Source organism: Sus scrofa, chromosome 7 (assembly GCF_054392235.1).
Source record: "Sus scrofa isolate SSC_HxYL_T2T_F1_AM1 chromosome 7, Sscrofa_HxYL_maternal_Yorkshire_Landrace_v2.0, whole genome shotgun sequence".
In the NCBI taxonomy this organism is placed as follows: Eukaryota; Metazoa; Chordata; class Mammalia; order Artiodactyla; family Suidae; genus Sus; species Sus scrofa.
The window spans coordinates 106434128-107554234 of record NC_139389.1 but is presented as its reverse complement, the minus strand read 5'-3'; the positions used below and the strand labels follow the sequence as shown (position 1 = coordinate 107554234).

At 44.5% G+C, this 1120107-nt stretch overlaps 5 protein-coding genes, 7 long non-coding RNA genes, 1 other non-coding gene and 2 pseudogenes across 72 annotated transcripts; 5 read left to right on the top strand and 10 right to left on the bottom strand.

Moving 5' to 3' along the window:
* Window positions 1-6614: 6614 nt before the first annotated feature.
* On the bottom strand, window positions 6615-68137 carry RBM25 (RNA binding motif protein 25). 4 transcript variants are annotated; one of them, XM_084966541.1, is made up of 19 exons: window positions 65979-68133; window positions 56801-57334; window positions 50956-51005; window positions 48739-48906; window positions 45066-45123; window positions 40137-40297; window positions 33258-33443; window positions 29032-29085; window positions 28711-28794; window positions 24927-25213; window positions 22510-22732; window positions 22314-22403; window positions 19561-19634; window positions 17857-18007; window positions 16048-16372; window positions 15395-15669; window positions 14969-15067; window positions 13428-13475; window positions 6615-8247 (listed from the first exon to the last, which is right to left on the bottom strand). In XM_084966541.1, exons 2-19 carry the CDS (start codon window positions 56904-56906, stop codon window positions 8155-8157), a joined length of 2532 nt encoding a protein of 843 aa, XP_084822667.1. In that variant the 5' UTR covers window positions 56907-57334; window positions 65979-68133; the 3' UTR covers window positions 6615-8154.
* An 18581-nt stretch (window positions 68138-86718) lies between these two features.
* On the bottom strand, window positions 86719-87036 carry LOC106504509 (cytochrome c pseudogene; annotated as a pseudogene).
* A 7502-nt stretch (window positions 87037-94538) lies between these two features.
* On the top strand, window positions 94539-151560 carry ZFYVE1 (zinc finger FYVE-type containing 1). Of its 6 annotated transcripts, XR_002346008.2 has the most exons (13): window positions 94539-94770; window positions 96235-97166; window positions 121615-122119; window positions 127473-127687; window positions 140544-140650; window positions 143723-143831; window positions 144353-144450; window positions 144535-144652; window positions 146174-146344; window positions 147324-147504; window positions 148018-148131; window positions 149894-151115; window positions 151201-151560. XR_002346008.2 is itself a non-coding variant. In XM_001926161.7 (12 exons), exons 2-12 carry the CDS (start codon window positions 96654-96656, stop codon window positions 150124-150126), a joined length of 2364 nt encoding a protein of 787 aa, XP_001926196.3. In that variant the 5' UTR covers window positions 94539-94770; window positions 96235-96653; the 3' UTR covers window positions 150127-151560. The 6 variants fall into 6 exon arrangements, 1 of the variants encoding a protein (XP_001926196.3); XR_014811109.1 differs by lacking the exon at window positions 147324-147504; XM_001926161.7 differs by having other exon boundaries at window positions 149894-151560.
* Window positions 130617-130753, top strand: LOC146401843 (small nucleolar RNA SNORA21). Its single transcript, XR_014811730.1, has one exon. It is a non-coding gene; the product is annotated as a small nucleolar RNA SNORA21 (small nucleolar RNA).
* Window positions 151561-155539: 3979 nt separating the features above from the next.
* On the bottom strand, window positions 155540-186013 carry DCAF4 (DDB1 and CUL4 associated factor 4). Of its 9 annotated transcripts, none has more exons than XM_084969756.1 (14): window positions 185916-186013; window positions 174671-174767; window positions 172143-172243; window positions 171539-171696; window positions 170721-170803; window positions 169482-169584; window positions 166629-166772; window positions 163849-165729; window positions 161258-161402; window positions 159836-159934; window positions 159617-159714; window positions 158602-158775; window positions 158166-158280; window positions 155540-156605 (listed from the first exon to the last, which is right to left on the bottom strand). In XM_084969756.1, the coding sequence occupies exons 9-14, from the start codon at window positions 161394-161396 to the stop codon at window positions 156412-156414; spliced, it is 819 nt and encodes a 272-aa protein (XP_084825882.1). In that variant the 5' UTR covers window positions 161397-161402; window positions 163849-165729; window positions 166629-166772; window positions 169482-169584; window positions 170721-170803; window positions 171539-171696; window positions 172143-172243; window positions 174671-174767; window positions 185916-186013; the 3' UTR covers window positions 155540-156411. The 9 variants fall into 9 exon arrangements, 8 of the variants coding, with proteins under 8 accessions (XP_084825882.1, XP_084825883.1, XP_001928903.1 ...); XM_084969757.1 differs by having other exon boundaries at window positions 163866-165729; XM_001928868.5 differs by having other exon boundaries at window positions 161258-161337; window positions 165680-165729.
* A 253-nt stretch (window positions 186014-186266) lies between these two features.
* On the top strand, window positions 186267-500368 carry DPF3 (double PHD fingers 3). Of its 21 annotated transcripts, XR_014811139.1 has the most exons (14): window positions 186267-186360; window positions 208932-209117; window positions 294028-294215; window positions 318354-318486; window positions 318758-318827; window positions 334088-334248; window positions 354178-354285; window positions 374039-374166; window positions 380526-380621; window positions 391507-391585; window positions 412922-413059; window positions 432497-432625; window positions 435454-436873; window positions 444826-446536. XR_014811139.1 is itself a non-coding variant. In XM_084969787.1 (12 exons), exons 2-12 carry the CDS (start codon window positions 209035-209037, stop codon window positions 490255-490257), a joined length of 1188 nt encoding a protein of 395 aa, XP_084825913.1. In that variant the 5' UTR covers window positions 186267-186360; window positions 208932-209034; the 3' UTR covers window positions 490258-496838. The 21 variants fall into 21 exon arrangements, 9 of the variants coding, with proteins under 9 accessions (XP_084825913.1, XP_084825912.1, XP_084825919.1 ...); XR_014811140.1 differs by lacking the exons at window positions 208932-209117; window positions 294028-294215; XM_084969787.1 differs by lacking the exons at window positions 294028-294215; window positions 318354-318486; window positions 318758-318827; window positions 435454-436873; window positions 444826-446536 and adding exons at window positions 479314-479426; window positions 489607-489688; window positions 490187-496838.
* On the bottom strand, window positions 230587-233782 carry LOC146401842 (uncharacterized). The gene is made up of 2 exons (XR_014811160.1): window positions 233687-233782; window positions 230587-233105 (listed from the first exon to the last, which is right to left on the bottom strand). It is a non-coding gene; the product is annotated as an uncharacterized LOC146401842 (long non-coding RNA).
* LOC146401841 (uncharacterized) lies at window positions 248982-253402 on the top strand. The gene is made up of 2 exons (XR_014811156.1): window positions 248982-250710; window positions 251074-253402. It is a non-coding gene; the product is annotated as an uncharacterized LOC146401841 (long non-coding RNA).
* On the bottom strand, window positions 269162-277764 carry LOC146401840 (uncharacterized). Its single transcript, XR_014811158.1, has 2 exons — window positions 274671-277764; window positions 269162-272808 (listed from the first exon to the last, which is right to left on the bottom strand). It is a non-coding gene; the product is annotated as an uncharacterized LOC146401840 (long non-coding RNA).
* Window positions 469066-470860, bottom strand: LOC146401839 (ferritin heavy chain pseudogene; annotated as a pseudogene).
* A 5945-nt stretch (window positions 500369-506313) lies between the features above and the next one.
* Window positions 506314-542592, top strand: LOC110261629 (uncharacterized). 2 transcript variants are annotated; one of them, XR_014811090.1, is made up of 4 exons: window positions 506314-506426; window positions 530062-530171; window positions 530692-531226; window positions 542449-542592. It is a non-coding gene; the product is annotated as an uncharacterized LOC110261629 (long non-coding RNA). The 2 variants fall into 2 exon arrangements; XR_014811091.1 differs by lacking the exons at window positions 506314-506426; window positions 542449-542592 and adding exons at window positions 507777-507819; window positions 532898-534250.
* Window positions 542593-544766: 2174 nt separating this feature from the next.
* On the bottom strand, window positions 544767-1109563 carry RGS6 (regulator of G protein signaling 6). 23 transcript variants are annotated; one of them, XM_021099946.2, is made up of 19 exons: window positions 1109369-1109563; window positions 1080755-1080858; window positions 728362-728461; window positions 648185-648235; window positions 644654-644760; window positions 643334-643385; window positions 636699-636763; window positions 633307-633383; window positions 630401-630482; window positions 628137-628211; window positions 626582-626680; window positions 625429-625490; window positions 606568-606678; window positions 597918-598043; window positions 589121-589307; window positions 574063-574152; window positions 570197-570250; window positions 557476-557542; window positions 544767-548711 (listed from the first exon to the last, which is right to left on the bottom strand). In XM_021099946.2, the coding sequence occupies exons 2-19, from the start codon at window positions 1080836-1080838 to the stop codon at window positions 548545-548547; spliced, it is 1656 nt and encodes a 551-aa protein (XP_020955605.1). In that variant the 5' UTR covers window positions 1080839-1080858; window positions 1109369-1109563; the 3' UTR covers window positions 544767-548544. The 23 variants fall into 23 exon arrangements, with proteins under 23 accessions (XP_020955605.1, XP_020955604.1, XP_084825781.1 ...); XM_021099945.2 differs by lacking the exon at window positions 1109369-1109563 and adding an exon at window positions 1108678-1109176; XM_084969655.1 differs by lacking the exon at window positions 1109369-1109563 and adding an exon at window positions 1108678-1109176 and having other exon boundaries at window positions 628146-628211.
* On the bottom strand, window positions 718493-724322 carry LOC146401838 (uncharacterized). Its single transcript, XR_014811092.1, has 2 exons — window positions 724221-724322; window positions 718493-720528 (listed from the first exon to the last, which is right to left on the bottom strand). It is a non-coding gene; the product is annotated as an uncharacterized LOC146401838 (long non-coding RNA).
* LOC146401837 (uncharacterized) lies at window positions 998196-1004425 on the bottom strand. The gene is made up of 2 exons (XR_014811088.1): window positions 1001448-1004425; window positions 998196-999175 (listed from the first exon to the last, which is right to left on the bottom strand). It is a non-coding gene; the product is annotated as an uncharacterized LOC146401837 (long non-coding RNA).
* On the bottom strand, window positions 1038426-1041017 carry LOC146401836 (uncharacterized). The gene is made up of 3 exons (XR_014811089.1): window positions 1040897-1041017; window positions 1039869-1039930; window positions 1038426-1038678 (listed from the first exon to the last, which is right to left on the bottom strand). It is a non-coding gene; the product is annotated as an uncharacterized LOC146401836 (long non-coding RNA).
* Window positions 1109564-1120107: the final 10544 nt, after the last annotated feature.

The following is a 1120107-nucleotide window of genomic DNA, read 5'->3' as shown; positions in this document are numbered from 1 at the left end:
TTCCACATAAAAGTAGTTTGCTTTATTTACACATCGTCATTGCCCTGTTCACTATGGGAATAAAGAAGAAGGATATATGAGATATCAGGGCTGGGTGGTTGGCCACATTCTATCTTACTAGCTCTCAAATTATTTTAATTTTTTGCAAGAATCTGTCTCAGACTGGGACAGCTCAAGATGAAGGGCTGGCTTTCTTATTACTCATCTTGTATTTTTAGTCTTCAGTTCTGTATGTCTGTCAATATTTAATTTTGTTACTTTTCGTTTCATGGTTTTATTAACACAGATACAATGTGCTCATGACCTGTCTATTCATTTCAACGTGTGATCCCAGCCACATCTGCGACTTATACCACAACTTGTGGCAATGCCGGATCCTTAACTCTCTGGAGCTGGGGATCAAACCAGCATCTTCGTGGATACTAGTGGGCTCTTGACTGCTGAGCCACAACTGGAACTCCTGTCCATTTTCTTTGCTGTGAAGGCTGGCACAGGGATTGGTGAAGTTGATAGCCAACTGGGCTGCTCTCTCCACATGGCTTTGTGGTTCTTGGAAGAGAATTTATGAGCAATCTCAGCATAGTAAGATTTGTTGCACATCAGCAGCACGTCAAGCTCCTTTACATTGTATACCAGAAACTTCTGGAAGCCACTGGGCAGCATATGCTTTGTTTTCTTGTTGCTCCCATTACAAATATTAGGCATCAAAATCTGGCCCTTGGGAGTTCCTGTCATGACTCAGCAGAAACGAATCTGAGTGGTACTCATGAGGATGCAGGTTCGATCCCTGGCCTCACTCAGTGGGTTAAGGATCTGGCGTTGCCGTGAGCTGTGGTGTAGGTCGCAGACGTGGCTCGGATCTGGCATTGCTGTGGCTGTAGCATAGGCTGGCAGCTACAGCTCCGATTTGACCCCTAGCCTGGGAAACTCCACATGTCTTGGGTATAGCCCTAAAAAGGCAAAAAAAAAAAAAAAAGAAAAATCTGGCCCTTGAACCTTCTACAAGCCCTGTTGTCAATGCCTCTGGGTTTCCACCAGTTTCACCTAACTTCACATCAGTCTGGTGCTGGATGGACTTCCTGATCCTCTTTTTGATGCTCTTGGGCTTCATGAGGTGTGTCTGGGAGTGACCAGGATGCCAAGTGAGAGATGGCTGCCACCTCTGCAGGCAGTACCGAGGAAGAGCTGTATTTTATTAAATCTATTTTCCTTCTTTACAAAGAAACTAGACCCTCTTTTTAAAAAACTCGCCTCAAGAATATATTTCAGGAATTCCCGTCATGGCTCAGCAGAAATGAATCTAACTAGCATCATGAGGACACTGGTTTGATCCTTGGCCTCGCTCAGTGGGTTAAGGATACGGTGTGGCATTGAGCTGTGGCATAGGTCTCAGACTTGGCTTGGATCTGGCGTTGCTGCGGCTGTGGCTACAGCTCTGATTCCCACCCCTGCCTGGGAACCTCCATATGTCATGGGTGCAGCCCTAAAAAGACAACAACAACAACAAAAAATAGTATGTATTTCAAGGAGTTCCTATTGTGGATCAGCAGGCTTCAAACCGGGTCAGTGCTCAGTGGGTTAAGGATCTGGTGTTGCCCAGCGCCGTGGTGTAGATGGCAGACACAGTTTGTATCTGGCATTGCTGTGGTTGTGGTGTAGGCTGGCAGGTACAAATCCAATTTGACCCCTAGCTGGGGAACTTCCATGTGCACAGGTACAGGCCTAAAAAGTAAAAAACAAAAAAACTTCATTTTTATTTATTGTTTTTGTCTTTTTAGGGCCGCAAGCTCAGCATATGGAAGTTCCCAGGCCAGGGGGTCGAATTGGAGCTATAGCTGCCAGCCTACACCACAGCCAGAGCAATTTGGAATCTGAGCCACGTCTGAGAGCTACACCACAGTTCATGATCCTTAGCCCACCAACAGGAACGCCAATTGGCCAATGTTTTTAAATTGGCAGGAAAAAAATGAACTTTCATAGTTCTAGATTCTACAATGTTAAGTGTTCAATGGTTTTTGCTTTTGTTATTAGGGGAAAAAAAAAAACCCAAAAACAAAAACCGGAAAAATAATTTAGATTGGTGCAGGGGGAGGGGGCTGCTGCCTATGGCATGCTAAAGTTCCCAGGCCAGGGATCAAACCTGCACCACAGCTGTTACTAGAGCCACAGAAATGGTAACCCCAGACCGTTAACCTGCTGCACCACCAGCGAACTCCTATTTAGATTTTTTTTTAAGCTTTTAAAATTTTTTATTTATTTATTTTTTGGCCTCCCAGCAGGACATGGAAGTTCCCAGGCCGGGGGTCAAACCTACACAACAACTGTGGCAATGCCAGATACTTTAACCCACTGTGCAGGGCTGGGGATCCAACCTGCACCCTGGAGCTGCGGAAATGTTACCGATCTCAAGATCCTGTTGCGCCACAGTGGAAACTCCTAGAGCTATTTTTTAATTCGCAATACATTTTGCTTCAACAAAGTTTTTCTAAAAATGCTTCCCATGGGGGAACTTTACTAACAAGAACTTTCCTCTGCTCTAAGGTGGGTATTAGCATTTAGACCATACCTAGCCAATAGAATTTTCTACAATTAGCATGTTCTTTAATCTGCAATGTTCATTTAGTATTGGTAGCCATTAGCTACATGGCTGTTGAGCACTTGAAATACAAACATTGCAACAAAACTGGATTTTTAAATTCAAGTTAGTCACGTGACTTCTGAACTTTTGAAACATGGTTAGTGTGAAAAACTAAGTTGTATATTTTAATAAATTTAAAACCTTGATTGTGCAGACCTAGGTCATGAATCAGAATCCAATAAGCAGACCTCTAACTACCCCATGTAGAGAACACTGCAGCAGTGTTGCATTGGCGCAGCAGAAACGAATTTAACTAGGAACCATGAGGTTGGAGGTTCGATCCCTGGCCTCGCTCAGTGGGTTAAGGATCCAGTGAGCTGTGGTGTAGGTCACAGATGTGGCTCTGATCCCGAGTTGCTGTGTTGTAGGACAGCAACAGCTGTAGATCTAGTTAGATCCTTAGCCTGGGAACCTCCATGTCTCAGATGCAGCCCTAAAAAGCAAGAGAGACTGTGTGATCTCTAAGGTCCCCTTCACATGTTACTCCCTCTGCTAAGATGCTTCCTGAAGTTAGCTCATCAAGTTTGATAGTTCATATGGTATTCGATTTATTAATGACCCTCTCATTGTTTCTTCTCTACTTCAAGACTGTCAGCTACTAGAAGGATCTTGTCTACCACTCCACTTAGCTTATAACTTGAATGGCACTTATTAAGTGTGCTTCAATGGCTGTTATACACAGAAAGAAGAAAGGGTTACCTGCTTATTATCACTCGGTGCAAGAGAAACTAAGTCATCCATCTAGTTAATACACGATGTGGAAGAGTAGGCAGACTTGAAAAGTCATTTAATTCAAACAATATGGCTTGAGAAGAATTTTTATTCATTTTTGTTTATAGAAGTTATCTTTTCTTCCTGGGCATTTTAGACAGCCATTCCTAATTTAGCCTTCAATGAGTCAAATAAAATGAGAATGACAAAGAATCTGTCAATTAAATAAACATGAAAATGTAAACATTCAAATGCAAATAAAAACATTTCAACAATCTAACAATAATTACATTTCAAAAAAATCTACCAGTTTATCAAAAATAAGCTCACATTGGTCTATGGTATGAATATAATCGTAATAGTTTTTGGGTTTAAACTATGTATGTGTGAATCCCCCTAGTTTTCTCCCTGACACTGAGACTGCCTATTTTGGAATCCTTCTAATACCCTTTACAGTCAGTGGCATTCACAAATCAATTTCACTATCCTTTTTTTTTGCCTTTTAGGGCTGCACCCGAGGCATATGGAGGTTCCCAGGCTAGGGGTCAAATCAGAGCTACAGCTGCTGGCCTACAGCAGCCACAGCAACGAAAGATCCGAGCCACGTCTGCCACCTACACCACAGCTCACGGCAGTACCAGATCCTTAACCCACTGAGCAAGGCCAGAGATTGAATTCGCAACCTCATGGATCCTAGTTGGACTCTTTCTGCTGTGCCACAAAGGAAACTCAATTTCACTATCTTTTGCTAAGCAAAGCAATTTCTCAGTTTCATATTAACAGAAAGCTGAAATATGACCTGGAAAAATGTGTAAACATATTGATATAAAACCTTTCAGCAGATTTGGGGTAGAAAATGGAAACATTCTTAGAACTTATCTAAGAGCTGGGTAAATAAATAGCCTCGTGTACACATTGCATACCTGCTTACGTTTATTTACATTTAAAATTTTTATAATAAAGGAGAAAAAAATGACTACAGTGTTAGTCCAATTGGACTCTCACTGCTTTCTCAATCAGCCCACCACATCTAGTATGCTTGCCTGATTAGTACCTGAAATAGCACTCTCTACAAAATAATCATCAAAAAAAAAAAAATAATAATAATCATCAGCCTCTACTGCCACATAAAGTTTATCAGGAAGCGCTATGATAAGATTCAGAGTAACAACAAAGTTCTCAAAGGAAAAGAAGTGCAGGGGCTGTCAGGGAATAAAACTTAGAATATTGGGGTTGTTCTCAGGGACCATTTTTGGAAGATTACTTTATAAACATAAATAACTCATTTGCCTCAAATGTTTTCCTTGAGTTGCCATTGTGGCTCGGCAGTAACAAACCCAACTAGTATTAATGATGACATGGCTCCGATCCCTGGCCTCACTCAGTGGGTTAAAGGATCCGGAGTTGCTATGAGCTGTGGTGTAGGTCGCAGACACAGCTCAGATCCCACATTGCTATCGCTGTGGTGTAAACAAAAATTTCTCTTTAAAATCTACTTTTAAAAAAAGCTCCATTTGTACAGTCTGTCAGGATAAAATGCCAGTAAGTACTGAGTACCAGAGTTCCCATCATGGCGCAGTGGTTAACGAATCCGACTAGGAACCATGAGGTTGTGGGTTCGATCCCTGCCCTTCCTCAGTGGGTTAACGACCCAGCGTTGCAGTGAGCTGTGGTGTAGGTTGCAGACGCAGCTCAGATCCCGCGTTGCTGTGGCTCTGGCATAGGCTGGCAGCTACAGCTCTGATTAGACCCCTAGCCTGGAAACCTCCATATGTTGCAGGAGCGGCCCAAGAAATGGCAAAAAGACAAAAAAAAAAAAAAAAGTACTGAGTACCTCAAGGTAGTCCTTGGGTGGATTAGCACTGGCATCATGTGGACGCTGGTCAGAAAAGCAAAATCTCAGACCCACTCTAGCCCTACTAAGTATGCATTTTAACAGGATCCCCCACGTGATTCAGGTGCATGTTAAAGTTTGAGAAAAACTACTTTCTTCTTGTAGACAGATGTACACATATAAAATTATTTTATTTATAGGGTCAACTGAGGCAAAACATGTTGGTTTCCTTAACTGCCACATCAAGACTTTCATGTCATTTTATATCAAATTGAATAGGCAACATGGATTAACTAAGGTTTCCAAATTGTAATTAATCTATGGGCAAATGGTAAAGACAACCCAGAAAGTTTAAGCAATTTAGTAAAAAATTTCTTAGGTATATTCATCCTCACACTAGAATATGCCAGCGTATACAAGTCCAGTTCTTCATATACAAACCTGAAAACCTCAAAGTTTAAGCTTGATGGCAAAACATGACTTGACTTGATATTAAGCTATTAATGTAGCTTATTAACCCAGTGACTGTGATCATTCCTGTTCTGCAGAAACGTTAATGTATAAATCTGGGGCCTGACACAAACCTCACTCGAGGTATTATGAAGTATACAGTATGAAAACCTAAGGGTTTCACGTAAGGGCCCTTTCAAGGTAAATAGAGTGAAAGAGCAAAAGAGACCAAAGCAAGGAAAATTAAAGCTGCTTGAGTAAACTTTCATGCTAATGCTGGCTAAATAAAAACCACCTAATATGATGCCTTAAGAAGCAATACCAGAGTTCTCTTGTAGTGCAGCAGGTTAAGGATCTGGTGTTGTCACTGCAGTGGCTTGGGTAGCAGCTGTGGCTTGGGTTCAATCCATGGCCCAGGAATTTCCACGTGCAACAGGCGTTCCAGTAAAGGGAAAAAAAAGCAGTAGCAGCAATAATATGACAATATGGAGTAGCGCAATAAACTGCTCAAATGAAGTTACACTGGGGGTCAATCAGAAAAGACAATGAATTTGTAAATGGCAAAGAGCATATTTCTGAAATTTTCCCTTGAGAAACAATTTAAAATATTATAACACTGAAAGGGGTATCTCCATAGATGTTTAGATAATCCAAAATAAGGGAAGTGGCCTTTTTTTTTTTTTTTTTTGTTCCTTTTAGGACCATACTCCGAGGCATACAGAGATTCCCAGGCTAAAGATCAAATTAGAGCCGTAGCTGCTGGGCTACACCACAGCTCATGGCAACGTTGGATCCTCAACCCACTGTGCTAGGCCAGGGATCGAACCTGTGTCCCCATGGTTACTAATCAGATTCATTTCAGCTGAGCCACGACAGGAACTCCAAAACAGCCTCTTACTTTCAGCTTCTAATACTCAAAAATCAAGTCCATCAAAAATTCTCCTGTATTTTCAACTTAAGTTTCTAGTATGCAGTACACAATTACAACATGATGCCATTTATTTAACAAGACTCTGGAAGAATGAGTCTCCGAGATCAAATATATACATTTTTAATATCTGAAATATTTACATAATGGAACCATGTCATGGTCCAATGTTAAGAACAGTGTTTTCAATTGTCCTCTTAAGATGTAAAAAAAAAATCTAGTAACTCAAACTCAGTTATGCTTTTTTTTTTAACACCGCTCCCCCAATCTTTATCTTTTTTTAAAAAATAAATATTCAGGACACAGGAATAGCTGCACCTAATTTCTGTTAAGAACTGTTTAAAACTTGTTACATTTTCAGGTAATTTTGCTCCCTTGTGAAGTTCTGATCTACAATAAAGAAATCCCCATCAATATCTTTAAAGTTTTGATGAGCAGAGGTAAACGAGGTGTGTGTCTGCATATACACACACAAGATATAAACCCTTTACAGAACAAATAGTGGTAACTGCCTTAAACAATTTATTCTTAGAATTAAGAATGTAAAGTCTATAAATTGCCATGCTGAATTTCTATTGTACTTTTTGTCAAATGTTCCTAGCTTGTAAAAATGCCTACTTTTATCTTTTGCTGATTTTTTTAAAGGATTTTTTTCACTTATAGTTTTGATTTTTTTTTAAACAAAAGGGTACATAAAAATTAAATCAAGGACCAATTAGTGCAAAAATGCATTAAATAAAGCTCTCCAGAATCTAAGGATCTGCCTCATTCTGAACAATGAAATGGGGGGGAAATATCACTATGATTCACACTCACTTAAAAGAGAGGCCGACACAGCCATTGACAGAAAAAAAAGCAAACCATTCTGTTCAACAGACTGCTGGCTTGCCACAAGAGAATACCATGCTCTGGGAGACTAATAACCTAATTATCCCAGACATTTGGGTTGGCACGATACCACGTTTCCTTTACAATTCTATTCTTCAATTAGGAAATGTTTAAGGGAACCCTCCAAAGCCGATTAGGGAAAAGTAAGACTTTTATACATACACTCACACAAACACACCCATACAGAGATACAGGAATGGATTGTCTACTAATTTTCGCACTCTAATTTTAAATTCCATGCCATCATGAGGGCCTGCTGTTGTTGATCAAGGCGGTAAGGGTAATAGGTGTGACTGATATTCTTTCAATTAAAAATGTTCATGTTGGTGCCTATACAGTACAGTTCAATATTAAGTGCAATTCTGCAAAAGAATTGGGGAGTCATTTTAATATTTACAAAGAACAAATCAGCAGAACAAGATTATATCAGATAGGCTGTGTACAGTAGCTGCGGCTTATAAAACATACCAGTAATTTGTACCTGGTGAGTATAAAGAAAACCAAAATAAGATTCAGATGTCTTTACAACCAAAAGAGTACACAGGGCATCAACAAATTATAGAGGACAAAAAAATTCACATTTTCTACATTAAAAAAAAATTACAGATCTCACAAATGTCTCTGAAGACAAAAAAAAAATCTCAAAGTCCTTTGAAGGGTGGGAAAGAAGAAATCTGAAATGGAACTCTAAATGTAAAAAGAGTTTTACTTCACAAGACCAATTTTCTTGGCTTCTGTTTCATATATCAACAATCTCCACATCTTGACTATAAAAACTTCTGCTTCTTCATCAAGTACCTAGAAAAGGAAAAAGGAAAAACACAAAAAACAATTACACAGGTAAAATAAGCAATCATCAGCATCTCCCAACAACGATGACTGGTATAAATAAAAAAGGCTTTTATCTACCAAGAAGAATTTACTTTAAATAAATAAAATGACCTGAAGAAAATCTGTCTATCGAGAGAAATGTATTCAGTAGTACAATAACCACCCCCCAAAAAAGAGGCAGTGAGCAAAATCCCATGGCTTACTAACACTAACACAGCAGTGCTTTTTAAAAAGAATTTTTAAAAATTTATAGTTGATTTACAATGTTGTGTCAATTTCTGTTGTATAGCAGTGACCCGCTCTCCCTCTCTCACTCACACTCGCGCGTGCGCGAGCGCACGCACACACACACACACACACACACACACACACACACATTCTTTTTATCATATCACCCCCCATTATGACCATAGTACTTTTTGGCTTCAACTTTTATCTTTACAAACACTACATTTATACATGTCTTTGAAAACACACTGCAAGTTACACAGAACTACTTACAGAACTAAAGAGCATCTCATTTACCTCTCCCAACAACTTCATAATCTTAACATTTATCGAGTCCTTATTATGCATGTGACACTGAAATACTAAATGAGAATATATGTATAGCTTTTTTTTTTTTTTTTTTTTTTGCTTTATAGGGCTGCACCTTCAGCATATGGAAGTTCCCAGGCTAGGGGTCAAATCAGAGCTACAGCTGCGAACAAGCTACATCACAGCTCAGGGCAACACTGAATCCCTTAACCTGCTGAGCGAGGTCAAGGATCCAACCTGCATCCTCAGACACTAGTCAGGTTTGTTATCACTGAGCCACAATGGGAACTTCCTGTATAGCATTTTAATATAGTGTATAGGACCCAATAAACAAAGGGAATACTATCATCTCAAAGGATACAAGACTACTGAATAAATAAAAGGTCTTTCCCCTTTGACAGATCAAATTATCTATGAGTTAGGTTGTTGTTGATTTTTTTGTCCATTTAGGGCCACACCCAAGACATATGGAGGTTCCCAGGCTAGGGGTCCAATCAGAGCTACAGCTGCCGGCCTACACCACAGCCACAGCAATGTGGGATCCCAGCCGCGTCTGCAACCTACACCACAGCTCACGGCAACACTGGATCCTTAACCCACGGAGCAAGGCCAGGGATCGAACCCGCATCCTCATGGAATACTAGTTGGGTTCATTAACCACAGAATCATGTCCTCATCCCCACACATGTGGCACTTCACACCAGGGCTGCTGTGCAGTAAAATGGAATAGCAAGGGTCCTTCTACATGAGTACTACCGTCACGACGGCATGTGGACTAAGGCTCAGGACTCTGGAGACAGGTCAGGTTAGGAATTAAACCAGATCTCTAGTCAGAACTTGGATTCAAATCCCACTTCTACTTCCTATTAATTACTTGTCCTTGGTTGGGTTAATTAATCACAATAAGCCTCAGTTCTCTTATCTGTAAATAGAGGATATAGGAGCTATGTCATACTGGTTCTACTATAAGAATTAAAAGAGTAGATATCTACAAAGTGCTTGGGAGAGTACTTAGTACCTGAGTGATCAATCAATAAGTACCAAAGAGAAGCCAGAAAATTAATTTTCTTTCCTGCATCTGAAGCATACAGAACTTCCTGGGGCTAGGAATTAAACCCAGGCCATGGTAGCAATCTGAGCTGCTACAGTGACAACGTGGGATCCTTAACCCACAAAAATTGATTTTTGAGGAGTTCCTGTCTTGGCGCAGCAATTAACGAACACGACTAGCATCCATGAGGACACAGGTTTGATCCCTGGCTCTCAATCACTGGGTTAAGGATTCCGAGCTGCTGTGAGCTGTGGTACAGGTCACAGACATGGCTTGGATCCCATGTTGCTGTGGCTGTGGCAGAGGCCAACAGCTACAGCTCCGACTGGTAACAGCCTAGGAACCTCCATATTCCGAGGGAACAGCCCTAAAAATACCAAAAAGTAAAAATAAAAAAATTGATTTTTGAGAAATTTCCCTATATTTCTCATGATGACAAAGAACTTTAAATAAGACATCTATAAGCCAGACTTAACCAATAGTTTAAAAGAACTGGGCTGCAACATTAATTTGGAAACTGTACCCCAGAAATAATATAGACACTGGCACATATATGTAACCAAAGTTTATTATCGGATGTAAAATGAAGAAGGTACAATTTGAAAAAGACTTCTAACAAGAGTAAAATACTACTTGAGCTAAACATTCAATCTCATTTATTCAAGAAATTTATTCAAGTGGGTTAATGAGCTATTACCAGAACTGGTTGACAATACTAGCTCAATTGGTTTCCACCTCCTACTTTGATCAACAAGCCAGAAAATAATCAAAAATAACATAAGGAATTCCCGTCATGGCTCAATGGTTAACGAATCTGACTAGGAACCATGAGGTTGCGGGTTCAATCCCTGGCCTTGCTCAGTGGGTTAAGGATCCAGCGTTGCTGTGAGCTGTTGTGTAGGTTGCAGACGCGGCTCAGATCCCGCGCTGCCGTGGCTCTGGCATAGGCCAGTGGCTACAGCTCCGATTTGACTGACCACTAGCTGGGGAACCTCCATATGCTGCCCAAGAAATGGCAAAAAAACAAAAAAAAATATACATATACATGATCAGGAGGTAAAGAGTCTAATTATATTCCAAACATCAAAGTATCTCAACAGATCAAAATGGATTAACACTGACCCATGACATCCTCACCAACAATGATTATATCTCTGCCAAGGCCAAAAACCCACAAAACTGATTTTACAAATTCCTTAACTCAGGCCCAACTATGAAATTCTCTTCTCTTTACCCCAAGGATAACTTTTATTTGTTTTTTATCTTTTCAGGGCCACACCTATGGCATATGGAGGTTTCCAGACTAGGGGTCAAATCAGAGCTATGGCTGCCAGCCTACGCCACAGCCACAGCCACGCCGGATCCTTAACCTACTGAGTGAGGCCAGGGATTGAAACTGCGTCCTCATGGATGCTAGTCAGATTTGTTTCCGCTGAGCAATGACGGGAACTCCCCTAGGATAAGTTTTAAATAGGCTGGAAAGTCAAGGAAGTTCAGATTCTATTCCCAAAGACTGGGATCTATTTTTTTTTTTTTTTTGGTCTTTTTGCCATTTCTTGGGCCACTCTCACAGCATATGGAGGTTCCCAGGCTAGGGGTCCAATCGGAGCTGTAGCCACCAGCCTATGCCACAGCCACAGCAATTATGGATCTGAGCAGTGTCTGCAACCTACACCACAGCTCACGGCAACACCAGATCCTAAACCCACTGAGCAAGGCCAGGGATCGAACCCGCAACCTCATGGTTCCTACTTGGATTCGCTAACCACTGTGCCACGACGGGAACTCCGTATTTACGTTTCTCCTTTCATCTAAGGCTCAGCCTTATGGCATCAACAAATTTTTCACAAATGGTTTATCAGGAATTTTAAACAACAGCTGCACTGGGCTGGCTGAGCAGTGGAAAACTTAGACATCATATCGTGCCTGCACGCAAAACATCTTGACCTAGAGCCCCTTGTGGTCAGGCACTCCACCACGCCACTCCCCAACACTGACCACAGTCCCTGCAAGTCTCCCCAGTCACCTATCATCTCACATCATGCTTAATATTTCTCCTGCCTTCCTGACTCCCCTTCCCACTTTGCCCTTTGGACCCTATTCCACTTCATGTTAACCATCCTCAACTTCTTTACTTACGCTTTGCTTACGTGAAAATCTCATATGTCCCCTAAAGACCCTGACGGTCCTGTACTTTTGGAAGCTCCTCACTTTCAAAGCCTTAGTCTCCAAAGGCAGGGGAAGCCACTGGATCTTCACTATTTCTCTCCTCGTCAACAGCTTCTCCTTTGAGGTTCATGAGACCTCACTACACCATCTTTTCACTCCAGTAGTGGCTGTCCAGCAAATATCTCATTTGACATGCACATTAAATGAGTTCTCTGGCAGCTTGTTCTTGTATTTCTCACTAATCCCAGTCCCAACACCCAGGAATTTCAATTTCTATGTGTTACGACCCAGCTTAGAGCTTACTGATATTCCAAACAATGACATCAACTCTGCCCCAGAAACTCCCTCCCAGAGCCATACTTTGCACCTTGCCATCATTTGGACTGACTCACCACTTGTACTGTTAAATATTCTACTCTCTAAACCTCTTTCTAAATGTTTCATTCAAATACATCTCTCACAACTTCACAGAAATCATCAGTCCTTAATTCATTCAAGCCACCAGCTCCATTCCAATATTATTTCCTTCTCCTCCTAGACTGGAGTTTATAGTCTATTCAATCACTCTCTCTCACCTTTACCATCAATTCTCTTCCTCCTTTTTTCCTCCCTCATATATCAGTGCAGCCAATAACCCTAGTATTCAAATGAAATATAGCTGGAAATTTGATATTTAACTACAGCCAATCCAATGGACACCTGTCCAAGTGACAAAATAGTTATATAGTCTTCAAGTCTCAATTTAGATGCTAATTGCTATGAAGATTTCCCTAATTGCCCTCAACACCATCAGATGCTCTATCTCCTCTGCCCCCGTTATCCTTTTACATATCCCCATTATGTTAAGTATATTACAACATCAATATTGGCACACCTGTTTCTCTGCTAGTTCTTTAAGGGCAAATATTCCACCTTTGTTATGCTTCTAGCACACTGCTCTACCCAGTAAGTACTTATTCTTCTCTGAATGTACGAAGTGATCCAGAATTTATATATATATACATATTTTTTGGTCTTTCTGCTATTTCTTGGGCCGCTCCCACGGCATATGGAGGTTCCCAGGCTAGGGGTCCAATTGGAGCTGTAGCCACCGGCCTACGCCAGAGCCACAGCAACGCGGGATCCGAGCCGCGTCTGCAACCTACACCACAGCTCACGGCAACGCCGGATCGTTAACCCACTGAGCAAGGGCAGGGACCGAACCCGCAACTTCATGGTTCCTAGTCAGATTCGTTAACCACTGCGCCATGACGGGAACTCCCAGAATTTATATTTATACACAAACACCAATGGCAGGGGAGGGAAAAGACTGATAAATCAATAAAATTCAGAAAAGTCAGTTTGTTCACATTGATATTAAAATGTTAATAACAGTAAATTTCTAACTTACCATGGCAACATCATCTAAAATGCTCTGAGGTGAACTATGAGCCATAACCTAAAAGAAAAAAAAAATTGTCATTTTGAAAATAAACTGTTAGTAATATAGTAGAAAAAAAAGATCTTATGGTGCCCTCAAACTAGCATGAGAATTTCTCATGACTGAAGAATCTCTCTCTCTCTTTCTCTATATATGTATATATATTTTTCCCCCCTTTTTTTTCTTTTTGGCTGCACCTGTGGCATGCAGAAGTTCTCAGGCCAGGGATCAAAACCCCACACCACAGCAGTGGCCGAAGTCACTGCAGTGACAATGCTGGATCCTTAACCCCATGTGCCATGAGCAAACTCTCTACAGATTTCTTAATTACCAAAATATCCTTCTTTTCAGTGGAAGTTTGACACCAAAACTTAATCACATTATCTGTCTTCTAATTCAAACTCAGACTTAGAAGTGTTAATAATACAATAATTACAAGTGGAAAGGGCCACTTAAATTTCCTATTCCTAATGTTAAAAGAGAAGTGCTGGTAAAAAAAAATAGCATTTCCTTAAAATGCAATTAGTTATTCTTTTATAGAAATATGGTGCTTCTACTACGATAACTATCTCAAGACAAGACTGCCTTCAAGAGACAATGAAAGGATGTGGTAAACCGTGGTGGTTAAGAGCACCGAGTTTCACAGTTTTGGCTGTACTACTTATCAGGTAATCATGGTCAAGACACAATGTCTCAACTTCTTCATGTACTGAATGGGGATCCTACTAGTAACTTACATTTCCTTAGGTTGCTAGAAGGTTTAAAGAAGATGAAGTTCTGTAAAATGCTTAACATGGTACCTGCCAGGATCAACACCTGGCACAGAGTAACCAGTCAGTTAACACTATTATTATGCGATGAAGGGCACTATTTTACTTCTCTTCCAAAGGATTGATGACTGACAAAAAATTGAGGAAAGGTGTCCCCACAAAACTCTCAACTGTACTTGAGCAACATTCTATCTCTTAAGACAAGAGGGTGGCAAGGCATTCTCAGGAATAGGAAGAAAGCAAAATTGGTAGCAGGCAGCAATTCTGTCCTCCTTGACCCTCTGAGATGAAAGCATGTGGCGTGGGGTCTGAAGCAGTATGGAGGGGTTCACCTAATTAACCATGAATCTCCTAATTAAAACAAAATTATCATGGATTAGGCCCTGCAATATTTTCCAATTTAGAAAGTATTTTAATGTTGTTTTTGTGTGTGTGTGTGCGTGTGGGTTTGTTTTTTTTTTTTTAGGGCCTCACCTGTGGCATAGGGAGGTTCCCAGACTAGATGTCAATCGGAGCTATAGCTCCCAGCCTATGCCAGAGCCATGGCAATGCCAGATCTGAGCCGCGTCTGCGACCCATACCACAGCTCATGGTAACAATGAATCGTTCACCTACTGAGCGAACCCGCAAGGTCGTGGTTCCTAGTCAGATTTGTTTCCACTGTGCCACGACGGGAACTCCGTGTCTTAACATTTTAAAGTATTCAACAAATGTTGGGGGTGGAGAGAATAAAAGACTAACCTTAGAACAAACAAAATCAACTAATGTAGCTTCTTCTTCACCTATATATTCTATGATCTTTTTATTAATCCATGGTCTAATTCGTCGTTCCATCAGTATCTGCAAAATAACGCATGGTTACTAAATTGAAGAACTTTTCATTACATTTACTAAAAAAACCTATATAAACTCATAATTTAGAATGATCATTCATTCACAAGTTGAACTAAGACAGGTATGTATCAAGATACAATTATTTGCTTCCAATTTATGAAGACGTCAAGAACCACTAAAAATTTCTACTATTATAATCTACTATTATTGACCATGTCAAGATTCTAGTCATATTACACCCCTTACTTATCATTTATAGAATCAACTGAGTTTGTGTGCTATATTTAAAACGAAAACTTGCAGTAAAATGAGGAAATACAATTTGCTACTCACAGAATCCACAATAGACCAATCCAAGGGATAAGCAAAGAGTTCAGGTTTGGCTGTAGGGATTTTTTCAATGAGACTCTTAATATGTTTGCGCTTTTCTTCAGTGTTTACAGTGCCTTTGGCAGCGTTTTTATCATCTTCACCATAATCTAAAGGAACCAGTTTCCTTTTTCGGGGTACATCATCACTGTCTTCATCCTCAAATTTGTTAAAGACACTATCTACGGGGAGTTTCTTTCTCTTCACAGAATTAGGTTGACCAGGACTATTGGAAGCACCTATAGTAAAAACACTCTATTAGCATGATGAATTAATTTTCAAATGTTACATTTTATAATCCACCATCCCTCAAAATCAGTGTAAAATGTACTTTTATAAAACTCAGAGCAAGAGCCCAACTATAAAAAATAACTCACTACTCACAAGTGCTAGAAAATTTAACTTTTCACTTCTTCTCAGAACTTGAGGCAGCTGCAGATATAGGAGCACTAGTAGAACTATGAAAACAATTGTGAGCTAGAAAGGCATTTTGAATAATTTTCTATCTACCTACCAAGCAGCACACATTTATTCTTCCTTAAGGCAAAATTCAGGTATTTATAGGGGAATGGGGAGTAAATGAATGAAAAAAAGGAAGAAAGGAAATGCTAACATACCTAGTTTAAGACTTAGTCCTATTTTTGGCCTATGCTCCTCAGGTTGTTGTTGATCTGGTGAATTTTCATGAGGAATAATAATACCACAGGGAGATTCATCCCCAGGAGTATTGGGAGTTGCATTGCCACTGGCAGAGGAAACAGATGGGGCAGAACTGATAGGCCTCAGTGTTGGTTTGAGACAGGGCTTTTGCTCTGGTTCTTCTTCTTCTTCCATGGGTTCCTCTCGTTTTTCTTCCTTTTCTTGCTTTTCTTCTTCCTCTTCCTCTGATTCTGGTTCTTGCTTTATTTGCGGCTGTCTGCGTCTCTCAGCCTCTTGTTCCATCTAAACCAAAAAGAATCTGATTAACTGAAACAAACAACTATAGTCAATTCATTACATTATCTTTACAAAATTTACATTATCTTTCACAAAACCTCTATTTTTCTTTTTCCTTTTTTTCAGAGGAAAAACAGAACATTGCCTCCTATAATCAGAAAACCAAGTAAATCTATAGAGTATATCAGGAACTACACAAAATTTTTTTTAGTATTTCACATGTATTACCATTCTTCAGTGGCTTGTATACACTCTTCAGAGGCAATGAAGGTAATTACTAATAGTTTGCTAATTCAGAGAGAAAAAGTATGTTTCTATATTGCTAAAAACATTATAATCAAAAATTTTATTTTAGAACACTACAGATAATACATAAGAGGTATAACTCAAATCCTCAGCTTGGTCATATATCATCATTTTTTCTTTCTAGGTAATGGCTGAAGTTGGTAGTCACTTCCGTGTTCAAAAACAAATAGGAAAAGGAAGAAATGGCAGGGAGGGAGAATTTTGAAGTCAGAGGCCTATATACCAAAATGAACACTTCCCCTGAAATTACAAAAAATAATCATCATAAGATCATTATAAAAACTTGGATAAATATTATCAGTAAGTTTTCGGAGCATACCCCCCCCCAAAAAAATAACGAAAGTAGATCCTGTCATGGCTCAGCAGTTAGCAAATCCAACTAGCATCCACAATGACTTGGGTTTGATCCTTGGCCTCACTCAGTGGCTTACAGATCCTGTGTTGCCGTGAGCAGTGGTGTGGGCCACAGACATGGCTCAGATCTGGCGATGCAGTGGCTGTGGAGAAGGCCGGCAGCTGTAGCTCCAATTTGCCCCCTATCCTGTGAACCGCCATATGTCGCAGGTGCAGCCCTAACATACATACATATATACATACATACTTACATAATGCTATTAAGTGTGGGATCACACAGAACATGTTTCTAGTAAAGTTACATTAAAAGATATTCATCTAATAATACTTTGTAGAAATAAAGGAACATGAAAGATGTTTAAAATAAAGTTGTAAATCAAGTAATTCTGACGATTTACATAGTAAGATAAAATATCACTATCCTCCCCCCAAAAAAGCAAGATGCACAAAGTATAAATACTTTTCTTATAAGTTAAACTACATCATAGTTAGTTTTCTTAAGATGACATGATAATCTTGAAAGAATATTGTTATTGGAGTTCCCGTCTTGGCGCAGTGGTTAACGAATCCGACTAGGAACCATGAGGTTGCAGGTTCGGTCCCTGGCCTTGCTCAGTGGGTTAAGGATCTGGCGTTGCTGTAAGCTGTGGTGTAAGTCACAAATGCGGCTTGGATCCCGCACTGCTGCGGCTCTGGCGTAGGCCTGTGGCTACAGCTCCAATTAGACTCCTAGCCTGGGAACCGCCATATGCCGTGGGAGCGGCCCTAGAAAAGGCAAAAAGACAAAAAAAAAAAAAAAGAATATTGTTATGGATGTTATGTTTTCTTACCCTCTGGAGCTCTGCATCTGGATCTGGGTGCCCTTCTGCTAGAAGGCGCTGCCTGATTTCCTCCAGCTCTTCCTTCTCTCTTTTCCTATCCCGTTCATCTGCTTCCATTTCCTTTTCCCTATCACGCAACCTTTTCTGAAGAGCGCTTCCTCTGCAAAAGCAAATATTAACTGGCCTTATTTTAATACTTAGGTTATCAACTATTACACATAATGTCTCCAAAAGCAATTTCTTTCCATATTAAAAGTTGCATGATAAGAGACTAAAGACTGAGAGAATGTTCTGTATCTGCAGAACACCCAAGACAGTGTGCTCTCTATGTTAATGTTTAGTAAGTATTGTCTTGTCATATCACTATGCCTCATTCTTAAGCCACTGTAAATAAGTATCTAAAACAAGAAAATAGAAAAGCAGCATTCAGAGGAAAGAACAATGGTCGCATTTTATACCTGTTCCACAGGGAAAACTACCATGTAATTTGTATTTTCTTAGATGTATATTAATACATAGTAATGATACCCCTAATAATAGTTCTTTATCTTCAATTTAACTCATATCTTTTCCTTTTGAAAAAACTCAAAAGGACGTAGGATATAATCAACAGAAAGCAAAAATTATACCTAGCACTTTATCTCAGAATGTTGAAATAATGGAGGGCCATTTTATGATCCAATATTTTTACTGATCTTACTGCATTTTCCACAAAGTCATATCCTTGGCATTCTTCCAATTTATGTTGTCAATCCAATGTTTTAATTATTAATTTGGCTACAATACATTAAATGCGTTCACTACATACCTGGATCATTTCAGGCACATTAGAGAGGAAAAAAAAAAAAAAAAAATTGAAATATTGTCCATATCTCAGGGGACAGTTTGGAATGGATGGAGCAGAACAAAGCAAACAATTTCACCATAGTACCGAAGTGCTAAAAGAACAAAGGTAGTTTAGAAATGCTATGGGAGGGAAGGTGTTCCTGTTGTGGCTCAAGGCATTAAAAACCCGACTAATGGGAGTTCCAACTGTGGTTCAGCGGTAACAAACAGGAATAGTATCCTTGCGGATACCAGTTTAATCCCTGACCTCGCTCAGTGGGTTAAGGATCCGGTGTTGCCATCAGCTGAGCATAGGTAGCAGATGTGGCTCAAATCCTGTGTTGTTGCAGTATACACCTGAAGCTACAGCTCTGATTCCACCTCTAGCCTAGGAACTTCCATATGCTGTGGATGTGGCCCTAAAAAGCAAAAAAGAAGGAAGAAAGAAAGAAAGGAATGCTACAAGAGCAGAGATGAGGAAAGGCAGGCTTCACTACTCTCACTTCTTAACAGTTTATGAATTGAGAGGGTGTTCATATCACTATAGCATTCTAGAAATCCTTAAAGACAAAAATTTCCATACCACCTTAGACAATCATAAAGGTAAGTTATAATTGGCTATAAAAACTGAACTTTGTTAATTTGTTGTAATACTATTTGGGACCGTCTCCCAAAGAAGCTGCATAGAATTGTTGATCCTTTCCCAATAGCACTCCCACCCTCATCCCCTGGAAAACACCATTATCAGCTATTGTGTGTGTGGGGGGGAATAGTTAAAAAATAATTGCAAAGATTTCTTTCTTCCTTATTCCATTGAGTGACCTTGTACTCTCTGATAGACAAGAGTAAACGCAGATAATAAAAAGCTTCAAAGTATGGCTTCTTTACCTGTAATATTTGGGATCATCTCTATCATCATCATAATCTTCTAAGAATTCTTTTAGTCGTTTAGCTTCTTTTGCCTTTGAGGAAATGAAGGACAAAACGTGCAAAATTAATATAAAAGCAATTTACACTACACCCCCCTCTCTTTCATGGGAATAGATTCTTCTTATCCATACCACTTGAACTTTATAATACTCATAAACTTTATACATTTACATGTAAATAAACATTAGATGTTTAAAAATCTTTAACCTTCAAAAGCAAGTCAGGAAGTTCCCGTTGTGGCTCAGTGGTAACAAACCCAACTAGCATCCAGGAGGATTTGGGTTCTATCCCTGGCCTCGCTCAGTGGGTTGAAGGATCTGGCATTGCCATGAGTTGTAGTGTAAGTCGAAGACTCAGCTTGGATCTGGTGTTGCTGTGGCTGTGGTGTAGGCTGACAGCTGCAGCTCCGACTGACCCCTAGTCTAGAAACTTCCCTATGTCTTGGGTGTGGCCCTCAAAAGACAAAATAAGAAAACAAAACAAAAAACCAGAAGCAAGTCAGATTTAGGACTTATCTGTGAAATGAAAGCCACATACAGTATGCTACAATAAATTTCCTCTCTGAATATGATTTTCAAAGTGCAATAATTATTTTCTAAGGAAACCTGAGCACACCAAGAATCACAACTCAATCTGTTAACTGGACCAAAATATTTTACAGTTCACTTACAGGTAGATGATGGTACAAGAAGTAGTTTTCATGAAATATAAGATTAAAATTATTTTTTTTTTCTTTTTAAGGCCACACCTGTGGCACATGGCAGTCCCTGGGCTGGGGTCGAATCCAAGCTGCAGCTGCCAGACTACACCACAGCCACAGCAACACAGGACCAGAGATTGAACCTGCATCCTAATGGATACTAGTTGAGTTCGTTAAGGCTGAGCCACAATGGGAACTTCAGGATTTAAAATTTAAATCACATTTATGCATCTAAAGGTAATGCCTACCTAGCTTTGAGTACACAAACCATGCAAGTACATGAATCTCTTACTCCTATTTTTGGAATTTTAAATACAATAATATATATATATATATACACAAAAAACAATTAGTAAAAATTTATAATCTACATCTCTGTTAACAACTATTACACCTACATACAAATACGTAGGTTTCTGACTTCATCTGACAGTGAAATATTAACACATTTCATCCAGATTAAATGTTACTTCTCTGTAAAGACTTTCCAATCTAACCACCTACTTTTGACCAAGTCCTTCCCCCAGACAAAATTAATCACTTTCCCTGTATTCCACTCCCAAAATACTGTGAACACACCTTCGTCATACTTTAAACACTCACACACACAATACAGTAACTACTTTATCTCTCTGATGATATTACCCACTTGTTTAAGTTTGAAGCATTATTTCTTCTTGTATACCCAGTACCTAGCACAAGGCTAGGATATAAGGTACATTCAAAATTTTTCAAACGCAAATAGACTGTCAGATAGCAATGACAATACCTAGAAATATCTAAATAAAACACAGGGAGGCCTACAAGGAACACACTAAAATAGTGACATAAGCTACCACTCATGAGAAATAGAGACTTTTACTTTTTACACCATATACTTCAGTTACCTGAATATTTTTTAATGAGCAAGTAACTGCTTTTTTAAATGGATTTTTTTTTAAAGCTCCTGAACAAAAAGTAACTATCAGGAATGTTTTTTTCTGGAAAGGTAGGTTTCAGGTTTGCTTGTAGGATGCAGAATAACTTCAAATCTATTAACACATGTTTTTGATGGGAAATATTTCTTCAAATAATTATGTCTCTTACTAGATAATTCTCTATTTCCTAGGTTTTAATAAGAAATTCTAGAATGGGAGCAACAATCTAGGGAAATCAAAATTACTTTAAAAAACTCTAGGAGCTCTGAAGATCTACTATCCAGAAAACCCATACTATCTATCTAGTTGCTGCATGCACCCTTTTGGTTACTTACAAAAATTCCCTCTATGTCTCATGTTCAAAAGCTATTTGAAGAAGATTCCTAACTTCAGTGAAGTTTTTGGAAGAATAATCTCCAAACTGGAGATAAAGAAACTTTCATGAAATTCTGGCAAAGATAGAACACATGGAACATACTACTGAAGCAAATACTGTGATAAAATATATCATCTTTTCGTCATTTTATTTAGTTAACAACCTATGCCAACTGCTTCACTGTACAGTTTGTCAAATAGTGTAAATGCAAAAAAAATACATTTTTATTATCATATAGTTAAAAGGAAGGATAACATAGTAATGTAAGGAAAAATAATAATTCATAAATGTTACACACTGAAGACAATTTTGACTTCTAAAAACTAAGGTCTTCTCATGACACTTTCCTTCACCCAAATGTACTGCACCAATACAGAATGATATCAAAGCCTCTTCAAAGTCAAAAATATTGTAGATTCTTAATCAAAGAATGTTCTGTAAGTTCTCATTTTAAATACTACTCTATGACTGATTTACTTTAACAGTATGCCAAAAGATAATTTAGCTTATAGGCAGCAAAAATGTGAAGAAAAAAAAAGGAGAGAAAAACATTTCGCTGTACTGAAATTCCCTCAAGTTTACTTGAAATTTATAAAAATTAAATTATCTATACTGAGAGATCATACCTTTAAATTATAAAGTTACTTCTAGTTAACCATAAAGATTGATCTGATTTTTATATCTGAAAAATCATTTACTTTTTAACCTAGAATATTACCATTTCTCTTCTTCTTTCTTCCTCTCTTTCAGCCTCTTTCTCATACTCCCGGGTTTTCTTTCGTTCTCTGATTTCCCAATTCTTAAGGCGCTAAAAAAGGAAATTGTCAAAGCTTTAAAGATGTCTACAAAAAAATTCTTTTTGACTAACCTATTAAGTACCAAGCTTTGAGAATATAAACAGTCCCTCTGTTTACCTCCTGATAAGCAGCTTCTTTTTCCCGGAGCTTTCTTTCAAGTTTCCTTCGTTCATATGCATCTTCTTCATCCTCTTCTCGGTCACGCTTCTTGTCTTTTTCTCTCTCACGCTCTCGTTCCCTTTCTCGCTCTCTCTCTCGTTCTCGTTCTCTTTCTCGTTCCCGTTCTCTCTCTCTCTCTCTTTCCCTCTCCCGTTCCCTTTCACGATCTCTGCTCTTTTCTCTACATAAACAAAAGATTTTAAAAAATCTATTAGTCTCCTTTGCGCTTTCTTTAAAAACCAAGAGAAAGGAGAACACATATTATGAAATAATATACAAACTCACAAGCCAGAATTTAGCATTTGTTTTCTGTAGAAGTATAGTAGAAGTCAGAAAGACAGAGAATTTAATTCTATCTCCACATTCTGAACTGCATTCTAAACTCAAAGTTTTTTCCCTCAATGCTTATCAGTGTCTGAGAAAAACACAAAAAACCTGGATAACATGTTGCAAGATAGTCTGCTTCATTAATAGTGATCAAGGAATAAAGATATTGCATAGGTTTAAAGCAAAAAGCCTTTCGGCTTGTTGCATGGATAAACTAGAACTACAGCTAACCCTTGAACAACAGAGGTTTGAACTGTGCAGGTCTACTTATACATAGATTTTTTTCAACTAGAAATACTGCAGTACATGATCTGAAATTGGCTGAATCACGATTGGTTGAATCCACGACACAGAACTAAAGCTATGAAAGAATCATGTATACAGGAGTTCCCGTCGTGGCGCAGTGGTTAACGAATCCGACTAGGAACCATGAGGTTGCGGGTTCGGTCCCTGCCCCTTGCTCAGTGGGTTAACGATCCGGCGTTGCCGTGAGCTGTGGTGTAGGTTGCAGACGCAGCTCGGATCCTGCGCTGCTGTGGCTCTGGCGTAGGCTGGTGGCTACAGCTCCGATTCAACCCCTAGCCTGGGAACCTCCATATGCTGTGGGAGCGGCCCAAGAAATGGCAACAACAACAAAAAGACAAAAGACAAAAAAAAAAAAAAAAAAGAATCATGTATACAGAGGGCCAACTATAAGTTATACTAGGATTTGTGACTGCACAGAGGGTTGGCACCCCTAACTCAGGCAATGTTCAAGGTTCAACTGTGTATCTATCAGCAATAAAAAGTTTTCAAGTATTTACTTGTTGGTTTTTTTTTTTTTTTGGTTGTGCCCACAGCATGCGTAAGTTTCTGGGCCAGGTATCAAACCTGAGCCATAGCAGTGACAACACCAAATCCTTAACCACTGGGCCACCAGAGAACTCCAGTTTCTAAGTATTTAATTCAGAGTGATAAAACCAAATCGCAGGTTTGTGACACCATGAATCTAAGTACAAGTATATATATGTAAAACAATACATATGTTTATGGATTTATAGTTGTAGTAAAAGTTTAAAACCACTGATTTTATACATGTTAAATTCTTAATATTGGTTATTCAAGAAAATAATGATTATTCTAGGGAAGGATAGAAACATGGGAAGGGTTTTAATACCCACTAAAGATTAAGAACACTGAACTTCAGTTTCAGCCTCGCTTTAGCTACAATCAAGTAGAATATCTGCAACACAGTAACGAATATATTTGACAACTAACTTGAAAAGCAAAAGGTGAGGAGCTCCCACTGTGGTGCAACGGGATTGGGGGCAACCTGGGAGCGCTGGGACTCAGGTTTGGACTGAGGTTCTGTCCCCAACCAGCACAACGGGTTAAGGATCTGGCGTTGCCACAGCTGTGGTTTACACTGCGACTGATCTGATCTCTGGCCCATGGGGGGGAGCCACAAAAGTGAAAAAACAAAAACAAAACAAGAAAGGTGAGCTTTCCTTTCTTCTCTCCTCCTTGCTCCCTTCTCCACTTCCTTTGTTTTTGCTCTGCCTCATTCCTAAAGAATCTGAGATGCTACATCAAATGAATTCAATATAATTATGAAAGAAATTTAAATAAAACAAAAGTGAAATTACTGGAGGCCATAAAGAAAGTAAACTCAGAGCCTAAGGTGAGCTGTGGCCACCAGTGCGTTACAGGACCAAAGAGACACCGGGGACTAAAAGCAGTGGTTCTAGAGCTGATTTCCCAGTTAGGTGATCTCAATCAAACAGTGACTAGGAAAAAACGCCTCCCGACCAAGAGAGACAACAAGGAATCAGGCCCATTCAGAACACCAGGTAGGCAGCTGGCAAGTTCTAACTGGCTTCAGACAGAAATTAACCTTAATGTTGAAATTGTTAATTTAACCAATGTTTTACATCTGCATGAGATACCAAGCCACACATGCTCTGTAGCTCAGGAAGTTCTCTCATCACATCAATGTAAATGGCCCAAGTGAATACTAACCCACGGTTCTATCAAAGTTTTATCAGGCAGTAATTTCTACAGAGCCTTACCTTGATCGACTCCGATCCTTATTCCGATCTGAGCTCCTTTCACGATCTCGGTCCCGATCTCTCTCTCGATCCCGATCTCGATCTCTCTCTTTTGTCCGGTCACGATCCCTATCCCGTTCTCGTTCCCGCTCCCGTTCCTTCTCCTTTTCTCGTTCACGTTCTCTTTCCCTTTCTCGTTCCCGTTCTCGCCTTTCTCGTTCCCTTTCACGCTCCCTCTCTCTTTCTCTCCGTTCTTTCTCAATTTCCTGTCTTTCTTTTTCCTTTTTGCCTTTCTCTTCTTCCAGTTTCTAGAAACCAATAAAAGTACTTTTAGAGTTAACTCTGTAGCTCCAGTAGTCAAGATTTCCCCGGCGCAGTGCCCAATATTAGAAACAAACAAACCAAAAAAACCCACAAACAAACCACTGGTACTTTAATATTAAATACTTGTGGTTTTACTTGACATATTAAACTGAAACAATCATAAGCCTAGATAGATTTCGTGCAAAACCATATACTCTACACAGACCAGGAATCTCCAATCTTGGATGCTGGGAGATTGTGTCAAGTGTGGCTGACCACTCAATGATCATGTAGTAACTAAAATGACTATGAGGAATGCGATGGTTAATAATAATTTCTAGAAATACAATCACTTGGCTAAACCATAATTCTTCCCATTATGAATTTATTTAAATCAGTGTGACTACTAGTACTATCTATAACCCCAGGTAACTAAAGGTTATTACTTGAGGGTTTTAAAGGGGAGGTGGGGGAAGAGAGGTCACTGGAAGGCAACTAAATAATCTTCTGCCCTCTGGTTTGCCCACCCTCCAAAAGATAAGCTGAGTTTAGCCAATATCTGCCCTATTATCTATGGAAACATTTACTCCCACCATTACAAGATGGACAGCCCACCAAATACAAAAATTTTCAATCACTCACTTCAAGCAAAAATGTACATAATCATATTTTCATTTAATTAAATTAATTTTGGCTTAATTTTAAAAGCAACATATTTATGCCCATTATGTCTAGAAGACAATGAAAATATATCAACAGTGATAAATCCATCCTTGGAAGGAACGATTGCGTATTAACTTACAGATGCTGTGCTAGGACATGGATCGCCAACACTGGATTAACCTTGCCTACAAGCTATGCTTCTGGGAGGAAGAGCAAGTACATGGTTCACAAATAAACCAAATAACAAAGTCAGACCAAGTTTGTACCCTGACAAGATTACCAGTGTACCACACGGTTTCCATACAAACTCAAAAAAAAAGAAAAAAAAAAAAAAAAAAAAAAAAAAAAAAGAAAAAGAAAAAGAAAAAAAAAAGAAAAGAAATACCCCAAACAGGAAAAACAAAACACATTTTTTCCTTTGGTTCCATGTTTAGTGTCACCGAAATTTAAATTGCAACAATAAAATGTGCATTTTTTTTTCTTTTCTCAGTCATGTAAAGCATTTAAAACAACTTTAAAAAGCAATCTTACCTGTTATACTCTTTTTCTCTTGCTCATGGATCAGAGAACTGATAGAGGATTACGAAAGAAAAGCTAGTGCATGAGAAATCAATATATTCAGCTGCTGTGCCAGTCTATATCAAAGTGGAATGTAGGCACAGCTAATACTGAATACATTGGAATTACAAAGGGAAGAGAAAAGAAATGGCAGAAAAAGGACAGAAACTGAAAACTATTTAAAGTGGCAAACTCTAATTTTTGAAACAATTCTAATGGAATATAAAAATGTATGTAGCCAGACTACATAAAACTTACCTCAGTGTCATATACATATAAAGAAATTTGTTTATTTCTGAGATAACAGATACTTACAGATTATTTTAGCTGTTCCAATAATAATTTGTTTTGTAGATTTCCCTCAATTGTTTTTACTCTTGCTTATTCACTATACTGTTTACTTAAGTGTGTAGTTCCACTTAAATAATAATTTGTTTCAGGAAGCATTTCAAAAGTTTTGTTCTAAGTAAATGAAAAAGTGAGTGAATCTGATCCATACTAAATGCATTTCTAAAAGAGTATATAAGATTTATATGCAGTAACAGATACACACATACATATATTTTTTAAGACAATAACTAGAGAAAGAGGAAATGAAGCAAGTCTAAAAGAAATAAGAAAGTAGGGAAATAATGAAGAGGAAAGGACAGAAAAAAAAATCATAAATCTTACCTTATTCTCTCTTCAGACTCGTCCGTGCTGTAAATGGACGCCCCCTGCCACGCTGATACCCTGACAGTCCGTGGTTATTTAATAAACTCATACCAAAACATGCAAAGGTTCACTGAGCTCAAATTTTGTTACTGAAGTTTCAAGTATTCCCTTTAACCATACCACCCAATAAAAAGAACTATTTTTCTTTTTCATTTTGATTTTGATTTTTAAAACACATTTTGGAAATTCAAAACATTCTCCCCACAGCGAAATACGTGTAAGGCAGTCAAAGGCCTGACAGCTTCTCAAACTGTGAAGCAAATATCTTTTGAAATAATTTTTTAAAAACCTCATACTTTACCAATGATATGACAGGATTTAACAAATAACAACAAAAAGGGGGTAAACCACACACACAACTATATACCATTTTCAAGCTTACTCAGACTCTGAATTTCAGTATAGAACCTAACCAAAAGTATTACTCTGAAATGAATTTCCATGGACTACCTTTTTAACGCTGAAAATTAATTTGGGAGAACTACATTTGTGCATTAAGACATTTAATTCCTGAAAAGGTCCTGTGTATGTGAGCTATGATTGTAGATAAGAATAATAAGTGTTCTGTAGCATTGATTCAATGGCATTAATTGTCAACATGGGATTTTGAAAGCTATAAGAAAAAGAAAGATTGAATAAAAGAAAAAAAATGAACACAACATTTCACTAAGTTAAAGGTCAATCTCAGGAGTAGGAACCAGTAACACCTTATTATCTCTCACATCAATATACATTTCATGCAGTGTTTGCGTTTCACCATCTATAAGCATCACCTTCAACATCAGCGAACATTCACAGATGCACTGTCATTGAGAGAAGCTTTCAATAGGCAAAACTCGTGAGTGGGATTTACTATGCATAAATACCCATTTCCAAGCCAGTTACCCCTTTGCATATTTTTCTGAGGGGGCATCCATAAATATAATAAAAAACAGAAGCTCATACTTACATCCTATTCCTTGTTACTTTCCAAGCTGAGAGTTTCATCTTGCATTAGTCACCATATGATCTCTATCATAATGGTGGGGGTCAATGAATAGATTAGCTTTATGGGAATTTACAGTTCTTCCATGCATCTAAAATTTGGTAAGTCTGGTAACCACTGACCTACTTTTTAAAATCTCCCCCTCTCAACTTAAGTCTATACAAATAATAATCTTAAATTTTAATCTCAGCTCTAAAGAAAAGGTTTTCCTAAGATTAAGTAACTGCCCCCAGATATACACTACAGTGTATGTTATCCTGCTGCCCCCTTGAATCTAGTTTAAATCTGACCTTGATGTTTATGTTGAAATCTAAAGATAAAACTAGGTTTTATTCATATTAAAGTGAGATGACTGCAGAGTAGTCAGTAACTGAAAAAAACTATGTACAATACGCCAAGGACCACTCTAACATGGTACTAGTCTTCTGTTCCTTTGTTCCTAGCTAAATATCAATTAAACCTATAAAAAGCATTAAAAATTATATTCTACTGAAAGGTTGATTTTTTTTCTTTTTTTGTCTCTTTGCTTTGGATTCTGTAAAAAGTCTAGATTGGTAGCAAGTGAAAAAACAAGAATACTACCTTGTGTGTGTCTCTGAATTTGCTGATCTCTCGGGATATCAGGTCTCTTTTGTCTTCTTCCATTTCTATGGCATTTATATCCTCCTAAAAGACAAGGGCAAAAGGTGGGAATGCATAAAGATCAATCCACATTGATACAAACAGATAAAAATTAAAGGTTAGATACTGTGCATAGGTTTTACAAAATACAGGAGTAAACAGAGCTTACATAGTAACAAATCTAACAATGTAAGTTAAATAGTAAAAAATTTAGATGGACAAGAATCACAAATCTGGTGATTAGCAATCCAGTTATTGTCAAAGACTGTAATGTATACGAACCTTAGTGATGAGTGGATAAGGGATCAGAGGGGCCACTGGGAATCTGCGGAAAATCTGCGGAAAAATCCACAAAGATTAAAACAAACCAAAAAACCAAACAAGAGTTTATATTACTCTGAAAAATAATTTCCTATATATTTATACTGTAAACCATGCAAGAATTCTGTAAATCTTCTCTATTTAAAATTATTTGATAATAAAAAAGATTTCACCCACTCTCTATAACTCTTCCCATGACCCACCAACCCTTCTGCCTCTAACATTCCCAACCAATGGAATAAAAAGGGTCTCAAACTAGCATTACTTTTTCCTTGATCTCTTCCAAGACAAAGGAAACAATCATAACAACAGAATTTACCCACAATTCCATAGAGCAGAATACACCTTGATTCTCTCCTTCCAACCCGTATCAAACAAATATGTCTAGTTATTTTCTCCATTACTGAGGGAAGAGGAAGAACAAACTCTATAGGGTCTCAATTACTCTATAGCTGACTGTAATCAATTACTATTACCAATGACTGGCACTTGGCTACACAGGTTTTTATGGCCACATGAAGAAGAAAAAGCCAGCCAATTATGTGGCCATAAAGAAAACTAAAGATTACAAAAAAAAAAAAAAAAAAAAAAAAAGAGTTCCTGCTGAGGCTCAGCAGTAATGAGGCTGACTAGTATCCATGAGGCTTGAGGCTTGGGGCTCTGGCCTTGCTCAGTGCATTAAGGGATCCGGCGTTGCCATGAGCTGTGGTGTAGGTCACAGATGAACTTGGATCCAGTGTTGCTGTGGCTGTAGTGTAGGCTGGCAGCTGTAGTTCTGATTCGACCCCTAGCCTGGGAATCTCCACATGCCTCAGGTGTGGCCCTAAAAAGCAAGCAGACAGGAGTTCCCCACGTGGTGCAGTGGTTAATGAATCTGACTAGGAACCATGAGGTTGTGGGTTCAATCCCCGGCCTTGACCAGTGGGTTAACGATCCGGTGTTGCCGTGAGCTGTGGTGTAGGTCGCAGACAAGGCTCAGATCCCAAGTTGCTATGGCTCTGGCGTAGGCCAATGGTTACAGTTCTGATTTGACCCCTCGCCTGGGAACCTCCATATGCTGCGGAAATGGCCCTAGAAAAGACAAAAAAAAAAAAAAAAAAAAAAGGCAAGCAAACAAAAAAACTGAAGGCAATGAAATCCAAAACATTATGAACTGTAACTACCCCTTTTGATATTAAGCCATAATATGTCTCATAGTACTACTTTTCCACAGTATATACAACCCATGCATATAATATACTTCCAATAATTTTCAAAAATACTTTCCATAATTTAAGCATATCCCCAAAGAAATGAACATAAGAAATACAAAAACATTTTCTTCCTTCCTTCCTTTCTTTTTGCTTTATGGGGCCGCACTCGCAGCATATGGAGGTTCCCAGGCTAGGGGTTGAATATGAGCAGTAACTGCTGGCCTACAGCACGGCCAAAGCAACGCTTGATCCAAGCCATGCTTGTGACCTTACACCACAGCTCACGGCAACGCCAGATCCTTAACCCACTGATCGATGCCAGGGATCAAACGTGCATCTTCAGGGATCCTAGTTGGGTTCGTTACTGCTGGGCCATGACGGGAACTCCTAAACAAGTTTCTTTCAACTTGGACTCCCTACTGTTCAATTAGTTGAGGCTGACAAAAAGTGGGTGATGATATATAATTCACTGGAGAGGAGTGCTTCATCTTATGCTCTTCCACAGTACTTCAGTTTTAAGGCCAATGGCATTATTTTTCATGTAAAAGAATGAAGCATGTAAGGAAAGGTAGCTCAAGTTTTTAAATGGGTCAAAATCCTCATTATTAAAAAAAAAAAAAAAAAAAAAAAAAAAAAAGGAGTTCCTGTCGTGATGCAGTGGTTAACGAATCCGACTAGGAACCATGAGGTTGTGGGTTCGATCCTGCCCTTGCTCAGTGGGTTAAGGATCCGGCGCTGCCATGAGCTGTGGTGTAGGTTGCAGACGAGGCTCGGATCCCGAGTTGCTGTGGTTCTGGCGTAGGCCGGCAGCTACAGCTCTGATTAAACCCCTAGCCTGGGAACCTCCATATGCCCAGGGAGCAGCCCAAGAAATGGCAAAAAAAAGACAAAAAAACAAACAAACAAAAAATCCTCATTATTTTCATGCTTGGAGCAGAGACAGAGCAACAATAATTAGGGAGTAAGGCAAAACAAGGCTAGTCCCTTTGTGGCCAAAAAATATTATCCTACTTTATCCCTTAACATCATCAACTCCTATTCATCACTTAAATTTTTGTTTGTTTGTTTTGCTTTTTGCTTTTTAGGGCCGCACCCGCAGCATATGGAAGTTACAGGCTAGGGGTCATACCTGAGTGGTAACAGTTGCCACAGCTCATGGCAATGTCAAATCCTTAACCCACTGATCAAGTCCAGCAATTGAACCTGCGTCCTCATGGATGCTAGTGAGATTCGCTAACTGCTGAGCCAGGACGGGAACTCCTTAAGTTTTTTTCCCCCCTTTCTTAATGAAACACAAGCTTCCATGCCATTGTATTTCAAACATGCAAAACAAGTACATTTTGGTTAAAAAAAAATTAGGATGTTAGCTGGTAAAACATGGTCAAATTAGCTTTAACAGTATGTTGCGTTAAATACTAATCAATTCTAGTTGGAACAAAGGAGTTCCCATCGTGGCTCAGAGATAACAAACCCAACTAGAATCTATGGCCCCGCTCAGTGGGTTACAGATCCGGCACTGCTGTGACCTGTGATATAGGTCATAGACTCCGCTTGGATCCCATTTTATTGTGGCTGTGGTGTAGGCTGGCAGCTGCAGCTCTGATATGACCCCTAGCCTAGGAACTTCCATGTGCCACAGGTATGGCTCCCAAAAGAAAAAAAAAAAAAAAAAGTTGGAACATAATAAAAGCACAAAAGTGACACTACTAAAAGTAAACTGTAGAAATGATTTTGTTGTCACAAATCAGGAGTTCCTGATGTGGCACAGTGGGATTGGTGGCATCTCTGTAGCTCCAGTATGTAGGTTTGATCCCCAGCCGAGCACAGTGGATTAAAGCACCTGGCATTGCCACAGCTGCAGCGTAGGTTGCAACTACAGCTCCAATAGGATTCTTGGCCTGAGAAGTCCATATGCCACAGGGTGGCCAAAAAGTGGGTATAGAAGGAGCATATCTCAACACAGTAAAAGCCATTTATAACAAATCTACAGCCAATATAATACTCAATGAAGAAAAACTGAAAGCCTTTCCGTTACAATCTGGAACAAGATAAGGATGCCCACTCTCACCACTTTTATTTAACATAGTATTGGAAGTTCTAGCCACAGCAATCAGACAAACAGAAGAAATATAAGGTATCCAAAATGGAACAGAAGAGGTAAAAACTATCACTCTATGTAAATGACATGATATTGTATGTAGTAAACTCTTAAGGACTCCACACAAAGCCTACTCAAACTGATACATGAATTCAGCAAAATAGCAGGATACATTATTCAGAAATCGACTGCATTTCTGTATACTAACAACGAAACATTAGAAAAGGAGTATGGCACAAATGAACCTATCTACAAAACAGGAACACTCGCAGACAGAGAGAAGAGACTTGTGGTTGCCAAGGGGGATGGAGGGAGTGGGATGGACTGGGAGTTTGGGGTTAATAGATAATGCTCACTATTACATTTACAATAGATGGGCAGGAGTTCCCATCATGGCGCAGTAGTTAACAAATCCGACTAGGAACCATGAGGTTGCAGGTTCGATCCCTGGCCTTGCCCAGTGGGTTGGGGATCTTGGCATTGCCATGAGCTGTGGTGTAGGTCGCAGATATGACTGGGATCTGGCACTGCTGTGGCTGTGGCGTAGGCCAGTGGCTACAGCTCCAATTAGACCCCTAGCCTGGGAACCTCCATATGCCACAAGAGCAGCGCTAGAAAAGGCAAAAAAGCAAAAAGGCAAAAAAAAAAAAAAAAAAAAAAAAAAAAAAAAAAAAATTGAATACATGGGCAATAAGGTCTTACTGTACAGCACAGGGAACTGTGTCCAATCTTTTGGGATAGAACACAATGAGGGATGAAATGAGAAAGAGAATGTGTATATATGTATGACTGGGTCAGTCACTATGCTGTACAGCAGAAATTGGCACAACACTGTAAATCAACTACACTTTAGTAAAATAATTTTTTAAAAAAAGAAAGAAATCAGTAACACGTACGTCCTCCTTCTTTTCCTTCTTCTTCTTCCTGGGGTGAGAGTCAGATTCCTGTGAGGGGGCATTGAGCTCGCTGGAGTATTCACGTATTAAAACTTCAATGGCCCCTTTGATCATCTGATCTCTTCTCTTTGTTTCTTCATCTAAGGCTTCTTCATCATCATTAGTGACAGTTTCTGGCCTGGCATTCTTAAAAAAAAAAAAAAAAGGCAAATTCAGGAGAGGGAAGAAGGAAAATCAAGGAAGAAAATCAAAATCATTCGGAAACAAGTTAGTACACAAAACAAGTTTTTTTGCAAAATATCTATTAAATGCAAATTTGGTTTTATTCCTAGCTTCAAAAAAACTAAACATAATTTTACTGTTTTTCCTTAGATAAACTGTATTTTATCATTTTCTTTTCCTTTCTTCCCTTGACAGCTAGTAGTCTGATCCTTAACCAGCTACAGAAAGATTAAACCACAGAACTAGCATATTACACAACACATTTGCAAAGTGTTCATAACTTTTCAGACTGCCTTGCTCAATACCTGCACAAACTAATGATGTTTACTAAATAAATATCATGTGAAAAAAAGCAAAATACAATTTTATGTACCACGATCGCCACTATTTAAAATAAAAAGCATACGTAGGTTAAACAAAAAACACTTGACAGCTATATACAAAAATGCAAGCAGCAGGTAGGTCAGGGCTGAAATGATGGCTGCTTCTTATTCCCCTCTGCTTTCTACAATATGGGAATACCACTTAGAAAACTCATATACTTATCACTAAAAATTTAGCAATCAACTCTAAATACTGCATATCTTTCTCCACATGATTTGTACATGTAATATTATAAAAAATAAAAACAGAGTTCCTTCTGTGGCACAGTGGGTTAAGGATCTGACTGCAGAAGCTCTGGTGGAGGTGAAATTGGTTAAAAAATCAGGTGCTGCTGCAGCTGTACCGTAGGTCTCAGCTGGGGCTCAGATTCGATTCCTGGCCAGGGATCTTACACATGCCAAGGGTGTGGCCATTTAAAAAAAACTTAGTTTCTTCTTCCACTTCAGAAGAAAGCACATTCAGTAATAAAGAAGAGTAAAAGATTTAGCAGTATAAGAGGTTCAAAGGAATCAACTGGATATCTGAGATGTTTATGCAGCCCACCTATTTCTCTCTTCAGAGGAATTAAAGCTTCCCTAGTAAAGCTACTGGTTGGAGAGTTAGAAAATAGCTCTTTATGTTCTCTCTTTGGTACTGACTTCTAAAGTCCAAAATAAGAATTTCTTTGGGAACAAAGCAAATGCTCCTTCTTTTGAGAAAATGTAGATTCAAGCAGGCAAATTTCCAGGCAAAGATGCAAAGATGTTCCTACCTGCAGTAACTGATCTGTCCTCAATTAAGATGTAAAGCAGGAGTTCCCGTCGTGGCGCTGTGGTTAACGAATCCAACTAGGAACCATGAGGTTGCGGGTTCGGTCCCTGCCCTTGCTCAGTGGGTTAACGATCCGGCGTTGCCCTGAGCTGTGGTGTAGGTTGCAGATGCGGCTCAGATCCCGCGTTGCTGTGGCTCTGGCGAAGGCCGGAGACTACAGCTCTGATTTGACCCCTCGCCTGGGAACCTCCATATGCCGCGGGAGCAGCCCGAGAGAAATAGCAAAAAGACCAAAAAAAAAAAAAAAAAAAGAAATGGTAAAAAGACCAAAAAAAAAAAAAGATGTAAAGCAAACAGCTCTTTTCAAAGATCATTTGTACCTCCAACACTTGGCAGAATTCATTCTTGATGTGTGGTTAGTAAGTACTACTTGTGACAATCAAGCAGCTATCTCTATTCCTGTAACACTACTGCTGCAGAAGTTCATGAAAGGATATGGACTAGATCAGCATGGCTACCTCAAGTGAAGTATTTTTACTGAAGGTCAAAAAAGTTGCTTCTACAAAATCTGCAAACTCTAAATAAAAGTTTTTTTTTGTTTGTTTGTTTGTTTTTTGTCTTTTTGCCTTTTCTAGGGCCGCTCCCAAGGCATATGGAGGTTCCCAGGCTAGGGGTCGAATCGGAGCTGTAACCACTGGCCTACGCCAGAGCCACAGCAACGTGGGATCCGAGCCGCATCTGCAACCCACCACAGCTCACGGCAACGCCAGATCCTTAACCCACTGAGCGAGGCCAGGGATTGAACCCACAACCTCATGGTTCCTAGTCAGATTTGTTAACCACTGAGCCACAAGAGGAACTCCTAAATAAAAGTTTTTAATTGAGCTACTACACTAGGCCCATAATTTCTCTTAATACTCCAGGTCAGAAAAAATCTCTCACTCTTTCTAGACAAACTCAAGTTTCCTTTTTAGTAGGAGAACTATACAACTAAATCACATTCTCTCATTTCCCGGAAATCAGGAAAATTCCTGAAATAAGGTAACATAAAAAGTTCTTCAATATCTAATTCTTATATCAGCTACTTTAAGTCACTGTCTTCTACATTTCTCCAACAAGCCAACAATTAAAGAAAAAGAGCAAGTACATATTTCACTTTTTATTCCTGAAAAATTATGACATATTTGCAATCTACTCCACTATATTTATATTTGCTTAAGCTGTTTGAAAATTATTTTATCTGATAGAATTGCTTAACACTTTCATTTTATGATTATTGTATAAAATCAACACTCCAGGAAAACATGCCTTGTTTGTCTTATGACTTCAAGTACCCCTGGGCACCATGCCAAGTGCACCCAGAAGTTATGTCTGTTAATTTTTTTAAACTTTTTCACTTTATCATTAATAACTATTCAGTTTTTATTAGAGGTGGTGTCAATTCCATTCTTGAAAAAAAAAAACATTTAAATTGATTCCTCTTACAAATGGTGATTACAACATAAATCAAAGTCACACAATTGCACACTTCCCTATTTACATATATACACATGATGTGATTCACTTCATGTTCAGAGCATACCATTTGCAAATGCCACAATTTAAACAATTGCATAAGCAGAAAAACAACGAGTCCCAGGGAATTATATAAAAACTCTAAAGATACTGAATCCATGCTTTATTTATGTATTTTTAAATTTTTTTTATTTTTATTTTTATTTTTTTGGCTTTTTAGGCCTGCACCTGAGGCATATGGAGGTTCCCAGGCTAAGGGTCAAATTTGAGCTGCAGCTGCCAGCCTACACTACAGCCACAGCAACTCAGCATCTGAGCCATGTCTGTGACCTATACCACAGCTTGCAGCTGTGTGGGGCCAAGGAATAAACCCACATCCTCATGACACTAGCTGGCTGTAGAAAAAGACAAATAAATATATAAATAAATAAATTTAAAAAATAAAGCAACTGCTGAACCACAGGGACCTCCCATGCTTTATTTTTTTAATTAATTTTATTTATATACTTATTTGTCTTTTTCTAGAGCCGTACCCACGGCATATGAAGGTTCCCAGGCTGGGAGTCTAATCAGAGCTGCAGCTGCTGACCTACGCCACAGCCACAGCAACACCAGATCTGAGCTGCATCTGCGACCTACATCACAGTTCACAGCAATTCTGGATCCTCAACCCACTGAGTGAGGCCAGGGATTGAACCGGCAACCTCATGGTTCCTAGCTGGATTCGTTAACCACTGAGCCACAACAGGAACTCCCCATGCTTTATTTTAAATAAGAATTCAGGAGTTCCCGTCATGGCGCAGTGGTTAACGAATCCGACTAGGAACCATGAGGTTGCGGGTTCGGTCCCTGCCCTTGCTCAGTGGGTTAAGGATCCGGCGTTGCCGTGAACTGTGGTGTAGGTTGCAGAGGCGGCTCAGATCCCACATTGCTGTGGCTCTGGTGTAGGCTGGCGGCTACAGCTCCGATTCGACCCCTAGCCTGGGAACCTCCATATGCCGCAGGAGCGGCCCAAAGAAATAGCAAAAAAAAAAAGACAAAAATAAATAAATAAATAAATAAATAAATAAATAAATAAGAATTCAGGCACTGCAGCAAGAACATCTGAAAAATGTTGTTGCAGTTTTTTTCGTTTTAAGGTTTTAGTGATATGATAGGCAATAGAGCTCATATGAGATAAAATACAATCTCTCTGGAGTGTAAACTGTATTACTTCCTTATAAAGCTAAGTAAAGATAGTAAGATTATCAGGTGAGCAACAGAACTGCAACTGTTAACTCCATTCTTGTTATAGGCCGAGACTTTGTCCTAGGTTCTGTAGAGGTAAACAATGAAAAAAACACAGCCTGTGAATGTACTGCCCTATCTTGTAATCAGAGAATGTGGGATATATGAATGAAACAGGGTACAAGGAGCTGTGAGAGAATAATACAAATAATATATACTACAAAGCAGATTGACATAAAAACCTGCTTTATATGAGAAGAGAGGAAAGGAATTAAAGGTAGGATTGATGAGGGCTACAAGAATCAAGCAACATTTTAATTATAAAGACGGAAGTTCAACAGAGAGCTTGAACGGGTAACAAGGACATCAAAGCACAAAGGAAGTTTGTAAGGATGTATAACTGAAACTTGGAGGGGGACTGATAGAGAAAGCTAGAAAGGTAGTCTAGAGAAAGTGCTGCCTGTCTTGCAAGAAGAATATGGGGAATTCCACCTGTGGTGCAGTGGCTTAAGCCCCTGTGGAGGAATGGGTTCAACCCCCAGCCTTGTGCAGGTTAAAGATCCAGCATTGCTATAGCTGCAGTTCAGATTCGATCCCTGGCCTGGGAACTTCCATATGCCTCAGGTGCAGCCATGGGAAAAAAAAAAAAGAAGAATATGAGTTTTATTTTTATTTTTTGACTGCACCCAAAGCATGTGGAAGTCACTTGGCCAGGAACTGAACTGGCGCCAGTCACAGCAACCTGAGCCAGTGCAGTGACAACACCAGATCCTTCATCCACTGCACCACAAGGGAACTGCCAGAATATGGGCATGATACTCTGAGAAATTCAAAATCATTTAGGATACGTGTGCAGGAAGCTGACATAATCAGACATATGCTTGAGAAATACAGGGCAGCACTGTTAACGGGTAGATGAGAAGAAACTAAATGTAGATAAATCAGGAGTGAGGAAAAAAGCTGTTCCCAAAATAATACTTAAGAATTCAAGGAGTTCCCTTTGTGGCACAGTGGTTAACGAATGTGACTAGGAACCATGAGGTTACAGGTTCGATCCCTGGCCTTGCTCAGTGGGTTATGGATCTGGCGTTGCCGTGAGCTGTGGTGTAGGTTGCGGATGTGGCTCGGATCCCAAGTTGCTATGGCTCTGGCATAGGCACCGTGAGCTGTGGTGTAGGTTGCAGATGTGGCTTGGATCCCAAGTTGCTGTGGCTCTGGCATAGGCAGGTGGCTGCAGCTCTGATTCGACCCCTAGCCTGGGAACCTCCATGTGCCACAGGGGCGGTCCTAGAAAAGGCAAAAAGAAAAAAAAGGAATTCAATTCTGAGACTTCTCCTGGAACAAACAACAGCAGATTAAGGATCTAGCTTTGTCACTGTAGCGGCTCAGGTCACTACTGAGGCAAGAGTTCAATTCCTGGCCCAGAAACTTCCACATGCCAAGGGGGAAAAAAAAATACCCTCAACCTTGTATTTGTAAGAGAAAAACAAATTCATGTCTTTCAATTAAAACTACATTCATCCAGAAGTTCTCTTATGGCATGAGTTAAGGATCTGGCATTGACAGTGCAGCAGCTTGCTTCGCTGGTCAGGGAACTTCCGCATGGCGCAGGAAGGGCCAGGAAAGAAAAAAAGGGGGGGGGGGCCACAAAAATCCCTACATTTATCCATGGACAGAAAAATGCCTAGAAGAATATGCAACACAAAAGTCTACAGTGGTTACTAACGATAACAAAATTATGGGTGGTACCGAATGTCTTCTTTATGGGTTACTCATTTTTTTTTTTTTTTTTTTTTTGTCTTTTTGCCATTTCTTGGGCAGCTCCCTCAGCATATGGAAGTTCCCAGGCTAGGGGTCCAATAGGAGCTGTAGCCGCCGGCCTACGCCAGAGCCACAGCAACGCGGGATCTGAGCCATGTCTGAGAACTACATCATAGCTCACGGCAACGCCAGATCCATAACCCACTGAGCAAGGCCAGGGATCAAACCCACAACCTCATGGTTCCTAGTCGGGTTCGTTAATCACTGAGCCACGACGAGAACTCCTGGGTTACTCATTTTTAAGATTTTTAAATGATGTTTTTGTAAAGGAGGAATGGGCAGAACCAAGAAAGCTATTTATATTTGAAAAATGATGAAAAACCTGAAGAGAGCAAAAAACGCTGTTTTGGTTTTTTTTTAGAGACAGAAATGTAATAATGAATCTATTTGGGATCCACTCAGCTTGAGGTGCCAAAAAGAACTAAGAAGGGAAAATAAGGCAATAAGGCAATATACACTCAAGGTTTTAGCTATTTTTGGCTTTGCTGAGAAAGAGTAATGTATACAACACAACATACAAAAATTTCCTTTACTTTAGCTTCACTTAACATAGCCACCATCTGTTGAAACCAGTAAGATTGACTTTCATTGATTTTAGAACTTGTATACTTTAAAAAAGAGGGGAACTCATAAAAATTTTGTAGGTTGAAATGTATTTTGTACTTACTTACAAAGCTGCCTTAATGAATTAGCTCTGTTTGGAATAGTCTGTACCAGTGTTTTCTCTGGCAAGATAACCTGGACCAGCCTCCCTTACTACCTTCATTCCCAACCTGGAACAAGCAAACCAACAGTCACCCACCCACTTTGGGTAGATAAAAGACTTAAAACAACTATAAACTATAAAAACGCCCTCTTGATGACCTTTCAAAGCCCCGTATTTGATTCGTTTATAATGAGAAGTATTTACACTGAAAGAGCACGGTTGGCCTAGAGAAGATAACACTATAGAAAACATACCCCATTAGAAGCTTTTTTCTTTGCTTTCCATTCATCCAGTTGTGCCTTTGTCTTTGCATCAACTTTAACAAGTAGCTTCTTCTCTCCAATCTGCAGGTCATGCAATAACCTGAGTGCACGGAGGGTAGATTCAGGCTCCTTATACTCACAGAATCCAAAGGCTAGCAAAGGATGTAAAGAATTAGTGAAATATCAATACAATTATGAAAGATAAAAAATATTTATGGAAAACTGAAATCATTAGAAATCAAACATTATTTATGTCACTACTCCTCCCTTCCTCCAACTACCTCTGATGCGGATTTCACTTCTAGCATCCTCCAACAACCAAAAGAAAAGAGAAAACAAAAACAGGAGAAAGGAAGAAAAAGTCTCACCAGGCAAACTATTACTTATTAGAAGTACTGATGAAATACTTAGCAGAATTAGCAAATTTCATGATTGATTCTGTTAATAATTTCATTAATTCATCCCATCCCAGACTTTCTAACTGCTACAGATAAGTGAAAACAGGGTGAATGAAACTAAATACAGCACTTTTCAATTCTGCGATATTAAGATACAAAATTACTGATCTTTTAGTCTAGTTATAAGCAGAATTTTTCATATCTGTTTCATTCTAATAACTAGTCTCCCTATTTTTACTATGGCTTTAAGTTAAACAGATATTAAAACAAAATTAAGGAGTAATCTAAACTTTGAAAATAAAATTAAACAAATGAGTCCAAATACATATAGTTAGTGACATAACTAAATATTCTGAGTGATACTGACTGATGATTGTCTTTTTAGGGCCGCAGCACCCGTGATATATGGAAGTTCCCAGACCTGGGGTTGAATCGGAGCTGCAGCTGACAGTCTACATCACAGCCACAGCAACTCGGATCCAAGCCTCATTTTCCACCTACACCACAGCTCATGGCAACGCTGGATCCTTAACCCACTGATCAAGGCCAGGAAACAAACCCGCATCCTCATGGATATTAGGTGGGTTCGTTACCACTAAGCCACAACAGCAACTCCCTTCAGTGATTTTGAAACTTTGACCAAATATTTTTGGTGTGCTACATCCTAAATACAAAAAGACCTGTCAATAAAAAAGTAAAGTTCAATAATCATATCATTGCTGATAATACTGGTGCTATTGGTCTGAAATCGTGTTTGTGAAGTATGAGATAAGCAAGCCAATAATTATTCACGACCCTTCATCCCCAGTGTCAAAGCTGAGAATTCTGCATGCGGAAGAAAAGAAATAAGGATAGATGACAAAAATGGAGTTTCCGTGTTGTGGCTCAGTGGTTATGAACCCGACTAGTATCCATGAGGATGCTGGTTCGATCCCTAGATCCAGCATTGCTATGAGCTACGGTGTAGGTGACCTGTGGTGTAGGTTGCAACTTGGCTTGAATCTGGCATTGCTGTGGCTGCGGCACAGGCTGGCAGCTACGGCTCTGATTCCACCACAGCCTGGGAACTTCCACATGACGAGTGTGGATGTGGCCCTAAAAGAAAAAAAAAAAAAAAAAAAAAAAGACATATGACAAAAAAGATTAAAAACCTTTTAGTCCTGATTTTGAATCAATTAATGTGCACTGATATGAGGACACCTAATACCCAGATTGTGATTTTTGAAAACAACTTCCCAAAGAGTCAGAGCTAGGAGTTCCCGTTGTGGCGCAGTAGAAACGAATCCAACTAGGAACCGGGTTCAGTCCCTGGGTCGCTCAATGCATTAAGGATGCGGCGTTGCCATGAGCTGTTGGTGTAGGTCACAGATGTGGCTCAGATCTGGGGTTGCTGTGGCTCTGGTGTAGGCCAGCAGCTACAGCTCTGATTAAACCCCTTAGCCTGGGAACCTCCATTTGCCGTGGGTGCGGCCCTAAAAAGACACACAAAAAAAGAGCCAGAGCTATTCGAGAAATGGCTGATTCCAAGTCTGGGGCAGAAAAACTACCAGCTGAGCTGTGAATACCCTGTCATTGCGGAAGCTATCAAAGACATTTAGGAGTGGGTCAAAATCACTGAAGATTCAATTTCCAGACGCAACTGAAGACAACTTAAGCTTCACTAGTTATAAAGATAATCCATATTAAATATAACAACAACAACCAACTGAAAATGCTCTTAACTCACAAGTTCAAAATGGCTCTTAAAAAAGTCACTGCAAGAGAATGCTGAAAATACAAGCTCATTCTTCTGAAAAAAGAACCAAAGTATTATTCCTATTTTTCTTACATAAATTATACCTCTAAGTAACCAAATAGTATATGAAGGAGGAAGTGTATCCATATAGATATATTCTACTAACAAGATTTTTCTTCAATGAAGGAATGATAGAACTCTTCCAAATAGACTCTTATATTTTGCAACCTCCCAATGAATGCATCAACATAGGCACTGCCAATCAACAGCTACTAACCATTAAAACAAAAAGTACCAACCCAATTATGATTTCTAATGGAAGAACACTACCTTTAGAAAATGCTAATTTTTTTAACATATAAACAGCATCAACAAAAATAACACAAACTCAAAAGATACAACTACCACCCAGTTTACATTTCAAAACAGAGGAAAAGAATGCATGACATATAATCTACTAGAACGGCAATCGGCAAACCCAGACTGAGGAAGCACTATGGACAGATGACCCAGTTCCTGAAGCAAATAATTGTAAGGGAAAAAAGAAAGAAGAGCTTGGAGTTCCTGTCGTGGTGCAGCAGAAATAAATCTGACAAGGAACCAAGAGGTTGTGGGTTCGATCCCTGTCCTCGCTCAGTGGGTTAAGGATCTAGCATTGCTGTGAGCTGTAATGTAGGTCACAGATGTGGCTCAGATCTGGCATTGCTGTGGCTGTGCTGCAGGCCGGCAGCTGCAGCTCTGATTTGACCCGTAGCCTGGGATCCTCCATATGCCACAGGTGTGGCCCTTAAAAAAAAAAAAAAAGAAAAACTTAAAACATTAAGTGAATCTTAATATAGCAACCACTATTGATGCACAGACTTTATATGAATTCTAAATCAAAAAAATATTTAAAAATTGAAATTTGAGATATTTGACTGGATGCCAACTGAACGCTGGATATCCAAACACTGACTTGATAATTAAGAGAAGTTATATTTTTCTAGATCTTTTTTTTTTTTGGCTATCTGACGGCCACACCCGCAGCATATGGAGGTTCCCAGGCTAGGGGTCCAATCAGAGCTATAGCCTCTGGCCTACACCACAGCCACAACAATGCGGGATCTGAGCTGCATCTGCGAACTACACCACAGCTCACGCCAAGGCTGGATCCTTAACCCACTGATGGAGGTGAAGGATCAAACCCTTGTCTCGTGGGTACTAGTCAGGTTTGTTAACCGCCAAGCCATGAAGGGAACTTCTTTCTAAGTCTTAAAATAGTACTTTAGATATGTTTTCTTAGTCATTCTTTTTTTTTTGTCTTTTTTTTAGGGCCACACCCATAGCATATGGAGGTTCCTAGGCTAGGGGTGAATAGGAGCTGTAGCTGCTGACCTACACTGCAGCAACAGCAGCGCTGGATCCTTAATCCACTGATCAAGGCCAGAGATCGAACCCGTAACCTCATGGTTTCTGGTTGGATTCGTCTCCCCTGCGCCATGATGGGAACTCCTAGATATGTTTTCTTAAAGAGACCTTATCTTTTAAAGACATACTAAATATCTATAGACAAAATAATCTGGTGTCAGGATTACTCAAAAATAATAGAAGAATAAAATGGTTCAGGTACAGGTTAAGCAAAACTGGCCATGAGTTAATAAATGTTAAAAAGCTAGGTGGTGAGTACGAGAGTTAATCATACTAGTCTGCTAATTTTCTATATGAATTTTTCCATAACAAAAGTGTTTAAAGATTGTATATCACAATTTCCCACTGCGGTGCAATAGGTTAAGGATCTGGCATTGCTGTAGCTGCACTTAAGATTCAGTCCTTGGCCTGGGAACTTCCACATGCCAAAAATGTAGCTGAAAAAGGGGTGGGGGGGGCGCATCTATATCAAACAGGTATTTCCACCAAGTATGAAAAGAATAGTTTATTTTTAAGACTAACAGGGATCTCATCATCTCTTCTACTTTCTTCTTAAGTCCTAATTGTTCCGTCTTGATCGTATACTGCTCTGAGACAAAAAGGACTTTTTAAAAAGTAATCTTACAAGAAACCAATTAATCTGAAAATCGTTTTCCTTTCCTATCTCCTTCCAGTTACACTTTCCCCCCCTTTTTGGTCATTTTTAGGGCTGCACTTGTGGCATACCGAGGTTCCCAGGTTAGGAGCTGAATTGGAGCTGTAGTCCCAGGCCTATGCCACAGCCACGCCAGAACCGAGCCACGTCTGCAGCCTACACCACAGCTCATGGTAACGCAGGATCCTTAACCCACTGAGCGAGGCCAGGGATTGAACATGCGTCCTCATGGATGCTAGTCAGATCTGTTTCTGCTGAGCCACGATGGAAACTCCTATCTTTTTTCACTTTTTAATTTGAACTTTCAGCCAACATCTTCCCATTGGCTTTTTTTTTTTCTTTTTCTAGGGTTGCATTCACGGCACATAGAGGTTCCCAGGCTAGGGGTCAAATAGGAGCTGAAGCTCCCAGCCCACACCAGAGCCACAGCAATGCCAGATCCGAGTGCCGTCTGCGACCTACACCACAGCTCACATCAACACTGGATCCTTAACCCACTGAGCGAGGCCAGGGATCGACGCCGCAACATCATGGTTCCTAGTTGGATTTGTTAACCACCAAGCCACGACGGGAACTCCCCAATGGCTTTTAATACTAGTCTAATAAGCGTGAAGTCAGAGTGCTAGTAGAACTCTTCTATGGCTAAGGACAACGGGTATAAATGTGAACGCAATTTATGCAAACAGCTTAAGATGATCTCAATTAACAAGGAAAAAATTACCTACCTTGAAGTTTTCCAGATGCACCTTGTACTCTCTTCCAGCTCAAAACCAATCCACATTTCTTTAAAAGAAAACAAAAAGATCCTTACTACTTAGGCTAACTTATAATGCAAATAAGAGCACAATTACAGTCCCACAGGAAAGTAGAAGAAAAAAAGATCTTGTGGACAACTAAATGTCTTAAAATTCTTGCAATTCCCACAAACCTATTATAGGTATATAGCAAATTATTTGATTTTGTAAACAAATATTTATTCATCATTTATTTCACATTTGAACACTGGTTAAATAACTAGTTCCTTATCAAATAACTGTAACAAATCATTTTAAAGAAAAACAAATTCTTACTGATTCTGATTTACAGAAAAAAAAGCAATTGTTTTGTTTGCTTTGAAAACAAAAACAAAACAAGCAAACAAAAAGAACAAGGAACTGTTCTTTAATAAAGAAGCTGTTTAGGAGATCCTGTTGTGGGGCTCAACAGGTTAAAAATCCAACACAGAGTCCGTAAGAATGCTGGTTCAATCCCTGGTCTCACTGAGTGGGTTAAGGGTCTGGCACTGCTATGGCTTTGACACAGGGTGGCAGCTCCAGCTCCGATTCGACCCCTGGCCCTGGCCCGGGAACTTCGATATGCCGCAGGTGTGACTTTAAAAAGAGAAAAAAGAAGAAGTTGTCTTGGAGTTCCCCTCATGGCTCAGTGGTAACAAACCCAACTAGCATCCATGAGGACACAAGTTAGATCTCTGGCCCCGCTCAGCGTGTTAAGGTTTCAGCCTTGCCATAAGCTGTGGTATAGGCCAGCAGCTGTAGCTCTGATTCAGCCTCTACCTCGGGAATTTCCAAATGCCACAGGCTCGGCCTTAAATGGACAAAAGATAAGAGAAAAAAAAAAATGGAGTTCCCATTGTGGCTCAGCAGATTAAGAATCCGACTAGTATCCATGAGGACGTGGGTTCAATCTCTGGCCTCGCTCAGTGGGTTAAAGGATCCAGAGTTGCCGCGAGCTGAACTGTAGGTCACAGACGCAGCTCAGACCTGGTATGGCTGTAGTGCAGGCTGGCAGCTGCAGCTCCAATTTGACTCCAAGCCTGGGAACCTCCATGTGCCATGGGTGTGGCCCTAAATAGACCAAAAAAGACAAAAAAAAAAAAAAAATTTGAGTGTCGTGTATATGTGGAGAGATAGAAAAAGTAAATGTAGCAAAATTTGTTATAAGGGTGTTCACTACTCTAGTCATGTAATTTTTTTACAAGATTGAAATTTAAAAAAGAAAAAAGATTACCCATCACATTTTTCACAGAACTGGAACAATACAAAAATTTGCATGGAATCATAAAAGACCCAGAATTCCCAAAGCAATCCTGAGGGGAAAAAAAACAAGCAGGAGGCACAACTCTCCCAGACTTCAGACAATATTACACAGCTACAGTAATAGAGACAGTGTGGTACTGATACAAAAACAGTCACAGAGACCAATGGAACAAAATAGAGAACCCAGAAATAAACCCAGACACCTAAGGTCAATTAATCTTTGACAAAGGAGGCAAGAATGTAAAATGAGAAAAAAACAGGGAGTTCCCGTCGTGGCGCAGTGGTTAACGAATCCGACTAGGAACCATGAGGTTGCAGGTTTGGTCCTTGCCCTTGCTCAGTGGGTTAAGGATCCAGCGTTGCCGTGAGCTGTGGTGTAGGTTGCAGACGCGGCTCGGATCCCACGTTGCTGTGGCTCTGGCGTAGGCCGGTGGCTACAGCTCCAATTAGACCCCTAGCCTGGGAACCTCCCATATGCCGCGAGAGCGGCCCAAGAAATGGCAAAAAAAAAAAAGACAAAAAAAAAAGAAAAAAACAGTCTCTTCAGCAAGTGGTGCTGGGAAAACTGGACAGCTCCATGTAAATCAGTAAGACTAGAACACACACTGACACCATGCACAAAAATAAACTCAAAATGGCTTAAAGACTTTTAAATATAAGACAAGCACCATAAATCTAGAAGAGAACATGGGCAAAACATTCTCTGACATCAATCAAACCATGTTTTCTTAGGTCAGTCTCCCAAAGCAATTGAAATTAAAACAAAAATAAACCATTGGGACCAAACTTAAAAGGTTTTGCACAGCAAAGGAAACCATAACCAAAAAAAGACAACCTACAGAATGGGAGAAAATAGTTTCAAATGATGCAACCAACAACAGCGTAATCTCCAAAATACACAAACAACTCTTACAGCTCAACAGCAAAAAAACAATTGAAAAATGGGCGGAAGAAGTTCCCATCGTGGCTAAGCAATTAACGAACGTGACTAGCATCCATGAGGACAAGGGTTCGATCCCTGGCCTTGCTCAGTGGGTTAAGAATCCAGCGTTGCCGGGAGCTGTGGAGTAGGTCACAGACATGGCTCGGATCCCAGCTTTGAATGGACCCCTACGCTGGGAACCTCCATATGCCGTGGGTGAGACCCTAAAAAGACCAAAAAAAAAGAAAAATAGGCAGAAGACCTGAACAGACATTTCTCCAAAGATATATGGAGGGCCACAGGCACATGAAAAAATGCTCAACATCACTAATTATTAGAGAAACTCTAATCAAAACTACCATGAGGTACCACTTCACACCATTCAGAATGGCCGTCATTAAATTAGTAAGTCTACAAATAACAAATGCTCGAGAAGGTGTGCAGAAAAAGGAACCCTCCTACACTACTGGTGGGGATGTAAACTGGTACAACCACCATGGAAAGCAGTATGAAGATATTTCAGAAAACTAACCACAGAAGTAACATACGATCCAGCAATCCCACTCCCAGGCATGTTTACACAAAGAACTTTCACCAAAAAAGAAACATGCATTCCTATGTTCATTGCAGCACTATTCGCAATAGCCAAGACATGGAAACAACCTAAACGAATGGATTAAAGAAAATGTGGTACATATACGCAATGGAATACTACTCAACCATAAAAAAAAAAAAAAGGACAAAACAGGAGTTAATGTGGCTCAGTGCAAAACGAATCGAATCTGACTAGTATCCACAAGGACACAGGTTAGACCCCTGGCCTCGCTCAGTGGGTTAAAGATCTGGCACTGCCATGAGCTGTGGTGTAGGTCAGCAGCTACAATTCAAACGCTAGCCTGGGAATCTCCATACGCCATGGGTATGGCCCTAAAAAGACAAAAAAAAGAACAATGCATTTGCAGCAACATGATGGAACTAGAGTCTCTCACACTAAGTCAAAAAGAGAAAGACAAATACTACATGATATCACCTATATCTAGAATCTAATAATACGGCACAAATGAGCCTATCTACAGAAAAGAAACGAACTCATGCACATATGGAGACCAGACTTGTGGCTGCCGAGGGGGAGGGAGTGAGATGGACTGGGACTTTGGGATTAATAGATGCAAACTATCGAATTTTGAGTGGATAAGCAATGACATCCTGCTGTATAGCACAGAGATCTATATCTAATCACTTGTGATGGAACGTGATGGAGGAAAATGTGAAAAAAAGAATGTGTGTATATATAGATATATGTATGTATGACCGGGTCACTTTGCTGTACAGCAGAAATTGGCAGAGCATGGTAAACCAACTATAAAAATTTAAAAATTAAAATAAAAAGGAGAAAATTATTAGAAAAATTTTGAATGAAAAATAAACAGCTTAACTTACAGCAAGGAGTTGTCTTATAAGCATATCTGAGGCTTTCTCTGAAATATTGCCAACAAAAACTGTAGTGGTAGGACCACAGTTTTCATCATTTTCTTTAGTCTTTAAGCCTGGATGATCCTTTCGTGCTCCCAAATGCTTTCCAACCATGGACACAGTAGGTACTAAGACCTAAAGTTAATAAAGGCAATAAGATATGAATTTATAAATAAATTTGCTATCATATTTAATGTAACAGGGTAAAAACATCAATTTTAAATTATTAAACATATAGCATATTATTATAGGTTCTACATACTTAATATAAAGCTGTGAAACACATTTTTTCATTAATGCAAATATGCATGACAAATAAAATTCCACTATTAGATTACCTTTCTTTTAAACAACTTGGAGAAGTGAATAAAAATAACTTGGACAGAAATTTTTTTCATGTTTAAGACAAAATTTTTAAATGTTTAAGGTATCAAAATTCACTTCAATTATTAAATATATCCAGAAGTTTCTTCACAACTTTACTCTTTACTAGTTGAAAAAGGAAATCTCAATTATTCCTGCCAATCTCCCTCAGAATATTCAAATAACTCCCATAGCATCCCCACACTCAAAGTTTACTTTTCTCAGTTACTTGTTTCTATCTTAGTGTTGTCCCTTTATAAGGTTCAACTTTCCACAAGAATATCATCTTTGTATCTGGAACTGAATTTAGCAAAATACCCATATGAGGCACTGAAGTAGTCAACTGAAGGAGCCACTCCAAACCCCAAGCCCTGCCTTTTCCTAGGCTGAAAAGGCAAGAGGGAAGAGTACCTGTCATGTGGAGGTTTCCCAATGAACATCCAATCTAAGAAAAGCTGGACTTCTTGGTATGCCTCACAGAAAGTTCCTATTTACTCATGTAGTTCCCATCTCAAAACTCACAATTTTAAAGTATTAAATATAGAGAAAAATACAAAAATAGTTTCAAGTAATGAGACCTATTCTCTCTCAGAGTGGAAATTATAAATGAAGCTTGATATTCTACTAATTAACTCAAAGAAAATTCTGGCTAAATAAACCTTTTAAGAGGGTTAATGTTTATTCATGTGTTATGGTATACTAGTATTCCTAATTATGATGCCTACTAAAGTATACAGAAGCTTTTATGAATATGGAGAATTAAAATTCAAGACATAAGACTGACTATGAGGTTCCCGTCATGGCTAAGTGGTAATGAGCCTGACTAGTATCCAAGCGGTTCTTTCCCTGGCCTTCTCAGCAACTTAAAGATCCAGCATTGCTGTGAGCTGTGGCGTTGGTCGCAGACGCAGCTTTTGCATCCCATGTTGCGTGGCTGTGGCACAGGCCAGCAGCTACAGCTCCAACAGCTCCAACTTGACCCCTAACCTGCGAACTTCCATATGCCATGGGGACGGCCTTTAAAAAAAAAAAAAAAAAAGGACATAGGACAGAATAATAAAACACTTCAATAGAGTGAAGGCTTCAATAAAACTTTGTAAAGTTTGAAGGTATCATGCTAAGGACAGAAAAAAAAAAGTCTGGTAGAAGCTAAAAATTAGGGTGGGGGGAGCAAAGAGTAGAAATATACTCAATTTTCATTTCAAAATTTAAATTCTGCTAAATCATTTCTACTTTTTTTTCTTTTTAAGAGATCACATTGGGAGTTCCCTTGTCATGGCTCAGCAGTAACGAACCCAACTAGGATCCATGAGGATCCAGGGTTCAATCCCCGGCCTCAATCAGTGGGTTAAGGATCTGGTGTTGGCAAGAGCTGTGGTATAGGTCGGCAGCTGCAACTCCAATTTGACCCCTAGCCTGGGAAATTCCATATGCTGCAGGTGCAGCCCTAAAAAGGAAATAAAAAAAAAAAAAGAGCAAGAGAGCGATAGAGAAATATCACATCACTTTTCCTATCCCCCAGGATCAAGACAAGATGAGAGGATGGTGAAATAGCCAATGCCTAAATGTGCAAATAACAAGTATATGAACAGTTTAGAGAGTAAGTGGGAAATCACAAATCTATTTATTTAAGGAGCGTATTTAGGGGCACCAGCATGTATGCACTTGAGTGAAAATGCTCATTCAAATAAGCAGTATGATATACATGGATGCTCTTACTCTTTTCCTTTCATTCTTTTAAACATTTAAAATAATTCCTATGCATTAAGCTGTTTATATTTAAAAGCAGCATCAATCTTAATTCCTTAAAGTTATACTTACAGTTGGAGCAGGTGCCATAATGCTCATTGGTACAGGAATCATTGGGGTCCCTATGAAAAAAAGCATAATGAATCTTAAGATTATAATATATACAATTATATATGATATATACAATAACTTTATATCAACTATATACCATACAAATAAGTATCCTTATAGTTCTTTTAAGGGGAAATGCAGGACTAATGGAAAATGAGATACAGATGGATGCTTCATTTTCACAAGCAACACAGCATCAGGTTGGTCTACATAAACTTACAAACAGGGGTTCCCATCATGGCACAGTCTAAACAAATCTGACTAGGAACCATGAGGTTGCAGGTTCAATCCCTGGCCTCGCTCTGTGGGTTAAGGATTCGGTGCTGCCATAAGCTGTGGTGTAGGTCGCAGGCACAGCTAGGATATGGCGTTGCTGTGGCTGTTGTAGGCCGGCAGCTATAGCTCCCATTAGACCCCTAGCCTGGGAACCTCCATATGCTGTGGTTCGGCCCTATAAAGCAAAAGACTTACAAACAAAAACCTATTCTAAAAGCAAAGACTACCTATAACCTGCTTTTGCCTTAAGGAGTATAAAATTCTGGATGGTCATCAATTCATGTTCATCCAGTTCAGTACATCCTCAAAACCAGAAACTTCCACAAGTACAAATTTACTTATGGTGAACGATGGTATTAATAAGTCCTTTAAAAGTAAAAATAAATTCTTGGAGTTCCCACTGTGGCACAGTGGTTAACGCATCTGACTAGGAACCATGAGGCCTCACTTAGTGGGTTTAGCTGTGATGTAGGTTGCAGACGTGGCTCAGATCCCTCATTGCTGTGGCTCTGGTGTAGGCCAGTGGCTATAGCTCTGACTAGACCCCTAGCCTGGGAACCTCCATATGCCGTGGAAGTGGCCCTAGAAAAGGCAAAAAGACAAAAAAAAAAAAAAAAAAAAAATTCTTTAGAGTTAAAAAACAAAAGGATGAGACAAGGAATTACTCTGGAAACCTAGGAAGAATCTCATTATTCCTGGTTATTTAATAAAAGCAAAATTCACGAAAAAAGATCTGTAATCTCAGTCACTGTCAAAGAGAAAAACTCCAAAGCAAGCATCTACTTGTCCTGAGGGTTTAACAGCTACCGACAGGCTATCATTATTGATATCTTAGTAGAATCTGCATTTTGTTTTCAACTACACTGTTTACTAATCAATAGCTGCTATACTGAGTGAGAGTCCTTGGGTACGTAACTAATGAAGAAATCTTACCACTTGAGTTTTTAAAAAAAGGTTGCAATGAAGGCGAAAATCCCTGAAAGATGTTTACTTTTTAAAAACAAATTTTTAAATGTTCTAAATATATCTCAAGAAGTTCTTTTTTTTTTTTTTTTTTTTTTTTTTGTCTTTTCTAGGGCCGCTCCCACGGCATATGAAGGTTCCCAGGCTAGGGGTCTAATTGGAGCTGTAGCTGCCGGCCTACACCACAGCTCATGGCAACGCTGGATCCTGCAACCTCATGGTTCCTAGTCGGATTTGTTAACCACTGAGCCACGATGACAACTCCCTCAGGAAGTTCTAAAGTCCCTCTTCAAGGAGAGGGAGTGGGGTGGATTGGGAGCTTGGGGTTAATAGATGCAAGCTACTGCCTTTGCAATGGATTAGCAATGAGATCCTGCTGTGTAGCACTGGGAACTATGTCTAGTCACTGATGATGGAGCATGATAATGTGAGGAAAAAGAATGTACACATGTATGTGTAACTGGGTCACCATGCTGTACAGTAGAAAAAAATTGTACTGGGGAAATAACAATAAAAAAAAATAAAAATAAATCAACTGGAAAAAAATCACTCTTCAGTTCAAATTTAGCATTAATTTAATTTTCCATCAAGACTGGTAATAAAGGAGTTCCCATCGTGGTGCAGTGGTTAACGAATCCGACTAGGAACCATAAGGTTGCAGGTTCGATCCATGCCCTTGCTCAGTGGGTTAATGATCCGGCATTGCTGTGAGCTGTGGTGTAGGTCGCAGATGCGGCTGGGATCCTGCGTTGCTGTGGCTCTGGCGTAGGCCGGCAGCTACAGCTCTGATTCAACCCCTAACCTGGGAACCTCCATATGCCGTGGGAGCGGCCCAAGAAATGGCAAAAAGACAAAAAAAAAAAAAAAAAAAAAAAAAAAAAAGACTGGTAATAAAATCTTAAACACTTAACTAATGTCCACTTATTTTTCCAATATAATATATTCAAAATAACTTCTATTTTTTGGGGTTTTTTTATTTTGTTTTGTTTGCTTTTCAGGGCTGCACTCACAGCACATGGAGGTTCCCCAGCTAGGTGTCAAATCGGAGCTGCAGCTGCTGGCCACAGCCACGCAAGATCCGAGTTGTGTCTGCAATCTACACCAAAGCTCACAGCAATGCCAGATCCTTAACTCACTAAGTGAGGCAAGGGTTTGAACCCTGTCTTCACATATACTAGTCGGGTTCGTTAACCACTGAGGCACAAAGGGAACTCCCAATTTTTAACATAAGATATTTTTGTGTTCATGCCCATGGTATGCAGAAGCTCCTGGGACAGGAATCAAACCCATTCCAGAGCAGTGACCTGAGCCACAACAGTGACAACACTGGGTCATTATTAACCTGCTGAGCCACACAGGGAACTCTGGAATCTTGATTTTTATCTTTTAAAAATCCGCGGTGGTTGGAGTTCCTGTAGTGGCTCAGTGGTTAACGAATCCGACTAGGAACCATGAGGTTGCGGGTTCGATCCCTGGCCTTGCTCAGTGGGTTAAGGATCTGGCGTTGCCGTGAGCTGTGGTGTAGATCGAAGACGAGGCTCAGATCCCGTGTTGCTGTGGCCCTGGTGTAGGCCGGCAGCTACAGCTCCAATTAGACCCCTAGCCTGGGAACCTCCATATGCCATGGGAGTGGCCCCAGAAAAGGCAAAAAGATTAAAAAAAAAAAAAAATCTATGGTGGCTCAGCAGGTTAAGGATCCAACGTTGTCACTGCTGTGGTGTGGTTTCCATCCCTGGCTCAGAAGTTTCCACATACCCCAGGTGTGGACAAAAAAGAAAAGAAAAATCAAGATTCCTATCAATAAGCTTACAGAAGATTGTATGAAATCGATCAAAACAGACTGCAGAATTAACCTGGGTTCAATTCTTACTTGGTTCTATCACTTTCAGCTGTGCAACCCTGGGCAAGCTCTTTAACCTCAGCTTGTTTCCTCAGTTCTAATGAGGTAATTACTTCCTCAGAGTTCCTATGAGATTAACTGAGATCATTTATATTGGAGCACTTAAATACAGTGGATACTCAAAACTATCATCAACTCACATCTAAACGTTTCACTTTTCACTGTGCAAAAAAGAAAGCAAATACCCATTTACCAACTTTGTGGCACTTCCTCCACAAGTAAACTTCCTATTTAAGAAAATACTCAGAAAAAAACATTTCAAAAAAATGTTTCCTTTTTAACAGTTACTACATGTCTAGTAGTATGTTTCCTACCTCAACCTAGTAATTTCACGCAATGTAGAATTCACACTGAAAAATGTACTGCAGCTCATTACAAAGATCTAAACATGCTATATTGGGAAAAAAAAGCAAATTGAGCAAAGTGTAAAGAGTGTATGCACTAGTCTCAAAACACAAGCAGGGGACGCATAAACATAAGCAAACACTCTGGGATAAGCAAGGCATCTCTGGACTTACATACCAAAAACTGTTAAGAAAGGTTATACTAGGGGAAGGGAACTCTCAGGAATTAAAGGGGAGGGGGAACCCTACATTCTTTCTATATACATGATTAAAGAAAAATTACATTTTTTCAAATTTACTTTCTCATTTAATATATAATATGAAAATCACAGACATTATCTCAGAGTTCATGTAATTGTACTAATAGGCAACACAAAAAATTATACATGAATATGGGTATTGTGGTCTTAAATTATACCAATTTAGCATGTATTTCACTTTTTTACCTTTTCAAGTACTAATGCTGCAACAGAATGCAAATAGTGAATGAGCTGCAACTAAACTCTGATTTATCATTCAATCATGCTTCCCTGGAATTCCCATTGTGGCTCAGCAGAAATGAATCAGACTAGCATCCATGAGGACACAGGTTCGATCCCTGGCCTTGTTCAGTGGGTTAAGGATCCGGCACTGCCATGAGCTATGGTGTAGGTGGCAGATGTGGTTTGGATCTGGTACTGCTGTGGCTGTGGTGTAGGCCAGCAGCTGCAGCTCTGATCTGACTCCTAGCCTGGGACCATCCATATGCCAAACCTGTGGCCCTAAAAAGCAAAAAAAAAAAAAAAAACAAACAAACAAAAATCTTGGAGTTCCCACTGTGGTGTGGTGGGTTAAGAATCTGACTACATGGAGTTCCCGTCACGGCGCAGTGGAAAAGAATCGAATAGGAACCATGAGGTTGCGGGTTGGATCCCTGGTCTCACTCAGTGGATTAAGGTACTGGCGTCACGGTGAGTTGTGGTGTAGGTTGCAGACATGGCTCAGATCTGGTGTTGCTGTGGCACAGGCCAGCAGCAACAGCTCCAATTAGACCCCTAGCCTGGGAACCTCCATGTGCCACAGGTGCAGCCCTAAAGAAACAAAAGACAAAAAAAAAAAAAAAAAAAGAATCTGATTATAGTGGCTCAGGTGACTGTGGAGATGCAAGTTCAATTCCTGGCCTGGTACAGTGGGTTAAAGCATCCATCACTGCCACGCTGTGACTCAAATTCAATCCCTGGCCTAGGAACTTCCATATACCATGGGTACAGCCATGAAATTTTAAAAATATATATTATTATGAGACTACATATCTACAAACAAAATATATGGAAGCCCTTCAAAACTCAATGCCCAAATGAAAGTGGCTTAGACACTATCCTTCTCAAGTAATTAATGTTTGATGGTTGACAGCTAACTTTATTATACAGTTTTCTGTTAACATGTTCTCAATCCCTCTTTTCAGCAAAACACCTTTATAGTCCATTACAGAGCAGTTAAGTTACTAAAACTCAGTAATTGTTACATGAGATACTAAACTGATAGTATTTAAACTTCAGTTTTATGCCTTAATATTATTCACCCATGAGAAAGAATGAGATAATGCCATTTGCAGTAACATGGTTGTAACCAGAGATTCTCATACTAAGTGAAGAAGGTCAGAGAAAGACAAATATCATCTATTACTTACATATGTAGCCTAAAAGATGATACAAATTATCTTGTTACAAAACAGACTCACAGACATAGAAAACAAACTTACAGTTACCAAAGAGTGGAAGGGGAATAGTTTGGGATTAGCAAATACAAACTACCATATATAAAATAGATAAGCAAGGATTTACTGTACAGCACAGGTAACTATATTCGAAATCTTATAATAGGAGTTCCCGTCGTGGCGCAGTGGTTACGAATCCGACTAGGAACCATGAGGTTGCGGGTTCGGTCCCTGCCCTTGCTCAGTGGGTTAACGATCCGGCGTTGCTGTGAGCTGTGGTGTAGGTTGCAGATGCCGCTCGGATCCCGCGTTGCTGTGGCTCTGGCGTAGGCCAGTGGCTACAGTTCCGATTCGACCCCTAGCCTGGGAACCTCCATATGCCGTGGGAGCGGCCCAAAAAATAGCAACAACAACAACAACAAAGACAAAAAGACAAAAAAAAAAAAAAAGAAAAAAAAGAAATCTTATAATAAACCATAAGGGAAAAAAAATCTAAAAAATACATGTAAGTATATTTATAAAAAACTGAATCACTTCACTGTACACCAGAAACTAACTGTAAAACAACTTTACTTCAAAAAAACAAAAAAGAAAACAAAACAACAATAACAATATCTACAAACTTACCTGGAGGTACAGGTGGTGGAAAGCCAGGAAACTGTGGGGGTGGGATCCCTGGTGGGAGTGCTGGGATTCCCATGGGAGGGCGATTCAAATGAGGGGGGAAAGACATTCTTACTGCAGCAGTCTAAAGAAAGAAATCGTGACAAATTACGTTACTTGACAACTTAACAATTCGATATGCCTGGTGCGCTGGCCTTCATTAAGAGTATCTGCAAAATTCTAAAGTTTTCTTACCCAAAGGAGTTGGCAAAGACCCTCTTTTCTCTGTCTGTCCATTGAGAATTTTTTAAACTTAGATCTTTTCTAAAATAACTTCCCAAAATGTACACGATCTAAGTTCAGGATAGACTCCTACAATCATATGGGAATACATATAAAGGAAGAAAAAAATTTTGAAGTTCAGTTAATATCCAAAAATTAAATACCAAATATCAATGAATCTTTTTACTTTTTTATTTTTTGCTTTTTTTTTTTTTTTTTTTTTTAGGGCCATACCCAGGGGATACGAAAGTTCCCAGGCCAGGGGTCGAATTGAAGCTACAGCTGCTGGCCTACACTACAGCCACAGCCACTAGGGATCGGAGCCATGTCTGCGACCTACACCACAGCTCACAGCAAGGCCGGGTCCCACTAAGTAAGGCCAGGGATCAAACCCACATACATTCTCATAGATACCAGTCAGATTCATTTCCTCTACTCTACGAGGGGAACTCCCTCAACGAATATTTTTAAACCAAACTCAGAATCCAGGAAGATATCTAACAGGTTTTTTAAATGTTCTGATGCATTCATTTTTATACACATAAGCACCCTGAAAACTAAATTTACAAAGTAACACAGTATTTGTATTCCTTGATTCAGTGCTGGCCAATTCTTCAAGGACAAATGAATGTCTCAGTGACATTCTACAAACCTGACACCATGAGAATTGCAGAGAACCTCCTGCTATCAGATCACATAGTACCCATTCAAATATAAAGAGAACATACATAATGTGTGACAATAAGAAAAAAGTGATAATTTTTCTTAAATTTAAAAGCAAACTTTTGACCATTCTTGAATGATATTCAATGAATGAGAGAATAAAATTCAAGAATGAGATGCTGGCATATGATTTTTAAAAATATAAGAACACACTGAACAGTTTCATTTGGTTTGTGATATTACTACTTAAAATAAATTTTGTCTTTTAGCTAAATGAATAGAAGTATTTAAGAAGTTTCCAAAATTATTGGGAGAAGTAGAAAAACAATGTTAGAAGGTCCTAGTAGGATTCCACGCCCCAACTTTAAAAAGCAGCCCAAATAAGGGGTTGATTTCATATCAGTGATGATGCTAAAAGTAGTGATTTGATTAATAGGAGATACTTCTTTTGGAAAAACTCTCCACCTACACTCTGTAACTGAGGAAGTCTAGAATTGTTAGAAGCTTTTAAAATATGTTTTTCTCTATTTTCTTTTCTGTGTTTTATGTATCGTTTTACTCACCCTTCAGAAGAGAGAGGATAAAAAGTGCATGTCTTCCACTTTCTTGTCCCTAATCCCAAGAGTTTGGTATAAATCGTTGTATTCTTCTAAGTATCTTTCTATACACAAGCTAATATATAATCATTTGTGTTTTTCTGCAAACAATATAATCATACTATATTGTTACGTGCATTTCTCCCTAATTAACATCTCGTCAGTTCAAAATGTTCTATTTTTCATAATGCAGTAAACTACCACTTTATAGATATAAAATAATTAACCAACACTGATGGTTAACTTCACATTTTTACCTCTTACAAATAATGTTAAACATTCTTGGACATATTGGACATACAATACTGTATGTATCTACATTTTACCTTCATACCATCCTCTTAAATCTAGTGTACAAATTAATATTCCCACCACCAGCACATGGGTATTCCCTTTCCTCATCACTGGAGTGAATCAGTGTTTAAATTTTAACAATCTGATACGTAAAAGATATTCTCTTGTTTCAACCTGCACTTCCCTAATTAACAATGAGCTTATGTTTATGAGACATTTCTTTAAAAATCATGTCCTTCACCCTCACAGCTATTCTTTCTTAAGAGTATTCTTTTCATTGAGTTAGAATATATAATATTCTATAAAATTTAAATTGAAAAAAACACATTATACTTAAAATACTTAGAAAGCTTTACAAGTAAATTCCTAGGATGATGTCATACATTAGCAAATAAGGTACTGGAAATGCCTTAAAATATTAAGTAGGTATCAACATAAATTAAAAAGAAAAATGCAACTAATTTAAGATTGTAAAAGTATTGAATATTTTAATAATTTTATTTTAACATTCTTTTGCCCCCCCCAAAAAAACAAATATTCTATATGGAAGGGGACAGGAGTATATATCCTTTTAAAACAAAGAGGGCTACTGTCCTACTTACAGAAGCTCTTGTATTATCATTATAATACTCTATCTCAGCACTTTCTTAGAAGGGCAGTTGGTATTAATACCTGTTGAATAAATAATCAATGAATGAATCAGTAAACAAACTCTGAGAACCTTTTAAAATAAATGTATTTAGAAGCTACCATGTGCCAGACACTATTCTAGCAATGACCCAGTGCTTAGCCTCACAATGGTTACAAAGATTGGGCCATGAATTCATCTTTAGAATCACTTTTTCCTGAGTATTAAATATAAATACTACTTTTTTTAAAAAACCCTCTCTCCATGTTCTTGGAAGGGTTTAAACTATTCTTCACGGTTTTCAAATATATCATTCATTCTGTTAAGAATTAACCAGATTATGTTTTAGTTTCTGCTAATACACTCATTTCATTCACTTCTAATTTTTCTATGTAATATTTCACTTATATCTGGAACTTTCAAAACTTGCTTATTCAAAGGTGATCAGCCCCTCCTAAGGAAATTCAGAAAACAAACATTCCTGGTGACCTCTGATAAAATCCCCCTCACACCCTTTTAGGGCTGTACCCAAGGCCAAGTACCCAGGCTAAGGATCAAACAGGAGCTGCAGCTTCTGGCCACAGCTACAACCACACCAGATCTGAGAGCCACGTCTGCGACCTACACCACAGCTCACAGCAATGCTGGATCCTTAACCCACTGGGCAGGGCCAGGAATCAAACCCACGTCCTCATGGATTCCAGTAAGGTTCCTTACCACTGAGCAACTCCTCTGATAAACATTAATGTTCATTTTAAACATCCTAAAATGAGTACCATTTATTTCAACATAAAGTTTTGTATGTTTTGACATATGTGAAAATGACTAAGAATAAACTTATAACCATAAGCAAAACTTATGATTTTTATAGGTGATCAGTAAATTATAATATACTCATAATAAATTATACAGATATTCAAAGTTAGTAGGCACTCTATAGAATGAAGTAGGAAGAGAGCTACAGAAAGCTTTATTTTAAACACAGTCAAGTCTCACCAAGAAGGTAACATCTGAACAACGACTTGAAAGAGAACAAGGCAGGAAACCCTATTCATTATCTGGGAGTGATAGCCTTCCAAAAAAATATGAAGAGCCTGAAGTGGGTATGCAGTGTCTGCAGAAGGAATAACGAGGCCAACAGCTGGAGCATAGTTCTGGTGGCAAGTTGGAGATGGGGAGGGGGTTCAAAGAGTGTTAAGTCTTTGTAGGCTGCTGTAAAGGTACTGGTTTTTACTCTGAATGAGATGGAAAACTCTTGAAAGGTTTTTGACTTGACATATTTTAAGTGTCACTAGCCACTATGTTAAGATAAGACTGGAAGAGAACAAAGGTAGAGAAGCAAAAGACTACTGCAATAAACCAGACAAGAGAAGGGTGGGCTAGAACAAGTGGTAGCAATGAAGTGGTAACAAGTTATTGGCTTCTGGATTACTTTGGATGTAGCCAGTTGCTGAGGGATTGTGTGTGGGATGCAGAGGTTAATGCAGAGGTTAAGAGAGATGCAGAGGTTATTTTATTAGCACTAAAATTAAGAATATCTGAACATAATGCTTCACCTTTAGAAGGTTCAAAGCATTTTTTTACCTATGAACTATGAAACCTTATGGCCCAAAGTAACAAAAACTAGCACCTATGTTGGAAGTGTTCCCTATCTGTAGGGTAGCATTGGTCCTATAGGTTTATGCATTCATCAAAATCCATGAAATTAGAGTGGGTGTGTTTTACTGCACGAAAATTTTTTTCTCACTAAATTTGGTGGCCCCCCCCCCACCAAAAAAGAAAACTGTTTTGGCTGTACCAGCAGCATATGGAAGTTCCCCACACAGCAGCAACCTCAGCCACTGTGGCGACAATGAGGGATCATGAACCTGCTGAGACACCAAGAAACTCCCCAAAAAACCTCTAATGAAGATTTACCTCTACCACTCAACATATGCATGCATGATGCTTTTCTTTTTCACTTTTTTTTTTTTTTTGTCTTTTTGCCTTTTTCTTGAGCCGCTCCCACGGCATATGGGATCCGAGCCGCGTCTGCAACCTATACCACAGCTCACGGCAACACCGGATCGTTAACCCACTGAGCAAGGTCAGGGATCGAACCCTCAACCTCATGGTTCCTAGTCGGATTCGTTATCCACTACACCACGACGGGAACTCCTCTTTTTCACTTCTTTAACTCTACTTTTTTAAACTACTCTTTTTCTTCAGTCATGAGAATAACATTACTGCTTATAAGCATTCTTCCATTACAGGGTGATTTATCCTGATAGAAATAAAGCATTTCACCAGGAATAAATTTACAAGCTAACCCCCTCAGGACACTGTGCCAAATTTCTGAAATGGTAAGAGGCAAATGAACCAACAGATTCTCCTCAGCAAACACTCATACACAATTTACTCATTCAGTAGCTACAATTATGCGCCAGGTTCTTTCCTAAGCATTATTTTTTATTAGTTCTGAAAGAGCAAATTTTAACTTATTATGTGTAATTATACATCCAGTCCAGTGGCTCCACATTAAATATAAATTATCATTACTATAGCATGCACTGTTTACTGCTCCGCTTATAGCCTACAGTAACTGCCCCAGCCTGAGCAAAGCAAGCCCTTCATCACATTTCTCTACAGGAGTTCACTTGGTTCCAGTGGGTTAAGGATCTGGTGTTGTCACTGCAGTGGGTTGGGTTGCTGCTGTGATGCAGGTTTCATTCCCAGCCCAGAACTTCTGTAAGCTGTGGGCACAGCCAAAAAACAAAACAAAACAAAAAAACAAACTCTACAGATAACAAACACTGGAGAGGGTGTGAAGAAAAGGGAACCTGTACGGAGGTTCCTCAGAAAGCTAGAAATAGAACTACCATATGATCCAGCAATCCCACTCCTGGGTATATATCCAGACAAAATTATAATTCAAAAAGGTACATCAGTATTCCCATCATGGCTCAGCGGAAACAAATCTAACTAATATCCAGGAAGACACAGGTTTGATCCCTGGCCTTGTTCAGTGGGTTAAGGATCCAGTGTTGCCATGAGCTGAGGTGTAGGTTGCAGTTACAGCTCTGATTCAACCCCTAGCCTGGGAACCTCCATATGCCATGAGTGTGGACCTACAAAGACAAAGACAAAAAAAAAAGATACATGCAAGTTCCCACTGTGGTGGAGTGGGTTAAGAATCTGACCGAAATGACCTGCGTCACTGAGGAGGCATGACTTTGATCCCCAGTCTGCCACAGTGGGTTAAAGGATCTGGCATTGCCATAGCTGCAGTGTAGGCCACAGCTGTAGCTCAAATTCACCCCTGGCCTGGGAACTCCCATACACCATGAGTGTGGCCATAAAAAACATTTTAAAAAATAGATATATTTACACCTATATTCACAGCACTAGTCACAACAGCAAGACATGGAAGCAACCTAGATGTCCATCAACAGATGAATGGATAAAGATGTGGTACATATATACAACAGAATACTACTCAGCCATAAAAAAGAAGAAAATGATACTGTGTGCAGCTACATGGATGCAATTAGAAATTATCATACTAAATCAGAAAGACAAATATATGATACCATTTATATGTGGAAACTAAAATATGACACAAATGGGAGTTCCTGTCATGGCTCAGCAGTAATGAATCCATGAGGACACAGGTTTGATCCCTGGCCTTGCTCAGTGGGTTTAGGATCTGGCGTTGCTGTGAGCTGTGGTAAAGTCGCAGATGAGGCCTGGATCTGCGTTGCTGTGGCGGTAGCACCAGCCGGCAATTACAGCTCCGATTCAGCCCCTAGCCTGGGAACCTCCATGTGCCACAGGTGCAGCCCTAAAAAGACCAAAAAAAAAAAAAAAAAAGACTAACTATAGGGAAAGATTAGTGGTAGTCTAGAGCTAGGGTGGGAAAAGGGAGTAAACCTATCTAGAAACAGAAACAGATTCAAAAGACAGAAAAGGGGTTGGAGGAGAGATGGAATGAATGTTTGAGGTTAGCAAATGTAAGGCATTATATATAGAATGAATAAACAACAAGGTCCTACTGTGTATCACAGGGAACTATATTCAAAATTCAAAGATAAACCATAATGTAAAAGAGTATTTACAAAAAGAACATATATATATGTATAGTTGAATCACTTTCCTGTGCAACAGATATTAACACAACACTATAAACCAACTATACTTCAATTAAAAGAAAAAAATTTCTCAACTGAATTTCCACAGAACTGGAATCTTTAGGAACTATTCCTAGGAAAAGTTCCATGACCAAAGAAGAATGGGATTACTTAACAAAACATTTCTTTTACAGGAAAACTTCAAAGATATGAAGATACTCAAGTGTTTTGAGTCTCCAAAAAGGAAGTTGATCTTTTTCTCAAACTTCTATTTTGCTATTTTACTAGTTTAATGATTAAGAAAGCAATACTCAGAGTTCCCATGGTAGCTCAGTGGTTAACGAATCCAACTAGGAACCATGAGGTTTCGGGTTTGATCCCTGGCCTTGCTCAGTGGGTTAAGGATCCAGCATTGCCGTGAGCTGTGGTGTAGGTCGCAGACGAGGCTTGGATCCCACACTGCTGTGGTGTAGGCTGGGGGCTACAGCTCCAATTAGACCCTTAGCCTAGGAACCTTCATATGCCACGGGAGCAGACCTAGGAAAAGGCAAAAAAAAGGGACCGGAAAAAAAAAAAAAAAAAGAAAAGAAAGCAATACTCGAGTTCCCATTGTGGCTTAGCAGTTAATGAACCTGACTAGGAACCACAAGGATTCGGGTTCAATCCCTGGCCAGACTTAGTGGATTAAGATCTGACGTTGCCAGGGGCTGTGGTATAGGTCGCAGATGTGGCTCAGATTCAGTGTTGCTGTGACGGTCGTGTAGGCCAGCAGCTGTAGCTCTGATTTGACCCCTAGCCTGGCAGCCTCACCGCAGGTGTAGCCCTAAAAAGACCAAAAAAAAAAAAAAAAAAGCAATACTAACTATAGGGAAAGATTAGTGGTAGTCTAGAGTTGGGGTTGGGAACAGGGAGTGACTTGCAAACAGAAAAGAGGGATCCCCTCAGGGTAATGGTTGAACAACTCTGAACATTTACTAAAAATAAGTGAACTGTACATTTATAATAAATCAATTTTACACGCAACTATATCTTAACAAAACCACTTTTTACAAAAGTGCAACACCAATTCAGAATTTCAGGTAAAATCCAATTAAGACCTATAGATTTTATCAATATTAACTTCCTGATTTTAATCACTGTACTGTTGCTAAGAGAATAAACTTGGTTTCAGGAAATACCACCTAAGTATTAAGAGGTTAAGAGAAATACCACAGCTGCAACTTACTAGCAAATGATTTCAAAAGGAAGCTATGGCGATAAAGAGGAGAGGAAAATAAAGCAAATTGATAAAATATTATCATTTGGAGAATCTGAGTGAAATATATTTGAGAATTCTTTGTACTGTTCTTACAGTTTGAAATTATGTCTGAAATTATGTCAAAAGAAAAAGCTAAAAGGCAATATCAACAATTCTGGCAAGAATCACTGACATGAATGAACATTAATTTGCCAATAAAGAAAAAAAATCTCTGCAAGAAATAATAGTGATTCTGGTTAGTGGAAGTATTATGTTCCTGGGTTTTAAAATCAAAAAAAAAAAAAAAAAAAAAAAAAAAAGGGAAGGGGAAAGCTACTCAAAAAGTTTGAGTAGGAGTTCCCGTTGTAGCTCAGTGGAAATGAATCTGACCAGTACTCATGAGGACTCAGGTTTGATCCCTGGCTTTGCTCAGTGGGTTAAGGATCCGGCACTGCTATGAGCCGTGGTGTAGCTCGCAGATGTGGCTCAAATCTGGCATTTCTGCGGCTGTGGCATAGGCCAGTGACTACAGCTCAGATTTGACCTCTAGCCTGGGAACTTCCATGTGCTGCAGGTATGGCTCTAAAAGGACAAAAAAAAAAAAAAATAGTTTGAGGAATCTGTCAAAATCCTCACATGAATGGTAATGGTAGTTTCAGAAAACACAATCGAGATTAAAAAAACAAACAGAATGTTTTTGTAAGATCTTAAAAGATTCAATGATTACTTTTGCTTCCAGTCAATGCAATTTTTCTCTAAATCATGTGTGAATGAAAAAGGTAGATAGCTAATTTGCTTGTAGCTTAAAAAAAAGGAAATTTGGTAACCAAGAAGATTAATTATTCAATAAAAATAGCTAAAAAAGATTAAAATAGTATGGAAGTTCCTCAGAAAACTAAGTATAGAACTACCATATGATCCAGCAATCCCACTCCTAGGCATGTATCAGGACAGAACTTTCATTCAAAAAGATACATGCACCCCTATCTATGTTCATTGTAGCCCTATTCACAATATCTAAGACATGAAAACAACCTAAATGTCATCAATAGATGAATGAATTAAGAAGATGTGGTACCTATATACAATGGAATACTACTCAGCCATAAAAAAAGAATGAAATAATGCCATTTGCAGCAACATGGATACAATAAGAGATTCTCATGCTAAGTGAAGTCAGAAAGAGAAAGACAAATACCATATATCACTTACACGTGGATCTAAACTACGGCACAGGAGTTCCGACTGTGGCTCAATGGTAATGAACCGACTAGTATCCACAAGGATGCCAGTTTGATCCCCTGGCCCCACTGAGAGGGTTAAGGATCTGGCGTTGCTGCAGTGTGGGCCAGCAGCTGCAGCTCCAATTCGCCCCCTAGCCTAGGAACTTCCATACGCTACAGGTGTGGGCCTAAAAAAGCAAAAATTTTTTTAAAATAAAAAAATATGACAAAGATGAACCTTTCTACAGAACAGAAACAGACCCACAGACATGGAGAACAGAATTGCAACTGCGGGGAGATGGGGGAGTGGGATGGCCTGGAAGTTTGGGGTTAGTGGATGCAAACTATTACGTTTAGAATGGATAGGCAATGACGTCCTGCTGTATAACATAAGCAACTATATCCAATCACTTGTGATAGAACATGATAGAAGACAATATGAGAAAAACAATCTATATACATGTGCAACTAGGTCATTTGCTGTCCATCAGAAGTTGACAGAACACCGTAAATCAACTATAATAAAAATTTTTTTTACTTTTAGAAAATGTAAGTCAACAATTTTTTAAAAAATCAGCTAACATCTTAATTTACTTACTTTTGTTTACAAAACCTTTCATTATACATTATCTCATTAATCTCCCAAATTACCTAGTGTGGCTATAGTATTCTTCATTTACAGAAAAAGCAGCTAACTTGTCCAAAGAAACACAATAAGGGACTCCAAGGTCTCTACTATCCTGAAATTACCAATCCAAAGGCTCTTTCGCTTATCACAATGCCTCTTTCTAGTAGTAACATACCAACAATTAACTTTGACTTTATTTATAAAAGTCTATCCAGAGTACACTGGAAAATGTTAGAGTCAGGGTCAGCCTCCTATGTCACTTTTGAAAATCCTCAAATAACAAGTAACAGTCAATAGGGATTAAACACTTACTAGGTTAGTTGGGCACTGCACTAAGGACTTTACATACGGTTTTCTCAATTAATTCCCAATCCCAATAATCTATGAGGTGGATAATAGTTAATAATCTTCATTTTACAGGTGAAGAAAACCAAGGCTTTAAGTTAAATTAAGTAGAATGGCACAGTATCTAACTTAATCGTGAGGAACTGATGACCAACTGAATGTCTTTGTAGGCCTTTGAATATTTTTAGAAATTAAAGCTCTCAAAACAATATAAAAATTGTTTATAAACTACTGCCAACTACCCAAATTCACAGTACTTCAAACTAGAGCAGTCTGGTGCAAGAGAAGTCCAATCTCCTCCCCCCTTTGGATCTGCTCCACTCTGTCCAATATTAAAATGGCTCTTCCATGGCTATATAAATCCATACTACATAACTTCGAAATAATCTTCACACTCCTATAACTATTTCGAAAAAACGCATTTAAAAAGTAGTACTGAAGAGCAAAGAAGGACGAGAACTAAGTAACGTATTTTAATGTGGAGCTTGGTCATCCCTGAGAATCAATGGGGATACAGTTTACGGGAACCTCCAGTGGAGGAAGGGGGCAGGACCACAACACTCATCACAATCTTAGACAGGCAAACCAACCAAGGGAGTGCTAGAAAAGGTGAGCAGTAGCTAAATTCTGGGCGGGGAGAGGGGGAGCAGTTCACTCGGTGGCGGGCTTTAGATGACCAAAGGGGAAGGGAAAGAAATCAGTTGGTGACCAGCTCCTCGCTGAAAAGGGTGGGTGCTGGCCGGCTTCTAGGCAGAGCCCGGTGCAAACCTATCCCAGGCCCAGAATATCTACCGTAGGGCTTCCGCAGGCTCGGGTTAGAAAGGGACCAAAGAGACGAGCTCCCCAGGGGCCGACCGATCGTTTTGTGGTAAACGTGGAGCCCAGAATGGGCCGAGGCCACTCTGTGGCGGGCCGTGAAAAGGAAAGTGAGGAGCAATGCAAGGAGGAAGGCTCTGGCAATAGGTCCGGCGTCCCCAGGCTACAGCTGGGCCCACTGGTTTTCGAGGCCTTAGAGAAGTGGAGAAACCTAAGCCTCGTGCCCGTCCCCTCCCCCACCCAACCCCCCCCCCCAATCCCCATCCCACCCGGCCTTTTCGCAGCCTCCCCGGCGGCTTTCCCTTCTCCGCCAGCCAAACTACCCCGTCTCCCGGTTTCCACACGCGTTGAGAGGCGTGAACTCACCCGCCGCTGAGAAAACGGTACTGTCTTCGCGGCCTTGTGGGCCCCAGGTTACGAGTGGGCTCCACCGGTTCGAGGTTTCTGCGCACCGCTCGCCGGGAGATTGGTTCCGAGACTCCTACTCGCACAGGCCGCAAACACAGCCGCGCAGCGCGGGGAGCTTCTGGAGGTCTTCCTATTGCCCGGCGTGCACTGCGGCTGAGGGAGTGGAGAGGAAGATCATAGAGAGGAGCGTTCTAGATAGTCTTCACTGTAGGCTCTGAATCAGCGGCGAACAACCAAAGAGAAGGCGCGCCTAGTGAGGGCTAGAAAGGCTTAAACTGTAAATTAAGACCCACCCTGCCATTTTTGATTGGAGCTGATTGAATCTTATGATTAGGCGACGCCATCTTGAGGTCAAGGTTCCGGCTGGACCCTGCCCGAGGACTGTTAGAGGATTTCTCGATTTTTGTAGTTTGTGTTTCGAGGTTAGAACCTTGTTTTGTGGCTCACTGAAGTTCGATGGACTGATAACCCAGCACCTCCGTAGAAACCCCAAGTGTTAATGTTTCCTTAGAAAACAGCTACTCTTGATACCAAGAGATAGGGCAAGGGGTGATTTTTTTTCAAAAAATGGAAACACACACACCTCCAATACACAGCTTTCGCGCCCTAAACGAGCCAAAAAACATTGCTTGAAATTCCTGAAACGGCCTTTAAATTTAATACAGCTTTCATTCTGTAATGTAAACGTGCTAAAAAGATTATTAAACTAATGGAAATGAACTAATCACAAAAGATTAGGTTCTTCAGTTGATGGACTGTATGGTTAGTATCTATTTACAGGCCTTTGTTTCCTAACTGCTTACTTCTCAGAAGGATTATAATTTATTCAGTATGCAGTCATTGTCTCCCTTAAGTGCCTGGTGCTGGAAATATGGAGGTAAATAGGAGTGATGTTGTTGTTGTTTGGAAGAGCTGCAAACAAAGCAGAAGAGGTGACAGACTCTGACTACTGCCTATAAAATTGATCCTACCTACACACTCCCCACCTGCGTTTCCTGTTTAATTTTACTCTATAACACTTACAACCATCTACTCTATCATTTTCTTATGGTTTGTCTGCCCATATGCCACTAAAATGTAAACTTAAGGAGTGCCAGTATTGTCTGTTTTGTTCACTCCTGAGTTTCCCCGGTTCCAAGAACAACGCCTGATACATAGCAATAAATATATAGCTGATTGAAAGAAACGAATATACACCGGTATCAACAGAACATAAAATGCAATGGGAGGGAGTACCCGTCATGGTGCAGCAGAAACGAATCCAACTAGGAACCATGAGGTTGTGGGTTGAATCCCTGGCTTCACGCAGTGGGTTAAAGATCCAGCATTGCTGTGAGCTGTGGTGTGGGTCGCAGATGCGGCTCAGATCTGGCGTGGCTGTGGCGTAGGCCGGCGGCTATAGCTCTGATTAGACCCCTAGCCTGGGAACCTCCATATACTGCGGGTGTGGCCCTAAAAAGACAAAAGACAAAAAAAAAAAAAAAAAAGCAATGGGAGACTAATAGGAAAGGCTGTAACAGTACCACCGTTTGTAAAATAACGTCCTGCATTTCTGCTTGCTGGGTTTATTACCATTAAGACAGACCAATAATTACTCCTCTGAGCTATTGCAAGGATCAAATTAACTAAGGCCCGTGAAAATACCTTTTTCAGGGTATTCTCTGGTGGTCAAGTGTTTAGGATTCAGCACTTTCACTGCAGCAGCCCCAGTTCAATCTCTGGTCTGGGAACCAAGATCCTACATCAAGCCACTGCACACTGTGGCCAAAAAAAGAGAGAGAGAAGATATTTTTTTAGTAGTGCTAGTCAAATGCCAGCTACATTTTACAAATAAGAAGTTTGCCCTGGAGTTCACATCATGGCGCAGTGGTTAGCAAATCCGACTAGTATCCATGAGGATGCGGGTTTGATCCCCGGCCTCGATCAGTGGGTTAAGGATCTGGCGTTGCCACGAGCTGTGGTGTAGGTGGCAGACATGGCTTGGATCCTGTTTTGCTGTGGCTGTGGTATAGGCCGGCAGCTACAGCTCCAATTAGACCCCTAGCCTGGGAATGTCCATATGCTGTGAGAGCAGCCCAAGAAATGGCAAAAAAAAGAGAAGTTTGCCCCTTTTTTTTCTTTTTCTTTTTTCTTTTTCTTTTTTTTTTTTGGCCATGCCCGAAGCATGTGAAAATTCCAAGGCCAGGGATTAAACACTTCTTACAGCAGTGACCCAAGCTGTTGCATTGCCAATGCGGGATCCTTAACCTTCTATGCTGCAAGAGAACTCTTCCCCCCACCCCACCTTTTTTTGTAATAATCTCAAGCACAGAGAAATGCTCTAGGTTACTCTGTATCCCTATATATTGTTAGAACCATTGTATACATGTATTACTGGAGAGAAGTTGTCTCAAGCAACAGTTTGCTTACTTTCCTATAGTAGACATTTGTTTGTTTATGTTGATCCAGCATCCATTCCCTGGTGTTTGGTAAAGGCACACACTCCAAATTTCTTAGAAGAAAACATCCTTGGGAGTTCCTGTTGTGGATCAGCAGTAATGAACCCATCTAGTATCCATGAGGATTCAGGTTCATTCCCTGGCCCCAGCTCCGTGGAGTAAGGATCCAACGGCATTGCTGTGAGCTGCAGTGTAGCTCACAGAGGCATCTCAGATTCAGAGCTTCAGCTCCAATTTGACCCCTAGCCTGGGGACTTCCATATGCCACAGATACACCCCTAAAAAGCAAACAAACAAAAAACTAAAAAAGAAGAAAAAGAAAAAAGAAAAAAATTAACAATGCTTCCACTACTGCAGATCTTTGTAGTTCGAATACAAAGTTCCAACCCTAGCCAGAACCCTCAGATACCGGGACAGACTTAGGATCAATCAGAGCCAATAATTTAGCTCTTACATTGTATCGGGCACTGTTATAAGCATCTGGCAACTATCAGCAACTTTAAATCTCACAGGAACTCAGGGAAGCAAAAACTATTGTAATCCAGATGAAAAAAGGAAGGTTTGAGGAAGTTAAATAATTTGCCCAAGGTTATAGGAAAAGGAATTGATAGAGCCAATCTAGTTCCTGAGTCCATGCTCTCAGCCATTTACACTGTGTGCCTCATCTTGTCAGAAATAATGCTTAAGAGAGACGTGGGTGGGGAATGGGGGGAGGGCACCTTTTTTTCACTTAATTTAAATCTGGGAGAATTTAAGCATAGAAGTACTGGGGAGGAGTTTCCTGGTGGCTCAGCAGGTTAAGGATCTGGCATTATAACTGCTGTGGCTCAGGTTTGACCCCTGGCCCAGGAACTTCTGCATGCTGTGAGCATAGAAAAGAAAAGAAGGAAAAGAAAAAAATACTGGGGATAAGAATGAAATCAACACAGAAGAAAGTAGAGCTAAGAGGAGATGAGAGATTTGAGACTATGGATTCAGCCACTTTTTTTTTTTTTTTCTTTTGGTCTTTTTTGGGCCGCACTCACAGCATGTGGAGGTTCCCAGGCTAGGGGTCAGATCTGAGCAGTAGCCTCTGGCCTACACCACAGCCACGCCAGATGCAAGCCACGTCTACGATCTACACCACAGCTCACAGCAATCTGGATCTTTAACCCACTGAGCAAGACCAGGGATAGAACAAAATCCTCATGGATACTAGTCAGGTTCATAACCTGCTGAGCCACAACGGGAACTTTCAAGCCCAAGTCCTTTCTTTTTTTTTTTTTTTTTTTTTTTTGTCTTTTTGCTATTTCTTGGGCTACTCCTGCGGCATGTGGAGGTTCCCGGGCTAGGGGTCGAATCGGAGCTGCAGCTGCCAGCATACGCCAGAGCCATAGCAACGCAGGATCCGAGCCGCATCTGGACCTACACCACAGCTCACGGCAACGCCAGGACCTTGACCCACTGGGCAAGGTCAGGGATCGAACCCTCAACCTCATGGTTCCTAGTCGGATTCATTAACCACTGCGCCACGATGGGAACTCCCCAAGTCCTTTTTATTTTTATTTATTTATTTATTTTTGGTCTTTTTTGCTATTTCTTTGGGCCGCTCCTGCAGCATATGGAAGTTCCCAGGCTAGGGGTCGAATCGGAGCTGCAGCCCCCGGCCTACGCCAGAGCCACAGCAACGAGGGATCCAAGCCGCGTCTGCAACCTACACCCCAGCTCACGGCAACGCCGGATCGTTAACCCACTGAGCAAGGGCAGGGATCGAACACGCGACCTCATGGTTCCTAGTCGGATTCGTTAACCACTGCGCCACGACGGGAACTCCCCCAAGTCCTTTTTAATTCAGGAGAGTGTATAAGAGAATTTCAGAAGTTCTTTCAGAATAAGATCAAAGAAGAACTTTCCAGCAGACCCAGGAACCAATTGAATCACCTCCTAAACTGAGTTTCTTCCTCGTGCCTGAAATAATAATTGGCAAGATAGATGCAAAATTTCCTAGAAAACCAGGCCTATTCCTTGCGTGAAGAAATGGGTTGGCTTTCTCTGAAATCTAAGGTCTGTGCTTGGAAAATTGTACAAAATTTGAATTCTGTTAGAAAAGAGGAAGAGGGAAATGGACACTGAGAAGGCAACCATAAATTCACCATACAGTTTAAAATAATCATTTTCATATTTATGAACATTTGTTTCCAAATTGTATGCATTTAAACAATCCTGCCATTACCATCTTTATACATGTTTCCTTCAAAATACGTGTCCACATTTCTCTAGGACTGATACCTAGGAGTGGAAAGGAAAGGAGGAAGGGTATGCTAATTTCTAAATTTAAATGGATACTACCAAATAGCTCTTCCAAAGGGCTATACCAGTAAAATTTCTACAGATAGTTTAAACTTAAATACATATTTATTCATATACATACATATGTGTCACTCTAATGGGAGACAATGACATTTAATTTAGTTTAACTTACATTTCCCTGACTTCCCCTAGTGAAGATGAATTATTTTATGCCACAACTGTTATCTGAACCTGGTCTCCACCGATCCAATGAAACTATGTCTACTTTTTTGCTCAGTCCAATGGACAGTCCTCAGTCTTTAACTTATTTCACCCCTCTAGCATTTAACTCCGCTGACTACTACCTTTGACAAATCTTTCCTAGGTTTCCACATGCTTCATCCTACCACACTGCTTTCTCCTTCTCAATTTCCTTAGGAGGGTTCTCTTCCTATGCGCATATCTTGAAATGTTGGTATTCCTCAGTGTCCTGTTGCAGGCTTTCCTCTCTTCTTATGCTAAGTGACTCCACAGCTGACTCATCTACTCTTTGGGCTTCAATAATCATCTATTCCCAGACCTATGTCTGTAGCCTCAATCACTTGAATTCCCTTCTCTCACTGGCCAGCTCTCTACTATCTCCATCAGGATATTCCCTGGGCACCTCAAACCCAACTCAGGCAAAACCACATTCATCATTGTCTCCACTGTGTGGGGTTTTTTTTTTTTTGTTTTGTTTTTTGCTTTGTTTTGTTTTAAAAGTAGAATTCACATAAAATTCACAACGTTAAACATTAGTACATTTACAGTGCTGTGCAACAATCACCACCAATTCCAGAACATTTTCTGTTCTGTTCTTTTTTTCTTCTTTCTTTCTTTTTTCTTTTTACAGATGCACCTGCAGCACATAGAAGTTCCCAGGCCAGGGGTAGTACTGGAGCTGCAGCTGCTGGCCTATGCCATAGCCACGGCAACACCAGATCCAAGCCACATCTGTGACCTATGCCACAGCTTGTGGCAATGCTGGATCTTTAACCCACTGAGCAAGGCCAGGGATCAAACCTGCATCCTCACAGAGACAACATCAGGTTCTTAATCCACAGAGCCACAGTTGGGAATTCCTAATTACAGAACATTTTCCTCACCCCTAATAAAACTCTGTACATTGAATAGTCACTCCCTATTACCCACTCCCCACAGCCCTCGGCAACCATGAATTGGTTTTGTCTCTATAGATTTGCCTATTCTGGGCATTTCCTATAAAGAGAATCATAGAATATGTGGCCTTTTGTGCTTGGCTTCTTTCACTCAACATGTTGTCAAGGTTCATCCATGTTGAAACGTGGCTGTGCTTCATTTCTTTTCTTGGCTAACAACATGCTGTTGCATGCATATGCTACATTTTATTTATTCATTTATCAGTTGATGGACATTTGAATTGCTTGCATCATGAACAAGGGCACTATGTACATTCGTGTACAAATTTGTTTGAACATACGTTCTCAGCTCTCTTGGGTATATTGCTGGCAGTGGAATTGTGGAATCATACAGTAGTCCTCATTTTTAAGGAATTATCAAACCGTTTTCAGAGTTCCTGTCATGTGTGCAGTGGTAACGAATCCGCCTAGGAACCATGAGGTTGTGGGTTCAATCTATGGCCTCACCCCGTGGGTTAAAGACCTGGCGTTGCCGTGAGCTGTGGTGTAGGTCAAAGATGCGGCTCAGATCTGAAGTTTTTGTGGCTGTGGCATAGCCCTACAGCTGTAGCTCCAATTGGACCCCTAGCCTGGGAACCTCCATGTGCCTTGGGTGTGGCCCTAAAAAGCAAAAAAAAAAAAAACCAAAACAAACAAAAAACTGTTCTCCATAGCAGCTGCACTATTTTACATTACCACCAATAAAGTTTGAGGATTCCAATTTGCCCACATCATTGCCAATACTTATTATTCTTTGATTTTTTTTTTCCCTAATTATACCTGTCAGTAGATGTGAAGTGGTATGTCATTGGGATTTTAATTTGCATTTCTCTAATGATGAGGTTGAGCATATTTTGTGTGCTTGTTGGTCATGTGTTTATCTTCTTTGGAGAAATGTCTATTTGCATTTTTTGGTCCCCACCCCCCTTTATCTTTTTCTTTTCTTTCTTTCTTTTTTCTTTTTCTTTTGCTTTTTAGGGCCGCACCTCTGGCATATGGAAGTTCCCAGGCTACGGGATGAATCAGAGCTACAGCCAACGGCCTACACTGCAGCTCATGGCAACGCCAGATCCCCAACCCACCGAGCTAGGCCAGGGATCGAACCAGCAACCTCATAGATACAAGTTGGAATCATTTCTGCTTCTCCACCATGGGACCCCCCCCCCTTTGCTTTTTCTTTCCTTTTTTTTTTGACCTGAGCCGCTACAATGATAACATGAGATAACCTACTGAACCACATGGGGACTCCCCTTTGCCCTTTTAAAATTGGATTATTTGGGAATTTCCTGGTGGCACAGTAGATTAATAAGAGTCTAGCATTGTCACCATAGCAGCTCAGGTCACAAGCTGTGTGCTTGGCCAAAAAAACAAAGGAAATTGTTGCCAAACATAAAGTGTCTTAGTATATTCAGGCTGCTATAGCAAAATACTACTTACTGCTCACAGTTCTGGAGGCTGGAAGTCCAAGATCAGAGTGCCAGCATGGCCAGGTGAAGGCACTCTTACTAGTTGCCAATTTATATCCTCAAATGGCAAAGAACTTGACTTAGAAAAGAATGGACTTAGAGGAGTTCCTGTCGTGGCTCAGTGGTTAACAAATCTGACTAGGACCCATGAGGTTGCAGGTTTGATTCCTGGCCTTGCTCAGTGGGTTAAGGATCCAGCATTGCCATGATCTCTGGTGTAGATTGCAGACACGGCTTGGATCCAGCATTGCTGTGGCTCTGGTGTAGGCCGGTGGCTGCAGCTCCGATTCGACCCCTAGCCTGGGAACCTCCACACGCCCCAGAAATGGCCCTAGAAAAGGCAAAACAAACAAACAAACAAAAAAGAATGGACTTAGAGGGCACTATGCTAAGTGAAATAAGTCAGAAATACAGACACTCCATGCTATCACTTTATGTGGAGTATAAGAAATGAGAACAAAACCTAGCTCAAAGATACAGAAAACAAGAGTTCCTGATGTGTACAGTAGAAACAAATCTGACTAGTATCCATGAGGAAGGATGCAGGCTTAATCCCTGGCCTCGATCAGTGGGTTAAGGATCCAGAGTTGCTGTGAGCTTTGGTGTAGGTCAAAGATGCAGTTCAGATTTGGCATTGCTGTGGCTGTGGTATAGGCTGGCAACTGTAGCACTCTGATTTGACCCCTAGCCTAGGAACTTCCATATGTCATGGGTGCGGCCCTAAAAAGAAAAAAAAAACATTAAAACTACAAGGTACCACCTCACACCTGTAAAGAATGGCCATCATTAACAAGTTAACAAATAAGCAAATGCTGGAGAGGGTGTGGTGAAAAGGGAACCCTCCTACACTGTTGGTGGGAATGAAAATTGGTACAACCACTATAGAAACAGTGTGGAGGTACCTCAGAAAACTAAATATAGAACTACCATATGACCCAGCAATCCCACTCTTGGGCATATATCCAGACAAAACTTTCACTGAAAAAGATACGCGCACCCCTCTGTTCATGGCAGCACCATTCATAATAACCAAGACATAAAAAACAACCTAAATGTCCAACAAAGGTGGATGGGTTAAGAAGATGCAGTATATGTACACAATGGAATACTACTCAGCCATTAAAAAAGAACAAAATAATGCCATTTGCAGCAACATTTATGGAACTACAAACACTCATACCAAGTGAAATAAGTCAGAAAGAGAAAGACAAATACCACATGGTGTCACTTATATCTGGAATCTAATATATGGCAAAAATGAACTTACCACAGGAAAAAAAGCTCATGGACATGGAGAACAGACTTGTGGTTGCCAAGAGGGAGGGGAAGGGAGTGGGATGGACTTTTGGGAATCTGGGGTTAATAGATGAAAACTATTGCATTTGGAGAGAATAAGCAATGAGATCCTGCTGTAGAACACAGGGAAATAGATCTAGTCCCTTGTGATGGAACATGATGGAGGATAATGTGAGAAAAGGAACGTATATATATGTATGTGTGTGACTGGGTCGAGTTGCTGTACAGTAGAAATTGACAGAACACTGCTAATCAACTATAATGGAAAAAATAAAAATCATTAAAAAAATGCAGAAAACAGATCGATGGTTGCCAGAGGTGGAGATTGAGGGGTGGACAGAATGGGTGAAGGGGGCCAAAGGTACAAACTTCCAGTTATAAAAATCAATAAGTCAGAGTTAGATCCCTGGCCTGAACTTTCATGTGCTGTAGATGTGGCCAATATCAATCAATCAACCGATCAACCAATCATGGGACTGTAATGTACAACATTGTGATTGTGGCTATAGTAATATTACATTGCATATTTGAAAGTTTAAAGTAAATCTTTTTTTTTTTTTTTTTTTTTTTGCCACATCTGCAGCATGTGGAAGTTCAGTCCTGGCCCGTGGTTGAACCCAAGACACAAAACAACCCAAGCCACTGCAGTGACAATACTGGTTCCTTAACCTGCTGTGCTGCAAGGGAATTCCTAGAGTAAATCTATTTTTTTTTTTTTTTAACAGCTGCACCTGAGGCATATGGAGGTTCTGGGGCCAGAGGTCAAATCAGAGCTGAAGATATGTCCTAAGCCACAGCCACAGCAACACTTGATCTTTAATCCACTGAGGGAGGCCAGGGCTCCAACCTGCATCCTTATAGAGAAAATGTCAAATCCTTAACCCACTGAGCCACAATGGAAACTCCAACCTAAAGTAAATTTTAAACATTCTCATAGAAAGAAAAAAATTTGTAACTATATATGGTGATAGATATTAACAAGACATTGCAGTGATTATTTTCAAAGTGCACACATGTAGAATCATGTTGTACACCTGAAATTAATATATTGTTGGAGTTCCCGTCATGGCTCAGTGGTTAACAAATCCGACTAGGAACCATGAGGTTGCGGGTTCAATCCCTGGCCTTGCTCAGTGGGTTAAGGATCTGGCACTGCTGTGAGCTGTGGTGTAGCTTGCAGAAGGGGCTTGGATCCCAATTTGCTGTCGCTCTGGCGTAGGCTGGTGGCTACAGCTCTGACTTGACCCCTAGTCTGCAAACCTCCATATGCTGCGGGAGCAGCCCAAGAAATGGCAAAAACACAAAAAGTCAAAAAAAAAAAAAAGGTATATATATTGTTATATGCCAATTATACCTCAATTAAAAAAAATGAGTTGGGAAGTGTTCACTCTTCCTCTATTTTCTGGTAGAATTTATGTAGAATTGGTACTTGTTTTCTTTCTTAAGTGTTTGGTGGAATTCAGCAGCAAAGCCAAATGGCCTTGGAACTGTCTTTGTAGGAAGGTTTTATTTTATTTTATTTTTATTATTATTTTTTCTCTTTAGGGCCGAACCTGTGGCATATGGAAGTTCCCAGGCTAGGGGTCGAATCAGAGCTGCAGCTGCTGGCCTAACACCACAGTTGCAGCAACGCTGGATGATTTGAGACACATCTTAGACCTGCACCCCACCTCAAGGCCATACTGGATCCTTAACCCACAGAGTGAGGCTAGGGATAAAATCCATGTCCTTGTGGATACTAGTTGGGTTCTTAACCCACTGAACCACGATGGGAACTCCTGTAGGAAAGTTTTATTATTTATTTATTTATTTTTTGTCTTTTTGCTATTTCTTCGGCAGTTCCCGCATCATATGGAAGTTCCCAGGCTAGGGGTCGAATCAGAGCTGTAACCGCTGGCCTACGCCAGAGCCACAGCTACGCAGGATCCGAGCGGAGTCTGCAACTTAGACCACAGCTCACGGCAACGCCGGATCCTCAACACACTGAGCAAGGCCAGGGATCGAAACCGCAACCTCATGGTTTCTAGTTGGATTTGTTAACAGCTGAGCCATGACGGGAACTCCAGGAAGGTTTTAAACTAAAATTCATCTTTTTTTTTTTGCCTTTTCTAGGGCCGCTCCCCGTGGCATGTGGAGTTTCCCAGACTAGGTGTCTAATCAGAGCTATAGCTGCCGGTCTACACCACAGCTACAGCAACGTGGGATCCAAGCTGTGCCTGCAACGTACACCACAGCTCATGGCAACACTGGATCGTTAACCCCCTGAGCAAGGCCAGGGACTGAACACGCAACCTCATGGTTCCTAGTCGGATTCATTAACCACTGTGCCACGACGGGAACTCCTAAAATTCATCTTAATAAATAAAGTGTTGTTCAGGTTATATTTCTCCTTGAACCATATTTGCAGTTTGTGTCCTTTAAGGAATTTGGCCATTTCTTCTAAGTAGTTGAATTTATTGACATAAAGATATTAATAATATGTGTTTTTTCCTCCCAGTTTTTGGCCAAACCTGCGACATGTGGAGGTTCTGGGGCCAGGGATGGAATCCCATCCAGAGCTGCCACCTACACCACCACAGCTGTGGCAATGCCAGATCCATAACACACTGAGCCACAGCAGGAGCTCCAATTTTTTTTTATTATTCTTTTAATGTATTAGGATTTGTAATGGTTTTCGTTGCCATTTCTGTAATAGTATTTGTGTCTTTTCTCTCTTTTGGGGGTAAGTCTAGATATGAATTTATCAACTTTTAAAAATCTTCTCAAGGAACCATGTTTTGGATTATTTTCTCTGTTGTTTTCTATGTCATCAATTTCTGTTCTGGTCTTATTTTCTTCTCTTTATTCTGAATTTAACTTGCTCGTGTTTTCTGTGCCATAAGATGAGAGCCTAGTAACTGCTTTGAGCCCTTTATTCTTTTTTGAGACAAGCAATATATATCTTAGAATTTTTTTCTCTAAGCATTGTCTTTATTTGTTGTGTTTTCATTTTCATTGAGCCCTGAACATTTTATAATCTCCCTTGTGGCTTCTTTGACCAAAGCATTGTTTAGAAGTGTATTGTTTGGGAAGTTCCCAGCGTGGTGTAGTGGGTTAAGCATCCCTACATTGCTTCCAGCTGTGGCGCAGTGTGCAGCTGCAGCCTGGGTTCCACCACTGGCCCAGGAATTTCCACACGCCATGAGTGTGGCAAAAAGAGAGAGAGAGAAAGAGAGGGAAGTGTATTGCTTAATTTCCAGATATTTGGGGATTTTCCAGATACTTTTCAGTTATAGATTTCCAATTAATTCCATTGCAGTCATAGAAAATACTGTATATGAATTCAGTATTTCTAAATTTGCTGCGATTTGTTTTATTGCCTAAAGGTCTATCTTGAAAAATGTCCTGAATGCACTTGAAAAGAACATATATTCTGCTGTTGTTGGGTAATGTCATTAGATCAAGTTGGTTGGTAATGTTGTTCAAATCTTCCATATCCTTACTAATTTCCTTCCTACTTTTTCTATCAATTATTGACAGATCTATGTGGATCTATTTCTCCTTTCAATGCTTTCATTTTTTTTGCTTTATATGTTTTAGTTTTTTAAATGATTTTTATTTTTTCCATAATAGTTGGTTTACAAGGTTCTGTCAATTTTCTACTGTACAGCAAATTGACCCAGTCGCACGTATACATATATACATTCTTTTTCTCACATTATCCTCCATCATGCTCCATCGCAGTTCCCAGTGCTCTACAGTAGGATCTCATTGCTTATCCTCTCTAAATGTAATAGTTCACATCTATTAAATTCCCAGTCCATCCTATTCCCACCCTCTCTCCCTTGGCAACCATAAGTCTGTTCTCCAAGTCCATGAGTTTCCTTTCTGTGGAAAGGCTGATTTTTGCCATATATTAGATTCCAGATATAAGTGATACCATGTGGCATTTGTCTTCCTCTTTCTGACTGACTTAGTGTGAAAGTCTCTAGTTCTATCCGTGTTGCTGCAAATGACATTATTTTGTTCTTTTTTAACGGCTGAGTAGTATTCCATTGTGTACATATACCACATCTTCTTAATCCATCCACCCCTTGTTGGACATTTAGGTTGTTTCTATTTCTTGGTTATTGTGAATAGTGCTGTCATGAACATAGGGGTGCATGTATCTTTTTCAGTGAAAGTTTTGTCCAGATATATGCCCAAGAGTGGGATTGCTGGGTCATATGGTAGTTCTATATTTTGTTTACTGAGGCTTTTTACATTTTGAAGCTCCATTACTAGGTGAATGTGTATGTCCCTTGACAAAATTTGTCTCTTTTTAAAGCTGGTAATATTTCTTATTTTAAAATATTTTTGTCTGATAGTAATGTGGTATTCCAAGTTTTATTTTGTTTGGCATGTGGAAGTTCCCAGACCAGGAATCAAATCCAGAACAACAGCAACTGGAGCAGCAGCAGTGACAAGTCTAGGTCCTTAACCCGCTGAGCCAACGAGAAACTCCAGGTTTATTTTTGTTTGTTTGTTTTTGTTTTTTGCTTTTTAGGGCTGTACCCGCAGCATATGGAGTTTCCCAGGCTAGGGGTCAAATCAGAGCTACAGCTGCTGCCCTACACCATAGCCACGGCAATGCCAGATCCGAGCCTTGTCTGCAACCCACACCACAGCTCATGGCAACGCGCTGGATCCTTAACCAACTAAGTAAGGCCAGGGATTGAACCTGAAACCTCATCATTCCTAGTCAGATTCATTTCCGCTGTGCCACAAAGGGAACTCCCTCTCCAGGTTTGTTTTGACTAATGTTTTTATAGTTTTCAACTTTTTCAATCATGTCTTCACATTTAAAGTGTTTCTCGTAGACAGCATATAGTTGGACCTTGCTTTTTTTTTTTTTTAATTTCATTTCTCTCTTCATCACGTGCATGCTTTTCTCTACTTTCTTGAATGTATTGAGTATATTTATAATACCTATTTTAACATCCTTATCTGCTAATTCTCTCTCCTGTGTCATGTTTGGTTATGGTTTTTTGTTTCTGTTTTTGACTGTGCCCATGGCATACAGAAGTTCCTGGGCCAGGGAACTCCTTGTTCTTTTTTATTGCTTGCTTTTTCTCCTAGGTATTGCTCATATTTTCTTGCCTCTTCACCAATCTGGTAATTTTTTAATTGGATGTCGGCTATTGTGAACATCATCTGCTATTTGCTGTTGGATTTTTTTTTTCTTTTTTGGCTACCCCTCAGCATATGGAGTTCCCAGGCCAGAATTTGAGCCATAACTGCAACTTATAGTGCAGCTGTGGCCATGCCAGATCCTTTAACCCGTTGTGCTGGCCGGGGATAGAAGCTACAGTCCTGGCGCTGCGGAGACACCACTGATCCTGTTGCACCAGAGCGGGAACTCCTGTTGCTGGATTTCGTTTTACTTTTATTATACTATTGGACTTTGTTATGGGATACAATTAAGTTACTCAGAATTTGATCCTGTTTGGTTGCTTTTTTGGTATGTTTCGTTGGTTTGTTTTTTTGGCTGCACTCAAGATATGTGTAAGTTCTTGTGCCAGGGATTGACACCACACCACAGCAGTAATCAGAGCCACAGCAGTGACAATGCTGGCTCTTTAACCCACTGAGCCATCAGGAAACTCCCATGCTTGCTTTTTTTAAACTTTATGAGTATAGGTCTAGGGCTTTAGTCAAGGATAATTTGACCTCATTACTCAGGCAATACCTTTCTGAAGACATTTGGATGTTTCATCTATTAAAGGTCTTTCCACTTTGCTGGTGGGGACATAAAATATTCAAGCACAGTGTGAGTTGAGGAAGTTGTTCTATTCTCCTCTCTCTCTCTTTTCTTTTCCCCACATTCTCACACAAAGACTTGGGTAGGATCCTTCTATCAATCTCCCAAGTTCTGAGTTCCCTCTTCTCTTGTATTCCCCACCCCACCTCCTCCCCGGTAAATCGATGTCCCCATAAGCTCCACATACTCTGAACTCTGTCTCTTTGATTAAGTGAAATTGCTGGAATCAATGTGGGTTCTCCTTCCTTTGCACGACACCTGGGAACTCTCTCCAGGTAGTAACACAGGACAATTGTAGTGTTCGCCTCATTTGTTTCTCTTTTTTCAGAGATCATTATCTTTTGTTGATTGTAGTCTAATGTCTCAAAACCATTGTTCACGTGCTTTGTCTAGCTTTCTACTTGTTTAGGGTGGGAGGGTAAATCTGGTCCCTATTACTGTATTGTATCCAAAAGCAGGCCTTTGAATGTTAAAGATAAATTATAGTATTTTTTTCCCCTAAAAGTTTTGCCTGGTCATTTTTCATGTCTTAGAATTTCTTGCCAGTTTGACCAAACCACTTGAAAATTTCTCTCTGTATAATTAACATGTTTGGTAATTATAATAGCTAATAGCTAATACTAATAGAGAGTATTAGAGGTAAAAGAGTCTTACTTCCAGCTAATTCTTATTCATGGGGACTTCTCTTTTTTTTTTTCCTCTCCCTTCCTTCCTTCCCTCCCTCCCTCCCTCCCTCGCTTCTTTCTTTCTTTCTTTCTTTCTTTCTTTCTTTCTTTCTTTCTTTCTTTCTTTCTTTCCTTTCTCTTTTTGCTTCTTAGGGCTGCACCCGCAGCACATGGAAGTTCCCAGGCTAGGGGTCAAATCGGAGCTGCAGCTGCCACAGCCATGGCAACTTGGGTTCCAAGCCACATCTGCAACCCACACCACAGCTCACGCAATGCCGGATCCTTAACCCACTGAGCAAGGCCATGGATCAAACCAGCATCTTCATGGGTCCTAGTCAGGTTTGTTAACTGCTGAGCCACGAAGGGAACTCCCGTGGGGACTTACTTTTTAGCTAATATTTAGATTGTTTGTCTATGTTAATACTTAGAAGCTCGGGCAGAGGATGCTTCCCTCTAGAGAGGGTCTTCATTTATACTTGTATGCCAAATTGCACTACCGGCCTGGCATCTACCTTCAGTTAAAACCTCAGACCCTCATCATGAGGAGTTCCTGCTGTGGCACAATGGGTTAACGATCTGGTGTTGTCTCTGTGGTGGTGCAGGTTCGATCCCCAGCCTGCCCCCAACTTGGCACAGTGGGTTAAAGGATCTAGCATTGCCGCAGCTATGGGGTAGGTCTGAGCTGTGGGTCAGATTCGGTTCCTAGCCCAGGAACGTCCATATGCCACAGGTGTGGCCAAAAAAGAAAAAAAAAGAAACCACCACCACTAAACCTCAGAATTTGATGATGATAAAACTATGTTTATAAATTCTCCAAAGAGATTCATGTGATTGTCATTATTATAGAATAACCCAGCTAGTCACACACAGACAGTTTTCTTTTTTTGCTCCCCCTACTGGCAGGTAAATTTTTTTCTAATCCACTTTTTTTTTTTTTTTTTTGGCCCTGCCCTAGGCATGTGGAAGTTCCCAATCTGGGGACTGAACCCTTGCCATAGCAACAACCCAAGCTGCAGCAGTGATGATGGTGGATCCTTAACCCACTAGGCCACCAAGACCAAGCTTTCTTTCTCGAGGGCCCTTTTTTATTGCCCAAAGTCTATTCTCCTGTTCTCCACAGTTATTAGGTTATCAAGACTCTAGGACAGTCCCCAGGGCTTCCCCACTAATTTATCACTCTGGGGCTTTATAATTTCCTTTTTTTACTTTCTCTTTCTAAAATAAGATTCCTGGAGTTCCCATCATGGCTCAGTGGAAACGAATCTGACCAGCATCCATGAGGACGAAGGTTCGCTCCCTGGCTTTACTAAGCTAGTTAAGGATCCAGCATTGCCGCGAGCTGTGGTGTAGGTTGCAGACACAGCTTAGATCTGGCGTTGCTCTGGCTGTGGTGTAGGCTGACCCCTAGCCTGGGAAACTCCATGTGCTGCAAGTGTGGCCCTAAAAGCAAAAAAAAAAAAAAAAAAAAAAAAAAGATTCCTCTTATTTTCTTGTCACTTCAGTCATGTATTTAAACTATTTGTTGTAGTTTATCCAACAAATGGGCATTCTGCTACATAAGTCTTTTTAGAATATCATGTTAGGCATACTCTTAGAAATGGAAGTCTCGTTCTGAATTCCAAACTGTTCTTTCTTATTTATTTATTTCTGTTGTTACTCTGGACTCATGGTACATAGTCAGCCCATTGCGTGAACAAATGCCTCATCAACACTTACACAACACACATATCTCCACACTTACCCAACAGAGATATCTCCACATTTACAACAACAGACACATCTCCAAACACAGAAAAGAGATTACATGTTGAGTACATTCTCAGTAGCAAATTCTACCTATTCAGTATTTTTGGATGTCAATTTTATTTTATTTATTTATTTATTTATTTATTTGTCTTTTTTTTTTTTTGCTATTTCTTGGGTCGCTCCTGCAGCATATGGAGGTTCCCAGGCTAGGGGTCGAATCAGAGCTGTAGCCACCGGCCTACACCAGAGCCACAGCAACTCGGGATCTGAGCCGCGTCTGCAACCTACACCACAGCTCACGGCAACGCCAGATCGTTAATCCACTGAGCAAGGGCAGGGACCGAACCCGCAACCTCATGGTTCCTAGTCGGATTCGTTAACCACTGCGCCACGACGGGAACTCCTGGATGTCAATTTTAAATTCCCTGGGCAGAGACTCTGACTGGAGAGCTAGATATAACACAAATGTCACTAGTCAGGGACTATCTCTGTGCATGGATGTGGCAGTTTCCAAAGGTAAAGTAATTATTCACAGAGAGGATATGTTGAGAGTTTTTTTTTGTTTGTTTGTTTGTTTTTTCCTTTTTCTTTTCTTTTTGGCCAGTGGTTTGAATGTGGGATCTGCAGTTCCCAGACCAGGGATTGATCCCAAGTCATGGAAGCGAAAGCACCAAATTGTAACCTCTAGACGGCTAGGGAACACCCAAGAGGTATTTATCTACTACAGAGCTTCAAAAGAGTTTATCATTCAGCAGGTCCAATTGATATAATTGTTTTAGCCCTAGTAGTAAAAATAAAGGGACAATGTTTGTTCTTTACTTATTTTTCAGTTTTATTTATTTATTTAGTCTTTTTATGGCAAATGGAGGTTCCCAGGCTGGGGGTCAAATCAGAGCTGCAGCCGTGGGCCTACACCACAGCCACAGCAACTCAGAATCTGAGCCACATCTGCAACCTACACCATAGCTCACAGGAAATGCCAGATTCTTAACCCACTGAGAAAGGCCAGGGGTTGAACCCCCATCCTCATGGACACTTGTCAGGTTTATTAACTGCTGAGCCACGATGGGAACTCCAAGGGACAATGTTTGAATACTGCCTGGATTCCTATGTTAATTTGGCCATATTTTTGGTTTATTCTCTCAACATATGCTATGGTCCACATGGGCTTTTTCTAGTGTCTTTTTAACAGAGAAAAAGGTTTCAGTTTGTTAAGGTCTAACTGTACCAATTTTCTGGTTTACGAATTGTGTTTTTGGTGTCATCCCTAAGAACTCTTCACCTAGCCTAGGTCTTGAACATTTTCTTTTCTTCTTCTTCTTCTTTTTTTTTTAGATACCAGTAATTTTAATGAAATTGGCATAATTACGGCCAAAAAGATAGAGTGGACACTGTCAGTTTATCTTCAGCTCACGCCTTAACAGGCTTGTGACCAGAACTTGAAACACAGGTAAATCTTGCTCTGTTCTATGAGATAGTGAAGGGATCTTCTCAGCATTTAAAGATATTAATATAACCAGTTAAAGAAATCTAAATATAAAACCAATCTCCTATAGGTTCTGAGAAGGTAGCCACCACCTTCCTGAAAAGTTTAACCCTCCACATTCAAATTTAATCATCTCTGTAGAAGGGGAAAACAGTGGTAGTACTTACTGAACTGGAATTACTACTAAAATTCAAAAAAGCTGGCCATATTCATTTAGCCAGCAACCCATCTTATATAAATCAGGACGGTCTAACAGAAACCTTCCATCAGCCACACATGTTCTGAATTCTAGTGTATGAGATCAATTTAAATACGGTATGCACATGAAAGTCATGAAGCATCTCGGTCTTGTTATAAATAGGGTGGTGGCCAACTTTTATTCATTAGTAGCTTTTTTGAGCTAAGCTACCAAGTCTTCCCTTCCTCCCTTCTTCTTAATGCCCTCGAAGATCATCTTCTTTCTAGGGATGCACTTCTTGGGATTCTCCGGGTACGCCATCCGTGTCTCCTCTCCTCGGGGGATGCCTTTCTTCTTGCGGGCATCTGTGTAAGCGAATCCAGGAGCCTGACCTGTCGTCCACCCAAACAGACCCTGGAGGTTTGGACCAGTCTTGTGCTTGCGTCCCTTTTCTACAGTATGGCACTGGGAACACTACTGAACAAAAATTTTCTTGCCCTTCTCAGTATCACCCATTTTAAAATCATTCTTTCACCCAGCGTAACAGACAAGTGGCCACTCACAAGCCTGACGTCCTGCTGTCTTGGTCTTGAAAATTTTCTCATTATGTTTTCTTCTTAGAGTTTTATAGTTTTTTTTTTTTTTTTGTCTTTTTGCTATTTCTTGGGCCGCTCCCGCGGCATATGGAGGTTCCCAGGCTAGGGGTCCAATCGGAGCTGTAGCCACCGGCCTACACCAGAGCCACAGCACCTTGGGATCTGAGCCGCATCTGCGACCTACACCACAGCTCACAGCAACGCCGGATCCTTAACCCACTGAGCAAGGGCAGGGACCGAACCCGCAACCTCATGGTTCCTAGTCAGATTCGTTAACCACTGCGCCACAACGGGAACTCCTAGTTTTCTATTTTCTATTTAAATTGACAATCAATTTTGAATTAATCTTTGTGTAAGGGATGAGGTTCCGGTTGAGGTTAAATTTTTATTTTTGCTGCACCTATGGCACATGGAAGTTCCTGGGCCAGGGACTGAATCTGAACCGAAGCTGCTGCCTACAACACAGTTGTGGCAATGCCAGATCCTCAACCCACTGTGCCACAGTGGGAACTCCTGAGATAATTTTTTCCTTTCCTTTTCTTTCTTTCTTTCTTTCTTTCTTTCTTTCTTTCTTTCTTTCTTTCTTTCTTTCTTTCTTTTCTTTCCTTCCTTCCTTCCTTCTTCCTTCTTTCTTTCTTTCTTCTCTTAGGGCTGCACCTACAGCATATGGAAGTTCCCAGGCTATGGGTCAAATTGGAGCTGTAGCTGCTGGCCTATGCCACAGCCACAGCAACACAAGATCTGAGCCACATATGCAACCTACAGCACAGCTCACAGCAAAGTCTTTCCTCACTGAGTGGCACCAGGGATTGAACTTACACCCTCATTGATACTAGTCAGGTTCCTTAACTGCTGAGCCACAATGGGAGCTCCTGCTGTTAATTTTTGCGGGTCTATTTTTTTTTTCTTTTTCTTTTTTTTTTTTTTTTTGTCTTTTGTTGTTGTTGTTGTTGCTATTTCTTGGGCCGCTCCCACGGCATATGGAGGTTCCCAGGCTAGGGGTCGAATCGGAACTGTAGCCACCGGCCTACGCCAGAGCCACAGCAACACGGGATCCGAGCCACGTCTGCAACCTACACCACAGCTCATGGCCATGCCGGATCGTTAACCCACTGAGTAAGGGCAGGGACCGAACCCGCAACCTCATGGTTCCTAGTCGGATTCGTTAACCACTGCGCCACGATGGGAACTCCTCCTTTTGCTTTTTATGGCCACACCTGTGGTATATGGAACTTCCCAGGCTAGGGCTCCAATCAGAGCTACAGTTGCCGGCCTATACCACAGCCACAGCAATGTGGGATCTGAGCCACCTCTGCGACCTATACCACTGCTCAGGGCAACACTGGTCCTTCACTCACTGAGAGAGGGCAGGGATTGAACCCACGTCCTCATAGATGCTAGTCAGGTTCGTTTCCACTGCACCACAAGGGGAACTCCTAGGGCCCATTTTTTGTCCAGTTACTCCAGCACCATCCTTCCTCTAGGATAGAGGAAAGACCATCCTTTTTGTAACTGAATCGATTTTGCACCTCTGTCAAAAACTGGTTGAGCACATTTCTTAAAGCTGAGAAATGGAGAAGGAAACAAGGTCCTGAGTATGTTATTTGATTTGGAGATTGAGGTTTGGCAGAAACCGTAATTGCTCAGTTATGTGAGCCAATGCATTTCTTTTATTGATTAAGGCAGCTTGATTTGCAATCTCTAATTTATCTAACTCATAGGGCAGTAGACTCAAACATAATCTGCTGAAATATATTACCATATTTAAAGAAAAACTACCAACAAGAATGGAGTAAGTCATTTAAATATAGAAAAAGCAAAGTCCTCTTGGTAAAATATAGGAGTGCCTCTTTTGGACACTTGTCATTTTGTGGTCCAGTATTCAACCTCTTTTCCTAGTTGAAGGGAATCTCCCACTATGTCATGCCTCCTCCTCTATAACTCGGGAGAAGAGACTCTCCCTCTCTCCACTTTGCTTACATCCAGGCCACAAATATATGATCCATGTGAGACAGATTCTCCTGCCCAGGATTTTGACTCTTGAGAGACATACACAGATGTAGAGACAGTTAAGAAATTATTCATAGCAGCACTGCTGTATTAGTTTTCTGTTGCTGCTCTAACAAATTACCACAAACTTAGTGGCTAAAACAATATAGATTACACAGATAAATTATCTTACAGTTTTATAGGTCAGATATCAGGTACAGGTCTCACTGGGCTGGAATTGAGGTGTGGGCAAGGCTGTGTTCCTTTCTGAAGCTGTAGGGGATCATCTCTTTCTGCGTCTTTTCTAACTTTGAGAGGGCCCCCCCAACATTCCTTGGCTCAGGGCACCCTTTTTCCATCTTCAAAGTTGGCAGCTCTGACTCTTTTTCAGCCCATCTTTGACCACAGCTGAGAAAGGTTCTCTGCTCTGTGATTGGATTGGGCCCACCTGGTTCATGCCGGCTGCTCTTCCTTCCTCAAGGTCTTTGGCCTTAGTCACGTGTGCAAAGTCCCTTTAGCCACATAATCTAACATTTGTACAGGTTGTGGGAATCAGGACGTGGACATTTGGGAGACCATTACTCTGCCTACCACAGTTGCCATCACTGAGAGTGCAGTGGTGACAGTAGCATAATGTAGTCGAAAAGGTCTTCAGGGAATTTCCGTTGTGGCGCAGTGGTTAACGAATCCGACTAGGAACCATGAGGTTGCGGGTTCGCTCCCTGGCCTCGCTCAGTGGGTTAAGGATCCGGCGTTGCGGTGAGCTGTGGTGTAGGTCGAAGACTCGGCTTGGATCCCGAGTTGCTGTGGCTCTGGCGTAGGCTGGTGGCTACAGCTCCAATTAGACCCCTAGCCTGGGAATTTCCATATGCCGAAGGAGTGGCCGTAGAAAAGGCAAAAAGACCAAAAAAAAAAAAAAAAAAAAAAAAGAAAAAAGAAAAAGTCTTCAGCGGAGAAGGTCCTATTACTCAAATGAATTTATCACATCTGTGGTTGTATAATGATCATAACAATCTGATTTCACAGGATTTCCATCCCCACAGCCCAAGCACATCCCCCCACCCCCCAAACTGTCTCCTCTGGAGACCATAAGTTTTTCAATGTCTGTGAGTCAGCATCTGTTCTGCAAAGAAGTTCAGTCTGTCCTTTTTTCAGATTCCACATGTCAAAGCATTTGATGTTGGTGTCTCATTGCATGGCTGACTTCACAAATATGCTTTGATAAAAAAATAAAAGGAATTTTCATCGTGGCTTAGCGGAAACTAATCTGACTAGCATCCATGAGGACACAGGTTTGATCCCTGGCCTCACTCAGTGAATTAAGGATCCTTTGTGGCCATGAGCTGTGGTGTAGGTCACAGACATGGCTCGAATCTGGTGTTGCTATGGATGTGGTGTATGCCAGCACCTGTAGTTCTGATTGGACCCCTAGCCTGGGAAACTTCATATGCCACAGGTTCAGCCCTAAAGAAAAAAAAAAAGGCAAAAAAGTATGCTGTGTTGAATCACTTAAGGAAGTTATTAAATCTTAGTTTGCTTTGCTTACCTTGAAGATTCTACTTTGTTAGTTTTTACTTTATTCATTTTTTTCCTAATTAAAATATTTTATTTTTATGGTGAGATATACAAATGGGAAAGTATAAACAACATAAATTATTTAAAGGAAAAGTGTCAAATGAACATTGGTGCAACTATCACCAAGGTCAAGAGTAGAACACTGCCAACAGGCACCCAGATACCTGCCATGTGCCCTTATATCAGCTCCCTTCATGAGCTAAACACTAGTTTGACTATTCCTTTTTTGTAATTTATTTATTTTTATTTATTTTTAATTTTTTAAAATTTATTTTGCTTTTTAAAGCTGTACCTGTGGCATATGGAGTTTCCCAGGCCAGGGGTTGAATCGCAGATGCAGCCGTTGGTCTACACAAGAAGCCACTGCAGTGCAGGATCTGAGCCACATCTGTGACCTACACCACAACTCACAGCAATGTTGAATCCTTAACCCACTGAGCGAGGCCAGGGATTAAACCCGCAACCTCACGGTTCCTAGTTGGATTTGTGTCCACTGTGCTACTACGGGACCTCCTCCTTTTTTGTATAATGGCTCATAATATGGCAAATCAGCCATCCTACTGGAAACGATGAAAAATGCTGGTCAAATAGTGAAGAGTCAACAAGAAGACAGGGAATAATCAGACCAAAATCTAGGTGAAGGCAGGATGCAGAGAATAAATAGAGCAATGTCAATTTTACCCTAGGGCATGTGTCTTACTTGAGAACTTAAACTTCTATTTTTCTAGGCCTAGGACAAGTGGGATAGAAGGCTAAGCCCAGGGCCTGGTAGAAGAGAGAGAAGTCTAAAGCTGGGACCTCAAAGAGCTATAGTTTCAGTGTAAGGGTGAATTGCAAGTAAACACATCCCCATCTAACAGATTGTAAAGAAAATTGTCTTGGAAGGGAAGACTGTGGGGAGCTGTGGAGAGGGTACTAGACCCCTAAGCCAGCCCTCTCAGGGATATGAAGCCCAAATATACATCTCCTGGAGGTTTTAAAAAAAAAAGAAATCCCATGGAGTTCCTGCTGTGGCACAGTGGGTTAAGGACTTGGTGTTATGGAATCGGAGGTGTAGGTCACACCTGAGGCTCTGATTCAATCCCTGGCCTGAGAACTTCCACACACCGGGGAGTGGCTGAAAAAAATCCCCAACAGCGCTAGTTTTTATTTATTTATTTATTTATTTATTTATTTATTTATTTATTTTAGGGCCACACTAGTGGCAGATGGAGATTCCCAGGCTAGAGGTCCAATCAGAGCTACAGCTGCTGGCCTACACCACAGCCACAGCCACGCCAGATTCTATCCGAATGTGTGACCTACACCACAGCTCAATACTGGATCCTTGACCCACTGAGTGAGGCCAGGGATCAAATCCACATTCTCATGGATATTAGTCAGATTCATTTCCGCTGCACCACAATGGGAACTCCCTAACAGTGATAGTTTAAAGTGATCTCTTGGATGAAGCAAAACTAAATCTTCTCAGGAGTAACGAAACTATATCCTAACCTTCAAACTTCCCACAAATGATTGTTATTTTTCTTGCTTTTCAGGGCCGCACCTGTGGCACATGGAAGTTCCCAGGCTAGGGGCCGGCCTAAGCCACAGCCACAGCAGCTCGGAATCCAAGCCTCGTCTGTAACCTAAACCACAGCTGGTGGCAATGTGGGATCCTCGACACACTGAGTGAGGCCAGAGATCAAATCCAAATCCTCATGGATACTAGTCGGATCCATTTCTGTTGCATCACAGCGGGAACTCCCCTACAAATGATTTTCCAGGGAAAATGCAGCTCATAGCAAAATATAACTAAGCACACAAAGAATGAGAATGGTAAAAACCACAAGACAACAGAAATGGGTCTGATAATTGCAACGATCTATTACAATAAATAAAAGTAAACTAGTCTTTTTCACTATTATTGACATATTATATTGAACTTAAATAGTAATTTCAAGAGTATAAGTGTGTTTAAATGAAGTTTTTCTTGGAGTTTCTCTTGCGGCTCAGTGGTAATGAACCTGACTAGGATCTATGATGTTGCAGATTCAACCCCTGGCCTTACTCAATGGGTTAAGGATTCCGAGGCACTGTGAACTGTGGTGTAGGTCACACACACAGCTCAGATTTTTTTTTTTTTTTTAAAAAGTCTTTCTTTTCTCTCACTTTTTTATTTTTAATAAATGTAAGAAGGCTTTATTTATTAATTAATTTATTTTTTGCCTTTTTTTTTTTTTTTTTTTTTTCATCTTTTAGAGCTGCACCTGAGGCATATGGAGGTTCCCAGGCTAGGGGTCTAATCAGAGCTATAGCCAGAGCCACAGCAACGCCATATCCGAGCCACATGTGCAATCTACACCACAACTCATGTCAGCGCCAGATCCTTAACCCACTGAGGGAGGCCAGGGATCGAACCTGCAACCTCATGGTTCCTAGTAGGATTAATTTCTGTTGCACCCCGATGGGAACTCCTCTTTTTTCTCACCTTAGTTGCTCTCTTTGGAAGGAACTGCTTTCCACACACTTTTAGGAGGTTTTTTTTTTTTTTTTTTTAGGGTCCCACCAGAGGCATATGGAAGTTCCCAGGCTAGGGGTCGAATTGAAGCTATACCTGCCAGCCTATACCACAACCGCAGCAACAGAGGATCCAGGCCTCATTTGTGACCTACACCACAGCTCAGGGCAACACCATATCAATTCGTTACCACTGAGCCATAATGGGAACTCCATGGCTTTTTCATTACTATGTATATTTGGGTTTTTTGACTGCCCCTCCCCCCACCCAATGTGGTAGTTCCTGGGCCAGGGGTCCAACTTGCCCCACAGCAGGTGGCAATGATCCCTCCTTAACTGGATAGGCCACCAGGGAACCCCTAGATTTGGTTTCATTACTTTCTAACTATGTCCATTGAATCATAAGGTAAAAAACTATCTCACTTTAAGTCAGGAGATTGGTTCTTGACTCAGCTAGAGAAGTCACTCAACCTTCCTTTTCTCTCCCTGTTTAACAACTATCATGATACAAACATAGAACATTAGAATTTGCAGGGACCTGAGAAATTACACAATACAATCCTTTTGTTTCATGGAGAGTTGTGTGATTTATACCAAGAGCTTTCTAGAACAAGCACCCAGTCAGTTTCTCAGACCAGTGCTCTTGATATCAGGCTTTCTTTCAGTGTTGTTGTAAGAAACAAAATTAAAAAACAAAGAGTGAAAGCACTGAACAAACATAAGGCCATTTACAAGAAGAGAGATAACAGTGTTAACCATTAGCCTGTATTGTAACCTGAAAGCTTACCTGAATAAATGTACCTCTCTAACTAAAAGACCATTTAAAACTCGGGAGTTTTTAAAATATGTAAGGAAAGGTCAGAAAAATAAAGTAATGGTTGGTTTTCATGAAGAGAAAACAAAACTCCTCCAAAAGTACTTATATTCTCTTAAAATTCTTTCTGGCCTCTTAGTTTGTGCAAGGTGAAATTGGGTAACTGGAGACGGCCTGTCTTTCCATATTTCTTAAAGAATGGTGTGCAATAAGGGTTACCTGAAATCGAATTATTTGCCTCGCCTATGCTACATATTATATCAGTTCTCTAATTTAACGCCACTCCTTCCCAAAACAACTTGCGGAAACCTGCGGAAACCACACTCGTTGCAAAAACTCCAAGTCCCGACATGCTCCGAGGCGTGTCCCTATCGCCTCCTCACAAGAATGTCTTCTTCTGTACTGGGAATTGTAGTTATTCTTGGGCTTCTCTTCCGGGATGTTGGGGAAAGACGCACTTCAGAAGAACTACATTTCCCAGAAAGCTGTGCGCGCCCTTCTCCGCCCTCTCCGTTGTCAAGCTCCAGCCCTCCCGCTCCTCCCTCAGTGGGTTGCACTGCTCACGCCTTCCTGTTAGTCCGAGCTGGGAGAAGTTCACTTCGATCAGCTGATCCTAACTGACAACGGGAGAGGAGGAAGCCCGGGAGGCAGCGAAGGAGGAGGGGGGCGGAGATGGAGATGAGGATGGATCCACCGGTGCCCTGAGGAACAGCCCCCGCCTCCACCGGCACCCCGCGGTCCTCCGACGCAGTCTTGCCGCAGCAGAGCTGCTCCGTGGTGGGGTCCCCGGGCCGCCGCGGGCGGGGAGGGAAGGGCACGGCCCTGCGCCTGGAGAGCGATATCCCTGGAGCTCCTGCTGCCCCGGGGTGGAAGGGGGGGCGGGTGCGGCTGGGGTGGGGGTGGGGTGGTATAAACAATGGATTCAGTTCTGGTCTCTGCCAGCGTTGGGGGGGGATTTTGGGGGACCTTCTTTGTTCTTAGACCCTGCTTCTGCCCCTCGGGTAGCGGTGGTGGTGCCCGGGAGGAAGCAAGGGTGAGGAATCCCTGGCTGGAGAGAGGCGTCGAGGTGGGAGCCCGAGTGGGCAGATTGTTTGCTTAGGTCTGGTGGGCGGTGAGGTATCCTTTTGAAGGTTGGTTTTATATTTTTTTCAATTCTGGCAGATTTTGATTTTTGGTTCCTCTGTGAGAGCTGGTTAGGCACGTCTGTGGAGTGTAAATAAGGTCTCCTAGTCACTCCCTTCGCCTTCCTTATTTATCTAAAAATAAGATTGATAGATTGATTACTGTTTGGAGGAATGAATACCTGCAAGGAGGGCTTTGCCAGCATTAGAATGGGTGTCAAGGCGAAGAGGAGTTAGGAATATAAAATTTGTAGAAGTGACAAAAGCCCCTTTCTTGCCCCAGTTTTCTTTCTTTCTTTCTTTTTTTTTTTTTAAGTTATTTTTAAGTTGGGTTTTGAGTGACAAAGAGAAAAATTATTTGTTTTGACTCATTCAGGCCTGGTTTTGTGGTGGTGCATAGTGGAGGAATTCTGTTTCCTGTTGCTCACCTTTTTTGCAGTTAGAGAAAAGGACAAAAGGAAGTACAGTTGTTTTTAATTGTTTTTAAACATGGAATGGTGACTTGTGTTTCTAGTGTAGAGTCCTTAATAGGCATCTGTTGAGAGCTGAAACAGTCCAGTTGCAAGGGTAATTGGATCTGCCCAGGACTTTGATGGAGCTGAAGTTTATTCTTGTTTAACTTTTTACAGCCATCTTTCTCCACCTCTCCCAGTTGTGGGGTGCAGAGGGCTGTCCCTCCAAGGACTATTTTGTTTAGTGCTTTTGATGAATAGAGAATTTCAGTCTGGGAAATTAAGCAGCAAAATCTCTTAGATGCCTTGAGCCTAGAGGTAGTTGTTGTTTTCAAAAGGAGGAGCCTTAACCATGATTTTGAGAAGACATTTCTAGGATAAGAATGAGCCAGTGGAAGTTTTACAAGCAAGAATGAGGTTCTGGAGTTCCCGTGTGGCACAGTGGGTTGAGGGCCTAGTGTTGTCACTGCAGTGGCTTGGGTTGCTCCTGTGGCTTGGGTTCCGTCCCTGGCGAGGGAATTTCCACATGTGCAGCCACACAAAAAAAAGGAAGGTTTCTCTTGGTAGTTTTGGCCTCATATTTAATTACAGTCTTTTTTTTTTTTTTTTTTTTAAAGGTGCACTTCTGTTTTTGGATGAGTGAAATCCTTTTCATGTCTCTGTTCTAGGTGTCCCCTGAAATATTGACTTGAGGTTGGATTATATTGAAAAGCTCCTGACTACATTTTCATTACCAAAATCTTGTGGCTGAGGTTCCACTCATGAGCCCACCTCAGTGAACCCACCAGATCTCTCTCAGATAGCCATAAAAGACCCTTCCAAGTTAATTTAGACTACATATTTGCCTGCACTTTATGGAAGATGAAACTATCAAACCAAATCAACGTTGCTGCTGATACAGGAAGCTTGGAGGCAGAATATTAAACATTTGAACATTTGCATGTGAAGAATTCTAGTAGGACATTAACTGTTTTTTTAAAAAAGGAATTTTTTTTTTTAAGGTGTTCAGAACCCTGTGAAAGGTCTGTGCGGTCTTCAGACTCAAAGCCTTTGTCTTCACTTCTGGGGAAAGCCCAGGTACCATTATATGGTGGGTGATTTCCTTACTAAACTGAGTATGAGTGCCCAGACTTCCCCAGCAGAGAAGGGCCTGAATCCGGGGCTATTGTGCCAGGAAAGTTACACGTGCAGTGGGACCGATGAAGCTGTCTTCGAGTGTGATGAGTGCTGTAGTCTGCAGTGTCTCCGCTGCGAGGAGGAGCTCCATCGGCAGGAGCGCCTGAGAAACCATGAGCGAATCAGACTCAAAGCCGGCCATGTCCCTTACTGTGACCCCTGCAAGGGCCCCAATGGGCATTCCCCAGGTATGAAGCAGAGGGCAGTGGTGAGGTGCCAGACCTGTAAAATCAACTTGTGCCTGGAGTGCCAGAAGAGGACTCATTCTGGGGGTAGCAAAAGGAGGCATCCCGTTACTGTGTACCATGTTGCTAAGGTCCAGGAGTTGCTGGAGGACGAAGGGATGGATGAGGAGACCAAGAGGAAGAAGATGACTGAGAAGGTTGTGAGTTTCCTCCTAGTAGATGAAAATGAAGAGATCCAGGTAAGTGCTCAGGGATAGCGGGATTCACGCGGTGGCAGATGGAGCAGATCTTTTGTTGGCAGGTGGCTCTAAGGGAAAATCTAGTGACTCAAAGGCAGGACCCTCCTGAAAGGTTAAGTTGTGTGGAGTCAGATTTAATTACTTTCCAGCTGCATGACCTTGGGCTGAAGTTACCTCTCTTAGTCTTCTCCTCTATAAGCTGGGGGCAGTGCCTACTTATTGGGTTGTAGGAGGGAGGAAGTGACAGTGTTTGTAAAGCCTGTTACGTAATAAATGCTCAGTGTATGGTAGCTGTCATTGTTATTATTAGGATAATTATTAGGAAGAACTGATTTAGAACTATTTTCTGAATGAGAGCACTTTGGCAAGTTGTGAATACATGTGAAGGGGGAGGGGCTGTGTGTGTTCCCTGGGGAAGGAAACACTGATTTGTGTTGGGTTCCATGGGTGTGCAAGGCTGTAAGTCATAACCCTGCCAGCTCCCTTTAGAGGTAGGTCTTTAAAAAGTGGCTTTTCCAGAGTTCCCATTGTAGTTCAGCAGAAATGAACCCGACTAGTATCCATGAGGATATAGGTTTGATCCCTGGCCCCGCTCAGGGGGCTAAAGATCCTGCGTTGCTGGATCACAGATGCGGGCTTGGTTCTGGCGTGGCTGTGGCTGTGATGTAGGCCAGCAGCTGTAGCTCTGATTTGATTCCTAGCCTGGGAACCTCCATATGCAACACCTGTGGCCCTAAAAAAAAAAAACCTGGCTTTTCCTAAGGGTAGTATCCTCTCTTGATGACCCCTTATTTTCATGTACTGGCTTCTGATAAGTAGAAGCCACTAAGGGCATCTGGAATTACAGAAGGACTAGAGAATATTTGATTTCATTTCGAGCAGCGGAGAGGGTAGCCTGACAGCAGCAAACTGGGGAGATGGAAGTGTATGACCATTAGGGGTGATTGGGATGGGGTAGTAGAATGTTTATACTTTCCAGTGAAGGTAGTGACATTGTCATGTCTGTACTTGCCTGTGAAGACTGCTTGAATTCACATGCTGGCTTCATTCACTGGCTGTATAACCAAGGGCAAGTTATTTGAACTCCATGCTTCAATTTCACTTCTCCGTCTGGTAGAATGAGAGTAGTCTTTGAGGGGGCTCAAAAGATTAGGAATGGAAATGGAAAGGCCCTTATCACAGGGCCTGGCACATGGAGTCCAGCACCAGTTGGTTGTACATGTTAGTATCAGGGAGTATTTGTGGTACATTGATCCAGCACTTTAGCTGTGATGACTCCTCAGATCTCCCGATTGGAGGAGTACCTTTGTAAGTTACCATTTGAAAATTCTAATTACCCACGAAATATTTTTCATCTGCCTTTGTCCTCCTTAGATAAAAGTATGGAAATGAATGACATCATAATTCCTATGTACTTCCATTTTCAGCTACATACTTTGCTAACATAGACTTTTTTCCTTTCTTGGCTGAGACGACCGAATCAAGTTATGGAAGAGTGACCCAGATCCCATTCTGCCTCCCTTGTTAGCAATAATGTCTCCACTGTGGATAATGCTCTAATTGGGTGACAGTGTGGACTAAATATTTTATAAATGGAATACTTGGATTTGGATGATTCTTGTTGGTTTTGCCACCAGTTCCTTTTAATGTCAGCCTTTGGAAAGTCATACTTTGGACGGTTGTCACTTTTGCAAAGTAAGAGGAAGATTTGGGATGAACCAATGACCCTTATGGCTATTGGGTCAATAGCAACTAGAGTATTTTTTTGAGGGGAGGAGGATGTATATGTATTTTTCTTTTTATAGCATTGATACTTGTTTCTTAGTAGAGAAGTAAGAAAATAAAAGGAAGTGTACTAAAGAAGACACATCCTATTTGTTCATTTTTTTTTCTTTTTTTTTTTTTGGTCTTTTTGCCATTTCTTGGGCTGTTCCTGCGGCATATGGAGGTTCCCAGGCTAGGGGTCCAATCGGAGCTGTAGCCACCGGCCTATGCCAGAGCCACAGCAATGCAGGATCCGAGCCGTGTCTGCAAGCTACACCACAGCTCATGGCAATGCCGGATCCTTAACCCACTGAGCAAGGGCAGGGACCGAACCCGCAACCTCATGGTTCCTAGTTGAATTGGTTAACTACTGCGCCACGACGGGAACTCCCATCTTTTTTTCTTGTAGTGTGTAATATGTGTTGTTTTGTTTGTTTATTTGTTTGCCATGTCTGCAGCATGTAGAAGTTCTGGGGCCAGGGGTTGAATCTGTGCCACAGCAGCAACCCGAGTGACAATGCTGGATCCTTAACCCACTGTGCTGCAGTGGGAACTCCTTAGTGTGTAATATGTATACAATTGGGTCGTTTTTTAAAGATTTCTCCCTTCGTAAACATTGATCACTTCCCAGGAAATAACAGTTTAACTGGAAGCAGCGTGGGTTGGGAATAATGGACTGGATGAGGATTTTAGGTGGGACTTTGTTTTTTATAGAGTCATAGTGGAAAAGTACTTAGAGAAGATGTCTAGTTCACTTTCTAAAATGAATGTCTAAAGCAGAGAGATGACTGATACAAATCTAGATGATAAATTCAGCTGGGTTGTAAACTGCTGGTAAGCAGGATCACATCTTTTGCCCTGAATCATATACAATGGTAGGCATGTTGTCAGCATATAAATACTTGATTAATGATGTCACATCTTAAGTTTTTAAGAAATGAGTATCATGCACATACTTAGTAAAAAAATATAGCTCATATAAAAGGGCATGCAAAGACGAGTTTCCCTCCTGTTCCACACCTTAAAGTCTCCTTTGTTAAAACAGTCAGCATTGGAGTTCCTGTCCTGGCTTAGCAGTATCAAACCTGACTAGCATCCATGAGGAGGATGTGGGTTTGATCCCTGGCCTTGCTCAGTGGGTTAAGGATCTGGCGTTGCCGTGAGCTGTGGTGTAGGCTGCATACACAGTTTGGATCTCACATTGCTGTGGCTGTGGCATAGGTCGGCAACTGTGGCTCTGGTTGACCCCCTAGCCTAGAAACTTCCATATGCCATGGCTGTGGCCCTAAAAAAAAAAAAGAAAAAAAAAAAAGAAAAAAAAAAAGAGCAAATAAATAAATAAAAAGCAAATCATAAATAAATGCAAACAAAACAAATACCAATCACCATTAACAGTTAACCACATGCCCTTCTAGAATTTTCTTTCACATATACTTATGAATATGTGTATGTGTCCTTTTAATTTTTCAACAAAAAGGCAATCTGATGTCCTTGCTGTTCTGTCCTTGGCAGCTTTTTCACTAAAGGATACATTTTTTTTTTCTAGAGGCTTAAAACAATACAAATTTATTACCTTACTGTACTATAGGTCAGAAGTCAGACATGGGTCTCACTGGGCTAAAGGCAGGTGTTGGCAGGGCTGTGTTCCTCTCTAGAGGTTCCAGGAGGAGATCCACTTACTTGCTTTTCTCATCTTCTAGTGGCTGCCTGCATTCCTTGGCTCATGACCACCTTCTTCCACTAAAGGATACAACTTGTACAACTTTCCTTATCAGCACATTGAGGTCTACCTCATGATTTAAAGGCTGCCTAGTATCTACTAAATGGTTTTTCTATAATTTTTGCCTATTAATGGATATTTGCATTATTACAACCAAGGATGTATTGACTACCCTGTAAATCTATTTAGAAATGGAATCTTTGTGTCAAATGATATGTGCATTTTTAACTTAGATCGGTATTACCAATTTCTGAACTTTATTTTTTAGCTTCTGCAGTACTTCTCTGAGTCTCCCCTGGGTTCTGGTCATGGCTTATCGTAGTTAAAAATTTAAAGAGCTCTTACTGGGGTGCTTGGCACTGTTAGCGTTTGAGCTCGTTTAATCCTGATGATAACTCTGCATATTAGTTTCTTATTGTTGCTTTGACAAATTACCACAAATTTAGTGGCTTAAAGCAACACGAGTTTATAGGTTGGAGGTCAGAAGTCCTAAAATGTGTCGATAAGGCTATGTTCCTTCTGGGGGCTCTAGGGAAGAATTTGTTTCCTTGTCTTTCTAACTCCAAGAGGCCTCCTGCATTCTTTGGCTTGTGGCTTTGTCATCCAGCTTCAAAGCCAGTAGTGTAACGTCTTCCAGTGCCCTTTTCCTGTCTTTTTTTTTCTGTTGTCACATTGCCTCTGTGTCTGTGGCCCTTTTGCTCCTCTCTCACAATGATCCCTGTGGTTACATTGGATCCACTTGGGTAATCCAGCATCATCTCCCCACCTCATGGTCCTTAATTCAGTCGTATCTGCAAAGCTGTTTTGCCCCATGAAGTGACATAGTCCTAGGTTCTGGACATTAGGATGTGGACATCTGCCTGGGTGGGGCAAAGGGGCAATTTCAGCCTCCTGCAGCCTGTGGAATAAGTTGTACGTCCTAGTCAGTTGGGCTGCTGTAACAGAACACAGATGGAGTGGCTTATAAACAGCAGAAGTTTATTTCTTACGGTTCTAGAGGCTGGGAAGTTCAAAATGATGGCTCTGACAGATTCGATATCTGAAGAGGGCTTGGTTCGTGACAGCTGTCTTCTCACCATGTCTTCTTATCACAGAAAGAAACTTTCTGGAGTCTCTTTTATAAGGGCACTAATCCTATTCATGAGAGCTCTACCTTCATGACCTAATCACCTCTCAAAGGTCTTACCTTCTCATTCCATCACATTGGGGATTAGATTTCAACATACGCATTTTGGGAGGATACAAGTGTTTCATCTATAGCATTGTATTTTCTTTTTTTCTTTTTGTCAGTTCCATCCTTGGCATGCAGGAGTTCCTGGGTTAGGGATTGAATCTGAGCCAGAGCAGTGACAATGCTGAGTCCTTAACCGCTAGGCCACCAGGGAGCTCCCAGTCACATTATATATTCCTAATGAGGGCACTGAAACACAGAGAAGTAACTTGCCAAGATCAAATTATAATAAGTAGCAGAGGATTTGAGATTTTGCTCTGTTTATACTTCTGCCATTGCTTACCAAGTCATTTAAACGTTCTGATTAAACTTCATTCTCATCAATAGCGTCAGCTCACCAATTCCTCATGGCTGCTCTGAGGATCACATGAAAACATAGCTCTATATAAATGCAAGACTGTTATCACTGAAGAACTTCCTCCTCATTGCAGTGAAGAGTCCATGATTTAGGCCCCAACTTTCTTTTTCTCTTCATGTTTCTAGGCATTTGTGGGTTTCGATCATTTTCAGTGTAGTACACAGTGATTATTTTAGCATCTTGTAGGCTGTTACTGTGATGTGTGGCTCCCTCAAATTCTATGGCCTACAGTCTCCTGATATTTGATATTATTTAGTGTCTTTTGGAAAGCCTAAAAGGACAGAAAGGTCTCTTTTAAAAGTGAAAATTTTATCATTACCCTGTCACCATGTGAGTGTATACTAGAAGGGCAAATTTGAAGAGTCTCACTTTTGGTCCCAGAAGCAGAGAGTCGTGGGTGGCACTTATTTATTTATTTATTTTGGCCACACCTGCAGCATGTGGAAGTTTCCAAGTCAGGGATTAAACCCATGCCACAGCAATGACCCAAGCCACAGCAGTGACAATGCCAGATCCTTAACCTGCTGAGCCACCAGGGAACTCATTGTGGCTCTAGACACATTTGGCCAAGTAGCCAAAAACATGCATTCATTCATCACATTCACTGAGTATATGTTATGGTGCCAGGTACTTTCTGTGTTCTAGGGAGGCATGATTAGTAAGACTTGGTTCATGTCATTGTAGAGCTTACCATTCAGGTGAGGAAAGCAGAGTTCACACATGTAAAACACATACAAAGGTAGTTCAGATGTATAATCAAGGACGATTGACTGGGAAGCTGCTTTTGTGGATGGTCAGGGAAAGTTTTATTATTGTAGAGGTAAATTCTAAGCAGAGATCTTATGGTTAATACTATCTGGGGAAATAGACCTTCAGACAGAGAGGAAATGAGAACAAAAAGCAGGTGGGATGGCATATTTGAGTAGAGAAAGAATGCCAGTGTGGCTGGAGCGAGCTGGCAGAGGGGTGAGGATAGAGGTGCAGAGGTAAGCAGCTGCCGGGTCACATGGGGCCTTGTAGGCCGCGGAAATAAGGGTGGATTTTAAATGTAACAGAAAACACCAAACTGCTTTAGGCTTGGAGGTCTCATGAGCTGATAGACGTTTTTAAGAGATGGCTCTGGACTTTGGCATGAAGACTAGGTGGTAGTGCTTGTGGGAGAGCAAGAGGGGAAGGCAGGGAAACCACTTAAGAGGCTGCTGCAGATGATGAGGAGAGAGTTGGCTTCAGTTTGGTGCAATCATCGACACGGTGAGCTGGAAAGACACTGCTGAATTTGGAACAGAGTTTGGATGTAAAACAGGAAGGCCAATATGTTGTTGGGTGGAGGAGCGAGGGAATGAGAGAACTCAGTGGTGACTCCCAGGCATTTGATTTGTGCAAATAACATGTGCTTAATACCCCAAGATTTGACTCAAATTGATAAAACTTAGTCTTTAAGAAACTCAATTCACACAATAAAGAGAGAGTTAAAATAATCTCATTTGGCAATAGCTAACGCAGTGGTGATTTTGCTCCCCCAGGGGGCACGTGACAATGTTTGGAAACATCTCTGGTTGTCACAGCTGGAGGTTGGGGGATTATGTGTTGTGGGGCTTGTAGGTAGAGGCCAGGGTGCTGCTAAATACCTTAAAATGCATAGGGCAGTTCCCACAGAAAGAATTCTCTGGTACAAAGTGTCCATAGTGCTGAGATTGAGAAAACTGATCTAACAGGTGAAGGTTTGATCTGGGAGGAGATCTGGATTCCAGTGAAGTAGAAAACATTTAACCAGTGCACCAGTTTTTCCTCCTTCTTTTGGTTCCGTTTGCTCCTTAGAAGTAATTTAGCTGAAACCAGGATTCTCTTTTGACATATTTTGTAACCTCTCTGTGGTGAAATGGTTAGACTTTCTGCGTTGTATTCATTGATTTTTCTAGACCTCAGTGGAACTGTACTTGGACAGCCAAAGGACTTCTGAGTCCATTATTTAGCATCTGCAATAAGTAAATGATCCACACTCACATGTCATCTGTAATCTCTTGAAGTTAGAGACAACACCCTTAGCAAATAATTCAAAGGTTAGAAGAATAAAGTCCTGACAATTATAGAGTTCTTAATGGAGGTAGGGGACGGCATTTTCCTCTCTGTTGGGTCTTGTGAGGAATTCAGACATCTTACTGGAATATTTCTAGTTGGAGAAAAACGGTGAAAAAAATCACGTTTACATGTGTACAATAAAATTATATATATACATTAAAGTGTATATATATATATAAAACTTGGGGTGTAGTTGATTTGCAGTGTTGCATTAGCTTTAGATTTATAGCAAAGTTAAGTTTTACATGTGCATACATATCCATTCCTTTTTCTCATATTGGTTATTACAGAACATTGAGTAGACCTTCCTGTGCTATACAGTAAGTCCTTGTTAGTTATCTATTTTATATATAATAGTGTGTAGGTGATAATCCTATCCTCCCAGTTTATCCCGCCCACCACAGTTTCCCCTTTGGTAACCCAAAATTTAATTTCAAAGCCTGTGAGTTTGTTTCTGGTGGTTTGTTTTGTTTGTTTTTTTGCTTTTTAGGGCCTCACTTATGGCATATGGGGGTTCCCAGGCTAGGGGTCAAATCAGAGCTGTAGCTTCCAGCCTACACCATAGCCATAGCAACATGGGATCCGAGCCACGTCTGTGACCTACAAGCAGAATTCATGGCAACGCCAGAACCTAAACCCACTGAGCTAGGCCAGGGATTGAACCTGAAACCTCATGGTTACTAGTCTGATTTGTTTCTGCTGCACCACAATGGAAACTCCTCTGTTTTATAAATAAGTTCTTTCGTATCTTTTATTAGACTCCACATGTCTAATAAAATACCATGTATTTGTCTTTCTCTTTTTGACTTCATTTAATATGATAATCTCTAGGTTCATCCATGTTGCCTAAAAAGGTCATTATGTCTTTCTTTTTTATGGCTGAGTAATAATTCCATTCTATATATATGTATACATAATGTCATATTTATCCATTTCTCTTTTGATGGACATTTAGGTTGTTTCCATGTTTTGGCTATTGTAAAATCCTATTGGCTGTAGTACTGCCATGAGCATTGGGGTGCATGTATCTTTTTGAATTATGGTTTTCTCCAGGTCTGTGCCCAGGAGTGGGATTGCTGGGACTATGGTAGTTCTATATATACACACATACATACACACACACACATATATATATTTTTTTTAACCCACACCAGTGGCATGTGAAAGTTCCTGGGCCAGGGATTGAACCCGTGCCAGCATCAGCCTGAGCCACAGCAGTGACAATGCAAGATCCTTAACTGATTGCACTGCAAGGGAATTCCTTAGTTTTTTAAGGAACCTTTGTACTGTTCTCCATAGAAGTTGTACCAGTTTACATCTCCAACAACAGTGTAGGAGGGTTCCCTTTTCTCCACACCCTCTCTAGAAGTTACTGTTTGTGGACTTTTTAATGATGGCCATTCTGACCAGTGTAAGGTGATAGCTCATTGTACTTTTGATTTGCATTTCTCTAATAATTACCGATGTTGAGCATTTTTTCATAGGCTTTTAGGCCATCTGTATGTCTCCTTTGGAGAAATGTTGATTTAGATCTTTCTTGTGCCCATTTTTTGGTTTTTTTTTTTGTTTGTTTTGATATTGAGCTGTATGAGCTGTTTGTATTTTTTGGAGATTAATCCCTTGTTGGTTGCTTTGTTTGCAAAGATTTTCTCCCATTCTGTGGATTGTCATTCTGGTTTTTTTTTTTTTTTTTTTTTTTTTTTTTAAATGATTTCCTTTTCTGTGCAGAAGCTTTTAAATTTAATCAGGTCCCATTTGTTTATTTTTGTTTTTATTTCCATTACTCCAGGAGGTGGCTTATAAATTAAAAATAAATAAATAAATAAATATATGCATATTTAAATGTCATACAGGTTTCTCTTTTTTTCACAGCCATTCCATTCTCCACATTGTCTCTTTTCTACAAACTTCCTCTAACTGCCCTCTTCCTAGGAGACTAGAGCAGCACACTGACAAGCGGTTATATGTGTTTCATCTTCATGCTGACGACCCCTGAGGATAGGAGAGCCAGGGAGCTTTTCATGCTAAAAGGCTCCTGAAGTTAAATCCCCTCATGATGAACTTGCAGGGGGATAGGGAAGCCCAGTGACCCAGGAGTGGTCAAAGAGAAGCTAAGAAAGTGTCCCCTGGGGCTGGCCCTCTTGGACTCAGAAATAGATAGCCTTGGGGCCTGACTGCAAGGGAAGGTCAAGGTGAGTCTTCCTGTCCTCCCTCAGAGGAGTCAGTGGTGGACCTCATCTTCCTGAGACCGTTCCTTTAAGAAGATCCATCACGTTGTTTGGCTGCTTTACTTGTTTACAGTCCCAGAATAGTGTGGCTCGAAATACTGGGACTTGGCTTTTTTTTTTTTTTTTTTTAATTGGCTAAAAGAGACAGTATTCTAGTGGGATTCAGGAATGGAAAACAGCAGAGGATGTTTTTACACTGTATGGGAATCCTTGACCACAAACTGGCTGTGCTGGGCTGCCCCATTTCTGTGCTCTGTGAGACTCATCTGCTGGAGACCCTTTGGCCTTGTCCCCAGCTTCCTGGCCTAGGGTATGTTCTTGGGGCTTGCTCTTTCCAGGACCTCTGTTTCGATAGGCTGTCAGAACCCCCCCAGGACTTAACTCTGGTCAGTAGGCCAGAAGCCTGGGGATCATAGCCTTCTAAATTGTGAAACTTCCCCATTTTTCTCTTGAATGATCCAACTGTTATAGTGTAAGGACTAGCTTTGGTGCTGTGGCTGGTTAGCATTTTGGCAAATTCTGGTCAGAATACAAATATGTATATGTATTTACTACTGGTTAATAGGTGCCATATTACAAAATGTAACAAACAATTCCCCATAGATCTGCTTAGGAGCTGTCTGTCAAAATAATAAGCAGTAATTGGGAGAGCAGTAGAGGCTCCCTCCCCCTCCACCACCTTTTACTCACCAAAAAACCCAAGTAAAAGGCCCTTTTGTTTAGAAATAGTAGTGGGGGGAGGGCATTGTATGGTATTCCTGGGAAACCAGGGTTGAGGGTGACTCAGACAAACAGGAAGATGAAAGAGCCCCTATTATATGCCTCTAGTTTCTGCTCAGCATCTTCTGAGCCTTCTCAGCCTTGGGCTCATTCAGTTATAACAGGCTCCTGGCATTTAACCTGGGAGGCTGTTTTGTTTAGTACAGGGCTGTTTAAAATTTGACCCATACAAGCCATCAAAACCACCGTGAGTCAGCTTTTCAGGGAACCTGTCTTTAACTATTTCAAGTTACCTTCAGTTTGTGTGATTCTGATTTTTTTCCTGGCCTGTCAGTTCCAAGAAGTGATTGGTTTTTTTCTGAAATTCGGCAGACATTTTGCTTCTTGAACCAGGGTTACTATAATAGGCAGATTTCTTAAGTTGATGTTATATGTTTTCCCTGTGGATGCATCTCCTGGCTGAGCCACTCTTGAGTTTATTCTGCAGCTTGTGTCACACGGAAGCCTCCCGATGGCTGGCTGGACTTTTCTAGGGAGACCTGCCTGAATTGGGAGGAACTCCTATAAGATCATTTCTCTCTGAGGTTAGAACTGCTAAATGTATTAGCACATTTGATTGGTGAGGGGCAACCAGAGGAAAGGTAATGGCTGAGACCCCAAAGAAGGGAAAGAACACAGGGATATAGGAAGTTTCAGTCAAGAAGCATTGGAAAGACCTGTGGGAAGGGGCACAGAGGGATTTTTGGAGGCAGGAAAGGGTGGATGTTTCCTTGGAGGATGTTTTGTTCATTTTGCCCCTCTTAATGGCTTTTGACCAGTAATTAAGAGGCTCTTTTTGCCTGGTTTATAAGGTTAGCTTGGTGATGGCTAGAGTTCTTGGGAAGAGAAGTATGTACACCTGCCATTTGTAAGCACCTGACCTTTGGCTTAACGTCACTGGAACATGTTTCTGTTTTCTGGTAGCTTCTGGAATTTTTTTTCCTCAGTTCCTTCTGCTTGTGACTGAATTATGGGCTATCTTTCCCAGAGAATTTGACTCCAGATGTTAGAATACTTGAAAAGAACAGACAGAGCCTAGTTCTGGCATGTAGTCACAGACACCCCAGCTTCTTTCTTTCAAGTTAAGAAAGAACATAATCCTGAGCAATTCCTCAGTTCTAGAGTATTGTAGAAATTCCTCTACTTCTCAGCCCAGTCTCTTCTGCCTGGTGAATATGTCATCTTCATGGTTAAATGTTTTCCATAATCTCTCATAACATTTTCTTTCAAAGAGCTTAATTCAGTTTAGCATGTATCATTCAGTGGTGGTCATAAACATTTATGGAGTGTCAATTATGTGTGTTTTTAGTTTGAGTACTCTCTAGGAAAAGTATTTTATTTTATTTTTTTGTCTTTTGTCTTTTTAGGGCCACACCCCCAGCATATGGAGGTTCCTAGGCTAGGGGTCGAATCAGAGCTGCAGCCGCTGGCCTACACCACAGCCACAGCAACTCGGGATCTGAGCTGTGTGTGCGACCTACACCACAGCTCATGGCAACACCGGATCCTTAACCCATGTAGCGAGGCCAGGGATCGAACCCACAACCTCATGGTTGCTAGTTGGGTTTGTTAATACTGAGCCACGGTGGGAACTCCCCTGTGAGAAATATTTTAAAATGAAAGTTCAAGACTTGGGGAACAGACTGGGGGTTGCCGAGGGGGAGGGAGTGGCATGGACCGGCAGTTTGGGGTTAATAGATGCAAACGATGGCATTTGGTGTGGATAAGCAGTGAGATTCTGCTGTAGAGCACAGGGAACTCTATCTAGTCACTTGTGATGGAACATGATGGAGGATAATGTGAGAAAAAGATCATATATATATGGAGTTCCCGTCGTGGTGCAGTGGTTAACGAATCCGACTAGGAACCATGAGGTTGCGGGTTCGGTCCCTCCCCTTGCTCAGTGGGTTAACGATCCGGCGTTGCTGTGAGCTGTGGTGTAGGTTGCAGACGCGGCTCAGATCCGGCGTTGCTGTGGCTCTGGCGTAGGCCGGTGGCTACAGCTCCGATTCAACCCCTAGCCTGGGAACTTCCATATGCCGTGGGAGCAGCCCAAGAAATAGCAACAACAACAAAAAGACAAAAAAAAAAAAAAGAAAAAAAAATCATATATATGTGTGACTAGGTCACTTTGCTGTACAGTAGAAATGGACGGAACGCTGTAAATCAACTATCATGGAAAAAATTAAAATCATAAAAATAATTTAAAAGAAAAGGAAAGTTCAGAGGGTAAGCGAGACTGGGGAGGGATGGCAGAGGCCTTCACCCCTGGCAAAGCCCCACTCTCTTTAGTGTTTGTCTCTGAGGAGAGGCTGGGGATCTGTGATTCTTTCTGTACACACTTTCTGGTCCTGGGGACCATAGGTTTAGTTTGTGGCCAGTAGGCCACAGGGTGTGTCATTGTTTTTCCCCTGTCTCAGTCAGCTGTTACTTGGATATGGATCTTCTGACACACAGACAGGCCGAAGAAGGCCTGCTTCTCTTTCCTTCTCTCCCTCCCTCTCCCTTCTTTCCTTGCCTTCCTTCCTTCCCTAATTCTGTCTCTTCCTCTCTCTCTCTCCCCCTTCTTTCTTCCTTTCTTCTTGTTCCCCTCTCCCTCCTTCATGAATTAAGAAGTTAAATCTACCACTGCCAGAGGAAAAAAGTTTCTTTCTAGAACTATATACAAATGATTGTAGGTTTAGGTATTGTTTTGATTGTTCATGCATTTCTCTTCCTTTCACTACCATAGGAATTGAGTTTGCTGCATTTTTTTTTTTTTTTTTTAAAGAATTGACCTAAAGAGGAGTTCCCGTCATGGCACAGTGGTTAACGAATCCGACTAGGAACCATGAGGTTTCGGGTTCAGTCCCTGGCCTTGCTTAGTGGGTTAAGGATCCGGTGTTGCCATGAACTGTGGTGTAGGCCGCAGATGCGGCTTGGATCCCGAATTGCGGTGGCTTGGCGTAGGCCAGTGACTACAGCTCGAATTGGACCCCTAGCCTGGGAACCTCCATATGCCGCAGAAGCGGCCCAAGAAAAGGCAAAAAAAAAAAAAAAAAAAAAAAAAAAAAAAGAATTGACTTAAAGAGGTGTTGGCTTTACAGTGCCACCTTCCTTGACCAGCATGTTTAAAAGAGCAACTCCTGCCTGTACCTTGTAGTCCTAGTCCCCTCTCCTGGTTTTTCTTCACTCCACTCATCAATGTTTGACATAACATATACTTATGTCAACTCTCGTGGTATAATTTACACATGATTCAGTTCTGTGAGTGTCAACAAATGTGTGTATACACGTGGAACCACCTCTCCAGCAATTCAGATGCAGAGCATTTCCAGCCTCCAAAAATATTCCCTTGTGCCTCCAGCAGTCACGCCTCTGTTCTCTACAGCTACAGATTTGACTTTCCTAGAGCTTCGTGTTGACAGTGTCACGCAGTACTGTTTTGTGTCTCGCTTCTTTCACTCAATTTATGGTTTTGAGGGCCATCTGTTTTGTTGCATGTTTTTTTTGTTGTTGTTGTTTTTTTGTTGTTGTTTTTGCCTTTTCTTGGGCCACTCCTGCGGCACATGGAGGGTCCCAGGCTGTAGTGGCCAGCCTAGGCCAGAGCCACAGCAACGTGGGATCCGAGCCGCGTCTGCAACCTACACCACAGCTCACAGCAACGCCGGATCCTTAACCCTCTGAGCAAGGCCAGGAATCGAACCCGAAACATCATGGTTCCTAGTTGGATTTGTTAATCACTGAGCCACGACGGGATCTCCTTTGTTGCATGTTTAAGTTCATTTCTTGGTATTGCTGAATAGTGTTCCATTTTATGGATATACTGCAGTTTCTTCATTTCTTCTTAGAATGTAAACTTCATGAGGGCAGTGATTTTTTAAAATTGGGGTATAATTCATATAATATAAAAATTAACTTTTTTTTTTTTTTTTAAATGGATGCACCTGGGACATATGGAAGTTCCCAGTCCAGGGATTGAATTCAAGCCACAGCTTTGACCTATGCTCTGATCCCCCTTTTTAAAAATTTTTTCAGGGCCACACCTGCAGCATATAAAAGTTCCCAGGCTAGGGGTTGAATCAGAGCTGCAGCACCACAGCCATAGCAATGCCAGATCCGAGCCATGTCTGTGGCCTACACCAAAGGTCATGGCAAAGCTGGATCCTTAACCCACTGAGCAAGGCCAGGGATCGAACCCACATCCTCATGGATACTAGTCAGGTTGGTTACTGCTGAGCCAGAATGGGAACTCTGCCCCTGATCCTTTAACCCACTATGTTGGGCTAGGATCTAACACACATCTCCACAGTTACCTGAGTTGCTGTAGTCAGATTCTTAATGCATTATGCCACAGTGGAACTCAAGAATTAACTATTTTAAAGTGAACAGTTAATTGGTATTTGGTACATTCGCAATGTTGTGCAACCACCTCTATCTATTTCTGAATCATTTTCATCATCCCCAAAGAAAAACTTGTGCCTGTCCTGTTAAGCAGTCCATTATAGAAGGCAGTCTTTTTTTTTTTTTTTTGGCTACACCTGTGGCATTTGGAAATTCTGGTGCCAGGGATTGAACCCAAGCTACAATGACAATTTGGGATCCTTGCAGGAAACTCTTCTTTTTTTTTTTTTTTTTGTCTTTTTCATACAATGCTTGTTATTTTCGAAATACAAAAATAAAAATAGCAAAAAACAAAAACAAAAACAAAAAAACAAAAATAAAAATAACATAGACTTGAAAGTTCCCATTGTGGTTCAGTGATTAGTGAACCTGACTAGGAACCATGAGATTGTGGGTTCGATTTCTAGCCTCGCTCAGTGGGTTAAGGATCCCGAGTTGCCATGAGCTGTGGTGTAGGTTGCAGATGCGGCTTGGAGCCTGCATTGCTGTGGCTGTGGCTGTGGTGTAGGCTGGTAGCTACAGCTCTGATTTGACCCCTAGCCTGGGAACCTCCATATGCTGCGGGTGCAGCTCTAGAAAAGACAAAAAAGCAAAATAAAACAAAACAAAAAATAGCCTCATCATGTTAAAATACTAAAAATACAGAACTATAGAAAGATATGCAATTTCATTTTATTTTATAATAAAGTATCTCAAGCCTTTTTAATATGGCCATTTGCTTTTTTCAAAAACAGTTTTATTGAGATATAATTCACATAGCATACAGTATACCATTTAAAGTATACAATTTAATGGCTTTTAGTATATTCACATGTATGTGCAGCTATCATCAGAGGCAATTTTAGAACATTCTCATTGGGCAGGGATTTTTTTCCTGTTCTGTTCAACTGCATCTAGAGCAGTGTTTGGCACAAAGTAGGTACTCAAATTATATTTGTTGACTGAATGAAATGCACTAATGAGAATAAATTAGTTTAATCATTAATTCTGCAAACGTTTAACGAATGCCTACTTTGTTCTGACAACTGGAGAAGACAGAAAGTGGTACTAAAAGGGAGTTCCCTGGTGGTCTAGTGGTTAGGATTTGGCACAGTAACCACTGTGGCCCTCGTTCAATCCCTTCTCTGGGAACTGAGATCCAACATAGAGCTGCTGCATGGTGTGGCCAAAAAAACAAACAAAAAAAGATAAAGAAAAAAAAGTGGCTCTAAGACTCGGAGCTTGCCCTTGGGGAGAGGACAGTTGACTGGTAATAGAAGACAAATACATAGATAAGAGGTAGTGATGTCAGAGCAATCTAGAGAGGTTATTATGGGAGTTCAGAGGATGGTGATACTGATGGAGTGGTTACTACTGTTATTGGCTTTAAATAGTTATTTGCTATATTGTTGCTTCCCCAGGGCTTCACTGTCTCATTCCACATAGAATAGAAACCAGGCCCCTTTCAGTCTCCACCTCAGGCAACAAAGGTTTCCTGAAAAAGTTATATCATCTATTAAGATCTTTGACATAGGAGTTCCCATCATGGCTCAACAGAAGCGTATCCAGCTAGCATCCACGAGGACACAGGTTCAATCCCTGGCCTTGCTCAGTGGGTTAAGGATCTGGCGTTGCCGTGAGCTGTGGTGTAGGTGGCAAATGCCGCTCGGATCCCACGTTGCTGTGGCTGTGGTATAGGCCAGCAGCTACAGCTCCTATTCAGCCCCTAGCCTGGGAACCTCCACATGCTGCGGGTGCGGCCCTAAAAAGACAAAAAAAAAAAAAAACTTTGACATAAACTGTGAGAAATGTACTGTATTGAGTTTCTAGTATAATAATAATTCTTGGCATCATGTCACATCATTGTTTTGAAGACAATGCTTTCTTATGCATAATGTATAACATAATGCAATCTTATAACAGCTTTTTTCATTTAATTGAAAGTATACATCCTTTTGAGGGAGAGAGTGGTAGGCATCCGGTATCTTCCTTGTCTCATTTTCCCTAATTCTTTAATGAGGTGTTTAAAGGAAACCATCCCTCAGGAGGGTTTTTCCTGGGGATGTTGGAATGAAAGTCTGTGGGGTGGTGATGAGTGTGGCCTAGAGGCACACCAGGACCACTGCAGCAGTAATGGCAGTCAGCACTCTTCTGGCATTTTCTGCATGCCTTCAAGTGCTGAAGGCTTGATGCGCATTATCTCATGTAATCCTCAGGATGACCCTGTGAGGCAGATTGTGTTGTTATCCTCATTTTGCAGGTGAGTAAACAGAGGCCCAGAGAATAACTTCTTTAAGGTTATTCTAAAGTTAGTGAGTGGTAGAGGTAGGTTGGTTGAACCCTTAATGGCAATACCGTGCTGTTCCCTTCCCCAGAGAGGATATAGCATCTAGACATTCTGTGTTGTGTGCATTCACTTATTTAACAAATAAGTGTAGATTTCCTGTGATGCATCAGGCCCTGGGCTAGGGCTACAGTGGTGAACGGCACAGCCCAGATCCTTCCAGCTTGGTGTACCTTCTAGTAGGAAGCTCAGAACTAGGAACAATGGGAAGATGGTAACAGAGGTGGTGGTGGGGAATGGAGGCTGTGAGCCGGAGAAGGGTTAAGTTGTCCCTGGTGTGATCCAGAGGTGGATATGAACTTCTCTTATCTTCTCTTTAGCCAGGTGGTGTTCCTGCTAAGTCTCAGAGCCTTTACCAGAGCTTATGTCTGTGTTTATAGCTGTCCAGATGAGGGTTTGCCATGCCACTTAAAAGCGTCCTGATTCTTCCATCTGGAAGCTCCTTGGAAGAGTCCCTTGAGGACGATATGGGTCTTGAAGATGACTTTGTATTTCCAGTGTGTCCTCAGAATTCAGCATTGCTTTGGAAAGCTTTTTATTCAGATGTAAATGGAGAGCCAGACTAGGTGAGTTGGGTGACGTCAGAGAAACTGACCATGGAGCTGAAAAAGGACCCTTTCAAAAGAATTCGTTTTGTGGATCATCTCCGCACAGAAACATTCTCTTTTCTCCTAGAGGAGGAGGGGAGCTGCCGGCAGTGCTGTAAGGTCATGTGTCAGAAGCACCATTGGTGGTTATAAGACATGGGAGGAGAATTCCTGACCTCTCAAGTAATGGAACACTTTGGGCATGCTGGAGTGGAAGAAAGTGATCTTTGCCCTTTCCAAATGTGCTTAATGTGTTTGTGAGGCCAATCTTGTGACTTCAGTGGTCTTAAGAGAACAATTGATTGAGAAACAGTTGTTTTTACATGAAATTCTATTGACACATACATGAATAAACACAAAGATATCTGAGGACAGAATGAAGGGAAATTTTCTGAACTAACTGGGTTGGGGAAACACATTTACTAGAACTCTCTGGCAATAGGGGGTTTGCTGTTGGTATGGAACTTCCTTTGGTTTTGGACTTTAAAATAGACTGGAGGAGTTCCTATCATGGCTCAGTTGTAACAAACCCTACTAGGATCCATGAGGATGCAGGTTTGATCCCTGGTCTTGCTCAGTGGGTTAAGGATCCCCCATTGCCATGAGCTGTGGTGTAGATCTTGACTCAGCTTGGTTCCCTCATTGCTCTGGTTGTGGCCTAGGTGGGCAGCCACAGCTGTAATTCAACCCTTAACCTGGGAACTTCATATATGATGGGTAAGGCCCTGAAAAGACCAAAAAAAAAAAAAAAAAAAAAAACCCAAAAAACAACAAAAAAAAGAAGACTAGTTACTTATCTGCTTGGCATTGTTTATGTAAAATCCCATCTGAAAATTTGGCCATGGATTTAAATCATGGAGTTCTTTTCAACATGGTGGAAGTGGCTCTAGATTTTTCAAGGAAGAAATCGCTCCTTTTCCACTTCTTTCCTTTTCACAGAAGAAGGAAAATGTTTCCTGAATTCTATACTTGTGCTGGTCTAATATCATCAGTTCAGTGCCAGACACTAGATGAAGCTAGATACACATCTGTGAATTTTGTTGATTGAAAGAAAAAAAAAAAAAGCACAACCTGAAAGTTGAGAATTATGTTTTATTCAGTAGCCTTACTGAGGACTGCAGCCTGGGAGACTGCCTCTCAGCCCCGAGGAACTGTTTCCAAGGGATGAGGGTGGAGCCAGGATACGAGGAAGTTTTTGCAGGGAAAAAAAAAGCATCTTGCAGTCGGATGTCAACCATTAGTGCTCATCACAAGGAACAGACATCTAAGTTAATGATTTTAGTGCTTTTCTATGTACGGGAAGATGGGTCACTGAAATGGGTCTGGGCTCACTGAAATTATTCCTCTGATATCCATCTGCACCATCTAGGGCCAGGATCCTGCTTTTCTCTATCTTGAATCCCCCCAGTTGAACCGTGTGGGGAGGGGTAGGGTGCTGCTGTGGCTGATGGCTTGATGGGGGCAACATTCATTATTTACTCAGTATGGCAGGCGACATTCTTTGTTTACTGAAATGGCTGCCTCCCCCCCTTTTTTTTGGTCTCAAAATGAAGTAATCAAGTTCAAGTTTCCTCCTGGGATTGTGGTCCCAGTTCTGATAAGACTAAGAATCTGGTTTGGTTTCTTTGAGTTCTGCCTTTTCTTCTGAACTCAGGCAAAAGGGGAATGAAAGCAGAATATACCAGAGACCATCACATCAAAGTCATGGGTAGGAACGTAACTTTGGGAATAATTTACCAATTTATTAGTTTCAGGATCTCAGTGGAGAGGTACAAAATCATCTTTGTTGGCTCAGGGGTGGGATTTATTTTGTGAGTGTTAGGTTGTGATGGGGGCACAGCCACGCTTCCCTTAGTGCTTCCCATTACTTTGGGGAAGGAGCTTATTTTTGCCTTCAGCTACAGGGAACATCGTAATAAAAATTTAGAGGACTGTAAGATTGGAGTTGGTACAAATCCGATCCTTTTCACACAGAGAGACCAGAACCGAAAGGAGCCCAGTGCTGAACGGCTTTCCTTTGCAGTGTTTTCTGGTGTCTTGGGAGTCTCTGCGCGCTGTTTAACTTTCCTCCTTCCAGGGCCTTTTTACTTCCGTGTCCTTCCCATCTCCTGCTTTTCCCTTCCCAGGCCTCCTCAGAACAAAGCCCATGTGGTTCTTCTTCCTGGAGTGATTCTCCGAGGGCCAAGAAGGAATTGCTCGAGGGAGACTGTCGTCATTCCTCTTGGCTGCTTGGGTCAGAGGCTGACTTCCCACTGCTGTAAACTGCTCTGAATAGGAACAGGGGAGATCATTGGGTCCTGTTCCATTTCATTTTAGAAACTGCTCGTTTCTCCTTTAGAAACTAGCTTTTCACCTTGTGGGTGAGACAGAGATGGGGAGAGAGGTATACTCTTTGCTTTCTTCAAGATTGGTATGATAGGGAGTTCCCGTCGTGGCGTGGTGGTTAACGAACCCGACTAGGAACCATGAGGTTTCGGGTTTGATCCCTGGCCTCGCTCAGTGGGTTCAGGATCCGGTGTTGCCGTGAGCTGTGGTATAGGTCCCAGACTCGGCTCGGATCCCATGTGCTGTGGCTGTGGCTTAGGCCAGTGGCTACAGCTCTGATTAGACCCCTAGCCTGGAAACCTCCATATGCCATGGATGCGGCCCTAGAAAAGACAAAAAGACAAAAAAAAAAAAAAAAAAAAAGATTGGTATGATATTAGTTAGTCCCTTGACTAAGCATCAGCCATAATGTCAGTATTAATACTTCTATGTTTTGGTTAGAGGGCATGGAAAGGTTGTCAGAAGCAAGCAGTGAGAGCTTTCATTTTCAGGTGGACTCAGTTTAGATCTCACTGCATTGCTGATTTAGACCCTGAATGAGCTTCTTCTGAGCCCTAAGCGGGCACAAGCCCAGCTGCTCCTGCTGTGCCCTGCCTGTTTTCCCAGCGGGCTCTTTAGAAAATAGCGGGTGATATTGATCAGCTGCTTACCGTGTGCCAGGCAATGTGCTATATATACCCTTTACTGTGAGCTTTATCTCAGTAGCCCTCTGGGTTGTAGAATCTGTTATTATCTTGTTTCTTTGAGGCTTCAGAAATTGAATAGCTTTTCTAAGGCCACACAGTGGCAAAGCCAGGAGTGGAATTGGGGTGTTTCTGACTTGCCTGAGGTCCAAGCAAGCTGGAGGAGAAAGGAAGGCAGAGGCCCGGGAGGAGTGCTTTGGGGTGTTGCTCCTGCTTTTGCTGTTGTGTAAGGGCCGAGGACCATTTCCAACATGTCGAGTTGGGTGGGGTGGCAAGTTGGCAGGGCTCAGAGTCAGGTAGTTAATTTTACTCCAGGAATGGAGCAGAGTGGGATCATTGGTTGCAAACAGGCAGAACAAGTAGAACCGGAGTTTTATTCCCTCTGGCCCCTTCGTCATAAAAGGGAATCTTATCATCTTTTCTTGACCCTCTTCTCCTCTGACTGAAAACCAGTGCTACCTCCATGGCTGTTCTCTCCTCTGTGGCTCAGGGGAAAATGCCCTCAGGTGAAGGATGAATTGAGCAGTAAAACAGGGGGCAAAATGATGTGAAAGAAGAAGGAAAAATGAAGCATGGTTTCAGTTTGCCAGGCATTTTCTCATTCATCTTTGATTTGGTTAGCAACCACTGCCCAGTCAGGGGAGACAAAGATAGCTATAGCCTAATTTTACATGTGCAAAAATGCAGTCAGTGCATATTTAATGGTTATCCAGGGCTCCTTGGTAGAAAAGCCAGCCTGAGGCTTTGAGCTTCTCCTCCCAGAATTCTCTGCACTGGACTCCTCTGCACTTGCCCAGCACATAAACTTGTATGTTTAACATACCCCAAGGCACCTGGTGCCAAAATAATACACCCAAATGCTGGCCTGAATGAGTTATACATGTTAGGTACATCATTTGGTGGGTACTTAACCAATATGAATCTTGAGACATTTAATTCTGTACCTAACGGCTCCTACAGGCCCCTTTTCAGGTGCCTACCCTTGAGTGTCCTGGGTAGCAGTTGTTTTGTGGGCTAACAGATTTATGAGGGAGTAGATTCCCAGGGGAGAAAATCCCTAGGCCATCTTCTTCCCCAGGACTGTTTGAGAAGGTGGAGAGCTCCTGCAGTCAGCCACTCTGACCTTATCTAACTCCTTGCTGGTAGAGCCAGGTTTATGGAACTTTTGTTTTGTTTCTGTTAGGGCCAGCTTAACAGCCTGGAACCAGGCTGGCTGAGTGACAGCTCCAAAGTGGGCTGCTCTGTGTAGTTTCTTGTTCCTCTCAGTTGCTTAGGAGATACGTGAGCCCCTCACCAAGTTTATCGATGCTGCTGAGTGTTAAGCCCTATGGAAGATGTAGGGTGGAGGAATGTGGTTAAAGTACCTAGCAAGGTGCCTGGCATTCATTCATTCAGTAACCAGATGCTGAGCTCCTCTTATGGGCCAGGCTGTGTCCCAAGTACTAGGGATGTAAAGAGAGACTTGGTACTGCCCTCATGGATCTAGTGAAGGGCACTGTCACTGCAGTGGGCATTTAGTAAATAAAATCATTAATGTTATCATTAACATCAAGGCTATTAATATAACAGTAATGATGTTATTAATAGAATAATGAGGAGTTCCCTTGTGGTGCAGTAGGTTGAGGATCTGGTGTTGTCACTGCTGTGGCTTAGGTCGATGCTGTGGTATAGGTTCTATCTTTGGCCTGGGAACTTCCACATAACATGGCACAGCCAAAAAAAAAAAAAGTGGAGTTCTCATTGTGGCTCAGCTGTAATGTGAATACAACCAGTATCCATGATGTTGCCAGTTTGATCCTGGCCGTGAGCTGTGGTGCAGGTTGCAGACATGGCTCGGATCCTGTGTTGCTATGGTTGTGGTGTAGGCCGGCAGCTGCAGCTTCGATTTGACTCCTAGACTGGGAACTTCTGTATGCTGCTAGTTTGGCCCTAAAAAGATAAAAGAAAAAAAAAAAAAAAGAATAATGAGCACTTTACCATCTTGTTGAGATTATGGGAAATGAAGATGTCTTATTATCACATCTAGTGGTCTGTCTACATTTCTCTAACTTCTCTTTATTAAACCAGCACACTCTTGAGAATCAGGTACAAGTTTTTTCTGTAATGGCTAGAGAATGCTAGGTGTAAAGGTTCATCACTTTAGCTGAAGTAGAACTGCTTGCTGGTTTTTTTTTTTTGTTTGTTTTTGTTTTTTTTTGCTTTTTAGGGCTACAGTGGCAGCATATGGAGGTTCCCAGGCTAGGGGTCTAACAGGGCTACAGCTGCTGGCCTATGCCACAGCCACAGCAATGCCAGATCCGAGCCGCGTCTGTGACCTACACCAGAGCTCACGGCAACGCTGGATCCTTAACCCACTGAGTGAGGCCAGGGATCGAACCTGTAACCTCATGGTTCCTAGTCAGATTTCGTTTCTGCTGAGCCACGATGGGAACTCCCTACAGCTTTATTTAGAGGTAATTCATATACCATGTATTATTATCCTTTTAAAATATACAATTCATTGTTTTTAGTATATTCATAAAGTTGTGCAACCCTTAGCACCGTCTAATTCCAGGACATTTTCATCACCCCAAATAGAAATCCTGTACCTTTTAGGAGTCACTACCTATTTCCTTCTTCCTCCAGCCTCTGGCAATCACTAGTGTATTTTCTGTCCTGTGAATTGGCCTGTTACGGAAATTTCGTATAAATGAAATCATAGACTATGCAATGTTTTGTGGCTGACTTCTTTCATTTAGCATAGTTTTTTCAAGGTTCATCCATACTGTTAGCATATATCAGTACTTCCTTTTTATGGCTGAATAATAATCCATTGTGTGGATATACCACATTTTGTTTACTCATTCATCATCACCTTTGTCTGTTATGGATAATGCTGCTATGAGCATTCATGTGCAAGTTTTGTATGGATATGTGTTTTCAGGTCTCTTGGGTATATACCTAGGAGTAGAACTACTGAGACATATGATAACTCTGTGTTTCACTTTTTTTTTTTTTTAATTTTATTTTATTTGTCTTTTTTTTTGCTATTTCTTTGGGCCGCAGCATATGGAGGTTCCCAGGCTAGGGGTCTAATCGGAGCTGTAGCCACTGGCCTACGCCAGAGCCACAGCAACGCAGGATCCGAGCCGCGTCTGCAACCTACACCACAGCTCACGGCAACGCCGGATCGTTAACCCACTGAGCAAGGGCAGGGACCGAACCCGCAACCTCATGGTTCCTAGTCGGATTCGTTAACCACTGCGCCACGACGGGAACTCCTGTGTTTCACTTTTTGAGAAAAGTGTGTGAGCATTGAAAATCTTCCATATCCACATCAAAACTTGCTGTTATTTTTTTGAGCATAACCATCCTAATGGGTGGGAAGGGATATTTCACAGTGGTTTTGATTTGCTTCTCAACTGTGGTGTTGAGTATCTTTTCATGTGCCTATAGACCATTTATAAATCTTTGGAGAAATGTTGATCCAAATTTTTTGCTTAATATTTTGATTATTTTTCTTAATGAGTTATGAAAGTTGTTTATGTTTTGGACCACTAGTCCCTTTTCAGATATATGATTTGCAATTTTTTTTCCCCATTCTTTGGGTTGTCTTTTCACTTGATGGTATCCTTTGCTAAATAAAGTTTTTTTTTTTAACTTTGATGAAGTCCATTTTATTGATTTTTTTCGCCTCTTGTTGTATTGTTTTTGGTGTCATATCTAAGAAACCATTGCTTAATCCATGGTCACAAAGATTTGTTTCTGTGTTGTCTTATAAGAGTTTATAGTTTTGACTCTTTCATGACTTCTAAGTTGTTACTCTGACCAAGGATTTAAAAGTTCCTATTAGTTGTTTGTAGGGATAAGTGCTAGTGGGGAGGCTGTTATCCTGGGGCTTCTTTTCCTTGTCACCTTTACAAGTCAATCAAGGGGCCCTGGGAAGTGCCTGTTCTTCTTGCAGGTATTTGTAGCTTATTTGTAGTTTCTATATTTCATTGTCTTTTTTTCCTTTTTTTTTTTGGGAAGGTAACAAATGAAGAGGATTTTATTAGGAAATTGGACTGCAAACCTGATCAGCATCTGAAGGTGGTTTCTATTTTTGGAAATACTGGGGATGGGAAGTCTCATACCCTCAACCACACTTTCTTTTATGGCCGGGAAGTCTTCAAAACCTCCCCCGCCCAGGAGTCCTGCACTGTGGGAGTGTGGGCAGCATATGACCCGGTCCACAAAGTAGCAGTGATAGACACGGAAGGGCTCTTGGGAGCTACAGTGAATCTAAGCCAGAGAACACGGCTGCTGCTTAAGGTCCTGGCCATCTCAGACCTCGTCATCTATCGAACTCACGCAGACCGACTGCACAACGACCTCTTCAAGTTCCTTGGGGATGCCTCAGAGGCTTATCTGAAGCACTTCACCAAGGAGCTCAAGGCTACCACTGCCCGCTGTGGCCTGGATGTCCCCTTGTCCACCCTGGGCCCTGCGGTTATCATTTTCCATGAGACTGTGCACACTCAGCTGCTGGGCTCTGGTGAGTAGATGCTGTCACACGTGGACCTTTCTGGGGATGTTGGGATACAACAGCAACTTGGTGGTGGCACATTGCCCAGAAAAATTCCTGTCTGGGCAAGACCTAAGGGAGTGCTTCAGGAAGGATGGAGCAGTCAACCGTGTCAGAATGTGCTTATGGTGAGGGTTGAGAATTGCCAGTTGGCTTTGGCGATGGGTCTCCTTGGTGATCTGGTAAGACCATTTCCCAGGGATGGTGGGCTTGAAAGCCTGATCAGAGTGGGAATCGAGAGAATAGAAAGAGAAGACTTAAGGTGATATATTCACCTCTCTCAAAGGGTTCTATAAAGGGAATTGGGCAAATGGAGTGATAGCTGAGGCTGGTGTTCAAGAAATTTTCCCTTTTAAAAAATTTAAGGCGTAGGAGTTCCCGTTGTGGTGCAGTGGAAACGAATCTGACTAGGAACCATGAGGTTGTGGATTTGATCCCTGGTCTCCCTCAGTGGGTTAAGGATCCGGTGTTGCCATGAGCTGTGGTGTAGGTCGCAGATGTGGCTCTGATCCTGCATTGCTGTGGCTATGATGTAAGCTGGCGGCTACAGCTCCGATTAGACCCCCGGTCTGGGAACCTCCATATGCTGCGGGTGCAGCCCTAAAAAGACAAAAAAAAAAAAAAAAAAAAAAAAAAAAAAGTTAAGGTGTAAAGTATTGTAGATACTTGTGTCCTGATGAGAATGATTCAGTAGAAAGGAAACAGTGCAGATGTAAGCGAGAGAGCTGGAACAGCTGGAGTGATACACCAGTGGAGGGCTGGCCTAGGAGGCGTGGCGAATTTATCCGTAACAACAGGAGAGAAGGGAGGTTTTATGGACATGGTGGCAGGCGAGTAGGTAGATGTGGTGGATGTGTGTGTGAAAGTTGTCTTATAGTTTCTATTTTCTTAGAGAAATAGAAGACAAGAGCATCACCTGAGTGGGAGGATGAGGGAGCAGGTACAGTGACAGTGACTGGATACAGATGAGGACAGTGGTGTTGGCCCCTAAAACAGTTGCATTATTTATATTCATTCAGTCAACAAAGTTTATTAAGTGCACAATGTCATGTGCTGAGTACTGGGGCCCCAAGTTGAAAGACATAGTTCCCACCCTCAAATAGCTCATAGTCCAGTTGGGGAGACCACACACATTCTATTCTGTAGTGAATGTAGGTCCTGGAGCTTTGGGAGTGCAGACAGGGCCACTTTACACCCCCAAATGGGATCTAGGAAAGAGGAGGTGACATGTGGACTCTGCATCTGGAGTGATGTTTTTTTAAAAGCTTAATTTCTTCAATCATGTCATATTCCTGTTTTCAACCTGTCAGTGGCTTTCCGCCATGTTAGAATGAAATCCAGACTCCTAATTACAGTGTCCTCCCTCTACCTCATGCCTATGCGCCTCTGAACTCCTTCTCCAGTTACCCCCTCTCATCCCCTCCCCCGGCCCACCAGATGCCCTCCCTCTCTGTGTGCCCACATGAGCGCCTGCAAAGTGTGGGTACCCTCTCTCCACCAGCTCTACTGGCCTTTTCTCTTTTCCCATCTTCGCATGTGCTGTTCTGTCTGGAACATCCTCCCCCAGCTGTCCACACTCTTTCAGAGTCAGCTCACTCTCCCCGCCTTGCAGGCTTTTCCAGGAGTCTTTTCTCAAGGTCTCCTTCGAAGTGGTCCTCCCTGCCCCCCCGCTGGTCACAGTCTTATTGCATCACTCTGTTGGCATCGGGGCACCTGTCACTCTCTGAAATCATCCTTTGTGTTTGCTTGCTAGTTTTGCTCTTTTCTCCTTGGAATGGAAACTCCACAAAGGCAAGAACCTTGTCTGTCTTGTTCACCGCGGCCCCTGAAGAGCCTGGCCAAATGCTTGATGCACAATAAGCTCTCATCAGGTGTTAGCTGAGAAGAGGCTCATTGTGTTTGAAGCAGAGATTGTATGGGAGGGAATGCCGGAGGTACTCAGGGATTGGATCATGCCTGGATGGTCTTAATTCAAGTCTCAAGTATGACAAGAACCCCTGAAGGATTTTAAGCTGAGAGTTATGTGATTAGATTTGTATTTTCAAAAGGTCCTGGCAGCCTGTTGCAGGATGAACTAGAGAGGTGTGCCTGGAGGCCGGGAGATAGCCAGGAGGTTGTGCCGCACCCGGTGAGGAGCGATGGGGCCTGAGCCAGGGCAGGAGCAGTAGGAGGGAAGTGGACAGACTGGGACCATATTAAGGAGTTAGAACCTGAAGGACCTGCTTCTAATGGAAGACGGACATCTAAATGTCCCAGAACAGAAGAAGAGCCTTATTAGCACGTGACTCTAAGGTAAGGAGAGGAGCTTGGAAATGCTAATGTTTGGTGCCTCCTGTGAGCACCATGTTTATACCACTTTGGATCTTTACAGCTTTGGTGAGGGGAAGGTCTAATTTCCAGTTCAGGTTTTTGAAATAACTAGCCTTTCAAAAGTAACTTTTTTTTTTCTTTCCATTTTCCTTTTGCCTCACACTGTGCTAGGTGTTTATTTTTATACATGCAGAATAACAAGGACATTATTTTTTATAAATGCTAACTTAATGTATCTTTGTTATTCAGCCTGGTCAACAGCAGCCCTATTTTACAGATAAAGAAACTGAACTCAGATTGCTTGAGTTATGTAACCAAGGAGGTTCCAGCTAGCAGTTTGCACAATTGGAATTCAAAACAAGGTCTTCTGACTCTGAAATCCAGAATTGATTCTGGAATACTGTTGCTGTTCCCTGAACCAAGATAGCCAAAGTTTATGCAGCATAGGAGGAGAGGTGCCAGAATTGTGGGCAAATTGATAATTAGATTCCTCTGTCTTGTAGACTTTTTGTGTGTGTGTGTGTCTTTTTAGGGCCACACTCACGGCATATGGAGGTTTCCAGGCTAGGGGTCCAGTTGGGACTGTGGTTGCCAACCTACGCCACAGCCACAGCAACTTGGGATCTAGGCCGCGTCTTCGACCTACACCACAGCTCACGGCAATGCCTGATCCTTAACCACTGAGTGAGGCTAGGGATCGAACCTGTGTCCTCATGGATGCTAGTCGGGTTTGCTAACCTCTGGGCCATTATAGGAGCTCTCCTGTCTTGTAGGCTTTCTGATTTTGCTAGATTGTTTTCCTTTTTTGGACAGAGGATTCCTAGCTGGGGTTGGTAGGCAAAGGAATTATCTCTGTTTTATAAATGAGCAGACCAAACTCCCATAATCATTTAGGAGCGATTAGCTTGTCCAGGGTCCAGCTGGGAGACGATGTTGGAAGGAAGTGAAGGTGGACAGGCTGTGCTCCTGGGTGGCTTTGGGAGGAAGGCACTTGCTCATCAGATGCTGCAAGTGGGGTGCTACCCTGGGATGCTGTCTGCTCCCATCTTCAAAAGCGCCTGCTCCAGGAGTGCCCTGGTGGCTCAGCGGGTTAAGGATCCGGCATTGTCACTGCAGCTGTCGCAGCCAGCCGTCACTGGTTGCTGCTGTGGTTTGGGTTTGATCCCTGGCCTGGAAACTTCCACATGCCGTGGGTACAGCCAAAAAAAAAAAAAAAAAAAAAGTGCTCCAGGAGATGGGGTTAGGGATTAACTGCAGAATTTTGGCTACATTTCCTTGATGATTTTATGAGCTAAATAGCCACATCTCCAGTGTTTTTGTTGTTGTTGTTTTCTGTTTTTCGGCCATGTCTGCAGCATATGAAAGTCCCTGGTCCAGGAATTGAACCTGAGTCACAGCAGCGACCCAAGCTGCTGCAGTGACAACACCCGATCCATAGACTACTGTGCCACAAGGGAACTCCTTCCTAGTGTTAATTGGAGTGATTTTGTTGCTGCTGCTGCTAAGATATTAAATTAAAACAAGAATTCCTTCCAAATTTTACCTTAAAGATATTTATTGAAACCGTGTATACTGCCATTCCCCAAATTTCTGGGTGAATGTTGGTGAAAGTATGGGGAGGCTGACACCCTCCACATTGGTGGTTTGTCTACAGCTTCACCAGCATAAGATCAGCACTTTCAAAGTAGTTATTTATTTTAAATGTCTGTTAGTGCGTGACTGATGAAGTAACTCCATAGGATGGAAGATGATGTAGCTATTAAAAATAGTAAAGAACTGGAGTTCCTGTTGTGGCACAGTGGAAGTGAATTTGGCTAGGAACCGTGAAGTTGTGGGTTCGATCCCTGGCCTTGCTCAGTGGGTTAAGGATCCACTGTTGCCGTGAACTGTGGTGTGGGTCGCAGACACAGCTCAGGTCTGATGTTGCTGTGGTTGTGGTGTAGGCCGGCAGTTGTAGCTCCGATTGGACTCCTAGCCTGGGAACCTCCATATGCTGCAAGTGTGACCCTAAAAAGCAAAAAAATAAAAATAAAAAAATAAAAATAAAATAATAAGGAACTTCTTAGAGTGTGGTATGACATGGACATATATACATGTATGTTATTAAGTGACGAAAACAAGTTACGTATGTGTTGGTAATTGTGTAGGAAAAAAAGTCTAAAAGGGTGAAATATCGGGTTGTAATTACCTTTGAGGAGCAGAGGACATACATTTCTTTCCTTTTGTGCTTTGACGTGTTTGGATTTTTTATGGTGAACAAATTTTTTTAAAACTGAAGGAAAGTTGATTTTCAGTGTTGTGTTTCAATTTCTGCTGTACAGCAGAGTGACTCAGTCAGACATATATTTACATCTTTTTTCTCATACTATCTTCCATCATGTTCTATCCCAAGAAATTGGATCTAGTTCCCTGTGCTGTACAGTAGGACCTCATTGCTTATCCATTCTAAATGGAATAGTTTGCATCCACTAACCCCAAACTCCCAGTGCATTCCCACTCCCTCCTCCTTCCCCCTTGGTAACCAACCACAGGTCTGTTCTCTAGGTCTGTGAGTCTGTTTCTGTTTTGCAGATAAGTTCATTTGTGCCATATTTTAGATTCCACCTGTAAGTGATACCATATAAACCAATGGGACCTCAGTAAACTCAGAAGCTTTTTGCACAGCAAAGGAAGCTATAAAGAGCAGATTTTTATTAAAAAAGACACTTCCTTGATGTGTAACATAAATACTAAAAAGTACGCATCATATCAAAAGTGTATACCTGATACATTTCCACAGCCTGAGCACACGTGAGTGCAGGACCATATCATGACACACCAGCACCCACTTCACAGAAGCCCCGCTTGTGCACCCTTCTAGGCAGAGGTGGCCTGAATTCCAACAGCATAGACCAGTTCTGCCTGTTTATCTACTTTATACATACATATTCCTTTTATAATGAAAAGCAGGAGACTTTTTTTTTTTTTTTTTAAAGAATGGTCACTGATCACCTCCCTGTTTCTGCTTGTCCAGATCACCCCTCCGAGGTGCCCGAGAAGCTCATCCAGGACCGGTTCCGGAAGCTGGGCCGCTTCCCTGAAGCCTTCAGTTCTATTCACTACAAGGGAACGAGGACATACAACCCTCCCACGGACTTTTCTGGTCTTCGGCGTGCCTTGGAGCAGCAACTGGAGAACAACACCACCCGTTCTCCCCGGCACCCGGGGGTCATCTTCAAAGCCCTGAAGGTCAGTTGGCTTCTGCCCCGTGCGCTTCTCATTAGGATACCAGTGGGTGGTGAGAACACTGAGTTCTCCAGCTTTTGTTGGTGTTGGTGATTAGAAACCTGGGCTGGAAAGAGAAGCTATTGGAAAGGCATGACGGAGTTTGCACCTGTTGCACAACCTCATCTTGCCAGGAGCATGAATACCAAGGAGTCTTGGGTGATAGTTAAAAGGTGACAGGTCCTCATCTCGGAGAGAAACTTTATAGTGAATTCATCAAATCAGTCCCTGCCGATCCTGCTTCCTTTTTGTGGTTTGCTCTGTGTACACTTGTGTTACCACGCCTGCGGGCTGAGGACAGAAGGAGGGAGAGGGCAGGGTCTTTGGGGCAGTGCTGGGAGTGTGGAATTTCGAGAAAGGTTGGGGAAGTGTTGACAAGAAGATTGGAGCTGGGTACATGTGGATGCCCCAGGGGTTAGGGCGTAGGGCCCGAGACGGAAGGGATAGGAGAAGCGGGTTTGGCATAAAACTAGGCCAGCCCTGGTATACCCAGGAACAGACTCGGAGCTTGCTTAATTAAGCTGATTTGCTTAATTCATTGAGTTATAAATGTTTGCAGTGGAACACAGTGTAAACGATTTGTCAGTCTGGGTAAATTGTGGACAGGAGTTCTTTGAACTGTTCTTGCAACTTTTCTACAAGTTTGAAATTATTATCAAAATGAAAAGTTACCCCTCAAAAAAGATTTATGTTTTTTGCATAGTGGTTGGTACAGGGGGGATGTTTGTATTCTCCCCAAATCCCTATGTTGAAATCCTAACACCCAGTGTGATGATATGAAGAGGGCCTTTGGGAGAGGATTGGGTCCTAAGAATGGAGGCTTCAGGAATGAAGTGAGATTGATGCTCTTATAAAAGAAACCGCACTGAGCCTCCTGGCCCCTTCCACCAAGTGAGGACACAGTGAGAGAGCATCATCTGTGAACCAGAAAGCAGGCCCTTGATAGAAGGCAACCATGCCACTCCAGCCTGCAGAACTGTGAGAGATAAAATTCTGTTGTCTATATACGCTATCCAGTCAGGTGTTTTATTATAGCAGCCTGAATGGACTATAAAAGCTTGGGCTCTGGAGTCACTTGGACTCCCAGTTCTGCCATTTACCTGCTGCTTGGTCTTAGGAAATTAGTTTATTTCTTCTTTCGTTCCTTCATTCATTCCGCATTCATTCAGCAAATAAAGGAGTGCATCTCTGTGCCAGGTAGAGTTTGAGGTGCTGGAAATACAGTGGAGAATAAGACAGAAAATAGTCTTTGCCCTTCTATTCTCCAAACCTTTTTCCTTGTCTACAAAATAGGGGCAATAGTAGAATGTTCCTGATGAAGTTGAGGAGGGGATTAAATAAGAATATATAATTTCAGAAAGAAAGTACTTGGTACGTAGTAAATGTTCAATAAATGTTAAGTATTGTGAATAATATTAAGGAAAAAACTATGTAAAATGATTAGATTTGAATAATTCATGAAATACATATTTCTAATTAGAATTTAGGGTTAAAATATACTTAGATTAGGGTTGAAGTATACTTAGGCTAGGGTCCTTGTAATGGCTCAAAGGTAGTCAAGTGGAAGATTACACCTGAGTATTGCCAACATTTCTTTTCTTCTCTTTTCTTTCCTGCTTCATTTCCTTTTTTTTTTTTTTTTTTTTTTTGGCTGTGCCTGTGGGAAGTTCCTGGGATAGGGATCAAACCTGTGTCATAGTAATGACAATACCAGGTCTTAACCCACTGAGCCACCAGGGAACTCTGCAGACATTCTTTTTTTTTTTTTTTTCTGTTTGTTTTTTTTGGTTGCCCCACCTGTGCTGCAGCTGTGGCAGTGTCAGATCATGTAGCTCACTGTGTGGGGCCATGGATTGAACCTGTGTCCTGGCACTGCAGAGACACTGCCAATCCTGTTGCGCCACAGTGGGAGCTCCATCTGTGGGCGTTCTTTTTTTTTTTTTGTCTTTTTGTCTTTTTGCCGTTTCTTGGGCCACTCCCCCGGCATATGGGAGGTTCCCAGGCTAGGGGTCTAATCGGAGCTGTAGCTGCCAGCCTACGCCAGAGCCACAGCAACGCAGGATCTGAGCCACATCTGCGACCTACACCACAGCTCACGGCAATGCCGGATCCTTAACCCACTGAGCAAGACCAGGGATAGAACCTACAACCTCATGGTTCCTAGTCGGATTCGTTAACCACTGCGCCACGACGGGAACTCCCTGGGCATTCTTAAAAGAGGCTGGATCCATACTGTGTTCCACAAATGGCTATAAGTCTGATCAGTGTGAATACTGACAACCAGGCCAGTGGCTGGGTTATAGAATTCCTTAGGTTTTCTCAAAGCTAACCCAGCTTTATGTTTAAATAAGGCCTTCAGGGACACCAAGAGCTGGAAGCAGTAATTAGTGCTCAGGGATTTTACCTTCCCTCGTCTTGGATGTCCCACTCCAGGCAGTTTGATAGGCACCTTTGAGAAAAATATAGTTATACTGTATTCTCAGGAGGTGATATGATTCATGAAGCTTTCTGGGATTAAAATGAACCTGGTCAGCTGAAGTTTTGAGGCTTCTTGGTAACTGCTGTCCTCAGAGGTTTACCTGGACCCTATATTTTCTGTTTTCTGAGGTAGGGGCTGTGCTGCACTGAGATGTGGGGCCCTCTGCTCCGTCCACGGGAAGCAGTAACCTGTTGAAGCGTGTTTTGGGCTCTCCCCAGGGAATTGTGGGATCTTGCAGTTTACTCAAATCCTTGAAAAAACTGCTTTTGTCTTTTTCTGGTTGTTATTTTATTTTTAATGCTTGTCTTTAAATTAGAGGTTGCCTGATAATCACTCTAATAGAAGCAATCTTTACGGTCTGCATTAGGCATATTGACCCAGGAAAGTTTTATTGCTCTTAAAATATACTCTATTCCCCTTTCTAAAAGCACTCAGAGGGCCTTTTGCTTGTGACCCTTTGAGCCGCCAAGAAAGGGCACAGTAAAAACACCACTTTTTGGTGAAGTGGCAGCAAGTTGTGCTGTTTTGCTTCAATCGGTGGTGTGACAAGTTTAAAGAAGAACAATATACACACACACCCACACACATATATATGTACTCTAGGAGTTCCCGTTGTGGTGCAGTGAAAAAGAATCCAACTAGTATCCATGAGGATGCAGATTTGATCCCTGGCCTTGCTCAGTGGGTTAAGGATCTGTCGTTGCCATGAGCTGTGGTGTAGGTTGCAAAGGTGGTTTGGATCTCATTCTGCTGTGGCGTAGGCCAGCAAGTGTAGCTCTGATTTGACCCCTAGCCTGGGAACTTCCATATGCCATGGGTGCAGCCCTAAAAAGCGAAAAAAAAAAAAAAAAAAAAAATCACTCTAACTGAAGTCTTCATAGTTCATTGCAGGGTATATAATACAATGGCCGTTTGTTCTGCTTATTTTTTATTTTATGTTGTTCTTATTTTTTTTCCACAAGTAGCCTTAAATCCTTTTTGCATTTTATTAAAATTTTTTTTGTTATAGTTGATTTACAGTGTTCAATTTCTGCTGTACAGCAAACTGACCCAGTTATGCATTTATGTACACTCTTTTTTTTCACATCATCCTCCATCACATTCCATTACAAGTGATGAGATACAGTTCCCTGTGCTATACAGTAGGATCTCATTCTAAATGCCATAGTTTGCATCTACTAATTCCAAACTCCCACTTCCTTCCCATCCCTCTTGGCAACCACAAGTCTGTTCTCCACGTCCGTGAGTTTGTTTCTTTTCTCTAGATAGGTTCATTTGTGCCATGTATTAGATTCCAGATATAAGCGATATCATATGGTATTTGGCTTTCTCTTTCTGACTTATTTCACTTAGTATGAGAGTCTCTAGTTCCATCCATGTTGCTGCAGATGGCATTATTTTGTTCTGTTTTATGGCTGAGTAGTATTGCATTGTGTATATGTAAGTATACATATAGGTATTACACACCTTCTTAATCCAGTCATCTGTCGATGGACATTTGGGTTGTTTCCATGTCTTGACTATTGTGAATAGTGCTGCAGTGAACATGCGGGTGTGTGTGTCTTTTTCAAGGAAAGTTTTGTCTGGATATATGTCCAAGAGTGGGGTTGCTGGGTCATATGGTAGTTTTATGTGTAGTTTTCTAAGGTACTTCCATACTGTTTTCCATAGTGGTTGTGCCAATTTACATTCCCATCAACAGTGCAGGAGGGTTCTCTTTTCTCCACACCCCCTCCAGCATTTGTTATTTGTTGACTGGTTAATGATGGCCATTCTGACCCATGTGAGGTGGTACCTCATCATACTTTTAACCTTGAAGCCTTTTTCATTGGGTTAAAAGAGTGGGGGAGTTCCCGTTGTGGCTCAGTGGAAATGAATCTGACTAGTATCCATGAGGATGCAGGTTAGATCCCTGGCCTCTCTCAGTGGATTAAGGATCCGGTGGTGCCATGAACTGTGATGTAGGTCACAAACGTAGCTTAGATCCTGCATTGCTGTGGCTGTGGTGTAGGCCAGCAGCTACAGCTCTGATTCGACCCCTAGCCTGGGGACCTCCATGTGCCACCGGTGTGGCCCTAAAAAGACCAAAAAAAAAAAGGGGGGGGAGGATGGTCATAAGTAGATAAATTATCAGTGCCAAAATAGCTTGTTTGGCTTTCTGTTTTTTCCATTTTTTTCTTTCTCTACTGGTATTTATTCTTTAACTTATCCAAATCCTCATAAACTTACTGAGTAAATACTTCAGGATACCTAGGGAAATATTCTAATATCATATCTATGATTTTGTTTCTTATATCATTTTTCTCTTCATCTTGTATAAAATATGTAGGAATGTTGTTAGCAGAAAAATGTATAAACTTCTTGGGAAAATGGAAACAAGTCACATCAAAGAGTTCCCTGTGGGATAGGGAATCCATTGTTGTCACTGCTCTGGCTCTGGCTTGGGTCACTGCCATGGCGCAGGTTTGATCCCTGGCCCGGGAACCTCCACATGCTGCGGGTGTGGCCAGACAAAAAACCCCTAAAACTGTGACGCACAAATAAAGGAATCTCAACTCTTTAGTGATCAAAGAAATGGAAATTATGCAAGGGCAGACACTGACAAGTCTGGCAATAAAATGTCAAAAGGAATATGAAGCAATGTAAACTCTTATAAACTAGCAGGTGAAGTTAAAATGAGTACAACCACTTTGAAATGCAATTTAGAAACACCTAGTGTAAAGGTATGCATAATACATATTGTAACCAAACTGTTTCTAGGAACTTACCTTAAAGAAACTCTTCCACAGGAACACAGAGAATCCCACGTGAGGATGTTAGTAGCAGCAGTCTTTGTAATAGCAAAGAAAAAAGCAAACTAAGTGTGCAAAAAATACGTAAATAAAATTGAGGTATTATATAATTATTTGCTTTTTTTTTTTTTTTTTAAAGGGCTGCACCCATGGCATATGGATGTTCCCAGTCTAGGGGTTGAATTGGAGCTACAGCTGCTGGGCCTGTACCACAGCCACAGCAACACCAGATCCGAGCCGCATCTGCAATCTACACTACAGCTCATGGCAACGCTGGATCCCTAACCCACTGAGTGGGGTCAGGGATCAGACCTGAGTCCTCATGGATATGAGTCAGGTTCATTATTGCTGAGTTACAACGGGAACTCTTGTTACTTATTTTAAAAAGAGAATTGCTGTTATGTTGTATGTATGTGCAGTTTTATACCTTGCTTTTTTTTTTTTTTTTGCTTTTTAGGGTCACACCTGCGGCATGTGGAAGTTCCCAGGCCAGGGGTTGAATAGGAGCTGCAGCTGCTGACCTACACCACAGCAACAGCAATGCAGAAGCAAAGCCGTGTCTGAGATCTACACCACAGCTCATGGCAATACTGGATCCTTAACCCACTGAGCAAGGCCAGGGATTGAACCCTCATCTTCATAGATACTAGTCGGGCTCGTTATCACTGAGCCACAATGGGAACTCCCTACCTTGCTCTTTTTTAATGGAACATTGAAGCCTGGCATTTCCTCATGCTATTAAATATTCCATGAAAACATTTTTTAAAATAGTTGCATGCTTTTTCATTATCGGTATGGGTCATTTTTTACATTTAGTAGTTCTGCCCTTATTTTATTATTGTTATTTTTAATTTTCTTTTTCTTTTAAGGGCTGTGCTTGCACCATATAGAAGTTCCCAGGCTAGTGGTTGAATCAGAGCTGTAGCTGCTGGCCAATGCCATAGCCACAGCACTGCCAGATCTGAGCTGCATCTGCAACCTACACCACAGCTTGCTACCACACTGGATTCTTAACCCACTGAGTGAGATCAGGGATCAGACTGCATCCTCATGGATGCTAGTTGGATTCTTAATCTACTGAGCCACAATAGGAACTACTCCGCCTTTTTTTAAATAGCAGTTTCCATTTTTTTCCTTATTATATTTTGTATTATTATTATATTTTCTATGTATTTAAATATATTGTCCACATTCTGCCTATTTCTCTAGGATAAATTATTCCCAATTCTACTGCTAGCCAACCTTTCTGGACCATTTGCTGTATGACATGTACTGTGTTCTGCCCTGCATGTCTATTCATTTAATCCTCACAGCAACTCTGAGGTAGATAACAGATGCACAGAGAGGTTCATTAATTTGCCTGAGATGACTCCTCTAGTAAGTGGCGGAGAATTTGAACCAGGCAGTCCGGCTCCCAAGTCTGTGCTTAAAGGCCTGTGCTATATAGTTACTCCACATTTAAGAGGGTCAGAAGGTGTGGTCATCTTTAAAGGGTCCTGATGCATCTTGCCAGTTGCTTTTAGAAAGGACATTCCTATATGGTTGGTCACTTTAAAAAGTTATATTTTTTTTCTCCCCTTTTTGCTTTTTAGGGCCGCCCCTGAGGCATACGGAGGTTTCCAGGCTAGGGGTTGAATCAGAGCTACAGCTGCCAGCCTACACCACAGCCACAGCAACTCAGGATCCGAGTCACGTCTTCAACCTACACCACAGCTCACGGCAACACCAGATCCTTAACCTGCTGAGTGAGACCAGGGATTGAACTGTAACCTCATGGTTCCTTGTCAGATTCGTTTCCGCTGTGCCACGATGGGAACTCCCTAAAAAGTTATTTTTTTAAATTGTAAAAGTGGGGTGGCTAACGAATCCGACTAGGAACCATGAGGTTGCGGGTTTGATCCCTGGCCTTGCTCAGTGGGCTAAGGATCCGGCGTTGCGGTGAGCTGTGGTGTGGGTTGCAGACGCAGCTTGGATCCCTCGTTGCAGTGGCTCTGGTGTAGACCGGCGGCTACAGCTCCTATTAGACCCCTAGCCTGGGACCTCCATATGCAGCGGTTGCAGCCCTAGAAAAGGCAAAAAGACAAAAAGAAAAAAAGAAATTAAATTGTAAAAGCAATGTGTGTTCACAATAAACAATTCAGACAGTCCAGAAATATGTAACATATGACTTAAATTCCTTTCTCTTCTCTTCCCCCTCGCTGTATGATAATTGTTTTACTACTTTATTGTATATGCTTCTAGAAATTGTCAATGCTACATAAGTGCATGCGAGACTCTATGTATAGGGAGTTCCCGCCATGGCACAGTGGATTAAGAATCTTACTGCAGCAGCTTGAGTCACTGCAGAGGCACAGGTTTGACTCCTGGCTGGTGCAGTGGGTTAAAGGATCCGGCATTGCCACAGCTGCAGTCGTAGGTCCCAGGTGCAGCTCAGATTCAGTCCCTGGTCCGGAAACTCTCATTTGCTTTAGGTGTGGCCATTAAAAAAAAAAAAAAAAAAGTCTATGTATAGAATGTAAACGTTTTTTTCTCCTTAAATAAATCGGACCATAGAGAAGTTAAATCCCTTTTTCCTTACCCATATTCTTTCCATTCTACAGATAACCATTGTTAGTAGTTTCTTGGATGTGCTTCTAGAAATATATATATCTTTTCCCCCTTCCCATCATACTATCCACACTATTCTCTATTCCTACAACTTGTTTTTTTTCACTTAATCTTGGTTATCTTTCTGTATTAGCTCATAATACATACCTCATTCTTTTTCACGCCATAGTGCATTTTAAAAAAGTTATTAGTGGAGTTTCTGTTGTGGCACAGCGGAAATGAATTAGTAACTATGAGGTTGTGGGTTCAATCCCTGGCCTTGCTCAGTGGTTTAAGGATCTGGTGTTGCCGTGAAGTGTGGTGTAAGTTGCTGACGTGGCTTGGATCCCAAGTTGCTGTGGCTGTGGTGTAGGCTGGCAGCTGTAGCTCTGATTCGACCCCTAGCCTGGGAACCTCTGTATGCTGCAGGTGCGGCTCTAAAAAGTACAAAAAAAAAAAAAATTATTAGCTATGTCTTATTTTTGAGGTTATACTTGGTTGGATTCAAAGAGAACCCAGTTACTGTTTTCATGTTCATTATTGAACAGGAAACATGGTTAATAAGAAAGATTGAGGAGTTTGGAGAGAGAGAGAGAGAGAGTGTGTGTGTGTATAAGTGTGTAATCTGCAGTCACTGTCTGCTCCAGTGACTTGCTCTTGCTCATGTTTCCTGATTCACCTTGCTGACCTGATCACTCCTCCTGCTGTTCAGCCACATTGTGGTCCAGGCCCCAGTCCCTTTTTCCCAGTTGCGTTATTTCCCACCTCCTCCTCTTCTTTTTTTTTTTTTTCATTTCCCACTTCTTGAGCACTCACTCCTTTGCTCAGTTTCTACGGTGGCAACAGCCCAAATACCTACCAGCAGAGCATATTCTCACTGATCAAGTAGGTCTACTTAAAGCAAAGGGATGCTGAGGTCCTATTTAATAAGGGCTTTGAACATTGAATTGATAACCATTGCCTGTATTTACAGTTCTAATAATAATACACATTATTCAACCATTTTAAAGTTGAATTTGTATAGGTTTTGTGTAATACCTCCTTTAGCCTCTGATTTCTTTCTTTTCTTTTTGTCTTTTTGCCATTTCTTGGGCCACTCCCTCGGCATATGGAGGCTCCCAGGCTAGGGGTCGAATCGGAGCTGTAGCCACCGGCCTACACCAGAGCCACCGCAACTTGGGGATCTGAGCCGTGTCTGTGACCTATACCACACAGTTCACGGCAACGCCGGATCCTTAACCCACTGAGCAAGACCAGGGATCGAACCCACAACTTCATGGTTCCTAGTTGGATTTGTTAACCACTGAGCCACGACGGGAACTCCTAGCCTCTGATTTTTAAATGTAGAAACTCTGACTTTCCAATTCTGTCACATCAGCAAGCACCTATGAAATATGTATAAAGTTATTATATTTTCTTGGGGGCATGGCATCATGGATTATATAAGAGTCTCCATTTTGGATGAGAAAATTCACTGCCACCCTCGATGACTGGGGCTAAACTTACAGGTTCAATAGTAAGAGCTGTACTGTTGCCAAGACAACTGAAGTTCAAGATCATCTGATCTCCCGGCAACCTTTTCCATACTGGCCCCAACTACTTTCCCAGGCTTTCTCAGAAAGGTCCTTCTCTGCCTCTCACAGCTTTGGGACCTGTAAGAGGCAGAGAAGGAGGAGGAGAGCCCAAGAAACTCTGGAATGATGTGAAGTTTGGAATTTTTGAAAGACGAAGTCAATGGATAGTGTGCACACTGGAAAGGAACAGTCAGGTTATAGAGGAAGGAAGACAGTGTCTCCTTACCCTTGTATCCAAAACACACAAATATCAGATTTTTTTTTTAAACAGTTACTGTTACGTTCCCATATTCTTGATTCATCTGAGTCCTCCTGAGTCTTGTCAAGGTCTGATTCATCACCTACTGCCAGTTCTTCAGTGACTTGGGAGCGAAGTGAGATACTTACTGTGTTACCCAGTGTTTGAGAGGATAGGTGACCAGGTCTGAAGAGATGAGGCTGCCTGGTCCAGGAGTGCTTCTCTTTCTGATGTTGTAAGAAGTCACTGTCTCCTTGGTCAGTGTACGCCAACGTTGGTTTGTCTAGGGCAGGTGACGATGGAAGTTCTTTGGGGATTTGTCCTATGGGAATCAGGCTGCAGACTGTTTTATGCTAAGCCTTGAGATACTTAGAAATGCCTCCCATTTTTCTGAAGAACTTTCAGAGGAATGCACCTGGCCATTTGGGTTTGAAACAGAAAATAACTTGGGCTGTCACTGTTTTGGGGCTGCAATTTTATATTTATCAGGGAGTGGCATGTCTCCTGAATTCAACCCAGCTGTTGAATTCATGCTAAATTTGGTATTTTTTTTTTTTTTTCCCCAAGGAAAACTAGTACCTAGGTTATCCTTTAAGTTACTTTTTTTTTTAAGGGCCGCACATGTGGCATATGGAGGTTCCCAGGCAAAGGGTCGAATCAGAGCTATAGCTTCTGGCCTACACCACAGCCACAGCAATGCCAGATCCAAGCCACATCTGTGACCTACATCACAGCTCACGCAACGCTGGATCTGTAAAGCACTGAGTGAGGCCAGGGATCGAACCTGGGTCCTCATGGATGCTAGTCAGATTCATTTCCTCTGAGCCACGATGGAACTCCTCACTTACCTGTTTAAAAGAAAAAACCCTGGGAGTTCCTGGTGGTTCAGTGGGTTATGGTGTTGTTACTGCTGTGTCTGGGTTACTGCTGTGGTGCTGATTCATTCTCTGGCCTGGGAACTTTGTGTGCATGGGCATAGCCAAAAAAAGAGCAAGGGGAGTTCCCGTCGTGGCGCAGTGGTTAACGAATCCGACTAGGAACCATGAGGTTGCGGGTTCGGTCCCTGCCCTTGCTCAGTGGGTTAACGATCCGGCGTTGCCGTGAGCTGTGGTGTAGGTTGCAGATGCGGCTCGGATCCCGCGTTGCTGTGGCTCTGGCGTAGGCTGGCAGCTACAGCTCCAATTCGACCCCTAGCCTGGGAACCTCCATATGCCGCAGGAGCGGCCCAAAGAAATAGCAAAAAGACAAAAAAAAAAAAAAGAACTGGGGCTAAAAATGCTCTTTTTTGGTTTCCCTTATACCTCTTTAGTAGCTTCTGCATGTCTTCGTCATTTCTGTTTTCCTTATTTTTACACCTCATTAGATACATAGGCATCTTTTTTTTTTTTTTAACCTTAAGGAAAGTGTCTTTATTGAAGGTAAATTTACATAGACATCTTTTTGCAGCTCAATATTCACTCACAAATGCAAATAGCCATGAAGACCAATGAGCCATCAGTAAAAGGAGAGAAGTTCTTATATCTGTGTTATCTGGGTTAGTTAATGAGGGCATCTAGGGAGAAAAGAAGAGAATTCTCAGAATAAAAAAAACAATAAAAGTGACATTAATAATGGCAGCTGGTGTTTTCTGAGCTCTCAGTCTTTGTCAAGTGCTCTACAGGAATAACTTCATTTAATCTTAACAGTGTAATCCACGAAGATCCCTCCCGAGAAAGGTGGTGCTTTTATCACTTAAGGATATATAAGGTACCTTTACAATGCTTGTAATATACCTCAACTTATTTTATTTTTTTGCTATTTAGGGCCGCATTCACAGCATATGGATAGGTTCCCAGGCTAGGGGTCTAATCAGAGCTACAGTTGCCAGCCTGCACCACAGCCACAGCAATGCCAGATCCTTAACCCACTGATTGAGGCACAGAGAGTACAGAGCTGCCAACTACAAGCTGAAATAACTTTGGGGGGGGGTCTCATGTTTTAGTTATGCAAGTTTTCTATCACTGCCATCACTCTTGTCTTAGGCCCGATCTGACTCAACGTTGAGAGCACGTGCTTTTGTAAACACTTGGGTTTACAACTCAGGGTATGAGACTTCATTGAGAAAAGGAAAAGGAACTTTAGTAAATAAGTTCCCCTTAAGTGATACTCCCTTTAGAGCTTGAATTTTAGTTTACAACCTAATCTGCACCTTTTCCAAATCTCATCTTAAAATTTCTTTTGCCTTTTCACTAAAGGAAGTCACATCTTGTGCTTTTGTTTTAGGCTGCTGTTCTGTCTCTTCCCCTGAATAGTGCCTGGCTGCCTCAGCATGAGAGATGAAGGGCTAGAAGCTTGGCACAGAAAGCATTAACTTTTCAAGCCTAGAAAACCCATTTCTGTTTAATTTATATAACTTTGCCCATTGCATATGACTGAGGGCCTGGAGGGGAAAAATGTCAGCCTGAAGAATACTTAGAGTATAAAGTAGTGAAAACAGGATTAGAAGTGGAAGCTGCTTTTAAACATAACAATTTGTTTCTGCAAATACTTTTTCTTCTTGGCATTTATTTTGGCCATTTGCTGTATTTTAGGTTACTGTAGTTGATAAGAGGCTGCCAAAAGCTATGATAAGTCCTCCTTGTTTTTTGGCTGATAACCCTTTTTTCTACATTGAGTCTTGTGACCCAGTAAGTGCCGAGCAAGCGAGCAAGCGTTTGTGGTTAGGACTGGCAGGCCCGCCCAGGACCCTCCCAGCTCACTCCTCAGTTCTGCCTCACACTGACTTAAACATGAGCCACCTCCTTAAGCGCTGGTTTCTTGGTCCCAGCTTCACACGGATGAAGTGGGCATTAGTCGGCATCTGGTGGTTTTGAATGAAAGATGGAGTGTGTTTATAACTTCCAAGGTGGTTAGGAGAGAACACTAACTTACTTCGGGCCTCTTGGGAAATGGGCTGGTTCCTTCTGAGGTTTCCTGTGGTGTGAGGATTGGTGCAAGGTAGGCCAGGAAGGTCAAGAGCAAGGAGCAGAAGTCACTGGGTTCCCTCTTCGAGCTGCGGAGCCCATAGGCAGTAGGCCAGCGGGGAGGGTGTATTAGGCAAGTGGTGGAAGGGCCGAAGTTCAGGGCTCTCTGCTGGCTGAGTCCTTTCACCTGTCGCCTTCCCTCCTCACAGGCGCTGAGCGACCGCTTCAGCGGGGAGATCCCTGATGACCAGATGGCGCACAGCTCCTTTTTCCCCGATGAGTACTTCACCTGCTCCTCCCTGTGCCTCAGCTGCGGGTGAGTGAGTCCAGCCGCCTCCCCACTTTGGGAAAAGCCTTAGAACGGTGCTTCGCAGATGTCAGTGTGCACGCGGATCACCTGCGGTCTGGTTAATTAAAGGATGGGCTGGGCCGAGACGAGGGCATTCCAGCAAGTTCTCAGGTGATCTGGATGGTTCCGGGACCACACTTTGAGGTTGCGGGGGACTCCAGGACGCATGGTATGAAGGATCCCCTGAAGATTCCAACCAGGTTTATGCAGTTCCTGTCGTGGCTCAGCAGAAACCTATCTGACTAGTATTGGTGAGGACGTAGGTTCAATCCCTGGCCTCAGTCAGTGGGTTAAGGACCCAGGTTGCCATGAGCTGTGGTGTAGGTCGCAGATGCAGCTTGGATCCAGTGTTGCTGTGGCTGTGGTATAGGCCGGCAGCTACAACTCTGATTGGACCCCTAGCCTGGAACCTCTATATGCTGCTGGTTCTAAAAAAAAAAAAAAGAAAATTCCAACCAGGTTTAGTTGTCAAATTGACTGGCTTCTGGTTTTGGTAATTTTTACCACAGAAAACTTGAGGTTTCCTGTTTTCTCTGTTTCTCCCACCAGATTTTTCAATTATAGTCATTCCATCTATTCAACTAATACTTGATAACCCAGTGTGTACAAAGCACTGGAGTAGGTATCCGTCCTAGTTGATTCCCTTCACTATGAGGGCACATTAGAATATTCTGGGGCACTTTCAAAATTATCGAGGCCCGGGCCTCACCTCTAAGGATTCACCTTGAAACCCATCTGGGGTGGGGCCTCGGCATTGGTGTATTTAAAGGGTTCCTCTGATGATTCTGATATGTAGCCTGAGTTGAGAATATTGATCTAGGGCAGTGTTCTCAGACTTTATGTGTCCATCACTTTGGGATTTTGTTAAATGTAGATTCTGAATCAGCAGATCTGGGAGAGATTTTGCATTTCTAACAAGCTCCTGGGTGATGTCTATCCTGTTGGTCCATGGATCACACTCTGTTACCAGGGAAACAGAGCAGTGGTTCTCAATTTTTAGCACGCTTCAGAAAAACCTGAAGGATGTGTTAAAACAGATAGTTGGCCCTTCCGCTCCCAGTTTCTGATTCAGTAGGTCTGATGTAGGGCCTGATGATTTGCATTTCTGTTACGTTCCCAGAAACAGAACTGATGTTGCTGGATGGGGACCACATTTTGAGGCCCAGTGGATTAATTTGAGCTGTTGATGGCTATCAGTCACAGTCCAGCGACTTGTCTGATGGAGCTCAGGGGATTTAAATGCAGTATGCCGGGAGTTCCCATTATGGCTCAGTGGGTTACGAACCTGACTAGTATCCATGAGGATGTGGGTTTGATCCCTGGCCTTGCTCAGTGGGTTAAGGATCTGGCATTGCCACAAGCTGTGGTGTAGGTGGCAGACATGGCTTAGATCCTGTTTTGCTGTGGCTGTGGCATAGGCCAACAGCTGTAGCTCCGATTCAACCCCTAGCCTGGGAACCTCCATATGCCTCAGGTGCAGCCCTAAAAAGCAAAAGCAAATAAATAAATAATGCAGAATGTTGGGGTCAGATCTTGTAGACAACCCCCCCCCCCCCCACTGAATTGTCTTTGCCCACATCAGGTGGCTGCTCCTGTCCTTCACATTTGCCCGAGTAGAGGAGACCTGAGCCTTTTCCGTTACGAATGGCCTTTTTGCATTGAACCCTGTAGGCCACCTGCTGGGCCACCAGCTTGGCTCTAAATTTCTGAAAAGGACCTAGCTCTTGGATTATAGAGTCTGGGCTAGGGAGAACTAAGGGTTATCTTGGAGAGGAAAGAGGAACGTTAGTTGCCAGAGTGACTTAACCTTCCTTTAGCTTGTCCCATGAGCCCAGGAGGAGGAGCTTAGGCTCTGTTGACTCATCACTTTTCCATTCTGAGCCTCACCAGCATTTCCAGAACTTTCCCTTCTATCACAGTGAAATTCTAAAGTCCTAATCTCTGTTTTTGTATTGTCAGGATAGCAAAGCTCACTGTTCATTTGGTAGGTTTTCTTGTTCAGCTGAAACCTCTTTTTTTTTTTTTAAATAATTTTTATTTTTTCTATTATAGTTGGTTTACAGTGTTCTGTCAGTTTTCTACTGTACAGCAAACTAACCCAGTCGCACATATATATACATACATTCTTTTTCTTACATTATCCTCCATCCTGTTCTTCACGAGTGACTAGATATAGTTCCCAGGATCTCAGCGCTTATCCACTTCAAAGGCAATAGTTTGCATCTATTAACCTGAGATTCCCAGTCCATCTCCCTCCCTCCCCCTTGCCCTTGGCAAATACAAGTCTGTTCTCCAAGTCCATGAGTTTTTTTCCCCTGTGGAAAGGTTCATTTGTGCTGTTTATTAATAGATACCAGATATAAGTGATATCATATGGTATTTGTCTCTTTCTAACTTACTTCACTTAAGATGAGGGTCTCTAGTTCCATCCATGTTGCTGCAAATGGCATTATTTTGTTCTTTTTTATGGCTGAGTACTATTCCATTGTGTATATATACCACATCTTCTTAATCCATTCATCTGTCAATGGACATTTAGGATGTTTCCACGTCTTGGCTATTGTGATGAAACCTCGTCTTAACGCATTGCCAAATTTTGAGGGTTGGTTTTTGTTTTGCTTCTTGGCAATCTGTTCTAGTTAAACGTCCCATTTCATGCTGTTTGGATTTTTGATTTCCCTGAAGGCCACTGAGGTCTCCTCTCTTGTCAAGGTAGTGTCTTCTGGCTCCTCCATTCCTCCTGAGGGGCCAGGTGGTTTTCCAAAAAGAGATTGTTCCTTTCGTGCTTTCTCATCGTACAGGGCTAACAGTTGCTCTGCCTGTGTAGTGCCGTTGACACACTGTAACGTACAGCAGTAGTACCCAGTAGTACAGAGAGGCCCGTGGGTTTCCAAAACAGACTGCCCTCTCTGTTTTTGGGCCCAGTTGACAACAGAGGTCTGGTTTTGGCCCTGCATTTGTCTCAGAGTCAGACTCTTCGACCTAAGTGGCATTGGCTCCTTTTAGCCACCTCATTGTCAGCGTTTGGGCTTCACTCAGGGCTGGATGTAAGAACAGCATGAATCACGGGAAAGAAGGAGTACCTCATGAAGCCAAGAGCCGCTGCAGATACTCCCACCAGTATGACAACCGCGTTTTCACCTGCAAGGTGAGTCCGCCCAGCTTCTCCTCCAGCAGCCGGCTTGCTGGTCACACTCTCCTTTGGGGAAGACTGGCTTGGGCTCCTCGTTGCTGCATCCCAAAGTATTTGATACTCAAATTCAGTATTTCTGGAACTTGTAACTATGAGAACTCACATGTCTGTGCCGGGATCTCCTTGGTTTATTTTCTTAAGCCCCCTTTATTCTATTGAGCTTGTTTGCAAGGGTCATATACACTGACTCTTCATCCTTGAGGAAAGAATTGCCCTGTAGGAACCCAGTTTTGATGGATTTCTCTTGTCTGTGACAAGTGTATAATTTATAGCTCAGTTTTGGGGCCCGGGATGGGTATACATTCAATTCTTAGTCAGGGTCCTGACTTCTTTAGAGGACTTTCTTCTGATATGCTAAACTCGGGGTCTGTAAACCCTCAGCTGGTATGGCTTGTGGGAGTGGGGCTGGACAGGGATGCTGAGAGGCCAAGGGTTCTGGAGGACAGAGCAGAAGCTGGCAGGGATCCATGTTTCAGGCCTGCTACGAGAGAGGCAATGAAGTCAGCGTGGTGCCCAAGACGGCTGCTTCCACCGACTCTCCCTGGATGGGTCTTGCAAAATATGCCTGGTCCGGGTGAGTTTTAATGCCCAGTTGTTCGGTGTGTTTGTCTCTCTAGGCACCTGGCGGGGTCACAGTGTCTATTTGCCTTTCTTGTAGGTATGTGATCGAATGTCCCAACTGTGGTGTGGTGTATCGTAGCCGGCAGTACTGGTTTGGGAACCAAGATCCTGTGGATACGGTGGTGCGGACAGAGATTGTGCATGTGTGGCCTGGAGTAAGCGCTGTTTTATTTTTCTATTTTCTCTTGTATTGTCCAATTATTCCTGGGTGTGGAAACATGAAACTTGTTTATAGTTAAGGTTGACCATGAATTTCAGTATGTTGGTGGTTTAGGAAGGCATGATCTGGAGAGCTTCTGTTATTCTAAACCCTTAACTTTTTCCATTTCTTCTTCTTCTTCTTCTTCTCTCTCTCTCTCTCTTTTTTTCTTTTTTGGCCACCACATGGCATATGAAGTTCCCCGGTCAGGGATCAGATCTGAGCCTCGCTTGTGACCTATACCACAGCTTGCAGCAACACTGGATCCTTAACCTGCTGTGCCAGGCTGGGGATTAAACCTATGTCTTAGTGCTCCCAAGATACCCACAGAGGGAACTCCTTATCCGTTTCTTCTTGCACAGATATTAGAACCATGACTCTTTTTATTTTTTAATTTAAAAAAAATTTTTGGCTGCCCCATGGCCTGTGGCGTTCCCAGACCAGGGATCAGATCCGAGCTGCAGCTACGGCAACTAATGGATCCTTCAACCCACTGTGCTGGGGCTGGAGAGCAAACCTGTGTCCTGGAGCTGCAGAGATGCTGCTGATCCTGTTGCATCACAATGGGAACTCCTAGAAGCACAATTTTAAATAAACTAAAAATTGATGGTAGTTACACACACTGCCTCAGCAAATAAAACTTTACTTTTTTGTATTTGCCTCACTCATTTTCCATATGCATGTGTTTGTATCGATGCAGTTATAATTTATGTGCCATTTAACTTTTTTTCTCACACCACAATTTTGTTTTATTCACTTCTGTTTGTTCACTCATCATCAGTATACATTGTGAGTGCTGTGTACCCAGAATTGAAAAAATACAAAAATGAAAAAGGAGCTTTGGGAGTTCTCCCTGTGGTGTAACAGGATCGGCAGCATCTCTGCAGTGTCAGGACACAGCCTTGATCCCCAGACTCAAGCACAGTCGGTCACAACTGCAGCTCGGATCTGATCCCTGGCCCGGGACCTGCATATGCTACGGGGTGGCCAGAAAATTTTAAAAAAGAGAAAGGAATTTTATTTTCAGTTCAGTTCTAGAGGGAGTCAGATGCATAAACAGACATTGTGCTTACGTGTGGAAATAGGATTCCTAGAGAGGTGCAGATGCGAGGAGCTGAGATAAAGAGTTCCTGACCCAGCCTGGGATGGGCGGTCTCTTGGAGGAGGTGTCTGTCCTCTTTACATGAGTATTTCCCGGGGGTGTAAATCCCAGTCAGAGGTCTGAATTGAACAGTTGTGCACTAGCCTATGGTCACCCTGAAGAGATGACCACGTCAGCAATATCAGCAGTGACTCACAGGGTGTGATATCGCCTAGAAGCCAGAGGGACTCCTGACCTGTCCCCATCCTTCTTTGCCAGGGAACTCGTGGTTCTGGGCTGGCCGAGATGAGTGTCCCGCTTGCCTGAGAGCCCGCTCCCTCCTTCCTTTAACTCCCTTCGCTCAGAGCATGATGGGAGCCTGCCTTTTCATTGCAGACAGATGGATTTCTGAAGGACAACAACAACGCTGCCCAGCGCCTCTTGGATGGAATGAACTTCATGGCCCAATCGGTGTCTGAGCTTAGCCTTGGGCCCACCAAGGCTGTGACGTCCTGGCTGACAGACCAGATCGCCCCTGCCTACTGGAGGCCCAACTCCCAGATCCTGGTATGGTGGGGCCCGGTGTGGCATTCTGCTCCTGCCGCTTCACCCTGTCCTGATAAGCTTGTTCTCTGAGGGAGGCTTGGAATCTCTCTCCCAGTCAGGCTAGCTCCCAAAGTATTAGAAAGGGTAGGATACATGTCCCCTTTGCTCACTGATTTCCCTTTGTTATTATGCAAGTATGGTTTTTTGTTTTTGTTTTTTTTTTGTCTTTTTAGGGCTGTAGCAGCGGCATATGGAAATTAGCAGGCTAGGGGTCGAATCGGAGGTACAGCTGCTGGCCTTCAGCAGAGCCACAGCAACTCATGATCCAAGCCACATCTGGGACCTACACCACACCTCATGGCAACACCACATCCTTAACCCACTGAGCAGGGCCAGGGATGGAATCTGCGTCCTCATGGATACTAGTTGGGTTCATTACCACTGAGCCCACAAGGGGAACTCCTGCAAGTATGCTCTTTGTGGTGGATTTTAGTTTCCTTCCTTGCCAGGGCTAGTTATTATTGGTCAGCTGTCTGAGGTCATGGAGCCTTTAGAGGTCATTTAGGGTCATCTTCAGCTTGATAAATCATCTCACCTCACACGCAGCAAGGGAGCAACCCAGCTTTGGCCTGAACACTTGCGATAGGAGACCCATTCTTTGTCACCTTCCCAGAGGCTCTTTTGAGAAGCCGTGGAGGAGATGAATTCTCACTACTCTCCTGGCTAGAATTAGCATAGTCCCTTCTGAGACCCCTGTGACTCAGCCAAATGGACCTGAGTTACCTTTTCAGGCCCTTCTTGGAAGAAAATGCGAATCACAGCTGTGTTTCAGTAGGGGTGTTCCATCTGGCTGCAGGCCTCAGGCTCCCCTGTGTTGGGACCATCCAGGTCCTGCCTTTCCGAGATGGCCCTATGGGCCACCCCTGGGTCTCGTTGACTTTTCTCAGCTGAGCAGACTTGAATGATACCTGCCTCTCTGTTTGTTTTGGGCTTGGAACAGAGCTGCAACAAGTGCGCTACATCCTTTAAAGATAACGACACCAAGCATCACTGCCGGGCCTGTGGGGAGGGCTTCTGTGACAGCTGTTCGTCCAAGACCCGGCCAGTGCCTGAGCGGGGCTGGGGCCCTGCACCCGTGCGGGTGTGTGACAACTGCTACGAGGCCAGGAATGTCCAGTTAGGTAATATGAGGCCTGGAGGCTGGAGGGGACGCTCTCTCCTTGGCAGTGGGTGTTGGGGAGGGGACTCCCACGTGCCCAGCCCCCTTCCTCACCGCACCACCCTCCTGAGAGCGGTTGCTCCCTTGGTCCTCACCAGTCATCCTCTAAGCTCTTTGTTAATGGAGTCCTAGGGGTGCCACTCTTTGGCAGGGGGGTGGGCGGTGTTTAAACCTGTTCTGAGTTTACCACAGGCTTAGATTGAGTCTTTTCCCTGGAGGAGGTTCTGGGTCAAGCTTCTAGAACCTTTCTGGCTCACTTTAAAGGAAGGTTATAAAATAGCCACAGAGGGTTGAGGTGAAGGACTAACAGACGTCCCTGGTTACAGTGTCTGAGCTGACTCACCCACAGTCCATCCTTGCAGGACAGCACAGGGGTACCTGGGAGAAGCATCTGGAATGCTCAGGGGCAGAAGCAAAATTTTCCATTTGAGAAATGACCGAGGGATGATGGCTTTTCCTTTATCACTGTCTGCAGCTGTTACCGAGGCACAGGCGGACGATGAAGGCGGGACGCTGATTGCTCGGAAGGTGGGCGAGGCCGTGCAGAACACTTTGGGAGCCGTGGTGACAGCCATTGACATACCACTAGGTGGGCCTGGCATTGCCTCTCTTGGGTGCAGTGGATGCGGGATGAGGGCTTTGGGAGTGCCTTGGTCTGTCATTTTGTCAAAGGCTTGCTGACCTAGCTTGAGTTGGGCAGCAAGGTGGCGACTGAAAATTTACATTTGCTTGTTGCTGCTGAATACGGGAGTGGTTTCATGTTTATTCCTGGGGGCCATCGTCTTATGCCAGCTATTGCTGTGTAACAACCTCCTGAAAATGTAAAGGCTTAAAACAACCCCCATTTTATCATGTCTTACAGGAAGGGCATTGCCTGGAGCTATTGCTCTGAGTGGCACTGCCTGGAGCTGTTGCCAAATTTTCCAGTATGGCAGCTAGACTGGTCTGGAGGGGCCAAGCCAACCTCACTTACATGCTTTGTAGCCTGGCGGGGATGCCTGGAAGGCTGGGCTCAGTAGAGCACCCCCACCGCCCTAGCTCCGTATTCTCCAGGCCTCTCCACCTGTTTCTCCAGTGGTGGTGGGCTTCTTCCAGGGTGGCTCAGGGCTCTCAAGAGCAGGCCTGGGCCTAGAAACTCGCTTTTTCTATCATAGTGTCCTGTAGTCACAGGGCCTGCCTCGATTCGAGGGAGGGTCAAGGTATCAAAGATTTTGTGGCTCTCTTTAATCTGCCACACCAGCCAAGCTGTTACTCATTTAAGATTTAAGAGAGCAGAGTTCCCCTTCATGGCTCAGTGGTAACGAACCTGACTAGGGTCCATGAGGATACAGGTTTGATCCCTGGCCTCACTCAGTGGGTTAAGGATCTGGTGGTGTCGTGACCTGTGGTGTAGGTTGCAGACACGGCTTGGATCCTGTGTGGCTGTGGCTGTGGCTCCGGCCGGCGGCTGCAGCTCTGATTTGACTCCTAGCCTGGAAATGTCCATATGTTGCGGGTACAGCTCTAAAAAGCAAAAAACCAAAACAACAACAATAAAAAAAAATTTAAGAGAGCTACTTACCTCTGGGGTGCTTATAACCAGGATGGGGAGAGGAGGAGGAAGGCAACCACGGCAGTGTGTGGAGGGCTTAGGCAGGGCTGGCCCGGCCTCGGGGTATTTAGCCCACTGAGAAGGGGAGACCAAGGGGTCCTGGGTGGGTGTGATGAAAATTGCCTGGATCAGATTTACTCACTGGCTCACAGAATGAGCTGATGGTAAACGTTTGCTCCAGGGATGTGGGAATCGATGGATTTGTCCAGGCTTGATGCTCTCAGTAGTCACGGGGAGAGGCAGGGCTGCCCTTGGCACAGAGAGCCTGCCACCTGTGCCCACAGGGACCCAGCTGCAGAGCACTCACTGGCTCTTGGGTCCCAATGCGTCATACACATCATTTCTTGTACTCCTGCACTGGCTTTTGAAGGTGGGTAAACCAAGGCACTGAGAATTCAAGGAGCTTCTCTTAATCTCACAGCTACTAACAGAGTCGGGCTCAGCTGAACTAGGATGATATGTCCTGACTCCAAAGCCCAGGCTTCTTTATCGTTGTTCCAGTGGTTCTGAATTCAGCCACACTTTCGGCTCACCTGGAGAGCTTAACAGATACACCAATGTCAGGGCCTGGGCCCCAGTCCCGGAGGTCCTGACCTGGTGGTAGCAGGGAGAAGGCCAGGCGTCCGCATCTGTCGAAGCTCCGGGGGTGGTTCTGTGTCGTTGGACTGTGAGCCAGCGGTGTCCAGGGATGGCCTCTTGCCTCGTGGGACTTGGGTGCTGGGTTCTGCACGCATCCGTCATGGCTCCTTTCCTGCTACAGGTCTGGTGAAGGATGCGGCCAGGCCGGCGTACTGGGTCCCTGACCATGAGATCCTGCACTGCCACAACTGCCGGAAGGAGTTCAGTGTCAAGCTTTCCAAGCACCACTGCCGGGCCTGCGGACAGGGCTTCTGTGACGAGTGTTCCCATGACCGCCGGGCTGTCCCCTCTCGAGGCTGGGACCATCCTGTCCGAGTCTGCTTTAACTGCAATAAAAAGCCCGGTGACCTTTAACCCCAGCTCCCTCTCCGAGTCCTTCACAATTCCTTAGATTCTCAGGGTTAGAAATGAAGTCTCGTTGAGGTAGGCCCTCCTCCCGGTCACCTGTTGGGGTGTGTTCCTCTCTGCTCATCCTGGGGCCACTTTCTTGCGGCGGAGGGTGGGCTAGGTGGCGAGCCGGGGTGTGAGCCTGGCGGCAGGACCGAAGGCGTGAACCCCTCAGGGCAGGGGACCGAGCAGTTTATAGCAAAGGGGAACGAACCCGAATCCCTTGCATTTTATTTCAGATAAAAATAATAAATAAATATATATATCTACCCATATATACCTACAAAAGGAACGTGGAGTATATTCAGGCTGCTGCCGGCTGCAAAGACCTGCACAGTCTGTCCCCAGCACAGGGATCAGGTGGCAGTGGCAGCAGGTCTTCCCCACAAAACCAAGCCAGGTCCAAGGCCACTGCGTTGCTTGTCACTCTTTGCTGCTTCTCTCCGAGCCTTTGAAGCCTTCCTGGCCCTCAGCTGCTGGGGGAGGTGAGCTCCCCAGGAACCTCGTGCGTGGAAGAGCCTGGGGAGGATCGCCCTGAGTCGGATCCCAACTCTTGGCCTAAGTCTGTTTCAGTCAGAGACCACCCAGCTTAGTGTGCAGGTCACGGATGGGTGGGGGGTGAGGGGTAGGGTCCTCAGCCCTGAGAAGTCCCAAGTGCAGGTGACGGGACGGCCCTCGTCCCCGGGGAGAACACGGCCGGAGCGGGCCTTCCCCAGCGCTGTTTCCTGCCTGTCGACGCTTCCGTCCGTGTGCCCGCCTGGCTCTCCTGCCCCGAAACAGAGCGCCTGCTTCCTGCCCCCTCCCCGCCTCGGGCCCCCCGTTTGCTGAGTGTTGCACTGGGATTTTTGCTTATTTTGAAGTGTCTTAATTCTTTGTTTCCCAGATACAAGACTCCTCTAGCTATTGGAGGGGTGATCATGAGAAATCTTCCAGGAAAACAGAGCACAGAATGGACTGTTAGTTTTTTTTTTTTTTTTTTAAAGTACATATATATATATAAATATTTCAACAGACCATTAAGGAAAAATTCTATCTCTCCAGTCCTGGCAAGAGAAGTCAAATGAACTTGAGTTTCTCCTCGAGAGCTGGGATCCCCATGTCTGTCATGACTGGAAAGAGACTGTTGTGCGTCGCCTGTCATCACGGTGGATTTGATCTTCAGTGGCCAAAAGCGGAGAATGAAAAGTGACATAGTTCTTGACTGAACTGTGGGTGGGCCGAGCCTCAGGGAGGTACGTGGCGGTCCTTCTTGGCCTGAGAGTCCCTGTGACGTGAGCCCTGGAACGTGTTGGTCCTTGTCAGGCCTGCCCCCTTCCTGCCTCCTGTGGCCCCGTGACTGCGGCCCTGCTCCAGTACTGTGTATTATGAAATGCGCCCTCATAAAGGAATCTTCCTGCGGAACATTGACTGTGCTGCCTCATTCCTTTAACTCCATCGGTACGTCTGGCTGCCTCTTTTTCTAGTCAGTGGGGAAGAAGCTGGTGGCTTTCAGAGTAGATGCCAAGTGAGGGGCATATTTTACCTGTAAATACCTTACTTTATTTCCTGGGGAATCCTCTGGCGCAGTAGAGGAGTCTAGGGTGTTACCAGTGACCCGAGGAAGCACTGGGAAAAGACTGTTTTCTGTCTTTGTCGGTCCCTCCCTCTTTGTCTCTCTGCCCTGCCTGGCTTTGTTGGGCTCTTCTTGATCCGTGCTGCTCACCACTCTCCTCCGTCCTGTCGTGTGGGGGCGCTCCTGAGCCTGCGAGTCTGCCTGACCACACAGGAAGGAGCAGGTCTTCTGATCGCTCTTCCTTGCCCTTGCACCAGTAGAGGAAAGAAAGGTAGCCCAGTGTCAGAGTAACCGGAAGTTCTTTTCTTGCCCTAGACAGCCAGTGTCCTTGCTCTTGAGGCAGCTGCTTTGATTCAGGTGAAGCCAAGAGTGCAGGTGTGTGGGTGGTAGGAACCAGCAAGGAGATGTGTCCAGAGGCCCCTGCAGAAGATGGAGGGGGCTGATTTTGAGGGAAGAGGAAAAAATGGGAAATTATTTCAAGGAGATCTTGAACTTCCAGAGGAAAAGTAAAAATTCCATTCGCTCATGAGAATGCAAGGGCCCTAATAAATTCTTGGACCTGAGCAGGAGACCCCGCTGGCGCTGCCACCTATTAGCAGGAGACTCGGGTGAATTGCTTTCAGATTTTTTCTCCAGTGTATTGGAGTGACCGTCACCTACCTCAGAGGGTCCTAAGAATTAAAAGGGAGTAATGCAGGCAGAAATCGTTCCTTCAGGATACTGGTCTAGGTGTGGCAAGTGCTGTGCAAACTAAGCCTCCTGGAGGTTTCTGTGAAGCTGAGACTTAACAGCAGTTGGGCTTTTACAGATGAACAGGCCCAGGTGAGGGAGGGACTTACAACCTGTATCTTGAGAGCGCGGGTGGGAGTGGAGCAGGGCAACAGGGTGAGGCTCGTGATCAAGTCTCTAAAGCCACTCCTTTATTTGGAGGCACCAGAAACTGCTGAACGCAGGCATCTTTTGGGGAAGTCATTCCTGTACCAGTGGCTATGCAGTGGGTGGCCTGGAGAGGCAGACTTAGAGGCGTGGGCCCGGCCCAGAGGCTTTTACCAACATACGTGAATGGGGAGAGAGAGAGAAGAACAAACTGAGTTTAGCCTGCAGTTGTTTTCAGAGGGTTATGTGGAAGATTTTGGCCAGGAGAGTGAGGGCTGACAGATAAGTGGAGCTAACTTGGTCTCAAAGGACATTTCTGGGCACCCTTGTTGGGACACCGAGGCGGCTGTCAGTGTCCCCATGTTCTGACATGTCGGCCAGCTGGACTCTCGGGCGGCTGCAGAGCACAATGGAGCTGGAGGCAGGTGTTTATCTGTGGGCATTTCTGGTAACCGGTTTGTGCCAGTGTTCTCATCTGTTTAGAAGGCTACGGGCAAGCACGTGGCAAAGGGTTTATTGGAGCTCAGTGCTGCTGCCACCACCTCTTGCTTATTCTCTCCCTTCCAGTCCCCCGGGAACAGGGTACAGTGCTCTCAGAGACCTGCAAGTGAAAAAGGCTTCCAGACCGTGTGCGTGACATACTCATCTTCGGGACACTAACAAGCAAACATCCAAAATGCTTAAATCAACATCTCTGCCAAATGTAGCCATTTTTCATAGAATCTCCATCAAATGTTAGGAGCAATGATGGCTAATCACAGAGAACACATTGCTAAGTTTAAATTGGAAGGTTTTTAGGTTTTTTTTTTGCTTTTTATGGCTGCGCCTGTGGCATATTAAAGTTCCCTGGCTAGGAGGCCAAACTGGAGCTGCAGCTGCCGGCCTACACCACAGCCACAGCCACACCAGATCCGAACCATGTCTGCGACCTATATTGCACCTTGCAGGAGTGCTGGATCCTTAGCCCACTGTGCTAGGCCAGGGATTGAACCTGCATTCTCATGGATACGAGTCAGTTTCTTAATCCACTGAGCCATAATGGGAACTCCTAGGTTGATTTTTGATTTTTTGGCTGATAGTACCTGTGGCATGTGGAAGTTCCCAGGGCAGGGATCCAACCCTTGTCACAGCAGTGACAGTGCCAGATCCTTAACTCTTAGGTTACCAGGGAACTCCTAAATTAGAGGTTCCGAAGATGTCCCCTACATTTTTTTTAAAAAGCCTGATGGAAACAAAACTAATTCTTGGACAACTCTATTTGCTTAGCAAGAACTTGGGCTATGGCACAGTTGCTAAGCAGGGAAGCTATGAGGGGTAGAGCCCTCCACGTCAGAACTCATCTCGTGTTGAGGACTCGGCTGTCTGTGAAATCAACACCGGACTGAAAAGCTGCCATGGGTGCTCAGCTCCACTGAAGCAGCCAGTCCGCACTGTGGGAAAAGCTCTGCACTACACGTGCGATACCAGCAACTGGAAAGAGCACACGTGTAGCAGACAGACGCATACTGTGAGGACTTACAGCTTGGGGGGACGAAAGTTATTAGTGGAAGTTGGGGTCTTGGCTCAGCATTTATTAGTTGAAACTTTTTTTTTTTTTCCAGGGCTGCACCTGCAGCATGTGGAGGTTGGTGGGCTAGGGGTCAAATCAGAGCTACAGCTGCCGGCCTATGCCACGGCCACAGCAATGCCAGATCTGAGCCACATCTGTGACCTACGTTGCAACTTGAGACAATGCCAGAACCTCAACCCACTGAGCAAGGCCAAGGATTGAACCTGGATCCTCAGGGACACTGCATTGGGTTCTTAACCCACTGAGCACAACAGGAACTCCTTGGCTTAGCATTCACTCTTGTTGGTTCTCTTGGGGAAAAGGCATGCCATCAAAATTAATACAAAAGATGCTGCTGTGACTGTCACCTAGACCCTTCAGTCATACAGCTGTTTCCTGGGCCCTATGTGCAGGTCAGTCTGCCAGGGCTGCAGAGATAAAGCGGGGAAAGTCTAAACGATTGAACACTTAAGAATCTTGGTATCCGCAAGCTTCTTACTTTTTGGCAAGTGTCAGAAAAATTCATTTACTTGGCGATTGAATGTGTCGACATCGGCACCCAGCCACTTGCTGATTTCTCCTCAGCACTAGCTGTGCGTGATGCACAGGGACCGTCAGCGAGCGGAGGAGCGTGAGGGTGGAGGACACCATCTCTTCTGCGTCCGAGTCCCAGCTCTCCACTTCATCAGGTCTGTGGTCTGAGGCCAGTCACTCAATTTCTCTGTGCCCCGGCAATGATGCTAGTAATGTTTATATCCTTACACTGTCCCACTTCCCTTAGGAACTGTTTTAAGGATCAAGTCAGGTAGGTGGGGGAAGAGCAAAAAACCCAACACATCGACATTCAGATGACCAATCTGCTGTCATCGTGGTGTTTGGATTGCTTTCTCTGTACGCGAAGCGGTAGCAGGGTTCTGGCGGGACACTGCTGCCTGACCCTCAAGGGAGTAAGGGAAGGGAGTTTAATTGGTGAAGCCTCCTGGGCTAGCAACAGTGAGGTGCAGTTACCCGTGACAGGTCTGAAGGGACAGGTGAGACCTGGCATCCAGAAAGCTGTGTTCCAGGAGAGGCTGAAGCCCTGGGTAGGGGAACGGAGCCACGGCCCGCCACACCCCAGCAGGAGAGAGCCAGGGAACTTAACACTTCTCTTCCCACCGCCTGCGTTCCCGCTGCTGTGTCCCACTGGCTGGACCCATCTGGGCTGGGGGAGCCTGCTGACGAGTCCACAGAGGTCAGCTGCTCGGGGCACAGGGCAGCTCTCTAGCCAAGCCGTTTACGCTGGTCCTAGCCTCTACCCTTTTTTCCTCACCCAAGATTTGAGTAGCTGTTATTGTAGCTGGTTTGTGGCTGCAGCAGCCAAGCATCATGATCTTCTACATCATTAACAGAGCAACACGCCATGCTGTGGTTCTTTCTAGTTTATTGTTTGGTCGAAAGACAGGCTCTCTGTATTAATACTTTGTATAAACATCTTACAAAGTGCTTCTCCTAGATTACAAAAGGTCAAAGCCAACTTTCTTTGAGATGGGGCCCTTGAATCTGACATTTATGTCCCCATGACAGAAACTGGAGCTGCTGTACTTAACATCCTGGAAGGTGCCTTGACAAAGGCATGCTAAGGTCTGTCTAAAACCTTTAGCATCTAAAAGGATCCATCCTTCCTTCCCATGCCTATGAACCGTCAAAAGGAGAACCCCCGAGACGGGATACTGTATCTGCTACTGCATCGGGGGAGTTTGAGAAGGCTAGTTTAATGACCCCCAACTCCAGCCTTAAATCCTTCTCCAGAGACTCAGAGAAATGACTTCCCCTTCCCTCCAGCTGGCTTTTCAAGTACAGAGGCAAGTACTGAGATCCGGGCACTGTCTACCAAGTCTCACCCTGTCTCATCATGAGGCTTCTTGAAAGGGCTTTTGGTGAAAGCAGCAGCTTTAGTTATTGTCAGTCATCCGCCCTTAGAAAAGTATTTTTTGTTTAAAAAAAAAAGAGGAGGGTGGGAAGAAGGGACTATTCTGAGGAATTCAACAAGGAAATAGGTACCTTTTATGAAAAGGACTTTTAAGCTTTTGAACACACAACTTAGCTGAAATAACTTACTGAAGTGTCTCCACATAAAACACAGCACCTTTTCCTCAGCAGCTGGATGGATGAGACATGCATACATGGAGCATCCATTTAAAATACTGTCACTGGAAACAGCAACTGTGGCAAAAACACGGCTCCTCCTTTGCTCCCTTGAGTCACACCCACATCCCTCAGGCTGCACTCTGCAGATTTAGTTGTAAGAGAAGCAGTAAAGGTCCTGTCGGACGGCCATGAGCAGCCCTGGCGCTCCCTGGAAGCCCCCAAGCCGAGAAGAGAAAGCCACACTGGGAATGTCGGCCTTGGAGGTGGGGTGTGGGGAAGGTATGGTTCTGAGCAGGCGGGCATCATGGAGGCTCCAGATTCGCGTGTAGCAGTCCTGGCCCACTAAGAGAGGGGAGACACAGGGCAGGTTAGGAGAGAACGCACAGGAGAACTCGTGTGCCTGTGGCCCTGGCTTCCTACAATTCCTAAGGGCTAAAGGTGACTCCATTTGAGCCAAAACAAATTCACAAACAGCAGTGATTTCTACTGATAAGATGTCCCTTTTAAAAATTAAAGATACAGGTCACCTGGGTGCTCTAGAACCACTAACTGCAGTTATTCCAAGTAACAAGAGGCTGGCTGTGACACGCTGGGTAGGGCGTCCTCCTAGGTGGCCTCTGCATCTCCTGGTGTTAAGGGCTGTTCAAGAGGGAGCCACGCCCACCTGGTTCCGATGATATGCAGCTGATTTCCTTTTTGTGAGACACTAACCAGGAAAATCTCCTAACTTCATTACATCTAGGGACAAATCAGGTGACAACTCTCCTCAGGGTGTCTTCTGGTTTAACGGGTCTGTCTAGTCTTCAGGGTTCAGAGCTGAGAGGAACTGACACCTGACAGCCCGGGTTCGGGCAGCCCAGACAGGCAGTATGTGCCACTGCAGATCTTTGGGGGAGCAGGAGGACGAGGACAGACCTTAGGTATCAAGGATTTCAGTGCATGCTTCCAACCACCTGAGTTGACTCCATGACCTTAGGGGCGGGTCACTGCAGGTTGTGCAGGTCAAGGGTTACTGCAGCCAGCCCACGACCTGTATCTCCTCTCCGTAAGGCTCGTATCTTTTCTATTACCCAGAACAAACTCTTCTGAGATGAAAACTTGTGGAAAATAGACTTAAGGAAGCTAATTGCTGGTGGTGGTGAGAGGAGTAAATAAATCCAAGAAAGTTCTAGCAAAGTGCTGTTTCTTAGCCACAAAAAAGTTTCCCAGCAAATACGTCCTTTCTGTAGAGTACTGGAAAATTTGAGGATCTGTGAAGACTTGAGAACATGCTCTTTAATGCCAAGGGCTGACTAGTTCATTTGTCAAATGGCCAAACTTTCAAGCTGTCCCTATACACCACGGCTCAGAAACAGTATCATCTGTGCTCAACTCCTAACTCCTTTCAAAGGGGTCTGGTGCTAGAAAGCTCTACTTCCGTTCTACAAATCATGGGTTCACAATGGGAGTTAAAAGGAACCAGGCACTGGTTCCTTTACAATGGCCTCAGTCTCTTTTCCTCAGCATCCTCTAGGGGACGTGCAAGCACAGAGGACAGGGCACCCATGCTTTCTGACACGATGGCCGCGTGATGGGACGAGGGTCACACTGAAGGCTGATCTGGTGAAGAGACTTAAACCCCACACCCAGGTCTCCTGAGCCACGATGCCTGACTGCACTTCACTCGCCTTTACTGAAGTGCTGCCCACCGAAGTGGGGACAAAGAGCTGACCAACTGGTGACTGCTGGAACTGTTGCTTGCTAAGGCCCCACTCTACATCCCACCTTGACTCCCTGCCCCCAACAGTCCCAAATCCCTCTTAGTTGGTTTTATCTTGGAGTAATTTCTCCCTCGTCTCTTAAAACTGCTGGAGGTCCTAAGGGATAGTATCTGATGGGACAGATCTCCTTGGCCCCAGGTACCTGCCACCACGATTCCTTCTTCCTCGTGCACGTGCAGGGGCAGGTGGGCATACTCGTTCACGTGCCCTTCGTACTGCCTTACACACTTATTGTTCCTCAGGTCCCACAGCTTGATCTGTGGGAAGAAGCACAGGGGGCCATGAGGGAGGGTCTGGCAGGTGCATGGTGAAGCCCAGGCACGGAGGCCAGAGAGGGCGGGCGAGGTGGTCTCCAAAGTCTTCTTCAAATTAGAAAAATCTAAGTCTCAAATTCCTGAGCCCGAGTCCATCAAAAGCACCAGCTTCACAGTGGGCAGCAGAGTAGCTGCCCTGCACAGCTGCCTGGGCTCCAGATGCCCTTCCCTGCCACTGTCTGGCAGGAGGGTCTCTTCTGTAGAGCCCCTCCACCTGGCCCAGAGCCAGCGGCAGTGGCTGCACAAAGTCAGTGGTACCCATACCGTTCCAGCCATGTCGGATGCCATCAGGCACTGCTCTTCTTGGAGGATCCGTACGGAGGTAACTGCTGAATCATGGAACAGGTGGGTGGCTTTCCAACCCTTGCCTTGATTTCGACAACGGAGATCAATGGCAAAGATTTCCCCGGAACGACAGCCATTAAACAGCAAAGGAGCCTGCAGAAAGAGGGACTGCTCGGTACCTGCCCCAAGGCTGGGAGAGGTGTGCCCTCCAGAATACAGCCCCTGCCTCCTCTCCAGCCCCTGGGTCACAGGTACAGGTGCAGACAAGCTGGTAGGGTTTGAGCCTCAGTGGTTGGAAGGGCTCCTTATGAAAGTTGTCAGAAAACTGGATGCTACCTGTTCTATTCCTCCAGTGTCCTCCCTGCTGGCTGCAACTGGTCCCTAAGGCCTCCCCTTGAACCCCTCCCTGTGAGGTGATGGTGCTCTGTCTCCTCCCAGGTCATCAGTGAGAAGCTGGGGGGTGAGTGTGGAGTAAGAGATGAGAGATCCAGGTAAGACCTGGGCGCCCCGAGAGAGTGGCAAGATGGCTCAAAACCCTGAATAATGAACTCTGTGCTTACTGCCCAAAGCAGGTCAGCACATCTTCTGCACTTTTAAAGAAAGATGGCATTTTCTACAGGTCAGGCTTTTGAAATGTAGTAATGACTAGAATTTTGACTTTTAAATTTCTAAAATGTGTACCTGACAGCTGCATATAAGAGTTATGAATTGAGACCTAAATTACTTGTCCTGTTGGCTAATCCAAGTTCTCAAGAATTGCTAACAATTCATTTAACTGAAAGCTGTTTCAAGTCAGCTGAGCCAGGCCTTTCTGGATCAGCCAAATTTCATTTCGTGCCGACCTGTTCTCCAAGTAACCCGTTGCTCCTTCTGATGCCCTCTCCTTCCCTGTGAAAGAGGGAGGAGGACCAGCGGCCCCTCGGCGCAATCCCACTGCAATCCAGCAAATGTCCACCTCTGGGGAACTGTATTATGCCCTCCCCCTCCAGCTAACCGTGAGGGCAAACTGCTGGGCCAAGACGTCACTGTTGGTCCCAAATGACTGCCGGTGTCCGGTCACCACGCTGGTCACCAGGACTCGCCGAGACAAGCCTGACGGAGGTGGAAAAGACAGACAGTGTCACCGGTGTTCTGGGGAGAGGGACTCTGGGCAGGGGCTTAGGGGCCCCGAGATCCTTCACCCTGGGCACCTGCGGGGGCAGCGGTGGCTCACCTGTACTAAAGCAGTTATTGGCCTGGATGTTCAGGGACCACGCACAGGACCAGGCCCCGGGGATCCGGAAGCTGCAGAGCATGCCAGGCCGGTCTCCGCCTGCGGAGGGAACAGGGAGTGTAAAACGTGGCTGACCTCCACGGCTGGACATCTGCCCTCCACACTGCCAGGCAGTGACCAGCAGGTGTGTGAAACCTCCAGGAACAGCTGCTCGGAGGGTCCATACCGTGGCCCCATTCTGGGTTTTGTGGCAGCAAAAAAGAGGCACTCAGGCCAGGTGCCTGGCTCAAAAATGGTTATTCTGAGAGTAATACATGAATCTTCCCTGACTTCCCAGCAGCAGTGTTAGAAATACTAACAGCTATCACGGAGGCTGTATGATGTCACAGATAAGAGGGTTTCAATTCTGGATCACACTATTAACTGTGTGAGCTCATGCAAACTCTTTTTTTGAATACGTTTTAATTGATAAAACGTACATCAAGGACACAAATCATGGTATACAGTTTAATGAATAATCTCAAAGTTAAGTACAGCCAGCCATGTGGCCACTACTCAGGTTAGAAAATGGAACATGCTAGTACCCTTCATGTCCTCTCCCAATTACTAGCCTTCCCACTACTCCTCATAGGAAGCCACCACCCTGACTTCCAATACCATCTCTTAGTTTTGTAAGGCAAATTCTGAACCTCTTTTGGCTTAGTTTCCTCATCTGTAAAATGGTAATAATATATACTCCTGCCTTACAAGCCTGCTTTATGATGAACTGCTAGGCACCAGGCTAAGTGTGCATTAAATCATTTAATCCCCCATATAACCTGAGGGTAGATGTTACTTTACAGAGGTTAGGCAATCTGTTCAAGCTGGTAAGGGGCAGAACTGGGATTCCTGCCAGGTCTGTCGGAAGCCTGCAGTCGTAGAGGCCTGATCCTTGTCTAATTGATCCTAATTCACGGAAAGACTGAAAACTTAATGTCCAGCATGCTGCCAGGCACCTGGACTGCCTTCGGCCAGACAGAACGTTAAGCATCCCCGACAGCACCTGCCATACTGTAGGAGCGTAACAGATGTTCTCGGGACGATCTGTGCAGGCAGCTCAAATAAATATTCTTATCTCATGTACTGGTAACATACACTTTTAACTGTTCTGGTTGCTAAAACGATCCCAAAGGAGGAAATAAGTGAAGATGCACATGCTTCTAGCACAAATCCTGGGTCAGGTTTAAGGAACCTCCCAGGTGCCCCTGCAGACTATCCCCAACCTCCCAGTGTGGCTTTGGGCTCACGTGGCCCACGGCTCCCACCCCTCCTGTCCATGTCAGCACCGCAGAGCTTAGGCTGGTAGCTGCAGGTCCTGAGAGGCAGAAGACAAAGATGACCCTCAGAACACCTCCTTATCCAAAGGAAAAGGACCCCCTGTACCTGGATGACTACTGACAAACAGTGACGCTGGGAGCAAGGTGGCACAGCCTGGAGTCTCTGCAATTCCCATGAGACACAGCCTGGAAAAGCTGTTAAGGATAGTCAAGTACAAGGCCGCCTCTGGGAGGAGAGTGGGCATCAGTACCTTCCAAAAAAACGTAAGAGTAATACCCATCACCCACATTTAACACGTTTACCTCTTCCATATTTAGTTTTGGATTTTTTTTTTTTTTTTTTTTTTTTTTGGTTTTTTAAGGACCGCACCTGTGGCACATAGAGGTTCCCAGGCTAGGGGTCCAATTGGAGCTGTAGCTGCCAGCCTACGCCAGGGCCACAGCCACACGGGATCCTTAACCCACTGAGTGAGGCCAAGGATCAAACCCACGTCCTTATGGACTAGTCATATTTGTTTCTGCTGAACCATGATGGGAACTCCTGTTTTTTTTTTTTTTTTTTTTTTTAAGGCAGCAAACAACGTGAAAGATACAGTGAAAAGCCCCCCCCCCATTTTTTTGTCTTTTTGCCATTTCTTGGGCCACTCCCGCGGCATATGGAGGTTCCCAGGCTAGCGGTCTAATCAGAGCTGTAGCCACCGGCCTACACCACAGCCACCTCAATGTGGGATCTGAGCTGCCTCTGCAACCTACACCACAGCTCACAGCAATGCCGGATTGTTAACCCACTGAGCAAGGCCAGGGGTTAACCTCATGGTTCCTAGTCGGATTCATTAACCACTGTACCACGACGGGAACCCCAGAAAGGCCCCTTTTAACTTTATCCCACCCAGAGAGAATCGCTACTCTGAAACTGGTCTGACTTCTGGGCCATAATATTTCCACTACATGCTATCTGTCCACAGCAATATAAAGAACTAAAATTTTGTAACATACCAAAATGCCATCACACAGAATCTTCTACAACTATTCAAAGTACACTGACTCCTAGATGCAACTGTATTCATGTTTGTAGCTCCAGCTGATCTGTTTTCACCACCGGGCATTCCTTTATGTGAACAGACCACAATTCATCTATTGGGTCTCCTGGTGATGGGCACTGAAGTGGTTCTCGCCTTTTTCCCCTTTGCTGCTGGAATGAGCCTCTCTTGGTAGCCTCATGTCTCCCACTCCTATGTGTGGGAGGCTCCTCTAAGGCCGTTTCTTATACCCGGGGTTAGAATTTCATTTTACACTACAGTGAGCCATACACACACACTTGAAACAAGTTTCATAAAGTTATTACCCTTACTAAATATGAAACTGATATTTTCTAGTCTATTCCATTAAAAAAAAAAAAAAGCTGCTCAATAAACTGATTTCACGGTCCACTGACAGGCCATGACTCATAGTCTGAAAACAAACTATACCCAGGGTGGGACCGGGGGGTTGTGAAGCACACGCGTGTCCAACTTGAAGTGGGCGTATCATTAACTTCCACCAGCCAGTTCCCCCATTCTCCACATTTGCCAAAACTTGGCACCGTCACAATAAAACTGTGCGTATCTGAATGGGCATAAAACATCTCCTCTTAACTTGCATTTTTGGACTATATCTGATTAGTCATCTGGGGTTCCCTTTCTTTGAACTGCTTTTTTATGCTCTTTGCCTACTTTTTTGTTTTATTGGACTGTCTTCCGATGTATTTGGTTCCTTTGCCTTTCCTTTCAGACCTTCAAGGAGTATGTAATTTATCCCCACTTCCTCACCTTTCTTTCACTCTTCAACCGTCTGAAATCCAGGTCTGACCATCACCTTCCAGCGATGTTCTCCCCGAGGTCTTCAACGAGCTCTTAATTTCTAATGAACACTCTCCAGTCCTGCCCGATGCCCCGCAGCACAACTTCTAACCACAAACCCCTCCTTGGACTTTCTCCCACCACCAAGATCCCCTGGCTGAGGTCCTAAGCCTCTTGGACTCGTGTCCCTTGTCCACTTCTGCTCATCAGTGCACACCCTCTCCTGCGCGCCTTAGTCCTGCAGCAGCCTTCCACCGGAGGTCCCACCTTCACCAGCCCATCATCCGCATTGCTCTATGGGAAGCGAAGCCATGACCACAAACCTCCAGGGCACCCACCGCCCCGAGGATCTGGTCTTTGCAAAGCCCTACCTAGCCAGAGACATCACTGATACCAAATGTGCCAAGCTCTTTTCTCATTCTTCTGATGGGAGCCCTGTCCCCTCCTTTTTCCTAAGTGGGAATCACTTCCAGAAAGACCACCCCAACCCCTGCACGCTATCATCCAACTGTCCCACAGACACCTCTTCAAAGACTGACTACCTGTGGAGCTGCCCAGCTTCGGCACCTGGCAAGGGACTGTATGTGCCCAAAACAGGTTGGTGGGATGAAAAACATACATCTCTGCCGAGCATCTGAATGTGTAGGTACCATGCTGCCTTAGGCGGTACGCCCCATGTTAAATACCTCCAGTACAGAGGCTGCTGAAACTATAAATGAGAACACTCTATCTGGGCAGCTCAATTCTTTCTGAAATAAATTCCTTTTCCTCCTAGGTTTGAAGGGCAAGGATATGGGGAGAAAGTCCTTATCCACATGCACTTTTACATATTATGGCTGAAACCCAGGATACAACCAACCTTTGTATGGTACTCACAGGACCGGTAGCATATATTTAACCCTTTGACAGGCCACAGGTCAATGAAGAACCTGGTAAATATAGAAAATGTTCAGTCTAATCTTCTACCACTCTTTGGGGAAAAGCAGACAGTGAAGGTCCTACAGGTGTCATTTCTGTAAAGGGAGAAAGCTCATGACCACAACAGAAACAGCAGGTACACAACAGCCTGAAAAGGACCTGAAGCGACCACCAGAGGGCAAGCTGCCCATCAAACTACAACAGACCACCCTCTTTAAACCCAGTTTCCAGCATACTCTGCTTTACTGTGCTTCACTTTTTTTTTTTTGTCTTTTTAGCTATTTCTTGGGCCGTTCCCGCGGCATATGGAGGTTCCCAGGCTAGGGGTCGAACTGAAGCTGCAGCTGCCGGCCTACACCACAGCCACAGCCACGCCAGATCCAAGCTGCGTCTGTGGCCCACAGCGCAGCTCACTGAGTGGGGTCAGGGATTGAACCTGAGTCCTCATGGATACTAGTTGGGTTTGTTACCGCTGAGCTACAATGGGAACTCCTAAAGTACTTTTAAGTATGGATGCTGTTGCACAAAATAATGCTATTTCACACTTAACAGACTATAGTTCAGTGTAAACACAACTTTTATATTCACTGGGAAACCAAAAAAAATTTGTGACTTGCTTTACTGTGATATTCACTTTATTGCTGTGGTTTGGAACAAACCCACAATATCTCTGAGGTATTTCTAGATACAGATTTTTATCCTCTTAGATAGAAACATGGAAAAATGCCATATTGTTTAAAGATCGTAAGTGAGAGCGAGGTTCTTGTTTTCTCTCTCTCTTAAGGCTTGATCTCTTCCGCCCTCTGGTAAAATCGAAAGAGTAACAGGTGCTTCCATCACTCCACAGAACCCCAAGCAACTGAGAGCCACATACAGACTTTCAATTTACAGAACACACAAGTTTTGTATTTGTCTTACATAAAATTTATGAGATCTCTAACATGCTTTTAGGCTTTAAAAACCCTCAGTTAACAGTGTTGTGGAACAAACAGAAAACAAACAAAACACCCCAACAGGTTCTGATTCAGGCATCATTTGTTGAGGACCCATGACAGGCCCAAGCACTATGCTAAATGTATCCACGCATGTTAACTAGTTAACTTACGAAGCTGGTGTTAGGTATAATGAGTGGTCAGTTTCAAGAACTCATTTATGATGGAAATGAACCATGACAAGACTCATTAACACATGGCTTTGGCTCAAGCAAACAGCACTCCATGAAGGCCACGATAGACAGTTGTCCTGTGCATCAAGGGCTCCCAGGGGTCTCAGAGGAAGGGCCTGGGCACCCTGACACTGCATGATTGTGCCCCTACAAAGCCCAGATGGCTTTCAGGGAAGGGAAGGCAGAAACTGGAATAAAGAGTGATCCAAAGAAGGCCATCTTCCAGCAGGCAACCCAGGCCCAGAGCCCCAGTCTTCTGTCAAAGGAACCCGTTCTCTATTGCCTGCCATCAGCCTCCTTGCCCCAGGCAACTGCAGCTCTGGTCTCCTCCTCCTCTGCCTCAGGAGGATTCGGGGCTCCTCTGCTGAAGCACCAACTCCAGAACAGAGTCTGGCACACAGCAACAGCCACATCAGCCCGAGACCTCAACCACCTCTCTGTGCTCCATGGGAATCCTTGTTTTCTACCAGATGCATGGTCTTTCCTCTGGGTGAGTCGTGGCCCAGACCTCTGGACACCAAGACACCACCTCACAAACTCCACAGATGCCCAGGTCTACATCAGGGTGTGGTCTCCCCACCAAACCTCTCCAGCGGCCAAAAGATACAGAATGTGGGAATCGAGGTGATTCAGTGAGGCCCAGCACACAGCGTTCACCTGGTGAGGAAGCACACAGCAGGACGGGAGCGTTGGTTTGACTGCCAACTCGTGGAGAGAAAGAGACAACTGCGTTCTTGTGGAATACAGACAGGTGACTGAGGCTTCAGGTCTCACTCCCTGAACAGGGGCTGGGACAAGCATTCTGAGAACAAGGAAGCTCCCTGCCCCACCACTTTGAGCCTTGAAAGGAAAAGGGAGGAAGTAACCCTAGGCCCCAGGCCTTCATTGTCAGCACGGGCCTCACAGTGAGACAGCTGGTGTACCCTCTGCGGGGGGACGAATGCTCTGCAACGGCAGGGGCAAACCCAGCTCTGAAGGCCTCCCGCATCTCGCGACACCCAGAAGCCATTTTCAACCTGTGTCCATCTTGTGGCTCGTGTCTCAACAGAACAAAGAGTCACAGCTTCCTACAGATGCAGCTGTCACCCCACTGCCCTCTAGAAAGCAACCTCCTTGCGTTTCAGTAAATTTCAGTGCTGGCTGCAGACCGGCTGGGAGGTGGACACACTGTCCTGATGCACCGGGAGGACCCTCCACTCTGCGCACTGAGGCCCACCTCCCAGGAATTCTGTGCCGTAGCATGAGTTCAGGCTCCTGTGGATCAACTCAACCCTCCTGGAGGGGAGTCCTTGCCACACTTACAGCAGCACTGCTTCAAGCCCTCCCCCACGTAAATTCATTTCTCTTCCAAGACAAGAAACTAATAAGGCCCTTTTCTTCCCCTTTGAGATCTTCGGACCTAAAACTCCATTTTCTTCCCTTTGGAAAATGAGGTAACTGAGCACTGCCTTATTCACAAAGCTCTCTCCTCTACTCTGAATTTGGCTATGACTGCGGTGCCCTGGATCCAAACAAAGGCAGAGTGGGCTGCAGGGCTAAAGGGCGGAGCAGTGTACCTTCCGGTTGGTGAAGTAGAGGTTCTCATGCATATGCACCCTGAGCGTGGGTGTCTTCAGGCCGTGCAGGTTGATGATGCCGTACTTGGAGCCTCCGACTTTGACATCGTTGACTGTGAAGAGCCGGTCGCTGTTGGTGTCTGCCTGGAGAGGGGAAGTGGACTGTGGGTGACCATCTGCCCAGCCCCCATGTTCAGCGCCTTTTCACCAGGTGAGGGCTCCCATCCACCAGGGAGGGTGCCATGACCTAACGTGCCCCTACCTGGCGCAGCCATCACTGGGCAAAGCTAACAGTTCATGAGGGAAGGTGGCCAGGAAGTCTGAGGTCTGCACACTGACCCCACTCAGAAGTGGGTTTGGGAGAGTCCTAAGGTCCACTCAGAGGAACTGCTCTGATGAACCACATGGTGACAGAGCATGTGGCCACGATGAAAGCCACACAGCAATGTGGAAAATGCTAGTTGTAACTGCTAAGGGATAAAAGGAGAATACAAAATTGCATTCCTATTACAAAGGCACTGTGATTACCACCAAGTCAAAAAAAAAAAAAAAAAAAAGGCATTGGAATGTGGGCCATTTGTAAGATTTTTTCATTAAAAAATGTTAAAAATTATTTCAAAGCAAAACCTTAATATATATGTTTTCACATACTTATTTATAAATATATCCACATACACAGGGATTTGGGTGCTCATGAAAACACACTCTTTGCGAGCTTACTCAGGAAGAATAGTTATTCCTGAAGAATCATTACCAGTGACAAGAGTCAGAGCTGGAAAATTCACTCCCTAACACCATACACAAAAATAAACTCAAATGGATTAAAGACCTAGATATAAGACCAGATACTATAAAACTCTTAGAGGAAAACATAGGCCAAACACTCTCTGACATAAATGACAGTAATATCTCAGATCCACCTTTTAGAGTAATGACAGTGAAAACAAAAATAAACAAATGGGACTTAATTAAACTTAAAAGTTTCTGCACAGCAAAGGAAACCCTAAACAAAACGAAAAGACAACACACAGAATGAGAGAAAATATTTGCAAGTTAATCAACTGACAAGGGATTAATCTTCAAAATTTATAAACACCTCCTACAGCTCAATACCAAAAAAACAAACAACCCCATCAAAAAATGGGCAGAAGATCTAAACGAATAATTCTCCAAAGAAGACATAAGGATGGCCAAAAAACACATGAAAAGATGTTCAACATCACTCATCATTAGAGAAATGCAAATCAAAACCACAATGAGGTACCACCTTACACCAGCCAGAATGGCCATCATCCAAAAGTCTACAAACAAGAAGTGCTGGAAAGGGTGTGGAGCAAAAGGAACCCTGTTACCTTGTTGGTGGGATTGTCATTTGGTGCAACCACTGTGGAAAACAGTATGGAGATTCCTCAGAAAACTAAAATAGAACTACCATTTGATCCAGCACTCCCACTCCTGGGCATCTATCCAGAGAAAACCATGACTCGCAAAGACACATGTACTCCAGTGTTCACTGCAGCACTATCTGCAGTAGCCAAGACATGGAAACAACCTAAATGTCCATCGACAGAGGAGTGGATCAAGAAGATGTGGTACATATACACAATGGAATATTACTCAGCCATTAACAGGAATGAAATACCAGCATTTTTAGCAACATGGATGGACCTAGAAATTAGCATGCTAATTAAGTGAGGTCAGTCAGACAATGAGACACCAACATCAAATGCTATCACTGACATGTGGAATCTGCAAAAAGGACAGAGCTGAAAATTGATCCCTAGGTGACAAACTGCCCTTCCCACCTCTCTGGTCACACCAGCCATCCAGTCATTGTAACTCTTGGTCTTCCAAGGGCCAGGACACAAGTTGTGTGCAACAAAGCATGAGGACCGGGAGCTCAGGCCATGCTCAGCAGCAGGTGCACAGTGACCTCCACTGTCCCACCAGGTTTACTGAACACCCTCCAGGGAAGGGGCTCCTAAGGGGAATCCACCAAAAGAAAGCATTCTACCTGATCCAGGTCAAGCTGTACCCCAAACACAGGAGAGAATAAGAGTCCTGGCCTCCGATGCCTCTTACGGGGAAGGGCTCTGCTGTGGAGGTCTCCTGGGGCAATTCTGCAGCCTCAGTTCCAGTCCTGGCAGCAGACCACCAGGCCGAGGCTCTCTATCTTGTGTCCTTCTCTCACTCTCCCTGGCTGCCCCTCAGCCTCCAGAAGGGCCTTGAGTTCCTAATCTAGCCGAGAGGTCTGCCGTCTTCTGTCCGCAGTGGACCTCTGGTCCTCTGCCAACATTTCTGTGAGTGTTGGGCCTAAAGAGTTAGCCCTGGCTTCCAGCCTGGGTCTAACCAGCAGCAGAGAAGAAGACTTTCAGCTCCCCGTGAACAATGAGGTGGAGGCGTGTTGGATGTGCAGGCTGAGGGATACGGCCTGTAGGCCCTGCTAACGAGGCCAGGCACAGAAAGCAAGAGACTAACACGCTGTTGCTACTGAAGGACAGTGAAGCTTCAGGGGTGGCCACCAAATCCTGCCCAGTATAGAAAGGATGAGAAGCCCCCGGTTCACTGTGGACCTTATCAATTGTGTACACAACATACCCAAGGGAAAGTCACTCTGTGATGGTTCTCAGTCAACGTGTGGTGGGCCCCAGCTCTAAAGTCAAATGATGAGCTGACGATGGTCACAGAACAGCCTGGCGTCTGCCAATGGGTAGCCGGTAGGTGTTTGTTAAAACCATAAAACCTATTTTATGGCTCTATGCAGCCAAGCTAGATGAAAACCAATGCTAAGCCACGAATCATCCATGAGACAGCAACCATACCCCTGGCAGCCAGAGAGCTCCCCCCACTCACCAGTATCAGGTTAAATCGGTCACTCGCCAAAGCGGAGGGATCTGAGCTCTGAATCTGGACCTTCTTCCTCTGCATGCAGCTTACTCGCAACTCATGGGCTAAACTGCAGATGAGAAAGAGGAGGGCGGGGGGTAGGGATGCCGTGCCCAGACATCTGTGGAGAAGATGCAGGGGTTCTGCTCTGCCCCACACCCGAAGACCGTCTTCTCTGGTCGGCCCTCTCCTCTCCACATGAAATGTCAGCAATGGAGCTGGGCAAGGCCCCAAAGAATCGCAATTTTAGAACTCTTAGGGAAACTAAGGCAAAGAAATGGGTGGCTCAATTGATCTTTCACTCAAAGAAAGTCAGAACTAGAACTAGAGGGATTTGTTTTGGATCAACAAGTGCAACTGTTGAGACAAAGAGAACAAGCCTGAGAAATGAGACAGCCACCCATCCCACTGCCCCTTTTCCTCCACCGAGGACCCAGTATGTTTCAGGGTGGAGAACAGATCTAACTAGACTTCTGACTCTGCCCTCTCAGAGGGAGGGAAATAGAGGAGAGTCGCATCCCTCCTGCCCCGGCTGATACGGCCTGCAGGTCTGATCTTCTCCCTGAAGGGGGCGCCTTGGTAAGCCACCCTAATTCGAGCTGTTTCTTCACGGGCCCAGGCACACAGGAGGCAGCAGGACGCAGGGGTGAGGCGCTCAGGCCTGGGAGGGAGACAGAGCCCACCCTTTCTAGCTCTGCCTTGAGCAAATCATTCCACTCTGAGTCTGCCTCTTCTGGGACCTGGGGAAGTACCCAGCCATCTCCCAGGGTTTTAGTTCAACTGTACCAGACATCACAAGTCTTTAAAGTTTAGTACACAACCATTTCATGTTCCATTTTTGGTGACAACTCATTAGAAAGGGAAAAGGAGGCAGAAGCCTGATGGGATGAAGTTAAAGGACATTTTACTAAACTAAAGATGATTTATAAGTAACTAAGAGGAAACATCTTGAGAAATTTCTACCGAATTTCTCTGCCTGGATTCCCTCTTCCTGGCCTCCTGCAAGAGCCTCCCCGCCTGGTCCAGAGGAAGGATTCGCCCAGGGCTGACTTTGGCAGCAGAAGGCAGGCTGTGAGTGGAAGCTCCTCCACTGTGAAGACTCCTCACAGAGTAGCTATGTGCTCTAGCCTGACTGGGTTCTTGGACCACAGAAATAGGAAAAAAAAACATTCATGAAGAAAACATAACAATGAGGCATTGTCTTACCGGCAATAACTGGTGACGTTGAGAAAACCCAGCCTGCTTTTTTGTAGCAAGGAAGATGCATTAAATCCCAACCTGGCTATTTTCTAAATTAAAAAGAGTAAAATTCAGTCAAGTTTTATGTTATCAGATAATGGGGTATGTTTATAATTCCACAGGATACAATGAAGAAACATGTACTAAGACTGTAGGAACTATATGCATAAAAATCTGATGGTCTCCTCTGTGAGTCTCCTCTCCTTGGAAAGAGGACAAGCCCATCACAAGAGAGTAGGTGTGAGCTGGGAAGTCTGCTCGGCACCGCTGTCTAGGCCTCCCATCGATTTCTTCCCGAGGAGATGAGGCCGCCGAGTTGCTGAGGGCAGGAATGGCACTGGACACTCAGGTCTGCATCGCGCTTCGCATTCAATCGATGGTGACTGTGGATTTTCCATTCCACTGCCCTCATATCTGCAAAATGTCCTGGCATCTAATCTGCAGAAAGGATCCTCATATTCAAACCACACACCCTGCTTTCCTATTTAAAATATATGGTTACAGAAGCTTTATCAGGCTGCTACTGAGTCGCCTGAGGAAGGACAAGACGTCAGAACTACTGATGAAATCCGGCAAAAAAGAAAAGGGTGGTGGTGGTGGGAGGAGATTTCTTGCCTTTTCTTATTCTCTTACCAGGTTCCTTTGGGGAACTTCAAGACACCACCCTCCCCAAAATGCGCTAAGCTGAGTGTTACAGGGGTGTTTAATTGGCACCTCCTGGTGGCCATGGGTGGACGCTGGCAGGAGTGGAGGGGACGGGCAGCCCCGGGGGGTGTGGCGCCCACCTTTCCCTGCCTGTCCTCTTCCTCTAGCAGCTGCAGCCTTTTGCTCTCCATTTCCTTCTGCCGGATGCTCTCCTTAGTGAGGGGGTTGCAGTTATTATGTCCCGGGAGCAAGCGGAAGTAGCGGTTCTTCTCAGGATCAAAGTAATAACCTGGCAGATCTTTAGTCAAAAAAAAAAAAAATCCAACTTACAAACCATGTGCTGAGCCACCCAGTGAGGAGCCCAGGGGCCTGTCCACCACCCCTCCTAGCCGCCACCGCCGCTCCTTCCTCAGAGGCAGGAGGTGGGCTGGCACTGCCAGTCACCATCCTGGGCCTAGTTCAGTCCCGGGGGGAGCAGCTTTTGCCTCGATCACCATTCCTGACACACCCGGCTCCTCCCTTTAGTGTTTCAATTTGCTTCCAGAAATTTCCTTCAAGCCAGGAATGGACTGATGACACACATGGAGTGTATCCACACAAGTGAAGACACACAGGGCCGAGGAGGAGGGCAGCTGGAAGGGACAGACCAGGGGACGAGGCAGGACGACGAGGAGGTTTCATCTTTCTCCATGGGCAGTCTCCATGGGCAGGGCTGGGGGAGCCCAGTCCAGCGGGCTGCCTTACCTGGCACAGAAGAACTGCCAGCTGAGCTGGATGAGGTGGAGGGGGCCTCGTCATCACTGCGGCTGGACCCCTGTGGGCTCTGCTGTGCCCCTGCGTTGTTCCTGTTGACACACAGCCAGGGTAACTTTTGCCAAGGGCCTGAGTCTCAGTCTTTCTTTGCCTCTGGGTCTTGCAGTTCCATAGCCTTCACCCCTGAACCTCTCACACTGGATTATTTGGGGAGCACTGACCCCTCTTTTCCTTGGTAGCAGTTTACCTACTGCAGACAGACCCAAGTTAGGGCAAGGTTTTGGTTTCTCAACCTTAAGAGGATGCATGTCACAGTAGTTCCCCTTTCATATCTCCTCATTTGAGCATTTGGGGAGGTCTTTTGGAATTTTCCAGATGAAAATGAGAACAGAAATCTTGGCCAATAAGAATTTTACCAGCTGGGCTCATTTGTCAGCTCAAGAGCAGTTATAAGGCCAGGCGAATTTCATTCTTTATTGGATTCAGAAGTAGAGCTTAAATTTTACTTGCCTACCCAACCCTACAGATGGAGAAACTGGGGTTCAGAGCACAGAGGTGACTTGCTCAGTAATAGTGGGATAGAGCCATGGTTTAAACACTCATTTTGCAAAGCTACAAGCAGCTTCTGTGGCAATTACACGCTGAAAGATACGATAGGACAAAAAGGCCCGATTTTAGAATCTTGGATAAAATCCACTTTCAAACCAAGAACTTCCCCTGTCCTCTTCAACACCAAAAAGAATACAAACTGCAAAACTAGGCTAAAGGAAGTAAAGAACTTTCTCTTTTGTATATAAACACTAACCATGCAACTCAGAGAAAATTATTCTCCCTTTTTATAGCCCAGAGCTTCCTGAGGCAGCTCAGCTGTGATCAGCAGAATGAGGAGGAAGGTTTAAGTGTCTTGACAAATGCCTACGTTTCTAGGCCAAGGGCCGCTGCCCCATTCTTTCCACGTGGAACCCAGAAGATGGCTGTCCAGCGTGTTTCCACATGACCCTGCCAAGCTGAGCCAAGACTCTCTTTCTGCACAGATCACGTTTTGCTACACGTTGCGCACTTGTGTGAAGGCCTGGGGCCCAAAAAGTATCCATGGTTCTCCATATAAAACATACAAACACCGGGTCCTGTCTGGATCTTTTCACAATACAGGTCAAGTTTGGGACTCTGGCTCAGAGCAATATTTTATTCTGCACCTAATGAGGCCCACCATGTACAGAAGGCCTGCTCAGAGCCAGGCAGCCTGATGAGGCTTTACATACCTTTTTTCGAACCTCATAAGATGAGTGACTAGGGGTGACTGAGTACCTTGCCCAATTTCACACAGGAAAGAAAACAGAGTATCAAACCCAGACCTCCTGATTCCCTTGTTCCTTCCACAACATTTTGATGCTTTTTTTAAAAAAAACTGTTTGGGTTAATCTGTTTTAGATAAGCATCCTGACATTTGACATCTTCTGACCTTAAAACTAGAAATCTGTCCATTTTAAAAGGAGGTCTGGAGTGGGGAAGAGTTTTGAAACTGGCACCCAAGTCTCCTTTGGTGAGGAAGGGGCTGTGCAAAGACCTTCTATGGCCAGAAGTCACACCCACGGCCCTGAACTGTGAAGAGGTGTCCTTTTCAGGGGTGGGGTGTATCATGTTCTGAGAATAGGCTGATGGTATTTCATTCATGGAGAAAAATAAGCAGAGTGTGGAAATTATTTAATTATGGGGACCTCACCTAAGTATACAGTAAGTTGTATTTTTTAAGCTGGTGGTAGATATAGGATGTTCACTGTATTATTCTTTACATCTTTTTGTGTTTATTGAATACTATATCATACTACATATTATATATCTTTACTTAGGATTTTGGCTGAATTAATGAAATTAGATTTCCAGAAAGGTATTTTCATAGACTGAAAAAAAAAAAACAACAAGTAAAAGACATCTAAAAAATGGAGAAACACGGAGTTCCCGTCGTGGTGCAGTGGTCAACGAATCCGACTAGGAACCATGAGGTTGCGGGTTCGATCCCTGGCCTTGCTCAGTGGGTTGAAGATTCGGCGTTGCTGTGAACTGTGGTGTAGGCTGCAGACTCGGCTTGGATCCCGAGTAGCTGTGACTCTGGTGTAGGCCGGTGGCTACAGCTCCGATTAGACCCCTAGCCTGGGAACCACCATATGCCGCGGGAGCGGCCCAAGAGATGGCAAAAAAAAAAAAGACAAAAAAAAAAAAAAAAAAAGGAGAAACAGCTTTCTGGTTGCATCAGATGTTTACTTCTAATTCTAAGCCTGTGGCTAAGGCTCTGGCCAGAAGTCATGGTCCCCCTGAAAAGGAAGACAGTGTGGCCATCTCCTTGGTACGTGAAGTGTGGCCGGCAGGCTGGCCTGCAGCAGGGACACCCCCTCGGGAGCCTGTGAGGAATGCGGACTCTAGCCAGCCCCACCTCACACCTGCATTCTGCCAAGACCCTGAGGGAGCTGCGTACACACACGTGTGCTTTCAATGCCAGGAGGGCACTGGGCAGCACTTGCCTCTCGTGAGAACCAGGTTGTCTGAACCAAGTGTTCTGTTGCTGGCTTCTTCTCCCACGTCTTCTGCTATGCCAGCTGCTTTTATGCATTTCAGTTCCTAAAAGAGGAAAAAAAAGAAAATACATGCTTGTGTGCACACTTTTTGCCTGCTGATAAGAGTTCCTTCCTGCTCAGAACTAAAAAAAAGGATGGCCCGACCTGGGTTATCATCAAAGCCACCACCAAGCCTCACCTGTGAAGAGACTGCCACTGATAGAACCCAGCACATCTGGAGCCACTTCTCTGGCAGCTGTCCTTTTACCTCACAGCTGACACTGGCCCAACGACCTGCCAACCTCCATGCCCTGGGTCACTGTGTGTTGGCAGAGTCTCACAACTACTTTACGACAAAAGTTTGAGCCTGGCATGAGAACCCTCCTAGGCTAGTCTTCTTTTCCTTACCACATTAACACAGGGCATAATTTTTCTTTCAATCCAAACACATCCCTGTTCAAAGAGAATCGTTAACAGTGAACACGTCCTCCTACTTCGTTTCAGTATCAAATCGAAAACTGTGAACAAATTAAACAGGGCCATTATGTGTGACTTCTCAATGTGCTTTAGAGATTGCTTTAGCTTCCTGAAGCACATCACCTGTTAAAGGGAAGGACGTGCACATGCATTTTTTGAAATAAGGAATGAGGTTTTAATAATACTGATGTTGCCATGATTATTTCGAGTGTTTTTTTTCAGGTCTTGTCTTGCATAGCCTGAATCTATCACTTAATCATCAAATCATCAGAAGTTTTAACATTGGGAATCCCATTAAGAAATTTAAGACCGAATTACAGTACATGGACCAGTTGCTTTGCGTTTCACACTTTCCCACCCACTGGAGACACTGTGACATCTTATTGAACACACTAAAAATATATTCAAATGCCTTAACAAAGTTAGAAAAAAATCTCTAGAGCAGAATGCAATCCCAGAATAGATTAAAAAAAAAATCATTTGCCTTTATTTCCCAACTTCTCCTGTTAGTATAAAAAAGAACACTAGAAGTCTGGATCTACATTTCTAGAATTCAGTATTTATCCAATAAATTCTATGTCAACCTGTGATTATGAGTTGGGGGCTAATTTGATACAAAGGAAGAGAGCGAGTATAGCACTTGACCCAACTTTTCATGAATTCCATAACAAAATCCTTGATTTGTGTGCTTCAGAGTCAGTCTGCCTCCCACCCTGGGTCACTCCACAATCTGGATTAGTTTAACCAGCCACTCTCTAGTCCTGTGCCAGAATGTAAGCACTACTAAAGCCAGTGACATAACCATGTTGACTTGGAGTCATCATAAATGTCTCACTTTCATCCTCCGCTGGGACATTATACATTGACCTAATTTTATTTATTCCTAGTTTAAGTCACTCCTGACAATCCAGGGTCTTATCATTCTCCTAAAATCCATTTACACTTCCTTCCGGTCACTGTTAGTAGACAGCAGAGCTCCCTACCTCACCAAGAAGAGAGATGTTACCAGCACCAATACCCCAACTTCTTTCCCATCCACTCCACAAATCCTTTACTAATCCTTCTCATCCTTTCCGTCTTGGAGAAACTCGTGTCCCTGTACTTTTTTCAGGCAAGCCCAACCCTCCTGGCTATTGATCTCATTTTCTTCTCGAAACTCTGCAGACATCTGTACCCATATATGTTTAATCAATCTTCTACCTCCTCATCTCAGCTTATAAACACATTCAGGCTTTTAATTTGCATGTGTTCCACCTCTAGTCTAAAAGGTATAGTCAGTCATATTCTGAATCACCCCTTTGATTTTCCAATCACTCTTCAAACCCACTGCAGTCAGGCCTCCTCCATCTTCATTGTTCTGCTAAAATGCTCTTGCTGAGGTATTAACTAATGATCGACCTACTTGCCAAAGTCAATGGCTTCTTTTTAGCCCTTGTTCCTACAACACATGAAGCTTCACTGTTCCCTAGATTTCTGGGATATCTTTCTCTTGTTCTCCTCTTACTTGTCCTCATTTTTTTTTTTTTTGGCTGCACCCACAGCACATGGAAGTTCCTGGACCAGGGATTGAACCCACATGACAGCTGTAGCAATACTGGATCCTTAGCCTACTGGACCACACGGGAATTTCCATTCCTCTTGTCAAGTTCATCCTTTTCTGGTTTCTTCTGGGTTACCCAGCCTGTGTGTGTTTCCCACTGTTCTGCCCTAGATTCTCTTCACTTCATACATTTCATCTGCCAACACAGCTTCATCTCTAAACTAGCAATCCTCCAGAGCATCAAGTTCTTATTAGAAGGCCACCTCCTGTCTACTTCCACAGACCTAGCAGATGCAACATATTCCAAAGGGAGTTCACAATCTCTCCTTAGGTCCTAGTCTGCATCTGCTCTTTCACCAATCCATATTTCCATTCTCTGAAATTCTACCACTGCCTCACCTCTGTCCAAAAATACAATTTTATTCATTTTCCCCAGCAACCACATTAACGGCTCCTGAACACTACATGCACAGGATTCTGTTTGGCTCAATTATTTTATGCCTCAAAGAATAGCTCTATTTATTAACTAGTTAAGTTATAAGCCAACGGCACTGTGCATAGGAAGGGAAACAGGTATGGCCAGTGTTAAGAAAGCTGGTAGGAGAAATAAGCCGTATTGACATAAGATGATTATTGTTATCAACTCCATAAAAAGATAAAAATTTACATGATTTTAGTTTGCCTTAGTTATGAGATGATGCATGAACAGTAAAAAACACAAGTAATGTTGAGTGAAAGGCTTCAGATCACCCATCAGGAGGCAGGGCCACTGGCCCGACTGCACCACTGTCTTCAGCGGGGGATTGCACAATCAGAAGGACACAGTAAATAACAAAATAAATGGCGAGGGAGCATTGATTCTGGCCACAAGACAATATTTCTAAGTGATCAACTCACACAAGCACAGGTTCAGGCACTGCAACAGAATAAGGGAAGCTAATAACATCAATTGATTTAATAACCAAGATCAAGCCAAAGTCATTTTTTTTTAAAGTCACCATAAATAGAAGCTGACCAAACAGAAAAAATTAAGAGTAGGATGAAATGGTATCTTTCTGAAAAATTTTTTTCTTTTTTTAGGGCCACACCTGAAGCATATGGAAGGAAGTTCCCAGGCTAAGGGTCAAACCGAAGCTGCAGCTGCCAGCCTACACCACAGCTCATGACAACACTGGACCCTTGACCCACTGAGCAAGCCCAGGGATGGAACCTGCATCCATCCTCATGGGTACTAGTCAGATTGGTTTCTGCCGTGCCACAATGGGAACTTTTTGTACTTCGAAGAAGCCAATTTCAGGGAGTGTGTCCTCTCCAAATGCAAACGTAGTTCATTCTCAAAATCTACCGTATGGATTTCATGTGCACCCATCACTCTGTACTGAACTTTGTACTCCTAACCTGTATTAGATGTGATATGAATTCTTTAAGGCAAAGATCCTGCCTTGTTCTTTTTTCTATTCCTAGCACTCATGACCTAGGTGGCTCTCACCAAGCTAAAACCAACCAATCAACCAATACTGCAGCTACATTAAATCCCAGGTTAAATACCCAGAGCTTCCTTCTGCTCTGGGTATGTTCATTTGATGTTCAACATACATTTACAAATTGCTCACACAACGTCAGGCTAGGCACTGGGGAGCAGGCAGAGATAAATAAACTGTGGTTTCCATGCTCAAGGCACTTGCTGTTAAGTAGGGGAGATGCATGCCTGAACCAATTCATGCAGTACATCTTGAGGGTGAAGACTCAGGTCTCCCCAGGTGCAGTGGGAGAGAAGGGAGTGACTACTCTGAGTGGAAGGACCAGGAGGGAGAGTTTAAATAGACTCAGCCTGCCAGGCAAGGTGGGGGGATGAGGGGCCTTAAGGAGTTTGGTGTGGCCAGTGCCAAAGCACAAGGGGTTGGGAGACTAGGCTGGAAAGGCAGGTAGGGTCGCAGCCCGAAGTCTCCTGGTGCTCGGTGAGTAACACGACTAGACTTGCATTTTAGAGAGAGTACCTTAAAGGCAGTGGTGAAGGGAGTTAGTTGGAAGTTAAGGACTGCTGCAGCAACTCAGGTGAGATGAATGCATCAACATGGAAGTGATACCTGGGAGAGAGAACCCTGAATTTAGGAAGATTAGGAGGTGAATTTCATGGGAGAGGTGGAGGGAGAGCAGCTGAGAACTGGTAAGTAAATAACTGTGTCCTGACCTGGGAGACCAAGAATAAAGGAGGAAGAGCAGTTTGGGGAATGAAGAGGGTAAGTCTGATTTTGAACAAACCAATCTCAAGATGTTTGCAAATTAGGATCTGGGAGTTCAGAGGGGTAAATGAGGCTAAAGATATAAATTTGAAAGTCATCAGCACATGGAGAAAGACTGAGACAAATGTGGCTCCAAAGCCAAATATATAGTGAGGATTAAAATTGAAAATTAAGAGAAATTTTATTGGACAGTAACACAAAATCAGCACAATCAGTTTGTAGATTGGTGTTTCTCAACCAAACAAGGGCAATTCTACCCACCAGGGGACATTTTTGTTTGTCACAACTTGGGGGTGATCAGAGGGGTGGGGTGCTAAAGCATTCAGTGGGTTGAAACCAGGGATGCTGGAAACCATCCTACAATACAGGACAGCATCTTACAACAAATTATCCAGCCCCAAATAGTGCTGAGGTTAAGAAACCCTGTTCTAGATAGAAAGCACTCAATAATAATTTGCTGGGTGAAATGCGACATCCTAGCTCCTTTGGAGCCATCCTACCAAGCACAGACATTGAGTAAGATGTGTTGTGGGAGGGTGAGTTTGGCTTTGCTATTCAGAGAACCTTTCAAGTATTTGAAGGAATAAAGAAGAATAATTTCTAAGAGACCATTAATTTAGAGTTCCTACTGTGGTGCAGCGGGTTAAGGATCTGGTGCTGTCACTACAATGACTTGGGTCACTGCGGTGTTGCAGGTTCAATCCCCTGGCTTGGGAACGTCCACATGCCATGATGCAGCCAAAAAAAAAAAAAAAAAAAAAGAGACCACTTCTAAAAAAAGACAATGTTAATCTCAAACAAACAAACATGATTTAACTTTTTGTAAAATGATTGAGCAATACTTCTCAAGTAACTTATTAAAAATGTACATGACTTCTTCTGGGAATTGATCCTAAAAAAATAATCCAACAGACTGTAAAAATTATATGTAAGACATTTGCTACAACTTTCCAACTCACTTTATGAAACTAGAATTTCTGTTGCCAAAACCAGACAAAGGTATCACAAGACAAGAAAACTGCATATAAATCAACCTACTTATGAACACAGACACACAAATCCTTAACCATAAGGCTGGTTCAACATACAAAAAAACAGTACAATACACCATATTAACAGAATAAATGAAGTAAAAAACTTCTACATGATTACCTCAATAGATGCAGAAAAAACAGTGGACAAAATCCAAAACCCTTTCACAATAAAAACTAGGCACTGAAGAGCATCTACAAAAACCCACAGCTAATATCATACTTAATGGTGAAAGACTGAAAGCTTTTCTCCTAAGATCAGGAATAAGAAAAGGATATCTATTCTTACCGTTTCATTCAACATTGTACTGGAAGTTGTAGCCAGAGGCAGTTAGGCAAGAAAAGAAAGAAAAGACATCCAAATAGGAAAGGAAGAAGCAAAATGATTTCTATTTGCAGATGACATGATGTTATATATACAGAAAATCCTAAAGACACACAGAAATACTGGAGCTAAGAAATGAGTGAAGCAAGGTTGCAGAATACAAGATTCATATATAAAAACTCAACTGTATTTATATACACTAGCAATGAACAATCTAAAGATGAAATTAATACAAATCCATTTACAACAGCATCAAAAAGAATAAAGTAGTTAGGAATAAACAAGTGCATAACTTGTACACTGAAACTGTAAGACACTGTTGAAAAAATTAAAGAAGACCTAAAAAATGGAAAGACATCCATGCCATGGATTGGAAGACTTAAGATGGTCTCCCAATTGATTTAATGCAACCACTATCAAAATTCCAACCACCGTCTTTGGAGAAGTGGACGAGCTGATCCTGAAACCAATATGGAAGTGGAAAGGACAGAGAATAGTAAAAAGAAAGTTTTGTCCAGATACAGCCCAGGAGTGGGATTGCTGGATCATATGGTAGTTCTATATTTAGTTTTCTGAGGAACCTCCATATTGTTTTCCATAGTGGTTGTACCAATTTACATTCCCACCAATAGTGTTGGAGAGTTCCCTTTTCTCCACACTCTCTCCAGCATTTGTTATTTGTAGACTTATTAATGATGGCCATTCTTATGGGTGTGAGGTGATATCTCACTGTAGTTCTGATTTGCATTTCTCTAATAATGAGTGCTGTTGGGCATTTTTTTTTTTATGTGCCTGTTGACCATCTGTATGTCTTCTTTGGAGAAATCTTTATTCAGGTCTTCTGTCCATTTTTCAGTTGCGTTTTTTTTTTTGCTGTTGAATTGCTGCTTTGTATATTTTGGAGATTAAGCCCTTGTTGGCTACACTGTTTGCAACTATTTTCTCCCATTCCATAGGTTGTCTTTTTTTTTTTATTATTGTTTCTTTTAAGAATAGTCTTTTCTACTGCTGGGACACCTGAATATTCACATGCAAAAGAATAAATTTGGAGACCTACTTCGCATCATATATAAAAATTAACTCTAAAGGATCCAAGCTCTAAAATTATAAAACTTTTTAGAAGAAAACAAAGGTGTAAATCATCATAAACTTGGAATAATGGCTTCTTAAATATGACACCCAAAGTACAGGAAAAAATAGATAAATTAGACTTCATCAAAAGTAAAAACTTTTGTGCAAAAACACTACTAAGAAAGTGAAAAGGCCAAAGAATGGGAGAAAATATTTTTAAATTGTATATTTAATAAGAATCTAGAATCCGGATGATACAAACAATTCAACAAGAAAATAAAAATAACACAAAAAATAAGGAAGAAATTTGTAGACATTTCTTCAAAGTTATACAGATGGCCACTTAGAACATGAAAAGATGCTCAACATCATTGGTCATTAGGTAGATGCAAATCAAAGCCACAAGGACGTAACACTTTATACCTATCAGGAAACAAAAACAAAAAACAAAAAACAAACAAACAAACATTGGTGAGGATGCAGAGAAACTGGAACCCTCCTCATACACTGCTGGCGAGAATGTAAAATGCTGCCGTCACTTTGGAAAACAGTCTGGCAGTTCCTCAAAAGGCTCAACGTACAGTTACCACATGACCTAGCAAAATCCAACAGAAATGAAAACATATGGCCATATAAAAATTTGGGCAGTAATGCTCACAGTAGCATTATTCATAACTGCTCCAAAGTGTAAACAACCCAAAATTCCATCAACTGATGAATCAGTGAACAAAACACAGTACATCCATATAAGAGAATGTTATTCAGCCATAAACAGAATGTAAACTGAGGCATATGTACATTATGGATGAACCCTGAAAATACTATGGTAATTAGATGAAGTAGCCACATATTGTATTATTTATTTGATGTATATATTGCATGTCCAGAACAGGCAAATCCAGAGATGAAGACAGAAGTGGTTTCCAGGGGCTGAAGGAAGAAGGCATAGAGCATGGGGAGCATACAGGTCCAGAGCCTTTTTATAAAAAGCTTCTTGGGAGTTTGTGTGACTCAGAGGGTTAAGGATCTGGCATTGGCACTGCTGTGGCTCAGGTCACTACTATGGAACAGGTTCCCTCCCTGAACCCAGAACCTCTGCATGCTGCAGGTGCAGCCATTTTTCTATTATGAATAATTGCTTTTTCTAGTTATTTCAAATGAGTTGAAGAAGACTCTGATTCAATTGTTTTGTATTCAAGAATAAGAGTAATTGTTATATCCTTTTATTATCTCTGTGGTAGCAGAGAAAAAAATTTTATATAATTTTAAATGATTTATGGTATTTCATGTGTTCTTGTTAATGTTTTTTCAGGCAACATTCCACCAAATTACTAGCTTTCCAAAAGCTGTAGCATCATATAATACTTTAGCATGACAGCAGTTTTATTTGTTTTAAAGCCAGAATCAAGTTGAACGTGACTTTAAAATTAATGGTTTGTACACCTGTAAAGCATGGATATAGTGTCAAGTTCCTTTGTTCTATTTGATTATACACTTGTTGAAAGGTAAATTTACAGATAAAATTATGAGATTTCATGTTTCAATAAACGTTTTTTTAAAAAAGAAAACTTGTCTTTTTAGTTAAAGCTTCATGAAATAGAATTTATATTTAATCAGAATGACTAGATAGGATACTTTTGTATAGTCTAAAATAACTAAGTGGAATTGGTAGATCTGGATTTTGATCTCTGCTTACTATATATAGGACTCCCAAACAGGCACAGTACATTAATATGAAATACTTTGAATCCCAAAATCTTAAAAAAAAAAAAAAAAAAAAAAAAAAAAGGTGTGGGAGTTATAGAAAAAGATATCCCTAGGTAGGAGGTGTGTATTTTTTAAAACCTTCATTTGGGGTCAGTATAAACATCCTTTAATTTTTTCCCCCATTTTCAGTAGCATTCCATTCTGATGTTTAGCATAGCAAGCCAGTATAAAGTTTTACAATTCAGCAATCCTGAATTATGAGTCATATTAAGATGAAAATGGAAATAAGACGTGTACTGATGGTAATCTCTGAACGGGAACTCTGAATTTGCTCTTACAATACCTAAATGAGATGAATCATCTGGTGGATACATAGAGCTTCCGAAAACTTTGAATCCTCTCAATATTTTATACATTTTGGTAGGCAGCAGTGTATACCGCTAAAGCTTTTGCTGTAAAACAGCATTTCAGTAGTGATAAATTCTGAAAATAGTCTTTATATTCTTTGCTTTATGCTTTCCAAAATCGCCAATAGTTTCTTCTAGATGAGAGTTGTTTGCATAGCATCCACTGTTAGTTTTCTGTAAATGGGTCCAGCGATCAGTGTGCTGACTCTACCTCAGGCAGAAGCTGCTTAGAGTCTCTATCCTTGCCTCCGCTTTTGAGTCATCCTGCTTCATTTTTCACCGGTTACTTTGGCGCCAAGTCTCTCAACGGTGGCGTGTGGATAATCCTGAAGTTCTGCAAACTCGTGAGCGGCTTTTCAGGCCCTGCTTCAAATCTGGGTTCTCTGTGAGGGCCTCCTGGGGAGCTCATTCACTGGAAGGTTGGCTTTGCTTTGCACCAAAGACTAGGCACAGCTTTCCAAAAGGCTCCGCCTTTGAGCTGCCTACAGTTTCCAGGAGATGCTTCCTACTCCTCCCCCAAGACACCGTTGTGGGCCCAGTGCCTCAAGGCTCGTGAGGTGGGGGTTGCTCTGCGCCAGGCAAGGTGGCAGACAGCTTCCCTCCTGCCTCTGCTCACTGGGGGCCGCTGGGGCCCGAGCCTGCAGAGCGTAGGCGACTCTGGGTCCGCCGGGTGTGCCCAGGACCTGGTGGGGTTGTCCAGGCTCCCACCAGGGCTGGTCTGAAACTCAGAGAGAGGGCGAGGTTCCACTGCCCCACCGGAGCAGCTGGGCCTCACCATCTCTCTAGAACGGAGAACGTGATCGGGGGCCCTAGGTGGGAGCTCAACATCACCTCTTATAGACACGGGTCCCTGCTGGGGCCACAGGGTTTTTTTTTGGGTTGATGAAAATGCTCTGGAATAAGACAGTGGTGCTGGCCGCATGACCTTGGGAATACACATGCCCCCTGCCCCCCCAACACACACAGTAAAGGGGTGATTTTTTTGGGGGGGGCTTTTTGGGGCTGCGCCCACAGCATATGGAGGTCGCAGGCTAGGGGTCGAACTGGAGCTGTCGCCGCCAGCCTACACCACAGCCGCAGCAATGCAGGATCCAATCCGCCTCTAAGACTTACATTACAGCTCACGGCAATGCTGGATCCTCAACCCACTGATGGAGGCCAGGGATCAAACCCGCATCCTCATGGATACCAGTCGGGTTCGCTAACGATGGGCCACGATGGGAACTCCTGGCACATGTGAATTATATCTCAAAAACAAAACCGATTTTTACTACAGCAGTTCTGTAATATTTCTAAGTGAGAAACATCCTAAATATCTAGCAGCAGATGAATTAAGACACTACTGGACTGTAGCGTGGAAAATGCCAACGCCACTGATTTGGAAAACCCAACATAAAACGGCCCCTTACAGGGGGCTTGCTAGGCCCACCCTGAGTTGATACTTCTAAACTCTACCTTACAAGTGAGGATTGGAGGACTAGGCACCGGACCCAGAAAGACATAGTATTTGATGGGAAAGGAATTCCACCCCTGCTGGTCTGGCCTCGGGGCTTCATCACCCACACATACCACCTCAACTACAATTTCCAGCTACTTAAAACTAGAGTTTGGGGCTTTGGAATTTTGATTCCTCCTATTAGTTGTCATCTCCATTTTTTTTCCTTCTTGCTGTCTGATGCACAGGACAAAGGGCTAGGGACGGTCCCATGCCTGTCCAGGGGAAGGGGGTGTCATGTTTTCTGAGGTCAACTGGAGGCTTCCCAGACACCGCGAACGCCAAAATGGAAGGGGAGACTTGATCACCAGCGCGGCTCGGTGCGGAGGTGAAATCGGGAAGCTTGGGTTCATCCGGCGGCTCCACCGCTCATTAGTTCGTGAGTTACCTCGGATAAGTGACAACCTCTCTAGGGCTCTTTAGTCTAAGGTACTTCCACCCACCTCACAGAGCTGGTGTATAGAAAGCTTAGTGCTTGTAAAGCGGTCAGCAGAGCCCAGCACTCAGGCGCCCATGTTCGCTGCTATACTGACCTGCCTGAAAAAGTTCTCAACCTGAACTTTCAGGTAAACCGCCAACAAGCGCCCGCAGCCCAGCCACTGACAGGTTGTTGGGTGGCACGTTGACTTCAGGATTTAGAAAAACGCTCCTTCACGTCAGACTCCAGCGGCGACACTCAGAGTTCCCCTCCCACAAGGCAAGCGAGCTCCACGCGCGCACCAATCCCACCCGGCGGGAGCTCGCCGGCCCAGCCCCCCACCCACGCCACGGTCAGGCCGGCGTTCCACGTGCTCTGCTCCTCCCCGCCCCTTTCTCGGGCCTTCCCCCCACGCCCTATCCCTCCCGAATTCTGTCGCGGGAGCAGCAGCTGGCCCCGGACCAACGCCAACGATCACTCCAGTCAGCTCAGACTTACTTGATCAGAGGGTCCCTTCCGGCTCTCCCTCGGGCCCAGGATCAGCAGAAGTGGGGACTAAGCGTGCAAGGACCCGGAAAGACCGAGGCGTAGCGTCCGCCAGTTAGTTGCGTCGGTTTTCATGTTGTCGCAGCGGATAGGGCCTTGGCGGCCGCCCCTTCCTTCTCATTGGACACGTCTTCTGACTGTCTATGGCAATAGGATGGATCTCAGGGAGGGGGCGGGGATTGAGGCCTCGGCTCCGCCCCAGACCTGGCTGGGAAGCTGAGAATCGGCGGCAGGCGTGACTGGGCTCGGCGCTTTTGGGGCGGGGCCATGCACGTTTGGGGCGGGACCTCGCGCGTTTGGGGCGGGGCCGGGCGTGCTTTGGGGCCGGGTCCGACCCGCGGGCGCGGGAGCCTTGAGTTCAAACCTAGGGCGCTCTGAGGCTGCCTCTTCCGAAGCGGTGGGTACCTCGCCCAGCACCGGGTATTTTCTCTGTCCAAGCCGGTTGATCCAGCTCAGGAAAGTCCTCTTGCCGCTCTGGACCACTGTCTATAAACCTGAGACTTAGGGAGGAGGAAGGATTTTGGAGAGGGCGAAGGAGGCTCTGAGGTGAGTGAGAGAAAAAGGAACAGGTGTTGACGTGTGTGTTCATGACCTCTGGTCGCTGAGGCTGCTGACCCTTGATCTGCGTGGCTTCAAGGTGCAGAGGAGCGTGCCCTGAATTTCAGTCAGGAGATCTTGGTTCTGGGTCTAGTTCTGTTTCCTTCTTGCTGTGACCTAGGGCGAGTCTTTTCCCTTTCTGGGCCTTGATTTCTTCTGTTGAAACAAGGAAAGTCGATCAAACGTTGTGATATTCTCTCTAGCGCAGTTTGTTCATACGACGAATATTTCCAGAAGGGTCTCTGCGTGTGCTCGTTCTCGGAATCGCTGACAGCGGTCAGATCCGAAAGGAAAATGGAAGCCTGTGGTGGGCATTTGACGGGAAGTGACAGTTTTGTGAGGAAAGCTGCGTTCAAATGGGCCAGGCTTGGTTGTCGCCAGGAGCCGGCCTGGCACACCTTGTGCCCTGTTAACCCAGGCCCCTGTGAGTGGCGGGATCCATCAGAAAATAGGTTGTGGGGTTTATCAGTTGTACCCATGTGTGAAAGCATTTCATTCAATAACAAGGAAGGTAGAATGTCGCCTCTCAAGAATTTTATATAAAAAAGGGTGTGGAATGGGAAGAGATGATGAGAAGCCAGGACAGCCAGAATAAAGGACAGTTTCATGAAGCTTGAGCTGCCTGGAAGAGAAAGCAGAGAAATTCTAAGCTAAACAAGCTGACTGGACGCTTGTTGAAGGAATAGTGAGGCGTTCGTTTTGACTGCACCGGAGGGGAGTCTTGGAAGCAAAACAGGCAGAAAAGTTGGGTCAAATGTCAAGGGTAAGGAGCTCGCAGAGGGGAGCCTCTGAAGGTTTGAGAGTTGGGGAGTGATAAGACTAGAGCTTTGCTTTGTGGCAATCACCTGGGCAGCTCTGGAGAAGACTCTGGAAAGATTGGGGAAGTCAGCTGAGCCTTCTTAGAAGCATATTGCAGCCTCAGTCCCTGTGAAAGATAGGGCTGAACCAGAGTGGTGGCAGCTGGAATGGAAAAGAGGGGCCAGACTTTTTTCAGAGCTGGGGACCATCTGGGAGACCTGAGGAACTCTGTGGGAGGAGTCAGTTGGGATTCCTTGCTGAAGAGCTAGAGGAAGTCAGAAGGAGTTGGCTTGGTGGTGCTGAATGAATGAGTGGCAAACCGCCTACCTGCACACTTTCTTGAATATTCACTGGGGGAACTGGGGTGTAGGCACAGGATATGCCTTGGGGCCCGTAGGAGGCACACCAAGAAAAAAGATTTAAGAATATTTGCAAATCAATGCACAAAGGAAGCTGGGCCTAGGGCAAGTATTTTTGGCCTCTTTGCACCTCAGTTTCCTCTTAGGTAAAATGAGGATAATAATACCCATTGAAGGGTTGTTGTGAGGAGTTAATGCAGTGACAGTAAAGGACCTCACTGCTCGGTCTGCATTCCACCCTTTTTTATGTGGATGGTTTGGTGTGTAAATAGTGAATATTATTATCAAAAGTAAAAATAATTCCTTTTTAAAATTTCATCTCCAGAATTTGAAACCAAGACAAATTTTCGTTTGAAATGGCATCTAAAATGAGCCAGCATTAAATTTGACTACATTAAAAAAACACCCAATACTTTTATAATCCTTGACATGTCCCGCATATTTTCTAAGCCCTTTCCATATATTCATTCTTTTAATTACAACACTCTTGTGAGTCAGGTACAATTAATATTACCAGTTTGCTGATGAATTGAGTTAGAGAGTTTAACTTGCTCAAGCTTCTGAGTGGCAGCTCATAGTGAAAGTCAAAAGATGTACTCGAATTTGGCAGAAAATATCTACAACTTGTACCACAGAAAAGGCTCATTTTCCCAAAATGTAAAGTGCTCCTTCAAGTAAACCCAATAGAAAAAGGAGCAGTGGCTATACCAATAATACAGAAAAGGAAGTCAAATGAAATGATGCTCAGCTTCACTCAGTGTAAGGAAAATGTAATTTAAAACTCCTCTGACATAATCCTTTTTCATAATCAGATAGGCAAAATCCAGAACTTTGCCACTACCCAGTGAGGCTCTCATACAAGCTCTAAGGGAGACAATTTGGTGATATATCAATATTTATCAAAATTAAAAATGCACATACCTTTGATCCAGCAGTTATACTTTTTTTAATATAGTGATTTTTTTTCCCATTAGCAGTTATACTACTAAGAACTCATCCTAAAAATATACTTGGTTGTGTGCAAAGTGACTTAGGTACATGGAACATTGTATAATAGTCAGAGTTTGGAAGTGTATCTGTTAGTTGGAGACTAATTAAAAAAGTGATGGTACATTCATTCAGTGGAAGACTGTGCACTAAAAAAAAATGAGGGGGCTCTTTGGATACTGATATAAAATTTCCTCCAAGATAGATTCTTGGTGAAAAAGGCAGGGTGAAAGACATTGTATAAAGTATTGTATAGGGTGACAATGTGTGTATGTCTATTTCCCAGGAATGATAATATCGGTTACCTCTATGGAGGGAACTTGAGTGGTTAGGTGGCAGGGATGGGAGAGAGCCTTTTACCCCATTGTACCTTTAAAACTTTGACTAAGTGCATATATTACCTATTAAAATATAAAATTTAAATGTTAATTTAACCAAATCTACATATTACTTACTGCAACCCACTATAGAAGGTATTCATTTTAAGAGGAGACATGCAAATATGTTGCTAAAGGAACTAGGATGCCTGTCATGGAGACACTAATCCAAAATATAATCAATACAGGAAAAACATAATCAACATGTTCATTATGTGATAACAGTCCACCCAGAGCCCAGAGAAAGGATTCTTTTCATCAGAATTTGTCAATATTTATTCAGTAGTATCCAAGGGATGTGAATGTCTTTGTCACTGGAAATCGGGATCCATAATTCTCTGGTCCTTTCCCTAATGTGAATCAAATATCCCACAAAATCCTCCAAACCTTTTTGTATGATTACATGTTCACCGAACTGCTGATGACTGATTCTACTATTCAGGACATGATGCTGGGAAGGAGGGAGGAATGGGCAAGAATATTCTAGACACCAGGAAATAACATCCTAGTAGTAACTAAGCTGTAGTACTGGTACTCTATGTATGTGGGTAGACCGAAGTGTTTCCAAGGGTCTGGTGCAAATAACTAATAATGTCAAATGTTGGACCCCACAAAACTAAGAAGCCTTGTGGTTCTTCTGAAATGTTATTAGCTAGTTATCAGCCCCATCAATTTAACAATTAATAAAACATACTTGATATTTTAGAAAATTAAGAAACAGTTAAGCACAATAAAGAATTTAGCCAAGTTATGTATGATAAATCCATAGTTCCAAAAAACCAGTGTTAATATTTGGATGTCTTTACTTCTAAGCATATATTTGTTGTAGTTGTTTATATGGTGCATTAATTTTTTCAACAAATATTTATCGAGCCCTTGGAATGCTATGCCTATTCTAGGTGTTGATGATGTATTTTTTTTTTAATAATTCTTTTTGAAACAATCACAAATTAATAGAAAACTTCACTTGTGGTACAGAGAGCTTTCACACCGAAATTCTTCTAGTTGTATTTTCTACAGACAAGGGCATTCTATGGATCCACAATATAACCATCCAAATCAGGAAGTTAACTTTTTTTTTTGTCTTTTGTCTTTTTAGGGCTGCACCCGTGGCATATGGAGGTTCCCAGGCTAGGGGTTGAATCCGAGCTGTAGCTGCTGGCCTATGCCAGAGCCTCAGCCACAGCAATGCCAGATCCGAGCTGCGTCTGTGACCTACACCACAGCTCACAGCAACGCTGGATCCTTAATCCACTGAGTGCGGCCAGGGATCAAACCTGCAACCTCATGGTTCCTAGTAGGATTCCTTTCCACTGCGACACAGCAGGAACTCCGGGAAGTTAACATTTTTTAGGAAATAACATTTTTATACCACTACTACCTAATCCTTAGCCCCACTCACATATCACCCATTGTCCCAATACTTTGCTTTATGGCAAAAGATCAGTTTAGAATCTAGACTTATGTTTCCTTCAGTCTAGAATAGTTCCTCAGTCTTTAACAAAATTAAAAAAAATTTTTTATTAATGTATAGTTGATTCACAATGTTTTGTCCTCAGTCTTTCTTTAATTTACATGACCTTGACACTTTTGAATATTACAGGCCAGTTAATTTGTAGAATATCCCTCAGTTTGGGTTTGTCTGATGTTTTCCATCATTAGATTCAGACTGTACCTTCAACAAGAAAATCAGAAAAGTGACATGACATTCTCATTGCATCCTGTCAGGTGGCATATGATTTTGATTTGTCCTATTATGGATGATATAATTTTAATTTTCACTTCTTGATTAAAGTAATGCCAGCCAGCCTTCTCCAATGTATTGTTACGCTTTTTTTTATTAAAAAATAAAAAATTTTGAATTTAAAATAATATACATTCACAGAAAGATGCAGAAATAGAGCAGAGAGGTCCATGTACCTTTCATAGAAGTTTCCCAGTGATGACATCTTATATAAGAATAGTACAGTACTTTGAGTTCCCTTTGTGGCTCAGCAGTTGACGATCCCCAACTAGGATCCATGAGGATTGGGGTTCAATCCCTGATTTTGCTCAGTGGCTTAAGGATCTGGCATTGCTGTGGCTGTGGTGTAAGCCGGCAGCTGTAGCTCCAATTTGACCCCTAGCCTGGGAATTTTCATGTGCCGTATGTATGATCCTAAAAAAGCAAAAAAAAAAAAAGAATAGTACAATACTTTTTGTAATTTGGTTAGTATTTGTGAGTCTGTGTAAATATTCCACTCTTTATCAGACATTCATTTTATTTATGGACTTAATAGTTTTCTGTGTTATTCAGTGGTTAAATCCATCCTTATTTATTTTGATGCTCAATTAGTCCCAGTTTTGCTAGTAGAAGTTCTTCATACCACCTTCTGTGTCCTTTTGACATGGCGTCATCATTCTTTTCTGGCAAAAGATGTTGCAAGCTCTTCTTGTGCTTTTTCTGCCCAGGCCTGGAATGAATTATTTCTCTAGGAGTCTCAGTCCCATTTAGCGGAAGTTGGCATTTAGAAGCCAAGATCTGAGTGCTAAGTGTACTCATTGCTATTAGGATATCCCTGTTCCAAGGCCCACTCAGGGTGACAGTTGGGAATACATACCCACAAGCTCCCCCACACAACACAAACACACGTACACATTTACATCTATATTTACTTATTGATTGACTGATCCATCGGTTGATCCTGAAAACCATGATTTCACCCCAATACCTCCAATTCCAGTCTGTCACCACAGGGCTCATTTAAGTTTTTTCCTTTTCTGTATTTGTATCTCCTTTCCCCAACAGTGAGATTCCCATTATTTTTATTTTATTGACTCATTTGAACAATCTCTCTGTATGTGGCCACATTTATAAGAGTCCCTGCCACCACCCCCTCCCCAGTGCAGATGCCCTCCTAATCCCCACAGGTTCTGAGAACCTGTGCTGGGCCATACACTTCATCCCCCACAAAGAGGATACTTTCCTCACTCCTCCAGGGCTGCAACATTCCATATGAGAAGAGAGTTTTGGAGAGAGAAAATCATTACGTTCAAGGAGCTTACTTTCAAATGGTGAGAGAAGGGGAACAAAGAAAGAAAAATAGGAGTTCCCGTCATGGCGCAGCAGAAATGAATCCGACTAGGAACCATGAGGCTGCGGGTTCAATCCCTGGCCTCGCTCAGTGGGTTAAGGATCTGGCGTTGCCATGAGCTGTGGTGTAGGTTGCTGATGTGGCTCGGATCTCACGTTGCTGTGACTGTGGTGTAGGCTGGCAGCTGCAGCTCTGATTAGACCCCTAGCCTGGGAATCTCCATACGCTGAGGGTGCAGTCCTAAAAGGCCAAAAAAAAAAAAAAAAAGGAAAGAAAAATAAAGCATGAGGTAATGATAAATGCAATAAAGGAATAAAACTGGATAATGTGATAATAAGGGACTGGGCTGCCGCTGTGGGTTGGTGATGTGGATTCTGTGTATGCACCCATCCCCATCCTTCTTTGCCCTGCTTTGCGCATATCTACAGAATGCATGTTGGCTTCTCTGCAGCCTGCTTTCTGATTGAGTTCAGCCAGTAGGAGGTGGGTGAGTGGGAGGAGAGAGAGCCCCTTGCCTTTTCTGATAGGGGCCCCTCCTCTGGCTCCAGCTCTCTTCAGCCTCCAAAAATTCCCTTTCCTCCTCTTGTCCCTTCAAGGCCCCTAGTGGTAATGGCATCCTGCTGTTGCTAGCTTATGGGGGCCCCAATGGTGTTGTCTCCTTTTATCCTGTTTATACCTTTATTAATAGTACCTCATTAAAGTCGCTTGAACCTTGAGTTGGAGTCTATTTTAGGAAAGGGCTCTTTGAGGAAAGACTTTTTGTTTAAACAATTACTGTGAATGATTTTTTTTTTCAGGTAAATACATATTCTTATATAATATAATCTTCAAAAACTCCATTCGATCAGTTAAAAAAGGAAAATATTAACCAGGTTGGTGTTTCTGGAATTGTGTGCAGAACGGATTCCCTTCTTGCCTTGCCCCTGACTTGAAAGCTAAGAAGCTTAAGTTGTGCTTTCAAGGGTGTGGTTTGCACGCTGTTATGACTACTCCCCAGGCATCCAGATTAGCCAAGAAATGCCATTTTTGGCCTCTTTATGATATAGACTGCATCAGGATTTGCCTTCAGTTGTGCATTTTTTCCACTCCCTGCCCCTCCAGGGAGGGTTCTCAGCCATTAGGAGTCAATGGAGCCCTTTCTTAGATGCACAGGCCATTGCAGGAGCTTACTTTTTAAAAAAAATTGTTTTTATTTTACTGCCTTGTCTACTTAATGCCAAGCATTGTGATTCCATTTGGAGGATTCTTCAAATAATTTAAAAAACTTCCCCTACTCTGCTAAAGAGTTACAAGCCTGAGGATCTTCGTCTAGATTGGAGAGTGAGATGGGGCTGGCAGGAAGAGTACCTTCTTGTAGCTTCCATGAGCTTCATTCATTTCCTCAGCAAGATTGGACTGTGCATTGGAGTTCCCTTCGTGGCACAGTGGTGAACGAATCTGACTGGAAACGATGGGGTTGCGGGTTTGATTCCTGGCCTTGCTCAGTGGGTTGGGGATTCTGCGTTGCCGTGAGCTGCATGAGTTGCTGTGGCTCTGGCGTAGGCCAGCGGCTGTGACTCCGATTCGACCCCTGGCCTGGGAACTCCAGGTGCCTCGGGAGCAGCCCAAGAAATGGCAAAAAGACAAAACAAAAAAAAAAAGGATGTGCATTGTTTCCCATGCCTGGCTTTATCAGTGTCAACAGCTTTATGGAAGTAAGAAGCTATAGATTAAGAGAAGGAAAAAAAAAAAATCCTGCAGAATAAGAGCAGGGAAAAAAAAATTGAGGCATGTAATTGTTGCAGATCTTACTGCCTCCCTGGTTTCTTCTTGCATTTGAATTTCTGTTTAACACTGATAGCAGGCTTGCCCTTAGGGGACATGAGGAAGGCTTCAGTTTAGACTTAGGAAACTAAAGAAGGACTTGAAGCAGAGCCGAATTCATCAAGGAATCCATGTGTACTTAAGGCTGCAGAGGCTTTTAAAAAATCTTGTGGGAATGCTGTTCCTGATCCCAGGAGAGGGATCTGTTGTGTTTTCTGGAATCATATATGTAGACCATAAGTAAACAAAGAAGGTTATAAGGAATCTCTTCAACCACAAATTGTGTCTGCTCACCATCTCCCAGGTGAATATCAACACACACTCTCACTAAATTAAGTTCTTCCTTGTTTTGTCCTAGATTTGTCTACTTAGTCCTCTGTCATGCATTAAAGGGATAATATGAGATACTGTGACCCCACTTTTCCAGATTAGAGAAATATTAAACTGTGGATAAATGAGACAGCATATTTGAAGGTGTTTGTTATGTAGTAAGGAAGACACTTTAAATAGTGTTTACTATTGTTAACCATCATCTGAAATATGGTCTAGAGTTTAAGGCTGTGTGCTGTGGTGCCATTTGGCCTGTGTTCATATTCCTGTTCCTTCACAGTTTAGCTGTGTAACCCTGGTCATGTTATTTGACCTCTCTGAGCCTCTTTCCCCAGATGAAAAATGAGGATACTAAGGATATCCGTCTCCATGTGAGGATTAAAAACACATGGATTTATGCAAAGCTCTTAGATCAATGCCTGACCCACAGCGCACACTTGAGAACTCAGTGAAACAGAACTCCCAAAGTTGCATTATAACCTTCTTCCGTACAGTGACATCCTATCAGCTTAGTGGTACCCTCTTGAGAAAGCAGGGAAGGGACAGGAGAATTGAAGAGGGTGGTTCCCTAGGCATGTCTTCCCATTCTGAGGCATGGGTATGGTTTCTCTCCGTCTCCTTGGAAGAGGCAGCTCCTTTAAACGAGGCTAAGTGGCAGCCATGGTGGGTTTAAAAATGAAGCTTTAACCACCTCATTTTACAGTGGAGGCTTCAGCAAAATCAGCTTCTCTTTCTATAAATGGCTCTTCTCACTGCACCTTTGTGGACAGTGTCTAATGGTGGGGTTGGCTCATTTTCTGGAACCAAATAAATGTTTGTTCCCACTAGCCCCATGGTGATAGTGCCACTAGTAATGAGCTGCAGCGTTGCCTATTGCTGCTGGAGCCATTAGGGAAGCCCTGATAGAGTTCTGATTATTGCCAGGGGAGGTGTCAAAGGCAGAGAAAGCACAGCTGGGGCTTTCCGCCCCCAGCAGATCGTGCAGTGCAAGCAGCCAGAGCAATCATTCTTAGACTGTGAAGTCAGGACATAAATTCGAAGAGGAATAAAAATGGGTGAGATAAAGGAGTTAAGGTCTATGATTTAGAGTCATTTTTTAAGTTTCTGTAATGTTGAATAAGCTAGGGTAATATGGTAGTGCAATTGAAAGGACACATCCTAAGAGGGTAACAGTTTGAGCAGTTCCCTATTAAGGAATGATCTCTGGGTTGGTTTCTTTGTCGGAGCTGGCACTCTCTGGTGGAAGCTCACACTCTCTGGTGCTCAGTAAATATGCATTGTAGGTGCTGAACCATGGAGGAGATCTTCAGAATGAACAGGGTCCATCACAGTGCAATATACATGTAATAAATGTGACAAAATCCACCGGTCCCTGAACCATAAGACCAAACCACCAGCCTCTGCAGATACCCTGAGATTCTGTGTGGCCAGTTGGTTGGCAGAGAATGCTGAATTTGTACGAACACAAGACTGCTACAGGAATAGATGCCTCTCAGAATTTGCCTAAGGCAGCCTAGGCAATCCATCACAAAGCATTTGTCGCCGCTGATTTTATTTTTTTTATTTTTATTTATTTTTGTCCTTTTGCCATTTCCATGGCCGCTGCTGCGGCATATGGAGGTTCCCAGGCTAGGGGTGGAATCTGAGCTATAGCCGCTGGCCTATGCCAGAGCCACAGCAACGCGGAACCGAGCTGCATCTTCGACCTACACCACAGCTCACGGCAACATCAGATCCTTAACCCACTGAGCAAGGCCAGGGATCAAACCCACAACCTCATGATTCCTAGTCGGATTTGTTAACCACTGCGCCATGACGAGAACTCCCTCGCCGCTGATTTTAAATGAGGATGTTTTGGGTTAGATGGACTGAGGCTTACAGGTGGATGAATGCCCTAATCATTCATCTTTGTGCAAAGCACCAGAAAACCAGTCAGGCTAGTGCCAGTCAAAGCAGAATTTAGTGGAAGAATTCTGGGATACGTCCTGGTATCTAGGAGGAGGTGACACTGGAATTAGGACCTGGAGTATCAGGATCCCAGGTGACTTTCTGCCTTTTGAGAGCTACGTAAACTCTCATCTCTCCTCCCTGCATATCTGAGTGTTCCTGACACAGATCTCTGCAGCCTCGTGCCCACTCTGATGAGCAGTATAGTTAAATATAAAAGGTCTAATAATGTTTTAGAAATAAGGAGATGTAACTAAATAAGGAAAAGAGACCCCCCCCCGCCAAAAAAAAAAAAAAAAAAGATCAGGGAAAATGAAAGATTCATATTTCCTTGGCTTCAATTGGCATCACCAGGAGGGAAGAAGCATCTAGGTCCCCCAATTATAATGAGTGTGGAGGGGAGCTAGATTGTCAGACTACGCGAGTGAGGTACCAGTCAGGAACCTAGGTGGACTCAAAAGGGAGCAGAAGGAAGAAAGTCTTTTATATTGTATGAATACTGAAATCAGGTCTGGTTGTTGGAGAATTTTGTGATTTCTATAGGACCGTCCTGGCGACGCAGGTCTAGGCAATATGGGTAATAAATTGGACATATCCTTGCAGCCTCACCTGTTTTTCTAGTTGGCCTTCCTTCTGGAGAAAGCTGGCCTGGAAGAGGTGAAATATACCTTGTAAGAATGAAGGTGAGTTTGGTCTAGAAGTCACTAAGTAAGGCTAAGCGAAATAAATAGCCATGTGACGGGGGTGTCAGATCCTGAGTGGGGCAAGGAGGGCTTATATAAGAAGACAAGGGATGTTAATGATATTAGTAGCAGCAAGGCTGCTGGAGAGTGGGCCCAGGAGTAGGCTGGGGAGAATGGGGGGCAGTGCTGGGAGACAGGTTACCAACTGCAGCTGGCATGGAAGGGTGGGGAGGGAGGGCAGGAATTGATCAGTATGAGTTTGCTTGGGCTGCCATAACAAAATACAACAGACTGGGTATCTTTAAACAACAGAAATGTATTTATTTTCTCACAGGTTTCGAAGGCTTGATGTCCAAAGATCACAGTGTTGACAGGATTGGTTTCTCCCAGGCCTCTCTCCTTGCCGTGCAGATGATCTACCCTCTCTCTCACTGCCCTCACATGGTCTTTTCTCTGTACATATATTCTCCGAGTCTCTGTGTCTCTCTCACATTTCTTCTTCTGATAAGGACCCCAGTCAGATTGGATTAGGGTCTAAAATTAAAGTTAGGGCCTCACTTAAACTTAATCACCTCTTTAATGGCCCTGTCTCCAAATACAGTGGCATTCTGAGGTACGGGAGTGGGGGAGGGGGGGTGGTTAAGGCTTCAACATGTGAATTGGGAGGGGGACACAACTCAGCCCATAACACGCATATTGAGGATAATGGGAGACAGGGTTTGTACTGTTGGAGAAGGGAGCTATAAATGTAGAATGATAGAAAATTAGATTGGAATTGAGGTACTAAAGCGAAATCATGGTTTCCAATATGTATACATAGAATAACAAATACAGATGTAAATGTGTGTGTGTGTGTGTATGTGTATACACACATGTATTCCATCTCTCTGGCTGCTGGGAGGGCCTGGGAGCAGCAAGCAACACCCTAATAGCAATAAGCATATTTAGTGTTCAGATCTCGGTTCCTAAACACTACTTTCTAGTAAATGGAACCTGTTTTTGCTGTTGTTGTTGTTTGTTGGTTTGCTTTTTAGAAATTCCTGATTCCAGGGTTAGGGCAGAGAAAGTCTAAGGTGAATCTGAAATATCCAGTGTGAAGGGGCTTGTAGGGGCCAAATCTGGGGCTATTTGAGCATCAGCATGAATGATGGTAGTAATGGATTCTCAACCATTGACTAAGTAGGAATCTTTGAGTCCATACTGATTTAACTAACTCAATGAATAAACAAAGAGAGGAGAAAAATTTTTCCAAGAGTAGAATGCCTACAAATAAATGGAGAAGGGATAATGGAGTTAGAAAATCACTATTTGTCAACCATATAGAAATAGTTCAGCCAAGAAATGTCCATGGATACTAAAACTAGAGGGTAAAAATTTGATGAGGTAAGGATATACATGTATATATATAAATATATATATAATGTTGACATATAAAATGTTGAGATATCTCCTTAAAATAATTAATTACAAAGTGGGAAAGTGTAAAAGGGTAATTTATACAGTGGAGAAATTTGGCAGATACCACCTTAACCATGTAATCATTTAATGTCACCTGTAATGATACAAATCTCGATTGCGTACCATCTGATCATATGCAGTGAGAAGGACACAGCATCACGTTTTGTGATGTTTCAAAACACCTAACTTGAAACTAATCATGAGGAAGCACCAGAAAAACTCATATTGAAGGGAATTCTACAAAATAGCTGTCCTATAATCTTCAAAAGTTCCAAAATCATGAAAGATAAGGGAAGTCTGCGGAACTATTTCAGGTTGAAGGAGACTAAAGGGCTATGACAGTTTAATGCAACATGTCACCTGAATTGGATCTTCAAGTTTTCTGGAATATATTATTGAAACAATTAACAAAACTTGAATGGGTCTCTAGATTAAATAGTGATAATGTGTAATGTTAATTTTCTGCTTTTGCATTTGGTTAATTATGGGGAATGTCCTTGTTTGTAAGAATTATACCCCGAAGTGTTTAATCTACCTTTGAATATATAAAAATATATAAAACAAAAATTGACAGAACAAGGAGAAACTGGCCAATGTGTAATAATGGGCTATTTTAATGCCTGTCTCTCAATAATTGATAGGACATCAGGAAGGGCGTGAAAGATTTGAACAACATTGTGAGCAAACTTAATTTAATGGATGTATCAGTATATACAGCACTGCATCCAATAATTGCAGGAATACGTATTTTTTCAGGACCAAGTAGTATTTACCAAACTTGGAGTATAATAGGCTATAAAGCAATCCTTGACAAACTTCAAATGATTGAAATAATACTATGTGTTTTGTGACCAAAAGCAGTTATATCAGAAATCAATAACAAAAAGATAACTAGGAAAAAAAAATCCCCTTGTGTATGCAAATCATATAGGCATCTTTAGTTAGCTTATCCTGGAAAGAGACAATCTCACACTCTTGACTTATAACATCTATTTTTCATTCATGTTAATGTCGTTGGTGTTGTAGCTCCACTCAATCTGAGATATGGGTTAGCTTCAGGTCTGCTCTGTGTGTCTTTTTATTCTGGGATCCGGGCTGAAGGAGCAGTTTCTAAGTGGGACATGTCTTGTGGCAGAAGCACTGGAGTGCAAAAAGCTAAGCACACAATTAATGTGAAAGCTCTGTTCCAGTATAGCATACATATAACGTGGGCCCAAGAAAGCCACTTAGTTGGGGAGTTCCTGAGTGGAAACAAATCCAACTAGTATCCATGAGGATGCGGGTTCGATCCCTGGCCTTGCTTCGTGGGTTAAGGGTCCCGAGTTGCCATGAACTGTGGTGTAGGTCACAGGCGAGGCTTGGCTCCTGTGTTGCTATGGCAAAGGCCAGCAACTGTAGCTCTGATTTGACCCCTAGTCTGGGAACTTCCATATGCTGCAGGTGTGGCCTTAAAAAGCAAAAAAAAAAAAAAAGCCACATAGTCAACTGCAAAGTGAATGGGCATGTAATAGCCTATTTCTGCTTAGGAGGGAGTGAATAATTGAGAAAAATAATATATCTACAACTTAAGACATCCATTTCTGTGTAACCCATGATTCAAAGAAGAAAGCACAATGAACGTTAGGTGAAAACATTAATAATTTAGAAACTCAGTGTATTAAAACCCTCAGATTCAGTTAAAGTAGTTCTTAGAGGAAGTTAAATACTTAAATGCATATATTAAAATGAAGAAAGACTGATAATGAGATAAGCAGTAACCTTCAAGAAATGTGAAACAGGGAATTCCCGTCATGGTGCAGCAGAAACAAATTCGACTGGGAACCATGAGGTTGCTGGTTCAATCCCTGGCCTCACTCAGTGGGTTAAGGATCTGGCATTGCCGTGAGCTGTGGTGTAGGTTGCAGATGTGGCTTGGATCTCACTTTGCTGTGGCTGTGGCATAGACTGGCAGCCAAAGCCTCAGTTGGACCCCTGTCCTGGGAACCTCCATATCCTGTGGGTGCGGCCCTAAAATGCAAAAAAAAAAAAAAAGAGAGAGAGAGAAAGAAATAAGAAACAGAATACACCATAATGGTTGTGTCTTAGGAGGGTGCTGGGTGGCTGGGGAACAGGAGTATAAAGAATTATTTTTCACTATATATTCTTTTTATCTTTTAAATTTCATACCATATACACATAATTTATAGGAAAACACAGTATTGAATGTGGCTTATAATGCATCTGTTTCTCATATACATTTGATTTGAGGGGATTGAAAGGAAAAAGAGAAAGAGCAAAAATTAACTTAGGAATGAGGAGGGAGGTATAGCATAGTACAAAAGAATTTTGAGAGACTATAATATACAACTATGGCAGCAGAATTGAAATCCTAGAGAAAACGGATTATTTCCTAAAAAAAGGCAAATGGGGAGTTCTCTTGTGGTGCAGCAGGTTAAGGATTTAGTGTTGTCACTGCTGTGGTGTGGGTTTGATACCTGGCCTAGGAATTTCCACATGCTGGCAAAAAGAAAACACAACAAAACAAAAATAAACAATCAGATTTGACCCAAGAAGAAATGAAAAACCAGATTAAATTACTTATCATAGGAGAAATCATAAAGATGATTCAAAATCTACCATTACGTATTTTTTATTTTTTGTCTTTTTAGGGCTATACCTGCAGCATATGGAGGTTCCCAGGCTAGGAGTCGAATTGGAGCTGTAGCCTCTGGCCTACTCCACAGCCACAGCCACACCAGATCCAAGTCGTGTCTGTGACCTACACCACAGCTCACAGCAATGCCAACTCTTTAACCCACTGAGCCAGGCCAGGGATCAACCTGTGACCTCATGGATACCAGTCAGATTTGTTTCCACTGAGCCACAATAGGAACTCCTCAAAATCTACATTTAATAAAATCTACTTTTAATAAAAGGGGGCCAGCTAAGTTCAAAGCTGCATATTATCTTTAAAGAATAAATGCTTCTGATGTTATTTAAAATATTCCAGTTTACAGAAAAAATTAAAATCCTCCAATTCATTTTACAAAGCCAGTATAATTTTACAACCAAATTTGATAAAAGTAGTGCAAGGAGTTCCTGTTGTGGCTCAGTGGAAGTGAACCCAGCTAGTATCCATGAGGATGCTGCTTCAGTCCCTGGCCCTGCTCAATGGGTTAATAAGGAACTGATGTTGCGTTAAGCTGTGGTTTAGGTTGCAGACAAGATGCGGCTTGGATCCTGTGTTGCTGTGGCTGGCAGCTGCAGCTCGGATTTGACCCCTAGCCTGGGAACTTCCACATGCTGCAGGTGCGGCCCTAAGAAGCCAAAAAAAAAAAAAAAAAAAAAAAAAAAAAAAAAGTGCAAAAGTAGAATTATAGACTGGTCTCACGAATGAATATGTGTTTCAGAAAATTTTTTGTCCATGCCCACAGCATGTGCAAGTTCCCGGACCAGTGATTGAGCCCTCTCTACAGCAGTGACAACACAGGATCCTTAACCTGCTGTGCCACAAGAGAATTCCTTTATTGGCCGAAGTATTAAATAAAATATCAGCAAATAGAATCTAGCAAAAAGAACCTAGAAATTTTCCTCCCCTTTACACACACACCCCTCAACATTCCGAGTTCCCATTGTGGGTTGGAGGTAACGAACCTGACTAGTATCCATGAGGTTAAGGGTTCGATCCCTGTCTTATTCAGTGGGTTAAGGATCCAGTGTTGCAGTGAGCTGTGGTATAGGTCACAGACACGGCATGGATCTGGCACGGCTGTGCTGTAGGCTGACAGCTACAGCTCCAAATCAACCCGTAACCTGGGAACTTCCAAATGCTGTGGGTGTGGTCCTAAAAAGACACACGCACACAAGAATAACAACAACATTTACTATCAGGACATTTCTCAATAAAATCCATTATTTAAATAATGGAGAAAAACCATATAATCATATCAATAGCTGCTGAAAATGCATTTGACAAAATTTATCTCATTCCTAATAAAACTCTAATGGTAATAGAATGAAACAAATGTGTCACAAGCTATTTACCAAAAACTAACAGTAAATATTGTCCTTCATGGTGAAATATGAAAATAATTTCCATTAAAAGCACCATTATAATTTGGAAAGTTGGAAAACAGAAATATTATTGTTTTGTTTCTGATGAAAGGATTACAAAGAAAAACTGAGAGACTAGTTAAAGAAAGATAAGATAATTCGGTAGAGGGAATAGATTTTAAAATAAGTGTAAAGCTCAAGATCTTTATTAGATGTAGAAATGGGAAAAAGCATTGCATTTACAATACCAACAAAAATAATAAAATACTTAGATATAAATCTAATAAGACATAGGACCTTGATAAAGAAAAATGTAATATATTCTTATTAGTAGTATAAAAATACAGAGATCTGAATAAATGCAAAGGCATGTCATGTTCTTGGATATAAAGATAGTAATTTAGAATGTTTTCTCCACAAAACAGTATATATATTTAATACTGTTCCATTTGGGGTGCCCATAGGGTTTTTATTAATTAGATCAAATAATCTAAAACTTTACACAAAGGATAACTGAGATACCGTGGAAAAAAAGATACCAGAACTTATTAGTATAAGAATTGTTGGTACTGAATTATTAGAGCAGTGGACTGCAACTGAGAATCTAGAATTGCTACACACAAGGGGTTAATACATAACAAAGGAAGCACCTGAATTCAGTAGATGAAGGATGAACTACTTTTTAAATGTCATTGATTCAGCTGGTTATTCTGCCAGAAGAAAGTAAATTTGGACCCTTAGCTTACTTTATATCCACAAATAAATTCCAGATGGAAAAAAGATAAATGTAAAAAATAAATATTTTATAAGGTAATTTAGGAGGCTACATGTATTTTCTGAGGATTGAGGAGATATTTTTAACCAGGACTGGAAACCTAGAAAAAATAAATATATTGGACTAAAATTTTTTAAACATTTTATATTATAAATGGTGTCATAAACTAAGCGGGCAAATCATAATATCTGTAATACTGATGGTAGTCAAAGACTTAATTTCTTTTTTTTTTTCAGGGCCTTGCAGCATGTGGAGATTCTCAGGCTAGGGGTCGAATTGGAGCTGTAGCCACCAGCCTATGCCACAGCCACAGCAATGCTAGATCTGAGCCACATCTGTAACCTACACCATAGCTCACGGCTATGCCAGATCCTTAACCCGCTGGGCGAAGCTAGGGATTGAACCTGTGTCCTTGTGGATACTAGTCAGATTCGTTTCCACTGAACCATGATGGGAACTCCAAAAGACTTAATTTCTATAAAGTTAATCTTAACAAATTTTAGCTCTTATAAATTGACAATAAAAATACTAAGTAATGCAATAGAAAAATGAGCACAGATCAAATCCAGATAGCCTCTTCCATATAAAAAGATGCTCAGATTTCTTGGTGGTCAGGACAAGGCCATTGGCAGAAACTTCCATAAACTAGAAAAGATCAGGGCCTGTCTTTTCTGCACTGAACACAGCAGAGATGCTGGGTTTTACAAGCTATTTATGAGCTGGATTTTAGCCCCATCTCACTGTGTGCAAGCACACAAGGCATGCTGTGGTCTGGACTAAAAGAAATGCAAATTAATAATAAAATATTGCTTTATAGCAGTGAACTGGCAAAAACTTAAGCTATGATACCTGTTGCCAGCAGGGATGTGGGGGAAGTGTGCTCTCATATACTGAGGTTGTAAAGTGCTCCAGCCCTTTTGGAAGGCAATCTGGCAATATCTATTAAAATTAAAAATACATATTCCCCTTGACCCCAGACTCCTACTCCTAGGCATCTATTCCATAAAAATAAAAGCACTAATTTGTAAGGACATGTGTGTGAGAATGTTTATTGCAGTGTTGTTTGTAGCTGCCAAGAACTGGAAACACGGTGAATGGCGATTAATCAGGGAATGGCTGAAAAATTAAAATTTATTACTCCATAGAATATTTCATGGTCATTAAATGGAATGAATTATAGCCTTGCCAGATGTCTGAGAGACAGTTCCATGAGATACTGGTGAGTGAGAAAAGCAAGATGCAAAATGAGTGTAATATGATTCCATTATGGCAAGTAACAACCAAAAAAACCTCCTAAATATGTGCTGTATGTGAATATGTCTTTGTGAGTGTGTATGATAACAAAAGGAACTGTATGTGGACACACTCTAGCTTGTTAATGTTGAGGAAAGAGAGGAAAAGAGGGAAAAGTTTGCCCAGGATAAAAACAGCAAGTATGATATAATTCCAGTTTCCTGGAAAATTGTGGGACTCTTTGTGCGTAGGTGTGTATGCACATATGTATGTGTGTATGTAAATGCCCCAAAAGAAGTTCACCTCAGTGTCACTCGTTAGGATGATGAGATTTCAGTGGAATTTTATTTTTCTAATTTTTAAAATTTTTTATATTTTTAGGGCTGCACCCATGGCATATGGAGGTTCCCAGGCTAGGGGTCGAATTGGAGCTACAGCTGCTGTCCTACACCACAGCCACAGCAATGCCAGATCCAAGCCACATCTTCAGCCTACACCACGGCTCATAGCAACGCCAGATCCTTAATCCACTGAGCGAGGCCAGGGATTGAATCCTCAACCTCATGTTTCCTAGTCGGATTCGTTTCTGCTGTGCCACGATGGGAACTCCTGGACTTTTATTTTCACGATTGTTTCTTTATATATTGTTTTAATTCTTTATAATGAACATGTATTGTTTTTATATCCAGGAAGGAAATGAAGTTATTTTCGTTTTGAAAATAAAAATAACAAAAACCAAATAAACATCAAACTAGAAATCCTAAAATGGCCCATGACACACACATTCTTATTTATAGTTGGTTGGAGGGGACTCGGCCCAAAAAGGGGATGGAAAAGAATGAACAATGCAAAGGATCTGTTGCTCTGAAGTACTGACTCCATCGCAAATTATGGGGCAGGTGGGAAAATGTTTAAAGTTGCACGTATATTTGTTATAGTACCTTTTTTTGGTTGGTTTCACTGTGTCAGCAGAATTTGCTGTTTTTTGTAAACATTTAGAAACTTTCAGTAGAGGTTGGGTATTGGGATATTTGTTTTTTCTTTTTGGGAGAACACAGCGGAGGTTGGAAGGTCATGAGAGGGGAAAGGACAGTATACGGAAGAGTTTGGGAGACCTCTCCAGCAGCTGGGTTCACTGGTTCAGTGTTGCCTGCTGCTTTGAAAGTATAGAGTCTTATCCATTTGAGAAAGAGGTTTCCTGCTTGCTTTGCAGATGGCTAATGAAAATAGCATTATGTGATGTTACAAACTCAGCATTGCAAATTTTAGATTTGAGAATAAAATTCATTGCTTTTTGTTTTGGACTTGAGAGAAGAGTTACTTGGATTGGGGTTTAGAGATTGGGAAACTTGTTGACCTAGTTTCAAGTTGATGCAGGTAGTTAGCCTGGATTTGCTTTTATTCCATTACCCTTTTGAAAACCGAAGGAAGAAAAACCCCAAACTTTTCTGCCTGTAAAATGAGCAGCCTGAGAATTTGTCTGAGGGTCGTTAGAGATTTAAATGGGCTCATGTGGATGAAGTGCTTTAGAGCAGAGCTTTTACTTGGGAAGCACGACGTGTAATTTATATTATTATATCAATATTTTCTCATAGGTTGGGCTTGACTGTACAGTACACACTTTCTTTTGAAATGGCTAATATATGGTATTGATAAATAGTTTAAGATTATGAGATACTGTGTGAATAACTTTGTATGTAATACTTAATTCAACACTGTGAACTTGAGGGCACGAGTTCTATTTGGTGGCAAAATTAAGTCAATGGTTACTTATAGTTGCCTCATGATGAGACTTAGGGATTTGATAGAATATTAAAAATACTTATGGGAGCTCCATCGTGGCTCAGTGGTTAGTGAATCTGACTAGGAACCATGAGGTTGCGGGTTCGATCCCTGGCCTTGCTCAGTGGGTTAAGGATCCAGTGTTGCCGTGAGCTTTGGTGTAGGTCAAAGACGCAGCTCGGATCCCACATTGCTGTGGCTGTGGTGTAGGCCAGTGGCTACAGCTGTGATTTGACCCTTGGCCTGGAAACCTCCATATGCCGCAGGAGCGACCCTAGAAATGGCAAAAAGACAAAAAAACAAAAACAAAACCAACCCCCCCCCCGTGTGATTTCCTTAAATAAATGTGGTTTTCAATAAAATCATGTGTTACTCTTTTGGGTATGGACACATAGAAAGTATAGTTCTATGGTATATCTCGCAGATTTGTCCAGGGTGTCTTTTTCTTTTTGTCATTTTAGGGCCACACCTGTGGTATATGGAAGTTCTCAGGCTAGGGGTGGAATTGGAGCTGCAGCAGCTGGCTTACGCCAGCAACGTGGGGCCTGAGCTGTGTCTGCAGCTTGCTGCAGCGCCAGATCCTTAACCCACTGAGATCCTTAACCCACTGAGATTGAACCAGAGGTTGAACCCGCATCCTCATGGATACTAGTTGGATTTGTTACCCCTGAGCCTCAGTGGGAACTCCAAGGGTGTCTATTTCTAATAATTAAAAAAACCATTTCAATACTATGATGAGGATGAATTAGGGGATTTTGCTCTTGGGTTTGGTGTTTTGTTTCATCCAGTTATAAAGTCCCATCACCTGTATGACCTCTGTAGTTCAGAGAGCAGAGTCTTAGAATGCCATTACTTTGTACCTCCTTCATCCTCCTAGAGTTCTGGATAAGCTATTTTGACCCATCCACCGGGGGAACACTCCTAGTGTTGGAAGGTCTGGAGCCCCGAATGGCAGGAGATGAGAAGGCCTAATTCCTCCTGTGCTAGCTGTCAACTAGCAAAAGAAACCCCCTGCAGGGCTTCCAGATTTTAAAAGTACCATGTTGCTTAATGACAATTGTGGGAGTGCAGAGCAAATGCAGAAGGACTCTGCCCCTCTCCTACCTCATTCCCCATTTCTTTTATTTATTTATTTTTTTTGTCTTTTCTAGGGCCGCACTCCCGGCATATGGAGGTTCCCAGGCTAGGGGTCAAATCGGAGCTGTAGCCACCAGCCTACACCAGAGCCACAGCAACGCGGGATCCGAGCTGCGTCTGCGACCTGCACCACAGCTCATGGCAACGCTGGATCCTTAACCCACTGAGCGAGGCTAGGGATCGAACCCGCAACCTCATGGCTCCTAGTTGGATTCGCTAACGACTGAGACACGACAGGAACTCCTCCCCATTTCTTTTAAAACAGAAACCAGTCAGTTGTGCTGACCTGTGATAGCCTGAATTTTTTACTGCCAGCGCTCACCTGTCTGCCTCACTTTGGAAAGGGCTTTGTCTGAGGGACAGATTTGTATCCATTTCCTAGCAGCACCATGTTCCCTGGATGCATTTAAGGCATCTGGTCTCCCTTTATTCTCTTGGTCCTGGAAAGAAGATTGGGATCATTTGAGTTCTCAATCTGTGCTGTGGGCACCTCTCTCCAGAATGTCTGAGGCATAAATCTGTCTGACTTCTCGGCCAAAGGGATAGTCATGGGAAGCATCAACCATCAAGAGGTGTGGCCTGTGGAGCTTTTCCAAAAGGCAGGGCCGGGCATCTTAGGCCATTCTGCTGGATCTTCAATTTCAAGTAATTGACCATTCAGGGGCCATAAATATGGGCTGAAGAAAAAAACTTAGATTCTCATGGAAAGAAGTTAAGGGTGTCATAGATTTCATAAATGAAGAGATTAACATGGTGCCTGTCATACATTCACACTGAAGTTGTATAGGTTTTGTCTCTGCAAGTTCTGAAAGCAGAGAAAATGAAGGTTCCAGTGCCTTGCTGACTATCCCAGCAATCCAGGTATTCTGATCAAAGTAGATCCTTGCATGCCAGGGCTGGGGATTTTTTCCCCCTAAAAAATCTGGAATTCCCGTGTGCCTCAGTGTGTTAAGTATCTGGTGTAGTCACTGCAGTGGCTCAGGTCCCGCTGAGGTGTGCATTCAATCCCTGGCCCTGGAACTTCTGCATGGCATGGGTGTGGCCGAAACAAACAAACAAACAAACGAACAAAAACCAACCTGCAATCCTCCTGGGCAAAATTGGAATAGCCAGGGAGTCTTTGCTCCATATATTGCCAAATCCACTAATAATAAATTTCTGGCAACAAAAGAAACTGGACTGGCAAGTGATTTGAGGTAAGTCTCTGTGGTTGATTTTTCTTCCCCTCATAGAGAATAATAGATTTAATGCCAAAATAGCTTTGGCTGTGGAACTGGGCATTTTTTCTCCACCTGACTCAGCATGGATGACAAATAAATCAACTATGCTTTACTGCTTTAACAGTATGTGGGATTATGGGTAATCTTTTCTTAGAGGCAAACTATGATCCCACTTCCCTCAACTTTGTAGAAGGATTCACTGAAACTCAGGAAAAGGCGACTTGCTTTTATGGTACCATGCACATTTGATTGACCCGGTGAAGCAGTTCCTTAATTTCAGCCTGGTGACCGTGCCGTGGTTCTTACTCAACTGCATCACTCAGAAAGTATCCTGAAATTTGACAATCAAGTTTTCCATTTCTGTATTGTTTGACAGGTGGCGTACTCATTACACGTCAATGCCCTGTAATGACACGGTACTGTCTGCCATGAACTTAATGCCATTAAATCATTCAACAAACATTTTGTGAATACCTACGATGTTCCAGAGCTTCATGTCAGAAGGACTCACCTGTATCATCCTGATGCTTTTTCAACTCTTTTCTGCCTGGGATGTATCCAGGTAAACATTGCTGTTGTTGGCAGTTTCTTCCAGGGTTGGAACCCTGCAGGATTTCCTAACTTTTGCCACTTTCAAAATTTGTCTTCCCCACCAACTGACACTAGAGGGCGCTCAATTGCCAGTAACAAATTTGGGCCCTTGGATTTTGTGCATTATTTCAAGACACTGGCTTTTTTTTTTTTTTTTTTTTTAGTAAAGAAGGGTTGTACAACTCCATCCTCCTTCTAATGGGGTGTCAAAAGAGAATATGTTCTAACATGTACTAGATGTTGGTTACTATTACAGCTTTCTCCTTGAAAATCAACATTTCAGGAATCCCTGAAATATTCCTGCTAACAGCGAGTGATTTGCCAGTGCTCACATCCTAGATATGACATTTAATCACATCCTATTGTCATCCACCACATCCACATCTAATTCCATGATATCCCCATAGGAAATTCTTGGAAGGACTAACTCCTTTATAAATTCACAGAATTTACTGACAGGCCAATTTGGTTCTCATTTTGCTTTCTGTTACTTCTAATGCCCTTTTCCCTTGAGCACAGGGACATCTTGCCACCCTTTTAGGCCCAGGATCATTTCCCTCTGACTCCCCTGAACTTCACAATCCCTTATCTTCTGTTCTTTTCCTTTGTACCTCTGTACCTTTTGTACCTTTGTACCTTTGTGCTGGTACTTGTACCAGTACCTACTTTTTCATCCTTTTTCTAAGGAGAAGGGAGAAGTATTTCTCAAGTGTTGACTATGGTCGGTTGTTGGTTGCTCCTCTTTATGTTACTTACACTATCAACGTGTGTTCTTTCCAGCAACCCTTAGACACTGGTATCAATGTCCTCATTTTACAGATGAATAAACTGAGGTTCAGGATTAAATCACAGGCCAGAGGTTGTGTACCTTGTAAGAACCAGGATTTAATTTCAAGGATTATGCTTCTGGACCTCCCTCTTTTCTCAGACTTTCATACTCTTAGAGTGTTTTCATCTGTGTTTCTAGTCATATCATTCCTTGTCATGTTCCTTGGTTTTACCATATGAAAGTTTAACCAAAAGCCACAATTTATGATAAATGCTAGCTAAAAACATTATAAAAATGAAAATGGACCCTAGTACTGATGAAACCAGCCCTCCTGCACCCAGTATAACTAAGGATTAAAAAGAAATCAAACTTGGGATAAGAGTAGCTTTGGTCATTACGTGATATAGACTATTTGTTCAGTCCTTGCTTTATGAGATTTCACCTTAGGATGCATCCTAAGGTAGCTAATATATAAGATTACAATACTTACATTTGTCTTTATAGAAAGACTTACCAGAAATCCAGAGGCCTTCATAATTTCTGTTCATGAGCTCATTTCTTTGGTCATAGTTATAACTTAAAGAGTTCAAGCTTTTCATGGCAAGGAATTTCTGTGTTACTTGGTTTGAAGTAAGAGGCTAATATGAATATAGAATTGTCACGTTTAAAGTTGAATTCCCTCCAGTAGACTATTTTTCTACTGTCTAATGCAGTTCTAAGAAATGGCCATAGAAATTTCTGGGTTAGTGGGCTTCTAGCATTTATTATGAATAGAGACTAAGAAAAAACTTTATTGAGATATAAATTCACATATTGTACAATTTCACCTAGTTAAAGTATATGATTGAATGGGTTTTGTTGTATTCACAGATATGTGTAACCATCACCATAGTCACTTTTAGAACATTTTCATTACCTCAGGAAGAAGTCCTGTATACTTTAGCTACTATCCTCCTATTCCTCTGCACCTGTCCTCTCCAGCCTTGAGTAACCACTAATATATTTCCAGTATCTATGGGTTGCGCTGTGCTGGACTTTCATATGAATGGAATCATATAGAGCGTAGTCTTTTGCCACTGACTTCATTCACTTAGCATAGCGTTTTCAAGATTTATCCATGTAGGAGTTCCCTGATGGCCTAGCAGCATTGTCACAATTGTGACATGGGTTTGATCCCTGGCCTGGGAATTTCTGCATGATGCAGGCACAGCCAAAAAAAAAAAAAAAAAATTTATCTATGTCATTGCATGTATCAGTAAGTACTTTATTCTTTTTTTATGGCTGAATAATATCCTATTGTGTGGATACACCACCTTCTGTTTATCCATTCATCTGGATAATGTTCATGCCCATCAACAGATGAATGGATAAACAAAAGGTGGTGTATGTATATATATTTTGTCTTTTTACAGCTGCACCCGTGGCATGTGGAAGTTCCCAGGCTAGAGGTCACATCAGAGCCTCAGCTGCTGGCCTACAGCACAGGCCACAGCATTGTGGGATGAGCCGCTTCTGCAACCTACGCTGCAGCTTGTGGCAATTGCTGATCCTTAACGCAGTGAGCAAGGCCAGGGATCAAACCTACATCCTCATGGATACTAGTTGGTTTCTTAACCCGCTGAGCCACAGCAGGGACTCGTAAGTATATTTTAATATAGCTATGGATAAAAATCTGTGAAAGCTAAAAGTAGCAAGTGACTACTTAGAGATCTATTTAATCTACCTAGGTTTATATCCAAGCTATGAAATGGATACAATTAAAGTATTTAATATCAGATTTATAAAAAGCCTTTTTAGAAACGTGGTTTTCAGAGTCATTCTGAGTGAGCCCACTTGTGTTTAGAAAATAGTCCTGGTTTTCAGAATTATCGGTGAGTTCCAACTATTTCAATATGGAATTTATACAAAGTTTTGTCTGTTGTGCCGGGATAAAATCAGTTGGTTGCTGAGAACAGAAAACATATGGTGACTCTGGGAATCCAGGTACCAAAATAAATCTTATTTCTTGTCTAGACTGTAATAATCTCATTTCATTGGATTTTTGCTTTTCTTCTTTACCAGAACCAGTTGCTTCCATTTTTGTCTCCTTTCTAGCAGTCCCACCTCACTCATCCTCTATTATTATTTTCTTTGCTGTTCCAGACCCTCTTGGGGGAGCGGTCCCAGGCTGGCTGCCCCTGTTGGCTTAGATGCATTTAAAACGTACTGGGTCCTCTGTGGACTCCAGGAACATTTTCTCACCTCCTTTCTTTTTCCTCCTGAGTAGAGTAAATATGGAGTTGCGGTCCTTTTGCAGCTAGCTGTGCAGGCTAGAGTTCATCGCCTAGAGCGTCAGAAGAGAAAACATCTGCAATTCAGCAGGCCTCTGTCCCCCTCTTTGCCAGGGTGTGGGACATTTTAGGTCTTGTGGCTTCTGTCCATATCTCCTGCTTGTGGACACCTATTTTTATATGGTGGTGTAAATATCTGCAGAACAACCGGACTGAGAATGCTCTCCTGTGCTTGGCTCTTCCACTTCTCCTGGATGAGTCCTGCCTAATGACAGAGTAGAAGCCTGAGGTCATGTCAGTGGTGTGAGTGAGGGAAACAGGTGCCTTGGAGTGTCACCATGCTTAAAGCAATACCCTGCAGAAAGCCCTCTTTGGGGGCTCTCAGGGCAGTCACTTTTGCAGCTGAAAAGTTTTTTTAACCTAGGAAATGGCTGAGAGGGTGGGTACAGTCTGAAGGGAAATTGGTTCATTGATGTCTCAGTCCCAACGTGGTTCTAGTTGCTCCCCATGGAGGTAATGGTGGAAGGAAGTTCCCCCTGTCCTCGGCCTGTTCCTTTCTCAGAATTCTTCTCTGCAGGAGGACCTTGCCAGTTGATTTGATTTAGGTTGTAAAAGCTGCCGGGATTTCAGATACGGTGTCCATGTGGATGGACTGAGGGAGGACTTGGAAAATTTGGATTTGGCAGGTAGATGGGGGGGTTGCTATCTTAAAAAAAAAAGACATGGTTAGAGTGCCATAACCAGTGCCTCTCTTAGAAAGAGCAGAGGCCCACTTGTGATTGTCTGGCATTAGGGAGGGAGAAAAGGGGCTGGGGCCAATTCACAGAGTAGACTGTGATTACTCTGGGTGATTTGAGTGGAGAAAGTTCCTGTATAAAAATATCCCATCTGATGCCTTTCCTGGTGCCTGAGGTTCTAATCAAGCCACTGCTTCTGCGTGCGTGTGTGCGTGCGTGTGTGTGCGTGTGTGTGTGTGTGTGTGTGTGTGTGTGTGTGTGTGTGCCTGCCCCATAAAGTCTTGATCTCTTCTTTGTGAAGGTTTTGGGGTGTCCTGGAATCCCCTCCTAAGATGCAACTACCCAGGAGGGAGACCTCTTTAAGCTGATACAGAGCAATCCCTTAGGGAAAGGGTGGGGATTAGCAGAACAGGACTTGGAAGAGGCCCTCCCTCAGTCCATCCACATGGACACCATATCTGAAATCCCGGCAGCTTTTACAACCTAAATCAAATCAACTGGCAAGGTCCTCCTGCAGAGAAGAATTCTGAGAAAGGAGCGGGCCGAGGGCATGGAAGGTAGAGTCCATTGAGAAAGGAAAAGGCAAAGGAAAGGGGCTTAAGAGAATCCCAGCTTGTGTCACCATTCGCTCAGGGGAAGAGACTTAAATTAACATTAGGGGGGAGATTGGGGGATAAGGGATTAAGATTTCTAGTAAAGCAAGCCCCTCTCCTACAACAGAAAGTCCAAGGACTTTGTTGGTCTCCAGCCTTCTGCCTTGGCCTTGACTTTATGTTTGTCTAGTCAAGGGCAGGTGGCTGTTGGCATTTCCAGGAGCCAGAAACCTGGCATCATTCTGGGTCCTTCCTGTCTCCCTCAAGCCCACAGCAAGCTGGTCACAAAGTCCTGCAGGTTCTACTTAGAAATCACTGATCTTGCCCCTTATCTTCACCCCAGTGCCACAGCTTCCTGGCAGGTTCCCAGCCCTCCAGCTCAGCCTCTTTCTAATCCATGGTCATATTGCTGCTGAAATAAGCTTTCTAAAAAGGCAACTGCTTCATTTTCACTCCTAGCTTAAAATCTTTCAGTGTCTCTGATTGCCTTTGAGATAAAGCTTCACATCTCTTAGCATCCTTTGGCACACCATCACCCAACTTGCCTAACTTTTTCTGTTTCACTCATCCCCCTGCAACTGCCTTCTTACTAAGGGATCCCCTGAAATCATGATGCCCTCTCTCATCTCCCCTAGGCTTTTATATGTGCTGCCACCCCTGCAGGGACATCTTTTCTTCCACAGGTCATTAGACACTCAGCTTGGGGATCACCTCTTCTAAGAGGACAACCCTGGGCTTCCTGTCTGGTTGGTGCCCCCTATTCTTCTGCCTCATGGCATCATCACTGCCTGCTCCCCCCTCCTCTCCCTTTCAAATACGAGTCCTTTAAAGATGGGGACTGTCGCAGGTCTCAGTGTACCCCAAGGCCCAGCAGAAAGGAGCATGGTGGCACAGAATAGGGAATCTACAAATATTTGCTGAATTAGCTGCTCTTAGGTAATGTTTTGGGTCTGGAATGCCTTTTATTCCTTGGCTCATTTCTAAAATCTACCCAGCCAAGGTTAAATGAAATGTGACCTTCTCCATGAAGCCTTTCCCTCCCCCAGTGTGAGAGGAACTCCACTGAAGCTCTTTGGCATATATCACTTCTCCCTTGTTTTTATTTATTTATTTATTTATTTGGTCTTTTTGTCTTTTTAGGGCCACACCGCTGGCATATGGAAGTTCCCAGGCTAGGGGTCTAATTGGAGCTGTAGCCACCGGCCTACACCACAGCCACCACAATGCCAGATCCGAGCCATGTCTGCGACCTACACCACAGCTCACGGTAACACCAGATCCTTAACCCATTGAGCGAGGCCAGGAATGGAACCCATGTCCTCATGGATACTAGTTGGGTTCGTTAACTGCTGAGCCACAACGAGAACTCCACTTATCCCTTGTTTTATACCAATTTATGAAAATCTCATTATCATGAAGACTTGAAAACCCAAAGGAGTGAATGTACTCCGTAAACACCCAAGGATGCAGCCATTGAGATTATGGGCACCATGCCAGGAAAACGCGAGACCGCCTGGGCAGGCCACTTTTCCCTTTTAAGTCACATCAAGTAATTACTCTGCTTGCTTGTAGGGTTGGACCTACTATTTTTATTCTCTCTCCAGATGGATAGGAATTGCTTTTTGAGGGTTGTTTCCATGTCTGGTTTATTTTTATTTCACCACCTGTGCCTAGCACAATGGTTCCCTCATAGAAAGCCTCTGATAGGTGAATGAATGAATGCACTGGGACAGTGGAAGCAATATGCATTGGTTTCAGTTCGACTGTTCCCTGAAATAGGTTTCAGAGATCTGGTCCTAGAAATATCTCCCATATCCAGACTTTGATGTATATATATGTGTGTGTATATATATATATATATATTTTTTTTTTTTCCCCCTGTGCTTTGAGGTTTTGTAAATAGATTAAGAACCCATCCACCTACATCCCCAAGAAAAGAGAAAAACAGATTGCAAGTGTTGATGCCCCCTCTTCAGCTCAGTGCCTAGAACATACCAGAGCCAGTTTCTGGATCTGAGGGAACAGGATGGCCAACCAGCTGCCAAGGCCACGATTGACTGTTCTGTGGGTGAATGGAGGGATTGAGGGTGAGCTTGTTCTTGTTTTTTTTTAAACCCCCGGGACTTCAAACTCCTTCAGCTCCAGAGCCCACTGGGAACTGCCTTTATTTTGGATGCTTTTGTGGTATACTTCCTCTTTCAAATGAACTCTTTGTGGAGCCCTGCATTTCCTCTCACTTTTCTCTCTTATTTCCATGTGCCTTAAAGAAATTGGCTGGAAAGGCCCCCGATACTTAATATAGAAATGCCAGTTTTCCGGAGTTCCTGTCTTGGCACAGTGGTTAACGAATCCGACTAGGAACCATGAGGTTGCGGGTTCGATCCCTGGCCTTGCTGAGTGGGTTAAGGATCCGGCGTTGCCGTGAGCTGTGGTGTAGGTCGCAGACTCGGCTCGGATCCCGCATTGCTGTGGCTCTGGCGTAGGCTGGCAGCTACAGCTCTGATTAGACCCCTAGCCTGGGAACCTCCATATGCTGCAGGAGCGGTCCTAGAAAAGGTAAAAAAAGACCAAAAAAAAAAAAAAAAAAGAAAAAACAAATGCCAATTTTCCATTCTTCTGGATGAGCATCTCCTCACAGTGTGGATTCCTTGTCTGCTGAAACAGTCTTTAAACTTTTTAGGAGAAATGGATTCCAGTGCCCCTATTGGTTCAGGTATTAGGGTCCTTGGTTGCACCCCAGATGTTCCTTTGGACAGGTGGCCTGGAAGACATACTTAAGCTGGACCAGGGAGTTTTGCTAACTGATATCAAAGCTGAATTTGAAGAGGCTACACAGGATGGTTTAACACGATTGAGAGAGGCCTCACCCTTTTTTCCCTAGTCACCTACACTATCTAGAGCAATGCTGTGCAATAGAAACACAATATGAGTATTTTAAAATTTCTTACCAACCTCTTGGGATAGAACATGATGGAAGATATTATGAGAAGAAGAATGTATATATATGCATGACTGGGTCACTATGCTGTACAGCAGACATTGGCATAACACTCTAAATCAATTATACCTTAATAAAAAAATAAATAGAAGAAAATGAGGGCATGTTATAATGGAAAAAAAATAAAATTTCTTAGTAGCCATATTAAAAAAATTAAAAGAAAGAGGTTAAATTGGTTTTAATAACATTTTAAAATTTAATCTAGTAAAGCCAATGTATTGTCATTTCAACAAGTGACCAATATGAAAATTATTGAGATATTTTACATTCTTTTTTTGGTCTTAAGTCTATGATATCTGGTGTGTATTTACACTTAGGGCATATCTGGATTCCAACTAGCCACATTTCCAATGCTTAGGAGCCACTTGTGATTCATAGCTCCCACATTGGACAGCACAGCTCTAGGCTCTCCAGGTGGGGTGGGGAAGAAGTTATCCTGGGCCTGCTCTGTCCTCCAGATTAAGCTACCTAACCAACTAAATCAAGGTGAAAGACATGGGGAGGGATGATAGAATATATTCCAATATGTGACTGTCTCTAGAGCTTTGGTGATGGGATTTGAAAGGTATCTCCCTATTACAGTCAGTAAGAGGATTTTTTTTGGTTTAAGTAGTTACATGACTCCCAATAATAGTCCCATTTATTATTTTGTTTTCATCAAAGTTATTCTCTGCTCATTTTTATTAATGAGTTTAAAACGTAAACTTGGAGTTCCCATTGTGGCACAGTAGTTACCGAATCCGACTAGGAACCATGAGGTTGTAGGTTCAAGCCCTGGCCTTTGCTCAGTGGGTTAAGGATCCGGCGTTGCCATGAGCTGTGGTGCAGGTTGCAGACCTTCGGTCCCTGCCTTTGCTCAGTGGGTTAACAATCGGGCATTGCTGTGAGCTGTGGTGTAGGTTGCAGAGGCGGCTCAGATCCCATATTGCTGTGGCTCTGGTGTAGGCTGGTGGCTACAGCTCCGATTAGACTCCTAGCCTGGGAACCTCCATATACCAGGGGATGGGGCCCTAGAAAAAGCAAAAAGACAAAAAAACAAAAACAAAAAAACATAAGCTTGATGGATAATTTCACTTTCCGATGTCTTTTTATTCAGATCCCCTTCATTGTTTAAGCCAACAGTAAAGGATTCAAAAGCTATATAAGAAATAATAATTGGGAATTCCCATTGTCACTCAGTGGTAAGGAACCTGACTAGTATGCACGAGGACACAGTTTTGATCCCTGGCCTCACTCAGTGGGTTAAAGATAAGGCATTGCTTTGAGCTGTGGTGTATGTAGGTTCGCAGGTACAACTCCAATTTGACCCCTAGCCTGGGAACTTCCATATGCCATGGGTGCGGCCCTAACAAGACCAATAGTAAGCAGCAGCAGCAGCGTGTATTGAGAGCTTGCTATGTGCCAGACACTTGACCTATGTTACCTCATTCAGTCCTGGAAGTAGGTTCTATTATTACTGCTATTTATCAGATGAGGAAACTGAGACATTCAAGTTGCTAAGTAAACTTGCCCAAGATAACCCAGCTGGCAAATAGTGACCTCAGGCAGGTGGATTCCTGAGCCCATACTTCTAAATTATGTACAGCATCTTCTTGCAAAATTAATGTAAAATTTAACATTCTCCCACAAATTTTAGGGCTCTTATTTAAACAAATATCTGCTCTAAACTCCCTTGCTTTTGAGCATTCTGGCAAAAAATGCTCAAAAATGTGCCTTTTTGTGAGGTGAGACCAGTACCTTTGAACAATTTGGCCTTGTCATAGACGGGTCAGACCATCTGCAAATTGACAGAACTTACCTTAATGTAGAAAAAAATCTTGATCTATGACATAAAAACCAAAGTTAATGATAACTTTTATGTCTTATAATTGATAAAAGGTGAATTCAGAAGTCTTGTTTATTTAAGAGAATTAAAATGATGTTCCATTAGGTTACAAAAGGAAAGGCTGTACTACTTGAAACTGTGTCTTTATAAGTTTTTCAATTCAGTCATATAAAATGTAACTTAAATGTTTAAATTCTGGATTAAAATTTAAGAAAGATCTGGTATATCATTTTCAAGTATGCTGGCTATTTAGGAATTATGCTTGTTTCTATATCAGCTTTAGCTCAATAAATGACAATACATGTTTAGAGTGTTTTTTCTTTAATGTATTATATAAATTTGTTTTTCCTCTTTTATTGTCAGCCTTTTTTAGGGCAGGCACTATATTTGTTGCTTATTTGTCAAGCTGCATATAATAAAACATGCTGTTGTCTTCCAGTCTGAATTGCTATGCTTTTAATATCTCAAGAGGCTGTTGGGAGTTCTGACTGATACTTCAAGCTTACACCTCTTGGGTCAGAAAACAGTGTTCGGTTTTTAATGTTGACAAGGCCCATCCCAGGCAAAGTACTAGCTTTTCAACCAATCCCTTGACATTAATAAGGGATTTTTTTCAAACTTTAATTTTAGAAAAGAGGATAACTTTTTCAAACTTCAGGATGTGGTGCAAAGAAGTTACAGAACAATCTATAGAACTTGACTCTGCTATTAACTAGGCAAAAATGGGGGTTAAAAATTTCAAGTCTTACCAACACATGATTCAGTCCTGTTTATCTGTGACTCTGATAGTATATGCAGTTGCACTCTGAAAGTTCTGGAACTTAAAAACTTGTTATTTTATTCATTGCTTGGATGGAGTGCTGAGCAAGGAAGTGAGAGGGCACAGCTTTGAAGAACTGGCAATTTGGCATCTCCTCTCCCCCCTTTTCACCCCTCCCCCACTATCTTAGCTATTTGACCTCATTAAACAACTTTGGATAGTAGCCAGATTTCTGTATGCTAACGAGGCCCCTATTCATGATTTAGTGCGATTTCATCCACCCTGAGCTGCCTGGCTCCTCAGTGGAAGCCTGGCTTCACAGAAGTCTCTCAGTTTTGTCAGGGCTTCGCCAGTGAGGAGTTCGCACGGACTTGAAGCAGACACATTCTCTGAACGCCTCAGGTCACATCTGATTATTCATTAGCAAATTCTTTTCACCTTTTTATCTAATCAGTGAAAGGTGACGCCGGAATCGCGTATGCTACTCCCCGAAAGGGACTCTGGCAACACCCATCTAGGTTCCACAACTTTGTCTCGTTACTCTTTCCGAAGAGCAGAAAGCGTTTGCAAAAGTTCTCTTAAACCACCCCTCCCCTAAGCCTAAAGGTCAGAGCGCCAGGCCCCAGTTGGCTCTCCAGCTCTCTGACCATTTAATTTCCGAAGTTTCTGGTTTGTGCGAGGACAGAGGAGGTGGCAGTGGGCAATTGCCTGAGTGACCACCGCGTATTAAGTAAGGAAAGCCTGGCTGCTGGAGGGAACGAGCCTGACATTGAGACATTCCAGGGGGAGGGGAGTTGCTGTCCTGGAGTCGCCAGGAACGGCGGCACCAGTTCCAAGAAATCAGAGGAAGGTGGCCGAGATAAAGACAACACTTCAGGAATGAGAATATTAAAAAGCCGCAGGACCCAGAGCATTAGTAAGCGGCAGGACACGTGTAGTAATTAGACGAAACGGCACCCTTCCAATTTTTGCACTGGAACGAGGGGAATTGTCCTTTGGGGGATTAAAAACGTAACAGTAAAGCCAAAAGCTAATGAATAGGGTTCAACGGTTTGCTTGCAATACTTAAATATTTTCTGTCCAGGACTTAAATATTTCTGTCCAGGAGCGCAACTCTCTGCAGTTGTTTAGAAAGTAAGGATTCAAACCAAACTAGAATACTCTCGTGCGTCTCCACTTTCCCTCATCCGAAAAGGAGCTCTACGCGCGGTACTGCCCCTTTAAGACCTGCTTGCTCTCGGGCTCTACAAAAGGGAGTGACCTCTGGGCTTTGACAGCTCCCCTAATAACTACCACCGTGCAGGCCCCGCCCACCTGGCGACCAGCCGCGCCGATTGGCCAGCGGGCCGGTATCCCGTGCTCTGATTGGCTCGCCGCTTCCCCTGAGCGAACCTTTAGAACTCTGAGACAGACAATATTCTGTTACATTGTAGCAAAATGGCGACTGTCATTCACAACCCCCTGAAAGCGTAAGTAAGACTAAAAAATGTACATTTTCCTCGTGGTTTCAATATGAAAAAAAAGGCGCCTTCTGCGTGCCGAGCGCTGCCAATGCACTGCGCTTGCAGGCGCCTACAGCCGCGGTGGGGCTTCTCTCTTTTCTTTCAGCTCTTACTTCTTCATTTTTTTTTTTTTTTTTAACCCGGGCGCGCAGAAATGTCAGGAGAGGCAATTAAGAAGAGGAAAATTGGTACATTTGTGTTCTTCTAAATTGGCGGACTGAGGGAGAGGGGTTACTGGCAGGGGAGCCAGGCGCTCGAGTGCTCTACAGCGAGGGGATCCTGGGCAGCTCAGGGACAGCACGGTCCCCAGAGTGCCCAGCTTCTCCGGGCGGTGAGCGCGGCGCGGGGGGCGGCTCAGCTGGGGGCGAGAGCCAGGCTGGGGCCGCCTGGGTGCACTTGGCTGAGCCCGGTGCTTCTGGAGCCCGCAGCCCCCGCCCCGATGCTAGGTCGGCGGGGGTGAGCGGACCGCTGCAGCTCCGGAGTTTTCAGGGCGCTCTCCGCCTTCTGATCGCTTGCGGGGAGTTTGTGCAAACCTTCCGGAGTTGGGAGGACCGCAGGGGGAGCACCGGGTCCCGGGAGCCCTGGGGCCCAGGTGGTTGCCCGGGGCTTTCCTGACGGGGCAGCCCCCAGAGCTTGACTGCGCTTCGGGCGGTCGCCGGTGTGTCTCCGGGTGTTGTTTGTGGGGAACTGCCTGTAATAAATTAACGACTCGGGTTAACTTGGGGTTGATTTGGAGACTGGGAAGCTGCAGGTCTTATGAATGGTGTTCTTGCCTCCTCTGGGTGAATAGTCGAGGCTGGCGAGAGGCAGCCTGGGGCTCCCCGCCCGAGCGGGTAGCGTCTGCTCTCGGCCAGAGCTAGGGGCAGGTGCCTCTGGCCACAGCCGGGAGACTTTGAACGGACGCCCAGATCCGGGACGGAGGGGGGGCGGGCTGGGCGAGGACACGCGGGGGCCAGTCCCCAGGTCCGACAGCCAATTCCTGCCCGCCTTCCTTCCCCCTCCTTTTTATCCTGGCTTCCTTCCTTCCTTCCAATCCGTGGAACTGTTAAGCCGCCAAGTCCGCTAGCGATCGCGGAGCCGGGGGTGGCTTCGGAAAACTAGCGTCGCTCTAAAAGGGGTGCTCTTGGCAGTAATGTTGGCAGAGGGGCACTCCCTCCGGATCGCAGCGCGACGTGGGTGGGGGCTTGCACCCCTGGGATTATGACTTCGCAGCTAGGCTGGAAGCCGCGGGCAAGGGGAGGGGGAGGTGCGGGGGAGGGCATTTCATGGCGAATTCTCTCGCCAGTGCCTGGAGGATGCCCACCTAGGTTCTTTCAACTCAGCGCATCCACGTTCGCACCCGAGGCTCCTCTTGGAGTTGAAAGCCACGTTCGCACTGGGGGAGGGGGGCGGCAGGGGAGTTCTTAACACGAAGGAACTCGCGGGGAGAATGGGACGTGTTTGCACCAGCTTATCTCCTATCGGTAGTAGGAGAAAAGGTTAGGAATGTCCCAGATCTTGGAGTTTTAAATGTATAAATATGTATTAACCCTAAGAGGACATTGGGAGCTGAGGCTGATTAGAGAGCAGCTCTCGGCTTCAGTTCTCGCTTGGAAGCTCTGATACACTACACTTGAACGCTACAGCGTTTCACCCAAGATAGAAAATGTTTTATGGCAGAATAAATGGGCGTAACTTCACCGCATCCTCTCTCCCGGTCCCTCGCGCTGCTACACCGCTGATGCTGTGAGTTTTTACCGAACCCACAGCTGATTTGCAGTTTTCACATTTCCAGCCCAAATCGCGTAGCCGAGCTGATGCCACCTGGTAAACTCAAGTTAGAGGATCTATTTCACATGTGTGCCAGGTTTGTTTCCTTTTGGGAAAGCAGTACCCTAGTTACCCCTGGGCCCGTTTATACGCTGGCGGGGGCAATATCTCTACGCTCTTTAGCTCTTTACTACCGGCTCCGGTTTTTTGTTTTTTGTTTTTGGACAGCAGAAGACTACATGTTTGGGGAGGGTATCTGTATAGGGTGGGGTTAGAAGTGGGGGAAGGGAGAGAGAAGCAGGCTGGTTATTGGAATTAGTTCTGAATTATTACACTTGTACTTTGTATAATTAGAAACAGTTGCAATGCCATGTATTTGTAATTTTGTGTCGTCACACACACCTACATCTTAGCATACCCTTGACATCCAGCCTGCTTTTTCTAGGTGGGAGTTGAGTGGTCATTTATAATTAGCTGCTCCTTTTTGCATCTTGACCCCTTTCCCTGGGGATAAGGAGGTATAAACAATACCCCTACCAGCCCAGCCTTCTGTGCCTTGGACGGCTTTTAAAGTTCTAGCGCAGGGGCACGCACGTTGTTACCGGGAGATCTACATCATCGGCCTTTATTTTTAAAAACACTTTGTTTAATAGATCATCTTGTATATTTCATTTGTTTTTAAAAGTTGCTTATCAGGAAACAATACACACATGAATAAATTATGCATGGGATAAATTAGAACAAAGCGCAGAGACACATCAGGCCGAAGGGATAGATGGCGGTGCTGGGAGGAGGGGAGCAGGGAGAAAGGTTTGGAGAGCTATGTTTTTATCCTCACGTGTCCCTCCTGACAATGAAACGGGGCTGAACGACATTAGCATTTTCTCTGCGTGCCTTCTGAGTCTCTCTCTCCTTTCCCTTAAAAAAAAAAAAAAAAAAAAAAGCCAACAACAAGGACGCCCCCTATAGAAACTGGTCATACAAAGGTTTCCTCTAGGACTGGGGGATAAAGTGGTGGTAGGTTATGCTCTGGGAAGAAACAAGCCCAGGTTTCATGCAACACTGCTGTAGGGCTCTGCCTCATCTGAGTATGGACTATTTTTCATTATACTAGCTTTTTCCATGCGGGACATTCAATAATTCAATAGCCGGAGTAACTGGATGACACAATTTGAATTTCGTTGCTTTGGGGTCTTCTCTAGGGCCCCAAGCTCCTAGAGCTACATCTCCTCTCTCAGCAGTTTAGCTTTCTTCCTGCCTGCCTTTGATCTCCCCACAACTCCCTTTCTTATTCCTCCTCCTTGTACCCTTCACCCCCTTCCTCTCTGAAGCTGACAGCCTGGCTTCTCTGTCTGTTGTCGCCTTTAACATCTTATTACTGCCCAACAGGGTGTTAGAGGCAGAAACAGGAGCTGCCTGGACTGATCAGATCACAAAGGGTACACAGCAGGTGGCCCCACAAGCCAGCAGTCACATCTGGACAAATAGAATTTAAAGCATTGATGGACATGTATGATGTGTAAATAGGTGTTACACATTATTTAATTTAGCAGCTACATTGTCTGAGCCTAGATGTGTGAGTTACCCTTACTTCTTACAGGTACAAGCAAGAAAAGGGCCTTGTAGTGAAGTAAACACTTGTAGGTAATGTAAATACGGATTTGATAAAGGTCTGTGTGTAAGTCTTTTGTGTTGCTTACTGTATTCTTGTTGACTTCTGCATACCTAGGAAACACTGTGTTTAATATAAATTCTAATCTTACTCGATATTCTACTTCAGGTAAGCCACCCTTCCCCAAATCTGCTATCAGTACTTTAAACAACTTACTCTTTTATTGAGTTATCAAAACCCTGGTTTGTATGCGCTTATCTAGGAATGTCTGCCACCTTCTGCCAGACGGGATTATGCACATATGTATCTATTATACTAACTGCCTGCTTAGAAAAGAATGACTATTTTTATTATTTAATTATTCTGTATAAATCAGTAAGGATTTACCCCCAAGTAACTATTTGTTTCTTTAGAGAATGAGACCAGTAAGCATTTGATCATGCTTATAACATGTGAACGTACTTTTTTTTTTTGGTAAACTTTTTTTTTTTTTTTGGTAAAAAGTTTCCCTTGATTGGAGGTATGTGTTTATCTCTCTGTTTTGTTATTAAGGACACAACTCTGGGAGAAGCAAATGTATTTACCCAGCCAAGATTGGACAACTGGTCATGTGTATAGATGCACCTCAAATATTCATCTTTTCATACATTCTATGACCTGGAAACAGTGTATTCTAATCTAAAGTGGTTCTGTGCCTGTGAAAGTTGTGTAATTGTCGCCACTTAGAAGCCAGCCAGACCTCACTCTTGCTGAGGCACTCAGTTTAGATATCAGAGGGGACAGTGTAGGGGGGACACATTCCTGGTTCTAATCTCCTCCTGGCTTTTGCTGTCAGGGTAGGCACTAAGTGGGGAACGTTGGGGTTAGGACTTTGTGAACTTGCAGCCTTTTATGGGTATTTTTTTTAGCCCCTTATGAAAAAGGACCCTCAGACATTTTAAGCAACAGATGCCTAAGAACCACCTTCTCCATCTGCTTCTGGTTGCCACTGGGGGAGGAAAAAAAAGACTTAAATTCTCCAAACTTCATTAGCACACATTATTTTTCAGCAGGAAGAATGTCTGGTTTTGATGAGATACCCATAAAGGATATTAATTTCTGCCAGAACCCAAATGAAGGCATTGTCACAGGGTAAACCTCTGAAAATTGCCGCGCCTGCAGGCCACCTGGGAGACATCCAAGGTCGCCACTTGAAGGGGAGCTGCTCAGTTCTGTAAAGGGGGCTGGAATTCAGAGGCAACTTAATTGGAGACTTCTCATCTTCCTTTGTCTTTCTGAAATCATGCAGGTAGCTGGAATTTAGGTACATCTGAGAAAGACCATAATGTCTAAAGCTGTTTCAGAGCCATCTGCTCAGATCAATGCAAAAAATAAAATGCCACAGTCAACATGTTTTGTTTTGAACGTGCACCAGAAAAAGAAAGGAAACTGAGGCTAATGTTTTAATGGTAGCAGTGTTGGGGACTGGGTCATAAAACAGCATCAGAATCTAGGGCTGTTTATTATCCCATCCTCTGTGAAGTAACTTTGGTGGTTTCTGAGTGTTCTGAAAGTCACCTGAAGACAGAAATGTAGTCCAACATGGCAAGCCCCTGGCCAAAGAAATGCCACAACCACTGAAATAGTTTTTGCTCAGCCAGGGTTTTCCAGCCGGGGGCCCATGTAAGCATGACCCTCACTTTAAATAGTCTTTAAACGTGTAGGTATTTAACAAGGAAAGATAAAAGAATGGCCTGGAGGGGTGGGGAGGGGATAGGTGGGTGGATAAAACCACTGTGTGGTCTGGAACTCTGCAAAGATGATGGTTGAGCAGCAAGAGACTGATATTATGATCTATTGCAAGTTCCAAAGTTTTCTTTCGTTGTGTGAGCAACTGGGGTGAGATGAGGTGTTGTGGTGTTTTTGTAATTTGTTTTTCTTATTGGTCAAGTTACTAGTGTTTCACAGTCTGTCAAACCAGATGGATGAATGGAGCTAGCATCGTAAAACTGTCACTGAATGAAGGTTTTTGAAGCCTGTGATTTGCATCAGAGTTTTAAAAGCAGTGGTTAGGAGGTGTTGGGGGGGGGGTAGGGAGCAGCCTGTGCTGAGAATTTCTAGGTTCTTTGTGGGGGTGGCAAGGAAAGAGAGAAGGCTTGAGGCTAAGACTTAGGGGGCTGTATTTGGAAGCAGGGAGGACAAGGGGATTAAGCTCTCAGCTCCTAATAATGGGGTTCAAATAGCCCACATTGAGTCCTCCATCACCCAGGCCTCAATTCTGAGCCCTGGGAACAATGATGGCACATGTCTAATCCCCCTTTTGCACCCTCTCCTCCCTCCCTGAATCCAGAGACTGTGGTCATCTCGGGTTGCTGTGAAATGGACGAGTTTTTTTTCATGGTTATTCGCTTTGAAAATCTGCTGTGTGTGTTAACTGCGATTGGAAGTGCCACTGGAAAGTGTTTTTCAGTCCTCAGACTTTCACCTGCCATCAGTGCGGCCCTATCTCTAACTCCCTCCCTCTTCCACGTTTATTTCTTACCAGTGGCTAATCTTTTGTAGCTTTGGTGACTTCAGGGTAATGGAGGAGGAAAAGCTCTGGGAAAGGAATTCAGAGCCTTGGGCTCTGTTCTCAGCCCTGCCACCCATTAGCTGTGTGATCTTGGATACAGACCTTCTTGGAACTACATGTTCCTTGTCTTTAAGATGAGGGCGATGCACCTTGATTGTCAAAATTCCTTTCAAGTTAAAAACTTCGGGGCTCTTATTATGGTCTCTTAGGACATGAAGGACAGTCACGGGTCAGAGTTCGAACTCCTCTTGCTTTTTTTTTTTTCTTTTTCCTTTTCTTTTTTGGCTGCCCTGTGGTGTATGGAAGTTCCCGGGCCAGGGATAAGATCTGAGCTGCAGTTGCAGCAATGGTGGATTCTTAACCCACTATGCTGGCCTGGGATCGAACCTGTGCTCTAGTGCAGCTGAGACCACTCCCATTGCCTTTTTTTTTTTTAAAGGGTGGCTCTAAAGGGGAGTTAAGCCTGGTAGACTCTTCCATAGTTTCCTCCTCTCTAGTTCAGTCTTGTCACATTGTACTACCTACCTACCACTTGGGGTTCTAACCAGGATGAGGCTTCCTCTTCCTTCTCAGGGCCTAAGGCTGAGGATCAGGTGGTGGCCCGTTTAGAATGTGGACTTTTCTTCTGATTCTCTGTTTTGACTACTTTTATTTTCATCAGCACTCTGACCAGAGGATGGAGACGAGAGAGATGTGGGAAGACTGATTGGCCTATTTTGTTGTTTACAAGCACTCAGATAAAGTTTCTGGTTGTGCAAAAGACTGGAATTACCAAGAACATCTTTTTCTTCCTGTTTTTCTTTTTTCTCCTTTGTTTTTTTTTTTTAAATAAAATGTATAGAGGGAGAAAGGAAACCAGGCAAAAGATTTTTCTTCTTTGCATTTCATTTATCCACAACCTCCTTGGAACTGTTCTCTCCTCCATCACGGCCCCCATCCAATTAACGTGGAAATAAAGTGCTTATTTCACTTCCCTTTGGAAGGCTGCAGACACCTGGCTGTTCGGTGAGCTGAAGTGGATGGGCCTGTGTTGATGTCTTATGGAGGTTCCCCTCTTGTGTCCCATGCTACTGCTGAGGAAATGGAGGTGTCCAGCAGACACAGAGTCTAGCCAGACCCTGGTGGGTATTAGCAGTGTCTAAATTGGAATTCACTGCCTCTCCTTCAGTGCCATGTCTCCAGAACATCCCAGATTCCTCTGGGGGCGTTATTATCAGGCTTTCCTTTGGTTTAAAGCTCCCTTGGCAGTTTTCTGCAAGCCTAAAAGAGGAAGAGGGGGTTGCAAAACCCATCAGAGAATTCATAGAAGCCTAAATTGTGAGAGTTAGGCAGAATGAAAGAAGAAACAGAATAAATGGTCACCCTGACCCCTGGCATACAGAGGCAGCCCCTTAAATTTCTAACTATGGTAAAATACATGTAACATGTATATATTTAGCATGTACCATTTTAACCATTTTAAAGTGTTCAGTTCTCTGGCATTAAGTACATTGATAATGCTATGGAACCATCCATACTATCCATTTCCAGAATTTTTTTAATCACCCCAAACTCTGTACCCATTAAACAATAATTCCTCATCTAGTCCCCGTCCCTGGTAACCACCATTCTACTATCTGTCTCTATGAATTTGCCCTTTTATTTTGGCTGCACCTGTGCATGCAGAAGTTACCTGGCCAGGGCTCAGACCTGCACCACAGCTGTAACCAGAGCCACAGCAGTGACAACACCGGATCTTTAACCTGCTGAGTCACAAGGGAACTCCTAAATTTGTCTATTCTAAGCAATTCATATAAATTGAATCATACAATATTTGTCCTGGAGTTCTCACTGTGATGCGCTGGGTCAAGGATCTAGTGTTGCCTTAGCTGTGCTGTAGGTTGCAGCAACAGCTCAGATTTGATCCCCGGCCTGGAAACTTCCAAAAAAAAAAGAAACTCTTTGTCCTTTTGTGACTGGTTTATTTCCCTTAGCATAATGTCTTTAAGTTTCATCTGTGTTATAACATATGTCAGGATTTCTTTCATTTTTATGGCTGAATAATATTCCAGTGTATGTATAGGCCCCATATTGTTTATCCGTTCCTCCACTGGTGGGCACTTGGGTTGTTTCCACCTTTTGGCTATTGTGAATAATACTGCTCTGAACTTGGGTGTTTAAGCTCAAACAACTTGAAAGCTGTTCGAGTCCCTCGCTTTCAATTCTTTTTGAAATTCTATGCCTAGTTCCTCCTTCATTTTTAGACTCATTAAAATTCAGGGACTACATTTTTAGATAGTGCAGGCAACTCCCTCTTTGTAAATTAAAGAATAAATACTGATGGTATCATAGAATTCAACCTCCTCCCCCCGCTCCCCTATAGGAATACCACTATTTGGGGGCAGAGGGCGGCGATGCCCTGGGAACCCAGAAATTCGCTTCTCTCATCCTCAGCCACAAGAACTGCCTTCCTCCATGCCCACCCCACCCCCACCCCTTGAAGGCAGGGACTCCCTCTGGGCCTCAGGATTTGGGTTTGGGGAGACTCCAGGAGCTGCAGCAGTAGTAGTTACCTGGCGAGGTGTGGAGTGGAGGTTTCCTAGGCAGAGCAGCGGGTTCATCTGGCAATGGGGGGTTTGGGTCGGGGAAACACCTGGGACGAAGGATAGCTTGAAAGTCAAGTCTTAGTAAATCTGGAGTATCTTTTCATAAGGTGAGAAGGGCTTGTATTTCTTTTTGCCTCGCTTCTCCTGCACCCAGCACTGCTTACTCCCGCCCCTCAAGGGGCCCAAATGAAATAATGGACATAAAAGCATTTCAGAATGTGTAAAGTACAAATGTGAGGTGTTAACTAGAACTGCAAAGTTTCCTGTAGTTAACTGAGGCCTTCTCAGAGAGTCAGCACTATCTCATGTATTAAACATTACTGTGTTAAAACTAAAAGAAACGAAAAGATCCTGGCATTACACATCATGTCGCATCGTTGTTTCTCAGGAAATGTAAAGCCTTACTCATCCAGCTGTGTGTAAATAGCCCTGGGATCTCAGTGGGGTTTTCCCATCATCTGGGTTTGAAATAGGTGAGAATAGGAGCTCAAGAGAAGCCCTCATTTCATTTCCCATTGTCAGCCCTGTACAGAGTTCACCGAGATCAGAGGAAGCCGAAGCTGGCGGGCAGAGGGAGTGTTCTCCTGGAACTCGAGCTCTGGTCATCAGCCAGTCTCTGGCTCCTCCTCTCAAGAAGATTTCAAGGAGAGAGAAGGGGTGAAGGTGGGGCCGGGGCTCAAATATGCTAGTGGGCAAGGAGGGCTTGCTCTTGACATAGGGGGTCAATGGCAAGAATTCTTTATGCAAGACTATGGACAGCATCATGGCGAGAGGCAATAATCTCAGAAGGATAGAGTTATTTGCAAGCCTTGGAAATGCTTCTGATTCAAGCTTGCTACAAAACCACAGTGTCCTGGAGTTCCCATCATGGCTCAGGGGTAACAAACCCGACTGGTATCCATGAGGACTCAGGTTCGATCCCTGTCCTCGCTCAGTGAGTTAAGGATCTGGTGTTGCCGTGAGCTATGGTGTAGGTCGCAGACGCAGCTTGGATCCCGAGTTGCTGTGGCTGTGGTGTAGGCCGGCAGCTACAGCTCTGATTTGACCCCTAGCCCGGGCACTTCCATATGCCACACGTGTGGCCCTAAGAAGACAAAAACAAACCAAAAAACTCAAAAAAACCCAGCATCCCTTTTCTTTATAAAAGCAAATTAAGTGAAGAAGTCATCCCTGCTCCCATAATTCTCATCTAAAGACTCTACCTATCTTTGATTGCTGCCAGTTGAGCTCAGTTGAGAACTGTTTAACCCTCTGCAGCTTTCTTCATCCTGTCTGGCCAGTGCTGATTGCCAGCCTGCCCCCTTGAAACTAAGCAGCCTAGAAGTCTCCCCTGCTGCATCTAGGAGCTTCCACACCAGGGAGGGCCTCCAGTCTGTCTGTTTCTCCTTCCCGACACTTGTTCTTTGGCAGGACAAAGTAAGTGCTTATAAACCAGGCGATGGACTGCTCCCCTAGACTTCTAGGGAAACCACTGTGGGTGGGGGGCGGGGCGGTGCTGGAGATGGGGGAGGGCAGGGTGGATGGGGTAGTCGAAGTGGAGAGAATATATTCTCTCCTGCTAATTATTTTCCCCGAGGACTTAGCCAATGCAGAACCATCTATTATCGTGGGAGCGCTCTATGGTGGTTCTGCCTGTGATGAATGCTAAGTGGAAACAAGCAAGAAAAATTAACAGGCGGCTGCTTCTGTCCACCTAATTAAAATGCATATCCAAATGCATAATTCCTTATGTTTCTCCATGCACACACTCCCCTTCCAATCCCAATTCTATGGAGGAGGAAAAAAAAAAAAAACAACAAACACTTTCTCCCAATCATTTCTCTTGATTATATTTCCATCAGGGAAGAACTGGCGGGTTCCCTTAGAATAGAGAAGGGCCATTCTTGTAACACTCCTAAAATTGCTGTTTTTTTTTTTTTTCAACTTAAATTGGTCCCCCAAATTCTGAGCTCTTTTGTATTTAAGATGAAGAACAAAAAACTTTATCTGACTGTAGAGAAAAAGAGGGAAGGAAGGAAGTAGAGAAGGAAAGGGGGGGGAAGAGCAAGCAAGAAAAAAAAAGTTCCCACCATTTCCGCTGAGCTTTTCATTTTGTGCTAAAAGTCTGGCTTGGATCAGCGCTGAGGCTTTTGAAGGTCTTTCTATCCCTTCTTCCTCTTCACTTCCTTCCCTGACTTGGCCTTCCTTTCCCCAGCCTCCCAAACAAACAGAGCCCAGAGTTTAGCAGAGAGCTTTTACAAGATGCACCTACCTGTGCAGATCAGGTAGAGGGAAGAAACAGAAGCCTTTGCCTTTGGGGGCAAGATCAGAGGTGCTGACCTCCCAGGCCCAAGTATGTTTTGAACAAAACAAACAGTAAAGTACCTTTTTACCCGTTTCCTTCTCACTTTTTGTTTCGCCAGAATGATCACTGTCTCCCTCTCGGAAGAACAGCTTTGTTCAGTGGTCATCAAATATTCAATAAGACACAAAACTTAAGTCACTATGTTCAATTCGACGTCACTGCCCTCTCTGCAGCAGCCCCCTCCCCCGGCCAGCACCCCCCACTCTTGAAGCCCCTTGACTGCCCTCCACAGCAGCCCCAGCTGTTGATTTATCAGGGCCGGCTGGCTCAGCAGTGCATGGAGATTGCTTTTAATTAACTCTCTTCATTTTTCCCAATCTTCAGGGAGCAGCAGCCCTTTAATGATTTTAATATTTTATCTGGATTTATATCCGCCTTATTTGTTGTTGTTTGACTTCCGCATTTGTTCATCTAGAATCGCTTCCAGGCTGATATATTTGTTTGCCCCTTTCCCTGGGCCCCAAGACCTTCCAGGAGAAGGGGCAATAGGTTCTGAAGAAGGCCCAAGCTTTCTACCATCTGTCCAGGGAGAGGTGCCTAGTGTTGGCCTGTGTCACGGTTTGGATTAGAATCTTTGTCTTAGGAATCTCAGTCTCACCTGACTCAGCCGAAGGAGTTTCTGAGCTTTTCATTAAAGAAAAAGAAAAATCTGAATTTTAGAAAATGAGGTCTCTTTGCCTCTTTTGTACTTGCTGCCTCGATCAGGGAGTGAGCTGTCCTGGAGAGTTGCATAAAAACTTCTTCCTGGGCTGGAGGTCTGTCACCTTGCCCACCCGAACCTGGCGTAGTTCCATGGAACTGCTACAGGATGATGATTTCAGGGCAGGGCTAGATGTAGGTGCAGTCGTGTCTTTGTGCCATTTTCTGCATCTTTAGATGTGGCTGGGATTTGCCCAGCAACTGCTCAGAAGAGTAATTGTAAGTACTTCTGAAAGAGGACCTGCAGAGGCACCAACTGCTTTTTCTCTTTGAGGCTCCCTTCTCCCCCAACCCTGGTTCCCTCTTGCTGTGCCTGCTTCTTACACACCACCATCCAAACACCTTCCTGCCTCTCCTTGCAGCTTCCTTTTGGCTGCAAAGTCTACCCTTTCCCCCAGCAGTCCCAGAGAGGCCTGGCAGAGAGACAGACTTGTGTGGGGGCTAGTTTTCAGAACCAGCTTGTCCACAGAGTGCCCTTTTGGCATCTCAGTTTGGTGATGTGTCTTCAGGGTTCTTCGTTGCTAGGCAACTGCCAACTAAAGTTTGAGCCCGATCTGGGGATTGCAGTGAATTGCCCTGGGTGACTTGTATCCACATTTAGGGACTTGGCTTGGCAATCCTGGCTCTGGAAACAGGAAGTTGAGAAGATATTTTTCCATGTGCCTTTATGGAAAGAGGTGCTGGTTGGTTAAATCTAGCCCACTGACTGGCACACAAATGTCCCTACATACTGTGTTTTGGTGATGAAATGGCCATTTCTTTCCATGTCCTTGTATTCGTCCCTTGAGCTCTGCTAGTTCTAAAAACCTATGGTATGTCAAATACTAAAGGACACAGAGACAGAAAACCAGGGCTTCTACATCCCAGTCTGCTGTTCAGGCTACAACCTGTCCTATCGATTGTCTCTTCACTTTTCCTTAGTGATCACATACTCTTTTTTTTTTTTTGCTTTTTTTAGGGCTGCACTCGTGGTGTATGAAGGTTCCCAGGCAAGGGGTCGAATCGGAGCTGTAGCTGCCGGCCTGTGCCACAGACACAGCAACACGGGATCCAAGCTGCGTCTTTGACCTACACCACAGCTCACGGTAACGCCAGATCCTTATCCCACTGAGCAAGGCCAGGGATCAAACCTACATCCTTATGGATGCTAGTCAGATTCGTTTCCTCAGAGCCACAATGGGAACTCCATCACACGCTCTTTTGAGAATCCTATGGAAGTTTCATGTCATCTCCCCAGGGGAAAAAAAAAAAAAAGCATATAGGTGTGAACATCTGTGTATGGTTTTACAGGGTTCATAGACTTTGCAGAGCCCATCAGGGGTGCCCTAGAGGTCCATGGGCTCCAGGTTAAGAATCTCAGAATGAGATGGAGTTCCTGTCGTGGTGCAGTGGTTAACGAATCCGACTAGGAACCATGAGGTTGCGGGTTCGATCCCTGCCCTTGCTCAGTGGGTTGACGATCCGGCGTTGCCGTGAGCTGTGGTGTAGGTTGCAGACGTGGCTCGGATCCTGTGTTGCTGTGGCTCTGGCGTAGGCTGGTGGCTACAGCTCCGATTGGACCCCTAGCCTGGGAACCTCCATGTGCCGTGGGAGCGGCCCAAGAAAAGGCAAAAAAAAGACAAAAAAAAAAAAAAAAAAAAAAGAATCTCAGAATGAGAGATGTAGATGTACTTGTTATCTTGAAAGGATGCTTCTGTATGCCTGTGCAGAGAGGTAGCACCCTTCCCACTGCCCTTGCTTGTGGCTCCTCAGCCCTCCCTGGCCCCAGATGCACCTGATAATTACTTACCTTCTCATCTTCCAGATGTTTCAAAGTCTCATATTCTCTAGCAAAGCCCTTGCTGACCCTTGCATAGAATTGGCCACCCCTGCTTGGCCCCATAGTCCCAAGCATATGCTTTTCTCCTGGCCACTGAAATATATAATTCTGGTTAGTTAGAATGTGAGGCCCTGGAAGGCTGGGAGTGGTGGTGGCTGCCTGTGCCTTTCTATCCCGGCATCTGGCATACCAGGCACTTAGTTAATGTTGACTGCACAAATGAAGCCAGCAGGCAGACATACTGCCCTTCCTGTCTAATTTGCTTCTAGATCCTTAGAGTTGACTTGTTTCTCATTCTCTCCCTCTCAGGAGTTTGGAAAAGACAGCAAAATTCCTTTCCCCAAGTTATTTCCAGGAGTTAGAAAACAGGCATAACTGTTGCATTGCTTACATGTAGCATGTGAGGCTGTGATGAATGTTGGCGTCATTTATTCTAGTCCTTGTTTCTTTACCACTTCATCCTTGGGGATCTAAAAAACTTGACTGTCCCTCCCTTTGGTCTTGGGAAGTAAAGGCAAGTCTTTTTTTTTTTTTCCTCTCTTTTTAGGGTTATACCCACGCCATATGGAGGTTCCCAGGCTAGGGGTCCAATCGGAGCTGTAGCCGCCGGCCTACACCACAGCCACAGCAATGCCAGATCTGAGCCTTGTCTGCAGCCTACACCACAGCTCACGGCAACGCCAGATCCTTAACCCACTAAGCAAGGCTAGGGGTTGAACCTGCATCCTCATGGATGCTAGTCAGATTCATTTCCTCAGAGCCACAATGGGAACTCCTAAAGGCAAGTCTTCTTGCTTTGCTATCTTTCAGGGACTTGTAAACCAGGACTTGTAAATAGGCACCAAGTGCCTACTACATGCTCAGCTGTGTATGGGATTATTTTTAGTTTTATTTATACCTGAGGATTTTTATGGGTTTTTAAGATGGAAGAGACCAAAAGGTGCAAGTACTATAATGGTTTAATCCAAAACTGGGATCCAGTGAGAAGCTGCTGCCTGTCCTTTTGAACTTTGGAGGTAACTGTAACCCCCCAGTCACTGTTTTCAGATACATATTCTTTGAGAGAATTTCACCTACTTTCGCAATGCCTACATAGAAATAATTTTCCTATAACTCCGTCCCAACCATGTTCCATGCAGGTAAATTCATTTGGCAATGAAACAACAAACGATGCCCTGAGGGCCTTCATCCTTCATGTTGAGATGAAAATCTCTGTCATCCTAACTTTTGTATGTCCTCTTGCCCCTTCTCAACCCTCCAGATCACTCAGTGTTGGGGCCACCCTGGAGAGGCTGGTTCTATGTCCGGAGGAAGTGAAGGCCAGAGGTGGAGACAGGCTATTCAAGTCAAGTTTTAATTTAGATTCTCATCCACTGGACATCCTTCAATGGGGAGAGCCAGAAAAAAGACTGATAGTGCGCGAGTATAGACCGGAGGAACAGAATCGTACCAAAGTGGATGTGCACTCAAGGGGTCGTGCTGCGTACTCTGGACGTTAACTCTCCTTCAGTCCCGGGTGCAGCCCTTCAGTACGAGGGTGCGCAGGCGGCTGTCCGGTTCCTGGTGCTTATTTCCTTTCTGGGCAGCCATCCCAGTATAACAGATACTTATACATATTCTGTCCTCATTTGATCTAATTACACACATCTCTTGGGGGATGGGAAACAGGTTTGGATCGTTCGATTTTAGGTCAGTTATGCACCGGGTAGCTGAGATGAGCCCTGATCTCTGGAGTTCTATGAAATTCGCAAAGTTCCCATAGTTCTCTGGTCTAAAGCACACCAGGGGGCATTGTTTGCCATCTCAGGGCCTGGTGAGCCCAGCCAGTGTCAGGGAGGTTTGGAGCCTGATGAGGTCCTGGGGATCATGTGAGGGTCCTTGTTCTTCACATTGACAGAGAGAGAGGAAAATCTCAATCATCCTAGCGTCTCCATGTCCCTGCGAGCCTGAATATAGGAACTTTTCTGAGACTGAGCCAGCCTTTGCTGTCCTTAGAGCAATAGGATTCTTACTTTATTATTTGGTGATCTGCCCAATTATATAGATCCTGGTTCTGGTGATCATTTGTGCTCACCCATTATCTGCCTAGAATGTGTCCAGGTTCCTGGGAAATACAGAACAAAAGAAGCTCCTCAATCAATGCAGCAATCTCTACCACTGCCCAGTGTTGTCCAGAGTTTCTGTCTCCTTTGCAACCCAGATGAACTGGTCTGGACCATGTAAAAACTCGGAAATGTCCCCGTCTTGCTCCAAGATCCAGTGCGGGCGGCCTCAGGCAGTTCACCTTCCCAGCATCTCTCCTCCAGGCTCTGTCGTAGCTTTTCAAATCCCCAGGAAGGAAAAGCCCCCTGGTTACTCTTTTATTTTCTTTTGCTTTCTGCTTCTTATTTCATTTCTTGACTCAGACCTAAGCCTCCCCAACGCTCTGTGAGCCCTAGATAGAGGAATAATCCACTTAATGCTTCAAATCAAGGTTTGTACCTCCAGCCTCGGTTTCCTTCTGACCTCTTGTTTCCTTCATCTGCGCCCCAGTGACATCTTTCTCCTTGCCTCGTGCCTTGCACCTTGATCAAAAAGCATTGAAGAGGCGCAAGAGGCAGGGAAGAATATTTCTTCCGCCTCGTCCCCCGGGAGGGCACACTCAGTCTTGTGTGGGAAGCGGGAGAGGGGAGGAAGAAAAGGCGAAGCTTGCACACAGCAAATGGGCGAGAAAAAGCACGCGTGAGGGGACGGGGCGGGAATAGCTGTGCTTGATGAGCAGTCCAGCCCCTGAGGGGGTCTGTGAAATTGGAGGTTTCGTGGGGGTGGGGGGGCAGAGAAGGTTTCAGGGAGGAGGTGGCTTTGAGCTGAGTTTGGAGGGACAGTGGGGACCTGGTCAGGCTCAGGAGTGGTGGAGGGTGAGGATGGGGAAGGACAGGCCGGAAAGGGAGGTGACCAAAGCTTTGGGAAGCGTTTGAGTAATTCGTACAGCACCCTTTTCCTTGGGGAAGTGGGGGGGGGGCAGGTGGGAAGCATGGTGTGGAGGACAGCGGATGGATGGATCCGTTTGGCTGGATGGGAGTGGGGGGGCCCATGAACAGAAAGGAAAGATGGGAAGTAGCCCAGGGCCAGGTCGGTCTGAGTGGAGCCCCAGTGTGGCAGCCAGTTCCTGGGAAGTACTTGCACATCTCAGAGGCCAAAAGAGAGGTTTCAGGGGAAGGTGGGTGTTGTCCTCTTGGCAGGAAGGATTGTCCACCGCCAGAGATGCCCTCTCGCTGATTCCTCGTTCTTGGTTTCTGTGGTTATCTGTTCTGGGTCTTTCCCAGGACCCCCCTCAGAGGGGCGGGAGTGTGGGGACTGATGGGGGCCTGCGAGGAGGCGCCCCCTGTCCCCCGCCAGGTACAGGAGAGCCCTGGGCAGCCACTTGGGCAGATTTGCTAAACGGGGCCAGGTTGTAGGCTAGAGCCTGTCCAAATGGTGGATCTAGACGTCTTTCCCCCTTTCTTTTAACAAAAACAATGACAACAACAACAACCCATAAATGGTTATAAATAAAATATATAAATCCAGTCTAGGGAGGGAAACCTAAATGCTGACCCAGCCGTCGGAGCTCCATCAGCACCTGGTGTTCCAAGGATTAGTTTCATGGTTTAAGCGGGAGAGGGTCGGGGGTGAGGTGGGAGTGGAGGGTGGGGAGTTGGGGGGCAGTGAGGCTATAGGTCCCTAAGACTGTTTCTCCCTGCGCGGATGGAAGTGAAGGTAATGCTTCTCTCTTCCCACGCAGGCACATGGGCACCTTGTAAGCCATTCAAGCTGCCCGCGTTATGTTTTTTTTTTTCTTTCATTTTTTTAAAAAGTTTTATTGCAGTGTAGTTGATTTACAAGGCTGTGGTCATTTCTGCTGTACAACAAAGTGATTCAGTTACACATGTACACACATCCATTCTCTTTCAGGTTCTTTTCCCACATAGATGATTGCAGAATATGGGTGCTATGTGCCCACCTAATGTTGTGCCCTCCCTCCAGCTCTAAGACCTGGGCCCCAGGGAGCGTGCTTTCGGGGGAGGCTGGTGTTACCCCAGTCCTCAGGTTCCTTGGAGCCTTGAACTCTTTGAGAGCTCGGATGCCCAGGGAGCAGGAGTGCAGCGAGCAGTGGTCATGTGGCTTATAGCTTGGGTACAGGCTCAAGAGCTAAAGAGTCTGGGTTCAAATCCAAGCCCCATGATCGTGGGTGGGATTCCTACCCCCTCTGTGTCTCAATTTCCTCATCTGTAAGGTGGGAGTGAGGGTTTCTGCCTTTAGAGGATTGTTGGAAGAATTAAATAAGTTAATATATGTACAGTGCTTAGAAGAGTTGGCACATCTTCCTCTCTTAATAGATGCTGGCAGTGACCCTGTTTTTCTATCTATAAAATGCACAAACACATGAGCTGATTTTTCCCACATTGGCGTCTTAAAGAAAATGAGATAAGTTGAAGCTCTGATTTTCTTAGAAGTTCTAGAACTACTTCTGACAAGTACTGGCCGCATTATTATTGGAACTCTTAGAACAAATATGCTAGAAGAGACTTTGAGAGAGATTTAGCTATGGGATGCTTTGTCCAGGAGTTCAGGGTGTTGCTTGCTACTGAATTGGTGCTGATACCGGGTCCTTCTGAGCAAGAACAAGAATTTCACAGATGCAGAAACACGACACACAGAGGTGAACAGTGACGTGACTGAACTCCCAGCTTCTGCTTCCATTCACTGCCGCCTCCTCCAAGGGGAGGTGAGGGCTTCGTGCCTGAATGAGCCCTGCTTTTCACAGCTAGAAATGGGCTTGGACACCCTTCAGACTAACACGTGTGGGGGTGAGAGCTGGCCTTGTCTCCCATGTGTCCCGTTGTCGGGGTGAAAGGCCAGACACCTTGCTGATCTCAGCCCTCCTGGCCCCGGTGGGCGTATGTATACGTGTTCCCAGCACACGCTTTTTGTGGGCAGTGATCTGTGCTTGACAAGCTGGCATTCCAAACTCCAGATCTTCCAAACACCAGACCCCTATGTTATTTTTAACTGTCCAAAGTTTTTTCCACGTGGTGTAATTGATGGGACTCGATAGCCTCGTCGGAGAATCTAAACTTCAGCTTGTTTTGCCTCCCTTGAATGGGCATGTGTCTGATGACCAAGCAGAAAAACGCCCTGTTTTCAGAATTGCCTGGGCTAAATCTTCCTGCCTGCCCCCCACCCTCTGCCCATCCCTGGGGAACAGAAGTGAACACAAAGATAACCTGAGCCTGCCTGTTTCTGTGGCTCCAGATAGGAGGGAGGCAGAGCCTTTCTGTCTGCGACCTTCTCCTCCCCACTCTCTGTCTGAGTCCCGATAGCGAGGGACAAAGTGACATTCTCCAAGCGATAACAGGAAGGGCATTGAGGAGTGGGGCGCACAATCTCTTCTGGCCGTTTTTTCAGCCCCCACATTCCCCGAGGGGTAAGTTACATTCTCATCATTCTCTGGGGACAGTCCTAGACGGCAGATGCTCTTATTTAAGCATCTGTGGCGTCCAGTGACCACCATCCTTGTGACACTGGAGAAGAGTCTCGGCTCTCCATGTCCAGGAGAAAGTGAGCCATCTCAGGCTGGCCTTTCATTTGTGAATTTCTCCAGCTTTGTGTGTCATATCTCTTTTTCATTCACACATCTCTCCAGACCATGCACTTGGCATTTATCTTGTTTTAGTTGAGTATGTACAAGGTACCAGCTACTGCAGCACTGGGTGTATGTTGTAAGCAAAACTGACATGAACTCTGTCTTTGCAGAGCTTGTGGTCCAGTTGGGGAGATGGACATTAATCTCATAAATATATAAATAAAAATTGAATCTGTGTTCGGTTGGAGTCTAGGAGGACGTAAGAGAGTATTAAAGGGAAATGTTCTAGTCTGAAGGGAAATTTCCTTGAAGAGGCAATGTTTGGTCTGAGGCAAAGGGCATAGCGTGTGCAAAAGTCCTGTGGCATGCTGGAGGAACCAAGGAAGGCTGCTGTAACTGGAGCACAAGAGAGAAAGGGAAAGTGTGGCTCACGATAGAGTCAGAGAGGTCAGGAGGGACCAGAACACACAGGAACTTGATGTACATTTTAAGGATGTGTACTTTCTCCTAAGAGCAGTGAGCAGCTGTGGAAGGGTTTAAGTCAGGAACTGACTTAATCCAATTCATGTCTAAAAATTTCTCCCTGGCTACAAGGAGCTTTAGCAATAGGATGAAATGAATGAGTTCTGAGTAGGCTTTTTCTGGATAAAATTTAGAAAATAGAAATGAGATATGTGCATGTCCATGAAGGACAAGGCATTAGCTGGACAAGTTTGTGACAAAAGAGCTTTCCCTTGAACTGCTTCCCTCCTTCTGCTCATTCTCTGTCCCATTTGGTAATTTAAAGAAGCCGACAGCCCGCCCCCACCTTGGAAGTTTTTGATACTGTGGAGAGATCTATTTTCCTCCCAAGCAGAGTTGGGAGCAGTTTGCCTCTCCCTGCTGTCTCTGTGGCTCCCTACAACTGTCCTTTAAATGTCTGAAGAGGTGGCCTGAGGACTATGTATGCAAGGGGCATGGGTGTGATTGGTGAAAGGTGGATTCTTGAGCTGCCTCCCAGACCCACTGAAACAGAATCTCAGGGGTGAGGCCATGCCATCCAATTCTTATTTCTCCTAATGCTTGAGAACGGCTGTTTTTCCAACCCTGCACATGTGTCAGTAAGTGTACAGATGCTTTAGGTGGTGGGGGGTTAGTTAGAACCCCCACGTGTCCATTACCCAGCCCACCTTCAACAGCCACAAGGCAGGCGGGCTCTTTTCAATTGTTCAGGCTTTGCTCTGTGACTCTCTCATTTCTGTGTCCCTTGGATGAAATACCTGATAGGAGAGTGGGCAGCAGGAACAGAGAAGTTTTCAAAGCCCCACCACCAGCTAATGACCAGAGGGGGAGAAAGCGCTTTTGACTCAGTTTGTCCACCAACGGTATAGCTCCTGGGCAGAGCTATTGCTTGGAATTGCGGATCTAGGAAATACCTTAGAGACTATTGGTGGTCTCCCTTGCTGTTGGAGCTGACAGCAGAGGCCTGGCAAGATCTGGGGAGAGTCCTCAGGCTCCAGATGGTTATGGAGAGGAAGAGCCAGGCCTGGAATGCAGGTCCTCCAACCCTGCCTTCCTCACACAGCTCAGAGGGTCTCTGCGCATTTTTGCTGTACTGTTTCCCAGCGTGAAGTTGTGGGGCAGAAACCCCATTGGACCCTTGGTGGTTGAAATACCAGTATTTGACCTCCTGGGCCTTTGTTTCCTCTTTGTGAAAAAGACCTTTGGTGTAGCCCGGAGGTCTCTTGGTCTGGCTAGAAAAGATACACCTGGGTGTTCCCGTCGTGGCTCAGCAGTTAATGAACCTGACTAGTATCCATGAGGATGCCGGTTCGATCCCTGTCCTCGCTCAGTGGGTTAAGGATCTGGTGTTGCCGTGAGCTGTGGTGTAGGTCACAGACGCAGCTCAGGATCCTGCGTTGCTGTGGCTGTGGCTGTGGCTGTGAGTTACAGCTCCGAGTGGCCGCCTAGCCTGGGAACCTCCATGTGCCGTGGGTGCGGCCCTAAAAAGCAAAAAAAAAAAAAAAAAAAAAAAAAAAAAAAAAAAAAAATACACCTATGAGTACTGGTGAAAGCAAGCAAGGTGGACGGCAAGCTCAGTCTCCCTTAGATCTGCCTCCTTTAGAGTTTTAGAAGCTCTAAGGCAAAATATGAAAAATTAGTAAGTGCTATAGACTTTCAAGGAAGGAAGAAACCAGTTTCACTGGCTAGCTTCCTGGAGGAAGCAGCGTTGAAGAGGGTCTTGATGGATGGGCAGAAGTTAGGGAGCTGAGGATGGAGGAGACTTCCCTTTAAGGAGGGAACCAGCCCACCTCTCAGCACCGTGTATCCACCAGGAGTTACTTAGCACCTCCTGAAGTGGAAGGCTCTGCGCTTCACAGTGAGGGGGATGCTGAGACGCAGAGGATACAATTTCTATTCTCTAGGAACTTTCTGTCTGGTTGAGGGACAAGGCATATGTTGAATATTAATATAAGTGGGAGACTCTAAGACTGTAAGATGCAAGTTGACTTTTAAGATAAGCCTAAAGAAGAGGGCAGTGGAAACTAAGAGCTGAATCACAAAGCAGCCCACAGTCACAATATTAATGGCCATGTTCCCAGTGTCTGCTGTGTGTGGCCGTGTCCTGGATGCAGCGATAACTGCATCATTACAGGCAGCTTTTAAAGTAATAGTCACACTCCTTCCAGCTACAGTCTCTTGAACACACATCTGCCTGGCAGTCTGGTGAGGTGTGCTTACGCACATGAACTCGTTTAATTCTCCTGGGAAGCAGGCACTGTTAACTATTTTATAGATGAAAAAACTCCAAAGACTCTAAGCAACTTGCCTAAGACCCTGAGCCATGGACCTGGGTCTGTCTGTCCAAATGAACTTGGGGTCAGAAAGGAAGTGTGAATACCAACCAATGAGTAGAGGGGAGAGAGAAGCCTGGACAGGTAACAAAGAACTTATTGTAGACACCTGTGTGAAAAGTTTGCGATGATCCTGTAGGTGTTGGGGATTAAGGTATGGCAGGATGGACCTTGAGGGTGATTCATTTGCAGGATGGTGTGAGTGGGGAAGCTGTGGCAGGAAGCCACTGGTGTCTACGAGGGGGTGGCGGTGGGAATGTGCCTGGTCAAACCGAGTAATGAAAACCCTCACAGTCCATCAAACTTAATTAAAATCAAATAAACACCCTGGCAAACCCATCTCATACCAAGTAGGAGTGGAGATTCTAGATCCTACGAGGGTATTAGTTCTGGTTTCAATATAGCTGCAGGGATGTACAGCTTTAGCAATATGTAATATTTGTGAAATATGAATATGCTTTGCATTGACAGACTCCCTTACGCATTCACAGTGTCAGTCCTCAGCTAGGTCCTCAAGGGCCAGTATAGCCTCTCTTCTCTCCCCTTTCCATTTCTTCCTTACAGCAGTTGTTTCAGTATTTTACCATTTACCTGACAACCATCTCTATCCTCTTTCCTTGTCATTCTTGCTCTCTGCCTCATCACAGCAAAAGCCACCTTCTTGGAGGGGCCTCCCCAGCCCACCTCATGTAATACTGTCCTCGCATTAACTCTCCCATTGCCCTGGTATATATTTTTTCACAGTGCATACTACCATCAGAAATCACATTTATGTATTTGTTTGTTCACCAGTCTCATGCCTGCCTTTGCTCTTGGAATTTAAGTTCCATGAGAGCACAGCATCCATTGTCCTAGCACACGTAGGTGCCTGGAGCAAAGGAAGGCGCTCAAACAAATGAATGAATGGATTCCCGTGCTTTCAAGGCCAGCGCTCCTGTTTTTGCGCTTCCTCTCTCCTCCCAACTGTCCTGCTGCTTACTCTACTCCATCTGGTTGTCCCTCCTCAAACTTCTAAATAAAATTTTCTTTTTCCCCCGAAACTATTTATTCCCCTCGGGGTTCACTACATTTAAATAAAAATCTCAGGGTCATCTTTGGTTCTTCTTTCTCTTCACTCCTACATATACTTAGTCCCCCAGCCCTAATGACTCACCTTGGCATTGTCTCTGGGCTCTGTCCCCTCCTTCATTCACCTCTCATTCAGGCAACATAAGAACTCACTGTGACACTGAGGGAGCTTCCTAACTGTCTTCCCAGCCTGTAATCTCTTCCCATGTTAGGCTGTCCTTACCCACAGGAAGAGCTTTGCACTGTTCAGTTTCTTTATAGTTTCAGTGGTACCTACTGACTGTGGACCCCATCCATCTACCCACCCATCCATCCACCCATCCATGCATCTGCCCACCCACCCATCCATCCACCCATCTAACCATTCTATCCATTTAGCTAGTCCCTGAGTGCCAACCCTGTACAGCACTGTGGGAGATGCTGGGTAGAGAACCGAGAGCACAGTCTTTGCTTTCATATCAGTTTTCAGTCTTACAGGTGGGGACAGGTATTAACAGCCCTGATTATTCAAGTGTTCCATGTGCTTTTTATTCATTCATCAACTATTTATTGAGTTACCGCTATGTGCCATGCACTGCAGGTGCTGGGGATACAGCCGGTCAATAAAACAAAGCCCCTGCCTTCACAGAACCCACATTCTAATGGAGGAGACCAGAGTGGGCAAATACATAGGTATAAATGCAATGGGGAAATAAAGCAAGGTAAGGGTTGTGCGTGTGGGTTGCCCCCTTGAGAGGGTTATTCAGAGATGGCTTCCCAGAGAAGGTGACGTTCGGGCAGAGACCTGCAGGATGGGAGGGAGTGGCACTTGCAGGCACTAGGGGGAAAGCATTCCAAGCAGAAGGAAGTACCAACGCCCTGTGCCCAGGCCCTGCTGGCTTGGGAGAGAGTTTGGGGGAGTGTGTACGTGGTGGCACCTGGCCCCTTCTTGTGCAGGGCATAGTAGGATACAAGGGAGGGGAGGAGTCTGTTCTTCCCTTCTTCCTGGAGGGACCAGCGGGAACTCCTCAGAGGATGCCAGACTCCCTAGCGTGACAGTTCAGCTTCTCTTCCATCACCTGTCTGTGGACTCTGAGCTTTTCCTTTTTTTGTTTCTTTTTAGAGCCACAGGTGCAGCATATGAAGTTTTCAGGTTAGGGGTCAAATCGGAGCTGCAGCTGCCAGCCTATGCCACAGCCACAGCAACGCCAGATCCGAGCCACGACTGTGACCTACACCACAGCTCACGGCAACACTGAATCCTTAACCCACTGAATGAGGCCAGGGCTGGAACCCGCATCCTCATGAATACTAGTTGGGTTCATAACCTGCTGAGCCACAACAGGAACTCCTGGACTCTGAGCTTGAATCATGCCAGACCACAGGCTCTCCACCCTGGGCCTTTGCTTCTCTGACAGTGTCTGCCAGGTCTTCCTCCTCTTACCCCTGGCCTCTTCCTGATCAACTATTGCAGTTTCCCCCCACCCTTCAAACCTGAGCTGCCTCCAGGCAGAACCAGTTGCCCTCCCCGCCCCCCCCGCAGGTCCCATAGCACTTTGTTCATGTCAGCTGAGCGCTTTGCACGGTGACGTCTGGTGAACTGTGCCTGTGCTGGTCACCTCCACCTGCCAGAACTCCTTGTGAGAAGGAACTGCGTCTTAGACCTTCCTGGGTCTTGGCACCTTGCACTGGGCACACAGTAAGTGGTTTAATGCATGTTCAGTGCAAATTCTGTTGGAAAACATCTTGTTTTGTTACCAGACCACTCCGTATAGACATATGGGCAGACATACATGCCTTTTTTCTTCACGTCAATTGCTTGCAAAAAAAAAAAAAAAAGTCCTGCAGTTCCTAATGAAAGCAAGAGGGTCATGAAATTAATTTGTCACTCTGGTGCCAGCTTTACTCAGCTGACTCATGGGCTGGGAAGAGGTTTTTAAACATGTGTTTTTAATCTCAGTGCTAATTTCTCTTCCCTTTCTCAGTCATCTTCTCTTCCCCTCAGACTTGTGGGTGGTAACTGCCTTCAGGTCTGGAGGCACCTGCACACTTCTTCCTCCTGCTTTGAGCAGATGTTTTCCAGCTTTGGGCCTGCGAGAGGAGGGAAGGTGCTCCCTGATTTAGGAAGGGTGAGAGGGAATAAAAATGAAATGAAATTCATTAGAGATTATTCGTTTGCTTGAGAAAAGCCTGAAATATATATGTTTTGCTATGAACTGGATCATATGTCTTTAAGGGGATTCTGTGGTTTTTCCCTCCATGGTGAGAAGTTAGAAATATTTCCATATGTCCTGGGATTAATTTATTAATTCAACAAGTATTTACTGAGCACCTAGCCCTCACTACTCTGGGTGCTAAACATTGGCAGTGAGTAAAATGAGCCTTCTTTTTTTTGGCAGGGGAGTCCTTTTTTTTAGGGCCGCACTTGCAGCATATGGAGGTTCCCAGGCTAGGGGTGGAATCGGAGCTACAGCTGCCGGCCTATGCCATAGCCACAGCCACATCAGATTCGAGCTGAGTCTATGACCTACACCACAGCTCACAGCAACGCTGGATCCTTAACCCAATGATCGTGCCAGGGATCGAACCTGAGTCCTCATGGATACTAGTCGGTGTTGTTAACTCCTGAGCCATGACAGGAACTCCCAAAGCCTGGCCTTCTCGAAGCTTACGTTCAAGTGGGAGCAGACAGATGGTAATCTAAGTAGTAAATAACTGGGATGGTGCTAAGTCTATGAGGGAGTTGGGATAGGGAAATTTGGGGGAGGACAGTTTAAAATAAAGTGGCTAGGGAAGACCTCACTGAAAAGTGACATTGGAGAGTCATTTGGGGGATGTTTCCATGCAGAGAGAGCAGCAAGTGCAAAGGTCCTGAGGTAGAAAAATGTGCCCAATGTTTTGAAGACTAACAAGGAGGCCAGAGTGGATGGAGCAGAGTCAGAGAGAGGGCCAAGAGTAGGGAGAACTTTGGCTTATCTTTGGGAACCCACTGGAGGGTTTTTACAGCATCACCCTGGCTGCTGAATTGGGAGTAAACAGAGGAAGCAGGGGCTAAGCAGGGAGACCAGTAAGGAGGCAGTACCTAGGACCAGGGTGGTAATTGCCAAGGTTTTAAGAAATGGCTGGATTTGGAATACACATTACAGATAGGGATGCCAGCTTTTGCAAAGGAATTGGAAATAGGGTGTGACAACAAGAGAGGCATCATGGATGACACCAAGGTTTTTGACCTGGGCAAATAAAAGAATGGGATTGCAGAGATGGTGGGGATTGTGGGGCAGCAGGCATGTATGGGTCCAGCTTTGCCCTTGTTAGGCTTGAGATGCTGACTCAGCATCCAGATGGGAATGTCCAATAGGCAGGGGCATTGTTACACCTGCCCTTGTGGGACCTCCACCCAGGGAGGAGATTAGGATGTGGTGCAGTGAGTCTTGCTGGGACCTGGATGCAGATTAATTGCTCTAGAAACACAGGACCTGTGTCATTGCGGTTTAATGTTTTAAAAATATTTATTTTAAAGCATATTTGGATTCAACTCAAGAAATATTTACCAGCACCAGCTATATGCTAAACATTGTGTTAGGTGCTGAGGATAAATCACAAAATTAGGACTGAAAGGTGTTTTACCTCTTGGAGCTCAGAGTCAATGGGGGAAAGTGTGCAAAGCATACATTTTTATTAGAACAATGGTAAAACCACCATTAATGTGAAAATAGGCCCTATGTCTTGATGAATAAGTTAAAACTTTCATTCATGACACTCAATTGCCATTGTTGTGATAACACAAGAAAATTTGAAGATGTGGTTTTTCCAAATAGAATTTTTTTCCCGGAGTTCCCGTTGTGGCGCAGTGGTTAACGAATCCGACTAGGAACCATGAGGTTGCGGGTTCAGTCCCTGCCCTTGCTCAGTGGGTTGACGATCCGGCGTTGCCGTGAACTGTGGTGTAGGTTGCAGACGCGGCTCGGATCCCGCGTTGCTGTGGCTCTGGCGTAGGCCGGTGGCTATGGCTCCAATTTGACCCCTGGCCTGGGAACCTCCATATGCTGCAGGGGTGGCCCAAGATATAGCAAAAAGACAAAAAAAAAAAAAAAAAAAAAAAGAATTTTTTTCCCCCAAGAAGGCTGATTTGGAAGTCTTTGTGTTCTGAGTTCAGGCCTAAGTGATTCACTGAACAATGCTAAACATTTTCACATGACCAAGCATTCGAATAGGCGGACCCTGGTTGTATTATTGAGGTCATATACGTCATTTCTGGAAGGGAAGTTTTGTTCTTAAAAACTGCTACAGTCATGCATACTAGTAAAACTTTACCTAGTTCAGCCTCGATTGTGGATGTGAAACCTTTGTCAAAGTGGCAGCAAAGATCTGAAACACTCTGCTGTGCGTGTGGCCGGTGGTGGTCCTGGCCTGGTAAGTGCCCTTTCCTCTGCCTTCATTTACTTACCTCGTGGTTGCCTTGTTTTGGTCCTTGTGTTTCATGATGTGGGGAACTGGGTTGGGGTGGGTTGTTGGGTGGTATATCTCTTGGCATCGGATCATGTCTGTCTTTATTTTGGACAAGATCCCACGTGATTCAGGAATGTCTTAGAGAATACACCCCGACCCTAAATCTTGGCACGCTCCTCCTCCAGCATGAAAACTCTGCAAGGCTGGCGCTTTTATCTTATTTACCATTGATCCCCAGCCCCTGACTCAGTGCCTGGCACAAAGTAGGTGATTGGCAAGTATTTGTTGAATGGACAGCTGAAAGGGGTGCCCCTCACCTTCCAGCCGTCAAGCTGTTCTGCCTCTAAATAAACAGAACCTGAGAGAAGCTGACTTTGAATAGACGTGTGTGGGAGTATTGCTCAGGCCCGTACAGTCTGTCCCCTGGGCAAGGCTAAGGTCAAATAGAGTGGCCTGGGCACCAGAATATACCAACAAACCTGGTGGATGATTCCAGAAGATTTGGAGAATGGTGTGGGAGTGGAAGGGAGCCATAGAAAAAAAAAATGAAGTTCAACTGTAAGAGTGAAAGAGAAGAGTTAGCCTAGGATGATGAAAAGCTCAGGTGAAAAGATTGCTGGCTGGGGGCTCAGCTTAGCTTTGGGGAAATACTGCTTCCTGGTGGCCTTGAAAGACGTTCCTCTTTTGCTGTATATTATGAAAAATTTCAAACACACATAGTATAAGTCACCTCATATCACCATCACCCAGTTTCAACAATTAGCAACTCATAGCCAGCCTCACCAACAGCCTCCCCCAACCCTCCCACACCAGGAATTATTTTGAAATGAATCCCAGACATCATTTTATCTGTAAATATTTCAGTATGTCTCCACAAAACACAAGGATTCTTTTTGAAAACACAGTCACAATCTCATTGGAGTTAACAATAACGTCTTAATATAGTAAAATATCCAGTTAGTGTTAAAATATATGTCTGTGTGTGTGTGTATATGCACATATAAATATATATATTATTGCTGTAGTGGTATTTCAATATAAATTTAGTATTTTTATAAGAATGATGTCTTTGTCACTAAAAATTCAAGCAACACAAAAATGTCAAAAGATGAGAGCAAAACTATCACCCTGAATCCATTAGACGTCATTTCAGACACCTCTCCATGCTTATGTTTACAAAGAAGAACAAACATAAGATGGGTATGAATGCTGTCAGAAATACTTTTTTATATTGAAAAGGAGTCCCCGAATAGTATTTTAGAGCTGAATGGGCACCCAGGGCTCTTGAGCTTTTGCATGGGGAAGGGCTAGACTGCAAGGCCCTTGAGAGCAGGGCCTGCCTTGGTCATGGTTATACTCCCCTCCTCCATCCTTCAGGTGGCACTCAGGGAGTCTTGACTGTAGTTTATGTATTTTTTAAATTAAAAAAATTCTAAAATTATTATCATTATTTTTTGGGCCACATCTACAGCATATGGAATTTCCCAGGCCAAGGATTGAATCCTAGCTGCAGATGTGACCTATGCCATAGCTGCGGCAACATCAGATCCTTTAAACCAATGCGTTGGGCCAAAGATGGAACCCAGGCCTCCACAGTGACCCGAGCTGCTGCAGTTAAATTCTGGTTCCCATTGCACCACAGCGGGAACTCGTAACTATAGTTTTTCTTCTTTCTAATGATTTTTATTTTTTCTATTTTAGCTGGTTTAGTAACTGTAGTTTAAAGTGAGGGGGCCCTTAGGAACTCACTCAACCATCTTACAGGATAGGATTGCCCATGAGTTGAAATCGCTTGCCGAGATCCCACAATGTGGGGCTGGAGCCCGTGCTCCCTAGTCCTGTTTCAGAGCTCTCTCTCCAGCCCATGGGTCTGTGCTGTAATGAAGCGATTCAGTCACAAGCTTGGAGTCAGACATCCCTGGGTTTGATTCTGCTCTGGCTCTTTCTTGTGACTTGGTGACTGTGAGACATCTCTTACCCGCAGTTTACCTGCCTCAAAGGGCTGTTGGTAACAGCAAAGGATATAACAACGCCTAGAGAGCCTATAGCGTGGTTTCTAGCATGCGCCGGGTGCATATATCTGTTAACTGTAATTGTTATTATTACCTGTAGTAAAAGCAGCAGCAGTAGTAATAGTATCATTATTTTCTCTTTTTGTCTTTTTAGGGCCGCACCTGCAGCATATGGAATGTCCCAGCCTAGGGGTCAAATCAGAGCTGTAGCCGCTGGCCTACGCCAGAGCCACAGCAACGCGGGATCCGAGCCGCGTCTGCAAACTACACCACAGCTCACGGCAACGCTGGATTGTTAACCCACTGAGCAAGGGCAGGGATGGAACCTGCAACCTCATGGTTCCTAGTCGGATTTGTTTCTGCTGCACCACAACGGGAGCTCCTATTTTCTTTTTCTACTAGAATTGTCAACTGCAACTCAAAGAAGTTTCCACCGTCTCCCTGCTCTACTCTGGCTCTACTCCCCTCAGGTTCCTGGTTGCAGATGGAACAGAGTCTGTAACTTTGACTTTTGCTTTCTTTCTGCCTTTGGGAAGAGCAGATTCTTTCATGTGGGAGTCCTCTTCCTGTATTGCGTCAGATTCTGGTTGGCTGTTTGGTGGTCAAGGTTCATGTGTCGTCTCTCTGTATGTAGTCTAGTGGTGCTGCCTTAACAAGAGCTTTGCAAATAATTATTCTAAGCTCTTCAAATAGAAATGCCGGGCAAAGGGCTGGGTGCAAGACATCTGGCCTTCCTGGTTGCCTCTCTAGTCTGCTGACTCAGCAGCCCGGCCCAGGCCCTCCTCCAGGCCGTGGGTCTGTCAGGTCACTAATGGAATCTGCTGGAAGCAAATTAACTCATGAAAAAAGGGCTCACAAATCACTCCAGCTGTTGGTTTTGTCCCTGGATGGCTGGCACTTCCCTGTTCACTCATAAGACCTGCCCCCACAGTTCAGACCTCTCCTGGGGAGCCCCACTTTCCCTCGAATGGTTACTGAGGAGCAGAGGGCTGTGCTGGAATCACAGCAGACCTATGGCCTGCGTGGGTGAGGAGGCCACCTCTGCGGCACGACGCGCCTTCCTGAGCGGGAGGCCTGCGAGCTGGCTCCGTGCATCAGTCACACTTTCTAGGTTTGGGTTGGCTTCACCGTTTGCTCCACGTTGAGGCTGGGAAAAGGCGGGGGCAGGTCTTCAGTGTGGCCTCTCCTTCTTCCCGGATCGAGTGTGTGCTTTTTTTCAAAATATCGTCCCCTGCGGGATAGGGTCCACGCTCCACCTGAGTCTGTTTAGCATCCCCCGGAATTCCTGGAATGCACTTTCCCTCCTGTGCAGGATTTCGGGGGGAGCCTTCACAGAGCAGGCTGGGAAATGCTTGCTTCCAGAAGTGGCAGGCTGCCACTGTGACATTCTTCCTCTCTCTCCTCACCCTGCTCGCCACCCCCAAAGTTGCCTCACGGATTCCCGAGTCAATTGAGGGTGTTCTGGTGGGGAGTCCTGCTGGCTACAATGGGGGTGACAAGAGAGGAGGGGGTGATGTTCTTCTGCCTCAGAGAGAGGGGTCCGGGGGGGATTTCGTGGGAGTCGGTGAAGCCCCAGCAGCATCCTGCGATGCCTTTGAAAGAGAATATGGGCAATGGAATGGGGATGGGGCCGTGACTGATAATGTGTGGGGCTGGAAGGAACCAGAGACATCCTCTTCCTCATTCCTTCGATGGAGAAAGGCCCTTTCATGCCTTGCCTGAAGCTATCTCATGAGATGAGCTACGTGAGGGCTCAAAGAACAGGCCAGGCCATCGGAGATGCTCATTAAACCTTCTGTCTTTCCATCCAGTTCACCCAGCTCTTTGTTAGCAGTGGTGGATCTTAGATTCAAGAACATAAGTTTCCTGACATTTCCTAAGAATGGAAATTATACCTGAGTGCAGCAATCATGATTTGGGGCTACTGCGGATCACTCCTGCCTTGAGCCATTAAACCCCCCTGAGGTGTGAGGTCCCAGCTAATGGCACCAGGTGCTCATTCCTGGTACCACCTTCCCTCCTGGCCTCGTGAGCCAGGGATGTCCTTGTTTGCTATGGACCAAATTGACACATGGGTTAAAAGGCAGTAGAGACCTTTGCTTTCCCTACTACCCTCTTGGCCAGTGGGACTCTGAAACTTAGTTAAAAGTCTCTCTGCAGAAGCAGGGTGAGCTCAAGGAGAGAGCTCCAGGCTGGTACAGAAGAGGCATGAGTTGTGTATCTCCAGGTGGCTGAGTCTTCCAGACACAACCCAAGAGGTCTTCATGGACCGATATCACTAGAATGCATTTCAGTGTAATTAACTGACCAATGTTGCGTCTACAAACCACACTCCAGTCAGTTCACTACCCTGTGCCTCAGGTGCTCTTTCTGTGGGGCTAATAATAAGAGTCTACTGTCTCACCAGGGCTAATGATGAGATGGCATCTGTGAAATCTCTTTGAAAAGGAGGCAAAGCGTGGGCTCAGTTCCTAGTTCCCTTATTTGTATGGTACTGTATTGTATTTTTTTTTAATGCCATGACAAATAAACCATTTGAGAGATCATTTCATTCATCTCACAGATAAAAAGGTAGCGAAGTAAGTGTACATCATCCTTGCTTAATAAATCAGAGCGACCCTCAGTGGCGAGCGAGCACTGGAGCCGGCAGAAGCTGGGCCCTGGGCCTCCCAGTTTGGTCTCCCCGCCCCTCCTGCCTGTTACTTTTTCATATTCCATATCAAAGTCTCAATCGTTCTTTCAAGTCCTGTGTAGTCTGGGCTCTGATCATCCGGGAACTGCACAATTCTTATTAATATTAAAGGTGAGGGTTTTCTCAGCCTGCTTCCCTTCGTTTCTAAATCAGTCTCTGGAAGAAGAGGGCAAAAGTAGAATTGGAAGGACATCTAAGCCCCCCCACGGAATGCATTCTGGTTTGTTGCAAATTCGGGCTCCCTCTGGTGACTTTAAGGATTGTGATGAGTGAAGTGTGAACAGTAACTGATGAGCTGCGGAACTTCTGTGACTATTAGAGTTTTGATTTCAGGATCAGGCTGCAATTGACAATTTGATTCTGCTGCCCAGCTCTGCCAAATACTAGGAGTGCAAGAGACCCAGAGTGTACATTTTCCTTCATTTCAGATTCCCAGTCACTGATTTGCTGATAACAGCTCTATCTAGTTGTATTTGTGAGAAAAACAGATGTAAGTGAAAATGTTGTAAATGAATTGGATTTTCCTATTGGCCTCATCACTTCAACCCTGGTGGGATTTTTTTTTTTCCCTTAATTTCTAATTACTTGGCATCTGGTGAGGGCCTTTTGAGATTAGATTTCCATTTTTCAAGCTTCCAATGGATGTATTCGCTAAATAAACACTTAATGATGAAAGAGGGTGGTGTCGGAGTTCCCTAGTGGGCAGTGGGTTAAGGATCCAGCATTGTCACTGTTGTGGCATGGGTTCGGTCCTGGGCCTAACAACTCCCACATGTGGCAGGCATGGCTAGAAAAAAAGAAAAATCGTTTCCTTTGGATAAATCCTTAGAATGGAATTTCTAGATCAGCAAGCATACACATATTTTTAAAAAAGATGTTGGTGTCACTTGAAAAGTCCATTCTTTCTTTTTTTTAAATTAATTTTATGGCCACACCTGTGGCATGTGGAAGTTCACTGGCCAGGGATTGACTCTGAGCCCCAGCTGCAGCCTATGTCGCAGCTGTGGCAATGCTGGATCCTTTAACCTACTGCACTGGGCCGGGATGCAACCTGCACCTCCACAGCGACTCAAGCCACTGCAGTCAGATTCTGGCAGAAACTCCCAGAAAAGTCTATTCTTTTGGAGAAGAAAAAGATCATTTTAATAATTGGAGAGATTCTAGCCAGTTGGGTTTTTTTTGTGAAGTTTGTGTGTTCTGGCCATTTCTAGGGATCAAGAATTGGGATCAGGGGCGTTCCGGTTATGGCTCAGTGGTAACGAACCCAACTAGGAACCATGAGGATTCAGGTTCCCTCCTTGGCCTCGCTCAGCGGGTTAAGGATCCAGCATTGCTGTGAGCTATGGTGTAGGTCGCAAATGTGGCTGGGATCCCGAGTTGCTGTGGCTATAGTGTAGGCTGGCAGCTGCTGCTCTGTTTCGACCCCTAACCTGGAACTTCCATATGCCACACATGTGGCCCTAAAAAAGCAAAAAGCAAAAAAACAAAAAACAAAAACCAAAAAACAAAAAACAAACAAAAAAGAAAGTGGGGGGATCAGGAGCTGCATCTGATTTGTGTATAATGATGCTTTTCAGCTGTGTTTCTCAGATAGTCCGTAAGGAAGTAAAGTCCAGATGCCTCACTTGTTTCCCATGTGTTTGAGCTACTTTTTTGACTCATCTGTCTGATGCAGCCTCACCCTCCTCCTCTGTGAAGTGGGTTTTAAGTGTGTCCTTTCTTAGCTTAGTGCATTCTGGATGAAGCAACCCAAGTGTTGACGGTATTGTGGTGAAAGTTTGTAATTTTTTTGTGTAAAAGACAGCAAGGTATTTTCAAAACCTACAGGCCGGGTGTTCCCGTCATGGCTCAGTGGAAATGAATCTGACTAGTATCCATGAGGACACAGGTTTGATCCCTGGCCTCGCTCAGTGGGTTAAGGATCTGGTGTTGCTATGAACGATAGGGTAGGTAGCAGACACTGCTTGGATCTGGCTTGCTGTGGCTGTGGTGGAGGCCAGCAGCTACAGGTCTCCGTCAACCCCTAGCCTGGGAACCTCCATATGCCACAGGTGCAGTCCTAAAAAAAGAAAAAAAAACAAAAACAAAAAAACCCTACTGGATTATTTTGCATGGGCATGGGGGTAAAAAATGATCTTAGAGCAACTTTTCATTTTATGATTTTTAGCAATTAAGCAGTGACACACTGATTATATAAAATGGGCAGTACAGAAGGGCATAAAATGATAAAAAAAAAAAAAGAACAGGAAAAAAAGGACTTCTTCCTCTACTGCACATTCTGCTCCCCACAGATATCCCTTCAGATATTTTCTAGGCCTTCTGCATACACATGTATACAGAAGGCCATGTCCGAATAGCTGTTGATAGTTGAATTTTTTAAAAAGCCAGTTTTAGGATGATTTCCCTTATTTCTTTGTCTATATGGTAAATTGAGAGCAAATGCATTCAGACCCTTTGGGAAAATGCTTTCTATAAAAACATCTCCAATAAGCCTATAATTTACACATGGCATGGGCTCTGTGTAGTGATGCAAACAGAACACAGTGTGTGGCAAAGGAAGTTATTCTAAGTTTTTGACAAAACACAGACCGAAAACATTTGTTGTAGAAATCAGCGTGTTAGGTCACTGCCTGTGTGTGGAGGAGAAATTGTGGGGTGTTTTTATAACATTTTTATCAGTGGCATACAATTTTCCCAGGTATCTCAGAGTAAAATATTAAAGGTCGAATAAACGTGTAATGGTGACAATGTGTGGCATTTAGTGCCAAACACAGTGACAGGCCGTGATCCTTGCGAGTGTGAGCTGGGGGAAGCTCTGGATTGGTTCTCTTGAGATGGAAAGACCCTCCAGGCAGGGGATGGCCTCTGTGTACACACACAAACCCTCCCTCTCCCCCTTCCAAGAAACAGGATGGGGGCACCAAAACAGGCTCAGTGTGGCAAATTGGATCCAGGTTTCAGTTTTTTTTCTTGCATGTCCAGGGCGATTAGGCTCTAAAGAAGGTGTTTGGAGCCCAAATCCAGTCATTCGACTCTCTGATTCCCAGCTTGGTGCACACAGGGCTCAGGGCTCCCACCCTGTTTCACTTTGCAGCCTCCTCTGGGCTGGGACAGTGGGAGCCTTAAGGGGCACCCTCTCTGCCACCTCCTCCTTTGCCCCAATTCTGTAGGCTCATTCTTCTCTCAGAACTTGACTCTCTCTCGAGAACAGATCTGGGGCCCGGAGCCCAGGGCTTTGTTTTCTCCTCTGCCCCTCCCTTCATCTACCTGCAGCACCTCTTCCCTTCCACATCCTCAAAAGGGATAATGTTCTCCTTGAAAGCATCTTTTGAGGATTAAATGATGTTTGCTGTATGCTTTGAAGAGAGAATTCTATCAAGTCCATTCTGCTGTCCTCAAAGCTGGCCCTGGTACCAGCTGGTGCCAGGCCTGGCCAATCGGGATTCAGGGCCAGCATGCCTCTCACTGGCTGTCTCTCTCTCTCTGGGCATATCGTTTGCCTGCTCAGTACCCACCGTAGAAGGGCGATCACCCAAATAGGAGGCACAGATCCTCAAGTGGACATTTTGTACATCGTACGTTTTTCCACTTGGAGGAAGAGTATTTGCATCAAAATGATCATCCCTCCAGAAGCCAGTTTGTGGCCATCTGTGACATGTTCTCGTTTGGAAATTGTTCTTTTCTCTCTAAAAAGGCTTTAGGAGTTTCCGTTGTGGCACAGTGGAAATGAATCCGACTAGGTTTGTTCCGCATGAGGTTAAGGGATCGACCCCTGGCCTGGCTTAGTGGGTTAAGGATCTGGTGTTGCTGTGAGCTGTGGTGTAGGTCCTAGGGGCGGCTCGGATCTGATGTTGTTGTGGCTGTGGCATAGGCTGGCAGCTGTAGCTCTGATTCAACTCTTGGCCTGGGAATCTCCATATGCCTCGGGTATGGCCCTAAAAAGCAAATAAAAATAAAATAAAAAAGCTTTAGAAATGAAGGAGCAAAAGAAGTTATAATCTACCACCTCTCAAAGCAGCCCCTTTGCCAGGCCATTTAGATGTTAATTGCATGTGGTTTGGGGAAGAAAAGGATGTTACCTGGTTCGTAATAAGCATTTTCATCTCAATGAATTCTGTGTTAGAGTTACTTAAAGAAATGGAAGCTGCAACCTACTTATAGGAAAGATCCACATAATGCTTTGTGAGTTAGAACCCGAGGATTCTAAGGAGATGATGGATAAGAAAAAGAAAAAAATGGAGTTCCCGTCGTGGCGCAGTGGTTAACGAATCCAACTAGGAACCATGAGGTTGCAGGTTCGATCCCTGCCCTTGCTCAGTGGGTTAACAATCCAGCGTTGCCGTGAGCTGTGGTGTAGGTTGCAGACGCGGCTCAGATCCTGCGTTGCTGTGGTTCTGGCGTAGGCCAGCGGCTACAGCTCCGATTTGACCCCTAGCCTGGGAACCTCCATATGCCGCGGGAGCGGCCCAAGAAATAGCAAAAAGACAAAAAAAAAAAAAAAAAGTTTGTTTTAAGCCCCAGCAGGGAGTTAGGGAAAAAACAAACAAACAAACATCTTGGAGGGCAAAGCCAGACAAGCATGCTAGGGTCCTCTTCCAGGTCCTAGGATGGGCGTCAGGATGGGAACAAGGGATAGAAGACCTGCTGCTGACCGTTCCAGTGGGTCGTTTCAAGGGACGCCTGCATTGCCTGGTGTGCCCATCATACTCTGGCACCTGATCCTTATAAAGTCTCTCAAGCACTTGGGGTGGGGGTGGAGCTTGTTTCTCAGCACAAATCTTATTAATAGAAATCATTGTTTCATTTTGCTAATTTATATTCCTGGATTCTTGGAAACTCGAAGATGTGGCAGCCTGAGCCTTCATTCCATCAGGGCGCCACCAGCAGCTGCTGCCCCTTCTGATGGGCAGTGGGACAGACACTGGGTCACCACTTGGGGCAAATGCTGACTCCTCACCTGTGTGCAAAGTCTCTCTCGCACTCACCCATCCCATCCAGGATTCAGGCCTAGAGAGGATTGATTACCTCATAGAAAGGTCACGTCTCAGCAGGTTCCGAGTGCATAATCTGAATGAGAGATTTGAGAAAAGTTAATCTGGGGGTGAGATGAGGAAAATCAGATTATCATGATTAGCATTAAAAAAAGACGTGTTTGTGACCTATGCGTTGAAAAATAAAGTGCCTTTCTTTGGCGTGCCCATGTGTGGGGCAGCAATGGGGAGGTGGGGAGTGACTAGAGAGAAGCAGGGTTAAGGGACCTGTATTTATTTATTTATTTTTTCTTTTTAGGGCCGCATCTGTGGCATATGGAGGTTCCCAGGGTTCTCAAATCGGAGCTGCAGCCTCTGGCCTATGCCACAGCCACAGCAACGCCAGATCCGATCCGTCTGTGACCTACACCACAGCTCATGGCAATGCTGGATCTTTCACCCACTGAGTGAGGCCAGGGATTGAACCTGCATCCTCATGGATCCTAGTCGGGTTGGTTAACTGCTGAGCCACGAAGGGAACTCCAGGACCTGTATTTAAACCTCTGTGATGCTCTGGACAGCGCCTGGCACAGCAGGAGCTCGATAAATAGTATCTAGTGATTAGCTTTGCTGATGAACTCAACTTCGAGACCTGGAAGAATAATCTTTCTCCTCTGTTTCTCAGTTTGCTCATCAGCAAAATGGAGACACCGCTGCAGGTATTTCAAACACAAATGTCCACGGGGCCAGGCAGCCCCGGTAAATGTGTGAGGGGATGTCCGAATGGGAAAAGTAGAACAGGGAATGGAGAGGACTGTGGTGAACTGGAAGTTCATGTCCACCCATCAGGACGTCCAAATTCAACTCAGCCAGTTGCCACATGGGAAGGAGAGTCCATTGTTGGCAGGACTCCTGATTTTTCAAGAGAGGCTTGAAATCTGAATGTATATATAAAACAAAACTCTTAACAACTTTTGACATAATTAATTCAATTTGCAAAAGGCATAGTACAACCAAACAAAACATACTCTGGAGCCATATTCAGCCCACAGGCCCTAGGTTTGCAAAACTCTAAGATTAAGCCTGCTTGATGTCTCCCCCCTTGGCTGCTGACTCTGCTGAGTTTAGGGCAGGAGGAAGGGGCTGGTGGAGGTGAAGAATGGCTATGAGGACAAAGTTGGGGTGAAAGTTGAACCACACCATGACCATGCTAGGCGGGCAGACCTGGACCCTGAGGCTTCAAGGAGGAGAGTTGTAGGCCGGGCAAGAATGGAGCACAGAGGGGGGCAGGAGGGCAAATCCATGGGCTGCAACCCAGGGAAAAGGATGCAGGTGGTAGCAGCGCGGGCCCAGGGGTGCAGAGGTCAGGCAGCAGCAAGGGCAGCCCGGGGAGCAGGAGAAAGCAAGAGGGAGTTAGGTGGGGCCTGGGCCCGAGGCTGTGTGCCCTCTGCCCTGCTGCAGACTGATGGGTGTGTGCAGCCTCTCACCAACTGTGCACAGAGGAAAAGTGTCACGCCCACACTAAGCTCTGTGCATTAGGCATCTATTCAGATAAGTGCAAACATAGCCCAGCCCTGCTCCCTACTCTGATCACTATGCCCGGCCCTTAGTGATCATAGTAGGGAGCAAACGCCTATCGTCCATGGAGAGAGGCAGAGTAGCTTAGTGGGTAAGAGGAGAGTTAAGTTTAGGGCTCAATTTGGGTTTGAATCTGACCTTTGTCACTTATTAGCCATGCAGCCAGGGCAAGTTACTTAACTTCTTTTGAACCTGGTTTGCTCATTTGGGGACAATAAAAGGTCCTACCTTCTAGGGTCGTTGTGAGGATTAAGTAAAAACAAATGCTTTAATGTGTGTGCAGTGCTTCGTACCTACCTTGCCCATAGTAATTTGAGCTCATCATTGTTATGAGACAAGCATTAACCTCAGCTAACTTGTGGTGTAAGCACAAAATCCATCGTCTCAGCAGAGAGCTAATACAGATAGAGTACAAGTTTACCCCTCCCCTGTCACAGACCCTTCCCTACACATAGACTCTCTGGCCTGTTTTCCTGTTTGCCAGGAAAGTGAGAGACGTTGCACCCACCTGGATAAGGGACATCTACTAAGCTTGGGTAAGTCTCTCTGGCCCCAGGACCGCTGGTTTACATGATGGTGTTTTCATTCCTCTAACGAATATTTGCTGAGCAACTACTATGTTCCCAGCACTAAGAGAGGGTTTTGGTGATGCTAATTAGAATAAGACAAGGTTTGCACCTTAAGGCAAATATCATCAGTAGGGTAAGCTGCTGTAATATCCTCAAATAGAATGGCTAAATAAGACAGGTTCATTTCTTTCATATAAGTCCTAGGGGGATTATAGCAGGCTGGCAAAGTTAAGTCCATGAAGTCATTCTTGGACCCAGGTTTTTTTAGTTTTTGGTTTTGTTTGTTTTGTTTTTACCATTTTTCATCACGAACTCTGTCTTTCAAAATGTGAGAAGTAGGAGGTGAGGAACTCCAAGGCAAGCAGCTTTTCTTATTTTTTTTTTAAAGGTTTTTATTTTTTCCATTATAGCTGGTTTACAGTATCCTGTCAATTTTCTTTTTTCTTTTTCTTTATTTATTTATTTGTCTTTTTGCCATTTCTTGGGCCGCTCCCATGGCATATGGAGGTTCCCAGGCTAGGGGTCTAATCGGAGCTGTAGCCGCCGGCCTACACCAGAGCCACAGCTACACGGGATCCGAGCCACGTCTGCGACCTATACCACAGCTCAAGGCAACGCTGGATCGTTAACCCACTGAGCAAGGCCAGGGATTGAACCCGCAACCTCATGGTTCCTAGTTGGATTCGTTAACCACTGCGCCACGACAGGAACTCCCTCTGTCAATTTTCTACTGTACAACAAGGTGACCCAGTCACACATACATGTATACATTCTTTTTTCTCACATTATCATGCTCCATCATAAGTGACTAGATATAGTTCCCAGTGCTATACAGCAGGATCTCATTGCTTATTCATTCAAAAGGCAATTTTTTGCATCTATTAACCCCAAATTCCCAGTCCATCCCACTCCCTCTCCTTCCCTCTTGGCAACCACAAGTCTGTTCTCCAAGTCCATAATTTTCTCTTCTGTGGAAAGGTTCATCTGTGCCATATATTAGATCCCAGATATAAATGATATCATATGGTATTTTTCTCTTTCTTGACTTCACTTAGTATGAGAGTCTCTAGTTCCATCCATGGTGCTGCAAATGGCATTGTTTTATTCTTTTTTGTGGCTGAGTAGTATTTCATTGTGTATATATACCACATCTTAATCCATTCATCTGTCGACGGACATTTAGGTTGTTTCCATGTCCTGACTACTGTGAATAGTGCTGCAGTGAAGATATGGGTGCATGTGTCTATTTCAAAGAAAGTTTTGTCTGGATATACAAGGCAAGCAGCTTTTCATCAAGAGGCCTCCACTCACATCCCACTGGCTAAAACTTAGTCACATGGCCACATGTAGCTGCAAGGGATACTGGGAACTGTAGTCTGCAGCAGATGACCATGTACTTAGGTAAAACTTCAGGGTGGAAGTAATTATAAAAAGGAAGAGGGAGAATGAATACTGAGTGGCAAATAGCAATTTATGAGTCAGGGAGAGAGAGAAGTAAATGAACTCTCAGAACACATTTAGGTAAATGTTTCTTTTAAGGGTACCAGCTGTAATCTTTGAGAAATATGTTGTGGTTCTCATGGGAGCCTAGGTTTGGGAATCAGACTTCTGGGTTTAAATCCTAGTTCTCTCCTTTACCTCTGGTACCTATCCCACAGTGTTGGTGTGAGGATTAAATGAGTTAACCCATATGAAGTTTTTTGGACATGATCTGAGCTAGAGTCAGGGCTCAGAAAGCATAAACTATTCCTGTCAGGGAGTGAAGGTGAGATGTGTTCGAGAAAGTCACTTGACTCAAAGATGTCTGAGGAAGTGCTCATGGATTCACCACCTGTCTCAGTTTTACATCTTTCTATAGGCCTTGTCTCTCTGGATGCAATATTGGGTGTTGAACCCTGGGCCCCTCTCATCATTGAGAAATGCTAAGGAAGGTCAACAAAGCTATTTGAAGTGGCTGATGTTTTGAAAAGATAGAATCAATTTGTGTTTTCCTGGACTGGATGGAGGGGAGGAATTTAGAATGTTTCAGGGCCGCACTTAGCCTTCTGCAGCTTGAATAGGAGCCAGTGAATTTAGCACATGGTCCACAGGCCTCTTCTTGAGTGTGTCTCCAAGTAAAAAGATCCAGACATTATTTTAAAACTCTGTTACTTAGCTAAAGAAAAGGGTTAGCGAACTGTGAGGCCTCACCAGGGGCCAGAGAGAACTTTGGGGAAGGCCCTGGCCCTTCCGGCCCCTTCAGCAAGAGCAGAGAAATGGAGGAGCTGCCCCCACTGGGTGCTGTACTGGCAGGAATTGGGGTGTCCTCTTACAGGGAGCTGGTGTCCTATGATATGTGGAGGGTATCACATTTTCTGTCTTCTACAGGTGTCGTGTGGAAAGAGAACCTTCCCCGTTTTAGAACAAGAGCCTTAACTTTCCTTGGCAACTCACACAGTGGATAGATTTTAGCAGAAAAATAGACATTTCAACCAGCTTTCTGCACTGTTTCATCTTTGGCTGCGAGGAGCTTGCATATCTGACTCCCCGCCCAGGTCTTAGAATTGGACCTCATGCTATTCTGGAAAGTAGTATAGGATGCCATGTCACAGTGGACGCAATGGGCACCATTTCCCCCTATTTTCTCTGGTCTTCTTTGTAGGCATAAGTTTTCAGTTTTGTTTTCATTTTTTCTCTTTTTTTAAAATTTCTTTATATATATATATATTTTTTTTTCTACTGCACAGCATGGTGACCCAGTTACACATACATGCATACATTCTTTTTTCTCATATTACGTGTTGCATCATAATTGACTAGACAGAGTTCCCAGTGCTACACAGCAGGATCCCATTGCTAATCCATCCCGAAGGCAACATCTGTTTATCCCAAGCTCTCAGAGCCTCCCACTCCCTTCCCTTCTCCCTTGGCAACCACAAGTCTGTTCTTCAAGTCCATGATTTTCTTTTCTGTGGAAAGGTTCCTTTGTACCATATATTAGATTCCAGATATAAGTGATATCATATGGTATTTGTCTTTCTCTTTCTGACTTACTTCACTTAGTATGAGAGTCTCTAGTTCCATCCATGTTGCCACAAATGGCATTATTTTGTTCTTTTTTATGGCTGAGTAGTATTCCATTGTGTATATATATACTACCTCTTCCTGATCCAATCATCTATCAGTGGACGTTTGGGTTGATTCCATGTCTTGGCTATTGTGAATAGTGCTACAATGAACATGTGGGTGCATGTGTCTTTTTTAAATAGAGTTTTGTCTGGATATATGCCCAAGAGTGGGATTGCTGGGTCATATGGTAGTTCTATGTATAATTTTCTAAGGCACCTCCATACTGTTCTCCATAGTGGTTGTACCAGCTTACATTCCCACTAACAGTGCAAGAGGGTTCCCTTTTCTCCATACCCCCTTCAGCATTTGCTATTTGTGGACTTACTAATGATGGCCATTCTGATTGGTGTGAGGTGGTGGTATCTCATGGTAGTTTTGATTTGCATTTCTCTAATAATCAGGGATATTGAGCATTGTTTCAAGTGTTTGTTGGCCATCTGTATATCTTCCTTGGAGAAATGTCTATTCAGGTCCTTTGCCCATCTTTCAATTGGGTTGTTGGCCTTTTTGCTGTTGAGCTGTATAAGTTGTTTGTATATTTTAGAGATTAGGCCCTTGTCAGTTGCATCATTTGAAACTATTTTCTCCCATTCTGTAAGCTGTCTTTTTGTTTTCTTTTTGGTTTCCTTTGCTGTGCAAAAGCTTGTCAGTTTGATTAGGTCCCATTGGTTTATTTTGGCTCTTTTTTCTGTTGCTTTGGGAGACTGACTTGAGAAAACATTTGTAAGGTTGATGTCAGAGAATGTTTTGCCTATGTTCTCTTCCCGGAGTTTGATGGTGTCTTGTCTTATATTTAAGTCTTTCAGCCATTTCGAGTTTATTTTGGTGTATAGTGTGAGGGTGTGTTCTAGTTTCATTGATTTGCATGCAGTTGTCCAGGTTTCCCAGCAATACTTGCTGAAAAGACTGTCTTTTTCCTATTTTAAGTATAGTTGATTAACACTTTTGCATTAATTTCTCCTCTACAACAAAGTGATTCAGTTACACATATACACATATCCATTCTTTTACAGTTTTTCACATCTGTAAAAAACTCAGGAATATTGACTTCCCTGTGTTATACAGCAGTTTCCTGTTGACCATCCATTCCATATACAATAGTATAAGCACCGTTTTTGACTTTCTAAAAACATCTGATGAACTTCCAGGTAATGGGATGCACATGGGAGAAGAGAGCACGTATTGGAAGATTGGTGTGTGTTTAGGACCCCCCTGTGCCTGTAGAGAGGCCAGCACAGGTGGACCAAGAGCATGAGTGTAGTATCTGGAGGTCTGTGTCATAAATGTAGTAATCCTGCTTTGCATTTCTGCAATGTTTTAATAACTTGAACACCTGCGTCTCTCTCACCTTCTGAAAGGCCCTGTTTTTGAGTCCGCTAGATCAATGGTGAGCAATCCATTTTACACAAGAGAGCAATTCAGGAAGAGTAAACAAACATACTTATAGGTTTTTTTCCCCTCCAATCAAAAAGAAGAGAGTTTTATTGAGTCTTATGACCCAGAAATGGGTGGGGTGTCAAGGAATGTTTATGCTTAGAATTTACTGAGAAAATGGGCAGTGTTTTTAGTCATTGAAAGCTTATATCCAGGTGATTGGAGAGTGTTTTCTAACTTTACATTCTGGAGTTAGACCTCTGGGTGTCTGTGTTAGCCTTGTCACTGTGTGGACTAATCCTATAATCCATGGATTAGTGTTTTCTGTGGGTAGTACCTCTCTTGACCAGTATAGTGCCCAGCACATAATAGGGGCTTAATAAATGCTTATTAGGAAGCAGTAGGGTGTAATGGTTAAGAAGACAGATTCTAGCCACTCTGCCTAGTTCTGTCACTTATTAGCTGTGTGACTTTGGGCAAGTTTCTTAACCTCTCTGGGCCTCAGTCTCAGTCTGCAAAGTGGGGTTATGTCTGTCTTTACCTCACAGATAGGAACTGAATGAATGATTTTTGTGAGCACTTAGAGCAATGCCTAGCATATGTAAACCCTGCAAAGGTGTTAGCTGTTACTATAAATATTGTTATTGAACCGAGTGGAAACTAAGTTTGCCTGTGGTATTAGAGCCTTATAGAGAATCTCTTTGGAGTTCCCATCCTGGCTTGGTGGTTAATGAATCTGACTGGCATTCGTGAAGACACAGGTTCGATCCCTGGCCTTGCTCAGTGTGTTAAGGGTCCAGCGTTGCTGTGAGCTGTGGTGTAAGCTGCAGACGTGGCTTGGATCCCACGTGGCTGTGGTGTAGGCTGGCAACTGTAGCTCCAATTTGACCCCTAGCCTGGGAGCCTCCATATGCCACAGATGTGGCCCTAAAAAGCAAAAAATAAATAAATAAATAAAAGAGAGAGAGATTCTCTTTCCATCTCTGGCTTCCACTTTGTCACCATTGATCAGATTTTCTTTCCAGTCTCTATCTGTAAAAATAGATTTGATTTCCATATAAAATAATGACTTTCTCCCACATCCCAAGCATTTATTAAGAGAAGAAAAGCAAAAAGCCCCCCCAAACCCCAAATGTTTTTTGAAGCAAACCTAGGTCCATCTGTAATGGATAGTGCATTGGATTAATTACCTGGATGGAGGCTGCACGTCTAGATTTTGTGAAACTACTCTTTTCCAAAGAAGATACCAGTTTCTCTGTTGCCCTCTCATGTCCCCTCACAGAAGCCTCTTCTGCTAACCTGTCTTTGCATAGACAGAAGAGCTCCGGGGAAGGACGCATGCCGGGTAAAATCTAGCTCCAACAGCTTTGTCCACCTGATTATTTTACTCTTAATCACCTTTATTTTTGTTCAACGTCTTATTGAAAATCTTTTTAAAACTTGAAGAGTGGCATACATACAGAAAAGTGCACATTTATTTAGTTAGATAAATTCTGACTAAACTACTTCTGCCATCAGATTAAGAAACAACAGGACAGAAGCCCACCCGGTGCTGCCACACCTCCTACCCAACCCCAGCAAGGGCGACTGTTCTGATTCTAACCCATGGAGCAGAATCTTCTGATAAGTCCACCTTAGTGTCTGGATTTCCCCATTGGTATTGTGAGTTTCATCCACAGTGCTGGCTGTGCACATCCAGGGTGTACGTTCTGGGTGCTGTGTGGTATTCTGTCTCGAGAGTGTGCCATGATTTCTTTGCCTGTTCTGTTCTTGATGGGCGGTGGCGGTTTCTGGTTTGGGACTTCTCTGAGTTGCGCTGTGGCGAACATGCTGGCACTTGCCTTTTGGAGACCTGAAGTGTGCATTCCTGCCAGTAAGATGGCTAGGTCTCAGGGTGGGCTGTGTTCACTAGGATTCAGTTCTGCCCAGAGCTCGTCCAGAGTAGGAGTACCCATCACCTGCTTGAAGTTAATGAAGAAAATTATTCCATAATTTATCAAACGGAATAATCAAATTATTCCATTTGATTTGGGTTTTAAAGCAGAATAACATTATACTAGTTCTGTTGATTTTACCATTCCTATGGCTCCCCTCTTGGGTGTTATGAGCCAGATGGTCACCAGGAAAATTCCTCTGAGTTGCCGTAACTGCTTCTTTTCAGGGAGGCTCTTACAACTGCGATCTGACATGGAAGGTGCAGGAAGCCGTCCTCCCTGCAAAGTGTCTCCTTTTTTTCAAGAACAGAAAATGCTAAATGCCGCACCCCTTGCAAAGCAGCACCCCCTACAACCTTACATCTTTTATTGAGTGAAATTTAGAGCTTAGGGAACTTTTGAGTGAAAATCAAACATCAGCGAGATTGCTGATTTTCCAAAATTTACTCACTGGATCATTCCTCTCATAACTTCAATTACAGCTGCCACTCTTCAGAATGTGACCAAGCCCAGCAAGTGGAGAGTCGAAAGTCCCTGCATCTAGTCCTGACTTTGGGTTGTAAACAACAGTGCAAGGTGCTTCGAGAATGCAGAGAAGCAGAGGCCTCCCCGTCCAGCCCCAGCAACTTTTAAAGAGGGACCTCTGAGTCTTAGCGTTTAATTGAAACTGTTAGTTTTGGCTTCCTCTCCCTCCCCTGACCCTCAAAACAGCAAGCTAGAAACAGCATCCCATAGAGCAACAGCAAAAATAGCACTTCGCACACTACATCTTCACAAGAACCCCTCACAAAAGCACTACCAAATCCTGTACCACCGGGCACTTACTACTTTACAGATGGGAAAATTAAGACCTGCAGAGTTGACCTGACCCAATAAGACCCTGGAAGAACTGGGGGTTGAAGGCCAGGTCCATGCCTCCTCTTAGATTTGCACTTCTAAGAGCAGAGGAGTCCTCTCCTAAGGGGACTTTTAAGGATTTCGTGACCATATTGGGAGCTCATCATCATGTCCCTTTTCTGGATGACTTTCACATCCTGGAGCTGGGTATTATGTTTGGCTAGAAAATAATCTTTGAACATATGTACAAGGAGTTTATTGCTGTTTTTGTTTGTAGTGGCCAAGAATTAAAACTCAGTGAATACCAATCAGAAGAGAAATGGTCCAATAGCAATGGTACCGTCATACCGTGGATCATTACAGTTAAAGGGATTTTGGCAAAGTATGGCAGAAAAAACAGGAGGGAGAAGAGGGTAAAGGATATATAATTCTGTTTTTGTTAGACAATAGCCACCCCCCAGAAAACTCTCACTGTGTGTGTGTGTGTGCGTGAAATTTAGAGCTTAGGGAACTTTTGAGTGAAGATCAAACATCAGTGAGATTGCTGATTTTCCAAAATTTACTCACTGTGTGTGTAGGGGGAAAATGACATAGGTATGGGGAAAAGTGTGGAAGGGGACAGACTAAAATGTTAACACAGGCCACCTGGGGAAAAGCAGGGTTGGAGATAGGGTGCTGATGTGGGAGTATAGGAAAACAGCACGTGATAAAATGCATTTGAATAAATTATAGGTATATACACATATGCAGAAAGAAATTCATAAAAAGTACATGCATAAACTTAAAAAGGCAAACAATCAAAAGAATGGTTCCAATAAGAGCAAAGCTGTGGGAGTTTCCTTTGTAGCTCAGTGGGAAACCAACCTGACAAGTAGCCATGAGGATGCGGGTTCGATCCCTGGCCTTGCAAAGTGGGTTAAGATCCAGTGTTGCTGTGAGCTGTGGTGTAGGTCACAGATGTGGCTTGGATCCTGCGTTGTTGTGGCTGCGGCGTAGGCCAGCAGCTGTAGCTCCGACTCAACCCCTAGCCTGGGAACTTCCATATGCCACAGGTGTGGCCCTAAACAAACAAACAAAAAGAGCAAGGCTATGAACCCTATGTGGGTTGGCTAGCTTGGCAAGGGTGAGAGCTCAGTCCTGAGGCTGAAGGCTTTCCCCTCCAGGTCAGTTATGTTGCAAGTGAAGTACCCGGGTCAGAAGCAGATCAGGGACATGTGATGTGTGGCTGTAGATGTAGAGCACAGACACACCGGTCAACTGATGATCCTAGGTACCATCTTTGAGGTGTCTATTGCCTGCTAGCATTTTTATAATTTCTCGAAGTTAGATATTTGTATCCCCATTTTATGGATGAGGAAAACCGAGAGCAAATACTCAAGGTCACATGGTGAGTGAATGGTGCTGAGACTTAAGTCCAAGTCTGATTCCAGGACTCGTGCTTTTTAGGCTTCATCACACCTCCGAGTTCACATCTTGTCTGTGGGGTGATCAGGGCCAGCCTGCTGTTATCCAAACTGAGATTTCTGCAGGGGCCTCTCTCAAGGCATGGGTCCTAAAGGGCACATTTTGCTATTAAAACCAACCAAGCCACCAAACAGTGACTCTTTCCTGTGTGTACTTGCTGGCCTGGTTTTGAATGGCAAAGCTTCTTACCTGTGCCAGGGCAAAACAATCCGTTTGGGTCTCTGTTCCTAGAGGAGCAGGGCTATGTGGAAAAGTAGGGCATCTGAACACCTACCTCAGGACAGGTGAAAGGCAGACTGGCCGGTTAAAAAGGAGGACAGTGTTACCAAGCCCGACATCTGGCCCCTGAATTGTATCAGCAGCCTCTTGGGGAGTAAATGCTTGCGCTTTCATGGGGATCTGTCTCCTACTCTTTGCCCGCACCCCCTGCCCCTAGCTCCACTAAACACAAAAGAACTAACAGTAGTGGCTTGTTTGGCGGCCTGGTAATGTGGCTTCCACCCAAATTGCTGAGCACCTGTGCTGTCCCCAAGCTTCCCCCAAAGTGACTACTAAAGATAAAAATCTCACTTTTCATATGGATGTCCTGGGATGACCTTTCTTTTTTCTTTGCCTTGGTTTCCTCATTCGTAAGAGGAGGATTGGCTTTTTTTCCTGCTTAAGAGTAAAAGGATGTATTTATGATGTATATTAAAAAACAAAAAAAGCAAAAAAACAAGAGGCATGTTATATATTTAGAAAGATAAGGCCAGTTCTGTGTGTTTTGGCTGAAAACAACAGCTCTGCTGGCACCACAACAATTGCCATTTTTATTTAATAAGTCTTGACGTTTCCAGTGCTATAGGACCACAGTTTTCTGCAGGGTCCTGTGTCTTAACAATGGCATTGACGACTTGCAGGAGCGGTCCCGTTTCACAAAGGTTAGCTTGGCCACATAGGGTGCGCTGGCTTCAGGGACGGCCTTCCCCAGGCTCTCCTGCCCTTCAGGATGGCAGATGGTCGCCACTCCCCTGGTGAGGCTGCGGCAGCTGGAACTGGAGCCACTGCCTGCTGCCTTCCTTCACTGCCCAGCAGAGATGAAGATGGAAGGGGTAGAAAGCGTGCTGCGGGCTGTAGTCTTTACTTGAGGATTTGGAACAAGGCCTGCCCATGGCTGCACTTTTGCTCCCTGACCTGAGCCTCATGGCTACAGACAAACTGCCTGGTCTTTCAGAGCTTCAGAGTTTCCCTATCTTCCTAGTGGAGCAAAATCCTTGTGAACCAGCTTGTGTAGATGTCGTGATCATCAACAGTCATCTTATTAGTTCCTTGAAGACTGGACCCTGGTACCTGGCCCAGTGCCTGGCACACAGTAGGAACCCAAAGAAACGCTTTTCATTGACAGGGAACCCCTAGAGCTCCATGACTAGATAGTGCAAAAAGTAATTATTTAGGAAGTATTCTTTCTTTGCATTCCTCTGTGCCTGATAAGAGTGGGATTTGTACACCTTTTTCTCCATCCTTAGTCTTCTTTGCCTTTGTTTTACTTAAAAAGTGACTTCCTTCTGCCCAATTAAGTAAAGCTGATAGGACCTTACCATACATCCCTCTCCTGTTTGCATTTCTGAGAGCTGGTGAAATCCATGCTCTGCTTGGTTCTGCTTAAACGTAGGAAGAGATTGATCAGCTTGAGAGGAGAGCTTCTCTGTGTCCTGGGAGCTGTCCTAACCCTTCCTTGCTTCCATTAGGGCTGTGGAGTCTTCTGAGGTCCCGAGACAGTGTGGTTTACCTGGGTCTCGACAAGACAAGGGCTGGAGCTCCCAGTGGGCTCCCAGGCATTGGATGGGAGATGTCCTTTAGAGAAAAGGAAAAAAAAATCCACCCAGATGGATTGATGAAAGGAATGACATCACAGTAGGCATGGCAACCGCAGGGTAATCATAATCTCCCCACGAGGTGGTCAGAACCCCAAGGGAAGACCTGGTTTCACTGGGCTCCATTTCCCTTTGGGTCGGGCAGAGCAGGGAGGCTTGGAGGAGGGTTTGCTTACCCAATGGCTAGCGTGGGCCAGAGGTTTGGCTTTTCACTCCAAAAGTTCTGCCTCCCCACTCTGACAGTCTCTCTGGGGTGGTGGGTTGCCACCTCAGAGCATTTTCCTTCTGGTGCTTTATTATCCGGGGTTACCCTGGGAGTTTGGCGGGAGAGGGGGAGCAAAAAGAGGGAAGCCCGTCACTGGAGAGGGAAGTAGAGAGATGAAATCATCATCAGGAAGTTGTGTGGAACCCCGGCGCTCCATCCTCAGGTTCTGTGCCCCAGAGGCCCTGAGCTCCTCCAATAAATGCGCAGTCTGTCTCCGGTCCCTCCCTCGGCTTCTTCAGACCTTGATCTCTGCAGAAGACGATGTTGAGCTGGCTGTCAGCCATGTAAGTTGTGCTAATTTCAGAGTCACTTGTGTCTAAGGCTCCAAAGAGATTCAGAGCCACTGGCTGGGGCACTGTGGACAGAAAGGTGCTAGATCTGCAATGAATGCTGATGTCCTGGACAGCCTGGCATGCTGTCTGGTGAGGTCATCCTGAACACAATGCAGGGGTTTTGGGTGTTGAGTAAGGAGCGGGAACAGGGAGGTTGCCACACTGGGGCTTCTGGTACCCTAGCTCAGAAATCATTTCTCCTGGTCTTCCTGGGATACCTCTGCCCAGGTCACACCTGGTTGCTGTCTCTCTGTAGGTCTAATCATAGTTGCTTGTTTGGCATTTTGCCGTCTTAGAAGTGAGGCAGCCTGACCAAGGCACGAGTGGCTATTATGAAGCTCATGTCTTGTCTCTACTCATCAGCAGAGCCACCCACCCCCAAATGTCTTAAAGGCATTTTAAGACGTTTATGAATGTTTTGAGAAGCATTGCTCTTTAGCTTCTTTAATTAGAATATCTGGAGTTTTGGCTTCTTTAGTCAGAATATTTGGGTGAGCTGGAGAAATTGCTTACCCAGCTCCTCTTGGCTATGGGTATTTTTGTACAGTGAGTTTATTGCCTAAAAAAAATTTTTTTTTTATTGAGATAAAATTCTCAACATAAAGTTCACTGTTTTAACCATATATCATTCATTGATTATTTAGTATTTTATTTTAAGAATTATTTATTTGGGAGTTCCCATTGTGGTGCAGTGGTAATGAACCCAACTAGTATCCGGGAGGATGCGGATTCAATTCCCGGCTCTGCTCAGTAGATTAAGGATCCAGTGTTGCCGTGAGCTGTGGTGTATGTCACAGACACAGCTTGGATCTGGCATTGCTATAGCTGGTGGTGTAGGTCAGCAGCTGTATCTCTGATTTGACCCCTAGCCTGGGAATTTCCATATGCTGCAGGTATGGCCCTAAAAAGCAAAAAATAAAATAAATTAAAGGAAAAAGAAAAAGAATTATTTATTTATATAAGTGGTTAAGGACTTAAAAACAGAAGAAAGAATAAAAACAGAACCATGCCATTCTTCTACTTAAAAAACAACAAATAATTTCTTACAACACTTATGTCCAGTCAATGTTCAAATATTGGTCTTTAGTATTTTAAACTGTACAGTTGAAAGGCTTTTAGTATATCCACAAAATTGTGCAGACATCACCACTACCTAATTCCAGAACCTTTTCATCACACTGAAAAGAAATCTCACGCCAATAAACATTCACTTCTCATTCTCTCCTTCCCTCAGGCCCCGGCAACTATGAATCTGCTTTCTGTATCTATGGATTTCTTTGTTTTGAATATTTCGTATAGATGGCATCAGGCAATGTATGTGGCCTTTTTTGTCTGGATTCTTTAACTTAGCATGTTTTCAGTGTCTTGTTCCTTTTTATGGTGGAATAATATTCTGTTGATGTGGATAGACCACATTTTATTTGTCCATTCATCCGTCGATGGACATTTGGACTCTTTCTACTTTTTGGCTGTTATGAATGATGCTAATATGAACATTTAAGTACCAGTCTTTGTGAGGACCTGTGTTTTCAGTTCCCTTGGGTATATGCCTAGGAGTGGAATTGCTGGGACGTGTAATAACTCTATATTGGACTTTTTGAGGAATTGCCAAACTATTTTTCCATAGTGGCTGTAGTGTTTTACTTTCCTACCAGCGATGTATGAGGGTCCATCCTTGCTTACCCTTGTGGTTATCTTTATGATTGTAGCCATTCTAGTGGATATGAAGTGGTATCTCGTTGTGGTTTTGATTTTCATTTGTCTAATTGATTACGCTGTTTATCTTTTCACGTGTTTATTGACCATTTGCCTATTTTCTCTGGAGAATGTCTGTTCAAATCCTTTGCCCATGTTGTTGTTGAGTTGTTTCTCTTTTTGTTGTTAGCAAGTGAGTTTATTTTATTGTTTTCTTTTTAGGGTCGGAACCTCATATGGAGATTCCCAGGCTAGGGGTTGAATTGGAGCTGCAGCTGCCAGCCTATACCATAGCCACAGCAATGCCAGATCCGAGCCATGTCTGTGACCTTTACTGCAGCTCACGGCAATGCAGGATCCTTAAACCACTGAGTGGGGCCAGGAATGGAACCCGCATCCTCATGGATACTAATCGGGTTCGTTACTGAGCCGCAATGGGAACTCCAAGAGGTGAGTTGCTTTTGGTTTTTTTTAATGCATCATTGTTCCTTCTTCTACTCCAGCATGGAAGAGTTTAGTGGGTCACTTAAATGTGGGCTGAGGTCTCTGCTTCTTAGGCCACTCCTCTGTGTTCTTAGGGGTCTCCTCTTCCTTGCCTACCCATAAAAGTTTTTTTCCCCTGAGTTTCTATTCTTGACTCAATTTTTGTTTTGTTCTCAGTTTCTCTCCACTTGACCTCATCCACGGCCATAACTATGAATGTATATATGCTGTATATATGCTGTGACTGTATATATGCTGATTACTCTCAAGTGCATATATCCAACCCAGGCTTCTCTCTGGAGCTCCATATTGACATATCGTGGTGGAATCTCAGCATGTTCCAAACTTGCTCCTTTCCTCTGCTGAGCCTTTTCCTGGATTGGCTTCCCCATCTGGATGGCCAGCAGCAGCAGCTACAAAGTCGGCCGAGCTGGAAATCATCTTGGACTCCCCTCTTTCAGGTGCATCTGCCTTCTTGCCGCCGGGGACTGTCCATTTGCTATCTTCAATGTCCCTCTCTAATTCGTCCTCAGGTCTTCACTCCTACTCTGACTGTTCAGATGGTTGTCATTCCAACTAGACATTTGAGTTACTTCCATTGATCCATCCTCTGCCAGAGTGACCCAGTTATATTCCTCCCATCTTCAGACCCATTAGTGGCTCCTTGTTGCCCAAAGGACAGACTTTTTATTCCTTTGTAGAACATATGAGCCCTCCAAGATCTGATCTCTGCCTATCTTTCCAACCTCATATTCTTTTGCTCATTCTCCCTGCAACCTTTATTTTAGCTACAGTGTGTTCCTTTGAGTTTCTTGAATGGGGCGCATTCCCTCAAATCTCCATGCCTTGAGTGCCATGCTATTGGCATGATTTTGTATACATGGTCAAAGGTAGATTTTCAGGGCTGGATTATGGATCTCATAGGGCCCAAATTAAATACTGCTACGAATAGAGACCATGGTGATCATAGGTGAGATGTAGATTTTGATTCAATAATTTATTTATGTGAAAGAATTTCCCCACTGAATAGAAATTAAACTGCATTTTGCTGTATTTATGAATCACTTGTATATTGTAAAGGTGATGAACTCTTTTGGAAAATTCTGACCTTTGCCCCATCCATAACCTGCTGTTATTTAAGTTACTTTGTGAACCAAAGACACCAGGATACATGATGTACAAACAAATGCGTATTTTGGGAGCTAATGGGATGAAACATTTGAAATCAGTTTTGGATCTCAAGGTTGCCATCACTACTGGCTACTGTGAACAATAGATCACATACTTGTCTGGGATCCCACACCTCTAACCTCTGGGATGTCTTACAACTTTTTCTGAGGCGGTTAGTCCTTAGAGAAACTGCGTAAAATTGAAGGAGAGATTTCTTATCCTTTCCAAATAATTTGAAAAATTTATGGAGTTTTGGAGTTCCTGTCATGGCTCAGTAGTTAACGAACCTGACTAGGATCCCTGGCCTTGCTCAGTGGGTTGAGGAGCTGGTGTTGCCATGAGCAGTGGTGTAGGTCGCAGACATGGCTCGGATCTGATGTGGCTATGGCTGTGGTGTAGGCCGGCTGCTGTAGCTCTGATTCAACTCCTAGCCTGGGAACCTCTATATGCCATGGGTGTGGCCCTAAAAGGCAAAACAAAAGCAAAAACAAAAACTAGTAAGTGAACAAAATTAAAAAAAACTTATGGAGTTTCCTAGAAGCCTAGTGGTTAAGGACATGGTGTTGTCACTACTGTGGCTAAGGTTACTGCTGTGGCTCAGGTTTGACCCAGGAACTTCTGCATGCCATGGGCACATCTGAAACAAAACAAAACAAAAACAAACAAATAATTTAAAAAATGTAATTCAGGTTTTGATCTAGCACTTTTTCTCTCTCCTTCAAATTTTTACTTAGAAAGATTTCACACCTGAAAAGTTGCAAGAATGGTACACTGAACATTTCTAGACCTTTTGCTTAGATTCACCTTTTATTAGCATTTGGCCTCATGAGTTTCCTGTCTGTCCTTCCATTTTAAGTACATGTGTGTGCCCCCCACCCCAATGCCCTCCTCCCTCAAATGGTCTTTATAGTTCTCTTTGATTTTGGTCATGTGTCAGATGTCTGGAGAAGACAGATGGTGCATGGTGGGGGCAGAGACAGCAGTCGCTGGATTCTCCTGTGGAAGGTGACTTATTCTCTTAATAGTTTCCAAATGGATAGAGAAGCCACAGGACCAGATCAGTGGTCCCTTCTGAGAACTTGTTGATCCTCTCCTCATCTGAGGCTGCAAATGTGATCAACTGTATTTTCAGGAAGGGTGCAATTTAGTTCCTAACACATCTTCCTCTTCTCTGGATATGTTTGCCAGCCTCTAGCAAAGCTCTGTGCCAAAACTGAAGCCTCGAGCTCTCGGCTCTGTGCTGCCACTGACTGGAGCCTACTGGGATGAGCCTGAGTCAGTTCCTTTCTCTCTCTGAGCCTCAGTTTCCCCATCTAGAGAATGAGAGCTTGGGTCACCTGCTCTTGAAGTCCTGTCCCCATGCTCATGTCCTATCACCCTGTGATGGCCAGAAAAGCTCTGTCCTTTGGGGAATTGTTGCAAGATACTTAATGTACTTTGAGATGAACCCCAGAAATTTATGCTGACTGGGCTCTGGCCCTGTCTGGTGTATAAGAAGAGTGTTTTTCCCCTTGTAAGAGCTACCAGTGCTCTGTCTGTTGAGGCAGGGGGTGGGCTTGGTGGGGAGGGAAGAAGCCGCGGGACCTCTGACCCTTTTGTTGGAGCCTCTCCACCTCCCCTTCCTTTGAGGTTGCCTGCTTGTTTAATTTGTCGTTTGCCCTGCTTCCCACGCCCTTTTATAGCTACATTTGTTCAAGGATAGTGCCACCTCTTTTTTCTGTCCCTGGCCCACCTCCAGTTTAAATATCTCAGGAGGACGGCAGCAGTCTGATGCTATGGAGGCAATGGGTGACTTTAATGGTGGCCCTAAGCAAGGCCGCACTCTTGTGGGTGGGCTGAGAGTTATTCAAAGTCCAGGGAGTGGGAGGGGGCTGTCTTGATACTAATCGCTAGAGGGTTCCACAAAGTCCCATCCATAGATCCGGGGCAAGGCTCTTGGACTGGCCAGACTTCTTTTGTGGGTTTAATCCCCATGGGTGGGATTTGAGGAAGTTCTGGTAAGAGAGGAAAGGACTTACATGTTGTGGAGTTGAAGAAAGGAACTGGTGAGAGCAGGGTGATCGGGGGTTCATTATTCATTCAGCAAATGCTTATCCAAGAACTTCTACATTCTGAGCAAGGTCCATTTAGCTCAGAAGCCCTAGATCTGGGTCACGATCATGAATGTGCCAGACACTGTGCTATGTGCTATAGAAGAGGTAGAAATTAATTAGTAATGATCATACCCCGCTCTGCCAACCATCACTTGCCAGGCTTGTTGCTAAGTGTGTTACCTCAAATTCCATTTAATCCTCCCAGCTCTGATGCAAGGTGCTGTCCTCATCCTACAGGAGAGGAAAGGGAGGCTTAGAGCAGGCATTTGCTCAAAGTCAGGCAATGAGTGAGGCAGAACTGACCTCAAATCCCATTCTCTTAACCTCTCTGCCTCTTGTTCCTCAAAGCTGGTTTGTGGACTGATACCAATCTGTAATGAAGTTTTCCTGGTCTAAAATATAAGGATTTGGAGTTCCCTTGTGGCAAAGAGGCTTAAGGACCTGGCATTGTCACTGCAGTGGCTTGGGTTGCTGGTTTGGCTTGGGTTTGATCCCTGGCCCAGGAACTTCCACATGCCGCAGTTGTGGCCAAATAAAATAAAGTATACAGATAATATAACTAGATTTTATTTTATTTTATTCTTTTCTTTTTATGGCCACACCTGTGGCATATGAAAGTTCCCAGGCTAGGGGTCGAATCGGAGGTACAGCTGTTGGCCTATGCCGTGTCTATGACCTAGACCACAGCTCACGGCAACCCACGTCCTCATGGATACTAGCCGGGTTCGTTGCCACGGAGCCATGACGAGAACTCCATAACTAGATTTTTAATAAGGCTTACTTTATTTAATTCATTGGTTCTCAACTGAGATGCTCTTGCCCCCAGGGGATATTGGGTAAAGCTTGGAGACGTTTTGTGGTTGTCACAACTTGGGAGTGCTTCTGGCATATCATGAGTAGTTGCCAGAGATGCTGCAGAACATCCCACATGCATAGGATCTTGCTCCCCCCTTCTTCTCGCCCCCATAGCAAAGCTTTAACTGGCCCAAGGTATCGATTGTGCTAAGATTGAGGAACTCTGATCTTAATAGAAAGATTATCTTTAATCTTAAAATTATATTATTCTGACTTTTTTGATATGTATTAAATGTCCTTTCTTTGAAGAAGCAGTGTAGTAGACGGCAGTAAGGTTTTAGAATGTTCTTATTTGGCAAAATAAAAAAAGTTGGCAAAGCTAAGGTGATCCCTCTAATTTTTTTTTTCCTGTTAAAAGTTTCCTAGACTTTGGGAGCTCCCACTGTGGCACAGTGGGTTAAGAATCTGACTGCAGGATCTTGGGTCACTGTGGAGGCACAGGTTCAATCCCTGGCCCAGCATGTGGGTTAAAGGTGCGGTTTTAATCCCAAGCCCTGGCGTAGGTCACAGATGGGGCTTGAATTCAATCCCTGGCCTGGGAACTTCCATATGCTTCGGGTGCAGCCATAAAATTAAAAAAAAAAAATTTCCTAGACTGTGAAATCCATTGCATCTGAGAATTTCTCAATCTATGTATTATTTATTTATTTATATTATTATTATTTAAAAATTTTTATTGGAATATCATTGATTTACATTGTTGTATTAGTTTCAGGTATACAGCACAGTGAATCAGTTATACATACACATATATGCATTCTTTTTTCCCATATGGGTTATTACAGACTATTGATTAGATTTCCCTGTACCATACAGTAGGTCCTTGTTTAGTATCTATTTTATTTTTACTTTTATTTTTTGTCTTTTTAGGGCTACATCCATGGCATATGGAAGTTCCCAGGCTAGGAGTCCAAATCGGAGCTGCAGCTGCTGGCCTTCCCCACAGACACAGCCACAAGCCACATCTCTAGCTGCAGTCTACACCACAGCTCACGGCAACACCAGATCCCCAACCCACTGAGCGAGGCCAGGGATAGAACTCACATCCTCATGGATACTAGTCGGCTTCATTAACCACTAAGCCATGACAAGAACTATTATCTATTTTCTATATGGTGGTGTGTATGTGTTATTCCTATCCTCCTAACTTATCCTGCCTCCCCTGGGTATTATTTTAAAAATACTGTTCGTTAAAAATTAAAGAAGGAAATGGTCTCGTGTTGCAATTAAGGCAACGCCTAAGGTGCTCTTGGGGCTCCAGAGGTTTGATTTAATAACAAATAGTTGTTGACCACTTGGTGCCTAGTTTGTGCCAGGCCCTAGAGGAGGTCAAAGGAGTTTTGCCTCCATGGACTTGTGATTGCCATAGGGTAGAAAGTGAACACGTGTAAAACTAGTAGGGAACAAAGAAATAGCCTGGCAGATGATAGCTAAATTTAGTCCCTGGTTGATGCTAACATGCCAAACCCAGAGGTTTCTACCAGAAAGAATTTTAGATTTCTGGCTTGGGTCTGCCGTCATGTAATTTATGTGACCTTAGGCAAAGCACTTACTTTCTCTGCCTCTTGCTTTCTTATTGGTTTCCTGTCTTGGATGAGCGCCCCTCAAGCCCACATGAGAAAGCTGTCTCCAACACCTCCTTCCCCTCCTGCCTCCAATGGGACACCCAGTCCTGTTAATTCTATTTTGGAAATGTCTCCAGAGTCTGCTCAGTCTCTTCCTATTCCAGTGCACTCTCCACTCAGCAGCCAGAATAATCTTGCTAAAACATAAATCTGATCATGTCACCTGCCTCTGTTTAAAGCCCTCAGTGGTTTCCTCATTGCCCACAGGACAAAGTCCAAACTCCTTGGCAAGACTTTCTTGGCTCCATGGTCTGGGCCCAGCCCACCTCTCCAGTCTCGCTTCTCATGCGGGGCCCTTCACTGCCACTTACCCTGTGGTCTGGACACACCAGACAGCTCACTCTTCTCTGAGCACAAATGGAAGGCCTGCCTCCCCCGAATCTCCTTTCCACCTGGCGAAATCATATGTGTCTTTTAACGTTTGTCTCAATCATCTCCTCTGGAAGTTGCCCCAGATCCTGGAGACAGAGTGCAGGTCCCCATCTCTCTCCACCACTGGGCTATGAAGCCATCACAGGCGGGGCCTGCATTTGTCTTGCTCAGTCTTATAAACTTTATACACCTACTAGTACATGGGAGGTGCTCGACTGTTGCTGAGCAGAAAGCAAATGGATGGAGGAGGAAAAATTTTAAATGGAGATAACAGTGTTTGTCTGTTGTTACCACCCAAGGTTGCTTGTGGCATGAACATGAGATAGTATTTATTGAAGAACTGAAAAATGAGAGCTACACAATGCAAAACAGAGTATTTGTCATTGTTTTCAAAAGGAGAGATGGTTAGCTTTGGAACTGTGGATGAAAAGCCTTAGGAGTTCCTCCATCATATCACCATTAACGTGTGTGCACATGTATTTATGCATATACATGTGTGCTTGGGTGCGTGTGCACACACATTCACACATCATGTCTAAGAGTTGGTGGGTGCTGGGAGCTGGTAAACCAGATAGAAAAATCCAGATGGCCAGAATTTTGCATAATTCAGCAAAAATATGCCTTGTTGGTACAGGAACACACATGGCATGAACTGTGACTCAGTGGCCTGGACCTGCTCAGGCCTTTAGTGACCACAGGTCCTCTTCTTTCCCAGAACTGGGGCTGAACCTAGAAAGGAGGGAAGGAGGAGCTTGGCTCCTTTTTCTTTCGTGTTCTCTTTTCTGTCTGAATATTGTCTGCCCCAGTCACCTACATGGAACAGGGTACATCGAAGTAAGAAGAAAAGAAACAGAAATAGAGGTCTGGGCATAGGCAACACTTTGCAAATACTATTGCACTAACCTTTATTATCAATATCTGTGTATCTACCTTATTCGCAGCACCAGACCGGGATTCCGTGGAGGGCAGGTATTTTCTTTGCATCTTCTGCTCCCCCTGCAGGGGCCTAGCACCATGGCAGGTGTACACAGGTGTTAGCTGAAAGAATGAGAAAGGTTGAAGTTTACCTCTAATCCAGTTCCCTGGTGTGCCATGTCTCGCTTTTGTTTTTGGTGTTTTCTGAAAAGATGGATTCTTCTTCCTTTTGGCCAGATGGAGGATAAGGCAATTTTCTTTGACACTCCGTCTGGGCAACCAACCCTCACTGCTGCCCCCAGGTTTCATTTTTCCTCTGGATGCCACCTGAGGACTCAGAGGCAGTGCATCTTGGGCCTGGATCCCTTCTCTTCTCAGACCCCTGAAGGTTGCCCTGTCACAGAGCAGGGGGTGGTGGCGGGGCCCCGCAGGGTGCCGGAAGGGAGCCTAAAGGCTTAATTGGTTAAACTTGATTACAAAGGCCAGTCCTATTGTTTCCAGGCCATTAAAAACCATTATCATCTTCCCAAGCTGGGCAGACAGCAGCTAGTTGCTTTGAAGCATGTCTTGGAGAGATAAGGAAAATTTATCCCTTGTTTTGACTTCAGGATTTTTTCTTGGTTTATTATTTGATGCCCCCTGGGTCAACTTTCTCTCCAACGGTCCCTGGTCTCAGACACCTTTCCAGTTGTTGGCAGGGGAGGTTCAGATTAGGATCCTCTATCTGACTAGGAGGATGGAAGATGCTGTAAGAGACCTGAGATAAATGTCCCTCACCCACTCCTTCCCTCTCCCTTCTCCTCTCCTCTCCTCCCTCCCCCATAGAGCAGTTTCTCAAGGGGCTCACACCTATTGATCTCTGAGCAGGGGGGACTTTTCTCATGAACTTCAGCGAATTCTCCCACCTCCATGATCGTGTGTACTCTGCTGAGAAGACTTCCTAGAGCCCTCCCCACAGCCCTCATTACCAGCCCCCGACCTGGCCTCCTCGGAGTACTGTGAGCGTTGAAGGAGGAACTATCGTCACTCTGCCCCTTTCTGTGATAGGCATATCTAGGCTTGCCCTGGTTGGGCCGGCCAGAGCCCTTGAGGGCCCTCATCCACACCCCAGACAATCTGTCTCCCCCAGGGGTCCTTCTTGGGGGTGTGACTTTCCATCTGGACAGATATGGGCAGCGGGATGTAGGCCGTACCCACCTTGCCGCGGTCAGGTTTTTGCCAGTGATCCTGTGGAATGTTGTATGTCCCAGACCTGAAAAGAAGCCCTTGTACTGAAGCCTGGACATTGAACATCGTTTTTCAGCTGATTGGTTGAAGAGTTGAGTGTGCTCTGTGGGCGATGAGCCAGCTCGCCAGATCCTGGGCACTCACCTGCTTTTTTGGACAAACAAATGAATGGATGTAGGAATAAGGAGTGTCAGCCAGTACCAGGTCACTCCTTATGGGTCTGTGTGTTCAACTCAGAAAGTACTGACTGTCTGATGTGGAAGAGTTGGTGCTAGGAATCAAAAGATGTGTAAGACCTGGTTCCTGAGATTTAAGCACTGATGTCTCGTGAGATAAGACAGGTAAGCACACACGGAAGGAGAGACACAGTGACTTGTATAAGGGGCAATGGGTTAATTCTGAACGAAGGGATCAGGAGAGCTTTGGGGAGGAGATGGTTTTTAAGGATTCAGTGAACAGAGAAGAGAAAGACAAGCAGATCCAGACTGGTAAACAGCAAGGGCAAACGTTTTTGACACACGACAGTGCCCTCAGCTTGCCACAGACCAGGCCTGGGAGCCCCACCCAAAGCCACTTCTGTCTTCAGCCAGGGTGGCTCCAAATCCATCTCAGACAACACCAAATAATCCCAGGAATTTTTTCCAGGCGTCTGACCCTGGGGCAGGGCTTGGGGCAGACATTCCTTTCCTCTAGACTTCACGAGGGCCCCATGTTGCTGGATGAGGGCGCATAGGACACACACAGGGATGCCCTGGAGTTGACGAAGTGGGGTGGATCAGCTCCCGGCACCTGATCCCTCCGTTTCCATAAGATATTTTCTTTGCCGGGAGTTCCTGCTGTGGTGCAGCAGGTTAAAGATCTGGTGTCTCTGTGGCGGCGAGGGTTGGATCCCCGAGGGCCAGTGCAGTGGGTTAAGGATCTGGCGTTACCGCAGCTGTTGTGTAGGTTTTAGCTATGGTTTGGATTTGATCCCTGGCACAGGAACTTTCATATGCCTCTGGTGCAGCCATTAAAAAGAGGAGGAGGAGAAGAGAAAAGATGTTTGCCCCTCTGCCCCCCAGCCGCTCTCCTTGTCTGGACAAGCATCACTCTCTTCTGGGGCTTTATTCCTACAGCTCCCTGTCTAGGAAGGCTGTCTTCTTATTTCTGTTTGTCCAGTTGCATCCTTCCCCAAAGGCCCAGCCTCCTTCTGGAAGGAAATGCACCTTCTTCTGAGCTCCCAAAGCATATCCCTGCTGCCGAGGGCAGGGCTGGAGAGCCCCCCCCCTCCCCCCCGTTTCTCAGGAGCTGGCCTCAGGATGGCTGTCCCAGAGATGAAGGAAGGAATGGAGCTTCCTACCAACCCAGTTTTATTACAAACAAGTAGCCAGGGTCAATGTGTTTTTAGCACATTAAGAAAACCTTGCAAAGCCCCTGACTTTTCAGGTTCTCCAGATAACTGCTTAGTTACCTTGCAGAGAGTAGGAGGAGGCCAGGAAAGAGAATTCTTAATCTGGGGGAGCAGGAAGATTCCCTTGGCTCTTTGCTCCGACAGTGCCGCAGCCCATATATAACTGTGGGCGAGCTCCCCCTCTCCGAGTCGCTTATCTCTGCCTCACATTCACAGACTCACCAGCCTGGAGTCTCCCTGGATTTTGGCCAAGCCAGTTGGGAATGCATAATAGCTGAGATACGGGATGGGATGGGCCCGCCACGTCCTTGCATGCCGCCGTGAAGGTCCCTTCTCTCCTTCTTTCCCCCTCTCTAACTTTTTCTCTGGCATTGGGAGCTAATCTTTGTGGTTCCCACCTCTCTAATCTGTGAAAGAAGAGAGATTCAGATTTCACGTTTGCAGGTGGCTGTGCGTGTAATTATGGACACCCCTTGGAGAATGGGGGGGGAGGTTTGGGTGAGCAGATTTAGACCAAATGGCATTTAGTGAGCTGCCATTTTGAAATCTTGCCTAAAGGGCCTTGTGAACGTACAACCGTCTATAAACTCTCCCCCAGCTCACTTGCTTGTTATGACCAAGATTTTAGTTTGGCGTTTGTATCTTTCTGTCTCTGCTTTTTGCCCTGACAGAAACTGGGACGAGCAAAGGAAAGGCCACTGGAAGGAAGATCCTAGCCTGATGGGAGCAAGGGCTGCTGGGACATTCGGTGAGGTCTTGTTGAGGGTTGGAGCCTGCACTGGAAGTATGGGGAGGCAGATGGTGTGGGATCCTGCTGTGACTGCTCTTGCTCTGGGAGTGGCAGTTTGGGGATGCGTAGGGATACAGCGCCTGCTAGAACTGCTATACGGTTGTGGAAGCTATAGCTTCCCTGTTGAAGTTGTCTTGGTTGCTGTTAGGAGAGTTTCCATTCTGAAGACAAAAGCTGAGTCTCTAGCTAGAGTTACCAAGGGTTTTCTGGTATGTTCTTTTCTTCCAGTGCTTTAATGCAACACCATGAGATTCTGGACAATGGTTCAATTCTCTGTAGGTGAGTGGGATGGTACTGACACATGCACAGGATTGTAATAAAGTCAAATGCCTTTGTTGTTTTACAGTTTATTTTATTTTTTGCCTTTTAGGGCTGCACCCACGGCATGTAGAGTCTAGTCGGAGCTACAGCTGCCAGCCTACGCCACAGCCACAGCAATGTCAGATCCAAGCCACATCTGTGACGTACACCATAGCTCTTGGCAATGCTGGAACCTTAACCCACTGAGCAAGGCCAGGGATCGAACTCACAACCTCATGGTTCCTAGTTGGATTCGTTTCCGCTGCGCCACGACGGGAATTCTTGTTTTACATTTTAAAATTAGGCGTATGTGCAGAGTTCCCGTTGTGGCTCAGCGGTAACAAACCTGTTATTCATGAAGACTCGGGTTGGATCCCTGGTCTCACTCATTGGGTTAAGGATCCAGCATTGCTGTGGCTGTGGCATAAGCTGGCACTTGCAGCTCCGATTCAATCCCTAGCCTAGGAATTTCCACATGCCACAGGCGCAGCCCTAAACATCCAAAAAAAAAAAAAAAAAAAAAAAAATTAGGTGGGGGTGGAGAGAGAATGTGAAACATTTACCCCAAAGCTACAGGCATGAGAGTGGGGTTAGGTGGTTAGGTGATGTGTTAATTGGTTATGGGACAAGATGCTGGGGATGTTTGTTTCTAGGATGGTTGGTTTGATCTTTGTGAATCTTTTTTGGTTTGATTTCTTGTTACTATTCCTGCCTGTGTTGGTCTGCTTGGGCTGCTGTCATAAAGTCCCACAAACTGAGAGGCTTATAGAAGAGTAATGTATTGCCTCGCGCTTCTGGAGGCCAGGAGTCCACCAAGATCAAGGTGTCAGTGGGGGTAGAATCTTTAGAGCTGGAGGGAGTGCGGTTCAGCCCTCTCCTAGCTTCCTGTGGTTTGCTGACAGTCCTTGGCGTTCCTTCCTTGTCTGGTAGACACCTCACCCCAGTGTCTGCCTTCATCTTTGCACGGCGTTCTCCCTGTGTGCAAATTTCCCCTTTGTATAAGGATATCAGCAATGTTGGATTAGGGCCCATTCTAATTACCTCATTTTAACTAATGAGGTCTGCAATGGCCCTATTTCCAAATAAGATCACACTCTTAGATACTGGGGTGTTTGAGAGGATACAGTTCAATTCATAACATTCCCCTTCCCTGTAAAAATAGTGAGTTTTTTTTTTTAAGTTTTTACTTTTTGGAAAAAGAAAAACCTCCGTGTGATAAAAAATTAAAATACTACAGAGAGTAAACGAGGAGAGAAAGTAAGTCTAGGTCTCCCTCCCATCCTTAGACGCTAGTTCTTCAATACAGAGCCACCACCGTCACTCATTCTGTTTCCTCCGGGTGTCTTTCTGGAGATGTTTTATGAGCATAAATGTATATCTGTCCTTTTCTTTTCCCTTAAAATTGTTGCATTCTAAACGTCCTGTTTGGCACTTAGCTCTTTCAATTTAACAGTATATTTCAGAGATGCGTATCAATAGTTATATGTCTATCCTATTTTTAACAGATGCATGATATTTCATTGCATGGATATACCATGATTTAACTTTTACTTCTCCTGTTAGACCTTTTGGTGATTTCCAATCTTTGCTGTAATGAAAAAATTTATGTATACATTTCTCTACCCACGAGTGTAAGTCGTCTATGTATCTCCTTCCTAAAGTTCTTATATAGTATATAAATTAAGTACATTTAAGAAATATTTGTTAAGTTTCTGTTATGGACAAATATTTTCTTTTTCATTATATTCATTATTTATATTTACTCAGCCCAGTGGCTTGTCCTAAGTCAGCAATGAAAATTCTTGCATATCGGTCTCTGCTTTTTTATTTTTATTTTTAATTTTTTTTTAGGGCCCTACCTGTGGCATATGGAGGTTCCCAGGCTAGGGGTCAAATAAGAGCTGCAGCTGCTAGCCTACACCACAGCCACAGCTACACCAGATCTGAGTCTCTCATCTGCCACCTAAGCTGCAGGTCACGGCAACACCAGATCCTTAACCCACTGAGCAGGGCCTGGGATAGAACCTGCCTCCTCACGGATACTAGCCAGGTTCATTACCCCTGAGCTGCAACGGGAACTCCTGATCTCTTGTTTTGATTATTCTTTAGTATCGGTTCCTAGAAGTGGGTCAGATAATTTGGAAATTGTTAAGTCTCTGGATACTTATTGCCAATTTTGTCCTAGAAATGTACCTCTTTAAGTTTTTTGCCAGCAGAATGCCTGTCTTACCCTGCAATACTAGCCTTATTAAAACAAGCAAAAAACTTTGCTAATTTGGTATATGAAATATGGCATTTCTTTGCTTTAATTTTTTACTTGTTTATTAGCTATTCTTATTTCCTCTCTTGTGGCTGTTCTGTGTCCTTTGGCCTCTTATCTGTTAAAGTTTTAATGCTTTTTACATCAATTTGTGTGAGCACTTACTGATAGTGATTTGTCATATCTGTCATATGTGGCAAATGTTTTCATTAGTTTGTGGTTGGACTTTTTAAAAAAGTCTTTTAGGAGTTCCCGTCATGGCGCAGTGGTTAACGAATCCGACTAGGAACCATGAGGTTGCGGGTTCGGTCCCTGCCTTTGATCAGTGGGTTAAGGATCCGGCGTTGCCGTGAGCTGTGGTGCAGGTTGCAGATGCGGCTCGGATCCCGAGTTGCTCTGGCTGTGGTGTAGGCTGGTGGCTGCAGCTCCGATTCGACCCCTAGCCTGGGAAACTCCATATGCCGCGGGAGCGGCCCAAGAGATAGCAAAAAGACCAAAAAAAAAAAAAGTATTTTAAACCAACTTTATGATGGAGTAATTTACGTACATAAAATGCCACTCATTTAAGGACATGATTCTACAAGTGTTGACAGATGTTATGTACTCATGTAACCACAACCAGAGGAGAATATTTCTATCATTTCCCCCAAATTCTCTTGTGTCTCTTTGAAATCCACCCCATCTCTTGCCCAAGGCAACCATTGATTTGCTTTCTGTCATGAGATTCATTTCTATAATTTCACATTAAGTAGAATCATACAGTATATATTCTTTTGAATCTAGCTTATTTTACCTTTTTTTTTTTTTAAAGATTTATCCATGTTATTGTATGGTAGTAGTTTTTTTCCTTTTTATTCCGTTATATGCATATAGAATGGTTTTTTTATCCGTTCACCAGTTGATGGACATTTGGGTTGTTTCCAGTTTTTGGCTGCTATGAATGAAATTGCTATGAGCATCTGTGTATAAATCTTTGTATAGACATATTTCCCCCCCTTTCTCTTGGGTAGATGCTTAGAAATGAGACTGCTCAGTCATATAGCAAGTACTTGTTTCTGTATAAGCAACTGCCGTATTCTTCCAAAGTGGTTGGCCAAAAGTGACTTTTATATTCCCATCTGCGGTGTGTGAGCATTTTGGTTGCTACACATCTGCACCAGCACTTAATAGTATCAATTTAAAAAATTTTAGCCGTTTTAGTGGGTGTGATATCTTACAGTTTTAGTTTGCATTTTCCTGATGACTGGTGATACTAAGCATGTTTTCATGTGCTTATTGGCTGTGCTCTTTTGTGAAGAGTCTGTTCAAATTTTTGCCAATTAAAAAAAATTGGATTGTTTGCCTTCTCATTACTGAGATGCTTGGGTCTGAACATAGGTCCTTTGTCGCATGTATTTATGATGAACACTTTCTCTTAGTCTGTGTTTTGCCTATTCATTTTCTTAAGTGTCTTTTTTTTTTTTTCATTGTGGTAAAATATATATAACATACAAGATGCCGTTTTAATCACAAATTACAATGAGTGTCCAATGCAGTGGCATCAATTATATTTACACTGTTGGGTAACTATTCCTGTCTTTAAGAGTCATTTTTTTTTTAGGGCCATACCTGCAGCATATGGAGGTTCCCATGCAAGGGGTCGAATGGAACTGTAGCTGCCAGCCTATGCCACAGCCACAGCAACGCCAGATCCGAGACAAGTCTATGACCTACACCACAGCTCACGGCAACACTGGATTCTTAACCCACTGAGTGAGGCCAGGGATTGAACCTGTGTTCTCGTGGATGCTGGTCAGATTTGTTTCACCTGAGCCACGACGGGAACTCCAATAGTCTTTTGAAGAGCAGAAATTTTTAATTTTGGTGAAGTTCAAATTATTCTTTTCCTTTTGTGGTTCTTGCTTTTTGTGTACTAAGAAATCTTTCCCTACACTAAGGTCATGAAGATTTCCCCCTATGTTTTCTTTTGGAAGTTTTATAATTTTAGTACTTACTTTAATTTTATGATCCATTTGGAATTTTGTGTGTGTGTGAGGTCAAGTTTGAGTTTTATTTATTTTTAATACCAATGTCCAGTTAAAATATGTCAAAATTAGCAAATGTTAACTATCATTCTTTTTTGTTAGCCACTGACTTCTTTCATTCTTGTTTAGCTTGGAAATTCCACACCCCTATTCAGTTATCAGATAGATATTCAAGTATATAATTTCATCTATATAATTTTTTTAAGTTTATTTTTAGTGGGTTTTTTTGTTTGCTTGTGTTTTGTTTTGGCTGTGGCGTGCAATGCCTTGATGTGGGATCTCGGTTCCCAGACCAGGTTGAATCGGGGCACAGCTGTGAAAGCTCTGCATCCTAACCTCTAGACCACGAGGGAACTCCTTAGTTTTTTTGTTTGGGTTTGTTTTGTTTTACTTAGAATATTGAAATTAAGAGTTTAGAGACTAATTTGTTTCCCCTCAATAGTTAATATTAGGAAAAGGGAGTCCCTAGTGGGGACCTAAGGTATGAAGAGGGTAGAGCTTTTGTGAAATGGGTGCCCCTTGGGATTGCCTGGGAAGGAGTAGTTGTGGGAGACAAGACAGGGAGGCTGGTAGAGACAGTGGCAGCCTGTGGAGACCCCTGGACTCTGTCCCCTTGGGGTTCACAAGCCACGGAGAGATATATGAGAGCAATGCTTTAGCAATGTGTAGCTTGGTTCTGATTGGGGTCAGACAAGAGGGATGAGGACAGAAAGTGGGAGCTGGCAATTTCTCCCTTTAAAGGGGGACTGATTGCAACAGAGAGGATGGGATGGGGTGGAGAAGGGAATTGCCTGTTCTTGAAGCTGGAAGGAGGAATTAAAGATTGACCTTGAGATTCGGGTTGATTGGTTGGGTAGAACATCTCTGGTCTAACCAGAAATAAAGAAGGCAGGAGGAGAGACTGGCTCTCTGAAGGAATAACAGAAACTTCCAAAAGATACTTTTAGAGAGAATTTATGACATTCCTTGAGAGTATAATCAGAAAAGTTCCTTATAATTTGTATATTTTAAAGTTTCCAAAATGCTTCTGGAATATTTTCTTCTTCCTTTTGAAAAATTTTCACTCATGCATGGTGTGATAGGCAGGGCAGAAGTCACCCCATTATTCGTCCTACAGGTGAGGAAGCTGAGGCTCAGCCAGGTGAGAGGCTTGTGCTTATTTTACTCTCTGAGTTACAGGCACTTGTAGTATGGGGAGCAGAGAGTCCACAGTAAATTCCGATTCGGCTTCTACCTACTTGCTTGGTGAGTGTGGCCAGCCTCTTCCCATGCTCAGCACCTCACCTTTCTTATCTATTGAGCGGGGTTGAAAATATCTGTACAAATAACCTACATGAAAGAGTGCCAACAAATGTAAAGCAGGATGCAAATATCACTTAGTTAAGGTTATAATTTCATCAAACTGGAGCTGGGATTCGGCTGGTCCCAGGGTGAGAAGAGGGGGAGATGCAGGGTCCTGCTGACTCCACAGAGTGAGTTGCTGCTGAGGCGTCCAGAGGCAGGGGCCCTCTTCCATGGAGAGGGGAAGGGAGGGCAGGGCTCTGAGATGTGGGAAAGATGCCCATTCAGCCTCCAAGCCTGGAGGCCTTTAAGTTCACCGTGGGGATGTCCGAGGACTCACATATACTGAGAAAAACTCTGGATTTGGATTCAGGAACTTTGTGTTTGAGCATGATTTTCACCATGTTCTCCACCTAGGGTGAGATACTTGATCTCGCTGAATGTTTCCCTATCTTTGAAATATTACCTTATACACTCTGGAAATATGGAACTTCTAATAAATTCCCCAAACACCTTATGCCTCCGTGCCTTTGGTCAAAGTCTTGCTCCTGCAAAGCAGAGGTGAGAGATAGAGAGAGAGAAAGAGAGAAAGAGAAAGAGAGAGAGAGATGCTCCCAACACTGGCTTTGACGAAGGGACATGAGCCAAGGAAGGCAGGTGGTCTCTAGAAGCTGAAAAAAGCTAAGGAAACAGATTTTTCTCTTCAGGGCCTCCAGAGGAACTAGTCCTGCTAACGCCTTGACATTAGCCCAAGGAAATGGATTTTGGACTTCTGATCTCCAGAGCTATAAGATAGTAAATGTGTGGTGTTTTAAGCCACTAAGCTTGTGGTTATTATTATAACAACAATGGGAAACTAAGATGGTGTACTTAAGATTCATGCAAGTTAGTGCATGTATCGTTGCATTTATTGTATGGATGTATCACCACCTGTGTGTTCATTTACCAATTGAGGAACATTTAGGTCGTTTCCAAGTCGGGGGCATTATGAGTAAAGCTGCTATGAATATATATGCATATATATATGTCTTCATGTGGACATATGTTTTCATGTTTCTTGAGCAAATGCCTCGGAGTGGGATTGGTGGGTCGTAAGTGTATGTTTAACTTTATAAGAAACAGCTAAAATGCTTTCCAAACTGGGTGTGCGATTTAGCATTCCCACCAGCAGTTCATGAGAGTTCCAGTTATTCTATATCCTTGCCAGTGCATGGCATTGTCAGTCTTTTTAATTTTAGCCCTTATAATAGATGTTTAGTGGTATCTCATTGTGATTTTAATTGCATTTTCCTGATGACTAATGATGTTGAACATTTTTTCACAGGCTTTTTGGCTATCTGTAGTACTTCTTTTGTGAAATGTCTATTCAGTTCTCTTGGCCATTAAAAAAATTGGATCATTTGTCTTCTTATTATTGAGTTTTAAGAGTTTTTGTATGTATTCTGACAACATATCCTTTATCAGATATATGTTTTGCAAATATTTTCTCCAAGCCTGAGGCTTGTGTTTTAATTTTCATGTTGGTGCCTTTCAAAGAGCAGTCGTTTTAAATTTTGATCAAGTTCAGTACATCAATTTTTTTTTCCTTCTTGGCTTAGGGCCTTTGTGTTCTAAGAAATATGTGCTTTACCCCAAATCACAAAGATTTTCTTCTACATTTTCTTCCAGAAATTTCATGTATTTAATGTAAGATATAAATATCTTATGTTTAGCTGCATGATCTGTATTGAGTTAATTCTTATATATGGTGTGAGGTAAGGGTTAAGGTTTTGTTTGTTTTGCTTTTTTAGGGCCGAGACCATGGCACATGGAAGTTCCCAGACTAGGGGTCGAATCAGAGCTACAGCTGTTGGCCTATTCCACAGCCTTAGCAATGCAGGATCTGAGCTGCGTCTATGACCTACACCACAGTTCACTGCAATGCTGGCCCCCCGACCCACTGAGCGAGGCCAGGGATTGAACCCACATCCTCATGAATACCAGTCAGGTTTGTTATTGCTGAGCCATGACAGGAACTTGGGTTATGGTTTCTAAAATAAAAAAAATTTGGTAATGCCTTTGCCTAGTTAGGGTACCAGGTTAATACCAGCCTCACAAATGAATTGTGCTAGGTGCTGCAAGGAATATGAAGGTCAGATCCACCCCCTGCTGGGATCACACGCATAAACACAACCTGAGTATGATAAAAGCAGAGGTTGATGAGCTCCATCAGGGAAGTACAAGATGAACTGCTTTTGGTATTCCACGAAGGAAAAGGCCATGGAAGGCCTCAGAAAATTCTTCCTGAAGGTGGTGACACTGAAAAAGCACTTTACAGAGTTCCCATCATGGCTCAGTGGAAATGAATCTGACTAGCATCCATGAGGATGCAGGTTTGATCTCTGGCCTTGGCTCAGTGAGTTAAGGATCCGGCATTGCTGTGAGCTGTGGTGTACATTGCAGGTGCGGCTTGGATCTGGCATTGCTCTGGCTGTGGTGTAGGCTGGCAGCTACAGCTCCGATTGGACCCCTAGCCTGGGAACTTCCATATGCAGCAGATGTGGCCCTAAAAAGACAAAAGAATTAAAAACAACAACAACAACAACAAAACACTTTAGCAGGGCTGCAACCTTGCCCACCTCTGGGAGCGCTATTTAAACGCTAGTCTAGCGACTGGTACTCCCTTCAGTGCACTTGGACTAGAACCTGGATGGGGCCCACTTAGAGTTGTAAAACACAGTGGCCCTGCTAAAAATAAGTCTACTAGCTCAGAGCCTGGGGGGAGGGCAGGTGGGGTGGTCAGGTGTTCTGCGTTAGAAGGGATTCTATTAAACTCAAGACGGGTTGTTTTATATGAGTATGCTTTTGTCTCTGCAACCTTTTAATTAAACTCCTACTGATCTGCATCCTCCCCCCCAACTGGAGATGGTGCTGGAGGCCCTGGAAAAGAAGTCGGGGAGGAGGGGCCCTGCCCTCTTGGAGCACCCTGGGCTCTGTGCTCAGCATCCTGAATGTACCATCTCATTAGTCCTCTCATCACCTCTGCAATCCCAGCTTCTTTATTTCCACTTTTGCAGATTAAAAAATGAGACTCATAAAGGTTGAATGCCTTGCCCAGGGTCAGCCGCTACTGCTAGTGAGTAGCGGAGCCAAGATTGCAGTCTGGGCCCCTGCTCCCCTCGGCCTCTGCAGCGCCCTCCCGCATGGCTCTGAGACAACTTCATCTCCGAGGAAGGCAGGCACTTGGACCCAAAAGGAATGGATGCCAGGGGGAGGTCAGGACGAGATGTTTGTGAGTGGGCTTGTTCTGATTTAGCAGAAATACTCAGCGCTGTGGGCCAGGCTGCGGCTGACTGGCTGTGTGGTCATGGTTTGCAAAGCTTCCAAAGATCCTTTTGCTAGAAGGGCTTTAAAAGTTGCAAGCTCTCAGCAGTTTCTATCGGTTGGGATTTTCTCCCTCCAGATTGAATCCTGTCGGAGTTTTACTGGCTTCCATGTTCCCAGGTTGACCCAGGTCCCCCTCACCTGGGCTGTGCCCTCACATCACTTCCTGTCACCAGTGCCTCCCTGAGAAAGAGTTCTTTACCAGTTCTGTCTTCTGGTCCCCAACACCCACCTCTTTTGTAGAACCCTCTGGTTTCTACAAGAAGTGTGGAGTCCAGCACACTGGGGACAAAGAAATGCCAGGACCTCCTTTTGATCCAGATTTGGGTATTTGTTCCTTTTCTTGGTCTCACTTTTTAAAAAAAGCCCTCGAAAACAAGGGCACCATGAGAAGCTGGTGCTTGAAAGGCTTGAGGGTGCCTGGGAAATCATGGGGTGCTGGGCATGAAAGTTCACTCTGTCCTTGATCCTGTTCCAATGTTTCAACCACTTGGAAAGCCCTTATCCCAAGACCCTTCTCAGGGAGTCTTGCTCACTTGTCCTGGGCAATGGCTTCTTGTCCTTTGTTTGGTCACTGTGGGCCCTGCCCCTGCCAACTCAGAGGCAAACAGCCTTAGGGTCAGGCCCAGGCTGCCCAGCCTCTCAGACAGCATCACATACTGCTCTGCATCAGCAGAGAAATTACCTGCCCTCACCTGCATCCTCTCCCCGACCACCCTTCCCCAGCCTGCGAGACTCCTGTGCCCAGCTGGCCCTCCTCACCAGGCTGAGCACCCTCTCTGCCCACCAGCAGCACTCCAGGAATCCTGAAGTGCAGCCCCGGTGGCTCTCGGTGGCTTCATGGGAAGCGGTCTGGGTTGGGTCCCCTTGCCTCCACCTCCTTCTAGGACTTGCCAAGGATGACGCCTCTAAGCCCCTCCCCGCTCCCAAAATACCAGCCCTGCCTTCTTGCCCTGCCAGAAAATGCTTAGCACATTAGCGGGTTTAGCCGCCACAGTTGCAGCCGTTTAGGAAGCTGCAGAGGCACATAGATTTCATTCTGGAATTCTTTCCAGCTGCTCGCTATTTTGACAACACTGGGTGGCACCGTTACCAGGAACCTTTGGGACCTGTGAGCCATAAGTGGCTGGGGGCCTGGGGGTGGGGTGGTGGGTGCAGCAACGGTGCTGAGAGAGGTGGGTGGAGGCTGCCCGTCTCCGCTCCCTGGCTGGCCTCCCTTCTTGCCTTCTGGAGCTTGCTGGGAACAGATTTTGGATACCAGCATCTTATTTCCACTTGCCTCCGTGCGGCTTCTGTTTGCAGGAGAGACATGAGGCAACAAGGCAGAGTGAAAGGATACAGCCCCACCAAATGTCTTCTTGGACTCAGAAGAGCTTGCTGCAGTTGCTTTCCTGCTACTGAGTGCTCTGGAGCACGTCACCAACCCTCCAGAACTCACTGTTCTCATCGCCAGAGGGAATTACATGACTGGCCCTCCACCTTAATCTAAGGTCTGGGGATCTGCAAGAGACCAAGTGTGTGAAAGAGTTTTGTAAACTGTAAAGTAGCAAACATTTGCATCCCTGTGAGCTCCTGGAGGGCAGGGGCTGTGTTTTGTTTCTCTCTTTCTCTCTTTTTTTGTCTTTTTAGGGCTGAACCCTAAAAATATACACACCACGGCATATGGAGGTTCCCAGGCTAGGCGTCGAATCAGAGCTGTAGCTGCTGGCCTGCACCACAGCCACAGCAACATGGGATCCAAGCCAGTCTGCGACCTACACCATGGCAATGCTCCTTAACTCACTGAGCAAGGCCAGGGATCGAACCCGCTTCCTCACGGGCACTAGATGGGTTTGTTACCACTGAGCCACAACGGGAACTCCTGTTTTGTTTATCTTTGAATTCTTCCACCACGTGGGTCCGTTGGATAGAAAAGTAAATACAGTTTCCGATTTGCCCATTGGTCAGTGTTGTGAAGCAAGTAAGGCTATGAAGGCATCAGTTTGCTAGGGCTGCTGTAACACCATACCACAGACTGGGTGGCTGAAACAACAGAAACTCATTGCCCCACTGTTCTGGAGGCCAGAAGTCCGAGATCAGGTGTTGGCAGGGTTGGTTCCTGCCGAGGACTGTGAGGGAGAAGCTGTTCTAGGTCTCTCTTGGCTTCTGGTGCTTTGCTGGCAACCTTTCGTGCTCCCTGGTTTGTAGAAGCATCACCCGGACTCTGCCTTCATCTTCACATGGCACCGTCTCTGTATGCATGTCTCTGTGTGCCAATTTCCCTTTTTATAAGGACACCAGATGTTTATTCGGGCCCACCCTAATAACCTCACTCTATTAGGGGACCGTTGACTGAAACTGCCCACTACAATAGCCGCACGCATGAGCTGTCTTCCAACAGGAGGCCCTGATAAGGAACGTGTGCTGCTCTGAAGACTAACCAGGAGGATGAGGGAGGGGCCCACAGGAGGGAGGAGACAGCCAACCTCCCAGGATCCTTGGTGCTGGAAACCATCTTGGCTGAGAGGTGCATGTGCCACCAAGAAGGACCCTGAGCCAGACCAAGGAAGGGCCAAGCAAGACGACTGGCCAGAGACAACCTGGAAATGGGCCCCATTCCCGTAAAATCTGACTGCGAGCCACGTGGCAGAGCAGTTCTCCTGGGTTCCCTTACCTGCTGCTCCCCCCCCAGCCCCGGCACCCCTTCCCAGCAGAGTCTCTTGTGTTGTCAGCTCGTGTCTCCTCTCTGGGTATTAGACAAGAGCCCATTCTCGGACCCTAGAAGGAGTTCCCCTTCCTGCAACATAACTAATCGTATCTTCAATGGCCCTGTTCCCTGACACGGTGGGTGGGGGTCTTCTGAGGCCAGAGTCTAGAGGAGCACAGGGAAGGCCAAGGCAGCGTGCCAGGCCTGGCTGAGAAAAGCGTTCTGATGCAGATGCAGGTTGTTGCTGGGTGAGGGCACCCACTTTTCATCAGCATTCTTGGATTTGGGGTGAGGGAGTTTTGTTCTAGAGGTAGTTTTGTTTTTTGTTTCCCCTTCTGCGTAGCTCCTGTTAAGTAAAATCACTCTATTTGTGCGAAAGACCCAAATGTAGGACCCGTTTTTACTCTTTTTTACCCACTTGCTTTTTCATGACTTGCTTTCCCTTTGAGACCTTGACCCCATACACACAGGACTCACCTTCCTTCCAACGCTGAAGCGTGGGTACACAGTTGCCAGTGCAGGACACCGCAGGGTGGATGTGGTTCCCATTCTCTGCCCTTTCTCTCCTCCTCTTGTCATCCTTTTTGCCCCCCACCGCAGTCTCCTCCCAGACACATCTCTGATGGGGTCCCCTTTATTCATGCGCAACCCCCCTTGCCCCGAGTGCTTGCATGTCAAATCATGTTCTGGGTGGCAGGTATTCCTGGACCATGGCGTTGGTTCTATTGTGAGGGCACAGGGACACCTTGGTGCCCTGCTTTCTGTATCTGAAGCTTCACTACTGGCCATTCCCATCTTTTGCATGACCTGCTCCAAAATTGAGGAAGAGGCCACTGAGATTATAAAAATCACCCCTGGAGTTCCTGTTGTGGCTCATCCCTAACAAACCCGTCTAGTATCCATGAAGATGCGGGTTCCATCCCTGGCCTTGCTCAGTGGATTAAAGATCTGGCAATGCCACAAGCTGCAGTATAGGTCACAGACATGCCTTGGATCTTCCATTGCTGTGGCTGTGGCCTAGGCTGGCAGCTGCAACTCCGATTTGACCCCTAGCCTGGGAACTCTCATATGTTGCTGGTGCGGCCCTAAAAAGAAAAAAAAAAAAAAAAAAAAAAAAAAAAGAATAAAAATCACCCTCTGAATAATAAAAAAGAGGGAAGCTACTGAATCCTTACCATGTATCAAGCACAATGCTAGGTGCTTTCCATCCTTTTTCTTATTTATTCTCTCAATAATCCTAGGAAACAGGTACTTTCCTTATCCGTATTTCACAGATGGGCCGTTGAGGTTTTAAAGGGAAATAAAGGAAACGTAAACTTCCCCACTCAGCTAATGAGGGACTTCTAGGATTCTCAAGTAGAACCTCAGCTCCTACTCTCCTATCCACAGGGGGCCTCAAAGGGTGGTCTATGGCCCACTTGCATCAGAATTACCTGGAGGGCAGAGTGGAAAGTCAGGCCTCAGGTCTCCTCCACTCCAGGAGTCAGGATAGAGTGGGGAGGGGCTGGGAATCTAAGTTGCTCCCCAGGGACTCTAGTATACACTCTGGTCTGAGAACCCCTCCCAGGGCTCTGCTTCCTCCCCTGCTCCTTCTTTTATTTATTTATTTATTTAGGGCCACACCTGAGGCATATGGAAGTGCCCAGGCTAGGGGGCAGCTGCTGGCCTAGGCCACAAAAACGCCAGCTCTGAACCTCATCTGCAACCTACACCACAGCCCACGGCAACATCGGATCCTTAAGCCACTGAGAGGGACTGGGAATCAAACCCATGTCCTCATGGATGCTAATCGGGTTTGTTTCCACTGAGCCACAATGGGAACTCCATGCCCTTCGCCTTCTTGCCTCCTTCCTATTCCACCCAGGTTGCTGGGACCCTGCCCTCCCCACAGAGGGGGTCTGAAATGCAGGGCACGTGTGCTCTCAGCCCCATATCCTCCCTCTCTGGTTGGGTTTGTTAACCACTGAGCCACGAAGGGAACTCCAAACTTACCCTTTTTTCAACTGTGCTTTTCCTGGTCCCCTCCCACTCTCCACCCTCTGCACCCCCCCCATCCAACATGCTCTCCCCCCCACCCCATCCAACATGCTCTTTAGCTGAGAATGAAAACTAAAGTGAGGACTTTGGTCACTTTGGGGAATCACTCAGTTTTCCTGGGTTTCTCCTATGTATACATGCATAAATTTTTGTTTGCTTTTCTCCTATTCATCTATCTTTTTTTTTTTTTGGTCTTTTTTCTATTTCTTGGGCCGCTCCCGCAGCATATGGAGGTTCCCAGGCTAGGAGTCGAATCGGAGATGTAGCCACCGGCCTACGCCAGAGCCATAGCAACGCAGGATCCGAGCCGTGTCTGCAACCTACACCACAGGTCACGGCAACGCCGGATCCTTAACCCACTGAGCAAGGGCAGGGATCAAACCCGCAACCTCATGGTTCCTAGTCAGATTCGTTAACCACTGCGCCACGGCGGGAACTCCTATTCATCTGTCTTAATGTCAAGGTAATTTTTAGACCAGCTAGAAGAACCTAGAAGGGTAGAGAAAAATTTGTTCCCTCTTGACACAGGCTCGCACACAGGATGGGAGAAGGAGGCTTGTGTGACCCGAGCTGGCCTGCTGTCTTCTCACCCTTTCCCCATGTCCCCATGTCCTTCCCCTGATCCACTCTGCTCCAAGGTCCTGGTGGAGGGACCAGGTCTTAGGTCATCAGGCAGTGGCCGGGCAGGGCTGGGCAGGCCTGAACTCTGTTGGGTGATATTAAAACTTCCCATGACTGAAGGGAGTGAAAATTCTGTAGTGAAATCTTTGACCCTGACAGAAGTGTGGGGTTCTCCCAGGGGCCTCCGTTAGAGTCACGAATCTGTTCCCTGCTCTGTCTTCCTTTGCCTGCGTTCGACCTTCCTCAAGGCTCTTCACCCTCTCCTGTTCCCACAGTTCCATTTTGTGTCTCCTCACCAGAAACAAAAACAAAAACAAAAAATGACCCCCCTCCAAAAAAACTCCCCAAACCGAAAAGCAACAACAACCCAGTGCAGAAGGAGGACGTTCTGTTGTCCTCCTTACTAACTGGGCAACAATTACTTAATCACAATTACTTACTTAAGACAATTACTTAATTAAGCTCTTCTTTCCATCCTGTGGAGCCCCTGCCCCATCTCTTTTTCTGAGATGTACAAGCACATCATACAGGGTGTATTCTTCATGGGGTTTTAGGAGCTCATCAGACATCAGAGCTAGAATTCAAGCCCCATAAAGGAAGGAACCTGCTGGGTGTCTGACATACAGCAGGTGCTCAATTTTTTTTTTTTTTTTTTTTTTTTGGACTGAGTGAGTATTGGAACTGAAAGGCACTGCCAAGTTAAGCTTGTCCAGAAGGACCAGATGAGGAAACAGAGGCTCGGAGAGGTGAAATCATTTGCCTGAGTTTGCACGGCACCTAGGTGGTATGGCTATGGCTGGAACTCAAATCCATAGCACTGTTCCTGAACTCCCAAGATGATCAAAATCCAAGTCATGGCTTCTGAAACATACATTCTGTAAATCCAGACACCTCTGACTCATTCCTTGACGGAAGAAGCTGTTCAGACCCCTCTCTCTTTCTGGGTCCAAGTTCTCAGAGGTCTAGATAGAAGCAACAAGCTTCTAGGACCCACACCACTACCACCCCCCTTTGCCCAACCCACCCAGAAGAGACAGCATCTCTGAGAATGCTAGCTTGGATTTCCAGGCTGACACTCTAAACACTACCTCATCCTAAAAGTAAATGGTGAACTATTTTCACACACTATTAAAGTTTTAATTTGGAAAACTCTTGTCCTTGGAATGCGAAATTCACCAGGCATTTTCTCTCCTGAGGGCAGAGCTAGTTACTAGAAATCTTCCTGCCAGTCCCTCCCGCTTATGAGCCCCACTTGTGGAGAAGGACCAGTGGGATTTAACCAGCATAGTGGCTTTTACTGTTTGAGTTCAAAATGTCTTGTTTGTTTAAAAATGTCCACCCAGTTCAGGGTTCTCTTCTCCGCCCCCAACACACGTGCTCCTCTGTTACAAAGCAGGACGTTTTGACTCTATAGTCAGGGGGGAGGTGGGGGGGGGAGGTGAAAAACTGTTAATATGAGCATCAATCATATTGTCCTCATTTCACCTCATTTCTGCTGCTCTCCAACGCTGACCCTACTCCATGTCTGATCTCTCCCCACTTTCAAACCTTCCATCCGTCTTCGACCCTCCTTTTCCTAATTCTCACTCTATCGCAGACCTTTATCCCAGTTGTAAACCCCACAGCCTCCCTCACCCCATCTCTGAGCTTATCTTTTCCCATCCCCAAGGTCAGGATGGGGTGGCCTCAGGGAGGAAGGGAGATTATTTGTTTCTCACATTAACCTGGTATTTTTTAAAAACCAAAGTTTAGTGTTTGTTTTTTAGGCAATGTCAAAAGGCCCTTCCGCCAAAACTAGCCAAGTCAAAGGGCAGCATGAAAGTTATGCTAGAGTCAACATCATACCCCCTTTCTAACTTGTCAATGATAATTATTGAGCCTTTCTTTCATATTAAACATAGCATGAGGCACTGTCTCTAGTGCTTATTTGTCAAATCCTCATAGCAACCCTAGGAGTTGGGTATTTTAATCCTTATTTTATGGATGGGAAAACAGGAACAAACATCTTAAGGAGTTTGCTCAAGGGGAAACAGTAAGGGAGGCAGCTACAGAATTACTGATAGTTGTGTCCTGAGTAGGTAAAGTTATTTCCTTCGGGTACCTCCTCGTGGATGTCCACCTGGTGGGTCTGTTTGGATATCTTAGCGTGGTGTGACTGTGGCCTCCGAAATGCCCCAAATCAGACAAAACTCTCCTCCTTAACCCTGTAGGGAGGTCGGCAAGCCCTTCCTTAAGCCATGCTAGAAATAAACCTGGGAACAGTTTTCCAAAGGGACAGATGGTAGAATGATGAGATTTGGTGTTGAATTTCTCCATGATCTTGCTGTGTCTCAACAAATATTTAAGCACAGGGCAGTATAGGGACTAAAAAGAGACCAGTCTAGTTCCTGCCCTCCAGGACTCACAATGCAGAGGAGACCGACACAGTTAACTCTGGGAAAGCACACCACACCGGACTCAGGGGGAATGGCTCAGTGAGCGGGGAATTTGGGGAGAGAATGACCTACAAAGTCTCATCACATTTCAGGCGTCATTTGGTTGCACTTCCACTAGATGTTTCCCGTACATTCCAGAATCATCGCAAGAATACCCTCTCTTTCTCAGTGAAGGAAATTAGGACAATGTAACATGTGTTCCCAGAGTTTGCAGGGCTGGACTTGGTTGTGGCAGGAGGTGATGTGGGTGGGAGTTAGAGCCAAGGTGGTGGGTGTGGAGATTTGAGTAGAGGGGTGAGGACTGCATCTTATTATCACCCCAGCCCTGGCCTCTCCCCACCATCTGGCCACAGATGCAGGGGACTTTCATTGAGGGAACTTCGTGGAAGATTAGAATCACGGTTCTGTAGGTTTCAAGGAATATATGGTTAATACTGTCAAATGTTGGTCTGGCAGCGTCATAACCAGGAAGTGTCAGAAAAGGGAGGAAATTAGCAATTATGAACGAGCAGCTCTGAGGAAGGACGGCTAAGAGCTCAGCAAATAGACACTGGAGAATATTATATATTTGAGGAGCTTTTCAGTAAATGTGGGGAACGAGGTGGGGTCATTGCTAGGAGGGGTCATTGCTAGGAAGGGTCATTGAAAAGAATGATCATGCCGTCCTGTGTTATGCGCGAGGCAGCTGAAAAGACTAGTGGCTGAAGGTGCCTGAGCAGCAGGAAGCCCTGCCTGGAGTCCAGAGAGGAGGAATATAGGCCACAATTCAGGAGGATGGGCCCCTTTGGAAAGAAGGGACATCTTTGGCTTAGAAATTGGACCTCTTTTCCACCCCCCCTGCTGTTGCCAGGATGCCCCAAGTGGGACCTGTGTGTCCGTATCATGCTGCTCCTGCTCCTTCGCTCTGAGCTCAGGCTTCATCTCTGGGTTAGAAGCGGGGGACGTCCTCCCTCCTCATAACGGCCTGTGGAGGCAGGTCCCACGCCGGGCTGGGGCTGCACCTGGAACTTAGAAGCGTGTGTGTCTCCAGGGCTGGTAGGAACTCTCATTGGTGTAGGAGGAAACCAAGGCTCAGAGAGAAAAGTGACTACCTCTTTGTTGCTTCCCTCAGTTACTAGCTCGATGCCCCACATGTGGCAGAATGGAACACTTTTCTTTTTTTTTTTGTCTTTTTTAGGGCCGCACCTGTGGCGTATGGAGGTTCCCAGGCTGGGGGTCTAATTGGAGCTATAGCCACAGGCCTACACCACAGCCACAGCCACAGCCACACAGAGTTCCTGTCGTGGCTCAATGGTTAACGAATCCAACTAGGAACCATGAGGTTGCAGATTCGATTCCTGGTCTTGCTCAGTGGGTTAAGGATCTGGCATTGCTGTGAGCTGTGGTGTAGGTTGCAGATGTGGCTCGGATCCTGCATTGCTGTGGCTCTGGCTGTGGCGTATAGCTCCAATTAGACCCCTGGCCTGGGGACCTCCATATGCCGCGGGAGCGGCCCTAGAAAAGCAAAAAGACAAAGGAAACAGCAACAACAACAAAAAAGCCACAACCACGTGGATCCGAGCTGAGTCTGCAACCAGATCCTTAACCCACTGAGTGAGGCCAGGGATTGAACACATATCCTCACCGATACTAGTTGGGTTCGTTACTTCTGAGCCATGCCGGGAACTCCATGAATACATGTTTCTTGAAAAAACCAAGGAAACAACTAGTTGTGACAGAAGAGAATTCAGATAGTCTGATTTTTTTTTTTTTTTTTTTTGGTCGCTGTTTTTTCCATGACACCACCCAGGGGTCTGTGTATTTTATACCAAAGTCCTTGGAAGCTAGTTTTACTGGAGTAGTAAAGTGGCATCTCTTTATTAATGGGACGGGTTCACTGAGTAGAATCAGATTCTACTATCTTTGAGGGCTTCCTGTGTGTCATACCCGAGCCTTGGCACTTTCTCATGCCCACCCCCCATCACTTCCTCTACTTCTGTCTCCTTATTGAAAAAACGAAAAACAAAAAAGTCAACCTCCCTACTCCTTCACCCAATACGCTATCATTTCCAATGAAAGAAGGCCTTGTACTTAATCACGTGGAGAAAAAAAAAACCCTGCCCTTGGATAAATGTGAAAGGGTACTGGCTTGGGCAGTTTTCAGTCTTTATTTAAATTAGAGATTTTGTGGATTGTTGTTGTTTTGCTGTTGTTCTTGTGGGATGGTATCCAGTATCCCAGTGTTCACGTAATGCCTTGACTTGACTATCGCTTCTCCTAGGATAATTATGGGTTGGCATAATGTACCTATTGTTCTGTTCCACAAAGAAGCACTGTCATAGCATGATGGGGTGGGGGGAGGTGGGGGGGTACACTGAGGATCTGGAGGGAGAATCTTTGTGCTTGTGTGAGTGTGTGTGTGTCCTGGGCAGCCATTGCTGCGTCTTGAATTATTTTTCTTATTTTGTTCTTTGGATCCTTACCCACCTGTGTCCTATTTCCCCGTTGTTCATCCCTTGTTTTCCTCACCAAGTTCCTGTTTTTGGCTTCTCTAGTCTCTTCCCTCCTAGGGTTCCCACTGGGCCTATTCTGAGGACTTCGGCCACAGATGCTAAGTTAGGGTGTTGAAGGAAGTGTTCAAAGTTGTTTCTGCGAAGTTATTTGCCTGAGTCTGACAGGCTCAAGGGCTTATGGTTTTGTAGATGACCTCAGAGGTCATCCACCCCTTTCACTGGACATTCGAGTGAGTTGTTCAGAGCCCGTGTACGCCAAAGCTCATGTTACTTGTCGGGACATATTGGTTTACATAGGCATTCATCCACTCATCCACTAACTCATTCAGCAGAAGCTCATTGAGTACTTGCTTGAGGCCAGATCCTGGACTCTATAGTGATGAGCCAAAAAGGGCCACCCATTCTGCCTTCATGGAGCTTCCACTCCAGGTGCCCATGTAGGCAGGGAAAAGATCTACAGGTGCTGTTTGGTCCACTTGTCCCCCCTTATGGGTCATCCAGGGTTGGGTGACATGCTGGCCTTGTCTCCTGTAGCTAGAAATTAGGACCAGATCATCAGGGCCCACGTGCCAGCCATCTTCAGTTAACCCCCTTTTTTTTTTTTTTTTTGAGATCTCTTGGCCTGAAATCTCCCTTGGAGATTTTTATTGTAGTACCTGTCTCATCCTTCTACCTCTCTCACCTCCTCCTCTCACCAGAGTCTTCTGCACTGGAGCTGGTAGTTATGTGTAGAAACATTTTGGACTCTAGCCATAAGCAGTTTTTTTTGACCAAGCACTGTTGGCATCTGAATGGGAGGACTACCTATGTTACCATAAGCTTCAGAGGCCATGGCCTTCATAGTTCCCCCTTAAAGATGCAAAGGCAGGCTTCACTGAAGTTGGGGAACACAAGGGCCACTGGGCTGAGGTTCTGTGAACAAGCTTAGAAGGAGAAAGGAACTTTTCTATCCTCGGAAGGTATCTGACCTGTCTCAGTTTTGCCCCCTGCAAAGGCAAATATTATACTAAAAAAATTTACGTTTTTATGGAACATTCAGATTTGATTGGGGGCTCTTATTTTATCTGGTGACCTTTCAGGGAAGGGTGGGCAGAAAGGTGGGCAGTGGGCAGGGACCCTGCATCCCCACAGGGCTGATGATGCAGGATGTGGTTATTAGAGCACCGAGGTCCTGAAGGATGACGAGATAGTTCTCCATGAGCAGGGTAGCAAACTGAGACACATCAGAGGACAGGAGACTGAAAATCTCTACCATTTGTGGCCTTTGGAGGAATGGCCGTGGAGGAATTGCAGTCACACCAGCCAAGAGGAAGAAGTGGTCTTTAGCCTTGCTGCTCACCCAATTGTATTTGAAAATACATTCTGTATAAGATAAACAAATGTATTCCCTTCATGTACATTTAAAAAAGAATCCAAATGCTTTTCTCCTGCTGCGTTACAATGAACACCCAGGGCTGAACGTCCGTGTACTCAGGGCCCATCAGAAGTGTGTCTCAGGCCTGGGGCTGCTTGGGGGCTTGTGCCTTGAGGTGTGTGCTGATAGGAGGGGTTGGGGGCTCAGCATCTTTGCTCCCACTCTCAGGAGTTAATTCTGAACTCTGATTTCTCCATGACTCTCGAAAGCATGATGTAGAAACTCTGGGAAGGCCTCGGAGGGCAGCTGGTCTGTCCGGTGTGGGGGGGTCACATTTTACAGATGAGAAAACGGAAGCCCCGAAAACTTAGTGATACGCTTCATGCTCAGAGCAGCAGAGCCCGATGAAACCCAGGTCTCCGGACTCCCAGCTTGTAGGTGGTTGATTGTGACCATATCCTCACTGGTTTTGTTGCTTCTCTCAAACACAAGCATGTTGAGGGCAGAGACCATGTGCCGTGTCTCTTTTATAGGACCCCAGGGGGCCGATGACAGGTCTGCACACCAGCTGTTCCTCTTAGCCACAGGACACTTGCTGCCTGGTACCACACACACTGCCATTTGTTGGTGCCCTTCCCTTTGCTCCTCAGCAGGAGTTGATTTTCCCCGGCTCATCTGGTGCTTGTGATTCCTTGGCTCTGGGACTGAGTCATCCCAAGGGTGGATGCCTGGCAGGGATGGTATCTGCCGACCAGGGTTATTCCCGGGGAAGCTAGCACTCCTTACCTCCCTGCAGCTACGCTCCTTTTATGTCCTTGGAGTGGTTACGTGTACATTCAGTTCCCAGCTGTCACAAGAGAGGAGATACAGAGCTCTCACGCTTGGGGTGTGTTTGCACCTCACCTTTGGGGTGCCTTCTCCAGCACGACCAGGCCTTGTCCAGGTGTGTTGAGTATGGGTGCTGCTTTCCTGGTCTGAGCACTCACATCCCAAGCAAAGAGACAGCTGAACCCACCACGTTATGGGATCGCCCCCCAGTAATCCCCAGGAATATCCTTTTGCTCAGAACTTTGAGATGACTTCACAAAGACAGTGAAAGGGGGAGTACGATTCACAGTGGGGTGAACAGTGTGATGGTTTCCTGAGCCATTGCCTGAACTGTGAGCATTCACAAGCACAGTGCAGTCCTGTGCGAATTACCCGTTACCTCCCTGAGGTCATGGTGATGCCTTCAGCCAGGCGGCAGAGGAACAGGCCTTGTCTTGGCTCTGAGCCTCATCTCTAGGCCACTATCTTTCTGGTTTTTTTTTTTTTTTTTTCCCTTCAGTTCTCTGAGCAACTTGATGTTCTTCCATGGCCACCCTGGGCTCTTCATGTCCTTGTTTTAGGGCTAGGGCCTCATAGATACATTTGTGGACATATGCCTGCAACGACTCCAGGTCTAGACACCAACGTACAGCACTCTCATCCCTGCTAGCTCTTTCTGTTTCTGTGGCTGCTGCCCAGATCTGAGCAGATGCTGAGGATTGAGGAGAAGCTATTGCCTAGGGCCAGTTTTTCACGTGATGTAGCCGCCTCTGAATGCCAGGAATGGTTTCTTCTTGTGCTGCAGTATCCTGGCTTGGGAGGGAGGAGAACAACTGTGGGGTGAGCGGTACCCAGATAGTCTCGTCCCCCAGTGTTGCAAAGACGAAAGCTACACGGAAGTAAGCCTGTGCTTATTCGCTTTCCTATAGTATCATGTGATCCCTGACTGCAGTGGCCTGAGGGTATGATTCTTTGTCTCATGCCTGTTTGGGTGTAGTCTGAGTTTGCAAATATGTAGCCACCTGCCTGTCTGCCCATTCACTCATCCATCCATTAATTGATTAACTGATCTATCCATCCGTCCATCCGCCAATCCAACAAGAGATGGTAAGCTTATGTACTTCAAGGACCAGGCAGCTAAAATAAATGAGGAAAATGGGCTTTTTAAATACAATAGGGAGTGGTGGGGACTGTGGCGAGAGTGCGGTTGACCGAGCTGCCATATACAACATTCCTTGACTCTGACCTCCTCTCAGGTTTGATGCGTGCCACCTGGTGGCCACAGCGAACCATCTTTGCCTCAAAAGCATTTGAGTTGGAGCAGCCTAGAGCCATTTGGATGGGGCCCCTGGCCTCTCCTTAGCCTTGTGTAGAGTCTGTTGGTAAAACCAAACTCTGGAATGCGCATCAGGCAAGGCTTTTAAATGTTGCAAAATAGCAAGAAACTCAAACTGCTTAGGCGCAAAGAAGAATGCATGGGCTCATGTAAGTGAAAGTTCAGGAGTACCTCTGCTTCACCTGGGCCTGGATCTGGGGGCTCAGCAAGGTTCCCTGGATCCCGTCCACCTCCCCTTCCCCTCTTAATTCTGTTTTCCTCTACAGTGGCCTCCTTAACAGAGGGGCTGGCTTCATGGGGGTTTCACAGCAGCTTTAGATACTAAGAGAAAGAAAGGGCCTCTTTCTCACAGAAATTCTTAGTCTGACCCTAATTTGCCTGCTCTGGACCACATGTTCATTCACCTTTGAAGCAATCACAAAGGCCCAGGGAGGTGGTTTTGTCACTGGCCAGGGCCAGGTCACCAGCCTCTCTCTCAAGTTGAGGGATGGAATGGAGTGATTTTACTTAGCTGGTGGGGGTGAGGGGAAGCTGGTTCCTTGGAGGAAGAAAGAGGTCTTGTGACTGGAAGGAGGTGGAATGGCAGCTTGGCGGGCGGACAACCCAGCACAGCGTGGATGGGTTGATGCACAGGCGGGGCTCTTCCCGTGAGCAAGGCCCAGGACACAGAGCAGGACCAAAGCTGCCTACCCTTTCCGGCCTCTCCCCTGGTTTGAGTCGTGGTCACCCCAACCTCTGTCCAGTGCTCATCAGGTACGGAATGAGGACAGCACAGGGCTTAGTGGGCAGACCCTGTCCTGCTCTGCCTTCTACACATTCCCCAAATGCTTGGGTCTAAGGGAACCTGACACTCATCGCAGAACTGTGACTTTCATTGGTTTTGGAGTTTGGGGAGAGGACAGTAACACCAGAGGGTCGCCAAGGGCTCAGAGCGCTCTGTGGACTTCCACCTGATCCTGCTGTTGAAGGAGTTGTTGAGACTCATTTCCGTAGTGCCTGACTTGGGCTCAGAACTCAGCTCTCCTGATCCCCTGTCTTGGCCCAAGGCAGGAACTGAGGCCATTGGAAGAGCTATCCTTGAAACTTGGAGCCTCTGCCTTCCCACCCTGGGCAGACACTGCTAGAAGGAAAGAGGGCCCTTCCTCAGCAGCTGGCAGCCCCATGGTGTGGACCTAATGAGGACCCAGAGTTCTCCACTGGGATTTCGGTCCCAGAAAGTAAATCGGGCAGATGTCAGGTCTGCCCTTCATCATGTGGAAGCCTCAGTGCCAGAAATATCACCTCTCTTTGGATTGAGCAACAGTTTCCCCCTTGCCATGAAGGATAACTTTAACTGTTTCCTACCTTGGTTGTGTTTTTGTTTTTTGGTTTTTTTTTTGAAGGGGGGTGTTGTTGAAAAAAATGGCTACCAGAGGGCAGAATGTTAAAAAGAAGACAGGAAAAGGGTAATTGGAGCTCATAAAAGGACATATTTATAAAAGAACATGACGCTGTTAATAAACAAACTCTGCTTGTTAAAAATTATTGATGGCTTATTAAGAATTATTGATGGCAGGAGTTCCCGTCGTGGCGCAGTGGTTAATGAATCTGACTAGGAACCATGAGGTTGCGGGTTCGGTCCCTGCCCTTGCTCAGTGGGTTAACAGTCCGGCGTTGCCGTGAGCTGTGGTGTAGGTTGCAAACGCGGCTCGGATCCCGTGTTGCTGTGGCTCTGGCGTAGGCCGGTGGCTACAGCTCCGATTGGACCCCTAGCCTGGGAACCTCCATATGCCGTGGGAGCGGCCCAAGAAATAGCAACAACAACAACAACAAAAAAAAAGACAAAAAAAAAAAAAAAAAAAGAATTATTGATGGCAGAAAGAACCAAGGCACCTGCGCACCCTATCTCGTGCTGTACAACCCAATGAAGTTGACATAGAAGGGTGTTATTTTCTTTTTAGTATCTTTTTTTTTTTGTCTTTTTAGGGCCACACCTGTGGCATGTGGAAGTTCCCAGGCTACGGGTCGAATTGGAGTTGTAACTGCCGCCACAGCCACAGCCACATTCACACCAGACTCAAGCCGAGTCTTCGACCTATGCCACAGCTCACACCAAAGCCGGATCCTTAACCCACTGAGCAAGGCCAGGGGTCGAACCCGTGTCCTCATGGATAGTAGTCCGGTCTATTACCACTGAGCTATGTTGGGAACTCCTTAATATCTATTTTTAGAGGTATAAAGGTGATTAAGAGAATTTTTAAGGTCTTGCAATTATTAGAAGAGTTGAGCCTAGAACCCAGATTTCTAAACAACTAGTCTAGTTTTTTTAAATCACCGTATCCTAAGTTATAAGCTCATGTGAAAATTTCTTTTTTACTTGACTAAATGCGATGAAAAAGAATGTTGACTGAGAATAAAGAAATTAGCTTTTTTTTTTTTTTTTAAATCAGTTATCTGGTGGCCTAATCTGAGAATACTCCTTAAACTATCTTAGTAGAATTTTCTGGTCTGACTAGTTTCAACTTTCCAGCATGCCATTCATTAATTAATGGTTTTATTGATTCATCGATTCAATACATTATTGAATGAGTGAAATATTTACTATGCCAGGACATAACGATGAAAGAGACAATGATTCCTATTAGTCTACTGCTTACTAAACACCCCAAGGCTTAGTGACTTCCAACAGTAGCCAATTATTTTGCTTCCTATTCTGTACGTTAGCAGTTTGATCTGGGCTCAGCTGGATGGTTCTTCTGACCTTGCCTGGGCTCACTGATGTGTTTCTGGTCAGCTGCTCTATGGGTTGTGGGCTGGCTGGTCTGGAATAGCCTTGGCCAGGATGGCTTGTCGCTGCATCGCTGCTCAACGTCTACATTCACCCTCCAGCAGGCTAGCCTGTGCTTGTTCACATGCCAAGCAACTAGGCAGGGTTCCAGGAGAGCAGAGCGGAAGTGTGCAAGGCCTCTTTTTTTTTTTTTTTTTTTTCAGTCTTTTGTCTCTTTAGGGCCACACCCAAGGCACGTGGAGGTTCCCAGGCTAGGGGTCCAATCGGAGCTGTAGCCGCCGGCCTATGCCACAGCCACAGCAATGTGGGATCTGAGCCATGTCTGCGACCTACGCTACAGCTCACAGCAATGCCAGATCCTTAACCCACTGATCGAGGCCAGGGATGGAACCCAAAACCTCATGGTTTCTGGTCGGATACATTTCTGCTGCACCACATCGGGAACGCCTTGCAAGGCTTCTTAAGGCCCTAGCTTGGAACTACAAACTTAGCTTCTGCTGTATTCCACATTTTGGCCAAAGCAGTCAGTGAGTGTACCCTAGCAGACTCTAGCTGCAGGAAGGCCATTTTATTTAGTCTCCTGTCTGGGTGCTATGCTTAATCCTGTCCCCCACATGCCTTGCATCTCTTGTCACTTCTCCAAACCTCACCTTAACCCTGTTGGGAAGACCTACCTGTTCTCCTTTTTCTTTTTCTCTAATTCTGCTAACTATTCAGATCCCACCTTCATAAAACCTTCTGGGGGTAATTCCAGACTCAACTGATGTCTTAGTTCCTTTTATTGGCAAAAACCCTTTTTGTAGATTGCATTTACCATTCATGGGGTATTTGAGTTAGGGGCTAAAGATATCCTTGCACCAAAGAGCTCTAGAAAGATGGGAATAATAAGCCAAATCTGCCTCACAGAGTTGGTGTGAGGATTAAATGAATTAATATGCACATAATGCCTAGCACAGTATCCGAGACATAATAAGGGCATCATAAATCCAACATACCAGGAATTTTGTGTGACATTTAAACATGCAACAGTTGTAAGAGGCAAAATTTCCTGTTTCCTTTACAGATGAAGAAAGGGATGCTCAGGTCAGTTATATAATTTTTCTGAAGTCACACAGCTAATTAGCAGATCTGAGCTTTAAATCCTAAAACTTTTTAAACCTCACCTGCAATACTTTAGTGATAGAATCGAATGACTTAAGATGATGTAAGACAAAATCCTTGTTCCTTTGATCCTGCCTCAGTTTTGCCCAACTACAAAATGGGAAGGGGGACAAATTCATGATGGGAATTGCTGACTGCAACCTGTAGCCCAAATGGACCATGACATAGTTTAACACAGTGTGCAACTGTTTGTAAGAGAAAGACACGTAGGGGAATGGGCGGAATATAAGTTTGTGGAAGAGAAGTGGTCTCCGCGTTGGGCTGAGTGGCCCCTCTGCTTCCTGGGGCCTGTCAGGACCTGCGGGTATCTGCTGACAGTCAGGGAGTTCATGTCAAACTGGTTTAATGACTGGACCTGATAAGAGCAAAGTAACTGGCTGAAAGGACTAGTCGGCGGCTCATCAGTTGCCATTTACTAAGCAGTTATTGTGAGCCTGGTGTAGAGAGAAGGGCATATTTTATTCTTCATGCCTTATGATATAAGTGGAAAGTCAGTACATCCTTGTGTAGAAGCTCACACGGGCAGTAAGTAGTGGCGCCAGAGCTGGGTGTCCATAGCCTCTGCTCTTAAGTACCGTATACCTTACACTTTAATTGGATTTTTGTCTCAAAGTGGGACGTCCTTGGTATTCTTTTTATTATTTATTAGTTTAATTTATGTTAAAATTAAAGGATGGTTGAGGTACAATAGTGTATGTTTCAGGTGTACACCTTTAATATTCTTTTTCTTCTTCTTCCTTTTTTTTTTTTTTTTTTTTTTTTTTTTATGGCTGCACCCATGGCATATGGAAGTTCCCAGGCTGGGGGTCAAATGAGAGCTGCAGCTGCTGGCCTACACCACACAAACACAGGATCCAAGCCACACCTGCAATCCACAACGCAGCTTGTGGCCACGCCAGATCCCTAAGTGACTGAGCGAGGCCAGGGATTGAACCCACCTCCTCACAGAGCCAGCATCAGGTCCTTAACCTGCTGAGCCACAACAGGAACTCCAATTTTCAGTACTCTTGAGTTTAAGGTGGAACCTTCCTCCCCGCAGTCTCTCACCACTGCTGTAACAGCTATCCATCTCTGGCAGACAGAATAGGGGCCCCTCAAAGATACCTATACCCTAATCCCTGGAGCCTGTGAATACAGGGAAAGGGACTTTGCAGATGTGATTAAATCCAAGGACTCTGAGATGGGGAGATAATCCTGGATTATGTGGGTGGGCCCAGTGAAATCACAGGGATCCTTACAGAGGGAGGTTGGAGGGTCAGAGTCAGAGATGGTGATGTGACAATGGAAGCAGAAGTCGAAGTGATACAATGCAGGAGGGAGCCACAGATCAAGGAATGTGAGCAGCCTCTAGAAGGTGGAAAAGACAAGGGAAGCAGATTCTCCCCTACAGCCTCCCAAGGGAATGTAGCCTTGTCAACACCTCAGTTTTAAACCCTTTAATACACATTTCAGATTCTGATCTCCAGAACTGTCAGATATAAATCTGTGTTGTTTTAAGGCACCAAGTTTGTGGTCATTTGTTACTGCAGCCATGGAATACCAGTATACCACCTTTCCCCATGTCCTGTTGAATATTCCAAAATTCTAGCTTGCTAAGGTTTTCCTCCCTTGTGACCAAGTGCCCTTTATTTTTTAATCTTTTTAAAATTCTTTTGCTTTTTAAGGCTACACCTGCCGCATATCTAGGGGTCAGTTTGGAGCTGCAGCTGCTGGTCTGCACCACAGCCACAGCAACACTGGACCAAGCCACGCCTGCGACCTACATCACAGCTCATGGCAACGCTGGATCCTTAACCCACTGAGCAAGGCCAGGGATAGAACCTGCATCCTCATGGTTCCTAGTTGGGTTCATTACCACTGAACCACCATGGGAACTCTTCAAGTGCCCTTTAAGCAAGGAGGATAGGTGCCCTTAACCCACTAGTGGGGAGATCTGTGCTATGAGTTTGGTTCCTGCTGGTGTGATGGTTTTCACTGAATCACCCACACACTTGTGGTTGTGCTTCTGACCACTGACTTACTGGCTAGACAGCTGACTGGTGGTGGGAGTGCAATCTGAGCCAATCACCTTGAGCTATTTCATATTTTAATACATTCTGACACTGTTCATCCTTGTGGACAGAAAGGCCAGTGGGACAGAAGATACTGTCTGGGGGTGACCCCAGCTATCTTTTCTGCAGTGAGTGGAGGTGGGACCCCACATCATAGTAATAACAGTTAATATTTAGCAATCACTTTTCAATCACTTCCAGTGAGGTTATCGTATCTGCGCTCAGTGATCTTGTGAGGAGGGTCCTATTATCCCCATTTTACGGATGAGGAAAGTGAAGCTCAGAGATGTCACCAAGTCAGAAAGCCAATAAATGAGGATCTGGGACTCAAAGTTGGCCTCCTAATGCCAGCACCCAGCCCTTCCCTGAAATGCCTTGCTGCCTCTCATGTGGCATGGCATGCATGACATAGGCACTCCTTACACGTTTGCTGGCTAAATGAATGAGTGGCTGTCACTGATAGGCCAGGGACAGCTTTGTGAAGCCTCATCCAGAGGTGGCATGGTAGACCGAGGGGCTGCCTGGAAACCCAGCTGGACAGCAAGGAATTTACTCCTGCAGGTGCAAAGGTGTAATACGAAGCTGGTTATTTCCTTTAGCATCTTGTACCTGGACTCTCAGGCAGGCCCAACGAAATTCTTGTTGAGTTCATTGGTGTCTTCTCCCCAGCAGAGCTCCAGGCACAGAGCAGGAGGTGGGGATGGTGATCTCTCAAGGTCTCCCTTTTCCTGGGGCTTCCCTCACCCCGTCTTTGGATGCTCCAAATGGCCCAGCTAGGGTTGGGAGTGTGGGCTTGTTAATTTCCTTTCTTCCTCCTTGAATATGGACGAGAGATGGGAGGAGAGAGTGATGATGGAGTTAAACTTGGTGTGAAGCTGCAGGGGGAGCCCATTTGGCCTTTGCCTGCCCAGAAATTACCCACATCCCTAATAGACTGGCAGCTTGTGTGGATGCTTCCTCCCTTTTGCTTTCTTTTATGTCTTGCTTTTGTGAGAGAGAAGATGATTTACCACTGAGGAGGCTCATGCCAGTTAATGAATAGAAGGCAGGTGACCCCCGATGCCTCTGCCCCTCCCGCCTTCCGCAGGAAGGTCTTGTCAGCCCTAGTGGTCTTCTTTGCCCAGCCAGGTAAGATGGGACGATGCTGCTTTGTTAAATTGCCCCATGACTGCTGTCTGACAGTGTCTGGTCCCTTCCTTTCCAAATCTCCCTCAAGTTATTACTTCATTTGCAGCACCGGTCAGAGCAGGGCAATTCTATTGACTTTCCTTCTTTCGTTCTCAGTTTCCCTGTATATTAATTGGGTCTAATCACGTTTGCCATTCTCCTGTCTTTAGAGGAGATTACATTTTGGGTGTTTAATGGGAAAGGTGGGAAGTGTTTTGGATTGGAGTGTGAGTATTCAAATTCCAGCAGTGTACAGATTTAAAACCTAGGTTTCTGTGTTTCAGTATTTTTTTTTTTTTAAAGAACATTTTTGGTTCTGGATGTTTTCCAGTCTATAAAATGCTGTGGGAGCCATTCACCTAGAGATGTCACATCAATGATTTAAGATTTAGAGGGACTGAAGGAGAGGAGATTCAGGACAGCACTGGAGATTTGGGCCCCATCTCACGCTGGGTCACTGGAAATGGCCTCTGCTAATTGGACCTTGTCCTGTCAGGACACATCATTCAGGGCCATGGCAATACCCGAGCCTGGTGGGGGTGGAACAGTCTGTAGGAGCAGGTGTCACTGCTGCGGGGTCCTGGGAGTGAGTGCTTTGTTACCCTAGGGAACATGCCAGCCAGCAGTCATGTGGACGGAGGTCAGGAGGCTGTGCTGAGCTGGGTTCTCCAGGAGCAGGGACTATTTTGGGCTGTGTGGTGGCAGAGCTTGTGTGTGTGTGTGTGTGTGTGTGTGTCCTCAAGAGTGTATGTCCTCCAAAAATCACTCTCAAGGCAAAAAATGTGTTTTATTTTTTTTTTATATCACCTTCCATAAAAGCAAAAAAAAAAAAAAAAAAAAAGTCTTTAGTCCTCAAATTGTGCTAATGGGGAAGAGAAATTTTGGTTGCAGGGTGGAGGGTCTAGGTCCCACAGCAGGAAGCTTTCTTCCCTTTTCGTTGCCACCTAGTCCCTCTGCTCTCCTCTCCACGAGTTTCTGCGTGACCGTCCTGGGCCTGGGCCTGGAGTGTCCGAGTCTGTGAGTGAGCTTTGTGGAAATGGTGGCGTGTGCCCGAGGATGAGCACACGGCTCCCTGCTGACTTTGCAGGAAGGAGCCTGGGGACACATTCCAGTTGCCCGGCTGCTCAGCACTTCCTGGGGCCAAGCTGTGTCATGCCCCTTGGACGAATGACGCCAGGCAGCACGGAGCCCTCCACACCCTTCCGTAGCCCGGGCCCCACTCCACCTGATTCCCTTCTAGCCGGTGACTCTGAGCTGCCCGCCCAGACTGCAGTCCGTGGCCCTCCTGCAGAATGAAGGGCTGGGCCGTGAGGCTGCGTGGACCGGCGGGAAATGGAAGTCTGTGGACAAGGGCTGACCTGTATTCTCAGCCCAGCTCTGCCACTTAGTAGCTTCATGACTTGGGTTAAATCCCCGGTCCTCTTTGAGCTACCATTTTCTCATCTGTGAATTCTAGAGGAAATGTCTGCATGTGGCAGCTGAGTTCTGTACCTGCCACCCTGCTGTGGTCCAACAAATGGTACATGGTCACCAAAGCTGGGAGGTTGGCTCTGTTGGAGTTGCTGGCGCACCATCGGCAGGGTCCCCCAACAGCCCTCCCAGGCGGAGCGTGAGCCCAGCAAAGGAGACCCCTGGCCTGAACTTGATAATCTCTGTCTTCATCCTAGTCCCGGGCAGCCCGCTTGCTGCGGTCCTTGCAGAGTTGCCCTGGGTGCCCCTGTCCCCCCATTATTGTCCCAGTGGTTGGCAAAGAGCAGAGGCCGCCAGGAAAACCTTCCAGCCAGCAAGTCGATGTTTATTTATAGGTCTTAGAGGGAGACGGTCCTCAAGCTGTGAGGATGGACCTGGCGGAGGCAGCTGCAGTGAGCAGGGGCGGCGGGGAGGGGGCAGTGACTGGGGGGGGGGGACTGGAGGAGGTGCATACGGCAGATGAGATTTGTGTGTTGGACACTCAGGGTCCCAGCAGAAAGTGGCACATTCACCCAGAGTCAATGAGGAGTATTTAGTAAGATAGCTATTTATAAACGTATGGGTAGGGGGCATACAAAGGGGTGGTCAAGGGGAGAGGGGAAGGTCACTGGGATGGCGGAGGGTAGCAGTGTGGAAAGCTCTGCCTAACAGGAGTTGTGACCTTCAGTAGAAGATGCAGCCACCCCACAGTCACCCAGCGACGAGGCAGCTGGGGAAACGAATACTGCATCTCGCTCTCTTCCTTCTCTCTGATCTGCCATGGGCACCAGCTGCTGGCCCAGGCCACCAGAAGCAGAGGAGAGGGATACGTGGCTGACCATACAGGACTCCAGGTGGAGAGAGACCTGGAGGGGCCAATGGAAGAGTCTAGGGGAGGCAGAGAGAACGGGTGGTGATGGGGGACCTCTCCCAGCTTCTGTGTGGTCTTGGTGAGCATGTAATCTCTCTAGGCCTCAGTTTCCTCATCTATAAAATGGGAACAATAAAGACATTTTCTGTCTCATAGTGGGGTGCAATGAAATACTAAGTATTCAGCAAGGTTTCTGGTACACTGTAAAGGCTCCACAAATGAAGATTGAATGGTTTACATGAAAATTTCAGCCTAGCAGCCACCATGCATTGTGTAAAGCCTGGTGGGGTATCATATACCCAGTGCCTACAGGATGTTTATCAGGTCTCATCTATGCCAGGTACCCAGGCTTAGGCACTGGGAAGGCGGGAGCAAACGAAGCTTTCTCCCAAAGAGCTCAAGTACCTAGTGTGTGGGTGGGGGAAGACAGGTAGCAAGTACATATAAATAAAATAATTGTTGATAGTTGGCAAAGTGCTAAAAAGACCATAAACCAGAGTGATGGCTTAAGAATGGGCTCTGTGTTGGAGTTCCCATTGTGGTTCGGAGGGTTAAGGACCAGATATAGTGTCTGTGAGGATGTGGGTTCGATCCCTGGCCTCGATCAGTGGGTTAAGGATCCAATGTTGCCACAAGCTATGGTGTAAATCACAGATGTGGCTTGGATCCTATGTTGCTGTGGCTGTGGCATAGGCAGGCAACTGCAGCTCCTATTTGACCCCTAGCCCAGGAACTTCCATGTGCCACAGGTGCGGAAGTAAAAGGGAAAAAAAAGTAAGAAAAAAAAAAAAAAGAATGGGTGTTCAGGATCAGGCATTCAGGGAAGGCCTCTCTGAGGGAATGGTCTGAGCCTCTTGGGAGGAACAGGAGCAGTCAGCTCTGCAAAGATGAGGTGATGGTGCCTGTAGAGGGAGCTGCAGGTGCAAAGGCCCTGAGCCAGGAGGAGACTGGTGTTTCTGGAGCATACAGGCAGCATCTCCCTTTGGGTAAACAGGAGGACGGGCACCTATGAATGCACCATGACCATTAGCTGTTGGCTGTTCCTATCATCACTTTAAAAAAATGATTATTTTAGAAAAGTGTGGACTAAATAAGTGGGTAGATGCAATATAAAATGTTCTGATGGATCAACAAACATTTACTGCCAGGGCAACATGGGGTGGAGTGGTGAAGAGCCAGATTCTGAGATGACACGGCCACTCTTTAGGTGACCCTGGACTCATGACTTACACTGTCTGAGCCCCAGTGTCCTCACCTGTATGATGGGGGGTAGGAAGAGCAGCTCTGTCATGGGGCTGGTGTGCAGATGTAATGCATCACTGTTTCACTGGAATAGAGCCTGGCCCAGGAAGTGGCATCACTAAGGCTCAGGAGCAGGCGCAGTGCCAGCACAAGGGGACGTGAGCCAAGGACTGCCCTCAAGGAGCTCACAGTTGGGCTGGACATGTGTTTAAAGAGGTCTTGGCCACCCAAGGCAGTATGTGATAGTTACTGAATACATGGTCAGACCATTACTGGAGGGAGGCATCATTGGAGGGCTCAGGTGGGGATGGGAAGGTTCTGAGGAAGGACGTGAAGACAGATAAATACAAAATTATTATTATTATGTATTTTTTAGGGCTGTATTTGCAGCACATGTAGGTTCCCAGGCTAGGGGTCCAATTGGAGTTGTAGCTTCTGGCCTATACCACAGCCACAGCAACACCAGATCTGAGCCATGTCTGCGACCTACACCTCAACTCACAGCAACGCCAGATCCTTAACCCACTTAGTGAGGCCAGGGATCGAACCTGTGTCCTCATGGATGCTACTCATATTCTTTCCCACTGAGCCATGGTGGTAAATCCAATAAAAAACTATTTTGACTAGGACCTACACCATAGCCCACGGCAATGCCAGATCCTTAACCTACTGAGTGAGGCCAGGAATCGAACCCGCAACCTCACAGCTCCTAGTTGGATTCGTTTTCGCTGCAAGAAAAAAGTTTTTTTTTTTTAATTAAAAAAAAAATTGTTTTTGGCCATGCCCAAGGGATGTGGAAGTTCCCAGGTCAGTGATCGAACCTGTACCACAGCAGTGACCCAAACCACAGCGGTGACAACACTGAATTTTAACCACTAGGCAATCAGGGAACTCTAAAATAAAATGAACACTAAGCCGATCTGATGGCACCAGTCAGGTGAAGATAAGAACCGTCAAACCTGCTGCCCTAAAGCATTGCCTTTGCTCTTCCCATGCAGCCTTTGCCACAGTCTGCGCTCCCCAGGCTGGGCCTGGGCTTCCCTCTCATGGCTGTCAATACGGACAGCCCCTCAACCTCCTCAGGGTCAGCTCCTGTGAGGCCTTAAATCTGCTGGAGGTTGTTGAGACTCTTCTACCCTCAACTTCCTGCAGGCCTGAGAGTCAAGGAAAGGTCAGAGGTCAGAGGACAGGAGCTGGGGAGCTGGAAGGCCCGGGTAGAGGTGACGGGCAGTGTGGATGGAATTAACCAGAACCCTGTGTGTCTGGCAACTGGCAGATTCTTCTGGTAAGATAAGTGGAACCCTCTGCAAGGTAATTATTAGAGAGCATAAATTCCCCAGATAACCTGTCCTCAGAAGAGATATTGATGGCGGTGGGGCAGGCACGGGCTGGAGGCTGCTCCCTCTCCACAATATTGACTCCTGTCCCCCTCCCCCCCCTTCTTCCTTTGTTGCCTTTCGTCTAATTGACTGCCCTGTTCATCCCTCCTCCCCCATGGACCTCAGCCTCCCGCTCAGGTTGGCTCTTCTGGGCCTTTCTTTTTGCTTGCCTCTTAGCTCTCCTAATATTCTCAGAACAAAGCATGGCCCCATGCATCTCTGTGGCTCAGCAGGACTGGTGGACGAGGTGAGTCTAAGAAGAGAAGGGGGCTTTGAACTTTGCTTGGGTTCTCGTCCCCGGAGGGAGCATTTACTGAGGCAGGGTCAGGCTCTGTGAAGGGCTGGGATCGGACCTGGTCCTGGGGATGTAGGTCAGGTGCCTGGCACGAGCAGGCAGGGGGTACTTACCTGTCAGTACATCTCTGCTCTTATAGCACTTTCCAAAGCTTCCTCTTCTCTCCAGGGCCTCCCTGGATTCTGAGATTCTCTAAATTTTTTTTTTTTTCTTTTTAGGGCCGCGGCATATGGAGGTTCCCAGACTGGGGGTCCAATCATCTAAATATTTATTTAACAAATGTAAGAAGAGGCAGAGGGCTTGGTGAGGGGCCACCAGAGAAGCAGGGCTGCTGGAGAAGACTCTCCTCTCTTGTCCTGAACAATTCAGTTCTGGCCCCAGACCTGCACCCAAACTCTTGACCACATTGGACCTGTCTTCCTTAGAAGCCCGTCCACTGCCATCACTGACTGGGTTCTGGGTGGGAGGATCTCACTGTTCTCTGACCCCAAACAGTTTGTCAATAGGGTGACCTGATTATTTACCAGCCCAGCAAAGGCACTTTTGAGAGGGAAAGCAGGAGTTATTCACAATTATACCAGGACTTTGATGTGAACGGGGACTGTTCCCCACAAACCACGTCCTACTTCTTAAAGTTCTTTGCCTGAAACAATGCTGCTCTATATAAGCCTCTCCAACTTACTGCCTTCCTGGTGGTGGCCGCTGTGACTTAGAGATTAGACCTGGAGTGCTGCCTGGCTGGCCTGCCTGGTCCTTTACTTTGACATATTCTGTCATTTGCAATATGGGCGGGTGATGTCTCTCCACCGGACAGAAAAGAGCTCAGGGCCTAGAGAGTTTGAGAGACTTACTACCCACAATGACTATGTTCCAACTTCGACCTGGATCCAAGGTCCAGCCTTGATTCCCACCTCAACCCCATCCCTCTGCTCCATGGGATGGAACGTCCCACCCAGACAGCCGAAGACTGTGATGCTTCTGTCAGCCTTATGCTGATTCTGATCGCTTTCTGCAGAAGAGAGAGCTGGATGACCGAGACAGGGAAGCACCGGAGGCAGAAGAAGTGTAAATGAGAGTTTCTGCTGTGCCTTGTTGTTTCTGGAGATTTTATTTGGCGGAGGTGGGGGGGGGGTAGTGGATTTTGACACCTCCTCTTTGACAGAGAGCACCCCAGGGAGGGGCACTGCTCTCAATTCCCCTGCTGCCTCAGCAGTAGGCTTTAACTCATCAGGCGGGAATGAGATCTGTGGGATTGTGTGAAGCATCATTTGGCCCATTGGCCAAGAGCATTTCCTAAATGAGAAAGGGTTTCAAGGGAGGCTAGAAAAAAATTTTCAGCGGTAAATTTTGCTTGCTGTGGTTAACAATAATTATTAAATAGGTAGGGTGAGCTAGTGCTTGTTTTCCTCATTTGTAACTGTATTTATGAGTTTTTATTAAGTTGTACCAAGCTGGGAATAATTGTAAAAACTATCTGCTTAAGCCATGTGGGCTCTTGGGCCTCCCATTCTATTTTCTTTCATTCCAGAGGTGGTCTTTTCATTATTCAAAGTTTATATGGAGTTGCCGTTGTGGCTCAGTGGTTCACGAACCTGACTAGCATTCATGAGGACATGGGTTTGATCCCTGGCCTCGCTCAGTGGGTTAAGGATCTGGTGTTGCTGTGAGCTGTGGTGTAGGTCACAGATGTGGCTTGGATCCTGCATTGCTGTGGCTATGGTGTAGGCCAGTGGCTACAGCTCCTATTAGACCCCTAGCCTGGGGACTTCCATATGCCACGGGTGTGTCCCTAAAAAGACAAAAAGACAAAAAACAAAAAAACAAAACAAACAAAAAAAACAGCTTATACTATAAACCAGGAGTCAGTAAACTTTTTCTGTAAAGATCAGAGAGGTAAATATTTTAGGTTTTGCAGGCCATGCAGTCTCCATTGGAACCCCTCATTTCTACCACAGTTGTGTGAAAGGGGCCATAGACAATATCTAAATGAATGAGTATAACTGTCTTCCAATAAAACTTTATTTATAGAAATTCATGGTGGGCCAGATTTGGCCCAGGGACTGTGGTTTGCAGACTCCTGCTGTAAACCATGGAGAAATCCATGAACTAGGAGCTTAGACGCTGAAAATCTAATCTCAGCCCTGCCCCTGAAGTGACTGGAGGAAGTCACTTCACCTCTCTTGTTCTTTATTTATTTATTGTGGCCTTGCCTACGGCATGTGGAAGTTCCTGGGCCAAGGACTGAACCTGTGCCATGGCAGCAACCTGAGCCACAGCAGTAATGATGCCAGATCCTTAACTGCTAGGCTACCAGGGAACTCTAGCCTTTCTGGTTATTCCTTGCACTACAGCAGAGACATCAGACTAGACAACCTCCAACACTCTGGGATTCTTAAATCTGACTCTAGTTTATGATAATCTGGCATTTTTCTTTTCCTCCCTCAGTAGATGTCCAGAACCACAGGGCCTCTCAGAATCCATCACCACTTATCCACCTTTGGGATGGATTTGGTTTCTAAATCAAGTAGTAGCATTTTGTATTTCTCTTATGGTATCTTATCAGGCAGCCCCGTAACCAACCTACTTCTTTCTTCCTCCCTCCCTCCCTCCTTCCTTCCTTTCTTGTGTTTTAGGGCTGTATCCACGGCATATGGAAGTTCCTAGGCTAGGGGTCGAATTGGAGCTGTAGCTGCCAGCCTACATCACAGGATCACAGCCACAGCAACACGGGATCCGAGCTGTGTCTGCAACCTACACCACAGCTCATGACAACGCCGGATCCTTAACCCACTGAGTGAGGCCAAGGATTGAACCCCCATTGTCATAGATGCTAGTTGGATTTGTTTCCACTGCACTACAATGGGAATGCCACAACCTACTCCTTAAGTTACTGAGAGGTGACTTTATGACAGGAAAGTTTTCCTCTGGACTGTTTGGCAGAAGAGAAATAGCTAAGATGACCCAGGAAATCAGTGATGCTCTTAGAGAAACCAGATGCCTCCCCAAAAAGATGTGTTGTTCAAGTCATTCTAGTTCTGGAGGCTCACCTCACTGTGAAGGGGCAGCGGTGTCCCTGTGTGAGGCTGATCGTATAGTGGCCAAGAGCAAGGTTCTGAACTGAAATTGCTTGGGTTTATATCGTCACAGTGCTGCTTAAAACCCTGGGCAAATCACTTAAAGTGCTCTGTGCCTTGATCTTCTACTCTGTGAAATGATCAGGTGGGGTTGCTGTGAGGACGAAATGAGATTATACACGTAAAGTGCTTAGAACAGTGCCTGTACACATAGTTAGTGCTCAATAAATGGAGGCCTTGCCACGATTTCTCTTTCTTTTGATCATTATAATCATGTCACTCTTCTAGAAATATGTTGCGCATGTCTTTTCCTCATTCGCTTTGGGGTTGGAGATGTGGGTTGAATGCTTTTCTCCCGTCCCTATATATTAAGTGACTCTTGATGAAGTGGAAAGACTGGGGGAAGAAGACCAGGAAAGGCATGGAAAGGGAAGGAGGAAGGAAAGAAGGAAGAAAGAAAGGAGACTTGGGAAAATAGATCCATGAAGAAAGGAGAATCAGGTTCTAAATCCAGCCGTGTTTCCTAATAGTTGTTGGGATGGGAAGAAAGCTGGACCTCCCTTAAGCAGGATGGAGGTTTTGGTATCCTTTGTCATTATCTTGGGATGTAGAGGTTATGAGAGCAGATTTAGGAATTTCTAGAATGCACTCATCTTTCACTCTTGGTTTTGGGTTTTCAGGATATTTCTCCCTTTTCCATCAGAGAACTTAAATTTGGGAGCACAACCAGCCTCTTAGATAGTCAGGCTTTGTTTTGTCCTTATTAAAAGGTTTACAAGTATGTGCCTCAGAAAACAGCAGGCCTAAGACTGTTTTCCCAGGGTGCTGCCAAGAGAAATTGGGGTGACTCTCAGCCTTGTGGCAGGTTAAATGAAATGTGGTGCTTCTTAGTTTGGCTTGATGTCCCTTAGAAGGACGGCCCAGAGATCATTTGGTCTGCAGGGCGTTTGCTTCTGCAGGCTGATTTTAACCAACTCTGACAGGAGGGCAGAGGCCCCCAAGCGAGGTCAGGACCACAAATCCCATCCCAGCAGGTGCATGATGGGGAGACAGCGCCCTCCAGATGACCTTCAAGTTTCCATTGATTTCCTGTCAAGCAGGGCTTCCCCACCCCCATGCTGCTCCTGCCCCTGCCCCTACCCGCGGGCTCGGGGCTCTGGAAGGGGGCATGGATCAGCTCTCTGAGAAAGAACATGCAGAGGAGGTTAATTCAGAGAGAAGCCCTTTCAGGGAACTGTAGTATGTTACTTTGGGGACCATCTTCTGGGAACTGCTAGTTTATGGTGCCAGTATCAGCCCTGGAATGTCCTTTTGGGGCATAGAGAGGAGTGGCTGATGTCACGAATGGCATCATTTATCCACTTGGTCCCACATCTCTCCAGGTTTGGGGGTGCGCAGATAGCATTGTGATGTCTTGCACAGGATCTGGGTATGAACTGGGTCCCTAACCCGCCGTCATGACTGTGTTAGGAGGATCAGTGAGAGGGTGGCTGTGTGATTCTCCTTGCCTGTGCTGGGGGCCTCTTCTTAGCACTGACCTCTTTGCTCTCCAGAAGACTGGGCTTTCATACCCTCCATTTGTTCAGGGTTACCTGCCAAGCATTTCCTATATGCCAAATCCTGTGTTCGGTGGGAGAACCAGTCGTAGAGAGCTAGAGACCTTGCTCTCTTGGAGTTCACAGTTTCGTCATGAAGAGAGGATCAGCAGACCAAGAGAAAACAGAGAGACTTTCTGATAGTGGTAAAGAGCATAAAAAAGTAAAACAGGGAGTTCCCTTCGTGGCTCAGTAGTTAACAAATCCGACTAGGAACCATGAGGTTGTGGGTTCGATCCCTGGCCTCGCTCAGTGGGTTAAGGATCTGGTGTTGCCGTGAGCTGTGGTGTAGGTTGCAGACGTAGCTTGGATCCCGCGTTGCTGTGGCTCTGGCGTAGGCCGGTGGCTACAGCTCCGATTCGACCCCTAGCCTGGGAACCTCCATATGCCTTGAGTGTGGCCCTAGAAATGGCAAAAAGACAATAAAATAAAATAAAATAAAATAGAATATGAGATAGTAAGGGCTAGAGCAGGAGTGGGGTAGGGTGGGTACCCTAGATTGGGTGGGTCAGAAAAGACTTCTTTGAAGAGAAGCCAGCCATGAGAAGATCTGGGAGAAATGTACACCAGGAAAAGGGGATGGCATGTGCAAAGGTCCTGAGGTGAAATGATTTTGGTTTATTAGAGGCACAGAAGGAAGTGCAGTGAGGGTGGAGTCCAGGAGGGAAGGGGGGCAGGAGACAAGAGGAAGTAGGAGAGGTGGGCATGGCCAGGTGGTCTGGGGGCCTGTAGCCACGGGAAGGAGTTCAGATTATATTCCAAGGTCAGTGAAAGCCACTGGGTGGATTTAAGAGGGAGAATGTCACGTCCTGATTTCCACTGTAGAAAGATCCCTTGGATTTCTGTGCTGAGAGTTGCCTCCAGAGGATCTGTTCTTTGTGGCTGTGTTTTAAATGCCAAACCAATATTCCCTTTACTGGGGAGGGCAGCATTGAGGCTCTTATATTCCAGCCACAAAGAGAATGTGTTTGTCTGAGAATGTGTTTGTCCAAGAATTGTCTCTAATCCATGCTTCTCCTGGTAATCCCACTCTGTGGACAGCATGCTGGTGCCCAGCTCGTAGCTGGGGTTTCAGGAAGGACTCGGTCTATGAACCGGGGAGACTAAAAATACTTGCTCAGTCGGTGACGTTTCCGTAATGGGTATGCATTTTCTTTCTAGGTATGCCTCACCCTAGATAAAGAAGTCTTTTTTTTTTTTTTTTTTGCTTTTGAAAGTTGCTTGCATTCTACACATTCTTTAGCCTCTAGAGGAGAGATTTATTTTGTCACGTCTGGATGCCATTTGAAAGGCAAACCTTGGATACAAGAAAAGCAACAGTGTTCTTCCGGCCCAGAGCATCCCTGTTTTCTGACCTCCCCCTTCCCCCCCCCCCCCCGCCCCAGTCTCCCATTATTTACTGGAAGGAATCACACTGCTTTCCTCCTGCCTCCAGTCCCCTGTCCTTGGCAGCCCCTTGACTTCAACCCCGAGTTGTGTATGTCATCAGAACACCCAGTGGCAGCTCAGAAATCATGGCTAGGTTCAATATAAATTCCGTCTTGCTTAGGCAGCTTTGCATAATAAGTCCCTGAAAAGTCTTCACCAGAGTAGATGCTGGAAAAGGGATTTATTGGGTCTAGCGGGCCTGAACGTCAGACCAAGTGGTGTTTCAAGTCATGATGGGAGTTTTAACATTCAGATGCTTCATCTGCCCTGGCTTTTGCAAGGTGATACCCTTGTCCCCAAGGTGCCTTTCCTGTGATGTTAGGAATGTCAGGGACACCTCCAAAGTGACCACTCTAAGGATGTCAGGATCTCCGTACAGTTGCCTTCATTAGGCCTCATGGATATTTTGTGAGAAACGAGCACCTCTATGGGACTAGTTTGCGGCAGGTAAGCGCTGCCAGGTTAATCCATGCCAGGTTTCCTGCAGGAAGAAAACGACCTGAGTTAAAGTCAGTTAACCGGGTTGTCCTGTTTGGCTATTAAAACATGGCCAGGAGTTCCCGTCGTGGCGCAGTGGTTAACGAACCCGACTAGAAACCATGAGGTTGCGGGTTCGATCCCTGGCCTTGCTCAGTGGGTTAACGATCCGGCGTTGCTGTGAGCTGTGGTGTAGGTTGCAGACATGGCTTGGATCCCGCGTTGCTGTGGCTCTGGCGTAGGCCGGTGGCTACAGCTCCGATTTGACCCCTAGCCTGGGAACCTCCATATGCCGCGGGAGCGGCCCAAGAAAATGGCAAAAAGACAAAAACAAACAAACAAACAAACAAACAAAAACATGGCCAAAGAGTACCACAGGGCTCTCTTTTTCTTGCCTTGGCTTGGGGGGGTTTTGGAGAGCTAACCTTCAACCACCGAGTCTCATAGTTCACAGAATCACTGGGGGATCTGTCAAAAGTTCAGATTTCCAAGTTCCTGCTGTGGTGCAACGGGATTGGCAGCCTCTTGGGAACGCTGGGACACAGGTTTGATCCCCGGCCCGGCACAGTGGATTAAGGACCTGGTGTTGCCGCAGGTGCAGGATACGTTGCAGCTGCAGCTCGGATTTGATCCCTGGCTCGGGAACTCCATATGCTCCGTAGGAGCAAGTCTTTCTGGGGTGGTTTGATGATAACACAGCACAGTATTCAACGAGCTTCTTAGGAAGTTGAGAGACGAGGACTATTAGTTCTGCATCTTAGTATGAATACTGTAGATGGAGAAATGCAATCTCAAGAGCTGAAGTGACCCTTTTTAAGAAGATGGAGAGAATTCAGTAGGATTTGAACTTACGGGATATCTGCTTTCAGAGGCCTAATCCTGTGCTTTGGAGAAGGCACATAACTTCAGGCTCACCTTATTTGCATCTGGAGGAAGAGGGTCCCCAGCATCTCTCAACCGTGAAGCTTCCAGGAGTTTACTAAGGGTGGTGTGACATTTCAATCAAGCAATCTGTATTTGTCACAGGCGTCTACATTCTCAGCCCTGTGCTTGGTGGGGTAGTGCTAAGTATATAACTCCTTGTCTTCAAGATGCTTATGATCTGGTTGGGAGGGGAGAGATGAAGAGGGTGGCGGAGAGCGGCCGAACATGAGTGAGATGATTAGGGAGCTCAGAGAGGCAGAGAGCAATGGCAATGGGCAAGAATAACAGGGAAAGCTTCCTGGAAGAAGCAGGACTTGGGGCAGCCTTTAAATAGGGTAAGATCAGCCAGGCCAAGGACAGGAGGCAAGAATTCTGGGAAGGAGGGAGGGCCTGAATAAATGTTTTGTTGGGGTGCAGGGTAGGGTTTTCTGCTTTATATATACAGGAAGGTCAGATGAGGATTCATTCATTCATTCATTCATTCATCATTCAACCCAACACAGCAAGTGCTGGGCTGGCCTTGGGAATAGAGCAGCAAACAAGCCAGATGTGGTCTCTGCATTTGGGGTGGGCTTTGGCTGCACTCTGCTCTCCTTGATGCCTGAGGTTTGGCCTCATCACCCTGCTGCCAAATGTCTCGGGGCAGAGATTTGGGCAGGCACCTGACAGCCTCCACGACACTGTAACAGTGGGTGTTGTGTGTATCACATGAAGGGCATCGACCTGCTTAGGCAGAGCGTCATGTCACAAAGCGGCAGAAAAATATTGCTCTTTGGGAGAAGGAGGAAGGAATCACTATTGATTATAGGCATTTACCTCTGTGAGTCTGAGGTTCTATCTCATTTAATTATCTCAGGCCTGAAGTAGGAGTTATGTATCCATCTTGCTGGAAGGAGAATTTTGGCTCCAGGAGGGTAAGTAACTTGCCCCAGGGTTGTGTAGCCAATAAGCAGTAGAGCTGGACTCTATTTCTTTTTTGCTTCTGAGGGATGCTCCTGTGGCATATGGAAGTTCCCTGGAGCTGCAGCTGCTGGCTACGCCACAGCCACAGCAACACAGGATCTGAGCTATGTCTCAAACCTACACCACAGCTCACAGCTACACCAGATCCTTAACTCACTGAGCGAGGCCAGAGATCGAATTCACATCCTCATGGATCCCAGTTGGATTGTTACTGCCGAGCCATGACGGGAACTCCGAGCTGGACTCTGCTGAGCTTGATTCCAAGGCTCTCCAAGAGCCTTGACAGCTAAGTAGAGGACTTTGGGCTCCATGTGTGCCATCTTGGCTTCTGTGATGAGGAATACAAGACTGAAAACTGGGCTCAAGGGAGATTTCTTTTTGTCAGCTGCCTAAGAGAAGAGTAATGGGGATTGCAGTCAGGAGGCTGCTGCAATTATCAGGGGCTGGGTGCTGAGGACTAAATGAGAGTGCCTGCAAACATTCTCTCTATTTTTCTTTTTAAGTTGCTAATAGACAGTCATGTAATTTAAATCACCATCCTATATGTACAGCAAACTCAGAGACCATGCCAATGCAGGCAGCATGTGATTTACGGCTCTGATTTAACACCTGCCATAAGTGAGTGATATATGGGTGGTTAAAAGCAATTCAACCAAGAGTTATTGGGCACCTACTGTGTGCTGGGCTCTGTGCTAGATGCTGGAAGTGAATCAGTAAACAGGCCAGGTATGCAAGGCCATGAGGTTATACTTTATACTGCTCCAGGGAGTATGGTGAACATCAAAGTTTATATGAATGGTGCCCCCTGGTGAGGTTTAGTGCCACATCTGAGTGGCTGAGTGCAGTGGCCCAGTGGAGGTGGTCCCTGCCATCATGGAGTTTATAGTCTAGCAGGGAAGACAAATATTAAACATTGAATTGAGTTGAAATTGACATCATTACTAGTATTATTGTTGTCTTTGTTGGAAGAGGACAGAAGGAGGCAGGAAAGGATTGAATCTCTCTTACCCATCCTCTATAGCCCTTCCTCTTTCATATAAGAAACGCTGTCATAGCTGGGCCTGCTGTAACAAAATAACCCTAGTCAGGGAGGCTTAAACATTTCATTTCTCACCATTCTGGAGGCTGGGAAGTCCGAGATCAGAGTTACAGCATGGTCTGGGTGAGGTTTGGGGACGGTCCTCTGCTTAGGTTGCAGATAATTGCCTTCTTATGGTGAACTCACATGAAGTGGGGCAGGGGGGAGAGGGAGGGAGAAAGAGAGATGGGGGAGAGGAGGAGAAAGGGAGGGAGAAAGAGAGAGGAAGTGAGTGACTTTTTTCTTTTTTTTTTTTTTTTTTTTTTTTGTGTTTTGTCTTTTTTTTGTTGTTGTAGTTGTTGTTGCTATTTCTTGGGCTGCTCCCGCGGCATATGGAGGTTCCCAGGCTAGGGGTTGAATCGGAGCCATAGCCACCGGCCTACGCCAGAGCCACAGCAACGCGGGTTCCGAGCCGCGTCTGCAACCTACACCACAGCTCACGGCAACGCCGGATCGTTAACCCACTAAGCAAGGCCAGGGACCGAACCCACGACCTCATGGTTCCTAGTCGGATTTGTTAACCACTGCGCCACGACGGGAACTCTGACTTTTTTCTTCTTATAAGGGCAATAATCCATCACAGAGGCTCTGCCTTCATGACCTATGTATCGCCAAAGGCCCCATCTCCCAATGCCATCCATTGTGGGGTTAGGGCTTCAATAAATGAATTCTTGGGGTGCGGGACACAATTCAGTCCACAGCAAACACTAAACTTGCTTTTCTTTCAAGGCCAGCTTTAGGAACAGTGTAACTGTGAGGGAAATGAAAAGGTTCCCCCCACTTACCAAATATCGCTTCCTTCTAGCTAGTTATTACAGAACGTGACACAAATGGGAGACGGCTTTCTGTGCCACAGTCAGAGTTAAACATGTTTCAATGCAAACAGGGGGACGTTAGCATATTGCTGTAGATGCGTTGTAATGTGTGTGTGCAGGCGGTTGTGGAAGTGTGGGCAGTGGAGTGAGGCAGCAGGAAAGCCAGGAACCTGCAGACAAGAGGGGCCAGAAATGCTGCCACCGGCCTGGGCCCTTCTTTATCTCTCCTTATCTCTGTTTATGTGCACAACTTGCCGTGAGGGGCCAAGGTCCTGTTTTTACAGCCAAAAGGGACCTACGGCCACGCAGTGGGAAAGGATAGAATGGGACATCTCGCCGAGACTTGAAAGAGTTCAGTGCCAGCTGGGATGAAGGCAAGGGCAGGGTCAAGGAGAGACAGCCCCCCAACCCCCCAACTCCAACCCCAGAAGAGTGGAGACTCTGGGGAGGGAGCAGGCTCTGGCAGGGCGTGAGGACTTTGCTTCTGGATACATGTTTGAGCAAGGGCAGGACACTTGTCCTCCGGTCAGATCACAGGACCAGAGGGACAGAGAAGAGGGAGGGGCCCCACGTGTCCAGGTAGGAGGGTTGGTGCCAGGAGTCGGTTTAAGAGAGTGGACATGGCGTCTAAGAGGCCAGGTGGGAGGTGAAATGTGGAAGGGGGAGCAGGGGGTCTTAGAGAGGGTATGGTTGACTCTGAAAATCACATTTAGAGTCTCCTTGGCAGTCCTTTTGGAGCAGGCTTATTTTTTCCATTCTGAATCCTCTGGTGCCGGGAATCCATTTCTCCACAGATAAGCTCAAGGAGGGTCACTGGAAAGCTCCCAGAGCTAGGATGGCTCTCTCACTCCAGAAGGGATCACTAAGGCTCCCGCAAAACCCCTCCCAAAGGCCCCAGAACTCAGCAGCCAGCACTGCTCCAAGCAGCAGGCCATGGGGGCCCTGCTCTGGCAGAGAGCCTAGCAATTTGTTCCCCCTGCCTTTCCTGCTTCTGATTGCAGCCTTGAGTAGCCTGAAGTCAGTTGTTGATGAGAACATCATTCTACCCTGCCTGTGCCAGCTTCTTGGAGCCCAAGACATCTATCATCCTGTGGCAAATCCAGCCCCCTTGTTTCGGTGCAGACAGGTGATGGCTAAGGCTGGGCCGTGCCTGACCCAGCCTGGGGCGCAATGGTCACCACTGCACAAAATGAATCATTTGCTGCCAGCCTTTCCCTGCTCCCTTTGCCCCTTGCAACTTTAATGGAGATGTCACCCCTGGGATCCTATCATTGGGGGATTTTTTTTTTTTTTTTTAAGAAACACCCTATTAGATGGGGGTGGGTGGGAGAGATAAATGAGGAGTTTGGCATTAACATATATGAATTACTATGTATAAATAATATAGATAAACAACAAGGACCTATTGAATAGCACAGGGAACTGTACTCAATATCTTGTAATAACCTCTAAACAAAAAAGAATCTGAGAGAGGATATATGTATATATATCTGAATCACTTTGACGTACACTTGAAACTAACACAACACTGTAAATTAACTCTCCTTCAATTAAAAAAAAAAAAGTATTGAAAAGGACACTTGTCCCCTCTCCTGTTTAAATTGCTTTCCATGGGTTAGGGAGACCTGGCCATTGATTTTTCTTCCAGAGGACAGAACAAGCCCTGTGAAGATTTTGGCTAATTAACTTTTAGAGAAGTGCTCCTTGAATTTATCAAAGAGGGTAAAGTCTCTTTTTTCCTCTCAAATCTTAAAAAAAAGGCTTTAAACTTTTGTTTCCAAATCTCTGCCAACGCCTGGTCTGTTTAAAAGTGACTTCCCTGGAGACGATGACAGAGAGGGTGATGGCTGTCACATTTTTGTAGCTTCAGTCTTTAATACAGTTGTTCCAGTCCTCCGAAAATCTCTCCTGTTTACGTAAGAGAGGTGTCATTCACACAAAGATTACATTTAAAAATACACATTTTCCCCAGGATGCCCGTTGCCAATAACATTGCATGTCATGGGAGTGGAAAGTATTTAAGATGAAATTAATTTTCACCCCGTGAACCACTTTGTTTGACTTTTTCGTTCCATTTGGTGTGGGGCATGGACTTGGCCAAACTCACTTCTCATTTTTAGCAAGTTTACTTTCTTGTGTCTCTTTTTGGGATTGAAGCTGTTGGAAGCGAGTTCTGGGCGAATTGGGAAAAGCCTAATTTGAGATCCTACTGTAGATTTCTTTGTATTGACTTCCAGACGTTTGTTTTGAAAATGGAAAGTCTCTTCTCCAGTCAATGAATTTTAGTGTACAGTTTTCTCTCCCCCTCCCTCCCTCCTTCCCCTCCCCTTCCTTCCTGTTTCTTCTCTCTCAGCAGAATTTCTGGAGTTGGAATAGTTAACATCTTTTTGGGCAGTCTGTCAAAAGATCGTGGGAAACCAGATAACGGTTTCTCACATCGGGCACCTCTCTGTCATGTGTTCTTGTCAGTTCTCATCCATGTGATGTGGCTGGTCCTCTGTTTCATGGAGGGAAGCTGGAGCCTCCAGGACACGCGGGACAGGCTGTGTGTCATCTCGCTTGGGCTGAACTGCTCGCAAAAGTTCTGTCAGATTGCGCTGCACCGCCTTAGCAGAAGGAGGCATTTAAGCTGGTGGGACACAGATGCAAACGCTTTGCTGGAAATGGTTCTTTATTTTTGATCAATCTCATGATCCTTGTTACTAACTTTGATTACATCAGCGTATGTGCAGTTCCGTTTTATAGCATTTTGATGGGATTTCATCCCCCCTCCCCAATTCATTTCCAGCTGTGTGACTATTATAATTTGATTACAGTTAGGTTTTGCAACCGCTAGACATTTTCTGAGCTGCTGTGCCTTCCCTGTGAGAGGGAAGATACCCAGAGGTATAAAAGGAGCAAAGGGCTGTTTTAGGAGGCATTTCTACCAGCCGTTTCCAAAAGATGCCTCAGAAGCGTCAATGATTGTATCCTCCCAGAATAAGAAATTTCCTTGAAACTTTTTGGTAGAATCTGACCCAATGATTTTTTAAAAAGAGGAAGAAGGCAAATACTGTATGATATCACCTTGTATGTGAAATCTAAAAAATTCAACGAACTAGTGAATATAACAAAAAAAGAAGCAGACTCACAGATATAGAGAATAAACAAGTGGTTACCAGTGGGGAGAGGAGAGGAGGGAGGTGGCAGTGTAGGGGTAGGGAATTAAGAGGTACAAACGATTACGTATAAAATAAGCTGCCAGGATATATTGCACAACACAGGGAATATAGCCAATATTTTAGGATAACGATAAATGGAATATAACCTTTAAAAATTGTGAATCACTATATTGTACCCCTGTAATCTTATAAAATACTGCACATCAGCTCTACTTTAAAAAAAAATTTTAAAAAGAACAGATGAATTCATTTAATTCGTATCTTTCTTTACTCCTCTATCTATTTTGGATAAGAAATATCTTATTTAAACTTAGACCTCCTCCCACCCCTACCCCCCATTTTAGTTTCCTCGAATCTACATAGACCAAAACAGAGGGACATTCATAATGCCCCTTCACAATGAGCTACTGGAGTCTCCCCTTTGGCCGGGCAATCCCTGTGGCTTTCGGCCTCCCCCACCCCGCACCCAGGAAGCTCCAATTTGCTTGGCAAACATTTGTTTTTTACATTTGTACTACGTTGGGCCATTTATTAACCTCCATCACGTGCCTCTCTTCTGTTTGTTAGATATCTGGTCTCATCGACTATGTTTGTGCTTTACATTATATCAATGCTATGTTTCTAATCTTTGAAAAGGACATTATCTTAAAACTAGTAGCATCACCACATATCCAAGAATGCCAGAGATTTAGGAACATAAAATTTACTGTGCTTAATCAGATTACCACTCCAGCACACCAGAAAGGTCTCTCTATTTGTGTATTAAACTTTGGGAATTGAATTATTTTGAGTTCAAAATTCAACTATTATTATTTTAAATGATGCTTCTGTTTGTTTTCCAACAGCAAGTTATTTTTCTTTACGTGTGTGGTTTTAAAACCACATGCCTGCTTCACCTCCTTCTCCCTATAAGGGCTCTGCTTTTACAGAATGTTTCCTCTGAACTTCTGGTCTTTTATAGGGAGCACTTCTCTTCTATTGTAATGGAAATCTTGGTATCTATGTTGGTGGTTTGGGTTCTTTCCAGACTCTTTGCTGGTTACCAGACTCTTTGCTGGTCACTCTTTGCTCGTGACTAATGGGGGGATGATAACTGTTGAGGGGGCTCTAGAAGCCTGATGTCACAGTAGATCCAGGCAGAAGGTTGTTCCAGAACTACCTCCACTCTAGAGCAAGACCTCATGTTTCCTAGAACAGGGTCATGTCACTACTTTTTTTTTTCTCTTGCTTTTTAGGGCCACACCTGCAGTGCATGGAAGTTCCCAGGCTAGAGGTCTAATCAGAGACCTATGCTACAGCAACCCGGTGTTGGAGCTGGGTCTGTGACCTACACCACAGCTCACAGCAATGCTGGATCCACTGAGCGATTCCAGAGGTTGAACCTGCATCCTCGTGGATACTAGTTGGGTTTGTAACCCACTAAGCCACAATGGGAACTCCAGGACATATTACTTTTACTGGTGGTTTATTCTTGGGGTTTCTAGTTCCTTTGTTCCCTGGTGGATTTTTTATGGGAAATAGAACCTGCTGGAGACATTGAATCAGATTCTGCCTCTTGACAAGGCTCTGGATACACATTGTCTTTTGATACACTGCAAAATCTTCCCAGGGAGGTGGGTGAGCGACATCAGTTTCCCTCTGGGTGTGCTTTGGTTTCCCCTGGCCTCATTCTTCCTTCCTTCTCTGTCTCCCGGCAGGCTCGGGGACCAGTTCTACAAGGAAGCCATTGAGCACTGCCGCAGTTATAACTCGCGCCTGTGCGCAGAGCGCAGCGTGCGGCTCCCTTTCCTGGACTCACAGACTGGGGTGGCCCAGAACAACTGCTACATCTGGATGGAGAAGAGGCACCGAGGCCCAGGTGAGCCAAGCCACCCCTGGGACATGCACAGATTCAGTCTCCCAGTCTGGAGGCAAGCCCACCAGAAACTGTTAGGGAATCCCTGCCATCAATGGGTGGGTGTGGGTGTGGGGCAAGCTGTAAGGGGAGCCTGGGATACTTCATAGAAATTCAACTTCTGTAACTCTTGGCAGGTGCTTCGAGAATGGTGTGGGACATTGAAGCCACATTGGTGGGGAGGGGCAGAATGAAAGAACTCAGGATATTTAACCCCTAAAAGGGAAGATAGAAGTCATGACAGCTGTCTTCACCTTTCACCTTGTGTTTTTCATGTAGCTTTGTGGTTATAAGCTGGAAATCTGTAGGCTTTGGTTTAAGGCTGAGCTTTGTCATCAAACCTGTCCCCCTTAGGTTCCTCATCTGTAAAATGGGGATAATAATAGTATCTACTTCAGACTTTGTCAGGATTGAATGAAAATCTTCATAAAAATCTCATAACCCAAGTTGAGCACATAGTTAAGTATGAGCTTTCAAAATACTGGCTGTTACTGTTGATGATGGCGATGATGATGATGGTGATTATGATGATGTTGGTGGTGATGATGATGTCATGATGGTGATGGTGAAGGTGGTGATGATGATGATGATGATATTGATGGTGATGGTGAAGGTAGTGATGTTGATGATGGTGGTGATGATGTTGGTGATGATGATGATGATGATGGTGATGATGACGATGATGATGATGATGATATTGATGGTGATGGTGAAGGTGGTGATGATGATAGTGATGATGATGATGGTGATTATGATGATGTTGGTGGTGATGATGATGTCATGATGGTGATGGTGATGATGATGATGGTGATGGTGATGATGATGGTGATGATGATGATGTTGATGGTGATGATGATGGTGATTACTATTACTGTGACACTAGTCTCTAGGCTCCAGAGTACAGAATAAAGACCAATGAGTAGAGATCAGAGAGGCAATTATTTTTAAATTTTATTTATTTTTGCTTTTTAGGGCTGCACCCACAGCATATGGAGGTTCCCAGGCTAGGGGTCAAATCTGAGCCATAGCTGCCGGCCTACACCACAGCTACAGCAACACGGGATCCTAGCCGTGTCTGCGACCTGTACCACAGCTCACGGCAATGCAGAATCCTTAACCCACTGAGCAAGGCCAGGGATCAAACCTGCATCCTCATGGATACTAGTCAGATCAGTTTCCACTGTGCCATGAAAGGAACTCCCAGGGAGGCAATTAGAAGAATGCAGTTTTCTAGTCCATATGGGCATATTTAAAAACTTTTTATGATGAGAAATTTCAAAGCCACGTGAAAGTGGAAAAAATGAATTTCTATGTATTTATCACCCAGCCTCGACAGTGATCAACTCATGGCCAATCTTGTTTCATTAATATTCACCTCTTACTTTCCTCCTTAAACCTTGATTATTTTGAAGCTAATCAAGCAGTATATTATTTAATCTGTAAATTTTTCAGTATGTATCTCTAATTGGTAAGAATATAAACAAATATAACAACCTACAATAGCTATCAAAACTCAAAGTTAACAAGACTTTAATAGCATCAAATATTTGTTCAATATTTATTTCCCCTATAGTTGAAATTAGGATCCAAATAGGACTCCTACACTGCAGTTGGCTGATGTGTCTATCCCTTTTTTTTGTGGCTGCCCTGGTGGCATGAAGAAGTTCCTGGGCCAGGGATCGAACACTCATCTCAGCAGTAACCAGAGCCATAGCAGTGACAATGCTGTATCCTTAACTGGCTGAGCCACCAGGGAACTCCTGTGATGTATCTCTCAAGTTCTTTAAATCTATAGCTCTCTCTCTCTTATTCTCTCTCCCTCCCTCTCTCTCCCTCCTCCCCACCCGTCCCCACACATAATTTGTGAAAGAAACTGAGTTGTTTTGCATTGTAAGTTTTCCAGAATCTGGATTTTCTTATTTCCCCCGCCCCCCATGGTATTATTCCTGTGAATTGGTTAGAGCAGACTCAGGTTCAGTTTTTGGGGCAAGAGCAGTTCCTAAGTGACAATATATAGTTCCATCAGGAGGCTAGCAGCCCTAGATGAAAATTGCCTAGACCCTTTATTCTATTAAGGGTTGCAAAATGGGGACATTCAATTCGAGGCTATCATTATTTCTTCATTTCTTAGCTCTACCATGTTTATAAAGAGAAACATCTCCTCATTAAAATTTTGGTTATTGTGAGGTATAGTTCACATATGAAAGGAAGGATAAATGTTTTTTTCCCCTTTATCAGTTTTCAAAATAATGAGTTGTTTCCCTTGTATTCTCCAAAGGTGATCAATAAAGGTATTATTTTGAGTTCCATCATGAATTCACAGATTTAAACGTATTGAATACATTTTAATCCATTGCAGCTATTATTCTTATTGATGCTTAAATTTTCCTATCTTTGGCCAATAGGGGTTTTGTCCAGTGCTGGTGATTTGAAACCACATAGTATTTTCTAATAGTTTCCTTACTACCTTAATCTTGGGACAAATGTTTCAGGCTCATCTTGTACGCATCCTGCCCCAGACCTGGAATCAACTATTTCTCTAAAAAATCCTGTTTCCTCTTTGTAGGAATATTATTTAGAGACCACAGTCTGGTGATGCTCATTGCTCCTGGGTTGGTCATTGTTTCCAGGACTGTTCAGTGAGCAGAACTAAGAGATATGATTTCTTTTTTCTTTTCCTTTTTAAGAGAAAATACATCATGAAATATACTAATATTGCCCATTCAATTGTCTTACACAGGTTTTTTTTTTTTTTTTTGTCTTTTTGCCTTTTTAGGGCTGCACCCGTGGCATATGGAGATTCCCAGGCTACAGGTCTAATCAGAGCTGTAGCTGCCGGCCCACACCACAGCCACAGCAACACGAGAGCTGAGCCACATCTGTGACCCATACCACAGCTCACGGCAATGCCAGATCCTTAACCCACTGAGCAAGGCCAGGGATCGAACCTGCAACCTTATGGTTCCTAGTCGGATTCGTTTCTGCTGCGCCACGACAGGAACTCCAAGTCTTACACAGTTTTAACTGAACTTTCTTAATTCTCTATCTCCTTTCTCCCCTACATACAAAAAAATTCTGGCTCCTAATGATGCCAGCATAATTACTTATTTGCTTCAGTCCACAATATGCAGACAACAATATCAGAATAAAATGAAACTAACAACAATAAAGTTACCAAATTTGTTTGTTTTTTCTTTCTTTTGCAACTTTTTTAGGTCCTAAGCACCTTTCTTATTAAGGATGTTGGGTCAAATAACTATGGTTTTTTTTTTTGTCTTTTTGCTATTTCTTGGGCTGCTTCCATGGCATATGGAGGTTCCCAGGCTAGGGGTCGAATCGGAGCTGTAGCCACTGGCCTACACCAGAGCCACAGCAACGCAGGATCCGAGCCGAGTCTGCAACCTACACCGCAGCTCATGGCAATGCCAGATCCTGAACCCACTGAGCAAGGTTAGGGACCGAACCCGCAACCTAATGGTTCCTAGTCGGATTCGTTAACCACTGCGCCACGACGGGAACTCCCCAAATAACTATGTTTTAAAGTCTCTTGAAATAGTTCTTCTGTGTGGTTACACCACTAACTCAGTGAATAGTTGGATTTATTTGTTTCATTTTTGCTTTCACTTATGATGTATTGCTGGGTCTGTTTTGAATTTTAAATACTTTGTCATTTCTAATTAACTTTTTATCTTGAAATAATTATAGGGAGTTCCCTGGTGGTTCAGTGGTTAGGATTATGTGCTTTCAGTGCTATGGCCCAGGTTCAATCCATGGTCTGGGAACTGAGATCCCACATCAAGTTGCTGCGCACTGTGGCCGATAAATAAATAAATAAATAAATAAATGAGAAATAATGACAGATCCACAGGAAGTTCTAAACATAGTACACAGAGATCCCCTATATTCTTCAACCAATTTTTCCCAGTGGATATATCTTGTGTAACTATGGTACAATATCAAAACCAGAAAATCGACATTGGTGAAACGTGTGTGTAGTTCTATGCCATTTTCTATATGTATAGATCTGTGGAATCACTACCACAATCAAGATATAAAACTAGTCCATCACCACAGAGATCTCCCTCATCCTACCCCTTTACACTCATACCCACCTCTTCCTCTCTTCATTTAAATCCCTTTATCCTCTTGCATTTATAATATAGTATCTTAAATATTTCCTCTACATACACTGAAAACCACACCAGAAAGACTTAAACCTTTTGCTCTGTCTACCATAATTTAGAAAACCTAAGAGAAATGTCTATTGTGTTTACTCTTTTGTTGTTTTTTCTTCCTGATGTTCCAAGATGCCTGCTTTTACAATTTCTTTCTGATTAAGTACTTTTTAAAACTACTGTAACAACTTTTAGTTTTCCTTATTCTGAGAATGTCTTGATTCTCCCCTCATTCCTGAAGGATATTTTTTTTGTTGCATATAAAATTCTGGGTTGATAGCCCTTTTATTTTAGCACTTGAAAAATGTCTTACCACTTCCTTCTGGCCTCTGTAGTTCGTGATGAGAAATCTGCTGTCATCCAAATTCTTTTCTCATAAGTGAGGTGATAATTATTTTTATTTCATTTAAAAAGTTTTATTGAAGTATATTTATAATGTGATAATTTCTGTTGTACAACAAAGTGATTCAGTTATACATGTACACACATCCATTCTCTTTCAGATTCTTTTCCCACATAGACCATCACATATATTGGGTAGAGTTCCCTGTACTATAGAGCAGATCTCCATTGGCATATGCCAGTCCTAAACCCCCAGTCCATCCCTCTCCCCACTACCTGCCCCCTTTGGTAACCATAAATTTGTTTTCAAACATATGTGAGTCTTTTTCTGTTCTGCAGATTTGCATCCTCTTTTTAGATTCCACATATAAATGATATCATATGATACTTGTCTTTCACTGTCTGACTAACTTCGCTTAGTATCATAATCTTTAGGCCCATCCTTGTTGATGCAAATGGCATTATTTCATTCTTTAATGGCTGAGTAATGTTCCATTGTGTATATGTATTACATCTTCTTTATCCATTCCTCTGTCAATGGACATTTAGGTTGCTTCCATATCTTGGCTATTGTAAATAGTGCTGCAATGAACATTGGGGTACATGTATCTTTTTGTCTTTTTGTCCTTTTTTTAAGGCCACACCCATGGCATATGGATGTTCCCAGGCTAGGGGTCTAATCGGAGTTGTAGCTGCTGGCCTATGCCAGAGCCACAGCAATGTGGGATCCGAGCCATGTCTGCAACCTACACCACAGCTCATGGCAACGCTGGATCCTTAACCCACTGAGTGGGGCCAGGGATCTAACCCATGTCCTCATGGATACTAGTTGGGTTTGTTTCCACTGAGTCATAATTGGAACTTCCATTTGGTTCTTCTTTATATCTTCTATTTCTTTGTGGGACTTTATATTTTTTCATTTGTTTTAAGTTTTCAAAAATGTTTATTTGAAACATTTTTATGATGTCTACTTTAAAATCCTTATCAGATAATTCTAAATTCGTGTCATTTTGGTATTAGTATCTGTTGTCTTTTCTCACTCAAGTTGAGATTTTCCTGGTTCATCATGCGAGTGATTTTGATTAAATCCTGGACAATTTGGCTATAATGTTATAAGACTTTAGGTGTTACTTACATCTTCTGTTTTCACAGACCTTCCCTGACACTGTGCCCGCAGGGGGAGAGAGGTGCTCGTCATTACGATCAGATGGTTGTAGAAGTTCAGGTTTCCCGCTCAGCCTCTGTTCACACCCTGGTGGGGGAGGGGTACCTTATTATTGCTGTGTGGAGATGGGGGTTCAGGCTCCCCGCTAAGCCTTCACCAATACCATCCTAATTGGGGGGCGGTGCCCAGTACTATCCCCTAAGTGGCCTCCACTCACACCACAGGGTGTCAGCTCATCACTTGGCCTTCTCTGACATTAACCCCACAAGGGTACTGGGATGCCCTGCTAGGCTGCCTTTCCTGGTCCTTTGACTAGAGAGAACAGGATTTTCTTGGGGTTTTTTTGGTCTGCATTTGTTAGTGTTTTTGGGTTATCAGCTTTTCCAGAACCCACTCTGAGATATATAAAGCAAGAAAAATGCCGGGGAACTCACCACCTTGTTGTCCTTTGAGTCCGAATGTCTCTAGCTGATCAGCCTTGTTCTCTTAACCTTTCTTATTTTTGTTGTGTAAGCAATGTGTAGGAGTTTTAGTTGTACTTAGTGGGTGGCACATAGAAGGTTATATCTACTCTATCTTTCGCAAAGCAGAAGTCCTTGGGTTACTTTTTCATTAAAAAGAGTTAACAGCTTTATTGAAGTATAACTGACATACAATACTCGGTACATATTTAACACATAATTTGATGGATATCTGTGAAACCATCACACAATCAATATAATGAACATATCCAATAATTCTCAAAAGTTTCCTTTTTGAGTTCCCATCGTGGCTCAGTGGTTAACGAATCCAACTAGGAACCATGAGGTTGCGGGTTCGATCCCTGGCCTTGCTCAGCAGATTAAGGACCCGGCGTTGCCGTGAGCTGTGGTGTAGGTTGCAGACACTGCTCGGATCCCGCTTTGCTGTGGCTCTGGTGTAGGCTAGTGGCTACAGCTCCGATTCGACCCCTAGCCTGGGAACCTCCATATGCCACGGGAGCGGCCCAAGAAATAGCAAAAAAGACAAAAAAAAAAAAAAAAAAAAGTTTCCTTTTGTCCCTTGTAATTCCTCCCTCCTGTTCTTTCTCCTTCCTCTGCTTTCATCACTCCCATCTCCCAGGCAGGCTTTCTACCTTGGAATCATACAATATAATATGTACTCTTTTTTTGGTGGCTGGTGGGATGGGGTCCTGGCTTCTTTTATTCAGCCATAATTATTTTGAGATCACCCGTGTTCTAGCGTATATTGGTGACTCACTTATATTTATGCTGAGTAGTATTTCATTGTATGGATGTATCACACTTTATCCATTCATCTGTTGGTGGACGTTTGGAGTCGTTTCCAGTTTTTGCAATGAATGTTTGTGTATAAATCATTGTATGGATATATTCTTTCATTTCTCCTAGGCAAAGTACCTAGGAGTGTAACGGCTATACCATCAAGAAGGTATATATTTAACGTCTTAAGAAACTGCCAGGCTGTTTTTCAAAGTGGTTGTATCATTTTATATCCACTCCAGCAACACCCAAGAATTCCAGTTCCTCTATATTCTCACTAACACTTTGTATGGTCAGTTTTTTAAAATTTTAACCATTCTAATTATTATATGGTGGTACCTCATTGTTTTTTTACTTTGCATTTTCCGAGTTAATAATGTTGAGCATCTTTACATGTGTTTATTTCCATCCATGTTATTCTTTGATAAAATGTTCAATTCTTTGGACCATTTTAAAATTTGATTGTTTGTTGGTTCTTTATTAATAAAAATTGATATTCTTTATATGTTCTAGATTCAAGACCTCTCCAAGTTTGTCCTTCTTTTTCAAAGTTATTTTGGCTATTCTAGGTCCTTTGCACATCCATGTGAATTTTATAATCAATTTGTCAATTTCTACAAAAAAATCTTCTGGGATTTTGACTGAGATTGTGTAGAGTCTATAGATCAAGTTGGGGAAAACTGACAGTTCTGAATATTGAGTCTTTTAACCCATGAATATTATATATCTCCCCTTTTATTATTATCTATTTTAATTTTTCTTAGCAATAAGTTTTAGTTTTCAGTGTACCGGTCTTTCACATTTTTGTCAGAATTATCTCCACTTAATATTTTTGATAGCATTGTAAATGGCTTTTAGATATTTATTTATTTATTTTGCTTTTTAGGGCCACACCCATGGCATGTGGAGGTTCCCAGGCCAGGGGTCTAATCGGAGCTACAGCTGCCAGCCTATGCCACAGCCACAGCAACGCCAGATCTGTACTGTGTCTGTGACCTCCACTACCGTTCACGGCAACTCCAGATCCTTAACCCATTGAGCAAGGCCAGGGATCAAACCCGAAACCTCATGGTTCCTAGTCGGATTCGTTTCTGCTGTGCCACCATGGGAGCTCTCTCTCTCTCTCTTTTTTTTTAAGTATTTAAATTTATTATTTTTCTTTGCTGGCATGCAGAAATACAATTATTTTTGTGTATTTACTTTTTCTGGTTTTTCTTTGTTCTCTTATGGTTGATTTTGTGTATTCACTTGTATCCTACAACCTTGCTATACTCATTTATTAGTTCTAGTAGCTTTCTATAGATTCCACAGCCTTTTTTACGTAGTTGATGTTAGTGAATAAAGAAAGATTTTCAACATGGGTAAGTTTTACTTATTTCACTTGTCTATTGCACAGGATGAAATGTCCAGTATAATATTAAGTAAACATTGTAAGAATGGACATTTTTATGTTGTTCCTGATCTTAAGGTGAAAGCCCACCCTTTCATTATTAAGTATGACGTTAGCTGTAGGTTTTTGGTAGATGCTCTCTATCAGCTGAGGATGCTCCTGCTTCTAGTTTGAAAGTTTTAAATCATGATTAGATGTTGGATTTTATTGGCTGATTTTGCTAAATCCATTGAGATTATTATGTGATTTTGCTTTTGTAGTTTGTTAATAGGATGAGTTAACATTGATTGGTTTTTGAATGTTGTGCTAACTGCATTCCTAGGATAAACCCCACTTTGTCATTATATATTATCCTTTTTATATATGTTAGATTCACTTTGCCAAAGTTTTTTTTTGTCCTTTTCTTTTTATGGCGGCACCCACGGCATATGGAAGTTCCCAGGCTAGGGGTTGAATCAGAGCTGCAACTGCTGGTCTGTGCTACAGCCACAGTAATGCCACATCTGAGTTGCATCTGCCACCTACACTGCAGCTTGGGGCAGTGCTGGATCCTTAACCCACTGAGCAAGGCCAGGGATTGAATTTGCATCCTCACAGACACTATATCAAATTCTTAACCTGTTAAGTTACAATGGGAACTTCCACTTTGCTAGTGAATCAGAGCTTTTGCATCTATGTTTATGAGAGATATTGGTCTATTCTTTTCTTTTTTTGTCTGTGTCTGGTTTGGGTATCTGGATGAGGTTGGCCTCATTTAATAAGTTGGGAAGTATTCCCTCTTTTCAGTTTTCTGGAAGAGTTTTATGTAGAATTGATATTTCTTCCTGAAGTGGTTTGTAGCATTCACCAGTGAATCCATCTGGGTCTGATGGTTTCCTTGTGGGAATGTTTTTAACTATAAATTTAATTTCCTTCGTAGATATAGGGCTCTTCAGGCTATCTAGTTCATCTTAAGAGAGGCTCTGTAGTTTGTAACTTACAAGGAATATGTCCATTTCATCTAATTTGTCAAAATTGCATAAAATTTTCTTCATACTGTTGTTTATTATCCTTTTAATATCTGTAGAATCTGTAGTGGTATATCATCTCTTATCCCTTATATTGGTAATTTGAATTTTCTTTTTCATTTGATCAGTCTGATTAGAGGTTTATTGATTTCTTAAAAGAAGTAGCTTTTGGTATAACTGATTTTCTCAATTATTTTTTATTTTATAGTTTGTGGTTTCTGTTCTGATCTTTAACTTTCCTTTCTTCTATTTACTTCAGATTTAATTTGCTCTTCTGCTGCTTCTTTAAAGTATTGACTGAAGGCAGTGATTTGCAGTCTTTCTTCTTTTCTAATATAAGTTCTTCCTAAATGTGGATACTGCTTTAGCCTTATTTCATAAATTTTGATATCGTTTTCACTTTTATTCAGTTGAAATATTTTCTAATTTCCCATTTTATTTCTTTTTTGCCCATGGATTATTTAGTTTCCAAACATTTGGGAGATTTTCCAGAGATACGCCTGTTATTTATTTCTAATTTAATTCCATATGGTCAGAGAATATTCTGCATGATTTGGGTCTTTTAAATTTGCTGAGACTAGTTTTATGGCCTAGAATATGGTCTTTCTTGGATAAATGTTCTCTTTGGCCTGGAAAAGAATGTATATTTTCCTGTTAGTGGTTGGAATGTCCTATAAGTATCATTTAAGTCAAATTGTTGATAGTATTGCTCAAATATACATTCTTACCAATTTTTCTCTTTTCTATAAATTAGCAAGAGAGGGAATTGAAATTTCTGACTATAATGGTGAGTTGGACTATTTCTTCTTATAGTTCTTTTAGTTTTTGCTTCATATATTTTGATGGTCTGGAGCAGAGAGCATAAATGATTAGGATTGTTATTTTCTCTTGATAAATTGATCTCTTTGTCCTTATGTAATGACCTTTTAAAATTATTCTTTATTCTGTAATATTGATCTGATACTAATATAGCCATTCCAGCTCTCTTTTGATTAGTGTTAATTTGGTGTTATCTTTTTCCATTCTTTTAACCTATTTGAGTCTTTATGTTAAAAGTAGATCTTTTAAAATTAATTGCGTTGTTTCTGATGAGTGGTCATCCTTATCTTTATTCTTCTATTTGCAACATGGCTCCTTTCTCTGGCTGTTTTTAATATTTCCTCTTTATCACTGCTTTTGAGCAGTTTTGATTAGGATGCACCTTGCTATAGTTTTTTCCATGTTTCCTGTGCTTAGTTATGTTGAATCTACAGGTTTATAGTTCTCTTTAAATTTTGAAAATTTCCAGCCCTTCTTTCTACAAATATTTTTTTCTTCATTCTCTTCCCTTTAGGGACTCCTATTACACATATATTAGGCTGTTTGAACTTGCCCCACTGTGCTGGTCTTTTTTTGGTCTTTTGTGTTTTGAGGGCCGCACCTGCGGCATACAGAGGTTCCCAGGCTAGGGGTCTAATTGGAGCTGTAGCCGCCAGCCTACGCCACAGCCACAGCAACGCCAGATCCGAGCGACGTTTGCGAGCTATACCACAGCTCATGGCAACACTGGATCCTTAACCCACTGAGCTAGGCCAGGGATCGAATCTACGTCCTTATGGATGCTAGTCAGATTGATTTCCACTGAGCCATGATGGGAACTCCCTTGCTGCTAGTTCTAATATCAGTGTCAATTCTAGGTTGGTTTCAATTGATTTTTCCCCCCTCTCATTGTAGGTCATATTTTCTAGCTTCTTTACCTGCCTTTTTTTTTTTTTTTTTTGGTCTTTTTAGGGCTGTACCTGTGGTACATGGAGGGTCCTAGCCTAGGGGTCGAATCGGAGCTGCAGCTGCTGGTCTACGCCACAGCTACAGCAACGCCAGATCCGAGCTGTGTCTGCCACCTACACCACAGCACATGGCAACGCCAGATCCTTAACCCACTGATCAAGGCCAGGGATCGAACCCACATCCTCATGGTTACTCATTGGGTTCATTATTGCTGAGCCACAGTGGGAAATCCTTTACCTGCCTTTTAATTTTGGATCGGATGCCCAACATAGTAGATTTTACCTTGCTGGTAACTGTGTGTATTTTTTATTCCTATAGATTTCTGAAACTTTGGGGACACAGTAAAGTTACCTAGAAACAGCTTGATCTTTTCTTATCTTGATTTTAAGATTTGTTAAGTGGAACTGGAGCAGTGGTTAATTTAGGGCTAATTATTCCCATTGGTGAGGCAAGACCATTCTCTGTACCCTACCCAGGAGGCTTTCCCAACTTGCTGGTGGGAACAGACTCTTCCCAGCCCCTTGTCCACACCAGGTGCACCTCTGGTTTTTTTTTTCTGTGCTGGTGGCATGTGGAAGTTCCCAGGACAGATCGAACCTGTGCCACAGCAGTGACCAAAGCTGCTGTAGGGACACCACCAGAACCTTAATCCACTTCACCATAAGAGAACTCCTTTCTTGAAGTTTTTATTTTTTTCTTCACAGCTCTGTTCTTTCCAAGTGGCTCTTTCCTCGGCATGGAGTAGTTTCCTCACAAGCTTGCACTGATCAGTACTGAGCTGAAAACTTGAAGGAGACCCTTTGTGGATCTCCACAATTCTTCCTCTGTGCAGCTCTCTTCTGTTTACTCTTCTGTTCCTTGAATTCTAGTCACCTTGGTCTTCCCAGACGCTCAGCTCTTTCTCTTCAGCTTAGACTCTGAAAGTCATCTGGGTTCTACCCATGTTCCCTGTCCCTGGGCTGCCCTCTGGAAACTCTCTCACGGAAGTAAACTCGGGCAGTCATAGCGCTCATCTTATTATTCATTTCCAGTGTCTTGAGGGTTACTGTCCTTCATTGCCTCCTGTCTGGTGTCTTGAAAACTTTTGTTTCATTTTCTTCTCTCTTGGTCTCAGGTGGAAAGCTATGTCTGGCCCTTTCCAGGTGCTTGCTGTTATATTTTAATTTTGTAATTATATAGAATATTGACATGGTTCTAAAGGCAAATCTACGAAGCATGGTATATTCAGAGAGAGTCTAGCTCTATTCTGTCTCTATTCTTTTACCTTGGTCCTTTCCTTTTTCTACAGACATCTTTCATTTCTTCTTGTTACTATTATTTTTTTTTTTGTTTGCTCTGTAGATAACTTTTTTAAAACTTTGTTTTTGGTGTATCTTTCCATTAAAAAAAAAAAGACCTTATGCAAACTCACACACTCACCTTATGTATGTATGTGTGTTTGTATGTGTATAAATATGTGTGTATATCCCTATTTGTTAAAGAAATGATAGTGTATTATGCACACTGTTCTCCAGCTTGCTTTTTTCACTCATCCCATTGCAGTGTATACTTCCCTGTCTCTCTATCAGCAGATTCATTATAGTCCATTGTATGGATATACTATTGTTTATTCAACCAGGTCCCTATAGACGGACATGGGATTATTTCTAATCTTTTTCCAGTATTGAAAATACTATAATGACTGCATATTTTTGTGTTTTCGCATGTGAATCTGTGATATAGATTCCTAGAAGTAGAATTTCTCTGTCAAAATACAAATCCATATGCAGTTTTGCTAGATATGCCAAATTCTCCTTCATAGGGTTGCACCATTTTGCATTCTCACTAGTGGTGGATGAGATTGCTGGGTGTGTTTCTAACAACAGCACCATAGACTGCTTCATGGAAGGGTAAGGACTAGAATTATTGAAACGGAGGCCAAGGTGGAGACTCTAGTCAGGAATATTGGAGAGGGAATTCTTGTATCAGGTAAAAGTCAGATCCAATAACTTCTGAGCTCCCCCAACCCCCACATTATAATGTTTTCACTGAAAAAAATTCTTCTTCTGGCAAATTTAGAAAGCATGTCCTGGCGAGTATCTAATTCTCCATACATTTTATATGCCTTACTACAATATTTTTATATTACCAGAATGCATTTCTCTAGGAGCAATTTTAGTCCGTGACATGGTAGGAAAGGAAGAATAAATTTCACAAGAAGCAGCTTGATAGGAGTGGGTGAGTGGACCAAGGGGTTCTTTTCCTGAGAGCTTTGGTGTGTGGGGAGCTGCTTCCTCATGGGCAGGACTCTGTGTGTCTTTGCTTTTCTTTTGTCTTTTTAGGGCTGCACCCGTGGCATATAGAGGTTCCCAGGCTAAGGGTCCAATCGGAGCTGTAGCCGCCAGCCCGCGCCACAGCCACAGCAATGCCAGATCCGAGCCGCATCTGCAACCCACACCACAGCTCACAGCAACACTGGATCCTTAACCCACTGAGTGAGGCCAGGGATCGAACCCACGTGCTCATGAATACTAGTCAGGTTTGTTACCACTGAGGCACATAGGGAGCTCCCAGCACTCTGTGTTTCAAGCCTGCTACATGTGGACCAGCGGTGAGGTGGCTCATTGGAGAGGTTTTGAGTGTAGCCTGGGCACTAAGCTACCCTTATGGGCTCTATGACTCTGCACCAGTTACTCAATCACTGTTAGCCTCACTATTCTCATCCTTTAAATGTCTCATAGGCTTGTTGTCACAATGAGTTAAGAGCGAGCGTGAGGTGCTAGCCTAGGACAGATTAAGAGCTCAGTAAATGTTAGCTGCTGTCACTGGGTCAGCTTTTGAGTTGATAGGACAGTGAGGGGCTTGGGAACCTCTGGGCTGGAAGAGGCAGGAGGCCTTCTGAATTTGAGGTCTACCTTTCCAGGGCAGTCCTGGCACATGGGATACTGAAGTTGAATCTTAGATGGAAGCTCACAGAGAAGGATGGGAGGGGAGGCAGGAAGGGGCTGGTCGGTGAGTCAGATGGAGAGCCGCACGGAGTGCTGATGTGTGGTGCCGAGTGCCCAGGACTCCAGTCTTTCAAGAAAGAGAAAAGGCAGTGGGATAGCCCGGGATGGTTCAGGAATGCCTCCCTGAAGCGGTGGTCCATGAGATTAGGGACGCTCTTAAATAGGCCATGAGGGGAGGGCAGAAAATGACATGGCTGTAAGTGCTTGTGAAATACATCTTCCCTGCCCCTCAGTCTCTACCCAGGGCTTATCATTCATCCCTCCAGTTCTGTAGAGTTGGTCCAAATTGGCATTTTCAGCCACACACGTTAACGGAGTACCTATTATGTGCTTCATCCTGGGGAAATAAATACGAGGAAGATTTGATGCAGTGCAAAGTTCCTCGTGTGGGGGATTTTCAAACTACACCTGCCTTGGTGAATCTCTGATATTCTGGTTCAGTAGGATTGGCCTGGAAGGAAGCCATCTGCCCCTTTCAATGACTACTGTATGCCCTGTCTTGATGAAAATCCCAGGCTCACGAGCAGGTGTCGTCACTGCCTCTTCCTCTAACTCCCGTTTCCATCCAGTTCTTCATCTTCTCAGTTAGCTCTCCTTCAAATCCAAGTGGTGGATGGGATGGATGGTTGGGATGCAACTGACACCTGTCCACTCTTGGGACAGAAGGTGGACAGATTGGCATAAGTACGCAACAGGAAAAATCTAATCGGAATTTGATTCAAAATAAGGGCAAAGCGAAACTCTTGATCACAAAAAGACTTGGCCAACAGTGGGACAGTCTGTCCTGTGAAGTCATGAGCTTTCTATGGTAGGGAGGGATCGTGGCAGCCACGGGACCACCTCTCCCAGCTGCTGCAGTCAGCCCTTGCTCAGCTCTGGTCGCGGGGGGACGAGGAAGCCACCCTGATTCTTCTTTTCACATCTGTTCCCATCTCATTTCATCTTCTGAATTCTAGTGGCTCCTACTGTGTCTGTCAGAGATGCCCCCTAACAGTCAGCACCCACCTGCTGAACGTGGGCCATGCATGTAACAAGCACTTTGTCTGGTGTCTGCTGACTGCACAGGCATCAAACTCATCTTGCTGGATTTTCCTATGGAGCTGTTCTCCCCCCAGCCAGAGTGTGAGCTCCTGTGTGGATGTGTGCTTGTGCGTGTGTGGCTGTCATGCCTGTGCTTGCACATGAGTGTACCTGGAGTGGCAGCTCAAAGCGATAGCAGAGCAGTTTGCTCAGTGGGGTGTGTGAATGGAGGGGTTGCTGTGGCCTCGGTTACTGGGAGGACTGGTGCTCCCTTGTGTCTCCTGCCTCCCTGTTCCTTCCTCCATATCTCCTCTCCACCCTGCCCTTGGCTCACTCCTTCAGGTTAATTTTCTGGCTGCGGCTGGGCCCCCAGCCCCCTCCTCCCTCGTCCCCCTCCTCCCTCCTCCCTCCACCACACATGGGCTTTGAGTTATGTGCCTCCTGTTCTAATGAGATAAACAACATAACTCTCACGGGGCTCTGCTCATCCCTCTGTAAGTGGAACTCCAGGGCCGAATGTGGCAGCAGCCCTATAAAGGCACCAGTGGTGCCTGTCAGCCCAGGGAGGAGGGCAAGGAAACGGGTGCGAGGCCCGAGAGAGTTCTTGGGGCCATTTGCTTGTTGATACGAGTTGAAGCAGACATCAAAGGGAGGCCGGTTTTCACCCTTGTGGCTAAACGAGCAAAGGCGGCCTCGTCATGCCTGGTGGGGGCCTTGTCATGCCACGTGGGTAGAGAGTCCAGGCTCGTCTAAGTCAGCTAACTCATGATAATTAGTAACTGACATTTGCACAAAGCTTCGGGGTTATAAAGAGCTTCTTTTTGGAGTTCCCGGTGTGGCTCAGCAGTAATGAATCTGACAAATATCTGTGAGGATGTGGGTTTGATCCCTGGCCTCACTCAGTGGGTTACGGATCCAGTGTTGCCATGAACTGTGGTGTAGGTCACAGACGTGACTCGGATCCTGCATTGCTGTGGCTGTGGTGTAGGCCAGCAGCAGCAGCTCCGATTTGATCCCTAGCCTGGGAATTTGCATATGCTGCAGATGTGGCTCTAAAAAGACCAAAAAAAAAAAAGAGTTGCTTCTTGAATATAACCTAATCCCCACGGAAGTGCTTGGAAGGTAGGTATTATTAATGCCTTTATCTTATAGGTCAGGAGACAGGCTCAGAAAGGTGTGATGAGATTTCCAAAGTGACAGGGCATAGCGGTCTGAGGACTTGCGTTCTTCTTGTACACCGTGGAGCTTCTCCAATCCACCAGAGAAAGTTAAAGAATGAAGTAGAGACAGTCCCTTCCTTTAGAATTCAAACTCCTTACTGAAATGAACTCTCCCAGGGGAAGGGGCCTGCAGCTACACACTGAGTGGCCTGAGGCAGATGACCAACAAGTGCAGTCTCGGGAAGGGCAGGGGACCTGGACAAATTATCATTTCTACCTCTTGTCACTTAGACCTTTGGTGTGTGCTGGTCTGGACCAGTTCCTTCTCACTCACTTGCTTTTGGTCAGGTTGGAGATACCATGAAGCAGCCTGTGGGGAAAGAAGGAGCCTAAGGCAGACACTTCCATCAGGGGTGTGTGGGGTGGACTCTGTGCCAGTTTGAGGAGTCCTTCTTGGGTGGTTTGGATGCTGGTGGAGGCATCTCCTGGAGCCAGAAACAGCAGGGGCCAATGTTCATTCAGTCCCTGGATTTCTTTCTTTCTTTCTTTCTTTCCTTCTGTCCTTCCTTCTTCCCTCCCTCTCCCCCCTTTCTTTCTATTCTTCTTTTTTTTTTTTTTGTCTTTTTAGGGCCACTCCCATGACATATGGAAGCTCCCAAGCAGGGTTTTAATTGGAGCTGCAGCCGCTGGCCTATGCCACAGCCACAGCAATGCCAGATTCAAGCCTCGTCTTTGCCCTACACCACAGCTCACAGCAATGCTGGATCTTTAACCCACTGAACAGGCCCAGGGATTGAAACCGAATCTGCATGGATACTATTTGGGTTTGTTACCACTGAGCCACAATGGGAACTCTAGTCCCTGCATTTCTGAGGCTTGTTCAGTTCTGGTTGAATGCTTTTGATAAGTATTTCTTCTAGTGCCTGCTGGGCACTGTGCTAAGCACTGGGGATACTTGAGATGGATGAAGTTCCTGTCATCCTGGATCATATAAAACCAGTGGGGATGACCACCCAGTAAGCAGGCAATTAATAGCAATACCTTGGGAAAAATACAGGGACCCCTGGGGACCTACTGGAAAAACCATTAGACTAGTCTTGCTACATCAGAGAGAACATCCAGGCAGTAACTAGATGATATTTAGACATCCAGAGATTCTTTGTCAGATTTTGTAACAATCTACAATGTTCTTAAAATAAAGTTCAATTCCCCCACCCACCTACTTTCAAACTGGGTGTGTCTGACATGGATCTGGGACATTGGTGTTAATTTCTCTAGGTGACTTTTAGCTTCAGCCTGGATTAGGAACTGCTAACCCAAGATGGGTAGGAATTATAGGACCAGCTCTGGAATATGGAGCAGTAGCCTAGTCCTTGAACTTGGCCTTCTCTGAGATCCTGGGAACACAGCCCCAGAAGTAGCCAAAACATCTGGAAGGGAGTCCAACTCAGTGTAACCTTTCAAGAATTATAGGGTGAGAGATGACATGGCCTTGGAGTGAACAACACCAGAAACATCAAACTATTCCTAGTGATGCCCGCCCTCGAACAGAGGTCAATACTGAACCACATTTAGGAAGGAGACCATGCTGCTTTTTTTGGATTCCTTTAGTTTTCTATAAATCAGCCACAAGTCTGGTCAGAGCTTCAGGATCTTCCTACTGTGTAGAAGATCTTGCGGTTAACAACAAAGTCAGGTATGAGAATGACTCTAGGACATGATGAGCCCTGGCTTATAATATCAGAGAGTTTTCTGGAGCCTGGAGCCTCCATCACCCTTAATGGTTTCTAAGAATCAAAGGGGGGAGAGACAGCTTGTTCACAGCCTAGCAACCTGTGGGAGCAGCTGTGTGATTAAAAATGAAACTTAGTACATAAAAAGATTTTGAAAATTTTGTTTCCTATAATGCTGGAATAGTTGCCTCTGCTTTGGACCCAAACCCATACATGGGTAGAGGTGACACGTAGGAATGAAAAATGAATGAATGAATGTATAGCCATGAAACTTTTGTAGATTTTTCTCTGAAAAATGCAAAAATGAAGCCAGTTTATTCTCTTGACTTTTAAAGGCCCCCAGATGGAAGACAGCAGATGAAAATAGGGTCCTGATGTTTTCCACCCATGGTCCTAGGTCTTGGAAGTGCCCCCCTCGTGGGATGCTGCCTGTATCAAAGTTATTATGTGCCCTGTTTATCTACAGAAGACTGGGTTGTAACTGCCATGAAAGTGGACTGGAACATACTCATTCATCCATTTATTCACTCATTCACTCACTCATTCATTCAGCAAGTGTTTAGTTTGATTCTTCTCTGTGTCAGCCACAGTTCTGTTTCTGGGGATTCTGACATGAACAGGACAGAGTCTCTGTCCTCCCTGAGCATTTAAGTCTGCAAATGGCCTGAACTCATCTTTAGCCCTCTTCCTCTCCCCTCAGCCTCCACCCCCTGCCCTTTTCTCTGGGAACAGACCATGGTCTAGTGTGTGTATGTTGGGGGGGGGGGTGTCACTGCTGCTCCAGAGCCTTTGACTGCCAGATTGTGTGTCACAGGAGCCACAAGAATCTTGTCTGATGAGCAAGAAGTCTTCTCATGGGGTGCTCGGCATGACAGATGATGTAGGTGTGGAAATTTGGTGTCAAAGGGCAAATCTAAGTGGAGATTTTTTTTTTGAGGGGCATATGGCATATGCATATGGAAGTTCCTGGGCTAGGGATCAAATGGGAGCTGCCACTGCTGGCCTATTCCACAGCCATAGTCAAGCCACGCCAGATCCTAGCCACATCTGTAGCCTACACTGCAGCTTGAGGCAACGCCAGATCCTTTATCCCACTGAGTGAGGCTAGGGATTGAACCCACATCCTCATGGATACTAGTGGGGTTCTTAGCCCTCTTAGCCACAACAGGAACTCCTAAGTGGAGATTCTTGTTGGGAAACAGTGATACATAAGCCCAGCCACTGGACTTCAGCCCATTTCTTTTTGTGAGGCCCAGGCAGGTAGGCAGGGATGTACAGGTGTGCTGGCTGTGCAGGCATGGAGCCTGGGCACAGGAGCAGGTTTACATGCTGATGGAAGTTATACATGGCTCCCTTTGGCTTCAGTGAGCTTCCAGCTGCTCTCGGTGTGGAAAAAGCCAGTGCATAGGAGATCTGGCTCTTGGATCCTCTTTCCTTGAAATGTTTCCCAACCCAGGCTGTCCATATGTAGACAGAATGACTTCTGCTGCTCCACTTTGAACGGGCAGTTGATGGGCAGTAGCTGGATATGCATGGCCTTGGAAACATTGCGATGAGGTTAAATCTGGAAAAGTCCCCTTGTGGTTTGGAGGGCCTTCTGATCGTCTTCCCAGGCTGGGAGAGCAGCACTGGTTTGGGTAACAGTGATGGCTCGTTTGGGCATGTGCTCACTGAGACAGCAGGGCAGAGCAGACAGCAAGGGTCCTGGGGTCAGATGACCTAGATTCTGCCTGGGCTCTAGCACCTACCAGCTGCGTGACCTTGACAAGCCACTTCATCCCTCTGGGCTTCACTTTCCCCTCACTGGGAACGAGAAGGTTAGACAGGGTGGTGTCCAAGGCCCCTTCCAGCTTGGAGCCTTTAACCTTTACACTGTCTCTGTCCACAGGCCTCGCCCCTGGCCAGCTGTACACATACCCTGCCCGCTGCTGGCGTAAGAAGAGACGATTGCACCCGCCTGAGGATCCGAAGCTGCGGCTGCTGGAAATAAAACCTGGTCAGTGCCCCGTGGAGCTTGGCTGGGCCTGCGAAGGGAGAGGCGGGACGTGCTGGGCAGGCCGAGGACAAGGCTGCTTTGCTGCTTTGTCAGTAGCGCTGAGTTTTCCAGGAGAGTGAGGTGCCCACATGGTGGTGTCAGGAATAAACAGATCCACATGTCCCCTGGCCCCCCAAGCTTCTCCTCCTCTGGGTGGCTTTGGCCTTCCCCTTCCTTTTGTCTTTCTCTTGCCGCCCCAGCAGGCACCGGGTGGGAACAGGCCCAGGATGAATGACTTTCCCAGCAGAGCCGAAGGAGCTGCAGCTCTTTTGGGCCGGGTGATACTTCCTGTGACTTCAAGTAAAGAAATCTCATCCCAGACTGTATGTTTCTAAGGAGAACAGTACACCGGGTACCCTCTCCCACCTTCAATGGGAGTGAACTTCTAGCCCATCTCACACAAGAAGGGCCAGTCATTAAAAATAGGACCCCGGGAGTTCCTGTTGTGGCTCAGTGGAAGCGACCCTGACTAGTATCTATGAGGATGCGGATTTGATCCCCAGCCTCACTCAGTGGCTTAAGGATCCGATATTGCTGTGGCTGTGGCATAGGCCGGCAGCTGCAGCTCACATCCAGCCCCTAGCCTGGGAACTTCCATAAGCTGCAGGTATGGCCCTTAAAAAAAATGAAATAAAAAAAATAGGACCATCTGGGACATGGAAATGAAAGTTTGAGTTCAAAATTTGCCTCTAGGTGATATTGATTGCTTCGTGGCCACGTGGAAGGAATTGGTTAGTTTTCCTTTTTTTTTTTGAGTCGAACATGTAGTATATGGAGGTTCCCAGGTTAGGGGTTGAATTGGAGCTGTAGCTGCCAGCCTATGCCACAGTCACAGCAACACAGGATCCGAGCTGAATCTGTCACCTACATCACAGCTCACTGCAACGCCAGATCCTCGACCCACTGAGCAAGGCCAGGGATCTGACCCACGTCCTTGTGGATGCTAGTCAGATTTAGTAACCACTGAGCCACAATGGGAAGTCCATTGTCTTGACTGCTGATCTGTTATTACACTTCTGACTAGGTGGCTGTCTTCAGACTTTGTGGGATGCAGCAAAGCCAAGTGATTACCCTAAGTCCTTAGTTTTAAGGGCACCTGTGGTTTGGGGGATGCCAGAGCTGGGATGTGACTCAGAGTGGTGGCAACAGCGCTGTTAAGTGAAGCAAAGGCAGAGCAACATGCGCCCCTTCCACTGTCACCAGACAACGCAGACCTGGCAAGGCTGGCTGCTTGGCAACGTTACCTCCCGCCTGCCTTTCCACACTGGCTTCCTTTGGCTGCGTTTTCTCTGCAAAATCTCTGCTTACTCTTGTTTGGGATGCTTCCTCACAGTTCCATTGTTAAGCAGGCTTCAGTTGTTCACTTTCACCCAGATTTCACTTGTGGGAAGTTTTATTTGTCAGGGGTGGGTGCTCCACTCAAGTTCTCAAATAGTCTTGCACAATGTACAGACCCTTGCAGACACTCCAGGGTGATGACCCAGGTTGTCCCACACTCCCTGAGATGCAGGTGTGGGAGAGCCAAGTCTCCTGGAACGGGATTATAAGCCACATGTGTCATTTCACATTTTCTAGGAGCCACATTAAAAAAAGGAAAAAGAGGAGTTCCTGTTGTGGCTCAGCAGAAACAAATCTGACTAGTATCCACGAGGACACGGGTTCAATCCCTGGCCTCGCTCAGTGGGTTAAGGATCTGGCGTTGCCGTGGGCTGTGGTGTAGGTTGCAGATGCGGCTCAGATCCTGCGTTGCTGTGGCTGGGGCTGGGGCTGGGGCTGGGGCCGGTGGCCGAAGTCAGCGGCTGCAATTCTGATTCAACCCCTAGCCTGGGTACCTCCATGTGCTGTGGGTGCAGCCCTAAAAAGACAAAAAAAGAGAAAGAAACAGGTGAAATTAATTTTAGCGATGGCTTCTATTTAACCTATCGATAATATTATCATTTCAGCATATAATCAAATCTAAAAATTAAGAACAAGCTTTTATTTATTTTGGCATTGTTTTTTAATTCCAGTGTGTATCTTATGCTTTTAACACCAGCCACATTTCATGTGTTCGATTGCCACGAACACCGGTGGTGACTGTATTAGCCAGCGTGGTTCTAGAATTACATTCCAGGTGTGGTCTTGACCAGCAGAACAGGCGTTACCTGGGAGCTTGGTAGAGATGCAGAATCTTGGGCCTCACCCCAGACCTGCTGAGTTACAATCTGTATTTGATCAAATCCCTAGGACTTCCTCTCCAGAACCCTTGTTGAAGTTTGAGAAACCCTGGTTTTGAAAAGTTACAGGTGGCCAGACCACAAGTCAGTATGGCATGACTCCACTCCATCTATGCATCTATGTTTCTTTATTAAACATAAACAGTTGTCATTATAAACAATTTATTTTGGAGGTGTGGGCTCCCTCCTTTCTCGTTCCAGATGCGCTGGCCCTGGTCTCTTGGACGTGGCTTGGATAAGTGATGAGGTAATCCCTGGTTTGATCCTTAACCGGACCAATTTAATTCTACCCCATTCAGAGCTTTGCACTGGTGCTATAGCGAGAAGGCGACACATGCCCATTGGCTCTGTGGACTTGAGTGATGGTGCTATTTGGGTGTCTGTCTCTGTTTGGATGTGTCTCTGTGAAGAAGTATGTGAACCCCTTGGGTTTATCTCCCCGTCTGTAAATCGCATAGTGGTACCTGAGATTCCTAGCCAGCCCTGCAGTTCCTCATGAGGCTCAAATGTGATAGTATTTGTCCTTTCTTACCCTTTTAATTAAAAATTTAAAACGAATTGAGCAGGTAGTACAGGTAATACAGTCACATGTTTTGCCATTCCAAAGATATAAAAGGATATATTGTAGAATGAAAAATAAGACCCAGTCTCCAAAGAGGTATCAGTGGTAACAATTTTGGGGGATTCTTCAAGAGAGAGTTTGATTTACAGCTGTATGACCTTCCCCTCCTCTTTGTACACAGGACAACCCCCTTGCATTTTGCCCTTTTACTAAAAAGGCGCCACAGGCATTGGCCGTGTCAATATATAGTTTCCTCATTGCTTTTTCACAATTATACAATATTCCATCATACAAATGCACCATAACTTATTTAACCAGGCTATACCCAATTTTTGCTGCAAATTTTTCCAATTTAACCAGGGATGCAATGAATATTTTACATGTATATTAGGAGAGTTCATATGTAACTTGTTAAGAAATTTTATTATAAATTTTGACACTAATTTAAAATTGTTAGTCATTCTTTTTAAAAATCTTTATTATTATTATTATTATTTTTGCTTTTTAGGGCTGCACTTGCAACACATGAAGGTTCCCAGGCTAGGAGCCGAATTGGAGCTGTAGCTGCCGGCCTATGTCACAGCCACAGCAATGGAGGATCTGAGCCACATCTGTGACCTACACCACAGCCCATGGAAACGCTGGATCCTTAACCCACTGAGCAAGGCCAGGGATCGAACCTGAATCTTCATGGATGCCAGTCAGATTCGTTAACTGCTGAGCCACGATGGGAACTCCCTAAAATCTTTATTCTTAGCATTTATATGAAAAGTCTTTAGTAAGAACACTTTATATCACACTAACTGATTGTCTTTTATAGAATCAAAGACATTTAGCACTGTAAAATACCTCAGCTATCATTAACTCCAATTCCTTGTTTTATTGAGGTCCAGATAGTTTGGGAGACTTGCTCAAAATTACACAGCAATTCCTATGGGAACAGGCAAAGAATCTAGGTTGCTTGATTTCTCTGGTCAATGCTTTTGCTTCCTCATGCTGCTGACAGATATACTAACTTAAACTTTTTACAGACTGTTTCCCTTTAAAACTTCATTTTCTGATTAGAAAACTAACATATTAATTATTAAAATATACCCAAGATGTAGTTGATTTCTTTGGTCATAAATGTCAAATCAAACCGGCCTAAGCAAAAAAAGGAAGTTAATTCATGTAACAATGAATCCCCCAGTTGATTTGGGCTTCAGGTATAGCTGCATCCAGGGGCTCAAACATTGTAGTGGGGGCTTTGCATCTCTTTTTCCACCTCTAACACTCTTTTCTTCTTATGGGGCAAACAAGGTGGCCCCCAGCAGCCCAGACTCAGCATTCACCACTCACCGCACTCAGCAGAAAGGTGGTCCCCTTCAATATTTATGGCAGAGAAGTCCCTGAAAGGACTGATTGGCGGACTAGGTTTATGTCCGTCCCACCAATCACTGCCACCAGCGGATGGGGCACTCTGACTGAACCACCATCATCATCATCATAACTGTCACCACCAGTATCTGAACAGGGAAGGAAGAGGGTAAAGGTGTTATAGGCTCATTTTCCAGGTCAGAGAAGTCAGACTGCTGGCAAAGCCAAGAAGCATTTACTGTGCTGCTCAGATTGTCAGCGGAGAACCTCTCGTCTCACTGTTGGTGGGACTGAGGCAAGAAGTTACGTTACCAGTGTCTGGTCCTTCTATCTACAGACATCTACTTCGGGCAGATGTCTGGCCTCCCAGTGGCTATATGTGGAGCATCTGGGGTCACAGCTGGCTTCGGACTTGTCCCATCCTTGGGTCTGCCATGACGTGGCAGGGGAGGGAAAAGGAGGACCCCTGGGCTGGTGGTGTGCTGTAGCCAAGTGCCCAGGAGCACCCTGTCTGTATAGGATCATTTGAAAGGTTTTCCTGGGCTCTGCCCTCACGCTTGGAGCAGAGGCCAAGGTGGCTGTCCCAGGCCTCAGGTGGAAAAGGCCCAAACGTGGAGATGGCGAGGGTCCCGTGAGAGGACCCTCTCTGGAAGAATGAGCGCTATCTTGGTTGAGGATGGATCCTCAGAGGTGAAGCCACATCCCAAGGTGACAAAAAACCCCAGCCAAGTCAAACCCACCCGAGGCAGGCTGGCTCCTCTAGCCAGCCTCTAGGGGCTGAGGAACTGTCAACAGTCCAGGGCTGGAATAAACACCTTTTTGAATGACAAAGATCCTTCTCATCTGAACTTGTTCCCTCCCCAGGTAATCAGACCTACTACTAAGCTGACTAAAAACAAAACAAAACCCCCTAAGCCTTGCGCCATATGTTTGCGATTTCTGTATCCTGTTCTGAGTCTGTATCCCCGGGCTGGGTCTGGCTCTCAGGATGTACCACCTCACCAGCCTGTGACTGTAGATTATGAATAGAGATGACTGGGGAGGAGTTCCTGTTGTGGCTCAGCAGTAATGAACCCGACTAATATCCATGAGGACGTGGGTTCCATCCTTGGCCTTGCTCAGTGGGTTAAAGGATCTGACCTTGCTGTGAGCTGTGGTGCAGGTCACAGCTGTAACTTGGATCTGGCATGGCTATGGCTGTGGTGTAGGCCAGTGGCTACAGCTCCGATTCAACCCCTAGCCCTAAAAAGACAAAAACAAACAAAAAAAGATGCCAGGGAAGTATCCAAGAGTCAGTGATAAGGAGCCTTAGGCTCGGGCCTTGTGAGGTTAGGGCCCATTTAGAGAACACAAAGCAGCATGACCAGAGAAGTGTACCACTCTCTTCCTGGAGGTGACACACCTTTGCCTTTGAATTTTCCAAACAACCCAGCATTTCCAGAAAGGACCTTCATCTAGGGCCTTAGCTAGACTCTATGGCATCTTTGCGTAAAAGTGGAAGAGGGCGCCCCCTCTGGGCAGACACTAATACATGATGCCCCTTCTGGGGGTGAGGAGAGCACAGGCTGGATCCCAGCCCCCTTCTGTCCCCTTGGCAAGCCAGAGTCAAGCCACTGGCCAGAGTCCCTGAGAATTTGCTGCAAATTCCTAGTAGGTGGGGGCAGTCAACTGGGTGAATGAGGCCAACCTCCCCAGGGAGACAGGGGCAGTTGAAGGAAACAGAGATGAAGCGAGAGGCTAGGGGTCTGCTTTCTTTTACACACTGAGGTGGAGTTGGGTGTAAACTTTTTGAAAGTCAGTGCATAATACTTATCAGTATTTAAAAATCGTATGCCCTTTGACCTACATATTTTGCAGCTAAGAATTTATCCTATAAATAAATACATACTCACAATGTATAAAGGTGTCCATTGTTGTGGCCTTGTTTGTAACAATAATAACAAGCAACAAACAAAGAATGGAAACAGCTAGGAAGTCCATTGGGTCCGGGATTAATTAAGCACACGGTATGTTCCTAAAATGGAATACTATTTTGTCCTTTAAAGGGTTGAGTAGAAAAAAAATGGAAAGACATCCAAGCTCTATTGCGTGTTTTGTTTTGTTTTGTTTTTAGGGCCACACCCACGGCATATGGAAGTTCCCAGGCTAGGGGTCAAATAGGAGCTACAGCTGTGGGCCTACACCACAGCCATGGCAACACCAGCTCCTTAACCCACTGAGTGAGGCCTGGGAATGAACCCACAACCTCATGGATACTAGTAGGGTTTTTAACCTGCTGCCCCACAGTGGGAACTCCTGTTTTTTGCTTTTTGGGTTTTATTTGGCTGTGTCCTAGGTATGTGGAAGTTCCCTGGCCAGGGATAGAACCTGAGCCATAACAGTGACCCTGAGCCACAATGGTGACCACGCCAGATCCCTAGCCACTAGGTCACCAGGAAACTCCCCAGCTATATTGATAAGTGGAAAGAAGAAAACAAACAAACAAACAAAAAACAAATTGCACAACATTATGTATAATCTTTGTGCAAACTTGTTGAAAATTGATAATCAACTTGTCCATCCTGGGATGAGTCTTTTTAGATTTATGGAAACTGGAAGACTGAGTTTATGTTGAAAGGAAACCAATGAATGAATCAGCCAACACTTGGAACCCTGCACCACCCAGTCCCTGTGGATGCCCATCCTCTCTTCTCTCTTCCCTCCCAGCCTCCTGGTGCTGGCTCTCCTGGGCTCCCCTTGACAAGCTCTAGGAACGTGGTTATGTCTATGACTTTTGGAGCCTCTCTTGGGCCCCCTCGTGTCCTCAGAGGAGAGAGAGGCATTCCCCTGATTTATGAGAGGCAGGGGCACCGGCCACGAGTGGGGTTGTCTCAGTTTCCTTCCATGTCAGACCTTTCCAAGCACAATCAGGAGATGCCACAAGCAGGTGGTCATGCCAACAACCCAGTTTGTCCCTCCCATCTTCCTTTATATCCCTGCCCGAGTCCAGCCAATGGTGGGCAGCTTTCAGCAACAAAGGCCAGGGTGAAACATGGGTTGAGGTTGTCCTTGACCCTAGGTCTTTAGAACTGAGAGCTTTGTCTGGAAACCAGGTCAGGGCAAGGGGAGGGGATGTCCATTCAGGAATGTCGAGGGACCTTGGAGAAGGTCTGAGGCCAGGGCTGCAGAACCATCCACTCCTGGTTCAGCGGCACATAGCACAGAGCTCATCTGTGACATTGCAGTGTGGGGAATGGGGGGTGGGGGGGGGGCGGGCGATGGTGGCTGCTGTGAAGTCGTTTGTTCTTGAGCTAAATTATACACTGATGGAGTACTCCCCAGGCCTGCTGGCTTCATCCCATCTCCCTCACTGTGACTATGCCAGCCTGCCTCTGTTTCTTTACTACTTGCTGAAAATAAAAATGTGTCTGTATCGGGGACTGAGGCTGAGAGCTGGGGAGCGCTCTTTGGGATTTGAAAGCTTTCTCAATGTCCCTGGACCTCTGTGTTTCTCACACCTAACATCATCCCTCCAGTCAGTCTGGAATAAACATCCTGCAATCTCCTACTTGCCTCGATGTCTGAAGGACAGCACACGCAACGTTTTTTCTCTCCGCTGACTGACAATGGAGTTCAGTGTTCTCTGCAGCTTGTGCTTGGCTGCAGAGGCAATCGCAAGGTGTTTCACGGCACAGCCATGGCAATTCAGGCAACATGATGACACGGGCAGGGGCCCGGTGCCAGTGAAGGGCCTCCCCTGGGCCACTTCCCTGAGACTAGAGCTCTGTCCGTGTGAAGGGGAAGCAGAGCTGGCAGGAGAGAAAGGTGGATGGTACATATCAACCAGAAGGCCCTCAAGCATGGCAGGCATTGGGCAAAAGCTAGCTGATCAAAAAAAGGAGACTTTAAGTCACGGTTTTTTGTTTTGTTTTTGTTTTTAATGAAAAAAAAAAAAAAAGAAAGAAAGAAAAACGGCTGGGATCAAATTTTTCCTTTTGTCCTTTTGGATTGAATACTCCGATGATCTGCTTAGATCAGTTTAGCATCATCTAACCTCAGACCTTTTGGTCCTTGTAGTCTAGGGCAGATTTTACCTTTGTTTTAAGGTTGGGAAACTGAGGTGCTGAATTAGGAAATTAATTCCCCACGGGATATCCGTGGCGAAGCCAAGGAGAGAAGCCTATGGGGGAACCTGTTGGAACTGGTACCACGTTGCTCCAGGACTCAACACGCACATTCATATTGCTGTTCTGAGATCAGAAGGGCTTCCGGCGGGTGTCTGAGGCCTTGCAAATCCCTTCTGCTCCAGGACACTTGGGGAGCAGCTTGGCGCTTTGCCACCCTTGCCAAATTCCTAGGGTGATGGGGAGGAAGGCAGCCACGAATAGGGTCCTGGTTCTTTCTCTTGGGTTTTTTTTTTGTTTTGTTTTGGCAGCCTCGCAATGCCTGGGCATGAATAGCCAGGATAATCACCGCCCCACCACGTGTTGTTGGGGGAACAAGAACGGTGGGTCAGGAACCCTGAAAGGCTGGTAGGCTAGGGTGCCGTATAGCAGGGGGTGCCATAGCTGGCCAACAAGCAAGTCATGGGGGCCCAGGGAGGGGTGTCCCCCCAAGGGGGTGGTCCAGGCAGAGAGGCCTGAGTCCCACCTGCTGGGCAGTGGTGGAGAGACCCGCTTTGCCCGCCTAGGGTGCTGTCCCTGTCGCTCTGAGCTGCCAGAACTCTACAGATGGGAGCAGGCTGCGGCCAACTTCCCCAGCTTTTGAAAATCCTGCATCTTAATTAGTTCCCTACTGCTTTTGTACATGGCCCACATTTTAATAGTCTCCGGGCTCCTTCCACCATTTGCTGTCCGATGTTCGGCGTGATTTCTCTTCTCCTCCAGACAGTCCCCCGACTCCTCCAGCACCCTCCCCGTCCGGGAACAACTTAAGGAACGCTGATGTGCCAAGCATGTAGCCTGAGATTGATGAGCCTGTCAGCTGGCTCCCTCTGCCCCCGCCTCCCCCTCTCCTGTGTGCTCCTCACAGGGATGATGGGGGTGGGGGTGGGGGGCGGGGGGTGCCGTGGGGTAGGTGAGATGGGGGGAGGCAAGGGGAAGGGACCCTTGGAGCCCCCGTCCAGGTGTGAGCCAACAGACAATGTGACCTTCTCCGGCTGGCAGAGGAGTCTGGCTGTGTCCTTCCAGGGGGAAGGACACTGGGCTCCCACCCCCATCTGTCAGAGCTTATCTGTCTCTGCGCGGGGGTTGCCTGAGCTTGGTACGGCTGGGAGAATGGATGCCTTCAAGTGCATCAGGGGGAAATGACCGGTCATCTATCTCTTTCCTGCAGTGTCAGAGCTGCAGCCATCCATCCTGGAGGCCGGCAACAGCAGCTTCTTCAGCTCTTGTTGGTTGGCCTTGTGAGCAGGGGAGCCAGAGAGAGGTGGGTGGGCCACTCCAGCCCCCATGCCATGCCGAAGCTGTTTATGCTCCTTTTTGCCTTCCTGGGAGTCTGGGGAAGGGACCTGGGTCTGGGGTACTGAGCCTGGGCCTCCAAAATTGCTTGTGTCCCCGAAGGGCTCTGGGAGCTTGGGCTGGCCGAGGAAATGGTAGCAGCTGGGGGGCAGCCGGGCGGCATGCACAGCTGCTGCAGAGTCTCCATGGCCGTGTTTTGCAGTTGGACCTGGCAGAGCCACGTTTAGAGCATGGGTCGTTCAGCCTGAGCAATCACCTTGTTATCCCAGGGTCTGCTCCCATGTGTTCTCCCCACTGGAAGGTACACATTTTAAGGGCAGAGGCCCACCCAAATCCTTCACCTGGATCCTGGCACCCATTGCTGGGCTTGGCACATAGTAGATGGACAGCAAAGATTTATTAAAGGGTTGAAAGAAAGAAAAGTGCCTGGTGTCTGATCTCAAGCTCGAAGAATATGGCTGGCTCTCTTCATGCCCATTTCACAGATGAGAGAGACTGAGTGGGAGAGGAGGAGCCTTCGCACCTGACTTCCCCACCCAGTTCCCAGCCTGGCCTGTGGGGCCTGGCCCAGCTTTGCCACTTCGCCTCTCTTTGGTTTTAGGTCTTAGGGGCCTTCACTGTTTGGAACGGCTGTTCTATAGGAGAAAAAGGCACCAAGTAGGAACCAAAAAGGCCTGGGTTCAAGTCCAGACCCCTCTACCCACTGGCTTGTGATTTGGGGCAATTATCTAACCACTCTGGCCTCGATTCCTTATCTGTGAAATGTGGATCACGGCAGCTGCCCTGCCTGCTTCCCTGGGTTGTTCTGAGAATCTCTCAGGATGGTGGAGCTGGAGGACTTGGCACGTGGGAGGAGGCACCAGATGCCACCCTGTGCTTCCTGTGGGATGGGTGGAAGGGGTCTCAGCTGATGCTGTTCCTGTCCCCAGCCCCAGTGATGTGCTCATGGCAGGCAGCTCACTGCCCAGCTGGAAGGGCGTGTGCTGTCTGGGCAGAATGGGAATGCATTTTGCGTTGGAGTCTTTTAAAAGCCCAAGTCTGGTATCTTCTATACTGAGGAGAGAAGGCCTGGCATATGGCTGTGGGATCTACCTTTCCCAGAACCGCAGCTTGCCCAAGTTCCCCCATGTCCCAGAACTTAGGCCTGGCATCAATGCCCGGGGCACAGAGATAAACCTGGAAGGCATCCTCTCTGCTTTTCCTCCCACCCGTCATGCCATGGTGCTAGGTCAGGCCTGTCTGACTGGGTCTTCTCCCTGCCCTTGGCCTAGGCTGATCTGCCTTCTCAGAGAGCTGCTCCTCTGTGGACTCGCTCTGGTATGGCTCCATCCCTTTGCCCTTTGGCACTGGGCACCCAGCCTCCACACCCAGCCTCTGTCTTGATTCCCTGTGGGGGATTGCACCCTGCTCGGGGGCAGAGCACTGCCCTCTGGCTTTATCTGGCAATCAGGATGTAGGCACCTTAGGGCAGGGTTCGTCTGTGTCACACATGACCTTCTCCTAAGCCCTGGCTCGGTGATAGGGCTCCACACCAATTGCTGTACCTCCTAACTGGTCTCCTCACGCCTGCCCTCACCTTCCTTCGTCATTTGCAGAATGATCCTATTAAAATATTGGCATCATAAAGCCACTCTTGGCCTGAAACTGCTAGTGGCTTCAGATGGCAGAGTAGAAGTCAGCAGTGGCCTACCCAGCCCTTTGAGGCCCCAAAACTCTCTGAACTGGGCTCCTACTCTTCCCTCAGGCTCACTGTGCTCTGGGCAGACAGGCCCCAGACTCAGGGCCTTTGCACTGATGGCTCCTTTGCCTAGAAAGTCCTTTTCTGATTAGCAGGGTGGGCTCCTGGCCCACATCTAACAGTGTCACCACCGTTTCAGCTTCCCCGCTTCTGCTCTGCTTTTCTCCCAAACACCGATTACCCCCTGTCATTCTGTGGGTCTCTTGTTTATGTCTTATTTCTCCCCCACTAGACTGTAACTTGTATGAGGCAAGAATTTTTGTGTCTTGTTCACAGAGAGAAAGCTGTGTGTTCACAGCACCTAGAATAGAGCCTGGCACATTGTCAAATGAATGAGCAGAGCAAGGCCTCTTCCATGTGGTTCTGCTCTGATTTCCAAATCTACCACCCCTGGATTTGGAGCAGCCTCTTGGCCTACAAGCTGTGTCCCATCCTCTGCCTCCTCTGTCCTCTTAACTGCTCCAGACTTGACTTCTTTGCTTCTGTTCCCCCAGGGCCTGCGCTCAGGCAGGCGGAGCTATGCCCCCACCGTGTCCAATGGTCTGAGAGCCTCAGGTGAGGAGATTTGGCGAGAAGTACAAGGAGAGAGAGGCTCTAGGAGGTGAAAAGGAGGGGCTCACGTTCATTGAGCATATTCTCTGGGCAAATACTCATATGCATTATCTTGTTTGGCCCTGTAACACCGCCGGGAAGTGGGCTTTGTTCTACAGATGAGGAGGTCAAGGCCAAGTGTGCAGTGTAGGCAGCAAGAGCTGAGATTTCACCCCAGACAGCTTCTCTCACTTTCCAGTGATCTGTAGTCCCTCAAACCATTTCATCATTCAGTGCGTCTCCATCATCCTTCTCCTCCCTGCCCTTCCTGCTGAGTTGTGTTGACTTGGTCTACTGGCCAGTCCAGTGCTGAGGGTCCAGCTCAGTGGTGAGCATCCTTTGACAGTGTGGGTGTTTTCTGTGTCTCAGGGATGGGAAAACGCTTATCTGCGGGGCTGACCTCTGGGGACTGGCTCCAGGGGGCCCATCCTTACATGTTGGCTTTGGGGAGGGTGGGTAGTCACAGCAGAGAGTGGGGACCACAGGCCTTTTGGGGAATGTTGTGTGGATATCCTGGGCTTCTAGAACATCTGGTAACGAGGGCCTGCAGGGTGCAGACTGGGAGATGGGTCCTCATTGCAAACCTCATCTATTTTGAGCTTTATGAATCACAAAACAGAGAGTCAAATGCAGCCAAGAAAATGGCACCCCTGAGGAAGAGCAGATGGATTCCCGAGCCTGCCCATCTCAGGAAATCAGAGCTTTGGTCCCCTCCAATCTCTTCCCTTGTGGGGCGAGAGATAACAATACCCCCCCCACCTCCATGAGCCTGAGAGTCTGAAGGGGATAAATGAAATAATAATGCTTAAGCTTCTTGCTCCTTGGGATAAGTTCATGTGTAAATCCAAGGAAATGTGATGAGCTTAACTCTTCAAAATAATAAGCCCCCAGAAGAGAAAACCACACATTTGTATTTTTTAAAATTTTTTTTTCTTAAAAAAAATTTTTTTTTGTCTTTTTTAGGGCTGCTTCCGTGGCATATGGAGGTTCCCAGGCTAGGGGTCTAATTGGAGCTGCAGTTGCCAGCCTACGCCAGAGCCACAGCAATGCGGGATCCGAGCTGAGTCTGCGACCTACACCACAGCTCATGGCAATGCCGATCCTTAACCCACTGAGCAAGGGCAGGGATCGAACCCACAACCTCATGGTTCCTAGTTGGATTCGTTAACCACTGCGCCACAACGGGAACTCCCACATTTGTATTTTTAAATAAAACCTGAAGGCAGGTTAAAAAAAAAAATCTGCGCACTCATGATATAGCAGGAAGATTGTCTGCCGTTGTCTGTGGGGTTTCTCCCTCTTTGCACCACAACTCTATCACCAGGCTCCTGCGTCAGAGAGAGCCTGTGATGGATGGATGGATGGATGTGCCTTGTCGGGGTGTTTCACCACGATTTCCCTTGGGGCAGTCTGTCTATTGGCAGAGCATATCCTCCCCGAAGATGGTATCTCTTGCAAACTCGACAGCTAACAGACAGCTCCTCTCTTTGTGTATTTCCCCAAAGAAGAACTGTCTTAATCTGTTTTTTATATGGCATATTTTATTATAATCCATATATGACTTGCAGGTTCCTGGTCCTCCATCCTGAGCCAAAGAAAAAAAAAAGAAAAAGAAAAAATGCACGAGGAGTCAGAGGCTTCATGAGCCTGTGACATCCAAGTGTTTGCATTTTTAAATGACCTGGGATTTAATTACTCTCTGTGCTCCCATGTTGCACTTTCGGGCTCGTCTTGTCTGCATCCTGTTAATGAGCTCAGTGGCTCCACAACCCAGTGGAAGTCTTGCATTTGGTGCATTGGGTGGCGGGCTTGGAGCACCTGTGTCAAAAGCCTGTGGCTTTGATCTCCACCCGAGAGGATGGCTGCCCAGTCCACAGCCCTGGAGAGGAGCCATCGCTCTTCACTGGTGTTTTTTTTTTTTTTTTTCTTTCCTTTTATTTGCATTTTTCTTTCTTTCTTTCTTTTTTAAAAAAAGACTTTCTATGCTTCAATCCTTGTTTGTCTAAGAGGCTTTTTTTTCTTATTTGGAAACCGATTTCCTTCGGTTTGCACAGAAGCTGTCTCTGGTGTGATGGATCGTGCTGGAAGTCACCCAAGGAGTATCTCTGTTCCCAATTAGAAGTGGAGGCAGAGCTGCATACGGGGGCCCGGGGAGGCGGCTGGCTTGGGTGACAGCTGCTGCTGCTCTGGAGAGAGTAACGATCCGTGGGTTTATATCCATGTGTATAAAAATCAGGCTAATTTAAAGATGAATTATGTGTGTGTTTTAGACCATTTTCTTTGAATGTTAAGTGTCGGATGGCCTCTGTCAGGTTACATGGTCCCCAAATTTGTGTGAGGGTCAAAATGAGTACAGTTTTAAAGAATTGCTAAATCCTGTATCCAGATGAGCTGTATTAGACTAAAACTGAATCAATGAAATCCCTTCGGACTCCATAGGGAGAGTGTCTAGGATGTATGTTGTGCAAGAGCTTGGACCTGTTACCTTATTTTTCCTTCACTCTGGAACCTCCTGTGGTTCAGAGCCAGAGAATGTACCCTCTGCTGCTTTGTTGGGAGGGCACTGGTTAGCCTGTCACCCTGACCTTGTGAGCTTTACCCATAGTGCTTTGAAACCAGGCTCTGCCAGGAGTCAGCTAGAATGCAGTTCTGGAATGGCGCTCCGCTGGGGATCAGGTAGACAACACTAAGAACCTGTTTAAAGTCCTTCCATTTGGGGGGAAGCAAAATTATAGCAAATGTTGCTTTTAATGCTCTAAACCTGTAGTGTTTAATACAGTAGCCACCAGCCACATGCGGCTGTGAAACACTTGAAATGTGTCTAGTCTGAATGGAGAGGTAAGTGTAAAATACACACTAGATTTTGAAGGCTTAATGTAAATAAACTAGCATGGTATCTCACAATAATTATAAAACATGGATTGCATGTCAAAGTGATACTATTTGGGATACATTGGATTAGATAAAATATACATTAAGATTAATCGCACCTGTTGCTTTTTATTTTTATAAGTGTAGCTACTAGAAAGTTTAAAATTATGTAAATGGATCACATTATGTTTCTATTGGACAGTGCTGCTGTCTCATTAAAGTCAGAATCATTCAAACTTTGATAATAATAACACGTAGCATATATAGGGCACTTAGAACATCCAGGCTCTTTTTGTCTTTTTAGGGCTGCACCTGAGGCATATGGAAGTTCCCAGGCTAGGGGCTGAATCGGAACTGCAGCTGCCGGCCTACACCACAGTTTTATATATATATATATATATATATATATATATATATACACACACAATTTTTAAAATTCTTTTCCATTATGGTTTATCATAGGTGATCTAATTTTGAATCTTAAGGGTTTTTTTATATTTTTATATTAAAGTGGATTTACAATGTTCTGTTAACTTCTTTTCTTTTCTCTCTCTCTTTTTTTTTTTTTTTGTCTTTTGTCTTTTTAAGGCCTCACCCGTGGCATACGGAAGTTTCCAGGCTAGGGGTCTAATCAGAACTGTAGCCACTGGCCTACGCCACAGCCACAGCAACGCCAGATCCAAGCCATGTCTGTGACCTACACTACAGCTCACGGCCATGCCAGATTCTTAACCCACTGAGGGAGGTCAGGGATTGAACCTGCCACCTCGTGGTTCCTGGTCAGATTTGTTTCCGCTGCGCCGTGATGGGAACTCCTGTTTTGTCAATTTCTGCCGTACAGCAAAGTGGCCCTGAATGTATACATGCATTCTTTTTCTCACATTATCCTTCATCACGTTCCATTACAACTGACTAGGTATAGGTCCCTGTGCTATTCAGCAGGATCTTATTGCTTATCCACCAAAGGCCATAGTTTGCATCTATTATTCCCAATGAATCTTAAGTTTTGAGTAGAAAAAAGACGAAACAAAAATTGTCTCATTTTCCACTGTTTCTCATACTAGTTTTTTTGTGGATCTTTTTGCAGTGTATTACCATGGTTAATTCTACAAAATAGATACTGCGATCAACACTACGAAATAGATACTGTAATCATTCCCATTTAACACATAAGGAAAGGGAGACTTAAAGGTTCAAGTAACTACTCTATGGCCCCACCGCTAATGCATGGCCAAACCAGGGTTTGACTCCAGGGGCTTCTGAAAGCAGAACTTCTATGAGCCAATTAAATATTTTGGTAATTAGTCAAGGGTCATGCCACTAAATTTCTCTGTGACTGCGGGAGAGCCTCTCCGTCTTTCTGTGCTCTGCTTTCTTTGTTAAGGGACTGGACTGTAGTTACTGTCAGGGGTGCCTTCTAGCTCTTTGCATGTAGGAAAGCCCAGTTCCCTCTTCCCATCTTGGTTCTCTTCTCTCTCTTGCTTCTGACTCTGTGCCCATCTCGGAGGACCGGAGGACCAGAGGACCAAGAGGGTAGATTGCCCGATGGGAAAGCACAATGGAGGAATAGTTAGCAGGGGAGGAAGAAGGAGCAGGAGGAGGAGGGAGGGATGGAAATTTCCACGAGGTCAGTACTGTTGTGCAGAGTGAGCTCCACATGGGGATGTTCGTATAGAACCGAGGCCAGAACGTTGACACAAACCTGCCCTCAGCCTTGGCAAAGGTCTGCCTTTTATCTTGAAATATGAAAACCGTGGAGAGGGCCCAGGAATTCAGTGAACGTGCACAAAAGTTTGGAAAAAGTCTTCTCATGGAGGGACCAAAGCAAGGCAAGGGGGAGGTCCATAGAGCTGAGAGATTGAGTGAGTGGGTTCTGCGGTAGTTTGGGGTCGAGGCTGGACTTTGCCCCTTACCAGTTGTGTGACATCTATCAAGTTCTAAGCCTCCCCAAGCTGCAGCCTCCTTATCTGTAAAGTGGATGATACCTGTGCTCCCCTCTTGGGTGTGGTGGGGATTAAGTATCCATCGCAGTAGTGACGGCCACATTGGAATGTTTACTCTGTGCCAAGCACTCTGCATGTACACTAGCCTATCTGTGCTCATCTGGGTTCAGCCCGAGCCTGCAAACTACTAATAAGAATACAAGTGGGGGAGTTCCCGTTGTGGTGCAGTGGAAACGAATCCAACTAGGAACCGTGAGGTTTCGAGTTCGATCCCTGGCCTTGCTTGGTGGGTTAAGGATCTGGTGTTGCTGTGAGCTGTGGTGTAGGTCGAAGATTTGGCTTGGATCCTGCGTTGCTGTGGCTGTGGTATAGGCCGGCAGCATAGCTCGGATTGGACTCCTGGCCTGGGAACCTCAATATACCATGGTGCAGCCCTAAAAAACAGAAAAGAATACAAGTGGGGCTCTTATCACCATCTTAACCTTGTCTAGGAGAGATCATTTGGCTACATTCGTGTCCTGCTGTGTGCTTTTGGTGAAGTTACTTCACTTCTCTGAGCCTAAGGTGACTCATTTATAAAATGAGATGATTGAAGCAGAATATCTATAAGCCTTTTTCAGCTCTAAAATACTATGCAGTTCTGGAAATAGGATTTCTTTAGTGTTGAAAAGGCTAATGGGGGTTACTAAAATATGAACTTCTATAGATATATCAAAATATATGATTAGTATAAGTCTGAGGGGTGGGGAACAGCTGTTCTCTTTTAACTGAGGACAGGACATGAGGCAACACATTTTAATTGTTTTCGATGACACATTTGGAAGCCTTTCCTGACTCGGGAGAAAGAGTAATATGTCCTCAGAGCCGGCTCTGGAGCTGCACACTCTGAACTCATTAAAGCAGGCAGTTGACCCTTTTTCTGACTCTCAGACATAACCTCATTGGACAGACCTTCCCCGACCCCCTGATCTTCAGCAGCCCCCCACCCCTGTATTCTTCCTTCACATTTCTGCTCTGTTGTTTTCCTCCACAGCACCTATGACATCCTGTCATTGCACATTTATTTTGTATTTGACATTTAATGTCTGTCTCTTTAGATTGGAAACCACCTAAAGGCCAGGTTGGTGGTTATTTGGTTCCCCTTCCATGTACCTGGTCCTAGCATAGCAGTGGTCGCCATGCAGAGGTGCTCAGCAAGTATTTGTTGAAGGAAGAGAGGGGTGAATGAGTTTCAGAGGTGGTTGATTTGGTAGTAGTGCTTCTTGATGGAGGTGGAGCCTCTGCTTGCCTTTTTTTTAGGAAGAAAAATCCCCAAGACCTGGTCTTTTAAGGGGCTTTAGATACTGTTTCTCCTTCCTGCCACTGCCTTCTGGGGGTGTGAGCTTCTTCAGTTTAAAGGGCTGCCCGAGCACCCTTCCTTGTGCATCAGGTCCTGGTGGAGGAGACAGAACTGGTAGGTGGAATTCCATTTGTGCCAGAATAAAACCCAGTGGAACATGGCTTGATCATGCTGGTTATTTCCGTTTGCTCTCCAAGATCAGCTCTTTGTCCTTCTTTCCACTGCCCTGTGCCTTAGGAAGCTGACCTCGGCTGCAGCAGCGAGGCTCCCTTGCCCTCTGGCTCCTGGCTGAGGTCAGCCAATGGGAGGGCAGAGCAGAAGGACAAGGATGGAAGAAGAGAGAGGCTGGGCGCGTGTGCTGTTTCTCTGGCCCCCAGGCTCACAGAGCCCTCCGTGGTGCCCTCTTCAGGCCTTGCAAACACTCTCCCTGTCTCTCCCAATAGCGGTGCTCATGGGTCCCCGCTGTTGACTCCCCTGGGCGCTTGTTCCCTTATTCCTATCCATCCCTCTGTAAGTAGCCCTCACCCTGAACCCTCAGTTTCCCTGACCGTCTGCACGGCACGACTCTCTCATGGTCTTGGCACCCATTGTACCTGATACAGGGTAGGGACCGCGCATCTAGTTACAGGGTGGGGAGAAGTATGAGTTACAGGATCAGAGGAGCTATTGGAGAATATTTGGTAGCAAATTCAACTATGCTCACCTATTACCTGAGATTTCTGTTTTTAACGAGAACTCTGCCCTCCCCCCCCAAAAAAGTCCCAACTACCCTCCTTTGGGTTAGGAGTTGTGGGGACATCCTGAGAAAGGGGTTCAATGTCTCCCTCGGGTTTCTCTCCGGGGGGGGGGGGTGCTGGCTCTGGCTGCCACTGTGCAGGTGGCCCCATGACCTCAGGCCCCAGGAAGCCAATCCAACTGGGATGTCTTCAGAATGAATGCCCCGGTGTGCAGGCACTGCAGCTCCCAGCTGCTAATCTGGGGCCTGTTAGGGCATCTGTTCTCATTCTTTTTCTTCTCTAGGCTTTAGAGGCCTTTACTTCCCTGGTGAGTTGATTAGAACAGCCTCTCTGAGGTTGAAATAGCTTTTCATGGAGCAGACCGAAGCTGGGCAGCCAGCATGGCCGGGGGGAGGTCATGGAGTTGCCAGATGAGAGTTGGCGCAGGGGGAGAGGATGATAAGACTCGAGGCCAACATTGGTGTGCTGCTTTGGAGTTTTCAAAGCACTTACTTGTAAAGGAACACATTTATGCTCCACAAATAGGCCTTACTGGGGGTTGGGCATGGTCCCCCTCACTTTGTAGATGTGAAAAAGGGCTTGGAGATCTTTGAGCGCCTTGCCCCAAAGTCACAGGGTTGAAGAGTGGCAGAGGCGGGACAGAGACCAGGCCATCCAGCCCCGTGTCCACCAAAGGTGTCCTTTGCTGTTCTGCCTCTGCTGTCTTTGGGGCAGCAGGCAGGGCTGGACTCTGTCGCTGGGATTTGAACGGGAGACGGAAAAGCTGGACCTAACTCCAGTGTTCCTGTTCCACCAAGAGGAGAGCACACAGGCCGACTTGAGTCCCACCCAGGAGCCCTGATTCCTGCATGCCCTCGAGGGCCACCCCTCTGTCCCTCCTGCTTTGAGCGGCCTGACATTGCTTTTCTGTCCTTGTTTTTCAGAAGTGGAACTACCCCTGAAGAAGGATGGGTTCACTTCAGAGAGCACCACCCTGGAAGCCTTGCTCCGCGGTGAGGGCGTTGAGAAGAAGGTGGACACCAGGGAGGAAGAAAGCATCCAGGAAATACAGGTATTTCTGTGCTTGTCGGGTGAGGGCTGGTGGACGCCCCCGAGTATCACTGTCACGCTTCCAGAACTCCAGCCCCTGGCTCTGGTCCTCTTCTCAAAAGCTGGGGCTGCGTCTTAGCTGCCTCGTGGCATCATTGCTGGGACGCTTGCAAATTCTTTTCTGATTTAACCTGTCCCTCCCTCTCCCTATTTATTTACTCAAAATGTAGTTCTGGAGCCTACTGTGTACCAGGTACCATGCTAGGTCCTGGGGACACAGTAGTGAACAAAACAGACTGAATCCTCACCCTCTGGGAGCCAGCAGTCCACAGCCCAGACTCGAAACCATGGCCGTCTGCAGCAGCCAGTCCCTGGGGAGTCCCTACCCCACCCCTGCCTCACGCCACACCCCCCCCAGCTCTAGTTCATCAGCCTCTCATCCTCCCCCAGCACCACCCGCTCATCCTTCAAAACCAGTCGAGATGTCACCCCCCAGGTAGGGCTGGGGGCTCCTGTCCCCGTGGATTCATCACCCTTTGTGCACAGCACTGCTAAGGCTGTCACCCCGCAGGGTCACTGTACAGAATGACAATGGTACACTCCGACTGATTCTTATTTATGTATCTTGAATTCTCATCGTTGAATCCAATGGTTGGCTCAGAAGATTGCACCACTATCAATAAAAACAAATATGAAATAATGATTTTTAATAATTAAAACATAATTACAGTATTAAAATTATATTACATTTCCACTTTATATTAAAAATGTATACGTTATGTTATACATATATTATAAAATTACACATTTATTAATTTTATAGCCAACTTTATATTTACATATTAATTTATTAACCTTGTAATTACATGGCTAACAGTTAAATTTTTGATTTGCTTCCTAAGACCCACCAGTGTGTGAGTTCTCTCGGGTCAGGGGCCACACACACCATCTTGTTCACTGTTGTTCCCTTGGTGCTTGGGACATGCTCAGCGGAGTCGGGTCTCAATAAAGTGTTGAACGAATCTGTGAATGTGGCTTCCTACTCTGCTGTTCCTGCGATCAGATGAATGGTCACGTCTTTTCTGTTGGGTCGTCACAACAAGGCCTGTATTTGCTCCTCCTCTACCTCTCAGAGCTACAGCCTTAGTAAAGATCCTTATTGACTGTAACCTTAATTTGTCTGACACACCTTGGAGTCGTCGTCAACCCCCTGTCTTTCTCTCACACCCAGTATCTGAGCATCAGGAGTCCTGTCCACTGTGCCCTCAATACAAACCCAGAGCATAGCCCCTTCTGACCACGTTCACCGCTGCTTCCCTGGGCCAAGGCACCGGCATCTCCTGTCTGAACTGCTGTGACTGCTGTCTAAGTAGCCTCCCAGCTGTTGGCTGAGAGGGAGCCTTTCCTGTGCTCGGAACCCTGCACTGGCCCCTGTTCTCCCGAGGAAAAGTCTTGGTCCTTTTGCCTCCCTCTACCTTGATGCTTCCTCGCTTCCTTCTCACTCAGCTCCAGGCACACTGACCTTTTTTGCTGCACACACACAGACACACACACACACACACACCAGTCACGCTTCGCTTCTAGCCAGGCTGTTTCCTCTGCCTGCAGAGCCCTTTCCCTAGACATCCGCTGGCCTCTCACCTTCTTCAGGCTTTTGCTCCTGTGACTTATTCTCTGCCGTCCACCCTGACCACTGTCTGTACCACCACATCCTGTGCCCTCCCCACCCCCAGCACTCCCTGTTCTCTTACTTTGCTTTCCTTTTCTTTCCCTTCTTCCCCATGGCCTTTATCACCGTCTAACGTACTTCATAATTTACTGCCTTATGCTAGTGTTTATTTTCTGTGTTCTTCCAACAGAACATAACTCCTCAAGGGAGAGGGTCTTTGTCTATCTTGCTTGCTAATGTATCTCAAGCATCTCAACCGTGCCTGGCACATCGTAGGTGCACAATACATATTTATTGCGTGGATGCATGAGTGACCAGATTCCTAGGAGTTTCCTGCCCCAATGGGTCCTCTCTCTAACTTGAGCTACTTTGCAGGTTGACCTTTCACACCCAAACACAACTCTGCTTGCGCAACACCCTTGTATAAAAAAGCTTGGCTAAAACACTTTTGTTTCCTGCTAGATACACCCAAAATGATGAGTGTGATCTTCTTGGGCCTCCTCTCTCTGCTCCTAACCTAGTTTTCAGGCTTCTTTCCCACGATTCCTTTACTCCCTCTGTTCTTCAGCCTTCTTCCCCTCGTGCCTCTGGTCATGCTGTGCCCTTTATCTGGTGCACCTTTTCTTCTGCCTCCACGTGTACAATTCCCCCCATCTATTAGGCTCAGCCCTGATACCACCTTCCACGTGAAGCCTTTCTTGATCACCCCCACTCTCCCAGTTCTCTTTTTACCGCTGGCACTTAGAACACCTAGTACTTTCTTCTTCATTTTTTTTTTTTTTGCTCTTCATCTATTATCCGCCATTTTTGGACTTTCAGATCTTTGAAGTCAATGTCTGTCCCATCTGTATTGCCCGCTAAGCGTATTTTCGCTCAGTGAGTATAATTTGACTGAGTCAAGGCAGGGACAGAACCACTGCCCAGAAGCCTTGATGTTCTAGTGACAGGCAGCCCTTTCCTTTTGGCGCTGGCTCTGGGTTCGAGTCCCCTTCAGGCAGCATCAGGCCAGCGCGCAGGTTTTCATCATTGACCATTGTCCTCACCATCATCCCCAATGTAAACAGAACATCTATGCAAAGCATGGGGCTGCCACCCACTGTGCCAGAAGCCAAAGCCAGGAGCAAAAGCCAGATGAGTTTGCATGTTCTTATTGGCTTTGATTGTAAAACTAAAGTGCATATGTAGCAAATGGACTCTTTTGTTCATTTGCCCATTGATTCATTCATTCCATCAAAGTTTATTGGGTACCTCCTCTGAGCAAGCATTGTGCTAGGTTCTGGGGAAATAGAGAGACCAAGAGAAACCTGTTCCCTCAGCTGTGACAGCTATATTCCAGTGTCACATACAGACAGAAAGCAAGTAAACAAACAAGTATAATAACAGCATTGCAGGATCAATGCCCCGAAAGGAACAGAGGGTGAAGAGTCAGTATAAGAGGAGGAACAGATTCTAGGTAGCGTCCTAAGGGAGACAAGGGATTCAGCCTGGTTCTGTGAGATGAGACGGCACCAGCAAGTGAGGAGCCGGGGGAAGAGCTTTCTGGGCAGAGGAACAACTCTTGAAGGCCTCGCTGTAGGTCTGAGCACCTTGTGTTGAAAGGTGAGACAGAAGGAGAGCCTGGCAAGAGCCTGGTGCCATGGAAAGAAGGGCCCAGGATGGGATTGGAGAGGGTGGCAGAGCCAGACCAGGAAGAGGCTCTTGGTTTCATGGGACGTGAAAAAGGAAGCCCTTTGGAGGATTTTTAACCAGAGCAGTGAGTCTGTATTTCCTCAAGATCCTTCTGGCTGCTGCATGGAAAGGAGACCGGAGGCAGGGCCAGCAGTGGAAGGAGAGAAATCAGTTAGGAGAATTTTGCACTGTTCCAGGCCAGCGATAATGGAGTCTTTAAAAAGGCATTCCTCTGATATGAAAAAATAAATAAAAGGAATTCCTTCTTTAAAAAAAAACAACACAACCACGAACCATTATCATCACCATGAAGACTAACAGGGAGAAAAGTTATTTGAAAATGTATTTATTTTCCAGATCATGTCCTTGGACAGGGAAAGCTAGTGTGTTCCTGGGGTTCAGCTGCATCTCTGGCTGGACACCCCAGCCCTTCCTTCCTAACACAGGACACCCCCTCTGCTTCCTGAGCCCCGAATATGAGCTTTGTTTGTTAGGACTCCCAGCTCCTCTTGGGTTATGTAGAGAGGCTTCTGGTGTCAGGGCCCTGTTGCCGGAAGTACAGATATACAGGAAATGCTGCTGTCACATGCGATGCCTGAGGCTTGGACTGGAGGTTCTAGAGACACAGGGAGGCCAATTGGAAAGAGGGAGGGAGAAGTCAGTTTACTCCAAGACGATGAGACTGTGCGGCACGTCTGGGGACTCGTGCAGCTGCCTTCACCCTTCTTTTACCTTCCACCCGGCGTCCATGTTGCAGGTAATAAATACCTTCATAATAAAAAAAAGAAAGTGGAGTCAGAGTTGTACTGAGATGCCAGAGGCAATGACCTTTAAATCCGAGGCACTTGGAACTTCCCATGATTAAATGACTTCAAGACCTGGAGAGTTGGCCAGATGGCTGTACAGACGGCCACAGTAGTGGTAAAAACGACACCTCATCTTTATGCTACGTCTTTTCATCAAAGGCTGCAGAGCATCTGACTTGACATTGTTTTGCTCATGTTTCCACCTGCAGTTCAGGGAGCCAAGGTGCAGAGAGGCTAGGAGGCTGCTCTGGACCTGCGCCAGCATTTCCTAGCTGTGGGCCAGAGGGCGTGTCCTGCACAGGCTGCTGCTTTTCTGTTCGATGGCTAAGGCTGCCTGGAGACCCCGAGGGCTTGCTGTCAGCTGATGGCTTCCCATTTCAACCTAGTAGAGAAGCCAGAGAAGAACTTACTAGACCTGTTGTGAATTCTTTGGGAGGATTAGGTATTTAGCAATAGTCTGACCCCTGTGATCAGAATGGAGCTCTCTGACAAGAAGGCAGTGGGAGACGGTCACTGGAAACTCACCTCAGGGCTTCCTGCTTTGAGGACAGGTCAAGGGCATTGTCCAGGAGGCCATTCTGTCAGTGATGGGGATACCACATGTAGTACAATGCGTGCTGCTTTCTAAGCCCTTGTGTAGGTTATGTGATTGTCACACCATCACCACAAGGATGGGTGGATGCTGTGAGCCTGTATAACTTGCTGTCTGCCAACCTTTCGAGCTTCATCTTAGGCCACTCTCTCCCTGAGCCACAAGCTCTGGTCACATGGGCCTCTTTCTGCTCCCTGGACAAGCCATGTTCCCTTCCCTGCCGCAGGGAGTTTGCTCATGCTGTTCCCTCTGCCTAGAATACTTTCCCTGTTTCCCTCCCCTCCCCTCCCTATTCCTAAGGTTAGTCTCTGTTCATCCTTTTCATCTCAGCTCCTTTAGTTCACTTTCTTGGGTAAGCATTACCTGACCTCACATTAGGTACGGTTCCCTTCTAACAACCTCTCACCTTGAACTTACCTGTCACTGTTTTCACAGCAGTTGTAATTATATGGTTCTGTATGTGGTTTGAATCTGTTCATTAAAATTCATTAGACTGTGGAGTCCACTTGGGGCCGGGACAATAGCTGTTTTGTGGCTGACCTAACATAGCACCTGCTGTGTCATCAGCTGTAGATGAATGTTTGTCGATGGAATGAATGAATGAATTCCTCTTTGATAATTGGGGAAACTGAGGCATGAAGTGATGATGACTCACTCAAGGTCACACAGTGAACTTATAAAGAAGCCCCCAGGGCTCCTGACATGGACTCCATGGGCTCCATGCCCCCTCCCCTTATCCTACCCCCATTCTGGGGGGCTAAGTCCTCTGCCACAGTCTCTCATCCCTTCCTTAAACCTAGAGATACTCACGGTACTTCCCCTTCCCTCCCCTACCCCAAAGGGAGTGAAGTGCTCAGATTCTGCAGGAAGAACCGTAATACACCTTGGAATTCTCAGACACAAGTGCTTGAAAGAAATGGGAAGCTCTGAGCTGATGAACCTGACATTGCTTGGAGTCATGGAGTGGGCTATATTATCTTGAGCAGTTGGAACTGTTTTCAGCCTCAGTTTATTCACCTGTAAAATGGAAATTTGGTTCTCTGCTGCAGTGTGACTCATTGGGCTGTTGGAGAGAGAGAATTAAATTCATGATCTTTAAGCCCCATTACAAGTAATGTGCTATAATGAAAATCCATTTCTCTTAAAAAAAAATAACAATGGAAGACTGTGAATAACACTCATGTCAAATTCTGGTCAGATGGACCGGAAGTTCCTCCTTTTCATCAAATAGGGCAGGGTTCCACAACGCCAGGGAAAGGAGATACATTTTCATATCTTTTGAGATGGCCTTCTAGGAACAAAGAGAAACTTACACTAAAGTTGAGTTTTGACCAGACATCTTGGGCCCACATGGAAGAGTACCCCTACCAGAGTATTTTCTTTTTAGAAAACAGTTCTTGGGTAAAAAGAGTTGAAAAGATCACTGTTCTGGGAGGATGTGGTCGGAAGGGTCCCAGGGGTTTGAGAGGGAGTTGGTATCACCAAGAGCTCCAACTCCTCTCAAGCCATGGTAGCCTCTTCACCATGTTAGAAAGACAACACCAAAATAGAACACCTGCCGTTTACTCTCTCATGGTTTTTGTGTTTGCATTTTATTTCTCAAGACTTCTATCTCTCTCTCTCTCTTTTTTTTTTTGTCACTTCAGAGGGTTTTGGAAAATGATGAAAATGTAGAAGAAGGAAATGAAGAAGAGGATTTAGAAGAGGATATTCCCAAGCGGAAGAATCGGACCAGAGGACGAGTAAGCTGGGGATGCGTGAGGGAGGAAAAGAGATCGGGGGTGGCGGGGGAGCAGAGCCTGGCAGGCAACTGGTCCCCGGATTCAGAGTTTCACTGCAGGATTTCCTGTTGTAGCTCAGTGGGTTAAGAACCTGACATAGTGTCCACGAGGACACTTGGCCTTGCTCAGTGGGTTAAGGATCCGGTGTTGCTGCAAGCTGCACATAGGCTGCAGGTGCAGCTCAGATCCTATGTGGCTGTGGCTGTGGTGTAGGTCAGCAGTTGCAGCTCCAATTCGACCCGCAGTCTGAGAACTTCCTTATGCCTCAGGTGTGGCCGTAAAAAGAAAAAAAAAAAAAAAAAAAAAGGAATTTATATTTTTTAAAAAAGTCCCACTGCAACTAGGTAGAGGTTGTATCTCGTTTTCCTTGCAAAACCCCTAGAGAGGAAACCTTCAGATGAGCTCTGATCCCAAGTGATAGCCTGTGAGAGTTTAGAGCTGGAGAGGGAGAAGAGGCAGAGGGTGCCCGAGGGGACAGTGAGGGTCTGGGTGTGGGTGGAGGATGAGAACAGAACTGCTAACCCATCCCTCGGTCACAGAGGAGGCTAAAAGTTTCCTGTCCCTGGGGCTGCCCCAGTAGGACAGGGTCAGGACACAGGCTTTGGGGTGCATTTCACTAGGCAGAGAGTGGGAGCAAGCTGGGAAAACCTGGAGGAGTGTCTCAGCTGATGGTCCCCAAGTGGATGTGGCAGGGGCTTTGGAGGCTGGTAGGCCTGGAAATGTGGAAAATAAATAAAAAAAAGGCCTGAAGCCTGGGGAATGGCAGAGGGGAAACCCACGGGGGAAGGAATGAAAATATGAGGGGGACCCTTGAGGAGGGCGCCAAACCTGAGGGGTGCTCTCAGGCATTCAGGTTGTTCCCCCAGAGTCCTCACCTTCAAGCCCAAAGGGGTTTTCTGTGGTCACCTTCAGGGGTCTGCAGGAGCATCTGAGGGGGACCTACGGGCATGAGTTGGTGCCTTCCATCCAGAGAAATAACTCTCTAAGGCCTGTCTGGCTGCTTCAGGCTCTAGGCAGGACACTTACCCTCCCATGGACAAGAAGCTAGTCCCGGAGGCTAGTCTGGGTTTGGGGCCAGTGATGATTAAGACAAGCCCCTCTGTTCCCGGGGTTCTTGTGTCTGAGTATACACCAGAGTCGGCACAAGAGGGAGCCTGTCCAAATACAAACTCCCAGCACCCACTCCCAGAATCCCGACTTAGGAGGTCTGGGATGGGGCATGGAAAGCTGTGTTATAAGCAAGTGACCTATAGGTGACTGGTTCAAGCAGTCTAGCAGTTCCCACGCTGAGCTAAGATGCATCGACCTGAACGGGAGCTGGAATTTCTCAGTCTGGACAGGGCAGCCCTCTGATGCTGCACGCATTAGAGCATCACAACTCAGCTTTTGGTATGCTCGTTTAGTCTTTACTGCCATTCTTTGTTGGTTTGTATGCTTGTAGGCTTTTTAAAAAATTGTTTTTAAATTTGGAGTTGCCGGGAGCTGTGGTGTAGGTTGCAGATGCAGCTCGGATCCCGTGTTGCTGTGGCTCTGGAGTAGGCTGGTGGCAATAGCTCTGATTAGACCCCTAGCCTGGGAACCTCCATATGCTTCAGGTACAGCCCTAAAAAGACAAAAAGACCAAAAATTTTTTTTTTTAATTTTATTGGAGTATGGTTGATTTACAATGTTGTATTAGTTTCAGGTGTACAGCAAAGTGAATCAGTTATATATATGCATATATCCATTCTTTTTTCCCATATAGGTTATTACAGACTATTGGGTAGATTTTCTTTCTTTTTTCTTTTTTCTTTTTTTTCTTTTTTCTTTTTTTTTTGTTGCTTTTTAGAGTCACACCCATGGTATATGGATGTTCCCAGGCTAGGGGTCTAATCAGAGCTGTAGCCACCGGCCTACACCACAGCTCACAGCAACACCAGATCCTTAACCCACTGAGAGAGGCCAGGGATCGAACCCGCAACCTCATGGTTCCTAGTTGGATTCGTTTCTGCTGCACCACGACAGGAACTCCTTGGGTAGACTTTCCTGTGCTATAAAATAGGTTCTTGTTAATATTTTTTTTTACAATAGGGTGTATATGTTATTCCCACCCTCCCAATTCTACTCTCCCTGCAACAATGTCACAAGTGGTAACTATAAGGTTGGTTTTGAAATCTGAGTTTGGTTCTGTTTTTTTAAATAAGTTCTTTTGCATCATTTTATTAGATCCCAGATATGTGATATCATATGATGTTTGTCTTTCTCTGTCTGACTTACTTCACTCAGTATGGTCATCTCTAGGTCCATCCATGTTGCTGCAAATAGCATTATTTCATTCTTTTTATGGCTGAATAGTATTCCACATCTTCTTTATCCATTCCTCTGTCGCTGGACATTTAGGTTGCTTCCATGTCTTGGTTATTATAAGGAGTGCTGCAATGAACATTGGGGTACATGTAACTTTTCAAATTAGAGTTTTCTCTGGATAGATGCCCAAGGGGTGGGATTGCTGGATCATATGGTAGTTCTAAATTTAGTTTTTTAAGGAGCCTCCATACTGTCCTCCATAAGTGGTTGCACAAATTTACATTCCCACCAACAGTACAGAAGCATTCCCTTTTCTCCATACCCTCTCCAGCCTTTATTGTTTGTAGACTTTTTGATGATGGCTGTCCTGAGCTTGTGGGCTTTTCTGGTGTGGAATATTTGAAAGCAAGTCTTAGACATTTTTTCACTTAACCTGTACCTACCTCAATGTGTATCTCTAACAGATATCATTATCATACCCAATAAAATAACTATTCTAATATCTACTATCCAGTTTCTGATCATTTCCCTCTGATTTTCTCAAAGATTCCTTTTTGCAGTTGGTTTGTTTGAAACTTGAGTCTCTCATATTTTGTGACATATTTCTTCCTTGACATGTCCTACCACATACATTATTTTTTCTCCATGCTGTTTATTTGTTGAAGCACGTAGGTATCTGGGCTTGTAGAATTTCTCATGTTCTAGGTCTGGCCGACTGGTGGTGTCTAATGTGTCCCTTGATCCATTTCATTGCCTGAAAACTGGTGGTTTGATGAGAGACTTGATTGGATTTGGGGTATTTGTGTGTGTGTGTGTGTGTGTGTGTGTGTGTGTGTGTAACTATTTTTTGGTGGGGCTAGAATCTTTCCTAAGTATGAGGTGTGCTTCTTATTGCTTCACATCTGGAGGCATATGCTGTCCACTTGTTCTGCTTTCAGTGGGGGGTGAAATTGATCAGTGGATTTGGGTGTCATGAGCCAGATATCTCCTTAGAAAGTGCCCTATCACATTGTCACCTAACAGTCTTAGTGGCCGCTGCCAAACTTGCCTGGACACATGACCTCACTGGGGGGTTACAGAGTAATGAACATCTAAATCCCTCGTTGAAGGAGCCTTTAGGATACAGAATTTGGGGGCCTTTTGTGAACTCCAATTGCTCTGCACCTCCGAGCCCGCTTCCATCCCTTCCCTCAGCACAAGCCCAACTTACTCGAGTCATTCGTGGAGAATAGTCCTCTTCACATCTTCTCCATTCCCAGCCGCGATCTAGACACTGACCTCAGAGCCAGCAAACATGAACCAGGTGTCTTCTCTGTAAGTGCACCAGCAGAAGCGGCAGCCACAGCCGCTTGCATTTACTGTACACGTACTGTACACTAGGCAGTGCGAGGAGGCCCTTCACAAGGAGAGCTCCCAGATGGGGAGCGGTGACAGGTACTTTTCACTGTGTTCGCTCTTTCCACACGGTCTGTTACAGCAGCTCCTGGCCACATGCTGCTTGTCCAAGTTGAAATGTACTGTAAATGTAAAATGTCCACCAGATTTCAAAGATACGGTATGAAAAGAATGGCAAACACTTCATTAATATTTTTACATTGGTTACATATTGAAATGGTAATTCTTTTTTGTTTTTTGTTTTTTTGTTTTTTTTTTTTTGGTTTTTAGGGCCACACCTGTGGCACATGGAGGTTCCCAGGCTAGGGGTTGAATCGGAGCTATAGCCACTGGCCTATACCACAGCCATAGCAACATGAGATCCAAGCCGTGTGTCTGTGACCTACGCCACAGCTCAGGGTAATGCCGGATCCTTAACCCACTGAGCGAGGCCAGGAATCAAACCCCCATCCTTATGAATCCTAGTCGGGTTCGTTCACTGCTGAGCCACGGAGGGAACTCCTCTGTTTCTCTTTTTACTCTTTTTTTAAAAATGTGGCTCCTGGAAAATTTAAAATGACACGTGACCCGCGCTATATTTCTCTTGGTCGGCACTGCTTCTTTCATTCCCGTAAGTGGGTATTATTATTCCTCAAGAGGTAAAGGTAGTTGTTTAAGGTAATCCAACCTAATAAGGAAGAAGCTAAAATTTGAACACAGGTCTGTGCTTTTTCCACTGGGTCACACATGGCCCGGTGCCTACCATGTGGCCTTTGACCTGTGTTTTGAATGAATGATTGAATGATGGAAAAAGAAATAAAAAGTCATATTTCAGCTTTATGAGTGTTGAGAGATGGCCTGAACACAGCAAGGGGGCTGAATGGGGCCTAAAATAGTTCTGAGCCCACCTGAGGCGGGCTAAGGGGCAGACTGATGGCTCTACATTGTATGGTGACATTGAGTGCATGTCACCCCTGGTGGGAGTCAAGGAAGGACCTGAAAAGTGCAGGTGAGCTTGCCTGTGCTGGAATAAGGAATGAAGCTGCTTCGCCCACAGCCTCAATTAAGCCACCCTTTAAAGTGTGTATTTAGGCTGCTGCTGGCTCCTGGAGGACGGGCACCCCTTTTTCTGTTGTTGGGACTGAGAGGCAGTCTAAGGCCATACGTCTCAGTATGTGGTCGCTGGGCCACAGCATCAGTGTCACCTGGGAGCTTGTTAGAAATTCAGACTCCACCTTAGATGGACTGAATTAGTGTCAGTACTTTAACAAGACCTCCAAGTACTTTGTGTGCTCATCGAGGAAGTCAGGGCTATGGTAGTGAACACAAGAACAGTCTCTGCCTTGTTTGAGCTGTGAGTTCAAATCCCAGCTCTACCACTTACTCGACTTTGTAGGAATTATGCAACCTCTGTGACCATGACCAAATGATGTAAGTACTCTGGGTCTCAGTTTCTTTAGCACTGAAATTGGGGTCATAATAGACAACCAATTCTGAGTGCCTAATAAAGGCTAGATCTTGTTAGGTGGGTGCAAGGAAAGGGAACACCTTTCAGAACTTTGACAATGGAGATTCTCTGAGGAGTGAGAGAAATTTAGACCCAACAATTAATAATTGTGTCTATGGTAACTTTGGCCGAACAAATCAGAGCTCTTTAAAATTCGTGAAATTCCTGAGTCATCCATGCGGATATTATCAATCAGTTGATCAATCTGAAGTATTTATGCTGCGCTGGGGTGTGGTCCAGTGCTTCTCAAAAGTTAATGTGCATATAAAGCACCCGGTGGTCTTGTTCAAGTGTAAATTCTGACGCCTCACGTCTGGCGGGTGGGGACTGAGATCCTGCTTGGTTAACAAGATCCCAGGTGATGCCAGTGCTGCTGGTCTGAGCACCGAATTTTAAATGGCAAGAGTGTAGAGCAGTGGTTCTCAACTTTTTTGGTCTCAGGAATTCTTTACTTAAAAATTACTGAGAGTGCCCCCCCCCCCGTCTGTGGTTCCGGTGGGTTATTACTAGTGATACTATGCATATTAGAAATTAAAACTGAAAAAAATGTGAAACTTAGGAATACACGAACACACAGAGTGATGACATTGTCGTGTCACGTAGCCTCTGGAAAACTCCACTGTGTACTTGTGAGGGAATGAGAGTGAAAACTTTCAAATAACATTTTAGTACTATTACCAAAATAGTCTTGACATTGGAGACTCCCTGAAAGGGTCTCAGGGACGCTCAATCATCCCTGGACCACTATTTGAGAACAACTGAGATAGAGCACCTAATTCTCTGCTTGGGACTGAGTCTTTTAGTTGCAGGAAACTCAATGGCTTACACAAAATTGGAAGTATTTGAAAAGTTACTGGTCCATTGCCCCAAATTTGAATGATTTTTTTTTTTCTATTTACAGCTGTGCTTGTGGCATATGGAAGGTCCCTGGCTAGAGGTCGAATGAATTGGAGCTGCAGCTGAGGCCTAAGCCACAGCCACAGCAATGCCAGATCCGAGTGGCACCTTCGACCTACATTGAACTTTTCAGCAATGTCAGATCCTTAACCCACTGAGCAAGACCAGGTGTCAAACCTGCATGCTCACAGACACCGTGTCAGGTTCTTAACCCACTGAGCCACTACGGGAACTCCCTTGAATAATTTTTAGAGACTCAGGAAGGACAAGAAAGTGGCAGTGATTTAGGCGTGGGTAAGAGTAAGGAACCCAGGCAGCTCTGGCCTTTCCTTCCTCCTCCTTCATTTTTCTCTCACAAGATAGCCTTTCTTGCTTCTCTGTGCACATGGCCTCATAGGTCCTGAATTTATGAGTCCCCAGTTCAAGTGACCTGTACTAACTAGAGTCACTGTTTCCCAATTCACAGTCCCTTGGAGGTAGAGTCTGATTGATCCAGCTTGGGTCACGTGGCCACTCCTGAGCCAGCCAATCAACTGTGGCCAGGGGGGCAGGGCCATGAGGCACAGTCATGGCTGCCACGGCCCACCCATGTGGAATGGGGATGTGGAGGGAGGAGGACTGGAGAGCAGAGGGCTGTTCTCAGAGAGGGAGGGAGGGTTTGTTTCTTTTGGACATCCACTTCAAAGTTTTCTGTAGCACATGCTGGAAACCTAAGCCTCCTCCTTCTCCTGGTCCTATGACTATGGACAAGTCACGAACCTTCTCAGAATCCATTTCACCAAATGCCAAGTGGGAATGATGATATTCCTTCGTTAACCTCAGGTGCTATTGTAGGAATGAACTGAGCTAACATGTGTGAAAGAGCTTTGGAGGCTGTGTGCCCAGTATAAAGCTCAATGTCAGGGGTTCCTAAGCAAGTATGAAGTGCCATCTTTGCCCTCAAGGATCTTGGAATTAAACTGAGGAGAAAATGCTAATACACGATACAATTAGAAAGCAGCAGGCTTCTGACTGTGTGCTAACCAAATGCAATGATTTCAGAGGAAAGAGAAGTCAGCTGGGCGAGGAGGGGAAATAATTAATCGAGCACTTCCTGTAGACCTAGCGCTGTCCCCTGTGGTTTCTCAGCCCATTATTAGCTCTCCAGCAACTCTGCCATGTAGATGTTGCTCTGCCCATTTTACAGCTGAGAAGACTAATGCTTCCCTTGTCCCAAAACACATGCTAGTGTTTAAACCTATATCTGTCTGACTTTAAAGCCGATGCTAGTTTTACTCCTCAATGTGGCAAGAGGAAGATTCTTGAAGGAGTGGCATGTCAGCCGAACTAAAGCATGGACCGGCTGTGGATGGGCAGAGTTGAGGCTGATCCATGAGAGGGATCCATCAAAATGAAGACTTGGATATAGCATGAGCATGAGATGAGCCTGGTAGGATGGGCACTAGATGGTCACTGGATATGTCAGTGGGTTTTATTTTTTATTTTTATTTTTTTTATTTTTTATTTTTTTTATTTTTTATTTTTTTTATTTTCCCACTGTACAGCAAGGGGGTCAGGTTATCCTTACATGTATACATTACAATTACATTTTTTCCCCCACCCTTTCTTCTGTTGCAACATGAGTATCTAGACAAAGTTCTCAATGCTATTCAGCAGGATCTCCTTGTAAATCTATTCTAAGTTGTGTCTGATAAACCCAAGCTCCTGATCCCCCCGACTCCCTCCACCTCCCATCAGGCAGCCACAAGTCTCTTCTCCAAGTCCGTGATTTTCTTTTCTGAGGAGATGTTCATTTGTGCTGGATATTAGATTCCAGTTATAAGTGATATCATATGGTATTTGTCTTTGTCTTTCTGGCTCATTTCACTCAGGATGAGATTCTCTAGTTCCATCCATGTTGCTGCAAATGGCATTATGTCATTCTTTTTTATGGCTGAGTAGTATTCCATTGTGTATATATACCACATCTTCCGAATCCAATCATCTGTTGATGGACATTTGGGTTGTTTCCATGTCCTGGCTATTGTGAATAGTGCTGCAATGAACATGCGGGTGCACGTGTCTCTTTTAAGTAGAGTTTTGTCCGGATAGATGCCCAAGAGTGGGATTGTGGGGTCATATGGAAGTTCTATGTATAGATTTCTAAGGTATCTCCAAACTGTTCTCCATAGTGGCTGTACCAGTTTACATTCCCACCAACAGTGCAGGAGGGTGTCAGTGGGTTTTAGATGGCAGAGCATGAATGCATGAATGAATGGATGACCATGGGCTCTTGTCCTTCACTCCCTTTGTCTAATTGGTCTCAGACTCATGCAGGATGGATTGGGTAGGCAACACAGAGGTAGATCCTCAGCTGGTGGGTTCTTTGAGCAGGTCACGGGTTAATTGATGAACTCCTGGATTAAGATGTGAAATAGAAGGGGAAGGCAAAGCCTAAGAAGGCCTTTGAAAGAAGACACAATAGCACTTGGATACAGAGAATGAAGAAGGACCAAAGATGATTAACTCACTGACTGGCCAACGGATGGTTTGATTCATTTATTCAGCAAGCACTTATTAAGTGCTGCTTAGGTGACTGGCCCTGTGCCAGGTTCTGAGTATAATGGTGGCCCCACTAGGCATGTTTTCCACCCTGATGTGGGAAAGATGGAAAACCAATATACCAACACACAAATAATATAACGTCAGACAACGCTAAGTGCTGGGACGAAATATGAAGCAGGATGGGGAAGGAGACCAGTGAGGGGATGAGTGGACACATGCTGGTGAAGGGGGCTTCTCTGAGGAGGCGACCTTTGAGCAAGACATATTCTGGGAGACTAGAGGAGCGCTCCAGCCACAGGAAGCATCCCTGGCCTGTCCCTCAGGGCCCGACAGCCTTGACCCCCATTTTGCTGTTGAGGAAACGGCGGTCCAAGGAGAGAGTGGGAGCAGCCGCCGCCCCTCGGGCTGCAGAGTGAAATGAGACCCTGGCTCTCAGCAGCCCCCCCCCTTCCGGCTGGCTGCTCCCCCAGAAGCCCGGTGCTTCCAGCTCCAGCTCCTCCTCTTTTCCCGGGCGGTATTTTTAGTCTCCCCGAGCCCCTTCCCGAGTCTGCTGTCGCCCCTGTCATTCTGCTTGACTTGCTTTCACCTGCTCCGAGGCGGCTGTGACAGGGCTGCGGGCTGCACACGTCAAGCTGTCCCTGCTTCTCCGGTGGGGGAGGGCGTTGGGGGGGTGAGGGCAGCAGAGGGTGACCACCCTCGGTGCGGGCAGGCAGGGAGGCCTGTCAGTGCCTCGAGGTGACTGCCAGGGCCGAGCAGCTCCCTCGTGGGGTCCACTCCGAGTAATCGGGGCGAGGGGAAGGGGCCCTGGCTGGTGGTGCTTGTGCCGGGGTGGAGGAGGCTAAGAGGGAAAGAGCCCTGGGGGGAAGGGACGGAGGGAGGTGGAATTTTGTGATCTGTTTTGGAGAGAGATTGCTGAGGAGGTGGTGGCGGGGGTAGCTGGCAGGTGGTGTTGGTTGTGAAGTGTGTGTGTCGGGGGGGGGGAGGGGAGAGTGTGAGCATAGTGGGGCTGGGGTACCAGCCTTTCCACTGCGATGATGTCCCCATGAAAGTGTGTGTGTGTGTGTGTGTGTGTGTGTGTGAGAGGGAGAGAGCACCTCTGGCCTTTCGACCATGAAGTCCCCTGGGGTCACTTTGCAGGCCAGGCCCTCAGGGCTGCCCCATTTTCCCTGCACACCAGGTGCTGCCGTGTTTTATTTCTCACCTGCTGCGCCTTCCTCAGTCCCTAAAGACCCCAGCAGGTCCTTTTCTTGGTTGGGAGTTTGCTGCTGGTCATGACTAGAGAATGACTTGGAGGAGGCTAGGGTGCTGTGCACGTGACTGGTATGGGACTTTACAAAGGTTTAAAAATAAACCTTGCCAGGTTCTTGTAGCCACTGTCCTGGGGCTGCTGAGCAGCCAGCTCCCTCTCTGGCGGTTCTTCTGTGTGCTTGGAGGTAGAGCTCATCCCACCCCCTCCCCAGACGATGCTGGAGATGCGCATGGGGTGTGGGGGGGATCAAGGGTCCAGCCCCGGGACACTGTGAGGTGTCAAGGTCTCTGTCACTGACTGGAGCCCCGAGGTAGACCACACAGGGAGGCCTCAGCTGAAGCTATCCCCTTTGGAGTAGGCTGAGCAGCGGGGAGGGGAGCTGCCCCCACGCCCAGGCTCCCGATGCCAGGCCTGGGCTGGCTCTTGAGAGACGGGCTAGAGGCGGGTGTGGACACAGGCGTCTGGAATGGCGACTGCTGTTTCGCTACTTGCTCTAATACGCCATCATCTGGGCCACTGAGGGAGCTGGGTTGGCATCCGCATGTATGTCAGTGAAGCCGGAAGGCTCAGGAGGTGGAAGAGGAGGTCCTGGGGCAATAGTAGAGGACGGGAACTAGGTCCCTGTCCGCTTCGCAGTCGGACTGTCTTGTGTCTATGTCCTAGCTCTGCCCGTAGTGACCAGGGGACCTCGGGCAAACTACTTAACCTCTCTGTTGCCTCATCTCCGAATCTGCAAAATGGAGATAATAGCAGCATCTGCTTCTTGGAGTTGTGAGCCTTTAATGAAGTGATACAACTGAGCAGCTGAATGATTTGGGCAAATTACCTGACCTCTGGGCCTCCGTTTTCCCGGCCTGAAAGTGGGGTTGGCCTGGGTACAAATATTGTATGAGACTGAGCGTGGCGGTGGGGTGATCACAGGACGCGTGCTCAGGAACCGGCGCGGTGCTCAGCATAACAAGCATCCTGGTATCCCACTGTCTCCCCAGGCCCGTGGCTCTGCAGGTGGCAGAAGGAGGCACGACGCCGCCTCTCAAGAAGACCACGACAAACCTTACGTCTGTGACAGTAAGTATGGCAGATGCCCCCTTCCTGGCCCCAGCCCCTCCAGTCCCTGTGCCTCCCTGGCTGTCAGCCCCAGACTCGGGCTCGCTGGCTCCTCCTCCTGGGCCCTCACCCCGGCTCGCTTGCCTGCTGCCTCATCGCCTCCTAGCAGTCCCCACCTGATCTCCTCTTGTCCCTGCTGCTGGCTCTGGGGGTTTCTGCGTGAGGGAGACACAAGCCCACGAGGCTTCCCCCCCTGGATGTCAAGCTCCTCTCTGCAGGGCCCTCCTTCGTGGTTTTCCTCTGGTTCTCTCTCTTCTTAAAATGCATCCTCTACTTCTTTCTCTGTTTCAGAGAGGTACAAACAAAAGCATAACTCAAAATCCTCCAACAAAGGTACTTGGCTCCTGTGGCTTTTCATTTGTTTCCCTTTAATTTCCTTTCTCTCGCTCTCTCCCGTGCTAGGTAGGGCAAGTTATGAATCTTTCTCTGATGATGACTTAGTTTAATAAATGGCCCTCAATCCATCTCCAGCCTTGCTTGCTTACTTCAGAAACATCTTTTGGGCAGGTGACTGCCCGGCTCCTGGATTTAGGGACCAGAGACAATGCTGAGGCGGGGGAGGGGCTGAGGGGCAGAGCAGCAGGGACAGTGGTGGCAGGTGGGCCTCCAGAGACCTGCAGCTTTCGAGAGAGCTTTTGTTTTTCTCACCTACCAGAGCATTGAGTGGTGGGTTTAAAATTCTTGTCCTAGTTATCTTCTCACCAGATCGGGTGCCATCTGCTCGCTCCAGGGAAAGGGCAGCCTCAAAACCGCACTGCGACCATCTTCCCCTCCCATCTTCTCCTCTCTGAGGACACGGAGCCCTGCCATGGGCGAGAAGGGGCCGCAGTGCGGATGGTGAGACGCGGTGAGGACGTGGGATGGAGGCAACGGAGGTGGTCCCTCCGGGCGCCCTGCCCATCTTGCCAGCGCCTGCAGTCTCCGTGAAAGCAGGAGAGAGCCCGGGGAAGATGGGGGCACAGGGAGTCCATCGGGGGTGGGGCCCTTTTCCTCCCTCTTCACTGGCCTCTTTTGATTTTAAAAAGTTGTTCTGTGCCCGGTGGGGTGACAGCTGGTTGGAGAACGTTTTGCTAGAAGAACTCAAACTCCATGACCCCATTTTGGCTGCTTAATACTCCGTGCAGATGCCATTCCTGAGACAACTCCTGCAGGTAATGTCTCCATCCCAGAGCGATGCTGGTCCAGGATGAGGAGGGGGCACGGCATGGGGTCTGCTGCCCCTTGGCTGAACCAGGAGGTGCCCGCTTCCTGGGTGGGGTTCAGTTTTGTTCTGATGCCTAACAGGCCAAGCGGGCTAGCCCTCAGGAGACTGATTCTGGGCTGAGGAGGGTCCTTCAGACCCCAGGAAGCAGGCTTTGTGGCTGTGCCTGGCCGGAGCAGCCCCACCATCAAGAATGACAACAGCTGCTTTGGGACAGGGGCATTGCCCCTCCATTCCTCCTTTAAAAACTGTTTTTTCTTAGGTGATTTTCTGCTACTGCAACTAGTGGGATTACCTTTGGCTCTATCTCCCCAGCTTTCCTGGGACCCTCAGCCAGACACACCCGCACACACCCCCCCCCCCCACCCCGCGTCCCCTCGGTTCCTGTCTTCAGTCCTTTGTCTGCTTCCTTAGTCTGAAACCCACGAGGCGCCCTTTGTGGGTGTCCCTCTCTGGCCTGGCTCACACCCTCTCCCCCAAGCTCCTGTGGCTTTGTGAGGGGCTCTCAATGCCCTTTGCTGCTTCCTGTTCCCTTTCCCACGAGGTCTCTTCCTCCTCCTGTTTACCCTGTGGTGCTTGGGAGGCCTAATTGCAGGCCTGACGCAGGCTTTCTGGAGGGCTCAGCAGCTGATGCCTTGGCTCTGCCCGCACAGGCGCTGCCTCCCTCTTCCTCCCTCAGCAGAGTAAGGTCCACTGTAGAACGCGCTCCTCTCTGTTCTGGCTCTCTTAGGAAACTGTATGGCAGCTCCGTGATTAATAGACTTTATTTTTATCTGCTGCCCTTCAGACATGTGATCCTTTGGGATAGGAATGACCTTTGGAGAGGTCACGAGGCCCACCTCCCACCCCCGAACTGAGCAAGGAACGCTTTTAATAATCTCTAATGCATCCTAAGCAGAGAGGTGTCTGGTCACCTCCTTGAATGTCCCCAGGGATGGTGTTACCATAAGCTGCCCTTTCTTCCGTGATTCCAACTGTGCTTTGAATGATTGTTTGTTTCCTAATAGGAGCTGAAAATTTTCTCTCCTGCCGGCCCCCTTAGCTTTTGTGCATCTTTTTGCAACAAACAGGCACATTCAGCATTTCATCTGTGCTGGAGACCCTCGAACCGTCCCCTTGTATTCTTGGTTTACCTAGAGACACAGCCCATAATTTCTGTGATGGCCTGCTCTGAATTCCCTTCCAGGTTTAATTTAAGCTCAGCACTCTCATCGGACATAGCCCCAAGGCCAAGTGGTTCAAAGAGTGACAGACACTTTTCCTTGTTTGTTTTACACATCAGCCCTTAATACCTCCCACTTCTATAGAGAATAGAAATAATTGGCCGCCCCCTCGCACTATGCACCATCTCAACCACCTCCCACTCGGCGCCTGCCCTGAGCCCCGGGCTAATGCCTCTCCAGGTGTGTCCTCTTTTCCACTTAGGCATCTGATTATTCCTTCTTCCATAAATCACTCGGCATTTGGCCCTACTGAGTCTCTGTAAAGAGATACAATAATATGTGACTTAAATATACAAGATTCAATAAAGACAAATTTAAAGACATCGCCCAGTAGTTAAATTTCCTTCTCCACAGATTCCCAATCCCTGCCATTTTTGTATCATCTGTGGTTTGATTTGCATAATCCCCACTCCATCTTTTGAGTTATTTATGAAAATATTAGGCCACCTTGGACCCCACCACCTCTTTATGGGTTTATGTGGAGTAATTGCAGCTGTTTTTCAGATGTGATTGTATTTAACCCTTCCTGGTATCTATCCCTAGATAGCTGCCTTGCTCTGGTCTTGGTCCAGGCTTCCCTTTCAAGATGGGTGGCTGAAATATTATCTGAGCTGCTAACTTCAGGTGATGGATAGTTTGCTTGTTAGCTTTCACTCAGCCCTTGAATTTATTCTATCTCAGAGAAGTATTAAATCATCCGAACATAATTTATTTTTTACCCAATCCATGGTGTGCATTACTTTTCCAGCAAGTAACCAATCTCTATTAATTATCCTGAAAAGTTTACCCAGCTTCAGGGTTAAAGTTCTGTTTCTTCCCTTTAAATCTCTCGCCAAAGGGAAAGTGTTCATTACCTACAAGCAAAGCACCTGAATATGACTTTGAGGGCAGGGCTCATGGTCTTGGCCAAAGTGTGGACCTGAATGACCTGGATAACTGAGATGTTTATTAAAATGTGGACTCCCAGGCCTCTCACCAGAGCGCCTGCCTCAGAAGCACTGGGAGCAGACCCAGAAACTTGCATTTTTTGAGAGCTGCTCAGGGGATTTATGATACTTATGATACTGAATTTTTTGGCAGGGAGAGGATCAAGCCATTTGATTGAGGGGCTTCGGGGGAGGGTCAAAGGGCTGACAGGACAGTAAGAGAGACGACATCCTTCTCCGGCCGAGATCTCCCCAGCTTCTCAGTCGCTGAAAGCTATACTGACTTTTGAGAATGACCGATCTGCCGCATTCAGATTTGAAGGTTTCTGGCCTCTGACTCATCAGCCCTTTTATTATTCCCTGCTTTTTGCATCTGGAAGTTCTGGAGTCTCCAGGAATTCTCCAGGCAGGATGCCACTGGCTTGAATTGCTGTTTTAGTTGGTCTCTTTAGACTCTTTCCTTTCCTGTTCTTTCAACATTGATATAAAACTCAGCAGTCCAATATAAAGTTCAGCAATCTAGCACTTGACTTTAATTTACTTAATTGCTTTAACTCCTGATAATGTAATTAACTCCCTTTTAGAGGTGGGATGATAACTGGGGATAGACATGTGAAAGAAATCCTTGGGTTTGGGCTACTGGGACCTTTTAAAATCATTTCAAGAGTTTGCCACTTCTCTTCCTAACTGTTCCCAACCCTGGATTTTCTATTAGCATCACTGGGGCAGACTCCTGATGAGAGACCCACTTTTCCATTTTCTTTGTTCAAAGAGCATCATAGGAAAGAGGATGGTGGCGATGGGGTGATATTCAGGGAGAGAGGGAGAACATTTTTCCTCTAAGCTTCAGCCATTTAGGGAGGAACAAAGCTACCATTTGCCCTTCTGCTGGGCACAATGGAAGTGATTTGTGAAGCTTTTTTTCTTTTAAACTTAAAAAAATATAATTTAGTGACATTGTAGAAAGAACACTTAACCTCAGATCTACCCTCTTAAATTTTTTTTTTTTTTTGGTCTTTTTAGGGGTATGTCTGTGGCATATAGAGGTTCCCAGGCTAGGGGTTGAATCAAAGCTACAGCTGCTGGCCTATGCCACAGCCACAGCAACGCAAGATCCAAGCTGAGTCTGTGACCTACACCACAGCTCATGGCAGTGCCAGATCCTTAACCCACTGAGTGAGGCCAGGGATAGAACTCATGTCCTCATGGATGCTAGGCAGATTCGTTTCCACTGAGTCATGATGGGAACTCCCCCTCTTAAATTTTTAAATGTACAATATATATTGTTGAATATAAGCATATTGTTCTAGACCAGATCTGTAGGGTTTGCACATCTTGCTTGATGGAAATTTTATGCCCATTGGTTAGCAATTTCCTATCACCTCCTCCCCACCAACCCCTGGCAACCACCATTCCACTCTTTGATGCCATGAATTTGACTATTTTTAGATAATGCATGTAAGTGAAATTATGCAGTATTTGTCTTTCTATGACTGGCTTATTTAACTTAGCATGTTCTGAAGGTTCATCATGGTATCGCATGTTGAAGAATTTCCTTTTTTTTAAAGGATGAATAGTATTCCATTGTATGTATATACCAAATGTTCTTTATCCACTCATTCACTGGTGGACATTTAGGTGTTTTCCACATCTTGGCTATTGGGAATAATGCTGCCGTGAACATAGGAGTATGGATATCTCTTTGAGGTCTTGATGCCAACTTTTTTGGATAAACGTCTAGAAGTGGGATTGCTGGATCATATGATAGTTCTATTTGTAATTTTTTGAGGAACCTCCGTACTGTTTCCAGAGCAGCTGTACCACTTAGCATTCCCACCAACAGTGCACGAGGGCTTCAACTTTGCCACCTCCTCACCAACACTTGTCTTTTTTCCCCTGTGTTTTTCTGCTAACTGCTGCTGATGGGTGCTTATGTGTGGGGAGTGCTGTGCTAAGCATTTTACATACAATGTTTCTATAAATCCCACACTGACCTTGAGACACAGGGACAATTGTCCTCACTACTGTGAAGAAACAGGCTCAGAGAGGTGAAGGAACTTATCCAAGGTCATACAGCTGGTCAGTGCTAAAGCAGGGCTTTTTTTTTTTTTTTTTGTCTTTTATTTGGGGCTGCACCCACGGCACAGGGTGGTTCCCAGGGAGGGGTCGAATCGGAGCTGCAGCTGCCAGCCTACACCACAGCTCACAGCAGCGCCGGATCCTCAACCCACTGAACAAGGCCAGGATTGGAACCCGCATCCTCATGGATGCTAGTCAGGTTTGCTAACCGCTGAGCCATGATGGGAACTCCTAAAGCAGGGTTTTGAACCCTCGTCTCTTCAACTCTAGAGCGGACACACCCCAGGACATCACTGTACAAACTGCTGGCTAAAATGCCCTCCTCCCAACCTATGGGGAGTTTGGGTGTCCTGAGAGCTGAGGAAAAAACACACTTTGACAGTGAGTGAATGAGCAAGCCCCTTTTTTTCTTGAGGTGAAGCCCTGTCCACTGTTGACGGATGGCTTCCAGGTGTCAGGTCAGCAAGCTGGAGTCAGGTAGTAATTATGATTGAAGTGGAAGGGGATAGTTTACATAATTTTGAGCCTTTTAAACTTAAATCTATTACAATCACCTCCCCTACCGCCAGCTGGGTCATTAGGGTAGATTAGTGACAAAAGGCAAGTGATTGAAGGCCTCCCAGGAGTGTGACTCACCTCTGAGTCATGTCAGGTGTGCCCACATCTGGTGTGATCCCTCTCAGCTCCGTCTCCATATAGGCATGGACTTGATTCTCTGCCACCCTCACCCCACAGACGTGTGTTTTTGATCATGTGGCCTGTGACTTCGCAGTGTTGCCTCCCTCCTAGCAGTCCCGTCGGGCGTCACTCCGTCCAGGTGGGGGAGTGTCTGAATCGAGTCTGGGCCCCTTCCTGCTCTGGGGGGTGGTATACCCGAACGAGAACGTATGGGGCCAACAGCAAAGAGTCTGGGGGTCTAGTCTGGGTTTGGTGGCTCTGGCGCCGTATTCTTCATCTGTCAGTGAGTGAGCAGCTCCTTTCTCGAGTCTCTAGGCCTCCTCAGCAGCCCCCTTCCCCACACCATGGGCTTCTTTCTTCCCAGGCTTAGCAGTGAGGCTCTTACGAGAGTCAGGGTGTTGGGCAGTGGGACCAGGACAGCCAAGAGCAGCCAGGGACTGGCTGCATTGGCACCTGAGGAGGCCACAGCTGCTCCGGGGCAGTCCAGAAAATCTGCTTGACTCCAACCTCCTTAAAATCACCCTGGTTTCCCCCGTACCGAGTGCACAGGAAGAAGCAGATGACCGCTGTGGTCTCATTAAACATTTTTTTTGAGGGCATTAAGGCTCCACATTCTCCAAGGCTCACGTGCGTTTAACTCCAAGCTGCAATGGAAAAGCCAATAACACGGCCTTCAGCCTGGCTGCCCTTGTCGCTGAAGGGAAGCCGGGCTCATCACTCAGTCGTTGCCGCTATTATCTTGCTGGCCCTTGCGTGGGGTGTGGTGGGGGAGGGGCGGGAAAAGCTCCGTGCCCCAGAAACTTGATTTATGGAGTAGGGCCCCTGGCATGGGATGGATCCCTGGAGATCAAGGGCATTTGTTCTGGCAAATCCGGGTCTGTTTAAATATTTAAATGCCCTCGTGTCATGGACCCAGGTTGCGGATTGTCCCAGCAGGGCTGGTCAGAGACGGGCTGGGGGGAGGCTGAAATTTCTCTTTGATAACCTCATACCTTCATTTCTCTTCTTCCTTTGCTCCTCCTGCCTATAGACCTCCTCCCCTGGCCCTGTCCCTCTAGCTTTCTCAAGAACCTTGCCCATGGACCACCAAACCTTGGTTTGCCTTTTCTGGGCTGTAACATGCCTTCTTTTATCTATCTATCTATCTAGTTGACATATAGTTGATTTACAATATTATGTTAGTTTCATATGTATAGCAAACTAATTTGGTTATACACACACCTTTTTTTCAATTCTTTTCAATTATAGGTTATTATAAAATATTGAATATAGTTCCCTGGGATATCCAGTCAATCCTTGTGGGTTGATCTATTTTATATATGATAGTGTGTCTCTGCTAATTCCATACTCTTAATTCATCCCTATTCCCTCTTCCCCTTTGGTAACTATAAGTTTGATTCATATGTCTTGAATTATTTTCTCATCCAGTTAGAAATAGTATAAGCTGGAGTTCCCGTCGTGGCGCAGTGGTTAACGAATCCGACTAGGAACCATGAGGTTGCGGGTTCGGTCCCTGCCCTTGCTCAGTGGGTTAAGGATCCGGCGGTGCCGTGAGCTGTGGTGTAGGTTGCAGACGCGGCTCGGATCCCGCGTTGCTGTGGCTCTGGCGTAGGCCGGTGGCTACAGCTCCGATTTGACCCCTAGCCTGGGAACCTCCATATGCCGCGAGAGCGGCCCAAGAAATAGCAAAAAGACAAAAAAAAAAAAAAAAAAAAAAAAAAAAGAAATAGTATAAGTTCATTGCAGAAAAATCAGAAATTATAGATGAACATAAAAAGAAAAAGTCACCCATATCTTCCTCTTCAGAGATAACTTCCATTGTGTTTTGCTGTACCCTATTTTAGGATTCTCTCTGTCTCTGTCTACGCTCCCTCCCCCCAGTAAATACCATTTGAGCCCATCCCCCCACTCAGCAACACACAAGGCACATCCTTCCTTGTCAATAAAGACATTTTTATGACCAGATTTTAAGGCTGTGTGGGGTTCCATGATATGGCCATGCCTCGGTTTGCTCAATCATTGTTCCACTTGTTGGATGTTTAGACAGTTGAAAATTCGTTCCCTATTAGAAATAAGATTGTAGCTGTATCTTTGCATAATGCTTTTATTATTTCCTAGAAGCAGAACTGTGAGGTCAGAGGGCCTGGTGCAGAGCCTTTGATTTCTCTTATATCAAATCCTGATGGGGGCTCAGGGCAGCAGGTGAGCGAAAGCTGAGGGGGGAAGGAAATGTGCTGCCTTTGGAGGGAGAAGCCTGAGGTCAGATTTGTGGCTCCACTGCTTGTTAGCTTGTTATCCGGAACTTTTCCAGAAAATCATCTTGCTGCTGGGAGTGTCCCTTGTCCTGAGATGTGGAGTGGGGATGGTACACGGTGTTTGGAAAGTTACATGCGATAATGTCTGTAAAAATGTTTGCACGTGGCATATGCTCAATGAATGTTTCTCTCCCCCCTGCCTTTTCCTTGTTTCTTCGGTTTCCAGTGCAGTTGGGAAGATGAGGCTGGTATCCCATGAGGAGCTGACCCAGGCAGTTTTCATTGAGCAGGGAGGGAGCCCTGAGGGAATCCAGGGGAGGGAGTGGTCTGGGGCTGGGGGCTGGGGTGTCAGACGGGGCTCCCCTAGGATGTCAAGCAGGTCCTTAGTGAAGGTGTATGGAGTTGATTGAGGTCTCTAGGGATGGCGGGGGTATGCGTGGGAATCAGGGGTGAGGTAATAGCATGGCAAAATTTGTTGACTTATATTACGGGCTAAAAATGTTCTATGGGTTTCATCTACATTAATACTTTTTCTTTTTTTGTCTTTTTAGGGATGTACCTGTGGCATGTGGAGGTTCCCAGGCTAGAGGTTGAATTGGAGTGGTAGCCTCTCGGCTATACCACAGCCACGGCAATCGCAGATCCAAGCCAAGTCTGCGACCTACACCACAGCTCACAGCAACACCAGATCCTTAACCCACTGAGCGAGACCAGGGATGGAACCCACATCCTCATGGATACTAGTCAGATTTGCTTCCTCTGAGCCATGATGGGAACTCCTACATTAATCCTTTAATCCTCACCAGGGTCCCAGGTGGTAGATGGTGTGGTCATCTCCATCCTACCAATGAGGAGTCTGGGGGGAAGAGAGAGGTTAATTAACTTTCCTGAGGTCACACAGTGAACGAGTGGCAATGCCAGGATTTGATCCCAGTCAGCAGTCTTTCTCTCCCTCCCCGGCAATCCTTCTCCTCTTACCCCCACCCTCTTCCTGGAATCTGCCTTACCTTGTACATACTTCTGCTCAGGCCACCTCTGACATCGTATAACAGTGTGTTTTTGTCCATTCTTTAAGCTGTACTGTGAGCCTTCTGCGGGCAGGGACCATGTCACATTCAAGTTGCATCCCAGCCCCAGCACAGTGGTTGCTCTCAAAATGTTGATGAATGTGGGATGCACCTGCCAGGACAGAAGATAGCCCAGTATGGCTGGAGCAGTGTTTGGGTAGGGAGACTGGGGAGCATAGAGTTAGCTTAAGGATGCTGGGAACGCCAGGCCGAGTTGCTTAGTGTTTGGCTTGTACAGTCAATGGCAAATTTTGGGTAATTCTGGAGACATCTCTGGAATGGTTAATCTGTAGGATTAGGTGTTCAGGGAGAGAGCCTGAAGCTTGTGTGTAAGAGGAGCCTTTTCTAGTCAGGAAGGAGAAGACATGAAGTCTAGGCGATGATGACAACAGGGCAAGCAAGCAAGATTTTATGAAAGAAAAATCCACAGAACAGGAGAGAGGGAGGTGACAACAATGACTCTTGAAGCCTTGAGTCGTGGAGCCCTGAGGGAGGCTGACCTGGACCATTTTAGAAGAGGAGGAGGTGGTTTTGGGGAGGGATGAAACTCTGACATAGGGGTTGGTGGAAATGGCAGGATGTCCAGGCAGAAATGTCTAGCAGATGCTAAGGTACATTTGTTTCCCCAGAGTTGGTGAGGAACTTACACCGATGTCATAGGCAGACGGGGGCCTGCACCAGGTAAGGGTCACTGAGACACCCTAGGTAGGTCGGAACTCACGAATAAAGCATCTGAGGGGGTGTTTATGTCAGATATTCACCCACAGATCCCGAAAGAGCACACTGGCCAAAGTCCCAAATGCCTGGGGGCTGCCACACTTTATGGTATTGCATCTGATATTTTTACCTTTCTCTACCTTCCCCAGAAACATTGACAGTTATATTTATTATTTAAATTATTTTCAATGAGGATTTAAAAAACAATGATATTTTACTCTTTAAGCGAATTAAGGACATGCTAATGCATGACTCATTAGGATAAGGACTCAAAGATACTGTCTCCTCAAGGGCTGGTGGCCGGAGGGAGATGGCTCTTGAATCAGAAGCCCAGGATCTGAGTCTTTGCTACAATACTCCCTAGACATGACCTTGGGCAAATGACAAAAACTTCCCTGAGCCTCGGTTTCTTTTTCTGTCAAGTGAGGACAATAAGATTAACCTTAGAGGGTTTTCAAGAGAGTAAAATGAGACAGTGTGTAAACATAATTAGTTCACTGCCTGGTTCATAAATATGCTAAGTAGATAAATGAATAAATAAATTTATGTTAAGTCAACAGAGGGTTCTTCTTTCACATTTGAGTCCGCAGTTCTGGCTGCGGGAGTTGTGTCAGGAACCAGGGAGGCATTCTGATAGAGTCCAGTGAATGATCAGAAATAGCTGGTTTGTTGGACATTTGTTGCATGCCAGGCAGTGTATGCCATACTTTACAAGGATGGCCTCACGCACTTATCAAAATACTCCTCCGAGCTACAAACTCTTATCCTTATTTTACAGACAGGGAAACTGAGGTTTGAAGAGATTAAGTAGCTTGTCCGAGGTCACACTGCCAATTAGCTGACCTAGGATGGCTGACCCCAGACTTCAGCTGACTTCCGTTACCCGGCTTCTCAGCAGGGCAGGAAAGAGTTCCAATTCCACTAACATAGTTAATGCTTTGGTTTTGAGAATGTCTCCATTTCTTTTCTGGGGATCCAAAATCAGGTTATATATGTTCTTTTTTTTTCTTTTTAGGGCTGCAAGTGCAGCATATGGAGGTTCCCAGGCTAGGGGTCGGATTGGAGCTGCAGCTGCCAATCTACACCACAGCCTCAGCAGCGCAGGATCCAAGCTGTGTTTGTGACCTGCACCACAGCTCACAGCAACACTGGATCCTTAACCCACAGAACGGGCCAGGGATTGAACCACATCCTCATGGATACTAGTCAGGTTCGTTATCCCTGAGCCACCATGGAAATTCTGTCATATGGTATTTTGAGATGAAAGCTTTGTTGCTTATCTCCATTCTCCCTGTTTTTTGTTTTTATTTTTTTTTAAACCGGTAGTCACAGCCACGTACAATAAATTCCTAAAATAGGCAGATCGCTGTCCCTTGATGTAGACACAGGACTTGTGGGTCACTGGCATTTGATAGATCCTGGCTCTGGGCTCACTCCTAACACATGGGTCAATGCCAGGCTCTGAGGAATGTGGCTTTGAAAAATCAGGATGTTACACCCACCCCTACTCCGACCCCTTGTGTTTCTGTCCAGAAGAATTCAGTTTAAAATAAGCTTCTGAGGCGTAGGCTGGCGGCTACAGCTCTGAGAACCTAGCCTGGGAACCTCCATATGCCGAGAGTGCAGCCCTAGAAAAAGCCAAAAAAAAAAAAAACCCCACAAAATAAGCCTCAAGGAGGGCCCGAAAGAAGACATGAAGCTAAGAAAGGCAGCCACCTGGCTTGGTGGGTGGGGAGAGGGGCGTAGGCAGCCTTTGGGTGGGTCCTATGGCTGGGAACCCGTGTCATTTTTCTGTCACAGTTGAGGGAATTGTTGCTTCAGGAGGCACATAGACCTCGGAGGACCCATAGAAAAAAGAGTCGAGAAGTATTAGAATGGAAAGACTTAGAGATCGTCCGATGCACCTGCCATATTTTACAGATGGGGGAACCAAGCCCAGAAAGGTATGAGATTTACCTAAGGGTGCGCGATGAATCAGGGTCAGAGCCAGGGCCAGACCCCAGGTCTGCAGAGGGCCCCCCACACTGTTGGCCTCTGCCTCGAGAGGGGAGGGGAGGGCAGCCCACCTGTTCTTGCCCAAAAGGAGCCTCTTGGTGCCTAAATGTTGCAGGACCTGGGCCATTTGTGAAGCCACCTCTTTTATCGCTTAAGCTCTGCAGAGCCATCATTGGGCGTTTAAAATAGTTGTGGGGATTAACGCCCCATCCTGAGTGCCCAAGTCTGAGCCGGTGGCTCTCTGCAGTGTCCCCTGGGTTTTGTCCCAAGCTGGTTCATAGCAGGGCTTTTCTTACCCGGGGCTTCTTCCCACCTCAGGGGTTGGTGTAGACATTCCTCTGCCCCCCAGATAGTTTTGCAGAAACCCGGGGGTTCTTGTGAAGGTGTGTGTGGGGGGGTCCCAGACATCTGAACCAGTCTGGTAGGATATGATCCTTCTGTCAAAATCCCCCTCTTTGTATCTGTCCTGGCTCCAGCAGGCCATAGGCTTCCACTCAGAAGGGCTGAATGGGAGAGGATTCAGTGACGCAGTGGTAGTGGAAGTGTGGGCAGGAAAAGGCACCAACAAGGGGGCGGGGGGAGCCCTCCCCCCAGCTCCTTGACATGTGGTTCCTGGGGATGCTGCCAGAGCAAGAGGGGCAGGGCACAGACCACCAGCTCCTCCCTTTCTACCCTCCCTTCTCCTGCTGGTGCCCCCCGATGGCCAAAACGCTCCTGGGCACAGAGGGCAAGAGGCCGGGGAGGTCAACTCCAGGGGCTGGGAGGACTGGTGAGTGGAGAATCACCAGCACATCTTTGAGTCGTGTGCTTCAAAGTCAGACAGACCTGAGGTCAGATCCTGGCTCTGCCATTCAGTGAGCTGCATCAATGCCCCAAGACTCAGTTTCCTCCTCAAAACGGGATGATAAGCCCTACCTCCTGGGCTGTTGTGAGATTCCAGATAAGAATGTGTGCCTGCCTGATGGCCTGTAAGGATGAGGCCTTGGAGGCAGCAGCCGATGATGGGCACTGCTGGGCCAATTTTACAGATGAGGAAGTCGAGCCGAAGAGAGAGGGAAGTGGCGTCCTCAGGGCTGTTTCTAAGTGCCACGGGGCAGAGCTGGGAAAGAGATGTGGCCTGGTGACTCCCAAGGCCCAGGCTTTGTCTCTTGGCCGCTCATCCCGTAATTGCTTTCAGTCGCTGCTTTCAGGCTCTCGGAAACCACTGGCTCAGATACCCACTGCGTGCTCCAAGTTGGGCTGATGAAAATGTGCCAGAGTCATTAAGTTATCAGTGGGGAAGGCGGCCGCTTCTCCCCGGCAGGAAGGATTCTGCTGTCTGCTGCAGCCGGCTTTGTTCACACAAACTGCCCCTGATTGTTCCTCCTCCTCCTCCTCTTCCTCCCTCCTCTCCCCTCCTCCCCCTCCTCCCCATCCCCATAAGGGGTGAGTGGTGGAGGGTTGGAACTGGGGGGACGGGGGCAGGCTTGCTATAAAAATTCTGAGGCAGCACTGAAGGTATTCGTAACTCCGGACAGGAGGTCTTGCCTGGAGCATCGAGCTCTGGATTGGGAAGTGGGCAAGCACTAAATCTGCAGCTTGACAGATGGATCTGCCCCCCGGGGATGGGGGGTGGGAGAGGAAGGCAAGCTGGACCTTCCTTATTGTCATAGCCGTTCCTCTCCATGTGCGCTGTGCCAGGAACACACAATCCAGGTGTGTGCTGACAAGGTGAAAAGAAGGACCTTAGGTTGTGCACAGGCAGGGTTGACTGGTCCCAGGGATGATGGCTTCAGAGGAGCAGGCAGCCACAGAGCTTGCCTGGGGAGGGCCACTGGAGAGGGAGGGTGGGGGCACAGCCCTCTCTGAATGCCTCAGCAGTCCTGGGGCTCGGTCTGATTCCGCACGACAGATAATTCCAGAGTGAGATTGCTGACGTGATAAAAGGACAGCAGATGGTTCTAATACTTTATTTTCAGAATGTATCTTTCCCGATAGTCTTTTTCTAGCAACTCCATCACCCCAGACCTCAGAGAAGAAACTGCTAGTGTTCCCCCCTCCCCTTTCCCTTTAGGGTTTATTCCCTTTGCGGATCCACAGTGTTGACAATAACAGCTCACACTGGCTGAGGTCTACTGTGAGTCCCTCCCTCTTTTACACATATTCGCTCACGTAGCCTCACAACTGTGCTGTAGGTGTGCTTTCGTCACCTTCCCCATGTTCCAGAGAGGATGCTGAGGCACAGAGACGTTGAGCCACTCACCCAAGATCACACAGTCAGCAGCATGGCTGGGATTTAAAAAACCCAGGCGGTTCAGATCCATCCTTCCCACATACCAATACAGATCCTGCCTCTCTGAAGGCAAGGTTGACCCAGAAGCAGGGCCACAGCCATCAGTGACATTAAAATGGCCAGTGCTGTGTGACTAGCCCCTCTGGCTGCCTTTCTAGGTTACTGCAGAGGGGACTTTTCCTCCCAACGAGAGCTGGCTGGATCCCGCATTCACTGTGGCAGCTCTTACATGATGAGAGGGGCTGCTTGGAAGACCTTAATCCCAGATCTCTGTCCCCCGCCCCGACAGGTTTCCAGGGCCAGATACGTAATTTACAGGGCCCGGGGCAAAATGCAACTGAGGGGCCCTTTTGTTTAATAAGTATTCAAAAATTCAAGATGCAACAGCAAAGGATTCAACTCAGCATGGGGGGCTCTTCTGAGCTCAGGACCCTGTCTGAATGGACAGGTCACATGTCTACAAAGCTGGCCCACAAGTGTTCAGAGTGACAGGAAGATGTGATGAAATACAGATAGGAGGTGAGACAGTACTGGATTTTCCTTTTCTTCCAAGCCCGTCAAAGCAGGATTTCCAAGGCATTTCTTTTCATCTCAATGTAGCAGTCTGATCCAGATGCTCTTCAACCAAAATAAATCTTAGAAATCTCTTGTCCCTAGGATGAAGTCATTTGCAGGACTGGGACTTGGGTCAGAGGCTTTGTTTTGGGGTCAGGCATCTTGCTCCCTGAATTCCAATCTCTCTTCACCCTACCTTTCAAACTGCCCTTCCTTCTGCCCTTTTCCCTTTAGCCCACGAGCCTCCTCAAGATCTCTTCTGTTAAAGGACAAGCCCCGCTCAGCCTCTCTAGACCCCACACATTCGTCCACCCACCAGCTGACTCTTTCCCCTTCCTCAGCCATCCTGGAGGGAATGGTCTGTCCGCCCCATCACCACGTCCTCATTTCCAGAAGCCCCTGGCTGCCTGTAGTCTTGCCTCGTCCTCTACCAGCTTGTGGATTCCCTGCTCACTAAGGTGACCTCCTCATTGTCAAACCCAGTCATGTCTTCACAGTCCTTGTCCTTCTTGGCCCTTCTGGGGCACCCAACGTTACCTGGGCTCTGCTTCTGCAAAATGGGGACGCGGGTGGCTGGAGTAAATATACTCGAAGCACCAGAACGGGCCTGGCACATGGTACACACTCAGTGGCTGTTAGCAGGGGCTGCAATTGTCACCTGGAAATCCCACTCCTCTGGCCTACATTGCTCACTCCTGGGTGAGTCTCTCTTAACAAAATTTTAAAATCAGTTTCTCTTTCCACCAGACTCTTAAAATACTGGTGTTTTCCTAGTTCTGTCCTGTGTCCCCACACCTTTCTTCTTTCTCTCTTCAAGCTCCCCTGGCCCTTCTCTCCACACCCGTAACTTCCACTGCCCCCCTGTCTGCTCCGACATCCCCATCTCTCTCCTAAGCCCCAGGCGTATAAGCCAGTCCCAGACTGCGTTCATTCCCTTCCTTCCTTACATCCGATTTTCTTCCTACATGCTTCTACTCAGTTGGCCAAGTCAGAAAAACCCGGATATTTTTTTCGATTCCCTTAGCTGACATCGAGTGCAGGCCCTGTGCTGATCACTGGGGCTGTAACAGTGGGCAAACCCTCAGGGCCTGCCACACCTGCCACTGATGGGACACATATTGACACATGACTCGTTCTGGGAAGGTAACACACAGGGGGCCTCATTTTGATTGGAAAGACTTCCCTGGGGAAGGACGTGGAGACTGAGAACCGAAGGATGATGATGCCTCAATCAGACAAACTGAGGAGTTCCCACTGTGGTTCAGTGGTAATGAACCTGACTAGCATCCATGAGGACAAGGGTTCAGTCCCTGGCCTCGCTCAGTGGATTAAGGATCCGACGTTGCTGTGAGCTGTGGTGTAGGTCGCAGATGCGGCTCGGATCTGGCGTTGCTGTGGCTGTGGCTGTGGCTGGTGGCTACAGCTCTGATTGTACCCCTAGCCTGGGACCCTCCATATGCTGTGGGTGCGGCCCTAAAAAGACAAAAAAAAATTAAGTTAAACTAAAAAATCAGGCAAACTGGGGCTGGGGGACATTCGGGGCAGAGAGAAGAGCTTGTGCAAAGGCTCTGGTGGAAAGAAAAATGCCTAAGAAATGAAAAGACCAGCAGGAGGGAGGGCTGAGAAGGAGGTGGACTGTGGCTTCAGGTGAGGCTGGGCAGTGGATGGGAGCTGGGTGGCGTGTGACCAGGGAGGCCGGTTAGCGGTGGTCATTTTAGGCTTCTCCTTGCCACCTACTCCTACCTGCTCTCTCTTCCACCAGCTTCTCTCTTTAACCTTGGTCCTATCCTGAAGTCCTCACTGTTCACACATTGAAAGTTAAAATAGCCTCTTGTCCCCTCCAAATCCATCTTTTGCACTGTCATCCTGAGCGGTATTTCTAAAATGTAAATCTGGGATCCATACAATCTTGCCCCGGTTCCCCACTGTCAGGATAAAGTCCTGCCCCCCTTCCTCCCCTTAGTCCCCCTCCACATCCCTCCCCGGCACCCCCTTCCCACCAGCTTTACGGAATATCCTGCAGCTCCCCAAGTGTGCTGGCGGCATGAGCTTTGGTGCCTGCATGCCCTCCTCCTTTGTCTGCCCGCCGCTGCCCTGCTCTCCCACAAGTGCAGCTCCCCACCTGCTCCAGGAAGCCGGCCCTGCAGCCCCTCAAGCCCTCGCACTGGCCCCTCCTCTGTGGCGCACAGCCTCACACTGGCACATCTGTCCCACTTCCCTCCTTGCTAGTTGTGTATTTCCTCTGCCAGACTGCGGACTCCTGGAGGGAGGGGACTGGGGCTCATTCATCCTTGTCCTCTGATGCCTCAAGGCCGGGCGCATGTTAGGTGTTTAATAAATGTTTTCTTGAAGGCCAGGTAATGAAGGAAAGATGTGGTATAAACAGGTGGTGAAAAATGAAGCTCCACCCAGAAAGCTCTGCATGTAGGGATCGTGGCTCAAGGGTCTGGTTCCCAGGACCTCTGTGTGCTCTCTGGTTCTGTTTCTTCTAATAATCGGACATGGGTCTGAGAGCTGCCTCCTGCTGCCCCTGCCTGCCACTTCCATCCATCCAGAGGGGCAGGTGCACACAGGGTGGGCAGCATCAAGCCCCAGTGTATTCAGTCTCCTGGCAGAGTGGTTCTCAAAATGTAGTATGCATCAGAATCACCAGCAGGGCCTGTTAAAACACAGGCTGCCAGGGCTCGGGCCCCGGCGGATTCGGTTGACTCTGGGGTGGAGCCCAAGAATCTGCATCCCTAACACTTCCCAGGTGATGCTGATGGTGCTGATCTGGGGACTACTCTTTGAAAATCTCTCTTCTAGCGAAAGGATCTGCTGTAAAGATAATTACTCTCTATGGTGTTGGGGAAGGAGATGAGGGAAGCTTTTTGCTTGGGTTTGGTTTTGTAGGTTTTAAGAACTATTAGTGTGAGATTAATGTGGATAGATGGATCAGATCTCACGCGCTTACCTCCTCCCCAACCCGCTGGCTTCCCACAAAGTGCTTCTATGTTTACTCATCACCTATTCAGTGGATGTGTTTCGAAGGTGTAAAATGTACACGGCAGCACAGGAGGTGGAGTTGTTGATATCAAGGTGAAATCGATATGACACTCTCCTTGAAAGAGATCCTCCAGTATCGTCAAGACTATAGTTTTAGGAGATCAAAGAAGAAATGCCTACTCAGATGGGTGAGTTCCCCATCAGTGGAGTTGTTCCAGGAAGGCGTCTAGAGTGGGAATAACACAATTTGATATGTACTTAGACCACATGACTTTGAAGCTCTTGAAATTCTGTGATTAAGGGAGTCAGTGGTAATTGACGCAACAAAATGGCCCAAGTAAAACGCTGTGGAGTGAGCCGTGGGGAGGTGTGGGGAGGTCCGCCGAGGCAGCGGGGCCTTCCCCGAGTAAATACTGACTTTACTGTCCTTATTTTTAATAAACCTTTATTCCTCACCAAAGAGATGTTTGGTAATGAAATAGATTTTTATCCTATAACCCCATAATTTGCTGTTTCTTGACCTTAGATCATTTGAAAACTTAAATAGAAAAGGCCCACGGTGTGTCTCAGCGGCCTCCTCAGGCCCACTTTCCAAATCCAATGGAACTGAGATGGTAGTGCCATGTTATTATTATTATTGTTGTTGAAATATTTATGAGAGGGAGAGGGAAGCCAGTTATAGGAAGTGAATTTATAGTCACTAGGTCACCACCTCGATCATCAACCTGAATTTCAGAGTCTCCCCTTCCTAAGTCCAGCCCATTGCCAGATTCCATAGCAGAGGTAAGGGTCAAAGTCCCGCTTTCATGAGAGTCCAGCGCTTAAGATGAGGCAGGTCACACGGAAGCCCCTCACCCCTCACTACCGTTTATTGAGCATCTATTAGGTGCTCGGTACTGAGTGAGATACTTTACAATTATTATCTATAATCCCTCAAGGTAAATAGTACTATCATCATTTTCAGATTTAAAAAAGCCTGGAGAGATTGTGTGTCTTGTCCATTTTGTTTTTGAGAGTCAGCATAACCATACAATTGAGAATTGTGGTAAAAGACAGGCCAAAAATTCTAGTCTGAGTATAGATGGAAAGTGCAAAATTAGAAAATTGAATGCAGCTGTATATCAAATAGATAATACACCTCTGACCCAATGGGGTGTATTCTAGAAATGCAAGAATGGCTCATAGTCAGAAGCATTAGGAAATCAACATAATTCGCCATACCAACAAATTAAGGGAGAGTCATAGGAGTTCCTGTTCTGGCTCAGCAATAACGAACCCAACTAGTATTCATGAGGATGTGGGTTTGATCCCTGGCCTTGCTCAGTGGGTTAAGGATCCAGCATTGCTGTGAGCTGTGGTGTAGGTCACAGATGTGGCTTGGATCCTGAGTTGCTTTGGCTGGGCTGTATCTGCAATTGGATCCCTGGCCTAGGAACTTCCATATGTTACAGGTGTGGCCCTAAAAAGCAAAACAAACAAACAAACAAACAGAGAGTCATAAATTAGTAGATGCCGAAAGGGTGGCTGATAAAATTCTCCTATAATCTCTAAATCAGAAAATAAGAGGAACTACTTGGCTAAAAAAATTCTAAACCATGAACCCCTAAATCCAACTTCATTACAATAGGAAAAGCTGGCTTTTGCTGTTTTTAAATATTGTCGTGGTGACTCTTACAAATGAATTAAGCTAAGAAGATAAAATAATTCATATAAATATGAGGAAGAAGAGGTAACTTTTTTTTTTTGAGCCACACTGGCAGCATACAGAAGTTCCCAGGCTAGGGGTTAAATCTGAGATGCAGCTGCTGGCCTATGCCGCAGCCATGTGGGATCCAGGCCTTGTCTGTAACCTACACCACAGCTCACTGCAAGGCCAGATTCTTAATCCACGGAGCGAGGCCAGGGATCAAACCTGCATCCTCATGGATAGTTGGGTTTGTTACCCCTGAGCCATGATGGGAACGCCAGCATTATCTGTTTTTGGCAACGATTATAATACCTGAAAAACCTAAGAGCATCTAGGAAGAAAGTAGATCCAGGAGTAATGAGAGGAGGGGGTAAGACGGCCGGGTCACAACTCTTCTCTGTGCTCTGGGGGTCACATTGCCGGTCAGCTCCGGCACCCAAGTCTGATGATGAAGTCTGTGCGCTTACCACTTTGTGAAGTGGTAAGTCCCTGCTGTAACTCGGTCATGTGAAGGGAGAATCTCTTAAAGCTGCAACCTCGGGTGCTCCTGCAGATCGGGGTGTGGCTTGCTCTGATGGGGAGACGTGGGGACAGGATGAGAGAGTTGGCACAGGATTTTTACTGAAGACCCTCGAGGCCTCTGCTACCTGCAGAGCCATCCATCTAGGGGCTGAGATATTGGGCTTAGTGGCGGGGGGGGGGGGCTGTGTGTGTTGGGGGGGGTGGTCTTGTCTGAGCCATTTAGCTAGACTTCTGCTTCTCAGCTACTAAGCAGCCAACAAAGGCAACTGCCTCTTGCTTCTTCTTGGCTCCAAGAAACCATATTTGTGTTGATTGTGCCCTCTCCTACTGTCCGCTTGAGAGGCAGTGCCTATCAAGATACATGTTTAGAGGTCTGGGGTATCAGAGGCTTCCTGGGCCATCAAGGTCACGTGCTCTTGGTTGCCTTATCTACCAAGGAGGCCTAGGATTCATGGTTTTCATGGTGGAAGTGGAACTTGATTTTCTGGCACAAAATCACTGGGTGATAACATCAAAAATATGTACATAAAGCTTCGGTACTTTGTACAGAGCTGACTGCAGGGTGGTGGAAGGAGTACTGCCTGGGAATCCAGGAGACCTGGGTTCCTGTGGCTCTGCCACAACTAGCTGTGTGTTCCCAGGCAAATCGCTTAGCTTTGCTGGGCCTCACTTGCCTCATCTGTGTCATGGGGTGATGGACTAAATAGAGTCCCACTGCACTTCAACTTCCAAAGTGTAGTAATGATCCCCCTTACCATGCGCCCAGCTCTAGGTGCTTTGCAAAGAGAGGAACTCATTCTAGCAACCCTCTGAGCTAAATACCGTTATTATTCCCCCTTTCCCTCTGAAGAAACTGAGGCACAGAGAGGGCAAGTGACTTCCCCAGGGTCTCACAGCTGGGAAATGGTAGTGTCCTTAACAGTTCAACCTCCCTCTTCTACTACTATGGTTTTTCTTTGTTACATCAGTGTTGGTTCTGTCCAGCGGGGTGACGGGTGTTGGGAGCGGGAGACCTGTTTTTCAGAAACCCAGCTTGAGGGGATGGCGGGGAGTCACTGCTTGGGGGAATGGTGGCAGTGGCTGCAGAGGGTGTTGACATTTGTGTTTTCCTTTCTTTTCCTCCTTTTCCCTCTAGTCTGTGGCAAGCGCTACAAGAACCGGCCGGGACTCAGCTACCACTATGCTCACACTCACCTGGCCAGCGAGGAGGGGGATGAGGCCCAAGATCAGGAGACCCGGTCCCCACCTAACCACAGAAACGAGAACCACAGACGTGAGTTCCCAGTCGTTGGGTTGGGGGAGTGATGCGGTGGGTGGGCAGGGCCTATGGAACATTTCTTTTTTTTTCACCTCTGTCATCTTCTGGTGGCACCTATTGATTGGTCGCAGTGAGCTGTGATGAGTTGGCTATTTCAACCCAGCCCCAGATGGCCCATGGGTCAGCTGAGCCCCAGGCTGGGGAGTGAGCTGGGCAGGGCTGGCACACCCAGCTCTGCTTGTAGATGATGGGAGGTAAGTGTTAGGGCAGAAGGGAGACATCCCTACCTGGCAGTTGTCGAATGCTGGACCTGCTCCTCCTTCCCCTTAGCGCCAGAGGATCCATTCACAGCTGCTGACCTGAGTTGGGCACAGCCCTGGGGTGTGTCCATTCAGACTGACCTTCCACAGGTCCCCTTGGTCACCAAGAGGTGGAGAGTATTCTTGATCTACTGTCTTAGTCTGATAAGGTCATAGTTTTGGTAAGGGTTCTCCTGCTTAGAAACACTGCCCTGGAACCCCCATGCTTGAGCCATCAGCAGACGTAATCTGAGTGCCCTTGTCCTTGGGGATGTTGGGCTCTGAAGACCCAAAACGATCCTGAAGATTTGTGTTTCCATTTCTATTCTTTCTTCCCTTCCTCACTTCCAGTTATGAATTAGGGAGGCACAAAGGGCTTAGCAGTCACCCTATGACTTCCCTCTACAGCATGCCTCATGGTTTCTGGGCCTACCCCAAACTCAGAAGGGGATGGGCTCATGGCATCTTTAGGGTTTGCTTCAAGAGGTGGGTCATTATAGGATCATGAGGTGAAGGATAACTGTAGATGTGCCATGTGTTTATTTTGCTCGCAAGATTTTGTGGTAGGTGTTCTCAAAGTGAACAATTCTGTGTAATTCAAGGGATCAGACCTTTAAAGATATTCGGACTCTAAGGTTTGAGGTTGACTCTTGTATCTTTCAGTCAGCTCAGTTAGCTGATGTTGATTGGTGGCCTTCACCAAATATTTGAAACAATGAGCACACCTTGGCCAAGACCTCTCTTTGGATCAGCGTGGGTCTTCCTCTAACACCCACCTTACTTTCCCCTGTAGCATTGCCTTCCGTCTTAGTTTGCTTCGGCTGCCCTAACAAAATACTAAAGACTGAATGGCTTAAGGAACAGGAATGTATTTTCTCACAGTCCTGGAGGCTGGAAGTCCCGGATCCGTGGGCCATCAGGGTTGGTTTCCCCTGAGGCCTCTGTCCTTGGCTTGCAGGCAGCTGCCGTCTTGCTGCCTCTTCACGCCGTCATCCTCCTGGGTACGGTACTTCCAAGACTCTTTGTGGGTCCACATTTCCTCCTTCTATAAGGACACCAGTCAGATTGACAGGGCCCATCCTCACAGTCTCATTTTTTTTTTTTTTTATTATTTTCCCACTGTACAGCAAGGGGGTCAGGTCATCCTTAGATGTATACATTGCAGTTACAGTTTTTTCCCCCACCCTTTCTTCTGTTGCGACATGAGTATCTAGACATAGTTCTCAATGCTATTCAGCAGGATCTCCTTATAAATCTATTCTAGGTTGTGTCTGATAAGCCCAAGCTCCCCCTCCCTCCCACTCCCTCCCCCTCCCATCAGGCAACCACAAGTCTCTTCTCCAGGTCCATGATTTTCTTTTCTGAGGAGATGTTCATTTGTGCTGGATATTAGATTCCAGTTATAAGTGATATCATATGGTATTTGTCTTTGTCTTTCTGGCTCACTTCACTCAGGATGAGATTCTCTAGTTCCATCCATGTTGCTGCAAATGGCATTATGTCATTCTTTTTTATGGCTGAGTAGTATTCCATTGTGTATATATACCACATCTTGCGAATCCAATCATCTGTCGATGGACATTTGGATTGTTTCCATGTCCTGGCTATTCTCACAGTCTCATTTTAAATCCCCCCCCCTTTTTTTTTCTTTTGCTTTTTAGGGCTGCAGCTGCAGCATATGGAAGTTCCCAGGCTGGGGGTTGAATCGGAGCTGCCGTTGCCGGCCTATGCCACAGCAACACAGAATCTAAGCCTTGTCTGTGACCTATACTGCGGCTGAACTTTTGCTCTTTAGTCACCTCTTTAAAGGCCCTATATTCAAATACAGTCATCTTGAGGCACTGGGTGGGGGTTAGGGCTTCAGCATGTGAATTTTGAAAACTCAGACAGTAGGACCTTCTTTAATTCTTGCTCTCTTTTAGGGTTCAGGTCTCTCACGTGACAGAGCCTTTTTTTTTTTGCTTTTTATGGCCGCACTCACGGCATGTGGAGGTTCCCAGGCTAGGGGTCCAATCAGAGCTGCAGCTGCTGGCCTACACTACAGCCACAGCAACACGGGACCCTTAACCCACTGAGGCCAGGGATTGAACCTGCATTGTTATGGATCCTAGTTGGGTTCATTACTGCTGAGCCACGACAGGAGCTCTGTGACAGAGCCTTTTAACTATCATCTGGACAGAACCTGAAAAGCAGGCAGGAGGTGCCCACCTCCCTGTGCCAGCTTCTGAGTAGCTACAACCCTGAGTTCTCTGCCTGCTCCCTGGGGAGAGGTTCCCTTGGTCCAGTCACCCTTGTCTTCCAGGAGGCAAAACATATGGACTTGTACCCATCAGCTGCTTTGTGCATCTCCCCGTCTCTCCTCTTAGCCCTTCTCTCATCTAAGTGGTTCATGCGTGGCTATTGTCTCCTGCCCAGGAGGCCGAGAATGACCTCCTTTGATTTGGGTTGCTACCTGGACAGTGTTTATGAGTGATGGTTGCTCTCTCTAAAGGATTCATTGGCACAGTATTATTCTGGCCCCGGTGCTGGCTTATCTCCTTTACATCTTTTCAAATGTTGGGCCCTCTTGGTCCCCGTGTATACGTGCTTTCCTGGCATCGCTGGGTTTGGACTGCTTCTCTTTTGTGTGGCTCTCTTTCATGTGTGTGCACAGTGGTGGCAGCTCCAGAGGAAGGTTCCTTGTGGACCTGCGGGTGTACTGTTGGCCCCAAGTGGACCCGAGGGGTCTCCTCCTTGGTGACTCCCGCGGGCCCTTCCCTGCTGGTTGGCGACTTCTGTGATGGGCACTGACCCCTATTTCCTTCCGTCCACCAGTTTCCCCCACGCGGTCTCGGGGGTCAGTATCTTCTGTCTCCTGGGGTCCTTACCTTCAGGCTGGGTGGCCTTGCTCAGGAAGGAAGCTGCGTCTTTTCTCCTGGATGGAGATATGTCCCTGCGTGCGCTCCTCTCTCTGTGGGTTTGTCAGTGGCACTCTCACTCCAGCCCCCTCCCCACTCCCCTCCTCTCACCCTGCTGATGAGAAATTGGGTTCTTTGAAAAGAATCATCAGCCTCCCTAGGGGTTTTAAACTGCATAGAAAAGAATGGCTGTACCTGGGCTCCTCTGGAGCCTTCTCACAGGAGGAAGCTTCCAGAACCCTCATGAACACAGGTCTCTGAGAAGTCTGTGATTAAGTCCAATTTTACTGGCAGGGAGTGTGGGGCAGAAAGGCCCTTAGTGTCCCCAGAAGCCATCCTGTGTCCTCTTCCCCCATTTCTCTGGAAAATACAAGAGACCGCAGCTCTTCCCAGGTTCTCTGCATCATAAATGCCACCAGTCTGTCTGCTGTTCCCTCCCACAGTCCCCTGGTGAGGCCCCCCTCCCCCAATTTCTCGTGAGTGATAATTGCCAGCATCACTAATACCCAGTCATTAGCTGCTCCCACTGTTTGGGGAGGGGTGGGCTCCCATCCATCCTGCCCCTAAATGCCACTGGGACTGTGTGGTGAATCGAATGTGACAGCTCTGCAGCGTCCTAAGGTCTTAGCTTTGTGATCGTCCCTTGGCCAGGCTTTTGGAGTGGGGGAGGGGGGCAGCAGGGCTTAATCCACGAGGCTAATCTGCGGTTCCCCCAGGGAAAGTTCTGGATGCCAGTGGGGTGGGAATGCTGACTTTTCCTTCTTGAGCAGAGCTGCAGGGGGACCCAAGCTGCTTGCGAGCACAGGCCTGTCAGAAAAACAGCCCTACAGACTCCGGAGCTGTCAGTGTCATGGGCATCTGCTTTGCACCACCTGCAGCAGTAGAGACCTTTTGACTTTGGTCCTCCTGCTGTCCCTTGCTGCACCCCCAGCTGGTCTCCGGTGAAGCCCATTGCTCATCCCTGCTCCTGCTGCGGCTGAAAGGGCAGAGCAGAGTGCTGGAGCTGCCCCGACCTCCCCCAGCCCCCGCTGCCCTGTGCTGCCAGCTCAGCACTGCCATTCCTCCCGTCCCCCACCTCCCAGCTGATGTTCTCCCGCCTTTGTTCCTCTCCCAGTCCCTCATTTTCTCCTGAATACACACTTCTTGTCTCCTCTGAAGGTCTGTCTTCTTTCCTTTGTGCCCTTGCCTCTCTGTCTTAACTCCAGGCAGCCTAGGGATGCTTGGAGCTCAGACACCCACCCCCTCCTTGGAAGATAGGACTTTGCCGATGGGGTCTTCCCTGCTGAGCTGCTGCCCTTCTCCTCCTGGTGGGAGGCTGGATTCTTCTTCCTTCTATTTCTCTGACCACCTTCATCTCCTTTCTACAAATGAAATCACCGTGCGTGTGCATGTGTGTATGTATGTACATACAGATACAAACACACGCGTGGACTTACCTATATATGAATAAGGGGAGGGAGGGTTTGGGCAGGTTAGGACTCTGAGAGGTACCACTTAGAGGCATCCTGCTGTGACTGCCCATATGCCACCTTGGTAAGTGGGGCAAAAGAAAAAGGGCTAGGTTAGAATTTAAAACTCCTTTGACACACGCTCACATGTCAGAACTCTTCCTGAGCTTCTTTTCACCTTCTCTGCACAGAGGGACTCTATTGTAGATGATGATGTTTTCAAGGTACCTTTTGCGGGTAGGGTGAGTAGGGGCATTTATGAGCTCGTGGACCTGTATGGAAAAGCTCTCTGAATAAATTCAGTCTAATACATTCATTTGTCCATCCATCCATCTGTCCATTCATCCACCTATCCATCTACTGGTTTAGTAACCATGTACTGAATACTGTCTTGGTTCCTGTCCTTGAGGAGCTCATAGTTGTGAGTGGGAATATGTGATAGGGTATGTACAGACTGGTGAAGGAAGCCAAGATCTCAAGGTCATAGCATACTTGCTGCTCCTTAGGGCAGTCAGTAGTGCTCTCAGTGTGGCATCAGCATCATCAGGGAACTTGTAAATGCAGATTCTTGGCTCTACCTGACCTTTAAAACAGAAATTGTGAGGGTGCAGGTCAGCAATCCGTTTTAAAAAGCCCTGCAGTGTTTTGCTCTTTTTTATGGCTGAGTAGTATTCCATTGTATATGTGCACCACATCTTAATCCATTTATCTGTCAGTGGACATTTAGTTGCTTCCATGTCTTGGCTATTGTGAATAGTGCTGCTATGAACATAGGGTGCAGGTATCTTTCTGAATTATAGTTTTATACAGATATATGCCCAGGAGTGGGATTGCTGGATCATGTGGTAATTCTATTATTTTTCCGTAATGATTGTAACAACTTACTTTCCCACCCATAGTGTAGGAGGGTTCCCTTTTCTCCACACCCTCTTCAGCATTTGCTATTTGTAAACTTTTTAATGATGGCCATTCTGACTGGTATGAGGTGGTATCTCATTGCAGTTTTGATTTAAATTTCTCTAATACTTAGTGATGTTGAGCATCTTTTCGTGTGCCTGCTGGTCATCCATACATATGTCTTCTTTGGAGAAATGTCTATTTAGGTCTCTGCCCATTTTTTGATTGGGTTGTTTGATTTTTGCTGTTGAGTTGTGTGAATTGTTGGTATATTTTGGAGAGTAACAAAATAACACCTTTAACAGCAACATGGATACAAGTAGAGATTATCATGCAAAGTGAAGTAAGTCAGAAAGAAAAAGACAAAAAACTATATGAGATCACTTATATGTGGAATCTAAAATATGGCACAGACTCCCAGACACAGAGAACAGACTTACGGTTGCCAAGGGGTAGGAGGGAAGGAGTGGGATCGATTGGGGGTGTGGGGTTAGTAGATGCAAACTGCTACACCTAGAATGGATAAACAACACAGTCCTACTGTGTAGCACAAGGAATTATATCCAGCCTCTGGGATAGATCGTGATAGAAAAGACTACAAAAAAAAGAATGTATGTGTGTACAACTGAGTCACTTTGCTCTACAGCAGAAATTGGCACGAGACTGTAAATCAACCATACTTAAAAAAAAACTAAAAAGACAAAAAAAAAAAAAAAGCCTGCAGGGCATTCTGGTGTACTTGAAAGCTTCAGAAACATTAGAATGTTTAAAAAGCATTAGGGAACAACTATACTTTAATTAAAAAAAAGGCAACCCCCCAAAATAAATAAAAAGCATTAGGGGATTTACAAAGGCTTCCCTGAGGAGGTGACATTTTAGTTAGCCCTTAAACAATGAGGAAAAATTGACTGGGTGGGAGAGGGCTTCCCAGGTGGAGGGAACTGTATGTGCAAAGGTGGGGAGGTGGGAAATAGTTGGAGGTAGTGGGATCGACCATAGTATTGGAGGGATGGTGGGAACGTGGGCAGGGCCACAGCTGGAAGCATCTCCAATGCCAGGCCATGTGGTTGTCATGCTATAGGAAAAGGAGAACCGTGGGAGCAATGACTCGAAGTAAGAACAGATGATTTATAAAGAAGTCTATGTGGCATATTGTTAGTTGTTATATGGTATATCTCCTGTTTAATAACAGGAAAGAATATAAAATGCTCTCTACAACATACTTGAAACTCCTACGGGGGAAATGTGTTTTAAAATATGGACCCATAAAATTTATTCCAAGCCTCCTTCTCAGGCCCCTGGGATGGAAGGTAGGTTGTCCTTAGTCCCAGGATGTCGCAGTCTTCTGTCTGATAGTGGTGTGCCTGGCATATAGCTAGGCTCTCAAAACCTGTCAAGAAGAGAAAAGTCCCCGCCCCACATCTTTGGAGGGCATGTTGTATTCTGCAGAGCTGAGAGGGGAGGGCTGACTTGATTAAGGATAATGCCGGCTGATTAGATAATCTGAAAATTAGTCTGATAATGTGCAAATTATCTAAAAGAAGCATATGATGTCATTGCCACAATGATGGGAAAGATCTCACAGATGTTAGTCTTCTGACATCTCTGTCCTCTAACATACAGCCCAGGAGCAAAGGGCACAGCGTTAGAAGAGAGAGTGAAAGTCACATTGGACCTAAGCTTAAGAATTTTCGATCACTCTGAAAGGTGCCTGAAAAGCCATAAAATCCACACCACTCACCACTCACCCAGCCTTGATGCAGGAAGGTCAGGCTTTGTGGCTGCTGAGAGAGGACAATGCAGACCCAGGGCTCTGTCTGGAAAAGTGAGCCGCTTCTCACTTTCTAAGGAACAAATTTGGAAACTAACAACAGGGGTTCTTTAGATGCATTATTATTTAAACAGTTTGCAGATTGCCAAGCAAAGAAGAATCTGAGGGGCTGCTCTGGCCGTGAAAGTATACTTGGAGTTAATTCTCCAGACCTCTGGGTCATCCGTACCTTTGAGCCAGTGGTTAAGAAAATGGCATTGGAATTGACCGGGCCAGTGTGTGAATCATGAGCCTGCCACCCTGCCATCGTCTGTCTTGTGTAAATGTCGGTCAGTTACTACACTTCTCTGTTTCTTCATTGCCTCATCCTTAAAATAGAGAGAGCCATCATTCTGACCTTGTGGGGTTGCTGTGAGTCTTCAATGAGGTGACTGTGGTATTTGGCACCAGCTCCATACACTGTGTGTGCCGATAGCCCATCTCGGTGCTGCTCAGACTAACAGAGCATGTCTGGGACCACAGATGGCTCATCTGAATCAGGGCCTGTCTGTGGCTGTGCAGTGCTGGGAAGCTAACTGCCCATGGGGGTCTCATTGGCATCAGGCAGAACGATCAGAGCCTGACCTGGCCCTGGCACATCCTTTGCTAAATCTTAGATGTGGGACACCAATCCTTCCATCTAAGCTAAACCTGAGTATTTATTGAGCACTCACTGTGCACGTACCCACTCGTGGGGCCAAGTGTAATTGGGTCTCCACAAAGGCATAACATGTGGTCTCGGTCTTTTTTGTGTTTGTTTGTTTTTGCTTTTTAGGGTTGAACCTGCAGCATATGGAGGTTTCCAGGCTAGGGGTCTAATCGGAGCTACAGCTGCCGGCCTACGCCAGAGTCACAGCAACGCCAGATCCGAGCCGCGTCTGTGACGTACACCACAGCTCACAGCAATGCTGGATCCTTAACCCACTGATCAAGGCCAGGATTCGAACACGCGACCTCACTCGTTCCTAGTTGGATTCATTTCCACTGCGCCACCACGGGAACTCCCTTAGGACAACTACTGATCTAATTGGGATACACGAAACCATGTGAGAGGAAGTTGAGAGCGGAATCCAGCCAAGTGTGTGTGCCTGTACTTACTGTCCCTTTTCCCCAGGATTAGGCATCTCCCCACCACTTGTCTTTCTGGGAGCTTCTCTTATTTGTCTCACATTTTTGGCCTAATTACCTAAAATGTTCAGGATTGAAGAGTTCCAAGTCTGGATCAATGACAGTGACAATAATACATGCTGACAGTCCTGAATGTGTCAGACGCTGTGCTAGGTGTGCCACGTGTGTCTCATTCATTCCTACCTTACCAGGTAGGTGCTGTTGTCCCCTAGAGGACACCAAGGCACACAGAGACCGAGTGGTGTGCCCTCGGACATGGAGCGTGAATGTGAATTCTCCAGTCACGTGTTCCTTCTTGAGAAAGTTTACCTATTTAGGCCTTTGGTTTGGGGTTGGTTTTTTTTTTTCCTGCCTTTTCAGAACTAAAATGATTTTACAGAGGAAAGGAAAGAGGGAAAGACATGACGGAGTAACTATGAGGTGCCAGGCACCTTACACACATCATTTCATGTAACATTTGCAAGGCCATGAGGCCCAAACTGTTACTCTCATTTTACAAATGAGGAAACTGAGGCTTAGAAAGGTTGAGAAACTTGCCCCAAGTCACACGGTTAGCAAGATGAGAAGCTGAGATGTGAATGTGCTTTGTCAGGAAGATGTTAGAACCCCAGGAGGCAGATCCCAATCTCAGCCTAGGAACTTTGTCATGGTCCTACTGATGACCCTTAATTTTCCCCTACAGGCCAACTAAAAAGTGCCTCATAGTGGCTTTTCAAAAGAAATGAGTAGATTAATGGGCAGTATCAAAGTCAACTTGGGCTGCATAACAAAATATCGTAGACTGGGTGGCTTAAACAATGGGAATTTATTTCTCACAGTTCTAGAAGCAGAGAAGTCCAAGATAAAAGTGATGGTGGGGTTGGTGTCTGGTGGGGACTCTTTCCTTGGGTTGAAGATGGACATCTTTTTGCTGTGTCCCTACATGACCTTTCCTTTGTCCATGTCTGTAGAGAGAAGCAAGCTCTCTGATGTCTCTTCTTATAAGGGCACTAATCCCACCACAAGGGCCCCATCTCTCAATACCATCATATTGAGGGTTAGGGCTTCAACATAAGCATTTGTGGAGGGGGGGGGGGGAACAAATCAGTCCATAATAGGTGCATTTAATCTTCAGAACGAACTTTAGCTGTTTGGGATGTTATAGGGACCCACCTCTTTACAAATTCTACTTGGAACTTTAATTTGTAAATGAGTTTTGCTCTAGAAAAAGAATGATGCAACACTCAGTTCAGCACTTTTCTGGCATCTTTCTCTCTCATTCCATGTCTCAGCCTTTCCTGGCTCTTCTATCTCTTTTCGATCATGTTCCTAAAAAAATAATGCCATATCTAAAGTGAAAATCCTAAGATTCATCCTTGGCTGTTTTCCTTCACCCCAAATTAGTCTCCCTTTCTCCATCTCTATCATCAGCTCCTGCTTGGATCATTGCAACTTCTTTATTGGTCCCTAGGGTCTTACTCTTACCTCTTATACTCTGTTCTCCATGGAGCAGCCAAAATGGTCTTTTTTAAAGTATAGAATAGATTAGGCCATGCCATGCTTTTAAAACTTTCATCACACTTGAATGCAATCTGAACTCTTTGCCTTGAGGGCCTGCATGTTTGCCTCTGAACGCATGGTCAGCAGGATCAACATAACCTGGGACTCAGGTGACCAACTTGTCCAAGTTTTCCCAGGATATTCCCAGTTTCGACTGAAAGTTCTGTGCCCTGGAAAGCCCTTGTGCTGGGCAGACTTGGAGGGTTGGCTGCCCTGTGGGGGAACATGTAATGTGGACTCTGAGGCACTATCTGGCCTATGAATCCTAATCTGGATTTTCATGAGATTCCAAAGTCATTTGTTTGCACAGCACTCACATTTGAGAGGCCCTGGCCTCCAGGGCCTGACCACTCTGACTTGCTGTCCCTCAGGTATGTGGTCGTATATGCCCCTGGCAGGGTAGTATCAGGTGGGCCAGCCAAGAGTGTCACTGCCTGGGTTCAGAGCCAACATAGCCACTTACAAATGTGTGACTTTAGTCAAGCCTCCTTGTGCCTTCAGTATCACCTAGGTAATCACTGAACATTAATGCATTTATGTCATAGGGTTTTGAGATGATTAAATAAGTTAATTCACATAAAACACAGCACTAACAGAAGTGTGTAGGACACAACGTGATAGGACTCTTATTAGTCTCATTAAAGCCCCAGTTCTCCAGGTTGAGAGCATCAGAATCACCCGTTCCTTAAAAAGCAGGCTGCCAGATCCCACCCCAGAATTTCAGATTCAGTAGGTCTGGGGTGGGGGCCTAGAATTTGTGTTTTTAAGAAATCCCCATGTGAACCTCTGCCTTAGAGAAACCCAGCTTTGGATGACTGTTGGCCAGTCAGTATTTCCCTTTAATTCTTTTTTTTTTTTTTTTTTTGGATGCACCACGTCAGGTAACCAGGAATCAGGTGGCATTGTTAAATCCAGGGGATAAACTTGGTTTCCATTCTTGTCCTAAGGCTCTGTCCCACTTTGGGCAAAGGTCCCTATGGCTCCCAACACCCACATCCCCACTCGCTTTCTGGGTGTACTCTCATTTGGCCCTCATGCCTGGGCTGGGCCACCCCTCAGCTCTGTCCTAATCTGACTCTCCTAATCCTCAAGTCCGATACTTGAGGCTCATCGTTTTCTTTTCCCTGAGTATTGTTCTTTAATCTGAAGGACACCATTGGTCCCTTGTGGACTGATGGGGTTGACATACCCGAGTCCCGTGGAGTGGGTGGTGAGGAGGGGTGGGGAGAGGCAGGGCTGAACAAGAGAGGATGCGGCTTGCTGAATTCTGGCATTGCAGTAGTCATATCCTGACAACTGAAGCAGACGAAGCTTCTCCTGCACAAAAACACTGGGATGCCCTGCAATTCTCTAAGGGGAATGATCCCACTTCATTCACAGCCCTGTTGACATAGTTCTTCTCAAACGAAACATTCTCCACCTCCACTGACTCATTTGGTGGCTATAACAAGTTGCTTCGCTAGGGCATGAAATGACCCACGTGACCTTCCCCTCGAAAATGGAAACACCTCTTTGGGCTTGCCTTCATCAGCTTTGCTTGATCTTTTCCTTGCTCTTCTGAAGCATCGTTGACCAACCCGGGGTTGCTGGCCTAAGGCTGGAGCACAAAGACATCACTGATGGGTCATGTGACCATCTAGTCCCAGAACTGGTGACTGTGGTGTCCAAGCTGGCGAATTGCAACTCTAACCAAATACATGCATTAAAATGGAGGCATCATTGTGAGAGAAATGTGTTTTCTGATTTAACAGCACAGTGCCTTAGAATAAAGATTTACAAGGTGTGTGTCTAATGGCATGAGTTTTGTGTTCCATCAAGACAGAGGAGAAGAAGATAGGTACAGGGAAGGGTGAGTTGACTGACACACATTTAAAATTTTTTGTAAGATTCAGCAGCCACCAAAGCACATAGTAAGGGAGGCTCTATATTCTCATTGGCTGCTTCCAGGCTTCTGGTGAGAGGCCAAACATGGGGTTCAGAGGGCTCTGGGGGCCAAGTGAGTCTGGGAGTTCTTAACTCCTTCCATCCAGTTTTACAAGAAATGCCTGAGGGAGAGGATTCCCGCAGGAGGCAGAGCTGTTGGCCTTCTCCACCACCGCTTCCTTCCCTCAGTTGGTCCCCGATTCTTCATGTTACTTCTGCCCCTCACTCTTACTTTTTTTTTTTTTTTGTCTTTTTAGGGCCACACCTGCGGCATATGGAGGTTCCCAGGCTGGGGGTCCAAAAGGAGCTACAGCTGCTGGTCTATACCATAGCCACAGCAATTCGGGACCCGAGCCGTGTCTATACCATAGGTCACAGCAATGCCGGATCCTTAACCCACTGAGGAAGGCCAGGGATCGAACCTGTGTCCTCATGGATGCAAGTCGGGTTCATTAACCGCTTAGCCACGATGGGAACTCCCTGCCCCCTCACTCTTTAAGTGCCCGGTTAGGGCCAGAACCGAAGCTGGCAGTGCTTACTTAGGCTGGTCACTCAGGGCTTGGGGGACACTTTGTATCCACCAAATTCCTGGTCTTTGACTTCCCTCTGCCTGGCAGACATTCTCCCCCCCTCCAAAAAGCCTCTGTGAAGATTTGCCCACCCTTTCATTAAGTATTTATTGTCAGCTCTGTGTCAATCACTGTGCCAGGTGCTGGGGATTCAGAGATTAAAGACACCGCTCCTGCCCTCAGGGGGCTCACGGCTAATAGGGAAAGAGACACGTACACAAATATGAAGCGGTGATGAAAGACTGAGTTCCACCTCATTTGGAAAACTTCGCTTTTCTGGTTCTTTCTTCACCCTGTTATAGTCCTCAAACAATAGGCCCAAAAGGGGCATTAAGACATCATCTAGCACATTCTCTTGCCTCTAGATAGGCAGGCACTCAAACAAACCCGAGGTCAGGGTCACCTTCTCAGGTGCAGAGGCCTCTCCAGAGAAGACTCCTTCTCTGACGGTGGCTTTGCCTGTTGAACCGCCCTCGTGTCCAGCTTTCTTGTAGCCCGCAAGGCCATCTCGCTCCCTCTGTCTCCCACTGTCCTTGACAATATGAAATCTAGCGATTTAGGTCCATCTATAAACTTGACTTATTAAATCAGTCCTCGGCCTTCTCATCTCCAGGAGGACTCACGGCAGGGCCCAGAATCATTCTGCACGAGCAGTATCCCCTCCTGAATCCCAACCCTCCACGCACACTGTGCTCCATGCCAGGGGGCAAAATAGCCTGCGAGGCCTGACGGTCACGCGCTGAGTGGACCCTCGTGTCCGTCTTCCCCCACCAGCCTCCCCTGCTGCTCCGCCTTCCACATTCAGGGAGGAAGGCATCATTTGTCTTCCTTCCGGAGCCCTGGGGTGGGACCAGCGTTGCTATGAGGTGGCCAGGAAGAACCAGCCTGGATGGAATCCCACCGTTTTTATTCCTTGGATCTGCGGGATTTATTTTTTCATCAGTTCTACAGAAGCAATGAGGAAGGGTGTCAGGCCTTGGGGATAATTTATATGAGTAAACACGTAAGGAGTGGGGTGAGCAAGAGACTGAGAATTAAGGCCATTTATCCAGGCTTGGAGGCTCTGCGTGCCCTCTGGTCCAGCCTTCCCCACCGTCTTTATCTCGTCACTTTAACCCTCTCCTAGCTCTACTGCACTTGGGCCCGACTCGGATCTCTCCACAGCCTTCTGCTGTCTCCCCCTCCCCTCCCTGGCCCCTCATTAAAGGCTGGGTGGAAGGGAGCAGGCGGCGGCGGTGGCCTCCAGCTGAGGCCTGCTCTCTGATTCTGAAGGGAATCAGAGCACGGTCAGCTCACCCTCCCTCCTCACCCTCCCCGTCTCCACAGCTTCCTGCTCCAGCCTGGCCTGTGCAGGGTGCCCTGTGTGGCCAGCTTGGGGCCGCCTTCCGCTTTCCCGCTTCTCTTCCTCTCCCCTTCGCTTCACTCCATCCACTGAAGATGCGCTCTGCACAGCCAAGTGGCTCCGGACTAGGATGCTTTACACTTGAGAGATGAAGTAATAACAGGTGGCAAGACCAGAGGCTGCCGGAGCCCAGGATTCTGGTTGCCATGGCAACATGTCAGACCTGCGGAGGGATGGGAACTGTCAGCCGTGGAGGCTGGTGGGGGAACAAGTGAAGGGGGCGAGGAGAGGCACAGCACCTCCTGCAGGGCCCTTCTCCCTGCCCCCTGGGTTCCCCAAGCACTGCACACCCCTGCTGGCAGGCCCTGGGAGGACAGCTGCTGGCCCAGGGCTGGGGTAGGCTGCGTGGTGGGCAGGGAACACGGCTGCGCCTCTGCACACCAGGCCCTGGCAGGTGGTTGGAGCGTCTGCTCAGGATGTGAAGTCACGCTTTTGTGGATGTGCCGCGGAGGAGCCCAAACCTCTGGCTTGCTTCCTCTCTCCTTGGGACACTAGGGACATAGCTCTGGTCTCGGCAGAAGCAAGTGAAGGGCCGTTGCTGGTGGCCAGCCTGTCCCCACCGCTCATTCTTCTCACGAGTGGCAGGCGTATCGAGGCAGAAGTCAGACAGAAAGGGGGAAAGACAGCCTTGTCTGGGTGGTAGTTCTGTGGGAGATTTGGGGCCTTGTTTGCCCTTGACATGCGGCCTGACGGAAGTCAAAATCCTGTAGCATGAGGGTTCCTGTTGCCGCGCAGTAGAAACGAACCTGACTAGTATCCATGAGGATGTGGGTTGGATCCCTGGCCTCACTCAGTGGGTCAGGAATCTGTTGTGGCCTTGAGCTGTGGTGTAGGCTGGCAGCTACACCACAGCCTGGGAACTTCCATGTGCCACGAGTGCGGCCCTTCAAAGCAAATAAATAAATAAGTAAATAAAAATCTTGTCGTGTGGTCGTGTGCCCTAATACCTTTCCAGAATAACTGTTCCTCCATTCGTGAGTGTCCTGCTGGGACTCTTTGGGGTTCGGCTTTTCCTTTCTCTTGGTTTGATTTATTTGAATGTTCCCTCATACCTTCTGTTATTTTTTTCCCATTTTTTTCATGAACATTGTTCCTAATTTCCTTTTTTTTTTTCTTTTGAGCTTTTTAAAGTTATCTCCCCCAGGTAAACTCCTGAACTCTCAAGGCTCACTTTATTTTCTCAGCAGCTTCCTTGTATCACTTACATGATCTCAGCCCATGAACATCAATCAACAGAAAACCAAATCCATCACCGTAGACGCTGCCATTGAGATACCACTCGGGTCTTTGGCCTCCCTGTCATCTTGTTCTATAAAGCAGGACTCAATTTCCCATAAGCAGAAGCAGAATCTCGATTTAAATCCTACTGGCAAGGTCTGGACGAGCTTCCTATTTATAGTAAAATCCTTTTTATAATGATCTCATAGATGGTGCCAGGAAATTGCTCACGGATGGGTCAGGCCAAAGGCCAGTCAAGCCACTTTGTAAGCTTTACTTAAAAAGATTCCTTCATGAGTCTTGGAATTCTCTGGAGGAGTGTTTTCATGGAGTCTATGACAATAAATAGGGTCAGTGGGATGGATTATTGTGGTAGGTACATTAAATTTAAGTTCAAAGGGGATTTCCACTTTTATTAGGCCATTCTCAATACTTTTTATCGCTTTGGGCTTCCTAAATAAAGTAATGGGTGAATCACGTTGACTGCAAAGAGTTTATGAACTATTTTACGTGCAAGGTTGGCTCTGAGTTTCCCGGGGTGGGGTGGGGGGAGAGAAGTGTAACTAGAGACAGAGTCTCTGGGGGCACAGACCATCCAGGGGTGAATCCTGCCTCCTCCTCTGCTTCTTTGGCCCCTTCACCTCCTTGGGCTTCAGGTACCTCATCTGTCAAGGCTTCCTACCTCACAAAATGTCTATGAGAATCAATGAAATAGTGTATGTACAGCATCAGTGTAAGATCTGTCACAGTTTTGTGGGATAACACACGTCTGTTTCTTTTTCGTCTCACAAAACATTTGAACCAGGCACTGGTGTCCCCTTCTCAAGGGATAGTGAATCCTAGTCTTATACTTTCCTGACATGTTTGTGTACCCGATGATGTCTCACCCACTGCAGGTGGGGTACAGTATCCTGTTCCATCTTCCAGCAACTGAGGCCACTCTTGTGTACTCTGGGAACTAGACATGACCCAAGCCAAGCAACTGACCCATCCATGTGAACATGGACCAGCTCTTCTCTCTGGAAACTAGGGAAATTATACCAGGCAGTGAGTGGTACTCAGAATGACACATCACTCTGCCTCTGTCCCCCTAGGAGGAGCTCCCAAGGCAGCCCTGGGCTGCCTACTTAGCTCTCTGCTGTCCTTTTCTAAGCCATTCATCTCACATATCATTGTTAACAAAGCACACGGGACACACAGGTTTTCCAACAACGGGCTGATGTAGTCCCCCATCTGAAGGAGTAAACCATTGAAGACGGCGGGGGGCAGGGGTGAGGCAGGTGAACTCACGCATGGACAAGAGAAGGGTCATAGAAATGATGTCAACAACATGCTTTCCCCAAGGCCTGATTGGTCATTTCTGGCTGGGGAATTGAGAGAGCTCCACGGAAGAACTTTTACCCTGAAACCAATCCTAAATACCCCCAAAGGTAAGAGAACCGGATGCGAAAGCTATTGGTTAGTCTATCCCATGCCATTTTACCAAGGTGGGAGGAAGCTTTAGCTCATTGTCACTCGCAGAGAGTAGGGACTGAGGCAGAAAGGATTTTGCTGGAAAATGCAGTCTATGCTGGGCTCACCATCACTTTCTATGCTGGGCCATTGCTGGAGTAAATGATATCCAGCATCCTGGCATGTCCCAGCTGCACACACCAGGGCCTGCAGCTGGGAGTTTATCACCTTCTTCATCCTTTTGATCCGGAACTTTGTATAATTAATAACGAACTCAAATGCATGTGGGGACCCTGCTCTGCTTCAGGCTCCTCAGAAGCTTCTCTTCATCAGATGAATTCTGTTCCTTTGGTCTTTCTTCATAGTATCAATTTCTCCATCACTGTCTGCTTTGCTCTACTAGATCATTTCTGAATTTTTTTTAAAATTTCTTGCCATATTGGAGTCCCTGATTCAATAGGGTATTTTACTAATAGTCTATGGGTGGTAAAAACTGTAAAGAATTATCCAGATATTCTTATGCTCTATATTCTACTTCTTTATCCTCATAAATCACAAAGGATACAATGTGTTGGAGAAACTAGATTCTTTGGTTGCTTAAAGATTTTGTCTGAGGGGAGAAAATCTGACCTAATGGGGAGTCCCTAAGAGAACAGGAAAGAGACAGACGGTGAGTCTGGGTCTCCTGCAAGGTTTAGCGGGATGGTATACTTGGGATTCTTTGACAGTTCTTCATGCAGGAAGCTACCCAGGTTGTGATTGGCATCTCCACGTGCTATATGTAGTTCCTACCAATCATGGAACTGAGCGTTGGTTTACACTCAGCCCCAACATTTAATGTAACCCACTTCTTTCTGTTCACCTTTTGATTGACTTTCATGATAGTCTCTTGATGAGAAAACCCTGAGTGTATTTGCTTCATAGACATGCTTAGATTTTCTTTTCTTTTCTTTTTTCTTTTTAAGCATTTTTTATGGCCGCACCCGCACCATATGGAGGTTCCCAGGCTAGGGGTCCAATTGGAGCTACAGCTGCTGGCCTACGCCACAGCCACAGCAACATCAGATCCGAGCCGTGTCTGCGGCCTACGCCACAGCTCACGACAATGCTGGATCCTTAACCCACTGAGCGAGGCCAGGGATTGAATCCGCAACCTCAAAGTTCCTAGTTGGATTCGTTTCCACTGTGCCATGATGGGAACTCTGGATTTTCTTGAGAGAGTTCTAAAAACAGTCAAGATGGCCATCAAGGGGGAAAGAAGAAAGGGACTTCCTTCTGGATGTGGGCAATGAACATTTTATAGGCAGAGTAAAATATTTGTGGACATCCAGATTTGGGGAGATTATTTGCAAAGTCCTTCTGTATGACACACAGATGTCTTTGAGATGCAGTGACTGATGAAGAAAAACCCACACTCCCCAGGCCACCTGGTATGGCCATCTCCTCTGTCTGCCCCAAACAGCCCCCACATTTCTTGCAGAGAATTGTCTGCCTCCCTGAAGATGAAAATCAATGACTTAGAAACTGATTAAACAATCCAAATAGCAACTGATAAATGGATTAACCCTCTCTAATGTAATTCTGTGAGCTTTTGTCTTCCGCCTTCCCCAGGTAAGTTTTTCTATTCCTGGAGGCAAAGCAGAGGCAGGGAGGAAGCGAAGGCCAGGGGGAATCATATTAAGGTGGGTGAATCCATTTATCACTTACTGTCTGGATGGTATTTCTGCTCACATATCTGCTTCCTTGTACAGATTTGTACCCTACGGGACCCTGATTAATGCTAGCCAGTGAATAATGAAAGATAGCTGCAGACATTGAGTAGAGCGAGGACGAAGACACCCTGGTGGTTTAGGCTGATCCCAGACACAGAGAGACTTTTCTTCTTAGTCACAAACAGGGACTGTTAATGTGACAAAGAGAGGTCCACAACAGGGATCGAAAACTAAGGAAAATGGAGGCATCTCTCTTTGTGCAAAGAACCTTTTTAACCAGCTCCTTAGAAATGGAGATTTCAGTGCTTGAGGACATGGCTGTTTCCACAAGGCTTTGTTTTTAAGATCTTGTCCCACGACACTCCTTTGCCTTTGGTTAAGGCCTTTCAGCAGGGGTGGCTTGTGAAAACCTTTAGCCTCACGACATGCTCACCCCATCTCTGATGTGAGGCTAAGTGTCGGGTTCTGCTTCTAGGCACTCGGGGTGGTCTGCTGATTAACTAGTCCTGGGTGCTTGCCATGACCAGTGAGTCTGGGCTTTAGGGAGATGAGCCTGGACAAGAGTGGACACCTGTGTACCCTCCAAGATGATGTGCATGAGGTCCCCAAGGGCATCTTCAGGGTCCTTCCTGGAAATGATTCCCCCATCAGTGCTTCTGTGTTTTCCTTTTCGGAGATAAGGAGTATGTCCCTAAAGGACCATCTTTCCCAAGGGCAGGGCCTAGATGGTGCCTGTCCGCTCTTCTTCTAGGCACACCACTGTTGATGGTTACCATCTGACGTTTGGGGCCTTGGCCCCAGTGGCTGGGTGTTTGGAGGTGAGAGAAATGTACCTGCCCAGTAGGCCTTCTGGATGCTTTGCACACCCGGGGATGCAGTAAGAAGAGCAAAGTCATTACCATAAAAACCCAGAACTGGGAAATATTGCAAGAATCAAACTCAACTCTGGATGGCTTGTAAGACATTGTTAGTACTGTTGACCTGAGGAGGATCACAAAGAAAACTTAGCTCAAGTTAACAACTTGGTTGTAACAAAACCTCAGATTCTAAATTTCATATTCTTTCCGGAGCAGATTCTGCACACCGAGGGAGAAGCGGGGCCAGTGGAAAAATCACCCCAGCCTAACACTGGATGTTTTTTAAAAAATGTTTCCACAGCCCAGAAAGGACCGGATGGGACAGTCATTCCCAATAACTACTGTGACTTCTGCTTGGGGGGCTCTAACATGAACAAGAAGAGTGGGAGGCCGGAAGAGCTGGTGTCCTGTGCAGACTGTGGACGCTCTGGTGAGTGTGCCTGTAGACCAGGAACTGTTCTGCTCGCCTTTCTCTGCCATCTTGCGGGGGGCGGGGCTGAAAGGTGGGGGTGCAGAAGTGATAGTGGTGGTATTTTAAGCGGAGAGGGGTATCCGATTATTTTGATTTTTGTCTTCTTAAGAACTAAAAGTTACACCCTGGGATCCAGGGAAAAAGAAAGAAGGTTTTGGCCAGTGTGTGTCTGGCCTTTCCATGAGGTGGATATTTCCTTGTGTGTTGTTGTGGATGACCGCGGGACACAGTGGGAACACTGGAGACACAGTCAACATGCTTCCTTGTATCGGCTGATGTGCACGTAACAAAAAGATGTGTTGGTTCCGCGGAAGTGCCCGGGGCAAACCGGAAGAGTACAGACACATGAATATTGGGAGAGCAGCCACCTCCGGACGTGTGGGAGCCAGAGATCCCTGGGCTCCTGGGCAGCTGCATACATATCACCTCCATTGGCCCAATCATCCCATCGTCTCATACGGAAAACAAAAGAAAGCCTGGTAGATCAAGGAGGCGAAAGGCAGGTGCTCCTAGGGCTCCTCTGGACCTGGGATGTTTTGAATTTTCATTTTTGATCTAGCCAAAGACTGAAATTGGTCTTGTTCTTTTCATTCTTAAAAAGAATTCAGGCCTTCACGTTTTGTTCAAGCTATCGTTTTGCTTTGCAGTTCCATTATTTTTGGCTGGTCGTGGTTGCTCTTTCGTATTTGTTATATGCTATAACTAGGCCAAAGGGCAACACAGGGAGGAGAGAAGGTTTCAGACTCGTCTGTAGTCTCATCAACTGCTGACTAGTAGGTGAAACACAGTTCTGTTGAGCGGTTGGTTCCAGCAGCCATCAGTCACTCCTCCTTCCCATCTTTCCACCCAGCATCTTTTCTACTCCTAGTCTTGAGGGAAGGCCTGAGATGCCCACACCTGGCTTTACTGTAGCAGCCCAGTTCTTCCCTTGCTCTGTCTGCAAACTTTAGCGTGAGTCCTTTTATATTGGGTTTTGGGTTGTTGAAGCTCTACGACTGACTGGAGCGGCCAATCAGGAATTGGAAAAGCACTGTGGTTTCCACTGCACACAACCCTCCACATTTAACCCCTAAGGGCCCTGATGGGTGGCCTATTTGCGCAATTCTGTCAGTTTGTTTACTTACTAAACACGATACCTAATGTTGAACTTTTTACCCTACTGGTGCCAGCTTAGAAGAGAGGGCCCATGTGATCGTGGAACCTGGGATTTTGGTACTCAAAAAGAGAAGGATGCACATGAAATCCAGGTCAGCATTTTTAAGAAGCAAGCGATCAGACAAAGTCTCTACTGCCAGAAGCAAAGTTACTTGGTGGCATGATATTCCGGGCAGAGTGTAATGACTGCTGTGAGTTTGGGATGCGTTAGAGAGGGCAGCTTCAGAATTCTCAGGGAAAATTTGCTGAAATTTCCCCTTTCTTTCCTACAAAAGTTGGGGTACTTGGATCTGCTCCATATGGACCAGAAGTGGGCAGTTGGTTTTATTCTATCCAAAGCCTTTCTTTTCACAGCTTTTACTCAGCTTCTTCTTCCCAGGATCTCTCTGCTGTGTGACTCAGGGGGCCATTGTATACCAGCCTAGGTATTCTCACTGCATTTGCCGAGGATTCATTTTGGTGCATAATTTAGTCAAGGTCTGACTCTGATGTTCCTGAAATAGTTGCTGCCTTGGGAATAAACAGGTGGCAGTAGCCCATGGAATATGCTTGTTAAGGCAGGTGGGCGAATGCTTCTCGAAGGCCTCCCTGGAGTCCTTCCAAGGAGGAGTATGGAGCTCGGAAGAGCTGTCTTTTCCTTCCCATCTACCACACGACCTCCTTTTCCTGGAAGAAAAAGTGAGATTCCTGAAATTGGCACCATAAATGGCACATTATGACCCATTAGGGGGCTGTCCTGGGGTCCATTTAGAATGTGGAAATTTTCAACCTGAGTTTTATAGATTTCAGGATACTGTCTTTTATTAGGCTTTTCCACCTCTATGACTCACTTTCTCAGTGCTCTCACCCTGGACTTTCTGGAGTTCCTAAGACCTGGGTATGCTTCATGGCTGGAGTGTGTGTGTGGGTATGCCTGCATGCACGCACGCGTGCATGCGTGTGCGCACGCGTGTATGTGTGGGCAGATCACAGAGATGTCCTCCAGTGGTTAAAAAAGACCAGAGGCTCTTTTATTACCTACCACTTATCAGACTTTCCAACCTCTTTTCACTTTCAGTGCAAAGGAACTACATGATGTAAGGGCAGGATTGAAAGGGTACGGAAAGAATGGGATTAGAAACGGGTAAAAATAAAAATAAAATGGATGGAGGCTTAACCACCTTGACTGGGTCATCTGACAGTAATACCTTTGTAAAGCTGACTGTCAAAGTGAAGGACAAACATTGTGCAAAGAGACGCCAGCTGAAAACACCAAAGAAATACCAACCAGGCTTAAAAACCACCAAGGAAACACATTGTCTGGGGCGGGGTTGAGCGAGCGTGCATGTAACGAGAAGAAGGAAAGAAAGAAAGATCGTGGTTGAATCTTGCGCTGTCAGAGCTGTGGACAATTCTGTTGTGGTAGAGACGGTGCCTTTTCGGGGAGGGGAGAATCCTTTTCCCTGGAAATGCTGGCTTTGTCCCGTTACCCCCAATCCCTGTCGCCAGGTGATGTACCCAGTTAATTCCTTTTGGTGTGAAATGGTTTTTGATCTTGCTATTAAGAATAACACTGTAATAATGTAATAAGAATATTAATAATGCTGTCTGTTGCTTAACCCATGTGCTGATATATTCATCATACGTGTCAGCTCATTTGGGAGGAGAAGGCAGGAAGGAGAAGGAGGCAGCGGCCGCAGCACGCACCACGGAGGACTTATTCGGTTCCACGTCAGAAAGTGACACCTCAACTTTCCACGGCTTTGATGAGGACGATTTGGAAGAGCCTCGCTCCTGCCGAGGACGCCGCAGTGGCCGGGGTTCGCCCACAGCAGATAAAAAGGGCAGTTGCTAAACGCACGGAACAGACTCTCTGGGCAATTAGCCATCACCCTCTGACTTTGGTCATTGTTCTGGTTCTGATATATATATATTTTTAAATGAAAGACAATTTAGGTTTTTCCCTTCATCCTGGCTTTCTCCCTCTCACCTTCCACGTGCCCCTGCCCCCTTTCCCTCTGTGTAGGGTACGTCCAACAGAAGCACAAACTACTGAAACAAAAGAGAACAAAAGAGCAGAATAACAGTCCTTCAGAGAGATGGCAGCATCATGTACTATTTATTTTCCATAGACATGGGAAGTTAGGCGGATTATGTCTTTTTTGGGGGGGGGGGATCTTTTTGACATGAGCAGAGTTGATTTCCTGTTTTCCTATTTATTGGCAACAATGAAGAGAGGAGGCGCACTGGGTTTGGAAACAACAAATAACATTAAACAATTATTATTTATATATTCTAACTATTATTAGAAGCAGAACTTTTTTTTTTTTTTTTTTTTTTGAGAGAGAGAGAGAAGGGAAATCAAAGGAATGGAAGTCATATCCTGGTTAGAAGAAAGCCCCTGGGGAGGGGGACTGATTCAAGGAGCCCCAGGCAGGAGGCTTTCCTCGTTGGGAAAGGATTGCACTTGCTGTGCCCCACGGAGTTTGTGGCTCCCCGCGCCAGACCCCCCTCCCTGTGTTTCTCCCACCCCCCACCTTTCCATCTTCCTCCTTGCTTGCGAGGGAATGTCAGCAGTTCCTGAGAAGCCTGGGCCACCCGCGTGGCCTCCCTGCAGCACCTGGGCCCTGACCGGCAGCGCCTCCCGGGTATCCTCTTCCTCCGTTGGCCTCGCTGCCGCTTTGTTGTTGCTGGTCTTTTCCTCACTTTCCTCTTGGCGAAGAGCAATTTCCAAATGCAGGAATGGAATAGAAGCAGCAAGTCATGGACTCAGCTGGGACAAAGCCACCCAAGGCCATGCTCGCGGAAGAAAGGATGATACCTCAACAGTGTGTCTCCCTCTCCCCTCGTCCCTGTTTAAAAACGTATCCGAACCCGTTGGACGATCAAGTCTCCCGTATTTCTTCTTCTACTTTTTTTTTATAGTGCCCCCCAGGCACTTTGTTTTGTGTTTCCAATAGCACCTCCTGAAATAAACCAAAGCATCACTTGCTCAAGGCCCCCGGGGTGATGAAGACCGTCCACCGTGTTGGCAGTCCCAAGGATGAACAGCCGTGCGGTCCTAGTTAAAAGGTATGTCTTTGGCGGTCCTGTCTTACAATGAGGGAAAAGCATCATTTTCTTTTTTTTTTTAACTTTGTTCTTTTTTTCTTTGTTTCCTTTCCCCTCCTAACTTGTTTTTTCTTTTTCTGGGTTCAGACTCCCTTAATTAGTGGGGGAGTGGCCACTGGAGCCTCTTCTGCCCAGTTACCTGCTGTCTGTGTGTGCATGCATACCTCTGCAGGCCTGGGCCTCCGTGTGGGATCCGAGCCTTGCTTGGGCTGTGGGGGAAACAGGGGGGTTCTGTGTGAAGGGAGGGCTTCTGGTTTCAACGTCATGAGAAAATGCCTGGGGGAGTGCATGGCTAACTCTGCTTCCCTTGGCTACACCTGTAAGTGGAGTCCAGGGAACTGAGGTTGGAACTGGCTGCTGTACGTGGGTAGGAGTGAGAGGATTGCATGTCTAGAGTGGAATTCCTTGCTCCCAGGTACCAATGCAAAAGCTAAGGGGATGCAAACGAATTAAAGAACTCTGATTAGGCAAAACATCAACTCAGTTGATTTGACGATTCGGAGCTCCCAGTGAGGGTGGTCAGTCAGGGCCTCTGGCCTTCATGAGAGCAAGAACGTAGGTCTGGAGACCCAGGCCCTGCCATTTGGCTTGGGTTGGGGGGTCAAAGAGGCAACAGGCTGTAACTGGGAAGATCTGCTTCGACAATCCAGCCTTTGCAGAGCCTCATGAATTAGACCTCTCATTAAAACAACAAACCAACTCAACAGAAGCAAGGACCCAGCAAAGAAACCCACAAATGCACTCTTTGTGTGTCCCTGGTAACCTGAGACAGAAAGGGCTTCTACTTTCCTCCTGCTTGCAATCTGTAAGTGCTTGCCTGGGCAGTTGCGCTCAGGTGTGAGAGGATGAAATTGACCCCCTCACCCACTTTGGGGATGTTCTGCCTAATCTGTACATGGCCCTGTTCTAGGAAATATGGCCCAAACCTCCAATGTTGTAATATTCCTGCATGCTCGTGTGTGTGTCTGTGTGAAAAAGCCAACGTAGTTGGTGCCAGTTGGTTTCACTAAGGGAGTACAACCTGCCCTGCTGTCATTCTCCACCTCTTTACTTCATCTGTTCTGTTACTTTGACTCAGATATTGGATTCATAGCGTTACGACTTGATCTCATTGATGAAACGTGAGCTTCTGTGTTAATAAAGACACGTCCAACCAATCTATACTGTCATTTGAAATCTATGTAGTTTTTTGCAGTCCAGAACTTCTCAATGACTGCTTGCCTTTGAACTTGAAATTTTAAAAACCCACATAGCCCAAACAAATGATAAGAGGTTGCCTAATTTCAGAGTCTAGCTTGGGGCTCTGAGGCGGAACCCAAGAGTGAACTGCCCTAAAAAGGCAAATGCCCATGGAAAGATTTGTCTGAGGATGGCTATCGCGTATCTGTTTTTGTTTTACTAGAATAGCTCAATCTACAGTGTCTGCTCCTCACGGTGGTAGATGTCCTCACTTTTCTCAGTTGGTGTCGCTAAGAGGAGCATAGTAATGTATCTTAATATCGCCTGAGAACCTTGTCTCACATTGCTTGTAGTATCTTTCAACAGACTCAGACTTCATATGCTTTAAAAAAAAAAAAAAAAAAAAAAAAAAACAGAAAAAACTGGAAGGGACTTTGAAGATGAGCAAGTTCAAATCTTTCACTTTTCATTGAGAAAGATCAGCCCAGAGAAGCTGAGTTACTTTTGAGAGGGTGGAATGGACGTTGCTCTGGAGGCAAATGTATTGAGATGAGAGAAGAAAACTCAGAAAGGAGGCATGGCTGGAGGAAGCCGGCTGTCGTGGGTTTCCAAGTGCCCTGATGGTCAATGTTAGATTTTTATCCTCCTTTCTTGATATAACAATGGCCAACATGTCTGACCTTGTTCTGTTTTCCCTGGAATAGTTCATTTCATCCTCATGACTACCCACGAGGAGCTTGTATTATCCCCAGTTTACAGATGAGGAAACGGAGGTTTATTAAATCGGTTAAGAAATATACTGGAGGCCCCACAGCTAATAAGGAGGTAGATTTCAATCCTTAGAAATCTGACTCCAGGACTTATACCCTTTATTTTATTATTGCTCTGTGCTGCCCCTTAAATATGTCTATATTCCATATATAGGAATATGTATGTATATATCTCTCCCTTCCCTTTTCTCAGGCCCATGTGAAGAAGGAGGTGTTTGTAATGAATATAGCTTTACTTATTTATTTATTTGTTTGTTGTCTTTTTAGGGCTGCACCAGTGGCATATAGAGGTTCCCAGGCTAGGAATTGGAGCTGTTGTCACTGGCTACACCATAGCAATGCCCAATCCAAGCCATGTATATACCACAGCTCATGGTAACGCTGGCTCCTTAATGCACTGAGCAAAGCCAGGGAATGAACCTACGTCCTCATGGATGCTCATCAGATTCATTTCCGCTGATTCATGAGGGGAACTCCCTGAATATAACTTTAAAAAGTAACCTTATGAAAAACAATTTCAGTAGTTCCCTTGTGGCACAGTGGGTTAAGGATCCAGCATTGTCACTGCGGCAGCTTGGGACACTGCTGTGGTGCAGGTTCTGTCCCTGGCTAGGGAACTTCTACATGCTGTGAATGAAGCCAAAAAAAAAAAAAAAAGCAATTTCAAAACTGAAGAGTAAGCAATTAGATCCCCAAAAGATAATTCCAATTAATATTCTCTGCAGAGTTTTAGTAAGAGCTCATCTTCTAAACCATCATTTCTAGCAACTCCCTCCTGATACCTGTTAGGGACAGAGATCTACTTTTTTGTGACTTCAGATATTGCAAGAGTTGTGTGAGCAGTCAACACATGTATTGTTTTTTTGTTGTTGTTTTTGCTTTTGTTAAATAAGTAATTGCTCCTTAAGTATTAATATGAAAGAAATTAGTCATCAGAATAAAAATGCTCTGACTAGTTTCCTTTGTCCCCAGCTCAGTAAAGCACCATCCCAAATCCTTCAGAAATGTCACCTAATTTTCTGAATTCTAGCCCAAAGATAGGAGAATCAAAGATATAGAACTTTCTAAATTTGTTACAACATTCAGATCTCCTGGGGGAACTGCTGATGTAAAGGTGATTATCGCTGTTGTTGATCTATTGTTTTTTCCTACCTAGGACAACCTAATCCTTTACATCTGTTACTGAGACTGTGTAGAGATCAGACCCTCTAATCACTATTAACACTGGGAGTGAGAAATAATGCATTTAATTTTTAAAAGGTACTTTAAAATCACTAATGTAATTTGCTACTGGTATTTTAGAGAGAAGGATTTAATAAAAATATGATGGTCACATCAATAGTATCCCTTTAAGTCTTCCTGCTTACTTTGCATCTCTTTGCACCTAATGGGCTGCAGCCTGATATTGCCTTTATATAGCACTTGAGGGAACGAACACAAGATCATTACTCAGGGAGAGAACTAAAGGCTGTTTGGAGGTTCTCATTTCATGGTGGAATAAAATTAATTAATATTATCCTAATATGCCTCCTGTTACATCTGATGAATATGATCTTGAGCTTGTACTTAAAGTTTGAGCAGACTCATGTATTAGGAATTTTTCTGTGGGGAAAATCAATTTTGTTTAGCCTTTGGAAGTGAAGTTATTTTTTTCTGGGTGAGGCATTTTTGATCCAGTGAATAGAAGCCCAGAGTAGAAAAGTTCTGAGTTCTGGATTTAATCCCAGTGTGAGTTTGTTTCTATGAATCTCGGCCTAAGTTTCTTGATTCCTAGGATATGGAGATTCCTTACCCTATCAGAACATTCAACCAACATTATCTCACCATGATTCTCGAAGCAACCCCATGAGGTAGAAGAGATGTTATTTATTACTATTTTGTTAATGAGGACACCAAAGTTCAATCAGGTTAATGACTGCTCTGAAGTTCCAAGGTCAATAAGTGGTATCTGGATCTTCTAATTCTCTTTTCTCAGCCTGTACTGACGTCTCCACTTATCTCATTTTGAAGATTTCTTGAGTGAGATCAGTAAAGGGCTTTGAGGTCTTTCATTCAAGACCTCAGTGGATTGAGAAGAGACATCTCATTGCTATAAAAAACAACCAAAAAAACCCAACCAGTGATCATTTTAGAATCCTTTTGAGAGTAGTTAAAAATGTGTAAGAGTGTCATGTGGCTAAGTCTTCATGAACTTTCCCAAAGAACTAAGGTTGAGCTTTCTAAATGGTCAATGTGCTGGCAGTGACACCGGGGTGGGGGTGAAGGTGGGAGGGGTTGAGCACTCAGGCCCTGTTTCGGTCACATACCTAGGTAATTCTAACCCTGAAACATTAAATTATATGACACTGTTGTGCTTAATAAAAGTGATTTCTGACCATTTACTCAAAATAACAGTATAGGAAAAAAAAAACCAACAACCATTTGGCTTGATTGATTTACAAAACAGCTGAAAATGATGGAAGATCCCTGTCAAAACTGAATTATTAGCTAGAAAGCATTGGCAATTAGGCTTTCAAAATATTTCAACACTGGCCCTTAACCAATGACTAAGACTTTAAAAAATTTTTTTAAGTTTTGAAATAATTTTATACTTACAGAAAACTTGCACAAATAATACAAAGAATTCCCACATGCTCTTCACCCAGATTCTTCAAATAACCACAACCAGTGCAATGATCACAACCAGGAAATTCACATGGATGCAATACTACAGTGTACAGATTTATTTACATTTTGCCAACTGTCTCATGTCCCTGTTCTAGTCCAAGATCTAATCCAGAATCACATGTTATATGTAGTTGTCATGTCCTCTTCAAGTCCTTTAATTTGAGGTGGTTAGTTCCACTGTCTTCCTTTGACTTTCATAACCTCGATACCTTTGAAGAACACTGGAATTTCATAGAAATTCCTTCACTTTAGGATTGTGTGCTCTTTTCCTAATGATTAAGGTTATGCATTTTTAGAAAGAAAACCACAGAAACAAGGTTGTATCTTTCTCAGTGCCCAGTATCAGGGGGCACGTGATTGATTTACTCTATTACAAGTGACTCAGACATTGGGTCTTGAAGCTGAGATTCAGGCTAGGATTTTGTAGACCTTGGAGGATAATATTTTGTTCATTTGGTGGCTAGGGACTGAGTAATAGCAGCTCAGCCCTGTGAAGAATAGGACGAAATTAAACAGGGGGCCAATGGGTTTATTGTCCAGTGGATTTATTTGCAATTCAGTTGGATAGACTAGATATTCATAAGTAGTTAAAAATGTGTAAGAGTGTCACGGGGTGGCATGGGATTATTTTAGCTGAGGATCCCAGTAGTCAGGGAGATTTTCTTTTTTTTTTTGTCTTTTTGCTATTTCTTTGGGCCGCTCCCTCGGCATATGGAGGTTCCCAGGCTAGGGGTCTAATTGGAGCTGTAGCCACCGGCCTACGCCAGAGCCACAGCAACGCGGGATCCGAGCCGCGTCTGCAACCTACACCACAGCTCATGGCAACGCCGGATCGTTAACCCACTGAGCAAGCGCAGGGACCGAACCCGCAACCTCATGGTTCCTAGTCGGATTTCTTAACCACTGCGCCATGACGGGAACTCCAGGGAGATTTTCTTGGAGAAAGCCACCAGATCAACAAAGAGCTCTAGCTTGACTATTGTTATTTAATCTGTAGGCAAGAACCTCTGTTGTCAGAGAGAATGGAGACAGGGCTGAACAGAAAATAAAGCTAGGAAGCACAACCTGTAACGTGTAAAATGGCAAAAATCACAATATTTTTAAAAAAGTGCTTAATTAGTGTTCTGTAGCATTTTGTTCATGTCACTAGTATTAATGCTTACCACAACGTATTATGATTTTTTTTTTTTTGTAGTCTTTCTCATCAAATTTTGTAGTCTTTCTCATCAAACAGATGGTGTGTTCCTTGAGGGCAAAGATGATGTCATTCACGTCCCTGGGACAGTACCATTGTGCCATAATTATTTGTCGAGATAAACAGAACTGAGCGATGTTTCTGAGCTAATTAGTGGAAGAATTTAGTGTCTTGTACTGTGCATAGCGGATGCTCGAGAAATTTGGTTGGCAGAACTGTTGAAGTTGTACCTGGACTCAGCATCCACTGGTCAAGTCAAGGAGGTAGATGAGAGCCAGGAGGCTGTGAAGTGGTGGTGAGGGCTGAGGGAGAGAGACTGAGGACATGAGGATGGGGTGAGGGGGACACTGAAGATGTGGAGAGGGATGGAAGGTGAGCCTCCTTGAAGGAGATGGAGAGCAGAAGACTGAGACACACAATAGGACATTCCCAGTGGCCTGCAGTTGGCCCAGAAAGAGAAAATGAATATAGAAGCACAAAGTTGGGAACCAACCTGCTATTTTCTAGGTGGCTTAAATGGGGCAAAAGAAGTGTGTGTGTGTGTGTGTGTGTGTGTGTGTGTGTGTGTGTGTGTGTGTGTTGATGGAGTCAAAGGTAGAAATTTGAGAAAACAGAAAGGGCGCAGTTATGGTTATGAGACAGACTCACCCAATGAGTGGCAGGTGGGCCAGGGGGTCTGGGGCATTGGAAGAGGGACACGAGGACTTCTGGCAGGGAGTGAAATCTGCCTGGATGCCCAACTTAGCAGGCACCCTATGGGAGGTCTGGAGAAAGGCCAATTGAGTCTATCGCTGCAGTGAAGGGGCCGGAGGCAGGTGGAACAGCAAGGAGATGAACACGAGGTAAGAAGAGGAAAGCCTGGAAAGGGACAGGAGAGAAGCAGATCTGAGAGGGAAACAGGGGATGGGATGGGAAGGGACGAAAAGGAAAGAGACAGGAACAGGTGTGCAGGGAGGGCCTGGTGGTGGGTAGAAGTCAGGCCCTTCTCAGCCTCCCTTTGAGAGCCTAGGTAAATGGATAGTGTCTTAGCTTTGGAAATGCATCTAATTTATCTTACACACCTGACCAGTGAGTAAATAGGCTGGGGAGGGGAGTTTCAATTTGGAAGAAGCTGAGTTGCTTATTTGCTTTCGAACTTTGTTCCCTACTGGTTTGACCACTTTCCAGCTGCACACCCCCCTTCCCTTCCTCCCTTGGCCATCGCTTCACTCAGAGTGAACCAGACCCTATTAGGGGCGCCCATCTCTGCCCTCGGGAATTGCTTCTGGGGTGAAATGTGATAGTACTTGGTTTTATTGCTTACTCTTTTGTGCCAACGACTCCATTCCAAAGACCAAAATAACTTGGCAGATTTCGTTTCAGCTAGAACCAAAATCCATGCCTGGCTGGTACCCATCCAGGATAAAGGACCCACCTGGTTTGAACTACCACCAGGTTCCAAGGCTGACCCTTAGGGTCACTGGGCTAGTTGAGGACTGAAACAAATATCTTGGCTTGCTTCTCTCTCTCTGAGTAATTCTGACACCCTGGAATCACTTGGGGCAGGATTGGAGGTGAGGGTGGATGCATGAAGAAGTGTCGTTTTGGCTTTTGGTCAAATGGGGCATCCACTGGGATTTTCTCTGGCTGCCAGTGGTCCTGTAGTTACTCATTTCCACTTAGGGGACAGGCAACATTATATCGCAATGGTCTTTCTAGAGTATTTGAACAGTGAAAAGATTCAGTTTGTTTCATTTCCACGCAGAGGAGAAAAAAAAAAAGATTTTGCTAACACCCAGTTTTGCCTACTACACCCCCTAGGAATTGAAAATCCAGTCGTGTTCTCTGTTTCTTGTGTCATTCCGTTGCCCAACAGCAACTGACCTGCCCTATTCTTGGCTGATTTTGAGCTGCTGGTGTTGAAAGCATAAGAGACACTAGTCTGGTTCACCTTGTACATCGCCGTGGCCTTATTTGCAGGGCAATTTAGTTGTTTTCATTCCTTCTTTTTCTTTTCGGTTCATTTCATTTCTATCACTCCCTTAATTTAAATCTTTCTTTTTTAGACAGCGGTCCTGTGCCATTGTTTTTTGTTTTATCTTTTGTTGCCTTTCCCTCTGCAGTCAACGCTATGACCTGGGAACTCCGGCATCCTTCAAGCAAGCCATTTGGGAAGAAGGTGAAAAGAAGCCACAACGCCTTGCTCCTCCTCCTCCTCTTCCCTAGCCTGGCCCCCTCCTGCGCCAACACAGGAGCCTGGATTGTGGAAAAACCTCCAGCGCAACTCAGCTCAGCTCAGAGAAGTCTCGGGAATGGCCTCACTTTGTGCAATAAGAAGATTTTTTTTTTTTCTTTTTAAAATTCTTCATTTTCTTTAAGTATCTGTGAGAAAACATCCAGGTCAGACTGGAAATGCTCTACAATAGAAATAACTGAACACAAACAAACTGACAAAAAAAAAAAAAAAAAGAGTTAACTATTTTATTTATTTCAATATTTAAAAGAAAAGGTGCTGAAGTGGCACAGTATTTTTGTTTAAAGTACCTTCTACTTCAAAAGTTAAAAGCAATTTTGTGAAGACATGCAAATCAAAAGAGGACTTAATGTAAAATAAAGACTGCATATTAACTCTAAGGAAAAATACCCCACATTTTTAATACGAGAATAAAGATCAACTCTGCTCTCTCAGGCTTTTTTAAAAAGCCATTCCTGTATGTGCTTTAGGTATTTTTTATTTCTGCAAGTTGGATGTGGTAAGTGAGGAGTGATCAGGCTTTTTTTTCCCCTTCTTCAAAAGTATTTTGAAAGTGTTTGATTATGTGTTAAGACTTGTCTAAAATAAATTAGCCACAAAGGCTATCTCCAGTCTCTCCACCCCCAAACAAACAAACAAACCTCTCCCCTCGCCCCAGGCAAGCCCCTCTTATCTGATGTTGAGAAGTAGCCTGGTTATCTTGTCTGACAAGGCCTGGTTCTGAAAGAAATTCCCTCTAGCGATTAAATATATGTTTGCAAGTTCAACAGATTCGAACACGGACAGCTTTGTTTAAACTAATACAGTGAAGGAAGGGAGAAGAAGAAAAAAAAAAAAAAAGCGTCAGCTGGGATGATATTAATTCTGCTCCCTAACAGCTGCTAGAGGAGACTTGCAAAGGAAGCCTTCTGCTGAGCTGGCTTTGGGGGCCTGAGATGGGTGAGGAAGGCCACCCTGAAAGATAGGAACCTCAAATTCAGTTGCTGGTGGGGGTAAAAAGGAGAAAGGCAAGTGGTCTGGCCTGTCCTTTTACAGCCCTATTGGTGGAAGCACTCGTTGTGGCCTATAAAGTGCATTCAACTTTGTGTCTGCAGCCTGGTCAAGAAACCGGGGTGACTGGCTGGACCACTGGGCTACTCCCAGTCTTATGTGTTCATGCCCTTGAGTTTCCCTCACTGGTCAGCAGAGCCACTATAATCCTCGTACAATCTAATGCTGGCTGTTGCTCTCAGCAAAACCTTGATTGGCCGTGTTCGTGGTTCTGAGCCTGCTGGTCTCTCTTTTGTCTTTGCAAGGGGAGGTTGGATGGGCACAAGACTTCCTGCCAGCCCTTTTGAGACCAGTCCCCAGGGGAGATCACCAAGAGTGTCTTTGTATCATTTTGTCGCCCTCTCTGTGACATTTTCTGATAGAAAATGTCCTTTTTCAAAATGCTAATAATTATAATAATAATCCACTCTCCAACCAACTCCCACAAGTTATAACATGTGTAGAACTGTGATAAAGCTTTGCATAATGTAGGGTTTGTATCAAGTTTGTGTAAGTTTCTGTTAAATAAAAGTCTGTTTCCAATGCTCCTATAGCATCTCTGTAAATTTTGCTTTTCCAACCTCATCCTACAGGAGTTCAACTTTCATGGCGTCCTATAGAAGAGACTCCTGAAAGGATTCTGCCCGTTTGTGTGGCCAGGATTTGTTGAGCCCTATTGTTTTGTTGAGAAGCCCAGTCTAGAACAGAGGTGGCCACTGGCTTGGCTGACAAGGGGTGCTTGGAAAGTGGGGATTGTCCAGGATTGGTACCAGCATCTGAGCTTTGGGTCCAGACTTGCTGTCGCCCACCCACCATCACCGTGGCCATTGTCACCCTCTCCATGGCCAAAGTGGATTTATGGAGAGCCTGGTCATACGTACTGACTTAATGTACCTGTCCAATGTTGCCATCACAGCCATGCCAAGATAGTTTTGCATAAGAGTGCAAGATTCAGTGTGTGCTGGGTAAGAGCTGAGAGGTTAGTATTTCCATTGCCTGAAAGGTGCTCTTGGTGTCGCTTCTCCAAGTTGCCAGTTGATGTAGCTGTAAACCAGCCCCACTGAGATAGGTTTTTCCTTGTATGTGGAGGTAGATGCTTTTCTCTGATGGGTCCTCTAGGGCAGAGAGAACCAGCCGAGCTTTTCAGGCCAGGTCTTGCCCTCTGAGCATTGCCAGCCCACGCCAAGGCCACGTGAAGATGGAACGTGACATTGTGAGTCTGCTGCTAGCATGTTCTATCTTCCTTTAGAATGAACGTCACATTGTGACATTCATTATGGACTTTACATTTCCCTAGCAGCCAAAAGGATTTTTTTTCTCAATGTACCCTCCTTAGGCTTTTCTTCTTTTTATTGTGGCAAAATATACATGACATAAACTTTACCATTTTAACTGTTTTTAAGTGTAGAGTCAGTGACATTAAATACATTTACACTGTTGCAACCATCACCGCCATCCATCTCCAGAACTTTTTCATCGTCTTCTGTTGAAACTCTATACCCATTAAACACTAACTGTCCATTTCCCTCTCTCCCCAGCCCCTGGCAACCACTATTCTATTTTCCATCTCTATGAATTTGACTAGGTACCTCATATAAGTAGAGTCAGAGAGTTCCAGTCATGGCACAATGGAAACAAATTTGACTAGGAACCATGAGGTTGTGGGTTCGATCCCTGGCCTCGCTCAGTGGGTTAAGGATCCAGCATTGCCATGGGCTGTGGTGTAGGTCGCAGATGCGGCTTGGATCTGATGTTGCTGTGGCTGCGGTGTAGGCTGGCAGCTGTAGCTCCAATTGGACCCCTAGCCTGGGAACCTCCATTTGCTGCAGGTGTGGCCCTAAAAAGTGAAAAAAAGGGGGGGGGGGAATCATACAATATTTGATCTTCTGTGAGAGATTTGTTTCTTTTAGCACAGTATCTTCATAGTTCATTCATGTCGTAATGTGTCAGAATTTCATTCCTTTTTAAGGCTGAATAATGCTCTATTGCATGTACATATCACATTTTTTTAAATCCATTCACCTATTTCTATATACTGGGAGTAAAAAGGAAGTTTTGCACATTTATTATACACCACTCACTTCCTACAGCAACTCAAATTTGAGATACTAGATCCAATTCAGAGGTCACCTGGGGATTCAATATCTTCCTAGCAGGGAAGTGATTGCACCTGAAATTTTCCTTTTGCTTCATACCCTGGAAAAGGGTGCTTTGATTCTGATGGGCACTCTCTCCCTAAAGTGTGTCTTACCTTATAACTAAGGCTTCTTTGGGGAGACTGTCTTTGGGCTTATAGAGACAGGATGTCTAGCATGGAGCTGTAGTAACAATGTAAATAACTAAGGAGAGAGGAGACCCAGGGAATCAAATGTCTGTAATGTCAGGTTGTGAGGGCAGGGACTGCCTTTTCCAAATGTCTGACGGTGAGTTGTTGGCAAAGAATGCATGTGCTTTCTGTCTGTAGGTGGTCACTGACCAAGAGGGAGGGGACAAGTATACGTGTGAGCCAGAGAATGAGAAAAAGAAGTCACTTTTCCTCATCCATTTAGAAACATATTAGTATAAAGGATTAGCTCTGGGTTTGAAATTCAGATGCCTATAGGTCACGTGTGAGAAAATTAACAGTGCCAGGGAGACAGGGCCCAGCCCATATGCTCAGCTTCAGGGCACAGGAGATGACAGAGGGGGCCAGGGGGTGTGTAGAGCCAGAGAGCACTCATGACTTGTGACTTCAGTGGGGTCTTCTGGTTTTTTAAGAGGAGCTGAAAATTCAAAAATTTGGATGCAATTTCCCCATTTCAAAATGTTGACTGTAAATTAAAAACAAACACTGAAGATCGACTCTGTATGGACTAACCCAGACATGAGAATGTAGGAGACACCCTTTGATGCTTCAGGGCAGCTCTGCAAAGGCTGCCAGGCTGGTTATAGGTGAAGCCGAGGTTAAGGTGCCCTGACCCAACTTCTTCATGACAGCAGATCGTTGACTTAAACCTATGGATGTGTCTAGAGGGATCCTGACTTAGAATTGTTTTGTGCTGGGAATGGGTCCCTGGGTTGCTCTCTGGATGGAGCTAGGTCGTTAGCCACCACATGTTAGGGATTCAGGGTGCAGTTCCAGTAAAACAACATTCTGCCATCCAGTCCTTTTCCCTCTGAAATGTCTCCCCTTTAAAACTCTGGGCACAGCTGGACAAGTTAGAGATACGGTTTTTATTTCACTTTATTATTGATGATGGGCTATCTGTTGTATTCCTTTTACCCTTCTTGTCTAAGAACTTCAAATTATTCCATATGACTAGAACTGAATTCAAGTTTTATGGTATTCCCAAACTAGCAAATTCACATCTTTTGTTAAAGAAATATATATACATATTTATATATGAAATCTTACAAAGAGTCTTCTGAAGTAAGGTACATATAAGAGGTAAAATGCAAATTTAAATAACGAAAATTCTGGAGAGTTGTATATATTTATATCATTTATAACATATTTATAGGTATTATAAACCCTTTAGGATTTTTATTTAGATTTGTCTTATAAGTATTTTACATCTTATGGCTATCTGTATCAGAGGACACTTTATAACAGAGATTCAGACCAGATTTTTGGCAAAGTCCTGTGTAAAAACTACTCACTTGAGTCTGAGTTGTTTTTTGGTTTTGTTTTCTTTTGTCAGGGTGGAGAGATGGTTATTCTAGATAAGCAATTTGTTTTCCTCGTGGTTTATAATGGGTGTGCAAACTTTTCCTATAAAGACCCAGACAGTAAATATTTCAGACTCTGCAGGCCAAATGTCTGTTGCAACTACTCAGCTCTGGTGATGTAGCATGAAAGCAGCCCTGGACAGCATGTAAATGAAGGGACGTGGCTGTGTTCCAATAAAACTTTATTTACCAAAATTGGTAGCTGGCCAGATTTGGCCCAGGGGCCATGGTTGGCTGATCCCTGATTTTGAAAGAGACTATTATACTGTTAACTTGGGGGGTGGTGGTGATAATATTCAAGGCATTTTCTAGGTCTCAGGACTAAGGAAAGGGAAGAATTTCACATCATCAGATGAAGGGCTAGGGCCATGTTTCACACTCAGAGGGTCAGCTGTATGGAGGCCTATGTGCAAAAATGTTTCAGAGCCAAAAAATTCCATCACAAGATTTTAGAAAGCGTCGACTAGATTTTCCAGTTTTGGTGCCAAGTTCAATGGACAATAATGCAATGCTTACCTAAAGAATCTATCAATAATCCAGCTAGTCTGTGTGATAGCCATGCATAATAGTGACTCTGGCGACACGATGACTAATGGTGTTCATTTCTGGCAACTTGAGTATGAAAAAAGGCCAACTTTAAAATAGCCGAATTCGTGCAAATGGCTCCTGCAGGTCTGGTGAGCGTGGACACTAGAGTGTCATCAGTGAGACAAATAATGAAGGGGATTTAGCGGAGCCTGACACAGGCGGTGTGGAGTTGCTGCAGCTAGAGAAAGGGTCTCTTTCTGATGCCTTCTGGTTCTCCCATGACTGTGGCTCTGAAATTGTTAATCAAGAGGTGTTGAGGATGTTGCTGCAATACATTTCTTCCTAAGAACTCAGACTCTGGTGCTCATATTCAGAATCAGGAGACTTCCCCACATCCCCAAAGAACTGAGAAGGCCTAATTTTCCTCCTTGGATGATGGTGAAGACTCCTGATACCAGACATCCTACTGAATTAAAACCATGTTACAAATTGAATATGGGATGAACCGAAGGGTGGCCTCTGAGCCAGTCATGCTAGGTGGCAGCAGCTGTCCCAAATTTATTGACGATCTCCTCTCTAGCCCCCTTACTAGCAGATGCTCCGTTGTTTGGAAAGGATCTGTAAGTTTTCAATCTCGGGATACCTCTTAGTGGCACTTATTGCTAAGCCCCCCTTGTTATTTCCAGGTTTCCTTCAAAGGGGCACGGGTTGGGGTGGGCTTGCTGTCTGTCTGCTCTGTCTGCTCTACGCTCCACCCCGTGATCACATACATCTGAGGTCGCCCGGATGTCAGTTATTAGGCACAAACTGAAAAAAGGAGAAAAGCGCTTCAGACCAAGTTAGAAAATCCTGTTATGTATTTTATATAAACATGGTGTGAGTGGCACCGTCCCTTGGTTACCTGGTGTTTCCTTAAACCAGAATAGAAAATACTTGGTCGAGAAGTGATAGCAGTGTCAACAGTGGTTTAGCACCAGTCTGACTGATACAGTTGTGTGGACTGTGCTATTAGTGTCGCTGGCAAGGCATAATCATGGTGGAGATGGATCTGGAAGGCCTAGCGGAACACTAGCTGGAGGAGAATTGTGTTGTTTATTTTTAAATAAGCATGATGCCAGGCTGTGTTATATTGGGAATAACACACAAGGGCTGGGAAGGCCTTCGCCACCCCTGCTTAGTATTTGATACCAGGAGTTCCTGTCCTGGCTCAGCGGAAATGAATCCAACTAGTATCCATGAGGATGCTGGTTTGATCCCTGGCCTCACTCGCTTGGGTTAAGGATCCGGCGTTGCCATGAGCGGTGGTGTAGGTCACAGACTCGGCTCGAATCCCGCAGCTGTAGCTCTGATTCAACCCCTAGCCTGGGAACTAACATGTGCCGCACCTACGGTCCTAAAAAGGAAAAAAAAAAATGATACCATTGTGTTTGAATTAGCTGAAAATAACTGCGGAAAAACTAAAAGATACAGAGAAGAGTATTAATAACAGGTTTAACGGGATGGACAGTAAGCCCTTTATGAAAAGGTTTAATGATTTGGGCTTGTTTAACTTGGGGAAGAGAATTAGAGATCACTTAATAACCATTGTTATTGGTATGGCTGAGAAAAAGAAACAATTTATACTCTTGCTTTTGGTCTCTTGAAATGACAGGAGAAGCACCTTGTGGCTTAGAACAAGCCAGTTGTTCTAAGGGTTTTTGACATCAAGAGTTTTTGACTGTTGAGGCTGAAATGGAGCTCACCAAGGACAAGTGTTTCTCCTGTGTGGAGTTCAGGGCGGGGGCTAGATGACCTCTTGGGGACCTGCCTAGCTCTGCACTGCTTTGAACTGCAGCTGGGCAACCCAAAAGAGTTAGCGCCTGACTCACCACCTGGGAGTGGGAGGCGTGGGGAAAATTAGTCTCATGAATGTGTATCACGATCATTAACTAAAATTACATTTCTAGGCTGGCTCCTATTCATCCTGGAGCAGTGTCCCAAGCCTGTACGGGGACTCCTCTTGCTCTAATAGTGGGAGACACCAACTGGAGAGCGAATGTGGTGGCAAGAGACATTTTCCTCCAGAGAAACACCCAGTATGTGAAAAAGGAACAGTGAGAAGCAGCAGAAAAGGACAGCAAAGCCAAAAGGCCATAAAGGGAAATGGTTCAGCTGAAACTCCTCCTGAGTTCCCCTTTAATCTCATGTCCTTGGACTCTGCCATGGCCAGCGTCATCCTTGGTACATGGACCTCATAGTTGCTGGATATTATTCTCAGCTGGATTTCGGTCGAATGACCTCACTAATATTCATGGTTGTCTACTCCCTTCTCCCCAACTTGGCAGGGGAAGAAAAGTCTTATTAGAAGACAAAGTTAATTTTCTATTTATGTATATTAGATAAAATTCTGTTGGGGAGCGGCATTGATCAGGATGCTTTCTAAGTAACTTAGAAAAGAACTGAGAATAGTTTTGCGTGGTGTTTGTAGCAAGGATTGTACTATATTTAGTTCAGGAAATCAACTTGCTGTGGGCCAGGAATGTAAAAGAGGTTGGCAATGAAGGGAACTTGAAGGGGTGAAGGAGGGGTATGATGAATCGCTGGCACGAATGCTCATGTTGAAACTTCTGCTTGGCTGGGTTATGGGTTCAGAGAGACTGGCAGTTTGCAATCCTGCAAACTTCTTTAGTTAAAATGGATTGTGCTCCCTCCGTAGATGTCAACCTTTCATCCATAATTGAAAAATAGATCAATACGTGTTGACCACATACTGTTACTTTGCATAATGACCCTTCAGTTATTGGTTCGCTTTAGGTTGCTGATCAATTAATGAATGCCTTCTTTGTTGCAGTACTGTGCTAGGTTTTGTGGGGCATAAAAGAGAAGCCAAGGGAAATTGCAACAAACTTGGGGGGATACTTTCTATGTGCTAGTTGCCAATAGGCTTCTTAACAGATGTTAGCTTGTGAAAGCCATATTTAGTCCTTTCAGGTTAAGACTGTAATTCCTTTTTTACAGAAATGGAAGTTGAGGTTCAGAGAGATGGAGTTGACAAAAGTAGTCACAGCTGCTAAAGCCTGATATTCCCAGTCGAGGATTTTCTGGTGCTAAGACTCTCTCCACGGTGTAAGACATCTTTTCTGTTCATGAGGAAGAGAGACAGGTGGCCGCTGTATTATTTTAGACAAGACCATCTAATTAAGTGCCAAGTTGGTGCAAAATGTGACTATCAGAGGGACTCAGCAAAGGGAGTTGGGAGTGCAGGCTAAGTAGGTCTTCACAGAGAGATGAGTAGAGTCAGGTGGGCAGGGAGAAGGCAGGCTGACAACAATGATGGGAGACGTCTGAGCAAATTCGGACATGAGCGTGACACTAGGTTTGAGGTCTGTGCGGAGATGAGCCCGAATGGAGTGGGGAGGCATGAGGTGGGGGCCTGATCCACAGCAAAGGGAATAGGAACCGTAGGAAGCTGAGGAGCTGTGAGTTCTTGAGCAGGGAAAATGTGATGTTTAGGACAGTTCTGTGAGGATAGCCTCCCTGTGCATGTCAAGAAGTTTGGCTTCTTACACGCTTCTTCACCAGGCTGCCTCTGTGGGTAAAGGATCCTAGCCCTTGTGGGGAAAGGGGGTGATCAGAATCCCTTCTAAAGGACTTGTAACAGAACCCCAGTGTATCCTGTCTTCTGCGTGACACTTGCCCAACTGATGAAAAGGTTCATCTTGCTTAGTAGCAGACAATTCCATGGGCGTTTCCCACTAGGTGTATTCTGAAACCAGAGAAACGGCTATTATATTACTGATTGGTTTGTAATGCATTTGGGGAGGAGTATGGGCCTAGCCTATACTGGAGCTTTTTATCTGAGAGGCCAATAGGAATGTGGGATCAAAAATCTATGATCGGCCTCCTTGTGAAGTGCGAGAAAGGGTTTATTTGAAAAAGTACCCTTTAGACTGAAAGGTCAATGAAGGTCATTGAGAAAAATCAAGGCAACCAGGCTTAGCTTCCAGCCATGGTTTTTGGAGGTAGAAGCTTCTTTTGGTACCGCTATCTGGACACCCTTAGCTGATTTACATGTTGAAGGATGAGGAAGTGGTGAGATTGCAATGCCCTGTCCTCACTTCCATTTCTGTTCCCATGCTCGTATTCCCCACGTCATCTGGTCGATGGAGCCCTCACTGGCCCCTAAGGCTGGGAGAGGTGTAGCCATGTGTGAGGCATATGGATTGTGAGTCCAAAGTCTGTGGGCAATCTTCTTCATGGTGGCCAAGTGTCGTTGGCTCTTCCTGACATGTTGACAGAGAGTGACACTGCACTCTCCTTGCAATCTTCCTGGCAGCCTTGGCAGGGATCACTGTCCCACTTAGCAGATGAGAGACCAAAACTCAGAAGGGTTAAGTGACTTGGTGACCACAGACCTGGTAGAGCCCAGACTCCAGATCTTCTTTCTGATATTTATATGAGTGCATTTGCCATTGCTTGCTCAGTGACCATTGCCTTGGCTTAGGCGTGGCCAAAGGTGGCAGAGCCCTGGACTGAAAAGGTCCTCTGACAGCACGGAATTGCAGCCCACAGTGGGGTAATATCCACCTTCCCTTGAAAAATGATTGGATGCCAGCCCCTGGATCCACCCGTTCCCCTCCCACCTCCATCATCTGGGCAGCGCCTGGGCCTTGTACAGCACTGTCTCACCAAACACTTTTGGAATCACTCTTTGCTTCCTCTGCCTTTGGACTGTAGCGTTGCTGTAGATCGGATACAGCCAATGTTCCGGGGCCGAGTGTTAACTGCATCTGGCTCAATGTTCTGTGTCTGTTTCATGAATCCATCTATATCACCTACCCCCTGGCTTGAAATTTCGCTGGATGCTTCACAGAGAACACCCTAGGCCTGTCTCTAATGGCGCATGGGTCTATCACAGGCAGCCCTCAGACTGGGTTCCGCCCTGCAGAGCCTGAGAAGGTTGGCTTTAAGAGAAGTCTCTGCCTGGTGATTGGCACAGGGAGACAGATCTTCAGAGACAGCAACTTGCCCTCCCTGCTCCCTCTCCATTAATTCCAGGAAACTGCAGCTGCTCGCCCATCCTCCCCCATCCTTCTGGTCTCTCTGCTGTGCTAATCACAGCTCATTTCTGCTGCATGCCTCATTTGGGGGAAGAGCACTCCAGAGCTCCCAAAATGTGAGGAGGGAAATAAGGACGATTGGCCCAATGAGTCAGCCCATAGCCGCTGGAATCACTGTCCCCTTCCCTGGAAGACCCCCGTGCCTTGTCCAGGGCTCCCTGGTGAGAGTTTCCTCTTGGGCTTTTCCTGGGACCACGTGGGGCTGGCTTTGTAAGCCAAGGAGAGAAGGGGAGCCGGGCTCACTGAGCACCAGTTACATGTCATCAGAGGTTCTCTCATCTCCCGATTCCCTTTAACGACCTGTGGTCTTGGGCCCATTTGACAGCTGAGGGAACTGAGGTGGAGAAAGGAGAAGCAGTAGTTTGCCCTTAGCCAGGCAAATGTCTATTTGACTTCAAAGGCCAGGCTTTCTTTCCTGCTTTTTTTTTTTCCTTTCTTTCCTTTTTGACCATTGTCCAGGGAGGGGGGCCCTCCTGCATCCTCTCCTTCCTTCCTTAAATCATACGCTCTGTACTTCTGTTCATTCTTGTTTCCTCTTCTCTGACCTCCTCCTCCTCCGGGAACTTACTTTTTCTTGTAGTAACAGGAGTCCCTCTGGCTCCTGGGCGAATCCATCCTTGCTGGGAGTCGGGTTACCCATTGGCTGGCCAGCATTGTGAGTTTAGCCTGTGCTAAGGAATCCACATTTCCCAGCAAAGGGCAGACTGGGCAGTTGCAAAAGCCAGCTGCCCTGGCCAGGCTGTCCTGTGCCGGGCCGCTCTGGAGGACTGTGGCTGTGAGCCTGTCGGGAGGGGAGCAGAGAGCTCCCTCTCTCTCCCAGGTCAGGTTCTTTTCCTCTCCTGGGACGTCTTTCCCTTCATCACTTCTTTTTTAAGGTCCCCCAGGCATCATTTAATTGACCTGCTTCAAAAGACATTCAGCCTCTGTCTTTGTAACTAAGGAACCCAACCTGGCATTGGTCAGATGAACTCAAAAGTTCCAGGGTGCCATTTCAGTGAGAATGTGATGTTTTAAAATATGACTTTTTTTTTCCTCCCCATGCTCCTGTCTTATCACCACTCTGCAAACAGAGGAATGTTTCTTAGGAGAGTGCCCCTTCTGTGATAGCCTTGAGGGCTGTCCCTTCTGGAAACTTCTCCCTCCCAGAAGGCTGTGGAAAAGGGAGCTGGGCGCAGAGCAGACAGTACCCAGGAGTATTTTGGCCCCAGGGTTTTGATGTGTGTTCATCCTTCCAGAAGGCAGGGTCAGGGAGGAGTCAGCTGGTGAGGCCCCAGAGGCTCTGGTTTGCTGTGGGGGCTGAACAGGAGCAGGGGGAGCCCTGGGAAGAGGACACCAAGATGGCAGCCACCCTCCCTCCCCCGGAATGTTCTCAGGGGCCAGTCCATGCTGAGGAAAGACTTAGGAGGGCTGGGTGAGAGTCCCAGCCCTGCTGCCACCTTGTCCTGCCACCCTGGGCCCATCGCTTCATCATTTGGGGGCTCAGTTTCTTTGTACTTTTTGAGGAAGGGGTGAGGCTCACTCTGGGGCTGACAGTCAGAGGCTCAGGTGGATTAGGTCAGGAACATGATTTCACGTTATCCTGGGTTGCATTTTCACTGTGGCTTTTTGGAGGTCAGGTTTTTAAGCCCCCGGGGTTGCTTCAGTGGTGGAAGTTTCAGGCACTGTTACAGGGGTCTCTGGAGGGGCGATGGCCGCTTATACTCCATCCCCACCCCCTGCCATCCTTGACCCAACATGACCACTAATCATGTCTTGGAGGTCGATGCCTCCTTTGTCCTCTCTCTGTCCATCCACATTGGTGACTCCCCTGACCCCTGACTCCATCCCCCTCTTCTCCTCTTTGAAGAGGCAGATAGAGAACCAGCTGGGTTAGGGTTAGACAGGGCATCTTTCCCATGGGTCCCGGCACCTGCGGGGTGCACACCTGTCGAGAATCACTGGTCCCTCCCAGCGCTGACCTTCCAGAGTCAGGCCCAACCACCCCATCCCGAGGCCCATTTCAGATGAGGCTGCATTGGCCCCATAGTCTGCCCTGTCCTCAGCGGTGAGGCACAGAGAAGAGCCTTCAGACCTGATCCCATAGAGGAGGAGACGGAGACACAGGAGAGTCATTGCCAAGACCTCGGGCTCTGGGGGCCAAGCGGGGTGCTCCCTGCCTTGCCTCCATCACCCCCGCCCCCACCATCCAGGCTCTGTTTCTCCCCTAGCTAATTAACTTCTTTGCCCTTTAAGCCCTTCCAGTTCCTCCCCTTTAACTCTGTGAGGGCGGGATTTGGAGGTGGCCTTGACCTGGTTTTACCCTAGGATAATTCGGGAGTGCTTTTAATCCCACGTCCTAGATTAGCTGCCAGGGCTGGGGACAAGCAGTTCCCCCAAATCCTCACACCGCTCTGCTGCGTCCTCAGGTTCCCCTCAAGGGCATCCTGGAGTGTGGACAGGGGACAGTGGGTGGTGGAGAGCACAGCAGGACCTCGGTGCAGGTGGGCAGCCCTCTGACTTGGGAGGCCCATGATAGTCAGTGCTTTCTAGGGAGGGGGGGGTGCTGCTTCTCAGGCCCCCCAGCACCCCCCTGTGTCAGGAGAAGGTCTCTCCCCACTGCCTGTTTCCCGTGGCTCAGGGGTATGGTGCTTACCCTGGTGGAGGTTGGGATAAGCTGTGGGTTTGCATCGTGCTTCTGCCACCCCCTTCCAAGGTGGCCTAGGATTCAATCCCTGGCCCAGTGCAGTGGGTTAAGGATTCAGCGTTGCTGCAGCTATGGTGTAGGTCACAGTTTGGATGTGACCCCTGGTCCAGGAACTTCCATATGCCATGGGTGCAGCAAAAAAAAAGAATTCAATTAGGAAGTGTGTTCAAAATGCCTGGCACCCAGGAAGCACATTGATAAATGGTGGCCATTAGTAGTAATAATACTAATACCCTTCTAGCAAAGACTCAGAGGATTGAGTTTCTGCATCTTGTTAAGAATTCAACCAGAATTCTGGTTGTGTCTCTTGAATAAGCAAGGACCAAATTCTCTGTTTTCGTGACCAGAATCTCTGCAAGTGTTCTTACACTCATGCGCTTGCCCAGTGCTTCCAGCTGCCTTCTTGTCTCCCACCTCTTTCTTTGTCTCCTTTCCTCTTCCTCAATTCCTTCACCTAAGACTTACTAATTCGTTCTCTTCTCACTTTCTCCTGTCTGTTCTCATGATTCTGGAACCTGTGGTGACCTTTTTTCTTTACTTATGCATGATCCAAAATGCTTTCTGGAGAGTTCCCATCATGGCTCAGTGGTAACAAACCCAACTAACATCCATGAAGACTCGGGATCGATCCCTGGCCTCGCTCGGCGGGTTGAGGATCCAGCGTTGCCATGAGCAGTGGTGTAGTTTGCAGATATGACTTGGATCCCGCGTTGCTGTGGCTGTGGTGTGGGCTGGCAGCTGTAGCTCTGATTGGACCCCTAGCCTGGGAACCTCCATAGGCCGCAGGTGCGGCCATAAAAAGAATAAAAAAGCAAAACGCATTTTGGGCGTTCCGAAAGCTGGTGTCATCAGCTTTTCCGCTTGCTGTGAGTTCCACCTCCCACCTCTGCAAAGATACTACAGTCCCCAGCTGCAGGCTCCCTTCCTCTCCGCAGGGTCCCCACCACTCCTTGAGATGGGAATTTTCCCACAGTGATCTTTTGCCATTTTGGATCTTTCTTACTTTCTATTCTTTGGGCTCCCAACCACTTGCACGTGGATGTATGAGTCTGACACAGGGGAGAGGTCTTTGCTGGAGATATCCATTTGGGAGCGACAAGTGTGTAGATGATATTTAGGGGAGGTGAGTCTAACTAGATGAAAAGAAGAGTCTTGAGTAAGGAGGCAGATCCAGTAAAGGAGACAGAGGAAGGGCAGCCAGGGAGGAGGGAGGAGGGCAGGGGAGTGTGCAGGGGAGTGTGAGAGAGGGTGCAGAAAGGGGGACAGAGAGCACTGGCCTTTGCAAAGAGTTGGGCTAAAAAGAGGAACAGGACTTGGGTCCTCCATGAAGGGGGTACTTGGTCTCTTTGAAAGCCAGGCTCCTTTGTAGCCTATTTGTATGCTGGTAGGACACTTGAGGAGAGAGAGAGAAATTGATGATGCAAGAGGGAATTCTAGCAGGAACAGAGTTCTTGGGCAGGTGTGAGAGGTTGGGATCCAGGTGCCAGGAGGAGCTGGAAGAGTTGGTTCTGGTGACAGGAGGGAGACAAGCACAGGGAAGCAGGTGCAGAGAAGCAGGTGCAGGGAGGCGGGTGTGAGCACGTGGAGAAGACAAGGACGTTTGACTCTTATTACTTATATGTTTTCTCAGCTCAATCAGAAGAGTGTGACATTCTCATAAGGTGTGTAGTGGTATCTCATTGTCATTTGGATTTATAATTCCCTAATGATACTTGAAGTTGGCCATCTTTCCATGTGCTTGTTTGTTATCTGCAAACTCTTTGGTGAGATGTCCTCTTGGCTCTTTTGCCCATTTTTCTCATCGGGTTGTTCATTTTTTATTGTTAAGTTGGAGCCTTTTCAAAAATGAAGTAAAATAAAAATAGGTTCAAAAAAAAATAAATCAGAAGAGTGTGAGGAGAGGATGTGGGGGACCTGAGACGGAGAGATGTGGGAGAATGTTTGACCAGGGAAAGATGGGGCACTGCCAAGATTGATGGTCGTGTTTGGTGAGACCGGCTAGTTCAGTGGTGTGATTTTCTCGCTTGGGTTCAGCAGGGAGCAGATGGAAGGTTGGGCTTAACTGGAGTTGGGATGAGCAGGAATGAGAGAGAAAAGGGTAAGCAGATAGATACAAGGGTGTGATTTTAGGGGTGGATATGGCCGCGTCTGGATATGGGTGTATGAGAGGCCAGTGACAGAGAGGGAGGTAAGTGGTAAGAAGTAGTGAGGTCAGCGGGTTGGAGCCTCCTCGGATCCCACGAGTTGATGGTATCTTCAATAAGCTAAGACCACGCTAGCTATTACTAGCTGTGCTCTTTTGATTTTGGCTCTGGTATATCCCTCTTAAGATAGTTGAATAGACACTAAAATAGAAGATGGTGCAAAGCAATGCTTGTTCTGGGGCTATTGGATTCACTCATCATTCAATGAGTGTGTTTTAATTAGGTTGCAAAGGTCTTCAATGGTTCATAATGACACAGTAGAAATGGCATCTTACTTCCTTCCTACCGAGTTGGATCAGTCCCACAAACCCTGGAATGGGCACTTGTGCTTGTTCTTACTGGCACAAAGGGAATGTTCAAGTGCTTTGTGGTCTGAAAGGCCTTATCTTGGGGAGCGAGTCTATGTTGCCCATCTCAGGTGCTAATAGGAAGCTAAGGCCTCCTGTTTATGCACAAGACCCCGAGATCTCTGGCAAACAAAACTGCTATCAGAGGAGTTCCAGTTGTGGTGAGGTTGTGGGTTGGATCCCTGGCCTCGCTCAGTGGGTTAATGATCTGGTGTTGCTGTGGCTGTGGTGTAGGCCAGCAGCTACAGCTCTGATTCAACCCCTAGACTGGGAACCTTCATATGCTGTGGGTGTGGCCCTAAAAATACAAAAGACAAAAGACAAAAAACAAACAAAAAAACGCCAATCAACTGCTATCAGGAAGATGGTTTATGTCTGGATACTGGCTAGTATGATGTCCTTTGTATCCAACAATCACAGGACTGTCTGAAGCACTTAAGAGTATGTTGACAGTAGACCCTGAGGTTGAGAGAAACTCAGAATTTCTGGGAATGGGAACAGAGGTTTATTTGTTAGTGCCAAAACAAAGCAGAAGAGTGAAAAAACCTTGCCCTAAGAATGTTTTCCATGTTAAAAAAGCAGAAGCACATACGCTATTGCTGTGATCCTCGCAATAAAAGGATGAGGTGGGCAGGAAGGGTCGTGGGGCCCTCCTATGACCAAGGGTGAACTCAAGGTCAGAGTTACTGGTGAACTTGCCCATGGTCCTACACACCTGCATCACGGCACGTCTTGCTGGCATGCAGGAGCCTTGAGCAGAGTCTAGGAAGCAGAGGTCACCAAGTGCAGCCCAAGGAGCTCTGCATCAGGAGCTGCATGTTTAAAATATCTCCCGGGTCCTCTCAAGCTGGAAAGCCACTGGGTCACAAGAATGGCATTGCCATGGCCTGGGGAAGTGGGAAAACCGGCAGCTGATATTTCCTCTCTGAGGTCTTTATTCTCCAGAGGAAAAGGATTTGATTCCCCCTTGGGCAAGGAGAGTGAAAGAAGAGGGTTCTTGGGATTGTGTTGAAGGAAGGAGCAGACAATGGTCTTCAGGGCGATTGAGGGACTGGGCAGAGGGTGCCCCAGTGGTTAAGAACTTGAACAAGGGAAACTGATTTAGATCAGCCCACATGGGGGCCTTGTCAACAAAGCGGCTTGCAACTTGCCATACTTGTTTTAGCCATGGAGTTCTGCCCTTGACTGTGGCCATGAGGGGCTTTGGGGGGAGGCCAGGGGCATCCTTCCTGATGTCATTCTTAAAGGCAGCATGCTATGGGTGCATGGGGTGTGGTAAGACAGTTTGCCCACTTTGGTTTCCTTGTCTGTGTTGGAGAGCAGAAATGTCATCAAGGAAGTGGGTTACCTGGGCCAGACTTGAAAGATGAGTAGGAGTTCCAAGAGCAGGCCCAAGTGGAGGTGATATTACATGGATCCTTTTACTCATCTAGGAATTGAGAGCTTCACTCATTCAGTGAGAGTATTTTTGATGGTGAGGTGAGGAGGGAAGTCAGGTTAGAGAGAAGGAAGACTGGGTGGGTATCCCAGAAAAGGAGGGGGTGAATTTAGGGCAGTGCATCTTGTTCAAATGCAGATTTAGGTCCATAGGTCTGGGGGTGTTTCTAACAAGCCCCCCCAATGATACTCATGCTGCTGGTTGGTGGACCACCCTTCACCTAACCAGAGTGTAGACTGTGTGCTTGACAGCTGGGCTGTGAAGGGGAGTTGAGACACAGGACCAAGAGACCTTGGTGTGCAAAGGTGTGAAGTGCAGAAAGAGCAGGGGGGTTGGGGGTGGGGCGGGGAGGGGAGGATTATGGCAGGTACTTTCCCATGAGACTGTCAAATAGGGTGTAGAAGTGGTTGGGTCAGTGGTCATGAAAGAAGATGAATCTAAAAAAGGCAGTTGTGACTGGGCAGCAAAGAGGCTTGTCATGCTAAGGAGCTTACTCCCTGCCTGGGTGAGAAAGACATAGGAATTACTTGAGGAGGGGTGGGTTAGTACCTCATAATTGATGAAGTAGAGAAAAACATTTATCACTATTAAAAACACTTCTATTTATTTATTTATTGGTCTATTTAGGGCTGCGTCTGCAGCATATGGAGGTTCCCAGGTGAGGGGTCAAATCGGAGCTATAGCCACTGGCCTACACCACAGCCACAGCAATGGAAGATCCAAGCCGTGCTTGCAACCTACACCACAGCTCATGGCAATGCCAGATACTTAACCCACTGAGCGAGGTCAGGAATCGAACCCGCGTCCTCATGGATGCTAGTCAGATTTGTTTCTGCTGAGCCATGATGGGAACTCCCCAAACACCTCTTTTTAGAAAGGGTCTTCCAGACGATTTTCTGTGAACACAGAAATACATGACCATAGGAATACTGTCTGTTAGTCCAACCCCTAAACAAGGCCCCCCCTCTGGTTTGTGGTCCTAGTTGTTTTGAGAGGATCTCTCACTCACAGAAAGGGAAACAGCAGTTAAGTATCTCTTTGGTGACCTGCTTGCAGTTTGAATACTTAATTCTCACATGAGACTTTTAACCTACTAAGCTTAACAGCTTCTGGCTCAGAGGTGGCAACTCTCTTTCTCCCTGTGTGCAAACCATAGACTGGTCATGGTTGATTGGAGTGCTGCGTTGAGAAGGATCCCAAGGTCTCAGCCACCAGGAGTGCAGAGAAAGTTGCACTGGGTGTTGATGTCCACCGTGTCACGGGATGGAATAGTGGCACAGGTACTGAGCTCACTCTGAAGGGACGTCAGATTTCTGGTGATGAATATTCTAAGTCTCTCACATCTATTCTCCGGGTGAACCAGAGCCATTTCAGAAATGCTCAGGGCCTTAATTTCCCTGGTTATGGAATTGTCTTGATCACCACTTACCCAGAAGAGTTTTGGGAATCTCCAAACAGTTATGAGGCTTTTGTCCACACTTACGATGTACCAGGAAAGGCTCTCCTTTTGCATTACCCCAGTATCGATGGGTGTTTTTGTACTGAATATACTGCGTGTCTTAGGGCATTATTTCTATTAAATCTGAAGACAGATGCTGGTAACTGGAAATAGCCATTGATTTGCTTTCTCTTGTACTATCTCAGCTCCCTAATTTATCCAGAGGGGGGAAAAAAAAATAAAATCGTCTCCTCTAGTTTTCTAAACAAACAGCGAGATCAATTCTCATTCATGAATTTGTTGGATAAATATTTGTTTGATTGTAAGGAAAAGTCAGATTAATCTTAGATGAGAATTTGGCTGCTGGAAAATGATCTATGAGTGGGACTGAATGCCCAAAGATGCAGGGCAAGTGTGGAGCTCATGGTGCCTTTGTGTTGGGGGTTGGAAGCAAATGCTGAACTAATACAAGGCCAGACAGATGGTGCTGGGTTTTGCTGTACTTCCCTGGAGCCCAAAGATGTTTCTCCTTTAAGTAGGGTTGGTACAGCATGATTTTTGTTTTGTTCTTGTTGAGACTGTTGAAGGATATCATGGGTTCAAGGAGCCTGGATGAGCAGCTTCAGGGGAAGCTGGTTGTCACCACCGCCATTCTCATTTTTCATTCTCCTGCCATCACAACTTGGAAAGTGGATTAGCGACTTGGGGGAATTGAAGGGTGAAGGGGGAAAATAATTAAAAGGAGTGGCGAACCCTTGTTGAGGCTTCTGGGGGGAAGCCAGGGGGATAGGGTTGTGGGCATCTTGACTGTGGTGCAGTCTGGTGAATGCAAAAATGGGGTCCTTTCTTGCTGCCTTTTGTTCTCCTAAATAAAGTGAAGAACATTTCTATCCTTTCTCGACTGACAATATAACTGAGATCTCCGGGGCTGATGTGAAAATTGGCTTTGGATGCCAGATGTCTTTTTGTGCTTCTCACAGAGGCTCTCCTGGGGGAGTGGTGACGGGCTGTCCATTCAGGGTAGCTCCATGTGGGATAATGGCCCAGAAGTCTGAGTAGGAGGATGAGGTGGGGAGAGGGAAAGGACACTCCCCCCCCCACACACACACACTCCAGCCTCTGGGAGAGGAGCTGTGGCCAATGAGGTTAGAGGACCTCTGTCGAGATTCTCAGGAGCCAAAGCCCAATAATGCCACCACAGGCTGCCGACCTACTTCCGGCAGCCTCCAGGGCCCCTTTGTGTGGGCTGGACTGGCTCACTCCTGGGCCACTCTTCCCCAGGGTTTTCCAGGATTAGTCACTGCCAGATGGTGAGGACACGTTGCCCTGCCTTGTGTGAGCAAGCCTGGCTTCCTGAGGGAATTCGCTCGAGGCGTGGAACATTGAGGCCCCAAAAGGCCTGAGGGGAGAGCCAGTCAGCTTTGTGTGGTATGAACTGAGGAAACTGAGGCACAGAGAAACGCAGTGACCTATATTACTATGCCCTAGCCAACTCCTTGTGAATAAAAGGGGGAAATGCTCTTATATTTAACAGCTTAAAATAACTCAAGTTAGGCCACTGCATTTGGGTTGGCCATCTTGGATCATGATGTGGTGAGAGACCGCGTGGGAAGTTGAGTCCAAAGGGCTCAGGGGGTGAAGACAAGGCTACTAGCCCTGGCTCCACGACTTGCTCTCTGCCTGAGCCATTCTGAGTCTGTTTCCTCACCTGTAAATCAGCAGTATTTCTATCTGTCCTGCCTGCCTCACAGGATTATCATGGGGAATCAAAGGAAACCAGTGAATAGAAAGATGTTCACTTGAAAATGTTAGAAGAATTATCATTAAATCTCCAAGCATTGCTTTCTTTAGGCCAAAATACTGGCTGTATGTTGCTTCTCTGTTCATATCACTTTGTGGAATTTCCAAGAAGTCCCTGACTTTCTTATATGGGAGACTTGTTCCAGAGAACCTACATAGAGAGGTTGTTGGGAGTTCCCGTCGTGGCGCAGTGGTTAACAAATCCGACTAGGAACCATGAGGTTGCGGGTTCGGACCCTGCCCTTGCTCAGTGGGTTAAGGATCCGGTGTTGCTGTGAGCTGTGGTGTAGGTTGCAGACGCGGCTCGGATCCTGCGTTGCTGTGGCTCTGGCGTAGGCCGGTGGCTATAGCTCCGATTGGACCCCTAGCCTGGGAACCTCCATATGCCGAGGGAGCGGCCCAAGAAATAGCAAAAAGACAAAAAAAAAAAAAAAAAAAGAGAGGTTGTTGGAGGTGAGAGAGAGGCCCGGGAAGATGGAAGGAGGGTGGAGCAGGGAGAGGGTGAGGATAGAGGTCAAGACTGGAGGCCAAAGAAAGCAGCCTCTGCAGTGGAGAGTTCCCCTCTCGTCCACACTGTGCAGACAGGTTAGGCCCAGGAAGCTGCAGACGTAGTCTTGCCCCAGGGTGAGGTTTCACACCTATTCACTCTTTTTTTTAGTCATCCCCACACTGTTGTGTAAATTACCTTAGTTCCCACTATTAGTTCTTTTAAAGAAGATTCATTTAAAAAGTAGCAGCCCTACTTGGAGGAGAGGAAATGAGATAAAATCCCAGCCCCCACCTCCACCCTTCACCCCTCACCCTGGTGCTGGGCCTTGCTGTGGCTGGGACTCTGCCTCAGCAGGAGTCCTATCAAGTGCCTGGCCTTTCTAGAACCTTTCCACAAGACCCCTTACTGTTTCTTCTTTGCCACTTTTTGATCATCTGTGGCTGCATAATAAATTACCCCCAAAGACAGCAGCCTAGAACAACAAACATTGATATTATGGCATAGTTTCTGAGGACCAGGATTCTGAGAATGGCTCAGCTGGGTGGTTTTGGTGCGTGTTTTCTCATGAGGTGGTGGCCAAGATGTTGTATGGGGCTGTGGTCATCTCAAGGCTTGACCGGAGCTGAGGGAGTTGCTGCCAAGCTCATTCACAATGTGTTGATTGGCCTCAGCTCATCTGGATCTCAGTTCCTTACTGGTTGATGGCCAGAGGCCAGGCTCAGTTCCTTGCTGTGTGGGCCTTTCCATAGTGCTGCTTATGACATAGCAGCCGACTTTTTTCAGAGTGAGCAGGAAGAGGGAGTGATAGAGGGAGGGGAACAGAGAGAGAGAGAAAAAAAAAACCAAAATGGACACCTGAGTCTTTTTATAATTTAGTTTCCAAAGCTGCATATTGTCGCTTCCTTTTTACTGTGTCTGTTAAAACAAATCATTCGATGTTTGGGGAATAGCCTCTCCACCTCTTGAAAAGAAGAGGATCAAAGAATTCAATGGCATTTTTAAAGAGCATCACAGCAACCAACATTACTGCCTGGCAATCATTTCCATCCTCTATACTCTTCCATCTGACTTGCAATGCTGCTGTCCTGCCTGCGGCACCACTGTCCCTCCTGGATCTGGCCGTTCTTGGAGAATATGCAGGGTCACTTGACCAGACTCGAGCTGTGTGGGAGAAGCCTCCACCAGGACTTGCCCCAGCCTTGCAGGCAGGGCTCTGACATCTGGGACCAAAGAGCTTCAATCCAAGGTCAGAAGGAAAGAACTGGCTTTCAGAGATGTGATACATCTCCTAGGGAAAGGATGGAAAGTGATGCTGCTAGGACCTAGCTTTGGCCATGGGGCCTACATCGAAAAGTGACCCTGGAGTTCCCATTGTGGTTCAGTGGGTTAAGAACCCAACATAGTGTCCGTGAGGATGCAGGTTTGATCCCTGACCTGGCCCAGTGGGTTAAGGATTGACTGTGGTGTAGGCCAGCAGCTTCAGCTCTGATTCGACCCCTAGCCCGGAAACTTCCACATGCCACAGGCGAGGCCCTAAAAAGATACAAGAAAAAAGTGACTCCTGTTATCAATGAATGGAATCAGATAAAGGCAGTATTCCTAAGACTATTTTGTGTGGTATTTCCAAATTTGAGCCTGACAGGCAAAGCCCGTGGAAGGAGAAGCCTGTTGTGAGCTGGTCCTGGTCTACTGTTGAATTCTTCCCTCCACAACATTGAAACCACCCAGTCGTCCAGAGAGGCATGAGGGTCCACCACTCCTGGGGATCACTTTATCCAGTTCTAATCAGCAGTGACTCTCAGAGTAATACATTCTCTTCAGTTCTTATGTTACTTCATCTCTGCCTTGATGGGGGGGACCATCCCTTCCTCCAACTTCTCAGATGCCATGAAGGGCTCTCTCCAGGTTCTCCTCCTCCTGTGACCACATCCCCTCTGTCTTCCTCACTGCGTTCTCTTCTCGATGCCCTTCCATGTCTTCTGTTCCAGTGGTTACCTTCCCCCCTCCTCCCAATGAGGTCCTTTTTATTTTTCACTCTGTGTTCTCTCCCTGAATATCTCACCAAGTACCATGGCTTCATCTGCCACCCTCACCTGATGATTTCTAAATTTTGTTTCCAATATGTTTCTACATTTGTTCTCTCTCCTCAGTATAGACCCATATTTTCTCACCTGACCCCTAGAATCTCTACTGACTGTCTCATCACAACAAATGCAATATGCCAACCTGGAATCTACTGCTACTCTCTGCAAACCTGTTGTCTCCATCTCACCTAATTATGCTGTGGCCCAAACTAAGAATCTTGGTGTCATTTTTTGACTTCCCTCATACCCATGTCCAGGCAGGAATCATGTCCTATTGACTAATTCTACCTCTCAAATGTTCCCTACATTTATCACCATGATTACTAGGCTGGTGCTAGGCTAGTACCCCACCAGAACATAAACTGCATAAGAGTAGGAGTTTTGTCTGGATTTTTCACTGTTTGGCACCTCCCACAGTGCCTGGAACATTTTAAGTGCTCAGAAAAAACTTAAAAAAAAAAATGGATATTGTAACTGGTCATCTTGCCCTAGCTGTCTCTACTGTATCTAACCTCTGTCCTACCACTGTCGTCTCTCTAAGGCATGGGTACAAGAAAATCAGGTCCATGCTTAAAAAACTCCAAGGATTCCTCACTGCTTACAGAGTCAAATTGAAATCAGTATACCTGTATAAGGGGCCCTTCACAGTCTAGCATTGTCTTTTGCTGCTCCCCCTTTCCCCTGCTCTTCTTGGGCTACTCTGCTTTGCCTGAATGAACCATGTACCTTACATTTCTTGTAATTTCCTCTCCCGTAATTCTTTTTACTCTTTTTTTTTTTTACTTGGAAAACTCCTATTCATCCTTCAAGGCCCACCTCAAATACTATCTCCTCTCAGCGGCTTTCCCCAAACTCCTCATTATTTGTGGCTTCTCCATTTGTAAGCACTTTATTAATTTCCATGTTATAGCACTCATTAAGTTGTATTATAGTCATTTAAATATGTATATAACCTGTAATAGTTATCTCTTGCTACATAATAGATTACTCCAAAATGTAACAGCTTAAAACATAAATATTTATTATCTCATAGTTTGTATGGATCAGGAATCTAGGTGTGGTTTAGCTGAGTGCCTTTGCTTTTTTGGTTGTTTTTTTTGGGGGGGCACCAAGTTATTTTATTTGAAGGAATGGTACTAAGGAAAGAACAAGTAGATGTTTTGGTATGACTTATAGAAAAGGTAAAGTTAGCCTAAACAAATATGCACTGCTTTGGTGACCAGATAAATCACCCAGTGGCTATGGGAAGCCAGCTTAAGGCTTAGCTCTCATTATCACTGTTTCCCGATGATGTGCTTATCAAAGAGATACTCTGCCATGCCAGATTTGGGGGCCCCCATCTTGCACAAATTTGTTATGTGGTTACTCAATTCTTTGATGGATTTTCCTCCTCATTCAAGTAATGAGTCTCAAATGAAGTCATACATATGGGGGTCACTTTTTTTTTTGTAGGTGGTCAGTTTGTGCAGTTCCAGTAGTGACTGGTCCACACTTTTATCCATGTGCAGTACACATTCCATTGCTTTCAGCCCATTCTCCCAGTCATCACAGTTTGGTTTCTTGATAGTTTGAAGGAAAATTCAGCCACCTTGATTCTGCAGCTTCATCATTTTCTCAGCATAGTCCCTCTCTTACAAGATTGGTGAAGAAAATATTTGGAAAACCCACATTACTTGTGGTCAGAATAGTATGACACGGACAAGTAGATGTAGGAGGCATAAAGCTCAAGGTTGATCTGGTGGTTGATGGTGGCCTCTGAGTCCTGGTGGTAGTTCCAGTGCATCTGCAAGGGGAATACGGTTGAGATGTGGGCAGCTGAGAGGCAGAAGTGGCAGTGGTGATCTCTTATGAAGTTGCAGTCAGGTCATCATTCAGGGTTGTTGTCTCATCTGAAGGCTTGACTAGGAGAGGATCCAATTCCAAGTTCACTTTCATGGTTTTTGGCAGAACTCATTTCCTCCTAGGCTGTGGGACCGAGACTTCTCCGAGGACATCTCACAACACAGCAGCTGAGTTCCCTTAGAGCAAGTCAGTGAGAAAGCATAAGACAGTGTCAAAGATGAAAGCCACTGTTGTTTATAACTTGATATTAGGAGTGACATCCCATCACTTCTGTCATAGTCTACATGCTAGAGGTGAGTCAGTAAGTCCAGCCCACCCTGAAGGGAAAGAATTACACAAGCTTATGAATACCAGGAGAGGGGGATTGTCGGCGGTCACCTTGGAGGCTGCCTATCACATCTCCCAAAGCTGAGCTCCTCAAGGCAGGATCCATGCCTCATTCATCTTTGAAATTTCAGCACCTAGTATGGTTCCTGGCAGGTGTAGGTGCTCAGCAAATTTGGTCAAATTCAGTAGAATTACTTTTCTATAAGAGCCTGATCACAATAAAGTGAATTGCAAAGTCAGAAGAACCCTCAAGATTAGACTAAAAATGGTTAAAAAAATAAAGACAAAGCGTCTAAGACAAAGAGGACACACTATCGGTCCTCTATTTGTAGGCACTTTTATGATTGCTTCCCAGTCTCATGTGGAAAAGGACAGAAAAGCAAGCAAATGTCTTTTTCCTTCTAACTTGGTACAACTCTGAAATATTTTTGAAAGAATGGACTGCCATCTGAAAGCTCCTCAGACAATTTGAGACTTAGACCACCTGTGACTCCATCCTCCAATTCACGGAAGATCAGCAGTTAGAGGATCACAGATAATCAAGGTTCACAAATCACTGCTCTTTTTCCACCAGGTACCCATCAATTATACCATAAATCCTCCAGGACCAGGTCTCTGATCTGAGCAACAATTTCTTCTTCAGGCGCACTTTTGTAAAGAAAACCCAGAGCCTTTAGCCAGTGCCCATGGACATCTGCTCATGATATCCAAAAGATCTGAAATGCACAGCCAATGTCAGGGATTCACGTCAAATACAAGTTTGAGCTCTGGACAATGACTCAGACTGGTCTCCATACACTGCTGTGGGACAAGCATCACTTGTAGATGGTTGCCTACGATCTACAATTCCAGCTAAGAATTCAGAAGGGTCAACCTGAGTTGCTCATGTTGACGATCTTCTTCTTCCATTCCCTGCTTGGCAATATCTGCCTACTGTCACACAAGCAGCTCAACCCAGATCTAATATTGCTCACGGGTGAAGCCTTACCCAAGGCCTCTGCTGCTTGCAGATTCATTGACAACCCATTTTTTTAGGCCCAACTTACTGCATGGGGGTGGATAGTGTGGTTGATGAAAATTGCTTTTGGTTTCTAGATTTCTTGTGATTTCTGTCATGGTATTGGACAAGGAGTGGTGTAGTTCAGTTAAAGAGTTGCCAGGAATTCTAGCAGAACTAACTGATTATTTAAATTTGCTTCTTAGTTTCTTTCACTTTGAGTTTCAGCTGGAAAGCTTTAGAAGGCTTGTTTATTCCATCAATCAGATGGGCAATTTGGGATCAAGAGTGTCTCTAAAAATAGTCTTTATGGGTGGTGTAGACAGAGCCACAGCTTCATGGATAACAGAGTCCTATCCTTTTGTTTAATATATTGTCAAACTAATGCCCAGAGAGGTCAGGTGACTTGTTCAAGGGACTCAGATGCTATAATGTATCTCCAATTGTGGTGCTCGCTCCACGAGAGTAGGTTTTGGTTTTTCTCACTGCTGTATCACCAGTGCCTAGAAGAGTGCCAGCTACACTTATTTATTCAATAAGTACGGTTGAGGAAATTAGTAAATGATCCTTGGTCCTCAGCTGCTATGACTCATTAGGGGCACTGGAATCATTACTGTGGCTCTTGACATCTTTCTGGTGCTGTGCCTTGGCCCCAACCTGGGCCATTCAGCTATGTTACATCAAACCAGATCAAGGCTATCCCATCCCCTTACTTCACTTTGAGGACCAACCACAATGCCCTCAGGTTTATAGATGAGACTCTACTCAGACTACACTTGACCATGAAAACTTGGGGAACTTCTAGGGCCATTTCAAAATGGCATCATGAATCCTTCACTGTTTAACTTATTAAAAGTGCTCCTGAGTTCTTGCATAAATGTGCTCATTGTGGGTATTGATGATAATTGAAGCAACAATCCCTGTGGCTTGCTCCTGTGTGGTACCTGGGTGGCCTACAGTTTGACGGCTTTAAGGGAGGATAAGCAGACCTCTAAGATGGGTTGAACTCATTGATGGTAAAGTGTTTTAGCCAAGCAAAAATCAGCCAAAGCTCACACCATCATTTATTTTTAACGCATTTTGGTCTTTTTGGTCTGTTTGGTTTTTATCCTTTCTACTCTCTTTCTCTTCTTTGCCCTCTTCGAGGTACCTTAAAAATGAGGGAAAAGGGAGCCATGCAAGTGCCCTTGGAGTGCATCGTGATCATGGATTTTGTAGATGTCTTAGTGTTAGAGGTAACGTCTGGGGCAGATGAGAGGTGAGCCTGCAGACCATTGCAGAAGGTTTACAAAGCAGGGTCGGAGAAGTCATCTGTGTGAGAAAGCTGTGCCTGGGTAACATGCTTGGCATGATATATGTGCACGGAAGTTGAACTCTTGACTGTTTAGAATTGGTTCCCCCTTTTTGCAGATTAAGTTTAATATCTCAGAGCCTCATTCTCTCCACCCAACAAACTGGGTCTCAAAGTGGAGGGGGTTAGACACAGGAAAAGAGGAAAAAAAGAGAGAAAGAGAGGAAAGAAAGGAGGGAGGGAGAGACTGAGACAGAGGGAGACAGAGAGGAGCGAGGGAGAGGGAAGAAATGAGAATGAATGGATTGATGGAGTGAGATGGCTTCCCAAAGTGAGCTATGAATATTTTTTTTCCTCCTAAAATTACTCTTTAGCATGGATGATTCAGATTTGACTGTGCTGTGCATAAATTCTTCAGCTAAAGCTTCTTATATATTTTTGCAGTATGTAAATATTAGAAATTGTATGTGTGTATGAATATAGAGAACTGCTAGACATTTGAGCCAAATTATTTTGTAACAAATGCCTATGGAGACTTGTTTTGGGTGCTATTTCAGATTGGAATTGATCCTACATATTTTATATAATATGATTTCTATAAGCTAGGCATCAGACCAAGGAGCACAATTTGAATTTTGCACTTGCTTGCCTGAGAACCATGGATATTTTGGTTCTCTTTTCCCAAGAAATTAGTTTTTAAGAGATCAACATTGATAAATAAGGTAATAAAATATAATTGGGTATTTATAATTTCACAATGAATAAATAATAGACCTTTCTGGTTCCATAGTTATTTGTATCTGTTTTATTTATGTTTTCAGCACATACCTAGTGAGATAATTTTTTTTTCCCTGGAGCTCTAATTTAATCAGTGATGCAGCTTAGCCTAGTCCAAATTAAATATTGGCAATAATGAAATAAAAAACTCTTTTATTAAGGATCATAATGTAAGAGACACATGTCATAGCAGTTTGTAGATTTCTTTTTGCTGAGGGTTTGTTGAAAACGAACTGTTTCTCTCGCTGTGCTGAATATCCATAGAGTGACACTGACCGGTTAACGTCTTCTGTTGGCTTCTAAGTTACAGTGTAACATGAACTCAACCAAAAGGTGTATTTAGATATTTCTGTCCCTAAAAGTTTGGAAATATCCATGGGTGTGGGCAGTTGTATATGAGCGCATGTGCAAGGGGGCAGCTATGAGTAGAAAACGACCACTGGTTTTGTCTGGATGTTTGTCTGTGTGCCTTCTCACTCAAATACCAATGCTTGTACCGTCCCTGGAACATTCTCAGTGTCCATGCATGTGGGTTCTGAAAAGACAGGAGATGCGTCCTTCTGGTGGCAAGGGGGCAGTCCCTGCTTTCAGACGCCTGCCTTCTCTTTTCCCCTGAGTTCGGTAGGCTGTCATTTCATACATTCTAGCCTCATAAACCATCTTTCTAGAAACTTCTCACACCCCACTCGTCTCCCTGAAGCTTCATTTCTGTTGTGCAAAAGCCCTGTCCAGAAGTTAGGTCTCTGCCTCTGGTGGCTGTGAGTTACACGTCCTGTTTCAACTTTTAGGAAGGATTGGGGTCCGTTTTGTAAGGGGTTAGGGCTGGATTCAGAAGGTCTCTTCACACCAAGTTCACCTCTGGACCAACTAAACAGGAGAGCAGAAGGTTTGTTGATGTATTGAACCCTACTGATAGACCAGATTTGGAGGAACACCCAGGGAGGACTTGGTGTTTAATGATCCGGCTGGGATGAATCATGCACACCATGCCTCTTTCTAGATCCATTTTGGTAAGTGGAATCTTATAAATGTCCTGTTGAATCATCTCACCCAGGGGGACCTGGGAAGGGTTGTTTCCTTTTTACTCTGTTGGGCTATTTAAGTAATAATGCAGGTATTCCTTGCTTTAAGAAAACTGGAAATACGGAAAACCTAGACTTCCAAGCAAGCATGTTAGAGAACGCTGGTTAACTTTCATTTATTTATTTATGTATTTATTTATTTGTCTTTTTAGCGCTGCACCCATGGCATATGGAGGTTCCCAGGCTAGGGGTCGAACCGGAGCTACAGCTGCCCGCCTATGCCACAGCCACAGCAATGCCAGATCTGAGCTGCACCTGCCACCTACACCACAGCTCACGACAATGCCAGATCCTTAACCCACTGAGTGAAGCCAGGGATCGAACCCAGGGCCTCATTGATACTAGTCGGGTTGGTTACCACTGAACCACAATGGGAACTCCAGCTTAACTTTACGAAAGGGATTAAGACAGGTATCTTTTTTATTTTTTATATAAGGAATCTTTTTAAAAAAAATAAATTTTATTAGACTACGTTGACTTAGAAAGTTGTGTTAGTTTCAGGTGTATGGCAAAGTTAATCAGTTATACATATACCTATATCCATTCTTTTTCAGATTCTTTTTCCCAATAGGTTATTACACAGTATTGAGTAGATTATCCTGTGCTGTACAGTAGGTCCTTGTTACCCATCTATTTTATATAGTAGTGCGTATATTAAAACAGGAATCTTTAAGCAGTGGGTGACCATTAATAAGTTGCTTTACTGCCAACGTGCCTCTTTATTTTGTACCACCCTTGAATTGTAAAGACTATTATCCACTTGCTTCAAAGGATTTTAGAAACTACTCTAGGGCAAAAATAAGGACTTCTAGCAGTAACACTTAGAAATAGGCTTCTCACACTTTCCTGAGAAATTTTCCCTTTTGTCCAACAGGCATCATTTCAGTCGTTTCCGTGGTAGGTAAGAAGCTTTATCCTTATGGTGTGATCTGGGAAATGACTTTGTCCGTTTATGGAGACAGGCAGCAGACAGGCAAACGGTTCTGGTGGCATGGAAAGGAGGACTTTGTGCTGAGCACAGTTTTTGCACCTGCTACTGCAGCTTGGGTGACTTAACTCTTCATGTCTCACCCTCCCTGGTGGAGAAGTTGCATCCCCTCCTTTCCTCTTGCACCCAAGTGATGTCTGAGCTCTGCAGCCAGAGCTGAGGCTAATTCTGCATTTTTAACCCGGGGTGGAGGCTGAGGGAACTTCGATCCCTTCCTTTGGCTTTGAAGTCTTTGGGGGAGGCTGGTAACTTTCTCAGGACAGGAATGCAGAGGAAGCCCATGGGATTTTTGGAGAGCTTCCAACAGGAGTTTCTCAAGCCCACTTGCTACTGTTCCAAAGCTAGCCCAGAAAATGTCTTCAGAGCTCAGCTCAGGGGTTGGCGAGGTCTTAAGCAGAGTTGGCTCTCAGCAAATATTTATGGAGTGTTGTCTGCTGCACGAAACATGCACCCCCCCCACCACCCCGAGGCATCCAGATGCACAGTTGGCTGTGGAGCTCCATGGCATGCTCTGGAATGTGCTGACCTTCCTTCCCAGGGAAGGCAACACTGCTGAAGGCTGTTACTATTAGTAGGGTAACTTCTGCTCTGCTCTGTCAACACGCTCTCACCCAGGGGCCTTCTTGAGCCGTGACAAACTCAAGGACCTGTAGGGGGCAATGCAGCTGACCACCCTCTGCTTCATGGAAGCTCTTCTTTTGGCCACTGTGACCCATACTTGCCCAGTGTGCCTCTCTCTGGCATTCTTCCCCCCCTTCCTCTGTTGGTTCTTTCTTTTGATCTTCAAATAGCTGAATTTCTCAAAGTTCAGTTCTAAATGCTTTTTCCTTTTTCCCTTTTCCGAAACGATTTCATTAATTCTCATAGTTTTTATGACCATCGATTTAGCAAAAACTCCTAAATTTGTACGTCTGGTCCGTACTTCTCTTTTGAGATCTATGCCCATGTATTCAACTATCCGCTTGATATTTCCATCCAAAGTCTCAGAGACTTCCCAAATTCAACAAGCTCAAAACAGAGTGAATCCTCCCCCTCCTCCGTTTGATCCCTTTATGTTTTCCATAGTCTTTCTCATCTGAGTAAATTTCACTGCAACCCACATTGTTTCTTAGGTTGGAATCTTAAGGATATTTCTCATCATCTCTCTTTCCCACACTCCCAACATCCAAAAAGCAGTTAAGTCCCATCAATGATTTCTTTAATAGTTCTCAAATCTCCACCTCAGTCTCATCATCCTTGTCTCTGTCCTGGCAGCAGCATCCACCTCCAAACTAGCTTCTTGGCAACAATTCTTACATCTGGACATTCCCCTTGCTCCTCCCCCAGTTCCCCTGCACCCCTCCCCCACTTCTTCCCTTCTCTTTCCTTCCCTTCCCTTTCTTCCTTTTCTTTCCCTTCCCTCCTCTTGAGGATTTAGATTTTTACTTTCCCTATTTAAAAAGATCTTTTCAATTTTTTATTTTGAAACAATTATAGCTTCATAGCAAGTTACAGAAAGGTCCTATACACCCTTGACCCACTTCCCCACAATGGTAACATCTGATGTGACCAGAGTACGCGCTCAGAACCAGGCAATTGACATCCAGGCCATCACAGACCTTACTCACATGTTATTGGTGTTACATTCACACACGTGTGTTCATACACGTGTACAGTGTATAGTTCTATGCACACTTATCATGTATGTCACCACCACTGCAATCAAGTTTCAGAACTGCTGCATCACTCAAAAGATCCCTCAAGCTGAAGGAATGCTCCTTCAAAAACACAAGGTAATCCAGTCACTGCCCTGCTTAAAAAGCTTTGATGATTTTAAAGCCCCGAATCCTTAGATAAGTGCCCGTATGATCTGACTCCAGCTACCTCTCCGGGCACTTCTTGCCCTCTTCCTTTTGCTCGCTAAGCCCCTGCCTCCTGGCCTTTCCCTTCCCTTGAATTTACCAAGCTTCTCCACTGCTCAGAGCCCCTCTCTCATTGCCTTTCTCCTCCGTTGGCATCCTCCCCCCACCCAGCTATCACTCCTCCTCATCTGCCAGGTGTCGGCTTAAAGCTCTTTCTCAGAGAAGGTTTCCCTTGACATCTCAGACTAGATTTCATTCTCCTATGAGTTTTCATTGCCAATTAGGATTTTCCTTCGTGGCACTTATCCGACAATTCTAAGTAAATGGGTATGCGTGTAGTTTATTAATTTGAGTTCTCTCTGACCAGACTAGAGGGATTTGGGGAGGGAGTGTCTTGCTCACCACTGTATCTTTTCTGCCTAGTGCAATGGCTGGCCCAGCAGGTGCTTTAAAACCCTTGTTCATGAACAATTACTGTAAGCTGGCTGGGTGTGGCTGGGTGTTCCCTGAGCCCATGGAACTAGGCAGTGTCAGCCTGCCGACCTAGGTGTCTATGAATTCATGTTCAGCCTTCGTAGGTATCCTATCTGAGAACTGGGGCATCTGTAGCCCAAACCACTCAGAATCTCAGACTGGTACTTCTTCTTCCCATCCCAGGACTCTCTGAGAGAGGTTGGAATGGGGAGCAACCCTGGCCAGTGTTCTTCTTAGGCAGTTCTTGGAGTTGCTTTCAAGAGCATTAGCTGGATGTTTATCCAGGCTTTTAATGTAAGGCTTCTCTCTCCCCAGGGTCACTGGCATGGTGTCACTTTGAGAGGGTCATCAGTTCAGAGCCATGGCGATTTCTAAGTTGCATGGGCCCTGAGAAGTCCTGGAAAAACTTTTAGATCAGTCCTCTTCTCAGTGCTCCCACCTGCTATTTGCTAAGTGTCCCCAACTTCCCTCACCGTGAGTCATTTCCGTCCCCACTCTCACGCTCAGAACTAATTCAGTGCGCTTTGCCTTGGTGGAGCCCCAAGGGTTCTTATGGGTTCTGAAGGGTTCTTATGTTGACTGAAAAGTTGGTATTTCCCCCCAAAGACCATGATGGAACCAGCTCTGTGAGGATTTGGAAGAGAGGAAATGGGGCCTCCTGCTGGGATGTGGCTTTGCCAAAGAGCGGTTGTGCCATGGGGGATCTTGACTCTCTGTGGGGGACACTAGGTTGGCAGAGCTGCCCCTCACTGGCGCCCCCTGGCTATACTTCTTGAGAAGCACACAGTCCCTCACGTGAAAGAGGCAACACGATGCACTATGTGGTGGATTTGGCAGTTGGGCGCTCTGGAGAAGGGTGAACCAAACCCCAGCTATAGGCAAGACTATCAAATCTTTTTTGACAGAGTCAGTAATGGCCTTTGCCCTGTGCACTCTGGGCTGATTCCCATCTGACTCACAACCCTGGGAAACCTGGAGATGTCATCCAAATTTCTCTTCCCTGCCAAATAGAAGGTCAAAGTCTTCACATCCTGTGGCTCACAGTTGTCCTCTTGCTGCTGGCATCTCTCTTTGGGGGGTGGGGGAGCGCTATGGCTGAGAGCAGAGCCCAGCTCTGCAGTCCAAGTCTCGGGTGTTGGTCTGCTGGGGCCCGGTGCTCTAAGGCCGAGTTAAGTCAAAGGCCGTGCTTTTGCTACTGACTTGGCTAACATGATACTTGGAATGGCGAGAAGAGTTCCAGCCAGTGACGGGTCCTTTCAGGAATGACCTGGCCGTCATGTGCCCTTTGTAGTGATGTGCTGCTCCTTCACCCGCACTGCCAGGCCACTTCCCTGCACAGCTCCCATTGCTGTGCAGAGTGTGGACTCCCGCTAGGCTTCCACGCGTGGGCACAGACACTTCAGATGGCAGTGCAGTGCCCCTGAGCTCTGTCCCTGGGAACCTCACCTGCCCCCTCTGACCTCCCCTGTGTCCTGAGGCAGCATGACCAGCTCTTGCAGGTCAGAAGGGACAGCTCCAAAGAGCTGTTATGTGTTGCTCCCCTGCTATCGATGCTGGGGCTGGGGCCATAATGCTGGTGACTCACCTTGTGCTGTGCGATTTCCTTTCTCTTTCCCTCTGATCACCACTTTCCGTCCTCATCAACGGGTTATACCCCTGGGGAACATGGCTCTTAGGGCAAGAGGACTTGGATGACATCGCTCCCCAGCAAAAGGGGCAATGCCCGCCCCTCTCTTTGGGTGTTGATTGATGAAACTGTGGGTGGTGGTAAGGAGGTGTGTACAACTCCATCCAGGTCCTGAGTTTGCTTCCCAACCGGTGCTATCCCGCCCTCCCTCCAAGTTGGGCTTAATACTGTGGCTCTAATGCTGCCGTTTCTGCTTCCTCCAGGTCACCCCACCTGCCTGCAATTCACCCTCAACATGACCGAGGCCGTCAAGACCTACAAGTGGCAGTGCATCGAGTGCAAATCCTGCATCCTCTGTGGGACCTCGGAGAATGATGTGAGTGTGTGGCTTCCTGCACGGGAGGGGGAGATCCTAGGAGCTAGGAGTCTTTTGAGGATTGGAGAGGAAGGCAAAACTCATCACTGGGCTTATCTAGGGGCCTCCGCCTTGACCTGTGCCCTGGGACCCTTGGGACCCTCGCACTACAGGGACCTTGGGAACTCTTTGTGCCTGTGGAGAGAGGTACAGGAGGTGATGGCCAGAGACTGCCTTGCTGGCTATTAGCACTCAAGGATTCAGTGATTGACAGTGGTACCCACTGCTTATAGTAGGGATGTGCTTGGCTCTTTATGCCACATTCTGGAGTGTGTCATCTCATTTGGTCTAAATGTTAAGTATAATAGATGCAGAATTTAAAAAATAACCACTCTTTGTTGTGGACAATTGCGAACATATACAGAGATAGAGAAAATAATGAAACTGATGTACCCCATCATTGGTTTCAACAATGATCAATACATGTCAAATCTTGTTTCATAAATATAGCCATCTCTTTCTCCACAATATTGTAATCCTGGTCATAATATCATTTCACCTGTAAATATTTCATATGTATCTCAAAAAGACAAAGACTTACTTTTAATAAAAATAACAAAAATATTAACATAGACTAAAAAAAAATAATTCTTTAATTAATCAAATACCCAGTCAACATTCCTATTGCTTCCATTGTCTTAAACACTGTCTTAATTATCTTCAGTTGTTTTAAATGTTTTTGTTATAGCCTGCTTATTTGAACTGGGATTCAAATAAGGCCCATAGACTGCAATTACTTGATTATATCTTTAAAGTTTCTTATAATATATAGGATTTCCCTCCATTTCTCTCTTTTTTTCCTCTTCAATTTTTGAAGAAATCGATTTACTTGTTCAGTAGTTTTCCATGACTGTATTTTCCTGACTGCATCCTTACGGTGGTGTTTGACATTTTCCTGTTTCTTGTATCTTGTACGCTGGTTCTTGGAGCTAGAGGTTTGACCAGATCCAGATTTCTTCTTTTTTCTCTGTCTCTCTTGTCTCTGTCTCTAATCTATGTACAGAGCCAGACTACTTCATAATAGTGGTGTATACTTTCTTCAGGACATACGTAATACCCGGTATCTCTCTTTTTGCAAAGGTAGCTATTGATGATCTTTGCCTACATTAACTATTTAATTAGGGGTTGCAAAGGGTGATATTCTCACTCGTAAAGTCTTCTTTGTTTCCTAACTGGAGTGATTCTATAGTGAGAAACTTTTCTGGTTTGTGTTGGGTGATCCTCAGGTCTAGATCATATAGAAAAGGAAGAATAAAAACTTCATTCTTAACCTTTATCGATTTTCAAAATCAGGTGATAGTTTCAATAGTTATTCATGACAAAAAAACTCAAGAAAATCGAAACTGTGGGATGCTTTCTTAGCATGATAAACTTTTTATACCTTAGAACTAAAGCCATTATCTTATTTAATGGGGAAATACTAGAGGCATTTCTCCGAAGGTCAGGAACCAGGTAAGGTTGCCCAGTATCTCTACTACTATCCATCATTATTCTAGAGATATCAGCTATGCAAGTAGACAAGAGAAGGTAATGAGAAGTATAAGGATAGTAGAAAATTTTTCTCTTTCATAAACATAGCTTATCTGGAAAACTCTAGAGCATCAGTAATAAAGCTAACTCAAACATCAAAGATCATAGGATATAAATTAGCAGACGAAAATTAATAGCTTTATGGAGTTCCCGTCATGGCGTAGCAGGAAACGAATCCAACTAGGAACCATGAGGTTGTGGGTTCAATCCCTGGCCTTGCTCAGTGGGTTAAGGATCCGGCATTGCCGTGAGCTGTGGTATAGGTTGCAGATGCGGCTTGGGTCTGATGTTGCTGTGGCTGTGGTGTAGGCTGGCAGCTGTAGCTCCAATTGGACCCCTAGCCTGGTAAACTCCATATGCTGCAGGTGTGGGCCTAAAAAGCAAAAAAAAAAAAAAAAAAAAAAAAAAAAAAAGCTTTCATATGCACAAATAATAACCAGTTAGAGGACATTATGGTAGAGACACTCCACTTACAATATCTACAAATAAAAAATACTTAGAAATAAACTTAACAATAAATATTTAAAACCTATATGAAGAAAATTATAAAATCCTTCTAAGAAGACTTAGAAATAGGCTTGAACAAATGGAAAGACATTGTGTGTGTGTTTTTGGATAGAATGGCTCAGTATTGTAAAGATGTCAGTCCTTTCTAAGTTAATTTACAAATTTAATTCAAACCCAATAAAAACACCAACACGCTTTTTAATGGAACTAGACAAACATGCAAGAATAGCCAAGAAAACACTGAAAAACAACAAGTTGTGAAGGGAGACTAGCCCTACCAGAAGTTAAAACATACCAAAGAACCTGTGTAATTAAAATAGTCTAGACAAATAGACCAATGTAATGGAAGAGAAAACCTTTAAGTCAATCCAAATATTTAGTGCAGGATAAAGGTTGCATCTAAAATTATTGGATGAAAAATGGACATTTTCATGAATAATGCTGGGACAATGGGATGACCACTTGGGGGAAAGAGAAAATTGGTCCATGCCTCATGTAATACATAGGAACAGACTTTGCATGGACTGGGGATATAAATATAAAATATAATACCATTTTAGTATTAGAAGAAGATATGGGTGAATTCTTCTTTAATCCAAATGTAAGGAAAATTTTTCTGTGACTCAAAATTCAGAAGCAATACAAGAAAATATAGACAAATATGACCACGTAAATATTTGCATAGTAAAAACCACAATAAAGTAAAAAGATAACTGACAAAATGGGAGAAAATATTTTCAGCATATACCACAGATAAAGGTGGTGATTTTTTTTTTTTTTTTTTTTTTGTCTTTTGTCTTTGTTGTTGCTATTTCTTGGGCCGCTCCCGCGGCATGTGGAGGTTCCCAGGCTAGGGGTTGAATCGGAGCTGTAGCCACCGGCCTACGCCAGAGCCACAGCAACGCGGGATCCGAGCCGCGTCTGCAACCTACACCACAGATCACGGCAACGCCGGATCGTTAACCCACTGAGCAAGGGCAGGGACTGAACCCGCAACCTCATGGTTCCTAGTCGGATTCGTTAACCACTGCGCCACGACGGGAACTCCCAGGTGGTGATTTTAATATATGAAGAGCTCTTAAAATTTGAGGGACAATGGGAGTTCCTGTTGTGGTGCAGCGGAAACAATCTGACTAGTAACCATGAGGTTGCAGGTTTGATCCCTTGCCTCGCTCAGTGGGTTAAGGATCCAGCATTACTGTGAGCTGTAGTGTAGGTTGCAGACATGGCTCAGATCCCACATTGCTGTGGCTATGGTGTAGGCTGGCAGCTACAGCTCCGATTCGACTCCTGGTGTAGGAACCTCCATACACCGTGGGTGCAGCCCTAAAAAAAAAAAAATTTTGAGGGACAACGGACCATAAATCTGATAGAAAATGGGAGGAAGACATGAGAGATAGTTCACAAAAGAGATAAAAATGACCCTCAAATATCTGGGGGAAAATGCTGGAACACACTCAAAATGAAAGAAGTTCAAATTTAAACAAAATGGAGATATCACTTCTTACTTACAGAATGGGAAAAAGAAAAAAGTATTTTGTTGATGAAATTGTCGGACACTGACACGCTTATACATTGTCTAGAGGGAAATTTAGCCATACCTAACACAACTTACCTTTTGACTTATCTTTTGACTCAGTTATCTTACCTATAGGAATCTACCCTAGAGATACACCCACAACTCTATGAAAATACATATGCATAATGTTCTTATGACATTGCTTATAATTGCAAAACATTGGATGTGACCTAAATGCTGATGCCCAGAATGGTTGAATAAATGATGTCATAGCCACTCAGTGAAGTGCTGTGCAGCTGTGAAAAAAAATGAGGCAGATCTTTATGAATTGATAGGGAGTGATTTCCAGGATATACTGTTAACTGAAAAAAGCAAAGTGAAAACAATATCTAAATTATGCTGCCATTCTTATAGGAAAGGCATAAGAAAATATGCACATCTTTGTTTACTTGTGTAAAAGAAACACAGGAAGGATAACAAAAAACTAAGGGGATTGGTTATCTACAGGGGTGGGTGGGAATGGGAGTAAAAAGAGCTAGGCAAATGGAGCTAGGAAAATATAGCTAGTTGGAGCATCCTGTGGTTCTAGAAAGTAAGGAAAAGCTAAAAAAATTTGATGTAGCATGTCTAAAAGACCAACTTGAAGGAACTCCAAATGGCCAAATGGGACAATTTGAGCAACAAAGTAAATAATATAGTATTTGATTATAACCCAGAGAACAAAACACATATTCATATTTAAAAAATTGAATAAGTGAATGAAGGAATGAATGAGGAAGAGGGAAACTCTTCCTTAAAGCAGAATTCCAACTGACAAATGTAGAAGGAAGACAATAATCACCAACAGGCGAACATCGTGGTTATGGTTGTTGTAAGCAAGAATCATCAATGGAAAAAATAAAATAAAATAAAAATAAATTAAAAAAAAAGAATCATCAATGGATGCTAAAATCACTGGGCAAAAGTATAGTGAGAAACAGAATATTTGCTGGATCTCAAAGTGTCTCCCCCACCAGATTACTTATTAATATATTACAAAGGAAAACTCATAATTTTATGCTGGAGAAACTGGCTGGCATTACACTGCCTTAACAGTATGATCAGGGTAACATCACTAGTAATGAGACACACTGGTATCCATGTCCCCCGATATGATGCACTGAGAAGGGCTCAGCATCTCTCTCTCTCTTTTTTTTTTTTTTCCTTTTTGGGACTGCACCTGCGGCAAATGAAAGTCCCAGGCTACCAGTTGATTCAGAGCTGCCGCTGCTGGCCTACGCCGCAGCTCGTGGCAATGCCGGATCCTTAACCCACCGAGCAAGGCCAGGGATGGAACCCACATCCTCATGGATACTAGTGGGGTTTTTAACTTGCTGAGCCACAATGGGAACTCCCTGTTATGTAGTATTTTTACCAAAAATGCATAGCCTCAATCTTCTTATGGAGAGAAGATTAGACAAATTTGAGCTGAGTGACATTCTACTAAACCACTGGCCTAGACTCTTGAAAAGTGTCACAGTCATGAAAGACAAAGAAACCGAGGAATTGTCACAGGTCCAAGGACACTAAGAAAACCTAACAACTAAATGCAGTGTAGGACCCTGGATTGAATCCTGAGGAAAAGGATATACGGGAGAAAACTGGTTAAATTCAAATGAGATGAGGTTTGCAGATTTATCAAGAGTATCACACTGATGGTAATGTAAATTCCTGCTTTCCAGGACTGTGCTGTGGTGCTGGTAAGATGCTGGCATTAGGGGAAGCTCAGTAAAATGTGTGCACAATTTTTGCAACTTTTCTCTAAGACTGAAGTTATTTCAATATAATAAATTAAATAATAATGAGGTGTTTCCTTAGCCTCTTACCAAAGTGACAAAGTGGGTTTTTTTGTTCTTTTTTGTCTTTTTAGGCCCACACCCGTGGCATATGGAGGTTCCAGGCTAAGGGTTGAATCAGAGCTGCAGCCGTCGGCCTATGCCACAGCCACAGAAATGTGGGATCCGAGCCGTGTATGCAACCTATACCACAGTCCACGGCAATGTCAGATCCCCGACCCCCTGAGCAAGGCCAGGGATCAAACCCACGTCCTCATAGATACTAGTTGGATTCATTAACCGCTGCGCCATGAAGGGAACTCCACAAAGTATTGGTTTTTTTTTTTTTTTTAATAGTAGCTGTATGAACTCAAGGATTTAAACATACTGATTTGTTTCAATCCATTCCAGTTAAAATTGTCCCATTTGGTCAGCGGGAACATAATCAGGCTGGACTGAGTCCTTTTGACATGACCTCAATAGTATTTATTAGTTTCCTTGCTTTCCAATATGTAAAGATACACATTTCATGCTCCAGAAATGTGTATCAGCCATTTCTCCAAGGACTCCTAGATCCATTTAGTGGGCAATGTCTTTAGAAGACATAATATGGGTAATGGGGGGGGGTAGCTTTTACTGCATTAGTCATTATTTGGGGACATTTTCAATGGACAAAGCTAGAATATATGTGTTGCTTATTTTAAAGATAAAATACACTGTGAATTTATACAGATACTTTCAATTCAGACCCAGAACTAACTATAGGGCTTTTAGTTAACCTCATCAATCTTACATCTGTATTTCCTTTTAACCATGTCAAAATTTTTGCTTCTCAGTACCATCATAATCACTCACTTGATATACACATAAAAAGATATCAATTCTTGCTATTAACAGCAACAATATGATTGCTGAAAATACTTATGTATGCGTATTTGCAGTTATTTTTGTCCCTAAGGTATATTTGATTAAGGATGTACAGTTAACCTACTTGTTTTAAAGTCACTTGGAATAGTTTCTTTCTGTGTGGTTATGCCACCAACTAATGCATGTTTCATTTTTCTTTTGTTTCTAAATGACAATTCTTATGTGAATTTTGTTTTATGACCATGTGAAATATTTCCTGGTTCCAGAATCAAGTATGTAAAATAAACAGTATATTCAAAGAAGTCTAGCTTTTATCACTATTTCTTTCATGCTCTGCTTATAGGACCATCTTTAAAAAACTGTGATTTTCTTTCCATTTTGTTCAAACAGAATTGTATGTATGTGCATATGACTCCACAGGAAAATAAATGCATTTTCTTAGGAAATGGTAAAAAGCTATACATGTTTTCTTTGCCTTGCCTTTTCACTGAATATTCTGGAATTACTCCACAGCAATATATAGACATAATCTTCATTCCTTCCTACTGCTGTATAGTTCTTCATTAATTTATTCAACCAGTCCTTTATTGATGTACATTTGGGTTGATTCTGGTCTTTGGCTTTATGAATAGCGTTAATGCAGAAGTTTCTTGTTGACTTGGCAGAGCCCTAGGGGAGGAATCAAGGAGTGAGGCTGCTTGAGCAATAGGGTTTCTCTCACTCAGCCAGGGATTTACCCCGCGTAAGCTAGAAAGGGATTTCCATTCTAGTAGAACTGTAGCCATCTTGGTTCTTGAATATTTGGGAGTAAGAAGAGGTCCTTCAATTGTGTTTCTCAGGGGAGTTTGTCTGAGCTGGGAGTTCTTGGTGGTTTGGGCAGGTAATTACCCTGAAAAGGAAATGGAAGAGAATAGGGTGCTAGACAGTGATCAACCCAAGAAAGATGCATTCAAGCCCACAGATGCCTGGTTTCCCTTGGGAAGGTCCAATCCGGTGTATTCTACCTTGTTCTGTTTCTCATGTCAGCACTATAGGAGGAGTTATCAATATCTTTCAAACATTAGTACTGTTTCTGACAAGTCTCTCCCCGTGTTCTCTCCCTGTCCTAACTTGTTTCTCCTCACATTACCCGTGAGTCATATCGTCATAAAGCTTACTTCAGCTCCGACAGTCATGGTGTAACTCTTTTGGATTAAACCACACCATTCCACTTCTCTGACTGCTGCTTCTTAGTCTCTGTTTTCTCTGCCTGTCCCTTAAATGGTGTTCCCTAAGCATCTATTCTTGGGCTTCTTAGAACTTTTTTGAGTCGTGGCTTTTTTTCAGTGGTGGATTTTTCAGAAAATTCATTGAAAGCCATGGATTTACTCTTTTGTCAGAAAAATGCGCATTTGTCCCTATGCCCAAAGTTGTACGTCAAATTTCAAGACGTTCGTGAATGCCCTTCCATGAGCACAGGTTCAAAGGCAGCTACTCTCACATACTCTGGGCTGCTTCTTCTAAGACCTCCACTGCCATGTAATCACCAATGCTCAGGCTTTTTCCCTGATCTCCTGCTACCTCCAGGACATCCTCGGCTCACCCTTATCATCCAGGGCATCCTTACCTTAGATCTGCAGAACATGGGTGTAGCTGAGGTTGCCTCTGCCTCCCACAGGTCTGCTCCTCTGCCCGTGTCTCAGTGGATGGCTACATCATCCGGCTTGCTGACCAAGCCACAATCTTAGAACACCTTGATTACTTCCTTATCACTATATTTAATTAATGCCTTAAATTTTTTAAATTTGATTTTATTAGAGTATAGTTGATTTACAATATTGCTTTAGTTACAAGTGAATTGGTCATACATACAATAATTAATGATTCTTAAATGGGAACAAGACTCTTTTCTTTCCCCCATGCCACCACCCTAGTTCAGCCACCATCATCTCTTACTCGGATGACTAGGGTAAGACCTCCTAAGTGGTCTTCTGGCCTCAAGAACCAATCTCTCTCCACTTGTGTGTGTCTTCTTACCCAAGAGCTAGTGAGATCTTTCTAAATTGCAAGTCTGACCATGCCACTCCTATGTGGCTAACGCTTCGAAAGCTTCCTATTGTCCTACTGAAAGGTCTTAGTATGATTAAAAAAAAAGTCTTTCATGATCTCCCCTGCCTCATTGTTTGCTCAGGGGGTTTCCGACCTCTATATCTGCTTTATCCAGGATCTCTCCACTTGTGTAAGCCAAAGTGAGATTTGATACAAAACTTTTTTTTTTTTTTTGTCCTTTTTTGGGCTGCACCTGAGGCATATGGAGGTTCCCAGGCTAGGGGTCCAATCGGAGCTGTAGCCACCGGCCTATGCCACAGCCATAGCAGCTCGGGATCTGAGCCACATCTGCGACCTATACCACAGCTCATGGCAACGCCGGATCTTTAACCCACTGAGCGAGGCCAGGGATCAAACCCACAACCTCATGTTTCCTAGTCTGATTCATTAACCACTGAGCCATAATGGAAACTCCAGATATGATACAAAACTTAACTTTGCAGACATCTCATAAGCCATCCAAGCAGGTCCAGAGATCACTGAATAGAACAGGGCTGAACCTGGAGAATGGAGACAGATCACAAACACCTACTGAGTAGTAGATGTACAAGGGAGTTCTGAAGGAGATGCAGAGCTGGGTAAGACACAGTCTGCCCCAAGGAACTTGCAATTCATACAGGAGTGGACAAGAGAGGCATGTTCCAGATGGACTGTGTGTAGGTGTCTGACACATCCCAGGCTTTGTAGCATAAAGGAAAGTGCCATTAAATGTCACAAGAAAGAGAAAGTATGAGACTGCAGCAAGGGAGGGAGGACTTCCACTTGAGGTAGCTTAGTGAAGTCTTTGTGGAAGGGAAGTGTTCGAAGGTTTGAACGGTGAATGGTGAATGATCCAGAAGAGGAGTCGGGGATTGAGAGAGCCTCCAGGCAGAGAGAACTGCAGGAACAAAGGTACCAACCTTGCCCTTGGGGGTTAACCACAGCTCAGCAGGAGTGTCCAGTTCTCATCTGGGCTTCAGCCTCCAGGCCCTCAGGAGGCTTTGGGGAGCTGAAAGGTGGCATCGCATTCCATGTCTTTCTCTGCATCCACATAAGGAAACCCTGGAAAAGTCCTGAGGTGCCACAGATGTCACCTTTAAGCACAGTTGTTGCCCATCTCACAAAGGGAAAGAGTGAGGTTCAGAGGAATTTGGTTAAAATCTGCGAACATTTAAAGTACTTTCTGGAGTTCCCATCGTGGCTCAGTGTTTTACGAATCTGACTAGGAACCTTGAGGTTGCAGGTTCGGTCCCTGGCCTTGCTCAGTGGGTTGAGGACCCGGCGTTGCCATGAGCTGTGGTGTAGATCTGAGATGCGGCTTGGATCCAGCATTGCTGTGGCTCTGGCATAGGCCGGTGGCTACAGCTCCGATTAGACCCCTAGCCTGGGAACCTCCATATGCCGCAGGAGAGGCCCTAGAAAAGGCAAAAAGACCAAAAAAAAATGAGGGGACTTTCTGTGTGCTAGGCAATCACCCTGGGTAATACAGAAAGGTGTAAAATTAGTTTTCCACTCTTAATGGAGGCTGAGTCATTGGCTATGAGGGTTCAGAAGGACAAGGGATCCCTTTAAGCTTGGTTGTGCAATGGTGCTCTGGGAGGGCTTCTTGGAGGAGCTATGATTTGAGAACTCTTATGTGGGGGTAGGATGCGTATAGTTCGGGAGATAGAGGGGGGATTCCAGATGTGGGCAAAGCACAAAGCATGTTCAGGGGACAGTGACGACCCCAAATGGGGCCTGGAAGATGGATGATGAAAATATGGCTGGAGGCGTGGGCAGATGTTGGTTCTGAATAACTCAGTCTTTCCTCCTCTCCACCTTCTGTGCGTTCCACTAGGACCAGCTGCTCTTCTGCGATGACTGTGACCGCGGCTATCACATGTACTGTTTAAATCCTCCAGTGGCTGAACCCCCAGAAGGTAAGGATGATGGGGTTGACAAAAACAACAGCTACTTCCACCACTTACCGAGCCCTCGCTACTGTGCAGGCCTCGTGCTAAGGGCTTGACATGTCTTGTCTCATTTAATCATCACAACCCTACGAGGTCAGTGCGACCACTACCATGCTACAGATGAAGAAACTGAGGCACAGCTTCAACCAGAGATTTCAACTTGAGGGCCAGAGAGATGATTCCCAGACATACGGCTGAGATGAGGGGAGGTGTGAGCTTCTAGGGGAAAGGGGAGACCCAGGGATGCTGGTTAAAAGGCACAGCCAAGAGGGCTGGTCCTTCCAGCAGTCAGCTGACCATCTCCGAGCACTTACTGTTTTCTCAGCTGAGGGACAGACTTCAGAACGTTTTCAGGCCTGGGCCTCCTCTCTGAATCATGCAAGTCCAATAAAAGAGGGCTTGCAAAGGGTTTAGGGCCCAGGGGTTGGAGAGGGGCAGCCAGTAACACCATCTCGTTTCTTACAGGGAGCTGGAGCTGCCACTTATGCTGGGAACTGCTCAAAGAAAAAGCCTCGGCCTTCGGCTGCCAGGCCTAGGGCCCCAGGTCACGGGATGTGACTTGCTGCCGGAGAGGCTGAACCTGAGCCCGGTTCAAACCAGATCGAGCCCCTACTCCCATATATCCAGACAGACCAACTGTTAGGAACATCAGTGACCACAGAGGGCGTGGACACATGGAAGCAAGAGGGTGAGGGGTCCGCTCACCTCCTACACACGGGTCTCCGTACTCAGCCAGCACCCCCTTGTTTCTGCCAGAAAGATGGGAAACTTTCGAAGAACGAGCCCAGCCGCAGCCCCATGGAGGCCCCTCGCCCTCACCCCAGCCCTGCGTTGCTCGCACTGGTCCCCGTCGCAAAGAACCACTGGGCACCCTGTGACGACCCATCTGTCCCTCATGTGCAGTTTGGTGTTTCTATCTATTGTGTTCCGAGATATCTTCGCCCAGCCTCCCTGCCCCCAGCTTAGTCTCTTCATCCTGAACTCAGCCCAGGAGCAAAGGGCTGTGGAGAAGTTTTTATTTATTACAAGCCTCCCTGGAAACTTCTAGACTCGGAGCCCGGAGGCCATCTAGACGAAGGAGCCCTGAAATCCTTCCTTGCTCCTTGGTCTCTGTGAAGAGGAAGAGCTGCTTTTTGGGCCCCCCTTGGATGTCCAGGGGTGTCCACAGCCTGGTGGTCTCTGGATGGGGCTGGGGAGGGAGGGGGCAGCAGGGAGGGGCAGGTAGAAATGTTGAGATAATTCAGAGGCCCCGCTGGAGCCGGTCAGTATTTGCTGTCCATTGTGCAGCTTTGCCAGGGACCAGCCCCTTGGAGCTGGGGCCTCCTTGAGGAGAGGAGAGGGAGCCTGTGGCAGAGGAAGACGCCAAAACTCAGCCTTCCACTCAGCCTGGGTCTGGAGCTTCCCCGACTGGGACTCAGGAACCAGGAAGGTGAGTGAAAGGGCTGCCAGGTCAAGAGTCTGGATGACGGTACCAAGCACGGCCGCTGAGAAACTCTGCAGTATTGATGTGACACTGCGAATTCCTTTCCCGAGTAATTCCTTCCCTCTGCATCGTGTGTGTGTGTGTGTGTGTGTCATTGCCCACTGAGAACTGATTCTGGAAATTTCAGGATCGGGGAGAAAGGAGGGTCCCCTCGACAAAGAACTGGGGTGATGTGATAGCTTATGACCAGGATGAGAGTCACACAGAACCCTCAGCCCGAGGGCTGCCCTGGTCTCCTACGCTCCCCACTAGATGCCAAACTCTCCTTTTGAACGAGTGTTTCGAGAAGAAAGAGCTGTTCCAGGAAGTCTGTGTTAGAAGTCAGCCCCGGGGGCTGGAGCAGACCGGGTTGCCTTTGCCTCTCTGCGGCAGGGGCCACAGCAGCGACACACAATAACTGACACGTTTCTGGAAAACTCATTTGCCCAAAGGGCAGGTCTCGGTGAGCGGGACCCTGGCGCATGCTCGGCTTCCCTGAAATCAGCTCCATCTCCGTGGCCGGCTGCTTACAACAAAGACCCGGGTTATTTCTGTCCTTCGGCTCCTGAAGAAGCCCCTGGAGGCCCGGAGGCTCCGGCCACTTGGGCCCCTCCTGTCCGGCCGCAGCGTTCGGACTTGCCAAGAGCCCGCCTTCCGGGCTAATTGCTCTTGGCCCGCAGACCCAGGGCAGCCTGGCACGGAGCCGAGCCATGCTGATCTCCCCCCGTCCTTGGCAGGGTGACCCGTGGTGAGAGAAGGGGGTCCCTTTCCTGCAGGGGCCCCGTGGAGGGAGTTCCACCCATATGTGATGATCTCGTTTAAGGGCCCCAGCAGATGGGATTTTCATCTTCATTGCAGGATACTTCCTTCCCCTGCTGCTTGGTGAACCTGTTGGGGATTCTGGAGGCCCAGAGAGGGTTTGGGAAGTGGCCGTGTGGTCTCATCACCCCTTTATCTGGGAGGGTCTCGTCGGAGGACAGATTTCCCCTACGGATCGCTCCGGCTCTCTGTCTTCCCACAGACCCCGAAGTGGGTGTCCTCAAAGGCTGGTTATTGGTTTTGAAAATCACTTTGGTTTAATTTTAGGAAGAAAGTCATCGAAATGTTCACATCAGTCATCAAAAGCCACGAATGGCTTAAAAGTTAAAAAAAAAAAAAATCAAATCTGAAACCAAAACAGTGGCCCTCCAGGTGACAGACCCCCTTTAGAGCATTTGCACATCTGTTCCCCAGCTCAAGGCAGATGATGGGGTGGTCCTGTTCTCTCTCCAGGCGTGCCTGCTGTGACAGCTTGCAGGCCAAGGAGGGCGCTGTAACCTCCTGCAGGGGTGAGGGTGGCCAGGGCTCTGGACTGGACATCAGGAAGGCCCAGAGTTCCCTTCCTGGTTTCACTCCCGCAGGATGGGCCTGACCCCTTCCTTCTCAGAGACCTCAGTTTCTACGTGGAAAGTGGGGGCAGCAAAGCCAGTTTGTGGGTGGCACCTGCAGGATACTGCAAGCAAACAAAAGTGACGGTCACCTTTATCGCCTTCTGTACTGAAAAAAGGAAGGTGTTGGTCAACTTCACATTGCTCTTTATTTGGGCCCCAGAGAAAGAGCCAGAATATCACAAGGTGCATGTGGATGGTCAGGGTTTTCATTTTGCCCCGGCCATCGAGTAGCTGCGTGACCTTGGGCAAGTCACTTAACATCTCGGAACCTCAGTTTGCCTGTCTGTGAAATGGAGGTAATAAGACTTGTCCTGTCTTTTCCATAGTAACACTGGGACTCTGAAAAAGCATAACGCTATATCAATAACTGTGGGAGAGCTGCACTGGTCAGGTAGGGACCCCAAATGATTTCTATCCCCCTTCTCTTGTGTGAATTAGCTAAGGTTAGACACTTCTTGGAATCTCCATTTTGACCAAAGGGGGTTTAACGTTTTAAGAGCCAGGCAGCCTGTGATCAGGGCCCCTAGGTCAAGCTGTGACAAGAACACAGTGACTGCCTGGGTTTGTGGTGGAAGGTGAAGGATTTACCCTGGGGCTGGGGATTTCAGAATGAAGATACTACCTTCTACAAGATCAGCGCAGCCTAGAGAGGAAGGCTAACTTCTGGAGAGGGCTGTCATTCCGTTCCGTGTAACATTCACTTAAAAACTTTGGTTCAAAGCCCAGTTCTGCTATTTTCTAGCTGGTTGACCTTGGGCAAATGACTTAACCTACCTGGGCTTCATTTTCCACATCCATGAGCCTCTATCCAGCAGAGGTGCTGAGGGCTTAGAGTGATGCTGCTGAATGGGGCCCGGGTGGGGAAGGCGCCCCATGGGCAGCTCCAGTCATTGTGTGCAGAGGTCACCACACCGAGATAATAAGCTGGTGCCTCCCAGCCCAAATCCTGGGAACAGCCAGGGTACCCTCGTTCTGCCCCACCCCAATGTTGTGGCTCCCCAACTAGAGAGGAGGTGAAGCTGCAGGATCCAAGCCGGAAGTTAAACCCTTGGTTTTCTGTAGGCATTTTGGACCTGCTGCTCTTTGGGCCTGCAGCAAATCCAGTGCAGGCACCATACTGCGGAATTAGAGACTGGGCCCCTTCTGGCTTTCCTTCTCAACTCCCCAGGGACTCAGAGCCCCTGGGCTGGGGGCAGCAGGTCCCAGGGTGCCCTGCTCTTGTCATTGCCCTGGGGCAGCTGCCTCTCCAGGCTCAGCTCAGCCCGTCTGGAACCTCTGCTACGGTTAAAATAGGGAGCTGGGGGAGGGAGAATAGGGCGGGGGTGTGTGTGTGCAGATTCCCTCAGAGCCGAGGAAGAGGACAGGTTTTAGGTTGGGGGGAGGCTTTGGGTTTCACAGTGATGGCCTCATGATACCCCCTCGACTTACACTCGCGGTGCATTTTAGTCTTTGTGCTTTGAACTCAGTACGATTCCTTTTGACTCTTCCTTTGAAAAGTGCAGATGTTTTAAGAAAGAAGACAGAGAGGCTTATTATTACTTATTACTTTTCCTATGGGGGCAAGTTTGGGAGACAGACCTGTGCTCTTGAAAAAAGACTGGTGGTACCTTTAGGCTTCAAGGCTCAGAGAAGAGGGGCCCCTGGTTTGCTCTTTGAGTCTGTGGGTGGAGTGGGGGAGCCTGAGGACCACCTTCCCCGTGCCCCCGCCCCCAGGCAGCCCTCAGCCTGTCTGCAGGTGCTGGCAGCAGCCTCCTTTCCTCTCTGCTCCCCGACGCCCTCAGAAGCTCTTGTCCCCTTTCCCGGGAGCCCTCATCTCCCTGGGCCAGAGCCATGCCCACCCTCCCAGTGAAGATGCCCTGACTGCTCCACCTGCCTCCATCCCAGAGCTGGGCATCCGTGTCACCTGTGGAGGGTTTTCATCCCTGGAGAGGGACGGAGGGAGGAGTGGACGGAGTGGGGAGGATCAAAGGTCTTTGGAGTCAGGCAAAGCAAAGTGACGAGAAGAGGGAAGGCCCTTGAGGAGGGGGCCTGAGACCTGGTTTCCTGCACTAAATAACTAGAGGGCAGGGGAAGGAAGGGTTATTATAACCCATTTTTCCTCCTCAGGCCTGAAACCCTAGCAACATGGTGTTTCTGCTTTTTTTTTTTCTCCCGAAGGCCCAACCTTTATCAGGCTGGACACCAAGCTAGCTCCTCCTTTCTGGAGCCCCCTGGCCTCTGATTCCCCATGGGTTGGGGGACTTCAGAGACAAAGCAGGCAGCTAGGGGTGGGAGGTAAGGAGGGTCTCCGGTCGGTCCTCTGTGGATTTTCCCACCCCTGCAGAAAGTGTCCCAACTTAGTGAGGCCAGCAGCTGAGGTCCCTCCTGGCCTGGATGGAAGGAGGCGGCTTGGTGGGGGAAGAGGCTGCAGCAAAGGACAGACCAGATCCTGGGCGGGATCCCGGCCCACAACCTTGGGAGCAGAGGATTTCCAGGCACTGCTTCCAGAGGGGTCAGGCCTGGGAGGTCCCCCAGACTGGGTCCTCACGCCCAGGAGGCCAACAGCTGGGACACCAAGACAGAAGGGAGCCTGGCCGGTCCCCTGTCCCCGTGGTGTGTTTCCCATTCCAGAATCTCACTCCCACCCCGCAAGTGCGCTTTGGGTTTTCCTTTTAATCCGGCTTCATCTGGATGCCTGGAAAAGTAGGGGAGGGAGTGGGAAGCAACAGATCCCTTCATTTGCCCCGGGCCTGCACAGCTCCCCCCGCAGGCCCACGGCCCTGATGGGGAAGACGGAGGGGAAGACAAGGGGGAAGATGGGGGGGAGATGGAGAGGAAGATGGGAGAAGACATTCTCGGGTGCTGCCCAGGTGCCTTGGTTGCAGGATAGGAACGTCCTTTGAGCATCTCAGCAGTTGCTCCCAGGGAGGCTTGGCCACTTGGCACCGTCCCCCTGCTTCCTGCCCAGGCTGCCAGGGAGAGAGACCCAAGGAAGTGACTCCAGGGAAGCTGAGGGGGAGAGTGTGGGCGGGCCCCTTCATCGTCCAGTTGGTTTCCCAGAAGGAACAGGGGCTCCCTGTGCGCAGGGAAGGCTTTGGAAGTGGGCGGGTTCCCGGAGGATAAGATGCTCTCTGGGCTCTGAGGGCACCCTGGCTGTGTCTCCTCAGCTGGCCGAGACCTGAGGTACCTCCCTGGGGTCTCCAGAGGCTGTGAGGGGCAGAACGGGGGTCAGGGGGCACAGGAATGCCCCTGGTCACAGCCTTTGTTCCCAGCCCCCTCCCTTTCTTCGCTCCAGTGCTTTGAAAGAGGGTCATTGCAGGCTTCCCCCCTCGTTGGCCCCACCAAGAGAAGGAAGTATTTGTGCTGATGGTGACATTTCCCGGGCAGGCCAGAGGAAGGCAGGGACCGGGACTGGCGGGCAGCCAGAACCCTCCTCGACAGAGATATAATTACTAACCGTGACCTCTAGCCCAGGCAGCGAGCAAAATGACCATTCAGGACGGCACCAACCCAGTCTGGCAACAAAAGCTGCTGTGGTGGCGAGGCTGAGGGGGTAGGTGATTGATGTATGAAATGGGGGTGTGTGTGCCCCAGGACCTCTGTTCTCCCTCAACACGCAACCCCTCACATCTCCAGGTTATCCTCACTCACCGCAGCCCTTTGCTGGCCTCTCAGCACCTCTAGAATTCCAATCAATGTAATTAGTATGGATGATGAGAACAGAGACGTTCACACACACCTCCTTTAAGGAGCTAAAGTGCACCTTGTGTGTTGCTCCAGGATGAGAGGGAGAACCTGCCGGTAGCCAGGAGCTGCCAGACAAGATGCTTCCTTTCCCCGTGGTCCTTCCAGGCTGGCTCCCCCAACCTGCAGTCCCGCATCGCCGCAGGGAGTTGGAAAGGGAAACTCATCCTGGGAAAGCCATTGGCTGCAAGGACCTTTCCATCTCTCCCCCGACTCACCTCTGCTTCTTTGGGGAAGATGTTTGGCGATAATTGAGGACCTGGGGGGGAAAAGTCTTGATTCAGCTTTTTGAAGGGATGCAGAGATTTCATAGGTAGACTTGGGTTGTGGTTTTTGTCGACTTTGCCCTTTCACGATCATTCCCCACTGAGTGCTTGGCTCTCCTCTTCCTTCTCCTGCCTTTTCCCTTCCGTCACCTTCCCCTCCCTCCCCTCCTGCCATGCTAGATGTTGAAGGGTGGGTTGGTGGTGGGAAAAAACAGTAGTGCAGAAGAAAAATAAAATATACCCCTTGCACATTTTCACCAGGTAGCTGAAGAGGTCTAAATGAGGTACTAGAAAAAAGGAAAGAAACACTGCTAGCTAATGTGTGAGTGAGAGCATGAAGACAGAGACGAGTTATCCCAGGGCAGAGGAGGCGAGGGCAGGTGGCTGGAGAGAGGCGAGTTTGGGAGGCAGCATCCCGGCTCACCCAGGAGCTGGTCCACGGGGCACTAGGGAAAGCAGAGAGTCTGGCTTTGGCAATAAATGCTCAGATGCTTAGGGACCATTTGTGACTCAGGCCAGGAAAGGGAGGGGGTCTGTCCTAGTTGCCCACCACTCATCTGTCGTGTTTACCCGCTCTGGGCATTTTTCCTCCGGAGGAAAATGAACACACTTCTCGCCTGCCATGAGGGGTTGCTGGACAGGCTGGCACTGGCTAAAACATTTGGCGGGGCGTGGACTATGTGCCAAGCCGTGTCCTAGATACTATACACGCTGGAGACAGGAAGCCTTCAAGCTGCTTTCTAGCCCTAAAACGACACTCCCGAGGCACCCTGATCACATGTCAGGTGCCATCAAGGATGGTGTATGTGTATCTGGGTCTCTGTTTAGAATGCATGTTCATAGAAGATGAGCAGCGAAGGTGGCCCCTTATTTCCACCCTCTGGGAGTTGGGGAGAAGTGCAGTTGACCTCAGCCTAATTGGAGTGTGTCACCAGCCACAGGGACTCTGAGCCTGTGCCTCCAGATGCTGCCTTTGGATCGCTGCAGTGGCAGGCAGGCAGGTGTGACTGATGGGACATGATCAGAGGTAGAAAGTGACACGCACGATGGTCTCATCCAGTCCCCACTAGAGGAAGCTGAGCCGGGGAGTGGCGGGGTGGGAGCCTCATGCAGGGGGTGGGTGGACTCCTACGGAGACCCCAGCCAGGCTGTCTCAGCTTCGTGGGTGTTTCTGGCTTGGTGCATGTGAGGGAGGCCCAATGTCAAAGGCATTTTCAGTAAACCTGCTACGCCCTCCTTTGGCCAGGTGCTCGCCAGATCTAGCTACGTGCTCCACTAGAGTGCCATTGTCGGCATTGACAGCACTAGAAATTGGCCATCTGTTTCAGCTCCCCTTTCCTCTGCATATGACACAGCCACTTCCCAGCCTCTAGCTGTTCCCCGAAGAAGCTGGCTTTCAAGCTGAGGGCCTGGGCTTGGCGCAAGTCACGTATCCACCGCTGGGTAGGTGTCGGCTCAGAGTTGCCTACAGCAGCCTTTGGCTTCTCTGCGGGGGAGGCTCTGGGGACAGCCCTTCCCTGGACAGCACATGGCTCGCAGCTGGTGGTCTGGTGATCTCTGGGAGAGTCAGGGACATGAAGCTTTCCTGATGCCTGGCTGGGAGTCTGGCTTTAAAGTGCTTGAGAACCTAAGATGCATTCTGGGGTTTGATCCACTCACTCATTTGAGAGCCTGTGGGCAAGGCTCTTCCGGTTGACCCAGCTTCACTAGTCCCTTGTGTTGGCAGGAGGGAGAACAGAAGCCCATCTGACTTGGATCTCATCCAGGCCAGACAGGCTGCACCATCCCGGGGCAGCCAGCCTTGGACCCTGAGCCCACAGGCTGCACGAAGGGTGGACGCTGCTGGCCCAGGGGCAGAGCTCTGAGATGGTCTCCCCTCCACCTCCACCCAAGGACACTCTTGGGCTGAGGATCCAGCCTGATCAGACCACTTCCCAGCCTGATGCTGACCTACTGGACCAGCTAGGCAACGGAGCCCTAGTGGATTGTCCCACCCACGTCACAGTCCATCGTGCAAGAGCCAGAACGAGTCTTCAGCCAGGTCTGCGCCCCCTTTCCCAATGTGTTTAGCCTGAGGGCCTTTTTAAAGCCCAGTTTCTATTACATTACCTCTTGAGAGCCAAGAAATGGAACATCTCTGCCAGGAAACCAAAAGAAATTGATGTTCTTCTCCTAGTGGTCAAAACTCCAGCGTGGTTCTCCCCAGAGGGAGGCTGCTCCTGGCCACTTTGGTGGGGCTGCCACCACATAGGACCCCCGTGGCTCCTCTGGGTGGGCTTTTGGCCCTGGAGTAGGAAGGCTGAAGACGTCCCCCAGGAGGGGGTGACACTGGTTCCAGTGCAGGGGGAGGAAGCGCAGGCTCTGGTTGAATCAGAGAGTGAGAAGCCTGGGAAGGGGTTGGTTCAGCTTTCACGCTGCCTGTCCCAGCTGGTGACTAGACCCTGGGTGCCTCGCAGCCTCAGGAATTTTCTGTCCCTGGACTGCTTGTGGCTGTGGCTAGAAAGGGGAACCCCTGGAGATGTTCCAGTGATCTCCAGTTGTCGGGGCTCCATTTCTATCTCTGGGCGAGCAGAGGAGATGCAAAGTCGGGGTCCCTGCTTCCAGCTGTGGGCACCAGAGAGGAGGCCGCTTTCACAGGGTATCCCTATGGTTCCAAAATGCTCTCCTGTCTCTGTTACCCTCCCTGCCTCAACTCTCTCTGAAACCCTTAGTCACAAAATAGTGGCTGAGTTGGCCCCCAGCAACAGAAATGCTAGCCAACAAGCATCTTCCTCCGATGCTCCCTTGAACTCCCTCCCCGCTGGACCTTGGGATCCAGCACCGCATTACCTTCCCCTGGATGGACAGCTTAGAGTGGTCCAACCCCGAGCAGCTCAGTTTACTTCAGACAGTGTCCAGCGCTGGGCAGACACAGTTTTCACGATGAGAGAGAAGGGCTCCAGACTTAGGAAGTTGTGCGTAATGGTCTGAAGAAGCGATCTCCGTTGACTCCTCTAAAAAGCCACCCCAGCCATGGACAAGCAGAAGCCACCCCTCCCTCCCCCCCACCCCGTCCCCTTCAGGTGTGCTGTGGTTGTCGTCTCTGTCTGTAGCTGCGTGCCCCACTCCTGCCCCTCTGCCCTCTGGGGAATCCTCCTTTCTCCCGTGTGCCAAGCGCCCACTCTTTTGTGGCTCCTGGTGTGAAGGCTGCTGTGACGTCTCTGCCCTGTCTGAGGGATGCTTCGCCATCACTCAGCGTTTCCGTGCTGGAGGTGGGGCCGGGCCACGTCTCCCGCCATCCCAAGGGGACACATGGGTGCTGTGACTTCCCAGAGAGTGGGTGGACCGTGAGTCTCCAGGAGAAGCTCCAGGTAGGAAAGAGCCCACATCTGGATCTGGATCCACGGACGAGGACTGGCCCAGAAGCGGAGTCCCCACGGCTTCACTCAGAGGGCCGGCTGGAAGGGCTGTCGTGAAATCTTCCCTCCCCGCCAGGCTTTGTCCAGTCCTGACTGGGACCTGGGGGTGGCTCCCTGGAGAGGTCCAGCCCTGTAGCCAACTTGAGGTGAGCATCATCGAGCAGCCTTTATCTTGGAGACCCCTGGACAGCCCAGCCCCTCTGTGGAGCCCTTGCACGTCCACAAAGACTGCGTCAGAGGCCCCGTCCCTTCCTTGCTGTGGTTAGTATCTCGTTCTGTGGTTGGTTAGCAGTGTTGATAACCTACATAGTAGATCTTTTTGTCTGAAATTTAGAGAATGTGTAAACAAATAAAAGGTTTTCAAACTCTTTTGGTTATTCTCCCCCTGCCCCCCTACACCCACCCTCATTTTTTTTTTGTCTTTTTTGTCTTTTTAGGGCCTCCCCCCCTCGGCATATGGAGGTTCCCAGGCTAGGGGGTGAATCAGAGCTGTAGCTGCCGGCCTATACCAGAGTCACAGCAATGCCAGATCTAAGCCACGTCTGCGACCCACACCATAGCTCATGGCAATGCTGGATCCTTAACCCACTGAGTGAGGCCAGGGATTGAACCCTCATCCTCATGGATACTAGTCGGGTTTGTTACCGCTGAGCCATAGCGGGAACTCCCCCACCCTCATCTTTAAAAATCAATTGCAAAAAAAAAAAAAAAATCAGTTGCTAATATATAGATCCTGTGCAAGTAGAGCCCTTTCATGTTGTAGTGTCTAGTGGGATTACATGTGTGAGCGTGTGTGTGTGTGTGCGTGTGCAAGTGTGTGTGTGTGTGGCGACAGATGCATGTGTCAGGCTGCAGAGAAATGCTGGAGGTTACGTGTTTGCAAGCAGACTCCAAAAGTGACACGTTCCTGGTCCCGTTGCTCTTGGGCATGGAATTCTGACTCCGTCACACACAAGTTGCAGGGAAAGCCACAGTCACGGCAGCTTTCATGGGGACAGCAGGCAGCACCACCACAAGCTCTATCAGAGGAGCCCTCTGAGAAGATGGCAGGGCTTTTGGTAGAGAACCTCCTGGAGCCTCTGGGGGAGGGGAGGCCGATGATTCAGAGATGAGTCACAGCTGAGGTGGGGGGACGAAGGAGGGGAAAAGAGACCTCAGGCTCAGGGCCCATCTAGAAGCCAGCTGAGTCATTGCTCCTCCTGTTGGGTCAGAAACCACCTTCCACAAAAGGCTGGGAGATGGCTGCCCTGGGCGTGGGCACGAGGCTTTGCAGGAGACACATCTGCCCTGAGAGTCCCCAAGCCTGCTTGGCAGCCTCCTCTGGGTGCAAGACTCCCACACTGGTTTCCGGAGGCTGCAAGCTAGACGGCAGTCTTCCCCAAACACATTGAAGGTAAAGAAATGATAAAGCCTCTCCCATGAGCTGGGCACTCGGGACACATCAGAGAAGACAAGGCCCCGCCCCCCTGGCTTACAAACCACCCAGGCAATAAGAGAACATGTGATGGACACGGTCAAGGGACACAAGGGGGGTGACCACGAGCTGGTCAGGCAGCTTTTAGTCGGAGTCAACTTGTGGTTTGTGAAGACACGGGTGGACATGGCCGTGGGGAAAGACCAGGTCAGTTCTGGTCCCTCTATTGATTAAGGGTTCCCCTTCCTTCATTAAGTCCTTGCCTGCTTTCAGCCTTTCCTTTCAGAAGCAGGGTGTGGGGCGGTTATTTCCAGCCGAGAAGCCGTTGACTGTGGCTACAGACGTGGGCCAGTGAGCAGGTGGGTGAGCCATTGCCACAGAAGGAGTGATGTCCCCACGCAGGGGCCGGAGCAAAAAGGCCTGCCTTTCATCCAGAGTGGTCTCAGGCGGGAGCTGGGTTGGCCATGCTGAGCTGTTCATTCCTGCCATGGGGGGACTTAGGCTCACGACAAAGTTCAGGCAGGAGAAGATGGCACAAACCCCCCACACACGGGGGCTGTGATATTTTTGTTCTGACCCCAGGGAATCAACGTGGCATCCCAAGCTCAATTCACCAGTTGCTGAGAGAGTTCTCGGGGGAGGCCTCCTTGCGGGGAGGGCTTCAGGGGAGGCCTGGGAAAGGGATTTAACTCAGACAGACACCGATGTTCCTTTAGGGAGTTACAGGGATGGAGGAGGGAGGGGAAATCTGAAGGGACCCAAGTTATGTTCAAGCAAACTCAGAGCAGAATGGATTTCCTGTCTTCTTTCCTTGGGGAGAGGAAAAAGCATGGGGGGCAGGGGACTAAGAAGAAGGGACCAATGGGATAACCCCATGTGTTAGAATCTAAGGGCCAAGCATTGTGGCAGAGGGAGTATGGCTTCCCCTTCTTGAGGGAGCAGAAAGGAGTGGGGAGGTCTCAGTCTCGCGGTATCTTGCTGGGCGACCTTTGACTTCAATAGATCTGGTGTCTATAAGGCCAGCCCCGGACTCAGGCAGGCTTGGGTAAGGAGCCCACAGGTCAGGTGGCCATGCATGCCAGCGTCCACACCTGTCCTCCCTCTGGCCTGGTCAGAGGCCCTGGGACTCCAGCAATGCCTGACTTCCAGCAGCCCCTGGGAGTGACATGACTTCACGCCAGACACAAGGCAGCCGGAAGTCTAGGTGGTTCCACAGCACTGGTTTCCCAGGTTTTCCCAGTGCGGAGGCCTGGAGGGGAACTTGGGAATGTCCAGAGGCCTCAGGGGGCAAAGCCCCCAATTTGAGTTCGAACCATTGAGCAGTGCTGCTCTGATTTCATCTGTTTCATATATTGCTGTTCTGCTGCTTTAAACACACGCCCACCCCAGTGTGACAAGCACTTTGGGGCTCCATGGTAGGAGGTGGCCCCTTAGGCTGCCAAACGCCCTGTGGTGGGTGACAGGAGGCCATCAAGGGCCCACAACCCTCTGCCTGGAACACATGGCCACGGTCTCCGCTCCCAGCTTTCTCCAAAGGGGGCATCGGCGGCGCTTCTCCCCGGGTTTCTCTTAAGAGAAGGACCGTCCTTCATGATCGGGAGGCTCCTCTTCCTCCTCTGATGGGGGTCACCGCAGCCGGCAGCACAAACGACCCTCCCTTTTCCAACCCTGCCCCCCTCCCACCCTGACCCGCGCTGGCGCTCCGCTGTCACCTCCTCATCATAAGCCCGGGCCCATCCGTGCGGCAGCAGGGCCAGAACAACAATGTGCTCCCAAGACGGGTGGGTTGCGAACGTTCGGGCTAAACTTTAGGTAATTAGCATTGTTAATGCGCGCTCTGTGCTGTTACAGCTGTGAGCCTCATTAAAGTGTTCTCGGGGGGAGGCGAGCGGGGGTTCAGGTGTCAGCTCCGCTCCTCGCTCAGGCGCCCGCCCGCCGCCTGCCATCTCCGAGCGCGGCTCCGAAGCCCGCTCCAGCCCCATCCCTCCTCCCGCGCCCGCTCCGTCTGCTGGCATCTGGGCCCGGGCGCCGCTCTCAGCTGGGACGCGCTCCTCCCGCCCCCGATCCAGCACAAAAGCTCTGCCATCTACGCGCTCCCTTCCACCGAAAGAGAAACGTGCCCCCAGGAGGGAGCCGAGCGGCTTGCGCTGATCCTCGTGGCCCCAGCCCAGCTCTGAAAGAAAGGGGTCTTGCGGGAGCGGGACACCCGAGCCGGCCCTCCGCGACCCGGGCCTTTTTATCCAGATAGAGCTGTTTCTTCCTTCCCTTCCCACCCCCGCGGAGAAAACCCCAGGCCCGGTGCCCCCCACCCAGCACCCCCGCCTCCTGGCTGTATTTCCCCCGCTTGTGCGCGCTCTCGACTGGCATCTGCGGGGGCAGCCCCTCCTCAGAAAGCAACCCGAGTCCCTCTGGCTTTAATTTCTGGGAATCCTGATTCCTGGGAGGGGAATCAGGGGACAGACTATTTGCCAAACAGAGAAACATGAACCGCTCTTCAACCCCCTGGAAACCTTGAGGAAAATAATGCCCGCCCCTCTGGGACTAAACGCAGGCTCAACCCCAAACAGAGGGAAAACACAATTCCAGAGAGCCTCCCTGGGGGCTGGGGGTGCTGAGGGGGGCCCCGCCGGGGTCCCGGCCCTGTCATCTCCCCTTTCTGCTCCCCTCACACCTCCAGGTGCTCTGTGTCCATGCAGATGCTCAGAGGGGTCACCTAAGCCAATGCGATTCCTGCAACTTGAACCTCTGCTGTGGGCTGCAGCCTGGGGGAGTCTCCCAGAGCTCTGCACCAACAATAGAACCTCCCAAGGGGAACAGCTCGCCAGCGGAGGAGGGGGACGGGCATGTGAGCAAGTGGCTCTAATTCGGGATGGAAGGACAGATGTATGGCCCTGAGACTTCGGTGGGGGAGGGCAGGTTCAGGAGGGCTGGCTGTGCTGGAGCAGAAGCTGCAGGGGTGTGTGGGCCCGGAAGCAGTGAGGAGGACCTTGGCAGTGGGCCTTCCAAGTGAGGGGACCATGAAGCCAAGACTCCCCTTTATTCTAGGGACACTGGGCTGGCTCGGGGCCTGTGTCTTCCGGCCTGTGACCCAGGCTGCCTCACAGATCTAGACCGGACTCTCCCATGGAGCCCAGTTGCCATCACCACCACACAGAGGGCCTTCGTCTGAAGGTAGAGCTAGTTGGGAGGCTCTCAGAGTCCTTAACCCGCAAGAGATGGGTCTGAGGTCTTCCAGCATCTCTCCTGCCACTTTGTTTGAAGTGGGGGCTTGGACCCTTGTAATCCTTACTCGTCTCCCCACCCTCTGTGCAGCCTCCTGAAGGGCAGATCCTTCAGCAATTCCCAGCAATTTGGTCCTTAGTTTGCATCCTTTCTAGGTGGTTTCTTTTCTTTTTTCTTATTGAAATATAGTTAATTTACAAGGTTGTGCTAATTTCTGTTGTACAACAAAGTGACCCAGTCACACATATACACATGTCTCTCTCAGATTCTTTTCCCACATAGATGATCACAGCACACTGGGTGGAGTGCCCTGTGCTCTACAGCAGGTTCCCGTTGGCCCATCATTCCGTCTACCTTAGTGTGCATATGCCAGCCCCCGACTCCCAGTCTACCCCCCCCACGCCCCCATCTAGGTGGTTTTATACAATTCTCATTTCCCGCAGCTACTCAGAGCTTCTCCAGCCTTCCGCTCCAGTCTTTGCCACCATCCTTCCTGCCACTCCCTCTTGCATTCAGACTCGCTCCACCTACAAACACTTTTAAGGCTCCACTCAGCCCTCTCTCCTCACGGAACCCTTTCTGACTTGCCCAGGGAGCAGCCATGCCTTCCTCAGAGCCCCTGCCCCATCGGGCACACACCTCTGTTACAGCACCTGGCACTCCCTGCCCCATTTGTCAGCTTTCTCACTGGCCTCCCCCCATCAGACCAAGCTCTTTGAGGGCACAGACTGTCTCTCTTCGCTGTGGAACCCCAACTACCCAGGTACCTCTTCAATGGATGGATGGATGGATGGATGGATGGATACAGGAGTGAGGGGATGGATGGATGGATACAGGAGTGAGTGAATGAATGAATGAGCAAATCAGAGGAAAGAAAGTGGGGTGGGGTGTGGAGCCCAGTTTGCCTCACAGATATAGGTCTTTTTCCTTCTGGGAAAAGGCCCTGGAAAAATCAGCCACAGATCTGCTGTGGCCCCTGGCCCCTGTTGGGGGGAGGCGGCTCCGTTGGGTGGCTGGTCCTTTACTCACCTCTCTCTGCTGGGTGACTGCAGCCCACTTAAAACCTGACTCCTTCAGGTCCCACTGCATTATTAACAGGATCTATATTAAGTGGGCCCTGCTGTGTTCCTCTTAAAGGAAATCCACTTTGCACTTAAAGAAATAATAAATTATGAACATGATCGCCATACTTCTCTGGGGGAAAAAGACCAACTTTCTCTTTAAAGAGCTCATCAAGGATCCTGAAAAAAAGGCATTATTAGATGAGTCCCCAACAGACAACCACAGGCCAAAGTCATTGATAAAGAGTACCTACAAGCACAGGGTTTAAAACTGGTAGTTTATAATCGCTCTTTGCTTTTAAAAGACTAGGTGAGAATTAAGGCCCATCTTCCTCCAACTGGTTCTAACTTTGGAGAGGGGGTGCATGCAGCTTCTGGGCTGTGCTTTTGTTGTGTCATAAAATCATTAGCTTTCCTCTAGTTGTGCCATTAAAAAATATACACTGTACTCCTATATGCTTTTAATTATGTCTTGAGGCCAAAATTATTACCCCTGGGAAGACAGCTCCAATTACCTAATGGAAGTTAGTAAGAAAATACATTTCAATGACAAAAGTCACTGGACTCTACACTTGCGGGCCCATTTGTTGACAGGAGGGAGGCACCGGGAAAGCTTATTCCTGCTTCGGGGAACACTATGAAGCTTGCAACTGCTGGCCGAGGGAGCTTCGGGGCCTGAGAAAGCTTGGAAAGAAGGCTAGTGCTGCCATTGACAGTGACTGCCAGCAGGTATGTCCCATTATCTCCCAGGGCCTCAGCTGTCTCCTCAGTGAACTGGGCATAGTGATGCCCACTTTGCAGAGAGGCAGTGAGGACTGAAGACCATCACGTGAGTGCAGTGCCTCGCACACAGCGTCCTCCTCTCTCCTCCACCGCCCTTTCCCTCACTGTTTCATGTTTCCATCTAGGAAAACAGGTGAATAAGATCCTGTCCCTTAAAAAACTTAGGCGACAGGGAATTCCCGTCATGGCTCAGGAGTTACAAACCTGACTAGGACCCATGAGGATGTGGGTTCGATCCCTAGCCTCGCTCAGTGGGTTAAGGATCTGGCGTTGCCGTGAGCTGTGGTGTATGTCACAGAAGTAGCTCGGATCCTGTGTGGCTGTGCCTGTGGGTGGCAGCTGCAGCTCCGATTTGACCCCTAGCCTGAGAACTTCCATATGCTGCAGGTGCAGCCCTTAAAAAAAAAAGACCAAAAAAAAGAAAGAAAGAAAGAAAGAAACTTAGGTGACACAATAGGGCCAAAGAAACACGTGGCTGGGGAGTTCAAGATGTGGCTTTACCTCTCTGTCTCTTAATGGAGGTAATTACACCTACCTTTTCTCTCGAGTTTGTAGGAAGATGAAATAAGACAACTCCGGTAAAGCTCTTGGTCCCACACCTGGCACATTATAGGTGCCACTAAATAGTTGCATGGTCCCGCATGGTCAAGTTTACTCACAAAATGAATGTGGCAAAGGCCACAGAGCGGGCAGAGAATGTGCTGTGGGAGTTCAGGGGAAGAGGATTTCCAACTGGATATCCAGGAAGGCTCCAAGGAGGAGGCAGCATTTCAGCTAATTTGGACACGAGGTGATGAGAGGAGGAGGGAGAGAGAGATTATTCCGGGCACGTGTGTGGAAACCAGAAAATGTGGCTGGCAGGGCAGGCTGGCGGGTGTGGACAGGAGCTTTAGGAGCCAAGGCAGGAATGGCTGTGGCTGGAGTCTGACCTAGAAAGCCTTCAGCGAGGAACGGAGTTGGGAACGTTAACTCAACAGAGAGCTGCTAAAGTTCCCGAGGGGAGTGGGTGTGTGCGTGTGTGTGTGTGTGTGTGTGTGTGTGTGTGACCTGCGCTGAGCTGGCTGGATTTGAGAAGGGGTTAGGGGAGGCCCCTGGCTCTCTGACCAGGTCCCTGTTGTTCAGCCTGCCCATGATTGCAGGAGGACAGACCTCCAGATGCCCAGGGTATGTGGGCGGGGGGCGGGGAAGGAGGGTTGCGGTGGAGAAGGAGGGGCCGGAGGCGGCAGCTCCTTTGCTCTCGGCCCTGCCCACGAGGGGCCACTCCTCCTCTTCCTTTCCTTTCCTCCCTTCCTTTTCCTTTTTCTTCTGGGGAGCTGCCGCAGGCTGGGGACGGTAGGAGGTGGGTGGGGGTCGGGGTGGGGGATGTGCCAGGAGCGCCGGAGCAGAGCCCCAGCCAGGGGCGGGGAGGGAGGAGGGGCTAAGGGGTGGGAGTGGCCAGTGCGGGTGGCCCCTGGGTCGGGCCCCGCCCCCCGCGAATCCTTGGCATCTGCCGCCCAGGGCATGGGAGGGGCAGCTAGCGATCAAGCTGCGACGGAGCTGGGCCCCGCGTCCTAGACTCCGACCTTGAGCCTGGACAGCCCCCTAGGGTAACCTTCCTCGAGTCCCGGAATGGGCTTTCGACTTGTCTGTGAAAGGGTGTTATGCGTACGTGTGTGTGTCTGTCCGCCTGGTGGCCTCAGGTTCTCCAAGGGATCTGGAACACCCCAAACGTGAACACCGCCCGTCAATGCAGCCCCTTCGTGTCGCAGATGAGGGAACTGAGACTGGAGAGGGACTCACTGGGCCCCACAACTGGTTAACTGCCATCCAGGGCAAATTACCTTTTCTTCTGAAAAGTATGTCTGTCAGGAGCGCAGCGCGCTGGGCGCGGGGAGCCCAGGAGTGGGAACAGAGGAGAGACGGATGGGGGGAGGGGAAGAAAAAAAGCCCAGAATTGCCCAGGGATTAACCATCTGTGTGTTGTGTAGGGGCCAGACCCCCCCGCCCCCCGCCCCCCAGGATACCTGATCCCCTTCTCCAGGTATTGTTTCTGTTCTTTCCCAGGGATGGACTGGGCTGGTCTGGCCGAGTGGGGGTGGGGCAGAGGGGGGAGGAGAAGGGAGGTGTTGAAGTCCGGGACAAGTAGAGTGTGTGCGTGTGTGTGTGTGTGTGTGTGTGTGTGTGTGTGTGAGAGAGAGAGAGAGAGAGAGAGAGAGAGAGAGAGAGAAACTGAAGAGGGCACCTGAGGGCCTCGAGGTGGACAAGCGCCCCTTTGCTGCCTCACAGGCTTCGAAGTCTTCCCAAGGCTGAGGGCCTTCACCAGGACGTTCCCAGGGCAGTTCGGGAGGCATGACCTTGAGGGCTGAGTGGGTGTTAACCCAGGGACTGGTTGGCTGGTTTTGGGTCTTGCGTCAGACTAAACCCTCCTCACCCCTCTTGGTCCCACTGCCCTTTGCCCCCCCACACTTGCCAGGCCGCTGTTCCTGGCCTTGAAATCCCCCAATGGCAGCAGGAAGGGACCTTAGAGACCAACCAGCCCAGTGGGTTTCAAATGGGCCGAGAGACCCCTGTCCCCCAAGTGCTGTGGCAGCTGGAACTGGTGATCCACTTACATTTTCGTTGGGGAAGGAGTTCTGTGGCTAAAAACACGAATTCTAAGCTCCTTTTCCTTTTAACTCATAGACGAGAAAGCCGAGGCTGAGCCTTGCTTGAGGTGATGGGGAATCCAATGGCGGAGCTGGGTCCCAGGTCTGGCCTCCCAACCCCTGGGCATTGTCTGGTCTCTTCCTTCCCCTGGGCTCCCAGGCGAAGGGTAGGCCTTGCAGAGGAGAAGCTATGGGCCTGGTGGTTTTTGAGGCCAGGGAGAGGACAATGGAGGAGCCCCAGAAGGAGTGCAGCTTTCCTGCCAGCAAAGCCTGGGGAAGTGCTTGCCACTGTGGTGGGCGCCTCTGCTGGAATCCCGCCCATACTCTGGAGGTTTGGACTCTGCTCCTCTAGCCCAGGGGTGTTGGGATGATTGTGTGTCCCTGTCAGCTTGCTGGGAAGCTCTGACAGGCTCCCCTCTCCCTGTCTTCCAAGGCTGAGTAGACAGATGAAAGCAGCCCCAGCTGCTGAGCGAGGTGCTCTAAGCAGAGGTGGCTTCTGGGCAGCTGTGGAGGGCCTCATTTGCATATATGCAAATGAATGCCTGGCTCCTCTCTTTTCCAGCATCATCCAGGCAGGCCCAGGTGCTGTTGGAAAGTCTCAGATCCTGCATCAAAACTGGCCTTTTGATTGGATTTTTTTCCATCTCCCAATCTGAAATTTCCTTTGAACTCCTTCCAGAACCCTGGGACCCTTCCCAGTCCCTAGCTCTACCCCACTTCAGGTCCTGTTACTGTCTCAAACCCTAGGAATTAGAGCTGAAGGAACAAATTTGGAGATAGCCAGGGGCAAAAGGCAGAGTTCAACCTGGGCAGCCAGGAGGTTCTAGATGCTGATCCTGGCTCTGCACTGCTTCAGTGTCACCTGGAGTGAGCCTAACCTCTCTGCACCACAGTGCCCATGATGGGTAAACAAAGAGAGGGGCTGTAGGTCCCTTTCTGCTCCCACGGTCTGCAAATGTTTGTGAACACCTGTGTGTTAATGCTCTTTGGTTGTAAATAACACATACTAACTCAAGGCCACTAAATTGAAATAGAGTGACATGTGGGGAGGACACATGGGTGTCTCAAGAAAACATGAGTGGCAGTGGGGCAGGTTTAGAAGGGGAAGGGAGGAGTTCCCATCGTGGCTCAGCGGTTAAGCAACTTGACTGGTATCCATGAAGATGCAGGTTTGATCCCTAGCCTCGATCAGTGGGTTAAGGATCTGGCGTTGCTGTGAGCTGCGGTGTAGGTCAAAGATGTGGCTCGGATTGCACGTTGCTGTGTCTGTGGTGTAGGCTGGTGGCTACACCTCTGATTTAACCCCTAGCCTGGGAACCTCCATATGCCATGGGTGCAGCCCTAAAAAGACAACAAGGGAGGAGGGGAGATGGGTGGGGAGAGCTGTCTGCTCCCTCCATCTTTTCTCTCAGCTTCTTTCTGGAAAATGGCTTTAATCCTCTCTCTAGAGATGGATTCTTCTTTGCTCCTCAGTGAGCATGAATGTCCCAGAGCACCAAGTCGAGGGAGAGTAACTCACAGAGGCTGAGTTAAATGTCTGTCAGGTGATGATTCCAGATTCCTGGGTGAGAACATCTATTGATCTGGCTTGAGCCAGGGGATCACTGCTGGTCCAATCAGCCATGGCCAGGAGTCAGCGCCGTGGAGGAGAAACATGGCTGCCTGAGACCCAGAGTTTGGCTCTGGGGGAAGGTTCCAAGTGCTGGGCAGACACCCAAGGATTTACCACCTCCTTCCAAGTGTAAGGTACCGAATTATAGTGAGAGCTACTGAGCCTTTACAATGAGACAGACACTGGGCTTGGAATTTTTCCTATAAGATTCAACAAATCAATGAATTAGATGCTATTGTTATCACGTGTAATCCTCATTATCCTCCAAGTGGGTTCCATTATTCTACCCATTTTACAGATGGGGTAAATGATGCCTGAGGTCATGAAGCTAATACCAGGCAGAGCTGGGATGATCATGTAAGTCTCTCTGAGCATCAGATTTATCTTTTCTAAAATAATAACTTCTATCTAGTAGGACTCTTGTGAAGATTAGTGGTGTCAGGTATGACCAGTGCTTAGTGGAGTCCTTGGCATGTTGTAACCACTTATCTAGGAAGACGTGGCTGTTTGGCCAATGCTTGAAGCTCTGTAGAGACTGGAGAGTCAGTCTTTAATAGCAGGCAATTCTACCTGTAGGCCGTCCTATTAAAAAGTTATTTCCTGGGAGTTCCGGTTGTGGCTCAGCAGTAATGAACCTGACATGAGGATGCAGGTTCGATCCTTGACCTCACTCAGTGGGTTAAGGGTCCAGTGTTGCCGTGAGCTGTGGTGTAGGTCACAGTTGCAGCTTGGATCCCAAGTGGCTGTGGCTGTGGCGTAGGCCGGCAGCTGCAGCTCCCATTCAACTCCTAGGCTGGGACCTTCCATGTGCCACACCTGTGGCCCTAAAAAGAAAAAAAAAAAAAAAGGTATTTCCTGATTTTTTGGACTGGACTGCAGTTGGACTCTCAGTAACTTCCATCTGCTGGCCCTAACCCTACCAGTTAGATAGAGGCTGCAGTAGGCAGAATCCTGGCAACTCAAGGATGTCCACATCCTAGACCTCAGAATCTGTAGCATCTGTTATGTTACATGACACAGGGGAAGTGCACAGGGAATTAAGGTTGCTAATCAGCTGACCTTAAAATAGAGAGATTACTCTGGATCATAAAGATGGGTCGAACATAAACACCCAGGTCCTTAAAAGATAGAAGGAGGAGGCAGGAGAGTCAGCTTCAGAGCGATGTGATGGGAAAAAGACTCAGCCAGCCATGCTTGGCTTTGAGGATGGGGAAGGAGCCAGGAGTCAAGGAATGTGGGCAGCCTCTAAAACTGGAAAAGGTGAGACAGTGGATTCTCCCCTAGAGCCTCCAGAAAGGAGCGCAGCCTGCTTACACCTGGATTTTAGGACCTCTGACCCTCAGAACCAACAGATAATAAATTTGTGTTGCTCTGAGGCACTAAGCTTGTTATAGCTATAGAAAAATGAATAGAAAACAGAAATATTGACTAGAAAAATGAATACCGGGGCGTTCCAAGGAAATCAGATCCTTGAACCCAGCATTCCGTTCCCAAGTGTCTTTTCCTCTAGGCTGTATAACCCCAGTTTTTTTCAAGTGCTCCTCACGTGACTATTTTAGAGTTCAAGCCATATCAGAACCAGGAAAAGACCATTAAGTTTAGCAGTTATTGGTTCAGCGGTGACTGTCCATAGCGGCAGGCGGCCTAACCAGCCCAGAACGGATGGCGTCCAGACTGCAAGGGTCTGTGATCGTCTGACGGCGGTGATGATGGAGAAGAGTAAATGCAGGTGTAATTGATCACTTCTCAGCCTCTCCCAACACCCTGCTAAATATCAGAGTAACCTTTAAAGAAGGCAAGAGGCCATCAATTAAATAAACAGGTGCCTTGATGGAGAAAAAGACGTGTAAACACGGGCACCATCGCATAATTTACTGAAGGTACATCAGCCTATTCCTTCAGTGGGCTGGTCTCCTGCAGGAAAGACAAAGGAGGAAATCCATCACAACAGTGGGAGGACTCTTGCGGGAACGGCTTCGCCACAAAACAGATTACAGAAAAAGGTTGGACCTCTTCTTATTCCCAGGGTTACCTTTTTTGTAAAAAAACAAGAGGTGGCCTATGAGTTTGTCTGGAATGATTTATGCAATGCCTTCGCAGATGACCTCTGGCAGGTCAGGCCACGTTTTAATGCTAGGATGGAGGAGTTGTGATTTGGGCCTGCACATTCACACGCATGGATTAAACCCTCCACACAGGTTACTTAATCCAGATAGGAAAACGCACTGAACCGTGGTTCCAGTGACCTGGGATGTGTATGACATATTCAGCAACCCTGGGCCAGGGATTCATATTGCTGAGGTCAGTGTGGTCATTTTGGGCGTGCAGAGGCTAATCTTTCATAATCTTTCCTAAGGGTTCACTACTCTTCCGTATCTTAGTTCATTTATAATGGACTGGCAGAGAGAGATGGTTATTAGAAAATAAAATGCACTTAGAGTCCCCCCATGAATCATTGATGGAAGACACCATGCTTAGCAAAGACTATGAAAATATGGCTGTTAAGGGCAGCTCAGTCACTATTTCTGGATGGCTTTCAAGCGTGACGGCTGACCACAGAAATGGGCCTGAACACACTGGGAGGATTTAAGGTGGAAGAGAAAATGTGTGGGTGGCGGCGGAGCCTGAGGGGGGCGGCCTTTGGGAGTCACCCCCTGGTGGTACCCACACTGCGAGGGTCCCTTGCCTGAGAAGGGGGTCCCTCGCCCCGTACTTTCCTTCCCCTTCCCACCCTAGGCCACAGGAAGAGAGGCCAGCTGAAGAGGCAATTAATTCAACAAAACTGAGGTTTGGGCAATTAACTTGTAAATACGCAAGCAGTTCAGGAGAGGGAGGAAGTGGTTTCCTCCTAACACAGCCCGAGATGGTGCGATGTTATCACGGCTTTTGGTAGCCAGCAAAATTTTTTTAATCCCCACTCTGCCACACTCAGAATATCAGAGCCTCGATAGCCTAACGATAGGGGCCTCAAGAGCTTGAGGAAGGAGAGAGTCAGTGCTCTCTGGGTCAACTATAAATAGAACTTGTTAAGATCTTTCTAGAAGGCAGGGAGGGGGAAGCAATCAGCTAACTAAAGAACTGTCAGGAGTTTGCTCAAGGGCACAGCTGGACCCGGGCTTTTTGTTTCCTGAACAGTCGATAACTGAGGGGGAAATCTATTTACTTCTGGCCACGGTGTTTGAATTGTAGTGGACCTCCTGCTGGGGAGGCGGGTGGAGGAAGAGGAAGAGGAAGAGGAGGCTGCCCTTGGGGGTGGGAGGACCCTGTTTTGAAGCTTTGCTCCACTGTATTTGAATTGTTCCCTTTACCTGCTCTGGGAGTAAGGGCCAGATGCTCAACCCACAAAGTCCTACCCTGTTAGGAGAACTGAGAGATGGTTAGTAAACACACAATATCTTGGGGGCTTGTGGGGAGACAAACTACGGTCCCAGCAAAGGGAGAGCTTATTACCTCGTTTTGGCCCCACCTCCACCACTAACCGGGTTCCTTTATTATAGAAGAAGTCTCTGGGAGACTCAGCTCCCTAGACCCTCTCCTTGACTTTTCTTTCTTTCTTTCTTTCTTTCTTTCTTTCTTTCTTTCTTTCTTTCTTTCTTTCTTTCTTTCTTTCTTTCTTTCTTTCTTTCTTTCTCTTTCTCTCTTTCTTTCTCTCTCTCTCTCTCTTTCTTTCTTTCTTTCTTTCTTTCGAGTCTCATCTGCCACCTAAGCCACAGCTCATGGCACTGCCAGATCCTTAACCCAATGAGCGAGGCCGGATTGAACCCGCCTCCTAGGGATCACCGTCTCAGGTTCTTAACCCACTGAGCCACAATGGGAACTCCTCCCCTGAAAGTTCTGATTCAGAAAAGGTAGGGTGGGCCCAGGGATTGTTTCTGGTCACCAGAGGTGTTTGGGAAACACTGGCTTAGATGACAGAATGTGCCAGATCGTAAGGGTCATCCTCTCGGGTGTTGGACTATAGTTTGGGAACTGGCAGGGGCTGTTGAGCCTTTGGGGCTGGATATAGCCCAGTGTCTCCTCAGCAGCAAGCATTCCTGTGCTTTTGCCACTTTGGAGATCCAACTCCTGGTTTCCATTTCTGCTGTTCCTGCCACTGCTAATCAACCAGCTCACCCCCTGTTGTGACCCCTTTGCTCCATATTATACCTTCTTTCTCTGGCTTCTGCTTACTCTGCATCTGCCTGGAGCTTTTCTGGGTGTTCATTTTGGCTTCTACTCCTACACCTGTGTCCTGACTCTTGCCCTGTATGGAGAGAATCAGTTTGGCTGGTGAATCTCCATTGTCCCTTGGGTAGAGATTTTGTTTCAGACATAGGATGGTTGATTTTTTTGGCGTCAACTTGACTGAGCCAGGGGTGCCCAGACATTTGGTCAAACATTCTAGGTGTGTCTGTGATGATGTATTTGAATGAGATGGGCATTTGAATGGGTTGAGGGGGTAAAGTGGGTTGCCCTCCCAGATGTGGGTGGGCCTCTTCTAATCAGTTGAAGACCTGAATAGAACAGAAGTAGGTAGATAAGGAACTCGGCCTGCCTGACTGCTTGAGCTGGGACATTGGTCTTCTGCCTTGAGCTGAAACTTATACCCTTGGCTCTCCTGGGTCTCAAGCCTTTGGACCTGGACTAGAATGATACCACCAAGGCCCCTGGATCTCCAGCTTACTGATTGGAGATCTTGGGACTCCTCAACCTCTGTAATTGCACGAGCTCATTTCTTATCATAAATACCCCCCCCCATATATCTCCACCTAATCTCTTATTTGTTCTGTCTCTCTGGAAAACCCTGACTAATACAAGATCCCTTCATAGGCCTCTCTCCCTTGGGTTGAGGTACAAAGGTTGGGTTGCAATGGTTGGGTTGGGTGTGATGGTTGGGGTGCAGTGGTTGGGTTGAGGTGCAGTGCCATGGTTGGGATGAAGGTCAGGTAGTTCAGGATCTGCTTCTCTCAGCAAAGGGCTGTGGGAAGGAGGCCCTTAGCAGGGGCCTGGATTCTGGGGCTTGGCTTACCTGGCACACGGTCTTTCTGTGTTAGCTTTCTGGCATCCCTCTGAGAGCCATCAGCCAAGCCCCCACAATCCATTGCATTACATTCTGCATTAGATATTTAACAATACAAGAGGCAGCCTGGTAGGGTAGAAGGGAGCTGGGCTCTACAAACAGACAATGACCAAGAGCAAGTCACTTCTGAAGTCTCACCATCTCCTCTGCAAAATGGGGATAATGGTATTCCTTTGCCTGACAGTGGTACAAATTAAGTGAGATGATGTGTGCAGATGGTACCCGTGTATGTTAAGTGCTTGCCAAAATACTGGTTTCATTCTTTCCTTCCTCCTGCCCTCCCCAAATTATAATTCTACCCATGATTATTTCCTTTTGGTGCTGCTGGTAGGCTGGTAGGACTTTCTGGACCTCCTGTCTTGGTTCTGCGGAATATCCAGGTCCTGAGAACAGTAATGCCTGCTTGACTAACCTGACACCTTTCTTTGTAGGGTTTCCCACACATAAAATCCTCCTCATTTTCTCTGGGATCTCCTCTTCAGACCCTTTGAATGTTTTTATTAGCCAGTCTATAGCTCTATAAAGAACTGGAACTGAGTTCAGCTGTGAGAAGGAAGGCTCTTAGATTTGGGAGAAACAGTGGATTCCAGGGCAGAGACGGTGATATGGACTTTGAACAATCAAGACCCCTGAGCCTTAAGTATAAAGCAGTGTTATTTTCATTTCCAGTGTCCCTTTCCAATGTACTGATGGAGGAAGTTTCTTTCTTTATCCCGGATGGAAACTCATGCAATTCCATGGCGTTTCTGCTCCCTCTTAGATGATAAAAAGTCTCGCAGTCATGCTAAGTCACCAGACACTGTCTCCACTCAGACATTAGAATGCCCAGGCTCAGGCAATGACCCACAACTCAGTAGCTAGGGCTGCAGGCAGGAAGCCTGTGGCTGGTGAAGTGGAAGATGGTGGGATGGTGGGGTTTCTGCTTTCTTTCTCCCTTCTTCCTCCTGTAACTCCTCATTCAGAATTGAGATCCTGGAGTTCCTGTGGTGGCTCAGTGGTTAATGAACCTGACTAGTAACCATGAGGTTGTGGGTTGAATCCCTGGCCTCGCTCAGTGGATTAGGATCCAACGTTGCCATGAGCTGTGGTACAGGTCACAGATGCAGCTCGGATCAGGCATTACTATGCCTGTGGCACAGGCTGGCAGCTGAAGCTCTGATTGGACCCCTAGCATAGGAACCTCCATGTGCCGCAGGTGGGGCCTTAAAGCAAAAAAAAAAAAAAAAATTGAGATGCTGAATTGGAGCAGACAAGGGAGGAGAGAGGGGAGGGCCAGGGAGGTTCTTACTTGACTGACAGTGGGGAAGTTTTATATTTTTTCTTAGGTGTGGTTGGTCCATAGGGGGCTCTCCATCACTGGGAATGTCCCCTGCAGCTCTCTTGTCCAGGGTGGTTCCTCTTGTCCAGCTCATCACAAAACTCTTCCCACAGCTCCTGGGAACTGGAGATCATTTCAGGTTTTCCCTGCTGAGGGTTGTTCACCCCTTGAGGTGGCCCCCCTTGGACTGGGCCCAAGGTCACCACACCTACTCTCTTTTGAACCTTTAACTCACATCTGGTCCACACTCAGGTGTCCCTGTCCAGATGCACTCTGGGCGTTTGTAGGTCAGTCCAAGGCTGCAGAAATAGTTCCTTCCATCACAGTGGGAGCAGCTTGTCTCTCCCTGCCTTTTAGATTTCTGGGCTGGAAGCCAGCAAGGGTCTACGCTGACCCACTAGTCACCTGGGCCCCTCATCCAACTTTGAGAAGGCACTTCTCATCCTCCCTCTTGGAAGGGCTGAAGCTGGCAGTACGTCAATCATTTTTTCCCCTAAATTCATCTTCTCTACAAATCCTCTCCATATCTAAAAGCCAGAGCTTTTACATACTCAGTGTGGGTGTAGGTGAGAAGTTTGAGAAGATCCAAGTTCATTTTGGATCTTACCTTGAAAATGTGCATCTTTGGCACCAAATTGTAATGCCATGTCTATTGTTGCAGGGTGCCTCAGGTGAAACATTCAATTTAACATTTTTTAAATATTTACTTTGGTCTTGATGCAATTGCAGGTGGAGACAGAGACGGCCAAGGAAATTCTGGGGCTTGCAGTACAGACCATTGGGCATCCTTGTTCATGCCATGCATTTCGTGTTGTTGACAGTCTCTTGGGAGCCAGCATGAGAACATCAGAAAGTCCTATGGAAGGGGAGTTCCTGTTGTGGTTCAGCAGTAACAAATCTGGCTAGTATCCATGAGGACACGGGTTCAATCCCTGGCTTCGCTCAGTGGGTTAAGGATTCGGTGTTGCCATGAACTTTGGTGTAGGTCGAAGACATGGCTTGGACTCTGTGTTGCTGTGGCTGTGACATAGGCTGGCGGCTACAGCTCCAATATGACCCCTAGCCTGGGAACCTCCATATGCCTCAGGTACGGCCCTAAAAAGACCAAAAACAAAAACAAAAAGTCTTGTGGATGGACTTGGCCAGAACACTCACTGGGACCCTCTGAGCTTTCCCTTGGACGGCGTTTTCAGAGAGCTCTGGGTATTCTTTGTTTACCTTCTTCCTTTTGGCTTCTCTGCTTCTCCATGATTGAGTATGCCTGGCACTCCTGGAGTCAAGTGTGGTTGGATGATAAAGATTCCCAGGGGTTTGTTGCTATTCACTCTTCCCTTGGTAATTTGCAGGACTCTCACCTCCAGGGGCCGGGGAGGAGGAGGGGCACTGGCTTCCCGGGCCTCTGCTGGGGGAGGGGAGGGGAGAGGCTGCCGCCTGGGATTCCATCAGGGACTCCAAGGTGGGGTTGACAGACAAGATACCCATTCTGCAGGCTAGATTGTTGTTCGTTGTAGCTCCGGGCACCTTTCCCAATCTGTTTTCACCTGCGGGTGTTTATTCTCTTCTGCAAATGGATCTGCCACACAACGAGATCAGTCTGTGGCACCCTCCTCTGGCAACACCCACGCAGCCTCTCCTGCAGGTCGCAGGGTGCAGTAAGCACTAGATGCATGCTGAGTGGGTGACTGAAGCCAATCACTCAATTAGAAACAGTCACCAGAGAAGCTCATTTGCATTTAGTTCCCTTAATGCCAGGAGTATGAGGCCTTCTAAGTGTCAGAACCACCCAGAGGCATTACATAGTTATTTTGGCCTGAAGCCAATGGAGAGATCAAATTTAGTTTTCCAGCCAAACCTGGTTTAATATGCTCATGTGAAAAAAAAAAAAAAAATGTTGGGGGTAGGAAAGGAACGGTAAGATGAAAAAAAAAAAAATCACCCAGGAGTTCTTTTTGTGGCTCAGCGGTTAATGAACCCAACTAGGATCCATGAGGATGCGGGTTCAATCCCTGGGTTAAGGATCTGGTATTTCTGTGAGCTGTGGTGTAGGTTGCTATGGAGTGAATAGCAACAAACCCCTGGGAATCTTTATCATCCAACCACACTTGACTCCAGGAGCGCTAGGCATACTCAATCACGGAGAAGCTCGGATCCTGTATGGCTGTGACTGTGGCGAAGGCCAGCATCTGCACTTCCGATTTGGCCTAGGAACTTCCATATGCTGCTAATGCGGCCCTAAAAAAAAAAAAAAAAAAAAAAAAAAAAAAAAAAAAAAAAAAAAATCTGCCATATTCCACCACTAAGGTAATTATTTTAATATTTTCTTACCTCTACTTTCATGCATATTGTTTTAATAATCAAATTCATTTTTATGTGCAATTTTGTTTCTGTCACTTCATTTCCAATATCATTTAAAAGCTGTCTCTAAATGTCATTTTGATTCTTCTTTTTTTAAGGCCACATCTGTAGCATATGGAAGTTCCCAGGCTCGGGGGCCAACAGAAGCTGCAGCTGCTGGCCTACACCCCAGCCACAGCGACTGGGGATCCAAGCTGCATCTGCAACCTACACTGTAGCTCACAGCAATGCCCGATCCTTAAGCCACTGAGCGAGGCCAGGGATGGAACCCACATCCTCACAGAGACAACGTTGGTCCTTAACCTGCTGAGTCACAGCAGGAACTCCCATTTTGATTCTTTATATAACATTTTTTCTGTTGCTAAAAATAATGGATGCTTGTTATAGAAACTTTGGAGAAATGGAAAAGAATAAGGACAAGACTAAACAACATCGTAAAACTTCCACCTAGATATGGCTACTATATTTCCTTCATGTCTTTTTTTTTCTATGAATTTGTTTGTACATATTTTACAATATTGGCAACCACATGCTGAGTAAAGTGCAATATTATTATTATTTTTTTTGGCTGCACTTTTGGCACGTGGACGTTCCCAGGCCAGGGATCAAGCCTAAGCCCACGCCCGAAGCCGCTGCAGTGACAACGCTAGATCCTTAACCTGCTGCACCTCAAGAGAACTTTTTTTTTTAAATTTCAATGAAGTAATATGTGCACATGACTGAATAAAAATGACAAATACAGAAGAGCTTAAGATGAGAAGTCTGACCCCAGTCCTGATCCTCTGAGGCGGCTGCTTCTAGCCCTTCTGGTATTTTCTTCGGGTGGTTATGTCTGCCTATATCTCCAGCTGACAAGGGTCTGCCACTACTTCCTGCTTATCAGTGTTAGACAGTATCTGCTAGACTTCCTGCTCTCATGGTGTGGCTTCTCTGCCTGCGTCTCCTCCAGGGTGGGAATTCCTCTGCTGGTTACTTTTTACTGTAAGCACCAAACTTACATCTTTTTAATCTTGTTCTCTCAACTGTATACAGTTATTTTTGATCCTTCACTTTCTGCAGGGAGGGTATTAACATCCTCCTCCTCTAATACCACCCCCCGCCCGACACACAGACACACACACACAGACACACCCCTTTCTCAGTTCTCCTCCCCATCCTCTATAGATCAAATTTGCTGCCATTCTTTGGCTTTTTCCATGTCACCATGTACGTGGCGGTCCACGGCAATTAAGTTTTCCATCTTTCCTATAAATCCATTTGGAAAAGTAAGCAGCAGCAGTGTTTTATGTCACTGGGGCTCTGTCCATGCAGTTCCCTGCAGAGCCAAGCAGTGCTCCAAGGGGACATTTGCTGTATCTAAACAGCTCTCTGTTTTGCCTAGGTCTTTTCTTTGTCATCACCAAATTCTCTATTTCGCCCCCATGTTTCCAGCCAGTCAGGTAACCCCTCAAATTTGTTGCTTTGGAAGTTTGTTGTTTGTTGTTCTGGAGGCTGTCCTCCAGGGCCTCTGTTCCGCTCCAGTTTAGTCGGACTGCCCCGAGCCCGCTGCACCCCTGAAGCTGAGACAGTCTCACACTCTTCCTAGTGATTCCTTATTTTCATGCATTCCATGATTTCGTTTATTTAGGTTTCTGTTGGGTTGCTGTACATCAAGTGACTTCCAAAAACGTGGGAGTTCTCATTGTGGCTCAGGGCGTTAAGAACCCAACATAGTATCAGTGAGGATGAGGGTTTGATCCCTGGCCTGGCTCAGTGGGTTAAGGATCCGGCCTTGCTGTGAGCTGTGACATAGGTCACAGACATAGCTCAGATCTGGCATTGCTGTGGCTGTGGTGCAGGCCTGCAGTTACAGCTCCGACTCGACCTCTAGCCTGGGAACTTCCATATGTTGCAGGTGAAACCCTAAAACAGAAAAAGAAAAAAACAAACAAGCCAAAAAACCTCCAAACGTGGTGTGAAGGTGGTACATTTTTTTGGGCCCTTAAATGGTCCCCTGTAACACTAGATTGATTACTATGACAAGTATAGAATTTTAAATTTAGGATCATTTACTCTCAGAACATTGAAATCATTGCCTGCAGTGTGGATGAGAAGCCTGAGGCCAACCTGATTCTGATTCTTTAAATAAGATGACTTTTTTTTTTTTTTTTTAAACTTCCTGGGAGTTTTTAGGATTATCTCTTTGTTCAGGGTATTCTGAAATTTTACAATAATACGCTAAGTACAGGTTCCTTTTCAGTCATTGTGCTAGGCATTTTGGGTCCTTTTCTTCTGCAGGTTCATGTCCTTTGGTTCTAGAATTGTTTCTTGTATTATTTCTTCGGTAATTTCTTCTCTAACGTTTCTCTGGCCTCCCTGTAATGCCTAATATCTGGATTTGGAGTTTTGCAATTGAACCTTGGTTTCCTTTTCTGTTTTCTAAAATTTTGATTTACTTTCTTGGGTTCCTATAATTTTCTTTGGGACCCTTATATTGACATATCTGTCTCTCTGTGTGTGTGTCGTGTGTGTGTGTGTGTGTGTGTGTGTATTTAAGTGTGAAACACACTGATGTTTTATTGGGGGTGGTGTAGGAGATACCTGATTACATTCTGTGCCACAGCCTGGTGGGGTTCTTAGAACAGATTACTCTTCACCTATAGATGTTCAGTTAATTCTTCTGCAGTCACCCCCTTGCCTCATTTCTGCCTTTATTCCCATCTGGCATTTCTGAGTCCCCAGTCTTCTTCCTTTGGCCAAATTACCCAGTGAATGTGCTGTAGAGTGAGGGGCCCATCACCCTGCTGGGCCAGTTACCACACCTCTGTCCGATTTCCAACTTGCCCACATCTTCTTGAAATTAAGCCCCCTGCTTGCTCTTTTTTCCTTTTCTGTCATTTAGCAGGGACTTGGAAAGGGGCAAATGCAGTTAATGCATCATCTTTTTTTCTTGCTATACCCACAGCATGCCAAAGTTCCTAGGCTAGGGATTGAACCTGCACTGCAGGAGTGACCCAAGCCACTACTGTGGCAAAGCTGGATCCTTAACCCACTAGCCATCAGGGAACTCCCCAATATGCCATCTTTTACTGGAGTCTTTATATACATTTTTTAAACAAAAAAAATTGTACTGAGATATAATTAAAGAAAATAAAACGTGCCCCTTTTAAGCATATGGCTCATTGAGTTTTAACAAATGCTTCACAGTCAAGACATAGAATATCTCCTTCTCCAGAAAAGCTCCTTTGTGTCCCTTGCCAGTTAATCCTTACATCCTTGTCCTTACCCAGCCCCAAGTAATGGCTATTTTTTGCTTGTCCTAGGGTTTTACATAAATGGAACATGCAGTATGTACACTGTGTGTCTGGTTTCTTTTTCTTGGTGCAATGTTTGTGAGATTTTTGTATATATCATTAGTGGGTTCTTTTTATTGCTGAGTAATATTCCATTATATGTAAATGCCATAACTTGTTTATCCATTCACCTTTTGGTGAACATTTGGATTGTAGGCAGTTTTGACGAAGGGACAGATGTTTATATTCAAGTATTTTTAACGGACATACACTTTTATTTCTCTTGGTTAAATACTTAGGAGTGGGCTTGCTAGGCTTTGCGTACAAGTATGTTTATAAGAATCTGCCAAACTGCTCTTCAAATTTGGATTATTTTAAACTCCTACCAGTAATAAGTGAGATTTTCGGTTGCTCCCTGTCTTTGCAGTACACTGAGTATTATGCCTCTTTGTAATGTTAGATATTCTAGTGGGTGTGGAGTGTTATCTCATTGGTTTAATTTGCATTTCTCTGATGATTACTGATGTTGAGCATCTTTTCATGTGCTTGCTGTCCATTTGCATAATTTCCTTTGTGAAGTGGCTTCAGATCTTTTGCTCACTTCTTAATTGGGTTATCGTCTTATTTAGTTCTAAGATTTTTTTTTTTTTTGAGTGAAGACTTTTGTGAGCTAGTCCCATGTGTCTTTGAACCCTGTGTTTTCCCAACTTAATATTGTATTGTAAGCAACTCTTCGTGCAATTACTTATTTGAAAATATTTTTATTATTTGTTAATATTCTGCTGTGCAAATGTATCATTATTTATTAAATAGCTCTCTTTTTATTGGACATTTCTATTCCACCTTTTGTTTTACGATTTTCCTAATAACCGTATAGTCATAGCCTTTTACAAAAATCTGGTTTGCTCCTTAGGATGGATTCCTAGAAGCAGAGTCATGAGGTCAAAAGTTAGAGCATATTAAGGGCTTTTGATACCTACAGCCAAATTGCTTCCCAAAAGTTTACACCAGCTTAAACTGGCACAGTGGCGGGTGAAAAACTCAAATTTATACCACTGTTGCTGGCTCTGGATAGTCTTATTTGGGGGAAAAATGATGATTTAATGGGTGGTTGATGGTAGCTGGTTTTAAGCTGCATTTCTTAAATTATTAGTGTGGTTGGATATCCCTCCAAGAGTTTAGCCGTCATTTGTTTTCCTCCTCTGTGAATTGTTTATTCCTGTCTTTTGTTCTCAAATGGGTTTCTGAGCCTCATTTCCCAACTCTGTAAAGAGATCTCAGTGGATGAAAGTGTTTGGTGTTGGAGTCAGGGGTGGGGAGATGTGTGCTGGCCACCGACCAGAGAGCAGGGTCCCCGGGTCCCCTGAGGACCTGCACACTCCTCCCTTCACACAGCCACCTAGTTTGTGACAGCTTGTGTTTATTTCTGTAAATAGTAAGGGGGGGTGCCCTGTCCCCCATTGAGGGGGGACGAAGCTTGCCGTCTAAAAGTTAAATTGTAACTTTTTGCCCAATGGAGCACAACAGTGATATGCAAGGTCACCAGACAGGGTCGAAATGGCCCCCGGGCCAGCCAGTTTTGATAGTAACTTCAACAAAAGAATTGCCAGACCTAAATAATAAGTTTGTCCCCAGGAGGCAGGGAAAGGGGGGGGCTGTTCTCAGTAATCAAAATGAATGCCAAAATGCCCCCAGGCCTGTGGGTAAAAAGGTCACATGGGCCATAATCCTCACATTTCCTGGGATCCTGCCTCCAGCTGATCATGCAGAATGTCTCACCCTTGCAAAGGGCCCCCCGGAATGTTTTGAGCCTGGGAGTGCCTCACATAGTCTCACAATAATTCCCCCATGTAGAGGTGGGTGTCCCCAGGGATATGTCCCATGAGCTCATGAGTGACAGGCCCTCCCAGGTCTTTCTGGGTATCCCTAGGGTGTGCACCACATGTGCTCCCAGTGAGAGCCCGCTTGACAACATTTCTGAGAGTCCCTGGGGAAGCCCCGCACATCAGGGCACAAACAAATCTTCCCATAGTATCTCTGGGAATCCCAGGGGGAATCCGGCAGGGTCTCACAGGTAAGAGTTCCCCCAATATTATAGGGGGTCTCCAGGTAGTGTCTCACATCTATACCCCAGGAGTCCCCAGGGAGAGCTGCGACTGAGTTCACAAACAAGGCCTCCTGTTGTCAACACAGCCTCTGCCCCAGCTCTGGGCTCTGTGGGTTCTAGAGCCTCCCACTGGACATCTGAGGGGGCGCTGCCCTCTCTTGGGGGGGAGTGATGCCCCCTCTAATGGAAGCCTTTGGAGCCTCTGGAATGCCAGAGCTGCCTAATAATTTGAAGTTGGGTAAAATCCATCTTTTTCCTGTGTTGGAAGGTAGCCAAGCCAGGCTGGCTAAGCCTCGGTCGTTTACATGCTGTTAGTCGACAGTTCTTTCTATTTTACTGACAGTTCTGCTCTTCATGGGATTCAGGTAGGAGTCTTGGTGGCCTGGGCCGCAGACACATCAAAGGACAGAATTATCCTTCTGATGACAGAGCTTTTGATGCTGGGTTAAGCTGATGACATCACTGCTTCTCCCCCCAGGATGAGCCCTTTCCAAGGAGAAGTCACAGGCCTCCTTGCAAATGGGTATATTGTTCAGTTGCTAGTTTAAGGATAAAGGGATTGCTTACAAGGTATGGCATCAATTTTACTGGAGTCAAGAAATCACCCAAGAGAAACACCCAATGACTGTTGGAGCAGAAACCCACTGCTGGGTCCACCTGGACCCACTTCATTATCTCCGAGACAGAGAACAGGCAGTGGAACGTCCACCATGGCTTTCCCCCCTGAACTCAGCACCTCTGTCACCAGCTCTGGTCTCCTAGCACCTGGCTGCCACCTCCTATCCCTCACATCCTCTTTCTGACTGTCTGGTGGAAAGTAGGTCACACGGGATCTAGAAATGGATGTGGTTTTCAGGGCTCAGCCTCTGCAGCGCAGGAATGCGTGGGAGGAGGGGTTTGGCATGAATGTTAGGAGGGCCCCAGTGGGCCTCTCACGAACACAGCCCCCAGAGACGCTGCTGACCGTCAGTTTATATTAACACCGTGCTCAGGGGTCATGGGGCATCATGGCTGCACACAGTCCTAACACTCTCCCGGGGCTGTTGGCCTGGTGTGAGGATTCAATCGGTCCATTCCTGGGGCTATTATGCCCCTACTGGGTGGATAAGCCTTTTCAAGTATCTTGTTTTGGTATCAAGTTGATAACATTACCAACTTATTCTCTTATTCTCATTGGTTGACCACTTGATTCATTCATTAAATATTTACTGAGTGCCTATTATGTGCTACGTACTATGATACTCCTGGGGGATATTATAAAGACGATGATAACAGTCTTTATTTTCAAGGATCTTGGTGTGTCACAGGGGACAAGGCGTTAGGTCATTATGAGAGAGCTGTGAATGCTGGGATGGGGGGAAGAGCAAGATGACCTGGGGGCAGGGGTGAGGGTGGGGTGGGGACTGTGGATGGATCATGATGGGCATATTGCTCCAGGATAGAGTGAGCCCCGCAATGAGTCATAAAGATCAGAGAGGGTAGAGATTAGAAAGACCTTCCTGAACAAAGAGCCCCATGTCCGAAGGAATTCTTAGGGAGCATTAAGTCATGAGAAAGGCTAAAGGCAGAGTCCACGGGTGGGGATGGAGAGACAGGAGGACACAGGTGTCAACAGGGACCAGGTCATGAAGGATCTGGAATTCTGTGATCTGACATTCAGATTTCATCCTGTAGAGAACTCAGATTTTATTCTGAAGACAGTTGCTGAAGAGTTTTAAACTGTAGAGCAACAGGCTCAGATTTGTCTCAGGAACATAAGACGGTCATGTGGCAGCCGTGCGGAGTATAGACTGGAGAGGGTCACAGGGAGAGCATGTTGAAGACCTAGTTGAGCTGAGTAATTCTGAGACTTGAACTAGTGGCAAGATGGAAGGAGAGAAGAAGATGGCTGGGAGAGATGTTTAGAAGGAAGGCACCCAGGACATGTCTTTTCTTTCATGCGATGGTGGAGACGATGCAGAAGGAAGAAGAAGTAGATGCTTTGATGTGCTACTTGGAATTCCTCAGGATTGAAGGACTTATCCCTCCAGCTGTTGGAAGAATTGCCCCCGGTTGAAGATAATTACCTTGTCCAAGGTCACGTCCATTTTCCCTTCTTCCAATGACTGGTCAACATTAGGGATGTCTGAACTTCATCTCAGACACCTTGTCTCAGTTCAAGGTAACTCTGAGAAGCTTCCCAGCTTCAGAGCCCCCTGAGAGGTTGGCCGAAACCTTAGGCCAGACTTCACTGCAGCTATTGCAGACCCTGATTAGACTGAACATAAGAGACTGAACACCTCCAGATATTGTATCATCTGGAATGGAATCTGAAGTCTCCCACACGCTGTCTCCAGGTTTCTGGAGTGCTCTGAAGCAAAGCTTGCCTAAAATATGGCTATTTGTGTTAGGAGAATCTGGACCCATCTCCTGCCTCCTTGGCCACCAGTTTACTTGGATGATGATTCCGTCTCATTTTGTTTTCTCCTGCACCACTGGCTCAATTGGTGGTGATTAGCAGAAGGTGGTCCATTTATGTGAAACACCTGCTTCCCACCTGTGTCCCCCTGAGCAGTCAGCTTTGGACCTAGTGCAGGAAGCTGGTGGGTGTCTTTCATAGATGAGTGGGCTTCCAGAATTTTCTCCAGGAGGCAGATCCAAACTGGCACCATATGGGTGACCATCTGTATGTCATTTTGCCAGCAGGGTGCTGAAAACATCTGCCAGCTTGTGAAAGAGACCTGGGGAGGCCCGGGGGCACCAAGGAGGGATTGACAGAAAAACTGGCCCAAGAAGGCTGAGCCAGTCAGAGCAGTTTCCACTTTGTGAGCTGGGATGTAATTCATTTGGCCTCTCTTCACTTATTCAAGAAACCAGAAAACACCAGCTCAGAAGATTGTGTTCTTGCATCACTCCCATCGTCCCACTTGGAAAGAGTGAACGACTGTGTCAAGGTTATTTCACCCAACCCAGGGTTGAAAAGCACATCTTCAATGTCAGAGTTCCCGTGGTAAGGGGACAGTGTGGGGTGGAGGCTATGATTATGCTCCTAGTCCTTGCATCATAGCCAAGTCGTTCATCCAACACTAGGGAGGCTACACTATGTGTTAATTACCAAATGTTATCTCTTGGGTCTGTGATAGGACTCACAGAACCAAAAGTCAACACATTTGATTGGGTGAATCCAAGGGGAATACACCAGTCAAAAGTGTAGGGGAAACTTTGAGTTGAAGCTGGAGGTACTCCATTCGAAAACAGTTCTTGGGTGTGCACGTGTGATTTATATGTGTGATTATCCCAGCTTTTTTTGTTTTCTTTTTTCATTTTTTAAAAAAGTTTTTATTGAAGTATAGTTGATTTACAATGTTGTGATAATTTCTGCTCTATAACAAAGTGACTCAGTTATACATGTACATGCATCCATTCTCCCATCTTAATGCCCAATAGCTCCTCTGCCATCTTTTCCCACAGATTCTCCCATCTTCATGTCCAATATCTCACCCCAAGCCATTGGCCCTTTGGGTCACGGATTGCTTTTCAACCTCTTCCTTTATTTTCTATCATGAGTTCAACCATTTGATGCTTTTGAAATGCCTTTTTTTTTTTCTTTTTCTTTTTTTTGTCTCTTTAGGTCTGCACCAGCGGCATATGGAAGTTCCCAGGCCAGGGGTCGAATTGGAGCTGCAGCTGCTGACCTATGTCACAGCCACAGCTAAGCAGGATCAGAGCCATGCCTGCGACCTACACCACAGCTCACAGCAATGCCGGATCTTTAACCCACTGAGTAAGGCCAGGGATCATACCTGCTTCCTCATGGATACAAGTTGAGTTCATTACCACTGAGCCACGTCAGGAACTCCTAAAATGCTTTTAAAGTGCTACATGCTGTAATAAGCATGAGGATCCGACGTTGCCTACAACAGCATCCTTGTGCTGAAGGAGCGTATAGACGGCAGGGAGAGAAACACATGCTACTACACTGCAGCAAGTCCATAAAAGGGGCCCTTATCCCAAGTGTGGGGGAAAGAGGGATCGGAGAAGCCTCCTGGAGTCGGGGGAGACCTGAACCAAGCTCTGAAGGAAGGATAGGAGTTAGTCGAGCAGGGAGGAGAAGGAAGAGCATTCCAGGAGGACACAGAAGCACGTGCAAAAGCTGCCAGCGCGGGAAGGCAGACCTACCAGGCACCATGGCCACAGCACAGGCTCGTGGCGCTCAAAGGAATTAGCGGAGGCATTGGGACAGCATCCTAAGGATGAGCGCTATGGAAGATGGATCAGAGGTGTTGGACCATCAGACCTGAAGTTTATGGGAGATGATTCTGGCTGCAGTGTGGTAAATGGCCTGGAGGGAGCAGAGCTGCATGCAGAGGCCTGGGTAGGCTGCCGCAGTGGGAGCCAGAAACGACTGGAGTGGAAGTGGGGAGGGGAGGATGGTTGGGCTGAAGAGCTGCAAGGATAGAGGATGACAGGGAGCATCACACAGAAACTCTAGGCTTGGGGAGATGGGTGGCGGGGGGTGCTGTGAACGAAGACCAGGACGTTGCAGGAGAAGCAGGTGAGAGCATCACTTCCTCTTTCTGCAGCCTCAGAAGAGGGCGTGGGTAGGGGGCTTCATCTATGGGGACTCTGAGGACCCTTCTTTCATCAGGAGGCCTCCCCAGAAATGAGGGTCTGTCGAGTCCCCTTAGGAAGACTGAGGGGACAGGATGGCCAGACTGGGCACAGGACATTGCCCAACCTGGGGTGCAGAATGAGGGGACCTCTCTGTGAACTAAAAAGATGTACATATGAGCCAGCAGTGTCTCTGGTCGCTGGCCGGGTGTATGAGAAGGGCCCCCTGGCTTGTGCTTGCTCACACGGGGCAGGTGGAACTGGTAGAGGGCAGGGCATTGGCTGGCAGCCCTGATCCCCTTTGAGGGCCAGAGAGGGGCAGAGTTCTGACTGGGGTTAGCTGGGGACCCAAGCCCCACCTTCCTGGTGGTGTAGGAGGCTGAAGACCTACTTGAAAGGGATCGTATGTGTGGATTAGGCCAACACAGGCTCTGCTTTCTCAGGAAAGCAATTTCAAAGCCACTTCATTCTCCACCTGCACTTGGCTAACGGCATGATTATAACCACACTTATAACCTTCAAACACTCTCAGGAGCAGCCTTGGCTCCGAAAGGTGCCGCCCCCACTCCCACCCCCCCCTTCCTCCTCAACCTTTTTCATGCTGCTCTGGGCCTGCAGTGACAACAGCTGTTTATTCCTCCCAGGGCCCGAGTTACTTGGAGGAGACGCAGATGGCTGTGGGCTAATTCCTGAAGTGCCCTTCTGGGGACCATCAGCCCCGGCTCCCCGGCTGGCATCCTGCACAGGGCTACAGGTCAGAGCTCCAACGACTCCCATGAATATGGATGCCCAGGATGGAGGCAATGATTGCTTCCGTCCTGCTGGGCAAAGCTATCGCCCTGGGTGGGGATGGTGTTTCTGCTGAGATGTGGGGTTGGGGGAAGGGTTGTCCCCTGAGCCCCAAAGTCAGATTTAAAGATTTAGGGAGCGAGCCTCCTGGAGAAAGACATCCCCATCGGGGGAGGGAGCACGGAGAGATTCGTGTCTGCTGCCCAGTCTCCATTCACTTCCTTTCGGCGGCTCCCTGACGGCGGCCAGTTAAGAGCCTGCATGGTGGGGGCACTGCAGGAGGGGCAGGAGGGCTCTTGCGATGGCATAGAATTTGGATGGAATGAGCAATGGGATGTCTTCCAGGTCTGAGGGGCCATGTGACCTGGCTCATGCATTAGCTGCTGGCGTTCCTTCAGCTTGCTCTTTCTCTCTCTCTCTCTCTCTCTTTTTTTTTTTTTTTTTTTTATTATTATTGTCCCAATCCACCGACTTCCATGGATCAGCTCAGCCCCCCTCATCTATCTGAACCCACCCCAGTGGCACCAGCCCATACCCGTGACTTTACTGTCTGAAGAGCTCAGTTATTGCTGTGACCCGAAGTTGTCATAGACTCAACTTTCTTATTTGCTGCCACTCACTGGGTGCTCTCTGTGCTCAGGGACAATGCCCCTGATGGTCCATCGCTGGCCTCCTGTGCCACTTGGTTAGTTCTGAGCAGCCAGCATGAGGAATGCGTCTCCAGGGCGTCAGTGGTCACTGTCACTGGATATCGTCATCCAAGGACTACGGGAATGCCTCATCCCAGGAGAGATGCCACTGAAGACTGGTCCACGGGCTTCCTTTTAGTGTCTCTGGGCATCAGGGCTGGACATTTCCTCCTCTCCTGCCCTTCCACAGCCCCTCAGAAGGTCTGTAGGAGGAGGGAGGCATCTTGAATTGGGTTTGTTTTTGGATGACTGGCTTCCTTCCTACCGGGTGTTGCAGCTGGGACAGAGTGCTGCACTTCGACCTAATTCTGATGGTCTTCAGCTTGAGATGGTACGTGTGGCACAGGACAGTGATGGCCAGGGCCAATGGTTACCTGTTCGGAAGCCCTGACCCCCCCGCCCCCGCTCAGGGGCTTCTATGATTCCCTGCCTTTGTCCAAGCCCTTTCCTTTTCCTGAAAGATCCCTCAGCGTCCCTTTCGTCAGTATCCACTTGACAAATGCCTCTTTACCCCTTAAGCCTCAGCTCACATGCCATCAGTCATCTGTAGTTTCTTCCACAGAAGAAATTCCAGGCCCCCAGAATTCCAAAATGTCTTAGAATTCCTTTCACATCAGTGCTTCTCACATGAAGCCACATTCACTTAAGTGTTACTGCCACGGGCAGGCTCCCACCACCCCTTTTCAGGCCCACCTCGTTCACCTTTCTGTCCTCAGCACTAGCTTGGCATGCTCTGAGTCTAAGACACACTTTGTGGAATTGAACTGGGTGAATTCTTTTATTTATTTATTTATTTGCCTTTTGCCTTTTCTAGGGCCACTCCCGAGGCATATGGAGGTTCCCAGGCTAGGCGTCGAATCAGAGCTGTAGCCGCCGGCCTACCCCACAGCCACAGCAATGTGGGATCCGAGCCGTGTCTGCAACCTACACCACAGCTCATGGCAACGCCGGATCCTTAACCCACTGAGCAAGGCCGGGGATCGAACCCGCAACCTCATGGATCCTAGTCGTATTTGTTAACCACTGCGTCACAACGGGAACTCCTGAACTGGGGGAATTTGGATGCCCAGAGGGAGCCGTTGAGATGTTTGAAGCAGGAAATGAATGTATTTGGATAGTGCTGGAGGCCTTTGGTCCCAGGCAGGGATATGACTCCAATAGCCACGCTCTGGACCTCCTCAAAGGCGGAGGCAGGAAGATGAAATGAAGCAGAAATTAAAGGATTCCATGTCAGGTGGGACAAGGAGGCTGAAGGAGGGGGCGCATTAGAGGCTGATGCTGGGAGGTGGGGTTTGTGGGTGCCATCAGGGGAGGCATTTCACAGGGAGCAGGAGGATGTGGGTGTGCCCCAGAAGAAAGCTAAAGTCCTTCCAAGCCAAAGAAAAATTCGAAGCACGCGTCTTTTTCCGAAGTAGTACATGAGCATCTTTCAAAGAAGGGAAGTGACGTTCTAAAGGTCAGAGCAGTAGACTGGCTATTTGTGTTCTGGGTTGGAGAGGAACACACAGGCTAGGAATCACCATCCAGGTGCAAGGGAAGGCTGGCGCATTTCAGCCACCTGCTAGAAGGGCCGGGTTCCAACCCCTGAGGGCAGAGGAGAGGCTTGTATCCTGGGCCAATTCCCAGGACACTCATGCCGCCTCTTGTGCTTGGCTTGAAAGAAACACGCTCCAACTTCTTCTTCTGTTTCAAGGAAGATATGATTTAGGTTTTGAAAGCCATGCCTAGCTGTCATTGGGGCGGATGGCCTGGGTTAGATCGCACTAGCCTGAGCTGTGGCTGTTTCCCTCAGACCTGACAATAGCAGCTCAGTGACACGAGGAAGTGGCTTTCTCCTGTGGGGTCCACACTGGGCTCCAAGGACCCCGGGAAATATGTCACCTCTTAGTCCTGGGTAGTGGGGGGTGCTTTGGATGGCACGTGAGCCTGGAGCTCCAGGGTCATGGTTTAGACAGGTATGTGATGCTGAAAACCTTTTTGCCTTGCTGTGTTCTTATTACAGACCAATCTAATCCAGCTTCCTTCAAATTCTGCTCGTCTGGATGTTTCCTGGTGACATTTCAGCTATTGCCTGGTCACATGGGAAAGAGAACTGTTGCTAAATGTGTGTGATCTTTCGGGGTGGGGCCAAAAGGGGTCAGGTGTCGGGGAAAGGAGAGAGGGCGAGACAGGGGTAAGAGATGCATGCTGTGCCCGCTACAAGCCTGTGGAACCCTGGCCGTGTTCACACGTAGAGAACTCTGTTTCTTCCTCAAGAGATTTTGTTCAGATATCTGGACTTTAGTTACGTACAGTAGATCACCCTTGCAAACTTGCAACCTATTTGCTCAGACAATTTTCATAGAGGTATGAATTTCATATGCATATGAATATGGAATTCTGGGCAAGAGAAAAGTGTTGATAGGGTTAGTATAAATTAGAGACAGTTTAGGCCTGTGGTTGGTGTCAAGTAGCTTTTCTGCCTGTCTCAGCCCAGTGCTGGGCATTTCAGGGCAGACGTGCATGAATATGACCTTAATAAACAAAAAGGGGATCAGCCATGTGAGCCCCGGGGGACCTCTACCAGCAGCCTCACTCTTTAGATCACACCGATGGTTCCAGGAATAAAGGGAGGAGTTCTCTAAAGCGAAGTCAATGTGGTCACAAAGCCCATGAATTTATTTCACCTGAAAGGGATAAGCCATCTCAGAGCCTTAGGCTCTCAAACCAGGGCACAGACTTTGAATTCGGTGTAAACTAATGTCACTGATGACACTGGCTTCATTTCAGATTTCCTCTAAAAATCATTCATTCCCCCCAGGGCATGGTAGACAGCAGGTAGAGGGCACCGAGGGCCTGGAACAGGGCAGTTGGGTCCAGGCTGCTGTGAAGCTCTGATGGGCAGTGAGCAGAGGAGAGGCGGGTTCCCCCTCTCCCAGTCTGTCACACCATGGGGTCGCAGCGGGGTCTAGGGACAGCCCCGCATCACAAAACTACATCATTACGGATACTCATGCTGATGCCATTTCTGCAAATGAAGTGAACTTTCTGTTTCATATGATCGAAGCACACAGACAAAAGGGTTTCTGCTTCAGGGTGCAGAAAGCATCCTGTGAAATTACAGATGTGTCCTAAACTGTCTGCTGCTTTCATGGTGTGTTAAAGAAATGGCATGATTGTGTTGGAGACCTGGGTCCTTGTGCTCTGAGTTACCACCGTTTATTTTACTTCTCTTAGAGATTAAGGGTGATGTTATTCATTAAAGACTCTGTGAGCAGTCTTTGTGTGGGGGCAGAATCTCACAACCTTGTTTTGTTGCTGGGACCCCCTATATGTGGTGGTGGGCTGTGTGCATAGAGGCTCACATTTTAAAAAATTTTTTTTTGCTTTTTAGGGCTGCACCTGCAGCATATGGAGGTTCTCAGGCTGGGGTCCAATAATCAGAGCTGTAGCTGCTGGTCTATGCCACAGCAACAGCTTATGGCAACACCAGATCCTTAACCTACTGAGCGAGGCCAGGGATCGAACCCACATCCTCATGGATACTAGTCAGGGTTCGTTACCGCTGAGCCACTATGGGAACTCCTGTATCTTCTAGTAGAAAGTATGGTCTTTGAGGACAAGAACCGCTTTGATTCAACTCTGTAAGCTTAGCAGCTAGAATTGCACCTGTCACATGGCCAATCTCAATAAATACTTAGAGATGTAGGTTTCCCAGCACGTGCCTTCCATCAGACCTGACTCCTTGGGCCACTTAGGTCAGCTATCAAATCCTGCCTCATTCCTACTTAACTTCTCTGGGGGAAATGTCCTCTGCCAGTTCCTTCTTCCTCCAAAGGACTGACTGCTGGCTTGGCCATTCCTATTCTGCCAAACAGGAGGCTGGGCTGTGGAGGGGGTGGGAGGGGGCAGCAGGGACTGGGGTGGCACAGAACACTGTGTGAGTGAACTGGCAGAAGTTCTGTGGGCTCGCCAGCTGGTACCATGTGGGAGAGCCAAAGGGAAAGTTTGTTTTTTCTGCCCAAAGCTCAGAATCCTGAGCGCAATCACGAGTCTTAGTGCTAAAGGCTTAGGTATGAGACGTGTCAAGGTCATCTCTGCTGCCTGCCTGATGGGGGAGGGGCATTGTGGGGATGCCGTGTGTGTGTGTGTGCGTGTGTGTGTGCGCGGGGGTGTTGCCAGATACTGGGCATGTCCAGACAGCTAATAACGTGCCTCCACAACACAGCGAGAGGAAGAGCCACTGATCCAATTCGCAATTTATCTTTTGGGTTGATCCCGGTGTTTCCCCTTTATTTCTGACTTGATGTATCCATCTGTAGGCTCAGTGAGTTCACTTTGGCAAAGTATTGCATGAATAGAAGTATTTAACTACTCAATAGATTAGCTCATAGTCATGTGCATGTATGTGTGAGTGTGTGTGTGTACATGGAGCATACTTAACCCTTAAACGAGGGACTTTCCTTTTGGGTGGGGAACCCAGGATTGGTTGCTTTATGAGCATAGCAAGCACAGAACCAGGAGAGGGGGTTGGAGCTGGTGAGGAAAATTCTGGGTACAGCCAGACTGAATTGCATAGACTTTACCCTGGGGAAGATCTTTGATTGAGGAGGTAGGAATCTTTGATTGGAAAAGAAGTGGGGAGGAGTTATATGTGTTTTCTGGACTTCAATCAAACCCTCTTCCCGTATAGTTCTCAGGCTGAAAGAAAATACAGGAAGCATCTGGTCCAGCGTTTCTCATCTGACTCTGTATCAGAATCACCTGGGATTGCCTTTTTATCTAGTTTTATTGAGATTCACCTGACATAAAACATCGTATGGGTTTAAGGTGTACAACATAATTATTTGATATATGTGTATATTGGGAAATGATCACACAATAGGCTAAGTTCACATCCATCACCTCTCCTAGTTACAGTTTTCTTCCTTATGATGGGAACTTTGAGATGTACCCTCTTAGCTACTCTCAAATATGTAATACGGTATTGCTAACGATAGTCACCGTGTTGTACATTAGATCATCAGAACTTAGTTATCTTATAATGGGAAGTTTGTACCTTTTGACCACCTTCACCCTCTTCCCCTACTCCCTACCCTAGCCTCTGGCAACAACCAATCTGTTCTCTGTTTCTATGAGTTTGGGTTTTTTAGATTCCACATGTGCGATCATAGAGTATTTGTCTTTGCCTGACTTATTTCACTTAGCATGATGTCTTCGAGGTCCATCCATGTGATCTAAAATGGTAAGATTTCCTTTTTTTGGCTGAATAATATTCCATTGTATACATACACTGCTTTTCTTTATCCATTCACCTGTTGATGGACCCTTAGGTTGCTTCCATGTCTGGAGTATCATGAATAGTTCTGTGATGAACATGGGGGTGCATGCACCTCTTCAAGAAAGTGTTTTCATTTCCTTAGGATATATACCCTGAAGTGGAATGGTTGGATCCTACAGTAGTTCTATTAATTTTTTGCGGAACTTCCACATTATTTTCCACAGCGGCTACACCGATTAACATTCCCACCAACAGCACGTAAGGGTTCCCTTTTCTCCACATTCTCACTAGCACCTTCTGTCTCTTATCATTTTGCTATTAGCCATTCTAACAGGCGTGAGGTGATACCCCGCTGTGGTTTTGATTTGCATTTCCCCCAATGGTTAGTGACGGTGAAGACTTTTTCATGTACTTGTTGACCATTTGTGTGTCTTCTTTGGAAAAATGTCTGCTCAGTTTCTCTGCCCCTTTTTTAAAGGGACTGCTTGGTTTTTTGTTTTCGAGTTGTATGAGTTCTTTATATCTCTTGGATGTTACCCTTTATTGGATATACAATTTGCAAATGTTTCTTCCCCTTCCCTTTTAATTTTGTTAATAATTTCCTTTGCTGTACAGATAGAATTCCTTATTAAAAAGGAAAATTCTGGAGTTCCCGTCATGGCGCAGTGGTTAACGAATCCGACTAGGAACCATGAGGTTGCAGGTTCGATCCCTGGCCTTGCTCAGTGGGTTAAGGATCCGGCATTGCTGTGAGCTGTGGTGTGGGTCACAGACACGGCTCGGATCCCGAGTTGCTGTGGCTGTGGTGTAGGCCGGTGGCTACAGCTCTCATTCGACCCCTAGCCTGGGAACCTCCATATGCCGAGGGAGCGGCCCTAGAAAAGGCAAAAAGACAAAAGAAAAAAAAAAAAAAAGAAAATTCTTGGTGTTCTTCTCAAAACGTCTCATTTGGAACCTTCAGAGGCAGGGCCTGGTACTCTTAACAGGTGCCACAGATGAGCTGGGCTGCCATGAGCTGCCTGAGGCCACCCAGCTCATGGTGGCAAATCTAAGACTCCAACCCGAGTCTTCTGACTCCATCCAGGACATTGCCTTCTACAGCCCCAATGTCCTGTGGCTTAAAGCTTTGAGAAACAAGGCTCATATTGGATGCAGGAGAGCGTGTTGAGTGGATCGCTTATCCTGCAGACCACTAATCCACCAAATTGAATTATTTCACTACAAGGGGGCTTGAATTCTTAGAACATGCAGACGTAGCTGAAATGGATCACTTGCTCTGGGATGGCTGGGCACCTGCTGACCCTGTCTTTGACACTAGGCAGGATTTCAAAGTCCTCTGTGGTAACCTTCACCTGCTCTCGCTGAGGACCGGGCTGGTTCTCTTGGCAACTTAGAAAAAGTTGGCTTGCTTCCTGTTCTGCAGCTCTTTCAACTTCTTCCCTTCCCTCTTCCCTTTGTCTCCTCCCTCTCCCCACCCCCACTGCTTTACTGGAATATGATTCACATAGCGTGTGATCTACGCACTGAAAGTGTACCAGTCAGTCATTTTTAGCATATTCAGAGTTGTGCAAACAACACCACAATCAATTTTAGAACATTTCATTACCCTGTGTAGAAACCCCATAGCCATTAGCAGTGACCCCCCACCCCCACCAACCCTAGCAATCACAAATCTACTTCCTGTCTCTATAGATTGGCCTATTCTGCACATTCCATCTAAATGGAATTATGCAATATATGGTCTTTGGTGACTGACTTCTTTCACTTACCATGTTTTCAAGGCTTATTCATATTGTGTTATGTGTCAGTACTTTATTCCTTTTTGTAGCCAAATAATATTCCATTGTATGGATATATCATGTTTTGTTTATGCATTTATCAGTTGACAGACATTTGTATTAGTTCTATTTTTTTGTTATTATAAATAATGCTGCTCTGAAAATTAGTCTCCAAAATTTTGTACAGCCATATGTTTTTATTTCTCCTGGGTACATACCTAGGAATGGAATTGCTGGGTCATGTGGTAATACTGTGCTTCTCTTTTTGAGGAATTGCCTGACTTTTCCAGAGTGGCTGCAGCATTTTACATTCTCACTAGCAGTGTATGAGAGTTTCAATTTCCCCACATCCTTGCCAACACTTGTTATTATTTGGCTCTTTAATTACAGCCATTTTAGTGGATGTGAAGATGTGATGTGGTATCCCATTGCGTTTTTTTTTTTTGGCCATGCCCACAGCATGCAGATGTTCCCAGGCCAGGGACTGAACCTATGCCACCGCTGTGACCAGAGCTGCAGTAGTGGAAGTGCTGGGTCCTTCACTTGCTGTGCCACAAGGAAACTCCTCATTGGCTTTTTTTTTTTAATTAATTAATTTATTTTTCCACTGTACAGCATGGGGGCCAAGATACACTTACATGTATACATTTTTTTTCCACCCTTCGTTCTGTTACAATATAAGTATCTAGACATAGTTCTCAATGCTACTCAGTAGGATCTCATTGTAAAAAAAAATTTTTTTTTTTTGTCTTTTAGGGCTCCACCTACAGCACATGGAGGTTCCCAAGCTAGGGGTCAAGTAGGAGCCATAGCTGCTGGCTTACACCACAGCTCACGGCAACACCGGATCCTTAACCCACTGAACAAGGCCAGGGATTGAACCCGCAACCTAGTGGGATTCTTTAACCCACTGCACCGCGACGGGAACTCCCCTCATTGTGTTTTTGATTTACATTTCTCTGCTAGTTAATGAGGCTGAGTTTTTATTTTCATGTGCTTTTGTACATCGTCCTTGGAGGAATGTCTATGTAGATACTTTGCACATCTTCTAATTATGTTGTCTTTTTATTATTGAGTTTTAAGAGTTTTATATATACTGTGAATACAAATAGTTGTCAGTTGTATGATTCTCAGATAACTTCTCTTAATCTGGGGGTTGTTTTTTCACTTTCTTGATGGTGTCCTTTGAAGCACAAAGTTTTTATTATGCTAGAAGCCGCGTTGTAAATAATTTTATATGGATTATTTGATCTTTTTGATTATTTATATGTTTAGATTATCTGGGGTCACTATTAGATTAGTCTGCAGGTGCCATACAGTTGGTTGAAGAAGAGATGTCTGCTTCCAGTTGATTTGACTTTTATAACCTCGCTTTTGCTGATATTCTGGTAGTTTTAATAGCTACCGTTTGTATATTTTTGTTTTTTTTTTGGTCACATTCATGGCATGTGGAAGTTCCTGGGCCAGGGACTGAATCCATGCCACAGCAGTAACCAGAACCACAGCAGTGACAACGTTGGATCCTTAACCCACTGAGCAGAAAACTCCCTGTATCAGGTACCATGACAAGTACTTTTTACTTTAAAAATTTTTTAAATTGAAGAATAATTTATTGAAAATATTGTATGTTTTCAAGTGTACAACAAAGTTATTCAGTGTTTTTTGCAGATCATATTTCATTACAGATTATTACAAGATAATGGGTATAATTCCCTGTTCTATACAATATATCCTAGTTGCTTATCTATTCTATATATAATAGTTTCTATTTATTAATACCAGGCCTCTAATTTGTCCCTTGACCTTTCTCTCTCTCCTTTGGCAACCACAAGTTTGTTTTCTACATCTGTGTGTCTGCTTCTGTTTTGCACATGCATGCATTTGTATTATTTTTTAGATTCCACATATAACTGATATCATGCAGCATGTGTCTTTGTCTGACTTATTCTATTAAGTATATTATCCTCTAGGTCCATCCACATTGTGCAAATGAAAGTATTTCCTTCTTTTTTATGGCTGAGTAGTATTCACACACACACACAAATGGAGCATATTGGACAGTAATAAGGACACTAAATGTGATGGATTGAAATGGACCAAATATATTTAAGTTCATGTGTTCACAACGATGCTTTAAACACACCACGTATTGGGAACTTCTGGGATTTTGAGATCTCTAACTGAGAGAAACCCAGATGGTCCCCTTACGTGGCCTGGATCTCAAGGCCACACCACCCTGTCCCAGATCCCTAGGTCTGTGGGGTCTGTTCCAGCACTTTGCTTCCAGGCAGCTGCTATCACTTTGTTTCTCTGGAGAGGGCATGGGCGTGCTCCAGTTATGGATAGGTGGTTTCCAAAGCACTATTCGCTAGCTGAAAAATGATGCCTCACTCCAGTGGGTACCATTGCTCCCCTTTACTGCTGTTAAACCACGAATCACACATTCTCTTCAGTGTGCAGGTTCTGTGATCACGTGCTTTCTCACACAGGAGCTCATGGATGTCAGGGGATTAAAACGATAACTTTTTCCTGAAGAAGTTGTGGTCAAGGGGCCTGAGGGTTGAGTAGCAGTGAGAACGTGGACTCCCAGCCCGATCCTCCAGCTCTTCTTACTATCTCCCTCTGGGCCTCCGTTACATTTTTTAATTTTAATTTTATCTATCTTTCAAAAAATTTATTTTATTGCCACACCCGTGGCATATGGAAGTTCCCGGGCCAGGGGTTGAATCTGTGCCACAGCTGTGACCTAAACTGCAGCTGTGGCAATGCCAGATCATTTTAACCCACTGCACAGGGCTGGATATTGAACCGGTGCCTCCACAGCGACCTGAGCTGCTGCAGTTGGATTCCTAAGCCACTGTGCCACTGCAGGGACTCCTAATTTTTATTTACAATTTTTTTTTTTGGTCTTTTTAGGGCCACACCCTCTGCACATGGATGTTTCCAGGCTAGGGGGTTAAATCGGAACTATGGCCATGGGTTTACACCACAGCAATGCGGGATCTGAGCCACACCTGAGAACTACACTATGGCTCAGGGCAACACTGGACCCTTAACCCACTGAGTGAGGCCAGGAATCAAACCTGCATCCTGTGGATACTAGTCAGATTCATTTCCGCTGAGGCATGGTGGGAACTCCTACAAAAATCTTTTAAATTTAATTTTTATTTTATATTGGTGTATAGTTGATTTATAATATTGTGTTAGTTTCAGGTGCACAGCAAGGTGATTCAGTTATGCATGTACATATATCCATTCCTTTTCAGATTCTTTCCCCTTATAGGTTATTAGAGAATATTGGGTAGAGTTGGGCCCAGTGTCTTTATGTAGCAAAACAAAACACTGAGGAACAAATGACGCAGGTGGCAGTGTGCGTTGTGCTAAGTGAGAGAAGCCCGTCTCAAGAGGTCAATATTGTTTGATCCTCTTTTTTTTTTTTTTTTTTTTGTCTTTTTGCCATTTCTTGGGCCACTCCCGCGGCATATGGAGGTTCCCAGGCTAGGGGTCGAATCGGAGCCGTAGCCACCAGCCTATGCCAGAGCCACACCAACACAGGATCCGAGCCGCGTCTGCAGCCTACACCACAGCTCATGGCAATGCCGGATCCTTAACCCACTGAGCAAGGGCAGGGTTCGAACCTGAAACCTCATGGTTCCTAGTTGGATTCGTTAACCACTGAGCCACGATGGGGACTCCTTGTTTGATCCTCTTTATGTGTCTTTCTGAAAAAGGCAGAACTCTAGGATCAGAAAACAGATCCATAGTTGCCAGGAATGGGGCAGGAGGGAAATTCTGGGGGTGACAGAATTACTCTCTGGATTTTTTGGTGGTGGTTACATCACTGAGGAAGTTGGTCAAAATTCAGATCTAAACCGGAGTTCCTGTCATGGCTCAGTGGTTGATGCGTCCGATTGGGAGCCATGGGATTGCGGGTTTGATCCCTGGCCTTGCTCAGTGGGTTAGGGATCTGGCGTTGCCGTGGGCTGTGGTGTGGGTCACGGAGGTGGCTCGGATCCCACGTTGCTGTGGCTCTGGCATAGGCCGGCGGCTGCGGCTCCGACTTGACCCCTAGCCTGGGAACCTCCATGTGCCGCGAGAAGTGGCCCTAGAAAAGGCAAAAAGACCAAAAAAAAAAAAAAAAAAAAAAAAATTCAGACCTAAACCTAAAAAGGCTGAATGCTACTGTATGTAAGTTATACCTTAATAAACAAATAAAATGTAAAACACACACACTCACCATTGGAAATCACCACTAGGAAATCTCTGGGGTCCTCTCAGGGCTTCCTGTCCCTGATTCTGTATGGCAGGTGTGGTCACGGGCAGGGCAGGAGTAAGAGAGATCCAGGATCTCCTCTCGTTTTTCTTTTCTTTTTTTTTCTTCATTAAAACTTTTTTTTATTATGGTTGATTTACAGTGTTCTGTCAATTTCTTACACAGCAAAGTGACCCAGCTATACATCCATATCCATTCTTTTTTTCCCATCATCTCCCATCTGCTCCATCACAAATGATCAGCTACGGTTTCCACTCCTCTAGTTTTTCGACTTCCTTCCCTGATTCGTCCAACTGCCCCCAACGCAGCAGAGCCTTCCCATGATGGAGAAAGAGAGGAGACAGGCTTCCTTGGCTGTTTTAGGAACGAGATCCTCCCTCCGGTAGGTAAGTGCCTCCTTACGCCTGATGGAGGTTCTCCGAGGACAGAGGCCTTGCCCAGCCGCTCATCCCAGGTCCAAGGTCTGAGTAACTGGCCATAAGTGGAATATTTCCGAACAAGAGCTCAGAATCCAAATCCCACTGAAGCCGCCACGTTGGCTTGTCAGACAAACGGGAATGTGGGTGGAGGGCACACACCTCCGCCCAGGGTCTGCAGGAGGAGCCCCCGCCTCTGCCCTGCTTTTGCTCAGGCCTAATGTGGGACTATTAACCAAGGCCACTCTGGTCACACAGTGATGGAACCAAGTCCTACCCGGGAGGAGGAGAGCAAAGGCCACCTCAGGCTGGCAGGGGCAACTGCCCAGCAGGATCTGCAGACGTGCTCAGACTTTGCCTCCCCGGGCTTCTCAGACGCAGCAGCATCTAATCCCAGCACCCATTCCATGAGCACTTATTATGTGCCAGGCACAAGCTAAGCCTCTGTATGAACTTGCAACAACCACCAGATTTCAACATTGTTTTCCAATTAAGGAAGCTAGTGCTCAGAGCGAGGCGTGTGCCCAGCCACTGCAGTCGGGGCCGGTGCTCTGTTTGTCGGCCAGGCTGGCTCCCAGGCTACGAGGGCACTGACCCTGGGCCCTAAGGGGCAGGAGCAGCACAGAGCCCCGCTCCAGGCAGAGCTCACGCCGAGGTCCCTCACCCACCCCACGCCTCTTCCAAATAAGCCAGAGCCTGCAGCCTCTCCATGGTCAGAGTCCTGCCCCTCAAAAACGGGCAGAGTCTGGGGCAGATACTATAATCCCACCGTGGGTGCTAAAGGACTGGATGCAGGGAGAGGGCGTGGGCACAGGCGCCAGAAGTCCCAGGAAGGGGTGCCAGATATTCACAGGGGCGCCTCGGCTCAGGAAGGCAGCTTGGGGGAAGCAAATCACAGAACTCTGGGGCCCAGGAAGGAGCAAGCCCTTCAGAAGGCTTCCTGGATGCTTCTCCAAGCCACAGAGTTTGGAAGCTGCCTCATCCCAGGAAATGTCTGAGGACAAGAAACACTGATCAGAGGCCTCGAGCAACTGGGAGCTGGCACAAGGGGAAAGGACAGCCTAATGGCCTTTATGCCAGACGTCCCCAAAAGGATGTGGGGGGAGAGGAAGCAGTCGAGGGGAGAGGATGTCAGACAATTGTGGGTGGGCACAGCTCTGAGTGTTATAACCAGCAGCCCCAAAGCTCCACCTCCACCTTGGACCTGAACCAGACCTCTGTCCTTGGTGGTCAGCGGGATCGTGTGCTCAGTGACAGCTTGCTAAAAAAACATTCTGGAAATGAGTCAGATGGCTCAGCTGGGAAAGAGTTCTGGGTTCCCTGGAGCGAGTGGCCACGTCCAAGGAGGACAGGGAAGTGTGGCTCTTTCACGGTGGGGGGTCAGGACCTGATAGAGGGGTGTGCTACAGACCTGACCCTTCAGGTGCCCTTGCAGGGGTGACCTTGATCTTGACCTTGTGGGGCAGGAAGTCTTGCTCTGGGAGATGGCTCAGTGGTGGGGAGAGGAGTTCACACGTTTCTGAGGTCATTTTCTACTTTCGGGAGCAGATCTTTGTGGCTGAAGCGCGCTGCTCGGGGCTGGCCTCATCCTTCACAGGATCACAGTGCTGATGCAAGGTGCTTTGCATCTTGTTCTCGTTCTCCTCCTGTCAGCCTGGCTTCCAGGCTCGAAGAGTCCCGCTGCTTTGGTATGAGTGGGAGATGAGATTGTTGCTCAGGAAACCAAGATGCCCTGTAAGGATCCCTGTCTGTATAGAGCAGATTTCCATCTTAGGACTTCAGAGTGTCCGAATGGGGTCTGGCCACTGATGATGTTCACCAGGCCGCTGGGTTTCGTGGTCAAGCACAGACAACGGGGCATAGAGACCACCCAGCCAAGAGGACCCCAGCAGTCAGGGGCTTCAGCCTTTTGGTGACACTTTTGTCCCACATCTACTAGGATGTGTCCCCTACCCCAGAGGTTTTCTGAGCTACTCAACATCCTGCTTGGGAGTGAGAGGGAAACAGGCCGTGTGTGTGTGTGTGTGTGTGTGTGTGTGTGTGTGGGCAGGGTGGAGAGTGGAGAGGGGTGGTGGATTTTTTTCCCTAGTTGTAAATCCTGCCCAGCAAACCCCAAACCAAGAAGCCACACAGAGTTAGATGGATTATAGTAGGTTCAAGTCATTTATTTTTAGAAGGTACCAGCATGTTTGGTTCTGGGGTCCAATCCCCAAATTCCAGAAAAATAAACTAATGAGAACCACATGCACTATGAGAAGGCCATTCCAACGTGTCTGTGATCATGCAGTGAGTGGGCATAGAATACAGACCAGGAGCCCTGGGCGTGGAGCAGGGCCTCCCTCCTCGGACTGCTGACAGCAGCTGGCTCTAGCCCTCAGTGAGGCTGGGGAGAGGGCCGAGGCTGGGCCATTTGGACCCTGTCCCTTTACGGCCCTGGGCCCCTTATTGCTACATTTGCTACTTTGCTACTTTATGGCCCCTGGGTTATGCCCAGAGGATGCCTTATCAGTGGGTGGTACTAACGAGCAGGCTGCTGGCGTCTGCCGTTGCCATGGTTACACAAGCACAGACCTCAATTCAGAGGGTCCCGTGGTGAGTTCTCAGGGATGCATTTGGCCACTATTCGACTGTGCCACACATGGTCCTTTGCTACATAATCAGCTCGTCCAGTTTCTTTGAAGCCCCCACAGGGCTTTCCAGCTCCTGGATTTTATCGGAAATGCCCTTCAAAAAATCCTGCAAGACCCAAAGACCAACAGCCCTCAATCCTTTCCAAGCTTCCGGGAAGCCTTCCTCGTGGTGGCTTTGGAAGTCCATGCATTTGGAGTATAATGAGAAGGGTGCATTTTAGGGAGAACATCAACTTCTACAACCAGCCAAGGAGCCAGATGGGCGGCAGCCTCCTGCTTCATGCCCTGTTGGTGAGGTAGTTTGAACACACCAGTAGCGCTGCTGCAGGAAAAGCCCCTGGAGCATGTCTCCGAGTGTTCACTGGTCTAAGAAGCAATGCAGAGTGGCGAGAGGTCCCTCCCGGGTGCTGGCCTGTACCTGACCCATTGGCAGTGGTGGGCCTGGAGCCTGCTGCATTCCTGGGGGTACAGCAACAGCTCCCCAGCAGAACAAAGCATCCCTTCCTGGAAGGGCAGGAGCCTTCTCCCCAGTCCAGAGAGCACCTGCTGCTCTGGTCAGGCCTTCTGGCCGTGGCAGGGCACCTACGTGCGTCAACCTACAAGCTCGACTCTCTCCAGGTAGGCAAAGTCTATGCCGGTCAGATGCCTGGTCCCCTGACGCGTGGGTGGTCACTCCTAAGACTGCCCTGATGCTTTAGCCCTGGGGCTGCAACATGATATTTACCCCAAGAGCCCTCACTGGGAGGAATCCCAGGCCCAGAGACCATGGTGCCCAGTTAGGGGAGCTAAGGCAGGTCAGGGCAAAAGAGCAAAATCTGTTTTGCTACAGAACTGCCTTCGAAAATCTAATCTGGTCTGAACTTTTGGCTATGTCGGCCAGGCCAGTAGGGAACTGGCCAAGACCAGACTTTGCAAGTGTTCTTGCATTCTAGGGCCTGCGTGGTAGACTGCCCTAGGACTGGCCAACTTGGGTGGAGCAATTCCATTCCACCCTTCATTGCTGGACGTGATCTACCGGGGAGCACAGGGTGGTGGTCCCAGGACCGAGCAGGCCTTGGTTGGAAGGCGGGAGGAGGGGGTTATTGCTCTGGATTTGAATCCATCTGAGGTGCCCTTACATATCTTGAGCCTGCTGGATGTTCTCAGAGGTGGCGGGAAGCCTGCTCCATCTCGGGGGAGCAATCTACCTGGCTCTGGGAGGACCCTCTGGGGACCCCCAGGCTGGTCCAAGCCTCGGAAGCCATGGCCAGGGGGACACAGGTGTCCCGGCCGGGGAGGCCACCCCTGCCCTCGCTGTAGCCATGAGGAAGGACAGGAGGCAGCCCAGCCCTTGCCCTGACAACGCTATGCCCCAGAGGGCACAGAGGCATCTGCTCTTCTGGAACTGCCTTTGTCCGCATACCCAGTGCATCAGTGTTAGCACAGTCTGGCACCCAGGCAGGAAGTGGGCTGCCTTTGGGCAATGTTGGGTATCTGCGATTCTGTTCTGAACCAGGAGGTCTGTGTGAAAAGCAAGGGGGTAGAAAAGGGTGGGGGGAGGAGAGGAGGGGTCAGAAGACCCCATAATATGGGATAGGGCTTCACATAGCTCAGTGACTCATCGGGCAGCTGCCGAGGGTCTGCCAAGGGTCAGGCTCTGTGCCCAGGTGGTGCCACATGAGGGGGAGGGGGTGCCTTCCCCAGAGTCGGGGTCTATAGTGCTCCCCTTGGGAACACTCTGAGATCCTTACATAATGTCTCTCACTTCCCCTGTACCTTGAGGTGGGAGCAACCACTGCCAGCAGGGGTAACTGAGGCATGAGGGGCAAGAATCCACCAGGGTACAACTGGAGTCCCGACTCCTCGTGCCTGCAGTGGCCCCACCCTGGGGAGGGAAGCTGGTGCCCTGGAGACAGGGCATGAAGGTAGGGTGGGAAAGATGGTCCCAAGGGCGCACCGGGGAAGCAGCCTCTGCAAACAAGCTTATGTGCCTCACCGGCTGGTGCATTTGCCCACACGAGTGAAGAAATACCCGTCATTGCTGTTTTGCTTCTGTGTTTGCTGTATGTCTATTCCCAAAGGAGATTTTTCACCTCCGGCCAAAAGCAGATAAAAGGAGGAAGGTCAGAGCAGGTGAGGGGGTTGTGTCTGAATGCAAAAGCATGTTGCTTATGCCACGCTGTCCAAGGGCTCCTGGGAGTCACCATGATGGCAGCGACCACGATGAGAGGAGGAGTAGCTACCGTTTGCGAAGCACCTACTACGCGCCAGGCACCCGACGCGGTGCCCTGCATCACTCCCGCCCCGCCAATGGCAGATGGTCGTTTGGACACACACAGGAAAGGGGTACAAGGGGTCTTATGCAGGTGTTTGCGGGTTTAGCTCTGTGTCTGCGTTTCCCTTGATGTTTGCCATCACGGACGTGGTGCCTTTGCTGGGCCATCAGAGAACCCTTGGGCCTGGCCTCGCCCGGGACTGCCAGCCTCGGCCCCAGCCCCTTGGGCTGGAACCCTCCCCGCTTCCACTGGGGGCTGCTGGAGGGGAGGGTCCCAATGGTCCCTGCGCTCGTGGCCACATTTATTTTGAGTAAGACGCAGGAACACACCAAGGAGCGAGGGGCAACAACGGAATAAGTTACGAAATAATAAACATTTTAAAAGATGATCAGAACCTTCACGGCTGTTAAACCACAAGCTCTTTCATCTACACCCGTGCTTCCTCTGGCGCTGGACCCTAGAGACATCTGACAGGAGCCGAGGGCCACCGCCAGTGCCCGTGGAGGCCTTTTTGCAAGGTGGCCTCAGAGGGGGTTGGAAGAACTTGAGATGCCGCAAATCCAGGGGGTGGCTGAGCGAGGGCCATGGGGCCGGGGTGTGTGGTGTAAGGGTGGCCAGGTCCTGGCTCCTTACATGTGGTGGCGGTGGAGATGGGGGAGGCGGTAGGGACACGGTGGCCTGACTGGGGTGGGTGCCCAGGAGAGGCGGGGGAAGGTGGGTGGAATACTGGATGTGCTCAGGGCCAGTGGGTCCCCGCTGACTTTGCTGGAAGGCATGGTCCCCCAGGCAGCTAGAGGAGTGGTGATGGTCGGAATATAACCTCAGGGGACAGTCACAACGGGAGCCCCACTGGGTGTTCTCCCCAAACAGGTTAGGGACCAGGACCTCCTAGAGAGTGGGGTGTCGGCACACAACTGTACAAGGAAGAGAGGGCTGTAAACAGGGGTCTCTACTGGGCCGACCCCAGGCTCCGCCGCCTCTTTCTGGCCCCCCTTGGGTCCCCCACTGCGTCTCCCCAACGCTGCCCGGCACGGCCCTCACTCTTTCTCTTTCACAGTGACCAAATCTCCCCGCAGGGAGACTCTGTCCGCAGAGGTGGAGCGCCGCCGCCTGCCCGTATGGTCCTCGGGCCCGAGCCCTGCGGGCGGAACTGTCAGGAGGACTGCATCAGGCCGGTGAGCCGCTTGCCCGCCAGCGACTTTCCCTGCAGAGACAGCGACACGGAGGCACCACAGGCGCACACACACACACAGAGGACAGAGACAGAGAGCCAGACAGGTGGATTAACTGGTGCACGAGCCTCGGAGGCCACACAATAGCTCACGGACCCCTCTGACCTCTGCACGGGGGCACCTTAACCACAGACAGGTGAACAACCAGGGCTCTGGGGCGGGCTAGGGGGTGGGGGAAGGCTAGGGGGTGGGGGTGGGGTGTTGCACTTTAGGGGTGCGGGTGGGGGGTCCCTTCCTTTAAACCAGGCATTTCTGCCTTTCGGTGGAGTGTCTCCTAAGGCCTGGAGGCTTCCCCTGAACTTGATTTTATCCAAGTGAGGAAGGAAAGGTAGGCTTGGGGCCCAGTAAGCTCAGGGAGGGTGACCCAATGAGATGATGGCTAAGGATCTGGGTGACTTGGGCTGAATGGATAAACTGGTCTGAGGAAGGCAGAAGACCTAGGAATCCTGTTGGAAAGGCAGGCCCGAGCTCTCTGGGGGTCCTCTTGGTGACGGGTTCTGGGGCTTGCAAGGGCAGGGCATCCTCCGGTCTTGGCCCCAGGCTGGCAAATAGGTGTTGCTGTGGGACACAGGGCACTGCCTTCCTATCTATGTTCCTGGTCCCTCTCTGTGGTACCTAGAAGCTGACTTTGATGATTCCACATCAGGAGGCCTTACAAGCCCTTCATTTACAAACGATGGAGCTGTTCTCATCCTCTTGGAAGCAAAAAGGATGACCTCTACCTTGAGGCCTGGTATGTGGGACACAGAGGTCCTGAGAGAGGCCAGCCCTTCGCATGCCCCGGGCGGAGGTGGCTGAGGAGCCTCTGATGTGGCACCGGGTGCCAAGAGGAGGATGAGCAAGCTCAGAGCTCTGCTCTTTTCCCTGGTCATAGTCTGTGCCCGTCCCCTGCTCACCCTCTTCAGAAATCCATAGCATTGGACAAGGGTCTAGAGGAGATATGGCTGGACCCAAGCAGATTGATTGCCATGTCTGGAAAAAGACTCAGAACTCATCCTATTATTGACAGGGGGTCAGTGACGCCAGGGCCATCTGCACGGGGAAGCACAGGGTGGCTGGTCAGCACGGGCTGCTGGGCTGCGGCGTTTGGTAGTGAGATTGCAAGGGCCAGCAACTCCTCATGTTCATTTCCAAGGCAGGGTGCAAGGGCTCGTCTTGTTTACGGGGCTTGGCTGCAATGTAAGCTGGGTGTAATTTAGAAAAATTGATCAGGTTTGTGAAGCCTGGTAGGGTACTCAATACACCTGCTGATTGATGGATAATGGGCATTTCCAGCAAAGGAACAACAAGGGCTGGATGCAGGACTCGATGTCATTTGGCTTAGCGCTCCACGGAAGGACACTCCAGCTCCACTTTAAGAATTCCCACGGCGGGGATGGGAGCGTGTTTAGAAATGGATACACCCTCTGGGCGGTTGGGAAGTCTGAAGCCTCCTTCCCTTTGCTCTGTTTCTTCCTTTTCACTCCTCCTTGTCACTAGGGAGACAAAACTTTTCACTTCTTTCTCCTCAAAACACACACATACACATGCATGCACATATACATGCACGCACAACACAAAATCTCCCCATCAGCAACCTTATCTGAATCTTCAGATACACTAACCTTAGCCTGCAGCTGGATACATTTATACTGGGCTAAGGATTTTTTAATCAGATTTTTTTTTTTTTTTAAATCCTGGAGGGTTTTAACTGCCAGTCTCTGCAAATCACTAAAAGCGGGATGGCTACTTCTCTGTGTGGAGTGGGTCAGGTGCCACAATAGCTCATCAATGGCAGGGGCTGACCTCCGAGGACGCCCTCCAGCCTGGGTGCTAAAGCACACACACACTGGGACGTTCCTCGACTGCCTTTTCTTACACGGAGCTGGAGGCATCTGTCACCTGGGCAGCCTACCTGGGAACCACCCAGGGCTGAAGGCAGGAAGCACGGGGCATGTGGAGCTGATGCGTCTAGGGGCCTCCTGGTCTGGGGGCTCTACCAAACCTCCCCAGGCCCCTTCCACCCTTGGCCATCCCTGCTCACAGGAAAGGCACCAATGTCGCTTTCCTCTTGGGTTTTGCTTATTGCTGTGGAAACCACACACCAAAGACAGCTCCTCCCATCCCTCCTCCACCAGGGCCACAAATTACACACCCTGTACCCAAGTATATGTTCCAGGTCTGCCGTACATGGCATTTGGGGCTCTGATTTAGCTGGCGGATGTGGAATAAGAGGAATCGCTAAAGCTGAATGATGGTCCATTGCCTGTGCGTATGTTACAAAAGCCCAGAGACAAAGACGGTGAGGTTTACCAGGCATCCAAACCCTCATTAAAGCTCTATTCTCATTAGTGAGGTCATTTTGGCGGGTGAGCGGGCTGTGGCGGAGGGAGGTTAGGGAGTCTGTCTCTGGAGGAGTGTGTGTCTGTCTGTTTTAGGTGAATTTGGCCCTGAGCATCACTACCCTCCTCCCCTCCCGGTTCTACAGAGCGGGCTGGGCTGGGCTGGGAGGCGCTAATTAATCTCTTCCTGCCTAAATCCTGGAGCTCAGCCTCATAGCTCTGACTCCAAGGACCTGTGGCCAGCTCATCCATCCTCCCCCTCCCTTTCCCCAGCTGCTTCCATCGCTCAGGGCTTCAGGGGAGGGGGAGGGGATGGGGGTAGGGGTGGGTGCAGCTGACCCGCCTGGAGAATATGCCCTGAGATTTCCCCAACCTCTCATCCATCCGGGTGGTGCTCCTTGGCATTTTTGTCTCCCTCTCCCGCTCCCTCACTCACGCATTTACCAAACGCCAGTTCTGCTGCTAAAGGAGGTTGCGAGGGGTCAGGTCGGCTCAGGGGGCAGCTCAGCCCAGCTGCTATCTGTCCACTAGGCAGTGACCTCCCGGGTGAGGCGGGAAGGTGGTTACTCATGCAGGATGCAGGCAAGGTTAGATGCCTGGCCCCGGGCTTTGGGGGAGAAATCCTGCAATCACACTGGCTCAGCAGCTGCCTCTCTTCTGAAGAGCTGAGGTTCTTGTAATTTTCAGGGATCAAAGTGAAATCTGACAGCAGAGGCTACCAGTATTCAGAGATGAGCTGCCCTGAGGTCTGTGCTGCTGGGGGCTTGCTGGGAGCTCCGAGCTACCTACTCTGTCCAGAGAGAGGAGAGTGGCCACTCTGCACCCTCTAGGGCTCTTTCTTGCCTCCTCTTCACCCCGTCCTGCCTCCAGTTTGGGTGAGTCTATAGGAGACATTTAGGAAGGGGAGCGGTAATCTTGCCTCTGCCTGACATCTTGCATAGTTACAGGGGAAGGCATTTTTTTTTTTTTTTTTTTTTTTAGGATGGGAATGTGCACTGTTCCTCAATGCTGGTCAGTTGGGAATGGATCATGGTGCCAGGAAACTGCAGCCAGCTCAGCCTGAGGCCCTGGCGTAGCTGAGCGAAGCAGTTGAAGGTGGTTGAAAATGCTATTAGCAGGCAGCCTTTGTCCAAGTGAAAAAATATACGGTGATTAAGAACTGAGCTGCCGAAGGTACATTCCGGAGACACCAAAGCTTTGCCTTCAAACAAAGGGCTTTTCACCTTCGAGACATTTGGCTAAGTTTCATCCACTAGAATCTGGGATCCTTCAATTTCATGGACCGCTCAGTGCTGGGTTCACAAACGCCTACACGTTCAATTCCCACCCTCTACCCTGACGAATCATTTCAGCTCTGCAGCCCTCTTGATGGCTAGAAGCCTGGAAGAAGGTGGTCATGGAATCCTTTGTTTCTAACAGGAGATGCACAAAAGGAATCGCTCCCTTTTGTTCAGTGCTTCAGGAAAAAAAAAATCAACATGCTGCTTGACATGCTGAGGCTCTGTGCATCGTACTTCCAGATCTTAAATCAACAAAGCATGCACCACCCGGGTTACCAAGAGCTTTTGCCACTTACTTACCTGGGAGACTGATGCTAACCTCTTTGGCTGGGAGAAGGGCTGTGGCTCAGAGAGGAGCCCTGGGAGTCAGATGGCATGTGGGGGCAGCGGAGCCAAGCACTAGTGGCTCCAGCAGAACCTTTTTCAACACTAGGAAAGTAAAGACACCTGAGCTGCAGCTGAGACTTTTTTCTTGCTGATTTGCCCAGATGACCTAAGACCAGCGTTACAGATCTTAAGTCCACTCTAAAAATCCATGCTACCAGGGGGACAGAAATCAACCGTGGCTGCCTCTAGGAGAGAGGGATGGAATTGACTGGAAAGGGGCGTGAAGGAACTTTCTAGGGTGATGGGGTATAGGTTACATTGATACAGACATTTGTCAAACTCATTGAACCATGCATTTCAGATCTATTCATTTTGCCATGTGCAATTATGCCTCAAAAGAAAAGAAAAACGATTAAAAAAAAATTCCAGCTATCACATCTCTGCTTTGAAATTTCCTACCCCTTACTCTTTTTCAATTGCTGCCCCAGAAAATATGCCTTTTGGCTAAATTCAGAGCTTCCCCTTCCAGGAGAGGGGAAGTCCAGAGTCCTTTGTTAGGGGAACTAGAACTTGCAATAGAAGGAATTTGGAACATGATTTCTAGGCTCCATCGATCCAAACTGATCACCTTGTGGTGACACACAGGCATTTTTCATCCCTGCTAATGAAAAATGGTGTTTTGCTGAAGAGGGCTGACCAGGTGACCTCCTCAGGCAGGAAGTGGGAGGCCCCGGAGATAAGCTGTCCTCTCAAGGAGACGGAAAGTTACCCGTGAATAGACGATGCTCGGGTTCATGAAGGATGAGCCTATGTGGACTCAGGCCTGTAGGGGACTTGCTGGGGAGAGCGGCCAGCCCCTGGCTGAGAGCCAGGTGGAAGGGAACGGGCCTGGCCTGGGTTTGTCAGGAGGAGGAGGAGCCAAGGAGCTGCCTAACTTTAGGGGGTGACTTCCCTGGAGGCTGGGGCCCCTGCTGCTCCTTCCCCACTGGGCAAAGCCACAGGAAGGTTTTCCAAAGGGAATCGTGTAAAGAATTCTTCGGCCTCTCCTTTCCCAACGATGTTTAAAACTGGGGAGAGAGTGCCATTTGCTTGGGGCAGTTTAGAGGGCTGAGAAACTCTGGCAGGGGATGGTAGGAAAACCCACACTTCATATAGAATAATTTGAAGACACTTCAACTTTCCTCTTTCATCATCACCAAGATGGGCAGATGAAATGGGGACTAGCCAATGGTTACCCACGGCTAATCCCACGGCAGAGTTAGGCCGGAGCAGCATCGGGGGAAGAGAGGCTGCTTCTGGCTTTCTCACGCCTCGGTGGTGGGGGTGGGGCAGAAGGCCTGTGACAAGATCCATTCCTGGGGTCTGTATGACTCCTGGGTCCTTGCCAAGCTTTCTGATCTCTCTCAGGAGCTGAAGGGCATTTCATTTGGTTTTCAAATATTCTCTGTAGTTGACTTTTAAAAAACAGGATACCACAAACATAAAACAACACCCCCCCCCCAAATCCAGAGAGAGGTGGAAGTTGAATTAATGTGTTTTAAAAAAGCCCATTGGATGAAGAATTACTATAAGATAAACATATTTAAAAAGTAAGGCACATGGTTGAAATAAAAACAATGGAGTCCTTTGCAACAGCCCATTGTCTTCTGTGCAGTCATACAAACCATCAGGTTTTGTCACGTCAAAGGTGGGTCTGTGGACTCTGCCAGCAGTCGCTGTCTGCAGAGAGCAATTTCCACAAAATGTCACTGGGGAGTTCCCGCTGTGGCTCAGCAGAAACGAACCCGACTAGCATCCATGAGAATGCAGGTTCGATCCCTGGCCCTGCTCAGTGGGTTAAGGATCTGGAGTTGCCATAAGCTTTGGCGTAGTTCTCAGACAAGGCTGGGATCCTGCGTTGCTATGGCTGTGATGCAGGCTGGCAGCTGTAGCTCTGATTTGACCCCTAGCCGGGGAACTTCCATATGCTGTGGGTGCCGCCCTAAAAAGACAAAAAAAAAAAAAAAAAAAAAAGTCGCTGGGACCATTAGACGGTTCAGACGTGTTTTTCTAGCCAGTATTGGCAACTAGCAGTGCCTTTCTAAAATTGAAGTTAAAAAATGTTTTCATTAGAGGATGGTTGATTTATAATGCTGTGAACTTCATTTCTTTTTTTTTTTAATGTAGAAAAGGTGAGTTGCCAGCCCTCCTATCTGAACGAAATATGAGAGGACCATCCTATCCCCTAATCTCCCAGGGACCTTCTCTTTGAATGTCTTATTCCCGTCCAGCGGGTGGTGTGGTACCCCTTGTACCCTCGCTTCTCAAGTGCCGCCCCCTCCAGTCACCCAGACTTCAATGGTGGCAGCGTGGGGATGGTCCCCTTACTGGGACACAGGTTAGCTGCCAAGGACGGTTGCTGATTGAGCAGTCTTGTGGGTCAAGCACCTAGGCATGTGCCAGAGCCCTGTGCTAATGTCCACAGCATCCTTGCCAGTTAGGTGTTCCTTTAACTCTCACTGGACACGTGAGGTTGAGCCACTTAGCCTTCACGGCCCGTACACCTTCTCCTTGGCACATGACAGTCATGCTCAAGGATGGAGGCAGGTAGGTGTTCAGGACTAAGGGCTCCTTCATGCCCACCCACACCAGAAGACCGCTCTGGGCAGCAAGGGTGATTTTCTCAACTGCACCAAAAAAGATGCATCGGCTCTTAGGCACACTTGGGACCCACCCAAGCATTTCTGTTCTGCCTTAGGTGCTTCCCTTTATCACAGTGGGGACTCCTGAGAAAGACAAGAGGCCACCTTCTGGCTGGCAAGACAGGCAAAGTGGGATTTTGGCTCCTGTGCTGAGTTGAGGCACAGGTCCCACTGCCTGGTGCTCATGGATTTAAAGTGATGGCTGCTGGGCAGGCCAGTGAAGCTGCACTTGTATGTGTGGCCCTGTGTGATTGGTGCCAGTGCCTCTGGGATCTCCATAGCAACGGTCCCAGGGAGGAGGGAAGCAGGTGTACTGTTTACCTTCCTAAGGAGGGGCAGCCAGATGCCTTTTTCCAATTAGAACCAAGCGTCTAAATGGAGCTGGCTGGGACCGCTTTCCAGGTGCTGTTCCTGGCACTTCTAACTCCTATGCCCCCCACTCCCATCATGTTCCTCACTTACGGGGCTCTCTGCAAAGTCTGACCTCTGCCTGCTAGTTTGGGTGGGTGATGGGAAATCTTCCTCCAGGTCCCCAGCTGTGCAGAGACAAATCTGGAACCAGGCAGCCATGCCGGATGCCAGGAGTGACAAGGGCTCAGCAGCTGTGCCTGACACTGGTGGCACAATGCCCAGGCACAGACTCCCCAGCCTCCTGTCCAAGTGGTGCATTTCCACTTTCCCTGCTGCTTTTTCTCCCCCTGCAGAAGAAATGTCCTCCTTTTACCACCGGATCTCTCATCTCCTTCCTCTAGTTCTGACTGAACAACCCTGGTGCTCTTTCTACACTCAGCTTGCAGCAAGTTCTTGGTGGGCTTGGGGGTGGAGCGGAGGCGGGCATTCTTTTCACGAAGCCCCTCAATAGCATGCCTTCCGGTAGCCCAGGCTCGCCTTGCCTCTTCCTCCCCTCCTCCTCCTTAAATGTGCTTTGGCATCTTGCCGCTGGTTCACTCTAAATTAGGCAAAGGCCAAAACACTCAAAGGAAATAGGGACAGGACTGAGTTGCTACTGGCGACAACTTGATGCTAGTTTTTTCCCCAACTGGGGAGTTCAAGTGACCCTTGACTATGGCTACAGGGGAGAAGATGAAGTTTAGTGGACAAGACAGGAGGAAGCCTCACTTGCTCTGCAGCGTGGGGTTCTTCTCAGGACCCACAGAGATTCGAACCCCACCCTCCTAAGCACTTGTCTCCTTCCTGCAAACCTGACCACCCAGAATACATCCATGGGTTGGGGCCTTTGGTTAAGCCAGCTGCCAAGGTAAGGTTTCAGAGGTACAGGCAGTCAGTGTGCCGACTGCCCCTTCTGCCCCAAAGCATAATCTTTCTTTGAACGTCCATTTCCATTGGGATGCGTATGCAAGGAGGGCTGGCCCCCTTCCCTCTCCTACCTACTATCAGGAATGCAGTTTGGTGGGCTTTTATCAGATCTGTGTGTCTAACCTGAAAAAGTGCAGCAGGGGACAGGTCAAGCGGCATTTTTAAAAGACACTTCTGGACAGAAATGTGGGCCGGTGGAATTCCGAGCCACAGAGAACCTTCTTCCTTCCCTACAAATGCTTTTCCCATGTCTCTGCCATGCCTTCCATCCCCGTGGGACGGGATGGGCAGTTCCCCAGCCCGCTCCTCCCCTGGTGGTCCAGTAGTTAGAAGTAGGTAGAAGCGTGAGATTTCCAAGCTTCCCTCACGGCTTGACCCTGGGCCACAGAGGAAGAGTAATGGAAGCTGTAGCTGGAGATGAAGCCTCAGGATGCTGCTGTTGGATTTAAAAGCATCTTCAAAGGTAGTGGGCATTTCTGCTAGGGGTCCAGGAGAAGCAATTTACAGGGTCCAAACCTAAAGACATCATTGGTACATTGCCTCTGGGACAGGGGACTCATCTCAGTGTCATTTCCGGACCCCTCAGCTTCTTGTTTCTTACAACTATGGGTATAAAAAAACCAGGTAGGAAAACTGTGGGCACCCCAAATGGGTGCTGCTGACTGTCCATGGAACTAGGGTGTGGGCACAGGAGTGGTGGGTAGAGATGAGGCCACGGACAAACAGATCACCTCTTCTGGTTTTGGGAGCACCTTCTGTGCAGAAGGAGCCCAAAGAAGGTTAGAGAGTGCAGACGCTGGGATCACTCACCCACTGCTGGAAGGAAGCCACCTCGGGGGTGAAATGCAGCGGCCATTCTGACTCTGCGCCAGCAGCACTAGGCAATTGTGTTTTTAGGAAGGGAAGTGAAGAATAACTTATCCAGCCGAAACCGTGAAGACCTGTGGCTTTAGGGGAGCCCCTGCCCAGACACACACCCAGCTGCAGCAGGCAGGCGGTCCATGCGCAGAGGCGCATGCAGTTCTGCAGCGTATGTTACACATGTACCATACACTGAACACGGAGGTGCATATTAGGCAGGCAGCAGGTGCACCGTGCATGCAGCTACGCACATGTGCATGTTTACAGCGCGGCACTTACATAAGCATCTCATGCAAGCTTCATAAGCGACCACGTGATTGGCTGTAGAGCTTTATTTACATTAGGCTCCTAAGTTGCCAGTCTTTGACAAACCCTGCAAACTTAAAGCATGTACCTTAAGATGCATATAGAGGCCTGCCTTTCCCCAAGAAAAAGCCATTTGTGTCAGTGGAAATGGTGTCTCTGCTTCTGTTTCTGTCAATACTACCAGCAACAGGAGCATGGACCCTAAACGGGCTGGTTTATGAGGGCTTTCAAAGCATCCTCTGCCACTTAGTTCTGACTCCTCCAACAACTCACTTTGTAGTAACAAAAATAGAAACCTCTGTTTATCTGGCAGATGGGGCGTCCAGACTTGATGAGGCTGTTTTGCTCAGGGTGGCTCCAGGCAGGCAGAAAGCTGAGAGGTGAGGGTTTCTGGGAACAAGGCTTCTGCCGAGCAGACCCCTACATCAGCAGGGCTGGATTTCATGTTCTCACTGGGGAGACCCATCTTTGATCTGTGTGATCTGGAAGCAGGAGGCATCTTAGGGTCCTGCCCCTCAGCTGGGGACAAATGCCAGATCCTGACAATGTAAGGTAGCGTTTCCTGCCCCCCCTCCACGCCCCACTCTGCTATAAACCCCCGGCCCCTACAGCTTTTCTGGCAAGTGTGTAGGGACCCTGAGAAACTGACCATGGGGCAGAAGCTGGCCTGCTGGGCACCAGAGGAAAACCACCCCCACCCCCATTCCCAGGGAAAGCAGAGAAACTGGCTCTGAGTCAACTTTGAAAGTAAGTCAATGATAAGAGCGACCATTTATCAAGGTGTCCCATGAGCTGGTTGCTCTAATAAACGAATATACTCTTTCCACCTTGTCATATATGAGATGCCTGTGTCCCCATCCTCAACTGCAAAATAAATACAATAATACCTACCTCATAGAACATCATTGGAAATTAAGAGCTAAGCATGGGTTGCAGGTAACATCACAATGAAAATACAAAAAGTCACCCTGGGGCACATACACTGCAGACACTATTCTAAGCACTTTGGGTATCTTTTCCCCTCCTCATCATTTGTTCTTATCTCCCTTTTACAGATGAGGAAACCGAGGCTGGGAAGCGCTGCCTGAGTCACACAGTTACGTGGAGGAGCTGGAGTAGCACCTAAGTCCCTCTTGGGCCAGGCTCCTGGTGACAGGGGTGCCCACACTGTGACACAGTGAGTCCCAGGAAGTGGCAGCTGTTCTTGTTAAGGCCCTCATTTAGCACCAACATCCATCCCAGGCAGTCGGCGTCATCATACCCACTGGGCAAGGGAGCAACTTGCCTGCGATCTTACAGCAACTTTAGGTGGAGAAACAGGAGTGGGCCGGGGCTGCCCAGCCCTAACCCTGAACCCACTCTCTACACCCTGGAGGGCACTAAAAGGACATTGTTCTCAGGGGGCAGGGGCAGCAGGTCATTTTCAGTAGGGGATGAGAATGCAGTGGGGAGGCGAATATCGCTGCTGGGGTTCTGCCACTTCACCTCAAATAGTTGGTGCTTCTCAATCACACCCCAGACTGCTGGCCAAGGAGCAGTGTGGACGGCGCAGCCACGAGGGGCCAGCTGGAGCCTCTCAAACAGACTCCTGCCTGGGAAAGGTGCACCTCCCTGGGCAGTCATCTGTGTGGCACTGGGGGCATGGAAAGGAAGAGGACCCTGACCCCAAATCTGAACAAAGCTGCTGAAGAGCAGGCACCACCCCACCCACCCGCCTTCTTCTCATAACGTCTTGCACATCTAGAAACAATTCAGGAATGCTTTGATTGAGGGCTAGCAAATGATGGGATCTGAAGCTGTGTCATTACCAAGGAAACCACCATGGAGGCTATGACCACAGGAGGGTGACCACTCTTAAGTGCTAATGGTTGAATCCTTTACATATTTAGAAGTATGGATGCCCTGGAAGCCTCCAGTATCCAGGAGAGAGAATCCATCAGAATTTTCCCTCTGCTTTTGCTGCAGTGTATGAGGTTGGGTTGAGCTTTGTATTGGCTAATCCATCTCTACTCCCCAACTTAATCTGCTATGACGTAAGGGCCAGGTCCTCTGTCCTACCTGATGGTCTGTCTTTGTCCCCTAGGCCTGGGGGTTCGGATGCACCAGGCTCTTGGTGCAAACAAGAAAAGCCAGAGGTGTGGCATAAAACACTGCTCCAGCCCTGTGAGAAAGTATGGGCACCCCTAGGTCCCCACACCTCTCTCTCCCCTACCTCTCCTGTCCAGGCATCAATCACGCCCAAAAGAGTTTTAAAGGACAAGATGAGGGAACCTAGTCACAATCAGCTCTGACTGGGCTTTCTTTGGTTTCAAAAATGTCTTATTAAAACTTTGCTGACTTTATCGGGATCGCCATGTTTAATGAGCGGCCTCAAAGAATTTGAAAGCAAAAGATGAGGAGAGGAAAAAAGCCATAAGCTGTAATCACCATAATTATACAATCCCATGATGAGTTGAAAGCAGCCCTGGCAAAGCCCGAGAGAGAGGGGAGTGTCATTTGCAATCAGGTTGGTCCTCAGGACAGCTGGAAAGAATGTGACACGAGAGCCCTTCCCTTCTCCTGAGCTGGGCTGAAGATGAGTCCTCGTGGCAGCACCCAGGAGGAGGGGACCCGGGGAGGGGGGTCTCAGGACTCCGAGGGCATGTTCTTCTCCTGGCCAGGCTGAGCCAGTTTGGGTGCCAGCTTGTCCACCTGGAATGTGCACTGGCATCCGGTAAAAAGCAACTGCCTTGATCCTATCTTTTCCGCTTTCAATGGAACATCCTTTCTGGAGGGGAATGCAGAGAGGCCAAGCCTCTCCCAACCAGAGCCAGGGCAGCCCACCCACGCCAGCCCCGCTGTGCTCAGCCCGACTGCACCGCAGCTGCTCGGCCTCCCTGTGCCAATGGGCACGGGTGTCCTCTGCTCACGGACCTCCTCCTTGGCATTCAGGGGAGAGAGCCCTGTTGCCCAGGGCTCTGCTGCAGCAGCAGCAATTGGCTTAAAAACAAACAAAACCAAAAAAGCAAGGATGACATGTGAAGGGCAGGAATTCCACCTCTTGACAGTGGACTTGCTTTGACTGTATCATCATCTGGCTTTTCTTCCCCCAGGGTAGAGTCTAACTGACTCCTCGGGATTCCTTTTCTCTGGTCTCAGCAAACTTCCCCCATACAATCCTTTCTCCTTTTCCTTTGCGGATTTATAAACCACACAATAAAGTGCAGTAGGATCCATTTAATGAATTAATACACCTGAGGATTCCAGTTGGGAGATGGAATCCAATGCAGAAACCTGCTCTACAGTATCCTTGGCCATAAGGCTGCTGAATGTTTCCAGGGAGCTCCTTATTTTTTTTTTTTTTTTTGTCTTTTTGCCTTTTTCTAGGGCTGCTCCCATGGCATATGGAGGTTCGCAGGCTAGGGGTCTAATCAGAGTTGTAGCCACCGGCCTACGCCCAGAGCCACAGCAACGCGGGATCTGAGCCATGTCTTTGACCTACACCACAGCTCACTGCAACGCCGGATCCTTAACCCACTGAGCAAGGGCAGGGACTGAACCTGCAACCTCATGGTTCCTAGTCAGATTCGTTAACCACTAAGCTACAACGGGAACTCCTGGGAGTTCCTTATTCTTTTTTTTTTTTTTTTTTTTTTGTCTTTTCTAGGTCCGCTTCCAAAGCATATGGAGGTTCCCAGGCTAGGGGTCTAATCGGAGCTATAGCTGTCGGCCTACACCAGAGCCACGGCAACGCGGGATCCGAGCCGCATCTGCGACCTACACCACAGCTCACAGCAATGCTGGATCCTTAACCCACTGGGCAAGGCCAGGGATCGAACCTGCAACCTCATGGTTCCTAGTCAGATTTGTTAACCACTGAGCCACGATGGGAACTCCCAGGAGCTCCTTATTCTTGAAGGTGACACATAACACAGTTGGGAAGCTGCCACGGTTAGAGTATTCTTAATAGAGTGACTCTCCTCATACCTTCTCCCCATCTGTTTTAACTTTGTCTGGAATCTTCCAGAACTGTCCACTCACTCTGGGAAACAAACACAAATAGATCTCCAGGTGGTTATCAAATCTCTGTAGAGTTAGACATTTTTTTTTTTCTTATTGGGGTCATATCCTTGGCATATGAAAGTTCCCAGGCTAGGGATCGAATCAGAGCGGCAGCTGCCGGCCTGTTCCACAGGCACAGCAACACTGGATCCAAGCTGCATCTGCGACCCATGCTGCAGCTTGCAGCAACGCCGTATCCTTAACCCACTGAGCGAGGCCAGGAGTTGAACTGTGTCTTCACAGACACTATGTCAGGTTCTTAATCTGCTGAGCTACAGCAGGAACTCCTCCTAGGCATCTTAATTTCTCTCATCTGACGTGGTTTCCAGAGTCCCCAGAAATTCTTTTCTGAATCTTCCCTAGTTCATTGAAGTTCCTGATAAAATGGGGGTGGGGGGTTGTCTTAGAACCAAGACTCAACACAGCCTAGAGTAACACAGAGATCAGTGGCACACTTCTCTCTTCTGATGGTGTTATTACAACCTAAAGCTGCTTTTTTAAAAAAGTGATTGCATCCTGCTTTTGCATCTTGTAAGCTTGCAATCAATTACAATGCCAGATTTTTTTTTTTTACCTTGAATTACAGTGAAGGCTAGGAATGCCAGCCTGTAGTTGTAAGACTAAATTTTTTCAATAAGTTTTATCTGGTTAAATTATATCTGGTTCTTTTGGACCCACCGTCCCACCTGAAGGAGATACTTTTCAATATAATTCCATTGTCTATCAAACGAGCAATATCTTCCAGGTTTGGATCTTTGAATACAGCTGGTCATGTTTGTCTCTTCATCTGGGTCATTGAAAACAATGTTGGATCAAATAGGGCTGTGGCTGGACCCTTGTGGCCACAACCAGAAACTGCCCTTCCCATTGACATAGATCTACTAATACACCCCCTTACCCGCCTTCAAGGTGCAGTGAATATACTTGCTTTACCTAATTATGGTCAAACACAGAGGGAGCAGAGGTGGAGGGGGGGTCCAGGGGCAGGAATGGGCCTTAATTTCAACCTTGCAGTACTGCTATCTGGTTACCAGTAAGTCTGTTCTGGGGCAGGGGGTGTAGGTTGAAGGTCCTCCATCTCTGGGAAGCCAGGCTCCCAAGGAGGGTGTGGAAAGTGACTGCAGATATTGCCCCAATGAGGCCCATTCCTGTCTGGGGCTGTGGTGACTCCGCTCAGGTCAAAATGCTTTGACTGTGACTAGGGGGTATGGCAGAACTATTGCCTTTTACCCTGCCCTGTTCCCATCCAGGGGGAGCCAGCAAACAAACAAACACTCAAGGGTCTTTCTCTCATTGGCCTTCGGGTAACATCACCCAACGATCACACGGCTCTGAGCTCTTTTCAGCTTCCCTTCGGGGGCCCAGTTAGCCTTCTGCCTCACAGGGAAGTTCCCCAGGTTGTTCCCACCTATGGATTTGTATCCCGCCCTCCTTCCACGATACCGCGCTTCCCAAACTCGGTTTGAACCACAGGCGCTCACTTGCCACGTAGGAAAACGGGGAAGATCCCTGCATTGCTTTGACCAGGAACTCATTTTGGGAGAAGGCCACGACCAGCTCACCTCTCAGCCTTCAAAGTCAGACCCTGAGCTCCCTGACTTCGAACCCTCCAGTTTGGACAAAGGCAGACGTGAGTCTCTTCTCCTTGACTGTGACACTGGCAGCTTGGTCCCCTTCCTAGGTTCCTGCTATTCCAAAACCTGATGAACCAAGGCCTAGAGGTTTCTCTCCTGGCCCTTGGGGGGTGCCGCCGGTCCCCTGGTAGCTCCGAGGTGGATCCTGTCCTCTGTGGATGCAGGCGCCCTGTCCCCTCCGTGGTCAGCACGCCCCGCTGTTCATCCCACTGAGATCCCTGCGGTCGGTCACCTTCCCCCTCGGCCTTCTCACTGGACAGATGGGAAGCCCATGGCCATTTTCACGTGGCTGCCTGGGGACCGGTGCCAGAAATCTGACTGTACGAGGGACATGGAACAGGCTGAAATTCCACACCCCATCAGCCACTTCTACAGTGAGAGCTCCTTCTAGAAGGACGTCTCTCCTGAGTAGGGAGTGGGGGGAGGCTCGGTTATGGCAAAGGGCTGCAGGTCAGCTCCCAAAATAGATTCCCGCCTGGCACATCCATCCACAGTGTGCCCCCAGCCTGCCTTGCGGGAGACTGGCAGGGATGCGATTTGGATCTGAATCAGTGGCTGTAAACACACAGCTGTGCCTTTCTGCCTCACAGGAGTTTTTCACTTGGCTGCTCGGCACATCGGGGTCTGGGGACGGCAGGGGAGGGCTGGTGAGGGGAGGAGGAGCCGTTTTGCACAGCCTAGCTGTCCCCTCTGTCAGGAGGCTGAGTCACGGCTGCATTTTTTTTTTTCTCGGAGTGAGCACTCCACGGGAAGGGCATCTGGGGCTGGTTTTGGTTGACAGGTTGAACCATCAGCGGCAACAGGTGGGGGTTCCTCCTTCCAAGAGAAGTGGCAGGGTCTAGGGCTGAGTTTTTCAAAAATGCCAACAACCTCTGACTCTTTGTGATGAATAAAAAATCTCCCCTTCCTCAGAGTTTTCAGAAAGCCCCTCACCCCACCCCCTGCCACGGACTTTATCTGTCTTCTCAGGATCCCGCCAACCAAGCTGATTTGGCTGTCTTACATCCTAGTTGGTTTATAAAAAATAGACTTTTCCATGTTCATGTTCCAGCTACAAACTATAACATTAATTTTTTTTTTTTCAAACTTCACTTGGATCCAAGGTGGAGAGAGAGGGAGAGAGAGCAGAGGAGGCTTGACCCTCCGTGGCATGTACCCGGGATAACGTGCTTTCTGGTGACCTCTTTTTTGTCATCTCTAAGAGGGGACAGAGGTGAGCTGGCCCGGTGTTCTCCAGGGAACCGGAAGGTGTGGTAGCGGGTGAGCAGCAGAGTGGTGCTGAGATCCTCAGATGCTCACACATCGCTTTTCTCCCACGCCCCACAACACATGGGGTAATGCTGTAGCACCCACACTGGAGCCCATCCTTCTGCCCACCTGATCTCCCCTGGCTGGGCATCCATCCCGGAGGGGTGGGGACACCAGAACTGGGGAGGTGGACAGGATGTGTGATGCTCACTTGGTCTCTATGACCTCTCCCTCCCTGGCCTCCAGAGGGTCACACTGCAGAGTGAGCCCCAAAGGGTGGAAGTGTCAGGGCCTGTGGGTCGGCACCCCGCCCCCCGCTCCGCCCCACATGACACTCAGTTCCATCAGTGCTTTAACTGCAAATCCTCGTCGAAGGATTTTAAATACACACCCAATTCCATTCTATCCCGGGTTTACTTCCCAGCCTCAAAGGTAGGCAGCCGCTTTCTGGGGAGAAAGGCAGCTCCTCTCCTGCTCAGGGATGATTAGCATAACTCGAAAAATCTAAGGCTAGAGAGAAGCACAGACCCATAGCACATCCCAGCTGAAAAGGTCCACGGAAATGTTCTCGTCCATGCCGGTGAACACAGGAGAAAACCAGGGCCCAGAGAGGGCTAGCGAGGGGTCTGAGGTCACACTGCCAGCAAGCTGGAGCCACTCTGTACGGGAGCTGCTGAGGTCGCATTTCAGAGTCCCAGGGGAAGTCCTTGTTGGGCAAGTGAGGCAAGTTTTCACGCTCTCCCTCCCAAGCTCTGCGACAGAATCCATCCTCCTCCCTCTCTAGGCAGGGTCCCAGCATTGCTGGACCTCTGAGATGGGAGAGGCTGGCATTACAATCTGTGACCCACTTGTCCCACCGGGGCCCAAGCACAGTTTGCAATCAAAAGCAGCTCTAAAGATTTTTAGCCAATTGTTCCTTGCCGGAGGCCCGAAAGGATTTTTTTCCACTGAGGTCAAAGCCCTCTGGGGCTCTGCTGAGTCTAGGTATTTGAGAACTCATTCCGCCAGAGTGCAGGCTCTGCCCCGCGAGGCGCTGAGGGGGAGGGGGCGACAGGCTCCCTCTGGGAAGGAGATGCCGTGCCTGGTGGGCTGAGCACCCTGGCTGCCTGCCCTCTGCCTCGCCTGCCAGGAGGCTCAGCACCTGGGCAGGGGGCTGGGGGGCTCCTTCCTGCAGAGCTGCCTGGGAGGTGGGGGAGGTGAGCTGCCAGCGTTCTAGCTCTCATTAGCTTTTCCTTGGCTTTTGGTTGGGGCGGGAGGAAAGGGGGAGGCCGAGCGGGTGACAGCTGGCTCCCAGAGCGTCCCGGCCTCCATCTGACTTTCTTGCCGCATTCCTTGGCAGGCAGGACCGAAACGCTTGTTGTGGAGGTGTCGCTTGGCACACGCCGAGGCTCCCTCGGCTCCCGCTCCTTGCTGTTTCCATCCCAAGGAGCACCTTGGCCAAGCCCACCTGTGCTGCCCTCTTAGGAAGGGGATGAAGGCCTGGTCATCATCTCTGCTCTCCCCTGAGGCCTCCGGCGCTTGCTTGGGCATCAGCAACCCCATATCCCATCTTGGGAGCGAGGCTCCCAGGAGGGCAGCAACGATGTCCTAGGAGGCTGATGCCACCATCACTAGGGGCTGCCGCTCCTCCGGGGACCTGTGCACAAAAGGACCTTTTCTAGCTTTCCCTTCCCAGGCTGGAGTTCTCATCAGATGGCTTTGGCCACCGTCCTAAAAGGGACAATCAAATTGCTGCTCTTAATGGCCCCTGGCTCCCTCTTGCCCTTGTCCCACGCATCTGCTGTCCTCTAGGTCAGGGTCGGGTCCTGGGAGGCCCTCCCTGCTTCGTGACAGACCCTGAAGGAATGAGCATGCCTAAGAGAGGGCAGAGGGATGGAGAGCCTTTCGGCTTTTGCCACCCTCCCACCCTCACTGTCCCTGTAGACAGCAAAAGCAGGAAGACGGTGGAGGCCGGCAGGCCAGCCGGTGCTGAGCAGTAGGAAGCGGTCTTTAGTTAGAGAAGAGCCTCCTCCGGACACTCAGCAACACCTGGGACCTCCCACCAGTGAGTCTGAAGAGGAGACGGAAGGTGATCAAGCAACCCACAGATGTTTCTTACTGTGACTTTCATATTTCACAGCCACTGTGAAGGGGAGCTTCCCAGTGGACAGTGCATGGGAGAGACAGGCTCCATCCAGTTGACCTGAGGTCATGTCTGCCTCTCCCCTGACCTGAGGGGCTGCTGTGTGTTACAGCTCTTCCTGGGCCTGGGGCTTCTGGGACCAGGGCCACCGTGTACAATGGTGTGAGTTGTCCACTGCGCAAGGGCATTCATTCAGCTGTGCTTTGCTTGGTGAGCTGGGCATCTGTGGAGGTGGGCCCATCAGAGGAGGTCCTACTTTCTGCTCTGAATAGAGGAGTGGTCTGGGCTAATTGTATCAGGCCATGGACTTTCAGTGATGTTTGCTGCTGAACCTGGGCCTTCCCTGTCCAAAAACAAGCTTTTAAGCAAGCTCTGTGGCTCCAGGAGGCCAAGCTACATGATGCCTCGGGAGAGCCTATCCCTCCACATTTGCTCTGATATTCAAGTTCAGGGTGACTCCCAGTGAAGCTTCTACTGGCAAGAGCAGCTCACCTAGAAATGCCTCTGTTGGGGATTGTAAGGCTCCTCTGCACCCAAACTAGCTTGGCCCCAGTGGCTTCCACGAACCACGTGGAACTACTCCCTAGGATCTCGTGTAAAAAGAGGCATCCGTGTCATCTGTGTCCTCCATATCATGAGACAGCTCAGTCTCGGAAAGAACAATTTGCTTTCCTCAAATGTTCCTCCTTTACCAAAAAAGAAAAAAAAAAAAAAAAGAAAGGACCTTGGCATGGGATTCTAGATCCAGGTTCAGTCCTGATAAGAAGTTAGCCAACTGAGATAACCAGCCATCTGGATCAACATTTCTTGCCACTGGTTAGTCTCACATGGCAGCTGGCTTCACATCCTGGGTCCAGCTTCACTCCCTCATGGTCCCATCATTAGCCCCATGACATGGATGGTCTTTTTACACGTATTTCCCAGCACCAAGAGGATGCTATTGAACTAGCCTTGCATTGAGGTTCACAGTTTGCAGTATGGAGCAGATGAAATAGTCATGTAGACCTTCTTTTAGAGAAACCACACACTTCATGTATATGGTAGCCAGAACATGGCTATCACATTGCAAACCATGTTGTTGGCTGGTTAGTTTCCTTTGACCAGCGCACGGGGCAGTGGAGACCGTATTTTTGGGTTCCAGCCTCAGGTACTCTGAGAGTTGCTACTGGGCTACGGCTGTGCACCATTTCCTCAAATACAGTCTCATCTTGCGGAGGATGTGGCGTTACCCCAAGAGCATAGGGAGTATAGATGGATGGATACAAATCCATCTCCACCTCCATCACTGGAAGCAGATAATCGGAACGCACTACCCACTAGAGTCGTCATAGAAAAATAGCAGGGGATTTAGGAATTTTTTGGTTTTGAAGCTTGGGCCTTCCTGAAAATAGATTCTGAAGATCTCAGGAACTTGGGAGATTTTTCTCCTTTAGGTGGCCCTGCAAACACCTGTGTGAGTGCTCCCACGGGCACACTTCAAATGCCTGGAAGGCGTCTGGTACTTTCTCACTGCAAACACTTTGTTCACAGACCTTGGAGAGCCACTGGACCAACACCACTTCTGGGATGAAAGGACAGCAATAAACGCTCTTCACAGAGCTTCAGTGCGATCATGCTGGCGTTCCCCATACCCATGTCTCATGAAAAGTGGCCTGGAGATGTCTGGATGCCTCATCCGAGGACCAGCCTTCCTTTCTCACACCCTCAGCCCATGCTGTCAACTTGACTTCAGGGCCTCCTTGGGCAGCAGCTGGAATTCTGCTTTTTCTACAGTTCACCCTGGGCTTGTCAACAAAATCCCTAAACATCCTCTACCCACAGCCTTCAGGCCGCCGAAGAGACGGGGGAGGGGCTGGGAGCCCGGCACCATCTAGCAGCCTCCTCGGGGGGTGGAGGAACGCCTCCTGGCCTTGCCTCTAACAGCCCGTGGCACCGTCTTGGTGTGTGAAGCCCTGTAGCCATGGCAAACCAGCAGCCATGGAGACAGACAGGGGACCAGCGGGCCTTACATTCTGCAAGTTCTGATTTCTCATGAGGAGAGAGAAGGTCAAAGGAGAGATGGGGTGAACACCCATATTTTAATCACTACCCCCTGGATTCCTGGGACGTTTACTCCTAGCACATTCAAAATCATGTTTAAATCCAGTTAAAATGCATCTCTCTCTAATAGGTAAATGACCAGGTTGTTTTCAACCCAAATTCTTAGAAACTTTGTTAAAAGGATGAAATAAGGATGCTAATGACAGAGTAGTCAGGTGTCCAAGGACTTTCCTCTTCGAGTGGGGAAAAAGGCAAGTTAGCATCGGTGGGCTTCCACCCTTTGGGAAGGGAAGTTTGGCCAGTTCCATGCGTGGGATCCCTGCTCCCCGGCTGCCATATTGGTTTGCCCTGGTTTGCTGTGAACAGTGCAAGCTGGGTCCCATGAACTCAGCAGCTCGTTTTAGAGGAAGGAGGGGCTGAGCGAGACTGAGTGCTTCTGGTGCACCGAGGCCCAGGCCCCAATCTTACAGAGAACACGATGGCAGGGGAGATGGGCCTGTGCTGTTCTGCAGACCACAGCACAGAATCTCCACCATGCGCCATGGGGGCAGACCCACCCATGGCCACTCCATCCCATGGCCACTGCCCTCCTCTCCCTGTCACGCTATGCAAATGAGGCTGACAAGGAGCTGCCGGGACTCATGCAGAGGCCACTCACACTCACACGCACGCACACACACACACACACACACACCAGCTGGACCACATTGCTGGAACCCATGCAGCAGGGCCGCTTTCCGCACACGCAAAAGCCGCCTAGGTAGCAGCATCAGCTCGCCTCCCGCATCCGCATGATTGCCAGAGTTCCTGGAGGGAAATTTGGAATTTTTTTTTTCTTTTTTTTTTTTTTTTTTTTTTTAGATGAGCTATGGTTCTGAGCCAATTTATTTCATGGTCCAGTTCAATGGCCTTCTCCCTGGGCTGCTGCAGAAGATGTACAAACCGCACAGCCCCAAGGGCTGGGGGTGGGGCCGGGGGTGGTGGTGATCCTTCCTCCTCAAAAGCCCCCGAACAGGAGATCACACGCCAGGCCCGAGGCTGGGCGGTCCCCTGTACAGCTTCTGCAGAGGGAGCTGCTTGGTCTTTCGCAAATCCCTCCCTGGAGAGAAGCTGCAGACACTCGCAAAAAGGTGGGTGTGTTGAAGGGAAAGCACTGGACTCCCTCCCACCCCAAAGGCAAGGACAAGGACGACAACCGGAAAAAAAAAAAACAAAACAAAACAAAAAAAAAACCAAAAAAAACTTAAACCAAAAACCAAAGAAAACCAGCTGAACTTACCACACTGCGAGTGAACTTTTCTAAGGAAGTTCTACGACCTTGCTCACTTTCTGGCTTTAGGGGGGGGAAAAAAGATAGGGAGAAAAATACAGAAAAAAAAAAATCTTCAGCTTACACGTGGTTTCCCAAGAGCAGCAGCGGCAGCTAATGAACCAAAACAAAGCAAAACAGGGTGGGAAAAAAAAAAAAAAAACAACAACCAGGAAAAGAGAAGCAGCCAGCGCTGTATGCAAAAGTCAGTGGGAAAGACAGAAAACAGAAGCCCGAGAGGTGGGGCCGCCTCCTTGGAGCAGTGAGGAGAGAGGGGTGTTTTGCTTCTAGAAGAGCCATTAATCGTGCTTCAGGGGTGGAGTCGGAGCCACTGGGCTTTGAGCCGGGCCCTTCCGCAGCAGTTTGGAGCCGCCTGCCTGCTCATTGCTTGTGACTGGCCCGTGCACAGGAGCCCTGGTGGTTGTGTCCTTGACGCTGCAGGCAGCCAACAGGCGACACAGACCAGACCAGCTCCCAGGGCCGGTGAGGTGAGTGGGGGATGCTGCTGAGATGTCAGGAGGTGGCCCTGGGCGAGGTGAAGACACCAAGTCCTCTGCAAGTCTGGGCTGGGACTTTCTCTGAGATATTCCTGGCCTGATGCAGCCAGAAAGTTTGCTAACGTCAGTGACATCCTCCTGGTCCCTTAATGACTCTCACATGTGTCCTTGGAGCAAGGAGGCTCTACCCAGATCTGCAACCACAAAGGTCCCAGGGCCTCTCAGAAGGAGTGTTCTGGACAGAAAACACAGTACACGCCCAGGTGACCTCTTCCAAGGGTTACTCAAGGCAAGTGACAGGAGGCTCAGGAACCTTTGGGGACTCTGAGCTGAGGGCGCCCCCCACACAGGGGGGAAGAGGAGGCAAAGGCCTTGGACAACCACTGCCCCCCACCCCACCAGGCCCAGCAGCTCTCTTCTACTGGAGGAGAAGAAATGTGGGGTACATCTGACCCTCTTCCCAAGGTTCCTGCTTTTACAACGGTGTGTGGGTGTGTGTTGGGGGGTGGGAGGCGGGGATTATATTCTAAATACCTGCTAGTTTTTCCTAGAGCCCAGTTCCAGGGTCCTGAATCCATGACTGGGAAATCTGGAGAGCATCCACACTCACAGGGACACACACACACACACACACACATACACACAGAGCAAATAATGGAAATTAGAGAGCTGAAGAAGCAGCCAGGTGTCTGTGGGTCTGCAGGATGTGCTGGAAGCAGAGGGGACAAAAGGCAGCCACTGTCTGGATGGACAAGGTCAGAGCGCTCCCCTGGCCATCACGCCCGTCCCCTCAGCTGGCTGCTGGAAGACAGAGAGGATGCTGCAGAGGGAAAACGTAACACAAAGGACACACCACCGCAGAGCGGGCCTGGCCTTCCTCCTTCAGGCAGAGGGAGCTGGAGGATCCGTGCTCAGCCCTGGAAACCATGCCGAGTCTCCACTCGGCAGACAAACACCAGGCCTCAGCTCCATCCACTGGGCAGCCTGGAGGCCATCCATTTGACTCAAGGCGGGCCAGTCCTAGGCCCTGCAGCTAGCAGTCTGTGCCTATCGTTCTTGTCCCCTGGCTACTGAATTGCTGCTCACTCGGGTTCCTCTGCCACACACGGGCCCTCCGAGCTGGTACCTAAGAGTTCTGGAGGGGCCCTCAAAAGCCAGTGCACCTGCCCTTGAGAAGCTGGTTCATCAGAATGACTAATGCGACCTCTGAAAATACTAGGACAGAGGAATTAGGAGTGAAGGATGAGCAGGCTGTGCCTCCAGACTCCCCCCCAGGGGCCTTCCTCTGCAGCAAGGTGAGGCCAATCCACACCCCGTCTCTTGGCTGGAGCTGGTGGCTCACATACCTGTCTGACTTGGACATCTGGATCACGTGCTAAGCCCATCCCTGAAATCAGAAGATGCTCTAAGGCCCACCTGGAAGTGCTGGGTTACACATCCCGTCTGCGCCTGGAGACGCTCAGAGAGAATTGGAAGGATACATAAGCTCGCCACTGTTTCTGCAACAATGAACCCCTGGATATGGAAAGGCTGCTGCCACCCGCAAGAGCTTTCTGCGTCCCTTCAGGTGGGGGCTGGGAGGATCCAAGGTGGCCTTGCCTGTTCCTTCCTCACTCATGTGACCTCCTCTGAGAAGTGTTTCTTGCACGGGGGACCTGCAGACACAGGTGTCTCAGCCCCACTCCCTATGCCGGGGTGTTTTCCTTTTGTGCTCAGACTCACAAGGAGACTGAACGGCCTCTGGCTTCTTCTGGGGTGTAGACAGGCCCAGATGGGTCAGACTGCGAGAGCCTCACAATTTCCCCACATTGGGATCGGTTCAGGATCTTGAGCCACAAGATTTATAAGGAACACTTACTTTGACTTTCTCCTCTGAGATCTAGGCTGGAGATACCAAAAGTCTCCATAACCTTTCTTGAAAATAAAACAAAACGAAAACTGGGCATCTGAGAACCATTTGCAGGGTCCCTGCACCTAAGCCCTGCTGCAAGCCAGCCGGCTGGAGACCAGGCTTCACGTTTTCCATTGTAGGAGTGACACCTGATGGAAGGGACGCAGGCCAACAAGAAATCTGGGTTTCTGACAATCCGTGTGTCCCCAAAAGTCTGCCTCTCCTTCTCAGACTGTCAGGGGCGCCCTCAGGGCTACCTCAGGGCAGGTGAACAGGATACACCTGAAGCGACGTGGTACCAGCCAGAAACGCAGACAGGATCCTGGCACGCGAGGTGGACAGTACACAGAAAGAGGAGCTGCGTGGCTGAGGGAGACAGCCCGACAGACAGCGTGTTGATGGACAGCCACATGCTGGGAAATCTCATAAACTCTGGGGATGCAGTAATGTCAATATCATGGCCGTGATACTGGACTATAATTTCTGTGGGGAGGCTGAGAGGGAAGAGGAAGGGGCGCGCGTGGTCCTAAGCGGCGTGGCGAGAGTCCGGAATTCGGTGCCAGGAGAGCCACATCTAACCTCAAGTGGGCCTCAGAGCAGAACCGAAGAGTGCAGAGGATTTGCAGGTGGACTGGAAGCAGGAGCCGTCCATCCCTCCTGCCTCCCCTTCCCCAGACCTTGGGCCCCTCCCGGCTCGTCCTTCCACCCCAACCCCCAGCCCCCGCCCAGAAACCCAGCTGAGTTCATCCTGCTTTGGTCACCCCTCACCGCCTGCATGCTGGGGGTCCCTGCGCCCCCGAATCCAGACACCAAGTCCTGCAGGGAAACCATGCCTTCATTCAAGGTGGAGGAAAGGGAGGAAGCCAGGAGCTGGGAGGCAGTTACTTCTTGGTTAAAAGAAAAGGCAAACGGGGTGGAGCAGGGGAGGGAGAGGAAGGGGGACTATCCCAGGAATGACTTCCAGTGCCAGATCGTCCCCTGGAAACCTCTTAAGGGTTTCTCTCCTGAGGGTGCTGCCCCAGTCCTTGCCTCCTTCGCATCTCTGAGCTGGCTGGGAAGGGAAATCTGTGGGGAGGGGGCTGGACACTGCAGTGAGCAGCTCTCTCTGGCTTCCTAAGGGACTGGCTGATGTCACTGCCAGCCCTGTGCTCCTGGACCGAGCCACTGTGGCCTCAGCCTTTGGTCACACTCTCCTCTTGGGTGGAACATGCAGATGGAGATGCTGGGGCCCGGGGGAGAGGAGGCCATACCCTGGACCTTGGAGGTGGGCTGGGGTGGTGACAGTCCTAATTGGTCTTCTATTGGAGCGAGAGTGGGTACAGAAAGAAAAGGAGAAAAGAGAAAAGAAATAAAACCCAAGGGATGATATTCTCATTTCACACCAGCAGCAAGCAGCAGGCAAAGGTCAACAGCGCTAAGAAAGGCGAGGCCGCCCTTCCCAGAGATACCTTCTTCTTGGCCGACAGCAGGTCCTGGTAAGCATTTGAGCGGAGGAAGCGGGCATAGCTGTCACTCTTCATCAGCTTGTAGATGTGCTCCTGGGTGGCAGGAGGTGGGAAGACACAAGAAAGAACCGTCAACCCACACTCAGGGCAACCCAGCTGGCCATCGAGGTAGGAAAGAAACCGAGGAATGGAAGCATGCTTGTATGTACCTGGGCAAACTGGTAACATGCTCGCTTGGCTTTGTTTTCTCGCTCATTCAGAAACACCAACCCGAACCTAATTTCTCTCTTAGAGTAAAAGATCCTTGAGGATCGTGTCCCAGGGGCTTTGTAATTGGGCCTTGGTGCCACGTTGGGATGTAGTATTGCTTAATGATTAAAACCACAGGCACAGCAATGAGCAGGGAGAAACTATTGATGTGCCCGACCACTTGGATGAAGCTCAAAGGAATCGTAATGAATGAGAAAAGCCCCAGAAGGTTACATCTGGTATGATGCCACTGAGAGGACATTCTTGGAATGACGAATTATAGAAACAGACGACAGATTAGTGGTTGGCAGAGGTTAGGGGTGGGAGGGGGAAGGGAAGCGAGGGAGGTGTGGTTATAAAAGACAATAGGAAGGGTCCTTGTGGTGATGGACTAGCTCTGTATCTTGACACATCTTACACATGTGATAGAGTTGTACAGACTAAACTCACACACACACACACACACACACACACACACACACAGATATGAGTACAGGGAAAATTGGGAAATCTGATAAACTCAGGGGATGCAGTAACATCAATATCATGGCCGTGATACTGTAATATAATTTTGCAGACAACATTGTTAGGAGAAACTGGTTAAATGGTATATCTCTGTACTCTTTCTTACGAATGCTTGTGAATCTAGACGTATCTCAAAATAAACTGTTTAATTTAAAAAAAAAGGTCCACAAGCAACTATGCAATTGGGTCAGCTTGTGCATGTCAGGGCCACCGTCCCATCCTGGAAGGGTGCCCTTGGAACAAGATCCTGGGGGCATGTGGGCAGTTATGCCAGGCCTGCATCTTCCATCCAGGAGGGGCAGATGGCTATGGCGTGGTGCCCCTGGGCTCCTAGAGGCACCGCATTCTGGCCATGGTGATGAATTTTACCCTTGACTTTCAGCTAATTCTTAGAGCCTTATGATCCCTTCCTAGTAGATCTGTCCTCATTAAGGTCAGGAAAAGCCTGGTTCATTAAAAGAGGGAGCTTGTCGATTGAAAAAGGGTTATTTATCAGTGGAAATGGAAGGCAGCTCAGCTGCTCAGGAACCTGGCTGCCCCAAGAGAGGACCTGTTAGGAGGAGGTGGCCTTTCCCCAGGGAGGGTGGGATCGTTAGGCAGGGAAGCACCTTCCCTGATGTATGTACGCTCATCGTTCATCTGTGAAGTTGGAGAAGGGCCCCAGTGCTCAGGGGGGTGGAGAGCTGGTCCCTGAAGAGAATGCTCAGCAGAGAGGCTGGACCGGTCATGAAGGACCTCTTATGGGAGGAGGCGGGGGGCAGGCAGAGGCTTCTCTTAGGCCGGGCACACAGAGATGCCTGGCCGGACTGCTGGTTCATCCCAGGGGAAGCTGGGTAATGATGAGGGCTTGCCAAGACCCTCTCCCTGTCCCCCTCAAAAGAAAGTGAAAGTGGAAAGCAAGAATCATCTTGGCGACATGTGCATCTCCGCCCCCACTTCGGCGGGACCACATGCAGACCTGTTTGGACACCAGCTTCATTCTTGCGCAGATGCCCCCACATTTACAAAAGTGGGGTACAGCCCTATTCAGGGGAATGTGACCACTGCAAGGGACCAAGTGAAATGAAACACCAGCTTTGACATGAATCTGCTTTGATAATCCAGATGTGTTCTGATCTAATAAACGTCATGAGAACATGTCTCACTGAGCACTTTTCTGCAAATTTAGACACAAATCCAGCCCATTCTTATTCAAGTTCCTTGAAGGAACATTAGGTTTTTAATCTCTTATGTGTGCATAGCATCCAGCACAGGGTCAACTGTGACTTTAATTTATGTCGCTTTTTGGTTCACTGAAATGCTGGTGTGAGTTTAACATTCGGCAAGTTTGTGGGCTCAAAAATTGTTTTGATTTATGGCCAGATCAGTTCCTGATCTCTGTATGGAAGGAGAGTGGGGGGTTCACACTCACCCCAAGGCAAGTCCATACGTGGACACCTTGGCTCAGCCCCTAATGGCCTCAGAGCCCAGACTAAGGGACATCATGGTCATTGCATTTGTCCTCCCTTTAAATTGGCCTAACATTTACATTTTAGGTACAAATTTCAAACATGGGTCACTGTCGCCTTCTTCTTGTCTCAGGCTTGGCTTCTGACTGGTTGGCGGAGCCAAGTGGCTCCTGGATCATCTGAAGAGGCCTGTCACTCAGGCTTGGACTCTCTCCAAACCCCTCGCCAAGGCCACAGGCCTCTGCTTCCTGTTCTGACTTCTCAGAGGAATCGAAATCCCCCAGGATATCTCACAAATACCCCTTCTGCTGCCCTGAGAAGAGTAAGGGGACCTCTCCCATCCCAGCCCTTCTGGCCTTGGCAACACATTTCCCCCCCAACCCAGCTAATTCCTCCAGCCTCACCATGATCAGGAAAAGACTGGTCTGTTGAAAGAAAGAGCTCATTGATTAAGAGAGAGCAGGATAAAGCAGATGCTTCAACATTTGATCCCTCCCCCGACAAAAAATATATCCAGCAAACCTCGTTGAGCATCTCCTAGGTGCCAGACAGTGGGTCCGGCATGGAGATCACAGCCTGACCAAAAGAGAAAAGGTCCCTGCTGTTAAAAGGCTTAGGTCCCATTGTGCAAGGTGTGCCTGACCAACTGAGCCAAGGGCTACAGGGAAGAAGGGCAGGTTCAGGCTGCTGTGAAAGGATAGGCCTGAGGATGACCTCCCCGGCCATCAACCAGAAAGAGCCTCATCAAGGTAGGGAGAGCCCTGCAGGCAGGAAGGAGTCTCCCGATTCCTGGTCTGGTCAACCAGAGCAAGAAGGACCATCCAGAGCCCCGGAGGAAGGAGCACCAGGCAGTGGTGGCCCCTCCCTGGGGGTGGTGGGGTGTTGACGGTCAGAGGAGCAGTTTGGGCACCACGCTCATCCTCCCTACATCACAGGGCAACTTGGCCATTTGTTGCCAATGCCAGAGCCAAGGTGGGACTAGGTAGGGAGAGAGTAGGGAGTGAGAACATGGCCTGTAGGAGGTGGTCTCACTCTGGCAACCCCTTGGCCATCGTTACGACCATCTCAAGTTACCCTGTGAGCAAAAAGCCACCAAAGCAACAATAGCAGGTGTAAGGCATGGTCTAACAAAAACAGAATCCAAGAACCTCTGCAGATCCCTCATGCCCCCTGCAGGGCCTGTGGCTTCAGGCTCCTCTGGCCTGGGCCTCCTTTCCCACAGCCTTCAGATCCAGGGCTCTCCCCTGCCCTCCTTTCCTCCCCCAAACAAAGAAATAGAGCCTTTGATGTACCCAGTTAGGGAGCTCTGTTCCTGCCTCCTTGCCAGCTTTGTCGAAGAAACACAAAGACAGTAAACAGGAGGTGGGGGAATGAAGCACTGAGGTTTTTCTGGGAATGAGAATTAAGATAGGACTCAGGGTCTTTGGCCAGTTCCCAAATGCGATGAGTTTATCACTGCCAGGGACAGCAAGTGTACAAAGCTCTTGGCAGTGACCCCTACTGATTTATGAGGGGTTCTGGTTTGTTTCCCCTGCTCTGTAGACAACCAGTCTTAAGGAAAATGTATATCCAGAATTTACAAAAAGCAGGAGAGCCACTGGCAAAACCAGTGAGCCCCCACCAAGAAGATTCCTAAGGGGCCAGAGAGGAAGAAGTCTGTGCTTCTCTTCTCTGCATTTTCTTGTCTTATTTTCCTCCCTCCATCCCTCCTCCCCTTCCTCTCTGTCTTTTTTTTCCTCCTCTCTCTCTCCCTCCCGCCTTCCCTCCCTCCTTCCCTTCCTTCCTTCCTTCCTTCCTTCTCTGCCCTCACCCCTCTTTCCCTCCCTCTCTCTTTATAAAAAAGAGGTGATTGAGTTGACGATAAACAAGCAGAACAAGCAGGGTCCTGATGCCCAGAGAGTCACCTGCTCCAGGGTGGGTGAGGATGGTTCTCTAGAGGTTGAGAAGCTGATGCCCTCGGGCCCTAAGTCATATGGAACATCTTAGCCATAATTCTTAGTGGGAGGAGGGAATCACAGCCCTGTGGTGGTTGGCATCTATGGTACAGGGATGTGGCCCTGATGAGACACTCCACCCACATGTCCCTTCCTGGGCGTGGCCCTGGATGGGAGCGCTGCTTACTTGGGGTGTGAAGGCAGGAGCAAAACCAACTGGAACCATAGCCAATATTTTGTAATAACTTTAAGTGGAGTGTAATCTATAAAATGACCGAATCACAATGTTGTATACCTGAAACTAAAATAATATTGTAAATCAACTATCCTTCAATAAAAAAGGATTTTGTAGAAACACGAAAACCAAAAAAAGCAATGGAGAGAAAGAAAACACAAGACCTCCCAAACCCAAAATAACTCGAATCAGTGGAGTACGAGACACACGTGGGAGCTGGAGGGAAGGAGCAGTGCAAGCTGTCTCAAAACCACACTGCAGTGAGAGCCCTCATTTGGAAATCTCGCTTATTTTTAGAAAACACACAGTGGCCCTCACAGCGTTGAGAAAGGTAATCAGACAAATGCCCGGGCCTTGGGCCCCAAGCATGGGGAGCAGCTGGACTCCTTAAGAACACCCTGTGTCCTCCTCTTCGCTGTGGGTTCCTGGAACAGCTAGAATCTCATCCCCAGCTTTAGAACACCCTCCTGGAGTGGGAGACCACTCAACTGGAGCACCACACAGCCGCCAAGAGCCCTTCTTGGGATGTTCAAGTGCCCTACTTCTCTTTTTTGCAGATGTATGTACCACACCTCTGTCCCCCACACCCAAGTTTCCTGCAACAACATCCGGACATCGGGGACTACTGGGTCCCTCTTAGGAAGATTAGGCTGTGGGGCAGGATGCAACGCTGCTGCATGAGGTGCAGGAAGGGGGACTGGGCTGGGGGCCAAAGGCTTGGATTCAGATCCCGACTCTGCCTTTTCTAGCCCCCCTGAGCACACAATTAACCGAGGAAATAGAGGTGAACATGTTACAAACACCAAGCACATGTAAAGTAATGACGATAACGGGCCTTCATGTTATGGCTGTCCCTGCAAGGGATGACATGGGGAGGAAACCAAGATTTCCTGGAAGATACCCCGGCAGGAGGAACGATGGAGCAGAAGTGTGGGGGAGCAGAGTCCAGCTGTATTATTTCTGTTGCTCTGAATCAGTGCTTAGGTTTCGATAACCCCATTTTACAGATGAGGACACTAAAGCTCTACAGGGTGGAGTGCCTGGCCCAAGCATAGAGCCCAGCACCCTGTGCTCCCAAAGTGCATGCTCTTCTCTTGGCACATGCTGCTGTGCATGGTCCTTGATCTGGGGTTTTGAGGGAGTCACACTGTGTGGCCGAGACTAAGGCCTCAGCAGAAATATAAGGGCCACCTCTCAGCTTTAATCTGAGGGATCTTAGGGAGAGATGCAGCTGCTGTTCACCGTTCCCTTTTGGGAATTGTTGGCCACCACTGTTGTCAGTGACGGCAGTGGCCGAGTCACCCAGGGTGACCCAGGCTCTGGTTTCTCACCTCCACACCAGCAGGAAGGTCCAACCTGGCAAAGCTCTGAGGGCTGACGGGGCCCCTGGGAAGTCACTGGCAGCAAGTCTGTATCACAGAAAGTTACCCAGAAGATCCCTAAGTCTCACCTTTTGAGAGACTCTTGAATATCTTAAAGTCCTTCAGAACTTAGGCATGGTTAGGGGAGGATGGGAAAAAGCATTGTTCTCATCGTGGGTCCTGCAGGAGGATGAGGGTGGGACTGAACAGAGGTAAGGACGTGATGGGGGTCCTAAGACAGTATTTGCTTAGAAAACAGAAAAGATTCCACGGCCATACGGACACCCACTTGAGTGAAAGGTAGCTTGTTGTCCTCATGGGAGCGGCTTTGGATGACCCTCCGAGGATCACGTGGGTCTTAAAAGCAAGCCCCCATTTGGATTTCTTTGACCCTCTAAACAGGACGTGGGGGTCACTTCCCATGGAATGCAACATCCCAACCATAAGACAGCATAAGCTATCATTTGCCTTTACCCTGCAAAGCATCTGCATAAACACGCTCAGTGTAACTGGCCAAAGGGCGCAGTATTTTGATGCCGTTCAATCCCTGTTCTTAGATAAGAGTAGCTTCAAAGACAGCTTTGCATATTTTCTTTCACCTACCCAAATACCATGGGTATTAACTCAGGCAAGTGTTTCCTTCTCCTCTTGAAGGTCATGGGGTTTGATGCAAGAAATCTATACTCTGAAGCATCAACAAAGAAATTTTTGGAATTTAGGGATTCTCTGACGCCTTCGCTCCAGGAACTGCTGGTCTGTGTGGTAATAAACAGAACCCGGTCACAAACAACTGATTTGTTCTTTTCAAAACACATCCCTCCCACTGCTGTGCATCTCCCGAAAATACAACCACCCACAGAATAAAATGAGTAACTCCTGGAGCAAGCCGGGCCATGGCACTTTTGATGAAAATATGTCTAGTACAGGAAGTCTACCAGGAAACACCCTCCAAATAGAGATTAACATCAGGAAACTTGGGGCAGTCTTGTGACACCGGGCACACAATGCCACCACCTCCACCACGGGGGCAAAGATCAGCAGCCTTCAGCAAGCTAGGAAGACATCTGCTTCTGAGTAATCTGGGGCAAACATAAACGTGAACTTCATTGGGCTCTGGCTTTTGAACAAAGCAAATGTTAGAAGCCGTGCATTCCTTAGTCAAGTTGTTTTTCAACATCCAAGTTTAGGACAGTGACTTCTGACTAGTGGATTCTTGTCTGCTCAAGGTGGGTGTAACTTGATGGTTATTTCTCAGCTCCTGTATCACCCTGACCTCATTTTCGCCTTGAAGTTGCTCTCTGATCATTCTGTGCCTGAGTGATGGCCAAGTAGAGTTTCAGTAACTTAGATTGGGGCTTGCTTAAGGGAAGGGACCCACCTATGTATCTGTATATTCTCAGAGCCTAGAGCATCTGGCCCTTAGTGGATAGCCCAAGTTTTTGCTGAATTGGCGTCTTGTAGAAATCCAGGATTTGTTGATCACTTACTGTATGTGCTAATCAAGGCTGCATGGCAAGATTTTTCAAAGTGGAAAGACCAGTGACAAATTGCCTTTTTTTTTTTTTTTTAATGATAGGTACTGCTGAGAGTATTATAACTGCAGACTGAGTTGTCAAGGAAATTTTTTTTTTTTAAACCACAACTGTGTGCAGAGCATTGCTTTCGTGTCAGAGGGATTTATAGAAGGTAAGGAAGACCAAATGTCTGTTCCCAGAAAAGAACTTTGAAATCCAGAGGTGTTGGAAGGCCAGACACTACAGGGATAGGTCTGGGTGGGGCCTCTCAGCAGGTCAGGAAGCAGGGGGGCTTGGACAGCTGGGAAACCTACATGGGAACCTGTAGAGACCAAAGTCAACAAGTTGGGTTGATCCGCCCATTCAGCTGTCAATCCATTTGATAGACAGATGTCCAATCCAATCTCAATGAAGTGTTTTCTTAGGCCTCTTTTGTTTCCTTTGTAAAGAATGATGTGCTGGGGAGTTTCCGCCATGGCTCAGTGGGTTAAGAATCTGACTAGTATCCATGAGGATGTGGGTTCAATCCCTGGCCTCGCTCGGTGGGCTAAAGGATCTGGCATTGCCCTGAGCTGTGTGGTGTAGGTTGCAGACGTGGCTTGGATCCCACGTTGCTGTGGCTGTGACACAGGCCTGCAGCTGTAGCTCCAATTTGACCCCTAGCCTAGGAACTTCTTTATGTGACAGGTGCAGCCATCCCTACAAAAAAGATGGAACAAAAAAGAAGAATCATGTGCTCTTGGATGAGTTCTGCCCAATGGCAAAAAAACCAGGTGGGCCTCCAATATCTTTTACAGTTTTCCTCTTCTAGCCATAGGTCTCTCAACTGGAAAGAGAGAACGAATGTTGATAGATGGGGAGATGGATGGATGATTGAATAGCCCCCGTGACACAGTCCTTGAAACATCCTCGGATACTTCGAGACTTCTAAAATTGAAGCCAGGTGGCCACCATGCCAGCCAGCTGACTCCCATCTCTCTCCTGAAGCCTGGGGAGCATCTGGATTAAGGTGAATGCCCTAAGAGGAAGCCTTCCTCCTCCCAAAGCTGCCAGCAGAGCTTCAGACTACATGCCCTGAGGTTCGGATCTCTCTGGCCTCCAGAGGGCACTGCCCATCACCATCCGATTCCTCCTCTTCTAGCTCAAAGCCTCCAAGGCTTTCTACTGTCTCCATGGTGAGAAAGTTCAAGTTCCTTAGGAAGACACTCAAGCCCCCCCAGATTTGGTTCCTACATATTTTCCTTTGTGTATCCCTCCTAAGATGTCCACTCCCTCCTTCCAAGAGTGGACATCTTCTTGGGAGAATTCTTTTTAGATCTAGCTTGGAATTATGAGACCTCAGGGAATACTAACACCATTAATTTTAATGAGTTCACACATATAAGTGTATAACACTTTTTACTCACTCAAAGCATTTTCAGGGCTATTAGCTCATCTGAGGTCTCAAAAATCCTCAGAGGGCTGTAGAGAAGACATCACCTCCATTTTACAGATGGAAAAACTAAGGCACAAAAGGTTGAGATCTTTGCCTGAGACCGCCTAGCAAGTAGATGGCAAGGCAGCTCTCCTGATGTTCCAAGATCGAGAACAGAGAATTCAATCCCTAGTATAAAGAACTGAATCCTTAAAAAAAAAAAATTCATGGCTCATTTTTCTTTTATCCCCCCACCTCCTCCTCCTCACAAGGCTAAATCTATGAAATTGGAACAACACAGCAAACAGCTGAGGGCTATGGTCACAGCCCACAGAACTTTATGGAAGATCTGGTCACGGCCCAACTTTTCAAAAAAGCCAAATGGATCTGTACAACACAAGTGCAAATGTTGGGACCATGCTGACGGGGTGTCTTGTGAGGTATTTCCACAGGAAGCAAACAACAGGCAATTAACCTTGCTATAACAATGCATGCGGTCAAATGAAAAAACAAAAGCCTCAGGAGGAGCCCGCACTCTATGTCCAGTCCTCGTTTCAAATAAATCCGTATATCTGACTGAGACTTCACCCTGGCTACCCATCCCTAACAGCAGGACACGTGCCTCATGTCTCTATTGGCATTTTGACCACTGCTGGGTGGCTTCTGAGAACCATTGTCCCGGCTGAGAAAGCCAACCCAGATTCCAACGGGGAAGTTGGAGGAAGGTGTTTCGGAGGGCTTAGGTGTCACCATTCCCATTTCTCAGATGGGCAAACTGAGGAGTGCAAGCTTACAGGACCAACAGGTACAATCCTACAATCCTAGACAAGGCATATGGTGGAAACAGGATCAGAGCCTGCTCCCTAGCTTGGTGACCATCTCTAGGGACCAGAGCTTTTCCAGGTCTCCACATGACAACCAAGCCCTTGGCTGTAATAACCCAGGGGCAGTGTGACCTGAACAGCAGGCTCTTGGCCAGCAAGTCGAGAGATCCGAGAGCAACTCCTGGTTGGATCGTAGCCTCCTCTCCTTACCTGGAAATTTCAGAGTCACACTGTGTAGCTGGCATGGGCGGCAGTGCTGGGCAGGAGGTGGGAGGTAGGGTGAGGGCTACTTCCCGTCGGTGATCTCAACCCCAATGCAGAAACAATTCTCAGCCCCGAAGCAGAAACATTCCTAGAGATGGCTGGCTTGCTGTCACCGTACCAAGACGTCGCCTCTCACGCACTCGCCCAGATAAATGGAAGACCAACCACTCCTAACTCTCTGTCTTCTATCTTTCTGGATTTATTGAAGGGTTTCAATGATTTTCATAATATATTGTTCAGCACAGGGGTCTCAAACTCTGGCCTGCTGTTTATTCCCTGATGTCCCATAAACTAAGAATGCTAAGGATGCTCTTTACATTTTTAAGTGGCTGAAAAAAGGATCAAAAGAAGACTAATATCTCATTCACGATTATACAAAATTGAACTTTTGGAGTCCATAAATCAAGATTTTCAGTGCAGCCACACACACTTAATTTATGTATCTTACACTGTGATGCTATGACACTTGTAGCTGTTTTCGTGCAGCAGAGTAGAAGGGAGTAGACCATGTGACCCACAAAGCTCAAAATTTAAACTCTCTGGCCCTTTACAGAAGAAATTTAGCCTTTTTAACCAACTCCTAGCTTAGTGTAAAAGGCAGGCCACAAAATCACCGTATTTGCATCATCATTCTCTACACACTCATTGAGAAAGAAAACGTACTAGAATAGGGGTTATCTCAGGTACCTGAGGTTACATGCAATTATTTGAATTTTCCACTGACTTTTTTCTTTTTTCTTTTCAGGGCCACACCTGCGGGATATGGAAGTTCCCAGGCGAGGGGTCAGATCAGAGCTACAGCTGCAGGCCTACACTACAGCCACAGGAACGAGGGATCCGAGCCATGTTTGTGAGCTATACCCCAGTTTGCGGCAATGCTGGATCCTTAACCCACTGGAGCAAGGCCAGGAATCAAACCTGCATCCTCACGGAGACTACGCTGGGTTCTCAACCAGCTGAGCTACAGTAGGAACGCCTCACCAAACTTGTTGAACATAAAATTATAAGAAAAGAATATTAATGACACTAAGAAAACAAAATTGTAAATATCTACGGTGGGCCAGACACTGTGGGTCATTGACATGCTTCATTTCACCTAATTCCCTTTCCACGATATAGGTACCATTGTAACTCTGTTCTACAGATGAGGAAAAGAAGCCTCAGGGAGGTTAAGTCACTTGCCCGAGGTCACATTGTACGCTTAGGATGGAAACACACTTCAGAAACAAAAGGGAACAGGCTGAACACAGAAACGGGTTTAGGAGGAGCGTTTTAGTAGAATTCACAGAAGCTCAGTCCTAACAGACAATGAGGAGGTCAGAGATGCTCTGGGTATCCTCACCTCGATGGGGAGATACGGGATGTTTGGCTGTATGCACCTGAGAAAGGGCAGAGCACTGTGCTACTGAAGGCTGTGTAGTCAGGAATATGCCAAGGCACCATGTGCTGACTTCCCAAGCTCTCCCATCAATATTTCTTGACTTAGGAACAACAGAAAGGTCAAGAAGAGAGAGCCGGTTGGCTAAACCATGGTGCCTCCACACAGTGGAATACTATGCGCTATGAAAGAACCAGGCAATGATCATATCAACTGCTGCCAGTTGTCATTGTGATTTTTAAAATTTTTTTATTTATTTATTTTGTCTTTTTGCCTTTTCTAGGGCCACTCCCGCAGCATATGGAGGTTCCCAGGCTAGGGGTCGAATCAGAGCTGTAGCCACCGGCCTACGCCAGAGCCACAGCCACAGCAAAGTGAGATCCAAGCCACATCTGCAACCTACACCACAGCTCACGGCAACGCCGGATCGTTAACCCACTGAGCAAGGGCAGGGACTGAACCTGCAACCTCATGGTTCCTAGTCAGATTGGTTAACCACTGCACCATGAAGGGAACTCCTGTCATTGTGATTTTGAGACTGCTCCTTGGAAAGGCAGGGTAAATAAAGCTAATGACATGAAGTACTAATGCTATTGTCTATGGCATCCTTGAGAACGAGGATTCTCAGCCTGGAAAAAGGAGACACAGACCTAAGAAAGAAGAGGTTAGATAAAATCCCCTACAGTTTCCAATGTGAATTGAAAATAAATATCAGTATGAATTCATGACGTATTTGTATCAGAAACAACCACCACCTATTTCCTTGCTCTGTCCGCTAGAAAGGCTTAAACATGATGACCAACCCAGGAACAATACGTGCCTCTAAGTGCCCAGATTATGATCTCTAAAAACCATTTCCCACTGAGGGGAACCAGGGATTCTTGGAGAACTAGTTGATTTTAGGTCTGGGGAAGAGCCTGGATCATCTTAGCTTCCTTGATATTTGGGTGACATCAAAGACTACTTAGGGTCATATCAGAAGGAACCAACTGAGCAGAAATGACACACTCCATTTCTGGAGTATCAAAAAAGATAATAACCAAAGTGGATTAAAATTTATCAAGTATGTTTAAACCAATGCGTTTGCAAGGATACTAAAAATTACCAAAAACCCTAATTGATGCCCATTGGAAGATGACAGTAAACCACTGTGTTTCCAATACTTCCAGATAAAGGGGATGAGTCAAACATGTTCCCCATCTTTCCCATGTGAATTGTATTACTAGATAATCGGATGGTAGATGCATTTGATTATTTGTATTTCAGTTAATAAATAGTAGGATTAGAGTACCATTTTATGACCTGTGATTAACAGTGGATCTAAGCAATAAACATCAATAGCTGCTCCAACCACAAAGAGAGACAACTAGACACAAGGTACCTTCTGACAAGAGAGGGCAACATAGTCTAAGAAGTAGTTTTGCCTACAAAAATCAAACTTAAATCTGATTAAATATCTAAGTTAAACAACCAGTTTATAGGAAAGATGTGATAGAAGAACACGTTAAATAGCACCACAGGGTTGCAATCAGAAAAATCCAGACTGTGGAATCTCTCCAGCAAGGATCCAATTTCTTCATCAAATAAATTGCAAGGGGTTGGTGGTGGGGGTGGGAGGATGTACAAGGCACTTAAAAGACATGGTGATCTACTGTGATGTGTGAGCCTTATTTGGATTCTGCTTTTGAATAATGATTTTATAAAGGCATTTGGGGAATTACTGTGAATTTAAACACTTGTATGACATTTGGTGTATTGAGAGATAACTGCTAATTCGTTAAGGTATGATGGTAATGATAAAACCAAAAGGTCAGTGTCTCTTAGAAATACATCACTAAGTATCTACAGATGAATATTTGCTTTAAAACAACCCAGTGGTAGATGAAAAAGTAGGTAGGGACAGATAAAATGACATCGGTCTTGTACTGATGATCGCTGAGGCTGGATGAGGGTCCACAAAAGTTAGACCCTCTGTTCTTTCTATTTTTCCACAGGTTTACAAATTTCCATAATAAAACATTAAGATAAATCCTTCCTGAAGTCTTGCTTGGAGCTATAACACTGGGTGGGGAGCATCATGGTTCTGACCAATATCCTTTTTCTCATGTTTCATGAATAATGGAGAGTTGAGGTTTGTGCTTCAGATTGTTTGTCTGGAAAGGTTTTCTATTACTCACAGAGCTTCTCTATCACCAGTGGAGATTCTCCATCATCCATGGAGTTTCTCTACACTCATGGTGCTTCTCCATTACCCATGGAGTTTCTCCATCTCCCATGGAGCTTCTCCATCACCAGTAGAGATTCTCCATCATCCACGGAGCTTTTCTATCACCCATGGAGCTCTCCATCATCCATGGAGTTTCTCTACACTCATGGTGCTTCTCCATCACCCATGGAGCTTCTCCATCACCAGTGGAGATTCTCCATCACCCACGGAACTTCTCCATCACTGATGGAGATTATCCATCACCCACGGAACTTCTCCATCACTGATGGAGATTCTCCATCACCCACGGAGATTCTCCATCACTGATGCAGATTCTCCATCACCCACGGAGATTCTCCATCACTGATGGAGATTCTCCATCATCCATGGAGATTCTCCATCACCCACGGAGCTTCTCCATCACTGATGGAGATTCTCCATCATCCTTGGAGCTTCTCTGTCATTCTTCTTACCAGGATACATCACTATGTGCTCGGAAGCATACATACACACACATACAAAAGTCTATGAGAAAAAAAAAGATTTAGCATAACTTCGATATTTTGCTATGAAGCTGCAAAGAGTGTGAAGGACTCAAATTTTTATAAAGCAGTCAGTGAACGTCACAGAACCAAATCTATCTGGCACAGGCATTCAGCCTAACTCATAGCCAGAAAGGGAAAAAAGATAGTCATGGTATTGAGGTTGGCAGGTGTTTCCATACCGAAGTTCTGAGCAAATGACAAGGCAAATCTGAATGACGAGGGACATTGGTTGTGTTCTCTTGCCATTATTTGCATCAGTGACTGAGTTTCCTAAATTAGATAATAATGTCCATGGGAGAGCAATCTAGACAAATTCTCACCTGGGGACCCCATCGGTGAGAGACTAGGAGACAAGAGCAAAACCTTAAGGCTGGAGGAAATAAAAATTAGAAGCCAGGAAGTGAGAAACAGATCTGATGCTTATTTTCAGAAATGGTACCTCCCAGCCCTCAAGTTCGGTTTGCTGTTTAGCGTGGCTTCTCTGAATTCAGTTTCTTTCTTCGCCAGCCTCACCAGCATCTCTGCACTAATTGTATTATGTAGGGCTGGCAGTCTCCCCCACCCCTACCTACGGCTTCCTTAAACTCTAGGGCTCATTCTTTTGAGGCACTTCATTTATTGGTGAAATTACCCATTTCCTTGTCTTTCTCCTCTACCAGCCTTTAACTTCTCAGACAGGGGCTTTGGTCTGTTGCTTGTGATATCTCATCACATGGAACAAGGCATGGAATATAGACACACTCCCTCATCAGCCCCCAGGGTTGGGGGTCACTGTGGAAGCAGTGCGGGGTGGTAGTTATGAGTGTGGGCTTGACCCCCCAGCTCTGCCAGCTTACTATCCCCACTTTGCTGATGTGGTGCTCTGGTTTCCAGATTCTACTATCATTTATTACAGGACTTTAGGTTTTGCAAAACACTTCGAGATTTTCCTGGGAAAGATAACATGTATAACAGTAATTTTCTATGGAATACATAACTCAGGAAAACAGTCCCCCTGGAATTTCATTGTGCATCTGTGTGGAAAGGTTTCCACTGGTGGCTTTATAAATAATAAAACCTGAAATCCTAACTCCATACAATGCCTTGGACTCGGATTAAAGGGTGGGGTGGTGAAGTGAACACGTGAACATCTGGGGACAGAACTATTTGACTAGATAAGCAAACCTGGGCATCTTCGAATGTGTATCTCCCTCCATCTTTGACGTTTTGACTGGTTATCTCGTAGCTGTGAGAATCCAGGTTGATTGCACTTGGGGCCCCTGGAGCCAGAAACTCTTGCCAGATTTCCTCCACTCTCCTGGCCACATCCTGGAGGGGCTGTTTCTTAAGATCTTGGACCGCCAACCAGAACCTGGAATGGAAGCACAAAGACAGTCAGTAGCCCCTCTGCTGGACATGCTCCCAGAACTGACATCACAGGGCACTCGTTCTGCTGCATCCCCCAGCCTTCCCCGCAGCCCCGTCACAGGTCACAAAGGCTGCAGGGACTGCTGAGCATACAAAGGTGCTCCATTATCGCACTAGTGCGTGTTAGAAGATGACTATGCTTTTGGTTACCAAAAAGAGATTTATCTCCCCCTACATCCAGGGTCTGCTGCCTTAGCACTGTTGCCTTTTCAGGCTGGAAACTCGTTGTTGTGGGGGCTGCCCTGTGCACTGAGAGATGTTTAGCATCAACCTTGGCTTTGACCCATCGATGCCAGTGGCATCCCCTCCCTGAGTGTTGACAACCAGAAAACTTTCCGGACATCACCAAATGTCCCCTGGGAGGTAACACTAGTTGAGAACCACCACTTGACACAGATGCCACTGCACGGACAACATGAGTCTCTCTGCAGTGTCTAGTTGGGATCCATCAGAGGCATCAAAAAGAAGGAGAGATCACGGAAGCAGATAGAGTCTTGGAGCCATTAGGAATATTCGAGCTGGAAGAACCCAGTCATTCAGGTTGTAGATGGAGAAACCGAGCCTGTTTGCCACAGCAGCATCAGGCATGATGCTTGGCACACAGTAGGTGCTCGATAAATGTCTGTGGGATTGCAGATGGACTCATTTGGAACAAAGCTGAAGGGACATACATGGGGAACCTCTCTACCAAAAGATTCTCCAGGGATCGCTGGAGAGAAACCACCCCCTTCTCATGAGCGTCTGCCTCTCACGAATCCCCGAGCCTCAGCATGGTGTGGAGAGAGCTGGGCATGAGCTGTGAGCTCTTTTCTGCAGAGAGCAGCAGCAGCGGCAACCAGCACCAATTGGACTACAGCTCCCTAGGTCATGGGCAAGGTTCCCAAGGCAGCCCTGGAGAGGGCTTTCAGCAGGACTCAGGTCTGGATGGCACTTTTTGTGACCTGTAAACAAAAAACCCTCCAGTGTCCCCATCAATGAGATGTCAGGACAGGCCCCTGGCTCTGTGGTTCCCGCAGCCACGGGAATCACACTCTTAACTCAAAGAAAGGGCAGGGACAAAAGAAGCTAAACATGAATCCTACCCAGAGTAAGATGTACTCTTTTTTTTTTTTTTTTTTTTTTTTTTTTAAAGGTTAGGCATGTTTTTCTGTTGCTGTTCATAGAACTGTTTTTGGAGCCCCGTGCATGGCCCGAAGGTGCCACCCAGTGGCCACCCTAGGTAACGCAGCTCCATTTCCAGAAGGAGAGGACTGGGAGTGCGTGCAAATGTGCTCCGACTTTCCCCTTGATTTGCCATGTGGAATTCTGACGGTGTCCTTAAAGAAAACCCTCAGGATTCCCTCCTTGGTCCTGACTTCACTCAACCAGAAGATGAGGAATCTTCACATCCTGGCTATGCTGCTCCCTTGGAATTGTTGTATCTTTCTGGGCATCTCTTTCCTCATGGTACAATGGAGGGCTATATGACACGGGTCTGAGCCCGTCCCATCCAGGTGTAACTGAAATGCTTTCAGGCCCCGTGGGTGGGAGCTGTGGAGGGAGAAGCATGGCAGCCACAGGGTCCATCCCAGGCCAGTCTGAGCCCTCAAGTCACCTCTTTCTTGGGTGGCCTGAGAAGAAGATGCTCAGGCTGCTGCCGCGGCCATCTGCCATCACCTGCCCTTTAACGCCATCCCTCTGTCTTTCTGCCACAGGCCTTTGGCACTCCGGTCCTCTGGCTCCCTGGCGTGAAGCAAACAGTGATGGTTTGTCACCCAAGCCCAGAGGGGAGGTGAGTGGCAGCGTGTGAAGGGAGCTAACTGCTCAGTTGTTCAGGAGAGCCCCTGAAAGGCAGCTGGGAGGGGCGTCCTCTACCCCCACCCCACCGCCCACTCCCTAGGTTCCTTAAGTCTCACTGTCCCCCCAGCCCCACCCCCTGCCAGGTCCACCGTGACATGAAAGAGGAGGCCGGGTGCATAAAGGTGAAATTGGCCATCTGGGGGTGACAGGACCTACAAGCCTTTCTTGTCCCAGAGGACAGCGTTTGATGGGCAGGTACAATTTAGGAACCCAGCTCTAAAGAAAGGAGTTGGTGCTGGTTTCTCAAAGGAGTAGAGGAGGGCTAATGGGAAGCTGGGTGAGTTCTCTGCAGCCCCAGGGAGTCACCTCTGGGCTGAGTCCTGGACCAGAAGCAACTTCTCTGGGTCAGCATCCTTCCCAAGCCAACCGGACTCTGCCATTTCTCACACAAGTGTCACTCAGGCAATTTCCTGCTCCCTCAGTTTCAACGTCATGGGTGTCACCTTCTGTCCCTTGTTCCAGTCTGCTCTGAGGACCTGGCAGCTTTTGAGCGGGGCAGGCTCCCCGTGATTCCCGAGGCCTCAGCATCGCTTTGGCAGAATAAGCTGGCAGTCACATGCATGCACATCATTCAGCCGGATAGAGAGAAGGTCTGGGGTGCAGGTAAATGAAAATTTCTGAATCAAAAAAATTTTTTTTTGTCTTTTTAGGGCCGCACCCGCGGCATATGGAGGTTCCCAGACTAGGGGTTGAGTTGGAGTTGTAGCCACTGGCCTACACCACAGCCACAGCAACGCCAGATCCAAGTCACGTCTGCGACCTACACCACAGCTCAGGGCAATGCCAGGTCCTTATCCCACTGAGCGAGGCCAGGGGTCGAACCTGCATCCTCATGAATCCTAGTCTGATTTGTTTCTGCTGAGCCATGACAGGAATGCCCCGAATCAAATTTAATAAAATTTTACATAAAAAATGAAAAGGTTCCCTTTGTCAGGTAAAACCAAGAATTTTTAGAAAAGGACAAAAAGAAACAACAGGCATTCAGGAGGAGGGGGAAGAAGAGGTGGGGGGAGGTGGGGGGGGCGCGACATTCCTCAGACAGCCGGTTCCTCTCCCTGCATGTGGGGACTATCTCAGCCTTCTGTCTGCCTAGGAGATGACCTGTCTTAGCCCTCTCAGGTGACAGCAAAAATGCTGTCACAACAGCATCCTGACATCCCACATGTGTGTTTACCATCAGTGGCTTTGAAGAAGCTTTGTGTCAATTTGAAATTCAGAACAGGCTTGGTTTGTATTTGCTATCTGTGAGCCCAGGGGCCTTAGCTGAGGGCTCCAAGCCCCGGATGCCTGGCTACCTTCCCCTGGAAAGAGCTGCAGGAGCTCCCCTCCCACATCTACTGCAGACAGGAGGCCCACTGAGGCCTGTGCGGCTTCTGCTCTTATCAAAAGCCTGCAGGAACCGCTCCTCTAGGGCACCAGCCGGGGGGGAAGGTGCCAGTGGTGCAATGGACCCACCAGGCCTGCACTAAGCCGCTGTGGCTTCTTGTGGCAGAAGGGCTGTCATGACTGATGGGCCACGAGGGTGTGCGGGGATCAGGAGACCGCCTGTCCTACTTCACGCAGCCAGCAGGCTGGGGAGGCAGCCGCTGGCAGCATGTGGTCCGCGTTGCTGGCTCAGTCATGCGGGTGGAGACCAGCCTTGCCAGAGAGACAGCCCGGGCTCAGACACCCCCCCGGCCGAGCAGGGATGGATGGGACTCAAGGGTGGTGGGGGGCTGCCATAGGGGGCCTCCGGGCTCCCGCAGGGCCAGGTGCTGCCAACAAGTGGGATTTCCTCCTCAAGGCTGGCTGGAACAAGAGGACGTGTACCTCCTGCTAGCAGCTCTGGGCAGCCTCCTCAGTCCCTCACGTACTTATCTGTTCCTAAACTAGGATTTCCATAGGTTAGAAAAATCCAGCTTTGGGATGGATAAGCAATGAGACCTGCTGCATAGCACTGCAACTATATCTAGTCGTTTATGATGGCGCAGATTAATGGGAGAAAAAAGAATGTATACATGTATGTGTGACTGCGTCACCTTGCTTGTGCAGTAGAAAATGGACAGAACACTGCAAACCAGCTCTAATGGAAAAAATAAAAACCATTATTAAAAAAAAAAAAGAAAAATCTAGCTTTCAGTTTGTTCCCCCTTTTGGGAAAAGCCAACTCCACACAGAAGGAAGGGTTTCTGTGCCCTCCGCTGGTCCAAAGAGACTCAGGAAAAAGGGATGCAACTTGACTTTGTCTCTGGCGGGGCTGGAACCCCACCACCAGCAACACCACTGAAGCTGGGCCATGGGCGCCAGGCCATGACTGAAAGGCCACAGATTGTCCCAGGGTTGTGTGAGCACCTCCATTCCCATTAACCATGTGTTTGCTGGGCAGAGAACCCTGCCCGGCCTGGTGAACCTTCTGGGTTCTTCCTAGGACTCAGGGCAACTGCGGAGGTGGGAGCTCGCCGGGCCAACCTGGACACTCCCCTGCGCTCTCTTTAATTGCCTCTCCCTTTAGCTGACACTGTGTGGAACCAGGATAATCAATCTGCAGGTTAGACGAACAACCATATTCTCTCAGGAGAGGTTACAGCTCATAAAAAATGTACGGGGGGATGCTCTTTGCTGCGGGTCTTGATTTTTAACCCATGCCCTGCCGTGCGGCAGTGGGTGTGGAACCAGGGAAGACGAAGGTCTGTGCAGGGGACATGGCGAGGAGGCAATGGTGGCAAGTGGCTCTTGTCACCACTCTAGGAAAACACCCAAGAAAGGAGAGGGACGAAGTCAGATCACTGCCTGGGACTCCCTGCTTCAGCCCTGGGAGGTCCCACCTTGTACCTGAGAGGCCACCTGCTTTCTGGAGGCCGGGGAAAATAGCTGTCTTGGGGTGGGGGCCCCATCTGGTCCGAATGGAGTCCTGGGCTCTGCCCAGGGTGCTGCAGAGAGCATGCATTCAAAGGTGTGCTGTCTGCAGCAAACCACGCTGGCCACGCCCCCTCCCAGGCCTGGAGACGCTGCCCCTCCCTCACCTCACAGACTCCTCCCAAAGGATGAACAAAGGGGGCGTCAATTTCCATTGTATGATCACAGACATCTTCCCATGAAAGATCTGAGGTGCCTTTTGCTGGGGTGAGAGCAATACCCATGTCTCTTTGGGGGCCCTCTGTTCTGCATTCTGAAGCTCTGGGGTATTCAATTGGCGACATCTTTCCAGGTGTCATGCAAGAATGGCATGCTCTAAGGAGCTCCTCTGCAGAGAGATGCAGGGAGTGTGGGAAGACAGACATGGACGGGCCTTTGCAATGAATCCAGTTGAGTTCTCTTTTCCTCCCTTGCTCCGATGCCAGCTGCCCAGGTTTGACCAGTCTTGGGGAGAAAGGACAACCCCAGGGTGGCTGGCACCACTGATGGGCAGGGTCCTCGAGTTATGTCACATGGCCTGGTTCTGGGGACTGCCACTCCAGGGGCCACCGTGGAGGTGGACCCTGGGGACCCGGTCATGGTGGATGCCAAGCCAATATCTGTGGCCGCAGGAATGACTACAAGGTGCCTGGTGATGGGTGACAGCAGAGTCCTAAAGTTGTGTGATTTAAAACAGCTTCCCCCTTTATATCCAATTATGCTGAATATCATAAAAGTGGAATTGGGACTTTTAGAGAGGATTTTAGAAGCTCTTGGGCTATACTTTTTATCTCTAGCTGTTCTATTTCCTTTATCCTCTCTCCTGTCATGGATCAGAGGGGACCGTCTTTAAGCCTGGATTTATGCATTCACGCTGGGGGTGGCGATTAGCCACTGGCACGCGTGCTCATGCCCTCACATGCTCCCACCCAAGACTGAATGCAGTCCTCCCAGCGCGGGAGCAAGATGCTGGCAGAGGCGCAAGAGGTAATGGCAGGATGAGGCGCGGAACACCTGCCAGGACCACTCTCCTCCGTGCACTCCCAGCTGGAAAAGCAAAGCATATTTCCTGACACTAGCCTGAACGGATATGTGCCTGTGGTGACACTCAGACTGGACGAGGCAGTGCTGAGCCAGCAGATGCCCCCACTCCCCAGCCCCTCACAAGGACCAAGACCCTGTGGTCATTCTTCAAAGTCTGTGTAATAGTGGTGCAGGTGGCTAAGAAATAGTCAGGAACTCTATACTGGTCCATCTTGGGGACCCAGAGGACAGGGATGAGAAGGGACTCCCAGAGGCTCATGGGGATGGAGTTGGGGGTGGGGCCTGGGGCTGCACAGGCTGCACAGAGAGCTTGCCTGGGTGCGTCATGCTGGCCGCAGGAAGCGTGGCTTCCCACGCAGGACCCACCTGCAGGCACCTGGGAGGCTGGTCTGAGCACCTTCCTGACAAAGAGTTTCAGAGTCCAGCCTTCTGCTACAAACACTTGATTAGGAACCGAGGCAAAACTCTGAGATGTGTTTGGAATAACACACTGGCACAGAGAAAGGACTCTTTTTTTTTTTTTTTTTGTCTTTTGTTGTTGTTGTTGTTGTTGTTGTTGTTGCTATTTCTTGGGCCGCTCCCTCGGCATATGGAGGTTCCCAGGCTAGGGGTTGAATCGGAGCTGTAGCCACCGGCCTACGCCAGAGCCACAGCAACGCGGGATCCGAGCCGCGTCTGCAACCTACACCACAGCTCACGGCAACGCTGGATTGTTAACCCACTGAGCAAGGGCAGGGACCGAACCCACAACCTCATGGTTCCTAGTCGGATTCGTTAACCACTGCGCCACGACGGGAACTCCCTGAGAAAGGACTCTTTTGTGTCATAACCTGAAATCAGATATTCAAGTGTATCTGGTTTACAGTAGGCACCCGACTTCCCACCATGGCTCAGTGGTTAACGAATCCAACTAGGAACCATGAGATTGTGGGTTCGATCCCTGGCCTTGCTCAGTGGGTTAAGGATCTGGTGTTGCTGAGAGCTATGGTTTAGGTCGCAGATGCGGCTCGGATCCTGAGTTGCTGTGGCTCTGGCGTAGCCCAGCAGCTACAGCTCTGATTTGACCCCTAGCCTGGGAACCTCCATATGCTGTGGGTGCGGCCCTAGAAAAGACGAAAAAAACAAAAACAAAAACAAAAACAAAAACAAAAAACAGACGGGCATCTGTATTACAGTTGACCAGCATCTACACATCCCCCCAGGACTTTGTGGTGTGGGAGGGTCCCACTGCCACATCTTTGCTCTCAGTTTTCTAGCTTAGAACACTTACTCTCCTGCTTTCTTGTCTCTTAGTATCTTATATATTCTTCAAAGTCCAACTTCTGATTTGCCTACTGTTTTGCATCCTCTCTCTCTCTCTCCCTTTTTTTTCGGTCTGTGCCCCAAGGCATGCAGAAGTTCCCAGGTCAGGGATTGAACCTGAGCCCCAGGAGTGACCTGAGCCATAGCAGTGGCAATGCTGGATCCTTAACCACTAAGCCACCAGGGAACTCCCGTTCCTCCTTTTAAAAAACATTTCCAAAATGGTTCTTGGGATTACTACTTATTGATATTCATTTAATGATTCGAGAGTTTCTTGTGCTTTTTCCTCAAGAACCTACAAGGTCATTGCAGGCAAAGATCACACATCTTTACTTTCTTGCATCCTTCAGCAGACTCTCTGGGGCTGGATACAGCATAGCTGTGTAAGAAATATCATTTGATTGATGTACGGGGCCGATATGGTCTCTAACTCCAAATAAATAACATGAATTTTGTACATTAACACTGGAGCAGACCGTCCTTTGCCCACAGTATGTGCTCTTTTGAAAGTTAAAAAAACAATAAAAAATTAATAAAGCCCCTCTTTGAAAAAAACGCCTTTGCACCATGGGAATGAACCTGGCACATAAAAGAGAACCTGGTGCCAAGGAAGCCCGGAGACTTCCATCTTAGCCTCTGAGAAGTCATCACCCGCCTAAGGTCAGTAAGGGGTCTTAGATCAGTCACGTTTTTTGCACGCCTCCGTTTCTGCATCTAATACAAGGACCGCCTGAAGAAACCACATGTGACCCAAATCTTCATGACCAAGATCCCTACTCGTTTTAATGCACTCACTTCCCCTCCTCTGACAATGGGCTCCATGTTTTGAAAGTTTTCTTCCCTTTCTACTAAACAGTAACTATCAGTACATCAGCACATTTCCCCTTGTTGTGATTAGTCACAGACCAAGAGAAACAACCAGATGAAGTTCTCCTGGGCATCCGGTGACCAGAGTGGGCACTACATGGAGTTGCCGGAATTCTCCTCAAAAGGAAAAGCATGTTAAAATTAGCTTTTACAGTTACCTCTCCAGTTATTGAATGATACTTAGGCTATTTGAAATTCTGAAATAAGTCCACTAGCCCTTCTTACGGCTTGCCTCCAGAAGAAAGTCAGGAATCTGGGCTGCAAAGTTCTGAAGGGGAGGGTCTCTAATCTGCCTTTCCGCTCTGAAATTCCATGGTCTTATGGTTTTAATGGATGGTGTCATCAAATCCATTTGACCATTGACTTGTTATTGAAAACAAGTTTCCTGTAACTTAAATAAATGCCATCTGGATTTAAAGAAGCAAAAATGCTGGCGTTAGTAGGTGCTAATCTGGTGATAACAAAGCTGCCCATAAAGTTTGCTCTCCATGGCAACTTCTTCAGATGAACCGGAATTCGAATTTGAATCATAACAAAATGATTGAGAAAAGGAGGTAGTAAGAGACACCAAGGCGGCACGTTCCTTCATGTACAGTCTGCACACGACTCAAACCTTGGAGAGACTTACCTGAGGTTTTCTGAACTGAATTCCGACTCCAGGAATCGTAGAAACTGGTCTCGCCCCACCTGGTCCTTCAATATCTCATCAAAAGAGAAGCCCCATCTCTTCACTCGCTGCTGGCTGGGCTCTTTGCTTTGGGGGGAACAAAGGTTTTAAGAGGTGATCAGTATACCAGCCAAAAGCTTGTGTCACAGTCTCTCCAACAATTCAAATTAATCTTGCTGCCATGCAGAAATCCCAAATGCAGACTTTGTACACCAGCACTGGCCCACAGTAAAAAGACTCTTTAAAGAAGGCCTTTGAAAGGAGCCACATGTAGGCAAGGGTCACCAGGATGCCTGCCAAGTGGGCTGCTGTCTACAGGGCCATACAGGAAATACGACCACCCCATGGGCTCCGCTTCCCTGGGCCATTCTCATCAGTTATAGGCCCACTTTTGCCTCCATCCATTTTTTTTCATTTAAAAAAACAACTGAGGATCTCCTCGTGAATCTGACCTTTCATCAAAGAGGCTGCCCCCACCTCCTGCCCCTTCCTCAATCCATAAGGGAAAAACAGAGTTCTGTTTAGGTTCAATGGATGTACACCTGGTCAGAGATACATCCATTCCAGGATAAACTCTGCTCAGTTGTTTAGAAGCAGAATGTTGCGTTCATTCACTGATTTAAAAACCATCTGCACAGTGTTTACAATGGTCTAGGCGTTGTTCCCATTGCTTCACATCTGTTAACTCACTGAGTCCTTGCAACTACTCTGTGAAAAGTATATGTGTATTGTCCCCATATTGCAGATAGGGAAACTGAGGCCTATTGACGGTTTGCCCAAAGAGACACTTGGAAGTGATGGAGTCAAGACTCAAGTCCAGGAGTTCCCACTGGGGCTAAGTGGGATAAGAACGCAACATAGTGTCCAGGAGGATGTGGGTTTGATCTCTGGCCTCACTCAGTGGGTTAAGGATCCAGCATTGCCACAAGCTGCAGTGTAAGTTGCAGACGTGGCTTTGATCTGGCATTTCTATGGCTGTGGCATAGGCTGGCAGCTGCAGCTCCAATTCAGCCTCTAGCCTGGGAACTTCCATATGCTGCAGGGGTGGCCCTAAAAAGAAGAAAAAAGAAAGAAAGAAAAGATTCAAGTCCAGACAGCATGGCTCCAGAGTATAGCTCTTAGCTGTGCCATACTCCCTCTTATCCATCCAAAGCAGGAGGGGGGGGCAGGGTGGGGTTGGTCTTATTCATCTGGTGTTGGAAGATGAGACTAATTCCTTCAGCTTTTGTCCTTCCATTTACAGTTTACTTGCTGTATTTATTCCTCTGACTTCTTCAAGCAGCAACAGGGCCCTAGTTCATAAGCCATCATGCCGCCACCTCCCACTAAGGGGTGGTTTATGGACCAGCAGTGGAGTCTTGGGCCCCATCTCAGATACGTGGGATTGGAATCCACAGCTCAACAAGATCCCTGGGTGATTTAAGTGCACACTATAAACTCCAAGAAGCATTGGTCCAGCAATATTTACTTCTCCTTTTTAAAAAAATAGACACATTCTTTTTAGTACCTCCAACAGACATTAAGTGAATAAAATCATGTTTCCTCATGTTACGGATTTGATATATTCTCAACTTTTATTTCAGAAAATTACACTTAGTCAAAAGGGGAAGTGAGCGTGTGTGTGGAAAGGTTTGGAAAAACAAACAGTGCTAGAGCAGTGCTGCCCTATAGAACATTCTGTGATGATGGAAGGATTCCACGTCTGTGCTCTCCAATATGGTGGCCGCCAGCCACATGTGACTATTGAGAACTTGAAATGTGGTTAGGGTGACTGAGGGACTGAATTTTAAATTTTATTTAATTTTAAATAGTTAAAGTTTACACTTAAGTGGCCACATGTGGCTCGTGGCTACTGTATTGGACAGCAAGGCTCTGGAATTAAGCGATTCAAACCCAACTTTTCCATTTCTGCATCACTAGATGTAATCATCATTGGCACGATCTTCTAATTCTGAGTTATGTCCTTGGGACTTGGGGAGGCTCTTGTGAATCTCTAGGGACATCCCAATAGGGCCACAGTGGAAGACTAAAGCCCACCAGGTCAAACAATGGGAAATTCCATGAAAGATCTCTCTCAAAGTGCCAGGCTGGGCCTTCTGCACAAGCCAAGAAGATAGATCCTAGATTCACTCAAACCCAAGCCACAGAACCAATCAAACTCAATAGCTTTCCGGAGGACAAAAAATGCTATTAACAGAGAAATCCCTTCTGGGGTTGAGGCGAGTGGTGGATGTAAGCCCCAGAGAGCTGCAGGGAAAGTGTCTGTCTGCCAGGGTCATGCTGTGACCTATACTGAGCTCTGATATCTTCTCTTTGCCACTAAGGTTGAAGGGCTCTGGAGGATGGTGCTGGTGGCCACTGCACCCCAAACAAAGGCTGTTCCCAGAGAGCCAGGTGTGGAAAGTTGTGCCATCTATGTGGTGACTGCCTCATGGATACACACCCATCACCAGCATCACCACTTTCTGGCACCCAAGCAGTGAGTCTACATTCATCCAGTTTCCTTGGTGGTGGCAGGGGTGGGATAAGGGCCAGAGAGATTGGGCATGTCACATTAGATGCAGAATCAGAGACCTAGGACAGAGGTTGCAACATCTAGAAAGCTGCAAGCTTAGTCTTCAGCAGAAACAAGGAGGTCTAGAGAGACAAGATACTCAGGTGTGGTAGTTTCCTAGGGTGACCATGACAAAGTCTCAACAGACTGGATGGCTTAAAATAGAAATTTATTCTCTCATGGTTTTGGAGGCTCGAAATCCTCAATCAAGGTGTTAACAGGGCCATACTCTCTTGGAAGGCTCCAGGGGAGGATCTGTTCCATGCCTTCCTTAGTTTCTGATGTTGCAAACAATACTTGGCATTCTTTGGCTTGCACATGCATTACTCCAATCTCTGCCTCCATCATCCCCTGGTGTTATCCCCCTACATCTGGACTTTCACAAAGCATTTACTCTGTGTGGGCCTGTGTCTCTGTTTTCTCTTCTTATGAAGACACCAGTCTTACTGGATTAAGAGCTTACCCTGTCCCAGAATGACCTCACCTTAACTAATTGCATCTTTTTTAAAAAGTTTATTTTTTAGTGAAAGTATGGTTGACTTACAATGTGGTGTTAATTTTGCCTGTAATGGTCCTATTTCCAAATAAAATCACATTCCGAGATTCTGGGAAGGACTTGAATATTAAGGTGACCCTATTCAACCTAGTATGTCTGGGTTCCTTCAACTATCCATTATTCACAATCCTATTTCTGTATCTGGACACTCCATATCTGCAACTTTTCTTCTAGTACATCTGGTCATTGGGATCTATTCTATTAAAAGCTTCTTGAATGCAGTTTTTCTATCCATGTCTTTCCTGTATCACTTGATTATTTCCAAGTATCATCCACTTTAAGGTTCAAGATCAAATTTGAACATGATCTGGGATGGTCTCTGTGGTTATAAAATAATTCTGAAAAGTAAAATATCTCTGGAACATTCATCCCCAAGTGACTGGTACAATGACTTTCCCTTGGCCCAACTCAAAAAAATAATCCATGGAACTCACAGTCCCTTGATTTACAACCATTATGTAGAAAGGCTCCCTTATGACGTATTTTTAATTACTGTTCTGTACCATGATCTAGCTTTTCAAGGGTTTATGTCATTGTCTCTCTAGCTATTTTGTGAGCTCTTTGAGGTCAGAGACTGCATCTTTGTATTCATCATAGCACTTTGTATTCATCATAGCCCTTTTCACACAGCGAGTGTTTAACACTAAGAGAAAATCAATAACAAAATGTATATAGTGATGTGGGTGTTGTGTCCCTATCCTCCTGACAGCATTTTCTAATCACTAGCTGGATGTCTTTTTCTAACTCTAATTTGTCTTGCTTTCCCATTGATTCTTACCAAATCTCTGCCTCCCACTGGGCAGCCCAAACCCACACAGCAGACAGGTGGCTCTCCAAGGAAGTCTGCCTTTCATTCCAGCTGATCTCCCAACTAAAGAGCAGGTAGGAAATCTCCCACGTTGAGAAAAGAAGCCAGATTCAGAAGAAGCAGCTATGTATAAAAACACTCAGCTATCTTCAAAAAGATACCTGAGTTATTAGAAAAATTACAAAATGAGGGCTTATTCCTTAAAGAGTAAATATCCAATGACCCCTTCTCAGGACCAAGGCTATTGAAGGAACAACCACAATTCTGTTTAATGCCCCGAAAAAACAAACCGGATGATCTTAAATACTTCAGTGTGGAGTGGTCCTATTATTTGCATTAAATGAACACAAAAGTGGCCAAGCCAGAAAAGACGAATGAATGGCTAGTAATCATGAGCAAAGATTCTCAAGTATGTTAGCAAGGAAATGAAAGTAAAGGTAGATTTTTATTGTAGCAAACTGTATTCAAACTCAGTGGTTTAATGATTTATTTTTTTATCTCAGTATCCCACGGGTTTATCAAGCTTAGCTGGTGGTTCTTACTTGGGTCTTTCAAGGAGTTATAGTTAGCAGCTGGGGGTGGTGTCCTCTGATGGCTGGACTGGGTTGGACATCCAAGATGGCTGATCCCATGGCAGATGATGCTGGTTTTTGGCCAGGAGCTCTGCTGAGGCTGTCGAGCTCAGGGTCTCCCTAATGACTTGGGTTTCTCACAGCTTGGTCAACAGATTCCAAGAAGGAATGTGTTAAGAGAGAATGTCTCAGATGATCAAGGTAGAAGCCACAGAGCTGCTTTATGGTCTGTTCTCAGAATGTTACATCTGCCATACTCCATTAAATAAGGCACCAAGGCCAGCCCAGATGAAAAGGGAGGGAGGTGTCCCCTTTTGATGTAAGAAGCAGCCCATGCATACAAAGAGGGAAGGCACTGATGGGGCCCTATCTGGAGACTGATGACCATGGGGAAAGAAACTGACTAAAACCCTGGATGAACATTTCTACCAAACCTGTTGTGTATGGGCAGCTCAGGGATGGTCTTTGCCTCTCAGCAGGTCAGGCTACTTTGGCCAAGCAGGATGAGCCAGGTTCCCGGTAGCTCTTTGCTCATGTGCCTGTTGCCCATCAGAGAGAGAAAGCCAAATCTAGACCATGTGGCGAGAGCAAATTATGTCCCTCCCTTCCTATTTCTCTTCCTTCCATTCTTCCTTCCTTCCTTCTCTTTTCTTTTTCTTTTTGGTTTTTAGAGCAGTGCCTGAGGCATTTGGAAGTTCCCAGGCTAGGGGTCGAATCAGAGCTGCAGCTGTCAGCCTACACCACAGCCATAGCAATGCAGGATCCAAGCCCTGTCTGCAACCTACACCACAGCTCAAGGCAACACCGGATCCTTAACTCACTGAGCGAGGCCAGGGATTGAATCCCCATCCTCATGGATACCAGCTGGGTTCATAACCTGCTGAGTCACAATAGAAACTCCCCATACTATTTTTTCTTTTAATGTTGATCAAGAAATACGCCTCAAAATGTCATTTTAAAATGTATCAGGTTAACAGAGCTCTGGGGAAGAATGGTATTTGGAAGAGGTAAAGAAAAACTTCATTTTCATTGTTAATGTTTCATTATTATTTGCATTAAATGAAGACTTTAAAATAAAACATTTAGAAGTATGACTAGAAACTAGAGTAACAAAAGCTAATACAAAACAATTAATTAGGTGAGAGTCAAAGAAGAGAAAAAGAAACAAGATGAAAAATTAGAGTCAGAAAACATAAACTACCAGGAAAAAGATTAACTATATCATCCAAGTCGAAGTGATTGTTTCTACCCCAATGTCCAAGGAAAAGCACACTGCTAGAGAAATGGGCAAAGAACACAAAAGTGGCCAAGCCAGAAAAGACGAATGAATGGCTAGTAATCATGAGCAAAGATTCTCAAGTATGTTAGCAAGGAAATGAAAGTAAAGGTAGATTTTTATTTTAATCCATCTGATTTGCAAAGACCAATTTGCAAAGATTTTGCCAAGATCAGATTTGCGAAGATTTTGCAAAGATGAAGATGCTTGGGTTGGTGAGGATGTGAGGAAATGGGCAGTTTTAAGCTGTGGGCCTGAAAAAAAGTTGTTATGGTTTTGCTTCAGGGGAATCTGGTCACATGAACCAAAATTAACATATGCATACCATTCCTAGCAATGCCAACCCTGGAAATTTATCCTAAAGAAATAATTGGACTTGTACAAAAGGATGTTCCTTGCATCACTGTTCATGTGAACAACAACAATCGAAGGTTATAACCTAAATATTTATGACCTGGAGATTGGTTAAATACATTATACTAGATTCATGTAAGAGGACATTATGTAACCTTTTAAAAGTATAGGAGGATCTATTTGCGTTTACATGGAAAGATAGCCATGACATATTGTTAATTAAAACATTATGAGACTATATATATAAAATGAACTGATTTATCCAAAAGAATATGTTATTGTGTATGCACACAAATCTAAAGAGATAGACACTAAATCAAAGGTTTTCCCACATTCTTAGTTCATGGTGTCTTTCATGTCTTGGGAAGGTTTTCATGGTGCCCCAGGCCAAAAGGACAACAACAAAAACCTTGACAGTTTGGTTTATTAGAAAGTCAAAGACACAAATGTGTATTTATATCCTAATAACTTAACAGCTACTTGAAATACAAATAAATCAGAAGAAAAAACAATATGTTTACTTCATATCTAAAGAACCACTCGTGTGCTGTGTGCAGCGCTGCCCATCTGCTCAAACTTTGGAATCAGTTGAGACCCTGCCACCCTCATTTCGTCTTCCATGTTGATATTCACCCAATACTTGCCCCGAAAACCCAGATGTGCAAAGCTATGACGTCACTGAAAGGAATGTAATGTGAGCTAATGTTGAAAAAAATGAACTATCCTAAGCTAGTGGCTTGTACCGTATCTGACAGAGGTTGAATCTCACTGTATTTTCCTCAAAGATTAGGAATGTCTTGGCGTTCCTGCTGTGGCTCAGTGGAAACACATTTGACTAGCATCCGTGAGGACGCATGTTCGATCCCTGGCCTTGCTCAGTGGGTTAAGGATCTGCATTGCTGTGAGCTGTGGTGTAGGTCTCAGTGCAGTTTGGATCTGACGTTGCTGTGGCTGTGGTGTGGGACAGTGGCTGCAGCTCCTATTCGACCTCCTAGCCTGGGAAGCTCCATATGCTGCAGGTGCTGCCCTAAAAAACAAACAAACAAAAAAGAATAAGACCATCTCGTGGTAACCTTGAGATTCCCCTGCAGTCACCCAGAACGCCTGGTACGGCATGGGGACGGTGGCATTGGACTCTTAGTAAAGGCTCTTTCTGGAAATGAGATTGGGTTGGAAGGAGAGAGTTTTTATAGTAAGCATCTAGGACTCCTATTACTTTTTTTTTTCTTTTTCTTTTTTTTTTTTTTTTTTTTTTTTTTTTTTGTCTTTTTGCTATTTCTTGGGCCGCTCTGGCGGCATATGGGAGGTTCCCAGGCTGGGGTCGAATCGGAGCTGTAGCCGCCAGCCTACACCAGAGCCACAGCAACGCGGGATCCGAGCCACATCTGCAACCTACACCACAGCTCATGGCAACGCCAGATCGTTAACCCACTGAGCAAGGGCAGGGATCAAACCCGCAACCTCATGGTTCCTAGTTGGATTTGTTAACCACTGCGCCACGACAGGAACTCCTCCTATTACTTCTTATAATGAGGATGTGGGTTCGATCCCGGGCCTTGCTCAGTCGGTTAAGGATCCGGCATGCCGTGAGCTGTGGCATACGTTGCAGATGCGGCTCGGATCCCGCGATGCTGGGGCTTGTGGCTGTGACGTAGGTCAGCAGCTGCAGCTCCAATTTGACCCCTAGCCCAGGAACGTCCCTGTGCCACAGGTGTGGCCCTAAAAAGAAAAGAAAAAAAGCCAGAAAAAGAGCTAGAATGAAAGCAAATGAGAGGGAGATAAAGGAAGGGAAAACAAAACAAAGAGCTGTCCAGCAGAGGGGCAAAGGGTGCAAAGACACCCCCTACTGGGTCTCCTTCTGTGACTGCCACCGGGGTCTAAGTCCCTCTGGACTTTGGTTCCTTGGCTATTAAGTAAACATACCAGCTTCTCTTACAGGCAAGGGGCTACTAGTCCAGAAAAGCAGAGTGATGAAAACCATGGCTCTGGAGTCCTCCGCCTCGGTTCTAATCCTACCTCTGTCATCTACTTGCTGTGCGACCTTGAGCAAGCTCATGAACTCCTCTGGGCCCCAGTTTCCCATCTGTTCAATTATGAGAATGATAATGTTTACCTGCTGTGGGGAGTCAATGGAAGACACTATGTGGCCCGCACAAAGTAAGTGCTAGCTGTCTTTATTGCTGTTATTGCTAATATATAAAAACCAAATTGACCCACAGATTCTTAGCCTCCGGGAATCAGAACTAGGAAACATGAGAGACTGTTCTACTTATTATCACATCCATAGGGCCAGTAAGAGGTTGGGGAAAGCCACAAAGGATCCATGTACAAAGCTCTCAGGAGGTAGAAACCATGAGTAAGGAACCCAGTTGGGTGATTCCTGGAGGGGTTACTGTTCAACTGATTAAAAGAGTCAAATTAATATACTCTCATAATCTCATGCATCCTCCCCCCGCTGCTTTCAAACAGTAAAATATATATATATTTTTACCTCATCTCTATGTCCCATAAAGCAACATCATCGCTGATCCAGGGATTGGACGGCTCAGCCGGCGTGATCAGAGGGTCATATTCCACATACTGTTCTGTGTAAGCAATTAGGCTGCAGGAAGGAAGCAGAGCAAAGAATGCCACTGGTTTCTTATAAAAACTCGTGTCTGTTTTATACAAACGTTCTATCAGTCTTCATATAATTCCAAGTTACAGGGGGAAAATTAGCTTCACTCTCACTTCTGACAACTCAAGCTGTTTTCATCGTCCTTGTTCCCTTTTCATGATGAACATATCGTTTTTTGCATTATTGCAGTCATATGATACATACGCATTTTATACCATTTCCCATTTAACTCTTTCCCTGAAACTTGGTGCATCCCTCCCTGGTTAAGCCAGCTTCACTGGTACATTGGTTCAAATCTTCCTGTAGATTGCCCTCCCATAGCCTATAGATCTCAAGGCATCTGGGACACAGGCTGCCTACCCAGCATTCCCACCGGAGGACTTCCTCATCATAAAGACTTTAAAAGCCTGGCAGACCAAAAGAGTTAACATATTATAAGCATTTTTCCAAAAAGCAACTTAGTTTTTCCAGTTATAATTTAAATGGCCACATAATCTTTTTTACCTAAATTTTAATTTCAGCAAAATGCATGTAGTTAAAAAGATAAAACAATATGAAATGATTTCCTGTACAAAAAAGAAATAGCAAACCTTTTCTTCCTATCCCTTCTCACAGAGGCACTTCCTTTCTGTCCTGATTTCTTTGGATTGACCTGCATATTTGTAAATTACGTTTTTATTTCTAAATTACGCTCTTGAGTGTCGATTTCAAATGAGGATTTAATTTTCTACTCACCAGTTCCCCACTCACCCCACCATTTCCTCCCATGATCTTCTAAATATAACGCTTTTTGTTAAATCAATAGTCAGTGTTCACTTTATTAAACCAGGTAAAAATTATTGGCTGCTGAGCTAAGTAGTACATGACCTTTTCCAAGTGTTCTCACAAATCTATAAAAGATCTAGCAATAATTTTCCACATCTTAAACACATCAGATAATCAGTTGTCTCCTTGTCTCCTAGAGGCCCACTCTCCAGAGTCTTAAGTCCTTTTGCTCTAATGGACCGTTGACTCTATAGGCTTGATGCAAAGTCAAGACCTTCCTTCACGTCTATGTTAGAGCTCTGGATTTCCTGGATTTCAGGTCTGTTTATTGGTTTTACTTTCTGGTTGCATTGAAGCGTATCCTTCAGTAGTTTCCTAAGAAAGGATGCGTAAGAGCTAAGTATTTGGACATCTAGAAGTGCAGGTCTAAAAATGTTTTTATCATTACACTTGACTGATCGTACGAGACATAGGACCCTAGGTTAAAATCTTTTTCTTTCAGAATTTTGAATGCATTGCTTTACTTTATTTATTTTTTTGTATCCAGGGTTACTGTATTGTTATTGAGAAATCTGCATCCATTTTCTCCCCCTTTAGTTTCTTTTTTCCCTGGAAGCTTAGAATCTTCTCTTTATTGCTGTGGCGCTCTCAAATTTCCCACCGTGACCCTTGCCAGCAGTTTTATGCACTGTCCTGGGCACAATGGGCAATGAATAGACTAAAAAAATATTTCCCGGAAATCTTAAGGCAATTTTTCATTAATTTTATAAACTTCATTCCCTGTTTCTCTTTTTCTAATTCTTTTAAAGGTTGGAATTGTAACCCAATATTCCTAAAATTTCCCTCCCACTTTGGCATCTTCTTGTCTTTCTGTCTGATGGGTCTTCCGAAATTTATTTTTTTCAATTTGGACTATCATTTTCTTATGTTTCCAGAGTACCCACTTACTTATCGTAGTATCTAGTTCTTGTTTTATGGATGAAATATCTTCTCATATCTTTGAGGATATAAATTTTATATTTTTATTGTCAGTTTCTTTTGTTCCTTGAATAGTTTTGGTTCCTCCAAGTCCCTTTGTGTCTGTTTTGATCACACTCCTTCGCACTGGAGCTCCTTCTGAGTGTCTGGAACATCTTGGGACATCCATCTGTGCTTAAGAGTGAGGGACCAGGAGTTCCTGTCATGGCTCAGTGGCTAACAAATCCCACTAAGAACAATGAGGTTGCAGGTTTGATCCCTGGCTTCGCTCAGTGGGTTAAGGATCTGGCATTGCTGTGAGCTGTGGTGTATGTTGCAGAGGCAGCTCGGATCCTGAGTTGCTGTGGCTGTGGTGTAGGCCAGTGGCTACAGTTCCGATTAGACCCCTAGCCTGGGAACCTCCATATGCTGTGGGTGTGGCCCAAGAAAATACAAAAAGACAAAAAAAGTTAAAAAAAAAATTAAAGAGTGAGGGATCAAAACCTGCTTGGAGGCTCAGTGTGTGCGTGGACAGGACCTGCCTACGGACAGGCCTCACTGTTGGGTCAGGACAGCCTGCCTGTCACTTCACTAGAGGGATCTGGAGTCTTTCCTCGGGGGATTTTGATTTTTCTCAAGACCATAGGCAAACTTTTTCTACAAGACCCAGAATAGTAAATATTTTAGGCTTTGTAGACCAGATGGTGTTTGTTGCAACTATTTTGATCTGTGGTAGAACAAGAGTGGCCATAGATAATTTGTGAATAAACGCATGTGACTGTGTTCCAATAAAACTTTACTTGTAGGGAGTTCCTGTTGTGGTGCAGCAGAAAAAAAAAATCCAACTAGTATCCATGTGGATGTGGGTTCGATCCTGGCCTCGGCCAGTGGGTTAAATGATCCAGTGTGCCGTGAGCCGTGGTGTAGGTTGCAGATACAGCTCGGATCCTGTGTTGCTGTGGCTGTGACTGTGGCTGGAGGCTGTAGCTCTGATTTGACACCTGGCCTGGGAACTTCCATATACCATGGGTGCAGCCCTAAAAAGCGGAAAAAAAAAAAAAAAAAAAAGCAAACAACAACAAAAAGCCCTCAACCCCCCACTTTATTTGCAAATACAGAGAGTGGAGTAGGTGGACTTGCCCCACTGGTTGTACTTTGCCAGTCGCCTGTCTGTGGGCATCTACCTCTGGCTCCTGGAGGGCTGAGAGCAGGGAAGGGGAGGGGTCAAGGGTCCCACAGCTCAGTACACAGATTGCTCGCTAATTCTCTTGTTTTCACCCAGGCTTTTATGATGGGATGTGTCTGAGTTCTGAGCTGATGTGACTCAATTTCTCCTGTGATGGGGGGAAGTGGGGGACAGGGTCCCCTATGGGGCATGGTTCTAGGGATCCGAAGGCTCCAGAGGCAGACTTTGCCTATTCCTCTGGGGTGAGCCCCAGATTTTATTGGGCAAATTGGTTTTGTTCTCATCCTCCCACCTCTAACGTGCGGATCATAATGTTCTTTACTCTGTCTCTATCCACTTTTTTTTTTTTTAAAACTAAATGTTGAAATATTTCTGGCCTAAAGAAAAGCATAAAAAGTATAAGAACATCACTGTCACTCACCACCCAATAAAAAGAAATACAACGTTACAAATAGAGACTGAGGCCCGCGGTCATGCTCCCCAAGTCCTTACACTTTGCATCTTAGAAAAATATGTGGAAACTGTTAACCCATTAATTTGTTGACCTGGTGAATTCATACCATTTTTATTCCTTTATTGACATGTTACTTTTGGGGAGGGAGAGAAGATACACACATGTCCACAATATTGTTTTTTTGAACTTATTCTAACTTATGTATCATCTCCTTTGTATGAGGCACAGACTTTAAAATTGTTATTATTATTATTTTAAGTCTACATAGTGCCGGCTGTAGTAGACCACTATCGGTCGCATAGGGTTTTCCCTCTTTGGGGTCATTTATTTATAATTCCACTAACACCTGTAAGTGGAATTATTGGGCCCCAAGGTATGACTGTTTTTCTGGTTATTGATCCACAAAAAAACTTTCTCTCTAAGCATCGCCAGCTTGAGTGTCACCAAGCTCCTTTGCGATGGCAGATTCAGAGCCACAATCCCTCCTGCGGAACTGCAAAGGACAAGCATGGCCGAGTCGCTTATTTCTGAGAATGTGACGCTCCATCTCATTGCTACTCAAAATGTATGAGCTGAACAGCCTCTCAGGTGAGAATGGACAGGCAGGGGGTGAGCACGGGGGCAGGAAGGAGCAGGCCATGAGTTGGTGCTGTGACAGCTCGATGGGAAGTCACTACTTTGCCACTTGGGCTAATTTCATTTCTTCAGAAAGAAATGGGGTTGCACATGAAGGAATATATCCATTTTCTAGGGCTGCTGTAAGAAATGACCATGAAATTGATGGCTTAAAACAACAGAAATGTATTCTCTCTCACTTCCAGAGGCTACAAGTCTGAAATTGAGGCTGAGCTCCCTCTGAAGTCTTTTCAGGAGACTCTGTCCTTGCCTCTTCTAGGTGCTGGTGGCTCCAGGTGATGGGTCCTTGGCCTCAGGCTGCCTCCCTCCAACCTATGCCTCAGTCTTCACATGGTCCTTCTCTTCTGGGTCCATATTCAGCCTTCTCTCTAAGTGCACCTGTCATCAGATTTAGGGTCTACCTGGGTAATCCAGAATGGTCTGATCTCAAGATTCTCACAAGCATTCTCAGGTTCCACGGGTGCGGGGAGCCGAGAAGATGCAGGGACTCAAAACAAGGACCTTGCCTGATGGCAGAAAAACCTGAAGGCAGGTTCCTAACCAAGAAAGGGAGCTCAGCTGAATGGTACAAGCTGAAGGTGGGCTTCTGGTCAGGAAAAAAGCTCACCTGAACGGTGCATGCCGAAGGTGGGCCTCTCGTCAGGATAAAAGCCTGCCTGCACGGTATAAGCCGAGGGCAGGCCTCAGTTTACACAGCTCTCATTTTGATGTCGTTGGAGAAGAATTGGGGCTTTCCTGGGAAACCAATTTCCATGTTTGCGCTGGAGAACATGGATTGTTTCTCGGGTGACCTAGTCTTTCCTGCTGTTTTATTTGCTATTCAGTTTTCCTCAGTTTTTCCTGATTATTTACTTATTATTCTTATTTTCCATTCTTATTTTCCTGTGGTGATTTGTGATTTAACAAAGTTACAACAATAATATAATAAGAATTTCATCCTGAAAGACTTTCCCCATTTTAATCCAACTTAGTTAAAACATAGTGTTTATCTATTAACTAGTTATATAATAAACTTTAGAGTTAGGATTTTAATGAGGTCCATAGAAGTTAGCCATATCTTATCCAAAAAACCTAGCTGTGAGTTTTGTCTTTGATTTTAAAAGCCTTTTAGTGATAGCTAGTTTAATTAAGTTGGTTTATATTTACTTACACTGTCTCCCTGCCATAATGCTTTGAAGATAAGCACCAGTCTACAAACAAAGTTTGTAAATGCTAAATTCTTGTGTTTTATGGCCTCTTCAAAGTACTCACTAAGTTTAGTTAAGATAGAGATCTTAAAACAGGATGCATAGCTGCTATACCATGTAATAGTTAACCAATGTACTTTTAACACTGTAACGTAATCTACAGTGAAAAACTGTCTATATAACCAACCACTGTTGCCAATAAAGTTTGAGCAGTCCAGTGCCCTGAAAGAAGGGACAACGAGGCTGTCTCCGTCATTGTACATTCGCCGACGCCGCATCCCTCTCCGATCGGGAAGTGCACGCTCCCTGGCCGCCGGAGCTGGCCTCTGGCACACGGGTTAAGACTAGCACCTATCTTTTTGGAGGGGGCCTCTATGCAACCCACTACAAGGAACGTGAAAGCACCTGGATGTGAAGATGGGCCAGGCACAAGCTGACCCCCTGACTCCTGCGCTTGGATGGGCACAGGAACAAATGAGCAGGTGCAGCAGGTGACCTAAATCCTACTCAATGGGTTTGCCAGAAGTAAAATATAGGGATGGGAAATTTTTTTTTTCCTCCCCTTTTTCCTTCACCCTTCCTCAGATTTCTTGAGACAAGCTGGAGGTTCTTCCAGACTCCCCCCGCCCCCACCCCAGCTTGTGCTTTATTAGTGCTTCCACATGGCCGCACCTACAACCTGGGAAGGCAGGTCCAACCAGCCAAGTCAGGTACCACATCTAGGCCCCCAGATGGGGCCAGGAATGAATGCCTGGGGTGAGGGGACAGTGGGGAGGCTCAAGTGAGTATAGCTTACCCTTGAACAACATGGGTTTGAATGGTTCCAGTCCACTTGCATGCGAGTTTTTTTTTCTTTTTTCTTTTTTTTCTTTTAAATTTTTCTTCATTTGATTTTACTTTGAGGTTGCGAGTTTTTTTTTCAATAAGAGAGACCACAGTACTACACGATCTGCCATGGGTTGAATTCGCAGATGCAGAAACACGCAGAAACGTGGATATGGAGGGCCAACTACACTATATACATGGATTCTCAACTGCATGATGGTTATATCTCCTAAGCCCTGAGTTACTCAAGGGTCAGCTGTACTCGGGCGCCCGAGGAGACTGCACGTGGGCTGCCTGTTGCTGCAGGAAAGGCATTGAAGGCAGAGGTCCACTGTCCAGCCTAGGGCAACAGAGTCATAAGAGGGAAGACAGCAGCTTTGAGCATCACAAGCTCCCAGTCTCTCTTTTAGAGAAATTTGGGGCTAGTCAGAGGAGTGGGTGGGGAGAAGTGGTGAGATACAACAGAGATGTTGACTCAAGAGAAGTGCTTGAGAGCCCAAGGTGGGATTAACTACTCAGGAGCAAAGAGATGACTGGGTAACAGGCATTACATGTGCATGAAGTTGTTCCTATGACCTAGCCCCATGTCCTGCCTTCTCAGAGTAGCGTCCCAGGAGCCATCAAGCATGTATGTGGAGGAAGAACACATGAAGAGAGGGCTAAGAACTTCCTGCAGGAATGCCCGACAGGAGGATCCCTGATGAGTCAGCCAGTCCACTGGTGGGCAGTATCAGTCAGTAGGGAAACTCATTGGAGGAAGAGGAAAAACTGTTTTGTTCAAGGACAGTTACATAAATAAAGACATTGAGATGGCTGTAAAGGAAACAGTACAATTATATGGGCATGTGTATTTGCAATATTGTGTCTTATTGGTGGAAGTTGGATGTATTGAATCATCAGAATGACGTACATGTCTCCAGATGGAATTTCTTTATCAGTGAGACTTGGAGATGCACACACTTTAAAGGGGAGAATATGCAGTTTGTTCCTGAGATTCTCAGGCAAAGGGAGAGACTGGGCGCTGTGTTAGCTTCCAACGGCTGCTGTAACAAACTGCCACATACGCAGGGGCTAAAAACGCCAAACATGTATTCTCTTCTAGTTCTATGAGTCAGAAATCTGAAATGGCTTTTTTTTTTTTTTTTTTTTTTTTCCCCTGGGCTAAAATCAAAGTGTCAGCAGGACTGTTTCTTCTGGAGGCTCCAGGGAGAATCCATTTCCTCACTTGTCGACCTTCTGGAGGCGGCCCGCTTTCCTTGGCTCATGGCCTCCTCCCATCTCTGAGCCAAGCAAACCTCGGCCAAGCCTTTCTCACAGGGCATCCCTCTGACATAACTCTGTGCTTCCCTCTTCCACAATCAAGGACTCTCCTGGTTACACAGAGCACACTTACGCTAAGGTCACAGGTTGTTAAGGTCAGCTGATTAATCCAAATTCCATCTGTAACCTCAATTCCCTTTTGCCCCATAACCATAGGCTCTGGGGCTTAGGACACAGATATCCTCGAGGGACCACTATTCTGTCTTCCACAAGTGTAATTTGAAAGGAAGGTGTGCAGGAGGCTGAGAATGATGCCACCTGGAGGTGGGTGTGGAAATAGACGAGAGGTGCACACAAGGCCTGCAGGGACGCTTTGGGATTGGCACCAGCATGGTTTATTTTACTGCCATCGCTAAAACCCATGCAGATAAGCCCAGTGTTCATGAATCTGCGTCCCCTCATTTGTCCTGTTTGCCATCATCACTGCACGGAAAGGACAGGAGATGGCAAAGCGCCTTCTCTTGGAGGTGCCGTGCCAGTGGGTGGTGTGTGTCTGCTGCCTTAACTGTTCTCCTACCCTCTTGTGGGGACTGATCCTTCCCAGAGGGAGTGGCAGAAGGTCAAGTCCACAACCGGGGAGGCACAGGACTGGAGGAGGTGAAGGATACCCCTCGCAGGCAGAGAGGGAAGATGGTTTCCCTTCCCCATCTGCTTCCCTGCGTCATCACACAGGATGGGAACCATGCAAGGAGGGAGAGGGAGAGCTCCTTGCTTTTCCCTTGCTCACTTGTCGCCCTCATTTGTGCTAGAGCCGCCTCTGCTTAGGAACTAGAGCTTCCAAGGTGGGAGGCAGAGGAAAGAGACAAAGAGTTGGCTACTTAGGATAAGATCTCAGCTTAATGCAGAGAGTAAAAGGACTTTGGGTCTGCTTCTGGCCGTCCAGTGCCAGTTCTTAGGTGTGAAAGGAGAGGAAAATGGTGACATAAACACCTTCTAGGGACTTAGTGAGTGTGCCTGGCTGCGTGGACCCTTGTGCTATGTCTTCTCGGGGTCTGAGTGAAACAGGAAGGGATCCTGGAAGGTGAGAAGTCCTCCAAAGCGGGTGAGTTGGCACAGAGGTCATCTCTGGGTTTCAGCCCGGTTCTACCCACCTGCTGGGAATTGCACTTCAGTATGTACACAGGATGACTTTAGGGGCTGCAATATCCTTATATGCCCTGCTCCTGCCCATGGCTGATTTCTTCAGGAATGGACATCTGACCCAAACTGGGTTAACCTCCCTTTTCTACAGTGTCAGCAGTGGCAACAATACAGCTACAAAGTTCAGGGGTGGGAGGCAGTTGTGTTTCCTAACACCCATCTGTGATGAAAGAGGATGAGGCCAGCTAGGAAACTAGAGCTGGACCAGAGATGAAGCGGAGATCGAGGCCCTGGCTCCAGTTCTTCTTGAGCTTAGTAGCATCACTGCCTGTCCTGAGGTCAACTGCAGCCCCTCCCTGTGTTCTGCCAATATATGCTTCTTTTAGCTGACCTGGGTTCAAGTTGGGGTTTCATTGTTTGGAAATAAATAGCGCAGTTGAAAAAGGGATGAGGGTAATGGGGATGGGAAGGCAGTTCATCAAGGCAGCCCCTTGTCGTTTTGGCCACAGAAGTTTCCTTCCCCCTAGAACAGGTGCTTCCTTGCAGTGCACAGATCACAAGATGAACAGAGTCTGCTCAGGATGCACAAAGACAATGAAAAATCCAGGCAGGCAATGAAGGCAAGAGCAATGGTCAATACAAAGCACTATTTGAGTCCAAAGTCAATACCAATAACCGCACAAAGGCTTGAGACAGGACAGGAAAAGCACAGAAGGAGAATGAAAGCGAGGCATGGATAGAGCTGTGAAGAATGCTAGGCATATAACAGCACACAAGCAACAAGGGCGCCTAAATTGTTGGGTACCGGCAGCACAGAAGCAGAACTGGGAGGAGTTATAGACTGAATTGTGTCTCCCCCACACCTAAATTTCATATGTCTGAGACCTTGCCTCCAACATGCTATTTTTGGAGGCTGGGTCTTTAAGAAGATAATTAAGGTTAAATGAGGTCATAAGAGTGGCCCCCTAGTCTGATAGGACTGTCTTTATAAGAAGAGGAAGCGATACCAGAGCTCTGTGTCTTCTGTGCGTGCACAGAGCAAAGGCCATGTGAGGGCCCAGCAAGAAGGTGGCCGTCTGCAAGCCAGGAAGAGCGGTCTCACCAGAAACCAGCCCCATCCACGCCTTGATCATGGACTTCCGGCTTCCAGAATTGTGAGAAGATAAATACATGTTGTTAAAGCCTCACAGACTGTGGTGTTTTGTTATGGCAGCCTGAACTATTTCAGGAGGAGATGGGGAAAAAAATGAAATAAACACAGGAAATCCAGACACAGTCCATTGTGAACAGTATTTCTCACCAAGCAGGGTTTTTTGTGTTGTGTGTGTGTGTGTGTGTTTAGGGCTGCACCTGCAGCATGTGGAAGTTCCTGGGCTAGGAGGTGAATGAAAGCTGCAGCCACCAGCCTATGCCATAGCCACAGCAACACCAGATCTGAGCCTCATCTGTGACCTAAGCCACAGCTTGCATCAACACCAAATCCTTAACCCACAGAACAAGGCCAGGAATTGAAGCTGAAACTTCATGGACGCTATGTCTGGTCCTTTACCCACTGAACCACAATGGGAACTCCACATTAAGCAGTTTTAACATCCTGGTCCCCTTATCCCTGCCTCTTGATCAGTATATGGTTTTGTTATTTTAAAATGACAAATCCATCACATCATTAGAAGATGCAGATGTACCAATCGCTAGTGAATGTGTTATCCACTGTTGTCGGGTACTTTGAAACAGTTCTCAGGTGGCAGTCTGGGGCTGGCTGCTTTGTGTGCCTATTGCTGCTCTTCTTACGGTAAGTGGCAAAATTTTGCCACATGGCCACCGGGGATATAGCCTGTGGTCAGCCAGTCATTCAGCTGCGTCATTCAGTACCTACCGGCGTCATGAAATAGTGAACAGCTCTCTGGGTCACAGGAAGGTGCTGGCACTGAGCTAACAGCAAAGTCACAGCTTCTAACTATATATTGTGTTTAAGGGGAGTTATTATCTAAACATATTACATAGAATGGGGGGCTATTGATACCTTTCCAAATTAGATGGCTAATTAAGATCTACTTTTGATAAACCTGAGGAGGAAAGAAGTAATAGAAGGGAAGTTAGAAAACTTTCACCCAACCACTTGAAAAATCTTGAGAAAAATATTTTAGAATTCATCCTCTCTTCCTTAACACCACCAACAAAAGACTCTTAATTTTTCTGCAAATGGTATAGAGTTTGACCAAAAAAAGTGTGATGGGTGAGAGAGCGGAAGAAGAGATGCTGTCCATCATGAGCTGAGGGTGCCTAGGAAGGAATCTATGAAATAATAGAAAATACAATTTTTTTTTTAACCCCAGTCTCTGAAACTCATAGATTCCTGCGTGATAGGAATGTCCTTTTCTAATGATGCCTCTCTGGGCGGGCTCCTTGTTGGGGGCTGGTCACCAGAAAGACCAAGCCATGATTAGAAGCTTAGAATCCTTAGTCCCAGCCCCCATTCTCTGGAGAGGGAAGCACGGCTGGAAATGGAGTTAACAATAGATCCTGTGTACAGGAGGCAGCCTCCGCAGATCCCAACAGCATGGAGTTCAGAGGGCTTCCAGGGTGGTGAACACATCCACACGGGGAGGGGGATGCACCTCAACTCCATAGAGGCAGAAGCTCTGCTCTCAGGACTCTTTCAGACCTTACCCTGTGTACCTCTTCGTCTAGCTGTTTATCTGTATCCGTTATCATATCCTTTAATAAAATGGGAAGTGAAAGCAAGTGTTTACCTGAATTCTGTGAGGCATTCCACAGATTAATCAAACCCAAGGATGGGGGTCATGGGAGCCACTCGTTTGTAGCCACATCAGCCAGAGTTGTGGGTAACCTGAGGACCTGCTATGACGGGCATCTGAAGCAGGTTGGGAGCCATCTAACTTGTGGGATCTGACACTACCTCCAGGTAGACAGTGTTAGAACTATAGGACACCCAGCTGGTGTCAGAGAATGGCCTGGTGTGGGAAAAATCCCCACATATTTGGTATCGGAAGTGCTGTGAGTATACCAGTGTGAGAATAAAGAAGAAACACAGGAGGGAGTTCCCTGGTGGTGCAATGGGTTAAGGATCTGCTGTTGCCACAGCTGTGGCGGGGGTCATTGCTGTGGCACAAGTTTGATCCCTGGTCCTGGAACTTTTTGCCTGCTGCAGGTGCGACAAAAAAAAAAAAAAAAAAAAAAAAAAAAACACACAAGAAAAGGAAGACTGAGTTTTTTCTCTACGCAGAATGCCAAGAGTGAAATATATAATGGAATTTATATTGATTTACCAATCAGGTGAGGGAGAAGATGGGACGATAACTGTTAGGCTCCAGGGAAAATGGACAGTGAGGGATGGCTTGAAATTGTGGGAAACGATTATTCAAGAGAAACAAAAGTATGGAATAGAAAGCCTTATGGGATAGTGACCATCATTCCTGCTTCAGAAATACGACACAAATGTGCTACTGTGTCCCTTAGAGAATCGGAGCCTCTCAGTGGGAAGGAAACCTGGAGGCTGAATATGAGGGAGTGAATAGCAGAGTGTGTCTGCAGCCCCTTTGGTATGTGCCGTGTCTACATGATGAGGCACAAACGGGAACCGGGAAGAAGATCTGATTAGGAAGGGAATGAAAAGCAGAGCAGCATTGCAGACAAGAAAGAAGAAAGTTGGGTTCTCATTAATTCATTCATCTATTTTTTTCCCCCATGTTGCAAAAAAAAGGGGACGAGAGAGAATATAAAGAATGCTTTTTTTTTTTTTTTTTTTTTTTTGTCTTTTTGCTATTTCTTTGGGCCGCTCCCGCGGCATGTGGAGATTCCCAGGCTAGGGGTTGAACTGGAGCTGTAGCCACCGGCCTACACCAGAGCCACAGCAACTCGGGATCCGAGCTGCGTCTGCAACCTACACCACAGCTCACAGCAACGCCGGATCGTTAACCCACTGAGCAAGGGCAGGGACTGAACCTGCAACCTCATGGTTCCTAGTCGGATTCATTAACCACTGTGCCACAACGGGAACTCCTAAAGAATGCTTTAATTATGGGTCCCCCCGAGAAAATATATGCAGTGGAGAAACTCAGGGTGAAGGAAAGGACCTGAAGGTGAACTTAGCCCCTCAGAAAGAAAAGCATATGCCAGGCCAGGTATCTTGCCTTTTCTAGATCTTGGTCTGGATACAGTCACCCTGGCTATGATGTTACCTCTGATGGTTTCTTTTCTATCACCTAACACAGGCTGGGAGAAAGGAGAGGCAAAGACCCTGTGGTTTCTGAAATCATATAAAAGCAAAGTCAAAATGACCTCCTGAGCCCTTTTTTTTCCCCTCCCCTGGAACTATCATTAGACACGAAGTTCACAGACTTCTATCACCCTAGCAAGTTTTTAATAGACTCTTAGGGTATGTGGTCCCCTGCTGTCTAATATCATCTCATTAATTACATTTTGTGATCACAGAGGGTCAGGAAGCTGAGGAACCAGCTCCAATTTCAGGGAGCAGCAGTGATCTCAGATGTGGGCAAACAAGGTGACAGTAAAAAATCAATTCGGCAGTTGGCTGTGACACACACGTGGCTGGAATGGGGTCAGAACAAGCCAAGTCCAGGAGCGGATATAAAGTGACACAGCACCATCTCTCCGTGTGGGGCAGTGTGATGTGATCCATGCAGTGCCTGGGCAGAGCTCAGTGCCACTGAGGGTGCAGTGGGGTCTCTGGGGAAATGTAGCCAAATATAGGGACTTTGCAGACAATCTGGAACAAAAAGGTATAGATGTTTGCATTCTCAAAGTTGGTTTGTCCAGTCGCTGTAAGGCTTGGGGGAATAAAAAGGGACTCCCTTGAGGACTCTTGCAAAGAAAAGTAAGAGCTCATCTATCTGGCAACTTCAACGATTGAGGAAACATAGGCAAGACAAGTGACCAAGAGGGTCTCTGAACAGAGTCTATAATGCAATAAACTCTGCGCCCCAAGGCTCATTGCCTATTATTTGGAAGAGCACACATCATGAAAGACTCTTTGCTCTTGCTTTAGGACTGAGGCTAAGGAACTTGATTATTTGATTTCCTGGTGTGGTAGATCAGTTTTAAAAAATGGAGTGTAATTCCCCAGCCATTGAATCTGGTCTGGGCTTGTGACTTGCTTTCATCAATAAAACACAGCAGAAATGACAGAGTGCCGGTTCTAAGCCTCAAGAAGCTGTGCCTGCTTCTGCTCTCTTTCTTGGAATCCTGCTATTCCCATGTGAAGACATCAAACAAGCCTGCTGGAAGGTGGGAGACCCTGCCAATTGGAGCCCGGCTGAGGTGACCCGAAAGCAGCTGAACCAAATATGTGAGAGAGCTCAGGTCAGATCAGCAGAGTTGCCAACCCAATCCAGGAAGGTACAGAGACACAAGGGGACGCAGTGGACACAGATATGTGTACAAAGACATGTACATAGACATGCAAGCATGCAGATTGGCGCACAGGCATGTGAGCAGTGGTAAATGCCTATTGTTTGAAGATACTATATTTTGAGGTGATTTGTTACTCAGCAATAGCTGACAGATACACCTGGTCTGCTACAGGTTGGAAATGGGAGCTGTTTTGAAAAGAAGAAAGGCTTCTGGAGGCAAGTGATGCTGACAGGAGTAAGAAAACAAGCCAGCAACTAAAAAGCAGAAACAGATACTCAAAGAACATAATGGTCTGGGGCCATTTAAAGAAAGTGAAACAGTCTGTAGCACTTGATAAGACCCAGATCACTGACAGAGTCTTAGAGCCCAATATAAAAACACTGACCCTGAGTTATCCAGAAAACTTAACTGAAACGCAGTGTCCTTTCTTTAAGAAGGCAAGAGCATGAGCCATGTTTAAGAAAGATTCTCATTCAAAAGAGTTAAGTGAAGAGCTCAAGGTGTCAAACCTTTTTTTTATCTGGAACTTTCATTTGTGTGTGCAGGGACCATACTTTCCGAAGCAAAAATTGGGTGACACTTCAGACAGGCTTGGGTACTGCTTCCAGGAAATGTAGTTTAATTGCTATGATGCTGGCATTTCAGGCACACCTGACCACTCATGGGGCCAAGGAGACAGAATAGTTGAAATTGGGATGACCCAAGAAAATCTGTAGAGGAAAGCCAGCTTCTTTTGTATGGCTCCTCCCTCCTCAAAGGTGCTGGATTAGTGGTGGCACAGGAGGCAGCCAAGGGGAGACACAGATTGTGGACTGCAGAGCCAGCCTTCAGCAGCCCCTAGGGTTCTCTGTGCCAGAGACGGAAAAGAGAGAAGGTGGGAAGAACTGCATTAGCTCAAAAACTGCCATTTGTGGGGCCAGCCTCCTTCCTTAGCCTGCCCTCTGTTCCTCTGAACACCACCCACCTGGTTCATTCCATCTCATGCACCTGAATTCTGCTCCTTTCCAAAGCACCATTAAATACCACATCAGAAAATAATAATCGTTTGCATTCATTGCATGTGCTGTGAGTGCCAAGGACTGGATTAAGCCCTCACCACTGGATTAATTCATGAAAGCAGTGAAGTACCACTGCTTTCTCCCCTTTAAATAGGTGGAACAGAGGCACAGAGAGGTGAAGCACCTTGCCCGAAGTCACAGAGTTAGAAAGTGGCAGAGACAGGATCCCAACATAGATGGCTGGCTCCACACCCATCCTCTAAATTGTTCAGTTCTGCCTCTTTGGTTCGCAAAGTTTCCTTTTTCTCTTCCCAGATGGGTCTGGGACCCTTTGACCCAGCCTTGACGCGTGTCTTTTTAGAACTGGGCCCTTATGATCACCAGCCCTCCTGTCTCTCCCTAATATGAGTTCTCAGGGAACTAAGTGAAAAACGACACGCACCTGTTCTCAAGGGGGCTGCAGTCCTTTGCCTGATGGCTTCTGGCTACGACCTCTGTCACCTGGAGCAGGTCCAGGGAACGCGGGTCCACCTGAGACAGCACAGCTTCCACCTCTGGCAAGCAGATTGGTCGCAGCCAAGGCCAGCTGCCTGTACCACCTCCCTGTCCCCACCCCTGCAGAGCTGCTGACAGACCAAGGCTCCAGGCTGCTTTATTTCCCACTAACACCCGTCTCCCATCTCCTCTCCCTCCTCCACTGTCTGGGGGTTTCCTTGTGGCTGTAATGAAAAACCCTTATGTCACATTGAAAAGTTGCCAGTTATTGCTGCTGGGAGTAAAATCCAGTCTCTGCTGGGCGGAGACTCCTGAAAGCTTCAAGCTGGAGAGTGAGGAGTGGAGGGTTGGAATGAATAATCTCTTCAGCGTGAGCAGCCTCTCAAGCCTAATTAGACCAGGTGGGGCCCCTCCCTGGCTGCATGTAAACAAACAAACAACAGGCCTCCCTCACCAGGGCTGTCTCCTTTCCTGCTTCAGCACACCTGCCAGGCAGGTTGGCCTCCCTCGCGCACTGGCCTTTCCCGACACCCCAAAGATAAGACCAAGCTGGGTGTCCCTTCTGATGCGAGCTTTCAAGTCACTGTGAGGGGTGGGTTGTGGCTTCCCCAAATCCTCAGAGACCTGGCCAGTCCACTGCTATTAAAAATGCAGGTTCCTTGGCCCTCCTGCACTGTTGGTGGGAATGTAAGCTGGTACAACCGCTATGGAGATCAGTATGGAGGCATCTTAGAAATCTATACATAGAATTACCATATGACCCAGCAGTCCCACTCTTGGGCATATATCTGGACAAAACTTTCCTTGAAAAAGACACATCCACCCGCATGTTCATTGCAGCACTATTCACAACAGCCAAGACATGGAAACAACCCAAACGTCTGTCAACAGACGATCGCATTAGGAAGATGTGGTATATCAATGGAATACTACCCAGCCATAAAGAAGAACGACAATGGAATACTACCCGGCCATAAAGAAGAACGACATAATGCCATTTGTAGCAACATGGATGGAACTAGAGACTCTCCTACTGAGTGAATAAGTCAGAAAGAGAAAGACAGATACCATAGGATATCACTTCTATGTGGAATTGAAGATAGGGCACAAATGAACCTTTCCACAGAAAAGAAAAGCATGGAATTGGAGAACAGACTTGTGGTTGTTAAGGGGGAGGGGGAGGGAGTGGGGTGGATGGGGAGCCTGGGGTTTAAAAGATGCAAACTATTGCCTTTGGAATGGATTAGCAATGAGATCCTGCTGTGCAGTACTGGGAACTATGTCTAGTCGCTTATGATGGAGGATGATAATATGAGAAAATAGAATGTGTACATGTATGTGTAACTGGGTCACCAGGCTATACAGTAGAAAAAAAATTATACTGGGGAAATAACTATTAAAAATAATAATAAAAATTTTTAAAAAAATGCAGGTTCCTCGGATCCACTTGGACCCACTGAATCCAATTCTCTAGCACCATGGCTGCTTGGGAATCTCCATTCTCATCTCCACCCCTGCTGCAGATGACACGCTCAAATCCACGGACCCTAGCAACCAGACCCGAGGAAAGACGCTCCCACACCCATGCTCTCCTAGGATTTCAAACTCTAAAAGAGTCCTTCCAAGGCCAGATATTGCTAGCTGCGACCTTCATGCTATACCAGGACAGCCATTTCCGTCCCATTTTCCCAGAAAAGAAGCTTGTAGTTCCTCATAGGCTATGATACCAATGGATTCAAGATTTTCCACTCACAAGCACTCTTTTCCCACACAGGCAAACACAGATCTAAAAAGCAACTTTTGAGCCTGGTACTCTGAAAGCCCTAATGATGACAATGGGGCAAGGTGGCTCCCCATCCCCCAGGCTAAAACCATGATCCCAGAACACTTGTCTAGACATGAGGTGAGCTCTGGCCATGGTGACCTTCTCAAGCACATGCATCACGGATTCTCAATGAGGTTGATTTTGCTTCCTGTTCGAGGACATCTGGCAATGTCTGGAGGCATTTTGGGTTGTCCTAACTGTGAGGTAGGGTTTTGGAATCTAGTGGGTGGAGTTCAAGGATGCCACAGGACAGCCTCCTCCAACAAAGAAGTATTCAGCCCAGAATGTCAGTCATGACATGCTTGGGAAGTCCTGGCATAGATACAAGATGCCATCAGAGAGATGAGCCCATATCTATGGATGTCCTTGGCCACCTGAGGGCAATGTGTGAATTCCATTTGGGGGTTTGGGGAGGAATTTTCTTTGCCTCAGTTTGTTGTTGTTTATTTAGAAGGAAGATGTGGTTCAATCCAGAGGTCAGCAGAGAAAGGCTTGCTAGCTCAGCACATGCCAGCCCTCTGTGTGAGGCAGGCTTAAAGGACCCTCTTTACTGTGACAGCCAAGAAATACCAAGACCTGGCTTCAGTCCTTGATCCTTCAGATACTAGTCATTGCTTTGACTAGTATCCAGTAGCATACGGATGAATAAACCTTCGATTTGGGGCTGGCTGCTCAGATTTATTCCATGCAGACTCCCCAAGTGGTCTCCCCTCTTCACTGAGAGTTCAAAAACAGACTGTGTAGTTGACAAAATTGAGCCTCCCGCGAGCCGAGTGGAACCAGCTACTGGTGCAGATTGTAGTGCAAACGCTCCTGTGGAAGCCAGGCTGGGGGGCAGCTATTTCCTTACAGCTGATTCGATGCAGATCGGTGGTTGATGGTGGAGGTGGACGCCTCCCGACGGTCCAGTCCCCTCCTGTTTGCATAGTCAGCACCTCAAGGGGCACACATAATTTCTTTCCCCCTATAAAGTGAATCTGGGCATTTTATAGCTAAAAAAGGAGCAATTCTATTTGAATTAATCAAGAGGCTGCAGGGAAAAGTGCATTATGTAGCTTTTAAGGACATTCTTCCTTGATTGACAAGGTCCCCGGGGCCACTCCTGGAAGATCTTTAGCAACAGAATATTTCCTTTTTCTTTTCTTTTCCTTTCCTTTCTTTTCCTTTCCTTTTTCCTTCCTTCCCTCCTTTTTTGCTTTTAGGGCCACAGGTGTGGCATATGGAAATTCCCAGGATGGGGTACCGAATCAGAGTTGCAGCTGTCAGCCTACACCACAGCTACAGCAATGTGGGATCCGAGCCACATCTTCGACCTATACCAGAGCTCATGGCAACACCAGATCCTTAACCCACTGAGTGAGGCCAGGGATGGAACTAGTCGGGCTTGTTACTTCTGAGCCACAACAGGAACTCCAACAGAGTATTTCTTGGCATCGTTCAAAGGAGGTCTGCTATCTTAGCTGTACTCACACAGGGCCTGTGGTTTTATCACCCATCAGTTTACAAAGTGAGTATGATCTTCTTTTTGGCACACACTTGTTAGCCACAGCCCTATTGCATTTCTCCTTTGTTAAATTAGAAGAAAGTAGCCATCTTACCAAGGGGAAACATACCTTTCAGCCACTTTGGACATTTTTAAACAATGTCTGTCAATCTGTGCATTCAAAAATGTTATCTGGAGAAAGACAGAAGTGTTAAGACCAAACTAGAAAAATTTTTCCCTTTCACCTCAAGAACCCAAATCTTATATTTCCATCAAGACCCAAACACCTCCTCTGGACAGATTTCTCCAGCCCTCCAATTTTACACTCCAGCAACCAGTTCGCTCTTTTGGAAATTCCTATCACATTTAGGAAACATGCACGCTACAATTTAGCCTATGTCTCACGTTCTCCTGTATTGTGTTATAGCTTAAGTCTTGATTCCCAAAAGTGATTGCAAACTTAAGGGTGGTATATGTTCTACAAAGCTTAGCAACAGCACGGAGGGAACACACACACCATAAATATTTGGTTTAACTAATCTCCAGTGATCTTCTACCCAGCTTTCACCTCTATATCACCCTCACATGCTTGGAGTACTTGACTAGAATCATTAAGCAGTTATTTTGCATACACCTGTTTCCTTTCCCCCAGCCAATAATAAACTTGTCAAGAGCAGGCACCTCACAATTTACCCTTTTGGGTGCCCCCCAGAAGCCAGTAAAGCACAATATGAAGAGTAGACCTTGAAGTCACATCATTACCATTGAACCCCAGGAAAGGAGTGATATAATTAGCCACTGTACGCTGACCTGGGCTGACCAGTTAACGCCTCGTCATGAAGGATGATGACACGGAAGCAAACAATGCTGAAATGGCTTTGGGAGGAGGGCTTCCTTTATTCGCCAACTCTCCTTTTGAATTGGAGCAATAAAGTTGGTGGTCCTGAGCTGGCTTCCCCTGGAAGCACAGCACGGTTTCAAGGACCCTCCAGTTCTCACGGGGTCTGGTGGGAAACCTGACTACCGCAGTCAGACCCTGGTATTGGGGTGACTCATTTTTGTCCTTTACTGACAACGATTGAAGTAACTGGAGAATTTTTCCTCTCCATGTGTGAGAGGAAAAATTATTCACACATGGTTCTCAAAGGTCTGCGTTACCCACAGCTGGGTTCCGCTGTGCTTTCCAAGAATTCAAAGCTCACTAGGCCTTCATAGGTAAACACTCAGAAAGTTTCCGAACTGCCCACATCCCCTCCTGAGAGCGAAGTAGCCAGTGCATTCACCTGTTTCCGGACGTCCTCTTTCGTCGTCTTCCTGGTGGGCTGGCTGGGGATGTGCACTGGGCTTTGCGACTGGGATTCCTCAGTCACGCCATACACTGACTAGAGAAGAAACAAGAACATGGAATCATGCATCCCTCGGAATTGAAGGGGGCCCAACGGGTCAGCTCGTCTAAGCACTTATCTGATGCTTCCTCTATGACATCCTGACAGTAAGGGATCAGCCTCTGCTTAAATTTCTCCAAAGATGGGAATTCTGCCTCTTGAGACAACTGGTCCCATCTCCGGGTTGCCACTATGAGAAAATCCTTCCTTTTATGGATCGGAATTGGTCTCCTTGCATATCCCTGTTTCTCCAAATGTGGTCCATTGACCATGTGGAAAGAATTATCGTGGGTCCTTGGTAAAGAGGCACATGGCTGAGCTCTCCCACAGACCTACTGAATCAGAATCTTTGTAGGTGGGGTTTGGGAACCTGCACTTTTATGAAATGCTCCAGGCGCTTCTGGGACACGAGAAAGTTTAAGAACAACTGCGGGAGATCACACACACAAGATCCTCTGTCAATTTTCTGTTGGTCAGCAGATGACATGTCCATCTGGTACAAACCTGAGAGGGCAGGGTTTCAGACTTTTTCCTTTCATGCTACCTAGTTTTCTGGACTTAGTTTTTCCACAAGCTCACAGCTATGGCTACGTTTTAATCTATTCCAGTAATTAGAGACAGATTAAAGACAATATTTGTCCTGGGAAAGAAAGAAAACCCTGAAGGATATGCAATTTATAGCTAAAACCTATAAAGTCAAGAAAGGCTCAGGTAGGATGGACGTGGGATAGAATTAGGGGACCTTTAAAGATTAAGTGAGGACATTTTCAGACTAATCACAAAGTATAATACGGTGGGAATCAATATCTCAATGAAGAACAAAACAGGTAAGTAAATTCAAGAAGTTGATATATATGTCACGGTACATACATCAACGAGAGCGCACCACTGCCCCTCTGATTCAGTGAAACGCAAATAACCACTGGATCATTCATTCGCAGTTGGGCAAGACGGTGATAATTTTGGGTAATCTAGCTGTGACTAAAATACTTTCATTCGCGTCAAAGTACCACGTTGGCCTTCACCTGTGGGATTTCCTTACGTTTTTCGTTTCTTTTATTTCCTTTCATCTCGGCTTCCCCAGAGCCACCTGCTGCTTACCCCTCTGCTCTCTCAGCCCCCTTGAGCCAGCTATGGAAACCTTCAGGAAGCCTCCAGTCTGGCGCCCCCTCCTGGCGTTCCCGAACCATCCCGGACTTTCAACTGTTGCCTGCTGGCTTGCCTCATGCCTACCAGGCTGTGAGCTTTAGAGGACTCGCCAGTGTGTTTCCACAGCCAGAAGAATGCCAAGCTCACGCCAGACTTTGCATAAATATTTGTAGAATGAATGAATGAAATGGTTTTAAAGGACCAAATGGGGAAGAATTACACATCACAAATTGTTACTTGAGCGGTACCAGAAATGGAGGGGTGATTCCCATCAAGAATTTTTAATTCCGCCAAACTAGCGAACCTTTTTAACCTTTTGCGGGTTCTTCAGACGTCGACATTTTCGGATATCCATTTCTGTTGTGTTCACACAGCCTGGCTGAGAAAAACGAATCATACACATTACTAAGTGAAAATCATACCTTCCAACTAGGCTCAGATGACACCCTCAGAACCCATGCTTTTCTTTCCCATTACAGATGATACCTGATTATCTCCATTTTGCCATGCATTTTTTTTTTTTTTTAGCAAAGATGTTTCATCCTCAGTAGGCATCCCTTCACAGAGCTCTCATATGAAATCCAACAGCTTACCTCATTCTATCTAAGGATGACAGGTAGAGGGTATAGGGTACAGTTTATAGGAGAACATTTATTCAAAGTGGCAGATGGCTGCAATCATAGTCCTTGTTATTTCACATATCTAACCATCTAAAAACACTCCAATATCAGGATGGAGAAGTATTATTATTATTATGTTTTGCTTTTATTTTATTTATTTAAAATTTGTGGTCTTTTCAGGGCTGCACCTGCAGCATATGGAGGTACCCAAGCTAGAGGTAGAATTGGAGCTGTAGCTGCCAGCTCACACCACAGTCACAGCCATGCAGGATCTGAGCCACGTGTGCAACCTACACCACAGCTCACGGCAACACTGGATCCTTAACCCACTGAGTGAGGCCAGGGGATCAAACTCAAGTCCTCATGGATACTAGTTGGGTTCGTTAACCACAAGGGGAACTCCTGGTTTTGATTTTAATCGGGCTTGAGGAAGGCTGACATAGTGTATTCATTTTTAGTTCTGTTTCGGGAGGAAAAATGCAAGATTTGTTTTAATAATATGAAATTAGAAATGTCTTAAACCTCATTATCTGTCATTTGCGGATGTGTGCAGAGCAGCAAGTGTGGAGTTGCCCCGTGGGTGTGTTCCTGGTGAGGTCGGACAAGGTAACACTCTGCCTTCCTGTTTCACCTCATGCTATAAACAAGTGTCCTTTTCACAGTTTATTTAGCACCACATTTTACACATTTTTGTGTTTTGTTGTGGTTTAAAATGGCCCCCAAGCCTAGTGCTGAGGTGCTGCCCAGTGCTCCTAAGTGCAGGGTGGCTGTGATGTGCCGTCTCATGGAGAGAGTAGGTGTATGAGATAAGTTCCATCCAGGCCTGGGCTATAGTGCCACTGGCTGCAAGTTCAATGTCGGCGATCAACCAAATATATTAAGTAAGGTTTCTTTAAACTGAAACACACTTTAAACAAGGTTATGTATTCACTCGTTGATGAAAATGTGACCAGACACTTGGAGGAACCTAATCCTTTATTTCTCCCAGGATAATGGCTCAGCATCTGCTGATTCAGTGTTCTCGGGGGCTTTATAGAACACAATTCCCATGAGTTCCAGCAACTGGTTGCCTTCGAAAGAGAATATTCTAAGATTTAGAACTGAATGACAGTAGAAATGGAAATTCCTTATTTTAGGGCTCTAAACCTCGGGGGTCCAAAGCTCCCCAGATGGAATTCCCACAGCTCCCCCATTTCCAATTCTGTATGTTTGTGGATGGATAACTTTTTTTTTTTTTTTTTTTGTCTTTTTGCTATTTCTTGGGCCGCTCCCATGGCATATGGAGGTTCCCAGGCCAGGGGTCAAATCGGAGCTGTAGCCGCCAGCCTACGCCAGAGCCACAGCAACGCAGGATCCGAGCCGCATCTGCAACCTACACCACAGCTCACGGCAACGCCAGATCCTTAACCCACTGAGCAAGGGCAGGGATCGAACCTGCAACCTCATGGTTCCTAGTCGGATTCGTTAACCACTGCGCCATGACGGGAACTCCTGGATGGATAACTTTTAAAAGGTGGAACTGGAGTTCCCGTTGTGGCTTGGTGGGTTAACAAACTCGACTAGTATCCATGAGGACACGGGTTCGATCCCTAGCCTTGCTCAGTGTGTTAAGGATCCAGCGTTGCTGTGGCTGTGGTGTAGGTCGGCAGCTACAACTCCAATTCTACCCATAGCCTGGGAACCTCCATATGCTGCGGGTGTGGCCCTAAAGAGACAAAAACAAAAAAACAAAACAAAAACAAAAACAAAACAAAGCAAAAGAAAAGTGGAACTGACATACATTCCAGAAAATCTACTGAGGTTATGTGAATGAATGGAAACACTAATTTCACAAAGCTTAGCAGTTTTCTTAGAAGTGAGACTCCTGGTGGCTAAAGACAGTCTTTTCTTTTAAGCGAAGGAAGAGAGAAAACTTAAAAATTTAAAGAACCAAGGAGAGCTTTCTCACCACTGGCCTGTGGACATCCCAAAAAGCCCGTTCTTGACTATCCAAAATTTTCCTTTCTGTCTTGTCCTTTTTCCGATCAATCCTGAAAGAGTAAAACAAGGGAGATCAGAGGCTTTTGAGTCTGTTTTTCCTTGTGGTCCATGTGCCAGCTCTGTGCTCTTGTTTTTAGAAGCTCAGTGTGCGCAGGGCTCTTGGCACCTGTGTGGTCCCTGCTCTCTGCAGAGCTGTGCAATATGGGTGTACAGTTCTCTCAAGGAAACCTCAAGAAGCCCACACATCATAAGAGAGCTTCTCTGACTAGTTTGCCGAGTACCGAATATGTATAATGAACAGGGTGAGCCTAAGGAGGGTTCAAGAATGCAAGGGTGCATTTGAGGTATTAAGATTTGGAGGGGTTCCCGCTGTGGCGCAATGGGATTGGCAGCATCTCTGGAATGCTGGGACACAGGTTTGATCCCTGGCCTGGCACAGCGGGTTAAGGATCCCTTGTTGTCACAGCGGCAACGTAAGTCACAACTGTGGCTCAGATCTGATCCCTGGTCCAGGAACTCCATACGCCTCTGGGCAGCCAAAAAAGAAAAAAAAAAAAAAAAAAAAGATTTGAATTACTGAGAACTGAATTAGCTGTTGCCATGCTCCCCATCAAATCCGATACTGTGTATTTGAATTATGGGCAGGACTACAACCATAGGCTGGCAGTGCTTTATCCTCGAATTGGAGAGTTTGCTTTAGAGTCAGAGTCAGTAGAAATGTCTTCCAAGGCTGCAGTTGTGTGTTTTAAAAGTCACTTAAACCATCTGGCTTTTGAAGAACAGAGTAATAGCCCTAGTGGTGTGACAAGTTCCAGAAGGCAAATACGACTGGCCTCAGCTAGGGGTGGGCATGGGGGGCAAACTGCCAGGCGGGCAGGTTCTTTATGTTTGATCAGATCAGAGCCTTATAAAATAAAGCCCCTATCACTTCATATTTTCTAAGTAAATGTAACTTAGATTAATTGCCATGTAACTTCTGGTTCTTGGCTCTCCTGGGAATACTTTACTGGATGGAAATAAACCCATAACAACTCTGTGATTTTTCTGATAATTATTGTGTACTTAAATGGCCCGCCATTACAATGTAATCACAGAGTTCATCACAAAATTAATTGAGACATACTGTATGTGTACAAAGTGACACTTTCCCCTCCTTTCATATCGTGCGGTGCTGTGTGATCCTGCAACTGTAAATGAGCCCCCCTCTTTGCTTCCTGGTGGCTTCTGAGGGCACTGGCTCAGTCCAGCCTCTTTCTCACCCACCCTCTCGATTGCTCCTTCCTCAGGGGCCAGGGATCCTCCTGCTGCAGCTTAGCATCCGGTGCCTGCTGCCCAGCCCCCTTGGGGGCTCCTGGGAGAACGATGGTGGTGGGCAGGTGTGTGGGTTCACGGGTGGGGGGCAGAGACTGCAGAGGGAGGGGGAGAGTGATGATACCATGCAGCCCACTGGGCCCAGTGACCTCAAGTCATTTCTAGCTATGACCCACAAGGTCACCCACACAGCCTGAGATGCGATGGGCTACAATGCTGCCCGGAGTGTGCAGGGGTCTTCTGAGGACCCACGGGGGCTGCTCAGGTGCCAGCAGTGCCCAGAGAAAAGGCCTTCGCCCCCTCCCAGCTCAGCATCCCTTTCCCATCCCTTCTGTAGCATTTCTCTGTGACACGGCAGCTGAATCAGAGGCCACGGCCGGAAAGGACAAGAGAAGCCCACCTGAGCAAGTCCATTTCCCACAGTCAAAGGGGTGTGGCTGACAACCGTATTTATGGCCCAGGGGACACTTACTGCCTTCTTCTCTTGTTTCCTTAGAGAGGAAGGAATTTCCACTCTCCTCCCTGGGAGGGAAAAACCCTCCAGCTTGTCTCCTCCTTTCATCTCTTGTTGACCTAACTTGGTGGCAGATTTAAAAGAAGAAACTGAGAAAGCTGAGGTTGGTCCTTCTGGGTCCTGTCTGGGCCAGTCTGCTCTCAGGACATCTGTTCTCTGCGTGCAGTCCACTTCCAGGGCTCAACTCTGCCCTGAGGGGTGAGGGTTGGGGAGGTCCTGCCCTCACCCAGCTCTGCCCAGGATGGGCGAGTTTAACTTCAGGGTAAAGATCTGTGGTCACAGATCCAAAATCATGTTATACTAGTTGTATCAGTGACGATCTGACATTTTGGACTCCAAATGTCTGACGTCTGTGCCTAATTGCTGAATGGTTTTGAAGCCCTGCCCTGGGAGGATATGGTACAGGGGCTACTTGTTGGCCTCCTAAGACTTCAGTATGTTCTCTGAAGAGGAAATGTCTGGACCAGCAGGTAAAAATGGGTATGATGTTTTCTAGCCTCCGAGCACAGAAGAAAATCTGGAAATCTCCTGGGGGATTAGGTACATCTTCTTAGAACCAGAGTGCTCTGTTTGGGAGGAATGCACACTTCTGAAATAATTTCAAAAGTGCGTGTTCCAGCAGGTCATGCCATTACCTGTTGGAACACGCACTTTTGAAATTATTTTAGAGTGCCATGGGTGGCAGAATCGCAACTTAATCCATCCTGACCTTGATGTCTGCTCAGTTGCTGTCATGAGAGACACAGTGACTAACCACAGCTGGCTGGCCACAGAAGGAAACTCCACTCTTACAGCACCTCTAAATTCCAAAGAGTCTTTTGTTTGTTTGTTTGTTTGTTTTTCCCCCGCAGCCACACCTGTGGGATGGGGAAGTTCCTGGTCAGGGATTGAACGCACACCACAAGGTCACCCACACAGCCTGAGATGGTGCAGCCCTGGGTGACCGGAGCCACAGCAGTGACAATGCCAGATCCTTTACCCACGGCGCCATCAGGGAACTCCCAGAGAGTCTTTTTCTCTTTGCAAAGGTCTCTGTTAAGTTCACTTACTTTACTTGTGCTTCTGCTTGCATAAAGATGAATTCCCACTTCCTTGCAAAAGCCCTCTGGAGTCTTGCTAAGTTTTCCTAATGAGAAATGAAAATCAACAAGATGGCATTAATCATTGTAAGCTTGCACATCGACACCTATGCTTATTACAAGGCAGCCATCTATTTTGGTTACTCCCAGGAAAACAGCAGGGCCCCCCTTTAAATCCACTGGACATGAGCCCAATTTGACTTTGCACCAGACCCTGCTGTACAGGGCAGAACTATTAATATTCATTTATGCACCCGTTCAGTCTGAAGCCTCTGTGGCTCCCCTGATTCCTCTCTTTTTGTGTGTTTTACAAGAATACCGTTCACAGAGCACTTATGAAGACAGGGAGAATGGTTGTTCAGGCAGGATTTGGGGAAGGAACGAGGGGGTCTTGACAGGTGACTGGAGATCTCTGAGAGCAAAACCAAGAATAGATTTCTCAAGACTTTTCCAGCAGGCAGGGGGCACGGAAGGTGGCAGGGGAGGAAAATCCAGAAGACTTGGCATTAATGCCTTTGACAGTCCAAATTCAAAAGTGGGAAAGAAGGGAGTGTCTAGGTTTGTGGTATTCATGGAAAGAAAACCCCAAAACAAAAAGAAAGAAAAGGCATCCAGGGTCACCTTTGGAGGAAGTCTGGAGAGTTATCTAGTGGCACAACAGGACAGAGAGGAGGGGCCTGACAGACCCCCTAATGATCCACCTAATTCTGATGGAATACAAGGCAAGAACCCGAGTTATGCCGTCTATTTTTGCAGAGCTCATGCCAGCACTAACAGATTACCCCCATTAGTGGATTATTAATAGCAAAGGAGCTTTGGTTGAAGACTAACACACGAAACCCAGTGGTGACCCCGACTTGGTGTACAAGGACCTCCAAAAAACTGTCCCTTTGAGTCTCCCACTGTTCATGGGAAGCAACGCTGGTAAGGCCTGAATGTCAGTCAATTGGGCAGCAGTGATATAAATTATGACGTAGTAATTAAAAATGAACATACGTAGACATTGAAAATGAAGATGGAGATTATTATTACTGATGTAGAAAGAATCCCAATGTCCTTACAGTATACAGCTGGGGAAAAAAGTAGCTTATTCAATAAGGTTTACAGTGTGATTCAAGGTTTTGTTTTTTTTTTTAGGAAAAAAAATGTACATACAGAGAAAAGCTTAGAGGGGAGAGAGACTAACAGGTTATTTTATTTCTTTGTTATTTGAACTTTTTGTTTTTTACAAAAAGACTATGTCATCTGAAAAAAAAATGAATAAAATTTATAGAAAAAAAGCGCGTTTTCGTTTTTAACCACTCTTAGGCAGAACTTCAACCTGAAAGAACATCTTAAGGCCATATTCTTGACATACACCAAGGTAGAATATTGTGGGGCAAGAGAAGAGAAAACAGAATAAAATATGGCAGGAGGTGGTGCTATCTTGTATCCATTTAAGATTTTTTTTTTTTTAAAACCATGGGAACTCTGGGGAGGAAGACCCAGGATGGAGGGGCCAATGCTTCTTCAGCCTGGGTTGCTCCTGCAGGTCGGGTTTGGGAAGGGATGCAGTCACACTGAAGGTAAAGCACTTTGCACTGGGTGCAGCCAGGAGCCAGACAGCAGTCTTCTAGAAGAAGGGATTGCTGGCACTTGAAGGAAGATGGGATGGGGACTGGGTGTCTAGGGTGCTCAGAGCCATAGGACCGCCATGCTGGGGCTGCTTGGAAAGACCATAACATTCCGACATATGCATGTTTCACAGCTCCCGTGGATAAACACATTTTAGCCAGGTTCCGAGGCTCCTGGATTGTACTGCATCTTGCGCTACCGTTTCCCCCATTCAAAGGTCTGTGATGCTACTGGGATCAAGGAGGGTGCAGGGCCACACACCTGGGTCCTGCTCTCTCATGACATTCCCCCAGGTTGTGGAGAAGGAAGCAGTGGCTCAGTGGGTTGGTGGGCTTGGGCATAGGTACCCAAGAGTGACAAGGTCTGATAGAACAGGGCCTCATGCTTGTTTGGGAAGGCAGAGGCAGTGAAAGTGAGGATCTGTTTTCCCCTCATGATAACTTTGTATTTACAAGAGTGTCATGTAAATGGGGAGTTCCCATCGTGGCACAGTGGTTAATGAATCTGACTAGGAACCATGAGGTTGCAGGTTTGATCCCTGCCCTTGCTCAGTGGGTTAATGATCCAGCGTTGCTGTGAGCTGTGGTGTAGGTCGCAGACACAGCTTGGATCCTGTGTTGCTGTGGCTCTGGCGTAGGCTGGCAGCTACAGCTCCGATTTGACCCCTAGCCTGGGAACCTCCATATGCCACGGGAGCGGCCCAAAGAAATGGCAAAAAGACAAAAAAAAAAAAAAAAAAAAAAAAAGAGTGTCATGTAAATGGAATCACACAATTTGCAATCCTTTTGAGACTGGCTTCTTTCACTCAATATAATGTCTTTGATACTCATCCAAGTGGTTGGATTAATAGCTCATTCCTTTTCACTGCAGGGTAGTATTCCAGTATATGCATATGGCTGGATCATAGTTTATGCAACCTTTCACTTGTTAAAGTGCATCTGCGTTATTTCCAGCTTTGGGTTATCACAAATAAAGCTGCTACGGACTCAGTGCACAAGTTTTTGTATAAACATAAATTCCCATTTCTCTAGGCTATGTTATGTAAAAGTGGGATTACTTGGTTATATGGGAATTGTATGTTTAACTTTATGAGAAACTGCCAAACCATTTCCAGAGTGGATGCACCATTTTGCACTCCCCCCAACAATATAGGAGAGTTCCAGTTGCTCCACATCCTCACCAGCTCTTGGCACTATCAGTACTTTTAATTTTAGCTATTCTAATAGGTATGTAGTGCTATCACACCATGGATTTAATCTGTATTTCTCTAAAGGCACATGAACATCTTTTCATGTGTTTTCTCTGTCATCCTTACGTCCTCTTTTCTAAAGTTTCTGTTCTAGTCTTTTGCCATTTTTTTGTGATCCTTTTGTCTTTTCTAGGGCTACACCCATGGCATATGGAGGTTCCCAGGCTAGGGATTGAATTGGAGCTACAACTACTGGCCTACACCACAGCCACAGCAATGTGGGATCCGAGCCGCGTCTGCAACCTACACCACAGCTCACGGCAATGCCCAATCCTTAACCCACTGAGCAAGGCCAGGGATTGAACCCGCAACCTCGTGGTTCCTAGTCGGATTTGTTAACTACTGAGTCACGACAGGAACTCCCCTTTGTCAGTTTTTAAGTTGAGTTATTTTTTAATGCTGAGTGATAGTTGGGGGGGGGGGAATACAAGCTGAAAGAGAGCTGTGGATAATTTTATACTTTCCTCTCATAACTTTCCTGGAAAATAATCATACTTACTGCTTCATAATCTGCCAATTCCAGCCTTGCTTTATTCTGCATTGTCCTCTTACAGAGATAGATGGCTGAAAAAAGAAGAGAAATTACAACACAAACAAAACTAGCAATGTTGTAGAATCATAAATCCATCCATCCATCCATCCAACCATCCATCCATCCATCCACCCATCTCTCACTATGTGCCCAGCACTGTCTTATGAAGAATTCGTTTCTATGTGGAAGCCATGACATATGACCTCTAGGAATTTTTCTGAAGGTCAGGATCAGAAGAAGACCCCATCTTCCAATCCTGACAACCCCCCTTCACCCTCCTCACTCTGTTTCACCCCAAATATTCTCCATCAGGGTGCTCTTTCATTATCGTGGCCACGTTCCCCTCCTGCCTAAATTCCCTGCTTTGACTCCTTAGTGACCTCAGAAGAAAGGTCTGGCTCCTTATAGAGGCATATTTGTTTCTTCCAGATCCAGTATCAGAGTTCCAGTGGCGGCTCGGTGGTAATGAACACAACTAGCATCCATGGGGTTCAATCTCTGCCCTTGCTCAGTGGGTTAAAGATCTGGCTTTGCCATGAGCTATGGTGTAGGTTGCAGATGTAGCTCAGACCCTATGTTGCTGTGGCTGTGGCCAGCATCTGCAGCTCCAATACGACCACTAGCCCGGGAACTTCCATATGCCTTGAGTGCAGCCCTAAACAACAAAAACAAATAAACAACCAAAAAATCCAGTCTCTGCTTATCTTGTCAACCCCTTTCCTATCTCACTCAGGTGTGTGAGGCTACCAACCCCCTTTCAGCTCCACGCCTTTGTGTATGTGTCCTCTGCATGGGAGGCCTTTCCCTCTTCTGTCTTCTTTCCCTCTATCTGGAAACCTCCTAGTAATCTTTGAAAGCCCAGCTTGATATTCCAGATAGCATCTATCCATCCTCAATCATGGAACTCAACTCCACTGCACTGTAATCATGGGTTTACCAGCTGTCCCTGCTCTAGGCTGAAGGCTCTTCTAGGGCAGAGGCTGTGTCCTGCTCAGCATGAACCCCTGTACCAAGTACCAGGGCCTGGCCTGCCAGGTGAAGCAGGAAGACAGTGGAAAGGGAGGACAATTTAAGTCTCTCTTCCCAAGCTCAGGAAGGGTTCTTGGCCTTCAATTGCCAGGATGTTCTTCCTCAGACATGATCCTCATCGCTTCCTCTCCTGCCTCTGCTTCTTCAGTATCTCCTTCCTTCTCCAGGGCCAAGTAGAATGATTCAGGGGAGACAACTGATGATTGGTAAGAATAAAAAATAGAACGACCAGGAGGGAAGGTCAGAGAGGATGGGGGGTTGACTTGTGGTCTGACAACTTAATTATATCAGGAACTCTAGTCAACTCCTTGTTAGGTTAACCCACTTTCTCCATGTGATAAAATTCCCTGATGCAGCTGGAAACTGCTAGAACCTTCTCATAACAGCCTACTCTGTACGCCCTCACTTCGACTCACACCAGTCAAGTCTGTGTGTGAGTCAGTTATGTTTGTTCTCAAATCTGCTATGTCAGGCACACCTGCTATTTTAATAATGTACGTTCACTAAATATTACATGCACTGATGAAATTAATGTGCAAAGAGAGAATGTTGTTGTTTCTGTGAAGACCCAGTTGAATGGTTTGGAACAACCTGATGAAGAAGAGTTAGCTAAGACAACTGCTGATGAATTTGGTACAGGTGAGGGAACTGAAAAACATGGGAAAAAATACTAAACATCTGAGAGGGGTCAACACACAGCTGCTTTAAAAAAGTATTTTTCAAATTCTTGATGCATTTTAAAGGTGCCCAAACTGGATGGTTTATTTTGAGTGTGGTTTTCTTAAGGAAGACATTTAAATTTATAGGGATCTAGAATCACAAAGAATCTTTGGTCCTACCTCGAAAGGCTATTGAATGAATGTTTCTTTGAATATTTTACATTCGTATGTACATATGGTATGTACGTATCACTTTTTCATGATTCTCTACTTATCAGCTTTTCCAGTGAACCAAACAGCAGCAGCTCTGCACCGTGTCAGGTAAAGGGGTGTCTGCTCTATTACAGGGAGCCTCCTTCAGTCTCTAGGGCCACCAGCTAGGCAGTCTGTGGAATCGGGGGCGACCTGCAGCAGAGAGCCTGGTGTGTCACCAGTCACCAGCCCCAGCAGACCTGGTCTCAATGACCCAGGAGCAGTGCAGGTCAGTAGGGGTGGCAGCTGCTTTGACAATGTCACCCTAGATGGTATTTTGTACTGGCCAAATGTGAAACTCAGGAAAGTCTAACTCAGATTGGGTCTTTATTTAAGCAGAATTATCCTAAGAAATTTTCCACCCACCTGGGTCAAAATGCGCCAGCTAATTTGAGAAGTCAAGTACCAGGCACCGAGGGCAAAGCTGGTACCTCTCGTGATGACCCCGAGTTACATGGTCCTGTGCTGGCAGCCCCTTTCCTGGGTGGCTAAGGTCACATAGTGGGCAGTTTGTTCACCATGACTGGAGAAGAGTGGACCTTCTTCTTGGCACAGACCTTCCCTGGGGCTTGTCTGCACTTCCTTGGTGCCTTCGCAGGGCTCCCTCGGACGTCTAACCAGTCAAGTGACTGCTGGAAATAGCCAAGTCCCCTATCAGGGCATTGGGGGGCTTGCTTTAAATGCAGATGTTGTTTTTTCTTAGAGATAGAATTTCTTTCTTTTTGTTTTTGGTCTTTTGTCTTTTTAGGGCTGCACCTGCGGCATATGGAGGTGCCCAGGCTAGGAGTCTAACGGGAGTTGTTGCTGCTGGCTGACACCACAGCCATGGAAATGCCAGATCCTTAACCCACTGAGTGAGGCCAGGGATCGAACCCACAACCTCATGGCTCCTAGTCAGATTCGTTTCCACTGCGCCATGACGGGAACTCCGAGATATCATTTTTCATTGACAAATCTTTGCCTTCCTGCCCTCACACCGGCATCTCACTTGGGTGACCCACAGCCACCTCAAGCTCACCGCATCCCACCAAGACAAAAACAGAACACAGTCAAAAATGCTATTGCGTGAACAGATTCACATACTCCGTGTACAATAAAACACTTGAAGATATTGAACTTATCCTATTTCAATATCTTTGAAAACCCGACACCCTTTCCAAACCTCTGCCTCGACGGGTGACATCATCATTCCTAACCTCCTAAACTAGGGAACATAGAACTCTCTTATTTCTCTATTGTCCCCAGACCCTCTCATGACTTTTTGGAACAATGGGATTTTAGCAGTGGAAGTAACCTTGGTGACCATCAAGCATAGACCCTTCGCTGACAGCTGGAAAAAGGAAAGGTTCCGAGAGGCGAAGAAAGGATGCGGCCATGGACTAGTTAACGGTGGAGGTGGAGGTGGGGTTCGAGTGGAGGTCTGGTTCGGAGCACTCGCCACTGTGACATTCACAGGCCCATTCGCTCATTCACTGAGTCACTCACTCACCCATTTAACACTTGGAGTGCCTTGTATGGGCCAAGCAGTATTGTAGGTACTGGGGACATCACCATAATAGCAGCTACCACGTATAGGGAGCTCACTGAATGTCAGGCCATGTTCTAGGGACTTGCCAAATATTCACTTACTTAATCCGCATACTAACCTATGGGGTGTGTTCTGTTATTATCCTAGTTTTATAGACAGGGGGATTTTTCAGGTATATTGCCATTGTTGGGGGCCCACGATGGCTCTCCCAAACTGCTGAATGTGTTCGGAATGTCTCTCCTTGACGACGACGGCCTGCTTATAAAGTTGCCCTTCCCCAGGCATTCGACCTTCTCAATCACTCTTCCTCAGGGTAAAACCTTCAGTCCTCAGGGCCAACTCCTCACCATCCTCTTGCCCCCGTCGTGCCGTTTCCCCCAGCTGGGATGCTTGGAGGGCAAACCTGGAACTTATTCAAATCTGTGACACAGCAATTGACCCAGGGAAGGCAATCAGGAAATGCCTATTGAATGAATGAGTTTCTAGTTCTTCATCAGTCCAAATACCTATGCTGAATTCTTAGGTTCAGTGTCACATCCTTTCTGGCAAGAGGGCTCCCACAGAACAAATACCATCAAACCTCACCCTGGAAGGTGAAAATAACCACCACCACCATGGTTTGTATTGACTCCTTACTGCACGCTAATCACCAAAGCTTACACTCCCTGTTAATGAACAAAACAACACTGGGAGACAAGAACAATTATTACTCTGTTTTAAAAATGAAGTTTCTTTCTTTCCTTTTGCTTTTTAGAGCCACACGTGTGGCATATGGAAGTTCCCAGGCTAGGGGTCCAATAGGAGCTGCAGCTGCCAACCTACACCACAACCACAGCAACGCCAGATCCAAGCTGCATCTGTGACCTACAGCACAGTTCACGGCAGCATCAGAACCTTAACCCACTGAACGGTGCCAGGGATCGAACCCGTGTCCTCAAGGATACTAGCCGGATTTGCTACCACTGAGCCACAATGGGAACTCCTAAAATGAGGTTTATGAGGCATAGAGAGGTTAACTAACTTGCCATGATCACACAGCTAGGGAGCCAGTTGACAATGGGCACATTGTGTTGACTTCTTTCTTAGTAGATATGTGGTGATTTTCTGGCTAAACTGGAAATGCCCATGAGTACTTTTGCATCCTACACTCTACCTTTACCATCTGATTTGCCAAAATGGAGACAAAGGAGTTCAAAATAATTTTGCTTTAGCGAGAGCCTGAGAGAAATTGTTCTTTCCATCCCTGTTCCTGCTGCACAACTCAAATTACAAAAGCCTGTAGAGAAAGGGAACCGGTGCCCTGCTGTATATGGGGTAAGACGGCCAAGCTTTGTGGGTTTATAGTCAAGTAAATATTTGAATCTTACTTGAGCCCAGTTATCTGGTCCTACCCTCCTCCCGCCCTCTCAACTGCCTGGAAAAATATTGTATTTCACATTCACAAGGGCACATGGCTGCTGCATGGAACTGAGCTACAATCATTCAAATTCCGAGTTAGGCTTTCATGAGCAGTATTTCAGCCCCAGAAGCACTTGTTTTATGAGCAGCCAAATGCTGCTCCCGTTCTGAGATGGAAGCCTGGCTAGATCCACTTATCACATCATTTAGGGCGCAGCACAGCCCCAGAGGGAGCCACAGTGGTGCTTGCAGACAGCTGATGAGACAGTCAGAGGACTCTGCCCTGGCATACGGGCCATCCTCCAGACTTGGAAACAGAACAAGTGTAGCCTTCACAGGCAATGACTTGCCCGAATTCCATCCTCACTTCGGTTCCCAATTGCTGGTTTCCCCTCCCTCAGCTGTGTAATCCTGAGGGTATCACTTATCACAAGGTCACAGGGACAGGCTCTGAATACCACCCAGCTGCAGCTGCCTCTGCCTTCCTGTACATACCACCTGGCAAAGAACCCAAGGGGAAGCTGCGGTCTCATCTCGTGCCCCAGTCCAGGGAGAGCCTTGGGGGCTCCCCAGAGATGAGTCAGTAATGAGGGTGCTGTGCAGAGGGAAGGACCATGAAAGGAGCATCTGAGTTCAAATTCTGCTTCCTCTACTGAGTATCTATGCATCACCTTTAATAAAGAACCAGAGGGATTTGAGATTGGCATATGCACACTGCGGTACATGGAATGATTGGCCAATGGGAACCTGCTGTATAGCACAGGGAACTCTACCCGCTATTCTGTGATAACCTATATGGAAAAGAATCTAAGAATGGATATGTGCATGTGTATAACTGAATCCTCTGTTGTACAGCAGAACTTATCATAACATTGTAAATCAACTTCAATACAACTTTAAAACATGGGAAAAAAAAAAAGAACCAGAACCATCAGCAAATATTTCCTGAGTGTCAACCATGCCTCAGGCATGCACTAGGCACTGGAAGATTAGAGAATGAATGAGGTGGACCAGCCCTGTCCTTAGGGCGCTTACAATTGACCAAGCATCCATACAAGTAGAATATAGCATGATAGGTGTGAGGATGTGGCCTCTCTGGCCTCAGCATGACCTGAAGTATAGGGATAATACAACTTTAGAAGACTGACATATAGATGTATCGGTCTTCATGGAGAACATATGGCAAGAATCTAAGGGATCCCTGTCCCTTGCCAGGACAGAAGTAACTCCCTGCTTTCCCAGCTCCCAGCATTGCTACTCTTTGTTTTTCTGGGTAGGGTAACTTGTATACCCCTCCATTGTCTGTTACTCTTTTCCCCTAACTTCCAATTATCAAAAACATCACTGAGTTATTAATATCCTAACAAGTCTGTGAGACTAGAAAGGGCCAGAGGATATGGCCCCTTGATCCAGCCATCCCTGAAACCCCCTCCCAGGAAGGAGTGGTCAATCACCACTGTCCTAGTCCTTCATGGTCCCACAGAATGGGCATATTGGCCACACTCAATCGAACTTTTCTTTCCTTCCCTTATTCCCTTCCAACGGCTGCCTCTTTCAGTGTGCTCTGCTTTTTATCATTATACGGAAGGAGAACCTTAATTACACATCAACAGTATGAGAAGGCTAAGCAGGGCAAAGACCCTCCTCCCCATGTAACACGTCACCTAGACAGCAAGCATTTGTTTTCTGCATCCCCAGGAATAACACTAAGTGTGGGTCATGGCTTCACGGCTCACCATAGTCGGTGTTTTCAGGCTCCCAGCAGTTCGAAGGCCAGAAGTACGGGGCCTACAAAAGAGCAACAGGTGTCAGGACTCAAGACCCCAGCACTTGTCCTCCCCTGCACCCAGTGAGGACCCCTCCCTATGACAGGCTCTGTCCTCATCACCTTCATGCTGACACCACACCTTAACTCTCCTCTGTCCTTAATGCAGTGGAGGCTAATCAACATTTTAATCCGAGGTGAAATGGAATCCAAGGTGAGCCAAATAAATGCAAAAATGAGAAGCTTACAGGGCAAATACGTCTTATCCCAAGACAACAGAAGTTTAATGCAGAAGTCAGACAAGTAGAGTTTATAGAGGCGCGAGCCCCACGTTCCTTTATCCCTGTGAATGGTGTCCTCTACCCCAATTTTCTATGTGAAGCCCTAACCTCTGGGTGACTGTATGTGGAGGAAGGAAGTGATTAGGGTGAAATGAGATCACAAGGGTGGGGCTGCAATGAGACAGGATTAGTGTCCCTAAGACAAAACACCAGTGAGCTAGCAACCCACCCCTCTCTCTCTGTCCACCATGCGAGGAGACAGCGAGAACTGACCATCTGAGAGCCAGAGTGAAAGCTCTCACCACAAACTGGACCCCTCTGGAAACTCAGTCTTAGACTTCCAACCCCCAGAACTGGGAGGAATGCATTTCTGCTGGGTAAGCCCCCCCGCTCCCCAGTCTGTGGCATTTTGTTATGGCAGCTGAGCAGACTTAGACATTCTACGACCCTGTTTGAAGAACTCCACTTTCAAACCCTTTGGGTTAGACCTTGATGTAACCCTAATCCTCTGCTTCAATTCCTGGTAGGACAGGGTCTGAGAAGAGGAGTGGGAGATGGTTGGGAAGTGTTAGCAGGTAGTGAATAGAGATTTCACACCAGGAAGGCAGCGCGATACAGTAGAAAGATCAAGGACTTTGCTCACAGGCTGACCTAGGTTCAAATCAAGGCTGTCTCCTAATTTACTAAATGCCCCATTAATTCTCCCAGGGCCTCAGTCTTCCCAACTGTAAAATGGGTGATATTTATTCCCCCAAAGTTTGTTCTTCAGAATAGAAGGGAAGATAATGTGTAAAGCACCTAATGAACAGTAGGCTCTCCATGAGGGCTTTTTAGTAAAAAGCATGTGGGTGGGGCAAAAAAAATAGCCCAAAGTTTGCTTGGTTTTCCTGGTGCTGGTGGGAGGTAAGGGCTTCTCTCTTAAATACTGTCAGTTTTTTAGGTAGTTCTAATCTGAGATCAGTTGATGATGAGAAGAGAAGTTTCTTCAGGAGGAGAAGCTGCAGGCCTACCTGGAAACGATAAAAGGTGCCATCATCCTTCAAGGTGAGAACATGATCTGAGATCGGAAAGACGTAGCCCTGGGCAGCTATAAGGCTACCCAAGTGTATTGCTTCAACTGCAGGGACAAGGCAGAAGAGAGAGAAGTAATTAGGAAGCTGTCAGAATGCAGGGCTACTTAGCTGAAATGTCAGCCATGGGTGGGGCGGGGGTTGGGCAGAAAGGCAACCGGAAGTCATCTGTCATCACCCCCATAACTGTATGATTGGCTGGTTGATTGATGGGTTGATGCCTGATGGTAGGACTGCACTGGGCTGGGGGGAGATGTCAACAGGTAGGAAGGGCCACCTATGTCTGTGACGCCTCTGGATCCCAGCTCTGAGAGTCTGACATTGTGTAACCCCCACCCAAAACTTCTAGAAGAAAGCCCAGCTTCGCTGTTAAGACCATGGGCTTTGGTGTAGATAAACCTGCACTTATTAAGTGAGATGCTTCACGTAACATGGTTAGCAGTGTCCGGTGCAGGGTAAGCCCTGATTTATATTTTTAGTTTCATCCTTTTTTTTTTTTAAGTCACTCCCAGCAAAGAGCATGCAGCCTATAGAATCTCTGGACTCAGATTACATTTCTTGACATGAGAGTCCCAGCAATGAGGAAGGCTTATTCTTATGGACATAGAGGGAAACCTCACATTCTTAAAGAATTTGAGGAAATTGGATTGTGATGAAATAAATTAAAAAAAAAAGAATTTGAGGAAGGGCAGCACAGTGGGCAGTGGCATAGGCAGGCCAACCTAATAGAAATATTTATATTTTTGCCACAATCAACCTGTTCTTTTGCTACTTTAGCACTAGCCATAAATAGATTCACATAGCTGAGAATTAATATTTATTCTGATAAGAGATAAGAAAAAAGAAACTTAAATGGTTCTACCATGCATCATAATCTTTCACAAGTATAAAAGTACTCTTACTGATAAAAATTATTTTTTTCGGGATGTAGAAATTATTGACACGCTCAGGGAGTCTCTAAGAATTCTTCATTAGCTCTGAGTTTTTTTTTTTTTTTTTTTCCCCACTGTACAGCAAGGGGGTCAGGTTATCCTTACATGTATTCATTACAATTACATTTTTTCCCCCACCCTTTCTTCTGTTGCAACATGAGTATCTAGACAAAGTTCTCAATGCTATTCAGCAGGATCTCCTTGTAGCTCTGAGTTTTTAAAAGTGACTTGTTCTGGTGCTATGTGCAAACTTTTTAATAGTCTTAGCAAACAGGAGCTCCCTACTGTGGTGCAATGGGATTGGTGGTGACTCTGCAGTGCTAGGACGCAGGTTCAATCTCCAGCCTGGCATTGCCGCAGATACGGCATAAAGTCACTTCTACAGCTGGGATATTATCCCTGGTCTGGGAACTCCATAGGCTGCAGGGAGGCCCCCCCCCCCCAAAAAAAAAAAGAGTCTTAGCAAATCATTAAACCCTTAATTGTGGACCAGGCAATGTAATTTTAAGAGCTGGTGTTTAGTGACAGTGCTGCAACCTTCAAGAGGTTGTATATAATGCAGGCGTTTTGCATATTGCAAACATGCTTCTCTCCTTTGGAAGGAGCATACACTTGTGACTGGTGGAATCAGAATGAATGCAGTTGTATTTTACTTGCTTCATTGAGACCAGGCTGCTTTTTTAGGTCTACATGCTTCAAGCACCATGGGTCCAGCAGAAAAGGGAAGTTTTATCTCCTGCAGCTGCTCCCTTCTCCAGGGAAGGAAGAACAAAATCCAGGAAGAAGGGGACTTTCGTGTCACCAATTGAGGAGCTAGAAGTCTCATCTCATTCTTAAAAAGGCCTTTTCTTAGAGATGCAGCAGATGGGAAGGAAAAAGGGAGGTGGGGTAGACGCTGGATCCCCGACTTCCCAGGGCCTTGGTTTGCCTCATTTCCACTGGTAAACTGTTCTCAATTCCTCCTACTCAACCACTTCTCAGAAGCCCCACTGGGTTCCAACACCTTGGTGTCCTCGCAAGGGATTGAAGTATAACAGAGCTTCAGAGGTGAGAAGCTCTGTTATCATTTGGGACCTTTCAATAAGCTTCTCATACTGGGGCCAGAAAACTTTCAAAGCCTGTTCCCCCACGAGGTGGTTTGGGGTTCTCTGTCTCTGCTCTCCTTCCACCATGAATGACAGTAACAAAATACTTGTCAGAAATCCAATGATTAATTCAGAAGGGCTAAGAAAAGAGAGCCCTCGGAAAACAAAAGACCACCAAGAAGAAGGGTGGCTCTAAATACACGTCACTAAACTGGTAGATACGTATTCAGTCCAGTTTTCACAAGGGGTCGATCGGAAGTCCAAACTGCATAAGGCAAGCTCGGAAGAGAGCTGATTCAGGTTTTTTCCTTAAAAGGATTAGTAGTTATAGTTTTCCCTTGTGGATTAAGAACTTAACTAGCATTAAGAATTTTCACTAGTCAGGAGAGGGGCCATTGATCATGATGGTGAGAAAGGCTAGTGTCACTTCCATTAATGACCTACCAGACTTCTGGCAACTATATTTAATGAAACCCTATGTAAATTGTTTTATTTCATAGTCAATAGTATATTAGGAGCATCTGATTAAAAGACAGGAACTCCTGAGCTGATGTACTGACCCCGGACCACAGCTGAAGGAATCACGGCTGCAGGTCAGACACCTAGAATGGGCACTTGAACAAAATCTTTAAAAAGCATAGCAATCGAAGGCCATTTCTTTCAAGGCAGATAGGTCTAATCCCCAAGAACACCCAGATACATTAATGGATGTTTATAAATAGGACCTGCCGGCATCAAGAATACTCCGTCAAAATGGAGAGTGTATAAGAAATTCAGAAAAGTATTCACCAACAACGTATGGATCATAAGCTTTACTTATCCAGAATTTTCATGTTTTTTTTTTTTTTTTTTTTTTTTTTTTTTTTCTGGAACCCTTCGTTTTCTAATTACGCTGAGAAAATAAATGTTACTGCTTATTTGCTGGTTTGGAGGACAGATTTGGAAATTGGTATACTGGCCAGGGCTTGTTGTTGTTTTTCTGGTGAGGTTTTCCTAATTGAAATGCGCCAGGAAAGTTGAGAAAAAATCATTCCTTCACTTCTTGCAGAAGCAGAGAACAGGAGTCTTAGCAAATAATTAAACCTCTTAATTGTGGCTCGGGCAATGTAATTTTAAGAGCTGGCCCTAGAAGGCTGTTCGGTGACAGTGCTACAACTTATCTTTAATTGCTGTAGCCAACCAGAGTCCATTTCATTTCACACATTATCGTATTGGGCTCTTTGGCATTCTGAATAGTTGCTCGTTTCCTCCAAGGGTGATTTGAATTTAAAGATAGCAATTCGCGGAGAAAGGACATTAATTCTTTTTGTGAATAGAGTGATTCCACATCTTGGAACTCACGTTTATCAGCCCACTTCTCAGGAGGGTAGGAGAATCTGGCTGGGGACTTGGTGATGGGTTGTTCACTGATATCATGGGGGTAAAGTCAGGGTCAAGGGTCAAGGGTCAAGTACCTGGGTCCTCGATGGAAAGGTTCTTCATAAGCCACTGCACAATGTCAGTACCTGCAATGATAAAGTAATTTCAGCTGAAGACCTCATGGGTATTTAACTTTGGGCCAGAAGAAATATGTTTACCCTAGAGGCTCCTACTTCCAATTAACACACACATGAAGAGCTAGGTAGACTTGATGCTTTTCCATCCTAACCAACCCTTTCCATCCATTAATATGCTTCCATAGTCATAATCCCATTCTTTCCTCCCCAAATCCACTTCTGATTTTATGTCCACATTTCTAGAGTGATTCTGTAGGGGATATGCTGAGAAGATACATAGTTTGATGACAGGCTAGGAATTTTCATCATTCCTGCCCCCCGGACCATTTCTGGAGAGAGGAGGCCTCTTTTAGCTCCTTCTCCTTACTAACAAGACCTGCCCAATACAGATGTCTTCACAGGTTCCTGAAAACACTCTTCTCCTGACCTGGGCCCATCCTGAATAAATGAGGCCCTGTGTCTTGGGAGAAACTTCTCTATGTTCACTAGAACTGCTGTCTTCTATCCCCTGGGCCACAGGTAGATTACATTTCTAGACTCTTCTGCAGTGGGGTGTGGCCTAAGTTCTGATGATGGTATGTGGGTGGAAATGCCATATGCCATTTCCAGACCCGATCATAAAACTCCTATGTGACCCTCCATACCCCAGATCCTTTCATCCCCATCAGCTGGCTGAATGGGAAGAACTCCAAGGGCCTAGGGGAGGGTAGAGCCACAGTGTGGAATGAGCCTGGAGTTTTGAACAAATGTGAAAATTGATGCCTATTTTGGGCTCTGTCCTGATTGAAAAATAAACTTTGCCATATTGAGCCCCAGACATTTGAGAGTTATCTGTTTTTATTACCTTAACTAACGTAAAATCAGAAGAATCAGAAGAGACTTTTAAAGCTTCTCTATTCCAAGCCCACGCATGAGCCCCATTCATAACACCCTGGATGAGAACTGCTATAATTCCATTTAGAAAAACCCTAGTGCCTTGGAACTCACAAACTGCCTGCTAGCCAGCCTATCTCAGTTAAATCATCTTTGATTTCTCTGAACAGAAATTTACCCTTCTTTGACCTCCTCTCTTTGGTCTAAGTTTCGTCCCCTGATGGTAGAAAAATGAACTTAGGCTGTGAGACAGTCCTTCAGATATCTGGACAGTCCACCCAATGTATTATCCACGTCATCCTCGAGTTTTCACCTCCAGGTGAAACCTGCCTGGATCCCTCATCCATGTCTTCTCATGACATGATCTGGAGTCCCTCACCATTTTGGTCACGTTTCTCTGAATATATTTGCTTCCCTTTGCCTCTCTTCGAAAACCTGGCACCTGGAACCAAAGTTCTTAAGGCAGCATAGTTCACGTGGGAGTAGAGGAGGCCAGTTTTCTGGAAGGATCTGAACTTCTGGGCAACCTCCCTTTGTCACCCCCAAATCTCTTTTTAAACCGGGGCGGATCTTTGAAGGTGGCTTTGTCACCTCAGGCTGGAATGTTAGATGGAAAACAATCTGCAAAGGGCAACATTTCTAGACATGGTTTGGGGTTTGGTGTGAGGGGCGGAGTCTGCCAGCAGCTCTCCCAGATGTACTCCCAGCTGACTCCTGAGATGGGGAGCCAGCAGAGGGGTGGAACGAATGACTGCCCTTTTCCCGGAAGGAAAGTTGCTTGGAAATTAACCGGGGGACAGAAGTGAGGCCAGCACAGACCTGCGTGCCCAGACATTTTGCTTATCACCGGCTCTCCAGAAGGTGTATGAACCCTGCCTGCACAGTAGACTCTCCTACTGTTCCAGAGCTTCCTCCAGGACAAGCCCCCATGGACATGGCCCTGCAAAATCCCTGCATTGCAACCTCAAAAGCAAGATTGCTAAGCGTTTCTCCACTCCTGCACCTGGATGGCATCTGTGAACTAAACTTTGGATCAAAAACACTACTATTCATTCATGTTCTTTGAGAGAAAAGAGAGAGAGAGAGAGTGTGTGTGTGTCCACTTCCTCCAAATTATACAAGTTCAACATTTGTCCTAGGAAATGAAGAACAAAGCAGAAATCAAATAAGAACTGTAATCCCACGTTGGGGGTTGGGGTGGGGGGAGAGACTCTAACCTGTTTTTCCCTCAAAAGAAAAATAGTCCTTTTTTTTTGTGGGTTGCCTAGAAACGGAGAGGTTTCCAGCATCAGCAACAGCTCTCCCCGGGGCAGGAGGATTATCTTTCTGCTGAGCTTGCTGAACCATTATTTATCACCTGCCAAGATTGATTACTCACCCTGGGACAATGACAGCCCTTCCTTTCCCCTGTTAATTACTGTCATCATTAATATCCATGTCACTAATTAGTATTCATTCACATTGAAACTCCTTCCTTGCTATCATATCCGCTCCCCCCCTCCATCCCACCCCAGCCTGTGGCACTGTTGTCTGGGTTTCTACTCCCCTTTGGATTTCTGTACTCATGTCCGGCCCGATTGTTCTCCCCAGTCCAGCAGGTTCCGGTTTGCATTCACAGAGCTGAAGGATCACATGTAAGCACTTTTTTTTTTTTTTTGGTAAAGAAAGGAAAGTCACAAAAACCCCTTGCCTTCTCCCCTAGCACTGTGGGGACCACAGACCTGGGTTTCTTGTCATTGGTGCAGCCACCATGACAGTCACTGTCTCATCTGGGGACTTGTGTGATTGTCCTCCAGCCCCAGGGGGGCTGAGCTGCCGCCCCTGGCCATCCTGGGCCACTGCCCTCAGTCTGTAGCACAGCCACCCCGCTGCCACCCCTGATGTGCGTGGGCACTGCTTGGTGGATTCGAGCACACACAAGGATGCACGGGGCTGCGGACGGTCTCGTGTCCGTGGGCCTGCGGTATTTTAGGCTTCCTCAGACTAACTCAGGAGGGGCTGGCCTCCAGCGTGGCAGGCAGTGAACCACTGCATGTTCACCTCCAGGAACAGGTGAGGAGGGGAAATCTGGCATAATATGATGCCCTTTAAGAGATCGCCAATGATTCCACTCTAGAATCAGGGCAGTACAGTCCAAATCACCAACAGGAGAAAGCGTTTTCATCCTCTCTTTTCTCTTTCCTTTCTTCCTTCTCTCATTCATTCTTTCCTTCTTATTCTTTCTTATTCTTTTCCTTTCTTCCTTCTCCCACTCATTCTTTCCTTCTTATTCTAATACGAATGTGTAGCAGATTATTTTTCTGTCCTATCTAAAACTGACTGTTGCCTTTTGTTCCTGCTATTGGAGTCTGGTTCTTATCTTTGCCAAGCCGCCTTGCCTGCCAAGGACTTAAAGCCAATAGAAAAACATTAGGAACAAGGGCAGGACAGCCATACTTTATTCCCAAAGATCCTAAAACATTGGGCTGAGAGTTTTCTTTCTGAGGCTAATTTATCAACATATATTCCAGAGATATCCATGAACTACACCAGAGGGCACCTGAAACACTTCTTCACAACCTGCGTGGATTGTTAGCACATGTAAGTATATATTTATCATATGCAGGTGTGCTTTATGTTTCTATATGTGTTGTGTGCCTGTATTTTGATATATCACATATGTGTACATAATTGTGTGTACTGGAAGGGTATTTGGACACAACTTGGATATGCAGTACATAAATTATGGCTCACCCACCCAATAAATATTTATTAAACACCTTCGTATTAAGTGAAAAAGCACATTGAGAACAGCGAATACTATATAATGACATTGTTATAATCGAAAACACATATTTACATTTGTATTCTATTATTTTTATATTATAGATATAGACAGATATGGAGAGAGGTCTGGAAGTATAGTTAAACAGTTAACTTTAGGTTATCTTGAGAGGGGAAAGTCAAATTATGGGACATGTCTATTCTTTCTTTCTAGCTTTCTTTCTTTTTTTTTTTTTTTTGCTTTTTTAGGGCTGAACTTGTGGCATATGGAGGTTCCCAGGCTAGGGATCGAAGTGGAGCTGCAGCTGCCAGCCCAGGCCACAGCCACAGCGATGCCAGATCCCAGCCGAATCTTTGACCTACACCACAGCTCACGGCAACGCCGGATCCTTAACCCACTGAGAAGGCCAGGGATTGAAACTGCGTCCTCATGGATACTAGTCAGATTCATTTCTGCTGAGCCATGACCGGAACTCCGGGACATGTCTATTCTTTACATCTCCTTATCACGTGGTGTTCGTGGAACATTAACATATTACTTTTGCATTAGGAAAAAGGCTTTATGTGTTAAAGAGCAGAGGGAAGAATTGGCCTCTGAGACTAGAGAGAGGAGAGGACGGGGCTGCGGACAAACGGCGAGGCCGTGTAGCCAGCAGGAGTCTTCCTCATGAGCCTCAAACCAGTCACTCTCTCTGGCCATCTGGCTGGTCCTGAGCCTCAGAGTGGCCTTCTATAGACTCTAGAGGGGCTGGACGATAGGGACACCTGGCACCCCTCCCTCAGGTCTGCTTGCTTATTTACTCGGTAAGTCTCGAGTGAGACTCAGTGACCTCTTCCTGCTAACTCCCCAGGCTGTGCTAACTCTAGATCAATATAAACTGGATTTGAGTAAGCAGGGGAGACCTTCCAAGATTTTCTTTTGCCACAGCCACAGCAACGTGGGTCCGAGCCACATCTGTGACATACACTGCAGCTTGTGGCAATGCTAGATCCTTAACCTGCCAAGTGAGGTCAAGGAGTGAACCCACATCCTCATGGATCCTCATGGATTCTCATGGATTCTTAACCCGAGGAGCCACAATGGAAATGCCAAGATCTTCCAAGATTTTAAGGAGTTCTCTTTCTGGTTTGGGAGAGATCTTTACTATAAAACCTCCCTGAAGGTCTAGCAGGTTAAGGGTCTGGCATGGTCATTGTTCTGGCTTGGATCACTACTGTGGCATGGGTTTGCTCCCTGCCCTTGGAATTTCTGCAGGCAGCAGGTGAGGACAAAAAAAAGTGGTCTTTTCTGGGCTTGAGGTGTTTTAAGCTCTCTTAAAGAATTAGGGATACTTGGAACTTCTTTCGAAATAAGCCAGAACCCGAGCAGGTCCTAGTATGAAACACTTCGTTCATTTTCTCCACAGCTTTGAATCAAACTGAGCCCAAATTAGATAACGCACACTTGAGAAAAGACTGGTTCCAGTCACCTGCAAATTTCAAGTTACCTGCAACTTGATAGCTTATATATCCCAGTACTGAAGCAACTGATAACTTACTCATCAGTCCTCACCACTGGGGAAAAGACACTTTGATTTGAGAAAACTGTTTCAGGAGACCAATCAAAGACAAGGTGGTTCCTGTTGTGAGTGAGCTCCCAGTGCCCCTCAGGCCAGGCTTTGACTCCATCCTCCACTGGGTTTTCACATGCCTGCCAAGGTCTCAGCTGCACCTGCGTGTGGAGAGGGTAGCTTGGTGCCACCTCATCACGCATGTAGGTGCTTCATGCAGGCCAATGCCCATCAAGAAGGATGACATTCCCAAGTGCCCACTGTGCACTAGGCTGAGCTGGACAACGAACCCTGTTGTCTACACATCATCTTGACAATAATTATGTAAAATACAGTAACTATTGTACCCACTTTCAAGATGAGGCCCAGAGAGGCCCCCAGTCACATATGAGTACCTAACAGAGCCCATCTCACGTCAAATATTATTTCCACTATGCCATTCTGCCCCTCTGAGCGACTTTCCAAGTTGGGAGACAGAAGCATAATTGGAAAAGTTATTTTCTGTACTCAACTTCTTTCCTGAAGCAGAGACACTGATTTGGTGATAATAATAATTACTGTTAGCTATTGAGCTAATAATTTATTGAACATCCTTCTGTTTCTTTCTTTTTTTTTTTTGGTCTTTTTAGGGCCGCACTCGCGGCATATGGAGGTTCCCAGGCTAGGGGTCGAATCGGAGCTGTAGCTGCCAGCCTACACCACAGCCACAGCAACGCCAGATCCAAGCTGCCTCTGCGACCTACACCACAGCTCCATGGCAACACCAGATCCTCAACCCACTGGACAAAGCCAGGGATCGAACCTGCGTCCTCATGGATACTAGTCTGATTCGTTTCTGCCGAGCCACGGCAGGAACTCTCCTATCAAGCACTTTCTCTATCCCAAGCTTTGGAATGACTCTTATAAAAACACTATGGTGTAAATACATTTTGCATATGAATTGAAGGACACTCAAAGTAGGGCAGTTTTTGCAGTTTTAGATCTTCCTCTTAGGTCTGAGTTATAAAAAACAGTAAGACGTGCAATAGTTAGCTCACAGAAAAATATTAAGCTGGGCTTTGTGGAGGTGGACACAATGACCAGCTGGCAGTAAGACAGAGGAATACAGGCGGGGAAACAGTGTGATTAAAAAGTCTAGTGGCATTTTTGAGAGATAGTGTTTAGTCAATAGGCTCGACTTTTTCCAAGGAAAACGGCGATGGACTCTTGCTTACCAAGCAAGCAGGTGAAACAACAAAGCACATGGTTTACGAAGTCAGGCTGACCTGGGTTCAACTCACGGTATGTCATTCACACATCATGTGACCTTGGGCTGACCCCTTAACCTCCACCCACCCCAATCTCCATCTTCACGGGTCACCTGGGGGAAACCCTGCCTCCTTCCAGCAGAAAACAGGATCATGTATGCAACGCCCTCTCCAAACGCCTGGCCCTTGTTTTTGCTGAAATGGCCTCTTTAATACGAGGTCACCTACCTGCCCTGTGCCCTCATTTCCTCATCCGAAAAGGAGGACAACAATAAGAAGGCCCTGCGGCTTAGGCTCTGGGGTTAAAGGGGATGCTGTATGTGCAGCGCCAGTGCAGTGCCGGTATGTAATAAGCATAACACATGTGAGCCACAGAGAGTCTGTCTTTTATACCCAGGTTAGAGCCACGTGTCCCACTAATCATCGGCGTGGCTCGGAGAAGCAGCAGGAACTGGGAGTTACTATTTGCCGCCTTTTCATTTCAGGTCTTAGAGAATCTCAGGTCTTCTGATGCTTTTAGGAAGGGATTTATGGATGGATAGTTTGTTGGACAGAAGGAGAGACAAAAGAGGGAGGTACAGGAGTTCCCGTGCGGCTCAGCCAGTTAAGGATCCAGCAATGTCACTGCAGTGGCTTGGGTTGCTGCTGTGGTGTGGGTTTGATTCCTGGCCTGGGAACTTTCGTGTGCTAAAAGCATGGCCAAAAAAAAAAAAAAAAAAAGAGGGCTTTGCTGCAGGCAAATTTAAAGAGGCTGACGGGGCCTCACAGAGGGGTACGACCTCCTGGCCTGGCAGCTTTTGTGGCCTTGCTCCTCCGGAAGACATTTTCCGAGAAGTGAGGACCTTCCTTCCTTCGGGGCACTTACCTCGGTTTGGAACTAGATGTCCACCACGTGATGATTTGGTCTACGTCTGCCTCCCCTTCTGGGTGAGTTTCCCAGGACAGTTTAACAAAGTACCACTAACTGAGCCACTTCAACCACAGAAATTTGCCATCTCCCAGTTCTGGAGATGGGAAGTCCAAGGTCCAGGTGTGGACAGGGTTGGTTCATCTGAGGGCTGTGGGGAGAAGCTGTTCCAGCCCCCCCAACACACACACACACTTCTGGTGCTTTGCTGGCAGCCCTCGGTGTTCCTTGTCCAGCAGGAGCGTCACCTGACCTCCGCCTTCACCTTCGCGGGGCGTCCTCCCCGCATGCGTGCCTCTGTGTCCACCTTCTCTTTTTCACAAGGACATGGGTCAGGTTGGATCAGGGCCTGCCCTAAACTAGTTCACCTTAACTCATTACATGTTCAACAAACTTGCGCCCAAACAAGGTCCCAGTCTGAAGCACTGGAGGTTCGATTACAACATATACATTTGGCAGATGGCAAAATTCAACCCATAACCCAAGGTCTGAGAGAGCAAGGCTCTGTTATACTGTTTTATCTCTGGCACCAAGCAAAGAACTGGCATAAAGCTGGGGGTTAATAAACGCTCATTGATCAATAGTTACATTCAAATGGGCATTATACAATACATGGCTACTCATAGGCACATATTCTTTACATTTAAAATATTTTTCTCAGAGTTCCCTGCATGGCTCAGCAGTTAATGAACCCGACTAGGTCCATGAGGATGTGGGTTCAATCCCTGGCCTCCCTCTGTGGGTCAAGGATCCAGCGTTTCCGTGAGCTGTGGTGTAGATCACAGACGCGGCTCGGATCCTGCATTGCTGTGGCTGTGGTGTAGGCTGGCAGCTGCAGCTCTGATTCGACCCCGAGCCTGGGAACTTCCATATGCCATGGGTGCGGCTCTAAAAAAGCAACATATATAAAAATTGAGAAAAATTATATATATATATATATAATTTAAGAAATTTTTACACATATATTTGTATATATATGCATATAAATGTGGCCCATGGAAACTTCATCACAGACCAGCACCAACCTTGGTTGGGCATTTTGCAACCAAGGTGGAAAGTTTCATCCATTGACATTTTCATCCATTGACATTTTCTTTCAAAAACCACATCTCTTCTTATAAAAAGAAATCTCAACAAACAAATGCTTAAAAAAAAATCATTAGGCAAAGAGATAAACAACATGGATGTACTGAATAGCACAGGGAACTATATTCAATATCTTGTAACAAATTATAAGGGGAAAGAATTTTTAAAAAATAATACAGCTATGTATATACATATACGTATAATCAAATCACTTTGCTGTTTACCTGACACTAACACAATATTGCAAATCAACTGTCCTTTAATAAAAAATGAAACAAAAAGTCAAACAGAGCCCCCCCAACCCCATTGGGCAGCATTGTGAACTGCTTCCTCCTTCTCATTCAACGCTGGCTGTCGCCTGAAGAGGATAGTGAGTGGCGGGAAAGAAAGGTGGGGTCTTCAACTCTCTTCTTGGGGCTGAAAGACACGGTCCCCCTCCTCCCTCTTGCCTGTCTCTGCCCCTGGCCCCCGCTAGCTCCCAGGCTGCAGAGTTCACGCTGCCTGTAACCGGCTTTGATGCAGCACGGTTCTCCCTTTTGAACAGGAGGCTTTTGTGTCAGTCTGACTTGAACGGGTTGGAGCAATTAAATCTAGACACACAGACTATGAATTTGAACCTGGTGATACCCAAGCATCACCACCTTATCCAGACCTAAAGCAGGGCCCACGGGGACCGCCTCCCTGGGTTCTTCTTCTGGGCCAGGCACATGGGCCGGCTGGCCTTCATGGGCACGTGGCAACTGCGCCCCTCGGCGACCCATAGCCCACACAGCAGGAATGACAGCCAGCAGAGGAGGACAGGAACCCCTGGTGGGCCTTCTCCCGCCAGCCCCACCCCTGCTCAGACTATGCTTCCCTGCTTCCCCATGCATTATGAAAAATAATAGGGGGCAGGGGACCAGGCGAGGTTATTACCAACTCATAAATCAACCGGAGGCTCTGAGGGTTGTGGCTCGGTGTCTGAAATGGGTTCCCCGGGTTTGTTATCACATCCAGGCCCCCACGATTGATTCATAACCTCATAACCCTCCCGCGTCCGAATCCCAAGTCTTCTATCCAATTGTCAGCCGCCGAGTACATGATTTGCAAGAGGATGCGGGCGGCAGCAGACGTGGGGGTGGAGGAGAGATTAGTTTTGTCAATCAAAAGCGTCCAGGGCGAGGAGGAGCACACCCGGGCTTTAGCTCCACAATCAGCTTATTAAAGGGAAGGCTGAATGCGGCCTCGCTGGGGGGCCTCGCTGCCGGCAGAAGATCTTGGTCACCGTGGGTGTTGCCTCTGTGTCCTGAGGGTGGCTGCCACCATGACGGCCTTCCACTCAATCTGAAGGCAGCGGTAAAAGACGAATGAGCAGATCTGCGGCTTCGAGAAAGACATGAGCTAATGCCAGGTGTTCAGCAGAGCCTTGTACATGTTTTGAAGGCTGCCGAGCCTTTCCTGGAGGCCTGGAGGGGACCCATGGCTGGGAGGTGTCAGGGGTTTCACTGCCTTCCAATGTTGTCTAATGGGCATCTCATTTGTGCAAATGTGAACCCAAAATGCAGTTTGTGAACATTTATATTTAAATTAACCCGAGGGGCTAAGGCTTTCTGGAGGGGAGCAAGAGACGTAGCTTTTATGATGCCCAGATCTGCAGGCTGCAGTCACATCACTTGGAATCGGATCCGTCTAACCCACTGTCAGGGAATAATGCTGATGCTCTGAGAGCATGCTTTAAGGCCTAAGTCTGGAAAGCGCGCTGGATCCCTGCCACCAGCTTGGGGTGGGCAGGGTCTGCACGGCGGGGAGTGTGAGCAGCCCAGGTTCCAAGCAGAGCCTGGGCCACACAGGTGCTTGGGCCAAGACTTGATAGGTGTTGTCCTCGTGTCAGCCGCAGAGCCCCGGAGCTCTGGCTTGGTGGGACACTCTTGGTGTCTGTACTCAGACAGACCTGGGTTCAACTCCTGGCTCTGCAACTTGCTAGTTCATTGCTTTGGAAGGGTTACTCAAGCAGCCTGAGACGTGGTTGACCGATGTGCAGAATGGGTCACTCACGGAATCTACCTCAGACTGTGTTCTGAGTGTATGAGTGAGGAAGGGGAGTTAGACACTCAGTAGTCCCGGGTACCAGCCGGGATGCTGCTCGATGGGTTAGTCTGGTTTCTTTCCACTCACGGAGGCACACCTCCCTCTGCGCGGAGTGGCGTCTGGCTTAGAGCTGATCTCCTGGGCAGAGAGCCTCAGGTGGAAGTCAGGCCTTTCTCCAGGCTCCCCCCCCCCCCAGGCCTGTGCTGCAGGCCTCGTGGACCAGGACTAGACATTGCAGAGCTGGTCCTAGCTTTGCTCTGTCAAGCTTCTCTGTTTCTTTCCGATAAAAGCGCCCATCCCTTCAAAAACTTGTCCGGGGCTTTCTCTATCAGCAGAGGATTGACTCCCAGTTTAATTCCTGAGGCAAAACATCAGAAGAAGCCCAAGCAACCCCGTGATCTCTTCTTCTCCCTCCCAGCTGCAGCTGAGTCTCCCACAGGAGTGGCCAGGCAGGCAGCCTGCCCCCGAATCGGTGCTGTGTGACCTTCCTACCAGCTCTGCGACCTTGGGGGATGTGCCTTATTTCTTCTAAGCTTCAGCTTCTCTAAGACACGATAAAAGCACAGTCTGAGAGGGTGGGCACGGGGATAATTCCTGTAAGCAGCTCAGCCCCGTGTCCTTCAGTGCAGAGTCAGTGGTCAGCATGTGTTGACTTTATTATTACTGTTACTGTTGTTCTTACTACTGAGTGGACCAATTTCATTCATTTACTTGGAATGATAAATAAGATGGCTTTGTCCTTAAATAAAAAAGCCCACTCGCAGGCTACAAGGGCTGGACTGGACCATCTGTGGGTTGCTATGGGCCACAAAGAATGTAATTCTAGCCAACCCAGCATCAGGAGACAGTTCACAGGGAAGGGGGTGCTTAGGATCAGTGAGAAATCGTGAGAAAAGACTGAAGAGAATGGAGTGCCTATGGTGGCTCAGGAGGTAAAGAACCTGACATAGTGTCCATGAGGATGTGGGTTCAATTCCTGGCCTCACTTGGTGGGTTAAGGATCTGGGTTTGTTGTGGCTGTGGCGTAGGTCTGCAGCTACCGCTCTGATTTGACACCTAACCAAGGAACCGCCATATTCTAAGGTAAGGTCATGAAAAAAAAAAAAAAGAAAAAGAAAAGATTGAAGAGGAGAGTATTGAATGTAGAGCCAAGGACTCTAAGAGAGCTGCTCAAGGCAACCACCCCAATGGCGCTAGATATCATCTGACATTTATGTCCAGGCCAAGGTGGAAAGAAAGAGCATCCTAGAAGGGCAGAAGTCACAGCATGCTCTGGCATCACCTACGTGCAAAGCACTGAGCCAGACCCCAGGGGCTGAGGGTCCAGCAGGAACAAGGAAAAGAACCAGGCTTGAGCTACAGGAAGATGGTGTCGGAGCAGCCTGGGGATGAGCTCATGCTTTCCTGGAGCCAGGACGATGGCCTTTCCCCATCCCTCCCTCAACCTGGGCTCAGGGCCACTGCTGGCGGTGCTATGATCCCTTTCTGCAGTCAGCCTCAGGAGGTGATGGGTGGCTTGGTCAGCCTGCAGCCCTATGCTTCTGCTGCTGGTTACCATGCTGGACCCCTGCTCAGGTGCCTACAGAGAGGCCCCCCAACCCCAGAGGGGCTCAAGTTCTGGACGCCACCATTGTTGCCCCTCCCTGCCGTCTTTCAGGGAAGGGTCATTGCCTTGGGCTTCTCTGCGACCTGCTGCCATTTGCTTCCAAGGATCCTTCCCCCTTGACCCCACCCCCAACGGCAGCCTCAAGTCCTGGGAGCCAAGAACTGGGCTGTCTGGGGGGTAGATGGTCACGACCACAAACAGAAGCAGTGGTAGAAGTGACAGGAGCTGGTCAGAGCCCTGTGTGTCCTCAACCCTGCTGAAGGCTGGCAAGGGCCTTGGAAAACAAGTCATCAGTAAGGAATGGGGGCACAGGCCATTGGGGAGCAGGTGGCCGTCAAGCCACATGCCTGCCTTCCCTGGCCCACTCCTTCCTCCTAAAATCCCTAACCCCTTTTATTCTTAGGGCATCTGGGTAAGAAAAAAATAGCATGATAATGAAAATAGCATAGGGTGATGGGGAGAGGGTAACTGGGGGCTGTGAAGATTGGGAGGTGAGCGAGGTGACATCTACACAGAGGCCTAAGCAGCAGGAAGGATTAGGGGGGTATTTGGAGGAAGAGCAGAGAGGTGAGAACCTGCAGAAGGAGGGCGAAGGTGACTGGGGGTAAGATGGAAGCGGGAGGGACCCGCCTCCCAGCAGCCTCTGGAGGGCTGGAGTAGGGGAGGGTCCTCGGGTGTGTTTTTATTTTTTAAATTTAATTCAATTTTGTAAAAATTATATTGGAGTGTGGTTACCTTATAATGTGTTAGTTTCAGGTGTACAGCAAGTGAATGAGTTTATTACATATACATATATCCATTCCTTCTCAGATACTTTTCCCATATGGGTTATTACACAGTACTGAGTAGATTTCCCTGTGCTATACAGTAGGTCCCTGTTAGTGATCTATTTTATATGGTAGTGAGTGTGTCAATCCCAACCTCCCAATTTATCCCTCCCCTGCAACGTTTCCTCTCTGGTAACCATACATTTGGTTTCAGAATCTTTGAGTCTGTTTGTTTTGTGAGTAGGTTCTTTGTGTCCATCAACAGAGGATTGGATAAGGATGTTTTACACACACACACACACACACATACACATGTAATATATACATAAGATATATATAATATTAACATAGTATTACTATCTCAGTATCTCTATTACCACTATTGGAATAGTATATATACTATTGGAATATGAATATATGTATTTATACACTATTAAAATGGCATATTACTCAGCTATAAAAAAGAATGACTGAAAAAGAATGAGCTGATGCCATTTTCAGCAACATCGGTGGACCCAGAGATCATCCTACTAAATGAAGAGAGGCAGACAGAGAAAGACAAATATCATATGAGGTCACTAATATGTGGAGTCAGGTGTTGCTTTTAAATGATCACTTGGGCTGCTGGGTGGAGAAGGGACTGCAAAGGGACAGGAGGAGAAGCAGAAGACCAGCCAGCAGCCGCTTTGAGTGGGTTAGAGATGAAATCTAATGCTGGCTGGGCTCCGTGGTGGCAGTGAGATGGGTTCCAGGTCTGTCTTGGAGGCAGGGCCCCTGGCCTGCTCTGGTGGACAGGCTTGGCTTCTGTCTGGGTTTCTGCCTTGACTAACTGGATGTGGGTGGAGCTCACTCTACAGGAGATGGGGAAGCAGGGCAGGGAGGAAACCTGAGTTCATTATTGGCTGTTTTGCCTGAGCTGGAGGGATATGCAGCCGTCCAAGTGGAAGTGCTGAGTCCACCACTGGACACCTGAATCCGGATTTTCAGGGAGAGAGCAGGCTGGAGATAGTACTGGGGAGTCACCGGTGTGGAGGAAGGTACCTCAAGCAGCAAGGCTGGTGAGTCACTGGAGGAGAAGGTTGGAACCCAGCCCTGGGCAACGACGAAGCCTGCAGGGGACCTGGGGCTGCCCTTCCTCACTCTGGAGTGCCTTCTGCCACCCTGAATGCCAGGCTCCTCTCTTCTGTGACGTATCCTATCATCTGTTCCCCTTCCTCGGGAGACAGCAAGAAAGGTGGGCTCAAGCTCTAGACCGTCCGCCAGGCTCACCTGGAACCTACCCTCAGCGCCACCTCCCTTTCCTGCTCACACTGCAGTTCAGGGAAAAATCGACCCTGACCTCCACTTACAGCACCTGACAGCTCTGCCCACCCCAAAGAGACAGCCAAGTTCTCGTCTGTGTTCTCTTCTGATTTATAACAGGTTTAAACTTGCTTCACTCCCATCACTAAATTCCCTGGAAGCATTTTATGTGATGCTGGAGCCTGGAGCTGCCTGTGACTGAGCATCACTGGGTGAACACAGCCTGGGAGTGACGTTGAGCTCCAGATCCCTCTCGAGTTAGAGACTCTGGGGTGGAATGTCTTCTTTCTAATGTACAAGCCTCACTTCATACCCGTCAACTCCAGGTGCACCAAGAGAAGCTGGCTTTTGTTCGGAGAGTGTGTGGAGAATGTTTCAAATGGAGCATCTCCATAACTAGGAAAAGGAAAGAGAATGTAAAATCCATCAGGAGTATCTTCCTTCCTGCCCCATTTCTTCATCATTGCCCGTGCTCCAAGTGTTGGCAGCTTCCAAAGTGGATTAGACTTGAGGCAGTGAATAATTAAAGATATTTCAAGAATTAATCAAGAGTATTCAAGACCTACACCACGAATGAGGAGAGAGCTGGATGAGGAATGCCAGCGATGGACGGCTGCTGTCAGTGATCACAGAATTTAACTGAGGGGTCCTGGAAATAATAAAACAAAACAACAAAGTCTACTGCTCTCATGTCTTGGCTTGTCTCTCTATTAGTGCATGGCATGGGGGGGGGGTCTCTCCTTAAAGAGAGACCCTGTCTCCTCAGCTCAGCCTCCCTGACTCCCTGCAGAGGGCACATTGGGGATGTCCAATGAACATCTGATTGAAGTATGAGGGCCAAAATCAATGATTCGAATTTTGGCATCATAACTGTGCTGCTTTTTCTTCTAGATGCTCGTTGTGCTGGAGCTGGTTACGTCTCGGGGTTGCTTCTGAATCTTGATAGTAAAAGAGGCCAGATCTTCAGTGTGGAAAGTTACCTCGCTATTTGCTACGGCAGATTATTTACATGTATGTTAAAGAAGAGGGCATCAAGCCATGCCCTATTTTAAGTTATTCAGGACCAGAACTTGATATGTCAGGAGCCCATTCCTGCCTACCCTGATTCTCCAGGTGGTATTACAGTTGAATATGGTCAAAGCTCTGGAAAAATGTTAAAAGCCCAGATTATATTGAGTTTGTATTGGCTCAGCCTACAGGCAGAAGTAAAGGCTGATATCTGATCAAATAACATGGATAAAAACACTGCCCATTTTACTAAAACATTTTTTCAGTAATGGTCATATCACACCCATGGGAGCATAGGAGTTTGAGAGACTCAGATGTGGAGTTTATTAAGACAACAGCCATGTACAGTTTTGAGAGATTGGGATTAGATTCGGCTGCACATTCCAGGAAGACAAACAAACAAAAAATAAAATAATAGGGGCTTAAACCAGATAGAAGTATATTTGGTAAAAGAAGTGTGGAGGTGGCTTCACGGGGTCCTCAGGAATCCACACTTTAATATTTCTCTTCCACCCTCTAATGTTTCTCTTTCACTCTTTATGCTCTCAGCTTCCATTCCCAAAGTCACCTCATGGGTTCAAAATAACTGCTAAAGCACCAGCCATCACATCCCAGCTTCAGGCAGGAGGAAGAAAGAAAAGCAGAAGAGCTAAATAGCACCTTTCCCAGTTGAGACACCTCCCTTTAAGCACATTTTTCAGAAGTGTCATATTCTATTCACACATTGTGACTACACAGAATAACAGCTCTCCAGAGACGTCTGTGTCCTAACCCCCAGAACTGTGAACCCTGAAGATGGAGAGATTATCCTGGATTATCCAGGTGGGACAAATGTAATCCCAAGGATCTTTATAAGAGAGCGTCAGGAGTGTCAGGAAGAGGAGGCATTATGACAGAAGAAGTGTGTTTGTGTGTGTGTGTGTGTGTGTGTGTGTCTGAAGGAGTGCATGGGGGGTGGGGGAAGAGAGAGTAGGGTAGGGTGGGGAGAGCACTAGTTAGCTGCTGGCTTTGAAACAGAGGAAAGGACCATAAGCAAAGGAATACAGGCAATTTCTAGCAGCTGGAAAAGGCAGTGAAACAGATTCTCCCCTAGAGCCTCAGAAGCAGAGTTCTGCCACTTCTTTTACTCCCGTAAGACCCACTGAAGACTTCTGACCTCCAGCCCTATAAGATAATAACACTTGTATGGTTTTAAGCCACTAAATTTGTTGTAGCTGCAATAGGAAATGAACACACACATGATTCAGACACCAGGATTCAGTTACATGGACCACACTTAGCAACAAGGGACACAGGGAAATAGTGTTTTATTCTGGGGAGCAGGGTGCTTAACCAAAAGTGGAGCTATGTTACTAAGAAGGGAAGGAAAATAGATGTGGGGGTCAGTGACATCAGGCTGCAGGTGGAGTTATAACACAAATGCCAGGGTCTCTGGCTTTAGCACAGCAGAAAAGTATTCTTCTCACAATAGAACTGGCAACACTTTGAATCCATGTTGAGGAAACATACATAAGAAAGTAGCATCAATAGACTTAAAAATTGTGATGACTGATTCAAAAGAGGATTCAAGTAATTCTTTTAGCAGAACATTCTCTATAATGTCTGTTTCAGCTGCAAGTTACTAATCAGATGTATCCGAGCCCCTCTGTGAAGTCTCTGGTCTAAAACAGAGCTTTGAATTTGTAGGAAGTAACTCAGTTATCAGGAAGACTTTTGGTCTTCAAAGTTACTCTTAGTAAAGTCAGACTGTGGGCAGCTATAGTCAAAATCTACTTTCTCTTTTTGTCCTAGCTAAATGCAAGGATACAGAAATTACAGATAGATCATCAAAAAAGTACTTGTAAAGAACTCCTGGTACATCACCGAAGTTCAATAGGTTTTCTTGAATGAATGAGAAGTAAATGAGCAAGTGAATAAACCTATGAATTTCATGGATTTCAGTATGGTTTCATCCATTCATTCAACACAAGAGACTTCTATGTCCTAGGATTAAGTTAACAACTGGATGCAAGCCCAATAAGATCTTTCTATGATCAAGGCGCTTATAACTTTGGAAGAAGATGGACAAGTAAACCAATGATGGTACCTCAGTGCATTGAGTGCTGTGATGGATACATCTGCAGGATACTGGGAACAAAGACAACGGAACCTACATCAGAACTGGCTGCCAGGAGTGCTTTGCTGGAGGAGGCACTGGCTGAGCTGAATCTTGGAGAACAAGTTGGAATTCAATAGTAAGGTGGGTGGGTGGGGGGCAGGCACTGCACTCCAGGATGAGAGAACAGCATATTCAAAGCCACAGAATCATGGGGCACGATATTTGCAAACATTTATATAGTGTTTACTATGTGCCAGGCATTGTTCCAAACACTTTACATATATGAACTCATTTATATGCAACCTGGCGAAGTAGGTACTGTCATTATTCCATTTTACAGATGAAGAAAGTGAGGTGGAGAGAGGGTAGGTACTTGCCTGAGGTCACATGGCCTTTAAAGCTAGGGTTTGAACCCACGCCCTTTGGCTCCAGAGTCACTGCTTAGAGTCAATCATTCTGCACAGCTCAGGGGAGGGTTGGGAAGGAGGGGAGGGTATGATTCAGGAGGCAAGCAAAGCTAGAACTTGACAATTATAGGAGACCATTTAAGGATGAGCTTCCTTTCCAGTCTACTTAGGATGCTCTCTTGCTTAAAAGAATTTTACAGTTAGGCTTTTCTTGGCTTCCTGGACTATCCTTACTAAATTAAGAAATATGGTGGCTAGTCCCCAAGCTGCCTAGGAGACAAAAGGATTTTCTAGTTTCAGCCTATGGTCTCTTCACAGGCAACGAGAACAGGTCACACAGAAAACAGGCAGAGTGTGGCAAATTATTTGCAGTCCAGAAAACCGCTTTATCCAATCTGACTCATCTCAACCTGGCAAACCCCTCTTGCCAGTCAAGCTATGGTGAGTTGTCAAGTGCAAAGCTAAAGAAAAGAAGGAGACTGTCACTTACGTTCTGAGACTTCCATTCCCAGATGCAGATAAGCTGGGGTGGAATGATGAATCATTCTGGTTGGAAGGGGGACTGACACTCCTTTTCTAGCATCACCTACTGGCTGCCATTATATTGGGTTGCAATTGTAGAAACTGGCTAAACATTTCCTCTGTTTTAAATGCCTGCGCCTAGAAGTGTGGTCCTGGGGTCATAGAAATTTTGTTACAATAAACAATGACCCAACTACAGCAAAGGGAGCACATAGCTTATTTTCTAGGCTTATGGCTCTCACTCATCACCACCCCTCCCCAGAAGGAGAGATGCTTCAACCTGAGTGAGATGAAGACTATCCTCCTTTTTTGCCCCCCCTGGAGAAAGTAGGTTTGACAGGTGCAAGGACAAAGTGGGGTCCTCAAGGATGCATTATAAAGTTGCTGTACAAAGGAAAGAAGAGTGTTTTCTGCCATGGACCAAAAATCATAAATTGGTCCGGTTAAGGCAAATGATGCCTAGTTTTCTCTCCAATATCCTTGTTCTTGGATGTCTTATCTCCTCCACTATTTTTTTCTCTTATGTATCATAGCCATGACCCCAGCTCAGAGCTGTCCATTTCTGGAGACAAGTCTTCCCCCAGGAAGGTGAGAGGCCAGGGAAGAAGCTGTCTCCCTCTCATTAAATGACATCCCTCACGTCCTTGGGCCACATGGAGTTCTACTGAGTCTGCCCTTGACAGAGACTAGAAAATCAGACTTGAGACAAGGCAACTGGGAAATGTCCATCAACATGATCCAGAACAGGCTCCGGGGAGGAAATTACTCTGTCCCTTATGTCCTTGGCTCCCAATCAATGACTGCTGGGGCAGATCTGATTGGCAGAGCCTGGAACACATCCTATGTCCTGGCTGCACCTGGAGCTGGGCAAGAGCATGTCTAGTGTTTCCCACTTCTGTAGGTGGAAGTGATCTTTGCCACCTGTGACACCCATTTTTTGAAGATTTCCTAAGCAAAGCAAGACATTCGGAGGTTGGATAGACAAAACAAATGACAAGCATCCTTTATGCTTCCTCCCCTTAAACTCAGAATGGGAAAATCCCAGGACCAAGACCAGGGTGAGGTCTTAGGAGAAAGAAAGCAGAAGGATTTCCTGGACCACCACCAGCATAAAGGGAGGAAAGGTGGCCCAACGGGGATCACCATTTGGAGAACTAGGCAGGCACTTGCCTAGAGAGCCCTCCCTGTGTGTCTCACTCAGGTCCTCAGGAGTGGTGGCAGGAAACTTGGAAAGCAATCAGATGGGATTCAAAAGGCTAATGTCTGGTAGGGAGAAAGAGAAATACAAAGCTCTCTACAAAACCATGAGAAATGTCATAGTGGGAGCTCTAAACTGCAGAGGGATTAATTTGGATCAAAGAGAAGTAAACTTTCACACACCCCCACCCCAATTTGCAAGCTTTTGGGAGAAAGATTATTTTTAAAGTTTTAGTGGTGTATAGTTGATTTATAATGTGCCATTTTCTGCTCTATAGCAAAGGGAACCAGTCATCTATCTATCTATCTATCTATCTATCTATCTATCTATCTATCTATCTATCTATCTATCTATCTACCTATCTACCTACCTACCTACCTACCTATCTATCTACACTCCCTTTCTTATATTATCTTCCATAGTGATGTATCCCAGGAGACCAGATATAGTTACCTATGCTAAAGTGTACCATTGCTTATCCATCCTAAATGTAATAGTTTGCATCTACTAATCCCAGACTCCCAATCCATCCCATTCCCTCCCCACTCTGAAGGAGAGATTCTTAATAAGTAAGGTCAAATACCTTTATTTTTTATTTTTAAATTTTATGGCCACACCCACAGCATATGGAAGTTCCCAGGCCAGGGACTGAATCTGAGCCATAGCTGTGACCTACACTTCAGCTGTGGCAATGCTAGATCCTTTAACTCACTGTGCCTGGCTGAGCATTGAACCTGTGCCTCCACATGAACCTAAGCCACTGCAGTCAGATTCTTAACCCGCTGCACCACAACAGGAATTCTTAGAGTCAAAGATCTTAATCCAAGTAGCTTGACTGTCCTAAGAGCCAAATGAATTACGAAGGCAATGGGTGTCTACGGCTAAGCAAGTCGTTCACATTCCTCCACCACATGACTCAGCTACTTCTCAGATTTGTCCACTCAGCCCAGGACTAGACACACTGCTCAGTGCATCTGGGGTTTCCTGCCTCCAGGCCTTTGTTCTCGTGGCTCCCTCCACTCAGAGTGCACAGTGTCCACCTCCGAGAGATGACATCAAGGGAGATTTCTCCACCGACCATCATCCATGAAAGACCCCCGCCACTCCCAGGACCCTTCCCCAGATTTGGGGTTGTCCCACCAGGGGACATGAGCACTGTTCCAGTTAGTTTCTCTTTTAATGATGATATCTGAAAGGCTTGGTCCTGGCTAAACACAGAGGAGGACATTCATCTTGGACTCAAAGTCAGAAGAGAACCCCAGATATGCACATGTACGACTGATTCACTCTGCTGAATGCCGAAACTAATAAAACATTTATACAACAGTAAGTCAACTATACTCCAGTAAAATTAAAATGAAAAAAGAAAACCACACACATTAAAAAAAAGAAGAGAGCCCCATGATTGCTAAGAACAAGTTCAAGAACAAACCCGGTGCCAGAAAGGGCTGAGCACATTCGGGGGGCTCTCTCCTTGACCATCCATTGCTTCCTACATGCAGCGAAGGCCAGGGATCTAACAAAACCTGCAAGAGTTCTCTCAGAAACACCATCATTCCAGGTAAGCCTGAGTCTTCCAGAGACAAATAAGTCCTTCCATCTGTCCATCCATCCATCCATCCTTCTATCCAACTAATCTACAAGTATGTATTAGGTTAACTGTAACTTGAGCTATTAGAAAGGTTGGCACCTGCTAATCCCCCCCGCTCCGACCCTACATCCTTAGTCAGTGAGTAAAACCCAAGTGCCTCTGGAGCCCCATTATTTCTCATTCTCATCTCCACGTTGCTTTGTGCTTCCTCTTCCCAGAGTTGGCCCCTCACCCACTCACCATGCCCACATCTGGAACCTCCGTTCTCTCTGTTCACTGCAGCACAGAAGGATCCCTCTACCTGGTGGTCTTTACCCCCCCTCACTGTTCCCAGTACCCTTTGTTCTTGTGCCACCTCTCTGCCCCCCCCCCCCACTTAATTTGAGGTTAGGAGGAAAGCAGGCATCATTTTGTCCTTCATGTGTTTTTTCTACACAAGAATTCCTGATTATTTGAGGCTTACATATTCCACCCGTTTTCTCTCTACCCCTCTGGCCTATCAACTCTCTCTTTTTGTTAATCTCTCCTCTTTCATGGAAGACTTTGGCTCCATCTCAAATCTTGTTGTTATGCTTGGTGACATCATTATCCATGCGGGGAACCCATTAAATATGCTTGCTTCTCAGTTGTCTGTCCTCTACTCTGATAACCTTCAAATTCAGATCATTTTACCCATTTGTAAATTGCACGGAGATTCCAGGTGGAGTCAGGACTGAGTAGGGTGACCAGGGCGCCAGAATGCAGAATACATTATAATGGATATTCTCAAGGTTGTGCAACCACTTAAACATCTTTTTTCTCTTAGAGAATAGCCTCTTCAAATACATTCCAAGCTCCAGCCAAGTAGGAGAAGTCCTGCTTTTAACAGGCCATGTTCAGGACTCTTAGTAGGACCTACAGAAGGCCAAGCCTATACCCCCAGCCTCTTCCTGCCCACCCCTGGGCCCTTCCACATGCTGTACCATTGCTCACAGCACTTGGCCTGCATGTCTCTAACACCACCTTCAGACCTTGGCTCAGAGGGCACTCCCCACCCCCAACTCCATGTGGTCCCACAGTTCATACAGGTGCATTTCTATTGAACTGCTTGTTATATGCTGTCCAGATATCTGTTCCTCTTACCATATACATGAGCCACCAGAAATGCACTGCTTCTTATCCATCTCGAAATCCCCAGTGCCAAGTTCAGTGCCCACCACACAGTAACGACTTGATAAACATTTGTGGAACAAATGGACCTTTAAACCCCATAAAGCCCAAATGCTGGACAACGCAGTAGGATGGGCTCCTGACCTTCTCCCTCTTCCCCTCTTTCTCACACCTGGTCCTTGCCATCTCTGCTGAGGGCAACCCCATCCTTATAGTTGCTCAGGTCCCAAATTTCAGAGTGATCCCCAAATTCTCTCTTCCTCTCACATTTCACAACCAATTAGTCAGCAACTCCATTCAGCCCTGCCTTCCAACGCCAGAATACGCCAGAGTTCCCTGGTGGCCTAGTGGTTAGGGATCTGGTGTTGTCACTGTGGTGCGGGTCCGATCCCTGGCCTGAGGACTTCCACATGCTGCTTGAATGGCAAAACAAAACAAAACAAAACAGAATATGTCCTGAAATCTAGGGTTTCTCACCACCTTCACTGCTCCTGCCCATGACTGAGCCTTAGTCTTCTGCCTGTTCCTAACTGGTCTCCTGCATCCATCCTCGATTTCCTATGGTGGGTCTTCACATGGTGAAAGAGGGACGCTTTAAAAATGTCAGGACAGATCTGCTCAAAATCCTGAGATGGCCCATGTTCTCATAAGGCCAACAAGACCACATCATCTGACACCCCACTCAGCTTCTTCCCCTGGGTACCAATACGATGAAATGACATCTTTGCTCAGATGGCACCTTCTCTGTGAGGCTTCTCTGACCACACTGTTAACACAGCAAATTGCCCCAACTCTGCTCCCTTGATTCCCTTTTCAGAAGCACTTATCCCTTTTCACGTACTAGATGCTCCTTACTTATTATGCTTATTATCTCATCTGCTCTCCCCACTGAAACACAAGCTTCACAGGGGCAAGGATCTTCATCAATTTTGTTTTCCCAAACCCCTGGGGAAAAAAAGTGTGGCACATTATAGGTGCTTGATAAACACAAATACATTTTTCATACCGAATCAATTTTAAAAGAGGGATGTGGTTCTTTGATGTATCAATCATTTACTGCTGCGTAACAAAATGCTCCCAAAGTGAATGGCTTAACACAATGATTTATTTTACTCAGGAATTTGCAATGTGAGGGGAGCATTATGGGTTCAACTGACTTTGCATATTGCAGCACAAGCTGAGGTGGCTTGTTAGGGGCAGGTTTCAAGTTGAAAGTGAACTACGACTGCAAGTTACCTCTGGCTAATGGCTGGGAGTCCAGCCAAAGGTGTAAGCTGGGGGCTTTCATTCCTGTCTATGTGGGCCTCTCCAGGGACTGCTAGGGCTTTCTGACAGCATAGTGGCTGCATTCCAAGAGCAAGAATCCCGTGACAATGAGGCAGCAGTGCATGGGCTTCTTATGACTTGGCCTTGGCTAACATGAAGTACCATGTTCTGAAGGGTTACTTCCACCATACTCTGTTGGCTCCATCTTTAGGGACACAGAGATGACAGAGTTCTAGAAGAACAGCATGTGGGGTAGGTGATAATATTCCAGACATCTTTGGAAATACAACCTGCCACTCAAGGTTAGCCCCTGAAGTCTTGTTAACTCATGTCACCCATCTTGAAAGGGCATTCAAGGAGGACTTAAGCTGATCACAGCCTCTAGGAACACGTCTGGACAGATCGAGAGATGTTAATGAAGTTAGAGCTTCTTATGACAAACTTAAGTGCACAGAGCAAGGGATGTGGACTAAAAGCAAGTTTAAATCTCCACTTCGCTCCGACTGTGTGCAACCTTGGGAAAGGAATGGAACATCCCTGAGCCTCAGCTTCCCCATCTGTAAAATGGGAGTATTAAATTTTACCTGCCTGCTCAACACTAATAATCAAATGGGCTCATGCTTGGGTAAGTGTTCCCCAAACGACAAAGCGGCTAGCTCTACACTTTCATAGGCCATCAATAGTCTAATGGTCCCTTGGATTTTTGTTCTGAAGGAACAGACCACAGAGGAGGAGGCATTCACTGGGCTGTCGGTCTTGCACTGTGGACTTCATTGATCAACTGTGCCATACTGAAGAGCCATTTAACTTTTCTGAGTCTCGGTCTTGTCATGGGGAGGGATTAACCACCTGCTCTTCATAACCCTGAGAATTACAGGAAGAACTTGATATAGATTAACCCAGAGGCTTATGGTAAAGTGTCAATAATATGAGTTATATTAATTGGTAATAATTATACTATTACAGAAGCAGTCATAGCTTTAAAATTAATTAATTAATTATTAATTTAGTCTTTTTGTCTTTTTAGGGCTGCACCCGTGGCATATGGAGGTTCCCAGGCTAGGGGTCAAATTGGAGCTGTAGCCACCGGCCTACGCCAGAACAGCAACGCACGACTCGAACCTACACCACAGCTCATGGCAACACCTGATCCTTAACTTACTGAGTCAGGCCAGGGATCGAATCTGTGTCCTCATGGATGCTGGTCAGGTTCACTAACTGCTGAGCCATGACAGGAACTCCCCACAGTTTTTTATTTTAGAAAAAAAATACATTTTTATGAATACAAAAGTAAAATACTTTAATAGAAACTTCAGAAAAAGCAGCTGAGCTTAAAGAAGAAAATAAAAATCACATAAATTTCCCCCTCACATTTTCCCTCTATCATCTCTTTCTCCTCTTTTTTTTTTTTTAATTTTATTTTCCCACTGTACAGCAAGGGGGTCAGGTTATCCTTACATGTATACATTACAATTACAGTTTTTCCCCCACCTTTTCTTCTTTTCCCCCACCCTTTCTTCTCTTTCTCCTCTTTTTTAAGAATAAAATTTTATATTGTATCTAGCCAGTGGAAGTAGTTTTCCATTTTTTTTGGGGGGGGTGATAAACGATGTAGCAATAAATAGCTGCATCTTTTCATACCGCCTATGATTTTCTTAAAATAAATCTCTGCAAGTGAAACTTCTGGATCATTTTCAAGGCTTGGGAATCTATGGCCCAACTGGCTTTGGAATATTCTGAACCAAACTCTCTGGAAGTATACACACTCATTCTTGTTTATCATTGCCAATCTGACTGGGAGAAATGATAACCCATTTAAGAAAATCATTCTTAAAAAAAAAAAACTTATAGTGTAGTTGATTTACAATGTTGTGCCAATTTCTGATGTATGGCAGTGACTCAGTCATACATACATACACATTCTTTTTTTATATTTTTTTCCATCATGGTCTATCCCAGGAGACTGGATATAGTTCCCTGGGCTATACAGTAGGACCTCACTGATTATCCATTCTAAAAGTAATAGTTTGCATCTACTTAACCCCAAACTCCCATCCATCCCATTTCCTCCCCCTCCCCCTTGGCAACCACAAGTTTGTTCTCTAGATCTGTGAGTCTGTTTCTGTTTCGTAGTTAGGTTCATTTGTGCCATATTTTACATTCCATATATAAGTGATATCACATGGTATTTGTCTTTCTCTTTCTGACTTACTTTGCTTACTATGAGAATCTCTAGTTGTATCCATGTTGCTGCAAATGGCATTACTTTTTTTTCTTTTTCGTGGCTGAGTACTATTCCATTATGTATATGTACCACATCTTCTTAATCCATTCATCTGTCAATGGACATTTAGGTTGTTTCCCTGTCTTGGCTATTGTGAACAGTGCTGCGATGAACATAGGGGTGCACGTATCTTTTTGAATGAAAGTTTTGTCCAGATATATGCCCAGGAGTGGGATTGCTGGATCATATGGTGGTTTTACATTTAGTTTTCTGAGGAGCATCCATATCTTTATCCATAGTGGTTTTACCAATTTACATCCCCACCAACAATGTAGGAGAGTTCCCTTTTCTCCATATCCTCTCCAGCATTTGTTATTTGTACTTATTAACGATGGCCATTCTGACTGGTGTGAGGTGGTATCTCATTGTAGAGAAAATCGCTCTTTTTTTTTTTTTTTTAAAGTGAATATTCAATGTCTCCAATACATTTTTTGACTATATTATGTATTTCTTCTGTTGGGATAGATATCATTTTATAAGCATGAAAGATCTAACATTTTATCTGAAGTTTGTACTCCACAATTTTCCCTCCTCCAATTTGTCATTTATAGTTGAGGTGCTTCAAGAGGTAGAGTTTTTAAATATTTGATGTTCAAATCTATCAGCTCTTTCTCTTATGGTTTCTGCCTTTGGTGCTGCTCTTGCAAATATTGTCAAGATTTTTTTTTAAACAAGGAGCCTTCTATAAGTTTTTGGTGAATTCGGTCACTCATTTGTTCATCAAATACTGGATGCTTCCTACATGCCAGGCATGGTTCTAACCACTTGAAGCATCATCTAAAGCATAGAGCTGAACTCAGAATGAAAACATCTATCACAGAAGGGTTTATAAACTGAAAGAAGCAAAACCCCAACACATTCCACTCTATTCAAAGACCAGGGGCCCAGAAGGCTTGGACCTTAGGAGAGAGGGCAGCGATGCCACCCAGAGCTCCGATTCCTGGCTCACAGGGCACTTTACAAGGAGTCGTATCAGCATGGCGATGCTGAGAGGGGAGCTCTGCGAACATGGTGAGTGAGGAGGCTGCAGTGACACCAAGGAAAGGATTAATTGCATCTGTTCCACACCAAGGAATACTCATCAATGAGGTGGTTTTTCATTTCATTGGTAAGTTAAAGGCAGCTATCGTCTCTGCCCTAGGACCCTTTCCACGATCTCTCCAAATCGCAGGATCTCAGCCTGGGAGGAGTCACCCTCCCTTTGAGGGTTTTCGCTGTGAAAGGCCTGTAAGTGAGGAAACAGCACCTCGGGGCTACTGCCCGTGGGCTGGACCTCATCGACTCAAGAAAGGTTGCATTGTTGACGCCTCAGTTTGCCACCCCTAAACTGAACTAGCCTCGGATTATTTATCTGTTGCACTTGACTTCTTTCTACCCCATCATTTTTCTTTTGAAGGAAAACATCATAAATCCACAGAAAACTCACCCCAGGATGAGTGCCCTGCAGGAAGCATGACGGACGCGAGCCCACAGCACTTGGGACAGTCTAGCCACGACGGTACAGGACAGACCACTCGGCCGGTCCTCATGACCTGGTAAGGGAGACAGGGCTTGTCTCGGGGCAGAGCATCAGGCCCTACCAGGAGACGCCCCAGGCTGGCGGCAGCCCCAGGGGACTCCCACCTTCATTTTTCACAGGACCCAACTCATACCTGAAATGCCACCTGCATGGCTTCATTGCCTGCGTGCACGTCCCCAGCCACTTGCACAGCAGGACAGGTTCTACGTTAGCTCATCATCACCCTCGTCCAGCGCCGAGTGAATGAATGGATGGGAAGGCAGTTTTCAGTTATTTCATGAATGTCTAGGGCATGGGGCGGGCAGGGACCTTGACGCCTGACTTGGATGTGATAAAGGATTCTGCAAGGAACAAACGACTGTTCTTTTCTAATTCACATCATATCTGAGACTTATGGACCAGCCGTTCACTTTTGAGAGGAGAATCCAGCCCTGTGCGTGAGAGCCGGCAAATGCTACACGGAGGAAACCCGGGCCGAAAGGAAAAGGCCCTGCGCATGGGACGGATTCCTGCCTATTTCACAGGTTCGTCTATCGTCAGCTCTGACACGACTGGCTCCTGAAGGAAGCTTCCAAAGTTCTGTTTCTCACTCAGAACATTACTGAGGGAGCACCTTCCAGGGGCCAGAAGTTCAAAATCAAAGGTTGGGAGGGAAGAATCCATTTCCATGCTTCTTTCCCAGCTTCTGGTGGTTTCTGGCCATTCTCGGCATTTCTTGAACTTACCTGTCCCTGTCCTCATACAGTCCTTCTCTCAATCCTCTTCACATTCTTTTTTTTTTCTTTTTTGGGCCATACCACAGCATATGGAAATTCCCAGGCCAGGGGTCCAATCGGAGCTGTAGCTGCCAGCCTACACCACAGCCACAGCAACGCACGATCCTTAACCCACTGAGCAAGGCCAGGCACTGAATCCCCATCTTCACAGATACTGTGTCCGGTTCTTAACCTGCTGAGCCATAGCGGGAACTCCCTCTTTGTATTCTTACTAGTGACTTGTATTGACTCTCCCCCCAGGCTATTGAGCGGCAAATGCCTCCACGAATGACACTGATTTACCTGCCCCCTGGATATGCTTCAATGTGACCCCACTCACACCTTTATATGGGCACCCGCTTCCCAGTACACAGATGCTCTCAGGCTCCTGGGGTTGACTCACTGATCTGGACGTGAGTTCTCCTGAGAAAAATGGACTTCTTCCTCTCACTCGCTCAACTCCAGCCCGAGGGCCATCTTTCCACAGCAAACGTTCACACTCTAGGTTTGGTTTCTCCAAGAAGACAGCCGCCAACAAGAAATTACGAAGCTATGCCACTCCTTTATTATGCATAATGCATAATAAGGATATTATGTATCTTTTATATTATATATAAATTTATATTATATATCAGATATAGAGCTGCCTATTATAGTTACAACGACATAGGAATGTCATTCTCACATCCCTTTGAGACGTGACCTTTGAAACGACTCTGTGAGGTCAGCAGGGGGCATTATTCTCATGTTTCAGATGAGAAAATGGGAGCCTCAGCTTCCGTGTGGTACATGACAAGTTAAGCAGTGTGGTGGCCCCTGAGGGTGGAGGCGGTGGGGGTGGCAGGCAGGGGGCGGGCCCTCAGGGGTGTGTTGTCCACAGAGAATTTAAGAACAATAAAGAATATCAGCCATGAATACCCTCTCTCCTTGGTACCCCACGGAGGCTGGGAATGGATTCCAGCCTCGGGGTTTCAAATCCTGTGCTCTCCTCCTTGACCACCACCCCCGAGAAGTCAAGGCAAGGTGATGTGGGAGGGGACTGGAGGGACAGCATCCCACACACTCAGCTCACAGTCAGGAGAAACGAAATCCTTTGTCCAGTGGGTGCGGAGGGTCAGCTGGAGGTGGGGAGGTAGCCACCCGGGCATCGTGTTACAGCTGGGAATTCTGAATTTTGGCAACAGCACTTCTCTGTTCTGCATCCAAGATATTTCTGGGCAGCCTTTGATTTAATTTAAGATACAAACGATTGCATGTTCCATACTTCCCGTCTGAAAACCTCACCCTACCCTTGCTTTACTCTCTGTCTCCGGGCCATCCCACCACACCTCATCGCTGCACTCATCTTCTCCCATCCGGCCAGCTCATTCCCCCTCCAACCCCACCCCTTCCCTTTACTTTGCACTCTCATGGAAAGTATGCCAACCAGCCCATGTGGCTCCCTGTTTTATCTTTCCTAGTTTCACAAGGAAAAAAAAGAAATCCTCTCCAAATTTTAAGATGGAATATCAGCACAATCAAATCTAACAGCACTCACCGTTTTTGGCACCACAGCCTGTCGATCTAAAGCAGAAGTTATTTGGGGGTGAATTGGGGTTGAAATGCTTGAGGCCAGCATTTCAACCGCTCCTGGGGTGCGATGCACATTATGACCACACGGTGGCGCTGTTGCCCTTGAAAGCCACGATGCTTCAGCAGGCGGAGTCTCCCGTTAGAGAAAATGCCGGGATCCGGGATTGGGAAATTGATTTCTTACTTCTTTTAAATTAATAATCATTGGTGTTCTGAATAGCTGCTTAATTTCTTACTTCCAGAGGTAAAGATCTGAAGTCTGTTTGATGTCATTATAGAGGCAAATAATGAAGGCCAAGGGAAAACTTTGGTTATAGCTATAAGTCACTTGTGAAGGTTTTTCATGAGATTAAAAGTGGGACCTTCAGGTTATATGGATTAAATTAACATGTTAATTGTGGCGGTCCAAAAGATAAAAGGGAAAAAAATGAGTGGGCGGGAAAGGATAGTTTTAGATTTCCTAAAGGACAGCAGGAGGGGAAGCAGAGTCAGCTGAAGCAGGCGGAACCACGGTTCACCAGGCCTCGTAAATTATGCAGCCATGATGACTGGTTATTAAAGAAGTGTAATTAAGCCAGCAGTTTCCGTGGATCGGAGGCCCAGCTTTTTCAGAGTATCTGCCTCGAACCTTGGCTTCTCAAATCCTCAGCTTCTCCCTGGATATGTGGGGGCTGATCTCTGTCTGCAATACTGGGTATTGGCTAAGACAAACTCCCCGTATCTGGAGACCCTTACAGAGAACATGTTATTAAAAAGTGAAGCTTTTCTGACATGGTGAGAGCCTTGTTACCCACATGTTTGCACTGAGTGAAGAGTATGAAGAAAATCTGGGGCAAGCCCTAGACTGCGGACTTAGTTCTGCCACTAATTACTGCATCATGCAAGGTGCTTGGCCGGGTCTTGGGGCGGTCCTCTGTAAATTGAGGCATTTAGCTAGGCTGACTTCTATTCCGACTCTGACCAATATCTCTCCTCCTCCCACCTGGCCCCCTGGTGAAAGACTTACGAGTGCATCTCTCTGTCTCACACCCACAGGCAGCCAACCTGGATCCTCTGCTGTACCCTGAATCAAACCCCCTTTCCCACCTCTCCTCTTTTGCTCAACTTGCCCTGCTTGGAGGGTCCTTCCTTCCCTTCACTCCATTTCCAGGTTTTACTCCTATTTCAAATCCCAGTGCAAAGGCCACCTCCTCCAAGAAGCCCTCTCTGATATCACGGGTGCAAAGAGTCTCCCTGTCCTTAATGTACTTCTCTTTTAGCATCTACCCTCTTCTCTCCTGTATTCTAATGATTTCTGGAGCTTTTTTGTGCCAACTGGGTCTTTGAGGGGAACCTTTGCATCTGATTCTTCCATCTCACAGAGTCCATCCCAGTGGCTGGGACACAGCAGGAACCCAGGAGACAGGTAACTGAATTAACCATCACACATGCACATACATATTATATTTTGTGTAGAGGATCTGGGCTCGACTTTCAAGTTGCTCTAATGTCCAACTGAGAGGACTTGGTCCCTGGTCCCTGGTCCCTCACACTGCCTCTATCCTACAGCATAGGCAGGCTTACAGTGTGCTTTGCTCCCAGACTCTGGAGCCAGACTGCTCAAGTTCACAGTCCGGCTCTGCCACTTCCAAGCTGTGTGAACTTGGGCAAGTTACCGAACTTCTCTGTGCATCTCTGTTGCCTCACTCATGTGTTGAAGATAATGAGACCAGTGAATTTCCATGATGCCGTGAGGATAAAACCAGCTAGTGCTCATAATGCATTTGAAAAAGTACCCCAGGTACACAGTAAGCTGTCCATAAATGCTGGCTTTGAACAGTTTTTTGTTGTTACTAATTACAATATAAAAACCTGAGGACTTTTTGCCAATTAGCAGTATCTTTCTTTCATGGTAAGAAAAACGAAACAAAACGAAACAAAACAAAAAAACACCCTTGTATTTATCTCTATGCCCGTTCATCTCTCTGGCTAGCTTCCCTGGCGTCCACTGTAGTGGGCTGGGAAATGCAATCCAAGCAACCCGCTCTGTCGGTGGGCTCCAGCTCTGCATCTTCAGAGAGAATCTCTGTTTGGCAAAAGCCTTGAGTGCATGGAAAACAGATTAACTCGCTATCATTCCGCCTGCCACCGGCCATTTGCTAAATTGCACAATTTGATAATGGAGAGTGTCACCCCGTCCCTTCCCGGGCCAGCCCAGGCGCCAGCGCGGGGGCTTATCTATATGGAGTTATGGCTGTCATTCACCTGACCGCTTGGGACATGCATCCTCTCAGCAGATTTGAGCTTTTATCTGCTGGGACTCAAGGACAGAAGAAGACAAGGAAAGTGATGAAGAGAGGTGAGAAGGAACAGCAGCCGGGCAGGATAAATGGACTCCAAGTCACCTCCTGGGAAGGGAGGTTTGGGCTTAGAGCTCAGCGGTGGGTGTGCCTCCCTACATCTGCGCCCGCTCCATCAGCATCCCGGCTGCATTGTGATTACAGAAAACAAAACAAAACAAAACATTTTCCTACCTTCCTGACCCTGCACTGATGTCCTTCTCCCCACGTCCCCCAATTCCATTTCCTGGCAAAGGAGTTCCTTTGCCGTTTAGACACTGGCACTAACCGGGGAGGTAAGCTCCTTCTGCGGGACGTCTGGGCTGGGGGAGTGGAGGGAAGGAGAGAGTGTTGGAAGCAGGGGCAGCCTAACCTCACCTCCTGTCTCCAAGCTCTCAGACCTCCTCCAGGCTACCCTCTAACCCCCGCCGCCTTAAACTGAAAGCACAGCCTTAGAGCTGCTGATCAAAACCCCGAGTATAAAAGCAAGTGAAGGTATGCGGTCCATGTGCTTCCTATTACAGATGTGGACACCGAGGCTTAAAGAGGTGAGGGGCCCTGTGGACGTGCCAGGCACCATTCCTTGAGCTTTACGCAGATTAACTCATTCAAGGCTCGTAGCAGCTCTGTATGTGTATTTCATGTTATATTTTGTTGGTGAGGAAACTGTGGTACAGATTTCCTGAGTCATTGGTCCAAGATCATCCAGGCTATGAGTGGTGGAACTGGGATTTGAACCCAGAACCAGCTCCATATCCATGCTTTCCACCCAGTTACCCTGCCTCCCCAGGAGTGATCTATTTGGAGCTGCACTGTTCATACAGAGTGCTAGAGGTTTTAGAAGTCTCCAAACCCAGGATCTCTACTGTCTGGGGAAAAAAAGCACCCTAAGACCCTAAGATCTTTAACCTGGCTTTCTGCCCCTTCTCAGCCTCCAGCCAAATCCGCTTTCCGGCTTCACCTCTGCCTTCTCCCAAATGCACTGAACCGCAGTCGGCTGTTGGCTGAGGGATGGAATGGAGGTGCATGAAGAAATGGAGGAATTGAGGGGCTGAGCCCTCTCAGGCTCACCGGCGGCTGGCAGGTCTTTCCATGGACTGGGAATGTTTAACAAAGTCATAACCAATATCTCAATACATCTTTCCCATTCTTTCAGAGCTTGGTGCTTATCACGCAATTCAGAAACCAGAAGACTGGCTGTGGCAATCCATTTCTTCCTTTTATGCAGACATCACAGTCAGGGTGCGATGCTGATCCACGCCTGGAGGGTTCGGTTCCTTTGCCCGAGCGGGCTGCAGTAGCAGCAGTAGCAGTAAAAGAAACAGTGATGCTAGCAGCTAACTTTTACTGAGTGCCTACCACATGCCAGCCACTATTCTAAGCATCTAAGGACACTTACCCAATAACCTGTCTCATCCTTACACCGCTATGGGGGTATTCACACTATCATTAGACCTACTTTTGTGGTTGAGGCATGGAGGGATTAAGAAAGTCGTGTTCCTGACGTCAGAGGTGGGATCTGGACCTAGGAAGTCTGTTGTCAAAGCCCAGCAGACCCTCCAGCTGGCTCAGAGTGTTCCGAGACAGAGGTTCTCGCATCTTCCTGAGCCAGGGTCTGGGGATGAGTGTCCTCTTTGCAGTGGGCAGTTACCGACTCAGGCTGCAATAAGCACCCAAGCTTCAGGTCAGGGTGTGCCACTTCTTTACAGCCCCCTGCACTCCACCAAAAAGCCTAAGACTCTAAACAGAATGACTTATGTTTAACCTTTTTTTTTGGGGGGGTCCCTTTATATCCTGGGGTTAACTTTATGAACTGAAAACACTTTGAGCAACTAAAATGCAGAGAGCCAAATTCACTTACATATCTGATTCTCTGTGAGAATTTAGGTTTGGTGCGCAGAGCTCACGTATTTGCAAGAGACCCATTCAGAGCAGAGAACACGGGACAAGAAGAGAAGGACATCAGCCTGAAAACCCGTTGATTGGGCTTGGGACCCGAGAGGGATAGGAATATTTGGATCAAGGTGTCTCAAAATCGAGCCATGTATCCAGAGCTCTCCTGGTGCTCCAGCACTGGTTTACATGCTTTTTAGTTCAATGTTACAAACATTGAACTAGGATTAAACTTTTTACACTTTTAGTTCTTATACAAGTATATAGTGAATGAATGCACAACTAAATGCAGAGATACAGATGGGTAAAATTCAAATTAAGAAGAATTTATTCTTGTGATGGATGTTGCTTTGCTGACACTGAACAGCCACCCTTGTGCTTCTGAGGTCAAACCACATGCAGCTGCCATTTTTGTAAGTCACAAGAGTGGCATAAAGAGGAGGTTATGCATCCCATTTTTATTGATTTTAATCTTTGGACTCTGAACAAGATGGACTCCCCCTCACTGGAGTCTGTATTATTATTCTTGTTATTATTTTAAAAATAATGTACTAGTTTTTACATAATCAATCCAAGTGTACCCTGAAATACATATTTAAAAGCTTTGTTTCACAGACTCACAGACTCACGGAGAACAGATTGTGGTTGCCAAGGGGGAGCGGGGAGGGTGTGGGATGGGCTGGGAGTCTGGAGTTAGTAGATGCAAACTATCACATTTAGAATGGACAAGCAATGAGGTCCTGCTGTACAGCACAGGGAACTATATCCAAGCTCTTAGGAGAGAATATGATGGAAGATGATATAAGAAAAAGAATGTGTATATATGTATGACTGGGTCAATTTGCTATTCAGAAGAAATTGACATAACATTGTAAATCAACTATCCTTTAATAAAAAAGTTAAAAAACAAAAATAAAAAAATTAAAACTTAAAAAAATAAACCCTTTGTTTCACTAACTTGTGGTTACCAAGGGGGAAAGGGAGGGAGGGATAAATTAGGAGTTTGGGATTAACATATACACACTGCTACATATCAAATAGATAAACAACAAAGACCTACTGCATAGCACAGGGAGATATATTACAAGATATAACCTATAATGGAAAAGAATCTGAACAAGAATATAGATATAGATATATGAATCCTTTGCTATATACCTGAAACTAATACAACATTGTAAATCAACTATAATTGTGAAACCTCTGTTTCATCAAAATAAGAATGATTTGGTATTTGTCGCTAGAATGGTATGTACCCAGGTGGAACCCAGGAAAGACACCTGCTAGCACAGTAAACCAGGCATGATGCCACAGGGCAGACTCCCTGTGATGACTCAATTCCCCCATCATTCTTCTCCTTCCAAATTACTGTGAAACTTCTGTTTGTTCAGCCTGCCATGACTTCATTTAGCAGAAATGTACCAATTACCTAATATGCCCTTTTCTGTCCTTTATCATTAGACTGTGACACTTCAAGTCGAATGTGACTCTGATATACTATGTCATCTCCATGATGCTGGATCGATCTGTTAACGGCGCTAAGAAATTAACCTCCTGGTCTATAAAAATGTCATTCAACTGTTCCTATCATGGCAAAAGAGAAGTTTCACTTCTGCACCTGGTGACAGATTTTAATACAGTTCAACATGAGTGCAAGATGGATGCTATCGAGCAAATGACAGCCTTATACACCTTGCAAATATTTAAAGTTAAATGATGTCGTTTTAGATGATGTTGAGTTTCCTGTAGGACTGAGAACACAGGCACTGAAATACCCTGGTAGTACTCAGTTGTTTAGGTGGTATTGGGTTATATATATAATAAATGTCAGGTAATATAATCATGTAGGTTACACTGAAAAGATCATCAGAAGAATCAAAAACAATTTTCATAAAAATAAAACTTCAAAATTAAAATAAAATTCGTAGTATTTGCAAATCCTCAAATCATGGAGAACCACCAGGGGGTGTCTAGATCTTAGCATAAACAGCACGGATTCGACTTAAAAATGTTTAGTGCAAGTCTGTCTTCATGACAGAATAGCAAAAAAGGACTCTCAACAGTTTCTTAAAAGGTAAGTGTTATTAGTAGATTAACCAGCGTGAATTGGTCTACTAAAACTTGATTTAAATTCAACTTTTGGGGGAGCACAAAGTTACTTTTGCATAAAGTTACTTCTCTCCGGCGGGTGTAGAGGGGAAAGCCAGCTGATGTCAGTAAGCAAAGCAAACGTTACGGCTTAATTAGTTGGCTGAGCTGTTTCAAGTCTAGGGCCCCCTTTCCTACACTGGTCACCTCCTGGTTAACACAGACTGTGTCCAATGTTAAGGTAAGAGTGGAGCATAGGTTAAAAAAACAACAATGGTAATGGTGCCCTTATCTCTTGAGAGGCTGTGAGACATTCCTTTCTCTTGAGCTTCCACTGTTGGGGGAATTTTAATTTCATCACATTGGAAAGGTCATGGCATCTATGTTCCCACACGAGGTTGGCTTCTAAAAGAAAGTCATGTTTCTTGACACAGAGGGCTTTAAAGGGAGGCTATTCTAGGGCACTGCCTGCAATAACACCGGCTGTGCTGGGGTGAACATGGCAGCTAAGGAATACAGTGCTCAGCAGAGGGGCAGGGAGCAGCAATACCAGATGTCCTGGAGGGAAGCAAGGCTTTCCATAGACAGTAACCAATACAGAATCACTGCTGAAAGACAGTTTCCTGCACAAATGTACATGCAAAGACAAAGAGGGTCACACACACACAGACACACACACACACGCACGTCATACTGCATTGCCTACACATGTAGTAGGCACCCTAGCACAGGTGACCTGGGGCAGTGCTGCATGGGACAGACAGGAGAGGACTCAGATCATTCCAGAACTGGAAGTGCTCTGCCACAGGGGCTAAATGTGGTCACTGATGCTTAAGAGAGGAAAATCTCGGGACTAGGTATTAGAAGCTCCAATGCAATATGACATGATAAATACAAATCAATATAATTGATTATGAATAGTATATAACAATGTCAATGTAACAAAAGAAAACTGTATGTAGTTTTCATTACCAAATGTGACTTTGGTCATTCTCATGAGCTATTTTCATAAAGTCCGAGTTAACGTTACCTGTGGATATCTGAGCAGCATGAACCAACCCAGCTACGACATCAAGACAGGATGCCCACGATGGGCAAAAACCAAGGGGTGGCTGCTGCTTGCCCACTGCCCTCCTTGCTGAATACATCCTCAAGGAGGCTGATGTCCCCAAGTCTGTACCTATAACCAATAGACACCTTCTTGTGTAGTTGGTGTGTAAGCCTGCTCTGAAATACTCAAGTGAACACACCTATATAGTTGCTCATTGACTGCAAGGAAAGAACAGACACTGTCAAACAGAAAGAGAACACAAAATTGGAACCTGCCACTACTGATGGGGATCTTTCCATCTTAGGGATAAATCTGATAGCTGGTAGTAGAAAATAGCCCCAGCCTATACTCGGCTCACAAGCAAATACCAGTCTCTGTGCAGTTCCAGTCCTCGGTCACCTTTAGCCGCACACGTTCTCTGCTGTCCCTGTTTTCACAGCAAGAAACACTCAGAGGTGTACAATAAAGTGCTTAGCTGATGTTTCGCTAAGTAGCATTTTCTTCTGCAGTCAGAGTCTTTCCCCCATGTCTTTGAATATATTTAAATGTCCCCTCTCAGTCCCCTCCTGTTTATTGACCACAGTAACATTAAGATCTGGACTCACACATTCTCAGCAAACCAAGGACACCTAGAAAAGAGAGGGCTGTGCTGGACAAAGAAAACAGCAACCCTGAGACACTGAGGCCACATTCTGATTTTGGAAAGAAGGGACAAGGCAGAGACCACCATCAGAAGTGAAAGCCAATTACATTTCAGAGAGTAGGACATTAAACTCCATCACCAAAGGATAGCCCTGGCAGTGACTCCTTTAGCTGAGCCAGGGTGTGGGTGGGGGCAGGGAGGCCCAGTGTCAGTGGTGAGGTTGTGCTTCCCCCAAACTCTGGTCACTAGGAGCTTCAGTGTGTTTACTTGTGGTGACACGAGGCTGCATGGGTTTGAGGTGGCCACCATTTGTACATACTCACGTCTGTATATGTACATGCATGACTATTGTCTATGTCATTATGTCTAAGCTCTCAACAGCCAACCCAGGTGGATGGCATTGCTTTACCAGGAGGGAATTTAAGGCTTGGATAATTGCCCAAGGCAAGAGTTTTTCTTTGGTAGAGCCAGACCCTGAACCCAGCTCTCCTGAAAGCAAGCTCTTTTGTCTTTGCTTTGTTCAAGTCCTTTCAGAAGTTTAAATAGCTAACAAATGTAAGGGATTATTATTATCTTATAGTCATTTGGGGTCAGTTTTCTCTCCTTCTACGAGTAGACTGACAAGTCACTTTTTCAGGGAAGAGGAAGAGTGACAGTAAGGTGAAAAGGTCCTCTTTCATCTCTTTTCCATGCTGCCTTCCACCAGCCCTCATGATTTGGAGTCTCATGAATGAGTGCACTGTGAAGGTAGCCAAGACTTGGTGGGGATAAATTCTAGCCCCTCTGAAAGATGTCATTCAGCCCTGCCCCCACATTTCTACTCTAGTGGCCCCATCTCACAGAGATGCTAACTACACTCTGAAACATCTCTTTCAAGGATTTTTTGCTTACACTGATCTTAAAATCAGTTATTCTGCAACTTCATCTCTTTGAGTTCTGCCCTCTTCCACTGCTTGTGAATCCCTTTCAGTTTTTCTCTTCTCTGGGGTCCCCAGTTCCTTTCACTTGTCTTTATGTTGACAGATTTTCCAGCCTCATCACTCTGCTGGTCACTTTCCCAGGGAGACGCTGAGCTTTTGTCATAATATGAGGGAAAATGGATCCCTCATATTATAGACAGCACTTCTGATGTGCTCTTGCTCTGTCAGACTACAAGAGGACTCTCACTCCCCTTAATTTAGACACTGTATTTCCCACCTGCGGCAGCAACAGCAGTGGCATCCCTGTCACTCTTCTGGTCTTCGCTCTGGCTCATCTTCAGCAGATGATAGACAAACTAGCTCTATTAATCATAAAATTCCATCACATAACATTTCATTTAATTTGGTCCATCAGTAGAGATCTTTAAAATTTTGTCATTTGGCCTATTTGTCATGCTTGCCCTATGGGACCACTGCCTGGGGCACGCAGGGCTGCAGGCAGCATCTCTGCATTCGTGGGGACAGCTCACATGGCATCTGGGTGGGCAACAGAGGGACTAGCAACAGGGGTTCCCCTGAGGGGTGATAGGCCAAGCTCAGTAGCCCAGCGGCAGTGCTAGACCAAGAGAGGAGGAACACTCTGGCTCTGGTTCCATCCAGAGTGTACCAGGAAAATGTCATCAAACACCTTCCCTCAAGCTTTTCAGGTAGTAGTATTTTTCCATCCATCCAGAATCTCCGCCCCTCCCATGGCATCATACCCCAAGGCCTCTTAAGGACTTGCTTAGAATTGCTTTTCATTTCTAGCTTTGAATCGGTCATAACTTTGATATGAATATATATCCTATCTTCATTCAAGTCCTTTACAAAACCATGAACAGGTTCTGTGCCCTCTCTCCTCTATGCCATGTACACATCACTACTAATTAACATTCATTGTGTCACTCTTCACCCTGGGTAAGTCCAACTTTAGTGTATACCAACATTTCTCTAGAAATATTCTAATATTTTCCTGAGGCTAAGATACCCAAGATCTTCAACATTTCTTTTACTTTGAGTCATTTTATTATAGATTCAACTATATATTATTTGGACCTTCTTTGTAAATTGAACAAACTTTTTTCAGCACTCTTAGAGAAAAATTCATTTAAGGCCATAGACTGAGCAGGTTTGAAAGAGGTAAGTGTGGGTTTATTGTTTTCATCCTCTTGGCTTCATCTTGCCTTCAATCCTGTTCTTTTGTTTCCGGTTAGATCTTTGTCTTTGATAGAAAAGTTAAACATGAAGTAGACACTGAATTCATCACTTTCTCACTGTTAAGAATGATTATTATTATTTGTCTTTTGTCTTTTTAGGGCTACACCTGCGGCATATGGAGGTTCCCAGGCTAGGGGTCGAATCAGAGCTGTAGCCGCCAGTCTACACCAGAGCCACAGCAACGCGGGATCTGAGCCATGTCTGTGACCTACACCACAGCTCACGGCAACGCTGGATCCTTAACCCACTGAGCAAGACCAGGAATCAAACCTGCAACCTCATGGTTCCCAGTCAGATTCGTTAACCCTGAGTCACGATGAGAACTCCACTGTTAAGTATTATAATAACTCAGCCTCTTTAAATAGTAAGTAATTCTGTCTCCTCTTTGCCCTCTTTGCTGGATATCTTCAATTTGTCTCTCCAGAATCACTGCCTTGTTCACCTGGCTCTGAGCCTGGAGAGGTTATCCTGGGTAGACTGGTTCAGTGGGTCCCCTTGCCCTCTGGTTGGGTGCAGCTGAGGGGAGGAAGCACCAGAGGAAGGTGGGAGAACAGAAAGACAGTGGGGTCAGCTGACTCCTTGCCCGATTCTGTGGGCTGGCTGGGGTCCGTCACTGACAGGCACTGCTTCTGTCTCAAGTCCCTTCCCAAACAATTACTCTCATCAGGTTCCAACTTGGTCCATCTCTTGTTATGTTCTCTACACTCTCCCCATACCTTTTAAAAATCTTTTTATTAAAATATCCTTGAATATTGTCAGTGAACTATTAGCTTCCTCTGAGACCCTCATCCATCCTTCTTGTCAGTCCAAATATGTATCTTTTTGTTGCTCTTTTTGATTTTGTGGTAGTTCATAAGACTCCAACCCGTCTCAGCCTTAGCCTACCTGAATATCATTCTTTCAGCTTTGGATACTCTTGTTTATTTCTCCTCACCTTCCTTTGCTTCATTGCATGCATGCTTCTAATTCCTGGGCCTTTTGGAAGGCTTCTTATGTAGCTTTCTGATTTATTTAGATACTTTTCCTTGTCTTTCTCATTAGAATCTTTTGGAAATCCCAAACTGCCACAGAAACTCAAGGTTGGAAAGACCTGGGAGGTCATCTGGTCAACCTCTTCTCATTCTACCTCTTCCCACATGGCAACATCTCACACATATAAAATCATGTGTGAATTTTGCTCTTTATTTCTAGTAACAACATAGTTGTGATACCCTCACAAATGATGGAGTGGGTTGCAATAATGAGTCTTATGAACCTTGCCAATAATCATAGATTCTCCCATCTGCTTTGAAGCTCTTCAGGAGAACAAGCCAGGGCTGGGAAAGCTGACAAGAGACAGAATTGAAATTATTCTTTAGGAGTTGATCCAACATGAAGCCGACAAGGAAAATTGAGTCAATGCATCTCTCTACCCCTATTCTAGGAAACACATCCTGGTTTGATTTTGTATCAGGGGTTTATGTTCATAATGGTATTTTAAAGAGTTAGACTTTGGGTAAAGATAGGATAGCAAAGACTGATCATACCATTTCTCTAACTTAACAATGACAACATCAAAATAGTAAAAGCCAATCAATACGTTTACCAGCATCAACCAAAGAAGGAAAGAGACACAGGGTAATACTACACGCTTCAAAACTGTCAGTCAAGACATTTCTTCAGAGAAGCAGTGGAGAAAGCCTCAGCCCACAACTGCCAACCCAGCCTAATCTTGTTCCTTAAAATCAAACCTGGGAGTTGGCAAGATGGGGAAACTTTCCCTGTGAATCTGGAAAGGAGAGAATTTTTCTTCTAAAGAGGCAGAAGTGGAGATGTTTATGTGAGAAATGAAGGTATAAGAAGGTACATAAAGGATGAGGCTGACTTTCTATGCTGGAGATGAATTTACAGTATCCCATTTTCATAAAAGTGTTTTTGGCTGTCTCTCTAGTCTGTTGGACTTCTACATGTGTATAATCATTGAATGCATTTGAATATAGAAATAATACTGAGCAATTATGAGACTTACGGCTAGTGAACAGAATCTGCACTATATCAAAAGTGTACTTTTATTTTTTCTCCCGGTTAAAATACAAGGACCGTGATGGATGAGAATTCTGTCCCTTCTGCCTATAGCTTATAGCTATTGGCCCAGCGCCTTGAAAGTGTCTTGCACAAAGTAGACCCTCAGAATACATGTTGAATGAAAAAATGAGAAAGAACTATAAATATTGGGAGGAGGGTATAGAGGAATGGGCAGAAGTTAATATCCTTGCACAGCAGGAGGTTGGTTGATACTATATAAAACTGAACCATGCGATTAATAAAATTTGTATGACTACCATGACTTTTATAATAATTTCTGTTAAGGCATCTCTAGGGAAACAATATTTGGGGTAGTAGAGAAACATTTACATGAGGTTCAGAATTCTTTCAGTGTTACTTCAGTTTCCTTTACTTCTGTATTTAAGTAAAATTTATCTGAATATACATACTTTAAAATTTAAAAAAGGCCTGAGTACGTGATCCTAATTTTATAGTTTATCTAGCTAGCCAGCCTCTCTTCCTCTCTCTCCCTCTCTATGTCTCTCTCTCTCTCACACACAGAGTTTGAAATGGTCTAAATTTGTGTCTACCTAAAGCTCAATATTGGCATTTTTGGATGGTAAGAATTGGAAGATTATTTCTTTCTTTGTACTTTTCTGCAACTGTTGACTTCTTTGGAATGAGTATGTATGGTTTTTATAGAAACAACACTGTGATTTTCCTTTAAATTAAAAAATAAGGAAATAGTAAAAGTAGATACTGGCATATCATGTTATTGCCACAGATTGAAAATGTCTAATAACTTGATTTTGTTTCTTTAAAAAAAAATAATTAATGAAAAAAAAAAAGAAAAAAAAAAGGGAGTTCCCATCCTGGCACAGAGGAAACGAATCTGACTAGGAACCATGAGGTTGTGGGTTTGATCTCTGGCCTTGCTCAGTGCGTTAAGGATCCGGCGTTGCCTGGCGTTGCAGGTTGCAGGTTGCAGACGTGGCTTGGTTGTGATGTTACTGTTGCTGTGGTGTAGACCAGCAGCTGTAGCTCCAACTGGACCCCTAGCCTGGGAACCTCCAAATGCTGAGGGTGCGGCTCTAAAAACCAAACAAAAACAAAACAAAACAATAATAATAATTATGAGGACAGAGTGTAGGTTGAATGTTGCTTTGCTTATTTACAAAAAAGTTTTCTTATTCTGATTCACCATTTCTATTGTTTTTCTTTTTTGAAGTGGACTGTCACAGAGGCTCTATTTTAGATGGAGCATGTGGCCCTAAGCGTGTTAAGATGTTATTTATTTATTTATTTATTTTTATTTCTTTTTTTGTCTTTTTTTAGGGCCACACCCATGGCATATGGAGGTTCCCAGGCTAGGGGTCGAATTGGAGCTACACCTGCCGGCCTACACCACAGCCACAGCAACGCTGGATCCGAGCCAAGTCTGCGTCTGAGACCTACATCACAACGCATGACAATGCCGGAGCCTTAACCTCCTGAGTGAGGCCAGAGTTCAAACCCACATCCTCACGGATACTTGTTGGATTTGTTAACCGCTGAGCCACGACGGGAACGCCCAGATGGCTTTGTTTTTAGGAGACCTGATTATTGGCTATTAAAACTCTCTTGGAATTTATAGAATCATTGCAGAATGCACACCCCTGAACAATACATTCCTAGACTCATCTCTTTTTCTTTCCCTTTCTCATGCTATAGACAAGGTAAGCTAATAGCCCAAGTCTGTCTGTAAGTATGAAGACCACCAGGTCACATGTGTTTGTCTCCATGCTTTTGGAGTTTAACTGAGCACCAGTCTCACCGCCTGTCTTAATAAATAACATATTTTCAAACTCATGACATTGTCAGTCACAGTAGAGAATGCAGTTTTAATGTACGTTTCTTGTTATTTTTGACAAGGGGTGTGGTGGGATACCCAGCAGAAAGTGATGAGTTTCGGAGTCAGGAGACCGGGGTTCTCTTACTTGCAGCCCTGCTGGTCAACACACCTAACTTCTCTACAACTCAGCTTCGTTATCGGGAAACAAGAGAGCTATACTGGATCCCTGGCTTCTGATCCTGGTTGCATGTTAGAAGCACCCCCCCAACTGGTGCTGCCTTGCCCCCATCCCAAGCTCTGGGGAGCCAGGACATTGGAAAGGCTACAGAACTACCTAGATTCTAAGATACAGTCAGGAGTAAAGACCACTGAGATATCTGATCCCCCAAAATACTTGTCTACATCATGGCATATTCTCCCATCCTGGCTCCCCAGCACTCTGAGAAAAGAGGTGGTCAAACTATGTCAGATCCTCTCATGGTGTGTGGCTCGGAGACCCCCAGGCGGGAGAAGGTATACAAAAACCCCCTATCTATTGGGCAGACAAACCAGAGATGGAATGACGTTAGACTCTGTTCCATGGCCACGTCACATAGGGTTCGGTATTATCTTCAGAAGCCTGCCACCCTGTATTTGACTGAGCCGTTAAGGGACTCTCTTTTCCCTCCACTTGCTCTGTGATGGTGGGGTTTTTTGCATCACGGCCAAATGGGCTTGTAATGTTATTAGCTGCTGCTTTCCAATCTCTGCCTGTTGGCAGCTCGCCTGGGAATTCCGAGTTCTCCCCCTCACAGCTGGCAACGCAGAGTGGAGAGGCTACCTGCCCTGACAGCCCACGCCTGACCCCGGAGACGAGGGGAGGGGCTGCCAGAGGGGAAGGTGGAAGGCGTTGCTCTACCAGGCTGCAGCCAGGCTCCCAGGGTAACTTTGTGAAACATCATATGGGGAGACTGTACCACCTTCCCCAGGCTCCCTTTTCCTGGTGTTTCCAGTTAGGATGGGCCACAAGGGGGATGCCTGTGAGGAATGGAGGGCGGGAATGAAACAGCAGATAAGGACATACCTGTTGTCCCTTATCTGCAGGCTCACCTCATTGTGGGGGGTGGGGGGCAGCAGCCAGGCCTGCAACAGCTCCACCTTCCCCTGGATTTTCCTTTGGCTTCTCTGACTCCTGGACCAGGTGTGTGTTTATCTCTATGACGATGGGGGCATCATCCATCAGGGCAACTGTATCATCAAGGGAGGCAGTGAGAACCCACACGGTTTCAGTCTTACAGGTTCCAGCGTGTGCGTGTGGGTGCCGGCTAGTCCTCACTCTCCCTACGTTACATCCATCGTCCCTGGCCGACGGCCTGCTCTCTGCTGCCCAGCTCCATTATCAGCTGACCAGATGTGAAGGCAATAGCCTTACAGAGACTGCCTAACTAGCAACCACAGTCAAATCCTGGTAACAAACACATGTATTCATATTTACGCTTATCACATTCACACCCATACAGGCAGTGCTATATCCTAGTGTTCTTCTCTGGCTGAACCCTCTGAGACCTTCTCAAAACTCGCATCGGATCACATCATCTTGATTTAAAACCTCCAGTGGCTTCCCACGGCTCTCAAGACCAAAGTCCCTGGGCACCCCTCCAGCCTTCCACCAGACCATGCTCCTCTGCCTTCTTCTGCTCCCATCAAGATTATCTTTTCATCCCATGTCCCGGCTGTGCTCTTGCCCACAGCAGGCGTTTTACACTTGCTGTCTCCTCTGCCTGTCTCTCTCTTTCTAGCCATCTTTACCTGGCTAACACCAACTTATCTTTCATTCGTTTGAATGCTAGCCTAGTGAAATTCTCCTGTGGTGATCTCCTACCCATGGGCTTCTCTGAGCATCATCACGAGCATGACAGTTCATCTGTCTGTGGGATTTCTTGTCTAATGTTCCCTCCACTGGATTATATGCTCCAGGAGGGCAGGGTGGGCTATTTTGCTTCCCATTGGGTGTTCCTTACACCTAGACTTGCTTGGTATGCAGTGAACTTGGTGTGCAGTGAACTTTTCTCCTTGGCATAAGAACGATCGGTGGAATAAATGAATAAATAAAAGACACTAGACAGGTGAAGAAGATGGCAGAGGCAAAAGAGGTAAAGGAAGTCAAGACTTGGAGACCAGCCGGGTCTGAGGGGCCTTCAGGGTCAGTCACAATGGGGAAGCCGATCTCAGCAGCACACAGTTTGGTGCTGCGTTTTTCTCCAGTGAGAGAGAAGGAGTTACTAACTCATGTAAGATGGATAGTGGTTGTGAACTAGACAGATTTCCCTTTTTCACAGCCAGTTTTTGCTAATGAGTTTCCCAAGTCATGACAGCTGATATCCTTTACTATTGAAGCAATCACAATACAGTGTTGAATTTTTTTTTTCCTTGAAGTCTGAATTTCTTTAAAGTAAAAGTAGAATTTGGAAATGAAATGTATCATTCCCTTCAGAATAAATCAGGGAGTGTCTGTGGAAGGGAAAAAAATTAACACATTCTTGAAGTACGGTCAAGGGCTCACCTTTCTTTCCAATGGCAATTTAAGTAAGAAAAGCTTTCTGCCCTGATTTCAGCTGATGTATCCATGTGCTTGCATTTGCCAGGGCATGTTTGAATTTCACAGTCTCTGCCTCCAGCCAGGACAGCAACCTCCTCCACCCTGGACACAACCCTGGCACATGAGAAGATCAGTGCTTACCTGTGGCCCCAGCAGGAAGTAGCTGGGAACCTGTACAGGTCAGGTCCACATCTCAACCCTGGACCAATGGCCAGACACCTGGTTTTAATCCTTGATTTCACCACTGCCTAGTCAGGAGACCTTGGGGAGTCTGCTTAGCCAGCTTCTGAGGCTCCATTTCCTTCCCTGTAAAATGAGTCACCTGGGCCAGAAGATCACAAACGACCTCTGAACTCTGGTATGTTATGATTTTCGGTGTATCCTTTCTGGCAACTATCATGGCAAATGGCTTTAATTAGACAATGACTTTGGACAAGACTGGTGCATTAGCTAAATTTATGAAATCAGTACTTATGTTGACCTTCCCCATGACAGTGGGTCTTACAGTTAAAACTTTTCACAAATCTCCCAATGTTCTCCTTCTTCTCCCCATGAAACCTTTTCCTCACATCCATAGGTGGGACTCTTCCAGGTACTGCGATAGCTGACGTGAAAGGCTTCAGTCTCCACTAAGAACTATGGCTCTTTGAAGTCTTCTGTTTTATTTGGCAATAGACGTTTGGCATTCCTCTATTTTAAGGGCCCTTTATTTATTTTAAAAAACTTTTTGCAGTTTTCCTGCACTTTGCCGTTCCTACCATCTGTTGTTGAGTCTTTAACTACACAAGCGTGTTTATTCAGCATGTGCTCTCCTTGGACCCAAACTTTAAGTTCTAGTTTGACTTTTATTGTTAGTTTGAGGATGTGCAGTTGACTCTGAAGAATTGATGAAAATTAATGCAGTAGACTCATTTAATTAATGTGACTCCGAGGTTTTTATTCACATGAGATAGGCTTCAATGTTGTTAATTTACTCAGAGCATTCAAAATAGAATCTAAGCCATCCAAACAGTTTTGTTTTGAGATTTTTTTTTTCCCCCTGAGTCTCAAAAAGCACCATGCTGGGAATATAGACTGTGGGGCTGGTGTCTAAATGACTAAAGAACCAAGCGAACCAGCCATAATCATCGGTGGATGTTGAGAAGTAAACAATTATACCACTGAAGAGGTTACCACTCATGACAATTAGTTTCCAAATATTCCCTGTGCCGTGTGTCAGGCCCGGGGGGTCTGACTGTGGGACATGGGTGATAGAATCTCACTCTTGGATGTTGAGGGACCTTTATAAACTTTCCCTGGTGGTGTTGCAGAATATTTCAGTACATTAATTTAAGTGCCTTTATCCCACACAACTCCGTCACCCAGCCTGTGTCCTGCCCTTTGCCCCAGGGAGCAGCCACGGAAATGTCACTTACTGCCCCGGGAGGCAGAAACTCAGCAGACCCAGCGGACCAAGAGTCATAGCTCTGAGTCTGAGACTTCACAGCCCATACATTCTCTGAGGGCCTCTCAGGAGAAGCAGTCTGTGCGCAGCCTGGTGGCAAAGGGGAGAAGGAAAGGAAGCAGAGGGGCCAGGAGCCCCTGAGGGGCTGGGGTACCCAGCTGCACGGTTGATAGAACAAAGATTTGGAACTCTGGGACAGAAATAATTTGCATCCCTCCATCTCCTAAGGGAAATACAGAGAGTCTGCGAGGTCCCACGTCTCTTTGTACCCCCACCCCACAATCTGTATTCCCAGCACGGTGTAGGAGCAGAAATAATGTGTCTGGCAGATGGGCCTGAAACTCTCAGTAGAATTTTCATGGTTAACAGGGGTAAATCCAGTATTTTCTGTGCTTCCAAATAAAGGCTCAATGAAGCACATGAAATAACAAGAAAAATATGATGCTAATAATTGGGCACATTTTACGGAATAGAGCTCTTGCCATGCGGCAGACCGTATTTTAAATATTGTTACCTACTTACTCACTTACTCTCCCCACAGTTTGAAGTATGTACTTTTATTATAAATAGCTCTAATTTATAAATGAGAAACTGAGCACAGAGAGGTTAAGTAAAGTGGCCAGGGCACACAGCCAGTAATAAGTGGAGCTGGGATTCAAATCCAGGGAGTCTAGCTCCAGAGTCAAAACTGAAGAGGCCTTAGACTTGGGACAAAGGGGCTACAGCAATGACATGTGTGGACTGGATGGCAGGCAGTGGGGAGGATGTGGCTCCCCGATGGATGCCATCCTGGGGAAATGGCCACAGATTCTGGCCAAGGTCCAGGAGAGTTGCCCACCTTTCCTGCTGGAGACCACACCCTGCCCCCTGTCCCCTACCCCCACAAACTTAGATGCATCCCTGAGAAAAGGAGTCCCATACGGAAATAAAGTTCAGCTACAGAAGAATAAAGTTATAATTCCCGCACAGCTGTGTGTAAGGACTGTGTTAGTTACGGCATCAACGTGGAGAGGAAGAGATACAGTTCACAAGGTACAAATCATGGAGACCAAATCATGGAAATCAGTCTACTGATCTCATCAGTATTTGGTCTATAGATTATCTCTGCTTTATTAATAAAATATTTATGTGTATATGTACACATGTGTGTGCGTATATATATTTACACACATACATATACACAATATATATATACACATATATATACATATATATCTCCCATATATATCCTTCAAGTTATAAATACATGCTCCTGGTTAAAAAAAGAAAATCCAAATATCACCAAGGTGAGTAAATAAATAAAGGACCTCTTTTCTTTCTTTCATTCTTTTTTCCTTTTAGGGCCTCACTGGCGGCACATGGAAGTTCCCAGGCTAGGGGTCCAATCAGAGCTACAGCTGCCGGCCTACGCCACAGCCACAGCCACAGCAACTCAGGATCCCTGACCCATTGAGCGAGGCCAGAGATTGAACCCATATTCTCATGGATACTAGTCAGATTCGTTTCCGCTGCACCGCAGCGGGACCTCCCATAAATTCACTATCTTAAGTGTACTGTTTGATGAATGTTGGTAACTGTATAAAATTGTGTAATCACCATCCGATTAAGATAAAACAGTTCTCAGATCTTAAAAGAATTTTGTGGAGTTCCCATTGTGGCTCAGCAGAAACGAATCTGACTAGAATCCATGAGGTTCAATCCCTGGCCTCCCTCGGTAGGTTAAAGATCTGGCATTGCCATGAGCTGTGGTGTAGGTCACAGACATGGCTTGGATCTGGCGTTGCTGTGGCTGTGGTGCAGGCTGGCAGCTACAGATCTGATTCAACCTCTAGCCTGGGAAGCTCCATATGCCGTGGGTGTGGTCCTAAAAATACAAAAAAAAAAAAATTTTTTTTTTGTGGTGCCTCTTCATTGTGGATTCTCTTCCCAATCTCACCTGCAGCTCCAGGAAAACACTGTATGCTTTGTGTCATGATGGATTTGCCTTTTTTTTTTTTTTTTTTTTGGCCATGCCTATGGCAGTTCCTGGGCCAGGGATCAAACCCGAGCCACACCAGTGACAACGCCAGATCCTTAACCAATAGGCCACCCGGGAACTCCATTTTTGCCTTTTTTAGAATTTCAGATAGAAGGAATATTTGCTGTATTCTTAAGTAAAAAGGCAGTGCCATACTTTAAAACAATTCTTCAATTATACTTTTTATTTCTAGGGAGGTAAAAGCAAAATGTTACACCGGATGGTGTGGTGAAGAATGCATGAGGTAGGGACCTCACAGATCTGTGCTTGAGTCCTGGTAACCTTCTGGGTACAGACACAGAGTCTGTAAGATGCCACTGCCACCGCCTCCCTTAGGGTGGGTTGTGAGGCAATGGTCTTGATATCCACAGACAGCTCAGTAAACACTGGGCCCATTCTCTTTATCGTCATAATGTGCAGAGGGCTTAAAACCGGTTCCCTTCCTCTGAGTTTATCTGTGGTCAGAAATAGGGCACGTCCCCTGGCATTTGCTGTGCACCAAGACATTGCTTCACCTGGGCCAAGACTTACTGGAATTCAAAACCTGTGTCAAGGAGCTCCTGTTGTGGCTCAGCAGTAACGAACCCAGCTAGCGCCAATGAGGACACAGGTTCGATCCCTGGCTCTGCTCAGTGGGTTAAGCTCTGCTCAGATTGCAGATGTGGCTTGAATTCTGCATTGCTGTGGCTGTGGTGTAGACTGGCAGCCGCAGCTCTTATTTGACCCTTAGCCTGGGGACTTCCATATGGTGCAGGTGTGGTCCTAAAAAGCAAAAACAAAACAAAACACACACACAAGAAAACCTATGTTAAAAATGAAGACTCATCCTACAGTTTAGGATATACAGTTAAGGATTATACAGGTATTCTTATAACTACTGGCCAATTTTGAGACAACGATTAAGTTCCTTTCTTTTCTCATTATCCATGTAGATCAGGGGGTGGGTGGGGGAAGGGAGGGATGATTTACTGGGGTCAGGAGTGACCCAGATGTTGGGTTCCTGGGTGGTAAGAGAGGCTCTCAATGGCTCTCGAAGTGGGCCCCAGGAATCACCCCATTTTGGGCTTCTTTCATAGTGGTGGTACAGATGGTGACAGTGACCCAGGAAGAAGCTTTTGGTAAACACTCTGCTGGGCTGGGTGGACATCTGCCCAGTTACTCTTCATAACAACTCCATGCAGAGGTCCCACTTTTCCAGAAGAGGAAACAGGGCCACACAGTGCGACACCCAATGAGAAGCAGTGGTGAGGATTGGAAACCTCAGGATGGCTGCATCTGGGCTCTGGCCCCCATGGACACTGTACTGGCACTTTGCTCACTGACTGAGCTCATGGACAAGAGCTTCCCCACACTCTGGGACAATCCCCCCAGTAGCATTCACTGTAAAAGTAGCTGCCATCAGATATGTCTCCGAAAAGGTTTTCAGGTGGGAGGAAGTGAGACAAAAAGGCGAGGCATGCCATCGGTGCCAGGACTGGAAACAGAAGGTCGGCAACCCCTGCCGCCCAAGAGGTTGGTCATTTTCCATCACTTGCTGCACGTGTCGTGATCGTGGTAGGAAAACCCCGTGACTGCCTCGTAGGAGGGGAAACGCTTATCTGACAGCACCCAGTTCCTCGGGTTTGCCAAGCCCCCAGGTGAGGACTTGGTCTTTTAGCACATCCACGAGGAGCTTCTCAGTGGCACAATGAAAAGTCAACTTGGGACAGAAGCTTTGTCCACCCTCCCTCATGACGGAAAGTGTACAGGTTGAAAGCAGATTCTGGTTGTGCTTACAGATTAAAAGGCAGCCTGTCCACCTGTCCTGTTAGAATCCTTTGTCCAGCATTATGCTGAAGGTCAAAGCCAGGTCTCAACCCAGGACAGAGGGGGTAGGGGGGATGCCCATGGCTGCGAAGATCTCAGCCCATTGCCAGTCAGCCCCGAGTCCCCCAGCAGAGTGAGTCAGCCCTGGCCACCAGCCTCACCTTCATCAAAAGGGCCCCACACGGCCACGCCTCACTTTATCGAAGTATTAAATAAGAAAACACAACGTTCCCATCGCGGCTCAGCAGAAATGAATCTGACTAGTATCCATGAGGACGCAGGTTCAATCCCTGGCCTTGCTCAGTGGGTTAATAAGGACCTGGCATTGCCGGGAGCTGTGGTGTAGGCTGTAGATGCCGCTCGGATCCAGCATTGTTGTGGCTGTGGTGTAGGCCAGCGGCTACAGCTCTGATTCAATTCCTAGACTGGGAACCTCCATATATCATGGGTGCTGCCCTAAAAAGATGAAAGAAAGGCAGAAAGCAAGCAAGCAGGAAAGAAAACACTTATCAAGTGCTGGTTAACCAGGAGCAAAGTCCCAATAACATGACTCGCTGTGATTTAAGGAGTACGTCTCGATTGCCTGAAATTTCTTTCTCAAGATTCTTTGGTAAGAAACACTGAGTACCCTTGGCTACTTGGCTGCTAAAGCCCACCCCTCCTCAAACGTGCATCCTCCCTGCTAACACTGCTTTTTTACAGCAGCAGTCTTCAGAAACTTTTTCCTCAGGACATCCCTGAAAGAAATCTGAAACGCTAGGCAGCCCCTTACGTATTTTAAACATAACATCTAAACATTTAGAAGGATATTGAAATGGCCATAGGGATGTAATTGCAGGTGTGATGTCTATGACACCCAAGCTTGACATATATTTTTGACTACACCTTGGAGACTGGAGTCATCCCTAAACTGCTAGGGACACGACTGCTCCATAAGAGAAATGGCAAACAAGGTGTGTTCTTAGGTGGGCCAAGATTAGGAAAAGATGCACGAGCTGAAGATTCCCTTAAAAATATCCAGCCATTGGAGCCATTGGAGTTCCCGTCGTGGTGCAGTGGTTAACGAATCCGACTAGGAACCATGAGGTTGCGGGTTCGGTCCCTGCCCTTGCTCAGTGGGTTAAGGATCCGGCGTTGCCGTCAGCTGTGGTGTAGGTTGCAGACGCGGCTCGGATCCTGCGTTGCTATGGCTCTGGCGTAGGCCGGTGGCTACAGCGCCAATTCAACCCCTAGCCTGGGAACCTCCATATGCCACGGGAGCAGCCCAAGAAGTATCAAAAAGACAAAAAAAAAAAAAATCCAGCCATGTCCCCTCCAGTAAAGCAGCCTCTTCCTCTTGATCTAAGCTCTAGATTTCCCCTGGCCTCCTGGGGAGCCGAAAGGGAAAAAAGATTTCAGGGTAGAGCTGTGTGTTTGAGACCCAGGGCAGGTCATTTGGACACCCTCTCCTCACTGACAATGACCACTAAGTGAACTTCAATACAACGGACACATCTGCAAAAGGCACGATTTAGGTCAAATTGCATCACTCGGTTACATAATGTCGTTTCTTGATGTGTTTTTGTGTTTACTTTTAAAGCCAAAAAAAGACCACAAAGAGAATGTTTCCTTATCAACACTATTTCTAAAATACAGTTAATATTTCATGCTTGAACTGAAACTGAAATATTTACCAAAGAAAAATACTGCACCTTGCCATTTTCACGGTTCTCACTGTTTTCAATTTCAGATACAAAATTTAAGGACAAATGTAAAATCCAAGTGGTCACACAGAAATGCCAGAGGTGAACTAAGTTCTCTTTCTTCATCTTTACTCCAATCACTGTGCCATCAGTGTTTATTTTCACGTGGTTTAACCAGGGCCATAGAGGCTTGAGACACGGACTGTTCCTAATATCAAAACATCAAGCATTGACTTTCGCAGTGAATGCTTGGCGCTAAGTGTGCTGGGAAGCCCCTGTAACTGCTGGTTCTCTGAGTTAGCTTCCTTGTAGAATATGAGGTTATTAAGGATAGGTACTTAAAATGTGCTAATTTGAAGCTTACATATACATAAATGGTATTATTACTTAACAGTAATGGTAGCAGATAGGATCTCTTGGACCAAAAAATAATTTTTTTGGGGGGGGAGGAGTGTGATAACACCAATGTTATTTAGAATTGCAGGTGATAACATAAAACAGAACAATTTTTTTTTTGTCTTTTTGTCTTTTCTAGGGCCACACCCGAGGCATATGGAGGTTTCCAGGCTAGGGTTCTAATCAGAGCTGTAGCTGCCAGCCTACGCCAGAGCCACAGCAACGCAGGATCCAAGCTGCATCTGCAACCTACACCACAGCTCATGGCAACACCAGATCCTTAACCCACTGAGCGAGGCCAGGGATCGAACCTGCAACCTCATGGTTCCTAGTCGGATTCGTTAACCGCTGAGCCACGACGGGAACTCTCAGAACAATTTTTAATTCAGTTTTATTGTTACTATTTTTAAGTTCTCTGCAGATGGTGTTCCCCTCCCCCCACTGGGAGGGGATACACGACCTTCCTGGTGAAGGAGTGAAGCAAAGAATAGGTGAGAGCTTGGTACTGAACATGAACTTTGCTTTTTTCCTTCACAATCTTGCTTAGAGCTGGATGTGAGGCCAGTCAAAGGAGGCTGTGTGTTCCATGCAGGAATATCTCCTGTCTAAGGCTGTTAATGGGTGGAATAGGTGATAATTGGGTAATGCCGAGGGAGCTGTCAATCAGATGGATTGTGCTCCAGGTTTGTTTACGGAAGTTTGACAGCGTGGGTGAAACACACAACACCCAAAGTAGGACAGCCTGTTTAAAAATACTTTAGCTTGAATGGTTTTCAGTGGTTTCCTGTCCGCTAAAAGCCCAAAGTTAGATTTATGAGTTAGGGATACAATCTGAAAGCACAGCAAACTCCAATTCATCTTCTACATTTATCTCCATTTCATGACATATTTTTATTTTATATTCTTTAAATTCTTTTCCTTTCTCTTTCTCTCTTCCTCCCACACTCTCTCCCCCCATCCATACATTCTTGTGCACTTACACATGATTTTTACACTGTTGTAATAATAGTATATGCATATATACTGTCGTAAACTCCTGAAAAAGGCGATGTGAAATGCATCGTCGCAATACACAAATGTCTACTGATGGATAAATGGATAAAGAAAATGGAGTGGGTGTCTGCATGTGTGTGTGTGTGTGTGTGTGTGTGTGTGTGTGTGTGTGTGTGTGCATATATAAACACAATGGCAAAATATTCAGCCATAAAAAAGGAAGTAAGGACATCTTGCCACTTGGGACAATATGGATAGACCTTGAGGACATTATACTCGGTGAAATACGGCAAACAGATAAAGACAAATACTGCGTGATCTCAAGTATATGTGGAATCTGGGGAGAAAAAAAGAATGAACTCAGATTCATGGAAGAGACCGGTGGTTGCCAGAGGCAGAGGCAGGGGTGAATGAAATGGGCGAAGGGGGCCAAAAGCTACAAACTTCCAGTTATAAAATAAATAAGTCCTGGAGATGTAATGTACAGCATGGCAACCATAGTTAATAATACTGTGTTGTATATTTGCAGTTGCTAAGAGAGAAGGTCTTGAATGTTCTCATCACCAGAAAAAAGTTTGCAACTATGTATGGTGATGGATACTATATGCGGTGACATGAAGGATGCTAGCTAGACTTACTGTGGGGAATCATTCCACAATAGATATAAGTACTGAATCATTATGTTGTACAACTGATATGATGCTATAATGTCAATTTTATATCGATAAAATATATAAATAAAAGATATAGGTATATTTAAAGTATAGATATCACCATGCAATTATAAACCAGTGTTAAATATATAATGATAATCAGATGACCACTCCTGTACCCTCTAAGCGGTAAAAGGAAGAAAGCTTGTACTGGTGTCTTTACCATCCCCTGAATCTCCAACCCACAGCATCCTGTTCTCTATAAGAACTCCTTCCTCTCTTCAAATTTCTATTTTCGGGAGTTCCCATTGTGGCGCAGTGGTTAACGAATCCGACTAGGAATCATGAGGTCGCGGGTTCGATCCCCTGGCCTTGCTCAGTGGGTTAAGGATCCGGCGTTGCCGTGAGCTGTGGTGTAGGTCACAGGTGCTGCTCAGATCCAGCGTTGCTGTGGCTCTGGCGTTGGCTGGTGGCTATAGCTCCGATTAGACCCCTAGCCTGGGAACCTCCATATGCTGCCGCAAGCGGCTCTAGAAAAGGCGAAAAGACAAATATAAATAAGTAAAAATAAAAATAAAAAATTTCTATTTTCTTTACCCCCCAAAAGCTATGAAGCTAGGATTTTTTCCCCCCAGTGTTTCTGGATTTAATTTTCTATTGCTATGAAGCTATGATCCCCCCCCCCATGTTTCTAGATTTAGTTTTCTATTAATTTGTTTAGGATTGATTTCAATCTATATTCTAGAAAGAAATTGGGTTGTAATTTCCTTATGTCACTCTGGCACTGCCTAGTTTTTATAGCAAGACTGAGTTAATCTCAGAGAATGAGGTAGAAAAAGACCTGTCTTTTTTCTATTGTTTCTATGAGAATATCTAAGGTTGAATTTGTTTCTTGAATTTTTGCAAATCTATATGCAAAAACCTAGAGAGGTATTTTATTTGTGGGAGTATTTTAAAATTTTATTCATTAAAAGTTAGAGGAATATTCATGAAATTTTTTCTTGAGTCATTTTTGGTAATTTAGGATATTTTGTCTAGAAACTTGACCATTTCACATAAATCTCAGTTTTCGACATAAAGTTGTTTTTAATCTCATCTACATTTGTGGCTATAGCTCCTTTTCCTTCTGATATTTATGTGTTCTGATATACATCTCTTTTTCTGTCTTTCTTGACTGATCTTACCTAAGGTTTGTCAACTTAGTCTTTCCAAAGAGGATTTGGGCCCTTTCGATCTATTTTTTTTTCTGTTTTATTAGTTTATACTATCTTTAATTTCTTTACCTGTATACTTTTTATGACTTATTCTGTTATTATTTTTATATTTCTCAAATTAGAATCATAGCCCATTTGCTTTTAGCTGTTAATTTCCAAGTACCATTTTATCGGGATCCTATAAGTTTTATTATGCAGTGTTTTCATTATTGTTTGAAGTATTTACTAATTTCTATTATAATTTCTCCTCGGGTTTGTGGTATTTAGGCTTTAAATTTCCAATCCTATTTGTTATCTGTCTTCTATTATTAGTATTACCAGGTTAATTGCATAGCTATACGTAAATATGGCCTGTGTAATACCAAATCTTTTAAATATGTTGAGACTTGTTTTATGGTCTATTATTTGCTTAGTTTTTAATAAATGTTTTGTGTGAATTCTGAATTGTTGGTTATGTTTTAAATATATAACCATTTGATCAAGCCTGCTAATTTTATTTTATTTTTTATTTTTTTTTGTCTTTTTGCCATTTCTTGGGCCGCTCCCGCAGCATATGGGAGGTTCCCAGGCTAGGGGTCTAATCGGAGCTGTAGCCGCCAGCTACGCCAGGGCCACAGCAACGCAGGATGCGAGCTGCGTCTGCGACCTACAACACAGCTCAGGGCAACGCTGGACCCTTAACCCACTGTGCAAGGCCAGGGATCGAACCTGCAACCTCATGGTTCCTAGTCGGATTCGTTAACCACTGTGCCACAATGGGAACTCCCAAGCCTGCTAATTTTAATGTTCAAGTCTTCTAATAGTACTTTCTGTACTCTTTGTTTATCAATTATAGAAACAGATTTATCAATATTTTCCATCATAATTAGGGATATGTTGATTTCTCTTTGTAGGGCTATAATTTTTGGTATTTCATACATTGAGGCTATGTTATTAGGCACACAAAAATTAAGAATTTTTATGTCCCTTTGGTAAAAAACCTTTTTATTTGTATTTACTCACCTTTCTTTTCTCTAATCACGCTTTTTTTTTTTTTTGGTTTTAAGTCCTATTTTTTCTGTTATTAACATAGCCATACCAGCTTTCTTTTAGTTACTATTTGGTTTATTTTTCTTGTTTTTCTGTATTTTGGGGACAATCTCTTAAAAATAGCATATAGTTTGATTTATAAAAAATGCAATCTTACACTCTTGCTCTTTTAAATGCAGTGTTTACTATTTATATATAATAATTATTCAAGTATTTAGATAGATTTCTCACTAGCATAATTATATATTTTCTCTGGTTTGTTTTTTCAGTTTGTTTATATATAGGTACTTTCCTTTTTCACACTTGTTGGATTAGGTTTTTCTTCTCTTCTGAAGACAAATGTTTACATTCTATTTCTGTTCTTCTAGAAGTTCTCTAGAAAATTTAAGACACAATGTGGTAGCTAGTAGAAAAATGCCCCTACCCCCCAAGATATCCACATACTTTTCCTGGAATCTGTGAAAATATTACTTTATATGACAAAAGAGACTTGGCAAATGTAATTATGGACCTTGGGATGGAGGAGATTATCCTGGATTACCTGGGGGGTGGGTAGCAGGCAATGTAATTATAAGGGGTCTTTAATGTGGAAGAGGCAGAGGTCATAGGGCCTAAGAAAAGCTCAGGTAGGTGTTGGTGGATTTGAAGATTGGGGACGGTCATAAATCAAGTAACATGAGTACCCTCTAGGAGGGGGAAAAGGCAAGAAACACATTCTTCTGCAAAGCCTCCAAAAAGGAACACAGCCCTGCCAATAATTTAATTTTCGCTCCATAGGACCCATCTTGAACTCTGACCCTGGAAATATAAGATAATGATTTTGTGCTGATTTAGCAACTCTTTGTAGTAATTTGTTACAGCAGCAATAATACACTAATACACATGCATATAAATATTAAAGGCCAGAGTAGTGCTGCCCAATAAACATTTCTGTAGGAATGGGAATACTATATTTCTATCCTGACCACAGGTGGCTACTGAGTACTTGGAATGAAACTAGTACAACTAAGGAACTGAATTGTTATATTTTATTTAACTTTAGTTCTGATTTAAAAAGCTGCATGTGGCTCGTAGTTACCACATTGGACACTGCCAGTGTAGAAATACCAAGTGTCTTTATCCTGTCTCTAAACAATGCAGACCTTCACATATGTTAACTCACCAACCCCCTCTCAATTTGGATGTTTTTCCAGTATTTAGAAGTGATTTTATTTTTTAATTAATTCCTTCACAGGAGAGATTATTGGTTTTGCTTTATATAGTCCTTGTTTGTTTAGATTAATCCATACTTACTGTGTTCCTTCCTTACTATTCCCTTTTGCATTTCAGACTTTCCTTGGGCTAACTTTCCTACATCCTGATACACATTCTATAGAAATTCCTTTGGTAAATGTATGTAAGTAATATATTCTCTTCATTTTAATAAGATAATTCTGCTCTTGTTGAAAGATAGTTTCACTCTATGTAGAACTTTAAGTGATTGTTATTTTCTCTAAACATATGGAAGATTTTCTTCCATTGCCCTGTAGCTTCCATTTTTACCTATGAGAGGTCACCTGCCAATCATTTTTTTTTTGGAAAGGCAATCTGTCTCCTCTCTAGTTGTTCTGAAGATCTTCTTTTTCTGTTTCTCTAATTTAATGTCAATATAAATACATTTACTTTCTAGAGATAGTTTTACTTTCATTTATCCTTTTTGGAATTCATTTGTCTTTTGGAATATCAGGATTGAAGTTTTTAATCAGCTCTGGAAAATTGTCAACTATTAACTTTAAAGCAAGAAGGAAGTAATAGAGAAAATGGTGATGAACTGCCCTTCCTGCTTTTCTATTATTTCCTTCTCAAAATTTAATTAGGTGTTAGAATTTCTCACTTTTTTCTACAACCTTTCTTTCATCTTATTTATGTTTTTGCCTTTCCATACTGTATTCTGTGAACTTTCATCTGCTATATCTTCTAGTTTATCATTTCTCTTTTTAGCTAAATCAAATCTGCTGTTGAATATTTCTGTTAAGTTTCTAATTTCATTTATTATATTTTTCCTTTCTAGAATTTTCGTTTGGCTCCTTATCAAGTCTTACTGTCCTTTTTGAGAGTACATAATGCTTACTCTTCAAGATTCTTTCAATATCCTCTCATTCCTTTGGGAACATTACGTAAAATACATGAAATTATAGATATTGACTAGTTCACTTTTTGGCCATGTCCACTGCATGTGGAAGTTCCTGGGTCAGGGATTGAACTCATGCCACAGCAGTGACCTGAGCCACAGCAGTGACCTGAGCCACAGCAGTGGCAATGCCAGATCCTTAACCCACTGAACCACCAGAGAATGCCTGACCAGTTTTGACTTGCAAAAATGACAGTTTCAGGAGTTCCCACTGTGGTTCAGCAAGTTAAGAACCTGACATGGTCTCTGTGAGGATGTAGGTTTGATCCCTGGCCTTGCTCAGTGAGTTAAGGACCCGGCATTGTCACAAACTGTGGTGTAGTTTGCAGATGTGACTCAAATCTGGTGTTGCTGTGGCTGAGGTGTAGTCACAGCTGCAGCTTCGACTCAATCCCTAGCTCAGAAACTTTCATATGCTGCAGGTAGAGCAGTTAAAAAAAAAAAAAAAGGACAATTTCATATGCTCTGATCTAACAATTAGTCTGTATATGATAATCTCAATATCCACAATCTTTGTGGGTTGGATTCTTCCTTTGAACTTTTTTTCTGACTTTCACTCATATTGGTTTATTTTCTTATGTTTCTAGTGATTTTTTTTTCCTTCTGGGAATTTTTGAGGTCCATATTTAAAATGTGTTCCTCCAGAGAGGAGATGTGTTTGCTTCTGCCAGGTGCCTGGGGGCAGTATTGAAATGGAAAAACTATATTTTTGCTTGGCTTTTTTTTTTGGCCACACGGGGCTTGAAAAGATATGCCAGCAAGAGGAGATTTCAGATGTGGAGTTAGGAATTGTCCAGAGAGACATTTTTTTTCTCCTTTCTGTCACTCTAATAATAACCAAGGCTAAATGATTATACCTATCACCCTCTTTTCTGAGGCTCTTTATCCCTAATTCACCCAATAATGGCATTGCCCCCAGGGGTCTCTAAAATGACTGCCTCCCTACAAAATTTTGTTATTCAACACCCATATGCATAGGCTCTTAAAATTCAGGCTCTGGACTACCTAGGACTGATGGAAGTCCTCTGAGAAAAGGTTAATCCTAAACTAGCTAACTTTCCTGGATTCTCACTTTTCAGCTTACAGCCTTTAAAAATTCCCATATTTTCTTATCAATTCAGTGTTCTGACCATAGATTGTTCTTCTGACATCTAGTTGGCTATGTGCCCAGAAAGAGAAGTCCCTGATTCGTCTTATCACTTATATCTAGTTTACTGAACAATCTGAACGCAATGAAGTACAAACACAAAATGATTTTATTTTTCCCTAATCACTGCTCTGAAACATGAAAAGTCATATCTCCTTTGTCACTGTTTAATGGGTAGACCCTTTAGCTTTCTGATTACATGCATTAGTTCTTTTAAAATTTAAATCCCAATTTAACTCTTATTTCTCTCCCTTCTGCCAGCCCTTTCCAGAGGGACTTGTAGTGGAACAGAGTGAGCTGTGCTTCTTTATTTCTCCCCTCTCTACCTCTTTTTCGGTCTCCACAGAGATCCTTCCTTGAGCCTCCAAGGGTCACAGGGATCCGGAGGGACCATGTTCCATATCTTTCTCCTTGGATATCACACCACACTGTGGTCCTTATTTGCCTGTAGATGTGGGCTGCCCCATCCAAGCCTCTTAGCTTCAAGAAGCAGACATCACTGCTGGTTCATGTATATCCACAGACTCAAAGAGATACCTGCCAAGCTTCCCAAGAATTTTTCCACATTTTCCTTGCTGATGGCAGAAGCAAGAAAGAACTATGGGTTCAAGAGCTCAAGAAGAATCTAGTTAGGGAGAGGAGCCAATGTGCCCCTCCTTGTGGCACCCTTAATCGTCATGACTGATTTTTTGGAGCCCTTCTCACTTGGTTTAGAGGGAGGAAATACTTGGCCTTAGTAAGCATTTTTAGAAAAATCTACAACAGTGATTCTAAAGAGTGTCCTCTTTGGAATCCCCAACCTACTCTCCACCCCAGCAGTTTGCTTATATACATCAGGATAAAGGGGGAGTATTTTAGACAATGTCGATAATCAACAAGTGCAAGCTCTGATGAGCTCAACAAATGTTGCTGTCATCATTAATTCTCAGGAAAATAATACTCAAGGGGTATATTATCTGAAGAACATATAGGGCAGAACTATATAGAAGATCCTGAGCCAATGATATCATTCTTGAATCTAGAAACTGATATCTTAGAACCTAAACTATGTTAAGTGTTATAATCCAAGTTTTCTATAAAAATATCTTTAAATTTCTTCTGGCTGCCACTGAGGGGAGAATTAGGCATTATCTGTGTAGAGCATGCCTTAGTAACATAAATATGTTTAAGAAAAAAAAATGTTCACGAATGATGCAATAACAACTTCTACATTCAGCGTAAAAATTTTATATATAACACATACCATAATTATTTTAATCTAACAATAAAAATGTTTTCTGTTTCCATAAATTAAAGCTTTATCAGGCCACAAGGTCCTCAATAGAAGAAAATGACAACATCAACTGTACAAGAAGCTAAGCTGTAAATTAATGGTGTACATGCTCACAGTCTTTGCATAGACTGCCTACCAGCAATGCATGCAGCTGTGTCAGCGTATAGGACTCTGTGCTACAACAGCTGATTCAATGAAATCAATAGACATTGTTGCTAACCTACCACCCTTGTTACAGGTATGGTGTCCATGACAGCTTCTGATTCTTTCTTTTTAAAAAGACTCAGTCACCCTGGGTCAGTTATAATGAATTTGGAATTCACGCTCTCCTTAAATGCTGTCTTACTCTGAAACAGACTTTTTCATAGAAGTGTTGAAAAAGAAATATTCGAGTCCAAAGGAGAGGGGGATGTGGTGTATTTTCACTCTTAATAAATAGGCTGTCTTTTCTTTTTTCACTCTACTTACCATTTCTTCTTGAAGGAGGAAAAAAAATCAAACAAGGAAAAACGTGAAAAGGAGGAATTAATGAGACATTTGGAGTCAGATTTTAATGGTACAAAGGCCAAGAATATCAGAGGTATGCCTTTTGCTTTCACGATTATAACTTGACAGGATTTTAGGATGTTGTTACTGAAGCAAACTTCAGAAGAAGAAAGGAAAATGCATACATTTAAGAAAATGTGTTATAGCAGGTTAAGGCAAACACAGCACAGTCAGTATTAAGCACTGTCCTTTCAGAGCTGGCCACTCAGAAGCTACACCCTTATTTCAACCAGTATTGATCAGCTGTGCTACAAATATTTTTGTAAATCTCTTTGGAAATAAACTACGTAGCAGTTTCTGAGGACAATAAAAAAACCAGTTTCATTCATTCAGTCATACCTTATTTAAACCAAAATTGGCACTTTGCACTGGCAGTGGGCCTTACCCAGTCCTTATTCACCAAATGGACTTCAAGTTACTTTTTCATTTAAAAAACTATTTTTAATCATGAATATTGCATATAATATGTACTATTTAAATTCTTTAAGGAAAACATTCATGATACCATAGAGAAGTTAAAAGAAATTTCCCTAACATTCCAGGTATTCCTTGAATATATTGTCCCAATCACAATACCTGCCCGTAGGTAAACAGTAGTCACTTCTACCCTTTTCCTGTCACTTTCATCACTATCCCTCGATGTTATCATTCCATAGGTTGGTTTTTGAATGTTCTATAAATGGAATCCTACAGTATATATCCTTCTGCATCTGCCTTCTTTTGCTCAACATCTTGTTCCTTTAAATGCATCTAAAGGAAGGGTAAGCAAACTATGCCCTGTGATCTATTCTTAGAAACACAGTTTCATAGGAATACAGACATGCCCACTCATTGACATGTTTATCTATGGCTACTTTTGCATTACAGCAGCAGAGCTGAATAACTGTACCAGATTTTATGGCTTACAGAGCCTACTGTACTTGCCACATGGCCTTCACAGCAAAAGCTTGCCAACTCCTGATTTAGATATATTACTCGATTCAATTTGCTAATTTTTTTTTCCATGAGCATAACAGATCTCTTTATTGCTTTATGCCATCTTTAATTTATCTCAGCAGTGTTTTATAGTTTTTGGTGTACAGGTCTGGTATATATTTGTGAAATTTATTTCCAAACATTCATGTATTTTATGCTATTGTAAGTATTATTTTTTAAGCTTTTTCCCCTGAACAGCTTTTTATTGAAGTATAGTTGATTTACAATGTTGCATTAGTTTCAGGTGTATGGCAAAGTGATTCAGTGATATCTATATATATGAATTTTATATAAAAAGAATATATATTCTTATATATTTATATATATTATATATATAAGAAATCATATATATATATAAGAATTTTCAGATTTTTGGAATATTGGAATAGTTACTAAAAGACTAGAGAATTATCATATATTCCCTCACTCACCTTCTCTAGATAACACCTAAGTCATGGCACAATTATGAAAACCAAGAAATTAACATTGGTAAAATACTATTAACTAAACTATAAACTAAAGCTGGTAAAGATCAATTTGTTAATTTTCTGTTTCAAAATTTTGTGTTATTTTCATGAGAGATGTGCTATACTTTTTTGTCATGTTTTGTTCTATTTTGGGTATCAGGATAATTTTAGCTTCATCAAATGAGCTGGGAAGTACTCCCATCTTCTTGACGTAGAGCTGGTATTACTTTTTCCTTTATATCCTTACGTAGGAAACCCACTGGGACTATAGTTTTGTTTGTGGGGAAATTTTTAATTATAAATTCAGTTCTTTTAAACAAGTCTGGTTCTACTCAATTTTAAAATTCTCCATGAGTCAATTTTGGTAATTTGTTTCAAGGAATTTTTACCTTTTGTTTATGCTGTTAAATTCATTGGAATAAAGTTATTTTTGCTTTATACAGAATTTTAGATTGGCAATTATTTGCTTTTAGTTTGTTGTCTTTCAACTTCAACTGTTTCCTCAAGAAAATTAGCTATCAGTCTAACGATTGCTTTTTTAAAGTTAGACCTGTTTTTTTTCTCTTGCTGTTTTACAAATTTTGTCCTTGTCTCTGGTTTTCTGTAATTTTTCTACAATGTGTCAAGGTGTGGATTTTTTTCTACTTGAGGATTGTTTGGCTTCCTGACTTTGTGGGCTGGTGTCTCCTATTAGTTTTGAAAAGATTCTCAATTTCTCCTCAAGTATTGGTTCTGCCCCATTCCCTCTCACTTCCACATATAAGACTCCATTAAACGTTTGTTTAATGTTTTCATATTTCTATGTCTTTTCCCACCCTCGCTTCTCAATTGCTCATCCTATTCAGTTCTGTCTTTATTCTGAATTTTTTCCTGAATGATTTTCCAGTACAAAAATTCTCTCCTTAGCCACATTTAATAGGCCATTAAACCCATGCACCGAATTCTTAATCTTGGTTATTAAATTTGTCTGATTCTAGAATTTCAATTAAAAATGTTATATGGGATTTTTACAGTTTGCAGTTCTCTGCTGAACATTTACTTTCTGCCTTCTATCTATGTCATGAAGTAGTCATAACAGTTATTTTAAAGTTAGGGTCTTAATAACTTCACTATCTGGAGCCCCTCGGAGTTTGTTTCAATCATCTGTTGTTCCTACCAGCTCTCATTCATGGTAACTTCTCTCCTTAGATGCCTGGTTGTCTTTGATTGTGTACTGACTCTGTTTTTAGAAAATCAATTGGTGGAAATAATTGGAGGACTAGAATAAAGTTATCTTCCTCCAAAAAGTATTTTTATTTGCTTTCCCAAGTGCCCAAGGGCAGCAATGTCAAGAATTTAGATTTTTCTGGCCTATCATGATTACTGAAAGTTGGCCTTGAGTCCGTATGAAGTTGACTATTTTCATTTCACTTTTTCGCCTTTCAGAGGGTTGGTTGAAAGTACGGTGAATTTCTCAGGGTCCTCATCTTCAGTGGTCTTCAGATCCAGTTTCAGTGACCCTCATCCCTTGACGTTATCAAAAGCCCTACTCAGCTTTTGCAGCTGCCTGTCTGGATGTCAAATGGCCCCAGGGTAAAAACTGTCCAAAAAGCCAGGTTTATACCTATGGGTTTCCACATCGTTATGACTCTGGGCCCAGTAACTCTTCACTCTCCTTTGAGCTCTCCAGAGACATCAAGTCGACTTTTCTCCCAGCCTTTATAGTTGCTCTTAGCCAGATGGTTGGTTTGAGTAGGCTAGTCTCCAAGGCAGAAGTCACAAAATCAATTTTGATTATATCTGTATATGTAGGTGTGTGTGTATGTGGATACATATATGGATTTATGGCTTTGCCTCTGCTGAGACTATTTTAACAAATTCTAGAAGCTTTAAAAACTCTTATCAGAGAGAAATTATGAAAACAGTCCAAGCAATGATAGCTTTGAAATAAATATGCCACTTTTCAAGGTGACTATTTGGAGGGAATAATACCTATATATGCATATATTCTGGCATGCTAATTAAAAATAAATTATACTACATACTACTAATTGGCTGAATTTAATTCATAGGTGTACTTAGGATATCTAAAAGGTATACTAAACTGCATTAGAACTTGATAAATAATATTTGTGTTTTAGCATTATTAAACCACTTAAGCTTAATACCTGTGGAGTAATTATAGCACACAGGTACATGTCAGTACAATTTGCCTTCAGAATTAATATAATAATTTGTATTTTTCCACTAAAACTTTGAAAGAAATTTGTCTGTAAACTTGAGTATTTCTTTATTTCAATTAATCACATCTGAATGTCCTAAAATGTCATTTTCTTCATGCTACAATGTGTGTAGTGCAATTTTTTTTCACCTTTTTAGGGCCACACTTGTGGCATGTGGAAGTTTCCAGGCTAGGGGTCGAATAGGAGTTGTAGCTTCCGGCCTATGCCACAGCAACAGCAATGTGGGATCCAGTCCATATCTGTGACCTACAGCGTAGCTCATGGCAATGCTTGATTCTCCAACCCACTGAGCAAGGCCAGGGATTGAACCCACACCCTCATGGCTACTACTTGGATTTGTTTCTGCTGCACTACAATGAGAACTCCTGCAGTGCAATTTTGGCACTACCTCAGTTCTCTGTGGCTGCTGTGACAAACCACTACAAACTTTGTGGCTTAGAACAACAGAAATTTATTCTATCACCATTCTGGGACAAAACCAAGGTGTTGGAAGGGCCACATGCCCCTTGGAGGTTCTTGGGGAGCTTCTGACACTCATGAGCTTGTGGCCTCCATGGTCACATGGCCTCCTCTTCTGCAGCTTTCTGAGTCTCTTTCACAAGGATACTTGTGGTAGCATTGAGGACTCACCTGTATAACCCAGGAAAATCTCCCCATTTTAAGATCCATAACTTAATTATGCTTGCAGAGACCTTTTATCAATAGAAGATCATATTTATAGGTTTCAAGAATTAGGGCCTTATAATACTGGGGGACCACTAATCAGCTTACTAAGGCACCCCAAATTATCTCTATAATGCCATTTTTTCCCAGTCCCCCATCCTTTCAATAAGACAGGAGCAGAATGAGTTTAACAAATGTCGGGAATGTGGACCAATTTTGGATTATGCTCAGGTTTCCGAAACTAGTTATTGTGTATTCTGCTCTGAGAGAATCACAGTTTAAGAGAGAACTGATGGCCTGGATTAACCCAGGGATGGATTCACTTAGAACATCTATGGAACTAAGTGGAAAGAACTAACCTCGGACATATTTCATATACATCCTATGAAGAATCTCAGAAGGTCAGAACCAGAATGGACCACAGATATTGTCAACTCAAACCTATTAACTACCAGATGGGGAAACTGAAGCCCAAGGAGGCTGGTGACCGGATCAATAGTCACACAGCAGTTTACAGCTCTAGACTCTTTCATTCAAACTGTACTGCCAAGGAACCATAAAGAAAATACTTTTAAATATTTATGTCAACATAAAGCCCCAAAAAAAATTTGTGGACTATGAAGAGATAGAAATATACACATGAGAGATACATCAAGATACAAAATAAAAGGCATGTATATACCTAACATTACCATCTGAAAATTATTTGCATAATAAAAATTCACAAGGAGAGCTATGGGAGCATACTTTTAATCAAATTCATTCCTCTGCTCCTTGACTGTGAGAGAGGCAGAACTGGGCCTAATGGGTTGAAGCTACGGGGTTGTGGGTAACTTTCAGTTCATTATAAGGAAGAAGTTTCTAAACGTCATAATTGTCCAAAGCTGGAAAGATTTGGGATGATATTCGTCACTGGAGGTTCTTAAAGCTGAGGCTGGAGAGCACTTGGCAGGCATGTGGCGGTTGTACTGATTCCCAAATTCAAACAGCCCGTATTAGATAATCTGGGCAGATATCGAAAGTAAAGATTCCTGAGCCCAGGCACATAGAGATGTCCTGGGATCTGTATCCTTAATAAGCTACGCCAGTGATTCTCGTGTTTGGGGGGAAGGCATCAGACACTTGCAAGGAACGGTTCCAATTTGGGAGTCTTAGCATTTCCTTCATGAGGTAATGGAAGCAGCACTATCATGGTAGCAAGGGATCCAGATTCTATCTTTGTTTGGTCCCAAACAAGCTGTGTGATTTTTTTTTTTTTTTTTTTTTTTTTTTTTTTTTTTTTTGCTATTTCTTGGGCCACTCCTGCGGCATATGGAGGTTCCCAGGCTAGGAGTCTAATCGGAGCCATAGCCACCGGCCTATGCCAGAGCCACAGCAATGTGGGATCCGAGCTGCGTCTGCTACCTACACCACAGCTCATGGCAACGCCGGATCGTTAATCCACTGAGCAAGGGCAGGGATCGAACCCGCAACCTCATGGTTCCTAGTCGGATTCGTTAACCACTGCGCCACGACGGGAACTCCAGCTGTGTGATTTTTGAGCACCTGACGTCGTGTCTCTGGGATTCAATTTTCCTCTCTGCAAAATTAGACTAGATGTGTCTTACAGCTCGTACATGGTGGGCAATTGTGTTTCTGAGGGTGGCCTGGAAGACATTAATCTTAAAAAGTGCCCAGAAAATTCCTCATGACATGCAGATGACGGAGAATTATCCTGGAATAACTGTCTAAGACAGCCAGGCAAGGCCGTGCAAGCTGGCTGGTTTCCTGGAGTTGGTGGGCATTCGGCCCAGGCTATGTCTATCACACAGGGCAGGTGGGGAGTGGAGAGGGCTGGCAGGCTGGAAGTTGGAACCTCAGAAGCCTCCCCATCTTGGCTTCAACCCCCATCTTTATAACCTAGTTACTGTTCAAAAGGGAAGGGCCGAGGAGCCTGATCTTCTGTCCTGAAAAGGCTGCGGTAGGGTGTTCAGGAAGAGCCTGTTCTGTGAGCACCTTGTCCAGAAACACCAAGCCTCTGGAAGGTGAGATGCGTTGGCAGTTTTGTTTCTTATAAATGAGCCTTCTCTCCCCAGAGCCGAAGAGCCTTGGCTTTTGGGTTCTCTTTCTTCCCTATCCTTTCTTTCTCTAATTCTCCATCTGTGTTTACTGAAGGTCATTTATTTGCTAAGCCTCGCCTCTTACAGCTCTTAGTTTTTCACTTTTGAGGGAAGAATTGTGTTCTCATGACTATCTCTTGTGTTTGATCTTCTCCTAAATATATCCGTTCCTTATCTCAGTGCATTTACTCCCTGGGAGAGCCCTCCTAACCCCAAGACATCTAACCCACAGATGACCCAGTGGGTATTCCTCCACTCTCTTCATCCTACCAAGGTCTGTGAATTTATCTACGAGTTCCTATCTGAGCAGGGAAGATGATTTCCTGATGTCAGCATGAAATTTTCAAGTCCAAATCATAGAAGCTGGGGGTGGGTTAGCACATTATCTCGGACTAAGTAGGGGATAGACTGGCGCACAGCGGGGAGAGGAAGATGGATAAATTTTACTACCCAGTCATGTCCCAGGACACCTCTGCCACCTAGGCTCTGGTGACTCCCGCATCCATATTCCTTACAGAAAATGTTCTCCAGAATTTCAGTCCTCACTTCTGTCTCCTGGACAGCACCACCTAAATACCCCTTTAAAACCTCCAACTTAACATGATCCAGTCTGTTTCCTATGTCTTCTCCCCCAAACCTAAAACTTCCTCAAGTCTTTATATTGGGGTACGTCAACAAAGGTTATCATTACATTTGCCACACATTTATTTAAATGTAAATTTATTTTTATTAAATATTTATTCTTAATAAGGATCTGACCAACAAGGTTAGATTAGATATTTAAAGGCAGGAAGAAAAAGAAGAAAATAACACATTGGGAAAAGGGTTTTTTTTTTCAGCATCAATAATCCAAAGAGCTGTTTCTCTGCAGGCACTGTATGGGTCCTGTAGGAATTTACCCGAAACGTATAATTCGTAAGGTAGAAGGTTAAGAGATGCCCACCACCTCTTGTGTCATGGATTCCAACTGATGAGCACTGAAACATTAGGAAGGTTTTAAACAAATGCACCACAAAGCCTGCTTCAAAAAGGACTCATCTGAGAAAAATAACACCCCCTCTGATCTTTTGGATTCCACAGGGCCCTTTGATGGCCACCTGTGCGTTCTAGAAAACTTTATTTCAGTGTTCTGCCTCTTTCCCTGACCTCTGCTCACATTCCTCACCAATTCTTTTTTTCAATGTCCATATTCCCCAAGTTTACATTTTTCCTTTTCCTTTTTAAAACTACATCTTTCCCTCACCTCTGTTCACATTCCTCACCAATTCTTTTTTTTTCAATGTCCATACCCCCAGGTTTATATTTTTCCTTTCCTCCTCCCTTTCTCTCTTTCTTTCTTTCGGCAAATACATCCTTGCTCTGCGAACTTCTTATACTCAGTTTGGAATTTCTCACCCAGACTCACTCATTTGTTACAAATGTACACATCTGTGTGTTTCTGTGTATTATGTTTATTTATTTGGTGTAGGTCATTAACAGTTGATTTTTTTTTTTTAACCTTTGGGTAAGCTGGTAAGATTTTCAACTCAGTGGAGTAGCTGGACAGCGCAGAGATGGGCCTTCAAGCAGGACTATTCCTTGCAGATGAATGTTATTCTCATTTTTGACTTTTCACTAGGCTGCTGAGAAAGGGTGAAAGCTCTCTTTCTAGAGCTTGTGTTGGCGATGGCATCTTGGATGCAGTGGGACACACCTTACATGCTCCTCATCAATACAGTCTTTGGGGAAGAATCTTGCATTTTTCAGCTGTCACCAGAGGACTCTCATCATTGTTTTGTCTCTTCTTGCCTTCTCCCACTGAAGTCACTTTTGGTTTATTCAGGTGGTAGGTCACAGGTAGGTATGAACCGTTTGTTGTCTGGCAATGGAAGAGAGAAACGCTGTGCTGGTTACACCAGCCTCATTGTGCCCATCATTTTAAATCTTTACCTTTCAGTCTCTACTAAGGAAATGGAGTCCCAGTGCAGAAGAGACAAAGCCACTCCCAGCTGTAGCTCATGAACAGGAAACTCCAATGTTGGTGGTGATAAAACTCCTAAAATGTTTGAAAAGGTGTTTGCTGGTTTGTGATGGGACACTGGCTGCTTCAAAAATGCTCAGAAAGACTGGCAGAAGTTTCTGATCAGGAAACAAGGTTGCAATGTGGCCAATGACTCTTCTGCAGACACAGCCTCCGGAGGCACAGTATCACAGTGGCCATATATTAGCGAATTGCCACCTTGGGTTTGTTACCTGAAGGTCTCAGTGATCTGGATTTTCTTCGTATGTGGCTCTCCACTCTACTACCATCAACTTTAGGAGAGTAAAGAGGAATAATGATTTCCTGAAATATCATCCCAGGGTTTTTCTCTCAAGGAGGTTGGTGGGGGTGAAAAGCTGGGAGATGCACCCTGGCTGTAGATCTGAACATAATGCTCACAGGGCTGGATGCAACTGTGGCTCTGCTTCACAATATTACAATGGAATTCGTCCTTGGTGCAGACAGAAGATCTCGGGTGATGGCTGGAATTGCCAAATGGATTTCCTGCGTTCTAGTCGCCAACTGTTCTCTGTATCACAGCAGGTACTGGCTGGATTATACATTTGTTTCTTTGAACAGGCTGAGCATGAGATTTATCTTCTGTCTTGGGGTCTGAGTGCTCACCTCAACCCCAGCCTGAGCTGTGTTGGCAGTATGGGACCTGATCTTGCTAGACGGTAGAAGCTGATTTTCTACTAGTGTCTGGTTAAGCAGTATTGAGTAATCAGAAGGTGAGTATGATGGCAAAATGCATTCTAATCCGATAGAATGATCTGCTAATGTTCCCAGTATTGGAGCCTTTGAAAGACTCCATCATTTAAACAGAGTTGTTTCTTAGTTTTCCCCACTGTCTAGTGATAGTTAAGGTTGTCTCAGGGCTGCTGTCGGTTCCACTTATCCATTTACTTGTCAGATTCCTGAATTTTGTGGTCACTGTCGTCTGTGTTTGGAAACAATTCTCCATGGATCTCTCACATAGTTGCGCATCTTGAGAGTGAGGCATTGGTTGTCTTTTGTATGAGACTATCTTTGCAAGGATATTTAATCCAAGGATGATGTTGACTTTCCATGTTCAATCGTTATAATAATGGCCTCCAACTTTGGGATTGTATCATTTTAAAAATCATTTATGATTGTGTGGCATTTCAAAAAAGAAAAGGTGACTGTAGTCAATCCATCATGTTAACTTGGATCCATTTTTTAAAAATTTTATTATTTATTTATTATTATTTTTTCATTATAGATGGTTTACAGTGTTCTGTCAATTTTCTACTGTGCAGCATGCTGACCCAGTTACACATACATGTATAGATTGATCAGAAGTGATTAGACATAGTTCCCAGTGCTATACAGCAGGATCTCATGGCCCATCCATTCCAAAGGCAACAGTCTGCATCTATGAGCCCCAGACTCCCAGTCCATCCCACTCCCTCCCCTTCCCCCTTGGCAAGCACAAGTCTGTTCTCCAAGTCCATGATTTTCTGTTTTGAATGAGTTCCTTTATGCCCCTATCTAGTCACCAAGTCCTATCAATTCTATATTCTACCTTTTCCTCATATGTCTTGAATCTTACTCTTCTTTCACCTCAGACCCTCTAGGCAGAGGTCCTGCGACTAACTAGCAGTGTGACCTTGGAGAAGTAATGCCTGCTCTTGAATTTGCAGGTTCCTCGATTATAAAATGGAAATACCAGTTTCTCTCTTATTGGATTAAATAAGATATGGCTCTAAAGCTGTAGTTTCAGCGATGCTATGGCAGTTGGTAACATGCCTTCCTTATTCTCTGCTTAGACTCCCTCGTCTAAAGATTCTCCAAGTACTTTCAGATATCCTATTTCTTCCTCTCTGTCTTTCACCCACTTCTAACACATAGATATGATTTATCCTATTGGAAAACATCTGATGGCAGCCTATTACCTTTGGGATAAAATCCTTTACAATCTGTTATTAAGGTTAAATCTCATACCTTTTCATTCCTGTGGCTGTTCCGTCCGTGTGTTACTCTCCTAAGATGTATACACACATAAATGTATTTTAAACACCAACCACATAAAGAAGCTCATCTTCACTGAAACCTGACATGTTTCATATATTTGAGCCTATAAAAATTCCATTTTTTTCCATTTGAAATGACCTTTCCCAGTTTTCTCCTCATGAGTAAAGCCTAGTACTAAAATTATTTCATGTGGTAGATTGTTAAAATAATGGCCTCCAATGAATCATATCTCCTTATGCCAATGTGACATTGCCACACCTACACCAGGAGACAGAGTTGGTTTCTCCATCCCCTTCAATCCAGGCTGGTCTTGTGACTTGCTCTGAAATAGATTGTGGTGGACCTGACATTGCATGAGATCTAGAGCCTGAGCCTTTCTTTTCTTTTTTACGGCCGCACCTGCAGCATGTGCAAGTGCCTAGGCCAGGGGTCAAATCAGAGCCACAGTTGCGACCTATGCCACAGCCACAGCAAATTGGATCCTTAACCCACTGAGCGAAGCCGAGGATTAAACCTGTATCCTCACAGAGACAGCTTCAGGTACTTAACCCACTGAGCCACAACAGGAAGCCTTTCTGGTTTTGTTTTGTTTTTTTTTTTTTTTTTTTTTTTTTTGTCTTTTTGGGCTGTACCTGTGGCAAATGGAGTTCCCAGGCTAGGGGTCTAATCGAAGCTGCAGCTACTGGCCTACGCCACAGCCACAGCAACACGGGATCTGAGCCACGCCTGCAACCTACTCCACAGCTCATGGCAACAACGGATCCTTAACCCACTGAGCGAGGCCACGGATTGAACCTGCATCCTCATAGATACTAGTTGGATTTGTTAACCAATGAGCCATGACAGGAACTCCTGCCTTTCTGTTTTTATACTCTTCCCTCTTGGAACTTTGACGCCATCAGGCTGTGAAGCAGTCCAGCCTAGCCTCCTGAGGGATATGAGGAGATATGGAGAACTGAACCTTGGCTAAGAGTTGCCACCCCTGCCAAGCAAGGGAGTGAGTCCGTCACAGACCCTCTAGCCTCAAATGAACCGTCAGATGTCTAGGACCCCATGGGTGAGGCCAGGAGAAGACCTGCCTGGATCGCTAATTCATGGAATCATGATCATGGAAAAGGAAAAGTCATTATAGTTTGTGGTAGCTGGTGATGCAGCAACGGATGATTGATATACGTCCTCAGAGAAATGTTTTAGATATACTCAGAAAAAGTCATGATTCTCTCCTCTTTGCTTTGTTAATTCTTCTATTAGAACATGGAGCTCATATAACTATCGGTCTACTTGTGTCTGTCTCTCTTAACTACATTAACAGCTTTTGAAAAGCAGAGATCGGGTTTTTACTCATCTTCACATCTCCTGTGGCTGCTCTGGTGCCTGGTACAGAGCAGCCACATCATCTGTTATCCGGGTCATACACTTACGACTTCCTGAAAGGCTTTCAGCTGCCCTCTGGAGTACATGGTCAATTGTAAGATTTTTTTATATCCTCATCCTTTGCAATTAATAGTCCCTTTATCTTCTTGCCCTTCCCCAGTGGTCCTGCTTCCCTGCAGCCCTCTTCGGTGGTGGCTATCCTCCCTGCCCCATGCCTTATAGCTTATGGAATTTGAAGGCAGATAAGCAATCTCTTTGCTTCTCATGACTTCATTCAGACTGTCTTCAATCCCCCCCTCTTCTCTAAAGAACACTCAGCTTTACCTTTATGACATGGGATTAAACCACCTGTACCCATGCTGTGATCCCTGGATCTCTACTTCTCATTGCATAAAGACGCACAACCACCCTCTCTAACACGCCCCCAGTAGTGATTTCAATATCTGGAGATCTCAACCTTCCAAAATCATGACCTCTTAGTTCCCTGAGCTCCATCCCATCTCAGTCACTTATTCCCATGGTCACACCTTACATCTTGTCACCACTGTCGCACTGCAACCCCTCTACAATCTCAGTTTCAAACATTCCACTATCCAGTCGCCCTATCCTGTATTTCCAGCTCTCTTTCTCTCACCTCCATCTCTAAAACTCCTTTGCCACTGGAACCTACACATTCATTGGAATCGTTACTCTTCCCTGTTCTCTTTCATCTCATGTTCTTGTTTCCCTCCTTACTTAGTTAAAATTTAATGGCCACTCATTTTAGTTGTCCTCCTGCCTCTCTCTTGATTTATCACATGTTCATACTTGCTAGAGCCTTTTGAGGACTTTTAATGAAGTATAACTTTCTGCCTGATACATGCCCAAATCAAGAGAACTAAATGCGGTTGGTGGGATTTGCCTTTCCTTAAATTCATAAATATTAATGATAAAGAGGGTCCTTAATCCTACCCAGTAGTCAAAAGTCTGTCTCCCTAGTCTAACCTCTTTACTCTCCTAAATGATGATTTCATAGCTTCTAGTCTCTCCTCAGTCCTTCAACATCTCTTTGCTTCCCATATTACTAAGAACATTTAAACAATTAGAAGAAACCTTCTATAAGCTCCCACCACCCATCCATGCTTATGTACATCTGTGCATTTACTATGCCTTATCTCCTCTTCCTATGAATACACTGTACATGTTTCCAGCTAAAGCTGCTCACCCATATGTGCCCCAGGTTCAATCCCTTACCTCCCTATTGAAATCCCTCCTTGAATTTTCCCTCTTTCTCCTGCACCATTTTCCCCCTTACTGAATCATCCCCATCATCATACAAACATACTGTGACTTTCATATACTACTCAGCTATAAAAAAAGAACAAAATAATGCCATTTGCAGCAACCTAGATGGAACTAGAGACTCTCATACTGAGTGAAGTAAGTCAGAAAGAGAAAGACAAATACCATATGATATCACCTATATCTGGAATCTAATATTTGGCACAAATGAACCTTTCTACAGACAAGAAAATCATGGACTTGAAGATTAGACTTGTGGTTGCCAAGGGGGACGGGGAGGGAGCAGGGTGGATAGGGAGCTTGGGGTTAATAGATGCAAACTATTGCCTTTGCAATGGATTAGCAATGATATCCTGCTGTGTAGCACTGGGAACCATGTCTAGTCACTTATGATGGAGCATGATAATGTGAGAAAATAGAATGTATACATGTATGTGTAAGTGGGTCACCATGTTGCACAGTAGAAAAAAAATGTATTGGGAAAATAACAATTAAAAAATAAATCAAAAAATAAAATAAAAACCAACATACCTTAATCTCATTTATCCATTTAGATATTACTACATTTCTTCCTTTTAAAGAAAATGCCTATAAAGATTAATAGTGCTACCTTGGCTTGCTCTCCTCACATTGTGACTTGAACCCACCCCAGTAAGGCTTTTTGCTCTCAGTGCTTCATGGAACATGAATTTACCAAGGTCGGCAGTGAAGCCAACATTGCTAAATTCAGTGGTTGAGTCTCAGTCCTTATCTAACTTGACTATCAGCCAAATGTGATATAGGAGCTCCACTCTTCTCTTCCTTGAAACACTTTCTAGAAAATTTGGCTTCCAAGAAACCCTATCCTCCTGACTTTCCTTGTCTCCAGCTACCTTCTCAATTTCTTTTGTTGACTTCTTTTCTCCATGACCTCTATATGCTAGAGTATCCCAAGTTTTAGGACCTAGGCTATGTTCTACACTCACTCCCATGGTGAACTCATTAATCCCATGGCTTTAAATGCCATCTATATGCCAATGACTTATATCCAAGCTCAGACTCTCCTTTAAAACATTTAGATTCACAAACTCAAGTGCTTGTTACCTCCAGTTGAATGTATAATAGGTCTGTAAAATTTAACATATCTAAAAATGATTTTTTAAAATTTCTTACAATTTAAACAAACAGACCAACAACCCCCTGCCCCACTCACAGTATTCCTCATTGAACTTGGCAACACCATTCTTCTAGTCACTCAAACCCCAAAGTATAGCGTTATCATCAGTTCCTTTCTTTCTCTCATATTCTACATCTGATCTCTCCCCAAATAGTATTCTGCCTTTAAACTTGCATTAGAATCTGATCACTTCACGTATCTCCAATGCTGATAGCCTAGTCTGAGTCACCATGTTTATAACAGCCTCCTGTGTGGGGCTTAATCTCCCAGTTTCCCAGGGTATGTGGAAAGCAATAGAGTGATCCTATTGAAATCTAAGTCAGAGCATGTCACCCATGCTCACAATACTCCAGGGGTTTTATATTAACCAAGAGGCTACATGATCTAGCTCACCATTATCACTCTGACTTCACCCCTATCGTCCTTTCTTTTCTTCACCCGACCCTAGTTCCCTCTTCTCCAGGAACATGCCTTCCCTGGAATTTTAGCACTGGCTTTCTGGAATGCCTTTTCTCTCGATAGTCACATAGTTCAATCTCTCATCTCCTTCCTATTTTGCTCAAATGTCTCCTTCTCAGGAAGGTCTTGCCCGGCCACTAGTTTCAAAATTTTTTAATACTCTTATCCCCTCTTCGTATTTAATTCTTCTCCTTGGCCTTTATTACTACTGAAATTCTGCAAATTTTCCTTTATTTTCTTGTCTCCTCCACTAGAATCTAAATTCCATGAAAAGAAATTTTGATCTGTTTCATTTACTTCTGAATCCCCAGTGCCCAACAAAACTTAGAAAATAGTAAACATTCAATAAATATTTGTTGAACAAATGACCATATTTCAACAAGCATATTGAAAGAAGAACCCAATGGAACTTTTAGAAATAAAAATAAAATTGTTGAAATAAAACAACTAAAAGCTACCTTAAAGGTAAAATGATTTTTCAGAGAACAATACAATGTCAATGAAATAGATATATGCCATGGTTCACCTGACTAAGATAGCATAAATTTGGTACCCAAATCAGAAAGAGGGAAAGTAAGAAAAACAATAGACCAGTCTTGCCCCTGTAAATAGATACAAAAATCCTAAATAACATGTTATCAAGCAAAGCCCAGAAATGCATGAAAAATATAATATATCATAGTCAATATTTTGGTATAATTCCATTTACATAAATTTCATAATTAGAAAACTAAGAACACAAGCATTTTTCATTAGCCAAATCTACTTGGTACTTGAGTTCCGACAGTGACAGTCTGAATACTCAGTTGGGATACTTATGGGTACTTCAACTGAGTGTATTTATTTTTTAAAGTAACATACAGTATATTGACTCTTTTTTTTTTAGGCGTGCTGTTCTACTAATTTTGACCTCTGTATAGATTCATGCCGTCACCACCAACCCAATCAGAATACACAACTGTCCTATCACCTCATCAAATACCCTCAGACTATTTCTTTATAGTAACACTGTCCCACAAATCTCAGTCCCTGGCAACTATTGATCTGTTCTCCATCACTACAGTTTTTCTTTTCTTTTCTTTTTTTTTTTTTTGGTTTGTTTGTTTTTTAGAATGTCCTATACATGGAGTCATATAGTATGCAACATTTTGAGACTGATTTTTTTCCATTCATAACAATGACTTTGAAATTAATCCAAGTTGGTGCATATATTAGCAGTTTCCTTTTTATTGCTGGATATGGATATAACACAGATTTTTTTTTTTTGTTGTTGTTGTTGTTGTTATTTCTTGGGCCGCTCCCGCGGCATATGGAGGTTCCCAGGCTAGGGGTTGAATCGGAGCTGTAGCCACCGGCCTACGCCAGAGCCACAGCAACGCAGGATCCGAGCCGCGTCTGCAACCTACACCACAGCTCACGTCAACGCCAGATCCTTAACCCACTGAGCAAGGGCAGGGACCGAACCCGCAACCTCATGGTTCCTAGTCGGATTCGTTAACCACTGCGCCACGACGGGAACTCCAGATTTTTTTATTCATTCACCCTCTGCAAGACATCTGGTTTGTTTCCAGTCTTTGGGGATGATAAAGTTGCTATCAATACTGGCAACTTTTTGTCTATATTCATGTCTGAAATTCATTTTTTTAAAGATAAATACCTAGGAGTGGGATTGCTAGATCATATGGTGAGTGTAGGTTTAATTTTATAAGAAACTTCCAGAATAGCTGCATCATTTTACCTTACTACCGACAGTATGTGAGAGTTCCAGTTGCTCTGTAGCCTTACCAACACTTGGTATCGTCAGGAATTTCATTTTAGCCATTCTATAGGTGTTCAGTAGAAACTTAGTTCTTTTGGTTCCCCCAGATTGGAAAACAAATTGCCAGATTTGATAGTTAGGGAGTCATTTAAATTTTTATCTTAATTTACTTGGTTATTTATTTGGATAGCAAGGGATACACGCCTATGTGGTGAGACTGAAGAAAAGCAACAATTTGTTTAGAAAGTAGATAGGGGTTCCTCTGGTAGAAAAGGAGGTAGATGCCATCCAGTATTTCCCCCAGAGGCTCTAAGATACTGATGATGTGTTATTTATGAAGTGGCATGGTGGTATGTGTCACCTGTTTTCTTCTTGAAATTATACCCGTGTGTTTGATAGATTTCATAATTAACAATTTTAAGAGAGATTTAAGCACACAAAGCACACAAAATCCCCAAAGTAATGCAGAAAAACTTTTCAAAACTACTTCTTTTAAGAGTTCAAGTACAGGGAGTTTAGATACTTAAAAGCATTTTGCAGAATTTGAACATAAGACTTTCTTAAAGCTTGTTTAAAACTAAAATAATTTCTTTAATATTTTTGTGCTTGTATACACCACACAGATCAAACTGCTGATGGGCTGGTCAGTTTATGAATGAAGCCTCAACCCATATACAGAGGGGCTTGTCATGGTTAGACCTTTTTTTTTGGTTTTTGTTTTTGTTTTTTAGGGACACACCTGCCCTAAAAAACTGGCAACTTCCACATGCTAGGGGTTGAATCAGAGCTACAGCTGCCACAGCCACAGCAATGCCAGATCCAGGCCATGTCTGTGATCTATAGCACAGATCATGGCAATGCCAGATCCCTAACCTTCTAAGCCAAGCCAGGGATCAAACCCACATCCTCATGGATACTAGTCAGATTTGTTTCTGCTGAGCCACTACAGGAATTCCCTAGATCATTCTTAATGATGGGTAAAGAATAGCTTCTTCCTAGAAACCAGGATCAGAACTAGACTTAAGAAGGACATTGAATAAATCATATGTACTAGTCATGGATTATTAGACACCCCCCAGGTCACAATCAAGGCTACACTACATTGCAGCAATATTTTCTTGTTGCCATCAACACTTTGTAAGGAGAACATTTACCTGTGACAACACTGGGGATTTTGGAGAGAAAGCTCTTGACTGTTCTGATGGGAACACCCCCTGTCTTGTCATCTTGCATCTTTGTAATGATGTCTTCAATCTGAAAGAGGTTAAAGAAAACAAGTAGTATTGCATTTCACAAAGTAGCAGTAAACCTTTATAAGCAGCCAAAATGTGGGAACATGGATGCTCACCACAGATAGCAGGAAAATCCTCCATCTCAGTCCATAAATGTAGAAGATTCTGCTATGTGCCAAGGACTGGGGGTGGGGAAGTCATGGGGTTATAGAGAGAGAGTATAGCATAGTCTGTAAGAACAACCTCCCCCCCGCCCCCAGCTCAGGAAGATAAGGAGGGAGAAATTCTTGATGGGATCCAACATGTAATTTAATATGTATATGATGGGATTTCCCCCTCATCACAAACTGAGTTTATATATAAGCTGAATCATGTGAAATTGCCATATTCAACCTAAAAATGATAATTTCCTATAGTTTAACCTAATATATTAACATACTGCTGTTGGAAGTACAGAAGGGACTGCCTTTGGGACCAGAGAAGGATCCAGCCAGAGTCACATCTGGGAAGAAATAAAAAGTGTAGATAAAGACACGGAAAGTGCTGATCTGGAAAAGCTGGAGGACAAGACTCAGGGTTGTAACTGGTGGTGTGAAAACGGTCACCCTGAGCCACAGAGCAAGAGCAGGGCCCTCTCCTTTCGGCGTGGGGACCATACTTTCAGGAGAAAGGCCATGGGGGGCTCTGGTCTGGAGCCAAGTGAAATTGTATTGATAAAACAAGATACTGTGTATATATACTGTAAACAGAGCAGAGAGAAGAGACAGACTACCAAGGAGGTAGGTGCCAAAATTGGGAAACCTAACTGTAGCTGAGAATTTACAAGCTAGATGTAACTTTCTGAGCCGAAGACATCAGAATAGGATATGGAACAACCTGCAGCGAGAACATAGATCTTTTTGTTGGGTGGAGGGCAACTGGAAAAGGGGAGAAGATGATATTTAGTTTTTTGACATATTTTGTTCCCTTAAGCAATAGAATATATTTGAAACACCAGATGGATTCTCTGAGTGCTTCCTTAATAGAGTCACATAATTATAAGTCTAGAAATTTAAAGCTGTAGTTTATCTAGCAATTTGTGGATGAGTTTCTCCAAGTCCATGACTAACAATTTATGTGAAAGAAATAGGTAACATGTTACAAAATTAGGATAAGACATAATATAATAATAATATACAGTAGCCAAAATATTTTAAGAATTTATATGTGCTAGGTACTATTCTAAGTACTATACACATATTATCCTATTTAATTCCCACAATTACTTCATAACCTAGGTTCCACTATTATCCTCATTTTCAGATAAAGCAACTGAGATTTAGTGAGGTGTATCAATTAGGGTAGACCAGGTTAAGCTATGGTAACAAATAACCCTCAAAATCACAATGTCTTAATACAACCAAATTTATTTCTCTCTCATGCTGCAAGTCTATCAGAGGTCATCAGGGGACTCTGCTCATCCTAGTTACTCTGGGACCCAGGCTGATGGAGAAGCCACCACCTTGAATGCTGCTGGTCAGTGTGCTAGAGGGACAAGAGAGAATCCAGAGAGTCTTGCATAAGTGCTATAGCCCAGATGTTACTATAATACATTTTCTCCCCATTCTTTGGACAGAATGAGTCAACATCCAACCACAAAGGAGCCAGGGGTCTAGTCTTCTGAGTGCCAGGAAGAGAGGTGAGCTGCCCATCTGTGAGCAGCATCAGTGAACACCACATAGGTTAAATGACCTTCCCGAGGTTACAAAGCTACCCAGGGGTGGATCTGAACTTGAATGCAGCCAGACCCAAAATCAGGCTTCTAACCCCTGAGATGCTCTTCTCACCCAATAAGAGTCTCAGCGAACCAGCCAAGGAGGGAGACCACCCTCCTCTGGATATTTCTGGGTTTCCCTGACAAGTGATGCTGGTAGTGAGAAAGAATCTTGAGCTCGCAGCCCCTTAAGCAGTGGTTGAATATATCACACCAGAAAGAAGGGTTATTCTCTGAAGATCTGCATTCTGTTAAATGACAGGATAAGGAGGATTTTTCACCCACATTTTTGTTACTAGTCTCAGCTAGTGCCCTGCCTTCTGTTCTCTAAACTCAGCCAACAATTCAGAGTAGTTTGAGTGTTTATTACTTATTGATAGTCAAGGAGAGCTATTCCTAGAAAAATGGTCATATATTCAAAGTAATCTATGCCTTTGATCTAGGGTGCTATATGAAACCAGAAGTATCAGTGACATTGCTGCTTTTTATGGAATGGTCTGCAAATCACTAGGAACTGGAGGGAAGCCAATATTTCCATTCAGTTAGATCCCTGACTTGACATTAGTTAGTGCAATTTCCAGTCTATGTTGATGTGGACTGGATTTGAAGACTGGCTAAGCAGGGGACAATTCCATGATTCTTTTCTCCTTTGTTTAGTTGCTTTATCACACCACTGACATTTTTTTTTCTTTTTTAGGGCCACACTTGCAGCATATGTAAGTTCCCAGGTTAGGAGTTGAATAGGAGCTGCAGCTGTTGGCCTACACCATAGCTACAGCAACACCAGATCCAAGCCGCATCTATGACCCACACCTCAGCTTGCGGCAATGCCGGATCCTTAACCCACTGAGCAAGGCCAGGAATCAAACTCGCATCCTCATGGATACAGTTGGGTTCTTAACCCGCTAGTCACAACAGGATCTTCCACACCACTGAATCTTTAAAGGACTTAATTACTAAAGAAGAAGACCTATTTTCTTATGTTGGCTACAATGTACCAAGAGGTAGATCACACATCAGATCCAAAGGACAATCCCCTTAAGTGAACAGAAAGGGGATAAGGTTCCAGGAATACTTTACAACATCAGAGATGGAGAAGAATGTTCGATTGATCCTCAATTCTTGACTCCACAGTATTAATATTTACCCAGATCCTTGCTCTGGCCTCATGATAGGCAGAAGGTCTGCTCTTGACTGTGGGGCTCAGCCATGTGACCTGCCCAATGGGATGTTATTGAACATGATGTGAGCAGAGGCTTTCAATGTACCTGTGTGAAAATGCTTACCCGCTTCTCTTGCCTTTCTGCATCATCTATCTAGGTGCTGTTCCAAGGAGGGTGAGAGACATCTGGAGCAGAAGGGACCCAACCCATAGCTAGATCAGTCAAAACTCAGCTGACCTGTAGACTTGTGAGTGAGAAATACATGCTTCCTGTTGTAGGCCACTGAGTCTGGGGTGGAGGAGCTGATACACAGGGCTTTGAAAAAAATGCATTTGTCAAAATTGCTGAAGCCACAACAAATATCCGGTAATAAGAATCAATACATCTTAGAGGTGGGGTATCCCAGAATCCAATTCTTTTAAAGAATGCAGAAATTCCATCTACACCATTTACTATGTGTATAAAAATTCTTGGGGCCTATTCCACCATCACTGCAACAGGCAAATTTGTGATCACTAAGTTTGATTCCATTATAGGGTTCACTGTGACATCAGTTAATAATACTGTCTCTGAATTTTTTTTCATGGTTTCTGGAGAAATGCTGAGAGTATATACATATATATATATATATATATATATATATATATATATATATATACACCCCCTTCCCAAATAAAAAATGGGGTCCTAGAAGCTTATATAAATTATAGTGACAAACATTTTCAGAACCTCTATGTTATGAACAAGACTGTCTTAGGTATCTTAAATAAATTATCTGCTTTTTTTTCTTGGTCTTAAAATTAAAGGCTCAGAAAGGTTAAGTGATTTATCCAAGGACACACAGCTAGTACATGGCAAAGTCAGGATTCTTCCCCAAGTCTTCCTGTCGCCAATGCCCAAGCACTATCAAATCTAAGATGCATCTTTTCTCCTCAACCAGGGCCTGCAGACATTCCTTTAAATACAGGGCACTTAAATACTGTCTGCATTGACAGGAAAGTTTAGCTCGGTCCTAATAGGGTAGAGGAGAAACAAGAGAAATTGATTCCGATAATCAGATTTTCAACCACCCCAGGGTTTATTTTGGCCCAATGACTACAGATGGATGTTTTCTCTCTTTTCCCAGGGGCTAGTTTGGATTTGTCTTCTCCTGGCAGATCAGCTCCTGGGTTGGAAAAGAGGAGAGGGGAGGTAGATGCTTTTGTTTTCTTGACTGTTCAGTTCCATCTAACTTCTGGTACCTTTTGTGGCAAAGAAGAGCAACATCAATTCCCTGCCGTCCTTTAGTGTGAAGTTCTGTGTCATTAGGGAGCATGTTGGACCTGAGTTACACTGTGCCCATCAACAAGCAGGTGGCCCTTATCTGACAGCCAAGCCATGCAGAGAAACCATGGGGCCAGCTTGGCCAGTTCTGCCTGGATGGCTAACAACAACCACATGCCCTTCTCCAAGGAGCTCACAGCTCAGCACTGACATACAGGTAAAACATTCTTCCAAACAGCAGGAAAAATGGAAAACACTACACCACAGCTGGCTTTTCTTTGAAATAAGGAATATTATGAGGACAGTAGACACAATTCACTGAAACAGCCAGGGGGTGTAAGAAGAGGCATAGCGAGAAGCAATCCTCTTTTTTTACAAACTGGAGCCATCCTGGGACAATAGGAAGAACACTGGCCTGAGACCCAAGAGAAATGCCAGCCTCAGCTTCCCTGATTTGCTGTGTTGACCTTGGGCAAGTGACTTAGCCCCTCTGGACCTCACTTCCCTCCTCTCTACAGTGATAGTGATAGGCCTGGTTGCTAAATCAAGATTTCTAGTTCTAAAACATGAGCGATTTCTCTGACTTGACAAATGCAAAGCTGTGTCTGAGGAAAGAAGAGGACCAGCAGTTAGGCCGCTGGGTTCCCACTCTGCCCATCTGCCAGGGGGATACAGACAGAACGTGTCCCTGTGCTAAGCGGTGTAAGATGGGAGAAAGGTGCTGGGCAGGACCAGGGATGTTTGAGGTTTTTAGAAAAAATTTTGGACATATGGCTTCAGAAGCCAGACAGAGACATGACCCAAAGAGGTGCTGACACTGCCCCTCCTTGGCCAGTTCTACCTCTGCTTAGATAGATGGAACTCCCCACAGAAGTGACTAAAGGCTAATATTGTTGGTGTAAATTAATTATCTGATCACTAATTTATTTAGCTCCTCCAGCCTTTCCTCAGTGGAAGATTAAAAAACTTCAAGAATAGGTAAACGATGTTGTTATTATTTAAAGAAAAAAAAACCCACCACAACTTCAACAAAAGTCAGAGTGTGCCTTAGGCGTAAAGGTCTTTTTTATTGAAGCATTTCATCTTGACTTTGCAATCAGTTGCCTATTTCTAGCTACTAATGGCTGTCACTTTAGTGCCTGCATTCATTAAAGACCCCTTCTGTTTTGGTGTCTGCGAATGAGTAAAAATAATTCTTTGGACACATCTTATCAGCCTGGAGGCAGGAATCAGAGCTGGCAAATGATAATCATATTTCTTAATCCAAAATGGGCACGCTTCACTGAGCATGCTCTATCCCATATGTGTTCCAGAAGATCAGGCCATTTCTCACTTTTATTTTTAAAAACACAGCACATGGCTATTCTCAACTTTTAAATGTCTCTCAGATTCACTTACTGGTTTAGGGGACATTTACTGAGCACCTACAAAGTGCCAGGTACTGATTTAGTGTCCGTGGTTACAAAAAGTTGGTAAGAAACAGAATCTGTTGCCCTTCACCATGGACTAATAAATTTCAGAAAGATTCAGGGATCAAGGCTTACAGTTAAGGATGTGTTGGAGACAGCAAAGAAGCTAGAGACACTAAGAAATAGCATTTTCAGAGGCACTCAGAGGGGAAGCCAGCAAGACTTCTTTCCTTTTTCTCCACCCATTCAAAAGACTGATTTCAATGGCAGGAGCAGAGTTTTGAGATTCTTTGTGCTAGCTATGACAATAAAGGCAATGTCTGCTAATTTGTGTTCAGTTAAACTGTATCAGCTTAGAATGCTTTTGATAGAAAGTTAAAAAAATTCCAAACGCATAACAGTATGGAGTTTCCTTACAAAACCAAAAATAGAGTTACCATATGATCTTGCAATCCCACTCCTGGGCATATATCCAGAGAAAACTCTAATTTAAAAAGATACACGCACCCCAATGTTCATAGCAGCTCTGTTCACAACAGCCGAGACATAGAAGCAACCTAAATGTCTACCCATAGATGAATGGATAAAGATGTGGGGAGTTCCTGTTGTGGCTCAGTGGGCTAAGGATCTGCCATAGCTGCAGCATAGGTCACAGATGTGGCTCAGATCCTGTGTTGCCGAGGCTGTGGTATAGGCCACAGCTGCAGCTCCTATTCAACTCCCGGCCTGGGAACTTCCATATGCTGCAGGTGCAGCAGTAAAAAGAAAAAAAAAAAAGATGTAGTGTACACACACACACACACACACACACACACACACACATACACACAGAGGAATGTTTGTCAACCATAAAAAATGAAATAATGCCATTTGTAGCAACATGGACCTAGAGATTATCATACGACGTGAAATTAAGTCAGACAAAGACAAATATCATATGATATCACTTACATGTGCAATCTAAAAAACTATACAAGTGAGCTTTTATACAAAACAGAAACAGACTCATGGACATAGAAAACAAACTTATTGTTACCAAAGGGGAGAGGAGGGTGTCCAAATTAGGAGATTGGGATTAACAGATAGATACTACTGTAGATAAAACAGATAAACAAGGTCCTATTGTATGGCACAGGGAACTATACACATTATCTTGTAATAATTTATAATGGAAAAGAATCTTGGAGTTCCCGCCATGGTGAAGTGGTTGACGAATCCGACTAGGAACCATGAAGTTGTGGGTTCAATCCCTGCCCTTGCTCAGTGGGTTAAGGATCCGGTGTTGCCGTGAGCTGTGGCGTAGGTCGCAGACGCGGCTCAGATCCCGCGTTGCTGTGGCTCTGGCGTAGGCTGGCAGCTATAGCTCCAATTAGACCCCTAGCCTGGGAACCTCCATATGCCACAGGAGCAGCCCAAGAGATGGCAAAAAGACAAAAAAAAAAAAAGAATCTGAAAAAGAATATATATACATATGTATGTGTATATATAAATATGAATAATGTGTGTATATATGTATGTGTATGTATTTACATATACATACTATGTATGTGCACACATGATGTATATGTGTATACATATATACATACCCACACATATATATACATATATATAAAATTGAATCACTTTGCTATACACCAGAAACTAACACAACACTGTAAACCAACTGTACTTCAATAAAAGACTAAAAAAAACATCCAAACTCCAAACATGGGTGATTTTTTTTTTTTCACATAACAAGCATTCTGTACATGAGTGGCTGCTTGTTACCGCAGTTACTCACTTCTATGGGAATACCCATCTTGGTCTTTCCTTCATGGTTTCCAGACAGCTATCCCAGCTCTAGACATCACTTCTGTGTTAAAGAAGAAGAAAAAAGTGGGAAGAAGCAGGGAGTTTTGGTACAGCTGTACTTGTTCCTTTTATCTGGAAAAGCAATATTCCTTCCCAGAAGATCCTAACAGATCTCTACTCAAGCATCATTGGCCAGAACAGCATCCCATGGCTACAGGTGGTTGCAAAGGAACCTGGAAAGAGGGTATCCAGCATTTCCACCCTCTACACCACACAGACGTATGCAAAGAGGAGAAGAGAAATGGGATTGGGTTAACCAAGTAACATTACCTGCCACAAGGAACTTGTATTAGAGGAGATTCATGAAGGATGGTTGGGAAGATGTTGAATCATCTTTGATCTGTTCTCTACATGCAGCCTGTGTGATGCTCTTCAGGGGAAAATTTGATCTGTTAACTTCTCTACTTAAAATCTGTCTGTGATTTCTCAGTGCTTTGTCTGTTATAAGCTCTTATAGGACCCGCTATCTTTCTCTGTACCAATTATCACTTTAATTCATACTTGCATTCCCTGTTAGACTGTTCTGCTTATCATTTAATCCTAATTGTAAGTGCTCAGTAAATGTTTATTGAATGAATTATAGAATGAATGCATCTGTAAATGAACGAATCCATGATGTGAGTGCTACATTCTTAACAAACTTTATCTTGGATTCCGGCATTGAATAGGATACTTCATATATTAGGGTCTTGGGGGTAGTGATATCTGCAATTTATAATAAATTTGGTATTTGCATTTTCAAGATAATTCTGCTTTGTAAATAAACAGAAATTTCAAGATTCCATGAACCTTAGCAACAATGTTCAAGGAACTGCTAAACAGGCACCTAAGTACCAGTTGAACTAGGAGCCAATTCCTCAATGTACTGAGCCTGACATTACCCAGGGGCGGTGCCAGGCTAGAAGGATGAAGCAGTGTTATTTGTTTTGTCTCTGGAAGCTTACTTTTACGATTTTAATATTACCATATGTAGTGCTTCATAAATTACTTTTATGGAAAACATTTTCTCCCATTTAATTGAAGAGAAAAGCAGGCAAGAATGACATTCTAGGTCAGGGAACAAATGGCTTGCTGATGCCACTTTAGAGGAAATGACTTTCCCGTGAGCTTGGCTGGAATAGTTAAGCCTTAGAAGGCATCATCTCTCTTGTAGAAGAATCCGTTGTTTGTTTGAAAATATGAGTGGAGCAGGTCCTTTGGAACAAGGAACCTCTAAATGCGGAAGGTCAGATACAATACAAATGAGGAAAATGAACACTGACCGATGAAACATTCCAGAAATGTCAGGGGACCTAAATTCTCTTTATTAGAATCACAAATGACCCTAATTTGAGTGTGCCATCTGCTTCTGATGGGGAGCCCTCCCCTTTTTACAGATACGCTCGCTGATACTTAGGGAAGGTAAACTGTCCAAGACTTGAAATGATGGGATTATTGGTAAGAAACCCAGGCAGTCTTGCTAAACAGCTGGCTCTCTGGGTCACTACACTGGTGCCACAGTAGCTCCCCGGGCAGCCGAGGTTCACCAAAGGCTTTAGCTGAGTGGGAGGTGATGCAAAAGATAGGGTCACATCCTATGTTTAAAAGTTTAATAAACAGTGTAGAAGGCAGAAAATTGGTCCCGTCCCCAAAGATGTGCACATCCTGTACATTGGAACCTGTGAACATAATACCTTACAGCGAAAGAGACTCTGCAGATGTAATGAGCTTAGGGCTTTGAGATGGAGTGGTTATCCTGGGTTATCCAGGTGGGCTTAGTCTAATCACATGAGTCCTTGAAAAATGAGGACTTTTCCCGGCTGCAGTCAGTTAAGAGAGAGGTGTGACCACAGAAAAAAGGTCAAGGAGACGGGACTTTGCTAGCTTTGAGGATGGAGGGAGTGACCATAGTCCAAGGAATGTAGGCGGCCTCTAGAAGACAGAAAAGGCAAGGAAACGGATTGTCCCCTAGAGCCCTCAACAAGGCATGCAATTCTGCCAACACCTTGGTTTTAGTGCAGAAAGACCCATTTCAGACTTCTGACCCCCAGAACTATGAAAGAGCAAGTTTATGTTGTGTTATGCCATTCAAATTGTGGTTAATTTGTTATAGCAGCAATAGTGGCCCCTATTCAAGAGTGAATGTTTAGAAAATAAGTATATTGTTTTAAAAACAGATTAATATTTTCTCCTTCCGCAGAGGAAGTGAGTAGATTTCCCCATATTCTGCTGCTTTCTGATCTTTCCGAACAGCCAAACCCATGGTCAACCAGGAATTGCGGCCGTCTCCTTGGAGGAAGATGTCAAGGATGATGTCTGTCTATAATCTAAAGTAATTGCTTCCATGACATTTTAAATGCTTCAGTTTTTGGTCTACCTGGGACCAATTAGATGGGTGGCTCAGAAGTTATTTCCAGGAGCTTCTTAAATGGGTCACAGTGACCCATTCATTAACTCCAACGCCACATGCTACACACAGAAAAACCACTACACTTTTATTTCCCATCCCAAATACTACCCTATGTCCCAAATATTGCCACATTCTTCAACCTACCTACCAAGGAGAATTGCACAAGGAACATCACGTGGCAACATTGCCCAACTAATTAGTTCAGCACCATAAAATGCTCCCAATTTGAACACGAAGCCTTTCCTATTAAGTTCCTACCAAAATACTCTAGTTTAACATGCAAATCACCTTTCCCTTACGGCTGGAGAGAGGTCGGTATCTTTGTTTCCAAAGAAAACGGGTCCCTCCGGGAATATTACTACATAGTTTTTTTCCTGGAGCATGAAACATAAGACCTTGTCCTCCCTCTACCCCTAAGAACATCCTGGGCTCTGAAATCATTCAGCATTTCTGACTTTTCCTCAACACCTTCCCCTGTTCTAAGCTGAACAATTGAACTGGCCCATGGGGGGTGAATTTTAGGGCTTGAAATCATGTATGTAAATACATGCTGTGGCTCCCTACTGCTACAAAATCAATGCCAAGTTTCCTTTATGGAAGTCAAAGTCCTCTATGATTTGGCATCAAACTACCTTCCCAGCATCAGCTCCACCAACCCTTTTGGTTCCTGGACACACTTATCTGCAAACAACTCCCTGATCATGCTGTGATTCATCCACCTGTGCAAACTCACCCAAATCCTTGTCACGCTCCCAGGTCCTGATCAAAGCTCTTCTTCTAGGAAATGTCACTTGATTTTTCCAGCACATGCCTACATATGCATTATGAATGTCTGTATTATTTCCCTTTTCCATCCCAAGAATGTTAGGTAAGAACTAGAAGAAAAGTGTTTCGCCCTCTACAACAGTGGTAAGTGCCATATGCCTCTGTTTGGGGCTTATTTTCTGTTGCCGCAGTTCTGCTTCTTTCCCTCTAGAATGGAACTTTCTGGAGGGAAGAGACAATTCTCATCTTTGAAGATGAGCCCTGGTCTTCCACACCTGGGCTCCACTGAATGGAAATAGAAAACAGAGAAGATGCTTCTCATCCCTTAAAATGGAAAATTCATCCCTTAATCTCAGGGAAATGAAAGCCCTTCACAGGCTCTCAGAGTTTTGGAGAAAAAAGTATTTCAAGATGGAACAAGAAGGGCCAGAATGAAGTTTCCTGCACAATTGGGAACACCGAAACACCCAGAGAAGATTTAGAGAATTAAAAGCAAACGAAATCTGCACCTGGGTCCCAGTTGTCCGCAGGCTCCCCTCTCACTTTGTCCACACCGCTTCCAACAGGCGTGCCTGCTGGCTGCCCAGCTGCCTGCTCCTCCCATCCCCGGAGGCCCCATCTGCTTTGCTTGGAACCACTGATGTCCACACTCGGAAGAACCCAGGGGTGGCACCACTTCTCAGTGCTACCACCGCTGCCACCCTGCCCTCCAGCGGCGAGGGCGAGCCTGCCCACCTTTCCTCAGCCCAGCTGCCTGTGATTCTGTGTCTCTGGGTTCGCCTGGCCCCTCCTGACCTGTCCTGTGGGAACCCTTTCTTTTCCACTGTTTCCTAAGATGGTGCCTTCCCCTGATCCAGTCACTTTTCTTCCTGTTGGATGAATGGAGCCCCCAGGTGCTCCAGAAAGCACAAGAGAGTCATCATGGGGGAGAGAGACTGGGATAGACCAGAAGGGACAACCCCCCCCCCCCCGCCACCACTCCAATTCTATGCAGGCAAAAGCAGGTAAGACAGTCCTAAAGGGGAAAGAGGAATCACCATGTATTCCAGATGCATGTGAGTGTTCACTAGGTGGTAGGTGCTGGGACACCAGACATAGGGGTCCCTTCCCTCTGTGCTCACCTTTAGCGGGGAGGCCCAAAGAAAATTTTAAAGGAGCCTATAGAAGAAGAGGAATAGGCCTCAACAGAGCTGTGCGGAAGGATATGTGGTTACATTGCTGATTTCAGGTAATTCCTGCCTCCACTCTGAAGGGCGCCCTGAGCACTGCGTCCTCAGCAACCTGGGGTCCCGCTGGACTCTGCTGGGTGGGGCCTAGGACAACCCTGGCCTGTGCTGCCAGAGGGACAGCAGCAGGGATCCTGTTTTGGGTTTTGTGTCTCAAGCCTCTTCTGCTGATAATGAATGCTGCTCAGAACACCCCAGCCCATGGGCTGTTTTCAGGAACACACTTCCGAGTGATGCCAGAGTACCCCTCCTGGTCGGTAACTGATGCCCAGAGGCTGCATCTCCCCTGTAGAGTTTGGATGTTGGCCTACACTGCATTCCTGCACCATAAAATGCCCCCTGCACCTTCTCACCTTACTCAGAAAGAAGCAGAAGGTCCCTCTGGTTTTTTGTATTGGCTCGTCTCTCCCTATCAATTCAGCCACCGAGGATTAAATGGAACAGGCTAAGGCAGGTAATTTTATTCTCTTCTTTGCTTTATAATATTCCTGCAACTTTTTTTTTTTTTAATATCCAGGAACTACTTTTACTCATTTTAAGGAATAACAGTTCATTTCTAAACTGTAAAGGAAGAAGTAGGCCAAAGCTTGTAGCACAGGACCTGGCACCGAGGTGCTCCCAATAAATGTTCATTTCCCCTCCTTCAAAACAGATTTAACTTCCTCTTCTATCAGAAACAAACAAGTAACCACAGAAGAGTTGATGGCTCCCTTCAGGTGCATGTGACTGGCTCTTCAGTGTTCAGTCCCCTGCCTCAGGGGACAGGCGATGGGGATGAGGAGTCAAGCTTTCCACAGAGGGGTCAGTGATGTCACTTCCCACTTAAGGAGCCCCCTCTGTGTAGGTTCCCAGCTACCTGGGAGAGGGTCATCCCTTGAACCAACTCTGCAGCAGTTCTTTCAGGCTCCCCAGGGAAGCCTTGCTTTACCACCTCCTGTTCCCAGTCCCACTACATGGCAGGATGCACGGCAGAACCTTCTTGGCCGTGGGTAGTAGTAGCACTTTACCAAGGAGAAGTCCACACCTGTCTGCAAGAAGGACGAGGTTTTAGGCCAGGAAGTGGTGTTTTTATTTCCATGTCCTTTGCCTCACGGACTTATTTTTCATTCCCAAGAAAATGAGATTTAATATGGTATGTATCTGATTTAATGTCGATTTTAATCAAGGAAGGAGCCCAAGCGACTCTGGGAAGCCGGTGATGCACTGCTGGCCACACACTGAAAATCTATGGGATAAACACCCTTATCTGAAAATAAACCCTAGCAGTTCCTTAGAGGACAGTGAGGTCATTTTGCCAATGACTTCGGTTAACGCACAGATTAAGCGGCTTTTGTAGTCACTTTTTTTTTTTTTTCTTTTTTCTTTTCAATCTCCCTGCAGGTCTTCTGCAACAAGCGAGAAGGATCAGGCTGGGCAGATGGGGCGTGGCCCTGCAGCTTGCCAGTCATTCAGCTGGCCACGCCCCCAGTCTTTACATTTAAGAGGAGACGTGCTAAGACCCCATTCAGTCATCAGGAGGAACCAGAAAGGAAAAATTATCTGTAGAGTACCTGGCCCCTCCTGCCTAAATGAAAAGTACCTTTTCCCTCCTCCGCTTGTGGGTGGAGGTGCAGAGGAGGGAGGCGAATGCGAGGACCTTCCGGATTTGAAATACTGACCACAGCCATTTAGAAGGGAGAGGGTTTTCTCCCCCACCTAAGAAGCAAGGTTTTCCCAGGCCCTAAAAGTCTTGGCAGGGCTATGGAATTGGCTAGTGGGTGGTGGGGACTGGGGCCATTTCCAGAGTGGGACCACATCAGAAGGACCACGTCTCAGGTGTGGCGTCCCCACCAGCGCAGCTCTACCGGCTCTACGGGAGCCCCCTCTGCATCGCTGCTGTTCTTATGATGCCACCTTGTGAAGCACCTTGTTAGGAGCTGAACCATCCTCCCCAAAGTCCTACATTGAAGTTCGAGCTCCCAGTGCCTCCGAGCGTGGCCTGATGTGGAGACAGGGTCTTTACAGAGGCTCTCATGTTATAATGAGGTCATACCGTGAACCCTCTCTTTATAAGGGGATGTCTGGACGCAGAGACAAGTAAAAGGAAGACGCTGTGAAGAGACAGGGAGAAGACAGTCACCTGCGGGCGGAGTAGAGTGGAGGAAAGTGTCCGGAACAGGTCCGTCCATGACCGCCCGCAGAAGGAACCGACCCCGTGGACACCTTGATCCCGATCTACTAGACAGCGTTGAGACAACAGATTCCGGTTGTTTGGGCCACTCAGTCTGTAATACTTTCTTATGGCAGCCCCCGCAAACCTGACACTCCTCAGGTGATTTTACAGATCATGGAAATGAACTTTTTCCAACTCTTGTTGTTCAGTGCACAATGAAAATGATTTCCTCTTGTGCTCCTTGCCTCTCCTGCCTCTCCCCTCCCCCACCCTCTACACACACACATTCTTTCTCTCAAGAGATGATGGCTAATTATTTCCAGATTAGACAGTGTCCCGTGTGCCAAATTGACTCATTTGACATCTTGCATATTGTCTGATTCCCAGGAAGCCACACAGCATACGACCTCAAAGCTCTGTTTTCTAAAAGCCGAGGCCATGTCTAACATTAGGGCAGAGAATAAATACCAGATTCATAGACTAGACTTGAGATCAGGAGGGGCAGGAAGACACTATTTTCCAGAATCAGGAGGAGTATTACAGCCAGAGCTAGTTTTTGTTTGTTCTAAAACTATCTGGAATAAGGATTAAATGTCAACTCCTATACTTAGGGCACAGAAACATGGAAGAGCACATCATTGAGAGATAAATGCTTTAGCAGCCCAAATATTAGATATTTTTCATTTGAGTCAACTAAAAATGTACCATGTAATATGACAGCAAACGGCAAATAACAAAAGGTCAATTTGATCATAGGATGCATTAACAGAAACATAGTGATCTGAGTGAGGGAGGTGATGGGGCCCTCGTCTGTCCTGAGGAGGACTCACTTGGGAAAACCAAGTTCCTGACTGGCACCAGATCTGTGAGAACATCCACAAACTGTAGCAAGTGTAAAAGCATGTAACCTAGACCCTGGGGAAGCATTACATGACGGGACAGTGCTCAGTCCCTCTGCCTGAATATCTACCAACTTAAATAAAACCACAGTCCAAGTGAAAAGAGTGTGTTTGCAAGTCACGAAGCTGGCGAGGATGTGGAGAAAAGGGAATCCTCTGACACTGTTGGTGGGAATGTAAACGGGTTACAGCCACTGTGGAAAACAATATGGAGGTTTCTCAAAAGCCAAAAAACAGAAGTACCGTATGATTCAGCAATTACACTCCTGGGTATATATCCGAAAAAACCAAAAACACAAATGTGTAAAGATACATGCATCTCCATGTTCATAACAGCATTATTTATAGCTGCCAAGATATGAAAGTAACATAAGTGTCTATCAATAGATGAATGGATAAAGATGTCATATATATGTACACACACACACACACACACACACACACACACACACACACACACACACACACAATGGAATACTACTCAGTCATAAACAAGAATGAAATTTTTCCATTGACAATTACATGGATGGACGTGGAAGGCATTATGTTAAGTAAGTCAGACAAAGAAAGACAAATACCATACGATATAATCTATATGTGGAATATAAATACCCAACAAACTAGTGAGTATAGCAAAAAAGAGGCACTCACAGAGGTAGACAACAAACTCATGGTTACTAGTGAGGGGAGGGAAGGGGGAGGGGCAACAGAGGGGTAGGGAATGAGGAGATACAAATATACTACATCTGCAATAGGTAAGCTACAAGGATACAGTGTGTAACACAGGGACTATAGGTAATATTTTATAGTAACTATAAATGGAATAAAACCTTTAAAACTTGCAAATCACTGTATTGTACACCTGTACTTACATAATATTGTACATCAACTATAATTCAATGACATTAATAATAATAAAAGAGTGTGTTTTCTTTGCAAAAGCAGCTTCCAAGCAAGGGCTGAAGTTCTTGGTCCTTTTTTTTTTTGGCTTTTTAGGGCTGCACCTGTGGCATATGGAGGTTCCCAGGCTAGGGGTTCAATCGGAGCTACAGCTGCCAGCCTACACCACAGCCACAGCAACGCCAGATCCAAGCCACTCTGTGACCCACCACAGCTCACAGCAATGCCAGATCCTTAACCCACTGAGCAGGCCAGGGATCAAACTCTCAACTTCATGGTTCCCAGTTGGATTCGTTTCCGCTGCGCCACGACGGGAGCACGTCTTGGTCCTTTCTACATAGAGTTTCTGATCTGCTACTGCCAAGCTCTAGAAGTACTCCTTGAGCCTAGGTCCTGGTCCCTAGGAGCCACTTCCATTCCTTAAAATGCAACTAAGTCAGCTTGGAAGGGAAACCTGTTAACCTATTACTCCAGTCCTCCCTGCGGATGAATTAATGCTCAGATGAACTCTCACCAGAAAACCTTAGAGAACAAGGCCACCCTAAAGGGCTGGGGACAGTGGGAGATGGGGGGGTTGGGTCTGAGGCTTGAGTTCTAAGGTGGACAGGCCTGGGTGAGGGGCTATGGGTGAAGGGTGGGGTGAAAGGGCCCTTCTGGAGCTAGGGGAGGCCTGAGCGTGCAGGCCCTGGGGCGGGGGTAGCGTGTCCAAGAAGGAGAGGAGATGCTGAATGGGTGGATGGGTGGGGAGGTCTCATTCCCACAAGCCCTCAGGGTGGCTTTTCTGCATCTGGTTCTTACCTTTTCTTTGTCACAAGGAAATCACTCCCCCTCGGAGAATCTCAGTCTCCTTATAAATGAATTGGATGAGCTCCATCATGCAACGCATGTTTGCAGAAAATGTCTCAGCCAGCCAGCCCTCCTTTCCCTGAAGTCCAAAAGCCTCCATGGGGGGGGGGGCTATCTGGGTTTCTGGGTGTTTCCAGGCCAGTCCAGACTATCAGTCCTCCCTCCTGCTTCAGGATGAATGCTGGCCCCATGGGCAGGGGTGGAAGAGTTAGGACAGAGAAGCACTCCCTGATGTGTCTACCCTATGGCCTTCACTTGCCCCTGCTTCCCAGGTTGGTGCAGGGTTCAAATGAGATGTACAGGGAAGCTCTTTCTTCCTTTTTCTTTTGTTCTTTTTAGGGCCACACCTATGGTATATAGATGTTCCCAGATTAGAGGTCGAATCTGAGCCACGTCTGCGACCTATACCACCGCTCACGGCAACGCCAGATCCCTAAAGCACTGAGCAGGGCCAGGGATCAAACCCCCATCCTCCTGGTTACTAGTTGGGTTCATTAGCTCTGAGCCACAACAGGAACTCCATAGGGAAGCACTTTTAAGAGCTGGGAGGGCTGCTTCTTAGCCCAGCTCCCAGGCCCTGTTGCCCTGGAGAGAAGAGGGGTTCAGCCTGAGCCCCAGGGGGGATGGGCTCTGGCATGGCTGGAGGCCTTTCCACACTGAGCCTTACAGGGAAGGACAGCTCCATTTAAAAAATATGAGTGGGTGCCCTCAAAAATGTCCTTTTCTCCCCCAGGGGCCTCCTTTTGGACGCCAATTACGTGCTGGCCTCAGACATTCTCCTTGGGCATTCAAGAGCCTGGGGAGCCAGGGTTGGGGGACGGTTTGGGGGCAGAGGTGGTGAGATGGAGAGAGAACAGCATTACCTGCATTTGTGATAATGCATGTGCCATGGAGAGAGAACCTCCATCTGATAATCGCTTCTGACAGATAAAAAGCCTTTGCCCACGTGTAGGTCAACTGGGGATGGTGAGATTTGATGGGAATTGAAATCAGGTCCGTGTGTGTGTACTTTGTGTGTGTGTACTTGTGTGTGTGCGTGTGTGTGTGTGTTTGTACTTGTTACCTTGCCAGGCTAGGAATAAAACTCAGCTGGTAAGTGTTTAGATTTCAGTGGCTCCTCTGGCAGCGAAGGCACGAGAGCCCCCTGGGGGTGTGATGGCAAAGGCGTCACCTCCCCATGGTCACAAGGCACACGGAGAAGGCCCCTTTCCTGTGTCTCCAACACATGACATGAGGGCTCCACAGGGGCCTAGGCCAAAGCAGTTCGGGCTTGGAGCCCCAGACACCAGCAAAAGACAGTGTACAAAGCTAGCAACATCCTGAGTGGCTGGGAGAAATATGCTTTTGACAGTGGAAATTATTAATGAGGTCGATCCAGCAGGGAGGGCCGGGTTCAGAGGACAGAAAGAAGCTGCAGAGCTGCCTGGAAGTCTGAGCATTTGCAGAAGCAGGTGTGACAATGATCCCCATCTGACTGGGAGGCCGCAGCATCCTCCCAGTGACATACCAGTTAGGTCCCCTCCCCTCCTCCCCCGAAGTTGCCCTATGGCTCAGGCAGGAGCTGATTTCATTCCCGACTGTCTCTTCAGAGTTGAAAAAGCTCAAGGACAAAGCATCAGCAAAGACTTTTATTTGACTCAACCTCATGATACTCAATTTTTTTCCTAAATTATAATTCGCTACGAATAGCAGGCAGATTACTGTGAGTCCACTAAGTATAACACATTGTGGGGGGAAGGGGTAGATGTGGGGGTAGGGATGGGACTGAGGGCTGAGACCCACAATGGATGAAGCCCCCATGGACCAGTGTGGGCATCCATAGTGGGGTGAACAGCCCTCTGCCGTGCCATCCATCAGGCGTTCTGCACACCCTGGGGACGGGGAGTGGTTAAACTAGACAGTGCCATGCAGAACGCAGCCCTGCTCTTCACTAGCTGTGTAACCATGTGTGAGCCTGCGCCTCAGTTTTCTTTCGCAAGGAAAAGGGTTTCAATGGCTTCCTAAATCCTCTCCAGCTTGTAATCTCGACTACCGCTTCCTCCAAATCTTCAGCTTGACACGACCCCTCAGGACATACACGTTACGCTGTGTTCCCCTGGGGAAGGTTCCTCTCCAGATGGCTCTCTTGCCACAGCCTCTACCCTATTGCTTCTCAAAAGGACAGAGGAGAAACCTCCCTGAAAGATGAGTGCAGCAATTCCTCAATATCCACAGGAGATTGGTTCCAGCCCTACCCAAATCCGAGGATGCTCAAGTCCCTTATCTAAAAGGGTGTAGTATGGTTGGCCCTCTGTATCTGTGGGTTCAACCAATCCAACCAACCATGGATGGAAGTCCACCGATGTGGAAGGCCGACTGTATAGGCCCCCAAATTGGTGCCTGGCTGCTGCTTCTTGGAGCCTGGTGCTTGCGGAAAATATGGCTCATCTCTGCTCCTGGCATAAAAGGAACTGGGATCCTGACCCACAGGGTGAGGCTTATGGTCCTTCACTGGGCGAGGACATGTGCTTCCATCCTGGGGTTCACAGAACGTGCCAGGCCCTCTGGTAGGTCAGTCGGTAATAAGGTGATATTTTGACCTTGACCTGCCTCCACTCCTCGGTCATTCCCTCTCTCTTTGGTTCCAAATCCACATGGGGACCAAGGGTGTTATTAAACAGTTTCTCTGAAACCCCAACAATAACCCCTGAGTTCACAGCGTGAGGGCGAACTTACTGCTGAGACTGAAACATCACCAACTTTCTTTATTGGAGAAGCTTTGGGGACTCTGCAAAGCTCCAGTGTAGTTTGCAAGCCATCTGGAGCCTGTAAGAGCTTAGTTCAAGTTGTTCTCAAGGAGACCCGGTGCTGGCAGCAGCCTGCAGTGTCTGTCAGACAGTTTCCTCAGCCAAGTGGAAGCCGGGGCCACAAACGGCACCTCCAAAGTAACTCGGGCTGAACCGTGTCTGGCTGGATGCAGAGCCAAGAGTCCCTTCAGTTAAATAATTCATAGGCCACCCCAGGTATGTAAACACAATCCCATCTAATGGGGGCTGACAGGTGATTTCATGCATCATTTAACTCTTTGCATTGCTGAGGAAGGCAACACAGATTAGATGATCAGAATAATTTCACATTCGCGAAAGGTTTTTTTCTCTCAGGAGGAAAACATTGCAAGTACAAATAGTAAAAGAAATGTTCATTGGACAGCCCATGGAGAAAAACAAAATTGGGCATTTGTCACAATGATAAGTTGGACACATGTCCCCTTTCTCTCCTCTGCTGGGGTGGAGGGGGTGGTGAGGAGCCTTAAAGAGAGGTTCTCAAGGCTGGTGGGAGGTACCACTTGTGCTGTGCTCCAAAGAGAGTGCCAGAAGTGAGGAAAGACAGAGGGAATAGAAAGGAGATGGAGGGAGAATGAGAACGAAAGAAAAGGGCAGACCATCCTCGACCTTGGAGCCTTGGTCTGAAAAGAAGCTTGAAGCCCCAGGTCAGGCAGCCCCTGGCAGACACCACGTGGAAATGCAGCTCTGTAGGCTGTTCGCCAGGAGACGGTCAACAACTACTTCATCCTATTCAACCCTCTCTAGTAACAGCTTCGCTGGGCAGGTTCATCTTGCAAAGCTGAGGATGTAAACAGACTCCTCAAGAATAGGCAATCTGTTGGCCTCATGGATATTGCAAACGAAATCTGAAGGCCTAGTCAGTTCTCTGAAAAACTGCTACCTTCAGGAAGGAAAGTCTTCCAACTCCGTGGGCAAACAGCTCAAACTCCTGGAACAACAGGGTGGCTTTCAGCCTGGCGATTTCCCACAGCAAGCCAGTCAGGTGCACGTAACAGGTGGACCCATACCCTCTTCTTGAGTCTTCTTGATCTTTGTTTTTGGCCAGGTGGCCTCCTCTCTGTGTCTAGCAGAATCCTCGACCTGTTGGCTGCCTTGATTCGTGCCCTTCTCCAGACTGACCCTCCAGATGGTCTCAGCCGGAAGCCCTTGCTGGCCTGGGCCTGCAGCCTGTCTGCACCGTCTATAATAAATTGATTAACTGGGGGCAAGGGAAAGCCAGCTCCATGACAGACCATGGGGCCTTGGAAAGCATGCAGACTGATGGAAACACGAACGTTGTCTGGGAAGACAGGACACACCAAAACCTTTTTACACATTGTCTCAGAAGAAAAAAAATCCCTGCAGGCGTTCAGTTGAAAGCTGAGCTGGAACCCCTGACGCCCCCATCTGGCCAGGAGTCCCCAGATCCCTTGCATAGCTGCGACCAGAGGGTTTGGAAGTTGTTCTGACAGGCATGCAATATTAAGTTTAGATGCCAGCCCTGTGGATCTGAAATTAAATATCCTGTCACTAACACAGATTTTAAAATCCCACTTAGCTGAGGCATATGAAAAGTTAATGCCCCTGCAGATGAATCAAAGTCAGTGAGAAACATGGCAGAAGCCTTGCCTCTTTTTTTCAACTTGCCAACAACCTCCCTGTCACGCGGGGGAAGACGTGCTAAGAGGGTATTCATCTTCCGTGCGTGTCCCATTTTCCCCAGCTCCTGATGCTGAGGGTGCTGCTGGCCGGAGGGACTCCCGCAGGCTCTCCAACCCTTCCCCTTATTTAGATCGACCCCCTACAGAGGAGGACACAGCAAGGTATGCTGAAACGCAGTCAGGCCAAGGAAAGACAAGTGCGGTTCCTTCTGCCGGGCCACCCTAACACCCACTCTTCTGTGTGATACACACAGAAGGTGGGCATTTCATACATGCATTTAGTGCATTTGCTGTTGTGGGCAAAGTCTGGTCCCTGGGGAGAAGTGGACTGGAAGGTTTAAAACCATCATCTGGGGAACTTCCCACTGTGGCTCAGCAGGGACGAACCTGACTAGTATCCATGAGGATGCAGCTTCGATGCCTGGCCTCGCTCAGCGGGTTAAGGATCTGGCGTTGCTGGGAGCTGTGGCGTAGGTTGCAGAGGCAGCTCCGATTTGACCCTTAGCCTGGGAATATCCCTATGCCACAGGGGTGGCTCCAAAAAAAGCAAAAAAACAAAAATAAAACCAAAAACCAAACACCATCATCTGGGATCAGGATCCTGATGGCAGATGCTAGTAAGGCTCCCGATGCTGGAGAAACATTTGCATCTACGATGTTGGTCCCACACTAACATTTACTGCACACCTGCTGAGTCTGGAGAATACAAATGGGTACGATACCGTTAAGGGGTTTATACTTTACCACGCAGGAAGGAGCCTTTCCACCATTTGGAAGTTTGATGGAATGGCCTGTGACCTCAGAGTTCCTTGTGCAGAGAAGAGTAGTACATTGTAGAGTCTGCGGTGGTAAGAGGAACAGCTGCCCAGATGTCAGGTCTTAAGACCCTGTTGAGGACACAGCCCCTTCCTCCTCAGCTTGGCAGTCCCTCCTTCTTTGCAAAGGTGCTCACTGCCCTCATGGTGGTCCCCACCTATCCCCCTGGATTCTTCACTTGGAGGCCCCATTTGTCCTGCTCTTCCCCGCCATGGGTTTCGCCAACCCGCTAATAATGCTCGAATGAACCTAACCTGGGCTCCACAATTTTAGGAACTTCCTCTTTTTCTAAAATGAAAAATATTATGTTGCTAATCAATTGACACTTGCCTTCCCTTTAAAAGGATTCAGACAGGGACTGTCTGGATATCTAATGCCAGCTTAAGCCTGCTTGGGAAGGCATCTGTGTGGGAGTTGCCCCTTTGTTTTTTATGAACCTTCCCCGCGAGCAGGCAGTGCTGCCTTCGCTGGCACCCTGCCCTGGCTACCTGGAGTGTGCGGGTCCCAAGAAACCTGGCACGGAGGTGTGGTTGGAGACTTCCCTTGTTCTTCATCGAGATTTCACCAAATTACCATATGTGGAGTAGGAAACTCCACAGAGTGCACATGCATGTGCCTGCACACAGTGGGTTTGTGTGTTTGTCCATTTGTATATATACATATATACATGCGTGTGTTTCTGAGTCCATGCGTGTACACATGTGTGTATGAGTGCATAAAAAGGAATGAGCAAGAGAATTTTAATTAAAACTTTCCAAGACTGAAAATAACAACTAAGCGTATGTGTGTGAATGCTGCATACAGTTTACATTTTTCTGAGTCAGGTAAGATTTTAATGCATTGCGTGAAAGCAGAAAATTTTTAAAAGTCTCTGTTACTTCTTAAATCCCAGCTTTCACTTTGTTCCTAGCAGCCCTAGGCTTTCCTGAGCGCTCTACGGGTTTGAAGTGTGTAGGGCTGGCCCTTCCGATGCTGGCTTTTCTCTTCCCTGGCATTCCGCGTATAGTTGGGCAACGTGGCCACTGGTTGCCTCTTTATTAGTCCTGCTTTGCCTCTTCATTTTCTACCACGAAATGGCTGGTGCCGTAGTCATTTGAGTCTTGGTTTCATCCCCTCTCTTCATTTGTAAGGATTTTGAAGGGAGGACCATCTCTTGGTTCTGGCAAAGAAGAGCTGTTTATTATTCTTCCAGAAATATTTGTTGAGTGCCTAGTATGTGCAAGCGCTTTTCTAGGCGGACTGACTGCCTTTTTTTCTAGACAGCACCTCTGCGAGGTGGTTGTTCTCATTTTAAAGTGATACTATGGAAAGGTGGAGAAGTATCAGAATGTCTCTAGTGATAAACAGCTGCCAAGTGGCAGCCAGGAGTGATGGAGACAGGGTTTGAATCCAGGAATTTGAGAACAGCCAGTACAGATTCTTGGTTGGGTGGTTTTAGTCCTTTAACCTTATTCTAGCTGTGCCAAGGACTGGTTAACACCTAGACTTGGCTCTTGAAATTTAAAAAAAAAATGTTACTTTTACAACAGGGAATGAATGCCTGACTGGTGATCTGTCTTGCTTTCCCTCTTACTTAATTATGCTTAAGGAAGCCAGATGTTTAAGTCATTCGTGTATCACAGAGAAAATTAAAAACACAGCGAAGCTCAATTATGCAGTTTATTAAGCTGCATTAGATGCAACTTTAATTCTCGGGGAAAAGAGGTGGAGGGCATTTACTGAGCAATCCCATGTAACTGGCAGGCTCTGTGCAGCCTGCATTCCCATGATCAGCTCCTGCGGCCCTGAGCACAAGCTGGGGGGTGGGGGGGCAGTTATGATCATCCCTGCTCCCCGAGAGGGAAAGTAGAGTCGGTTGGCTCAAGGTCACAAGGCTGAAATAGCAGATCATAGGATTTGAACCGCGATTTAAATTAAGTTGATTAATCATTTGAATAGGTAACACACACACAGGATACAAAATTTAACAGAAAAGAGGTACATTAAAAAATAAGTCTAGGGAGTTCCTACTGTGGCGCAGCTGAAACGAATCCGACCAGTATCCACAAGGATGTGGGTTCGATCCCCAGCCTTGCTCAGTGGGTTGAGGATCTGGCATTGCTGTGAGCTATAGTGTAGATCGCAGACATGGCTTGGATCCCGCATTTCTGTGGCTGTGGTGTAGGCCAGCAGCTGTAGCTCTGATTGGATCCCTGGCCTGGGAACTTCCTTATGCTGTGGGTGTGGCCCTAAAACGCAAAAATAAATAAATGCATAAATACATAACTACATAAATGAAAAGTAAGTCTACCTTTCCACACAGACCCCAGCCACAAAAGTCTCCACTCTGAGGCATTTACTGTATCATGTTTGTGTCATACACTTTGTATATAATAATCATTATTATTCTCATCATTATTTTACAGTAACGGTATCTTACCCTACAGTACTGACAGCACCGTTTTCTTAGAAACCATATCTATAAAGAACATAGATTCCTTTGTTTAGGTTGACTAGATCTTTGTGGTAATGAGTCTATATTGATGATCATTCCGTTTGTGATCTTTTACAAACAATGTGGCAATGAATATTCTTACGCATACGTCATTTCATACAAGTGCAGGTACACACAACTGTGTACAAGTGCAATGTATGAATGTTTCCAGAGACGGAATTTCTGAGTCAGAAGACCCATGCAAATTATACTTTGGTAAATATTTGGCAATTTGTTCTTTTTTTTTTTGTTTTTCTGTCTTTTTGCCGCCACACCCGTGGCATGTGGAGGTTCCCAGGCTAGGGGTCTAGTCAGAGCTATAGCTGCCAGCCTACGCCAGAGCCACAGCAACGCAGGATCCAAGCCACTTCTGTGACCTACACCACAGTTCATGGCAATAACGGATCCTTAACCCACTGAGCAAGGCCAAGGATCGAACCCGCAACCTCATGGTTCTTAGTCGGATTTGTTAACCACTGAGCCACGACGGGAACTCCTTGGCAATTTGTTTCTTAATTAACATTGTAAAAATTCATGGTCTCACCAAAAATCTATGAGGGTACCTTATTTCCCTAGTGTGGCCAACAATATGTAATTAAGCTTTTTGATTCATGTCAATCTGAAACCTGGTAAGTTTTTGGAAAACAAGCATTTTCAGGAGGCTTAATGTTCAAGTCTCATTTTGAGTGGGATTAGGCATTTTTCCACTGTTTGCTTCATGAGTATTTCTTTTGGGGAAGTACCACCTTCATTGTCCTTTTTATTTTTACTTTAAAAAAATAAAAACAGCCTTGTTTGAGGTATAACTGCTATACAAAAAACTAGACATATTAAATGTATATAATTTGATGAGTTTGGAGATAAGCCTCCAAACTGTGAGACCATCATCACAATCAAGTTAATAAACACATCCATCATCTCTAATAGGTTCCTTCTGCTTCTTTTTTATTTTTCTGTTCTTTTTTGTGTATGTGTATGTACATGTGTTAAGAACATTTAATGTGAGATCTACACTGTCGACAAATTTTTAAGTGTACAATACTGAATTAACTATCATTTTTAATATGTGAAAAAAAGTCCTTTGCAAATTATTTTGCTCAATATGTCACTTTTTTATTTTGTTTATGGTATTTTCTTTGACACAGAAATGCTTTTTTATTAAATTAAGATGGTTCTGAGTTTTGAAACAGTCTTATCTTTTTTTAAAGACTAAGTTCCACTTGGGAATATACATTGGTATATTACACTGTGGAAGACAGTACGGAGGCTCCTCAAAAAACTAAAAATAGAACTACCATATAACCTAGCAATTCTACTCCTGGGTATGTACCCCCAAAAACACTAGCTCAAAAAGATATATGCACCCCAATGTTCCTAGCAGTGTTACTTACAATATCTAAGATATGGAAGCCACCTAAGTATCCATCAACAGATGAATGGATAGTGAAGATGTGGTATGTGTATGTTATATATATATATAATGGAATATTACTCATCCATAAAAAATTATGAAATTTTGCCATTTGCAACAACATAGATGGACCTGGAGAATATTATGCTTAGTGAAGTAAGTCAGACAGAGAAAGACGTATTGTGGAACCTAAAAAAAAATAAAATAAGCAAATGAGTATAACAAAACACAAGAGACTGAAAGATACAAAGAACAAATGAGAGGATAACAATGGGGAGAGGGGCAGGCGGAGGAGCAAAACAGGGGAAGGGGATAAACTACTAGGTATTAAATAAACATGATATAAGGATATAATGTGCAGCACAGGGAATATAGCCAATATTTTATAAAAACTTTAAATGGAGTATAACTATCCAAATTTTGATCAATATGTAATACACCTGAAACTAATATTGTAAAAATTATCCTTTGAAAAAAAATCCCACTTGGTCATAGTCAATTCTTGTCTTTGTAAGCTCTTGGATTTGTTTGCTAATGTTTTTATTAGGATTTTTTTTTCACCAATATTTATCAGCAGTATTTTCTTTTTTTGGTTGTCCATCAGTTTATGATTGACATATACTAGCTTCAGTTCTGCAAGAGTGTAAATAATATTGGACCTGCATTTTCCTTAAAGGTTTGTTGGAAGTAATCTGTAAAATATTCTGCCTCTGGCACTTTCTTTGGAGAGGTCTGCTTTTTGTTCATGTTCTGTATTTCTTCTATGCTAACTAGTTTAGGTTTTTTCTATCAGGGATCATGATTGGAAATTTACATTTTCCTGGAAAGTGATTTATTTGTATCCATCTTGATTAATTTACCAAAAATTTATTGCTTTTTTTCCTAACGTATATTTGTTGTTTTTTCCCCTAACTTATTGGGAGGAGGGATTGTTTTTGTTTGTTTGTTTGTTTGTTTGTTTTGCTTTTATCATTCATTCTTCCTTATAACTTTCTTAGGTTAATTTTTTCTTATTTTTAGTTTCATGAGTGGAAGACAATGATTTCCTGTCTTTTTTGCTTAAGTACTTATGTCTATGAATTTTCCTTTGAGCAACTGCTTTAGCTGGTCCCTTATAACTACATATATAACATGGTTATAATCTGTAGCATAGATTTTAAATATTGTATAATTTCTAATCAATTATTTTTTAAACAGAGTGATTAGAGGATAAAGTTTGGAAGATTTATTTGGGTCTTCTGTGTGGTTTAAAGTACAGTCAGTTTTGGATAATGTAAATAAAGATGAAGTATTCTCAGTTTTTAGGGATAGTTTGACATATGAAACTTTGCTAATTATGTTATCGAAGCCATTTATATCATTACTTTCTTTTGGTACATTTTATTTGTTAAACCTCCTATAACTGAAGTATTTCTATTTTTTCTTGTATTTTCTTAGTTTTGTTTAATGACTTTGCATGCTATATTAGTTGGTATAGCTGGAGCTGCCTTGTGAAAAACACATTTTATCACCAAGTATCTTTATTTTTCTCGCTTAACACTTTTTGATATAAATTCAACCTTGTTATTTACTAAGATCATGGCCTTTCCTCTCCTTTTTGTTGATGTTTGATAATATTTCTTTGTTTGTCTTTTTACTTTCATGTTTCTGAGTCACTTTGGTTTAAATTTATATCTAGTCTTTAGCATATGGTTAAGCTTTACCTAATTACTCAACTGTGAGTTTAGCCTACTTATATTTATTGGTATAACAGATGTGTTTATTCCTAATTCACAGTATTTTCTGTCATGCTTTATGTTTTTATTGCTTTGTTTTTAAAAAGTCTTATACTTTTTGGTCTATATTTGCTCTGCTTTGTTTTTGAGAGTGTTTCTTATACTGTCTGGGCAGGTTTGTGTTATGATTAATTCTTCCAGTGATCACCTTTATAACTAAACTTTATTTAATTATTTAAATTCTCTATTTCTTGGTGTTCCCATCATGGCTCAGTGGTAATGAACCTTACTAGTAACCAGGAGGAAGCAGGTTCAATCTCTGGCCCCATTCAGTGGGTTGAGGATCTTGTGTTGCTATGAGTGAGCTGTGGTATAGGTCTCAGACAAGGCTTGGATCCCACGTTGCTATAGCTGTGGTGTAGGCTGGCAGCTGCTGCTCCAATTCAACTCCTAATCTGGGAACTTCCATATGCTGCAGGTGTGGCCCTAAAAAGCAAAAAACTAACTAAATAAATAAATTTTCTATTTCTTGAAACACTGACTTTTAACTTCCCACTATGACCAGTGAATACTGTTGTATACCTGTATCTTACTACTGTATATTAACTATACCTCAATAAAAAAAAAACTGTTCTCCATTTTTTCTTCCTTCCATCACATGAATTTCATTTAAAATATATACTGATATAGATATATATAAGGCAATATATGTTTATATATATGTATATATTATAGTCCTACACTTTTTATCATTCTATATTTAAAGTACCTATAGATCAATTAATTGATTTATCATGTTTAAATGAGATCCTTTGACTTTCACCTATAAATGATGAAAAAATCAACACATACCACCTTCTTCCTTCTCCATCCTTAATATTATAATAATTATAGTATCTCTCTATATTCAGGGCTTATACTTTTTTTGCAACCAAATTTCCATATTTATTTTTGACTTAATCTAAAAACTAAATGGATTCAGTGTTCACATGGAAGTACTTTTTCCAGATTTTCCCTATTCATCTCTTTAAAATTTTTTTAAAGAATGACTCATGAGAACTAACTTCTCTGGGCTCTTAAATGTTAGATGAATCTTATATACCGTCTTTATTTCATGACAGTTTGGCTGTGCATAAAATTCTTGGGGCACACATTTTTTTTCTTTCATTGAAGCCTTCATAGGCATTATCTCTGTGTTTTTGAATCCTTCTGTTAGGAAGCCTTAGGCTAGCCTAACTTTTAAAAAGATTTGGTCTTATCTGTAGTTGTATAATGGTCATAACAATCCAATTTCACAGGATTATACAACTACAGATGTGATAAATTCATCTGAGTAATAAAAAAATTAAAAATATATAAAAAAATTAAAAAATAGGTCTTATATAGGTTACTTGATATTCCTGCTAAGTTGACCAAATGATTATTTATATTTCAAGCTTATTAATACCCCATAGAAAGCATAGTGTTAATGGCTCTTTTGCAAATTTTTCTGGAACATGGTTGACCTTTTCAATCTATAAATTCAAATCATCTTTTATTTTTTAAAAATTGTGTGCAATTATATCTTTGTTTCTTTTTTAGTTCTCTTCTTCAGTGATGATTTATTAAGTGTCTGCAAGATCTTCTTCGTCACGCAAATCTACCATTTCATCTTTAATTCTTTTAAATTGTTATTTCCATTTTCCTTTATTTGCTTGGATAATCTGTCCTTCAGATTTGCTTTTCTATGTTCAGCAGTGTGTATTTTGCTGACATTGCTTCAAAATCATCTTCATATCTGTGATGATTTTCCTACTTCATGTCTTCTGTGAACTGTATTATTTACGATTTTTCTCTCCTCTCCTCCCACTTCACCATATCATCCCTGACTTCTTCATCTCTGTTTTGAACTCTTCTTAATTTTTTTTTTTTTTTGAGTTCATGGTCACATTATTTTTTTCATTTGTCTGTTAGAATCACTAGTAGCGACTTTTCTTCATTTATTATCTGTTTTCCCAGTTCTTTTTCTCCTTTTTATTGCAACATCTTTGTAGTGTGTAGTATGTTATAGTATTCTGGGCTGGTTCCCTACCTTTTTATTGCTACTGTTCATTGAATGTGGAGAATTCTTCTTTTATTTATTTATTTATTTATTTATTTTGTCTCTTTAGGGCCACACCCACAGCATATGGAAGTTCCCAGGCCAGGGGTCAAATCAGAGCTGTAGCTGCCAGCCTATGCCACAGCCATAGCAATGCCAAATCCAAACCACATCTGTGACCTACATCAGAGCTCACAGCAACACCAGATCCTTAACCCACTGAGCGAGGCCAGGGATCGAACTTGCATCCTCATGGATACTAGTCAGATTTGTTTCTACTGAGCCATGATAGGAACTCCCTTTTTCTTTCTCCTTTTCTTTTTTCTTTCTTTTTTTTTTTTTTTTTTTGAGAATTCTTCTTAATCCAGATACTTGAAAGAAGTTTACGTGGAAGCAGGATGTTGTTATGCGTTGGTAAAAATTTGCCCTGGTTCAAAATTAAATCTCATTACAAAGGTTTGTGCTTTTATGTGTTGCTTTTGCTATACTTATTCTCAGCCAACAGGCTATAGCAATGTCTTACCAATCTATTCAGCATAACTGTGCTTTACCCATTCGCCTTCATCTACTACTACATGGGCTCAGGTAGGGTCTAAGGATGCATTTGCTTCCACTTTGTAATACTCTTGCCATTTTAAAGGGGTTGTTGGGTTCACTCTTTAGGGTCTGCTACTCTGGAGTGCCACTTTTGGAGTGATATATTTTCTATTTGCTTTGTTAAAATCTACAGCCTGATCACAGTCATTATCTCTTAGCTCTTCCTGAACTCCTGCTCTGCTGCATTTGGCCAGCCCTATGTCACATGTTGAGGTTTGTAGATAAAGAATCTCCCAGCTTTATTGAAGATGGGACTTAACGCTTTTTCCTCTGGTCTTTCTGCTTTATTTTCAAGAGTAAAATGGGAAGAGCTTTCTTTCTGATAAAATCTTAAAATCTAAAGGGCACCATGCTGTTTTTACTACTCCAAAGTATAGAACAGACTCACGTGGCTCCTCTTTCCAGTTTAGCATTTAGAATCACTGTTTTACAAATCAGTACAACACGGGGGCGGGGGGGGGGGGGGACTTGAGTCAAAAGAACTAAATCAAGGGTTGAACTTTGAGGCCGTACGAGGGGCCGAAAGCAGCTGGCTAGAGTAATTAGGTGAAGTAGCTAAGACCTTTGATAATGGAAGTAGAGAGAAGGGGCAAACACACACATATTTCCCATGTAAAGGCCCAAAGAAACTTCTCCAGGATGAGAAATCATTGACCTTTAAGAAAAATCAGTTTAATTGTGGAAGGATAGTAATGCTAGATTAAGTTTAAAAGGGACCACAACAGACGAACTCAGAGAAAATTAGAATATTTTTACCTTGGTCGTTATATATTTCAAAACTGTTCTGTCAATCTGTAAGTCCTGAATAATTCTACTATTATTAGCAACATTAATACCACCAACTGTGTGCATATTACATGCCTGAGCCAGTGTCACAGGCCTCCTCAAATTCCCTATAAGGTGGGGCTATTATTATTCCCAAACATACATGAGAAACTGAGATTTATTAAGTTAAGCTAACTAGCTCGAGGTCACATAACCAATAAGGGGTATAGCCAGCACCAGAACCCAGGTCTACCTCTTACTACATCCTTTATTTTAATCACTATTAGTCATCAGTTACCTAATTTGCACTATCATTTTAATAGAATTGCATCCTAATTCTAAGAGCAACATTGACCATACATATATGTAATTACCCTTCTCAGTTATCTTTACCTGGAGAACAACTTATACACTAGGAGCCACACTTTGAGATATGCAGGTATATTGATTTGTCTGTGGGGATGGGGAGGTGGGCAGAGAGACAGAACACCAATCAATGGCCTCCTGAGTACAAGAAGAAATTATTATTTTTCTTGTGTAACAAGGAATCTAACATCAGGCAGTCTAGGGCTAGCATAACTGGTCAAGAATGCCATTAAAGCACTGCTCTTCCTGCTGCGCCAGCCTTAACTGTGCAACTTTCCTTCTCATGGTCAAGAGTAGTCATTGGATGCCTGAACAAAGGGCAAAAGCCAAAGGGGCCTTTACCTACTGGGGCAGGGGGGCTTTCCCAGGGCACTCTGCCTATACATCATTGGATAGAACCGTGTCTACCAGTGACCCCAAGCCAAGCCACAAGGAAAGCTGAGCATTTGAGGTTTCTGGCCTCTGTGGAGGGAGCAGACAAGATAGAAGGGGCTGTGACAAAGGTTAAGTGAGCCAAGCTGTTGGATCCCCAACACTGCCGGGGAAGAACTCACTTTTATGAAGAAGTGGTGAATGAACTTTACTCCTTCCCAGGTGTGGTCTTGGAGTAACTCACACAACCACTCAGGGTCTTGGCTATTCATCGATGGATACAGCTCTGAGGACTCTACAGTGCTGGCAGAGAATTTAATGACTCAATGCTTACAAAATTGCTTGCCCTGGTACCTAGCACAAAAATGGCAGCTCTTAAACATTACCACTAGGTTCAATAACATTCCAATCTGTCAAAACTCTTAATTAACTTAGGGCTATCAAACATTCTTGCTAGGAATAAAAGATTCCCCAGAAAACTGCAAGGGGATTTATTTTGTCAACACTGAATTACAATTCTCTCCAGGGCAGCTATTATTCAGTTCACCTACTGATTTCATGATTTATTCAATCTTTCAACCACCGACTAAACATTTAGCAGGTGCTACATTTCCAATTTACTGCCGGGAGCATTTAAAGAAAACACAACAAAAATTCCTCATACAGCATACCTCGGTTTAAAAAAAAGGAAGCTGGCAATAATGTTATTTCAAGAATCTCCAACAGAAACATATTTACATTTCAAGATTCTGTTATTTTTCTACCTTGGACTGAATTACTCTGCTTAGCTTCCCTGCTGTGGTAACAGCCTATGGTAATGACAATGGAGAAATTCTATCTTGGCTTTTGTTCCTAATCTCCCAAGCTGATATTTATGTACATTTTTGACTCTGGTCTTGCTTTAGGAAACTAAGTCTAATACATTACTAAGGAAATCCAGATATGATCTTCATATGTAAATAGTTCCTGCCAAAAAACAAGTTGGTTGTCACTTGAAGCAGGATGGGAAGAAGGCCAGCTTAAGACTGGAAGGGCACAAAGCCTGAAGCACTGTCTTACATAATTTCTGTTACATGTTTCCAAATACACTACAACTAGTTTCATGAAACTTCAAACACACAGGATTTCTCATGGGAGGAAAAAATTCTCTCTCTGCCACCTATCTCTCAGTTTTACACAACTTGCAGGAGTTTCTCTGAGGAGCCTTAAGGCAAAGCATAGTAAATGTATTTATGTATTCCCTGTTTTTAAATTTCCATAATGAGGAGTGACTTCTGTCTGCTTATCTCAGCAGGAAGTGGCTAAGTGGGATGGTGCTAAACGCATTTGTAAAAGAAGAGCAATGTGGTAGAGTTGGTAAAATCACTAAACACAGGCTTAGAGGAATTGGGCCCAGTCTTTGGCCCTGCCACTTGCTATCTGTGTCACAGAGCCTACACTGTTGTGTGCTTCACCCAAGAGGTGTCTCAACACCCTTCTCTATCACCTCCAGTGTAAAGGCTAGAAAAATAAACACGCTCTTTCTCAGTCTTTTATATAGCTAAGAACTTCCATGAGACATAGGTCTGGCCAAAGGGACATAAGCAGAAGTCTGCAGAACAGAGTATGCCTGAGAAAGTTTAACTTTCATGAGTAAAGGAAACAAGATGGTTGACACTGCTACTTCCCATGTTTCTTCTTTTGCCCATGGTTGTGATGCTTGGAGCCAAAGCAGCCATCTTGTGACCTTGAAGGAAAGACCAAGAGAAGAGCAGAAATGGACCATGATGACCATGATGTCTGCAAGGTGTCCAGTCCCTGAGGCAGTGGTCTGCTTCCAAGCCTCCCTCTCCCTCTCTCACTCTCTCTCTCTCTCTCTCTCTCACACACACACACACACACACACACACACACACACACACACTAGCCTCTTTTTATGTATCACAGTGCTCTCAGTTCTTTATTTTCTTGGGCCACCTTTGAAAGAGATTGGAAAATACAGACACAGAGATAAGAGAGCTGTGTATATAAGCTACCCTTCCTCAGTCCTCCCACCTGGCTCTGTGATTTTAGGGGCAGAAAGGAAGAAGGAATTTAATCATCAGAGGGAACCATCCTAAGAGGCCTGTGGGAGAAATTGCTGAAGGGGGTTTGAGAATAAAACCAACTTTCCCTAGGGATATATATCTAAAAAGGAAAGAGGAGAGAAAAGGAGAGAAGCAAAGAAAAAGCAGTAGTCTTTGCTGAGTGCCTATAAGATGGCAGGGTGCCCCTGTGCCTGGAACTGTGGCTGGAGCCAGTTTCATAGGTGTGACCTGCCCAGTTGCATAGGACCCCAGGCTCTGATGGGCCCCGTGCTTGGTTTACTGCTCTAGGTCAATTGGAGCAGGTATTCTTAGGTCATTTGACAAATAAGGAAATTAATACCCAGAAAGATTCAGACCTTTGCATAAAGAAACACATTAAGTTAGCGGGCAGAGCTAAAACCAGAGGCTGGCCCTGTCACCTGAGATGGATCCTTCCCCCATTAAAACAGAAAAAAGATGAAAAGGCGAAATGAGCAAAAAACAAAAAAACTTATCGACCACTTCAGAGCTTTCTTCATGAATGTTTCTTGGCTACATGATGAGTGATAACAGAATGGCATGAAGATTTATCCCAGCGTTTTCAGTAGGTGCATTTATCTCAAAGCTATGGAACACTATTTGCCAGAGAAAACTGGGGCTGAGTACCACGAAAATATTTACCAGTCAAATAAAACAACCCTACAAGCTTGTGGGGAAGTTCAATACGGAGCACCAGAGTGCCCCCACCAAACCCTGCAGGGGCCATCCCTGTGCACATGTAGACTGAACCCAGTGACTACAGGCTTCCCCCAGGAGCCAGTGCCATTTTATGGGCATCACATGGTCCCCAAGAACACTTGCTTCTTTTTTCAATTACTAGAAATCCTAGGACTGGAGTTTTCTGCTGGGGCCTCTTCAGAGTACTGCCTAAAGAAAATGAAGAAATCGATCTTGACCCCTGTAATCTTTTGATTTAGCAAGGGAACCAGGGGCAGAACTCTTTGCAATTTCCTCCTGCCTGGCTGAAGGTCATTCTTCCTTTTCTCATCAGCAGTGATAACTTCCATCACCAGAGCCCTAAAACCAAACCACAATTTTGTATGCAAATGAATGGCATATATCAATGATCATAATCAAACCCAACAGTGGTCCTTTGGAGTGACAGTGAAAGAAGTACTTGGATGACACGGCATCGTCCAGAGATGCTTTTCATCATCATCATTAGAAATAAAGAGGAAGAGGAAAAAGACAAACCACATGAACAATACAAGGGAAATTGCCAGATTGCCAGGAAATGTCTCTCCTGGGCTTGGCTATAATACATTTATGCTAGATTTGTTTGAGTGAGAAAAATGGAACAGCTACAATCATGTTTTCTTTCCTTCTTCCTTTTTTTTTCCTCAAAAAAAGCTCTCTTGACCTTCAATAGCAGGATGATCCCACTTTGATGTGAGTGCATTAAACATTAACAATCCTACCATGTTAGTCTCCCAGACCAAATCTTATTAGCATTTAGTTCTGACATTGGTTCTTGCTGGTGAATTATTTAAAAAATGTAAGCGTTTGAGGTTGTGTGATAAAAATCACATAGCCACATAATAGAGATTATTACAGGCCTTTGAAGATGGGAAATGGGCAAGACCAGTATTACATGAGGCTCTCAGTCTCTGTTTTGCTGTCATTAAAATATTTTCTAGAGCAAAGAACTGTTCCTTTTGTGACGCAATCTTGAGCAAGGTTGGAAAAGCTTAAGTGCAGGGTCCCCTGCAGGAGGTTAGAAATCAAGGGAGGATTTTCCCTACTCTCTGCACTCCTTATGTAGAGTCAGCACACAAATCACTCCCTTCTATTTTTTTTTTAATTTTTTTGTCTTTTTAGGGCCGCACCCGCAGCATATGGAGGTTCCCAGGCAAGGGGTCGAATCCAAGCTGTAGCCGCTGGCCTACCCCACAGCTACAGCCACGCCGGATCCGAGCCACATCTATGACCTACACCACAGCTCACGGCAACGCCGGATCCTTAACCCACTGAGTGAGGCCAAAGATCAAACCTGCATCCTCATGGATCCTAGTCGGATTTATTTCCGCTGAGCCACGACAGGCACTCCACTCCCTTCTTTCTAGAATAAAATTTGAAGTCAAGTTTGCTGGGTGGCCTGGGACAAAGCTAGGTCCTGTTCTTATTCTTTCAAGAATAATAACAGCTCTTTTACTTTCTGGGACCTGGGAAGTAGATGTCTGGTTGTCTTTTCCTAAAATGAACCTGGTCCCTGTGAGTTCTGAATTCGCAGAAATGAAATCTAATCAGAATGGGATAAGCCAGTCGGATCAGTCCCTGGGATGTGTGCGTCTAACATTCTCTAAAGCAGCAGCCTGTGTCTGGCGAAGCCTCGGGGGAGACTGGCTGTGGACGTGTGGATGGAGCTGAGTGTGTGTAAATTATGCATACAAATGTGAAGGTGGCCAGGTCCGGTGGGGCAGCGGGGCTCCAGCCTCCTCTGTGGAATCCTCAGGCAGAGAATCTGAGGCAGAAAGGGCACTCCATGGAAATTATTCATGCCATGCATCTTGTTAAAACTTGGTTGAATCAGAAGAGGAGGGAGCAGAGAATCCATTTCTTTTCTGCAAAGCTTATCCCCAATAACTAAGCTAACGACACACATTAGCCTCCTTTGTTCTGATCAAATAGAAGGTAACAGAACCCACTCTAAGGGATGGGCTATTGATGTGTTGGAATAAAGGTCAAGAGCCTAGGAATCGGCCCACTCCAGAAAGACAAGGCTCAGGATTTTATACCCAGGAGGTCTCTGAAAATGAACGGTTTAACCTTTTGCTTCCTAGAGAACAGACAAGAGAAACAAACCCTCCCGGGTCCTGGCTGCTGCCGCTGCCGTCACATCTGCAGTGCCAGGCGTCCTTTCTGGCAGCAGGAAGAGAAAGGCATGGTGGCAGCCTTGGAGCAGCAGTCCTGGCCCCCCACCAGACCCTGCACCTGTCTCCGCTCAGCGGTGCACAAGGGCTTGGGGAACCCTGGCGGGGACAAGGTGCTGAAGGGTCATCAATAATAGATGCCTGACGGGGTGTGAGGAGCCGGCTGAGGGGACAGGACAGGGAGGCAGGAGGGGAGGAGCTGTCCTCTCACGAAGCCAACATAGGCAGCTGTGTACCCACAAAACGCAGTTTACGCCAACGTTGGGGGGAAAGAAGAGAGTTGGGAATGATCTGCCAGAAAATAAAAGTTGGGACAAACTAACAGTCACAAGACCTAGAATAGGTCTCCAGTCACAAAGCCGTTCTTTGAGTTTAAACACGGACCGTAGGATTTTGGCCAAGGACAGTACAGGTGACATGTCGTTGTGGGCTTTCTCCTCCACAGGCCGAGAGCAGAGATTCAGGCGACTGATCTGCTGCCACTATCACTAGGTTTTTGTTTTGTTTTGTTTTGTTTTTGTTTTGTTTTTTTTTTCCTGAGTGTGAAAGAAAGAAGCTCTTCGCCAGAGCATAGAGCTTAAAAGGATTTGCTGTTGCTTTCAATGGGTGTGTTGTTCGAAATGCTTGAATTAATAATAGAACCATACTTATCACGTAAGCAACCTAAAGTTCACAATGTCGCTCAAGAACCAGCTTAATGGAACTTTCCTAAACCAAGTGCAAGCATACCAGCTGCCAACTTCAATCATCCTGACAAATTAGGAGAGCCCACAGTGAATGTCAGGTCGAGATCCATCTCCTGCTGACACACAAGCGTGTTCACTCATTCACTACATTTAGTGGTTCATTCATGGACAGACATTCCTTAAGAGCCAAATGTGAGCCAGCCAGCGTGGCCACTAGGTTCTAGTGGCCAAGTCATGGTCCCTGGCCTTGAAACACTCCCTTCTTATTATGACTTAAAACCTGAGGAGTTGGGAAATCCAGGCTCCCACCCCCATGTCCCTGCGTCCATCCTCGCTCAGGCCCTGAGGATGCTGGAAGGCAGGTGCCGGCAGAGGCTGATGACAGCTCCCCCGCCCCCCAGACAACTCTAGCTCTGCCTGAAACCTTTTTATATAGATGTACAAAGGGTGCTTGGATCCTTGGTGTGAGGGGATGGAGAGTGAGAGTGAACACGTAACACAAAGTACGGAGAAGCTAAAGATAGAAATTTAAAATTAAAAGGACATTCCACACCAGATAAAGTCAATTGCACGTTACAAAGAAACCAAACACTGATACTGAGGTCACTAGTTCTGCTGTCCCCAGCGAGAGAGGCTTTTCAGAGAAAAAGATTCTGAGCTTAAACCTAAAAGGCATGACTTGATGATTCATATGACTCATCTAAAGAACTGACCAAGCTTTAAAACTTCCCAGCTTTCTGGGTGCACGCAGCTTTATCCATTCTATGTTATTCCCTCTGTAACAAGCAAAAGTGTAAATCTTGCACCCCTGGTTGTCTAGTGATGAGTATGAATACATGTATATATTTTGTCAGCTGGATTTACGTTTATTATTCATAGCTAAGGGCTCTGTATGAGAATCCCACATTTTATTTGAACAGATGTTTAGCGTTAATTTGAGCAGATTTTCGTGCTAATTAATTAAGCAAGCAGCACAGTGTTGAGCATGTGCTACATATAAGGCTGAGTTCTGGGTACAAGTGGACAAGTCACCAAAGGCCCTGCCTTCTCTAGCTTATAGAATTTTAGGGGATAATATAAGAGCACAAATAATTCTGAAACAGGATGCATTGTAGGAAAGAACACAGAAGACCAAAATCTGAAGCTCAGAGGACACAAAGATAGCTTCTGCCTGAGGATCAAAAGGAGCTTTGGAAGAAGGTGGGTTTGGGTTGAGTCTTTGAATGACAGCTGGATTTGCTCGATCCTGGTCCCTGGAATATAGAGGTCACTTTGTTGATATTTGGTGTAGGGAAACCACAGAAGCTGAAGTCAAGAATAAGATAAAGGGGAGTTCCTGTCATGGCATAGTGGAAATGAATCTGACTAGGAACCACGAGGTTGTGGGTTCGATCCCTGGCCTCACTCAGTGGATTAAGGATCCAGTGTTTCCGTGAGCTGTGGTGTAGGTCACGGATGCAGCTTGGCTCTGGCGTTGCTGTGACTGTGGTGTAGGCAGGCAGCTACAGCTCTGATTAGACCCCTAGCCTGGGAGGCTCCATGTGCCACAGGTGTTGCCCTAAAAAGACAACAGACAATTAAAAAAAAAAAAAGAATAAGATAATGGGATCCTCTCCCTTTACTCAGTATCCTTCTGAAGGCCAACTCAAAACAGACAAGGGAAAGAAATAAGGACTATAAGAAATGAAAGCAAAGAAACAAAATCATCATTATTTAGAGATGATATGACTGTATACCTGGAAAACTATGACAAATAATAAAAATTCAATTAGATGGCTAGGGGAAGCTCCTATCTGGAAATCAGCAGCCTTAATATTTGCAAATTACAACCAATTTAAAAATCTTAAAGGGAGTTCCCATTATGGTGCAGTGGAAATGAATCCGGCTAGTATTCATGAGGATTCAGGTTCGATTCCTGGCCCTGCTCAGTGGGTTAAGGATTCGGCGTTGCCATGAGCTGTGGTGGAGGTCACAGATGTGGCTCAGATCCTGCTTTGCTGTGGCTGCGTTGTAGGCGTGCAGCTGTAGCTCTGATTCGACCCCTAGCCTGGGAATTACCATATTCCACACCTACAGCCCTGAAAAGCAGAATTAAAAAAAAAAAATCTTAAAGGAAAACAAGACAATAAATATCTGGGAAAAGTATAATGAGAAATGTGCAAGAGCTGCATGAACTAGACTTTGAAAGACGGTTCAGGGGCATAAAGACCTTTACAGAAATAAAATGCATAACACATCTTTTGATGGGAAAACTCAGCATATTAGGGATTTAATTTTCTTAATACATAATTTTAATATAATCTCAACAAAAACAACAATGGATTTGTCCATGAAGTTATAGACATGATGATTTTAGAATTTATATGGAAAACAAAGTAAGTGTGAATAAGAAAAAGAAGACAAATGCAGATAATAACAGATGTTAGTTACATTAATATACACATACTTACACTAGCAAAAAAGAAAAGGGTTCATGGAACAGAACACAGATTAGAAACTGTCTCTTAGAATTTGATAAAGGTGATACTGCATGTTAGTAGAGAAAAGATGAATTATTTTCAAACAGGTATTTAACCTAAAAAAGAAAAGCTGTGGATCTTTATCTCATATTTCACATCAGTATAGATTCCAGATGAATCAAAGATTTAAATGTAATCACTAACCCATTACAACCCACGCAAAAATATCAGGAGAATTTTTTTACACAACTACGAAGTGGAGACATCTCTGTGTGTGATCCAAAAAACAGAATCAATGTAAGAAAATAAATTTAACAACATAAAACAAAACAAAACAAAATAAAAGCAAAACCTACAAAGTCAAAGGACAAATGACAGGTTTTCACCTCGATATTACAGAGAAAGGGCTAATTTACTTTATATAGGAAAAGCTTCCTCAAGTCAGGAAGAAAAAGACCAGAAAAATAAATGACCCTTAAGGATATGGAAAGACACTTACCCTCACTTCTAATAAGCATGTAGACGAAAAGCACAGTGACTTGACATTTTTCACCTACCATCTTGGGTAAGATTAGACAGTTTGATGACATCCTGGTTGACAAGAATGTGGGGAACAGGTTCTCAGACACAACCTATGACAGCTGAAGTTGGTATACATTTTAGGGAGAGCAAGGTGGCAATGTTGACCCAAATTTTAAATGTGCCATGTCTCGGACCCATACTAAACCTCCTAAGACATCACTCCTTTGGATGTGAGAGGACATTTGTTCAGGAAAATTCCCTAAAGAATTGCTCTAAGACCAAAGAGTAAAACTAAATGTCTACCAATAGTGAACAAGATAAATAAATTAGTTTGTACTTGTAGAACTTTTTGCGGCTATTAAAAAGAGTAAGATATTGCTTTCCATACTAACATGGGATTGTTCGAATCATCCCCTCTTCACTCAGCTGGTGAGGCAGGGATCCCCTGCCCTACATAGTAGGAAGCGGTAGGACTCACCATACCCTACCCCAGACGGCTGAGCTAGATGGCAGGTGTTAGTCATACATACTGCACATCATGCAGTGGCCCACAGGGGGTGCACTCTGGAGCAGAATGAACCATGAAGCAGACATTTCACAAAAGATAGATGAACGGCCAATAAATATTTGAGAAGGCAATCAACACCCCTGGTTGAGGGAAATGCAAATTAAAACTGCAATGAGATGATATGATGCACAGCCAGACATTTAAATGGTTGACAGCATCAAGCCCTGGCAAGGATGTCGCCAAGTGAGTGCGTAAAACAGGTGATCACTTTTAGAAAATTCTTTGACGGTTTTTTTAAAAAAGGGAAGCATACATCTCCCTTATGATTCAACCGCTGGACACCTAGGTATTTATCCATGAGAAATGAAAACATATGTCCATTAAAAAGCCAAAGGCCTGGGAAGAGTGGGAAATGGCAGGTGGGAGGAGAGGCGGAGTCTGAGGCCTGTGTTCTAAGGTGGGCAGGCCCAGGTGAGGGGCTACAGGTGTTAAATTAGTTAAATTTGTTTTCTTACATGAATTTTGCTTTTTGGACCACACATAGCGTTTTTGGGTTTTTTGGGTTTTTTTCTATTTCTTTTTTCTTTTTTGGATATATACTCAGGAGAGGAATTTCGGGGTCACATGATGGTTCTAGTTTTAGCTTTTCTGCGAAGGCTTCATATTGTTTTCCACGATGGCTGCACCAATTTACATTCCCAGTGTAGAAGGGTTCTTTTTTCTCCAGGTCCTGGCCCACAAAAATGTTTTGATAATGTGGTGGATTACATAAGTATACACCTTCGTTAACACCAGACCAAACTGCACTTGAAAGCTACACATTTCGCTGTATGTAAATATTCCTCAATTAAACAAATAACTGGAAAACTCCTATCAAGATGTTTATATGCACAGCTATTTCATTCACATGTAAACAGACACTAATAGCAGTGCAGTTACTTTTATTTACTCTCTTCCCCCTTGCTGCTTAGATCCAACACAATGTCAGATGCCAATATCGTATTCAGCCTTACAATTCTATATTTATCTCTATAAAGATATTCCAAATATACATGCAACGAAGTTTATACAGTGGGGGAATTTGAAAGGAAAAGGTGTGTTCTACCCACAAAAGCTGATAGAAGATGTTATTACTCCAAATTATTTCATTTCTTCATGCAGAGTGGTAGCAGTGGCTTTCAAACCGGTTCCCTGCAGGAGTTTCAGAGGCCACCTCTGGATCAGTCAGGAGGCCAAGGAGGAGAAAAAAGCAATGAGACCCACTCTCCCTCTTCCATCTCCAGTCATACCAGAGAACTCCCACTTTCTCAGCTGCATTTACTGGAGTTCCTTGCAAGATTTTGAGAAAAGGATTCTGATGCTAAAATTTGAAAAAGCATGCTTTGTTTCCTCCTACTTTTAATATTCTACCCCATCTAAGATAGAACTTGGTAGCTTAAGTCACAATTTTTGGACCAGAAAGTTTTTTTGTTTTTTGTTTTTTTGGCTGCACCTTCAGCATGCAGAAGTTCCCGGGCCAAGGATGGAACTCATGCTACAGCAGTGATCACACCGAGCCTCGTCTGCAATCTACACCACAGCTCATGGCAATGCCAGATCCTTAACCCACTGAATAAGGCCTACACCACAGCTCATGGCAACGCTGGATCCCTAACCCACTGAGCAAGGCCAGGGATTGAACTCACAACCTCATGTTTCCAGGTCGGATTCGTTAACCACTGAGCCACAACGGGAACTCCAGAGAGCCTGCTTAATTGTTCACCAACAGCTATTTTTTTTTTGCTGTGGCCTTAAAGGGCAGAAGAGGCAAAGGAGTTTTCTCAAGTTTTTATACGTCTCATTCATGAGGGCTCCACCCTCACGAGCTCTAGTACCACCTCCTAATACCATGACCTTGGGGGTGGGTTTCAACATATGAATTTGGAGACAGACACGAATATGCAGAACACAGCAATCCCTGACCAAATGAACTCACCTTCTTCAGGGTTCTCACCTGGAGAACCTGCCCTGTCTAGAACTCTTTTAACATCGCTCCCATCCCCCACTCCCAGAACCTAGGCGTGGGTCAAGGAAGCCATGTTTGAATCACATGACCTTACGCCTTTCAGTAACAGTCGAGGAGCTCCAAAGGTGACCTGGTCTTAATCCGGGAAAATCAGGTCCCTCTCCCTCCAAGCTCGGATGGGGACCACAAGCAATCGATCAGTTGGACCGTTGGAGGTAAGCCTGTAGATGCCTGCAGTGAAAGGCCCCATTGAGACAGGCCTGGGGCAGACCCTGTGCAAGTACAAGTGGGGGAAAATGAAGAAATAAAGAGAGGCAAGAATGGGAGGGCCACGTGGGGTTCTGGGAGAGGGAACGGCTCCCACCTCTTACCACATAGCTTGGTCCTTTATTGTCTGTCCCCTCCCTGGCCTTGGGGGATTGAATGGGTTTCCAGTCCTTGCAGTCAGTGGTCCTGATGACGGCACCGGCTTATTTACTCTCTGGACAATGACTGTGTCTGTAGAGGGTGAGGTGGATACTAAAACAGATGTAGTGAGAGGCTACTTTTGAAAATAAAGCCCAGCAAAGAAGGCAAAGTACTCAGCTCTACTGTTAGCACATTTGGCACCTTTTTACACATTAAGTGTGAGGATTAATTTTCTGTGTTAACCTGACTGAGCCACAGAGTGTCTGGGTATTTGGTCAGGCGCTCTTCAGAGAGTGACTTTGAGGGCTTTTCTGGAGGAGACTAACATCTGGATCAGTGGACTGAGTAAAGTCGAAGGTATGAATAGAACAAAAAGACTGACTCCGTGATGAGTGAGGGGGAATCTTTCCTGCCTTCGGACTCCAAACGAAACATGGACTCTTCCCAGCTCTTGAGCCTGCCTTTCAGACTGGAACGGAAACCTCGGCTCCCCTGGTTCACAGACCTCTGGGCTCAGATGCCATCAGCTCTTCTGGGCCTCCTGCTTGCTGACTCACCCTCAGCTCTTGGGGCCAGCCAGCTTCGATGACTGTGCAAGCCAAATCCTTATAATAAATCGTTGCTGTTTACATGCATTGTACCGGTTCTGTGTCTCCAGAAAACCTGACTAATACGTTAAGAAGGGTGCTCCTTCTGGGTGGACAGTCTGTGAGCAGATGGCACCTTCATGCAGACTGTAACGAGTGCCTGTTGTGGTCGGAGGGGAGAAGCAGAGCATGGGTGGGATTTCGGGTCCCACATCCGCCCTTGGCTGGGCTCTGTCAAAACAGGCCTGGCCTCAAACACAATCACACCCATTTGTGGCTGCTTCTGCCCTACAGCAGCAAAATTGAGGGGCTGCAACAAAGAGATCATACGGCCTACAAGGTGAAAATGTTTATTATCTGGCCCTTTACAGAAAAAGTTCACTGACCTTGGTTTAGCCCATGTCTGATCATTTGTTTTCTTTAGAAGCATATGCCTATAAAGTAAAGGAAACCTACCACATTACCCAAACAATGAAAAGTACAGGATACACAACTCAAATGATGGAGCTGAATGGATACTTCAGCCACTTTGTCAACATTTACTTGAAAACACAATGTAATGCTGGGATCCTATAGAATTTCAACCCCCAAATGTTGAGCAATGCATTCTCTGGTAGGATAAATCAGTTCTCTTGATTACAAGAATATGTATGATTTTGTTTCTATTTAGGGTGTGGGGAAAGAAAGAAGCCAAACTCTAAGCCACAGGAAGAAACTTTCAAAGTGTCACCCCAGTCACAATTTGAAGACTGCTAGGTAGCAGTTCCATAGTTTTTTGAAAGTAGGCCTCATCGGTTGCTTTACTATTTATTTTTCTGTGCTGCTTCAGTGATCTTCAACAGGCAGAGGGATTGTGACTAATACTTGGGGATGAAAAGACAATTTTCTTGAACGTGTTACAGAGAGTGGCTTAGAAGGAACTAAGACGGATTGGGGGGTGGGTTTCTGGTGGGAATATTTAGTAAGAACACCTCTTCTATGTAACTATATTCAGGGTATGTTTCTTCACAGTTTCTTTAACAGGGTAAAAGCAACTAACAAGCTCAGAGTCTTTTTTTGTTTGTTTGGCAAAGGATGAGTTAAAAAGGGATGAAATTCTGATGTTTACAGAATAATCACAATAAAAATATCACCAGAGAAAAACCAGTATGCTCCAAGGATGAGAAAGAGCACTTCACAGGCAACTAAGAGCTGTCAGCAGAGAGATGTGTTCAGAAAACTCGACCGTGTTCTCAATCCATCAGCCTGTGTCAAGGTTCCTGTGTCACATCTTCCAGAACAGCTCTGGGCCTCTCTTCCCTGTTCAGGAGACTTTGAAATCCTGGCGGACTTTTACAAAGAAATCTCTTACAAGGATGAGAGTCCCTCCTTCCGCCGAAACGAGAGGGTTCACTTTTATGGCTCTAAAGAAGCTACAAATTAGTCATATAGTTCTTGCATCAAGAAAGCTTTGGGTTCAGCCCATCCTGCAGAAGGAATTCCTAAACAAGAGGAGGGAGGCACATCAGCCTGAAGAGGGCCGTAGTTTTGGAAACAGCCTGTAGAGGGCACTGTTTAAACAGTGTGGTGGGGAAAATGTCAGTAAATCGGACATAGGAAGGGGGACTTGGTTTTGTTTGTGTGTTTGTTTTTTTGTCTTTTTGCCTTTTTCTAGGGCCACTCCCGTGTATGTGGAGGTTCCCAGGCTAGGGGTCGAATTGGAGCTGTAGCCGCCGGCCTACACCAGAGCCACAGCAACACGAGATCCAAGCTGCGTCTGCAACCTACACCACAGCTCACGGCAGCACCGGATCCTTAACCCACTGAGCAAGGCCAGGGATCGAACCCACAACCTCATGGTTCCTAGTCGGATTCATTAACCACTGCGCCATGATGGGAACTCCAGGTTTTTTTGGTGTTTTTTTTTTTTTTGTCTTTTTCAAAGGTTTATTTTATTACATGGACCATCTCCTTTCCCTCCAGTCTGTGGATATGATGATTCTAAGTGTATGGGACTGTCTTGGCCATTTAAATTCCTCCTCGCTGTAGCTGAGCCTTCATTCTGTAGCCCCAGAGTCTGAACTTCTCGGCTTTCCCTGGTGGAGGGACATGAGGCTGTCACTCCTCTGTGCCTGTGGTCAGGAAGTGTGAAAACTGGTGACATCCAGAGACCTGGGTTTCAGCAACTGTGCGGCAAGAGAGAAGAGCCGGGCAGATGGCAGTCAGAGCTCACCACACCGAGGTGTCAAATCTGGGCTGGTGACTCGAATACAAATTTACTCAAATACAAGGCTTGGAGCCCTGGTGGGGATTAACTTGATTCCATGCTGTCATGGAAAACCAATAAGCTGAAGAAAGCAGTCTCCACATCTCCTGGGGCGAGGATCTCCACGAACAGCCTCTTTTGCTCAGGACGGTCTGAAATCGCTGCCCTGTAGCAGTGGGTCCAATAGACATACTGGGCTTGTGGTTCTTAGCCCTGGGTTTCTCTAGAATGTGCTACCTAACACGGGCTTTTAAAAAACAGATTGGTGCGCGTACACACACACACACACACACACACACATTCATATAGACACACATGCACATCTCCACACATACCCTTCTACACACTACATATATATATACACACACATAACACATACATGTCTACACACATACATGTCTACGCACATACACGCAATATACACATGTAACACATACATACACCCATATACATATACACATCACTATACACATGTATATACAAACATATAACACATACACATATACACAAGTACACACATATATACAAATATAATATAGATGTACATGCATAGGTGCAATAATACACATGCATATGTATACACGTAGAAACACATATATAGACATATATATACAATCACATACATACAAACATACATGTATATGTATATACGTATACACACATTCACACAATACACATACCCATATATATATATATATATATATATATGCACATGCATGCGTGTATATGCACACATCTACATGCACACATATACACACATACCTGTGTGTGTGTATATGTTCAGCTGGACATTCATGCACAACTATTTCAGGATTAACAACAAAATATACTTTGGGGCCTTCGACGAAAACCCCTGGAAAATGATTAGCTCCTAAGGTACAACAAAGCATCTGCTCTTTCCCTCTGTGACTTTCTGCCGTAGTTGACATTTGGCCCTGTACACACGTGCACACAATACGTAGTACTAAGGCACTCAGCCCTGACATTTTTTTTCAAACCTGCTATGGGGAAGTGATGAGGGTCCAAAAAGGTCCTAAAAACCTTTCAGAGAACAAGCTTTTCATCAGCCTTGCCCTTCACAACTTTAGAAAAGCTAATCTGCTCCCTCTTTCTGGCTCATCAGAAAGGGTGGCCTGCTGTTCTCAATCCAACGCACACTTTTCCACACTGGCTTTGTACAAAGAGCTCTATTAGGTACCGTGAGGTTACCGAGATGAATAAGATGAGCACCAAGCCTTGAAAACTTGAAATTCAGTGGGGAGAAAAGCCACACAAATGCCTGTAACACAGATCAGAACCAACGAGAGCTACAGCTACAATGCTGGCATAAGAAGAGTATTTTAGGAGCATGACAAAAAGAGCAAAGAGCTCTTAGCAGGGAGAGAAGGAAGTGGATTTGAACACAGCCATGGAGAGTTAACAGAATATCTTAAGGTGAGGAAGACAGGAAGGGCAGTTTGGCTGGAGTGAGGGTCTGGGAACAGGGTTCATAAGAGACAAGCATGGTCTACCCTGGCTGGCCTGCTAAGCTCCTGCAAGGACATGAGGGCAGAGACTGACTCAGGGAGGTCCCAGAGCAGTGCCATGCTAAGGGCTTGAATGAAACAATGTAGGGAAGGAGGAACTAAAAGATTAAGAGTCCGGAGCTCACTGACAAGGGCCTGGCCATAGCCCGGCCCATGGCCGGGGCAGGTGGGGATGGGGAGGGAGTGAGCTACAGCCCCTGAGAGGCACCATGGTCGTCTGGGGAGAGGAGAAACAGGAGGAAAATTCACCCCAACTCCTCCTCCCTATCTTCTCCCTTGAGAGGAAAGAACCTTCTGCAGTGGAAAGAACCCAGATTCAAACTTTTCTCCCCTTTGTACGTGTTTGGCAGCTGCAGACAATTCAGCCCGGCCGTGAAGGTTTCACTGGTGGGAGCAGTGACTTTTAATTAATTCACATGAGGATCTTCTCAGATAGGTGCAAATTGAACGTTTCCTTTGAGACCCTCTATGAGGACCGTTTTCTAATTAACATGCATTCTCCCACTGCACGTCTAGCCTTCCATCAGCTTCTGCAGCGACAGAAGCAACACTGATGTATCAGCAAGTCACCCCTCAAAGAGGGGCTCTTGGGAGTCCAAGAACTTTTAAAAGTCTGAGGCGCATATAGGGGTCTACTCAGCAATGATCAGTTCAGAGGGGCTTGCAGATGCCTTCAGCTGAAGCTGCAGAAAGGGATGGAGCTGAGGATCAGAGGGCCTGCAAACAGTCTGAAGGAAACTTTGCCACCTGCTAGGTTCAAAGCTAATGAAGACATGAGGGAGCTGCTTGGGAATGAGGAGGGGAGAACTAGAACAGCCTGCATTGGGGTGGACCAGGCAGGGGACATGGGGATGGTGTCACTTTCTTGAGAATGAGCCCAAAGGATGCTCAGGATTCTGTGGCAGATTGGGTGTACCTCTCAAAATCGGAGATCAGTCCAATCTTAGCTTTTGCGCCCCTGCAGAATTCTTTGCAAGAAGTCTTCTCCTATTTCCTCCTCTCTCATTTTAGGAGAGATGGCTTTTTCTGGGATTTCTCTATCCCTTCTATCTCATGGATGATTTTCTACAGCACAAAGAACTCTTCATTCATTCCTCTTTGAATGAAAAGTTTGTTTTGGCTTGATGGTGAAAAATACATACATTTTAAATGCCAATTTTCTCCATGCTTAATTTTCCTTTTCGTATCCAGTCTGAGGAGTGACAGGAAAAACAACAGTTCTGACAAGGAGCAACCGATAACTTTCAGCAAATCCATTAATTAGGGTCATGTTTACACTTCCTGTCATCAACTAAACATCTGCCTAAATAGGCTTTCTCAGTGTATAAAGTCATAACCATCTGTCCACATGAGATAACATGCTACTTAAGTTTTATAAGGATGTGAGTATGGCAGGCTTTTATTCTCTATCAGAGGAGGGCTCTGGCTGCATAAAGAGTGTTGGATGTGGAGCCAGAAGACCTGGGCTGTGTCTTACCTTTGAAACTTGGTAGCAGAGAGGTCTTGGGTAAGTGACCTTTGTTTCAGCATTTACAGTAACATTTTCCAGGATGCAAGTGAATGTATAACTTCTATATCATTGGGCACCTAGCAATTAAACAATACCATCCTAAAGAACTTTTGCTAAGAGTAGGGGAGGGGATTGCAACTTGTCTGTACAGCCAGGAAGCAGCATGGCAGTCGTGCTTCTGCGAAATCGGCAATTCATCAATAGATTGGGTTCTAAGTAATAGAGGGCTCATCCTGACAACACGCTTTCAACACCACAGCAGAAAAAGAGAAAATACTAACCCCGTCAGGGGAACATGGGAGCCAAAGGAAACAGAGAGGGAGGTTAAGGGGCTTGGAATCATCTATCACTTTCCAGATCAAATGGGGAGAAAGCAATCACCAGAGAGCAGAGAAGAAGGAGAAATGAAGGTCTAGACTGGACTAGGAACAAATCGCAGAGCTTCTGATGAACACCAGTTCCTTTGTGGGGAGAATGCAACGACTGACATCAGAAAATACTATATAATCCTTTCTAGCTTATTGTATATACCCTGGTTATAATTCTCCTTTCGAAATGTGGGTTTAGTGGCTCCAAAGAGCCTGTCGCCCTCTTTACAGCATTACCATTGTTCAAACACTCCCCTGGACATTGGCATTTATAAATATGTAGACCAAGTGGACCTAGTCTAAGTCTTGGAATCAAGATTCAGGTACCTAGAGAGAGCAAAACCAGGGAAATGAGCTCCCTTTAAAAATTCTGTCTCAGCAAGGACATTTCTGGCAGGAGCACGCTAACGCACCTGCATCAAGGGGCCGGCCTTCCGCTGGACACTCCTGCCTGCGCTTCTTAGAACCCTCAGCCTTCTAAAGTACCTGGCCTTCTCGCCCCCAAGCCTTCCTCCTCATTTCATTCTCTACGTCTCCTTGGCAGCCACATTCACTGCCACCCTCCATTGCATAGTGGACTGTCCCTCTGCTCAGTACGCAACTCTCTCTCCCCAGACTCTGACCTCCTTCTCCTCCTTTTCATCTTTCCACTTTGACTTGGAGGCTCTGGCAGACCACTGGGGATGTTGCTTTTTCATCCCAACTGGACCAATGTGACCTTCTCCTCTGCTTATCACCCCTAGGGGCAGCCCTGGAGCTAACCTGTCTTAGTATTGGAGGTTGTCCTTGGTCAAATATCAGGTCTATATGCAGCAGTGGATCCCTTTCATTCAGTAGTAGCACGTCATGGATGGATTCAGTATTATGGTGTTACTTAAGAAACCAAGACACAAGAATAATGGAAGAGTCTTAAAAGTAAGAACTGAGTTTTCTAGTACCTTTTGAAGAACGTTTTTTTTTTTTTTTTTTTTTTTAGGGCCGCACCTGCGGCATATGGAAGTTCCCAGGCTAGGGGTGGGATCAGAGCTGCAGCTGCCAGCCACACAGGATCCGAGCCACATCTTCGACCTACACCACAGCTCACAGCAACACCGGATCCCCGACCCACTGAGCGAGGCCAGGGATTGAACCCGAATCCTCATGGATACTTGTCAGATTCACTTCCACTGCACCACGACAGGAACTCCCTGAAGAATAACTCGACTTAAAAATTGTACACATATAATATTTATGTTATCCTACCAGCTGAAAGGAAATTTTGGCTCATGTCTTAAACTAGGGGAAGCACAGGCACAGGCACAGCGGGTGGCCACCACTGCTTCTGTGTTCTGTTCTGTCTTCCAACCCCTCTCCTAGGGGCAAGCTACAGACTAGGAAATTCCAACTCCGTTACAGCCACATATTGAGGGCTTTCTGGCCATTTGGGCATTTCAAATGGTTTAAGGAACTCTGTTACCTGAAAAGGGTAACATATTGACAATCTGTCACAGTGACCTGAAAACCAGTCAATGCTAATCTATAGGAACGCAGTCACCAAGCAGTGGAAAGGGTCATATGAAGATCAGGTATGTTTGATGGAAAGAAGTGACAAACCAGGGACTGTACTGTCATCACAACCATCTGTCGTGGATGCCACAACTCAAAGGTCTGCACCCCAGCCAGGACCCCGGCAGTCTTTACCGATGTTCTATAAGACCCCATGTTTCCTCCTCTTATCCACTTCAAGTCTGGAATGCATGAATTATCCAGAACACAATAATCTTTCAACAGAGCTAAATGTCTAGAAGTGCCTTATAACTGATAACTTTATACCATCTACAGTGAATTAAAAGAAAAAAAAAAACAACACACAAATGAGATCATTTCAGTCCTGCTTAAAATCTTTCAGTGGCTTCTCTAGCACTGTGTATAAAATTCAAATCCCTCCCAGTGGGCTACACGGCCCTGCAGGAGCTGGCTCTTCTCTACCTTTCCAGATGCTTGGGTCACTGTGTCCCAGTTGCTCAGCAACTCCCAGCCACCCATCACTCTGTTCCTCAAGCACATCACACTCCTTCTGCCTCAGGGCCTTTGCATTTACGGACTCTCTCCTATAACTGGCTTCTATCTTCCTTATTGCATTTACCACTCTAGAAGTAGAAACTAAGTATCATTTAAACTCATAAAATAAATGTGGTAAGTTCCCAGTGGGTTTTCCTGCCCCAAGAACTTTATTTCTCACTTTTTAGCTTGATGCCTTACTCCCTGCATTAATACACCAATAGCTATCTCTGAATTAGTAGCAACCAATAACTCTCTGCAAATCCATTAATTAGGGTCCTGTTTACACTTCTTTTTGTCACTTAAACATCTGCCTAAATAGGTTTTCTAAGTGTATAAAGTCATAACCATCTGTCCACAGGAAATAACAGACTCCACTTAAGTTTTGCAAGGATGCGAGAACGGCAGGCTTGTGTTTTCTATTGGAAGAGAGCTTTGTACGAAGAGTGCTGGACATGGAGTCAGATGAGCTGGGCTGACACTTGGTAGCAGAGAAGTCTCAGCCAAGCAACGCTGTTTCAGCATTTAGAAAAGGCATATCATAACTGTTTCCCAGGATGCAGGTGAACATAACTTCTGTGACCTTGGGCACTGGGTGAGTGGTAATAAATTGGTTTATTTGCTTGATCTGTCTCTTTTCACTAAATGATAAGCTCCATGAGAACGAGGACATGCTCTCTCTTCACAACTGTGTCCGCAGTGTGGGGAAGGGGACCTGGTATACAGTTGGTGCTCACCACATTTGTTGAGAAACTGCATGAGAAGCTGGTCATCACAATTGTTTGGGATATAAATATATCACCCCCACTTCACATTTGAAGAGCCTGAGGTTACAAGAGCTTGGTCAGGATGACAAAGATGACACCTTACTCCAATGCACACCATCTTTATACCATGATGTGATGGTTAATTTTATGGGTCACCTTGACTGGGCTGCAAGGTACCCAGATGGTTTGTTAAACACTGTTGAGGGTGTGTCTGTGGTGGTGCTCTTAGAGGAGTTTAACATTTACACTGATGGACTGAATAGAGTTGATTGCCTTTTCTAAGGTGAGTGGATCTCATCCAATCTGTTGAAGGCTCAAATGGAAAGAAAGATCAAGCATCCCTTGATTAAGAGGGAATTCCTCCTGCCTGACTGCCCTTGGAAATAGGATATTTTTTTGCTGTCTTCAAACTTGAACAGAAACATTGGCTCATCCTGGGTCCTGCACCTGCCGGTCATGGGACTGTAACTACACCTCGGCTCTCCTGGACCTCCTTCTTACTGACTTGCCCTGATGATCTTGGGACTCATCAGCCTCCACAACTACCTGAGCCTTGTCATGAATGTCTTTTGCCCTTTATAGGTCTGTTTCTGGGCCATCAATTGTTCTAAGTCTGCTAAAGCTTCCTGATCCAAGACGCAATTTCTCTTTAGAGACTCTGGTGGCTTTGCAATGTGTCAACTTGGGTAGTATCAGCTACATTTCCCAGAATTTCCTGCTCTATATGCATCTGATGAGAATGGACCACAAGAGACCTTCATGTGTGAAGTTTAGAGGGCAGAAGTGAAAGAATAGCTTTACTAATAGATCCTAGATATCCATGGATGGCAGGAAAAATCCTTCCCATGCCTCAGGGCTGATTTCCTTTTTGTGCTACTAGTCAGAGAAAACTGTCTTTAAAGGGTTTGGGTGATTAGGTCAAGCCCAGCCAAACAGGCTTCCTGTCATAAAAATCTGTGCCAGGAGTTCCCGTCGTGGCGCAGTGGTTAACGAATCCGACTAGGAACCATGAGGTTGCGGGTTCGGTCCCTGCCCTTGCTCAGTGGGTTAACGATCCGGCGTTGCCGTGAGCTGTGGTGTAGGTTGCAGATGCGGCTCGGATCCCGCGTTGCTGTGGCTCTGGCGTAGGCTGGTGGCTACAGCTCCGATTCAACCCCTAGCCTGGGAACCTCCATATGCCGTGGGAGCCGTGGCCCAAGAAATAGCAACAACAACAATAACAAAAGACAAAAGACAAAAAAAAAAAAAAAAAAAAATCTGTGCCAAATAACATAGCTCAACATAGAAGTAAAATCTGTCAAATTGATAGATCCAGAGATTTTGCAAAGCAAGTACACCCTTGGAGGCTCTCTTGGAACTGCTTACTACAGTGTCCTTATTAGATTCATGATGATTTGGATATCCACAGGCAAAACTCACTCTTCCCCATTGTTCTTAGTATACAAGGTAATTGCTTTCACTTAGAGGGCTGCTCTTCTTTATTTTGTCTTTTCTAGGGCTGCACTGGCAGCATATGGAGGTTCCCCGGCTAGGGGTCTAACCAGAGCTGTAGCTGCCACAGCAACGCCAGATCTGAGCCACATCCATGACCTACACCATAGCACACGGCAACACCAGATCCTTAACCCACTGAGCAAGGCCAGGGATCAAACCTGCAACCTCATGGTTTCTAGTCAGATTCATTAACCACTGAGTCATGACGGGAACTCCAGGGCTGTTCTTCTTTGACCTACTTTTTGAGGACCTACTGTCCTCATTAATGATTAGGCCACACAGATTAGGGCACTACAAAAATGACAAATTTCTCTTTTCCTTAAAAATGTTTCATTACATCATTTAATCACAAAATTAATACATGCTCATTGAAGAAGTATTTAGAGAATCCGAAGAGTAGTAGTAGTCCCACCCACCAACTATAATCATCACATAAGACAAACATTTTGTTCATTGCTGACCTGCCCACAGTTGATGCAACCATGTTTTGTGGTATATTTCTTTTTTTTTTAATTTACTTTTAAAAAAATTACAGTGTAGTTGATTTACCATGTTTTGTCAATTTGTGGTATATTTTCAAACCAGGTGGTAAACGTTCACTCTGGTAGGTGAGGATAAATTTTCATTTAAAAGAAACACATGCGCTTTTGTTGATTAACCCAGAAAGTGGTTAATCCTGAGGCAGGGAACCAGGTAAGCTGCATCTGTTTCCTACTGCTGTTTAACAAATCATCCCAAACTTAGGGGCTTAAAGGAAGGCAAAGTTAATTCCCTTACAGTTCTGGGTGTCAGAAATCTAAGATGGGCAGCAGGGCTGGGTCCATTCTGGAGGCGCTAGACCAAAGTTCATCTCCATGCCCTTTTCAGCTGTTGGCTGTGGCCTCTTTGTTCTTCAAAGCCAGCAGCGGCATCAGTCTGACCTCTGCCTTCATCACTACAACACCTTCTCTGACTTGGAGCCTCCAGTCACTCTCTTACTGATTACACTGGACCCAGGAAGAAAATCTAGGCTAATCTCCCGACCTAGAGATCCTGAACGTGCTCACATATGTCAAGTCCCTTTTGCCACGTCAGGTAACATATACACAGGTTCTGGGCATTCAGATGTGGACATCCACGAGGGCCATTATTCTGTCTACCATGCAAGCCTTGCGTCTGATGAGAACAAACTCCTGTGGCCTTTGTTTTCATTCTTGGAGGCAATGGAAGGTCTGGAGTGGTGCTGGTGGTGAGGGTTGAGCTGCCCTAATCTCAAGGTCATTGAGAACAGGGAGCAGAACCCACTACCCGTGGGTGTAGCACTGATGGGGCCTTGGTTTGAGAGCCCAGGAACATGCACCCGAGTTCCAGTGGCATCGGTGGGCAGTAAGATGACTCAGGACTGACCTAATGGACTCAAGCAGGCCATGATTCTACTCCTTAGGTCAGAGGGAAAGGATGTGTCTGCACTCTGAGTAGACTGGTGCTAGAACCACTCCTAATCCGTTGTCTTGGGCACTGTAGGTGTGCCTGGGGGTGCATGACTCTCTGGGACACTCCTAACTGGCTGTGGCATGGGAAGGAATGACCCCCCCACCCCCATCTCCAGGAATGATGTGGACCTTGTCACCAACTGTATGAACTGCCCTGGTCCAATAGTAGCACAGTTCCATGGCGAGGAAGCATCAGTGGGCAGGAGTAACAATAAATGGTTCATTACACACCTGAGCAGGAGACACCTACCCTTCTGCAGCTTGGCACACTTCCAAATATACTCCTGATGAAATTCCACTACTATCTCACCTAGCCGGGTTGGGGACATCTTTTCTATACCTCCTTACGCTGAATCGACAATTTTGCGAACAGATGCAACTCCACTTACCTGCCATTCTTAATATATTCGGGTCTTTCCACAGCCACACAGGTTTTCTCTCCCAGCAACTACAAAGGTGACATTTCCTAAGTGTCCTTTAGGCCCGCTCTGGGAGGATAAAGGTCACCATGAGAGATTATACCTGAGGCATTAGAAGCCAGTAAGTGAGATGGACCTCTTCCGAAGGCAGGGCTATTTATCAGTGGCTGGTGACCGTATTTCCTCTTGTCTTGTATTACTTTAAATCTTAACAGGGCTCCTGCACTATTCACCAGCTTAGCCATGCCACCTGCACAGTGTTGTTTATTTCCTGTGTATATGTCACTTGCTGTCCCTGTCACCTGTGCTCATACTGTGTTAGCTGTTGACCCAATTTAATGCCGAGCTGGAAACTTTCCTCTCAGTTGTGATTAAAGGAAAAAGAAGGAGAGAAGAGGAGATTCAGTTACTTTCATATGTATAGTTCTTTGATTAAAGGAAAAAAAGATAATGTCTAACCACCCACATGCATCTTATCTCTTCTTAGGCTCAGGTTTCTTGCCCATAAAGCAAGCTTTGAAAGGCTGAGCCAACCTTCTCAAGCCACTCTTGAATGCTCACTTTCAATTATACATGACCTCATACATCTCTGAGTGACTTTCCTTAAAGCTGTGTTTCAACTGGAGAGCCAGTTTTGTCTCTAATTCACCTAATCCACTGGTATGACTCTTTTGGGATAATTTCCAAAAGAGAAAAAAAAAAAAGACTAGGAGCGGACACTGCATTACAGTCATCCAGGGCACCACGAAGGAAGGAGGAAAAGGAGTACAGAGTGTGAGTTGTATGTAGATAACAACTATTTGTACAAGGCTCTAGCATTCTGACGCTGCAATGATGGCAGTACATTTTCAGCAGGCCTGCCTTTCTCCATTTGTGGTAAAAATTTCTAGTAAAACATTTCTAGTAAAAAGCCATGGATCATGTGGTAGTTCTACCTACAAAATAGAAACAGATCACAGATATGGAGATCAGACTTGTTGGTAGCAGAGATGGGGGAGGAAGTGGGATGGATGGGGAGTTTGGGGTTGGTAGATGCAAACTATTACATTTAGGATGAATAAACTATGAGGTCCTACTGTACAGCACAGGGAACTATGTCCAGTCTCTTGGGGTAGAACATGATGGAAGGTAGTGTGAGAAAAAGAATGCATATATCTATGTACGTATGACTAGGTCACAATGCTATATAGCAGAAATTGACACAACACTGTAAATCAGCTATATGCTAATAAAAAGTGCTTAAATAAAAAAACAAAAAGGCATGATTTAAAAATGAAAACAAGGGAGTTCCCATTGTGGCTTAGCAGTAATGAATCTGACTAGTATCCATGAGGATGCAGGTTCGATCCTTGGCCTTGCTCAGGGGGTTGGGGATCTGGCATTGCTGTGAGCTGCAGTGAAGGTCGCAGATGCGGCTCAGATCCCATGATGTTGTGGCTGTGGTATAGGCCGGCAGCTGTACCTCCGATTCGACCCCTAGCCTGGGAATTTCCATATATCACACCTGTGGCCCCAAAAGGCAAAAAAAAAAAATTAATTTTAAAAAATTAAAAAAGTAATTATGGCGAGCCAGAACTAGAAACTGAAAGAGGACTTAAGAATGTCTAATTCCCTACCTTCGTCTTGTAGAGGACGAAGTGGGAATCTAGAGAGGTGTAACAACTTGCCCACAGTCAGCTGGCGGTTTGTTTTCAGAAAAGAAACAAAAATACAAGTATTTTGATTACCAGGCAAGTGCTGTTCCCACATAACAGGCTGCCCCTTCTTCTTCCTTTGCCTCAGTAACCTCATTGGCACCGGGTCTGGTGAGATGAGGTCACTCTTGCGAAGGCCAGGCAACCCTCCTCTCTCCTGGGCCCAAAGTGCATCTCCTTAACCTGATCACAATCAGTGGTTTTGGAGGCTGGATGAGAATTTGTGGGAGGCAGAATAATGTTCACCTCCTCCTCCTCCCAATCAGTCCATAGTCTAAGCCCTAGAGCCTGTGAATATGTTAGGTCACATGGCAGAAAGGAAGTAAGGCTGTAGATGGAATCAGGTTGCTAAAGAACCATTCTTTTTTTTTTTTTTTTTAATGAAACTACCCATGGCAAATGGAAGTTCCCAGGCCAGGGGCCAAATTGGAGCTGCAGCTACAGGCCTACACCACAGCCACAACAATGCTGGATCCAAGCCACATCTGTGACCTATGCCACAGCTTGTGGCAACACTGGATCCTTAACCCGCTGAGTGGGGCCAGGGACCAAATCTGCATCCTCATAGATACTATATTGGGTTCTTAACCCACTGAGCCACAATGGGAACTCAGCTAATGAACCATTTTTTAATAATTGAAATTATCCTGCGTCACCCAGGGAACCACAAGAGTCCTTAAAAGTGGAAGGAGGCAAAAAAAGTCAAGTCACTGTGGTGTCATTTGAGAAGGACTTGACTCATTGTTTCTGGGTTTGGAGAGGGAAGGGGACCACAAGCCAGGAAGTGTAGGCAGCCTCCAGAATCTGGAAAAGGCAAGAAAACAGCCTCCTAGAGCCTCCAGAAGGAACATACCCTATCAATACCTTGATCTTAACTCAGCGAGATCCATGGCCAGATTTCTGACCCATGCCCTACAGAACTAATTGTTTGATAGCTAATCATTAGTGCTGTTTTTTTTTTTTAACTTTTGTTTTATTACTCAAATGAATTTATCACATCTGTGGTTGTATAATGATCATAACAATCTGATTTCACAGGATTTCCATCCCACAGCCCAAGCACATCCCCCCACCCGCCAAACTGTCTCCTCTGGAGACCATAAGTTTTTCAATGTCTGTGAGTCAGCATCTATTCTGCAAAGAAGTTCAGTCTGTCCTTTTTTCAGATTCCACATGTCAGTGAAAGCATTTGATGTTGGTGTCTCGTTGTATGGCCAACTTCACTTAGCATGATAGTTTCTAGGTCCATCCATGTTGCTAAAAATGCCGGTATTTCATTCTTTTTAATGGCTGAGTAATATTCCTTTGTGTATATGTACCACATCTTCTTGACCCACTCCTCTGTCGATGGACATTTAGGTTGTTTCCATGTCTTGGCTATTGTAAATAGTGCTGCAATGAACATCGGAGTACATGTCTTTGCGAGTCCTGGTTTTCTCTGGGTAGATGCCCAGGAGTGGGATTGCTGGATCAAATGGGAGTTCTATTTTTAGTTTTCTGAGGAGTCTCCATACTGTTTTCCACAGTGGTTGCACCTCATTGGTGCTGTTTTAAGTCACCATTTTTGTGAGAATTTGTTACAGCAGCCAGTGAAAACCAATACGAAGTTGGAATGACTCTACACAACTCTGTCACATGTTAAAATGCTCCATTCTTGGAGTTCCCATTGTGGCTCAGTGGGTTAAGGACCTTATGTAGTCTCCATGAGGATACAAGTTCTAACCCTGGCCTCGCTCGGTGGGTTAAGGATCCCATGTTGCCGCAAGCTATAGTGTAGGTTGCAGATGCGGCTCAGATCCCATGTTGGCTGGCGCGACCATAAGCATTAAAAAACAAAAACAAAAATAAAACTCCACTTTCCAATCAGTTCCTTCTGACCCTTGACCAGCTATGAACCTGGTCATATCTACAATGGAAACAAGGGGGATGGAGTCAATAGTTCTTCACTCTCTCAAAAGCACCATGTCTCCTTCCTACCTCCCAAGCTCATTGTTGGCGCTACTTGTCTTGAACTGTTGACAACCTGATTGACAGGCCTGGGCTTTCCAACCATAACTTTTTCATCCATCAACCATCATAATGCTCGGAAACAGTAGGTGGCTAATGAATGCCTGTAGAACTGAAATTGATTCCTAAAGAGAAGGGCAGATATTTTTTCACAGTTCTCAAAAAAAAAAAAAAAAAAAGAAAAGAAAAAAAGCACCTGGCACAGAAAGGAAAGGGATTCTACCCAACTTTTGGTGTCCTACAAAGTTCATTATGGCAGAACGAGGGCTGGGGTAAGGTATAAGTGCATAAAAGGTAGAATCGTGGCCTTGATGTATAACAGGGTTCTTTAATGACTCACCTTCCCCAACTGCCCAGCAATAAATGAAGACGTATTTTGAGGCCTGGTTGACAGGCAGCAATGGGCATCCGAACTATTGTTGTTGCAATGGAACAGCTTGTCACAGCAGCCTAATTTATTCTCTTTCTCTGAAAGCCTGGCACCAGATCTGCAGCTGAAACTGCTTTTGTCAAAAACGCAGCCCATTGCCGCCAACCAAGCCAAAATGTGTACTCGTTGTGCACTGTCTGGTTGCATGCTAATTGTGGCCATGTCCTCGGGTGACATCTGAAAGGCTGGACAGTTGACAATGACCAACACGTCATCATCTCTGCCCGCTCTCCTCTATCCCACCCTTTCCCGGTGGCAGTTCCTGGGATCGTGCCATTTCATTTCCTTTCTCTTTATTTTTCTCCCTGCCTTGGAGGATTTCATTTGTTCTGGCTGTCACCCCATCTCAGACTTTTCCACAGACCAACACTGTGACCATGAACGTCGTTTTAGATGATGGCTGGGTGCCAGGAAAGTTGCACAGGAGCTGACATCTTGCAAACAGGAGCATTTTGAATGCAAAGAGGAACATGCAGCACAGGGAAACCTGATCTTGTCCCCAAACACCAAGGTCTCTTCTTCTGGCCCCGCCTCCAGGAAATCTCTTGGGATTTCTGCCAAATGGTTCCCTTGCACAGCATTTCACTTGCAAGTTTTTTTTGGCACATGCAATGAATTCTAGCTTTTTGTTTTCTCCTCCCTTAAAAATGCAAAATTCCTGTGGGAGATTATATATATATAATATCCTTTTACCTTTTTTTATCCTCTAATATCCCTTCAGAATAGTTTACACAGTAGGAGCTAAATCCATATTTGATGCATTAAATTAAGGGTACATGACATTTCATTGAGATAAAATGAGTGCATGTGTGGAATCAGGGAGGGAAGGAAAAAGGCAGGGAGGGAAAGAAAGAGGACTTGAGTATGAACCTTTTTTTTTTTTTTTTTTTTTTTTCTTTTTGGGCCATAGACACGGCATATGAAAGTTCCCAGGCTGGGCACTGAATTGGAGCTGCAGCTGCCAGTCTACACCACAGCCACAGAAATGTGGGATCCAAGCCACATCTGCAACCTACACCACAGCTCGAGGCAACGTCAGATCCTTAACCCACTGAACAAGGCCAGGGATTGAACCAGCATCCTCATGGATGCTAGTTGGGTTCGGAACCCACTGAGCCACAATAGGAACTCCAAATGATACCATTTTTGATGTGAAAAGAAGGGTAATGATTATCTACTAACTTGCATATTTTATTTGTTTGTTTAATTTTTAGGGCCACGCCCATGGCCTATGGAAGTTCCCAGGTTAGGGGTCCAATCGGAGCTGCAGCTGACAGCCTACACCACAGCCACAGCAATGTGCGATCTGAGCTGCATCTGGGACCTACACCACGGCTCACAGAAATGCCAGATACCTGACCCACTGAGCGAGGCCAGGGATCAAACCCACATCTTCATGTACACTAGGTGGATTTGTTTCTGCTATGCCACAACAGGAACTCCCCAACTTGCATATTCCGTAGTTGGGAAGACTGAGGACCAGAGAGATGGCATCCACAGCCTCAGGACATCCCACGTCTTGAAAACACATCCTCGGGACACTGAAGCAATTCTCCATCACAAAATTAGCCTTTGTGATCACAGAATATCAAAGTCTAAATGGATTTCAGAAACCAGGGGCCCGTTTCCTCTTCTGTACATGCATTCTTGAGCTATTTCCTGAAATGAGTTGTTTTCTATCAATGTAATCATATAAAAATTAACCAGCAGCCTGGTGAGCATCTGGGAAAGACAGAGATGCTTAGATTTCAAGTCCTAAGATTGAAAAATGCATTCATGTACCAGTGAAATTTATTGAGCATCTACTATGTGCCAGGCATTATGAGAGGTATCAGCACCGAATAATACAGACAGAAGTCATGCTTTCATGGAGCATATAGTCTAGTAGGAGACAGACAATAAACAAATACCTGAGTGATAGGCAGTATGTCAGATTATGAATAGCGCTATGGAGAAAAATAAAGCGCAGTGGAGGAAAGAGGAATTCTGGGTGTGGGGTGAGGGCGTGGGAAAAGTTTTTAACATAGGATAGTCCTTAAAAAGGCATCATTCCAGCAAAAACATGAAGAAGGGTGGAAAATAAATCATGCAGCTCTGCGGGACACGAGTGTTCCAGGCAGAGGAAAGAGCAAGTGCAAAGATGTTGACTATTCAAGAGCCAGCAAGGAAACCAGTGTGCCTGAAATTGAATGATCAAGCCTGGACGAAGATAGCAGGAAGGTCAGAAGGGTCATGGGGTTGGGAGGCAGCCCCATGTAGAGGTCTGCTTTTATTTGGAATGAAATGGGGTTTCCAGTTAAGAGTTTGATCTGACCTATCTGCCTGCATGCTGGCAAGTGACTTTGGGGGACAAGGGCAGACACAGGGAGATCAGGGAGGAAGTTATCACAATGGTCCAGCAAAGAGATGATGCTGGCTTGGAACAGAGTGGGAGTGATAGAGGTGATGGATTCTGGGTGTATTTTAACAGAGTAGTGGTTACGAGAAAGGAGAGGGGGTGGGGGAGGGCCAAGGAGGCAAAGGGCGGGAGTCAACAGTATTGTGATGGGAGTTCCCGTCGTGGCTCGGTGGTTAATGAATCTGACTAGGAACCATGAAGTTGCGGGTTCGGTCCCTGCCCTTGCTCAGAGGGTTAAAGATCCGGCATTGCCGTGACCTGTGGGGTAGGTTGCAGACACGACTCGGATCCCGCGTTGCTGTGGCTGTGGCAAAGGCCAGCGGCTACAGCTCTGATTCGACCCCTAGCCTGGGAACCTCCATATGCAAGAAAATGGCAAAAAAACAAACAAACAAAAAACCCCAAAAAACAAACAAACAAAAAAAAACACAGTATTGTGATGGCTGGAAGCTAAAGTTTTGGTGGCGATTGTTACATAGTTACACAGGATTCAAATTATAATATGCACACATCAAACATATACAATGTTATAACCCCCCCCCCCAAAAAAAGGAAGCCAGCAGACTAGACTAAAAGAAGGATGCAAGAGAAACAAACACAGAATCCCATCTCAGGGTTTAACATGAGCATTGCACTACCAGCGACTGAGGTCGAGAAGCCTAAAGAAGTATGCTTTGGCAGGAAGATCAGGTCTCATTACTGGGCTGTATATCCCTGGAAAGCCAGTTAACCCCTTTGAACTTCAATTTCCCCCACTGCATCAGGTAATGCCTGTTGACAGAATTTACTGCAACATTCAACCAGGATACCATGTAAGGTGGCATCTCTCCTGATAAAAAGCATAACTGCATGAAGCTTGTTATCCCCCTTGGTACCCACCTCCCTTCTCCCAGCCATCCTTGCTCACCTAAACTCTTTCTCTCTCTAAGCCCAGAGCAAATGAAGTACTGCTGCAAAGTTTATTAGGAGTCACAAGTAACTTGCAGTAACTGGTGAATGAAATTCTATTTTGGGAGAGAGTGACTGAAAAGGCACGTGGCACAGAGCCAGAGCTCAGCTCCCGGATGCAGCCTCTTTCTCTTTGATTTGTAATGCGGAGTGGGAGGAAGTCAGAGAAATATCACGGGGGTGCTAGTGCATTTCCCTCAGGTGGAAACCACCCAGGAGAGAAAGTTCTTGCCCATCAAACTGTGCGGGAGGTTTTTAAAACATTGCTATGGAATTTGAAAGGGAAAAAAAAAAAAAAAGCAGGGAAGAGGCAAAGAGGAGAATGGCACGTTCTCAGTATGATACCTTAGGAAAGCACTCACCTTTAGGTACTGGCTTGTCATTCTTATGTTAACAAGAGAGGGGCACCCAAGGGGATAGTGCTGTTCTGGAAAGGTGAGCTCCCTAGGAGCTGAAGGGGCTCTTCTGAACGCTAGAATGACAGCCTACAAGACAAGCCTAAATGTCAGCAAATTTCAATATATAAAGTAAAAGTACTCTAAAAGTCACGTGTAGAAGAATTAGTTGGAAATTCTCACTCCTGAAAGTTGCGACATTCTTCTGATAAATGGTCACATGCAGTGTGTGTGTGAGTGTGGGAATACGCATGTCACCGAATCATCGGTGGCTCTGCAAACTAAGATAATGACAGAAATAATCAGATTCTGTGCTTCAGGATAGAAATTAATTGGCTATGGGGACAGAAATCCTTTTTTTGGCTGATATGAAGACTCACTAATATACAGTGGGCTGAAAGAAAAAGATTCAAGTGTTAGGAATAGTCTAACAACAGAAGTCTTTCATTCTTCTCCCAGTTCAAATAATTAGTGTCTCCTCGGACTTTTACTAAGTCATTGGCTCCTTGGAGTTGGAATGACACAAAATACATTTGTTGCTAACGCTCATAATGGTGCCTCTTCCCCCCTTGTCACATCAGCCCTAATCAGCTCACGGGCTATATTAAAACCAGGAGACAGACTGGATTTTGCCTGCGGGCCAGTTTGCTGGCCCCTGTTCTAAGGTACTATGACCTGGAAGGTAAATGAGCCTTCACAGAGCATGGCCGCCTTAACACGGCTGAGCCCAGGGTAGAAAGAACAGGACCTCGCATCCCTCAGTCTGTCATACCTGGGAAGAAATCTAGAAACGCCTACCAGCTTAGCTTTGTGTCCCAAGCTATGAGGTTAGAAGTATCCCTAAATTGTTTCAAGCCCCAAAGTCTCTTTGAGAAAGTGGTTAGAGAGGCTAACTTTCTTTCCTTCAACTCTTTCTTTTCTTTCTTTCTTTTCTTTTTTTCTTTTTTTTTTTTTTTTTTTTTTTTTTTTTTTTTGTATTTTCAGGGCTGCACCCGAAGCATATGGAGGTTCCCAGGCTAGGGCTTGAATCGGAGCTGTAGCTGCCAGTCTATGCTGCAGCTACAGCAACTTGGGATCCCAGTGGCATCTGTGGCCTACACCACAGCTCACGGCAACTCCAGATCCTTAACCCACTAATCGAGGCTAGAGAGCAAACCTGCATCCTCATGAATACTAGTCAGATTTGTTTCCGCTGAGCCACAATGGGAACCCCTCCTTCAACTCTTTTCAACTGGTATTTCTTAAATCCTGCCCTGAACACCAAAAATGTCTGAGACAATCTAATTTGCAGAAAGCAGCACAATGCTGAAGAAGGCTGGGTAACAAAGAAGGCGAGTGTGAAGACTGAAGATGACGGCTGACTCTGCTACAGCACCGATGAGAGGTGGGGTCTAGACTCTCTTCACTTAAAGCTGGGAGGACTTTGTAACTGCTTGCCCATTAGAATATAGAAGTGAGTCTGGGCCTGGGCTTAGGATACCTATAACTTCCACTTCCTTTCTCTTGAAATGCTCCCTCTGGAGCAAAGCCAGTTGCCTTGTAATGAGACCAAACAATGTAGGTGGTTCAGGAACATTTTAGTTGAGCACACCTTCCAGCTGGCCCCACCAAGAAGCCAGGTAAGTGAGTGAATCCATCCAGCATCCTCTACCTGTCAACTGAAACCATGGGTTTCAATTAAGGTCCATAAGGAGCAAAAGAAACTCCTAGCTGAGCTCTGCCCAAATTCCTGATCCACAAAACCAGGAGGTATGATAAAATATTTACTGTTTTAAGGAACTAAATTTTGGGGTAGTCTGTTACATAACATTGATAAGCAGGACAGCAGGAAGAGACGCACTCCCCATTCTGCCTCCCGCCTCCAAGTAGCATGACTGAAATTCAGAGAAGGAAAAGATCAGTGTGGGCTGGAGTCATCAGGGGAAGCTATAGGAAGGAAAAAAACTGGAGCTGTGGTTGAATCTGAAAGGGAGGCTTTGTACAGGCAGGTGGCCCCCAAAAGGTCTTCTCTGCCCTGCAGTACATGGACCAGCACCCAGCAGGAAATGCTCCATCTGAATCACCAGGCCTGTGGCTGAACCAGGTGGCAGGTTCTCCATGAAGTGGACACAAAACATGGGGTCAATGGGCTTGTGCCCGAAATGCCGCTGTGCTGCCAAATCTCCTTGGTGTGCCAGTTTTCTGATGCCTCCTTTACACAAAGATGCTGAAGCCTGTGCCACCATCCTACCCAACCCCATTTTTAAAAAAACAGGCCTAGTTTTTATCAATCCAAAGAGTCTTTTCCAGATCAGGACATTTCCTACACACTCTGCCAACCCTAAAGTCTTTATACAGAATATCTGAAAAGTCAATCTCCACCGTGCTAATAAGACAGCTGCCCCCAATTCCATTCTCCCACCTCCACGGCAGCAGATATGTGATCAGCTGGATTTACTAGAAGATGCTCTAAACCCTTCCTCCAGCTCCCTCCCGGCAGGCATCAGAAAGAGGTGCAGCAAATTCATCCATGACAGTTGCCAGGCACCAGAAGGTAGCGTTGAGAAGTTCTTGAAAACATGACATGTTGAAATACAGCAAAGACTCTTCGCTGACAGATGGGATAATGGAGACATCGTGATGGTAAATGGTTGACAAAAGCTGGCAGGAACATTAGCAAAGCTGGAATCAAGTCTGCCCTCCTCATCTCCCTGGGCGAGACCAAGCATTATAAACTTGGAAATTCTCTTGAACTTCAGGGTTCCAAGTGGTAAGCTAATTTATTTTGGGGTGCTTGAAATGCTTCCACTTCTGGTAAGAGTGTTGTCGAATTTCTGTGCTCAAAGACAAAAGATGTGACAAATCCTTTTGTGAAAACCCCCAAGGTTGAACTAGAAAGTTACAAACAACTTTCACCTTGCCCTCATTTCACTTGGTAATAAGCATTGTTGGTGAGGTTGCTTTCCTCCCCACCGGATGGTAAGCGGTCCTTTAAAGAAGTTAATAAATGAAAAATTTAATGTCAGGTCTAGTGGCTTTCTAACTCTTTGCCTACCAGGACCCTCTCAAGATGAAGACACTGACACAAAATCCGTTCCTTTTCATAGTTATCCACCCCCACAGATACACTCATATACTTGAAACACTGGAAAGTACTGCTGTAAGTTAAAAGGTTTCTTAGGTTTTACATTTCATGGGGACCAGTCAGAGCTACTGAGATTCCAACAGAGGGATTCGTAAGCACCCACTATACAAGCTATCTGTACAAGTAAATACAGGTCCAGCCCTCTTGTTCCCAATTCTGAAACACAACGAGCCCTGAAAACAAATCTTGCATAATGTATTTGGTGGCCAAACCTGGCCTGAACTGATGCCAGGCTGCTGTAGACTTTCTTTATTCCTACTTAGGGTCAACATTCACGTGTAGCCCAGCAGAAATGTGAATGAGTGGGAATCTGGCCACTGCACCTGCTGGGAGTGTCTACATACAGTATCTGCACAGTGTGACCTTTCTAAATGAGAGCTATCTCAGACTCCAAGATGTTCAGGTGAGGGCTCAGGCACCTATACCCACATGGGAGGGGCTACTCTAGGTGTGCAGAAGGGAGCGGAGAAAGGAGAGGAGGACAGAGATGCAGGCCATCCCTGGAGACAGCTGGCAGGTAGCAAAGAAGCAGGAGGCACATCTGCCACCGGTGACAAGGCTGTGTAACTTGAAGGGGCTGCAGAGAGACACCTGCAGAGGTGAGGCCAGCGTGAGGCCAGCGTGAGGCCAGCTGGCTTTCCAAAAGAGTCTAGCAACCTTAAGAAAGAATCTCTTAGAGTATGATTAAGATGAACTCATTTGAACCTTCCCTGAACTGTCAATTACAAAACCATAGAAGTTAAAAAAGGACAGATACATTGCCTTATCTCAGAAATTTGGAAGGGCAAGACTATAGCATGTCTTACAGATTAATCCAGCCAGAATCTTCTCTGTTTGAGAGCTGGGTCCTCTCCCACCCTCAGGGCTTCAGGCCATCAGTGAGCATCCCTACCCCAGGCATCCCTACTCCCCTGGGGGAGAGCATCCCTTGCAGATATTAAGGACGGGGCCCCAGGTCACTGATGCCACCACAGGGAGAGGACCCACCTGAGGAGGAAGCCAACACAGTGGGAAATAGGGCTGGGGGAGAGGACAGACACATAACAAGAGGAACCCTGGATCCAGCTGTGGCTGGCATATTTGACCCTCAGCCATGTGCTACATGAGCCAAAAAATGTCCAGTTTTTCTTGGCTAACTTGAGCTAGGTTCCAGTCACTTATAACAGAAAATTCTACAAGCAAGTGTCTCTAGAACTCTCCTAAATTTGAATTTTTTTTAAATTTTTTAGAAATGGCAACTTTATTTTTTTACTTATTTTTTAATTTTTATTTTTTGCCTTTTCCAGGGCCGCTCCTGCGGCATATGGAGGTTCCCAGGCTAGGGGTCGAATTGGAGCTGTAGCTGCTGGCCTACGCCACAGCCACAGCCATAGCAACTTGGGATCTGAGCCGCATCTCATGGCAATGCTGGATCCTTAACCCACTGAGCAAGGCCAGGGATCGAACCCACAACCTCATGGTTCCTAGTCAGATTCGTTAACCACTGAGCCACGACGGGAAGTCCTAGAAATGGCAACTTTAAAAAGAGAAAACTTTAAAAGAATCGCATCCTCCCTCCCTGTTATGAACTGAATTGTGTCCTCCCCAGATTCATATATTGAAGCCCTAATCCCCAATGTGACTATTTTTAGATTTAGGGCCTGGAGGGAGGTAATTCAGGTCAAATGAGGTCATAGGGTGGAGTCCTAATCCAACAGGATTGGTGTTTTATAAGAAGAGTAAGACCAGCGCTTTCTCTCTCTCTCTCTCCCTCTCAACCTCTCCCCCTTCTCTCTCTCTCTGATTCTCCCTCTTTGCTTGCCAAGTGAGAACATAGCAAGAAAGTAGCCATGAAGGGATGTCCCACCAGAAACCAACCTTGATGACACCTTGATCTTGGACTTCTAACATTCAGAATTATGAGAAAATAAATTTCTGTTATTTGAGCCACTGGGCCTATGGTATTTTGTTATGCAACCTGAGCCAGCTAATACTCTCCCTATGATGTTTCGGGGTGGGGGGGTCAATTCAACAGTAAGTCACATTATAAGGGTCACCACATTCAGCCCCACACTACTACCAACACCCCCAAAAGGAAAAGCCATGAGGAGCATAAACAGGAAGCCAGAGTCTGCCTCCACAAAACTGGAAGTGCTAGAAGGCATTAGTGAGTAACACGATAGAGAAGCAATCCAGGATGCTTTCGGTTAATTTCTTCTACAAACCATGAAGTTACAGCGATTTAGTCATCTCATTTGAAATCACCATGCCTGAAGATCAAAATCAAAATCTAGTTTTGAACTATCATGTATCATGACTCAAAAATTATCTCTGGAATAGAGTCACCTTTGACCTGAATTAACCAAGACAACCAATTCAATTGTAAGAGAAAATGTTTTCAAGAAAAGCCCAAGTCTCTGGAGAAGAGACTTGTGGCTGCCTGATGGGAGGGGGAGGGAGTGGGAGGGATCGGGAGCTCGGGCTTATCAGACACAACTTAGAATAGATTTACAAGGAGATCCTGCTGAATAGCATTGAGAACTTTGTCTAGACACTCATGTTGCAACAGAAGAAAGGGTGGGGGAAAAACTGTAATGGTAATGTATACATGTAAGGATAACCTGACCCCCTTGCTGTACAGTGAGAAAATAAAAAAATTATAAAAAAAAAAAAAAGAAAGAAAAGCCCAGAAGCATATGATTCTGACTTTTTGGTCACAAGACTTCAGGTTTGAATGAGCCCCTCGCCCCTTGCCCCCTCAAAACCATGTACAAGATGCATAAGATGTAAGAGAAGAGGCCTCCTTATGTGGAAAGATTCCTAGTAGAATCTCCTCAAACAATGTGAGTTCCGTGGGGTCATGACTGGCTTATGGAATCGTGGCAATTTAAGGATATGGTTTCACTTTTCTTTCACCACTCTCTTTGTAGGTTCTGTTGCTTTTTCTGTGGGAGCTCCCTTCCCTATGGCGGGATAGCCTTTCTGGAACATCCTGGAGCTTTTCAATGACTTCTACTTGTAAGAACAGGCTTATCCATGGAAACCAAGAGTCGCTCACTTACTAAAGGTCTAGCCATCTCACCTCCAAACTTGAATCTCAGCCAATTCAAAGCTTCCTCCCTCCTGCCATAGCTCCAAGACCTGGTCTGCGGAGGGGGCCCGTGGCCTTCCCTTTCACCTTCCTCCCCCTCTTTCACTGCTCCCCACCACCACCTGCTGCTTGTAGCTCCTCTAGGGTCAACACAAGGACAAGTGACATCAGCGCAGAAGGGCCGAACGTCTTTTTTACACAGGTCAGTCCTGTTTGCAGTTCTCTTTCGTCTATCAAAGTTGTCTGTGTGAGGCAACAGTCACATACGGATACATTCAAGGGGTGAATCTATAGGTTCTTCAGAAGCCCTGCATGGAACTTCCCCTGCCCAGTTCCCTAATGTGGCTGAAGAGCCACTCGATTGGCCTTTAGTGACCAACACCCTCTCAGCAGATACTTCACTGCCTGGATCACCTAACCCCCAAAGGCCACCTCCCAGGCAAGGGCCTGGCAATAACTAACTGCTCGATTTCTCAACCTCTCCTAGCACTGCCTGACTCAAGGACAACACATACATCTTTCTCTGCCAAATGGTGGAAGCTGAGTTTACCGCTGCTGCTGACAGCCCTCTCCTCGCCTCACTTTCACGGGCCAGTTTAGCAGCTTCCTAGCTACCCAAATCTCTACGTGGGGAGCAGGCACCTGCCTCTCTATTCATACCCACCCTGCAGTCAAAGTCTCTGCTATGCTCCACCCCAATGGGCTGGCGGAACTCAGCAGGCGTGCACTGGAAGGGGAGATGTCAACCTCCCATTGCCGCCATGGCCCCAACCTCTTGACTGAAGCTGCTCTCTCTTGGGGTGAGGGGACAGCCCCCCTCTCCTTTATCCATGGCAATGGGAGGGGGCTGTCCCCGCACTCTTTAGGAGGCCACAACTCCTCACTGACATGGCTGTCTTCAATCTCCTCCTGAATCGCTAATCGTCTCTAATACCAGCTAGAGCTTGGGGGCTGGTAGTCCCAAGACCAATTGTGACATCTTGTATTAAACATTCCACAGCCACATCTAACACCGTGTTTCAGAACATGAGATAATTATCACTCATTTTCAACTCTGGAGTATTAATACCTTCTGATAATTGGAAAAGTCCCATCAACATCCTCACTTCCAATTATGCTTTTGGAAAATTAGCAACTCAGTGCTGAAAGCGCCACCAAACTCAATGAGTCTAAAAGCCAGACATGAACTTGACTTAAAATGCCAACTTCACAGGGATTCCACTTGAGTAGAAATGACCGTTACAGTCATCTAATAGAGTCTAACCATCATACTTAATACATTAAAGGCATACTAAAACATAGCTTCACCATAATACTATTTTCTGATTAAAATATACAGTAATGCACATTTATTCATAGAAAGATTCTTAACTTTTGGGGATTAGAAAGAAAATGGAGCAGATACTCTGGGTAAGCTAGCAGCATAGTACTTGGGAAGAGTCCTGACTTTGTTGAAGTTCGCTATTTCTCATACTTGTTCATCAAACACTTTAACGCTCAGTGATATAATTTCAGGAGACTAACAATAGCAACAATATTCTACATGTCCATTATAGTACAGTGTTGTATAGCGTGCCAGCATCTTCCTAATAATTTTCTCAGTTGTCCTCTCAGGACACAACACAGTGCTAAACCTACGCAAAGGATGTTGTAGAATAAGAGTCAATAAATCAGATGCCTAAGTTATTAAGTAGGTAACATAATGCAGGAAATGAGGCAGTAAGGAGTGGGAAGGCTTGTGGTGAACCTGACATCACAAACTACATTAAAAAAAAAAAAAAAGCAGCTGCTACTCAGTGCTTTTGACACACAGCTCTGAAGTTATCTGACCATCTCATTGTTTAAAGAAGAAAATCTAAAAAATCGTATCTTATAAAATTGACTGATTTTTTTGTTGTTGCTTTTTTTATGGCCACATCCACAGCATATGGAAGTTCCCAGGCTAAGGGTTGAATCCGAGCTGCAGCTGCTGGCCTACACCACAGCCACAGCAATGCGGGATCCGAACCACATGGGTGACCTACATCACAGCTCATGGCAATGCTGGATCCTTGACCCACTGAGCGAGGCCAGGGATTGAACCTGCATCCTCACAATACTAGTGGGGTTCATATCCCACTAAGCCACAACAGGAACTCCTAATGTTGACTGATTTTTTTTTTAAACTATGGAGTCAAGTTTTTTAGACATCGAATCAAACCAAACCAAAACAAAGCCCCTACAAATGCTGACATTTGTGGGCTGCCTTTTGCAGCCTCTCTCTGTGGCAGATATTGCTGGTTGCCTTCTGTAGTGGCCCCTCCAAGCAGACCCTTGAGAGCAGTCTCCTTCGGTGAAGGTATTTGGAAGAGGAATACTTTTGCCTAGACACCAGCCTGTGGATCTTTTGGACACTGTGATGAAAGAAAATGACCTAGTTTCCATTTTCTCCTTGGCTACCTGGAAGGACAGAAGAAAGTCTGTGGCCTCCTCCTAGGAAGCAGGCAGATCTGGAAAGAAGGTACATCCTGGCCCCATTTTATACTTTTTCCCCCTCTTTTTCTTTCTCAGCCACTTTTCATTCATGTCATCTTGCTATATTTTATACAAACATATGGATCCTTTTCGGAATAAAAGCAGGGTATAAATGATTTCCACAACCTGTGTGAAATAGACATTATTGGTCCCATTGATAAGTGAATTAACTGAAATTCCACAAGGTTAACTGAGTTGATGATAATTAATTAACACGTGAATCAGGAAATGCAAAGACCCAACCTCCATCTTCTGGCTCCACGCCAAGTGCTCTATGGACTCGTGGAAACAAGGCAGTCACATAGCAGAGATCTCAAACCCAGATGAAACCCAGACGCAACCCAGACTTGGATGCAGTGGAAGCTGGAGAGGGCCTTACTCCAAGTCACTGCATTGGGAGGGGGGCACAGATCCCTAGAACACAATATGATCGCAATACAAATGGTGCCCCCCTGGAGCTGAGTGGTACATACAGCATACCCTTTCTGAAGGCATTAAAATCCACTGTGTTGACGACAACAAATTAGGGGGCCGAGATGGAACCCCAGTTTGAGAACCAAGCTACAGGATTTGGCCAAATATAACATGGGTGCACATGAGATAAAGGATGCAATTCAAACTTGTCTTGGAAGATAAAGTGGTATTTCCTGGCATAGAGAGGCCCCTGCTGCAGTGCTGTCTCTCAAATCTGGGCCATGCGGGTGGGGAAGACATACGGGTGAAAGAGCCCAAAGAAGGCCTTTGAATTTTTCTGTAACCAAGTCCCTGGAGAGCGTCCTAGAATGAATCTGCAGTGTACAAAACTGTGCTCTTTGCCTAGAATTGAATTACAGCATGGGTCCAATGTATTTGGATTAAATTATAACTATGAGAGCACAGGATGTTCCCAGGTCTTAAGGAATTAGTAGTTCAAATTCAGTATTGTTCTTATTCTTAGTTTCTTTTCGCATAAGCCATGGTAGAACCGTGTTTTTGTAAACCTTTAAGCCACAGAACTGTTTCCTCCAAACACTGCACACAACTCCAGTGCTCTGTGGCTGGGTGATTACTGGGAGGGAGGTGTGTGGGCTGGCCCTGGGTGGGCTGCCCCTCGTGGACCAGAGTTGCTTTAGGGACAGCCTGACCCTTCCCCTCTCTCCTCTAGAATGGCCAACCCTCAGGGCACCTCAACTATTATCTTCTTATTGAGGTTGCTTTAACGTGATCCAGAGGAATGTCTAAAGTAGTTCAGAAGAATCTCAGGGCTCCCTAGAACGTGGCTCGTGCTGGGCGATAATCTAGGAGGGACATGACAATATCACTAAAACAAATCAAAAATATAAGTGCCAACTAATTCTGGTTTCCACAGCAACTTCTAATATCACCAGCAAAACTCCCACTGAAGTAGAAAGTGTCTTCATATGAATTTTTTTTGAAAAGCACTCTTCTTGCTGTCATTAACCCATCCGTATAGCATGCTTTGGGAGTGCACGTGTATGTTACAGAGTATTATTACTACAAGCCTTGCCCCAGCCCCAGGATCAGTAAGTTGACAGCCACTGATAGTTTTTAGTTATATTCAAATGAAATTCCAAGACCGAATAAAGCATAGTGTAATGCTGTTTTTTTTTTGTGTGTGTGTGTGGGGGGGGGACGACAAGTGGTTTATCTGACTACTTAAATTTTAAAACATTTAGTATGTGTCAACAGGTGTTGCATATTTCTGAAATCACAAAAGAAACTGCAAAGGAAAGCTACAAAAAAAGGAGGAAATATTTTACTGACATAAAAATATACATATGTGAATAAGACTTTCCTTGTAAGCTATTCCTACTGAATGTGAACAACTCATTCTAGTTAGTAAGGACTGGTAGCAAAATGTGAGAAGGAAATGCAAGTTTTCCAAATAAGTAAATGCTATTTTATAGACAGTGTACGTGTTAAATGCTTATTGTGAACACAAAGAAAGAAGGATGAAATTTTTCGTAAAAGAAAAATGACTAAATTACTTGGAAGCCTTCACTGAAAAGTATCAACTGAATAAAGAATGTTAGTGCCCCATTCATAGCCTGCCTGACATCCAGTGTCTCCCTCCGTCTCTTGTAAGAACCAATGAAGAAACAAATTCAGAATCTCTCTGTCTAAACAAACACAAACTTCAGTCTAATATCCCACTAGTTTCACTCTTTCTAGATATAATAAGGCTTCAATTGCTGGAAGAATTGTAGCAGGCACAAGGCCCCCCGTATTTTGGTATCTGCACTGTACTACAGTTTTTTTGGTGCTGTCTTGACCTAGTTTTGAGGCCTTGGCCAAAGGCCGGTCAGTTCCCCTTCATTAGCAGTCAGTAAGTCAGTGAGTCCACACTCCCAGTCACCTCCCCTTACCCTCTCTCACACTCCAGGCCACTGTGCACCTGCCCGAACCGCCCTGGAGCCAGGTCCCAGACCACTAAGGTCAGCCCCTTTGCCTTTGCATCTGCTGAGTTATCCAAATTAGCCAATCCTACACCTGGCTCTCTGCCACACCCTTTCCTTCCTGTGGAAACCATAATAAATGGACTTGACCACTGCCTTTCCCACCCCTCCTTCCTGGTGACCGACGCTGGTGCTTCCCCAGAGTGGCCCTGTGTGGTGTGCTGTGTTCTCGCAGGGAGCTGCGAGTGACAAAACCATGAGGCTCATTCTGGTTTCTCTTTCTTGAGCTGCATCTGGCCTCACCATGCCTCATCCAAGGCAATATAATCAAAACACTAGCCTACTACTTTTCACTCTAAACAAAAGCTTTAAGACTCTTGTAGGAGATGCTACAGGAGTGTCTGGAAAGCCTAAGTCTCTGCTGTGGCACCAATGAGCCCAACCCTTTGGGACTGGATGTCCTCTGGGCCACAAAGGGATTCTGCCTTTTGTTTTATGGCTCCTTTTGGGAGGTGTAGTTTGAGACACAGAAGGATTTGCTGCTTCTCTCTGATGTGTTCTCCCTTGGGCGTAAGAAGGGAAGCAAAGAGCCCCTTGTGAATTGGGAGTTTTCCAGAAATAACAGTGAGGATCACGGAGTAGGTACAGAGGGGTTTCTGACAAGCTCGAGTGGGACAACACACTGCCCAGAGAAGCAACGAACCAGACCTGGGAGAGGAAAAGAGGCTGCAGAAAGGACAGTTCTCATATACCCACTGCCAAGAAGCAGATAGGGCTCCCCATGAAAGGGATTAAGACAAAGGAAGCCTCAGGTCCAAGCTGATCATCGCAGAGTAGGCCTGAGTTTGACAGAGGGGAGGACAGGCTGCTTCTGGTCATGTAATGCAATGACTTCGATGAACTCATGTTTTCCTCACCAGGTAAGAGTTTATAATTAACTGTCACACACCAGGGAAGTATGTAGAGTGTGGTGGTCTTTGTTACGTCTTTTTTTCAGAGAGCAGCCGTGTGAACCAAACAGCTGACAAATTTCACCCACCGCAAATTTAACTTAAAAACTACTTCAGATGATTTCATACTTATGAAAATATTCAGGAGCTCATTAAGTTCACTGATCTATTTATAAAATATTTGTGGTTGTACTGGTTCAATAGAATACCCCCCCAACACACACACACACACACATACATACTGGTATTAAAATCTAAACATCATCTAAGTAAATTCTATCATTGTGATCAACAACCCAAACATCATAAAGAAATGAGTAACTTCGAATGCTGCATGGAGTCCACTGGGATGGCAGTAAGAAGGGGTTCTCGAAAATATCATGCCAGATGGACCTACAGCAATAAAGACAAGCAGTTGTGCAGGAGTAATAAACAATGCACAAATCTTAATAATTTAAAACAATGAGGTTTATTTCCTAGTTGTGCCAAATACCCATCAGGAGTTGACCAGTACTCAGCTTTCTAGTATTCTCTCTTGAGACTTAGCCTGATGGAGTTGCCACCACATGCATCAGATCTTTTATTTTTTTAACTCAATGAATTTACTACATTTATAGTTGTACCACAATCATCACAACACAATTTTACAGCATTCCCATCCCAAACCACCAGCCCATCCCTCACCCACTCCACCCCTCAGTGCACCAGATCTTAAAATGACTGTGATCCACTAGCCAAAGCAAGTGGATGCTCAACATCACTAGCTATATTCAACTTTAAGGAGGTAGGAAAGTAAAATCCTACAGCAGGGATTGGCAAACTAAAGCTCATGGGCCAGCTAACTGTGTTTATAAATAAAGTTTTATTAGAACATAGCAATATGCATTTGTCTACATAGTGTCTATAGTTATTTTAGCCATAGAGTTGAGCAGCTGTGACACAGACTGTACATGGTCCACAAGCCTGGGTATTTACTATCTAGTCTTTAAGATAAAGTTTGCAGAGCTCCAGCCTACTGTATTAGTTAGCTTTCACTAGGTTATGCTTAACAACTAAGAACTCCCAATCACAAGGGCTTACAAAAACACAGGTTTATTTCTCATTCTCATGTGTGTCAGTTGTGGGCAGGCCATGGCTCTGATGTGGGCTATGGCGTATTCTCTGTTAAAATACACTACTCTTATGGCAGACAGAAAAGAGCATGGCTGACTCTCACAATGGCTCTAAAAGCTTAAGCATAGATATATGCTTTTGCTCACATTTTATTGGCCAATGAAAGTCACGTGGCTCAGCCTGACATCATTGGATACAGATGTAAACTTCCCACCATGAGAAGGCATTATCAGTTACCTGATTATGTGCAGTGATGTGTAATACTTTTGTAGAGAAGGAATAATGATTGGCAACAATAACACAATTGACCATCCCTACCACGTGAGCAGTTCAGGCAGCGCCAATGAATGGCACAGGACCTTAAGAAATCTTGCTGTGCAAGAGTCAGTTCAGCACTATGGAAAAAACCCTTAATAGACCATGGATCTAGAATAAGTCTCTCTTTGAACTTCAGAGTCCTCCTTTATAAAATGATGTAGTTGACCAGTATTCGTGTTTTCAGCCTGTTCGCGTCTACACATTTTGAGCCTCCTCTCCCCCCACCATTCGAGCCCTTCCTCCACCATGACTATTGTTCCACTTAGAGTAACGATAGACTGAGAAAATGCTTTTGGATAAAACCATAACATCCATCAATTGCAAGCGACTGTTTACTTTAATGAAAGGTGATTTTGAAACAATTGTGAAAGATAGTACTTCTCTCCTGGGATTGCTAGTTAACACTTGAGCAGATTTGTACAGGCTAACAAGGAGATGGGAGCAGATGTGCTGGCTTTAGAGGCAGTTTTTCTAGAATCACAGACACCTAAATTTATACCACAGATAGCTATAATGGGATTGGCACTGAATTCACTTGATGGCAATCATCCGTTAATCTGTGTGTCTCTGTAGCTTGGGGCTGTTTTGTTCAATATTGTATTCTAGGGGCTTATTAGCACATAGTTGATGCTCATTAAATATTTCTAAACTAATCGATAAATAAAAGGAGTCCTCTGTTACCTAATGTTTTTAAACAATTTTTATCTTTTCTGTCAACAAGTCCATACATAACATTTGAAAAAGAATGGCTGACATATGTGCGAGGGAATGACATTATGTATTTTGTTTATATGTAATGCTTGATGCTTGGATGGCACCTTAGGGATCTCTGGCACAAGAGTTTCTGCACCAAAGAAACACAGGTAAGTCAGTCCTGTAGTGCAAAAATTAATCTAACACATTCCTCCTAGTATAGTTTAAAAATTAATCTAACACATTCCTCCTAGTATAGTTTGAAGCCTTCATTCCAATGGTATTGCTTATCCAGGGTGTAAACTATAATTGAGGATTTGAAAAAAATTTTCCCACCTTCAACAAATTTCTTACTGGCTTTAACAATTAGCCTATAAGGTCATAAAACACTCATGTATTAAACAAGACTTGAGTTGAAATCTTCAGGTGGGCCTCTGCCATAGATGAAAGCTAAATGTACATGATTGAATCTATCTACCAAAAACTTGATGTTTTGTTTGATATCTGATCACGTATTCGACTGTGTCATAAGTTCCTGATTCCCACTATGCATAAAATCATCTCACCAACACTTTAAGAATATAGGAGAGGTGCCTGGCCCTTATAAGATTCTGATTCAGTGGCTCAGATTGTGAGAGGGGAGTGAAAACAGAAAACAATGTCTGGGTAATGTTATGAAAATCATTTGACCTCATGGAGCCCCTGAAAGATCTCTGGGACTCCTGGGGTTCCCTGGATCATACTTTGAGAACTGCTGGCTTGAGACAGGATATACAAATAAAGACAGCTTTCACTGTCACAGCTTAGAGTCTGCTATTATCTTTTCAATGAGTACCTCTTTGGTGTTGTAAAAGTAACTAATTTGGGAGTAAAGCCAGAAATTAAGTGCTGGTATTGATTTTCCTTCTGTCTCCCCGTGTGCCTTTAGAATGAATACCTGAAGAAAGCAGCTGTGTTTGGTCACCCAGATCAAAGTTCCAGAAAAACCTGACAAAAAATGATCCTGTAAAGTTACACAAGTACAATGACGTTTTTAAAGGTAAAGGAGTTGCTTTGGAAGAATTTGAGTTGGTGCTACAGAGCAGATATCTTAATCAATCACATATTTCTGCCCAGTGTGTTGAGTGGGACACAGAAGAGGAAATATGGGGCATAACCCAGGCTTTCAAAGAGCTTACAACCTATTCAAAAAAAAAAAAAAAAATCTTAGAAAACAAATCATGTGGCAAACAACCACATGCTACATCTTGTGGGGAACTGTAACACGTGCGAATAATTCAAAGAAAGAAAGGAGGTGGAATCCATACAGAAGATAGCTAGGCCCCAGGTTGAGCAGCTGGAGCTTGTCTCCTGCGGACGTTCAAGGTAAATATAAAGGCAGGAGCAGGGAAGAGCTGAGCTATGCTGGAGTAAAAAGACAAGGGGACCCCATTTTCCATTATTGAAGCCAAGGAGTCCTCCCCCACCACACAGGCACAAAAAGGTACCCGAGGGGTCAAAAAGGAAGGGGGTTATACTCATAATATGGCCTGCCAACCTCCCAGAGACCCACATGCTAGAATCCACCTTGGCTAAAAGATGTGTACACACACTGGGGAGCACCCTGAGTCAGACCAAATATGGGCACAAAGCAAGAGGCAGCATGATGATTGGCCAGAGGGAATCCAGAAGACGGCCCCCATCTAAATCATCTAAGCTACCCCGAAAGTATGCAACTCCCTCTCCAAGCCTGCCTGTGTGTCTTTCTGCACATACTTTTCTTCTAATAAATGCTTTTTACTTGCTTCACTACCTTCTGTCTCTTTGCTGAATTCTTTCTTCAGAGACAACAAGGACCAAGGTTCCCTTTCAAGCCTGCTGACCCCCATGGTCTAGGGGTTAGGATTGGGTGCTTTTCTCCATTGTGGTGTGGGTTCCATTCTCTGTCAGGGAACTAAGATCCCGCTTCAACCCACTGCACCCTGTGCTCCCCAACCCATGGATCATCACAATCAGACGAGTCTTCATAGAAGTAAAGTGTTTCTAGGTGTTTAAAGAGGCATGGGAATGGGGAAGGGAGGAGAGGGAGAGCAGGGGTGGTGGGGACAGGGGCAGGACTGTACCCAGAATGGATCTTAAGACCACAGAATTGATACAACAGAATTATCTTCAGAAATGATCTCACAATAAAACAAGTTGCAATAAAGGCCGGAAAAGAAAACATAGAAAAATTGTCTTTTCTTAATCTTTGTACATGTAATTAGGCCAGTAATTATAATACCAAAAAAGGAGGGACAATAATGGATTAATCATTTTAATTACATTCAAGTATTTCTTTTGAAAGAAGACCTTCGAGGAGTTCCTGTTGTGGCTCAGCAGGTTTACAAACCCAACTAGTATCCATGAGGATGTGAGCTCAATCTCTGGCTTTGCTCAGTGGATTAAGGATCTGGCATTGCTATGGCTGTGGCAGAAGCCGACAGCTGCAGCTCTGAATTGACCCCTATCCTGGGAACTTCCATATGCCGCAGATGCAGCCCTAAAAAGCAAAAATAAATAAAGGAAAAGAAAAAAAGGAAAGGAAAGGAAAGGAAGGAAAAGAAGCGCTTTGAAAGGAATAAAAGCCACAAGGTTCAGAGAATGATTTGCACGTAGAACTGAAGCAAGACCGGTCTTGTTTCTGTACACTTACAGTTCTTGTGAGATCCTTGTTCATTTTGAAAATACTCTCTAAACAGAGAAATATGTGGTGTCATGTGATTTAGAGACACAAAATCTTCTGGAAGCAATCTCAAATGAGTCTAGTCATTATGAATTTACACTTTGTATAAGTCAGGATTCTCCAAAGAGAAGCAATAGGAGATCATTGATTGATTGTACATTACAGAGGCTGAGAAGTCACATGATCTGCTATCTACAAGCTGGAAACCCAGGAAAGCCAGTGGTATAATTCAGACCAAGTCCAAAGGCCTGAGAACCAGGGGAGCTGATGATATAAATTTTAGTCTGAAGGCATGAGAACGAGATGATATGTCCCAGCTCAAGCTGTGAGGCAGAAAGAAGGGTTGAATTATTCCTACCTCTGCCTTTTGTTCTATTCATTCTCTCACCGGGTTAGATGAAGCCTACTTACATTGAGAGGGTGTTCTACTTTACTGAGTCCACTGATTCAAATGCTAATCTCATCCAGAAACACCCTCACACAGACATACTCAGAAATAATGATCAATCTGGACACCTCATGGTCAAATTGTCTTAGAAAGTTAACTAACACACACTTGACTGTGTAGAGTTGAGTCCATGTATGTACAGAATCAAAATGCATAACTTGGAGTCTCCCGAATCAACTCTTAAGCAGAATAAAATAGGAGTTCCTGTCGTGTCACAGCAGAAACAGATCTGACTAGGAACCATCAAGTTGCAGGTTCAATCCCTGGCCTCGCTCAGTGGGTTAAGGATTCGGCGTTGCTGTGAGCTATTGGTGTAGGTCGCAGACATGGCTAGGATCTGGTGTTGCTGTGGCTGTGGTGTAGGCTGGCAGCTACAGCTCTGATTAGACCCCTAGCCTGGGAACCTCCACATGCCTCAGGTGGGCCCTAAAAAGACAAAAAGACAAAAAAAAATTTCTGAAAGGATAAATTGTAAATGTGCCACTTTATTATTAAGACTCAAAGATCACTGCAGCAATTGTTTACAACTTAGACAAGATTTTTTTTGCAGATTATACTTCATTTAAAGTTATTATAAAGTCTAATAAATAAAAATAGCAAATCACTATGCTGCACTTCTGAAACTAATATAATATTGTAAATCAGGAGTTTCCATTGTGGCTCAGTGGTTAACGAATCCGAGTAGGAACCATGAGGTTGCGAGTTTGATTCCTGGCTTCGCTCATTGGGTTAAGGATCCGGTGTTGCTGTGAGCTGTGGTGTAGGTTGCAGACCTGGCTTGGATCTGGCGTTGCTGTGGCTCTGGTGTAGGCCAGTGGCTACAGCTCCGATTAGACCCCTAGCCTGGGAACCTCCACATGCAGCAGGTGTGGCCCTAGAAAAAACCAAAAAAAAAAAAAAAAGCCAAAAAATATTGTAAATCAATCATACTTCAGTAAAATTTTTTTAATTAAAAAATAATTTTCTAGGGAGGAGTATTATGTTCATCATTTAGAGTTGTTGGAACACGATAATAAAAACCAGATCAACTTTTAGTCAGTTTCAGTAATGTTTTAAAAATTTCCACAAACAACACACCCATTATTGCTGGCATCTGAGGTGAGTGGCGCCTATGGCCTCACCTTGGTTCACCACCAAAGGCTTGAACATGAGAGAGAAGAGGAGGAGGCGTAGCAGTGCTGGGGTGGGGGACACTTTCTCTAGGTCCTGCACTAGCTCTCTGTCCACCTTTTTTTCCTTCAGTTACTTCCTAACTCTAATCAGTTTCCGGGTGTGAAGGAAGGAGCCAGTGGCTGTGGGTAGGGACTGACTCTTCTTGGGGCAACTTCCCAGTGAAGGCTCCACAGATGACAGCTATTCAGTCTGGAGCAAAGGTTCAGCAAGAACCCTCCAGGAGAATTCCCAGCCTCTATCCCATGGTTCTGTGTATTATTAGCGGGTTTTGTTTTTTTTTTTTTTTTTTGGAGATTTTCTGAATCAGACTTTCACTACTTTCTGCAAGGGTCAACCCTACCTCCCTCTCTCTAAGCAAATAACCCATACTTACTTCCAAAGAAAACTGCTACCAGGGGAATACTAGCTCTCACTGCTTTATAATCCTACCTATTCCTTATCCTGGGCTTCCTTACCTTTCCCTCAAGGAGAAGGGGATTGGCTGTGAAATGGAGCAGAAACCTGTGGGGACTTCCCAGGTACAAAAGCTCCTCCATGTCCCCCATTTATTGTTTGGGACTTTAGTCTTCCAAGTCTTCCCTGAGTTCCAAAGAGCAGACTTAAGCAGTTACTACTTAGGGAGGTGAAGGAACGCAGAAACAAAGGGAAAACAGTCAAGTAAGAAAAGTAAAGGTAGCTTAAACAATTGTGCAGCAGTAAAACAGAGCCCTAGTTCCTCCTCAAGGGATGTACAAAACAATCTGAGCATATCTTTGTGTCATTTTGTATAAACTAAGGCTCTCTCCCAGGTAGAGAATGATGACTAAATGCTGACCACAAGCATGTAGCCCCAGACTGGTTAGAACCAGAAGGCTGATAATTAAGATTCCATAAATATCAGTCTGTTACCTTACCACTGACCAATTGGAAGAAAGTCCATGAGCTACCATCCTAATCCTAACAGTGCCTTTAAAAACCCTTCCCTGAAAGCCACCAGAGAATTCAGGTCTTTTAAGTGTGAGCTACCCATTCTCCCTGCTTGGCACCCTGCAAATAAACTCTATACTTTCCTTCACCACAACATGGGGCCAGAAGATTGGCTTCACTGTGCTGCAGGCAAGCAGACCCAAGTTCGGTTGGATAACAAGCTATACGTGACCTCATAGTGTCATCCCTCGACAGATAACTTTTCTTGCCTGGAGTTCCAGCTCTGTTGTGTTTCCCAGGCTATTAAGTCATCAGTATCTCCCAAGGAATTAATAGGGTCTTCAGAGTCTCAGGTTGGCTCCCGATGCTTAGCTGTTCCTAGACTAGGCCACAGGGATTTTTCTAACTTGCTAAATATATCTGCTGTTTCTATCTTCTATATAAAATTAGAGTCACTGGTTCAGACCAACAAAAACATTGAGGAATATAATTCAAAGTAAAGCTCTAACAAACCTTTGGAGAGCAACGTTTCTGGTCCCTGAGGCTGTTATTTCTCTAACAGAGTGAGGGGCATTCCCTTTATAGCTTCCTCATAGCTCTAGAAATTTAAAAGTTGCTTTGTCCCAGACTGAATAGCTAGATCATTGACACCAGATACCAGGGTTATGAAGGCAGAGCCAAAAGATGTTTTCCTAGAAGAAATGTTTAAATACCACCCCTACCTCCAAACAACATAAAAGGAAACAAGGTAGTTCATAGTGAACAATGCGTTTAATTTTCATGTTAAAGTTAAAAGAAGGGGAAGGAGTTTATCTGGTTGAAATGGAAATACCCTCCAACTTGAGTGATTTATGCCTTTAGGACTTGCAAAGGATCTTGGACGAGGTGGAAAGCAATGAATCTATGTGTCAACTATGCAGCGGAGAGCCCCAAGTGAGTTTCATGTATAATACATAATGTTGAAAGGGAACAGAATTTGTCACCCCCAAATATGCCACTTTGACAGGAGGATTACTTTGAGCTAAAGGTAATCAACCCCAGCAGACTTGGGGGAAGCTCTACACCTCTCCTCAAATGCCTAAATTTACATTGGAAAGGGGGCCCAGGAAGAGAGCTATTATCGGAGATATCTTTTTACCCAAAAAGCCTCTATAAACAGGGCAACCTTTGTTTTCCAAACATCTCCTTTGCCTTCCTGCCAATCTCCCACCCTTTGCAACCCCAAGCCCTTACCCCTTTTCCTAACTCAGGATCTTATACAAACCTCGCTTACTTGGTTGCTCTTTGGGTCTCATATTTTTATGGGGATCTTACACATATGGAATTTGTTTCTCTCTGGTTAATCTGTCTCACATCAGTTTAATTATCAGACCAGCCAATGTCATGAATAACAAGCCTTCGTTTTGAGGTATGAGCCCTTTTTCTCCCTTGTCAAACCTTCTGATTACGTCTCTCACACTACATTATCCACAAAGCTGCTATGGGATGGATGTTCACATCAAGGGTGGCTGCAAAAGCCAAGATACACAAAACTGAGATTTGACTGAATAAGATCTGTAAGACAAAATGCTTCCTAGGTGAACATCAAAATAAGAAGGAACTAATTTAATTGTCCATCTCTGATATTCATGGCTATTTATTCCAAGCGGGGTCACTCAAAAGTTTTAAACCTATCCCATGACTGCAAACTGAAATAAGTGAACTCTGGCTAATACTGTATCAAAGCGTATGCTAAAAATTCTTTGAAATCCACAACTACTGTCCCTTCTCACCCCCATATAATAGGCATGGAGTAGGATAGTTACACAGGTAACTGTAGGAGTCCCAGTAGGGGCCACAGATAGAGAAGGAACCCTAGTGAACTTTGGGAGACCACTGTAACTTAATAATTGCCCAAGAAAGCCATCATTACATCTTGGAATGAAGCAGGCTGGCTTAACTAATAAACCCATAAATAACAGCCTGAGATATGCCTCAGGTCATTCAATGCAAGATAAAACGGGGCCTGCATTCAAGTTCAGCAAGATAATGATCCTTAAGATCAAGGATAGAATTGAAGAGAAAGATGGCATTCCAAAGTGATAGGGATGGAGTAGAATAGTTATACAGGTTTTTATAGAAGTCCCAGTAGGAACCACAGGTACAGAGGGAAGCCTAGAGAACTTTGGGAGACCCCTGGAAGTTCATAATCGTTCAAGAAAGCCATCAGAATGAAGCAGGCTTGCTTACCTATAAAACCATAGATAAAGGCAGGAGACATGCCTCAGGTCATTTAAGTGAAGGAGAAAATGAGGCCTGCATTCAAGTTCAGCAAGATAATGATCCTTAGGACCAAGGACAGGAGTTTAAGGGAAAGAGGACCTTCCAAAAGAGGAAACCTCTCATTATATGGAAACCTGAGATGATTCAACATATTTTCACATACATTACCACCCTTCTGCTGATTTGCATAAGCATCATGACTGTCCTAGTTTGCCCTCACAGGGTCAAATACTCTCTTACTGGATATGAAGGAGGAGCTAAGGAGGTAAGCCTACCGCCTACTTGAAGAACAAGGAAGAAGGCAGTCCCCTTTCCACTTTCCTTGGATTGTAAAAGTGTAGCCCAGCTAATCCTCGGGGCAGAGTTTCTTCGCCTGCCTGCTTGTATATCTCACGAGCGTCCTATCTTAATAAATCTATTTCTTGCTTATCACTTTGTCTCTCACTGAATTCCTTCTTGTGCTGAGATACAAGGAACCCGAACCTCAGTAAGTCCAGACACCAGGTGAGTGATTCTAATTAAAAAACCTTGGGTTTGGGAGTTCCCATTGTGGCGCAGCAGAAACGAATCTGACTAGGAACCATGAGGGTGTGGGTTCGATCCCTGGCCTTGCTCAGTGGGTTAAGGATCTGGTATTGCCATGGGCTGTGGTGTAGGTCACAGATGTGGCTCGGATCTGGTGTTGCTGTGGCTGTGGCATAGGCCAGCAGCTGTTGCTCCAATTAGACCCCTCGCCTGGGAATCTCCATATACCATGAGTGCAGCCCTAAAAAGCAAAAAACAAAAAACAAAAAATAAAAACCTTGGGTTCAAATCCCAATCAGGGATCTGGCTAGGTTCAAGTCAGTGTCAGTTTCTCATACACTAGAGTCAACATATGCCTAATTTTCTTCTGAAAGTAGTTGTCAGCTCCAAGCAAATATATTCATATCTGTGATAGAAATTATCCTTGTAACCTTTCTTTTCCCCTTTTATGCTCCAATATCATCCCTCAAGGGTAATTCTTACCTGTTTAAAATGGCATAAAATACCACTACTCTTAATTCACAGCATAATTCATGATAGAAAAATGAATCTTTGAGCATATTTATTTGTGATATTAAAAAATTAAAAGTGTGGGGAGCTCCTGTTGTGGCGCAGCAGAAACGAATCCAACTAGGAACCATGAGGTTGTGGGTTCAATCCCTGGCCTCGCTCAGTGGGTTAAGGATCTGGCATTGCCATGAGCTGTGGTGTAGGTCACAGACACGGCAGACACAGATCGGACCTGGCATTGCTGTGGCTCTGGTGTAGGTCGGTGGCTACAGCTCTGATTAGATCCCTAGCCTGGGAACCTCCATTTGCCTTGGGTGCAGCCCTCAAAAAGCAAAAGACCAAAAAAAAAAAAAAAAATTAAAAGTGTGGGGACACAGACCCACCCCCAGTGTTAGTAATAAAGATGATTTTGTCTTTTTTTTTTTTTTTTTTTGTATTTTCTAGGGCCACACCCACACCACGGCTCATGGCAATGCTGGATCCTTAACCCACTGAGCAAGGCCAGGGATCGAACCCACAACCTCATGGTTCCTAGTCAGATTCGTTAACCACTGAGCCACGATGGGAACGCTAAGATTATTTTAAAGTGAAAACATTTGAGCTATAGAAGATATAGAAAGAAATCTTATCTAAACTTCCTTTATCTAAAGCAGAGCTTCCCCAAAATATAGCTGCAATTAACCTCCCTCTGAGGAAGTTTCCTACAAACTCAACTGCCATGGAGACAGATGCCCCTTGCCATTAACATCAAAAAGCCCAACAGAACCTTCCAAATTTTCCCACTGAAGACCTAACATGCCCCTACCCCCACTCCCATGTCCTTTGTTAAACTGGTATACAAACATGTATCTCTGGTTATTTAGAAGAATACACAGTACTGAGCAGCTCTCCAGTGCATATGTAAATAAACTTTGTCTTTTCTCCTGTTAATTTATTGTCAGTTAATTTGCATGACGCCAACCACGGCACTCAAGTTAGAAGAAGAAAATTTTTCCTCCCAACAAGAGCAAAGTGAAGTTTGAAAACAGGCCCTATTTGATATTTCAGTGTATGTCATTCATTAAGTTTCTGAATTCAAAACTGTTATGTTAATAAGTGAATATGAAAACCAAGCAGGACCTGCAGGGCCTACCTGGTGACAAATCTCTCTGTGCCCCCCATTTCTTGTTTGTAGAAAAAAGCTTTAGTCTTTTAGGCCTTCCCTGAGTTCCAAGGCGCAGAATTATGCAGTTTCTAATTAGGGAAGTGAGGGAGTGTGGAAACAAAGGAAAAGCAGTCAAGCAAGAAAAGTGATGATAGCTTAAGCATTAGTCAAATGATCATAAAACAGAGTCCTATTTCCTCTTCAAGGCATATATGTGTGTGTGTGTGTGTGTGTGTGTGTGTATAAAACAGTCTGATGCAAATATTTGATTGTTTTGCAGAAACTAAAGACCCCTACCCAGGTGGAGGACAGTAATCATGTTTTGAACACAAGTACAAAGACCCCAGACTAGTTGGAACCAGAAGCTTGATGACTAAGATTTCCAAAACCACTATGTTACCTCACCACTGACCAATCAAAATAAAGTCAATGAGCTGATCACACACCCTACAACCCTCACCCCCAATGTTGCCTTTAAAACCCTTCCCTAAAAGCCATCAGGGAGTTCAGGTTTTTGAGCATTAGCTGCCTTGCCTGTTCTCCTTGCTTGGGTCCCTGCAATAACCACTGTACTTTACTTCACCAGAAGCCCATGTCAGCAGATTGGCTTTTCTATGCACCAGCAAGCAGAATTCAAGTTTGGTTTGATAACAATATTATTATTAGTTTACTAGATATATGGCTGTAGTGAGTCAGGCCTCCTGAAATTCTATTAGTGGACAGGAAATTCACACAATTTCCTGGAAAGCAATTTTTCCAATGTATCAAGAGCCTTAACGATATTTATATCTTGGAGTTCCCACTGTGGCTCGTGGTTAATGAACCCAATTAGTATCTATGAGGATGTGGGTTCAATCCCTGGGCTTGCTTCATGGGTTAAGGATCCGGTGCTGCCTTGAGCTGTGGTGTAGGTTGCAGTTGCAGCTCAGATCTGGCACTGTTGTGGCTGTGGTGTAGGCCTGCAGCTACAGCTCCGATTCCACCCCTAGCCTGGGAAACTTTTTTTAGGTGCAGCCCTAAAAAAACACAAAAGACAAAAAACAAACAAACAAAAAAAACAACAATGTTCATGACTATAGCATGAAAATTTGATTTCTACACATCTAAGGAGATAATAAGAGATGCTCTCAAATATTTATTTAAGGAGCTACCCAACACAATATATATTTACTTTTACAAGGACAAAAACTACAAAAACTTGAATATCCAATAATAAAGAATAGCTAACTAAAATATTAATGGGTAAAATAAAGTCAAAAAATGGGTACACTCTATATCACCTTTGTTATATATACTTGGGAAGGCATTTAGAAAGAAATATATAAAAATTCCAATAGTTGTTTTCTCTGAATTGGAGAATTATGGATGGTTTGTTTCTTCTTAGTAGAAGATAAAAAAATAAAGGACCAAGCTCTGGTAAAAGAACCAACCAAAATGTACAATAATTATTTATGGACCCAGTTAGCAAATATTGTTTGGAGAGTTGAATCAAGGAACAGGGAGGGATTTAAAGCTTTTTCAAAAATAAATATAAAAGGATACAGTCTGCTAACTAAAGGGGCTGTTTTTGTTGAAGGGGGTTCAGAATGGGCCTTCCCAAAATGTATCACTTTGGCATGTGGGTTATTTTGAGGTAAAGACAGTTGAGACCTTGCAGGCTCAAGAGAAACTTCTGCCTCTTCCTACACTTCCTAGAAGAATTTAAAGTGGCAGTCTTTCCCAGAATGAGAATTATGACCAGGAATAAATTTTATCTGAATGACCCATCTGTATGGCAGGGCAAACATCTAATTACCAGACATCTGCTCTTTGTATTGTCCTGTGAATTGCCTTCCTCCCCTTGGAAGCCCCAGGCCCCTTTTCCATTTCTTAGTGCAGGATGGCAATACATATACTTCATTTTATGCTTCTGTCTTTGAACCTCTCATATGGGTTCCCCATATGTATGAAATTAAATTAGTTTTTCTCCTGTTAATCTATGTCATGTCAATTTGATTACTGGATGAGCTGAAAGGATCTTTGAAGAGTAGAAGAAAATTCTTTCTCCCCAATATACAAATAGACCTGTTGACATTCATATTTGTCAAACAATTTTGAGTTCCTTATTGTATACCAACTTCTAGGCCGGTCCTTTTCTTTTCCTTCTTTTGTAAAGGCATAATTTTCATTCTTGAAATGAGCCACAGGTTATGAAAAGACTTAAACATTAAAATGCTAAACCACACATGGAAGTGTTACAGAAATTTCTGCTGCAAACCACAAAGATAACATTTTAGGAAGGAAAGGAAAGGCAATTAAAAATTCAACTCTCAAACCATCACACAATCTTTCCAATGTAGAAAGTGCTGGAAATAAAAATCCCAAACTCAGTATATTGATAAGGAAACTTAAATATTGTTTCTAATTTTAACATACAACTTTAAAAATTTCCATGAGGAACTGCCTACCACTATAAATTTTTATCACCATAATTAATAACAATAGCAGAGCCAGGAACTAATGATGAGGCTGTAAACTTAATTAACAGCAACAGTAACAAAGCAAGTGGCAGTTTAATAGCCTGAAGAGTCACTTGAAAGCATTATGCTGCTGTTCAGATTCTGTTCTGTTTGCGGAGCAAAACAGCTCTCTGTCCAAATGAAGTCACTTCAGTTAGCCAAGAACCATAATCAGAGTTGCATTTAGACATGAGGCTTGCATTTAAAAATCCCCCAGGAATGAATTTCAGTAAATCTTTCCACTGGTTAACTCACAGTTGATTTGCCTGCTCACTGGTTTGCTGTAAAGGAGGGTAGGAGGCGATGAGGGAGGTTAGCATCCGGGCTGGAACTGCTACATGAAGTGTAGAGGTAGAAAATCACACTAATATAAAGGATTCCCTCAATCCAAAAACTCAAGACTACTGCGGAAATGCCTGCCAGTTTTTCAGGGACACTTTGAGGAGGGGGGCTGTAGACCCTGTGCAGCTACATATTCTAGGAGTCTTGAAAGTAAGCAAGCAGCATATGCCTACAAAAAGACTTAACATAAGAATGCTCACAGCAGCTTTATTCATAATTACCCCAAACTGCAAAGAGGCCAGGTATCCATCAACAGGTGAATGGATAAACACATTGTGAACAAAGGACTCAGTACTTTAAAAGGACACTGACCGCTGATACATGCAAACAAAAATGAATGTCAAAAATATGCAGAGTGAAGCCTTATGCAAAACAGTGTATATTATATGTATTTATCCCAAATAGTATATACTCTGTAATTCTAGAACTGTATGAAGTTCTAGAAGAGGCTAAACTAATTAAAGCATGTTGAGAAAAATTGTAACATTGCTTATCTCTGTGTGATTGGCTTTATACAGGTATATGCATTTGTCAAAACTGACTGAACGTAAAAGTTAAAATTTGTATATATCACTGCATGTACATTTTTACCTAAATAAAAACTATAAATGAATGTTAAACTCTGGCTGATGAGATACATACTGCACTGTTTAGGGCTGAGGTATAATGATTTCTGAAGCTTGGTTTAAAATGTATCAAAAATGGGAGATTCTGGCTAATCTCATTGACCTCCCAGCCCTTCACCTCTCCCTCCAAATCCCTCAATAAAATGGATTGATTCCCCCCACCTCCAAAAAAAATAAGGTGGAGAGAAGAACAGACAGATGGATAATGCATAAAGTAAATACAGCAAAATGTTAATTGTAAAATAGAGGTGGTAGGTCCATGGGTACTCACTGTATAATTCCTTCGATTTTCTGTTTGTTTGAAAATAATCCTAACAGAGTGTTGGGAGGGTCCCTGACCACCCACCCTGCCCTTTCATTTTGCCAAAAGCAATTTTAAGATATTAAGAAAATGAAAGTATGCAATAAACACAGCTGCTATAGGAACACATTTTTCAATGCATCATGAAGATTGCATTGTCTATAAATCTTGCTTTCTTTAATTATTGATGAAGGTACAAAACTCTTTGGCAGTAAGACACTCCATTTGATTTGGAACAAGATATTATTTTAATGGCTTTTAAGAATATTTAGAGAAAATAATCCCACTTTCTAATACAATAAATACAGGACAGTTTATGTATCTCTCTATAAAAGGTACATGTGATAGGTAGTACTGGACATGAGTTAAAATTCTCTGGGTTATTCACAGAATAAAGTGTGCAGAGTACATACATATGTCCATCAACCAGCAAATGAGCAGACTATCTTGGAGCCGTACAATCACAAACTGGATTGGGAGTTACAAAAAGGCAACTCCAAGCCAATGTATTTTCTTTTAGAGGTTAATATCTGAAATTCAGGGGGCTGCTACCTGGCAAATGCTGTCATCTTTGGAGGTGACACGATAGAAATACTTGAAATAAAAATGATAAAGGAAATAGAACTTGTACATGATACGAGGTTTCACGTGTCATCTAAAAGATATTAAAAGCAGGACAAATTGTTTCCTTTTTTAGCTTCAAAGTTGATTTCAATCATGTCAGAGAAAGGCCTTCAACATTCTTGTGTCACTATGTGTCAGAAGACAAGTCCCACCCCCCACCACGCCCCAGAACATGCCCTGATCTTCACTTGATTTTCATTGAGCTCAAATACTCTCAGATTCCTCCTCCTCCATCATCTCAGCAAAATGAGGTCTTTAGAGCCAGACAGAGCAGAGACTGAGCAACTGATCATTCATCTACCCAATGTATACTTATTCTGCCTGCACCTACGTTGTGCCCTGCACTGTTCCAGGCGCTGGGAGCGGGGTAGGGAGTAAAACAGAGATTCCACTCAAGTGAAGCTTGGCTTTGAATGGGAGAAACTGACAATAACCAAGCAACTGAAGGACTACCCCATAGGATGGCAGTGGGAGCTCAGCATGACCTGGTTCACTCAACTGTAAGATGGAGATGATACTGCCTTCTCCTGGGTGGGAGGTGAGGTTGACAGTGTGGTCCTTCCCCCCTTTCCTACCCTTCCCCATGAATCTGGAAACAGAGCAATAACACTTTACAGCTGTATAACAAAAATAATGGACTGAAACAGTAATATGCAAAGACAATACAAAGAGAAACCGTACTCTCAAAGTGAGACTACAACTTGACTGAAGGCCCAGGATTAAAATTCTCTTTTCTAAAGAAAGCCTGTATTAGCGCCATTGGATGCCAGTTAGTGTTGGAAAGGCACTGAAAGTAGACAATGAGAGAGGCTGGGACTGGTGTCCTCTCTCTGTAGGAGTGGCTGTGGCATCAGCCTCAGACCCTCACAAGTCTGTGACCCAGCCAGTAAGATCCCCTTCCTTATCCAGCCTATGCTTCTTCATAATCATAAGTAACCTTATGATCTTAAATTGTGTTCACATATAAACCTGCCTTCAAAGAGAATGTCTGGTCAAATAACACATGGATCTGGTTCTCAGGATTATTTTCTTCCTCATGGCAAAGTAAGTGCTGGCAGTCTTGTTTTTATACATCAATCCCTTATGAGTCAGGATACTGTGTGTCAGTCTCCTAAACACTCATTCACCTCTGGTTACAAACCGGCATTGTGAACCTACCCAGGGGGGATCCAGACCTTGGAAAATGGTCATTGTGTGGGGTCCTGTCAGGGGGCCAGTCTATCTTAACTACTTGCCTTCCCAAAGTATAAAATGGAATGATTGAGAAAATTAAAGGCAGTGCATGCTAACTGCTTACCAGAACACGGAGCATAATAGGTGCTAAATGAAATACAGAAGCCACACACCACCACCAGGATTCAGCTCACATTCCTTCTGGACCCTGAACTTTGCTGTCAAGCAAACCACAATCGTGCCTCTCCATCTCTGGAAGCATCTCTAAGCTGGGCCACCACCTCTGAATGCTGTGGTTGAGGTCCCCCTGCACCACGGATACCCAGGAAAGACATCTAGCCATTGCGTGTTTCACACCATCACCAGAAAAAGTCGTGACCCTGGAGATGGATTTGTCTTCCAAGGAGCCCAGTTCAGCTGATGTTCTTATTGTGGGCAGAGAGGATCATGGTCCTGTCTGCCCCCTCCCGCCCCCCAACTCCCACCCCGTTTCAACCCCATTATCCTCCAGTCTGTCTCACACAAACCTGCAACCCTCTCCCTTCCCGGCTGTGAAGCTGAAACCAGAAATAGGCACCAGGCTGTCCCTCCACTCACCCTGAAGGTTAATGGATGACCAGCCCCACCGAACATGTCCTGAAAAATAGTTGCTGAAAATAGTATAAGAACTGTGCCAATTTCAAGGACATAAAGAATCAACCCAGATCCTTTGATGTGAATTTAAATTTAAGTGACGTTTCATATGCAAAGACTGTGGAAGCAGCTGATCTCAATTCATTTTTAATATGGTATTCCACATTTATGAACAGTTTTTAAAGTCCTACAGGCCTTGAAGTCCATAAATAATTTACCCACCTGAGAAATTCTCTATCCTTTTGGAGGTCAACTCTGAGGCAGCGTTTGATAGCCAGAGAATCACTGATGCTCAAGGTCAAGTGGAAAATTAAGTTTAGCCAGTTTAGCCCCTAAGAAATGCTTGAGCCTCCATCCTCCACATTCCTTCTAAGTCTACTTTATGGCTTAGATAGCTTCAATGACAGGGAACTCACGTCTCTACAAAGACAAGGGCCAAGATGTTGGCATTGAAAATGGAGAGGCTGGGAGCCTGAAGTGTGATGGAGTGAAGAGGTGGCTTACTGTGGGCAGGGACCTCTTTGGGTTGAGTCCCTCTCAACCATCTGGTATGAATTCAAGCCTTCAAACCATTCCAGGCCAGAGCTCATTCAAGAGTCAAGCATCCTTAGGGCTACTCTGTCACTCCTCACACCACCACAGACCATACCCACTCCCTCTCCCATGGACACCCATGTTCTGTTTGGTACCCTTGGACCATGTAGGCTGCACACACTACCAGCCTCAGTCTTTCTAGGATCTCTAAGTGCAGTTAGTCCCACTATCAGCATCCTCAGCCTCCATTCCAGCACCTGCTCCCCCAGGACCCCCGTTACTTCCTCCCTGTTTGATTCTTTCCTCCTCCGCTGACCTCCCTCTGACCCTCCTCAGTGTGCCTACTGAAACTCTTGGTCTTTGTGGCCAGTGACATCCCTGGCATGCTTACACCTTTCACAGGACAGCCCCTCCACCTTCTGGCCTCGACCCAAACCTGCCAGAATCTTCCCTGAGGATACACTTCCATGTCAGATCTCTAAGGTGGAGGGTGCCCCTGCTCCAACATGCCAGATGAGATAGGGCTGTAGGCAAGACCACTCTCTTAGATCTTTTTTTTTTTTTTTTTTTTTTTAGGGCCACATCCATGGCATATGTTAGTTTCCAGGCTAGTTGGTCTAATCAGAGCTGCAGCTGCCAGCCTATGCCACAGCCACTGCAACTTGGGATCCAAGCCACATCTGGGACCTACACTGCAGCTCATGGCAGCACTAGATGCTTAACCCACTGAGCGATGCCAGGGATTGAATCTGCATCCTCATGGATACTAGTTTGGTTCGTTACCACTGAGCCACGATGGGAACTCCTCTTAGCTCTTATATGGACTATTTCCTGATTGCCAGTCTTGGAATCTATTTCAATAGAAACCTGAAGGGAGAAAGGAAGAGAAGGAATCATGTGAGTTTTAGGCATCAAATGTTCCAGGGAAAGAAAACAGTACAGGCAAAGGTCCCAAGGCCAGAGCCTCAGGAACCTACCTAACAGTCCACTCACCCTATGTTTTGTGCCTCTCTGTGGCTGCCCACTACCACCGTCTTAGTCCGGTCTCCTCACTCAAGGAGGGCTTCAGACTCTGGATCACAGTCCTTCTCCCCCACTTCCATGTCAATGTAGAATACCCCTTCAGAAATGCTGCTCTAAGGTCCTGCAGCACCTTGAACTTGGCTAGGAAGCTCTTCAGTAATGCATTCCCATAGTTAGACCAGGGCCTCATTAAGGTCTAACTCATCTGGAGCAGGGGCACCCTCCCCCTGAGAGATCTGACATGGAAGTAGTGTCCTCAGGGAAGATTCTGGCAGGTTTGGGTTGAGGTCAGAAGGTGGAGGGGCTGTCCTGTGAAAGGTGTAAGCACGCCAGGGACGTCACTGGCCATAGACCAAGAGGTTCAGAACCTCGTACTGTTCTTAAATCACAAATTCTTCTTGCCTGGATTACGGCAACAGCTTCTTAACTGGTCTCCTTCTACTCTGTCCCCTTATTGTCCACCCCTCATGGGCCTTCAAAATGACCCTCATAATGGGTCAGTCAGATCACATCACTTCTCTGCTCAAAACTCTCCACAGGCTTGCTACCTCACTCAGAGTGAGCTGCAGAGAATTTATAATGACCTACCACCCCAACTTGATCTGTCCTATTGCCACCTATCTTTTTTTTTTTTTTTTAAGAAGAAAACATCTTTGTAATTTCAAAAGGCTTTGGGATTTGATCTTTGTATCTTATGAAAATAAGAGTTAAAGTAGAAAATAATAAAAATCGAAACACTATTTTGAGTACAAGCTGACCCAGGGCGGTGAGTCACACAGATTACAGCAGTTCTCTTGGGCAACACAGGGTCATGACCTTTAGACAACAGAGGTTGTTTATAGCTTCTGCATGGCAGAAGCACCTTCTCCTGAAGGTGGCAGAAGCACCTTGGCATGGCAGAAGCACCTTCTCCTGAAATCATCTCCCACATTCTCTCCTCCTTACAGAGGAAGAGACCTGCCTCAGGGCCTTTGCACACACCACTTTCCTTCCCTGGAACATTTTCTCCCTTCATTCCTTCAGGCTCCTTTTTAAATGTTACTTTGCCAGAATGGTTTTCTCTATGATTCTACCATCCCAAGCCCTGCCCTGCCTGGTCCCATTGCTCTTTATTGCCTACCTCTACTTTTCTTCATAGCACTTTTGCCACTGGACCAGCAGCTATTTGGTTTGTTAAAGTTGTTTGCTTATTGGCTGATGCCTCCTGCCACCAACAGAACATAAGCCACATGAGGACAGAGTGACTCTGCCTGTTCACTGCTGTATCTCCAGCACCTAAAACAATGCCTGGCTCATAAACCATGGTTATGAAATAATTTGTTGGATGAATAAATAAAGAAACTCCAACGTACCACACTTATTCTCTTACCTCAATTCCTTGACAGTGAAATGAAACCACAGCAATGCTAACAATTCAAAATTAATGTGGTACTTAGTTTAGTGCCCAACATAAGTATTTTTCATGCATTATTTATTTTAACCTATGTGGTTGATATTCTTATCACCACTTTACCATTGGGAACTAACTTCTCAGTATAGCCTTGGCTCTGAGGGACATGGTTCAGCCACTCTTCAATATCATTTCCCTATTTTCTGCCCTTTAGCCTCCAGTGTTTCCATGCTGAAAATCCCCCTAATTTCATATCAGTTTAACAGTTCAACTTCTCTGTTCCTCTACATTGGACGCTTGGCTCTGTTGAACTGACTGACAGGCGGAAACATAATCAAATATCACACGGATTGGTCCACAGATTAGAGTTTCTGTGAGACGTGGCTTTATGTGTTACTGTGGCCAGGCCACAGTGCCCAGGTGTCCAATCAAATAGGTGTTGCTGTGAAGGTATTTTATAGATGCGGCGATCACCAACAATCAGCTGATGTTAAGGAGACCTCCATTCTCAATAATGCTGGTGGATTGTAGCCTCTGCTCGTGACTGAGAGTTTCCATCCCGAAGGACTGCTTTACAGATTTTGGACTTGCCAGTTTCCACAACTGTGTAAACCAACTCCTTGAAGCAATTTTCTCCCTGTAGACGTATGTGTATACATATGTTTGTGCACACAAGAATATGTAGACATACACATCTCTCTTATTGTGTATATTTCTCCAGAGAACCCTGACCAATCTCTACCTCCAATCTCACTTAGGTATCCAATAACTCTCAGCGATTCTTTTTGTTGTCCCTGGTCAATTACACCTCTCGGCATTCTTCAAACCCTCAACTAGCTCTTCATGTTCCTGGCTTGGCTCTACTTTCTTTTAGCAGGTGACTTTGTTTTGTATTTCACAAAGACAATTAAAGCTACTAGATTTGAACTCCTTCCAACTTCACACCTATAAACATCTCTCGGCTTGCAGTCATCATTATCTTTTTCTCCCAGCACTGACCCTAATTTCCAGAGGGGACCGCTATCGGTACCAAGGGACACTCCCTCTCTCTTCACCTCAAGAGAAGTTGCCTGATCCATGCAGAACTAACATGACACCAACTGTTCTGCCCACGTCAGCATTAGCCCTTCCTTTGGAAAAACAGTTTCTTCTTTTCCATTTGGATGTTGAGGCACCCTAACTCACTTTTTTCTTCATATTTATGTACTAGGGTATTCTTTTCAATCTGGAAACATATAGTTTTACTATGAAAATAAAGTAGGAGATAAGATTCACTCTTTGCAAAAATTTTTGATGTCAGTTTGATTGAACGCATGCATTCCAACATTAAGGCGCAAACACCATCATCACAGTTTGTCACTTTATAAACACTACTGCAAGAAGCATTCCCTTTGAAAGAAATGCTCCATATCTAGTGGCGAGCAATAGATGGAGGTTGTACATATATTTGATTGGTTTGATTTATTGGGTATCCTCTTTGACAGTGCTTTTCAAAACTTTAAAGTATATGAAAAGCCCCTGATGGTCTTCCTAAAATGAAGACTCTGATTCAGGAGGGCTGGGGTGGGACCTGAGGTTCCCTTCCTCTAACAAGCTCCTAGGTAATGCTGATGCCACTGGTCCATGGATCACATTTTAAGGGGCTCTAAAGTGCTTATGTGATCGTGGCAGCTCTGGGGCCCCCAAACATAATATCAAGCCAAATCTAACAGAAGAGTTTCCTTTTCCTCCCATAGATCCACACAGACACATCCGCTTATGTGCCATGGTTTAGCTTGTTAGAAGGCAGAAGAAATTATAGTCTTGGTCTTGCACACTCTGATATGACATCTAAAGTCTAAAACTTTACCATCTGATGCAAAATGCTAAACAAGAATATACCAATTAAAATGCTCCCTTCTTAAAAAAAAATACTGCTTTTGAAGGCCAATTTATAACTTGCTTTAGAAACTGCTAAATGCCTAATTAAAAATGATTTCAGTGGCATTTTCAGGGTTTTTTTTTTTTTTCCTTTGAAATTTCAGGGACAGAAGCTGATCACTTTCACAAGAGGGGTGGGCATTGGTTATATATTTGGATTTTTATTTATTCTTAGTTTTTGCGAATAAAGTGAAAAGTACATCTAAATACCCCTGACTCTGAGGAATTCTTTTTTTTTTTTTTTAAGCAAGAAAACTGGATTCTACAAAAGCATTTGTTTCTTCAGAGATGTCAAGATAAGCCCTAACAGCAGCAAGAATCCCCAAATGTTAATGGCTATAAGCCCAGAAAGATATTAGAAAATCTAATTTACGGAATGAGACTGAGCATTCATTAATGGGCACTTTGTTGAATAAAGCATATGAATAAATATTACAGAATAAGAGCAGCCTATAAATATAATAAAATAGATGTATCTATTGCTATATAGATATTTAAGAAGTGAAGAAATCAGATTTGATTACACTAAATATAGTATGGTTCTATTTTTGAAAATAAAAGGTACAGAATATATGCTAGAGTAACACACTAAATAATACTAGGTAGTTTTGGTAGTGGTATTAGAAGAGATTTGATTTTTCCTTTTTCCAAAGTAGACAGTTTTTTTTTTTTTTAATCTAATATATAATGGGCTCAGACTAAGCTATGGGTCATTTCCACATATACCCAGATTAAACTCTGAGACTGCAAAACCCAAATGCTAGGAAACATCATCTTCATCTGTTGTAGCAAAATATAAATATAGAGGCTAAACCTGACAAGAAGCCCACAGTCCCTAGAGGAGGGGACAAAACATACTAAACCTGCCTTTAATTACGGTTCCCTGATGAGCAAAAAAAGGGGGAAATCTGGGACCTGCCACCCAAGATAGATTAAGACTCTAATATCTTTGGGTAGAAGCAAATCAGTTAGGGGCAATTCTGACAGATTTGAGGGTCTGGGTCAAGGCACTGAGGGACACTGGATTCCTCTGGTGGCTGTCACCTATTTGTTCCACATAGACCATGCCTCTTTCCTCCTCCTCCTCCTTCTTCTTTTTTTTTTTTTTTTTTTTTTTTTTAGGGCCACACGGAAATTCCCAGGCTCGTGGCTGAATTGGAGCCACAGCCACTGGCCTATACCATAGCCACAGCAATGCGGCCTCCAAGCCACATCTGCTATGTACACCAGAGTTCACAGCCACACCAGATCCCTAACCCACTGAGCAAGGCCAGGGATTGAACCCGCATCTTTAAGAATCCTAATCAGGTTTGTTAACTGCTGAGCCACGAAGGGAACTCCCCTCTTTCCTTCTTGCTGTGGCTTAAGTTCAGGTCAGAGGTTCTCAATCTGGACTCCACAGATCAGGTAGGGGGAGGTCTAAAAATCCTCCCCAGAAATTAAATCTAAATTTTTTTACCTTTATGGGCATGCAGTTGTGGAAATCAGAAGCCATGCCCTTTATCAGATTCTCAGAATGTAAAGTACCCTACAAAAAATTATGAATTACTGATGCACAGCTTTTCAGCACACCTGTGTTTCTTGTATGTATAATAATAAAAAAAAAAACCTATGTTATGTGGCTGACTCAAATACATACAACTAAATAAAACTACAGAAAGCAGGAAAAGAAAAACCAAAACCTCTGAAGGACAAAAAAAAAAAAAAAAAAAAGAAAGAAAGAAAGAAAGAAAATCTATTCTCATTAGCTGTCACAAATTTGACTCCTGTTCCCCTTCATAGCTTATCTCTATTTGTTTAGTGTAAAAATCTCAATAATATATACAAGTTAAATGGTTCCTCAGTACTTTATTACAAACTATTTTGAAGGTTTCGTCGCATCTAATTTGCTTCCCTCCCTCTTCTTACAGGCATCTTCTGTGCTGGTTCTCAATCTTTAGTGAGCCCAGAAATCACCTTTTAAAATTTTTTTTTTTTAATTTTAAAGTTTTTATTTTTTATTAAAGTTTAGTTGATTTACAAGGTTGTGCCAATTTCTGCTGTATGGCAAAGTGACTGTTACACACATATATATTCTTTTTTAATATTCTTTTCCATCATGGTCTATCTCAAGAGACTGGATATAGTTCCCTGTGCTAGTCATAGGACCTTGTTGTTTATCCACTCATCTGAAGTGCACATTCGAGGTGCACAAAGAATTCTAAGGAGTTCAACCGCACAGATTCCTGGGCCCTATCCCCAGTGCTCTGGAGTGGGGCCCAAGGGCAGACATTTTTTAGAAACTTACTAAATGACTCTGATGCAGGTGTCCTTCCCACCATATCTAGAGTAAAGCTGGCCTAATAGAACTCGTCTTTCCATTGCAAAATCACCTTCTAGATGGGTTGAAACAATTACCTTCCTTCCTGACTCTGGAAGATCTGGCCTTCCAAATTATCCTCTTCTCCTACTACTAGTTTGGGTAGCGTCTCTTTTTCTCAGCTGTTCCAGTTAAACTCCCCAGACTATCTCTGTATGAGTGGCTTTTTTTTTTTTTTTTTTGGTCTTTTTTGTCTTTTTAGAGTCACACCCATGACATATGGAGGTTCCCAGGCTAGGGGTCTCGTTGGAGCTGTAGCTACCAGCCTACACCACAGCCACAGCAACATGGGATCTGAGCCTTGTCTGCAACCTACACCACAGCTCATGGCATTGCCAGATCCTTAACCCACTGAGTGAGGCCAGGGATTGAACCCACAACCTCATAGTTCCTAATCAGATTCATTTCTGCTGCTCCACAATGGGAACTCCTGCTTTTTTTAAAAAAATGTTTTTATTTTTTCCATTATAGTTGGTTTACAGTGTTCTGTCAATTTTCTGCTGTACAGCAAAGTGACCCAGTCACACATACATATATACATTCTTTTTCTCACATTATCCTCTATCATGCTCAATTATAAGTGACTAGATATAGTTCCCAGTGCTCTAGAGCAGGATCTCACTGCTTATCCATTCCAAAGGCAATAGTTTGCATCTATTAACCCCAGATTCCCAGTCCATCCACTTCCTCCCCCTCCCCCTTGGCAACCACAAATCTGTTCTCCAAGTCCATGAGTTTCTTTTCTGTGGAGTTTATTTGTGCTATGTATTAGATTCCAGGTATAAGTGAAATCATATGGATTTGTCTTTCTCTTTCTGACTTACTTCTCTCAGTATGGGAGTCTCTAGTTCCCTCCATGTTGCTGCAAATGGCATTATTTTGTTCTTTTTTATGGCTGAGTAGTATTCCATTAAGTATATATACCACATCTTCTTAATCCATTCATCTGTTGATACAGATGCCCCACAAGCACATGAAAAAAAATGCTCAACGTCACTGATTATTAGAGAAATGCAAATCAAAACTACTATGAGATGCCACCTCACACCAGTCAGAATGGCCATCATTAATAAGACCACAAATAACAAATGCTGGAGAGGGTGTGGAGAAAAGGGAACCCTCTACACTGTTGGTGGGATTGTAAATTGGCACAACCACTATGGAAACAGTATGGAGGTACCTTAGAAAACTAAACATGGAACTACCACATGACCCAGCAATCCCACTCTTGGGCATATATCCAGACAAAATTTTTCTTGAAAAAGACGCATGCACCCACATGTTCACTGCAGCACTCTTCACAATAGCCAAGACATGGAAACAACCTAAATGTCCATTGACAGATGAATGAATGGCTTTCAAATGGGCCACACCACCCTGAACCACAACCACTACGTGTTCTAAGCAGAGACACTACTTAACACCCTGGTTAGAAGTTGAACACAAACAGATTTCTTCTTATCGTTGACAGAGACTAATGACTGTAATGAATGAACACTTTAATGCAATCTATTAGAGGTGACAATCAGAAGTGTGATCAAGACCTAACTAATGAATCTGCTAATTGAGCGTCACAGCTCCATTACATTACAGTGGGGCTTTAAATCATTACAAGAGTCTCTTTAAGAGAGTGAGTTATCTGCAAGATGTTAAAACCAGAAGGTTCAGTATCTATGCTGTTCTGTTACTGCCTTCCATAGTAAAAATGGGAAGAATATTCCAGAGTTTTTCTTTTTAGGGGTGACAGACTGAACATTTGTTTCCCAAGCTCATCGTGAAGACTAATGAGAAAATTTCATCAACAAATCTGAACTCTTGAAGGGAAAGTCTTCATAGGATTCTAAAGAGTTTTAATTAGCATGCAGTTAGACCTCATTAATTTGGATTCCACAAACACAATTTATTATAATTTGTTCCAAAAAAAAAAAAACCCACAAAAAATTGAATCTCCGTGAAAGGTCATTTTAAGAAAATTAATGAGATAAATAAAACTCAGGAAATATTTAACTTTAATGAGTACTCAGTTTTGAAACTGAAAGGAAACTTGAAGATTATTCAATTAAGATGATTTAGTCACAGTTGCATCCATACTAAAGAAAATGAGCACTTAGGGCTCCTTTTTTCCAGTTAGAAATCTCTTTGTCCTATTGATTACTATTAATAAGATCTCCATTAGTCAGATATATATCTTATTACACTCAATAAATATGAGCCAGTAGCCTATAGCCCAGATTCCCTTGCTAGGCTCTGGTGGCATAAGGGTTACAGAAGCAATCTTTTTACATTTTTTTAAAACTCACTCTACATTTCTGCAATTGGTATCATCCTGGTTATATCTGCCAAGAACCCTTAAACTGAACTCAGGTGATCAAATGATTCCATTTTATAGTGGTGAAGGTTTTGGACTGATGTTGACTCTATGAAGGTACAACTTGGATCTGTTCCACCTTGCACTGCACATTGGGCTCTCGTGGAGATGGAGCAAATCTACTCCTGTAATCTTTCAGAAAGAAAATGTGACACTCACAGCACTCATGACAGTTTTAAGGGTTTAGGTAGATGCTAGGTATAGCGGAGGGAGATCCCCAGGAGGCAGGTGAGTTGGATGCCAGGACAGCAATTTACCTGGAGAAGTGCCTGGTCTGGGCTCTGGCCCTCACCCTTCCAGACTCAAGACCTGGTTTATTACAGGCAGACCAGATCCATATCTTAGAGGTGGGGAGGGAGGACTCACATTAATTAAACTCAGAGATGCTCATTCATGAAATCTTGCATTAAAAAGATTAAAAAGATTTAAAAGATTAAATTTAAAAGATTTACAAGATAACTAAACCAGCAATCAAAACACAAGGCTCCCATCAATAGTGTCTATCACTCTGTTATAAATTACACAGCAGTAAAATCTAACCAGTAGATTGTTCAGTGGTCATGGAAATAGATTAAGGGTAATTAGTATTAAATTTTAATGGGGTATCCATAATTGGGGATGGATTGGACACGGTCCTTATCTGCTTTGCATCCAAACTCCCTTTACTTTTTCCGGTCAGGATTTACCTGCCCCCTGCCCCCATGGAGCTGTAGATAATAGGTTTAAAGGGATTTACTCCACCCCCAAAGGTGGGTCCTTACTGGACTAAACCAATTGGCACATGGCATTTCTCTTGCCAAAGTAACTGGTACAGGGTTGGTATGGGATCAAAGTTGACCCCATCAGTGAAGCTCAGAGATTTTCACCTTTTTAAGGGGGAAATAGATGCCTCCCATCTGGCACGCTACTTTTTCATTACTGAGTTTGGCTGGATATAAAAGTAAATTCAACTAAACAATTTAAACAAATTAGGTTCCTTTTTCCATCCTATGGAGTAATCAAGAAAAACAGTTGTCAGTAACTTCCGTCAATCAGGGACTTTCAAAAGTCAGCTCTAGGTCTTGGCAGCTCTCCTGGCCTTTCCCTCATGAGCCGAAGACGACTTGCCCCCTTCACACATGATGATCAGGTCCAGAAGATAAAGAGAAAAGGTACAAGAGGAAGAGCAGCACTTTGGAAAGAAAAGGTTTTAAAGAAATAATCAGCAGACATACTTGTCTTGTTGCCTATGTCCCCTGCTCATCCTTAGACGTTAAGAAGTCTGGGAAATGTAGTATTTCAGCTGAGTCATTTAAAAAAGAGATGTTCCTGGTGCAATCCCTGGCCTTGCTCAGTGGGTTAAGGATCTGGTGTTGCCATGAGCTGTGGTGTAGGTCACAGACATGGCTCGGATCCTGCGTGTCAGTGGCTGTGGTGTAGGCTGGCAGTTGTAGCTCCGATTTGACCCCTAGCCTGGGAACCTCCATGTGCTGTGGGCGCGGCCCTAAAAAAAGACAAAAACAAAACCAAAACAAACAAAAACCAGATGTTCTTGTTCGGAAGAAAATTAAGGTGTATAATGGATAACGTTATAGAGATTGATGCAGAAATGAATTGAAAAATTTTGTAATTTTTTTGACATGTAAAAATTAAGTATAGCAGCAACAATAGAAGAAAAGTTTTTTCTTCCCAGGTATGAGTTTATGATTAGCTCTCTGTGACACACTTGTATCTGATTTCAGAGAGATGAATGGAAGCAAATGAGGGGATCATAGGAGTGGGTGGGAGGAATGAATATCTTCTCTAGGGTCTTCAGGTGTGAGTGACCTATGAGCCACCTAATCCTCCCAAATGTCTCCATTTCAATTCTCAGGGTCCCATTCTTTTCACTCCAGTGCCCTTTCACTAAAGGAACCTCGCCAGTCTGTGAATTCAGCCTATACTGTAATTCAACAAAGCATAGGCTCAGAGCATATGTTTGATGTTCAGCTTCATCAAGCTGGTGGCTATAAGATACGATGTTCCTTTAGGCCAATCATAGAGTTTTTTTTTTTTTTTTTTTGGTTTTCTGAGCCTACTTTGAGGCAAGAATTGAAAACCCTGAGCCTGTTTTCTTTTTCTTTCTTTAAGCTCTCTAGCACAATTACATGTAGCTAGTACAATCATACTTATTTAAAACAGTATATGAAAGCAGCTACTTGAGCCCACCAAAGCCTTGCCTTCAAAAGGCACTTCACTCCAATTACCCACAGCCAATATTTGAGAAAATGCTTCACTCCACATGACTTCAACCCCAACTAGATTAAATAACTAATCTCAGATTCCCATTTTCTTAATGGTCTGTTATGTGAAAACATTTTTAGCACCGATTACTATTCTTTGCTGAAAATCAAGCTGCAAAAACCAGAATCTACTTTAACCAGGCTAAGTAGAAAGAGATTAATAAACGTAGCTCACAGAATCTCTGGCAGGGCCTCAGCACCAGACTCAGATGCTGCAGATCCAGAAACAACCCAGAGAAGAAAAAACACTCAACCACATCACTGACATTGATGCTCATCATGTGACATCTGTGCTCCCTGGTTCTGGATCCTAGGAACCCTGTCAAAACCATGCTAGGAGAACCGTATCAGTATAGAAATACGTCCACCACAGCCACTGTGCAAAAACAAGAAAGAATGAAGGCCTCCTTCTCGCTGTTAGTAAACACCTTATGAATATGAGGAAAGCCAACCCTAGGTTAAAACTGACATTGAGGAAGGCTCAGCACAAGTAGAAAGAAGCTTAGTCTTTGAAATATCATTGGGCTACTGGATCAAAGCAACCTAAAAATCCATTTTACCTTGAATTTTCCAGTGAGGGATTGAATTTGTTATTAGCTATGCCATTTGAATTTGGCTGTCTAATGTTTGCAATATGGGGTCCTAGTTGATTTAAGAGATGCACCTACTAGGCAGGCAGGCACATAGATCATGTCTTTGAGCTAGGGTGTTCTTTTTCCTGCATAGTGCTTGAATACTACTTTCAACTTGTGGCTTCTCAGGTTTCTATTTTCTGTTCCATGGGCTAGTGATCTGTGTGGTGAATGTTAATTTAAGATTCAAATGTCAATTATATCATAAAAATACTAGAAGAAAAATTTGAAGTCTGGGTAATCTTAGAGATATAATAAGATAGGGAGCCTCAAACACCAAAGGGAAAAAGACATACCTGATTATTTAAAAATGTGGCAGATATTCAAATTATAAATAAGACAAGTAATGGAGTGGAAAAATATCTGCATAGCATATGGAAAAATGTTGACAGTTCTAATATACAAAGTTCCAATAAATTGATGAGAAGAAATAAGCCACTTAATAGGAGAAAAGGCAAAGTCTATAAACAGGTAAGTGATCAAAGACCGCATGAAAATGTACCAAAAAAAAAAAAAAAAAAGGCAAGAAAATGCACTCAACCTCACTGGTAGTTAGCAACAAAGAAATATTTTTTCACAAAAATTCCACAAATTTTTGAAAAACAATAACATTCAGTGAAGACGAAGGATCGTAAGCATGATAAACATTGCTGATGGGAATACAGCCAATTTTTATTATTTGTGGATTCTATATTTACAAATTCTCCTATTTGCTAAAATTTATTTGTAACTCCAAAATGAGTACTTGCAGTGCTTTTGCAGTCAGATGCAGCCTTCATGGGTATGTGCATAACAGTGAAATTAGAGAATCATTTGACATGTATTTTCCAACTAAGGTCAAACAAGGGGATCCGCTGTTTTCCTGTTCTAGCTCTCACACTATAAATAACTGTCCTTTTCACCATCTAGTTAGTGAATGTTTCTTGCATTTTTGTCGCTTTGTAAAAAGTGATTTTGCTGTTTTAAATGGCCTCCAAGCATAATGCTGAAGTGTTGTCTAAAATTTCTAAACATGAGAAGATTGTGAGATGTTTTCAGAGAAAATATGCGAGTGAGATAAACTTGAGTTATAAACCTGAGTCATGGTGCAGGCATGAGTTATAGTGCTGTTGGCTGTGAGTTCAATGTTAATGAATCAATGACACATAATAAATAAGAGGATGACTGGTACAGCCCTACAAAGAAAAAAAAAAAAGCTGTTATCTAAACAGAAATGCATGAAACAAAGTTACATATTGATTGGCTGACAAAAATGTTGGGACCAGAAGCTGGCAGGAACCTAACCTTGTAATTCCTCTAACGACTTAATAGTCACTTCAGGGCTCACAATGACTTTCATAGGACATCAGCAGGTGAAACGACAATCAGCTGTAATTTGCCGCAATCTTTTAGGAAAGTAATATTTCAATACTGATAAAATTAAGAATGAATGTAGCTTTGGATCCAGAAATGCCATTTCTGCAAATCTCTCCTCACCAAATAGAAGCATTGTTTGTAATGGCAACAAAATAAACCACCCAACATTAGGACATTACCTGAATGTTCCCTGATGGGGAAATGCTTAAATATCTCAATATATCCATACCATGGAAAATCACATAATAATTAAAAGAATTTATATATACATTTCTTCAAAGTTTTTTTTTCAACTTTTTTGTATGTTACTTGTTAACTATTGTGTCAATATTTAGCCTTAGAGCTTTCCAACTTAGATGGAGTAAACATGCATTTCCAAAAACGGGTGTGTTTGTGCATGTGTGTATGTGTATATACATAACATATGGACTTTTTTTTTCCACCCTAGAGGGTTTTCTATTAAGACTTGAGAAGTACCTATTTCAAAATAATATGTATAATGTGACCTAGTTTATAAAAACAAACAACAAAAGCAAAACTGCCACCACTGCCTCTAAAACTGCTTTTATGTTTGGATAAGTAGCATAGTGAATGAGGCAGGAGGTTCACCAGCTACTCACATTGCTACCTCAGGGTAGAATAAACAGGGATCCAGTAAGATTTACTTTTCTTTCATACTGTTTGCATCCTTAGTTGTAATAAACATATTTTATTTTTTAAGAGAAAATATAAAAAAAACAATTCACTTGAATTTAAAAAAAAATGCAGATTCTTTTACCCCACCCCAAATTTTCAGTGTGTGTGCAATGAAGCACCAGAACTGGCATTTTCACAGGCACCCCAGGAGCATCTCGGGCTGGTGGTCTTCTGGCCACGCTGTGAGAATCCAGCTCTAGGATGACATCATCCTCCTGCTCACCACATTTTCCTATGAGAATACAACTGGTGAGGTTCTCACAGCTAAAAGCAGCCATCACTCAGTTCTACTTCCATGGGATCACTCCTGCATCACCTTGATTGGAGTCCTGGGTATTTTCAAACTCTTCAACCACGCATTGATTGAAAATCTGTTACTTTCCCACCACAGATGGTTAATAGCATCCATTGTGTGGGGGCTTAATCTCATTTAAGCCTCAGGGGGCACCTTGATTTTCCTTGTCTTCAACCTGTCAGGGGAAGGGGTCTGATGCCAGCCCCACGAACCCACAGCTTTGTGGTTTTCCGCAGGAGATCCCTATTAGGAGAAGTCATCACTATAAAATGAGACCCCACCTTCTCCTCGCTCCCTGCACAGACAAGCGACAGCCTCTTTCCATTGCCGAAGGAAGGTCTCAGCGACCTCTGCCACAAGGCTCGTTCGTTTTTGTCTACATTCACAAAGTAAATGTTTCTCCCCTCCAAAAAGCAAGTCTATGTAATTATTAAAGAGCACTGTGACCTTGTTGCCCAATGTAAAAATGATGTATCTCATGAAAGACACAGACATTGGGAAGCAGAGAGTAAAAACAAGAAAGAAGCAAGAACCAGAGAGAAATAAAGAGAGGGAGGGAACCGGGGCTTAAGCCTGGTGAGCTCTTCAATAGTATTTCTACAGGTTCCTTATTTCAACGGATCTGTTCCCAGCCAGCAAGTATCATTTTGAACATATTTTAATTACTGTTTCCATAGTACCAAAATTGTGAGACCTGCGATTTCATGAGTACATGTTCATAGCTTCCTTTACGTGTTAGTGAAGCGAACTTTACCTATCTTATTGCATTTCATGTGGAAAGAGTCTGGAAAGAAATTTACCCTTTATGGGAGGATTCTGCTCTCCCCTCAATAATAAGATTGATAACGCCTGTGTGCCGGGCTGTGTCTTACATTTGTTTTTCGGTCCCTACAGTAACTATTAGGAGGACTTAAGATAAATGGCAAAGCCTACATGCTCTAAATCCATCTGTGGTCCCTTTGTAATAGACATGACATCTCTGCATTTAGAGAGCGCATGATCTGACAGCTGAAATACTGGACAGCACCCAGTGAGGCTGGCTAAAGACAGCACCTTGCTCTGGGTGAGGCACTGCCCTTACCAGGTGAGGCCTTGGGGATAGCACTCAGTCTCTCTGAGATGAAAATGCTATTTCCATGGAATAGACAAGATTTGCAGTCCATGTAATTCTTTTTTTTTTTTTTTTCTTTTTTTGGCTTTTTAGGGCTGCACCTGCGGCATACAGAACTTCCCAGGCTAGGGGTCAAATTGGAGCTATAGTTGCCGGCCTACACCACAGCCACAGCAATGCAGGATCTGAGCCGCATCTGCAACCTACACCACAGCTCACGGCAACACTGGATCCTTAACCCACCAATCAAGGCCAGGGATTAAACCTGCGTCCTCATGGATACTAGTTGGGTTTGTTACTACTGCGTCACAACAGGAACTCCTGCAGTCCATGTAATTCTCAAAAGAGAATTTGACTCCACTTCTGTGTACCATTTGCCATGAGGTCTTCTGATGACAGAATGGACACTGAGTGGAATACACTGCTATTTCAGTATCTAGGATATTTTCTGTCTTCCAGAAGCTCAGGAGGATCTTCAGAAGATCTGGAAAGTTGATAGAGGAACACAGCATCTCTTCTCTTTCTATCCCCACCTGTGTCAGCAAAGCAGCGGCCCCCTAGGCACTCAGAAATAGAGCTGCAAAGAGGTAACGGACAGAATGGAGATCATGTCTCTGTCTGGCTGGAAGTCAATGAGCTCCCACGTGCCTGAACAAGAGTGCTGGCTGGAAAGGAGGAGTTAATAGCAGTCCCTGGTGCCGGAAACACAACTGAGGCAACAAGTTGCAAAGTCTGACAGTGAAATGACTAACAAAGAGTAAAATGTGGGCTCTTCTCTGGTCTTTGTTTCCAGAAACTCACTAGAGGGAGGGCTTCATGGCGTGCTGGGGAGAGCCCTGGACTAGAAAATAGAATAACTTAGGTCAAGCCTGGCCCTGCCTCTTACAAGTTGGGTGATTTCATGTAAATCACAATTTCTCAAATCTCTTTTTTTCACACATATAAAATGGGAATAATTTCAATATCACACGGCTCTTAAAGCCTCATGGCAAGATGGTTTTCTTCTACTTTTACCTGCTTCTTTCCTTACCTGCTTTCTGATAAAGGACTATACCTACATGTTCCTCCAGATATTACAAGTATAGTTAAATAATCATATTATCAATGTTATTCATTTTTTTTTCTGCTAACATTCGCATCTTGGGGGTAAAAATAAAACGGCAGCCAGATGCCTGTGTTATATCTCAGCAGCCCTACAGAAAGTTAGCTCACATTATCTGGTTCTTATCGCTAATTTCTAAGCAAAGGAGCTTGTAATATATATGTATAGATACATATACATACATATATGTGTACATCTATAAAATGAAAAATACATACTTAGAAATTAGTCACAAGGATCTTATGTGTACATGTATATGTATGTGTGTGTGTATATGTGTGTGTGTTTATATATTCATATGCATGTATACATAGGTTAGATGGAAAATGTAAACTATGATTTTTTTTAAACGCTATTTTAAATGGTGTTAGAAGTAGTCTTTAAAACAGTGGGGTTTTTTGTTTTGTTTTGTTTTGTTTTGGCGTATTTAGGGCCGTACCCACAGCATATGAAGATTCCCAGGCTAGGGGTCGAATTGGAGCCACAGCAATGCCAGATCCGAGCCACATCTGCCACCTACACCACAGCTCATGGCAATGCCAGATCCTTAACCCACTGAGTGAGGCCACGTATCGAACCCACAACCTCATGGTTCCTAGTCAGATTCATTTTCCATTGTGCTACAATGGGAACTCCTAAAACTGTTTTTTCAAACAGTGTTTTGGGATTTTTCCTGGCCAAATAAAAGTTCTCCATTATACCCTACCCAAATGAGGTCGTGTAACTCAAAAATACATGGAAGAAAAGTAACTGCTCTGTCACAGAGATACATCAGCTCCAGTGTTACTGTCAGATGAGCCAATATCCCAGAATCGGCTTTATCATCAACAACTACCTCTTGAGCACAACATCATGACTCACAGTCTCAGGAGGAAGCCAGGTCATTAAGAAATAGTCATGTTCAAAAGACTCAGTATTCAATGAGAAAACAGAGGGAGCAGTGTCAAATAAAAACCAACTCAGACTTAGTTAACTTCATTAAAAAAAAAAAAAAAAACTATTTCAAAAGGGGAGAGAACGAGTGCAATGGGGACGATGCTCAGACCCTAAGATCTAGAAGCCTCTGTCTGATCCAAGGTCAGGCAGAAAGGGCTTCTCCTCAATAGAGGAATGAACAAGACTGGGAGGAGTGGGGGCCGGGCGTTGAGCCGGGGGCACCTTCTGCAGCCAGCAGACGCTCAGGCAGGACCACTCAGGAGGGACTGCTCTGTACTCCACGGCTTGCTCAACCTCAAGGATGAGGGGAGGCTTCTGGGCTTAACTAAAGTTGCGTGTCAAATTAGGAGGCACTTTGTCCAGAGGTCAGGGCGGCACATTCGCTTCACATTTATGAGACACAAAACAGGACTTTGGAGGGTCTGTGTCTGGCCTTGTCACAGGTAAACAAGGGGTGGGGTCACCCATGAGTCTTAGGTGACTCTGCAGTTAACTGTTTCCCAGAATACAAGAGGGTGGGGGAATGGTTCTTCGTCATCGTCCACTGTTTTCCAGAATCATAGGTGAAGCTCCACACTATCAGCAGTTAAGAGAAATTTCCATCGGAACCAAAAGCCACTCTTGTTTGTGAATAAAGCATCACCTACATGGAACTGTCTGCCATGACTGTTAGACTTTAGGCAACAGCAGCTGCCAGTGGATTATGGTTTGGTTCCCCCTTGAAAAGTCTGCCCTGACCCACTGTCCCTTGAGACATTATTCATGAGGATGTGATGATGATACAGAGGTCTTTGGAGAGAAGGGCCTACTTTCCCAACTAGACGGTGCTGCGACCCGGGGTGCTTCAGAGGACAACACAATAGAGTGTAGCCTGAGATGCAGAGAAGAGGATGTGACTCACCCCCCTGGTCAGTCTGGCTGTAGGGTCTCTCTTGACCCATTTCAGAACATCAGAGAGGCACTCATGGAAAGCCTGGAAGTCGCCCTGCCAATTCAGTAGCTTTCCAGAGGGAATATATAGGAGTAGTGGCAGGAAGTGAGAAGGCAGCCCAGAGATGCTGGTGAGACTATATTCCCCCAAGAAGAAACCTAGTTAACCACCGGCCTGACAGGTAGACTCCCAGGGCTAACACAGGCAACCATAAAATAACCCAGGAGAAGGCTGGTCTCGCCGGTTTTGGTCTCCTCTCCACTCCCTCCCACTTTACTCCTTCACCTGGACGATGCAGTACAATTAGTTGATGGGCCTGACAGGAGGGGCTTCAAAAGGGATTGATGGCCAAGAATCTGTGAATGGTCCTGCCTCTGGAAGGTCTCTCGCTGTTCAGAAAATGATGGAAATGGGCAGGGAAGATGCTCTTGTCCTTCTCTTGACAGACGACAGGGTACCAACTGCCACCCTTGGGACTGGGCTATCCCACTGTCAGGGAAGCATAATTCTTTTACTCTTGCATAGGCTACAACAGGGGTTGTTCTGTGGGTTTGTGCCCCAGCAAAAAACTAGAAAATCATTCCTAGATGGCATGTGCTAATTTGTGGGTTTTCTTCCGTCCTCCCAAATTGAGAACAGTGACAAACACATACTGGGGAACCAACATTGATTAAGCATAAAGGAGAGAGATGTCACAGAAAGCAAGAACACAAAACTGGAAAAAAAAATTATTAAATCTTTGATGTTTCACTGGAAATTTTCCAAAAGTAACACGCCTGCCAATTTTTGAAAAATCTCAACCATATCCAGCTACCCACAGCATCTATTCACAGCTCCTGCTGACAAAAACACTACCTTCATGGCCCCACATAAATCATAACACAATCTGCCTCCCGTTTCCCTATTACCCTCCTCTCTGATGAAATTGTTGGCAACCATCACAGGCAATCAGCAAGGTCAGCCCGGCTGAAGTGAGTCTTTGATTAGGTCAAGCTATCAATATAACTACACGATTAGATAGCTAATCATGGATATTTTGCATAATTAGCACTGTCACATCCCCAAAGCATTGCCCAGGGATTCAGGTTTAGAAGTCTTGGTGGAGGGTCCTCAAAATGGACACAGACGGAGTGACAGACAATGGAGGTGCCAGGAGGGTACTGTTCCTGGGTCACAGCTATTTTTATTTATTTATTTTTTGTCTCTGGCCTTTCCCAGGCAAAAGATCTATGGCTCTAGGCATTCTTCCTCAGCTAATGTGTTGGTTCCACACTTGTTTCTTTGCTGACAGCTCTTAATACTTGCAAGTTCAACTCAAGATAAAACCTAGCTGCTCCACCACACACCTCTCTTGGGTTATGACAAAGCTAGATTCACCTGTAATGACTTTATGGGCCACATCTGTTTTTTATTTTAATCTTATGCATCCTCATGATCTGATCTGTCCCTTAGTTTCCAAAGCTTGATGGAATATTTAACATTAACTCTGTGCCTTAAAGTCTGAGAAGGAGCAAATGGTAACTCAGCCTTCTTCTTCCTTTCAAACTTGAGAGAGGCTGGGGAACCTCAGCCCTAAATTCTCAGGCCATCTAAAGATAGCGTCTTTCCCAGGTAAATCCTTTATCTCAGGTATATCCTGAGATGCTTCTTGGGTTTGGGGTCACTGTGAATCTCAGGAACTTAACATCATCTATTGCATTATATTCTCTCTCTTCACTATTCAATCAACCTCTCCCTTCTAGCTGAATCCTTCCCATCAGCTTTTAAACCTGTCCAAGTATCTCTCATCTGAAATGAAGTATTAAGTCTACAGCCTAGACATGGAAGCAACCTAAATGTCCATCAATAGATGAATGGATTAAGAAGATATGATATATACACACACACACACATATATGAGTACATACAAACACACACACAATATAATATTACTGAGCCATAAAAAGAATGAAATAATGCCATTTGCAGCAACATGGATCTACCTAAAGATTATCATACTAAGTGAAGTAAGTCAGACAGAGAAAGACAAATATTATATGATATCACTTATATGTGGAATCTTAGTATATATGTGTATATATATGCATATATACAAATGAATTTATTTAAAAAACAAAAATAGACCCACAGACACAGAAAACTTAATACGGTTATCAAAAGGGAAAGGGAAAGGGAAAAATTAGGAGCATTAGATTAACAGATACACATTACTATATATAAAATAATCAACAAAAACCTACTGTACAATGCAGAGAACTCTACTCAATATTTTGTAATAACCTATAAGGGAAAAGAATCTGAAAATGAATCACTGTGCTCTACACATGAAACTAACATGACATTGAAAATCAACTATACTTCCATTTTTAAAAATAAATAGAAAAAAAATAAAAATAATTTCCTAGTCTTTAAGGCCTTATGTTCCTCCAGCTACCATCCTATAACCCTCTTCACAGGTAATCTGAAGGACATGTCCATAGCTCCATGTCAGTTTCCATATCCTCCACTCACTCCTTAGCCTACCACATTGACTTCAAGCCCCACAACTTCCGTAAAACAATGTTGTAAAGGTCATTAAGAACGCCAAGTCTCCAAATCCAAACTATAGTTTCAGTTCTCTTTACACTTGGTATTTTAGTAGCCCTTGACGCTTTGACGACTTCCTCCTCCTTGAAACATTACCCGTAGGTTCTGTGACGCTTCAATACCCAGGTTTTCCTCACTTTTCTGGCCTTTGCAAACTCCCAAGATTTGTTTGTTTCTTTCTTTTTTTAATAATGATTTCTTATTTTTTCCATTATAGCTGGTTTACAGTGTTCTGTCAATTTTCTACTGCACAGCAAGGTGACCCAGTCATGCCTGCCATCCATGAATACATTCTTTTGTCTCACATTATCATGCTCCATCACAAGTGACTAGATATAGTTCCCAAGGCTATACAGCAGGCTCTCGTTCCTTATCCATTCCAAAGGCAATAGTTTGCGTCTATTAACCCCAAATTCCCAGTCCATCCACTCCCTCCCCCTCCCTCTTGGCAACCACAAGTCTGTTCTCCATGTCCATGATTTTCTTTTCTGTGGGAAGGTTCATTTGTGCTGTATGTTAGATTGCAGATATAAATGAAATCATATGGTATTTGTCTTTCTCTTTCTGACTTACTTCACTTAGTATGAGAGTCTCTAGTTCCATCCATGTTGCTGCAAATGGCATTATTTTGTCCTTTCTAAGATTTGTTTCTTGATACCCTTTCTGAATAACTCCAGCCTGGGGCCAAGATTAGTGTCAATGTCCTCCTCTCTTCAAATATATCTGTTTCCATTTCTTCGATATGTTTAGCCTTTTGGTAGGTATTTAGGCTCTCCCATATTGGAAAGCAAAGGGTAAAAGAGAGGGTTTTGATTTTGACAAAGGATGAAAAATCTGACACTGTCCACTTTCTACTGATATTTTGTTAAGCATACTGATTGAAAACCTGGATACATACAAATTAAGGTTTACAGTCCTTTATCACTTAGAGAACACTTGTTCGGGAGCTATGAAAAGTTTAAAAACAAACTAGAAAAGGACAGAAGGACAGTCAGTAGTTTAAGAAGAGTGCTGAGCTGGAGTACCTGGGGATTTAAGACGGAGCAGGATGGAGAAAGGAAAAAGCAGAAGACCTAGTAGACCAGTCCTTAAAGTGCATTCTACTGCTAAGCTGCAGCTCATTTTCTCCGTTATAGGATACAGTAACTTGAAAGTGCTTTCCACCCCACCCAAGAATATTCTCCCTGAGACAGCGTTTAAATAAAATCGACTCTGTTATCAGAATAAAGGCCTGAAATGACAAAGACACTTCAATACGCCAGAACTCAAGTGACTCAAAAGGAAAACTCTTCTTTTAAATGACAAAAATTATTTTCCTCCAAGATTTTTCACCAAGTACTTGTAACATGGTATCATGTCCTGCTCTGATTTGACACAAAGAGGTGTGAAACTTAGGGCAAACTTGAGGATAAAATGAAGGTTTGTGAAGCCCCCAACTATATGAGAAAGGTATAAGCAATCTGATCTAGAAGATTCTGGAAACTTACCTTTCTGACAACGAGCAAAAAGGCACTAAAGGGAATTGCCATTTCCCTTCCTTCTCTGAATAACTAGCTTCTTTGGGGCTAAGAACTGTGTGCTTGGGCTGCCTATAGCTCTCACTAAAAATTAACCTACATGCAGAAGCTGCATTCTTCAACACTTTTCTGGATGAATTTTGCTATCCATCAAAATTCCCACTAAAAAGGATTAATTCAAAGACAACTCAACTTGGTTATCACTCCTTGCAGACAAGAAGAGATCCACCATACTCTAGGAATCTTTGTATTCCCCAAAGTTTGATCCATAGAGGGATGCTCTTTAAATATTTACTGAATAAATACAGCAATAATGAGTTTCAATAATTCTTAAGTACATCATGCAGATAACTCAAAGATTAATAACTGCATTTATTGCCTAGTATATTTCTATAGATTGCTTTACTTTTATTTATTTATATATATATTTATAAATACATATTTTTGCTTTTTTAGTGCTGCACCCACGGCATATGGAAGTTCCCAGGCTAGGGGTCAAATCAGAGCTACAGTGGCTGGCCTACACCACAGCCACAGCAACACAGGATCTGAGCCATATTTGTGACCTACACCACAGCTCATGGCAACAATGGATCCTTAAGCCACTGAATGAGGCCAGGGATTGAACCTGCAACCTCATGGATCCTAGTCAGGTTTGTTAACCACTGAACCACAAAGGGAACTCCTAGAGATGCTTTATAAAGAGCTGGAAAGAGCAAGAAAGAGCTGGGCTGTAGTGTAATCTTCATTCTTTATTTCTGAAAATCTAACCTGAAAAAAATACAAACTGGCCATTGATGGAGGACAAGCATTATAATTTAGGTGTTCTTCTTCCTGAATGTTCTCTGAGCAGGACAAGACAGGGACTGAGTCAGCACAAAAAACCTGGATTGAAGGCTGTTCAGTGTTTCTCTCCTGGCCAATTGTCCCCAAACTGAATGTCACCAAATACGGGGTAATAAACTGGCAGCCTGCAGAGGGCAGAGGGTTTCTTGCGACCTTCACATTGGCCTATACTTAGACAACCACATCACTGCCCTCAGCTAGTTACAAGGGCTAGCTACCAGCCCTTCCCTTTGTGTATCTTAGGGGAACTTGAATTGAAATGCTTGGCAATTAAAATGGCATATGTTATCGAAATCATTCCTTTCAAAAACAACAGTAATAATTTATAAAACCTTGCATCTTCAATTCAAAAGACTCAAATAATTGCTTCCTTTTAAAGAATAAAACTTACGTGCTTTTAATCTGCTTTTCATTGGTATTAGATGCCTGAAGATAGTTCATATTTTGTTCTTATTTCATTAACAGATAAAATCACTCACTTCAATCATGATTTCATAGTATTTCATTGATAGATAAAATTATCCCCCATCATGGGAGAGAAGACAGGAAGGGTAATTAGCCTTCTTGATAAAATGATATAATATAAAGTATTGTATATATTTCCTAGCTCCTAACAGATCTTTGATAGTGTTAATTCCCATCCCGTATCCTATTATGTTGATCAGCAGAATTTTAAGCCTGGATGAGCCCATGGCACTGACCAGGTTCTGCTGAAATTCTCAAGGTATCCTCTGAGATATTTTGTTCACTCAACACAGGCTTAGCCTCTAGAATACTCAAGCACTGCACTGGGGGCTGCAGATGCAAAGGTAAATATGACTCAGGCCCTTTCCTCACAGAGCTTAAAATCTAACAAGGAGGAAAGACCCGTAGGCAGAGTGGCATGCTAACACATGATGTTGGTTAGACACAGGACATGTGTCTTGGAACCCTGTGTCACAAGAGACAGAAAATCCAACCCTAAGTGGTTTAAGCAAAAAAGGACTGTTTTGGCTCAAATGACCAAAGGGTTGAGGGAAGAGCTGGTCAGGGGTGTTTTATGAAAGGGCCCCCACACGGGGTCCCCAGGAAACCAGTGCTTTGTTTTTGCTCTGCTCAGCTTGCTTCTGTGCTAGTTCCATGCAGCAGCCAGAAGCCTGGCATATGCTCGAGCCTGGAAGAAAAAAAGAGATGTTCTCTCTTTCAAAATTTACAGTTTTCATAATGACTCCCATTGGCTCAAGGGGGGCGTGTGTCCTCTTTGGAGCCAATTACACAATCTATGATGAAGAGTTTAACCGGTCACTTTAGTTAGTTAAGAATCTACTTTTAGAGCAGAGAGTAGAACCTATCTCAACCAAACAAGACAGACTGAGTAAGACAGAGGTGATTCCAGTACCAGCAACTGCAGCCACACAGAGAGCCCTTACTATGTACCTGGCACTGCCAAGCCACTCAGATGTACTAATTCACTTCCTCCAATTAGTGATTTTGGGAGGTGCAGACTGTTATTATCCTAGCAAGAGATGGTGAGCTTGAAGCACAAATTGCTTACTAAACTTGCTCCAGGTTAACCTGCTTACTATCCTTGCTCCACACACGATGAGCTATTTTTTTTCAGGGAAAGAGAGGGAGGGTGCCTGTTGGGTGGCAAAAGCAAGAGATGCAGTGTAAGCACAGGATGCTGTGGAAACCAGAGGGGTGGTTGAATAAAAAACAAAGGAGAGAGGAGTTCCTGTTGTGGCTCAGCAGAAACAAGCCTGACTAGTATCCATGAGGCCGCAGGTTCGATCCCTGGCCTCACTCAGTGGGTCAAGGTTCTGGTGTTGCCGTGAGCTCTGGTGGAGACAATGGGTGGCCTTGAGAGATTTTATTCAAGACAGTAACAGAGCTCAGGCATCAACTGTGGACTGTATGGTTGTAGGTAACAGGCCCTTGCATTAAAAGTTCATCTTGTCCCATTTCTAATTCCTAGTTTCCAATGATCTCATGTACCTAAAAACCATAATATTATAACCAAGAGATGTAGTAAAATTTAGTATCTACTGACACATAAATGTGTTTATTCTATAACGCTTTGGGGGAATAATCACATTTATGTACATTTTGAATTCAAATAAGTAGATTGCAAAACAGTCTGCATGAAATAATTACATTTAAAAAAATACACATCTAGAAAAAGATATAGAAGATTAATGGTAATTGTATTGGGGTGGAGGGATTTTAGGTTTTTTTCTTTGCTTAAAAATAAACATGTTGGAGTTCCCATCATGGCTCAGTGGTTAATGAATCCGATTAGGAACCATGAGGTTGCGGGTTTGATCCCTGGCCTCACTCAGTGGGTTAAAGATCTGGCGTTGCTGTGAGATGTGTTGTGGGTCGCAGACGTGGCTCAGATCTGGCTTTGCTGTGGCTGTGGTGTAGGCTGGCAGCTACAGCTCTGATTAGACCCCTAGCCTGGGAACCTCCATATGCCGCAGGTGCAGCCCTAGACAAGACAAAAAATGGCAAAAAAATAATAATAATAAACAAATAAATAAATAAACATGTTACTTTTGTATACATTTGAAAGGTAATTTTTAAATTGTTTTATGAAAGTTATAAAAGCAATTAATGCTAGCTATAAAAAATACAAACAATATGCAAGTATATATCAGTCAAGGGGGAAGCAACCTTCTAATTCTCTAGAAAATTATATTCCTTTCCCAAGAGGAAGAGTAACTACTATTAACATTTTGTTATGTATCCTTCCAAACAAATCTATGTGGGTATATGTGTGTGTATGGATATGGCATATATATGATTTCATATATCTTATTCATATATGTATATGTAATAGTTCCTACAGAAGGAATCTCACTGAGACACTGCTCTAGGACTTAACTTTACCCAGGTATCAAACTATGATGTCCATCTTTGTGTGTGCAGGCATAAAAATCTGCTTCATTATTTTAACCACTACATAGTCCTTCAAAATAGAGTCATGCTGTGATTGAATTACCTGGTCTATTGTCAATGACCATTTGAGCAGTTTCTCATTTTTCCCTATTGTAAACAGTACTGCAGTGAAACTCCTTGTATAATGTTCCCTTTTGTATATGTGCAAGGATGAAGCAAGATTAATTTCTAAAAGTAGAATTTCTGGGTCAAAGGGATATACATTTTAAATTCTGATAGAAACTCAATTTGCCTCCCTAGAGGCAAGTTTAATTTATACTCCCACCAGCAAACAGTCTATGGTTTCTCATCAACCCTAAGGATTATCAATTTGATTTTGGTCAGTGGGCAAACAGCATTTCGTTCATAGACCACACTTTGAAAAACATTGCTCATTCATTATTTTTGGTTTTTGAGCATTCGCCAGGAAACTATTTTAATTTTAAATGTTTTTAATAGTCTTGGCAAAATACTTATCACTGGAAAAGTTGGTACAGAATATCAATTTACTTCTTTGGCTTAAAAGTACAATTATCTGAATTAATTTGCAAGTGATTAGTTACAGATCTAAATGGATAGTCTCCTATAGAGCTGCAGAAGGAGACGTATACAGAAATGGCTGAATGTATGGTAAACTCAGAATTCACCTATATATTGGTGTTTGGAATGAATTCTGACCTGTTTAGGTGACAAAATGAATTCTGATCTGTCAGAGGTGACAAAAATGGAAATACATAATGCCATTTTGGAAATTTTAAAGAAAGTTTTAAAAGCAGTCCGCTTACTCATTGTATAATGCCATGTACAGTGCTTCAGAGGAACTGACTGTTTCTTATTCACTGCACAGGAAGCTCACCAGGAAAGAGAGGAGATGCATTAAAGAGATATTTGGGGATTTGCTTGGAGGAAAGAGTAAAAGCCTAATGGAAACAAGGAGAGCATCTTGGTGGTGAACAGGAGTGACTGAGGGGTGGGGGTGCAGGGGTGATACGATGCGAACATATGAGTGAAGTGTTATCCAGTGCAGGCTTCTTTAGAGGAATTTCTGCTCTGCATAAAGATTATACTATGAATATTTACAGATTGCATTCTCGATCTCCATGGTTCTGCTCTGCTTCTGTCCTCTATCTGCTTGTGCTCTCAGTGGTCTAAAGACTTGACAGTTACTGAAACATCATGGAGGACCCGAGAGGCTGTGCAGGAAGACATGGACTGGAATCCAAGGTGCTCAAACTTCATGGTTGTTGCTGTTTTGCTTTTTAGGGCCATACCCACGGCATATGGAAGTTTCCAGCCTAGGGGTTGAATCGGAGCTATAGCTACTGGCCTGCGCCACAGCCACAGCAACATGGGATCTGAGCCACATCTATGATCTACACCACAGCTCATGACAACTCCAGATCCTTAACCCACTGAGTGAGGCCAGGGATCGAACCCACATCCTCATGGGTACTAGTTGGGTTTGTAACCCACTGAGCCACAATGGGAACTCCATTAAGGATGTGCATTTTATCTCATATTGGTATGTGGGAATTCAGTGGTATTCCTCTTGGATATGAGCATTGTTCTACAGTATTGTGCTTTATTTACAAAGGATGGAACAGAGGCTTAGTGAGATTAAGCCTAAGATCATATAGCTTCTACGGTAGTTAGCCTCCGGAATACCCATTTTCCTGGTATTCTTACCTGAGAGAATCCTTTTCCTGTGAGTGTGGATTGGATTTAGTGACTCGTTTCCAAGGAGAAGATTAGAAGTGATGGTATGTCACTATTTTAAATCTCTAAAAAAAATTTTTTTTATTAGAGTATAGTTGACTTACAGTGTCTTGTCAATTTCTGCTGTACAGCATAGGGACCCAGTCATACGTATATATACATTCTTTCTCTCATACTATCTTCCATCATGTTCTATTCCAAGAGACTGGATATAGTTCCCTGTGCTGTACAGTCACTTTTGAGATTAGGTTTTACCCTGAACCAGAGTTACCCAGTGGAGTAATGTCCAGAGTGCTTATGCACAGAAACTGAGTAAAAACTCAAGTTGCTAAATCTGGGGGCAATTTGTTATGCAGCTGTAGATAACTGACTGCAACTAACTGGCGAAGTTGGGATTGAAACACAATTTTGCCTGTCCTCAGAGTCTGAGGTCTTCATTCATTCATTCATTTAGTCACTTAACTACAAATTTGTACTATGTACCTGGTATTCACCCTGCTAGGGACAATACATATGGTGACACATTAACAGTCTGCTTTTTCTAAACAAACAGGATTCCTTCTGCATAACGTCTGACTTCTTATCAGGGGACCAACTTACCACTTAAGCAGCAGGGGGCAAACACAGCTGTACAGGCTTCCATCTTCTACCCCTGTTAACATATTCCTGCTCTCCCCTTTTCCTTCCTTCCCGGGATCTGCATCCCTAGTCCCAATGGATAAAGGTATTCCCAGCCTATAGCAAAGCTAGAGGCAAAGTCACCATGCAGGGACATCTGGGCACTCATCTTGCTTCCTCTCCCCAGAGAGGAAGTGACCTTGCTGACTCTGATTTTGGCTATAAAACTAGGAGAACCAGTTGTTGAAAACTGTGCTGTGAAAAGCAGCACACAGACCGCTGTGTAAGTTCTCCCCTGAGTCCCCGAATAAAGGCCTGTGGAGTGGATAAGAACTGAACTTCTCAGATCCAGAGAGGCCCCCCTTAGAGGGCGAACTCTTTGCAGGCCCACTGGGGAATCTTCACTGACATACATTACATAGGCTCTTATTCTTAATGAATACTTCTCTTCCAAAGAGATTCTGTGCCCTGGGCTGATGAATTTGGCCCTTCCTCTAACTGTGCAGTGGGGGGTGAGACCCAGCCTCCTTCCTGCTCACTTCAGCATCAGTGATTTGGGTATTTTTACTTTCCTCTGGTGACGATGACTTGCCTCAGGATAAATGTATTAGCAGGCCTTAATTTGTAGAAAGAGACACACTGCAAAACAAGAGAGACATAGAGTACACACATGCTAAACATTTCTTAGCCCACTACCCAATATTTGCCATAGAAGAGGTAGATATTTGATTTCAATTTAACCCCAAATCTCTCTGAATTTTTAATCAATGTTAAAATAACAGTATACCAATTCTCAAGTTGTTTTCCCAGTCAGAGGTACTGAATAATTTTACTCTTTACTTTATATAGGTGTCTAGTATAGTCTGGACCAAGGGTTAGCATTTTTTTTTCTCTGTGAAAATCAAGATAGCAATTATTTTAGCTTTTTCTGGCCACAGACTGTCTCTCTTCAAACTACTCAACTTTGCCATTGTAGTTCCAAAACAACTACAGATAACAGACCCTGCCTAAACGAATGGACATGTCTATTTCAACAGAACTTGCTTTATCAAAACAGGCAGCAGGAGGAATCTGGTCCTCAGACTGTAGTTTGCCAAACTCTGCTCTTGACCTTTTTATTCTGGCCCTCCAAAATTATATGGAATGTGAAAACGGTGAGGGGGATACAGAGCAGAGAAAGTACTTAATGAGCTACAACTTGAACATATCCAAATTCATTTCTTTAATTGAAATTCTTGTAGACTCACTTGGAGTACTATTAATCCATCAATCTAAAGAGCTCAGGCTTCACATGATCACTGTTGAATTTAAAAGTCTAATTTGAAAAGATACATGCATCCCAATGTTCATAGCAGCACTCTTTATAATGGCCAAGACATGGAAGCAATCCAAATTTCCATCAATAGAGGGATGGATAAAAGAAGATGTGGTATAGATATACAGTGGAATATTATTCAGCCATAAAGAAGGAATGAAATAATGCCATTTGCAGCAACATCTAGAGATTTTCATATTAAGTGAAGTAAGCCAGAGAAAGACAAATACCATATGATATTGTTTACATGTAGAATCTATAAACAATGAGTGATATTCATGAATTTTATACAAAACAGAATTAGACTCACAGACAGAAAACAAACTTGTGGTCACCAAGGGGGAAAGGAGGGGAGAGATATTTTAGGAGTTTGGAATTAACAGACATACATGGCTATGTATAAAATGGATATCCAGATAACCAACAAGGACATACTGCATAACACAGGGAATGATATTTAATGTTTTGTAATAACCTATAAGAGAAAAGAACATGAAAAAGAATATATATGTTTAACTGAATCACTTTGCTGTACACCTGAAACTTACACAACATTGTAAATCATCTATATTTCAATTAAGAAAAATTAACAGAGGCAAAAAAGACCCTAAAAATGTCAAATTCAGTGTGAAGTGAGTGAGAGGAATAAAATATTAAGGGAAATTTTCCTAATTTCTCTAGCCTAGATGGTAATTATTCACAAATCTGTTACTCTCATTGGATTATGAGCTCCCCAAAGATAGGAAAATGGTATTTAGCACTGTGCCAAGGCTTTTGGTACACAGTAGGTGCTCAATGTTAGTTGAAGAAACTCAAGAATATATGCGAAAATTATTAGTTGCTAGAGTATGCAATTAACTGGCAACAATCCTGACATAATTTTGAGGTATTTCAATGGTAAGAACAGATTGTAGGATTCTAGTCTCTATGTATTAAAAAAATTAGATCCAAATAAGCGCCTCAGTGGCCACCTGCCTTTGCTTTTCAGGTGCTGGCTCTCTGAGGTATCATTTCTCAGCAAAAGCCCACCTAATCTTGAGAGGGTGGGCAATGCTGGCATGATCAGAAACGGCCTCAGTTGGCTAAGAACATTCTAGTATCTTCCATTATTTTGGTTACAGCAACAATTTCTTTCTTTTTTATTTTTCTAGCCAACAGTTTCTTTCTTTTTTATTTTTCTAACAACATATATTTAGCAGTAGATGTCTTCTTTTAGGAACTGTCTATAAATCCTACAATACTCCACAAGATCTTTGATCATTTCCCTAGGCATGTCTGAGTAGGAAGTCATCTCCAGTCAAAGTCCCAAATAGCATCTGAACTTCTGCTTTTTGTGTCAGTCTCAGGTGGTTCCATAAATAAGGTAACCACATTGAGAGAATTTATTTTTCAAGTCTGGAATCCTCCTGAAGATGTGGGGCTTTGAGGTTAAGGAGGCGTAGACTCTGATCTTCATGGCAAACTCAGGATTTGATGTATTGACCCATAGTCACCAAGGGGGACTCGGGCCATTTCCAGGAAAATCCCTGTCCCCACTCTCCCTCCTTGGGCTACCTTAATCATCCCAGTCTTATCAATACCTCTAAATTGGTCAAATCTTAAAGACAGGCCAAAGCTACTTATTCCACAGTAGGTGTAAAAAGTTTTAAGGGGGGGGAACTAAGAAGTGAATAAACTAAATGAATTTAAATGGAAATAAAAGTGAGGTACCAGAGCTTTCTTTCTTTCTTTTGTCTTGTCTTTTTATTTATTTATTTTTATTTTTACAAATTTATTTTTTATATTACTCAATGAATTTATTACATTTATAGTTGTACAATGATCATCACAACGCAATTTTACAGCATTTCCACCCCAAACCCCCAATGCATCCCCCCACCCCCTAACCTGTCTCCTTTGGAAACCGTAAGTTTTTCAAAGTCTGTGAGTCAATATCTGTTCTGCAAAGAAGTTCATTCTGTGCTTTTTTCAGATTCTACATGTCAGTGATAGCATTTGACGTTGGTGACTCATTGACTGACTGACTTCACTTAGCATGATCATTTCTAGGTCCATCCATGTTGCTAAAAATGCTAGTATTTCATTCCTTTTAATGGCTGAGTAATATTCCATTGTGTATATGTACCACATCTTCTTTAGCCATTCCTCTGTCGATGGACATTTAGGTTGTTTCTATGTCTTGGCTGTTGAAAATAGTGCTGCAGTGAACACTGGAGTACATGTGTCTTTTTGAGTCATGGTTTTCTCTGGATAGATGCCCAGGAGTGGGATTGCTGGGTCAAATGGGAGTTCTATTTTTAGTTTTCTGAGGAGTCTCCATACTGTTTTCCACAGTGGTTGCATCAATTTACAATCCCACCAACAGTGTAATAGGTTCCTTTTGCTCCACACCCTCTCCAGCTCGTATTGTTTGTAGACTTTTACGACGGCCATTCTGGCTGGTGTAAGGTGGTACCTCATAGTGGTGTTTTTGTTTTTTTTTTTTGTTTTTTTTTTTGTCTTTTTGCCATTTCTTGGGCAACTCCCGTGGCATATGGAGGTTTCCAGGCTAGGGGTCTAACTGGAGCTGCAGCCGCCGGCCTACGCCAGAGCCACAGCAACACAGGATCCGAGCCACATCTGCAACCTGCACCACAGCTCACGGCAACACTGGATCCTTAACCCACTGAGCAAGGCCAGGGACCGAACCCGCAACCTCATGGTTCCTAGTCGGATTCGTTAACCACTGTGCCACGACGGGAACTCCCTCATAGTGGTTTTGATTTGCATTTCTCTAATAATGAGTGATGTTGAACATCTTTTCATGTGTTTTTTGGCCATCCATATATCTTCTTTGGAGAATTGTCTGTTTGGATCTTCTGTCCATTTTTTGATGGGGTTGTTTGTTTTTTTGGTATTGAGCAGTAGGAGGTGTTTATAAATTTTGGAGATTAATCCCTTATCAGTCGATTCATTTGCAAATGTCTTTTCCCATTCTGTGGTTGTCTTTTCGTTTTGTTTAGGATTTCTTTTGCTGTGCAGACACTTTTAAATTTAATTAAGTCCCATTTGTTTATTTTTGTTTTTACTGTCAATACTCTAAGAGGTGTATCTGAGAAGATGTTGCTGTCGTTTATGTCAGAGAAGGTTTGGCCTAGGTTTTCCTCTAAGAGTTTGATAGTGTCTGGTCTTACATCTAGGTCTTTAATCCATTTTGAGTTTATTTTTGTGTGTAGTGTTAGGGAGTGTTCTAATTTCATTCTTTTCCATGTGGCTGTCCAGTTTTCCCAGCACCACTTACTGAACAAGCTGTCTTTTCTCCACTGTATAGTCTTGCCTCCTTTGTCATAGATTAGCTAGCTGTAGGTACGTGGGTTTTATTCTGGACTTTCTACCCTGTTCCACTGATCTCTATGTCTGTCTTTGTGCCAGTACCATACAGTTTTGATGATTGTTGCTTTGTAGTATAGTCTGAAGCCAGGGAGTCTGATTCCTCCAACTTCATTTTTCTTTTTCAGTATATCTTTGGCTAGTCTGGGTCTTTGTGCTTCCAAACAAACTTTAAAATATTTTGTTCGAGTTCTGGGAAAAATGTCCTTGGTAATTTGAAAGGGATTGCATTGAATATGTAGATTGCCTTCAGTAGTATAGTCATTTTGATAATATTGACTCTTCCAATCCACGAGCATAGTATGTCTTTCCATCTGTTTGTGTTGTCTTTGATTTCTTTCATCAGTGTCTTATAGTTTTCAGAGTACAGGTCTTTTGTCTCTTTAGGTAGGTTTACTCCTAGGTATTTTATTCTTTTGGATGCGATAGTAAACGGGATTGCTTCCCTAATTTCTTTCTGATCTTTCATTGTTAGTATATATAGTACGGTTGATTTCTGTGTATTAATTTTGTATACTGTGACTTTGCCAAATTCAATGATGAGCTCTAACAGTTTTCTGGTAGAGTCTTTAGTATTCTTTAGGTATAGTATAATGTCATCTGCAAATAGTGATAGTTTTATTTCTTCCTTTCCAATTTGGATTCCTTTTATTTCTTTTACTTCTCTGATTGCTGTGGCTAGGACTTCCAAAACTATGCTGAATAGTAGTGGCAAGAGTGAACATCCGTGTCTTGTTCCTGACCTCAGTGGGAATTCTTTCAGCTTTTCACCACTGAGAAGAATGTTAGCTGTGGGTTTGTCATATATGGCCTTTATTATGTTGAGATAGGTTCCCGTCATGCCCACTTTCTGAAGGGTTTTTATCAGAAATGGGTGTTGGATTTTGTCAAAGGCTTTTTCTGCATCTATTGAGAGGATCATATGGTTTTTATTCTTCAGTTTGTTAATATGGTGTATCACACTGATTGACTTGTGGATATTGAAGAATCCTTGCATCCCTTGGATAAATCCCACTTGATCATGATGTACAATCCTTTTAATGTATTGTTGGATTTGGTTTGCTATTATTTTGTTGAGACCAGAGCTTTTCTTGATATAGCTGAGAGGCTAGAAAAATCAAAGGGTGCTGCATCTCAAAGATGATGAGAGAAAGACAGGGTGAAGGTAGGAGACCCAGCAAAGGAGGGCTGATGGATAGAAATGTGTGCATTTAATTCCTAGCTGAGCCTCAGGCCAGCTCTACCAGGTAGCTGTCTATGATTACAGCAGCCTCTCACCAACCTCCAATTTCCTAACTGTTTAAAGAAAGTAGCAATTAATGGTGAGAACAGAGCAGATTCCCTCATTAGAGAAATCAAGGAATCTTACACAAAGCCACAACCAGCTAGAATTTCCTAATTGCCTAAACAGGACAGATTAATTAAGTCACTTTAGAGAATCAAACAAATGAAATGTATATAAGCTGAAAGCACAGTGTAGAAATGATGGTATTTAGAAGGTATACACCAGGGGTCTGTCAGATAGTAAAGATTTTAGGCTTCACAGGTCATAAGATCTCTGTTTCAAAACTATCTGCCGTTATAGTGTGAAAGCAGCCATAGACAATCTGCAAACAAATGGGTGTGGCTAAATTTCAATAAAACTTTGTTTACAAAAACAACTGGTAGACCAGATTTGGTCCTCAGGCTATAGCTTGCTGAACTCTGCCTCATATCACGTGAAAGAGAAGATACACCTTTTCACCTCTCAGACCTGGTACATCATAACATCTTACAAAGGATTCAAAGTAATAGAATTAGCTTAGATTCTAGAATTGCTTGTAGGAACAGCCACTTATTGAGGGAAGAGCCTATCACATGTCTCACACCAAGTTTCTTTTAGTAATTCACTCTGACAGCAAAAGAGTTCATGCCACAGAAATTATCTCTTGTGCCAATGGTTTCTCATAACTTAAATACAAATGTGAAAGGAAGTCAGTATACAACACCCTTAAATAATGCACAGACATCTTTTAAAGGAAAGATAAAATCTCCTGGAGCTTCAGCATCATTTTAGATTACTCATCGCAATGTTGCTTAAATATGTATAAAACAAACACAACTCAATACCAAGTGCTTTTGCTTACAGCTCTTTTACAATTCTGAAACCAACATAAATGTAAAAATGAAATGCAAAACCAGTAATGGTCCACTGCAATGAAATGATGCAATGGATCATGGTGTCTTGCTGTAATGAAGTCATGCTTGTAATGTAAAAAGGCCACTAACTGCCACAGCCCTCAAGCATGGCAAAACAGCATCGTGCCATCCCTGGGACTTGGCTTGGTGTGTTCACATCATTTACAAATCACTGCTCTGTCCTTCTCCCCCTCATTGGCCAGGATAGTTTCATACCTGCCTGTAGAAACTAATGAAAGCCCTGGGGTTCAGCAGCAGATGAATACAGGTGTTGTCACTGTTTCCAGAGAGGACTCAGAGTCCTCTGAGAATGGGCCTGAGCACCCCTGAATTTGAGAACTATTACCAGGGACCCTGGATTCCTTAAACCTAGTTAAGTTTTTGAAACCTCTCTAGCATGTGCTATTTTCACTATTCGGGTGATACTGGGCATTCACTTTATTCTTTCCTTTGACATGGATCAGTGGCTCCTCCAGACTAGAGAATGAGGCAGGAAGGCTATTCTCTGAAGGCTCTAGTTCTAAGCTGTGTTACAACTGTTTGATTTTAAGAAAGTTACTTCTCTTCTCAGGGCCTCCATTTCCCCAGCTACAAACTGGGGGGCTGAACTCCAAGAGCCTTTCCATCTCTTATAACCTCTACTGCTCTGAGCTTTAAAAGGGGGACCTAACCAAAGCCCAGTGCTCACATTCACAGAGGCAGGCCAGCTGTGTCACCCGTGATGGCAACGCCATGGGTACCTGTTCATTGAAACAGGAACATCATTGCAACAGGACATGACAATGAAAATGGACCTTGGAGATCACTTTGTCTGCTGTTCCTATTTTATAAATTAATTTATTTGAATGCCTGTTCTGCACTGGGCCTTATGTAAGATGTTGGAGGTATAAAAACAAACATGACAAAGTACTTGCTCTTATGGAGCCTAAATCACAGGGATGGGGACTGAGATAAACTGGCAAGCAATTATAATAGAATAGTAAAAAATTGTACATATGATAAAAATAGTAAAACTTTTATGTGTATGTAAAAATAGTAATTTTTAAAATATAAATTTTATATGTATAATTTTTTCTACACATTGTATACTTTTACTACAGTTTATATATATGTACACACGCACACACACACACACATATATATACACATAATATTTATATACAAAGAGAAAGATCTCTGGCTCCTTTAGGAGCAGTGGTGGGCAAGGTCTTGACCTGAAGGATCAAGGAAGGCTTCTGGAAGAACATCACTCATCAGTGAATTCTGAGACAACAAAGTGTGGTAGGAAGAGCTATGGAGACAACAAAGTGTGGTAGGAAGTGTGACGCTTGGGGACCACACATGCCCCAAGTTCTGAAGGACATCAACTCATCTCTAGGTAACACACGCCAAATAGAAATTGGCCCCCATGTGACATATCTTCTGATTACTTGGATTACAGTATTTTTCTTTATGGCTGCATCTGTTGTATACAGAAGTTCCCCAGCCAGGGATCAAATCCAAGCCACAGCTGTGACCTATACCACAGCTGCCACAATGCCAGATCCTTTAACCCACTGCTCCAGGCCAGGATCCAACTCGTGCCTCCACAGAGACCTGAATTGCTGCAGTTGGATTCTTAACCCACTGCGCCATGGCAGGAACTCTAAAAAAAATTTTTTTATTGAAATATAGTTGATTTATAATATTATGTTAGGGTCAGGTGTACAGCAAAATGATTCAGTATGATTTATACCTATATATCCATATATCTATAAATCATACTCTTTTTTCCTCCAATTTTTTTCCATATCATTTATTATAAGATATTGAATGTAGTTCCCTGTGCTATCGAGTAAAACCTTATTTATTTTATATATGGTAGTGGGCAGCTGTTAATCCCAGACTCCCAATTTACTGAGATTTGGGGAATTTATTGGGATTTTTTTTTAATAAAATACTGATTTTTAAACTTTGGCCCTTGATTTTAAGGTTTTAAAATATTATTAAATAAAGACTTCATCCTGCCCATCTTCTACCCCCCAGTACCCTCTGCTCTTTCCACCCCCGTCTCCCTGGGCCTTTTTTTCTTGCACTGAAAAGTGTTCTAAGTGTCCATCACAGGATGGAAGCAGGACTCCTGCCTGAGATGGATATTTAATGACGTCTGAGATAGTCACTCCGTCATGGTATCGGAGGTAAACAATCCGAGAATGTTTGGGATTGAGGGGGCTGGAGAGGGGGATCCTAAACAATTAACCCACTCCCCCTTTGAGTTCCCACACTGCTCGGACAGGAGGTCAGAAGATGCTTCATGAATTAAAGTGACTTGGGTCTCTAGGGAATTTATAGATGCAAAAGCATTTACCACATTCCGTTTAGGGTCACTCTACAACACTCCGCATTAAGCTGCTATCTCAGTCTTGGGAAACTTTCATTTTGATTCAGAACAGGCACGTTTCAGAAGGACAGAAGTGCAGGATGGGGGAAGCAGAACCCAAGTCGTAATGCCAAAGTAGAACATTCAACTTTGATGTGCCCTTGACACATGCATGAGACTCAGATCCCAAGGAGCTGAAGAGGAAGGTTGCCATGGTGTTTCTGCAAAACACCACCACTGGCAGGAGAACTCTCGGGTATACACATTTTCCCCTTCCCTTGCTTTTTCTCCATTAAGCAGAGAACATCTGAGGAGTTACAGGAAGAGAAAATCTGGTGCCAAGGCGACCCCTTCAGAGTTGGGTGTCTGGGAGGATGGCGGGGATGTCCCATAATCACAGGCACTCGGGGTTCCCCTTCTTTCATTCACTGCAGCCCGCTGGGGGTGGCTCAGCTCCTCTCCTCCCACCCCACAGGGGGCAGCTGGTAGCATTAATCAGCCACTGCCTAATTACCAGCTAACGAATTAGGGAGGAGGGTTGCTCCCAGGGCCCTGCTGTGCCTTAATAATTAATCCATAAACTGGATAATCCGCCAGCCCCTTGCCTTGATCTCCCAGCAAAAATCCACAATGAGGGTCTGCACATCCCTCCCCCATCGCCCCAGTCACACAGAGAGAAACCTGAGCATTGTCTTCCGTCTCTCCTCTCCAATTGCGGACCAAACGCACCAACTCTACCTTCTCCATGTCTCTCTGATGCTTCTTCCCCTTTGCCTTCTCCCTGTCTCTCTCTCTCCTTTGGTTCAGACCCTCCCCCATCTCACGGCTCAACTTCTGAAAGAGTCTTCCTACCTGGCCTCCCTGCCTACCACTGGCTCCATCTCAACCCGTCTTTCCTTCCGCTCCCCCCAAATAGCTACATGAAATAGGCTCCAATATGTCACTCCCTGGCTTAAAATCTCACCTTAAACCCCACTGCTTAAAACATTAAGTCCATAATCTTCTGTGTGGCAGAGTCTCCAGGACCTGGACCCACTGCGCTGCCTTGCAGAATAAGCATTTATTCTGAAGTCAACCACATTGGCAACTGGCCAACACAAAGGGATCTCCACCCTCGTGTTTCCAGGGACGCGCAGTGAGGGGATACCCTTCTGTGACTCTACGCACTGCAGCTAAATGGCAACGACGTGGTAACTGGTAACTTGATTACTCCTTGCAGCTCAAGGAGTAGCCTGTGAACAAGAAACCTCTGTGTTCCCTTCCCCAACCCCTTGGCCACCTTACCTGATGCTTCGGACACGGCTGATTGCTCTCTCCCCCTTACACTCTTCCTTCACTTATTCTGCACACTCTTCATTTTCCTCTTGCCTTCCTAACAGCTACTTCAGGTCCACCTTTGCTAAGTCCCCTTTTCTTTCTTCCCCTTGGAGGACCCGATAGCTAGTCCTTGGCTCTCTTTCCAATCTCTGCATGCATGCCCTTGGAGATCTCTTCTGGTCCTACGGCTTTAAAAACCTTCTAGACTCTGAGGACTCTCACATTTTTTTTCTCAATGAGTTTTATTACATTTATAGTGGTACAACGATCATCACAACCCAATTTTATAGCATTTCCATCCCAAACCCCCAGCACATCCCCCTACCTCCCAACCTGTCTCATTTGGAAACCATACATTTTTCAAAGTCTGTGAGTCAGTATCTGTTCTGCAAAGAAGTTCATTGTGTCCTTTTTTTTAGATTCCACATGTAAGTGACAGCATATGATGTTAGTGTCTCGCTGTCTGACTAACTTCACTTGTCCATCCACGTTGATGCAAATGCCGTTATTTTGTTCTTTTTTATGGCTGGGTAATATTCCATTGTGTATATATGTACCACATCTTTTTTATCCACTCCTCTGTCGATGGACATTGAGGTTCTTTCTATGTCTTGGCTATTGTACATAGTGCTGCAATGAATGCTGGAGTACATGTATCTTTTCAAGTCATGGTTTTCTCTGGATAGATGCCCAGGAGTGGTATCGTTGGTAATTCTATTTTTAGTTTTCTGAGAAATCTCCATACTGTTTTCCACAGTGGTTGTACCAATTTACATTCCCATCAACTGTGTAATAAGTTTCCCTTTTATCCACAAATCTGTGTATAAGTGGACCTGTGCAATTGAAACCTTTGTTGCTCAAGGGTCAACTGTATTTGTTCAAGGGTCAACATCACACCTCTCTAACCTCCAACACGTTCCTTCCTCCAGTTTTATTTATTTATTCTTTTCAGACAATATCATTCATCTAACAACTCAGGCCAAAAACCTCAGTTACTTCTTAAACAGACCTGCTCTGACCACTCTAGTTAAAATTGCAACTGTGTCCCTCCTCTATTTTATCTTTTTACATATACCATCTTCTGAACATGCTATATAATTTATTGTTTTCTAAATTAATTTTCTGTTTCTTTCTTTCCCCTGCTAGAATGTCAGCTCTACAAGGGCAGGAATCTCTGACTATTTGGTTCACTGGTACATCCACACACATAGAACAATGGTTGGTCTCTGATGGGTCATCAATAAATATTTGTAAATGAACTAATGACGAGGCTTGACTCATCTCTTTCCTCATAGCCCATTTCTGGCCCAGCAGCTCCCTCATGTTGAGTGAGCATGACCCTCAACACACACAAGGATCTGACCTCTTCTCATCACCATTGCTAACACCCCATTCCAAGTCAACTTCATCTTTACTTGGATTATTCTAGTAGCCTCTCACTTCTCCCTGTCCTACTCCTGTCTTACTCCACTTGAATCCATTCGTCACAGCACACAGAAGCCAGAATGCTTTCCAGCCACAGTGGCCTCTTCCTGACTGTTGGACTCAGAGCTTTACATGAGCTCTATACCTCTTCTCCCATCACCCAAGCCTCTGTTCAAATGTCACATCTTTGAGAGGCCTTCCTTGACCACCCCATCTGCCATCTACCATCATCATCATGCATTATCCCTCTTGGCCCTAATTCATTTTTCTGCATAGCCTTCATTATTGGAAATAAAACTTACTTGACTACTTGCTCATTGACTGTTTCCCTCATGAGAATGCAAACTCCAAGAGGACAGGGATCTTTGAGCTGTTCACCATGCATCTCCATGGTCCAGAAATGCCAAACACACAGTGGATGCTCAGTGTCTATTTGTTTAATGAGTGAATCAATGAATGGATGGAAACCCATTGAGAACACACACAATCCTTTCTGAGGCCTCCACTCCCTATGGAGGAAAGGCTATGGCCTCAGATCAGAGGGAGTGAGAGCTACTAATAGAATATTTCCAAGGCCTGACTTTGAGCCACAGTGGTCAGGCAGAAGGCAGCCTAGGGCATCCGCCTTGGCCACATAGAACCATTTGGGCCCAGTGTTGGGTTCTCACTCTGATGAATACTTTCGTCTGTGCTCAACTTCTGCAAAGGTCTATCAAGTACACACGCCTGACAGGAGACAGTCCCTCCGTGGAAGCCAGTTTCACTGGAAGGCTAATAAGAGAGCCAGTTCCAATTAAGCCCTTTGTAGTGAAGAGGATAAAGTGAGCCTGAGAGAGTGAACAAGAGAAAGAAAATTATGTTCCACCAGGAGATACCTTTTATTGCCTTTTATTTATTTATTTATTTTATTGTGTTTTATTCACTGTGGCACTTATACCAAACACTCAGCCTCTAAGAGCAGAGACAAAGTGCAAATTGGCTGTTTCAAGGGATTAGTGGGAAAGGCGGTCCGGAAATTGGTAAGGTGTTAATGCCAAGAAAAGGTTCCTAATCTCTTTTGTCCTTTTGCTGGAAAGTGAAAGGTGAATCTTTTCAGGGACCTTCTCCTGACAGAGGGAGCTGAGGGGAGTGGAATAAGGACAAAGCCTAGAGTCACAAAACCCAGGTAAGAGACCTTGCTGTGCTGCAGGCCACTGGGCACATCAGTTAACCTTTCTGAGAGTCATTTTCCTCACCTATAGGGGGCTGGCTTCATTGCTTTTATTACTCCCTCCTCTAAAGTCTTGGTTTGACACAGCTGTTCACAGAGCTTATGACACAACCTAATCTCTCTGCCCAAGTTACTGTGAAGATAGGGAAAAACTCTGCAATGGTGAACAAGGTGGTGGTGTCACACCCACCACCAGGAAAACAACTATTTCAAGTCTCTGATCCATTGTCATGGGGCTGTGCCCCCTTCATTGTTCATTAATCGTCAATGTACTGCACTATGAGAGTTACAAACTCTCATGTGAGAATGTACTGCGCTATGAGAGCCACACACAAACAGATTTGGTCCTACTTCACAGAACTAAAAACTGGAGGAGTTAGATGTCAATAAACAGAATGACCCAGTGCATGTCTCCTGGCCAAATGCTCTCAAGGCAGAGCACTCATGAGGACATAAGGCAGAGGGGCTTGACCCTGAGAAGGGACACTTGAGTGAGTTCTGAAGGATGAGCAGGGGGGCCGGCCCCAGGAGGTATGGGAAAGGGAACAACCCATGCAAGGGCCTGGGGCACGGGGGGAGGGAGAGGGAGCATGGGGAATTCTAGGAAGGAGAGGGGCCACAGTGGTCAGTGTGGATGAAGGGAAACAGAGAGGTATGATGATGAAGCCTAAGGAGGAGGCGTCTCAGAGACACGAAGAGTGTAGGTCAAGACCTCATTTATAAATATAGATGTGAGCCATAGTTTGCCTATCAGATTTTTAAGGAATAGTGCATTCAACATTTTTTATCTTGATTACTGACTCTTTGGACGCTCCCTTATATGGCACCCTGGCACCGCCCCATTAATCCTAACACCCCCTGGGGAATTATGAAGGGTTTTAAGCAAGCGAGTCACATGATTGGTTGCCTCTCCCTTAAAAGACACTGTAAAATTCACTTGGAAGAGTGGGGTAGCCTTTCCATAGAAAACGAGCAAAAGTTAAAAAACCTACCAAGAAAATAAACATATCGCTAGTAAGGAGGGAGAAACCTATTTCTCACTGCTGCTGAGTAGTGCTTTGACAAGTTCACTATATGGGACAAATTAGCATTTCTCAACTCAAGGATTTACATAGATTTTGAAAGGCCTAATGTAAGGACTGAACAGCCAGAAGAGAGGCGCCATCAGAAATTTCTGCATGTTAATACCGTAATCCCTGCTTTCGTGGGCCACACAGCCTGTTGGAAAGTTGGGAGCACATTACTGGTAATAAACTATATATCTCAAATTCTCAGCCCCTACAAAGCACCCCTGAGATTCTCCTCCATATTCTTCTAGAAGTCTCTGGGCTTCTCCCACGTATCTTCATAAACACATCCCCAGAAGCCCTATGTGGGAGGCCCAGGTCCTGCCCCAGTGCAGCTGGAGCAGAGTTAGGGTCTGGGCCATTACCCTGGTGACTCTCCATTGCCCTTGAAAGAGCAAGGCTGCTGAACCGCTGCTGTTGCCCTTAACCTTCCACATGTCTCGACCACACTCATTTGTCCCTGGAAAGACCAATAATACAAAAAATAAAATAATAAGGGAGTGGATGATGCAAATAAATCCAGTCCCATGCCAGCAAATGAGGAGCTGGCAAGGAAAACTATAAGAAAAAAAAGGTGTTACATAAAAAGCACCAAAAAAAAAAAAAAAAAAAAAAAAATTCTGGGTTTTATAATAAGAATCCAGATGGCATGGTTGTTATAACAACACACAATGAAAGTTGAAGGGTCATTGGCAGGATTATTAGTTCAAGGTAGAAGACCTCCTTTGGGGAGCCCTCATTCAATGACCAACTGACCATTGAAAATCTATTAAGAGCTGGCATTTACTTACTGCTAGGCATGTACATCGTTAAGTTCTTATAAATAGATACCATTTATTTCACCATGATCAAGGACCTACTATTTCCGTGGGCTCCTAATGGCCGCCTCAAGGCAGATCCTCTCTAAATTTAGTGCCTCGATCTCTCATTATATATACGTATAGTTTTATTGTTCTCTTACCTCTTCCTTCATGGCTTTTATTAACATGACTAATTGCCCATTAATTTATACAATTAAGATCTCCCGTTCCAGACTGTAAACTTCATAAGACACGGAAATTCTTATTTTGCTACCCTTCCTGATGTTACTCTCAACCAGTATAAGACCTGACACATACTCTAAGTTTTGTGGAGGGAACAGAATAAATGAAGGAATTGCCCACTTTGGTGTTTAGACATTCTGTTTGGAATTGAACTTCACCTGTAAATAGGTTTTATTGGAACATGGTCACACCCATGTGGTTAGGTATTATCTGTGCCCCCTTTCTAGCCCCAGTGCAGGGTTGAGTAGTTGTGACAGAGATCATATGGCCTAAAACATCTAACGAATTTATTATCTGGTCATAACCAGAAAAAGTTTACCACCGCTGTATGAGACCATCACGTTCACTAAGGTTAGAATTATTCTTCCTTTCTATGCCCGCAACACCTTGTTCCACTGAATAATGACCCAGACTCTCTGGCTTAAAGCATGCAGTTTTCCACTGGAGATAAGAAAGATGGCATAATAAATGTTTCTGCTCGGTAAGAGTCTCCTCTCTATTGCTGAGTTCTTTTTTTTACAATTAATCACAGAATTTCAAAGCTTGTCAGGGTTGTGAGAGATTAATCAGACTCATACTGGAAAAGGACTGCTCTTAAGTCATCCCGGGAAGAAAACGTTCAACACTTTCAGTCAACAAGACCAGGGAGATGAAGGCTGTGTCATAACAGAACGGAGTGCAGGACAGAACAGCAAGTGAAAAAAATGACTGGAAATTGTATGCATTTTAATGCACTTTTGTCAAAAGGAGAATATGGAAGAACAAAGACTGAAAGGAAGACTCAAAGTGAGGCCTGCTATTCAGATAAAATAGTGGTAATTTCTTCCTTTGTTGGGTTTTAACTTATGATGACGACAATGACAGCTGTACCTGTGGTTACTGAGCACTATGCCAGGCAACATGCATTTCACAAGCATCATGCCATGTGATCCTTACAACAATCCTAAGATGTAGGTACAGCCAGTTCTCATATTTGTGGTAACTCTGTGCTATATAGTTGTCTTGAACACTGAATTAGTGAAAACCACACCACTGCTTCTACAAGAAATACAGGGTTAGGTTCCTGCAAGCCTCTGTTCACAACATTTTCATCAATTAACCACCATACAAACCTGGTTTTGTGTGTGTTTCTTTTATTTTTTTTCTTCTTTTTAGGGCCACACCTGTGGTATACGAAAGTTCCCAGGCTAGGGGTCTAATCAGAGCTGCAGCTGCCGGCCTACACAACAGTCACAGGAACATGGGATTAGAGCTGCACTGTGACCTACACTGCAACTCATGGCAACATTGGATCCTTAATCCCCTAAGCAAGGCTAGGGATCACCACCACATCCTTGTGGATACTCGTCCAGTTCATAACTCACTCAGCCATAACAGGAACTCCCTATGTGTGTTTCTATTTAGAGCCGTCTTATTTAATGTGTACTGTTGATTCACAAACATTAAACTCATGACCAACAGCACTGTGACTCATGTCTGGACAAAGCTTATCTAACACACCTGTTTCTCCGCAAGGCACATTCCAGCCTTCTTGTGCTTAGGACCACTAGACTAGACAGCACACCAGCACTATGCTTGGGGCCTTTTTGAATAGAGAAATAAAAAAAAAGGACAAAAGTGCAAAAAAATGTGTCACCAAGTAGAGTATGAAAAGGATGCTCGTTCACAGTCCAACTGAAGGCACTTAGTGACTCAAATTTTCCTCCACTCTGTAGCATGTCTGCAAATGACCACAAAAGAGCTGCAAGTATTGACTTTGGCGTTACATACAAATTTTAGCAAGTAGTGAATTCATGAATACGGAATCTGCAAATAACGAAGACTGAATTGAATGTATTGTTAGTTCCCCTGTTTTACAGGTGGGGAAAAGAATAGGAAAAGGTTACAGGAACAGAGGGGAGGGAGAGGTGGGAAAGTGTGTAAGACCTTTTTTAAAGGGAACTTTAGTGGGTGTTTAAAATCAGGAAGCCTTCCTAATGCTGAACTTGTTTAAGGGAAGTTTCAGGGCCATTGCTTGCTACTTTGCCTACTGCCAAGACAAAAAAAGACTGCTCATCACTGTGCACTCAAGTCCACTGCCAGCTTTGCAAGAATCTAATCTAAGGAACTGGGCCATATCTTTATGGCAGAAATAAGAACCAACTAGCACTAATAGACCACCCATGTGCCCTGTGCAGTTTAAGGGTGGCAGAGTTAGCATGACATGCTGGTAGCCATGTGACAGAGGCAGCTTTGAAAAAATGTCATCTTTGTGCCAACCAAGTTCTACTTTTATAATTATGTACAGCAGTGTGGTTTCCCAAAGTAGTCGAGACATGTTCGGCAGTGTCCTGTAAGGCAATTCTCATTAATTTAGGTTCAAGTTTCTTAATGTCAATTGCGTGTTTAAAAAACAAACAAGCAAACAAAAACCCACGTGTCTGAATAAGCCAGGACATTTGCTTAGCCAAATGAAGACCATAAACCAATAATAATGGCTTTACATTTTCCAAGCCCCTTAAAGCTTTTGAGGGCTTTCCCTGTTCATTCTTTTTCTTGAGGCATCTGCTCTGATTACGAAGCAGAAAATCCAAATGGCCATTTCTTGATATTTTCCATTCAGGGAGGACCTGACCCTTCCACCTGCACATGTACAATCATTATATCAGCCTTTTGATGTCTGCACACAGTCTTCTCAGGGGCTCAAAAGGAGTTTCTGTTGCCCCAGAGACAAACACTATTCCCATGCATTTATGCAATCAGATCCCACGGCTGCTTCCACTGACTCACTGAAGCTGGGACACATGCATTCAGCATCTACTTAAATAGCACTTATTGCCATAGTAGCTAGGCACTTGGACAAGTTGGCTATTTTTGCAAGAAAGTAGAAAAACAATGTAGATGAAATAAAAAGAGGTCGGCGCTAAGGCCTGTCAGCGATCATCTTCCTTGGCAAGCAGAGTGGGAGGGTTAGAATAAGGTCAAATTGTCCCCAAGAAAAGGCGTCAGTCATCTGGAATGTTTTTGTTATCCCAGACAGAAATAGGTCACCTCGGCACGCTCCAAGTTGGCCAATTAGAGAAAAGTTCTTGTGAAGTCAGAAAGAAAGGGAGTCGATGTTGAGCAGAAGTCCTCTCCCCTCCCGAAGGAGGCGGCCCAGACTTCCTGGAGGAGGTAAACACATCCGAGCCTTTTACAGGAAGTCTACCTCCTTTAAGCAGGGTCAGCTTGCAGGTTGGTGACAGGCTGTGCAGTTCTTATGCAAACCCTGGCTGCATTTTATCTCCACTAACCCTCAGCAAAAGATGCTGAGAAAGAACCCAGGGCAGGAGAGCAGACAGATTTTTGTCTACATTGAGAAGGATTCTTGGGCTCTGTCTGGTTCAGAGAGAGAAATGGCATGAGGTGGTGCCATCTGCCTTGGGGTTGGGGAGAACCGGAAAAGAGCAGGGTGGTGTGTTGGGCTTAACAGACATCTCCAGGCATAAGCTTTGGGGTCAAAGGCACTGAACTCAAATAGCCAACACCCTCCTGACCAGCTGTCTAAAGGCTAATCACCTCTTTGAGATGCATTTCCTCTTTTACATAGGAGGTAACAACCATGCTCACAAGGGATGTTTTGAGGATCAATGACATAGGGTTTGGAAAGTGGTTGATACATCTGAAAACCATGCACACATTTTTATGATCTATAATGACGGCAATATCTTTCACGTAGAGCGTTTCTATCTACTTCACCATCTAGTTCAAGGAATTCACCCTCCACGCCAGTTAACCACACCCTATCCTTCATCTCGAGCGTTGCCATTTTGTGGTAATAAATACTGACAGAAATAAATTTGTTATTGAGAGGACTTGGATATGATTATCAGGGTTTTCAAGAGTTTTCTCTGAGGGCATTTTAATAGGATTGGACCTGTCTCAAAATGAAGCATGTTCTTCATAGACACACTCAGATAGGAATATACATCTAAGTATGCCTAACAGAATTCTACAATTGTGCAAATAATACTTTGTGTCCATAGGAGAAAGGTTTGTACCTCCATGTGCTTAGGAAAATAATAAATTTTGCCAAGTGACAGAAAAGCAAACTTGGCATTTTTGCATCCACTGCATAAGAAACCCAAGACTGACTTTATAAAGGAACATAACCAAGTCCTCTTCTCCTATTGGTTTAAAAAAAAAAAAATTCTAGGCTAAGAATATCTGTGATAGGCAAAGAAATGGTCACTGTTTATTTGCAGCTATTACATACTGAGTATAATACATATTCAGAAGGAAGCATAAATCAAATATGAACTCAATAACTAGTAGCAATGTATTTTACTGGTTTCCCTGAAGTGGTTTGTTAGATTGGGTTTTGCGTGTGTATATAGAAGACTTTTGTTGTAGGAACAGGTAATCACAAAATGCCAGTATTTTTTATTGCTTTATTAACTACCTTACAGAAGAGTTGCCAGAAACAGAGTCACAGACCTAGAGAATAGACTTGTGGTTGCCAAAGGGGTGGAGGTTAGGAGGTGGGAGATGGATGGATTTGGGAGTTTGGAGTTAGTAGATGCAAACTGTTATGTATAAATGGACCAACAACAAGGTCCTGTTGTGCAGCACAGGGAACTTGATTCAATATCCTGTGATAAACCATAATGGAAAAGAATATGAAAAAGAACCTAAATATGTGTGTATAACTGAATCACCCTGCTGTACATCAGAAACCAACACAACGTTGTAAATCAACTACATTTCAATAAAATCCATTTTTTATAAAAAAAGGGGGAGGCTTGTAAGCCTCAGAGACTTTCTTGGTAAATTGTATCATTCATTTATTCAATAAATATTTATGGTAAGTCCTGTATAAGGTAAAAAGATAAAAGCAGCCCAGTTCTTGCCCATAAGAAACTCTTCGCAAGAGAAACAACACCTGACCAATGCCTCAAAGGATGTGTGAGATGGGGCTACACGGAGACAAGGCACAGGAACATAAACTTGCTTTTAATTAGAAAACTCCTATCAGAAGCTAATGGTACAAAAACTACAGAGGGCGCCCACTGGCAGGAAATACTTAAAATGCGTAAACTGCTAATAAACAGTTCTTTAAAAAAATGGCACATTATCAGCTTCGACTCCATCGATCATCTAGAATACTTATCCAGAGTTGAACCAATACAAGCAAATACACCTTTCAAGCCAAGAGGCCTTCTTTCTCAACACTTGCCAAACCCCTGGATCCCCAAGGCACATGAAGTCACACAGAGGCAGCTCAAGCTCACCGAGGAGCGACAAAGAATTCTTCACATCTACTTTGAGATGTCAGCACTTTCGCCGTGATATTTCTTCTCTTTTCTTCTTTGTTGTTAAATTTCTCTGCAATCGCTTTCCCCGCTTGCTATAAGCCCCCTCCCCATTCCCAGGTGTAGTATATTATTGCTGCCCTTTAAACTACACTGTGACCCCCCCTCACCCCCATCCTATTATAAATTGATGCACTACTTATGGACCAAATTGGAATTGTATGTCCTCCTTTGGGGTTGAAGATTATTAATTGTTCTTAGTGAATGAATGATAAGACCACTGCAGAACCAGAGAGATATAAAAACGTACCCACAATTATGCCTATATTATTATGATAATTTATAGACCTACAATGAAAGGAATAGGTCAGACCCAGAGTCCATTAATCACACAAATTATACAAGAGGCTACGCTGGGTCTTGGATCTACATGCAGGAGAGAGGTAAGTCTGGGAATGTAAAAGTGGAAAGTCGTTTGCAGGGACAGAAGCAATGCAGCCAGATTTGAGCATTACAGTGCCATTACCTAAGCCAAGCTTTCTTTGTCCCCTGCAGAAAGGGAGTACTGCTACTGAATACTTGATATCTTGCGGTACTTAGCTTGACCTCATTTTGAGGTGACTTGAAGTAAGACTATCCTATCAGATCAAATAGAAGAGGGTTTCTGAACTGTAATTAATAGCATATCTGAAGGCCAAAAAATATACATTTCCAGAATCACAGCCACAGAAGCATGTACCTTTGCCCTGTGTAGTCTCCATCCAATGTTATGGGGAATTCACCACAAGGTTGGGGTGAGCCATGGCATGTGAACTGACATGACATTATTCTTTCGTATACTCGCGGATATCCTGAACAAGATATGGTATGAAAAAAAAAAAAATCATCCATCACCACAGCCCCATAGGTTTTTCTAAAGTGCCTCAAAATACATTTTATAAAGTTCGGCGAAATCTTGCTCATTCCAACCTTTAATCAGAAACAGTCATCGGCAGGGTTCCCCGGAATGGATTTTTTCTCTCTTACACCCTGGAAGATGTCTGTGGATCTTATCTACAAGAGTGTGTGTGCTTCTATGATTTGCTTCTCGCGTCTTTGAAAATATCATCCATATTTTAATTTGCTCTCATCTCGGATATGTTTCCACTCGACTTTCAATGTGGACGGGTGTTCTTCTCAGCAGTTTCCGGAACACCCCAACCGCTGTCTCTCTCTCGGTGAATTAAAAAGCCACAGTTTGCTGGGTTGTACTCCCAGCACAGACCTAGCATTTTAAAATTTGTGGGGTTTTTGGAGTGCAGAGAAAATATAAGCCATATGTTCTCTAGAGGAAAAAAATTAGGGGAACACTCAAACCTGATATCATTATGTAAAGAAGAATTTTCATCTCTGAATTGTTGTGAAAATCCAAACTGAACACAATGGAAAACAAGGCGCAGAAAGCAACACATCTCAGTAATTTTCCTTTCCCTTTTTTCGTAGAAAATTGGCCACTTAGTCATCTTTGAATATGCACACACTCGTGACTGACAAGCACCCTTATTGTCGCCACTATATATTTGTATAGTGAAGACACACTGTTGGTAACGCCAATTAATTGTAATGAGAATTAGTCTTCCACCTTGTATCAGGCACCTGAAAGGCACTCAAATGCTGGTTAGAAAAAGAAAACAAACCTCATATTGTTAAGAGGACTCTCAAAGAAACAGCTTGCTAAGTTTCCAGCTTAAAGAGAACCTGATTCTTTCACCATCTCATCAAGAGATTTCCTCGAAAATTCCAAATCCGGTTGAAGAAGGCTTCCCTCTATACAATGCAACCGTTTTAATAACGCAGTACATTTTGCTGAAGGAATCAGCTTAGTCCTGTGAAGCCACATTCTACGGCATGCATAGGTTTCCTAAATCCCTACACCTGGAGCTCAAATCCCAGCAGTGTCAATTCAGCTTTTTATTCTTCAAAGGCAAACACATTTAGGTAACAAGTAATTTGCTCTCTTGCAGTGCGCTGAATGATGGCAAAAATGAGTGTCCTGTCAGCACCTTCTGCTCAGGAAGAATCCGGCTTTGAACACTGTCCGCACAGCAATTACAAGGGCCTGGATCAAAACATCAAGTCACTGAGCCTGACTTATCCTGGTGGCATAATAACCACCCAGCACCTGTTACTTACCTGGTCATGAAGGTCAAGGATGAGAAAATCCCATTTCCCATACTGAACTAACCAAAAAGTCCCAACAATGGCATCCTGAGATGTGAATTATTATTAAGTGGGGACAAATAAAAGAGAGTGTTTTTAATTAAATCAACGCTGTAGAGACACCTAAGGACGCATTACCATATCAAGTTTCCATCCTCTGACCAGACTTTCCAGAACTGAGAGAGCACCTAAATACACACAGCGGTAGAGAATTGTGAGACAGTAGGTTTCTTACCTTTTGGCTCTCTTGGCTATATTCAACATATAGGGCGTGAATCTTCCATTTTTAAAATCAGTGATGAACCAAATTATGCCTTAGGAGAAGAGACTTTGGAGCATTTCTGAGACAGAATTTCCCATGACAGCCTGAGTCCATAATGAAAATCCTGAGTCCAAGATCTTCTCAAGAGAACTAAGAAGGGCTATGTATCATAAAGGCTAAGATCAAAGCTGCCATCATCTGTCTTTTATAAGATTTGCAGCAAGCCCCTTACGTACCACATCCATTCTGTTCAATTAAGGAACATCAGTTGGACACCTCTTACCTTCAATCCCAACAACAGCTGCAGTGCGGAGACCGTGCTTTTATTTAGTCCAACTCAAAATTTTTGGTCCTGGGGGACCCATCTGTTGCCTAAGTGCTAAGTCCCAAAATGGCGACTCACAGGAAAGCAGAAGTGTAAGGCACCCAAGTTTTAATGGATCTCTGTATCGTTGGCAGTTTTCATCACCACATTAAGTAGTGGGGAAGAAAAGAACTTGGTTTATGGTTCTCCCGCCAGTAAAAGGCCAAACTTCCTTTGTAATCACCCATTCGCATCCCACCTCTAATTCTGAAAACTCGAGTTATTCTCAACCCAAGTAGAGATGATCAGCCCAAGAACCAGCACAGAGCGCCCTTGGGTCATTGGAACAAATGGGTTCAAAATTGTGGTGCCCAGTTACTGGCAGCGGGGATTGGGGAGCTTGAATGTGCATTAGACTCATCTGATGGGCTTATTAGACCACTGATTACTGGCCCCACCCCCAGAATGTTTGATTGCGCAGGTCTGAGGTAGATCTTGGGTACCTGCATTTCTAACAAGTTCCCAGGTGACCCCTATCCCACTGGTTCAAGAACTAAACTTTGGGAATCACTGTTATAGGAGAGGACTCAATTCACAAATAACCTGAAAGTACAGCCCCTTCAAATATGGTGCAAACAGCACCCTGGCGGGGGGTGGGGAATACAGGGGTGTGTGTGGATCTGGGTCATACAAAATTGGTGCTTCCAGGTAGCAGTGCAGATATTTGGCTCAGTATCCCCTCCTTCCCTGGAGACCACAGATGTGCCCTCTGTGTAGCAGGGGCTCAGAGAAGGAAGGCTTGCCTCTCCTGTCCCTGCTGTGGGGCTACGCTACTATTCACATCCAGTACCGCTGCCTGTACCAGTTGGAAATATCTGCTGGTTCATTTAACACTGGACCCACCACGGGGCAGGCACTATTATAAACCGAGCAGTGCTCGCTGGCCCAAAGTGGTCAGGCAGAGATTGTTGAATCAAACTTGACATCTACCCTGACCACACCAGCTAGACGTGAGGGATCCCAACAGATCCACCACACTTGAGACTGGTGCTCACATGCAAAATAAGCACACATTCTAGCTCTAGAAATGGAGCAAAGGTGACAAACTTGCATAATGGGGAAAGAGATCTTTGCTTGCAGTTTCGGAATAATCTGTTACGGTGCTAGAACTATTTTTTTTTTTTCCTCAAAGCAGCATCTTATTTTCCTAAGAAGTAGGCTTGAGCTAGATTTGTTTTATAATTTTCTGATTATTTTTATGACTGAGTTTCTCTTAGCTTTCACCAGATCAGGCTTATGTGCTGGAGTCTACATGAAAATATGTGGTATATAAGTGTTTCAAGACAAACTTAACAGAGGGACTTTCCTCAAGATCAGAATATATCAATTCTTGCTTGATCTATAACAGCACTGCCACAAGTGCTCTTTTAAGTCTGAAATGTGGGGTTATTTACAGAAATTATAAAGACCTTTTCCCTTTTAAAAATTCTGAGGTGTTACCTGAGATGGATCAATATCCTGTCTTATTGCCTATTCCTGCAATTTAGGTAATTTGTCACCAGGTGGCAATAATACATCAGCACCTTGAGCAGGGCTCTTGGCAAAACTACATTCCACTTTCTCTTTATTCAGTAGGATGGGCTTGTATATCCTGGATATCAAGCTAGGAACCAAGAAAGGAAAGATGGACCCACATGGCCCTTCCATTATCATAAATGTAATGATTTATTATAAATAGCTAAACTTCAACAAGCAATAAACACATGTTATAAAGATACTTTAATGCAGCTCTGGAAAGAAAGAAGAAACTAGAACTCAGTGAGATTTAGAATGTCTCAGGTATGAGGGGTCGGGAACAAATGGCCTCTTCCCAAAGTAAAGATACATCTATTCCCAGGACCAGGGTAGCCTGAGGAGAAAGGGGGTCTCCTGGCTGCAGAAGGTTGGGCTGTTTGAGTGGAGGAAGCATCTGGAGGTATCACCCCGGATGGGGTCCATCCAGTAGGCTATGAATTAGCAACCCCTACGAGTCCCACCCTATTTCTCCAGAGCATTGCCCCCCCAGTCTTGGCAAGAAAGTCACTTCACAGCCCCTGATGGGCAGTGGAGAGGCTGGAGCTGATTGTTTTCTCCAGTCCCTGAGCTGAAAGGCTGAGGGAGAAGCATTAGGATACAGGAGTGTCCTCAGGGGGATGCTGGTATTTTGGTGATTTGGCCAAAGTCAAGACAGGAGGGCAAGGGCAGTGCCATGTCTGGGAGTGGACAGGGGCTGGGTGTCAGAGACAGTTCAGTGTGTGAGGTGCTGGCTACGGTGGCCATAACTGGAGTTGCTTTGTGAATGGATGCATGAGTGAAAGAAAAACTGTCTGCCCTCCTATGTCTGTCCTGAGATGTGGTTTTCAGTGCGAGTGACAGGTCAGTGGACCAGCCAGGAGCAGCGGCTGAATCAGTGAGAGCTGGGGAGGAAATGGACTAGCACCTGTGGGGAATACTGGGGTACAGTGCTCCCTGATGGGATACAAAAAGTGGAGGGAGAGGAGAGAAGCTTAGCCATTTCCCATGAAGAACCAAGAGCATGTAGCCAGTTTGGTCTAATGAGGAAAACCCTAAGGACATATTTTCATATTCTTGTAATATCCAGGGATAGATGTTAAGACAACAGAAAGAAGTAATTGGGCTACTCTTAGTAATCCCCATATGGTTTTCTCTCACACTAGAATTGATCATTGACAACAAGCCACTATTCACACAGCTATGAGCTGATGAGAGCTCAAAAGTCATTTATGGATTACATTGTACAGCCTTTTTATTTATGAATGAGAAAATAGGATCTGAGAGATCCTATGATATGCCCAAGGTCAATTATTGTGTGTTGTGCTAGTGGACAAAACTAGAAAGCAGACTAAAAACTTCCAATTTCTTAAACCTGCCCCTTAGCCACATGACTCAGCTTTCACTGAACCAAGACACAGTAAAAGGCGATTCCTAATGAGTCTTCCTCAGTCTCTGGTAGGATTGGAATCAGGCTTCCTCTGGGCGGGTCTTTCCAGCACCTGCTCTTCCGCCCCTGCACAAGGCATCCACTTACCCTGCTCAAAGAGGTTTTTCAACCTCCCTGCTTTCAGACACCCTGTTTACTTTTTGTCTTTTTTTTTTTTTTTTTTCCGGGCCACACCTGCAGCATGTGTAGGTTCCCAGGCTAGGGGTCGAATCAGAGCTACAGCTGCCGGCCTATGCCCCAGACACAGCAACGTGGGATCCAAGCCGTGTCTGCAACCCACACCACAGCTCATGGCACCACCGAATCCTTAACCCACTGAGCGAGGCCAGGGATCGAACCTGCGTCCTCATGGATCCTAGTCAGATTCGTTTCCACTGAGCCATGTCGGGAACTCCCCAGACACCCTGTTTACTGCCTCCGTCCTGGGCAGAAGAATAGAACAGACCAGGTATAAAGCTACACCTAGGCCCAGTTTACAATGCTTCATCCCAATCTTATATATGTATCTAAGAGAAATAGTCACAGCAGTTTCATTCCAAAGCACCAACCAGTGGTTCCAAGGCACCATTTCAACAACAAAGCAATTGTTTCCAAATTGGAAACAATTCAAATTTCCATCAACAGGTGAAGAGATAAGCACGTGGTGGTTTATTCACAAGAAGGGTTGTGCACAGAATTTAAAAAGAGGAAAAAAATACTGACACATACAGCAACATGGAAAAATCTCACAAATGCTCTGTGAAGGGGAAGGGGCCAGACACGAGAGTACATATTACATGAGTTCACTTAGTGAAGTTCAAGAATAAGAATAGGCAAAATTAATCAGTGGTGATAGAAGTCAGAATAATGGTTGCATTGGAGAGCTACTGACCGAAAAGGAGCACAAGGCACTCCATCAGCAATGTTGGGGTTCACCACATCTTGACCCAAGTGAGGATTATCTAGGGGTGTGTTTGTGTGTACTCTATGTGTGTAAAAGTTCACTGAGACAGATAAGATTAGTGCACTTTGTAGTTTCAGGCTCTTCTATTTTAAAATGTTCTTTCTTGGTAAATTTTCAGGAAGATTCAAATAGTTTCATTAACTCATCACTGTTCACAGCCCTTAATTGGCTCTTTTCCAGCCTCTCCCCCCTGCCCCCCACTTCCTAGCGTCTGAATTCCCAGCAGGCTTCAGGCTTATTCTTGGTTCTTTTCTTGGCTGAAAAGACAGAGAAAAGGCTGGGATTTGAGTAAAAGCATTTTAGTGGAAACAGGACACAAGACAGCTGGTTCGCGGCCATGTCCTCAACTGGTTCCTGTGCTGATTGGAATCCTCTCCCCTTTGGTGGCGTCTGTTTCTGTGGTCTTTTCCGCTTGCTCTGAAGGAACATGAGCAGGTCTGCAGGTCCATCCTTAGCAAACCCAAGTTAAGGAGCAGAAGGTCATTCTTCCCTTCCTGTAAAATGCCAACCTGTGGGGACGCTTGCCTGCGTCATCTCTCCCCATGGCCAGTGGAGGAGGGACAGTGCCTCATTCCAGCTAAGGTGTGAACTGGAAGAATCTGCACGGTGACTTGGGGCTCCATAGGAGACATGCCGAGGCATTTATGGTCTTTGTTTTCACCTGCGAGCTCCCTCCATGGGATCCCATATCCTTGCCATTAGCCCTGACATGGGGAGGAGAAGGAGCCTTGGCAGTAACCTAGGCGAGCAAGGATGGGCGTTTCTGTGATACTTCAAGGCATCAAGATACGGACACACGCAGCCAAACTCCATGGGCTGAGAGTTTGTTCATTATCAGATTAAGAAAGCGTGGAGACCAGCACTGCCCATCATCCTAGGCCAGTCTCCTCAACTCCTCTTCCTCCATGGATCATCCCAGAAAGCATCTCCCTCACTTCATCCCCCCAGCAATACTGTGGCAGCTCATCTGGCACACGCTAGCCACCAGGCAACCCAGCAACACCTCAGCACCATCTAGGCACAGTCGCCACCCTTGAAGAACCTCTCACCCAGTCTGGCTGAGCAGAGTACCCATTTGATGCTCGTGCTTGTTTCATCCTAACCCGCCATCTCCTAGGACAGGGTACAGTTTTCTAAGCCAATGCCTAGTCTTCTCTGTTCCACTCAAACTTGCTTAAGGGAAGTGGGTCTTATTTCATCTTTTCATTTCCCCCTTGTCCAGCCCCACCCCATGCCTAGACCATAATATGCACTCAGTAAAATCTGGTCAAATGAAGGAATGCATGCACACATGAACAAATGAAGCAAGTCACTACAGATATCATTAGGTTACAACCATCCTCCTTAGCCTGACACTTTTTTTTAAAAAGTTGGTTATTGGTGGTATCACTTATATCTGGAATCTAACATACAGCACAAATGAACCTTTCCACAGGAAAGAAAAGTATGGACTTGGAGAATAGACTTGTGGTTGCCAAGCGGGAGGGAGTGGGATGGATGGGGAGCCTGGAGCTAATAGATGCAGACTATTGCCTTTGGAATGGATTAGCAATGAGATCCTGCTGTGTAGCACTGGGAACTATGTCTAGTCACTTAGGATGGAGCATGATAATGTGAGAAAAAAGAATGCATACATGTATGTGTAACTGGGTCACCATGCTGTACAGTAGGAAAAAAATTAATGTATTGTGGAAATAAAAAAAAAACCCTCAAAAAAAGGTTGATTATTGGCATAGAGGCCATGAAATATGACTAGCTGAAAATTTAAAAAATTATAGTGCGTTCAGACACACTTTCTTTTGCCTCTTTACTTTTTCTAAAAAAAAAAAAATTTATTTTATGGCCACACCCATGGCATATGGAAATTCCCAGGCCGGAGTTTGAATCTGAGTCATGGCTGCAACCTGAGCCACTGCAGTTGGATTCTTAACCCACTGTGCCAGGGAGGGAACTCCTTCTTCCTTCTCATGTTGGAAATTTTAACCAGAACACAAGAGTTCTGTGTGCATGGTATAAAAATGGCAAACATAAGGAGAGAATTATCTAGGGTTTTGAATGGATGGAGAGGATGGCTTTGGGTGGAGGAAGACTCTTAGTCAAAGCAGAGAAGGTGCCAGGAAAACATTTATACGTGCAATAGCAAAAAAGTTCTGCTTCATGCATGGTCATCCCGTGACACACAGTATAGTCCTTCCACTGTATCTGAAATTGCTCCAGGAGGGGCACATCCATCCCTTACTGCGGTCCCCAGCAAAAAGACCTGCCTGGGAGTCCTCTTGCCTCCTTTCCTTTTGGGGCAGCAATGGAATGTCCTGTATCCCTTTCCACTTCCTATCCAGGGAGTAAAAGCAACAGAGTCCATTTTGTACAAGGGCTTCTGTGAAGGCTGCTGGCAAAACTGCCATCTCCTGATGTCATTGTGACTCTCTAGCTCACAGCCAGGCCACCACCTGGTTAATCAGCTCTAAAGGGTCCATGGCCATCTGAAGCTGTATCCAAGGGACAAGTCGCTCCTGATCTTGGGGTAGTTGGGAGGCTCCTGGCCTGCAGGAGGGGTGAGGGCCAGGGCTGAAGCCTTAGCAAACAGTGCCTACACCCTGACCAGGTCCACCTTGGGCTTGGCTAGGTATTGCGATGGAGAGGGGCATTTCCACAAGAGTTGGGTCATGTGAATATTCTGGGGAGATTTTTTTGAGACCCTCTTTCTCAAGTTTATTCCTGAAAACATCCTTGAGCTTCCTTGCCTTATGGCTGGGGGGGTCAGAGACAGTTATCAAAGAATAGTGGGAGAGCCAGGCATCTGGTTCTGTATCAGGTCACTTAACAGTCCTGCATGGTCTTCTGTCCCTCAGGAGCACTAGGGACTAAGGCACGTTTCCAGGGAGAAGGCGCTGTGCTGGCCACCCCCCTGCATGTTCGGGGCAGGCAAGAGGCCTGCAGCTGTGCACCCTACACACAGCATGAGGCTGGGGTCTAGGAATCTATTTTAGGTTCCTAGGGCCCCAGGAAGGCCTAAGCACCTTCTCAAATCACTCAGTGGATGGGAAATTCTAGCAGCCGAGGATACAACAGGAAGAAATAGGAAATGCTGTTGAAAAAAGAGGTGAACTTTTCTTTTGGAGCCACAGCTGTAACAAAGATGCTTCTATTTAACTCTTATATGGAAGGCAGGGGGCAGGAGTTTGCCCACGGGTTCTGATCCCAGGCATTTGGGGCTTATGGAGCATTTTTAAATAAAATGCATGGGAGGTCCAAAGCCTAGATGACCAGCTCCTACTGAAAGGTCTGTCATCCTTTCAAAGCACGAGGTTGATGGAGAAGAATGGAAAATATGCCGTGTCACAATGCTCTCTCCCTGAACACGCCTTTTGTTCTAGAGGCTCCTTGGCAAGTCTAAGTGCCAAGGCGGCACATCCTGGTGCCAAAACACTGGGGCTCTACAGAAAACAATTTTCACGGAGACAGGCTATATGACATGGGTTTTCCTGGGCCAGAAAAAGGGATCTCAGTGCGGGGGGCGGGGGGAGGGGGTTGCCTTTTCATGCCCACTTCAGGACGCCTCCTGGACTCCTGAGCATGGCTCTAGGGCAAAGATTCTCCACTGGGGTACATGGACATTCTGAGCTTGAAAGTTCTTTGTCGGGGAGGGGGGCAATTGCTGTGTGCACTGTAGAATGTTAGCCACATGCCTGATCTCTACCCATAGACATGGGTAGCACTCCCTGGCCCCAGCTGTGACAAGAGATATTGCCAAATGTCCCCTGGGAGGCCAAAGGCACCCCTGATTGAAAACTGCTACCTGAGAACAAGAAAAGCCTCAGATAAGGTGAGAGCAGAAAGAGGTGGGAAGAAGCCCTCTGCTCAGATGTCACTGTCGCACAGCACACTTGATGTTTCTGCAGAAGCCCTCACCACCACCGGAAAGATGATGCCTATTTTTTTTTTCTCTGTGGCTCCGCCCACTCAGCGGTCAAGTCCCCCAGAGGAGTGACTCTGTGAGTCACTGCCATAATGCCAGTGCCTGGCTCGCAGGTGGCACTGGATGAATATCCAACAAGTACGTGAAAGGGATTCTAGGACACAGTGCGAGATCTAACACCACACGGCTAACTTTTCATGTACTTAGAAAGCTAATGTTTTAGAGTCACAGCAGGTGGTAGTTGCTACCTATCAGAAGGGCGTCAGCAGGGCACCACCTGGGTTATGTCCATAAGTGCTGGGCCGTCCCCTCAGCGCCATGGTTTTCAAACTCTAGACTGTAGCCCATTCAAAGTCAGCTTGGTGGATCACAAGCACCATTCTTCTCAGTGGAACAGAACAGGATGTCATACACCAAGTTCATCACACATACCAAGAGTGTTTCATGAAACGTTTGCATATATCTATGTGTGTGTATATAGAATACAGACTATTAGATAGTATATGCATGTAAGAGTGTGAGTTCTCAATGGTACAAAAATAAACTTTAAAAACCACAACCTAATTTTTACAGTCCGCCAAACGGCAACTGAACAGCGCTCGCGAAGCCTCAAGGGTACCGTAAGGATAACGTTTGTAAAATACACTGGCTTCCTCCCTGGAAGCATTACTAGCTTACACAGAACTATGACATCATCTCAGAAGGACTGCTGAGTGAGGTTCTGTGGAAAGCTAAAAGAGTTCAGACGCATCTTAAATCATCCCAGTTCTTGATTTCTGCAAACTCGCACAGCCCATTAGGTAGGGAATGAAATTGATTTCCTTGGAAGCCCCACCCTGCCAATGAGTCATTTTCATCTCCCTGAGCCGTCTAAATCTCTGTGAAACTCCCACATTTGAGTGAGTTAGCCAGACCCAGAATCACAAAATGCAAAGCCTCAGAGAATGACCACGAGGCATGGGCAAGCTCATCAGGTCCACAGGAGAGGAACGTGATCAAGACCCTGGCTCCTGGAGCCAGATGGCCTGTGTTAGACCCCTACGAGATGCTGGGCAGGTCACTTCTCTGTACCTTAGTTTCCTCCTCTGCAAAATGATATAGAGACAGTCTCCATGTCATAGGCTTGTTGTAAGGATTGGATGAGAAACACACACAGCACTTGTTCATAATTCAGATTTTAATATAAAGGTCAGGCTACTTGAACCCTTATTCTGGGGTTGCTATGTACTGTTTTCCCTCCTCTGCCACTAGATATTATGATGATGAAGCCAGGATGCACTCTCAGGCTATGATGCTTTATCACAAAACCAGAGGACCTGTCTTTCCTTCTCTGATTTCGAGACACCTCACCTTAAAAACAAAATGTCAGTATATATCACCCCCAAGATGTTTTAGGTGAGAAGTGATGGAACGCTAAGATCTGATGAAACTTCTACCACAGTGGTTCCTAATCTCTCCAACACCTTGAGAGATCCCTGTATTGGGAAATAGTGATCTATTGGTAGTGTAGACCAACTACAGAAAGCCCCAAAGAATCTTCTCTTCTCTACCACTAGGCTGTGGGTTCTTGCATATTATATTATTCTGCTCGGATTTTTGCAACAGATGTCATTCCTCTCTATAATAACTGGCTGCAAGAAGGAAGCTGAAGGAATGTGTGTGTTCATGCTTGTGTGCACGCAGGCCTGTGCATGTGTGTGAAGGCACAGGTGCACAAACCCTTTTAGCTTCTCTTTCTTGTCTTATGTGTGTAGGTGTGAGAATGAGAAGTGTATACATGCATGCATGTATATACACACACATATGCACACATATGGACATGTCTGCATGTGTGTGCACATATATTGTCTAATTAAGGAAAATAATGAGGCTTATACATGCTTTAAGAATTTTGCTCTAAGAATAATGTAAGCCAATAACCAAAAATTACCTAGATTTCTTAATTTATATATATATATAGGAAATTCTAATGAAGCTTTAAAATATTGACTCTTGGAGTTCCCGTCGTGGCTCAGTGGTTAACGAACCCGACTAGGAACCATGAGGTTATGGGTTCGATCCCTGGCCTTGCTCAGTGGGTTAACAATCCAGCGTTGCCGAGAGCTGTGGTGTAGGTTGCAGATGCGGCTCGGATCCTGCGTTGCTGTGGCTCTGGCGTAGGCCGGCGGCTACAGCTCCAATTCGACCCCTAGCCTGGGAACCTCCATATGCCGCAGCCCAAGAAATGGCAAAAAGACAAAAAATAAAATAAAATAAAATATTGGCTCTGTCCAGTCCAACACACAGCTATTCACATAGATATCCAGTAAACTCATCCATCTTGTGAGTGTCTTACATCTCCAGTTCTACAGAGCAAAAAAAAAAAAAAAAAAAAAAAAAAAAAAAAAAAAAATCAGTAAATCTCTTATTAACACCTTAGAGGCTAATCTTGGGGGTGTTTCTTACCTGTCCCAGGTGCATGAGATTATTCTTGATTGGACTAGTCTCCGTAATAGGAATGAATGAATAGATGAATATATAAATAACTGTACCTTCAGGATAACAAAAAGATACATTTGATCATTTTTAACTTGGATAATTAAGCTACAGAAATCACTGTTGGCCTGAAGAAGTTGAAGATAGTCAAATGAAAATAAGATGATGGAGTTAAGAGAAATGAAAATTTATACTCTTGCAACTGTATCTTCTTTTTTTTTTTCCTTTGGTAGCACTCACAGCATGTTGAAATTCCCAGGCCAGAGACCAAACCTGTACCACAGCAGTGACCTGAGCTAATGCAGTGACAACGCCAGGTCCTTAACCTGATGCACCACAGCGGAAATACGCATCTGCAACTTCTTAGAATTCAGCTTCCATGTGATTTTGCAAAAGAGTGGTCTCCTCACCCATTCAAGGAAGCAAAGGCAATTTACACCCTTTAATTTTGGTTCTACTGGGACATGAAGGAAGTAGTTGGGGGGAAAAAAAAGAAAGATAGGAAAGAGTGGAAAATTTACAAAATACATAGGACAAATGCAAATTTGCCAATGTTTTGTAATTCTGGTGATTTCTAAAAGTATCCACAAGGTTTCACTCGTGTCAATTTTTAAGGTTCACCTTGGTATTTATTAAACAATTTGGATAATAAAAATACAATCAGATCATTTTGGTGGCAAAGCCTATCAGTAAGAAGAGGATATATTACAGATGCACGAAGTTCTCCAAATCCTCTGTGAATATATCAGTCAGGGAAGGCTAACTGCTTAGTACTAATGAAAGGTGATTACTAGCATATGTACCAGTCTGAGATGGCTGTTCCTAGGGGCAACTCTCCTGGGTGGCTCTCCTCTGAGCCACAAGGCAGGGACCCACATTCCTTCCATCTTGTGACTTTGTCATCTCCTAGGATGGGGTTTCTCAAATGTTAACGTGCATAGGCATCACCTGGGGATCTGGTTCAAACCCATATTCTAAATCTCTTCCCTGGATCCTCTGCATTGCAGGCAGAGGGAGAAAAGGAGGAAGAGTGAATGACAGTGTGGGCGGGAATACATCCCTTGGACCAACACCCCATTGGCCAGTCTCAGTCACATGGCCACACCTAACGCAAGGGAGGCTGGGTAATATAAGCCAGCTATGTGTTCAGGAGGAAAAACTGTTATTAACAGCTGCTCTCTGCTACAATAAGAAAAGAAGCAAAAAACTAAAGAGATTTCAAACATTTAAATCATTAATCCTCCTTGTAAGCTCAAATCAAATCTACTCAGGAGCAAGAGGCACCCCCCCACCCGCCCCCGCAGCTGCCGCCAAATAAGCCATTGTTTCTGTTGAAACTCTGAAGGCTTAAGTCTAAAGCATCCATGTAAATTCTTAAAGCTGTCATAAAGCAATAGGCCCTACATATTCTTAATCAAGTCATAAGGGATAGTCTAAAGTTTCCTTCTCTAGAGATTGGATAAGTAGATTTTCTTCTTAAAAAATATCTGTATTGTAATCCGGCAGAATTTATGTTAAAACATACAGGAGAATGTTCACCCCTTTGAGTCCAAAACAAGTTTTCCTGATCCTTTTGTCATCACTCTACTAGGAGAATCAATTCAGAAAGATTAATGTATTCTCCAAACTGAAGAGAAAGGGAGGGAAGAGGCTCGGAAGCTGCCCCCCCCCCCAAAAAAAAAAATTGCTTAGTGATTGGATTCTGTCTTATCCAAAGAAAAACACCTTCTCAAAAGATAATGGTTAATACATAATAATTGTTTGTCCTATGCCTGGTCTATATAGTGATTCAAAAGTGAGTGTGATGTGGCAGTGGGGGGATGGGAAGCCTTTCTTCTTGCCTCAGGTAAAACCACCTGTGAGCAAATGGGAAGAGAATCTAGAAGTCATTCAGCCCTGAGAAGGTGAAGGAGCAAATCAATTATAACATCGCCTTAAAACGAAACCACCCTTGGGCAAGAGGGGCCCCTGCCTGGGACCCCATGCTTTGGAGGCCTCTGCTCTGGATCTTCCTCCTCTCAGGCAAACGAGACCAAGGTCCCCAAGGCATGTCCTCCTTCTAGACCAGCACAGCCCAAGAAAAATGTTAGGGGTGCCACAACTGTGAGCTACATAGTTTTATTAAAACATTTTTTGCCCTATTTTTAAGGATTTTCTTTACCTTTTTATTAAAATATAGTTGATTTATAAGGTGTTAATTTCAAGAGTATAGCAAAGTAATTCAGTTATACACACACACGTATACATTTATTTTTTCAGATTCTTTTCCTTTATAGGTTATTACAAAATATTGAGTATCGGTCCCTGTGCTATAGTGCAGGGTCCTTGTTTTTTATCTATTATATACATGCACATACATACTTTTATTTTATTTATTTATTTATTTATTTGTATTTTCTAGGGCTGCACCCGCAGCATATGGAGGTTCCCAGGCTAGGGGTCTAATCAGAGCTGCAGCTGCCGGCCTATGCCGGATCCTTAACCCACCGAGTGAGGCCAGGGATCAAACCCGCAACCTCATGGTTCCTAGCCAGATTCGTTAACCACTGAGCCACGATGGGAACTCCACATTTAATTTTTTTATTATTCTATTAAATAACGCTTTTATTTTAGAATAATTTCAGATGTACAAACCAGTTGCAATGAGAGCCCAGACAGTTCCCGTATGGTCCCCACCCAATTCCTCCCAGTGCGAACGTCTTAGATCTCCACTGTGCAATGTACACGCATACTTTTAAAGCTGTTGGTAGCCACATTAGGATGTAAAAGAAAGAGGCAAAATTAATTTTCATAATATATTTTATTTAACTCAACCAATATATCCAAAATATTATCATTTCAACATGTAATCAACATAAAAACATTAATGAGATAGTTTGTGTTCTTCAGCTTTCATGTTTAGTCCTGTGTGTGCTTTCTACGTAGCTGCATTTGGGGACTGTGTCCAGCAGCACAGGTCTAGACCAAGCTCTGGGTTATGGACAGTGGAATTCCTGATGGGATCCCAGGTCCACTGTCAGGGCGCCAGGGGGAGCCTCTCCTGACTCAGGCTCTGGGGTCTGAGTGGGACCAAAGAGCAGCAGCTGTTTGAAGGATGTGTGGGTGGAGCTTTGAATGTAGCCTGGATCCCATGCATTTGTGCCAGGCACTGCACAATGACTGGTGAGGCAAGAGAGAAAAAGAAGGGGAGCAGGATGCAGACTGGAGGCAGCTCTCCCCCAGCTCCACCACGCACCCAATGAGTTAATTCCAGGCACAGCCAGGATCTTTGAGGCAGGTGCTCCAATAGCACCAGAGCCACTGATCAACTTCCCCGCTGTATAGGCTATTCATTATCCTACCACCCTGAGCTCTTCAGTACTAGCCACTGTATTTTGCATATTCAGACCCATTTCTCCTTGTGCTAATGTTTTTGTTTGCCCACAATAAACACATGGTCCTTATTTCATATTGCCTGTTAATTCAATTTCTGGAATAAGGATTCTGTTTTACCACGGACGTGCCCTTACGTTTTGTTTGTTGTCGTCATGGATGGGATAAGGAAGAAGAAAGCAAGACCAGAGATGGCATCTGGCATTCAGTGAATTCTCCTCTGCAAAGGTCCTTTAGGTAGAAGTATGGATATATAATTAAAACAAAATCACGGTTCAGTGTTCAGATAACGTAGAGGACAGAGTATAGGACGGTCTTCTTGGTATTCATGCACGTGTGGAATGCCCTCCTCTAGTGTAGACAGGACCTGTGACTTTTTTCTCACCAGCAGAATATGACAAAGGTGATAGGACGTCTCTTCTGTGACTATCATACATAGAACTATAGCTCCCATCTTGAGAGCAGATTCCCTGCTCTACTGGCTTTGATGAACCAAGTTGCCACGATGAGGAGGATGATCTGGTAAGAAACTGAGGGTGGTCTCTGGCCCACAGCCTGCGAGGACCTGAGGGACATCAGCCCAACAGCCTTGAGGGAGCTGAATCTTGCTGACAATTATAAAAATGACCTTAAGTGTGGGTCATCCCCAGTCAAGCTTTTAGATAGGACCCCAGTCCTGGACAACACCTCATGAGACCCTCTGAAACAGACGACTCAGGTAAGCCATGCCCAGATTCCTGACCCACCAACACCGTCAGATTATAAATGTGTGTTGTTTTAAGCACCTCCATTTGTGGTACTTTGTTATACAGTAGTGTATAGCTAAGACAGTTAGCAAATGTGTTTTGGTTGAAATGTGCACAACTGCATATATACACATATAAATTTGTATACATGTAGACATTTTTAGAATAAGAAACTCTCAGCAGATATTACCTTGAGAGAAAGAGATTCAGATTCAGGGGGAGAGAGGGAAGATTTTATTTTACTTATATAACCTTTTGTATTATTTTAGTTTTGTTGCTTGCCCATGTTTTATTTTTGTACATTAAAAAAATCTAGCTTAGGAGTTCCTGTCGTGGCTCAGCGGTTAGCGAACCCAACTAGCATCCAAGAAGACGCGGGTTCGATCCCTAGCCTAGCTCAGTGGGTTAAGGATCCAGTGTTGCCATGAGCTGTAGTGTAGGTCGCAGATGCAGCTTGGTTCTGACGTTGCTATGGCTGTGGCTACAGCTCCAATTGGACCCCTAGCCTAGGACCCTCCGTATGCCTTGGGTGTGGCCCTAAAGAGACAAAAAGACCAAAAAAAAAAAAAAAATCTAGCTTAAATGTACAATAGATTTGAGGCCATTTTGTTCCAAAAAAAATATAACGTGTCCAAGAAAATACTTTGATTTTTAGAACTTCAATCCTATATTTCTAACCAGGATCAGACTATTAAGCTAATAAAACATGAGTCCACTAGTTCTGAAGCACTAGCTTTGCAAGAAACGGACCCTCAAAGGATTAGCCTTGCTGATCTCACAGGCAGAACTCTGGCGGGTGGGGGCTGGGTGTGTCTTATCAAAGGACTGAAACTCAGTTGGGGAGGAGGTGCTGGGGTTCACCTCTCGCTTTTTTGGATGAGTCTTTTAAATCCCACTTGACACTTCTGTACTTCCCTCCAAGAATAAACCACAGAAACCATCTTTTCCTTACACCCAGTAAACAGACATTCACGCTTTAAAAAAATATTCTCCCTTTAAAAATGACTTATTCATCTGTGGATGGACATTTAGGTTGCTTCCACGTCTTTTAGAATGGATAAGCAAAGAGGCCCTACTGTAGAGCACAGGGAACTATGTCCAATATCTTGGGACAGCCCATGATGGAAGATAGTATGAGAAAAAGAATGCATATACATATATATATATATATATATATATATATATATATATATATATATGAATGACTGGGTCACTACGCTGTATAGCAGAAATTAACACAACACTGTAAATCAACTATACCTAATAAAAATAAAATAAAATTTAAAAAAATGACTTATTCGTTTGAAACGTGCAAGTAGGTTTGTAAGGAATTGAAAGACGTTAAATTACTGACTCTAAAGTGGGGCCCAACATCTAAAACAGGACCTGGAAAAAACACACACAAAATGATTTGATAAACAAATGAATGAAGATGAATTAAATTAGTCCAGCTACCAGTCCTCAAAAATTGCAACCAAAAACTGGACACAAAAAACATTCACAACAAATGGACAGCGTGTGACACGGAAGAAAACAGAATGGTAGAATGATTGCCGCCCCCTCCCATGTGATGTCTGCTAAAATCAGGACATCTATAGAAAAGTGCATCTTTTTTTCTTTACAGCACTTTCAAATTGTGAGCTGGACCCACTGCTACCAACCATTTTTGACCCCCAAGCCTTAAGAAAGGCTCCTAGGTTTCCTTAGATTTTTCAAGCCTTCCTCCATCTTTGGTCTATTTCTGAGGTCTGTCACAGACAGGTTTCTGCAATGCGCTTGGAGGCTAGTGTCCCCATACAGTGAAATCTTCCCTATCCAGACAATTTCTGAACTGGGAAGCTCCTGAGTGTGCAAAACAACGTAATTCCCTACTATCTCTTCTTCCATTTACTGGTCTATGTTGAAGATTAGCATGGAGAAAATACATGCATAGAAGGGGCTCGCAAATATAAGAAATGATTGGAAACCCTTGAACATAGGCGAATTCCACTCACCTACTATATTTCTTACTTTTCAAAAGTAGGAAATTAGTCAAAGAAAGAGAAAACCACAACAGAAGCCGAGGTTTTTAAAGGAAAGAAGATAAAGGGAGAAACAGAGAGGAGGGAATTATTTGACCATCACTTAAAAACAGGCAAAGTATGATGAGGTCTGTCTGTCTGGTCATTCTCTCTCAAAAATGGGGCTAGAAGGAGGGGTAGTTTGAAAGGACTTACACAAGAAACACAAACTTGAAAACATTCAGATTAGGTACTGTTGATTAACTCTAACGTCTCTGCAAATATGTTCTTCAGGAAGCTTGGATAAATTCATTAATTCAGGGAGTTTATGCAAAGGGGTTTTCTAGAATGTGCGAGCAATTTATATCAGTGCATTCTTACACTAAGCGTAGCAGACCTTACAAAATAAGAGCATGTCAACAATGGACAGGCCCTTTGGGGGATTTTGGAGTGCCAGAGAACCAGGCAAAAGGAGGAGTGATTCTGAGCAGACATGTCACCACGAAGAGCCAACGCCCGTGGCTGGCTGCCTGGCCTCCTCAAACACATGCTCAGCCCAGCACAGTTGCTCATTTCAGCGGTATTTTCAGAAAATGAAGGGCTGGCATTTGTAAATATGCTGCTTGGGTGGAAAGATGCCCATTCATGAAGCAAGATGTAAAATCCCATGCAGGACATTGTGCCAGAACCAACCATGAGACCACAACAAATAAAAGCAGGGGCCCAAAGGAAACCCAGCAGCACTCTTTTAAACCATGAGCTCAGAGGCAGCTGCTGGTTGGAAAGCATCATTACTTGCAGCTTAGGTGCTGGGAGACAGTCCTGCTCATTATGGGTCAAGCCAGATTTAAAACACCTAGTGCCTATCATGTTTCCCCATAACCAAATCCACCTGTCTGGTGGTCTTTGCATCTCCAGGCTGGAGCACACACACGTCATATGATTCACCCTTGCCTGAGTCCGACTCACCTTCTAGGCTTGGTGGGCAATGCAGGGCACAAGGTGAGCACCCTGGCTTCTTTGGGAAACACCACTGCATAGCTCCTTGCTGAACTCACCAAGTATCAGTTGAGCTACTGCGAAGTAGGCATTCTTTAGACAGGGGATGTGGACCCATAAGGACACCTCACCTCCCTGGTCCCGTCAGAGCCCTCATTGGCTGCTCACACCCTGTTCTTTAGACATTTGCAAACTTACCCTGAATTTACGAATAGAAAATAAATGACAGCTGTCCCGGTCATACACCACCTTGTCAGATCGGTTTGAAAATAACTTCAAACATGTCGCCTTTGTTAAAATTCTAGACGTGCAAAATCACACGTTGAAGGGGTTATTTATTCAAAAGGTGCCTCTACTTTGTATGAGTTATTACCATTCCTCTCAAGATAGACAACAAAAAGGAGAGAAGGGAGGGAGGGAGGGAGGGAGGAAGGAAATAAGGAAGGAAGGAAAGGAGGAGAAGGAATGAGGAAGGAAGGGAGGGAGGGTTAAGTCATGAAATGCCCCACTCTGGCAAAAGAGCCCTGTTCTGCGGCCCTTTACTGCACGCTGCCACCTCGTAGCTATGAGCTACTTGCGGAGCCAGATGGAGCTGAGGCTCCATGCCCTCATCTGTAAAAGGGAGCACCATCCCTATAGCCAAGGGCCATGCTGAGGATTCGAGGTGCTGATTCACCAGGTGCTTGACACAGAGCCAAGTCTCCGGCCACGGGATCCAGACTCCGTCTCTCCCCGCTCTTCCTTCCTCCCCCAGGCTTGCTCGAGCCCAGGCTGCAGCGAAGAGCCAGAGAGCAGCCGGATGACATATTCCACCAAAGTTTTACTTGATACCCTGAGCAAAACAAACCACCTGTGAATCAAAGACATAGTTTTCTTTTTAGGACCACCGAGCAGTACAGTTCTGAGACCCTGTGCCGGGAGGCAGATAACGCCTTTCCTCCCCAGGGCGGTCCTTTACTCTCAGGAGGAAATTGCTCTGCATAAAAGAATACAAACGGCTCCAAGGGAAAGGGCAGGCTGGGGTAGGAGAGGGCGGGTTTAATCAGTCAGCTGGGGGCTAGAACAGGTTTTTATTCTCTTTCCTAAAACCTTCTCAGGTGACCAGCCACTGACACGTGGAATGTTTTCATCTTATTTACCTCCTGCTTTGTACCCCTTCCTCCTGCCACTCCCGCCCCTGGAAAAGAGTAAAAGAGCCTGTGTCTCAAATGCTATTTGAGCAGAAATGTCCTCTTCCCCTATTCTCACAGCAGGGATTTCAAAGCTTGGGTAACTGCAGTGATGCTTAAACCTAAATGTCTCTCACCTGCAGTTTCCCCACGATCTTGAGCTTTCTGGGTATTTTCATTCATGCATTTATTTATTTTTATTTATTTTGTTTGTTTGTTTAGGGCTGTGCTCACAGCATATGGAAGTTCCCAGGCTAGGGGTCGAATCGGAACTACAGCTGCCAGCCTACACCACAGCCACAGCAACGCGGGATCTGAGTCACGTTTGTGACCTACACCACAGCTCATAACAATGCCAGATCCTAAACCCACTGAGCGAAGCCAGGGATTGAACCTGCATCCTCATGGATACTAGTCAGGTTTGTTATCTCTGAGCCATGAGGTGAACTCCCCATGCATTTATTTTTGATGGCTCAAATGAAACCCCCACCAATCTCACATCCTTGTGGGAAGTCCGATGCCCTCTTTCAAAGTGCTGTTGGATTCCTGGCGGGTGGACAGTCTCTGTCCTCTGTTGACTTGGATTTGTGGGTCCCACTGAATCTCATGTGCATCTCGTCTCCTGTAGTTATTCTCTTGTGCCACCTCAAACTAACTCCAACATAGGAACCATCTGAGTTTTAATTTCCGAGAAACAGATCCCTAGTGCGCACAGTAGGCTTGGGTGAGGGTGTGGGGGAGTGCACTAGCAGAGGTTATGGTGCAGCAAAGCTCAGTAACAGTTGGCACTGCTGTTCTGAAGTTCCCTGCTGTCCCCTCCCCCACCTCAGGGACCATCTCCTGGCTGAGCTCCTCGGACCCCGGCTCCCAACATTAGGTCGCCCAGATCCCCATTCCCATCATACATCACCCCTCTTCTCTCCACGCTCCAGAACTCCCAAAATTCTTCCAAATTCATCTTGCAGAGTAATGTGGCCTTGAGTCTGTTCTGCAGCATCTTTCCAGACCACACTGCAGGGAATGGGAGGCAGGCCAGGGTCCACCCCTTTCACTCTCCAAAAAGTTCATTAACAGTATTTACCTAAATAACTAGTGCACCTAAATCCAACCCTCCCCTCCCATGAGTAACAGAAGAGCAATCACTTCCTTTTCCCCAGATAGCATGTTTTTTCCCATGTTTCTGCTGCACTCATTAGGCATTTTATTCTAGTTAATGTAAATTAACAGTGTCAAGTGCACACAAGTGCCAATTAGGGGCGAGATCCCAGTCAAAGCTTTGGTTCTTAGAATTTTGATAAAGAATCACGTCACTCGAGTTTCATAGCAGAATTCTGCTTGGCTATTAATCTTGCCCTTGAGCATATTATAAAAACACAGTGGAAAAGATGAGAGAAAGAACAAACGAGATGAAATGATGTGAAGCCAAATATCCTGGATAGAAGAATCTCTTGCTTCCCGTGGGTTTCCCACAGAACTTAAGACTGAGGGGAAAACAAGGAAAACAGAAGCACCATTGTACGGGGCAAGAAAGAACTCGGCATTTCCTTCTCCTCGCTCATTATCCAGCACTCTAGTCGGTGGATATGGTCAAATAGTTTAGTTCAAGCAAGGCTGGCCATAAACCCAATTCTGCGTGGAAGATATCATTGCCTAGCACTCCTGTTGTTTTGTTAATTGCGAGGGTTGGAGGGGAAGGGCCCAGAATGACATGCGGAAACCTCACGGAAACAGAATATCTCAACAACGACTTCATCAGGGTCTTTCGTGAGCCCCCAGCCCATGGCACCTGCGTGGAAGATCCCACTTGGCCTCCTCCAAACCTGGTTTGGGGTCAGGATAGAGAGAAACAAGCAAAGTTCACACAGACTCTTTCATAGTTCACGGTGATACTTAGAAAACTTCCACTAAACAAGAAAAGGTTTACATCTACTACTATCACCTCCTTTTTAAAATTTTTTACATGCTGTAATTCTTGGATCCTGCCAATACTGCAAGCAGGGGGTTTGTATTAGTCCCCTAGGGCTACCATAGCAAAATACCACAGACAGAGGGGCTTAACCAACAGAAGTGAACTATTAGAGAAACACAAACCAAAGCTACAATGAGGTACCACCTCATACCAGTCAGAATGACCATGGGTAAAATGTCTACAAATAATAAATGCTGGAGAGGATGTGGAGAAAAGGGAACCCTCCTATACTGTTGGTGAGAACGTAAGTTGGTGCAGCCACTATGAAGAACAGTATGGAGATTCCTCAAAAAACTAAAAAATACAGTTGCCATAAGATCCAGCAATCCCACTCCTGGGCATATATCTGGGAAAAAACTATGATTTAAAAAGATACATGCCCCCCTATGTTGATGGCAGCACTATTTACAATAGCCAAGACATGGAAACAATCGAGTAACTAAGTATCCATCAACAGATGAATGGATAAAGAAAATGTGGTGAACACACACACACGAACACACACACACACAATGGCATACTACTCAGCCATGAAAAAGAATGGAATAATGCCATTTGCAGCAACATGGATGAACATAGATATCATCATACTAAGTGATGTAAGTCAGAAAGAGAAAGCCAAATATCATATGATATCACTTATATGTGAAATCTAAAACATGACACAAACGAACCCATCTATGAAACAGAAACAGGCTCATAGACAAAGAGAACAAACGTGTGGGGAGGGATGGAATGGGAATTTGGGATTAGCAGATGTAAACTAATATATATTCAGAGTGGATAAACAACAAGGTCCCACTGTACAGCACAGGGAACTATATTCAATATCCTGTGATCAACCATAACGGAGAAGAATATGAAAAAAAGAATATACACACACACACACACACACACACACACACGTGAATGCAGGCACATGCACATACATACACAAAACTGAATCAATTGACTGTACAGCAGAATTTAACATAACATTATATACCAACTATACTTCAATAAAATAAAATTTTTTAAAAAAACAGAAATGCCTTTTACAGAGCTCTGGAGACTGCAAGTCCTAGATGAAGGTGTTGGCAGGTTTGGTTTCTTCACAGGCCCTCCCCTCTCCTTGGGTTATAGATGGCCCCCCTTTCACTGAGTCCCCACATGACCTTTGTACACACACATCCCTGGTGTCACTCTACGTGCCCAAATGTCCTCTTTTTATAAGGACACCAGTCAGATTGGATTCGGGCTCCTCCTAACTTAATGACCTCTTCATCAGCCCTAGTCTCCAAATACAGTCCCATTCTTAAGGCTTCAACATATGAATTTTAGGGGAATTCATATCAGCCCATAACAGTGGTCACAGTGAATGATTCACCAGCAATGCTGAGTCTTTCTCCACCTGACACCAGCTCGGTCCATCCTTGCCACATGCAATTAAACAACGGGAATCATCTGTAAACCAAATACTAGTCCTCTCCTATGGCACTGGATGACTCTTTTATTGGAAGTATTTATTCACTTCCAATTTTATAGATTGCTTTGATGATCGGGGAAAAAGAAGCAGCTATAATTCTGCCTTTGTTAAAGCACACTGGGTTTGTTAAAATCACTTCTATTTTGGTATCCGAAATCACTGTGCTTTGAGGCACAATATAGGCACTGCTGGTTGCCCATGGAGGTGGTACAGATTATACCTAAGCTTTTGATTCAATTGAACATTTGTCATTTACTAATGCCTATTATTTCCCAGGCATTATTGAGCAATCTGGTACAAAGGTAAGTAGGTCTTGATGCTTACCCATGAGTTGGCTCATAATCTAATGGGTAAAAGACATATGGATAAATTTAGAATGATAAATACTTTGTAAGATATAAAATAATTTTATAAAGTGCTTTAAATTGAATTAAAAATTTTTGAAATTAGCAAGACTGGCCATCTTCACAGATATCTGCAAAGTTCCAAGTTGGCAGTACGTGGCATATTAATGATGTCATCCTTCAGCCTTGCCTCATCCCTAAGGGAATGCTGATTTCTCTCCGTGTATTTTTGCTGTCCATGCATGACGATGCACTAAGAACCCTAGTGAGAACCAAACCTCGGAGAACAGGGAGGAACTTTTTCCCACTCTGGTGCACTGACTGTATCACTGGGAATCCTAGAAAAAGGATCACAGGCCATATGTTGAGCACTGGAAACATGAAACCCACACATGGAGGCACCTGGCAGAGCTGGCACTGGACGGGGAAATCTGAGGGAGCTGGATTCCATAAACCTGATCTAGGAAACCATCACATTCAGAGGTTGCCTTTACTATCAAATAGCCAAGAAGGGTTCGACGTGCAGCTGCCTGGACAGTGTTACAAGCTGGGATGGATGCACTGACCAAGAGGAACGTTCTTCTTTAAAATCCTTCTCCCCCAACAATCGCCTCTCTGATCACTGCTCAGGAGCTTCAACGCTTACTCTATGCCAAGGCCATCTTACAGTAGCCCATACTTTGGTCTCACTTTCCTGGAGAAAACCTGTCATTTTGGATTTCTATTTCTCTTCTAAAAAGCATCCTTAATGGTGAACTAGAACTTAGGAACACAGCCATATGGCCTGGGAGGGACCACCTAATGCTTTAGAGCTTCAGTCTCTCCATCCATAAAGTAGGACTAATTTCTCTTACTCCACAGGGTTGTTTTATGGCAAAGAAGAAAACAGATAGGAATGTGCTTTGTAATCCACGAAACATTATAACCACAACAATAGTAATAGCAGCTAACATGTATTGACAGCTGACCAGACAAGGCGATTTATGTGTATCAGCTCATCATCTAAAAAATCCTATGAGGCAGGTGCTGCTACTATGCCCATTGTTCAGATGGAACAAATAAGCAGAGAGATTAATAATTTGCCGAAGGTCACATAGAAACATAGGGGCAGAGCTGGGATTCAAACTCAGGTAGACTGGCTCCAGAGCCCTTGCCAGTTCCCACAATGTCACACAGGATATTCTAAGCGTTCGGTGCTGTGTCACACATTTTCAGTTCCCCAACTAGCTACTATACATTAGTACTTGTTTGGTGAACAAATTCATCCAGTAATTCACTGGCTTCTATTTTTACTCCTCTTCTGTAAAAGGGGTGCATGTTTATAGAAATTATCTTAAAATACTACTTCATTTAATCAAGTAATTCTAGTGATAGAATAACAGGTAACAAGGGATGATAAACATATTTGGGGGCAGATGGTGGCTGGAGGAGGAGGTTGTTGCGTCTTGAAATATCTCTTAAAATAGCCTGTAATTACTTAAGTGTAAGAACCTAAAAGGTGGAACTCCCATCATGGCACAGCGGAAACAAATCTGACTAGGAACCATGAGGTTGTGGGTTCAATCCCTGGCCTCGCTCAGTGGGTTAACGATCCAGCATTGCTGTGAGCTGTGGTGTAGGTCACAGATGAGGCTCAGATCTCAAGTTGCTGTGGCTGTGGCGTAGGCCGGCGGCTATAACTCCGATTAGACCGCTAGCCTGGGAACATCCATATGCCACAGGTGCAGCCCTAAAAAGACAAAAGACAAAAGACAAAAAAAAAAAAAAAAAAAAAAAAAAAAAAAGAACCTAAAAGGGTAAGTCTCCAAAAAGACTGGGTGTTATGGGCTGAATTTGTGTCCCCTCACCCAAATTCGTATGTTGAAGTTAAATCCCCCAGCGCCTGACAATGCGATCATATTCAGAGGTAAGGTCTTAATAGGGGTAATTCAATTAAAGTGAGGTCACTAGGATGGATCCTAATCCAATAGGACTTGTGTCCTTATAAGAAGAGGGAACTCTTTTTTTTTTTTTTTTTTTAGCTTTTTAGGGCCGCACCTGGGGCATATGGAGGTTCCCAGGCTAGGGGTCAAATTGGAGCTGCCAGCTGCCAGCTGCCAGCCTACGTCACAGCCAGTGCCATGTCAGATCTAAGCTGCATCTGTGACCTACGCTACAGCTCACGGCAATGCCGGATCCCTAACCCACTGAGAAAGGCCAGGGGTCGAACCCACGTCTTCTTGGATACTAGCCAGGTTTGCTACTGCTGAGCCACAACAGGAACTCCCAAGAAGAGCAAATTTGGACACAGACACAGAAGGAAGACAGAATATGGCCGTCAGTAAGCCAAGTGGAGAGGCTGGGAATAGATCCTTCCCTCACGCCCCTTAGAAGGAACTGACTGTGCCAACGTCTTCGTCTGAGATAATGGACCTTTAGAAGCATGAGAGAGTCAACCTCTGCGTGTGAAGCACCCAGATTATGGGCCTTGGCTCTGGCAGCCCCAGCAAACTAAGACACTGGTCAAGAGACTATTGTGTCCTTGGGGTGGGGGGCTCACACCTCAAAGAAAGCAACAGGATGGATCAAGGAACAGCAGTCCCGCATCCTCACATTCACGTCTATCATTTCATTTACGCTTCACAAGCCAGCATTGAAGTGTCATCGTCCCTCATCTACACAGGACGGCCAAATCCATATTCCCAAAATATTTCTTTCGGCATGTTGCCTGCCTGGCCAAATACCTCCAGTAGCTCCCCGCTGTCTCCAGGGAAAAGTTCAAATCCTTCCCAAGGGGTCCTGAAAATCCTTGCCATCTGTAAGCCCTAGAACAGGAAACCTCCTCCCAGAGTGGCACCCAGCCATGGCATCGTGGGAGTGGAAACCCGGGTGCTCACTCCCCAGAACAAGGAGGAAGTTCTGCAGCCACACAGACCATCGGGATTGTCGACCCAAGAGACCTTCTTCCAGCTTCAAGTGTGTCAAAAGCACACACACTGGTATCAAAGTCTTCTCAGCCTTCGAGTGTGTCACATCCTGAGCTACACACATCCCTGTTTCCATTGGTTAAATATCCAGCCTTTTCGTGTCGAATCTTTGGTTTCTAGTTGCGGGAGTCCACTTCGAGGTGAAGACTGGATGCCATGGGGCTGTGCTTTAGTGCAATGGCACCGTCTTTCCTGCCCAGGCATAGTGTCCACATGATCTTTCTTCTGCGGAATCCAGAGAGATCTTTAGAGACATAACCTAACTCAACACTTCCCACATGAGAGCTGAAGGGTGTGATGTCAGCCTGGTTTGGGAGAGGAAATTACTTTCACAAGAAGACAGCTGAGAACATTCCCGCCTTCCCAGTCAGTCCTAATGACTGCCCTGATCAGGACAACAGACTAAAAGCAATCGTTTCATCCAGAACTCCTCTGGGTCCAAGTCCATTGGTCTCTGACTGTCTCGGTCTTGGTCCACAAAGGAACTCCGGTCTTTGTTTTCCTATAGGCTCAGCCTTGAGCCAGGAGATAAGTGAGGAGCCCTGTCACCCAGCCAGAAGGCAGGCTCTAGAGTCAGCCTCACTGTGCCTTGGAGAGACAAACCCAACGTGGGCATGACAAATGGGCTGCAGCCTCTCTCTCTGACCACAGCTTGTGGACACAGCCCATGGCACCTCCCTGTGTCTCTGTTCTGTGTTTGAGATTTTCCTGCTGGAACTGAAGATCCCATCTGATTTGCTAGAGAACTTTTAATCTGCCCCGTCCTCACCATCAATCTAACCCTCAGAAGCTATATCCTGCCCTGTTTACTCATCAACCTAATGAGTGAACACTCCCCCGAAACTCCTGCTAATTAGACCTCCAGGGTGAAAATGCTCTCACATATCACCAGCCCATTCGTAACCCCCCTTAACCACTGCCCTCCTTGATGGTCAGTCCCTTCAGTCACTGGTTCACAAACCTGCGAGCACACGAGAATCACTCATGGAAATGATAAAACTCCTGAGACCCAGGTTGCACCCAGACAATATAATATTTGAATTTCGGGGAACAGAACCCAAGCATCAGCATTTCTATAAAGGTCCAGAGGTGAATCTACCATTCAGTCAAGTCTGAGAACAATGGCTCAAGACCGTCTCCCCAGTGGGTCTTCATTTCCTCACTGGCACAGAGCTGAGGTCCCAGCACGGCACAGAGCTGCACCCAGGTGGGCAATAACATTACCAGAAAGTAATGCTTAAGCCAGAGAGTGAAGATCAAGCAGTCCCCAGCCATCCCGGTAGGCGGGATGATTCCAATGGCTGCTATTAGAAGGGAAATCGCCAATTGTTAGGCATTTGCCGCTGTGCTGTTGAAAGTAGGTCAGAGCTTCATGTTATATTTTAAAAATGGCACATAGTGCATCATAATTGATAACCAGAAAACCCATCATAAACTTAAAGAATTCAAACCATGAATAATTAAGTTGGAGACCAGAATAAACTTCCATCACTGCCCAGCTCATGACACTGGTGTTACGGCACCCTGGGGATAAGTCTTCTCCCCTGAAATGACACAACTACGTTGAGAAACCAAAAACAATATTACTAATCTGCAGTGTGGGTTGTTAGTACTGCATAATCACAACCTGGGCAGGAGGTTGAATGATCTGACCTTTAAGATCCTCTTCAGTGTGGCATGTCCTTGATTCCAGGTGACAAGCTCGGAGGGTTCTAGAGAGGGCTAGGAAGCAAAGGGCCTGTGGTCTGCCTGGGCCACTGTTCTGCACCAGAGAGCTAAGCCAGACCGGGAAGAACAGAATGGCCTGCTGTTCAGACAATGGGTTGGATCCGGCATGCCTACAACATTTGAGCTCACTAGAAACAATCACTGAGGTTCCAGAAAGTCGGGGGCGTGACTCAAAGTGACAGCTAGGAGGACTGTGTGGGTGAGAGGGGCCCCTGCACTCAGGAGGAAATAATTCCTTTCTCCAGCTTATTTCCTGGCTTCCCAGAAAACCAACAATGAAGCCTGCAGCGCCAACTGGGCCACAGCGGAGGTGTTTACTCTGCTCTGATCACCTTTCCATGGAGGGCCAAATCTACACGGGGCTTTTTTGTCGCTTCCCACTACCGAGGGCTGTGTCACTACCCTGGCTTGCAGAGCACCCCTGAGAAGTGTTTTTCTTAGCCAGCTGCTGGGTAACCTGGCCATGCTCTTGTAACTCATCAAAGATTCCCCTGTGACTACCTGCCTCACCCGGAATGCCAGTGGAGAAGGGACTCCAGTTCTTTCTGCACAATCACAGCAAACAACAAAACAGCTAGAGACAGGCATTTGCAAAATAAATAAATAAAATAAGGCAGGCAGAGGGAACATCTACTTGAAAACCTGAGTTGGCTGGGACGAAATTAATGACAACTGACTTTTGTGTCACTTGGCTGTCAAAAAACGGATTCCCCGCACAGCCTGGTACACCATGCACAGAGATCCAACTCCGTGAACACAAATGACTCCCCTCTTCCCCATTGAATGGTCCCCCAATGCCTCACTGATAACAAGAGGGATAATCTGGGAAATCAGTTTAGCCTGCTTCTCAAAAGTGAGTCAGTACTCATGCAAAGCCCGTCCCCAGGAAACAGGAGGTCAACTACCTTCACATCCCGCCACTCTTAACAGATAGCCTTGTGCCAGACCCAGTTCGCCTTTGTTTTAACACTAGGCTTTAAACTTGTGGTCCCAGGGAGGGCCAGGATGGAAGGCCCTAGAACCTGGCCCATCCCACACCAGAGCTTCCAAACTATGTTCCAAAAAGAACCCTCAGGGACCGGTTCAAGGGCACCTACTGGGTGTCAACAAGGCGCGGGTTCTCGTGGAGCACTGTTGGCACTGGGGGTGGAGGCATTTCTCCCTATCTGGGACTGTCCCACTCTTTTCAGCACGTTTTTCAGAGGCAGTCCTCACCCCTAAAATGCTAGCAGCGCTCCAGGTCATTAGAGAAACCTAAATACGCCCCATTCCTTTCTGAAGGGCTCGGGGGAAGTGTGATAATAACGTCCCTGATGGCGAACCCCCGAAAAGTCATCCCTGCCCGTGGATGTCTGACCTGTGCGTGCTTTCTGCTAGAACTTCCAAAACGGTGTTGATTGTTCACAAAACAAGGGTATGTTGACCACCGCTCCCCAGGAAGCCAGAAACCCCACTACAGAGCCGATCCTCCTGGTTACTCAGGGGTGGCTCCAATAGGGCAGCAGCCGTAACTGCTCTAGTGATGAGGAAGGCACTGCCCTCTAATTAAGCCCACATCATCCCTGGACCAATTGCTAGAAGGTTCCACCTTATATTGCACTGAAATCTATCTCCCTCTGATTTCTACCTATTGGGCCTGAGTCTGACCTCGAAAGGCCACAAGAAATAAATCTGCGCTCTCTTCCACATGGCTGCCCTTTACGTATTTGAACAGAGCTGTCTGATCTCTCCCAATTTAAGCAAGCAGCCTGGTTCAATTCTTATGCAGTTTTATCATTTTGAGATCATTTACTATGTCTCAGTCACTTCATTGGTATAATCTCTGATTATCACAAAATGCCATCAGGTTAAGTTTATTATCCCATCGGCTGGAGGAAGCAGAACCATCACCTTGAACCTACATGAGAAGGAAAGGGCACGGCCATGTTCACTTGTTTCCAAGTCCACGTTCCTTTCCTTACAAACCTACAGCTCCCACACCTGACTCCCAGAATCCCCTAGGAAGGTCTATTTTAAAAAATAGAAATGCACAAGTTGTCAAACAGATTTAGTGAACCAGAACCAGATGATTCTGATAGAACTGATTCAGAGATCAGCATTTCAAAGCTGCTGCTCAACATCTGGATTCCCTCTGGGGAGGGAACAAACTTTATATTTTAAAAATCAGCATTCTGCCTACAATACATAATCAAGTGTGGTCTGACCGGTACACTCCTGAATAGATCCACTACTTCCCTGGCTGCTGCGCCAGCGAGGGAACTGAGTTTGTGCCCCATCACCCGGAAAAGGAGGGAAAACTCCATCCAGGCAAACAGCCCCCACTGCCTGCAGATGCTGGAGATGCATCCTGGCCACTCACCACGCATTCCGTCCCTGTGGCTTCTTCCTCCCCACACTCACCTCCATGAAGCACACCTCTTGAAGGCAATTAAAATTACACAGTGCCCTGATTTCAATCCTCCTATAAACATGCTGCATATTTCCCAGTTAAAAAATTAAGCTTTAATTATGCTTTTTCATCAAAACACCAGTCTTGCTGATAATGTCAGGAAGGTCCGAGAAAGTAATTATGTGCACAATCTGATTTCGACACACTTCCTTCCCTACTGGGACACGTCTTCTGTCTCCTTTCCTGCGTTAACAGTCCCCTGTTCCCACGGGAGGGCCTGCTTTCTTCTCTATTTACTGTAAGAGACACAAAGAACAGTAGCAACGCCTCCTGCAGTGAATGGACCGCTGGGCATCAGGTTACACCTGCGGGTCCTCTTGTACCATTTCCCTTGTTATGAGCATCTACCAGGCAGAAGAAAGGGCCAGCCCGAGTTCCATGAGGGCGCTTTGAGGAAGCCCACCACTTGGACTACTTATTTCCTCTCCCGGACTCACATACCTAGTACATTCAGAAATATCCTAGACTTTGATTTCCTGAAGATAGAAGAAACAAAAATGATACACAATTATGACCAGATTCGAAATTGTTTGGCGCTTGGCACACGCCAATATTTTCTATGCCTGGCTCTAACTCCTGGTATTAGTTTCCTAGAGTTGCCATTATAAATCACCACAAACTGGGTGGCCTAAAAACAAACAAACAAACACAAAAAAAAAAAAAAGAAAGAAAAAAAAAACCCAGAAATTTATTTTGTCAGTTCTGGAGACTGGAAGTCTGAAATCAAGGTGTTGACAGGGTCATGGTCCCTCTAAAGGCTCTAGAAGAGCCTTCATCTTGGCCTCTTCCAGATTCTGGTGGTTTCTGGCAAACTTTGTTCTATAGATGCGTAACTCCAGTCTCTACCTCTGCATTTTCACATGGCCTTCTTCCCTCTGTCCCTGTGTCCCTTCTCCTTTTCATATAGGGACAGCCGTCATTGGACTTAGGCCTACCCTAAACTCAGGAAGAATTCATCTCAAGACCCTTCATTAATTATATCTACAAAGATTCTATTTCAAAATAAGGTGATATTCTCAGATTCCAGGTGGACATGAACTTGGAGGGGCGGGGGGCATCATTCAACCCAGTACACTTGTCCTGAGGCCATTCTTGTGAGGTAGTCCAAGAGTGAGATGGGAGGAACCTGAGGTCATATGTGGAACAGAAAGACCAAGACTCCTGCAGTTAACCCACTAAGGGATAAAGGAGGCCCACCCTCTGATGGAATCACCCAGGCATGCTTTCTTTTGACTCATCTTTCCAGTTGACACAAGACAACCCACAAAGCCCAAATGAAGATGTTTGAACATGCCTGCAGACATTTGATCTACAATTTGTAGACTAGAACCAGAAAATTGGCAGTAATCATTTTATCATCACGTAGAATTCTTCCTAACCCACTCCACTCATTGAACTTTTATCTCTACACTTGATCTTTCTATAGTGAATCTGTACTTGTCTCCTTCTCTGATGGCTCATTTCAGGGTTCAAAACAATGGATTTCAGGAAATTGGGTTCCATCATAATTTGGCCCTAATCTTTCTTTTAACTTATATTCCCCGCTATTCATGACCCTTCATGCCTTCTCTAATTCAGTGAATAGAACTTCCACTGAGTACAGTTTGCTTTCCTATTTCAACTTGTTCCCTCTAGCTGGAATACTCTTTGCTTTTTTCTCTTCACCCCTTGCCCCAAGTGGTCATTTTAAAACATGTTGGCAAATCCTTCAACACTCCTCCCATTAAAAAGTGGATTCTAATCCCTCTCCCTTTGACCTAGAACCCTATAGCCCAGCCTAGTGACCCACTTCTAATGAACAGAATGTAGTGGAAAGTGAAAGTGATGCTGATGATTTCCAAGGCACGGGTGTGAAAGGTAGTAGACCTCAGTCCAGCTCTTGCGCCATTCTTGTGACACTCAGGGAACCCAGCCAACCAAGCTTTGAGCAGCCCAGCAGCCACAGGAAAAGGCCATGTGTAGGTGTTCTGCCCACAGCCCCAGTGAAGGTTCAAGCCAACAGCCAGTATCAACTACCATAGAGTGAACAAGGCTTTCTGGTGATTCCAGCCCCCAGCCTTCCAGCTACAGTGAGCCCTACCAAAACTGCAGACTCATGAGAAAAATAAATGTTGTTTAAAACCATAACTTTTGGGTGTTTGTTATGCAGCATTAAGTAACTGGAGCAGTCTATCTCCAGCCACCTCAACCTTTCTAAAATGCATTTTTTTTTTAGATTATATAAGAAGAGCCTACTTTATGGCACCATACAACAAGTTAAACTAAACATGTCCAAAGTAACACTTAACTTTTCCCCCCAAATCTTCCTTCATCCTATTTTTCTCAGGAACCACCATCCACCCTACTGAGCAAGCTGGAAACCTAGAGGTCAAACTAACACCCCTTCCCCAAACTCTGTTCAATAAATACCAAGTTCCATTGCTTATGCCTCTTCCACATCTTCAGAATCCAAGCAGCTCCCTCCTTATAATGTCCATTTGAGATACTGTCTTCTTTAGCCTGGATAAAATAGTGTCCCAACTGATCTTACCACCATTCCATTCCAGTGGCACTAGAGTGGCCTTTGCAAACATGAATGTGTTTTCTTCGCTTTTCCTGCTAAAAACCCTTTGATGATTTCCCATGGCTCTTAGGATCAAACCCAAAATCCTTAAAGTGGTTATAAGGTCCTGTATGGTCTGGCCCCTCCTCCCATCCCAGATTCATCTCAGTATGAGTTCCTGCTTGTTCTCCAGGCTCCAGCACCATGGTCAGCACCCTCTTTCAATGATGCTGTGCTCTCCCTCAGCGCAGAAGAGCACCTGCTGCTGCCTCTACTTGCAATATAATTCTGTACCCGACTCCTTCCTGAGTTAATTTCCCCTCAGCCTTCATATACCCTTAACTACCACTTATTCAGGGAAACCCTTGGCAGGACACTCCTCTATTTGCCATCATATATCGCACACTATACTTCTGTGTGATTTTTTTTTTTTTTTTTTTTTGGATTCATGGGTATCCCCTCTACTAGACTGAACTCCAACAGGGCAGGCATGGTGTCTTCTTTCACTCTCCATTCTATTCCTAGTTCTCAGCCACACAGTGTGTGCACAACAACTATATGCTGAATGAATGGATCATTTTCTCTTCTATCTTTAGGTCTACCACAATACCTTGTTCAAAACAGATTTTCAATAAATTATGAATGAGTAGAGATGGCTATTTCAAATCATGCCAAAGGGTTCTTAAAGCATAAAAAGCTTAGAAAGAAAAAAGTCAAACCTCAAAGCTCAAAAACACAACCATCTTCCCGCTGTTGATGATCCATGAGTTCTTGAAAGGGAAGGTTCTTCTAGAGTTGTGGCAAGGTCCACTGGGGAAAGAGACTTAAAAACAGAAGATGTAACTTTGCAAACTTTCCCTTAAGAGTCTAATAGTTTTAGTGTTTTGTCCATTATGGACTCCCAGTGTTTAGTAAGTGGGCAGTAGTAATAAACCACACTAAAAAGAAAGAAATGGAAATAGACTGGTGTCATGAATCTAGGCACTTGAGACCAATCTATTATGGTTGTAAGTTTTCCCTAATTTTTAGGGTAAACGTTTTTTAGACTAAATACACCAAGAAACATGATAGTCCCCTAAACACGTAATAGCCAAATGGTCTGCTCATGGGGCATCATTGGCTTGAGATTCAGACATAGTTTTCCCAGTTTTGCCAGTGCCTCATTGATGGTTTTGAAATTCTCCAAAGGAGAATCCAGTTGTTTCTTCAACTTCTTTGATCTTCTTTACTTCACATCCCTAAAAGTCACCACTTACTAATCTGGTGTTACCTTGGTTCTAATTTGGTGGCAATAAATATCATTGACATTAAACAAAAATTTAATTAGGCACTGTCTTTTCTGTATTACTTTTGTTACCTAATTGTTTAAAAAATAACGATTTAATTATCTAAACAAACCATCAAAATAACTCTAAATAAGTTAGGAATTTGGACTAAAAAGTTGAAAATATTAGACACTGGACCTTAAAGACATGTCCTGGAAGGAGAAAGGTCTATGGAAGGCTAGGTGAATATTCTCTCGGCTCATTCCAATTTGCTGAAGGGTTCATTGTTTTCACCTTGACATTAATTACTACCCCAAAGCTGTTAATCATGTTGGTAAAATGGGCCATCTTAGAACTGTTGACCTGTAATCCTCATAACTTTTCTGACTTGAACAGCAAAAGACTAGTCGTCTCTTATGTACAATTCTGCAACAGAAATCAATGTTATTTAATCAACAACTGATCAAGTAAAAGGCAAATGGAGGTCAGGGAGGAAGAAATAGAGCTAGAAAAATTTCCCTCTCCATCCAGGCTTCCCCCCCACACTTCCTTCAGGTACCTCCTCTGGTCTTTGAGGGCTATTTCTCTGCTACCGACTTCTTATACAACAGCCCCTGATGACAGTAAGAGTTCTACTCTAAGTCTGAGAGATGGAAAAGAAGAATTCCGATAAACCACATTAATTAACATTGACGTGTCCATCTGATACTGTGTTCCGTTCTTATTTCAATCTTCAAAAACTCTCAGTTTACGAGCCTCTCTTGCAGTGTAACGGACACCTTAACCATCTGCCCCAGCACCTGCTACTACTAACTGGGAGGCATAATGCCACCTGTGGGGGGAATAAAGGAATGGAGCCATCTTTGAACAGTAAATGTGTAAATTGATTCTTGAGGGACCAAAACCTGGATCTGGCTATACCAGGCGACCACTGCTACTCCAACTAGCATAGGAAGACCATCAGCAGTTGGCTGGTGACTCTTCTGGGAAGAAAGAGCCCCTCTGCTCACACCAGCTGAAATGCCATTGCCCTTGATTCTCTCTGGTTTACATTACAAACATGCACAAAACAGATGGAAGTGATCTCAGAGACCCACGGGACTTCCCTGGGCAATTTTCATGCCAGCCTCATGCAGCAATGACGCAGGGAAGGGGACTGCATCAGTATATTTATTTTAATCACTGAAAAGTTTTCATTTATAATTCATAGGTACCAAGACTGCTTGGGATGCCTTATTAAAAAGGATGCCATTTTTTTTTTACCTCTTTTTGGCCACAGGAAGGAGTAACCTCTTAAATGTGGTATAAGAATAAATTGTTACCAAAATAGAAGCTGGTGCCCACTAATTACAGTGCTATCCAACCAGCATTTATAAAATCATCATCAACACTGAAGGAAGAGAAGAACATGTAATTTAGCCTTAAGCTGGTACAATTAACAGGTTTTTAAAAACTCAGCACCATAGCGGTAACTATCTGATGACTACTAAATATACCCATTCTTCTCTCTCAGAAAGTCCTGTCTAGGAGGCTCCCCAAAGTAGGGAAGTTAATGGCAGGGATGAAGAGAGGGACATCAGAGAAAAAGTTACTTCAGTATATAGTTAATGGATACCTCATTATTAAAAAGCATTTATGAAGGGTCCAAAGTGCTCTCAAAGACTTGGGTGAATTTTTGTAATGTAAAATCTGTAATCTAGGAATATAATTTGAGTCCATAAGGAGGGCTGTGGGACATGGGAGCCTGAAGTTTCTTCTGGCACTAAACTTTTCTAGGAGTCCCAGGTCCTAGGCAGGCATTACAAAGATGTGTTCAGGATTCGTGTCACAGCCAATAAGAAGCAATGGACTCTTAAAGGTACCCCAGGGAGGGACATCTCTGGAGAGTATGAGAAGTCACCTCTCCAAGGACTTTGACTGGCCTTGTGCCCTTCCTCACTTCCCAGGGAAAGACAGGTCGAGGAAGACTACCAGGATGACAACTATGCGACTTATCAGGGATTTCTGTCTCTCTGCAGCTCTACAGAGCTTAAGATGTTGTCTAGAAAATCACCTCCTACAAAGAAGAGTGGACTCTCAGAGTGGGGCACTGTGACTGGCCACTGACCAAAGAGAAGACTGGGAAACATCAGCCCTGGGGGAGGCTGATAGACGCAGCTGCTCCAGGGCTGTGTGCAGAGGAGAGAGCGTCCTGGGTGAGCTGGGGAGCAGTATTCCTAACACCAGTCCTCTGGGCGATGGAGCCTGCATGATGCCCGGAGCTCCAGGGTCACAGACGAGTCAGCACGATGAAGAAGGGGGCACGAAAAACCTGTGTTGATGCTCTTCAGCTAAGTGTTGTCTCCTCCCTGTGCCACTGTCACCATCTACTGAGAGAATGGCCCCAGAAACTCAAAGTGAAGTCTGGGACTCAGAATACGCCCCAGTCTCTGAATGTTGGCTTATGATATAAATAGAGAATGACAGGGTGTTTGCCCTCATGGGACTTTCCATCTACACATAACAGTAAACTGGGAAAGCGTATTCTGATACAGTTTGTTATGTTTTGACAAGGACCACTGCATATTTTACCCAGAAGGAGTTAAAAGGGTCCAATAACCTCTCTCAAGTCAAAAGAAAGACAGTAAGGCATCAAGTCCATGCTTATGAATGAAGGACGGAGACACACCTGCCAGCAGCCCCCTGCAAAGAGGCCCATACCTACTCCCAGGGTCAAGGTCCAGCCTGCTTAAAAGTCTAGCCGCAAACTTGGGGCCAAGACAAGAAGCCTGTATGAACAGCTGTTCTGGAAAAAGGCAAGTCCAAATGTGATCTTCTCAGATGCTGGCTAATGTTCTCAAGGGTGCTTTTCGGCAGGTGCCCTGCTTTAATTTTATAACAGACTTCTGTTGACATTTCTAACGATGATTTGGAAGTTATTTCTGCCCTTTTTAATTATTATAATAATAGTCATCAGCTCCTTCTCTCCATCGCACCTAGGCCTCTAAAAATGGAGAAAACAGCATGCTTCACTCGGCTATGGAATAAATCCTCTGCCATCACTCAGCTGCCATCACCAACTCACCACCAATTAGTATCCTGTGTCAATTCCATCACACTAACCACAGTTTCCTTAGAAATCAGTGCCAGTCATGTCACGCCTAGGACTTTGGAGAGAAAACACTAATGAAAATGATGCTAAAGCTTTGTTCAACCCTAAAGACTTGATATATGATAGCTGGAATAGTAATGGGGCTATAGTTCATTTTCCACCTATAAAAGATCTTACCCAGCACTCAAGCAAATGTGAGTCTGATTTGCTTTTCAAGAAGCTAGTTGTGGTTGCTAGGGCCCATGCAGCTTCTTCTCACCTTGTATAAAGACCATGCCCATTCCAAGGGGAGCAGCTTAGCATGGAGTGAGATGGTCACTGGTAACTGATCACAGAGGCCAAGTCCATTGAGAAATGTCAGGACTTTTTTTTTTTTTTTTTTGTCTTTTGTCTTTTGTCTTTTTAGGGCCGCACCTGCGGCATATGGAGGTTCCCAGGCTAGGGTTTCAATCAGAGCTACAGCTGCTGGCCTCCGCCACAGTCACAGCAATGTAGGATCCGAGCTGCATCTTTCACCTACACCACAGATCACGGCAACACCAGATCTTAAACCCACTGGGCGAGGCCAGGGATCGAACCTGCATCCTCATGATTCGTTTCCACTGAGCCACGATGGGTACTCCGTAGAGAAATGTCAGGACCTTTTAAACTTGGAGTTGGTGAGAGAAATTCTCATCTTTATTTTGGAATGAATTAGTGGCATTCATAACCCTTAAATGATTTTCTGAACGAGTCTCATTGAATTGAAATAAGAGAGAGTCTGATGGGGGTGGGGGGAAGCCTGACCACTTTTTCTGTGATTTTTAAATTACTATTTAATATGCAAGTGTAGGCACAGAATCTCAAGCGGTGGGGGAAAAAAAGATCTGCCTGAGAAATGTGAAGTACTCTCATAATGAATGTTAAAGATTTAAGTACTGGGGGTTTGAATAATTTATTCAATATGTTTATCCTCTTTGATGCTTTATTTTCTCTTTGCCAAGGTTTTCTCTAGTTTCTATTGAATAGATAGGCAGAAAACATATACACATAAACCTTTGGAGCTTCACTAAAACTCTACCTATCAACAGCTTTTTTTTGCTTTATATTTTAATGCTCGGTACCAACAATATTTCTTTGTTTTCTGCTTCTTAAATGCAAATGAAAATAATCATGGTTTCCTACAAGGAGCTAGGTTTCAACATAACAGTTAAATTAATATTGATGCATATAGACCATAGATGTCTCTAAATTGCCTGAACAGAAGGTAGTTTATGCCAGACAACTAAGCAAAGCCAGACAATATTAAGTGACTGAATTATACAGGGTCCCTGGTTGTAAGCAGCAGAAGCTCCGTCTGGCTACCTTAAACAGAAAAGGGATGTGTTGGAAGAACACTGAAGAATAGCGAACTGACAGAAATGTTAGAAAACCAGGCAGAAACAAGGGTGGCTGCCCCAGGATTTACCTGCCTATGGCGTGGCCGTCGGCACCAGGACACTGGCCTGCAGGCTGCTTCTCACTGCAGGGCAACACTGCTGCCCTAAAACTTTTCTAAAGGTCCCTTAGCCTCTACAATGCTTCCTCCAGCTCCAAAGTGCAGAATGAGAACCCTGATTCTTAGTAACACATCCCTGCTCTTGCCATCAGGGGGCAGGGAGATGGAGTATCCAGCCATTTCAGCTTCTAAGAGAGAAGGGCTCTCCCTCTAAGAAAGAAAAACCCCGGTAAAGACCCACTGCAGTAAAGTGTATTTCCATCAGGGAAGATGCGAATACAATTCTATCACAGGGAGGGTGTTGAAGACACCACCCCTTCCCCTGGGTGCACTCATGATGTCCATCTCTGAGATGCTGCTGGGAAGGTATCAAACTACTCTCTCTGCAGAGATCTTGGTCAACGTCACGCTTGTGTTCCGGTTTTCAGGAACATGTGACATAACTTTTCGCATTCAGAGTATCAAGCAGGCCCTTGGCACTTGAGGATTTCACATGTGTATCTTCTAGCCTTAGCGTGTGAACTTTACATGTGGTCCTGCTTTATAACAGTGTTCATACCTACTAGATAGGACGATAGAAAGGATTTTACAAAATAACATATGGAAGGCCCCCGGCACAAATATGCATGAAACTGGTGAGGAAATCCAGCTTGACACCCAGTGGTTGCACCTCAGTGTGTAGTGTCTGAGAACGTGGGGATCCTCTGAAGTTTCAGCATGTCCTTCACCAAGGGCCATGAGCTGCTGCCATCCAAACGGCTTTCTGTCATTGAAAAGTGTGCAGGGTGCGGTTAGAAAGAAAAAGGAGCTGGAATGGAAAAATGAAAGAATTCATAGTCCAGGGCGCCCTCTCTCCATTTCACTTACAAACGACACGGGACAACATCTTTCAAGGGAGCAGGCTCTAAGGTGAGCATGTAAGAAAAAGTTATGTCAAAATAACTGAATGTCCGAATGATAATCCACCGAAGAGGCAATTTGGTGGGCGGCATCTTCCAATGCGCAGAACAAAAAAATTCAAAGACATCTTTCCTAAAGAAACTTCCTCAAGAAGTTTGCTAAGTTTCAATTCTTTGTATCTCAGTTCCCTTAAAGATAGAAAGAATTTTATTGAAGCCCTAACAAACCATAAACTCACTCTGCACTGGAAGATATAAGGTCAGTTCCTTCTTTGTATCAGTACAGAGATATCCTTCGGGGGATAGTGGGAACATGAACTGGATCCAGCCAGAGTGAAATATAATTCCTCAGGAGAAAGGCTGCATCAATCCACTGCATCCATGACAGGAGCAGACAAGGTCATCTGGGCAAGGGGAGGAGGCAGCTCCAGTAAGGCAGGATTTAGAAAAGGGAAATATGATGACTGCTGGAAAAATGGTGCAACAGATTTCCTAGCATTCAAAAATCAAGTACAGGTACAACCACTATGGGAAACAGTGTGGAGGTACCTCAGAAAACTAAAACTAGAACTACCATATGACCCAGAAATCCCACTCTTGGGCATATATCTGGACAAAACTTTCCTTGAAAAGACACATGCACCCGCGTGTCCATTGTAGCACTATTCACAATAGCCAAGACATGGAAACAACCTAAATGTCCATTGACAAATGAATGGATTAAGAAGATGTGGTATATATACACAACGGAATACTACTCAGCCATAAAAAAGGACAAAATAATGCCATTTGCAGCAACATGGATGGAGCTAGAGACTCTCATACTAAGTGAAGTAAGTCAGAAAGACAAATACCATATGGTATCACTTATATCTGGAATCTAATATATGGCACAAAGGAACCTTTCCACAGAAAAGAAACTCATGGACTTGGAGAACAGACTTGTGGTTGTCAAGGGGGAGGGGGACGGAGTGGATGGACTGGGAATCTGGGGTTAATAGATGCAAACTATTGCCTCTGGAATGCATAAGCAATGAGATCCTGCTGTATCGCACTGGGAACTATATCTAGTCACTTACTATGGAGCATGATGGAGGATAATGTGAGAAAAACAACATATATATGTATTTGCTATGCAGTAGAAAATTGACGGAACATTGCAAACCAGCTATAATGGAAAATATAAAGATCATTTAAAAAAATCAAGTACATACCACTGTCCAAGTCAGCTGCTCAGGAATCACAAGAAAATTGAGATCATGCAAAAATGTTCTAGCTAGGTGTTTCCTTGACTCCTCCTCCTCCTTTTTCTATTTCCATAGCCGGTTTAAGCCTAAACACTTAAGACATCCTACTATTTGGGAAAATAGATGTTATTTTAATAACCCTCCTAAAATGACACCATAGAACCATCTGTTATGAACCCTTGCAATTCTGCATTCTTTACTCCTCTCTGAATATCAGTACCGCAATAGCCACCCACCCATCCAACCACCCCCCACCAAAATGTCGGGGGAAGAGGAGGAAGGAGAACTTTGGCAGGAAAAAAAAAGGAATTAGGTTGCTCAGAATACATTTTTGTTAACTATGGCTCACCTCTTTCTCGTGCTATAAACAGCTTTTAAAGTGGGGACAATTTCATAATATTAAACATGAAAGACACTCCAGAAAGTGGAGGATACAGAGCAGAGGAAAGGAAGACTTGGGGAAGTTTAGAGCTGGAAGGGAGCTTGGTGGTTGTTCAAGTGCATTGTCACATTTCACAGCTGAGAAACCTGAGGCCTGTGTCTTTTGGTGAAACCACAGTAGCAGCCAGGAAGTACTGTGCCAGGTCTAGAACCAAGTGAATCTCTTGCCCCAAGGCCAGGAAGTTTAAGACACCAAAATCCTCTGAAGTTTATCATTAAAAAAAATGCTTTAGTCCAAGTTGTTGGTGACATTGTGTTAAATGCTATAAAGAGCAAGACACTAATCCCACTCTAGTAGTTGGCAAACTCAAGGGATATGCAGCCAGTGAAGAGGTAAAAAGGAACATTCTAGGTGATGCAGGAACAGGTGCAGCATGGATGCTGTCACTGCTCAGTAAGAGATGAACACATCACATGTGGTTCTGCAACATTCCTTTATCAGCTGGGTTCTTTCTTCCAAGAGGAGGCCATCCCAGTGCATTGAATGTCAGAACAAATACCACAAAAATACAGCTCTGAAAATAAACCCCTGGGATATAAATGCCAATGGCATACTTTTCCTTTAGTCCAAGGCCAAATATCTTTTGATTGAATGTGGTCAATGAACAAAACATTGCCGAAGATACTGAGATGGATGAAGCCAAGTCTCTGGTCTCGAGATGTTCATCAGAAGCTGTTGGTGCAGGTTGTGCCTGACAGAGACAAGACCACAAAGAAGGTCTAGCTTCTGAACCTCTGACTGGAGATGTGTTAACAAAGCTTAAGAGGAAAATTCACCCACCATCATAATCAAGTAATTTTTCAAAATGCAAGAATTTCTTAACTGTCGATAAAAAAAGGGCATGTCAAGTGGATATGCACCTGCCAAATGATTGACACATGCAACAAACATACTGAATATACCCCCAATGGGGATTGTCTTTCTTCATTCTTTGAAACATGGACAAAATTCATTCCTGATACATATCAGATGCTTAATAAAGTGATTCCATAAAAGAATGATGCCAACAGTTTCCACTGCCAAGTTAATCAGATCTGCTAAGTAAGACAGGTTGGTAAACAAATAATTGCAAATAATTACAAGATGACATCTGAAGAGTTGTAGACTAACTGTCTAAAAAGTTAAAGGGGGTAGGGATGAGAGAATGACTAATTCTTCTTTTTTTTTTTTTTTTTGTCTTTTTTTGCCATTTCTTGGGCCGCTCTCGCGGCATATGGAGGTTCCCAGGCTAGGGGTCTAATCAGAGCTGTAGCCACAGACCTACACCAGAGCCACAGCAATGCGGGATCTGGGCAGCATCTGCAACCTACACCACAGCTCACAGCAACGCCGGATCCTTAACCCACTAAGCAAGGTCAGGGATCGAACCCGCAACCTCATGGTTCCTAGTTGGATTCGTTAACCACTGCACCATGACAGGAACTCCGAGAATGACTAATTCTGAAGAAGAATACCAGTCAGACTTTCAGAAGATGGTGGCCTCTGGGATGGGTCTTGAAGACTGCCTAGGATTTTACCATACAATTGTTAAAAACTTACTCTAAAATCATGACTCAAACTTCCACAGAGCCCAGCCCAATGGTGAGCCCACCATAAGCACCAAAATTTAGAGCATCAAATCTTTAAAACAGGGTTACTTTAAAGAAAAGTTTATGCTTATTAAGGAAGTAGAGGTAACAGTTGAAATGATGGAGGAGGGGATACTTTAACCTTGACATTGAAATTCTCTTCTCTACTTGACTCACCAAGACTGCCCTTTAAATTATTCAGTCTAGCCTAATTAATTCCCCAGAGAATTATCTTCAAGGCACTATTAGTTGGTTGTTGCCTGAGGCCAAACTCCAAGCTAGTTCTGGGATGTGGGAGAGATGCACATGTTTCATGAGGATTTCTGTTACAGGGTGAGAGAAGGGGATAAAATTATCTCATAAAAATTACTGTTCCATTCAAAGGGTAGGTGGAATCATGTTCTAGGTTACCACTGGCAGCTAATCAGAAAATGTCCCTTCAAAAATAAAACCCTAGATGCTGGGCATTAAGGATTTTTAAATGTCTGAATGGAGACACTAAGGTTCTTCCCCGGACAAAATGACTCTATATACTGCTAATGTGGACAGTAAAACCCTCTAAAGACAAGACTCCAGCAAGAGATCCCAGAGCAACCTCCCAGCGAGACTCAGTAAGATAATGATGCCCCAAAGCCACCGTCAAACCCCAAAATAACTTTTTATCAAGATCGAATTAAAAAAAAATGAGAAGCCATTATAAGATGACTGAGTTGGAAGGCTAGGAATCCAGCCCACGGGAATAATCTGTTAGCAAAAGGTCGGATTCAGGCTTGGGTGAATGGAAGACGAGGGCGAGGAGGGACATGACGGAGACAGCGTGGTCCAGGGAAACGAGAAGCCTTCGCTCTCTGCTCCAGACAGAGCCTAGCGGACGTGAGAATGGGGGAGCACAGGGACGTAGCTGCACAGAGGCCTTACTGGGAACCAGTCCAACACCGAGACGTGTCACTGGGGTTTCCCACCACCCTCTCCCTTCATGCACATCAATTCAACAGGCTGGTTCTAGGAGCATACTCTAGTGACAATGAGGATACACAGGAGGGCTGTTTTCCAAATGAATGATAGGAAAAGTCACTTTTAAAATTCCATCTATTTTGTGTCAGGTAACAGGCCAATTTGAATTTGTGGATGCCCATGTGGTAGATTAAAACCAGCTATGAATTCTTTGTCATTACCCCTAGGGTATAATAAAAATATATGTTTTGTCTCTGTCCCAGTTCTGCTTCCTGGCACAGAGCTTCAAAACTCCTTGGAAGTGATAGGAATGTCTTTTATTATTCATCATAAACCCCTCTGGATGATAGCTGCGCTTATGCTACCAAGGGGACTCCAGGTGGGCCCTTGGATGGTTTCAAGGGAGGTGCCGGCCATGCTATCAATTATAGGGTAAGATCTTTCAGCTCCACCTCCTATTCAGGGGGGAGGAACAGGGGTGGGGATTGAGTTCAACCACCTCTGGCTGATGATATAATCAATCATGCCGAGGTGATGAGGGCTTGAGTAAAGAGGTTTGGGGAGCTTCCTGGTTGGGGAACATGACATAGCAGGAGGGCAAGTCACCCCTACCCCAAGGACACAGAGGCTCCTTCACTCAGCATCCTCTAGCCCTCACCCCATCTCTTCATCTACCTGTTCATTTGTATCCTTAATAGTCAACCATAGTCCTAAATAGAGTGCTTTGCTGAGTTCTGTGAATCATTCCAGTGAATTATTAAACCGGAGGTGGTACTGGGGTAAATCCCCAAATTCAGTGGGCTGGGCCGGAGTCCCATCATGGCTCAGTAGAAACAAATCTGACTAGCAACCATGAGGATGCAGGTTCAATCCCCGGCCTCACTCAGTGGGTTAAGGATCCAGCATCGCCGTGCGCTGTGGTGTGGATTGCAGATACGGCTCGGATCTGGCATTTCTGTGGCTCTGCTGTAGGCCAGCAGCTATAGCTCCAGCTAGAGCCCTAGCCTGGGAACCTGAATATGCTGCGGGTGCAGCTCTAAAAAGACAAGAAGACAAAAAAAGAAACAAACACAGTGGGCTGGGAAGAAAAGCAGATAACTTGGGAATACCTCATTTGCGGCTGGTGTCTGAGTCGGGATGCGGACTTAGGAGGTGGAGCCTTTAACCTGTGGGGTCTGTGCTAACTCCAGATGGTATCAGAATTGAACTGAATTGCAGGACACCCAGCTGGTGTTAGAGAATTACTGGAGAACCACAGTGGAGTGCCATCAAGAGGTGGAATTTATTTCCCTCCCTCCAAGTCTGGGCTGGCCCCCAGGACTGCTCAGCTGGAAGAAGGTGAAAAGTGGCACAGTGATAGTTCCAGGCGTAAGCCTTGGAAAGGCCTGACAGCTTCCACTTTTGTACCTTTTAGGAGGCCTGAGCCATTCCTTTAGAAGTTTAGCTCCTCTGCTGGAAAGGCCACTTGAAGAGGAGAGGCCCAAGGAGTTCCCACTGTGGCTCAGTGGGTTGAGAACCTAACTAGTATCCATGAGGATGTGGGTTTGATCCCTGGCCTCACTCAGTGGCTTAAGGATCCAGTGTTGCTATGAGCTGTGGTGTAGGCTGGCAGCTGTAGCTCTGATTCAGCCCCTAGCCTGGGAACTTCCATACGTTGCAGGTGCAGCCCTAAAGAGAAAAACAGGCCCTGAGACCAGATGGGGAAAAGAGAGGCCTGACATCCTGTAGGCAGGGGGAGCCTCCAGAAACTCCAGTCCCACTGCCAGAGAGATACCCTGGAAAACCAGAAGTTGAACCCAGTGAACCTGCTGTTATCCTCAGCAACTATGTTTTGGAATGGTTTGTTATACAGCCATAGGTACTCAACAAACAACACTATCAGGGTAAGTTGCACTGAAGAGTCTGAGAAAGGCATTTTTATTAACCATCAAAAATCACTTCAGTCTGTTTGTTCGTCCTTTTGCTTAGTCATGGATTACACAAACATTTACAGAGCCCTTCCTTGGGGCTAGACTCTAAGCAGGCACTGAGGACACAGATGAAAGACAATTCTTGCCTTCAGGGAGCTTCCAACCTAATCATCTCCTTCACTTTTTTCCTTCTTCTGTAAAGCTGTCAATTTTTATCCTCTAGAACTTTTCCCTTCTTTAAGTTCCCTACTTTCTAGGGCAAGGGAGATTCAACTCATTTCTTTTCGTCCATAAAGTTCTCCCAGACCCACCTGGTCCCTGTATTTCAATTTCTCCATCTTTAAATAAAGTTCAAAGGGAACTAACAATATTTCCAAAAGATTGCTTTGAGGTTAAACTAGAAATTAAAAAAAAAACTTTATGTAACTTTCAGGAAAAATCTCCTAAGGACCTGACATTTTACTGTGAGTTCTAAGATGTGTTTGCCTAGAAATCTTCGGATTATGTTAAGAGCAACATCAACAAATGACCATTGCAAGTAGTATCTGCTGCGCCAGCAGCATGTGGTGCATGAGCAGATGCTCAGAGATAATTTTTGTGGGGTCAAGGGGGAGGAGACAGGCTCTTTGCACTTCCTACAACCATAACCACATGTTTCTGAGTGTCTCGACTGATTACCTGGTATCTATCAATAAATAGTACACTTCATGGATTGTGCTGTGCTGGCACTTCTGTTCATAGTGGATTGTTTATTTAATTGAGCCTCTTTATCAGAGACTCCAAGTGCATAAGGGTATTTAATGTTTTTAAAACATCCAACAATTGGACTTGGCAGCAAAAATATCAACATAATCGTGTGCTTTCACATTGCTAGGACAAATGAAAATAATGACATGTGTGAGCAATGCTTAATAAAAGCAAGTATTTACAGTATATATTGAGCGATCATTTAGGTGGAAAACAGAAATGAAAATATGGGCACAAGCTGTATTGATGGACACAATAAACATATATTTGACTAAACACCATAACTACATTTATGGAATCAAGCTCCTTTGAGCTAGATTGTCATAGGTTTTAACATATGTTTTAGTCCTTAATTTTACTCTCTCCAGCCCAATAAATACTTTGTAATAAGACATAGCGATAAGCATCTCTATAATCATGTTTTTCAAAAGTCCTGTTTGTGTTTCTTTAATGGGCAAAAACTGCAAATAGCCCAGATGTCCTTTAACGGGTGAATGGTTAAACAAACTGTGGTACATCCACATCACGGAATACTATTCAGCAAGAAAAAGAAAGGAGCAGTTCCCACTGCGGTGCAGTAGGAACGAATCAGACTAGTGACCAGGAGGTTGCAAGTTCGATCCCTGGCCTCACTCAGTGGGGTAAGGATCCAGCATTGCCATGAGCTGTGGCATAGGTCACAGACACGGCTTGGATCCCATGTTGCTGTGGCTGTGGCGTAGCCCAGCAGCTGTAGTTCCAATTAGACCCCTAGCCTGGGAAAACTCCATATGCCATGGGTGCAGCCATGAAAAAGAAAAAGAAAAAAGAAATGAACTACTTATGCATGTGACAACTTGGATAAATCATGGGGCAACTCTGCTGAGGGGAAAAAAACTATCCTGAAAGGTCACATATTGTATGATTCCTTCTTAGAATGATGAATTGTAGAAACAAAGAACAGACTGCCAGAGGTCAGATATGGTAGGAGGGGGTTGGTGATAAAAGAAAAACTTAAAGCAGCCATGTGTTAAAGGAACTGTTCTGAGCACTTGCAGGACATTTGGTCCTGTCCAAAATGTCCATGAGACGTTTGGTCCACACAAAAAGATTCTTGATACTTGGTCATATTGGGCCCTGTCCAAAATGTCCACGTGTACATTTGGTCCATGCCAAAAGGTTCTTGATGTTTGGTTCTTGTCAAAAACTATTTGGCATAGGAGTTCCCTTCATGGCTCAGTGGTTAGTGAACCCGACCAACCGGGATCCATGAGGATGCAGGTTTGATCCCTGGCCTCGCTCAGTGGGTTGGGGATCCAGTGTTGCTGTGAGCTGTGGTATAGGTTGCAGATGTGGCTTGGATCCCACGTTGCTGTGGCTGTGGTGTAGGCCTGAGGCTGTAGCTCCAATTTGACCCCTAGCCTGGGAATTTCCATGTGCTGTGGATGTGGCCCTAAAAAGCAAAAAAAAAAAAAAAAAAAAAAAAAACTGGCATAGACCAAACGTGCCCAAGGACATTTTGGTGTGGACCAAATGTTTTATGAACTTTTTGGACGGCACCAAATGTCTGCTACCCATGCTATACTTCATTGTGTCAATGTCAGTCATCTAATCATCACATCTGATTATCGTACCTGGTTGTGATGTTATACTATAGTTTTGTAAGATTTTACCATGAAGCAGGGGGAGGGGACAGTAAAGGGACATATGAGATCACTTTGTGTTATATCTTACAACTACATGTGAATTACAATTACCTCAAAATTAAGTGTTTCATTAAAAAAAAAGAAGTCTTTCATGACCTTACAATTTAAAAGTATTAATGTGTTCTATGACAAAACACTGTTCCCAGAGTAATGAAATCCAGCTTAAAATGATCACTTGCTTTTTTTTTTTTCTTTAATCCCCTGTCAAAACCATTGCCCCTACTGCCACCACCACATTGGGCCCAATTATTGCTTTTTTTTTTATCGCAGTTGAAGAAAAACAATTAAACAATTACATATCAAAATATACTCAGGCTGTACCCAGATGACATAAATCTCATAATTTAAGATTAAAGATGAAGAATGGTATAGTTAATCAAATGCTCCTTTGTATACTATTTTTACTTTACAGAAATTTTTAATTTACAGAAATCTGCTGCATTTCTATACACCAATAACAAATTATCACAAAGAGGAATTAAGAAAACAATCCCATTTACAATTTCATCAAAAAGAATAAAATACCATTTGGAATGGATGGGCAATGGGGCCCTATTATACAGCACAGGGAACTGTGTATGACTGGGTCATTCTGCTGTACAACAGAAATTGAATAAACACTGTAAATAAACTATACCTTAATATATTAAAAAAAGGAAAAATATTATCTACCAACAAAAACATTTAAATACCTAGGAATAAATCTAAGGGTTAAAAGACATGTACTTGGAAAACTATAAGACACTAATAAAGGAAATTGAAGACAACACAAATGAATGGAAAGCTATACCATGCTTATGGACTGAAAGAATTAATGTTGTTAAAATGACCATACTACCCAAGGCAATCTAATGATTCAACACAATCCCTGCCAAGATACCAATGGCATTTTTCAAAGAACTGGACAAATATTTCTAAAATTTGTATGAAACCAAAAGACCCCAAATAGCCAAAACAATCTTGAGAAAAAACATAGTTGGAGGTATGATACTCCCTGGCTTCAACCTATACTACAAAGCAACAATAATCAAAACAGTATGGTGCTGGCACACACACACACACACACACACACACACACACACACACACACACACACACACACCAGACATATACATCAATGTAACAGAATAGAGAGCCAGAAATGAGTCTACATTTTCATAGTCATTCTACAACAAAGGAGGCAAGAATATATAATGGGGAAAAGACAGCTTCATTAATATGTAGTGTTGGGAAAACTGGACAGCTACATGCAAAAGAGTGAATTAGATCACTTTCTTACCCTATATACAAAAATAAACTCAAAGTGGGAGTACTCTGGTGGCTCAGCAGGTTAAGGACCCAGCATTGCCACTGCTGTGGCACAAGTTCAATCCCTGACCCGAACTTTTGCATGCCGTAGGTGTGGCCAAAAATAAATAAAATAAACTCAAAATGTAAGACGTGAAACCATAAAACTCCTAGACAAAAATATAGACAGTAAGCTCTTTAACATCAGTCTCAGCAATATTTTTTTAGATCTATCTCCTCAGGCAAGGGAAACAAAAGCCAAAATAAACAAATGGGACTACTTCAAACTAAAAAGTGTTTGCACAACCAAGGAAACTATCAACAAAATGAAAAGCCTACCCTATTGAATGGCAGGACATATTTGCAAATGATATAAATGATAAGGATAAATATCCAAAACACACAAAGAATTCATGCAACTCAACATATTAAAAAAATGACTTAAATATGGGCAGAAAACTGGGAGTTCCCACTGTGCTTCAGTGGGTTAAGGACCTGACACTGTCTCTGTGAGGATCTGGGATGATCCCTAGCCTCACTTGATGGGTTAAGGATCTGGCATTGCCACAAGCTGAGGCTCAGATCCGGTGTTGCTGAAGCTGTGGCATAGGCCTCAATTGTAGCTTCGATTTGACTCCTAGCCCCAGGAACTTCCATATGCCACAAATGCAGTTGTCAAAAGAGAAAAAGGGGCGGGGGCAGAAAACCTAAAACCTAAAAAGACATTTTTACAAAGAAGAAATACAGATGACCGATAGGCATATGAAAAGATGTTCAGCATTACTAATCATCAGATAAATGCACATCAAAACCACAATGAGGTATCACTTCATACCTGTCAGAATCAAAGACAACAAATAATTGTTAGTGAGGCTGTAGAGAGAAGGGAAGCTTCGTGCACTGTTGATGGGAACGTAAATTGCTGCAGCCACTGTGGAAAACTGAATGGAGGTTCCTAAAAATATTAAAAATAGAACTACCCTCTGATCCTGAAATTCCACTTCTAGGTATTTTTCCAAAGAAACAAAAACACTATTTCAAAAAGATACAAACACCTTGATGTTCATAGCAGCATTATTTACAATAGCCAAGATAAGGAAGCAACTGAAGTACCCATCAACATAAAGATGTAAGATATATACACGTGTGAATGAATGACACACAGTGAAATATTGCCATTAGTAACAACATGGATGGACCTGATAGATAATATGCTAAGTGAAAGAAGTCAGCAGAGAAAGACAAATAACATCTGATTTCAAATATACGTGGAATCTTAAAAAGAAAAAAAAAAAAAAAAGAAAGAAATGAACAAACATAACAAAGCAGAAATAGAATCACAGAGAGGGAGAACAAACAGGTGGTTACCAGAGGGGAGGGGGTGGAGGGCATGAGAGAAACAGGTGAGGAAGAGGAAGAGCTACAAACTTCCCGTTATAAAATCACTGAGTCATAGGCATTAAATGCACAGCATAAGAAATATAGTTAATAATTCTGTGATATCTCTGTATGGTGACCGATGGTTACTAGACATTTTTCTTTTATTTTTTAACCTATATGAGATGATGGAAATTCACTAAACGTGGTAATTATTTCATGATGTTCCTAGGTCAAGTCATTGTGTTGTACGCCTTCAACTTATACAGAGCTGTCTATCAGTTATATCGCAATAAAACTGGAAGGAAAAAATTAAAGACCAATGTAGTAAACAAAATATTCCTTTTCATACGAATTTCAAAGTAAAGGGAATGATTCCTACATATTTAAAGTAATATTGCTATTTTTGCCCACCATTCTCAAAGTGGCTTAATAGGTTGCTGTCTTTATATCCAAGTCATTTTTTTCCCCTAGTTTCATCACATTCCCTATCACCTTAATTTTATTTATTTTTTTATTTTTTATTTTTTTGGTCTTTTTGCTATTTCTTTGGGCCGCTCCTGCGGCATACGGAGGTTCCCAGGCTAGGGGTCGAATCGGAGCTGTAGCCACCGGCCTACGCCAGAGCCACAGCAATGTGGGATCCGAGCCGCGTCTGCAACCTACACCACAGCTCACGGCAACGCCGGATCGTTAACCCACTGAGCAAGGGCAGGGACCGAACCCGCAACCTCATGGTTCCTAGTGGGATTCGTTAACCACTGCGCCACGACGGGAACTCCCCTATCACCTTAATTTTAAATCACATTCTCAGGACCCTCCCCTGGGCAGGCCCTAGAGTTCATAGCAGTCTCTTTAAACAGGAAAATGCAAAGGGACAAGACATTTTGACAAGACAATTTTAACATTGCTCTTTTGACTTAGGAACTTCTCAAAACCTTAAAAAAAAGTATTCAGTTTTTCTCTCCTGAATAATTCACGACCCACACATCCACTCCAGCTTCATGCTTCCCCTGTTCCCCCCACCCATGGGATGGGCTGGAACTGACAGATAAGATGAGAGATGAAGAGGCATGGAGGCAGGGATGGGGGCTTCCATGGAGTGGTGGGGGCATCATCTTGAGCATCATGTAGTTCTAAGTGCTCACTGACAGATGAATGGATAAAGAAGATGTGGGTGTGGGGGTGTGGGTATGGTTGTGTGTATGGGGCTGTGTGTGTACAACCATTAAAAAAGAATCAAATAATGCCATTTGCGGCAACATGGGTGGACCTAGAGATTCTCATACTAAGCGAAGTAAGTCAGAAAGAAAAAGACAAATACTATATGGTATCACTTGTATGTGGAATCTAAAGTATGACACAGATGAACTTATCTATGAAACAGACTCACAGACACAGAGGACAGACTTGTGGTTGCCAAGGGGGAGAGGAGGTGGAGGAGAGATGGATGGGGAGTTTTGGATTCGTAGATGCAAACTATCATATATAGAATGGAAAGACAACAAGGTCCCATTGTACAGCACAGAGGCTCTATTCAATATCCTATACTAAACCATAATGGAAAAGAAAAACAGATGTAAAAGTCCCTCCACAAAAAAAAAAAAAAAGCCTCATGGAATTGGCTGCATGCAGGCAGCTGATTCCAGTGCCCCGATTTAAAGATCATGATGTGCAAAGAAAAGAACACGACACAAGCATCTTCCAATTTTCTTAGTAAGAATTGCCCAACTAGCACCTGCCGCCAAAGGTCAAAGGAATTCAAAGGTATCAGATGACCAAATACACAATGAAACAAAATAGCTCCTGATGCCCAAAGACTAAGCAGCAGGACGTAAAGCCATCATCCGGTTTCTTTTGTGGAAAATGAGCACCACTTCTTTACCAAAGGCCCTGTGTGAGCCCTGGAGAAGGCAGGAGGCATCTATGACTGGACACGGCAAGGCTAACTGGATGCCGCCCGTGCTCTGGAGCTGCTGCTGGGAGACAGGCAGTTCCTGTGGACTGCAGTCCTCAAGACCACACAGGGGCTTTGTCCCTCGCCTGATGGAGCTGCCAGTGGACACGGCCACATCACTACACAAAGGTCCATGCTGGGAGGTATGCCACGCCCAGCAGGCAGCCCTCTTCTGGCCCACCTGCCATGACCCTACACTGCAGACAATAAACATGTAAGGGAAACTCAGACCTCTGCCTCTGCAGGGGAAACGACGAGGAAGAAAGAGTCTCACCCCAGACTTCTCAGAAAAGGATGTAAGAAGAAGCTGCATCCCCTCGGTCACTGTACCACTCAGGCAGAAGACAACCTGTTATACTTGAGAGTGGAATGGAGGTGAGGGGGCTGCAGAGTCCTGGGAAAGGTAAGGAGGCAGCTCCCCAGCAGTGCTCAGAGCACACCCTTGCAATTCTGAAAACCCAAACCTAATACACAACCTGAAGATTTTTTTTGTCTTTTTAGAGCTGCACCCACGGCATATGGAGGTTCCCAGTTTAGGCGTTGAATTGGAGCTGTAGCTGCTGCCCTACGCCACAGCCATAGTGACGTCAGATCTGAGCCATGTCTGCGACCTACACCACAGCTCAGGGCAACGCCAGATCCTTAACCCACTGAGCGAGGCCAGGGGTCGAACCTGCGTCCTCATGGATACTAGTCAGATTCGTTTTCGCTGAGCCATGACAGGCACTCCCATAAACTGAAGATTTAGCATGTCTACAGCACTACTGAGGAAGCATGCAATGCATCACCATCCCCCTGCCAGGTGGGCACAGTCTGGAAAAGCTCCGTCCAGCATCTGCTGAGGTTAAATCCCCGTGGCCTCCTCCCTTGAAGCCAGGCAAGCTTGTTCTCCCCAGGCTGGGGAGGTTGGCTCAGCCCCCATGCCCACAAGGACTTCCCTTGCAGGAAACAAGGGTTGGAACGCTTTCTAATTCTATTACAAACATTTGGAGTCTGCAGGGGGTTGAGAAGGTTTATATGTGTTGACGAGTGAAAGAGAACCTTTGAAAATGATTATCATTAAAAATCTTTGGAAAATGTCAACTGGTGTCTCTCCTCATTCTTGCCCCTGTGTGGTCACCTTTTCTTTTCACGTCATTTCATCTGAGTTCTGGCCCTTATACTACTTAGTATTAGATAAGGACCTGGGATGGGAAGGGCGGGGGGGAAAAAAGCAGCAGTCTGAATTCAGTCCACAATTTCTAACGTCTCTGTCACTGAACTGCTCTAGACCCTTTCATGTAAACTGAGCAAGAAAAAGAGCTCTTTCTACAATCAATGCTATTATGGAAAGATAAACAACTTATAATTCAAAAATTATACAAAAGAAAAGTACCTATGTATTTCTGTAGCCATAACAATGGCCAGTTACTGCAAATGCTTTTCTATTTCTATTTTAAAGAATCCAAATTTTTTTTTCTACCAGCAACGAATTGCTTTTAAAACCTAGAGTAAACTGTTCATAGATTAAATTCTATTTCAAATGCCTAGGACACACTTGCTATTTGGGGGCATCCTACGGTGATTTTTCTCACATAGTTAGTTAAGAATCCTACTGCAAAGCCCTTAATTTAAATATAGATTTTCACATAGGAAGTCTTTACCTAGAATCCCTGGCTCATTCATTGCTATGCTTTCTGGAGCATTGTGTTCATTATGAAGAAAGAAGTTTGATTAAGACTATCCTTGCCTGCAGTGGTTTGCTGCAAACTGTACAAAGCAGGTTAAATTGATGAGCTCCCTGGGAGTTTATAGGATGAAAAATGCAGCTGCCTTCACAGTGACATTTTTATAACTAATATTGAAAGCTCAGATGGAAGAAACATAGGAAAGCAAAAGAGACTGTATTAGCAAAGAGATTAAATGCCTGGTATTATTATTAGACAGTGAGGGAAAAAACTCAGTCCTAGACTCTTGCTGCAAGAGATCACAAAGCACATGTCACCTGGCTTCCATTGCAGATGTTCTAATGCTCCGGCCAAGAGTTTCCGGGGACGTTTTTAAGTGGCTTCTATCTTGGGTGACTCTGTGTATTCTGCTGTTTATTGCGATTGTGGGGTCATTTCAGTCATTACTCAAAGGAATCCAGCCCTGGCCAGCTTAGGGCCCAGTGAGTCCTTGACCAGATCAGGGACCGTCCATGTCTGTGTCTTTCATCGGAATGTTTTTCAAGGTTTTGAGCAATTATTTATTTCTCAGCAGAGACACAGCACCCTTATGCCTTCCACAAGGTGCTTGTGGAAGGGTTGGTGCAGGTCAGATTTTTTTGAAAGTCACATTACTTAAAATCCACGCTTGGGCCTGTCCTTTTCAAGAACCTGCTTATTAATCTTTCAGCGTTACAAATACGTTTTCATCACAAAAACGAAAGGAAACTCCTAATTTACCCGATTCTAGGTGATTTTTGTCACACCGGGTTTCCAAAATGCCAGTCATACGTTCCTAATGACCACACGTCACACTTAACGTTTGGTCGTCTCATTAAAACACATAGAAACTGAGGTAGACTAAGAAGGTAAGTTTTCTGAGAGAAATGAGAAATAGCTTCCCAATCCAGAGACAAAGGTTAAAACTTACAGTTCATGATTTCTACCAACTGCGTAGAAATCTCTCTAATTTCTCTGCTTTAGCTCGGTTCTTTCTGAATCTGTCACATACCAGAGATTGAAACAAAGAAAAGAGAGGGAGTTCCCATCGTGGCGCAGTGGATAACGAATCCGACTAGGAACCATGGGGCTGCGGGTTCGCTCCCTGCCCGTGCTCAGTGGGTTAACGATCCGGCGTTGCCGTGAGCTGTGGTGTAGGTTGCAGACGCGGCTCGGATCCCGCGTTGCTGTGGCTCTGGCGTAGGCAGGTGGCTACAGCTCCGATTAGACCCCTAGCCTGGGAACCTCCATATGCCGCGGGAGCGGCCCAAGAAATAGCAAAAAAAAACAAACAAAAAAAAAAACAAAAAAAAGAAAACATCCCTCTCATCATAAATTCTAAGACCTAGAAGGAAATCTTGTTTCTCATTTAAAAAATGAGAGATGTGTAAATGGCTTGCCCTTAGCCACACAACGAATTTATAACCTCACGAGAAAATGTTTGGTTTTCTATTTCATTTTTTCCCTCCATTTTTTTTTTAACCTTAAAAACAAAAGAAAAGATTTTTACGAAGTGTGCCAACTGAACAAAAAGATAAAGTAGAACCCTGAGTGCTGGCCTGATTTGGAACAAAGAGGTGAAACTACAGATTCTAACAAACATAGTGGTATCTCTGCAGTTAATTAAGAGACTAAGCCCTGAACCAAGATTCCTAGAGAGTTGGTGACGAGAGGAAACCAATTTTCTTAGGGAGGGGGTGGAAACATTTAATGAAATCCAAGAAAGTGAAAAGGAGGCATGCACACTGACAAATGATGACTTTGGGAGCCAAAACATACTAGCTATGGGGCCTTGGGCAAGTCAATTTAATCTGTGAGTTCATTTTTTCACCCCCACAGACCCCTTCTAAGCAGAATGGGCAGATGGCCATGATTTGGTCCAAGGCCCTTGTTATCTGGCCACAGATTAATGGATGAGACACCCCCAACTGAGTCAAGGCAACCATGAGAGATAGACTGAGATGGGCTGGTTGGTCCAGTTTGGTGAGTGGCTGCATGACTCAGTCTTATATCCCCCCAATCTCAGAGAGTCTGACCGTGATGCTTAGAGAATCAAGAATAGTAGCATTGGCCCTAGCTCTGAGTAAGTGCTGATTCCATGATGTTGCTGGCTTATCATTTTCTGTACAATAAAGCATATTCTAGATCAGGATTTCTCAACCTCAGCACCACTGACATTTTGAGCTGTGCACTAATTTGTGGTGAAGAATTATCCTGTGCTTTTTAGGATTATTAGCCCCTTCCCTGGGCTCCACCCAGTAGATGCCAGTAAGATGTTGCCCCCAGTTGCTGACAACCAAAGCTGACAACCAAAAACTGTTCCAGACATTACAGAATATCCCCTGGGCGATGGGGGCAAAATAGCTCTTAGTTAAGTCCCTTCTTTCAAACTAAGACACCGTTGTGAGTTCTGGGAACACAAAGATAATAAAGATACAGTCCCAGCCCTTGAAAATGTCTCAGTAGATAGAGTGAGTCTGATGTGAATGGGTGTGATACCAGGGATGCAGCAGCCCAGCGCACCCCAGGAGAGACCATGAACGCACAGGCCCAGAAAGAAGGCAAAAAAGCCAGAAGAGCAGCCTTCCACCCACTGAGGCTGTCCAGTGTTTCCATGAGCAAGATGGCAGTATTAAACTCTCACCACCTCCCACCTTTGCCTAGAACAATGCTCTTGACATACAGGCAATTTAGCTCAGCCGTGTGGGGTGCTCTGCCAGTAATCACTGAGGGAGCTAAACCATACATCCATCTAAGTGACCCCTTGGACTATGCAACAAGGTGTGCCTTGAGAGGTGACCTTCCACCAGTGTAGACAGGTCTGTAATGGAAGCCACCAGTACCTCCTCCTCTGCTCCATTCCCAACCAGCAAAAAATGGCCATGTCACACAAGCACCAGCCCCTGCCCCCCAACCCCACCCCATGGAGTAGAGCACTGTTTGTCAGTGGGTTGGCAACACAGATGAAGTATGTTTTAAGAAACGTGTGGCTGTGTTTGCCAATTCTGGTCTCACTGCAGGAAAATTTTAAAGTCTCAGTCAGAAATTCTATAGTACTTTCTGGAGTTCCCATTGTGACTCAGTGGTTAACGAACCCGACTAGTATCCATGAGGACATGGGTTCAATCCTGGGCCTTGCTCAGTGGGTTAAGGATCTAGCATTACTGTGTGTGAGCTGTGGTAGAGATTGCAAACGAGGCTAGGATCCTGCACTGCTACGGCTATGGTGTAGGCCGGCGGCTACAGCTCCAATTCGATCCCTAGCCTGAGAACCTCCATATATTGTGGGTGCGACCCTAAAAAGACAAAAAGTCAAAAATAAAAAAGAAAGAAAGAAATTCTATAGTACTGTCAAGTGAATACATCTCAGCAACAGTCAAGTTTTTGAGCTGGGGGAAGGGTGCGATGGGACTGGTGAGTCAGTACTGACGCTGTGTCGGTCAAGAGGATGCATGAGTCTGAGGGAGGGGAGCACTGTGAGAAGCACTGGACCAAGAATCCAGGAAGCCTAAGCTCCCATCTTTCTTGAAACTGCCTATGGGAGCTGGGTAACTTTCCCTCTAAGGACCTTTGATAACTCAACTGTTACTAATTAAAGTATAACGAAGATACCCTGAACTGTGTACATCTTTGGCATTTGTTTGATGAGTTTTGACAAATGAATACCAAGTGTAACCATTACACAAAACAAGATACAAAACTTTTCCAACACTCCAAAAAGTTCCTCTGTGCCCCTTCCGAGTCCATCCTGCTCCCTGCCACCCAGGCAACCACTTCCTAATTCCTTACCCCACTGATTAGTTTTACAAGTTCTTGGATGTCATATAAATGGAATCAGAATGTGTACTCTCTGTGTCACACCTTTTTTATTTTTTCTTTTCTTTAAAGTTGGGGGGGATCCATTTCTATAGGGAATCATCAACTCAAAACAACTAACTTGCAAAAAAGGCCCCTTTGACACAGTGCAATTCACCACCGGTTTCTCTCTGGGATGAAATCGTAAGGGTGCGGGTAGCAGAGAGGAGAAGGATGGGTTCTAATCCTCATTTCCACGCCTGCGGCGTGGTGACTTGCAGTTACAGGGTGTGGGTCACGTGACCTGGGTGGCTCTTTCTGATTGGAGGAAGAGCATTCCCTCTCCTGGGGGTTGTGCTTCTTTCACTTAAAGATTCATCAGCATTGTTACCTGTATCTAGAGGGTGCTCCTTTACTGCTGAGTACTATTTCACTGAGTGAGTACACCATGATTTGTCTATCTACTCGCACGTTGATAGACATTTGGGTTGGGTCCAGTGTTTAACTGTTATAAATAAGGCAACATTAGTGAACATGCCTTTTTGTAAAACATGGGTTTTCATTTCTTTGGAGTTACTTCATCTTTCACATGGCGGCCTGCTCCATGATTTTAGGCTTCCTCCGCAGGTAACTTGGGGATTGCTAGTGGGATGAAGAGAGGAGAAAACAACACGGGCAAAACTCTTCCCATCGTGTTTCCACCAGAACTGCTCCTCATCTGTTTTACAGATGAGGCATTTGTGTAAGAGGGCTTTTGTTCCACCTGATATTTGAAGGGTTCCACACGATAGTTGAAACACACCTCAATGGATAATCTCTAATGTCCTTTTTAGTGCTAAGATACTAGAATTCTTTAATAGTTTCTAGGGAAATATTTCATAGTTTATATCTAAATTAGTCCTCTAGATGTTTCTCCTATTCACACCCCTCTAACGGCTGCTGTGTTGCATGGACAAGACAACTCCATCAGCAACACCTTTACAACTGCTCCCCTAGTCAGTTTGGACATTGATCAAGGACCACCTGCAGGACCTCCACGTCCGCCACTACTCCAGTCACAGGAATTGTCTTCACAAAACAAAGCAGGCAACAGCCAGTGCAGCACCTTCGCCCAAGCTCTTTCTCCTACCAGACTATTCTGGTCAATCTTATCTGCCAAGGTCCCATCCTTGGCTTTTAAACCCAGCTGAAGTCTCCATCCTTCTAGAAACCTTCCTAAACTCGCTGGGATATTTTTGCATGGCCATAAGAACGCGTGCCATCCACGTGTGTGGTATCATAAGTACTTGTGTATGGACCTGTGTCCTCACTTTTGCATCCCAAGAGCCAGAGACAGCCAGTCTCCCCTCTTCCTTGCTCACTTCCCTTTGATTCATGTATAGCACCAAAAATAGTCCTCACTCCTACAAGGCTAAAATCAATACTGGCTGAATTTGATTTGTGCGTATGTATGGCTGTTATTTTCCTAAATCTTTAAACCAAATGAAAATTCAGGCTGTTCACAGAAAGAGCAAAAACTTAAAGGACATCCATGGAACATTCACTCACAAGCCTAACCCCCTCAATGACCTTTCAAATACATGGTCAATTTTGAAAATCTCACCTCCCACAAAACTACCACCGGCACGGGCACAAATGGCCCGTGGAAAACCAGTGCTGATTTTCTTTGAGGACAACCATGGTATGATTTCCTGCCCAAGCCCCATACTGTTTAACATAAAATGCTTCTTAAGTGCCTGCAGAGCTAGTTTTTGCCCATGGTCAACGTCAACTGCTATATAGAACTGTGTTAAAAAAGCTCAGTCTGCTCCTATTTAGTTAGTCTTCAGCTCAACTGTATCCCTCCTTAGCTTCAGATGTTGTTCCCTTGCTTTCTTTTCACATCTACTCAGGAAAACTGAAAGAAAAGCATCTGCATTCTTTACATTACCTCCCCAAATCAATCTCATTACTCTCCAGAATGATTTTGCATCGACCACACATCCTCCATCTTTTATGTGCCCTGGAAACCTTACAACCTAACAGAAAAATAGATACTATCCATCAAGAAAACATGCATTGAAGCAAGAGAATGGATTAATACCTTTTGGAAGATTCCACAGACACCTATGCCAAATAATAAAATTTGGAGGAGTAACCTTTAGAGAAGCACTCTGGATAATCAATTTTTTTTTGCCCTAAGTAACTCTTTAAGCACCCCAAGCATTTTAAAGTGTAACTAAAGAGTGTAACATTTTCCTGCATCTGGACTATGTCGAGAAGAAATGAAATTGTGTGTGTGTGTGTGTGTGTGTGTGTGTGTGTGTGTGTGTTTAGGGCTGCACTTGTGGCATATGGAGGTTCCCAGGCAGGGGTCAAATTGGAGGTGTAGCTGCTGGCTTACACCATAGCCACAGCAACATGGGATCTGAGCCACATTTACAACCTACACCACAGCTCACAGCAACGCCAGATCCTTAACCCACTAAGTAGGGCCAGGGATTGAACCTGTGGCTTTATGGATACTAGTCAGGTCTGTTCCCGCTGAGCATGAGGGGAACTTTGTGAAAAGAAATTAATTTTATCTTGATGTTGTATGATCTTGTTTAGGAAATCCATTGTCATGCAGGCCTATCACACAAAGAAAGCCTTGGGAAGAGTTTGTTGTGGTAGTGTCCAGGGCTAGTAACCCCATACTGACCTCAAGAAGGTGTTTTTGAGTCTTGAATCTGCTGTCCTGCTCACAGGCTGTCAGATGCCACATCTCACCACTGCCTGGAGTAGGACTCTTCTCACCATCTACTTTTCTGCTTCTCCTCAGACAACTTGGCTGCATTCACACAGTGTCCCAAATGAAAGCAAATCATCTTTTCCAGGAAAAGGAGAGTGCCCCTTCTCTGAGGATGGATGCTCATGCTATGGAATGCAAACATGAATAGGCATAAAACCAGTACAACCTTGTGAAGGTATGGGGGTGGGGAGATGGAAGCTGGGAGGAAGAAGGTAGATGCACAGGTGGAGGCATTTTGATCAAAAAGAAAAGAATATTGGAGTTCCCTTGCGGCACAGTGGGTTAAGGATCCCTCATTGTCACTGCAGCGGCTCAGGTTGCTGCCATGGTGTGGGCTTGGGAACTGCCACATGTCATGGGAATGGCCAAAAAGAAAAAAAAAAAAGGATATCTTAGGCAGTCATCAAGTAAGTTATTTTCCTATTTCGCCCAAATGCAAAAATCTATGGGGGTCCCTCCCATTAGAGCCTTAGGGAAAACTTGATATTCACCAAAGGCTACATAGAAGGCCTGTTTTTAAAAGAGGGCAGAGGATGGGCCCCAGCACTTGAGCAAGGATGCTGATGTGTAGATACAAGGGCCAGAAACAGAAGCAGCCAGCACTTAAGAAATGTCGATGATGAAAGCGCCAGATTTTCAAGTTCAATTTTGATCACTGGCACAGAGACTCGAAACTCTCTACCATTTGCTTATTAGATGAAAACAGCGAGCTGCAGGGGGTTACCATGGATTCCTACAGGTTACTGGATGGAGGAAGCAAAGTGCATGACACTGCAGGACAATGAGGCATTTGTCCACCCCCTCCCCCATACACACACAGTGGCCTCCTAGTCCTTTTAAAAAATAAATCCAATTACATCAGTCCCCTGATCAAATCTTCCCAAACAGCCAGAGTTAAGTAGTAGCCTGATGCAGACTCCACACCATGGCCCTGCAACTCAGCCCCACCTGCACCCCATGTGCTCCTTTCTCCCCGACCCCCGGGCACAGGTGCTCCAAGTCCCCTGGCATTTCTGTCCTCCACCCCCAAGCTTGTTCCCCCCACCCCAGGACCTGCACACTGCCTCTTCTTTCTGCGCAAAGGATTGCCCCCAGGCCTCTGAAGGGCTGTCTGCCTCTCAAGTCAAATGCCAGTCCTCCACCAGGCCATTCCCAACTACCCCGGATGTGGTCATGGAAACACACAGCCTGACTTTACACTCTCAACGGCATTTCTTAGTGCCTGAAAGTATCTCAGCGGTATTTATTATCTGACCTTCCCCTGGAGATGGTAGTTCTCAGCTGCAGGTGATTCTGCCAGGGACATCTGACAGTTGTCTGCACTGGCAGAGGAGTGAGCGCGGAGGACCGGCACCTGGTAGGCAGAGGCCAGGGATGTTGTTCAGCCTTCGGCAATGCACACAACAGTCCCCACCACAAAGAACTATTCAGTCCACAAGGTCAACAGCATCTTGCCTGTGATGCTCTGGAATAGAATGTAAGCAGCTTAGTGCCAACAATGTTCCATTAACTGCTGTGTCCCCTGTGCCTTTAGCACTACCTGACACACAGGAAGTGTTCAATCAACATCTGCTAACCAACTAAGCTACTCTTGTGCCTGGATCTCACTGGTGAGGAGTCATTGCTGGACCATGTTATATCAATAACAGTATATCATTTGTAACACATATGTATGCATAATACTCACATCTGTTTATGTTTACGTAGCCACAGCAGATATGACTATCCTTGCAGCATGCTACACTGCTTTACTGGTTTTTCTCAAATAATCCTTTTGATGTCATTACAAATTCCCATCAACGGGAGAGGGATCAGTTAGGAGTTTGGGATTAACATATACACACTACTATATACAAAATAGATCATCAACAAGGACCTACCGTATAGCACAGGGAACTATATCTAATATCCTATAATAACCTATAATGGAAAAGAATTTGAAAAAGATATATACAACTGAAGCACTGTGCTGTACACCTGAAAACAACACAACAGTATAAATCAACTATATTTCCATCAAAAAAAAGAGATTCCCATCAGGTAAGTGGATCCTTAATAGGCAATAATGAACTGATGGTTGCATCTAAGACTCCAGCGCCCTAATTGAGTAAACTAGGTAAAGAGTGGCCTTTACAAAACGGTGAACCAACAGGGATCATTCTGGTCCAGGTGGGTGACATGTGACCCATGGGCTTGTAAGACTGAGGGTGGTAGATTTATACTGTGTTAACCTAGCTCAGCTGAAACTCTCTTTCCCAAACTTCCCCCTCGGGCATAATTCCAACTTGACACGGACCACAAGAGGCTTCGTTCCATGTGTAAGTTAAAAGAAGGAAGTGCAGTGGCTGCTCCGGTGCTTTTGCGTTTACAGCTTTTGTGTGTTATCATTTGTCTGCTGGCCACCTAGCTGTGTCGTGGCTATTCCCTGTTATATTGATGGCGGTATATTATTTGCAGCTTATATGTGTGTACTTGACAGCGAACGAGCCTGTCCAGCCCTTTGGAAACGCCTCCTCTACCTTCTTTGACCCCCGGCCAGGTGTTCGCCTAGTTCCATGATGAAGGTCGGTCAGCTTCTCCTTGGAGGTATCCCATCATGGAAGTTGCCTGGAGGCAGCAAGAGACCAGAATGGCTTCCAGCCCAGCCTCTTGGAGTCCAGCTTAATCTCAGGGGTCCCAGTTCACCTTTGCTTCCTCCATGTCACGTCCATCTTCCCGTCCCATGGCCTGCCCTGCCCTGTCCACCTCAGGCCCCAGGCTCAGACACAGAGGCAACAACCTTCCACTGACTGTTTAACCAGATCCCACAACTGCATCAGCGAAATCCAGATCATAAAGCCTAGTGGCTCTGCTTCTCTGATCAAACCTGGCTGAGACACTGGGGTTGGCCACCACGTCCTTCTGTACTGAGACATGTTCCGCATTGACAATACTGCCACGTTCTTGAGATCCAGGTAGATGGCATCTTATTAGGAAGACATGAATTTTAGCATGGAGATACACTCAGCATAGCCTCCAGATTATTAGAAGATGTGGCTTGCTAAATCAGATAAAGGGGACGTTCTTACACAGTGCCTATGGTTAGGAGTCTCTCCATCTTTTTAAATGTTACTGAAATTGATTTTGACTAAACAGAGTAAATGCACATCTTTCTGTATCACCTAACAATTTACTTGTTTTCTTTTATCAAAATCACTTATCCCACGAGGTAATCACCCTCCCACTCAGATGTCGGGTGAAGAGCCTCTGGATCACTTGGCAAGCGTGACATGCAGTGTGTAACGACTGTCACCCAAGTAATTAAACATGGTGGGAGAAAGAGCAGTAAGGATGATGGGGAGGGTCTCTGTCCCAATCCTCCAGAATTAATTTTTATCTTGTGATTCTCTCTTCATTTGAATATTTTCCATTTGTCCTTACAAACTCCACATGGAGTCCATCTTCATAAATATCCTGCTTGATATTTTTCAGTGATGAAACAGAACACTGCTGGCATGCTGTGTTCAGGGCAGACTTCTCTCTGTTTGGCCTCTTAGCCACTTTTCTTGAACCCATATTACAAAGAAGACAGAATTAAATGACCTTCACAGAATCTGACAGTTTATGAAAGCAAATTAGCCAGTCTGGGGTCAGAAGGTACAAACCTCCTAGGAATGGCTTGCAGCAGGTAAAGCTTAGCGCTCAGATGTGTGGCTGACACCAACCAAGGAGAGGGTGGCAGAGGAGAAACTAGATCCACAGAGCAACCTAATGTGCAGGTTGGGGGAGAGTGGGGTGGGAGGGAAAATGAAGCACAGAATAAAGCTTTCAGGTAAAATAAGGATGGAAGCAGAGAGGGTTGGGAGGCGAGGCACGTTTGTAGCCTGCATCTCTCTCTCTGTCTCCTACACACACACATATACTTAAACATCACCCTACCTGAGCACGTGATGAAAAGATGAGGCACTGACCACAACTCAAACAAGCAGCCACTCACAAGCAACATTCCCAGGCCTGATGATCTCTGGGTACAGATCCGTTCTTTACTATAGAGCCACCTCCTGTGGATCCTAGAGGTACACATGGCTTGAAGAACTTCAACCACTTTCAGATTTAGACAGTGCAGTGATACGACACTTTGTAAAAGCCGCTATAGTCAAGTGTGTCATTGGCCCTAATGCTTCACCCCTGTCAGCCTCACGGTGAGCCATGACCTGCCCTATTCCTTGACTTTGGGTATAGCCATGTGACTTGCTTTGGAAGGAACAGTATGCCAGACCCAAGCCCAAGCCTGGAAGGAGATGTGAAGAGCAAGCCCTGGCTGGCCCACAGGTCCAGGAGGCAAGAGCGGCCAATGGAAAAGAGCCACCATGGCAGAGCCATGCGCCTGCAGTGAGAGGCAGGAGGGCCCCGCCACTGCAGCCTCAAGTGTGCAGCCTCGCGCAGCCCAGCCAAACCCCTCCCAGCCTGCATATGCATGCATGAAGATAACTACATTTGGTAAAGCTTTGTTACCCAAATAGCAAACTGAGAATGCCAGAACCCTTTTGAAACCTCATGCAGAGTCCCGCAAATCAGCCAGATGAAGGTGGATCTGTTCCGCTTGAGGTCCTTGAGCTCCCTGACACCACTCATCATGGTAGCTTCTGAGACACTATCATGCAGACAGTTTGAAAGCAGTGACTCCAACAGAATCTACGCTACATCAGAAAATGGAAGTCCTCAGTTCAGATCCAATGCTCTATCACTTAAGCACCCCTGAAATCCAGTTTCTTCCTAGGCGAGGAAAAAAGAATGACGCATACTGCTTGGTGAACCAACCCCTGAAGTAGACCAAATAAGAAGACGTGTGAAAATACAGGGTACACGGATGTACGTTATCACTGTCGCCATCCCCACCACCACTCCTCATCGTCACCCACGTGGTGGGCAGGGCTTGCAGAGGCACTCCTTCGCCGTAATCTAAGTGAGAAGCAGAGGGTGTTTGTGGCCTCAAGAGAGGCTATAGGGGCCCCTCCCAAGCTCCCCAATGAGTTCACATAAAAAGTGGGACAACCCATAAGAAAATTATTTTCTACAAGTTGATTCAGGTGTATGACAAGTCATAAACATGGGCTCACCCCTTTGTGTGTTTTCAAGGTAACAACAAATGACCCACAGAGTCTGGGCTTCAGTAAAGCAAGAGAGATGCACACAGATGAGGGGCTCCCAGACCGGAGTGTCCCTCGGCTGTCTAAGGGCCACCTGTGCCAACAGGCACTAAAGCGCAGCAGCCAACAACAAGGCTTTGGAATCACACCCATTTGGGTTAAAGCGGGAGCTTACATACTAGTTGTGTGACCTTGTGGGCAAGTCTTTTAACTTCTGGGAACCTTGGTTTCCTCATCAGAAAATGGAGTCTGGGGTGAGGTGTCATCTACACATAGGACGATTGGAAGGATTTGCTGAAGTAACGTCTATATAATGATTCATGTGGTTTCTGGGAATCTAATAAACACTTATTCCTGTAATTATTATTGGATGATGACTATTTCACGCCCATTATGCTGCCCTCTGAGGACCATTATTGTTTCCACGGCGTGACAGGCCTTCTCATTAAGAGACGAGACTTTGGAGGTTGATGAATGACACTCAGACCCGGCATCACGGCCACTCCTGCCTGGTGACCCTGAGCACAGAGTGGAACCTCTGAACCCCTGGAGGAGAAGCCAGGTCCCTGCCCTTGAAGACTTGACAGCCTCATAGGAGTTGGCATCAAAACAGACGGCCATCACCACCACCAATGTGACACGAAAGAAACACAAACACAAGCGAAAAGAAGCAAAACAAGGGAGCAGCTAACTCACCGCCCCAGTGTGTTGGAGGGTGTGGCAGGGACGCTGCCGGGGGGCCCTCCCAGCCCATCTGTGGCTGGGAGTGCAAACACGCCTCACTGCTCAACACGGTAAATGCTACCGTCTGCCCCGTGTGACGAGCACCATCGGAATAAACCTCGTATGTTTTACAGCCGTATTTCTCTAAGACCCAGAGCCCCGCCAGTGGGTTCTGACCTCTCAGAGAGATTATACCAAAGACACGAGGGGCAGAGTAGCCAAGGAGAAGAGCAAAGCTGAGAACTGGCCCAAGAGAGCAACCCCACCCAGCTGCTGTAACAGTTAATTTAGACACATCGTAGACATGGATTGATGACCAGATCGCTCATGGAAGCTGCCACCTTTTATGGGCACACCATGATTTAAGCAGTAGGTCTGAATGCTCCTTCCAGGCTCCCTTTTTGAGTCCAGGTTGACTGGCTATTCGCAGCCCCCTCAAGCCATGTACCCCCACCCTACCCCGTGACTGCTGCTGGCCACACCTATGCAAATGTGGGCCTCCCCAGGTCTCTTGATCTGTGTTGGAAACCTCTGTCAGGAAAAGGCTTTCTTTCTCGGCTGTACCTGGCCAGGGATCAAACCTGTGTCATAGCCGTGACCTGAGCCACTGCAGTGACAATGCTGGATCCTGAACCCACTGCTTCACAGGGGAACTCCAGGAAAAGGCATTTTTACCAAAACCCTCTTGCGGGGGTCCCAAGAGTAATACCTAAAGGTAACTGGAATGTTTGAAGTCCCACTATGTTCTAGAAATTTTAACAGGCCTTTAAACATGTTTTTGTGGCTCTGTTGTTCAAACTTAATTTTAAAGAGATATATGTAGGCAGAGCATACAACCTGTCCTATCTTCCCATATGAGATTCTATTATATTTGTAATTTGTAAGTGGCAGCTTTTATAGAAATGCTGTGAATTCTACTGGGAGGTGTAATTTCACATCAGTTACCACTTGCCTTCCATGTGGAATGGCCATTCACCAGTTAAATTTGTTTCTGATCATCCTGGAAGGAAAACAGCAAGACCATCCATCCACTCCCGAGATGCTATCCGTCAGCACTTTAGTGCCTTTTTTCCATGTAAGGAGAGTTGGATGTAATTTACTTTAGCTAAAAAGAATCGATCTCTTTTACAGTAACCGTGGAAAAGAAAATGTCAGTCAGTAAAAGCAAAAGGGGTCAGAGAGGGGCGGGCTGGAAAGGAGAGAAGGATTACGGGCCTTTGTGACGCTAGTGGTCCTAGCAACGAGCTCAGGGAGGCATGATTAGAGAGACTGGAGAGTCCAGCAGGCGTTTTGATTGGATTGGGGGAACAATGAGAAAGCACATATGGGTATTGGGTAGGAACGTGATCCAGGGAAAGCAGAGTTTGGGAGGGTCCATTGGTGGGTTGATGGGTTTGAGAAGGATAAAGGTCAAAACAAGAAGGCAAGTGAGGAAGCTCGTGGCCGTGAGTAGCCCTGGAAAAGATGAAGGCTCGGCAAAGCGCAGGCCAGGCCTCCTGCCCCTGCCCCAACCTCACATGGTCCTGGTGAGGTGTGGGCCAAGAGCTACAAAGGACCAGACTGAAAGTTTTTTCTTTAAACATTCCTGGTCTTACCTATTGCTTCTTCTATGGCACTAGACACCAAAGCAACTGGCTGTGAAGAGTTCAAGTGGAAATTTTACACAGAAAATGGCACGAGAATGGCTCTGTTGCCATAAGCAAGGAGCATCCACTTGATCTACACGCTGATGCTCAATAAACTAATGGATGAGGGAGGGAGGGAGAAAGGGAAGGGGCAAGAAAACGAAAGTGGCTGTTCCCTCCTACAAGACTCATTAGACAGGAGCTCCCGCTGTGGCACAATGGGATCGGTGGCATCTTGGAGCTGCTGGGACAGGGGTTCAATCCTCCGCCCAGCCCAGTGGGTTAAGGATCCAGCATTGATTGCCACAGCTGCAAGCTCAGGTCATGCCTATGGTTCAGATCTGATCCCTGACCTGGGAGCTCCAAATGCCTCAGGGAAACCAAAAATGAAAAAAAAAAAGAAAAAGAAAAAAAGACTCATTAGATAGGATAGACTCCTTCCCAAGATAATCATTTAGGATATTTCTCTCCTCTCCCACGGGCCAACAAATGGAGCCATTTGAGCTTTAATAAAGATAAGATCTTCCATTGTTTGATACTCTTCCAATATGTTTAAACCTAGTAGTTCATAACAATATTTTTTAAAAATTAATTGGTCATCTTCTGAACATGACAGGGAAATAATTCACCATCTTGAAATCAGGTTGATGTAAGGAAAGATGAGCATTTGTTCTGCTTTGCTGTATGAACCCTATCACCTAGTAGCCATATAGTGGCTGTAGATTTATTCCATATAAATTATTCTAGCTAATGAATGGGAATGAAATGGCAGAGTATTGTCAATATACATCTCCCAGAAGTCTAGGTATTCAGCCTCTATGGTCGTCAACATAAAACAAGAGTAAAACTAGACATCATGTGCCTCTGGTTGAAACAACTCAATACCACCTATAGCCTTGGCAAAAGGATCAAACCTGGGCTTGATAAAGCCTATATATCCAGCTACCAATATGCAAGGAATGTAGAGGAACACGCTGAGGTGAACCATGAGTATGCAATCAGCAAAATCCACACTTTGGGAAGCTCCAACAGGCCAAAAAACCTGGGTTCTTCAACAGAAATTATATGATAAAGAAAGTGACAATGGAGGGAAACTGTACATTGAAGGACACAAAGTTAATATCAATGGGAAAGACAAAACTAGAGATTCTGGGGATGTGCAATCCAGTGAAAAAATTATAGAGACAAGGAAGAAATTACTATAAAACTCAGAGTGGTTTTCTTAGAAGGAGCTGAGGTTGGGAAGGGCATGTGGAGGGACTTGTGAAGTAACTGGAAAAGTTCTATTTCTTGACCTAGGTGGTAGTTACCAAACATGTCTACCTTATAACAGTTCACTAAGCCAGTGGGTCTCAAACTCAAGCATGCACGGGAACGCTCTGTTTCAGGAGACCCCCACCTCCCTCGTTTATGATTTAATAAGTCTCCACAGAAGCTCAAACATGTGTATTCCTCACAAGTTCTAAGACAACGTTGCTGCTGCTTTTCTGGATGGATGCATTGGATGGGTGGATGGGATGGACAGATGGGATGGGCAGATGGGATGGGCAGATGGGATGGATGGATGGGATGGGCAGATGGGATAGGTGGCATGGAGGGATGGCTGAGATGGCTGGAGATGATGAGTAGGTTGGTGGGTTGGGTGTATGGAGGGATTTGGAAGGTAGAAAGATAGATAAGTACAACTAGGGAAAAATCATATTAATGCCACAAGAAGATTGCCCTGCCTTTCATATATCGTACACCTGGTCTCTCTCTCTCTGCAGGAGTGTGCTGCACAACTTATGTTTGCTAAGTATCTGATGGTGACCTCTGAATCTTTTTCTTCCAATTGTTATGTAAAATTTTCTCAATCCAGAAGAAGAGTTGGAATGTACTTGGTGCCCATGTTGAAGACACCTCATAATGGTTTATTGATAAGATCAGACACTGTTTTCTTTCTCCTCATAGGAAACATATTATATGCACATTTGGGTATCTCTCTACAATCTTGCACTTTCTTATTAAAGAAAATTTCATTCTACCGCATTTTCTGGTAGGACTTCTCTCCAGAAGATGGCTATGGCACTATTTAGAAAAGATAAACCCTGACCCCACAAATTATCAAGTATTTATCCCTAAGCATTTTTTAATGCTCTCAATATTTATCCTCAGATAAAAATAAAAGGCTAAATGCACCTGAGAGGCAAGAATAAAAATGTGGTGTAAGTTCAAAAGCCAGAAACTGATCTTTTGTCATTTAAGTTTTAGGAATATTTCCTAGAAAGAAGAAAAAAATAAAAAACAGACGTGGTAAAATAACAAGTGTCCTACAAAATAAAAGAGAAAGTGAAAGGACTAGAATTTTCAGAAAATCAAGCCTTGGTAACTCAAAATCAAAGGGCACTCACAAGATTTATCAAGCTAATAAATTCAATTCTACAACTGTTTACACGCCTGCTGTGTGAAAGTACAAAAATGAATAGAACATAATCCTGGCCCTTTGGACATTAAAATTGAAAAAGCTCCACCACATTTTAAACTCTAGGACCCGGCAAAATATGAGTAGTCATGTAGGAGAGGAACGACTGAAAGAAGAGAGAGACCTGATTTATTAGAGGCAAAAACACTGTTGGCCTGCCCCACCGGTAGAGGAATTATCTCTGAGTCATGTCTGGAATATCTAGAAAGGGCTTCACGTGAGCCACACGTCCTCCTCTCTTCCTGGCCGATGCCTGGTATTCAATGGCATGTGCAGTTTCATACTTAGGTCAGGATTTGATTCCTGTGGGGACTCAAACACTGCATTTGTGCTTCAGGGCATTGCTTCTTAGGTTCGGGACCATGGACATAGCTGTCGGCATGTGAATGTTCTATGGACTCTTAAATGTCTATTTTGCTCAAATAATAATCTTTGTTCCAATAATAATTATTTAAAAATTTCATCTAGAGGCCTAACCAGAGCCTTGGACTCAAAGTGCTGTCCCTGGACCGCGGCAGGAGCCGCGCTGGAGAGCTTATTGGAAATGCAGATTCCTGGGCCCAACCCCGGTCCTACTGAACCAGTCCGCAGTTCACCAAGACCCTCAGGTGATTCCCCTGCTCATTAAAATGTGAAAGGCACGAAACCAGAGAGCCAGCTGATGACCCAGCCCTGCCAGGTGACACCAGGGTTGGCCTTTGGTTTCCTGTCAAGGTTGATACCGAGTTGTGCTCCTCTGCTCATTGCAGGCTACAGAGAAGGGACAGAGGTGGACTTGATACCTAAATGATGCTCTCACCATGAGCTCAAACGAGGTTGAATACTGTCACAGCACACGGTGTGAGGGAGGGGTTTGCAGTCATCTGAACAGAGAAAACTGCGGGAGAACTGAGGCATCAAAGGCCATGGCAACTTTGAGTGAGGGATAATCTTAGTAAAAACAGCATCATCTGTCATGTTAAGGAAATCCCATTCCTTTGAAATTCTCAGGTTTGTCTTGCCTTTAACTTTTAAATCTATTCATTTGCAATTTTTTTTTAATTTTATGGATGCATAAAAGTTATGGGCGCGGGTAATTAGTTTATGTATAGCTTTGTGTTTGTACATATTTAAGTTACAGTATAATAAAAATATAAACCCACACCTAACTTCACAAGACGGCTTTCCTTGAAAAGGGAATTATCACTTCCATTTGGGAAACACTACAAGGGTGAGAATAAAGGATTGGAAAGAAAGGAAAAAGCAGGAAAGGGAAGGAAAAGGAAAGAAAGGAAAAAGCAGGAAGACACAGGATACCTGGCCTCAGGGCGACAGCACCATCGAGAAACATCTCTCACACACTGTGTCTTTGCTTCCTGCGACAGAGGACATCGGCCCTTAAATAACATTTCCCCTGCTCTTCCTCCAGCATCATTTTAAAAAACAAAACAAAGGCAAAATTAAAGGATCTTCAATAAGCTCCTGGGGAAATGTCTAGAAACAATAATAGTAATGACATTAATAATAAATAGGAAACTAGTACCCGGCTTTCTTCTAAGCCCTTTACTTACATTAACTCATTTGAGTCTATTAATAACCTCTGGCAGAGCCACACTTTTGGTAGATTGTTTTTGTTGTTGTTGTTGTTGCTGTCTTTTTTTTTTTTTTTTTTTTTTTGCCTTTTCTAGGGCCGCTCCCACGGCATATGGAGGTTCCCAGGCTAGGGGTCCAGTTGGAGCTGTAGCCACTGGCCTACGCCAGAGCCACAGCAACGTGGGATCCGAGCCGCGTCTGCAACCTACACCACAGCTCACGGCAATGCCAGATCCTTAACCCACTGAGCACGGGCAGGGATCGAACCCACAACCTCGTGGTTCCTAGTCAGATTCGTTAACCACTGAGCCACCACGGGAACTCCTCCTTTGGTAGACTGTAAAAACAGCCACACTCCTTCACCCATGGGTGGCCCCTGGTTGTCCACCCTTTGAATTTGGCTGGTCTTACTTAGTAACTTGCTTTGACGAATGGACCACAGTGGAAGCGAGGGGATGCCGTGTCTCAGTCTAGGCTTCCAAGGGCCTGGCAGGCTTCTAGCACAGCCTTGGGAATCCCGTCAGGACCACAGAGGCAAGTCCCGGCACAGTCATTTCGACCTGGAGAAAAAGCTTTTTACACTGTGGTTTTCTTTCCTCACAGGATACAACATAATTATGATTTTCTGCAAGTTCCCTCACCCCCCACCCCCGCTCCAGGGGAGATGTTTTCCTCTATCATTGTTTTTCCCTGAGTTGTTGTATGTATAGAAATACGTGAGTTCCAGGGCACAGGAAGAGGGTAGACATTAGCTTGCTGATTGCTGCTCCTGGGAAAAAAAGGAGACGCAATGAAAAGTTGTTTTCCTCCTGTGTTTTTAAGAACTTGACTAAGATTCCACAAAAGGTGTGGCGGTGCACAGAGAAGACAGGACATTTTCCACCAAAATAGTAAGAAATCATTTCAAAGTGCTGAGATTTTTTTGTGTCTCTTAAGCGATACTTAAAGACAGTGCAGGCCACATTTTTCGCTCAGCCACACATGTGCCATTTGGAGACGTTTACAAGATGCCTCCCGCTGGGAAAGGAGGGCCCTGGGCTGGCTGGCATGCAGCTGTGAAGGAGCCCGGCCCATGAAGAGTCAGGTAAGATTGTACAGGCGCTGAGAAAGGGCTCTTTCCTGCATCTTAAACGATGCAGCTCTCATTTCCCCCGGAGATATTTTGTACATGGTATTCAACTCTTGAGCAGCAAGCCAGATCCCCGCTTCTCTCTTCTGAGCCTTTCAGCAATCTTGCCGTCTGTGTTTTCTGGAATGTTTCCAATTTTAAAGATTCTGTTCCACTGTCAAATCATGGGCCCCAAGTTTGGGGTTCCGAAAAATAATCCAGGGTTTCCCCGGCCCTGTGATTTCATGAACAAGTAGACTTTTAGGGGGGAAAAAAATAACGATTGAGGGACTGACATTAGGTTGCCACTTTTAGCCAATAAAGGTATTTTTAAAATAATGGACACATTTGAAAGTTAATTGTTTTTCTTCCACTGACTTTTAGCCAATAAAGGTATTTTTAAAATAATGGACACATTTAAAAGTTAATTGTATTTCTTCTTCCACTGACTTGTATAATCCTAGTAAATTGCTTAAGCTCAGCCGCCATGCACTCATCTATAAAACGGGGAGTTTGAGAGTGCTTCCTGTGACATCTGACACTAAGTGCCAACGAGGTGGCCGTGACCACTGTAAGGATTACCCCTTCATCACCTTCATACAAAGGAATGAGTCCAACGACAAATAATCCTAGCCAAAGCCCTAGGGAGAAAGAAGGCGAGTCCTTCACAAGACCTATGGCAGAGCCATCAATGTGTCTGGCTCGACCTTCTTCTAGGGCATCAATAGCTCCTAAAGAGAGCAACCCAGACCTACTGAGCCAATCCAGGGGAAGAAAGGGTCTCCAGAGGAGGCAGGGAAAAATCAACATTTTCCTGAGCACATCAGCTGTGGCCTGATGTTTGGGACACAAACACCAGGTCACAGCTGACACTTTCACATCTGTACAGCCACCACTGCCTGACCTCAGCCGCCACCTCTGCAACCCTTCCCTGTTCATCTCCTGGACCCTTGGTTCAAGCCACCCCCTCCCCTGACTCATCTCCGGCTATGGCCCAGGGAAAGCTCCCGTGGTCCCTGCTCACAGCTCACAGCGAGGTGCCTGCATCTGCTTCGGTTACACTCTTACCACAGGGCTACTGTCCAATGTTTTAAGGTATGTCATTTTCATAGTTAAAGTAATCACACAATCAGGCATTTAGTAGAACAATTAGCCACTGTCATCTACATTCCCCCATCTAACACAATAATTACAAACACTGAGCGATATTTCCTGCTTATCTTTTTTTTCCCCTAAGAACATTTACATAGTTTTGGTCCCAGTGTACAACTGTTATCGTTCTTTTAAATTATTTGAGCATTTTTCAAATTACTTCAGAGTCTTGAAGATCATCATTTAATTGCCGCGTGACATTCCACAAAGAAAATGTTTTCAACTTACGTAAGCATGTCTCTACTGAGAGACACACAGAGCACTCCCTGTTTGGGGCTTTTATAAATAGAACCAAAATGAATAATTTCCATGCATATGGATTTTTCCATAGTTTGAAATATTTCCTAAAATTAGATTCCCAGAAGCTGCATTCTTGGATCAAAAGAAATGGGCCCTGAGGGTTTTGGATATATGTTGTCAGATCATTTTGATGAGTATATAGATGTGTTTCTTGTGCACAGGACCCTTTTTCACCTGCGTCATTTTCCAAGCAAGTCTCATTCTCTCTGCTCTCGGCATTCATGCTCTTCACCCACCGTGGTTTCCTTGCTGTGTAAGTACTGCCTGCAGAAAAGCTACTCTGAAGAACCACAACTTGTCCTGAGACACCCAGAATATCTAACTTTGGTCTAGCCTGTCCCCCCAAAAGTTGTGCCTTAGATGGACCTTAGGGTCCCTTCTTTTCCTCAGGGAACTGTCTCGGGGATGGGCTATTAAAAGATGCCTATAACTCAATGGACTAATGTGTTTTAAGTGAAAGTGTCTTTGAAGCTCATGAAGGTCTGACTGATAATATCATGGATAATGTAAACACTATAGACTTTTCAATTTCTCAAATATGTGCTAATGGTTGTAATAGGTGAGAGGCCCCATTTGAGTTTTGCCAACATTAGGAATCATTTTTTGTTTGTTTGTTTGTTTGTTTGTATCCTTGAGCACAGGACTGAGGAAAAATGAGGTGACGTTTCAAAAAAAGTGATTCTGTGTTGAGGTTTGCCTGCCTCCATGAAACTAAGTCTTCTGAGAGAAAATCATCATATTTTTCCCTGACATGTTAGCACCCAATAAAGACTTTGGGAGAGATTTAAAAAGAGAGGTGAAAGAGAAGGGTAAGAAAAGCAGCAAAAGAAGGAGGAGGTGCTGGAGGAGAGGGAAGGGAAAACAAGAACCAGAGTCTCCGATGGATCATAGGGAATCTGCACTACACGTAGGTGGCTGCAGAGGAAGGATTCAAAGACGTGAAAGAGAGAACAAAATCCTCATTTGGCAAATATTTCACTACCAATTTCTCTTTTACATTCATGCAAAAAAAAAAAAAAAAGAGAGAGAGAGAAAGGTTATGACTTCTGAGGATCAATTATATTAAAAACTTTAAACATTAGGAAACCCTGCCCAAATTGAACTTTCTTTTTTTCTTTCTTTTTTTTTTTTTTTTTTGTCTTTTTGTCTTTTCTAGGGCCGCTCTCGCAGCATATGGAGGTTCCCAGGTGAGGGGTTGAATCGGAGCTGTAGCTGCCGGCCTACGCCAGAGCCACAGCAACGCGGGATCCGAGCTGAGTCTGCGACCTACACCACAGCTCACGGCCACGCCGGATCCTTAACCCACTGAGCAAGTCCAGGGATCGAACCCACAACCTCGTGGTTCCTAGTCGGATTTGTTAACCACTGTGCCACGACGGGAACTCCTGAACTCTCTTTAGAGCAGATTGCTTAACGACAAAAAACAGATCTGAATTCAGCCTAGTCATCTTTATATTCTACTCACATCACGAATTAGTGCTGTGGATAAACAACAGAAACACTCCCCCACCTCCAAAAACAAACAAACAGCCCTAGATATCTACATCTGAGCACATTTAAATGCCCATCAAACAGCCATTGAAGGAAATGGACATTGTCCTGGAAATAAATCTTAAAGATGTATAAATCCCTCCACCTGTGTGGGAGCCCAAAGCCCGGCTAGGCCACTTCCCGGCTCTGTGACCTGGTGCTTAAGCTATCGGTGTCTCATCCAGAAAATGGGGATAATAAAAGCTCCCATCTCACAGGGTCATTGGGAGATTAATGAGGTAATGTGTGCTCCAAATAGGAACTAGCTCCCGGCAACTGCTCAATAAAAAAGGGCGCCATTGTGATCACTGTTAAATAAGCCAATTGAGGAAAACACCATGCAGTTCCCCAGGAGGCACAGAGGCCCCTGATACCTCTGAAAATGTGTACAATAACTAAGGAATCCATATATAAGCTGTTCGTATATCAAGCTTTCTTTTGGCAGCCTTGCGAGTGCCAGGGCTTTTTGCACCTAGTAACACATAGCACATATAATAGGCTTTTCTCAAATAATTTAGCCAAGAATATAAATGGGAAGAGAGTGTAGATATAATTTTATAGGAGAAGAGAGAAGAGAGGATTCATCTCCCGTCTGAAGGGAATAGTCAACACTTGCTTAGGAGCAATTATTGCTAATTGGGAATCAAAGTCCAATTTTGCCAAATCTTGCAAATTTTCATCAGAAACTGGTACTTTGGATTCCTACATGCAGTCTTCTGTGTTGTTAAATGGTGGCAACTCTTTTGATTGTTTTTAAATAATCTGTGCAGGTCAATTGAGACATATCCGTGAGACAAATTTGGCTGAACTGACCAATAGTTTGTGCTCTTTAAGTGTGAAGACAAACAATGTCCCTAAACCAGTGTTCCCAGGCCACACCTTCTGAAAAATCGACTCCCACTAAGGGGACTTGTGAAGGTGTGAAGTGCTTGTGCTCAGCCATAACCACACAGGCGTGGGCTCCAGGCGGTCAAGGGCAAGTCCAGAGGGTGCCTGCCACATATCCACCCTACTTAGCCTTCAAGGGACAGAGAAAAAGTGAGGATGGGAGCTTACATCTTAGCCAAGAGGCAAGACATATTCAAGGGAAATGATAGCAACATGAGGCTGTCTAGACCTGCTCAACTGTGTGGTGTCTATTCAAGGCTCCATAAGGATTGACAGGAAGGGAGATTTCAAGATCCTGGGGACTCCAAGAGGACCACAAGGAGGGGGCCTCTTCAATCAGACCATGAAGATGGGGAGACTGGAGAAGATAGAGGGGTATGCTCTAATAACAGAGCCAAATAAGCAACGGAACAATTGTCTCAGGTTCTTATACCATTTCTCCCATCTTTGACATTAGAAAAGACTGTATGGTCCAGTGTGCTGTTTTTAGCATTTGACTTGTTTTGATCAGGGCAATGTATAAGTCACCTAACACAGTCGCTGCCAATCACCATAAAATAACCCACAAATCAGTGTAGCTGACCGTCAATCTGCTTTCAAACTTCTTCTGAGCCCCTGAACACTATGCTCTTGGTGGATGGCATTAAGCTAAAAGTGGTCTCTGCCCCTAAGAAGCCACAATGCAGGGAGGGGGACACTGATACAGATATAAGGAGCAGCCCCGGGGATTATAGCTGTGGAGCACCCTGTCCGGGCAGCTGATGTGCAGAAGGCACCAGCTGGGCTGCATCTGGGGCTGAGTGGGAGTCTGCCAGGCAAGGAAGTGGGAGCAGGGGTGTTCCAGGTAGCAGCAGCGAAACAGGCAAGGCGTAGAGTGGTGAAAACTAGTAGTTTATAGCAGCAAAGATACCCGCCCTCTTTTCCACCTCTTCATTCTTGCTCTGTTTGTTAATTATGGCCTTCCTGAGTCTCAGCAAGATAAGGATCTCTAAAGATCCCTTAAGATGCTTAAAACTTGCTCTGCTTTTGCCATTCATTCACATGAAAAGGCAGCAAAGATGAAAAAAATCACCAAGGGCCAACATAAAGAGAATGATTTGAAGTGCCAATGTTATATGCAGATGTATTTAACTGTGTCCCTACGGTCTTGGCACAAAGGAAGATGATGCACTTAATAAAATCAATCTTGATCTCATCTATTTTGGACTAGAATGTTCTCTGCTTGACCTCCAGTACAAGAGGAGATATTCACATCTGAAGAATAGGAAATTGCACATCAAGACAAAGCTAGGGATTGGTTTTGAGTCAAGCTTGGGATTTTGTGTTTTGTCTGCAACTATTAGTATAAAAAGGATTTTTTTTAAAAGTTAACATTTTTTTTCTCTTTCCTCTGAAAGGGAAAACTTTAAAGATATAAAGTTAAAGATTTCAACTCTACTCACAATTACTATTGTCATGTTTCAAAACATCATGAAAAGGACACCCTAGGGTACCAGAATGGCAAATCTTAGCCTCTGGGCTCCATTACCTGCTATGTGTGGCAGTATCCTCACCCTTTTATTCTCTGGCTGGTTTCTGATGGTTCTTTCAATCCCCAGGAGGAGGAAAGGAAGAGACGACGATAGCTGATCTCTAAAGACAGTCCCTAGTTGACCATGTCTCCCACCTCCTTTGTGTGGGCTGTGCCTCATAACCACATGGAAGGTGGAACCTGCATGACCTCTAAGCTTAGAAACCTTGCAGCATCTGCCTTGATCTCTTGGAACCCCCAGCTTCAGAATCCAACCATGAGAGAGTGAAAAGACCATGCCACACAGAAAGACCTCGTGCAAGAACCAAGGCTCAAGATCAACTGCCAGCCACATGAGGAGCCATCGTGGATGTCTAGCACAGCCCAAGTTTTCAGATGACTCCAACCTCAGCTGCCCTTTGAGAGCTGGAACATGAGAGGCCCCAGCAAGAACACTCAGCTGAGCCCATCAACGCACAAAACTGTGCCTTATTACACAGCGAGACATGGCCGGAAGACAAATGCAGAGGAGAAAAGGAAAGCCTGAAATTAAGAGGTTTTCGTTTGTTTGTTTTGTTTTTATTTTTTAACCTGTAGCAACAAGGTAAATGAGATTGAAATTTGCAGTCCAATTCAGTTTTTTTTTGATTGAATGTAGTTATTCATTATCTCTTGCTCCCTTTCCCTAGTGATCACCTAAAAGATAATCAAGGCATAAAAGTATGTGTTTCCCAAGAACATATACAGAATTAACAAGCTCCATTTCATATTTTTCCATGTATCTTTCTTAATTATCTTCAAGGTCAGTTTTTAGCTGGGAAAACGAAAAGCAAAATCTTTGAAAACACAGCAAGGTCATCCTCTCTTCACCAGCATCCTCTGCGCTGATAAAATTAACCAACCACATACACTGATACAGGCACTGCCCCAGCATTTTCCATCTTTCCATTTTAGCTATGGAATTGGCATGACATAAAAATGTAATGATTTTCATTTTCATTGAGATGGCATTCATTGTTACATTTGATGCGTGACAACGAAACTCTCGTGTGCAATATATGACAGGCTAATGATTGGCAATTAGTTGCCCCATCAGTATCCATTCCTGTGCGTTCCTTGTCTGTGCCTTCTACTTTGTTTGAAACTTTAATGTCTCTGCTAAATATCGCATGTTCTGAGCCTTCCTTGAAAGTAGGGCACCCCTGTGACCCTGTTAGAGCCACTTAGAATGAAGCCCAAGTCTGCTGGGGAGTTATGATGAAACTTTTGCTATCCTGATAAAGAGAGAGAGCTGTAGCCAGCATCTCCACTTTCCATCTCCCTCCTAGAATATGGCCATGCTACCCGCAGGCACAGTAGCTGCCACAGCAATCATGAGGCAATAAATAGACGGATAGGATACACTGTAAACTAATACCACACTATAAATTACCTACATGCCAATAAAATTTATTTTGTAAAAAAATAAATAATAGTAAAACAAAAAATAAGCATAAAGATGAATGCTAACACCTCAGGAAGAGCAGGACAGAAAGCACAAAAGAATCTGGATTTCTGATGGAATTGTCAAGCAGCTGAAGAAGCCTAGAAATTGCCCATCTCTTCTAGATTTGTCATGTGAGAAAAATAAACCCTGCTTGTTAAAACCACCACTGATTCAGTTCTCCATTACCTGCAGTCACATGCATTTCTTCTCAATAGTGCTGTTATCCATTAAAACCTAGTAAGTCCTTGTAAGATTGAGTTCAATTACAGCTCCTCAAATATAATTTTCCTTCAGACTATACTACGCTCCACATGGTTGATGATGAGGTACATTTTTGCCCACTTCAACCACTCGTCTAGATAAGTGACTTATTCACACTGAGAACTGTGCTTTAAATAGCATTCTGCCATCAAGAGCCAACTACTCAGACTGACAATCCAAAAAAAAAAAAAAAAAAGCAGCAGATAAAAGAGCATTAGACTTTCAAAAGCACAGTGGTTGAGAAAAGTAGCAGAGTGATTTGTGGGAGGGTTTTTTTTTTTTTCTTGCTTGTTGTGTAATAACCATAATATTCCTGTTTTTGGAATATACTTGCAGAAACAACTGTTGTGGTTATCAAACATCTCAGCTTTGCTTTAGCATTTAATCACCCACAAAACCCCATTTATTGTCTCTCTACTCCTCCATGGTTATCAGAATCCCATAATTAAGGCATAATGAAAGTAAACAATGTCACAGAAAACTAGATGTCTTAACTACAAGGAGAGTAGTTAAGACAAGACAAATGTTCCTAAAGATAGCAGTAGAGCCAAGTGGAATTGCTAAGGAGTTCTGTTTGTGTGTGTGTTGGTGGTGATTAAACAGAAGAAGCATGGTCTAAGTGAAGTATTTAGGGAACAAACTGCCTGTTGATGGATAGTCAATTAATTTGGAGAATTCATATTGAAATCGAACAAGCACGCTAATACAGCAAGACCTCTACACACACCCTGCAAAGCCCCCGAAAAGGAAGATTGTTTATGTATGAAAAGGTAGAAATAGGGATGACCAGCATCTTACCTTCCCTCTAAGATCTATACCTTAGTTACTTCCAAAATGATTGGGAATGTAGGAGTTCCCATCGTGGCTCAGTGGTTAACGAATCCAACTAGGAACCATGAGGTTGCGGGTTCGATCCCCGGCCTTGCTCAGTGGGTTAAGGATCCGGCATTGCCGTGAGCTGTGGTGTAGGTCGCAGATGCAGCTCGGATCCCGAGTTGCTATGGCTCTGGCATAGGCCAGCGGCTACAGCTCTGATTTGACCCCTAGCCTGGGAACCTCCATATGCCACAGGTGCGGCTCTAGAAAAAGACAAAAAGACAAAAAAAAAAAAAAAAGATTGAGAATGTGAAACAAGGCTTTTCAAAATAAAAGAAAACCCTTTATTTAAAAAGCCAAAACACAAACATAACTAAAGGTAACTGGGATGTGCCTGGCACTGCAGCTGGGCATTATATTTAAATGTGAGATTCTCGGTAGCTAAGACAAAAAGGGAAATCTTTTGCTTTACATTGCTTCCATTTTTAGATGAAAGGAAGTACATAAATTTAGGAAGAGAGTAGTGTTTTCCTTGCAGGGAATTTCTATGGTAAATTACCATATCAAGATAAATATTAACATTCACCATCTCTCACTAACCCTTATCTTTTTTCTCATGGCATACAACACTAATTATTGGTCTATATTTTTATAATACATCTATGTAGTTCATGCTTATCTTTAATGAATTCTTTACTTTGTTTCTCCTGCCAAATAATACTGTAAACCCCTGAGGAGGGAGGGGTTATTTCTGTTCTATTTACCGTCAGAGTCTTGTCCAGTTTCTGACCCATGTAAAAGTGTTCAATCTGTATTTATTGAATGAATGAATGGATAAACTGTTTTGTCAAAGATAAAACTCTGACACACATCCAGAAATCCTCCCCCTCAAACCCTAAGGTAGGCTGTATACACATGTGCATGTCTGCCTAGCATTGTTTGCAATGACCATGGCAACAACAAAAATGAAAAAACCAAAATGTCTACCAATAGGAGAGTGGATTAATACAATAGAATATGACTCAGAAATTAAGATAAATTGGAGCAACATCGATCAACAATGTATGACAGAAGAAATTCTGCAGAACAATGTTTACAGGATAACATTTGTAGCACTATTCACAATAGCCAAGACATGGAAACAACCTAAATGTCCATCAACAGATGAACAGATCACAAAGATGTGGTACATATACACAATGGAATACTACTCAGCCATAAAAAAGAATGAAATTAACAGATGAACAGATCACAAAGATGTGGTACATATACACAACAGAATACTACTCAGCCATAAAAAAGAATGAAATCATGCCATTTGCGGCAATGTGGATATAACTAGAGACTCTCATACTGAGTGAAGTAAGTCAGAAAGAGAAAGACAAATACCTTATGATATCACTTATATGTGGAATCTGAAATATGGCACAAATGAACCTATCTACAAAAGAGAAACAGACTCATGGACATGGAGAAGACTTGTGGTTGCCATAGGGGAAGGTGAGGGAGTGGGATTGCCTAGGAATTTGGGGTTAGTAGATGCAAACTAATACATTTAGAATGGATAAGCAATGAGGTCCTACTACAAAACACAGGGAATGGTATCCAGTCTCTCAGGATAGACCGTAAGACTGGGTCACTACGCTGTACAGCAGAAATTGACTTAACACTGTAAATCAACTATACCCAGTAAAAAATAAATTTAATTTAAAAATATGCAAAGTAATACTATATATAATTGTTTCGAAGCATGCATGGGACAGAAATACCAAATTTAAGATACTGGCTGTCTTTAGAGCAGCAAGGAGACTGGGATAGAGCAGGGAACACACAGAGCTTCAATCATGTCACCAGTATTCTCCTTCTGAGGCTGAACAGCGGTCATATTGGTGATATAAATGTATATATACATGCACAAACATTGTTTGAATGCCTGGAGGATTCTTCTGAGAAACTGTCATAGCAAAGAGTCTAAGGAGACATGGAGAGACGACAGCTAAGTGCATATGGTCAGCTGGATAAGAGAATAGAAAGAAAGACGTTAGGTAAAAACTAAGGAATTATGGGAAAAGAGTGGGCTGTAGTTGATAATGCTCTACAGTATTGGTACATGAATTGTAACAAATGTACTACTGCAACATAAGATGTTAACAGTAGGTCAAACTGGATGCAGGGGGTACAGAAACTGTAAACTACTTTCACAGTTTTTCTGTAAACCAAAAAACATTCTAAAATAATGTATATTTTAAAAGAAGTAAACAACACAAAAACATTCTGCAAGTGGACCTTTCTAACAGCGATCCTTCCAAAAAGGATAAGGTAAAGCAAACTGACAATGCATAGTAAGAACCTTCCTATAGGAATCTAAGATAATATGGTCCAAGTGTGTGGATGAGCCAACTTACAGGAGGGAATTTAAAGAACAAAGTTAAGGAGTTCCCGTCGTGGCTCAGTGGTCAACGAATCCGACTAGGAATCATGAGGTTGCGGGTTCGATCCTTGGCCTTGCTCAGTGGGTTAAGGATCCGGCGTTGCCGTGAGCTGTGGTGTAGGTTGCAGACACGGCTTGGATCCCGCATTGATGTGGCTGTGGGGTAGGCTGGCAGCTGCAGCTCTGATTCGACCCCTAGCCTGGGAACCTCCATATGCCGTGGGTGCGGCCCTAGAAAAGGCAAAAAGACAAAAGAAATAAAGAACAAAGTTAATACATCCCCTAGACTGTTGGATTTCCCTCAAAGATCAGGGTTAAGCTCACCTTTTGTAAGAGCTGGACAGTCAAACCTGATGTCCCTCCCAGGACATGAGCATCTGAGAATAGGGGCCCAGGGAGAGCTGTTCACTCATGTCTCTCCTCTCCCCAGCCTCTCTCTCCTTGTAGGTTCTCTGTCCTGCTAGCTTAGGCCAGTGTCATAGTCAAGGGCAGTCAAACTACTCCCATCCTCTTTAAAATAGAGTAAAAATTTTTTTAAAAAATCCTCAGCATATACTGGTGTACCACATAAATTTCAATATATTTAAAAGTAACCACTTGCTGTACAGCAGAAACCAACTCAACATTGTAAATCAGTTATGTTGCAATTTTTTAAAAAGATATTGGCAGTAGAAGAAAGCTTCCTAAATCATTATAAATCACTAAACAACTGGTTTAGTAGTCTGCGATGACCTAAAACAGCCTTTGCAGCAAAAAAACAATAAAAATGATGAAATCCACTGTTTTAAAAAAAGAAAAGGAGATTGCGTTCTCAAAGCCAACCTCAGATGAAATGAAAAGTCACAGAAATGTAGGGCCTGCAAGAAGCCTGGCGCTCTGCTTCTGCGGCTTCCTTCCTTAAGGATGAGCTAAGCTGGGTCTTGAGAAGTCAAGGAATCTTAAGATCCCCTCACTCCACAATGTCCCATCAAATGCTAAAAGCATGCAATGCCCTCCTCATGGGAACAAGGGAACTGGAACCTCAGCGGTGTCCCCACAGGCAGGCATCCTAGGGAGGCAATCGCCAGGAAGGCAGCCAGTATAACAGGGCCTGGCCCCAGGGCTCTGCGTGAGAGCAGACAGAGGACAGGAGGCCAGGAGCCTGAGAGGTGGTAAGGGGGTGGAGGGTCCCTGGGAAAGTCACCAGTGGAAAGTCCCCTTCTTGTGACAGGGTGCCTGGAGGGCCTCTTAAAACTGGCATTGACCTTACTGCCCTAGTATATTAGGAACACCTGTGCCATCCCCTCCTCGGTTTCTAGTGAAGTCCACCACACTCACAGATGCTCAGAGCAGGGGTCTGTCGATTCAGTGGAAGTCACTGAGGCAGATTCCTGCACCCAGATGACAAAGAGAAGGAACGAGCCCTGGGTATGAGAGATATTGGGGCGGAAGAAGATTTTCATGGAGTGTGGCAATGAAGGCACGAGCCCATCCCACACAGATTTCAAGGTCACAGACGAAGGACATCAACAAGGCCTAGCCGTGAGCAGCTAATGCTATGCTCCTCCACAGAGCCTGAAGGTCTCTGAAAAGCGAACCTTGTGGGAATGACCTTTAACTGCCCTTTAACTTTCTCGAAGAAGACCTGCTTTTTCACTGGCCCATGCATGCATTTGGTCATTCAAAGGAGAACTGCCCACAAGGACCCAGGGAATAAAGTCACCAGGAAGGCGCTGTGAGACATCTAAAGGGATTCAGGTTTTACGTCTGATCACTCTTGAAGCCTTTCCAAAAACAGTTGGAGGAGGGGGCGGCGTGAGAAGTAAGAGAGCTCAAGACAGATAGAACCTAGAAGCAGCTCCCGGAAGAAGAGCCCATGAAGGAGACTGAGAGAAAATATGAGATCTTCAGGAGGAGAAACAAGTAACATCGATATCAGCTTCACTGTGGAAGGGAGGTTGGTTCTATGAGGGAATTCTCAACCGTGTCCAAAATCAAAAAGAACTCAAGATGAAGTCTGAAAAGTGTTTATTGGATTTTGCCTGTAGGAGGTCCTTGATGACCTTGCCAAAGCTGCGTTCATTGGTCAAAGCCAGTTGCACAAGTCGTTGACTGAAAAAGGACACCAGCCTGCATGGCATCATCCCCTCAGAGGAAGGGATGGGGCAAAGGTGCCAAATGTGCTTGTGAAGAACTTGGTGGTTTCAGCAGAGTGTGGGGCAGGGGGGGAAAGCCCTACTGCAGTGAGTTAAAAGACTAGCTAGGCAGAGAGAAAGAGGGTACATTCTAGGGTCTAAGCTCAGTCTTGCCATCAGGCAACTTTAAAGGGACAGAAAGAAGGATTTCTCACTGTGGAGGGAGAAGGTGAAGAGGGGTTAGAAGAATAAATGGAAAGAAGAGAGGGAGAAGGAAGGGGGGGAATATGGGTCTGGGGTCGATGGCTAATAAAACCGAGTGTTCGTTCTAATCATCTCTGTGTTTGCAGAGCTGCAAATGGCTTTCACTGTTACTTTACATTCCATGTGATTCCCAGAACCCCTCAGGAGGTAGGTACCACAGCATGCTTACCCTCTTCCACATAGGAAGGGACTAACATGCAAAGAGTTCAGTTAAGTGTTGGATCCGGAGAATGTATGTTGTAATGGACCAGGGGTGGTGGACCTGCACATTCAAGTGCCCATGCTAGCACTGTCACTTAGGAGTGAGTCACATCAAAGCACTCGGCCTCGCTCTACCCAATTGGAGGCAACATGTAATATCTGCCCTATGGAGACATGAGGAGGAACTGAGATGAGATGTACAAACACCTAGGATGGAGCCAAGCACAGTCAACACATGTGAACCCTCCTTCCCTGGCTTCTCCACCCAGAACTCAAATCCAGGTTATCTGACTCCAGGTCAATAGTTATAGACTAGATGGCTATTGTGGTCATTCATTCATGTTCAGATTTATGTACTTTTTAGTTGAAAGAGAATTTAAGAGAGTTGCTGTATCGAAATGAAGTTCCTTAAAGAATGTTTATTGTTAATAAATTTGGTATGTTCTATCTACCTAATATCTGTGAATGGAAAATAAAAATGGAGCCGGTAATGTTAAGAGGGTGAAATGGAGCAGTGGGGGGGTGGGAGTGACCCTGAGGAAGTATGAGTTCTGCACATCTCAGCCCAGATGGAATCTGAATTTTTGACCACTTCCTGTCTCTCTCTTTTTTTTTTTTCCATCTTTTTAGGACTGCGCTGACCACATATGAAGTTCCCAGGCTAGGGGTCAAATCGGAGCTGCAGGCACTGGCTTACCCCACAGCCACTGCAATGCCAGATCCAAGCCGCATCTGCAACCTGCACCGCAGCTCATGGCAATGCTGGATCCTTTAACCCACTGAGCAAGGCCAGGGATCAAACCCACATCCTCATGGATACTAGTCAGGTTCTTAACCAGCTGAGCCACAGCAGGAACTCCTAACCACATCTTGTCTTAACACAGGCTTCCAGAACATCTGTCCAATGTTCCAGAAACGCAAGAAACGTACTGGACCCTTTCACTCTAAAATAACTCATGGCAGCCCATCCGTTAAGGACAAGTATGTCCTTTCTTACACTGGGGCCAATCACAATTTTTGAACAACTTTGGGGCCTTTGCCTTTGTGAGTCCTTGACTCTTTCTCTTCCCCAGAATGCTCTTTTGGTTTTGCCAGAACCCCACACTGCAGTTCTTAAGACCCTCCACAAATAAAGCTCTTTGTTCTCTGCAGCCTCAACACTGATAATTTTTCAACACATCTTGCAACATGCCTCCTGAAAGAACCAGTTCAGTATAAAGCCCGTTTTCAATCTCCCTTCCCATCAGCCCACTTGGGAACTGGAGCCCGAGTGTGTGTATGGCAGTGGGTGAAGGGGGCGGAGGGACCGTTCCGTGGCCCCAAGAAGCTGAACTGTGGGCTGAGGGCGAAGAGGAAGTTCCAGACCTGACCAGCGGCAGAGGCGCAGCGAAAGGATGAGAAGAGGGAGTTATCCTTTAAGGGAACTGAAAAGCATCAGCATATAAAAAATACATAAAACAATTTAATGATCTGGTTCTAGGAAATATTTTTTCCCCCACTAAACCATTTCCATCAAAAGATCAGGAAACAGGGCCAAGCAAGCTGCCTTTTAAAGTCCACAATGATTTCTCAGCTGCGAAAAAAACAAATTGGCTAGAGCAGATATCTTCATACCCCTACCAGAAAAGATACAGCATAGACTAATTAACCCAGTTTTGATCATCAGGAAACTAACACACAATGTGTAGGAATATAAGCTCAGATCATCTGACGTTGTCCTAATTCATTTGACAGTATTTATTGAAATGTACACCAGCATTATTGAGTGTTGTTCCAGCTGTGTGCACTTATTTTCCACGCTCTGAAATATCACTCTGGAAAATGGGAAGGTTCCCCCATGCTCGTTGGAAGGGATTGGCGTGACATACATACATAACAGTGGGGGAGTTTCGACCTTCCGTTCTGCTTTCATTTCCTGAACACTTCCTGTGTGCCAGGCAGTGTTCTAGGCATCAGGAATTCAATGGGGCATCATTCAAGATTCCCATTCCCCGCATGGAAATTACTTCTAACGGGGAGACCATAAACACACACGTGACTCGAAGAATCTCAGCCATAAGTGAGATGAAAACAATATAAAGGGACAATGACACTGTGTCCCTCGAGGGGTGGGAGCTGGGGCTACTTTAGACTGGGTGGTTCTCTTCTGGGAACGATGAGCCTGTGACAGCTTTGCAAAGCTCTGGAGCAGAAACCCTCTAGGAAGGGAAGAGTGAAGGCCTTGAGGAGGGACTGAGCTTAGGGCCACCGAGGACAAGGAAAAAGACCAGGGTAACAAGGACGTAATGAACACAGGGCAAAATGGCACAAGACAAGGCAAGGAACACAGGCAGAAAGCCCCTCTAGCACATAATAAAAGTGCAGGTGTTATTCTAAGAGCAATGGGAAACCATAGGAGAATTTTTAAGGGAGAGAATGAGCTGGTCTAATTCAAGCCTTCTAAAGATCATGGGGGCTGAGGACAGCAATGGGCTGGGACGCCAGGCGGTGGGAGCATAAAAGGAGCAGGGAAGCCTCTCACTTGAGCAGACAAAAGAGGACGGTGACTTGATGTCAAAAGCTGTCGGGGAGATGGTTTCCTGGCCCTCTTTGCAACATTTCCCCGAATCATTTCAAATGAAGTCCCACTTCTGTTTCGCCAAAGAGAGCAGAAGCCGTGGTAGAAATGTCCTGCTCTGTGGTGAGTGCTGAGCTGGGAGAAGCTCTCGGCTGGCACCTGGAAGGGAAGCACCTGCAGCAACAGGGAGCCAGGCACTCAGAAACACGCTGATGTGCTAACAGGAAACAGGCGAGTATCACAGCTGTATTTTCACCCTTGATTCAAAGGGATGACACCCACATTTATTTCTTAGAAACAAAAATGTGCCTCCACAACAAGCAAAGCACACCATCTAATCAATCTAATCAATAAAGGTAGCTTGGGTGCTGGCAACACAAAGGGTTGGGGCAGCAACCTTTATCTGTAAGGGTAAATGTATTTTCTTAAACGCACAGAGGAGACCATTCGAAAAGACTTGGTTGTCTGCTGTATAGCACAGAGAACCCGACTCAGTATTCTGATAATCTGTGGGAAAAGAATCAGAGAGAATGGATAAGTATATAAGTATGATTGAGTCACTTTGTTGAACAGCAGCAATTATCACAGCTGTGTAAATTAACTATATGTCAATAAAAGTTTAAAAAATTAAAAAAAAAGACTTGGTTGGAGTTCCTATTGCGGCTCAGTGGGTTAAGAACCTGGCATGGTGTCCATGAGGATGTGGGCTCAATCCCTGGCCTTGCTTGGTGGGCTAAGGATCCGGCATTGCTGTGGCTGTGGCATAGGTCACAGATGTGGCTTGGATCCAGTGTTGCTGTGTCTGTGGCATAGGCTGGCAGCTGCAGCTCTGATTCAACCCCTAGCCTGGCTACCTCCATGTGCTACAGGTACGGCTCTAAAAAGAAAAAAAAAACAAAAAAGACTTGGTCTTCGCTTTGGTCAGCCAAAGCACCAACTCCTCCTCAGGTCCCTCTGTTATTGGATGGTCCATTCCCACATTCTCACACTGGATGGCCCCATGGTTTCAAGCCTTCTCTGACCTGTATTTCTGCCATTAGTAGCAACAGGCCCATCTGCTCTAACAGAAGCTTTGTCCTTGACCAAACTTGAGTCAGGCTGCTCAGGCTCCTTGGAGTCTTTCTCACCAGGCTTGGCCCTTGGGCTCTGTCCCACCTATTCCAGTTTTAGCAAGAATCCTAAGTGAGTTCAGTGAAAATCCCCCATCCTTGGTATTTGATCAAATTCTTTACTCCTACCCACAATATGTTATCACTCTGGCCTGCCTGAATCCTGCGGAGTTGCTCTAGGAAGAATCCTCCTCGCTCCCCCTGTGGTTTCCCCTTGATGATGCTCCATCCAGGGGCCCCTCACTCTGCTCGTTGGCTATACATTCCCCCCCCACTCCCCGCCCTTACTGTATTCAGAGCTGGGCCTGATCTCTCTACCCTTCTAGAAAACGCTATTGCAGTAGCCCCACAACATACCACACCACACACATGCGCACACGAATTGAGGTCCTGCTTACTATCTTTAACAAGCATCCAGATAATTTTTTCTTTAACTGTTCTCTGAGGATAACAGCTATAAATACAAAAAATAGAGAACAGCAGAAACTTTCAAAATCTCACATTTGGAATGGATGAGCTCATCATGTGACCTATTTCCAAAGATCTTGGATAATCAGAATTGATTGCTCATAATCAGGAGAAACTATCATCATTGGCCCATATGTGGGCCTTTTTTTAAAAAAATAAATTATAATAATAAAATGAAGTCATAAACTTATGACTTAATAAAAAAATTAGAACATTACCAATCTTTAGTTATGTGCTCACTCTCTGCCATTCCCATAACCCCTCTCCCAAATTTCATGTTTGTTTCCTTCCAAAAAAAAAAAGTACTGTTGAAGTTTGCCTATTTCTGACATTGATGAAAAAGGTATTATACTCATTGTGTTCTTCTGAAACTTGCTTTTGCCCTCCCAGTCATCACCAAGATTTTTCCATGTGGAGAGTATTTACAATTTATTCATATTTCACTCCATCATAATGCACCAATGCATTCCATATTTTTACAAATGTTTATCATCTTATTTGATGAAGGAAGCAAAAATACTCAGAGCAAAATATTCTAATTCAGCATTTTATAATTATGGTCCTAAGGACACATGGTAATAAACACTCAGGAAATTTGGGGTTTAGGTATTTAGTGGTCAGGATATTTGGGGCCTTGTTCATTGGCTATAAATATTCGGATACTATTTAGCTGACTGATTAAGAACAAAGTTAAGAGAAAATGTCTATTTTTCACTTCCGGGTAGAACTCTCTCTGTTTTAGTCCACGCTTTTAAGAATCCGTTCACAAGATTTTTTTTTTTTTTTTTCATCATTTAACTGCAAAGGGACTGGTCAGCTTCAGCTTTCTCAGGGTGTTGCTTGAGTTAAATGCCATAAATCCCCTGGTCAGCATTTGGGGTGTTTTTGAGGGAGAGAAGAATTAAATATGTTCTGATCAAGTGAAATAAAGTGAAAAGAGAAGGTGTCAGAGCAAAGAAGAGCGGGAGAAGGGCTTAAGAGAAAGCAAAATGTCCCCGGAAACATTTTCAAGGTTTCAAAGTGGAAACATCCAGCTTCAAGCTTCAAGTGTCTGAACTGGTTCTTCTGGGGCCAGGAGGCAAGCACGAACCAAAAAACCCCAAGAACCAACTGGTCATAAATTAAAAATGACAAAACTGGGAGTTCCCATCATGGCTCAGAGGAAACGGATCTGACTATTATCCATGAGGATGCAGGTTCGATCCCTGGCCTTGTTCAGTGGGTTAAGGAGCCAGCACTGCCGTGAACTGCGGTATAGGCCACAGATGAGGCTCCAATTGGACCCCTAGCCTGGGAACTTCCATACGCCGTGGGTGCAGCCCTAAAAAGACAAAACAAAAAGAAAAAAAATGACAAAACCGAACACTGTGGGAGAAAAACTCTGATGCTTTTAGTCCAAAGGAGGCCACAGGGGTCTTCCAGCAAGTGTGTCTGGGGTCTAGAACACTCTAGGGAAGCTGCTTTCTCTCCCACAGCATCTTAGCAGTAGGGAGCAGAAAACAGAAACTGGTTCCCCTGCTGCCTTTCTGGATGTGTGCGTAGCTTCACTGGAGGCTTTTCTGAGGACAGCAATCATTCAGGGTATTTTATGCCTGAGACTGAAAAAATAAAAAATGGCGTTGGTATATCTCCAAGGGAAAAGAGCCACCACGGCCTTGGCATGACAAACAAGAAGAGGAGGGGAAAAAGACCAAAATACGCGAGAGCCCAAGGAAGGCAAACGTTCTCATTTACTGTGAGATGAACCAAAAGGAACGTGCTGTGAGTCAGGAAATTTCTTCCTCCTGATGGTCATTTGAACCCTTCCAAGGCGTGCTTTCTTCCTGTAGGCCCAGCCCCAGTGTCTGCACTCTTGGAAATTATCCGCTCATTAAAGAAATGATAGACCAGGAGAGCCTCTGGATGGGGACCTCACCTCCTATGGGCACCAGGGGCTCAGGGCTAAGAGTGTGAGACCAAAGCAGCCCTGGGCTGGAATCCCTGCTTTGCCAATTAATACGGAGAGACGTTGGGCAAGTTACTTCATCTCTCTGGGCAATAATTTCCTCACACGTAAATTAATGCTATATTAAGTCATTATTATTATTACCTTAAGATATCTAAGTGGCTGTCAAGCAGACAGCACTCAATAAATATTGATTCCTTTCCCTTTTATGTTCTTGATGCCCTACCCTCATGCCTTACTGTTGCAAAGATAATGACTCTCAGCCATTCTACATGTACGGAGTTCAAATAAACACAGTAATTAATGACCTAATTAGCATAATCCATGTTAACAGTGAGGATAACGAGGCTCAAGGTAGTGAACTTTTTATGTGGCAACTTTCTCCTGGAAACAAGTCAGGGATGTGGGCAGGGGGGATTTCAGGTTAAACATCGGGTACACTAAGATCCTTCCAGAAATGCTTTCCACCTGGTCAAATATTTTAAAGATTTTACAGCTTACTTTATCCTTTGAGAGCAACTCAGGCTTCAGGGAGATGAGCAGCCACAATCCTAGACACTGAGCCGCTGAAAATTAACTTCGGCCTCTTCGTTTTTTATATATGTGCAAGTTTCACCAGAAAAATCAATAAATGAGCTTTGCTCAGATATACGCAGGCCTGAGAGATTTCACCTGATGCATTGCCCACTGATTGCTAAACACAATAAAAGCAACAAGCAAATGCTCACAGCAGCTGCCATCAAAATCATGCATGCTCTTGAACTGAGAAAGGGATCAATTTTTCATCTGAGGCAAGGGAGCTCACAGGACTGTTCCATCTTATAATTCAATTTCTTTATTTTTGCAGATGAGGTACCCAAAGTTGAAAACAGTCAAGTCGACCTAGAATTTGCAGAAGGCCCTTGACTGCTTAATCTAGAAGGTTCTAGTCCATGACTCATTCCAAAATTACCGTGTTTCTAGCAGGAAAAAGGGCAAAGGCCTATGCAATGTCAAATTTCAACACATGACCTTTGTCATTTCTGGCAATTCTCTACCCTAATGTTTTGAGGTGCAGGTACTAGTGAGCTTCTCTGTAAAGCTTGAGCAACCCCCTTGCCTGTCTCCCACACTGTCCCAGTGCCCAGTACAAGAGGGAGAGGCAAGCTTGTCTAATTCCAGCCATTTTCCCCATGGATCACGTCTGGCTCCTGGTCAAGCAATACTCAGGCTCTCAGATTTTTTTTTTTTTTTTTTTTTGGTCTTTTGTCTTTTTAGGGCTGCACCCACGGAGGTTCTCAGGCTAGGGGTCTAATCAGAGCTACAGCTGCCAGCCTATGCCAGAGCTCCAGCAATACCAGATCTCAGCCGCGTCTGCAACCTACACCACAGCTCACAGCACCCCGGGTCCTTAACCCACTGAGCAAGGCCAGGGATCGAACCTGCAACCCCATAGTTCCTAGTTGAATTCACTTCTGCTGAGCCTCAAAGGGAACTTTAAGATTTTTTTTTTTTAATAAAGACCTGCTTACATTCATCAGAAATATCTTTAGCAGAAAGTGTGGCCAATAAAAAGACCTCAGAATAGCATGAAATTCAAATTCAATGTGGCCAGCTAATTTTTATTTTCCTACCTTTTTTTTTTTTTTTTTGGGCCATGCCCGTGGCATGCAGAAGTTCCTGGGGCAGGGATCAAATCCACGTCACAGTAGTGTCTTGAGCCACAGCAGTGACAATGTCGGATCCCTAACAACTTGGCCACTAGGGACCTCTTAATTTTTAGTAATAGCCCAAAACCCACAACTTTGAGCCGTCCTTTCCGAGACGCTCAGGAGACCAGCTCCATCTGAGGGAGCATCGGGAGTTGCAGTGGCCTCTCTTCGTGGTCCTTACGACACCCACCCATCTCCTCCTCAGCCCTGTGCTTCAGTGAAAAACAGCCCTCTCCTCAGTTCTGAGGGATGAAATTCTGACTTGTCTGTCAAGTGTCTCACCCTCAACACCATCAACACTGGGGTTGGATGCTTCTCTGCTGTGGGGCTGTCCTGCGCACTGTACAATGTTTAGTGCCATCCCGGGCACTAGATGCCAATAACATCCCTCTGCTATGACAATCACAGTTGTCTCCAGACATGGCCCAGTGGCCCCTGGGGATAAAATCACCTCTAGCTGGGAACTGCTGGTCTACGTCAACCATGGGAATTCTATTCTTTCTTCTGATTGGTTTAAGCCTGTGCGTGAATTTTGGGCACTGAGATCCTGTAGGTGAGTTTTCTAGGGGCATTCTGGAAAAGGTTTCCTCCTTCCTAAACAAGACGCATGAAAGGCAAATGGTGATCTTCACTCTTCAGGACGTCGTTACATCTGGGGGTGTGTTATGTACCCAGACGGAAGTACACCTGGAGATGTGGTACCTACCATGTGACTGACGCCTGAGGGCCTGGCCTGAGGTGCAGCCAAAGTAGCCCTGGTTATTGAAAAGGAACCATTTCTTTATTCTTTAAGCCAATTTGAGTGGGTGTTTCTGGTAACTTGCCGCCAAAAGCAACCTAATACAACATTCTATTATATTGTGCCTTACAAATATTTATAAAACAATACAGTCATCCAAGATTCAAGTTCCCATGACACTGTAAAATATGTTTATTTTCCTCCAGGACGTCTTTCTGCTGATTCTGACATTCTTTGTTATCATCTTATAAATCACAAACAGCTGTCTAAGTCCTATTAGGAAATAACTGAAGGGCTCTAACTCCTCTCTTCTAAGTAATATGTTAAAATATATTTTACTTTAACATTTTTGGGGAAAAGAAATGACAGGAGGCTAATAGTTAACTCTTGCTTGGGCTAAATAAAAACTTACTGCCTTATTTTCTTACCTTCGTCCTGCTTTCAAGGTCAACAGATATAGGAACAAGAAGTAGGTAATAATAATTGTTTTCAAGGAGAGAAAGCTTCGCTGACTTTCAGCTTTCAGATTGAAAAGCTCTACTGAGTTGAAGACAGACTTGCATGTTCAGAATAAAAAGGCTCAGAAATCCTACTCAGGCTCCATAGAAAAGTCAACGGGAGAAACTTCTTCAAGGACAAAGGGGGAAATTCTGCAATCTTCCACAGAGACAGAGCAAGCTAACTTCAAACGGAAAAATAATTCCTCCAACATCGGACTTCTCTTCTGCAACACTGGATAGTGGACAGTAATGAAACAGAGTTCACATGCTGTGTGAAGGAAGAGAACTGCACCCAAGTCCACACGGTTGAAATACATATTTGAGGGAAAAAAAAGGTATTTTGGGAAACAAATTCAAGAACGTATACGAACACAGGGCTCTAAGAGAGCATCCCAATCAAATAAAAGTTAAGCAGAAGCAAAGATCTCAAGGGGAAGATGTAGAGTATAAGGATGAGGGCTGAGCAGTATTTTTTAGGAAAATAGGTTGAATACATATGTGATAATGTACTTAAGTCAAAGTAGATCATATAAAAGTGATGTTTTTTTAAAAAGCTTTAATCCTTTAAGCAATAGAGGCGTGCTGCCAAAAAAAAAATTAAAAAGCTAAGTGTATCTTCAAATTAAAATTGTAAATTAATCCAACTACCTCCAGGATTTTCTAGGAAGAAGGGGGAGGGGGTTGCAGATAATGACATGAAAACCTTTTACATGCCCTGCCTCACTTTGGGGAAATTATGTGGGTTTGGAACATGGTAATAAGCACTTTAGTTGGCGGTGGGTATTTAAGATGTTCTTTAATTTTGGTTTATCTGTGGAGAAGCGTGGCCTGATATATGACTGCTAAAAGACAGAACGATAAGCATTGACAAAAGAGATGTATTTAATTGAATGAACAAATCATTAGGGGTAAAGGAAATCACAAATTCTGCTAAATCCACTAAAAGGAGAAAGGGAGAAAATAGAAAGTGTTCAATATTAACTGTAATAGGAGGTAGAAGAAATAATTAAATATATAAGCTACAACCATGACGGGTGGATGAAGTTGGAGAGGTGGATCCAGAAGAGTAAAGAAAGGTGGTCTTCGGTGTAACGTCAGGCTGGGAACCTCGGGCTAGGGAGCTGACACCGGGTTCCGGGAGAAAGGAACCCTGGCGCAGAGGGTTTGGAGAATTTTGATACCATCATAGAGAACTTAAAAAAAAAAACTGAAGAAAATAAAGGCAGTCAGTGCTTATAGGCTAGCTTAGATGGAAAGACCTAATACTACAAAGATGCTGATTCTCCCATGAATTAGCTAAAAATGTAATGTAAACGACAAAATTTTTGGAACTTTACAAAATGTTTAATACTCATTTACTAGAATATACATTCAAGAATAGGCTGAAAAAACTGTTTAAAGATGAGTAACAGGTGTATTTGCTGAACCCATATGTCTTTATATGTAGGTATAAATAGGTATCCTGCTATGCTCACAACAGCGAGGAACAGACATAGGAAAAGAGATTAAAGGAAGAATCAGAGGACTTCAAGGTAGACTAAATTATGCAAGAGCATTTAATACATATAAAGAGTGGCATTTCAATATCATTTTCCAATAGTTTTATGACTTTGGGTTGGGAAGGGCTTTTTATGCATGCCCTCAAAGCCAAAACAAGAAAGAAAAAGACTGAAAGATAGTATTGCACAAAAGTTAGCATTTCAGGGAGATCTCGTCATGGCTCAATGGTTAACAAATCTGCCTAGGAACAATGAGGTTGTGGGTTCGATCCCTGGCCTTGCTCAGTGGGTTAACAATCCAGCGTTGCCATGAGCTGTGGTGTAGGCTGCAGACGCAGCTTGGATCCCGCGTTGCTGTGGCTGTGGTGTAGGCCAGTGGCTGCAGCTTGAATTAGACCCCTAGCCTGGGAACCTCCATATGCCATGGGGAGCGGCCCTAGAAAAGGCAAAAAGACAGGAAAAAAAAAAAAAAGGTCAGCATTTCAGAAGGACGAATAAAATTAAACTTAGGTTAAATGACTGATGGAAAACTGGAAGAATATTTGTACTATGTAAAATAGGCAAAGTCTGGTGTTTTTAACTAATATACAGAGTCATTAAACATCAAAACAACAATTCAGTGAAAAAGTGGGCAAAAATATGAAGAGGAAATTTATATACAAAAGTCTAAGAAAGCTATAGGAGGATTCTGAACTCTATTAAACAATTATAAATCAATATATTTTTATTTATCTTATGCACAAAGCTTGAAAGAATTGTGTTGGCAAGGCTCTGGGAAAAAGAAATTATAATGCCCTGTTTGTAAGAATCTAAACTGGCACAATTCCTCCATAGGATAATTTGGATATATATATATACACATACACACACATATATATACATACGTGTATATATATGTGTTACATGTATATATCTTTTAATCCAGCAATCCTCTATCTGGGAATAGTCTCAAGTAAAAGGATATTCATTGTAAAGTTAATTAAAATATTGAAAAACTAAAAATAATTAAAATGTTACATGAACAGTTGATTAAGTAAGAGGACATCCATACAATAGAATACTGAGCAACTGTTAAAAACTGTTTTTTCCCTTTTATCATTTTAAATGCATTGTACTACTCCCTTCTGGCTTGCAGGGCTTCTACTGAAAAGTCAGCTGATAACCTTATGGGAATTCCCTTGTAGGTTGTTTTGTTGCTTTTCCCTGGTTGCTTTTAATAGTTTCTCTTTATCTTTAATTTCTGGTAATTTGAAGTGAGCCAGACAAAGATAAATATCATATCATATTGCTTATATGTGGAATCTAAAAACAATGACACAAATGATTTGATACACAAAATAGAAACAGACCCACAGACATGGAAAGCAAATTTACGGTTACCAAAGGGGAAAGAGGTAGGGAGATAAATTACGAGTTTGGGATTAACATATATACAGTATTATATATACAATAGATAACCAACAAGGACCTACTGTATAGCACAAGGAACTATATTCAATATTTTTAAATAACCTATAAGGGAAAAACTCTGAAAAAATATATATGTAAGTATTACTGAATCACTTCACTGTATACCTAAAACAAACAGAACACTGTTAAATCAACTGTACTTCAATTAGAAAATAAACTGGGAGTTCCCGTCATGGCGCAGTGGTTAACGAATCCTACTAGGAACCATGAGGTTGCGGGTTCGGTCCCTGCCCTTGCTCAGTGGGTTAACGATCCGGCATTGCCGTGAGCTGTGGTGTAGGTTGCAGACGCGGCTCGGATCCCGCGTTGCTGTGGCTCTGGCGTAGGCCAGCGGCTGCGGCTCTGATTAGACTCCTAGCCTGGGAACCTCCATATGCCGCGGGAGCAGCTCAAAGAAATAGCAAAAAGACAAAAATAAATAAATAAATAAATAAATAAATAAATAAAATAAAATATACATAAAAAAGAAAATAAACTGAAGAATTAAAAACTAAAATTTAATCATAAAGTAATTAGTAAGATTACCAATAAAGTGAGAGTGAGGAAGACCAAACAAGAACAGAGAAAAGGTGTGGCCACAGCATACTTTATCCTCTTTTTACCCGATGGAGTGAAGAACAGAATGGGAATTTAACCTCACAAGGTCAAGGTACCTGTGGAGGCTGCACAGGGAAGCATCACGTAGTGGTTGCTCTGGCAGTGCTCTGTTCTTCTGCTAGTACAAGCTTTCTAAAAATGAAGGAGCAAAATGTAACTGCTGTAAAGACAGAGGTACGGAGTTTCCATTGTGACTCGGCAGTAAAGAATCCAACTAGTATCCATAAGGATGAATATTCAATCCTTGGCCTTGCTCAGTGGGTTAAGTATCCAGCGTTGTCTTGAGCTGTGATTTAGGTTGCAGATGTGGCTCAGATTCTGCATTGCTGTGGCTGTGGTGTAGGCTGGTGGCTACAGTTCCAATTCAGCCCCTAGCCTGGGAACTTTCGTATGCCATGGGGCAGCCCTAAAAAGAAAAAAAAAAAAAAAAAAAAAAAAAAGACAGAGCTAAATTCCCACATGCTCTAGCCTGGACTTCTTAGAGACAAGGTCTAGATAGGAGTGTGGGAGCATGCTGACCTCCAAAAAAGTCAAAGGCTTTAGACTGTGGAAAAGGAGTTTGAAGATTGCATCAAAGTTACCTTGAGCCCTGTGTTGGGAAGAACTCCTGGGTATCACTGAGTTCTTGTGCTTCCCACTGATTTTGGCCAGGTATGTAAAGACAGTCAATTAGGTTTTTGCATATTCCTATTGGCCTGCCAGTTCCAACCCCTGCCCTGCTGTCTGGAGGAGACCCAAGGTACCCAGGACTGAGCAATGGTAAGAACTCATGCTGATGACCTGCATAAGCTGCTGTGGGTTGGGACAACTGAGGCAGCATGTGAATGAATACACAGAGGAAAAGCATGTAAAAAAAAAAAGTGACTACACAGAAAAATTTATAAGAATAAATAACAAAATGTTAACAAGAGTTCTTCTAGGTAGAAGGATCACAAGTAATTCTCTCTTATATACTTTTCCTAATTCTCTCTCTTTTACAGTGAGCATGAATTATGTGTATAATGAAAAGTAATCCACTCTCTTTAGTAGGAAAGAAAAAACAGGCTAGACTATGGAAAGATACAATGTAAAAGCCTGATTTGGATTTTATCTTCATTTTACGTCTGTTCATATCTTTAGACTCAGTGTGTGTGTATGTGTGTGTGTGTGTGTGTGTGTGTGTGTGTGTGTGTGTGTGTGTGTGTGTGTGTATTTTTTCCTAGACTATAAAATCCTTACGTGCAAGGGTATATCACATTATCTCATTGGGTATACAAATAATGAATGAATAAATGAATTTACAAGTTAATAAAACTCTACAATAAGAAAAAATAAATAATATTTTTAAATGCTATGACTAGCAAAGTGTCACAAGTCTTTTATTTATTTTTATTTAATTGTTATTTCCCCAATACAAATTTTTTTTCTATTGTACGGCATGGTGACCCAGTTACACATGCATGTACACATTCTATTTTCTCACATTATCATCCTCCATCATAAACGACTAGACATAGCTCCCAGTGCTACACAGCAGGATCTCATTGCTAATCCATTCCAAAGGCAATAGTTTGCATCTCTTGAACCCCAGGCTCCCCATCCACCCTACTCCCTTCCCCTCCCCCTTGACAACCACAAGTCTCTTCTCCAATTCCATGCTTTTCTTTTCTGTGGAAGGTTCATTTGTGCCCTATCTTCGATTCCACATAGAAGTGCTATCCTATGGTATCTGTCTTTCTCTTTCTGACTTATTCGCTCAGTAGGAGAGTCTCTAGTTCCATCCATGTTGCTGCAAATGGCATTATGGCGTTCTTTTTTATGGCTGGCTAGTATTCTGTTGTGTATATATACCACATCTTCCTAATGCGATCGTCTGTCCACGGACGTTTGGGTTGTTCCCATGTCTTGGCTATTGTGAATAGGGCTGCAATGAACATGCGGGTGGCGTGTGTCTTTCTCAAGGAAAGTTGTGTCCAGATATATACCCAAGAGTGGGATTGCTGGGTCATATGGTAATTCTATGTATAGATTTCTAAGGTCCCCCCGTACTCTTCTCTGTAGTGGTTGTACCAGTTTACATTCCCACCAACAGTGCGGGAGGGTTCCCTTTTCTCCACACCTCCTCTAGCGTTTGTTACTTGTGGACTTATTAATGATGGCCATTCTGAATGGTGTGAGGTGGTATCTCGTGGTAGTTGTGATTTGCATTTCTCTAATAATCAGTGACATTGAGCATTTTTTCATGTGCTTGTTGGCCATCTATACATCTTCCCTTGGAAAAATGTCTATTCAGGTCTTTCACCCATTTTTCAATTGGGTTATTGGCTTTTTTGCTGTTGAGTTGTATAAGTTGCTTGTATCTGGTTTACTTTTAAATTCAATGGGAAAATAGCTCATTTTCTTAGTGATAATGATATTTAATTGGAGAGATCAGACTAAAATAAGTAATCAGAAAATATGTGTTTACATACATTTAACCACAATGAAAAAAAAAATAAATGAAGGCACATCCAGTACAGAGGTAAAATTTTAAAGGAACATGAAAGATTTCTCCAGAAAATCCTGAACAAAATTTTGCTTACATTACAAAAGACACTTCACTTTACTAAAATACTTCTATAGAAAAGGCAGTGCATTTGAAAGTTTGTTTCCACATCAGGAAGAACAAAAACTAAATATAGAACCTGAAATAAAGGGGATTATCAGTTGAAAATGAATCAAAAATGTGGATAAATTTTCTCTGAAATTATCATAGAAATGTAATGGAAAAACAGAATATGATTTACAAATGCAACCTGTATGGAAGACCACCTGACTATCCACTTGAAAGAAATTTAAAAATAAAAAGTTAAGAACACCAAACAGTTAAACCTCTTTGTATATGATACAGGATAGAAAGCCCTGAGGACAAAGTGGAAAACTCAGAAAAAACACTTAGTACATAGATCCTCACAAAAGCAGGCTCCACACTGGTACAACTTCAAATATATATACAGTTATGTTACTGAACATTTCCTCTTAAACTCTGCATGTTTTCATCAATAGTGGTATATGTTAAATTAGCTACTGATTTCCACTTTAAGGAAATGCTCTCTGTTACTCAACTTTTCACTATGGCAGGGAGTACTTTCTCTAGCATACCAACAGGCTATCAAACATGTCTCTGCAAATATCTTCATTTAATTCCTGCACTCTTTTGGAAACAAACATCTTAAATGACTTCAGCAGATACCATTCAGTTTAGAGGGTGATGAGAATTAACTCTTTTTTTATATTATTTTGGCCATGCCCACAGCATATGTAAGTTCCCAGGCCAGGGATCGAACCTGTGCCACGGCAGTGACAACACCAGATCCTTAACCCACTGTGCCACAAGGGAATTCCCTAGGATTAACTTTTACATAAAGCCTCAGAACACAAAATTAAACAAAACCGACCAAACACCAAAGTTTGTTGGTATGATGCAAAACTTGATTTGATTTCATTGCTTAGTCTCCTCCAATTGCTTGTGAGACAGAAAATAGCCAACAATGGTAAAAATTTTTAATTAGTAGTACATTTAAAATAATGATACGTGTTTATTTTGTGCCAGCCACTACTTTAAGTATTTTACATACATTTACTCATTTTATCTTCACGACAACACTTTGAGACGGAGATACTGTCGTCATCACCCCTATTTTACAGGTGAAGAAACTGGGCATTGAAGCTGACATTTTGAAACTTGCCAAGGTTACACATCTAGTGAGTGGCAGAGCCAGGATTTGAACCCAGTAAGTCTGAATGCGGCACCCATATGATGAACTACTATCAAGTAATCCTCAAATTTAACTCTCATTAGAAGCACTTGGGGAGCTTTGAAAACCACTGATGTCCCAGGCCGCATCCAGACCAGAGAGAGCTTCTGGGGGTGCCTCAGTATTTTTAGTAAGGTGGGTCCTACGTGCAGCCAGATTTGTGAGCCACAGCACAATGCCATATTGCTCTAAGGACCACAAGGCTCACCTTAACGCTAATGGGAGGCTGCTGAATATATTCTGACATGAAAATTAACATCCATTTGAAACTAACTGTACATCATAGATAGGTTGCTAATTGAGTGGAGGACGGGTGATTACCTGAAAGGACTGTAAACCACAGCTTTCTCAGAAGAGAGCTCCTACCTCCTAATTTAAAACACATCAAGCATGCCAGACCTACATTTACCTTCCAATCAAAGGAGCGGATGTGTGAATACAGGCTGATGCGTTCCAACAGCACTAGAAGAACTAGTCATGCTGCCCACACCCTGATGTCATTCTCTTTTTAAAAGGTCTCATATCTACTGGCTATACATATATGTTTGTATATGTGTGTGTGTGTATGTACATGTATAGATATGTGCATATATATATATATATATATATATATATATCTGCACATGTATTTACATATATACCTACATCTCCACATGAAATAGAGTTTTAACTAAAGAGCAACCGTCCTTGGCTAAGAAGGCAGCTGCAAGCCTTTCCAGCTATGCTCATCACTATACCACCCTTCTTGTAATAATGTAACAACTGTGTGCTCTCTGTCCAAGCCAGCAGCCCTGCTAATTAGGTACCCAGCATTGCTTATCAGTTCTGCTTCTGTAACCTTGCTTGCTCAGTTTCTTAGGGAGGAACACCGTCTGCTTGGGGATGGGGGAGGTCCGGGATGCTTACATGGGAAAATCAAGACCCTGTAGTGTATAAAAGTGACTGAGAACAAAGACCTGGTGCTCAGACTCTGGAGGGGACTCCTCTGAGCCCGCACCGGTGCTGAATAAACCTTGCTTTTCCATATCTCCGAGTGCTGTTTGTCTCCTTCCACTGCCACGGTTTTTGCAGTTTCCGCAACACACGTAGTCTCATATAAACATCTGTCTCCACAGAGTTTCATGTATACACCTATCTCCACATAGAGTCTTGTATATACATGTGCCTTATGTGTTTAAATACATGCCTATATACACAAATTATTCCATCCCTATACATGCACAGCATCTCATACCTACACACACATTGAGTCTCATATATATACGGGATATATACACACATGTATATATATGATTCTGGTGAAGTTAAGATATGCATTGAAGCGCACTTTTGCCTTGAGGTCACAGTCTAATTCCAGGCTCCTTGAGCTTTGGTTTAGAGCCCAGGAGCAGGGCCATGGCAAACAAGGAAGTGCTGGAATCCAGCCTGTGCTCCGTTTACCCAGCTCCGCACCTGTATGTAGGGCAGTCCCTTATAAATGCCACCACCACCACCACCATGGACAACACAGAGATGAGTGCCAGGAAACTCTGCCTGTCTCAAATCTCGGCCATGGATGGAAGAAGAAAATAATCAATCAATTCTAAGATTTCATTACAACAACCAAAATCCATGCAAGCTTGCAGCACCAATTTGTATAACAAACAGGGGCCCAGAAAACCCTGAAGCAGAACATTTACTGCTCAGGGTCATAATCAGTAACACATCAGGCACACAGTGCTTGAAAACAAAGTTTTGTTTGGTTGGTTGGTTGAGTTTTTAAGTCTGATGCCAAGACTCAGTAGGAGACAAAACCTCACCTGAACTGAGGTGAGGTTATTGTCATCTTCATTCTACTTCGTGTGGATATTCAGGTTTGACTGCAGAAATCCTAGTGTGTTTGATTAGAAAGTAACACATCAGACCCTGCTAGAACCCTGAATTCCAAAATACATCTGTCCTGGAAGCTTTTGTGGTCTTTTTGAAAACATTTGTCTCTAAAGTCTAAGGATACTGGGAGCAGAGGAGAAAATGTAATTATTCAGTAGCATAATAATTATTCAGTCTCAAAAACTGGTTTTTTTTTTTCCCCAAGAAATTAAGTACTTAAGTGAAATCCCAAGTCATTACTCACTTGGGGTTTTATTTTTGTTACCTGAAGACAAAATAAACAGACTTAATTTCAGCTTTTAAGTGGATTGCCACTGAGCATCCCCCAAGCTGGGCCATCTCCTTGGATAGGCTACTCTTTGGAAAGAAAGAGGTGGATGCCAAATTAGCTTAAAACCAGTTTGTTTGTTTTTTTAAAAAAACCTCTCGATGACATTAAATCATATATATAACGCAGTTTGTGTGAAAGTGCTATTACCTTGTATATTTAAAGAAAACAATCTCAGTGAAACCAAAACTGCCAGTTGCTAAGTTTGAACTAGTAACATACAGAGCTAAATATAGACCTAAAAAATCTGTAGAAAAAAATCTTTGGCCCCATATAGGGTTTTACAAAACAGTTATCTACCTTTGATTCTCAAAACATGGAACCTGGAGAGACAAGCCATGTCTCCAGGGGCCTGTTCCCGCCCCACAGTGAAACTACACGCCATCGGAGAATAAAAGTACAGACTTCGAAGGCAGCAACAAAGTGGTCGGGCATGGCTCCATCTGCTCCTGAGATTCCTGTGCGTTTATGGAGGACTTTATTTATTTATTTATTTATTTTTGTCTTTTTTTTTTACTTTTTAGGGTGGCACCTACAGTATATGGAGGTTCCCAGGCTAGAGGTCTAATTGGAGCTGTTGCTGCCGGACTACGCCAGAGCCACAGCAATGCCAGATCTGAGCCGCATCTGTGACCTACACCACAGCTCACGGCAATGCCAGATCCTTAACCCAGAGAGCAAGGCCAAGGATCGAACCCGCAACCTCATGCTTCCTTAGTCAGATTCACTTCCACTGCACCATGACAGGAACTCCTATGAAGGACTTTTAAACCTCACCTGCACAGAAGGAAGGCCTACTCCCAAGCATGGGCAGTAGACCCTCTGACCTCAGTCCATAAAGTAAAGAGTTAACAGACCAATAAAGAGGCAGAGATTTTTCTTCTTTTTTGAGGAAGGCCTGTATTGCTATGAACTTCCCTCTGAGCACTGAAATGCAAATCACAACTACCATGAGATACCACCTCACACCATTCAGAATGGCCATCATTAATAAGTCCACAAGTAACAAACGCTGGAGGAGGTGTGGAGAAAAGGGAACCCTCCTGCACTGTTGGTGGGAATGTAAACTGGTACAACCGCTACAGAGAAGAGTACGGGGGGACCTTAGAAATCTATACATAGAATTACCATATGACCCAGCAATCCCACTCTTGGGTATATATCTGGACACAACTTTCCTTGAGAAAGACACACGCCACCCGCATGTTCATTGCAGCCCTATTCACAATAGCCAAGACATGGGAACAACCCAAACGTCCGTGGACAGACGATCACATTAGGAAGATGTGGTATATATACACAACAGAATACTAGCCAGCCATAAAAAAGAACGCCATAATGCCATTTGCAGCAACATGGATGGAACTAGAGACTCTCCTACTGAGTGAATAAGTCAGAAAGAGAAAGACAGATACCATAGGATAGCACTTCTATGTGGAATCGAAGATAGGGCACAAATGAACCTTTCCACAGAAAAGAAAAGCATGGAATTGGAGAAGAGACTTGTGGTTGTCAAGGGGGGAGGGGAAGGGAGTGGGGTGGATGGGGAACCTGGGGTTCAAGAGATGCAGACTATTGCCTTTGGAATGGATTAGCAATGAGATCCTGCTGTGTAGCACTGGGAGCTATGTCTAGTCGTTTATGATGGAGGATGATAATGTGAGAAAATAGAATGTGTACATGCATGTGTAACTGGGTCACCATGCTGTACAGTAGGAAAAAACTGTATTGGGGAGATAATTTTTTAAAAAATTAAATTAAAAAAAAAGGCAGAGACATGAGTTAATAATGAGAGCCACTTTCAAAAGCTGCATGATGCCTAAGTGCCTTCCACTCCCTGCTCCTTTCAAAACAGTCAGCTTGAAAAACCGTCAGTGTCAGGAGAGGCTGTGTCAAAGGTCTGAAAATAAAGAAACACCTTGAGGATCCCAGTGACTGTTCACAGTTTGTTATTGTTGAAGGACAAGGAGAAGATGGCAACATAAAGAGAAATCTGAAGGGGAAAAATTCTGCTGGGAAGTTAAAGATGGGCAAAGCAAGCAATGAGTAGCCTCCTCCTGACGCTACCAAATTAAACCAACCATCTTATCAAGACTAAAGGTATTGTGTACCATTAATTCACCCCAAAACATATATTATTATAAGAATTAATCTAAAACTATTCCAAGAAATAACTCTTATCAGCATTTCTGAGATAAAGTCCCTGACAGGCCTATGAATCTTGACCTACAAACCATCTGATAACAAGCAATAATGCAGGGAAAACACAAAATTTGTAACCCTAACTCCCCTACCCCAACAGAACAGAATAAATAGGGAAGTGGGAAACCAGAATAAAACCCATGCTAGATGCTGAGATAACATTTTCAAAGAGTGCCAGCCGGATATTTAATAAAAGTGGCAATTATCATATTTCAGTTTCAATTCAGAAGGCTCTACTTCTAGACAACATATGTTAATCATCAGTAGCATTTCTCCTAAAAACACAATGTACGTGAGAATGCTCACAGTAGCTTTTCAATAAATGTGAAATGAATCTGACTATTGTAATAGTTCCATGCCCAAGATTCTATAAAGAAAAGGCAAGATACATTAAATGTATTTACATATATATAAAATATATTTACATATATATACAACTTTACAATTGCCATATATTTGATGAGAACATTTTTATATTTCCAAAGTAAATTTGCTTTTTTTTTATTCACTGATGCTTCACAAGATAAATACACGTGACAAATCTTCAGGAGGGAGATTTCTTCACGTGCTGTTATTTAACAAAGAGATGACATCTAGCCCATGATCTCTAATTTGTGACACGCCAAAGCTTCTTTTGTTGTGCCAACCAAGACCTTATATTCCGATTTTATCTCCTTATGTGAGGCTCCACGGCTTAACTGAAATGACATGCCTGCAATTCCAGCCTGTCAGTTAAACGGCAACAAAGCCGTGCAATTCAGTGGAATCCAACAATCACTAAGTATTCAGTTCTGCTTTTCCACTCGTCTCCTTTTATGAGTGAAGACACAGAAATAGTTGCCTAATTTTCATGACTTGCCCAAGAATATCAGGGTGAATATCCTGATACAAAATGAGTCGAAGTCACATTTGAAAAATATATTTTTCCCCAGCCATGCAGCAAAAGTAAGTAATTTTTTAAATCTCTCTTTTGGATATTTAGCTTGAGGAAAACTTCCATTTTTTGTTTCAAAGGTATTTCCAGCTCATTCGCTCTAATGCCCCAACTTCAACAATTCTGTGTCAGTGAACCCGGAATCTCTTGACTTGACCACCTGTTCCTGGTCAACCCCAGCCTCCCAGCTTCACCTTCCTTGACATCCCACCTGGACCATCCTGCCACACAGCAAATCAGGCCCATGCATTTGTCCCCAGTCCATCTTAGCCTCTTCCTGCTTCCCTATTATTCAGCTGGCAAAACCACCACCCTGATTAAATGCAATTATCCTTGGATTCTCTCCCTACCCCAGAGAAACTGACCTAATGCAGAGAAAATAAACTCTACCAGCTGGTTTTGCTTTAAAGTTCAGGCACCAATCTCAAAAGGCTTTCAGCTTGGCTTAATGGTCTTACCACACTTCCCTGACCAACTTACACTCCTGCTGCTGGAAAGCTATTTCATACTTTCTACACACTCCTCAAACTCATCTCATGATCTTGATTCTTATTTTCCTGAGAAAACAGAAGCAAGCAAAAGATTGAACACTGCATCTTCCTACAGTTATACATACTCATCTGTATGCATCTGTATGAGTCGAGAACATGCAATGCCTTAGCTTCACCTCCTCTTGATTGTTAGAGGAGACCCTCTGCATATTCTTTTCTACTAAATAACTTTCATACATTTTCAAACACCTTATGGTAATTGCCATCTTTTAAAAAAAATAAGCTATTTCTGACCTCACATCCTATATCGTTATTCTTCCCCACTTCCTCCATAGAAAAAAAAATCTCTCAAGATACACTGTCTCTGTTTCCTCATCTCTCATTCTCACCTGAGCCAATTCCAGTCAGCTTTTCCCCCTAACCAACTGCTGACAATGATAGTGTCAACATCACCATGATCTCATGCTGCTACATCCGAAGTCCAAGTCATGGTCAAGGTCTTCAGCCACTCAGTAGGGTTCCCAGTGGTTCTTCACTCCTCCCTTATCTTTGGCACTCTCCTCGTAGCTTTGAGACACTTCACTTGCCCAAATGTTCTCCTATCCTCAGTGGCTGTTCCTTCTTAGTCCATTTAATTTGTTCTTCTTCAGCTACTCAACCTCTAAATGCTGGACCCCAGGACTTGGTCCTCAGGCATTTTCTCCTGGCCCACTACATTGATTCCATTAGAAATCTCATCCAATCTTGTGGATTTAAATCCACCTACCCATTGATCACCCAACCTTATTCCTCCAGCCCTAACCTCTCCCTTGCATTCCAGGCACACAGAGGCAGTGGTCGCCTCCTGAACAGGTCACAGCATCTCAGAAGTTCTCCTCATCTAAGAAAATGGCATCATCATTCAGCCAGTTGCTCAGGCCAAAGTCCACATCCAATTGGCAAATCCTAGCAGCAACACTTTCAAAACATATACTGAGTCCAACCACTTTTTACAACCACCACTTACCCACTTGGATGGGGCATCCAAGCTACATCATCTCCCACCTGGATTCACGATAAGCCTCCTAATCCATCTTCATGTTTTCCCACCCTCCATGGATGACTCTGGGGTCATCTGTTTACAAACATAAAGCAGATTGTGGCTCACACAAGTTCAAAGCCTTGATGGTTTCCCATGAGATGTGGAAACGGTCCAGCAGGCCCGGGTTATTTGGCTGCTGATCACCTCTTTGACTTTATCTCCCCTCAGTCTCTCCCTTGATCACCCCTTCTCAGCCACAATGGCCTCTTTGCTCTTCTCCAAATACCCTACAATGTTCCTGCCATGGGGCCTTCACCACTGCTACTTTTGTCACCTGGGATACTCTTCCCCAGGGTGCTCACAGGGCTTTTCCCCTCACTTCCATTAATTTCTTGCTCATACGTCACATTCTCAGAGAGGACTTTCCTGCCCACCCTACCTAAAATCATGCACTTGGCCATTCTCCACCTCATCCCCTGCTTTGTATCCATAGCACTCTTTACTGACATCATGGTACTTCTTATTTATTCCCCAACTCCCTCACTAAAATGTAAGAATAATGAAGTTAGAGACTCTGTTTTGTTCACACTGTACCCACAGCATCTAGAGCTGGGCTTGGTTCATATCAGATGCCCAATAAATATTTGCTGAATGAGTTAGCAATTTAACCAATATGAGCTTGAATATGTATAGTCAGGCAGGCTAACTCCACATACCAAAAAAGATAAAGCACAATTTTGATTAATAGATGCCATCAATGCAAATATGTATTGTTTTAAAGCTTTTCATTCTATTTCCCAGGTAGATAATATGATAGAAGGAACAAGAGAGAGAATTCATAACTGGTCTTCTTACCCCCCAGCTTCGGATTAGAGATCTCATGCATCCACCAGCTAATTAAGAGCAAATCTTAATCCCTTGAACAGATGTTTTCATCAGTTATGATCTGAAGTTTCATTTAAAAAAGTTATTTTTCCCAGTTGAAATTAATGTCTCAGGAATATGCTCAAAAGCTGAATCTTATGTTACAAATCAACTTCTCTCTTATCCAGTAATAAGCATGGCTAAATCAGGTGAAGTGGCTAGTTCTTTCTTAATGATGTAAACGCATCTTCTCTGCCCAATTACATTACAAGCTCCCTGAATATAAGGCTATTTCCTTGACCCCCTACAATGGACTAGGTTAGGTGGCACTGAGTATGCCACATCACAGTCCCTTATTTCAAAAAATGCCAACAAAAGAATATTGCTTAAGATACATGTCTAAAACAGGTTGGCTACAATTCAATTTATCAAGGTCAATTAAGGACCCAGAAAGATTAGAGTTTCATATCACTTGCCTTCTTATCACTGTGGCAATGAATGTGATGGGCCATATATAAGTTCTCAAAGCCTCCAATATTTTGCTCACATTTCATTGGCCAAAGCAAGTCACATGACTCCCTCCTGCCTTCAAAAGAGGAAGGAAGGTGAAATTCCCACAATCCTGCCAGAATATTCCAAGTCTTTATGACCGCCACATTCCTCTCCCAGAGCCTTGGATGACTGTGACCAAATAGCGGGTAAAGACATCCTGTTTACCTCATACATTCTACCCAGTCACACATGTGAACCCACAACTGGCCTTCGATGGATAGTCCCAACCCCTGGTGGCAAAATCCCTGGAAAGAAGAAAGGAAAGACTTCATGTTTCAAAATTAAAAAGTAAAATTAAACTATGCTACACTTCCTGGAGTTTCACAAGAGCAACCCAAAACTTCTGTCACCAATGAGTGAAATTTATTTGAGAATAAGACACGACAAAAACTCTGCTGATATTTCCTTGGTAATGCTTCTAATTTTGTTGATACTTGATGTAAAATCTTTCTTGGCTCTGATCCAGGTTTAGCTGCTTTTATCCACTTGGATAAAAACAAGCACTGACCTCAGATGATTTCAAATGCAGCTAAAGATGAATCAGAAGCCAAAGGAACAAGATAAGATTAATGAATCACTAAAACGTGTTGGTGTCTATGCAGAGATTTGTATATGACAGGCTAAGTGCCCTTCGTAAGAAAATGACAGATATAACAGGTAAAATGAAAGTGGAGGAATATCTGCAGGACTCTAGTCTTTGTGGCTCAGGTTACATAAAAGCACGTGGATCAGGGTTTGAAAAAAAGTGTGAGGGGGAGAGGAGTGTGTAAAGGAATGCTAAATATAAAGAAAATATTATAAGCAATTATGGAAATGAAGAGTAACTGCTTAAGGGGCAATTATTTATATACAAAATAATTTTACTACAAAGTGTTCATGTCCTATACATCAACTATGGACATTGACACTTGCCCAAACTCTTGATTCATTTCAGAGGAGATTTTTAAAAAAATTATTTTACTGAGGTATAGTTGGTTTACAATGTCATGTTAATTTCTGTTCTACAGCAAAGTGACTCAATTATATATACACATATATTATTTTTCATATTCTTTTCCATTGCGGTTTATTACATGATATTGAATATAGTTCCCTGTATTCAACATGGAACATGTATTCCGTATACATGGAATACAGTAGGACCTTGTTGTTTCTCCATTCAATATTTAATAGTTTGTATCTGCTAAGCCCAAACTCCCAATCCATCCTTCCCTGAGCCCCTCCCCCTTGGCAATCACAAGTCTGTTCTCAGTGGAGATAAAGGCTTTGGGATGGAAATGCTGTACAGTTTGGTTGTGATGATTGTTGTACCCCTATACAGGTAATTAAATTCATTAAGTAATAAAAAACAAAATTAAAAAAAGAAAGGAATTAGATGACTGATGGCTCTGAGTGCAGGGCCCAGTGTCCTCTCACAGCATAGGACATTGGTGGATAAAGAAGAGAAAATTCTCAATGCATCTGAACAGTCATGCTTCTTCCATCATGGAGACCTACTGAAAATGTGCAGGCAAACAAGGAAGCAGGTAGCTGAACAACATACCATCTGGAGAAGTGTCTTGATCTACTCTGGCTGCCCTAACAAAATCCCGCAGATTGGGTGGTTTAAACCACAGAAATTGCTCTTCTCACAGTTCTGGAGGCTGGAAAGTCCGGATAGAGGTCTGGCAGGGTTCTCTTTCTAGCGAGAGCCCTCTTCGTGGCTTGCAGATGGCCTCCTTCTCACTGAGTCTTCACACGCTCTTTCCTCTGTGCTCAGAGACTGCAATCTCCCTCTCTCTCCCCCAACACTCCCCCTGGCCCTGTCGCCCCCTCATAAAGCCACTAATCCCCAATCTCAAGACCCAATATAACCCCTATCACCTCCCAAAGGCCCCATTTTCAAATACCATCACATGGGGGGTAAAAAGTTCAACATATCAATGGGGAAAGGGGGATGACACATTTAGTCCCTAACAAGAGATAACACAGGCCATGACTGGGTGCTAATGAAACATGGGCTCTTCTCTGAAGCGTGGGTTCAAATCACATTACCAGGTCTAAAACAACATGCTACCTTGTTTTAAGCGGCAGGGTACCTCACAGTGAAATGAGAGTACACAAGCAAGAAGAAAGAAACTCATTCAGCTTTTCAGTGAACCAACATGTAACAACTTTTCATCAGACTCTCCCAGACAATGTCCCTGCTCTTTTTTCAGGATAAGTCCTTCTAAACTGCATTAGGAGAATTTTAAAAGATGGAACAGATGTATATATACAAGGCTTCCAAACAAAGACACTATAAAAGCTGAAAAACTGCCATCCTGCTCTCCCTCCCAAAGCTCCTGAGAGAATATTGAAAATAAAACCAGCTGTGAACTGCTAACATAAATTAACAACTTATTTGATGCTAGGCAGTGGGTTAATAGCTTTTTTAGAGGCAGCCTAATATAATATTCCCAATAATCCATTTTACAGGTGAAAAAACCAAGGCCCAGAAATGTTAGATAATTGGTAAAACATCACCCAGTCAAAAATGTGAGAAAAAACATGGGCGTTCCCACTGTGGTGCAGTGAGTTAATGATCCCGCTTGTCTCTGTGGAGGCACTGGTTCCACCCCTGGCTTGGTGCAATGAGTTAAGGATACAGCATTGATGCAGCTGTGCTGTAGGCTGCATTTCTGGCTCAGATTCAATCCCTGGCCTGGGGACTTCCATATGCTGAGGCGGGCAGGTGAAAAAATAAATAAATAAATGAGGAGCTCTTGTTGTGGCTCAGAGGTTAATGAACCTGACTAGTATCCATGAGGGCTTGGGTTCAATCCCTGGCCTCCCTCAGTAGGTTAAGGATCCGGCACTGCCGTGAGCTACGGTGTAGAATCCTAGCGCAGACGCAGTGAGGATCCCACATTGCTGTGGCTGTGGCATAGGCAGCTCCTATTTGACCCCTAGCCTGGGAATCTCCATATGTTGTGGACGAGGCCCCAAGAAGACAAAAAAGTATTTGGAAAAAAAGAGAATTGGGTCTCAAACAATGGTCTTTGATCCATAAACCCATCTTCTGGCTGGGAAACAATTTGTTTGGATCACCAACTAGCTATGCGCCCACAAGCAATTGACGTCAACTCTTTGAAATTCAGTTTCTTCATTTGTAACATGAGAGAATTAGATTGGGTGATCACTAATTAGTTTTTCCTTTCTCAACTTTTATGATTGGCTTTTTTTTTTTTTTTTGGTCTTTTTAGGGCCGCACCCATGGCATATGGAGACTCCCAGGCTAGGGTTCTAATCGGAGCTGCAGCTGCAGGCCTACACCACAGCCACAGCCACTCAGGCTCCAAGCCACAGTTGCGACCTACACCACAGCTCACGGCAATGCCAGATCCTTAACCCACTGAGTGCGGCCAGGGATTGAACCCACAACCTCATGGTTCACAAATTGGATTCATTTTCGCTGCGCCATGATGGGACCTCCTTGATTGCTTTTTATTTTTTGTCTTTTTTAGGGCTGTACCCACGGCATATGGAGGTTCCCAGGCTAGCAATCAAATCAGAGCTGTAGCTACCAGCCTATGCCACAGCCATAGCAACACAAGAGCCAAGCCACATCTGCAACCTATACGACAACTCACAGCAACGCTGGATCTTTAACTCTCTGAGCAAGGCCAGGGATCGAACCTGCATCTTCATGGATGCTAGTCAGATTGGTTAACCACTGAGCCAAGATGCGAACTCCCAAGTTTTATGATCACTTTTAAGTCACACTTGGCTAAAAACCAAAACAAAAAGCGATTTTTATACCTACCTCACAGAGGCTGTTATAAAGGAGAAGTGAGTTAATGGATGCCAAAAAAGATGCTTTTATAGATGAATAACGATGTGATTTTAGAATTTGTCATCATCATGTCATGACCAAAGGAGGATCCCTCTGCCAACTCTAACCCGCTCTCAAAACATTTAACACCAGGAACACTGGGAAGATGTGAGGATGAGCGCACACCCCGCTAAAGGAAAACCACCCTAAAACACAGGCTCAATCGGCAGCTGTTTCCCTGAATCAACGTCAAAGAAAATGTTTTGAAGATGGGTATCCTAACACAACTTTTTAAGATGCTTGCTGAAGCTTCAGCACATCTCAGAAAACTGGATTGATTACAGCCATGTCTTCTGCATGTCAATGCCTATGCTCTGAAAATACTCACATCGAAGATAAAAAGGAAAAAAAAGTTACAAACTGACAATATGATAACCAGCAATATTTCCCGGGACAAGCTAATGGTTTCATCACAGCAGATTTAGTAGCAGTTACGGATAGATGTCACTGTGGTTCTGGACTTGAGCCCAGCAAAGAGGCTAGCATCTCCTTCAAGAGACTTGGAGAGAGCAAATGCAGAGTTAATCCAGCATTAATTGCCATGGCAGATGGAAATTCTATAAAGAATGAAATTCTAACTTTCCGAATAGACTGAGCACTTGGAGAGACCGTGGGTGCCAGGAGTGTCCCTCCAGCAGCTGACATTGTACTACCTGTGCGCTTTAAGTACAAAGTGACCCTTAAAAGGGTCTTGGGATGAAGGCTTTAGGGAGCCACGTGAGAAGAATTCACTGTCCGTGCAAAAAAACAAAAACTAACAAAAAAGGCAGTTAGAAATGGGCAAAAGATCTAAATAGACATTTTTCCTAAGAAGACATACATGTGGCCAACAGCTACATGAAAAGATGCTTGACATCCCTGTCACACTACTTACGAGGGACAAGCACATCAAAGCCACAATGAGCTATCCCCTCATCTTTCTCTGCTAGAAAGGCTCTTAGCAAAAAGACAACAAGCAAGTGTCGGTAAGGATGTGGAGAAAAGACCAGCCTCGTGCCCTGAGAACAGGAACATGAACGGTGCAGCCACTATGGAAAATAGTACAGAGGGGCCTCAAAAAATGAAAACTAAAACTGCTCTATGATCCAGCAATTCCACCTCTGAGTGCATAACTGAGGAAAACAAAAAACACTAGCTCAGAGAAGAACACACACCCGCATGTTCATTACAGCACTGCTTACAGCAGCCAAGATATGGAAACAACCTAAGCATCCCTCAACAGGTGAAGGGATAAAGAAGAGGTGGTATATATATAAACCATGGAATATTATTCGACCATAAAAAAGGTCATCTTGCCACTTGCAACAACATACCTGAAGGGTATTATGCTAAATGAAGTAAGTTGGACAGAGAAAAACAAATACTGTATCTGACTTATAAGAGGAATCTAAAAACAAAACAAACTTACAAAAAACCAAGCTCATAGAGAACAGACTGGTGGTTGCCCGAGATAGGGGGCTGTGTAAGACCACAGCCACAGACGCAAGGACACCCTTCCTGATGGAAGCAGCTTCAGACACAAACTGGAATACTCCCTTAATGTGTCACACAGTCGGATGCAGAGATGCCCAGAGTAGCAAACATTCTTTGCATGCAAAGAACATATAGCACAACATGCCCGCATACGTGATGGCATGACCTTGATTACAGGTAACTTGAGGAGGAGACGTAACGATTGAGAGATTATGAGGTTTTCACAGCAAAATATGGACATGACCATCGTCATGATGTTTCCTTGACAAGCTACCATCTGCTCACAAGTGGAAAGGAAACTTAAATGCACATTGTGTTTCATGGAGATATACACAGCTGGATGACAGACGGTCGCAGATGTAACACAATACCAACATAATTTAAAACACACAGGCCAAAGGCCCAGATTTCATGGTAAAGTCCTAATCTGGGGAGGAGAGCACGCACAGAATACAAGGTTTTAAAACGTGCACAGAAATATTTCCATCCTCTTGTTTAGAACTAATTCTTCAAGTTGCAGGGAAGTCACTGTCCACTGACGCCATGGTTGAGGCCCTAAAGGAACAAAGCTATAACACACTGGGTTTTGTTTTCTTCAATCTCAGTTTGCAATAAAGTCTCTATCAACAGTTTTCTCAGAAAACTTAATCCACCTCAAACTCAAGAGACCTGAGCCAATGGCCCACAAGTAAAGGTTTTTAGCCTTATGGGTGGTTTATCAGTGGGGATGGGCATGCCAGAGAAAGTTATTGATACACAAATCATGCTCAACACTTTCACTCTACAAAAAGCCAAATACCGCAGAGCCATGAAGTCACTCTGCCACTCCCAAATTAGCCGCAGGCACCTGAATGAGACATCAGCCACCCTGACCGCCCAGCAGCCACCAGTCCCTTCCTGGGGCACATTCCCCCCTTTCATAGGAAAACTGCTCCTTTCTCCGTCCACACCATAAGGCTGATGATCCCAGTGCCCCACCTCTGTGCAGCTGACACATCCTGGCCTGTTACCAAAGCCAAGTCCAAGCCTTCCCAGGGTGTACACCCCAGAGCTGGAAAACAATGCACTCCCTTCCCAGCAAAGCTGTGCGGGACAAGGCAGCACTCTTATCAAAAGCCACATCTGCCACTAAGTGAGAGAAGCCAGTCATGGAAGGTCATCAGTGTGCAGAGAGGGACAAAGGTTCTTGGGATCCTGAGTGCTGACATGTCCCTGAGCCCCAGCAGCACCCCACCCCGCTCTTTGTTACAGCCAGTAAGTTTCCTTCTGCTTGTCTGGGTATCCTCTCCCTGGCCACCCGAAGTGTCCCAAATAATCCAAACCCAGGGGTAAACAAAACCTATACCTGCAAGTTCTCAAAGAAAACATCTGCTCTTGGTTACAGTCTATAGCATGAGGCACCCAGGGCTGTGTCCGGAGCGATGGTCCATAGGAATGAGGTGACTTTTGCTAGACATCAAAGGTTTGCATTTTGTTTTTGTTTTGGGTGGAGGGGGAGCATTCTCCTTAGATTTAAAAAATTAAGTGCAGAGAAAATAACAGGTGTTCCAAACTCTGGAAGACTTCCCCACATCCCAGGTGTCTTGATGGAGGAGTACTAGAAACAGGGCTAAGGGCAAGCAGAGCAAAGGCTTTGTGCCTAGGCAGCTGTGCAACCTGGAGCAGGTTTCTCAGCTCCTCCGAGATTCCCATCCATTCCCTCATCTATAGATGAGAATCCCAACTATACTTCAGGATTGTGAGGGGGCAGATTTTCTCTAAGACTGCTCCTAGACACACTCACATCACCATCACCTGACAGCCTTGTCAGAAAATGCAGATTTCTGGGCTCAAGCCCAGACCTTTGGAATCAGTCTACATTGTAAAAAAAAAAAAGAAAGAAAGAAAAAAACAACAACAACAACAACAAAAACTTCCCAGGAGAATTTCACATACATTAAACTTTGTGATCCACAGTTTGGAAACAAAAAGTAAGGACCAAGCAAAAATGACAGTCCATAGTAAATTTCATTGACTGTCTACTGTTTACTTCTACCAACAACAAAACAGCAACATAAACACCTCAAAGTTTGCTCAACTTAAAATCAGAAGCCAGAGAATGCTTCAAAGTAACACAAACTTTATACTTTAGAAAAGAGGAAAAATAACAGGATCAGGCTGCCCCAAGCTTATACTTGCTTTTCAAGATTTTGTATAATGTTAAAGCAGGGATTCTTAACCCCAATGGCACGTTAGAATCTGCTGGGAAGTTTTAAATCACCTTATGTTCAAGGCTGCGCCCTATGTTCAAGGCTGCACCCTATGTTCAGGGTCCTTGGAAGTGGGGTCTAGACATTAGTATTTTTTTTTTAATTTCCCAAATGATCCCATTGTGCAGGCAAGGTTTTAACATTTTTAACAAGCATGGGGGGGGGAGGTGGAAATTGTTAACTACCTACAGAGAGATAACCAGGAGAAAAATCTAGGTGACATTAAAGCAGGCATGATACTGTGATACGAAAATGTAATTGTTTTCCAACCACCACAGATGAAGGGAATCAGATCTTATGCCTTTATTCCCTGCCTTTTTCCTAAGTGATAGACAAAACACTGTAAAAGTATTTCAGTAGATTCATACCCACAAAATTAGCTAAATGAAATAAATCTGAAAATACAAAGAGTTGATGAAGATGTGGATTAACAGGATTTTTTTCTGTGCTGCTGGTGAGAACATAAATTGATACAATGACTTTGGAAAGCACTTTTACTGTTATCTTGTAAAGTTGAGCAATCTCATATCCTGCCATAACAGCAGTGGCTGCTGTTCTACCTCTACAAGAGAAACGTCAGCACACTGGGACCAGAGAGCGGCCCTGGTCAGAGAAGCAAAACTGGAAATGTCCTAAATGCTCAGTGATAGGAGTATGAATAGGTCATAGTATGAATGACACTACAATTTATGGATGAATTGCAATATAATAACAAAATATTACACAGCAGTGACTGCATGGATGAATCTCAGTACCACAATGTAGAATGAAAAGGGGAGTCTCACAAGTTGTATAAGCCAGAGATGATACCTCTTCATAAAGTTCAAAGCCAGGCAAAATGAAACAATATATCACTTTAAGCATATCAGTAGATGAAGAGGCAGGTAGAGCAAGAGAACAACAATGTTCAGAGTAGTGGTTACCTCTGGTGGCAGAGGATGGAGAGGCAAAAGAATAAGATAAAAAAGGATTGCAGAGATGGATGCAACAAATAAACAATGTTCTGCTTCTTAAATGACGCAATGTGTTCATATATATTTTTAAAATGTCTTCCATTTAAAAACAAGTAAAATAAAAGAAGGCCATGGGGAGATCCCTGGTGGTTCAGTGGATTGTCACTGCTGTGGTTTGTGTCACTGCTGCAGTGCGGGTTCAGTCCCTGGCCTGGAAGTTTTATACACCACGGGCGCTGTCCAAAAAAAAAAAAAGAAGAAGAAGAAGAAGAAGAAGGGGGCTATGCGTGGAGAATTGCTGGTATGTCATGAACCTAAACTTAGGATTATTCTAATTCTGTACACTAGAGTTCCAAAGAATGGAAGGAAAGGAAAATTCTAGCAGTAAAGACAGCAGAACCCGATCTAGCGAGAAGGGACGATTTGAACAATTAAACAATTCTTCCAATTGGTCATTTGTTCTGTGAACAATTCTAAAGTCAAATGTTCATAACTTGGAATCACTCCATCTTGTTGGTTCCATCTCACTTTAGGAGCAAGAATCTCAACGTTGTCAGGCCAAGGTACAGAACTGGTATCATGGCGTCAGCCAAGGTGCTTCTGGCGCAGCTTACCAAGAACTGCTAGGAAGAAGCAGAGGGGGTAAAAAAATCTTCCAAATAAGTGCAAAAAAAAAAAACCCACCCAATTTCTAATATGACATTTCCCAGTTTTCTAAGGGTTACATTCTTCATATTTCTATAAGAAATGCATGTAATTTAATCTCTGACACAGGAGGCATCATTAGGCAGGATGGCCTTATCTAATATCTAGTGTGGCTTGGGGAGGGGGAGTTACTTATTTCATGATAACATCACTCAAAAGATATCTGAGAGCAGGTATGGAAATGTTTATTCTTTTCTTCCCTCTACTCTTGTGATGTAAAATTTACCTGAACCGTTTTGTCTTATCTCAATTTCCTCCTTTAAAAACCAGGTGATGGGCTCAGTTCTTTTCCATTAGAAACTTTGGGAAATACGTTTTGATTTTCAGGGAAGTAATTTGAATCCACGAGCTTCAGGTCCGCAATCCTGACAGGCGGTAGTCGGAGAGAGGACAGATTGGTCTAGCATTTGAGTCAGCACGTCTTTTTAAGATCAATTTCATAGAGGAATTTTGAAGGGGTGATTTACCCTACACAACAAGGCTCTTATTAATCTAAAGACAGTGTTCCAGTTTCACCGAAAATAAATTCTTAGACTCCTACTTATGTATGACATGAAAAGAAAACAGAAAAATATGTTTGCCTGCAGAAACACAGTGGCCCTTAGAATTATTCGCAAACTTTGGGATGCCTACAAACTTCCCAGAGACCATGCTAAAATGCCAATTCCTAACCGACCTACTGATGCAGAAACTGGGGCACAGGACCAGAAAGCTGCCTTCTAAACAAGCACCCCAGGCCATTCTGATGCAAGACTCCAGAACACACCTGGTATAAAACATTGTCTTCTAACTTACGATGCAAATCTACACAAAAATATGGCTTGTCCTGGATATCAGACACATTGAAAGAACCCTTGAGGGTCTGACATGGTATCCACTCAGTTTTATCAACACATCTGAAAAGATGCTATGTGTGGCCTTTGAGAGTTAATCCCCTTGCAAAAATATCTCCGCTTTCTTTCCTATAAAACCTGATAGCAATGTTTGGGAACATGAGCAAAAATACAGTGTTGGGCCAGTTTTAACCACTCAACAAGGCTACTTTTCTTAGCTCTCCTGATGTCTGAACTTAAATGAACCAATGTCAAATAAGGGCATTTAAACATCCAGCAAGATAGGAGTTCCCACTGTGGTGCAGAGTGGGTTAAGAATCTGACTGCGGTAGCTCAGGTCACTGCAGAAGTGCAGGTTCAATCTTCGGCCTGGCACAGTGGGGTAAAAGGATCTGGTGCTGGGAGTTCCCGTTATGGCTCACAGTAGTGAACCCAACTAGTATCCATGAGGATGTGTGCCCTGCTCAGTGGGTTAAGGATCCAGCATTGCCATGAGCTGTGGTGTAGGTCACAGGCATGGCTCAGATCTGGCATTGCTTCCTGTGGCTGTGGCATAGTCCGGCAGCTGCAGCTCCTATGAGACCCCCTAGCCTGGGCTATATGTCAGGTATGGCCCTAAAAAACAAAACAAACAAGCAAACAAAAAAAAAAAAAAAAAAACAGGATCTGGCATTGCCACAATTGCAGGATAGGTCACAGTTTCAGCTCGGATTCGATCCCTGGCCTTCTATATGTTATGGGTGTGGCCATTAAAGAAAAAAAAAAAAAATCCAGTAAGAAAAATTCCTCAAGCTGAGGCATCTGGTTCCTGGAGACTTTAACAGACGAAGCACCTTAACAGGTATGATTCTGATCACTGATCTGCCCTGTTTTCATTCCATGTGTTAAAATAAGCCTTATATATACCATCTGGTATCAAGTTGATCCAGAATGAGCCTCATCACTGCAGCCGGACACCTGGGCCCAGGCACTCCCTAATTTGGCTATATTCATTTCACAAATGTTTTTAATCAATAAATTATGAAAAGTCTTGGGGGGGAGGGTGAGGAGTGAGTAAGGCACTTCCACCATGCATGTTCTTTCTGCTTATCCATTAAGAAATTCCTTTAAAGCTTTTTGATAAAACAGCACATTAACAAGTTCTATGTTAAGTACCAAATGTACTAAAAACATCTACTGTCCAAAGATTGTAGTAAGACAACAATACTATTTGATCTTTTAAAAAAAAAAAAAAAAAAAGGACCCTTCTGGTTTAGATGAAGATTTCTCTTCCAGGTCTCTAATGTTAGAAGAGCTTTTCCTGATGCTAAAAGCCCATCTTTCTCAGTCTCCTGCCTGCTGCCCCCTCCCCACCTGCTGACATCTGCACAGGGACCAAGCAGACCTTCTTTTGCTCTCGATCTTTATTTCCATTAGAGGAAACGAGCCGTGCCACTGAAATTTCTATATCAGCTAGAATCTATAGACACAGGAAGGGCATTAGGGTTGGACGGAGAAGAATGAAGGTCAATAGAATCGTTTCTTGGTTAGGTCACTCTGTTTTACTGAGTTGGGAAAATCAGCAGTCTTCCTGCTCAGTGACCTAGTGATAAGAACGGAATTTATAGCTCACATACTAAAAACCATGACAGCATTTCCCGATAATACCTTTATCTCAAAGTTTTCAATGTTATGGAATTTTACCATGAGAAAATGTCACGGAAATAAAACTTTTCATTCCTTCCACTGGAAAGTGTCTGAAACCTCTGATTAGGGTTAACCTGCCCAAACGCCTCAACACCTCCCACTCCCAAGAGCCTTGCCTTTCAAGATTCTTTTGGAGATACAGACCTTTGTAAAAGTATATTTGGTTATGTATGAGAAATTAAGCCATTTAATTATTACTCCGATTTTTCTATCGCTAATATTCTCTTTCCTCATTAATTCTTTTATCTGCTCACAATATAGTGCTGGTTTTTCACAGGTAAAGCCCCATGACTACAGCAATTTCTTGATGGACACTAATCTTTACTATTAAAAATAATAGTCCCCTCTTGTCTATTAATGCTTTTTCCCTTGAAACTGTCCCTTTTTTCTTTTTGCCTATCACTTGCCTAGATTCTGTGCCTGTCAAACTTGGTACCCTTTTATTCAGGGGCTTCTCCTATAAACAGCACAGAGGTGGACTGTGCTTCTTTACTGTGTCTAGGACTCTGTGTCTTATAATAGGGAAGTTCAGTGAAGTTTTGCTGGTGTCATTGCCAATCACAGTTTTTTGTTTCTTTTTTTCTTTTTACAGCTGCACCTGCAACATATGGAAGTTCCCAGGCTAGGGGTCAAAATGGAGTTGCCACCACGATGCCTGATTCAAGCTGAGTCTGTGATCTATACTGCAGCTTGCGGCAACACTGCATCCTTAACCCAATGAGCAGGGCCAGGGATGGAACTCACATCCTCATGTGTATTATGTCTGCTTCTTAACCCACTGAGCTACAATGGGAACTCTCCGATCACAGTTTCTTACAGATCATGTGTTCACCTTGTTTTTATTTTCATTTTGAAAGAGGCATATGGGTTTGTTTGTGTTTTTTTTTTTTTTTTTTTTTTTTTTTTTTGGTCTAAACAAGGACATAGAGTGAAAAGTATGAGCTGGCTTTGTCCCATATACCTCTATCAACTTTAAGCAATTTATATTGATTCCCTACCACGAGAGAAAAAGATTTTAGGGTACACCATCCTCCCCTTTTGTCTCCTTCATATGTGTAATATTGATTACCTTAATATATAATCACCTACCAAAACCTCTATCTCTATTTATCAAGATTAAAGAATACCATTCAACTCTACATCATGAAGTCGGAGAAAATGTATGCCCTTATGCTTTATTCCACCTTTTAGCCCCTTCTATTTCTTACATTTTATCACCTATATCACTATTTCACAATGGCAAGCTTTACAGCATTTCCATTTTATTCAGTAAATGTAATTCATCTTTCCTGCTCTACAAATAGCTTAACTCTAAAAATCAAAAATAAAATGTTTCTAATGTTGCAATTACTTAAGTATTTTTATTCAGTGCAGGTTCAGATAGTGTACTAAATTGATTAAAGGAGATACAATCATTATACCAGTTCCAAGCATGAAGTTCAAATGTATTCTTTTTCTATATACATCATCAATTACTCAGAATTCTGTCACATTTTGGTTTACTTCATGGTTGAACTGGAATTCCCTTTGCAAATTTTTGTTTTCCCAAGAATTTATAATTGCCTTTCTTTTTTCTTGTTGACAGAATAACCATGTCTTTACTCCATCATCAAGATCATCTAGCTAGTCAGTTTCAGACAAATCTATTGTTCAGCTGTGGGGGTTTTCTGTATGTGTTCTTTGTTTGTTATATTTTTCACTTTCTTAAATTGCTTTTTTGATAAAGAAAATCTTCAAAGAAATTTTCAGAAACAATGCATTGTATGTAAAATTGTTTGTCCTTTCCTGTCTGAAAAGTAGGGATTGGTCAATAGAAGATTTCCCTTACAGAGTTTCAAGAAAAGAAACCCATCAGCAAATGAAGCAGATGGCTACAAGAGGACAAAGCTTAGAGACAAAGCTCCAACTTTGACCACCAAGGGCATTCTAAGGGCAAATGTGGCTACCAGTCACTCTGTGTCAGCTGTTGGGGTGACCATGTTTGAACCCACGTGTTTGCTTCTGGCTGACTGCTCCTGACTCACCCACATCTTCACTTTCTACAGGTGGGCCTTAGAGGGTTTGAAAAAGATTGGATCTGTTTTTACCATAGATATAAGGGACTTAATACCATTTTGCTGAACCTTCCCAATATCCTGACCTGTGGTTTGAAACCCCTCCTTCATTCTGAACCTACTGGCCTTGATAAAACAAGACAATCTGAGCCCAATGACATGGCCAGCTCCTCTGTCTTCCAAATGATTGCAGTTTCCAAATTCACATCCTTCAACTTGCCATTTTTCACTTACATATGTCTCTTATCACAGTGGCTCTCTTCTTGGGGGTTTTCCAAGGTTTTTCTAAGAAACAATTCTACTTATTTCTAAGAATGAATCAGGAAAGCAGGAATGAAAAAAAAACCTTTCTCTGTCTTGAAGTTGGAACCACCCGATACAAATACACACTTAGAAAAAAAAATCCCTGGTTACATCTTTATTTCTTTTTTTTTTTTTTTGTCTTTTGCCTTTTCTAGAGCCACACCTGTGGCATATGGCGGTTCCCAGGCTAGGGGTCTAATCGGAGCCGTAGCTGCCAGCCTACGCCAGAGCCACAGCAACGCGGGATCTAAGCCGAGTCTGCAACCTCATGGTTCCCAGTCGGATTCGTTAACCACTGCGCCAGGATGGGAACTCCTTACATCTTTATTTCTATCTACTTTCCAATTGAGAAAATAAAATCCTGACTTTCTACCGGGGCTAGAAATTCCAATGTCTGTGAATTAGCTCTGAGCAATTATTTTCGAATCACCATCATAATAAAAATAATATTAGCCTCTCAATATTTAATGAGCAGGCAACATGGGATGCAATAGCTGCGTAGTACTTGTGAGATGAATGAGGTCAGACCTTATCCCTGGGTGGTGGAATTATAGAGGTTTTTATTTCTTTATTTTTTTAGCTCTTCTTTTTTTTTTTTAAATGTCTACAATTGCCATGTGTTATTGGTGAAATTTAAAAGTTTAACAAGAAAAATAGGAATGATGATGGTTTGGTCTGTTATTTTAGAGATTGAGGAAACAATTTTATATCTCCATTTCCTCTGATTAAGAAAAAGAAAAAGAAAAAAGAAAAGGTGTCCCTCTGACAAGGGACAGTCTATACTGAGAGCAGGCTAACTTAGCATTACCTGTGAGAACCACCGATAATAGGACGGATTACTTAAAAACTTGTAAATATTTGATGGAAAGCGGGATGGCCATAAATCTCCATCCTGATTCACAAGGAAAACTGGCCCAAAGACATCCCCCATTTCATACTGCTGCATGATTCTCTGCTCTTTCTGCTGCATTCCAGGGGAGACAGAAGGCAGCAGAACCCAGGAAAATTAGTACTTTCCACTAAAAGGAGGTGAGACGAAGGTAGAGTGGACTCACGCATGGCAAAGAAAAGACTCCAGGAGTTGTGATGCCTGTAGAAGTGGGCGGAGGGTTTCACTAACTCAGAAAATCCTAGAAAGACTAAGGAAGAAATGCGTAGTCCTGAAGCTTGACAGAAAGTTAGAGTGAAAGTCCCATTGGGTAACTCCCTTAAAGTGAGAACAGTTAACAAAGCGTGATCATTTAGCTGTTATTTACTCTAGGACATGCTGTGACAACCTGTTCTGAAGTGGGACAACATTGAAAAGTCTGAGTCAATATTCTCTTAGGTTTGATTCACTTTGCCTGGAGAACTCCTGGTTCGGCAGCACTTGAGACCCTCCTCCAGGAACATATGAGGTGATACCCCCTTTTGTGAAGTTTGCAAACTCAGACCATGATGGAAAGCAAAGGTCAGATATCCTATTCAAAAATAAGCCTATTGGGGAGTTTCCATTGTGGCTCAGCGGAAACGAATCCGACTAGGAACCATGAGGTTTTGGGTTCGATCTCTGGTCTCGCTCAGTGGGTTAAAGATCCAGTGTTGCCATGAGCTGTGGTGTAGGCTTCAGACGAGGCTTGGATCCTGCATTGCTGTGGCTGTTGCGTAGGCCAGTGGCTACAGCTCCGATTAGACCCCTAGCCCAGGAATCTCCACATGCCACAGTTTCGGCCCTAAAAAGACAAAAAGACAACAACAAAATGAAACAAAACAAAAACAAACAAACAAAAAAATAAGCCTATTAACCACCGTTGCTGCTGCATCTGTCAGGCAGCATCTCAAGTAACTCTAGACTCGCACTCCTGTGAGAATGAATCTTTGCTCCGAGTCCTCTGCCATCATGTACCTCTCCTTCTCCCCCTTCCCACAGCTAAGCAACCTAATAAAGTGTGCCTGTAGGATGGAGTTAATAAATGTTAGTGACTAGAACAGGATTTATTACTAGCTCCACTTACTAGTTGTTTGAACTTTGGGTCTTCTTGTGCAAAGTGGAGATAATAACCTCCCAAGTTTGTTGTGAAGAATTAAACAAAATAAAGCATGTGGAGCCCTTGGTGCAGGACCTGACACATGGTAAGTACTTGCTGAGTAATGGCCATTTCTGTTGATTCCATTACTCTTTTCAGAAACAACACACTTTAATCATGGACTTCTAGGGCTTAACAATCCAAAGCATCTAGGTAGAAATTCCAGATACCAGAGTTTGCCTAAGCAGAATGTTATCTGGGGCAGCCATAGCTCTTGTTGTACATGACATTATAATGTCGTGGAAACAGCTGCCTACTCAAATTACTACTAGAGCTGGTATTTGGGATAGAAAGCATCTACTTTATAGAAAATGGGGATTTACTATTTGAGCATTAATCCTGGTGCATTTTTCAGTGACTGGATCATCTAACAAAATCAGCGGGCCATAAGACTAGGTGAATAAAGATATTATAATGTAGAGTCAATTTTTATGATTTGTTAATATCGGAAGGCCATGAGTTGCTCAGTGTAGCTGAAAATGAGTATGACTTCAATAGAGGGAGATAAATTTCTTCCATGTTCGAACTCAGAATCTGATTCCACATGACATTTGTCCTAGAATCCTCCTATAATCAGCTAGCAAATTCTGAAATAGTATCTGAAAAGTACAGTCATTAAGGGATATTTCTAATGCCAGCATAACTCCTTGGAGTGGGGGATAAGGAAAAGAAGAAGGAAGAGGAGGAGGATGAAGGAGGAGGGGAGCAAATGTGTACACACACACACACACACAAACACACACACACCCTGCACACACTACATCCCACATTGGCACCTGTCAACCTCCTCTTCCCATATCAGCAAAATAAGTAACTTACTCTTAAAACACTAGGGTTGGATCCTAGACTCTTCCTAATTGATGTCTTTATCACAAGCCATGCAAATGCTATATAATTAGAGAATTAATTTTAGAAATAAAATGTTTCCAGTTACCAAATATAAGATTAAAAATAGATGTTGGATATGGCAATTTAAAAAGCAATTACAATACAATACAATACAATAAGAGATGTGTGTATCTGACATGCCTGAAAGTTTAAAACTGAAATTTCAACATCACAGCCATAATCAGGTAACAAAAAACAAGACTCAAGGAGTGAATATGTCCCTAACACTAGCTTGACAATTTGGGGGAAAAAAAGAGAGAGAGAGAGAGAGAGACTCCCTGGGGGAAATGCTGACTAATATTTTGACCTTCATAACGAAGAATGGATGATGCCAATGAGACTTAAGGTAAAAAAGGAGAGACCTAAGACCTCCAAGGACTTTACTAATATGAGACTGCTTGAATTTCCCAGTACCCAACCCCCAATTACACAGACACACACTCATAAAGGCACACACACCACACATTCTAGGATATACGCTAGAACTATGGTCACCATAAATTAAGACATGTTAAGAGAACACACCAAAGTACTGTGTAAATGAGTAGCAACTATGATAGACACGAGTTGGCAGAGGCTCACATAAGAGCTGAGTACTAATCCACTGACTTTCAAGAGGATAGAGCGGTTTGGTTTAAATTTAGAAAGTAGGCTTGTAGGAACGGCTGGCAGCGCTAACTTTCCACAGACCCTCTGCCCAGCTTCCACTGCCACTGTCTGATCTTCCATTTGTCTCAAGACCTGCTTTCAGGTTGTCTGCATCTCACCTGCCTGCCTTCTGTGACCTGCTACTCACCTGCCTCCCTGAGTCTCAGCCAGGATCTGCCTGTCCCTGTGGTCCTCCAACCACATATGCCATTTGTGATTCTCCGTGTGCCCACCGAGGAGTCCATATGTTCAGAGACTTCACGGAAAGCTGGAGGTGGAGTCCACACCGAGGGTTATACCCTCCTGTTGCCGGGCCCCCCTCTTTCCCCTTGGGTCTCCTCTTCCCACTGTGCTTCTGGAGCAAATCAGCCCCTTGAACTTTCTGAGTCAGCCCTTTGGAGGCTCCATCTGCTACTTTAAACTGGCTTATCAAGACATTTCTTCCAAACAAAGAGATTAAATCTCCCTAAGAAAAAATCCTGTAATTAGCATTTTTCATTCCACTTTTTTTTTAACTTTTCTGCCACGTTTCTTGAATGACTGCTCAAATGTCATCTCCTAAGAGAGGCTTCTTCTGATCTTTCTATCCCAAAGCTTCCTTCCTCCCCACTAACCACCCCCTCCCCTGTCCCCTGTCAGTTTCAATATAAGAACTCCCAGCTGGAACAAACTGGAGCAACAAAATAAAGGGGTATTTGGAATTAGAGCCCAAAGTAGAAAACAAATATGCATTTGTCTATACTGAAATAAACAAGTGACTAATAAATTGAGACAAACCTTTCAATTAATTTATGTAGCTGCTCTGTCCTTAAGGAGAGGGAACTGTAACTCCCCTCCCCATAAGTGTGGGCTGCACACAGCCACTTCCTTCTGAGAAAGACAGTGTGAAGAGAGGGTGGAAGAGTAACCCAGGGAAGAAACCTGACAGACACTGCCTCAGCCAGGGGCTCAAGTCCAACGTCAACAGCCATAAACCATGTCCATCGTGTGTACACTCGATATGATGTGATGACGGTCTCCCCTCACAAAAACCCGCCACCCTAGGTCTCCTCCAAAGAAAAACATCAAAGAAAGCCCAACTGAGGGACCTTCCACAAAGTATCTAAGAAGTATGCCTCAAAACTGCCAAGATCATTAAAAATAAGGGCAGAGTGAGAAACTCCCTTTGCCAAGAGGAGCCTAAGGAGACAGGACTTACTAGATGTGATGTGGTGTCCCAGATGGGATCCTGGAACCAAAAAAAGGACATTAGGTAAAAGCTAAGCTAATCTGAATAAAGTGTGGGCTTTAGTGAATAAAGATGTACCAGTATTTGGTTCAGTACTTGGAATAAATGTGCCATAACTAGCACAACAAATCAATAATAAAGGAAACTGGGGCGGGGGGTAGAGAAATTCTCTGTACTAACTTTATAACTTTTCTCTAAATCAAAAAATGTTCTAAAATAACATTTACTTCTTAAATGCTTTAGAGATTTTTATAACTTGACTTATTAATGCCATGATAATTATCCCCATATTAATTTATAGGCTATTAAGCCTATAGCTCAGACCAAGATCCCTCTGGAATTGATTTGGGGAAGGATGAGTTTAGGGAAATGTCAAAAATGACCACATTCATCTGGACTAATTTTTAGTGCAGATGGAAGACTTAAAAGAAGAGTTAACAAGGAATTAGGTGTCCTGCCTCATAGTAAAATGTATTATGAAGAATAAAAAATTTAAATGGCATGGCTTACGTGCCAAAAAAAAAAAAAGACTAAACAGCAGAGCAAGTTGAATAGTACAAAAAAATTACTGAGGCAAGTGTAAATAAATGTAAGTGCATTTAACATGATAAAGTATCCAAAAAATTACTAAGAGATGGATTATTTAATTGGTAATTTATGGGGAAATTCTTTTATCTCACAGTACTAAATATTTTATAAAGTACAAAGGAAAAAAATCAAAACTCTAAAAACAAAGATTTCCTGTTTCAGCTCTGATATTTAAAGAACTGAGTAGCCGTCACTCCCATCCTTACACTGAGGAAGTGTACAATGACTTTTCTTGGACCTGTCATAGAACTGAGATTGCAGGGAAAGCTGTCAGCCTTGAAACATTGACAAATCCAGTGCGTCACATCCAAGATAAGATTACCTAAAGCAGAAGCTGCTGGAGCCATATAATGGTAGGAACACATATGGTAGTTCTCCCAAATAATTGTAGTCTTAGGAGAACTCTCCTACTATCATGGTCTTACCTCCAAGAACTCCAAAGATTCCTTCATGGTTCTAGCAAAGAAAGGAGAGGTATAACTGTATTAGCCAGGTTATAAAAATACCATAGTCCAGGTGGATTAAACAATAGAAACCTATTTCCTCACAATTCTAGAGGCTGGAATTTCAAGTTCAGGGAGCCAGCATGCTCAGATTCTAATGAGGCACTCTTCTTGCCTGAAGATGACCTAGCTTTTAGCCACTGTGTGCATAAAGAAATAGAGAGAGAGAGCAAGCAAGCACTTTGGTGTCTCTTCTTACAAGGGGACAAGTCCTATCAGATCAAAGCCACACCCTCATAACCTCATCTAATTTTAATTATCTTCCCAGGGCCCCATCGCCAAATTCCATCCCAACTGGGATTAGGGTTTCAACATAGTAATTTTGAGGGACACAGACATTCAGTCCATATCAGCAACTATTGGGAAATATAGCCAGAATATTCTCAATACAAAGACCTCCTCCCCAGGAGAAAAGTCTTTACCGGAGCTTTATTCCATCTGAAGGAAGGACACTTCTCTCATTTCAACACGTTCTAGCCTTTTTGCCTATCTAAGAAAGCAAAAATCAATCAATCAATCAATCAATCAATCAATCTAAGAAACACCCATGAAGGTCACAGAATGCTTCCCCTCCTCCCACACCTTTGTACCATGTTTTCCCAGTATCATAACAGTAAGTTACAGCTGAAGATCTGCAAGATACAGACTCTATCTGAGGAATTTGGGGGGAATCCAAAAGACAATAGAAGAGACACATGCAAGAGTAGTAGAGAAATTTGAAGGTATTTGAAAGGATTTGAGGGGAAGGAAGGGGAAGGGAGAGGATGAGAAGACGATGAGACAAAGAGAAAAAAGAGACCATACAAGACCCATGTAGAAATTTCAAAGGTTAAACATATGTTTAATTGGAATACCAAAAGGGGGAAAAAGAGAGAATGAAGTAAAGATATATTTGAAGTAACAATGACCAAGTATTTTCCAAATTTAATTACAAACAGCAAAACATTCATCTAGGAAGCTTAGAAAACACTGAACAGGATAAATACCAAAATGTCTACATCTAGGCTACTCTATTCAAACTGCCAAAAACCAAAGCTAAAAAGGAAATCTTGAAATAAGCCATGGGGGAGGGGGTAATCTTACCTTAGAAAAACAAGGTGAGAGTCACAGTGGATTTCTTGTCAGAAACCATGCAAGAAGAGAGCAGAGTGAAAATTTTAAAGTGTTAAGGGAGAAAAAACTAATTTAGAATTCTATATCCAACAAAATTATTGGAGAAGAAAAAAAAATGACTTTCTCAGACAAATAAAAATTGAGGGAATTAATTGCCAGTAGACCTATTCTACAAAAAATGTCCAAAGAAGTTCTTCAAGAAGAAAATTGGTATTAGTCCAAAATTTGTATATATACATATATATGTGTATGTGTGTGTCTGTGTGTGTGTGTTTTACCCTATGTGGAGATTTAGCTAGTACATGATTGTGACATGACTGTAGGCACAATTACAAAGGAAAAATATCATTAATGGAAAGTTGTATATTTGACAAAATAAAAGGTTTGAATGACAGAACAGGAGATAAAATTAAAAGCTATATATGCTATAAGTCAGTGGAAAATATTTACCACAAAGCTAAGAAAGTATTAATGCCCATAATACACAAAGAGCAAAAACCAATTGAAAGGAAAATTCTAATATCCCAACAGAAAAAAAGGGGCATAAGGGATAAGAATAAATAACCCACAAAAGCAGAAGTTAATATATAAATACATAAAACCTGCTCAGCTCTGGTAATAGACAAAGAAATATGAATAAAATGTGATATAAATTTTATTATCAAATTGGCAAAAAAATTTAATGTTAACAGACACTGTCAGACTTTGTTCAAAGCAATTGACAAATTACAGGAAAAAGTTTAAAACCATTCATGTCCACACTCTTCTCTGACCTAGGAATTTTGTTTCCAGTAATCTATTTGAAAGAAATCACATATTTTAAAAGCATATAAAATATTCCTGTAAAGATGCACATGGTCCCATATTTATAATAAGTTCCCAAAATAGAAACATGAGATATGGTTATATGGTTAAATAAGGTATTAGAATAATATGTAGCTATTGAAAAATAACTAAATGTTTATGAAGGGAAAAAAAAGGTACATTATATAAAGTCTGGTGATCAGAGTGAACAGAACTGTGTACAGAAAACATTTAAAGTTACATAATTTTGAACATATCATACAGATAAATACGAAATATAAATGAAATATTCCAAATGTTAAGAGTTATTACTCAGGTTGAATGTGCTACAGATGATTTTTACAGAATAATTTCCTAATTATGAACTTAATGAATGCTTACAGTAATATATCTAATACATATTACTATAATAGATATATAAAACTATAACTATTCATTAGGTTCATATTTAGCAAAACACTCAAATTATTAAAGGTGTAGTTCCCTTTGCGGTACAGCAGAAACGAATCTGACTGGTATCCACAAGGATGTGGGTTTGATCTCTGGCCACACTCAGTGGGTCAGGGATCTGGCATTGCTGTGAGCTATGGTGTACGTTGCAGATGTGGCTCAGATCCTATGCTGCTGTGGCCATGGCATAGGCCGGCAGCTGTAGCTCTGCTTCGACCCCTAGCCTGGGAACTTCCATATGCCATTGGTGAGGCTCTAAAAAGCAAAAAAATAAATAAAGTAAAATAAAATTATTAAAAGAAATTTTTTTACTGTTAAAACGCTGAGACTAGGCAGAAGATAAGCAACACAGTCATTTGGATTTTATAGTTTTGACAATATGATATTATAATCTCTATTCTAGCATCATTTATAATTTTTATAAGATAGAGTAGTTCTACCATAAGTTATGGAAACAAGGATGAGACCTTATCTCCTGACTTTAAATCCAACAATCTTCCCCCTGACCTACAACAACAGGTATAAAACTTGACCTTCATGGGAGTTTTTTTGTTTTTTTGATTTTTGGGGTTTTTTTTCTTCATGGGAGTTGATGTCAGCAAGATGGTAGAAAAGGAAGCCTCAGATATCATTCCCTCATAAAGATACTGACTTATCAGTGGTCCAAAAAGACTTTATGAGATCTCCAGAAGCCAGTTAAGAAGTCACAGTACTCCAGGCAAGCAAAAGGTCAAGAATAGCTTCATTGAAATGGGTAAGAAAAAGTGATTGCATTTCACCCTCAATAGGATTTTCCTTGGCACAGCTTAGTGTGACCAGGAGAAAGCACCTGACTTGTGGCTCAGGAGGGAAAAAGAAGAAGAGAAGAGTATAATGTAGATCCAACATTCTGACTTTTCAGGGAGCTACCTGAAGGCCTGACTCAGAGCACTAATGGGGAACTGGAATAATTAGGATGCCTGAGAGCTACCAAGAACAAAAGAGAACTTGGTGGCTTGTTGCTGCACCAAACAGCCTCCAGTAATGCAGAGGGACACCAGAAGACACAAGAGATAATGAGCTCCAGAAAAAGAAATTAGCAAACGTCTCTGATTGGGAAATTATTCACACAAGCCAAGGGAAGATGCATAGAAAGGGGGTCTCCAGATTGTCTAGTCAGACAGACTGGGGAAGATCTTCTCCTATATGAAGCCAGTCTGTAAAGAACGTGAGAGGTGACTTTTTTTTTAAATGGCCAAATCCCAGCAAAAATAATAAGGCATAGGAAGAAGCAGGGAAACATGGTCCAATCAAAGGAGTAAAACAAACATCCAAAGCTGACCTTGAAGAAATAGAGATTTATTGCTTACTTTAAAAAGAATTCAAAATTGCCATAGTAAAAAAAAATTCAATAAGCTAAAAGAGAACACAGATAGACAAAAAAATGAAATTAGAAAAAATGATGAATGAACAAAATGAGAATACCAACAAAAAGGAAGAAACTATAAAAAAGAACCAAACAGAAATTCTGAACCTGAAGAATACAATAACTGAATTGAAAAATCCAGTAGAGGAGAACAACAGCAGATTTGATCAAGAATAAGAAAGAATCAGTGAACTTGAAAACAGGTCATTTGTAAATATCCAAACAGAGGAGCAAAATAATTCTTTAAAAAATAAGGAGAACAGTGAGGAGAATATAAATGGCTTATAGGACAACATCAGATGAACAAATAAACACATTTTGGGAGTTCCAGAAGGAGAAGAAAGGATCAAAGAGATTATTTGAAAAAATAATGGCCCCAAACTTTCCAAATTAGGAAGGAAATAGACATAAAAATTTAAGAAGCTCAACAGACTCTGACTAGGATAAGGCTAAAGAGCCCACATGGAGACACATTATAATCAAACTATCAAAAATAAAAGACAAAAAGAGAAAACAGCAAGAAAGAAGTTACACATCATGCACCAGGAAACTCCTAAGATTATCAGTGGATTGCTAAGCAAAAACATTATGTCCTGAAAAGAGTGGGATGATATATTCAAAGTGATGAAAGAAATAAATTGCAATGAAGAATACTGTATCTTTCAAAACTGTGGTTCAGAAATAAAGGAGAAATAAAGTTTTCCCAGGTAAACAAAAGTTGAGTAAGTTGATCACCACTAGACCTACCTTAGAAAAAAATTCTAAAGGGAGTCCTTCAAGTTGAAATGAAAGGACAATAGACAGCAACATGAACATTTACAAAAATATAAAGTTCTCTATTAAAGGTAAATATGTAAACAAATGAAGAACACTGTAATACTGTAATGTTTTAGAATAAACAAATTAAGCAAAGTTCAGTATACACAAATCAATATGCAAAAATCAGTTGTGTATCTATACACTAACAATGAGTAATCTAAAAAGGAAATTAAGAGAGCAATCTCAATTACAATAGTATGAAAAGGAATAAAATACTTTAAAAAATAAACTTAGGGAGTTCCCGTCGTGGCGCAGTGGTCAACGAATCCAACTAGGAACCATGAGGTTGCGGATTCGGTCCCTGCCCTTGCTCAGTGGGTTAACAATCCGGCGTTGCCGTGAGCTGTGGTGAAGGTTGCAGACGCGGCTCGGATCCCGTTGCTGTGGCTCTGGCGTAGGCCGGTGGCTATGGCTCCGATTCGACCCCTAGCCTGGGAACCTCCATATGCTGCAGGGGCGGCCCAAGAAACAGCAAAAAGACAAAAATAAATAAATAAATAAATAAATAAATAAATAAATAATAAATTTAAACCAAGGAGGCAAAACATATACAATGAAAGCTAAAATAAAGATGATGCAAATAATGGGAAGACATTCTAAGTTCATGAATTAGAAGACAATATTGTTAAAAGGTCTGTACAACCCAAAGTGACTATAGACTCAAAGCAATTTCTATCAAAATCCCAATGGCAATTTTTGCAAATGTAGAAAAAAATCTTAAAATTCATATGGGCTCTCAAAGGAAATGAAATAGCCAGACATTCTTAAGGAAGAGAAACAAAGCTGGAGGCTTCATACATCCTGATTTCAAAATCATCTTACACAGCTACAGTAATCAAAACAACATGGTGCTCGCAGAAATACAGATACACAGACTAATGTAACAGAATAGAGAGGCCAGAAATAAAACCCTATGGTACATAGTCAGATGATTTTCAACATGGATTCCATGACTAAAAAAACAGAAAAGAATAGCCTCCTCAACAAATGGTGCTGAGAAAAGTGGAAAATCATGTTTGTATGCAAAAGAATAAAGTTGAACCATTACCTTATACCACATACAATAATTAACTCAAAGTGGATTAAAGATCTAAATGTAAAACCTAAAACTATAGGTTTCTATAGAAGAAGAAATAAGGGAAAGCTTTATGACACTGGATTTGGCAATGATTTCTTGGATATGACATTAAAATCACAGACCACCAAAGCTAAAATAGACAAATAGGACTACATTAAACTTTAAAACTTCACACAGCAAAGGAAGCAATTGACAGAGTCAAAACGCAACCTACTGAATGGAAGAAAATATTTGCAAACTGTGTATCTAATAAAAGGTTATCTAGAATATCCAAAATATCCAGAATATATAAAGAACTCCTAACACTCAATGGCACACAAATAGCCTGATTAAAAAATAGGAAAAGTGGGCATCCTTGTTTCAGATTTTAGTGGGAAGGCTTTCAGCTTTTCTCCATTGAGTATTATATTTGCTGTGGGTTTGTCATAAATGGCTTTTATTATGTTAAGGTATGTTCCCTCTATACCCACTTTGGTAAGGGTTTTTATCATGAATGGATATTGGACTTTGTCAAATGCTTTTTCTATATCTATTGAGATGATCATGTGGTTTTTTACTTTTCTTTTGTTAATGTGGTGTGTGACATTGATTGATTTGCATATGTTGAACCATCCTTGTGAACCCGGGACAAATCCCACTTGGTCGTGGTGTATGATCTTTTTTATATGTTGTTGGATTCAGTTGGCTAAAATTTTAATTTTGCCTTTTTTTTTTTTTTTTTTTTTTTTTTTTGCCATTTCTTTGGGCCGCTCCCGCAGCATATGGAGGTTCCCAGGCTAGGGGTCGAATCGGAGCTGAGCCGCCAGCCTACGTCAGAGCCACAGCAACGCGGGATCCGAGCCGTGTCTGCAACCTTCACCACAGCTCACGGCAACGCCAGATCCTTAACCCACTGAGCAAGGGCAGGGACCGAACCCGCAACCTCATGGTTCCTAGTTGGATTCGTTGACCACTGCGCCACGACGGGAACTCCGGCTAAAATTTTGTTGAGAATTTTTGTGTCTATATTCATCAAAGATATTGGCCTATAATTTTCTTTCTTTGTCTGGTTTTGGTATTAGGGTGATGGAGGCTTCATAGAATGTCTGGGAGTATTCCTTCTTCGTCAACCTTTTGGAAAAGTTAAAGGAGGATGGGTATAAGCCTTCTTTGTATGTTTGCTAGAATTTGCCTGTGAAGCCATCTGGTCCTGGGCTTTTGTTTGCAGGAGTGTTTTTATACATATTCAATTTCATTTCTAGTGATCGGTCTGTTCAGTTGATCTATTTCTTCTTAATTCAGTTTTGGCAAGCTGTCAAGTCTCTAGAAAGTTATCCAATTTCTTCTAGGCTGTCAAATTTGTTGGCATATAATTGTTCATAGTATTCTCTTATGGTTTTTTATATTTCTGCAATAACTGTTGTGATTTACAGATGGCCAACAAGCACATGAATAAATGCTCAACATCACTGATTATTAGAGAAATATGATTCAAGACTACTATGAGGTACCACCTCACACCAGTCAGAATGGCCATCATTAATAAGACTACAGATAACAAATGCTAGAGAGGATGTGCAGAAAAGGGAACCCTCCTGCACTGTTGGTGGGAATATAAATTGGTACAACCACTATGGAAAAGAGTATGCAGGTACCTCAGAAAACTAAATATAGAACTACCATATGACCCAGAAATCCCACTCTTGGGCATATATCCAGACAAAACTTTCCTTGAAATAGATACATACACCTGTATGTTCATTGCAGCACTATTCACAATAGCCAAGACATGGAAACAACTTAAATTTCCATTGACAGATGAATGAGTCAAGAAGATGTGGTATATATACACAATGGAATATTAATCAGCCATAGAAAAGAACGACATAATGCCATTTGTAGCAACATGGATGGAACTAGAGACTCTCATACTAAGTGAAGTAAGTCAGAAAGAGAAAGACAGATACCACAGGATATCACTTATATCTGGAATCTAATATACAGCACAAATGAACCTTTCCACAGAAAAGAAACTCATGGATTTGGACAACAGACTTGTGGTTGCCAAGGAGGAGGGAGAGAGAGTGGAATGGACTGGGAATGTGGGGTTAATAGATGCAAACTATTGCCTTTGGAATGGATAAGCAGTGAGATCCTGCTATATATAGCACTGGGAACTATTATCTAGTCACTTGTGATGGAGCATGATGGAGGATAATGTGAGAAAAAGAATGTATATATGTATGTGCGACTGGGTCACTTTGCTGTACAGTACAAAATTGACAGAACGCGATAAACAAGCTATAATGGAAAAAATAAAAATCATTTATAAGAAAAAATAAAAAATAAAATAAATTAAATAGGCAAAGGGCTCGAATAGACATTTCTCCAAAGAACATGCAAAAACGGTCAACAAACCTGAAAAGAGACTCAGTTAAAACTATCAAGAAAAAACAAATCAAAACCACAATGAGATATCATCACCCCTCAACCATGAGGATGGCCACTATCAAAAAAAAAAAAAACCCCAAAATTACAAGGGTTGGCAAGGATGTGGGGAAACTGGAACCCTTGTTCACTGTTGCTGGGAACATAAAATGGTGCAGCTGCTATGGAGGTTCCTTAAAAAATTAAAGATAGAATTAGCATATGATTCAGTAATCACACTTCTAATATTTTGCATATATATCATCACACATAATCATTACAGGATTAGTTGCAATAGCCTGAGGTAAAAATAATATAAATGTCTATCAATGGATGAAAGGATAAAGAAAATACATACATACATGGAATATTATTCAGGCTTAAGAAGAAAGAAAATACTATCATATGCTATAATATGGATGAATTTTGAGGACTTTATGCTAAGTGAAATAAGCCGGTCACAAAAAGATAAATACTGTATGAGTCTACTTACATGGGGTATCTAAAGTAGTCAAACTCTTACAAAGCAGAATGGTGGTTGCCTGAGCCTTAGAAAATGGGGCAGGGGTTGGGAGAAGGGTTCAATGAAATAGTTTTTTTTTTCCCTTTTTTTTTTTTTTTTTTGTCTTTTGTCCCTTTAGGGCCACACCCACAGCATATGGAGATTCCCAGGCTAGGAGTCCAATCAGAGCCATAGCTGTTAGCCACACCACATCCTCAACCCACTGAGTGAGGCCAGGGATCGAACCTGCAACCTCATGGTTCCTAGTCGGATTTGTTTCTGCTGCACCATGACGGGAACTCCAATGGATATAGTTTTGATTTTGCAAAATGAAAAAGTTCTAGAGACTGTTTGCACAACAGTGTGCATATAGTTAACACTATTGTACTGTACACTTTTAAAATTATATCATATGATATCACTTATATGTAGAATCTGATAAAAAATGATATAAAGGAATTTTTTTTAAGATGATTTTTTTTTTGTCTTTTGTCTTTTTAGGGCTGTACCCATGGCATATGGAGGTACCCAGGCTAGGGGTCAAGGCGGAGCTACAGCTGCCAGCCTATGCCACAGCCACAGCAACAGGAGATCCGAGCCGCATCTGCAGCCTACACCACAGCTCATGAAATGCCAGATCCTTAACCCACTGAGCAAGGCCAGGGATCAAGCCCGCAACCTCATGGTTTCTAGTCAAATTCGTTTCCACTGCACCATGATGGGAACTCTGAAAAGAACTTATTTTTAAAAGAGAAACAAACTCACTGATTTCAAAATTAATGTTAGGTTACCACAGGTGACACTGTTGATGGGAGGGAATAGTTGAGAGGGTGGGAATAACACAAACACGCTGCTGTATAAAATAGATGGTTAACAAGAACCTTCTCTATAGCATAGGAAAATCTACTCAATAGTTTGCAATAACCTATATGGGAAAAAAGAATGGATTTATGTATATGTATGACTGATTCACTTCGCTGTACACCTGAAACTAATACATTGTAAATCAACAATACGCCAATAAAATTAAAAATAAGTAAATAAATAAATAACATCATTCCTATGGCAGTTTTATGTTACATGATGTTTACCATAAGAAAAAAAAAAGGACAAAAAATACTAAATCTTACTGGTAATCAAAAACATGCCAATTAAAATGATGAAAATACACTGAAATACTATTTATTTTGCCTTTCCATATAGCAAAGAAAAAATTACCAATGATAGCAACAGGCAGTGAATTGATTAACCATTGCTGACTGACATGTGCACAGCTTTAACCTTTTTTTTGGAAAACAATTTAACAACATACAGAAAAAGCCTTAATAATAGCTTTACCATTTTATATTCTAATAAAACACTTCGCTCTCTCCTAAGGTATTCCTTCCTTCATCAATGTATATTTAGCATTTATAATGTTCCAGTTAGAGGACACAGCACCGAAAAAAAGGCATGATCCCTACATGAAACTTACAGTGTGGAGGCAGAAGTGAAGTGTCACAAAGCAGGTGCACAGCAGGCCATGAAACTTTATAACAGGGAAATTAATCCAGGCTATAGTCTGTAAGAATTAATTTAAGTACCACAAAAAGGAGGCAGGATGGAGGTGTGATAACATACCAAAATGTTCATTTCAGCATTATTAATAAAATATTGGAATGGGAAATGTAAATAGAAGGGCTAACTCTGTAATCTATGGCATAGGTGTTCATTGGAATATTGTCCCAGTTATTTTAAAAAAGGTTTTCAAGGGCCACTTGGGGGCAGTCCTTAGAACTGTTCCCAAATATTCCAGCTCTCTTCCTTCAGGACACACAGTAGTTCTCTTTCTTCTGGGCACTTTCTTTTAAGTTGGCAAGGCCAGGTGACTTGCTTTGACCAATGAAATGTAAGCAAGGGATGTTTTCTTTCTGGAAAGAAGACTTTAAAAGCCAGTGCAAGAGTGACCATATTCGTTTATTCTGCTTAGGTGACTACGGATGCCTGTATCCAAATGGAGCCTCCATCAGAGTCATCACAGATGCCTGAATTCAACTGAACAAAGTTTCCTTGTTCATCCACACTAGACATGCAATAGGAGAAAAAAAATAAATCTTTATTGTGTTTTAAGTCACTCAGATGTGAGGAGTTACGTTACCACAGTATCTAGACTGATACAGTACCTCTACCCCTTAAGAAAATGCTAATTACATTAAATAGTATAAAAGAACACTCATATATTTTTATATTATGAGTATACATATATATATGTGTGTATATATATATGAGTTACACATATGAGTATACCTCTACTTTATAAACATCATATTCCTAGGGAAAAAAGAAAAATTATATATATGAGAATATCTTTACTTTATAAACATCATATTCTTAGGAAAAAAGACTAGAAGTACACATACCCCAAAATTATGTAGTGTTTATAAACATCATATTCCTAGGAAAAAAGACTAGAAGTACACATACCCCAAATGATTATCTTTTGATGGATATATGGGGAATTTTTCCTATGTTTTTGTTTTTTAAATAGCATGCATTTATAGATGATCTCTAACGGGTAAAATAACATTCCTTAAAGAGCATAGAAGTCAGAAAAAATATTCAGAAGGAAATTCAATCGTTTAAAATTTGCAAACCAAAAGTTTTCCAGAAAGAAGAGATTATCCATTCAAATAAACATGCTTCTTTGAAAAATGAGAGCTATTTGGCCAATGTTTTAATTTATAGAGTGTATATTTATGCTTATTCACAAATTTACAACCTAACACTATGTGTCCTGTGTTAACTAGTCTCAAACTCTAGAAAAAAAATTTTTTTAGGGCTGCACCTGCAGCATATGGAAGTTCCCAGGCTAGGGGTTGAACTGGAGCTGCAGCTGCTGGTCTACACCAGAGCTACAGCATTGAGGGATCTGAGCCATGTCTGTGACCTACACTGCAGCTCACAGCAATGCCAGATCCTTAACTCACTGAGTGGGGCCAGGGGTCGAACCCGAATCCTCATGGATCCTAGTCAAATTTGTTTCCACTGCACCACAACAGGAACTTCTCCTAGAAATTTTTTGTTGCTAAATGTCTTATTTCTCATTCTTTCTAGATTTTGAGTTTTGAGTTTAACACTCTGAATCCCATAGCAGCTGCAAATGAATTCAATTAAATCTTGCTTTACTTAGAGAACACCATTGACTTGTTTTACTAAAAAATAAGCCAAGTAATAGGTCAGGAAAAGAATGACTCTGCTTTTGGCTGCAGAGCATATTCCCCAGGGAACCTGGTTTCTACTGTATTCTCCCTGTTTCTTCACCATTAAGATAATGATGTTAAGATGTGGCTCAGTGGTTAACGAATCCGACTAGGAACCATGAGGTTGCAGGTTCCGTCCCTGCCCTTGCTCAGTGGGTTAATGATCCAGCGTTGCCGTGAGCTGTGGTGTAGATCGCAGACGTGGCTTGGATCCCACATTGCTGTGGCTCTGGTGTAGGCTGGCGGCTACGGCTCCGATTTGACCCCTAGCCTGGGAACCTCCATATGCCGCAGGAGCGGCCCAAAGAAATAGCAAGAAAACAAAAAAAAAAAAAAAAAAGAAAGATAATATATTAACATAAGATATTTCCAACTAAATTACAATGGCTGAAATAAATATTATGTTCTAATTTCTTATGTAATGGTACACAGTTTACATAATGGTTGAAAGACCTCTTCAGATGTAGTAAAAAACCTACATCTTTATGAAAAAGAAAATCAGCTACAATTATTACATGTTTTCTATTAACCATAAAATTTGATCCTTTCTTCTATCTATATGAAACTCTGATTATGAAAAGACACAACATAATGCACGAATCCATATGAGAATCAAACATGTCCATGATAGGATCAACATTGGTATCAGCTATAGCTACTTTCCTGGGTTATATTTGCATAACACATTTTCCATTTTTTAAAAAAAAATAATTCATTACCTTTTAAATATATCTCCTGAAAGTTTACAAGACAGTCTTTGTCTTTTTTTTTTTTTTTTTTTTTCTTTTCTAGGGCCACTACTGCAGCATATGGAGATTCCCAGGCTAGGGGTCTAACTGGAGCTGTAGCCGCCGGCCTACGCCACAGCCACAGCAACTTGGGATCCGAGCCACATCTGCAACCTACACCATGGCTCATGGCAACACTGGATCCTTAACCCACTGAGTAAGGCCAGGGATCAAACCTGCAACCTCATGGTTCCTAGTCAGATTCGTTAACCCCTGCACCATGACGGAACTCCAAGTCTTTGCCTTTTAATTGCAACATTCAGTCCATTCATATGTAATATAATTACTGAAATATTGGGGCTTATATCTACCATTGTGTGCAGAGCTTTTGTCCCACTGTTTAAATTCTCTTCTTCCTTCATTCTCATTGGCTTATTTTTATTTTGTTTTCAGCCTTTTGTCATGGAAATTATATACTCTTACTATTCTTTAGAGGTTATTCTAACAATTACAACATGCTTCATTAACTTATCAAAGGCTAATATCGACTGATATTTCTACTTCTTCCCAGACAGTGTTTTTCTTTTTTTTTTTTTTTTTGCCATTTCTTGGGCCGATCCCACAGCATATGGAGGTTCCCAGGCTAGGGGTCAAATCGGAGCTGTAGCTGCCAGCATACGCCAGAGCCACGGCAATGTGGGAACCGAGCTGCATCTGCAACCTACACCACAGCTCACGGCAACGCTGGATCCTTAACCAACTGATCAAGGCCAGGGATTGAACCCACAACCTCATGGTTCCTAGTCAGATTCGTTAACCACTGAGCCATGACGGGAACTCCCCCAGACAATGTAAAGATCTTAGAACTCCTCTTTTAAGCCTCTCTAGAATGACTGAGGGAGCAATAGACAACATGAAGAATTAAAGGGAGAGAAAAGGCTAGATATTTTGCCTGGAGCTCAGATATGCATTCTGTCATTGACAGCAGACTGCTGGCCTCCTCAAGGAAAAAAGAAAAATTCCATCACTACTTAGACTTCAACATAAGCCTGTAAGTTTAAATTTGACCTTTTTCTCCCCATCTTGAGCCCCAAGAATATCATTGTTTTCTTATCTAGAGCCCCTCTCTCCATCCAAAGAAAGGGAGAAACATGCTTCTCATCACTGAAGGCGGGGGGGGGGGGCACCCTTCCACAAGGCATTGCACAGGAGTTTATTTATCACATCATACCACTAGTGAGCAGGAACCAGGAAACACATTTTCCACCACATCTGCAGTTTGGTGTGCTCTTTTCCCATTCAGTTCCTGCTCCTACAGCAAAGGAGAGCACTTATGGATGCCGGACACAGAGTGTGCAAGAGGAAGGGCCTCTCTGTAAGGATACAACTCTAGAAACCAAGCAGAATAAGCCTCGAGAACTTTCACAGAGGTCCACATCGATGAGCATCAGGTGGTCTTGCTGTCTCCATGACCAAGAAACCCAGGGGTTGAATCACACTCAGAAGACACAGAGTCTTCATTCTTCTCACATGGTCAAGTGGCAAGATGAATGCATCTCAGCAATCAGAAAGGCAACTATTATGCAACTTCTGGAAAGACCTACAGTCGTTGGGTGACAAGGTTTATGCAGCTGCTACTGCACTTGAAACAGTGCTATAGACGTCAGTTATAGAGACCCAGCTAGTAGTCTCTGCAAGAGGGATCATGAACAACTGGTTTCATCTACAGATGACAATAAATAACGTTTACTAGTGCACTGTGACTTACAAGCAATGTCCAAATCCAACACATTATCCATCCACTACTGATTATTCCCAATGATAGGAGATTCTTAATAAAATACAATCCTGCCTAACTTATCAATGGAACCCAAACACCAAGAGTCGATAGGGATCTTGCTGTATAGCATAGGAAACTCTATCCAATATTTCGTGATAACCTATATGGAAAAAGAACCTGAAAAAGAATGGATATGTGTATGTGTATAACTGAATCACTTTGCTGTGATTCAAACAGCCAAAATTATCACAACACTGTAAATCAACTATACGTCAATAAAACTTTAAAAATGAAAAAAAATGTTAAAAAATAAACCATTTCCTACAAAAAACAAAGAGTATGGTACTAGAAATTGGCTCATGTGTCATAGAAATTCCACTTTTTATGATTCCAACCACATAGGGCATATTTCAATTACAACATGACCTATAAATGAGGAATGGGCAGAAAGACTTCAAGAGGAGTACATGTTTTTTGATTCACTAAACAATCAAAAGCAGCAATGAGAAGAGAGAGTCAACCCATGTTGATTTTTCAACTGTATCTTCTGAGAATTTCACCAGAGCCACAAAGCCAAAAAAGCATTAAGTCTCATCTAGCTATTTCACCTACCCACACTGAATCACATAAGATTTCCATACCCATTACAGACACATTACAATGGCTGTGTTAATTCATAAGAAAAAACACACTACTTTAGCAGTATGCTCCAGAAGGTTGCATGTCCTTTGAAACTATAGTATAAGGATATTTCTCTAAAGATTTATTCACTGCACCTTTAAGGGTAGCATTAGCAGTACTAATATTATGACAAAGATAAAAGTCACTATCCACAGTATTTAGTATATTTAAATAAATTCTCCTTTCAGAGATAAGTATAAGATGTATTAGCTTGAAGGAAGAATGATCAAGAGCCAGCTCTGAGCTCTAGTAGCTCTTCTTGACTTTTTATTTCCTGCTACTCAGTATAATTAGTACTACGGAATTCTGCAAACAACTGCCAATTTGGGGAGAAAATGTCAACCAACCAGGCTGCAATTCAAATGTGAATAAGCAAAACACAACCCCAAGTGTCCAAAGCATTGTGGCCATGAAGCTGAAGAAATGGGTTCAATGGTCAGGCCTGATGAGAAGCAAAGAGCAAAGCAGCCATGAATGAGAGAGGAGCCTACCCAACCCCACAAAACTGTGAGGCTGGCCTTGTCATCATTGCAGAGCGGAAATCCAATGGTAACGTCAGCAAGAGCCAGCAGCACCCACGTGCAGTCCTCCAGGGCAGCAGTAGTCCCCAAAGGAAAACAGTGAGCACGTCTGACATTCACAGCCTCCAGCAGTTGAAATCATGCTTCACAAATTAACAGAAACACTCCCAGCAGAAGATGGTCAGGAGGTCTTGCAGAAGAACAACTGTAAAAGTGATTAAAATGCAGCATACATCAGTCTTCTATTGGCATCTATCCCCTCTGTAAGAGTGGTGATCAGGATAAAGCCTGAGTGAGAAATAAGACATTGAGCTTTACATGCAATGATCAAGAAAGACAACTGGCTAATGTACTTGGGAGTAGACCACCCCCACCTCAGACTTGGGCAGGCTTCACAGCAGTTTGGGGCCCTACACTGACCCCGGCCTCCCCAGACTATGTACCTGACAAATACAGCTCTTTGATGAAGTGGGCAGACTGATTCACATGCCCAATGGCCTAAACACGGCGATAGACCTAAAAGATCTTCGAACTTAATTTTTTTTTCTTTTGTCTTTTTAGGGCTGCACCCGCGGCATATGGAGGTTCCCAGGCCAGGGGTCGAATCGGAGCTGTAGCAGCTGGTCTACACCACAGCCACAGCAACGTGGGATCTGAGCCACATCTTTGACCTACACCACAGCTCACAGCAACACCGGATCCTTAACCCACTGAGCGAGGCCAGGGATCGAACCCGCAACCTCATGGTTCCTAGGCGGATTCGTTTCCGCTGCGCCACGACAGGCACTCCCTTCGAACCTAATTTTAGAATGTGTGTGTTGTATGTGTACACACATCTGCAGGTACATGATGTAGAGAGGAGGTTTTGTAGAGAGGAGGACAAGGTCCCTTCCTCGGTAGTTTCCTGCCTCCCCCTTACATCTGGAGCAAAATCTGAACCCCCACAGCCCTGAAAACTCAGCTTCCAGCCATTTCCTCTCCAGCCTCTTCTTCTCCTCCTTCCCCATGCTCAGAGCATCCTCTCCTTCCTCGGGGCCCCCTCCCTCTTTCCAAAAGCTCCAGGTCCAGATCTTCACTTGCCCGGAGCCCTCTCCAATCATTCCCATCTCTCTGAAAACATTCCACCACCCAACAGCCTCTCCTGACCTTCCCATGCTGTGATGCTCTAACCTCTTACCTGTGCTATTGTCTCTATAGCCAGATACTACCTGACACGTGTGTACTTGTCTGTTTTGTCAAAGGATAATGAGAACACCACTCTGAAATCGAACTACAAGGCTGAATTTATTGCTCACATAATAAGGAACGGCTATGCTGGTCAAAAGGTCTCTCAAAGCTGATCTCACAAAAGGCTTTGGAAAGCATGGAGCTCTGTGATTGGCAGATATTCAGAGGCAATCCTGGGCTGACATCAGGTGGGAGCTGAGGTAAGGCTGATGTTGATTGGCAGGTTTTCCGGAGAGCATCAGTCCCTGATTGGCTGACTTCCAGAAGGGAGGAGCTGACACTGGTTGGTTTTAAAACAAGCTTTCACCAAGACAAGTTGCTGTTGACCAAATGAACAGATTGAAAATTGGTTCTGATGGCTACTTGTTACCATGGCTACAGAACAATCAGGCTTTGCCCAAGTTTGGGGAAACTTTTATTCTATCCGTCTGTGAGGTAAACACCATGCAATCAGGTTGCCTGTTTCCCCAACCTGGTACCTTCATGTTGCATGAATAAATCGATAGTTGGGGCCTTTTTGCTAGATTACTGATAATGAGTCCTTTTATTTTAAGATTTGCCACTTGATTCTCATAGCACAATACAGCTGTTAAGAGCATGGCTTTATAATCACACGGTCCTGGCTTTGTATTTTGGCTCTAACGTTAACTAGCTTATGGCCTTCCTGAATCTCCATTTCATTAACTGAAAGAAGGAAGGGAGGAAAGAATAACAGTATTTCCCAGGGCTCCTCTAAGGATATGGAAATAGTGCCCAATTTCTAGCAACGTTAAGTGTTTAAAAGTATAAATCACGCATATTACTACTTGGAACGTTTCGGAAAGGCTCAAAGAAGACACTGAGGACCACAAACCCCAGGATGATCAGGCTTGGCTCTGCAGAAAGGCAGAGGAAGGTCTGAAATAAGAGATTCCAAAAGGAGCTCCTGACCCCAAACCCGCCCATCCCCTTTCGTCCAGCCCACTCTAAAACTCAGTCCTTTGAGACCTGGGTTTCCACCTCCTTCCTCCCCCGCAGGCCAATCACTCCTGACACCGCCAACATTATCCTCTCTCATGCTTGGAGATTTGGTAACAGAGTTAAACCATTTTCTCCCAAAAGAAACACTACTTAGCAAGTGCTTTATGTTGATCTGTTTATTTGATTAACTTTGTACCATTCATTGCAACTTATAAAGCAGAAACCTGAGATGCCAAAATCAGGACAGGTAAGTTTTTGGTTTTGTTTTGTTGTTTTGTTTTGTTTTTTTCATTTTATTGGGTATAGTTGATTTACAATGATGTGTTAGGAGAGGTAAATCTTAAAGAGGGCATTCAGAAACTGAATTGGTTCTTTGAGGGCAGTGGGCTCTGTGGACCTAGAGGTTCAAGATAAAGTTCATGTAACTTTGCTGCTTTGCCCAAGTCTAGTCCTGGCAACAAGGATCATTTTCTAGGTCTTCGTGTGATTTAACATTCTCTTTCTCTCCCTCCCTCCTTCTCTCTCTCTTTCACACAGACACACACACAGACACACACACACACATACACACACACCCCATCTCACACAGCATCTCCATCCCCAGCCCTTGCCAATCAAAATCTCCAGTATCTTTAATTAGGTTTATGGGCACAAAGGAGGCTGTGCCTTTGTTCCTTTGAAACTGTCTGAAAACTGACAAGAGCTGAGCCTGTCTGCTCACACAGACGCTGAACTACACTCCCTCTATAAGACTTGGCTTCTCAGGATGTGGATTTTGTCATGTCATTATTGTCCCCGGATCTCAGTCACGCAGATACTTGAAACTGCTCTCTCTATAAAATGTAATAAGGCTCAGAGCCAGGCCTGTGGGCAGCTGGCCCTGGGTTTGAGTCCCCTCTCCCACAGATTGGCCATGTCACTGTGGGAAGGCTGCCTGAGCCTGCTGAGCAGGTATTCTGCTTTGTGCCCACCCTATGGGATGGTTCTGAGAGTGTGCACATATAAACCATGGGCACAGAGTAGGGACTCATCGGGCAGCAGCTTAAAGGAGGCAAGGGTGCTGGCACTTCAAGCCACAGGCTGCCAGAGCTGGGTGTGAGGCTGGAAGTGACTTCAGGGGAGAATTTGAGAGACAATACCGGGATCAGTGGGAGTAGATGTTTGCCTCCTGGCGAACAGGGGATAATCAGGAACAGTGGGAACCCATGTGACACAGTGCAGACCTGGGGTGAAACTGGTCTCACATCCCAAGGTTTAGCCATCAATGAATTACTTCCCAAAGATTCTGCTGGGTCTCCTATGAAACTGACTCCGAGTCAAGCAAAGCAGGGCTCACCATTTGTCTGAACTCTGCAGACACCTTCAACAGGAAGAATAAGAAAGTGTAATGAGCTGCAGGAGGACATGCACACTCCACGGAGGGTGCCAGCTGAGACCCCGGTCTTCTATTAAGCCCTCCACCCAAGAGTCAGGATTTCCTTGGCCTCTGCTCTTAGGAAGGCACCATCTGGTGGCCGCTACCAGAAATGACAGCACAGAATTAGCCTCTCAACGCCTCCAGTAACCAAGTATTTTGTATTTATTCACTCAGCAAATATGTATTGAGTCCTTACGAGGGGCCAGACAAGGGCTAAGTGCTGGATGTACATAGTAGAATAAAATTCAGTGGCAGCTCTCAGCAAGCTCATTGTTGAGACAACTGCCAAGTAAAGGAGTGGCCTGTAGCCCGAAGAGTAAAGAAAACCAAGATCCTGATCCAACCTGGACCAAGCCCTCTACTTGGTACCATCCCCTCCCTTACCTCAGGAGAACTGCAAATAACCAGCATCCCTCGCCCCAGGGGACCCCGGCCTTTGCACCTCATGCCTCCTGTCCCTAGCCTCTGACTTTCCTATTGCACCAGAGCAGCTCTCACTCCATTTGAAAAATGAAATTCCCTGCTCCATTCTCTCCCGAGGAAGACCTGAATTTGGGAGAAAATGTTCATTTTCTTTTTTGTGTATTTTAACTGCTTCCTGTGATTCCAACTGCCTCTGAATAATTCCCTTTTTCCTTCCCATGCTTCCTTTTCTGCCTTTCCACTCAGAAGCAGGTACGTGAGGGACAATGAATTAAGACATAAGAGGAACATTCTAGCCCTGCTTTTCTCCTCCTTTCAGCCCCTGACATTTTCAATGACCATTTTCGGAACTCTTATTTCAGAATTTCCTGGGGCACATTCTAGTGAATCTCTCCTTTTAATCTCTTGAGGATGGATGTGATTTAGGGAAATTGTCAAATTTTAAATGGAGGGCCTCCTGGGGATTCAGATGGGTGAGTGAACTGGGTTTCGTGTCGTCATGGGTCCAAAAATGTGTCACAGCTATTAATGGAGGAAATTGACTTTCTTGGGAAGCTGGAAGGCAATTTAGCAGAGGGGGAGCCTCCAAATGTGCTTGGAGCTCTGAGAAGTTTTAGTGAAATAAGTACGTATCTCCCGAGACCCTCCCTTAGAAAGTCATACTCGTTTTAGACGTATCGGTTTTCTCAGTGTTTTAGGATCGCATGTGAAAAAGGCCTAAGGAAGTTCCCAGGAATGGCCAATTGGTGATTAGAACTAAGAGGGCTCCAGGTGCTCAGAGATGGCCTCGTGCCATCAGATGTTGGGACTCGAAACAGGCAGGGCAACTCTTCTGAGTGGAGGCTGGAGGCAACGATGGACGCAGAGGAGGGTCAGGGAGGAGGGGTCCGAGCCGGGCGTGGAGAGGGACTTTACACAGAGGGACTGAAAAGCCACTGTGCCTTGTGAGCGCAGCTATCTCCATGTTTACCAATAGGACACCCACCGAGGCTGTCACAGGCAGAACCCAGATATAAAACCTGCAGCCAGGGCAAGCATGGCCCAGTTAGGAAAGGCTCTGAAAGACATTCCGAGATGTTTGGGCTTCCCACCGCAGGTGACGGGAAGCAAGAAAGAATTCTGAGCGAAGGCGTGATCGAAGCAGGCTCCCGGGCACAGGCAAGGGCAGGGCGAGGCTTGGGCTCCTGGCCACGAGAGGCCTGTGGGTGCAGTTGGACCCGAGTTCAAGTTCTACCTTAACCACCTACTGGATCAGCGAGTCACCTAAAGGGAGTGTGTTTCCTCATCTGTAAAATGGGGGTAATCGGAAGAGCAGCAGCATCAGGATCCTGGGGGGGATTCCGTGCCCCGCATGGAGGAAGCAATCAGGTGACGGCGGACACCTTCCAGCGTTTGGGTGGTAACGGACTGGTGGGAAGAGAGGCTCTGGGCCGAGGGAGGTCACTTAGGAGGCCGTTCCAGTCATTTTAAAATGGAACAGAAAAGCACTTGGCCAGGCAACAGTTTCCTTTCCGTAAAGGCAGTGGCCAGGATGCCACAACCATTCCCGGGAAGGTCAAGGAGGTTTGACAATGGACAAGGAAAGAGGAGGGAAGGCTTGGGGTTCAAGCCTCAAGCCTGGGCTCCAGGGGAAAGTGGTGCCATTAGTGGGGGGGTCATCAGATAGGCTCTGAGTCGGCAGGATGTGGGGAGGAGGAATCTGAGGCCAGGTGCGCTTGCTCCTTCATCTCCTTGGAGACTCTGCTCTTCCCAAGCATCCCCCTCCTCTGAGCAGCTTTCCCTGGCCAGCCCCACATGCACCGTCTCCCTCCCTACTTCTTAACAGCACATGTGTAACTAGCTGACATTATGTTTGTGTACTGCTAGGCTGCATTATCCGGCTGCCTGCCGAGAAATCACGTGTCCAGGAGGGACAGCCTTTGTTTTGTTTGTCCCATGTCCCCAGAGCCTGAAGCCGTGCCTGGCACACGGGAGATGCTCAATAATATGAGTCGTTTTTATGAAAGCGCTTTCACAAGTATCTGGCGTAGAGAACATGTTCAATAAATATTAGCATTTATTGGTGAATATCTCAAAAAAATTATAAAGAGAAAGGCAGAGGGGAAGCGCTAAACCCAGAACAGTCACACGAGGAAGAATTAGAAATTTGGGCCTCTTTTTTTTTTTAAAAAAAAAAAAAAAGGGTATAGTTGATTTACAGTGTTGTGTCCATTTCTGCTGCACAACATAGGGACCCATATATATGTTCCTTTTTAAGGCAGGGAAGAGAGGTGAGATCTGGCCAGGGAAGGCCACGCCTTGGACCTTGGACATGTGGCCATAGGCTCTTTCAAATCCTAATACTGCAAACAAAAAAGGGAGGTAAAACCAGTTCATCCTGGGACAGGTTAACACCTATGGAAGGGGAAGAATGGGGATTTTGTGGCAACAGAAGAGGCAGGCGCTTGGGCTGAGTAAATTTCTGACTACAGGAAATTAACCTGCAATGGCCTCTTTGGCCCAATCTTTCCCTTTCCTCTTGTCAGATCATTTGGAAATCCAGATTCTGGCAGAGTTCACAGGAGCTCACTTAACTGGGAGACCAAACATCAAGCTAATTAGGAGATTCATAATTGACTGCTCCAGATATAGGGGGATTGCAAGATCAGCTCCTCTCGCAAATATGCCTACTGTGCATAGAGAAAACTTGGCAAAGTCATTAATACAGCTTCATAGTGATACAGGCACATGCTGCTGGTAGAACAGAACTTCTACTACTCCTCAACCTCCAGGGCTCAGAGAAGTCAGGATCGCCCAAGCACCTCCTCTCAGGTAGCATCAGGTAATGGGCAGTATTCCCGAATGCTCTTGCAGGCACTGAGCAAAAATCCCCAAGGCTATCTTTCAACTCAAATTAAGATGCTGCTAAATTAGATCGTGAACAAGGTGACGTGCCCTGGAGTCCATCCTCAGCCATTAACTGAGATGAAAATGTCAGCCACCTCTGCAACCCTCTAATCACGAAATATTATGACCACTGACTCCATCTTTGCAGAAGCCTTGATTTCAGAGTATGAGTAAATGAACCGAGAGGGGATCTAAAAATCCACCTCTCCGTGGCCTTCCAGAAACCACATGCATGACAATATATCCTTGAAACCTGTCTTAATAGCCTGGGAGTGAGGTACAATTTCTCCAAAGTCGACATGGGAAACAATGAGTCCCTATTAATTCCCTGGAGCTCCGTGGTGCTCGGAAGAAAGCGTGCTCATGTTCCTTTTTGCAACTGTTAAAAGCCCCTCGGCCACTGCTTTTCAGATTTTTCTTGAAATTCACCCAAAACTGCAAATTCTTGTAGACAAATACAACCATGGTTCTATCCTGGAATTACCAAGTGAGACAATTATGCAAATATACCAGGAATGTGAGATGTGTAGACCCTCGCAGTAGTCACTTTGAGAAGGGACACACTTCGTACTTGGTGATACTGATGCTCAGACCATGTAAGAGGAGGGAATGTCCAGTAAAGCTGAGTTCCTTGCCTGGCTCTGCCCCTGAGACGTGGCTGGGCCACCTGCTCAACTTCTCCATTTACAGAATTAGAAGAGCTAAGAGTTAAGAATTACATGAGCTAAAACCAGAGGACTTCATATGCTGCCTGGCTCACGGTTCATTTCTTTGAGGATCCAATGGGGGGGGGGGTGGCTTTATTGGGTTTTGTTGAGCTTTTGGGTTTTCAGTGCTGAAATGGCATTGAGAGAGCAACCTCTCATTTCAGCAAGGTGTTGCGCTAAGATGACACACACATTCAAACATTCCTGCTATAAGCATTTAGAAATCTCAGATACAATATTTTTTTCCAACGTATTCTTGAGCCTGCAATGAAGAAGAAACTACCAGGTGCCGGAAACAAAGCAACTACTGAAAACCAGAAGAGGTAAGCAAAGGAATCAACTGGGCAGCTGCCCTGGGGGTGAGAGCAACCACGGAGACCAGGGAGGAGTGGAACAGCAGCGATGGGGGTAGGGACAGGGGGTAAGGGTGTAGATGTCAACTAGCACATGCGGACAAGAGGCAAAGCCTGGGTCCTGCCCAAGAGAGGAGGCTGCTGCCCAAAGTGAGGCCCCCAAAAGAGCCACAACCATAGGACAAACGGGCCAAACGTCTTTTCCCCATCCGTTCAGCTTGAAAAGAAGACAACAAAAGGCTTCCTGCAAAATTGAAACTTCAGACCTCTGCTTCTGAAACACTTGCAGTTACAAATTTAGGCTACAGTCTGGAAATGCCCAGCGTAAGAACTCAGCATAAAAACTGGTCCTGGGCCAATGATGGGCATTGGGAACAAAGAAAACAGACCTCCCACAACCCATACTGCAGACAATTCCCACAGAAAAGCCTGACCCAGGCAGCTCACGGGTGATAAAAGCACACCGAACACAAGGATTACAGACCCAAGAACTGGCAATAATAGAACGAGCTAAAGAGAATGTAATTAGTATGTTTAGAAGGAGAGAAAAATCTTCTCAGATGCCAAAAATCTGATAAAATTCAACATTCATTCATGATTTCTTCAAAATAACAAAATACAGCAAACAGAAAAATATTTCTTACAAATCTAAGAATAAATGGATATTTCTTAATCCAGTAAAGGGCACCCCAACCTATGGATAGCATCATTCTTGACGGCACAGCATCACAAACTCCTTTAGAGTCAGTGATAAGACAAGAAAGGCTACTATCAAAACAATTCTGAAGGTGGAACTCAACAACTCAGACCTATCAGCCCAAAGTAATCAGAGGGGGGCTGGACAATCACATCACTGACAAAGAACAGAAAAGCAGGGACACACATGCACACGGCCAAGTGCTGTATGACTGGTGGTGGTACAAAGATTCAGTATACGGACTGAGACAACTGGACATCCATATGAATAAAAAGAAGTAGATTCTAGTTTCAAACTATACACAAACATCAATTCTAGGGGTTCCCTTTGCGGCTCAGCAGTAATGAACCCGACTAGTATCCATGAGGCTGCGGGTTTGATCTCTGGCCTCGCTCAGTGGGTTAAGGATCCGGTATTGCTGTGAGCTGTGGCTACAGTAGCTACATCTCCAATTTGACCCCTAGTCTGGGAACTTCCATATGCTGCACGTGCAGCCCTTAAAAAAAAAAAAGTTAAAAATTATCAACTCTAGGTGACGGTAAACACATTTCAAACGTTTAGAAGAATGTATAGGAAACCATTTCATGACATTGAGGTAGGGCAGAATTTCATCAACAAGGCATTAAAATACATATTCCATAAAGGAGAAACGGATAAACATGACTATCAAAATTTAGCCCTTCTACTGAATAAATGACATCATAAAAAAGTGAAAATATAAGCCGCAGACTAGAGGATATTTGCAGTCCGTCAAACTGACAAAGAACTCATATCGGGAATATAAATGATTCTCATACATCATTAATAAAAAAGCCAATGGCAACAGAAAACTTGGCAACAGATAGGAATGGGCAATTCACAAAAGAGGAAACTCAGATGGCCGCTAAGCAGATGAATAGATGCTCAATCACACTGGAAGCAGAGAAATGCAAATTAAAACAATGAGATATCATTCCATGGCCATCAAGCAGGAAAAAAAGTTAAATCTTATAAACCAAGAGGATATGGAGAAACGGTAACTGCTAATGGGAGCATAATTACAACTGCTCTGGAGAACAGTCTGGAAACACCCCAAATTGAGGACGTGCCTCTTCTAGCAGTTTCTCCTCCAGGTACGTGCATCAGACAAGCTTTAGCACATATTCCTAAGCAATAAACAGGCACACAGATGTTTACTGCAGCACTGTCTGTATTAGCAAAAAGGTGGGCCCAGAGTTCCCACTGTGGTGCAACAAAATCTGGAATGCGGGGACGCAGGTTCCATCCCCAGCCCCTCAAGGTGGGTCAAGGATCTGGCATTGCCACAGCTGCGGCGGCGGAGGTCGCAACTGTGGCCTAGGTAGCAGCTGTGGCTCAACTCTGATCCCTGGCCCAGGGAACTCCACATGCTATGGGGCAGCTGAAAAAGAAAAAGAAAAAAACAAGAACAAAAAATGGTGGCATCTTCTTAACTTTCTCTTAGATGAGTGGACGAATAAACTGATTTATTCATATGCTGGAATCCTACAGAGCAATTAAACAAATCGACATGGACAAATCTCCAAAAAAAAAAGAAAAAAAAGTCAGAGGGAAATATACAGTATAATACAATTCATGTCACTTTTAAAACATGCCTTCTGAAAGGCCTGAACACACGAGGGACTGAAGCAGGACTCTGCAGAGGTGTGACTACAGAGGGAGGGCGGGGGATGGGCAGGCAGTGGGGTAGGGTTTTAGGAATGCCTAAAATCTATTTTTTTCAGAGACAGAAGAATGGACACATGCCAACAAACAGAGCAAAATGTTACTAGTCACAGATGTGGATATCTACAACTTTCTATGTAATCTGGAAAGTTGAACTAGGTAAAATTGAGTTTTTTGCCCTCCTTTAAAGAAGAATTCAGTTCATGCCCAGCTTGTTTGGGAGGGATACAAGTCTTAAGGGAAGATCTCTGTTGAGCCAGACAATGCAAACTTGGCCTCTTGATCCTTGCCTGGAGTCTGTGGATTCCTCGCTTCTGGGGCAACACTGACCCAGGCACAGCTGGGGTCATCTTTGTTCACATCTGGCTTGTGGTCTGGTCTGGTTAATGTTTAGCCTGCATCATTTAAACTTAAGCTCACACTAGAATCCTTCATTCTTTTTTTTTTTTTTTGGCCCAAGGCATAGAAGTTCCCAGGCCAGGGATCAGGATCAAACCCCTGCTACAGCAGTAACCAGAGCCATAGCAGTGACAATGTCAGATCCCTAACCTGCTGAGCCACCAGGGAACTCCCTCATACTATATTCATTTCATAAACTAATTTGCTTGGAGAAAAAAAACCTTAGCAATCATTTAATATCAGTCCTGGAAACCTATCTGTGATACAGTTTCCTATAGTGTTCTATACACTGATATGTTTATAATTTGAAACATTATTTTTAAAAGAAACACACCATTCAGAACAAAAATGGACCAGTCTCATGACATCATTAAAAGACATCTAAAATCCTCCATTGCCTTGGACAGGACCAGCACTCCCCAGCCTCATCACCCACCTCAGCCGCTGGACTCAAGGCTGACTCTTCCCTTTTTCCAAAAATCAAAGCCTCCAACAGAGAGTAAATATTTGTCAGACTCAAAAATATTCCCAAGAATATGCAACGGGCTCTGAAGACAACTTACAAAGAAGGATTCCAGAAATGTTTGGGGCAATAGCAACATCAATGGAAACATCAAAGGATTACATCTATCCCAAGGTCACCACTTTGAAGAGAGTAAAATCCATTTATACTGTAAATCTGATTTGAAAAAAAAAATTCAACAGCAGTAGCAACTAAAGTCATTCCTCTCCTGACTGTCAATGCCATCTAGTTTGGGAGTCAATGCGGAGCCCAGTGAAGGATGTTGGAGCCAGCGTTGTAAATGACACCACATGCTTACAAAGAGCACGCCATTCAACACAGGGCTCCCACGGTGGCTGTAAATCATTGCAGATCCTCATGCCAGCCGGGGAAGAGGGGGATTTACCTAGGTATTTTGCTCAGAAAATAGGAAACTTGTGAATCAAACACTGAACCCTGTGGGTCGGCAGAAAGGAAACACTATTTTCACAGTGAGGTGGGATCCAGCAGCTGCAATAAGCACAGGGCACCACGAGGGAACAGGACAGGAATCAGGTGGGCAGAGGAGGAGGCATTCCGAGGAGCAACCCTCGCCTGCGTGATTTCTGCATCTGCTCACCTTGAAATCCAATACAAATCAGGAGGAAGGCCTGCAAGGGCCCATCCCACTCCACAGACAAGAATGCCCTTGCCCCTTGTCGGCTCACCACGCAAAGGCTTCCTTATGTTCACAACATACCTTGCAGTACCTTCAACAAAGCATCGACAGATGAGTCCACGGATATGTATTTACTTCGCGAGTATTTACTGAGTGCCCGTGATGGCCCAGTGCTAGACTGCTTCATAAATGGGGACCTGAAACAGCCCTCATCAAGTGTGGAGTAAATTGGGATCTGCTTACAAAAGGTACCTTTTAAATCTGGACGGGACAGAGATTATACACTTTCCTTTATATCAACTGCCACACGCCGAGACTGCCTGTTCATGCTTCCTGGACATTAGAACGGGTAAAAATGGAGTCATTTTGGTAACACAGCTTATTGAAGAATATAACCACACTTGAATTTACAGGAGCTATTTGACAATTAACTTGGCTTACCCAGCAAGGGACACCCACTACAAATAATGGCTAAAGGTTTTGTTTGTTTGTTTTCTTACTTACACTACTAAGTATTTTCCACAAGTTAACTCATTCAGTCTTCTCAACAATACAGCAGGGTGGATATGTTTATGCCCAATTTACGGATGAGGGAAGATGAGGCATCGGCAGGTTCAAAACCTTCCCAGAGCCGCACAGCTAGCCAATAGTTGAGACACAATTCAAATTCTGATCTGCACTCTTCACCACACACAAAACTGCCTCAGGGACAAAAAAAAGATGGAGGTAAAACTTTAACTTTTATAAGAAATGTCACGAATACATAAACCCATGGCTAATAGTTCCATCTTATAGAACTGTTTAAATAGCAAAAAGAAAAGGGGAAAAAAAAAAAAAAACTGGAAGAGGCTAAAAAAAAAACCCCAAAGCATGAGAATTAAGGTAGATAAATTATTTTTATATCTTCATAAAATAAAGTCACTAAAATATACAGAAAAAGAATATCAAAAATGTTCATGGTCTTCTAAAGTGCAAAGAACAAGGTACAAAATTTATAAAAATTATAACACAACCTTTCCTTTTTAAAAAGAAAATCATGTGTGTATGTACAGAAATCTAACTGAAAGGAATATACAACTAAATCTTAATAATAGTTATCTGAGTTATTATATTATAGGTGATTTTAATTTATTAATTTTTGCTCATCCAAATTAAAAAAAAATTTTCTCTACAGGCAGAAGCCCCCTCCCAAGAAAAAAAAAAAAAAGGCAGAAACCCATGTAATAATCAACACATTGACAGGTGTCAGTCAAATCACTTATATCCAAAAATTAATATCAAAGACTATTTATAAAGCGACTAGTGATATATAATTGCTATTGGCCTCTAAATCTTTTCAATGTATTCCCCAGTCACTTAAAAATCTGGACATGTACTTCTAATACATGAATATTTAGTTATTTTGAAATGACATATACTCTCTAGCTCTATGTACATTTTAAAATTTCATAAAAAGAGACATTTAAAAAAATAAAATAACGATTTTCTAATATTTTATTTTCATATCCTAATGGATTTTCATACAAAATTCCTGAATACCAACAGAGCAGAAACACACTGTCACAGAGTGCTGGAAATAAAGTATTACACATCCCAAAGGAAAGTGGATTCCATCATTGGGAAACCTGAAAGCCTCCATGGGGGAAAACAAGATGCAAAGGAGATGAGGCTCAAAGGCAAAGTGACTTCAACGGGTAAAATGATGTGCGTATATATATTTCTTCACAAAAACTAATTTTCCTCGAAACTCTTGATGTTGTGTTTAATCTCCAGAGTTGCCTGCAAAGCTGGATTCTATGTGTATAACCTAATTTGAGAGTCATGAGCAAAATAGAGGCAGGACAGCCAGAGCAGGTCAAACAGCACAGGGCACACAGGCGGGGGCGGGGGGAGAAAGACATTTCTCCTTTGTTTGTGGAGAAACAGTAATTGATGGTTTTCAAATGCTGCCATGATGGGGTGAAGATTCTGCGTGGAAAGAGCCATCCATCCAAGTATAGGGAATTGAAAGTATAAATGGAGCCAAAGACAGTAGTTGGGAGACCGTAATCCTGTCACTGGGAATAGAGAGAGATCAGCGAGAGGAACTGTCATATAAGTAGTTCTGTGGGATCTGGGCATTGCGTGGAGTAAAAGAGGAAGACAAAAGCTGACCCCCATGTGAGAACCAGAAATAGAGAATCACAAGGAGAAGCCATTCGGGGAAAGAAAAATGAAAACCCTGGTTTTGGTTAGATAGAATCTGATGAGCTCCAGGAACCATCACCTCTGGGGTGAAATATGGGGCTTGAAATGTACAAGTCTGGAGTCAATATCCAAATGGAACAAACAAGACTGCCCACCAACAGTACCTAGACAGCTCATTCAATGTCATGTTATTCAATACATGTCAATTCAATACTCCATGTAAGCAACTGAGCACCTGAGAATAAAAAATCCTGGGGAGGGCACAGAACCTTTTTTTTTAAGTTTTTTACTAAATTGAGTTACAATGCTGTGCCAATTTCTGCTGTAGAGCAAAGTGACGCAGTCATATGCATGTATACATGCCCTTTCCTATATTATCTTCCATCAGGGTCTATCCCAAGAGATAGGATATAGTTCCCTCTGCTGAACAGTAGGATTTCATTGCTTATCCCATCTAAACGTAATAGTTTGCATCTACTAATCCCAAATCCCCAGTCCATCCCTCTCCCTCCCCCATAAGGGACCATTCATTCCAGAGACCAGTTTCTCTCAACTTGGATTCATCTTGGTTGATTGGTCCATTAGTCAATAATCAGAAATGTAGCCGTAAAAGATAGGAACAGAAGCATGGCAAGTGCGTCAAAAGGCAAATCGAGAAGAAAAGAAGAAAAAGCCAGTTCAAAGAAGGCAACACCAACAATAAAAAATGACTGAAGAAGATAAGTGATCTATGTGTGTGCGGGGGCAGGGGGGCGGTTCGTAGACTTGGTCACTAAAATACCTTGGAGGGGAATTTCAGAGTGGAAAGGGTGACAGTGAGTTTTGAGGGTGAAGCAGTGGATGGGGGATGACAAGGGGGAGGCAGCCAGCAGAAGGGACTCCTTTTAAGCTTGGCAGGAAAATAAAGACACGCAGAAGTATAGCTCCAAGAGAAAGCAAGTCTAAGGAAAAGGGTGGTCGTTCTACTTAGTGTTAGAGGAAAAAAGGTTTCTACCTGAGCATCCCTATAAAAAGTGGTAGAAAAAAGAAAATGCAAGAGGGAAAAACAATGATGAATAATGTTAAAAAGGAAGAGGAACAAAGGCTAGAGAGGGGAGTCTTTGAAAGAACAGATGATTTTTGGATAAAAGAGGGGGGAACATTTTAATGAGGTTAGGATCAAAATGAGAGCTTAGGAAAACAGGAATAAACAGATCAGGAAAACAGGAATCAAGGTCATCCGCTAAGACTGAAGACCATCTGAAAGGAGGGAAAGGTTCTGATAACAACCAAAAGCTATGCCACAGGGATCAACAGGCTGTTGTGTAGTTGTGTGTGTGTGTGTGGTTGTATGTGTATGTAGTTGTGTGGCGGGTGTGGTTGTGTGTGTATGGTTGTATGTGTATGTAGCTGTGTGTGTGTGTGGTTGTGTGTAGGGGGTGTGGTGCACACCAATCCATACATGAGCACACACACACCCTTTGATTAAAATACTTCTCTAAGAAACTGTAAATAACTCAAGGAAGTCCACTTCTAGTATATATTTTAGAGTTTTCTCCCACATTAAAGCTATCTTAGCCTGAATGGTTGCTATCTTTGCATAGAGGTCTATTTCAAGAGAGTGTGCAGAGGAGGGGACAATTAAAACAAGAAAAGTTCATTTGTCTCAACTTCTGTTGAGGCAGTAACATGACAGAGAGGCAAGGCTCAGGAGAGAAATATTAACATCTTATGAAGACCCGAAACACCGGGGAATTACTTTTTCAGGAGGAAGAAGGTTTCATTTGAAGGGTAAGAATAGTGCTCATCACCAAGACATAGGAGAAAGAGAGGAAAAAAATCAGGGGACCTAAGAAGTGAGGAGAAAAAAAGGGCGGTTTTATCAAGAAATCATCTATCCCGTCCGACCAGGGAGGAGCAAGGTCTGATGGCCACACACTGGTTCTTATACACGTGGACCTCATCCAGAGGCAGAAGTGACAACTGTAAGGCGGTGGCTCCCCTGGGATGGATCCTTCCAGACGAAAGAAAGGGAAGCCTGCTTCATTATACCAACCCAGGATTGCCATTTCTCCCGCAAAGCAGCCAGATAGACTATAAAATTCTTCAAAGGTAGAAATACCAATTCGCTCCAAAACATTTCTTTAACACCTATGTTCCAGACACAGAGCTACATGCTGGGGAGAGAGAAGTGACAGGCTTTCTTATATCACTTTACCTACGACTGAGTGGATAAAAGCTACTCCAAAACGCAACAGCGTAAAATGACCAACACCTGTTATCTCATAGTTTCAGAGTAGGTGGCTCTGGCTCAGGGTCTCCGTGTTGGGAGTCCCCCAAACACACCCCAGGTTCAGCGGTCACTAGAAGGATGCACAGGACTCACCTAGGGTGTCCTTCGTGGCTCTGACTTATTACAGCAAAATCAGCAAAGGGTGCATGGAGCGAAGCCCATAGGAAACCAGGCACAAGCCTCCAAACGTCCTCTCCCCACCGAGTCAGCCAGGATGGGCTTAATTCCTCCCAGATCACATTGTGACAACAAATTGTGAAATGTTATCTACCAGGGAAGCTTATCAGAGACTCAGTGACAGAGGTTTTCATTGGTGGCTGTTCACATACCCGGCCTCTGTCTAGCATATAGCAAGATTCCAGAGGCCCAGAAAGTACGATAAATTATACTGCTTGCCCAGTTCAGGCTCAGTCAATCACTCTCACCATTAGTTAGAGAATGGTGGGAACCCTCCTAAGTCCAAGTTCCCAGATGCCAGCCTTTCTCGAAATCTTGCAAGCAGGACTTTCTAAGGACCCCGGTTTCAGGCCTATGTTAATTCTTTTCTGCTTAGTGTCCCACGAGGTTGCCATCGAGTTGTCAGCTGGGCCACCATCATCTGAAGCTTTGACTGGAGCTGGAGATACACTCATAAGAAAACTCACACACGTGGCTAAGGGCTGGAAGTTTTTCCCTGCGTGGGGCCTGCATGTCCTCAACATATAGCAGCTGGCATTTCCCCCTGGCGAGTCATCCCAAATGGAATGAGCAAGAACACACCTCAAACGGAAGCTATAGTCTTTAATCTCAAAGTCACAAAGACCAAAGCCAGTACAATGTGGGAAGAAAAGGGGGTGCCAAGACTCAGTGGTCATGGGGGGCTATCTTGAAGGCTGCCTACCACAGTCCACACTCTGGCCCTCTCCCACATGCAACAAAGACTAACCCCTCCCATGGTCCCTAAACGTCTCATCCCATCACAGTATCGGACTCTCATCATCTCAGTCCGGCCTGGGTACAGAGGTAGTCCCAGATATACAGTTCCTCTCTATCTGTGGATGTGTGTGATTAAAGTGACAGGTCATCTGCCCCCACATACTCAACACTCAATGGTGGGACAAGTAGAGGACTTCTGCTCACATAGCGGGGGATGGGAGGCATGTAGGGAATGCAGTTCTGAAGTCCTGCCAAGCAGATGTTTCAAGTTCCTTGATTAGGTCTCGAGTTGAGGGCTGAGAATAGTTCTATATGACCCTTAACTCCACCCCCTGGACCCTTGGTTTTGGCGTTTCAGTTATTCTTTCATTCTCACGAACGGTAAAGGGCATTTGCAGCTGAGTAGTTTTCTCAGTCTTCTTACCTCCTGTTGATACCTAAGAGTTCAAAAGCATCTTTTCATTTTGTACTCTACATCCCTTTCATTTCAAGCTGATGGTGTCTCTTAAAAATTCGGAGAGTCTTCTGTGACTCCTTTTAGGTTTCATCCCATTAGACAAAAACCACACCTACCACCTTTGCAATGAGTCCTTCCCAACCTTGGGCTTTTGCTGGATACCATGTCCTTGAACCTCCAAGAAGGGCTGCTGTTTGATCAAGAAGATCTGCTAAGGCAAACCCTTCATCTCTTTAGAGGTCCTTTTGGCTGAGTGCTCGGTACTCTTGAGACGCCATTTTTGATTTCTGAGATCTTAAGATTTTACAGTCATACCCTTGGCTTCACATTTGGAGCGTGTTTTCCTAAAAGTGCTCTGAATTTGATCTTTGTTCAGAAGCCGTTTCTTAACTTTATTATCATGTGTTGTCTGGAGAGGCTGGAAATCTTCAAAAACAGCAAGTCCTAGCTCTTTTTTGCTTACTTTCTGCTTTCAGTTTCCCTCTCTTCTTGCAATTTTACTATAAGCAACAGGAAAAAAATATACATATAAGGCACTTTCAACAGTCTGTTAGAAATCTCCTTAACTGTATTATCTAGTTCATTAGGTACATTTTCTACTTTCCACATTACTTCAGGCATCGGTATTGCTAAATATTTTGCTACCACATAACAAGGATTCTCCCTTTCCAAGTCCCAATATGATTTTCCTATAAACCTTCACTGGGAGCCTCCTCAAAGTCCAAACTTCTAGAGACAATGTATTCAAGGCACTCTAAGCTTTTATTAACCTGTTCCTCAGAATCTTTACTGCTTTTCCACTGCACACTGCCAAGACTTAAGCCACGACCACATTTTAATGTTTCATTACATCAACACCCACTTCTAGTATCAAAATCTTATTAATTACCTATTGCTGTGTAATAAGCCACCCCAATCAAAACACCAAGCATCTATTGTCTTACATAGTTTCTGAGGGTCAGAAATTGGGAACCTAAATTTAGAAAGATGGTTTTAGCTCAGGGTCTCTGGTGAGCTGAAATCAAGCTGAGGGGTGGGACTTATAACATCTGAAGGCTCAGTGGGATAGACCTGCTTCTTAACTCCCGTGGTCATTGCCAGACTCTGTTTCTTATTAGCTGTTGCCATGGGAGTGACTCTCTCTATATATATAGATTGCCTGGCTGTCTTCCCCACATGGTGACTGGCTTTCTATAGAATGACCAGCCCAAGAGAAAGAGCCCAAGATGGAAGCCTCAGTCGCTTATAACCTAATCTTGGAAATGACAGACCATCACTTCTGTCCTAATCTATTTTGCAAAGGCACAGGACGTGAGGCTCGCTGGGGATCATCTTGCTGGATGGCTACCACATTTCCTATCTACAAGCCTAATGGGATGATAGCCATCAACACGACTTACAATAACATTTAATAAGAACCATAAAGAACATATGGAGAACTTATCCCCAGTTTACCCTGGAGGTGTCAAGACGGTGTGACAGGGAAAGTGATGCATATGTAATTTAGGGCCTAAAGCAAGGAATGAGACTTATCAGACACATGGAAGAGCCCCAGCCTGCTGGAAGCTTCCCATGCATTTCTCATGTTGCATAGCCTACCATCTGGTAAATTCAATAACCCCAAGGCTCTTCCTAAGAGCAAATATGGAACAACTTAATTTAATATCAATATTTTTGGAGGACACATTACCATTTAATAGGTGAATCAAAAGCATAATGGTAGATGACAAATGCTCTGCTTGGGAATGCCTCCTGTAAAGGTCAAAGTGAACGGGGGGAAATGATAAATAAAGTGAAAATGCACAGCGTGATAACAAATGTGAAAGTTGGAATAAACTCCCCTAATTTAATAAAGCACACAATTCTCCAACACATAATAGGGATTCTTTACATGAGAAGACAAGAAGAAAGACAGAGATGGAGAAAGAAATGCTAACCAAAGGTCCCTCCACAGGAAACAGATGCAAAGCACAGTTTAAAGAGTGGATGGAAAACAAGGTCAGGCAAGCACGCTGGAATGTAAAAGCCACTCTCATTTCTCATTATATGTGACCCAATCTTATTATAAAAATCTCTAAATAAACATAAGAAGGAAAGAAAAATCACCCATGACCTTAAATTCTAGGGATAACCGCAAACTGGATTATAGACTGTACCCTTTTACACTGCTAGACAGATAGGTGGAGAGATATACTTACACCACATATGTACGTATATGTATGTGTAATCTTGGAAATATGTCGTTTTTGGAAATGGATCTGTGTTTTTCATGAATATAAAATTAACAGACAAATATTAAATTCATATATGGGTTAACACATTTTAAAGTCTACATATTAGGGAGAGGTATGAGGTAGAAAGTAAAATTCACCTGTAATTCTTTCACTCAGGGGAAAAAACACTGTTTACTATTAACATCTGGTATTTTTCTCCCAGGCATCTTCAATGCAAATATGATTTTTAATGCAAGACTAGGCTCATGCTTTTTTATTAACTGCTTCTCTCATGAAAAAGTACATGGTGGCTAGCTTCCTCTGTAAACACGTGTCCCCCCCACATCATTTTTAATGACTATATAGTTAGTTTCCGAATAGGTATGTACCATAATTCTTTTAATCAATATCTTATTAATGCACATTTGTGCCGCTCCCAATTTTCCATCACTGTCAACAAGGCTCAGCTTTGACATCTTTATGCACACATCTTTTGCACACTTACCCGTCATTTCCTCAGGTTTGTTATGTCTAAAGACATTTTAAAGAGCTTCTTTGCTGTATCAATGCACACTCACACAAGGGTTTGAAAAATCTCCAGCCACCGGCTTCACCGTCACTGAGTACTGTAAGTACATACAGTCTTAATTTTCATTTCTTCAGACACAAAAGATAATAAGACAACACAGTTTAAAATGTTTAAAGAGCATTTGAACTTCTTTGTGAATTATGCAACCTTGCTGTTTGCCAAATGTTCATGGAAGTGTTCTCTGTCTTTGTTTATCAATTTGTAAGTGCCCTCCCACCCAAAGGCACATCCATTCCTGTTTTTAAATAGCCTGGCAGCAAAGTGTTATCAGCAGAACATAAAGAAGAACTCACAGAGTTAGAAAAACATCCAGCTATGTTCAAACGTTGCTGCCTCCAAATCTCAGGCCTGTCCCACAGCGGTGTGGACTATGCTGATGCCTCTTCAGCATTAAAGGCAGGCACGCCCCAACGGTGGTTCATGCAAAACTCTGGACGCCTGCTTCTCGCCCCAGGGTAATTAAACCAGGCCTGGTATTTTGGAGGATGCCCAGGTGGCTCAATGGGAACTACTGACTGAAGTTCTCATCCCCTAGCAGCTGGGAACACTGCAGGCTTGTAGTCCTTAACTGGGAACACTGCAGGCTTGTAGTCCTTAACAGCCCTTGGCTGAAAAGAGTTAACTAGCTTAAGTTCATGTCCCTTCCAGGGCTTGCCGAACCCTGTGACTGGAAGATGTGCAGATATAAAAGATCCTTCCTAGTGCCCTACCCCAGGAAATCCCAGTTCTAGAATTCCCACTGGGTAGGATGAGGCCTTAGGACTGCAAAGGAGCCCCTCTTCTCCTTCTGGCCAGTTTTGCCTCTGCCCCTCCCCGACAAGGGGGACTCTGTGAGATTCCCTAACAGTGTCCGGAGCACCAATCTCTGAGGCTGCTTCCTGAGGGAACCCAACCTAAGTCATGTCCTACATGGAACTTCCCCTAAAAGAATAAACTTCCTCTGAAAGAGTAAACTAAACAAAATCTTCCTCAAAAGATGAAGAAGGTAGTTACCAAAGCAGATTCAAAAATCCTTTCCGGTTGAGTTACTGTTTAATGAGTATAGAGTTTTCACTTGGGGTGATGAGAAAGTTTCGAAAATAGTGGTGATGTTTGCATGAAATTGTGATGGTGACTAACGCCACTGAACTGTACATCAAAAAGTTAAAACGGCAAATTTTATGTTCCGTGCTACAATTTTCCACCATCATTGTACCACAATTTTCAAAAATTAATAACATAATATACAAAAAATCATTAAAATGTATACTTTAAATGGGTGAATTGTTCGGTAAAGCTGCAGGATAAAAAATTAATACGCAGAAGTCTGTTGCATTTCTATATACTCATAATGAACTATCGGAAAGAGAAATTAAGAAAACTGTCCCATTTACAATTGCATCGAAAAGAATAAAATGCCTAGGAATAAACATAATCAAGGAGGTGAAACACCTGTACTCTGAAAACTCTGTCACAGAGGAAAGAAATTAAAGATGACACAAATAAATGGAAAGATATACCGTGCTCATGAATTGGAAGAATATTGTTAAAATGTTCATACTAATCAAAGCAATCTATAGATTTAATGCAATTCGTATCAAAATACCCATGACAGACATCAATGGAACAGACTAGAAGGCCCAGAAATACACCCATGTTTATATGGTCAACTAATCTACAACAAAGGAGGCAAGACAGTACAATGGGGGAAATTTAGCCTCTCCAACAAATGGTGTGGGGGAAAACTGGACAGCCACATTTAAAAGAATGAAACTAGATCACTTTCTTATCCCATATACAAAAATAAACTCGATATGGATTAACAGACCTATATGTAAGACCTGAAATAATAAAACTCCTAGAATAAATCATAGCAGTATGCTCTTTGACCTCACTCTTATCAGTAATTTTGTGGCTCTGAATTCTTAGACAAGGAAAACCAAAGCAAAAATAAACAAACGGGACTACATCAAACTAAAAGCTTTTGCCCAACAAATGAAATCATCATCAAAATGAAAAGACAACCTACTAAATGGAAGAAGATATGTGCAAGTGATGTGTTTAACAAGGGGCTAATATCCAAACTATGTGAAGAACCCATGCAACTCAATATCAAAAAAATCCAACTACTCTGATTAAAAAATAGGCAGAGGAACTGCACAGAAATATTTCCAAAGTAGACATACAGATGGCCAATAGGCATATGAAAAGATGGTCAACATCACTAATCATCAAGGGAATGCAAACCAAATCCCCAATGAGATATCGCTCACACCTGTCAGAATGGTTATTCTCAAAAAGACAAGAAATAAGAAGTGTTGGTGAGGATGTGGATAAAAGGGAACACTTGTGCACTGTTCATGAGCATGTAAATTGGTGCAGCCACTATGGAGAACAACAAAAACACTAATCCAAAAAGTTATGTGCGCCCCAATGTTCAGCACAGCATTATTTACAACAGCCAAGATATGGAAGCAACCTAAGTAGAATACTATCCAGTCATAAAAAAGAATGAAATCTTGTCATTTGTGACAACATGGCTGGACCCAAAGGGTATCATGTTGAGTGAAATAAGTCAAAGACAAACACCATATGATTTCACTTATACGCAGAATCTAAAAAAAAAAAAAAAATGAATAAACGAAATAGGATACAAACTCATGGATAAAGAGAAAACACCAGTGTTTGCCAGAGGGGAGAGGTGAGGAGGGCTGGGTGAAATTGGTGAAGGGGATTAAGAAGCACAAACCACCAGTTATAAAATAGGTTAAGTCATGGGGCTATATAGTGCACAGCACAGGGAATACAGTCGATAATACTGAAATCATCTCATATGACGACAGATAGGAACTAGATGTAAAATGGTGATCATTTCATAATGTACACAAACACAGAATCACTGTTTCCCGTCTGAAACTAATATAATATTGCGAGTTGATTTTGCTTCAAAAAAAATTAAGGTAATCCACTTCTTCACGAGAAATAAAATTACAAACCAAATGGGTGCATTATTGACATGTGACTTACATCTCAATAAGGCTGTTTAAAAAAATTCCTTTCAGTGCAGTGTAACGACATGGAGGTTAACAGGTGAGTAAAACAGCCTCGGCTCATTCATCCACAGAACAACGGCAATATTTTTCAGCCCTCATCCAGGGGTTTTCTTTCCCTCACCCCCTAAAACACAGAAACTAATGCTCACTGATGTGTACTTTATGCATCTTTGGTCAGCAGTAATTCAGGATTTATATGCTGAGTGGCACAGGAAAGAGAATAAGCAGTTTCTTGGGCCAGCTCCCAGAGCTAAGAATATTTAGACTACTTGAGGGCCAAGATATTGGCAACATCACTAAATTCAGTTTTGTGGTAGCACAGTGTTTAATTTCACCAACGCACACGCTCACACGCACAGAAAACCACCATGAAGCGAGGTAACAGACCATGTCTAAGAGGAGCAGAACAAGCTTATTTCTCAAACAAGACTGTGCCAAAGGCAGCAGGGTCCAGAGAACAATACGCAAATATTTTATCTCCCCAGAAGGGCACAACCCACTGCCACTCCTGCAACATTTAGAAAGTACTTCTGCATTTGCAAACTCCTCCGTGATCATCATCCTTAGCCATCCCCAGGAAGCCCAGAAGTTTCCCGTTTGGCGAAGACTGGCAAGCCCCTTATATTAATGTATACCTTCCCTTTAGCAAGAGACCTCCATTCAATAAAGGCCAAACCTCCAACAAGAGTTAACTGTCATTTAGGGTCTGTGGTTTCTTGCTCCCAGCCCTCCGCAATCAATGCTCTGTCAGAAACCAACTTGATGTTATGCAAAGTTTCATACACTGACGTGCTTAAGAATGAAAGAAAACTTTCATGTCAAAAACGCCGCCCAAAGCATAACAGAAAAAAACAATGCATTTGGAACTGGGAAACTTGACCTTCCGTCTGGAATCTGCTGCTCACAACCTGTGTGACCCTGGAGTACTTAATTAACTACCCTGAATCTCAGGTCTTTTATGTGCAATGATGGGCTTAAGGAAAATACGTGCACAGCCTATCTCACAGACTGTTGTGAGGTCAAATGAGATTAATGGCTGTCTAAAGACGTCAAAAACCAATTCTATACAAATGTGAAAGAGTACGGCAACGCTTCTCATCTCTAAAGAGCTCTGCAGAAACATAGCTCAGGGCCATTTAAGTGTAACACAGCTGTTTAAATATGAGAGCGAGCAAGAGAATTCCACTGAGGGAAAAATATTAATCCGAGTTACCTCCTCTTACATCCATTTCATAACTCATTGGAGACCAAACTGATTATGTTGTAGAAGCCACAGATCGAGGTGTGAAAGGAAATAAGTGTTAGAATGTGTCCTTAATTTAGACTGATGAAATCATTCCCACCTGAAACTCCAGAGTTTGCCTTGTTTTGATTGTTGTGGTTGTTGTGTTTATTATCACAGAAAGGACTGATGGAAAACATTCAGTTCTTTTTGAAGCTTGGGCATTCCTTTTTTTTTTTTTCTCCTTAGGAGAGACTACATTTTCACAACCAGGCATAGCCATTCTCTAGTGGAGCTGAAAGGAATCCGGGGAGGTAAGACAAAAATCATCAACAAGCTGATTTCATATTCCACAAATGTATAACCTCTGAGATTTCAAAGTCGGAGGCTGATTTCTTCCCACTGAACAGGGGACTGAGATTGGAACGAATACATGTTCCAAATTTAGCCCAGCCACACGGCTCTGAGCAGCTATTTAACCGCGGCGCACACGGGAGTGTGACCACACAGGGTGCCGGTAGAGGCCACCGCAGAACCAAAGGCACAGGCAAGGCCGACGCAGACAATGGACCTGAGAAGTCGAGAACTAGAATATGTGCCCCTTTCCACTTACTTTTGTGTTAGGGAGTCTGGTGGGGAGGGGAGAACTCAGGAGACAGGTGGACACCTAAATGATGTGTGGTATTTAGGCACTGAAGAATGAATCAACTCTAGAACAAATATTTCAATCTGCCATCTTTTCTCCTCTTTCTTTTCAGTATCAAACTCTTCAAGAGAACAGTCCCCAGCCTTTCGTCTCCATTTACTCACCACACTCGACATGGCTCCTTGCAGGTGGCCACCCACCGCGACATGTGATCGCCGGATCCAGTGGCCCCGCATGAGTACTTCTCAACCTCCCGCGGCAGCTCACACAGCTGACCAGTCCTTTACCTGGAAACAGCGCCTCCTCCGACTCCTTTCCTACAGCACCCATGCTGGCATTTCACCTACCCCTTCTCCTCTCTTTTCTTATCCCTGTCCCTCTCCTGGTTCTTGATGACCTAAGGCCTCTGGATTCTACTTTGGGCATCGTCCACTACCCGCAGTCCCTCGGACACCTGAGCTCTTCTGTGGCTCTCTGTCCAGCTGGATGTGACAGTTCCCAACCACCTCTGTTTCGAAGATCAAGCCCAGATTTCCAATTGCCAACTCCATATGTCCACTTATCCCCTCGGCACGTTACATCCAAGATGGAACCCACCGCTTTTCCTACAAAACCAAACTCCTCCTCCCAGCTTGCGTAAGCCTTGTTATTCTCGTTTCTCACTATCGAAGCCGTCCTTCTACTCTACCCACATACAACTTTCCAAGTCCCAGGAATAGCTCAAGACATTCCTCATATCCACTGCTTCTTTTGCAATCTCATGCAAAGATACACAATAACTTCTGATACAGGTTCTTGTTACCAGGACCTTCTGATTCTCCAAAAATTCTGCACAATGGTACCAGATAATTCTCCCTGCGTAATGTGTGTATCACAGCCTTGTTCAAAAACGGCTATGCTACTGCTTTTCAGGTCCAGATTCCTAAGCCTAACATCTTATATTCTCCATAATCCAGCCTTATCTCTGCTAAAATCCTAGATGGTCACAATGTTCCTATGAGTTTGGATTCCCAGCTATTTTCCTAAACTTGCCTTGAAGTTTCTCCTTCCAGCCAAAATGCTCTTTGGTTTCTACCTCTCCACCCCTAGACCATCTCCACCTGTTAAAATTACACCCTTCTTCAATACCTAGCTCAAACTACTTCTCAATGAAACTTATCCTCAATCCTCCTGTCCAAAATGCCTCATATGCAAAAATATTTTGCTGCATTCCTGAGGCTTTTACCATTGTCTGTGACAATGCACATTTCTCTCCTAGTTTAGATCACAAGTCTTGAAAGGGAGGGTCTCAACACCATGGTTTGCTGAAAAGAGCATGGACTTTTTTTTTTTTTTTTTTTTTTTGTCTTTTTGCCTTTTCTAGGGCTGCTCCTGCGGCATATGGAGGTTCCCAGGCTAGGGGGCCAGCCTACACCAGAGCCACAGCAACACAGGATCGGAGCCACATCTGCAACCTACACCACAGCTCATGGCAACACTGGATCCTTAACCCACTGAGCAAGGCCAGGGATCGAACCCACAACCTCATGGTTCCTAGTCGGATTCACTAATCACTGAGCCATGACGGGAACTCCAAGAGCATGGACTTTGAAACCAAAATAACTAGACTGTGTTTTCACTTGCACTGGCTAAATGACCCTGAATTTCTCCGACTCTAGTGCCCTCATCTGTAAAAAGAACTTATGGTAATTGTTACGATGTGGCTTGCTTACCTCAGAGGTGGGCCAACTATGGCCCCTAGGCCAAACTCAACCCAGCACTCATTTTTATAAATAAAGTTTTATTGGAACACGACCGTGCTCATTCATTTAAATACTTTTTATGGCTGTTTTTGCATTACAGTGGTAAATTCAAGCACTGGGACAGGCATATTTACTATGTGGTCCCTTAGGAAAAAATACCCCTTCTCTACTTCTATTTCACACCACTTTTAGGTGGAGAGGGGAGGAGTTTTAGGTGGAGAGGGGACTTCCCTGAATTTAGGGGTACATGGGTCAAAGGGGATTCCACTAAACAGATGCATTCAATGCAAGGAGTTCTAGAAAGTGGGAGTAAGATGGAAGCCATCTTCTGGCTCCTTCTTGACTGTTCACTGCTGTCAAGGAAGGTCATGGAAACATGAGACTTTTAACCACAGCAGTGTCCCTCTCTGAGCGTCCTGAGCCATAGTGGCTTTCTGATCCCAGATTCCCAGAGCTGGAATGGCAGTTGCAGGGGTATGCTCTGAGCTCGATTCCATATTGTTCTGGAAATCTTTCCCGGTGGCCCTCCCAGTGGTTTGTATTAAATCCCATCTTGTTTAAAACTTACAGCCAAGTTTCTGTGTCTCATACTGACCTCTAACTGACCCAGAGACAAATGATAAATATCTCGTTGAGTCACTGAGACATGAAACAACAATATCTGTGAAACGTGTCTTATAAACAGTAAAGCTAACATTTTCTGTAAATCGTCGTCTCCTCCCCGACACTCGGCTCCCCCCTGACTGAGCCTCCCGGGCCCACAGCACAGCCATCGGCTCTCTTCGATTCCCACTCCGCTTGAGAAACCTCCAGTAACCACACAGATCGAGGCATAACCTACTTGGAGACATGGACATTTTGAAAGCGGATACAAAGCTAACTCTCCAGGCGAATGCTCATGCATTAAATTTTCCAAGTAATTTCTAAGGTTCATGAGCCTGCTGAAATCGTATCCATGGACCTCTAGTTTATGAAACCCTGATCGCTTACGCCAACGAATATCCAAACCTGTATCTCAAACCGAATCATTCTCACGAGGTTAAGACTGTATGCACTTCCCACGGGCAACCCAAACGCCATGTGTCCACTTGTGGTTTTACATTGCCACTGCTTCCTCTACATAAATGAGAAGATGTGAGCATCATTCAGACACCTTTCCTCCCTTCTCCATAGACAAATGCCAGGTCCTGACAATTCTACAGCCCTCATTGCTTCTGAATCTGTCTGCATCCCCATATCAGGTCTCAGTCATTTGTCCAGTCACCTCCATCTCTAATCAAGACTGCTGCAGAAGCCATCAAATTGCCTCTCTGCTTCCACTCTGTCTGCTCCCATCCATTTCCTGCACCTTATGTGCTTAAAAACGTGCATATTCAATCTAATTATGTCTTTCCTCTGTTTAAAACCTCACCATCAGCCTGCCCCATACCTCCCTGAAATGGCACCATTCCTCCAACCATGTGAGCCAGCGTTCCCAGAATTACAGATTTGCCCACCCCCAAAGGAGCTCTCGCCACTCTCTCCCCATAACGTCCGTCCTCCTGCCCACTCCCTTCCACCCTACTTCCTCCTGCCAGTACCCACCGCACCCCCAAAACACACACACACACACACACACACACACACACACATACACACATGCACACTTTCCTCCTGGCTAGCCTGTCATCCTTTTGTTCTCACTTTAGATATCATTTAATTCCCTTATTCATCAAATGTTAACTGAGCCTCTACTATATTCCAACCACTGGGCTAGCAACTGAGACAGAGCGACACAAAGACAGGCACAACCCTGGTCCCAACAAAGCTCCATCTAACAGGGACATTAGATCAGCAATGACACGTGTGATGATCTCTCGGTTGCTGCCAGCCCAATCCCAGGCTGTGTCCGGACCCCCACCCTGGGATCCCGAAATCCAGCTCTGTGACCCGCCCCCAGCCCCACCACCACTGCTGTCTCATCCATCTCTCCCTTCTCTGCCTGTAAACGCCTTCCCATCAGGTCTGTGTCTTATGGTTATTTATCACTGACGCCTGGTTCTGTATCTGATGCCCAGGAATTGCTTAGTAAATCCCTACTGATGAATGAAAATTCAGTCAATGGATGTCAGCTTAACGAGTCAGTTCTGCTTCAGAGAAGCCCAATCTAGGGACTGGAAACAACTGGGGTGGGAGCAGGGTCCTCACTGCTTGTCTGGGCTCTGCCAATGCCTCAACTCATAGGTAATACGCTTCTAACAGGGACTTACTGGCTGCATTTCACGTTAAGCGCTTATTCCGAGCAGCTGTCCTTGGCCCCAGGGTAACTGCCTGGGTGCCCAACAGTGTACCTAATTAGAGGCACCACCCCCACCCCCCGTGGCAACACTGGAGGCCTCAGGAGGCCAGTCACCAAGCTCTGCCTTTGGTCATTGGAACCTAAACACAGAAGGCAGGTACACAGGGGACTCAGCTGCCAGGAAACACCCAGGGGCTTTGCTCCACATTCCCTGATTCTGTGTAAACTCCCGCCACACATCTTAATGTGTGTGAAACTGGTGGGGGATGGGGAGAAGCAAAGGAAAACTGGGGAGTCACCATGCCCTTCTTTATGAAAAACAATAAAGCAGGTCGGATAAATGCCAACAAGATTTTCCTGAATCTCTGACAACACAAGTGACCGGTTATGCTACAGGCCAGGGTCTGATCTCTTGATGTGCATTAAATCATTTAATCCTCTCAAGGCTCCTGGGAGGTAGACATCATTATCATCTCATCTACAGATCAGTGTCCAGAGGCCCAGGGGGACTAGGAAGCCTCTGAATGCAGCCCCCAACCAGGAAGTGACACTGCAGAGGGTAAAGCAGCAAAGCAGCAGCTGACTCAGAGCCCAGGACCGGAAGCTCTGCCCTTACATCCCCAGGAGGGGGTGCCGTTCCCACCTCCCCCTGCCAGCCTTCCGTTGCCGCCGATGCCCACGTGGCCCGGGCACGTGCTATCAGGCAGGACTGGCAACACACTCTCAGTGCTAAGGGTTGGCCCTCAATCTGGCCAAGTATCACCCTGCAGTAATGAGGCTATAAGGATGCTAGATCTTCCTATTGTTCAAAAGTAGGCAGAAACCTAGATTTTTTTAAGTGGGGATAAAGAAAGGGGGGATGGCAGAAGGCTCTGGCCAGAGGGACTGAGAGGAGAGCTATAAATAACAAGAGCTGGGATGGACTTATGATGGAGGAGGAGGTCTGCAGGTGACACCCTGTGTGTCCAGTTTGGACCTGGGGAGTTTCTGGGGCTAAAGCTGCCCAGAGACCTGTAAGAACGCTGGGGCTGGAGCTGTGGACCAGGAGTGCAGATAACAGAGAAGGCTCTGGTTACTCTGTCCCCTGCCACCCCACCGCAGCCCTGTTTCACCTACAAAGGATCCTCTAAAACGCCACCTCTTGTTTGCTCTGAGGATGGTGAAAACACCAGGCTGGTGTTAGTTTCCTGAGGCTGCTGTGACAAAGGGCCACACACTGACAGAAATGTTCTGTCTCATGATTCTGGAGGCTAGAAGTCTGAGATCAAGGTGTCAGCAGGCTCCTGTTTCCTCCGAATGCTCTAGGGAAGGATCAGCTTGAGGCTATTCTCCGAGCTTCTGGTAGCTCCTTGGTCTGTTGTAGCATAACTCCCAGTTTTTACAGTGTTCTCCCTGTGTGTGTCTGTGTCCAAACTGTCCTGTTTATAAGGTCCCCAGTCACACTGGATTAGGGGCCCACCTTCCTCCAGTATGACCTCACCTTAACTATTTATACTTACAATGACTCTATTTCCAAATAAGGACACATCATGAGGCAATGTGTGGTTTTGAGGGGAGACACAATTCAATCTGTAACGAAGCTCTCACTGGAGGTTTCCTTTCTTCCCATCAGAATCCTGAAGAGTAGGACTAAGGCATGCCATCATTTATTTATAGCAAATTACTCTGTTTAAGAAACCACATAAATCCTAGAGCACATAAAAATGAATTTCATCCCAGTTCTCAAGGACCTTCCAACGGAACTGGAGGAAAAGGATAAACACAGAAGCTATCCTACAAACAAGTAGGTTATAACCAACTAGAAAGTAAGACAAGTACTGTAAGAATCAAATAGGGGGCAAGAAGTCACTTTTGTCTGTAAAAATCAAGAATTGATCCTTCGGTAGAATTTGATCCAGGGTTTGAGGGAGGCCCAGAATTCTAAAGGATGGAGACTTGGGGGAGGGAGACAGAGAAACTGAAGACATTCCAAGTGGAAGGAACAGGTTGAACAAAGAAGAGAGAGAGCATAGGCTGTATTTGGCTCAGGTCTGTTTGCCCAAAGAGGTTTGGGAGTCATGTGATAGAAGACTAAAATTATAGTTCGGGAAACCTTAATTGGCAGGAAACAGAGTTTTGTTTGTAAATGGGTAGGTACCTAGAAGTAATTTAGGTGGTCAATAAAAGCTGTTCCTCTGATAATGACTGAAAACTTCCCCAGTCTGGATATACATGAAGCGCCAAGGTCCTCAGATTCAATTCAAAGATGACTTCATGGAAACACATTATAATAAAACTGTCAAAAATCAGACTAAGAGAATTTTTTAAAACAGTTAAGTAAGAGGAATTCATCACGTAAAAGAGAACCCTCAGGGGATTTCGATGGATTTCTCAGTAGAAATCTTGCAGGGCAGGAGAAAATGGGATCATATAGTCAAAGTGCTAGAAGAAAAAAAATTGCCAAACAAGAATACTTTATCTGGTAAATGAAGGATAAAGATTCCTCAGACAAACAAAAGTTGAGGGAGTTTATCACCAAGAGTAATACCTTAAGAGAAATGCTAAGGATTTCTCAAGCAGAAATGGAAGGATGTTAATTAATGGAATAAAAATATATGAATGTACATAATTCACTGGTAAAAGTAGGTATATAGTCAAATTCAAAATGTTCTAATACTGTAAAAGTGATATGTAAATCATATTATTCTAATATAAAGATTAAAAGAAAAAGGATTTAGGAGTTCCCGTTGTGGCTCAGTGGTTAACAAATCCGACTATGAACCATGAGGTTGCAGGTTCGATCCCTGCCCTTGCTCAGTGGGTTAAGGATCCGGCATTGCCATGAGCTGTGGTGTAAGTTGCAGACGTGGCTCAGATCCCACATTGCTGTGGCTCTGGCGTAGGCTGGTGGCTACAGCTCTGATTCGACCCCTAGCCTGGGAACCTCTATATGCCATGGGAGCAGCCCAAGAAATGGTAAAAAGACAAAAAAAAAAAAAAAAAGAAAGAAAGAAAGAAAGAGAAAGGATTTAAAATAACTATAGGTACAATGATTTGTTAATGGATACATGATGTAAGATACAAACTGTGGGAGTTCCCGTCGTGGCGCAGTGGTTAACAATTCCGACTAGGAACCATGAGGTTGTGGGTTCAACCCCTGGCCCTGATCAGTGGGTTAAGGATCCAGCGTTGCTCTGAGCTGTGGTGTTGGTCACAGACGCAGCTCGGATCCCATGTTGCTGTGGCTGTGGCTCCAATGTATGCTGGCGGCTGTAGCTCCGATTAGACCCCTAGCCTGGGAACCTCCATATGCCATGGTCATGGTCCTAAAAAAAGGCAAAAAGACCAAAAAATATATACATATATAAACTGTGACTTCAAAAACATAAAATGGGTAGGAGTGGGAGCATAAAAGGGTAGAATTTTGTATGTGATGGAAGTTAATCACCATAAAATAGAGTGTTATAACTATAACATGTATTATGTAAGTCTTATGGTAGCCTCAAGGCAAAAAACTATATTATAGATACAAGAGAGAAAGAGGAAGAATTCTAAACATATCACTAAAGAAAATCATTAAATCACAAAAGAAGACAACAGGAGAGGAACAAAGGAACTACTAAACTGCCAGGTACAAGATGGCAGTAGCAAGTTCTTATCTATCAATACTTTATATGGATTAAATTTTCCAATCAAAAGACATGGATTTGCTGGAGTCAGTAGCAATGAACCCCACTAGTATCCATGAGGATGCAGGTTAGATCCCTGGCCATGCTCAGTGGGTTGGGGATCTAGCATTGCCATGAGCTGCAGTGTGGGTCACAGATGTGGCTGGGATCCTGTGTTGCTGTGGCTGTGATATAGGCAGGCAGCTACGGTTCCAATTCAACCCCTAGCCTGGGAACTTCCATATACTGGGGGTGTGGCCCTAAAAAGACACAAAATAAAATAATTTTTAAAAAGACAGAGTATTTCAATGGATTAAAATAAAAAGGCCCAACTATATACTGCCTACAAGGGATTTATGTCAGCTTTAAAAATAAACACAGGCTGAAAGTAAAAGGATGCAAAAAGATATTCCATCTTTTCCACTGGAAGCCAGAAGGGAGCAGGTGTAGCTTCACTTATCAGACAAAATAAACTTTAAGTCACATTTGTAACAAGAGACAAAGAAGGTCATTATATAATAATAAAGGGATCGATTCATCAAGAGTATATAATAATTGCAAATAAATATGCACCCAACATCAAGCACATAAATATATTACACAAACACTAAGAGATCCAAAAAGAGTAACAGACAACAATACAATAATAGTAGGGGACTTCAGTACTCCACTTTTAACAATGGATAGATCATACGGAAAATCAATAAGAAAACACTGAACTAAAACCCCACAGTAGACAAAACAGACCTAAAAGACATTACAAACATTCAAGCCAACAGCAGCAGAATGTATATGTGCAAGTGCATATGGAACATTCTCCAAGGTAGATCATATGTTAGGCTAAAAACAAGTCAAGAAATTTAAGAAGATTAATATCATATCAAGTATCTATTCCCCCAATAATGATATGAAACCAGAAATCAATAACAGGAGGAAAGCTGTAAAATTCACAAATATGTAGAAATCAAAACACTTCTGGATAGCCAATAGATCACAGAAAAAAATTAAAAGGAGAATCAAAAAATTTCTTGAGACAAACACAAATAGAATTACAACATACCAAAACCTATAGGATATAGCAAAAGCAGTTTTAAGAGGGAAATTTATAGCAACAAACACTTGTATTAAGAAACAAGAAAGATTTCAAATAATCAGCCTAAGGAAATAACACCTCAAGGAAACAGAAAAAGGAAAACTATTCTCAAGTTATAAGAAAGGGAATAACAAAGAACAGAATGGAAATAAATGAAATAGAAGTGAGAAAAATAATAAAAAAGATAAAAAATTAAAAGCTGGTTTTTTGAAAAGATAAACAAAATTGACAAAGCTTTAGTTAGACCAAGAAAAAAACGAGAAGACACAAACAAGTAAAATCAGAAGTGAAAGAGGAAACATTACATTTATACTATAGAAATAAAAGGATCATAAGAGACTACTATGAACAGTTATACACCAAGTTAGATAACCCAGGAGTAATAGATACATGCATACAAACATACAGCCTTAAAGACTGAGTCCTGAAAAAAAAAAAAGAAAATCTGAAGAGACCAATAATGAGTCAGGATACTGACTCAGTAATCAAAAGCCTCCCAGGATCAGATAGTTTCAATGGTGAAGTCTACCAAATATTTAAATAATTAATATCAACCCTTCCAGGAAAAAAAAAAAAAAAACCTGAAGAACAGGGGACACTCCCAAACTTATTTTACAAGGGCAGCATTATCCTGACATCAAAGGCAGACAAGGGCACTGCAAGAGAAGAAAATTGCAAGCCAATATCCCTGATGAACATAGATGCAAATATCCTCAACGAAAATATGGCAAACTCTGAATAGAGCACATTAAAATAACAGCACATTAAAAGAATCATATACCACAATCAAGTGGGATTTATCCTTGGGATGCAAGGATGGTTCAACATACAGAAATCAATAAATGTGATACAACATAGTAAAAGAATGAAGAATAAAAATCATAGGATAATTTCAATAGATTCAGAAAAAGCATATGACAAATTCAACATTCATTCATGAATTAAAAAAAAAACCCTCAACAAATTTGGTATAAAAGAAGGGTAGCTGAATATAACAAAGGCCATATGTGACACACCCACAGTTAACATCATACTCAACAGTGAAAAACTGAAAACACTCTTTCTAAAGTCAGGAAAAAAATAAGAAGGTCCACTCTCACCATGTTCATTCAACACAGTACTAGAGGGCCTAACCAGAACAATTAGTCAAGAAAAAGAAATAAAAGGCAACCACCCTGGAAAGGAAAAAGTAAAACTGCCTCTGTTTGCAGATGGCATGATCTTTTAGAGAGAGAAAACTCTAACAACTCCACCAAAAAGACTGTTTGAAATAAAAGGCAACCACACTGGAAAGGAAAAAGTAAAAACTTTTGTTTGCAGATGGCATGATCTTTTAGAGAGAGAAAACTCTAACAACTCCACCAAAAAGGCTGTTTGAATTAATAAACTCAGAGAAGTTGCATAATATAAAATCAATATGCAAAAATCAGTTGCATTTCTATAACACTGAAAATGAACTATTTGAAAGGGAAATTAAGAAAACAAGCCCATTTATGATAGCATCGAAAATAATACAATACTTAGGAATAAATTAAACCAAGGAAGTAAAAGATTTATACACTGAAGACTATAAGACATTGATGAAAGAAGCTGAAAAGGATACATATAAATGGAAAAATATCCCACGTTCATGGATTGAAAAATTAACATTGTTAAAATATCCACAATATGCAAAACAATTTTGATAGGGATTACACTGTATCAAAATTCCAAAGCTATTTTTCACAGAATTAGGAAAAACACAATTTTGATAGGGATTACACTGTATCAAAATTCCAAAGCTATTTTTCACAGAATTAGGAAAAACAATCCCAAAATTTATAGGGAAGCACAAAATGCCCAAAAGTAATAATGAGAAAGAAGAGTAAAGCCAGAGGCATCTCAATTCCTGATTTCTTTTTCTTTTTTTCCTTTTGGGGCCCCACCCAAGGCATATGGAGGTTCACAGGCTAGGGGTCTAATCTGAGCCATAGCTGCCACCCTACGCCACAGCCACAGCAACACCAGACCCTTAACCCACTGAGTGAGGCCAGGGATCGAACCCACAACCTCATGGTTCCTAGTCAGATTTGTTTCTGCTGCACCACGAGGGGAACTCCCCAATTCCTGATTTCAAACTATATTACAAAGCTATAGTAATCAGAACAGTATGATACTGGCATAAAAACAGACACACAGACTAATGGAACAAAACAGACAGCTTAAAAAAAACTCACACATATATGGCCAACTAATCATTAGCCAGAGCACCAAGAACACACAATGAGAGAAGAATAATCTCTTTCATAAATGTCATTATGAAAACCGGTTGCCAGGTGCTGAGGTGTAGGGAAAGTGAAGAGATACTGGATTTTCTGTTGTAAATTCCGAAGATCTAAGAGTCAACATGGTGACTATAGTTAATATTGCTGTATTGTACACATGAAATTTGCTCACAGAATCTTAAGCATTCTCAGACAAAAAAGTAACTATGTGAGATGACAGATGGGTTAATTAACTTTACCATGGAAAATATTTCATAATGTATACTTATATCAAATGACCATGCTGTTTTATACACACACATACACACACACAATTTTGTCAATTATATTTCAATAAAACTAGAAGAAAAAAGTGGTTCTTCTGTCCTAGTCCCTAGGATACCTTACGATTCTACCTTTTCCCTGTCAGAGGCCCTCTTCCAATTTGATGGTCCTCAAAAGAAGCCCAAGACAGACTGTATTGGAGCAGCTACCCTTTGGGCAGCTCTTTAAATTTAATGAAGCATCAAAACTCCAATCTTTACAAGAGCACAGGTCCTGAACACCTGGGTCAGACTCACTGTGGCCCTTGATCCTAGTGCTATCTGAGTCTAATAGTGCTAACTCCAGGTTTTACAGTCAATATATTCACCATGCATGCTAACACTGTTTAAGAAAACACACATCCCAACATCCTTTTGGAATAAGCCTGTAAAATTCAGACAGTTATCTCTTCAGGGTCAAAGTCAAGTGCCAGCGTTTACCACCTGCATAGCCCAGGGCAAGACACTTAACTTCTTGGTGTCTCAATTTCTCCATGTATAAGATAGAGATAATAACAATATCCACAACCTGGGAATGCTGTGAAGAGCAAACTAAATAATATAAAGCATTGAGCATTGTGGCTGGAATACAGTAAGTGATCAGTAGATAATAACTGTTAATTTTACTATTTTTACTACTATTATTATTACACAATTATGCATATACAACCCTTTAATTCATCTAGACTCTCCATGAACAAGCTGGATAATGAATTCCATCTACAAACCACTCTCTAAAAAAATATTTTGTCAAGGTGTGTGCTGTTCATGGCAGCTATGATGTGTTGCCATGGCCACAGCAAAGTAGTAGTTCCAATTAAAGAACATAAATCCTAGTGACTTAAGAGATGGAAACTCAAGGAACAAGTTCCCCAGCAGAAACAATTTCTCTCTTACCTTATGGATTTTTCAGGGTTGTTTTTTTTTTTTTTCCCTTCTGTTTTTTAAAAAAATTCTATAAGTCTAACTGGTGCTATTACATTAAAAGCAGGATATGTTTCTGCTTAATTACTTTTCAATTATAAAGACAATATCTTTTTAAATTCAATAGACTATTTTCATAATGAGCAAAGTAACATTAACTCAAACACCAAAGGAATCCCTTAGTTGAAAGCCTCCAACAAATCAAGAGAAGAGACAAATGATCTGAAAGAAAAGACATGAATCAAAAAAAAAAAATCCACCTAAGAAGAAATACAGATGAAAAATATGCATAACATTACTGTTTATCAGCATTTCTAATTTGTAATGTGATTTAAAATAATGAGGTTTGATTTACCTATTATCACAAAAGTTTAAGAGTCCGCTTAAAGGTGTGAGGAACAAAGTCCTACTCTATGCAACCTGAGAAATGGCCATCATATCAGCCTGGTAACACAGATCAAAAGCCTTAAAATGATGTACTTTTTCGTTAGCTTCTTTTGGCCATGCCTGTGACATGTGGAAGTTCCCGGGCCAGAGATCAAACCTGTACCACAGCAGTGTCAACTCTAGATCCTTAACCTGCTGCGCCACAAGGGAACTACAAAATGCACTTGTTATTTTAATTCTAGGGATCTATCCAAAGAAAATAACCACCAATATGCATAAAAACATAATGAGTGGTTAAGAGTGTTGCCTCTAAAATCCAAACAAATTTAAATTCTATCTTTTCAGCTTACATCTAAGGTGAGGCAAATTACCTACTTGTTCTTTATCTGAGTTTTTCATCTGTTTTTCATCTGTTAAATAGAAAGAATGATATCTTTCTTCACGGGAAAAGTAAGAAAATATATGGAGCAAACCCAACAATGCATCCAGATCAGCATAAAGGCTCAAACAACATTAGCTATTATTCTGATCCGTTAAGTAAATCATGATATATTGATACAGTACAATGCCACTTAGCCATTAAAAATGATATTCTAAAGCAAACACAGGCCAACTACAGGCCAACTCATGAGCCAAACTTGGCCCACTACAAGTTTTTGTAAATAAAGTTTTATTGGAACATAGCTGTGCTCATTCATTTGCATATTGTCTATGCTTTTGCATTACAACAGCAGAGTTGAGTAATTTAAACAGAAACAGTATGTCTCACAAAGCCAAAAATATTTACTATCTGGCTCTTTACAGAAAAGGTTTGCCGACCCCTGATCTAGAGAAGTATTTAAATCCTCAGAAAATGTTATCAATCTGTTCAGTGAAAAGAAGTTTCCCAAGAGCAAGCAGTCTCCATTTTTGTTAAAATACGCAATTAGGGAAAAAAAAAAAAGATATGAAAGTAGGTACTTCAAAAGTTAACTATAGCTCTTTGATTAAGGGGTGAGGGGTTACATATTTTCTTTTCTTTTTTTCTTTTGTCTTTTTAGGGCTATACCCATGGCATATGGAAGTTCCCAGACTAGGGGTCAGATCAATCAGAGCTATAGATGCCAGCCTACGCCACAGTCATGGCAACATGAGATCTGAGCCCTGTCTGCCACCTACATCACAGCTCAAGGCAACCCACTGAGAGAGGCCAGGAATCAAACTAGCATCCTCATGGATACTAGCTGGGTTCATTACCACTGAGCCATAAGGAGAATGCCTCTTCTTTGTATCTTTGTCCCTAATTTCCGATTTTCTTACAACAAACATGAATTATTTCTGCAATAATAAAAATTGGAAGAAACCACGAAGAAAAGAAGCTATTTAATTATGACATAGAAGTCAAACATTGAATGGCAAAACAAAACAGAAAGATATTTTTAACTGGTGAGAGAAATACAGATTTGTATTCTTGTCTTCATTTCTTCATATTCTCTCTCACAGAGAGGAATGTAAAAGATGGGGGAGAGGGAAGAAAGCAAGCAAGCAATTCTGATAGCAGAATTGTTACATGATGTGGACAGCAGCCAAGTTCGGTAATTCCTAAGATAAATAAGTTAGCAAAGCTTGGAGAGACACCACCAATCTCTGAACCAAGATTGAGTTTCACCATCTACCCAGCGGAAAGAAGTCATGTGGCACCAAATCTCATCTGGGAAAGAAAATGGGATATGTTTTAGGAAGGTTCAATCAACACATCTGTTAGCCACACATTTATTAAGTGCCTACTTGGTGCCAAGCATTTACAATAGCATAGGGAGACGGACACACAATGTAACACATGCAGTGGCTGAAATACTGACATGGCACAGAGGGGTGAGTGACGGTTCTTGTCGAGGAGAATCCGGTTCAGGTTCTTACGGAGATGCTAACCGGTGAATGATGCTACACCAACCACCGACCCCCTGAGGAAGGAGCTTCAAGAGAGCAAACAAGGAATTACGTTCTACATGTTCCATGCATGGTAAATGAGGAGAACTCAGAGGTGTCCTTTTGGCGGGCGGGACACAGGCCTTTGGAGTTTGGAGAGGGGACAGCTATGTGGGGATCCCCAGATCAGTGTTCAGAGAGCAGGAGGTGGCCCCCAGACATATGCAGAAGGGAAAGAGGCCAAGGATCCTGGGGAGGGCAGAAGAGGTTACTCCAGTGACAGGTCCTGGGAAGGAATGGGCAAGACTGGGGCGAGACCAGGACAGAGTGCGTGTTACACACGCCTGAGGTGGCTCTTCTCCAGCGTTTAAAATCAGCTTAAGACGAGGTGTTTTAATAACTCATTTAGCTTTAAGTGATAGTTGTGATTAACGGTACATCCTCGTATGATTCTTGGACAATGCATTTCCCTACGGTTTTTCAGCCTTTTTCTGAGCAGAACATGAGCATGCTGCCATGTGGTACGGATCACGTGAATGGGAATCCATGTTTGGTTTGGTTTGGTTTTGTCTGGGCTGAAATGCAAGCAACAGATGTGGGGACAGGGAAGAGAAAGGGATTCAGCACGTACCCTCCCGCGTACAACAGAGCCACAATTGTAAAATCATGTCCAAAAGCACCTAGGATATCAAATGCATTTTTGGAGGCCAGTGGGTGACCACGGTTGAGGATGAGCCCAAATGCCATATGCCTGGATGGAGCGCGGTCCTCGGCTAAGATCGTTTGAGTGACATGGTCTGTGGCCGAAGGCCAGGCCCTGCCTTATAGAGAAAACACAGGATGTAGCAACAGGGCCCCAGACTCCAGGCCAGAGGTCTACTACTCTGCTGCTAAAAGCTGGCTGACCCCAACCAAGGCTCTTAATGGCTCTGAGCCTCAGTTCCCTCGCTCACAAGGCAGATAATAAATAATACCTCGTGAACATAGTATAAAAGATAAGGGGTGTTGGAAGGCACTGTCAAATGGAAGTTAAGTTTTTTCCAAATTGACTGAGGTATAATTAACAAATAAAATGGTATATATTGAAAGTGTACAACAGGATGGTTTGACATAACGTATATATTGTGAAACACCTGCCACAATAAAGTTAAGAAACACATCCATCACCTCACGGAGTTACCTTTGTGTGGAGGGGGGGAGAATGCTTAAGATGTACTCTTTTAGCAAATTTCTTATTCACAAGACACTCATATTAAGTATATTCATCCTGCCGCCTTTTAGATTCTCAGACTTACACATCTGGTAACTGAAAGTTGAGGTTTGCCCAATATCTCCCTAGCCACCGCCCCCCCCACCTGCCAGCCCCTGGTGGTTCTGATCCCACTCCATCATTCTACTCTTTGGTTCTCAGAGTTCCCCTGTTATTTTTAACATTCCACACATAAGTGAGATCGTACAGTATTTGTCTCTGTCTGGCTTATTTAACTTAGCATGACACGTTCCAGGTTTAGGCATGTAAAGGGCAGGATTTCCTTCGTGGTTCACTGCTGAGTGATATTCCATGGTACACGCACATCACACTTCTTTATCCATTCATCCATCGACAAACATGTAGGTTGCTTCCACATCCTGGCTCTTGAACCAAAACCACAGTGAGATATCACCTCACATCTGTTAGGATGGCCATTATCAAAAAGACAAGAGACAACAGGCATTGGTGGGGCTGCGGAGAAAAGGGAGCCCTTATGCATGGCGAGTGAGTGTTAAGTTGGTACAGCTAAGAAGGTATGGAGGGGCCTTAAAAACTTAAAAATACAACACCCCATATGGTCCGGCAAGCCCACTTCTGCGCATGCATCCAGGTAAAAGAAGCCCAGGATCTCAGATCCCTGCACTCCCATGTTTGCTGCAGCATCCTTCCCCAAGACACAGAAACTACTCAGTATCCGCCACCCATAGAAGTCAGTATCCTCCCTGATGCTATAACTCAGCGGTGAGAACGTTTTGCTGAGGAGGTTGTAAAAGCCCTATTGGCCTAGAGAAAAGATCAGACTTAAGTGGCTCCCCGGGGGGTTGGCCTGTGCCTCCCAGGTCTTGTGAGAAGAGTCTGGTCTGTGAAGAAGTGGCTTCACACTAGGAGTGGAACCCCCGGCACGAGCTTGGCCACCAGAAGCCTCTCTCAGGCCTGGCAGAGCGGGAATGAGCACAGCGGCCCCGCAGAGGTGCTGTCAGAGGGAGCGATCAGGAGCAGAAGCCCTGCCAGACACCCAGACAAAGCGGGTCCAGGAGGAATGAGAGCCACTGGGGAGTCGTATCTAAAACATAGGGAGCTGGTGCTTTTCCTACCAGGACATTTCAGAACACAAAGCCTAACAGTTCCAGCAGCTCAATATGCTCTCTTTTATTTAAGAAAACAACCAACCAACCAACCAAAATCTCTTCGATAAAGTACAGGTGTAAAGTCTGCGACCCCTCGGGAGAGGGGAACATACTATCCAAGGGGTGAATGGCAGGACCCGTATGTTCTTCACGCAGGTGAAGGCACTCTGGTCCCCAGGTTCTCCATATCCCCATTCTGCTGTTAGACTCTCCCCGGGTTTCTGGAAACGGGCCAGCACTGTGCAGAATCCCTGGGTCTTGGTTCCTATGGAAATATTGTCCCAACAAGGACGTTGGCAGATGCTTCTTCAGTCTCTTCCAATTCCCCTCCCTACACAGAGGCTGCAAACTGCTTTGCAAAGGGCCAGTTTGTAAATATTTTAGGCTCTGCCAGTCATATGGTCAGTCTCTTGTCACAACCACTTGCTCCTCCATAGAGGCACAAAAAAAGCCGCAGACAATTGGTAAAGCAATGGCGTGGCTTTGTTTTCATAAAATGTGATTTAGGAACGCTGATGTTTGAATTTCACATAAGTTTTTTGACATTAATACTCCTCTTTTGATTTTTCCCAACCACTTCAAAAGGTAAATCCACCCTCAGCACAAATGCTTTAAAAAAAAAAAAAAAAAAAAAAAAAAAAAAAAAAAAAAAAAAACTAGCCTGGTTATGGGCTAGGCCAAAGGGCAAGGAGTTGGCCAACCCCTATCTTAAAGTCTTAACATGTCATCAGCCACAGTAGATTTTTTTTTTTTTCAACTGCAGACCTCTCCTTCCCAGGAAAGCAGCGAAGTTAATGATATGAACACTCTCTTTCAGGAAGAAAAAGGCCCCTCCAACCCCTGGCTGACAGTTAGGCTCTACCATCCGCTTCCTTGACGAGCTCTTTGGAGGGACTCCTCTAAGGTCAGTCCTTTGAGCATCCCGGGCCAGGCCCTTCATGGACAGTTTTCTGGCAGCACGACACTTGTGTGCCTTTGCTTGGCCATTACATGTCACAGCTCCTCACCAGCACATGAAAAAAGGTGGAACGTGAGGCCTCAGGAAAGTCAACAAGCAGACTGACTTCTCTCAGGCAAAGGTGAGTGCATTTTGCTAGTGCTCTCTCTGATTGCTGGGGGGAAAAATGTAAGGTCACGTTCTTCTACTGCACTGGCTGGCCAGCCACGAGGAAAGTGTTTATTAATTATATTGCTCAGTATCACAATTTTTATAGACTCTCAAATATAAAATAACTGGCGACAAATAGTCCTATAAGGAGGCCACACTGTACGGGGCTCCAAGAAAGGAGGGTTTCCTTCATTTATTTTGAAAGCACCTGCTTGGTCATTTCCCTTCAATGGCAAGGGCTTGCTTGGGTCCTGAGCAGGGCCTGATATGGGCCCCTGGTGAAGAGGAAGGAAGGTCTTTGACTGAAACACCCTCCCATCCTCAGGGCCGGTTGCCAAAACGCTTTTCTTTTCTGCCCCCAAACAGACTTGACCCAATACAAGCGGAGAATCCAGATTTAATTTAGGTTGCCACTATCGACCAAACACTGCAAAGAAGACCAATCCTTCAGCACACCCCCTCCCTAGCTATGAAAAAAAAAAAAAAAAAAAGGCAGTATGAGAAAAAGAATTGTTATATATATATATGACTAGGTCATGATGCTGAACAGCAGAAACTGACACAGCTCTATAAATCAACTATACTCGTAAAAATAAAATTTAAAAAAGAACAGACTTCTAACATCATTTTTCTTCCTTTTTCCAAGATAGTGTGAGAGGCAGAATAAGCGCCCCTTCCGCAGATGTTCACATCCTCATTCCCCAAGCCTGTGAAGATGCTACCTTCCATGGCACAAGGGACGTGGCGCATACAATTAAGTTAAGGGTTTTGAGATGGGGAGGTTATCCTGGGGCAGCTGGATGGGCTTCACATAATCACGGGTTCCTAGGGGAGGAAGGCAGGAGGGTCAGTGGGAGAAGGAGACACGATGGCCAGAGCAGAGGTCAGAGGGATGAGAGGTCCCGAGCTGAGGAATGCAGGCAGCCTCTAGAAAAAGGAAGGAAGTGGATTCTCCCTGAGAGCCTCCAGCCCAGCCCAGTCATCTTAGACTTGTGACCTCAGAACTGTTAAGAGAATAAATCCGTTTTGTTTCAAGCTGCTAGTTTGGTGGTAATTTGTTACAGCAGCAGCAGAAAACTAATACAGGTAGCTGCTAAAAATGTTCCAGGTAAAGTGTAGTTTCTAACAAGTCGGTCACTTTATCTCTTGATACCTACGAAGGAAAATCCTATCCTTCTCTTGTGCAGGGTCCCTAAAGTCCCAAACTCCTCAACACTTAAGTAAAATGAGATATAAGACGGTAGGTTGAAAGGGGGTGAGTGGGCAGTCTGAGAACACTGCAGTCGTATATGAAAAGCATTACCCAAGAGGGCTGCAAAGGATGAGATAGAAATGGAATGTGACTTATTTATAGCAAAGCCTGCCTCCCCTCTCGAGTGTGTGACAGAAGAGCTGTTTTAAAGTTTTATTCTTCAAACTTGGCTGCAGAACTTGGCTGCTTCTCAGAACTGTGCTTTTGTATTTAGCTTTTAAAACATAAGAAGCAACCCCATGGTTAAACGGGAGGCAGAGGTGGTGCAGGCAGGAAAAATGCCGTGGGGAGTGGAAAGAGGCTGAAATGTTATTCTTATTTAGTTAGTTACTTAAGAAAAACAAATAGAGAATAAAATAGCAAATGGCTTGGAAAGGTTCCAAGTTGAAAATTTCTGAATCCCCCAGCACTGATGCTCTCAAGACAAGGCTGGTGCCACAGAGTTAATCAGGTGCCAGGACATGGAGGATCTGGTTTAAAAGTCAAGAGTAAAGAAAACACTAGCCCTGCTTATTAGAAATCTTGTCCACCCCCTGCTTCCCTCTGTAGTCTGCTGATGGAGAACTTTGACAGCAACCCAGGGCAACCCAGTACCTACGAAAAAAACAAGACTAACCTTCCAGAAAACAATGTATATTAGGAGTTGCAACACACTGTATGCATTTTGACCTAGGAATTCTAAATTTTGCTATTAATAACAAGAGACTGAATAATTAAATTATGGCTCATTACCCACTTAGGATATTATGCAACCTTTAAAACTATGATAATGATTAATACTAGGATATGGTAGGGAAATATCAACTAGTACATGCACTGTGATTATCCATGAGATTGATGTATGACATATATGCTACTGATACAAATTGAAAAACGGGGAGGAGGAGTTCCCATCGTGGTGCAGGGGAAATGAACCATAAGGTTGCGGGTTCAATCCCTGGCCTTGCTCAGTGGGTTAAGGATCTGGCATTGCCATGAGCTGTGGTGCAGGTCGCAGACACAGCTCAGATCTGATGTTGCTGTGGCGCTGGTGTAGGCTGGCAGTTATAGGTCCAATTCAACCCCTAGCCTGGGAACCTCCATATGCCGTGGGTGTGGCCCTTAAAAAAAAAAATTGGGAGGAAACAGACCAAAACGTTAACCGTAGTCATATTTGCATGATAGGAACTTGTGAGATGTTTTTTTCTATAGGTCATGCTTTGATTCTTTCAAAATTGGGTTTTAAAAATTTGATTTTTTTTGAATTCTTTTAAAATGGAAAACGATTGTTTTTTAAGAGGAAAAGGAGAAGAAAATCAGTTGGTGGAAATCTCAGCTCTACTGATATCTTGTTAGGTGAGTTTCAAACTAAAAACGTCTTATGAGTTCTTCCTTCAGGGTCTTCATACAAAGAAGCATGTGATTATTTCCAACTCTACAGGACAGACAGCGAATTATAAAGCATACTCTCTATCTCCTAAATACAGCTAGGTTTTCTCATGACCTCACATTTGCTCACACAGCTCCAATTACCTAGAATCATTTCTTGGCTTGTCTAACAGACCAAACCCTACCCTTTCTTAAAGATACAATCCGTGTCATTTCTCTTCAAATGTCTTCCTCCTTTGTAAGCCCATCTTGTCTACACCAATGCTCCTCTAATTACGTACAAGCAGCCTTGAGATTTCCTGTATTTTCTTTTTTTACATAATTCAATTTACTTTTTTAAAAACCACATGCTTTAAAATAAAACAAGTCCAGATTCAAATACCAGTAGGAGTTAGTTAACCCTTCTGATCCTCAGTTCCCTTGTCTGTAATGTAGGGTGACCACCACCTACCTAAGAAGTTATACTAATGATTAAATGATTCAGTGTATGCACAGCACCCAGGATAATATCTGGTATACAGTGGGTAGCCAATAAATGCTTATTTTCTTCCTTAATCTTGCACCATCCCCAGTCTCCCCACCTAGACTATAAAATTGTCTAGGACAGGGACCATGTGGTATTCTATTTTTCAGTCCTTCTCAATAAAGGGAGGGGGAGTAAGTACAGTGCCTTGCCAACAGCAGATGTTCAATAAATACACTACTTGCTGGAGTTCCTGTTGTGGCTCAGTGGTTAACAAACCTGACTAGCACCCATGAGGACGTGTGTTTGATTCCTGGCCCTGCTCAGGGGGTTAAGGATCCGGAATTGCTGTGAGCTGTGGTATAGGCTGCAGATGCGGCTCAGATCTGCGTTGTTATGGCTGTGGTGTAGGCTGGTGGCTACAGATCCAATTGGACCCCTAGCCTGGGACACCCCCCCCCCCATATGCCATGGGTGCAGCCCTAAAAAGACAAAAACAAATGTTTTAATAAATAAACTACTTGTTGATTTGTTTTTTTGCAAGGATCACTGAGCCTCACTCAGGCAGGAAAGAAAGAAGAAGGAAGGAAGGAAGGAAGGAAGGAAGGAAGGAAGGAAAGAAAGAAAGAAAGAAAGGTAGGAAGGAAGGAAGGTAGGAAGGAAGGAAAGTAGGAAGGAAGGAAGAGAAAGAAAGAAAGAAAGAAAGAAAGAAAGAAAGAAAGAAAGGTAGGAAGGAAGGAAGAGAAAGAAAGAAAGAAAGAAAGAAAGAAAGAAAGAAAGAAAGAAAGAAAGAAAGAAAGAAAGAAAAAGCAAGCAAGCAAGCAACTATTACGGGTGTCCCACAGAAAGATATGTTGAGGTCCTAACCCCTGGTACCTGTATGTGACCATATTTGGAAAGGAGGCCACTGTAATTAGTTAAGTAAAGGTAGATCTGAGCCGGATGGATTAGCACGGGTCCTAAATCCAATGACCTTATCAGGAGGCCACATGAAGACACAGAAGCAGAAGGTCATGTGAGGATGGAAGCAAAGCTTGGACCGATGCTGCTACAAGCCAAGGAATGTCAAGGATCAGTGGCAGCCTCCACAGGCTAGGAAGAGGCAGGGGAGGATGCTTCCTTAGAGCATTCAGAGGGAGCATAGCCCCGACGACACCTTGATTTTATACATCTAAACTCCTGAATGGTGATAGAATAAATTTCTATTATTTTAAGCCACAGATTAAAATGACTTGTGGTAATTTGTCACAGCAGCCCTTGGAAACGAATACAGAAATGGTAGGCGTGTCATACTGACAGATAAAAATGACGTCCTGTTTTCTAGACCAAAAAGGGTTCTGGAGCCAGGTAAGATTTCCCCGAGATAGAGTTTCTTTTCAGGCCCATTTCATGTGAGAGCTATTTGCCTGACATAGGTAACCCTTTGTAGGGTTCTGCAGAACTACACTGGGGTGAATAAATGCTACCTGAGTACTGCGGTGACATTACCCTTGAGCGTCATCTTCCTCCCCCTACTTACTACAGTGACTGGGGCCACCAGCCAGCCAGCTACTCAGGCCCACATCCTAGTCATCAGCCTCGAACCCTTCTCTCGCACCCTCCAAGTCAATCCTATGGCCTACATATACTGGGAGTTTCTCTCATTTTCTTCATCTCCCCTGCCTCCCCAGACCAATAAACCACTCAGGAAATGACTACTCTAAAAATTGAGACTGTAAGAGACAGATCTATTGTCCTTCTGAGCCACCATTCTGAGGTTCAACTTCTGGCAATAGTTAACTAAATGTTTCTGAATAACCTGCCTGCTGAGAGTAATCAGAAAGACTGAAAAAATGCGGTTTTGTTAAATTTGTCTGAAGGCACTGGAGAGCTACCAAAGCAGTAAGAATTTTAGCCCAATACCTGAAAGAAGAAGAAAGCTAAGACGATGAGCCTGCCTATTGGAATTTCTTTTTCCTTTCAAAGACATCACCAATTTCTTAAGCAAAAGGCATGATTGAGAAGCTTATCAATGCCTTCAGCAGTCTCATGGAGCTTAAGGGACAAAAATTAAAGGCCAGAGTCCACTAAAGATGAGGAAACTGAGTGAACATCCATGGTTTTGTTGGGACCAGAAGAGCTCACACCCAAGCGTAAAGGTGATCTAGAAATACACTAGCCCTAACAAGAACTAAAATTCAGCTACGTATAATCTCTGTATCTGATTAGATTAAAGTAATCTGCCCCTAGCCTAACTAGCAGAAAAAGAAAAAAAAGGAAACAGTTCAAATTAAGTCCTCCCTGGAGTAAAATGACATTCCCCTAGAGCCTTAGAAATTACCTCTCCAAGGTCAGTTGTATAAAAAAATGTCCAGAATTTAATAAAATTTTTTTAACTCAAAGACAACATAAACTGTCAACAAGTGATATAGATTTTGAAATATCAGGTGCTCACTTAACTATGATTAATGTATTTAAGTAATTAAATGTCAAAATAGAGCATTTTAGCAGTAAATTGGAAATTATCAAAAAGAATTAAATGGAAATTTCAGAGCTTAAAAAAGCAATAAAGTTATAAATTCAATTGAATGAATTTAACCACAGGTTAGATACAGCTAAGGAAAAAATTTGTGAACTGGAGGATAAGTCAGTAGAAAAACATCCATATTGAAACACAAAGGAATAAAAAACAGAAAAGGGAATAAAAACATGAAACACAGATGAAAAAGTCATAACCTATGAACAAAATCCCAAGAGGAGTACTCTACTTAAAAGAAACACATGCACCTGCATGTTCATTGCAGCACTATTCACAATAGCCAGGACATGGAAACAACCCAAATGTCCATCAACAGATGATTGGATTCGGAAGATGTGGTATATACACACAATGGAATACTACTCAGCCATAAAAAAGAACGACATAATGCCATTTGCAGCAACATGGATGGAACTAGAGAATCTCATACTGACTGAAATGAGCCAGAAAGACAAAGACAAATACCATATGATATCACTTATAACTGGAATCTAATATCCAGCACAAATGAACATCTCCTCAGAAAAGAAAATCATGGACTTGGAGAAAAGACTTGTGGCTGCCTGATGGGAGGGGGAGGGAGTGGGAGGGATCGGGAGCTTGGACTTATCAGACACAACTTAGAATAGATTTACAAGGAGATCCTGCTGAATAGCATTGAGAACTATGTCTAGATACTCATGTTGCAACAGAACAAAGGGTGGGGAAAAAAATGTAATGTATACATGTAAGGATAACTTGATCCCCTTGCTGTACAGTGGGAAAATAAAAATAAATTAAAAAAAGAGAAAACTCGGCGTAAACACTATTTGAAATTTTCCAAACACTAGTCAAATAAAAAGAAGTGCTAATAACTTTAAGGATACTAAATAAAAAGAAAATAACACTCCATAGTAAAACTGCTAAAACCAAAATGAAAGAAATATTAAAATCAGTCAAAGATTAAAAAAGAGATTACGTTCAATTCAAAGAAGTAACCATAAAACTGATAGGTAACTTCCCCAAAGAAACTACAGAAGCCAAGAGACAATGAACCTTGTCGTCCAAGTGTGAAAAGAAAATAACTGACAATCGAGAATTCTGTATCTAGGAAAAACACCCTTCAAAAAATCAAGATGAAATAAAGACATTTTCAGACAACAGGAACGGAGAGAATTTACGTCCAGCAGATCTGTACTTAAGACTAAAGGTAGTTCTTCAGGAGTTCCCATTGTGGCTCAGCAGTAAAGAACCCAACTAGTATCCATGAGGACTCGGGTTCAATCCCTGGCCTCACTCAGTGGGTTAAGGATCCGGTATTGCCAGGAGCTGTGGTGTACGTTGCAGATGCAGCTCGGATCTGGCGTTGCTGCGGCGTAGGCTGGCAGTTGCAGCTCTGATGCGACCCCTAGCCTGGGAACTTCCATGGGTGCAGCCCTAAAAAGACATAAATAAATACATAAACAAACAAATAAATAAATAAATGTAGTTCTTCAGACAAAAGAAAAATGATCCCAGAGGAAAGCACGGAGATGCAATAAAGAACAATGGAAACAATAATTTTTAATACATCTACATAACCATTACATTTAGCAAATAAAAATGGTAAAGTCTTAAAGGGATTTAAAAATAAAGACCAGTCACTCTGGCCATATCTGAGGAGGTCAGTAACCATCTCCCTTTCAAGGAAATTATTAGGTCTCCCAGAATAGAAGTCCAGTAACCTAACTGTGGGATCATACCAGATATGACCCTTATTCCACCATAATTACTTAACTATTTCCTTTCAAGAGACCTTTGATTTATTTCCATCTTTGGCTATCATACACCAAAGAGGTATGGATGTTCTTTTGGAGTGGGTATATGTCTATAGCTAATTTCTCTCTTTGCATGCACAGTTTTGATGAGTATTCGCAAAGTAAATGATTTTTGAAGAAATAACCTTCTTATCCCCTGAGGATTTGAACACATTTATTTTCCTTTCCCAGATATGTATTAGCTTTTGGTTTTTCTTGTTCAAAATCCGGAGAAAGGGGAATTTACTCTGTGGCCATGCAGGTTGTCTATAGTGTGAGCATTCAGGAGTATCAATAGCTAGAGTGAAAAACTGCCTGCCAAAGTGCAAAATCTTAGGCTCTTTGAAATGAAAAGAGGGGAAAAAATGGAGAAAAAAAAAATGAAGTGAAGCCTTAACTACACCAAAGGCTTTCAAATTAGAAAGTTATTCTCAGGGAAACACATCATATTAAACCACACTGAGCTATTCTCCACACTAAAAATACCATCCCTTTCATCTGTGGACCCTGACACCACTGGTCTGGGACTTGCCTGCACTCCTGTCTCCTGCCAACCAAGATCATGTGACGGGGAGCTTTTCCCCTCACCAGTTTCATCCTAGGGACAAAGGAAAACAGTGCCCTTTTTTTCCCCAAGGCAATTTAAAAAAAACTTCAAAATATTTAATGAAAGAAATCTTAAAATACAGCTTGAACAATTTAAATTAGTTACCCAGAACACTCTCTGCAGTTCATCCTTGGGAATGTTATTTACTGGTAAAAAAAAAAAAAAAAAAAAAAAGAAAAAAAAGAAAGAAAGAAAACAAAAGAAGAGAAGAGAAAAGAAAATGAAATAATGCCCTCTGTTCAAGAACATACATAAGGCATTTGTTTTAAACATACTAAATTTCCTGCTTTGCAAGTTTTATTTGGGTTAACTTTTTAAAGACAATTAAAAAGAAAGCAAAGGAGGCTATGAAGAAATAAACAGATAATACAATGGGGTTTTCTTCATTGTGGATAATCAAATCCCTGGAAGGTCAGAACTGAAAGTGCTTTGGAGATCACCCAGCCTAGTTAACCCTTCACTCACAAATGACTACACTGGACTTAGTGAGATGTAGAAACAGCTTGTGCATGACCAAAAGTGAACTAGCAAAGCAGCGACAATAAATACCCAGACTTCCTGGTCCAGTCAGACTCTTCCATGACATGCTTGATTGATCTACACACAAGGAAAGGGGAACGCAATCCAGTTCTTACAATTACTTGGTTCAAAATTTTGTTGGTCCCTGGAGACCTTGAGACAACGCGCAGGCATACCCTAGGGAAAAGATCGCTCCTTGCTCCCACTTGTTACCCTCAAATCTGCTCTGCAACTTATCAGTCACCAAATCATGTTGATTCTACCTCCTGAATATCTCGTAAGCACGTTCTTGCTTTCCATTATCACTGCCACTGATTTGGGCATAATTTTTTCCTCCCATGAATTCCTGTAAAATCACCAAATTATTCTTTTTTTTTTTTTTCAGGGCCACACCTGCAGCATATGGAGGTTCCCAGGCTAGGGATCGAATGAGAGCTGTAACTGTCGGCCTACGCCACAGCCACAGTGACACCAGATCTGTGCCACATCTGTGACCTACAATGAAGCTCACAGCAATGCTGGATCCTTAGCTCACTAAGTGAGGCCAGGAATGGAACCTGCATCCTCATATATACTAGTTGGTTTGTTAATCCTGAGCCGCACGGGAACTCTCCACCACAGGGGAACTCCCCAAACTATTCTTTTGCTTCCTAATCCTACTGTTTCTCTCGCAGCTTCCCTCCACAGGCCCATGTTCCACATTGAACATACAACCTCCCTGATTGAAGTCCTTCTGTGGAGAATTTCCTTATGAAGAAAAAAATAGGATCTCAAGGGATTCCCTTTGCTTCAAGGATAAGACCTGTATGAGCCAGAGGCTTATCAATACAGATGGCACATTTAATACAGGACAATTCAAGGAAGGTTTATTTCAGAAAAGGACCAAGTAGAAAGAAGTGGCAGGCTCTGTGGGAACCATAAGGGAACATTCAAAAACCTCTGGCTTGCAGAAGTGTAACCCGGCAGTAAACGGCTTCTAAAAGGGTCCACAATGACCTCTGCCTCTGGGTATCTGTGCCCTGGGAGAAACCCCTCCTCTTGATTGAGGGTTAGATTTGTCCCTAATAAAAAGAACAGCATGTTGTGTCTAATATCAGGTTATAAGATAGGGGGACTCCCACTCCCAACTCCCCCATCCTGCACTTCTCCTTGCTCACTGTGATGAGACAGGCTGCCATGCTGTAACCTACTCTATGGAGAGGCACATGTGGCAAGGATGGAGGTGTCTGCCTCCAGGCAGCAGAGAGGAACAGAGGTCATCATTCAACAGCCCCTGAAGAACTGAATTCTACCAACAACCACAGGAGTGAGCTTGAAGGTATGCCTTTCCCCAGCTGAGCCTTCAGATGACACTGCAGCTCCAGCCAACATCTTGACTGTAGCTTGTGAGAGACCCTGAGCCAGAGGACCCATCTAATCTGCCCTTGGATGTTGGACCCACAGAAACTGTGGCAATAAATGTTGCATTTAAGCCATTGAGTACTAATTCAAACTGGAACCACCCCAAGGCCCAAAAGGATGAGTAGAGGAAAAACGGATCAGGTCCAAAGGAGGAGAGCAGTCTGGCTAAAGAGGTACAATGACCTTCAGTCAAGGGGCACAGTGCGAGATCCCGCCAAGAGGGAGCCAGGGGAAGAAATGCCCTGACCTTGCTCTTCCTCCTCCCTCCCTCTCTCCCCAGGCTCCTCTGGACCAAATTCAACTGAAAGCCAGAGGTCACAGGAGGCCGGTAGCTGTATGGCACAGTGAGGAGCACACAGAGGGATGGAGGTGCAAAGGCAAGATAACTGCACAGCGTCCAAACTCCTTGTCTGATGGACAAGACCTCTTATGATCTGGCCCTGTCCCACCTATCCAGCTTTATTTCTCAACCCTTCATCACAGAAACCTATCTCTGAAGTTTCTAGAACTCAGAATATGATGTCGAAGCTCTGTCCCTTTGCATGTGCTAGTCCATCTGCCTCCAACACTCCTCTGTAAGGTGAATTCTTATTTGTTTTTCAAGAATCAATGCCACATGCCAAATTCATTTTGTTTTTCAAGAATCAATGCCAAATCAATGCAGGTGCCGAATCCTCTGGATGTCTTCTATGACATCATCATCCTCTCTCCTGATGTGGGCCTCCTGACCTTTCTAACTCCTCTTGGACCCCTCAGCTTACCTCCATGTGCACTGCAATTGTCTAGTTATCCCTCTCTGTCCACCCGCCTCAAACACACACACAGTGGCCTATGGGTTCATTCAGGGAACAGTATTCGTCTTGCCTTCCTGGCATCTAACAGCGTCAACACAAGTGACATTCAATATGTATTTGCTAATTAAATAGTTTCTAATCCTTATCACGCCTTGGCCACCAGGGTGTGCAGGTCCTCTGACTCTCAACTGTGGTCACTGCTACAACAGTCCTCAATGAATTCCAAAGCAATGGCCTGTTCCTAGCTTTCTCACCAGCCTTGCATCTTCTAGGCATGATTTCCCCCATTCTTGCTACATTTACCTTTTTTTTTTTTTTTTTGTCTTTTTGCCATTTCTTGGGCCGCTCCTGCAGCATATAGAGGTTCCCAGGCTAGGGGTTGAATCAGAGCTGTAGCTGCTGGCCTACGTCACAGCCCCAGCAATGGCAGATCTGAGCCACGTCTGTGACCTACACCTAGCTCACAGCAACACCGGATCCTTAACCCACTGAGCAGAGCCAGGGATCGAACCCGAAACCTCATGGTTCCTAGTCAGATTCGTTAACCACTGTGCCACGATGGGAACTCCCATTTACTTTCTGCAAGTACGCCTCGACCAACTTCTGCCCAGCACTTCAAGGGTCCTAGATCATTATGGCAAGTGACGTGCAGGTTCAGAGTTACACAAAGGTGAGACCCAAGCTCCAGCAGAAAAGGAGTGAATAACTAGAAAATAGCAGCAATGACAAGGCTATTTAACAACTTCTTTCATCTACAAGAACTTTGGCTTTTTTTTCTTCCATCAAAACTCCTAATTGATCCCTGACACTATATATTAATGACCATATCCAGTTTGGCTGTTTAAACAGTGCTCCTGCTCTCTGCCTAACATACAATTAGCACTGCAAAATGTTAACGGTACAAATGTCTTAAACGTTATTAGTGAGTGGAAGACACGGGTCACCACGGAGAAGATACTGCTACAGATTAATGTTAAATCACTGCAACTAATTTTTTTTTTTTTTTTTTTTGTCTTTTTGCCATTTCTTGGGCCGCTCCCACGGCATATGGAGGTTCCCAGGCTAGGGGTTGAATCGGAGCTGTAGCTGCCAGCCTACGCCAGAGCCACAGCAATGCAGGATTTGAGCCACGTCTGCGACCCACACCACAGCTCACGGCAACGCTGGATCATCAACCCACTGAGCAAGGGCAGGGATCGAACCCGCAACCTCATGGTTCCTAGTCGGATTCGTTAACCACTGCGCCACGACGGGAACTCCTACAACTAATTTTTTTTTCTTCTGCTTCCTAACTGTATTAGGTTTAATCTCAATCCACTTCCGGTTACCTAGGACTGTCTGAAATATTTCCGAAAAGTTTAAAAAGCCCTTAAATATGTAAATAGCCTCACCACATTGTTTTGACATCAAGGAAGTGTTTCAACTTTTGAAAGATCAAAAATTTATAGAACCTAACTTTGAAATCATTGCAGTAAGGTTCTGCACACACTAGTTAGTCCAATCCCATCACTTTACAAATGAAGCCAAAACACTACTTTATTTATTGAGTGTATTTACTGAGTTTACTCTGTGGGTAAACTGTTCATTTTATGATGCTTCTTTCTATCTTACATAGACACTAAATACATCCCTCTTGTGTGAGAAATATGTGTTAGCTGGGAAGGAAGAAAAGAAAGAGAAAAAGAAGGAAGGTGAAACAAGCAACGGGGCCAGAAAGATGAAGTTCCCCATCAGGAAAACCAAAGCAGTAAGGAAGCCAGAGCTCTCGGCTCCCTGCTGGCCCCTTCCATCACACTGAACCATGTCCTGACCCAAGCCTGGATCATGTTAAGCTGCAATTTTCTTCCTCCACCTTCCACTTAATTTCCCAGAGTTCTACCAAATCAAATTTCCAGTCCCACTGGAAATTTGTCAAGAGACATTATTAATACCACTCCGAAAACCAAATAAAATCAGAAAGCAACCTCCTCTCACTCAAAAGAATGCCTAGTTATAAAAGAAAGGAAACATTTCAGAAAACCTTAACCCAAGAAACAAGAGCACTAGCAAGTAGAATGAGACCTGAGCATGACCGTTGTTCAAAAGTTCTATCAAACCACTGAGAATAACCTTGAAAATGAAAGATCTTCCACATGGTATTTTCATTTATTTAATTTGACCACAGCTTGCAGCCCCTGAGAGCTGGTAGTCTGTAGTGGATGACGTGATGGAAGAAAGGACACTAACTGAGGCTGTCAAGTCACCTGGACATGACCGCGACTTCACTGGGAAATTGCCAACTAACTTTCAGCAAGTTACACACATCCCCATGGTTCAGTTTTCCCATTTATAGAAGGAGGGTTCTGACTAAAAAATCCCAAGGATGAAGTGACTAAAATCCCTGAATTCTAACTCTAAAAGCCTCATTCTTCCACCTCTTGAAAGATCTGCAAAAAATGACAAAGTCAGAAACCTAGATACCAACTCCCAGGAGTTCCTGCTGTGGCTTAGCAGGTTAAGAACCCCACGTGGTGTCCAGTGAGGATGCGGGTTTGATCCCTGGCTTCACTCAGTGGGTTAAGGATCCAGTGTTGCTGTGAACTGTGGTGTACATTACTTTACAGATGCAGCTTGGATCTGGTGTTGCTGTGGCTGTGGCGTGGACCAGCAGCTGCAGCTCTGCTTCAACCCCTAGCCTAGAACTTCCATACGTTGCGGGTGCAGCCCTAAAGAGAAAAAAAAAAAAAAAAGACACCAATTTCCCTAATTCTTTGCAACACATACTCCATCTAGATATTTTAAAAGATACTAAATAAATGAGTTTCAAGCTTAGTTGGGCATAAGATTCTCCAGAGGACACTTTCAAACTCAGATTCCTAGGACCCAGCTCAGACCTATTAACAAAAATACCTTGAGGGGGTCCTTTGAGGATCAGGATTTTTATAAGGTACCCCTAAATGATCTGATGTACAGCCAATATCATCACAACATTGGGCAATTCAATGATCCTAAGATCTTTTTGATCCAGAAATAGTTCCCCCCCCCAAAAAAAGTTAACGGTTCCAGGCGACTTAATGAATAATTTTTTCTTTTCAATTGATTTTTAATGTGACCAATACATTTTTCATGCACATCTCCAATCCAAAATGTGAATATGAAGGGTAAAAAACCAAATTAGAAAGTCTGTTCAAGTCAATAAATAAATCATGCCTTGACAAAGTACAACTTTTCACAGTTAATGACATAGAAAACATGAAAAGAAAATGAAGAGGATTCTGAAAGGTGTAGGCTTAGGAAACCCACCCATCATTACTCATGTGTCAGAAGGTTGCCATCCTAAATGGCATTTAAAAGTCACAACAACATTATGGACATAGTCACCCCACTTATTAGTCGGAGGTTTACCGAAAAGCTCCGTTCTCTAGATTTAGCTTTTTAAATGTCAGCATCTGAATCAACACAACACAGTCCAAGCAAAAATTTCACACCGAAAACATCTGACAAGAGACAGAAACAACGAGCCAGAGAAAGACGATTACAATGAAAGCGCTATTTGCACATTTTTTTAAATGTAAATTTTTGTTGCAGTCCTTGGGAAAAGGTTTGATTTTCTAACTTCGACCTTGAATAAATCATTACATAAGAGGACGTCCATAGAAACCATAGAAAAAGCTTCGAATCGACCTCGGTTTCAAGTTTCAGTCTTTGCCTACACCTCGGAGACAGTGTCCTGTGGTAGGTAAGTCTTGGTCTGAGCTAATGGCTGGTCTGCAACAGAGAACTAGGTGAACAGCCCCTGTTTCAAACACAACTATGGCTTAAGTTTGTCGAGTTAATGAGGTTTCAATGACTCCAAGTCCTGGACCCATCCTGGCCAACAAGTGTGCCTCCTTTCTTTCTAACAGATTGGACAGATCCAATGAAGGGTCCCCTGATATCACCTAAAAAGTAAAAAATCGAGATCGCAGAAACCTGTGGCAAGTTTTCCCTTTCAACATAAGCCCAAACCTTCTTGCACAAACGTGTGTGGATTCCATGACCTTTACATTTCCTATTAACCTTTAATAATCCATTGATTTGCAATCTCCTGCAGAACATAAAAATATGTGCAGTTTTCCTGTGTCTTAGAAAGCAATGCACTATATGAATGCACTCTAGTCCCCTTATTAACAGCACCAACATTTATACATTGTATAATTTATTTCCTCTCCAAGGGTCACCGTCTCTACAAGATGGAAAGATAAAAGAAGTGTTCATTATGGACCACCTCTATGCCCAGCAGCGTAGCATGCTCTATGTGCTTTATCCAAATGAATCTTCACAGTAACTCCATGAGGTACTATCCTTTCTCCCACCTTTTTTTCCCCTTTTAGAGATGAAGAAACGGAGAGTCACAGAAGTTAAATAACCAATTCCAGGACATACCACTAGGAAGTGGCAGAGTTGCAATGTAACCCGCGTCTTCACTCCAAATCCCATGTTCCTATGAGGATGGCACAGGGTTTCCTAGCTTGAGGTGGGTTAGGAGGTGAATAAATGTCTTTCTATTATTCTGTATGCCTCACTGGCTTGGTTGGCCCCATTAATCTCTTTTCTCTTTACTATAATTGATAAGCATCTCTCTTAAAGATAGGTTATCTAAGCATTCTTTTGCAAAGCAAAGGATTAAGGAATTTGATACCAAAAGTGAGATTCATTTGAGAGTTCTATTTTCACAAGGAGAAGAGAAAAATTCACCATATTGAGCATCCAGGAATATCTAGTTCAACATTATGCATATGATTAACATAGAGAGAACAGAATCTTGCAGAATACACAGAACCTAGCAGACAACTCAAATATTTAGTGAAATGAATGAGCAGGAACACATTTTCCTTATTAATATGTGATGTGGTCAGGTTAGATTTTCACTGCATTGCAAATATTAAAAAGGCATATAAGAAGCAGCAATTAGGTTCTCAAATTCAACACATGCACAAATAAAACCTTACGTGCCATCTTTCCTTCCTTTAAAACATATTCTTCCAAATATTCCTACTTGAATGAATAGCACCGATGCGTTTCTATTACCCAAGGTCAAAAACCCAGTCATCTGTGACTCACCTTCTAATGTTATATTCATTCTGTTTTCAAGTCATTGTGAATTCAGACCCTTGAATCACTCTGCTCAGCCCCACTCATTTCTGAGGGGCATTTCCTGCTAGATTCGTGTCCGCTTCACCTTTCTCATATGTACAGAAACACCCCCACTAAAGCCTCCACGGTGCCTTTGGCACCCCGGGGCAAGGCTCATAATCCCAAATAAATGTTGATCTTACATCTCCTGGCACTAAAGTATTTCAAATTAAATTCAACTGCCTATGACTCAACATTCTAAAATCTGGCTCCATCCAGACTTTCGTCCCCAAATCTCACCTCCATTTACTCCAATTACTTATAATTCATCCTCTGCCCAAGCTCACAGGTTCTGCTTGCCCTTCACTTTTTGCCAGCCCTTTGCCTTTGCTGGAGGCATCTCGGGGCCTGGAACATGGCTCTTTCCTTCTGTTTTCCACATAAAGCAATCCTATGGATCCTTTAAAACTGAGTTCAAAGGCGCATCCTCCGCAGCCCGATCCAGACATGGGAGGCTGGAAGTAATCGTCTCCCCCCCGCCCCCGCCGAGGTAACACTCTACTCTCGCTTCTCTTTGGGGAATTTTTAACGCTTAGACTCTATAACAGTTATCCGTGTATAGCTTATGTCTCCAAGAACTGTAAAACATTTCACCCATACATACCTTTGCACTCCCCGTCCCCCACAGCATCTAGAGCAGATCTTGTGTGTGCTATGGCTTTGAAGAGCATTCAATTAACTAATGTTACACTAAGGCCTTTCCACAGAGGGACAATACCGTGTCTATCTGCATTGTGTAGGCCACCTTTGGTTTGAAGAAAACGAATCCATATAATATTTTTCAAGTGTTCAATGCAAAGCAGGGCAAAAGTTAACTTCCAGGAAGTGTTTAATGGGGAAATTGGAGGATATGAGAAGAAAATGATATTCATGTATCAGTCAAGGGAGTTCAGGCAATAAACATGACTCCAGCAGTCAACCATCAGTCAACCCTACACAGAGCCCAAATACACACAAGGCAGCACCCCCCACATTTAAGCAGATGCCTTACTTTGCGGTAGACTATCATATTTGGAGAACTCTCCTCTGGGTCAGCGATCCCCACTGCTCTCTGATCCCCGGATCCCTGAGCCATGCTGGATGTCTTCACTTGTCCTGCGAAAATAAATGAATAGACCATTAAGACATGAAAGAATTACAAAAAGAAAGCTTGGCAATGCAAAGAACTAAGTATATTTTGGCAGGTGGCATGAAAACAAAACACGATGTAATTTCTTTTTTCTCATTAATTTAAGTAGTATTTTTTGGCCACACCCACAGCATGCAGAAGTTCCCAGACCAGGAACCAAACCCATGCCAAGACCAGAGCCACAGCAGACAACACAGGATCCTTAACCTGCTAAGCCACCAGGAACCTCTTAAGTAGTATTTTTTTTTAAGGGATAATTCTTACTATATAGGCTTATCTATATACACTCTTCTACTTCCAAAGCAACGTCTTTATTTTCAGCCCAGAATCACACACTCTTAGGGGTGATCATGTGCCAGTCTTAAATAATCTCCTGGAGACAGATGAAGCCAATCATTTTGATGCTGATTTTGTATTAGCAAAGCCCATTTTATGATTAATTCCACACATTAAAATATGAATATTTTATCAAAGAGATGCTAATCAAAACCACAAGGAGATACCACTTTATACCCACTAGGATGTTTATCATCATTGGCAAGGTTACCGGGAACTCAGAACCCTTGTGCACTGTTGTGGTAGGAATGTAAAATGGGTTGGTCACTATGGAAAATAGTTTGTCGGGAGTTGCCGTCGTGGCCCAGCAGAACCGACTAGGAACCATGAGGTTGAGGGTTTGATCCCTGGCCTTGCTCAGTGGGTTAAGGATCCGGCATTGCCGTGAGCTGTGGTGTAGGTCACAGACGTGGCTTGGATCTGGCATTGCTGTGGCTGTGGTATAGGCCAGCAGCTACAGCTCTGATTAGACCCCTAGCCTGGGAACCTCCATATGCCTTGAGTGCAGCCCTAAAAGGACAAAAAGACAAAAAGACAAAAAAGAAAAAAGAAAGAAAATAGTTTGTTGGTTCCTCAAAAAGTTAAACATAGAATTTGCCATATAACCTGGCAATTCTACTCCTAAGAAAAGCAGGCATTCAAAGTAGTATTTGAACACAAATGTTCATAGCAGCACTAGTCACCAGAAATGAAAACAACTCAATGTCCATCAATTAATGAAGGATAAACAAAATATGGTCTATCCCTACAATGGAATATAATTCAGCCATACAAGGCAATAAAGTCTGGATACATGCTACCACGTAGATTAACCTTGAAAACATTACTCTAAGTAAAAGAAACCATACACAAAAGGTCACTGCTATGGACTGAATATTTACGTCCCATTAAAACGTCTGTATTGAAATCTTAAACCCAAATTTGATGATATTAGGCAGGATAGGATTAGATCATGAGAGCAGAACCCTGGTGACTAGGATTTATGTCCTTATAAACAAGATCCCAAAGATGTCCCTTCTACCCTGTGAGGACACAGTGAAGAAGAAAGCCATCTAAGAACCAAGAAGTGAGTTCTCACCAGATACCGGATCTGCTTACGCCTTGATCTTGGACTTCCCAGTCTCTAGAACTGTGAGAAATAAAGTTCTATTGTTTGTAAGCCACCCAGTCTATGGCATTCTATTAGAGCAGCCCAAATGGTCTATGACAATTGTATATTGTACAATTTCATTTACATAAAATATATGGAATAGGTAAATCTACAGCAACAGAGAGCAGATTCGTAGTTACCAGCAGCTGGGGGGAGGAGAGAACAGAATGGCTGCTTGATGAATATGGGGGTCTCCTTTAGGGATGATAACCTTTTTGACCCAGATAAAGGAGATGGCTACAGAACACTGTGAACGTACTAAATGCCACTGAAATGTATGTGTTAAGATTAATTTTAAGTCACATGAATTTTACGTGGCATATGGAAGTTCCTGGGCCAGGAGTCAAATCAGAGCTGCAGCTGCGGCCTACCCCACAGCCACAACAACACTGCAGTCAAGCTGCATTTGCGACCTATGCCCCAGCTGGATCCTTAACCCACTGAGCCAGGCCAGGGATGGAACCCCCATCCTCATAGAAACAATGTCAGGCCCTTAACCTGCTGAGCCACAGTGGGAACTCTGGATTTGGCCTTTTAAACAGCCTGAAAGGACAGCAGTGAGACAATAACAGCACAGGGAATTTCTGAATTAAAGAAGCAAGTTCAATTCTTGGTATGATGCACTAATTGCTGGGTGACCTTGAACAAGTTAAATAACCTGTTGTGTTCCTTGTTAATTTCCTTTGAAAGCAAACGTGCTGAATGCCTGTTATACGCCCAGAATCAGGCCAAGTTGCCTTCCCCTGCATTGCTCTCATCAGTAAAATGTGAACTCCACTGAGGACTCATAGGTAAGGGTCAAATAAATCTAGGGTAAAGTACTATATAAAGCCGTAAAAGTCCTATACAAATGTTATCACTAATCTAAGAGCCTGACTAGGTTATTTGTACAAAATTCATAGGCTTTTCATCAAAGAAACTTTTATAAATACCATACTTGACAGAAAAGGCCATTTCAATTTAAAATAAAAACTCAGGAAATATTTTATTATAAAATAAATTGGTACCAAAGGTCACTCCATAAAAACAAATTTGGGCAGAACATGGGGAAGAGACAGGAATTTGTAATTTATGCTAAGAATTTAATTGTCCCAAATATCCCATTTGAATAATGCTGCTTGCTTTCTTCATCATTTATGAATTAGGATGTATTTTATTTTATTTTTTGGCCATGCCAGCAGCATGCAGAAGCTCCCGGGCCAGGGATCAAACCCGTGCCAGAGCTGTGACAATGTCAGATCCTTAATCTACTGAGCCACCAGGGAACTCTGAGGATGCATTTGAAAAGTTACAGAACAAGCAGAGGAGTTCCTGCTGTGGCACAGTGGGTTAAGAATCCCACTGCAGGGAGTTCCCATCGTGGAGCAGTGGTTAACAAATCCGACTAGGAACCATGAGGTTGCTGGTTTGATCCCTGCCCTTGCTCAGTGGGTTAAGGATCCGGCGTTGCCGTGAGCTGTGGCATAGGTCGCAGACATGGCTCAGATCCTGCATTGCTGTGGCTCTGGCGTAGGCTGGCAGCTACAGCTCCGATTCGACCCCTAGCCTGGGAACCTCCATATGCCGCGGGAGCGGCCCAAGAAATGGCAAAAAAAAAAAAAAAAAAAGAATCCCACTGCAGTGGCTCAGGTGGCTGTGGAGGCATGGGTTTGATTCCCACCCTGGTGCAGGGGATTAAAGGATCTGGCAGTTGCCACAGCTGCAGCATAGGTCACAGCTCCAGCTCAGATTCAATCCCTGGCGCAAGAGCTTCAATATGCTGCAGGTGCGGCCTTAAAATTTTTTTTAAAGTTTGATTAACAAGCAGAGATAAAGAACATCATTCTATGATCTCTACCCACTGTGATCAGTATTTCTATGAATACTGTACAACATGGAAACTCTGATGATTATTCTAATCAGTAGTTTTTAAAGTTAAATGAAAAATACACTGTTGTATTTTTAAAAAACTACTGATTTACCTACTCTTTTGCCTGAACACAGAATATGACAGAACATGAGAAACCAAAACTGAGTCCATTTATGTGTTTCCTTTACCTCACAGAGCCATCTGGGGTTTCTGTTGCTTTATTTTAAAACAAACACTTTCACTTTACTGCGCATATTATCCTCCACCCAGGAAACCGTGTAATAATGGCAAGGTTAGAAACGACCTAGAAACAATCGTGTCAGCCCCCCTCCTCCTTGCCCGGGCCCCCCCTCCACCCCCCAGGGCAACATTCCTGTGTGTTAGAAGCGGCTGGCATCCCAGGGTCTGAACTTCAGATTGCTCAGTGAATACAGATAGCATCCAGGTCTGGAAATTTAGTGAGTCTAATATGTAGTAGAAAAGCTTCTATTTTGGGTTCCTCTATCAATTCATTTTTGAAATTCAGACAGGTCCTTTAACTTTCCTGAGTCTAGGAAGAATCATTTCTAAAATAGCGCTGCAACCACTTTCTAGCCTATACGACAGCAGATGTTAGAGAGTATAAGATGTGAAACCTACACAGGTAAGGATGTTCTAATTAAATCATTAACTACAGAGCTGGGGTTCCCAAAATTAAAGGACTAGATTTTCATTCATTACAATATACTTCCCCACACTTGGGTCTTGAGCAGAATGTCTTCATGATGCTTTTGGAAGTTTGGAGAAAACCGCCTCCACCCCCTTCAGCCTGGCCCCCCCGCCCTCCCTGGGAGTAAAAACTTCTTTTTAAATGAAGCACCATAAAAATGAAGTAGGGGTATTTTCAATTCAGCGGCTGAGAAAAAAAAAAAAACCTTTTTAATGTTACTGATATGTACACGTATATACACAAAGTAAATACTTTGGGGACTTTTCATAGTTGAAAAATGTATTGTTTTTCTGAAAACACAGAAGTACATTTCAGTAGAAAGAAAACACGTTAGTAATATTATTTTCCTGTGATGGCTTACAACTAACAAAGAAAAAACGCAAAGGTGTTACAATCACACATTCCATAACCTCCAAGAAGAGACATGACAGCTTATGGGTCACAAGTTAGCCTCTGTCACTGGCAAGATCTTGTCTGAATCCAGGCTCCACCACTGACTGTGTGATCTCAGGCAAGTTACTTCACCTCTCTGTGCCTTTGTTTCCTCACCTGTCACAGCCCACAGGCTCAGTGTGGTGGAAAGCCCTCCGAACTGAGAAGCCTGGATCCCTGCCCCCATGATGTGCAACCAGGTCAAGCCACAGCTTCTCTGGACCCCACCTGGACATTAGCTAAACATCCCTAGTATTCCCTCCAGCTCCAACCTAAAACCTCAGAACTTCACATTTCTAACTTATCTTCAAAGACTCACCAGAATGTTCCATGCTGCCTCTCCTCCATCCCTACCGTTCAACTCCTCCATTCACGATGACATTCCTGCTGAACTTCTCAGAGTCACCAAACTGCTAGATCCCCCGGGAGACTCGGCATCCCTCCCCATTGAAGCAGTTCATGTAAAACCACCCCCCACCACGAGGGGCCGTGGGACTCAACATTCACGCTTGGCGCAAACACACTGAGGATCCAATGGCCCGAAGCCAAGTCTCGGAGATAGAAAGATAAAGGAGACACAGATGCTTCCTCTTGAAAGTCTTCAGAGTTCAGGAGGGGTGACAGACATGTCCAAAAAAATCAAGATAGTGTGCTCAGTTAGGACAGCACAGGGCAGGAAAAGGTGGCAACGAAGATCAGAGCAGAAGGATGAGTGGGAATCTGGGGAGGCAGAAGAGGCCATTTCAGCCTGGGTCACAGCACAGGCGTGGACCTCTCAAGCCGCAGAAGTGCTGGACACCCGGGAAAAGAAAACCATGACAATGATGTGATCGCAAGGAGATTAGGTGGGAGCCAAATACAGAGAGTGAAAGAACAGGGAGCAGCACCCATCTGAATTCACATGACTTTGCTCACTTGTTTATCAGGATCTCTTCTACCAGAAAGCCACTTTGGTAGAGGAGTCTGCACGGGCGGTCTTGGTTGGTGGGGAGTCACCCCTCTATGACCGGCACCTGGAAGGTACTCGAGTATTTTTAATGAATGACGGAACTGGTAAGATTTCACTGAGATGCAGTGTACTCCTCCTGGAAATTCATCTGGGTAACGAGCCATAACAACTGCTCAACAAATAAGGACCTGTGGATGGAATTATACATGACAATCTTCCCCAGAGTTTACTGATGGGGCCAGCCCTGAACTCAGGAATCCATTTTTGGAATTCATGAGCAATTTAGATCAGAAGGAATATGTGGGGGGGGGGGGTGGAAAGTATAGCGAGGAGAGACCCTGTGAAGAACAGAACAACTGCGCCTCTATGACTCAAACTCTGATTAGTAAACCTTTTGAAAATCAAGACTTTCAGCAATTCACTCCAAACTTGCATTGCATTTGTAGCTTCAGCTACAACAAATGCCAGCTGTTTTTCCTTGGGAATGGTGGCCTCTCTGGAGCAAGCAAAGCCTAGGGCCCAACGGGTAATGATACTGAGCTGGGAGGGTGGAAGGACTTCAATGATGTGGACAAGGAAGGGGCTCTGAAGTCAGACCTCGAATCACATCTCAGCTTCGGCCACACCCAGGCCGCCTGCTGTGTGGCCTTTGGCAACTGACTCCTCCGCCCTAACTTCCAGCTCATCACCTGGAAGCAGAGAACCCTCTACCTTGCAGGATTGCTTTTGAAGAAGGAATAAAACAAGAATGAATTTCCTTGGCACAGAATGAAAGTAGCAACCAGCTAACAGTCCTGTTTCTGGCCAGTATTTGGCCAAGTGAAGTTCCCAGGCCACTGACGTTGGGATCATTGGAGAAACCCCTCCCCTGCCTCAGGTATTCCAACTCGGTGCGTCTGAGACTGAACCAGCAGCTGTTTCACCAGCTTCTCGGGTGATCTCATTACTAAGTGGCCCACCACTGCGATTACACTACAACCACTAAAACCAGCATCACACACAACTAAAAGCCCTACGCATGACACCTGCCACTCCTGGTGCCCAGCCCTCAAAACCCTATTCAGGGAAATACCTGGTAGGAGAGGTACCCACACCTGCTTGGAATACAGTCTGAGTATCTCTGCAGCCAAATAAGCATTCCTGTTGATGTTCTTTCCTCTCCCCCAGGGGATATCCAATTCACACTGTTTGCCTCAGTCCATTAAAACCTGGTGGATTCTTTTCTGACACCAGCAATGTTAAGCATTTCATAAAAGAAAAACAATGTATAAGATGTGTGCTAGCTTCGTAGGACCAGCTTGTTTATATGGCTCTAATCTGATGGAGTGGGCAGGATCCTCAAGCGGGGAGAAGGAAGCACAGCAGCTCTAAAGAACACACTCTACTGCAGAGTCTGCCAACTTGATGTCTCCTCTATCCTCAAAGTTCAGACGCTCCACGACTGCTTCAGGTGCTACAACAACAAGCTGAAAACACGGTGCTAGAGCTCAACCCCCCAGGGACCCGTTTTGCTGAATGCCAGGCATCCCTGTATTTTACTGGATAGTAACCGCTTGATCATTTTAGGACTTTGGTTAAAATTCAAGGGTTTCCAAAAGCTGGTCCAAGGACCCGAACCAGACTATTGGCCTTGGAGCCCCCTGGGGGAGATTCTAAAGATAGAGGCTCCGGGTCCCCATGCTCCAAAAATTCTGATCCAGGAGGCCTGGTACGGTCCCTGGAGGTTTTCACCGGAGCATCCCCCAGGTGATTTGGAAGCACAGTCAGGTTGGGGGACCAGTGACCCAGATTCCACAGAGTCTGCCTTCTCTTCGCCTGACCCCTTCCTCCCACCCATCGCTGCCAACTGGACAGCCATGCTGAGGTGGGGCTCCTTTCACTTCCCTTTCATTTGACCAGAAACCACTGTCATGGATAAAGCCAGGATCCTGGGAGTCAAAGAACCGTCTCTCAGTCCTGGCCATGCCACCTAAGAGTGGCGTGACCATGAACAACTTGTTGCTATGCTTATTCTGAGCCTTGGTTGCCTCATCCATAAAATGGAACCAATACACATGACCTTTCCCAGTGGTTCTCAGTCCTGCCTGCTCATTGGAATCACCTGGAAAATGCCACACAGCAACTCCAACAGATGGGTGTTACCATTCCCACTCTATGGAGGAGAAAAATGCAGCTCGAGAACATAGGTTCGAGAACAGCTCAAGAACTTGCCCAAAGTCAAACAGCTTGTCACCCAAGAAACTAGAACTCAAATCCAGGACTGACTGCAATGCCCATAGACTTCCCAACAGGTCAGCTTGGTCTCCAGTGAAATCACCTATATAAAGGCTATAAAACAAAATTTTGTAAACATACACAATTTAAGTATATACTTAAATGTACAAAATTTAGCACCTATATACTAATTAGAGCATACTTAGTAGTAGGACCTTCTGGTACATAGTACAGTGGATACATGGTGGCTTCTCAACTAACTAGTGGTTCTTTCCTTCTTCCTAGTGAATCAGTGAAGTTGACTTCCCCATACTAATCCTATCTGAAGGCATAAAAATAAATTCAGTCCTCCCTTAGTTGTTCAGCTGCCTGACAGCCTAAACAAACTCATCTACCAAAGCTGCTTGTAAAGAAAAATATTAGCAGTTCCCATCATGGCACAGTGGAAACAAATCCAACTAGGAACCATGAGGTCGTGGGTTCCATCCCTGGCCTCACTCAGTCGGTTGGGGATCTGCCGTTGCCATGAGCTATGGTGTAGATTGCAGACACAGCTTGGATCCTGCATTGATGTGATTGTGGTGTAGGCCGGCAGCTGCAGCTCCAATTCAACCCCTAGCCTGGGAACCTCCATATGCCACAGATGTGACCCTAAAAAGCAAAAAAAAAAAAAAGGAAAAATATTAAACAAAGTCCTAAAAAATTAAGCTGGGAGGGAGAAGTGGAAAGTTCTTCACATAAAAGGATGTGCTTGGCCAGGTAACAGACATGCCCCACAGTCCTGTTACTGCAACGGGTGCTCAAAGTCAAGTTCACAGGGCATCCTCTCTTGCCAGGGCTCTGAACTCCACACTGCCCTGCACATCTCAGACCCTGCCAACTCCTCACTGACTCCTCCTGCCTCTTGAGCTCTTCCTCTGTAAACAATACGCCTATTATGGCCGCTCACCTCCTCTCTGAACTTTGACCTTCTATGACCTTCATGGAAACCTGGCTTCCCCCAAGGACACTCCCTCCCCTGGAGCCTCACTGTCCTCATCCCATCTGTCTCAAGACCAGAAAGGAAGGTAAGTCTCCTCCTGGTTCTGCACTGCTGCTTCAAATGATTTCCCTCCCATCTTCCTACTGAACTCCTGCCCTTGTGACACTCGGACCATCTGGCTATGCCACTGCCTACCCATCCTCACCGCTATTTCCTGTTCAACCTTTTCATTTTCTGAAGATTCCAGCTTCCAGATCTCAGAGGGTTTCTCCAACCCTTGGCATTAGAATCGAAGCCGGTTTCTCTGCCCTTTTCTTCCCTGGTCTGAACTCTTTTCCTTTATCCCTTCTCCTCAGCCACCATCTCACATAGTCATATGCTGACCCTCGCCATCCCTGGTGACTGTCCCACCTCGAAGTCCAAGACAAACAGAGAAGGTTCACTCTGTCCACTGTCCTTCCTTCCAGATCACCTACTCTTCTTTCGCTACAAACATTCTTCAAACTTAGACATTCAGTCCATTTCAACCACACCTTCTATCCTCCCCCTTCCTGCTCCTCGCTCTGCCTCCACTTGCTTCTCTCCCTGGCTGCACCATTACAATCACGCATCATCCTTCCCTCGCAAATATCTTCAACGCCCTGACCTCCCCTTCCTGTGTCCCTTTTCCTAACAAAACTTCAACTCCCATGGACCTCAACTCTCTGCCACATGGTAGCCACCCAATATCTGAACATCCAGGCTCAGATCTGAGCAGGAGGATACTCCAGGGTGGGGAGGAAATCACACAACTAGGCTAAAGAGCTGCATTGTCAATTCTTGAGCACAAACTTTAGTGAGTTAGTCAATACTGCCCACCAAACCTGAATGGTTTTCCTGCCAAGCTTGCTTTCTGCCTTTCTGAGTTGGCTAGCACATAACATCTCCACACACGGTCTTGGTGGATGGGCTCATTCAAAATCCATTGAAGAAATGGAAGCCAGCAGAAAGTAAGTCCCTCATCTTTCGACATCCGCATCTAAGCCCTCATGTTCTTGGTCTTTCCCCCTATTGCAAGAGGGGAAGCGTTGCTGCATCTACCAAAGGGAAGTCACCCCACTTTCGCTCCTATTTGGAAGGTGAAAGAACATTGCTCCTTTCTTACACACCAAGAGGTCCCAATCTATTAACAGTGGATTATGACTCGAAGACCTACAAGACCCTCCTTCTCTGAGGAGTATGTAAGGAAAACTTAACTCAAGAGGGAAGGTAAAAACAAGAGCACCAGGAGAATCTGAAGCTACTGGCACCAACAACTATAGTAAACCTTACACACAGCCCAACTCCTGGCCAAATTAAATAAAACTGCATACAAAAGTCCTGGTCACTTCAGTTCCTATTGACTGATACATCATGTTTGGCTTTCAACAAAAAATTATGAGCCATTCTAAGACGCAAGTAGAGAATGCAATCTAAATTGACAAGCAGCTACAAAAACCAAACTCAGCTAGGACACGGGTGTTGAAATTATCAGACAGGATGTTTAAAATAACTGTAATTAAATATGTTAAGGCTTCTTATGGAAATATAGATGGCAATGAAAGCAGAGAAATAGAAACTGTTTTTTAAAAAACACTCCTTAAAAGAGGAAATGCTAAAAGTCAGAAACACTGTAATGAATGAAGATTGCCTTTGATGGGTTCATTGGTGGACTCCAAATTGCCAGGGGAGACTCAGTGAGCTTGAGAGTAATAGAAACTTCCCACACTGAAAAAAAAATTGTTTTAATGGAACAGAGAACATCCAAAAACTATGGTACAATATCAAAAGATATACTATAGGTATAATTGGGGTACCAGGAAGAAAAGAAAGAAAAAGGAGAAGAGGAAGTTCCCATCTTGGCACAGGGGAAATGAATCTGACTAGGAACCAGGAGGTTGCAGGTTTGATCCCTGGCCTTGCTCAATGGGTTAAGGATCCAGCGTTGTTGTGAGCTGTGGTGTAGGTCGCAGACGTGGCTTGGATCCCACGTTGCTGTGGCTGTGGTGTAGGCCAGTGGCTACAGCTCTAATTAGACCCCTAGCCTGGGAAAATACACATGCTGTGGGTGTGGCCCTAAAAAAAAAAAAAAGAAAGAAAAAGGAGAAGAAATCTTTGAAGGAATAATGACTGTGAACCTTCCAAAGTTAATGACCTACATTAAACCACAGATCCAGAAAGATCACAGAACACTAATCAGAATACATTAAAAAATAAAATAATACACCTAGATATATCATATTCAAACTGCAGAAAATCAAAGACAAAGAGAAAATCTTGAAAGAAAACTAGGGGGGGGAACCTTACCAATGGAAGAACAAGGATAAGAATTATAGGGGGCTTGTCATCAGAAATCATATAAGGGAGAGAATGGCATAAATAATTAAAATGTTGAAAGAAAAAAGTACTCACCTAGAATTCTACATCTAGTGAAATGATCCTTCAAAAGTGCAGGAAAAATAAACTTTCTCAGACAAATAAATATGGAGTAAGTTCATCACTATATGACTTGCCCTGCAAGAAATGCTAGAAGTTCTTCAGGCAGAGGAAAATTATAGCGGTCAGAAACTTGGACGTACCATAAGAGCAAGCATCGGGGAAGAAGTAAAGCAAAGAAAATCTTTTATTTTCTTATTCTAAATTGATCTAAGAGAAAGGAATAGGACTCTGTTGAACAATGCTCATGGGACAGAAAAAATATTTTCAAAAAGATTATCACATCAATGCCTAACACAGAGCCCTGGAATAGCCCTTGACAATCAAGGGTTAGTTCCAGGATTAACAAACTAAGGCCCATGAGACAAGTCTAGCCTACAGCCTGTTTCTGTATGGTCTGTAAGCCAAGAATAGTTTTTACCTTTTTAGATGGTTGAAAAAAGTTAAAAGAAGAACCGTATTTTAGGACTCATGAACACTGCATAAAAATCAAATTTCTGTGTCCAGAAACGAAGTTTTATTAATAAATGCCTATTTGTTTACTTTATTGCCTTGGCTGCTTCCTACGACAATGGCAGAGCTGAGTAGTTGTAACAGAGACCACGTGGCCTCTGTTTGACCACAAAGCTCAAAGTATTTACTCTTTGATCCTTTGCACAAAAATTGGGCTGCTCCCTGGACAAGGCCAATCACTTAATTTTTCAGAGGCTGAAACCCAGGCCTGGGAGAAAGAGTTATATTCTAATGTTATCATCCTCCCTGGTCAGTGACAGTGCCAGCATGAAACCTCAGGTCTTCAGATGCCAAGGGTCTGTCCTCTCATGGGAGAGGACTTACATTTTATAAGTATGGGTTCTATAATTATAACGTCTAATACCACTGACTAATACTACTGCCTCTAGGGACGGCAGAAATAACATTTTATTATTCTCTCCCTTCGCATGAAAGAGCGAATGATGGCTAGAGAAGAGGTAGGAGTGACAGAGAAGCTTTGCCGGTTTCTATGCACAAGAAGGAGATGACTAAGAGCTGAAGACGATGAGGTGCTCTCAGGGGACCCAAGATGAAAAGCATTCCTATTGGCTTTTTTTAAAAGAGAATGTCACTTTTATTCCTCGGGATTTTACTTTCCTCTTTAAAATCTGAAGAACAGATAAAATCAGTATCTTTACCTGTCTAGGTAAAACGAGGCCTTTAAATACAGGGTCCGTGAGAAAAAAGAAAAGTATACATGTATGTTTAACTGGGTCACCACGCTGTACAGTAGGCGAAAAAAAAAATGTATTGGGGAATAACAATTAAGAAAAACAAAAAGCAGGGGTTCCTAAATAAATAAATAAATAAAATAAAACGTGGGGGAGGAGTTAAAAAATAAAGAAATAAATAAGTACAGGGTCCAGCTCTTTTATGTATCCCTAGACTTGGAGTCACCGAAGTAGGCTGTCCCGTTCTGGAGACAGCAAGACTTCACAAAAGAAAGATCTATTCATAAATCTCACCAGGCAGGAGCAATATAGGTCATAGAAGGAACAACTGAATAGGTTCCTGAGGATCTGTTTTACAGTTTTACTCATATTATGTAGATAGAAGACAAAAATAGTACAAGTCGAGGAGTTCCTGCCATGGCTCAGTGGTTAACGAATCCGACTAGGAACCACGAGGTTGAGGGTTCAATCCCTGGCCTTGCTCAGTGGGTTAGGGATCTGGTGTTGCCGTGAGCTGTGGTGTAGGTTGCAGACGCAGCTCAGATCCCGCGCTGCTGTGGCTCTGGCATAGGGCAGCAGCTGCAGCTCTGATTCGACCCCTAGCCTGGGAACCTCCATATGCCCCAGGAGTGGCCCAGGAAATGGCAAAAAGACAAAAAAAAAAAAAAAAAAATAGTACAAGTCGAATGTACCATTCCCCCACAATGACAACAACCCTCGAGAACTAGAAAAGTTGGTAAAATTTTGAAAGATCTCCTGAGGCAAGGAGGACCTATGGGGCCATGATCCAAAAGAAAAGGGAAGTACAGAGGGACGTGGACATTCTATGCAATAACCCCTTAAGGTATCTTGTCAAATAAAACATCTGCTCATGAAAATACATGGGGAAAATTCCAAATGTAAGGGAACTTGCTTCATTTGATGAGGGGTATTTTAAAAACACATAGACTGACTCTCTGAAAACTTTCCCACAGAGATTAGGAATGAGACAAGGATGCGCACTCTGACCATTTCTACTCACCACTGTATTAGAGGTCTCAGCCGATGCAATGGGCAAGAAAAAGAACTAAAAGGCACTGGGATTGCAAAGGAAAAAGTAAAAACTTTTTTTTGCAGGTAATCTGACTGTATACATGGGGAACCCATCATAATACACCTATTAGACATATAGGATTAACAAGTGAATTTAGCAAAGTCATTGGATACAAGGTCAATATATAAAAGTCAAGTTTATTTTCTATATGCCCACAACAAACAATCAGAAAACGCTGTTTTTAAAAGATACCATTTATCATAGCAACAAATACCTTCAAACACTAGGATTATTTCTACAGAAAGATGTGTGATATGTTTACAACACAGAAATGCAAAACACTATGAGAAATGAAAGCTCTAAATAAATGAAGGGATACACTGCATTATTAAAATGAAACAGTCGACATTCTAAAGATATTGATTTACTCCCAATTTGGGTTAGGGGTTTCGTGCAGTCAAAATTCCATCAAAAGACGATTTTTTAAATATTTATAGTAATGCAAATAGCTAAGGATAACTAAACTATTCTTAAATAATAAAGCTGGAGGAGATGCTACCAAATATCAAGATTTATTATTAAACTGTATTAAGTAAGACACTGTGATATCCTATAAAAATAGGCAGACAGAACAATGGAAGGGGCTAGAAAGGACCCACATATGCATGATCATCTGATTTATAGATTGAAGATGACATTTCAGAGCAGAGGAAAAGAAGAGAATTTTCAATAAGTGGTGCTGGGTTAATATATATATATGGAAAACCAGATAAATACAGATCTTCTTACGACATAGATTTTTTTTACCTAAAAATAAAAGGCAAAACATTAGGCCTTCTATAAATTAAAGCGGAAAAATAGCTTCATGACCCTTAGGGTAGGCAAAACTTTCTAAATGAGGCATGGAAAACAATAACCACAAAGGAAGAGACTGATAAATTGGATTATTAAAAGTAAGATCTCCTATTCATCAAAAGAGGGCCAACTGGAAAGTCACAAAATAGGAAAAGACATTTTGGCTGCATTTAACTGGTAAAAATATTTGTATTCAGAATTAAAAACAAACAAACAAGCAAACAAACCTCCAAATCGGAAAGAAAAGGATAAACAATCCAACCGAAAAACAGGCAATCAACTTGAAGAGGGACTACAAAAGATTAAAGTGACCAAAAAATACTAAAAGGCACAACATCATTAGTCACCAGAGCAAACTGAAACCACGTAAGACACCACCACACACCCACCGTCATGGCTGAAATTCAAAAGTCTGACAATCCCAAGTGTTCACAAGTATGTGTAGAAATGGAAACACTCATATACTGATGATAGGAGGATAAACTGGTCCGGCCACTTAGGAAATCTCTTTATGAGGACCTCTTGAAGCTGAACATATGTCCCCAGGTCCCAGAAACCCAGGCTTCGGTGCATACCAAGCGGAAATGTGTTCATACAGGCACCAAAAAACACATAGATAAAAGTTCATGGCAGCATTATTTACAGCAGCCCTCAACTGGAAATGTCCCAAACGCCCATCAACAGTCGACGGATAAAGTGTGAAATGTTACAGAGTGGGTTGCTATACAGCAGTAAAAATAAATATACTATGGCTCCCTATCACATCACGGATGAGCCTCTCAAACAGTGCTATGCATAAGAGGCCACAAAAAAAAAAAAAGAGAATATATACATATATATTTAATTCCATATATTTCATTTCATATATTTAAAAAGAGAGAATGCTATGGTGTTAGAAATCAGGTTAGCAGTCACCACCAGGAAAAAAGGGTATGGAGTACCACTGGGAGGTGGGAGGGTACGTGAGGTAGTTTCTGGGGGAATGGTAATAAGATTCTCTCTCTTAACCTGGGGGCAATAACATGGATGTGTTTACTGTTTTAAAAGTCATTGAGGAATGACTGTTGTACTTTCTGTACAGAGCACAAATATTCCGGGAAAAGGATATATAGCATCTCTGACTCCATCTCGGATGCCATCTGATTCTCGAGGTGGCACTCAAGCCATCTCAGGTTCAGCCAGGCAAAAAGTGATGTGATTGCGGGGATGCAGCTGCAGGGATGGTGGAGGCAGGAGCCAGAGGCTGTACAAACACACTCACCCTGATGTTTGTGGGTAGACATAGACCCACAGTCACCCACGTGAAACACTCTGCACTTTTTTTTTTTTTTTTGTCTTTTTTTGTCTTTTTGCCTTTTCTAGGGCCGCTCATGCGGCATGTGGAGGTTCCCAGGCTAGGGGTCTAATCAGAGCTGTAGCCACCGGCCTACACCAGAGCCACCGCAACGCGGGATCCGAGCCACATCTGTGACCTACTCCACAGCTCGTGGCAACACCAGACCCTTAACCCACTGAGCAAGGCCAGGGATCGAACCTGCAACCTCATGGTTCCTAGTTGGGTTCGTTAACCACCGAGCCACAACGGGAACTCCTCTGCACGTTTTCTTAATAACTTTTTACTGCCCAGCAAATAAAATCCAAAGCCCTTCAGCCAGTTGATAAGCTTGAGAACATTATCGTGCCTTTTTGCCCATTGTATGTATGGGTGAGTGTGTGTATATAACATATACTTTGCTGTTAAAGTTACTTTTGATAAAAAGATGGGCCTGTGAACTGCCCTCAGCAGACTATGCCATATCACTGGACACACTGATTGGACCAAGGTAGAAACGTGGCTCTGATCAGGATCAGGACCAGTCAGGGTCCTTCCTTGTGACTGAGATGAGAACACTGGATGAAAACAAGTCCCCTTCCCTGTGATGGACTGGACTGAAAGGATATGATGGGAGGGAGACTGATGACCATCTTCTTCTCCCCAATGCCAGTGACAAGGGAATCAAGACAATGAGGTGTCAAGGAAGAAGTGCTGATTTCATTTAAACCCCTGACTCTGGCCATGCCTGAATTCCCAGAGAGATTAGTCCAATAAATTCCTTTGTGCTTGAGTTGGCTTGAATTTTGCTTTAGTGCAGTTGTTTTGGTTTCTGTCTACATCCAAGAGAGCTCTGACTCACCATGATCACCGTCACCTTTATTATAGACATGTGGCATTCGAGTCCTTCAATACACTGACTCCAAGTTGCATTTCTAGTCTTGTCGATCACTATTCATCCTCACAGAACCAACACCATGGCCAATCTCAACCACAAGACACTTCCCCAACCAAGAATTCCCAATAAGAAAAGTTCAACTTAAAACGACCTGTTCCAAATATAATTTTGATAGCCAACTGATCAATCCCGTTAAAGGTAATTAGAAAAATATAAGAAACTGGGGAATCGAAATGGCTTTTTTAAGTGGGAGAGTAAGGCAGATGGCAGGCTAGGGAAGTGGTTTTTGCAGAAAAGCTCTTGAGAGCTAAAGGAAGCCAAAGAAATGAAAACCTAGAATTGACAGCATATGCTTTGGCATGAAGCAAATACCCTATGCGTTGGGGTGAGATATCTGAGAACTTCCTAAACAGTCATGCCAAGCAAGTTAAATGAAGTTTATCCCAAGATGTAGCCACTTTACCCTCGAGCCACAGGAGGATTTGGGAGTCAGTGGTCAGGCTCTCAGTCTCAAAGTCTAAAAGGCATTGAGCATTTGGACTGAGAGTCCGACACAGCTGGGAGATATAGCCATTTGCATGGGAATTGTGCATTGACGATAATAACTCAAAACCACTTGCAAGCATTTCACTGCAGGGGAAAGATCTCTGGGTACTAGTAAGAAGTAGCTAGAAATTCACTGTGACAGACCCTCCATTACCAACGTAAGGTGAGGAAAATGCTACTCAATCTACTTTGCTTTCTCATTTTACTTTCAGTAAACATAAATATTTAGCAAAATTTAAATAATTTGCTTATAATCTAGATTTCCCCTATCCCTGTGTTTCCCTTAAGTTCTAGGTTCATCAACAGGGTCTCCTCTGCCTGAAAGGTCTTTCAGGACCTGACTCTCAGCAGAGACATTAAAAATTCTTTGCACACACATAAACACACACACAGATTTTTAAAAATTAAAAATAAATTAAAAATAAATATAAATAAATAAAAGGAATTCCCATTGTGGCTCAGTGGAAACGAATCTGACTAGCATCTATGAGGACGCAGGTTCAATCCCTGGCCTCACTCAGTGAGTTAATGATCTGGCGTTGCCGTGATCTGTGGTGTAGGTCGCAGACATGGCTCGGATCCCACGTTGTGTGGCTGTCTCATAGGCTGGCAGCTGCAGCTCTGATTCGACCCCTAGCCTGGAAACCTCCATATGCCATGGGTGCATCCCTAAAAAGACCAAAAAAAAAAAAAAATTCTTTGCACACATTGTCACCTCTATACTTTTACTTACACTGAAGTGTCTCAGGCACACTTTGAACCTCTCTGTTCCCTGCCTCATCTCTGCAGGCCCCCAACAGATTGGTCCTCCAACATTCAATTCATCCATTCAACCTCTTCAATGAAATCTCCCAGTGGGAAGCAATCCCTCCCCTGTTCCATTTACACATGCCTGTCTTACCACATGGCTTCTCCATCTTTCTCCTTCCAACAGAAATTTAAACTTCTTGAACACAGAAGCTGTATCTGATTAATCATCACCTAGAAAAGGCCCTTCAGTAGGGAGGCCTCGGTCATCGTGGACAAGCAGGACAAGGAGCAAAGAAGAACAGGAGTGGGAGTTCTCACTGTGACTCAGTGGAAACGAATCCAACTAGTATCCATGAGGATTTGGATGTGAACCCTGGCCCCGCTCAGTGGGTTAAGGATCTGGCATCGCCATGAGTTGTGGTGTAAGTTGCAGATGCAGCTTGGATCTGGCATTGCTGTGGCTGTGGTATAGGCCAGCAGCTACAGCTCCGATTCTACCCTTAGCCTGGGCGCTTTCATATGCCTCAGGTGTGGCCCTAAAAAGCAAGGAAAAAAGGATGAACACCAGTGACCTTAGACCAACTGTGACCTGGGGTAGGAATACCCTCTCTCCTTCCCCAAGTCCCCACCCCTAAATAAGAGTTGACTAAATCACAGATTTCCAGGAATACTTTCTCTTTCAGGAATGCCATCAAAGCAATCACAGCTTCTCAGCCTTATTCTGTACCTGGGGAGAACACAGATCAACAGCATTAAACTGATTTGTCTAATGTCACAAACCCCTGGCTTCGGGGAGGAACCAGTAGCCAAGCCCCTAAACTACCTGCCATACTGAAAGGTAAAGTGCCTTCCTCTTATTAAAAAAAAAAAAAAAAAAAAAAGCTCAAATATAATCAATAAATGTATTCTTTGTGAATGCATCCTTTCTATTTTGACCAGCTGCTGAATCAGTCTTTGTTTTCTGATGTATGTATGGTCAGCAAAATAATATAATGGTAGCTTCCTGCTTGGTTTGGAATCTAAACACAGTAGCACTTATATAGCAGTTTAGGGGGGAAATAAACAGGATTTTTTTTTTTTAAGTTGTTGTCTTTCTTCTGTAGAGGTCACAAGAGAAAAAAAAAAAAAAAAACACAACCAGCTCAAACAAGTGTTTTGTTTCTATTGGGCAGTTTAGATCCATATATTATTTCCTTAATTGGAATTAGTTGCTACTGATGAAAAATGGATGCCAAGAGGGCTTTCTGAGCAGCACATACTCTTTCCTTTAACACAGTCCTCACCCGTCCCTAATGCTTCCCAACCTTGAGGTCCAGCACAAAATGCCCTTCATCATCACTGTTTGCGGCTGTTTGGCTTTAAAAAAAAAAAGGAAAGTGTTATTTGATACCCATATTGTTTTCAAAAAGGAGGTAGAGAGCCCCATATTTCAAGAATACTGGGTATAAATACATTTCTTTCTGGGAGTAAAAACTTTCTATATATTTCACACACACACAAAGCATGGTTTTGATGAAAAAAAAAAACACAACGGCAGTCACCATTATGAAAGAAACCCCACTTGGTTCATTCATCTGCTTCACCTAACAGGCTGAGTGTTTGAGTGGACAGCCCATTTCCTAAGGCTTTTTTCTCCCTCCTTCCCTCTCGTCCCCCCTTCCTTTCTCCCTTCCAAAAATACCTCTTAAACAATTACTTAACCAACCTCTGATAGATGTTGAAGCCACAGGAGGGGATAAAACAGAGTCCCTGCTCTCAGGGAGTATGCATTTTAGTGGACAGAAGCAGACAAAATACACACAAGTACATAGAGGGCAATGTCATGAGGACAAAGCTCTGAAGAAAAGTGGAGCAGACGAGGCCACAAAGAGCACTGTGCAGGGACAGGCGTTAACTATTTCAGCTACGGCGGTCTGAGAGGACTCTGACGATGAATATTTTACAATATGAGTTCTTACTCTGAAAGCTGACAAGAATTGGTTTAATAATTAATCTTGTTATTATGTACACCTCTTCCCTGAGATGCCTGCAGTCCTCTCTCTTTCTTTACCTGGAAATTTCTGCCTGCTTCCCAAAGGTCTGTTTCCCAGACCTCTTCCAGGTCGGATGATACAGTGTCCGCTCGCTCGCCCTCTGAACTGAACTGTACTTACTGCCTCTGTCACCTGGTTGCTACCTAATCTGACTTCTAGAATTCCATGCATGATTTCCCTAAACTGTTTCTTTTTGGTTTCTTTTCTATATATTTATTTCTCTCCAAAACAACTGAAATGATCTCATGGGAAGCGCCTTTGTTTATCCCTGACCTTATAATAGACCAGCAAAACTGGAGATTTGGGAGTTGGATAAGATCTGGGTTAAAATCTGGTTCTCCACTCAGTAACAATGTGACCGAGGGCAAGTGGCTGAACCTCTTCTTCACCTTCAGTTTCCTCACCTGTAAAATGGGAGCAGTACCACCTAATTCTCTTTAAAGGGCTTTGCTCTACAAAAAGCTTTGCAAGTGCTGACTGCTATTTTATAAGATCAATCCATTGCTGTATGACAGACCCATAGCTTTGTAGGCTGGACATCTTTTGGCTTAGGGAACCAACTTCTCTCAAGCATTTACTATGTGTGTTGCCTTGTGATGGGGGCAGGATAAAATCCTGGTTTAAAAAAAAAGGAGAGTTCCAGTCGTGGCTCAGTGGTTAATGAATCTGACTAGGAACCATGAGGTTGTGGGTTCTATCCCTGGCCTCACTCCAGTGGGTTAAGGATCCAGCGTTGCTGAGAGCTGTGGTATAGGTCACAGACATGGCTCAGATCCCGCCTTGTTGTGGCTGTGGCATAGGCTGGGGGCTACGGCTCAGATTAGACCCCTAGCCTGTGAACCTCCATATACCATGGGTGCAGCCCTAGAAAAGGCAAAAAGAAGGAAAAAGGGGGGGGGAGTTCCCATCATGGCTCAGCGGGAACAAATCCAACTAGTATCCATGAGGATAGGGGTTCCATCCCTGGTCTTGCTCAGTGGGTTAAGGATCCAGCGTTGCTGTGAGCTGTGGTGTAGGTCAAAGACGCAGCTCGGATCCCAAGTTGCTGTGGCTCTGGCTTTGGCCAGCTCTGATTAGACCCCTAGCCTGGGAACTTCCATATGCCACAGAGGCAGCCCTAAAAAGCCAAACAAAACAAAACAAAAAACCACCACAGCCCAGTGGGAGAGACAAACATTGATGCATAATTACAAACAAGGGCCTCACTATATCCCAGATCTCAGGTGGATCTAGCCAGGCAAAAAGGCAAAATCAAGCAAACAATAGGAATGGGGTTACAATCATTTGCATCTTATATCTTCACGCGTCCCAGTCGGGGCACCCACACCAGTATCAGTCATTCCTCCTTCCATTTTCACCCACCCATAGCTGTCACTCTGCACGTCAGTAACCCAACAAACATTTACCAAACCCCTACCATGTGCCAAGGGCTGTAAGAGATACCAAAGAAGGAGAGGAAGATGGCACAGGGCCCCATCCGGGTGTGCAAGAGCTATCCATGGAGCCGCGGCCCCTGGTTTTCGCTTCTCTTCCTCCTGGTGGTGAACGGCCTTAAGGCTCAAGGAAACAGATCCATCTTTGGCTGCCACAAAGGAAGATCGGCCCCACTCCGCCCCTTGCCACTTGGCACTTGGGCCACTTGCTTCCTTACACCCAGCGAGGGAACCACACAGCAAGATTGTCCAAGGGACCAAGGAGTTTCTGAAATGCTAGGCTGACCGAGCAAGCCCGCAGGAACAGGGGAAAAGTTGGAAACCACTGCCCTGAAATATTTATTACCCAACAGACTCACGGTGGAGGAGGTCACAGAGAGGTCGTGGCTTCGGATTGACCCTCGAGCTGAAGCCGGGCACTGGAGGCCCCACCCCCTCCCCTGTCCTGGGAATCTGCGCTCTGCCCACCCTTCCCCGCCCCCACCCACCCCCAGAGCACTTGCAGGGAGGTAGCCTTGAAAGAGGAAGGTGACCTTAGTCATCTGGACGGAACTGAGCCCAGTTCGGGCCTCAAAATATAAGCATAGGCCGAAAAAACCAAAACTGTTAAGCTGCTGGCGAGTAGATAAGGAGGTCTACTCTTCTTGCTGTGTCCAAGAGGAGCCTCTTATGTGGATTTCCTTGCTTATTACATCTGCTAACTGCCAATCTGGAGGGTTTACCTCTTGCTTCTTTCTCCTTGCCCTTCCTGCAAGGGGCCTGGTTTCAGATCTCTCCCAGGGAACAACCAGGGTTGTGAGCAAGAGCTCATTGTCAAAACCATTAGAGGAGTTCCCACTGGGGCTCAGCGAGTTTGGAACCCAACTAGTATCCAGGAGGATGCGGATTTGATCCCTGGCCTGAGTGGGTTAAGAATCCAGTGCTGCTCAGATTTAGTGTTGCTGGCCTGTGATAAAGGCCAGCAGCTGTTATATCTGGTTCGACCCCTAGCCTGGGAACTTCCATATGCCTCAGGTATGGCCCCAAAAAGGCAAACAAGAAAAGATTGAAAACAGCAAGTAAGGTGTCACAGGGCCCATCTTCCGCAGCCACCAGGCCTCCTCCCCAGGATGCTGATGTCCAGGATCCCAGCGTCTTCTCACAGCCACACATATTCATAGGATATACATTTTGTTTTTATTTTACAGAGGAGGACACTGAGGTTCAGAAACAAAGGTTTAAAATGCCTGTTGGGAGTTCCCGTCGTGGCGCAGTGGTTAACGAATCCGACTAGGAACCATGAGGTTGCGGGTTCGGTCCCTGTCCTTGCTCAGTGGGTTAACGATCCGGCGTTGCCGTGAGCTGTGGTGTAGGTTGCAGACGCGGCTCGGATCCCGCGTTGCTGTGGCTCTGGCGTAGGCCGGTGGCTACAGCTCCGATTCGACCCCTAGCCTGGGAACCTCCATATGCCGCGGGAGCGGCCCAAGAAATAGCAACAACAGCAACAACAACAACAGACAAAAAAAAAAAAAAAAGACAAAAAAATAAATAAATAAATAAATAAATAAAATGCCTGTTGTGCTACTTGAAGCCCTCTGGATCACCCTTCTGTGTGGGCTCCAGGCTGGCCTGTTCTGAGTGCAGTACAAGCTCCCCAGGTACCTCCGAGGGCGGCCACCCCTGCACTCCCTCCCCCGTCCACACTCATGCAGGACCCTCTCATCTCAGGAGGCTCTGATGGGTGCCTCCTCCTGCGGCAGAAAATAGCCTCTAGAGCAGGACATGTCCTGGTGGACAAGGGGACGCTACCACGCTCAACCTAAAGGTGGCTTTTTCCTCTGAAGGTTTTGTAACCGAGCAGGACCTTTTGAGGCTTTCCCAGATTAGACCCCCAGCCATGTCCTCTGCCTGCCTTTTGTCTGTAGAAAAACTTCAGTCGAGGAATAAATGTGATCAGAGAGGTGAGAAAATGCAGAAAGGAAAACGGTCAGGGAAGACAAAATAATAATACTTTATCCATTCAATGAAGCCAAGGACCTTTAGTTTTTTCTCAAAGACTGCAGATAATATTCTGAGCCATGTCTTTTGAGCTGTTTTGCAGATGCTAAAACCCCCACTGGGTGGAAGAAGTTAACTGTAGGCCACCCACAAGCTCAGGGGCCCCAGACAGGTTAGAACCAGGAGGTTAATGATGCTGATCCCCAATGACTTCACCACCAACCAATCAGAAGAACGTCCAGGAGCTGATCACACCCTGCTCCTTGAACTATTAAAGATGCCTCACTAGGAGTGGCTCAGCAAAAAAGAATGTGACTGGTATCCATGAGGATGCAGGTTGAATCCCTGGCTTCGCTCCAGGCATTAAGGATCTGGCATGGCTGTGGCTATGGCGTAGGCCGGCAGCCACAGCTCCAATTTGACTCCTAGACTGGGAACCTCCATGTGCCCCAATGCAGCCCTAAAAAGACAAAACCAAACAAACAAACACAAAAACTCCTCACTAGCCTCTCCAGGGCTGGATACAGTTTTGAGGGCAGTAGCCTGCTGTGGTCCCCTTCGTCTGGCAAAGCAATGAAGTGATTCTTTTCTACTTCACCCAAAACTGTCTCTGTGATTTAATTCAGTGCCAGTGCACAGAGTCTGAGTTTCAGCAACAGTTTTACCAACGTGTTTCGAAAGCCCAGACAGTTGTCCCGATGGCAACTCATCTGAATAGCCTCCCTCCCAGGAACTTTTGTTCATAGTCAAATATTTATGCGGTTTTCAGTCTCCATCCATAAAAAGGGGTGTCCTCGGCACCCTGTGTTTCTAGCACAGAGGTGGAAGGAGAGGATTAATTTTCTAGTCACAAAGTAGCCACACAAGGAAGGCTGACAAGTTCTGGCTGGGGCATTTCAGCCAGCTGGAACATCCTCGCTAGCAAATGCATCAACTCAATGCCTTCTTCTTGTTTCCTCTGGCAGAAGTTGGGGACCTACCTCCTTGGAGAACCGTCAAGATGCTTTGAGGAGCCTTGTGCTGCCTTTGCGGGTGGGATGGGGAGTCTGGGCCATTCACAGCTTGCTTTACCTGCTGCCATGGTAGTTGGGATAATTAACAGTTTATGTGCTCCCCCGTATTGGAATGTGTGTGTGGTAGAAAATGACTGCCTCTTCTAGGTCCCAGGGAGGCAGCTGGGAAGCTCTGGCTCAGCCTTGTGGTTTGTAACATCTCAAGCAGGTACTCTGAGTTGTTACTTAATGTAACTCATTAGGTTTAATGTGCATTTTAACTGCCTGCTTGTGATCAGTTTCGCTCTCACTGCGGTGGGATGAACTGGGTTTCATGACTGATTGCTACTTTTATTATAGACTTAATGGTTCCAAATTCTGGATGATTCTCTCTTTTATCTTGACCACTTCGGAAAGTTTTTCCTCCATGGGAAAAGTGGATATTGATTCAACCAGTGTTTACTGGGCACCTCCTGGCAGGTCCCCTCCTGGGCGTGGGGCAGATGGATGTGAAGAAAAGTGCAACAGTGTTTCTGCCCCCGGGGAGCTTACCATCTAGTTCTCAGTGTGGTCCCCAGACCAGTGAAATCAGCATCATCTGGGGATCATCATGTTAGAAACGGAAATTCCCAGGCCCCACCCAGACCCACTGAATCCCAAGCCCATGTTTGAAAAAGCCTGCTTCACGCAAAGATGACCCTCATCAAACATCAAAACATCTAATATGTGGTTAGCTTATTGAGCTAAATCAAAAAGTGTCATTTGTCCTTTAGGAAACAGGCCCAGAGGCCAAAAGCCACATGAGGAGTTGGTGGAGAAATTGAAACCAGAAGTCAGGTTTCCTGCTGCCACTGCCACTGCCACCCCCACCCCTGCATGGCCAATGGTCTATTTCTCTTCTGATGCTCAATCCCTAAGCCTTATAGGGAACACCAAGTATTGCTGACCCAAAGTATAAACCATGGTTTTCAACGAGAACAGGAAAAAAAAATACTCTCTTTGAAAATAAAGACCACAGACTAACAAAAATTAACACCTGATCTATCAAAGCCATCCATCAACTATCAGTAATTTTTTCCCCAAACCTTTAACATACACCCAAGTTTCATTTACAATTTAAAAATTGGGGATGTTGGGGGAGATGGTAGGTAGAGAGAAAGGTGAAAATACAATGAATAATGTGATCAGAATAGCATAGAGTCTAGAAGAGCATATAGTATGCAGAAATGTCAATAGTGGTTCACTTTCTGTGAGAGACTTACAAATGATCCTTTTTTTTTCTTTTTTGTATTTTCCTGAATTTCTCCCAATGGTTATTTATTACTTTTGCCATCAAGAAAAAGTAAAACCATTTTTGAAATGTTACATCCATATCACTCAACATAAAGGTTTATTTTGTAATTTGATTTCTTTCTATATAGCAGGATAGTGTGTGTGTGTAGTAATTATTTATACCATGCCATATGTTACAATGAAGATGAAATTCAGTAACTATATTCCTCCCAACTGGCATGGAAAATGAAGAGGTTAAATGCTTTCCTAGGTTCAAAGCACTATGAATTAAGATGAGCTAACTGTGAAGCTAAAGGAAAAATTAATCCCAGTACTGAGATCTCTGAAAGCATCTCTTTTGAAAAACACTGATGTGACGCATTGCTCCTTACATCTCCCTGTGTTTAACCTCTAGCACAAAACAGAAGGTTTGAAAATTCCTGGCAAAGCCTAGGGAGTTCAGGGAATAAAATTCGTGGGAGACTCTCAGAGAAACAGGAAAGAGAATAATCCTACGTTCACATAAAAGTCTATCCCTGTGGCCCATAAGACATCCAAAAGAACTGGCAAATTTCATTGTCCTAATTATCCTTTAACAATTTTTTTTCTTTCTCAAGAAATATTTTCTCATTAAAAAAAATCTGTTTTCCATCTCATTCCACAAATTATAAAAAAAAAAAATTTAAATAAAGACTGTCTCATTTAAAGTGACATTTCTGCCACAAAAGCATTGGTGTAAGACTTCACTTGATAAGACTAATGCGTTGCTTGAAAAAATCTAGCATTGGTTTACCGAAATGCTCAGCAATATAAATTCAGTGCATGTTAATTAAAGTTTCTTAAAGGAGACAGGGAAGTAAAGGACAAATGTAATTACTCTGAAGAAGGAAATGCCAGTGGCTACCTAGTTCATACCTGAACATACCTCATCAGACCTGATATTTCTAGAATTTACAGACACTTTCAGGAAAAGACATTATTTGGGGAAACTATACATTTTACTATTATGTCTATATACACAGTAATATTTCAACATTTACAATACACAAGACTATCAAATATACACAACGGTTTCGCTTTACTAAGCTAAACTCAAAGTATTTACCATCTTGGTTTTTGTTGTTCAGCATTGGAGCTTTTGCTTACAAAGGTGCGTCCCGAAGAGTCTCAAATTTACCTGCTTTCTCTCACAGGGCAGTCCCATCCATTGCAAAATTAACAAGTTAATGAAAAGAAGAAGAAGAAAGAATGTAACATAAGGACTATACATACCACTCGCCAACCCCTCAGTGCCCACTCCCCACGACAACCTATCTGCCTGTGCAAACTGATCTCTAAAAGCCTGACCTGTTAAGCCAAATCTAATGGCTTCCTTTCAGTCTAACACTTTTGGACAGAACACACACAAACTTGTAGCTCAGTCTCTAACTCCATTCGGACACTCACAAGCCCAGTTCTTATGCTTCCATCTTTCATCCCCCTCTGCTGAGAAAAGGGCCGGAGGTGAGGTTTTACCTACTACTGCTTATTGTGGCAGTTTCACTTTGGGACGGCTAAAGGGTATTGATCAGAAACTACCTGCAGATCCAGCTGCTGAGCATTGATAAATGCTGAGGGAACAATTCCAAGCCAATAACAAGACCCGAAATACCTCCAATTTGTAGCACGGAAACGCCACTTCTCTCCACGAGAGAGAAAGGAACAATGTTCCTACTCCATCAAATTAAAAAATAATAAAATTCAGCAGCTTCCCTTCTGAACAAAATTACATTTTCTGGGTCCCTTTTCTTCCGCGTCTCCCTGGGCCACTTCTTATGCAGCCTGATAGGGATGGTAAACACCGTCTCCTGCAACCCGTTTAGTTGTCATCCTCACAGAGCAAACACCTACTGCCCCTTTCCTGCCGCAGTCCCCGAACAGCAGACCTTACCACCCACCCCTGCTCTTCACACCTCACCGCTCGCTTTCTTTTCTTCCACACCACAAATTCAGAGAAAAAGTTAATGAACATCGGCTTTAGAGGTGAAGCTGCCCTACCTGTGATGACAGAATCAGAAGATTGTAAGTACCTAAAAAGCACGTACCCTCTGCAAGCTCGTCCCGGCCAAGGAGTGTCTCACACCCAGAAACCCAGGAACATGATTTATATGCAGACCTGCACCCATCCCACACAACTCCACACGCCAGCTTGCCTAACCACTTATGTAATCTCGTGCCTTTACAGTCCCAAACTGCACACACACACACACACCGACACCTGTCACATATCTGAAATGGACAAGCATCCACACCCAGGAGATGAAACGAAATCGACACACATGAATGGAAGAGGGCATATCATTTTAACACATCCCTTCCCTCATTTGTTTCTTGCCCATTTTTTTTTTGTCACAACTACAATTACCTTAGCAACCAAAGAATTGCCTTGACTCCCCCTCTGGCTTCTGAATTTCTCCTAACGCCAAGCTTACGCCAGGTTCATGGTACAGCTAGAGGAGCCCAGGGATCGAGGGGCGGCAGCCTCTTGGGGGCGGAGGGGACGTCTGGGTCCGTCTCCGTGAGGTTCTCCAAGGTCTCGCCTGGTCTTTCCGACTTTCCGCGGTGGCGAGCGCGGGGGCTCAGAGAGCAAACAGCGAAGCCGGGAGCCGGCCAGGAGGCGCGGCGGGTCGCATGGTGCCAGGGCGCGGGGCGCTCGGGTGTCTTCGGCGCGCCAGGGGACTGGCCCCGCTCTCCGCGCTCCCGGGCGTTCCCCTCACGCCAGCCTCTCCCGCCCCAGGCCAGCGGGGTCTGCGGAGCTCCGACCGCCCCCTCGACGCCCAGCCGCTCTCGCAGCTCCAGGAACCCCGCGTCCGGGCGGAGCTCCAGCCGCCGAGCAGGGCCGAGCACAGGAGCTGCCCCAACTCGCGAAGGCGCTCAGCTCCGCCGCCCGGGGAGCTGCTACAGCGGCGCCCGCTGTCGGGTGTCGAGCGGAGCTGCAGCCCGCGCCGGGCGCACCTGGGTGCCGGCACCTGGGCCCTGATAGGCGCGGCGCCGGGCGGGGCGGGGCGGGGCCGAGGCACCTGTGCGCGTCCCAAGGGCGCCGCCGCCCGGCTCACCTGTTCCCAAGCGCCGCGCAAGGTGCAGACGGAGATTTGCCCCAGGAAGGGGAGGAAAAAAAACCTAGAAATTTCTGATGCTTCAGTTCCCACGTAAAAACTGGCAGAGCGGCTCAGGGAGGCGGAAGCTCGTCATTCGGAGAGCTGGCCGTGGCTGGAAACTTTGGTTCCGTCAGGGTTGTCTTAGAGATTCCTGGCCCGGAGGGGTTTGCCCGCTAGCTTTTGAATCCCTCGCTGACGTGCAGCTGGCGCCCTCTAAATTAAAACGGGCCACCGCGATCGTCAGGGATAGTGTTACTAACCTTGTCGTTTTTATTGATTCAACATTTACACCATATGCTGTATTTGGAGTGCTTTATGGTTTTTCTTATCTGGAACACCACAAAGGAAATTTCAAGAATATTTAACTCTGCGAATCATCTCAGGGAACGAAGAGAAAGAGTTGAAGACAGAAACTGAGAAAGGGTAACTTGAACTGAGGGCATTCTTTAATTGTGGGAGCTTTGAAATTCGATGTTTAAAGATTCAGGAAGCTGCAGGTGGACATAAACAAGATTGTTGGTGCTGGACTTGGTAACCATGGAGTTGGTGCAGTATCAGTGTTATCGATATCAAGGATAAGCTCAAGATTTATTATTGAATCGTATTGTGTCACCAAGGGGAAAAGCTTGAAAATAAAATACCTAAGTTCCATTAAGGATGGATACCCTGAACTGTCTTCATCCATGTGGGTCCAGAGGTTAAAGTCTAAGGTCTCCCTCCCAACATACATCTCCTTTCCCACCATTCTGTATTGATTAACGGATGCATCTATTCTTTCATCTAATAAACAATAATTAGCACGTGCCTTGCTAAACACTACAATGGATAAAAGAACACCACCTGCTGTCCAGGCTCCCTGGCCAACAGTACACAAGACCTGTGCATTACCATGGGCTAGTCCTCTAGAGAGGTGCTACCAAACCTAGAGGAAAACCTGCCACTGAAGGAAACCATACCGTTCCAGTGGGCAAAATATAACTTCAGTAGGTGCCCAAGCCATTTCATTTATTAAAATTTAAATATAAATGTTTTCCTCCCCCAGATTTAGCACTTGACTTAAGTGCAGCTGAGAAGCTGGCTGCAACTCCACGCTTAGAGAATGGGCTGCTTACTGAGAGATGGGGGTAACTGAAGACTTCAATATAAGATCCAAAACTGTAAACCACTAGAAGAGAACAATTTCCTTGACATTGGTCTTTTTAATAGGACACCAAAAATGCAAGCAACAAAGGCAAAAAATAAATGAGGCTATGTCAAACTAAAAAGCTTGTGCACAGCAAAAGAAATAATCAGCTAAATGAAAAGGCAACCTATAGAATGGGATAAAATAGTTTCAAACCATCTATTTAATAAAAAGTATTCAGAATAAGTAAAAGCTCATACAACTCAATAGCAAAAAATTTGATTAAAAAACAGGCAAAGACTTTGCTGTACAGCAGAAATTGACAGAACAATATAAATCAACAATATTTTTTAAAAAAAAAAAGGCAAAGAAGTTGAATAAAATTTCTCATTTAGGAGTTCCCGTCATGGCTCAGTGGTTAATGAATCCAACTAGGAGCCATGGAGTTGCAGATTCGATCCCTGGCCTTGCTCAGTGGGTTAGGGATCTGGCATTGCCATGAGCTGTGATGTAGGTCGCAGGCTCGGCTTGGATCCCGCGTTGCTGTGGCTCTGGTGTAGGCCGGCGACTGCGGCTCTGATTGGACCCCAGCCTGGGAACCTCCATGTGCCACGGGAATGGCCCTTCTAGGCAAAAAGACAAAAAAAAAAAATTTCTTATATACATATGGAGAACATCTGATATCATACAAGACATTTGATTACACACATATATGTACATATATCACACATATATACTACATGTATTTGATAATCTTATATAATTTATGTAATTATTATAAATATAATTTGTACGTGGATGAATGGATAGATAGATAAAAAATAACTAGGTACAGACAGGCCACACTTTGTGCTGGCATGGCCAAAAGATTGGCTTACAAAATGGGAAATTGAACAAACAAGTAAATATATGAAGGATATTGGGAGGCAGGTTTCTCACTGTTGGAGAAGGAAATTACAGATATCAAAAGGGGAAAGATTAGAATAAACCCAGTGATGTGGCTTGAAATTAGAGGAGATGGTATGAAGTGATTTTTAATTTATCTGGGTAGACAGAAAAAATATAAGTACATATGTGTGTGTATATATACATTGAGATATTTCCTAACTCTGTCCATTGAGAGATCCTAAAAGCATTAGCACCCCAGTAGAGTGAACACACCTAGAACTCGGACTTTGCTTCTAAATACCATTCTCTACCAAAAGGAACTATTGTTGCATGGTTAGGGAGCGGAACTGGAATAATTTGTTGAACAAGAAAATAAGAATGTATTTAATTATAGAGAAAGTTCAAAAGAATACAGGCACCAGCTTGAAGGGGTTCTCACTGGCCAAATATTGGACCATTTAAGTCTCAAAATAAATAACGACATCAACAGGTTGCAACATCTGAGTAAAATAAGAATCTATGAGTCCATGATGACAGTAGGAAAGAAAAAAAGAAAGGAAGTTCTACTAGCAGAATGCAATAGATGAAGAAGGAAATATAGAATTAGAAAATCATCATTTTGCAACCATCATCATAATAATTGATTCAGGCCAGGATCATCAATGGATAAAAAAATTGGTAGGTAAAAAGTTTGATGAGGAACAGGATATTAAAAGTCTTAAATCATATCCCTAAAACTACTCATTCTTATCAATATATTACCAATCATTAATAAGCACAACATACTCATTAATTAACATTACCCCTGTAATACTTGGGAGATACCGTCTTAACCAACTGGCAAAAGTTTACATAAATAAACAGTAATGGGAAAAGTCAACGTGTTTTGCCTCCTGATAGAATATATAATCTTCAAAGATCATTCCAGATTGGAGGACTCTAAAGAGACAACTAAATGCAAGAGGTGATCTTGAATGGGTCCAAGACATATAAATGACATTAATGAAATAAGCAGCAAAATTTCAGTGCATTCTGTTGAATTGGTTCAATGTTATTTTCCTGATGTTGATATTGCACTGTATTTAGGAGAATCTCTTTTTTAGAAAATACACACTGAAATATGAAGGAAAGGGGGCATCACATCTGTGACTTCCTCTCAAATGGTTCAGAAATGTTAACAACTTGAAGGGTATTAAGGGAGCTCTTTAAACTCTTTTTACAGCTTTTTTGCAATTTACAATGATTTCAAAATAAAAGGTTTAAAAAAAAGATAATTACCCTCCAAAGCCATCTTATCTTTTCAGAATGTTTATCATGGGTTTTCTTTAAAAATCAACTCTTAGCTCTACAGAAAATATGGTTCGCTCTACAATTTTGTAAATATAGATGAGAATGTGATTCAGCCCAGCCTCTCATTCATTCACTCAGCAATTATTTCTTAAGGGCATCCTGCCTATAAGGCTCTTTCCCAAAAGTCATCTAAAGGATGAAATAAAATACATGTATAGGTAAAAATCCTGAATCTTTTGATTACTTCACTATCGAGTGAGGAGTTTCAGGAAAGTATGTAATAGAATTGATTGTGGTATAGATCTCCAGCTGGGTGACAAATTGAACAAAAGAATGAAAATGAGTTGATGATTTAGTTTCAATTGCTTTGGCAAGCCAAGGTAGGAAAATATGGTTAGTATCAATGCATTTGGTGCATGTGTTTATGGCAGTGGATTTGGGGAGGATAATCACCTAGTACCTTGTGGCCTGTTTTCCAGGACTGTGAGTTTGTGACTCTTGACAGCTGATGCTGCTTTTCCTCAAGCCCCTACGTTTTTTTTTTTAACTCACTAGTGTAGTCTTCTTTTCTGAGTTAAGGACTCTTTTCCCTACACTTTAGCAATAAGAGAAAAAAAGATTATCAGTAGGTGTTGCCCCTGTTAAATCCTGAAGGAAAATAAATTTTTTTGGTTAGATATTTTAGAAAAGGGTCTTTCTCAAAGGGTGGCTCCAAGGCCAAAGCATCTGTATCACCTGGAGGTACTTATTAAAACTTAGCAGTAGGAGTTCCCATGTGGCTCAGCAGTAACGAACCCAACTAGTATCCATGAGTTCAGTCCCTAGCCTCGCTCAGTGGGTTGAGGATCCAGCATTGCCATGAGCTGTGGTGTAGGTCAAAGGCACAGCTTGGATCTGGCGTTGCTGTGGCTATGGCAGAGGCCGGTAGCTGCAGTTCTGATTGGACCCTTAGCCTGGGAACGTCCCTGTCCCACGGGTGCAGCCCTAAAAAAAACCAAAGGGTAAATAAACTTGGCAGTAAAGATTCTTGAGTACCTCCTGAGACCTACTGAGTTGAAATTTGTAGTGATGGGACCTGGAAATCTGCCTATGAGCAAGTATTTGTGCTGGTTTTGTTACCAAAGGAAATTTGGGTCTGCTCACCTGCATGCGGTAAAGTGCGTCTACTGATGCCAAGTATGGTGAGGGAAATAGCAGCACTGGTTGCAAGGCACTGAGCAAGGAGTCCAAGGTAACTAGTGCTCAAAACACCCAAACTCTGGAATAGGTTTCAGCAAAGCCTTTTTTTTTTTTTTTTTTTTTTTTTTTTGGTCTTTTTAGGGCCGCATCCACAGCATCTGGAGGTTCCCAGGCTACCGATTGAATCGGGGCTGTAGCTGCTGGCCTATACCACAGCCACAGCTAAGCCAGATCCAAGCTGTGTCTGTGACCTACACCACAGTTCACAGCAACGCCAGATCCTTAACCCACTGAGCAAGGCCAGGGATGGAACCTTCGACCTCACGGATACCAGTCAGATGCATTTCCACTGAGCCAGTATGGGAATGCCCACAGCTCAGCAATTTTAAAGGCAGGGGGAGGGAGGGGCATCCCGGGAGGGGCATCCCAGGGTACTGTGATCAGCTCCCACACAGTTCTCTGATTGGTTGATGTTGATATTGAGGTTATAGAGTAATGCCACACAGGTTAACTTTATGAATGCTTAGGGGCCAGTCATCAAGTAGTTAATTCGTTTCATTTGGTGGTGGTTTAAGCCTCCATAAATACAACTTGGGAAATGTGCACCAGATACCATTATCTAGGTACTTCAGGGAGGAGCTGCAGCCAAAGATGTGGGATAGGGGGTCTGTCCTGGAGAGACCCCATAAAGCCCTACTTGGTTACAGTTTGAGAACTGGCCCATATACATGGAGGGCAGTGAGACACTGAAGAAAGAGGCAGACCACTCCAGATTGGTAGTTGGCAGTTTTAACAAGCCAGGGGACTTACATAAGAGGCTTGTCTTGAGCAGCTGTAAGACTGGAAGATTTCCACATTCTGCTAGAATCTTTTTATTGTAATTTCTTTTTTTTTTTTTTTTTGGTCTTTTTTGCCATTTTCTTGGGCCGCTCTCACGGCATATGGAGGTTCCCAGGCTAGGGGTCGAATCAGAGCTGTAGCCACCAGCCTACGCCAGAGCCACAGCAACACTGGATCCGAGCCATGTCTGCAATCTACACCACAGCTCACGGCAACGCCGAATCGTTAACCCACTGAGCAAGGCCAGGGGTCGAACCCACAACCTCATGGTTCCTAGTCCGATTCGTTAACCACTGCGCCACAACGGGAACTCTTGTAATTTCTTTTTTATAGTTAATTTTTATTGAAATATAGTAGATTTGCAATGTTGTGCGAGTTTCAGGTGTACAGCAAATTGATTCAGTTATACATACAGAATCTTAGAAGTTTATATAGAGGCCTTACCTGGGTGCAGTCCCCTATATCATCCAGGTGATCTCAACAAACACCTTACTCTCTCAAGCCTGCATTCTTAGAACACTGCGAGAATAGTGGGCAGAAGACCACTGCAAGGTCAGGAGAGGCAGTGGGGAGACTCTGGTTGCCAAGGGTCAGCTCACAAGTCAACCAAAGGTCATATCCTGCAACAATTTGTGACAAACCCACAACCTGTGGGTTACTTCCTCCATAAAATGCCCGGCATTTCCATTACTGTTAATTGCATCATCTTCTTCTCAGGTGAGGTCTATGGCAGGCCAGCTAACTACAATATGAAGTAGATTTTTTTTTTTCTCTTTCCAGTATGGTTATACCGTTTAGTACTTGATCTGCAGCTTTGAACATCATGTGCCTGGGAATGGATGTATTTATATCACGGGGTTGGAATGGTAATGTTTTGAAACTCAGAAGTTTATAAGTTAGGCCAGCGTGGAATGTGTATTTACAAAGTCCCAGTGTTTAATGATCAAGATGCAGGGTTCCATGTGTGTACTACCATGCACATGGGAGAAAATTTATATCAACAATAACAAGGTTTTTGAACCCTACACCAGCCCCAAACAAACCATGGGATTCTCTTCACACCAAATGTTCAGACCAAGCTTCTCCCTTCAATCACCTCCTGGGCATCACTTCAGGTACTGATGACCATCCAGGATGCTGTGGTCAGAATTGTCGCAGAATAGCCATCTGTCTGTGTGATATGACTTGAAGTAGTGGAGAGCCTCCACCCCCAATCAAAAGTATCTATTCTTCTCCTCTACCCTGTCTCGCTGATGCTAGATTCTGGGATTCCCAGTTTTTGATAAATAGTTTCAAACATACTTGTTTAGGACTGGGGTAAATAGTTGGGGATGTACTTCAAGAAAGATCCTTTGTAGAAGAAAAACCTGTCAGTTACAGACAGGTAGTCCCCTCAAACTGAGCACTTCAACACCCTCTGTAAAACATGACAAAGCTTTCTTAATGGAACTGTTTTTAATTCATTCAAAATCTTTTGCAAATATTTAAGAATCAGAACTCGGCTCCTAAGGTCTTCTCAGCCCTCTGCAGTCTGTGTTTGCCTACTTCTAATTGATGTGCTAAAGAACACAGAAATGAAATTTGCGCCCTTTGCTCAAACCAAAACCTGCGTAGATGACCATTTCTCAAAACCGAACTGTACCCTATGCTCAAAATCAACTTTCCTGCAAAGTCCTTTCGTCCTTTCTCACCCAATAGCAGTTTTCTCTTTTACTCTCTAGAACATTTTCATCAGCCTCACAGATTTCCTTCATTCCCTTTTGCATCCAGTCACCTCCCTCCACCCTCACTGAGCCACCACTGATCTGTTTTCTGTCCCTATGGTTTTGCCTTTTCTAGAATGTCATGTAATTGAAAACATACAGTATACCAAATTGTGTCAGGCTTCTCTTAGTGGGCATAAAGCCTTTGAAATTCATCTATGATGTGGCATGTACCAGCAATCCATTCATTTTTAGTGCCAAGTAGTATTTCATTGCATGAAGATACCAGCCTGTTTCTCCACAGAAGCCATCTTTGGATCATTATTGCACTTCTGATATGCCCTTCTCCTAGGAGGCCATGACCCCATTTGAATTTGACTGCTACACCAAATATATTAATAGACTCTAAAAGACACTATTGTCTACCAAACCCATCTCCATCCCCCCTGCCCCTCAACTTCCTCCTTCTTCTTTGTTGTCTTCTCTCATTTCCAGTGGCATGAGTCAGGGTAGGGGACCAAATCTCTCTTCCACTAGAGTGGATCTTCATTAGACTAAGCTAAGGATGGTAATTTCATTTCAGTGACCATGTTATCTGACCAATGTGAGTTGACAGAAAAATCTGCTGGAAGCGTCTGGGGAAAAATGTCTTGGTTCTTAATCCCTGCTCTCTTGATGGCCTTCGTCTCCACGACCTCCTAATTATCAGAGTAGGAACTCATTCACACAGGAGCCCACTGGAGATAAGCTAGAGCAAAATTTTCAGCTGGCTTTGGGGTTCCCCTTTGTTGGCTTCCTGTCACACTCGCTTCCGTGGCAAATGAATAAAAAAAGCATGGTACCTTCTCCTAAATACCTGACCAGTGCTGTTCAAAACTGTCAAGGTCATAATAAGCAAAGAGAAATGAGAAACTGACATGGATTGGAGAAGACTAAAAATATGTGATGACTAAATGCAAACTAGTATCCTGAATTGGATCTGGCATGCAAAACGGACATGAGTGGGAAAACTGATGATAGGCAAAGGACATCTGCGGTTCAGTTAAGAGTATTACACCTGTGTAATTTCTTAGCTTTGATTAATGTACCATGGTTATGTTAACAGTAGGGGAGGCTGGGTAAAGGGTATAAGGAAACACTGCCCTATCATCATAACTTTCCTGTAGGTTTAATTTTATTCTATTTCTTTTTTTAATTTTAGGGCCATAGACCATTTTTGAATGTCATAAGCCTTTTGTGGTTTATTGCTTAAAGGATTCACTTCAAGTGCTTAGGATAGTTTTGAGGGATTTTTAATTCATTCAACAAATGTTTATTGAGTTATTACTAGATATCAGGCATGGTTTAGGTGCTAGGAATATACCCTGTACAAAACAGATAAAAAAAAAAAAAAAGCCTGTCCTCGTGGAGCTCATATTGTAGTAAGGAAGATAAAAATAGAAAGGAGAAAGAATCAAATAAATATATTGTCAGACAATAATAAATGCCATGAAGAAAAAATAAAGCTGGATAATTTTATTTAGAGCCAGAGGTTACATTGCAGCAACATGGATGGACGTAGAAATTGTAAGTGAAGTAAATCAAAGACAAATATCATATGAGATCACTAATATGTGGAATCTAAGAAAAATGATACAAATGAGCTTACAAAACAGAAACAGACTCAACGATTCTGAAACCAAACTCCCTTGTTACCAAAGGGGAAATGTAAGGCAGGAGGGATAAATTAGGGGTTGGGATTGACATATACACACTATTATATATAAAATAGATAGGTAACAAGGACCCATTGTATGGCACAGAGTAATCTACTCAATACTATGTAATAGCCTATATGGGAAAAGAATCTGAAAAGGAACAGATATGTGCATCTATATAACTGATTTACTTTGCTGTACACCTGAAATGAACACAACTTTCTGAGTCAACTGTACTCCAATAAAATTTATTTTAAAAATAAAATAAAAGAGCAGGAGGTTACAGAAGGTATTTATGGTAAGGTGATATTTGAGCACGGAATTGAAGAGGGTAGGCGAGCCATGCAAATATCTAGGGTGAACCCTTCTGAGACAGAAGCAACAGAGCAAAGGCTCTGAGGTAAGAATGAGCTTGGCATGTTCAAAGAGCAGCAGAATTCAGGCAGAAAGTAGAAGGGGATACGTTCAGAGAAATACCTGACATTCAGGTCACAGCAGAATCGAGGCCGTGATAAAGATTTTGGATGTTATTTGATGTGCAATGGAAAGCTGTTTGGGGGATTTGAGTAGGAGAATAACATAATCATATTTATTATTTAAATTCTAGTTGCCGTGTTTAGAATAGACCATGGAGGGGGAAGCACAAGGGCTGTGCCATGGTAAGCCAGCATGGTAAGCAAGGAAGGTGTTTTGGCTTGGAGTAGAGTGATAGAGATAAAAGCAATGAGAAATGGTTGAGGTCAGGATACAATTGAGCTGATAAGACTTGTTGACAGATTGTATAAATATTGTGAGAAAAAGAGAGGCGTTAAGAATGATTCTAACTTGATGGAGTTCCCGTCGTGGCTCAATGGTTAACAAATCCAACTAGGAACCATGAGGTTGTGGGTTCCATCCCTGGCCTCGCTCAGTGGGTTAAGGATCTGGCGTTGCCATGAGCTGTGGTGTAGGTCACAGATGCAGCTCGGATCCCGCATTGCTGTGGCTCTGGCATAGGCTGACAGCTACAGCTCCAGTTCCACCCCTAGCCTGAGAACCTCCATTTGCTGAGGGTGCAGCCCTGGAAAAGACAGAAGACCAAAAAAAAAAAAAAAAGAATGATTCTAACTTTAGAATCCAGGAAAAAGTTTAGTGTCAACTTTTTACCGTAGTGAAGAACCATGAGATGGAACAGGGGTGCTAGAGACCAGCACTCAGTCTGGGGCCATGTTGGTTTGACATGTCTGTTGGGAAGCTGTATGTTCATTTCAGTACTTTGAGGGAGAAATGAGGGCTGCAGAAAAAAAAATAGGTTGGACTTAAAGTCATGGAACTTAGAGAATTTCCTAAGTGTCTACACAGAACAAAAGAGGGTTAAAGAGCTATAGAGAATTCTCAAAGTATATAATTTGTGTTAAATTACACATACTCTCACACACACAGATATCCTCATACATACCCACAGGCCTTCCTCTCCCACTGAAAATCACTGTCCTCGTCTCTCTTATGAGGCATCCAACTGGGGCAACAGAAACTAATGCATTTTAGCCTGCATTTCAACAAGATATAAGTGTGTCCATTAGGTTTAATATAGACATGAGCAGGCAATTAGCATTTAAAATACCCTAATCAGAAATGCTTTGCCAAGGATGGTTGCCCCATGTTGATCTTTTCACAATTTTCAAGAAAAAATATTTTCAAAGTTCATTTTAATGAACTCAAAAAAACTTCCCTTTTCCTATTGCTCTCCGTTTGGGCCTCTTTTTTCAGATAAAGTCTTTATTTCCTCCCTCTTCTTCTTCCATAAAGTTCATCTCTATCATGTGCACTCAACTCTCAGGCCTCCTCGCCAGCCTCTACCCTCAGTGGTTCAGTTTGGGGTTTTCCTTCCATCGTGACCCTGATCACACTGTTGACATTACAACTCCTCTCATGTGTAAGGAACATAATTATTCTACAGTGAACTGTGAACACAGCAGCAATCAAAATTAAATCCTT

Excerpts from the sequence above, each read along its gene's own strand:
- DPF3 (XM_084969787.1), top strand. The coding sequence starts at position 209,035 with ATGTTCCAGAGCTTCATGTCAGAAGGACTCACCTGTATCATCCTGATG. Across the intron at positions 413,060-432,496 it reads CAGAAACGAGAACCACAGAC|CCCAGAAAGGACCGGATGGG; the intron begins GTGAGTTCCCAG and ends ATGTTTCCACAG. Across the intron at positions 489,689-490,186 it reads AGTGGCTGAACCCCCAGAAG|GGAGCTGGAGCTGCCACTTA; the intron begins GTAAGGATGATG and ends CGTTTCTTACAG.
- RBM25 (XM_084966541.1), bottom strand. The coding sequence starts at position 56,906 with ATGTCTTTCCCCCCTCATTTGAATCGCCCTCCCATGGGAATCCCAGCA. Across the intron at positions 29,086-33,257 it reads AGAAGGAAAAGAAGGAGGAC|ATTTTCCGCAGATTCCCAGT; the intron begins GTACGTGTTACT and ends ATTTTTCCGCAG. Across the intron at positions 16,373-17,856 it reads CAGATGCAGAGCTCCAGAGG|ATGGAACAAGAGGCTGAGAG; the intron begins GTAAGAAAACAT and ends TTTTTGGTTTAG.
- DCAF4 (XM_001928868.5), bottom strand. The coding sequence starts at position 174,759 with ATGCATAAAAGCAGCTGGCATAGCAGAAGACGTGGGAGAAGAAGCCAG. Across the intron at positions 169,585-170,720 it reads AACGTCACCAGTTATTGCCG|TTTAGCCCATGAGTTGCGAG; the intron begins GTAAGACAATGC and ends TCTCATCTGCAG. Across the intron at positions 158,281-158,601 it reads CATCCGACATGGCTGGAACG|ATCAAGCTGTGGGACCTGAG; the intron begins GTATGGGTACCA and ends TTCTTCCCACAG.
- RGS6 (XM_021099946.2), bottom strand. The coding sequence starts at position 1,080,838 with ATGGCTCAGGGATCCGGGGATCAGAGAGCAGTGGGGATCGCTGACCCA. Across the intron at positions 728,462-1,080,754 it reads ATATGATAGTCTACCGCAAA|ATTGAAGACATCATTACAAA; the intron begins GTAAGGCATCTG and ends AACCTCTTTCAG. Across the intron at positions 644,761-648,184 it reads CCTTTCCATCGAGGACCCAG|TTGAAGCAATACACTTGGGT; the intron begins GTACTTGACCCT and ends TTGTCCCTGCAG.
- ZFYVE1 (XM_001926161.7), top strand. The coding sequence starts at position 96,654 with ATGGTGGGTGATTTCCTTACTAAACTGAGTATGAGTGCCCAGACTTCC. Across the intron at positions 127,688-140,543 it reads TCATCTTCAAAGCCCTGAAG|GCGCTGAGCGACCGCTTCAG; the intron begins GTCAGTTGGCTT and ends CCCTCCTCACAG. Across the intron at positions 143,832-144,352 it reads ACCGCGTTTTCACCTGCAAG|GCCTGCTACGAGAGAGGCAA; the intron begins GTGAGTCCGCCC and ends TCCATGTTTCAG.